The sequence below is a fragment of the Megachile rotundata genome, chromosome 8 (genome assembly GCF_050947335.1).
Source record: "Megachile rotundata isolate GNS110a chromosome 8, iyMegRotu1, whole genome shotgun sequence".
NCBI lineage: Eukaryota > Metazoa > Arthropoda > Insecta > Hymenoptera > Megachilidae > Megachile > Megachile rotundata.
The window spans coordinates 5,080,858-5,989,537 of NC_134990.1; the positions used below are offsets into that span (position 1 = coordinate 5,080,858).

Consider the following 908,680-nt stretch of genomic DNA (forward strand, 5'->3'; position numbering starts at 1 on the left):
AATGATACAAGTATCTAATACAATTTTAAAAAATATCAATTGATTTGAAGCTTCAAAAAATGACATTGGAAAAAAAGTATTTACTGTAACGTTTGCTACTCTGAACGAAAAATTATGAACGTCATTTTATTCAGTTTCTGAAAAGAAAGTAGTGTAAGGAATGAACATATTCAAAAATGGCGAATGCATATCACATAGTCAAAATAGAGCAACCTTTTGAAATGGACATTTTTCGTTTTTTTTTTTAAATGCTTAATATTCGTATTGATCCACTTACTGGTAATGGACGTGTAAAACTCGTACTTACGTTAATCGTCTGTCAATTAAATTTATGTGCAAGGCGAGAAATAGGTTGCAGTACATGTAGCAAGTGCCAATTTAAAAAATTAACCTGTCGATTTTGTAACATGGGTATGCATTTATTGCATATGTTACATTCAGATGTAGTGCAGATTTTATTTAACTAGCGGGTCTGTGGACCAGGTGCCTCACGCGAATTCGAATGTGTACTTCAAATTTAGAGTACCTACCGTATATAAGTAGAACAAGAATGAGATGTAGAGGTTTTAAAGACGATGCAGATGATTAAATGTGCCAGAAATTATCAAAAACGATACCAAATACGATTATTGTTAATTTAGCAACGACTGATGTCAATGATGACTAAATATTATCGTCAACGATGAGTTATAGAGCTTTTAACATGGTGTCAGTCAATTGTATGTGTGAAAAGTTATTGCAAACGATACCAAAACACGGTTTATTACCGAATCGACGATAATCGATGACGACAAGTTTCTCAGATCGCCATCAAAATCTATATTTAAAGCGTTTCAAGAAAGTACTTCCAAAATTTCAAGTCAAAAGATCCAAATTTACGACTTGTAGATTAATGACCAATAAACACTGACAAATGCTTTATAAATTTTTTAACATGTTAATTGCCAGTGTTACGTTCCGAACAGGAAAATTTTTCAAAATTTCCTTTGTAGTTCTCACCGACCGAATGTGTATCGATAATGCGTATTTTATTCTGGGAACACCCTGATCGAATGCAGTAACGGTCTTTTATGTTATTAGATAGACTAAACTAAGATTGTTAATATAACACATTTCTTCCTTGAAATCAACGTGGTCCCACGGCCAAAATCTTAGATCATTTTACTTCTCCTAACCGCCAAACATAAACAGAAGTCACACTCGTGTGGTCCGATAACGCCAAGCGTTCTTGAATGTTCCTCAAGGGCCCGCGACGCAATATACATAGAATTGTAATAGAAATTGTCTTTGTAACATTACAATATTATATAAATTGTCCATAGTATTTCATTATACCGTTATTATAAATACGCATACGTCAATCAGTCCTACAATAGTTACAGTACCAAGCGCAATTTAACTTTAATAATTGTAAAACGAAATACATAATGTTTCATTCTAAATTTTTATAATGTGTGCAGATTAACATTTTATACTGTATTGGTTTTGCATGTAAAAATTATTTAATAGTTAATCAGCAGTCCATAGCTCAAGAGTAAAGGAAAGGAACTATATAGGAAGAGAGAGAGAGATAAGAGCTGGACAAGGGAGGAACACACATGCACCCACCATCACTACCTAATTAACGAATCACGGTCTCTTACGCATTAGCCTCGCAGCCTAATTCGTTAGGCGCATATCAATGCAACATAAACAATTTCGGACTAGGCCCACTCTGGTCTTCTCCGAGAGGTGTAAGTTGCGACACTCTTCGGTGTATAATCGTGAGGTGCGTGTCGAGAGTCCGTGAAGTGGTTTAGAGTCGAGTTTGTTCTTGATTTTGTTAAAGTGCAAAATTCAGACAAAGACTCTATCTTTACGTAAAGCTTTCGCTTTAATAATCACGTTAAATTTTTAATTCAATATATTATTTTATTTTTCCATTCAAATATATTCAATTTTATTCTTTTTAATTTTTAAAGTATAATTTTATTTTATAGTTTATTTGAATTCAACAATTGGTCACTTTCAAAATTCTCATTGGTGGAGCGCTTACATGTGTGTGTGTTCTTCCCAGAAACCAGGCGTAGTTGGCATTTCACGTTTTACAAGAGTTTGATTTATTCTAAATTCATACAAGTACAGATATTTTGGGTGAGTTGTTTCCTTTATTCTTCCAGCTATTTTATGTATTTTTCAGCAAGCAAATCAGTAGTTAATTATTTAACTTTGGGATTTCCCTCACTGGATTATAATTTTATTTTGTATTCAAGTAATTGTTTCTCCTTCAAATCTTCGAATTGCGCGTCTCGGATATTTACAATATTTTTGTTCAGTTCATTGTAATTCACATTATATTATATACGCTACCATTCTAACCATTTCATATTTTATTATACAAAATATAATCTTTTGTATTTTCTAATTATTTTGAATTACATTTCTTTAATTGCCTCCGTCATATCCTCTAATCATTGCGATCTTGTGAAAGGGTCCGTATGGGACTAGCGTGTCTCCGGATCCACAAAAATATTAAGTCCCGTAATAATTAATTTTGTTAGGACAAACAAATCTTCGAGGCTTTATACGCGCGCTTCCCGCACGTAACACCACACTGAGACAGTTGGACATTTCATTATAGAGTATTTTTACACTTAACAAATTATGCTAAATGTTTTCCCAATATTTCATTACGTTTATTATTCATGGTCCCAAGTACTTAATGGGAGTGTTTCTAACTACAATTATTCACATTAATATTCGAACACTTAATTTTAGCTTATTATTAATATTAAGAAATAATTGAAATTTAAATGAATTGTAAATATTATTGAAAATATAAAAATAAAGAAGTTAAATAAGTGAATAATAGAGTATAATACAGTATAAGATTAGAATATTTAGTATTATGATAATGATTTTAATAAAATGTAATATCATAGTTATTTTCATTGACTGCGTTTTCCTATCAATTTCCAAATTTTGCACGAATTACATTATATTTAATAATATCCGAGATATCCAGAAAAAATGATCAATTTAACGTGGAATCACTCCATATGATATTGCGAAAAAATCATAACGCCTTCTTAAAGTTTATGGGCTGCGTAGACAGTTTCTGCCAAACTGCGATCACGATACCATTCATGGTTATCACAAATTATGTATAATTATGTTAGACCCCGGCACGTTTCACTGCGAGTTAAAATTAAGGCTGGGCCATAAAATAGTACAGGGTGTCCCTACTTCTTTGACGTCAAAATATGCTAATATTCGAACTTCAGCATTCCCAACTTTTCTAATTTTTAAATTAACAAATTCACAAATACTTTAATTTGTACGCTTCCATATTCCCAAATTATTAAAGAAACGCCCAAATTTCCAAATTACTAATTCTCCAAATTCCCAGGTAGCTAAGAATTCAATTTAAAAATTCTCCATTTTGCAGATCTCTAAATTTGCAAAATCCAGCCCTTTCAAACGCCCAAATTTCCAAATCCCCAAAGTCTTCTCATACAAATATTCCAGAACTTCGAGAAAAATTTGCCACGTTTCAGATTTACATGACAGTTTACTTTTTACTTTTACTTTTTACTCCTAGAATGCGCCGCAATATTTTGTGAAAAAAAGGTACGAACACCCTATATACCTGACTGGTGAAAGTGTAGATGCTAGAAGGCAGATACGGGAATGAACGATTTGCATGCTACTAACTTAATCAACACCCACGCCTTATGAACGATCCTCTATCACCATCTAAGGAACAGGGTTTCTTCGAACCGGCTTATCACGATATGAAAAATGGTCGAATGTCATGTTCGCCAATATTTCCCTCGGCTTGACTCCGTTTGCAACCATAATCACCAACTTGCATCGCCCTTTGAAACGGACCGTTCGGATATTTAGCAACGACCACCGACACCTGCTTCGACTTTTCAGAGATAATTCGCAAGGGCAACTTGGTTGGACAACCCTCTAAAGGATGAGCTATCAGAGAACTGTAATTTCGTGTAAAAGCTGCTGATTTCTATCAGAAATGTGAAACTATCAAATGGCGGCAAAGTGAGGACCATCATAATCCTTTTTAGCCGTGACCTAGTTTTAATCCTATCATTTTATGTTATTTTCTTAAAAATTTCAGAAAAGAAAATTGTTAATATTAATTAGTACTGTTATGAAATAATTTTGGAGAAAATTGGGGCTATGAACACATCACAAATTTTGATGTTCAATTATTGCGAAATTTTTATAAGAATAGAAGTAAAAAGTAACTATTCTGCAAGTATCATTTATTTTACCCGATAACTTTGTATGTGTTGAAATTATTTTAGTTTAGAAAAGATGTTCAATATATTTATGTTTCTATTTATTTTATTTTGTTAAAAATTGTATGTGTCCAAATTTATTATTCTAATTGCACGTTACATAATTTTACAAATCTTGACTTATGCTATTAATTAAATATTTAAAATTATATACATAAGATAATAGGTGCAATTTAAAAATCACTTTTCTTAAATATAATATAAATCACCTACATATTTACTTGGTCCAGTAAATGCATTTGCTTAGTATAATGTAAAACTGAAGACGTAGGCAAATAATGCCTACTGTAATGTATACAATATCTATGTAGAAGGTAATTTATTATAGGTAATTTGTAATAGGTAATTTATACTTTGTTAAGGTATGACTTATGCTTCGCATGGTGTGACACTGGTTAATAAAACATAATTGTAAATCAGATATACTGGGCGATGAAAACCCCTATTGCATGGCGAAGATTCGAGATACCTTTACCTTCGAAAGCTCGAAAAGAATAATAAAGTAGTCGAGTAAATTATGTTACTGTACGTGGTGAAAGCAATCTCGCAAGGGGAAAGACGGGATACAGTAAAGCCGCGATATAAGCGAATATCTCGAGTTTCAACGTTTGCTTATACTGTGTTATTCCTACATAGATCTACGAGGTGTGACATTTAATTAACGAGACTGCACACATTCTACCGCGCAACAGCTTTGGATGTTGTCATTTGTAGGTCATTGATTTTGATACTTCCGGAACAACGACACGTAGTTTTGTCCTTCTGTCAGCTTTTGATTCTAGCGTTAATTGTATAGGTCGCCGCTGCAGTGCTGCAATCGTTGTTGACATAAAAGCCGAGCAGCGAAACAAACCAGACCTGTTCACAAAAACATGTGATGAAGCTTGGATTTTCTAGTACAACCTGGAAATAAAGCGTCAATCGATGTACTGGAAGACCCCGGATCGTCGAAAACGAAAAAAGTGCGAATGAGTAAGTCGAAATCGAAGGCAATGCTGTTACTTAGAGTAATCAGCGTACCACATTATATGTGTTTTAATGTTATACTAATTTGAATAACGCGTGTAAGATGGTAACAAAACAAAAATACATATGTATATGATAATCATGCCATCTACACGTAACACATAATTGGAATAATTGCTATTATGTCTTTTGTTTCCTTCCATCTTCTTTTTTTCTCTTCTTACCATGCTCTCTCGTAGTGATGCATTGTGAAGCGAAGCACCTTGCGAGAAGTTGAAATACATACATGGTGTCTCACAAACAGTGTAGGTCCCTGAAATGGGGGATAGCTAACGTGATTCTGAATAAGATTTCCCTATGCAAAAATGGGGTTTGAAGCTGCGTTTTTGAATTATTAAGGAAAAAAACGGACCAATCAGAGCGCGAGGATTACGCACGCTCAGCCACTAGGCTCGAAACTATCGCTCTCGCGTCTGCGCACGTGTAATCCTCGCGCTCTGATTGGTCCGTGTTTTTCTTTAATAATTCAAAAACAAAGCTTCAAACCCCATTTTTGCAAAGGGAAATCTTATTCAGAATCACGTTAGCTACCCTTCATTTCAGGGACCTATACTAATTGTAGGACATCCTGTATATTTGTGGTTTTCAAGTATAATATTTGTTTATTCTAAAGGTGTTATCATGACTAAATGGGTGCCTGAAAGACAAACCGTTAATCAGAAATAGTACAAAGAAGTCCTAATCAAGCTGAGGGAAAGAGTAAGGAAGAAAAGACCGGATCTATTGAAGGCTCATGGATTCTGAACCAGACAAGGCACCAGCTCACAATGGACTACCTGTGAAGCAGTTTTTAGCAAACAAGCGCATTTCTGTGCTTGATCGTACTCGCCAGATCTCGCACCGTGTGACTTCTACTTGTTCCCAAAAGTCGGAAGTACATTGAAAAGAACATTTTCAATCTACTGAACATATAAAAACAAAACCGGTAGAATTGTTGAAGCAGTTGAAAACTGATGAACTACAGCACTGTTTTGAACAATGGAAAACATGTATGCAGCGGTTTACAGGTAAGGAGAGTATGTTAGAGGAGATAAAAGTTAAACGTAACTTTATTTACATTAAATCACATTTTTCATACCAGTCTCGTTATTTAATTGTCACACCTTGTACGTTTTACCGAACATAAAAAAGTGAGCGACGGAAACGATGGAACGACCAAACGTAAATAAACAGTAACATCTATGAAAGAATCCTAATGCGCAAATAAAAGATTTTCACTTTTCACTTTTTATTATGAAACACTTACCAACATATTTGTAATATTTTCCTGATTAAAATGACAGCAAACACGACGTAATTTGAAACATATTTATTCGTAACTTCAAACGTTTTGTTTATATCAAGGCTTTAATGTACTAACAAGATTGGCGGTAAAAGTATCAGTACTGACACCTCGGGTAATTCCGTTTGTCCTCGGTGGTATTCGGGTAATCACGTGATGCGTCTGACAGACCAAATTGTAGACTTCTATGGGTGTATGACATGGAGGATGTTACTTTTCTGCATTATTATAAATAAATATGCCTCGAAATTCGACATGTTTAGTCTCATTTTAATTAGAAAAACATCATGAACATGTAAACAATACAAACTTTTGATCTTTGTCGACTGTCAAAATCGCAGCGTCTCTTTTTCACTCGCTATCGTTCTCTGCATTCGAAATTTATCATTAATTAAACTAATAAATATAGTACAAATTATATGAAGTGAAGATTGTTATTAAAGTAAGATCTAAAAACAAATAATGCTTTCACAAAAATAAATAAATATAATACAAAGCGGTAATTGCTATACAGTTAGTTAATTAATTTCATTATTGGTGTTTAACTAACAGTGAGCGACATTTAATGTGCTGGTGGTCAACTTTAGAACGTTTGGGTATTTCATTATACGCACACATGTACGCTGGAATAACCAAATAAATTTCAATTTTAACTTTGTATTCCGAAAGACCACAATACAATATATTATTTTTCAATAATAAATACAAAAATATATGAATTATATCAAAATAAAAAATATTACTAACAGCATTCGCTTTAAGAAAAATCGAATCGAATTTTTTTAGCAAACAAAATTAGAGCACTGTTCTAATGATATAAATAAGAGTTCAAACAAACAACTTTTGTTATTAAAATACTGGAACTTTTCAAAGCAAAATACATGAATACATTTTACTCATAATTTTCAGTAAAAAAATAAAATTATTTGTTTATGGATAAAGTGAATAATAAATATAATAAATATTAATTATTCAGGTATTCAACTACTGGAACCAGGTATTAAGTCGGTTTACTTTGGCTAACTATAATTTTGCACACAGAAATTTGTGAATTACGACATTATAATAATTGTTATAAAAATTGTTATGAAAATTGTGATAGAAATTGTGAAAAAGCTTTATATATCATACATTTAATTTCACAATAACAAATCAAGCGAGACCTTAATTATAATCAGCAGATATTCTCAACTAAGAGTGTTAGTTAATCTAAAATCACATTTAAAGAATAAAAAATGACTTGATATTTGCACTGAACTTCTCTACAAACCTATACATTGTTAATAAAATCAAAGTGTTCACATTATCAATCATTCCTTGTAGATGGTAGCTACAATACACAATAATTACTGAGCTTGTTCTTTCATAACGAGACTAATTCAAAAATAACAAAATTTACTAACTACAGTGGTTAAAAAATGGTGAAAGTAGCCGTAAACGGTAAAAAATGGTAAAAATGGTGAAAGTAGCCGCAAATGGTGCAGCTACCCAAGTATTTCGATTCGAACCGCACAGAGCATTTGCAAAGTTTATCACACGTTAGAACAGCGTTATTCCGAAAACTGGGGTAACTACTTACGAAAGCGCATGTACGAAATAGAGTATAAAATATGTATTAGAGGAATTCGTGAAAAATAAGGATTGCGAGCTTCAGGAATCGAAACCAAGAGTACGTAGCCGGTTACTAGCATCCACTCAGCCTTCTAACATCCCTACTCCCAAGGATCTTTTTACTATTGATCTCGAGGTCCCGATTCCCGAGTATGTATTTATAGCGACCGGAAATTACACGAACCTTCTTAGGGGTATCTAATAAGGCAGAAGAAAACCGATGGAGGATCTAAATACGCGGTACTTACATGGAAACTTACCGGTCCACGGGGAATCTGGTAATTTTGTTAAGTGTCCTGGCGCTCTCGTGTCATTTATCGGGTACCGCATTTTGCATGCACAAACGAAACCGAAGTGTGGGGCAAACTTACTTAATATAAAACCAGAGCTTATCTCCGCAGAGATTTAAAACTCGTAGTGACGTTTTATTTCGTAAATGACCGTGTATGTAATAACCTTTCCGTATGTAGATTTTCGAAAATTTTATAATTAATCTCGTACTTTTAAATGGAACTATAATTAAGGAATAAAAACACATATTTAGGCGATTTTTCAGAACATTCTGATTGATAGGATATTAAGGTACGATGTTATACATTTATTTTAAAAATTTAGAGCTTTAAATACCGTTTTAAGAATTTTAAACGCTCTAAAAATTTTGTTGAAAGTTTAAAAAGCTTTAAATATTGCTTTAAGAGTTTGAAGGTTCTTTAAAATCGTTTTAAAAATTTAAAAAACTTTAAGAACAATTTTAAAGATGTTCATATCGTATATGTATATTCGGAATGATTATTTAACACATTAACTGATATATTCAACTGAAAATTTTATTAAGCTGCATTTTTATTTTAAACAAACTTCATCAAATATTTTTACAATACTTTATTATTCACAGTTTCAAGTAGCTCATACTTACATTTCCAATTAGCTAAGTGAACGAATTTTTAATAATATCGGTTACACGCTCAAGGGAATTTTAACGTCGCCCATATATAATCAAAGTGCTAATATAGATCACACCCTGCATATAATCAAAAATATGGGAACTGAACGTGACACCATATGTACTCCGTTGGCAGCCCAATAAAGCGACCAAGTAGAATGAGTGTATGTGTGTTAGTAATACGTGCACGAATAGCGTTCCCAACAGTTATTTATCAAACGTGTATCTACCGAATGAACTGTGTATTGCTTAGTAGGTGGCAAAAGAATGCATATCTTATTTTCGAATTTTAATAACAGTTTTAATCGAGAATTATGATTTTTTAAAGAAATGGTCTCGTATCAGGCAAGTTAACCCTACGTGCGGACACGCTGCAATTAACACGATTACTATACGCGAGCCAAAGAGTAGGCATAATAAGAGGCAACACTGTAACAAAGAAACTACATTTAGAAAGAGACAGAATTTGTCAGAGTGGAATTTCAACGTGTTATTCTGAAAAATGTACATAGCGTGCAATTATGGCGTTCGGCAAACGATGCTTTGTATCTACACGTTCGCTTGTAGTTTATTTGTAACTTATTTGTAAGAAATATCTTGTTATTTATTTGTAATACGTATTTCCGTGTGATAAATAATTCGTCATTTCTTCATAAATTATTTGTAGTAATCATTTCTGTAATATACAGGGTGATTCACGAATCGTGACCAGTGGAAATTACTTTATTATTAGCAGTCCAATCAAAAATGTTTTTATCAGCTTTTGCATGGTTTTAAGAAAGCTTTAACGTAACTATGAATAGTTATTTCTCAACTCCTTTTTTTTTGTTTTTTCAAGGACACCTTGAATTTTTTATTAATAAACATATAATTTTTTTACGCATTATCCATAGTTGCATTAAAGCACTCTTAAAACCATGCAAAAGCTGATAAAAACATCATTGATCGGACTGCTAATACAGAGTAACTTCCATTGGTCACAATTCGTGATTCATCCTATATAGGGTGGCTCACCATATTTTGCCATCTAGATTTTCGTCATTATTATTACTCATAGCAAACAATGTTTCAGATGAAGTTGAATGGTTTTGAGAGAGGCATATGTTGGTGGCATATTTTTTTTTGTAGCTGGACGTGTAAAGGACATATGAAGGTCATTAATGTTTTTTTAAATGGAATTATATATTTTTATTGCATAAGCTGATACTCCTTCATATTCTTTACAAAAAAGTATTAATCTATTTATGTGAAAAAATCATTAGTTTAGGAGATACTTTAATTTTAATGTCTATTTACAGAAAAGGTTCAATGTGGCGACCATTTGCATCAAAACACTTTCTGAATTGAGAAACTAATGACTTACTAACATTCCGTAGTGTATAATCTTTCTGCATGTGTAGCACTTTTTCCAGCTTCAAAATAAACTGATAACATGTCTATCTTTTCTTCTTTAGAATACTTTATTATGAAGTGATAATTCACCGTATTAGAGACGTAACAGAGACTAAATTTCACTGTTACTGTATAACAAAAAAAAAACAAAAACTCACAATTCGTTTGGTGAGACGTAACCTCTCAAAGCATGTAGTAAAACATTTGCTGTTTAATTAGGGCAATTCATAATATTGACCAGAAAGTCACGATTTCCTAACAAGTTAGAATTAAAATATCTCCTAAACTAATGATTTTTTCACATAAATAGATTAATACCTTTTTGTAAAGAATATGAAGGAGTATCAGCTGATGCAATAAAAAATACATGATTCCATTTAAAAAAACATTAATGAGCTTTATATGTCCTTTACACGTCTATCTATAAAAAAAAATATACCACCAATATATTCCCCTCCCAAAACCATTCAACTTGATCTGAAACATTGTTTGCTATGAGTAATAATAATGACACAAATCTAGATGACAAAATGTGGTGAGCCACCTTGTACATTCTTCAAATATATTTTATTGAATAATCATTTCATATTCCTTTCTTTTTCAATTGTTCAATGTTGTAAAATTGTAAATGTCGAAAGCCAATATAACATACAGAAAATAGATTTCTAAGTATTAGCTGACACAAAATAAAATTCGCTCGATTTGAATTTCCCGCTCGTCTATGGAACCAATTTAAAGGACAGGCTTTGAACATCAAAGTTACCCGGAGTTGTAGTTACACTTTAGTGGGAGCAGCAATGGCGACCATGGTATTTAGAATAATGTCAGCCGCAATGCTCATTCTGTGGCTGCTCATTGTTGCCATTGTGTACTTATCTTAATATGTCCGCACTCTGAGAATAGATTATCTGCAATTAGTGGTTGCGCCGAGAAGTTCTCGCAGAAACAGCAGCGTGATTGCTAATTCCTTAAGTCCTGGCTAGAACTTGAGATTACCATCGGAAACGAGGCCGGAATATTGAACGGAAGAAGAAAGTCATAGTAAAAAGACGCGATAGAACGAAGATTTTCTTGATTCGTGTTGCCCGATCGAATCCCCTTTACGGATATTGGCTTGAATTTAAATATCGCAAAGCTTGGCCAGCGAAGAATAAGCCAGAAATAGTTAGATCCTAGCTGGAAAGTTTCGGATGGCTAGAGAATCGTAAATACGGGAGATAAATTGGAAATAAATTCTTCGAAATTAAATTCTGGGAAGTGATAACGAACCTAACGAATTTTTGACAGATCTCTCAAGGAGCGCCGACAAGATGAGAGATGTATATAGGATGTTTATTTTTTATTCCACAGAGGAAGGAGATTATAAAGAACAAGTTCATGAATTTTTATGATGTTTTCGTATTTGCTTGAGAGTATGGTATGAAATTGATTGTTAATGTTTTTAATATAAATTTTATAATCGTAACATTAGATTTGAGATTCGTATAAAATTTACGATTGAAGTTGTTTGATAGTTTTAGTGCATTTATCAGAAGATTTGTTATATGAAGGTATATCGGTGATTCGTAAACAAAAAGTATTAATTTGAAACAGATAATTTAAAATGTTAAAATATTAATTTTAAAATGTTTAATTAGTAATTTTCGAATTCTCGAATTCTCAGATTCTTAAACTCTCAAATTCCATACCTCTAAAATTTCCACATTTTTATGTCTACTTTCTCTATTTCTCAATCTTTTAAGATCCAAGTTAAAAAATTATAGAAATTATAAAATTCTAACACTTTTACATTTCCAAATTCCCAAATTCACTTTTAAATCTTCAAATTTTCAAATTCCTGAACTCCTAAATGCCTCTATTTTTGAATGCTTAAATTTCCAAGTTCCCAAATTCCTACATTCTTAAATCCCTAAATCCCCAAATTCCTCAACCTTTTAATTTTTTAACTCCGAAATTAATGGATCCCCAAATTCCCAAATAATCAGCTTAAAATTCTAAAATTTTCACATTCGTGAAATCCCTAAATTTACAATTTCCTAATTAAAAAATGTCCAAATCCCCAAATTCCTAATTTTTCCCCAGATTTCCAAATTTTTAAATTCTTAAATTCCCGAATTTTCAAATTTAAAAATTTCGTGATTTCCAAATTCGTAGACCAACTTCACTCTAGAGAAAAATATGCACCGCCTGATTTAGGACATTATTTTGAATTTCTTCGCTTGAAAAACTTATGCAATCTCAAATCTCTTTTCAGAGAACACCCTGTACATTTCGAAAACGATGCTTAATAAAATTCATCTTACTCAAGAATATTTGCAGGCCAGAAAATCTTAACTACACCCAAGGCTAAAAAAATGAAATCTGAAAATTTCTGATTCCCTACAATTTGAAGTAACCCAAATCTTCGCATAAATATCGTCAAGAAAAGAAACTGAGAAGAAAAACATTTACATCTTAAAATGTAATTTCAATATAAAAACACAACGCGATAATTTGAACGAAATATTTTAATCTTGCAAATGATATCTGCTTCAATTTTTGCTACGCAGAACATAATAATTTTCGAATTTAGTTAGTAATTAAAATCTAGTAGTGACTCGAAAAAATAAGGAAGAAAAATTGGTCATTAAGTTAATTTTCACTTTTTCCTCCACATTCTCTGCGGAGAAAAAGTTCGAAGTTTAGGTTAATTAGGGCGGCTAGTCACATGCAGGTTTCGCAACTACTTTCTGAAGTTGCTTCATTTCGCATTCATTCCTTTCTGCATTCATTCAATTAAATAATTCTTCTGTAAAACCTGCAGTAATGAACTATGCCATTATTAAACCTATCACGCGTTTAATAAGTTCAATAGCGACAATGTCCACATTAATAATAACCTTCTATGTTTGACGTGATAAAAATTTCATTTGTCATTTGTATATTGATACAATTATTTTAATTTAATACAAGTGAAAAATAAAATATATTTTAGTTACGTATTTAATGTTTCTTAGTATGCTATATTACTGTACTATCAAAAGTTATATGAAAGTAAAAATTATTAGGGGGACCAAAAAGTAACCAAAATTTTGTTTGCTGGCGGAAAACATTTATTTATTAAAGAAATCTTAAATGTTAATCAACAAAATAATTCCGATCATTTTCTACTGCTTTTTGACAACGTAGAGACGATTGTTCGATACCCTTCTTAAAAAAAGTCCTTTGATTTTTCATACAAAAACTTTGAAGTTATTGAAGAAATTTTGAATACTTTTCGGTACGCCTAATATTATTGCATATTATTGCATTGAGAATTTATTATCAATTATTATTTTTCATGACATTATTAATGTATCATATGATGTCATAGATTTAGTTGCAGACAGAATAAGTATCTTCATATATAACAATATTATAAAACTCAATAAGTAACAATTCTATAAAGAACACTGATTAATAACACATTTAGCAATATTAATAACTATATTTATTAATCTATACCGTCCATTAATTATTCAATTTATACCGTTAACAAAAGTATTGTTGAAGTTATGTTTCTTGCCATACCTTTCAAAAATAAGTTTTATTTTTCAAGCACTTTATCATAATTATTAATTTAAAATATAAAATTATATTCAAGACATTTTTCTTACGAAAGAACATATTTTAGTGTCGTATTAATTTTATTTTCATTTATCCAGATTATTATAATATTAATACAGATTATTAAATTAATAATATTTTTTTATATAAATGACTTACATACATATTTTTTATATGTATGTATACATACATATTATTCATACATATTTAATAAAAAGAATGGACACGGGTTTTATTGATATTATTAAATGTAACTTACAATTATAAATTTTCAAAATAATTACCGTTCACACCAACCCAATAAAATTATTGATTTTTATTAACATCTCTAATTAATATTTAAATTGCATTAACATTTTATAACGACATCCTGTATTTGCTATTTTATTCTACCATCCGTAACAAAATAAACATGCATGTAGGTCAAAAAAGAGTCGCTTTCGGAAATATAAATATTTGTTGTTTATGATACAGTATTTTTGGAATGTTTAAAACTCGTTTAATCTTTTCATATCTCGCAGGACATAAACATTCAGTTTTATTTGCTGATATAATTAAACGGAACAATAAAATTCAAATTTTGTTCAAGCGCAGTTCAAGCACAGTACTCGGTCAACCATTTTCTAGTTCCGCTAATTTGTAATAATAATATTCCTTGTCTAAGCGGAAATATTTTCCTATAAAATCCATGATATGACAATATAGGCAACGTCATGTAGAAAAAGAGGTGTGAAAATGTGTCGACTATACACTCTTCTCAGATTTATAAGTCATAAAGTTTAATGGGGCACACACAGGGTGCCCCGTGATAAGCATCGGTTGATATAACCTCTGAACGATAGTTGATAGGATAAAAACTTAATGGGATTTTTTACGCCATCTTTCATATAAAATATCATGGCAAAATAATATTTATCTTCAATTGTATGCGATTGTACTAAGCTCACTTCACTTTTATTAAATGTATAATATAATACTATACGTTTGTTTCAGCACTGTGAACGTGAAGAAGAAAATACAAGTACGATGTATGTCTTTGAAATATTAGGTCGAGTCATAAGTAACTTCCGTTTTTTTATCAGACATTTATTTCGTTCTCATTAAACAACAAAATTATATTATTTTATTATATATTCACCACTATTTTCTATAACCTTCTCCCATTTTCCTGGTAGTTTATCAATTCCTTCCTTGTAAAATGTGGTTGGTTTGGACTGGAAGAAGCTTTCAACAGCCTTGCCTGACTTGCTCTTCAGAATTGAAGGTTTTTCCATTTAAAAAGTTTTGTAAGGAACAGAAAAGATGGTAGTCTGTCGGGGCAAGATCTGAGGAGTAAGGTGGATGTGGTAAAACAGACCATCCAAGCTCAAGAATTTTTTCTTGAGTCACCCTTGCTGTATGCGGTCGCGCGTCGTCGTGTAAAAGAATGACATTTCTGCAATTGACGAGTACAGGGCGCTTTTCTAGGAGTTTCTCTTGCACTCTTTGCAATTGCTGAATGTATTTATCCGCAGTAATCGTTAAATTTGACTTCAACAACTCGTGGTGACTTATACCTTCATAATCTTACCGTACACACAATAAAATCTATTTAGCTGCATCGGAAGTTACTTATGACTCGACCTAATAACTTTGAAGTAATCCAACAATCATTGCTGCGATTAACAGTTCGTCAAGCAACATACATGAAAATTAAATTATCATTGTAGTGATCTATCCGAAGAATATTAAATAATTATAGAGTAAGAATATTAAATAATATAATTATTACTGATAAGTATGGAGATAAATATGGAGCCTTTTACATAAATCAACAAACACACTCAAAACATAGCAGAGACACCATCAAAGTTGCGATTCGAAAAATAACGATGTTTTTACACCGTGCCAATACGAATTAAATACACCTGGACTATCGATATTAAATTTTTTCTCGTCAATAAATGTAACATACGAAAACCGAATTGTAATTACATATATTCGTTTTATATAAAATAAATATTTTTACTAACATTTTACCAATCTTTACTTTGTTTGATTCAACGTATAAAAATTTCGCTAACTTATCTTTGTTTTTTAATCGTGTCAATATCATTTTCGCTTTGCCAATAAGTAGTAATTGTTACTTTACAGTCCGACACGATCCGCCGTGCTCCGACAACCGCGCATAGCAAGTCGCACACCGTAAGTTTAGGATCCTCCACCCAAATCGATACAGACGTAGTAGCGGATCAATCAAGCGATCGATCAGTTGGCTTAGGGCTTCGGCCTCGGCAGAACCTCCTAAGAGGCAGGACGACTCTCCCACCCTGAGGATAGTCCCGGACTGGGCGAGCTGGCAGCCGACGTTGTTGCAACGGATAGACTTTACATCGGGGCTGGCTGCGCCAATCTTCGGTAGTCAGGCGGCCCGGCTGACCTGTGGATAGTCGCGGGGTAGGTATTGCGGCAATGAAGTCCTTGCCGCGGTGCTCACCAGACCGTCGAGTAGCGACGGATAGCGTTGGATAGCCAACTCCAAGGAAGGAACACTCTCGTTTTAATAAAAGTACTGACAGGCCAAAGGTGGCCAATACCTAGTGTATTTTCTTATCTCTCTCTCTTTCCCCCTCTCAACCGCGAGTTAAATTATAAGTGACGAATCGAATCACTAGTTATGACTTCCGGATGCGCCACATCAGGCACCTTCAGCAACAATAGCTGTAAGTACCGCGAACGCCACGTCGGATGTTCCCCCGAACGTTAGAAGCAAGTATTCACGGACGCCATACCGGACCCTTCTCCACCAAGAGCAGTATTAAAAATTGGATCATATAAAATTGTAATTATGCGTCATCGCTGTCACCCTATTTGCTAATATTGTATTGCCAACATAGTTAGAACAAACCTTAAATTGTCATTACCACCCGAGTCCTCCCTTTCCATCTTGACCCTAGCTGATTGCAGCGTCCAACACCAGGAGGCCCAGGTGTCGCACACGCCGCATGGTTGAACAGCAAACACTTCGTCAAGGAGAAGGCGGCCTGAAACGCCAATTCCCCGAGACTGAGTCGAAGTCAACTAGCGCGTTTCGACCGGAAAGACGAAATCACCAGTCGCCACAACATTCACCTATTACCGGTTTTAGGACTTAACACTATCGCTGAAGAGAACCTCCAACTAACAGAAATCTCTTGCCAGTCACCGAACCACTAAGTCGACCACCGACAGCGCCACCTATCAGCTACCAACCAGGCGCAATAAAAGTGGGATTAATAGCAGCCTGCAGGCATTCACCTCGCCACCGTCGAGCGATCCAAAGCAGTAAAAGGAGAGCGATACGATTAAGGAACCAAGCAGAACGAAACGATTCATCTGGCCCCTAACGACCGCGATTGAGTGTCCCGTGGAGCAAGCGCCAACCAGCAACGCCCTCTGGAAGGATATAAAGGCAACCAGTATCTGCCTACTGTGGACATTCTCACAAAAGCAACCGAAACGGTAAAATCACGAGCAAGTAGAACTGTAGACAACCAGAGAAGATACCTGGAATTAGTTGGGTGTACCGTCTACGAAAGCCAGAAATCATTCACAAGCTAGAGAGATTCCAGCTTACGGTTAATGAAACCTGGATCCAACTGCGGCAACGACTGGCCACCTATGTGCGCAGTCATCCGGAGAAGTTTCTCGACCACCCAGGCGATGAGCCCGGGTACAAGAAAGAGATGAACCGAACCCGGGACTACAAAGAATTCCACGCGAAGATCGCGAGAATATGGCAGCAGACCATTCAGGCTGCGTGAGCCGGAGTAGAGAACAATTTCACCCCGATTCGCGCGGAACACTACTCCTCCGTCAGTCAACACCATCCTACGACTAATTAACTCTGTCCAGCAAGCCGCCTTTAACACAGCCAGCGACCCGATTAGATTCATGGAGATGATACAACGATGGTACTGCTAGTTTGATGGGCAATATGTGCAGGATTTTCTGGAAGGGCTGAACGAACTGGAAGATACGTACCAGCTCACCGACAATCAAATGAAGAAGGGATTCCCCGAGTAACTGGGAGGAAACGCCCAACTATGGTACCGCAACGTAGCCCACAACATTAACTCATGGACCGAACTCCGACAACGGCTGCGAAGCTTCTACTTACTTACCGAGGAAAGGACACAACTAAACTTGCAAATCGCGAAACATCACCAAGCACCGAGCGAACCCATTCGCGCGTACGTCATCGCAATTACTACCTTAATGCAACGGCGAGCAGGATCTACGAAAGAAGAACAGCTCAACGTCATCTACTTCAATATGGCTGAAGATTTCCGCCTCTATATCCGGCTGAACAAAATTAAGAAACTGCCAATAAGCAAAAGCCACCCCTGAGACACTATTGGTGCTGCAGCCAACGCGGGCATGACCGGTACTAATGCTAAAACCGGGCAATTCGCTTCTACCTCATTGCGGGCAAAAGGAGGTACCGAGCCGCGATTGCCCGTGCGAGAAGCCGAGAAACACCAGGCGGGTTCGCCCAACACCAGAAGTAAGCAACCGAAAGACCCCCGCAACCACGGCCAATCACTCGTTGACAAGACAATCGGGAACGGCCGCGACGAAACATAAGCAACTGAGCCGATCAGAACCGACCAAAGCTGAACAGAGAAAACCGAATCGATTAGGGCCAGCCGAGACTGACCACCAACCGTTGGTTCAACCAAGACCAGCAAACCCGACCGAGCAGAGGGACCGACTAGTGCTGGACGTCCGGATAAGGGATAAGATCGTGCCCGCCCTACTGGACACCGGGGCAGTTTCATCATACATCGACCAACACACCGCCCAGATTTGCCTAGCTGCTAAGTGGAAGGAATGCTGACACAACGTAATGCCCCCTTAGCCAACGGAATAGGGACACTTATTAAGTGCAGCTACTGTGGCCAGATCGCGATCCACGGTGTTCGATAACGCTTCCGCTTCTTCGAAGTGCCCGACTTAGCCTACCGCATGCTGCTATGAATGGACATCCTCCGTCAGTTACAACTTCGAGTATAGTTGCATGACAAGCCCGTCATCGACTGCCGAGGAGAAGACGGGCCACAGCACCACCCAGGAACCCCACACTCTAAATACAACCAGCGGGATAACTGTGCCATTTAGAGATAGGTACCGCGAACGTCACACCGGGCATTCCCTGACCATTAGATATGTACGTGTAGGTTAAGTAGTATTGTAATCTTGCGTCATCGCCGTCACCAGATTAGCTAACATTATACTGTCAATCTAGACCAAGGCAACCCCCGCAGCTCGACCGAGCACCGACGGGCCCTTCTCGGCATCAACGCCGTTGGCCATTGCGAACGAAATAAAGGAGTAGTTATACGATTAAACATCGCGTTGTCATTACACCTCGACCCGACCCCTTCCTCTCGTGATGGACCCTGGCTGACTAAAGCGTCTAGCACCAGGAGGTCACAAGTCGCGCGCGCGTCGTCATACCGTCTGGTGACATGGTTGGCAAGTAGATATTCCGTTATAATTCTCTTCCGCGCCATCCATCTTTCAGAGACACCACAACCGAATTACTCTGGAAATGACGCCCTATGTACTTGCCTACCTGTATGATATCGTAATCGTTATGACTACCTTTGACGATCAACGCGGATCACAGGTTGCAGTTTTACGTACGCTGTGAACGGCGCAGCTAAATTGAGAAAAATGCAAATTTGAGCGACGAACATAACATATCTACGATACCTCGTCGACTGGGAAGGACTTCAAGTTGATCCCGAAAGGACAGCCACAGTCGCAGAACTAATACCACCGACCAATACGAAAGAACTCCCCTCATCTTCGTCCTCTAGATGCTAGCCAAGACGGCCTGGGAACAAGTCATCGTCTACATAAGCCCGATACTCAGCCAGATTGAACAAAACTATTCAACCACCGAACTGGAATACCTGGTCGTCCTATAGGACATCTGAAAAATGCGCTACTATCTAAAGGGGAACCACTTTGTCGTCATGACCGACCACCAGTCACTGAAGTGGCTTGAAAATCAGGAAACCCAGCGGCCACCTTTCCTAAGACAGTAGGATCTTGAAATACGTTACCGTTGAAAATTAGAGAACACCGTAACCGACGCGCACTCCCGTCAACCACACTACCTGCGAAATGCGAGGACCCCCACCCCCTCAGTGCCACTGATACAATAGCCGTCTCCAAGAAGTAATTCAATACGCGGAGCAACATTCCGACTATTATGTGGAATGCGGAAGACTCTAACCAGCACATTGCACATATTAGATTACAATGAACAGGATGCAAACAAGCAGTGGAAATTGTATACGGCCAAGGACAACCAACACCGCGTTTTACACGAAGTCGACGACAACCCTACGGCTGGCCATCTAAGAATCGCAGAAACCCTAACTCATTTGGTGTGGGCCTACTACTGGCCGGTGATGCTGCGAGAAGTTACCAAATACGTTCATGATTGTCGCAACTGCCATCAGAATAAAGGCAAGACGACAGGCGCTCCCGGGACGGATGCAATTGACACGCGTTCAATAGCCCTGGAAAATCGTTTTTGCTGATTTCGTGGGACTCCTTCATGGAACCACTAACGGGAACACCACACTGTTCATCTTCCAAGACCGTTGTACGACATAGTTTAAATTTCGGCCACTACGGCGTGCCACTGGATCCGCCATTTCAAGACCCTCGCCGAATTAGTTATTTCTGCTGCACGAAAGCCCGAGACACTTTTAACGTTCAGTTTCTTCTTACCATGATTATGTCTTTTACAAACATTGTAACGAAAGGTTTTGTCGTGAAGCGACGTGGCGACGCATGCGACTCGCGGGTCTCCTGGTCCTGGACGATTCAGCCAGCCAGGGTCTTCGCGATAAGGCCGGTCGCGGAAGGAAGGGGACTGAAATTGGGTTAATAAAAACGCAAGGCTTTTTCTTATAAACTAGTTCTTTATTCTGCTAAGATTCGGCCGGGGCAGCCGTCAGGTTGTTGATGCCGATGGCGGTTCCCTCAACGGTGGTCGTTGTCTTCTACATAAGAATTATACAAATATTAGTATGATGACGGCGGTGACGCAGTGTTACAATGTATCCTAAATCTAACTTACAGACTAGTGATTAGGCGCGTCGTTCGCCTAATCGTCGGTCGTACTTACAACTAATCGGGATTTGAGCCCATTTGTGCCTGAAAAAAAGAGAAGGAGAGGAGAATAACTTAGACGAGTAATGACCACTTTTGACCTAATGTTTCTCTTATTACACCAAGATATGTTCCAGGAGTTAGCTGCCGATACCCAACGGTCCAGCGAACCTCACAGCGAGGACTATCCGACATTGTGACATCTGCCCAAAGCTTACCTTCCCCAGGGCTATCCACAGGATGTTGGGGGTTTTTCTATCTCAATGGAATGATGGGAACCCAGATTAAAATTCCTTAGGCAGCAATGGAATGAAGTGGAGTCTTCCCTTCGCTGATTGGACCAGGTCTTTACTCTTCGATGGTGGCGTAGGTGGAAGTGGATGGGCAGTAGTTTGCATATACCCGTTCGGGTGAGGTGGCATATCGGTGCCCGCTTCGGCGGCACCTGATTTATAATAACTCTATCTACAGGATAGGAAAGCCGGTTGACCGTTCGTTCCTGACCCCGTCGGCCGCGGAGCGAAAACTATCTGACGCATCACGCTTGGGAGCCGCTGAGTCTAACCCCGATACAAAGTCTATCCGCCACACCAACGCCAGCCTTCAACTTACCTAGCTCGGGGATCCATAGACTAGAGGAGCCTTGGTGACTTGGAGGGGACCTCCAAACGGGTCCTGTCGGGGCCGAAGTCCCCGAGCTAACTCATCGATCTTTCCATCGATAGCGATCCACCTGGTATCGGTTTTCGTTGGGGGTCCTCACCTCATGGTGCACAGCTGACGGTGCGTCGACGGCTCGTGACGTATTCGTCACAACTTAATCAACAATAGCACTTTTTGAACATTCAATTCGTTTCGCAATACAACCATAACTTGCTGGGCGGGTATTAAATTCCATTTAATACTGCCGAAACGAGTATTCGGATTGCCTTCAATCCGAAAGGGTTCAATCATGGCCTTTTTTCTTTCTGAAAATTCTTTTCCACGAAATATTTCACTTTTAACGTTTTATAAACGAATTTTATGAATGTAAAATGAAACAAATAAAGGTAACACAATAACTTTGCTTATGAAGCTCGACTGACGTCAATATAAAGAGGATATACAAGATTGGTGTATTTATGGAAGGACTAGAAATCAGGCATTTATACGTCAATTCTTTTGCACATTTTATTTACGTTAATACGTTTATTTTCTTTTACACAATTTATTTACGTGAATATATGCATTTGCTTTTAAACAATTTATTCTTTACACATTACAAATTAGTATTTAAGGAATACTCACCACAATGTCCTACTAAAAGCTCAGGTCATTGAAAATATGGAAGGTTAGTATATTTATGTAACATACTGTATTTATATGTCTTGCTTTCGCATATCTCTGTTTTCCAATTTTATTAAAACAGCACAACGATGTTTAATATTTTATGTGATCTCCGTGGTTATTGATGGTGACCTCAATCCTTGAGGGCATACTTGAAATGCAACGATTTACGTGCTTCTATTTCTTCGGCGTAGCATGGAACGTTTCTTGAATGTTTCCTAACTTTTTTAGGTAAAACTTAAGATAACTAGTTCATTGATGAACTAAATCTTTCCACTAGAATTTAAATCAGAAAAATTAGTAGATTATTTGGTACATAGAAGAGTGAAATATTTATGACACTGTAATTTCAACATAAAGTATATCTCTAAAGACCTCATTTGAGAAGTCTCATATCTTGAGAATTAAAAATAAAAAACAAACATAGATAATGTTTTGAAAACGATGAAGGCTACAGAAAAAATTCAATAAAAAATGGGGGCTTCTATTTAAGAAAATGAAAATGACGTTTACTTGACCTTCAAACCAGCATCCAAGATCAAATTGCTACCACTAGTTTATGTCCCCCTTGATATCCTACATTTATATGAAACATTTTTCCATATTTAAAGTCGTATTGTATGATAATTTGATCTTGTCAAAGTCTATTCAAAACCATTTGTACTATTAGAATATTAATTTATTATTCTTTGATATAAGAACTGTCTAACACATGTGAAAATAAAAATAACAAAATGCTACTCATACTTTAAAAACCAATATGAAGTACATCATATATTACATTTCTAAATCATGGTAGTTAAGGGTTAATTACTTATCAGTCACTTTAAAATTTTAAACTATTTTACAGCTATATTATATAAATATTATTGATATAACAACTATTGTTTCAGTACAAGATACAAGCCCAAAAATCGAATTCTGAAAATGGTTATAAAAGGATATGACCTTATACCTATGCTGATCAATTACCTTTTTTAAAAAGAAGTATAGAATTACGAATTAATGAATCTAATCTTGAAAACAGTACAAATGAATTCGACTACGGTAAAACATGGAATATAAATGTAATCAAGAAAGAAGATATTGCTCCTGATATAAGTGATGAAATAGTTACTCCCCCAACAATTAACGTTATAACTGTTGAAGGCGAGGAGATCCGTGGACGAATAGTGTCATAATTAATTATATACAATGCACAAAAACTATTTATTTAAGAACGATATAAAATACAATCAGAATTACGTGAGAAGAATATTAGAGAACAAAATTGAATCGAAACATGCGAACACAAGAAGGAACGAACAATGATGATTAACATCGCTAGATGGAGACAAATGTTAATGCTAATTCGTGTATCGCTCTTATATTATTTTTATCTCCAATAATAACTACAGCAAAACGAAAAATATCTGATACTGATGGTGCATCAATGGATTTTATAGATGCTTACAAAACGATCAAAAATCCACTTCAAGAAGATGAAGATTTAGCATTCTTTTATTCGCTACTTTCATCAATTCGAAGTTTAAATATGGATCAAAAATTAACATTTCGTTTACAAACGTTACAACTTTTATATAATTTAAGAAACTCATCCATCTATACACCTATTCATCCCTCAACTAATATAAGCACTTCAAATTAATATCGTTTTTGATACTAAATTGCAATTTTCATATCGTTAATCTTTATCCCAAATTAAACTATATGATCTCATAAGAATTAATTTTTATTATTTTGCGATAGAAAATTCCTATGTCGAGTATGTGGTTGTATGTGCAACTCTTGAAATTGCTGCAATGGAGATTTCCTTGATGCTTTTAAAACCTGTCACAAAGCAAAAGTATTATGACTGAAATTCGTACTCTGACCTTGAAATAAAAAGTCTCAAGCTGGATGAAAGTTCAGTCATCAAATAAGATGAATTTCCTCAAGCTAAAAGAAAATTAAAAATGTATTTAATAACCTAAAGATCAACTTTATTAATTTTCTTTCCTAGATAAAACCTATACCGTGGACTATTTTCGTAATACTTTGATTGCATCAACCAATAAAAACGTAAAACACACATATAAACTGCAAGAAGAATTAAACGTGTAAACGCGATAGAAAAGTGCAGTGGTGATAAATTTGGCACAAAACGTTCATCTGCACCTGGCCTTCAAACATTTATTTAAAATTATTGTCTGTAATACTTCACATCAATAACAGGGAAGTGGATAATAAAACAATTTCTAGGAAAAAGCTTGTAATCATACACTGTCAGAAAAAGATTTAAACCGCAAATATATTAACAGCTGCATAACTGGTGATATATAAAAATGGCGATCATTAATTTTTGTCAAATATTCCTTCGGCTTTTACAATAAACCGTGCATTACACTTTGTTTTGCGAATTTACGTCATTAAAACGTACAAAAACGTCTCTGTACAAAAGTCAAATACGTTTTGTTCGTTATAACGTATGCAAAGTTTTTGTATACGTACTGTAACCTCTTCATTGTTACTTTATTGCTTAAATCCAATAAACTGACAAAATACATATTTGTAACAAAATATTTGCGAACAACAATATTGATTTAAGTTTAAATTTCCTGTAAATTCCGTGTGAAATGATCGACGTGATCTATCAGATTCGTTTTACACACAATTTTTGTATATAATAAAAATCAAATTTGTTGTTAATGCTTATTTAAAATAATCATAAAATAATAATAAGTATTATCGAGGTCGCCGTCCTGAATAACTTTTTTTCATAACGTAATTGTCAATCGTTATTTATTGCATAGTTATTAACAAAAGAATATTTGGAAAAATATTAATCTAAACTAACCTAACCTAAATGTTTTATAATTTATACTATTCATTCTCTGACATTCGTTTTTTATTATATTATAAAACATGTTAAGTCGGGTTAGAATACTATTCCGGTTAATTGACTTGAAATTCAAAATGATTGAAATCTGTTTAGCTTGATTTATAAATTCACCCGCTATACAAGTTGTCTCACAATTAGTGTAGGTCCCTGAAATAAAAGGTAGCTGACGCGATTCTGTATAAGATTTCCCTTTGCAAAAACGAGGTTTGAAACTTCGTTTTTGAATTATTAAGAAAAAACACGGACCAATCAGAGTGCGAGGATTACGCACGCTCAGCCACTAGGCTCGAAGCTGTCGCTTTCGCGTCTGCGCATGCGTAATCCTCGCGCTCTGATTGGTCCGTATTTTTTCTTAATAATTCAAAAACAAAGCTTTAATCCCCATTTTCGCAAAGGAAAATCTTATTCAGAATCACGTCAGCTACCACCCATTTCAAGGATCTACACTAATTGTGAAACATCCTGTATACTCCCCGATAGATCGCAAATACTAAACCATTGCCAAAATCAAGTTTTTCGTTGTCAGATTACGTACAAATTTTGATTTTTACAAATGATCAATAATTTTCTAATGAACAATGACAATTAAATTACAAGAAATATTACCCAGGAGCATGTTCTTAACCCTTTCATTCCGGGTGCCGCCTATAGGCGGCGGCCGCGCGACGGCCTGTGTGTACGGGTGTTATATGTAAATAACTGAATATTCATACAATATACTCATTTTCATGTTTTTCCAATAATACGATGAAACAGTTGTTATGTAGCTCTTAAAAAAGTGTATATACAAGACAATCACAAAGTGGCGTTGAAAAACGTTAGTCCGAATATCGAAGACTACTGACGAGCAAAGTGCACACTTCGCGGCACGGACTGCCGTAAGGAAAGGGTTAATGATACATATCAAGATCAAGGTCATTATGGCTGGATCCCTCTCTGTTAATATTTACAAAAATAATATAGATATCTAAAATATAAACGTAAACTTGAAAATATAAATGAAAATGTAAATGTAAATATTTGTAAAAGTATGCTTAGATTAAATTACCTTTTAACATCACCTTATTACATGATTTATGGATCAAATGATTTAAACAATTCTAAATAAAACATGACCTACATACTCTAATGAATGTGCAATATTACGGCACGACATTTTATGTATATGGATGTTACTCTTCCTGCATCATCACTTTTAATAAAAAGCTTATAACCTTGAATTATAAATCTTTTGTACTCATCAAAACTTTACTTCTCTTTAACGAGGACAACCTACCCTTAAAATACACAAGTTTCTTTTTAGCACCTTGTACATTATTAAGTGTTTGTATTATTAAATTTTGTATGAAACGAAATAATATTGTAATATCGTATTATTAAATCTTGTATAAAATCGTTCTTTACATAGTGCGATTTTATTCTTTTTGTACTATCTATTCTACTAATGACGAAGGCAGTTTTTTCAAGTAAACAGCTGACGTTTCTTTTTCTCAATGTGCTCGCTCCTTAACGAGAATGCGAAACAATACGCCTGACAATAAACGAAATATAAGAACGATACTGCTAGAGAGCGTCGGTATCACATATCATATGATCATACGACCAAAGCAGTTTCAGAAAATGCTGAAGATGATTCTGTGTCCACTATTTAAAGGGCTAGATATAGTAGGAATGAGTCGTAACGTTGAAACGTAAAAACTGCGAAGACATAATAAAGTTTCAAGAATGCAAAATTCGAAATTTAAGAATTCGTGATAAGGTGAAGTGGAGTAAGTGCAGACTAGTTTTTGTAAAGTTGGTATTTAAACATAAGTATTTTCAGTCTGCTTTGTAAATATTTAACGCTGTCGATATCGAACGCTTTGCACAATTACTACTATTCAATTAATATTAACTAGGACCTTAATTTTCCTTATACATTTTGATTTTGATAGGAAATTGTTTAAAATGTCAACTACTCTGCACTTTCCCCAAAAATGGGGTAATGGCGTAACTTGAAGTTAAATACTTTAAAACTTTATTTCATGTGCAATGGGGCAAGAGCAGAATTATTAACAAATTTGCTATAAAATGCTTTTTACTGCATTATGCAAGTACTATATACCGCAAACAAGTGCTCTTAGCTGAAATATAAAAGGGGATATAGTGAAACAAAACAAAGAAATAAACATAACAAATGGAGAAATTTCGTTCATATTGTAATAAAAATAGCTTGCATACGCACTTGCCCCGTCTACGAACTTACCCCACTTCACCTTATTAAAAATTTCTAAATTTTTAAATTCAAGATTCATGAAGTAGAAAATTTATAAATTCCATCATTTAGATAGATCGTGCTCATAACTTCAAAAAGAGCATGCATTCGTTCATTTTTATCGTAGCTACTCTTAAATTGAAAGTCTTCGATATAATGAATAAAATTATAATCCCGGGCACCATAGCGAGAACTTCGTTCGCAATTTCAATACGAAGTTCTGTTTACGATTAACAACTTTATATAGATAATATTTACACCTACGTAACGCACCGTATGTACATGTAAGTATATCATATATTTATGTGAATAACAGTATCATGAAAGACATACTTCTTGACAAATGGTAGCAAAGTTTCAATACATTGATTCAATACTGAAGTAAGCAGTTTCGAGACGAAAAATATCTTTACTGAAAATCTATTAAATTCTGATCAAAACTCCCTCCATTACAAGTCCATCTGGAAGTCTTATACCAAATCACAATAGAATAGAATATAGAACAATAGAAAGTTTGCGTTAAAATGCAATTCTCTGTACTGGACGTCGATAAGGATTTAAATCTGCCAATAATTCAATGGTCAGTATTAAATGAACCTATATCATATGTCTAAAATTATTAATGAAGGCAGCATATGAGAAGGAATTTTTCAGAACAGATGTTAATGCAGTATTCACTGTTACCTACAGGGTTTCTCAGCAGATGTTAATGCAGTTTTCACTGTTACCTACATTGCTTGGGCCAATGATCAAAGCAATCGAGGCCCTAACAAAATCAACAACAACAATCTACATTGTTTCTCAAGGAAAATTATTCTGTATGAACAACAAATATAGAACATAAGGTCGAAGTTAAAAATTCCACGATGACATTTCTTAAAACTTCAAATATGTATATTATAAAATGGAAAATTTATTTCCTTTATAAAATTCTTTATTAACATGCTCTCCTTAAAATTAACTTTATTATAACCCGAAATTCACACGATGGAACTATGGGTTAAAGCTAGTCATTAAATAAAAATAAATACACACAAAAGTATATACTTATATGTAAAACAATAATGCTATATAATTAAAAACCAAAAATTATGAATATTATACACATAGCCAACTCACTAAATATAAATATAACATTGAAATACAAAGAAACATATAAATATATACAACAGAAACAGAAACAGAATGAATACGCGAATAAGAACAGTTTATGATAATCTCTCATTGTTTTAACAACTGATATAGCGCTTAAATATTATTATCTGAAATAATACACGTGGCAAGTTCGATTTAACATAAACAAACATAAACGCGTTTAAAAATCAGTCATTTTTAACAGTCATTTGCACTTGTAGCATTTAATAAACGTTTTTTATAAATCTTTATGCACTGAATGTGGACAAAGAATTCGTTAGGCGCCTGCATTTTGTTTTTGAGATATATGATTTTAAAGAAAAATGCAAATTTTTATTTTTACAGTATTATATGCTCAAACATAATCATTTTTTACATTTTATATCAAATAATTCTTCAAATTCCCCTAACTAAAATAATAAAAGTGATTAATATATTATAAAAGTTTGTATACATATTACGTAAACAATAATGAAAATGGAAAGATCATACGAAATATATAAATCTTTGCAAATATTTTTCAGTTTATTTGGAAAACTAAAGAATATCTACAAAAATTAATGTCATTTACTTTTTGCCTTGAACATTCTTGAAATATATTCAAAGATTTATAACATATTATAACTATTACTGTTCCAATACAACATATCTTAAAAATTGAAGATTTTCATTTTCATTTTTTCAAAACAAAATTGCAGGCGTGGAAAGATTTTTAATTTTGTATTCAGCCCATAAAAATTAAAAAAAAACTCGTATCGGGTATCACAAATGCAAAGAATAAAAAATCTATAGGATAACATTATACTAAAAATATACAATGTTGTTGGATCATTCGACTAAAATATCGCGTCTCAAACTCAGCTTAACCTGTTTGAGAAAGAAAGAAGGAAAATCCCAGGAATTATACAAAAGTTATAACAATAAAAACAATAATAACAGTAATCGCGTTATAAATAATTTTTCTTATCGTAACAATCTATTATAGATTTTGCCTGAGTTCCAAGTTCTGGCTCTGTTACCATTATTTTACGTAAGGTATATAATAACCTATCAAGCTCCGTATCCTCTACTGGAGAAGGTGATCGTATAATGGAACAATCTTTGGTGTCTGCATCTTCCGTATTCATTTCATCTCTCTCGCATTCAATAATCCATTCATCGACCCTCTCAACAGAAATTAGCTCAAAGAATTGTTCAGTAATGGTTGCTATAAAATCACGTCTGGTTCCAACGATTAAGAATTTTCCCCCAAGATTGAAAAATATCGGTTGAGTTTATGCGACACCACGACTCGTGAATTAAATCTATACAATCCTTAATATCGTAATCAGCATAGAACTGTGCAATTCGTTCTTCATATTGCAATGCCTGTATGAAATAAATACGCACTTATAAGAGACATAATATCCAAAAAATATATTACAAGTACAGCTTTAGTTACATTATATTTACAACATACCCATCGGAGTAGTCTATGCCGAAATATTTTTTTGCACTTAGAAATCACGCCCTGTTCCATCGGTTGAATCAAAGAAGAAGTATTAGCCGGTAAAAGAATTAATTTAAACTGTCCATCGTCCATTTCTTCTTTGTTTAATTCGTGTGCCCCATAATTATCCACTAACAACAGCACTCTACCGGGCTGGTCGCTTTGTATCTGCTGCTGCCTCACTTCTGGTTTAAATACATTCTCATACCAGTCACGAAAAATCCTATCGTTAACGTAAGTTAGCATGATAATGTAGAGCCTGCGGATATTCGCGTTTATGGACGAAAAGTACTAGCAATTTATGACTTCCAGTCGCATTGGCACATAGTCCCACGGTCACCTTTTCTGATCTTACGCTTTTATCTTGCGCCTGTTTCTCCAACGTCATAGGTGGAAGCGCTCTCCAAAACAAACCTGTCTCGTCCATGTTATACAAATTGTTTTCTAGAACATCTTCCTTCATCAATATTTGCGGCAATTCACGTTTGAAAGCCTCCAAAGCGGCGTGATCCATTTCAACAGTCCTTTCATCAGTATTCACAGAGCGTATGTAATCCCTCTTAAAACGCCACAGCCAACCCTTGCTTGCTACGAAATTCGACGGTCCACCACATTCCGTTTGCAATTCTTTCGTCTTTGACATTAGGGTACTATTGGTGATATGATTTCCCAATAATTTTTGTTGCACGAACCACTGATATAATCGCGTATCCAAGTCATTGTACGTGGGAATGCGTTGCCTCTTCCTATTCAATCGTGTAGGATTCTCTGCATATTGTCGGATTGCTGTAGAATTTTGCCTATGCCGGCGTATCGTTCGTTCTGTTACTCCATATTCGCTGGCAATTTCTTTAACACTGATACCGGTATCCAACTTCTCTAATATTACTAACCAGTCTGCAAAATTTATTTGTTTCAAGTTGGAAGTCATCGTGAAAAACGAAACGTGCAGGATACAAAAATATTTCTATATTTGTTGTATAAATAGTAGAAAAAACTCCGTCCTCATAGTCCGAACAAAAAATTCAGTAATCGATTAGTTTATAACTTCATAGCTCCTCGTTTTATCTCATTACTGTCGAAGATTTACATTCGAAAATGTAAAAAATACGCTGACTCTTCGCAAACGATACTTCTTTCATCTTGAGTTTACTACCTTCAAACATTGCACGTGTTGAATGTGAATCAAAGCGACCCTTGTGTCGATGATGTACAAGAACCCTGTTTCTTGGATTCAATAAAGAAATCCTGTGTCACCGAGAATGCTGATAGGGTACGGAGATCTTTGCTACCTGTAAAGAAACAAAATTGCTGTGATAAAACGGATATCTAGATAAAAGATTTCTACAAAAACATGATAAACTTAATTTGTGTAATAGATTTTAAACATTAAAGGGATGTACTAATCTGGGTGGTTGGAAAACTATTTACAAATTTTTTTAGGAGAAACAGAGATATGTTGCTAAAGAAATTTGCTTTAGGAAAATTTTCGAGTACAGTTTCTATTTATTTTCACGAGGACTGCATTCATGTATGTTCATCTCACAAGGAACATCACCAAGGTGTTACACGCGGATTTTAATGAAAGTTACATATGTGGTAGCTTTTCAAAAATCATTTGACACGTATTTTTTTATATCTGCGGACATGCATGTTGAGGGGGTGAAAATAGCCCTCAAAGTTCGGGGTTGAAAACACATTTTCTTTAATATCTCGGAAACTAGAGGTTGTACGAAGGTGAATTTTTTTTAAATTGTGTAGTTTTTAGTCAAGAATTTAGTTAGTGACAAAAATTTCGGGAGAAATTATTTATTTAAATAATATATTCAAAAATTGGATTTTTTTTCAATTTTTCAAGCTAAATGCAGTTCGATTTTTTTGCAGCTTTATACACTAAAAATATGGATCAAAATAGGGGACACGTGTCTTTGGAATTTTTTGTTTATTGCAATTTAGCAATAATTATTACATATACAATTTTCTCTTACCTTTTACGGAGAAATGAATTGAGATTTGTTTTCGAAGAGGATGAGCCCTTTTTATACAATAATTTGTCACGTTTTTAACAATTGGACAATATCAGATGTTTATTGTTCCATCGGTAGCCACGGAAGGTCCAGCGGGCTGGTATCAATTCGTCGCGGTACCAATCGACGCTATACAGAACATAGGTTTCTATTGGCAATGAAACTTTTAGCCTCCGAAAACGTTGAAATGTATTTAATACACTACCTAACGAGTAAATAGGTTTCATTCATATCTGTTACGTAATTGTATGATTGAATGAAATAGAAATTACTTCAATAGGAAATAGAAATTATTTTATACTTTTTAGTGCATTTCGAAGTCGGCGTATTTTTTTTCTTAAAATTATTTTATTCGCTAATATCTCGAAAACTAAAGCTTTCCGTCAACTATGCATAAGGAAAAGGTAGTTCAGAACCATGCCCCTAACAACATATTAAAAGGACATTAAGATCGTTCGAAGTTGATTTCAAAAGTTAATAACAATTTTTCGCTAATATCTCGAAAACTAAAGCTTTCCGCGAAATTTGTATATGAACAAAATTGTTCAGAATCATGTCCGTGATAAGATATTAAAAGCGCACTAAAATCGAGAAAAGTTTATTTCAAAAGTTGCCAGTTGTCTTGCAATAACAATACTTTGCAATTAAAAAATGAAAAATTTTTTGATAATGGTACCAATGGGAAGTCAGAACCTACCAGATGCAAAAGGCTTCGTCCCGATCGGTCCACCCAGCTAGGCGTAGGTGAACATACTTAGAAAAAAAAAAAAAGATCTGATCGAATTGAGTAACCTCCTCCTTTTTCGAAGTCGGTTACAAATATATAAAAATTGCAAGATTCAACGAGCTGTATTTTTTAAACAATTTTGCCTCTAGTTCTAATAATAATAAATATTTGTTATTATTAATATTATAACAAATTATATGTACACATATACATTTATTCATTTGTTGTTATAAGTAGTTTATAACAATATACATAATTACATATCCAGTATATGTATAGCATGTCTATAAATTTTTACCAAATGGTAAATGATAAAACAACTTTTATTGTCTTTTATGGCGATTATGATACCGCGAATAGAAGAGTTTTCATTAAAAATCACCCAGATTATTTAAAAGTTGCTTTGCATTTTATAAATAAGGCGCCATATTTTTATTCTTACTTAGCGAGAAAACAAAAAAATCTTACCAAAGTGCTACTTGCATGCGACCTTAAATGAATACATGATCATAATATGGAAGATATTATTTAAATAGATAAAGATCTCCTGCTCGTTTTGTTTATATTCAAAGTTACTAAACACTGCAGTATAATATTATGAAACATATATTTGTCATTTATTTGGGTACACTTACTTTAACACGTGAAAAACCATTTACCTTAAGCGAATATACAAACTACTGCAATGCTTCTGATAACATAATATTCGTGACAGTTCAACTTATAGTAAACAGTTTTTTTACTTGCTGAAGTGTACCTAAACAAATGGCTACCTTTTGTTTTCAAACAGAATATTGCAGTGTTTTCTAACTGGTGTGTAAACTTTGAACATACACTGTAAACGAAACGAGCAGAAAGATGTATTGATTCAAGGTCACTTACAAATATCCTGTTTTTGCTCTTTGATCAAATGGAAACAAAACCATAATTCTATTTAGAAAGTGCAAAACAATTTTGAAATAACTTTGAAAATTAAAACGATAAATTTTTATATATATTATGAAAATTTACATTAAAAAAAGAAAAACAAAAAAAATGTTCTTACATTTATATGTATTAGTATTTAAAAAGTATTTCGAACCGCAGAAATTTGATTTTTTGTGTATATAAATAACGCGTTTCTTGTATGTACTTTGCAATATACACGAAACATTATGACGTCCATCACAACGGACGTCATTAAACGCTCATGCGTTTATAATCGATAAGAGAGTCAACGTCCGCCGTAACATGCATTAGAAACACAATGCAAATTTCATACATACTCTATCATATAAAACAGTAATGTTTCCTATTGAAATTGAAAATATTTTTATAATAAACGTTATGGCGTCCATCACAATGAACATTATGGCACCTATCGCAACGGACGTTACGACGTCCGCCACAACGGACGTCATTTAGACGCTGGTGTATTCCAACCTAAATGTTCGTATGCCCTATGCCTCGAAACGCGCGTTAAAATATTTCGACGCACAATCAGCATTATACACAATCGAGTATTGTAAATTGTACATACGTCCACTTCTCGATAAGTAAATGTATCGTTAAGAAATTAAAAAGGAATGTCCAAAAATATAGACCCTGAATTGTTAATTAGTATAATAGAAAGAAAACCCATAATATGGGATACCTCGATTGAAGAATATAAAGATAAGCATAAAAAAAATGCAGCTTGGATTGAAGTCTGTTGTTATCTGATACAAAATTTTGAAGCAAAAGATGAAGCACAGCAAAAATTAATTAGTAAGTGATATTTGAAATACATTCAATTAATATAATAAACAAGTTAGTAAATCCTTGTTGACATAAACATTAATGAAGGGAATTATAATTTAAAACGTAAGATGTATATTTGTTAATATATTAAAATTGATCATATGTGCTTGTCAATATAATTTTTCCTCTATCATTCATAATTAGTTAAAATTTTGTGAAACAAATTTAACTTCAGTCATTTCAAATGTGTCCTCAATAACATAAACAGTTAAAATTTCATTGAAACTATTACCAAATCCTTTGACTATCTCTACTTGTACATTTTTATAAGTACAGAGATACAAATCTCTTTTATCATGTTTCAGATAGTTTGGTGCACTATTTACACTATTTTATTAAAAGCAGTCTATCAATTCTATAATTGTAGTAATCATTCAAACTGTATGCAATACAACATATGTAAAACAATAATTACAATCTAGTACCGAACTTCCATTGTAACTCTTACATAGCATGAAAAGATCAGATTTGATCTTGTCAAAGTCAAATCTAGATTTTCTCTATTCAAAACCATTTGTGCTATTAAAATATCAACTTATTATTCTTTGATATAGGAACTGTCTTAACATATGTGAAGATAAAAATAACAAAATCCTACTTATACATTAAAAACCAATATGAAGTACATTATATATATCACATTTCTAAGTCATGGTAGTTAAGGGTTAATTACTTATCAATCACTTTAAAATTTAAAACCTTTTTACCACCATATTGTATAAATGTTATTGATATAATGAATACTGTTTCAGTACAAGATACAATGTCAAAATGGAGAGCAATCCGAGATAATTATGTACGAAGCTTAAAGAAACAAGCCCAAAAATCGAATTCTGAAAATGGTTATAAAAGGATACGACCTTATACCTATGCTGATCAATTATCTTTTTTAAAAAGAAGTATAGAATTACGAATTAATGAATCTAATCTTGAAAACAGTACAAATGAACTAGACTACGATAGAACATGGAATATAGATGAAATTAAGAAAGAAGATATTGCTCCTGATATAAGTGATGAAATAGTTACTCCTCCAACAATTAATGTTATAACTACAGCAAAACGGAAAAGATCTGATACTGATGGTGCATCAATGGATTTTATAGATGCTCACAAAACGATAAAAAATCCACTTCAAGAAGATGAAGATTTAGCATTCTTTTATTCGTTACTTCCATCAGTTCGAAGTTTAAATATGGATCAAAAATTAACATTTCGTTTACAAACGTTACAACTTTTATATAATTTAAGAAACTCATCCATCCATATACCTATTCATCCCTCAACTCATATAAACACTACAAATTAATATTGTTTTTGATACTAAATTGCAATTTTCATATCGTTAATCTTTATCCCAAATTAAACTACATGATCTCATAAGAATAAATATAAAAATTTATAATAAATTAAAAATATTAATATTATTTTTATTTTAGGTCTTATATTTTATGTATTATTCTTCTGTATATAATAAAAATCAAAATTTGATTATATCTAACAAATATTTACCTCCATATCATGACCAATATTTCCTCAGATGTTTTCACCTTCTTCATATTTGTATATTAGTGCTTTACACAATTTTTCATGGATGATAGTATTAGGTTGGAAACTATGAAACGGGCGTTGAATGAAGATAAAAAATGAAAAGCGCAATTTTTCACATTATTTATTATATTCAATTGAAATAATTTCTATTGGCATCTACGACTTTTTGCCAACGATTGGGCAAATCATATATGCCTTTTTGAAAAAAATCTTTATTTTTAGAGTTAATAAACAATTCAAAGAACACAGACTAAACAAAAAACGCCTGTTTCATAGTCTCCAACCTAATATTTTATCGAACAAACTTACACGTATATGAAAGTTATTAAAAAATTGTGAAGAATGTTGTAACTTTTTATGAAGCAAACAGTAGTATTTACATTGTAATCAGTACTGTTTATGATATAAACACATAATCTTTCTCCTCTGATTTTCAAATATAAATGAGATTAGTAATCTAATATTATAACTTCATTTACATTCACAGTTTCCACAATGCTTTTCGATGTCAACAGAAGCGGTCGACAACAAACGAAACTAAGGCACATGTCCTGTATCAAGTAAAATGAAAATTAACATCAACATCAATCAACGTGCTTATTATTGACATTAGGCTTTTGAAATTACTTCTATAGATGGCAATGGAATGAAAAAGATTGTATCGACACTTAATAAAATTCTCGCAAATACATGGTTACTTTTAAATACGAGCTTTCACTTAACACTTTATGTTGAAAAAAAATTATTCTATAAACTAAATAGAACACGATTAATGTTTTTATAAATGACATTAAATTTTACATTAAATTTTACATTCATAATAAAAGTACCGATGTTACCAATTTGTTTAATTTAATGTTTAAATTAACTTAAATTACTTTAAATGTTTAATGTTTAAAATTTCATAAATTTTATGGGCACAAAAATGCATAGCCATCTAGCGGTAAAGGTGGAATTAGAGAATTAAATTTTTAAAATTATATTTTTTATTTATTACTTTTCATTTACATATAAAATATTCTAAATTAATACTGCTGTTTGAAACATTTTACAATTCAATAAATCGGAAAGGTTGAGGTCAAATTCATAAGGTAAGATATGTAAAATTTACTTTCTTCAATTTCTACTGTCTATCGGTAGGTGGCTAAACATTTTGATGTCTATCTTAAAAATTTGCAAATATAAAATTTCAAGCTCACCGTGAGATTACTTTTTTGACTTTATTATGCTCGAAGAACAATATGCATGTAAATACCAAATATAAATATTTATTTAAAATCAAATTGCACAATTTCATTTATAAATAGTTTCCTGTCTTCATAATAGAGCGCGCTGCCGGCAATGGCATGGGAATAGGTATACAATAAGTGCTTCAATGGACGTGTGTGTTACTGATAATTCAGGAGGAATACGTAAATTTTGTTTACAAATATAAATACAAACGACGCTATTGTATTTTAATATTTACAGTTCTCAGTAGTACTTTTAAATATGACTTCTGCGATAGAATCTATGGTAGTAGATGAAAAGCAATTACCAGAAAAACCAATAGACAGAGAAAAAGTAAGTGGTGATAGTAGAATCGAGAAATATCGATGAATAATTTGTAGCGTTTTCAAAACGCTCCGGCATTTTTGTACGATCATTAATTTTATATTAAGATTATACTGATTTTACTAATATTCATTTTTCAGACATGTCCACTATTATTGCGAGTATTTTGCAATACAGGACGACATCATAATATAATGGAATATAGTAGAGGAAATGTACCTTCAAATGAGTTACAAATATATACTTGGTAAAAGTTTTCACTAATATTTATTTCACATTAAACTGATAAATTTTAGAATTATGTACATTTACAAATATTAGTCCTAGTGCTTACTTCTTTTTATTTGCAGGATGGATGCAACTTTAAGAGAAATTACAGGATTAGTTAAAGAAGTAAATCCAGATGCTAGAAGTAAAGGAACATACTTTGATTTCTCATTAGTAACACCAGAATTGCGTAATTCTGGATATCGCATGCGTGAAATTGGTGTTACCTGTTCAGGACAGAAGGGTGCTGATGATAATAAAACGCTTGCACAAGCAAGGTATGAATTTTGTAGTACATAAGCTTAAGTTTAATATAACTGGATAATTTCATATTTATATAATTATAGGTTTACAATTGGTGATTATCTAGATATATCTATTACGCCGCCAAATAGACAGCCAGCAATTAGACGTGGTGCATTACGCCAATATTAATTCTAACAACAAAGACTATCTTTTATAAATCACCTTAATATTTAATTTTGTATTAATAAACAATACTGTTAAAAATGATTACTATATTATTAGTTTGTAATTAATAAATAGAAAATATTCTTAATTAAAGAAAATTAATTTTTTTTCATTTTTACTTTAATCATACATTCTTGCATTAATTATTAAAGTTAATATATAATAATTATTTTTATGCAGTTTACTTTTAATTCAAAAGAACAAATGTTACTATTAAATAATCAATGATATTGTGTTCATAAACATAAAAGTTTTTACAAGAAAAAAATGCTTGCTTTTGCATAGTCTTCAATGTATAGCAGAGTGGAAGATATAAATAATATATTTATTATATTTTAAAATCTTCCATTTCTTTTGTTATTTTAGTTATATTTTATTGTTTGTAAAAAGATTTTATTTCAATATTTCTAAATGCTTAGTAAACACATTAATCTTATGATTATATTATGAAGCATAATCTATTTGCAGTTAATTTTAATATATTACAAATTTAAATAAACTTTACTTTTAATAAAGATAATGTTCAAATAATATTTCAAATACTCTGAACATAGTTTACATGTGTCTTATTTTATATAGTTTCAGACTGTTAATTATTTTTAATCTTCTTTTTGATAACATTTTTAATTTTTTTTACACAAATATTTTATGTGACAAAATATGGATAATAAAGAAAACGAACCAAAGGTGTTAAGCTGTATGCTAAAGGGTAAAGTTTCATTTGTAGAAATTAAATTATTGATTCATTTTGTTACAATAGGCTTAAACAATATCTTTTCAATTAATAATTCATGTAGTTCATAATGAATTTATGTTCATTAAAAAATATTATAATATTCATTTTAATTACATAATTCTATAAATTTAAAGTAGTAAACATAAAGTATGAAGAGTATTAAATTTCGTGTAGTAATGTCATTAATTTCAAATAGCAGTAACCAATATTCCTTAATACTAAAACGATTAGTACTAATCAATTATACAATTTTCAATATATTTAAGTTACGTAATGTGTTTTATACACCTACATAGGTCCTGGTCCTATATATAAATTACGGACCTTAGTCGGATATGAAGATCATTGTCCCTCTCGAACAAGAGGTCCAGCATATACTATACGACCTTTTACACAGTTTCACATAGAACATATTGGACCAGGCCCACAATACAATGTTTCAAGATGGACAAATTATGGACCAGATAATCCACCAGCATACTCAATGGCTTTTCGAGAACCTTATAGATGTGAGTATGTTTGGTCTGATATATTTCACAGACAAATAAAATATGCTTCATTAATTAAAATTATATTTTCAAATTAAATATATTTTGTTTTTCATTTAAAATTTTGTGTACTAACTCCAATTCTTTCAATGGAGACAATTAATTTACTTCAGTTTAAACCAGATCTGTTCATGTATGGAAAGGCAAATTTAAAAATATGTGTTTTACTCTTGTTTCCAATGCTGCTTTTTAACTTAATCTCTCTAAGCAAGGAAGAGAAGATAGTGGAATTATTATTATTTTACAAAAAGAAGTTGAAAAGAACAGTGCAACACATGTTTTAAGGTTTTATTTTTCTCCACTTGGGCAATCCTGATTTAAATAAAATATACAGAATAATTTATGTTTTCAAAAATATAGAAAAATAATTTGTATAATTTAATCAAAGGTATTTCGTAATTTGAATAAAGTATGTGTTTATTGTGTAAGGTAATATCTTTTTATAGTAAGAGATTTAGGACCTGGACCAGGAGCACATTATCCAGAACTGTGCCCACCAATGAACCATGATACTAGGGCTCCTGCTTATACAATTAAATCGAGAAGTGGACTAAAAATTAGTGACACTGGGCCTGGTCCAAATGCATACAGTTTACCTACATGTATTGGGCCTAACATTCCTGACAAAGAAGCTCAAGGGGCTTTTTCGATGTATGTATTTAAATATAAGATTCATATTAAATTACAAACCTATTTAATGAGTTAAATTAATGATAAATAATTAAAATATTAAACCTGCATATGAATTACTTATTTATTGATTGTTAGCACTCTTATACAACATTCTGTAACTTGTAGAAATAATTAGAAATGTAAAATTATAATATTTACTGGAATAGTAATTTCAAGTACATTAATTTATAATATGCGAGATTCTATTCTGCTTATTACTAATTATAAATTATGGTACGAGGTGCGATCATTAAGTTCCGGGACTGGCCCCGTATATGCAGATAAAGTTACTTGTTTCAAATTTGGCTACTATCCCCTTCAAAGTACTACCCTTGGGCAGCTATGCACCGATCCCAGATGCCATTTTTGGAAAGTTTCCTAGAAGTCTTCTTGTTGAAGCGTGTCAAGCACCTGTTGCGATTCGCGTTGAATCACGTCCACCGTATCAAATCGGCGACCCTTGAGCTTTAATATCATTTTGGGAAACAAAAAGAAATCATAGGGTTCCAAATGTGGTAAATACGGAGGGTGAGGAAGGACGACTATGTTCCATGTTTTTTTTTTTTCTTATGTCCCTTAGTTCTAATTTAGAGTCCATCGCGATTTCGCAAAGGAGAGCGTGCGTATGCTACCATAAACTTGTATAACACAGGATTCAATGAAGATATCGCTTTCAAACTTAATGTCATATGTCTCGAAGATTGTTATTCATATATTCTGCGAGCGCATGTCAATCGAGTGATCCGTTTGGTCACAGCAGACACAATCCCGGAACTTAATGATCGCACCTCGTACATCTTAATAATTTTGTAATTCATTTATTATTTTAATTATTCAGTATAAGTACAGTAGATACTGAATAGTTGTTTAATAAGTAGTAGTTCTATAAAAAGCTGAAGGAGATACTTTCTAATCATATACATTGCTTCTAAACACCTACTAAATGATTCTTTACTGAGAAAACGTGTTTTAAATAAAATTTATTTTGTTTTAATAGGGATATTATATTATAAATATAGATCTAAACAACTCAATTACATATTGGGTACAAATAGTTATAGTTATGTACATGAAGTAAACAATCAATACAAGAGCTAATAAAAGTATGTTTATTTATAAGTGTAAAGATGTTAAGTACATAGAAACTAATATTTATAGATAATTTTAATTATTTATAAATACTTTTAAATTAATATTTGTTACTAAATGAACAAAGAAAGTAAAAGTGATTACAAATTTAAAGTTAAAAATCAATTCTAATTTAATATTATAGAGGTGGTTATCATGAAATACGCCAAGAAAAGATTGGTCCAGGTCCTGCAGGTTATGGAGCTACAAGAACTGATCTTGTAAAACGTAGTTCTCCAGCATATAGCTTAAAATGGAGACATCGAACAAGAGATACAGATATAGATCCACGGCTACAATATCCTCAATATAATACTGGAAGACGAGCACCTATGTATTCCTTTGGAGTAAAACATAGCGAATGCGCTGGGCTACCTATCACAGATTTAGATGAAGACTGACATAGAATATCTTATAAATTGATGAAAAATCACAAAAACTGTCAATTTTATATATTTATAAAACAGTTTTGTACATATTATTTATAACTTTTGTGATGTCCTTTTTTTATAATTTCCTTTATATGATAAAATATAAATTGATATAACTTTATAAAAATGTCAATTCTTGTATTGGGATTGTCCCACCGTATTACTGTTTGTTAATATTTGGTGGTTTCTTTGATTCGTTGTCCTTTTCTGTGTTCGACAAACTTTAAATAATGGAGGAACTATCGGATGTAAACGACAGTTTAATTTAAAAAGAATTGCTTTTAAAAACTTGATTTTTATTAATATCACCCCTCACATATTAGAAATATTATTATCGCTATACTCACTAACAAATCTTACCGTTTCATAAGCGCTATTGGCATATTTTAATCTGAACCGATAATGTTGCATCCGATACGAAAATGATAAAACCACATAGCTCTTGAACTGCGAGATAGAAATCTACATTATCGTCTATGCGATGGATAAGGTTGTTATCGACAGAAGTCTTTTGATTAACAACATTTTTTTCAACTTTTCTACAATAGAGGGAAGCACGCTTCGTCTTTTTCCACATTTTAAAAATACCATGCGAGTTACTTGCTTAAAGAATTTTTCACTGTTATGTTATTAACTTTATTTTTTATTGGTACATTTATAATTATGCTATTGGTCTTTATAATGATGTAAATTATTGTAGTATTTATCTAATCATTTAACAATTTATCTAATCGTTTAATTTCAAGTTGTCAGTTATTTAAAAAATACAATAACTTGCCTAGGATTTACATTTTGTGTACTAATAACATATTAAAATACTGAACTACACTTACACATACACATAATTATCGTGTATATAAAGGATTTATTATTATGCTGACATAAGAAATGTAAAAGCATAAATAATTTTTGCAGCATATTGTTATTTTCATGATTATGATTATATGGCCAAATCCGAACTTATTTAAACAGCATTTTCTTTGATATTCACTTATAAGATGAAGATGATAAGTTCGGTAAAAGAAAGAAATGAAGTATAAAAGAAGTAACATACTCTTGTTGTTACTTAAATAAAAAAGCTTAAATGATTAACATTATATTAATGTATTTAATAAATTACGTGGATTAATCATTTAAAACTTTTTTATTCGTAAATTTGTCAGTAAAAGTACCACTATATAGAAATATCATTTATATAATAATAAAATTGTTAGTTTCAAAATTTCGAACATGAAAAATTGAAATAATTTTAAAGAATGTTTAATACACCATCAGTTTATTAACAAAATATTTGTCACTCTTCTTGTAAATTAATTGTATCACTTTTTCATTAAATATTTATTTATTAACGATGTATCTAGTATGTTAAAATAACTAGTACAAGTGTGTTTTGTCTGTATTAACATATACTTTGAAAATTTGTGAAATATAAGCTTGCTAAAAGTAACATGCTGCACTAATACCATTAATAAGTTAAGTCAAACATAAAATTCGTAAACTTTAACACAGATAAAGAACAATATAACAAATTAACAAATTGCACTAATCGTAGATTTATATTGTTGTGATAAGCTGCTACAAACGGTTTATTTTATTATGACCTCGTGTTTCACTAATGTTATTAAGTCTTATTCAATATTTAAAATATCTTGACTTTTTCTATTTTTTTATATTTAAGGCTGTTAATCTATTCACAACATGGTTATAAGTTACTCATATTCTCGTTTAATATTTAATATAATAATTACTCATGTGAAGGTTAATACTGTATCTCCCGTATGCAACCTAGCAGCAAAAAACACAAATATAAAATGTGCTTATTTTTAACGCCGTATCGTTTCTAAAGATCGATATCGTACTATTGTTTTAGACATATTAAACAACTATTGTCATTGACATTTCCTACCATTTTATACTTTCTATATGTTAGTTTGTTTTATTCTTGCTAAAAATCAATATAAGCAACTATTTTAACACAAACTTTACAATTCCACATACATTCCTCATCGATTTTAGCTAACAATTTTGAAAAATACGATTCCCAGCTACAAAGAGTAGTTTGTCGGATAATACGAATAAAATTCATAATCTTTACAAAATTAATTCACATAAAATAAACACATAGAAGATTTTAAAGCTAATCGAAAGAAAAAGTACATAATTGTACAAATGAAAATCGAATAAAAGTCATTAAACTGTCAACGAAGACAGTTTCGTACAAAGAAGTGAGCACAAAACTGAATATAGTACGGTTAAACGTAAACAAACTACACTGATACAAAGGTGATCGAAAGATACATTTTCGTGGACCGTAGGACGAGGGTAATTTCTATTAAGAGGTCGATTAACACTGAACAAGAGAGGACAAGAAATTTGAGATGCTACTTGTCGCGCTGTCGGCGCACGATTGAATCTGGATGCGTCGCGAGAACGGATGCGCATCGGGCGTGTGCGCATGCCGCGCATGCGCGGCCGCACGGTGACGCTACAGTGGCGCCAGTAATGGCGGCGGAAAACACGCGCGCACGCCAGCACCGCCGCCGGTTTGTTTCTCCACGCCTCTACCTCGCCTCCACCACCGCCGCCGCCACCGCCACCGCTCTCACAACTTGTGGGTAAGTACCCTCACACTCCAATCAGTCTGCACTCGCATGTCCACGAGGTTGCTCGCACGGTCTTGCCGCCTTCCTCACGTACTCACCCCTTTCTCTCTTCTACCTGGCTCACCACGTTTAGTGCATTACCAGAGACCCGTGCACGGGGTGAACTGAGCCACTGGTTGACGTGCTCGTTGGCTATTGTCAGTCGTCGAGAGGTTAGGTCAAAGTGATCCGTCGTGGCGGGATTACACGGCTCGTTTGAATTTGAATTCTGACGGCACCGTATCCTCCCGTTAATTATTAACCGAATGCCTCTCAACGCGTATTAACGCGATCAACGCACTTCCGACGAACCGTTTCAACGACTGTCAAACAAATTTATCGCCCGACGAGAACCGTACGCGCCAACGTCGAACCGCGTGACAACCGCCGCGTTGAGGTTAGGTTGTTCCTCGTCTACGAACGCGCCTTTTTCGAACGGATCCCTCGCGACGTTTACTCGCCGCCGATCAATTTATGCGGATATTTGTGCGAATATCGGTTGGTGATTACAACCCGTATCTCAAGTGACGAACAAAAGGACAATGAGAATCGTGGAAATTGAGTGAATGTTTTCGAACGGCCGTCTTTCGTGCAGTGACTTTTTTGGTGTGCAACAAAATGTACGCGTGGTGGTGATTAATATATTCATTCTAATATATTTTCTCGTGTACACATGCCCATTCGTATACGTGAATATACGGGTTTGTTTCGATTCGTTGTATTGAGAAGCGATCGAAACCGAGGTAGCCTGTTGCGTCGATGCGTTGCACGTTTTCGCACACGGCTCTTTCTTCCCGATGATTATTTAATAATGACAACGAAATGAACAACTTGACTTTGATAATACATCGATGCATTTTGCAATTGTTAACGTTCTAGTTTTTTTACTGATTCGCTTTGTTGAAAATTTATTTTGAAAATTACACGAAATACAATATTTTGGTGGAATATTAATGAAGTATTTTAAATCGCTCAAACATCTTAGGAAAATTATTGCGTTTCATTGAAAATTGACATTGGACCAATTGATGTATTGCATAATATATAAATAGTGAAACGTGAAAATAGGTAATTTACGTAATCTACAAATGGAAATTTTTAGTTAATAATATGTTAAAAATTTCCGTTGAAAGATTTGTTTTATAAACTTCGTTATATCGTTCTATTCCAAAAATGTTGATGTACGTTATTTTGGATGCTTAATTTTAAATAGGTTGTCTACCTTGTTGCTACATTTTTTAATGTTATAATCATTTTATTTGTGCAGATATGATGCAAATATAGTCGACATAGAAAATATTAATACAGTAATTAATTGCAAATGATGTTTCTTGAAATAATGGTTTATTTTAAACAATTATGTTTTCGGAAATCTTTGTGGTAAATATAATTCATAGCTTGTAAAATGAACGTAAAAATAAATTATTATTTTCCACTAAAATTCCTTAATTTATGTTTGTTATTGATATCTTGCACAGTTTCTATTAACCTTTATATAATATTTTTAATTTTTTAAATTTGTCTAATTGTCAGATGTAATGATACAAAAATAACAATGAATAATTATTTTCTGTAATATAAATTTATTTAAAGAAAAATTGTACTATAATGCAATATTATATCTGAAAAGAAAAATTCAAAGTGACAAGAAATTTTTTCGATATTTTCAATAATAATAAAATAAGCAATTCACTTATGTTTGACAAAATGAAATAACATCATTTTCATCGGCTTTTCAGTCTCTTTTTTATTAATTTCGCAAACCGTATAAAAACCTTGATATCCTTCATATATCTATTTACAGATCTTGGAAAATACGTGTAAATTTCTTGTTTTGCCAAAACTGGTTAATGAAAAGTAATCTGACGAAGTGCCACGTGAAATAAACTCGTATGAAAATTTTACTATTCGTAATTATTCGTATAAATATTTCCTATGTTCAGTATACATTGCGCACTATTAGGTAACTAAAAATTGCTCAAGTCACGTATCCATCAAGTTTGAAACATTTTTAACCTTTTCTCGTATAGTGACCTTATATCAGAACATTTATGTAAATGAATTACTTTCATTCGAATAAATTCTAATTTTTTATTCGCAATGTGGCTATTTTTCTCTCTGAGGAATAAACATGTTTAGAACTTTAAATTAGTAACTATTTCTGTAATTCTTAATAACCACAAAAATGAACTATAAAAACTCATGCGTGAGGGAGTTAATCTTCTGCACAACTTTATCTAATTTTAAAAAGAGTTATTTTCAAATACTAATTAGTAAATATTGAGACAGAAATATTTTGTATTAAAAATGTAGAAAGATATAATATTGCAAAACTATTTTATAATATTTTGAAAAGATGCAACAAAAGGGGTGTGTAATTAAGAGATAAGACATTTGTAATCATTTTAAGTGTTATAAGATTTTCTTTTCTTTTATGTTTGACAGTATGCAAGAATTTTCTTCAATATTTACAACAGAATACAGTGAAGTATTAAAACTAAAATATGTCATAAGTTGTTTGAGCGGTTTTGAAAAAAGTACAATAAATATTTTGATATAAAAATTGCAAAATGCGTAAATGATTGTGGAATGAAAAGTTTATTGGAATAGCGTAGAACATTACGAACGGTGAGCTCTGACGATAATTTTATTAAATAATTGTTTAATTAGGTTCCGAGTTATCGGTTCTGAATTTTCTGAAACAAAATTCACCGATGGATACGATTATTTTTATGAAATTTGATTCGTAAGAGTATCGAAACGCTACCGTTTGGTTCCTCGGTTTTCTTTTGATCCGACGCGACGCGATGCGATGCGACGCGACGCAACGCGACGCGCACTTTTCAAGTATTCGATTCGAGAAAAAGAAACAGAGAAATCGATAGAACCACGATCAATGCAGTCACTCGTAGATCAAATTCAGTAGCTGCCGTTGAAAGACAAGACTGAAATTAGTTACTCGATGACCGAGTCATTAATTGCGTCGCGTTTTGATTGTACTTGAACGTTTCTAATTCTTTCAGATTATTTGTTCAAAATAAGTTAATCTCTTCATAGATGAATTTTATAACTAATTTTCTGTTTTAACATTGAACCTATTGGTTTTTATTGTACACTTAATTTGAAATTAAAAATGAAGCTGAAAAATGAATAAAAAAATAATAAAACATTAATTCTTTGTTTTCATGAAAATTAACACAAATTTTAAGAAAATCGTCTTAATAAATTTTGTAGCTTGAACTTATAAAACGCTCATTTGACCACTTTGGTAGCTTTAGTGGTAATGGAAAATTTTGTAAATACGTTTTGCTTATTTTATGTAAATATATTTACTTCTTTCGTGCAATTATATTTTCTTTCTTTTAATACAGGATAATTTTGTAATTATATTTGAGTTCATTTGTGTAATTATATTTGTTTGTTTTGTGGAATTATTTTTAGTTATTTCATGCAATTATATTTATTTTCTTGAGTAATTATCTTCTCTTATTTTGTGCAATTATATTTAGTTATTTTGTGAAATTATGTAGACTTATTTTGAAGCAGTTGGAGTTACTTATTTTGAGCAATTAAATAAAGGTCGTTGCAAAAGCTACAATGTGTAAGAAAGTAAATAAGTTTGGCATATATCATTCATTGGATTAAATCTGGAGAAGTTGAATGTACACAAATATGGAGAAAGTATAATATATTTAGAATATAAACATACTAGTCTTCTACGAATAAAAAAGTACGACCAAGGGGTAAATATAATTGCATATCCTAGGAAAATTAGTAAATTTATATTTCAAACTTTCGAATTTTGAATTGGCAACTTAGCATCAAATTTAAAATTTCATGTCGCATTTTGTATTCTTTGTTCAGAAAATTGACATAGAACTAGTGAGTGATCTACATGATATACTTCTAACTTTATTTTAATTACAACTATAACGATTGAATAGTGATTGAACATTTTAAATTCATTTTTTGGAAAAACTAAATATTAAAATGTCAATTGACGTCCAATTTTAAAATCAATATTATTTGTTCTTAATATTGACAGCGTTATAAATTATAATGTTAGCAGATTTTTAAATTTTATTCGAAATTGTCAATAGCATTTATAAAATTTTGCATGCCCTCAGTCTAAGTAAAAACAATCTTGAAGAGATTAATGATACAAAAATCGCAACTATTAATAATACATAATATTGAATTTAAATCGATCTGCTATTCTTTCAATTAGACTAGATTAAAATTCTGTGCAGGATTATCGAAATGTTATTAGAATAATATCATTAAAAAATTACTCTCAAGTTTTAGAATATTGAAATATACTAATGACGAGTGTCAGGTAAAATCGTACAATTTTTCTCTTAATTGTAAATATATTATAAAATATAAACCGAAGTTGGGAATGAATACTGTAAAGTTCTTTTATGTACTTTCATACATACTGCAAATAAAATAACATTATTTCTAATAAATAAATGCTTTTGCGAAGTTTACACCGAAATCATCAATCAGTAAAAATCGTATGGTACTGCAATAAATTAAAAAGTACTAAATATTTTATGAAGTAGCTAATTATTCTTTATGTAAATGTTTTTGCAGTCGTATACTTTATTTTTGCTCCAGCAAAGTATAAACTATATAAAAATTAAAGAAACAATCGTTAAAAAATATTTCATTTGCACCTTGTCCACAACAATGATAAAGTTATAAGAGAACTGCTGAAGTTGTTAACAAAAACAAAAGCTGAAGTATTACACAGTATATCGTTAAACGATACAGAAAAGATTCAGTAATAAATGAAATAGGAATAAAATCTGATTAATTATACCAGATGAACGGTGAATTCAGTAAAATCAGTGTATCGAAGTTGACTAATAAAATAAAAAATTCTATAATAAAAAGTGTCAGCGAAATAATTATCTTAAAATTATTTGAAATAATTGCATTCATTGTACAAGGTTCTTTTTCGAAATGGTACAACCGAAAAGTCAACATATAAAAATAAGTAAAATATATGGAATAAAGTTTTTTCGTATATGGCTTTATTTTCGAGAAAATTAAAGAAAATCTAAGTATTTGTAAAAAATTCGTTTACAGTGTTGAAAATGATAAAATTAACAAATTGTTTCTTAATTCTACACTAAACAAATATTATAAATCAGAAAATTTAATTATTAATATCACTAAAGTAGGTTTTTTCACATTACTTTATTAGGCTTGTTACTTATGTGTTTTTATCATTGATTAACACTAGAACTATCAACTAGTCAAAATGGCTGGTTTCAGATTTCTCATTTTATATTACAAAATTTTGTTGTCGCGATTTTATGGAAATGTCTGTCATATTTTGTTGAGGTAAAAATTAGTTCTATATGTTACTTGATGTTTTAGTATTTATTTAATTCCCTTTTCATTTTATTTTTCATTCTTCGATAAACGTGCATTTAATGTCGGTAGTTCTAGTGTGAAATTCATGGTATTAAACATTCTATATCAATAATGTTATGAAGAAAGATTGATAACGAATTTTAGTAATATTTTTTATTAGATTTATTTGTTTAATAACATTCATTAATTCTCAAAGCAATGAAAAGTTATTTATCATTTTATGTGCCTTGAGCAAATTTTTTCTACAAATATTGCAACCTGTTCAAATTTAGTTTTTTTTTTTTTTTTCGAAAATGAAGTGACATCTGAAAAAATTGTATTCTGTGTTTTTACCTTATTTTTTCATGTACATTTCCCTTTCGGTTATACCATCATGCCGAAAGCACTCTGTATATGAAAAGATATTATCAAAGAGAAACATTTGAAGGAAACTGTGTGTTAGTAATTGAAACAGGAAAAATGAGACTTTGATAATCATTTCAAATAACATAACTTGATCTAACGTAACCTTCAGATCATTTTTTTAAGAATTTTATATTCAATACTAAATATTTTGGTTGTTTGTTTGATGAATTTATTCAAATTTTTCTAAAAGTTTTTATGGAATCACACAAATTCATAAAGTTATGTATTATGATCTTTAAATAGAAAGGGATGAAATGAAAAATTGGATTATGGTATTAATAGTTAGCAAAGTTTAATTAAATTTGCTGTATTTAAAGAAAGAATATCTTTTTCCCAAATTTGAAAATTGATTTAAACTTGGGAAAGTAGAACCAGAAGCAGAATTATAAGTTTTGATTATATTTTCAAGAATATTTGCAAATTACGCAAAATTTTGTTAACACATGGCGCAGTGAAGCCTATAGATGGATTAAAATTTTAAATAATGTAAAAAATATTAAAACACAAATTTTTGGTTGAAATACATAAAATCACCAAATAGGGCTTAAAATGAATTCAAAAACGAAGTTTAAAAAATGAGAAAAAGATACTGGAAAATATTGGTAAAAATAAAAAACACTAAAAGTGTTATCACTGTAAAAAATTTTATTTCCAAAAAAGGGACGAAGTTGAATATATTTCAAGGAAAAATTTGAAGAAAATTCAATAATATGAATATTCAAAATTCTAATCATAGCTGAAGTTCAACGAAGAATCGCAAACTATATTTTACCAGAGTAGAGAATATAACATACTTTGCAAAATTACAAAATTACACTGATGATAAAATACACAAATGGTAATATTTGAATGTACCAAAAAATAAGTGTAAGAGACGTACTGAGAAAGTGAATATTTTGAATAATTTTAAGATTTACATTGATGTCTACAAGGATACGTAAGGAAAAGCTGGTTATTACATAATTGCATGAAAGTACATAATAAAATATCTGTCATGAAATCTAGTCAAAAGATATTAATCTGATTGAATATGTTTGATACGAACTAAAAAAAAAAAAAAAAAAACGGAATTCCATAATATTTTTAGCAAGAAAGATTTTATTGAATACTAAATTTTATTTTACATGTATTATTTTCTTAAATATTGCATTAAAATTTATGTTCATGTTTAGTATGAGCTAAAAATATGGGACTACATAATATTTTCAGTAAAGATGATTTTATTACACATTAGATATAGTTTTTAACTTTATATGTTAGCTTATTAACTTTCTATTTTGCTAAATTTTGTTAGAATTTATGTTTGAGAATTATATAATATTTTCAGCTAGAAAGATTTTATTAAATACTAAATATAATTTTAAATCCCATTTTTATTATCACATATTATTTTATTAACTTTCAATTTTTGTTAATATTTTATTAACTTTCAATTTTTGTTAATATTTTATTAAGTATAATCTCACATTGTTAAAATCACTTATTCTTATCTTGCAGACTACATATTTTCGTATAAACTTCGCAAAGCTGCTTATTATAAATAACGCTGTAATTTATATATGTATAATATATGCATATATTAAAAGAGAATTCATTACAGTAGTTACTACTAATTACGTTTCATTTTAAATATGTATTTGCAACATGTTATGAACTTTGTTGTACGATTTTATATGACGATCACCGAGGAACCATGATTAATTTTCAAATTGTTTAAACAACGGCAAATACGCGTTAAAATTGTTTAAACGCGAACAACATCGAAAACATATTAAAATTGTTTAAACATGGACAACTTTGAACACATATTAAAATTGTTTAAACATGGACAACTTAGAATACATATTAAAATTGTTTAGACACCAACAACATTGAATACATATTAAAATTCGTATCAAATGAAAATTGAAACTGATCGATACCTGTCTGAAAGAGGAAACGTTGATACTGTTTCTCATCGAGTCAAATTTCTTACGACGAAGTACGAAATTAAAGATCATTAGAGACGTATTTTCATTAGCTTATATTCGTAATTTATTTGTAGTAATTTAGAAAATTTCAGCTTCCAATGTTTGCTCATCAGTCTTCCATTTACAGATCTGTGCGTTCAATTATTTCCTTTAAAATCGTCGAAATGAAATATTTCTATAACAGCAATTCGTACAAATTGTACTAGTTTTTAATTTGCCCAGAAAGATGGATACGTAAATTAAATAAAAACAAAATAGTTGCGTAAATTTGAAAATAAAACAGAGAGACTATTGTTTGACGTACCGATAATTAATAAGTGAGGGGTGGAAATAAAAAAGGCTGTGTCATTTTTTGCAAAATGCTTTCTGCTTATAAAAAGGGGGTATGGGAGATTAATGTCAGTGAATATTGTGCATAGATTAAAATTATTCGAGTGAAAAGGATTTTAGAAAATTATCAACCTTTAACGGTTACATTGCATCTGAATAATATACTTGGTACACTGGGATGTTTAAGACACTAAAAATATTTTTTACAAAGAAGTACATCTTATTTTAGCTTCACAAAATTATAAATTACTTTTGAAAGCTATTTTAGCATATTTCATAGCCGATTTCAGTAAATTTAAACGTTGAATGTGAAACAAGAACCAGGAACATGAAAACATGAAAAACGTGAAAGAATTAAAAATTTTTTAACAGTAATATTCAAGCCTTTTTTCGATTTAAAAATTTTAGTTAAACACTCTTAAAGAAAAAGTAATAAAAATACCGGAGTTTCAACAAAGGTGTTTATTCAGATTTGCAGGATATAAAGTGCCTAACATTGAAGCTAAATTGGTTGGGGTTGTTTTATACTCTAGTGCGACCGTTAAGGGTTAAGAAGCTTTTGTTAAAATATATGTTAATCTTCATCAAGATAAAGAAGCGTATAGTTTACGTATTATCCATTATTTACTTATTTTTGTAATTTAGTTTGAGTTTATATAGAAGTTTCATTAAATATCCATAAATCTAGGGTTAAAAGTTTATAATGTTCTTTGGTACAGATGCATTAACTGCCCCTAGGTGTATTTCAGTATTTGTCAGATCATCAGAAAATGTCAGATTAATTTGTAATATAATGATGCAGTAAACTAATTTTACGCCGAAAATGATATAATTGTAGACATACCTTAAAAATTCTGTATGATAAAATTTACCTAAAATTTACTATAGTTGTGATAAGACTTACCTAAATTTTACTGTAATTGAGGTATAATTTCCCTTATGAACGTCAACAGAAATATTTATCTGTAAGCAAAGAAAACGTAGAAACATTTGTATTTCACCAAAGGGGCAGCCATTTGCAATTATAGTTGATTAGATGTTGCTGCAATTTTACAAGTTTTAAAGCAAGCACAGAATTTTCCTTTGTAATTTATATTTCGAGAAGATAACATTGTACAATTTTTTCATTCTTATCTAGGTACAGTATTTTCTTCTGTATAAAAATATATGTTATCAAGGATTAGATTAGCATTAATGCAGGAACATTATAACAGGGCATTAAAATAATATGAATATAAGCTAATGAAACCACAGATCTCAGATTTTCAAACCTTAAATTTCGGATCTCAGTTATTATTTGTAATTTTCATTCAATTATTTTTACAAAACTATTGTAGTTTTTATAAAAATCAATATTATTGTTGTAATAAGAAAAATGATAGTATTTATAATATAGAGATTAATATCCTTAAGAAATAACTGTTATGAATGATTAACATTTTTATTACACACTACCAACCATTATTGACAAAAATTGGTTTTGATTATGGATAACTATTACCTATGACAAAAATTAATTTTCGTTACAGATAATTATTATTGTCGAAAAAATTAATTTTTTATATGGATAATAATTATTGTCAACAAACATTAGTTTCGTTTATGGCTAACTATTATTTATAGCAAAAATTAATTTTTGTTACAAATAATTATTATCGCCGGTAAAAATTAATTGTGGTAATGGACAATTATTATTTACGACAAAAATTAATTTCGGTTATGGATAACTATTGTTTATGACAAAAATTAATTTTCATTACAAATAAGTATTATCGTCGGCCTAAATCAATTTTGGTTATGAAAAACCATTATCCATGACAGGAAAATTTAATATTGGTTACCATCCAATGTAAATATTCGGAAGACATTTTAAATATAAGTAAACATTACAAATGACTAGAATTTCATTTTTATCGCTGATGCCTATTATCGACGGTGAGAAGTTCGCTTTTTATTACAGCTTAATGAATATGGACAGCAAATTTTTTTTGCTTATATTCCATTATTGTTAATTGTTGTTAACATCTATATTACTAATCGTCGATATTTTCTCTATTTCTATTTTTTCTTTGAGGTTTCTTGTTATGTATAATATTTATGGGAGTTAATGTATTTTTTGCTCTTGCCATTGTATTGACATAATATATTAGAGTATAATTATTAATATTAACAATGTCAATATTTTATAGATTCTGTAAAGCATAATTATTTCTCTAACTATATACAATCTAATTACACTCTGTATAATGGTACTTCAAATTCTAAATCAGCGTTTCTCCTTATTTATTTTTTTGCTTTAACAGTTTCATAAAAAGGGTTATAAGTACTTTACAATAAGTAAGTAAGTCTTTGTAAAACTGCTTTTCGTATCTGAAAAAGGTGTTTATATGATTACAATGTCAGTGGATATGAATAAAAATTTTATTAAAATTATACATAGTTTTTATACGAAACAAGTGGATACTACTGAGGATTTGTATTACAGATGTTAATAATACCAGAGTAATCGAATGTAACCAGAATGTTTACTGTCCACATACGATGGGCCGTAACAAAAAACAACTTTCCCTTGTCACTAATAACTGTCAGTACTGAAAATAAAATTGTAGTCACTCAGACAGTTAAGTAACTAATAGGAAATTTGATAACAGTTATACGTAACTAAACTTAAACACTATGTTGATGTAGTTATTTATAACCAAAACTTGCGTCATTGATAACAGTCATTTTTAACAGAAATTTTCGTAAATAACCGTTATTTTTAACCAAAATTTTCCTTATTGATAATAGTTCTTAGCAACCAAAATTAGTTTTTGTCGCCGATAATAATTTTTGATAGTCAAAGAGAATATTACTTATTTATAACAGTTAATAATTACGATTAAAAATAAATATTTCCTAATCATGATGTTTCTAAAGTATCTTTACATTTACAATGACAGTGTCTTTACAATGACAGTACTTTCATTTAACCAGTGAACTGCGTTCGACGTATATACACGTCAATCCAAAATTTCATTTCAGCGCAATTGACGTTACCGACTTGTTAATTTTTTATCGAATAAAAATGTAATGGTGCCTTGTTTTGTTTTACTTTTTTTGTAAAATAAAACCAGTGAACTGCGCCTACACTCGTCACTCCATTGCAACTACGCATCCTATGATGCGTAAATTCATTAAATTCTACAGTTAACTGGTTAAATAAGAACGACCTTTTACTCGACGAGATAAAAATTTGAAAAGTAACTGTTATTTTGATATGTGATAGAAGCACTGTTTGAATTTGTAATTGAGTGATATGCAATTTTGACTTTCGTCAGGCTCACTGTTCGTTTATTTCTAACAAGTTTTTCCGTCAGGTGAAACATCGTCTTGGGACCATTCCTTTTTATCCTTTCTTGCGTAGTCTAATAGTATACAATAAATACAGACGAAATATAATGATTCTGTACATCGGAATCCATTGGTTCAAAAGTTATTTTGTTAAAGTTTGGCAGTTGTGCCGCATATAAAGCAATTTATTTTTGACGTTTTTGTTATGCAATTATTACTAGATTTTTGACATTTTCCTGATTAAAATAAAGCCAAATGCAACATAATTTGAGACATATTTACTTATCACAACTTATAAGAATAAAATCCACAAAGTCATAAGGCCTATGATTTATATCGCCATAGAATACGATTTCGACTGTCGACTGTTATCCAAATCACGTGATTCGCGAACCGAATTAAACACCGAAGAAAAACAAAATTACCCGGCGTGTCATTATTCGTCCGTTTTCCGCGTATTTTACTACAACAAAGTTTTATATACACAAAACGCTTAAAATTACAAATAAATATATTTCGAATTACGTCCTTTTAATAAGGAAAATGTCACAAGTATGTAAGGTAAGAGTTTCATAACAAAAACTCAAGAATAAAAAAGTTTTACTCTTGCATTCGCGATATCTCATGAATATGTTACTGTTTGTTTACATTCGGTCGTTCGGACGTTTCCGTCGCTCTTTTCTACGTTCGGCAAACTACAAAATTAAAAAATATTTCAAATTGTATCAAGCCGAATCATCTTTCGAGTGTAAAAGATTAAATTATGTATCCGAACTGGGAAAGTAGACTGATAAGGGAACATATCCAACCCAGACACGCCGATTTTGATGAAACTTATGTGAAATATAGTTCTCAAAAAAATATTTGACAGGTATTTTTTTTATCGGCAATCGTGCATATTGAAGGGATGAAAATAGCCCTCGAAGTTGGGGGTTGGAATCATATTTTTGGGAATATCTCCGGAATTAAAGAAGATAATTGGATTCTTTTTTTTGTAAATTGTTCGTCTTTAAATAGGGAATTTCTGTGCCTAAAAAAATTTCAATAAACTTTATTTGTTTGAATAATATTTTGAAAATTTATCATTTTTGTTTAAATTTTTGCACTAAATGTTGATCTATTTTTTTGCAACTTCGTGTACGTAAACTATGGACAAAAATAGAGGATCCGTGTTTTTGGAATTTGTTGTTTGTTGCAATGTTTATTAGATATATAATTTAAAATCACCTCCTGTGGAGAGGGGCAATCAGCATTTTTATTAAAAATATCATTATTTTTACAATCTTTTACATTATTTTAGCGATTTTATACCTCTTCATATGCCGTTAATTGATTTCTGAATAATTATTGTAATTGTTGCAGATATGAGCGTGACGCGGTTATAATCAATGCCGTAAGGAGCATAGGCTTTTATGGCCAATATTGTCAAAAAATAATTTAATTTAATTCTATTTTCTTAGTTTCTTAAAAAATCTCAAAGTTTCCAAAAGTGCTAAATATTTTATTTATATTGAAGACTTTACGTCTGTAAAAGTATAAAAGCAGTATTAACCATAAAAGCCTATGTTGTCCATAGTATACGTACACGAAGTTGCAAAAAAATAGATCAACATTTAGTGCAAAAATTTAAACAAAAATGATAATTTTTCAAAATATTATTTAAACAAATAAAGTTTATTGAAATTTTTTTACGCACAAAAATTCCCTATTTAAAGACCGAACAACTTACAAAAAAAAGAATCCAATTATCTTCTTTAATTTCGGAGATATTCCCAAAAATATGATTCCAACTCCCAACTTCGAGGGCTATTTTCACCCCTTCAATATGCACGATTGCCGATAAAAAAAAATACGTGTCAAATATTTTTTTGAGAACTATCTTACATAAGTTTTATCAAAATCGGCGTGTCTGGGTTGGATATGTTCCCTTGTGAGACTCCTGACAGTCGTATGTCGTCTATATTTATCGAATACTATCACACAACAAATGTTAAAAAACATGGCGCCCAGAAGTTCAGCCGAAATTTGGTCGTCACGTGTACGAATGGGTCAGATTCGTTTCGAGTAGATTGGATTTCGCGAGTAAATTCACGTGGCAAGTGTCCAACGAAGAAGATTGAGCGGTAGAGAGAGCGAGAGAGAAATGGAACACGGCGATTATATCTGTTCTAGATGGATAATTCTGCGTATGTGCCGAATCATCTACCGCCGCCATCCCTGGTCGTATTTTCACAGGCCGGGGGGCTGCCGGAGGCTCTGAGAATGCAAAGACCCTTCAATCCACAAGTTAGTGTCCCATTATCCTTACCTGTACACTGTACACAAACCTAAACCCGTGTTTGCTTCTCTATTCCTCCTGTCTGTGTTTACCCCTACGTGGTAATCTGGTGAAAATGATATTTGGGGCAAGGACGATTAGCACCAAGGTCGCTTTTCTTGTCCTTTTTACGAGACGGCTGTTTTTTATATTTAAGTACTTTGTTGTCTGGAAAGTTAATGCCAAGCTTTGTAAACTTTTATTCTACACGTTTCTCAAAAACATTTTTGGTAGAAAGCTAGTAGAATTGTCGGAGATCAGAAAAGCATTTTTATAAAAACGAGTGTTTTTACAGAATAAGGGAGAGTTTACGTCTGAAAATTTTTATCTCTATTAACTTTGATAACAAATGTGATTTAAATTTTTATATTAGTGCTTTGAGCGATGTTTTAATATTAAATTTTTGAGCTTAAATTTTCAGAAGATTCTTTTACATTATGTACTGAATTTTTAAAGAGTGAAAAAGTTTGTTGACCTAGTATAGATATAGCCTGTATAATAATAAATCATCATCAAACTTTTCGATAAATTATGTATCTCTTTTGCTGTTTCTCTACAGAAGGAAAGCATTAGGTATTACCACTGGATTGTATTATCAGCTAACCACAATCTTCGTGCTAAATACAGGATAGAATATCGCCATTTAGATCGTATCGTAAATCTTTCAACGCAGCCTATTAGAAATCGGCACAAACTTTCAGGACAACTCGGGATTAACGTGTTAAACGAGTTAACCCTTTCGTTACGGTGAAGTTGAATAAAAATGCTTTACTGTTGTACACAGTGCACACGCGTTGCGAAACATAATTTATTTGTACGCGTCAGAATTTGCCAACGTTGCAAATTTTTAATGAGCTAATAAGGAAATATCCTTACTTACCGGTTCGAATTAATCTTTGTGGGTTTATACACAAGGATAACTACATACTTCATTCTTGATGAATGTCCTTCATGGATGTAAAAATTAACCACAAAGTTAAATACCTCTTTATATTTTTGTAACATTTGAAACTGGTGTGTATCATAACTGTAAAATTAGCAGTTCTTTAAATTAGTAATTTTTTAGTTTAAAATTTATTTTTGGTGATGAATTAGATAATTGATTTTTAATGGTGTATTCTCATTTGGAACACATTGATTTCACACAAAATAGAAGAATTACACGCAAAATAGAATTTGCAAAATAGAACGTTGTTGGGTTATTATTGCTTGAGGGTTTTGAAATTTTGCACATGTATTTCATCATGTTTGAAAATAACATAGTTTTTATAGAGAATTACCTTATTATTAAAATTATTGTAGTTTTTTCATGATATGACTTTAATGACGTTGGTTTGGCTAAAAGACAGTCAATGATGATTTTAATAGTAGAAGTACAGATAGTGAGGAGGAAATTTTTTCTAAAAGCAGTTAGTGATGGTCTTTAACCAGTTAACTGTGGCGATCTTTTTGCAAAGCGCGTACCAGTGTATGTCGCGATAATCAAGCAATGACAAGTTAGCTCTCAAGAATTTATGAAACCATCTCAAATCATTTACACTTTTTATTTGTTTATTTCATTTCGTGTTTACCTCTAAACATTTTAAACATATTACAATTTATGAATATAATTTAGTTTTCGCCAAAATTACAATTTAAATATCAAATTGTAACAAAATTTTACGCATGACGGATATAGTCGTCACAATATAGACACAAAATTCTGCCACATCTTCATGACGGATATAGTCGTCAAACACACTTAACTGGTTAAATAATACATAATACAATATTTTTATATTTGCTACTTTCTTTAAAAAGAAATTTCATGTTACGTACATTCTTTGCTATTATTAATGAGACCGTGATCCATAAATGAGAGTTGGAACATTTTATCACTTACACAACAACAGCAATAAATATCTAAAAAATACATGTTTTAATAACAAAAATATTAAATTTCTATTTAAAAATTAAATTATTCTTATAATATAAAGTTGGCATATTTATTATTTACATGTCAATAACAGTAAATATAATAAAGAATATCAGTTTTGATAACAAAGATATCAAAATGAATTTCCGTTTCAAAGTTAAGTTACTCTTCAAGTTATTTTTACCTTAAATAAATAATAAAAAATAAAATTTATTACATGAAATAGGAATTTTAAAATAAAATTGTAATACTAGTCATATTGTAGTAGTTTTCGTGCTAACCTGTGTAACGATTGCTATTTTATAAAAATTTAAGTAAATGGCCATGCGAAGTAAAAATTCATAGAATTTGTAAGTTCGTTAGAGCCCAAAACATTCAGAAAATTCGAGTTAACTAGATCAAAGTCTTTTTTATACTAGGTGTTCCAAAAGGTGTTCCAAAAATCACATTTTTCCAAATTCACCTTTGTTTCTAAGAAAATCCAATTTAAATGTCTTTATAGTAAAGTTCAGTTTGAAAGCTTTTATAAGGAACTTCAATTTGTGGGGTTTATAGCCAGTTTTTTACGAACAAGAAAATCGTTATTGCAACTTTTTCGTCAGTTTAATAAGCGATTGATGTTATAAATCAATAAATGTGAAATCTAACGCTGGTGAAGTGCGTTCGCAAAAATTGTTTTTTAAGGTGTTGCTGATATTCCATTACAGTGAGTTCGACTTCATTAAAATTACGAAATAAGTATATAATATATATAATAATAAATACACATTGTAACAATTTTATAAAGCATAGGGACTAATAATTTCAGCAATATCAATAATTCAATTTATAACTTGATAATATTTGTTAGGTATTGATTCAATTAGAGTTTTTGAAGTTGTCGAGACTGCGAATATTTTGAAGAATTTTTAAATTGGATTTTCGCAGAAATGAAGTCGAATATGAAAAAATGTTGTTTTTCGTCTTTCATTTATTCTTGTACGTAGAAACAGCTGTCTGCTGTTTGTACCAGAATTTTGAGGATACTGTGTGTGAAATTTGAAGATTGGCTAATTCATTATTTATGGTGGTAGATAAATTGAAAAAACCTGGTTTCCAGAAAAACGTATTTGTTTTTCGTTTTTTTTTTTTTCAGAATCGTTATAACTTTGTTATTTTAATGAATTCAGACATGAAATTTCGAAGATATATTTTCAAGTTGTCGTATAGACAAAATTAATTTTTTTGGAATTTTCTAAATGAGAATACGCCCTTAAGTAAACACTACAAATGGTGAAATAACTATAGAACATAATATAATTAATATAATCATTTATTATTAACACTTTTCTAAAGTTACTTATATTTAAATAAAATAATTATATTACTTATGTTATTTCCTTTGAATATCAATAATTTTATAAAATTCTTAATAATAAATAAGTAACATAATGATTGATTGTATGAGTTATATTATTTCATTTAAATATAAATAATTTTAGGAAATCTTAATAATTTAAAAATAATTTATCAATAACATATCAAAACAACAGAGTTTATAAAACTACACCAAAAATATATTATTCGTAGAAAAAGATATTTATCCAAGTGCATATATAACGAAAGGATTGACTGTTAAATATTGTTCAGAAAATTATAAATTATTATAGACGACACCATCAAGAAACAACGAAAGTATCTGAAGGTGATTTTTCGTTTAAAATTAAGTCCGTCCTTATCTTGAACGTCATTTTATCCAGTTTTTAAAAAGAAAGTAGAGTAAGGAATGAACATATTCAAAAATGGCGAATGCGTATCACATAGTCAATATGGGCTGACCTTTTGAAATTGACATTTTTCGTTTTTTTTTTTTAAATGTTCGAACTTAATGTTCGTATTGATCCACTTACTGGTAATGGACGTGTAAAACTCGTACTTATGTTAGTCGTCTGTCAATTAAATTTATATGTAAGACGAGAAATACTTTGCAGTACATGTGGCAAATGCCCATTTAAAAAAGTAACGTGTCGATTTCGTAACATGAATATGCATTTATTGCATACGTTACACTCAGGTGTAGTGCAAACTTTATTTAACTAGTGGGTCTGTGGACCAAGTGCCTCACGCGAATTCGAATGTGTACTTCAAATTTAGAGTACCTACGATATATAGGTAGAACTAGAACGAGATGTAGAGGTTTTAAAGACGATCTAAACGATTAAATGTGTCAGAAATGATAAAAAATGATATCAAATACGATAATTGTTAATTTGACAACGACTGATGTCAATGATGACTAAATGACTATTATCATCAATGATGAGTTATAGAGCTTTTAACATGGTATCCGTCAATTCTATGCGTGAAAAGTTATTGCAAACGATACCAAAACACGGGTTATTGTCGAATCGACGATGATCGACACTGATGACGACAAGTTTCTCAGGACGCAGTCAAAATCTATATTTGAAGCGTTTCACTAATCTACCCTTAAAATCTTAAATGAAAACACTCAAAATTACGGTCTGTAGTAGACATATACATATATTTTCAAATCAGTATAATTTAAATTAGTACAATTTAAAAAACCTTTGAAAACTTGTTACCAGCTTACAATTTTTTGAACCAGTTTTAATAGTAATTTATCACCCGCGAATAAAATAATTAAGCGAATCAAAATAATGAAATTGCTATAAAACGAAATACTCGAAACGAATTAGCTGACGAAACGCGTTGTTAAAATTACTAGACTGCAACGCAATAAAATGTGATATTTTGTTCTGAATTTACTATTAATTATTAATACGTATTTATTTTTTATGACATCTAAATAAATAAATAGTACTATACAGAAAAAAAATTTTAGAATTAAACGAATAAGAAAAAATTTTTATTATAAATATTTTGTTTACTATTTTAAAGACTGTTCTTTTATTAAATTTGTTAGTTATTATTAGTTAATATCGAGTCTACTTTGAGTATAGCAGCGATTAATTAGTTAATTTAAATAATATTATAAATAATCTATTCTGAACTTATGTGAAATAAGTTAATCATTATATTTGTTTGCTTAAAACAATTTTTATACTAAAGTACTCATTTGCGACGATATTTAGAGCGGCAACGTTAAACAGGACATCCTATAAACTTTGTGTAGAAGTTTGCTCGTTAACTGTTCACTAACAATTAAACTTACACCAATAATTTTAGTAATAATCTGATTAGAGGGTACAATACGGAAAGTAATAGAAATTCGATTTTAAATCACTTCTCAAATAATATGTAACTTCTTATTTTCTATTTCGGATAATGTGAAATTATTTCTATTAAACTAAGATTCTTGTAAAGTTTATAAACTATTCCGACAAGATTGCACTTACAAGTTCTTCAAAATATTTGTAAAAAAAAATGTTATAAAAGCACAATAATATTTTCGACAAGCTTGTCATAAATTTAACTACTAATGCATGTTATAAATAAATAATTATTAGTATCTCTAAGATGTGTCATCAGTTATTATTTTCCGTAACATTGTTAATATACCAATATTGTATAGTGTGATAGATTCAGTTGATACCGTAATAAGAATCTTTCTACACCTGTAATTGTATTTATGGAAAACACTGATCACTAATACATGGAAAAGAAATTTCGATGTGAATTATACAATGTATTCAGGACAGAAGAAAGTCTATCTAAAAGTTAGTAAAATGAAAAATGTAACATGCTTTTATATAAAAAAGAAAACATGATGTTCATTAATAAATTAACATTCATAAAGTAATTGCTTCATAAATCATAACAGGTACTCACCGAGTGGAAAATAAAACCAACCATAATCGACTATACTGTCTTTCACTACAATTTTTATTATTAAATACATTGCAATTTTGTTATAGTTTCTTTATAAATTTCATAAACTAATGCTATTTAGTGATTTTAATCCTTAGTTTATAAATATATGAATTCTTATTTGTCAGTACAGTTGATCTGATATACGTTTAATTAGGATTTGGTATTAATTAGAATCTCTGATATTAATTGGAATCTCTGATATTAATTGGAATTTTTGTTATCAATTAAGATTTTTGCTGTCAGAACTTTTACTATTAGTATTAACTTCAATATTTTCTGTTAATTAGAATTTTTGCTTTTACTTAGGTGTTTTGCTATTAATTAGGAATTTTACTGTTATTAATTACAATTTGCTATTAGTTAGGATTTCTAGTATTAATTAGGATTTTCGCTATCAATTAAAACTCTGACATATCATTATTAATTAGGATTTGTTATTGATTAGAATTCTTGCTTCAGTTAGTACTTTTCCTACTAATTAGAACTTACACTATTATTATGAATTAGGATTTCTGCTACAAATTAGGACATTTACTATTACAATTAATTAAAATTTTTGACAAATTCAATATGGGTGTTTAAAGCGTTAAATGTGTATGATTCATGAAAATTGGCAATAAAACTGTAAAATATTTAATCGTCACCGTACAAAAGTCAGTTTTCAGTATATGATGTTTTTCTTCTATACATTTTTTTTTAATTCATTACGATTTCGTATACGTGTACAAGTATAGCGAATAATAAAAGAAAGCCGTCCAATCTTTATGCTTCGAAAAATGTCAATTTCAATGGGCCAGCTGTAATCGCTTGCAATCGCTTCGACTGGTAGCCGCTTTATGCACACCAATGGTAATTAATGCACGCTCTAAATAGGGATTTTGTTGCGAATGTCTGCGAACATGCGAATGAATCCGTAAATCGTAGCGCACTAGCCATGCTAGATAATCATTTGCTTGACGGCCACAATTTTTCTTTAATTGTAAGTTTGATGACCGAAGCGATCGATTGTACACCGTAAGTATATACTTGATAATTAATACATATATCTATTCTTAATTTAATCGACTGTTCTTTTAACATTAGAACTACCACTCTTTTAAATTGAAAATAAATAAGTTAATACTAAAGTATTAACATTCAACCTTAATGAAATATGACAGACTTCTCAAACAACAAATTTTGTGACATAAAATGTGAAGCTTGATAGTTCTAGTGTCAATTCTTACTGTACGAAATATATAATTTATCAAATTTAGCATTTACTTAATGTACAGATTTTTAATTTTAGACAAATTTGAGAACCATTTGTAGTATTTCTAAGAAAAGGTAGAAAAGAAATTTTTAGTACAAAAATTGATTAAACAGAGAAAAAGATAAAAGTAGACTAAAGTTAGTGTGAATATATGTACAGTGTATGGTTTATGTGGTTACGCTATATCTAGATCTGCAAGGTAAACAGAATTATGTGATCTATAAATTGATGTTATAGATTACAGGATTTATGTATTCTTTACAGACTTCGATTTATCGTAAATGCATAAACATCAGTAGTTTAGTAATACAGTAGGTAAATCCAAGTGGAAATTATTGAGTACATAGATTCGATAATAGAGCATAACAAACGATATCTGTTCTGAGTATCTGAGCATGTATATTTGCGCGTAGTAGTGTAAGGATTAATTTAATGTATACCGAGTGGGTTGAATATTTGAGACAAGTTGCAACCATCATTTTGTTCAAATTTTATTTTTGTATGTATTAATCTTTTCCTCAATTTCTTCGAATCATTTGGCCCGAACTTTTATGCAAATTTTGACTCCATGATTCATCATTTGTTACCAATTCTCATAGCTTCTATTTCTGAGAACATAATAAGAATAATAAAATTCTTTGAAAACGAGGATTTTATTGGAATGACGTTATTCCCGAGAAAGTATTTTTATTTTCTTATTATTATCTACCAGCTTCATTTCCGGATGCACCACAGTTATAATTTTCGTTGAAATCATTCTTAGCCATATTTTTTCTAATGAAATAAACTATAATTTGTAATTAATATTTGGTAAGAAGAAACGTTAAAAAAGGACAACAGCCTTTGAGAGGATGCGTCCGAGCTAATCGGAACGGTTCGGAAATCTTCGATAATTTACAGCGCGCGGTTGCCGATCCGCGACGGTTGACTCGTGGCAGAATAAATTTCGAAGGCAAGTAGTAAAGACGTGTAGTGTAAATTGTTAATTGTTAAAATAAAGTAAAGAATTGTGGAGTCCAAATCCCAACAATTTTCAAATAACAATGGAATTGTTAAGGGAGTTCGTGCGCCGGCACTAAAAAAAGAACCGCGTTGAGTTTGCCGAGTATTTATAAGGAACTGAACTAGAATTTACTTGGAAGCTAAATTTTCTTTCAAACATTGATGAAAATGCATCATATGCTTATATGCAAAAATTTAAAAACGTATACTTATACAAATGATAATATGTAATATAATATTTTTATTAATTATACAATAATTTTAAATAAAAATGAATTTAAATAAATTTACAAATAATAATTATATATATTATTAAGTAATTTCATATGGGTGAATTAACTCATTTTTTCCAATATCATTGTAATGTACTTAAAATGATGAAAACATAATTTATAATACTATATAATGTTAAAAAGAAACATATACCCAACATGAAACATATTTTACAGCATATACATTCCTATTTTGCTTGAAAAATAATAATCATTTTATGCCTAAAATAAACGAAGTGATGAATTACTTTCGAACACGTAATAACAATCACGTTCAACGATAAATCACGCAAAAGAAATATTTTTATAATTTACCATCACTAAAATATTTCATATTTAATTTGTAGAAATCTCTAAGTACTATGAAACACGTCGATGCTCTGCATTCAATAGTACTCGTTCTTTTTTAAAATTGACCAGAACCCCCAAAAAAATTATTAAAAGGAGTAGATGGAGTGCCCTCTCAGTCAAAGCGAGCTCCACATTAAACACTGTTCCATGTTAGGTACAGTTATCCTAATTATTGCAGTACAAAACATTACAACCAATATTTCAAATAAAAATTTAACAATTGAATGGTACTCGTTTTAACAAAATTTTGAACAAAACCTTTTTTCATCAGTTAATTACTATACTCACAATCAGTATCGTTCATATTCACAAGTAAGAGTTCGCGGTATTTCCAATCGAGTGACAAGTTTGTCTAATAAGATGAACAAATGTCATAAAAATTATGGGTGCACTAGCTCTTCTTGGAAATGGAATTAGTAATCGCTTTTAATATAGCACTTCAAAATGTTCACGCGTAGTCTTATTAGATTGAATTATTCATAACCACACAACTTTACTTTATTTTTGAAGAGTAAAAGGAACATTAACATATAGTGTGTCTCGAAGAAAAGAGTAGTCCGAAAACATTTTGTACGTCTCATAACTTTTTAATAAAGTGTATAATATGTGAATTTAACATCTTTCTGTTATTCGTGCGTATGGAATATGTCGGTACAATTTGATGATAAAAAGAAGCGCCACCCTGTATATATGAAAAACTTGCATACTAAACTTGCACATGACTCGAATGTGAGAAATTTGATTTCGATTTTTCCTACATCAAATTTTAATTTTAAGTTTAATTTTAATTATGATTTGCGTTCATAAAAGTACCGATGTCAACCCATAGTTGACGCGTGAAGAAGTTGACCGAGGTGTTTAGAAGAGCTACGGCTCTAATTGCTCAGAATAGAAAAATGGACGCCCCACACGTATTTTCGGCGATAGAACAATTGGCTTGAGCGGTCGCACACCAATTAGGCCAAAAACAATGATAATCCGCAAATGTCACGAGAGTGAGATAGTGCGAATAACATTCAGTAGTTGTTATTATCATTGTTATTCTTATTTGCCGAAATATAATGCTGGTAAAGTTCACAGTGAGGATAAAGTTTCTTTTACTTTGGGTCGATCACGTGCCAACTCGTGGGTGGATATCCTTATATGTAACATATCGGGGTTCTTTATTAGTATGCTTCAAATGGATCAGTGAATAATTTAGGAATTTGGGGATCTTGAGTTTTAAATTTGTGAAGTTGGTAAAAACCTGGACACCCTGTACGTATTTAAGTAGGAAAATCTTATCTACCATTTATATGTAGATGAACGAACCGAGTACTATCGTTTTATGGTTTAACAATGATTACAAATTTGAAGGACGGTCTCACATTACGTATTGAGATCCGGTTAATTCTAGTACGTGTAGATTTTATAGAAGTTCGTTGCATCGTAGGTGAATCATTAACGATTCAAAGGTTCGTCAGTTGGTTTTTTAACCAATAACCGTTAACACCGAAATGCCCATTATAAAGTTGGTTTCCGGCCATTAGGTGTTAATCATAAATGCTTATTATGACCATATGTTGTTTCTATCATAAAATGATTGACTTTGACTGCCGCGATGGAAATTCTCAGCTGGTATCACGCATTATAATGAGAATTTTCAAAGACATAACCGTTTCGTTTTTTAATTCAGAACCTCTTCGTATGAATAATGTATCGGCAATTATACCCAGAATTTCTTTTATTTCGCCGTACCGGTAGATGATTGTAAAAATTTAAGTATTAATACTTTGACGTAATAAAAGAACTGTTTTTTATGTGGTAGGACATCACATATGGCAGAATTTATTTTTATTGAAACGTATGTTGTATAATATAACCAGGATTTCAAATAATAAACTCAAATTTTAATTTAATTGAGCATTAATTAAGAATTATTGTTTAATATGGTATTAAATTTTATATAATTAAGAGTTAAATTGTAATTATTAATCAATTCATTTTCCAATAGAAAATCGATGTTTAATCTGAAGGTTAAAAGGTTAAATGGTTAAAATTCAATCTTGTCAAATTGGAGATTAAAAGTTAATTTCAACTAAAGATGTTATCAGTTAAAAATTCATTTTCAATTGTTAATTGAAACTTCTCTTAATTAAGAACAGAAATTTGATTTTTAAGTTAATCGTTCTTAATCAAAGATTAAAATTTGTTTTTTTTTAAAAATGTTTTACACATAAATAATTATTCAAATCCTCATTTATAATTTTTTCTGAAAATTAGAATTTTCAAAACATTTGGTAATCTGATAATTAGGATATTCAGAAAATCTGGTGATTTTCTGCTAAATTTTATTTCTAATTAAAGATCCAAAATTATATTAAAATAATTAATCTAAAATTTTGTACAACAGTATTATTTTTTAATAGTACAGTAGTACTATTGTATTAAAAGTTTAATTTTTAATTTCAATTGGTAGTTTAAAATTAAAAATTGATTGTTGATTGATAACACCTTTAAATAAAATTAATTTTTAACATTTAAGTTGCAACTAAAAAAATTAACAAAAAAAAAACACAAAATATAAAAATAAAAAATACCTTAAAAAAATATTAAAGTTAAAATTGTAAGAAATAAAATATCATTCCTTATAAGATAATTTTCTTATAAATATTTCGAACAATTTTCGATACAATTTTATGAGGAATATGAGAAATTTGATTGTATATTTTTCACGTAAACTCGACTGTTTATTACACACCAGTCACGAAACATCCAATATATTGCATTACTTAAAAAAAATCTCATATTCTAAACAACAATTCTTCAATTTTCTCACATTAATAACTACGTGTTATAAATTTTCTCGAACGAATGCCACAAGTATTTCAACTTGCCAGAATAATGCCATGGTCTACTGCATGTGTTCATAAAACACCATGCATTAGTACGGGGAAATCGTCAACTAGTGGCGCTCCATTGGGTTGCCACTATGTTTGCTTACATCATGTCCTCTACTTTGTCCCATAGTTCAGGTTTTCTTCTACGCGCCGAAATGTTGCAACACGTGCTACGGTTCCGTACAAGTTTTTCTTTAATCTGCCAAATAGTTATTTGTAAACATAGTGCAAGTGTTAAATTTAAATAAATTTAAGTGTTTGTGCACGTCACTATGTAGAATCCTATAACCAAGAAAATAAATGCAAAATATTAAAACTCTTTGTAACCGAAATTTATCAGTGAATTATTTCTGTAAAAAAGGTGGGAAAAATACAAGGAATAAAATGTTTTAAATTTGAAAGCACGTGATAAAATCAGTTATACGTTGAACGTCGGTTGTTTTAGTTGTTAAACAAATACGAGGCGGGAGGGAAATGGAAACAATTGTTGGACGGGATGAGATAATGAAATAATATTCGTGGAAACGTTGAAAAATGTATGTTTTCAAAGTGCTTATTAATGAGCTCGTTTAAATACATGTCGCAGAGGTGTATCGTATTATTGAAACCGATTGCAACGTACGCTCGGAATAAAAACAAAGCCTCGGCTGCCTTTCGAGACACGTACGGGACGATTGATTGCAATCGAATAATAAAACATGGCAGCATATCAACGTTCGGTGTCGCTAAAGAAATGAGATAATTTCGTTGGAAATTAATCGTTGCACGTGTAACCGTGACGACACCGCGGATACCAGAAAGAAAAGAGAGAAAAAACGTTGTAAATATGCAAAAGCGCGTTCAGTCATTAGCGCGAAAAAAAAATGCCACCCTCGTGTAATTAAAAGAATAATGAATAGCTAATAAATCACTGATCGAACGGAGATAGGAGCGTGGCTTGCGAGAACCTCATTTCCTCTTATAAAAGTATAATAAACTAATCGTGCGGTGCCGATTCTCGTTTAACTTGTCGTTCAGCATTATTATTGGTCCGATGAAAAGTTTATTCCAGAATCGACTACCGATAAAACTCTACCGTTTTCACGATTTTCACCCAGATTTTATCGTTCCTTGCGGAGAACTGTTCGCAAGCGAATGCGTGGGTTTATTTAAAATTACATGTTTGTACAATTTATTAATTAAATCGTTGATTAACCATAGGCGGCTATTTTGTAGTGGAGGAACAATTTAGATGATTCGTTCACGTTGTATTTAACTTTGTGTTGAGGTATGGTTCTTGATATTGTTAGTGATGAATATCGATAATATTGGCGCCTTGTCGTTAAATCGGTATATGAATAACATTACAGTATTCATAGCAGAGAGAAATTATTGAAGTAGCAGCTCTTTGTTTTTAAATTTCACAAATTAAAAAATTTTCAAATCTCTAATTCTTACATCTGAAAATTTTTATATTCTTAAATTTTAATATTTCAAACTTTCTAAGTTTTTATATTTTTTAAGTTCTGAATTCCTAAATTTCTAAATTCTCAAAGTTATCAAATATTCAATCTACCAAATTTTCAAATTTCACAATTGGTTTGTTTTCAAATATCCAAATTTTGAAATTTATCAGTTTCTAAATTTCTTAATTTGAAAACCTATAATTTTATTAATTTATAAAATCCTTAATTTGAAAGTTTATGAACTTCTAGCATTTACAAATTTGAAATTTTTGTAATTTGATTTTGAAAATTTCTGAATTCTTAAATTTGAAATTCGTAAATTAAAAATTTATAAATTTGTGGCATTAATGTTTCCGTTTTTGTAAATTTATATATTGAAAAACGGTTAAATATTCAAATTTAAGAATTTATAACTTTGAGGATTTGTAAATTCGAAAGTTTCTAAATTTCTACATTTTTACGTATTTATATCTGACTTAATAATTTATTATTTACCAAATTTCTGAATTTTTAAATTACATCACTTAATAATTGACTTGAGAATTTGTAAATATGATTTTCAGTTCCAAAAACGATTTACATCACCATGTAATTCAACAAAGAGGGTTTTTGTTAATACGAGTAAAAAAATGTCAGACAGTAAATCTTTAAACAAACAAATGGTATTTCCCTATAAAAAAGTAATTGCGTCGTACACGTGCAATTTTGTTTTCTTCAAATCATTGATTTCGCTAACGACATTTAATTACATACTACAAAGTGATTGCAAGAAATTACGAAACTGTTGAAACTGTTCGAAGTAGTGATGGGTTTCTCGAAACGTCGAAATCTCGAGTTCCTTTGAAATACAAGAAAGTTTCGAGTTTCAAGAATTTAAAACTTTTATAGTTTTCTGCTGTCAAGTATATCACGTGGTTATCCGAGTAGCACCGAGGAGGAACGGAGTTACCCGATTAAGACCCGATGCGCACGAACGACGTTTTTTCTTAAGAAAAGTCCGTGTCCATTGTTTTTGATTAAAAATAAGTTTCTCGAAATGTTGAAGCCTCGAAATACAAGAAAGTTTCGTGCTTCGAGACTCGTGCTTTCGTGAATTCCAGACTTCACATCTTTCTCGCGATTAGAAACTCTCGAAAGTTAAATAAGAAAACGTATTTTATCAACGAATAAAGAATTGTTTTAAAGAATTGTTGATGTATTATATATCTCGAATAATCGGTGCGTAATACTTTGCGAGTGCTCGGTGATTAGTTTTCATTTTCGAGTATACAAATAGATGGACATTTGATCGTGATTGTAGAACTGTAGAGCGAGTGTGTGTGATATACGCGAGTTTGAAAAATTTAGTGGACGTTGGTTCTTAACCAGTCAACTGTAGCGATCTTTTTGCAAGCGCACAGTGTGTGTCGCGATAATCAAGCGATGACGAGTTAGCTCTCAAGAATTTATGACTCCATCTGAAATCATTAACACTTTTTATTTGTTTATTTCATTTTATGTTGACCTCTAAACATTCTAAACATATTACAATTTATAAATATAATTTAGTTTTTGCCAAAATTACAATTTAAATATCAAAATGTAACAAAATTTTACGCACGACGGATATAGTCGTCATGACACAAAATTCTGCCACATCTCCATGACGAATATAATTGTCAAACTCACTTAACTGGTTAAAATAAGATATTCCTCTCGCAAAACGAAATTACCGCTTCAAGTTTCGAGAGTTTCGAAATGTTATAATGCTTGGATTGAAAAATTCGGTTCGAACCCATCCCTAGTTGCAAGCTTACATCCGCAAACCTCACAGCATGTAATTACAATGTCGCGAACTGACAGAACAGATATACACTGGAAACAGATGCAACCACAATGGTATAACTCAAACTTGCGCCATTATCATTGACAATGCGACAGCTATTCTGTTTATATATTCTGCTAGTTTTATTGTCTGTAGATGTACAAGTAAATATACGATTCGTATCTCGCTTTTTTTTTAGCCAACGTATAAGGTGTTTCAACAATGGTGATGTAATTATGAGATTAATTTTAAGAACGTGAATCACATAATAAAAGTAAATCTGTGAAGGTAGTAAATGATGAAAGTCATTTACATAATTAGGGTTTTTATTAACGGGTGCTTTTGGATCTTTAGTAGTATTAATGTCGACGCTACATTAACTATGACCGAGTATGCATCATAAAGTAGGTTAGTATGATTAAGTAGGTTTTTGGAAATTTAGAAATTTTCAAATGTGGAAATTTGCGAATTTAGAAATTTAAAAATTGAGGATTCGGAAATTTTAGAATTTGGAAATTTGCAAATTTGAAATTTTAGAATTTGGGAATGTGGGACTCTGGGAATTTAAGAAATTGGAATCTTGAAAATTGACAATTCTGAAAATTAGTTAAATTAAGAATTTCCTTAATACATAACGATCAACAAGTATTCACAGATAAACTCATTGCAGATGGAAATATTTATTTCTTTATTTGTGACATCATAGGTAGAAGTTATACTTTTGCTTCTTAAGAAAAATTAGAAGAGCAATGTAATATATTTAACATGTAATAATAAACATAATTATTCATAAATAAACCTATGAAATTTGTAGTACAACAAAAGTTTTGTAAGTAAATATTATAAATTATGGAAATATATTGTATAATTAATTTACATGGACTATAAGAAAGTAATTTATAATAGGCAGGTAAAGAACAGTCCAAGAAAAAAATATAAATCACTAATAAATACGGTAACGTGTTAATAGCCGTGTAATTATGTCATTAGTTTGTGACTATTAATTAATAACTAACTAATACGTGTTGCATTTTTTTTCTTGATTAATTTAATTAATTATATAGTTATCTGGTTGTATAATAATCTTTCGTTTTAAAATGAATGTTTAGTTCATTCTTTTCTGCTTTTTTTTTATTATCTCGTCTCATTATTTATAGCAACTCTTTCAAATAATATTAATATTTTTTCAAAACATGAACAGTTAAATGTTAATTTCTCTTGAGTCTAAATTATTATAACATTGAAATCTATTTATTTATTGTTTGTTACATCAAATTTATATCTACTTTATTGTTTAGTGTATCAAAATCTATTTATATATTGTTTATTATTTTCAATTTAAATCTATGTACGTATTACTTATTATTTCAATTTGAAATCTATTTATTTATTATTTACTATTTTCAATGCAAATCTATTTATTTATTATTAATTATATGCAATCGAAGTCTGCTTATTTACGGTTTACTACATAAAACTGAAAGCTACTTCATGATTTTTTATTAATAAAATTAAATATTTCAAAATATTATTAGCGGTCTACAGATGTTCATGCATTTACATTACTACAAATATCAATACAAAGTAAACAAACGTTATATAATTTATAGATCGTGAATCTCACAGGATGCGTTATTTATTTGTACTTTGTAAACTTTGATATTATAACGCTCAAAAATCTGTAATCTAGGAATAAATGTATAATAAAACAAGTTGATAAAATAGCAAATTAAATAATTCAGTTTAACAAAAAAATGGAGGTTGAAGAAATGTAAAAGCAGTTTGTTACACCGATGTCGAAAAGATTGTTGAGAAGACACCAGAAACATTGACATTCTCTACGATTGATTTCGAAACGTATCTCGTAAAGGGTAAAGTTCTGAAGTTGTGCAAATATGATGAAACGGTATTGAAAAACGGTATGAAACGGATTCCGATCAGTGAGAGGGAGAGAGGATTTGAAAGAGAGAGAGACAAAGAGAGAAAGAGAGAACAGCTACGTGAGCAGGAATATTGATCTGATAATGCGTAAGCATTGTTCAAATATTAGTACTCGATTTTCGATCGCTAATAAGTAGGAACGTTTCCATTTCTCTTCAAAATATAACGCATTTTGTTTTATAAAAATATTACCGGCGTTCTCATGAATTTTTTCGATAGAATATTATCGTGGATCTATCGTCAAATACTAAATATGTATTTCGTGTTGATACAGTTATAAACGTGAAATGTTAAACAACGACGCGGTGTTTAGCGTCCGTTTACAAAATATGACGTACCTCGCGGCAATGGCGATGTACGAAGTGGAAAATGTGACATGTCGAGTCGCAATTAATTAAATATCAATATTGTAACATGACGTTACACCGTGTATTTCGTAAATATTAACCCATTGCACTCGACAGCATTTTTGTTCGGAAGCATTTATAAAATTATCTGAATTTTTTAGAAATTATTATATTTCTGTCAATAATTGCCAGTAGCTGTTTTACTTTGGATAGACTTCAAATGACACTATAGGCTTGGACAGAAAATATTTATTTCCAATTACACTAAATCAAAATTTTGTTCAATGGCGAGAGAGAGCCTTTTGAGTGCAAAGGGTTGAACCTTAACAAAATATATTGCAATTTTACTGAATTCAGTGCTGGAAAAATTTCTTTCTCACAAAAACTCATAATTTTTATAATATGTTTGTTCAAACTTTGTACAATTATGGAGAATGCCAATTTTGGGAAATTATAGCACATAACTTTTCAAAAATTTCAAACCACCAGCAGTTGTTTGAAAAATTGTAAAATCGTAAACTGGGGTTAAAATAAATATGAAAAGAATGAGCTTTTTATGCACTGATGCGTAACAGCGGGACAATCATCATCGGTGACAAATACGTTAATAATCATTCATTTTGAAATGTTATTAAAGGGACAAATAAGGGCTGTTATGGAAATTCGAATATTTCGGAATGTAAATACAATTTGTAATGTGACATGTATTAGATTATTGCATAACAGATGTCACAACAAATTTGGAACATTTAGTCTGACAATATAATTATATAAAAATACTATAAAATTGTGTTTATGACATCGATTTGAAGCTTACTGCTGAAAATAATTATATAAACACCATAATTTTTTAATTTATGAGTCTTTAATATGAATTGATATTCTGTAAATCGTCATTGATTACTCTGTACAATATGAAATAGTTATTTAACAATAATTTCATATTAAGTATATTAACGAAATATTTATATGGTCATTTTTAACACACATTAGTCTTTCATAAAATGTCTTAAATTGTTGAGTAATGCACATATCTAATTACAATTTCTGGCAAAGTCATTTATAATGTGCAAATAGTTTGTTATACTTATATAATACTTCGTTATGTTATACTTCATAAATAATAAAATAATACGTTCATATAATAATTTTGTAAATATTTTACATTATTACCGATACAATTTAACTAAACCTACTAGTCTATAATGCACACTGAATTTGAAATTAAAATTAAAATAGAAAAATAAGCAAACAATACAATATATATTACAATTCAAGTAAAGCATCCCAAATTTGTATAATTCAAAATAAAAATTTCTGAACAGGTCAAATAACCGGTTTGGTAGTTTTAGTATTAATATAATGTAATTGTCAAGGTATTAGACGTAGTTACGCTAATTATCAAAATAAGAATATGAAAATACTCGAAACGTAAACCGATATTCGATGATATTTTTTAACGTTGAAAACCGTATAACAATATCACGTGATTTCCCTTCTCTTCTTTTTGACATATGTGTCAGAATTCATGGATAAAAGTTATCGTATTATGCGAGTGGATATCTCATTGACAGTATGCGGGTATCCATATGAATTCGAGCACATTGAAATAGCGTATAATACCGGAGCAATATGGCATTATACTGTTAATAACGCGAAACCACTGTGTGTTATAATAATCCGTCAAAACGCAAAGCTTCTCCTCCCTCTCTGGCTCGTTGGTTGTACAATATCATTCGATTCGCCGTGATTGACGAGTCTATTAAGCTGGCATAGTAAATGGCCGGGTGGAAGCGAACGAGTTTCTGTTTTGTAACGTTTGTAATGACGAAACATCGGGCTACGGCAAATGTCATCTCTGCAAATGTAATAGATCGCGATAATAGAGCCTCGGAGTCGTTGGAACGTTTAATACGTTTTCTGCCATTTTGCGATACATAATGGATCAAATAGGCAATATTACATTGCAGATGCATGATTTATTAACCCTTTATTCGGCTACAGTTACGTACTTTAATGAACGCCCATTGTACCCATGAATTTGCTGCTCAGCAAACGGATTATTTAAATATCTTGTTCATCCGATCAAAATATTAACCGGGAAATATATAGGATCTTTTTAACTGAAGAGGTGCAGGAATATGTAAGTTTAATTCACTTGTCCGAATATTTACTATTAAATATTTGCCTTAGGGTAACTAGATAGGAAACGGGGTGAATCTCGTGCGTCAGAATACGGATTAATTTCCACATTCATTTGAGCGTGATGGACTATGATGCAGGATAATTTGTATGTATACGTGCCTGTTCGTATGTATTCCTACATGTAGTATTCGAAGATATAAATTTTGGAATATTTCAACTTCTCGATATTTGTATTTTCAAATTCTCAAATTTCTTAATAACCCAGACATCTGATTATGCTTTAAATATTATACAAATACATTTGTGCCATACTAATAATAATTCGACCCATATATTTCCACCCATGCACCAAAGAATTATTCGTACTCGTCTCTTAAAATCTCAGGTCCCATCCTAACGATACTTAGTATCACAATAAAAGCAATTGCACCATCAATCTAATCATCGACGTCATATTTTTGTTTAGGTGACAGATTCGAAGGACCTCCAGGTGCCATTCAGCACAGCGGCGTCCCTGGGTTACGGTTTACATCATATGCTCCACCTGCCGCCACAATTTCTGCACCCTTTGGATCATCGCTTACCGTTCGGAGGGTTCAGGCCATTGGGGCCATCGGCCTTCGCACCTCCCAGCAAGTGTTTGAAGGTGGAAACGGGAAACGGACCGGTATCTGGGTCCGGATTGCCAAGCATAAGCTCCCTTTCCAGCATGTCGAACATGTTTTCGCCCTCGTCGTTGTCCTCTGCAAGTGGAGGAGGCGTCGTGTCCGTTTCTGGAGCGTCTGCCAGTATCGGTGGCGTCGGAGGAGGTGGGGGAAACGCTGCCACGGGGCAAGAAGTTGCACCTCAGAGCCCGGCTGGCTCCACCAGCCGATCGCCCACGGGCACGGGAACCGGAACCGGGACCGGATCGCTTCCCAATCGTGGCGCCACTCCCGAAGACGAGGATCGTGACACGAACGCTACACCAGGATCCGAGAATACCGAGCGATCTACGCCTGAAGAGGGACGACCATATCGACGTAAGTTTTTCATCCTTTTTCTATCTACCTGCACAGTGTGTCGCGAAAGAAACCGAACGGAAATAACCGAATTTGATAAAAACGATAATGGTCGAACCGAATGCACATACTGAAACTCGAATATAACTTACAAAACTAGTATTACAAATATTACTTTTCAGTTACATGATTAAAAAATACAAAATAAAAATAAAAATATTGGTATAGTTATAACACTACAATTTTTATGATGATATTGATGGAAGGATAATGTTAGTTGAAAATACTGTATGAAATAGTTAACCCTTTGCAGTCGAAGTTTGGGATATTCCAAATAAGACTTATATTTTTAAATATTATGATTCCAAAGAGTTAGTATTTCATTTAACAGAAAATTTTGATTAGACATTCAATTATACAAGTAGGCTAGAGATTGTATATAAGTAGACTAGAGATGTTTGTGCATTTATGGTATATCAGAGTCTGCAAAGTAAATATAAATCATTCAATCCCTAGAGTGTGGGTTTTATTTATATTTTGTTGAACTCATTATATCATAAACACATAAACATCGACAGTTTATATACGAAATATAAATTAATGAGATTTAGAATTAGAGGAATTGATTTTGAACTTCGTACTGAGAATATTTGTCTACCACGTTGAGACTGCATCTGCGCAGATCAGTAAGCGCATACGCAGAACGATGATAACGCATGCGCAGAATGAACGTATAAACAATACAGTGAATGCATGTGCAAGATAGTAAGCGCATGTGCAGACCGATACGCGCACGCGTAGATCATATTGAATCTACGCTTGCGTAGATGATTGTGCAAATGAATTTGATAGACAAAGGTTCTTCTGATAAATTCAACATAAAAATAAACGCACATTTAATTATTTACGTCTGTACTCATTATTTGGGAAAAATATTTAATTATTTAATTTTTAGAAACAGTGGATTATTATATCGCGATAGATGTAGGAGCAAAGATAACATAATTGTAAACATATTACGAGTTAAAATCTCTTTGTGATTACTAAATCTTTTTTCTGCTTTCTACATGTCATAGACAATTGTTGTAAATTTAATTCATTATTTGAGAAGAACTTAATGTTTACGTGTTACTTGACTGTGATTTTGTGACAATAAATGGTACGGCTACTTCGGACTGTATATTTTTAACACTGTATACTTTGACCAATTTTTGATAGATAGCAATTGAAGTATCAGTTTTCAAATCTGAAATTGCACAAATTTTATTTCGACAGGAATTACAGTTTGGTTTCATTTGCGACACACTGTGTAGTATCTTATGAACGTATTTTCTTTTAAGTATGCATGGTACAATTTATTATATTTATACTGTTCACTAGTTCTGTAAAATAAAACATAACAATAGAACATAAATTTATTCATTTCAATGAAACGATGGAAACGAGTCAAAATGTTATATATGATGTCGAAGTGTGAGATCTTTTAATAAATTCGAATGTTCTACACTTTCCCGCCACACTTTATTAGAATTTCTTATCAATAGATTTCTGCAATAAAACTTTTTCTATTTGTACATATTACCGAGAATTTACATTTAAATGCTTTTAAGAAGAGAATGAACGATTTTAAGATAATTACTAAGATAATTTTTCTTGGTATAGAGCTAATAAGCAACATCTAATTATTAATGAAATCAATATTATTATCAATAGGATATAAGATCTTAATTTTAAACACGATACTGCAGAAATTAAGCGTATACGTTGAATATGTACATACACGATAAGTCGAGTATACAGGTATGTATGCAAGGTGCCCCGTTCAATTATAATCATAGTACATTTAAATTAATGTACAGGTTTTAATTATTTTCACTGACGTTTAAGATCGCGAAAAATAACTTAAGAAAACTTGTTTAATGATAAAATGAAAACTTTTATTACAAGATCATTACGAAAGTTATTACAAGATTATTATTTTATAGTTGTAATATAATATATATATTACAAAATTTGTGTTATTCATTATTATTCTATATGATAAAATTTATGAAAATATGAACGGGGATACGAATTTAACTTTTGAGTGTCGTCAGTTTACGATTTCTTCTAGATGTTAAAATCTTATTTTGAATGACTACTATACTTTTTGAGTAAACGTAGTTTATTTTTTTAAATAACGATATATTTTGAAGAATCGTGTAAACATGTATAAGTGCATGAATATAATTCTTCAGAATAATTCGAGTTACATGAACAAACTTTTTGCACATTATAAGAAAGCATTATTTATTTATCAATTGCTGTTATGTTACAGTTAATTAATAGTAAAATTTTCCTTTTGATAAATTGTTAAATCTTTTTATTAAATCTTGATTAATTTCCTGCCGCGCGAAAACACCTGCTATTTATAATTGTTGGATCGTTGAATCTTTTTTTTTATTATTTCAATAAATTCGTGCGACAAGCGTCCTCCATACATTTCCATGATATTGCATCAAACCATTTTTTTTTTTCTTTCCTGTATTAGTATTAATTGAAATCGATTGATATTTCTCAACTAAACTTTTCTTCACTAGAGTAGATTATTCTAACCTTTTTTCTTGCATTTACCACTTTTGAGAGAATGATTTTCCATAAAGAATACATAAATAATTTGAAAATAGCAATTAGATTATAAGTAATTTTTGCATTGTACTTCCTTGCATTCCTAAAATCGATATATTGATATATTTTTTAACTTGAGTATATATTTTCCTTTATATTTATTTTATATAAGGAGAAGTGGGGTAAATTCGTAAACGGGGCAAGTGCGTATACAGGCTATTTTTACTATAATATGAGCGAAATTTCTCCATTTAGTATGTTTGTTTCCTTGTTGTGTTTCACTATATCCCCTTTTATATTTCAGCTAAGAGTACTTGTTTGCAGTATAGAGTACTTGCATAATGCAGTAAAAAGCATTTTATAGAAGATTTGTTAATAATTCTGCTCTTGCCCCATTGCACATGAAATAAAGTTTCAAAGTATTTAACTTCAGTTAAGCTCTTATCCCATTTTCGGGAAAGTACAGGGTAGTTGACATTTTAAACAATTTCCTATCAAAATCAAAATGTACAAGGAAAATTAAGGTCCTAGTTAATATTAATTAAATTGTAGTAATTGTGCAAAGTGTTCGATATCGACAGTGTTAAGTATTTACATAGCAGACTGAAACTACTTATGTTTAAATACCAACTTTACAAAAACCAGCTAGCACTTACCCCACTTCACCTTAAGGGGGGCAATACCTTTAGACATGAAAATAAGTTGATTTTTGTGAACTTTTTTGTATAGGATATCTTTGTTTTGCGTTTTTGAAATTTCAGGTATAATTTATTATAACTATTGCCTATTATACAATATTTTTTGTTTTTAAATACATTTAAAAATGGCGGAATTATAATAGTCCTTCCTGGAAGTGTTTGGGCGCGTCTCGTGAATTGGTGTGGGTTTTAGCTTTAGATATATTGGTCTGAAGCAAGTTTGCAGACAATATTTCGAAAACTAACATTCACAGTTAGTAGATGAACCTCAGAAATGTGCAAAATCTGTAAAATTGAAGAAATGGCGCGCTTTTAAAGAAAAACTTTGAATTTTATTGAAAATTTTTGCAATGTTTTGCAATAAAAAAGACTTTAATGTTCAATTTATTTCATAAATTTAGGTTCATATGTTAGATAGTATATGGATATGTACAAAAAATTTGAGCGCGATTGATAAACTAGTTTTTGAGTTATCAGCCACACCAATTTTAAGAACGTAGTTTTGAGAAAAACATGATTAAAGTTTCAGTCCTCCGTTCCGCACTGAACGCGTGTATACCCGCGGCGCTAATCGGCCATAACTTCAAAAGGGCTTCGTATTTCACTTTAAAATTTTGAGACAATATTTTTAAGATGTTACACTAACATTTTATAGAAAAAAAAAATTTTGTAATTTTTTAAGATTCTAAAGGTATTGCCCCCCTTAACTTCTATTTTACTACGTGATGTAGCTTTATATCGATAAACAATTAATTATCAGTTTTATTAATAAATTGTTTGTAATCAATAGGATCTTGATTATGTCGATCAACTGCAGGTGCATATTTAGTTATCGATCGATCCTTTGATTATCATTGACCCGTTTTAAGTTTGATCGACAGCCAGGGTCAATAACAACCTTGGAACTCATGGTCTACAATCTAAAATGTGCACCCTAGGTTGTACGCGATGTAATCATAGTAAATTCAAATTGAAGTAAAAAAAGAAAAACATATCTGCTTATCATTACAGTAATATGCAGTAACATAGTTATCTAAAACTATCAGCGTAATTGGAAAGGTTCCGCTAGTTATTTTCATATCAACTAATTGTGAAATTAATTGTCGACTAATTGTCAAAAAGAGTGTACTTAAATTTTGTATCAATCTTTTGAGATACCATTTTTTTATGTATACAAAAGTATTATGGCATAACTGGATGGCAGAAGGAATTGTATGAACTTTTGTACTGATTTTTTTAGATATTATTTTTGACGTATAAAAATGGATTCCAATCAGAAATTTAAACTTTCAATCTAGATCACTAATGGACAAATTAAATGTCCGTTAAAAAGTTCACGATCATCGGTGCAAAATGAATTAACCAATGAGGTGTGGGTAATTTATGAAGACATGAAATGCTCAAAGTTACAGATTTAAAAAATACGATACTCTTGATGTTGTTCCTGCTTTACATATAAAATACCTGTTCTAACTCCATCGATAAAAGTTATAAAATATGAAACATATGAGTACATATAACTCAGCCACTGTACGTACATAACACAATAGCATCCTTTTTCTAATTTCAAATAATCCCGACAATTAGCCGCTCATTTTTCACAGCGATCGCACCGACGAAAGGGTACGTCTTATTGTTAGTACGTCCATGGCAGCGTTTAATAACGCAGCCGGTTGGTTTCACGATTTTTAAGTTGACAAAGGCTGTGTATACAAAGAGCAGCTGAAACATATATGTATATATAGGAATTTGCAGAAGAGGAACCGCGGAGATTTGTATGCTTAATCTACCTAAGTCGTTTATTTGAATTCTCGTGAGGAGGGTGTGGGGCAACAGCTGCGTCGCATCCGAAGAAGACTCAGGGTTTGTTTCCGTGTGTTTGCTTATTTTTCGCTACACTCTTAATTACCGAAAAATTGAGCCATTCATTTTTCTCGGCTACGATTTCGTCTCTTCCTCGGCCTCGGTTTATACAGCATTTTTCATACCTGTCTGCCCTCCCAAGGATCCTCTTTCCAACAGTCCGCTTTGTAAATTCTCTCTTGTTAAAACCGAAAAAAGCATGTAGATGTTTTCTTTTTTTGATGTAGCTTCGTCTCTCTTGTCCTCCTCTGCTGCGGCTAATTTTCGTTTGATTGCGAGAGGCGAGCAGAAAAAGAAAGGGTTGGAAAAGGTCGAAAGTGTGCAACCTTGGCGTCAAGCTGCTTTTTAGTTTGATTTTTTTTCCGATGGCCTGGGTAACGATGTCCTTTGACTGTGGCGAACTCTGTGACGTTAGCCATCTGCTAATTAGTACGTATTCGCTTTGTGGCGATGGCGGTGGCGATGCATCTGCGTTAAAATAGAAAGGACACCGATCGCGTGAAATTCTGTTCAAGCGGGTTCGTATCAAAAGTTTATTTCGAAACCTCCGGTTAGTTTGCTTGCGTCCGCCGTTTTTTTTTTTCGATCATTTTTTTCCCACCTTTTTAATACTGAAACTGACAAATTGAAATGACCGGTCCTCTAGTTTCTTACTTTAAATTTCATCGTATTTTCTTGAAACATGTGTTCTTTACGAAGATGAACAATTAACGTATATACAGTTTTACATTTTATCGTTTATTCGTAGATCTTTTTTTGTCTATTTATAAATAAAAATTCAGAACGGTTAGTTAAGCTACCCCCTCGCCGCATGTTCTGCTATAATATCACTAATTCAGTGCTGTAATATTGAAACAAATATAGAAAGTTAGTTCTGCGATTTTGTGTTTAATAAATTTTTTGAATGCGTATTTTGTGTTCAGTGATTTTTCATGATGCAAATTGTGATTGGAATTAAACGTTTAAAGGAAGTGTTTTAAAAATTCGAATAAAATTCATCGGTTCTGAACTTGTCTTATTAGTTAAATTCGTTAAAATATAGCAGGTTGATAATTTTACAGTAATAATCATTGAAAATCATGCACCTTCTTTGATTTTGGTTAAAAATTGAACTGCATGAACAAGACAACGGTTCAATATTTTTAGAAAAAGTGTTGGGTTTTTTAGTTAATATATATTTAACTTGTAATATAATTTCAATCTTTACGGATTACAAAATGCACGTGTGCATCGCACCACGCGCCACGCCACGATTCAGACTCTCCTCTCTTTTCTTTTGTCTCCCACTGCTGCCAACTCGAATATTATATCTATTTCATACAAAACAATAGAACATAAATGGCGCGAATAATACAAAGCGCGACGCAAGTCTCCACAATTCCCCACCTGCGTAGAGCTTTCTATTCTTCGCAGTACATATAATTAATATAAACCTATTTGATTACAACTCCACACGAGTTTTTCTTTAGTCACCGCTTTGGTAAGAAAATCCGCTTTCATTAATTCTGTATTAGTATAAAACACATGGACACGTCCTTTGACAACTTCATCTTTGATAAATTGAATCTTTAACAAGACATGTCGCAGTCTACGAGATGATTTCGCTTCTTTAAGTACATCGATTGCTGATTGACTGTCGCTTGCGATACGTACAGGTGGTTTACATAGTGTTTCAAAACCAAGTTCGGATAACAACCCAGTTAGCCATTTTACATTTTTAGTTACATCATGAATCGCAAATAGTTCTGCTTCACACGTAGAATCTGCTACGCATTTCTGTTTATGACAATGCCATGTTATAAGAGATTTTCCTAATTGTATTACCCCACCTGAGAAAGACTTCATTTTAACTCCATTTCCCCAACTGGCATCACTACTTCCATTAAGTTCGCCTTGTTCTCGATCATAACGCAACTTATAATTTAAGGTATTCGATAGGTAACGCAATATTCTTTTTCCCATCACGTAGTGACGCTTTTCTGGACGAGCATTAAATTGTGACAGGTAACTTGTCGCGAATGCAATGTCTGGTCTGGTTCTACTACTTAAATAAAGTAACTCCCCAATTAATTCTTGGTAGATCTTTATGTCAATGACCTCATCAGACGGATCAGGCTCTTTATCTTGTCCTGGAACTATGGGTGTGGTCACCGGTTTGCAATCCGACATCCCATATTTTTTCAATAACGTTTTAATGTATTCTTCCTGAGAAATCGTTATTTCCTTCTCAAATAATTTAATTTCCATACCTAGAAACGTATTTTTACATGTAGTCTCCTTAAGTTCAAATACATTGTGTAATTTTTCAATAAATACGTTGCTAGCTTTAGGATTATTATCAATAACAGAAAGGTCATCGACATATACAGTCACACAAATAAAAATTTCACTTTCATTGAATACGAAAATACAGTTATCGCTAGCCAATTGCTTAAGACCTAAGTTTAACAATTCCTCGCAAAGTCGTTTAAACCAATTGCGCCCGGATTGAGGCAATCCGTAAATACTTTTTTGCAACTTACATACTTTGTTAGAACCAATCATACTTTCGAACCCGGGAGGTGGTTCCATATATACAGTTTCACTGATGGATCCATAGAGATAAGCTGTTTTTACATCAAAGAACCGTATACGCATATTTTTCTTGGCAGCGATACTCAATAATGCTCTCCATGCCTCGATATTAACTACTGGGGAATATGATTCCTCGTAATCTTTATATTTAACTTGGTTAAATCCTGCGGCAACTAATCGCGCTTTGAATGTTTTCGTATTATTTTCGGAGTCATTTTTAATAGTATAAATCCATTTGCTTTTGACAATCTTTATATTCGGCGGCCTAGGAACAACTTTCCACACATTATGAGAGTGTAACGACTCGAGTTCATCCTTCATAGCCTTGTGCCAATTTACCCAATCTTTATTTTCTTTCGCTTCTTTAAAATTATTAGGGATTACCATATCATTAGCTTCGTTAGCTTCTATATCGTCAACATTACGTGCAGGAGCATTATCGGTATCTCTGTCAGCAATCCGTCTCGACCTACGAACGCCTTGCTCCAATAGTCTTGCTTCACGTTCTAGCCGATCCTGTTGTGAACGAACTTGTATCACAGCATTTGTAGTTCCTCTCGGTCTACCCCTACGATTTTCATTTGCGTTAATATTTTGAAACAGATTATCTCCATTATCAATTATATCTGATCCGCTATCGGATTCCGCATCTACATAAATCTCATTGTCAGATGTATTTTCTTCATTTTCTAATGGTGTATTAATTGACTCCCTATTCCTTCTTTCGAGTAACAACTCGAAGTCAAACGTTTTATACCCCTTTTTAAGTGGTTCCTCGGAAATGAAACTATAACCCATAGTATTTTCATGGAATTTGACTGTACGTTCCTCTATTACTCTACAGTTTTTAATATCATAGATGCGGTATCCGCTACGACTCCTAGCATAGCCTACCATTATACCAATTTCGCCTCTTGGTTCTAATTTATCGCGATGTGTTTTTGGTACATAGAAAAACGCGACGCAGCCGAACACCTTTAAGTGTTCCAATGACGGTTTACGACCGAAAAATAATTCGAAAGGAGTTTTCGCTTTTCCTTTTCTGGGAGTTAAATTTGAGACGTGACATGCAGCTGCTACCGCTTCTGCCCAAAATTCGGGAGGCAATTTACTATCATTAAGCATAGTACGGGCCCTATCCAATAATACGCGATTTGCCCTTTCTACTTTTCCATTACTTTGCGGATTGAACGGCACGGTTTTTTGATGACTAATACCTGACTCATTTAAATGTTTACGGAAACTCTCGTTAACAAATTCTCGACCATTATCAGTTCTAATACCTTTAATCTTTGTTTCTAATCTGTTTTCGAATTTTTTCTGAAATTCAATGAAATAGTTTAATGACTCACTTTTATGTTTAAGAAAATATACAAAATACATGCCTGTATAATCGTCCACTATCACCATCATGTACCTGGAACCTTTAATTGAGTCAGTTGGCATAGGTCCGCACAAATCAATATATACAAGTTCTAATGGCTTACTAGTAACCTCGCATTCTATCGCTTTATGGGGTTTTTGTGTTAACTTTGACATACTACAACACTCGCATTCAATCTCTCCTTTGCAAATTTTATCGGCGTTTTCGACAAGAGATTCTTTAATCAATCTATCAATATATTTAGGACTCAAATGAGCTAATCGTTTGTGCCACAACATTGCATTATTTACGTTTTTCATATTTTCTATAGACTCGAAACAATTATCAATCACAATCTCGCTCTCTACAGTATATTTAGGTCCATTTTTAAGCCCTTTACCTACAAGTGTTTTGTTGCTGTCATAGATTAAAGCTAGATCGTTACCGAAAATGACTTTATAGCCCATTTCATCCAATTTTCGAATAGAAAGTAAGTTATTTCTTAACTCAGGCACAAATAAAATATCTTTGAGGTGTACACTATTACCGTATTCGTTATCAATTTGAAATTTGCTGTTCATTGACCCGATTCCCTTCGATTTAGTTACATTGCCTTTGCCTGCCAAAAAAACGTCACCGTTTATATAATAAAAATCATTAAGTACATACTTTTCTTTAGTCATATGACTACTGCAGCCGCTATCGAGTACCCAATTTACTTTACGTCCATCGCTTACATAGTTCGCTTCGCTCGCTTCAAATGCATAGTCGTCAGTAGCTTCATTGGCTTTCTCAATTCGATCGTTGCGTCTATCCTGGCGATTTTGTTGCATACGGCCATGTTGTTGTACGTCACTGCGTTGATTTCCGCGCCCTCTGTCTTGATACCGATCCTTCCTCTCGTCATCGTTATTAGACCTACGGTACCAGCATGATTTTGATAAATGTCCAGATTTTTTACATACGTAACATTTTTTCTCGGCGTTGCGTTTTCCATCTCTCACTGCGTAGGCTGCATCGTTCCGTTTTTTCTGACTATTCAGCTCTCTTTCTTCTTCCCTTAAATCTTCTAGCACATCGTCGAGTTTCTTCTCTCGCTGCGTTTTTAATGTACTTCTTATGCGATTAAATTTACCGTTCAAACCTCTCACAACATAGTAAACGAGTTCTCGATCTGAAATATTAACACCTAGGCTTTTACATTTTGATGCCATACCTCGTGCACGTGCGACGTAATCTGCGATCGTCTCTTTTTCGTCCATTAATATACTGCGTAATTCGACTGTGGCGTCGATTTTGGAATCTTCAATGCGTCCCACGTATGTTTCTCTGATTTTTGTCCACAGATCCTTTGCACTGGTTTCGCTTGCGAATTGCATAGCCTGGTCATCGGACAATGTTAGTTTTATAATGGATACAACGTCTTCGTTATCGCTGTCCCATTTTCCCCGCGCAATTTCGTCGGTTACAGGTCGATTCGTTTCAAGAACGTATTTCACCTTCTTCAGGCATAATATAGCTTCTAATTTCATAGACCAAACGTAATAGTTTGTACCCGTAAGTTGAGGAACAGAACTCATTGGTATTTTGTCCATTTTTCTTTCGTGGCGTTACTTTTTACTTTCCGGCGTGTCAGCTTCCTACCTTGATTTCGGCTTATAGCTCCTTTATTTCTTCTGCAATTTCCTTCCTCGGTCGCTGTAACCACGCTCTGCTACCAGTATTGTTGGGTTTTTTAGTTAATATATATTTAACTTGTAATATAATTTCAATCTTTACGGATTACAAAATGCACGTGTGCATCGCACCACGCGCCACGCCACGATTCAGACTCTCCTCTCTTTTCTTTTGTCTCCCACTGCTGCCAACTCGAATATTATATCTATTTCATACAAAACAATAGAACATAAATGGCGCGAATAATACAAAGCGCGACGCAAGTCTCCACAAAAAGAAATAGAATTGTGCCCAACATTTATGGCAAATAATTGTTTCATAAGATACGAAACACGTTGATCACTGAAGATCTATACAAATTTGAAGACCTGAGTGTTTTTTACAGTTTTTGGAATCATGGTAACAATGGAATCGTTATCGATTGCGATTTCCAATGATCGCATTTCGTATCCTTTGTACCAAACAGTTTTTGTCTTTTTGTCCTTTTATACTTTTTGTGACAATTACTCGTTTTGCCTTAAATATTACTTAAAAATTCTGTATTTTTCAATGTAAAAGTATGTGGAATATGTTATTATGAATTGCAAAATTATTACATTTATGCAGTTCAATTTGTAGCTAAAATTAGGGGGACAAAGGTGTACAAACCTCAGTGACCGCCATTTTGTTCTATTCGGACCACGCGCTATAGTAATATTAATATTAGTATTTAGTTTTGATTTAATGGGGAAAGCGCGGTTGTTATTTGAACAATAATGCTTATTTTAAATATTTATTAAATATATACTATATTATTAATTATAGCGAAATCATGTAATGTTACATTCAAACAATTCGAAATGAAAACTGAATGCACAATGTTTGCAACATTAACTGCGTCTAAATTTGAAACAATTAAAAAAGATCGAAACAATAGTAATTCTGTAGAGTTATATTGTGCAATTCTTCAAAATAAGAGAAAAATTTCAATTTGGAGGTTTGTAACGTCGTTATCGTTCAGTGGTAAATTACATTTGATAAATTTATTGTTTGCGGCTTTACATTTTTATAAACTATAGATAGTAGTTTATCGTTAACGTAGAAAACTTAAATGTATGAAAATTTTATATTTTATATTAAAAAATTTTCAATATTAAAATTTTTCTATATTCTCTTGTTTGTTATAATATTTTAAAAAGTTTTTAAAGTGAAATTGCAAAATTTGTTTGTATTCTACTCTTAACTTCTTAGGCACAGTTGAACCTTACGCGGTGCTGCTTCTCAGTACAGCAGAGTTCAATGCGAATTACACGTATATAATACAACACTACAATGTGTGACGGACAATGCTCTTCTCTATGAGAGTACATTAAAATGAAGTTTTTGGTGATTAAATTATAATTTTTCCCAAAAATCTGATATACTTTAATTTTAATAATTTACTTTTTTATACAATTCACAAAATATGTAATTTCCAAATGTTTCCAGTATCGTGAATTAGTACAAACAGATTATTGGCCGAGTTCTCTTAATTAAAATAACACGTGTTTCATTTTTATATCAAATAATGTATTTTAACTAATACACTTTATAATACTATAAATGTAAATATTAAATTGTAAATAATATATATTAATTGAAATGTTTTTACCGCTACACCACAGCATCAGGACAAAAACACTACAAATTCAGACCTACTCGCACATTAAGTGTTGTTTGACTGGTGCCAATATTCAAATTTAGATTGGTACATTCCAACACAGGTAATCCCATAGTGCCTAAACTGCTTTGCGTTACCTTTTATTTATATGCAATGTACATTTGTGGGATTTCTTAATACTTTTATAAAATGTGGTGAAGGCAAAGAAGTAAGATTCAAAACATATGAAAACGATCATTCAATTGAAACGGTGAGCGAGTGAGACAGTAAAGTGAGTTACTATAGTGCCCCTATACATATAATCTACGATGACATTCATGAAAACTACTATAATGGACCGTGGTCTAGGAAAATGATATCCGCAGAAGCCACTATAGTGGTACATCGTATCTAAGAGATTAAGTATAGTCTAAAGAATATTTGAAAAAAGGAGAAATAAAAAAAATGACAAAATATTGTTTTCTGGTTTTAAAGTCTTGGAATTATTAAATCGTATTTTTGCACATTTTTGAAAACCAAATATCTACTGTTCTTCAATTCTCCGCCAGAGGCCCCAAAAATTCCCAAAAATAATACTTGGAATATCTAATCACTAACTAACTTGGAACTATCTGACCCTTGAGAATTAATCCTTTAAAATGTTTTCTATTTGCGAAATAATACTGTATCGAGCGAAATATGAATTCACGAATAATATTAAACATTATTCGACATATGTTCACTGCCACATCAGTGCGGAAACAGCCACAACCAGTAAAACGCATTTCATAATAATAATTATGAAGGATACAATAATTTAATTATATAATATTGTAAGAGATAATACAGCAGTGATCAGATCAATTGTGATTACTTGTTAGAATTGACGACATTTGAATTGAATGTAATAAATGATCGAATCTTTATTTATTTAAAAATTTTAATAACTCAATATTATATTGTGTAACTCATTAATATTATTATCATTGATAGACACTTTATTTAATAGAAATTCTTTTGAAAAATGATTGATTTTTTACAACATATTTTAATTTAATTTAAAAAAATGTTTTCTATATTTTCAAATTTTTAAATTCTTAAATTTTCAAATTCTTCATTTGCAAATTTTCAAATCCTTACGCTTCTAAATTTTCGAATTCCTAAACCCAAATTAAAAAAAATTTTTCAATCTTTTAAATCTTTAAATTTCGACATTTTTGAATTCTTAAATTTTTAAATCCTTAAATTCCTAAATTTGTGAATTCTTAAATTCAAAATTTTTTAAATTCTGAAATTCTGAAATTTTCAAATTTTTTAAACTTTTAATTTGCAATTTTCCAAATTTCTTAGCTTTCAAATTCTTCAATGTACTAAAGCAGAAATTTCTACATATTCGAACCTCCAAATATTAAAATTCCTCAATTCTAAAATTTTCGAATTCTTGAACTTCTAAGTTTTTAAATTCTAAAAAATTCTGTAATTTCCAATATCTTAATGAGTCAATTACCTAAGTTCCCGAATTTCTCGATCTTCAAGTGCATTTTCTGAACTCAACAATTCTCAAAGCCTCAAACTTCTAAATTCTCAGATTCGTATACTTCCAAATTCTTCCAAATTTATACATTTTAATATTTTTACGTTTTCAAATTTCCAGAGAATCAGATATCTAAATTCCCATATTTGTCAGTCTTCAAATATATTTTCTGAATTACCAAATATTCGAAATCTTTTTAAATATTTCCAGTTATAATCCTATCTCAATCAATTTTTTAAATTTGCACTCGAAAAACAATTCTCAGTCATCATACGACTTGATACAATAATCACAAATAAGCGTTTTTCAACTAATTCTATAATATTACACATTCGACGTCTGAACATGGTGAAGCAGACAATAGTGAAAATTATTAGTGGAGAAATAATAACTTCGACAGAATTCATTTAACTTTTTAACTAGTAAGTTTTAACCAGTTAAATGTGTTTGACGACTGTATCCGTCATAGAGATATGACAGAATTTTGTGTCATGACGACTATATCCATCGTGCGTAAAATTTGTTACAATTTGATATTTAAATTGTAATTTTGGCGAAAACTAAATTATATTTATAAATTGTAATATGTTTAAAATGTATAGAGGTCAACACGAAATAAAGTAAATAAATAAATGTTTTGAGATGGGTTCATAAATTCTTGAGAGCTAACTCAACACACTGGTGCGCGCTTTGCAAAGAGATCGCCACAGTTAACTGGTTAAAGTCGTTGTTTGCGAACAGCTAAGATACTTTCGAGTGCAAAGGGTTAAACATTTAGATTTCTAAACCCTTCAATTTCAGCGTTGCGATATCAATACGTTATTTCAAACGGTTTCCTTAAAAGTTCCTGGAGTAAATTTTTTACCGTAGACCAGTACAACGTTCACGCACACAAATCGCGAATATTTGATCAGAGATTTTTGTATGCCAGTCGGAATCAAATAGAGACAGTGTAAATTCGCGAATGGAGTAGTAAATGAGACTATTTACCAAGATTCTCTGTCAATCGTGATTATGAGCATATTTTATGCATAGGTATACATTGATATGTTGAAAGCTGGTGATCGATGCAGCTATCAAAAAGGGCGAACGGCCATGCGATCATTTACGATGCATCGTCCAGTTTAAAATACACACGAACAGTTCACAAACGGAGATTAAATTATTTGCTGATCATTTCACCATTTTCCCCGCAAACTCTCCGACTCCATACGTCGATTACGCAATTAATTTCCACGAATTTAAAAACTCGTACACACATTCACCGAAAGTACGATTTCAATGTTTTATTAAGGTATAATTATGAATTTTACGTTCATGTACGAGGTATTGCATAAAAATGACGAAATGATTATGTCGCAAGGAAATGATGAAAATAGGGGTTTGATCAAATCCCTAAGGTATATGATAATCTCTTCTATCCTTTCGGGAGTCCAAAATTTTTTCTTTTTCATGCCGATTGTTCAAAAATGTCCTGCTAGTTTCATTAAACTGTTATTTAGATATAAATTCGGTCAGAGTTTGATTTCTTTTATATCGGAACTCAGATGTAGAATGATCACTTCACAGAGTTCTTATTTTAACATCTTCCGTGAATTCAACGTATACCTTCAAGATTTGACCGAAACCCTTTTTTATCATCTCTCTGTACTAATTATAAATGGAACTTAATCATTTTAAAATTTAACATTAGATTTACGGAACGAGTCTTTCTCGTTCTTATATTCTTGATATTAACCCTTAATGGTCAGACTTCATCTGAACAACCTGGCACATTGGGTTTAAGATTTCAGTCATTAAAAATATATCTAACAAATAAGCTACTCATTTTAAATAGAAGAAATTATAAATAATCTCTGAAAGAAGGTGTTTTAACATTTTTTACAATTGTTTTTGGTAAATTTGAACGTTGAATGCAAAAAAGAATTCAGGATCGTGAAAAAATTGAAGAAACGTTCTTCACAGAAAAATTAAAAATTCTCTTCGATTTTAATATAAGAAGCTAAAATTTGAGCTGAACGCTCTGGAGATATAACAGTCTTCTAAATTACTAAATTTCCTAATTCTCAAAGTTGCATTTTTTTAAATTTCAAAATCCTGAATTTCCGTATTCTCAAATTATTAAATTTCCAAATTTTTAAGTTTCACATTTCCAAATTTCTAATTTTTCGAATTTTAAAATTGTTCAATTACCAAGTTATCAAGTTACTAAATTATCAAATTACCAAATAATTAAATTACCAAATTACCAAATTACCAAATTATCAAATTCTCAACTTATCAAATTACCAAATATGCAAATTACAAAGCCATCAAATCCCCAAATTATCCAAATAAAATTACTAATTTTCCAATCTTACCAATTTACTCAATTCACAATATCTTTTTTTCAAAGGTCACAGACCAATCACATTATCTAACTGGAAATCTCCCACCCCACCAGAGACTAAAAAACTACTTGAAAGAACTTCAATTTAAGCTACCGAATATGGAAAAGACCAGACTGCACAAAATACCCCCATGGACATTACAAACACCTGAAATTGATACAACACTGGAAATCTACAGAAAAGAAAACCTATCTAAGGAGAGATTCAAACAAATATTCAATGCCCTCTGCAGTAATTACCCTGATTTTACCCACATCTACACTGACGGATCAAAAAACAACCACGGAACCGGAGCCGCCGTTTTCACCCAGGAGGAAACATGCAGTTATGGTCTACATCCCTCCAATAGTATCTATACAGCCGAAACATACGCCATCCTATCAGCACTCAACCTTATCAACAGATCTTCCCGGTCCAAATTCATTATCTTCTCTGACTCCCTCTCCACCATCCGGAAAACCCAAGACTTAAGATACGCCACTGAAATGCATTTGGAAATTCAAGAAAAATACAATAAACTAATGGAATCTACATGGAATGGATCTACATGGAAAAAATATAAAGCCAGCGCAGTCCATCAACAGCTCAACAAATTCTATGACCTAAAAACTAACCCTAGACACAACAGAAGATACCAAGTGGCAATAACTCGAATTAGGACCGAACATACCAAATTAACCCATTCATATATACTAGAAAACGTTCCCCCCAGAAAGTGCGATACATGCGATACAAATATAACGATCAGGCACATAATCTTGGAATGCAGGAAATATAACGACGCCAGAAGAAGACTGAACATCACGACCAACCTCACTGAAGCAGCCACATCAACATCATACCAAGATTCATTATTAAAATTCTGCAAAACTATAGGAATCCTCAGCCAACTGTAATTAAAAAAAGTGAGGTCAGATCATCCACTTCCGACCATAACCCTATCCCCCTAAACTGGTCTACAGTCGCTAATAACCTAGGTAGTTGATGCGACTTTAAACCACTATATAAAAAAAAAAAATTCACAATATCTAAATTTCCAAATTACTTCATTCATAAATTACCGAATATTTAAATGACTAAATCTTTAAATTACAAAAATTCTAAAACTTTCCATTCGCAATTTCTGTATCTTAAATTTAAAAATTTTACAATGTAAAATTTCCATGGAATCAACACCACATGTAATGCACGTACTACATACTGTTCGCTCTCCAAAAGATGACTCCTGGCGACTTACAAATACTGAAAGCAACGCAGCTGCGATTGATTAAATCAAGAAGTATATTCAAAATTTGATACTTTTATCCGGAATTACTTAATTAGTTACGTAATTAAGAATAACTAGTTGATCTACAGACCAGGTGCCTCACGCATATTCAAATGTGTATTTATTTAGACCTGCTCCTAATATATACATAACGCCAAAATGAGACGTAGATATTTTATAATCGTTCCGAAAGATTAAACGTGTCTGAAACTATCAAACACGATTATTGCAAACGACAATGTCAAGAAACAACAAAAGAATTTGATTTTTCAATAAAAATTAAGTCTGTCCTTATCTTGAACGTCATCTTATCCAGTTTTTAAAAAGAAAGTAGAGTAAGGAATGAACATATTCAAAAATGGCGAATGCGTATCACATAGTCAAAAAGTTGACATTTTTCGTTTTTTTTTTAAATACTTAATGTTCGTATTGATCCACTTACTGGTAATAAACGTGTAAAACTTGTACTTACGTTGATTGTCTGCCAATTAAATTTATATGCAAGACGAGAAATAGGTTGCACTACACGTGGCAAGTGCCCATTTAAAAAATTAACCTGTCGATTTCGTAACGTGAGTATGCATTTATTACATATGTTACATTCAGGTGTAGTGCAGATTTTATTTAAATAGTAGGTCTATGAATCAAGTGCCTCACGCGAATTTGAATGTGTACCTCAAATTTAGAGTAGCTACCGTATATAGGTAGAATAAAAATGAGATGTAGAGGTTTTAAAGACGTCCCAGACGATTAAATGTTTTAGAAATGATCAAAAACTTTATTGTTAATTAATAATAAATAAATTAATAATTAATAATAAAATTTATTGTTAATTTCACAACGATTGACGTCAATGATGACTAAATATTATCGTCAATGATGAGTTATAGAGCTTTTAACATGGTGTCAGACAATTCTGTGTGTGAAAAGTTATTGCAAACGATACCAAAACACAATTTATTATAGAATCGACGATGATCGACGTTGATGACGACAAGTTTCTCAAGTGGCTGTCAAAATCTATATTCAAGGCGTTTCGCGAATTTACCTTCAAAATTTCAAATGGAAACACCCAAAATTGCGGTCTATAGTAGAAAAACAAACAGACAAACGAACCAATGTAGACGAGTTGTCCCAAGAGCCTCGCTACATTTGGCAAAAACTGTTTCAACCATTTTCGCATTCGGAATATAAGAATCTCGATAACGTTTGAAGCTATCAGTTTCCACGGATGATTATTTTTGCTAGTACGCGAATATATGAGAGGTGGGGCGCGTGCATTTTCGCGTTGGAACCGAATCGATTGTATCGTAATCGCAAAACAGGAACAAAAAGGAGGAAGGCGAAAGGGTTGGGGAGAACAGATAGAAGCACGGAAATGCAGATATTTGTCAGGAAATTGATAACTCGAATAAACTCGTCGCAAAACGTTCAAACAGTCTGGCTTACGGGACGATTTTACCTGTTTTCCTGCCACCAGTGTTGCTAACCTGAACTATACACTCCCTGTCAAAATTACGGCACGCGTCTGCTACCTTTAATCCGTTACCATACGATTTATTTGTCGGATATGTCAGTCACTAATTATTCAAACTAAAGTGGTTAAGTAGTTAAGGAAGCACTTAAAATATTTGCAATATTTATTATATTTGTACAATGCAAAATTATCCGAAAGATAATTTCTACTTTTAGACCTAATAATAATATCATTTGTGAACAAAAACGTTTTGAATTCATTAAAATGTGAAAATGGTCGCATAGCTCAGTAATTAAACAACATTTATGGTATATCCTGGTCGATAATTATTACTGTCCCAAATATTAAATATGCATTAATTTTATTACTTTTATCGTTTAGTAAAAAGTCAAATCAAACATAATTTAATTACATTTTGTGCAATGAAAATGTCATTTATAATAAATTCATTTATTCAAGAAACTTTATTTGGTTTTTTCTTTTAAATTAATTTTAACATGTGAAACGTTTCACTGACCACTTTTAACGAAATGTTTGTTTTAAAGACTTTTACTGCTGCACAAACATTTTTGCGTTTGTAATATTTCTCCTTTTCTTCTTTTTCGACATGTTGAACAATTTATGTGATTTTATGATGAAAGAAAAATGAATAAATGTATATTTTACGATTTTAGGTTATGTTGATAGTATGAGTTTAAGAATAAAGAATTATATTTTTGCAGAATAGTCAACATAAATGTATATAATACAGAACTTACTTTAATAGAATTAACAATATAATAAAACTAAGGCTTATTCGTTTATTAATTCGATTTCACGTGCATTCGTCTGTGTCAATGAATGAAATTCAATAACTGATCACTGCTAGTGGAAAAATACAGTACTTCATTTTGATATTCAAACAAAATTAATAAGAATTAAGATTAATTTGTATTTTTTATCAATTAATAAATCTAAAACAACTTTATGTACAAAGTTATATAACAATTTTAACAAAAGAAAATATTTTTGCTTCAATATTTCTGAATACGTATATATGATAATAACATATAAATTTTTAATTATATTTTTCTAAATTTTTAAATTAATAAATGCCTAATTCAAAACATTCTAAAATTCTACAATTAAAAAACTTGAAATTCTTGTGTACTTAAATATTCAGATTTAAAAATTGTCGAATGTTTATATTTAAAGTATATGAGTTTACAATTTTAAATACTTTAAAATATCTGAATTTCTAAATTTGTAAATATAAAAGTTCGATCGTTTGAAACTTCTAAATTCTTAAATGCAATTTTAAACACATTAAAATATCTAAGTATCCAGATTTAGTATAATTTGAAAATTTTATTTTTTAATTTGTATATTTGTAAATTAAAAATTTTTAATTAAATAAATCACTAAAGCAGATTTGTAAATATAAGGTTTCTGAACTTCAATATTTATACATATATGCTGTTTTCTGTCGAGCAACGTAAACGTGTCTGTGCGCCATCTCACTTCAGCGAATATACATATAAGAAAATTTAATATAGTAATATATTACGTTAAATATGTAATAATATATTATACTAAATAATATTTATTGGATAGGAGAAAGAACAATCATACTCCAAGATTTACAAATTTTACACCCTGAAACTTTTATTTATGGGAACACATGAAAGAAAACGTATGTTATAAAGATATTTGCAGTTTAGAGGGTGACAGTGTAGATATATTACTTCGGGGCAGTTCGGAAGCGTTCGATTACTGTCGGAAGGATCAAGACGGAAGGCGATCAATTCTAATAGCGCAGTAAAAACGCGTCCATGTTTAAACGGACGCGATTCCAATAAAAATTGGAATCAACGATCTATTTAGAATTTAAAATTGTTATTATTAATATACTTATTTGTATATATCTGTAACTAGTATCTATCTTACATCCACATCGATCCATTGCAGTATTGAAAATGAGAACGTATTAGTGTAAGTAAGCAATTCTGAAAAACAAATACATTACTGAGGTTATATCCCCCGGTAAATAGACGGGTATAACGCTTCCGACCACAAGGACAATTTCAACAATTTTGCAACTGAAAAGGTAAAGTTTTATCTGTAACAAATTTTATTCGCGATTTTCTTCCAAGCTACTAGTATTCACGTGTTGTGTAGACCTTGTTTACAAGTATGGTTTACGTTGCTCCACAGAAGACTCAACAAACGGCAGCGAATCTTGAAACTTGATATCTTTTTTTTTATTCGGTATTATGTAACAATTCCACGTGTTTTTGGATCGGACTGAAATTTTTCTTCGAGAAATTAAAAGTAGCATACGTATTGTTTCATTTTGTCCGGGAGTGTATATCGGAGAGCATGCACGAGTGTACATGAGAGAACCTCATGCATGCATATTACCACGTTTCGGTATAAAATTTACCGTGTTATCGCGATATACTATTCGGAGAACCGATTATCCTCGAATTCTCCAGTTATCCACGTATTTTTCGTTAATTCCATTGTGCAACTTTTGCAGAAATGTTTGCACCGTTACACCTGATTGCGTATAGATTACCTCGTTACTCTTTTATAACTATTATATTTTTCGCTCCTACCAACTCCAATAACCTGATAATTTTCCTCGTCATATCTGTTACATTTTATACAAAATGTTTCACAAAACATTCATACACGTATAAAAGTTTTTGCAGTTGCATTACAAAGAATGAATACAAAATCTTTTATAAGCAACTAAATTTCTTTACATACATTGATCCTTTTAATTAAAATATATAAAAATTAGCACACCGTATAGAACAGTTAACAATTCGTGGGGTGTTATAAATTTCCATATAAAATATTTCATTTTCAGATTTAAAATATCTCTTGAAATATTGATTATTGTATACTCTATTGTATAGTAATACCTTTTTATTTGAAATATTCCATAGAACTGGCATATGTGAAAACAAATATGCAGTTGTGTTATTAAACAATATACATATACGAATATATTTTTTTATGTGCAAGTACATTTTATAACTAGATCATTCTGAATAAATAGGTACAGTGTAAAAAATCTAATGATTCGTGAGATGTTATCAATTTTTATGTATCTCATTTTTCAAATTGAAATATTTCATGAATTAATTATTTTTTTGTATAGAATGTTCTATGAAATTAATCTACATGAGGCATATTACAATTAGTTAACATTTGTGTTCATAATACATTGTTTTTCATGTAATAAAGTTTTACTTCAACAAATATATTTTCAAGTTTTCAGATTTTTAAATTTTTAAATTTGCAAATTTAGGAATGGAGTAATTTTAGATTTTTAAATTCACAGATTTTGAAATTCAGTAATTTTAGATTCTTAAATTTACAAGTCCAAAAATTCATAAATTTTTTATTTTTAAATTCATAAATTTATAAATTTAATAATTTCGAATTTACAATTTTATAAATGCTTAAATTAAAATGTTCTATATTTAATAATTCTGAATGGTTGGTATCTTAGATTCTTACATTTACAAGTTCATAAGTCTAGAAATTTTTGATTTTTAAATTCATAAATTTAGAAATTTAGTACCTTCAAATCTACAAATTTATAAATTTTTTAATTAAAATTGTCCAAATTTACAAAACAGTAGATCCTTAAAATCCCTGTTACTATCGCATATCTAAATTTATAAATTCTAAAATTATCTATTTTCCAAATTCCTAGATCTCCAAAAATCTACATTTTTCAAATTGCAAATTCAAAAATTTCGTAACCCTCAAATTTTTTATATTTTCACATTTTTACATCTCTAATTTTCCAATATTAAAAAATTTCCAAATTAATATATTCTTACTTTTTCAAATTTCCTAATTTAATTAAAAATTTTCAAATTCTTAAATATCTGAACACCAAAATTTTCAAATTACCAAACTAAACATTTTTAAATTTTCAAATTTCAGTATTATGGAATTTCCAATTTAAAAAATTACTAAATTCCTAAATTCTTAAATTTCTGTATCCAAATTTTCAAATTAGCAAACTAAACATTTTCAAATTTCCAATTTAAGAAATTTCTAAATTCTCAAATTTCTGAGTATGCAAATTTTCAAATTACCTAGCTTACCGATTCCTAATTTCTAAATTCCAAAAATCGATATCATCAAAATCTCAAATTTCAAAAATTTCCATGCCAAATTCCCGAATTTCGAATTAAACAAATTTCTAATCTTGAAAAGTTGAAATCTGCGTGATCTTGAAAAACTTGCCCGTACCACGTGCACTGATGCTCGCGAGCACTTGATGCCCCCATCAATAATGCAAGTAAAGCGTGCAATGGTAGATTTTAAGTTAAAGCTCTTAAACATTCGAAAGGTACATATTCGATACATTGAATTATGTACTTGCAAGGTTTTATAAATATTAGAATTTCATTGGCCGTAAATCTAAAATTGTTGGATACTCGTATTAACACGGTTGTTTTTATCCGAGCATAAAATCTATGGGAATCGACAGTTTAGTGATAAACGATGGTACATATGTGTGAACACGCGGCGGTGCACTTTTCACTGTTTCGTGTGAAATTGCAGTTTGTAGTCGATCCGCATTTTATTTCACAGTTTCGTTATTGCATATTAATTTTTATTTGATCGTTTTGCACTGCTATTCGAACACGTGACGAGAATTAATTAGACCAGATTTAGCGATTTTTGGAGTTGGGGTATTCAACTTTGTAACATCTTTGCATATTAAAAATGAAATTTATTTTCATCTTTTTTTGTATGCTGTTTATTTCTTTTTTATTCGCTTTTCTTTTTTCTTCAGTTTATTAGTTAATATTAGTTTAATTAAGTTATTTTTTATAAACATTACTTTAAGCAGTCAGTGTTTTTGTAAAAGAAATTCAGTGTAACATTTGTTTTAGTAGCAGTTCGTTAATTACATTTTGAAACATACATTAATTATTTCATTATATTAGTGATGGACAAACATTAATGTTGAAAATTAGAAATTTCTGCATTTTTAGTTTTTTAATTTATGAATTATCAAATTTTGTTGAAAATTGAGGTTTGAAAATTTTGAAATTACTATACTTAAAAAATTTGGTATATTTCAAGATTTTTTTATTTCCATTTGTTTATAGTTTTTAATTTTTATAAGTCTATTTAAAACTTCAAAATCATTTATTTTATTTATCAGTATTAATAATTATCACTTGTATACTGAAGCGTCAATAACAGTAATTATTTTGACTAATGTAAATATAATATACTGATCAAATGGCCGTCACAATTTGAACACCTGAAATTTGGAGATTTAGAAACAAATTTCTGAAACCCCTTCCACCTTTGAAAAATAAATACGTCATAACGTACCCCTTTAGGTCATGAAACTTCTCCTATACAATATTTTTTTTTACAACACACACTTTGGAAGTTACATAAGTGTGCAAGTTATGGGAACCACCCTATATAAAATAAATTGAAAACAAGTTAGAAATGTTTGCATGGCTGAAAAATATTATCGTGCATTACTCGTTAAACTCTTTTTTCACTCCCGATCAATCCAGCAAACATTTTTCGCAGGAACTACTGAATTTGATATTATTCGTAATAACTGATGATACAGATCAAATTATAATTGATTCGATGTTTACCCGTAACTTCGTATTCATTTATATGCAAATAAAATACAATTGTCGTAAAAGCGTTTTTCCCATTTCGCAAGTTAACAACACAATAAATTAGTTCATTTAAAATTTTACGCGTTTCATTTTTTATGCATTTCAATTTACCACCTCGTATTATTTTTGCGATAAACCGTTCTCGATTTATCTGAATTGAATTACGTGTTTATTACAACTATTGAAAGCAATTATAACTGTTTGAGAATTCCTGGTTCGAATAAAATTCGAGAATTTTTTATTATGTATTTTGGTTTTTTAAATAGTAGTTTATAATCGCATTAACTACCCAGATTATTAGCTACTGTTGATCAGTTTACGATAAGGTTACGGTCGAAAGTGGAAGATTTGACATAACTTTTCTCATAGTTGGGTGAGGATTCCTATAGTTCTACAAAAATTTAATATGTCTTGATACGCTGTTGATGTGGTTGCTTCAGTGAGGTTGTTCTTGACGTTTAATCTTCTTCTGGCGTGGTTATATTTTCCGCATTCCAATATTATGTGTCTGATGGTTGTGGCTGTGTTGCATATATCGCACCTTCTGGGGGAACCGTTTTCGAGTATGTATGAGTGAGTCAATTTGGTGTGTTCAGTCCTAATTCGGGTTATTGCCACTTGATTTCTTCTATTGTGTTTAGGGTTAGTTTTCAAATCGTAGAACTTGTCGAGTTGTTGATGGATTGAGCTGGCTTTGTATTTTTTCCATGTAGAGTCCCATGACTGTTTTAGTAGTATTGCGATATGATTATTGATGTCCGCAGAGGTGTTTAATATCGGCTGGTTTTCAAAAATTGCAGTCGCTGCAATTTTTGCCTGGAGGTCGGCCATGGTGTTCCCGTAGTTATCCATATGGGAAGAAAACCACTCTATGATTACAGTTTTGTTATCTTTGGTTAGTTTGTCATATTTTTCCTGAATTTCTAAGTGCATTTCAGTGGTAAAATGCAGAGAAGATAACAAACTTGGACTGAGGAGATCTGTTAACAAGGTTAAGAGCTGATAGGATTGCGTACGTTTCAGCTGTATGGATACTATTGTTGGGGTGTAGACCATAACTGGACGTTTCTTTTTGGGTGAAAACAGCGGCACCTGTTCCGTAGTTGTTTTTTGATCTGTCCGTGTAGATGTTGGTAAAATCAGAGTAATTATCGTAGAGGGCATTGAATATTTGCTTGCTATCTCTCTTTAGATAGGTTTTCTTTTCTGTTAATTTCCAGTGATATATCAATTTCGGGTGTCTGTAATGTCCATGGGTTTGTGTATTTTGTACATTTGAAAACTTGTGATTTTGAAAATTCCTACATTTGAAAACGTAAGAAATTGTAAATTTGAAAATTTCTGTATTGCTAAATTTCTTAATTTTTCAGTTTCTCAATTTCTCTCTTTCATAATTTCTCATTTTCTCAATTTAAATATTTGAATTTGTACATTTTACCAATTTGAATATTTGTCTGTTTAAAAATTTCTCAATTCCACAATTTAAAGTCTATAAAATTTCTTCATTTAAAAATGAAGTTTCTGAACTTAAAAATTTCTAAATTTCAAAATACAAATACGATTCTAATCGTTCCACACCGAGAGCGACACTGTTCGCACCACTTTAATCACAGTACATTCTGTACAAGATTGTTTCCGCGAAAGTGAAAAAAAGTGTTCGAAGTAGCTTTCGTGGCACGTTTACGTTGGCATTGCTAATGGGCGTCTCACGCAGCCACCGTAAAATAGAGAAATCATTGTAAAAGGTCCTGCGCAACGTTCACCCTTTCGGTCGTTTCTCCGGAGCTAAGAGGAGAAGGGTGGAAAAATTTGATTACCAAATAATTCGTAGGACGTGATAGTAAATCGTGGCGTGGTTGGTTGTTCGCTGAAGGAATACAAATGAGGAGGATAGGCTGCTCATACGCGTAAAACGATGACGGCCAACCACCGACCAAAAGTCTGCGCAACCTTTCTTGTCCCGTCAAATGTTTGAATATGCATGTAGCCCCAGATTAGTACGACACTGAAAATATTATGCTAGTCTCGTGTTCCATGGAACGAGCTTTAACTCTTATTTCGTTAAACGTTCGAAAAAGTGGTTAAACGAAATGTGTTATGTATATTTTCCGTTTCATTTTTTCGTTTTCTCTGAGTGTGGTGCTTTTTAAATTTTGGGATTTCGAAATGAACTTCACGACTCTTTTTCAGTATAACAATTTACTTGTTTACGCTACACGTTTTTACTATTTGCCTTTTGAATTTAGTATAATAGCCACGTGTCAATCGTTGCGGACCGGCAACTCCTCGCGCATCGTAAACTATCGAAGGTTGCCGAATCCTTCCGATAGACTCGAACGCGTCCTATCGGATTTAATAAAACTTATTTCAAGAATTTCTTCGTTTAAAATAGTTTCTTATTTTTCATCTGCATACGTCTACAGGTTTAAACTAAAGTATTGAAGTTATTAGTTTACCATCACTATTATTGATTACGAACGATATTCAGTTTAAAGAATTTAAAATTGTGTGCGGGTTTTCATATCTCCGATTCGTTAAACCAATCAGTCTATCAATCAATAGCAAAGTAGAATTTCTTAGATAGCATGATCTCATTACTTCTCCTTATCATTACGAATTGTTTACGATATGTTTACGATACGAGGAAAAGTTTACTTGACGGCAATACATCTCGGGAGTGTGAGTGCATTCGAGAGCTGACGAATTTACCTCTACTATTCTTCCGCTCCCCTTATAATCTTAAGAGTTTCTAAAATAATGCTTTGTCTATATAATCTATAATGAAAAATTAAAAAAAAAGGTGCGAATTCGCTTTTCATATTCGCCTAACGGTTTCGTTTTATTGTTCCGCAAAAGTGATTGGTAATTGGCTGTGCCGTGTCTGGGATGTCGCGATTCGTCGCCACGCTATCACATCGAACGCAAACGAATATCAGAACAATGGTTGGACACGGGATATGCTCGTAATAGCGTATGATCGTAAGGGCGAGGGTGTACAGTCGAGTTACCCTCGGGTGGTCGGCTTCAGATTGGTATAGCCCATAACGCACCCCTCTGTTATCCCTCTCTCTTTCGTCCTCTCGCTCTGTGACGATTGAAAAAATGCAATTAAAAATTTCGACGGTAATATGGGTCAGAGACACGATCCTCCAGTCATCAACCACCATTTCCTCCCCCTTTTCCATCTTTTTCGATCATGCGCACGTATCTGCGGTGCTGCGTTTTATGTTCTGACGTTACGTGGGCAATTTTCTTTCTCTCTTTTTTTTTTTTCAAAATAACTGCACGACTAAAACGCACGCATGATGTGCCTTCCGATAACGACCCCCCGATATTAACCTACACCACTGTTTGCGATCGTCTATCGTGAATATTAATTGTTTTAAACTATATCAATGATGTTGGGCTGCGGATCTAAAAAGTATTACCATTTCGTGACTGTAATCGCTATAAGGAGTCAGTGAAGTGATTCAATGCGCTATAATTACACTTGCATAGTGTATTATATTTAAAATCCTTTAAAAAATTGAAGAGGATAACGATGGACATTTAGTGATGAGATGCTGCATATATGTATTTGAAAGATTTCATATTTCAATATTTTAAAATTTAGTAATTTGGTTATTTGGAAATGTGGTAATTTACGCATTAAACAATTTTAATTTTTAAGTTTTTAAACTTTTTAATGCACAAATTTCTATTTTTAAAATGAAGAAATTCGACAATTTGAAAATTCAGAAATGTAGGTATATCAAATTTTTTAATTTACAAATGAGAAATCTTTTACTTTAAAAAATTCGCTAAGTAGACAATAAGCAAATAATTTTGTTTGCAATAAATGACAACGAAAATACAAAAGGAGAAGAGAAGGTGTTTCACCTATGTGTTTTCAGTTACGTACATATTGGTTAGACAGCAGCCAATGGAATGCTATGGTATACCGGTCATTTGTAACTCAATAATTCTACTTCGTTTGTAATCCGGTAATCTATACTGCGGCTCGTTATTCACGCATCGTAATGAGTTTCGCGTTACGCGCCTTTTCTTGCTGCGGATGGATGGAAAGTTCCTCGTAATGAGTTGTCGATATTCTCGCTTATGGGCATTTGCGATAATTGTAACAGAGGAAATGTAATTTCTCGAATAGAACGAAACATAGATGTAGATTCCTACCTGGTGTTTGATTTCCTTCTCTCCGCACTTATTTCTTTTATTATGCGTATTATAAAAATCGTATCCTATGAAATATTACTGAACATCATATTAATTATATTATACACGGTATACCCATATTTAATCATATGTATACACGGTATTTCAGTTTTTATCAATATATTCGATACGTAGAAATAAGAAGATGTTATGGTAATATAGGGTTATGCTTTATTAAATAGTTATGAAAATACAAAATGACTTTGGATGAAATTGAAAAGTTGCCATAAATACACGTAGAAATTATGGATTCATTTGATTACTTTGATTGAAAAGTACTTCCTGAATTTGGTAAATATGTATATTAGGTTGGGGAATAAGTTCGTGGCGTTTTGACATTTCCTTTTTTTTGCAGCGACATTTTGCAATTTGCAAGGGGTTATAATATTCATTCGATAGAGCTCTTTCTGCTCTACAAAACTGTGTTAATCGTTTTTTTCAGTAGATTCATTCGTCATTACTATTGAGGCTCAGAAATGGAATATCAAGAAGGTAAAAAGCAGCATTTTCGACACCTGCTCTTCTTCGCTTTCCATCGCGGCCAAAAAGTTGTGAAAAGTTGTGAATAATTGCTGAAACAGGCCGGGATATTTGCAATGTATACGGAGAAGGTGTCATAGGTGAGTCGGTAGCACGGAAATGGTTTGCAAAATTCAACCTAAGATTGGGCAATAAGTTCGTAGCGTTCATTTCGTGAGGCACCCAGACTCCCAATTTTTCGACAAATCCCATTGAATGGAGATGATTGAGAATAGTTTTGTGGTCACAGTTCATTTTTTCGACCAATTCACGACTAATTTGAGGACCATCCTGCTTCACACGTGCCCGGAGACGCTCTTCGTCGAACTCAGAAGGTCTTCCGCTGCGGGGCGGGTTTCCGACGTTAAAATCGCCATTTTTGAATTTTGCAAACCATTTCCGTACTATCGACTCACCTATGACACCTTCTCCGTATACATTGCAAATATCCCGGGCTGCTTCAGCAGCTTTTTGGCCGCGATGGAAAGCGAAGAAGAGCAGTTGTCGAAAGTGCTAATTTTTACCTCCTGGATATTCCATTTCTGAGCCTGAATAGTAATGACGAATGAATCTACTGAAAAAAACAATTAACACAGTTTTGTAGAGCAGAAAGAGCTCTATCGAATGAATATTATAACTTCTTGCAAATTGCAAAATGTCGCTGTAAAAAAAAGAAAATATTAAAACGCCACGAACTTATTCCCCAACCTAATAATTTGAGTCTATAGAAAGTTAATAAATACAATTTCAATAAAAAAGTAAATAAATGCAATTTCAATAAGAAAGTAAATAAGTTCAACTTCAATTTACAGAAATTGAATTACATCAACTAAAAAATATATGATAGCGCAATCATATTTTTTAAACAATTAAAGAATAAAGTTAATTGTCATACTTTACGTAGTCATCTAAGAAAAATCCCATAACGTCAGAATATATTTCTCTCGAAATCATTCAACTTTCATCCAAAACTCTCTATGAATAATAAACATGACTATGATTTAAAAAATTACGATGTCAATTATGTAAAATGTCCTACATACCTAATCCTGACTATAATGGAATCAAACACTGACAAATAAATATAAATGATCGAATTACCTAGTTACCACAATTTCAAACACTAATGGATATGTTAGGGCTAGTAGACCTTCACCTTGATTTAAGCTTCATGCAAACACTTGTCAACTTACAGTTGTATAATATTGAGGTTATTTGTATTCAATTAGAAAGGTATATGCAGTAGACATAAAGCGTGTGGGTAATGAAATGTTTATTTTATAATATAGTTAACAAATAATAAAATAAGTGTTTCAAATAAAATATCAAACATATAATCAAATAGGTATCTACATCAAATTGTAAGGTTAATAAATTTAATGATGAACTTTTTTGAAATTTGAAAAAATTATATTATCAAATTCATCTTTGGCACAAAGATGGTAAATAATTTCACAAAAATTTATGTACAAAGTCTGTTGCAAATTGATGTACCACATTCCTAAAGTTAAGCTAGTAATAACATGTCAAAAGAGGCTGCATTTCGTAACACACTCTGGACTTCGCAATTTCAACTTCAGTTTCGCAATCATGTAATCCAGAAATTATAAACATACATATAACTTGGAATTACAGAAATTATTTAAAATGTTCATACGTGCAATATGTATTGAAAGTAATCATATACAACAATTTCTGTCAGCATATTTGCATCATTTTTGGATATACGTTTCCCTTCACCACTTAACTAATTAATGACCAGAACCGAAATATTTTGATATTAATCTTCAAGGTTCCATTAAAATTTGTGAATGAACTTTCATCATGTTGCCTCATGAATTTAATGTACACCAATATTATCCTTGTCTTGTATGACTATAAATCTTCAAGGTTCTATTAGTATAATTCACCATGTTTCATCGTCAATTTGAAGTATACCAATATCATTTTTATTTAGTAAGACCCTTCAAGTACCCTTTATAATGGAAGGTTCAAGGTTCCATACAAATTTGGACGAATTTTCTCCGCATTTTAGGATTGCTTTTGCAAGGGACCATCCACATTATGACAGTGACTCGTGCTAGTTGCTTTGCCAATAGATAGTCGAATTTTTGCGGTTCTTGCTTTGTCTGTATTGGCTTTATTGTTAGAAAATTCAGGTAAGAGAAGAAAGAAACAATTTTCTTTTCAAAATCCCTAGAGCTTTACACATTTACAAATTCCTACATCCCTAAATCCTTACACCCTCTTGTCTCTCCAAATTACAAAATTTCCAAGCTTAAAAATTTTGAAATTCCTATATCCCCAAATCTCTAGATCCCCAAATCCTAAAATTCCCAAATTACCAGGTTTCCAAATTCTTAAATTCTGAAATTCCTACGTCCTCAAATCTCTAGATCCCCAAATTCCTAAATTCTGAAATTCCTACGTCCTCGAATCTCTACATCCCCAAATCCCAAAATTCCCAAATTACCAGGTTTCCAAATTCCTAAATTCTGAAATGCCTACATCCCCAAATCTCTAGCTCCCCAAATCCCAAAATTCTCAAATTACCAGATTTCCAAATTCCTAAATTCTGTAATTTCTATGTCCTTAAATCTCAAAATGTCCAAATTCTCAAGTTTCTAAATTCTGTAATTCCTATATCCCCAAATTTCTAGATTCTGAAATCTCAAAATTTCCAAATTTTCAGCTTTCTAAATTCCCATATTTTGAAATTCCTACATCTCCAAGTCTCTAGATCTACAAATCGCAAAATTCTCAGGTTCCCAGCTTCCTCAATTTCTAAATCCGGAAATCACTACATTCTCAAATTCTCACCTTCCTAAATATAAACCAAATTCTGAAATATCTAAAAATTCCTGAAAGGAAACAGTTTCAAGAGCAAGAAATGCAAAAATTCGACTACTTACTGGCAAAACTAGCATTAGTTACTGTTATGACGTAGACATCCCTTAACTCCTTCCCGTGCCATTTATTTATGAGATGCGTCAGTCAAGACCAACTATTCAGGACTATGACATTAAAACGGACAAAGAAAATTAAAATATTCTGTGTATTTTATATTAAGGGATCTTTGATAACTCATAGTTGGACCTGAATTTCAAGTTGAAGAGTATTCAAAATTTGAGTAAGGTTTGTCACATTTCAGCAGTAAGTCACGAGTGAGACTCGTCAAAGCACGGGAAGAGGTTAAGTCGGACATTAAAGAGCACTAAAGTTTCTGTAACAGAAGAAACGTAACTGGCGAGGTGACCCGATGTAAGTTTCAAGTGTACTGACATACGACTCTCGTTTAGCATCGCGATCAATAGTGATCTAGATTGCGGGTAGTTCTTAATATTCACGACTGTATCGAATGTCTGGATGTATACTATTTCTCGCGTGCTCATTGAATTTCAACTGTCGACCATTATTCGAGATCCCGAGCGAAATTTCTTGGCAGACAAGCGCACGAGTATGGATCCAGCGAAAGGTGGTCCAGGCTAAGCCGAAACGGTATTTCTCGTTTCATTTTCGATATAAAGCGCAGCTCTCTTGTAAAATGGTGGCACGTCGTCGTGAAAAGGTGGAGGATAGCCGTGAGAAGAGGGGGAGAGGCTCGATTTATTACAGGGGAGTAGAGAGCAAGCAGGTGCAACGGTTCGGTAGCTGCAACTGCGACGACGTCGAGTACGCTCCTCCCGTTGATAGCGTGTATATACGGCTGGTATCAGAATGGGAGAAGAAGTAGGAGAGTGGAAGGTAGCTCAGCATTGGTGGCAGCGTTGTATGCAGTAAAATAACTGAGACTCTCGGTGTCCTCCTCCTTTCAACTGCAGCCAACTAGGCGGAGCTCTATATACGCGCTGCATGTGCATTGGATAAAGACTTCTCCGCCTGGGTCCTTGCGCAATCGAAAGGACTGCGTTTTCTCGTCTCTAGGTATATGCTTACCCTCCTCGTTACCTCCGTACACATTTGCACACGCGCACGCTATTTCCTTGCCTCTTTCGCCGTATACGGTATACATATGTATAGTCTCCGACACGCTCCTGCGCGAGACCTCTTTGGGTTACCCAACTACTTACACGAGTGTCGCTTAAACTAGTACCCTCTTATGGCACACTTGCCTAATACGGCATTTGTTTCTTTAAAAAATCATAATGTTCGATTTAACTCTTTTCTCAAGCATTTCTCTTTTCGTTGCAACTGTTGCTGTTCGTTATGTTTACCATTTGAGGACGACATATTCGGTACTCATTTATCGTTTCGAAATTTTTGGGGAAAATGATAAGAATATTTGAAAATTTAATATCGTCAATTTGATGAAGCTATTTTTCGTCAAAATTCTGTTTTTTAAATTAGATAACATTCAAAGGCGGATCTTTTTTTGAAAATTGGTTGAATTTGACCAAATAATAATTCAATGAGTTCGAGAAACATATTGTTGATTTTATTAATGATTTCTTATTCTCATTTGCAATTTTTAAATATTCCAAATTCCTAAAATTTCAAGTTTTCGTGTTTCGATGGCTTTTAACTTTATTTTTACTGTAACTTTGAAAAATTGAAGTGAAGTGTTGAAGAATTAAAAAATTATGAAGAGAAGAAATTGAAAAATTGAAAACTTGTGAACTTGTAAACTTGAAAAATAGGAACATTGAGAAACTAAAAAATTGGAACATTGAAAATTGTAGGAATTAAATAATTGAAAAGTTGGTAAAATTAAAAATTAAAAACTTGAGGAATTAAACAGTTGGGAAATTTAACAACTGCGGAATTGAAGAATGGAGGAATTAAATAATTGGGAAATTAAAACGTTCAAAAATTAATAAATTGAAAAATTGAGAAATTGATAAGTTTAAAAGTTCCAGAAGAGGGAAATTAAATAATTGAAAAATTGAAAACTGAGAAATTGAAAAAATAATTAATTGAAAAACTGAGAAACTAAGAATCGAAAATTTGAGAAACTGACAAATCGAAAACTTGAAAAACTAAAGAATTGAATATTTTTTAAATTAATAAATTGTAAAGTTAAAATACTAAGAAATTAAATGATAGAGAATTTGAAAAATTGAGAAATTAGAGAATTAGAAATTTGAAAAATTGTAAAATTGAAATACTTAAATATTTACAATTTTCATTTGTCTTCAGTAACTAATTCTCTAACTCTGTTTATTTCTACAACACTGCACATTTTCTTGAAGATTTATTTCTTGTTAGACAATACTGAAAACGATTAAAATTTTACGAGGGTGAGAAATTTAGTTACCGAATCATTCGTTCGAAATGATTCATCGTCGATATTTTCTGTAAAATCGCAGCAGATTAGCGTTACATAGTACGTTTCTCGATTAATACCGTTCGAGTGTTTAAACCCATCTATGATTTTGAAGTAGAGGTATTTTACTGCAAACACGAAACTACAATGTTCCAAATAAAAATATTTTCTGTATAAATCCATATCTATTCCTGGAAAAGTATTTTTCACATATTATGGTAAACTTTCAAAATATTATTTATTTTTGAAGTACTTTAAGAGCATCTGTTATAATTTATGTTATCGGAACAAGAGAAATACATTTCAGTATTATTGAATCATGGACGAAATAGTTCAATATTAATATTATACTAATAACTCGATTTTGACTATTCATATAATTTTAATTTAGTCAAGATTTTCTTTTATTTATTTATTTGTTTTTTTCTTTAATTTTTCAGTAACCATAAATTGAAATAATTTTATCTTAATTAACATAGCATAATTTTATTTTTTAAAATTAAGAACGAGTGCGTTCTATTTTCTAACGTGTTGTTATAATAAGTACTATGCTAAAGGAAGTTGTTCAATTTGGTTAAAATTTGATTTGTTTCTCTTTTCTTTTTCTTTTTCAAATCTTTTTATTTTAAGGTTTTCAAATACGAAAAATAATTAATTTCTCAAATATTAAAATTCACATATGAGTCGTTCTTAATAAAAGTAGAGAAACTCTATTTATTAAAGATTCGATTTACTATATTTTTTAGCTGTTTGAAACGTAATAACTTGAAAAACGTAGAAAATAAAATATTATAAAAAATGAAGTTATTTTATTTTTATTATAAGTTGCTCGGATGATGAAATTTTTTATGAAAATGCTCATATCTACACATGTTGGTTGAATGTATGAGTATTTAACGAATACTGAAATCCGATTTTCTCTGAAGCTGTGCTTGGAATGCACAAATTTTACTTTATGTTTTATACTTATTTCTTTATGTCGATCTCCTTACGTGGCTGTATTATGATTTGTGGAATACGCTCTACTTAGGGTGTTCCATTACTAATGTCATAACCAAGAGAGGAATTATTCTGTATCAAAAAATAAACTAAAAATATAGAACAAAATTTTGTCGCATATAATTTCATTTTAAAAAAAAACTGAATTTACAGGTTTTTTAAAATATTTGTCGAAAATTTTATTAATGGCATAAAACAACACTTTTTAATAATTTAACGATTAGTGCATGTTGTAAATTAGTAAACATAATTATTAATACCATTAAACTGTTATTCGCCATTATTCTTTATGATATTGTTATACACTGTAATACACTGTGCACCGAATTTATTTGAAAGTACAATAAATGCACATATAAGTAACAACATTACAAATGATACTGATTAGTAATGATTTAGCAATTATTATAATTAAATTTTTTAATGTACATCTATTAACTGTCGAACTATTCAAAAAATTGTTAAAATTATCATCTTTCTATGTACAAATGATCTTACAAATATCTTGAAAAATCTCCCACTCTAATTTTCTCAAAAATGAAGCTACATGTGCAAAATGTTATTTTATACTTTTTGTAGCTTTTGCATACCCAATTATTTGTTCCTCGTTTACAAAATGTATCTACATATGTGAATTGTCATTAAGTTTATTAGAATTTATAAAATATCTTCATCTGATTCAGTTTTGCAGTAAATTGGTCAAAAGGGAGTTGAAGTTCATTTTTTTTTTCAATTGTACAAATTCCTGTTTTACCATACCTATATGTATTTATAATCGTAATGAATAGAAACGTTTCAAACTCGACTCAAAGATTTTTTTAAGGTAAAGTGGAGTAAGTGCAGACTGGTTTTTGTAAAGTTGGTATTTAAACGTAAGTATTTTCAGTCTGCTATATAAATATTTAACGCTGTCGATATTGAACGCTTCGCACAATTACTACTATTTAATTAATATTAACTAGGACCTTAATTTTCCTTGTACATTTTGATTTTGATAGGAAATTGTTTAAAATGTCTACTACTCTGCACTTTCTCCGAAAATGGGGTAAGAGCGTAACTTGAAGTTAAATACTTTGCAACTTTATTTCATGTGTAATTCGGCAAGAGCAAAATTATTAACAAATTTGCTATAAAATGCTTTTTACTGCATCATACAAGTACTCTATACTGCAAACAAGTACTCTTAGCTGAAATAAAGAAGGGGATATAGTGAAACAAAAGAAGAAACAAACATACTAAATGGAGAAATTTCGCTCATATTGTAATAAAAATAGCCTGTATATGTACTTGTTACTTGCCCCGTTTACTTCACCTTATATCAAACACTAATATCATTCAAACTCGAAGATAGTTAGTTAAATTAGAATTATTGCAAAGAGGTTTGGAACAGCAATTGTAGTATCATTTTCTCACTCTTAAATCCTCTGTGTCATGCACCTAAATCGAATAGCTCCAAACTTAGCTCAAACGTGTCTTAACACGGACTCTATGTCTACAGTGTTAGTACTAAGTTTACGTTACAAAATGACGCACTTCAGATACCTTATTTTAAACTACCATTACCAAGATGCTTAATTTACCTTAATTTCGAGACGAAGAATTTTCTGTAAAAAGTTTCATTCCTTATTTATCATTGTTCTTAATTTTTAATTTAAAAGTAACTGCATATCAGACATCACTAACGTTTTTAGAGTATCAATATCAGTACATAAAAATTAGTCAGATAAGTTTCGTTTGTGTCCCACAGTCCGATTGGCGCATAACGAAAAAGAGTCATCTCGTCCGAGTATCATGTTTCCTGCGCTACTTGTCTTATCCGTCGTTTGCGGTGGCCGTTAAATTCGGTGGCAACGCTGGATGTGCTCCTTTTTCTTCTTTTTTTCGCTTAGGCGGCTCCCGCCTTGGAAACTGTATTTCCAGTTGGTTGCAACGTAGTTTACGAGAGGAGAGGGTTACGAGCATAGAGGAAGAAGCCGAGCAAAATCGTCATGGCGATGGTTCGCACACAGAGAGAAATATACACGAACGCTTTCTCTCGGAGTTTCTCTCGTAGCTCAGCCTCTCCCACCTACAGCGTATACTCCTACACCTCTCCTACTCTTTCCGAGGTCTGGCAGCGTCGCGACGCTGCTCCTCCGTCGTTTGACGATCCCTTTCCTTTGCCCATCCACCCACGTTCTCGCCGGCGATAGAAATAGATGCTCCGCCTCCTAGACGAGTTCCTCTCGTTGACGTTGCCCTGGAAGAAGGTAGCCACGATAAGGAGAGAGAGACGGAAAGAGAGAGGGAGAGAAGTTATCCGCCACGTGGGTGGATCTAAAGGTAGGAATCTCTTTGCGAGGACCTGGGCGTGGTGAGGGAGGAGTTCTCGTTATCGTACACGCGACTCCTTTATGCTCTCGATATCAGACCAGACAGACGTCCTACGCCGACTCCCGACGTCGCGACGCGCAGCGCCGATCTATGATTATCTTCTTTCCGTATATCGACGACACTCGCGCGCATCATCTTTGCGCACTCCAGATAGGTACAGTTAATCTGACTTTTCTAGGAAAAATATGCATATGCTCCCTAGATTTACGGACGTTTAATACTGGAACTACCAGTCAAAATGACTGGTTTCAGATTTCCCGATTTATATATTAAATTTTATTGTCGTGATTTTATGCAAATTTCTGTCATATTTTGTCGAGGTCAAAAATGGTTGTGTGTGTTACTTGACTCTTCGGTATTTATTTATTTATCTTTGCATTTTATTTTTCATTCAAAGGTGAACATGCATTTAATATCGGTAGTTCTAGTGTCTATCTGTTGATGTTAATCTACTTTCAAATTATAAAAATGTTAACTTTATTTTCCCTTGTAATTTTTCAATTATAAAAGTAAACTAGTGTTTTAATTCTTTAGTCTAAAGGTTAACATACACTTTCACAAAAGCTTCCTAATAATCTTTGTAATTGAAAATATCTAAAATCCGTTATTTTCACGGGTTCCGTAAATTTATTTTAAACTTTTGCTGTGTGATTTATCTGTCAAATGTGCCTGTCAGAAGTAATTGGCTGCTACTACATTAAAACGAATAAAGAAAGTTAATGTGTGTCAGTTTCGTATTTAGTGATACATTGTAAATTATAATTGGACTTAAACTTTAAATTGAAGTGCGTATAAAATTCGAGTAAGATTTATGACATTTGAACTGTGAGGGCGTCAAGGGTCAACCTTTGTCGTGTAATATCGTGTCATGCTCGTGACGTACAGTACACGAATGTGACAAACCCGACTCGAATTTTCACCGCAATTGAATTTTGGGTTCAATTCTAATCATAATCTGTACGGTGCAGAATCTCAAATACAAAATGTGCTTAGTATTTTAACCTTCTTTATTTGTCTTACAATTAGTATTGCAGCAATAATTAGTTACCTGTGAATAACGTAACTGCCTAGAAAATTATAGGTTGAGTTGATTGATTTCTAGGGATTTTTGGTATTTCAACATTTTGAGAAATGAATTTACTGACTTCAGGATTTGAATTATAAATATAATAATTTAGGGATTTGGAAATTTTTATATTTAACGACCCAGTAATTCGGAAACTTAGGAATTTGTGAATCTAGTGTTGAAATTTGTGGATTTAAGAATGTGGAGGTTTAGAAATTCGGGACATAAATATTTCAGAACGGAATTAGGAATCTCAGAATTTGGAAATCTGAGGATATGGGAATTTAGAAACTTCAAGATCTAAGAATTTAAGAATTTTTATTTAAATAATAGAAGTTTAATAATTAAAAAATTTGGAAATTTGAAAGTGAGTTTTCCTTCCTCCTTTTTTGTGTCAAAGATAAGTTGAAAATTGCATTTTTTGAAAAGCGAATAAACTAGTGTCACGAGCTGTAATAAGAACAAAAAGTATGAATAGTTAGGAAAAGAAAATATGAATAATATTATTGTATTTCATATACAAGTATAAATTATAAGCAATAATTTATGTATGCAAGTATAGATAACAATTTATGTACTAACCTTACAAATTCATTTGTGTCACATAAACTACACGATGTACAGATTTTTCAACAAGTTAACTGTGAAATTTAGTTTTAAAAGTTCCTGACGGTATGCGTAATTAAAGTGAAGTAATTATGGATATACATATATCCGAACATTGGTATATACATATATACCGAACGCAACGAAAACACTCCTGTTATAAATTTTACATGAACGGTTTTTACAGTAAATAATCATTTTTTATTTTACGTAATGAGTGTTGAATCGCGCTGAATTAAAGTTTTGGGTTCATGTCAATACACATCGAATGTTATCTGGTTAATTTATACTCTCTTCTTAAAAAAAAGTTCTCCTTTTTTTCGTATTCATTTTATTTGTAATTTAAAGTGTTCACCTTTAACCTATTTACATACATTTGTACTTTTCATAATAACCTCAATTACCCTTTTCTATTGCATTGTGGCTTTTTGATTATAGAAGTCTATGATTTTGACTGTCAAGTATATCACGTGACTGTCCGAATAATACCGAAGGGAGACGGAGTTTGTCGATTAAGACCTCATACACACGAGCGACTTTTTCCGTATGAAATGTTTACGTCTGTTGATTTTGATTAAGAATATTTCAAAATGTCGAAACTTCTGGAAGTACAAAAAAGTTTCGAGTTTCGACAACCATTTAAATCCTCGGAAACCAAATAAGAAAACGTATAAAATCAAGCAAAAAAAATCGTTCGCTGACTCCAGGATATTTGATCGATGCATCCCCGAATATTTGGTGCGTAATGCTTTACGACTACTCGGCGACTAGTTTTTGTTGATAAACAGTTCGACATTTAATCACGATGTGCAGAAAAAGTGTGCGTGATGCACATGTGTTTAAAAAGTTGATATTGTCATCGGTTTCTGAAATATATTTCTCTTACAAAACAAACTCTCTGTTTTAAGTTTCAAGAATTCCAAATTCTATAAAGCTTCGATACAATGTTCGATCGAACCCATGTCTACTTTCTTCTGAGAGAACAGACCATACTCCCGGGGGTTCACAGAGAAAAAAGTTCGTATTCTTACTCGTCCCCTTACCGCGGATCTTACTGCTTCGTTGCGCTCCGTCTATATCCGTCCATGGATCGATCGAAAAGTCACGTGTTCGCATCCGGTGCAATTTGCGAGCCACAGTCCCGATTCGACTGTTCGCGGCGCATTCGTAGTCGCCGCGAATTTTCTCGGAGATGCGTTCCACGGATTCGTGCGAAGCCTCGGCGCATACGTAAGCAGAGGGAACAAACGAGAGAAAGCGAGACGGTGAAAGGAGAAACGTTGTATGGAGGTGTGGGTGAAACGTTTTGCAGTAACGGGCCGCGTTGACGTTCCGCGCGGAGCACGGGACTCGTGACAGAAATTACTAAACGGTCAGAGGCTGGGGGAGAGCGGGGGGCGGTACACTCGTAGCCTCGCGCGATCGCGAACATACGTAGTTCTACGTGTTCACGCACGTATTGTACGTTTCGCAAATGGGAGCAGGAATGAAAGGACGAGGGCGCAGCACGCGGCTGAAACCGAAGGACAGAGGATCCAGGAGGGCCTGCGGCGCCGGGGAGGAGTAGGTAGGGGTTTGAAGCGTGCGAGCCTCGCGCATATTAATCTGTTCGACCGCACATCAGCCTCCGCTTTGCCTCTCTCCGAATCTCGTTCGTTCGCGCACTTCATCTCCCAACCCGTTAACCGGTCGCGCACCTACGCACAACGCCTGCGGGAAATTGGCAAACTGCGCTACTGCCAGTCCGCCTTCCTCTTCCTCTTCCCCTTCGTCCTTCCGGATCACGATTCTCGCGAAAGCGCGTCGATCAGCTGCCCATCGCCGATTAATTTATATAGTTTCTACAAACTTTCGTTGCCCTTACATCTAATTACGTGTGCATCGATCTGATAACTTTACTTATGTTACGGTGTTATGCAACGCCACTGCTGCGTCTTATATTGGAATAGGCGATGGTTATTTATTTAAATAAAATAGAAAGCACGTTTAAAAATAAAAGCATCTATTGAACTGATGTGGAAAGATGTTTGCACGGTTCAAGCATTTAACTGAAAAATGAACAGACTTTTCTAAAAATGCACAAATATGGCGCCCTCTTCTTGAGGAAAAATAGCAGCCTAGGTCTGCAACGTATTCGTCCAATTGACCTTTATAAATTGACCTTTATAATGTTACTAATTTTTGTAGGTTTTTATATTTTCTAATAAAGAAATTAAAAGCTTTTCAACTCAGTCGTGTGTAACAAAAAATTGTTTCTTATTTAAATTCCGTTACACTGACCTTTTAACCCGAAAACAACAGCATAGGGGATGAAAACCTCTCCATTACTGCAGTACTCGACTTAGCTTGTAGGGTAGCGTTCTGTATATTGTACTTACAGCTTTTACAGAGTTTAACGACTATCTCCTGTTGACATTGCATAACATTTAACAAGAACGGTGTTTACCAACGTGACCTACCTTCGTAAACACCGTTACTGTCAACGTTAGCCGAGCGTGAAAGTCCAAATATCAAATGAGTTATTAGCGCATACCTTACGGGGCTAGTTAGAGAATTTGAAAATCCACGAAATTATGAAACTTCGTATACGAATGGTAGTTCATTCACTACGCAAACCTATTCTTTGTCAGTACTTTAGTGTGGCTTTAGAACTGCAGCTTAGCACAATAAAGAGGTATCTTAAATCTTTCCAGAACTTTTTATTAAAAGAAAATTCTACTCTTTCCTTGTTGCAACAGAAAATATGTTTGTATCACAAATAATATACTCTGCCTGTAATTTTTTATTATTTTTTGAAAAGTTCAGATACTCTAACTTACAGCAACGATTAATTTTTATTTCTGTTTAAAGAATATAATGTGATATAATAATATTTCTATTTCGATTATAATAATTTAGTATTATTCATCCGGCACTACCCCATTAAATTTTGTATTAAAAGAAATGAAGATTATATTCATGCCTTAATAACAATATGAATTAAAGATAAGCTATATTAGAATAAGGTATACTGATTTGAGTATAAGATATATTAATTTTAGTATAGTACTAATCATTGTTATCCTCAATTTTAGTAACTTTCTTAAACTTACTCATTTTTTAATGTGGCGCAATCATAAGTCTAAACTTATGGTCAATTATACTTATGGTTAATTATTGTCAATTGAGAAAAGTGAGAAATATATAAAATATGGGTTTTTTATATTTGTTGAAGATTTCATACTCTTTCAATTTTGTCAAAATATTACAAAAGTATTATTTATCAACTATTATATTTGTAAATTCGAAAATAATTGTAATTTTTTACAATTTTCTCAATATTCACACATTTTTAATACAAAATATAAACTATAAAATCTAAAGTATAACACAAAATATAAACTGTAAAATAAGTAAGCTATAACATAAAGTATAAGCTGTAAAATTTAAAGTGTAACGTAAAATATAAACTGTAAAATATAAAGTATAATATAAAATATAAACAACAAAATGTAAAATATAATACAAAATAGGAATAGTATAATTTACTATTAATAACATATACTTACTTGTTATTTAAATACTTTAAAAAATTTGTTAAAGCATTCAACATTTTTATTAAGGCATTTTCTCATATAGATGATATACAAGTAATTTGAAATAGTCGAGTTTGCTTTGTTACCTTTTATAACCGTTATGGTAGTCCAAGTATTAGGTAACAAAATGTCTTTGAAAGGTAGTGTACTAAGATGGGGGCGTAAAACTGCCAATAAAAAGTCTGAAGGGTTTAATTTCAAATGGCCAGGGGCTCACGTGGGTTTACGATACGTCTATTGCTGTTGAGCGGTCAGAAAGGGATCCAAGATTTCCAGGTTCCGACTAACCTTTAGATTTACAGGCTTCCGGGTTATAAATCATGAAGAAATACAATTTATAATACCAGAATTACCCTAGTTATGGGCCTGTATGATTAATAATGAATAGTAATCATTAATAAAATGGTAGATTTTATTGTTAATAAAATGTACGTTGGTACATGGTACTTGTTTATAATTTTAGGTAATTGCAGAATTAACTGAACAAATCTTACATTATACAAAACCTATGTCACTAAAAATTTATTCACTTATCTGAAACTACTCATATTAACTGCGTGCAGCTACAAGTAATGGGTATAACAAAGTACCGCAAAAATATTTGATAAAATTTATTAAAAATGAGTATTTATTTCGTAACAAAATTTTCAGATACTTCAACGTTGTACACACTGTATTAATAGTAAATGCGCTGAAAAGATAGTTTAATAGTTAATCTATTTAACGTCTCAAATAATTTATAACATTTCAATGTTTAACAACAGCACTAATTCGAACGGCATTTTGCTTACGTTTGCTGTCCCTGTCGGTTTAGAAAGCGAGTGGCAGAAACGATCGGTAGGTGAAACGATGATTGTGTTCCGGTAACGAGTTAAGAGGAGGATGGGGGCAAAAGGATGTGAAAAATGCCGGCGGAGAAACGGCGTGGTGCGGCAGCGGTGATTCGGTAGGGGCAAAGAGAGGCAGAAATCACGCGTGCGGTTTGCGGCCAGCATTTCTGACCGCCGAACGCCAAAGTTCGGATTGAACTGTCACCATCAGCCCGTGTACAGCGGTGCGCGGCACGACCACGTGTCGTATATTCGTTCGTAATAACTGCGGTCGACTAGTCACGACACACTTGCCCGGCCCAACGTTTTATGGCCAACTAGCCACGCAAGCAATCCTGCATCGCTAATTTATTCTTTCTTCTCGATTACTCTTTAACCCTTTGGCTGCCAGCGAACCTATCGACCGTTGCTACAGTTGCATTAATATTCGGACACGGTACTTCTCTATTTGTTATCGTATTCAAGGGATAGTTTATGTACAGGCTGTTTTCGAAATGGTACAACAAAATAAGTGACCAACATAGAATAATAAGTATATAAGGTGAAGTGGAGTAAGTTCGTAAACGGGGCAAATGCGTATACAGGCTATTTTTATTGCAATATGAGCGAAATTTCTCCATTTAGTATGTTTATTTCCTTGTTGTGTTTCACTATATCCCCTTTTATATTTCAGCTAAGAGTACTTGTTTGCGGTATAGAGTACTTGCATGATGCAGTAAAAAGCATTTTATAGCAGATTTGTTAATAATTCTGCTCTTGCCCCATTGCACATGAAATAAAGTTTCAAAGTATTTAACTTCAAGTTACGCTTTTACCCCATTTTCGAGAAAGTACAGAGTAGTTGACATTTTAAACAATTTCCTATCAAAATCAAAATGCAAAAGGAAAATTAAGGTCCTAGTTAATATTAATTAAATAGTAGTAATTGTGCAACGCGTACGATATCAACAGCGCTAAGTATTTAAATAGCAGACTGAAAATACTTACGTTTAAATACCAACTTTACAAAAAGAAAATTGAATTTATTTGCAGTGTAGAAAATAATAGTGTTAACAAATTGTTTATTTTTATAGTAAACAATTGTTATAAATCAGCAAATATAATTATTAATATCGCTAAAATAGCTTTATTACTTCATATTACTTTATTAGGTTTGTCGGTTTCACAAGTAATTTATATAACCTGAAAATAAAAGTTTATATTCTTTATTACTAAACATTTTATTACCTAAACGTCGTATTCTGTATCTTATGAATTCGATAGAAAGAGCACTACAGTTTAGAGACTACTATAAAGTTGATAGGACTACTAAAATTTAACACTATATAAATTTGATAAGGCTACTAGAATTTAGTACTACCATAAATTTGATAACACCACTAGAATTTAACACTACTACAAGTGTGATAAGACTATTAGAATTTAAAGACTACTATAAATTTTATAAGACTGTTAGAATTTAAAGACTACTCTATAAATTCGATAAAAATACTAGAACTTTTCACCAATCAGCATTTTCTGCAATATAAAGAACAGAAGCATATCTAATCGCCGTTTGCAATCTTCACATATATCAGATAAATGGGCTTGGTACTGAAAGGGTTAAATGTTAAGTATATTAGCGAGTTAACTGAAAACTAACTTTAGAGGTATCATGCGGTAAAAGCATGGACGTATATAGACAGATTGTAAAATTAGCGAAGTTGTAAGATTCGTAGTAAGGGGAGTTGTCATAAGACCTGATACGAACGACTTTGTTTTTTGATGTCCTTCTTTGTTTTCACGTTTTCAAATTTGATTGCAACGAATTTGCACGAAAGTTGCTCGTGTCCACCGTACTCTTAATCGGGTGAGTCCGATTCTCTTCGGTGCAATTCGGATAATCAAGTGATTCCTTTGACAATTTAAATCGTAGACATAATCAACATTTACAATACACCATGTCAATACGTTGCTAACTTTTATTTTTAGTCTTTTTTCTATTATATACACCTTTTTCACTCATTCTCGTGATATTTCCCTGATTTAAATGAGATCAAACGTAATGTAACTTGAGACATGTTTACGCATATTAACTTATGGAAATAAAATCCTCGAACTTATAAAGTCATTGAAGTCTATGATTTTGACTGTCACGCGTATCACGTGATTGTCCGAATAGTGCCGGAGGAAAACAAAATTACCTGATATATTATTACTTGTCCATTTATCGTGAATCTTGCTTCAGTAAGACCTCGAATATAAACAAAGCACGCATAGTTACAAGTAAATATACTTCGAATTAAGTTGTGTTTTATCTCATTTTAATGAAAAATCAAAATTTTTATTTTGCACCCATATTGTCCCAACGAAATGTTTACAATCAGTCGTCCGGACGTTTCCGTCGCTAGCTATCTTTTCTACGTTCGGTAAACTTCGGTCAGTGTCGGAACTACTCCATGCAATTTCCGCTTACATCGAAGCTTTACCGTGTCGTTATTCGACACTGAAAGGGTTAAAGTCAAGGAATTTGCGAGGATGACGAATGCCGTAACGCGAGCAGCTCTCAGTAGCACTAACGATAATACCAATGTCAGTGAAAGAAGAAGATGGCTGGATCGAGGCGGGTAACGGAGGGTCAGACAGTGACAAACCGCCTTGGCCCGCTGTGATTTCAGTTAATTGTCGACGGGGCCATTTCTCAGTCCACGACTCGGCTTCTGCCCGCTCGACGACGTTGTAAATATCCCGAAAGGCGCCACGAGAGTAAAGGGCTAAAGGTGGAACGTCTTACTTCGGTAGGCTTAGCTCGGCCCGGCTTAACCTTCCGCCCCCTCTAATTCGTCTCTTACTCTCCTTTTCTCTGTATCTTTTGGAAAACGACCTCGTTGCGTCTATGGACAAAGAGACGCGTTAAGCTGCTCCTTCCTTTGCGCCCACGATATTCACTTCACCTCAATATTTTCTGCTCAACTTTATTTGAACGATGTTTAAAAATAAAAAGAAATATATGTATAGGTTTTTTAAATATTGCTGTTTGTTTATGGAACGAGTGTTTATGTAATAGCTGATGTGAATAAATATGCATGGAAGTGTTTATTTTAATTAACTTTGATATACTTTGTAAATAAATATTTTTTTAAGAAACAGGTTGTTTTCTTGTCTTTAACAGTTACGTACTTATTTATTTTAACTGTTTGTACTTTTTCTTTCTTTTCACGTTATTTGCAAGTCTTGCAAACTGGAAATTTAAAAATTTCAAATTCTTAAATTTTTTATGAAGAAACTTCATTAATGGAATTTGGCTAACTTGCTAATTTGTTAATTTATTAATTTGTTAATTTGTTAATTAGCAAATTTTAGAATTTGGGAATTTAGAAATCTGGTATGTCAATTTTCAAATTTTCGAATCTCCATATTTAAAAATCTGTTAATCTGGAAATATAAAAATATAGAAAAAGGTTCCACGTTTCCAAATTTTTAAATTATAACCACAATCAAAATACAGAAACCCACCAATCAAACGAATGAAACTATTTAACTATGACTTCAGAAGTAAAAGCTGTTTCTCGTTCTTTAAAACTGAAGTATTTTTCTGAATAACGTCGGCCTCAAAGAATCCGGAAGGGAATATCTTTGAACATGGATTAGGGGAAGTTGTGTGATCGGCTACCCGAAATCGTCACCCTACGAGATAAATGAGAAAAGGAGCGGGGTTGGAACAGAAGCAGGAAAAGTAACAGAAAGCTGCTAAACGACCAAACAATCTTGGTTTGAGCTTCTAATAATACCCAATGTATTGGCTCTTGCTGGTATTTTTATGGCCTACCATATATATAGACCTCTATCCATACGAGCTCGTAACGAAAAAAACGATGTAACGCTGGACAAATAGCTTCCAGTTAGAAAAGCCCCATTGTCGACAACCTACGCCTTTTTCCACCCTGGCTAAATTTCTTGACAGGAAGTAACATACACGTATTACATATGTGTACATATACATGATATGGTACAAACTAGAGTAGCAATATTTAAATGTTAAATCACTTAAAAATTAACTCCCATTTATTTATTGAATCAGTTGGCAAATAAGTTATTAATTCATTTAGATATGTCTATTATGAAAATGTATACAATCTGTAATAAATGTCTATTGACATGAACTGTTAATACTAGAACTACCGACATAAAACGCTCGTTTATCGAAGAATGAAAAATAAAATGAAAAGAGAAATAAATAAATACTATAGCATCAAGTAACATATAGAACTAGTTTTTACCTCAACAAAATATGATAGACATTTTCATAAAATCACGACAATAAAATTTTGTAATATAAAATAAGAAATATGAAACCAGTCATTTTGACTGGTAGTTAGTTCTAGTGTTAATTCTGTCTAAGTTTACAAGTAGTTTCATTGTCAGAGTGTGTTATTTGTACTCTTCAGCAGAAGCCTAAGAGGCTGGTATCAGTCCGTAGAAAATAATTTATCGATTCAAACGAGACGAAACGTGACGAGAGAGAAGCGAAAGAGAAGAGGTGCCAGGAGGAAAAAGAGCATCGAGGAGGGAACGGGGCTCTTCATCAGCGATTTAATTCGTGAACGGCGGCGCGGCTTCGAGTTTATTTATTTTTTCGCCGGCTCGTGACCGGCGCCAAAACGAGGGCGAAAGAGGGACAAGATTAAAAATCCCCTAATTACTTAATCGCGTTAGCCCGATAGGACCGTGTCAAAGAGACGACCGGGCTTCTGCCTGAAGCATGCCAGAGAGGTTACCCGCCTCTTTTTTTCCTTTTACCCTCTTCTTATTCTACTTCTTCTTTTTACCCTCTTCTTTCTCTTTCGTTTTCAACGTTCCACTGTATTATTTGTCGACAACGATCGTTAGAAATTTGTCAGCTACTGATTTACTGCTAATATTGAACTCTTTTGACCCATCTAGTTCGTTGGGTCAAGGGTTACTTCTTTCTTTTTTCTTATTACGAGAAATTTACATATAATTGTTTATATTGTTTGTTAATAGTATATATAATTATTTGTGTCATTCAGTAACGTATGACTTATTAATTAATTTATATACTAAAAATTTAATTCATTAAAATATTATACACAAGGCGCTACGTTATTTCTCCCACTTGCAGCCACCTTACAAAAAAAAGTTTAGAATAATATTTGCAGGTATGAAGTGCATAATTATATTAGTAAAGCAAATTTTGAAAAAAGTTCGTTTTCTTAGCAAAATCAATTTTTTTTTTTTAATAGGTTTTTTAAATTTAGTATTAAAATGAAGTGCGGAGCGTAAGATTGACTTCTCGTTGACTGTAAAATATGTTGCGATTCCGATGGGTGTAGAGCATGTTTCGACGAATGACCGCGAAAAGGACACTCACGAGAGTCCTGTCCGTCAAAGGGTTAAAACGTGAAGTCGGATATCATTGGTATGCTCGAACAACATTCTTACACGTTATAATAGAGACAGTGGAAGTGTTCGGCTGTGCAACTTCGGACCGGCTTTTTTCTGCGTGTGCTGGCCTCGAGGCTTTGTCGTTTTCAAACATTTGACAATTATTCGGTAATTTATCAAAACGTCCGCGCACAATGGTTCCCAGCGAGTTTCGTGCAAAAGAGATACCCAACGGCCTGTCTCCTTTTGCGAATCTTCCACATAAGCGGTGTCCGTAAAGTCCTCATCTGGAATTTTTATTCTTGAATCTCGATTTTAGACGAAATAATTATTTGTACTTTTATTTAATTTATTTTTGTAAGGGATGGCATGTCTCCTTTTAAAAGAAAGCGAATTACGTTACAAATTTTATGATGGAAGTTGATAGTTCTGTGATTTGATGTGCTTTTAGGTCTACATAAGTTGTATATAATTTTAATTTTAGTTCTATGTAATTATATATTTTTTAGTTCTATGTGGTATTAATGTTATATATCCTTAGTTCTGTGTAATCTGAATTATATGTAATTTTGTCCTACGTAATCTCGGTTCTACATAACCTTAGTTCCACATAATGTAGCTTCTAGATGGTCTTAGTGCTACATAACCTTAATTCTACATAAGCTTGGACCTGTATGTATAATTTTAATCTTAATTCTACATAGCCTTAGTTTCATATAATCTAACATCTACACCATCTTACTACTACGTAACCTTAGTTCTACAGAATCGTACAAAGGTACCTTACAATATACTTTCGATTCCTTTCATTTTCATGTATATTACAGCTGAAGCTTCGATGCAATCTAACCTTTAAAATATGTGCCAATACCTTGGTCATTCACGAGCAGTTTGTGACATAAAATTGCTACGGTTTATTTTTATCTTACAAATATATGTTTTTTGCTCAAATTCTTAAATGCAGTGATGTAACACGTATAACGTGGAAAAATTTGTAAACTCAGGATGGAATCATATTTTTATACATTTATTTTTCTGTTTTTATTTTATAAACAGTTCCTTTCTTTTCTGTATTAAATATGTTAAAACAGATTTTTAAACATTGTGTCAATTTTATCCAGTTTTGACAAATTTTCATGTAAATTAAATATTTTCCTTTGAAAATTAATGATAACAATGAGAGTATGTGAATATATTCTTTTCATTTTATTTTCGTAGACAATATTCTTGTTTTTCTTGCTTTTATAATTTTTTTCCTTATATTTTGTGAAAACTTGCCTTTCTACGATTTTCTAAGTCCTAGAATATTAAAATTTCACAAATACTTTTGATTCAATTTGTCGCAAGTAATAAAATGCTTATTGTGGAGAATTTAATTTAATTTACTATGCAATATTAAAAGTGCCACGTAATATTAAAAATTGTAAATGCAATAACAGATATGAATTTTTTAAAGAAACAAATATTATAGTTACTAAAATGTAAGCTTGAATTTAGTTTCAATAATTTTGCTATTACGTATTATAAAATCGTTCAAAACACGAATTTCAGAGATAAACAGTTTCTTTATTTTGTAAGCGTTTTTACGTACGAACGGACGAAATAAAGAAACGTTGGACAAAAAGTTTTCATAATATCGACGTCGATGAAATGTCCATTTATTGTGTAATAATACCATGTTTACAAATCTGTTTTACTACGTTCCAGAAAGAAATGGAATAAAATAGTACCTATTCGTGGCCAGTTGTTAATTTTATTTAATTAAACATGATAATTAAAACGGACTGTTGATCGAAACATTCAAACATCACAATGACGAGTATTTTATATACTGTTTCAAGGATTATTCTGCAGTCTTTTCGTGAAAATTGTTCTATAATTAAATATAATTACGTGTTGTTACAAAATAAGTTACTAAATATACATTTATCTCTAAAATCATCAGTTTCATTAAAAAGATGATTGAATCTGTATTAATTAGTTTAAATTAAAAAAAAAGGTGTAATCTTTCATAAAAATTGCTCTACAATTAAATTTAATTACACATTGTTATGAAATAAATTAGTAGATATGCAAGTATCTCTAAAATCGCCAGTTTCAAAATTTAATTTTTATTAATAATTCTTTGGTAAATATTTAGTATGTTGCAAAATATATAAATATTCAAATATTGATTTACTTAGAAACTTGTAGTGAAATTAATCTTATGAAAAATATACATAAAAATCTTAATATTTGTTGATAAAAAATAATTGTTTTTAAGTTATCATACTGGAGTGTTTTTAGTTTGAAGATTTTGGTATATAGGGATTGTTGCATATGGGAAACTAGAGATTTAACGATTTAATCATTTAGAGATTTGCGGATTAGTCTGCGTACAAAATTTGGAGTTTTTGGGATTCGATGATCTAGTGGTTTTTGGCGACCTAGAAGTATACAGACGTATGTACTTGAGGACACCGGAATTTTGGGAACTGCGGATTTAGGAAATTAGAGATTCAACAGGTTAAATTTATGGATATATAGCAATTTGGGGATCTAGAGATTGAGATTATTAATATTTGTAATCCTAGGAACTTGAGGATCTGAGAATTAGACGATCTAGGGACTCAGTGAACTAGGAGTATAGCTGGGAATACAGAGATACATACTTTTGGGAAATTAGGGATTTTGGAATCTATGAATTTGGGAATTTATAGATTTAATGCTGAAAGAATTTGTACACCCAGCAATTTCGTGGTTTGAGAATTTGAGAATCTAGGAATTTATGAGCCTAGGTATTTGGGTATCTCCAAAATTGCGAACATTGGAATTTGAGGATCTAGATTTCGAAATACAGAAGTTCAGTAATTTGGAATTTTGGGATTTGGAGGTCTGAAAATTTGGGTATTCGGATAAATTTAGAAATTCTGGTATTTGTGAATTTAATACAATTAAAATTTAAAAAATTGGGCAATTTCTGAAGGTAGAGGGGTGAAAACGTAGAAATTAAAAAATTAAGGATTACAAAATTTGTGATATTTGACATTTATAAATTTAAGGATTTCAAAATTTGAAAGTTTGGAAGGAAACTCACAAGTTTAGGAGTTTTAAAACTTCTGTATTTGAAAATTCAAAAATCTAAGGATTTCGAAATTTGGGAGTTTAAGAATTTAGACATTTGAAATTTTGCAAATTAGCAAATTCAAAAATTAGAAAACTACATTTAGAAATTTGTAAATCTGTAAATTTTGTTGTTCAACAATCTTTCAGAATAAGCCAATATTGCACCCAAGTGTATCACACATCTATACTACACCAAGTACTACATTTTGTACAAAATAAATATATAAAGTGAAACTGGAAATTTATAATTTCCAATTGCAAATCGGAAAAGAATTAGTGAGTAACCTATAATAAGCTTCCAGAGTTTAGATATCTTAATACTATTTTTATTAATAACTGCAGCAACAATACGCGAATCTGTCAGTTCTAAATAAAAAACATTAAAAATCTAATAAATAAAAAACACAGAAAATCTAATAGTACTAGATAAAAAACACTAAAAATCTTATAGTTCTATGTAAAAAAACATTAAAAATCCAATAGTTCTTGTAAGAGAGTCGCCATTTTGGCTACCTGTTACCGCACATGCGCAGGCGTTCTTGAAACTTTCTTGAGAGAATGATTAATTCTCTCAAGAATTAGTAATTTAAATTGAAGTGTGAAAATAAACGTAAATTAAACAATTCTAAATAAAAAAAGTATAAAATGAACATAGTATAATGACGAATAGAATCTTCGTAAAAGAAGTTAGCGCAGAAATACCATTTTCACTTTGTACTTTTACATTTTAGAACCTTGTATATCTTCTATAATATAAAATATTTGCAAACATAGTTTAAGTTGTTGCATAAAAATAAACGCAAGTGAATTTAACAATTAAAATGTAGTGAATAAATAATGTATATAATGTGAATAAAATGTAGTGAACACAGTGTAACATCAAGTGGAATGTTCGCGAAAGAATCTGGCGCAGGAATACGTGTAACAAATGTTTGGACACCAGGTAGACGAATGTCCGTGGTATGAAACGTGGTTGGAACAAGGCTTCGAAGGAACGGTGGAACAAAACTATCTCATTGTGTGTTAATACGTACGTTTCGCCGCTGCCATGCCGGCTCGATTTCTCTGCACTGCAACTGCCACTATGCATCTCGCTGCTGCTGCGCTACCAATTGCGACACCAAGGCATTCAGCTTGCAATTTCAAGCTCCTCTCAAGGGTGAATAAGCACATTCACAGTTCTTATTGTTGGATGTACACTCGGGAGCAATAGGCTCCTTTCGGATAACGAGAAATACTTGCGTAAGGAGCTGTCTACAACTTTGCCAGTAACTGGTGCTAGCCTTACCAGTAGGTATTTGAGTTTTTGCGTTTCTTGCTTTAGCTGTGTCAGGTGTATAAAGGAAACCATTTTCTTTTGGGGATTTTTAAGGTTTTCAGTATTTGGAGAGGTGGAACTCTAGACATTAGGGGATTTAGAAATTTGGAAATCCAGAAATTTGGGGCTTTAGGAATTTGAGGATTTTGAGGTTTGCGGATTTAGAATTTTAGGAATCTAGGTATTTGGGGTTGTGGGGATTTGAAGATGTAACATTGGGAAATTTAGAAATTTGGGAATTTAGAAATTTAGGAATTTAGGAATTTAGGAATTTAGGAATTTAGGAATTTAGGAATTTAGGAATTTAGGAATTTAGAAATTTGGGAATTTACCTATTTGAGATTCTGTAGATTTGGGGATTTCAATATTTAGAATTTTAGAAATTTAAGCACTTGGGGATGAAAGAATTTGAAGATATAGGCACTTTAGGATTTAGGAATTTGGGAACTTGGACATTTAGAAATTTAGCTATTCGGGTTTGCAGATTTGAAGATGTAAGGACTTAGAATTTCAGGAATCTGGGCATTTGGGGTTGTGAGGATTTGATGATATAGACATTTCGGGATTTAGAAATTTGAAAAATTCTAGGAAGAAAAATTATTTCCGTAGTTTCCTGTCATTTCTTTCCAACGACAGATATACATAAAATTCTGAAAAACATTACTTTTTAGTAAGAATACTATGAAAAACTTATAATCTTTACATTTAAAATTCTAAACCCTCTATACCTTTAACATCTTAAACCCTTTGTAAAACCTAAAATTCTATAGTCTAACACCTGTTGGGTTTGCTGGTTTAGTCTACATCTATCATTTACAAATTAACAAAATTTACATAAAGATAAAAAAGAAATACTAAACAAGGTAGACAAATTTTTAATAATAAATTCTATATTATAACACTTGTGTTCAAAGAAAATATCCTCTAATATGAGCAATTAAAACAGTAACAATTTCCATGAATATTAACGTAATACAAAATCGGGCCATAATCGAGGTATAACCATAAACAATGTGATTTCTCGTGCATATTTGACCTCGTGACCATTAGCAGAGTATTAATTAAAAATACAAACATAAACGCATCGATTACTATCGTAATCACCAGTGACAGATCACACAAATTTAATTTAGTTAAATGATTAGAAGATAAAGAAAACAAATTCTGGATAGTGATTCAAAATAACAAGTTGATGCATTGGATTAAACGATAATTAATCTTTCATATCCCAGATAATCTGCATTATCGTGTGCCGTACTAATTATGGCTGGTTCTAATGTGGCGGTCAATGCGTTAATAAAGCTCGTTCACGGGATTTAAGTGGTATTAAGTTGTTTAGTGATAAATGTGCTTTTCGGAGACGTTATATTTTCATCACTTATTTTTATCATGGTCGTTCAACGATGTTTGATCGACAGCTGTTATTTTCTTTAGTAAATAATTCGCATTTGTATTTTCTTTTTAAGTTTTAATTCAAATAAAAAATTTTTATTTTGGACCTGTGGACAATCACTGTTGTTTGATTTTGTTTGAGTTTTTTTTTTTTCTTAAATAGTGGTTTATAGTCGCATCAACTACCCAGGTTATTAGCGACTGTTGACCAGTTTACGGAGATAAGGTTATGGTCGGAAGTGGATGGTTTGACATAACTTTTTCATAGTTGGGTGAGGATTCCTATAGTTTTACAATATTTTAGTAATATGTCTTGATATGCTGTTGATATGGTTGCTTCAATGAGGTTGCTCTTGATGTTTAATCTTCTTCTGGCGTGGTTGTATTTTCTGCATTCCAATATTATGTGTCTGATGGTTATGGTTGTGTTGCATATATCGCACCTTCTGGGGAAACCGTTTTCGAGTATGTATGAGTGAGTCAGCTTGGTGCGTTCGGTCCTAATTCGGGTTACTGCCACTTGATTTCTTCTATTGTGTTTAGGGTTAGTTTTTAAATCGTAGAACTTGTCGAGTTATTGATGGGTTGAGCTGGCTTTGTATTTTGTCCATGTAGAATCCCATGACTGTTTTAGTAGTGTCGCGATATCATTATTGATGTCCACAGAGGTATTTAATATCGGCTGGTTTTCTGTGACTGTAGTCGTTGCAATTTTTGCCTGAACGTCGGCCATGGTGTTTCCGCAAATATCCATGTGAAAAGGAGCCCACGCTATGATTACAGTTTTGTTGTCTTTGGTTAGTTTATCATATTTTTCTTGAATTTCTAAGTGCATTTCAGTGGTGTATTTTATGTTTTGAGTTTTCCGGGTGGTGGATTGTTAAAGTTAAGGATCTTATTCAATGTAAAAACAGTAATATAAGGTCTTTTAGAAGTGATTATAGTAGTCAGAATAAAAAACACGCGATGTTATAGCATTAGGATGCGACGTCGTTCATTTCTTTTCTGTAGAAGTTCAAGCCCCCCCACCACTTATCCAGAAATCAGTGCATATATTAAGACGCGAATTGTATTATAAATACACTGTCAACAGATTTTCAAATATGCATAGCGTATTTTACAGTCAATGACTCAAATCAAAATTTTGTATAAATCAATTACCAAATTTCGCAATTCCAAACTTTTGAAAGTAAATTTCCTAGTTTCCAAGGTTCTTAATTTTTTTAATTCTGCAATTCGTTCATTTTTGCATTTTCTTATTTCCAAATTGTTAAATTTCCAAATTTCAAGAATATAATAGGTTCATATTTACAGATTTCCAAATTGTCAGATTTAAAAATTTTATCATAAAGTTTTCAGATTTTCAAGATTCTAAATTTTAGGATATCTGATTTCCATGGTTGAGTTTAATAATTTTGAAGTTTGTGAATTTAGAAAATCTAAGATTTAGTAACTTGAAAATTTGTAAAATTTAGAAAGATGGAGAGCTTAAAATTTGGACATTCAAAAAACTGAAAATTATGAGAATTTATTACCTTATTTTGTTATATGCAAATTTAGAAGTATAGGAGTAAATCATTCTCAAATTTGAAAATTTGAACACTTAAATACTCAAAAATGTATTTAAGAATTTTTAGATATACCTAAGAATTTTTTAATTTGAAAATTTGAAGATTTGGAAATTTGTGTGGAAATTTAGCAATTCAGAAATTAATAATTTAAATACTTGCAAAAAATGTACAGACCATGGTTTGATAATTTGAAAATTTGGACGCTTTTTGGCTTGAAAGTTTAGAAATTGAAAATTTGGGTATTTGGGAATCAGGAGATTGCAAATTTATCATGTAATATATATGTTGTTGAGTTTTATATATTTATTGAATGTACATTTAATTAACTTAAGATTAATTTACGTTACAGTATGATGCATGTTGTACATGTACATTGTAGATCTAACATTGACGTACATATACTGTATGTCCATATGAATGTTTTGGCGCGTAATATGAATGTGGGTCAAACCCATCACGTTATCCAATAACTCCACAAATTCATCATTATTACAAAAACACTATTATTAAAAATGATAATCGACGGAGTAATAAATTTGTGAGAAACACCCTGTAGACGAAAAGGTGTAAAGCTTTTAAAAAGCGTTCGAAGTAACTCTCTAATGTTTGTTTGCGCATGAAAACTGTCAGAACATTGAACCACCTGGATCTCTGCTTGTCCTCTTGCAGCGTTTATTTTTCGTTTGAAAGTTCCTCTTGTCGGTGATGAAGCTCTTTCTGTCGGTCGGTTCATGCCACCGGAAGCTCTTCAAGGTTCTTCGCGCAAACTCGAGTGTACCAACGCTCTTCGATCATGCTATGTAATCCTTGCACTCGCAAATTCCTCAACAACCCTGAAATGAAACTTTTTCTTAAATTGTGATGATCCTCAGGCCGACTCCGTTCAATTCTCTTAACCCCTTAACCTAAGATTTTTTTTACAGTTGCGTCAGTTAGAGTTAATCACTATTTTAATATTAAAATAAATAAAACAACTTGAATTGTTTGATATATCACATGTAACTGGTATTGAACTCACAACTGTATTGTAGGGTAAATATGATTTACTTTTGTTATATTTCCACTGTGATGTCATGAGTGTGACTCAACATCAGTGACTCGATGTCACGAGTCAAAAGATTATCAAATACAATATCGATTCTATTATTGTAAGAAGAGAACCTGTGTATTCTGCGAATCGGTCGCAAGAATGCGCATTTTACATTTATTCTTTTGTTCCGCATTCTCTTCCGCGTTGCTATCTAGTTCTTGCAATTCACACAATGTTCCAATGCGATTGACACGTGCTCACGTATTATTAATTTGTTTTAACCACCATTATACAGAATTTGTCCAGAAAGAAATGCAATTTGTCTATTTCCGCCACTTTTCCTGGTCTGTACGTCTTCGGACTTTTTAGTGTATATGAAAGGGAGTCTTATCTTTACATGTTCGCAATCTCAACCTGATCCCCGCTCCGAAATAGTCAGAATCGTTATAAACCTATAACCTATTATTAGTCAATACAATAAATTACAATATAATAACCTATTATTATAACCTATTATTATTAGCCCGTGTCACGACGCGTAATGGAGAAAACTATCGAACAACGTTATACAATTAAATTTTATGCTAAACTGAATGAAAGCCTCGCCGAAACTAACCAAATGATTAAGGAGGCATACGGGAACTCTGTTCTTTCCTATTCTCAAGTTTCCAAGTGATTGAATTTGTTCAAGAACGATCAGGAAAACGTGGAAGGTGACTTCCGCTCTGGATGGTGGACAAGCACCAGAATTGACAAAAATGATTCCCGTGTCCAGGAAACATTTACTAGGGCTATTAACTTCTTAATAGTGAGAAACTTGAGGCATTTCCCGGCGTCAGACAGGTATTGCTGTTGAGGCTGTCGGGTGTAAGCCGTGTTCTGAAGGAAGCGAGTTCCCAATGTTTCGCCAGCATTGCAGCTAGCTTCATCAGGGGATACACTGATACTTGTGTGACTCGGGTTATGTCGGTACTTATACTGTGGTGCCATGCTGGATAATTTCGATATTGAAATCATCCAAGACAGAATATCCAAAAACCTTGTACCCTTACAAGGGACATTACCCAATCGCCAATCGCCGATTTTGATGCGCTTTGAGTATGATATAGAACGCAAAAAAATATTTGACACGTATTTTTTTTTTACCGGCCATCGTCCATGCTGAAGGGGTGAAAATGGCCCCCAAAGTTGGGGTTACAAAACATATTTTCTCGAATATCTCAGGAACTATTAGGCCTAGACAAAAAATTAAAAGTGCCAATTTTTCTGTTTTAGAAAGCCAATAATATGGCTTAAATGGATTTTTGAAAAATTTATTTGTTTAAAAAATATGTTAAAAATTAACATTATTTTGCAAATTTTTTTAATAAAATTTTGTACTATTTTGTACCATTTCTAAACACACTCATAACTAGGAAAGCAGGCAGATCCCTTGAACATCAAGTTTACAGAAAACCAACACACACTAACAGATACCTGTTGGTATCTGAAGGTATCTAGTTTAATAAGCTATTAAAACACCCTGCCCAAAAGAATTCCGTGATTACTTCCCTCATCCACAGAGCCACCAGCATTAGCAAAGAAGATAACCTAGCCTAGGAATTTGGAACACGTCAAGACAACATTACACCGAAACGGATTCTCAAAACACAAAATCAATCGCATTATAGACCGTATAACCAAATTGACAACTAAACGTACCACAGACACACAACAAGGGACGCACAACTACCTTCTTACCATACATACAGGGTACTACCGACCGTATAAGCAGAATCTTGAAAAAACATAACATAAAGACAGTATTTACAACACAAACGAAAATAGGACAAATTATCATCTCCCTCAAGAAGAAAAATCCCCTGCAGCCGCAGATATCTACACTAGGGGTATACAAAATCCCATGCTCGTGCGGTATACATCGGTAGAGTATACATCGGCAAAACTGAGAGGAGCGTGAACACCCGGCTCAAGGAACATGAGGGTTGCACCAGGTTAGGCTACATCCAATCAGCTGTGGCGGAACATCAAATTACCACTGGGCACAAACTTCTTTTTAATAAAACAGACGTTTTAGCAAAAACATCTTATCTTCCTAGAAAATACAAGGAATCAATAAAGATCAGGAAACGCTCTAATAACATCAACCGGGAAACCGGATACCATCTTAGCCCAATCTGATACACGCTCTTCCCAGGTTTTTTAATTGTGCGCACAATCAAAAAGTCCCACTTTCTGATTGGGAGCGAGCAACCAACCGGAACACGAGCATGACATCACAGTATAAGTGGCGACATAACCCAAGTCACGCCAGTATCAGTGTATCCCCTGATGAAGCTAGCTGCAATGCTGGCGAAACGTTGGGAACTCGCTTCCTTTAATACACAGTTTACACCCGTAGGCTTCAACAGCAGTACCTGTTCTTAATAGTGATCAACGAATGAGTGTTCCAATGATCGCAGGTTGAAAAGAAATCGCATCTACGTGACAACTGCACGACCACGCTCCCAGACACATCGCTCTGCGCGTGCAAGAATTCTTAGTCAAGCACTGGTTCGTAACGTTACCATAGCCCCCTTACAACCCTGACATGACTCCAGGATTTCTTCCTGTTGCCGAGGGTGAAGTCTACCTTGAAAGAAAAGCATTTCGGAACCATAGAAGCGATTCAATCCGCCGTGCCGTGACGAAGGCATTAAACGAGGTTCCTATTAACGCTTTCCAGAATGCGTACCATGCATAGCAAAGTCGCTAGCAAAAGTTTGTTGAAGGCCAAAAGGAGTACTTTGAAGAAGAGTACTTCTAAGGTTTATATCAATAACATAAATAAATTTTTGTTTACGTACCTAATTGCATTACTTTCCGAACAAACTTTGTATGTATTTAATTAAGTATTAGTACTTCAAAAAGTACTTTAATTAGTACTTTTCAACATACTGCAATTTGAACTCTGTCAATAGATAAGATTGTGCATGAAATACTGCGACAACCTCTCATGTCGTTAATCGCGCGAACACTACCGAATGCGGTTGGTAACCGCCACTCGTGTGTTTCCGTGCGACGGCGAGTCGTCGCTAGCGAACCTAGTTTCCGCCCGCGAAAATTCAAATAACTATAAAATAAAGTTATCATTTCAGCGCTTGTTTCGACTTTTTAACAACTCTTACAGGAGATGAAACTTTCTTGAACCAATTAAATTTTTGTTTTGGTATTTCGATTCAGTTCTTCAACATCCCTAACAAAACTTTTTCTTTCTTGGTTAAGTGAAATTTTCGTTCCAGTGTTTGTTTCAGTTCAACTTTTTCGAACTTTAGAAGAAATATTTGTTTCTTAGTACAATTATATTTTTACCTCTTATTTTAATTTCTTCAAGAATCTCAAACAGGAATAAAACTTTTTCTTTCTAGGAGGAATTAAATTTTCATTTTGGTACTTATTTCAATTCAATACTGTTACAATGCTAATAAGAAACTCATTCTTTCTTCGTGAAATTAAATTTTTAAATTTTCAATTTCTATAATTTACAAATTGTCCAGTTTTCCAATTTGGTAATTTCTGTGCTTATAAAATCACAAATTTATGAGTTTTTAAAGCTTTAAACATGCAAGCTTTCAAGTTCTTAAATTCTAAAATTTATCAAATTTACATAGTGGGATAGTGAAAATGTGGTAATATTGGACTTTGAGATACTTGAAATTCGAAAATTTTTGTTTGAAAATTTGAGAATTTAAGAACTTGCAAATTTGGAGATTTTAGAAAACTGAAGACCTAGGAATTTATTCATTGATAGATCTTTAGAACTTGAAGATGTAAAAATTTAGAAATGTCAAGACTTGAAGTTTGTGAATATATTGATTTAAAAATGCGGAAATTTTTATACTTGGTAATTCAGATATATAAAATTTGAAATCTACCAATTTAGAAATTTGCCAATTTAATTTAAGAACTTGCTATTTACTAATATAAAAATTCCTATAATTATAAATTTCGAAACTTAGCATAAATCTGAAAATTTGAAAATTTACGTGGTAAACTCAGAAATTTCCTCCTTTAATATTTCTTAAAAATATGTTTTCAAATCTTCATGACTACATAATCTAAAAATAAAAAAATTTGACGAGCTAAAAATCATCGAAGCTGAAAATGAACCAAGCTGAAAATCAGCTAAAAATCAACTAGCCAATGAAATAGAAACGCGTCTAAAGTCATTAATCTCCGAAAAAAATGGCAACACAAGAGGGTTGATCCATCGTAACGCGAAAAAGCAATCGTTGTACTGCAAATTACTCGAAAATTCCCGTAGCAATTTTCAGCAGATTAGGAAGGGGGTGTTGGTGGAGCATCCTCTTAGGTTTAGCACGTTTAGCGAGTATGGGGTCTCGCCACATATTGGATCATATCGTATCTTCTCACACTCCATGAATAATGCATCCGAGAGGTCGGCCGTTTGCACCCATCGTCTCCCTTTCCTGACCATTCTCTATTCTCCTTCTTATACCATTCCCCTCTTTTCTCCCATCTTCCTCCTTCTTCTCCCTCGCGTGCATAATACTCCGGCCAGTCGCGTTCCAAAATCTCTTCGTAATTAAACCTGCCATATATTTCACTTTAATCGAGCAGATTGGCTGGCTACCATTCGCTGCGACGATTTATCATACTTTGACTCTGCTCCTCCTCGCCAACCTCCTCGGTTCGCCTCCTCTGCACTTGATCGCATCGCGAGAAGATTATACGCTCCAAGAGGTATTCACGAACACGTGTAATTGCTAGATTTCCGTTCGATGAGATGCATGAATTCATATTTCATCTTTTGCCGGCTTTCTCTTTTTGCCCTTTCCGCGAATACGCGCGGGACTCCGGCTTCCTTGCATCCTTCTCCGCGAACACAACCAGTTTTGCTAATTTGTCAGGCTATCATCTTGTTACATCGTGCTAAGTAAATACTGGTTCGTTACGCAACGTTTATTTATTTGCGATAACGTGGGTTAAGTGCTTTGAGTTAGAGACTCGGTTGTCTCGTGAGAATAATTAATATAATCGAATTGAAATACAGCGAGGTTCCGCTTATCGCCGTCTCAATATTTCGCGGTGAAATTTTAATTATATATATTAATACAGAGAGTAACAATGTCACAACTGGAGAAAGAAATGTCTCGTATGGAAAGTTAGAAAATATCGATTTGCGATTATTTTTATATGCGATACACTTTCATAAAGAAACTGAAAAATTGTATATTAATAATTTTAACAAGCTATTAAAATTATGAAAATATGAACAGAGTTTCGTGAAAAATTAGGATAACATAACCAGATGTTGGTTTTCAATTTTTGCAAGTGACTTACACCACTTCGAAAAATCTCAAAAAATTGCAGACTAATAATTATGACAAAGCATGTCTACTGTAAAAATATAAACGTTTGATAATTTCTATTAAAAATAATTATTTCTAAACTTTTGGAATTTTTAAAAAATTCATTTTACGTTTAAAAATTTTGAAAAAATTCGGGAACAAGTATGCCATAGAACAGAACATTCCTGATATTTTTCAATATTTTCCCTACGGTAAAAAATATAAAGCTTAAACTATAAATTGCATTTCGCTCTGTAACTACCCTTCACAAGGTAGCGGTTTAATACTTGGCAAAAGGGATTTCCTTTGAACGGTCTATTAATTGACATAGTCATTTATTAATTTGGTCTAAAGACACTTTTGCCCTCTTTATCCAGCTATGCCCTTTACAAAAGCAAGAAACTTGGAATTTAAGAATTTTTCTGATATGCAGTAACGTAAATTGTCATAACATTCTCTGTTGTGACAAACGCACAACGAATATTCAAAGTATTCTGCGATAGTTACAAGTTATTCAACGAGTCAGACTAAGAATTATTTTGCTAATTATGCATATTGTCTTCAAAAATAAAAAAGCCGAATTTCGTGAATATTTTATTCTCTTATTGAATCTTGCATGCGCTGTTTTTAACCCTGCGAAGCGTCTAGTTCTGATATATTTCAATATTTAATCGATTCCGTTACGATTATAGTCATTTACCCGAATATTTATTGCGCTTCTATTTGAAATTTAAGTCCAATTAAAATTTGCATAGGCAAGGATCTCTGAATACAAAATAGACACTCCCACATTCTACGTATTTACCATATCTCAGAATTATGATCTTAACAAAATATCTCAAGGTCACGGATAATGGGTCTTCCATATAATGCATACTTACTCAAATTTTTAATATGCTTCAATTAACCCTTTGTCGTAATTTGACGAGTCTCGTGACGCATTCATAATTCATAGCTCAAACATTACAAATCTTACTAAAATTGTTAATACTCCTCAACTTAAAATTTAGATCCATCTATAATTTATATTATCAAGGATCGTTGAATATAAAATATTCACAAAATTTTAATTTTTATTGTTTGTTTAAATATTATAGCTATGAATAGTTAGTTTTGACTGATGCACCTGATAAGTAAATTGTATGACAAGGGATTAAAAATTTAAGTGCAATTAAAATTTGCAGAATTAAGGCTCAGTAAATATAAAGCAGTCATAACAATCTAACTTTTTCTGCTAACGAATTGTGTTAACGAAGCTCTTTTCGTTTAGTGGACAAAGAATAAGAATTATACGAATACAAGAAATGCACGGAATGGTTGTAGACTACCTGGTGAAAACGTGCGATATGTAAAAACGCCATACATATATTGGATCATATCGTATCTTCTTACTCCATGAATAATGCAGTGAACGATGGACAGAGACCTCCTAATGCATACACGTACTACCAACATAATACCAAAGATTCAATACTATGGGTACATACTTTAAAATGATGACCTTGACAAAAATTCAAAGTCCTCGAAAGGACTCCCACATCCCGCATAATTATCAAGAGAAAGATGTGTGTACGATGATCGAGTAGCAATTGAGAGGTGCGAGCGAACGCGTTAATAAGCGATACATCCAAAACGAAGTGGTCAGGTGGGATTATTTCTTTTTCGAAAAGCTGTTCGTTTTTTGGTCGTGGAGAAACCCGGTAGCGGTGCGGCGGCAAAGGAATCCGGTAGCCCTTAAATCGCACTAGAACCAGCAGAGTCTTCTCGCTGTCAGAGTCTGCGAGGATAAATCTTGGATTACCACGCGTTCCCTTTCCTTTCGCGTTTCTCCTCTCCAGCTTCCTGAGTACCTGGCATCTCTCGATCCTTCTTCTCCCCCTTTCTTCTATCCCCATCTTTCTTCCCTGTCCTCCCTTCTCGGTAACGCGGACTTAACACCGCCTTATAACCGGCGACAATCCCGAACTACCCTGCGACCCCGTATTAAAAGCCGCTCCGCCACTTTATACTTTTACACTTTTATTCGGTCAATTAATTCGGTCATTGAATTAATCCGACTGTGTTTCTTCATGGGACTTTTCTATCGACAGATTGATTTTATTTCTTCGTGGGATTTTTGTTTTTCTTACTGCACTTGTGTGTGGACAAATTAATTTTTGTTTGATGTCTTTACGGGACTTTTGTATCAGTAGATTGGTTTTTGATTTTTTTTGCAGAACCTTTCGATGGATTTTTCATTTGAAACGGTATTGATGAAGTATGTATACTATTGCTTTTGTCCGTACCAGTGATCAATTGGTTACAGCGATGTCTGTAATGAAAATATCCAGTAAGTGACGTGGCTAAACGGGAACTGGAGTTGAAAAACAATTTTGACCTTAAAGAGTTCAGACGTTCAGTGAATTACGCTAAATCACCATTGTGTATTAATGCGAAGAAACTACGAATAACTTATGTTAATCTTGTGATACTTTAACTGTGATAATGTGTGTAACTGTGTTGTGATATTTTAAATATATTAACTGAATCTTTTCACTATTTAATAACTCCTATTTCTTTCATATAATGTTCTTTTATATCAAATGTTTTCGTGCAAATCCTACATTCCGTAGTCAGAGGAAGGAAGTATCAGCAAATAAGCGAAATAGGGGAAATAGGGAGACGAAAAGTGTTGTAAAAGTATCGAGGGTGAGCTGATAAGGAAGAAGGAAGAGTCGCGCGACCCTCTTCGTTTTCTCGGTGATCCGCGAGATGCCATGAAGCTCTCGGTAGATCTAGTCAGACATTGCTTGGCAAGAGCCAAGCCCTCTTAAATTAATTACAGGGAAAAGATATCCTCGCATCCAATTCCCCTGGGACCGCTAAAGCGTCGTCGAGCGACGCAGTCGAGCTTGTTCGAGAGTCGAGCGAAGAGAGCGAAAGAGGGTTCCGTGTACTACTCTCGTTCCACGTTCGACCGAGTGTTTAACCGACGGGAATACTCGTTAAACGAGAAAAAGACCGTCCCTTCCGTGCAAAAATTGCCGTTCGTACACTTTAAACGATAAGGAGATTCTAAACCGTCTAACTGCGGACTTGGACACTCTGAAATCCGTTTACCAACAGACCACTTTATCCTTACGGTCTTTATCTTCTGCGCGTAATTAAGGTTAGGTTTTATGCTTAACCTCGCGTTGCGCTGTTTTATACGCTGTTTATCTCACGGAAAGGAACGGATGTTTGTTAATTATTTTAAATTTATTAATTACTATATTCTTTAAATTACATTTAAAATTAAAATGTTACAATTTACAATTAAAAGTTACAAGCGTAACTTCCAAATCTTTGTAATTTTTCAACATTTTAAAACTTTAAATTTTGTGATAATTTTTTAAATAATAGTTCTTTAACGAGATTGAAACTACTTAGTTTTTATTTAACTTAAATGTATAACAAAATTTTCAAACTTACAAATTTATTAATTTTCCTTATTTATAGACTTTCTAATTTTGAAGTGGTAGACGCAACTTGCTAAACTTCCAAGTCTTCATAATTTCCCACAATTTTGAAATTAAATTTTAGGAAAATTTTCTAAACTTCAAAATTTGTTACTTTGGTATTTACAAATTTGTTAATTTTGAATTGGTAGACACACAAATTGCTAAACTTCCAAGCCTTCATAATTTTCCACAATTTTAAAACTAAATTTTATGAAAATTTTCAAAACTCCAAAATTTGTTAATTTTGGTATTTTTAAACTCTTTAATTTCTATATTACTGAAAGGACATTCATAAGCATTCCACTGTTCAAATTTTCAAAATCTGAAATATTTGAACTAATTTTTATATAATATTTATTTATGACACTTAAGTATGTATAACTTAATTTATACGTATAGTATAAATTAGTATGTATAACTTAGTATATGTATAACTTATATATATACTTAGTTTATATGTATAAGTTATACATGTACTACATACACATATAACACGTATATGTATTAGTACGTATAACTTAATTTTAAAAAGAAAATTTTCAAATTTCACTCGCTATACTGTTATTTTATTTTTTATAAAATTGATCGGTGTACAAGGAAATCATAATATGAGTACAAAATGTTATTTACAAAGAACAAATAATAAAAGCGATGAAATAAATATGAAAGTAGGAACAGTGATTGGGGTGAGAACAGGTTGGTAGAAATACTTTGCTTTATCGGGGATCTCGTACAGAATGGTAGAGAACAAGCTGTCTGCTAATGCTCGTGTAATCCTATAAGCGGCATAAGTCCCGATGACTGGTCGGAATAATACCGATAGGCCGTTCTACCCTCCTCGTTCTGCTCGAATACGCGTGTACCCGCTTCACTGCTGTCCCGTCACACGCAACCCTTTCTACCCGAGCTTACCAATTTTCCAGTTAACTTTGCCTAACAAAATTTCAGCGTTCAACAAACGTTGTCTTGGCACAGTTTGCACTGTTGCGGACCAACTTTATCAGAACCGTCGAAACATTTAACACGCCAGTCCCTCTTACACGAGTTTACCAGCTTTTCAGTCGATTCTTCGCGATATGACATTGGAAAATGTTGACAAAATAGGAAAATGTTGCTATGACCTTGACATGTATTATTAACACTAAAATTACCAAACCGATCAAATGCCCGCTCCATAAGTTTCTTATTATAAGATGCACATTTTGTTAAAGTACATTCCTTGAAATCAGCATTGATTTTCATCAAGATAAAGAATGAATGTGTGTACTAATTTATGTTTCGTCGTTTATTTATTTTTTAACTTCATTTTTAATTTCAAATTAAGTACACATATGTCGGTAGGTTTAGTGTTAAGGACATGTTCCTGAGTAACATTTAATCGTCCTTATTGTTCATTAAAAAATTATTAACCATAAATAATTTGTAAAAATGAAGATATGTACGCAATCACAATGAAAAACTAGAGGATTTTGGTAGCGGTTTAGTATTTGAGGCCACGTTTGCTAGGGGCTACATAACATGTGGATTCAAGCTGAACAGATTTCCGTCATTTTGGATTTCAGGTTCTGTAACCGTAATACTATTGTGTAACCGTAAGGCATTCTGTAACCAAATGTTAGAGAACGAATACTATGAATTGTAAAACATGATAGTTTAGGTTAGGTTAGTTTAGGTTAATCTTTCAAATATTTTTTTTTGTTAATAATATTATAATAACCGATGAGAGACGATTAAGTTACAAGGAAAAGTCACTCAGGACGACGACCTTGGCAACATATGACAAGATCAAGGTCATTATATCTTCTTTTGTCAATATTTACTGTTTCGTATTCTCGTGATGCTATGGTTAGAATGTGAGAATCTAGATTTAGTGTTTTCACCGCAATTGAATTTTTGGATCACTTCTTATTATAATTTATATAATTAAGGGTCATTGAATGTAGAATGTAGTCAACGTTTCTACTTTCTTTATTTGTTTTAACATTGCAATAATGAGGTAGTTGTGATTGAAAAATATGGGTTAAGTAGTTAACTTCACCGAATACAATTAAGGTGAAGTGGGGTAAGTTCGTAAACGGGGCAAGTGGGTATACAGGCTATTTTTATTACAATATGAGCGAAATTTCTCCATTTAGCATGTTTGTTTTCTTGTTTTGTTTCACTATATCCCCTTTTTTATATTTCAGCTAAGAGTACTTGTTTGCAGTATAGAGTACTTGCATAATGTAGTAAAAAGCATTTTATAGCAGATTTGTTAATAATTCTGCTCTTACCCCATTGCACCTCAAATAAAGTTTCAAAGTATTTAACTTCAAGCTACGCTCTTACCCCATTTTCGGGGAAAGTGCAGAGTAGTTGACATTTTAAACAATTTCCTATCAAAATCAAAATGTACCAGGAAAATTAAGGTCCTAGTTAATATTAATTAAATAGTAGTAATTGTGCAACGCGTTCGATATCGACAGCGTTAAGTATTTACATAGCAGACTGAAAATGCTTACGTTCAAGTACCAACTTTACAAAAACCAGTCTGCACTTACCTCACTTCACCTTATAGGTTAAGTAGTTAACTTTGCATAGCAAAACTCTTTGTACTTTTTCAGCACAAATTGCACAGTTGAGAAGTAATACATTGTTTTATTGTTAACATAGAATTGTTGAAAACTTGAACACAAGTTAGCATAATGTTAATGTTAGAGTTAACATAGAATCGTGTTAGATATTTGACTATATACTAAAATGAAGACAATACAGTCTTGAAAATTTGACTATTGAGAAGTGTTGAAATTGGGAAACTTAGGAATAGACCAATTTAGAGATTGGGAAATTTAGAAAAAAGCCAGTTGAGCCAGAAACTGAAAAATATTGAAGTTGGGTAATTTAGAAATAGGCTGAAGAGATTGAGAAATTAAAGAACAGACTTAACTAAAGAACAGGCACTGGTAAAACAAGCAATTTAGCAGTTATAAAATTTATAAAATGAGAAATCTTTGAATTGAAAAATTAAGAAATTTAGAAATGCACAAGTGGGATATGTTTAAAATAGTATTAGTTACAGGAAAGTTTAATATAATTTTCAGTTATTTTTACATTACATATAAGTAGCATTATGTATTGTATTTCATATCTGATGGTTGGTTAATCCTTTGAGTGGCTTGCAGTATGATTTTACTGCTATCGCTTTGTGTCAAAAAATGTCATGGTCATTAATGTAACTGGAGAGGGATCAGGGTGGTCCCCCAAAATGTGGACTAATTTACTTCACGTAGCACGAGGAATGTAGGTCGTAAGATACTTCATATTATATTCCATATATTAATAATTTAAAAATTTTCGGAATTACACATTTTTTCAAATTTTCTGCCGTTTCTAAATTTCTGGATTTATAAATTTTTAAGTTTCTAAATCCATAAATTCTGAAATTTTTACATTTCTATTTTATAAATTAATAAATTGTCAATTTTATCGCATCATCAATTTTAAATTGAAAAATTATTAATTTTATTAAATCATCAATTTTATAAATTAAAAAATTTTGGAATTCCCAGATTTGCAAAAATCTAAATTTCTAAATTATCAAATCACCAAGTTTTTAAATCTCTAAATTTTTGTAATTGCAAAATTTTTTAACCTGTTTTCAAAGTCTCACTTTTTAGACCTTTAGTATTTTCAGCCTTTCAAGCCCCTTAATTTTCAAATTTATAAATTATTAAAAATTAAAATTTCCAAGTTTACAAGGATTGAAATGTCAAAATACTTTCATTACATTTTTGAATTTCTAATTCAAAAAATTTTTTGAATTTCTAGTTTGAGAATTTAGAAGTTTTCAAATGTATACATTCTACAAATTTACACATTTTACAATTTTGCACTTTTTACAAATTTATACATTTTACAATTTTGCACATGTAAACATTTACAAATTTATAAATTTACAAATCTATACATTTACAAATTTTCACAAGACAATTTGTATTTTCAAAAACTTAAATTACAAACTTTTCAAATTCTTTAATCTCAATGTTTATTAATTATAAACTCTAATTTCAGAATACCCTTATTTAAAAAATGTCATGTTTTCAAATCTAACAGGAAAAAACTGGTATCTTGTGTAGAAGCAAATAATTTAAAAGTTTAAACTTGGCAATTACTCAATGACCTTAATTCTTCAATGGTAACCTAAATTGGTACACTTGTACTCCTGAAACAAACCAATTCTAATCTGCATTTTATTGTGCAATATACAAGAGAGCTGCTGATGTAAAATACATATACAAATATATATTTCTCTCAAATATTTTGCAAGATATTGCTTGTTAATTTGCTCTGACATTGTTGGACGGTTACTATAATTGTAACGTTAATTTTATTCATTTTCATTTCCATATGTCCATAAGTCGATAGATAAATTGCATTTTATATCTTAATTATAGATAAATGCTCGTATAACTGCTACGATGATACGTTTATGATCATGTTCGTTGCATCATTACATAAATGTCAATCGGGACTAGTTCTATAAATTAATAATACATTTCCGAATTTTTAAAAATCCTGGCATCCTCGTTAAATAAAGTATAGATATAACTGCTATATTATAGATACAGTAAACATTAATGTTTAATGAAGAAAACGTCAGATGAAATCAGGTTGAAGTCGCTTCAGCATTTAACGAGGAATCAGTCAATTGTCTCTGCTGATGTAAGAAAGCCCGTTTTAGCGACACGATAGTCACCACGGTATGCAATATGGTTTCTCTTCTCAAATTACCCGTTCCACAGTTTTTCAGTCTCACGATACGTCAGCTTTAAGAGTAGTTTGTTGTACGTAAATGCTGAAAGTAACACGAGTTGGAGGGAAGTAACGCGATACCGTGGCATATTTTTAATACGACGCACCTACTGTATCAATCTGCCGTCGATTCTCTTATTGTATGGTTAACTTGCCTAATATGAGTCTTCTTCTAATATCACATCATTAATACGAGTTCTCTTCTAATATAAGACTTCTAATAATGTTAGATCTATTGCTAATGTGAGGTTTGACTAATGTCATCTCTAACACAAAACCTCCTCTAGTATAGATCTAGTGTATCTAATCATCATGCTCTTCTAATAGGACTATTTTAGTTTGTTTAGTAACATCTCCTAACGTAAGAGCTCTTCTGGTAGATTTGTACCGAACTGCACCCCCTCCTTAGATGAGATCTGTTCTAATATGGGGCTAACTGCATTATCTACTAACATGATCTTCTTCTAACGTGAGATCTGTTCCAATACGAGATCCATCCTAATCCACATGTTCTCCTAACATGAGATCTATTTTAATATGAGGTCCATCCCAATCTACATTGTCTTCCAACATGAAATAAGTTCTAATATGAGGTCCATCTTAATCTACTTTCTTTTCTGACATGATACCTGTTTTAATGTGAGGTCCATCCTAAACGTCGTCTCTTAACATGAGATTTGATCCAATATAAGGTCCATCCTAATCGATGCTTGCTCCTCATATAAGAGTTATCCGAATGTGAGATCTCTAAAGTAAGACCACATCTAATATAAAAGTTCACTACGTATGAAGCCTATCTCAACCTGCATCCTTTCCTAATGTGTGACCTATGCTAATATATGAGACCTATGCTAATATATAAGAACTATGCTAATATATTCTGTAGAACTTCTAATATGACTTTTCTCCTTGCATAATACTTCTTCATTTGCCTTCAACTTACAAACAATTATTCATTATCCTAAAACCACACTAATCACAACTCGTATTTGAAAATCTAATAACTAAAAATGTATCCAAATCTTCGAACAAACTTAGCCTATATTCTCGATAATTTTCTTCAAATACCACGGTGTTCCCTAATGACAATCGTCACTCACAATATTTATAGACCATTCTTAAAGCAACTAACTCTCCCCAAGCATCCCAAATTAAAATGAGCGTAAGTTAAATTTTTATAAACGGTTCTCACGACAGGCTACAAAGACGTCAGTGTTCGAAGCGACCAGAATTATGAGCGTTTGCGTAAAAAGGTTAAGGTATCTGGCAGAGGATCGTTCCGCGATCGTCGAAGCGTCGAGAAGAGGGAAAAAGGGAGAGGATGAGGCCGAGGAGGAAGAAGGTGAAGCTCTTAGGCCGGTATAATTTATTTAATTATATCGAATTCACGTTGAGAAGCGCGTGCCTGGAGTTCTCACGGTAGGGACACACAATAAGGACATTCATTCGGGGGCAATGTTGCCCCGGACAAGCGGTGTTTCTCCTTAGGTCTTAATCGTTCGCCACGGAATGCGAGTTTAATGCAAAAGAGGACACAGGCGGCTTGTGTTTGACTTTGCTTATATTTTCTCTGGCTGTCCTCGCGACACCGAGCCACTTACTTTACGAGCTGTTCGATACCACCTCCTTCACCTTCTTCTTCCTTTTATTTTTCTTCTTCTGCCTCTTCTTCGGCGGCCTCCCTTCTCTACAGCTTCCTACGATCTTTCGAAATCTCTCCTGCAACGCTTTACGCTAATGATACCACCATCTCCGTTTGCTCGGTCTACCCTGTCTAATTAAATCAACTGGATCGTTAAGTTTACTACTATGTGTACTGATGTTACATAATAGTGTAATTATGATAGTGAATTTCTGTTTCTGAATTTCCAACTTCCCATGTTCCCAAATTTCTATGCGTTCAAATTCCTATAATTACAAAATTCTATATTCTCAAATTTCAAAATTCCAATATTCTGTAATCCAAATCTGTGAAGTCCCAAAATTCTCAAATTCTAAAATCATCATATTCTTCAAAGTCCCCAATTTACTAAAATTCTAAACCCAGAAGTTTCCTTCTCTGCAACGGTTTGCACATAAAAATATATAAACTTGAAAACTACCTGATGAAAAACACATTGTACTAGTGGTCTCTTCCGTATTGCGGTTAATATGTTACGAGTTGTACAAATTCGCCTTATAGACCTCGAATTTTTTTCCTATAACACAAATAGCACAAAATAACATGCTCGTTTAGGTCATTATCGTGTCAGCTATTATTTTCTATACTTTACCGAATAATCTAATTATTCCCTACATTTTATTACACAGTGCACAAAAAATTTCGTTGCACGAAGACACTAGACATAATATACATGTGTACACATATGCATATAATATATTCAATTCATTATATAGCAAATATTCATTATAGACCGCAACACATTTACGGTCTAGGATCGAATCCATATTTACGGTGTAGGATCTCACATCATACGAGAATACATCATTTTGTAAATAAATCGAAAACTGCATCGACACGAAACAGTTGGGGAATTCTAGAGATCGATACTCGGCGTAAAGAAGAAACGAGAAAGTATCACCGATCTAGGGAAGCTTTACGGTCGAACGCTTAGAGCCGGACGCGAAACCACACGTTGACTCAATGGGGTGTAGAACCATGGTGGTGGAGGATAGGCAGTAATAATACGCAAACAATATAGGTTGAAGTTGGGTAGTGAACAGGTCGACGTGACCGAGGAGAGTACCCCATTGCGCCTACTCTGTATGAAATATCAACCACCGTGAAACTTGAACGCCCTGAGAAACTTTGGCCCATCCTTGCTCGACTCTCGCTTTCGTTCGATCACCAATCTGCTGTCTGGTCGCCAGAAGTTCCGAGACTGAAAAATCTTGGGAATTTCTATCTGTAGTAGATCAGGTCAGGTTCGAGCATAAAGAAGATCAATCATTTGCTTAACATAAGGATATTTATTCCGTAATGCATTATTGTCTCGCGACCGCGCGTCTCTAAGGGCGAACAACGACTCTCTCCTATTCCTCAACTGTTCGACGTCAGCGAACGGCGAATTAAAAAATCTCCTAAACTAATGATTTTTTCGCATAAATAGATTAACACTTTTTTGTAAAGAATATGAAGGAGTATCAGCTGATGCAATGAAAAATATATGATTCCATTTAAAAAAACATTAATGATCTTCATACGTCCTTTACACGACCACCTACAAACAAAAATATACCACCAACATATGCCCCTTTCAAAACCATTCAACTTCATCTGAAACATTGTTTGCTATGAGTAATAATAATGACATAAATCTAGATGGCAAAATGTGGTGAGCCACCCTGTATGTGCCAGAGAGATGATAAAAATAGGAATTTGTTAAAATCCCTAATCAATTAACGTGATGAAAAAGTATTTAAGAATGAATGTTATAAAATAAAGCAAAAATAATCCGCGATAATATCGTGTTAAGACAAGCTCGTTCGTCAACGAGGAATTCAACGTCAATATTCACTGAACTATGCCCGAGTGTATCAGGCCTTTGTTGCGGCGTTGCTTTATGAAAAAGTTGTAAAATTAATAAAGAATCCAACGACCTATCTCGTCCTCCTCTTCTCGTTCTCGTTTTGGCCAGCTCCGACCATCTAGAGGGCTGCTGCCGACTTTGAATCATGAATATATGAAAATTCTAACGAAGCGTCTTATTTATTACGGACATTGTTACGGTACACGTAGACGATACTTGCTTATGTTATGAGATTATGTTACGTTATAAATATTGAGTTGCTTTAGAATGGGTATCATGAAAATTGATGTTGACATATCGCATCTGATTTGAAAGATTGAGATACCTTGGTATAACCTTGAAATATTAAAGATGAAAATGTGGGGTTATTGAAACAAAAAAATATTTTAAGTTATTTTAATATATAATTTTGAAAAATGCAAGGCACACAATATTCAATTTAAAAGATACTAGAGATATAACCTTGAAAAGATGAAGGAAAAAGTAAGTCTTTCAGTTTAAAAAGTATCACAAATCCTTCAGTATAAGATTGAAAAATTAAAGACGACAATTTGTTCAATTTAAGAATAATTGGAAATCACCTTGATAAATTGGAAGTGAAAATGTAATATTCAATTTAAAGCGTGCCGGAGTTGCCCTTAGAATGACTTTAAGTAACTCAAAATAAAAAAATATAGCATTTCATTTAAAAAACATACTAGCAATGGCCATACTATGATCTTGAAATATTGCAGATAAAAATGTAAAACTTAATTTAAAAAGTATAAGGGATACCACGGTTTGACCTTGAAAAATGCAACATTCTCTATCTTAATATAACTTTAAAGAGTTCAACCAAAATTATAGTACTCCACTTAAAAAATATCAGGGATACTTTGAGTATGACCTTGAATCATTGAAGTTCTAAAGGAATTTTAAATATAAATGGTAAAATAATAAATGATCATAATAATTTTCATTATACAATTTTCTAATAATTCTAAGAACACAATTTATATTTCACAATATTACAATTTACTATTTACAATGATTATAAGATTGTAATATTTCGCACTAGTAAGATTGTAAAATAGAAAAACTCTAAAATTACAAAATCGTAAAATTATAAATTTGAAAAATAATAAAATAGTAAAATTGTGTAATTTCAGAACTACAAGATTGTAAAATAGTAAAATTATAAAATTATAAAAATGTAAAATAAGAATATAGTAAAATTGTGTAATTTTAGAATTGCAGGATTGTAAAGTAATAAAGTAGTAAAATAGTAAAATTGTAGAATAGTACAGTTTTAGTGTTGCAGGATTGTAAAATAGTATAGTAGTGCAATTGTAGAATTGTAAAGTTGTAAAATAGTAAAATAGCAAAATGGTAAAATAGTGAATTAGTAAAATAGAAAAATGGTAAAATAGTAAAATAGTAAAATTTTAGAATTGCAAGATTGTAAAATAGCAAAGTTGTAAAATTTCAGAATTGCAAAATAGTAAAATTGTGAAATTACAAAATTGTATGTCTGAAAAATTGAAAATTTTAGGAATTGTTAGATTGTAAAATTATCTTACTCTAAAACTTAAAAATTGTATAATTCCAAAATTATGAAATTGCCAAACTGTAGAATTATAAATTTGTAAAATTAAGAAATTGTAAAATTACAATTTTAATTTTATAAATTTTCAAAAATTGTAAACAATTTTACTGTAATATTCCACATAAATACTAATGATAAGTCTCTTTATATTTATATGGCATCACCCACCGTTCACATCAAGCGGCACCTTTCCCAAAACACTCATTTACAAAAATGTAAAAAATGTACTTTCAATACTCTAAAATCGTACGTAAAATATACAAGTTGTCATTAATATAGGGATGACTTCTTGCCGTGATATGCGCAAACTTGGCATACATGTCGGATTCTGTAGCCGTAATTGTTAAACTAATATTGAAACAGACGATTCGGGAGCCACCGCTTTTATGTCCCCGTTTGTACTGGCGGACTTCCGCCGTGGGATAATACGGTTAACCACGCTGGCCATTAGTCTTTCCACAATCGATACACGCCGGCTGTTACAGTGAAAATCGACGTTGATTATCATCCAACAACCTCGATGGCTCTCGTCCACTTTTCTGCTCTTCATTTTCTACCGACTTTAAAACTAATCGAAGAAGCGATATCATTATTTTCGCGTATTACGCGTTTTTATCTTACGGAACGGACAAATGTCGCATATCAGTAGATAGGGTGGGTCAGTAATTTATTTCTATTATTTATAAATGTTGTATGTAAAACAAACGAGAGGGAAAATAGAATCATTATATAATAAATTAATGTACTTAATTAAGCTGTCAAATGGCCGTTGTACAAGTTTCTTTACATTAATCTAAAAGTTTCTTTAAATTTATTTAGTTGATTTTTTTGAAATCTATGATTTTCATCGAGATGGAGGATTAATTCATATTTTGTCGTTTATTTGTTTTTAATTTTTAAATGTGCATTTTACGCCGATATAATAATGGGTTTAGTGTTAATAAAATTGAATCATTGAGAAATATATCTAAAATAATTAATATCAATGACAATAAATTATTTCAAATTAATTATTTAAATCAATAACAATATTTATTATTTAATAAGTAATTATATCTTTGTATTAATGTAATTCTTGAAATAATTGAAATTAGTGAATTTAAAAGAGGAATGTGGGACGAGTCAAAATAATTTTTGGTCAATAATATTTTTTAGTCCAATTGATTCAATTTATTCTAATACTTGAAGTAGAAATTGAATTACGAAAACAAGTTCAAAAGAATGTTATATTCGACTACCTCCAGTAAGAACATAGAGGTTAAACTGTACATATACAGGGTGCGGCGCCAAAATCCGGACAAAATTTAATTTAATTTTCTCGCCGTCATATACTTATTGCAAAGTTCGCAATTGGCAACCAAATAACTTGAAATATGTATAAAACAGTCTAACCCTCATAATAGTCGCAATGTCCAAACCAAGCGTAGAATATAACCGAAGAACCGCGGTTATCGAAAGCATTCGCGCAGGCCGCACAGCGACAGAAATTATTCGTTACTTCGGGTACCCGAAATCGACTGTATACGATGTCATGAAAAAATATGTGTCGGAAAAATGAAACGTAGGTTTTACAACACCATCCAGGAAGACTGACTTAAGGGAGCGTACTGTCAGAACACCCGACATCGTTCAATGTGCTCAAGAATTCTGACCTCCTAATAGCCCGGTTTAAATCCTTTAGATTATTATGTATGGAGCGTTGTTGAAAGGGTTACCAACAAATCCATACATCCATACATAGAATCATTGAAAGCCGTTATCAAGGCAATATTCGCCGATATGGACCGTGAGGCATTAAAACGGGCCTACAAGCGCTTCAGACTAAGATTGGAAGCAGTCATTCAAGCAGAGGAAGGATATATTGAATAAAAGGGTTCTTTATAGCTTTATTAACAATGTAGTAAAAAAAAAAGTTGTAAATATTTCCGTTTTCACAAAAAAAAATATGTTTGAAAGTAATCTTTCATTTGTCCGGATTTTGGCGCCGCACCCTGTAGATACATACATGACCGTATAAAGGCTGTATGGAAGCGCAGGAAATTCAAATCATGTGAATTTAATTTCACGTCCACCTCTAATAATGAAAAATCTATTTGTCGTTAATTTTCTGTATATTACTAATATTACGTTTACGAACAATTGAAAAAAAGACGTATATTAAAATTACTCTTTAAAACACGTTTGAAGAATATACATTACAGAAATGACTATTACAAATAACTTATAAACACATTTATTACAAATAAATGAATGTATTGCAGAGAAGGACAAAATATTAACTCGTATTTATTACAAATTACAAATAAATAGCAAAGTATTTTTTATAAATAAGTTATAAATAAATGACAGACGAATGCGCAAGTATAAAGCATTGTCGAATTCCATAGTTGCATAAATAATTTTTCGGAATACCGAAATTACCGCGTTTCATTTGGCATGGCCATTTAAATTGCATTATTCCGTCTTTCTCTAAAAGTAGTTTCTTTGTCACAGTGTCGCCTCTTGTTATATCTACTCTTTGACAAGCTCTCACGCCAAGAACTGAACCAGCTAACTTGCCGCAACACAATCCACTCTGCTTCCAGTTTGAACGCCTCGCCTTCTACCACTTTTCCACTTCGTATCACGCTTCTCTTTCTTCGACGCGTTATTCGCGTCAATTTTGCGAATACCGGCTTGTTTTTCTATACGTGAGCCATTCCACGTTAAAACACGTTAATGTTACGGTGTCCAGTTATATGCGATAATAGTTAATAATTTTCATTATTTAAGGTTGTTAATTTTAGACAGATTATATACAAACTGTTTTTTGGCTGGTGGTACAATCGGAATCTAACGAAAAAATAAGGCAGAAATGTAGAATACAATTTGTTAACTTAAAGGTAGAAGGAAATATAATTTTTGAAATAATAAAGATTGAAATATTATAACTATATTTTATACTTATATAAATTTACATTTCACCAAAAGGTATTTAAACCATTTAAACGATCTAGAATAAAAACTTCATTTTAAATTATTCCTTGTAATGAAAAATAATAAAATAAATAATGAATACAATTTAAAGATCAGTTTTAATTACAAAAACCATGTTGAGCACTACATTTAGCGGAATATTATTCACACTTATGCTGAAATTAAAAATGAGATTGAAAACATAAATTAATTTTTTATTTTAGTGAAAAGTAACATAGATAAAAAAAAACCATCTTCATAAATATTTGAATTTAAAGTAAGAATCTAGTGAGATGGTGATTTAATTGACGAGAAATGTTCATTTCAATGTAATTGATACAAAATACCCATTTCAATTTGATTAAAAAAGAATATTCATGTAAGTACGGTTTATAAGGGATATTCATTTCAATTTGATAGAAAATATTTCTTTCAATTTGAGTAATAAAATATTTGACTATTAATTTAAATTTGATTAATAAGAAGTATTTTCATTTCAGCTTGATTGATAAAAATTAATTGTAACTTTGTTGGTAAAGAACATTCATTTTAATTTCATTTGAACATTCATTTTAAAGAAATATTCGTTTAATTTTGCTTGATAAGAAATATACATTACATTTTGATTGATATGAAGTATTTATATTTACTTGTTGTAATTATCATTTTCTTCGCCATGAAAAATCATGAAAATGAAGAGATTATAACTTCACATTAAAAAAAGTGTAATATAAGGGACAGATTATATATTTTATGAAAGTCCGTCTACTTCTAAACCGTACACACGAACAAAAAACAAAGTTCAATTGGAAATGGGTTATAAAGATAAAAGACTTGAAAAAGACAGGAAAGTGGAGGTTTCCTAACATGGCAGACGAAACGATTCGAGAAGCGCGCGATTGTTGGGCATCGCGATCACGGCAGCTGACAGTCGATCCTGCGATCTTAATCTGGTCAACGTACTCGCGAGAAGAACGAAGAGAAAGACAGCGATAAAACGTGGGGTGGACGAACAGAGAACGAGGGGAAAAAATCGGTAGCTGGTTGATTGGGAGGAGACGGGAATCCGTCTGTCGGTTTATACGCTCGAGAGACCGGATCAAGAAGCTTGAATAATTCATTGAGAAAGCGAGACTCCTCTACTTTAGCCTCAGTGCAAGCACTGACGTTGTTCCTTTCCTGTTTCAACTGTTCGTCCCCTTGTGTCCCCGTTGCCTCCACTATTCTTGATATCCTGTACAGTCAACAGCAAATCTGCCTTCCCTAGGGAAAATTTGACATCCGAGGGGGAAGATCTCGGTTCATTTGCCTCGTCAATAAGTACTTTGGAAAGGAAAACCTATAGTAAATTGTTAATAAATAAAACAAAAAGTGGGAGACTTAGGTGAGTACGTTGAGCAACCAGAAGTTGAGGACATAGAAAGAATTATTAAAAATTCAATGTAAGAATCAAACATTGAGCTATAATTGCGTCAGCAACCGTATCAATTTTCTGTACACAAAACCTCGTTTTTGAAACTTCATTGTTACAGTTTATAAGCATTTGTAATTAATAACGAGTTAGCAATTCCATTTACCGAAAGAAGATAAGTAACGTAAAGATTTTCAAACAAAGTCCTTTCGTATGAAAATCATACTTTCTTCCCTGAGGCTATGGCAAGAATTTTTCTCGAGTCCGAAGAGAACATTTTCTCTGTCAGTGCAGCCGTGAAACGTTCTTAGGTCCTTAAGAGCCAGAAGGTGGAGGCAAAGAAAGGAGCCGTCTTTTGAGGTTCTTTTCGCTGCCTAATTGCATCGAGTGTCTTAATCAGCATGTAAGCTACCTAAAGTCAAAGGTTCCGAAGAGGGGAAAACGAGGAGAAAGGAGCTTCTCGTCGTTCTGCATCTCAAAGGATGAATTTTAAAAGTGTGTTAAGCCGCTGGCATTATGCCCGCTGTATTTATCCTCCTCGAACATGAATTTAGATTGTGGCTTAGACGTATTGTGCCTCTACTCGTTTCTGCCTACGGGATCAAAAAGCACAACTTATACTTTTCCGCGTTCTTCCCTTCTTATTTCTTGTTAGCAACTTTACAGACCTTTAGTAAAGACTTTATTGTTAGAAACTTTATTATAACTATCATTATACGTATACGTAGCACATATTACGTATAGATATATTAGGCGACAGATTACTGAGGCGAAGTGTTCAAATACCTTCGCTATTTCAATATTTATTTTTATATTTTGTGTACAATTTTTACTTTTTATTATATGTATTATTGTTAAATAAATTATAATAAAATAATATAGAGTATATTGTAACATTACTTTCCTGTATGTAGGTATCGGTTGCGTCGATCACGTTGTGCAATGCGCGAGATCCGTTTTTATTTGTTCTTTCTCAAACGCGAACAGAATCGTTTTTTCGAATAGTAACTATGCCAAACGCGTGTTATTTTTACTGCTGACATTTTACTGATTAAAATGAGACCAAACACGACGTAATTCGATGTATATTTGTTTATAATAACTTGTAGAAGTAAAATCTTCAAAGTAAAGCAATAGAAGACTACGATTTCGATTATCAGACGTATCACGTGATTATCCGAATAGCACCGAAAAGAAACGAAATTACTCGAAGTGTCATTATTTGTCCATTTGCTGCGAATCTTACTTCAGTAAGGAAATATAAACAAAACGCTTGAAGTCACAAGTAAATATGTTTTGAATTACGTCGTGCTTGGTTTCATTTTAACCAGGAAAATGTTACAAATATGTTGGTAAGTGTTTCAAACTAAAAAATCATAATTAAAAATGTTTTACTCGTGCATTAGGATTATCCTACCGATATTGTTACTGTTTGTTCACGTTCGGTCTTTTCCGTTGTTCGCTGTCTTTTCTACATTTGACGAACTTCGGCGAGTGTCGAATGAAGAAATTCGAGATGAAGAAAAGTTTAGATCCAAGGGATTCGCTTTTATCGAGACTTTAGATTAATACTAAAAATCTTCAGATAACTGTGTCAATTTTGTACTATTTCAAACGTGTTAAATGAATATTTTTATTATTGTAGAGTGTTGGATCTATTGTAAATAGATTTTATTAACAAATTGATAGCGAGGTAAAGAAACGCTGTAAAATAGAACAGTAGTTCGTTGGCGAATTTCAGACACGAAAGATGCTTCGAGAAAGTTCGCGAAATTAGAAAAACGATTTAAAATGGCGGTTGTGCGCGTAAACGCTATTAAAGTATAATTAATTTAAAGTATTGTTGTTATTAGTGTTAAATTTTGTTACAAAAAATGAATAGTTTTGTATATTTATTTAATCCTTTGATTTTATTCCTATATTATTTAATAACTCTTATTGTTTTGTACAGTACATTCTTTTCTTTTGCGTTACATCCTTTTACGTTGTTTTTCGTGCAAATCCTGCAGTATTATAGTATAAAGATAATATATTGTAAGATTATAATAAAAATATCTGCATTACAATAAAAATATTTCCATAAAATTATTTTATCTGTAATTTTTTATTTTACTATAATAATTTGGTTTGCCACTGTGCATTATTTAAATAAGAATCGTGCTTCAGATTCATCTACCATTTGAATTGTCGAATATTTGAATACGTGGAATTCACATCGGTTTGTTTCAGTGCTTTATATCATTAAAAGAGATAATATTTGCACATATCGTTATCAGGTGATCGTACTTTTCATTTCATCGATATGAATTTATATTTCGGCGTTCTTTGACCCACAGAGGACGAAGGGAGTCTTTCATAATCAACCGTCCGGCACGTGCTGATTCCACACTAGAAAGCGATGTAATAATCTCATAAATTTAACGAGAGTGCACTCGTATCGGTATATTAAATTGTAATAAATGTCAAAGATACAAAGTATTTTGAGATTGTATTTGTTCTGGTAGTATTGTCGGTCCGTTTCATCTTAATTGTCTCAAAATAGAGGGTTGTATCAATACTTGTATAGTACGTAACGATACGTACGTAATTTTTGATCGATATTTTAATTTGTGAGTATATTAAAATCACACAATCTAAGATTTTTACGCTCGTATAATTAAGAAATGGATATGCTTTCATTAGGGTGGCAGTTACTAATTATAGATTATCTATAAATTCAATTATAAAAGGGATTCTTCTGGAATATCATTTTATTATTAATACAAGAGATATTAGAATACGGTGATATTAATAGTCTTCGCAATAAATAAATGTCAATTGTGTCTGATTGAATAAATACTAGTATGAAATATTGAAAAAATTATAGAAAATTTCTTATGAGACTATTTTTATTTTTCAACAATATTTGTTTAAATAAATAGATATACAAATACACATTTGAAATAAGAAATACAAGAAATTAAAAATTTTCTAAACAAAACTATCTGAGTGATGAGAAATCTTTTTGTGTAGAAGTGCCACAAAATAAAATAATATTTATTAAGTTGAAAATGTGAAAAGTTAAAAACTCAAATTTACAACATGGAAATACATGTTTGAAAGTTTAATGTGTAACTTTATAAAGTTATAATTTTGAACATTTTTAAATTTTGAAATTCTTGAATTACATAATTTGTAAATTTGAAAATTTAAAAAAATGCTACCAGAAGAAATACCTTGAAAAAGGTTAATACACTTTAGTACATAAATTTTCAAAATAAACGGTTGCATATGAGAAGAGTCTATTATAAACAAAACTACGCATTTTTCTACTCATTCTCTTGAGACCTGAACAAATCTCGTTGCCCCGGTAAAAATACAACAGCGAAAGGATTGAACGAAAGAGTTTGCATGAATGTGTATGTACAACATATTGCACCCTTGCGACAAAAGTGACGCAACGCAAATAACGCGATTCTCGAGTTATATCGAAAATGTTATAAAAGATATAAGTGATCGAATATAGCCCTCTAATTATTTCTTAATTTATCTCTTTCTAATATGTCTTATTTATTTATTATTAATTTAACTTATTATTACTTTCATTACTTATGTTATTATTTTTAGTATTTTTGTTAGTATTTATTTTTTTCTAAAACATCCCATTTATTTATTATTAATATTACTTATTATTGCTTTCATTATTTGCATTATATTTTTTAGTATTTTTATAATTTGTATTACTTACTACTTAATCGGTAGAGACCAATTATTACTCTTCTTAATTCACACAACACTATATCACATTATACAAATACATCAAACTATGAAAATAATAATAACGAATATATATAAACAAACTTATATACACATATGCACACGATATATACATATGTATAGTAAGACCCTGTTTAACGCTATTTTAATTTTACGATATAAAGTTCTAGTTGTAAGGTGAAATGGGGTAAGTGTAGACTGGTTTTTGTAAAGTTGCTATTTAAACGTAAGTATTTTCATTCTGCTATTTAAATACTTAGCGCTGTTGATATCGTACGCGTTGCACAATTACTACTATTTAATTAATATTAACTAGGACCTTAATTTTCCTTTTGCATTTTGATTTTGATAGGAAATTGTTTAAAATGTCAACTACTCTGTACTTTCCCGAAAATGGGGTAAAAGCGTAACTTGAAGTTAAATACTTTGAAACTTTATTTCATGTGCAATGGGGCAAGAGCAAAATTATTAACAAATCTGTTGTAAAATGCTTTTTACTTGCATTATGCAAGTACTCTATACTGCAAACAAGTACTATTAGCTGAAATATAAAAGGGGATTTAGTGAAACAAAATAAGGAAATAAACATACTAAATGGAGAAATTTCGCTCATATTGTAATAAAAATAGCCTGTGTACGCACTTGCCCCGTTTATGAACTTACCCCACTTCACCTTATTAATACAAAAGAAGAATAATGTAAATTACATCTGGAGAAAACCTTTCCAACAACATATATATTTACACAGTTTATACATATGTTTACACAATTTATGTTTATACAATTTACACATATATGTTCATACAAATAAAACACATGTCGATATATTAGGTTGGGGAATAAGTTCGTGGCGTTTTAACATTTTCTTTTTTTTACAGCGACATTTTGCAATTTACAAGGGGTTATAATATTCATTCGATAGAGTTCTTTCAGCTCTACAAAACTGTGTTAATCGTTTTTTTCAGTAGATTCATTCGTCATTACTATTGAGACTTAGAAATGGAATATCAAGAAGGTAAAAAACAGCACTTTCGACACCTGCTCTTCTTCGCTTTTCATCGCGGCCAGAAAGTTGTGAAAAGTTGTGAAAAGTTGCTGAAACAGGCCGGGATATTTGCAATGTATACGGAGAAGGTGTCATAGGTGAGTCGACAGCACGGAAATGGTTTGCAAAATTCAACCTAAGGTTGGGCAATAAGTTCGTAGCGTTCACTTCGTGAGGCACCCAGGCTTCCAATTTTTCGACAAATCCCATTGAATGGAGATGATTGAGAATAGTTTTGTGGTCACAGTTCATTTTTTCGACCAATTCACGACTAGTTTGAAGACCATCCTGCTTCACAAGTTCTCGGAGACGCTCTTCGTCGAACTCAGAAGGTCTTTCGCTGCGGGGCGGGTTTTCGACGTTAAAATCGCTATTTTTGAATTTTGCAAACCATTGCCGTGCTGTCGACTCACCTATGACACCTTCTCCGTATACATTGCAAATATCCTGGGCTGCTTCAGCAGCTTTTTGGCCGCGATGGAAAGCGAAGAAGAGCAGGTGTCGAAAGTGCTAATTTTTACCTCCTGGATATTCCATTTCTGAGCCTCAATAGTAATAACAAATGAAACTACTGAAAAAAACGATTAACACAGTTTTGTAGAGCAGAAAGAGCTCTATCGAATGAATATTATAGCCCCTTGCAAATTGCAAAATGTCACTGTAAAAAAAAGAAAATGTCAAAACGCCATGAACTTATTCCTCAATCTAATAGTTTATCATAAAGTTTAATAGTTACATGTATCTAATAGTGTTTATATCTAATATGAATTGAATATGTAATTATGTTCATAAACAGTTTGCTCCTCGAACTTTGTGTCACTTTGGTCGCGATAGGTGTAAGGTATAATTATATTGTAATGTGATATATTTTGTGATGACGATGACTGATGACCATTGTTATGTGGGTGATTTTAGTGGGGCCTGTGTTCGGGGGCCGATGCGGCGCGGAGGCGCTCGGGCTGGGGTTAGGGTTGTCGCTGGGCCCAGCCTACAGGTTCGCTCTGCCCCCGGGACTCGCTGCCAAGACCACCCGCTGCCTTGTATTCGACCAAGGTAGGCCTACCAGCCATCTTCGTTATCCTTGCTTTATTATCATTGCTCCCAGATACAACTATCATATGTATACGCTTTTAACACTGTAACTATCCCGTGTTTAATGTACGCTTACTCGGAAATTATAAACGAAGCTGAAGAATAAATAAACGAATGATTAAATTAATATACACGCTAATTCCTTTTCTTGGTATATCGGAAAATGTAAATGAAATTGAATGATAAATAAATAAGAGATAATATTAATATACACATTAAATCCTTATCTTCGTTTATCGGAATATGTAAATGAAGTTGAATAATAAATACGCAAGAAGTAAAATATACGCGTTAATTCCTTATCTTGATTCATCGGAAATTGTGAGTAAAATTGAAGAATAAATGAACGCGCGATGAAACGTGCGATAAATTAATATACGCGGTGATTAATATAATTTTCATTTCTAAATTTTCTAACGTTCACTAATTTCAAAATTCCTCGATTAACCATTGATGTGTTCATGATTTATTGTTAACCGATTCAAGCCTTGTAATGTACACTTTTATATATTTTTTTTTAATATAGAACTATATAACAAGGTTGTTTTGAGACAAAGTAGCTTTATTAAAGCTTTATTACAATCTGTAATACATTTGTTCACATAATGAATTGATATTACTTTATGTTTTACCATTCTCTATCTCAAATTTCAAGATAAGTGCATTATACATCCAAAAGTGTTAAAAGAATAGAATTTTATAAATTTTTATCATGTGGCAATCAATTGTCTTGTTATTCAATTATTGTAGTCTGAAGTGAAAAAGAAGAAACAAAGTTCTATCTGGGATTGAAAAAATGTATAAATGCTCTTCTAACAAATACATTGCTAACATATTAGACAGCTTTAATATCTGCCAAGAGATTTTATGTAACTTCTGTTTACGCTTTTAATATCAAATTTATTGCGTGACATTAATTATGCACCGATTTATTTCTATAATTTTGACGTTTTCATGATTTTACGACTTTAATGTTTTTACAGTTTCATGATTATATGATGTTACGATTTTATAATTTAATAATTTTATAAGTTTATAATTTCAGAATATTATAATTTTATAATTTTACAATTCTGCAATTTTATGATTTTACAATCATACAATTTTACAACTTTACAATTTTACAACTCTAAAATTTGATAAATTTATGATTTTACAATTATACAATTTTAACATTTTAAGGTTTTTACGGTGACACGATTAAACGTATACATAAAAAATGCGACAATAGAAATTTTTGTTTATACCAATGAGTAAAGATTAATGAGATGTGACCGCGGTTAACGAGTACACGAGCGACGTTGCGCGTCCTCTAATCGACAAATCACGTTAATCCTTTACGTCGTCAAATTCTAACGTTTCCCACCAGAGCACTGATATATAGTAGGCTTAACAAACTTTGATCACTAGGCTAACGTGACGTTGCAGGCTGACAAGATTAGCCAAAAATTTACTGTTATCTATTTGCTCGATCATTTTGCGAGAAATCAAACAATTGCAAGTATAATAACTCGAGTGCAGTGATATTTCGGCGTTGGAAAGTAACGATTGATAATTAAGAAATTCTTCTGGGGGTATCTGGGGAAAAATATCTATACAATTAGGATAGTAAAGGTTTAAGATTAAGGTTTAAATTCAAGGAAATACTCCGAGCATGTCTTTTGCGGGATTTTTGGAACCTCTGATGAGAAATTGATTCTTTCTGTTGGTCCTTGTTTATCTTACATTGTTTTGACAGTAGATTTTTGGTTTCCAAAAATTTTCAAAAATACGACTTCATAATTATAATAATTTAAAGCCAAAAAGCCAAAATTTTGTCACATATTTTTCAGGCATGTGCCTCACTATACTTATGCATATAGCTGGATTTTGCAATTATGCTTCAAAAACTTTTTAAAACTTCAAGCACTTATTTGTGCACAAAATTTCTATTACAATTCGTTGTGCAAAATCGAATACTTATTATAATTTCAATGACAGATATTGTTCTCGAGAACAATAGTTTTGAGAATATATCCGAAATACATTTACTATTATTTCCGATACAGTTGGAATATTTGAAAGAATTCGGCAATCACTAATTCGAGGAATGAATGCCTGCATTCTTGCAGAGGGAGAAATTTTCGAACATTTTTTATAACTGTCATGACAAATCATAAATATCTTCAAAAGCATATGTATATACATATTTTCAGTAAAGCATTTTCGGACATAATAGTTTAGATTATCTCAACTAATTGTTATGTATTCCATCACAGTAGTACGTAGTATAAATTTGGTTCTATCTCTCTAAAATAATTTGTAATATAAGTTTCATCCTATTTCACTACAATAATATGTATTATGAGTTTTATTTTATTTCACCACAATAATACATAGTATAATTTTTGTCCTATTTCACCGCGATAATACATACTATAAACGTTGTCCCAACCTTTCTGGACACTTTGTATATAAATAAGATACTGCAGCAACACAGAATCCGTATAACATTATAAAAATTGCGACGATCCAACACGATGCCCTTAAAACCTGATTTCCACACAGTGCAACTGAACATAACCTTGAACAACCAAGATTAGATAATATAATCACGTATTCATAGCAAACGTTTACCCCGTCTTGAACACGCAACGAAGAGACCGTGTTATAAGAGGGTAGGCAGTACAACTGTAACTTGCACCACATTCTCAGTTTCGCTAATACCGCATTTGCATTCGATCACATGTGCACTCTCGAATCAATACCACCACTATAAATTGCTACTGTAACTATGCTATGGATACTAAGGTTCGAAGAGTTCTAAGATTATCATAAAATAAATTGAGCGTGTATATTTCAAAAAGTCTATAACTGTTGATTTCCTCAATCGTATTTTGACATGTCGTGAGATTCGCGCCCTCTCGATATGTATCTTTGACACGTAGTAATGTACATATCTCGGGTAACGTCTCCCGGTACTACACTAAAGCAGAAAAAATGAAAGATATTCAGATTTGGAAGATTATCTGCATTCTCAAATCAATAGATAAAAGTTGCAGCAAATTAGTAGGTCAGAGTAAGTCGTCAGCTGATTGTGGTAGCGAAGTGCTCGAGATCTTAGGAGTACGAGAATAACGATAATGGGGAGAATCGTTAATGTGTTGGAAGACTATTGTTGATGAGTTGAAGTAATACAAACATAGAGTTGCAGTAGATTTATATTCTTGTTGTGGTAGGACTTTTAGGGCAGTTCGGTTGTATCGAAAGGCTTAGCAGGACCCATTGATCCCTGAAATCCAGCTACAAGATCGACTTGCACGTTTGCACAGACTAAGCCTACGAGCTACGCTCATCTTCGTGTCCACAAATCTAACAAGACCGATTGTAAACGAGCTTGTGCATTCGTCAGGTGACTCTAGGCTGGTTAATGCCGGTAATATACAGAGGGTGTACATCAGGGAGCTAAGCACCTGCGAACAATCTCAACGCTCCAACGCTATCGTTAACAAGGAAGGGGCATATTCTATAAATAAGAAATATCTGCTCAGTTTATTAATTTTTAAATAATTCAGTTATATTTTTGTAGTTTTATTATCAAGAGTTTATTAATACTTTACTACTAATAATTAATTAGTGATAATTATTTTACTATAATAGAATAATTTTGTGATTTTGTATTTGTAAAAAATGTCTGATATCGCACAAAATACTAACGAATAGTACAAAATATAATACATGCTACAAAAATGTACAATTTTTAAATTTAAAATTTCAGAAATTTAGAATTGTAAGTTTGATATCTTCCAAATTTAGAAATCTTGAAAGTTTATAATTTCAGGGTAGGCTAAGAGGTTAAAGAACCCAAAGTTCCACAATCTCCATAGATCACAAACTCAAAAAGTTAGACTCAAACTCAAAGTCTTTATCGAAACCGTAGAAAAAGATGTTACAAACGTGTTATCTGGTGTGCATGATTTCCTGTCTCAAAAGCTTGTAAATTATGCATCGGTGAAGCAGAAGCCGGGTGACTCGCTGCTCGAAGAACGCGAGTTCAAAGAAAAGAACAAACGAGTGACTCGTTTCGGCTTTGCCACTTTCTTCGATCGCGTCGCGACGCTAAAATGACATAGATCCTACGAGAACGGAGATATTATTTTTCATAAACGCGGCATAAATGGTCGTTTCGCATGATTGCATGGGAATCCTGCGGGATGAACGCCGTCCTTGCCTCCACTCTGTTCGAGACGAACAGGGTAATTCCGACGATCCTATTTAGTTCCCTCTCTGTTCCTCTTCTATCTAACACGATCTTAATATACACTTCGGTCGAAAATATTACCAGTATAAATTCCCATGACATTTTCCTGATATCTTTGTCAGCACATTGACCACTTCGGTCTTTTGCGACCGACAAATTCGGTTAAATTAATTAATTATGGCAGAGTAAACGAAAGAAAATTGAGGCACATTTTATGGAAAAAGAAAACAATTGTTCAGAGCTTTTTTTGATATAAAGAAATTGAAAAATACGTTACGCTTGAATTATTCAACACTTTAACTTTTTGTGAGTTAAAATTGCATATTATGTTACATTTCTTTTTTTATTATTTTTTTATTTAAGTTTTAATTTATACCAATTATAAAACTTCACACCAATCAAAATGACTGATTTTGTAATTTCGTTTAAAAATTCTTCATATCACATTTTTCTTTCGCAATTACATAACATTTGCAGCGACAACTAAAGTTATAATGTAATAATTTTTATTTCTGTCTTATTTATTCACAGTTAAAATGATTTTGTACAATGGTTACGTATACCAACAGTAGTCATTTTGGCTGGTATTTCTCAAAGTGAAAAAGTTTTCTATAATCTGTTTACTAAATCCGAAACTGTTAGAAATTCAGATTTATTGATGTTTTGTTACGAAATTTTCTCGAACGCAACATTTTATTTGGCGTCACCACAGAAACATAAACATGGCCGCAATGTAACGTAACATAGTCATCACTGTTTCACACGGTCATTTTGTGTAGTATAGCCCTTGGAATAGAACCTAATTCTTTTTTTTATAAATGGTAGTATGATTGAAAATCTTTTAATTATTGCCAACTCCAGAAATGGCAGTATGATTGAAAATCTTTTAATTATTGCAAAAAACGAACGATATATTAGACATGCATTAAGAATGTCACTTTTACCGGACAAACAACAAATAAGGTTTTAAACCACCCCAATTGAGAACGTTTTATTTCCAAAAAAGGGAATCGACCGTTATAAAAACAACATGTGCAAACAAAAGACCATTAGAAGTAAAACAGTCGTTGGCCTAAGTGCTAGGGCGTTCAAAAGACGAAGAAGACTACGATTAGCAGTAGAATGAGAAAATCGTTGAGTGCACGGAATGCTCAATTTTATATCTGCTATCATCCATTTTTGTTAATTGTTTATCGCCAATAAAGTCTTCAGTGTGTTAAAGAATACGCTCTTATCCTTACAATACCAGTGAAATGCTGAGATATTGAGGATGGTGAATTGCCTCTTAGGCAACTTAACACAGTTTCTCTAAACAGAGAAGTGCAACAGAGTTCAACGCTAATTACACGTAAACAATACTACAATGTGTTAATGCTGTTCTCTACGAGAGTACATTGGAATGAAGTTTTTGACGATTAAATTATAATTTTTCCTAAAAATGTGATAAGGTGAAGTGGGGTAAGTTCTTAAACGGGGCAAGTGCGTATATAGGCTATTTTTATTACAATATGAGCGAAATTTCTCCATTTAGCATGTTTGTTTCCTTGTTTTGTTTCACTATATCCCCTTTTTTATATTTCAGCTAAGAGTACTTGTTTGCAGTATAGAATACTTGCATAATGCAGTAAAAAGCATTTTATAGCAGATTTCTTAATAACTCTGCTCTTGCCCCATTGCACATAAAATAAAATTTCAAAGTATTTTTAACTTCAAATTACGTTCTTACCCCATTTTGGGGGAAAGTGCAGAGTAATTGTGCAAAGCGCACGATATCGACAGCGCTAAGTATTTACATAGCAGACTGAAAATACTTAGTCTAAATACCAACTTTACAAAAACCAATCTGCACTTACCCCACCTCACCTTATATATATACTTTAACTTTGATAATTTACTTTTTTAGAAAATAAAATATGTAATTTCCAAATGTTTCCAATATCGTATATTAATGCAAGGAGGTGCTCCTATGGTGCCTAAACTACTTGGCGTTACCTTTTATTTAACGACGTGAAGGTAAAAAAGTGCGAATTAACACATATGAAAGCGATCATTCGATTGAAACGGTGAGCTAGTCAGTAGAGTGAGCCACTATAGTATGCTATGTAATCTACAGTGACATTTACAAAAGTCACTATAGTGGGCATACAGAGGTTATCTGCGAAAATTAGTGCGTGCCTAAGCGGTTAAACGTGGAGCTAGAATTAATATTCGATAACTTGTGAGAGTATAAATAAATTATAGAAACAAGGATTCGAAAGGGTTGTACAGTAAAGGAACTCAAGGAAGAAACGGGACCTACTCGAATTCGTTTACTTTCTATTGCTACGTTTTTATCAAGGGATGAGATCATTATGCCGTTCTTTTCTCCACCCCCGTGTAACGTCTTGCATCTCGCCACCTTTTCGGCCAACAACCCCTCACTCTTCGCTCCCCCTCTCCGTCAGTTTGCTTCTCGCCTCTTCTCGCGACAGTAATTTTACTTAATTAAATTCCGTTCTTTCTGCCTTTGCTACTACGACCCCTCTGGCCATACATATCCCCATCCTTCTATCGCCCTGCAAGGATCGTCACTGATTTTTCTCCTCTCTCTTCTCACTTCTCGCCAGACCCTCAAACGATTTTTCCACGATCTCGAACTCGTCAAGGCAGACGGGACAGATACTCTTTTCACTTTAAATGCTCTTTTTAGTTCTAAACTGTTAATGTTTAATGTTTAACAAACTATAGTGAGTGGACAAATTATTATAATCAAACAAAAATTTTATACTTTATAAGTTTAACAAAACATATATTTAAAGAAAAAACATGACACTATTCATGTACTTATTGTATTCAACATAAACTAAAGACTCACAACACAAACACTGCTATTGAGTAGATCAAAATTATTATTCAGAATTATTCGGAATCACGTTTTTAAATATTTTTGTTCAGTTACCATTCCTTACATTTATACCATTACATAACAAAATTCAATTATCACAGAAGGAAGAATAACTTAATTAAATATCTTTAACTCAAAAATATATTTTATAATATATTATAAAATTGTATAATATATTTTATAATTACAGCCCAATTTGTAAGTTAGACAACATCGACAAAAAGTAATTTTGAAAACTAAGATATAAGCGTTCACCGAATACACATTTTATTTAATATAATTCTATTGTTAGTGATAAAAATATATATTCAAATCTCCATTTGAGGATCACAGGAGTTAACAAACAATCAAGAAAAATATATAATAAAAGAACGAAAATGAACAAATAATAAAAATAAACGAAAAATGAGAGGAAATGAAAAGATTGAAATAAATGATAGAAAAAAGCGAAATAAATTTAGCAGAGATAGCAAGAATAATTCGGATATAAGATGTAGCAGTTGCGAGTAACAAGATGTCAGCAAAGCCATAAACGAGGGAAAAATGTCCGTCGAGTAGGTTTCATTGGATAATGTTTGCGGGTACTCGTTAAACGACGTAAGAATGAAGGGTGCAAAAGAAGGGTAAGGGTGGTCTCGATGAGGACTCGGGGGGCTTCTTATTACCACTTCATCTGCAATTAACATTTATGGCCGGCATCTGCCGGCTGGAAAAACTAATTAAATATTCCGTACCATTTCGGTTAGGGGTGCTCCTTTAGTTACAGCTTTGGCTCCTAAGAATAAGGAGTGCAGAGACGTGAAATAAACAGATAAGTGAAAATATTTTATTTGAGGGAAACTTTGTCGATTAATGTCTAATGTTATCGAGTATCTTGCGAATTATGAAAATGAGGACATGAATGGGAAAGTTTTTTAAGTATATTTGTTTGGATATGCTATTAAATGATGTATTATAAATTTCATTCGGTTCAAGAACACGTTTAACTACTTTTGGTCATTTTTAAATTTGTAAGCTGTGAAATTCTTGAATTTATAAATTTACTTGAAAAATTACTTGATTTCCAAATTTCTCAATTCCTAAATAACAAAATTCTTAACTGTTACCTCGTAAAATTAAAAATTTATAAATTTCTGTTTTTTCGTATTTTTAAATTCTGAAATTACAAATTTCCAACTCTCCAAATTTTTAGTATAGCGAAATATGAGAATTTGCGAATTTGCAGACTTGGAAAATCGGAAATTGAGGTGAAGTGGGGTAAGCGCAGACTGGTTTTTGTAAAGTCGGTATTTAAACGTAAGTATTTTCAGTCTGCTATTTAAATACTTAACGCTGTCGATATCGAACGCGTTGCACAATTACTACTATTTAATTAATATTAACTAGGACCTTAATTTTCCTTGTACATTTTGATTTTGATAGGATATCGTTTAAAATGTCAACTACTCTACACTTTCCCGAAAATGGGGTAAGAGTGTAACTTGAAGTTAAATACTCTAAAATTTTATTTCATGTGCAATGGGGCAAGAGCAAAATTATTAAAAAATCTGCTGTAAAATGCTTTTTACTGCATTATGCAAGTACTCTAAACTGCAAACAAGTTATCTTAGCTGAAATATAAAAAAGGGGATATAGTGAAACAAAACAAGGAAACAAACATACTAAATGGAGAAATTTCGCTCATATTGTAATAAAAATAGCCTATATACGCACTTGCCCCGTTTACGAACTTACCCCACTTCACGTTATTCAAATTTATGAATCTGAAAATTTAAAAATTTGACCATTCAGAAACTTTATTTTAAGAAATTGAGATTTTTTATTTTTTGAATTAAAAAGTTAGATATTTAAGTTCCTGTAAACTGAAAAATTTGGTATTTTAATAACTTGAGAGCTTAGAGGAATATAAATTTGTAATTTTTAACATTTAGTATTTTTGCATACAGAAATTTAGTTGTTGGGCAACTTGAATATGTAAAAGATGGAAAATTTTGAAATTCAGAAATTTCAGTATATGAAGATTTGAAAAGTTGAAAAATCTTTAAATCTGGGAGAAGATTCTGAAATTTGTGGATGTAAAATTTGAGAATTGAAAAGCTATAAATTTATGAAAGTTGAACGTTTCTAAATTTCAGATATAAGATAAATTTATAAATTTCAAAAATAAGATAGTTTACGTCCTACATTTCTTATATTGCAGTCCATATTTTATTTGATTTCTAGCCCCTACCTAGATATCCCAATAAATATCGCGAATGACAAACATTGCTGCTGTTTGCAATAAATCTGCAAATTGATCAGTAATAAAATGTGTAAATACATAAAATTGATTCTGCAAGTACACGGGTGTAAGCAAATATTGGTAATATAATGAACATTTATTGTATGAATAAAAACGAGCAAATTAAATGTTATTAAAAATTTGCTGAATATTGTCAGATTGTAAATATTGGAAATAAACCTTGCTTTTATATTGGACGAGGAAATTAAAATATTTCGGTCATGATTTCATCCGATACACATGCGTCAATCGCAGTCAGGACGAATCTGAATTTTTTTTTAGAGGAGTAAGATGCAGAAATGAACTAAAAAATTTGAAAAGTTCAATTAATTCTTGGAAGATAGTTACATTAGTTGTTTGATCAAAATCAATTCATTATTAATACTGAACAACTTGATCTTTTTACAGTAAATTATTTAAAAAATTATGTAAAAAGAATTAAAATAAACATTTTTTTTTTAGTGTTAAGGTGGTTGTATAGCAAACATGTTTTATTATGAAATTTATTTAGAGTTCAAATGAATGTAAATAATAATCGTATTCATACACTGTTAACATAAAAACAAAAATTTGAAAGATCTTTGAGGATTTTTGAGAATCTTGGAATTTATAGATTTAAGGTTATGTGATTCTGGTAATTTGGGGATATCAATATTTGGGAACTGTAGAGCTTCTTAATCTAAGGATGCAAAGTTGTACGTCCTTTAGGAGGTCTAGGAAATTTAATCTAGAAATATAGAGTCTTAGGATTTCGAAGATCTAGAAATTTGGAAATTTGGAATTTGAAAGTTTAGAAGTTTAAAAATTCGAAGGATTAAGAATTCAGAAATTTATACATTTGAAAATTCGAAAATTGGAGAATGTGGAAATTTACGGATTTGAAGATTTAAATTTTGAGAAATTGGAAATTTAAGAATTTGAAAATTTGAAGATTCAGAAATTTATAAATTTGAAAGTTTATAGATTAAGAAATTTGTGAATTTGAAAATTTGAAGATACAAAATTTGGTAGATTTGAAAATTCGTAATGGTAGAAATTCATAAATGTTAGCAACTGTGAATTCTAAAATTCTGAAATTAAAAATTTGAAAATTAAATTAAAATTAAAAGTTTGAAAATTTGTATATTTGAAGTTTCAGTAAAAATTTCAAATTTGAAGATTCAAATATTTTTTCGTATTAAATTGCTTGAAATAGCTTGAGAATTTGATAATTTTGAAATGTAAAAATTTGGAAATGTGACAATTCAAAAATTTCTTAAAAATCTCGAAATTAAAATATTTGTGAAATAAAAACTTATCAATAATAAGTGTCCTTATTGAAAAGAGGTATATGTTGCACTACAGCGTGTTGCACAAGGGATATTTCCCTATATCGCTACACAAAGGTCCTGAAAGAAAAAAGATGATTCGCAAAGAAAAAAGAAGTTGAGAGAGAAGTTGTAACAAAGAGAGCGGTTGTAACGTAAAACGGACATTAGACGGTTTGATGGTGGTTATTACTGTACACTGTGGTGAAATGGAGCGACGTAAAGAAAAGTCGTTAGCGTGTGTCGAGTGCAGCGAAATGTTTCGGCTTGAGAAGAAGTCGTCGATTAAGCCGCCATCTTCCGTGTCGGTAAACCGCGGGAAACGTTTTGAAAGCTCTCTCGCGACTACTCGACCCGAGAATATATAAATTTTAACGACAACCATGATGTTGCTTCTTTAATTTCCCTCTTGGTCAGTTTTCGTCCTGTTATTATTGCATTTCCTGGTACAGCGTTCTTTTCTGTTCCGAAGACGCTGTTGGCCTCTCGTCAAATCGTGTTTCGTTCTCACGCAACCTTTTTCTGTGTTTTTTATGCAGAAACTACCGAAATGGTCAAATTTCTTTTTTTTTAAATAGTGGTTTATAGTCGCATCAACTACCCAGGTTATTAGCGACTGTTGACCAGTTTACGGAGATCAGGTTATGGTCGGAAGTGGATGGTTTGACATAACTTTTTCATAGTTGGGTGAGGATTCCTATAGTTTTACAATATTTTAGGTATATGTCTTGATACGCTGTTGATATGGTTGCTTCAATGAGGTTGTTCTTGATGTTTAATCTTCTGGCGTGGTTATATTTTCTGCATTCAAATATTATGAGTTGTGGTCATGTTGCATATATCGCGCCTTCTGGGGAAACCGTTTTTGAGTGAGTCAGTTTCGTGTGTTCGGTCCTAATTCGGGTTACTGCCACTTGATTTCTTCTATTGTGTTTAGGGTTAGTTTTTAAATCGTAGAACTTGTCGAGTTGTTGATGGATTGAGCTGGCTTTGTATTTTCTCCATGTAAAGTCCCATGACTGTTTTAGTAGTGTCGCGATATCATTATTGATGTCCACAGAGGTGTTTAATATCGGCTGGTTTTCTGTGACTGTAGTCGTTGCAATTTTTACCTGAAAGTCGGCCATGGTGTTTCCGTAAATATCCATGTGAAAAGGAGCCCACGCTATGATTACAGTTTTGTTGTCTTTGGTTAGTTTATCATATTTTTCTTGAATTTCTAAGTGCATTTCAGTGGTGTATTTTATGTTTTGAGTTTTCCGGGTGGTGGAGACGGAATCCGAGAAGATAATGAACTTGGACTGAGGAGATCTGTTGACAAGGTTAAGAGCTGATAGGATTGCGTACGTTTCGGCTGTATGGATACTATTGTAGGGGTGTAGACCATAACTGGACGTTTCTTCTTGAGTGAAAACAGGGCTTCTGTTCGATAGTTGTTTTTTGAACCGTCAGTGTAGATGTGGGTAAAATCAGGGTAATTACTGCAGAGGGCATTAAATATGTGAAGTTGCAATAGTGCAAGTTTATAAATTCCTAAATTGCTAAATTTCCATATTTTTAAATTCTGAAATTTCAATTATCTAATTCTTCAAATTTTTAAGCTCCAAAATTTCAACTATCTAATTCTTCAAATTGTTGAATTGTGAAATTTACAAGTTTACAAATTTCCAGATACTTAAATTTATAAATTTATAAATAACTTTTTTCCATGTTTACAATTTCACAAATTTCAAAATTACTAAGTTCTCATATTTTAAAATTCCGAACTTTGAAAATTTGTTAAAAATCTAAATTCCTAATTGCATAATTTCTAGTGCTTGAATCTTCAAATCCTAAAATTTCAGGTATGCAAATTTTTGAATTGTCACATTTCCAAATTCTTACATTTAAAAATTATCAAATTCTCAAGCTATTTCAAGCAATTCAACACAAAAAAATAAAAAAGTGATGTTTCCAATCATTGGATGAGAAAGGAATTTCCTCTTTTTTTTAAGTACAATTCGTAAAATGAAGAGGACGCGAGTTATACTTAAAAGTATAGTCTTTTATAACTTGTTATACTTAACTTGTTAACTTGTTATACTTAAAAGTATAACTTAAGAGTATAAGTAGTATTATATATAAAAATGTAGTAAAACGCAGTCTTCATTTTTTAGACACAATTTACGTCGTTTTATAATACTTCAACTTTCAAAGAAAATTAAAAGCAGTGTCCTCATGTTATAATAAAAATCCTTGCATCCCTCACACGTTAATCACGATGTTAAAGAGAATTATCTCCATTTTAGTACATTTAGTCTTCCTGAAGTTTCGGTAATGTACAAATACCATTATTTTATATATTCAGTTCAGTTTTACAGGAATTCCTTAATAAGGCATGTTCGTGATATAACTTTATCCATACAATATGGGCATGTTACGTATAGAAAAATAATTACATCGACAGACAGAGAAAGAGGGAGAGAGAGATTTATAAGCGCAGAGATATCAGAAATATGTTTCGGTAGATTTTTGCGAGCTCGAGGGAATAACAAACAAAAATGCCCTTTGTATTTTTCGAATGGATCACACTCGGCGATATTTGCGCGCGCGTGTATTCTGGCTGCTTCAAAATTTAATCTGAATTATTCCATGAAAATTACGCATTACAGAGGGGGTCGGAGGTGCTTTGTAATCGGCGATCGGATCGAAACAGTGCAACTCAGCATGCGCATAAATTCATATTTTATCAGAGAATGCATTATGCATCGTTGCGGCATATTTTAGCTGTAGTTTTTGCTCTGTTGCATTTCACCCGCATTAAAATGAACCGCGGAGTTTTGCTGTTGCAACGTGTTTTTAATCGTGCACGTTATAGACAGCTTTTGTAAACGGTCGCCGTATTTGAGGACTTTTCGTCCCGTTACGTTGTTCGCGTATATACATTTTTCGATCTTTCGCTCGCGTCGCTCGAATTCGCTGTATTTTATTTACCATGCTCCATGTTTTATCCTCAATTTCGATTGCTTAATATTTTTGATACATATCCTTTGTTAATTCGATTTATTTCGAACAGAGTTCGTCACAGTATAAAACCTTTACGAACGGGGAAACCGAAAGGACACGTTCGTTACTCTTTTATGATTTTTTAAATACATCAAGGCTAAAAGAAAATCACGTTTTTATTTGCGTTATCCGATTGTGAATGAAACAAATTAAGAAAAAACTATATTTAAAATAAATGAAGCGAATATACATTAACACATTGTGTAAAACGTAAAATCTTCATAAATTATGATTAATATCACAAAAATAATTTTGTATGGATCGATAAAATTTCTCAAGTTAAAACTGTATATAATAACCTTATATTAACATGAACTTAACCTTATAATGAACTGTATGTAAAAGTAATTTGAAAGAGATTGCTATATTTCTTCAATAATTTTTTATCCGTTGTATTGAAATAAGATTCTGAAAATAAACTGCACAAACACTTTATTTAAATAATATTTAACCCCTTGCACTATGATTTATTTGTCAAATGCGTCAGTCAGAACTGACTAATTACAGCTACAATATTAAAACAGACAAAAAAATTTGAAATGTTACGTCAATATGTTAGTATGCAATGGTTGACTATGCAAATTACAACTGCACTCCAAATTGAAGCATATTAAAAATTCAAGTAAAATTGATCACGACCGAAGTATGAGTGCGTCGCGAGTCAGACTCGTTAAAATAGTGCAAAGGGTTAATTAAAGATGAATAACTATTTTACATAATAAGGAAAAACTTGTTCAGAACCGTAGCCCGTTTTGGTATGTAGAAAACTGTAGAAGTAGTGGAACAATGTAGAGGGAATGTGCGAATATAGTGGCAAACCAATGAAATGTCTCTAGTTGATGATTTCGTTGTACTACTGCATGACGCTTTAACCTCTTAGGCACGACCGAACTTTACGCAGCGCCGCTTCTCTGTATAACAGAGTTCAACGCAAATTACGCGTAAACAACATTACAATGTGTCAATACTGTTCTTTTAACGAGTATTTTGAAATGAAGTTTTTGATGATTAAATTATAATTGTTCCCAAAGGTATAATTCGTATGATTAACTTTGATAGCTTACTTTTTTAGAAAATTCATGAAATATGTAATTTCCAAGTGTTTCCAATATCCATAATAGTGCATAGAAGTGCTCCTACGGTGCCTAAACTACTGAGCGTTACCTTTTCTTTGCTTGTAATGTACTTTTGTGGATTTGTTATGTACTTTCATAAAATGTGATGAAGGCAAAAACGTGTAAATCGGTACATATGAAAAGGATCATTGGATTCGAACAGTGAGCAAGCGAGCTAGTGAGCTAATAGAGTGAACGACTATAATGATGTGTCGTACCTAAGAAGTATCTGGTATTACCACCCTTTGCTTCGGTGACAGTTTGTATTGCATGCCTTGTATACACTGATTATATGTTTAATACCTTCATTATTTTCCCAAGTATCTGTAATTTTCAACTCACAATCAGATAATGTGGTTGAAGAGATGTAAAACAATCTTTTGAGTAGGCAGACATTTTCTGTGGCATTCGCTTTTAGCACTATCGATATTTAAGTCTAACATAAACGCACAGTTCTTAATCGCTCATTATCCACACAATTTATTATCGATAGTAAGAAATTATTATGTTTATATCGTTATCAACGTATTTAGTAACAATTTGCATGATTTAAGACAATTTTCCATATACGAGCCGTTTATTTCGAAAGTGGCCTAACTCCGTTTATACTTAAATCAAGATATTTACTATTGATAATGTCGGAAAGCAGTGATGAAGGTAATTTTAATTACTTAGTATTTACAAGTTAACCTCAGTTTTTTAGACAATTGCGTTAGTTGAATAACCAGTACGTTTAATTAATATGAAGTTTAAAATTTAATATTAAACTTTAGAAATTATTTCACCCCTGGGGAAGAACAGAACAAGACCATTTAGTTCAGATAGTGAAGAAGAAATAGTAACTAATGATTTTTAAAAAAATCGAAAAAGAAACAGAATTATAGAACAATATTCGTCTTCAGAGGATGAAGATACGAATAACAATGGAGAAAAGATTGATGAATCATATAGCCAAAAAGTGCGAAAGATTAAACGAAATTCAGGAAAAAGATATTGTACTCAAACCGGAAATATTATACCTGAAAAAATTTTCGAAAACAAAGATTGCCGTTGTCGGAATGCTTGCATAAAAAATTACGATGAAGAAGAAAGAAAGAATATTTTTGAGAAGTTTTGGGGTTTGGGAGATTTTAACAAACGAAATGTATTGCTTTACGAAGCTGTTGAGCGCAAAATTGTGGACCGAAGACGTCCAACAAACGGAAAAGGTTCGCCAAGAAATTGGAGTTTTAGGTATTTATTAAATTCTAAAAACGGAAAAGTTCCCGTCTGTAAAAAATTCTTTTTGGATACTTTTAAAGTAAGCGAAAGACGCTTAAAACGAGTATTAAACTCTGCAAATGTAGGCAATGATTTACGTGGAATGATGGTTGGATCATCAAGAAAATGATCTGAGGAAGAGAAAAAGCACATTCAAAACCATATTAAAAGTTTTCCTAAATTTGTATCCCATTATACTGGGTCTCATAATCCTAATAGAAAATATCTACATCCTGATCTAACTCTTAGGAAAATGTTTAATTTATACGAGCTTCATTGCGAGGAAAATAAAATAAAAGCCGTTAATGAGTGGACTTACAGAAAAATATTTAAGAAAGATTTTAATTTACATTTCCACCAACCGCGCAAAGATACGTGTCAAAAATGCGACTTATTAAACATCAAAATTAAAGCATCGAATGATGATGAAGAATAAAATAAACTTACAGAAGAACACGATGTCCATTTAAGACTAGCAGAATCAGCTAGGAATTCACTAAAACAAGATTAGGAGCAAGTATCACGTAATTCAGATTACTATTTTGCTTTCTCATTCGACTTGCAAAAAGCATTACCGCATCCCAAGTTGACTACCTCAGTAGCATATTACAAACGCAATATGCATATTCTAAATTTGGGTATTCACAATTTTCATAACGATAATGTTTACATGTACGTTTGGGATGAAACTATTGCATCCAGAGGTGCTCAAGAAATTGTTTCATGCATCCTAAAACATGTTCAAAATTTAAGAAATGAAAAACACATTATAGCTTACAGTGACATATGCGCCGGGCAAAATAGAAACATTAAAGTAGCTTTAATGTGGTTAAAAATTGTCCAAACTTTGGAAAATAATGTGGAAATCATACATCACAAATTTTTAATATCAGGACATTCGTTTTTACCAAATGATAGAGATTTTGGCATGGTAGAAATGTCATAAAAAAAAAATAATTTACTGTTCGTTCCCCAAGATTATTACAAGATTATTAAAAAGTGTCGGAAAGGTAATAATTTTATTGTAAATGAAATGAGACAAGAAGATTTTGTATAAACAAAATTATTAGAAGACGCAATTTTTAAAAGGGTAAAGAATTCTGATGGAGAATCAATAAATTGGTTAAAAATATGTTGGATGCGTTTTGTCAGAAATGAACCATATAAAATTTTGTATAAGACCTCAATAAATGAGAATGAAAATTTTAAAGTCCTGAATTTATTACCACGTCGGGGTAGACCAAGAAAGTTCGAAAATATTGTATTGACACCACTATATAAAAATATCAGACAAATTGCAACAGCAAAATTCAAGGACATAATTGACCTATTACGATATATGCTACCGGAACATCATTTCTTCAAATCCCTTTCACACGCACAAAATGTAGATGAGTAGTAAATTGTTTTGTAATAAATTTATGTTTGTAATTTTGTACATTATGTAGTTAAAAAATGTTTTCAATCGCATAAATTATGTTTCCGAAATGTTTTAAAGATATGTAAAATAAATTCAGTATTGTTATTTTTAATTTGAAGCATCTTAAAATATGTTGAATGGACTTGGGCACCTTCAAATTTTTTAATGAATCTGATTGTTAATTTTGAAAGTGATCTAACTCCATTCTTGATAAGAAAACGCATATTATTCACTTAATAATTGCCACTATTTTAATAGAAACTATAAATTTAACACCCTTAGATACAGTTAAGCTGTATGACTCATTAGTATCCTATACGTATATTTTTAAATTCATTGAAATGCAAACCCTTAAACATCTCGATTTGAAGATAAATGGACTTAGGCCACTTTCAAAATAAACGGCTCATATGTGGGATCGGTTTATCCGGGGTTCATCGAATACGATCGGGCGCGATCGGGCGAGCGGGAAATGTGGACGATTGGCGCCAAGATAATTCGGCGGTATTACGACTTGGCGCGAAAATTTAGCGAGGGAGCAAAGGATTAGATTGCATTTGTTTCCTTTTACGCGGGAACCAAGGAAGAACGAGGAAAACGGCGTGGCGTCGGGATCAGTCTTGTTGTAACGTTGGAAGTAGCAAGTTGTTCGAAAAGTTGTCGTATCAGTGTCTGTACTTGGTTTTTATATTTTTGTTGATTTTTATACTCTCGTTAAATTATTAAAATTATTCTGTTATTGTTATTCCCAAAAAACTTTTTAATTCCGTCAACCTCGATAATTTCCGATCCTACATATATGACATGTTATAGCCATGAAAGTGCAATTTTCGTACCTTGCCCTAATTTGATGACCAAGGACTGTATCTATTATTTATTCACACCATACTTTAACAAAAATAAAGTAGTATTAAGAGACATGATTGTCATGTTCCAAAGTCGGTCATTCGATACGATTTGCTGATCGAAATGCCCGTTATCGATAGTTCTTTTATGAAAAAGTTAAGTAGGTCAGCAGCTGTAGGTATGTAGGTAGAATACAGTGAAAAGCATCAGAAACGCGTTGTTATGCGATTTTAACTAGCGGAGATGCGGTCCGCACGAGCCGTGTTTTATTCGCGACGTATATCTATACACGTGCCGCCGATATGCCCCGATAACGAGTTGCAAAAAAAAATGTATGGAAAAAAAAAGGAAAAAATGCCGTTCCGAAAAATGCAGGTTATATAGGAAATGGATATTGAAACGTGTATTTGCTGAAAAAAGGAAAGTGGGGACCGGATATTGAAATATGTTTTCACCAGACTGTTTTCGATCGACGCGCTCGGTCTTGAACAAAGCAAACAAATCAGCAGGGAACGCAAAACATTTTCCATGCTCGAAAGAGAGTCTGTAACGTTGGGCCTCTTTCGTTGCGAGCCTAGATTATGCACGGAACACGCGTTCATTCAAAAATGGACACGCGTTTCATTCTAATTTTGATTCTAGTTGTGATACTATAGCATTTCTAATTTTCAAAATATGATTTCGAAGTTTAAAATCAATTTCAAATTTTCCTATTTTGAAAATTTTGCAATAAGAAAATTTAGTAAATATGAAATTTTGTGATTACGAAATTTATTCGAATCTAAATTCCAAAATTCGAAAATACCAGAAGTCACAAATTAATAAATTATCGAATTAAAAAGTTTGTGTATTTAGAATACAAATTAAAAAATTGAAAAATGCTAAACTGTGGGAAGTTACAACGTTGAGAAGTGAAGACTGATATTTCAAGATTTGTAAATTTGGGAATCTGGAAATTTAGTATTTTGGAAGTTTCAATTTCAAGATTTGGTAATTTCGTAATTGAGAATTTTAGAAATTCGAAAAGTCAGACATTTGATAAGTTAGAGATTTGAAAAGTTAGAGAGTCAAAGAGTTAGAAACTTGATCATTTAGAAATATGAAAATGTAAAAAATTGAGGCAGTTAGCAATTTGAGAATTTAGAGAGTTGAAGAGTTAGAAATTTGAAAATATAAAAATTAAAAAATTGAGAAATATGAAAATTTAGGGTTGAGAAGTTAGAAATTTGAAAATTTATAATTTGAGAATTTGGGAACAGAAGAAATTGCAAATTTAAAAATTCAAAAATATGACAATTTTAAACAAAATATCCATTTAATATTCTGAACTCAAAAATATAATAAATAACAACTACAGAAAGAAATTGATATAAGAACTGAATACAATCCGCCATATGTCACGAGATTGTAATATCATCGTTCAACGAAGTAGATTTCTTGGAGCAAGTATAATTAAATCGGTAATTAAAATCGAGAGGATACGATGGGGAGGAAAGTACAGCAGGTTCGCTGGTATTTTCTTCTTTTCGGAAGGGAATAAGACGACACCTGTTAATTTAACGTAATCGCTCAGTGACTAAGTAAGTGTGCGACGTCGTACAATATTCTTTATTAAAATATCGAGCAAGCGTTTCACGCCTCTCCTTCAGACACTTCCCTTCGAGTATTTCATCCTCGACCAAGCAGGATATTCTTTACCTGCCATCTTCAAAATCGCAAGATTGTTTCATCTAAAGTAGCAGTTAATATTGTCATTTACTTATTAAATAATTCTAGAAATAATCGGAACACAATTTGTCTTTCTGCTTCTAAGAGTACAGTATTTTAGAGATTTATTTAGGAATACAAATATTTTAATTTTTAAATGAACAAATTCTAAGCTCAAAAATGCCCAAATTTTGTTATTTTTGTGGTAACAAACTTAAGAACTCAGAAATGTTCAAATATTTGGATTTATGAATTTATAAACTTTTAAAGTCTGAAATTGAGAAAATTTCAAATTGAGAAATCTTCCTCTTTGCAAATTTCTAAATTTTTAAATTAACAATATTGTAAACTCACAAATAGCAAAATTTGTACTTCTAAAAATTTTTAATAACTTGTACTTATCGCAGTACTCGTCGATAAATAATATTCTTTGTCTTAACAGAGAATGTACAACCCGATGACGTCATAGTGACGCAATACGATACCATTCCTTTGCCGCCAAAATACAAGGCGGCCTTTTGTGGTATTTCTTCAATTTTGATCGCCGCAAAATCTGTCTTAAAATCGTCTACGGCATCAAAGCTACCTTTATGCAAAATTTCATGCAAGATATTCAATAATTTTTGCGTGAAAACACAATATATGTACATAAAATTGAACTCAGATGTGTTCTTTTAGGTACGACGCATCATTATAGTGGTTCACTCTACTAGCTCACTAGCTCGCTTGCTCACTGTTCGAATCCAATGATCCTCTTCATATGTACCGATTTACACGTTTTTGCCTTCATCACATTTTATGAAAGTACATAACAAATCCCACAAAAGTACATTACAAGCAAAGAAAAGGTAACGCTCAGTAGTTTAGGCACCGTAGCAGCACTTCTATGCACTATTATGGATATTGGAAATACTTGGAAATTACATATTTCATGAATTTTCTAAAAAAGTAAGCTATCAAAGTGAATCATACGAATTATACCTTTGGGAACAATTATAATTTAATCATCAAAAACTTCATTTCGAAGTACTCGTTAAAAGAACAGTATTGACACATTGTAATGTTGTTTACGCGTAATTTGCGTTGAACTCTATTATACAGAGAAGCGGCGCCGCGTAAAGTTCGGCCGTGCCTAAGAGGTTAAAGCGTCATGCAGTAGTACAACGAAATCATCAACTAGCGACATTTCATTGGTTTGCTACTATATTCGCACATTCCCTCTGCATTGTTCCACTACTTCTACAGTTTTCTACATACCAAAACGGGCTACGGTTCTGAACAAGTTTCTCCTTATTATGTAAAATAGTTATTCATCTTTAATTAACCCTTTGCACTATTTTAACGAGTCTGACTCGCGACGCACTCGTACTTCGGTCGTGATCAATTTTACTAGAATTTTTAATATGCTTCAATTTGGAGTGCAGTTGTAATTTGCATGGTCAACCATTGCATACTAACATATTGACATAATATTTCAAATTTTTTTGTCTGTTTTAATATTGTAGCTGTAATTAGTCAGTTCTGACTGACGCACCTGACAAGTAAATCATAATGCAAGGTATTAACATGTGTTTATAGTGTTATGTACAGTAGTAGCGTATCATGTGGCTAATAAATAATATCATTTGTACTTTTTAATTTTAAAAACGTGAAAAATGCTGAAAGTTTATAATGGTCTTAATTTGGTGGCCAAGAACTGTATTACTCCCCTTTAAGGATCCATTATATTTCAAGGTCTCTTCAGTAATCAGTTTATTTAGTTTACATATATATATATTACAGTAAAAAGATGGCGTGCAAAATTATTGACAGCGATTTACCATAGTGGTTACAAAATCATGATGACGATCGTGATTAAACTTCATTCATGATTGTGATCTGGAGGATGCCGTTTTAGGAACAGTTTACGTTAATTGTGATCGTAAGCGTTCTGCTAGCAACCCTTAGCGGAAATTCAAGGATGTCGATTTAATTTTTATCATTATTCTTGAAACTTGAATTTCGAAATTACACTTGAGAATTCAGGAACTAAACTTGAAATTTAAAAATTTGAAAATATAAGCATTTATAATTTTTAATCATTGGAAATGTTAGAATTTCAGATTTAAAAATTTGCATTCGAAGATTTGAAAATTTGAGAGTTTAGAAATATTGAATTCTTGTACTTGGAAATACATATAGGGGTTTATAAGTTCAAGAATATCAAAATTTAAGAATCTGAAGGTCTGGGAATTAAAAGAAATTGAAGTTTTAAAATGGCTGATTTGGAAATTTACAAATTTGGAAATTTTTTAATTAGGGTTTAAAAATATGAAGATTGACAATCTCTAAATTTAGATACCCAAAACTTTGCAAACTTGTACTTATTAAAAATTAAAAATTGTTGGACTTGAAAATTCAGCAAGTAAAAATTTAGAAATTTAGGAATTTCAAATTTTGTTCATTCAAAAATATAAAAATTTGTCATTTTATTTTACAAATAAATAAATAAGTATAAGAAATGATTTAACAACTAAATAATTTCATCAAAATACGGCATATCTATTTCTAAATGCGACATGTATAGTTGAAAGCGCACATTTTTGCCCACAGTTTGTCGGTGTCACAAGTTCGACTATTTTAATACCAAATATTGGACGAAGTTCAAAATAATCTCTCTACATTATATCACGATTCGGATACGTGTGATCCGTGTGACTTAAATTGACAAGGAAGAGGAAATTTCAATTAAATCACTGCTGTCACTATAAATATGCGATGACGTGTTGCTTCGATTAATCGAATCAAGATACAATCCTGTGATGTTATTACAGAACAACTCTCGGTTCTCGCGTTGGTAATCGATCGAAAGAACCGACATGCCTTTCCCGTAAATGAAACGTCGTGTCGCTAAGAATTATCGTCACCCTTATTTTTATTGTCCTTCTAAATCTAAATCTTTTTTCCAAAATTACAATCAAATAATTTCCTTTACTGCCACTTCACCAGTATATTATTAATTTATAATAATTCACATTTGAATTCGTGCTATGAAAATAATACAGTATTTGTAACGATTTTAATATAAGTCATCTGCCATAGTACCAAACCTGCCAACCCTGCCAACATACTGCCAACTCTGTTAAAAAACGTTCACATAGCTCGTAAGATCAAAAATGAAAAGACCTATTCATAAGTAGGACCTATTCACACCTGTTCATTTGGTAGCGTTCGAAACAATTTTGACGGAAGTACTCCACAGCCAAGTGCATCATGTCAAAAATTTGTTAACATAATTCGTATGATTCAAAATGAAAAATTATTGGTACTTTCATTTAGTAGTGTTTTATTAAGTGTCGGGAAGGGTGTTTTCGGAACTGCATAGATCAGCGACGTGGTGCGAACGGGTACAGTTTACGCAGACATCGTTACCGTGTCCGTTTACGTTAAAACACGTGACATCTTTCATCGTGGATGGATGCCGGTGCAAACATAGCGTATAATCACGATACGTTACTATTTGTCAGCAGGTCGTAACCAGCCAGGGGTAGACGGAGGGGGTGAGTGGTAGTGGCGCGATATCGGGGTCATAGTTGTCGGTGATTGGGTGAGAGAGAGAGTACATTTGGTAGTATCCTGACTTTGTGTGCGAGACATCGCGAGGGTAGTTGGTGGTGGTTGTCGAGCGCAATCCACGTAAGCCCCTCACACACGATAAGCATCCCGATAACAGTCAGCCATCCCTCTGCTCGATTCCCTAACCCTGGCCACTAACCGTGAAAGCCCCGCGGGCGAGCATAAGGGTGTGAAAGCTTTAAATTTTCACCAATTTTCTTTAAACTTGCCAGAGCCGTGGCGGAGAGTGCACGCGCGTGAAAAAGAAGAGGATGGAGCCGCGAAACAATCCTGGCTTTGGGAAACGCAAGGCGACAAGAGATAGCGCCGTGACGGATAGGGGCTGGCTTTCGAGGGACGACGAGAGAGCTGTTTAGAGATTTTCGAAATGATAACGCGTTGAAACACGTTGAATGTTCGGACGGCACGCATGCGCATGGTTAAATCTACACACATATGCGATCCGTAACCGCGGCTACGGGGATTCCCACTGATTTACTTTCCTACGCTTTTCGCTCTCTGACATCCTCTCTAACCGCCCTGCCTGAACCGTGTCGCGATTCGTTCTTCCCGCAAACTCGTTCTCTACTCTCCACCGACGATCGTATATGTTGCTTGCTTAATTCGCCTGTAACCGCTACGAAATATAAATTAAATTTACCGTGTATGCTGAAGAGAAGATATGGTTTCCTTTGGGAAAATATGGTAAACGAGGAGATTTCATTTGCTGATTATTTTGCGATTTTGTGAGATTTGAAAGTAACGAATAAGTTAAGGGCTTGGGAAACTTGATATTTAGGGACTTAGCAATTATTGGACGTTTATTTGTAGCGTTTAGGAATTTTGGGACATAGTTTGGGGAATTTGGTACATGGGAACTTAGAATTGGGAGACATAGAAATTTGAGATTTTAAGGATTTTTGGATTAAAAAATTTGTGGATTTAAGTATATAGATGCCTAGATTGGGTGTAAAAATTTGGGGGTCTAAGGATATGGAAATCGAAGGATATAACGGTTCAGAAATTTGAGTACAGAAAGATTGGTGAATTTAAAGCTGTGGAACTTAGAACGTTCTGAACATAGGAGGATGTAGAATTTTCTGAAAACAGAAGTTGGCGAATGTAGGAATTTTAGGGACACGTATATTTTAGAATTTGAGTTCCTAATATAAGAATTTAGGAATTTGGATTGTTAAAAATTTAGAAATTCTGAGATTCTAAGAATTTAGTATATGGAAATTTGGATATTTAACAAATTTTTTAACTTGAAAATTGGAATTCAAAAAATTTTAAACCTGGAGATGTAGAAATTTAAAAATGAAAAAATTTACAGTTGTAACTTTCTTACTGCAGAATATTTATAATACATATTTTCTTAAATTATTGAGCAGTGTCCTTATTTCACTAATAACCAATAAGTATTATGGAAATGCAGATTTTTATATATTTGTAAAGCTGCTAAGCGATATGTATAATGTATCAACTGTGAATCATCATTTTTCACAAATAAATAAGTAGACTTGCTATCAAAATTATAAGTTCACTTCATTTTTAAATATTCTGCTACGATTTCATATTTGTATGACAAATATTCAAACATCGCTCGTCATCAATTTCTTCGAAAATCATAGAAAGCATTTGGTACAAGTCATTGGTTAGATTAGTTCAATTTACCATATGTTCTTTCGATAATCTATTAACGTTCAGTGTGAACTCGTGAATAATCAAATTGATCGGTTTCTATTTTATTGATGGAACATTAACACGTTTGCCGCTACGTTGGTTACCTTTAACCGACACTACAAATTTAATTGGGCCAAATAATTCAGAAATGAAAATGGTAGGACAGTTCTGAATGCCTTTCAGGTCACATTAATCAGCGTAACGCATCAAATATTGCAATAAGATGTTATGAGTTAAAATCGAAAACATATAAAATCTTCGACGAACATGATTTTCATCTTGTTTAAATAACTTACATATATTGCTGGGTAAATTAATATTGGGAATTTTCGTTAATTTAAGCCATTTAACTCTAGCGAGACTTTCATGGTGGTTCACTGCACTTTTTAGAATCTATAATTTTAAGATTTTCTTTATATTGATTCATTCGCTTCTGTTAATATTATTTAACACTTTGTTGCATAATTCTTATAGTTTCAGAAAAAAGATATACAGTTTTCAACTCTTACTAGTAACAATTATAAGTACCTAAACATTTTCGCATTGAAAAACTTATTTTAGAAAAAGTATAGAATTGTTAATAGATTAAAGAAGTATATTTGTAATATATGCAAATGAAGAGAAAATTGTAATCATAGGCATTCTACATATTTGTTTACCTAAATAATATATATCTTTCATAATTAAATTTGTTATATTAGAAAATATAATAAGACATATTTGTAATTGTAATATATATGTTAATACTTGTACATTAATAGAAATTATATAAATTTAAATTTTCCTTTAAATTATCCCTAACTCTCAGCGTCCCCCAATTCCTACGTCGCCAAATCCTTAAATTCCTAAATTTGTAGCCCTTCAGATTCTTAAATTCGTATCTCCATACAACCCCAAATAGCAAACTCACACCCCTAGATTCCAATATCTCCAAATTTAACCACTTCAAAATTTTTAACTCATCCTCAAATTTCCCAATTTTCAAAAATTCCAAACATCATTATAACCTTACTTAATTATTTTTTTGTATAAAAACTGTGAAAACTGCATTAATTGCATTTATCAATTATTCTCATATTCTGAATATCCCAATATAGTCAGCAGTTCTGTGGCATTTTAATTAATATTAATAAATTAACAGATAATACAATTAATTAATAAATCATATATGTCATTAAATAATTCCATTCCTGATAAATATTTGATGGTATATTTCAGTTAAATATATCTTTTACTAAATTCAAATAAATGAAATGTGTTTATATAAACTTATTTCTGAAAATATTTTATTAAAGAGATATGAGCGTTTATTTGTGAACAAAAATCGTATTACAATTCGTTGTACAAAATACTTATTATAATTTCAATGACAAATATTGTTCTCGAGAACAATAATTTTGTGAATATATCCGAAATACATTTACTATTATTTCCGATACAGTTGGAATATTTGAAAGAATTCGGCAATCACTAATTCGAGGAATGAATGCCTGCATTCTTGCAGAGGGAGAAATTTTCGAACATTTTTTATAACTGTCATGACAAATCATAAATATCTTCAAAAGCATATGTATATATTTTCAATAAAGCATTTTCGAACATAATAGCTTAGATTATCTAAACTATTTGTTATGTATTCCATCACAGTAGTACGCAGTATAAATTTGGTTCTAAAATAATTTGTAATATAAGTTTCATCCTATTTCACTACAATAATATGTAGTATGAGTTTTATTTTATTTCACCACAATAATACATAGTATAATTTTTGTCCTATTTCACCGCGATAATACATACTATAAATGTTGTCCCAACCTTTCTGGATACTTTGTATATAAATAAGATACTGCAACAACACAGATTCCGTATAACACTATAAAAATTGCGACGATCCAACACGATGCCCTTAAAGCCTGATTTCCACACAGTGCAACTGAACATAACCTTAAACAACCAAGATTAGATAATATAATCACGTATTCATAGCAAACGTTTACCCCGTCTTGAACACGCAACGAAGAGACCGTGTTATAAGAGGGTAGGCAGTACAACTGTAACTTGCACCACATTCTCAGTTTCGCTAATACCGCATTTGCATTCGATCACATGTGCACTCTCGAATCAATACCACCACTATAAATTGCTACTGTAACTATGCTAAAGATACTAAGGTTCGAAGAGTTCTAAGATTATCATGAAATAAATTGAGCGTGTATATTTCAAAAAGTCTATAACTGCTGATTTCCTCAATCGTATTTTGACATGTCGTGAGATTCGCGCCCTCTCGATATGTATCTTTGACACGTAGTAATGTACATATCTCGGGTAACGTCTCCCGGTACTACACTAAAGCAGAAAAAATGAAAGATATTCAGATTTGGAAGATTATCTGCATTCTCAAATCAATAGATAAAAGTTGTAGCAAATTAGTAGGTCAGAGCAAGTCGTCAGCTGATTGTGGTAGCGAAGTGCTCGAGGTCTTAGGAGTACGACAATAACGATAATGGGGAGAATCGTTAGTGTGTGGCAGAGTAGATGGGCAGAGATTGAACAGGAAGAGAGAGAAAGAGAGACAGAGAGAGAGACATCGTGCTCGTATGAAGTACTATCGTAGCTGTCGCGTGGGCAGCCGCTTTATCGCTTTAGCGTCAGATTAATAAGCCACACGGTCGGCAGTAACGCACCCACACGTGCCCGCCGCGCCGCTCGCTCGCACCTACATCCAAGGTGTGTATAGGTGTTGCACGGGCTCGGGCATAAAGTCACGAGCTCGCGTGCAAACAAACGCGGCCGCGTGTACGGGCACGCACCGGGAGTCGTGACCGCGCCGCGGTACACGCTGAAAGCCCTTGGTATTTATTTTATTTGGCTTATTCGTTTCCGGCGACGTTACATCGCCGTTTGCTGGAATTCAATCTCCGCCCTGGTGCGAGTGTGCCCCGGCCACGCTCGCGTGCACACAGATTATGACCGCGTGTGTACCGAGAGGGCGAACCCTCCCCGCCTCCGTTGCCCCGCGCCCTCTTCGCTGCCCGCCAACGGTCCACCCTTTCTGTTTCTCCTTTGCGCTCTCGCTTTTGTGTGCAAACGAAGACAACGAGGGCGTGCGTGGACTCGCTACCACCCTCCCGTTTCTCCTCCACCGGGCTTCTGCATGACATATGATCTTCCATATTGCCACGGTACACAGGCTGCGCACGTACAGTCAACAGCAAATCTGGCGTCCCTAGGGAAAATATGGCAACCGACCGGGATAAGGCATTCCACTCGTTCATTTTTAGGGATGTTTCGGGATTTGAACATCTCGGGTTAACAATTTGGGGGGCTTAGGATTGGGGTGGGTTAGGAATCTGAAGGTACTGCCTAGGGATTTTTGTGTTCTAGAGACAATGTCTAGAGATTTTATGGCCGAGAAATGATATCTGGGGATTTTTGTGTTCTGGAGGTGCTAGGGACATATGTTTTCGGATAATACTGTTTAGGGGCTTTTCTGTTCGCGTGATGCTGTCTGGGGAGATTTGGTGTTCTGGAGATACTATCTAGAGATTTTTGTGTCGGTAAATCCTGTCTAGGGATTTTTCTGCTATTTAGGTATTTAGGTACTTCTGGAGTTTGGAGACAACTTGTTTGCTTTGTGGATCCTCCAATTTAGAAAACTAGGGATTGTTTTAGGAATTTTGAGATTCTAGGGATTTTAAAGCCTAGATGTATAGCGGCATGAGAATGTACAGATATAGCGATTTGAGGATTTATAAATTTCGGATTCTAAACACATAAATTTGGAAATTTAGAGGTATTGATCTTAAGATCTGAGAATTATTTCGGACACTGGGATAAGTGCTCAGGTTTTGAGGTATAGAAATTTGAGGATATAGGAATTTAAAAATGTAGAGGTTTAATGTAGACAATTCAAGATCTAGAAATTTTAGGATATTGATAGTTGGCGACTTAGGAATGTACGGACGTAAGGATGTAAGGGTTTATGGATTTGGCGAAGTAAAAATTTGAATATTTAGGGATTTGCGGATAGTTAAACATTTAGGTACTTACAAGTTTGTTGATTTCAAGATTTTAAGATCCACAAATTTGGGAACTTTCAAATTTGGAGATTTGGAGTATATGAAATCCAGAACCTAGAGTTCGTGGCTTTCCAAATCTGGGGTTTTAGAATTTGGAAATGTAAGAGTGTAGGTATCCAGAAAGTTCTACAAATTAAAAATTTTCAATAATTTGATATTTCTAAATTTTATAATTTGCAAATTCGAATTTTGAGAGTTTACAAACCTAAAAGTTTGAAAATTATAAAACCTGCAAATTTAAAAATTAAAAAGTTAGTATACTTGGTAACTTGAAAATTATAAACTTTAAGACTTAAAAATTCAGAAGTTTAGATATTTACAAATGCTTAAATTTATGAATTTGGAAATTTACATACAAAAAACGTTGAAACTTGTTAATTAGGAAATTAAAAAATTTAAGAATTGACAAATTTGAAAATTTAAAAATTCAACTGCGTAAAAATTTGAAAACATAATTCAAAATTTGTCAAGTGTACATTTGTCCTTATCTGAAACGAGCTTACGTTTCACCCGAGTGTACGTGCCGCTGTACCCGATCGTATGCGTCCGGGCGCAAAAAGCAAGCGCGTCGCGTCGCGGCGTGCCGTTTACACCGAGAAAAGGAGGAACGTTTGTCACCGGCTGCTCGGTTCCCGCGGCTACATTATATCTCGGCCCTCCGTGTTCCTCGTAGTCGACTGCAAATAGTACGCTGGTTTAATGAAAAAATCACCGACCAACCTGAAAAGAAGTTATGAAGCCAAGGAAAGATGGAAAACATCGTGATACCGCCCTCGGCAAAACGTGTCCGGCGGATAAATTTCCACGCGCCACTTTATTTCCCCTCTGCGGGCTCCGTGGATCAACGACTCCTGTCACTGAAAAATAACATCGCTAATTTAATACACGATTTCACCTTCGTATTTCTCTTCACTGATTTTCCCACCGATTTCAACAGTGATTTGAAACTAATGAAAATTACTAAATAACCCTTTTAGTACCGAATAACGATATATGAGTGAGGATAAATTTAGGAAATTATACACTTTGGTATGAACAAATTTGAAGATTCACAAAATTTGAAGATTTGTATTTTAACACTAAACCTACCGACATATAATATATACTTACTTTGAAATTGAAAGTGAAGTTAAAGAATAAATAAACAAACGACGAAATATAAATTAGTACACATATTTATTCTTTATCTCGATGAAAATCAATGCTGATTTCAAGGAATGTACCTTAACAAAAGAAACACCTTATAATAAGGAACTTGTGGAGCGGTCATTTCACCAGTTTTGTAGTTTTAGTATTAAAATTTTAGAATTCTAGACTTTAAAAAATTTTTTAAATTAGGGCACAGAAATAGAAAATTGGAGTGGTTGAGAATTTTTTAATATAATTACTTGAAAATTTGCAAAGATAAAAATTAAAAATTTTTTAATTTCAAAGAGAGTTGTATATTTAGGAATTTAGGAAATTGTAAACTTCAGTATCTAACCCGAAAATTTAGAAGTTTGAAAATTTCGAAAGTTAAAAATTTAAAAATTGAAGAAGGAACAACAAGAAATTTGAGGGGTTGAAATTTAGGGAATTTTAAAATTTGATTCAAAATTTTAGAATTAAAAACTCAGATGTTATATTCAAAATTTCGATATACAGAATGAAACTACATTATAAATCAAGGGGTTACATTATTACTTTTGTAAATTATCACCATGATGAACTACCATCCTTTATATTTTCTAAAATTCCCAAAGAAAAAGAAACTATATAACTTCGTTTACGTTAGTTACTTTCCAGAGACCCAAAACTAGAATGCGTATGTTGAACTTTGGATAACCCTGATTTTCGCGGCGATTCGAAAGAGGACAGGAACAGCGAATAAGGGGGTGGTTACCATAAAGCATATAGCACAAGTCATCCATGGCGCGACTCTTTGTTCGAGTAACAATATAGGGGTGAATCGTGGTTGGGGATTGTTTGTGCCTCGCGGCCGAAGGGTGGGGGATGATTCCACCATTTATTACAGCGACATTCCAACCTGATAATACTAGGAATACGACTGCGAACGGGGATACCGTTTCGTTCCTTGTCGTTGGACAAACTAAGACGCGTATAATCGTACGGAAGGGAAAATTGCCTTTCCTCTGGACATTCTATTCATCCCCTATTATTTCATATTGGATAATATGTGCCGTCAAATCTAATATCGGTTGCGATCATCATATTTATCGGTAATATATCACCTAACTATGTAACATGTTTTTATTTGTACCTTATAAGATTGGAACTTCTGTTATGTTTTACAAATGTAACACAGATGTATTGTGAACAATATTCTTTTTTTGCTTGAATATTTGAGGTCCACCCTGAAATATTCATTTATTTAGGATCTGTGGTTTTGTTATAATTGGAACTATTTTTTTTTCCTATATTATAAAGAATTTTATTTTTCATAAAATGTTCGTACATCATTATGACAACCTGTTCTTTATGATATATTATACAATAAAAAACGCAGAAGAATAAAATTTCGACTAATTTTTCGCAGGTCGATTCGTTGATTAGCGAACAAGATCAGATAATCGAAGCGTCGTCATAGTCTTTCTCGCGGTAAACCGTTCGCCTGCTCTCCCAATATTTTTGTTTCATTGACAAACGTTGTTTTGATAACACTCGATCGGCGGATACCTCTTTTTTTTTCGATCGGATCGCTTGGCGCGCAGGATGATTTGTCTCCAGTTCTCGTTGCTGTCGTCGGCCGCGTTTACATCGATTTATTACGCGAAGCTTTCGAGCCGTTTCCGCGCGCGTGGGAATACCAAACGGCCGAACGGTTAAGTGTGGGTGACGAGACACCGCAGAAACCGAGTTTTGCGGTGCTAAAATCAATTCCGTGTTTGCCTGTCAATTTATCGCTAATGGCCAGCCAGGTAACAGCTGATGATAACGCGATGCTCCCTGCCAGTTTACCTCGAACGTCGATTTTAGTGTCCAAGCATTCGGATGGCTGTTACTTCCACGTCAACCGTCGCGCACACATTTTTTACACCTTCTCTATCGATCTTTTATCTGCCTTTGGTTAAACCTCATCTTGCTACACTATGTTTTCTAACTTCTTTTGCGTAATTTGATAGTAGTCAATAATGATTTCGAATGTTGGAATCCATTAGTTCAAAAGTTATAGGTGGTTAAAGTGTGGTAGTTTGGGACTGTATTGCTTTAATGTGGTAACTAGGTGAATATCTTATTTAATAAAACACATATTAGGGTCCAATCGGCCATTAAAAATGCAGTTAAGCCAATATTATTTTAGGTAATTTTTTACATAATTGTTGACATAAATATTTGCAGTCAAAATGAAAATTCTTAAAATAATTTGGATAATTAGAATTTTGAAAATTTGTGGATTTGGAGAATTTTCAAAATTTGAGAATATGAAGAATTCATATTTTCAGAATTTCTGGTTTGGAAAATTTACCAATTTAAAAAAATTGAATGTTGCAAAGTTTGGGAGTGTAAATTTTTTTAAATCTGGAAATTAAAACGTTTATATTAATTACATTAAAATATTTACATTAATTTTACTTAAATTTTGATAATTTTTTAAATTTTTTAAATTTTGTATATTAAAATTTATGTAAATTTTAGGGTCCAAAAATTCTCAAGCTCACAAATTCTCGAATTTGAATATTACAAATTTTAATATACAAAATTTAAAAAATTAAAAAATTATCAAATTCACATGTCTTCATCTAAAAATAAATCTACGTTGCATCCTTATGTACGTACACATAATATATCAATGAAACACATCGATGTCTATACAAGTCATACCATTTATTTTGTGACAAAATTTAAAGAAAATACTCAAAATTTTGTATAGCTTGTGTAGCTCGATATGCGATCGCGATCTACCACAACTCGGAACATGTCACTTTCGTAGATAGCAATATGTTCTCGTTTGAAACGTTAAGAGGATCACAAGTATCATCCACCGAACGAATTTCGAAGTTTAGTTACTAAAATGTTCGTGACACAAAAATCACATTTTTTTTATTGTGTCACTTTCGAAATATACGCGCAATATTGCAGTACTGTATATGTAACTTGTTCAAGTAGAATGTACAGTAACGAATAAATCATTTTTTCAACTTACATAAACTGTGTTGTGTATCAACATCGAATTTATTAAATAGTTTGTATAGAGCAAGGTAGTAAATAAATTATATGAATGAATGTAACAAATTTAAACCTAGAATCTTAAAATAAAGAAGGAAAATATTAGTTAAGGTGAAGTGGGGTAAGTGCAGATTGGTTTTTGTAAAGTTGGTACTTAAACGTAAATATTTTCAGTCTGCTATGTAAATACTTAGCGCTGTCGATATCGTACACTTTGCACAATGACTGCTATTTAATTAATATTAACTAGGACCTTAATTTTCCTTTTGCATTTTGATTTTGATAGGAAATTGTTTAAAATGTCAGCTACTCTGTACTTTCCTGAAAATGGGGTAAGAGCGTAACTTGAAGTTAAATACTTTGAAACTTTATTTCATGTGCAATGAGGCAAGAGCAGAATTATTAACAAATCTACTATAAAATGCTTTTTACTGCATTAAGCAAGCACTCTATACTGCAAAGAAGTACTCTTAGCTGAAATATGTATAAAGGGGGTTATAGTGAAACAAGGAAGCAAACATACTAAATGGAGAAATTTCGCTCATATTGTAATAAAAATAGCTTGTGTACACACTTGCCCCGTTTACGAACTTACCCCACTTCACCTTACATAAATGTTTAATTGTGCTCACGAATGGGACAATGTAATATTATAATGTTACATTCGCCACCTTAGTGGAAGCGTTTAAACATACACACGTTTTAGGTAATTTGGAGTAATGAAAAGAAATTTAATTACAATGGACCAGATTCAGTTCATATTGGCGGGATTTAAGGAGGGAACCTAAGTATTTTTCCAAACGAAATTTTGGGGGCGGTATATGTGCTGGTTTCTGTGTGTTCGGCACCACAGAAATTCGTTCCACCTAAAATGAACGGCGTTGCACGTCAGACAATACTTAGGAATAATTTCCTACCGTCGCCGCTTTACAAGCGTTAAATTTATCTACTAACAAAATAATGTTTCCATGCATGCAAGTAAGAGTACAAAGAAGTGGATTGAGGATTAGAATTTAAAAGTTATTAGCCATCTTCTTCGCCAGATCTAAATCCGATAGAGAGTTTATGGGGAATCCTTGTTTCAGATATCTGCAGAGATTGTCGTCAATATAATACAATTGCAGAACTGAAAAATGGCATCATGGCAGCATGGGTCAGAATCAAACTTGAAACCATACAAAATTTAATTGCGAGTATTTCCGATAGGATTTTCTCAACCATGCCGATGGTTGTACAAAGTATTAGTTACGTATATTTGCTCCTTTTTTGTTGTAATAATAAATTTTTATTAAGTGCATCTAAATTTTTGATATGGCCGTTTAACGTCTTTAGACTAAAAATACATTCCTCTGCTGCTGCACATAAATGTTTTTTACAATAATCATAATTTTTCAAGGTATCCTAGTCAAGACAAAAAGTCAAAGGTTCATCAGTGGTATGTTTTTGTAAAAAATTGCGGTGCACCTAAATTTTTAATATGCAGTACATTGCTTCACATTGCACATTACGTGTATAACTTAATTAAAACTTAAATAAAAAAAGGCTTATTTTAAATTATTATATTAAATCAAGTGGTGAATATGAGTCACCCTTATGTGCAATAGCAAAGGACAATTTGCTAAATTAATCCAAACTCCACATCGCTTACATCTGCCAACTTACGCATAAATACTAAAAGAACTACTCTACGACAGCATACAAAAATAAAATCGTCAGAAATTCGATTCTCTATTTCCGTGTCTCGATAAATAATATCATCGTATCCAGCTATTTATCCATCAAAGGGAAACGCGTGCGCGTAGGCCGCTAGTATAAATTAAAAAAGAGGAAGAAACGAGCGTAGCAGGCTACCGAATCGTACGGTCGTAAGATTTACTAGGCAGGTCCCCTTCTTCCGAAAGCGGAAAGATGCCAGAAAAGGGGGGAGGACGGGGCACAATGGCCCGATGATTTACGCAGATATAAATACCGATCGTGGTGTTTTTTCTTTGGACCACGGAAACTTTGGCCACCGTTGAACGGATCACAAAGAAACCGAGAATCCGTGGGCCATACGAAGATGCAATATCATGCCGTTATGACGGCCCCGTGTATTCGAGTAAGGTGCGTAGGGTGAGATTCCCATTGGCTGTCCCCCATTGCCATGGTGTGTATCGTAACGCGACGGTACACCGCTCAGCACGGTACACACATCAATCACCGGCATTTTAATATCGGCTACCGTACAATACCACCGACACCGATATTCCGCGGTATTCTGCCAACCATCCCCCACCGCCTACCTCCCCCCTTGAAAACCGGTTTTTATGGCGAAATTCTTCTAATTCGTTCTCCGACTCACCCCTGCCATCGCGCTCTTCATCCTACGGCCACCGACCGACCCGTTATCATTCGCTTATTTGCCCTCCCCTATTTCGCCTCTAATCGTTAGTTGCCCGGATTTTTGTTTAATCGCCTACGCGTCGTTGCTGACATATGTATCAACGTTTTTGTTTCAATGCCGTTTCATGCGCGATATTCCTTCAGGACAATGCTTTTTGATCGATCATAAAATCACTTTCCGCCGGATCTATCTCCTGAGATTAATATAGAAATTGTTTGCGGAATGAAAGATTGCAGTTGAGCATTTTTGGAATTGCCGATTTAAGTATTAATGAGTAGTATACTTAATATCTGTCGTGAAGTTTATATTGCTTCAAGGTTATTCCCTTCTTCAACATTGGTGATTAGCGCAGGTTTTTCCAACAAAATTATTTTTTGTAGTTTTTTTAGGACAAGTAGTTCTTGAAGGTTTTTTTCAAGATTGATATTTCTTAGTACTTTTTAAAAGTTTCCAAGATTAGTAACTAGTAACTCTTTCAGCGTTAATACTTTTTTAAGGTTAATACTTCGTGTATAAGGTCGTGTATAAGATTATTGGTTCTTTAAGGTTAATACTTTTTCAAAGTTTTCTTGAAAATGGATACTTTTTCAAGCTTCTTCAAAGCCTTCCTGAAGATTGTTACTGCTTCAAGATTTTTTCAAAATTAATGCTTCTCAAAGGTATTCTTCAAGATTAATTCTTCTTCAAGGTCGTCTTCAAAATTTATACTTCTTCATCAATACTTCTTCAGAGTTAATATTTCTCCAAGGTCTTCTTCAAGGTTAATACTTCTTTGAAGTCCTTGAAGATTAATACTTCTTCAACATTTTCCTCAAGATCCTTCACTGAGATACTTTACTGTTGTGCTAAATGAAAAGTGCTCATATCTCATGAATTTTTAGTTTACCAGAATTTTGTATTTTTATAAAATGACGATATTTTTTGGCACTCTACCATTTATTCGTTCGCCATTTTATTCATTTCTGAGCAATGTAGGACGTTCGAACGCGCCGCCACAATTACGGAAATCACCAGCGAAATGTGCATTGATTAGGTTGCTGCCGAATAGAACGGTGCATTACTAACAGATGTTAGTAATGCGCAATTAGCAGGCTTAATCGGAAATTTAGGTTCGAGATCGGCAAAGTTCTCCGGTGATCATTCTGTCGCGTGCAGTAGGTCAACGTAAACTGATAAAAGCATCATGGGTTTGCTTACGTAAAATAGCGACGTATTGCAAAGATTTATCGTTATTACTTGATTTTTGACTTCTTTTTCAAGTTTACAAGTTCATAATGTTCATAGTTACAAATTTTACAATTTATAATTCACAAGTTTGAAAATTTAAGAATTCAGGAATTTGTGAATTTGGATCCTCATAGATTTGGTTATATGTACAGTTGTACATTTGGATCTTTCTAAATTTTGTAATTTTGGGCTTTGAAAGTTTGAATGTTTACAAATTTAATACGGTGGAAATTTGGAGATTTGATAATGTAAAAATTCTTGAATTTAAGTTTTAATTTAATTTTTAAATATGTGTATTACCATAATGAACAAGATTATAATTATCAAATTTTATTATACCACTCACTATAGATCTCATCATTTTTACCTTCATCAGCAAATGATACCCGTTTAAAATTTAGAATAAACCATAAACATTTAAATATATTAAGAATAATACGGTAATACTGTTTGAAATAAGGAACAGTATTAAACGAAGATACATAAATTGGCCAGTTAAAGTATAAAGAGTTCATGGTGCCGAGTGATTGAACGGTATCATCGGTATCAACAAAAAGGGACGAGAGAAACTTATGCATGGTTGAATTTCATTTTCACAAAATAACATAAATATTGACGACGCGAAATAGGGGAGATCGATCCTTTTATAATCCATACATTACACAGGCCATATTTTCCTTTTTATTTGAAAACAGTTCAGGCTGCAGTAGGGTGAGTACGGTCGCTTTTATGGTGACTGGCTTCACATGTACGAACATCGCTGTATATACGTGTACATACACGAATGTGAACGTGAGAGGACGGCCCGTGACCAGAGATGAAATTCACCTGGAACACGTGCTGCTCTTTTTCACCTCGTGATGTGACGTAGCCATTGAGAGGATTATTTCTACATGAAAAACTGATAGCCACTGTTTGGTCGTACAAATCTGCGCGGCCATTATGTAACGACACTACCGTGTCATGCTAAACTGTACCGGCTAAACCGTTCCAAAGAGGCTGACTACGTTAATGCCTCTCTAACGATAACAAATACAGGTTGCACGGGAAATCTCTTCAAAATTTATTGTTTCAAGAGTTTTAACGCTGGAGTTAAGACGAAATCATTTCTAACAAATATGGCTCTTAGAATGACTCATAGAATATTTGGCTGTACTTCCGAATGACTTCCATCGAGTTGAGTGCTGAAATTTTGTGTGCATATACAACTTTTCACAAAAATTCTATATCCGTTCTCAGAATCAACGGGTCTTTTGAAGTGTGTATACAGTTTTACTTGTAGCGGCATCATTGTCCTAGTTCGAAAGGAACATAAAGTAAAATAAAGTAGTCCTCCGTTTATTCCCTCCATCACAAATATCGCGCTCGTCGTTAAGTATTCGCCCACAGCCGGCTAAGCGGAAAGCATAGCAAAATCGGCGTCGCGCTTAGCGTGTTAATGACGTTAGGTTAGGGTAGGTTAAGTTAGATTAAGTTAAGTTAAGTTAGATCAGGGTTTGATATGTGTATTTCACTTTTGCATTAGTGTTTCCATGAACAATTATATAAGCAAATCAAACATTAAAATACGAATATCTCACCAACCGTAAGAGACCCGTTGATTTTGAAAACAGATATGGAATTCTCATGAAAAATTGTATATGCACACAAAACAGCACTCAACTCGATGGGGGTCATTCGGAAGTATATCCGAAAATTTTATATTTATTCATTTTTACTATCTTACAAAAGGAATTTTGAAGAATCGTTTTCTTCGAGTCGATCACAACCCAAACATTGTACATTCTGGAACTCAAGCACACATTGAAGCAAACATTGATCGACCTTGAAGAAATTCTAGGTTCTTTATATTGCCCTATCTGTAAAATGTATGGGTACTTTTTGAATTTTCATTCAAACGAATATTTTCAAACTTTTGAAAAAATATTAAACTTATTAACACGTTCCGTGCCATGTATACCATTTATGGTACACGTTAAACTTGACCATCAGGCCACGTGTACCATAAATGGTACACGCTGACATATTCATTTAAAGCTCTGAAAACATACATTTTATGACAAATTTGATTCTATAAAATATATTTCCATTAAAAGGATGAGGCATTGTAAAAAATGCAATATAGAACAAAGCACATAAATTTGTTTAATCATTATATATACAATAACTAATAATTACATATAATGTTTGACGTTTTTAAAGCAAGAACTGCATAGAAACGATTTGCCCGGGCAATCATTGCAGAATGTCACTACTCTTCTAGTTTTCTGTCGCGCAACTTCAGTGCCGAATTTTTTAACATTTTCTTTATAACAAGAAGTGCACCGTTTTCTTACAGTCTCCGCTTTGCCCGCTTTCTTCTGAATTTCATGTCTTTTTCTAGACCTTGTCACATGTTTAGGAGTCAAATCGTTGTTGTCTTCTTCAGAATAACATAAATAATTAACTAATTTTTTCCTAAATTCTAGTATTGATATAGATTCATAATGCCGAGTATTATATAAAATCCAAGCGTTTACAATTGATGTATTTAAGAAAAACTCAAATGCTACTTTTTTGTATCATTTTAAGGTTTTACGTAATGGACTACAGTACGCTGTCATTTGGTCGGAAATATCGACTCTTAGCATCATTATAATCAATTACAAGTTTCGGTTTAACCCTATCAGATCCGTTTTTCCTAACAATAACCGTCTCTACAGAGTGTTTAGTAGATAACATTAGAACATCTCGTTTGTCCTTCCATTTCATTAGTGTTATTCCATTTCTATTTTCTTTTACAAAAACTTCTCCTTGTTGTAATTTCTTTTGGACTACTTCTTTGGAGATTTTACGACGATTTGAATGTAATGAAATATTATGTGATAATATACCAAACTTTAGTCTAAACATCAAATGGCCTGTACGACAAGTTGGGCAAAAACGGCTTGGCAGGAACCGTGTTAAAAATATCAGACCTAAATAATTTTTGACTATAGTGTATTAAGTCTTCAAATACAACAGAAGATATGACGGCTTAAAATATGTCAAACATCAAGTATTTTCAAAATCACTTATTATGTTAAAGTGAAAGATAAATCATAGTCGCATCACGTTGGTTTATTTGTTAACAGGTGTTACGTGAATATTTTTCACGCTAAAAGCACTAAAATCTTATCTTATGACTACGTGAAACTGCGATCGCACACGTTTGTGCGTGTACACGAGTTATCCGATTGTTTTAATAAATATAATAAAAAACGTTGACCATTGGGGAAAAATATGTGGTGCTAAACGAAAATTATTGCGACAATATTTTTGGTCCCATTCGATTTCCCGCTACCGTAATTTGTATCAATGAATCAGTTAAATTAATTACTCATCTTTCTACTTCGGCAACGTTGTATTTCACTATTAATTACATATGATTTATCATTTTGGAATAATATTTTGATGCAGATAAATATTTATCTATTGTTCAACGAACCTTAACGTATATTGATAGTAATTCTTTTAGACTCATTATATACTGTTTATTTCAATAATAATTTTATTGGTGTGATACATCAATAAAATAGAAAAATAATAGAGAAGAAAGTAGAAAGATAGACAAATGATTAAATAAGGAATAAAATATAGGTATACTATTTTCTTTTAATAAAATATTCTTAATATTAAATATTTTAAGAAACATTTTTTAAAAATTAGGAATTTAAAAAATCTCAAGGTTATTGAATTTCTATGAAATAAATATTTATTTACAATACTATAAACTTTAGTATTGTACTTGTTAAAAATAAGTACATCAGTAGTGAAAAAATAACAAAAATAATTTATGAAAATAATATAATTTGAGAAATTTGAGGGTTATTAATTCTCGTAACCTAAAGATACATTATTTTCAAAATGGCGGCCACTACTAGAAACGAAAATAAATACATATAGATAATTAGAAGAATAAATATTTATTACAAGTTATGGCTAAAAAAATATAATAAAATATTGTGTAACATAACTGGGATATTAATGAGTTAAATTGGCGTTAAATATATTACTATAAAAAGTAATATTTAAAATATCATCAGAATTCAGTAATATTATAAAACCTGTGTTTTTGATACTTGAAAAAGATTTATAAACGCAATTCGATATTGTTTGCACGTCGCTTTTTGTATCCACTCCTGTTACCGAAATCATATTAATTTGATTGCACGTTTTATAGGAAGTACTTACAGCAAATAGGTTAATATTTAAACGATACGAGAGTCCGTGTATTTTATAAAGCGGCGTTGGTTTTCAAATGTTTGAAATTGATACCAGGTAAAATATCGCAGGTGACCTACAACAAAAAAGGATGAGCGACCAAAAAGTTAGTTTTGATGTGCTTTTCAGCAATTTTATCTCCGCCAAAGCACAAATGTATCAAAAAACAAATCTGTTTTGTTTTTATTTCACAAGGACCCAGTCAATTCAACGATATATGTTACCGTCACAATCGTAATTTTGTTGCTGCGTTATTTTTTTAACAAGATAAAATAATTTTAAGAAAAAAAATACGCCGACTTCGAAATGCACTAAAAAGTATAAAATAATTTCTATTTCCTAATGAAGTCATTTCTATTTCATTCAATCATACAATTACGTAACAGATATGAATGAAAATGAAACCTATTTACTCGTTAGGTAGTATACTAAATACATTTCAACCTTTTCGGAGACGGCGCAAAATTAAAAGATTTTCTTGAACATGTCAACCTTTGGACAACCGAACATAGGCAAAGCTTGTATAGCTATTTTTTTTCTATACATATAACTCGACAGCACGCCGCGAAGTAGGTGCTAGTGCGTATAGAATGTAACTATGGTCTATCTAGATTCATAGAGTATGCGACGGAAAGACTCGATCGTCGCATATTCTATAAAGATAGAGCCTATCTGCCGCAAATTTGGTAATTTCCACGTCGTGGGCTCCATTTATAGGTTCTTAGATCCATGGCTTCCACATGCGAACAAAGTCGATTCAATTTCATTTATATCAGAAACGTTGCGAAATGAAGATGTAGTCGTGACATTTATGTATATTACCAGATATATCTATAATGGTTCATATTCCTTCTCAGGATTTATTAATTTCCAATATGTCATACCACAATCAATTGGTTATTGGCAGCAACGTTTACTGAGGTATTTTTAATTATGCGCCGCCTCCGAAAAGGTTGAAATCTATTTAGTATACTACCTAACGAGTAAATAGGTTTCATTCATATCTGTTACGTAATTGTATGATTGAATGAAATAGAAATTACTTCATTAGGAAATAGAAATTATTTTATATTTTTTAATGCATTTCGAAGTCGGCGTATTTTTTTTCTTAAAATTATTTTATTTCATGCTTTTTCGTGGAATGGGGAGAATTGTATAGGATACTGTGAGACAGTTCTCCCGGGCTTTTTTTTTTGTCTGCGTAAATGCCATGAACATAATTAAGTAAGAGACAACATGGATATTCGTTTTTCAATTTTTTTTTGCAACAATAATCCTTTGCAACTAAAAAATGCAAAAATTTTTGGTAATGGTACCAATGGGGAGTCAGACTCTACAAGATGCGAAAGGCTTTGTTCCGATCGGACCACCCACCTAGAAAAAAACCGGCGAACATGCATAGAAAAAAAAAATAAGGGACACTCTTTCAGGGACAAGTACAAACTAATTGCATCATGATTGAGGGTGCTTCATCCATTTGTTCTTTGTTAACTTTCTTTGCAAAAATTTACTGCGCATGTGTATCTCTTACGGTTTAGGACTGCGCAAGGGTCAAAGTATCCGTAAAATAATAGCAGATCCTGCGCAACAAATTTTCTAACAAATCAAATTGATGCATTTTTAGAACGATACGGAGACTGTACCAAGCAATGGGAATAATACACTAACGTCAACGTGAACTCATCTTGCTGCATAAGTCGCGTATCAAAGCGGCAAAGCTTAGTTATTGTTTTGGTACAGTGCATTGTAATTGCCCTTTCTTGTCTTCCTCGTGCATAGCACGGGGCGTTCCACTAATATTAATAACAATAGTTTTTCGCTAATATCACGAAAACTAAAGTTTTCCGTCAATTATGCATAAGGAAAAACTCGTTCAGAATCATGCCACTAATAATGTATTAGAAGGACATAAAAATCGTTCGAAGTTGGTTTCAAAAGTTAACAACATTTTTCGCTAATATCTCGAAAACAAAAGCTTTCCGTCAATTATGCAAGAGGAAAAAATTGTCCAGAACCACGCACCTAACAACATATTCGAAGGACATTCAAATCGTTCGAAGTTGATTTCAAAAGTTAACAACAATTTTTCGCTAATATCTCGTAATCGGCGAACATACATAGAAAAAAAAAAGAAAAGAAAATATACTGATCGAATTGAGTAACCTCCTCCTTTTTCGAAGTCGGTTAAAAATTATTGAAAATTTTTTTATGATACATACATGATACATTTTCATTGTTTATAGAAATCGGTGACTGTTTTCAGTTATGGTCGATACAGGTTATTGCATGCATGAAGGTTTTTAATAACCCAAGGAAGGAACTTCACGTACATTTTCCTTTTCTAATTTTCTGCGTTTACTTAGTCACAAATAAATACTTTTATTCTATACAATGATATACTGTTAATGCACTTGTTTTACATTTACACACTGTAAATACACTTATTTTATGTAATTTTACACTTGTTCTGTATAATGATGCACTGTCTTATGTTCGCGTCGCTTTCTTATGACAATATGCACGCTTTACTTTTCTCGAACCAGTGCTACCAACTACTATAAAATTAAATCTTGGCAGATCATTGCTAACAGTTTTGTATTCCATAATGAAAATTATTGTACAATTTTCTTATGGCACCGTATGTTATTTATAAAAATCGGTAATTGTTTTTGTTAGAGTTTACGGAACATCTAATAACACACATACAAGGTTAAACGCGATAAAAATAGTTAAATATAACATAAAATGTGCCCACTTCGCACAATCGTTCTGTCGCATGGCCTCGCGTAACGAGAATCGGCGAAAAAAGAGAACAGCAGAGGCCGTAAAAATAAAAATGAAGATCGGTACGTTTTGGCGCGAAATTCAAATTCAAATACGATTTCTTTAATGTTATAAGCCTTTTTAAACGCTCATAAGTACCTTGCGAAAATAGTAATAAACACACATTTTTCTACCAAGAAAAATATTTTTGAAGGTAAATAATTTGATACTGCGAATTTGCAGTATTTTGAAAAGACGCAACAAAAAATAAGAAATACTTTCAATATTCATATCGATTACCGAATTTACTCATCATTAATGTAAACTGTATATAAATTTTCTTTTACTTTTATCACTGTAAATTATATACAAATTTTCTTATACTTTTATCACTGTAAATTATATATAAATTTTCTTTTGCTTTTATTAGTATAAATTGTATGTAATTTTCTTTTATTTTTATCGCTGTAAATTATATAAAAATTTTCTTTTACTTTTATTAGTGTAAACTGTACATAAATTTTCTTTTATTTTTATTACTGTAAATTGTATAAAAATTTGTTTTGCTGTTATTAGTGGAAGTCGTATAATATTCTTTCACTTCCATTACCACAAGGCATTATTTAAGAGGAAGGAAACAAAGTCTTTTGAAGCATCAGATGTGACCAAAGCATCAGATGTGACCAAAGCAACCCTGCCACAGATCCCTTGAATATTTCGGAATTTATGCAATAATTTATGTCCGGGAATTGACTCGATGTACTTGATTAATTTCTGTCTAGCGAATGATAGCGGTGTAACGTATCATCGAGCGTTCCTGGCTCGAATGTATCGCTTTGATTCGGTTGCACGACGAAAATGAAAAGTACTGTCTCTGTGTATCGTTGGATCTGTCAACAGTCTCACTATTATTCGCGATAACGGCTCGCTATATCAGATTTTCGACATTTGAAATTCGTGACGCGTGTTGGTGCCAAGTCAGAGCAGCAGAGCCGTTGATACTTTCGCAAAAGCTTTCCTACGACATACAATCCAGCGGCAGGTTCAATTTCAACCAGGCTGAAAGCAGATATTTCAATTGACAACGTTATTCCGGAACAGTTATGGCCCTCTCGTGTTATTCTCTTTGCATCAAAAAAGAATATTTCGTTTGTGAAACGTTTTACTGATTTAGCATTTTCGTTTCAACCCGATCTAGTTTAATTTTAACGATTTGTCACTACTTAAGATACTTTTCGCTTGTATATCGGGTGTTCCAATTTTTTATCAAATTTTACCAGTGTATTTTATGCGAAAGAATAAGAAAAATATACTATATTAATGTAAAGTTTTCAACACTTAAAAACGTTATACAAGTTTATGACTTTAGATTGTTTTGTTTCGATGCCATATACAGGGTGTTCACTTTTTACGTAAAAATTTACAAGCATATTTAGTACTTGATAAATTTAAAATTTACAGAAATTGATCAATGTAGGACTATTACATTTTTGAAATTATAAATTTGTTAATTTATTAATTTTTTAATTTTTTAATTATTTAATTTTTTTAAATTCTAATTCCAATTCTAATTTTTTAAATTTCCAAATTTCTTAATTGCGGTAAGAGTTCACAAAACATAAATCACATTGTATTGAAAAATTCCAAAGAAAAAAATGCTATTATTTTTCTGATAAAATTACATTGTTATTTCGCTTTTTGTACACCGCTACAGCAAAACATTTCGAGTACGTTTAAATTTAGTTTCGTTTTTACACTTCTCGAAAATCGTCTGTCTTCGCGTTTCGCGCACAGCCGGTCGTTAATTGAACGAGAAATGACTATCAATCCATGGTTCTTGTTTCCCGAACGCATCGGGTGGAACACGTCGGATTACTCGACAGGAATATCATTTTATTTGACGTTGAACTCATTCCAGAATACATTTGTTATTAATTAATAAATGCCAGTGGTCGCTTCTGCATAGAGCTATCGGATTTAAAGCAAGCTCTCACCCTCCCTCCCTCTTTCACCGGCTCCTCCTCATCCTCTTGCTCCTTTCAGCTTTTGCATATATGCGAACACGCTGATTGACCCACGAGCGATCGTTCGACCGTGAACGCAAACGAATGACTCGGCTACTCATTTTACACCCACAATGGAAAATTCGAATTTTCCTTTTTTCCCCCTTACTTCTTCTTTTTCTTTTTTTAGCGTTTGCGATAATCCTGGCCCATCCAGTTTTCCCTGCGGCCCTTCATTTTTGTATTTATGTGTATGCACTTTGTTTCAACTGTCCTCTGCTTCAATTTTCTTTCTTGTTGTAATAATTTTGTGACAAAAATAACTTAATACTTACGAAACGCATAAAAATGACTGATTTTAAATTACGAAAAGTATTGTAGGATTATTTTGTTAACATGGTTGTGTCGATTGCGCAAGACTGTTTTTTGCTTACTTATTCTTCTTCGAACGCAAACAGGGCCGTAGACTCTAAAGTGTGACTTGAGAGAGTGTGGAATGTTTAACACGTTGAGTGCGGCGCCGATTTCGCTAGACTTTCCGCTCAACCGGCAGCGCTCGGCTCGGTATCGCCTAAGCGCGTGAGCAATTGACGCCGAGCACTGCCGCCTTACTACGCCGCGTGACGCGGAGGATCAACACTTCACTGGACCGAAAAGTATAACCAGAAGATTACTTTGTTTCACTGCTTAGTTTGAGGTTTTGGCTGTGAGAATGGGGCGTTCAATGCCCATGTATACAATTTATAAACATAAGGTACTGGGGCGGATAATGCCAGAATGGCCAAAATAAACTTCATTAAATTTTAACTTAAATTTTTTATTGTCATTTATAATTTAACCCTTGACAATGGCGGTCTTATGCACCGATGTCGATCAAACGAGAATTCCGCAGTCAGTCCCTAGAATCCACGCCTCTTAAACGAAAAATCGATTGCCGGTCCCCAGGGACCGGCGCCGGCTGAACGGAAAGTCCACTGCCGGTCCCTAGGGACCGGCGTAGCACTCAACGTGTTAAGCCATGTTTATGGCTTAGACTATGCCGAACGCGTGTAATTGTATACAATAATGACCCGATACCAGTGAAAATGATTTACATGATATAAGCGAAAAAGTTTCCCACCACTCCGAGAAGATCTTTTCTGACGCCGAGAAGTGTAACACAATACGAGTGTGTGTATATTCGTGAGACCATACCACTACAAATTTAAAACCTTTTTATTTTTTATTTTTTTATTATGAAACTTCTACCAATAGATTTTGGAAATTTTTCTGACTAAAATGAGATCAACACTATATAATTTTGACTATATTTTCTTGTTCAATGGACGATAATGTTTCGAACGTAGAGGATAGCAAATGAAAAAGAGACGCTACTATTGTGGCGCTCAGCGGAAATCTAACCTATTGTATTGTTTGCAATCCTAATATGTTGCAAATTTTTTTATTTGTAGCTCATTCTTTATACATATATTTTTTACAAACTTACTTATGACATTTTTCTGAGTGAAATGAAATTAAACATGACGAAATTCGGGACATATTTGTATTAATCTATAGGAGTAAAGTCTCCAAAGTCATAAGCCACAGAAGTCACGATTTCAAATGTCAGACATACTACGTGATTATCCGATTAGCGCCAAAGAAAAACGAAAGTATCCGACGCATCATTAACCGTCCGTTTACTGCGAACCTTACTGCAATAAAACATCGATATAAGCTTTGCTAACATTACTTTCGGTCTTTTTTGTATGCAACTTTTTCCAATTATTGGAATTTGGTGATAATATTTGAATATCTGAATGAATATTTCCGAATTTGGAAATTTTATAATTTGACAACTTGACAATTTTTAATATTTGGGGATCGATTTAGGGTATAAATATTAGAGATTTGCAACCTTGCTAATTTCGGAATTTGTAAATTTTCTTGGAATTTGTAATTTTAAGAATTTTTGAAATGTAAACATTTGAAATTTACAAATAATCGTTCTAGAATCCTGGAATTTGAAAATTTTGTTCAATGACAGTTGAGAATTTGAGGTGTCCGAATTTTCGAAATTAATAAATAAATAAATTGTAAATCTGCAAATTTAAAGGTGTAGCTGATGTTTAGGGCAATTTAGAAGTTAGAAATTTTTAATTTTATAGATTTGGTGATTCCCAGATGTATGACATGTAAAAATATGGAAGTTTGGCTATTTATCAAATTTGGAAAGTAAATGTAATAATTTTAAAACATGGGAAGTTGAGAATTTGAGGATTTTAGTATTTGGGAATTGATGATTTCAAAACTTATTGTACAAGATTTTTCTAACAACATAAAATAAATAAAAAACAAAAACTACTCTTCACGCTAAATGAAGGGCTTTTCTACTTCCCGCTCTCGTAAGTGTGAATAATTAGTGTCTCCTAGTGTAGTTTCTTTTCCTCATTTTCTTTACTAGGTATCTTCACGTGTAACTTCTAACTGCAGTGGTCGTCCCGCACGCAATCTTGAACAAGTGGTTATATCTTTAGTAATCGTCCTTTTTCAAGTACATACATATGTTACCATAAGTAACATTGTTAACGAATTATAAGAATAGGATATACTTCTAAATGACCCCCATCGAGTTGAGTGCTAAAATTTTGTGTGCATATACAATTTTTCGTGAGAATTCCATATCTGTTTTCAAAATCAACGGGACTCCCACGGTTCGTGAGATATTCGTATTTTAATGTTTGATCTGCTTACATAATTGTTCATGGAGACACTAATGCGAAAGTAAAATACACGTATCACACCCTGACCTAACTTAACCTAATATTTGTGATGGGGAGAATAAACGGGGGAGTACTTTGTTTTCTTTGTGTTCCTTTCGAACTAGGACAATGATGCCGCTACAAGTAAAACTGTATACACACTTCAAAAGACAGGAGGAAAGGTGCATAAAAGGCGCTCAACATGTTAATATCGCAATTAACTTGAAATGTAAATATCTCGCGAACCGTAAGAGACCCGTTGATTTTAAGAACGGATATAGAATTCTTGTAAAAAATTGCATATGCACACAAAATTTCAGCACTCAACTTGATGGAGGTCATTCGGAAGTACAGCCTAAGATTACAAGAAATGCATGGAATAGTTGATAATAATATAAATCGCGTAACGCAGTGAATTACCTCGTTAACACGTACGTTGTGTAAGAAAACTTTATAAGACAACTGAGAAACGTCAGCGATGCTACGTATACGTCCTACCAACATAATACCAACAAATATTAAGTGCATAAATAAATATACGGTGTCTAACTATCATAGGGGCAACTCCCATTAAATTTCTACCCACACAGAACATCGACAAATCCAATAATTCGACGAAGGTGTGAATTACGTTCGAAACTTGTGACAGTGTTCTTACGTTAAGAAAGAAAATCAGGACATGAAGATTGTCCACGTGTAAAAGCAAGTGCAGTAACGAGTTAGCTGAAAGTTTGCAGGAAATTAGACATTTTCGAGGGTGAGAGGTACGATCTCTTAGGCAGAAAGTTTCCGATAATGAAATCATTTTGCGCGGGTTCACGCAGAAAGCTGTCGCGTTCGTTCCTTCCGTTAATTACTAATAATATTCAGACAATTCGCGATGGGGTGGGCGCGAAATATACACGAGGGTTGAAAAGTGTTGGCCGGAATAAGAGAGGAGAAACGGCCGAGTCGGTCGGCACGGTATTTCCATAGGCAAACAGAAGACCGTAGGATCGCTGGCAAGAAAAATGAATAAAATTATGAAAGAAGGGAAATTTTTGAGAGTAGACGGAGATAGGCAAACGGTTGGAAAAGGAGAGAGAAACGGGAGAAGAGGAGCACTGTCAGTCGTCTGACAGCAAGGGGATGAAACGTGCTGGAAGAACGAGCACACGAACCACCAAGGGTGTTTGCCATACGATTTTTGTAACGGCGGGTGTAAATCGTCGACCAGGAAATTTCCGTCTCTCTTTCACACCCTTCTCTTCCCTTTTTTCCCTGTTTTGACGCGTTCTTTGCGTCTACGTTATCCAGACGGTACACCGTTCCTTTGATTTTGCACTCGATGCGTTAGCTCGTGAAATCCGAAATTTGATAAGGGAGGTAAAGCGCCAAGAGTGAAAAGACACGATCTGTGCTATTATTTTCAATTGATCTGTTTTATCACCAAAAACAAATTTTCTTAAGTCTAATACTGTAATTCTCATTTTTTTTTAATACTACTTTTAATACTTTTTTTTTAAATATACTTTTCATTTTCTATTTTATTCTTTGATATCAGTCGAAATTTTTAAGACGTTCGTTATAATATGTACAGAGGTATTTTGAATGAAGATTTTTTTTAAGACGTATTTTTGAACAGTTTCGTTTTAACATGTCATGGTTTTATTAGTATTTTGTATCTGCTCAAAAGTATAAATCAAAATTAATTAATTTGCGATCCGTTATATGTGTAGATATTAAAGTTTTCGACGAATTTTTTTTTAACTGTATATGTAAAATATTATTTTTTAAACATCTCAAGGTTATATTTAATCTGCATAAAAATGTTTTAAATAAAGATTAATTTGTTTTCGAAATTCTACATCTGAAAACATTACAGTTTTCTGAACTGTTAATAAAAATTCACGATCATTTGAAGGTCAGAAGGTCAAAAAGGGTCATCAAGGTCAGAAAATTGTAGTTAATTTTATTTATTTAATTATCTGTTAGACTATAACCATAATTTGGTTATAGTAGAAATAATTTGGGTTCTAAATAATTAGGTTTAATTAATAGAAATACTAATATGAAAAATTATTTTATTTAAATCAAATTATGTCTTCAAATTAAAAAATGTAGATTCGGTCAACAGAATATATAAGCGTGAAAAAAATTACATATTGAAAATATAAGTCAACTAAACAAATCAACAAGTTAACAAACAAAAGTAAGCTAGTAGCTAAATTAAACAAATATAATTATTTATTCACATAGAAATGCAATGATAACAGTAATACTGTTTATCAATTTATATAAAAGATTGATGAATTAATTCAAGTTACTTCACTGAATTTTGCAATAGCTATTAGTAAATATTTTAATAATTAATGAAGTAGCATATGTATTAGGGATACCGAAAAGTAATCAGAATTTTGTTCACTGGCAGAAAACATTTATTTACTAAAGAAATCCTAAATGCTAATTAACAAAATAATTTCTATCATTTTCTAACGCTTTTTGCCAGCGTAAAGGCAATTGTTCGATTACCTTCTTAAAAGAAGTCCTTCGATTTTTCATTGAAAAACTTTGAAGTCATTGAAAAAATTTTGAATACTTTTCGGTACCCCTAATATAATGTTTTATTGACAATTGAAGAATTGAGAAAATATAAAAGTATTGTGTTTTTAATAAGAAGCTTTTCTTTTATGAACTGCGTTCGTTAAAATTTTATTTATAATTATTTAAGCAGCTGTATTTATAACAAATGTAATATTTACAAATAATTAATTATACTAATTACAAAAAACAAATAAGAATAGTAATTGAACAGTAAAAAATATTATGAAGCACTTTAATTTATAATCTAACTGAAACAATGAAAATATCTTGTTAGTGCATAGATTCCCATATATTTTTGCCTTTCTTTAGTATAATACCTATACTATTATGTATTTAAACTATTATGTACATGTCTCTACACATACAGTAGAATATGTCCAATGAAATTGACTAAATTTACAATATTTATTCTATATATAATTTGTATTTATTTACTATGTATTTAATATTTAAAAAGGTAACAAATTTTTTATTACTAAATTGTAATAATAATTTGCAAAAATTATTTACAAATAATTCAGCCACGACAATCACATGTACTATTTATTTCACAAACCATAGTCCTCACCACTACTAAAAATATACATCAAGTAAATGTTAACCACTTACCTTATCCAACAGTTCCACTATAAATTCCAGCCGTATCTATAACATTGACCAAAATTAATGAACGCTTATTAACACTGTACAGTAACAATGAACAGTTACCAAATAAATAACGACGTACTCATTCTGTTTCACAGATTAATTAAACTTGAAGAACCTAACCATAACAAATAATTATTAACAAACTTCAGACTGTGTGCATCAAGTCGTTTTTCATTTTTTGTTTTTCATTTTAAAGCCGTCCGTTACAGTCGCAAAGCAGTATTATATTTAGAGGGAACATCGGGCACACTGACGATGATCGACAGAGCGGGACACGTAATAGCTTTATAAATTCGTGTCTCTGTATATGATCGTACTTACGTTCGTATGTACACGTGCACGCACGTGTTCCTAGTAAATAAATACGCGGAAGCACGTATTATTCATCGGGCATCGAAGTGGAGAGTATTATGGAATTTATTTAATCCACCGGCCGCTCACTGACTTTGTCGCATATGAATGCGGGAAATTGCAATCGATCATTATATCCCCCCCCCCCCCCCCCCCTCCTTCGTCCCTCTCTCTTCCCTTTCGACCCTCGCCGGTTCCGGTGACTCTTGTAAACGAAAACGTTCGTTAGCGGGATCTTCAAACGGGGGATTCGACGAAATTTCATTTCAAACGTATACGTGTTTTTCACTCCTTTCTCCCGATTTTTTTCATCCCTGTTTCGATGCTGTTTGTTTAAACATTTCCCTGGAAATCCGAATAGCTATAATGCATGGGAAACTAAATTATAGGTTACCGTAATGGGCAAAAAACGTGGAGCGTTTCACCAATTAGTAAATTGCGACCATTTTACCACTTTGTCGCGTCGCTCGTAAATTTTCGTAGGAATAATTTTCAACTTTTTTTTATAATAGTTTTTGACTTGTTTTTATGGTAGTATTTATATTATTAGGAATTTGTTCACTTAATTAAGTGGAATTGGTTGCTTAGAACTGTGAATATTAAATGTAAAATAATATTGTGAAAACATTTGCTAAAATTTGTAAAAGTAATATTACTGAATAAAATTTTCAACTTCAATGTAACAGTTACTTGTATGAGACAAGTAACAGAAAAATTGATAGTAAATGCGCAGAACAAAGCGTTATGTGATGGTATAGTATTAAGCAACAAATAGTTATTACATTTTAACAACAAATTGAATATAATATAAATTAAATAATGTTCTTAAAAACAGATACTTTTAAGTAATATCTGTATAAGACGTTTTTAAAGAAAAAAGATACTCATTTTGCAGCTGGGCATATTATACTAGAGAGGTTATGTAGAGTTAAGCAGGTTAGCTTTGAGTATTATATTTTATCAAAAATTTTACAATTATTTGTCGCATTTTTTATTAAGATATTTTAACCTATAATAACTTATAATAAAGTAATCTATAAAATAGTAGAGTGTAATAAAATAACCTATAAGATAATAACCTATAATAACATAACCTATAAAAACATAACCTATAAAATAATAACCTATAATAAGTAACCTATAAAATAGTAATGTGTCTTAAAGTAACCTATGAAATAGTAACGTGCAATAAAGTAAACTATAAAATAGTAACCTATGAAATAGTAACTTATAATAAAAATTAAGATTAATCTTTAATTTTTTAGTCAGTATTTAATACACTGTAAAAATCAGTTTCATTATTTACCTTTGCAAATATAATTTTTAGTATAATTTCTGAAAGTAGCTACATACGTATAAAAGTCAAAGATATTTTGATCAAAAAGTGCTTTATTTTTTAGACTATTAAATGTTTAATATGTAATATTTTTTAGGTAATTGAATATTACAGAACAAATCAGAATGTAAAAATCAATCTGGAATTGTTCTCTAGTCAGCTCTCAGATATTAAATTCCTCTTTTTATCATGATATTTTTTTTAAATTCATATTTGTATGCACACGATTTTTTTTCCGTTTCGTTTGGTCATACCAGCAAAACGGATTCGCGAAGTTTGGTAAAAACAGACTAATTAATCTTAATTAAGTAGCTGTTAGTGGGTCGGTAATGTTGTAACGGCGAAGGACCGTCATGGAATTTATTTCAGCGTACTGGAAAATTTCGAAAATTCCAGTGCGTTATGACATAATATTACAATAGGTTCGTTTCATCGAGCGTTTCCGGGATTTATTAATTTCTACGCGAATTTAATCCTTTGAAGCACCGCTGAAACTATTCAGTGAATATTAAAATATCCTAGTATGCTCACGCTCGGTCTGCTACCGTACAGATAATTTCGTGCTCTCGCTGTGTTTTCAGCAAGAAAATTTTTCCAACAGACGCATAAATTCAGTATTTCATCGTTCTCTTCTGTTTGTTAATCCCGCGTGTTCGTACGCTCGCTTTTTTTTCGTAGCAATTTCATCCTTCCCAACCGTTGTTCTCGTATACGTGTTAATCAATTGTTTATCAAAGGCACAGACATATTTATGCTTGATATTTAAATTTTAATCATCCGTCAAAATTATGTAATTGCTCTGACTGGGTATTAACCGATGTTCCCTGCTACAGATTTAATCTTAAAATCGTTCACGAATCATTTTGTAACCCGATTACCGGTATATGTATTTGCCGGATTTTAATATTAACGAGCTTTTCAAGCTTTTCCTTATTTCTCTGTCTGTAATTTCTGGTTCAGAACGCGTGGTAATATTATTTTTGCTGTCGTTTTGGCCCCAGAACAACAGAAAATTACCGTGGAATATTCTTTTTTTATGATCGTTATGAATTACTTAAATATTATTGTACATTAATGGATTTTTCGTTTCGTGGCTTGTAAAATTCATCGAATAAGTAATTATTAGATGTACAATTTTTGTATTTAAACGCAAATTATTTTAATAATAACGCAATATTTAAATACGGCATGTAATAGGATTCTATTCAAAATTATATGATAAATTGTTATTCTTAAAATTATTACTAATATAATATAGGTGTTGTTTTAACATTTACTATTATTAACATATTAATATAGAAACAATAATATTTCTGTCAAATTTGAGTATCGTAGAAAATATTTGTTTATTAATTTCAGAACATATTTCATTGACTTTATTGCCTTATTTCAATAGCTTCTGTAATTTAGTGTATACGTATATGTATAACTTGTGTATTTAGAAAATTTCATTATTTAGAAAGTTAACTTCTAAGTACACAAGTTTTGAAACACCCTGTATATTTATATAATTTATTGTTGAGACATATCCGTATTAAATTAATTAGTATGCAACCGAAAAGTGAATTTCATGTTTCAAATGTAAAATGTAAAACAAAGAATAAACTAAACAATTAAAGTGTCACATTTAGCATCGTTTACAATCGTTAAAACGTTCAAAGAAACAAATTAGTAAACGTAATCAGCTGAGACGTAGAAGTAGAGCGACAGTTTCTTAACGAGAAAATCCAGGAGCGAGGACGTCGTTGGCTTCTGGAAGAGCAGAAGTTCTGTCGATTTGTCGCATCTGTGCACGTTAGGAAGTTACTATGTTAGCCTGCTACTTAAATCACTGCCGAGAAGGGCTGGAGGGTGTTATGATGCCTAGTTTCGTCTTCGACGTATAACCTCGTCACCGAAAGTTCATCCCCCTGCTAGCTTTCGGAACAACCAACTCTTTATTACACCGTAAAGTTTTCCGCGATGGACACGTGTTTCTGATCGCTATCAATCCCCTTTTGATCCTTCGAATCGTCCTGTCGTCCCTTAACACTAGATTCACGTTCTAAGTTACTGTATTCCTAAATTCCTAGACTTTCAAATTTTATCTCCAACTTATGTTCACAAATTCGTTGACAACCAAATCTCTAGATTTTTATATCAACAGTTTTCTAAATTGTTCGATCTCCAAATTTGTAGGCTAAGTCCCTTGATTTCCCAATAGTTCCCAAAATTTGTATGTTCCTAAATTCGAAGACTGTCAAAACCTCACATTCTTATATCACTAATTTTCTAGGTCTTCAACTTCCTATAGTCACAAATTCGTGGACTTCCAAATCTCTAAATTTCTATATCAGTAGTTACCTAAATTTCTAGGTCTTCAACTGTCTATAGTCACAAATTCGTGGACTTCCAAATCTCTAGATTTCAACATCAGCTTTTTACCAAATCTTTAAATTTCCAAATACCTGTATCAGTTCCCCAATTCTCAATGTCCCCATCTATCCTCCCAAATAACCCGCCCTAAATTTTCAGTTCTCAAAAATCCCTAGAAACCACCAACCATATCTCCTTCGCAATATTTTCCCTAGGATAGTCCAATTTACTTTCGACCCTACATATCTTAATGCAGAAGTGATTTAAATCGAATTTCGCTCGATTCGAAGAACGGAAGTTTTGAAATTAGTGAGTAGCAAAGTACAGTGTTACGATTCGAGTATAACGTCGGTAAAACGATAATACTTTTCAAGTATTCCCGTCGAATCCGATGAGAATGCGGAATAAAGGTGAGAGCGTGGTCGAAGTGTGATTCGGCGAGTTAAAATTAGATGTTCGAAGCTGAAAGATAGAACGTACGGGGGTTGTTACAGCCGCGGACGTGCGGAGCCGGAGGATGGGGTTAGAGAGACGGATAAGGGGATGGAGAAGCACCATACGGACGAGCCATTTAAACTTCTCACCCCCGAAACCACACGCTTGTCCGCATTCTGACTTATACCAGGCATCGTTCACCCCGTCGTCGACCCTCCTCCACCTCGCTCTTCATCCTCACTGCCCGGCTCTCAGTCACCCCTTACTCTCGCGCTATTATACGCGTTTGACATTCGCCACTTCAACCCTCTTCGACTGTACGACGAATCGCTGTTGAAAACGTAAACGGCTTGTTCTTACGCTTCCGTTCTTGTCTTCTTCAAACAAGAACGAACACTTCAAAAATGTAGTCCCCCAAAATCTTCAGAAATATTCTATGAGGACACAGTCGCTTGATGTGCGTTTCGACCTTCGATTTTTATGTCCTTAAATTGTAAAGATCGTGTTTTTTATATATCGTTAATATGCAGGTAAAGACGTCTTTGATTTTATTGACTCTAAATACATGTATGTTTTGAAGGTGTATAATTGAAATATGCAAAATAAGAATTGTAATACTGCAACAAATAAAAAGAGTTAAGCTGTTACGTCTATCTTGTATTCAGTGATGATTAACTATGTAAGGCGAAGTGGGGTAACTTCGTAAACGGGACAAGTGCGTATTACAATATCAGCGAAATTTCTCCATTTAGTATGTTTGTTTCCTTGTTTCGTTTCACTACATGCCCTTTTATATTTCAGCTAAGAGTACTTGTTTGCAGTATAGAGTATTTGCATAATGCAGTAAAAAGCATTTTATAGCAGATTTGTTAATAATTCTGCTCTTGCCCCATTGCACATGAAATAAAGTTTCAAAGTATTTAACTTCAAGTTACGCTTTTACCCCATTTTCGGGAAAGTACAGAGTAGTTGATATTTTAAACAATTTTCTATCAAAATCAAAATGCAAAAGGAAAATTAAGGTTCTAGTTAATATTAATTAAATAGTAGTAATTGTGCAAAGCGTTCGATATCGACAGCGTTAAGTATTTACATAGCAGACTGAAAATACTTCCGTTTAAATACCAACTTTACAGAAACAGTCTGCACTTACCCCACTTCACCTTAAACTAGTGGTATGTAAACTTTGAATTCAAGAGTACTATAAATTCGGGTAAATTTGCAGATTAAGGAAATCATCATGAAAGTCACTGTATTGAAACAGATAAAAGAAGTAGAACTGCTTATTTTAATATTTAGCGATCATTGACTATACAAATTGGACTTGAAATGAAAAATATTAAAAATTCAGATAAATATGCAGAATAAAAATTCCACCTTCAATTTCGTTGTAGATTATAATTTCTGTAGCTTTGAACTCATTTTTTCTTAGAAATAACTAAAAAACTAAATGAGTTTAATTATTGTATGTATGTTCAAGGTTATTATGATATGTAAGTCTTTTGTTCAAGATTATTATAATATGTAAGTCTTTTATTCCATATAAATGATCCTCGATTTTACAATATGTTTTATGTTATAAAAAAAAATAATAAAAGTGAATAATTCTTTGTAAATACACCCAAATATAGTTATAATTATTTTTCATAATTTATTCGTGTGAAACTTGGTACTGTTTTACGTATACGCAAATGATATATTTATTTCGAATATGATAGATGTTCAAGTTTAGTAGAACATTACTTCCAGATTCTGTGTCCAAGTATCCTTGAAGACTAATCCTTCCCGCATGATACTAGAAGCGTAGACGATTAACCATTATCGAACCCACATGCTTCCCTATCAAAGTAGTTTTTCGAGAAAGGGAACCTTGTTTAATCCGATGCGGATCTTGAATGATCACAGAATATGCTTTAACGTCAGTTACAAAAGAGGGTAGTGATATAACTAACCATTATATATTCATAAATTGCAAGGTTACGAATGTCCGTAAATTTCTAAGTCTCCAGAGACCTAGCTTCTAAAATTTCATGTCTTCAAATTCCTAGATCCGCAATACCTAAAATTTCTTAAACTTCTCTGTTACTAAATTTCTAGGCTCCATTGACACCTTCTTCAATTTCTAGATCGAGTTTTTAGCTCCAAACTTCTTGTCCCTAAATTTTTAATCTCCCACAAATCTACGTTTTTAACCTAGTCCAAATTTCTACTCATCGGGTACGTCACCAAATTCCTTAGCCCCAAATTCCTAAATTTTCGTATCCGTAGAGACTCCAATTACAAAGTTCCCAATTCTAAAAACGCAAACTCTTCGAACTGAGGAAAAGAATCTCTAGTTTCGAAAATTTCTCCCTAAATTCCTGTGTCTCAAATTTGTATGTCTCCAAATTCTTAGGTGCCCTAATCACTGCACTTCGAAACCTCTAGATTTCAAAATCTAACGTTCCCCAAGTCTCAAGTACCAAATGTTCGAATCCCAAAAGTCCGCAAAAATCAACGCTGATGAAGCCAGATTTGCTGTATGAAATTGACCATTAACAACGTATTAGCAAGTTAAGTGGTTGTCGGCGGGGACATCCCGTATTGACCGAAACCATGCCAGAAACAGCGTGGCGATCAAGAAGGATCAAGGAACGGAAAAATGTGATGTCCGATGGAGATTTGTTGGGGCGTCCGGTCTGGTTGTAGGCCAGAAAATCTGCGGCTTTTATGAATGACGTTGCAAAAAAACAGTGGTAAGTTCGAGCTGGGGTTCGACGGAAGCTTAGGCGAAAGTGTCAGAAGGGTGATTAGCGAGCATCGGTACGCGTTACGTTTCGACAAGGCTCGCTTACAAACACCCTCACAGCCGGCTCGTCGACGCGCTGACCCGGCAGCTGGCCGCTGTCTAATCTTTCCTCGATTATGGGGCTAGATGTAAATCAAACTCGAAACCCTATATATGTACCTACCTACCTAACCCACCTACCTACCATGTACACGCTTATACGTGTCTCGTCATTCGCCCTACGATTCCCGTTAAAACTCCGAGCCTTTGCAAATTTCCCTGTCCACGCTTCTTCGCCTTCCCGCATTTTCGTGATTTATGGAACCCCGATTAGAAGGATTTGCCAACGTAGTCGATACGATTCCATTTTCTACGTGTCGTGTGCGGATTTGCGGTAGCTCCCATTTGCAAACGAATATTCTTCTCGGAAATAACATACTTTTTTCTTGTTGCTGTTATTGTTGCTATTCTTTTCGTAATTATCTATATTTAAGGACGCTGTATGGGACGAGTAGAAATTGGTCACTTGAATAACTTGGTTGAAGGTAGTCAAGAATACGTTAGGTTAAACTTATAGTTACATTAATATTCGGACACAGTACTGTATTTTTGTTGTTTTGTAGAAGCGTTAATCTATCAAACTGTATTTTCAATTATTAATAGAAATTAGAAATATGTCTCACACTATATAAAAAAGTGTATTGTATTGAAATTATAGTTATATCGAAACACAAATTTAGCAGTATAACCGATATAATATTATTTCCTAATCTCATATATATAAACCAATATATTTCATTATATCAGTCCTACTATTGTGAGTGATAGAGTAAATTATGTTCGTAATAAATTATGTAAACCAAGTAAAAATTTAAAGTATTGTAAGTGAAATTTTAGGTAATTAATACGGTTTAAAATAAACCACATTTTTTGTTTAGCTATGTTAGTTGCCATTTATAAATAATATGTTTTAAAAATACATTAAGATAGAAGTATACAATGTAGGAATATGTTTAAATCGAGATACTCAATTCAAATACACTTTCAGATATAATAACAAGAAATATAATTTTTAAATTAATTTCGTTAAAAATATTTATAAAAGGAAAAGAAAATTATTTAAAAATAGAATAAGAAAAAATATAATTTCTACAACTGCTAAAAATATTTATAAAAAGAAAAGAACGATTCCATACATATTTATGGAAGTACTATTTTTGCATCTGAAAGGAATATTTATCAGATACACTCTTTTGTTACAAAAATCAGGAGAAATGTCTATTAGAGTTTCGTTGAAAGTATTTAGCCAGTAATGAAAAAGAAAGACTAGACTGTTTAAGAAACAGGATGGGACATTTGGTCATGGAGAACCAGAAGAGGGAGAAAGGAAAGAAGGGTAGAAACCGCAAAACAAGTTAAGCTAATCCGGTTATCCAATTGATCGTGCTTCGAGAAGCTATTCTACTAATTGTCTTCTTGGTTGCTTCGTTCAGTGAATAGCAAGGGTGGTCGAATAACTTATGTGCGTATACACGGCGTAGTAATACACCATGTGTATAATAGTATTATAAATCATTTCTGCTGCGCGTGTTTCTTACTATAAATTTATAACAAATATGTAGCAAATACATCATAAATACAGATACGTGTATTTGTAATGTATATCATTACTCATAAATTAATTCTATTAAAAAAGAATGTTAAAAAAGGATAACTACAAGTCTCCGACTGGTTGCGTTCGAGATAATCGGAACGATTCGGCAATCTTCGATAATTTACGGCGTGCGAGCCGATTGCCGGACCGCGACGGTTGGCACGTGGCGATTAGAATAAATTTGGAAGGCGGATAGTAGAGACATGTAGTGTAAATGGCTAATAAATTGTTAAATTAAAGGAGAGAGTCGTGAAATTGATTTTGAAGTCCCAATAAGTGCAAAAGAAGATAAATAATACAAGTGAGAAGTGTTAAATTTCTTTCCAATAACAATTAGTAAAATAAAATAAGAATTAGTAGAACAAGTGCGCGATGTTCGAAGGCGTGACGTAGTGTCATGGATGTGCCATCATGCTGTCAACTGCTTGCCGAACGAAACAGATAACATAAAATTCTATATTAGCAATAAATAAGTTTATAATTAATATGACAAAGTATCCAACAATAAATACTACAAAGTAAAGCAAAAAGTACTAATAAATTTTCTATTTCTCTGTTTTGTTATACTAGATACTTATTATCGTGTCAAAACTCGTTTGACGTTTCGTTCAGCGCTACAACTTACTGAAACGTATCCTTGCGTTAAATCGTGTCTGATTATTATATAATATGTGCTATATAATACATATGAATATTGTTGTATAATATAGCAGCTTAAAGAATCAATTAGCGAGAAAGTTAAAGACTACAGAGTAACGAACGAACAGGGTGCATAGAGTGATCGTTCAGTCGAATCCAGTTACGCGTAACGGTATTTCCATGTGCATGAATATTTTCGGTCGAGCGAATCGTATAATGTCACTGCGGCTGAACCGCATCCGGATTACGAATTAATTGCTGCGCGATGAAATCAAAACATCCACCTCCGCTTATAATTAATGTTATTCTGTCGTGTAAAGGATGGTTCACCGCAGGTAAATCGTGCGACTGAACGTGCAAGTAAATTCGTGTGATCCATGACCGTTTCGACGAATACGAGAACAACATTGTTGCTATCTTGTGTACATAGAACGTATCCTCGGCATTGACCACCATTTTTCAACCGTTTTCGGTGACGTTCCTGGAAAATATTTTGAGTTAAAGTTAATCAGGTTTTAATTCGTTATATATCGGTACTATAAATTTGTAAAAATTTCCTTTTAATGCTACTCAAGGGCACGTAGACATTTTTAAAATAGTGTCTAGGAGCACATAATGGAATCATTTTATAAGTAGAATTACTTTAAAAATTAATTATTTTTAAAGGTTATGAATTGTCGAAATTTTTAAGGTTATGAATATTGTTATTTTATTTCTTTCATATTTTATTATTTTCAGATTCTGAATTTAAAAAGTTTGGAAGTATGGTCATACTTTGTTTATTTGGAAACTTAGAAGTGTGGAAATGTAGAAATGTAGGAATTTAGAAATTGACAAATTTACAATTGTAAAAATCCAGAATTTAAAATTATAAAATTACCAAAATTTTCTGACCCCAAACTTTTCAATTAAAAATCTAAAAGTTTGCATTTGAATAGAAATTTTTAGATTGAGAAATTGAGTATCCATTCGATGTACATCTATTATTATGATGTCCTATCAATTTATGCAAAAGCTACATTAACATTGTACTTTTTTCTAGAATTCAATTTGCGAGAAAATTGAATTTTCTTCAGAAAGGTATTTTATTCTGAGTATCGACAATTTATTAAATTCCATGTATTATATATACAAGGTCATCTTCTATATGGTTGTATCGTCAATTCCATCATACTCCGTACATATGTTCTCTCCAATTAGTCGTTCCATCAATCTTGCTCACCTGCTTGACAAACCGTTTCTGAATAATTCGAAATTCAAGACTTGTAGTTAGGAGAAATACGTCGATATACTCTATCGAATTTTATTTCAGTATAGCTATTATTAGTTACCGAAGTAAAATATTTCAACATCAACTTTTTTGGATATCTTGAATATTCAACATTGTGGAACGATGGTTTTTAAAAAATTATAACAAAAAGAATATAGTACATATACATATATGCGCACCATTATTTACAAGCTTGGGAAACCATGCACCAATTTGTGCCTGATTTTATAATTTCTGCTATTAATATATTCATATTTCAAGTAATAAATTACAAATGGCAAATAGACTGTTTTATGATATGCAACATTTTGAACAATGTTGCTTCAACATTCATAATATTTTGAAAGAATTTTACTTTAATGGCGTGAAAGATGTAAAATTTCTATAAGAAATATTTAAAATTGTATATAAAAAATTAGGATTTTTATTATCGAAAAATTAGTTAATGAAATTTTAGTATTTTTTGGTTTATCTGAAAGGTATGCCAATATAAGTGAATTCTTTGTGTATTTTAAAATATAGACAATGAATACACGTGAATTTTTATGTAAATAAGTATATATGAATAATTGACTAAAATTTAAATAATATATTTGAATAATATTTTTGAATAATAATATTGTATATTATCTGATATTTAATATTTAAATAATATTTTTTATATGACTATGAATATATGTAAATAAGATAATTTATAAATGAATATTATATTATAATATAATTTACAATAATTATAGGAATTATATTATGAAAAGTACAGATTTATAAAATTTTCTGTTATTCTAGTTTTAACAATTTTATAATTATCAAAGAAAATACAGTAAATTTTGATCATTTTTTATTAGATATCTTATTTGACTAATTAATCCCTAATCTTAATTGATATTAGTCACGTTTCCTGGCATAATGAGAACAATATTTCAATCATTTAATCAGGTGTACCAGTGTTTTGCCACCACTTTTCTTATTCCCACAATTATTTGTGAAATACCAATCTTCAAATTAGAAAAATAATATATTCCATATTTGTAAAATAATTTTCACAATTATTTTCATGATTAAAAATTACAAAATAATTTATCTTATTTTATTTTAATAAAGCAATATATCTTCAAATAAAATAACTTTTATTATATTTTATTCTGCTACCTCTAGGAATGTTTATGCTTTTGAATCTAAAATACAATTAAGCGTTTTTAGGTTAAAAAGCCAATTATTAGACACATACGTTTCGTTTTTAATAAAATCGATTTTATCAATAATGTCAGATGCACGTGAAGCGTAATAGAAAAGAATGCAAAACGAATACATTACATTTCTCAAGAAATAGTAAATATTTGCATTTATTATTATTTGCACGCATAAACTGTGTGATACTTAAATGTCAAAGCATTACAAATACCTGATAGATGTTCATCAGTCGCTTTTTACTCATTTATTTTTATAAGTTTTATAAGTTTCTTCGTCGTCCGGTTGACCCAGTAAACACACCATAAAAAAAGATAATAATGACAGAAAATGGCCAATCTTAGAACCAGACGAAACAGATAAAGAAAATCGTTTGCAACAGTATTTTCTGTATCCTAAGGCCTCGAAATCAGGATGATCATAAAAGGAACTGGAAAATTGTGGTAATCGTGCTAGGATATTGTAACGTAATTGATGTTTCAGCTCGGTTTCCGTTCCACTTTTTTTTTATATTATATTATGTATTATTTCATCAATTTGAAACGTAGATAATTTGACGAAACATAAAAATATTGCAAGATAACTTTTATGAGATATCAATTTGAGTTCTTGTGGTATTATTTAAACCTTTCGTTAATGTTCGTTGTCATATATGAAATTTATTTAAGACTGTGCTCTATTGCTTTTATTAAAAAAAGTTGTGTAGGATTATTTTTCTTAAAAAATTGGACTGTACTTCCGAATGACCATCATCGAATTGAGTGCTGAAATTTTGTGTGCACATACAACTTTTCACGAGAATTTCTATATCCGTTCTCAAAATCAACGGGTCTCTTACAGTTCGCGAGATATTCACATTTCAAGTTCATTGCAATATTAACACATTGAGCACCTTTTATGCACCTTTCCTCCTGCTTTTTGAAGTGTGTATACAATTTTATTTGTAGCGGCATCATTATCCTAGTTCGAAAGGAACATAAATGTATGTGCATCGTCGTGCCGACAATATTTAACGACGGTCTCTGACGCGTTAGAATTTGTGACAATTCTCAAAGTTGGAGTGGACTGTATTAACTGGTTGACTTCGAGTTTAAAACAAAAAAAAATTTATTAAATCGTGAGTAACTTGTGTGTAAGTTAAATGTATAAATTTAGAGTTTGTATAAATGTTGAACTTTGTATTTTGTATATCGATAGTTTGTCTAATGTCTAATGAAGTTGTCTAATGTCTAACGAAAGTTGTCTAATGTCTGACTGTCCGAACGCGGACAAGAATCTTTTCCGCGATCCAGGAAAGCTCGGAGTGGGCGTTCACACTTCCTCAAACTTGGAAGGGATAGCAAAAATGATGTTCCTATTGGATGATAACTATTGAGTAGAAGTGAGAAAAAAATGACGTAGAAAAAGTTGGGTTTTTCCCAAAATGATCGTAGCGAGTAATTAACCTAAGGAGTACCTCGACATGAATGGAAAATGCAAACAAAAGACTACGACTACAGCTAAGAGTTCTGACCCCAGAAGTACTAGCAATAAATCAAGAAGAAACTCGCTAGAATGTAATGACTCTTTGGGTCCTATTTCTGCTACGAGTCAAGAGCTATTGAAATTAACAAATGTTTTCTAAAGGACCTAAAAATTGTGAACTATTGTGCCCCAAACTTGGCCTGGGGTCTAATCCTCTCTGATATGTATTCTAAAACCTAACAATAAAATAAAACAAAGTCCGTTTATTCTCCTCATCACAAATATCGCGCTCGCGCCAACTATTCGCCCACAGCCGGCTAAGCGGAAAGCATAGCAAAATCGGCGTCGCGCTCAGCGCGTTAATGACGTTAGGTTAGGGTAGGTTAAGTTAGATCAGGGTTTGATATGTGTATTTCACTTTTGCATTAGTGTTTCCACGAACAATTATATAAGCAATTCAAATATTAAAATACCAATATCTCACGAACCGCAAGAGTCCCGTTGAGTTTGAAAACAGATATGGAATTCTTATGAAAAATTGTATATGCACAAAAAATTTCAGAGCTCAACTCGATGAGGGTCATTCGGAAGTATACCCAAAAACTGTGTGCTACCAATTTTGCTAGAATTTATGTGCTGTACAACTTTTGTACTAAAATTACTACGCTTGTCATGTTTATCAGTGTTCTGCCTTCTGACAGTTAATTTAAAAAAATTTTATTGACTTATTATTGTGATCATTGCCTATTAATAATTACTCCGATTATTTTCCATTTTCTGGATCAGAATATTCATTAGTGAACAACATTCACAAATTCAATACATTTTCCCTTTGTTTTAGTCATATCATATTCAGTCAGTTTCAGTTGACTCATGTTCATGTTTTTATTGTTGACAAAAGACAAAAAACAGTAACAATACAAACTTATAAATTTTCTTTCGCATTACCTTACAAAATACGACACTGATTGTACCTATTGGATTAGGACACTTTAAAGAAATAGCCACGTTAATCGTCGATGTTCCCGTTTCGGGTTTATCAAGAAATAGTGTACCGGCACGGAAGATGGGTGAGGGTGAAATCGGAAAAGCGTAAGAAAAGATCAAGGAAAAACGTGTTCTGAGTGGAACGGTTAAGCGTGCGACGTCGTTCCGGCGAATCGTCGCGGCGTGAAACGAAACGGAAGGCGAAATCCGCTCGAGGGCGTCGAAGAAAGAGGTCCGGTGGATCGTTCCTCTTTCTGCTAAAAATACGCAATCTTGCGGCCTCGTCAGGCTGAAGAATTGAAATACACGTACCCTCCATTCCACACTCCTCGTCTCCCCTTTGATATCGTTTACCCATAATCATTTAATTTTCCCGAAGCGTCGTTTTCGACCGTGCACGCTTCTACAACGTCGTCTTCCTTTCGACGGAAGTCTTATAAAGCTTTCGAACTCCTCTTAGCTCTAGAAATGTGAACGAAACATCTTTGCAAACTTCTCAATCCACTCGATAGACTTTTTAGTATTCTAAGTAATGTATAGTAATTTTTCATTATATAAGCATATTTGTTTCATACACAATTGCACATTTAATTAAATATATTGCCACCTTGAACATTTTTTTGTATATATTTGTAACTACTTGTACTGAAGATGTGCTCGATAATACATTGCAGCAACTTACTTATCCTTTTTTACACGTCTGGAAAACGAAGATAAATCAATGAGAATTTTATTCGCTGAAGCAAACACATTGAAGCAATCTGCAAGTATAAATTGAAAAGATGTTAATAAAAATATTTATTTTATGAGTCGTATATTTTGTAGTTACAGTTTTTGTAGGTTACATTTAGCGGCGAGAAAAAATTCAATCTGGATGGACCGGATGGTTTTAATTCATATTGGTACGATATACGAAAAGATGGGAAATTATTTTCGAAACGCAATTTCGATGGCGATTCTATTATGGTTTAACCGTGTTTCCCAGTTCACGAAAAAAGCTCCATAGCATTTATTTCCCAGAAAATGATAATCATAATTAATAATGATAACAGTAATAATTATACCGACGTGGTAGAAAATTATTTGAAGCCCTAGTGAACAGAATACCACATCGAAAATTTAATTTTCATGCAGGATGATGTATCAAATCATGAATTTGCACATACATTAAGATGGTTTACTGAAAATAATATTCCGTTACGAGATTAACTTACGTTTACCCCTGACTTTAATATTGTAGAATATTTATGGAAATATTACTACAAATTATTTTTTTAAATAACCATATTCAAATGTGAATGAATTAAATGTTAGTTAACCTTGTATTAGTTAACAAAACATAGAAAATACAGTAGAATATTTTATTGGTGGTATGTAAAGTCGAATTTTCGATATAACAGGCTGTGAGAAAACGATAAATTACTCAAGTTGGTATTTTTGTACGTAAAACACAACAAAATAGTTTTTCTTCATATAGGGTATTTAAAAACTAGTTTTTATGCATGATAAATATTTATGTTTTACACGTTCACGCCGGGGCGAATATTTACGTTTTTCTTCGTGGGGCGGGGCGACATTGTTACTCCTTCGAAGCTTCAAAGGAGGTGCCAGAAAAACAAGAAAACGATGTAAAGAATGTTATAAACAATTATCGAAAATACAAGCTGGATTATACGCCGCGAAAAAAAGTAAAGAAGTAAGAACATATTGTAAAAGTTGTAAGGGCCAGCCCGCATTATGTTTAGAATGTTTTAAAAAGTTGCATGCTTATAAATAAATTATTCTTATCAATTTAAAATATTGAATGTTAATGCTTATAATACTCAATTTTTGTTTATAATGTTGACAAAAAATAAAATAAACTTAGTTTTTGAAAACCCACCTGTGATGCACATTGCCCCACGGGATGCACGCCGCCCCTCGGAACAGACAAGCGTGACCCACCAGGTGGGTCACCCCGGCGTGAACGTGTTAATACACACAATTTCTTTTATATAAACTTAGATTATTAAGGTAAAGGTACCAGTAGTTGACACTTTAAGAAATTTTTTGTCTATTTGTTCACAGAACTCAGGTTAAGTTCACTTTATGGAAAATTTATGATTAGCCGTCGTTGCACAAACTATTTTTTTATTATATTACAACAAGTATTCATTCCTGATGGCGGTCGTAAATTTTTTCTTTTTTTTTCTTCCAAATGTAAAATTTGATTCAATAGTTGACACCCAGCGAAAACAGAAAATTTATTAGTTGACATCCTTTTGTTTCAGTAGTTGACATAGGGAGAAAGTCCAATTAATGAAATAGCCTTGATAATGTGTGAATAGAGAATTTTTTTGAACATTGAAAAAAGATTATTCTTGAGTAAGTTTACAAAAAAATATTGAATAATTAAGGGTTAATATAAAGAGTTAATAATAAATATTTAATATGAAGAGTTCGAATACTCCTCATATCAGTTTTTTATTGCATTTTCTTCTGCATCAGTCAATACTCTAGCTGGTCCCATTTTTCTTTTAATTGGATGTTTGTCTTCAACCTTGTATTTTAAAGTTGCCCTCGGAATACTAAATTTCCTAGCTACCGTTTTATACAGAGTTTTATGGAACCAGACATCCTCCACAGCCGCTTGCATCTCTTCTGTATAATATCTGAAGTTACCCTTCGTAGGAGGCATCTCAAAATTGACAAAGGAACAAAATCAGTAGTTGACACGTAGTAATTTAATAGTTGGCGCCCCATGTCAATTACTGAATAATAGACCATTACAAGTTTCAGTAGTTGACACGGAGTGTATTTAGATAATTTAGCATTGTTTGTTGCCAATTTTAATAAATAAACCTCTTTCTAAGTTTCAAACAACATAAACGAATGCCTTTTTTACTCACAATTATTAAATAATACAAACTTGCAATACTTACATTTTAACCAAGTCCTTAGTAATTTATACATATAAGAAAACACTGAAAAATCGTAAGAGCCGTGCGCAGGTTTGATTAATCAGTTGCTATTACATTTTTGAATGGCGGATATGCACAATAGTTCGCAATTAAACCACTGAAGCGTGACAGTACTCAGATTAATAAGATTTGATGTATTTCAACTTGTGGTTTCCTTATTTATTTACTTTTTTTGAAACAGTGTCAAGTACTGGTACAGTGTCAACCACTGGTGCTCTTACCTTAAATACAAAGAGGGTTGGTATATTTGCGTAACGCGCTGTAATTATGAACATGAGTTTCAAATTCACAAATCAGGAAATCCAAATCCACAAATCAATAAATCCAGATCCATGAATCAATAAATTCAATCTCCAAATCAACGATAATAACCCGCCAAATTTTAATGTAACCATGAAACAACTATTAACAACTTAACTTAGTTACAAAATAAAAAGATTCGTACACAACCCTGTTTTAGATAAAGGTACCGAATCATTTACCTTATTTTGAGATGCTGAATGTACCCGCAGAAGTGTGATATGCAAAGAAACATGACCAATAATGAGAAATATGGGGTAGAATGGATGGGACGAAGGATAAGGCGAAAGATCCGCGACTCGTCCTAGGATCCCGTCGGTGACGTATGACAAAAGCGGGATCGAAACGCGAAGGAAAACACTTTCGATGCAAAATACGAAGTCATCGTATTTCTGCATCAGCACACTCGATTCCGATCGGTTATTGAATCGTTAAGCCTCGCCAGAATAAAGAGATATATCCGGGTAGGCGGCAACGATACCAGAAGCATGTATTTCTTCTGACACGACACTGGCCTCAATCCTCCCTCTTTTCTTCTCTCCCTCAGCCATTCGTTCGACGCTTTTCAACCCCCATCGAAAACAGAGCTTTCTGTCCTTTCTTGCTTGCCGGTGGACGTCGTCGTAGTGGAAGCAACGGCGACGAGAATACGACCGCGAATAATATTTCCGACCGCTAAAATGTGTCAGCTCGTTGATCCCTGTTGACATTTGAATATCCCGGGATCCCTAGGCCGACGAATATCACCAGCTCCAGGCGATGCTACGAAAGCTTTCGCGTATCCCTGCCGATTCCTTTTTCTTCGAATTCGAAACGAAGAATGTACAGCTGTCCACGAAAGTATTCGATCTTTTATTATTATCTTTATTAAAATTTTTGCTACTGTCCTTACTAACCCTTGCTACTATCTTGAATCCTTACTGAAACTTTAATCCTAGATAATTAAATACTTGTTAACAGTATTTTTACCAAGAGGTGTCAAAAGACGTCTTTTCCGTACACTTCGAGATTTTATAAAGTTTGAAGCTTTATAAGCTTTGAAACTTTGAAATTTTGGAATTTTTGAAATTTTAGAATTTCAAAATTGTCAAGCTTAAGAGTTTTTAAAATTTGTATGTTCCTGGACATCGAGATAGAGGAACTATTCAGATCTATTTGCAACTTCGAAAATATAAAAACTTGAAATTTTGAGATTTGGGAATTTTTAAATTTTATGCTTTTTAAACTTCGAAATTTCAATGCTTGGAAACTTAGATGTTTAGATATTTTTTGTTTTTAAATAGTGGATGGTTTGACATAACTTTTTCATAGTTGGATGAGGATTCCTATAGTTTTACAAAATTTTAGTAATGTGTCTTAATACGCTGTTGATGTGGTTGCTTCAGTGAAGTTGTTCTTGATGTTTAATCTTCTTCTGGCGTGGTTATATTTTCTGCATTCCAATATTATGTGTCTGATGGCCATGGTTGTGTTGCATATATCGCACCTTCTGGAGGAACCGTTTTCGAGTATGTATGAGTGAGTCAGTTTGGTGCGTTCGGTTCTAATTCGGATTACTGCTACTTGATTTCTTCTATTGTGTTTAGGGTTAGTTTTTAAATCGTAAAATTTGTCGAATTGTTGATGGGTTGAACTGGCTTTGTATTTTGTCCATGTAGAGTCCCATGACTGTTTTAGTAGTGTCGCGATATGATTATCGATGTCCGCAAAGGTGTTTAATATCGGTTGGTTTTCTGTGATTGTAGTCGCTGCAATTTTTGTCTGAAGGTCGGCATGGTGTTTCCGTAGATATCCATGTGGGAAGGAATCCACGCTATGATTACAGTTTTGTTGTCTTTGGTTAGTTTATCATATTTTTCCTGATTTTCTAAGTGCATTTCAGTGGTTTATTTTGTTTTGAGTTTTCCGGATGGTGGAGAGGGAATTAGAGAAGATAATGAACTTGGACTGAGGAAATCTGTTGACAAGGTTTCTGGATGTTGTACAAGTTTGGAATGTGGGGATTTATAAATTTTGGAAATTGAAAATTTGGAAGTGTGAAAATTAAAAAATTTGAAATTTCAGAGTTTTGGAATTTTAGAATTCCAGAAGTGATAAATATTTAAATTCTGAAACTTTCAGATCTGCGATTTCGACATTTTGGAATTTATTGTCCATTGGTTACTAAAATTTTGAAACTTTATTCATGTTACGCTGCAACTTAAAATTATAAATTATGAGCTTATTATATTTTTTAAAATATATTGCAAAGAATTAATATACATTTTCCTTATTAGAATCTTAAACGATTAATTACTAATTTCATTCGAACAGTAATTATCAAAATTTATACTTTTATTTAGGTAATAATTTAATAGTTTAAATTTGTTAACAATAACATATTTGTCTTCATATTTTAGATTTATTACAATTATCTTCAGTTCCCTTTTACATGAAATATTGTATTTAACTTTCAAAACGCTCATTTATTTAATTAATTTTAAGCTTGACAAAAGAACATAAACATAATAGCTTTAAAATTCAAACTGTAACAAAATACACATTTTGTGTGTGATTTTTTCCTTAAAAATTTTATAGTTTTATTGTTAAAAGATTCATTAATATTAAGTTTGTTTAACTCCTGAAATAAATTTTGAATTCGAAATATTTTTATATTAAATATTTGGAAAAGAGAAACTAAACATTTAATTCGTTTTCAGAAAAAAAGGGTATTTGTAGTCGGTAAAAATTAACCGAAATAATTATTTCACATTCAACTTTCTTTTCATTGCCTCTCAATTATTGTATTTTGATTATCGACTATAACTAACCATTTCATTAACTAATATTATTCCATTATTTTTTCGAACATGTTAACGTTTCGAATATATTTATTGTCTTACCACAATTTTCACCTTAATTATAAAGTGCAAATTTCATTTTAAAGTCACTGTATTCGTCATTCAGTTTCCATCTCTTCACGATAAACTACAAAAATATTGAGATTAAACTGACCGCCATTTTTCTTGATAAAAATGACAAAAATACGAAGGTTGTCAAGATAACCAAAACCGTCTGTATAAATATACAATTCCTTCAATCATTATTAACATTCATTATCGTAACGCTGAAAGGTCATAAATGATAGCATTCGTACTCGGTTTGAAAAGTGCTTTTTATTCAAAGTAAAACGTATATTTATTTCCTCCTCGAATGAGTAACATTGTAGATATTTCTTAGCTTCGCGTATAAAATTTATATTGGAATGATTACGTCCGTACCGCGCAGTTTTGCTCCTCAACATCTGCATATAAATTCGTTTCATATTCCCGACTCGAACAATTATTTACGCTTGATTAAATAAAAAAAGGGGGGTATTTTAAAAACAGTGTTTTACGAGGAGAAGAATTTATATATCCCTTGAAGTTTATGTGCAACCGTTGACTATAAATTCCCATGGTTATTTTGATGCGATGAAACTCGTTAGTTTGCAACACTGTGATCTGGAATAGGACGAGCGAAGTTCCTCGCCGGTTCAAATAACGGTAGATTCTTTTTAACAGTACGTTATACCCTGTCGTAATCCTTTAACGAACGACTGCGTTGCATCCGATGATTTTCTTGCTTCCATCTAACGACGGAAAAATAAACGAATAAAATGTATCGACTTCGAGCCAACTAGTTCGCTTTTATAGCGCGGTACAGTTGAGCAGCGATAAAGTTGCTCCCTTCCAATATTCATAATATTTCCAAGCGGATTTGCCATTATGCTGAAACGTTCTGAACGTTTTTTTTCGACCTTCTACCCGCAGAAAATTCCATCTCCGTCTCCGCGTATGAAAATATTCGCTCTCAACCATGTGAACATTAACGGATACAGGTATTTCAGACAGACGCTGGAAACACATCAGAAATTGTTGCTTTACGTTGTAGTCGTGAAGTAAAGACATGTTTTACGAGAAATTACTTTAGCTGGTAATATACTGGGTGTCTCTTCTTTGATCCCACTTGGAATAGCAGTATTCTGTACAAAAAATATACAGTAAAATAGGAGATTGCTTTGGGCAAAAATTAAGTCTAAAGTTTCTTTAGATTTGTAAGAAAATTTGTTCACAACACATATATATAGTACATTTATCTTTTAATTTGGTTTTGATTATAATTGGAACAAATTCAAAAAGACTGTCAGAAGTTTTACGTACACAAAGTACATGAAGTTCAACATGAAGTACATAAATTCAAGATTTTCGTTAATTTAACAATTAGCAGATGCAATAAATTAACGAACGCAGTCATTAGTATAATTGAAACGTGTTATTGATCATTATTATTCATGATATTGTTGATGTACTAATGTATAGTGTGATTTAGTCGAAAATATGATAAATTATATTATGTAAGTAGTAGTATAATATACTAGTGTTTTCCCGCCATTTTGTTATGTCACATATTTATTTGTACTAATAAAACTATTTGTAACAAAAAATTTATAAGAAACTTGATAAAGTACAGTCCCTCCTGTAAATATAATTTATTATATTAATTATGATTATAAACTTTACGTTACATTTAATAATAAACTAGTATAATAATAATTTCTGTATGTGAAAAGTAATAACGTTTGGTTTTCTTGAAACAAGTGTTTTTTGAAAATATTTTGACAAATGTTTTTCCAAAGTGATGCATATTTTCTAACTCTATTTAAACTTAAATTTTATTTTTGATATATTTCTTCATTTTTTAAAATTAACTTCATTTGTGCTATTAAACCTACATCAAAAGTTAAAAAAATTATGCGTTGTACTTTCTGTACACCCAGTATATGAAGTTCCAAAAATTATCCATCAAAATTGTTTATTCATCAGTGACACTTATAATATTAAGATTGTTGGTGTAGATTTGCTAACAAATTTTCTATATATGCAAATCAACAGGCCTTGTGTCTTTATACTATTATGCCAGGAAATTCTTAAAATGTCACAAATAGCCCCTACGTTATGTGTACCATTCATCCGGCATAAAATGAGCTTCAATATTGAAACAACTACGATTAGTCAAAACAAAAACTCCTCGCTTATACTATACTTTCCTATCGAATTACTGGTTGCAAGAATCAGTTACATCAAAAAGAAGGAAAATGCTTATCTTACTTCCTACATCATCTTATGACGTTACCCAATGTATGAACATTCACCAACAGATATTTCTTTCATTTCAAATTAGACACTCCTTTCAATCTGTAGAACAAGCTACAACTGTTTGTATTACAATCTTCAGTTTATATTTATAACCATACACAGCAAGCAATTTTTCCTGAAAATGACAGTAGAAAGAAATGGATTGCTACATATATCGAAATTTTATAAATTCATTTTGAACGGAAGCATCGTTCACTTTCGTGTCGTTTCGTCAGGACTCGGCAGTGTCGTGAGATGGGTCGGGTTTTCTGCGCATGCGCGGCCGTAATGGCCAATTGCAGCGGTGAAAGTAGCAAGGTAGTGTTACAGCGCGAAACTTTTAGGGGACAAAATCAAGACAAACCGGGTGAAGTTGCAAATTTCTGGTAAATAAGAATTAATATTTCGCCGCATATTGTATATTCTCTCTTAAATCAGAAATTTTTATTAGATTACGCATGAGCTACCAGGGTGTGTATTTGTTCATATATTTACTGCAGTGATGATGTTTTTATGGCGCATGCGCAAAAATCCCGGCCCATCTCACAACACTGGAACTCTGCAAAAGCCGACAAGTTAGCCCGAGAAAGTAGAAGAAGTCGGCAGTTTACAACACTGGTTTGACACGACAATTAAGCGGGAAGTTTAACGATCGATCGACCCAACCGAGGTTCCTTGGGCCGAAAGGCGACCAAATCGACGAATCTTTTTCTGCATTTTAAACTTGTCAGGATGTGTTCCTAAAAAATCTCAACTCGAAGAAACGACGATAAATATAAATCACTGTGTTGGAACATCAAAGCTCGATATTTATAATAATGACATAGATTGATGAATTTTTTACGCTTTTTGTAAATATTTTAAATATTTAATACGTGGACATACTGGTAAATTGTACATAGTCACTCATGAACGATTTTGAATATTTTGGAAAAATATTCAAATTAGATTTTGGCAACTTTAGAGATAGTTATTTATTAAGATAGGAAATTAACTATTATGCAATAAACTGTATTGTTCTATAGCAATATTTATGTAGTCTAGAAAAATTAATTTTGTATTTTAATGTAGTAAGTAGTTCATTGTTGGATTTTCGATTTTAGGTATCAAATATCCAAGGTTGAAAATGTTCAAATCCCCAAATTTTCGAGTTTTCATGTTCTAAAATTTGCAAGTTTCTATATTCTCACATTCCAAAATATCTGCATTGAAGATTAACGTTTTCATGATCAGAGTAATAGATTACAGTAAACAAAAAATGTTACTCAATACATTGATAGTATATAGACAATTAAGATCTATTTATTGTAGATATAAACTGAAATTTCATAAAAAACATTAAAAACTTCATTAACAAATTTTCATAAAAAACTTTAAATGTACATCACACTTCCAAAAAACGCACAATATTTATGCAACATTTCTAAAGGTTAATAATTTTCTTTGGATTTATTATTACTAGACTAAGGACTACAAAATAAACATAAATCATGATATATGTATATGGATTATGAATCTCACAGATTACACAGAATACACAGTTTATATATACTTTGCTTAATATGTCACAAATAGCATTGCAAGTTATTTGTATCACAAGAAGATAATATATCTCTTATGCAATATAATATATCTAAACATTGGCAGTCTAATTATTACATAAAAATTTCCCTACTGCTCGGTAAAGCTTTGCGTATTTTCGATTTTATTTTAATTTTGGTAAATTAACTCTTAAGTCTTATGTTAAGTTGCACCCCATACGCAAACGGTTAACTTGATCCAAAAAAAAAGTCACACTGAAAGTGAAAGTTTGCGCTAGAATATGTCGTTAACGTTGCCCGAGCATAAATTTCGCGCGTAAGCGCGTTCGAAACACCCGTTAGATGGTTGGAAAAGGAACGTGCGTGCACGCATGCAAATTTGCAAGTTTGTTACTAAGCGCACCGTAAGGCTGACTTGTCGTTGGTCGGCGTGAGATGTGGTCCGTCAAAAAGCCGTAAAATCCTGAGGGTAGCATCGTTTGGTCTTCTCGATCGTGTGGTGGAGAGGAGAGGAGAGGAGGAGAGGGCGCGTACATCTCGTGGACACGGCCACACGTAACCAAGCGAGCTTTCGCTCTTCGCGTTTATACCGGCTATCCTTAAAACTCTGTGTCGGTCGTTTCGAAGATCGCCTTGAGCGGCCCTCGCCGAACATAATAAAAGGTAGGCCCACCACTTCGACCACGATGACGATGACGGACCCGTTAAACACGGCGACAACGCTCCCTAGATGTATCGCCGTCGAGTAAACTCGTCCTCGTGTCGAGCTTCGAACTCCGCCATTCCAACAAACATTGTTAAAAATGCTGACTTTACTTTCTACCACGCAGTGGATCTGAAAATATATGTATGAACGGAGAGTCTATGCTCGTAAACATAAGAGGATAACAACATGCAGCAATGTTATTTAGGAATTCCAGTTTTGCTATTGACTGATAGACTAATTGGCCTAGCGAATCTGGAATACGGAAAACCGTGCGCAATTTGAAATTCTTTAAAGCGAATATCATTCGTAATGACAGCGATGACAGTAGAATTATAACTGCAATATTTTAATTTAAACCCATAGCTTATATATGTATACGGAATATAAGATGTACTTTAAACGAAGAAATTCTTAAGATCAGTTTTATTCAATGTTAAAAGGGAATGTTAAGAAGGAATAATTGTAAGTCTTCGATAGGATGCGATTCGTGCCGATCGGAAGGATTCGGTAATCTTCGATAATTTACGGTGCGCGAGACGGTTGCCGGCACGCGACGGTTGACACGTGGCGATTATAATAGATTTGAAAGACGAATAGTAACGACGTATAGTGCAAAACAGCTAGAAAATTGTTATACGGAAGAGAGAGAGTCGTGGAGTTCATTTCAAAGTTCTAATCTTTAAAAAGTATCATGCTTAGAACAGAAGGAATCGGAAGAAATTAAGATTAGGGGGGAACCAGCAGAAGTTCAGTAGTAGTAGATTGGTCAACTTTGGATGCATTCGATTCGTGTCAAACACAAAGTCTGATCAGTGAACATCGTAAATATTCTTTTTGTGTGAACTTGTTGTAAAAGCAAATTGAAGAAACTATTTGTTGACAAGTAAATGAAATTGAGTGAAACGATAAGTATAATATTTGCATCGTGGCTATACGAATCGTAAAAAGAACAGAAACCATGAAGAGTTAGGAAATGTAATAAAAACACCGTAGATACCGTAACTCACAATTTACTTATTCTATCAATTGTACAAATTAACAATTTATGTGTTATCAATTTATTTGCGTTTCAAAAATATTGTATAATTTGCATGATATAAAAGATTTTCAATGTATAGCTTTATCTTAAAAAGTACAAGCTTTTCAAACCTTTTTTTTCTGATAATTTATTATTTAAGATGTTGACCGTTAATCAATTTACATAGATATTTTTCTTAATAAATAGTTCTTTTCGATTATATTTTGACATGTCGATCATGTAAGTCTATGATTTAAGGTAGGTACGTCAGACATATCACGTGACTGTCCGAATTGTGCCGAAAAGAAACGAAGTTAACCGATTTATTATCTTCGTACTTTCGTACGAAAGAATTTAGATTTATGAGACTTTATTTATCAGATCTTTTTCCGTGTAAATATCTGAAATTGAAATCGCAATAATTTAAACAAATAATTACAAACGTTGTAATATTATATTTTACTAATTTTTAGCAGCATATACAGGGTAACCTAATATATGTATAAGCACTAAATATTAATAATAAATGGAAGTCACAACAAAAACATTGAATGACTTTTGATATTAATAGTGGTTATTTTAAACATTTGTAATGTCATAAAAGGTAAAATTATATTACTTTACAGTATATTTGTATAAATTAGAAATAATACACAATGATAGTGTATCAGTTTACTAATTTGTTTGAACATAGTAATCCAGATGTTAGTTTTATCTTCACAAATAACCGATAGAGCAATGGTGAATCTGCTAATATGGAATATAATTTAATCTAAAACAATTTATCTACGAATCTGATTTATCTTCAATTCAAATTTTTTTTATAAATATTTGCAAAGAATGTATCACTTGTTTGAAAATATATTGGGACATTAACGGTACGAGAATTTGCAGCGTTTATTAGCTCACTTCTGAAAATGCTATAAAAAGCATTCAAATAAACGAGTAGATAAAATCTACCAGTCGGTCGAGAAAGATAGTTACATTCTTCATTAGGTAAGAAAACATGTTGAACCATCCACATTCGCTATACGTAATTAGCTGAGGTACCCAAATCACCAGTATCTCTTTCTCTACAGATTAACATAAAATTTTTATTAAGGTATCAAAGAGTCTTGCAGAAAAAATAACTTTTACATAAAAGTCGTGCCTACATCTTTAGTATTATCCATTCTAACAACCGTAATGTTCCTGCGTTTAAACAATGCAGGAGAAAATGTACATATAAATAAATATATAAACCTGAAAATAAAATTCCATTTGTTTTCCGGATTTTTTGAGACTGATCGGCAAAAAAATTAGCAACTGCATTTACACTTTATTATCTTGTCATATTTGAAAATTTATTTTTAACTAATTTTAAAATTTATTAATTAACTTTATTGCAAATTTACAGCTATTGTAAATTTAATATTACAAATATTACTTGCACGTTACAGATATTGTTTCACCACATAAGGTGAGGTGGGGTAAGTTCGTAAACGGGGCAAGTGCGTATACAGGCTATTTTTATTACAATATGAGCGAAATTTCTCCATTTAGTATGTTTGTTTCCTTGTTTCGTTTCAGTATATCCTCTTTTATATTTCAGCTAAGAGTACTTGTTTGCAGTATAGAGTACTTGCATAATGCAGTAAAAAGCATTTTGTAGCAGATTTGTTAATAATTCTGCTCTTGCACCATTGCACATGAAATAAAGTTTCAAAGTATTTAACTTCAGTTAAGCTCTTACCCCATTTTCGGGGAAAGTGCAGAGTAGTTGACATTTTAAACAATTTCCTATCAAAATCAAAGTGTACAAGGAAAATTAAGGTCCTAGTTAATATTAATTAAATAGTAGTAATTGTGCAAAGCGTTCGATATCGACAGCGTTAAGTATTTACATAGCAGACTGGAAATACTTCCGTTTAAATACCAACTTTACAAAAACCAGTCTGCACTTATCCCACTTCACTTTAATTCAAATATTTTTCTTCGTACAACGATTAGAGGTTGTCTTCCAATCCATTCTTTCGAAATTGAATTAAATTTCTAAAATCGTAGCACCGTTATTGATACGTAGATAGTTTATTGGCGGTCAAACTCATTACGAGTTCCGTTAGTTCGCTCGTCGACCAATTTCCCGGCGATATTAATTAACAAGCCGAGTGCACAATGCAGCATCGCGATGAATCCTACCCACATTTATGATATCAATCGCGTTTCGATAGTTTCCTCGAGTTTATGCCCTTCTGGTACTCGTAAACATTTGCAAGGAAATATTACTTTTTAACGAGCTTTTGTACAATAGTACGGCTTTTAAAGTTGTAGCTAATGATGCCTGGTTTATAGTTTGTGAAATATTCAACATTGAGGTTATTGTTGATAGTCATCTGATAAATATGTGTTTTTTGCTTTTGATCCAATTTACGAACATCGTTTTTTAGTTTAATTGTTATGTCTAAATTTGTAAAAAGGTTGTAGCTTTAGGTAAAATATGGGATGAAAAAATTGTTAATTTCAAATTACAAATTCCGATATTCAAATACACAATTTTTAATATTACTGAATTTCTATATTTTAAAATTTGAAATTTTATGCATTTGTGAATTTCTAATTCTCTAATCTCATTGTAATTTAGAAATTTAGTAATTTGGACATTGAAAATTTGAAAAATTTGAATATTGGAAAATTTAGAAATTTGAAAATTTGAAAATTAAAAAGTTAAAACATTAAGGAATGAAAAGATCATAAAATGTGGGAGTGTGTGGATTTGAAAATATTAATTTGAAATATTAAGCGTTCGAAAATTAGAAAATTTGGAATCTTAATAATTGAAAACTTTCAAAATTGTATTTTACGCTTTTAATCGTAAATAGAATACAACAGTAATCGAAATATAATTATAATCAACTAAAATAAAGGAATATACTAAATGGATATTTAAACATATCTAATTTTAAAATGAATATTTCTTAATTACTCTGTGTAATACATTATACTATTTGTTTATTTTATAACTAATTATTGACATTTCTTGAAACGTAACTTTTTTAAAGATGACACTATTAAGTAGTATTCAAGTATAAGCTATTTTTAATTAATAGCTTATTAATTAGTAGCAGTAGTTATCATCTCTAACATTCTAAACGTTTTAAATATGCACAGATGCAAGAATGTGCCAATCAGCCATTATTATACATTCATTTATGCATCTTAGATTGCTTGTTTAATTATAAGTTAATTGATACTGTAATTATATAATTAAATAGATTAGATAACATATAATTACCTTCTTAGTAGATAAATGAATTGTCTTTTTTATGGTTGAATAGCAAACACTGCAAATGTAATCGATATTTTATTGTCGAAGCAGCTGAATACATATTTCAAAATTCAGTGGTTTCGTGATTCTAAATCTTATATTTAAAAAATTTCAAACACTCGAAGTCTTTCAATTATCGAATTCCCAAATTTTATATTTTCATATCTGTAAATTTTTGTATTTTGAAATTTTTAAGTTTCTCAAATACATGAATTCCCATATTTCGATATTTTTCGAGTCTCCAAATTTCGATGTTTTCCCAACGTCGTCTAATTCCTTGGATCCCCAAATCGATAGATTCCCAGATTATTACACTTTGAATTCCTAGATTTTCAAGTTTCTAGAATTGCAAATTTGTAATCCGTCACATCTCTAATTTCTGAATTAAGATATTCTTAATATCTATGCATTTCGAAATCTCTGTGTTCCTAAATTCCTATATCCTGAAATGTCTATATTCCACTATTCCTATATGCCGAAATCATCATATGCTTAAACATCATAATTCAAAAATAATTATGGGCCCAGATACCTAGATTTCCACAACCTTCTATGTATATCGCCTAATAGTTCACATCTCTAGGAATCTATATCGCAACACTTGTGTCCAAATCTCTGTCCGCAACTTCTTATATCCCCATATCCTTATATATCTTCAACTCCCAATATTCTCGGATATATAGATATCCGGATATGTAGATATCCGGGAATATAGAGATATAGATCTCTATATTCTTATTTTCCTCAATTTCTATATTTCCGCATACCTATCTGCCCAAGTCCCTATATCTCTAATTCCCTATATTCTCGAATACTTATATCCTCAACTCCCAATAATCCCGCGTGCCTACATCTCCATATCCTTATACCCCCAACTTTCTACATTTCCGAATACCTATATACCCAAATCCCTATATCTCCAATTCCCTATATTCCCGAATACTTATATCCCCTATTTTCAATATTCTCGAATACCTATATCCTCATATTCTAGTATCCTCAATTTTCTATATTTCCGCATACCTATATGCCCAAATTCTTATATCTCCAATTCCCAATATTCCCGAATACCTATATCCCCAAATCTCTACGTCCTCAACTCCTTACATCCCCAAATCCCCTTACATCCTAAAACTCCAGTGTTCCCAAATCCCCTTACATCCTAAAATTCCAGTGTCCCCAAATCTATATATTTGTCCTCAAATTATCAGATTAAGAAAAACGTATCTATTTAAAAATGATCCAAAGAGAGATCTCTCCCATCTGGTTTGCCATACTTTATACTTTCCCTATGGAAGACAAATTTGTTCCCAACTGTACGACAGAAAGGTGGCGAGGGTTAAGCAGAGTAGAAATGGTTCTGTCCACGCTTCCAGGCGAACCAATGGATCATCCGGTGTTGAACGTGCCTCCTGGATTCGGTGGTCTCGTCACCCCATCGGGTGGATTCTCGAGTATAATTTATCCCGTTATGCTAATCAGGACGATTTGTCTAAATTAAAAGGCGCTCCGCGTTGATCCGCGGTCACGCACGCCCTCATTTTCGTCCATCCAACCCTCTGTCATTTCCGCTGTTCTCGTAAACACCACCATTATTGTACCCGACCGATTTCGATTGTATTATCGAACAACACGAGACATTTGTTTCCGATTAACGACGGAAAATCTGTTTACGATTTATTATCCCCTTACTGTGTCATTTATTTGACTAATGCCTTAACCAAAATTGAGTATTCGGACATGATGTTGAAACGACTTAGAAAAACTTAAATTTTGTATTTAGGATTATTATAAATACAAAATGGAATTGTAAATTATAAACTGCAGTAAGAAACAGCTAGACGAGGTCATTTGACCACGATAATTCTGGGGATAAAAGAAATTGGAATAAAATAAATATATTGTTACAAACTTTTTTATCATATTAATTATACAACTTATTTACTGCTAACATGAAGTTTTATTCGTAAAATATTCATGAAAGTTAAAAAAGGTCGTGTAATAATATTATGTACGGTGAGGAAGGTCCTCGTTCGACATTGTTTATTTCTTCGTGAAAAAATCAGCCAATGTCGTTTGTGTTTTTCAGTTTTATTTAAGAAGCAGTTATCGACATCCAGACATTGCATCAATAAAATTTTGTCTCGCCTTTGAACCTAACCCCTCGTCTTCAGCGATGCTAATTTCGTTTTCGTGCAATTGTTCTACTAATTCTTTGAGATTGTTGTAGGAAAGAGTTTCGCAACTTGTATTGTCTCTTCTTTTCTATTTGTTGAGATTTCCAAATGAACTCCACGGTTCTCTTTTTTAATTTAACAATTTATTAGGTACTTAAACTACATGTGTTTCCTATTCGCTTTCCAAATTTATTATAATCGCCGCGCGCCAACCGTCGCGGACCTGCGATCGGCTCACGTGCCGTAAATTATCGTTCCGATTGATTCGGACGTATTCTACCAGAAACATACAGTTGTAATTTTTTAACATTTCTTTTTAACAACATAAATACACATGTATTAATGTACATTTTACAAATATTTATTTTCATATTTTCGATCATATTTAATTTAATTATGAAAAATCAAATGTGTAGACATACAAATATGTAGAGCGTCTATGATTACAGTTATTTGCTGTACTTTAAAATATTACAAATTTATTGCTTCAAAATATTTAAAATTATATACCTTTCTTATAATAACTTTTTTATGTATAAATAATTTATTTATAATTTTAGTAACAGTTTAAAACTGTATATCTTTTTTTTTAAATAACAAATATTATGCAGTAAAAGAAGTGGAAAGTAAAAATCATCATATTCTTCAAAATTATTAACATCGAAATATATCTTATCATTCCATTTTATAATTTTATATTGACAATTTCAGAAATAAATTTATGTCATAATTTTTAAAACAGTATAAATGTAAAAATGTGAAAACGTTACAAGTGTTTATTGAGTTTGACGACAAAGCAAATATTTATTCTCGTTTTAACGTTTCATTAAAATTAAAGTACACTTTATTATATTCCCTTTAAGAATTACATTGAAATTATTGAACGTCGATTTAACAATTGCCAACGTTTTTGTTCTAGAATAATGATCAACGTTACGATCATTTTTACAAGTATTCCGTTCGTTTATCGCTTTTATCCTGGATAGTAGGTTTAACGTTAAATATTGGACTTTTTGTATTTTTAATATTTATGATACTCATGTACATTTATACATTTGTAACATTTGTAAAGCTGTACATTGTGAAACACTGAAATTATAAATTTAAAAATTAGAAGTTGGATAATATAAATGTTTGGAATTTGAAAATTTATAAATTAAAAAATTCAGAAGTTTGGTAATATGGAAACGTAGATGTTTGGGGTTCAGAAATTTGGAAATGTTAATCAAACAGATATTTCATTTTACCTGTTGTTATTTCTTTCTAACTGAGATTATACTCTTAAATTAAAAAATGTGTAATGTTGAAATTTAGAAAATTGAAAAAATTGAAATGGATCCGTTAAAAAATTAAACAATTTTGCAGGCTGAAAATTTAAAAATATTGATGCGAATCAATTTGCGAATGCAGAGGATTGAAAATTTAGTAAATAAAGAATTTATAAATTTATTCATTTAGAGATTTATAAATTCGTAAACTGAAAATTTACAAATTTAAAAATTAAAAGTATCTAATATCCTACACCTTATGTCAACACATCCTAAGACACCCAACAGAAGACTCCTCCATCTTTCTCACAAGTTGCCACCCTCCCACATTCCTATCTAATTACACCAGTGTCCAAACCACTCTAAATTTTCTTCTCAATTTACAATTTGGTTCGCTCCCCGGTCAACAGTAAAAAATTCCCGCACCCTCCATAATACCATAAAACTTGTCCTAAATAATATTTCGTCGTATCCGTAAAAATATCTGAAATGCTTCAGAAAGGATAAAGCGGTCGCCTCAGGCTGTATGGATCAAAGATGACGAATGGCGGTGTTTAACGGTGTGTTCCATCGGTATTTCGGTGGATGTGTCCAACATTGTCGGAGACTCGTAAAACCGTGCAGGATCTTTGTCCCTGGAGGGACGATGCACGTGTTATCACGAGTAAATCCCGTGGATGATGAGGCTTTAGCTTATTGTAGGTACGGGAATGTTTCGTTGTGTGAGTGTATATCGGTACAAGGACGAGGTGGAAAGAGGTTAACTCGATGTCCACGGATTTGTTTCTTCTCGTGGAGACGCATCTTGGGAATCGAAACGGTCAGCACGGCCAGAAATCCTATTCTGTTCGAGACTTGCCTGCGAAATGAGATTTCTTTGAAGAAAAAGGATATATTCCATGTACCTGACAGCACAAACTTTTTCTCTCTATTGCTATCGCTCAGGCAACAGCTTCTGTCTTCGAACAACGTATACTGTAATTTCATGTACTGGGTGATCTATTTCAATCGATACCTGTGGTTACGGGAAGCTGTAGTAAGTATAGAACATATTTTGGTAATAGTAATATAATAACATTTAATATGATAATATGGTAACATTCAATATGAAATGAATTGATAACAGTATAAGATATTTTATTAAAGATAAAGAATGATTGTACAGTGTGTATAAGCAGAAATGTCCTTTCCGATATAAGCCAAAATGTTATCCCCACCACTGGGGGGAAGACGCCCGAGGTCGCTCGCCGGGAAATGTAACGTGACCCGGTTATTAGGGTATCCGTGAGACAATACCAATGCAAATATAAAACTTTTTTATTTTTGACTTTTTCGTTATCAAACTTTTACCAATTAATTCTTGATATTTTTCCGATTAAAATGAGACCAAACACGATATAATTTGGACTATATTTACTGGTTTAATTGACGATAAAAGTTTCTCACATCGAAGAGGATAGCGAGTCAAAAAGAAAGAGACGCTACGATCGTGGCAGTTGGCAAAGATCAAAAGTCTGTTCGATTGTTTGCAATACTTGAGCATTGCTAATTTTTTTATATAACTTTTTCCATCATATTCGTGACATTTTCCTGATTAAAATGAGATCAAACACGACGTAATTTGAATTATATATACTTGCAATATCTTATTAGAGTAAAATCATCGATGTATGCGTAACACTTGAAATTACAAGTAAATATGTCCCGAAGTATGTTGTGTTTGGTCTCATTTTAATGAGAAAAATGTTACAAATATGATGGAAAAAATTTCAACAAAACAAAATCAAAAATAAAAAAGTTTTATTCTTGCATTAGGAGTGTCCTTCTAGTAGATTACTGTTTGTTTACGTTCAGTCTCCTTCGCTCAAAATGTAGCACCTTTACGATATACGCAAACGGCGACCGTGATATTTTTCTCTTCTGTCCTTTTCTACGTTCGGCAAGACATCAATCAATGTAGGACCTATACAATATACGCAAAACCTCAGACCCGAAAGATTTGCTTATATAGAATATCCACTGTATTTATATTTAAGTATTGTCCAGAAGTCCATCATAGAATACTAGTATGATAATTACTTCAAAACGTAGAAGAATTTTTAATAGGAAAGTTTAAATTGAAAACTTTTACTAGAAGAATGAATTTAGAATATTACTTACGGTTGCTTTAATAGAAATATATTCTCGAAATGCGAAGGACAGCGAGTGAAGAGACGACAATGTGATTATAACATTCAGCAAAGATGAAAAACCTGTTGTGTTGTTTACAATACTAATATTGATCCTAATTTTTTTATTTTCAGTTCTTTTTTTTTTCATACAACTTCTTTTTTCACATTCGTGATATTTTTCTGATTAAAATGACACCAAACACGACGTAATTCGAGATATATATACGTATGATAAAATCCTCAAAGTCATAAAATGTCATAAATACGATTTCGACTGTCCGACGTATCACGTGATTAGCCGAATAGCACCGAAGGAAAGTGAAATTATCCGGCCTGTCATTGCTCGTCCGTCTACCGCCAATCTTAGTACACTAAACTTAATATCAACAAAACGCTTGAAATTACAAAAATGCAAGTAGAAAAGTTTTATTCTTGCATTAAAGTGTCACTAATATGTGACTGCTTGTTTATGTTCGGTCGCTCGGACGTTTCCGACGCTCGCTGTTCTTTTCTATGTTCGGCAAACTTCGGTCAGTGGCGGAACTACTTTGTGTCAACGTAAGTGTCTCTTGAAGAACTACAATTTTTAAATTTTCTAGTTTCCAAATTTTTAAATTATGGTTACACCCGAGACAATACACGCATACAGACATGACAATACAAATATTCATATGTAAACAATAGAAATGTTAATATTAAAGAACGATTCAGTTACGCGAGTGTAGTGTCGGAACTACACGACATAAGCAAAAGTTCAGATCCGAAAGATTTGTCTATATTGATTTAAGTGAAAGTTCATGCCCGATACATTAGCTTATACATATAAATGTTTGACTGTATAACTAAAAGCGTGAAGATGATACACGCCAAGTATTTGTCGAAGGAGCAGCAAATTCCGTCGATTGATCGTTTCTCATCCCTTCCACGAACGTTAATGACTATGATGACGATGATGATGCTACTGTTACCGTAGCCAGCAGTGGCGGTCTGTTGCTGTCGTTATTGCCGTTGCTAGGTCAAGCAAGAGAGGCAGCAAATATGGGAGTGCTAATACCCAATCACGTCGCTTCCTCCGGCACGATACGTTCGATCGGCTAATTTTCCATAATTAATCCACGATAAAGTCGTCACCAAACGACAGGCCTCTGCCGATGCAGCTCGCGGTTGGTTTACACAACCGTCCGAAAAGACTTTATCGATTGCCACACGTCAATCCCCTTCGAACATTCTCGTGCATAATGCACACACGCTCGTTAGCAATGTAACAAATTAACGCTGTCATTGTTATCTATGTTTCTCCATTGAGGAAACTGGAGCGCGTTTATATACAGAAGTTTTCTGAACACTCTGTGTATGTTGCGATTAGAGAGAGATGTTTCAAGTTTATTATAATAACTGTTATGTATTAGTATAGCTTTAGTATAGAACGTTTTAGTATAGCTGAGAGTAAATTTGGCTTCTCTGTGAAAAATACAATTGAGGGTAAAGCAGTGTATTCATGCACTTTTAGAGATGTTTTAGCATTCGATAATTGTGGGTATGGAAATTTAGGATTTTGGTCTAGGGATTTCAGAATATAAGAATTTGGGGGTTCAGAGATTTTAGAATATAGGAATTTGGAGGACTAAGGATTTTGGGGATGTAGGAATTTGGGGAAGTAGAAATTTGGAGATTTAGGGATTTGGGAATATAGAAAGTTAGTAGTCTAGGGATTTGGAAGTGTAGGAATTTGGAGATTTAGGGATTTTGGAATATAGGAATTTAGAAGTCTAAGGATTTGGAAATGTAGGAATTTGGGGATTTAGGGATTTGGAAATATTGGAATTTAGAAATCTGGGAAGTTGGGAATGTAGAAATTCGATCTATATTTTTTTAAAAATGGGGATTATAATAATGGAAATATTATTATAGTAATGGAAATATAGTAATTTTTGGACCTAGTTATTTGGTAATGTATAAGTTTGAAAATATAGAAATTTGGAACCCACAATTTGAATTTTAAAGTTTAAAAATTTGACAATTACAGAGTTTCACAATTTAACAGTTCGACAAATTTGTCAATTTGAAAATCAGGAACTTCCAAAGTTTGGAAGATACTTTCTCTATTTGAACTCTAAACGCTTATTATTTATATGAAATAAGTGCTTACATATAAAACCCGGCAGACAGATTACAAAATAACTTTGATATATAAAATAGATACGTGCTGATACGCTGTTGCGGATAAAATGACGAAATGCACAAAAAAAGACAACCATGAGTAATAGTTAACACGGTAAAAATATAAATAGCATTGCCGCATTTAATCTATTTCCAATATGTATTATTTTTCGTATATTTAATACACCATGCACAAGAAAGTGCATTTAAGAAGGAATAAATTTTGCATACACGAATATAAATGTCGTATATACGAATTGAATATAGTTATCGACTTAAAAGCTACTATTATGTGGCTTGATTCCATTGAAACACATAATGCATCTGCGGTGTAACCGTGCATTCACTTCAGCATCGTCCTTCCAGGTGGGTAATCGAAGCGCGTATTCAACATTTCAAAAGTGACATTACACGTACTAGATTGAATCTAGTGTGCAAACGTTTCCTGGTTCGCGTTACACAAATGCCTACAATTTCATTATTTTGTCGCAATAGTTGCGAAAATTGTACATTATATATGGAGAGAATTCCCTATTACTGAACTCTTACGATTTCCTTTAATTACCAAATTAAAGGAAGTTTGAGATAATGATGGACATAGCATTAATTAGTTTAGTAATGTTATTAATGCTTGATGCATCAATGAATAAGCTATCTCAGGAAAAATCTAGTTAGCAAAATTTGAGTTAGTGTGAAGTGGGGTAAGTGCAGACTGATTTTTGTAAAGTTGGTATTTAAACGTAAGTATTTTCAGTCTGCTATACTTAGCGCTGTCGACATCGAACGCTTTGCACAAAGATCACTATTTAATTAATATTAACTAGGACCTTAATTTTCCTTGTACATTTTGATTTTGATAGGAAATTGTTTAAAATGTCAACTACTCTGCACTTTCCCCGAAAATGGGGTAAAGGCTTAACTGAAGTTAAATACTTTGAAACTTTATTTCATGTGCAATGGTGCAAGAGCAGAATTATTAACAAATCTGCTATAAAATGCTTTTTACTGCATTGTGCAAGTACTCTATACTGCAAACAAGTACTCTTAGCTGAAATATAAAAGGGGATATAGTGAAACGAAACAAGGAAACAAACATACTAAATGGAGAAATTTCGCTCATATTGTAATAAAAATAGCCTGTATACGCACTTGCCCCGTTTACGAACTTACTTCACTTCACTTTGACAATTGTGCAGCGGATTTGAATAATTTTAGAAATTAGAACACTTAAATTTTCGAATTTTCATATTATAGTTTTTTAATTTCTTTGTGATAGTATTTCTAATTATACAAATATTTTAATTTAAAATATTACGACTTCATACATTTTTAGATTTAAGAGTTTCACAATTTTCAGACTAGAGTATTAGGAATCTTCCAATTTCCAAATTTTGAGTATCTCAAATTATAAATTAAAAAATTTTTAAATTACAAACTTTTTAGTTTATTTACAGACTAGTAAAAATAATTTGGAATTCAAAAATTAAAAAATTTCAAATTGAAAAGTTTTATTAAGTTACAAATTTTCACACCAGTATATTTATAAATTAAAACTTTTTAATCTTCCAAGTCTTCAAATTTGAAGTTTTTAAATTTGGAAATTTATAAAAATTCAGGAATATAAATTTTTAGATAATTTTAAATTTACAAATTTAAAAGTTTGTGGACTGAGAAATTTATAAATGCTAAATTTGCAAATTTTACACTTAATAATTTTGAAACATTGACAGTTTCTAAGTTATCTAATTTACAACTATTTAAATTCACAAATTTACCCATTTATAGGCTTAAAAATTTTTCAATTTTCAAATTTAGAGTTTGGGAACATCAAGTTCACAGATTTCCTAATCTACACATATGCAATTTTTTGAAATGTGCAAACACTTAAAATTTTTAATATTACATATTTAAAAATACGAACACTTCAAATTAATTTAACCTTAAAAATTAATTGAAATTTAATATATAAATGTGTCAGGCTTCAATATTATACGTTTCCAAATATATAAACGCAAGAATTTACACATTCCCAAATTTTCAGAATTTAAAAGTTTTCAAATTTAAAGCAACAATTAAGTTATAAGAAAAAATTACTCAGAAACATGCTCTTAATAACATATACATATATCAGGGTCAAAGTCTTTACGGTTATGTCTTTCTATTTCAATATTTGCGAAAATTTAAAGAAAAGATTATAAATGTTCAGCAAAAATTGAATGTAATATTTGTTGCGGAAAAGAGAGATTGGAATGGGGATGAGAGAAGGAGAGGAGAGTGGAGATTTAGGCGTGTAATTGGCTCAGCTGGTGTTGACGCGATCCTATCATCAATACCTCATCAGCCGCCCCCGGGAAACCTGTATCTTCTCTCTCGTCTTCCACTTCCACCCTCACACCCTCACACCCCTACGTCCCTACATTGGTTACGTCCCTCGGGATTCCCATCGAAGGTGCAACGAATATCAAGTAGTTGCTCTTCGAAAGTAGAAATCGTGAAAAGCTACATAAAGTGCTATTCCGGCATAACTGGTGCAAAGAAGAGAACTATTTCTGTCGTATTTTATAATTCTGTTATGGTTCGAATAGTTCTACTGCGTGTTGAATTTCTAATCGAACGTACGGTTTGTAACCATTTTTTTCTTTTATAGTCAGATGAATGTGTATTGCTTTAGAACACACAAATTGATATTACATTTTAATTGTTTAAAAAGTACGACCATAATTTGGTTACTACTTTGGTCTTTACATTTGATCCTTCATTAATCTCAAAACCAAAAGATTCAAGAATATAAATATTTATAAATTAAAAGTCTTAAGTTTAAAAATTTCCAAATTTACATAAATAATATCTCCATACATATATTGCCATAAACATTGCACCCTACAATATATTCATATCAAATCTTTGATTCTTCACAACTTTCAATGAATGAACGTCCACAATAAATACACAATACCTACTAAATTGTATACTTATATTTCCAAAATTTAATCTCTATATTCAAGTAAAAATTTCAAAATACAAAAGTAAATATAAATTTTATGTAAATTAATAATTTTATATTTACAAATTTAATATCCATATTCATGTAAAAGAGAACTTACATCCATGTTCTTCAGCCTCTGAATTTATAGTAAAATTTGTAATGCGTGCACATCGTTTAGTGACATTTTCTTGATGGTCCATTATCATTTAGAGAATTGTTTGAATAATTATTATGGAGTCGAGTGAAAAGACAGACGTTTCAGATTGGCGATGTCAGGTTCGCATCCGACTCTGAGTTTATCGAGGGACGTCATGCACGTAGCAGATTAACCCTCAGGCTAACCTCCACACTTATACATGCAAATCACAGACAATGCATGCGATTCAGGATTTATACACAAGTTTAGTGCAAACGACCGAATGACTGACAATTTGATCCGCGATATTTCATCTTCGAATTTCCATTATTTTATGAAGCGTAACTTTATTAGTTTTATTAGGCATTATAAATGAATTGCTTCTGATTGCCTTCATACTGCTTTTGCACCTCAGATTAATATTTTTGAACATCACTTGATGTTCATCTTTTTGAGCATTCACTTGCACTTTAAATTAATCTTTTTACGTTGCACTCTACTTGCATTCGAAATTAATTTTCTTGAGTATTATGTTTACATATTTCTGCAATTTTAATTGAATACCACTTATCCCTCAATGCATCGACATATTCAATAAACACCCGGTACATAAATTACACGACCGGATGTTTTGTAGACCCAGAGTAGTTGAAGTTATTGAATCGTTACACGGCCCTCGTACTAATAACACGTTTCTCTTCTCTGTTACAGGTAAGTGATCTCATGTATCCTGATGCTATTAGTCGTCAAAGTGGTAGAATGTCAGCTCGTTTTCATCGGCGACGATTTTATCTTTATACCGGGAACACGCACCGTAAGTAGGTGGGATATGCGATTGGGGCGAGAACAAGCAGGGAAAAGAAGGGAACTTGGTACCTTTCGACGCAATTGCTACACAGGAAATTGTATTCGTAAAGAAATCCGGTTTTATGGGATCGTATACGTTTCAAGTTATCGACGCGAAACGATTTTACGTTACGCATAAAAGTTTGATAAAATTTCGCGAAAACCCATAATGCCTTTTCCGCTGCTCGTCGAACTTAGCACGAGTCATGCTGTCGACTTTACTGGAAAATTATAACGCTCCGTAGTACGTATTTCGTTAATACGGAATGTCGTATGCTACATTGTATCGTACGGCTTTCGACAAACATACTTCTGGAATATTTGTACACAGGGTGTTCGTGTTTACGTACGATTCTCCACTGTTATTGTGCAAAATGAATTTCTAGTTAGAAATCTGTAGAATTTTCTGGGAAAATTTATTGCGATTGTTAAAAAGGCCAACTGCGGCTCCGATAGGACGCGTCCGAGCTAATCGGAACGATTCGGCAATCTTCGATAATTTACGGCGCGCCGGTTGCCGGACCGCGACGGTTGGCACGTGGCGATTAGAATAGATTTCGAAAGCGAATGGTAAAGACGTGTAGTGTAAATAGCTAATAAATTGTTAAATTAAAGGAGAGAGTCGTGGAATTCACTTCGAAATCTCAGCGATGACAGTGCGGATTAATGTAGAAAGATATACAGGGTGATTTAACTGTATTAAGTTATAACACCGTTTCCAGTGTTCATATAGGAAAATGTCAAAGAAGAAAAACAAGTGGCTTAACACATTGACTGCCACACTGAAACAATTGAAAATTGCATTAAGTAGTGTTTTAATTTTTAATAAATTTTACCAAATATTTTCACAATATCTTATTACATTTATTTTCCATAGATCCATGTAATTAATGCAACAATTTTTTATGAGGAAAGTGAACAAATTTTTAATAATACTCGTGTTAGATCAACTTAGCTTAAGTGTCACCCATATATGGATGACGCAGCAAACAATGTGTTAAACAACACTACATTGGGACCATTTTTTATTTGGAAGTGCAGCGGTGTATGTGAATTCAATGGCACTATTTTTTAAAATGCAAATGCAATTTTATTCGCACTTGGATTTCTCTTGCGATATTACGTAAAAAAGTAGCGGGCTACAATAGTAAAAATATTATTTCTTGAAGTATTTTAAGAAAATGCCGAAGCGCTTCATCGCAACCAAATTTGGATTTCTTCCAATAAGATAATAGCACCAGCACACACTTCACGAGTGATCATTCGATATTTAAGAAATAAGTACGGTAATAAACTCGTCGGCACGTACCTCAGTACCTTGGCTACTTTGCTCACACGATTTTTACTATGGGTTATTTAAAACATAAAATTTATTTTATCTTCACATAATCTTTAAATTTTATCTTCGAATTTTCAAATTTTTTAAATTCTGTAGAGGATCTAAAAGGAGGGGTAATAAAGTAATGAGCTATTGTAAACAGAGACCTCGTTAATTCAGTTATGAAAACAATTGCAGAGCGCTGTCTGAAATTTGTATAGTCTAATAAAGAAGCATTTGGGCATTTTCTACGAAAGAAATATTTTCTTAGAATACCTTGATAACTCATAATTTTTTTACTACTGTACCCCAACACTTTTTTTGCATAAAATAGTAAAAGGAATCCAACTGTATAAGAAAAGAGTCTAATGAAAATAAATTCAATGAAATAAATTTCAGTTGCAGGATATTTTACAAAGCAAGGGGTTGGATTATCAAGTAATAATCCAAACTTGTTATATTACAATAGTAACCCAAACCTTCTACATTACAGTAATACCTCAAGCTTGTTACAGTATAATAAGACTTATTAAATTATAATGAAATCAAACTTGTCAGATTATAATAATACCCTGACTTGTCACACTATAATAATAACTGAAACTGGTTACGTTATAATAAACCAAATGTGTTACATTAAAGATCTCAAATTTGATTAGATCAAATTAAAAACCTCGTTCAAAAATGTCTAAATTCTAACAGAAAAACGTCCACTAAAATACCCCATAAAACATGCTAGAAAGCATAAAACGCGGAAGAACCGGAAATCTAGGGGAATGAATTGCACGGTCACAAGAAAAGGAATGTAGAAGCATATGCTGTTCGCAGAAACGTTTCGGCATAAGGTGGAAGTGAAGTGCGACGAGGGTAAGAAAGGGGGATGAGCGGCGAAGAAGAAGAAGGATGGCTATTTGTCGCGAAGCTTCGTGTTGCTGGTTCTGAATAACAAACTGGTAGAAATAACAAACGCGTCGGTACATTGAAATAGCCCCGGTCGTATCTCACGGGCATGGACCCTCCGGGGGTTGCTCTGGGGGTAAGAGAAGGAAGGGTGGTACAGTCGGCTTATCGAGAAAGAAAGGTGGCGAGAAAAAGGACAGCGGGGTGGGTGGAAGATGGTGTCGCTGAGGCTCCTCTCGCGAAATCGCCTCCCAAATCTCGCGTGAAAATTACCCTATTGTGTCTGCCCCCGCTGCTAACACCCGTATTTCATCCCGCGGGTTACATAATCGGCTTTTTGTTTCACCTTTTTATCCCCCGTCGCCTCTTTCTCACATCTTCCGAAAACCGGGGACGAAGAAAAACTGGCCTCTCTGGATATCGTAAACTTCCTCCTCTCCTTTCTGGACCCGGTCGATTTGTTTCTGAGCACCTCTTCGTGGCTCACCACAGACCCCCAGGATCTGCCAAATCGACCGAGTTTCCTCTTCTTTCGCGTTGGACGGGACCTCTCTTAATCTTTCCATTACCAACCTCTTCTGTTCTTATACTTACCTTTGATGTATTTCTGCTACTACGTTGATTAAAATTATAGTTTGTATTTATATCGAGTGGTTACGTGTTTTATATTTGTATAAAGTGGTTAGATGTTTTTTATTTCTATCGAGTGGTTACATGTTTGTGTTTGAAACGAGTGGTTAGATGTTTTGTACTTGGATCCAGTGGTTACATGTTTCGTGTTCGAATCGGACGGGGAGGAGGGTTACGAATGTGGGATATACCGGGTGTTATAACGTGAAACGATGTGTTTCTTGGGTACAGTAGGGATTTCAAAGAAATAAGTTATTTTGGGGTCATGTCGAATTTTGGGAAAAGTAAAAAATTCTTTTGGTTAAATTTGTGACATATGTCACAAATTTAATTAAGGAATATTTGGACACAATTTAGAACGATTTAAGAAAAAATGTTTTAGTTCAATTCGTAACAATTAGTAGTCAGTTTTGACAGTTGCAAAATTGTTAAATCTGGAAATGCTAAGTTCCATTATCTTTAAATTCCCAAATTTCTAAATTCTAAAATTCCCAAATTCTCAAATTTCCAAAAATCTCAAATTTCCAAATTCTCAAATTTCCTAATTCTGAAATTCCTAAATACCCAAATTTCAAAGTTTTCAAATTCTCAAATTTCTTAATTTTGAAATTCACAAATACTCACATTTCTAAATTCTCAAATTTGCAAATTCCCAAATTTTCTAATCCTGGAATTCCCAAACACCCAAATTTCTAAATTCTCAAATTTCCAAATTTTTAAATTCTCGAATACAATCACAACTACTCAAATTTCTAAATTTTCAACTCTACATTCTAAACTTTCAAGTTTTCAAATTTGATATCCCCAAATTTTTCTAATATCGAAAATTCTGAGTGATTACGTTCTTAAAATTTAATTCATTCTCTGAAATTTAATATTTGCAAATATTCCAAATACCCAGTTCCTGAAATTTGGAAAATCCCCACTGATTTTTACAGATTAAATCACTTTCAGTCCACCGTTTGACGAATTTTTATGTAATTTTAATTGTGTTTAAAGAGGAGTGGCATTCACCCCCATGAAATTGTTTAATTGAATCGAACAAATTGTGTTTTTGGTAGCTCATTGCGATACAAATTTTCTGATTGGTTTCGTCCAAAAATATTGCATTGTTATATGTGTATATGAAATAATTAAATTGCCGTTTGTAACCGTTATTTCCGTATGAATATTTTACCCTTTAAAACAGTTTTCCGCAGATAAAAAAATATGTTGCTTATTTTCTGTTTATTACACGCTTGTTGTTTGTCAAAATAACGAGAGGTGCAAAATTCTTTATTACCAAATGTCTTGTATACGAGTATTCCTGTTTTCAAATTCCTAAATTTATAAATCTGGCTTTCTAATTTCGACACTTTGTTAAAATTCAAAATTTTCCTTTCATTCTCAAATTTAAGAATATTCAAATTTCTAAATTTTACTAAAATATCACAAAATTTCCAAAAATACAAATTTATAATGTTGCTAATTCTGAAGATACTCGAGATACTCAAATTTCAAAATTCCAAAATATACAAATTCTCAAGTAATAATTTTTCATAGTGTACAAATTTTTATTTTCTTAAATTTCAAAATGAACAAATTATCGAATTATCAAATTTCCAAATTTTAAAATCCTTCACTTCTCAAATTCCTAAACACAAATTTTGAAATGTATAAATCTTTAAATTCTCAAATTCCGAAACTCGCAAATTTAAAAATTTATAAATCCTTAAATTCTCTAATTCCTAACCTCAAAAATTTTGAAATGTATAAATCTTTAGTTTTTCAAATTCTCGAACTCACAAATTTGAAAATCTATAAATTCTTAAATTCTCAAATTTCCAAACACACAATTTCTCAAATCCCTAAATTTCCAAATTTCAAATTACACAAATTTTCGAACATTAAAATTTTCAGTTGTTCACTTTCTCAAACCCCATAATTGTCAGATTTTTAATTTAATAATTTATGAATTTGACTCTTTATTTATTTAACAATTTCATTTCTCATTTATTTAATAAATGAAATAAATCCTAGTTGCCCGTACCGTGCACACCGGTATCCATCATCCCCTCAATGGTCACTTCATCCACCCATCACAATTTTATAAAAACAGCAAAGAAATAGAAAATTGTCTAATAATTTCAGCTTTCGAATACTGTCCATTACCTCTGTTTCCGATAAATCTTTCCCGCATTAATCACCGAAAATATTCCCCTATAATAAGTATCATCTTTCACAGTAGCTTACAAAATTCCGTTCTCGTCACCTGGTACGGAAACCTGCTAGATATCACTGCTGCAAGTATCGGTTTCCAATTAATCCGTTTTAACAATCTCCCTCAGATCAACTTGTTTTATTTGCTCATCTCACAATACATCGCCACTTTAATAAGCGTCTGGTATAAAAATAGAAGACTGTGTACAATGCGCTAATAGTTCACATGTTTATATTTGAAGTTTTAACCAATAAATTAATTAAAATTATTCTGGCTCATTAGTTTTAATTTATTATTGAAATAACATGATGTTTCAATTTATTCTTAAAATAAATTAGAAGTAGTAAATTGAGTTGAACTATTAAATATTATGCACTATTTTACAGTAATATTGTATTTATAAATAAGATGAAGTGAGGGAGGGGGGAGTGCAGACTGGTTTTTGTAAAGTTGGTATTTAAACGTAAGTATTTTCAGTCTGCTATGTAAATTCTTAACGCTGTCGATATCGAACACTTTGCACAATTACTACTATTTAATTAATATTAACTAGGACCTTAATTTTCCTTGTACATTTTGATTTTGATAGGAAATTGTTTAAACTGTCAACTACTCTGCACTTTCCCCGAAAATGGGGTAAGAGCGTAGCTTGAAGTTAAATACTTTGAAACTTTATTTCATGTGCAATGGGGCAACAGCAGAATTATTAACAAATCTGCTATAAAATGGTTTTTACTGCATTATGCAAGTACTCTATACTGCAAGCAAGTACCCTTGGCTGAAATATAAAAGGGGATACAGTGAAACAAAACAAGGAAACAAACATACTAAATGGAGAAATTTTGCTCATATTGTAATAAAAATAACCTGTATATGCACTTGCCCCGTTTACGAACTTACCCCATTTCACCTTATAGTAACAAATATAATATAATTCTATTTGACACTAAATATAACACTTAATATATTTGTTATACGTCTGTATATTTATCACATATTTATCATTTTCATTAATATAATAAGTATGATATGTTAATACGGTAAACTTATCATACTTATGATAAGGTAAGCAATATCAATAACAAGAAAACAATAAGAAATTATATTACGGTGAAGAATAATATATTGCATAATAAGAGCAACAATACCTGTGTGTGCATATAAAATAGTTTGGTAATAAATAGGACACCCTATGCATTCAAAAGCGTAGCTACCTATTATCAGGTGTTATCGATGTACAAACGCACAGAGGGGTGAAGGTGGTGCGTTGCAAAGGGGTGAACAAGAGAAAGGAGAGAATGAGAAGATGATCTCTCCATCTACTGTTTGCTCATTCATTCCATGGGTGTATGTGAACGTTTACGATGTTCCTTTGTTGCCTTTTACTTTGTTCGATTTACCTTTTCGTGGAAAGAGAGCACTTATTAACGCGTTGAATGCCACAAAACAACCCTGTTGTACGGGCAATTATTCAGCATGCGTTGGTCAATTTTTTACAGCGATTGGGCTGATTTGGACTGAAATTTTACGTCGAGCAAATAGGCCACTTTCAAAATTTTTATTGTATTAATTCTTATACTATAGAAAAATTATGAAATTTTCAGATATTCAAGTTTTTGTACTTTTATGTTCTTATATAGATAAGAACATAAATTAAGACATTTTCATACTTTCTATATTTTCAATTTTCAGATTCTCAAATTTTTTATATTTTAAAATTTCATTAAAACTTAACGAAATTAAGAAGACAATAAAAATTTAGAATGGGACACGTAAGAAGCAATATTTTGACGGGTTCCGTAAATCTGACGTAAACTTCTCGGATCTTCCCGCATTGTCTTGTCAAACTTTCTCGATCATGTCGCGGCGAGGTTGTCCGTGAGTAGGAACGCGAACGAGTCGCAGAAAAACACTGAAAACTGGCAAAAAGTAGCGAGGGTAGGATGAACGCGTCTCTTATTGGCAAACTTGACCATGAGCTTGTCACAGCGAGAGAGAGAGACGGGGACAGGAACGAGGGACAAAAGTGGACTGATGTCCCGTTAATTTACAATTTGCCAACGTTGATGCTGGCCATCTGCTGCCGATTCACTGCGGTCACCCTATTTCTGAGCCCCCCGTCTACCTGCATCGCTGATCGTTTTGTCTCAATAACCATAACTTTGACGCATCAAAGCTGGCTATATCATTGAAAACCGAAACACGTTCCTCAATATACGCGTACAGTTACTCGCATTAGTATTTGAACACTGCGGTACTCTTGTATTTTCATATTAGAGTTTGCGAATCTAGTATGTTGTATTTGAGAATCTAGGGACTTCAGTCCATAGTTATTAAAGCATATGGGTATTTAGGATTTTTTTGGGTTCTGGAATCTAAGTGATAAGACATTTTGTGATTTGGGAATTTAGGGAGTTGGAAAGCAAGAAATTTAAAGAAACTTGGTATTTGGAGATCTAGGGATTTTGGAGCATACAAATTAAGGAATGCGGGTATTTGGGAATTTTTGGATTTCGGAATTTAAGTACTAAGAAATTTTGAAATTTGGGAATCTAGGGATTTTTATGTCTAGTAATTTATTAATCTTAGAATTTAAAAATCTAGGGACTTTGGGGCGTAGTAATTAAGGGAAGTGTGTATTTGGTAATCTTTGGATTTCGAAATCTAGGTATTAGGGTATTTTGGAATTTGAGAATCTAGGAATTTGGATGTCTAGGACTTTAAGAACCTTAGTATTTGGGGATCTAGGGAGTTTAGGACGTAGGGATTAAGGAATGTAGATATTTGGAAACCTGGGGATTTAGAAATTTAAACATTTAGAAATCTTGAGATTCAAAAATCTAGAGATAAGGGAACATAGGAATTCGAGAATCTAGGAATTAGGAAATTTAGGGATTTCATGTCCTAGAAATTTAGGGACATAAGTATTTGAATATTTTAGGACATCGGAATCTAGGGATTTCTAAGTCTAGGAATTCACAAATCTTGGAATTTGGGAATCTAGGGATTTTGCGGTGTAAGAATTAAAATACTTGGGTATTTGGAAATCTTGAGATTAAAAAACCTAGGAACTTCAGAACATAGAAATTTGGGGAACCTGGAATATACAAATTTGAACATTTATCAACTTAGAAATTTGTAATTTTTTAAATTTTCAAATTTAAGTAATTTAAAAATATATAAATTAGAATAGCTGAACATTAGTAAAAAGATATTTAAAAATTGATAAACATAAAAATATATGAACTTTCTAAATTTAAAAACATATTAATGTAGTGACGTAGAAAGTGAAAAATTGTTAAGTTTGTATACGAATGTAAATGAACTTCACCGAAGAGAAGGCAACGTTGTATCCGAGTGCACAGTAAGCCTAAGTCGACTGACCCGCAGGAATCTTTACAATGAAGGTTATAAAACGTGGCAGAATTGACAAAGCGAGAAGAAAAGAACGAAAACAGGAGCGGAAAGAGCAAATCTTCGTTCAGGTATTGTCCGATCAGAAAGCAGCTTGGAAGATGTCTTTCTTTTCCATGGACGGACTCGAAGGTTCGCCGAGTTTCTCCTTTTATCATTTTTATTAGACTCTGTTCGCTATCGTTATTGAGGCCCAGCCGGGGTTTATAGTTTATAGTACCGGTGTTATTCAGTAGGCAGAAAATACCACGATAAAATCCTACGGCCCGCAAGTGTGAGGACTCTCGACTCGTGTACATTCCATCGATATCATAAATTCTTTAAAACGATCAAACGTCCGGGAAATATGACGAGAATTTTGCTGAAGATTCAATATGAACATAGTTTGTTTAGAGCTCACGTTTGATGTTGGAAAATTTCGAATTTCTCTGTTTGAAGATTTTGGTACAAAATTGGTACAGTAAAAATTCGATATAAGTGAAAATGATGTACATGATTATAGATAAGAAGCTCGTTCATCGGGAGATATAACGTAATCCACATTTGGGTATATCCGTGAAATAATACCAATGAAAATATAAAACTTTCTTATTTTTGATTCTTCTGTTACGAAACTTTTATCGATAGATTTTTGACACTTTTTTGAATAAAAAGATATCAAACACCATATAATTTCGACTACATTTACTAACTTAATAAATAATAAGTTTAAAACGCGAAGAAGGCGAGTGAAAAAGAAACGCTTTAATTGTGACAGTCGACAAAGATCAAATCTGTTATATTGTTTACAATATTAATGCGTTGCCAATTTTTCTATTTCCAGTCCTTTTTGTCATACAACTCTTTCCATCACATTCTTGACATTTTTTTTTAATTAAAATGAGACCAAACATGACATAATCCGAAAAATATTTACATGTAATAACTTAAGGAAGTTAAATCATCAATGTCAGAAAACCATAGATACGATTTCGAATGTCGACGTGTCACGTGGTTATCCGAATAGCATCGGAAAGAAACGAAATTACCCGATGTGTCATTACTCGTCTGTTTACCGCCTACTTAATATTCTAAAGGCTCGACATAAATAAAACGCTTGAAATTACAAGTAAATATATTTCGAATTACATCATGTTTGGTCTCATTTTAATCAGGAAAGTGTCACAAATATGTTGGTAAAAGTTTTTGCAGCAAAAATGCAAGCAAAAAGGTTTTATTCGTGCATTAGAATATGTTACTACTTGTTTATGTTCAGTCACTCGGTCGCTTCAGCTGCTCGTTTTTTTCTACGTTCGGTAAACTTCGGTCAGTGTCGGAACTTCTTCCTTGTATCAACGTAAGTGTTGGTTAAAGAAGAAGAGTTTTTAAATTTGCTAGTTTCGAAATTCTCAAATGTGCAAGCTCTCAAATTCCGAAATGGCAAATTTTAAAGTGCAAACACTGTATGACTGTAAGATTCGAAGATTCTAAAATTCTCAAATTATGGTCACACCCAAGTACATACACGCATTCAGCCCTAATACAGATATTAGCATTAAAGGACGATTCGGTTATGCGAGTTCGACCATGGGGTAGACCACTAGCCATAAATTTGTGATCGCAGACATTTATATTCGTCAAAGTGAGCGATATGAAGCGTAAATAAGTTGGCTGCGAACTTGAAACGCTTTGTACCTTCGCGAAATGGTTTTACCTCCTGTACCTCGATTCTTCTTTCGTGGCGACACAAACGCGTGTAAACACCTAGCTGCTAGCTGTTTGCTATAAATCATCGTTATTGCTTCCAGCTGATTGCCTTTAGGATATTTCACTCGCTCCTTTAGAGGTAACCTGGCTATTTATCGCTGGGACACTTCTTTTATTTTTAATATTAACCCCTTAGGGGTTATGTCTAGTGACTAAATGCTCCGACTAGGATTTTTGGGACCTCTGGTGGAAAATTGAGAAATTCTGACGATTCTTGTTTATCTTGTGTTCTTTTGACTGATAAGTACAGTAGATATTTTTTTCAAAAACGTGGAAATATATGACTTAATAATTTCAAGATTTTGAACCCAAAAAGCAATATGTTGTCATACTTTCTTTTCAGAAATGTTCTTTGCACAATATTTAAGAAGCATAGAGCTAATTTTTGCAATTTTGCTCTTGACACTTTTTAAAGTTTTTAAAGCGAAATTTCAAATAATTTTTCTGTACATTTACAGTATTTTATAATAATCCAAAATATTAAATTACAATGCAATGTACTATAATATAAATATATTATATTTAAATTATTTATACCCTTATGAATATGCAGAAATACATTTCTTAAATATATTTAACTTCACATTACTTAAATTTATTTTCACATTTAAAATATAGAATGAAAAATTAAAATGATGAAAACTATTCTTCAAAATAAAAACGATGTCCGTTATTTTGTCAGGTTTGGTTATTCTAGCGTGAATTCCAAATCAGTTTTTAAGTTTATAATTAAATAACGAGTTTTGTACAACATTATTCGGTTATGTTAAATTACTCCAACATTTTCTAATTAAAACGTCCGACGCGTTTGATTAATAAAAGCAAAGAGACAATATGTAAATGTAAATTAGTGAATACGAATGTTATCGCAACTATGCGACGCGTAATTTTCGTTTCAAAATATACCTATTTAACTTCTGGTATAATTCATTTCATTTTATCAGAATATTCTTAGAGACTATATGAGAGGATCAAACTGAAAATATATGAAAGGCACATATTTCCATATCTGGAATTTTTTTTATTCAGTGCTTAAGAATCTTTTTTCTTAAATAGAGACATTAAAAAATAATTAATAATTAATAATTTAGGATTGACTAAAAATTCTCTTTCATACTGAAAATAAATTCTACGTTTTTTAAATAAAAATTTTAAACAAATTAACGCTGTTTCAAAAATAATCAGTAACAATTCAATTTAATTTTTTTAATTCAATAATTCCATATTATTTGTATTTCCAATAAAATTGTAAAGTATGTGATTATTTTTTGTTCAAATTGTTTTTTAATTTTATTACTACATTTTGTAATATATTGTTACATATTATGTTTTATACAATATATGTAATATTTGTAGTACAATTTCATTATAAATTATATAATATTATAAGTGTATACAATTAAAAAAAAATTATAAATATTTAAATTAATTTAACAATTAATTATAAATATATATAAATATAATTAAATTTTAAATTATAAATATTAAATATGTGATAAATATGTAATATAAGTATATATTTTTATACATGCAATATTTAAATATATTTTTATAAATGTTGCACATAATACAATATCGTATATTATAAAAGAATATATGTTTATACGAACAAAGAACAATTCATTATTCTCAAATATGTTTCCGTTATTTAAAATTTTAATTTGGATATTATTCCGCCCAACCCTGACATATTTGTTAAAACTTTTTCGTGTCACGTCGTTGAACCTTACTTATTGTACGAAATACTGAAACAGACAAAATTCCGTAGCATTATAAATTCTCATTAATGCTTTTGCACTGGTATCCCATCCTCGTGTCTTTGTTTAAACTAAATTAGAATATTTTTTACATTTTTCATTTTAACGTTACTGCTCGTGTAATGCGTTTTAGCTTAATAATAAATCAAAGCTGAACGTTATTAGCTTCTCTCCTTGTGGCGATGTATTTAAATTTTAACATTTCAATTCAATAGTGAACGAATCATTCACGATCAAAGCTCCATTGATTCATTCTCAGTAATTCTATTTGTGCAGCTACTTTTCGTTAAAAGTTAATGTATTATTATGTAGGATTATGAGCAAAAAAGTGTAATAACGTTGTAAGAAATCTGGGGTTAAAAAATAATCGCTTTCAAAAGTAAAAGTATCGTACTTTTTGAATAGTCGGTTATTATTTTATAAAAAAAGTATTCTTTCTCGTATCGAATGAATTGATCATTGTGTTGTGTTTAAGAAATATCTCTTGACAAAATTTCCAGGTATTTTGTATTGTAATTATTCTTTAATTATTCATTATTTTTTCTATTTTATTGTTAAGTGGAATTTAAGTTCAGAAATTTGTTGTCATGAAACACAAAGATTTTTTTGTCAAAGTACTACTTTTCTTTAGTAAGAATAAAAGAGTAAGATATGTTGATAGTATGATTGAAAATAATTATGAAATTATTGAGAGAAGAAATAGCAAAATAATTGAATAAATAGAAATAAACGAATATTGATATTATTAAATAAATAAATAAATATTATAAATAAATTAATAAAAATGGTAAATATCATTGATGAATAAAATACATAATAATAGATTAATATATAAATGTACAACAAAATTTTTATAAATACTTTTTATTAAATTGTGAATTTCAATAATTATCATATAATATTAGTTAAAAATTTGTATTGGAGTTTAGTTTTTTCATAGTAACATTTAATTCAAGTATAAGAAAAATAAGTTTAATTTTTAATAATTTTGCTTTAACATAATGTTTCTGAAATTTTTTAAAATTTGTTATCACATTGAAATTTTTTATCCTATTCAAATTTTTAATTATATTGAAATAGTTGATTACACAAAAACTTCTTATATTTAAATTTTGTATCATATTGAAAATTTTAATTATATTAAAACTTTATATTATTAAGAAATAATTAAAATTTATTAAATGTTATAAAAAATGTAGTGCATTTTTATTTTTATTTTGAAATTTTTTATAATATTTAAATTTTTAATTGCATGTATCGTATTAAAGCATTTAATTGCATAAAAATTTTCAATTACAGTGAAATGTATCATACTAAAATTTTTAATTACATTGAGGTGTCTAATTACCTTAACATTTATTGAAATTTTGTTATATATTATGAACACATACATGTAACGAAAGATTAGAACCAAAAATAAACAGAAGTTATAAAATTCTTGTTAATCTATTTATCATAATTTGTGTTTAAAAAATTTATTTAATTATACAAGAAACTGTACAAGGAGCTTTGGTTATTAGCAAAACTTTTATTAAATAATATAAAGTTCGCTGAAAAAACACCTATCAAATATTAATATAACCGCGAATATAAGTTTGAACGTAAATAGAGCGTTGCCATAATGAAAAAATGGGGGAGCGTTAATTTTCCCATTAACAGTCTCCACTCGAATAGCACTAAATCTCGTAAACCCCGACCGAAGCCGATAAGTGATTTTTCTAAGGTTTTGCTTATAATCCTTGCCCCTAAGGGCTCGTTGCAAATGGTTTTGTGTCGGATATTAAAGTAGAATGACTAGTGTCGACGATGATCGAGCTAAAACCATATTGAGCAGCTTTTTTCCAGGGGAATCTATGAGGAAGTTTATGGATTCTTTAGTTTCATTTTATTAATAATTATTTTGGACGTGTTTATTTGTGTAAATTAAATGGGTAAATGCAAACGTCAGTTTCTTTATTCAGTTGTTAATAATACAAAAGTACGTAAAAATTATTGGGCCAATAATCATAGCAGTCAAGGCCCATATAAAATCAATCAATGAAACAATAAAAATTATTATTGTTATTGTTGTTGTTGTTATTATGATTATTATTTTTATTATTATCATGATTATTATTATTATTATTATTATTATTATTACAGTTATTATGGGTTTACTTTATCTTGAAAATATGTATTTTATTTATTGAGTTTCATTTGTTTTATTTGTTGGAGCAAAGTAGATGTATTATTTGTTTTTGTTTTGTTGAATTTCAAATTCTCAAATGTACCAAATTCAAAATTACTAAATTACCTAATTCTCATATTACTAAATTACAAAATTCTAAACGATCAAATTTAAAAATCTCTGATTTTTAAAAATTTGAAATTTCTGTGTCTATAAATCTCTAAACTTAATACTGTTTTCCTTGCAACTATAGTGAAAATTACCTTAAAGTAAGGAAATTTATGTTTACATTAAATGCAACTCTGATATATGTTCTTTTAAAAAAAAAATTTATTAATACATTTAACTGCAACGATCTTTCGAGAATTATGCTATTATCTACTCGAAGTTGATTAGTTGAATGATGAGTTAGCTCGTTCCTACAACTAATCAGAAGGAGTTGAAAGTTAACTTAATCTAATCTATAAATACACAGTTAATTTAACCTAACCGATAAATATATAGCTACATATAACCTAACCGAGAAATATATAGCTAGATGTGACCTAATCGATAAGTATATAGTTAATCTAACCTAATCGATAAATATATAGCTAGATATAACCCAACCAGCAAATACATGGCCACAAATAACCCAACCGATAAAGTCGATCAGAAACGAGGGAGTCAAAGGTGTCCCAGTGAAGAACCGAGTACTGAGATCACGAAGATCCATCCAGCATTCGGTGTCTTGTTCTAACGAGGATTAAGTGGGTATCGTTGAAAGTCCCGTATTGAACGTCGGACATCCTTTGGATCCTTTGAACGCAGGAGATGCTGGTAGTCGGCGATGTCCCGGACGAAGGTGAAGGAAGGAAGGTGGAAGAGGAGAGGTGGCACACCAGAAGAGGAGGAGGTTTGGGGGGGCATCAGTCAAGGGATTAGCGGGATTAGCCCTCGAGGGGGACTTGTTAATTGCTCGGTAGGCTGCCAGTAGAGAGATGAGCTGGATACGTGTGGGGAGAGCAGAGAATACGCGTTCTCCACGTAACAGCGGAAAGGGAGGATACAAATCACGGCAGAGTTACAGACTTAAGGAGGCTTACTAGCTCTGCTTGCGATCGTCTTGTTGCATTTGCACCGTGTTTGCCTCCTCTTGCATCGCACTGATCTCCGACTTCCTTCGATAACCTGGGCATGTTCTTTTGGCTACTTGCAAATTGTTTTTTTTTTCGAAACTTATCTTAATATGGCTGTTTAGTTTTCATTTTAAATAATGAACGAAAATAAATCACTGGGTCTATAATAAAGAGCCTTAACAATATCTTTATCGCGACTTTGAGTATACCTGTTTCGACCAAAAGGTATCTTGTGACAACTTTCGCTTGAATGTAAATAATTTGCAAAACTGTTGGGATTTCAAATTATCAGTTAAATGTAGATAAGGTGAAGTGGGGTAGTGGGGTAAACGGGGCAAGTGCGTATACAGGCTTTTTTTATTACAATATGAGCGTTTCTCCATTTAGTATGTTTGTTTCCTTGTTTTATTTCACTATATGCCCTTTTACATTTCAGCTAAGAGTACTTGTTTGCAGTAAAAAGCATTTTATAGCAGATTTGTTAATAATTCTGCTCTTACCCCATTGCACATGAAATAAAGTTTCAAAGTATTTAACTTCAAGTTACGCTCTTACCCCATTTTCGGGGAAAGTGCAGAGTAGTTGACATTTTAAACAATTTCCTATCAAAATCAAAATGTACAAGGAAAATTAAGGTCCTACTTAATATTAATTAAATAGTAGTAATTGTGCGAAGCATTCGATATCGACAGCGTTAAGCATTTACATAGCAGACTGAAAATACTTACGTTTAAATACTAACTTTACAAAAATCAGTCTGCACTTTCCCCATTTCACTTTAATTTGAGGAATATATTTATACATTGATGTGTTTTTATTAGAGATTATTTAATTGGGTTGCAAATTCTAGTTTAATTCGTCAATTTACAAAATATAACAGCGGTGTACACTAAAATGCAAGATTCTCAAATAAAAATGCATTCTAAAATGCAACTCCTGTATTTTCCGTTACAACTAACATCGGGATTCTCTAATCTGATTATAATTGATATGATGCGATTGTATTGATATTTATACGTAAACTGCTTTAAAATCAGGCACTGTCATGAAATCATTAAAGTGTCAAAAAACACTTGAATGTTCGAAATAAGTATATGGTATGCACATTTTTAGATCTAGATAAGCTGGAAAAAAATGACATCGCTGAATTAATTTAACAACTATTGTATGCAAATTCAAAAAATTAATTCTGGAGAAATGATTCAACTTCGAGATTAATTTCATTAAAATTTGAAAAATGTCTTTTAACAACTCTTGGTAGAAATAGTGTAAAAGTAATCATTTTTGGGACTTTCTTGCTCTAACCAATTGTTGTTCTAATAATTCTTTAAGATTGTTGTTAAAATTCCAAATCTTCAAATTTTGATATATAAAAATTTGAACAAGTAAAAAGTCAGTAAGACATTTAAAAAGAAAGAAATATGAAATTTATGAATTGAAAATTGTTAAACTTAAGGTTCTGAAATTAAAGAATATAGAAACTTTAAATTTTTATACGTTTAAGTTTTAAACGTCTAAAATTAAAAATTTCAAACTACATTAGTTTGAAAAGTTGGAAATGAAAGTATAGAAGTTTCAGATTTGCAAAGTTTCATATTTAGGCAGTTTGAAATTTTTAAATTTGATAATTTGGAAATTTGGAAATACAGGAATGATGGAATACATTTAAATTTCTCAAATTTGAAAATTTCCAAATTTAGGAATTTAGGTGTGGGAGAGTGTAGAGTTTGATAGTTTTTCAGTTAAAAAATTTGGAATGTTTAGAGTTCAGGAATTTCAGAATTTGAGAATTTTGGAATTTGAGAATTTTGGAATTTGAGAATTTTGGAATTTGAGAATTTTGGAATTTGAGAATTTTGGAATTTGAGAATTTTGGAATTTGAGAATTTTGGAATTTGAGAATTTTGGAATTTGAGAATTTTGGAATTTGAGAATTTTGGAATTTGAGAATTTTGGAATTTGAGAATTTTGGAATTTGAGAATTTTGGAGTTTGAGAATTTTGGAGTTTGAGAATTTTGGAGTTTGAGAATTTTGGAATTTGAGAATTTTGGAATGTGAGAATTTTGGAATGTGAGAATTTTGGAATGTGAGAATTTTGGAATTTGAGAATTTTGGAATTTGAGAATTTTGGAATTTGAGAACTTGAGAATTTGAAAATTTAGGAATTCAGGAATTTTAGAATTTGGAAATTTTAGAATTTGGAAATTTTAGAATTTTGGAATTTGAGAATTTTGGAATTTGAGAATTTGAGAATTTGAAAATTTAGGAATTCAGGAATTTTAGAATTTGGAAATTTAAAAATTTTGGAATTTGAGAATTTTGGAATTTGAGAATTTGAGAATTTGAAAATTTAGGAATTCAGGAAGTTTAGAATTTGGAAATTTTAGAATTTTGGAATTTGAGAATTTGAGAATTTGAGAATTTGAAAATTTAGAAATTCAGGAATTTTAGAATTTGGAAATTTGACAATTTAGAAATTTTACAATTTGGAAATTTAAGAATTTTGGAACTTGAGAATTTGAGAATTTGGGAATTTAGGTACTTGAGAATTAGGAAATTTGACAATTAAAAAATTTGATGATTCCAAGTTTAACAATAAATTCTGAAATTTAAAATTTTTAAGTTAGGAAATTGACTTCCTATAAGTAGCCATAACTGTACCAATTACTGTTTTAAGCTATCTACAATATCTAAACCCCAAAAAGTTACAATTAACTTTGATACTACACAACAAATTACTTACTAAATTAAAATTCAGCTAACTTATATTTACAAAAATTAACTAACATAATTAAACCTTATAATTTAAAAAATTCTGGTCTGTTATAATTATCCAAACAACTCAGTTTTCATAAGTAAATCCTAACTTGTTTAATATTCAATTACAATAAAAATTCCATATAATTTTAATTGAAATCTCCGGTACAAAAATCAACTGCACAACTAAGGGTGAATAACAAAAAATGTTCATTTTTAATCAGAATTTTTCATTTCTGCTAAAAATGTTTCGCCCGACAAAAAGTATGACCATCTTGTAAGTTAGATGGCCGCTGTAAAATGTAATTTGTCCATACCAGTCTGTAACTGCAAGAACACGGTGAGCCGCGATTACGATGCGTTTTTCGGATAAGTGGTATCATACATGTACTATGTACGCGTAATAACGCTATACCTAATGGACGGCCGACCGTATATGACTAATATAACGCGCAAAGCCGCAGCCGTACATCACGGCTAAATCGCGATCCAAAAAATATACAATACCTGACAGGGATCCTGTTCCCGTCATCGCGGCTAACAATGTGTACCACATCGTCCGGTATAAATGACATTCACTCCACGATGTAACCTTCCCTCTCCCTCCCTTTCGAAGCCCCCTACTCGAACAGTTTGCAGCTCCCAATTTTCGCTCCACATCCCCTGACCCCATTCTTGTTTTCCCGGCAATATTCAGGATTTCGTTGAAAAAATATTTTTTCGATAGTGGTTCAGTATCCTACTCATAAATGCACAGTTTCATTAGTATTCGTACGCTGTAATACTTCTGTATTTGTTAGTGAATACAATTATTAAAAATATTAAGGATAAATTGTGTTGTATGCAATGTAGATAGTAGTCCACTATATTACTCATAAATGTATAGATACATTAATATTCGTACTCTGCGCTATTTGTTATTGTATACAATTTCTTTTCAACTACATTTTGATGTTTGATACATTTTAAATGGGCTTTCATATTTTCACATCACGTTTATGTCTCGACATTTTGAACAATATGAAGAATTTGTATAGAAAATGTAGAATTTATACAAGTATGTTGGAGAAACCACAATTTTATTTTGATGCAAATCTTTGTTTCATAACCTCATTCATGAACATTATTTGCGGTGTTACAAATTTTTAATAAATACAGTGTTTGATAAATTATCGCAGTTGATAGACGCACGTTATACCTTATTTTCACTGTATTCATTTGTGCACTCCACGTGCTCGCACTCGACGTAAAAGAATTAAAACGATACTTCGCCTTTTGCACGCGCATGTGCACACTCTCACTCGTACTCGCGCATTCGAGCGGGAAATGCAAACCTCATTTCCGTCACAAATTAGATAACGTTAGCACGTTATCAAGAACTTTATTTCAAATTACTAACCACGTTCCAACTATACCGTACTACCTAATCGTTGTAGGAGAAAAAAGGTACACGAAGAAAACACGAAATAGAGGGTTCTATCGCGAAAACGATGAAACGGTAAATGAAACGGTTGCCCTGGTAAAGAGGGGCCTATTCGAGGATGTAAGCGGTCTTGTCACGGTGTTACAAGGCTTATGGGATGCATCGGGGTTCCATGGCGAGCTATTATGTCGCATTTCGTTACGTCTCCCAATACAAATACCCCCGGGGCGATGCTAGTGATAAATCAGACTTTTCGTACGATCTGCCATTATGCTCGCCTCCCCACTGACACGAATGGATATCGAGAGACGCGTGTGCTTTTTTTCTCTAACCGGTTGTCCCATGTGTTCGATGAGGCACACAGTGAAACAGCGAGAGTCCTTATAACTGGCGGAACTTCCCAGAAATTATAGTCTCTATACGGTCGTACGCTTTGATCGATGCAAATGAGAAGAGTTCCACGAATAATCGAGTGGTTCATTTGCGACTAGCCAATCAAAACATTGTCCTCGAATAGTAATGTCCTTTCCACATATGCTCCTTTGCCTCTATCGGTACCAGATAACGGTTAGGTTAGGTAGCTTTAACTTGTAAACATATTGTTACACAAATTTGTTAAATTAAATTTAAATATAGGGAGTTTCATTTTTATGACGTATAATTCAAAATAACAAAAAATACAAATGTAGGTTCATAAATTATTTAGTACAAAACATTGTAGCTCTTATTACTGTAAGACAGATATTGTAAATGAAATGACTTACAAGTCTGTGGTGTCTTGTATGATTCTACATTCGTTTGCTACCTCATTCGCAGAAATGAAGAAAAATTGAAATAGGGTTAATTGATTGATTAATTTTATAAGGGCCTCAACTGCTATAATCATTGGCCCAAAGATAGGGTTTAGATGACAAATAAACTAGCAGTTCAACGATGTCAATGAAAATTTGTTAATAATTTTATAACAAATTATTTATAGTGTTTACATAAAACTGTCCGTAATTAACTGACTAAATACCGAAATAATCGGGTGGCTTATTCTATTCGCTGTTGCCGAAATGCTCCAGTTCGCACAGGGTCGGAATATAAAAGAGGCAGAAGGGGGATAGAAAGTGGAAAGTTTGAAAAATAAATAACAAGGTGCTAAGCATCCGAGGAGTATGGGTCCCCTGTTGGAGAGTCGAGCGAAAGAGAAAGAAGCAACATCGTTGGACTGAAATCGGTGGAGAGAAAGAAGGACAGAGGAGCAGGGGGAGATGTTGGGGGACGGGAGAACCCCTGGGCTGACTGTGGTCGAAAGGCCTGTTTAACAGATTTAAAAAATCACCAATAATTCCGCGTAGGGAGGCTGTTTGCTTGCCCGGAGGGGTAAGGTATGTAACTACCGAGCGGAGCAAGTGAGACCTCTGCGGGGATGCCAGCGAGAATGTCATTTTTCATTTTAATGGTGGCTTCTTTTCGCTCCGAGTCTCCTTCTCTCCTTCATCCCCCCGCCATTCTTAGCCTTTCACTCTTATTTTCATCCCGGGCAACGTTTCTCCCCACCCTCCGCGTTTATTTGTTTCTCTTCTTTTCCCAGTAATTCAACGATCCTTCCATGCTCCTTTCATCCGCAGCCTCATCTTCCGGTTACTTTGTGTCTCTTTTTCTTTCCTTCTCCTTCTCTCTATCTTCATTTCTTATCCCTTTTCTTTTTCGTCCTGTTCGTTGTGGTCGTTGTCTCTTGTGCTTCCTATTCTTCTTGTACTCTTGGTTCAACAGCTTTCTTTTATCTCGGCGCGAACGTCTTAATAGCCTGCGGCTTCTCTTCGCGCCCACTGACCCCCACCGTACGCACACCCTTACACCCACCTACCCTTTCTTCCTTTTTTTCTTCTCTTTCTACGTCCGCTATGGCTGATCCAGCTTCGCGGTGCTATTCCACTCGAAAACCAGTGTAACCGTATCGATCTAATTTCCGCTCGATGTAGTTTCAGATGTTTTACTACTTCTTCACTTGGAAAACCACTCTGACTCGTATGGAACTGAGTGTGTCGGGATTTCTTCTTAAGGGAAATAGTGATAAGGTAATTGTTCGGGTAATCAAATGATTAAGTAATTAAGATAGTTGTAGTTTTTTTTTATTTGGGCAATGTAAAATTATAACTAAATAGGAATTACTTTATCCGAAAGGGTATTTACTTCCAGATGAAATAGAATCTTTTAAGATAAAATATAATAAAAAACTATATATTTTTCGATAATATTCTTAATATGAAATGAGTGGACCAAGAAGTTAAGTGTTATGATATTTACCATATATGGCAAATAGATATCACTAGCCGTATGATACTTCAGAAGATTTTAATTAAGGCTGGTTTTTGTATTGTAATGTAAACAGCAATTTAAATATTAATTAAATTACAATAAATTACTGCTATTTCTGTCACACAGATACGGTTTAAATAAGATATCAAAAATGTAATCTGGTATTTAAATTAAATTACTTTCGTTTTCAATTATGAAAAATGGAATAGGCAATTAATTTTAATTTCTCAAATTTGACATTTGAATTTGAAATGTTTTTATTTAGAAATTTTAAATTTGAAATTACCATAACTACTAACTTCTAAATTTGCAAATTAGTAGATTAAAAGCTTTAACATTTTTAAGTTTATAAAATTCAAAACATTAAATTTCCAAATGTTTAGTTTTACATTTACATATTATCGATTTTCCAAATTTCTACCTGTGGTAATATAATTAGATTTTTAAATTACTACACTTCTATATTTCTAAACTAACTTTCTTACTTTCAGAATAAATTTGTACAAATTATTTATATATTGAAAATTTCAAAATACTAAATTCTCAATTTTATAAACTCTTCACTTTTTCCATTACTAAACTTTTATATTCCCAAATTTTTCAGTTTCCAAATTTCCAAATTCCGAAATTCTCATATTCCTTCACTTCAAAATGTACAAATTTCTAAACCTTTAAACTCCTAAATTCCTGATTTTTTATGTTTTTGAATTTCTAGATCCTGAGATCTCAAAATCCCTAACTCCCTAGATTCCCAAATCGCTAGATCCCTAGATTCCTAGATCCTTAGAACTCTAGATTTCTAAATCCCTAGATCCCTGGATTCCTAAATCCCCAAAATTCCTAGATCTTAAAATCCCTAGGTCATAAAATCCCCAGATCCCAAAATCCTTAAATCCCTAGATTCCTAGATCCCTAAATCCCTGGATCCCTAACTCCCTAGATCCCTAAATCCCTAGATCCCTAAATCCCTAGATCCCTAAATCCTTATATCCCTAGATTCCAAAATCCCTAGATCCCTAAATCCCCAGATCCCAAAATCCTTAAATCCCTAGATTCCAAAATCCCTAGATCCCTAAATCCCTAGATCCTTAAATCCCTAGATCCTTAAATCCCTAGATCCCTAAATCCCTAGATCCCTAGATCCCTAGATCTCTAGACCCCTAGACCCCTAGATCCCTAAATACCTAGATACCTAGATCACTAGGTCACTCAGTAATTCATAACATAAGATTAAAACGCCACAACCAACTTTCAAATTTGATCTTCTCAAAAACTAAATCATACATCAGCAAATTTTGTTGTAAAATATCGTCTTATTTCTTCGTAAGAAATTATGTGGTGTTCATTTTTACATGTCATTCGACCGGACCAATTCTATGTCGCATATTCGAGAGAGTGATATTCCATGGTCGTTCTATTATTAATTTAATACGGAAGTATTAGTCGTATTCCGTCTGGCATGTTCATCCTTCGTCCTTTTCGTTTCTTGAACAATCACCCTTTGCCACGCTGCTCCTTTCTCGGCGTTGAAGAGCCCTCAGGCTTCCGTTGCTGCTCATTCGCTGGAAGATTAGCCACCCCAGTTCGGAAGCATGGCCATTTAAGCGGGCAAACTTCGACCGAGCCCATGATTGCGCCTCTCAGTCGGCACTCTTAACAGAATAAATTGCTCGTTTTGCAAAGACCAGCAACTTTCCCCCTTCCATCTTCTCTAAATCCTGCGAAAAGATTCGAGGGTTCTTGTCCTTCTTTTACGCGCACACCTTGCCTTTAATTTATTTATTTGACAATTAAGACGTCTTGACGGCGAAGACAAGCGCAATGTTTCATAACTGATTTCTGGAGAGCAGACAATCTGATGAGATATTATGGTTATTGATGGAAATGAAATGTGTATGATGAGAAACAGATAATGATAAATTTACAGTCTTTCAAGTTTTTAAATTTACAAATTCGCAAAATTACAAATTTACTGATTTTTTAATAAAACTACAGATTTTCAGATTTTCTGGTTTTAACAAACACATTGAATACATTAAACCCATTTCCCACTGTTAGTGCCATTTTTATAATAACCGTCGCAAGATAAGTATTCTGCGTCATCATCACTAGCAGCAACATTAGCATCTGATGACTCTTGATGCATCGATTCAGAGTCTATGAGTTTACCTTTCGAAACTTTATTTTCCATTACCATCTCTATTACAATTTTTCTTTCTTTCGTTCATTCTGTCTAAGCTCTTATTAAGCGATGTTCTGTGAGATAACAAATTTAGAACACAAGCAAAATCTGATTCAACTTTCATCTGTTGTATATGGTACAACAATATTTATATAATACTATGTAGCATACTGTAATACAATAATATAATGTGTTTATAATAGCAAAAATATAGTACATAATACTGAAAAGTGTGCAGTGTGTAATCTATTGTTTGGATACTTTTTGACAATATAGCGGCGACTTCACAATCGATCGTGGTAGCGCGAGGAACTTTGTGTTGGAAACCGAGTCAATCGATTGTCGATCCGTTGACAGCGTGGCGTCGTTTCAAGTAAAAAATGTTTCAGCAATTAGAGATCGTACCATATTAGTTTTCCATCAATATTGCATTTTTAAAACCTTAGAACACATAGCAATAGTAGTATTAACACGAACGCACGTCCAGCATATGGATGTTGCGAATACGGAACATGTTCCATATTATGTACATCCGTGTTCCATGTTCAGTACGTATTTCCACAAATAAATAATTGCGGAGAAAATAAATGTAACGTAAGTCTTGAAATATTCAAGAACGAACATATTCAAAGATAAATCACGTAAAAATATTTCTTCAACACTTTGTTCTACAATAATGTGTCACACTCGTGACGCACACTACAGTTCGAATGTGATAAATTAGATTCGTATTTTCACTGCAATTGAACTTTTGGTTCAATTTTGATTGTGATCTGCGCAATCAAGAATCACTGAATGTAACTGAATGAAACATTTTAACTTTAATCAGTAGTCTTCATGTTCTAGAAATATTATAATTAGCTAGTTATGAGTGACGCAACTGTACAGAAAATTGTTGTTTAAGGAGTTAACTTACTTTCACTAAAAATGTTCCAATATAAACTCCCGCATAAAACATTTTATAGACTTTGAAATAGCAATCACCTTCACATTCGACAACGAACTTCAAACAAATCCTTAAGTGTGAACATCATAATTTTTTATTTTTAATAAAATATGTAAATGAGATAATTCGCACGAGAGCATGACGCTAGTTATAGGGTCCGTCGTTGCGTATCGCTCATGTCGCTTGCGTCACGCGTTGTGTGTAGGAAGATCACGTGTGTCTTTCGATTAAATAATATTACGTCAGTTTTCTTAATATGTATTTCATTATAATCTAATGTTTCAATATATATTATACTTTTTTATGCTTGTAACAGAAGCCTATTTCTTTCCGCACTGTGTCAACAAAATGTTTTACGTTGTTGCCAATTGATTTTTCGTCTCCGTTGTCAAAACCGTATTGTGTTTCATATTAGGTACAGTTACCCAGTACTATTTTTTGTCGGAAGTATCATGAAACTCGCAACTAATGCATTCTGTCCGTTCCAATTTTCCACCACTTTGCGTGATCTTTACACCGCGTAGCCGAAAGACGTTCCGATCTGTCCGTTGACAAGGAGATTCGAGGAAATCAGTTGAAGCGGAGATATCCTAGATGGATTGTCCGAGGCTAATGACGTTCGGACTAGTCTGAACTGGTCGAGTCGTTGCGGGGAATTGAGGGGAATTGAGGGGAAGAAGAGGACTAGGAGCTGTCAACGCTGCCATGCGTCACGTCACGTCACTCCCTTCGACTGCTCTGTTGTTCCGAAGCTTGCTCTGCTACTCCACTTAGCCGACAGTCGGACCTGTCGTGTCCCCTCTGTTCGCTGCTCTAACCAACACCTTGTTCTCGTCACCCCTCGACTGTCACCGAATGAATAAAAAACCGGAAGCCCAGCGAGAAATTGCCGAGAAACAACCAGAGCCTCTCGGTTAGGCTATAAGTGGACCGTGCAACTTACAACACGCGTTGCGATAGAATTTCACCGATGTTTACAGCTGTTCACTTACCTTCTTTGGAACATTTTGCGACCGTTCTTTTGTTGCATCTCTTTCTGATCGATGTTTCCGGAAACGGTGAAATAATGTAATGGGTAACTTAGCTTTGCAGAGGGCAGATAGCGAATGGAAGCATCGTATGCATGCGTATTTCTGTTTATATGTCTTTTTATACGTTTGGACACTTGATGTCACCTGCAAGGAAATTTGCACATAGGTGTTTGGAATTATACTATGTAATAGTGGTAATATAATTCTATCACTGCGTGCCGTTTGTTACAAACTGACTAAGGAAATTTACTGATGATGATCATTACCTCGAATCGAGATAGGGAGAATACTAGTAGCTGAAGTATTCTCCGGTGACATCAAGTGAGAGTGACATAGTACATTATTTGGTTAGGATCTTCTATTCCAGAAATGTGGTTTATCTGTCAACACATAATTCACAGGTCTTGTATACATTGTAGCTCACCAATAAACCCAATATTAATAATCTTGTTAAACGTCATCGCATATTTTTAAAAAGAAGTCGCTTACATATAATAATTTTACCACCCACTGTAAATAAATAGAAGAACCGAATAGTCGTTTATAGCTGCAATTACGAATAAAAGTTTCATCTAAGAAGCGCCATCTATCGTTCGGTAGTTATAATACATCCATATGTCAAAATATTATTGAATGTCGGGGTAGGTCATAGAGAAGGAAGAAGAGGAAGAAAAAGTTTATGAAAGCGGTGGTCGTGAAAACAGGAAGAACCTGTCAAGACGTCGATTCTCGAGTCGACAACGGATAAGATAAATTCCACTTCCAGGAAAAGAAACTTTTAAACTATCCAGTTAACTTGTCCATACATGCCATCTACGTACTATTTTTCTTGCGAACAATCTGGACGTTTATCGTTGCTGGCTTCACAGTGGGAGATATGTATTATATGAATAGGATTCCTTATAGGTTCCGCTTGAAAAACGCTGGTCATTAAAGTCAATAGTTCAATTTCATTTGATTGGATCAGATAATACTCGTTTTTTAATTAATTATAGGACTGATACGTTTGTAAATTCAGAAACTATTTTTGTAAGTTCGGAAATATAAATATTTTTTTTTTATTATTTTGTTGTATTCTGTGGAAGTATGTATGCTCTTATTATTACTAAGGTAATTATTACTATTTACCTTAATTTATAAAAATTTAATTAAATAGTTAAAGTGATGGTTATTTTAATTTTTAATAGAAATAAAAATTAGTTATTAGAAGCAATGTGTGAAATGTTTCAACAGAATGCATACACGCTGTGGTTATTAATTAGGAACAGAAATGGCAATTCAAATAAATTTTTGAAAAATAAATAAATTATTTAATAAATGAATAAATTTGAAAAAAATTTTACTACATATTTTGATGAATATTCGAACTCTGAAATTTACCTAAGAGATTTTTAAACTTTCCAATTATCAAGTTTTTAAATATGTTACATTTTTTAATTTTCCAATTTATAAACTTTTGAATTTTTTAATGTAGAAATTAAAAAGGTTGGAAATTTTGTGTCTAGACACTTAGAAATTTTCAAATCTTTCTAATTTTTAAACTTACTAATTATTAAATTTCTAAATTCAAAAAATTAAGAAATTTGAAATTTTGAAATTAGAGAATTTGAAGATTAAGTAACTTTGGGGATTGAACATTTAAGGATTTGAAGATGTAGTTATTTACAATTTTGGAAATTTAAAAAATTACAAATTTGGAAGTTTGGAAACGTAGAAACTTTTAAATTTGAAAATGTGGCAGTTTGAGAATACAGGAATTTTTTAATTAAAAAATCTAGGGGTTTGAAAATTAAAAATTTAGAAATGTAAAGTTTGGAAATTAAAAATGTTGTAATTTGGGAAAATGTGAAACTTTTGGAATCTATGAGGTTAGAAAAATTAAACGTTTAAACTTTAAGAATTTGAAAATTGTTAGAATTGAGAGTTCTAAAATTTGGAAACCATGAAATTCTCATTTGAAAATTTGAAATTTTATCATTTGACAATTTGAAAAATCATAAATTTAAATATTTGATGATTTTAAATTTGAACATCATGAACTTTTCAAATGTAAAAATTTGGGAATTTGAAAATTTAGAGATTTGTCAAATTAGAGATGCAGTTTTAAATTTGGAAATTTAAGAATGTACAGACTTGATAATTTAGAAATTTAAGAATGTACAGACTTGATAATTTAGAAATTTAAAGATTTTTAAATTGGACAACTTTAGAATTTTTGAATTTTGAATTGTAGAAGTTTAGAATTTTGAAATTGTAGAAATTCAGAATTTTTTGAATTTTGCAATTGTAAAATTTAAAAATTTTTAGAATTTAAAAATTTCAGAATTTTAGAACGTTGGAATTTTTGAATTTTATAATTATATGATGAGTGTTTTGGAATTTGGAAATTTGAAAGTTTTGAGAATTTAAGAATTTAGAAATTTGAGAGTTTGGAAGTTTGAGAGCTTGGAAATTTGAGAGTTTGGAAATTTGGAAATTTAAAAATTTATGAATTTAGAAATGTAGAAATTGAGAAATTCGAGAATCCTATTAAAAATCCGTTTTCGCAAAATCAAATTATTAATAATATTCCAATATTACACACATCACTAAAAACAATACTCGCGTTACCACTTGAATCATCATCATCCCAAAACATTTCGCCAATCCTCCCACCGAATAAAGATCGAAATCAAGTCAATTTGTTTATCGCTTTCCCTAAAAACATCGAACGATAGTTCGTTTGCCGCAAAAAGGCAGGTCGATGGCGACTCGAAAGGTTCGTTCGCATGTGCTGCGACGGATAGTTTTTTCCCCGGAAAGGCAGGGATACAGCGAGAGCCGACTGTGTTCGATTCCGTATTGACATGTAACTGTCATCGATAGGGTGTACAGCTGTCCTGTGCGGTAGCGAGAGATGTTTCTTGCCCTCAATGACAACCGGTTTCGAGACGATGCACACCGAAAGGTTCGAGTATCGAATCGACTCACGGCCGGCTTCCAATTGCGATCATTGCCGCAAAAAAAGGTGTGCGGCTCGTCTTTGGACCGCGCGCGACGCACGACAATTTTCTGCTCGACGATTCGATAACAGCGGTTTCCCTGCTTACACGCGTCTGCATTCCATCCTCTTGCTCGCCTTCTTTTTACTACTCTTTTTCCATTTCGGCTCTGCTAACCCGCTTTCTTCTTACCCTCTTTAGCTTCTGACATTCTGCGCACTCTTTTATTTATTTGTCCGTCCTTCTCGCGCACTCTCCGCGCTCCATCTTGGAGTTTAAAATGCTTCCGTATGGACTGCGTTTAGAATTTATGGCTACACTTTCCTTCCCTTATGAGATTTCGTATATTACGTGTTTTTATGCAAATGGTATGATATAATGTTTTACCTAAAATTTAATATTAATATTAAATGAATAACGAATAATAAATTTAAAAAACATATATTTAATAATTTCTTCCTTCGTAAATGTTTGTTGATATATTTTTATAAAGTAATTTAATTCAAGTAATTTACCTACTTACATCACATGTTTACAATTTGTAACTTATATGTATATAATTTTTTATAAAGTAATTTAATTTATATTATATTGTAAAAATAAAAATAAAAAAATATATACATATAAGCTAACAAATTATAAATATGTAATGTAAGTATTTATATATGAATATATACTTATGCTTTTAAATGTTTATACATATATAAATATAAATATATATGTATATGAAAGTTTATTGTATGGCCACATATTTGTGTGTAAATCCACATATTCATAAATTTCAACATTGGCAATTGCATAAAACGCTTACAGTTTTTTGATTACCATATTTTCAATTTTTCAAAGTTTGTCACTTTGTAAATTTTTTTATTTAAAAATTATGAAATTTTGAAATATTCAAATCTTCAAACATTCAACTTTGCAGTCTTTCAAATTTTGACATTTTTTAATGTTTGAATTCAGTAATATTAGAGTTTTAAAATGTAGACTTTTGTTGATTGATTAAATCACATCTTTGAAACTTTAAAACAACGTAAAAGAACTTTATTATTGACTTTACTTAGTAACTTGATTACGGCAGACTTTGATCATACCACACCGATCATACCACACAGAAAGAATTGAATTACGATGTGCGCCAAGAACGGCAAACTTTTGGGCAGGGGATGCCTTTTTGTGAAAACATATTTCAATAATGTAGGGCGTGTAACATAGTTTGTAAGGTACAATGTATTGTAAGTAGAGTAACGTATTTTGCGAGGTTCGGCGGAATTTTTCGTCGAAGCAATTGTCGTTTGTTTTTTCGACGTGTGCAAACCTGCACGCGTGCTCGAGACAGAGTTTTGTTAGACACCGCGACGCACAGTGGCCAATCTAGCGGAACAAAAATCAATTTTGCAACTTACACAGATATGTTCACTGACATTATGTATCGATAGTAGAATGTCCATTTTATAAGAAAATATTAATGTTAATGTAAAAAACAATATGTAATGATCTGCTAATAGTATCTGAAGATGTAGTTTGACGCAACTGCTTCTACGAGCACTTTTTCCGCGTTTGAGATTTTTGATTTTTGTTGCACCAGTATCTCATATTAATATTTGTGTATATGTAGTGGTATCTTCTATCATTCAGAATGATTTCTACACTTGTCATATTTTTAAATAGCATTTTATTAATCTTTTATACCTTTTCAAATGTTAGCATATAATTTAAATTCTGTTCACAATATAGGTAGATTTTTAACATAGTATACCACTTTATACAACGTTCCTATTTCTTGTGTCGAAAGCTAGACTTATAAGCAATAGAAACCTGAAAGGGCATTACAGACAAACGTTGACATCTATCATTTTTATTTAGACATATCGCGCTGACACATGCGCTTCTCGTTAAAACGGACAAGCTTCAAGAATGAATACTAATAGGGATTTATTAAACAGATTATTAATTTCTTCAGACCCGCATATTTCACATTTACAAACTTCTCCAAAAACTGTCCGGAAAAATATAATAATAGAAATACAACAATTCTTGGAAGAACCATTAATCGATCCCAGTTCCTCGGAAGACGTATCACACGAAAGCAACGCTGACTAAAAAATATATTCGTGTTTTAAAAAATATAATAAAGATTTTTTATACTAGTTTTATAGAATAAATAATGTATAATATAATAGAAAAATTTGTATAATGATTTTGTATGTTTATTTTATTGTTATGTTCATTTCACTGTTAAATAATTTATCAAATATATATAATCATTAATGTTTAATGAAATATCATGTGTTTGATTAATAGAAAACCAATAAAACGAAAAATAATCAGTATTTCTTTGAAGCAGGATTTTTGTCCCGCTAGATTGGTCAAACGACACACTGTGCGACGTAAAGACGTTCAAATATCATATCAAACTTGCCCTACACTTACATTAAATTTACATTAAAACCTATAATAACCAAAAATTGAATTTCACTTTAGGCGCTCACACTAGTTAAGGTGTTAACTTAAAAATTGAATTCTCATATTCAGAAATTCAGGAGATAAAAGTTTTAGAAATTTTCGGGTGTAAAAATTTGGAAAATAGAATTTTAAATATTTCTGAAGCAACGCATTTCTGTAAAGTAAAAAAAAAATGGTGGATAGTTTTGCATTTACATTTACTTTTATTGTTACTTCAAAATACGTTGTATCCACGTAAAGATTAACTCACAAAATCAACGAATGTACGTTCTTTCTTTATCCAATAATTTCAATACTCAATTACAACCAGCCGTCGCAGGAACTTTCAAAGCAATTAATACTATTCCGACACCGCACTGTTTCCGAGTTTGCTGTTTCAACCCTCGTCCAACACAGGACATCAACTATTTTTATTGTCGAAAGACTGTGTAATAGTTTTGTTTTGTGCATAAACTTAATTAGAATAACTTAACATTTACTGAAAAATCATATTTTTTGCACTGTACATCCGTATTATAATTGTATACTTCTAATAAAATTAATAGCAGGAGAGAAATTGTAAATATTATAAGTTACTACCGTAGTTCCAATATTGACCGAAGTTTGCCGAACGTAGAAAAGAATAGCGAGCAGCGAAAACATCCGAACAAACAGTAAACAAACAGTAACATATCGGTGAGACAATTTTAATGCAAGAATAAAACTTTTACCAACATATTTGTGGTACTTTCCTGATTAAAATGAGACCAAACACGTAATTCGAAATATATTTACTTGTAATTTCAAGCATTTTATTTATATCGAGGCTTTAGTATACTAAAATCGGCGTTAAACGAACGTGTAATGAAAGGTCGGGTAATTTCGTTTTCCTTCGTTGTTATTCGGATAATCACGTGATAGGTCTAACAGTCGAAGTCGTATCTATGGCTTTATGACTTCAAGGATTTGACTCCAATAAATTATTACAAGTAAATATACATACCCCGTATTATGCCGTGTTTGATCTCATTTTAATGAGGAAAATATCATGAATATGACAGAAGATGTTTTATGAAAGAAAAGACTGAAAAGAAAAAGTTAGCAACACATTAGCATTGTAGACAATACAACATCATTTTTATCTTTACCGAATGTTATTTTTGCAGCGTCTATTTCTTTTTGACTCGCTATCCTCTGCGTTCTGAGAATATATTTCTGTTAAAGTAATAACAGTAAGTAATATTCTAAACTTACCCTTCTACTTACAATTTTCAATATAATTTTTAAAAAATATGAAGAAAAAGAATTAATACATTTGTTAACTTCATTCGGCATTAAAATGTACGTATCATTAGAATATGATATGTCAACTATTTTATGTTTTTTTTTCTGTTATAGATAGACATTGCACAAGACAACATTGTATCGAATTATATCGGTTATTATTAATTATTTATATTTTTATTATACAGAGAAACATTCTTAATGAGAAAGCATAAATGTGTGTTATCCACCAATGCTTTTCTGATGGACTCGAGCACTTTTCTCATTTTATTACTGAATAAATTACATGTTCCCATAACGTGTAAGAAATGAACTATCGTAATTTATCGCTCATAGCTTCTGAATGTCGCGTGCACTTCACTTCCAATAATTTATAATGATTCTCTAATTAAATTGAAACGAATATATCTACCCTTTAGCGGCATTCTACAAAAGCAAAACTTACATAAAATATGCAAGTTTTAATACTCATTTTTTTTAACTAAAGAAGTCATTTGTCATTTTCCCACAAAAGATGCATTAAGTAATTTTAAGAGGATTCACGTTCACACAATTGATTTATGGATTACAACAATGAAATTAACTTAATTAATTAGTTTTATGGTACGTTCTCTATATACGCGCCAAAAAAATTATGCAGCGGTTTACCAGTCAGACGCCTTAACCGCTGCGCCACTGATGTTATTGGACGACCTTCAAACATTTAAGTATATAGAGAACGTACCATAAAACTAATTAATTAAGTTAATTTCACTATTGTAATCCATAAATCAATTGTGTGAACGTGAATCCTCTTAAAAATCAGTTTTTGATTTTTTTAACTACGGCGCACCTCACCGAAAAATCTGAAAAAATTAGAGAATAATAGTTGTACTAATATCTAACTACCACATTAATATAAAAGTAGTGCTCCAACATCTTCACTAAAAAATCGCATTTTTTCGGATTTTTTTTCGGCTTTTGATTTTTCACGACTACAATTTGCGATCAAAAAATCTGAAAAAATTCTATAATATGCGCTATCTGGACCTCAATGTTTTAGAATTTTTTCAGAATTTTTGTACGAAACTAAATAGGCAAAAAGGGCCAAAAACCGGAATTTCGTTTTTTCCCTTTTACTACCCCCATGGATAAGATAGGGGGTTGAAACTTGGTGTGAGATGTTTTTTTTGGATATGCTACCGACTGACGAATTGGGTTTCTGATTCGACTCAAGGGCACATTTGACTACCTTATCCGGCTATACCCTTTCGCTCATATTGTAATAAAAATAGCCTGTATACGCGCTTGCCCCGTTTACGAACTTATCCCACTTCACCTTAATAAGTATTATATAATAAATTAATAATTATTATTTCCATTCTACATTATAATCAATCATTGCTATATTTATCTAACTAAAACTCTTACTGCTAAAAATTCTCACCACATCGCTAAGCATTGTTAGAAATCGTATCGATTTCATTTGGCTATACACAGAATGGTAACTCGTAATTGCTAACAGACAGAATTCGTTCCTCTTCGTTGCCCCTTCATAAAAGCGGTTAGACCCCATGTCGCGATTATTTCGATTTCTCGGAAGGTTTCGAATTTCTCGCGAGGCAAACATTCAATGTAATCTGCCATTGGCATCGAATCGTCTGTCGTTTTGCATTTCAATCTTCGAAACCTCATTTGCTAACCTTTAAATGTCTGCAAAAAGATCGGTCGAAAGGAAATATTCAGAAAACGAGAATATGTTTTCATGGTGCAACTTCATTCACTGCCTCCGATAATGCTAATGACAGGTTTAATGTAACACTTTAGAGTCAGAGATAATATCAAGTATACGGATCAATTTTGCACGTTCTTCGATCAGAGATATCGGTAAATTAGAAACGATTGCGTTATGCAATTCCTAATGATCTTCTAAAGGTCTAAATATGGACTAGCACTTTTACTTCAGGATTTATTGCGAAACCTGTTGACGATTTTTAAGATGCTTTACTGTATATCTAACACGTATTTGCTTTATAGGAATGTGTGCTTAGTAAAAGCTTACCGTATATTTATTTCAAATTATACCCTGACTCAAATAATTTCATATTGTATTTTGTATGAAATAATTTATTTTGATTTATGTCTTGTCTCAAATAATTTATTTCAAATTATATCTAATCTTAAGTAGTTTATTTTATATTATGTTTGTCTCAAATAATTTATTTCAGTTTATATCTTGCCTCAAGTAAATTATTTCATATTGTGTCTTGTATCAAATATAATAATTTATTTTAAATTATGTCTGGTCACAAATAGTTTATTTTCTATTACACTGCGGTGCATAACTATAGCACCATCTACTTTTTTAATTGTTCTGTAATTCAGAGTTAAAATGCAAAAAATCGATTGCAGGAAATGAAATGGTATTGGCCGCAATAAATTTTATATTAAGTCTCATTGAAGTTGCTCTTCTATTAGAAACGATATAATCGAAAATGTGATTTTGGCTTGTTGCGTAACTATAGCACCAATATTATTAAATTAACTTCTCTTCATCCAGTTCAACTACAAACTCACTGAAGCTAAATAATTACATTCTTTATTAAAGTTCAAATTAAAATTTGACAATACTCTTTGTTAAACAATGCCACGTGGTAGATATTTGACCGAAGAGGAGAAGGGTCAAATTTTGACGTTTTAGGAGGATAAAATTAGTGTACGGGAATAGGCTAGGGCGCTTACATATGTAAAGTCATTTTGATTTTTTTAAATAATTCCGTTAATTATGACAATAATAAAAAGGATGATTCAAAGAAAAACCTGAGTCCCCGTACCGAACGAGCAATTGTAAAAGCAGCCAGTAACAGCCAAAACAGCTGTAACCAAATTAAGGAGGAACTCGACTTAAATATTTCACGGTGGACAGTACGTCGAGTTTTAAAAAGTAATCCTACCATGGTGAGGCAGAAATTAAAATCTGCCCCAAAACTTCTACCACGCGTAATGTTGCGAGGCTTAAATACGCTCGAGCGAACATGCATCGCGACTGGAAAAGCGTAAGTTTTTCAAAAAGCCTTTTACACCAATTTACTTAAACTTCTATTACTGATAATAAGGTTATATTTTCGGATGAAAAAAGTTTAATTTTGATGGTCTAGAAGGTTATAATTCATATTGGTGTAATGATCTGGGCTGGAATTTAAACGGAATGGATACAAAGGCACAACCAATATACAGTTTCTTAAAGGAAAAATGAACTCTCAAAAATATATAAATTTGATCTCAAAACAAAGTAATGAACACGCACTACGAATTACCACTGATAAATTTATTTTTTAACATGGCAATGCTGCAATTCTCCGAATTAAAGTCGAAGAACAATTTTTTCAAAGAGAAAACGTATCGGTTTTACCATTGCCCGCACGCTCCCTGGACCTGAATATTATTGAAAATTATTGGGGAGAACTAACGCGTGCTGTATATAAGAATGGAAAACAGTATAATAATATTAAACAATTAAAAGAAACTATTAAGATAGATTGGGATAATTTGCCACAAACTACAATTAAAAAGTTATACAAATCCTTTCCAAAGTGGGTACTTGAAGTAATAGAAAATAAAGGCGGATTATTATTATTATCATATCATTATTAACTTTGTATTAATTGCAATGTAACTTTCTTTTTTGTGAAAATATATGTATAAATTCTGTGAATGTGCTATCATTTTGCCGGCACTATTTGTATATTTCTTCTGCTTGCTCAAAAACCTAGAAAGGTCAACCATATTTACTAAAAAGTTCCTTCTCTCTGTCATGTAACAATTAGAATGGTATGTATTACATTAACAAATTCTAAATAGTTTCCAAGAAATTAAAGATAGCACACACGTGCTATCTTTTTATCTTCTTTTTATCTTCTTTTTGTCCAGGACTGTCGAAAAAAATTTAACCCCTACTATTAGCAGATAACTCTAAAACATTGAGGTTGAAAAGTTTCATGAGTATAATTGACGCTATTATTGGTCTATTATTAATTTCTACTATTGTCAGTTTCAGTATTTATGTACAACATGTGTAACAGATTTAGTTAAAAAATTTTTAGAAACAATTTGAAATAATTCGAAACAATTTTAAATAATTTCAAACAATTTAGAAAGAAATGTTTAAATGTTATTTAAAACAATTTGAAAAAAATTGAGTACAAATAATTGATGTGGAATTCTAAACATGATCCGTATTTGCGTACTAAAATCTTAAATGGCAGGATATTTACAATTTCTAAATAATTTCAAAATTATTGAAAATAACTATCTCTGTTTTTCATGCAAGATATCATTAACACGACAGTGCTTTCCCTTATAATTACAGATTAGTATTTTAAAAAATGGATTCAGTAATAAATGGATTGGAACATGCGAACCTATAAAATGATCTGCGGTTCCATTTGTCATCATGGATCTTTTTTTAAGAAGTCATATTGAGATATTTCTGCTACACCGTCAAAGAGAATTAAACCACTTATAAACTAAGGCGAAAGAAGCATATGCATCAATATCCAGCGCAACATTAGCACAAAGTACCAGGAGAAATTAATTGAGCTGAGAAATACTCTTGCTAATGGAAGTCACAGTGAACACGATACATGGACCTATCAATTTGTAGTGACAACACGCTAATAAATAAAATATGACCGTTTAATTTGTTTTTTTCATTTCTGTCCTTGCAGAAGGTTATATTGGTCTTACAGATTAGTCATGCTCTGTCTATACTGTTATAATTCATGCTTGAATTTATCTTAACACATGTTTTTACGTGACATTGAAAAACATCCTATATATTTTTGTGGTCGTAACAAATACTTATGTATGTTATACAAAATATTTTTAAAGCAAGACCCCACCCTTACATTTTATATTTTATATATTTTGGAAACGTAAAAGTGTTCAGGAAAAATATCATGGTGGACATAAGATGATTGTAATAATTTGACCTTGGATGGTCGTTTTAAGGTCACATCCTCAGTTTCTTATATGGACCTCCCCATTTTTTATTGCATGTTCTTTTAGACATCGTAGAAACGTTTTTAAAATATTACAAAACATAGGTAATGTTTTAAAAGCGTACCAAAAAGGTATACAAGAATATACAATAAAAAATGTAGGGTTCCATTAAAGAAGACGCGATCAAACGATCATTCAAGGTTAAATTATTACCACCATCTTATGTGGTAAAATATTACCCCCTTAATATCCCACAACTTTTGTCGGAAACACTCTTTCATATTTAAAACTGTCTGCAAAATACAATGATGGAATCAGACTTAAGAGATACTCCACATAATTATGTTTATACACTTTTGTATGTAATTATGTTAATACATCGAGCAAGGGTGCAAAACAGCTGATGACGTTGGTAGCTTTTCTCGTATGACCGAATATGGACCGTGTAAAAAGTCGTTGTTTCGTTGCAAGCAAGTTGTGGGTGGGTAACCATGATGCTCTTCATATAATTTCTACGAAAGTACGCAACACGTCTTCCGATAAGATGAACAACTATCCGTGTGCCGCGACAACGCTAGGTAAATGTAAACGTCGGCGGGCAAAATGCAAAGAATCCCCCCCGTGAGAGCGAAGGTGTCAGATCGTCCACGTATAACTCAAGCAGGTACAGTCCAGGACAAATCTGACTTTCCTAGAGAAAATGTGGTAATAGATGGGGAAGAAACACCCCACTTATCGGTCTTTAAGAAGTATGAGGATAGATTTGGAATTGGTTAAGAATTTGGAAACAGAGAGATTTTGGGGTCTAAAGGTATTTGAAGAATTTTGAAGATAGAGGAATATAAGGGGATTTCGGAGTCTAGAAATGTAGAGATAAAGTAATTTAGGAAATTCGATATTTAGACATATGTATAGGGATTTAGGGACTATGAAATTTTGAGGTATAAGAATTTGGAGATGGGTCCCATTTTATCCAATTTTGGGACTTAGCAATTTGGATACTTATGGAATTTGGAATCTACAGAAATTAAGAAATTAAAAAATTTACAGATTACTAAATATAAACATTTAGAGATTAAGTTTCGAAATTTTAGAATTTACGAAATTCATATCTAGAAATATAGGAATTTTGAAATTCATGAATGTGGAGGTAAACTTTCTTAAAAAACGGACTAACTCCACTTTCACCATAAAACAAATAAATTGTATATGTTAAACGCTAAGGTTAACAAATTAATTTAAGTATCAAATTGTACCCTTTGTAAAAAAATTGTCAAGTTTCCGTAGATTATCGAAAGAAAGCCTACATCCGAGTGTACAAGATACTCGGCTACCCGATTAATGAATTATCCGTAATGAGGATGTGATGGCCGAGTCTCGTAGACTCCTCTGTCCGTAAAAAGAGAGAAAGATGGAGGAGAGACGAGGGCGAAAAGGTTGGTCGGTAAGAAAGAGGCACCAGCAGCCAGGTATGATTTAACGATGGTACAGCAATCTTGCCGTGACCATTAAAATATTACCAGGCGCGAAGAAGAAGCCCCTTCGGAAATCCACGCACGATCCGACCAGCCAACGTTGTAATCCGCGTCGTGGTGTGTACATGCAAATAAGCCTCACCCTCTTTTTCGCGAGCAAATTATTTCTCGCCGGCGAGAAACGAGGATTAAGAAGTTCCTTGGGAACAACACGATCATCAACACGATCAAGTATGCGTTTCTCCGGCCGAGCTTTCCGTGAAACGGCTACATTCCCGGCCCCCATACGCTACATCCTTCTGGACATCTTCATTGGGAACCCCTACATCGATGACCAGGATGCCAGCTTTTCTTCCCGTTTTGTCCCGCGTCCTGGCCGACCCTGCAGCTACGTGTTTCCCGTATAATCCGTAATTTTTCGAAGGATCTACGATCGTTTACTCGTAATAATTTTCCACACTGCCAAGAGCACGTTGCGTGGACTTGTACTTTGCCGCCCACCAAGCTTTTACCATTTTTATTGTATATCGTTTTAATCTAAACACATCAGATATAATTATCGTGTTCGATATTAGCGGAAACGCGTTCGCTTCTTTGTTACTCTCGTAATCTTGAACTGTCGCATCTGCCGGCACTGCCACTACTCGTCTCGAAGAAGCGGCATTAGGGATACTAGAGCATTAATTAATAGCGACCGTTTGTTCGCAACGGTATTACGATACCAGCAGAGCTTATCCTCTCGTTTTATGACTACAGGACGTTTCGAGGATGTATCCGAACTACCTTCGAGCGGTGTTGTAAAACTTTTCAACCGATGCACGGTTACCTCCCCTCAAGCTTTTGGCACATATTGTATGTCGTTTTAATCGTCCTGACACGCGGATACAAATATCGCGTTCAATCTTGGCGGAAATGCGTTTTACGCGAATGTAGTTCACGTGCTTCGAGCCGACATTTATCGTAGCTTTCCGCGTGACGAACGCTGTATAATGCTGTACGTTTCTGATAGCGGCCATTGCACATTTTTGAACCAAGTACCATTTGTTATGGCAATTTCGTGGTATTTTCCTTTCGTTCTACGATGGGAAGTTCTACATCTATGACTATTTACGTGCAATGTCATTTTTTTATGATGCTTTACGCAATGTTTGGTTTTGAGAAGATTGGGATCTTGAGAATCAGTGGCATCTTCTCCATTTCTTATTTCAGATATTTATCGTCGACGGTTCTAAAAATGCCTAAACTTTTATAAAATCGTACACAAGAGTATATTTACAACATACGATATGTATATAATATACCTGCAGAATATACGAATACGCTTTACATAATACTACCGTCCCAAAAACGAATATGTATCAAATATTATACCCTTGATTATATGATACATATTATGTCTTCGATAATGTGATACAGATATCACGCCTTTGATGATATGGTATTTAGATATGCTCGTGATGATACAATGCTCAGATATCATACTCCTGATCATGCAATTTAACATGTCGAAACTCGTAAAACGACGTGCATCGCATGCTAAAAGTTTGGAGAGGGGTGAACGGTAACTATTACCGTACTTTGCCATTATTTTTCGTTATACGTACGTAAAATAATTCATGATATAATTACACGTTTGGAATGCAATCTGCCTTGTTCAAGATTTCAATACCGTCGTTATTGATCATGTAAATAACAAATGAGAACGCGACGGCATTATTTCTGGATGCATTGCGAAAGCTTAATCACTTGGATTGTAGCGCACGAAATACAGATTGTTTTTGAAAATATGCACATATGTGAAATGGTAAAAAGAATTGATAGGTCTTTCATTCTGAGTTTGGTTTACAGTAAGCAATTTGCGACGTATATTCGGATGTAAAGTTGTTTTGGATAAGAATAAATCTAGAGAGCCTAACCTTATCTACCTAATCAGACCTGAGCTAAACTGATCTGTTTAAGTAAATTTAAAGTACTTAATCAAGCTTAGCCTAACCTAATCTAATTAATCAAACCCATTCTAACTTAATCTATCTAATCAAACTTAACCTAACATATGTAGTCAAACCTATCCTAACTTAAACAACTTAAGCAAACCTACCTTAACATATCTATCTAATCAAATCTACCTTAACATAATTTATTTAATCAAACATATCTTAACATAATTTATCTAATCAAATCTAACTTGATGTGATGTACTTAATCTTAGCTAACCCAATCTATCTAATCAATCCCAACCTACTTTAACCAATACAATTTAATCTCCATATCAGTAACGAAAAATGCCAAGTTGCATAATCACTTATTTTCATTCAGAAGTACCCCAGAAAATACAGAATTGTACTTATGGTCAAGAGCACGTTGTTTAAGAATGAGAACGCACGTGCAATTAAGAAAGGCAAAAAACTGATTTGTTCGTGCTAAAAACGTTGGTCAATTAACTTTGACTGGACAGTGAAGCAACAAACGTGTGGTGTTCCGTGTGATTTGAGTTGTAACCGAATGGTTGTATAGCGTGCAAAAGAGAGACGAAATGGTATAAAAAAAGATGGTGAAGAAGAAAAAGGGAGATGGGCAGCAGCGCCAGGTATGACTGCTGCTGTCGTATATAATAATCGCATAAAACAGATACGCGCGAACCAACCAGCCCACGAATATATTATGTTGCCGCGGCTAATTTACGATTATAACGTACGTGTATAACTATCATTGTTGATATACTGCCGCGGTGGCGGCTGAACAGCCAGAAGCAAGCTCGCGTAGACAGTGGGCGAGACAAAGATGGCGCGGTGAGAAAAGAGAAAGATGGCAGAGGAGTGTCGGTAGGGACTGCCTCGAATTACTTCGTTGCCAAGTACAGGGTGTTTGAAAATTATATGTCACTACTACAACGTTATTCTACACCTCCAGATCGGTGAACATTTGCAAAACAAAGTTGCCGGCGTAAGGTAAATATCTTGGTCGTCAAACGATTAAAGAACCAGTTACTATGATTGCATTTTCTTTCGTATTTAGACATCGTAAATTTAAAATTAAATAGGTTTACTCCAAAGGTTGCGTTTAAGATCGTGTAATGTTTTTCAGATGGTATAATATAAGTATAAAAATTTGAAAATAATTTTAAACTTAAAATTAAGTACATAAATATTATACCTAACGAGTTTTCAAATCATCATACTAAACTATTTATTTATTCTTCATAATTCCCTTTATTTTTAACGTTCTTCGCTTACAACTCTACTTTCATCAGTATTGAACCTTCAAGTTCAAGTTCAATATCATTTGAAGAAAAAATGTTTACAGTTTATTTGCAACTTATGGTTCCTATGGTCAAAGCCATGGAAGGACACAGTCCATTTTCTCAACGAATATTACTTAATAATACCAAAAAAATAATTTAACCTTGAACTTCCAGATGAAGGTCAGTTTTACATACTGCATTTTCAGACCTTAGCCAATTCAGAGATGTAGAATAACACCGAATAACACTGCAATATAATATAATTATCAAACACCCTGTACAGTTAAATTTCGTTTCCGCGTAACGTAATCTCTCGGACAAACTTGGGGGCAAAAACTTTTTCGATAAGAATCACCGTTACTGTGCTTTTGCAAAGAACCTCGTCCCCATTAACTGATCCACTGTCGAGGAAAAAAAGGGGTGACAATTGAGATTGTCTTATTGTTATGGGACTCTAACTCTTACTGCTTAATCAAATTCCGAGTTAAAAGTGGTATTAAAATGTCGAGTACAGTTCTTTTGCTTTTTGTGTGGCCTCGAGTGGATCCATTGAAATAATTTATGAGCTCGAAGCGATAACGGAACTCACTTTTAACTCCTTCGTAACTTGGGCATGATTGTAGGTGTATTAGAAGTGGCTTTTTAATGTTACTAACAATAAGTAGAGTTGATGCACCAATTTGTATTAAAATCATCGGAACAAAAAGATCGACATAAAATAAGCAATGAACAGTATAAATTATCAAATGTTTAAAAATCACTTCATGGAAATTATTTCACAGAACTACACGTCTTTACTATTCGCCTTCGTTTATTCTAATCGCCACGTGTCAACTGTCGCGGACTGCGAATCGGCTCGCGCGCCGTAAATTATCGAAGATTCCCGAATCGTTCCGATTAACACGGACCTAGCGAAGACAGTTGCTCTTTCTTCACATTTTTTTTCAGCAAGAATTAATTACGGATCGTGGTTTACTTTATTAAACAAAAATATTAAACGATAAATAAATAAATTTATTACACGAAAATTATAAATGCGATGCATCTTAAAGTGAAGGTCGTAAATAATAACTAAATGAAGATTACTCATTTGCAAGAAATTTATTTGTTCTTGTTACGTCTATAGAAATAAAATCCATGCAAATTGGTAATGGAAGAAGAATCTTGAAGGTTGCAACAGAAAATAAATCTAAGCGAATAAGTGACAATGTAAATTACCGATAATATTGTAATTATAACAAATTACTGATACATATCTTTCAATCATAAAATGTTAAGCACATAAAAAGTGCCGAAATGTTATTGGAAAAAATCTCATTTGAGAATTGATGCCTCGGAACGAAATACCGATAGTAATAATAAAAACAAATATTTAATAATAACTAATGAAAAAAAGAGATTTGTTACTCCGATAAATTGTCGCGTGTTTGCAATACAGAGTCGTTCGGGAATTTCCACGATAGAAAATATTCTTTAGCCGTTAAACACTGTTTCAACGAGTGTTATTAGCACGTGAAAATCGCAGTGTAGCCAGCGATAAATTGCCGGCCAAATTTTAGCGCCTATAAATTATCTTTCAGCAGGGTGCTTCCATTTTTCGCGGTATTTATTTGCAAGGAAAAAACGATGATCAATTTGGATGCTAACAGTTCTCTCGTCCACTGATCCGGAAAGTGACGATACGAGCTGCCAGACGCGGAAACAGATCGCATCGCGCGGAAAAATTGCTCTTTCTATACCGACGTGCCACCCTCGAATATTATCTTTATTATCTTTCATACGTTTCAATCGCTTTCAATCACCCGATTTTATTAATGAATTACTAACTGGCCGCGAAATTTCGCGAATTTTTCTGCCGATAACAATATTTTAACGCGGTAATCGCGTTGCAGCATGAAAATTGCGTTAGATTCGCACGAAATTTATGAATTGAGGGAAGCTAAAAAGAAGGTAACAGTTGTCACTACTGTTAGTACAACACAAAATTTCGGTGATGTGTAATTTTTTTCAGAATTTTGTTTTTTATGTACTCTTTAATCTATAAATTCAGGCATTTGGGATTTTTAGAACTTCACAATTTACATACAATTGAATTTACAAATTTAAGAGTGCAAAAGTTTTTTAATTTTAAAATTTCTAACATGAGATTTTTAAGTATTCATATTTTGAAATTTTTTAATTTTCTAATTTATGTATTTTCAAGTGTACAAACTTTGGTGGTTAAAAATTTGTCATACTTGCTAATGTATGTAATTTTAAATTTATAAACACTGTTTCTTTTACAAGAAATATTAAAACTATACATATGTAAGATATGTTAAGCTTTAAATCCATATATTGCAGTCATAAAGACAAAAACAAGTAAAAATTTAATTACAAGATCATACAAATCATAAAATTCTATTTTATTTTCCAATATCAAAGAAAGATAGCTCCATTATTTCTTCTTAATGTAGTACCCAATGAAATCATAGCATATTTATTATCATCTTTATAATTTTAAAAAATATGCATCTGAATATTTTATACTTACGCCTAATTTTGGCCAAAAACCGTTCAATTTATATTCATAAATTCCCGTGCAAATTTGTCCAAATAGAAGAAAGTGTTGACGCATAAATCGATACTAATTTCATCGACTGCAAATACGCAAAAATTTGTCAGTATCCGAATATATTTACTATCACTTTAATTCGCCATAACTTTTTCTAAACAAAGCTTAGTCGGCGCACCGTTTGATCAAACATGGCGCGCAACAATGGAAGCGCGTTTCACGATAGAGTGGCGATTCTGTAAGAGGAGTATTCCGTAAAAAACTTGAGCAGGGACAGTGGAATTTGTCTCGTGCCAGACAAATTGGCGTGCACCGGGCGAATTATTAATTATCCTCTACTCCTTTTTTGTCTCCTCGCTGTTCTCGTCGAGAGATCGTTGAGTTTCTCGTTCGTTGACAAGCCACGACGACGAGTCCTGTCGATTTATTTATTAGCAGCTCATCCCAAGCATACCGATCCTCAGCTGCGAATTCCATCCTCGACAACTTCTCTACTCGCATTCAACCTCCACCTTACTTTATTACTAAATTGCCGTATTACTTTCTTCCACCTTTTTATTTATCTGATTTTTAAAATTGCGTCAACTTCTGAAGGGATATTAGCGACCATGTTACATTGTTGGTGTATTTTACTGCACGACGGTAATCGAGTCAAGGTTCACAAAATAAACGCAGTGATTTTTTGTAAGAATTTCAAATTTTTGTATGAACTTTTTTCGAGAATTTCACATAACCGCACCTCATACAATCGTAAGATCTCGACAAGTGAGGCGTAAAAGAAATTGACAATAACGTAAAGCAGGGGTCGGCAACCTGCAGCCCTTTGCAACTTTTTGTGCGGCCCGCCAAAGCACCAATATAATTTTAGGAAAAATCAAGAAACTTAGAATGTGAGCGCGCCGAACTGTGGCCGGTGACAAAAATACGCGCTAACAGAAGCATATTGGGAAACCTATTTTACTGCGCAAGTTTAGTCCCCACTCCCCAGCGAATACGACGGTCCGCTTAACAAGTGTAGCATTCTTTCATTTCGCCAGTTTGCTACTGTATGTTCATATATGCATTTTGCACATAAACACGTTCATATTGACAACCGTATGACGTTTCACTACAATAGGTAATGAGAAATACATGTTATTTTTAATTTATTTATACTCGTATATGATATAAAAATACTATTTAAGTTACATTTGAATGTGCGGCCCACATAAAAAATTTTATTTTGAAAATAGCCCGCCATCCGAAAAAGGTTGCCGACCCCTGACGTAAAGTATTCGGTTGGCACAGTGTGGAAAGAAATAGGCTTCTGTTACAAGCATAAAGAAGTATAATATATATTGAAACATTAGATTATAATGAAATACATATTAAGAGAAAACTGACGAAATATAATTAATCGAAAGACACACGTAATCTTCCTACGCACAACGCGCGACGCAAGCGATATGAGCGATACACAATGGCGGGCCCTATAACTAGCGTCATGCTCTCGTACGAATTATCTCATTTATATATTTTATTAAAAATAAAAAATTATGATGCTCACACTTAAGGATTAGTTTGAAGTTCTTTGTTGAATGCGAAGGTGATTGCTATTTCAAAGTCTATAAAATGTTTTATGCGGGAGTTTATATTGGAACATTTTTAGTGAAAGTAAGTTAACTCCTTAAACAACAATTTTCTGTACAGTTGCGTCACTCATAACTAGCTAATTATAATATTTCTACAACGTGAAGACTACTGATTAAAGTTAAAATGTTAGATACGTTACACATTCAGTGATTCTTGATTGCGCAGATCACAATCAAAATTGAACCAAAAGTTCAATTGCAGTGAAAATACGAATCTAGTTTATCACATTCGAACTGTAGTGTGCGTCACGAGTGTGACACATTATTGTAGAACAAGAGGTTGAAGAAATATTTTTACGTAATTTATCTTTGAATATGTTCGTTCTTGAATATTTCAAGACTTACGTTATATTTATTTTCTCCGCAATTATTTATTTGTGGAAATACGTACTGAACATGGAACACGGATGTACATAATATGGAACATGTTCCGTATTCGCAACATCCATATTCTGGACATGCGTTCGTGCTAACACTACTATCGCTATGTGTTCTAAGAGTTTAAAAATACAATATTGCTGAGAAACTAATATGGTACGATCTCTAATTACTGAAACATTTTTTCGCATTTTACTCGAAACGACGCCACGCTGTCAACGAATCGACAATCGACTGACTCGGTTTCCAACGCAATGTTCCTCGCGCTACCACGATCGACTGTGAAGTCGCCGCTATATTGTCAAAAAGTATCCAAACAATAGATTACACACTGCACACTTTTCAGTATTATGTACTATATTTTTGCTATCATAAACACATTATATTATTGTATTACAGTATGTTACATAGTATTATATAAATATTGTTGTACCATATACAACAGATGAAAATTGAATCAGATTTTGCTTGTGTTCCAAATTCGTTATCTCACAGAACATCGCTTAATAAGAGCTTAGACAGAATGAACGAAAGAAAGAAAAATTGTAATAGAGATGGTAATGGAAAATAAAGTTTCGAAAGGTAAACTCATAGACTCTGAAACGATGCATCAAGAGTCATCAGATGCTAATGTTGCTGCTAGTGATGATGACGCAGAATACTTATCCTACGATGATGATTATAAAAATGACACTAATGGTGGAAAATGAGTTTAATGTATTCAATGCTTTTGTTGAGATCATAAAGAATACAACGCACCAGGTGCGTTATTAATATTACTTCGTATTATTTCATATTCGTATCAACCTCTAGAAACATTTTATGTAAAAAAGTATTAAGGTAGAATGTTTAAAAGACCAACACATACGTATGCACTGTAAAATAGTTAATAACTATTAACTAATATCTTATCTAAGTAATATCTATTAAATAACTACCTCTTAATATTTTTAAATCAATTTTTATTATTATGAATATACATATTATACGTACAGCATTTATATAGACAGATATTAAACTGATCAAAATCTTGGCCTTTGATGGTATCATTAAAAATTTGACTATTTAAATGTTTATAATAAAACGAAAGTACATACATAGTTCTTAAAGTTTATTTAATTTTCATTAAAATTTTATGATGGTATTTTAATTAAATTCAACTAGAAATTTTCAATATATATTTATCCAGATTCTTTAAAATTTTTATCAGAAATCATAATTTATATGCCATGTGACTCTTTAAATACGTGTGAAATGACACGTGTGTTTATAAACGATTGAAACAATGACAAAGTTTGCAGGGGAAGAATTTCTATTAAACCAGAAGTGATGCGTGTGAAAAATTTAATATCGTTGAAGTATCACGATCTGTCATAAGCGGTTATAGATGAATTCGTCCCTGATAACGAATAGGGATACAGGAAATCAAGGTGAACGCGTGGACGGCCTTCGTAATTGTCAGATATGAAAACGTTTACCGACAGGATTTTACACGTAGCTTGATTGACGATATCTCTTAATATGACTTTCAATTTAACTAATTGCGTATAATTGGACAAATTTAATTGAGTGAAAGAATATGTTAAACGCTTAAAATTTTATAACTACCACATTTTTAAACATCTACCAACTTATCAAATTTGAAAATTTTGTACAATGTCCACAGATTCAATTTCACAATTTGCAAATGTATACATTTTTTTTGTTTTGAAATTTTAATATTTGTACCTCCCCAAATTTTTAAAACTAGAAATTCATAAAGCATTCTTTTTAATTTTCAAACGTAAAAATACTCAAATTACCACCCCTGAATTTTCAAATTTTTAAATCTTTAAATTTCAAAATTTCCCACTTCCGGAATTTTCAGTCAGAAGTTTCGAAATTGTATGAAGCTCCGAATTCGAGTTTTGAGTATTGAAAAATTTGGTTGGAACCCATCCGTAATACTATGTTATACAATGAGATATTCCTATCGCATACAAGTGCGTAAACTAGCTAACGGAGTGAAGGAAAAGCAGTAACGGAAGCAATGCTCGCGATGGAGGACACGCATAGGGATGAAAAGGGGTTACGACAAACCACAACAGCAACCACGCAATTTGGAGCGTTCGGTTGGTGGCGCGGGTCGCATTATTTCATGATTGTCGCCAGTCTGCCGGTGGAGTGAGAAGAATGTGTTAATTTTATGGCGATATGTCAATGTGCACTTGCATAATCACAATCTTCCCCCTAAATATCATTTTCTCTTTCGTTCTTTTCTTCTTCACTGGGTCTCTATTTCCAATTTCTGTGTATCAAACTTTTCATATGATTATTTTCCTTTTTAAACTTATCAGCATATGCGCACTTAATACAAAATTATAAATATAGTAAACAAATAAATGGATAATTATTAAAACATAAATTAATGTACACACTGCTGTTTTATCTTGAAAAAAGTCTAAATAGATTTCAATAAATTTTGCAACTTGAAATAAGAAACTTCTGAAACGGTCATTTGACCAGTTTAGTAGTTTCACAGTTTATTTATTTATTTCCAATTCAATTACAATTAATTATATTTATAATAAATATTATGTACTACTTTTTAGTCGATGTTGTATATTACTTTATTAAATATTTATTAATTTTTAAAGTAACATTTTCATTTATAAAATAGTATAATTAAAAAATCTAATATTTTCATAAATGTATTAAGGCGAAGTGGGATAAGTGCGACTGCTTTTTGTAAAGTTGGTATTTAAACGTAAGTATTTTTAGTCTATGTAAATACTTAACCTTGTCGATATCGAACGCTTTGCACAATTACTACTATTTAATTAATATGAACTAGGACCTTAATTTTCCTTGTACATTTTGATTTTGATAGGAAATTGTTTAAAATGTCAACTACTCTGCACTTTCCCCGAAAATGGGGTAAAAGCATAACTTGAAGTTAAATACTTTGAAACTATTTCAGGTGCAATGGGGCAAGAGCAGAATTATTAACAAATCTGTTATAAAATTCTTTTTACTGCATTACGCAAGTACTCTATACTGCAAACAAGTACTCTCAGCTGAAATATAAAAGGGGATATAGTGAAACAAAACGAGGAAACAAACATACTAAATGGAGAAATTTTGCTCATATTGTAATAAAAATAGCTTGTATACGCACTTGCCCCATTTACGAACTCATCCCACTTTACCTTATGTCTAATATTTTTAAAAGTAATAGATGTGATTGTACTGATAAGTAATATCGAAGAAAAAATATTGCACTAATATTTCTGACACGCTTCAAGTAACTTTTTCCAGATATTGCATAAATTACGTAGTAAAAGTATGATTTAATAGTTCGAAATCGTAGTAATTTATACATTGTTGAAAACGTGTAGGCAGTACGTTTCCTAGGAATGGTATATTACCTTCACTTTATGCTTTGTATATCACATATACCCGCATGTGAAAAGTATGATATAATAGTTCGAAATTATCGTAATTTATACATTGCCGGAAACCTAGCGGCACTGCATATATCATCTAGATTCCAGATTCTAAATAATGCACTATACATTGCCTCTACTTTATGCTTTCCACATAACATGTACACAGTGTACAGAAAATAATGTATCTCATTTCATTACATTTGAACTCAGAATCGAAACAGTTATTTTGTTATTAACAAATTCTGTATGAACTTAAAATTTATTTTGAGAAAATAATTGTTTCTAAGGAATATTTATAAAGAGAAATGTAATCGTTGGGAATTTATCTTAAAAGTTCTGAACAAGTATTTTAGGATGTGTGAAATGGAAGTTCTATGAGAATAAACTATTTTGACAATTTTAAGAATTGAACAATTGTTTAAGAATGTTTTATCAGATAAATAAAATTAGTAAACTATTATTTCTTCTGACACATTAATTATTATTATATTTTATAAACTTCCATGCACATTAACAGATTTACTGCTACACTGAAATAATTGAAAATTGTATTATGTAGTATTTTCATTTTTAAAAATTCTTACCATATATTTTCACAATTTTAGGAAAGTAAACAATTTTTTATAATACAAAATAATTAGATCTATAAATAATCTAAAATAACCTAAGATCTAAAATTAGATCTGTATACAAATTTAAGTGTCATCCATACATAGGTGACATGGCAGTTAGTATTAAAATTTGTATTTCTAATAACTTCTCTTCATTTACACTCGTCATGACTTCATAGCGTTTAAATTGATAAATAAATAATAAATTAAATTTAATAACGTTTGTTTCTTTTTTAAAAAAACCTTTACAATCCGTGTTTATATGTTACTCATTAAAAGTATCCATAACTCTTTCAATTTTTTATTTCCACACACGTCTTAAACATCTCGTGCGACTAAAAAAAGAAACTACATATGAGTTAAAAATGACACGAAATCGTCTGAGGGTTAATTGAAAACAGATCCAAACCCATCGACTCTCCCCTGAGCAGAAGATTAAATATTTCCATCAGCGGTGTTTTCTTATTTTTGTTACATTCTGCGGTCCGAGGATTATGAAAGGAAACGAAATATTCTCGTTGACGATCGTTGAGCGACGATTGCTTAAAAGCAGCAGATCCTCGCGAAGAATCAAGGAGCGCTTACTCCTCTCAACATTGTAACGCGAACGAGCGTTTTTAATAAGCGACAATTAGCGAAAGAGGGTGGGGAAGAAAGGGCGTCGTCGAAGAAGGCGATGAAGGCAAAAGCCATTCGCTTTCTTCGTTCATCCTACAGAATTTTACGTCGCTGAGCCTCGAGGTAGTCGATGACGGGCCAGGTACAGTCACTAGCAAATCTGCATGCCATAGCCAAAGATAACAAGATAGCAGCAAATAATAAAAATAACAAGTTACTTTGACAAAGAAACTACTTTTAAAAAGAAACAGAATAATACAATTTAAATGGACATGTAAAATGAAACGGGATGGGGATTTGACATGCTATAAGTGAAAAAATTACCACCACTAGTGGAAGATAGGCCAAGAGACGCCAAGAAATGTAATGTGATCTAGGTATATCTGTGGATATATCTACACATATCAATGCAAATATAAAACCTTTTTATTTTTGACATTTCTGCTACGAATTTTCTACCAATAAATTTTTGACATTTTTCTGATGAAAATGATATTAAGCACAATATAATTTCGACTATATGTACTGGTTTAAATAATGATAAGTTTGAAACGCGAAGGAGGCGAGTGAAAAAAAAACACTTCAATTGTGACAGTCCATAAATATCAAACCTGTTGTATTGTTTACAATGCTAATGCGTTGCTAGCTTTTTTATTTTTCGTCCTTCTTTTATGCAACTTTTCCCAACATATTTGTGACATTTTCCTGGTTAAAATGGCATCAAACACAACGTAATTCGATGTATATTTACGTATAATAACTTATGGAAATAAAATCCTCGAAGTCATAAAGTCATAGATACGATTTCGACTGTCAGACGTACCGAAGGAAAACGAAAATACCCGATGTGTCATTAGTCGTCCGTTTACCGCGTACTTAGTACATTAAAGCCTCAATATAAATTAAACGCTTGAAATTATAAATAAATGTGTTTCGAATTACGTCGTGTTTGATCTCATTTTAATCAGGAAAATGTCACAAATATGTTGATAAAAGTTTCCAGAACAAAAATACAGAAATAAAAATGTTTTATTCTAGCATTAAGATTAGGATGGTCTCACCGATATGTTATTGTGTCTTTGCATTCCATCGCTCGCTATCCTTTTTTACATTCGGCAAATTTCGGTCAGTGTAGGAACTACACAATGTAAGCGAAAATTTAGACTTGAAAGATTCACTTATGATAAGACTATACTGTATTCCAAAAAGCGAATGTACACAGTGTGCAAGTATGGCGTTTAGTAAACAATACACCTGTACATTCATCTGTAATTTATTTGTAACTTATTTCTAAGAAATACTTAATTGTCTATTTGTAATTTGTAATAAATATGTGCAAATATTTTATCCCTGCTCTATAACATAATCACCGGTAATTTATTTATAATTAATATTTTATCATTTCCCTGCAATATATTCGCCTGTATTTTCTTGTAATAAATAAGTTTGTCATCGCTTTATAAATTATTTGTAAGAATTATTTCCGTAATACATATTAAATTGATGTAAATACTTTGAAAGCCAATATTAATAATATGCAGAAAATTGACAACAAATATATTTCTAATTATTAGAAGTTGACATAAGATTAAATTTGCTTGATTTAAATTTCCCGCTAGTCTATACAACCAATTGAAAGAAACAGGCTTTGCCGAACATCAAAAGTGCTCGAAGTGTCGTCTCTTACTCTTTGTCCCAATACTATGAACCTGTAAAAATGGCGGACCTCAGATTTCTTATTTTTAATTTTATCTAAATGTTAAGACGAAGAATGATTGTACAAACTGGTTTACATATTATTCATTATTTAGTTATTTTTATAGTTTAGTTTCAATTTACATAAAAGTGGTTAATAAACGCCCGTAAATTAAATCTAGGCCTAGGATAAAATGGCTACTTAGATAGAAGAGGTCTTACACTGGGAGATTGATTTTTAAGAATTTTTGAATCTCTGAAAATTTGGGTTAAGGATTATAGGGCTAAGAATTTGAGGTCATAGGAATTTGGCAACTGTGAAATTTAGAGATGTGTAGATGTGGAAGCCTAGAAATTTTTGAGATATGGGTATTTGTGCATCTAGGGATATGGATATATCAATATTTCGGGACGACAAAAATTGGAGATACCGAGATTTGGAAAGACTAAAATTTCAGGGATTCGGTAAAAATAAAAATTCATGGATTTAGGGATATGAAAACTTAGGAATCTTGGGACACAATTTGGAAAAATTGTTTAAATTAATAATTTGAAGTGTAGAAATGGGCAATTTGAAAATATGTATGTGCATGGATTTAGAAAGTTGGAAATTTAGAAATTTAGGAAACTTCGCATATCTTGAATTTGGAAATTAAGGGATTTGAAAATTTTTAAATTCAAAAATTTGTGAATTTTAAAATTTGGAAATCCGTAAATTAAAAATTTGAAAAATTGAAAACTTAAAAACTAGAAAATTTGAAAATTTAAAAGTTGGAGAACTTCAGAATTTAAAACTTGAAGACTTGAAACTTTTAGAATTTGAAAATTTAAAAATTTTAAATTTGCAGACCTGAAATTAAAAAACTTGAACATTTAAAAATGGTAAAACTCGAAAACAACTCGAAAAGATCGAAAATTAAAAAATTCCAAAAATTAGCCATTTACAAATTTATAAATTAAAAATTTGTCAAATGTATGTACATATATCTCCTTATCCAAAGGAAGTCTACGTTGCACCCGAGTGTACACGTTTCCAGGGATCGCTTGATCCTTGTCTGCTTAGACTGGCTCGTAAACCTCGTGAAATATTGCATTTGACGGCGACGAGCTGCCTGCGATTCTTAACCTTACTACCTTAAATCGTAATCCGTGAGAAGGTGATTAGGCGTTCACGGGGAACCTTTGAATTCTGTAGCCCGATCATTAAAGATCTCGTTAATGGTATTACTTTTTGCGTTCGATACAAAGTATACCGACAGTTACAGTTTCCGTCGAACACGGCCGCCATCTTTCCATTAAAAATTTGCGATTATTTTCTCCATGTACAAATCATTTTGCCATTAAAATTAAATGTCCCAAACCGACCAAATAACTGGCTCACACATTTTTTCTTTGAATTACAAAATTTGTTGAGATTCTTTTCCCGAAATCTATATTTCGATGAAAGACATTCTCGAAATCAATAAAGAATCAATGTCTATGTGTAGTGACACAGGAATTTTTTTTTCAAGCTCAAAATACTGTTAAACTTTGAGCAGACAAATTTTTATACAAGAGGCGGGTTAAAGCAATTTTCTATAAGTATATTCATTTTTTCAAAAATTTATATGCATTTGCCTAAAAAAATCACGACTTTGAGGAACATGACATTGAAATCATTTGAATTTCTTAAAATTCTGTTTTTCCGTTGATTTTTCTTCTTTACGAATTTTGCTATTTTTTATCATTGTAAACTTGTAGTAACAATAACCTTTTTAACAATGAAGGGTTAATTTTGCATTGAGTAAAAATGTAATCCTTTCTCGTTTTGTTTTACTTTTTTTGGTGTTCGATGTTTATACTCATCATGTTTGATTTTATAGTGGTTGATCAAATTGTTGCATTCAAACAAAAAGTTCTACATTTTATAATTTTAACCGATAAAATAGAATAGATACTTTTATTGTACAGTATATCATTTTTACAATATATATTGTATATTTTATTATAATACACTATTTTTTAACGATAATACATGTAATCAAAACTAAAAATCGCACACTTAAACAAAGTGATATTATATTATATTAGAAAATATTATTACTTGATATTTCATCGTTCCGCCATTTTGTTTTCGACCAATCACTGACAGGTGCCCGAAACATAGAATACTTAACATAACCTTAAATCCACACTCGCCTTTAATTCTAGAAATGAGATTTATATATCAACATACATGTATAACTCACAGGTTTGTCACACATTGTAGTTTATTAATATATCAAACGTCAATAACGTTTTAAACTAATTAATTAATTAATTTAATTTCTTAATTAAAGCTATGTTCGTGGCATTTTAGAAAAGAAATCTTTCGGGTATAAATTTGGCCATCCACTGCATTAAAAAATAATAAATATAATGTAGTTGTAATACATTCATGTGTCAATATATTATATACTGCGTTAAATATACCAACCCCCCATATTTTCAATAATTTGAGTTTCCAATAGAAAGCTGTGGTCACTATTCCTTAAATGCTAATTTATTGTACGTAAAATATACATTGTGCACAGTTGACATATTAACGTAAATATTAAGCTTACATAAAATCTGATTTTCATAAATACACCATAATGTTTCATAAATGTACCAACCTTGTATATTTTCTTTATGCAGACGTCAATCGAGCTTCCTACAAACAAATTCCTTGTGTTACCTTCATTTGTTTCATTTTACATTCGTAACATTCGCTTATAAATGTTAGAAAGTGAAATACTTCGTGGAAAAGAATTTTTGAAGAGGGAAAACGTCATGATCTGTTTTCCGCATAAAAGGCAAAAGCTGCTGTCAGTAAAAGGCGTGATCATGGTAAGAATAAAATAATTTTTAGAAAAAAAATACGCCGACTTCGAAATGCACTAAAAAGTATAAAATAATTTCTATTTCCTAATGAAGTAATTTCTATTTCATTCAATCATACAATTACGTAACAGATATGAATGAAACCTATTTACTCGTTAGGTATTATATTAAATACATTTCAACCTTTTCGGAGGCGGCGCAAAATTAAATAGCATATTCAAAATAATCTTTTAATTTTGCGCCGCCTCCGAAAAGGTTGAAATGTATTTAATATAATACCTAACGAGTAAATAGGTTTAATTCATATCTGTTACGTAATTGTATGATTGAATGAAATAGAAATTACTTCATTAGGAAATAGAAATTATTTTATACTTTTTAGTGCATTTCGAAGTCGACGTATTTTTTTTCTAAAAATTATTTTATTTCACACCTTTTATCGGCCGCAAAGACGTGTTTGTAGAAACAGTAGAAAATCAGCGACTGCATGTTGACTCATACACCACCAGAGACACGGAGGCATACGTAGAATTCAATATACAGTATTCACTCCGTAAATGTTAAAAAGATCTCTACCGTAAATGTTAAAATTCTATCCCCATTACTGGGGGGATCCCCCTCGAAATCAGTCAAGAATGAAACACAATCAATCGCCGAAACAACGAGAATCGAATATCAGTGAGACACATACTAATGCAAGTAAAGGAAAAGATTGTAACTTTCTTATTTCTTACTATTTTTTCATGAAACTTTTACTGTTCTTTTTGTCTAGATTTCCTGATTAAAATGACACCAAACATGATATAATTACGTTAACAATTGCGTGTGTAACGAGTGATCAAAGTTTTTAACATAAAAGAGGACGGCGAATGGAAAAGAAAGAGAGGCAGAAGGTTGAAGCGTTCGGCAAACATGAAAGACTCGTGCGTGTTCTGTCTTTTAAATTCAAAAATCAAAATTCTTTATTTTTGGTTTTTCGCGAATGAAACTTTGATTATCGTATTCGTCTCGTTTTTCTGATTAAAATGGTACCAAACACGGTATAATTAAAATCATAACTACTTGTATAGCAAGCCTTTAGGAGGAATTCGCACCACTACCGTAAATGTTACATCCCAAACTTTTATGGCTTGTTACATAAGTAATTACGATCGTAATCATATCGTGTTTGGTGTCATTTTAATCAGAAAAACGAGACAAATACGGTGGTAAAAGTTCCATTGACGAAAAACCAAAAATAAAGAATTTTAATTTTTAAATTTAAAAGACAGAACACGCACGTGTCTTTCATGTTTGCCGAACGCTCAAAATTCTATCCCTCCTTGTCTTTTGTATCGCTGTCTCTTTCTACGTTCGGCACACTACAAAAAATGTAGGACCTCTACCGTAAATGTTACAATCAAGACCGGCAAAAGTAACATTTACGGAGTGAATACTGTATTAGTAACAATAGTTTTTCGCTAATAACTCGAAAACTAAAGCTTCCCCTTAATTGTGGATAAGGAAAAAGTTGTTCAGAATCGTGTCCCTGATAACATATTAAAAGGACATGAAAATCGTCCAAAGTTGATTTCAAAACTTTTCAACAATTTTTCGCTAATATCTTGAAAACTAAACCTTTCCGCGAAATTTGTATATGAACAAAATTGTTCAGAATCATGTCCGTGATAAGATATTAAAAGCGCACTAAAATCGAGAAAACTTTATTTCAAAAGTTGCCGGTTTTTTTACAATAACAATACTTTGCAATTAAAAAATGAAAAATTTTTTGATAATGGTACCAATGGGGAGTCAGAACCTACCAGATGCAAAAGGTTTCGGTCCGATTGGTCTATCCAGCTAGGCGTAATCGGCGGGCACACATAGAAAAAAAAAAAAAAAAAAAAAAAATATATATATATATATATATATACTGATCGAATTGAGTAACCTCCTCCTTTTTCGAAGTCGGTTAAAGTTAAAAAGCGTTTAGATCGCACTCAGCATCTCGACGAAAAAAACATAAAATTCTACGATTAGCTTTTCAACAGTGACATTGACTGCAAATTAAATGTTGCAAAACCATCCACAGAATTATTATTGCGATTTGGAAATTAACTCTATGACACTCTTCTTCAATTTAACAATTTATTAGCTATTTACACTACATGTTTTCACTGTTCACTTTCCAAATCTATCCTATTCCCACGTGTCAACTATCGCGAACCGGCAACCCGCTCGCGGGCCGTAAATTATCGAAGATTACCGAATCGTTCCGATTGGCTTAGCGACGTCCTAACGAAGATACGTACTTGTTCTTTTTTAACGTTTCTTTTTAACAATTATCATAACATTTTCGCACATTGTTAAGACGAAAATGATATTAACACGTATGAAAATCGAAAATCGAGATATCCATTCACTGAAGAAAACAAAAGTACAGATAGAGAAAATGTTGATAAAAATATTATTCTTATAAAAGACGTATGTTCTGTAGTTACAATTTGTTTTTGTAGGTTATGTTTAGTGACGAGAACAAATTCAATCTAGATGAGCTAAATGGTTTTAATTCGTATTATTACAATACACGAAAATATGTGAAATATTTCTCGAAATGCAACTTCGATTCATGGAAGAAGCTCCACAAAACGAACAGTAATAAAACCGATTAGAAGATTATTTAAAGCTCTATTTTGTTATTTACACACTACAAATTAGTATTTAAAAAATGTTGGCCATAATTTTCAGCTGGAAATTCGTATCAATAAAAATAAAGGAGGTAGTATATTTATGCAACGCACAACACTCTGTAATTACGCATCACGTGGAAGATTTTTAAAACTAAATCCCACAGTTAACTAGTTATTCGATGACGTTTAGCACACCCAGTATAGTGGATTGGGGTGCGCCAGCTTGATACTTTCTTGTAAATTGTATTAAAACGCCCGTCTTTTACGAGCGTGTAAAACTACCTACACGAGCATTCTCGAGCGTCGTGGATCTCGAAGAGGGTCGAAAGGAGAGGTGCAGCAACGTGCATAGAGACGAACACGTAACCACGGGTCTTACTCTTTCCGTCTCATTTTTATTACTTTAGTTTTATGCTTGTAAGTGCATAGACATGCGTTTCACGCCTCAATTGTTTGACAAACAGTCCGTTGTAAATACAGCGACAAGAACTACCTTTGTAACGTAACATGCAAATACTGCGCAACAAGATTTTGATATATTGACGACCGAAAACGTAACCAGCTGCGAACAGGAATCAAAGTGGAAATTTCTTCTTAATGACAACTTATTTCTCGATGTAATCCGACAGTTCACTTTCGAAAAGAAAATCCTTTCGCGCTACCTTTCACATTTGACAACTGAAGTTCTGCGACTGTGGTTGAAGTATGCGTCTCAGTTGAGTAATACCGCGAAGTTCGATCGTGACTGTTTTATCTGGTGAAAGTGATATCGCGTGTTTGGAACATAGAGGTACAATATAAATAGAGTGTGAGCGGTTCGAAAGTTTGGAATTTGGAAATTAGAAAATTTTTAGGTGTAGGAAGTTAATGATGTGGAAATTTGGAGATTTGGAGAAGTAGAAGTTTGGTAGTTGATTTTAGGCATTTGGGAGTTTGGAAAATTTGAAATTTTTGAAGTATTTGGAAATTTGGAAAATTTGGGAATTTGGAAATTTTTGAATTTAGAAGTTAAAAATTTGGAAATTTGGGATATTTGTAATATAGAAGTTGAAAATATGAAAATTTGGAATTTAAGAGTTGAAAATTGAAAATTTGGAAATTTGGAAATTTGAAAAACTTGTAATTTAGAAGTTGAAAATGTGGAAATTTGAAAAATTTGGGAATTTGGAATTTAAAAGTTCAAAATTGAAGGTTTGGAAGTTAGAAAAATTTGTAATTTAGAAGTAGAAAGTTTGGAAGTTTGGAAATTTGAAAAATTTGAGAATTCAGAAATTGAAAATTTTGGAATTCAGGAATTGAAAATTTAGACATTTCGTGCTACGGAATTACCACAATTTGAAAATTTAAGAATTTAAAATTTCAAAAATTTGATCATGGAAAAAATTTTATAAAAATTTTGAAAAAATTTATGAAATGTAAACCCTTACATATATTGCGATAAAAACAAGTGGACTTGCCCTGCTTTCAATATAAATGGCTCATTTGTTACATAAAGTTGGTTGTTCGTTTAAAAGCGATCGAATAGGGTAGATGTGTCGATTCCAGAGCCTGTTCCAATTACGGAGCCTTTATATTAAAATTATCGATAAAAACGAATACATATATAAATAAGAATACTGTTTCAATTAAACATATTTATTATCGAGTAAAAATAAAAATAAAAAACTATAATTTTAATATGTTTGTTGTAAATTAAAGCATACGAATTTCTTAAAGTATATAAATTTGTCGATGATTTTGATAAAAATTCACATTTAAAACTGAGAAATGTTTGTTGAATTATTTAATCAATTCAACTGAAATTATTTGAATTATTAAATTAATTAAAAACAGTATTTTCTCCGCATAAAATACATAAAATATTATTATTATATAATATAACTGTACATGAAATATGTAAAACGATCCGATGGGAGAAAAGAATAAATTCGATACCAACAAACGTTTTTGTTTTCATTTTTAAGTAAATTCCGTAATACCGCGAGATTTTCGAGCTTGTTCATAATACAAAGCCTCGAAACGTGAATATTCGTCATAACGTCATATTCATTCCAAGCTCTAAAAATAAAACTAATTATATATTTTATTTTTATTAAATTATTTACTGCAAAATGACAGTATTTACAACAAATTATCATATTTCAAAAGTTAAACTGCGACAATCACACTGTAATTATAATTAAAAAATTATGATTATCAGTAAAAACTGAAAGAACTCTGTCACATAAAAACATCAATTTTTATTTCATTAAATATGTCAGAAAGATTTAATTTTATTATCTAAAGGGATTTCTTTACAAAAAAATATGGTTTAATAACAAACATTGATTTGAATAGTATAACATGTATGTAGTGCTGTTTAATTAATACATGACAGAAATTGTAATTAATATCTGCAATAACTAAAGGGAGACATAACACAAACAAAAACATCTGTTTTATTTCATTAAATACATGGAAATTTAATTTCGTTATTTAAAAAGATTTGTTTACAAAAAGCGTTTAATAACAGATAATGATTTTAAGAGTATGGCATGAATGTAGTAGTAAATTTTAATTAATGATTGTTCAAACTGCCACAAAGCTTCCATAATTGGGACACATGTCCTAATTATTTGTTGTAAAGATATCAATAATTAATAATGTAATAATATTAATCTGCAAGGATAGACTTCAAACATACTATAATCGATTCAATCTATTTACCCCAATTTTGCTACCATCAACATTTTATATCAAATATGACCAAATAGTTTCAGAAAATTTGATAATTTTGAAATCTGAAAACTTGGTAATTGGAAAATTTTGATATATTGTAAACTTGAATATATTAGAAAGATATATTAGAATATATATTAGAAAGGTGTATTAGAAACTTGGAAATTCAGAAATTTGAATGTACAGAAATCTTTGTGATTTTCCGAATTTAGAAATAAACATACAGAAATCTTTGCTACTTGAGAATTTAGAAATAAACATATATGTAGAAATCCTTGCTACTAGAAAATTTAGGAATTTAAACATAGAAATTTTAGTGAATATGAGAATTTAGAAATTTGAAGATATCCAGTCAGATAAACGGTAAAAGTTTAAAGAAGAAACAATTTCCAGCGAAAAGAACAAAATTTTGTCGAGGATATTTTGAAGTACCCTGTAGACTTTAACATCAGTATGCATTTGTACTAACCGACACTCAATCCGTGCTTTTATCTGCGCATAAGTTGCCACGCTCTGTCGCCCTTCGTCCTTCTTTCACAGGGGTCTGTCTCGGCCACGCCATTCCCCTCGATTTGATTTCTTCCAAATTCGCGAATAAAAGTTTACACCGCGAGCGTTCTTTCGCGAGGGCATCATAAAATCGGGATTCAATATCGTAAGGATACGGGAAAGGAGGAGTAGGTTCAGCGAACACCAGAAAAGGGTGGCTCTCTTTTATGTATGGATGTATACTCGATTTTGAAGCGAGGGTACATCTACTTTATCCTTTTTCGTCGCGATGTAGACAGTCGTTACATTTAATCTTTTCGATAAGTGAAATTAATGTCCATAAACGAATTATAGTTTATTTTGATAACTTTATCTTAAAAATATAATAGAAACGATTATTTTCCTGTACGAACGTGTTCATTGCGTCGATCGTGTCATGACACGTGCGAGATCAGTTCTTGTTTACTTTGTTTTCTCTCGAACACGAGATCTTTTTTGTAGAGTATAAAAAGTGACTTAAGAGAGTGCGGACGTTTGATAGCCAATGTGTTGGTAAATGTTCCATAACAGAAAATCAAAAATAAAAACGTTTCATCCTTACATTCAGATTGTCCCATCGATATGTTATTGTTTGTTCACGTTCGGTCGTTCGGACGTTTCCGTCGCTCACTGTCCTTTTCTACGTTCGTCGAATTTCGGTCAATGTCGGAACTACTCGATGTCAGCGACAGTAGTTAGAGTTATACAATAGAAAAGTTTATCATTCCTCTATATTACTGTTTAAATTATTACTGTTCTTTTACTGTTCTATCATAAAATATATCCAACAATATATTCTATTGTTAATTTGTAAAGTATGGAATTACAATATTTCTGCAGTTGGTGTGCCTGTTTATATAAATTTAGTTTATTGAGCGAACTTCGGTGAAACCTCTTCAGCCATAATTTCTTGAAATACTAAGCTACTAAACTCAACACTCGTCAATTTTCTACAGCCCACACCTTCACAGGAAAAAAAGCGTTTCCCCTTTTCGCAGTAGGCTAGTTTTGTTCTGTCTGATTTACGATATTTCAACGGGCACTTCAGACCGAAGTCAGGCCGGAAGATCGGTACGCAAGAAGGTAAGGGCGGTGAAATGATCTCGTTGGTTTAGCTGCGTCGATTAGAGGGCTGTTAGAGGGCTCGTAGGGCGAATTCTGAGTGGCTACAAAGTAGTGAAACGTTGAAAAGGATACTTCTCCTCGCGGGATTTTCTTTTTCTTTTGCTTCTTTGTTACTCACGTGTAATCCTTTTGAACCGTCGCCGCCGCCAGCATTGCCACTACTCGTCTCGAAAGAGACCGGCAATAGGGATACTAAAGCATTAATTAATAGCGACCGCTTGCTCGAAACGGTATTACGATACCAGCAGAGCTATCCTCTCGTTTTATGATTACAGGACGTTTCGAGGTTGTATCCGAACTACCTTCGAGCGGTGTTGTAAAACTTTTCAACCGATGCACGGTTACCTCCCCTCAAGCTTTTGGCACATATTGTATGTCGTTTTAATCGTCCTGACACGCGGGATACAAATATCGCGTTCAATCTTAGCGGAAATGCGTTTTGCACGAATGTAGTTCACGTGCTACGAGCCGACATTTATTGTAGCTTTCCGCGTGACGAAAGCTGTATAACGCTGTACGTTTCTGATAGCGACCATTGCACATTTTTGAACCAAGTACCATTTGTTATGGCAATTTCGTGGTATTTTCCTTTCGTTCTACGATGGGAAGTTCTACATCTATGACTATTTACGTGCAATGTCATTTTTTTATGATGCTTTACGCAATGTTTGGTTTTGAGAAGATTGGGATCTTGAGAATCAGTGGCATCTTCTCCATTTTTTATTTCAGATATTAATCGTCGACAGTTCAATGTGTATAAATTTTTATAAAATTGTACGCACGAATATATTCATAATAAGCAATATGCATATTATGTAGGATGTACTAATACCATGTACATTAATAAAATACTAGACTGATGAAAATGAAATGCGAAAAATACAGGAAAATTTATGTGGAAAATACAAAAAATGCACTGTGATCATAAGAATCACTATTCGTTTCGAATTTCAGTACAAAAATGAATATTTTATCTTTAAGATTGTATCATGCTAGCTGAAACTAGTTACAATTGGTCATACTATTTATTATAAGTTCATTATTTACTTGTTTAGAATTTTTTGTTTACCTAAAATATAAGAAATTCGAAATTGTGAAATATGTATAACAAATTGCTAGTTTAATAATTTGTTGTATTTGAACATTTTTATTATTGAACAATTTTATTATTTACCTGTTTAGAATTTTTTATTTAACTTAAATATAAGAAATTGGAAATTGTGAAATATGTATAACAAATTGCTTATTTAATAACTTGTTGAATTTGAACATTTTTATATTTATTAATATGGTAATTTCAGGAGTTGTATGATTGGAATCTTCAAAATTGTGAAATTTTAAAATTCAAAAATTAAAAATTTGACAATTTGAATTTCTAAATGTGAAAGTGATTTTTTATTTTCAGTGAAATACCTTACATTACTGTCGACATACTTTATTACTTGGTTGCCAAAATATTACTATATTCCATATTATGTGTAGTTACCCTACAAGTAATCGCGAAAGATATCTAGTGGCGCGATTGTTGCGGCTGAACGTTGATGAAATTAAATTTTAACGTGCTCCGTAAAGCAATCGCCAGTTTAAAGGATCAGCCGGTGTTCTCGCGTAAAATTAGTCACTAAAATTAGGGTTAAGATACGCTTTAATATCTATAGGCAGCTGCTTACGGGACGCCTCGTTACCAAGCGTAGTCGCACTTGAGGCGCAGTTAAGGGGAGGATAATAATAAGGACAAGACTACAGGATATTAGTAGCTACAACCAGATTCTACCCGAACCCTGATATCTCATACCCCCTACGGGTTAACTACAGTGGCTGGATTTTAGCTAATTGTTTACTGCCAACACCCTGTCGACGAGTTACGAAAATGCCTTTCATCCTTAATGTTTAGTGTTATACAGGGAGTGAAAGAAAACTTGTAACATAGTAAATAAATATGTAATCTTATTTAGTTAAATAGAGAATACACTGATTATTGCAAGAATATAGAAATGGGATGAATGAGGAATTGATTGAAATAAGGGATTGATAAGTCATAGAATAACAGATAGAGCTGGAGAAATGATATTTATTATTGTTTTTAACATTTTACATAAATTTTCAAATTTATAACTTGTGAATACACTTTTTTAATGATTCAAATAAAAAGAAATTTCCCAAGTTCCAAATTTGCAAATTTTATACTTTCTAAAATTCTAAATTTATTCAGATCTAAATAGCAAATTTTATTTTTCAATTTTCTAAACAATCTAAGTACTGAATTTTCAAATTTTCTACTTCACACTATTCCAAATTCCCTAAATTCCAAACTTGCAAATTTTACTTCTCAAAACTCTAAATTCCCTAAGTTTCAAATTTGCAAATTTTGTACTTTCTAAAATTCTAAATTTATTGAAATCTGAATAGCAAATTTTATTTTTCAATTTTCTAAACAATCTAATTACTAAATTTACAAATTTTCTGCTTCATACTATTCCAAATTCCCTAAATTCCAAACTTGCAAATTTTACTTCCCAAAACTCTAGACTCCCTAAGTTCCAAATTCGCAAATATTTTACTTCGATATTCAAAAATATTCCACAGTATTGTTATTGGGATTTTTAATTATTGTACCTAAGAAACTTTGTTGTCGATTTTCATAATAAACTCTATTCGTAGAAACGCCTTTAATCTACGCCGTCCAAATCTCTATAAACAAACGCAAATCGCGAAAAGCAGTTCGCGCGCCGTAAATTACCGAACATTGCCGAATCGTCCCGACCGACCCGTCCGATGGTAGATATGTAGTGGTTCCTTTAACGTCCCTCTTTAACAATTAAAAATAATTTCTTATGAATAAACCACACATAAGCGAATTCAAGACTTTCATAAAAATGAAAGTAAACTGCATTTTAATTCTACAAGCAAATTTTCACAATCACTCAACAAATTTTATGAATTTATATTAACAATTTTTGTTCGTTAAACTTGACTTCAAGGTTAAGCCTCGAGTACGTTACATGTTATTAGCATTGAAAAAAAAAGATAATGAACACTGATTGACAAAATAAAACATGTAAAAGGAATACCGGGCAAACGAATATGAATGTATTAACAGTGTTTCGTCGGCAATGCAGCTATCTTTATTAGAAATCAGAAGACGGGCTAATTACAAGACTGTTCGAAAACAGCTCACGCACGAAAGCGCCAAATAGTATGAAGTATAGCAAACCGAGTCATAAGTGGTTAAAAACTCTCAATTATGAATCAACTCGCGTATACAAATCAGTTTTATGAGATATGTACCTGGCAAGATACCATCGGTGCTCTTAATAAAGAAGACTGGTTTTGCTTCTTCTGCGACGAAGTACGCATTACAATGCAAAAATGAATAAGAAAAATTTTAATTAATACGGGGTGTACTAAATAAAAGTAAATGTCTTAATTAGTTATTAAGGATACATGTTTCAGTTTTCTATATGTTACTTATAACGGTTTTTGGTTTCTTATTAAACAATATTACAATTTTCAGATTTTCGTGTTTGTAACTTTTAAAGTGATGTTTGAAAATTTTTTAATTTGGGAATTTGCAATTTTGGGGTATTAAGAATTTTTTATTTTTAAAGTTATGAGGTTTGGAAATTTTTTAATTTGGGAATTTGCAATTTTGGGATATTAGGAATTATTATTTTTTTAATAATATGAAATATTAATATGAAAACTTGCAAATTTGTTGGTTTGAATATTTAAAAATTTGCAGATTTAAACATTTCAAATTTTGGACATTTAAAGATCTATAAATTCATAAAAATGTGATTTTTAAAATTTCAAATATTTAAACGCATTTTGGTGTAAGATAAAAACAGAAACAAATTAAAAAATGTTCAAAAATAATCATAACATGTGCACTGTAAACATGTGAAGTGCCACTACGTATATTGTAACATGACTTCTCCAAAATTAAAAATGTTGCTTTAAATAAATCAGTCTTACAGCACATCTAGGGAAACCGCATTATCTATGTTTCGTGAACGGAACAGTTGCAAGTATGGAAACCAAATTAAAAACCGCATGAACACGTCCTTACAAAGGATTAAAAGTACCCACAAAAAAGAATACATGCCACATGTCTTGAAACTTAAGATACTTCAACCACATCTTCTTGAAACTTAACACGTATCGTTTTATTTTTATTCGTTGAAAAAAAAAACCAAGTTGTTCACCGAATGCTCGTTGTGAAATACGTTTCATAACAGAGAAACTATGACATTATTAGTTACTTGATACAAACAGAATTCTGCTGGTACTATTCAAATGAAATGTAGATTTACTTATACACAATGTGTCACTTTTTTACCGCCAAACTTTACCAACATATACCGTACACAAAAAGAAGAAAACTATTTTATATCAACACAGTCTTTTTAAGTTTATTCAGTTCAGTTTATTAGTCCTCTTCCTTGGAGAAGATGGCGTCGGGTTATATAACCTGACCATGAGACGATGCAATCAATTTAAACACTTTAAGAAAAAGTTAGACTGTACCTCCGAATGATCCCTATCGAGTTGAGTGCTGTTTTGCGTGCACATACAACTTTTCACAAGAATTCTATATCCATTCTCAAAATCAACGGGTCTCTTACGGTTCACGAGATATTCACATTTCAAGTTCATTGCAATGTTAACACGTTGAGCACCTTTTATGCACCTTTCCTTCTGTCTTTTGAAATGTGTATACAGTTTTACTTGTAATGGCATCATTGTCCTAGTTCGAAAGGAACATAAAGTAAAAAAAAGTAGTCCTCCGTTTATTCTCCCCATCACAAATATCGCGCTCGCCGCCAAGTATTCGCCCACAACCGGCTAAGCAGAAAGCATAGCAAAATCGGCGTCGCGCTCAGCGTGTTAATGACGTTAGGTTAAGGTAGGTTAAGTTAGATTAAGTTAGGTTAAGTTAGATCAGGATTTGATATGTGTATTTCACTTTTGCATTAGTGTTTCCACTAACTGTTATATAAGCAATTCAAATATTAAACTACCAATATCTCACGAACCGTAAGAGACCCGTTGATTTTTAAAACAGATATGGAATTCTCATGAAAAATTGTATATGCACACAAAATTTCAGCACTCAACTCGATGGGGGTCATTCGGAAGTATATCCAAAAGTTATGGCAAAAGTAAATCGGACTGCTTTTTGATACTATGTACAGCGTGTTTCAGTTTTTTACGCAAAACTTTCTGATTCGATAAATATATAAAATTTCGGTCTTCTTTTTTGATACTACGCACGAATAATTCTCGACTTTCTTTTTTTGAATAACTTTTAACAATGCACTCGAGAGCCTGTGATCGTATAAACATTTTTTCTTACTTTCATTTATAGAATTAGCTAGTAAAGTTATTACAAATAGGAATACCTTATACGTGATATCGAAACAAACAATCCACGGTCACTTCGTATTTTTGTTAAAACTTTTTCATATATTTTTGGTATTATGACCGCACAGACATACTTCACTTATATAATATATTGAATAAAGTATTACTTATTATGTAAACGCGTGTAACGAGCACTGATTTCTACACACGAAGCACAACAACGTGAAGAGAGCAACCAACAACGAAAAAGGCACACACAGACATTGATCATAATTAAACTTCATGCACGATCATAAAATAGCATTTTAGGAGCGGTTCACGTTATCTGTGATCACTGGTGTTCCGCTGACTTCCCTTAGCGAAAATTCAAGAATGTCAATTCAGTCTTTACCATTATTCATATCAAGTTTTTATACATTTATATTACATTCTGTATAGATTTTATATTACTTTAAAAGATAATAAAAAATAAGTTACAATTTAAAACCAGAGGCAGGGTAGTTTTACGTATATTTTACTTTGGTGAAGAATTTTCTTAACATTCCTGAAGCGAAGTTTAAAGAAACTAAAAATTAAACTTGTACTTAGAATTTATTTGTTATTTTTAGTTTTTTCTTTCCTTTCTCCTAATAAGAAAATTATATTAACGTTGATTTTAGACGTTTTATCAAATTAGTATAAATTTATTATATTTAGCAAAATCGAATAATGGTGTTTTAAATATTATGAAATGTTATGGGCTTTTTGGCAATTGATTTCTGCGTCGCAAACGTCTATTCGTTTCGGCGTCTCGAACGTTTCTCCTGAGGGAACGCGAGCAAAACGGTACGCGTATAAAAACGAAAACCTAACGATTCGTCGAAAATTTAATGTCTCGAATATTCAACGCCTCAAATCGTCCGACCATTGTATTATTTGTAAAAGTTTGTAAATGTATTAGTTTATAAAATACATCGCACATCATACGTCATTCATTATAAAATACACTCCTTGCAATACGTATATAGTCTAACAATACGAGCTTAATTCGTGAAAAGTGAAAAGAATGGTCTCTACCAATCATGAAACAATCACGAAGAATTATGAATCACTGTGAAAAATTATCATAATTGAGAGAGAATGTGATCGACTCATGAGTGATTCAACAGTTGCAGTTCACGCCATCTTTAATTCCAAAGTCTCTTAATAAAGTGTCTGAAACCGTTTGCTGATGTAACATTCTTTTTTATTTTTACGAATAGAATATGTCAATAAAGTTTAATGATAAAAGCTGAGACACTTTGTACATAATATATAATATAGTTTTGTTATACCATCTATATGTATATGTACACAATGCACATATAAAAATACATTATTTTTAAAAGTTAGACTGAAATTAAAATTAAATCTAAAACTAAAGTAACAGCGAGGAAGGATACAATGACTTCATAATAGCATGGAAAAACCAATAAACTTTTTATATTTCAATCTCTCAATAATAATGAGAAACAAAAAATATTTAAAAATCTATTTTGACCGCTAAATGACTGTGCGTTCTGTTATTCCACAAGTAATTTGGTATAGTTTTGCTCATACGCGGTGATTCAGCATATTTTTAAAAATTTTACAATCTTATAATTTAGCTATTTGGAAATTTTTATATTTTCACATTTGGGGACTTCGTATTTGAAAATTGAATAATTTGGGGATTTGTATATTTAAAAATTTGGAAATAGCTGAATATGCGAATTTAATACTTTGATAATTTAAAAGCTGAGAAATTTAGGATTTCAAAATTGAATAGTTTAGATACATAGAAATTTAATAATTTAAAAATTTGTGTTAAACTTGAAATTTTTACACAACAAATTTTTAATTCGAGAAATCCGTAAATTATACATATTAAATAATGTTCTCATAAATAAATTATTTTCAATTTTAGAGAATTTCAGTAAACATAAGTTGATCGCTCAATCGAATAATCGAATTATTTCGTTCACCAGAACAAACCATTTATATCATAGTTATAGCATTTCCGTCAATAAGTAGATTATACGAACTGCTAATGACCATAAGCTATAAACCACAGATAGAATTTACTTGATCCACAAAATGCTAATTTACTGTCATTATCATACTTTTTCTTGTTTTAGTTATTTTGTTATTATTTAATGTCAGTATTTATTTACAATCATATTTAATTCGTACACTTTTGATGAACTTAACATGTTAAACAAATAAACTCTTCGACCTACAACATTGAGTTAGATTCGTGACGCACGTTACAGATCAAATGTGACAAAACTACATCGTATTTGCATAAAGATCGAGTTTCGAGTATGATACTAATTGCAGGTTGTATAATTAAAGAGTACTAAATCAAAAATATATCTAACATTTCAACATTCTTTATTTACATTAACGCTGCAGGAATAATTAGGCAGCTCTGACTGACGCACCTGCCGAAAAACTTGTAGGCTAAGGGGTTATATAGGGTGTCTCACAATTAGTGTAGGTCCCTGAAATGGGAAGTAGCTGACGTGATTCTGAATAAGATTTCCCTTTGCAAAAATGGGGTTCAAAGCTTTGTTTTGGATTTATTAAGGAAAAACACGGACCAATCAGAGCGCGAGGTTTATTACGCCTTGGATTACTACGCGTTGGTTAACTACGCGTTAGATTACTACGCGTTAAATTTCCACGCTTAGAATTACCACGCGTTGCATTACTACGCGTTGGATTACTACGCGCTAAATATCCACGCGCTGGATTACTACGCGTTAGTCATCCACACGCTGGATTACTACGTGTTAGATTACCATGCATTAGATTCCTACGCTTTGAATTACCACGCGCTGCATTATTACGTGTCGAATTACTACGCGTTGAATATGCACGCGCTAGATTACCACGCGTTGGATATCCACACGCTGTATTACTACGCGTAGGATTACTACGCGTTGCATTACTACACATTGGATTACCACGCGTTGCATTACTACACATTGGATTACCACGTGTTGGATAACTACGCGTTATTTGAAGCTGCCGCTCTCGCGTCTGCGCATGCGTAATCCTAGCGCTTTTATTGGTCCGTGTTTTTTCTTAATAATTCAAAAACGAAGCTTCAAACCCAATTTTTGCAAAGGAAAATCTTATTCAGAATCACGTCAGCTACTCCCCATTTCAGTGACCTACACTAATTGTGAGACACACTGTATAACATACTATAAGTCAAGTTCCGATATTGTTACTGGTACCTGTTTTGTTAAAAATTGAATATGGAAGGAAAACGATGACAATGTTTGTACACTATTATAGAGCCATGATGATTAGGTCATGAAATTTGGAATTGAAACAAAAATATTTATAATCGTATATACTTATGAATTTTTAAAATTCACAACTTACACAATTTTCATAGAAATTTGAAATCGTAAAATTTGTTACTTATAGAATTTGCTATTTTTTAAATTTGAAATTTTCGGAATTTAGAAGTTTTGAAACTTGATAACATTAGAACTTAGAAATCTGTAAATTTGATAATTTCGGAAGTAAGAATTTTAAAAATTGACAATTTTGAAATTTATAAATTCAAAAATTTTTTAAATTTGATAAATCTAGAATTTAAGAATTTGGAAAGTTGGTAATTTCAGTATTTACCAATTTGGAAAGATGATCATTTCAGAGCTAAAAATTAAAAAATTGACAATTTTTAAATTTAGGAATTAAAAAATTTAGAATAGTGAATTTGATAAATCCAAAATCTATGAAGTTGGAAAGTTGATAATATTAGAATTTAGAAATTTGATAAGTTGGTAATTTTAGAATTTACCAATTTGGAAAATTGATAATTTCAGAGCTAAAAATTAAAAAATTTAACAGTTTTGAAATTTGTAAGTTCAAAAATTTTGAAAATTTGATAGTTCCAAAATTTATAAATCTAAGAATTTGGTGATTTGAGGACTTAAAATTTTGGAATTTGGAAAGTTGATAACTTCAAAAATACAGGGTGTTACCTGTAACGCTACTCACGATTTTTCTCCCACTTGCAGCCACCTTACGAAAAAAAGTTTAGAATAAAATTTGCAGGGTATGAAGTGCACAATAGATATTAGTACAGCAAATTTTGAAAACAGTTTGTCCTCTTGGCAAAGTCAAGGTCACCTTGGGTTTCTTAAATAGGAACATACATTTTTTTTTATTCATAGCTTTAGAGGACATCGAGACGAATTCAAAACATATATTACATTATATTTTTATTAACATATTACTCGATTTACAGAAGTGGAAAAATGTAAAGTACTTAGCTTTTGATTTTGGTAGGGTAACCATTATTTGATTCCAAAGAGATCACTGAATGTAAACACGCGACTAGAATATAAGAAAAATACACTTTATTTAATTACATGTTCAAAATGTAAGATATGCCGCCTTCCATCACATAATATTCCAGTCTTTTACTTCACATTTCCACTTCTGTAAATCGAGTAATATGTTAATAAAAATATAATGTAATATATGTTTTGAATTCGTCTCAATGTCCTCTAAAGCTATGAATAAAAAAAAATATATGTTCCTATTTAAAGAACCCAAGGTGACCTTAACTTTGCCAAGAGAACAAACTGTTTTCAAAATTTGCTTTACTAATATCTATTGTGCACTTCATACCCTGCAAATTTTATTCTAAACTTTTTTTCATAAGGTGGCTGCAAGTGGGAGAAAAATCGTGAGTAGCGTTACAGGTAACACCCTGTATAGGAATTTGGGCGTTCTAAATTTTAGAATTTTAAATCTTGAAAACTTGACAATTTTATAAATCAGGATTATCAGAAATCTAAAGATTTGCAAATTTGGCATAAAAAATTTGGAAACTTTGCAAAGTTTGATATTCGAAATTTTGAAACTCGAAAAATTAAGAAACTAAGAAATTTAAAAAATTACAAATTCTCAAATCTACAAGTCTATAAATTTCTCAACATATGAATTTAAAATTCTTTAAATTCAGTAACTTAAAAGAGTATTTCAGTATATTAAAACTGTGAGTACAAAAATTCTGTTGAAACTTCCAGATTAAAAAATTAACTACTCGCCAGTGGCCATGAGTGCATGCCATTTACCCGAGCGTGCAGTGTCCCAGCTGCCCATCACTATTACAGAGGTTTAGGGTTATCAAGATTCGCCGTGAAGGATGTAATTTGCGCATATTGTATTTATATTAGACGTAAAATAATTTCCATAAATAACAAAGACTTGTATATTTGGAATGGTATGTTGAACGATAATCGTTGCCTTTTAATTCAAAGGTTTCCCGACGACAACCAAACGAGGGAATTATTCGTATCTTTTGATACATAGTTGAGCCGGGCAATTCAAAATTATATTGATTTTCGTCGACATAAAAGGCACAGCGGTTCGTATCCATAAAACGTACGCGTAAAACCACAAACGTTGATCCTGAATAATATTCTGTGCGTTTAATCGAATCTGTATGTTAATTAATACCGGGGACTTTGATCGGAATTGTGTGCATACCTCTTCAATTTCATATCCCATCTTCTCCGTTTTATGTTTGATATGTGTCCAATTATACTGTATTACAATAATGCAAACTAAAAACTTATTTTGTTGCAAATTTACATTTATGATAGCAATTTTGGTTATACTTCACGTTTCGCATATTAATGCTTCGCCGTTAATGTATTGTTCCCATGCACTTGTTTCCGTTTTGCTGTTGGAATTTAAATAGCTTTCTCACCAGGTTGAAAATAAATTATTTAAGGAGATTTCTCATCATCTATCATGTTTCTTCGTTACTTCGTAATTTTGTAATTTTATAATTTACGTAACTTCTGTTTGTTTACATTTTTCTTTTATTATTCAACTATTTGATTATTTCTTGCAAGATAACACGTTGGTTATCAAAAATGAAAATTATGGCTTTGATTCTTGCAGCAATATTGCTACAGTATTTCGTACAAAATATTCTTTCGTTGCTTTCTTTTTTAATTATACGAGTATCTATATTCAGTTTGCAGTCACCAGTAACCCCCCGATATTCGACGTGTTGGACATAATAAGAGGAACAATGTTGAAACAAACAAAATTCGAGGCTTTTTAAAATATCGAGGTATTTTATGTTTGACAAAATATCGAACATATTTTACAAACAGTTTTTATATAAAATCAACTTCAAGTGACTTGCATAGGTATTGAAATGTTGGAATTAGGAAATGTTGAAATTAGGTTAGTTTAAGGAAATCTTACATGCAAAATATAATGATACTTTGTTATTGTTTGTGTACATATATGTACATGTTCATGTGATGTTTTTACAAAATAATTAATAGATTAATAATTTGACAAATAATTAATAATTTGAATAGATATTGGATGTTAGAATGAAATGTTTAACAAAATGTTATATACATGATGTAATAATATTTTATTATTATCTCTGCATGTATATACATACATACGCATACACATGATATTTTTATAAAAGAATTAAAGCATTTGCACTTCCATAGTATCAAATTCTTCGCAAAAATAATAGAATAAAAAAACTAATAAAAATAATATCAATATTTATAATATTTATTTATAATTATTGAAAGAGATACAAACTGTGCTTCTTACACAAAAACAAAAAGTCGTTTAAATATTAAGGAACCGTTTTCTATTTTAATCAATAATTTTTAATTAGTAATTGACAATCGATGCGTAAAATGCGCAAAATAATATTTCTATTCAGCAATAACAGTATTCACCTGGTTGTTCATGGTGCACCTCTATTTCTGCTCGCATAGCTATTACGTAAATTGAGTTTCAATATAATTAACATTATATATAGAATATAATGAAGTTATGTAATAATTATTTGTCCTAGTATTGAATTGTGTAATAAACATATAAATAATAATAATATTTCAAACTGAACACATATTAATGGAGAAATACATGAATAAAATATTTTACATACTAAAATAATTAAAATTGTATTTATATTGCTCAATGAAAATAATTTCGTAACCACTTCTATTTTAAATTATACTTCTTTGATTTTTTGTTTTCTATAACTATTTTGGCAATTGAATATTAATGACAAAAGAGAAATATATTTAGTGAACAAAAATCGACACATTAATTTTAGCTTTGATACTGTGTGAAATCATACCTGCTTTGGTTCATCTTAAACACAACAAATCATATTATAACGCAGAAACTGCGAAATATCTTATATAAATTTCATGTATTATATGATAATTAGAGAAAAATATCAAATGTGCCATTATAAATACAACTGCAACATGTTTAACAAAGATAAATACATTTAATTTATATTCTCTACGTTGTAAACAGTGTATAATACAAATGAAGAATGTTGAAATTGAATTACCTCTATGGAATAGAAAATTCTATTGTATATTTTTTATTTATTTTTCCATGAAGATTCACTCTCTATATTGTACCAACGTTTGTAACACCATTTCTGAAACGCCCTGTATTTTGCATACATACATATGAATGGTTCAATAAAAAGGGACATAACTGTACCGAACGTATTAATTTCATAGTATATTATTTTATGTAACATATTAACACTAAAATGTTATGAAGTATTCTGCGAAAAACACTCACAATAGTTTTTTTAAAGCGTGAAATTGTTCTACGCCACTGTGAGAGGCTCAGGGTGCACACAAAACAGGGCAGGTGTTCAGAAACCGGAAGCCTTTAGATACGCCGCTGCATTCTGCTCGATGTACCGATAAATTCGAAATCTGACTTTTGACTGTATAATCCTGCCTTGGCTCTTTTCATGTCACTGGGAAAGTCCTCGTGAACGGATTTACTGAATAACCTATCTTGAATGAAACGCGCCGTCCTCGTACTTTTCTACAAACTACCAAAGCTTGAATGGACATCCTTCTTCCATTCATTTTTTATCAATTTCTACCACAAAAACATTTTAGATTAACACTAAACTACCTAAACTATGCGTACTTTGAAATTAAAAAGAGAATAGAAAGAAAAATAAAAAAAAAATGATAAAATATAAATTAATATACAAATTAATTTATCTTGAAAATCAACACAGATTTCATGATTTAAAATTAAAGATGACTTTGAAAAATAAATAAATAATACAACACAGATTAGTTCTTTATCTTGAAAGTCAACACAGTTTTCAAGATTTGAAAATAAAAATGTAGTTGAAAAATTAAGAAACAAATAATAAAACAACTTAAAACAATTTAACAAATAATAATAAAACAACTTAATATATTTATTAATTCTTTAGCTTGATGAAAAATAAATACAAAATTCAAGAAAACCATTTGTTATAGCAATGTCATGTTCTATTGTACAACATAAACGTGTTTTGTACTTATAAACAATATCTATACAGCACGTAAATATTACTGATTTGTCAATACAGAATGTCACTAAAAAGAATTTTACTTTTTCAGTTGCAACATTGTTGAAGTCCTCACTGTCAGATGCATACCCATTTTTATCTAATTACCGAAGCATATATCCGCGGTAACGTGATTTTACATTTCAGTTGCTTAAATCTATCTTTCTTCACTCAATATTATTGTGGACCGATGATAGGCAACACTAGTTTTTAATATATACAAATAAATATATTGATAATAATAACTTTAAGTACTAAATAATATAACTCTAATGTCCTCTATTCGCAAACAATATGGACGCGTTTTTACTGCGCTATTAGAATCGATCGTCTTCTGTCTCGATCCTTCCGACCGTTCCCGAACGTTTCCGAACCTTCCCGAAGTACATATATACACTGTACCTCCATATTACAAATATCTTTGTTGTCAATATATCTTTATCATTACTTTCTAGAAATAAATATTTCTATTTTCTTTTCTTTAAACATGAGTTTAAAAGTTTGAAACTTGATATTCCCGACAACTGCGTTGGAAATTAAAAAACTTTGATATTTTTTTAAAGTACATAATGCCCACTTTTACGTGTTACTCAGTTGGAGCCAGTAAGTACTCAGCATCCCTATAAGTCACCAGCTGACTAACTGCTTGACTGTCTGACAGAGTGACTGACTGACTCCCTCGTGCTAACCGGCCTGACACAAAAGGCCGGCTTTATACGAGCCTACAGATTAGTGGACTTATATACAAAGTCATTCGTGTCGAGCAAAGAGCCAAATACCCCTGGTCAACTCTCCCTGCCCCTCTATCATCATTGTTCACACCTATTGCATGTTCGAAACCGGGTGTTCGTCACGTACCAGAACCCTCTGTCACGAAAACCACCCGGTAATCTTGCTAATACAGATGTCAGTGGCGTATACACGGATGCGAGAATACCTTTCTTCCCTTTCAACGCTTCTCTGCCTTCATTTTCTCCCCTACGTATATGTTCTTTGACACTTGTTTAGTCATTTGTAATTAACACTTTTATATTTATAGCTACATTCATGTAGCAGTTTTATATTTATGCTACCTATGTGACATTGTGTTTTGTTGGTTAATTTTTATATGCAATTTTTATTGTTGATATGGGGTGAAAAAATAATTTATTGTCTGGTATTTAAGGTACGGAAATATGAAAATATGAAGGTTACTGTATTGAGCATTTGAGAAATTGAGGATTTCAGAATTTGAGAATTTAGAATTTTATGGCTTTGGAAATTTACAAATTTTAAAATTTTATATATTTAAATTTGAACAGGTTTCGAATTTAGACTCTGGGATGTTGAAAACATAAAAATTTTGAAATTTAAATATTTAAAATTTTTATGCTAGTGTTTATTGACAACATAAATACTGATAATAATGTAAATATGACAATACTGTTTTGACAAATAAATTGAAGAAATTTTATAAATGTAATGAATTTACCAATTTTAATAAAGTGAACAAATTCAACAAATTCAACAAATTCAACAAATTCAACAAATTCAACAAATTCAACAAATTCAACAAACTCTACAAACTCAACAAACTCAACAATTTCAACAAATTCACTAAATTCAATAAATTCGACAAATTTAATAAGTGTAATAATTTATTACATCTAATAAATTTAAGAAATTTAACAGATTTATTAAATTTATCAAATGTAACCAAATTATTAATTGAGGGGCTTTTAAAATTTCTTGAAGCTTTCTTTTTTAATCTGATCATTTGTACCAAGCTCTAAAGTATTAATTCTGATATTACTTATTGTATAACCATTTGTCTATTTTTCTTTGTTACTATTAATATCAAATTAAGCAAGCATTATACACCGTTAGATTTAGCGTTAAGAAGAATTTATCTACCCACTATAAAGTGAATATCTCATACGAGAAAAGTAAACCGCTTTCGCCAAGTGAAAACGTAAACATTAAAAAGCTACCCCCAAGCAGGGGTAGAAAAAAAGATCGTTTGGATTGCCCGATACATTCGTAGAAGCGTCTACAAATCTTATTGGAGAGACTAGTGGCAATAAGGGTACCGAAACCGCTTTCACCCCAGGTTTTAGCTCCTCCCTTTTCCCCCTGAATTCTGAACAGTCAACCAAGTCACCCTGACAGACGAGCATGCCATTATTAGTTCGGTTTCGATGGTGAGCTAGTCAGTTTCTCGCAACAACGCTTTCGACCCTTTCGTCACCGTGAATGGTCACTTTAAGCTCGTGTACGGATGTTCGCGTGATTACCAAGTTTGAGATGTATCACAATTTCAATCTGGCCTTCCTTTGGAACTTGCACTGTGAGTATCCGAATGTTCCGTTTCAGATTAACCCCACTCTGCACTAGTAGCTACCCACTTTATCTCTTTTTAAAGTGTACAATAGTAGTATTGTATATGGGCTGTTTAGTTTGAAAGTGAAGAACATTTGTGAAAAAATTAAAATTGTGATAACAATAAAGCTTGATATATTTTTATCTGCAAGCAACGTATAGTGAAAATAATTACAATTCCATAATATTTGGAACATGGAAGTTTGGCTGATTAAGTTATTGGAAAGATGTTTATTTTAAAAGTGATGAAAGTCCATCTTAAGTTAAAATTATTTTTAGTTGAATATGTTGTGGTACAATTTATCTCCGGTACCTTTTAGTAATTCTGTAAAAAACTATAAATTGTATAGTATTGTTGATATAAGTAACGGTAATATCAGTGAGAATGTGCTGTAGATCTGTTTAGGTATCATTGCTGAGTTCTATTGTTAGTTTGTAAGTTCTACTTCAGTTTTCAATAAATATTAAACAAAGTCGAAACTGTTCTTGTTTCAAAACCCCTTGACAATTTCATTGTTAAGAACTGTTGGGATTTAGAAATGAACGTCTCTTTCCTTTAACTTAACAATTCATTACCAATTTACACTAGACGTCTTTACTATTTGCCTTCCAAATCTGTTCTAATTGCCACGTGTCAACCGTCGCACGCCGGCAATCGGCTCACGCGTCGTAAACTATCGAAGATTGCCGAATCATTTCGATTGACACGTCCTGTCGGAGACAGGCAGTTGTCCTTTTTTAACGATATGTTTAAATTAAATATCAACTGCGTTTTACTTTATTAAACAATTGTTACATTGCATGTCTTCTTTTCATCAAATTTTTTATTTAAACTTTAATTCGTGTCTGTAAAACACATTATTTAATGTATATTATTCTTATATTTTAATGTACATTATTACAGTAAGTACATTAAATTTTCTTTCTTACATTATATTTTATTACACTTATATTAAAATAAATAGACTAACCTACCGACGTATAATGTTTACGTAATTTGAAATCAAGATTAAAGGAGATAAATAAATGAATGATAAAACATAAAGTAGTGTACATGTTAATTCTTTACTTAGATAAAAATCATTACGGATTTCAAGAAAATCTTCTTAACAAAGTTCATAGTTCAAAAGAAAAAATTTTTAAAGTTACCCGCCATTATTCAAATTGACGCCATATTGGCGGTAACGCAGTTCTGTTCTAACTGCAATATTACAATTAATTAATATAATTATTTGTAAGTTCTGATTCATAAAAACTAATAGAATCATTTATAAGTAATTTCGTTACAGTGAATGTATACTATTATATGAATATAACAATAATGTGAGAAACAAAAATTCAATTAAATAATTTTAAATCTACATCCATTTGAATTAATTTTAGATTTTAAACAACGTACATATAATAGAATTCTTGCGGTTCATTTATTTTATTTATTATATATTATTTTCAGTTTATAATTGCAGTAAATAGTATTTATAAGTAAAACATAATTATATAGAAGCATTACATAATTTACTAGTTGCTAAAAATCATCTCAGAAAGGGTTGAAAATTGTTTGTATTCATACAAAAATAACAAAATAATAAAATTGCGCAACATCTACATCATTCCAGTACTTGCATATGGATTTACATTTGCAAAATAAAAATTTCAGATATCAAAGCCTCCCAAAATCAAAATTTCAACAGTAAAGTTAACTAAAATAATATTTTTAAATATTAAAGCTTTTTAAAATAAAAATCTCGCATATTAAAGCTTTGGACGATACAAATTTCATGTATCAAAGCTTTTTAAAATAAAAATTTTAAATATTCCTATTACAGAAACCTGATATTACATTTTTTACCTAACTCAAGTGCAGATTTTTGTTGCTTTAAAGCTCATATTTCATTACGCCATCTATACTGTTTTTATTATATTACTCTGTATTGTACTGTATTACATTATATTTTATTATATTATGTTACGTGTAACAAGTGGTTGTTACAATTAAAAATTACTGGTGACAGAAATTTTAATTAAATTTTTGGTGGACTGTCAGTCTGTTCTGTTAATTTCAATGTAATTTAGTTTTACATTCTACCTATACTTTATGCAATAAAAATATCTGGACATAAAAACAAGTTTTTATTACAGGGAATGATTTTTCTTGGTTTTGAAAAAAATTTTCTAACTTTCACAAGTAATAATTAGAAAAATAATAATAGATTAATTCTATTCTTTATTTTTACTTATTTAACAAATCTACTTGAACAGTAATTACATAACACTGCTAATTTATAATTGACAAGTAATAATAACAAAAAGAATAACTATAGACAAATTCTTTTTATTTAACAAATCTACTTAAACAATTATATAACACTGCTAATTTATAATATACCTTGATAAGTACCTAAAATAATATTTGCATCACCAATAAGAATATAATACAATTTTCATAATTTCATGCATCATGAAATATGTTAATGTATATTTACCATTATGTATGTATACATTATTATAATGTACATTTCATTATGTTTATTGTTACTTATGGACATTATTTTATATATTATATCCCCAAGCAAATGCAACGAAAAAACGCAAACCAAATAATTTTAGCTTTAACGATTTCTTAATTTTATGATAGCGCTATGAATTTATTAAAAAATTGCTCGCATTAAACAAAAACAAGTGAAGAGCATGAAAACCGATAAATCGTGTGGAAATAAATACACTTTTTGTAGCCACGAGAAAATAAGGATGATTTATAGAGAAAAAAATGTAGCATTTTTAAGGTTAATTTATATAACTGCGACATCGCGTGACAGATTAAAAAATTTATACGTTCGGACGATCCAGGATCATTTGATCGTGTAATTACAGTGAACAATTTTTTCGCAAATCTCGTTAGTATATTTTATCACGACACAATATTACGATGTTTTTGTTGCTGCCATAGGATTCGTGGACTTTCACATTTTCACGTATTTAGTATAATGTTTCTGATGTAAATAATAATTGTGAGCGCAGATTGTTATTTATTTTAATTTTACTGAAGATGGAATATGTATTCTTTATAAATTGGTAGAATATAGTAGAATTTGGGCTTTTAGATTTTGGGGACTTCAAAAATTTAGGAATTCTGAGATTTAGAAAGGATATTCTTAAGTTTGGACATTTTGAGAGTTAGAAGTTTAGGATTTTAGGATTTGGGCATTTTAATATTTTAGAATTTTAGAATTTTGGAATTTTGGGATTTTAAAAATTTCGACATCAAGAAATGTAAGAATTGAGATTTGCAAATTTGAGAATTTTTTCTTGAATTTTAAAGTACTGGGTGGCCTAGATAAAAGACGCGGAGTCATACCGTACGTGATATTTAAATTTAGCGTGCAAGAGGGGTCACGTGATCTCCTTTTATCTCAACCACCCAGTACTATACAATAATATTTTCACGTTATATAAATACTGAGAAATATAAACTTATAATTATATCTATGTACAGCTATTTTACTATTACATTCTGATTAGTTTAAACATTCAAAATAAATTGAAATATTAACAAAATTTCCACTCAATTATTAATTACAAGGACTCTTTTGAGCCCCACTTACCTTGTGTACGAAATTATCTTTAATCTTGCACTATGATATGTCAGGTGCGCCAAAATTAACTAATAACAGCTGCAATATTAAAACAAACGAAGAGAGTTAAAATGTTAAGTTAACTTGGTATTATGCAATCTTTGACTATGCAAATTATAATTGCATTTGAACACCAAATTGAAGCGTATTAATTCGAGTAAAATTGATCATGAAATACAAATGCGTCACGAGCCAAATTCTTCAAAATAGTGCAAGGGTTTAAATAAGTAGTCCAACCCGATGAAAAATCCTGTCAGCGTAATTACATGATTAAAGAATATTACCTATAATTACACATGAAAAACATTGTTTTCTAAGTAATGACTGTTCGATGGTTTATTAGTATTCGAAAACGGATAACAGCAAGTCATGGTTTCGTTAGCAAGGTAGACCCGTTCGTGACAAGAGCGTAAAGCATGCAACGTTAGGCCGAAAAGTCAGGCTTCCTCCTGTTTTATGACGGTGTAATTAAAGTGCGAGTCGCATACGTTCGAGGAGGACGGAGTTTAGGATGGCTGACAGAGTTTTGCATCGAGACGATGGAAGCTAATTTATATAGAAAGAAGGAAAAAAGTAAAATGAACAGGATGAGGTAGGAAAGATAGTTGGGTAGCGGCGAAGAAAGGGGGAGGGGGTTGTGGTATTTACGATGGAGGCTGTATGTATGTATCGAAGCATTATGGGGTCCATGGTATCAAAGAAGCCGCCTTTACAACGAGCCATATACTGTTTACAACGTCTGAAATCTTACATCTATATAAGAGTTTCACGGCGTTCGTCGCTGTAACTGTCTTGTTCATGAACAATCTTGTTCCTGTCGAAACTACGTTTCGATATCGCTTTCAATTTTTTTATCATTGCTTATTATTTCTTGTTAGACGTTCGTTTTATTACAGAATTCTTCGGTTGAACACAGAATTGTTAAATATGCAAAGTACTGTAAAATGAAGGGAATCAAAATTTTTGGTCGATGACAGTGATTTTCATGTGTTTGAAGTACTTTGAGGTTGGAAGATATAACTGGAGGTATAACTTGATAATAGACGGTGGCTTAATGGCCGCAACCGGGTAAAATTATTTAGGTAGCGGTTATTTATCGAACGGTCAGAAATTACACGCGTTTGCTCTAGCTCGATCATTAATTTGTTCAATATAGCTACCACATGTCTTCTTTTGTGCAACGTGAGCTTTTTCTGATTCTGAATAAATTTGGAATTACGCTTAAATATGTATAATAAATGTGAAAATTACTAAACTTATTAATTTGAAAATTTAAGAAATTGTAAAAAAGTTTGAGAACTTCAAAATTTTTTAAATTCTAAGTTTTCAAATATTCAGATTTTCAAATTTGGATTTCGGTAAATTATAAAATTTCTAAATTTCCATTTTCTTAAGTTTTTACATTTAAAAATTCCCTGGATTTACATTCACAGATTTTAACGTTTGAAAGTCCTTAAATTTCTAAACTTCAGTTTGTAAATTTTTTAATTCTCAAATTGGAAATTACTGATTTTTCAAGTGTCTCAATTTCTAAATAACAATTTTTTACATTTCTGTGATCACAAATTTTCAAATTTTCAAATAACACACTTCTTACAGTAAGAAGTTATGAAATATCCTAATTTCTAAATTTCTAAATTCTTAAATATTCAAATTTCACAATTATTAAAAATTATAATGTATATATTTAAAAATTCTGAAACTTCTAAACTTTCATTTTTTCAACTTACCAAATTTTCAAATTGACAGTCATTACATTTACAAATTTTTAAGTTTTGAGAACCAAAATTTTACAAATTCATAAATTCTTCAATTTAAAAGTTTCTAATTTTCGGTAGTACAAATATACAAATTTCCAAAGTACCAGATTCTAAAATTTAAAAATTTAGTAGTTAGAAAATTAAAAAATTCCTAAGTTTTACAATTTTATACTGCTATAGTTCTATATTACTATATATTTGAATTTCAGAATTTTTTAATTTGCCATTTATAAATTTATAAACTAAAAAAATATATTGGGAATTTTAACATTTCAAACTTTAATGTTCTTTCATTTCTAAAGTTCCAAATTAATCAAATTAATAAATTAATCATGTTTCCACATTTGCAAATGGTCACAATTAAAAACATGTAAATTCATAAATTACAAAATTCGACTGTGGACTGAAAATTTACAAATTTGAAAATTTTTAACTTTTTAAATATAAAAACTAAAAATTAAAGTACTAGAAAGTTTAGGAATTTGGTTATTTCAAACCCCTTTATTTCTGAATCTCTAAAATGCAAAATTACCAGTTTCCTAAATTTGCAAGTTATTACATTTATATAGTTTTAAGTTCATTAATTGCCAAAGGATTATACAGTTAAAGTTTCAGAATTTCCAAAACTAAATGTTCTTCAATTTTAAAATTGAAACATTCATAATTTTGAAAATTTTTAAATTTCAATCTCTCTTTCAGAATTCCAAATTACCAATTTTATGTATTTGTAATTTATCATATGTGTCAATTTTTACATTTATAAACTACCAAATACATTAATCGTAAAATTGAAAATCTTTAAAAGTAAAAAATTTACAAATTTTCAAATTTGATGCTCCTAGTAAATAAGTATAAATTTTCAAATAAGCCTAAGTTTCTAGCACAATGTCAAGTAACTTTTACTAACGTAAAATCATTAACATAAAATTGCTAACGCAAACTAAACTTTAGACGCAAATTAGAACTAGGAAATTTACCGGTAACGTTTGTAATTAGTAACGTAAAGGTATCAATTAAAGTAGGGCACAGCGAACTGCAGTAACAGGGTATTAATGACAATCTTTTGTAACATTCCGATCGTAAAGCGCAGCATCGGCATTCTCTCGAAAGCTTTGTGGACAGGTGCGATGTCCGTAGGTGTCGGTACATCACACGGCAACCGTAGTGGGGTAGGTACGGGGTGGGGGGTTGTTGAGGGTGTATCCTCCTGTCCGTACCTTTGCCCCGTTTCTTCTCTCGCTCTGTGCACACATGCTATTCAGGCGTAACGGAGAGTTTAATTAATATTCGCACAGTGGGTTGGCTTGTTTGATTAGCTCCACGTTGCGTAGCTTGATGGGTAGGCATGCACCCGCGTAGAACGCGCATAGGCAGAAACCCTGTGTTACGGGGTTGAAGGAGAACCAGATAGAGAGAGAAAGAGAGAGCGTGAGAGAGAACGAAGGAACAAAGAGAGGGCGAGAGGGCAGAGAAATAGATGCGGGGGTATAAACAGAGACAGAGAGATAGAGAGGCAGGCAACATTCCGAGAGACTATGTACCAACTGTAATATCACAATCATAACCAGACCCCTCGTCAGTTCGTCCGTCTGTCCGTCTGTCCATTCGTTCGTTCGTTCGTTCGTTCGTTCGTTCGTTCGTTCGTCTGCCGTAATGTCCTCACGCTTCAGCGATATCAAAGAACTAACCGCCGCGCCGCCCGTGACGTTTACGTTGCGCCCGTCATATGATGGCGTGTCCTGTTACTGGTCAGAATTTTTCCTTGCCAAATCCTTCATAAATTTAACCATTTGCACCGGAAGTTGATTCACAGACCAAACAATTCGAACTAGGTCGTTAAATCATTGACCCCAAAACTTTCAATGATCACTCAACCCCTTGACCCACGGCATTGCTGTAGTGTTCAGGCAAAGGAGGGTTGAAACGTTAGGTATATTTTGCATTCAAAATTATACAAATTATAATTTGTGTTAAATTTTAGATCATGCTGCAAATATTTTTATTTTTTTTATACCGACTGTTTCATAAATCTTTAAATCAACGTGTAATTAAAACGAGTCCTCAATTCTTCAACCCTGGATTCAACATAAAATTGTATAAAAAAAAGTGTTAGGTCTCTTAATTATTGTAGATGAAAGACCTCTTTATTGTACTTCATAGTAAACTCTTTATTTATAAAAAAATCTTTAATGTACGCCGTACACATCTAAATAACAAATGTAAACCGCGGACAGTAGTTCGCGAGCCGTAAATTACCGAACGTTGTCGAATCGTTCCGACCGCTTACATTCTATGGTATGCAGTTGTTACTTTAACGTTTCTTAACAAAAAGTATAAAAATAAATAATACGTGAACTTATGTTAGCTTATAAACTTATATACACTACCGCTCATAAGTATGTGGACACTTACATTTTCTTGAATTTCGGATACATATTATATGTCTTTATTGTTAACAAAAATTGTTCGTAAATTCTAGTATTAATATGAATGTAATGCATTATAATATTACGAAATTATCAATTTATTTATTCAACTTTCTGAAATAAATATATGTGTTATTTTGCGTTGCGCGCGTAGAGTTTGTGGGTCTTTTCTCTGGCAGTTTGCAATGATTGCATCGCTTAAGTGAGGTCTGTTGCCTTCTCAAGACTAACGTAAACATTTGTAAACATAATTATATAGCCAGGATCCCACGACACGAAAATGCGAAAATTACATCACGCGGTGGATATGTTAACGAAAGGAAAATTTAAACATATTTCATCACTATCGGTAAATATTTAACAAATTATTATTACAATATGTTGTCTAACACTGGAGGAAGTGGAATACATACACGATAAATAAATAATTGAAAGATACCACAACTTTTTTCGGGCATTTAAAAGAATTGAAGAAGTGTCCACATATTTTTGAGCGGTAGTGTACATAGCTTATGCAATGCTTTTGATGTAGAAAGTTATTTTAAATAATTTAAATTGCCTTTCAATATCGCGTCCATATGTGATTCACACTTGAACTGTGACAAATCGAATTTGCTATTTAATACTCAATTCGCAATTTAAGTCCAATTTGCATAGTCAAAGATTGCTAAATACAAAACTTCTTCTTGGTTAATATTGTAGCTGTAGTTTGTTCCACATCTGACTAATTTTCGTAATTTAAATTAAGGAAGATAACTGGTATAGCTGTGTAAACCTTATAATGTTTTCAAACCCGTAATAAAGTAAATTAAAAATAGACTAATAGACTAAAATAAATTGAAAATAGTTATAAATGCAAAATGTTCAATGATAAAATCCGTTAAACACTGTAAATTGTCTTCTTCCTAAATTCAAAGTTTTTGTTACGGGTGTGAATGAATGCTTATCACTCACGAAAATGTATTACCATACGCCAACGCTTGTTCCCTCGGTACAGTCCATAAAAAAGAATTGTTCGGGTAAGGTAGAAGGTTTAATGATTCCTTGTGATAATAATGTTACTATCTGGTGTTGTATTTCGTCCTGATGCACAAGCAGATATCGCTATTGTCTCGCGGGGATAACGATATCGTCCATAACGTGGATTGCGGAGAGAAAGTGTGGAACTTTAACAAGCATGTTTCCTGGTAAGTGATATGCTATTCTTTGCTATTGTAGGTGTGTGGTCTTTCAGATTTTTTCCACGCAGTTTATTTTAATCTGTGACCTGGAAATTTGGATATTTGGAATTTTAAATAATGTAATTAATGTTTGGGAATTGGAGATTTACAGAATTCAAAATTTCAGCTTTTAAAAAGTGGGAAATTTGAAAAGAGTAATATTTGCGAATTTAAGGATTTAAAGAGCTAGAAATTTGGAGATTTAAATATTTGGAAATTTGCGTTGGAAAAAGTAAGAGATTTGAAAAGTGATATTTGAGAATTTAATGGTTGGAGAGTTGGACATTTAGAAACTTATACATGTAATTATATCAGCTTCTTAAAAGTTAGGACTTCGAAAAATATAACGTGTGAGGATTTGAGTATTAGAAATTTGAAAATTCGGAGATAAAAAAATCTGCAACTTAGAACTTTCAAAAACTAAGATAACATCTTAATGTTATTTAAGAATAACATTTATGTCTTGTAAATATGGAAATTTACACATTCCGTAATTATTTCCGTAATCAAATGATGATCAATGATAATTCTCATGCACTGAAAAAATGATTAATACATATAGTATTTAATAAGATTCGTAATCGAATATCTTCTTAAAAAAACGACAAAACGGCCACTGCAGTACTTCATAAAAAATGTTTCGTTGGGCAACAACCTCGTTCGTCCTTTCTCTCGTCGGTCTTCTTCTGCTTCATTCTTATCTTCTTTATCTGGCAAAGTGACCACCTTGCGGCGAGAAACAGCGGGTCAACCGCGGCACCATAGAGAAAAAGATTCGGTGGAGCTTCTGTGGATTTACATTGGCAAATGGACGACGACTCGTTTTGGGCCAGTAAATCCTTGGATTCCTCCTGTCGTCCCCTTCTCCTGTTCTTTCTTCTTTTGTTCGCTGCCTCTCTTACGCTCCGTGTCCTTCGAATCCGGCCAAAAAGGAAACATTCGTGAGTTTCAGAACCTTCGGCGAAGAAAAAACATGTGTCTATTCTAATTTGTCCGGTAGAGAACGATTTTTGATCGGAAGGAATGATCACAAATTTATTAACACTATTTTTTTTTAAATAGTGGTTTATAGTCGCATCAGCTACCCAGGTTATTAGCGACTGTTGACCAGTTTACGGAGATAAGGTTATGGTCGGAAGTGGATGGTTTGACATAACTTTTTCATAGTTGGGCGAGGACTCCTATAGTTTTACAAAATTTTAGTAATGTATCTTGATACGCTGTAGATGTGGTTGCTTCAGTGAGGTTGTTCTTGATGTTTAACCTTCTTCTGGCATGGTTATATTTTCTGCATTCCAATATTGTGTGTCTGATGGTTATGGTTGTGTTGCATACATCGCACCTTCTGGGGGAACCGTTCTCGAGTATGTATGAGTGAGTCAATTTGTTGTGTTCGGTCCTAATTCGGGTTACTGCCACTTGATTTCTTCTATTGTGTTTAGGATTAGTTTTTAAATCGTAGAATTTATCGAATTGTTGATGGATTGAGCTGGCTTTGTATTTTCCCCATATAAAATTCCATGACTGTTTTAGCAGTGTGGCGATATAATTATTGATGTCCGCAGAGGTGTTTAATATCGGCTGGTTTTCTGTGACTGTAGTCGCTGCAATTTTTGGCTGAAGGTCGGCCATGGTGATTCCGTAGGTATCCATATGGAAAGGAACCTAATACTATGATTACAGTTTTGTTGCCTTTGGTTAGTTTATCATATTTTTTCTGAATTTCTAAGTGTATTTCAGTGGTGTATTTTATGTTTTGAGTTTTCCGGATGGTGGAGAGGGAATCAGAGAAAATAATGAACTTGGACTGAGGAGATCTGTTGATGAGGTTTAAGAGCTGATAGGATAGCGCACGTTTCGGCTGTATGGATACTATTGTAGAGGTGTAGACTATAACTGGACGTTTCTTCTTGGGTGAAAACAGCGGCTCCTATTCCATAGTTGTTTTTTGAACCGTCAGTGTGGATGTGAGTAAAATCAGGGTAATTAATGCACAGAGGGCATTAAATATTTGTTTGCATCTCTCTTTAGATAGGTTTTCTTTTCTGATTAACACTATTACTCCCTCTGTTTTCCAGCCAAATCACAATTTCTGTGCACTATTTTCCTACAAAAATCAATCATGTTGCTTTCGTTGATCTACTGAGCCATAGAGGATCGTAAAATTGGAAAGTGATGAAGAAGAACACGTGAGTGAGGTGTTGTAGTTGTAATATGGTTAAGTTACGCAAACTGTGTGATAGGTATTATACTATATTAATCTAGTACTTAAATTAGAACGTCAGACCAGAATAGTGAATAATTAAATAGGAATTTTGTTCATAATTCCACTTAATTTTAATATTTAAGCTAACCCAAAAGCTGGTACCTTTACATAGATCTTTATAATACTTGTTTTATATGATAAAGTTACAATGGTTTACTACTAAAAGTTGAGAATTGATTTATTATTTCTATGTGCCTTAAGGGACTGATTATTTATTATTTTTCGCTGACTGAATAAAAAACTGATTTCGTAATATTTTAATATGAATTTTTAGTATCCTTATGTGTTTGAATAAAAAATTAATTTTTTATTACTCTTATGCGCCTTAAATTCTGGTTTTATAATTTTTATAAAAAATATAAACATTCTAATTGTACAGTTGCTGTCTATTTTTACAAAAATTTGTCTCAGCAAACATCCGTCGAATTAATTTTTTCATTCGTAATTTTGTACATTTTATTTTTTACCATCTTTTCATTTAAAAAACTAAGACGACCAAGTACAATTATCTCAGTGTTGTCTCTATAGCAAGAAATGTTTGTATTTGAATTATTATAAAGAAAAATGATTTCAAAGCAGTTTTTAAATAATTGTAGATTAACAATACATTAAAAATGATTATGTAAGTAGTAAAATGTATACAACATAAGAAGTCATTATTATATGGTTGAGAGAGCAAAACTATGATCAAGTATCTTATCTTTCTTCTATTATATATGCATACACCGAAGACGGTATATGAACTTCCTGTTGAAAATGATTCTGTCAAGAATTCGCATAAATCTGTTCACCGGTGGGAAGACGTAATTGCTTTTGAAATTAACTCGTTAGCAGTGACGAGAGAAGTACTACATGTACGTAACTAGGTGTGTTCGGTATATCTGCAGCATTAGCTATTAGTAACCAATATTTTAGCTTGAAGTAACGGGTTTTCTTTAACAAGTGTGATTAGTAATTGACGAAATATTGAGAAGAATATCTCTTCTATTTTGCATCGTATTATGCGTGTTTAGCAGTTTTTCTGATTGATATAAAATATGTAGACACTCTGTGTACACAGTGAGACTATTGAACTTGATAATTTACAAATTACATTTTTAATTCGCAATTTTTTAATTTTAAGATTTAATATTTCTCTATTTCTGTATTTCTATATTTTTACATTTTTAAATTACAAAATTTTGTAATTACTAGATTTTTAAATTTTTAGAATTTCAATTTTTGAATTTCTAAATTCTCGAATTTTTGAATTTTTAGATGACTAATATCTACATTTTGAATTTTTGAATTTTTGCATTTCCTAAATTCTATTTTTTAAAATTTAGCGATTTAGAAATTTCCATATTAATAATTTCTAAATTAATAAATTACAAAATTTAATGGTCAACAAATGTAAAAATTTATAATTTAAAAATACTAGACTTGAAATAGGTGGAAACATGAAAAATTTGAAAGCTTGAATTTTTTGTACATTTACAAAAATTTTGTAAATTTAAAAGATTAGGAATTTCACAATTTCTAAATTTCTAAACACTTAAATTATTAAACTTGAATGTTTATTAATTGGATTTGTTCCAATTGTAAAATATGGAAATCTGATGGCTTTAGATTTTTATATCTTTAAATTTGAAAATTTAGAAATCTGTTATCTATAAATTTCCAAATCTCAAAATTTGCAAATTTCGACGTTGAAGAGTTTAAAATTCTTATGTTTCCAAGTTCGTAAGTTTCTAAATTAAAATTCCCAAATTAAATAATTTCTAAAATTCTAAATCTTCAAACTAGCAAACTTGCAAATGAATTTATACTTTTTAGATTACAAAATTTGAAAGACAAAAAGAATATAAATTTCTTTGTTTAAAAATTTTACTATTTTATATCTCTATATTAATATATTTCTGAATTTTCTTAGAAACTCCTTCGGGTTTGTATCTTCGCATACATCGAGTAGTTCTGACCTTGACCGAACTTTGCCGAACATAAAAAAGTAGCGGGCGATGAAAACGTTCGAACGACCGAACGCAAACAGTATTGGTGGGACACTAATGCAAGAATAAAACATTTATTTTTCTTTGTTAGGGCCTTAAACACTATTAGAAAATAAATATACATTATTGAAGACCAGAAAATAGAAAATATTCGTCTATTAGTGCTTAGCAATGTTTTTAAATTTATCGAAATGCAAACCCTTAGGTATCTTGCAATAACAAAAAATGGACTTGCCCCACTTTCAGAAATAAGGGCTTATATAATAACATATTCAGTAATATGTCATTATATAACATAATAAATAATATGTCATTATACATTATAATAATAATATAATATAGTAAGTACTATAAGAATGGCTTAAAATAACCCACAAAATTAATTCAGGAACTTTTAGAAAACGCAATTATCTATTTATGATTAATCAAAGCTGCGGTATTTTTTCACTTTAAACAAAATCTTAACATGTTTGGGCCTATCACAATTTTCACCGTTTGCAAATTACAAATGTTGCAAGTACCTTCACACAAGCCTTCAAACAGATCTTCAAAAGACTGACTATATTATACTATAATATAATATATTATTACATTATAATAACGAAAATATTTATTTCTCATATAAATGCCTCATCCTACATTAAAGTTGTTTATAATGTCCTTGACAAGAAACATGAAGGTGAACGAAATCGGTGAGCAACCTGCGAGTAGTTTGCGATCGACGTTCGATGTCGAAACATTAGAAAAGTTAAATTACGAGGCAATCGGCACCGCTGGAACATGCAACAGTACTTCGGTCTAGAGGAGCGGTTAAATCGTGAAGAGAGCCACTTATATAAAGCGTAGCGATGATATATAAGGGATTTGTCTCTGTGGCAGCGTCATACGTCACGTCGCAAATATTAACTCTGATACAGGCCATTCATTCACTTAATTACAAACAGCCGTGATTTAAGGGACGCCGTGCGGCAGGGGGTCCAAGTAGCGGCCACGTTTCAGTAGGTGTCCGAGGTGTAGCTGATATGGTGTAGCTTTCTTTACGATCCCTCATTTACACAACAGGACCTGGAGCCACTTGGCCAAACTTATTCTCTTGTTCTCTCCCCGACCCCTCTCTGCCCGCACCCTTCACCCTTCTCTCTATATCTTTCTCTGCTTCTGTACCTCTCGATTCCTTTATTTCCGTTTTATTTTCCAAATCGTGCTCCGTGCACGATGCAACTTCTTGGACGTGAAATTTCAGGAACTTCGTGATAATTAATGTATTCAGATTTTCAGGATAAGGAATATTCTTTCGGCGGTTTGAGTGTATTCGGACACGAACTACGCAAGATCGCATGGTTTTTATTTTCATATATTGGGCTTTGGAATTTGGGAATAGGTTTCGTACTTGGAGTTTGGTATTTGGGATTTGGGAGTTGGAATTTTTTGGTCTAGAAATTTGGGATTTATTTTGATCTTTGTACTTGGAAGTTTCAGATTGGGGATTTTGTTGATATTTTGGGATTTGAGGATTTTTAGGTATTTTTAGATTCTGGATTATTTGAAAATTTCAACTATTTTAAAAATTTTGTAAGTCTAAGAATGTTAAGAATACTTAACATTTTATGAATTTTGGGAATTTTAAACAATTTAAAAGTGTGAGGAATCTGAAGAATTTGAAGAATTTTAAGACTTTTAGGAATTTTTGGAAATTTTAGGAATTTTAGGAATTTTAGGAATTGTAAGTATTGTAAGAATTGTAAGAATTTTAAGAATTTTAAGAATTTTGAGAATTTTAAGAATTTTAAGAATTTTAAGAATTTTAAGAATTTTAAGAATTTTAAGAATTTTAAGAATTTTAAGAATTTTAAGAATTTTAAGTATTTTAGGAGTGTTAAACATTTAAGGAAATTGTAAGAACTCAAAAATATGAAGACTACGAAATGTGACGAATTTGCTGTTAGAGGATTTAATAGTTTCAAAATTTTGAAATTGGATCTATAAGAGAGTTTTACGATTTGGGGATGCGAGGATTTGAAAAATTGGAAATTTGATATTTAGGAATTTGGGAATACAAAATTATAAATAAATAATTGAGAATAGAGTACTGGTAATTGGAAATTGAAATGTGGTATTTGAAAATTCAGGGACTTGGATATTTTGGAATGTGGGGATTTGAAGAGTTTAAAAATTTCATAGCTTCAAAATTAAAAATTTTTATATTTAGAAATTTGAGAGTTCCTAAATCCCTAGATTTAGGGATTTAAAGATATGAAGATTCGAAAATTTTGAAACACAGTAATTTGCGAATTTGACATGGAAATTAGGAAATCTTGAAAATTCAAAACTGAAAAATGTAAAATTTGAAATACTAAAATTTGTGAATTTTGCAAATTTAGAAACCTAACAATTCTAGAATTACTAAATTTGTGTATTTGAACACATAAAATGGTTTGGAATTAATTAAAATCTGTGATGTTAAACACAGAAAATGAAAGAAAAAGTAGAAACCCAATAATTTAACAAAACTCATGACATGTACTAGTCATTAATTATTTCCGTCCCAAATACTAAACATTAATTTATTTTCATCATTTAATAAAAGAAATCAAGCTGGTAATATTTTGTGGAATGAAAATATTTTATTTGTAATAAATTCGTTTAATTAATTACACTGTGCTTTTTCTCCTGAATTCATTTTTACACATAAAACTTTTCACTGACAACTTCTAATAAAGTATCCGGTTTAAAGGCTTTTACTGCTGCACAAATATCTCTTTGCGTGTAATTTTTTTATTTTTCTTCTTTGGCATTTGTAAGAATTTATGCGACTTTATAATGTAAAAAAATGATTAAAAATATATTATAAAATTTTAGGTTATGTTCATATTTTGACAAGTTGAGAAATGAGCAGAATTATATTTTTTTATATTTATTAACATAAATGTATAAAATGCAAAACCCACTTTAATACAATAAATATTATCAATGTAATAAAATCACGGCTGACTCGTTTACTCATTCGCTCCCACGTATGAGAAATAAGGTGAAGTGGGATAAGTGCAGACTGGGTTTTGTAAAGTTGGTATTAAGCGTAAGTATTTTTAGTCTGCTATGTAAATTCTTAACGCTGTCGATATCGAACGCGTTGCACAATTATTACTATTTAATTAATATTGACTAGGACCTTAATTTTCCTTGTATATTTTGATTTTGATAGGAAATTGTTTAAAATGTCAACTACTCTGCACTTTCCCCGAAAATGGGGTAAGAGCGTAACTTGAAGTTAAATACTTTGAAACTTTATTTCATGTACAATGGGGCAAGAGCAGCATTATTAACAAATCTGCTATAAAATGCTTTTTACTGCGTTATGCAAATACTCTATATTGTAAACAAGTACTCTTAGCTGAAATATAAAGGGGGATATAGTGAAACAAAACAAGGAAACAAACATACTAAATGGAGAAATTTCGCTCATCTTGTAATCAAAGTAGCCTGTATACGCACTTGCCCCGTTTACGAACTTACCCTACTTCAGCTTATAATTAATAATAATATGTATCAATTTTTTGTTCTTTCTTTTGTTAAACTAAAAGGATGTTATTATATTCTTAAGATACTCTTTTGTTAAATTAAAAGAATCATTCGATATTCTCAAATTATTTCTTCTGTTACTTTTTAATCGATAAATAGATTTCATACAGCATTATTATAGTGAAACAAAACAAGGAAACAAACATACTAAATGAAGAAATTTCGCTCATATTGTAATAAAAATAGCCTGTATACGCTCTTGCCCCGTTTACGAACTTGCCCCACATCACCTTAATTTTTATTAGTTCAAACGTTCAGAATAGTTATCAATATTATTAACAAAATTCCCAGTTAATTAATTACCAAAGCTCGTTCACACACTAGTACATTTATCTTATTTACAGAAGTAGCGTAAAAGGTTCGACGTGAAAGCAGCAGGAAATAATAGGAACCGAGCTGATTCGATTTGAAGAACGCAGTAGAAGGTAGCGAGTAGTTGTTAGCGGTCGTGTAAGAAGTCAGAAGCGAAAGACAGGATGTAACAGGAAGAGGAAGGACCGACAGAAGAAAGGAATGTCTATATGAAGGGACGAGGGGATGCGAACGCGGTGGCGCGTGATCCTGCACATCGGCCAAAGGAAAGATTACCATCCGGCCGCTTTTTCCCAAAACTGCGTGCCTTCCTCTCTTTGTTGCCCCCTTCTTTCGCTTCTGTCGCTACGGACCAGCAAAATTCTTTGATATTAAGCGTGTGCGAACACCCGAGGGGTTGCAAATCGGACAATCCGCGTAGAGCCCTCGAACGAGCAACGAAAACAATGCTCCTCGAAAGACTCGGACCAGCTTGACCTTGGATGCTCTTCCGTTTCAACAATTTTATCGAGTCTTGTCGAGAAAAATAAATACAGGACAACTGTGCTCGGTTCTAAAATTAGATTAAAAAATTTGAAGGGGGTGGAAAGTACCTTTAAATCAAATTTGACTTCTAATATGTCGGATAACTTGTTGAAAAAACAATGTACGCTTCAACTTTGTGCCTCTATTGCGAGGAATTATAAAGCATCGAAATTTCGGAAGACGTGTTCGAATCGAATCTTGATGTTCTTGAAACTTGAATCCGAAACTGTATAAAGTTTTGAAACTCTCAAAACTTGGAATCTTGATCAATTATACAATTAATTTGTAATTAATTTTTGTTGAACATATACGTCAAAAAAGAACGACTTTATGTCCTCGATAGATCGTATACGTGTCAATCGGAACGATTCGGCAATCTTCGATAATTTACGGCGCACGAATCAGCTGCCGGTCCGCGACGGTTGACACGTGGCAATTATTATAGAATAGATTTGGAAGACGAAAAGTAAGGACATATAGTGTAAATAAGTAACACAGGGAAGACGCGTGGTTAATAATTTATTAAATTAAAGAAGAAAGTTGTAGGTTTCATTTGGAAATTACAATACTTCTAAAATATCAGTGAAATTGTTGAAGTTTTATGCGTCAATGCTAAAATAAGAATTGTATTGACTTTATTGAGTATTTCTTAGAAACTGAACTAGAACTTATAAGGTATTACTAAAATTTGCCGGAGCTAAATTGTATATTCGACTAAAAATAAATAATTTCAAGCTAAGGTGAACTTGCACCTCTTTCGAAATAAACAGTTTAAAAAAAATCAAAGGTAATCTTCTGATACGTCTGATTGTAAAAAAATACAATGTGTGTTTCGACTTTGTATTTTAACTGCGAGGAATAATAAACCATAAAAATTTGAGGATGTGCGAATTTGGAACCAGAAATTTGGAAGTTTAAAAACTTCAGTATCGTCTGTGTTTTAAGACACATGCTAATGTTTGAGTTTAAAATTGCATAAATATAGAAGTACATGAAATTAAGAAGTGGCGGCATAATGTGGTTCAAATATGTTAGGTTAGGACCGTATGAGGTGTATGTTGTAGATTCGAAAATATTTTTCACGGTATTGTTTTATTGCAGTGGAGCTGCACCTGCTACCCCGGATCGAATGCGTTAAGCACTATCATGTTGAATTCTGTGAAGATTATTAGTGACCAGCACCATAAATTTAATCTGTATATTTTTCGTACTATAAAGTAAATAAAAGTGAATGCCACTGGTATCACGGTATGGCAATACTCATAAACTTTCGTCGCCATAACTGTATACGTAAATGAATATTAACACCAGGACTGATTCTAATAGATTTGTAAAATTTATGTGTGTATTTACACAATTTATAAATATCTAAATTTTCAAATTTCAAATTTACAGATTTACAAACTTTTACATTTCTACATTTTTTAGTTCTCAAATTCCCATTTCAAAATGTTCTAAATTATGAAATTTTTTAATTTTTAAATTCTTAAATTTATGAATCCCTAAATAAAGAAATTTTTTAATTTCTAAATCCTTAAATTTTCAAATTCTTAAATTATGTTATTCTTAAATTTATGAATCCTTAAATTATACAATTCTTACATGTCTAAATCTTTAAATCATGAAATCTCTATATTATACAATTTTTAAATTTCCAAATTGTTGAAATACAAAATTTTCAAAATTGTAAATTTTCACTATTTTATTCTCAATTTATAAAAGCATAATTTTCTGTATTATTAAGCTCCCAAAATTTTCAATTAACAATCTTCTAAATATCTAAAATTGTATATTTTCAAATGTCCAAATTTTCAATTCTAACATGTCTGGATCCATAACATCCCAAACTTTAAAATCACAAAAAATTAAAAAGTCCAAATTTCTGAATTCCCTAATTATTTCAAATTACCAAATTTGTTTATTTCTAATTAAGTTTCTAAATTGATAAAAGTTCAAATTACCTAAATCTAAAATACTAATAATCATACTATTAATCTGAACATATTGTCAATCCAAAACTTTATTTCAATTCAGTTAACCTTAACGAATTTTTATTCTTGTACCTCATAAAAACATAATCCTTCCTTATTTTGTTTCACTTTTTTGACGTACATACTCGTCATTGTCCAATTTTAATTACACACCACATGAGAGATTTTTAAAACTAAATTCTATACTTTATTGTTTAATCGGTATTTGATACGATGCTTGCACCATAGCTACGAGCTTCACCATAGTTGAAGGGTGCGCCATAAGTTTGGCCGTTAAGGGTATAAGACATAAGGGTTGGAGGATGTTCCCTATTGCTTCAGCAATGCATGCACCGTCTTCGTAAGTACACTTCCTGAAAGGATCTTATCTAAGGACAAGCACCCTTTCATGCATACCGAATTTTCCCAATCTCCCACAGTGTATCCCACTCACAATATATCCCACCTCTTGCCTATTTTTTATAATAAAAAATATCAGAGAAATTCTATTCAAAGAGACAAATATTATGATGGTTAAGAAATTTTTCTGGAGGTCATTTTTTTAAAGATGTCGAAGACATCTTAGTTTTTTTAACTGAACATGTTACCATCATCACAAGATAATAACTGGTATCAAAATGAATTCTTATATTACTATGACCTTCACAAAGTACAAAAAATTCATAAAAAATAGGCCACTGATGGACAGAGTGAAATAACTGATAGAAAGTTTGACAGAGGAAATTTTATTGTGACAAACATCATGTGTACATCTGTTGCCTAGTTTGTTTAAATTTTTGTTCACGTGAGAGTCAGTACTGATTGATGGATTCGTTTGGACCTCAGCTATATAATAAAACAAATATACAACTGTATGTTGTATTAAGTTTAAATAGTGTTTTTGAGTATTTTCAAAAAATAATTCAGTGAACTAATGTTTAGTACAGTAATTGAAAACCTATTATATTATTCATTTGAGGAAATTATGTAAGCTTTGTATTTTGAGTTTTATATAAAAAATTTTACAATAGGTGATTATTGAAAATTACAAGGGGTTATAATCTCTGTAAACAGATTATTAATTAATCAACAGGTTATTTGTGGTAATATTATAATTATAAAAATTATAGTATATTTTGTTAATGAAATTGACACTTTATTAATAATTATTCTTTTTTTTTCTTTATTTATGATTTACGATTCATGATTTACTTATAATTCATTTATGTAAAAGTTTAAAGAGACGAACCAGTAATCAACATTGTAAACAAAAATCTTTATATGTTAATAAAAAAGAACGTTTTATGAATGACCATATTCATACAAAATGTCTGATAATAAGATTTACCTGATTCTTTGTTCACTATAATACAAAAGCTAAAATGTTCCATCTCTTTGTGCTGATTGTATTTGAAAAGGTTTAACGCTTCGGGTAGAGTTAATTAACTCAAACTTTGCTGAATATTTGAACGTATGACGTCGTTTAGTTTTACGGCTGTACACGCGATACCTTTGAAACGATAAATGTTCCATCCAATATCATTTCCGTTCCTTGTTCCATGCCGTAATTCCACCCCTGTCCTCTCAACGTATGTATTTTTTTACCCCAGTAGTTTCATCTCTCTTCAAGCTTTACAAATTTAGCTTCCGTTCATTTCTCTCGAGCTCCAATCCAGTAAAGTATTTCACGTTCGTGTGACACGCGTTGTTGAGCGAAGAAATTCGCACATAAATTCGAGGCGCGCAGAAAGAAGACATACGTCGCGAGAAAAGTTGAGGGTCTCCTAATTCGCTTTTACAACTTCTAGTGGGTCTCGTTGTACATCAAACCCACGCAATTCCTACGATTGAACACGCTATGAGACAGAACTTTACGATCCGAAGTATTCAAACAGCAATATATTCGCAGCTAAAATATGTATTAGGTTGCATATTAAATGAACGATTGAGTTAGATATATCGGAAGTAGACGAATTCGAATCGAACTTTACAATTTTCGAAACTCGAATCCGAAGCTTTATAGAGTTTTGAAACTTTTGAAACTTGAAATGACGAGTAAATATAAAATTAATTTTATATTAATGTTAATTGATTTTTGTTGAACGTCAAGAAAGAACGATTGCCTTCGATTGATCGCGTACGAATTCATCGGAACGATTCGGCAATCTTCGGTAATTTACGACGCACGAGTTGGAAAGTTAAATTATTAAGTACTGCGTAGTACAGCAGTACTTGTGGGGGTGTCTTCTCGAAGATTTCCCCTCGATAAAAAAAAAAAAAAGTACAGCAGTACTTATTGAGATTGCAGATGGTGTCCGTGTGTCTGTGTATTCGCACCATAACTTCCCAACGGTTTCGAATTTTTGAATTATGCTTTTTGCAATGAATTACTTATCATTAGGACTCAACACCTATTGATTTTCAGAGCAATCGGTTGACGTTTACCGTTAGAAACCGTTACCACTTTGAAATCTATATAATAACATGTACCGTGTAGCACATCATTCTCAACTCCACTAATGCTTGCCAAATCTTTGGATCATAAGAAAGCAAATAAATATATCTTTAATGTCAAAACGCAGTACTTATTTGTGATTCTTACTAGAACTCGTTTATTTATGGGCAAGGCCTTTTATACAAAAGAAATATGATATAAGAAAGAAGATTTAACGTATTGTACTGTTTTATAGACACGAATTAAAGTTTAAATAAACAATGTGATGAAAAGACGACATACAATGTAACATTTTTTTTTAATAAAATAAAACACAATTCATATTTAATTTAAACATGAACGTTAAAGAAGAATAACTGCGTGTCTTCGACAGGACGTGTTAATCGGAATGATTCGGCAATCTTCGATAGTTTACGGCGCGCGAGTCGGTTGCCGGTCCGTGACGGTTGACACGTGGCGATTAGAATAGATCCGGAAGACGAAAAGTAAAGACATAGTGTAAATAAATAAAATAAAGATGTGTAGTTAATAATTTATGAAATTAAAGAAGAGAATCGTAGATTTCATTTGGAAAGTGCAACAATTCTTAACTGTGACATAACATAACAGTGAAATTGTTAAGTGAAATTGTTATCGAAGTTTTGTGCGTTGAAACTAAAACAAGAACTGTATCGACATTATTGAGTGTTTATTAGAAACTGAACTAGAACTTCTGTTACTAAAATTCGTCGGAGCTAAATTTATTTTCCCAACAAATTTCTTAGAAATAAAAATATGTTTTTTGTCTATCGTTATCGTTACGTTCATTTTTTTCTAAATTGGCCCTGCCCGACTTTCAAAATAAACTCATGTTTTATGCTTCATCGGCTACGAACCGCAGAGCTCGCGTTTCATTCGATTTGTATGGAGATAATTAAGTGGTCGATTAAGATCGAAGATCGTTCAAACGGCAGGTGCGTTTTCGTCGATGCGAGATGAAATGCGCCAATAATAATCGGCTTAGTGCAATTGCCATTCTTACTACTTCGTGAACTGCTGGGCCATTACGTTCTACGAGAACGGCCAAAAAGCTATTTCAATATTTCATCGACGAGATGAACATCGCTCTACTCGTACTACTCTCTTCTTTTTGCTTGTTCATTCGTTCGCAGCCTGCTGTTATGTTGTCTTTCTTATTCGTTCGTGAGAATGTGCATCGATAACGATTATTATTACTCCATTCGTTTTCTCGTATTATGATATCAGGGTTTAGTGTGGCACCATATTCCTCACTCGCTTTGTGTTAACTGTTTCTAACGGATAACATTTTGTTTCTCATTTTTCTTGATAATTTTGTAGTATGTTCTTCATAAGTTTGTAGCAGATTTTTTATGAAATATTTTTTAGGAAGCTTTTGTTCTTTTAAATAGTAAAGTGTGAAAGTTCCTATGGATGTTGGGCTAATGACCATGGCAGTCGATGCCCATAACATTAATCATCATCATCATCCTATGGATGTGATTGCTATTAAAGTTTTGAAATTTTTAATTATTCAATTATGAACTAATTTATTAAATTGTAGTTGGTAATTAAATATTTCGATATTAGATTAACTTTCATTAATTAACTTTCGTTAATTAAGACTTGAGAATTCTTAAATTTACATACTTACAAGTTTTCCAATTTTCAAATTATCAAATTCAAATTCTCAAATTTTCAAAAATTCTGAGTCAATATTTTTAAATCTTCAAATTCCCAAATTCTTATATCCTTAAATATTCAAACTTCATAACTTTCCAATTTTTTAATCTTAAAATTTCTAAAATTAAACTCATCATGAAGCATTAAAGCCTATAATTCCGCATCACATTTTATGTCCTCAAAATGATTACAAAATTAACATAAACCTATAAAAATTAAATGACTACTCACATTATTGGTACATTTGATTTTATCTGTATATCATTTACAAATTAAATGATTTACTCTTCTCCTCAGTACCTTTTACAAGTTGCTTACTCTTCGTTAAATTAAATGAAAATGTGAAAATTGCAATTCGTTCACAAATATCAGTCTGTTATTTACGACGTGGTAAATTAAATAACATTGCCAATTTTATGTTGACACTTCGGTATTTCAAATTACAGTACAAATGCAATACACTTCTATGCCTTCAAATAAACAATAATAAAAATACGAAATAAATTTTCTCACGTATGTTCCATTTTTCAAGATTACCATATAAATTGTGCCAGCGTTGATCGACGTACAAAATATTATTGATCGACATTCCTTTGACCCAAAACGTTATTCGGTATCTTTGTGTCATTGAGATCGCCTCGGTCGAGGAAATGAAAATCAAGACGAGGCGAGAGGCAGAAACAGCTGATTGAAATTTACACAGTTTCTTTGTAAACGACAAAATATCAGGTGAAACCAGTTCTTAAACATGCCAAGGCAAATCGTTCGCTAGCAATCGTTTCGCATCTCCTTCGGGGACATGAGTTTTGAAATGACGCCGGTTATCGCGTATGGGGCAAAAATTCCAGAACGATCGAAACGCTCTGAGGTTTATGTTCGCAATGAAACACGAAAGCGAGCATTTCTCAATGTTCGTGTCTCTATTAAGAAAACTTTGTATGTAAGTCGAGGCTCGTTACACGGCAGGTGTGTTCGCCGTTTTTGCATTTTGCCAAGGACAAAAAGTTGCACAAGATGGCCGCCGATCATCTAGCGTTGGATTCACAGTGATACACGCTCCGTCAACTTGTTTCGATATCACGATTTTTCTTCCTTCTTCACGGTTAATCTGATAATGAACGGATGTACTGTTCAGTAGTCCGGAGCAAAAATGTAATTAATGTTTTAGTAGTTACGTATGTAGTAAGTGACGCTAATGAGATCGAAATTACTGCGATTCTCATTTTATTATGTTGGAGAAATTGACGTGGAAATGGAAACTGTAAAAGAAGTTTCTACGTCTTGATTAGGTATTTTAAACGACGAGTTCTTATCAGAGGCGTGAATGTTAAGTGGTGAACGAGTGGTACTATTTTATGGGAAAATGGCGGCGTGGTAGAAAGTACCTTCGTAAATAATTTTATTTAATACTTGCGTTATTATTAATATTTTCTAGTTATACATTTATCAATTTTAAGGAATAATTCACTTTTAGCACTTTTTGTCTAGTATGGTTAATTTCTCTTGGATCTTACAAATAATTCCGATAAATAGATTGGTTAGGCTAGGTTACAAATGGCGGCGTGGCAGAAGATACACTTGCTTGTGAATAATTTTATTTAATACTTGCATTATTATTAATATTTTCTAGTTATACATTTATCAATTTTAAGGAATAATTCACTTTTAGCACTTTTTGTCTAGTATGGTTAATTTCTCTTGGATCTTGTAAATAATTCAGATAAATAGATTGGTTAGATTAGGTTAGGTTAGAAATATATATATTTTTATTTATTTATTACTTATAGTACATTATAAGTAATTACAGTATAATATAATATATTCTTGACCTATTCTGTGAATTAAGGCGTCAGTAAAAGAAATTAAGGAGTTCTATGGATTATGTCTGTAAACAGTAACTTTTTCTACATAAGATTTTAAGAAATATATTCAAGAAATGCAATTATTGAAAAAATTACAATTTATTCACAAGTATCATTGCTCAAAGCTATAACAAATAAGAAGGTCCAACAAATTCAGTAGAAAAATTTGTCCCCTCGTTTTTTGAATCAGCCATTAGGGAAAGGCAAGATCCACGGTTGAACATGAAACAGTAGAGAGGAATGTAGGAAAGGAATTAGTAAAGGATCGATTCGCAAAGGTATAAGGTGGTTGATCGTGGCGGTGTGTTTAGGGGCAGTAACCCAGCCCATCCAGCCGACAACAGTTGCGGTTAAATGCCTGAGAGAATCGACGATGGTGATGCCACGCCGCGAAACCACCGACAACCCTTTCTGGCCAACGAGCCATATCGAACGATATGTTTCACCGCACTTATCGTCGACTTGGATTTCCAACTTTTTTTTCTTTTATCGTCCGAGTATCAAATGCTACTTGCGTGTCCTTTCAATCGAGAATATTACAACAGGTGTTCATTTTTTGGCCACGAACGGTTAAAGAGTAGGCATAAGAGACGACATAAAGTGATTACTTTTAGAGAAAGACTGAATTATACACCAATTTAAATGGCCATACAAAATGAATCGGGGTGCGTGATTTCGAAGTAGTATTCCGAAAAGCGAATGTACATAGTGCATAAGTATGGCGTTAGATAATTAGTAGTTTCTGCATATTCGTCTGTAACTTATTTGTACGAAATACCTTGCTGTTTATTTGTAATTTGTAATAAACACGAATAAATATTCTGTCATTTTCTGTAACCCATTCAAATATAATAAATATTTCAATAATAAATAATAAGTTTATTATTAAATATTATTTAAAAATTAAAAACTTTTATTTTAATAATAAATAACAAATATTTTATCATTTCTCTGTATTGCATTCATCTGTACTCTTTTTTAATAAATACTTTATTTCTTTGTAAGTTTTTTGTAGTAATAATTTCTGCAATATATATTCTACAAATATATTTTATAAATTAATCATTTTACATGCCACCCTTTTGCAAACCCTCCCTTCAATGTTGTAAAACTGTATGTACTGTGAAAAATAATAATATAGAGAAAATTCACGACAAATTTTCTAATTATTAGAGGTTCAATGAAATAAAATTCGCTTGATTTAAATTTCCCGCTCATCTATACCAATTTAAACGGTTCGCCAAACATCAAAGCTGCCCAGAGTGTCGCCGCTTGTACCCGCTGTTTTGATTCGTGTTGACCAAAATATCATGTGGACTTTTAAATTTTTATCGTATAACACATCACTCAATAAGTCTCCGGTCTAACTAAGAAAAACAAATTTTTTTTTAGAAATTCCACTTTAATCATCAATATACTTTCCTTCCAGTGTGATTCATTGATTCCAACGCGCCTCTAACTTTTCAATTCTGTTTATATAAAACGATTTGTCTTTGCCCCCAAAATAAGCCTCAGTTTCCGCAATCGCTTCTTCATTTGAGCCAAATTTCTTTGCCTGAAGCACTTTTTTCATATCTGCAAAAAGTCAGTAGTCGCTGTGGTCCAAATCTGGGGAGTACGATGTGTGGGGAAACAATTCAAAACGTAATTCATTCAATTGAACCATCGTGTTCATCGACTCGTGACACGGCGCATTGCCTTCGTGAAACAGCAAACGCGGCACCCACTTTGAAAGCAATTTGCATATGCCCAAATTTTCATGCAAAATTGTGAAGACACTACCTTCTGATATCTTCAAGGCATCAGCTATCTCACGCAACTTAAGTTTACGGTCTTTTAAAACTACTTTGTGGATATTTTTTATGTTTTCCGGAATAACTGCTGATTTTGGGCAACCAGAGCGTTCAGCATCATCGGTGCTTGTACGACCGTGTTTAAATTCAGCATACTAGTCAATGATAGTTGATTTTCCTGGTGCAGAGTCCCTATAATGTTTATCAAGTCACTTCTTGGCTTCAACAGTATTTTTTCCGATTAAAAAACAGTGTTTAATCAACACACGAAATTCCTTTCTATCCATTGTCTTCAAAATTACGAAACTGGGGGTACTAAAATGACTGTAACTTCTAAACTATCGGTCAGAATACCATGAAATTTTGACACGTACTGTTTGAAGGTTAGTATCATTCGAAAATAACGTGGGTTTGTCACCAGTATCGCCATATATGTGTCAGACCGGGGACTTATTGAGTGACGTGTTATGTGTGTATCTGTTCAGAGGAACGATAGAGGTTATTTGTTATCATATACTAGTTTTTGGTACTATGTGAAATGAGTGAGTAACGTGTGATAGGTGTGTTTAGGGATTATATTGTGCGATGTATGTAACACATGATATATACAGTTTGGGGCAAATAAAACAGTGAACACAGCTCGTACTAAATAAAACGCGTGATAAATAAAATGTAGAAATTACAACGCTTCGTAAACACAACATTTAGGGAGTACAACGCGTGATAAGTAAAATGTGCAGAGATTATAACGCGTGATGAATGTAGCGCGTGGTGAATACTATGTTGGAAAGACAGCTTGTAGTAAATACAGCGCGTGGTGAATGCAAGTCGCAGTAAATAAAATGCGAAAAGTTTACAACCCGTTATGGATATAACGCGTGATAGATACAATGCGTCACGAAAACAACGCGTGATAAATGCAACGCGTGCTCACTACAATGCGTGGTAATTGAAATGCGTAATAATTACAACGCGTGGCGAACGCAGTGCGTGGTGAATGCAACGCATGGCACTTACGACAATAACGTGTGGTAATTATAATTACGACGCGTCGTGAACGCAATGCGTGGTACTTACGGTGAAAACAACGCGTGGTTATTACAACGCGTGGTAATTACAATGCGCGGTAATTGCAACGCGTGATAATTGCAATGCGTGGTAATTGCAACGCGTGGTAAATGCAACGCATGATAATCACAACGCATCGTGAACACAACGCGTAGTAATTACAACGCATCGCAAACACAACGCGTAGTAATTACAGCGCGTGGTAATTACATGTGATGATTACAACGTGTGGCAATTACAACGCGTTACGAATGCAATCCGTAATAACGACATAAACAACGCATGGCGAAACCAACGCTTGACAAATTCAATACTTGACCATGCCCGACAAATGCAGTCCGTAATGAATACAATGTGTGATAAAAACAATATGCAGCGAATATAATGCGTGATAAATATAACGCGTCACGAATACAATTCGTAATAAATACAACGCACGGCGAATATATCGCGTGACGAATACAACGTGTAATGAAAACAACGCGTGGTAAATGCAGCGTATATGGAATACAACGTGTAATAAATTCATCTCTTGGTGTATACAACTCCTGAATACAGCGTGTAACTAAAACGGGCGGTAAATGTAGCTCATGATAAATAAAACTCCTGGTAAAGGTTGCGATGCAACGTATAGCGATATACCTCTTAACCTTGTCAGCCATATAACGCATGGCGATATAAACGCAGCATGTGGCACGATCCTGTTTGCTAATATGTTAGGTTGTTCAAAAAGTTGATTACTATAATAATACAGTAATCTACGTGAATCCTCATACGCAATAATAATGAGATACATTGTCGTAAAGTTTGTATATCATTTGCCAGAATTTGAAAAACTGGTACTTTTGTTAAAAAAATTGAAGATAACATATATATTATCATTTTGACTGATAGTACATAGTTCATATATTCTTGTGTGATATTATATAAAAAGAAAGAAATAGTATTGTTTGTAATAGTGAAATAAACAAAAATGGAGCGAACTTATAATTTTAATTGTAAGTTTAATTATAATTAAGTAATTCATTGTTGCAGTCCTCAGAATCAATGAAACGAAATTGATATAAAGTAGTGATTATTCTGTAAGGATGAAAACCAGAAGCTTGATAGGTTCAAACAAGTTTCCCTTCAGGTACACTCGGGTGCAACGTAGGTTCTTTGGACAAATCCATCTATGTAAATTTAAAAATTTTCATATTTCTAAATTTCTCAAATTTTTCAAATTGCTGGATTCTTAGATTTCTAAACATTTAAATTCCGAAATTTCCACATTTGAAAATTCATAGATCTCAATTTTCTGCGAGCGCAAATTTCTAGACTCTTGCATCGCTTGATTCAGATATTCCTAGGTCCTCAAATGTATCCAAAAATTCCTATATCTTCAAATTCCTAGGTTTCCAAATTTTAATATTTCCATGTCGGTAAATTTTCGAAAAATAAGCTACATAAATCTCTAGGCATTAAAACATAAGTCACTAAATTCATAAATCCCTAAATTGCTACGTCTTCAAATTCCTAAGTCTTCCAATCTCTAACTCTCCAAATTTTTATTCTCTGAAATTCTTAAATCCCTAAATTCCTACATTTCCAAATTCCTAAATCACAAAATCCCTAGAGTACATATCTAACAATGTAAAAAATCCCTAAATCCTGTCACAAGATCTCAGTATTCTTAGATCTTAAATTCTGAGTGTTCTATATTCCCAAATACGAGTATCCCTAAATTCTTAACCTACCCTCAAAAGTAAATGGGTAAGCTCCCACGTGGTCGTCATATTTTCCCTAGAAAATCCAGATTTGCCGCTGACTGTACAAGTAGGTGTTCGAGATTCTTTCGAGGTAGCATGTTGTAGAGGAAATCGAAGAGGGAAGTGATGGAGGGGTTCGGAGGGGGTCTGATGCGAAGAGGGGGGTAACGGCAGGGGGAAAGAGAGAGACTCAGTTATTTAATTAAAACCGGATTATACGTGGTAGGTAGGGGTCTATCCTACATCTGTAACCACCAACCTGGCACCATCGATATATACTAATTGCTCTATCCGGATTAAATGGCCGTAAATACTGCACAAACTCCCAGCTAATTACCTGCAGCTTGTACTTCAGTGATATAGGAAACAGGCATCCTTCTTTCTTGAATTTTTCATGAATACAACGTATGAGATACATTCGCAGGACCCGTGAGAATATACAGCGACGTGTTCGAAAATAGTATGTGGTTTTATAACGTTTTCGAACGCGTTCGAAGTGTCATGATATTTAATTAACACGTTTGCTACCATTTTCGTAAAATGCAGCATACTTGAGTTCATTTTTAAGGGTTTTGCATTTCAATAAATTTTAAAATATTGCTGAGTAATAAGTGGTATATTTTTTTATGGGATTAAATAATATATGTTTATTATACAATACGTTTAACGTGCTAACTAAAGAAAATTAATGTTTTATTATACGTAAATGGACTTATCTCGCTTTCAGAATTAACGAATAATCGAATAACGAATAATAATCGTTAAATAAATAGGCAAAACATTTCAGTTATTCTTTTTTTTAATTTCTTTCAAATATTCTGGTCCGTATTGTCTTCATATTCAGATCCTGACTTTGAGATTCTTCTTTTATTACAATTTCTTATTACCTAGAAAAGTAATTTTAATTTGTTATTATTACTTACTAGCTTCGTTTTCAGATGCATTACAATTATAATTTTTTTTTAAATAATTCCGAGCCATTTTATTTTAAATAAAATAAACTACAATTCCTAATTAATTTCTGTTAAAACGGAACGTTAAAAAAAATAACTGTCTTCGATAAGATGTATTTGAGCTAATCGGAACGGTTCGGCAATCTTCGATAATAATTTACGGCGCGCGATTCGGTTGCAGGTTCGCGATGATTGACATGTGACAATTAGAACTGATTCGGAAGGTGAATAGTAAAGACGCAAAGAGTAAATAATTAATAAATTATTAAGTTAAAGAAAAAAGTTATAGAGTTTATTTTGTGGTATCAACAATTTTTATATAAAAGTGACATTGTTAAAGGGTTTTATGCACCGATATTGAAAGAAGAACTGTGTCAACTTTCTTGAATGTTTATTGGAAACTAAACTGGAGTTATTTTCACCACATTTGGGAGAAGACAAGGATTTTCATGAATATCAAATAATTATTATTTAATTTTATCTAATTGATAATGGAATTTTTTTGTTACTTAAAAATTAATATTAAAAATTAATACCTAAAGTTATTAAAAATGTTACATAACTTTTGTAATACAATTTTTTGTTGTATCTTTCCAAATATTGCAAATCTTCACTATGTAATTTTTTTTCAAATAAATTTTTAAGATATAAAATGTTGTATTCTTATTATTAAGATATCCTTTACATTCAGAACGTAAATAGTTGTATATTAAAAAAAGAAGCTGTTCACTTCATAATTTATACTATTTTTCTACAATTTTCAATGTTTTTAATGAATTAAGGGTAGGAGATGTATAATTCATGTGCAAATGTGCTTTGAATCGTTTATTGTTGGAGATTGTAATGAAAGTACTTGGCGCCAGATAAACTCTTCATTTGTACCAAATGAAGAGTTGTAAAAAAATGCCCGAAGCAATTTTTGCGAATTTGCTTTGTTTAAAATGTAAGAGTTGTTTTTAGTATTTAGAAACATTCCTTCAGTAACAATTTTGTGTTATGACTTTCAAGTTTCAAAAAATGATTATAATGCATAATAACTGTGGTCATACATGCCTCTATGACTTCGGCAATTTTTATTTATTTTATCACTCTTGTGTTATTATAATATAATAATTTATTATTATTATAACATTAAAAATTTTATAACATTATGACTTTTGTTATAACTTGATAATAAAGTATTTAAAACCCTATCTCATCAACTCTTTCTTATTTTTGCATATGCTATATGTTGTTTGTTCAATTTTCATTTCAGTGAAATTAGCAAAAATAAATGTATTTGCGCCGCCTCCGAAAAGGTTGAAATGTATTAATATACTACCTAACGAGTAAATAGGTTTCATTCATATCTGTTACGTAATTGTATGATTGAATGAAATAGAAATTACTTCATTAGGAAATAGAAATTATTTTATACTTTTTAGTGCATTTCGAAGTTGGCGTATTTTTTTTCTTAAAATTATTTTATTGCCTGACTTGTCGTTCAGGCCATTTGATATTTTGACTAAAGATTAATATATTATCACACAATATTTCATTACATCCTCAATACATAAGTAATTCTTTTTTTCTTTTGTTCTATACTGCGTCTTGTATAATGCTTCATTTTTTAGGTAGAAATATAGTTTACAGAATTATATTTGTAATAAAATATGTTTTCAGCGCATTGAATAAATATGACTGCGCGTAACACCGGTGGTACACGTGGCCTGACGATCAAGTTTTCCGTGTACCACCGGTGATGCACGTGGCACAGAATGTGTTAAAGAAGTCCTTCCAAGTCGTTTTTCTTAAATAATAAATTCATTTAGTCTTTCAAAAGTTATTGTGCTTTGTGTTATTTTAAATATAATAATCTCCCATATTCCATTATTGTTAAAATTTCGTAGTAAAAAATTAAGACACCCTCTATGCCAAACTTATCTTCCACCTGTAATAATTAACGAAATATGTCGCATAGGTCACAGTAGTCCCACCTTCTATGCCTTCCTCAAAGTTGATCTTTCGATGTCCCCTTTGCACTTTCTTCTTCTCATTTTCTTAGGTACTTCCAGACGTTTCATCCCTTTTGCAACAACCATCGCCACCGTTTCCCTCGTTTTGATTAAACGACAATGCTTCTCCCCCTTTTTCGCGGGGCTATCTCCTCTGACCGTGACCATAACCGCGTTATCATTTACACTTTAGAACGGCTACGGAAGATAGAGTGGTCGCGTATCTTTAATTAAAACAGACACCTACAAGTGCGAAATAAAAAGATTTTCTCGCCTATGCCTGAAGGGTGTTACGTTATTAAAGCTTCCATCGAAAAGAATGTCGGTATGAAGCTTTCTCTTTTTTTCTGTATATCGATAAACAGGGTGTTTATACACGGTGTTTCATTTTTATTTCACGGAATTTATAATTGAATATTATGAAAATTGTATTGGTATTTTTTATTATTGTAAAATATATTTATAACTGAATTTTATGAAAAGAATATTGTTATCTTTTATTATTATAAAATGTATTTCTAATTGTGTTTAATATTATAAAATTATATGATTGATAATGTTAATTATGGAAAAATTATGTTATAAAAATATCAGGTACATTTTCTCAATTTTATTTTTTATTATTTAAATTGAACTATTGCGAAATATAAAATTGGTAGTAGAAACTAAAAGTAGATATTTTAAAATTTTAACAATTAATTTTAAATACTGAAAATAAAAAATATATTTATTAAAGTCACATAACAAATTATGATTGAAATAATGCAGGAATTTATATTTACTTAAATAAAATTAAGCAATTCTTATTTTAAGTGGTGAATTGTTCTTATTCTCATTGTTTATAACTTTATCATATAATAGAAACTATAATATTGTAATACAATTAAATTAATGAGTTTAATGCTTAACTGCGGTTACAACTATAACATTAGCTTGGTAATATTACCATTTTCTAAAGAGACACCCTATACAATGAAGCGTTGAAAACGGAGAAACGAATGCGCTTCACCGGTGTATTTTGCATCGCGATTATTTCCAATCGAAGCAATTCCGCAATGCCTATAAAGGAAGCAGAAGGTGTCTGTTTCAATAAAGAAAGGAAAACGGAATATCGAGTGTGGGAGAGGGCGGGACGCGGACATAAATTTGCGAGTGTACCTAATTGAAAGGGGCGAAAGAGGAACGGAGGCAAGCACTGACAAGGCGGAAGAAAATGAACGAAGAGAAAACGACGTTACTGAAAAAGGAAGGAGAAAAGAAGCAGAAACCGGAGACGGAAGGAGAACGATTCAGGATATGTTAAACGGCTGGAAAATAGCCGGTTGGCATTCTCCAAATAAACGATGCCGGAAACGAAAAGAGCATACTCTTGCCTTCCGAGACATTCTTCCCGTCCGACAAACTTACGGTTCTCGCGGACCCTCGAGAATCTACGGAAAATATACCCCAACATTTGTATTGACCTATATGGTATTGACCACTTATGCAACATTTCATTTTTTACTTTTAATTTTTGATTCTGAATTTTACCTCCTCATTCTTAATTTTATCTTTCAATGCTTAATTTTCAATTTTGAGTTTTCAATTTTAACTATTAGTTTTCAATTCTTAATTTTAAAATTACAATTTTCAAGTTTATTTTTAAATTCTTAATTTTAACTTGAAATTTTTAATTTTTAATTTTTAATTTATAGCTTTCAATTTTAGTTTTAAATTCTTAATTTTATCTTTCAATTTTTATTTTTAAATTTACAATTTTCAAGTTTATTTTCAAGTTCTTAATTTTAACTTTAAATTTTTAATGTTTAATTTACAGTTTTCAATTTTTAATTTTCAGTTTTCAATTTTAGTTTTAAATTTTTAATTTTATCTTTCAACTTTCAGTTTTAAATTTACAGTTTTCAATTTTCAATTTTAGCTTTATATCTGAATTTTAACTATCAATATTTAATTTTAAATTAACAGTTTTCAATTTTAACTTTCTGTTTTTAATTTTAATTTTGAAATTCTCTAAATTTGAGCCTAAAAATTACAAAATTTGAAAATCTGTAAATCTAAAAATTTGATCAATCAGTAATTTAACTATTTTAGCATTCTCGAATGACGTATGTGTATCGTAAAGAGGCTTACGTTGCACCCGAGTGTACGTAATATAGAACATGTTCCATATCCGCAACATCCATGTTTTGAGTGCCCGTTCGTGTTAATACCATGTAGTACTACTATGTGGTATATGCTGTATTTTCACTATCATAAATACATTACACTATTGTACTACAGTATGTTACCTAGTATTGTATAAACATTACTATTGTACATATGTATAGCACATGGAAGTTGAATCAGATTGGTTTGTGTTCTGAATTCATTATCCTGTAGAACATTACTCAAAGAAAGCTTTGATAGAATCAACGAGGGAAAGAAAAATGTAAAGAAAGTAATGGAAAATAAAGTTTCAATAGGTACGAAGACTTTGGAACATTAAGAATCATCTGAAAATGATCCTTGAAAAATGGGTTCAATATTCATTGCTTTCATTGGGATCATAAAGAATATGACGCACCAGGTGCGTCATTTGTCCAACGTTTAGAAGACTAATATAACATATCATTACATTTGTCAAAAAATACATGATCTGTGTTTATTAGTCTTCTTTATGGAAAAAGATGCTTTTCATCGTATAAATAAAATATTTTGTATTTTATTTACAATTTTCCCTAATATTTTATATTAGCTATCATTTTTTTCAATTCATCGTATTTGCCTTTTTTTACAGTAACTTTATGTGCTTAAGCTTTCACTTATCCATTAGAAGATTTAACTATTAAATTTGTCTTTCAAAACTTTGTATACACTGAAACATGTTTGAATCTATGTGTTTGCAAAGCATCATGCATTAGTACATCGAAATCGTTAACTAGTGGCGCTTCATTGGTTTCCCATTAGAAATGGCATACAAAATCACTAACAGTAATTTATTACAGTGATCACAAAATCACGATCGAAATTATACTTCATTCACGACCGTGATTCGAACGATGGCGTTTTAGGAGCGGTTCACGTGAACTGTGATCGCTAGTGCTCCTCTGACTACCCTTAGCGAAAATTGAAGAATGTCAATTCAATTTTTACCATTATTCATACTAAGTTTTTATACATTTATAAGATATTCTGTATATGTTTATATTATATATCACTTTAAAAGACAATAAGAAATAAATTGCAATTTAAAACCAGAAGCAGGGTATTTTTGCGCATACGCTACTTTGGTGAAGAATTTTCTGTACATTCCTGAAACGAAGTTTAAAGAAACTAAAAATTAAACTTGTACTTACAATTTATTATTTTTAGTTTTTCCTTTCTCCCAATAAGAAAATTATACTAACGTTGCTTTTAAACCAAATTATAATATAATAAGGTAAAGTGGGGTAAGTGCAGACTGGTTTTTGTAAAGTTGGTACTTAAACGTAAATATTTTCAGCCTGCTATGTAAATACTTAGCGCTATCGCTATCGTACGCTTTGCACAATTACTACTATTTAATTAATATTAACTAGGACCTCAATTTTCGTTGTACATTTTGATTTTTATAGGAAATTGTTTAAAATGCCAACTATTCCGCACTCTCCCTGAAAATGGGGTAAGAGCGTAACTTGAAGTTAAATACTTTGAAACTTTATTTCATGTGCAATGGGGCAAGAGCAGAATTATTAACAAATCTGCTATAAAATTCTTTTTACTGCATTATGCAAGTACTCTATACTGCAAACAAGTACTCTTAGCTGAAATATAAAAAAGGGGATATAGTGAAACAAAACAAGGAAACAAACATACTAAATGGAGAAATTTTGCTCATATTGTATTAAAAATAGTTTGTATACGCACTTGCCCCGTTTACGAACTTACCCCACTTCACTTTATAATTGTCTTTTGTTAGTAACAAAATATTTTACTTGATCACTAATGTTTATTTCCTCAAACATGTTTTATATTAGACATTATTTGATATAAAAGTTACCGTATAATTTTTTTACATTTCATTATTTTAGAAATTAAATCATTTTATACTTTGCAAATCAGAAGAATCGAACTGCGTAATACATGAATATGATTCATTTCCTAAACAAGTTTCGTTAAAATTCATATGGCGTAACAGATGCATCGAGTCAGCCGAGTTTATTTGACTTCAGCATCCGGAATTTTCTTAGTAAGCTAACATTCTCAAAGCTCATAATTCTTTTAAATCATTTGTATGACGAATGTTTCTTTTTATATATGAACACACGGTAACTGCGGAGTTGGCCTAGAAAATGAAGGTTTGGATTATACTTGGCAGAAAAGCAAATAGCGGAGGTTATTTAAGTTGTAACTAATAAAACGGAAGTATGGAATCAAATATTTATTGCGAGTTGCAATTTATAGACCTAAACTGTTGAACTATGATTCAAGCAAAATTTATTAAAATACTTTTGAGTATTATTGTTTGAACATTTTGCATTTAGAGTTTTGAACAGTTGTTCAGTAGGGTTGTTCAAAAATTTGTTGCTTCAAAATTCCAAATTTTTAAACATAGAAATTTGAAGACTTGGTGGTGTTCAAAATTTGAAAATTTGAAAATTGCAGAATTAAGTGCTGTAGTTTTTTCCTTCCAATTTCTAACCGTTTCAATTTAAAGATATTTAAGTTGAAAAATTAATGAATTCATAAATTAAAGAATGAAATATTTAAAATTTCTATATTTTTATATTTTTCTTTAAATTTCTAACTTTTTAAATTTGAAGATTTTTAAATTGAAAAATTTAAGAACTTAGAAATTGAAGGACCAAGTACCTAAAATGTTTATATTTCTATTTTCTTCAAATTCCTAACTTTCTTTTGTAAACTTGCGATTGTGATCTTCTCGATTTTTTTCTATGGGGTTACTTCAAAGACAAACTGCATTCTCGTTCATTAGTTTCTATGGAAGACACAGAAGAACGAATTAAACATTCTTCAAACATAAACGGCGACCACATTAATTTCGTTTCGAAAAACGTAAAGAAACGCTATATGAAATGTTTACAACATGCAGACAGAACGTTTAAACATCCTCACTAATGAAATAAGTAGCCTATCAAAAATGTGAGATATCACACGAAATATTGGTTTCTTAAATTTTGTACCTTAACACGTTTTACGCAAAATGTTTCGAGAAGTTAATACCAGTAAAAAAACATGCAATTGTATTTAAAAATAAATGCATTTGCACTTTATGAGTTTATCGTTGCGTTCAGGAGAAAATGAGGTCATAGAAAAATAGACATTTGTATACCATTCAACTTTTTTGTCAACAGTTTTTTCCTATCTCTTAAGAAGTTCCAAATGCATGACGCATTCAGTTTATATGTTCTATACACCGGTACTAACTGTACACAAAAGTTTGACTATGCAACATCAGGGAATTGAAGAACGGGAATAGCCTATCCAGTTCTGAGGACATCTATGACCTCGTTATATGATGGAAGAGCGTATCAAGTGTGAAACCGAATTTACACCTTTTCATTTTCGATGAGCGAGTGATTCATTCACGACAAATGCGAAAGATGAAAGTCGAAGTATTTATATCAGTTCGCTGTTGAAATTCGCGGTTCATTCTAAAAAATTCTTATTCGTTGAATATAACTGTGTTTATAATAACATTTATGCACTTAACTCGTAATAGGTTGAATTTGTATTAGGTTATTAACCTGTACTGAGTTATATTAGAATTAAGTTATTAATTCGTACCAAATGATATTACCATTAAACTATTAGCTTATACCAAGTTAAATTGGCATTCATCAGTGCAATAATCAAAGACATCCTTACTTTGTTACAGGTAAAAAAAAGTTTCCTTCGGACCCATCTTGCTGTCCAGCATGTGGAGTCACCGTAAGGCCACAGGAATTGGAGCAACATTTCGCTCAAGAACTCGATCGACTTTACAAAATATCCTCGGCATCTTCGCGAGCACGAGCATCCCGATCGAGTTTGCCTCCAGGACATCCCCAGGATCATCCCCATGGACCTATGCTGCACGCTCCATCGGCAGCTGATGGTACGCCTCATGGACGATGGGAGACTTACAAAAGGATTAAAGCTAATCGACAGGTAAACAAATTCATGAATTTTAGAATTTGAGAATTATGTAATTTTAGAATTTTGAAGTTTTAGATTTTTAGACTATTAGACTTTTAGACTTTTACACTTTTAGACTTGTAGACATTTAGAGTTTTGGGCTTTTAGAGTTTTAGAGTTTTTAAGTTTTAGTAATTTAGAGGTTTAGAGATTTATAATTTCAGAATTTTGAAAGTTTAGAATTTTATAAATTTTTAGAAAAACTGGAAAATTAATCATTTGGATATTTAAAACTTTGAAAATCAAAAAATTAAAAAACTGGAATTTTGAAAATTTGATAGTTTTGAAAATTCAGCAATTCCGAGATATAGAAACTTAGAGGTTTCTGAAATTTAACAATTTAACAATTTTGCCAATTTAATATTATTGAAACTTGCCAGTTTAGGAGTATGAAAGTTTTATCTCCTATAAACTAGAAAATTTGGAAAAATTGAAACACTCCAAAATTTGAGCTATTTGATCACTTTAATGCGTTTGCAAATATTAAAACCATACCTAAATCTCCATCAATTGTTGTATATACAGTAAGCCATACAAAGTGATTAAAGTTAACCTAAATTGAAGTACAAAAGAATACAACTTCATATCCGTCGTCTCTTTCTCCCTTTACACAGGCTAGAATTCGTGTAAAGAATCGAAAAAGAAAAGCGGACGAGCCTTCTTGTCCGGTTTGTAGCGAGAGATTATCTGGTACCCCAGAGGAGTTGAATCAGCACGTCGAAAGGTGTCTGAAGAAACATAATAATGGCAATCCTGCGAACCAAAACAATTTGGACGAAGAAGAAGTGGATGTGGAAGGCGACGCTGAAACTTTTGAGGAATATGAGTGGGCTGGACAAAGAAGAGTACGAGCAACCTCAATGCTTGTTGGCGGATTTTCTGGTGAGTTTCTCTTATTCTTCTTTCCACTATATCTATAGTTACAAGTAAATCTGGATTCCCTAGAAAAATTCAGAAGTTTCAAAATTTGGGAATATGAGAACACAGCAATTTTGAAAACTTAGAAATTTCAGAATTTGAAAAATTTGGAAATCTAGAAATGTTGAAATTGAGCTATTTGCAGTTTTCAAAAGTTGAGAACTTACTTGGAATTGTAGGACTTGGAATTTTTACAAATCTGTAAATTTCAGAATTTTGTAAATTGTGGAATCTAGGAGTTGAAAATTTGGTAATTGAAATTTTGAAAATTTACAACTTGTATTAACCCTTGACTAACACTACTCGTTTGCGAAAAGTAACCGAGTGATAACGCGTTTCGAACCGTTTAAAGCCGTAGGTTTGGCAACCTCGAGCAATCGTTCTTCCGCTGGCGGAAATGGCGGATCGAATCAACAGGAGGACGAGGACGTGGATCTGGTGGTTGATGGTGACGACGTTGCCGAATTTGGACCGGCACAATATTCCGAGGCCGACGTGATCACGCCCCGTATGGAGGGCACGCCGAGAGAGCAAAAAGAAAGAGACGCTCTTCGAGAAGCCGTCATTTCCCCGAATGCGCCAAATACACCACATACGCCACATACGCCACACGCGTCACATACACCCGATCAAATCGGGCAAAGTTTAGTCGAGGTGAAGCCTGAACCGGGAACCACCACTTCCCTGGGTCAGAACGAGCAGGAAGAAGTCTCATCTTCGCCCAAAAGGGACGGTGACACGCCGGTGATCGAAGCCCTCAAGGGGCGAATTCGGGAACTGGAGGCTGAAATGCGCAGCCAACCATTCAAGTGTCTTATCTGCATGGTGAGTTAACGTTAATTATACTACAGTTAATATGCTACGCTGCATTAACCCTTTGCATTCGAAGATATTTTTGCAAGATATCAACCTTAATTTTTAGTTAAAAAATTTGCTGACATCTTTTAAATTTCTTTATTAATAATTACCAGTCTTGTTCTGCTCCGCTATCTTATACATCATATGTATAATACTATAGGTTTATAATATTTACTATAAACTAGTTAAATAATATTTATTATAAAGTGAATGGTGAATATGAGTCACCTTTCGAGTGCAAAGAGTTGATGTATCCTCATGTTTTTAATAATTTTTTGGTAAGAAGGTTAATCCCTCAACCCAGTTTTGATCATTGCCTGACCCCTTGCCATATTTTGATGAGCTTCACTTGAATTCGCAGTTCAAATGCCATAAACCTGACTCGAATTTTCTAGTATTCTTCAATTTGAAGTTTGAACAAAGAGATTTATTTATGTTCTTAGGAGCAATATAAAAAGCCGGTGACTTCTGTCTGCTGCTGGCATGTACATTGTGAGCAGTGCTGGTTACACACACTGGTAAGTTATTAATTAAGTAATTTCTATAATACACTTCTTTTGCACATCATTTTCAGATAGGCATTCTAAACTATTCTTAAGTAGTACATGTCTATCATGGGATCATATATAATTTGTGTAGCATTTAATTTTTAATAATAGTATTACCATCGTTTAAAGAAAATTCTAACACTACAGATTTGATAAATTTATTCTCTGACAGATAAATTTAAAAATAAGCAATTTTGAATGAATTTTATTTTATCAATAGGGACTTTTAACACAGAAATATATAAACTTACTAAAAATTATTTAAAAATAAATATGGACCAAGTAATAGAAAAGAAAATCATTGGCTCACATTGGATCATAAAACAAACAATTAAAAAAAGAAACATTGCCAGTTAGAAATACAAAAGCAAATGGAGAATTTAGTAACACTATTAGAAAATTAAATGGCATGTTTCTAACAAACGATTTATTGTTACGCATTTAAAATTTCGTTTCTATTCACTCCAGTTGACGGTACAACAAGAAACATTTCGAAAAATTGTTGTTGTGCCATTTCAGGGTGCGAAAAAGCTGTGCCCACAGTGCAACATGATAACGTCACCTTCAGACTTGCGACGTATCTACATGTGAATGGAATCGTGTGCCAAACAAGAGGTCATCGATTGCTCGGAATAACCGGTGAAGAAATCGGTATTTGTAAAATCCTTCTAGGTGTTCGAGCCGTGTAAATATCTGTACATACTTGTGCGTCCCGCTAAACTGAACAAAAAACTAAACTCCTTTAGATTCACCATGTACCGTTACGCACTGTAGCGTTAGTAGATTAAACCGTGAAAGGTGCGCGTGAATTCGTATCCCGATCGAACGGATCACCTAAATAAATTAGACTATGTTAATGGAAATAATTTGAGCTGTGGATAAACTTATGAAAAATACTCATACCTGATAACCTTGACCTTAACATATGTTGTCAGTATGGTTCTGTGACCTTCGCAAAGATTTAAACCTCCGATCACTGGTTATTAAAAAATTATTAATCAAAGAAGATTGAGAAACGTACCGTAATTTTCCAGGAATCTAAGTCGTAGGAAGTGTGGTTATGTTTGTTATTTATTTTAATATTCAAATTTATGTATAGGTTGAGAAGTTTCAAAAATGTAACCTAACTTTTTCTATACGTCAGATATCAACTGCAGTAGTTCAAACTAGATTATATCATCCGGACATTGCAGGTTAATTTCGTTAACGTTAGTTTGTATTGGGTTTTCTAAAAAAAGGAAATCGATTAGTTCAATTTCTTATACTACTTTATGAACACAAATTCGGTTTGTTTGTATCATAACTTTATTAGACGAAACTTATTTGTTTTAAGCAAATAAAACTTTAAGATTGATAGAAGGGAAGTGGTAGAAATTCGATGGTACTAAATCGGTTAGTATCGGAAGCATTCGCCTCGAGTCGGCTGAATGGCGTGGTGGACGACAGAAGTATTAGTACGGATCGTAAACATTCTTTTTAACCGTATTAAAAGCAAATTGAAGAGAATATTCTTCTAAAAGTGAATCAATTGAGTGAAATCGTTAATTTTTGCATAGTGGTTATGCATATCGTAAGAAAAACGGAAATTAAGAACAGTTGAAGAAAGAAAATGTAAGATTATTTCATACGTACGCATAAATAGAATTAGTGTACAAAGTTTTTAATATATATTCTTTTCTTGAAAATAGAAGTTTTTCAAATCTTCTGTCTTCATTTTTATTTAATCTACTCAGGTATACATTGTATGTATCATTTTCATAATAACCTCTATTGTCCTTTTCGATTGTATTTTGACATTTCGATCATATGCGTCTATGATTTAGGCGGTAAAACGTATCACGTGACTATCCGAATAGGACCGACAAGAAACGAAGTTAGTCGATTCACTGTTTTCGTACTTCGTACGGAAAGATTTAGATTTATAAGAAAATTTCGGCACAGTTTTCATTCCTTTTCTGTTAATAATCTTTTTAAATATAATCGGTAGTTTAATTCTCTTGAACGGTACTCAGAAATGTGACTTCGACAACATATATTAAGATCATTATATGTAGACCTTTTCAAGTTTACGTTCATAATAAAATTGATGAAAGTACATTTCTTAAAAAAATTTGATTTGTTACATTTTTCAGTTGTATGAGACACCTGAAAAATATAGGAAATACATTTTTTTCTAAATGAACTTGCATCACTTTTATTATTAACAGCTCAATTGTTAATTTATTTCCTTCGTCTTTAGCAAACACTTGTGTTCTAGATTTATATTTAAACGAATTATATAAATTTATTTTATAAATTAAAACACGAAGTAGGTTTATCGTACCTTGTTACGGTTTTAATGCACTCATCCCTTTCGCGACCGTGGACGAAATATTTTGCTCTCTTTTCAACGAAATCGTCGAGATATGACGATTAAATTTTTGCAGTGTTATAAACGAGATATATCGCATGTATTTTATTGTCTCATCAGAAAACTTAGAATGCAAAATCCATTTGCGGGACATTTCGTCGGATAAAACTTTCGTAGATAAAAAGCATCATGAACGCAAGCTATCACATCTATTTCGTCGTATAAACTAGTGACGAACGGATTTATTCTATTCGGACGCAAATTGTTTAGTTTGAAATTTAAGATTGAAGGTAAGTGAGAATTTCAAAGTTTGAAATGTTTCAGAAGGATTTCGAGATTTGAAGATTTCGGAATTCACAGATTTGGAAATTCAAAACTTAAAAATAGGAATTTTTAAATTTATAAATTTTAAGAATTAGGAATTGTTACATACATTTGAAAAATTTAGGAATTTGAATATTTTAGGTTTTGGTAATTTAAAGATATGAAAATTTGAGGATTTGGAAATTTAAATAATCATCAACAATTTGTAATTAAAAAGTTTGGAAATGTTGAAATTTAAGAATTTGAAAATTTAAAAAAAAATTTACAAATTACGTAATTTGGGATTTTTGAAATTTGCAAATTTAAAATTTAAAGAATTTTAAGATTCAAAAATATGGATTTAGTAATTTAGGTATTTGATTTGCAAATTTATAAATTTACAAATGTGAGAGTTCACAAATTTCAATATTAAAAATTTGTACATTTAAAAAATTGTCAACTTACAAATTATTTAAAAATTTTCAGGCAAACAAATTTATGAACATTTGAAATTTTTAGTCAATTTTGAAAGTTTGAGAAAATTTTAATTTGAGTTTGGAAATCACTCTCAAATGAGGATTTGCATAACTACAAATTACAAAATTTGAAACTATAAAAATTTTCAAATTAACACATTCAAAACTTGAAACTATGAAAATTTTCAAATTAGGACTTTCAAAATTTGAAACTGTGAAAATTTTAAAATTAGGACTTCCAAAATTTGAAACTAATAATTTTCAAATATGGACCTTAAAAATTTGAAAATTGAGTGTCCAATATCTGCTCGTGCATGTTCCATGCCTTCCCAGCTCCGTCACTGACATAAACGACCTGATAGCCGCAAGATATTTCGTTCGAGGTCGCAAAAGGGGTTTCGCAGGATAAGTTAACGTTTTCGATTTTCAGCGAAAGGAAACATTAACTGAAATTCTACGGGATTGGATCGAATCTGATTGGAATCGAGAACTAACTCGCGCGTACCTGAATTTCTAGGTGTTACATACTTCGAAGGATTAGTGTCTACCTTAAATTCGCCGGATCTACTGTTTCCCCCTTAATCCTCTTCTCCGGAAGAGACTGTATCTGTGTCTACGATTCACTGCGTTCGATTCACCAGCAAAGGTATCAGACATTATACGCGTGTGCCGAATTTAACTGCACTGTGGCCAATAAAGAATGGTGGAACAATTTGGATATATGGGGACTTAGATACTTAGGGATTTGCAAATTTGGGAATGTGAAAAGCGGATTTGAAAATTTGAGAATATATAAATTTGGAAATCGGAAAACGGAACTTTCGAAATGTAAAATATTGGTTTTGGGATATTAAACATATGAAATATGAAAATTCGAAAGTATAGAACTTTTGAAATAAGAAATGCCAAAATTATAGTCATTTTTTCAAAACAGAATTTGAATGTACTAAAAAGAAGTCTTGAAATTAAGAAATTAGAAAATATAGAAATTTTGAAATTTGAAAATTTGGAGATTTAAGCATTTGAAGAATTGGACAAATTGTGGATTTAAACACTTGAACATTGCAGGAACTCGAAATTTGAAAATATAAAAATTTGAAGATCTGAAAATTTAACAACTTATAAATTTAGAAATATGAGTATTTGGATATTTCGGCAATTTTAATTTTCGAAATACAGATTTGGGAATTTCTTAATCTAAATTAAAAAATTTAAGAATTTTGACATTAAAAAATTTAAGAATGTGGTAATAGAGAAATTTTTTAATTCTAAGATTTTTGAAATTTGAGTTATTAGGGATTTGACAATATGACAAAATTGGACAATTTGATATTTTGATAATTTACAAATTTGACAACTTGAAATTTTGAAAATTTTGTAATCCTCGGACTATTCACTTGCAGATTTGAAAATTTAGAAATTTGAAAATGGGAAAATTCGTAATCTTAGAAATTTGAAAAGTGCTCATTTGCAAATTTGAAAATTTAAAATTCTGAAAATTTGAAAATTTCAAAATTCAGTCATTTGGAAATTATTTTTTTTCAAACCTAAATGTCTTGAAGCCTAATGATTTAGTAATTTGGAAACTGAAAAATTTTTAATCTTGGAAATTTAGTGATTTGCAAACTTGAGAACTTGTGGATTTGGATATTTCTTAATTTGGTGGTTTTCGGATTTGGATATTTGATAATTTGGAGATTTGAAAGTTTAGAAATTTAGAAACTTCAAAATTTGGAATTTTAGGAATATAAAAATGTTGAAATTTCAGAATTTTGAAATTTTTTATTTTTGAAATCTAACAAGACTTTAAACATATATGTATACACGTTATAATACGTTTGAAACATATAATTTAAAAATTGAAATTTTGAAAATGTAAGAATTTACTAATTTAGAAATTTCAAAATTTAGGAATTTTTTAATTAAAAGATCTCCAAATTTAGAAATTTAGAAATTTTTGACTAAGAATTTGGAAGTTTTAGAATTTTTAAAACTGTAAATTTGGAAATGTAGAAAATTTGGGAGATTTGTGAGTTTTGATATTTAAAGATTTGAAAATTTTGAACTGCATGAATGTAAGGATTAACAAATTTGGGGATTTAGAGTTTAAGAAATTTACGAATTTAAAGATTCAAAAATATGTGAATATAAAGTCTTGAAAAGTAAAAATTCGAGAATTTGCAAGATTAATTAACAAATTTGTAAATTTGTGTAATGTTTTCAAAATGTGCTTCTTTGATAATTTTTTAATTTAAGTGTTTTTAAAAATAAAAGACTGTACAAATCAAGACTTAGAAGCTTCAAAATACGGATTTACAAGTTTAAAAATTAAAAAAGTTAGGAAATATATATATTTAATAATTTTGCAATCTGGAATTCAGTCAAAAATTCTAACTCTTAAATCTTAAACTTCTGAAATTCTAACTTTAAAAGCTGTATAAATACCGCATTATTTCGAGAAATACTTAAAAAATGCAACGCATTTCTAACTTAACCTAACCTAACTTATCCGCCATTCTTTTGCGAACACGTTGTACGATCGAGCGCGTTAACATTTCCATTTAAAGTTCCCTGCAGTAAGAATCAAATGCAAATGAACTTCGAAAAAAGGTGAAACTGTAAATCTCTCATCAGAATTTGTTCAGTTCCGAATTGTCATCCAAAAAAACAAATATACGTTTGATTTTCAACGATAAGTATTATGCACATAGTATTTCTATACTTTTAGCAGTTCATTAGATTAGCGTGACAAGGCGACATTAATTCCCGAAAGAAAACCATTTTAATGTACAAACATGTAACTTTCATTTTATTCTAACGATTCATCTGAAAGATAGGCTTAATTCTGTTTTTGGATTTTGGAAAATGTGTAATGTAATTGATGAAAGGTACAGTAGAAAAGCAATGTGTCTGCGAACTGTGTACAATATTTCGAAACGAATTACGGAAATCCATGTCCAATGAATGTTATTTATTTCGATCGGTGATGATAGCTAAAAATGGAAAGAAATAGAAATCTCTTAAAAAGACTTGTTGCTTATTTGACGAATCAATTCGTTAACGCCTTCTACCTTCTTTAACGACAGCGTAACGGAGAACCTGATTTGCGGAGAAGATGGCTGAAAAACGGTTAGGTGAATCGAGTCGCAAGACAAGATTCAAATTTTCGAATTCTAGATCTTGTAGTCATCGTCCTGTATCGTGTGTGGAATACTCTATCGAATCTTCAAGGGAAAAGTACGCTCGATCTTTTCTGTCGTAGAAACTCTTCTTACAGTTCTGGAACAATCTTTATCTTCTGCATTCGTGAAATGTTTAGTTTATTTTTCTTTTTACGGCGCAGATGGTGCTTGAGTTTCATTGACTCATTTTGCCAAAACGCTTTAAAAGTGGTTCTATCGAGAAGTGATCAATTATGAGAAGTGTTCAATTGTGCAAGAAGCGATCAATTTATACTGAAAATACTGAATAAGCTTTAGTTATTTTCATCAAAGATTAAATTTTAAGTGGGGTAATTTATGCAAAACTCAACACAGAGGGCGCCACTAGTACATATGTATTAACCCTTTGCACTCGGAAAGTTTATTTTGTCGTTCAAAATGTCCCCTCAGAGGGGACAGCCGAGTGCAAAGGGTTAACCTAATATATCATTATAATAGAAATTATATTTATTTATATTTCTGTTTCACTATTTTTTAATAGTTAATAGTGAAATTAAAATAATACGAAATGAGAATTATTTTAGAATAGGGAATAAATATAGAGGTAATATGAGAAAATTGTTGCTATTGTGCATGTATGATAAAAGCATAGGTTTTACATAATCTTGTTGTTTTTTATTACTTAAAACATGATTATTATAAATAAGATAAAATTAAATGTTTAATTTACAGAATCAACAAGGAAGTATTAGAAGTGATCATTAACCAGTTAACTGTGGCGATCTTTTTGCAAAGCGCGCGCCATTGTGTGTCGCGATAATCAAGAGATAACGAGTTAGCTCTCAAGTATTTATGAATCCATCTCAAATCATTTACACTTTTTATTTGTTTATTTCATTTCATGTTGACCTCTAAACATTTTAAACATATCACAATTTATGAATATAATTTAGTTTTCGCCAAAATTACAATTTAAATATCAAATTGTAACAAAATTTTACAGCATGACGAATATAGTCGTCATGACACAAAATTCTGCAACATCTCCGTGATGGATATAGTCGTCAAACACACTTAACTGGTTAATAATAATCGAAATTAACAGTATATGCATATAAATTTATATGTATAATTGAATGTTAAATATTTTTGTATTTAGGTATTTGAACATTTTTCTGATGATTTAACATTTTATAACCATTAATAATTTATATTTAATCATATGAATGCAATGCAAATTAGTAAGAAAAATTAATGTTGAAAAGAACAAAATATTATTTGATAAATTTGTTTTATTTGCAGATTTTAAATATTTGAATGAACTTAAACTGTAGTTAAAAAATTTAATAAAATTTTGAACAATCTGTATCTTACAAGTTTTGAACTATTTTATGAACAAATTTATTTAAAACAGTAATATATTTTTAATCATAATTCAGATCATTTTGACTTTGCACAAAAAGATAATATCATGAACTATCAGTGTTACTTCTATATTTATTTTTTACTCTAACAGAGAATTATAGATATTTAACTAATATCCAACTTTAAGATTTATTGTCTCATCTAGTACTTTCATAGTTAAATTCAAGTGAAAATATCTCACTGACAGGTAAGCTCTTGATTAATATTTTTAGAAAATAAGTGAACTTAATTATAACAATCAAAAATGCAATTCTAAGCCGCTGTAATTATTTTCAATAAATAAAAATGTCTTTAGAACACAGATGATACGTCACATTATTAAATGAGTACTAGTGGCGCCATGAGGGACAAAAAGTTGCAAATGGCTTTCTTTATGAACGCAACATAAAATGCTATTAATATTCCAAAATTTATCATTAAATATGCAATAATTTATAATAATAGAAAGTAAAAGTATTTCTTTTTTTTACTGTGTCATTCTTGCACAATTAAATTAATAGTCAAATTTCACAGATTGCAAATTACAAGTTACAAGTCACCAGTACTGTATAATTAATTCTCTTAAATGCTCTCTTAAGTAACGAGATTTTTAATAAAAATGAGTCAATTTTACAAAGCACCTTGTCCTTTTTCAATTTTTGAGACTAAATAAAATGAGTAATCAATGCAAAATTATTGTATAACTTCTTTCAGGAATCTGACACATATGTGAACCTTTTTAGTTTAACTTCTTTTATTTAACATTTAACTTTTTAAATTTATATTCCATTATAGTAATATAGCGAATATTTCTATTTCGTGCGTATTTTTTTCTGACGTTTGTTTGATTACTACAAATTTAAGGTAAGTATAATTACATAAAAATTAAATTGTTTCTTTTTCTAACCTTAAAGATCGACCCTAAAGAAGTCAATTAAAATTGCTGTTTCTTTTATTAAATGTAGAGATACGTTTATAAAACCTAACTAGCAAAATTTTATACTATTCATTAGTCTTCCAAGTGTTTAAAAATCTTGCAACCAAATTTTTGTAACCAGTACAATCTTACTTATTGTACAATGAACAATTATAAAGTGTGCTTAAGATTGTGACTTGTAACGTTTTAAATACTACATGGTGTTCTAATAAAATGTATAGATAAATAAGTATAACTAATAAACATAAAATTATTAAATGAGTAGTAATGAGTACAATTAAAAATATTAAATGACATTGATATTACTGATGATGTTCTTAAACATTTATGATTTTACGATAGCCAACATAATATCAATTTCTACTTATTTTATTCATTGAATTATATAAAAAGAAAATGTATATTTTATTGGGGCACCCTGTACAACACAATTCTATAAATTATAACAAATAACATGTGATTTCAATGTTATTAGTTTACAAATTAGTATTTGTTTTTCACATCCTGTAAAAATGTCCAAAAAAGAAGAAAATTGTTTCAAATTCTGAAAAACCAGTAAGATGAAAAAATTGCAGAGGTCAAAAGTATCAAGTAACGGACTTCGAGATACTGTTACCTGATAAAAATAAAAATCTACGAGTGCAATAGGTTAAGATTGTTCACCTTTCTCGCCGAGTAAGCAGAGTTTGAAAACAGAGATCGAGCGTGTTGCAACAAACCGAAAGGACAAGTGCGTCTCTTTCTCTCTTTCGATCAAGAGTTTAGATTGGACGTGCATTTCCTCGCGTACTTCGAGGACGTGCTTGTAAATATACGAACAAACCGAGGCAACAGGAGAAGTTGACTTCCCAATGTTGCGACTATTGTTCTGTAATCAAAATAAAGCGATCATGGAATGTAGAACTTTTGTTTATGGTCACTTCTTCTTCTTCTTTTTCTGCGCACAGTTTCAAGGGAATGACAAGAATGAAGACGGACGAGGTACGTATCAGAATTTCTCTATTTTTAATCATTTTTATAATAAATTAAAGAATATTTTTACAGCAACAGCAACAACAACATTTAGTTTTTTATAAATAATAACAGTATTTAATTTCGAGATTATATAAGTATTTATTTTCGGCTGTACTTCCGAATGACCTCCATCAAGTTGAGCGCTGAAATTTTGTGTGCAAATACAACTTTTCACGAAAATTCTACATCCGTTCTCAAAATCAACGGGTCTCTTACGGTTCACGAGATATTCACATTTCAAGTTCATTGCAATATTAACACGTTGAGTATCTTTTATGCACCTTTCCTCCTGTAACATAAAGTAAAAAAAAGTAGTCCTCCGTTTATTCTCCCCGTCACAAATATCGCGCTCGCCGCCAAGTACTTTCGCCCAAGTATAGCAAAATCGGCGTCGCGCTCAGCGTGTTAATGACGTTAGGTTAAGGTAGGTTAAGTTAGATTAAGTTAGGTTAAGTTAGGTCAGGTTTTGATATATGTATTTGACTTTTACATTAGTGTTTCCACGAACAATTATATAAACAATTCAAACATTAGAATACGAATATCTCACGAACCGCAAGAATCCCGTTGATTTTGAAAAGAGATATGGAATTCTCATGAAAAATTGTATATGCACAGAAAATTTTAGCATTCAACTCGATGGGGATCATTCGGAGGATATCCCATTTATTATCTAGGTAATAATAATATTTAGTTTCTACGTAATAGCAATATTTAATTTCCATATAATAACGCTTTCTAAATATGTATAAAAATATATTGAATTATATGTATTTATGCTTATTTTAGCAGCACTCTTTTACATTTTCTATTTTTATTTATGATAGAAGCAATGGCGGCTCCTCCATGAAAGTCGCGGAGCTCCATCAGTATAAAAAAGTTCCTGCTTTATTGTTGGCGTTATTAAATTTGAAAGTTAATATATGTTAGTTCTTAAAATATATAAATAGTTTCACAGATTTTAGACTTTAAAATATATAAATAGCATTACATATTTTAGTTTTAAAATAGATAAATAGTGTTACATTTTTTAATTTTATTGTTACAGCGTCACAACTACAAATTTCGTAGTTGTGAAAATTGTGAAAATGTTTAAATATTATGTTTTTATATAAATTAAAACAAGATCGTAATATATAATTCAGAAGATCGAATATAAAAATACAAAGAAAAAAGTTTTTCTCTATTAAATAATTAATAAATATTTATTAACTTGTACAATTTTAATAAACTATAAAATATTACTTAAACAATAAACATTTAAATATGTGAAAAATAGTAGAAAGTATTTTACCCAAACGAAACTAACAACGCTTTACTTACAACAATATTTATCACCTTTTTTATTTTTAAATGTTTCATTTTTATACCAATATACGATATTTTGTAAAATATTATAACGCACCCTAACCTTACATTCCGCTTTTCATTTTACAGTCTTTTGGCTTTTTGCTCTCTTATAAGCTAGTTATTCTATTTGTTAGTATTATTATTATGGTTATCTTATTCATACTCTACACTAAATTGCTATTTCTTATTTTATTTGATTGCGTGGAAAATGAAAGTTCTTCTTTGGGGTTGAATAAAACGACGCTTCCACTACTTGCCTTTAAATGCCTTATCTGTTAAGGTAAAAAGTAACTTCTAGCTTATGTATACATTTGTATACTATATAGTTTATATATTTGCGCTTACATTTTATATACAGTTTACATTTAGATCTATACTCGTTTTGCTAATTAAAACACCAGTAGTCTTTGTTCATTTTAAAGTTTGTTTCTTTATATTTGCCATTTGCGTGCAGTACCTTAGCCCGATTTTTTTTGTATTTTACATTTTTTATTTATATATCTCAGAGTAAAATAACCTTACTATGCTTTCAAATATCTATTTCATTTTTTGCAATTGCATGTTTGAGTGTATGAAATATTTAAGTTGAGTATCAAAATGTAGTCCGAAATATTTCACTGCCTGGGGTTCCTGTTATTTAGATCTACTACTTGGAACCTTTTCCAGAGCTTCAAGGTTTCTTTGCGTATCTTCTTTTGGTTTCTGAACGTACATTTTTTAGAGTTGGTCTAAACAGAATTGCTTCGCATTTTGCTCTGTTTTTAATTTCTAGTTATTGAAGTATGTAATGATTTTGTTAAAGGTTTACAGTCTTTTTTGTATGATTGATGTTTTGAAGCAAATGACGTATGTAATTCAATCTTTTGCAAACGCCATTGTCTTGATTGTTAGGTCATATACTGGTACAAAGAGTTTAAGCAATTTGCTTCTTAAATATACAATTAAATGGGATTGGGAACTTCATAGTTCTATCATGTTGCACTTTGAAGAGTATTTATCACTAGAATTTGTCAACCATGGTATTATAATACATATATTATTCGGTAAAATCCATCTATTATACCAAATTCTTTTTTTAATCCTTTTTCAAATAAATTCATTAATAACAATCTTGCATTAAAGAAAGTAAGAATTTAAACAAAAATATCAATTTCTGATTCTCTCTTTACCCCTATCTTGCCATGAAATTATTATAAAAAATACCGTCATTAATGAAATAACTGTTCTCATGTGATTAATAATTTTAAAATGTAATCAGATTAATAATTCTGAAAGATAATTTTTTCATTTCATAATAAACAAGGAGTTTTGTTTAATTTTCATTTCAACGAGGAAATGTACGTGTTCCATCTGGTCAACCTCTCATTGTCTTGGTATTTTAATTTATATTTTATTATTATATTTTATTATTATATTTTTACTATGTTTTATTTGATACAAATAACCTTGAAATATAATCTTTTTTCTAATATAAGAACGAAATAATAATTCACTATTTACTGCGTTACTTATAAAAAAACTTACTTTTTGTTTATAAAAATTATATTCATGTAAATATCAGTGTCTCTAGATATAACCATAAATTTTATTACAATTCATCATTTTTAAATCATCTTTTCTTTACTGCATTTTATTAAAAAGAACATTATGATAAACAAGAAGCTTTAAGACATTTAATTTCGATGTTTGCCACCCTTCTACCCTCCATGCATCCTTAAATATCTAAAAATACATTATTCATTTTTCTATAAACGTTATTATCCTTATAGCCTATATCATACATATAAAATAATTGATATCAAATAATTAATATCAAGTTACATATTTTTGCAGTTTGCGATTGGCATATAATCAAATACAAACGTAATCGATATCGAGTAAAAACAAGTGTCTGTTTTTCAATTAGGACATTAAATCAATGTTTGCGTAATTATTTAACGATGAAAATTTCAAATTAAATATTTCCAATTTAAACTTCCACGCATGGGCTGGCATGGAAACATGATACTTTTCAAATTAACCCTTCGCTGCGTTCCCTTGCAAATATGATGCATAAAATGATAAACTATAACGTTCTTATACTGTGTACATTAAATACACTCGCATAGTAAATGCATGTTAAACTCATGAATAGTAAGTGTAAACTCATGGACAATAAGTTTCATAATTACCAAAATTATTCGAAACATTCCTCATGTTTTGCAATCACAATCTTTATATGATTTTTCAAAACGTAATAAATTTGCAAGTGTTACTATCTTTTATAAATAAATTGTAATAAAAAAATATTAGTTCATTATTTTCCTCTTAATATAGTAATATTCTTACTATAGTAAGAAAGTATAGTTGGAAGTATCCAAGAGTTTAAAACTACACATGTTCTCAAAACTAAAACGATTATGCGACGAAAGGTTAATATTCTACAAGCACAGTCCTCACATTAAGTTTTATCATACAGATACACAGAACACTTAGTATCTGGTTATTAAATTATCAAAAATGGCGCCGGTCTATCACAAAACATTCCAGGTATCATCAACCAAATTACGTTGACTTTAAAAGCGTGAGATCCTGCCGGAAATGGACGTTGCACCAGGGAGCTTCGAAACTCCTCTTTCCGTTTCCTCTCGTTATCCCTGAAAAGGAAGCGTGATTAAATTAGGCGGGGGGCGACGGTAACAAGGTTGGTTTTTCGCCGTGGCGATAAAGGCCGCCGCAAAATGGCTGGTGCTTAAAATCGCAGCGGCGGTCTACTATAGGTGGAACTGGAAACGGCTAGATACACCGGGTTGGCAGATATACTTTCGCAAAAGGATCGTATGGATCTTTTCGCCAAGAAGGGGGACAGAATGTTCCTTTCAGCTGTCCGAGGGACAGAATGAAAGAGCAAGCGGATGTAGAGGGAGGTTAGGTAGAGGGGGTGTGACCCTGGCAAGAAAAAAAGCTGAAGTGTATGTACAGAGGTGAGGGAGGGGGGAGGAGGTTGGAAAAGGTCCGGGAAAGCGAGAGAGGTGCGATAAGAGGTGGGGTCGTGGGTGGGGGCGGAACTGAAGGCTCCGCCTATGCTTTCCAACCTCCGCCACCTGCCTCCAACGGTTGACCTCTTTTACTTACGAGAGAATTCGCGCGTTCTTAACATCTTCCACGGTTCACCACTTCCAACTTCTTTCTTGATGCTTTGTTCGAAACTCACCGCCTGTCCCGGTATTATAAACACAGTAGACGTTTCACCTTATGGACTTTTGTGCTTCCGACCTGCGAAATTGCGGATGATTTAAGCGTTTAAGTACATTTCAGTTTTATGATATTAGCTACGTTATACACGTTAATCCCGGTGTTCTGATTGGTCCGTGTTTTTCCTTAATAATTCGAAAACGAAGCTTCAAACCCTATTTTTGCAAAGGGATATCTTGTTTAGAATCACGTCAGCTACCCCCATTTCAGGGACCTACACTAATTGCGAGGCACCCTGTATATGTACGATATATGTGTACATCTTTCCACATATATCTTGTGTATCTTCTTATACATCTTTTTGTATACCCTTGCATATGTAGTATGTATATCTGTATACTTACAATATATCTTTAATATAATATGTCTTTGCGTATTATTATTTTTATACACCTCTGTCTATGTCTGAATAACCACTAGTAATATATTTTATTTTATTTGTTTTTCAAAGGTAGTTTAAGTGATTCATTTGTTCAGTAAAAGCGATTGAAACTGTATTTGATATGGAAATTTGTGATGGCGAACTCTTTTGTGTTCAGAAAGTGGAAGTTGAGAAATTGGGAGGACTGATAGGTTATGTAAGAGTGTGTTGAGAGTTTATGTTCTACTCGGGTTCCGATTAGGGAGGGGCTTGAAGGAGTTACATTTCCGTGTCTCACTTGAGGAGTTTTACTTTTAACTAAATTTAAGATATAATTGAGTATTAATTTCAAGCCTTCAAGTTGACTGAATTGTAATTTGTCCTTTTTAATTGAATGTTAATTTGTAATTTTTAATTGAATGTTGATTTGAAATTGTGGAGCGAATGTTAATTTCAGATAGACTGAATATTAATTTGAAAGAATGATTTTTACTTGTGTCAAGCATATAACTTCAAAGTGAAAAATGTATATAAACAATTTTGAAATTTGTATTTGAAATAAGAGAGCAATGCTCATGGGTGGGAATACATGTGGCGCCTCCTATTTCTGTCTTCAGCTCCGTGTTACGTGATCCAATTATTTACAAAGAGATATCTCAGTTAGGTCATCGATTTCGATAAAACATTTTCCATTGAATTTTAATTAAAAATAAATTAAGTTACATTTGAACTGTTTTATGACTGTTTATTATTAGAGAAGAAATAATGTTGAATATAAAAAAGCAAAATAACTATAAACATAATATTAAGAAAGTAAAATTCTTTTATATACATATATATTAGCTTTTTGTTATAACTCTTATGACATAGAAGTATAACATTAAAATAAAGGATAAAGGTTAAAATTTTATATAAAGTAAAGCTGTTAAGACAAAGGGTAAAGACATAGTAAAGACATAGGGTCTAAAAGTAATAGTTACTGAGGCACTTTGAAATTAATAATCTTGTATTAGTTAACATATTCAGTGTGGCAGGATTTAAAACTAATAATTATTAAAATATTTTAAAATTAATAATTTTGTATTAGTTATATTTAATTAACGTGACTGTAAAGAAACTTTGACGACAGATCGTCTTTGTGAACACAGTTTTGGTTTCCAGACATTGTCAGCACAAAATATCTTAGCATCTCATTGTTAGTTGAGCTCCCGACACGTAGTAATAATAAAAGCAACATTTTGGAAATTATGCTACTTTTATTGCCATGTTCAGTAGTAAAATATACGATATATGCTCAAAATAAAATGTCGCATGAGTCAAATGATCAAAGTTAGCCAACATACCTTACTTTTTTGAGACTCAATAAAGTACTAAAAGAACATCCTTTTTTACAAGTTTGTTACGTTGTACTTTAACCAGTTAAGTGTGTTTGACGACTATACCCGTCATGGAGATGTGGGAGAATTTTGTGTCATGACGACTATATCCGTCATGCGTAAAATTTTGTTACAATTTGATATTTAAATTGTAATTTTGGCGAAAATTAAATCATATTCGTAAATTGTAATATGTTTAAAATGTTTAGAGGTCAACACGAAATGAAATAAACAAATAAAAAGTGTAAATGATTTAAGATGGATTCATAAATTCTTGAGAGCTAACTCGTCATCGCTTGATTATCGCGACACACACTGGCGTGCTTTGCAAAAAGGTCGCCACAGTTAACTGATTAATGTACAAAACTATAAATATAGAATAGTACACTTCTGTTTAAGTGTCCACTGCCTATAAATCACATATCAGTCCTCCATAAATGTCACACATGCGTACATCAATCATGGTATTATGCTTATTTTTCATTTTTTTAAATTTCATGCATATGCATTACATATCCTTATACACTTCATGCATACGCATTACATGCATAAACATTTCATGCATATACATTACATATTCATGTATATAAATTACTTGAACTTTAACCTGTATACATATATTACCGTATATAAATTAAAAGAATTGTACATTTTTTTCTTATCTTGGAGAGTTGCGCGTTATGGTGTTGCAATATTATTGCTTTTGACGTACATATTCTATAATTGTACAGAGTTTGAATAAAGTCGATGTTGCAAAGGTCGTGAGGTATGCCTACGAATTGCGCAGAAATAAGTAAAAATTTACTGTTTTTTTTTTAATGATTTCATACAGAATTTAACTTTGTATTTACGAGAATAAGGTAAGTGTACTTATTAGTGAACATTGTTTATTTTAAAATAAAGATTTAAAACATCGTAGTTGTATTTTATTTATTATTTTAAACATTTTTCTTATTTCGAGATGTTTTTTTGTCAAGTACAGTTACAGATTTTTGTCAAACAAATTATTAGATACTTAAGCAATATGTATATTTAAATTTCAGTTTCAATTTTGTAAAAAAGTATACGAATTTGTATAATTTGTTAAGATTACCAATAAACATTATAATAGTAAACATTATACTTAACATTGTAATAGTAGGAAAATATTAATTTATATTTATATAACTATAAAATATTGTGGTCAATAAAGGGGACAATGGACCAATTGTAACTTTTTGATAAATATTCAATGTGACACTTAAAAACTGATTTATGCTTAACCCTCAAACACAACGAGTCTGATCAATTTGGATTTTTTTTTATCAAAATTTTGATTTGATTTTTTTTTCATTTCTGCGAAGAAGTATTAAATAGTCGATGTAGAGAAACGTATTTAAACGTCTAATAATAAACTTCCACTAAATAAATAAATATTCTACGTATAAATAATTATTATTATAAAATAATAATGTATCTATAAATCTGTATATGTATATGCAAATAATATATCTGTCTATTAATATGAATGCACATACTTTCTTTTCTTTAACCTAACCTGACATATTATATTATAAAAATGCGATAATAATATCCAGTGCTTGTATACATAATTTTAGCGTTATTCGGAAGCTAACTATACTTAAAGGGGTCAATATTGCATGATCTCACATTACTACATTCATGAGGCAATGAAATTACGTTCTATTAATTTCATAATTTTTAATATCGTATTAAATATAGAGTGTTTCACTGTATCCCTGTTTTATAGACAAACTTATTCACTGTGTTATCACAGTCTTCAAACTCCGTCATTCTAACATTGTTGAAAATGAATTTATTTTTTATTATTATGAATCTAAAAATATATGAATGAATACCAATTGTGTTTATAAACATAAAAAGAAAACAGCACGAAGCGACTATGTTCTCTAGGAAGGAATTCAGCTTTGCTATTGGTTGATAAACTGATTGGTTATAGAAATCGGGGATACAGAAAACCGCGCGCAATTTAAAATTCGTTAAACTGTATAATGTATAGTGAATAAATGCATAAATTAAAATTCTATAAACTGTATAGTATTGCTTGCAATCAATGACAGCAAGAGTAAACTTATAACTGCAATATTTTAATTTAAATTCATAGACTTACACAGACGAAGTATAAGCTACTACTTTAAGCAAAGAAATCTTTAAGACGAAAGAAAACGGTGGAAATTTGGTAGTAGTAAATCGGTTAGTTTCGGATGCGATCGGTTTGTGTCGGCTGAATAGGTGGGCGACAGAAGTGTCAGTATGGATTGTAGACATTCTTTTTTTCTAAACCGTCTTAAAAGCAAATTGAAGAGAATATTTGTTTAAAAGTGAATGAATTGAGTGAAATCATTAGTTTGTGCATTGTGGTTATGCAAATCATAAGAAAAATAAAAAGTATGAACAGTTGAAGAAAGAAAATGTAAGTAAGGTTATTGCATTTCGTTGTCTAAACCGTTTTAAAACCAAATGGATCAGAGTATTTTTTTAAAACCGAATAAAATTGAGTGAAGTGAGTTTTGCATCCTGATTGTGCAAATTGTAAAAACAGAAACTACAAACTGTTGGAAAAAGAAAATGTAAGTAAGACTATTGTATTTCTTACGTCCGTACTATAAATATAGATACATAACCAACAATTTATATAAAAAATTCGTGTACAGAAATTTTAATACATATTCTTTTTTATAAAAAAGAAGCTTTTCAAGTCTCCCTTCTTTAATTTTATTCAATCATTTACAATTGAATTCATTTAAATACATATGTCCTCTTCATAATAACCTCTATCGTCCTTTTCGATTGCATTTTTGACGTTTCGACCATATAATTCTGATCTAGGTCCGACATATCACATGTATCCGAATAGTGCCGAAGGAAGACGGTGTTACCCGATTTACCACTCGTCCCCATACCGCGAATCTTACTACCCTTACATTCCTATATACGTCTGCGGTTTTATCTACTTCGCTCCGAATCGAAAGATGCGAAGGTGTTTGGTCGGCGTCGCGAAATTGTCTGGCGTTTCGAAGCGGCGCGACGCTTTGGCCGTTGTCGAATGCGTCGGAGGCGTTGGAGGCGTCGGAGGCGGTGGCATGGTGACGAGGAAGGGCGTGTTTCTGAGAGGAAAAGCGAAACGTGTGGCGGTACGACGGCGCAAGTCAAGCACCTGTTTTCGACGCCTGCGAACTCGAGCGTAAGGGAACTATGAAACCGGATGCGACCGCCTACCATCCTATCGAAACGACCAGGATTCGAAGCTCATAGGATCTCTTCCACCTATCCACCGATCTATCTAACCGCTTACCCACTTACGACCTCCGATAACTTCACTCCAAACCAAATTCGGAGGGGGGAAGAACGTTATCCCGGCTCTTTCCCTTCTTTTTATTCTTCACTCTGCGGATAGACAGCCGGGATGTTATCTTTTCTACGGCTACTTCAGCTTTGCATCTTTTTACTCTCATTCCTTCACGCTGATCCACCATTTTAGTTACGATCGTGTAATTGTTGGAACCGTTGTTGTGCGGCGTTAGGTTACGTTCGGTCATTTGGAAAGCGAGGGTAATTGACTTAAATGATTTATTGAAACTGTGACAACGTCTTCTGTTTGAGTTATGGCTAAACACGTGTTACGTATTTATTTAACTCCGTGATCTGAATTTATCTGAAAATGATGTACGTATTGTGTCACGTTGCGGTTGCAGGTATTTTTTTATGGATTAGGTATTTGATGGGTGATAAGAAATTATTCTTATAGAAGTCTATTTCTCTATCGTTAGAAAATATTATAGCCACAATTTTTTGTCATTTGATTTTGTGAGTGTAGTCAGGTTATTGGAAGAGGGAAATAAGAGGGTAATATTTTAGAGTTCATATTATTGTAAACCGGTATTAGATTTATTCCTATAGGTAAAATATTAGTCAATACAAAAAGTGTAAGACTAAAACGGTTTTTTGCTTTGGAGGAAGTGCCCCATTACATGAAATCATATCAGATTCCACTGTTTAACCCTTTGCAATCTTACAATAGGTGATCAATATTATTAAAAAATTAAAAAATTATAATTATATAACTATAATTATCAGTATTATTATAAAATTTTCATAATTACTACTCATTTGTTTGATCAAGAATAAAATTTAATGTACTTAACTAATATTAGGAATAGAATTAAATTAATAATGATACTTCATTATAAACATTGTTATGTTTTTTAATTATGTATGAGAGCAGTTTTATAATATTCTGTAATTAAAAAGATAATATGTATGAATGTCAATAATTCACATCTTTAATTTCTTGTATTATGTAAAATTAATACTTGTGTCCTTATTGCAAATATAATATATATTAGAACAAATGATAATAAAAAATACAAGCGCACAAGTCAACAGTATCAAATTACACTTAAAATGATTAATGATAGTACGAATTGATTGCTTGTCGCAAATATGTGTTTAACTATAAATATTCGTTAAACAAAATGTTATTGCAAATATATTAAAATAAAGTAAAATTGTGTACCTTTATGTTAAAAATAAAGGAAACTGCATAATAACATTGAAAAAATAAAATATGTTCTTTGAATTTAACTGATAAAATAAACAATTGATTTATTGGTCAAAACTGTTTAATTATTATTGACTAATGTGAAATAATTTTATGTAGTGGAGTATTTACATTTTAAGTAAATAATAGATTGTAAATGGCTGAAATAAGTTATGTACAAAGCAATTTTGTACTATGTACATGGAGATCAGTGCATTTAATAGAGTTTTACTAACTCAATTATAAGTTGGGTGCGTACGCGTTATTGACTAATTGTAAAACAGCGTTTACTGAAGGTTAGGGTTATAAACACGTGACTGGATCAGAGTGTGTAACTGTAGGATCTCGAAACTACTTTGCCATTAGGCATGCTTTAATACAATTATTTAAATATTCATATTGTAATATTTATATATAGTTACATAATAATATTTATATTATATATTATTTAAACGTATTTTATAGCTAATAAAGCTATTAAATTTGTAAATTTCTCAAAGATGGTTTGTGTGTGTACATACTTACAAATTGTAAATTTGGAAATCAGCCCCTGAATCTGCGTCAAGTGCCAACATTGTATAAAGATCATGGCACTAGTTAAAATTATTTATTATAAATAATATATTATTTATTGTTCAATAAATAATAATAAATGTTATGCAATAAATAATAAGTTATTTATTAATAACAAATATACATTTATTAGTACGTAGATAAATTGTCACTAGTTTAGAATGTAAAATGAAATTATTTTGAGCAATTTGAATAAACAGAAATAATTAAAGAATAGAATTGTTAAGAAAATTTTTCGAAATGTGTACGAAGAAATATCAAAGAATATCTTATGTATACTTTCATAATTGACTTATTTTATTTTAATCTATTTTTTATTTTATTTTTAATCTAATTATTTCTAATCTAGGTAGTTGTTAAAAAATCTCTTTGTTTCAATGCTAATACAAGAAATTAATAATGAATATTGAAATTCTAGTTTATAATAGTTATTATCTCAGTTATACAATGCAATTTATACAAATTCAAGGTAGCATGAAATGGTAGCATTATTGTAAAGATAAATATAGTTCATTTAATTGTCTTTCAATTAATATTATTATTACTGTACTTCTAATATTAGTGGTTTAAGAGTCACATAATAGAGGTATGTTTGACCCAGAGCAAGAATACCTTATATGTATAACTTATATTTGAAATTATAAATTTAGAAAGTAATATATTTTAAAATTTTTACTTTTTAAAATCCCAAATTTCTACATTTTCAAATTTCAAATTTGAGTTCCCAAATAACTAAGCTTGTATTTCCCTTACTTCAATTTTCAAATTTTCAAATTTGTAATTTTCCAAATATCTGAACTTCTAGATCTTTATTTTTAAATTCCAAATTTTCAAACTTTTTATTTTTTTAATTTTCAAATTCTTGACCTCCCAAATTTTTAACCCCAATTTAAAATTTTTAAACATTGAAATTTCCAAGCTTCTAATTTTTAATCCCTGAAATTTGTAAATTCTTAAATTTTTTTATTCCTACTGTTCACCCTTCCAAATTTTCGAACCGTCAAATTTCCAAGTGTTTAATTTTTCAAATTTCCTAATTTTCGGCTTCCTAAATTTGCCAATTATCAAATTGATAAATTCTTAATTTTCAATTTTTCAATTCTCTAAATTTCGAAATCTCTAACTCCAAATCTTCAAAAGCCATTCATTCATTTCTCACGTAAAATTTTAACACTAATAGTAAAATTAATGACACGTGATTCACCTAAAACAAAAATTCTAATTATCTCATTGTCACATTAATAATAGATATCAATTATGATAAGAAATCAATTGTTTCCTTTTCATTCTAATTTATATCATAGGTGTATTGTACATATTAATTAAGAAGAAAATTCGACTCTCAATTTTTTCGATAATTATATATTTTGATAAGTAAACTATCAAAAATTTTTAGTACAACTCATTTTTAAGGAACCATACTAAACGACCTGTAATTCTGATTATTCTGTAACTTTCATTATTTAATTATTACATACATAAATTATTTAAACCATTTGTTATATGCTGTGGCAAGTATATTGCATAAAATAATACACTCTAATATCACATTTCGCTAAATATAAATAATAATAATTGGAAACATTTCTTATCTTTAGTAACTACCGTTTTATGCTGTGTCAAATTTACAAGGTTATATTATTTTTCATATACAAAATAGTTGCTTATTATTTACTTATTAGTATTATTAATTTGTGAGAATTTAAAGATGCATCCTTTTTAAACTTGAAAAAATCATGCAATGAAGGTCATTAATGTCATAACATTAGCAATGATTAATGTCGTAACATGACATAAATAAATATGTAATTAATATACATACTAAAAAGTCATGTAGTTCCTTTTTCAAAAAAAAGAATGTTAACAAAATATTAAAAAATTCTATGTAGAATACATACCTCCTTAAGGGGTTTAATCCTGTAAGTCAGACATGATTTATGTATTACCACGGTAATTGTATTTATCAAGGGATCTCTTATCAGTGTAATAAATAAATAAATTAATTAATAATCAGATACTTTCCTACTGTCAGTTACATGATCCCCACTAGAAGATAATTTGTCTTCACCTCATCAGTTAACTTATTCTCTTAAAATTAATTTGAGAACAAAATTTTTGTAAGCATATATGTATCCAGTATAAAGAAAAAATATTGAATGTTGTTACAAAATAATGAAGGCCTTTCTGAGATAATAAATTGCATGAAAAAAAATATGACACTGTTTTTGGTTCAAGCAGAATCTGAGAGTTTAGAATTAAATGAAGTAAACTGGGATATACAGTAAAACTATTGGGAATGTTTTGTTAGTAACTGAAGATTAAAATATAAATATTTACAAGTTTCTGTCTTGGGTTAATTAACTAATAATTTCAGTAATAATAATATAAGGGTATACTAATTAAAATTTCAATTACTTTTGGAACTCTACCCTTTGCTATCATTAAAAGTCTTTTTTCTATTTATACTGTTTACACTAAAATAATATTTAAAATTGTTTGCTATTTTTTCTCAAGATTTATCTAATTTTAAAGTTTCCACAGAAAGACCTCCTTTTTGTAAAAATTAAATAAATCTTGTACTCTGGATGCTCAGATAAAAAGTATAACAATTGATTTTATTAACTAATTAGTCTATAATTTAATATTTGAATAATTGAAATATGTTATTAGTAAATTAGTAACTTGCTATTCCTATTACTTACTAAATTAGTAATGATTAGTATGAGTTAATAAATAATTTTCAAATAAAGTGTATAACAATACTACATTTTCTATTTTTCAAATTTATCTAAAATTAATTAGACAAAAATAAATATAAATAATTCACCTAATATTGTTCACCATTTCTGTGAATACTAGCACACTTTCAATATGTCAAAAATGACTACATCAATTTAAAATTAAATCTTGACCAAGTCCCTCATAATAATTTGCAATCTGACATCATCTCAAAATTAATTTCAAATTACATTAAATTTATATTTCCTATAAAAAGACAAACAAGTCTACAGTTTACTTTTACTACATTTTACTTTTTACAGCAAAGTCTTTTTACTATTCAGTGCATTTTTATCATTCATTCTGTATAACGTTACAGAAAGATACACCGATTCGCGTTTCATTGTTCTTGGTACATCATTTAGAGCATAATTATTTGAAATTATACACGCGATGCACAAACGGGTTGCCATAAATTTCTCACCCCTTGCGATAACAGGCACCTGCGTGATTATTCATGGTTACAGGTGCGATACACCTAACGATGACAAGTTACGGATCGTGTTCTTCCTGTTCGACGCTAATTTATTCAACAAGAATCAGCCTACCGTTCAAGCTTTCATTTGTTTGTACCTTCAGCTTTGACGACACCTTGTTTACATCAGTCTGGATTACAGATGGCAATGCACGATAGCAAACACTTTTCACGGGAAACTTTCGTCTCTTAATTACTACAGTGAGTGTATATTCATTTAGGTTTGAATAATATTTAAATATTTTGCAAATTATCAGATAATTCCTCTGCGTTGATGATATCAGAAAGATATTGTTACAATATTATTATTGCTACTGATGTTAATTTGACAGATATTTACTGTAATATGATTTTAAAATCTTTGGATTCATTTAAAAATAAAATGTTCTCAGATGATGCATGTGATATTTCAGAACTGAATATTAAGGAACAGAATTCAAATTAAACAATTTGAGAAATCAGTTAGATGATTTCTTTTAGAAATTATAAAAGTGAAATAATACAACTATTTATGTACAATAGTAAATATTATAATAATGAATTAATTGCTCATTTTTGTTGCATAATTTATAAACATATATGTAGATCCAATAAATAGCAGGTTATCAATATTATTTCCAAAAATTGATAAAAAATAATTATTTCCAAATTTTATGTTTTCTATGCACTGATAAATTTTATTATAATTCAATTTTAATTCTTATTCCTGAGTAACATGTAGTGTAAAGATTAATACATCCCTGGCCAAAAATATGGAACTTCTTTATGCAAAGTTAGAATTACCAACAGATAAAAATGGACATAATTTCCTGCCTTCAGTTTGAACGTTTTATAAATTATTTCCTTACAATTCCTTCCTAACTTCATTAATCTCTTTAACTTGTAAATTCATATATTACAAAACTTCCCAGACTTAAAACATGACAATTTCATAAATATTTTAAATACAAAATCTTATATTACTGCTTTTCAATATTTTTAATCATATAATTATATATCCTAACTTTATTTCAGATTTGAGTTCAAAATTTTGCTGTCAGAACCTAAAAATAAATTACTGTTATTTATTTATAAAATATTTGCTAAACATTTCTGAATTCTTGCCATTAATATACTAGGATTATATTAACATTATTAACTGAATTTATAAAATAAAATAAAAATTTCTCATAAGAAGAAAAAGCACACTCGATGAGTCATTAATAAACATATTGTTTATTTCATTTCTTGTATGTTTTATAATAATCGATGCTTTTAGTTTGCACTTTTTTTCAATATAATTACATTAAAGTGACATATCACGCAGTAGAGAGACTAACAGTACACTTAGAGCACATTTTAATAGAATAATAAATTTATCTGAAACTAGAATGGAAGGCACAGTTGGTATTGTTTTTTTTTTCATAGTTTTTCAAACACAAGTAATTGACTTATTTGTCCTCCTGACTTATGAACTTATTTATATCATTTTCATGTTGGTCTAATATTTAGTCACCCGATGAACACGGATACACTGGCTACATTATTAACAATGACAACGAGGTTACATATATATTCTACATTTTATGTTTTTGCTACATTTTTATTGAAATATGTGTTTGATTCAACCATTAACACTTTTTTGAAAATGAGTTATTTTGTTATGATTGCTCAAGTACTTTTAACGCGTTAACTAATTAAACACACGGTCTTGAACACTTGTTTAGGCTTAAAATTCCTTTTCAATACTAATCACATAAATACATATTTAGTTATATTGATATGAATTACTAGAACTCGTATAACAGTTAACATAGTTAATATATGTGTAACAAATCTCATATGTAGTGAGTATTTCAGATATGTGTGTTTTATTTAGGAACGTGTCTTTCAGAATAATTTTCTAAAACATTTAGGTTATTTTAATTAAAAGATACATATAACACCATATCACAGAATTATTCTTTTTAAAGAAAAATATTCCTAGTGCTTAGAACTAATACTCAAATGATAGCATTGATGGTATTTGCTTTCAAATAAAAATAAAAGATAAGTGGCCACTATTTTTCAATTATCATAACAAAACTTTCCTAAAAGTATTTACAGTTTAATGAAACACATATTTTAATCTATTAAATAACGTGGTTTCGTTGCTGTCGTTGTACGTCAGGCGATTAAATGTTAGATGAGGACAATATAAGCTATGGGGACAGATATAGACACAACTGACAAAGCTTGAAACTCGCGTCTAAAGTGCTATTCTACGGAAGAAGCTTATTTGTACTTCGACTAGTATCTTGAATGTTCAAATTCCTCTCAATGTAACACACAATAATAAAGTAAATAGTGGTAAAACAATTCATACTTTTACTTCCATCGTTTCAGCATTCATAGTTTCATATTTATATGGTTCTTATTTATTTTTTTTCTCTCATTTTTCACTAGAACCATAATTGACACAGTAAAAGATCTCAGAATAAAAGTGAAAAATTGTACGAGCAGTTAATTTTTGGAAGAGGACGTACCAACTTCCGATCGAACTTGATAAAATGATTTTTAATTACAGGAAGACGAATTTTTGTGATGAAACATCGTGTATGTAATGTTTGTGTCGCACGCGTTCCATCATATAAGAATACATTTTATTCAGCTAATGTTTAAAATAAATAGATGCTATAACGGATGATCATCAAGAGTTTGGCCACAGTATTTCGTTTTGTTGTTTCTCTTCGCAGAAACGTTTTCGTTTACACTTCGACCTTGTACGGCGACCCAGGAATATGGTCATCACCCCACTTTACGATAACTATGTATTCTCCTCGTTCTCGAACCATATAATTTACGGTGTAATTATTGCGTCCCGTGTGCTTCACAAACACCTCGTCGCACGGTCCTTTAGGTCCATACACACCAACGTACAAAATGTTCTGGCCTGTACAAAAAACAAATTATTAAGGACTCTCCTACGTTCACATATTTCAATAACAAGGATTCAAAAGTTTGTTATTCATTATTGATAACATAAGAGATAACACAATAGGACAAAATAGACATTTGTAAAGTTAAATTCAGAAATTATTAGGCCACCTAATTTAATACAAGATATTGGTTTGTGTGGTTGCTTCTGCAATTAAAACAATGGACTTAGTATAGGGTATTTAGTAAATTTACATTGCCAAATTTATAATTAAAAAATTACTTAATATTTTATAGTTTCTAACCTTAAAATTATGAAGTTTGTTCTATGTCTAGCTTAACAAAACACTGAATTGATTATGTCTTTTAATATTATTTTTAATATAATGTTGTTAATATAAAGTACCTAGCTTCAAGAATATGATTCTATGACTATATTTATTATTCTTTATTTCAAAAATTTCCACAATCAATATTATGTGTTAGATTAGGTTAGACCTTACAATTTTTATAGACCTTGAAATTTACTATAGAAACACTTGAGGTTTCTTATGAAATTCAGTGCAAAAAGTAATTTGCTACTAAGATAAAAATATAAATTTAGAAATTACTCATGAATAATAATAAAATTTTTGAATAAAAATGTAACAATAGATTTTAATCAAAATGGGAAGAAATATATTTAATAGTTTACTTATAGAAGTATATTATTAAAAATACTTTACCGGCATCGCTACAATTAACAGTGAACTGATTCTGTTTTCCTAAGTATGCTTTCTTTAGACCCATTCCTTTGCTTGTAACTTTGCTAGCATCAGATTTGAACAGGGGTAAAACTGGCCCGGTTTGTTTCGACTTTGAAACCTTTTGAACAGTTTCGACGAGGATTGAACTTGATTCTTGTGCGCCTCTTTCTGCTAGATCCTGACCTACAATTAAAATTGATGAGATTATTACATCATCTTTTTATAATAAATTCTGTGTGATTTCTTTGACAAATTTGAAAAACAGAAGCTTATTGAAATTACTTATACACATCTATGCATTATGTATTTAGATAAAAATATAATAAAATAGTATTATGTATGCTGTGTACACTTGAGAGCCATAATCAAGTCGAGATTTTCTATAATTGTACTTGGATGTAATTTAAAAAGCATTTTAAGGCACGAAACAATATTTTATCAATAAAAAAAATTATTATGTAAAACTTTGTAATTATAATTCATATAATTCATCATGAATCATTTTATAATTATAATTTACGTAGTTCATCATAAATTATATATTATATTATAATACATGTAATTTATCATGAATTATGTTGTAGTTATAATTTGTGTAGTTCACCATGAAATACTTTGTAATTACAATTCATATAATAATCCATTTGCATGTAATTTTCATAAATGTCCTCTTTCAATTAAACCATCCTGTACATCATTCTAAACATCCTGTACATAATTCAGTATGTTACCGGATATTATATATAAACCTCTTCATTTTGATAACAATACTAACCAGTACATGGAACCTTAAACGGTGAACCAACGATGTGGTATCCATTATACTTGATACTGATGTAATAATCACCAGGTACCAAAGGCGTGTACCTGACTTTATAACCCTCTTCAACTTCCGTACAGTCCATCGCAACTTTACTTGGGCCATCTATGGTCACATTAAGTGCTCCACTTCCGGCGTTACAAGTGTCGATGATGAAGTCCGTTTTCTGGCCAGTTTTGATTTCCTTCAAACCATTTCCAAAGGCGTTTATCGCAGCTGGATCGGCATCGACTTTTCCCACTTTGATACGGAAGGGACTGCCAGTTATGTGAACGCCATTGAACTTCACGTGAATATTGTGAATGCCATTTTCTCGCGCCATAAATCGCACAGAGTACGTGTCGGTGTCGATGGACTCAATGAAGCAATCATCCTCTACTCCGCTTGGTGATACGATCTGCAAAATGGAAATAGTGTAAGCATTTTCGTGATACTAAGGTTTGGATAGTATATGTTTGATCTTAGGTTGAGGTTGAGATTGATAGTATATGTATATGTTAATAGGTTATTTTCAGGGCATTTTAGGAAGAAATTAAGGTTAGGAGAAGGTTAGGGAGAGGTTAGGAAGAGATTAAGGAGGGTCTATGGAGAATCTAGGGAGAAATATAGGAAAGATTTAGGAGTTCTAGGAGATTTAGGAATTTAGATTTGAGGAAAGCTTAGAAAGAATTTGAACATAGGGAAGAAACTAAAATGGAAGATCTTTGTAATGAAAGATCTAAGAAGAGTCTAGAATAAAATTAGGAGTTTAAGTTAAATACAAAGAACGGAAACCTAACCTAGATACCAGATATCTAGAGTAAACCTAACCTAGACATAAGAAATCTAAAGAGAGTATAACCTATACATAAGAAAGCTAGATGGAACCTAACCTATGCTCATATATTTTTTCTAATAAAAAGAAGTCTATATTCAGTTAAGAATTGTAAATATACAGTACATTTTGCGTTATATTGCCACATAGTTATGCAAATGGAAAATTCTTGGAACTAATAATACTGAAAGAATTAATTATCAAAATCCACCAGCAGTGTGACAGTATATGATTGCTATCATCAAAGTAACTAGTAAATCTACCTATGGTGACCATGAAGAATGTACCATCCTGTATGAATTGCTATGAAGAATATTAAAAAATGTATTGCATAAAAAAAAAGAAAAAATTTATCTAGTGAAAAAATAAGCTTTCTAAGTGATACAAGGATTTATTTTTCAAAAATATTATATCATATCATATCATATGTCACTAAATAAAGTATATTAATTAAGGCTTTCATTCAATGTATTTTATGTATCATGTAAAAATTAAATTTTTTGTTAACACCTTATATTGGGATTTGGAAGCAAGGTGCTATTTAAATAAAACACAGTTGTTAAATTTAAAATTTGAAAATGAAACAGTGAACTCTTTATATATTCTTTTACGAGATGCGTTCTTAAGACGTGCGCTATTCAGACTAGTCCTCGGACCGTTTTTTCTCGTGCTCGAGAGGTCCCACGCTTCATCTACTAAGTTTCCATCGAGGGTTCAAATCGGATCAGAGTCGGGTTAGAGTCGGGTTTGAGTCGCGGGTTGGAGTTGCGGCAGGGTTGAACATTACCAACTGCACAAAGTCAACTACCATATTCTGACATGTAAAGCTGAGCAATATTAATTTTACAATATCAAAATAACATACAAAAATTATTTCTCAAGTTACAAGATCACCGACAAAAAGTAATAATAACCTCTTCTACACCGATTAATACAGCACGTGATACACAATGCAATTTGGATTTGTTATGTTGGCAACACGAACTCGACTCTTGTCGTTTCCACCGAACCTCAATTGAACGCTACCCTAAAATTTTGTAGGGTAGAGTTCAACTAAACCTTTGGTGTTTCCACCGTAAAAGCGCTCATCCCAACCCGACTCTAACCCGACTCTGACCCGATTTGAACCCTCGATATACTTTTGTATATCTTAGCATGCTTACATTAGAAGGACCGTCTTGAACAACGCAGTTCGTCGAGTTTCTAATTAAACAGGATGTTTATTCCTTGACTTTAAATAAACTATGAAAGAAATAACGTGGGATTGATTTTTGTATATTCCAACACCTTACGTAAATGTTGATTCATTATTACTTAAGAAAGAACAGTTATTTTAAGTTCCTTTTGCTGGAAGTATTACTTTGCTCATGTGCTTCATTTGATGCAACCGAAAAATTTTGGTTTAACAGTTGTTTTCCTACAAAAGTTATTTGAAATCGTCGAAATGAATCATTCGATTATGTGACTGGCAACATGTGGCGAAAACCCACGCAGTATGACACAGCATCGTTGTTTCACAAGAGGAAGTTATTTACAGCGTCCGCTTTTCGCAAGGACTCTGTTACTAAAACTGCGGAGGTTTCCAAGAAAGATGAAGGCTCTTGAAAAAATTTCATTAAAGAATTCCGGATGTCCGACGATAATTCAACATGTTTCTTATACTTTTGTTAGAATATATTTCGAGCGGTGTGCAATGACAGAAGAGTAAAAGTTATTCTAACCTAAACACGATTAAAAATAAGCGTAATGACGAAGAGGTTACTTCCGTCGTACGCTATTTTAGGTATTTACTCGAAATCACATCACTTGAGTTCAAACTATTTGAATTTCTTTGGGATAACTGTTTTAAAAGTATAAATAAAATAATGTGAGCTATTATAGTAAATAAAATGAATTCCAAATAGCAATTATAAGAAATAAAAAGAACATCATATAGCAATTATAATAAATGAAAAGTATATCATATAACAATTATAATAAATAAAAAGTACATCGTATAGCAATTTTAGTAAATAAAAAGAACATCAAAAAGTAATTACAGTAAATAAAAATTTCAAAAAGTATTAATATACTAAAAAAAAAGACTATTCATTTATTGATAAATTAAAAAACGTACACATATACAATTTCGGTATCCTTAAAGAGGTCAAGTTAAATATATAATTAAATTTGTACGAATGCAATAAATTATAATAACCCTACTAATCTTGAATAAGGTTAAATATGTTCAACATAAATGTTGTTAGAAGATGAATCTTATTATTATAAGATCAAACAGTAAACACACCGTACATTTTCATAAAATAATGAGGTATATACACCATACACTGTCATAAGTCAACAATGTAAACATACAGTATGTTATCATTAGATAACAAGGAAAATATATTCACGACATTCGTGTAAATTCGGCATAATAGTTATAGTTGAGTCAAGATAAAACGAAGTCGTAAATTAAGTCCCTAGAAAGCAACATCAATTAATGTCATGACACTAAGATATACAAGATGTTTCGCTTAAATGTGTAATTCAAGTATCAATATAACAGGCTAGAAATTTTATGGGGAATTAGGCAATGTATAGACAGATAATTATGTGGGGAATCATTTAGGAGTTGTAGAACTGTATATCATATACAATTTTCATGAAATATAAATATTTAAAAAATACGTAAGGGTAATGGAATATTGACTTCCTTTCATGAATTTTATTATTAGTAATGTTACTATCGTTTTTTAGTGTATTTTCTTTATGAACACTTTCAGACCCAACTGTGTAATATTACACATTTAAAAAATGTGGACATTTGCAGATGTTTTTCTGAGATGGAACATCGAGTGTTATTAAATTTAATTAGTTAATAAATTCTACTAAAATTTGAGATAAAGAGTTTTGCATATTTTTAATGCATAAGAAAATATACAAACAAGTAAATTTAATTTTCAGTATAATTTCTCTTCGTTTACTTCTCTACATCTTTTGTTCTTATGTTTATTATTCTGAGTTAAGAAATATTCATTATTAATGCTTATTTTAAGTTAAGTAATCGCTCCTTTTCAAGTTTCAAATTATTGAAATTTCAAGATCAATGCTGACAATCCTTTATATTTGCTACAATTCGCTCAAGTTGCATCTACATTGTTACATTCATAGTCGTATTTGCACTTGACACACTTTGCATCGTACTAAAAATATCAGTTTGAAATACAGTTTGGAAAGCAAGTTTCTAAAATATCAACTCAGAAACGAGGCGTCGATTGAGAAGATTTCAATTCACAAGAACACCATTGTAAAATGTACGTTACGGCTTTCCAAATATCCTGATCTTTCATTCAATATAACAAAACCTAACTTCATAACCAAACTAACCTAACCTAATAACTTAAAAAGCAACTATAACCTAACCCTAAAAGAGGACGTAATACACATCTGTGAGATCAGTGTATCATAACAAAAAATATACCAAAATGTAATCTGATAATTGAACTAACTTAATTCAGTAACCTAAATGGGGCGATAATATATTCCTAGGATGAATGTATCATAATAAAAAATGTACTAAAACAAAACCTAAAAACTAATGTATAACTTAATACTAAAGTAGAGTTACTAAACCCTACAGGATAATAGTACAAATTCTTGAGTTTAGTGTATCATAATAAAAACTATACAAAAATCGAACTCAATAATCAAACTAACCTAAACTAGCAATCTAAAATTCAATAAATAAAACAAGATGTAATACAAATACCTGAGGTCATTGTCTTGTAACAAAAACTATACTAAAGCTTACCCTAATAATCAAACTAACCTAACTTAATAACCTGAAAACCGATACCATGCTAAACCTAAAACAGGAAGTAATACACATCCCTAAGCTCAATGTACTATAACGAAAACTATATTAAAACCTAACCTGAAAATCGAACTAACCCAACCTAAAAACCAATACCTAACCTAACCATAAAGGCTACCTAACCCTACAAAACAACAATACAATACCATGTAGTAAATAAAAACTTGAATGAGTGTTTGAAAGTTCAAACTCGACAACGAAAATAAGTTTGAAAGAGAAAATGAATGTTACCTTCGCGTCTAATTCACCCTTGGCGCCATTTTTACGAACGAGGAAGGTTGCCGGTTTGTCGGGCTGCACATCGGTCTCCGGAAATTGCGCCACCTCGAGCTTATGGGCATCGCCCATCGCCGGCGATATATAAACCTTGTGCGGCGAATCGGGTATATGTTGATCGTTGAACTTCATTCCTACCCTGTACTCACCTGAAAATTTAAAAAATCGGTCAAAATCAAAGGTCTGTAACGATCAACACACCATGGACCAACCATTGTTTTCGGGCTCGTTTCCCGAAAGCATCAGCTGCTTGGTGGCAGTGAAGACGCTCATTGTTGAAAGTGCTCATTCATGCATTATAATAAAATGTTTCGTAACCGAAGATGTTTTTTCGACAGGGGAGGTAGAGGGGAGCATAGAAGGAAAATAACAAGAGATAAGTAAAGAGAAACGGAAGGAATGAAAGAGGAGCAAAGAGAAAGTAAAGAAAGAGGATAAAAGGATGTGATGAACCGAACGCAAGCCGAACGCGAATCGCTATTTTCCTCGGCCTGATTCTAACTTGTGATCTCGATTCGCCCACGTTTTCTCTCTTTCTCTCTTCGAAGGAGTACTCTCTTCTTCTCTCTTTCTGACGCTTCCCTCATTTGATGCACACCGTCCAAATATAACGACCACACTAATTCATGTCCAGCAGCGTGGCCCACCAAAATATGAATCCACCTTAGACGCAAATATAGACGATGGTATTTTTGGATTTGAAGAACAGCGACGGTCCTTGTCCGCTGTTGCCCGAATATGTGATGCGACATCGTCTAGTTCCAAATATTTTAACGTCGCGACACTTCAGGTTGCGTTCAGAGAATCTCTCGATCATTTATGGACATGGTTATGAGTACGAAGTTAACGTAACGATGTACAGTCTGGGTGGGTTACTTTGGGGTGAAATATGGGATATAAAGGGTAGTTATGTAAATCTAAGCAGTTTTTCAATTTTGAATTTGCAAGACTAGAAATTTGAATTTTTGAATTTTTAAGATTTTAGGTGTTTTTTGGTTTTTCAAGTATTGAATTTTTAGATTTGTAAAATTTTTAAATTTCTAAATTTCAAAATTACTAAATTTTCAAATTTATAGATGAGCAATTCTCCAAATTACTGAATTTCGAAATTTATAATTTCCAAAATTTGAAACTATCCAACTACTAAATTTCTAAATTTGGGAATTCTTAAATTTGTAAAATTTTAAATTGTCAAATTGTTAATTCTTCAAATTTTCAAATTAACAAATTACTAACTTTTTAAGTTTGCAAATGACTAATTCCCAGATTATGAAATTACAAAATTTATAAATTTGTAATTAATCAGTTCCAAGATTACTAAATTTCTGAATTTTCAAATTTGCAACTGGTTAATTCCAAGATTACTACATTTTTAAATTTCTAAATTTCCGAATTTCCAAATTCCCAAATTCCCAAATTTCAAAATTTCAAAATTTCAAAATTCCCAAATTCCCAAATTCCCAAACTTCCAAATTTCTAAATTTCCAAAACTTCAAATTGTCAAACTGTCAAATTTCCATATTACTATATTTGCAAATTCCCAAATTTGCAATTTTCTAAAATTCCAATTTTCCAAGATTTCAAATTTTTAAAATTTTAAAATTGTGATGTTAATAGATTTCCAAATTTTCAAATCTTCAATTGACCAATTCTCAGATTAATAAATTTTCAAATTTCCAAATTTTTAAAATTTAAATTCTGAAACTGCCAAATTTCCAAATTTTTAGTATCTTTAAATCTCAAAAATTTCTAAGTTCCATAATGTCAAATTATTAAATTATGAAATTATCAAACTGTTATATTGTCAATTTATTGAATTTTTAAATTTCCAAATTTCTAAATATTTAATTTCCTAAGCTTCTAAGTCTACAACTCTCTAAATTCCCAAACTTCAAAATTTGCAAACGACCAATATTCGTCTCTAAATTTTCAAAATTTCAAATTGCCAACTTTAAACATTTGAAAATTTTCTCAATTTAACGTTCTAACAAAGTACAACAAACTATCAGTATACTATAGTCACGAATTGAACTATAACAATAAACAATTCTTGTAACTGACAATATTCTAAGCCATCCAAAAAAGTTGTAAAAAATATTTAAAAAGTTAATTTTAAATATAAATTATTTTTATAACAGAAAAATAATCTGAATTTTGTCAGATAATAATTTTTGCCTATTTTGACCACATAATTATACAGGATGTTTCATTTTAAGTAAATTAATGTATATAATATACTTTATATTTAATAAAATTTAATATAAAGTGTATATTATTTAAAGAAATATTGAAATTAAATTAACCCTGTTTTGTCAAGAACATTTTATAATGTACATAAATTATTTTCTAAATATGTTTTACACAGAATTACACATTTCTTTTTACACTAGTCAATTCTATAAAATATTTTACATAAAAATTGTAGTAAAACGTAATATAAAAATATTAATTGTTTGCAAAATATTATAAATGTAAAATTCGTAAATTTAATGACAAAGTATTTCAGGGATTGTTGATTTCATTGGTACTGTAGTCCATTATACTTTCAGACAAATTATTTTGGAAAGTTTGTATTTCTTTTTTATCCTTTGCACTCGAAGGTAATTTGACTGATTGCAAACAGTAACTTCAAAACTTAGTTAAAAAGTTAAATGAATTTTTTTGAGGTTATTATTTCTCTACTAATAATTTCCAGTATTGTTTGTTTCACTATGTTTATACGTCACACGTGTCATATTATATAATCAGTTAAAAAATGCTTACTTCAAATTATTGTATTAAGGTGAAATGGGGTAAGTGCAGACTGGTTTTTGTAAAGTTGGTATTTAAACGTAAGTATTTTCAGTCAGCTATGTAAATACTTAACGCTGTCGATATCGAACGCGTTGCACAATTATTACTATTTAATTAATATTGACTAGGACCTTAATTTTCCTTGTACATTTTGATTTTGATAGGAAATTGTTTAAAATGTCAACTACTCTGCACTTTCCCCGAAAATGGGGTAAGAGCGTAACTTGAAGTTAAATACTTTGAAACTTTATTTCATGTACAATGGGGCAAGAGCAGCATTATTAACAAATCTGCTATAAAATGCTTTTTACTGCGTTATGCAAATACTCTATATTGTAAACAAGTACTCTTAGCTGAAATATAAAGGGGGATATAGTGAAACAAAACAAGGAAACAAACATACTAAATGGAGAAATTTCGCTCATCTTGTAATCAAAATAGCCTGTATACGTATTTGCCCCGTTTATGAATTTACCCCACTTCACCTTAAATAAAATGGTGACTGAGAGTTACCTCTCGAGCACGAAGGGTTAATTATGCATTATTATGCATTAGTTACACCTTGTATGTTTTACTTGTGCATGTACTGAGTTACGGATTTAGACGAGTATAGATAATTTAAATCATCCCTTTTCTGTGCTTAAAACAACAATGGACGACACCTGCACAGATGGCGCCACTAGTGGTAAAAATATATAATTAATGTTCTCTCCATCTCAATGTTTAACCAAACTAAAATTAAAGTTACAGTAACTGTCCTAATCACTTCGGTAAAATTCGTAAATCATATCAGACTATTAATTCATTAAGAAGCTAAATGACTGAGTTGCAGTGTTACCAGGAACTGCGTAGACAGCTTTCACGACTACATATTCGTAAAATATCGTTTCCATTTGGATACTATTTTCGTATGTATAAAACGCGACTAATGAGAATATGGAAGGACAAGAAACCACTATTTCAGGTACATGCACTCGTTATTATCGCTACATTTTACATGAATCACTTAAATGTGATTTACTATCGTGAGTTGACATAGGACAATGTTACATATCTGACTAAAATATACGTAGATCTTTGACGTTGGCATACATCCACGGTTTTATACATGACGGCGGATATTTAAGCACGTTACGGAACACTTCACGACCGGTTTTCATTACTGATTCTTTTGATTTATTAGTCATAGAATTAAATTACTTGGTTTTCTTCGCTCGTTTGATTTATGCGGCAAGTTCGTAATTAGACTGCGAATAGTTCACAATTATATATGCAATGTAACATTATACATATAGGGTATTTGTGCATTTTTACTAAAATATATATTAGAAATTTTTTAATTAAAAATTGTTTACTTTTATTCAAATTTGATCACTATTTTATTTTGCATATAGAAATTTTTGAAATTTATTTTATTGTAAAATAATATGTATAAGAAATTATAATAATAACAATAATGATAACAATGATAGTCATTATGATTTCATACTCATGATAGTATTCATTATAATTATTATTACCATTACGTATATATACATATATGCGTATAAAATAATAATATTTCATTAAATTTCACCTACCATCCTACATCTTAAATACATTAATATTGAAATTCTTATATCTCCAATTTGATTTATAAAAATAGTTAAATTAATAAAAATGATTAAAATGATTAGAATCCTCAATTAGTTAAACTAAAATTTAGTGCTACCTAATTTTAAAATAGAAATTGTAGTATTTCTTTTTAATAGGATTTTGGAGTTTAAAAATTTTAGAATTGCAAGTGTCAGACCCCTAAAGTTTGGAATATCAAAATTTTTGAACCTTGAAATTTTAGAATTTTGGAATTGCAGAACTATCTTGCTTTAGAATTTTGAAGTTTCAAAATATTTGAATTTTAGTGTATTTGAGACTTTAGTTCAAAATTTTAGAAATTTGAAATCTTTTGACTTTTTAAGTCAAAAGTAAAACTGAATTTGTGTTAGGTTAGGTAAAGTTAGGTTAAAATTTCATCAAGATAGAATCAGCTATCAAAGATGCAACTATATAAAAGTGCAAAGTGGTACAACAAAATGTAATTATACTATTTTACTTGTTGGGAGTGCCATTCACTGTTCAAATCCACTGTAAATTATTTGAACTTTACAGACTCTTTTTTATTATAGCACACACTATCATAAAGTCACCTTGTCAATACTTAAATACTTTCCTTAATATATCTAATAAGATTGACAATACTGAAATATAATAATATATTAAATTACTATAAAAAAATAGAAAATTTACTGCATTATTACTAATTAATCAAAATATTTTCTGTTCAAAGTTAGAAAAAGAAATAATTAAACGATATGTTATTAAATTTTACTTATTTTAAATTGATAGTAATTAAATGAAATAATTTTCAAAATCATTAATAATATATAAAGAAAAAGAATGTAAGAATGCAATAATTCAATTCGTTTAAAATATATTAATAAAAACTTGCACTTTAACTATGTACTAATACATGTATGTTAGCCCTATACATTAACTAAAGTTTCCTTGAAATTCATTCGATATTCAATTTATATTCTGTGTATACAATTTTACAAAAATAAAGAAACCTACTACATATCGCCCAGTTAGTTATTTAACATTTTGTTTCTATATAAAATTGACAGAGTCTACTTCGGTTATAATAATCCATCCATTATACATCTACCTATTTAACTGTTCTAATCCTATACGATATGACAACTATTTCTTTCATATCAATATTGTAAATGATCATCTAAAAATATCCTATAATTGACCTTCAACCTGCATTGTCAATATATTTCTACAAAAGTACAAAAACCCACTATGTGGTACCACTTTGCACATCTAACTATTTAATCGTTTTGGTTCTCTATAAAATTCTCTATTATGGAGCGGCTATTACGTTCATGGACATTCCTATAATTCCTACATATTTCAAATTAATTCTCTTTGAAATATAATAAACCCCGTAACCCCTTATATTGCACGCATAGTAACTCTATACAGAATATACTAATTCTGTTCAGGCCCATAGTAATTCTTTTAAGAACTCCGTACATGATTCATTCCACATCGCTCTATCTTCCACTCTCCAAACACTTCAGAAGCAAACGAGACTCACCAGGTTCAGACACGACGTAACTAACATAACAACTGCCATCTTTGCGATCCTTGAAGTCGATCTGCGCCTTGCTAGGACCCTCCACCGACACGGCCAGAGTTCCAGCTCCAGCTTCTCTGGTCCAGATATTGAATTCGCAAGGTTCTCCCTGTTCTCCCCTCTCCAAACCAGGACCTCCAGCATGCACTCTGTGAGCTCCGCCATCCCTTAGAGGCCCGACGGTGAACTGGAAGGGTGATCCAGGGATATGCATTTCCCTATAACGAACGGACACAGTGTGCACACCCAGTTCCTTGGGAACGAACGCCACGGCGTATAAACCGTCTTCAACTTCTTTAATCTCTGCGTCTCCTGTCACACCTCCAGGTGACGTGACAGTCGCAGCCAGGTCAAATGACGTGATTCCAGGCATCTTGAAGGTCAATTTGCACTGGCTGCCAACTTCCGTGATGGGCACAGCCTCTCTCTGCCGTTGAATCTTCTCTCTCTGACGATTGCTACCCTCACCGGACACCTTCACGGTAAATGGAGAGCCTTCTACGTGGTGGTCGGCGAATTTCAGGTTCATTATATAGTAACCAGGCTCCGTGGGCTTGTAGGAGATGTTCAAGGTGCCATCCTCGTTGTCCTTGCACTGGATCTCCGCTTTACTGGGTCCTTCCATGGACAACGAGAGACCTCCGAAGCCAGCGTTTCTTGTGTCGATCGAGAACGTGTTCTCCACATGCGTTTTACCCTCTTTCAAGCCTGGACCGGATACTTTGACCTTCTTCGCGTCTCCCACCTCGCGGTCCTTCACGTCGATCTTGAAAGGTGAGTTGGGGATGTGTTTACCCAGCTTTTTCACGGCTACCGTGTGCTCGCCAGCCTCGCGGGGAGTAAATGACACGCACATGTTGCCGCTCGGCAACATCTTCAGGAAACATGGCTCCTCCAGACCGCTGGGCGCTGTGATGGATGCGTTCAAGGATCTGATGTCGGTGTCGGTTACTTTTCCGGGAAGTTGGACCTCGCTGCATGAACCCACCGAGATTTGATTCCTCTTGCGACCCTCGCCTGCAAATATAACAGTGGACTGTTTTTAGTGGATAGAAAATATCAGATTCTTAGAAAAAAGGTGAGGTTCAAGGAGGAAGATTTCTTTCTCTTGTGTTTTGAAAATTTACATGGTATGTCCTGAAAGTAATGTCAGTAAGTCGATTAAAAATCATTTATTGAACTGCTCGCTACAAATGATTAAAAATCTTCAAAATAGGCTCCTTCTGCGTCAATACATCGGCTCCAGCGAATCTTCTAGCTCTCGAATGCATTGCTGTAGGCCTCCTCCGGAATTTCCTTCAATGTCCCGAAAATTTTGCCTTTCATGGGTGTTTTGACTCGTGGAAACAAAAAAAGGGAGGAGCTATGACCGGGCTGTACGGGGGCTGGGGAATCGCTGGCACCCCTGCTTTAACCAAGTAGTCGGAGACGATAAAGGCCATATGGGCCGGAGCGTGGTGTAACGTCCAGTTGTCTGCCGATATGGTTCGTGACGATGCCATACACTTGAGTTTTTGGAATATTTAGCATATCGGCCATTAAACGAACACTTAACCGTCGGTCTGAGTTCAACAATTCCCTCACTCGTGTCACATTGTCGGCTGTGGTGGTCGTGGATGGCCGTCCGGCACGGTCCTCGTCGTCGACCTCTTCCCGGCCTTTCAAAAAGGCCTTGTGCCACCGAAACACTTGCTGATCTGACAGGGCATCTTTTTTATAAGCTGACTTGATCATAGCAACCGTTTCCGTCGCGGTCTTTCCAATATTCACGCAAAACTTGATCGCAATTCTTTGTTCTAACAAGCGCTGCATTTTGACTTGTACAGTGACACAAAACAATTCTCACGGATACGCTCGTCCTCACTCTCCGGATGCTCGGAGCACCTTCAGCAGCGGAGATCTGTTTAGCTGACTTCCCGTACTACCAATTTTAACCGAAAAAATCGCGGTCCGACATAAAGTCGCGTCACAATAAAGTCACTGACATTACTTTCAGGACATGTATTACGACGACTGTTAGTGGCTCACTCTACGGATTCATTCGATTATCGTACTTTGCCGTACCACTGGCTAGCGACATAACAAGGTTAAGCCTTTAATCTTAGGGACACACGAATTTGGGGTCTGAAGATCTCAGGTACGCAGTAGAAAGCTGGAATATTTCTTTTTCTAATACAATGTGACTATCTATTTAATAGTATAAATAGCAGTTTAAAGTGTGCTAAAATACTGCCCTACGAAGTGTTTCATAATTTTATAGCAAAATAAAGCAGATGGCGCCCGTTTCCGAGCTAGAGATTCATATTCCCTCGAAAACAAAGGCAATTATCTTGTTATGTCTGCAATCACTGATCATAGAGAGAAACAGTTTGCACAAAATTTGACCACACCTAAGACGTTAAATTCTGCAAACGCAAATAAAGCAGGTCGAATTTCGTACCTGTAATTTTAGCAACATAAGGGCTGCCTTTTATGTACTTGTCACCGAATTTAACAGTGATTTTATATTCTCCTGGGGCAGTGGGTAAATAGGAAACTGAAACGGTTCCATCTTTATTGTCGTGGCAGGAGATTTCAGCTTTGCTAGGTCCTTCGACTGCTAATGAGAGACCACCAGCTCCAGCTCCTTTCGTGGAAATGGTGAAATTCGCGGGTTCACCGCAAACACCATAGATTAAACCTGGCCCATAAGCTGTCACGTAACCGCTCGCTAAGGAATCCACATGGAATCTGAATGGTGAACCTAATTAACAAACAGTACACAGTTTCGTAAGTTTAATAAAACTACTAAATATAACATTTTTAAATGATATTAAATTTCTAAATTTCGATAAAAATTAGTATTAAATTTGTTAATCTTAGAAAACTAATCCTAATTTCTCAATTTTAAGAAATCAATTTTTTCCTAATTTTTTAATTAACATTAAACTTCTAAATATCAACAAAAATTACAATTAAATTTTTTACATTTAAAAGATAAATAGTGAATTTGCAATTAATACCGAAAATTGTAAATCTCAATCAAAATTGATGTTAAATTTTTGGGATTCAGTAAAAATTAATATTAAAGTCTTTAAGCCTCAATTAATATCAAAATAAAAATTTTTAAATGTTAATACTAAAGTAATCGATGCTAAATATCTAAATCTTAATAAATACTGATTTCGAATTTTTGAACAAAAGAAAATTGAATATTAAATTTTTAAATCCCAAAAAATTAATATTAAAAATTTTAATTGATATTCAATTTGCAAGATTCAATAAAAACTGGTTTTATATTTTCAAATTAGACAAACTAAGATTAAAATTTCAAATTTTTAAAAATTAGTACTATAACTGCATTAATAATATATTAACAAAACTAGTATTATAATAAAATCAATACTGTACTAACAAAATCAGTACTGTAATAAAACTAGTACTGTAATGAAATTAGTATTGTATTAAGAAAATTGGTGCTACAATAAAATGTGTACTATATTAACAAAATTAAAAGAATTATAACAACGTCATATGTTATATCAACATCATATGTTAATCATTATGTTAATAAAATCAGTACTGGAATAAAATTATTATTTTACAAAGAAAATTGGCGTATAGCAAAAGACAATGTGTGTGCATAACAAAATCAATTCTATGCCGACAAAATAAGTACTATAATACAATCAGTACTAAGGTGAAGTGAGGTAAGTGCAGACTGGTTTTTGTAAAGTTGGTATTTAAACGTAAGTATTCTCAGTCTGCTATATAAATACTTAATGCTGTCGATATCGAACGTTTTGCACAATTACTACTATTTAATTAATATTAACTAGGACCTTAATTTTCCTTGTACACTTTGATTTTGATAGGAAATTGTTTAAAATGTCAACTACTCTGCACTTTCCCCGAAAATGGGGTAAGAGCGTAGCTTGAAGTTAAATACTTTGAAACTTTATTTCATGTGCAATGGGGCAAGAGCAGAGTTATTAACAAATCTGCTATAAAATGCTTTTTACTGCATTATGCAAGTACTCGATACAGCAAACAAGTACTCTTAGCTGAAATATAAAAGGGGTATAGTGAAACCAAACAAGAAAACAAACATAATAAATGGAGAAATTTCGCTCATATTGTAATAAACATAGCCTGTATACGCACTTTCCCCGTTTACGAATTTACCCCACTTCACCTTATGTGAAAATAGTACTATGATAAAATGAGTATCATAGCGAAATCAATCCTGCATTAATAAAATAAATACTATATTAACAATATTTATACTGAAATAGAATCAGTGCTATATTAACAAAATTAATATTATAACAAAATTAGTACTATATTAAAATTAGCACTATAACAAAATCAGTAGAAGTTGTCAATGTAATTAAATGCACGAAGTGACGAAAATCGAGTTTTCATCGTCGTCATTTCGTTTCATCACGCTATGCGCTGGTCAGGAACGTGTTAATACGTTATGTAATTACTCATACCTTGGACATGTTCGCCGTTAAATTTAACAGAAATTTCATGTTGTCCCTCCTCTCTTGGATCATATTTAAGAGACACGGTGCCATCACGATTATCCTCGATCACTGGTTTATCCACATTCCCGCTTGGCATCTTTACTTCCGCTGAAATAACAAGATGCATTCAGAACTTCACATGCTTACGAACCATCATATTAAATCCAACAATCTGATTTCTCATTAATAATACTTAACATCCTTTTATGTTTTAAACCTATTATTATAACTTAGCTTGTCTGATTCGCTCTTGGAATACTAGGATCGTTTAAAAAAGTTGCATGAATTCTTTCAGACTTTTTGATAGATTTTTGCCTATTGGAGGACGAGTCGGACGTGCACGAAACACGTTTACATTTTAAAGGTAATAAAAATGCGTTTATGCAGTGTGGATCATCCACTGCCAAACTCGCTATAGTCAGTTCAAAGAATTACTGTAATTCTAATATTTTGACAAAAATTAAATTCATGCGTTCTTGCTCTTAAAACGTACATTGTTTCGCAAAAAAGAAAAACGTAACGCGTAATGATAAGTAGGTGAGTTATCAGGTCCTGCGGAAAATTTTGTCGCTTTTTGTGTCGGTGAAAGAAAATGCAATGATCTGATTAGATAATGGCCTTTACTCGTAAAACAAGATTAATTAATCCTGCTACGGTCTTTCGGGTCTTCGTCGACTCATGACGCTTTTACACCTTTAAAAACTTTTACTGTTATCAAGAAACTATTATTTGTCTAGGGTAATCTAATACGTTATAATAGCTTGGTAAATAAGTAAAATCGATCAGTGACCGCGTCAAATATTTTATTATAAATAAATGACAATCACATTAATTAAGCTTTGGAAAGTGTGTCGGTGGACACAAAGCATTGTTTCATAGTTCTTAAAGTTTTTAAAGAACTAGATAAAAAATTAGAGTTTTAAGGAAGGTACAAAATATTATTTCTGCATTTATCATTGAATATGTTTGTTTTTGGTGTTCAAAAACAATTTATCATTAAATTTATTTTCTTTTTAAGAGAATTATTAGGTTTCTGTCGAAATGCGGGTATAAGATGGATTATGTAATATAAAACAGGTTGTGTAGTGCGTATACGTGCCTTCTTAATATTATATAGTATTATAAGGTTATTTTTAAAAATAATGTATAAAATAAATTCAACAAAAGTGGAAGACATTTATTTACTTATCTATTTCATTTAAATAAATACTCATTTTTCGTAACAAAAATAAATACATTTTTTACAAGTTTCCTGTGTTCCACATTAAGTGCTATTTTTCCCACAACTTCCGTTTTTTTTAAATATTTTGTATCATAATTTTAAGAAATGAAAATTTCTACATAATTAGCATATGAAAATCTATTAATTTCGTGATGTTAAAATCTTTTCATTGCAATGAAAACTTGTCTATTTCTGATAACCTCTAATAATCGTATACTTAAATTAATTTGGATAATTAAATTTTTGAAATTATATTTGAAATTATGTGAAAAATCCGGATGATTTACCGAAATAAAAAATTGTTACACACAAGACCTTTTTAAATGTAAATAAAGTGAATGTAACGCAATACTGATACAACTGAGTATGAATTAATCACTCAATAATAATATAATTTGGTACAAGTTAATAATTTAATACAAAAGCCTAGTACGAGATAAGTGCATGAATGATATTACAAGTACAGTTATATTGAATGCGTAAGAATATTTCAGAATGAACCGCGAATTCCAGCCGCGAACTGGTATAAATACTTTGGCTTTCATCTTTTGCATTCGCCGCGGATGATTCACTCGCGATGTTCATCGAAAATGAAAAGGTGTAAATTCGGCTTCACACTTGATACGCTCTTCCATCATATAACGAGGTCATAGATGTCCTCAGAAGTGGATAGGCTATTCCCGTTCTTCAGTCTTCCGATATTGCATAGTCAAACTTTTGTATACAGTTAGTACCGGTGTATAGAACATATAAACTGAGTGCGTCACGCAATTGGAACTTGTTAAGAGATAGGAAAAAACTGTTGACAAAAACGTTGAATGGTATAATAATGTCTATTTTTCTACGACCTCATTTTCACCTGAACGCAACGATAAATTCATAAAGTGCAAATGCATTTATTTTTAAATACAATTGCATGTTTTTTACTGGTATTAACTTCTCGAAACATTTTGCGTAAAACGTGTTAAGGTACAAAATTTAAGAAACCAATATTTCGTGTGATATCTCACATTTTTGATAGGCTACTTATTTCATTAGTGAGGATGTTTAAACGTTCTGTCTGCACGTTGTAAACATTTCATATAGCGTTTCTTTATGTTTTTCGAAACGAAATTAATGTGGTCGCCGTTTATGTTTGAAGAATGTTTAATTCGTTCTTCTGTGTCTTCCACAGAAACTAATGAACGAGAGTGCAATTGTCTTTAAGGTAACCTTGCTAGAAAGAAATTGAAAGAGTTGAGATCGAGAGAACATGGTAACCCCATAGCTATAACACTATTGTTATACTGCTGTAATATATACTATTATATACTATTATACTACTGTTATTCTGTGTATTCTAAATCATCAGTTAAAATAAGTTCGTCGTAGGTCATTGTTTGAAATGAATGCATCATGTGTAAACACAGTATCTTTCACGAATCGTTTAACTTATCAAAAATATGAGATATCGGAAATATTAGTTTTTTAAATATTGTACCTTCATACGTTTTTACATTGAATAATTCGGACAATTGATATGTATTAGAGAATATATGCAATTCCATTTTAAAAAAGCACATTTGCATTTTTTGTATACATTGTTGCACGAACAAAATGATATAATAGAAAAAGAGACATTATTATAACATTTAATTTCTTCTTGTACAGTTCTTTTTTATTTCTTACCAAATTCGAAATATAATTCATCATAAGTACGCAACACATCCTGTATAGCTCTACAGCCAAAAAATAGTTTCATCACGAGGTTTTCATTAAAGGTCGTCATATAGGACACTTGCCAGTAACTTTTATTATTTGGCACAAAACAGGCGAAATATGAGATACTGATACATATTGGAAAGATATTTTCGAATGATATTAAAATAAAATAGAAAAAAGGGATTCATCATTTGAAATATTAAACAGGTAGCATTCTCTGCTAGTAATACAGTAATAATATAAAATTATGGATTACAAAACGATATATTATAAAATATAATAAAACTTCAAAAGTTAAATATTAAACATCATCCTAACTTTTACGCTTATTGCATTTCATAACATCCATCTGCATCATCTTATAATACTACAAAGAGTTGCTAGTAGTCGAGATCTCTAATAAGTCAGACATCACGACTACTGTGATTATTTTTAAACTTGTGCTTGTTCCATCATTACAGTACATGTTGATAAATATTTTAAGTGATTCCTCAATTGAAATTAATCATTCATGTTCAAAACTAACTGTATTTATTTATTTATCATACGGGAGAGTCGACAAAAATTGTTATCTAAAATAAGCTGTTAACTATTGTATCAAGGGTTTGAGTCAATTATGTTTGAGGAACCAAATCAGATTTATACAATTTGATTCTCTTGCATCTAATATTTTCTAAGTTATTAAGACAACTGCATTTTTTATGAAATCAAACATTTAAACAAAAATTATTTTTAAATTTAAATCACATTGGGATAAAAAGTTTGAAATATAATCTTATTCCAAATAAAACTATTTTCAAACATTTTTTTTTCATATGAAATTTGTATTTCATACCCTACGAATAAATTGTTCTTTAAACTAAAGTCATTCTTAGTTATGAAGTATCACTATTTTTGTTTCAGTATTACAAAAATTATTCGCAACTCCGTTCAAAAATAAAAAGACATACTTTAATAAATAAATGTTACAATCTAATCAAACTGTTGCATTTTCTTTCACTAATACAAAAAACGACACAATTTTCTGACGTTAGCCAATGCGGCAAGAAAGATGGGCAATGTATAATGTCCTAGACAGTGGAACCTTTTTTCGTTTGCACGTAGAAAAGACTTTGAAAAATTAACGGAGAGAAATCGAGTCCTGGCGGTGGTTCCTGGTTTTCAGGGTCAATCCTGGTGTAACATACGGGTCCACGTTCAGCATAATCGTATTGACTGCACGTGATAATCTTCAATCCTTGCCTGTAGAAGGTCGACACCTCCTGCCACGTGGTTTCGACCTCCTCTTCCTCCCAAACCATATTCAAAGCTTCAACTCGGTCCACTCACTTTGATATGATTTAACGAATTATACGCGTGATCTGTCGCAAAAGTATCGATATTCATTTTCTCGAACCGAAAGTAATCGTAAATTATCGTGTGAACGGTTTTGTAGCTTATTGCGATTCATTTTGCACCGTTTCCCGCGTTTTTGATGATTGTTTGAACATTCTTTTACCGTGAAAGTTTTGTGCTTATGATAGAGTAAGAAATTAGGGATTTTCACTTATGATAGGGTAAGAAAATAGCGAATTTTACTTATAATAAAGTATTACAGTTAAACCTTGATATGAAAATATCAAGAATTTATTTATGTATGCACAAAAATTCATTAATGATTTTTGTGGTCTGAACTTTCGTTCATATGACGTAGTTCCGACATTGACCGAAGTTTACCGAACGTAGAGAACTGCAACGAGCGGCGTAAACGCCCGAACGACCAAACATAAACAAACAACAACATATCGGAAAATTTTAATGTAAGAATAAAACCTTTTTATTTTTGATTTTCTGTTGTGAGACTTTTACCAACATGTTTGTGACATTTTCCTGATTAAAATAAGACCAAACACTTCATAATTCGAACTTGTAATTTCAAGCATTTTACTTGTATCAATACTCTACTGTTGTAAGATTCGCGGTAAACGGACGAGTAATGACAGTTCGGATAATTTCGTTTTTCTTCGGTGCTATTCGGATCACGTGATACGTCTGACAGTCATCATCGTAGACTTCTATGGTTTTATGACTTCATGGATTTTACTCTAGTTATTACAAATAAATATGACCTAAATTATGGTTCTATTTGATTTCATTTCAAGCAGGAAAATATAACAAATATGTTAGGAAGAGATACATATAAAGAGAACGGAAAATAAAAAAGTTAACAACGAACTGGTGTTGTGAACAATGCAAATGACTTTTGATATTTGCCGACTTCCATAGTTGCAGCGTTTTTTCTTTTTTCACTCACTATCTTCTCCGTTTAAAATTTATTATCGTCAATTGAATCAGTAAACTTAAATAGTAAAAGTTTAATAACAAATTTGAACATCCAAGTTTGAAAGTATAAGAGGTAAGAAATGTGGAATCAAAGAAATTGTGGAACCAAAAATTCCCAGAGTAACTACCTAAATATTTAAGGTTTGAAAGTGACCACACAGTGCTCTGCAAGTGCACGGTATATTCCATGCACTAATATTATTATAAAACTTATACTGCATAAAAGAATTCATAACAAAAATATTTTCTGTGTATATGTAAGTGTGAAGAATATTTGAAGGTCAACTTTATTTTGAGAAATGGAATGCCACATTTTTTTTGTATCTTTAGTGCAATAGCTATTACTCGAACGACTTCCGCAACCTATCATTAAATGTGGTGGTAAAATAAACATTCTTATATTTAGAATATAGGACGTGAAGATGAGTTTCGCGGCAAGCTCATTCGCCAGACTTAATCCCATTAGATTTTTTTCTGGAGAGCACTCAAAATTGTCTATCACGAAATACTGAAAAATATGAGACAACGGATTACTGCAGCATGTGTTAGAAAAAGTTTAGGAACAAAACGCAGGACCTAACGATAAGAGCATAACTATGAATTTGAACAAAAAAAAAATACAATTTTCGTTTAGACAATTTTGAAAATTGAAGAACTTTCAAAAGATGAATTTTATAGATTTTCAAGGCAATTTTTTAGGACAACAAACTATATGTTGCGCTAATAATTTTGTTGCGAAATTTCAGAATTTCCTTAAAAATATTTATTATAATTTTTGTGAATATTTTATATCTGTAAGAACTAATTATTTTTAATCTTTTTGAGAAGATTGATATATTTGTGGACATTCAATTTCTTTTTTAATTTAATACCCATTCAATATATTTACTGTATCTAAATACTATTTTACTTGTTGAGTATTATTATCAGTGTTTTTGAATATATTTATTTAATTGTTATTCGTTTAAAACAAAATGTAGGTACACAGAAAGTTTCCTAACCTCAAAAAAATAATATTTCAAGAATGATCTTTCCTGTATATTCAATATATGAATACCTTATTATTTTGTTTATAAAATAATAACACGATAACAAGCATTTACAATAAATTATTCTATTTATTCAACAGTATTCATGAATTATAATATTTATTAAAGGTTATTTATAACTTACTCTATGTATTTAAAGTCATTTGTAAAACATTTAATTTATTCCAAATTATTTATAAATTATTCTATTGACAATTATTCGCAAATTATTCCATTTATTTGAGGTTATTCATAAATTATCCTATTAAATGGTCGACAAATGTGCTAAATTAAGGTGAATGCAATTCGGAATTTCAATCGAGAGTCAAATAAAGAGGAAAGTATTCTGGAAAATTTGCAGCAAATTATTGCCTTTAAATTAACGTGAGGTGAAAAGAACGTGACATCGAAACGTGTTCCTCTGGAATTTAGATGAGCAAGACTTGAAACGAGACAAACTTTAAAGATGGGAAAAAGAGTTTAAAAGAGAGCATATCGTAAAGTTTCCGTCATTCCAAGAATAACTTCTCTGACACCCCATGTTTCGACGCGACCCCTGCTTTCGCTATATTGCAAAGCGAACTGGTAAACACAACGTAAATGTAAATTTGTATAAATTTAAATTTAATATAAGCAAATTTAATTTGAATATTTTTAATATTATATAATTTTTTTGAAATAAATTTTTGAGAAGGACTTGTGTAATAGGGGTAGGTTTAATTTATATTTGCTAAATTTAAGGTAGGTAAATTTAAATTTGCTTCTTTTATAAAAATACTTGTTAAAAATTTATTTAAGAAAAATTGTATAAGATTAACAATTAAAAATTTAAATTTGTATAAATTGTTTAATATTATACAAATTTAAGGACTTAAATTTAAATCAACGATTAATTTATTATTAATTATTAAATAAATTAATAAATTAATTTATTATGAATTTAATATTATACATTTTTAAATTTAAATCTTTAAATGTGTGTAAATTAACTATCTATCCCTATTACACAAATCCTTAGAACTACATTTAAAAAAAATTGTGAAACATCAAAAATTAAAAATTCACAGATTTCAATATGACTGAAAAATTTGAGTTTATCCCTTTTTCAAAAAATTCTTCTTAAAAGTTCATTAAAAAAAATTGTATAATATCACAAATATTTAATTTAAAGATTTAAATTAAATTTACAGAAATTTAAATTTATCCCTTTTACACATATCCTTCATTTTAAAAACAAGTTGTGCAAACATTAAAATTTGGTAACATAAGAGCATCGAACAAAAAATTCCACTTGAAAAAGACAATAATTCTGCTAGTTTCAACAATAGTAAAATAAGAAATTTTTTTATAGATTGACAAGATACAAGAACATAACATATTTGCAACACGATGTAACGAAAGGTTAAGTATCGTAAAATGAAAAATACGCCACGTGTCTTATTTCGCACAAAAAGTATCGCACCACGTGACTTTGGTTATTCTGTCCGTCGGGTACAGATTTATCCACGGTTTTTAACATGTGGGAACAGGTTTCACTGTTCAAGAGCTGGAAAGAATGCACGCGAGTCCTATCAATTATATTGTAGAGCCCATCTTTTTTTAACGCAACCGCGGAGACGTGAGTCACGCATTTTTGTCATTTGTCGAATCGGTCACATCTACTAATAAACTCATATAACTGGGGAGTCGGGTGACGGAAACGAAGTATTTCTTTTCGCTCGTACATTCTTTCCAACTCTGATATATTAGATTTTCTCTAGGATCTTACTTTTTATGTCTGTGTCTAAGACTTGGTAAAAACTTCTTTAACACTTTGACTGCAAGTTTATCTATGGGTGACGTTTAAATTTTCATACGAATCTATCTATTATTAAAAACTTTTATTAAAAACTTTGTCACTTACAGAATTGGACATATTCGTACTATTGGAACTATGAATAGTAAATATAATAAAATATTGTGGACATATTTAACAAGATTTGTTAAAAATCGAAATATTATGTATGAAAATTGTCTACTGCTGTGTGACAGTTGACGACTAATGTTCCGCCATGTTGGCGGAACTAAATACGAAAGATGGCGGGCAAATTCAAATTGCTATATATGGAACTTTCGAATTTTTAGAATAAAATGGTGAAATAAATATTTATATCTTGTATACTATGTCTTGATCTATTATAATACTAATTCTCTTTTGTTAATAAAAAGGAAATATTATTTTCAAATGCAGATTTAAATTAGTAAATCACTTTTTTGGAATCAACGTTATAATAAATTATTGCAATAATAACTTTGTCTAAAACTTCTATATTCTTTGTTTCTTCATTGCTGAGTAAGTTTTCTTTGTTATTATTCAGATAACTTTCAAATAAGTGATGTTAATTGAAATAGACCCCGTCAAATTAAATCACGTTAATAAATGAAGCACGTCGAAGTGAATCATGTTGAACCGAAGTACGTCCAACTGAATTACGTTAAACTAAGATACGTCAAATTGAACCATGTTGAATTGAAATATGTCAAATTGAATCATGTCGAATTGAATCGTATCAAATTAAAACACATCGAATTGAATTATTTTAAATTTGATAATGTGAAACTGAATCACACTAAATTAGAATACGTCGAATTGGATCATACAGCAGTGAATTTCTTTGGAAGAATGAAAATTCACTTGGTTAGTATAAATGCGCCCTTACAGTAGTATACCTGCAAAATCCCCACAGCGGGGAATTATCGAACAGTACTCTATAAGCTCAATATACAAATTTTTTGCGAATAAAATATCTCATTTTATAATTATGTAATATCTCGCTATATCTTTAATTATGAACAAAATCAAGAAATAACAAGATAATTTAATATTATAAATTTGAAAATAAACGAGTGAGTCCTAAATAATAATTTATTGAAGCAATAATTCATTCAGGGTCTATAACTGATATCTGAAATTATCTGAAAGCAGAAAATAATTATTTTTACTTCAGGAGATAATAAACATATTCCTATCTGTTTTAATCCTTTGCATTCGAAGATAATTTTATTGTCGCTAACAGCAACTTTAAATATTAATTAAAATGTTAAATGAGTTCTTTTGAGGTTATTATTTCTCTACTAATAATTTTCACTGTTGTCTATTTCACTATGTTTAATACATCACATGAGCACTATTATAGAATTAATTAAATAATGCTTATTTCAAATTATTGTATTAAATCGAATGGCGCCTGACAGGCACCTCTTGAGCGCAAAGGGTTAATTGAAATAAAAATTAAAAGTTAGAAGCAGGACGTACAGAATATTAATAAAAAGTATGATATTTGAGAATTTATTACAAAGAAATTATTAAATAAATCATTATAAAGCTTTCAGTACTGTAAATTTAGTATCTAAATTTATGAAACAAAATTCTTTTATTGTTATTAAAAATACCAGTTTAAGATGCTGCTGTTGAGGAATTTGCTGTAAATTCGCAACTGAAGATATAAATTGTCGAAAATTTCAGCTCCTTCGAATTTGTCTCAAGCGAAAGAAGCAAATTTGTTATTTATGTACGATATTTATTCTGGCTGACAAAACAATTTCCGTTTTTAACGTTTCAAATTTTTCAACTCTCACATTCTAAATTGTTTATATTTTTAAAGTTTAAAATTTCTAGGTTTCCAAATTTTTAAATTCTCAAATTTCCAAATTTTCAAATCTCCAAATTTCTAAATTTCTAAATGTCCAATGTTCTAAATTTCCAAATTTCCAAATTTCTAAACTTCTAAACTTCTAAACTTCTAAATTTCCAAATTTCTAAACTTCTAAATTTCCAAATTTCTAAACTTCTAAATTTCCAAATTTCTAAACTTCTAAATTTCCAAATCTCCAAACTTCCAAATGTTTCAATTTTCCATGTTTCCAATGTTCCAAATTATCAAATTACAAAATGATCACATTTCCATGCTTATTTTATGGACACTTTCTAAACTCATTTAAAATTTAAAATAATAATTTTCTATATTATTTCAAAGTAATATGCATGATGCTTATTCCTATTTCAAAAATAGTTTTAAAATAATAAATTTCAAATACTTTCTATACAGTATGCTATGTTGAAGAAAGCAATACTTCTACACAAAAATAGTAGTAAGAACTATGATTAGGTTGGCAGATGTAGTGTTTAAGAGCATTTAGTGAAACTTCGTAGCTGAGGATATAAATTAGAAGATATTTTAGCACTTTGAAATTTGTCTGAAGTAAAAGATACAAGTATAATTTATCATTCATGAAATAGTATCGTCAATAAATTTAGCGTAGTAAGAAAATTTGAAAAATTGAAAACATCGTGGAATTTAGGTAAAGCTATCGATTTACTTTTTTTTTTATATGCAACATTATAACAAATTACAGTCAATGAAGATTGATTAATTATGATTAATGTAACAAACTTATTTAAACAACTTCAGTTAAACATTAAATATTTAAATAACTTTAAATAAATATAAATATATAGAAAAATAATTTCTAAGAATTGTCATAACATTATTATTTTCAACTTTTCTATTTTTTTTTTTTTTTTTATTTTTATACTATTTTTCAAAGCTCTACATCTTTCTACAATCTATACGTTCTTTTTTGCTGTTTATTTGCAATATTATTTCATAAATGTAATGGTCATACCGGAAGCAATAGTAGTATAACACATCATATATGTATTATATTACATATATCATGTATTCTTTGTGTCAATATTAAAAAATATGTATAAAATGTGACTGAAAAAAATGTCACACACAATATTTAAATATTCAAATATTAAATAAGTAAAATAATATTAATATTAAATAAAATAATTAAATATTCCAATATTTTAATGTTCCACTAAATATTTAGAAATAAAACTGATTATTTTATTTAAAAATAAAATTTGCATATAAAATTTATTCATAGTTGCAGAACTATTTATTTTCTGAATGATGAACAGTTTGAACTATTATAAGTTTATTTAAATATTCTTATGAATATTTCAAAAATATTCTTCCAGAACATGATAAAATTAGTGAATGTAATATATAATAAATGAAAAACACAATCTTTTTGGAATTTTTAGTTACACCGTTATTAACTTACAATCACTAGGAAAAATAATAAAAATTTTAATTTCCTTCAATTTTTAAAAATTTCACATAAATTTATACTTTCAGCTGCAATTTCTTATTTTTTATAGTTGCTACAGGAAACATCCCTCAAGCAGCTACCATTTTTGATCAAAGAAATTTTTTTAACTAGTTTAAACACTAAATATAGTACTGAAAGCTTCTCAAGTTTCAATAATTATTTTAATAATTTCTGCTCTTATTTTAATAAATTCATAAAAAGTATTTGTATTTTCAATATTTTTTTATATGAAACTTCTTCTTTGAAAGGAATAATAATTAATAACTTTAATCGATAAATTAAGGATTTTAATTGATAAATTAAAAAATTTAGTAGAAGAATTAATAAATGTAATCGAATATAATAATTTATCGATCAATAACTGATAAAATTATTAAAAGAGCCAATTACTTTACCGCTTAAAAGCTCTAGGATAAAAATTATGGTTACGTTACTCTTATGGTTGGAAGATCCTTTCTTCTTTTATTCGCAACTTTTCTTCCTTGTAGCACTTTTTCTAGTACTTTTCCGATTACAACCAGAAACGTTCAAACAAAATTTTCCGTGTTATAAACCTGCTGAGTCACCAAGTTTAACCACTGAAATATTTTGCCAAAGCTGACAACTAAATTTAAAAAGACTTTTTTTAACTTGTTATTGCAATTGTACGTTATAAAATAATATTATATAAAATCTTTATATTTTGTTAAACGAACTATGTTTTCATAATTTACTTTCATAATTAATGATATTATATTTCCATAATTAATGAAATATTTTCACAAATTATTTTCATAATCAATGAAACTATATTTTCATAAATTATTTTCATAATCAATGAAATTATATTTTTCACAATTTATTTTCATAATTTATGTCTACAATTAATTAAATTATATTTTCATTATTTTATGCTCAAAACAAATAAAATTGTTGATAATATTTTTCCTTTACAAGTTAGCAATGTTGTTAAACTTCTGAAAATTATTACAAATTTAGAAAACTATACCATTTTCTTGGAAATACTTTTAAATAATTTCTTAAGCAGAAAACATTTATTTATTTTTATTTTCTTATTATTATAATTTTTTTTATCATATATTTAATGCATTCTCATATTATACTTTTCTTATTATTATTACTAGATATAAGACATAAATTTTATTTAATTTTCACTGTGAGATACTATTATATGGTGTTCAAAAATATTTCGTTCATAACTCAAAACATTGTAGAACAAAATACTTAATTAACTACACACAATAGTTATCAGAGAAGCTAGTAAAAATTCTGCTACATTTATTGCAATTTTTCATTTTCCCTATATTATAATACCAATTATTTTAAGACCGTTTCACACAGACAGAATTTAGTTGTCAACTTTAAAAATTATCGTCACTTGAAATCCGTATATCACATAGAAGTATGTACTTCTTCCTCGCCACTGTGTATAACGAATATACGTTGCATAATCATTCAAATAAAAGAAGAAACGATTTCTTGACCAATTCACGATGATCGTCGCTCAATTTACCGCTTCGAAAAAGTCTTAGGACACTTGTCACCCGTTAACAAGATTCTGGAATTTTCCCATGGACGATAAGTGACGTGTATCAAACTAATAGTCGCCAAGAATTTTATTTTTACACGCGATAATGAACCTTTCGACATCAAAAAATCGTGCAAGAAATTCGCGAACACTTTCACCCTATAAAATTATAATGAAACCCTAATAAATTAGAAGATTATAAAATTTAACAATTTAAAAAGTGTACAAAATTTAAAACCGTGTAAAAGATTTAAAACTTTAAACATTGAAAATTTTAAATTATAAAAGAGTGACCATTTAAGAATTTAAAAGAGAGAAATATTAAAATAATAGAAATTTCTAAAAGATTTGTGAAATTTTAAAATAAACAGAGCGTAAAAGATTAAAAAAATTAAAAGAGTGAGAATTACAAATTACAAAACAGTGAATATTTAACAAATTAAAAGAATACAAATTTTTGAACTTAAAACAGTAAAAATTTAAATTTATGGAAGAATGTAAAAGATTTAAAAGATGTGCAAATTTAAAATGATAAAACAATGAAAATTTAAAGTGATAAAATAATTCAAAATGTTCAAAAATTTAAAAGAAAAAATTTTCAATTACCAAACAGTAAAAATTTAAAAATTTGGAAGAACGAATATTTTTTATCTTAAAAAAGTGAAAATTTAAAATTGTAAACGAGTTATCATTTGAAAATTTAAACCAGTGAAAATTTAGGATAAGAGTCTGAATTTTAAAATGTAAGAGAGTGCAAATTAAAAATTTTTAAATGTGTGAAAAATAAAAAGTTTGTAACAGTGGAAATTTACACTTAAAAAGAACGCAAAGAATTAAAAAACGTACAATAAGAAAGTAATACAAAAATGTGCAATGATACTAAAAATGTAAAATAAAAGGTTCTATTCTAAACTGTCCATCCAAGTAAAATATTGCAATGCAAACTCTCCAGTACTATTAACACACTTATAGCCGATATCCGATCTGCACAAATTCCTTATCGGTGTCTGTGTCGTAAGACTTTCGTGCGACGTAAACACAGTAAGCTGCGCAGTAAGTAAGAAAAAACGTCGGGACACGACGGAGATCGAAAAACGCAGGAAACGGTTATTCGGACGAGAGCGAAGGTCGAAAGTGCAGAATCGAATCGTGGCAGGAGAAAGACCGACCGAACGAATGTGTAGAGCGTAAGAAATCCTGTGGATTTCCTGTCTCCTGAACGAAAATACGATACAAAACGTGATCGAAGATCGTCTTCCAGCCGAATCACAACGTTAATCGACTTCTCGAGGGCACATCTCTCGCGCGACTGACGATCGAGCAGGCAAAAGAGGATTCTCGCTAGTGGGCTAACGATGCCAGAGGCCCGGGAGACCATCTTCCTCTTTTTTCCAGAACACCTACCGTCGGACTCTTAACATTATCTGCCGGTCCTGCTGTCTCTAATAAATCTTTCTATCTCCGTCACACACCGATACGCATCGAGACGTTTCCCGTCATCGAGTGGAACGGGATTCTCCCACTTCCTGGATAACTCTTGCGAGAGATTTGATTATTTCGAATGTTTCGGGAAATTGTGTTATGTGCCGTGTAGAAGTTTGGTGTTTGAGTGGTGGAAGATAATAGTGAGAAGTTCAATAAATTAGATATAAAAAGTGGTTTGATATTCAGTCACTTAGGAACAATGGATGATGATAATAGTGTGAATTTAAATAAATTAAATATTGTGTAACAGTGGCTAATGTAATGGTAGTAACGATAATAATATAAAATTGAATAAATTATTATAAGAAATTTGTAATAGAGCCTGATATAGTGATAATAATGATAATAACATAAAATTGAAGAAATTAAATATTGTGTGAAAGTGGCTTGATACAATGATAATAATGATAATGTAAAACTAAATTAATTAAATATTACATAAATATGTCTCGAGATAGATTAAATTATTATTATATATGAATAAATAATAAATGATAATAACGTAAAATTAAATAAATGAAATATTATATAAAAGTACTTTGATATGCATAAAATTATTATTATACTTGAGTAAACAATTAAAAATAATAATAGTGAAAAATTAAATAAATTATATAAAATTATAGTTATATTATATAAGAAATATAATTTTATCATTAATGTACGAATTTAAGAATAAATTAAAATAAATTGTTTGATATATTTGTTATAAATTTTTCATTTTATATTTATAATAGTATTAATAAATGAGTGTTATGATGAAATGATAAAAATTATTTTGAAAAATTATCAGATATAATATAACCTGCAGAAGTAACAGGAGTTATTACGTTACTGAAATTTTACATCCTAAATTTTGGATTTTTTGAATTTTCGTATTTGAGAATTATGGAATTTGGGAGTTTCTAAGTTTAGAGATTTAGATATTCGAAAATTGGGAAATTTGGAAGTTTTAAATTTAGGTATATAGAATTTTGAAATTAAAGAATTTTAGAAATTTATGAATTTTAACGATTGTGAATTTATAGATTTGGAAATTCGAGAATTGGGACATTAGGAATTTTTAAATTTTTGAATTAAGAACTTTTAAGACTTGCAAATTTTGGGATTTAATATTTTGAAAATTTGAAAATTAAAAAATTTGTAAGTTTGAGGATCTGGAGATTTAAAAATATAGAAATACTAAAACCCCAAATTTCCAAATTACTAAATTTCTAAACTTCTAAAATTTCAAATTCCCAAATTTCTAAAACTCCTAATGTCTTCAACTTTCAAGTTTCCAAATTTCCAAATTGCTAATGTTTCAAATTATCAAATTAGAAAATTATCATTAATTACATGCACAAGGTTTATCCCCATTTCTAAAACATATTCTTAAACTAATAAATTAAAAATTCCCTTGTATAATATAGAATACTTAAAACATATAACTTCTACAAAAAGAAGTAGTAAAAACTATGATTAGGTTGGCATATCTAAACTCGTGGTGATTCCATTTATTTCATTTCAAATCGCCCCAATTTTACTACAGAGAAATCGGCAAATAACTGGAAAATATGTCAAGAAATTATTAGTTTAAGATAAAAAAACAATTATTATAATTGCAATACTATTATATACCTAATTTTCATAAATAATTTTCTAACGTCACAAATTAAAAGTTTTAAATTTACTTGATTTATAAAGTCATTTAAATAGTGCAAAAAATTTACTAAAACGTTATATAATAATACTACATTATACTATATAATTAAATTATGTTTTAATGATAAATTAAAGGTCGCGAACTTTCTTGATTTGTGAATTCACTTAATAATATAATGCAAAAACTTTACTAAAATATAGTATAATAATACTATACATATAATAATATTACATCATATGTTTGCTAAGAATAAAATAATTTAGCAAGTAATAATTTTCAGGAAACTTAATATTGCGTACTACTTAATATATTTACGGAGACATGAAAGCGTAATTAATTTTTGAAAAATGATTATATTAAGCTTCATATTAGACACGATGTTCGGCCATAGAAGTAACAAGTTAAGTAGATTGTAATATGAAAGATGTGATCGGTCCTTGGCAAAATTCTCGCGTTAATACTTCAGACTAATAGTATTTTTATTTTTAGATCGAACGAATATTTAGACGTTTCCGATATCTTAGTCACATTGCTATTTAATCTATTCCACTCGACTGTTTTGTTTTCTGACTGTTGCTGTTTTAACGATATTAGTTTAGACTGAGAAGGTATTTCACTAAAGTGCCTACTTAAAATAGTTCAACCTCTTTAAGTGGTTGGAGTTGAGTATCTGATGATTAATAATCTTTCAGGACTCTCAAAATTTGTACTACTTATATTTTCTATTATTATGCTATTATATTATACTAGACTTTTTATTACTATCAATTTGAACGTTTGAAAATTTGTTATATAATTTATTTCACATAACTTAACCTCTTAAGCGTTTCCAGGTTGTGCAGCATTTAATACTTTAAAAAATTTTTAAGATATTTACTAGTTATACTTTATATTATTCTACAATTATATTATACAATATTTTATATTATAGTAGAATTATATTAAGCTATATTTTATATTACTATGAAGTTTGAAGTTTTGAAAAATTGTCATGTAATTTATTTCACATAACTTAACCTCTTAAATGTTTTGTAGTTATACAATTAATATTTAATAATCTTGTATGATTTGTAAGATTTTTACAAACTATAAAACTCATATTGTATGTTATTGTGCAAGTTAATGACGTTTAATGAAGTAGGTGATTAAAAATTATTTTAACATTAGATTAATAATTAATCATTGTCCTACATTCTTTTAAAAGACTGATAATTGAGACCATGTTTCATGATACTTGCAGGAAAAAAATTTATACACTTTTAACAAAGTTTATTATTTAAGATAATTGTATGTTTTTAATGAAAATTTTTCATTAAATTTGCTGTTTAACAAAATGAAAAGTACCTAACGCAAATTAATTAATTGTTTAATAATTAAATATTTAAACCATCTTAAAAAATTAACAATTTATTCTACATTTTATGTTATATGTATACTATTCAATTAATATTTTGATAATAATTGTTATTACCACTATTTAAGGAAGTAATTATAATAAATATCTCCAACTTATGGTCCTCAAACATCTTAAGACATGACCCAATTCTAGGAAATGTTCAAAAAAATATTTTTTATTAAAATTCCAACATAATAAGGCTAAAAACATAATAATATAATTTTTGCATTTTTATCTGTTTATAAGTAAGTAAATAAATGCTAGAAATGTTTATTACAACACATATTATTATTTCTATGAAAAAATCTCTGAAGTATAATTTTCTTAGCTAAAGTTTCTATTAAATTCAAGAAATTATAATTAACGTACCTAATATTGTAATCAATATACAAGTATTAACAATAAATTTTTAACTGAAGAGCAAAATAACAAAGTACAGAATAAAATTAAAATTGTCATTTTCTCAATGATCCATCATTAGAAGATCAAAAACCTCTTACCTTTTTCATGATTTACGCAATTTATAGGATTTCACATTGTGAATATTCCCATAACTCATAACCCATAATTTACTAAATTTACTATAAATTTACATTTTGAATACAACAAAGTTAACCTATTAATCAACATAGGATTACAAAGATAATATATCAACATTTTGAATATTACAATAATTACCTAACCTATTTGAACACATGATTAAAAAGATTATTTTCAGTCAGTGAATGTAACGATTAATGCACGTCAGAGATTATGTAATTCTTTATCAGGCGGAAAGAATCCCGGAATTCTTAAGATAGAAGAGAAATTTGGCGCGGAAAATCTTAGTCGCTGTTTCCAGTTTGCGCAGGAAATGGCCAAGTGAGCGCAAGCGGATCGGCTTGTAGATTCGCCTTAAACGTGTGCCAAGGGTAACACGAGTAACATGAGTAAAATGAGAAATCGAGCTCAGGCTCGCTTGACTAATTGCGAACAACCGTGTCACGATGAATTTACGTGAAGTTACGTTGTTCGTACCAGCTTCTCTTAATTAAACATTCAATCGTCGCGAACATATCGACGTACTGTAATCGAACGTCTCATGTAAGTCTAACCTAACCTCTTGGATTAAGACATCGAGTCGGATACGCGATGTTGCAGTTCGAATGTTACTAACTTAAATTGAATTTGTACATGGTTAAGTTTCGAGTTCAGTATGCATTGTAATTTGAACAATTAAATATTGCTAAATCAAGGATTATGGGCAATATTTATGCAATATTTATTTTAATATTGCAGTAATAATTAGTTCTGATACAATCGTTGAAAAAATGATAGATTAAGGGCTCAATGAGAGAAAACTTGATTGTTACATTTTAAATACATTCTATTAATTATTATAAGTTCATATGTGTACTTCTTTTTTTATAATATTGTGTGATTTAGCAGTGTTATTAAACAATTTTAAATATTCATTCTTTGAATACTTTTATGTTGATTCATTTGTGTTTTTATGTTGATGTAATAAAGATTTTATTTCAAAGTTTAACTTTAATACTTTATGGTATTTAAAATATGTATTAAAGTTTAACAAAATGTTGCTTGTATGCAAAATATAAACTTGCAGAAATAAAAGGTTTTAACGATACAACTTTTCAAATAGAAATTTAGATATTTACCCTTTCCAAAATAATTTTCAGTATTGAAATACAGTAATATAATTTTAAAAATGAATAATTATTTATTTATTTTTTGATTAATAATGGAAGTACAATTACTAATAGAGTTAATAACAGAATTCAATAATGGAACTTTCACAAATATTACTTTGCAATATTAACTTTTAAATTATAAAATTTTTATTTTTAAATTTTCTAATATAAAAATTCGAAAATTATTGAAACTTATTACAAAAAAATTTTAATATTGGTGCTTTAAAAAATTAGGATATTGGATATTAATAATTTTGAAAAGAATCTAAGTACTGAACCTTAACAAATACTTTTAATTTTTCATTTTTATCTTGCAACAAAATATTTTCTATTTAAAAAATTAGTTAAAAAAAATTATTTAGTATTGCAAAGTAACACTTTGAAAGGGTGCAACAAAAAATTGATAAAGTTACAAAAAGCACTTATCACACATTGTAATCTGTATAAACTCTTATACATATAAAACTACATATACATGTTAACAGTAGGTTTAAACTAGAAGAAAATGACGCATCCTATATTCGTCATTTCAAATTGCAAAAATGATTAAAATGCTTTCAATCGAAACAAATAATGATAATAATAATTTTGTCGATAATAATTACAAAAGTAATAAATTACTGTATGTTTTATCACTTATATATTTATTGTTGTACTTTAGTGTTAATCCGAAAGTAACATATCGGACGTAAACCTAGCGTCAAAAAATACCTATTTCAACTTGTATGAGTATGAGTCACCTCGAGTGCAAAGGGTTAACTCTAAAATTTCTGTCGTCCTGGTTCTGAAATTCGAGCTTCGATTTTTGGGCCAGTGACGAATGTGGTTCCGCACATCCGGAGTCACTTCATCATCCAGTATTAATATCATCACCTCCCTTCAACGCACAGCTGTCCACATCTCTCCATCTCTTTCTTCCTCTCTCACTCTTTCTGATCTGCTTTTGCTCTCTTTATTTTCCAGCCAAATCACAATTTCTGTGCACTATTTACTTACAAAAATCAATCATGCTAAGCTGCTTTCGTTGATCTACCGAGACGTAGAGGATCGTAAAGTTGGAAAGAGATAAAGGAGAACACGTGGGTGAGGTGTTCTAGTTATGATATGATTAAGCTACACGAACTATATGATAGGTAATATTCTATATTAATACTATTTCTACCAAGAGATGTCAGACACGTTTCAAATTTTAATTTAAAATTCTCTAAGTTGAATCATTTCTTTACAATTCATTTTTTGACTTTCCATGCATTGATTTTTAAATTAATTCAGCGATATCATTTTCTTCTAGCTTATCTTAGGCCTAAAAAGGTGCTTATGGTATATTTATTTGTATCATGAGGTGTTTTTTGACACCTTAAGGTAAAGTCAACATTTATTTTCAAATCTCAAATCACAAATTCAAAAATTTTCAAAATCTCGAAATCCTCTTTCAACATTTCCAAACCTACAAATGTTCAAATCTAAAAATCTTAAAATTTCCAAATCATAATATTCTCTAATCTCAAAATTTCCAAATCTCAATATTGTCCAATCTCAAAATCTCAAAACTCACAAATCTTAATATTTTCCAATCTTAAAATCTCAAGATTTTCCAAGGTCCAAATCCCTAAATCTCCAAATACCCAAAATCTTAAATCTCCAAATTTCTGAATTTTCAAGATTCCAAATTCTGAAATCTCCAAATTTCAAAATTGTCGAATATTCAAATCTTTTAATTTCCAAATTGTCAAATACCCACATTCCCAAATTCTTTAATCCCTAAATTCCCAAACTCACAGATAATACTATGACAAGCTTTCAGCAAAACGTTTAAACCCCTACACTAATATAACATCAAGTAATGAACTGCAAAATATATTCAGGCGTTCCAGTTTTTCCTATATTATTTCATATTTGACATAAGATATGAAATACTCACATGTTACAGTGCCGCCGGCTACTGGTAGACGGATGTTGTTCAAACGGATTACGTTGAAATTCTTCTTTGTTACGCTCGAGCTTTCTTGTACAGTTGAACTGTGTTCAACGCGTTGTTCCTGCCTTTGACGAGTCTTCCTCGCTCTGTGAGTTTTGTGTGTACTATGCTCGCGATATTCTTCCGAAGCCTGCAACATCATTTCAATATTGTTTTGAGTAAAAACAAGAAATTATAACAATAATTAAAGAATTGTTACAAGTAGGTGAAAATGTGTCTATCTTTTATAAGAGATATATGATATATAAATTTCATAGTACAGTAATGTCTCGCATATTGTCCCTCAGCTCGGAATAAAAATGGAACAACTGGAGAGTAGCAGTTGTAGGTATCATAGTGTAGTGAGAGTAGTAGTTGTTTAAGCAACAAGTAGCAGAATCGAAATTCGAGCCTCGCAACTCGCTTCATTTGTTTCTCGAAGAAAGAAAAGGACAGAGAGTAAAAGATACAAACGGAGAGCATATGAAGGCAACCGTGGGATTTAAATTCCCGCGTATCAAATGTCATATTAAAGACAATTTTCAAACTTTTTCCAAACGAAAATGTTTTTTTAACATATTAATGAGATTATTCCTATGAAAATGAGACCAAACATGACATAATTTCGACTATATTTACTTATTAATACTTGGAGAGTCTATAACTCATTTTATGTTTATTAATATTATAAATTGATTGATCAAACAAATTGTTGTAAATATATATGAAATACTTGTATACATTATGTGTTCAATGCATAAGTAGTGCAAGATGATAAATTATGCTAATACGAGACAACGTACAGAATGATACAATTGTAACAAGTTACATACTTGGTTACTGAAAGCTAGTATAAAATGTTCGAATAAAGAAATAATTGAATCGAAATTATGCAAGGTGGTTCAATTTTGACTATATTTACTTCTTAACCCCTTCTCGTACTTTGACGAGTCTCACTCGTGACGCACTTACAGCTCAAATGTGACAAACCTTACTCAAACTTTGAACATTCTTCAACTTGAAATTTAAGTCCAACTATAAGTTGCATTATCAAGGACCCCTGAATATAAAACACTCACAACATTTTAATTTTCTTTTTTCGTTTTAATGTTATAGCCCTGAATAGTTAGTTTTGATTGATACATCTGTTAAATAAATGACACGGGAAGGGGTTAATATTTGTTAGTGAGTCTTTTACTAATTATTTTCAATAAATTAGTAAAATAGATTATTGCAAAAATATTTGAAATACTTGTACACATATGTGTTCAATGCGTAAGTAGTGCCTGGACAATGTCGAAAAATGGCCTAGCTTTTACGGACAATGTCAAAGTACAAGGCTACATTGTAGGGACAATGTGGAAGTACACGCCTATATTTGACGGACAATGTCAGAATACGAGACCATATTTTATGGATAATGTGAGGGTACAAGACTACATTTTAAGGACCATGTGAGGGTACAGCTTATGTTTCATGGACAATGTCGGAATACAAGACAATGTTTTATGGACAATGTAAGGGCACAAGGTTTGGTTTTATGAACAATGTAAGGGTACAAGACTACATTTTACGGACAATGTGGAAATAGATGTATGGTTTATTCAATAGCTAAATATAACTAAAAATATAACTAAATGCTGTTTAAATTATGCCCTGTTTAGTATTATTTTAATTAAAAACCCCTCGGAATTTCGATAGAAAAATGTTTAGTTAAAAAAAAATATTAAATTAAAAAAGTTAAAATATTGTATTCTGAATTGCTAATCCGAAAAGAGTTAGAAAATATAGTCATAGCAGTTACATTTTAAGATTTTATATTCTAAAAGAAAATTCTCTTCTATTGTATATATTTTAAAATAATTTTAACAGAAAATTTGTTCTCATTGCTCATATATTAATAAAACAGTATTACTCTTTGGTAAATTCGTTTCGATGCAAAAATAGCAACTTTCCGTGCATGTAATATTTTATATGTGCAAATAAAACGATCAAAAAAAGTAGAATGTATACAAACTGCGGAAGTTTGGACAAATAGTTTGTGTAAATCTGCGGTTTAAGCTACGGAAGTTTGTATAAATATCCAGTCTAGACTGCGGAAGTTTATGTGAATGCATATTTTTATAAAAAATTAACCTTGCCAGAAATGTGTTTCATAATTATGTACCCATGTGTCTTGCACAATTAGATATTGAAAATACATCTTTTATTTTGTGTAAATTTATTTCTTGATTTAGAGAGAATATTTTCTCTTTCTTTTCTTTATTTACAGGTTTCTTTTTGCAGGGTAGATAACTGAGCAAACCAGATCCGTTTAAATATTAGAACTTATGTTACATTTGCGATGGTATCATATATGAAGGTCAGGGATTCTTATCCGAATTATGATTGTGAGCGCATTAAAATTCGTATAGAGAATATTATTCGATGATTATATGAATATCATGTAATATTATTTTAACATTTTTCGATAAAAATGTGTACTTGTAGTCATGGTCATTGGTCTTCAGGAATAGGACACGGAATTCAAGTAATATGGATTTGTGAAAGATAAGATTTATTCCAAGGAGTTTTACTATTTAACCAGGCGTCCAGGAGAGTAATTCTGTTCTCTCCCGTTTGATTGACGTCCAGCTATTATCTCCGAATTCTCCATATCGAACGGGCGACCAGGAATATTCTCCCGTACTCTTCTATATTTTAGGGGCGTCCCGGAGATGCTCTATCTGTGAGTGTCTAGGAACAAGCTCCCGTACTTTTTCCCTATTCTCCAGGCAGGCGTCCAAATCTGACTGTATACTCCTGCCGCAGTCTTTAACCTTTTACTATTTTGCACGCAGGCGTCCATGTATTTTCGCCGAACACACCCGCCAGAGTTTCGCTTTTAATCAATTATACTCCGAGCAGGCGTCCAGATATTTTCGCCGAACTCTCCTGCTGGAGTTTCTTTACTAGCTACTCTTCAGACAGGCGTCCAGGTATTTTTGCCGAGCTCTCCTACCGGAGTTCCTAATCAGCTAAGTCTTCCTCGAGGCAGGTGTCTAGGTATTATTGCCGAACTCTCCTGCTGGAGTTCCTTTTTATCCTCTCTTTCAGATAGTCAAATAGGCCAGCTCCTATTGCGAGCCTCTATTTTATATACGCCGGTTGCTATCCACGGTCGCCGTTATCAACATGCTCGTCGTTAAGTTCGCGACTTGCGGCTTCGCGTAAAGAGCTTCCCGCTTCGCGAAACTACTTATAATAATCTGGGTTCGAATATTTTCGTGACACAATGTCAAAGCAAGTATAAAACTTTTCTATTTTGGAATTATTATCAATCGCTTTTCTATACATTTTATGTTCTTGCTACATTTCGATCTTTCAATAACTTTCGCTCTTGTAGAATTTTTGCGACACTATATAATATTTTAATCTAACTCCTACGATTATTACATTGATTTGACAGATTTATAACTTATTTTCAACGAATATCAATTGCATTTTATTAAATGATGTGTAATTTAATAAAAATATATGTTATGACAAATTTATTTAATTTCTAACTAAACAAAAATAGATTTTAGACATTTGTTAACCTTCCATTTTTCCATACATATTATAAAAGAAAAGAAGTTGATCTTAACTATGTATTGACCTTCAAATGACTGGTATAAGAAAATCAGGATAATTCGTAGAAAATTGATTAATTGCAGATTTTCTTAATTTTTATTTCTGTTCTAAACGTTGCATCGTCGTTGCTTCATCATATTGTTTACCTTCAGTTTTACGAAGCTTCTTCAACCCAAGATGAAATTTATAAACAAATCTTCATCAAAACTGCCTTGAAGCTAATGGAAACCACGTTGGACATCTCTTGTAAAATAAACCGTGAAAATTTACAGGAAACATTTATAGCTAACGCTTAGACAATGAAACAAAATATACTTGCAAATATAATATGGAAGGTATATTATTTAATATACATATAACTAAAATTTTAGAACGGTATATTATTTTATATGTACTTAAAATTTTACCGAGGTTTTTAATATTGAATTTCCATTCAGTATAGTTAGTGGTACAGATGAAAGAAATGGTGATTTTGCACAAAAATAAGTTGAAAACACAAAATGAAATTTTATTATATTCGACTTTGTTTTTAAAGAAATTGAACTTGAAAATGTTTATAAGAAAATATGTTTGCAACAAAGCAGATGACAATTTTGACAGTTTTGTAATTAAATTCAAGAATGAATAGATATTCAAAATTAATAAATGTAATTCATATCATTTAACTATATTATCTATAATACATTTATTAATTTACTAATTTCTTATAACAATTCTTATAATTATCATCATTATATCATAAAAAAGTAATAACTTACAATTCTTCCAAAAAAAAATAATTTATAATTAAAACTATCATTTTAGCAATATTAAACGTACACATTATGTTTTACTTAACTAAAAACGATTAAACATGTAATTTTCTTACTGTAAACTAATTTGACATCTAATATTTTGCAAAACGTTTTTGAATGTAAAATACAAACTATAAATTCACAGAATATAATTTTAATTGTAAACCGATAGTAAAAATAAAGGCGTATAAAATATTTTACAAAGTAAAATTGTTGCAAAATTTTTGCAAATTAATATTGCATTATGCAAAAAATTTTGCAAAAGTTTTACTTGGTAAAATTATAATATATATCATTATCTATAAATTCATTTGTGAGATCGAGGGGATGATTTCAAGGAATTCACGCATGAACTTCCGCAGTCTGATACTATAATAAATCTCATAGCCATTCGTCGCTTTTCATTAGCGGAAATTTAATTCTTTCTGTTCTAAATGGTGGTATGTGGATTGTTCATGCACATCGATATAAATCGTACGGTTGGAATTTCTGAAATCAAGCAATAGTGCATGGTCACAGCTCATTACGATAGAATCTACGTATTTTGAGACTGGTAACATGCCAAAGAGTCCTGCGTGTAAAGAATGTATTATGTAACCCGAACAGACTTATTGCAAAACGTACACGACATGAAAAATTCATTAAAATCATCATAAACTTACACGTCTGCTCCATGTCACGCTATTCGACCATTTCGATATTAAGTATATCGTTGGCAAATACACTGTTGGTCAAAATTTTAACGTCACTTCATTTTTAGATCGACTATTCGTATGAATAATACTATTATACCTCCTCTTGTGCTAATAGTATTACCTTTTCTTACTATTAAAATTACTATGAGATTTCCAAATTTTTATATTATTCAATGAATTATTGTTTTTATATGGAAAATTCTATTTATAGATTAATTTAGTTAACAACAAAAGAAATTGTTTCTTACAATTGATCCCATCGTGAATAATTAACTGTAAAATGTAGGTTTTTCTTTTACTATAGTAAAGTCGTAATATAGACGAGACTGCTCTACACGATATATACAAAGAAAGTTATCATCACCGGAAAAAACATCAATATACCAGAAATTTCGCTCACCGAAAAATGTAACGTAATCTGGGTTCGAATATTTTCGTGACACAATGTCAAAGCAAGTATAAAACTTTTCTATTTTGGAATTATTATCAATCGCTTTTCTATACATTTTTTACGTTTTTCTGATTAGAAGAATAGCAAATAAAAAGAAAAGACACCGTGATGGTTGCAGTCACTAATGATTAAAAGTCTGTTGCACTGTTTACAATGATAATACGTTGTAAATTTGTTTTATTTTCAATCCTTTCTCTAATACAACTTTTCCAAACATATTTGTGACATTTTTCTTATTAAAATGAGACCAAATAGGAATAGTTTATAGGAATAAAATTATCAAAGTCATAAAACTGTACTATGTAGAAGTCTACGATGACGACTGTCTGACGTATCACGTGATTACCCGGATAGAACCGAAGAAAAACGAAATTACGCGAGGTGTCACTATTCCGTTTACCGCGTATCTTACTACAGTAAAGCATCAATACAAGAAAAATGTTGAAATTATAAGTAAATAGGTTTCAAATTACGTCGTGCATGGTGTCATTTTAATCAGGAACATGTCCCAAATAAAAGTATCAGAAAAAAATTGGTAAAGAATCAGAACAAAAAATTAAAAATAAAATAGTTTTGTTCTAGCATTATAATTGTCCTACTGTCTGTTTACGTTCGGTCGGACGTTTCCGTCGCCCGCTACTTTTCTACGTTCGGCTACCTTCGGTCAATGTCGGAACTACTGGAAAATCTTGAATTTTCGATTAAATTATAAGTTTCTAATATTAGGTCGATAACATTAATTCTTCAACTAAATATTTTTTATCATTTTTATAAATGTTGACTAGCATTTCCTATTTTCGACGATTTTTATATTCGAACTATCGGTTATTTTAAAATTTGAATGTTATAATCTTTATGCTACGTGTGCTTACACGATGAGTATTGTCTAAACGTGAGTGATAAATCAGTTCCTTGAAGGCAAGAGCAGGTAATAAAATGTATGACTAATGACAGTTTACACAATTGCAAGCTTTCATGAACTAAAAGCTCTCCGTACTATTGCATTGTTTGCTGCAAAATTATGCGTCGGACACATTTCTTATTTCTTTTCGAATATCGTGCCAATAAGACTTAACATCATTTGGCCCATCCGAACTGAATGTATTTGTATCACAGTTGATCTAGGAAATCGTTAATTCAAGTTTAGATTATATTTTTTGCGACGCGTAATTTTGGCGCACATAATATGATGAAATGGAGAGATTTCAATGCATTTGAGAAACTCTCAATTACAAGGTTGAATAAAGAAAACGTCAAACAATTTTAGAATATTTACCTGCTTATCTTTAACAAAAATGATAATATATCACTCACATTTGAACAAAATAATGTTATACACCGCAGTGCAAATACACAGTTTACAGTTTATAATATTTGAATTTGAGGTTAGTTGACACTTGAAAGTGTACAGCAAATACTGGTGAACGGAATTTATACCGAGAACAAAAAATATTCGTTTAATTATTAAAAGTCATTGTTACTATGTGGGAAAGAGTTTATAAAAATTTAATAGGAAAATCCATAAAGCGCATGAAAACACAATCGTTTGCAGTTATTCGTAAAGGAATAGCAACTGATTATTCGAAACAATTTCTGTTGCACTTAATTACTAAATAAGTGAACTTATAATTTTATTCAATTAACAAGTGGAATTTTCCATAAAAAGTGCAATAATTGTAAACATGAAAATTGCGAAATCACATCTCATAATATTGAACTTTTAGGACTGTCACGTAATGTCGCAAATGGAAAAAGTGACAACATTGCTCACATTATCAAACTAGCTGGAACTGACATGAACTTACAGTTTTGACCACCAGTGTCATCATATTGACCGTATTTAATTTTTATTAATATTTTTTTTTTTAAATTAAGTAATCCATATTGCAGTTGCAAATTCATTTATTTAAAATGCAAACTGATTTATTTATTTATTTGCAAACTGGTTGATTGACAATGTAAACTAATTTATTAATTTATTTGAAGAGATATTTGCCAATTTTATGCAAAATTTTTCTGTATGTTAATAAAAAAATAATTGATTTTAAATAAAATCTAAATAGGACTATTTCCAAAAATTGTTTTAACAAAACAATAATGTGAATAAATATCGCGATTAATACAAATAATGAAAAATTAAGTGTCCCATGGAACAATTTTTATTTTAATATACAATTTTAATGGACTGTTTAAAAAATTAGTTGAACAGGAAAAAATGATGACAGCACTTTCTATGTAATCTGTTAAAATTATATTTGGATTCTTCTGCAAAATAATTTATCAACTAATAGTATTAATTTTATTACTAAAATTATGTCTTACAATTTGTAAACTACTGTTACATTATTTGAAATATTATGAATGCAATATACCAATATACTAATACTAGTAATAAAATTATGACTAGGGTCAAGCTCCAGTATAAGAGAAATTAATTTATAAAAAAAATATAATTCTGTTATTGAAATATGAGTCTAATAATTTTATTTAATCTATTTGTAAATTTATACAAATGATTCATTAATTTCTAATAATAAATATTATTTCTAATATAGAAGTTGATGCGAATGCATTCAGTGAACGGTGTTCACGTGTTAGTCCTGTTGACACTAACATATTCTTGAGCAAATATTTGTAAATATTTGTAAATAACGATAAACACACAGAAACTTCTAAGTTATGGTATAAATTATAGTTTGAATCACTAACATTATTAGTAAATAAGTACCCAGTGTTCGCAAGGGTTCATTGCACCCCACTTATTTTTATTTGTTGAAAATAACATAGTATTTTTCATTTTCACGCAAATCGAGTACGTAAATATTGTACGCGGATCACCATGTTTTTCGAATTTAATTCTGATGGTAAATGCGTACCTTAATTTGTGTATTTAGTATTTGGCAGAGATATACGATGGCAGGAACCTGCTAGGACGGTAGTCGTCACACAACTCGTAGTAACTGGCAATAATTTCGAGCACAATGCTGAATTCGATGTTACCATAATAGCAGGCAGCCCCCACCCACTCAACCACTTTATAAAAGGGCAAAGGATATTAATTGCACTACTACTCGATACCAACCCTAGTGAGGCGATTTTTAAATTTACTGTTAAGGTAAATATCAAACAGAAATTAGTTGTAATTTCTTTTGGACAATTTAGTTATAGTCAAATTATAACTAAAATAATTTAATTAAGAATTTAAATGTAACTAAATATTAAGGAGGTGAAATTTCTGTTCTTAGATTAAATAATAAGAGTGTATGAAGATTAGAATACTACAAAAGACTACATAAACAGTATAAGATGATCTTAAGATAAAATAATTGATTTTCAGTTAAACAATCAATAGCAGTTAACTATAACATTTTCTACATTTAAACAGTGCAAAATTATAAATAAATTTAATTGAAAGAGTTAATAATGTTTATACTATCATTGTCAGATGAAATAATGATAATCTATACTATTTGTGACAGAAACTGTTTGCAATTAACTAAAATCAGAAAATATTCATATGGCTCAATAATTAAATATTCACATTCTAGTCATTAATTGTTATTGTCCTTATTAATATATTTACTATAAATATTAAATCTGTAATAATTTAACTAAATTTATCATTTAATAAAAAACATCGAGATACCAATATTTTGTGGAATAATAATATTTTATTTATAATAAATTCATTTAAATAGTTACGATAGCTTTTCTCTTTTGAATTTTTTGGCACGTGAAACTTTTCACCGGCAATTTCCAACAAAGTGCCCGTCTTAAAGACTTCTACTGCTGCACTTAATGTTTCTGCACTTAATCTTTTTTTCTTTTTGTTTTCCTTCAGCATTCTGAAAAATTTATGTGACTTTATAATGTATGATAAAATATTATAGGTTTACTCTAAAATTTTAGGTTATGTTGATATTGTGAGGAGCTTAAGAATAAGCAGAATTTTATTAATACTTAACATAAATGTGTGGAACACAAGATATACTTTAATAGAATAAATATTACGTAATAAAACTAAGGCTGTTAAATAATTTGTTTAATTAATCGGTCGTCTAATAATTTGGTTTCAAGTGAAATCTGTGCCGATGGCGATCAATGATCAGTATCATATCATACTACTGGAAAAATACAATACTTGATTTCAATATTTAAACAAAATTAATAAGGAATTCGTATTAGGAGCAGAATGTAAATGTGCAACACGTGAATTCTTGAAATAGAACGTATTTATCATGGTAATAGAACGCGAAGTGAACAGACACGTGTTGCACTAATTTAGAAGAACAGTTAGATAGGAAATGACATTACGGATGCGGCGCTGTACTGTACTACAGCCCCTGGCCATCGAATGTGGACCAATATTTTTCAGCATTTTTTACGATTTTAAAAATAAAAGGCTTGTACAAATGATATAATTTATTAGTTTCTATCATGACACACTACTACTGTACATAACATTATTAATATCGATAACATTATTAAAATCGAGTAATATGTTAATAAAAATATAATGTAATATATGTTTTGAATTCGTCTCAATGTCCTCTAAAGCTATGAATAAAAAAAAATGTATGTTCCTATTTAAAAAACCCAAGGTGACCTTGACTTTGCCAAGAGAACAAACTGTTTTCAAAATTTGCTTCACTAATATCTATTGTGCACTTCATACCCTGCAAATTTTATTCTAAACTTTTTTTCGTAAGGTGGCTGCAAGTGGGAGAAAAATCGTGAGTAGCGTTACAGGTAACACCCTGTATATTGTTATCAATGTATTTAATAATGACTTTGCATGACCTTTGCAAGACAATTTTTCATATATGACATAATTATAGCCATAAAAGTGAAATTTTCATGCGTAATCCTAGCTCGATGACCAGGGTACAACCCCTCGCACTATTTTGGCGAGTCTGACTCGTGACGCACTCGTATTTCGGCCGTGATCAATTTTACTCGAATTTTTAATACGCTACAATTTGGTGTTCAAATCCAATTGTAATTTGCATAGTCAATAATTGCACAATAACATATTAACATAACATTTCAAATTTTTTTGTCAGTTTTACAATTGAAGCTGTAATTAGTCAGTTCTGACGGACGCATCTGACAAATAAATCATAAAACAAAGGGGTTATTAAAACTACCCCGTCGTTTGTGTCATGTTAAAACCGGTTTAAAAACACTGACAAGCATTGAATGTTTCTAAATGACACATTCTTGTAAATACACTTACTGTCGGTTAAAATCATACACATTCTCTTTTTTAAATTATTTATTTATAGTAGCATCAATCACCCATGGGTTATTAGCGACTCAGGAAAAGTTTACAGCTTATTGTATAGTTTAGACTTTTTAAGGTACTTCAGCAAGTTTTGGGTAGATTGCCAGACTGTGATTCAATATAAAACCATCCCTAAAGAACACATTCTATATTTTCATATTGTTGAGAGTAGAAATGCATAAATTTAGTTTAATCGTTGGCATTATTTCATAGTTTGTGTTGTTTTAATTATTTGTTATAAGAAGAAAAGCCATTTCAGTTTATTATGCATTTGTGCACATTTTTGCATATTGTTAAGTTCAAAAGACATGTAAAGGAGCAAATGAAAAACCTGAGAGAAAGGTAGAATAATTGGTAAATTCGCGTTTAATTGGCAACCTGGACGGTGATCTCTTTGCGTGCACAGGGACGCTTTTGCGAACCTGGGGCCGTTCAGGCCGTGGCTAGGGGGGACGTTTTTCGACGGACCCCTGAGGCCTCCGTCGACCCCGATTTGGACGATGCTTTGCATCTGGCGAGGGTCCGCGGACGGAAAATTACATGGGTAATTTTTCCGAGACGTTCAGGCTGGTCCTAAGAGCAAAGCCGCCAGGTATTCGCAATTGTATAGGCCGGAGTGGAGGAAGAGCCACGTGATAGCGCGGGACTCGGGCCGCTACGGCTTATCAATTGCGAGCATTCTTTCGATGACCGTCCTTTCGTTCGGTTCGTTCGTTCGCTCCTCGATACAAGTCGTTACTTCGCTATAAATTATTGTTAATAAATAAAGATACGCGTTTGAGTTGCTTTAAATATTATATTCGAAACTGATTTGCAATTTGTTTTTGTATATGTATTGTAAATTATTCAATTTGTTTTGCCAATAAATATTAATTAATTAATTCCTTGCCTTTGTTATTTGTTTTGTTATTTATATCCCTAACACATATTTTAAATTTTATTTTGACTAAAAAATGCACTGTATGAATATGAAACTTCTGCGTAGAGAATAATAATATTCTATTTGCACTACTGATTATTCGTGCATGAAAAAGAAACCAGATTTTATTAAATATTTAAGATAAAATGATTGAATGTAATGGCACCTATGAAATGTATCAGTCAGTTAAAATCGTACATGTATAAAACTATAAAACTTCAACAAAGCGAAACTTCTAATTTTGTAACTTTTATAGATTTTTGTGTGCCGAATTCGAATGCGTACAACGTTTTATTGCAGCACCCACAGTTTTGAAGAAAATAAAATATGAGCAGCGATTGCTTATTATCAACTTTGATGTTTTGCGATTTTAAAATAGCAGATATTGTGTTTCTGTTAACATAACACGATTTTAGTCGATTCATCATGAATATTTAAGTAAGTAATAGTATTTGAGTAACAGCAAAAAAGTTATTCAAAATATGTGAACTTTTTGTTAACATTTTTATATTTGCTACAAAAACAATTTAGAAAATTATCTGACCATGATTTACGGTGAAGATAACATAATTGCAAATTATAGAATCATGTTTTAGTTTTAAAATTACGAAAATTTTGCAGTGCATGAAAATCAGTACATCAATATTTAGAACAATTTAACATCATCGGATTGTCACCTGTTTCGTTGATTGATAATTATCTAAATAATTTGATGTAGTAAATCCACTTCAGGATTTCAAGCATTTCATATTTGAAAAATTTCTTTCTATATTCAGTATAAATCCTAGTACATCCTTAAATTTTATTGTTTCGTGTTATAACAAAATATGTAATAAAATTAGTTCTTTAAAATATTGTAGTTTCTTATGCTGTCTCCTAAAGTTCAGATTGTAAAATTAGATTATCAGACGTTCAGGCTATCAGATTTAAGCATCCAGTTTCAGTACGTTTGATCGTCAAAATTGCTCGTAAAAGAGGTATCAAAATCAAATTACGCTATCAAAATCAAATCGATCAGTGAATATACACTAATGGCGTCATTCATCAGACAACTTTTTCCGTAAATCGTAGGTTGCATTATTTATAGTTTATAGCACGTATCTATAAAGGAAATGAAAGAAGAAAAAGTTCTATTTCTGTTTGTATACTCAAGATATTAGTTCATGAAATTCAATTCTTTTCTATTGTAAAAGAAAGAATTAAAAAACAAATTGTTTTAAATTTTAAATCGAGATCAAAATTACTGTTTTCTTTTTAAACTACATCCATTTAGTAGTATGTGCAACATTTTTAAATTTATAATATTTTTCGATAAACAAAACTTGATATTTTAGTTAAAACTGAAGGAGTAGCATAACATTGTAAAAAGGAAATATTTTCCTTTATTTTAAGAAAACAGTGAAAAAAGGATTGAAGAACTTTTAAAAATAGTTTCCTAACTGCAGTTTGTTGAATGAAATATTTCATTTTTACAACAATAATTAATTTTTTTAGCTCCAAAACTTAATACTTCTTCACACAATGTTTCAAAGAATCGATTTATATGAAATAAACTGTCAAATTTCCCCCTCAAATATTGTACATAGAATAGTCTCATTATATTGCTGCTATTTACAATGTGAGTTAAAGGAGTAACACTTCACATGGATTTTCACTCATACTAATAATACTTTTTTATCTTTTATCATAACTGCACTATTTATTATTAAGTAGAAACTACATTTTAATAGTTTAATTCATATATGGGTAATCAGATCTGTGAGCATTTATTTCTACAAATTTACTACCCAGAAATTTTTACGTATACGGTAAGAAATTCGAAGAAATGGAAGAGGAAAGACTTTTAATGTAGTGTACTCGAAGCATTCGGTCATACACACTGTTTTCGAAATTGTGACACAATAAAAAGGGGTAAATTGACGCGAGATAATAAATAGGAGATATAGAGTAAATTTTTTTGGTACAGGTATTTTTAAAAAACTTTGTACAAAGTGTAATATATAGTAAAAAAAGTGAATATATAGTGCATATCTGTAATACACATTACATTGTATAATATTACAGTGTAATGTAATATAATATCAATGAAATATTTTCTAATTCTACAGTAAACAAGTATTATAAATCAACAAATATAATTATTAATAAATTCATGCCATTGAACGTTAGTATCTATATTAATGTTGTGAAGAATGACTAATAACGAACTTTGGTATTATTAATGATTAGATTTATTTGTTTAATAACATTTATTCTCAAAGTAATGATAAGTTGTTGCATTTTTGCGCTTTTTTTTTTTAAATGAAGCGACATATGAAGAAATTGTATTCTATATTTTTGCCTTATTTCAAATTCACTCTCTTTCTGTACCCCCATTTCAAAAACACCTTGTAACAATTTCTTGTACTTACATTATTTCTCAAACTATGACTTTAGTTTTTTAAATGGAAATTTTTGATATAATATGAAAACATCAAGGTGGGGTCAACTCAAGATAAAAAACAAAATACTCCTAACATTTCGAATTATTAACATTAATATTAGTATTATGCATTGTACAAGATAGAATTAATTACAATATTTAATTTAATACTAAATACTGTACTAATTCTATCTTGTACAATGTACTAATAACTGTAATTAATTCCATCTTGTACAATGTATAACATTAATAATTACGAGTTTCAAAGGACAATAGCAGAGAATTTATTAGGAAGCGTCAACACATCGCCGCATTTTACAGCTTTTACCTTACTAACCGAATACAAAGATGCAATATACCGAATAAATTTGAGAGAAGTGTAATGCAATCTCTCCTATTAATTCAATACTCGCCGCCGTCTTCCACCTACTTCGAACGTTTCTGTTTATAAATTTGAGAAAGCCTGACTTGCACTCGAAATAGTCTAAGAGACGGTCGGTGTACCAGATACGTGTTGGATTTCAAATTAGATCAGGCAACATATCCGTGTAAAATTCTTAATGGCCCTCCCTGCATCCTCGACAATCGTCCCGTCCTTCTTCGTCATCATCTTCATCCCCTTTCTGTCATCTTCTAACGCAACTCGTTTACTAACTTAACGTACAATTTCGCATTCGTGAAATACCTCTGTTGAAGTTATTATTGCAAAAAATGTCTACTCGTATTTCTTGAACATCCTGCTGACACAACTTCTACCGAAGAAATTTTCTATTTTTGTTTTATGGAGTTTATATTTAGTTTATGTGCGTGCACGCGTCTGTACATACATAAGTCAAAATATATGATTCTCGGAAGGAACTGTTCAATTTTTTCGGTTAGATTAGAAGTATACTATTTGCGATTGCTTCGTAGAGAAGAAACTTTTATTGAAATATATCGAAATATATCGAAATATATTAAAATATATCGGTATGTTTCGAAACGTATCGAAATATATCGATATGTACCTAAATTTATCGAAATGTAACGAAATATATCGAAATGTGTCGACATGTATCGAAATATATCGAAATATATTAAAATATATCAAAATATATTGGTATGTATCGAAACGTATCGAAATATATCGATATGTACCTAAATATATCGAAATGTATCGAAATATATCGAAATGTATCGAAATATATCGAAATATATCGAAATATATCGAAATGTGTCGACATGTATCGAAATATATTGAAATATATCGAAGTATATCAAAGTATATCGAAGTATATCGAAATATATCGAAATATATCGAAATGTATCAAAATATGTCGAAATGTATCGACATATACCGATATCTATCGCAATATATCGAAATGTATTGAAATGTATCGAAATGTATTGATATGTATCAAAATGTATCGAAACATATCGCTATATATCGAACTGTGTCGATAAGCATCGAAGTGTATCGAAATATACTGAAATATATCAAAATAAATCGAAGTATATCGAATTATATCGAATTACATCGACACATATCTAGATATCTAAGTATCAGAATTTCGAAAATCTAATTCTGTAAAATATATTATCTTGATGGAAAAAATTAATTTTATAAATATATAATATTATCATCCTAAATATCAAATTCGAAAAAATTAGCTATCAATATACGCAAATATATACTATTATATCTTCAAATATATCCAACCGCCTACAAATAATAAAATATTTAAATCTGCAAATACACGATATAACATTTTCAAACATCTTATTTGAAAACGGACAAATACTTCACATTATTAGCTATTATTACCAACATCCAATATTCTCGAATGTGTAATTTGAGGGGTTATATATTTAAGTGAGTGAATTTTCAGAATTGCATTAGTATGATTGACTGAAACAACCAATTTACCGAAAAACATTCGATTGCATCGAAATTGCTTGTTTTCGTCGTTATTCCATTTGCTCGCCACTAAATTCAAAGAGTGACGAAACGCCAGGGTTCGGTAGAATTCGCATAAAATCTGTGAAGCATCATTTATAATAGCGAAACACGGTATCGTGAAACACAGATGTTTCTGTTCGCTTTACAAGCATTAAAAGACAATTAACGCATTTGCTTTTGCATCGAAGCATCGCGATCTGACAAACGTCCAAGTGTTTTGTACCGACTACCTATGGGATATTTTTATCACGGTCAATTTGATCGTGAATTTTTGAAAGAAAAATGAAAAACGAATAGACATATAAGCGCTGAATCCTTGAAGATCACATTCAATCCTTGAAAATTGGCAATTTTCAACCGTGACTATTCCGACGTTAATTTTGAAGAATTTTTTAATAATCATTGAGTAACTTTGAACTGCAGAAATGCAGACAAACTTAAATATTTATATAATTAAGTAGTTACAAATTGATATAAACCTGTTTCAGTTACTTAGATATTCATGTAAATTAATTTCAGTTCATACAAACTTGTATTGATCAATATAAATTAAAATTTATATTAATTAATTAAAAGTATAAGTAAATTTGATTAAACCTATGTTAATTAATAACAAGTTTATATAAAGTTGAGTTTGTTAGTCAGATATTTATACGAATGATACTAATTCATTAAAAATTCAAGTCAATTTGTATTAATTCATTGTAAAATATAAATTTATAATAATTAATTATAAACGTATATAAACCTATATTAATTAGTTACAAATTTATATAAACTGAGAATAAGTAATTATAAATTTCTATAAACCTACAATAAATAATTACAAATTTTTGTAAACCTATATTAATTTATTAAACATTTATATAAATATATATTGCAGAATTTTCAGTTTATATGAATCTACATAAACCACTATTTGTTCACTCCAAAATTAATTTGTATTAATTAATACAAATCTATATTAATTAATAATATAGTCCTGTAAGCTTGTATTCATTAAAAACAAATTTATGTACCTTTAATTAATTAATTATAAACATACATAAAAAGTAAACAGTGTAATGTTTAAACATTTTCACCGAAATTTTTCTTAAATCACGAAAGTTTTTTTAAATATCCCCTGTAATAAATTTACGCAATTTTCTATTTTTTCCCAAAACTTATCGTTACGCGAAAAAAGCAGCACAAAGCGAATGATTCACTTTCACATAATTCACTGATATTTCAGACACGAAAAGCTATTTTTCAATGCAGTTATAAATAATTTATTCTTCACGATTTTCAGTTACACAATTCTCGCTGGAAAAGATAAATGACAAAAATTTGAAAATAAGATTTTTACAGAAAAAAAAGGTGCCTAAAGATTTTTTGAAAATAAACTGAAATATTAGATAAAATATTATACCTTTAACGACGTAAAATCGCTTAGTAGTTTAGTCGAATCGCGGTAAATTTAATACAGGCTTAGGTTTCTAATTCAACAGCTTGAAACATTCAAGACTTAGCTGTTAATAAAGATTATAAACCTCCATTGCAAGCTTCTTGGAAATAGCACGTACACCCGGTTGCAATGTAAGCTGTCTTTCAACAGGAATAAATGTATGGGAAATTGCACCATTTGCTGCCAATTTTGAGAGATCAAGTAACTGAACTTCAATATTTCTAAATTTCCGAATTTCTGAATTTCTGAATTTCTAAATTTCTAAATTTCTGAATTTCTAAATTTCTGAATTTCTAAATTTCTAAATTTCTAAATTTCTAAATTTCTAAATTTCTAAATTTCTAAATTTCTGAATTTCTAAATTTCTAAATTTCTGAATTTCTAAATTTCTAAATTCCTAAATTCCTAAATTCCTAAATTCCTAAATTCCTAAATTCCTAAATTTCTAGATTTCTAGATTTCTAAATTAACAAAGTAGCTGTAAATTCTCAAGTCCCAAGTTTCTGAATTCTCAAAATCTCAAAATCCCAAATTTTTAAATCCTGGAACTCAAATTTCTAAATTTGCGTTTTCACAGATTCCCAAAATCTCAAATTTTTAATTTTCCAAAGTTTCATTTTCCCAAATCTCTAAAATTTCAAATTGATAAACCACCAAATTCTTAAAACCTTCAAAAGTTACCCAAATTCTGAAATTTCTAAATTGTTAAAGCGTCAAATGACTAAATCCTTGCACTCAGAAATAATCATCTTCCCAAATTCACAAGTTTTCTGACTTTAATATAATCAAATTTAGAAATTAATAAATTTGATTACTCCATTGAAGATTCGTATATTTAAAAATATAATCTATTTATTCAACAAATATTCATCATTCATAGTGTACTTGGAATTTCATAAGAATTTTCCAAATATTAGCTAAAAAAAAATACTTGTATAGAAATATATTAATAAACATAATATATATTATTAAAAATATTTTAAATCTTTAAATTTTTAATTGTTTCTTAATATCTCTGTTGTATGCTGTTTTATTAAGATCTTTTTTATATTGTCTATTTGTTGTGACAACAATTAAATAAATTAAGTTAAAATATTATGCACATATAGTATAACTTTAATTATTATTACACAAGAATAGAGATTTGTAAATAACAAATGTCTAGTCATTCTTTTATTGAAACATTTCTTTTTAATGACTAATACTATAGATAATAGGTGAAGAATAGTATATTAATCATGAATAACAAATAATTTCGTTTATTCACTTATTTATTTATTTATTTATTTATTTATTTATTTATGTATTTATTAATAATCTCATACCTGTTTACTTTATGTATAAGTTTATATTGTGAAGTATATTACTGATTAATTTCAAATGTCTGCTTCATTTGAAGATCATTAGAAAATTTGTTATCTGTCATATTATTATTAGTGAGATATTTGTTACTATCATTAGTTCAACAAATTTCTATTGGAAAATTATACGATTTACAAACGATTCATTATTGACAGAATTTCTATTAAAAGTATTATTATTTTCAATAATTTTTATATTTTATAAAAATTTTGTTATAAAATTTTGTTCAATCTCTATATTCAATAATTTTTATATTTTATTTTCAATAATCAATAATATTATTATTTCAACAATAACAAGAATCAATTTCTATAATGTTATTATTCCGATAGTATCAAACGTTGATTAGACTTTTAATAAAATACACATAGAATATATTAAGTACGAAAGTGGCATGTTAACTTCGCAAGATATGCAATGAGATTTATCACACTTTGAACCGCAATTTGCACCACTTTGTGAAACCTAATATCTTAAAGCACGTTCAGTTACGAGATTAATTGGTGTCTATTTTAGTAGCAATCCTCTTATTTGAATATTTTCGTGTATCTGTGTATATCTGTGAGTCAAATGAAAAAAGGACTGTTCTGGTGTTTTTTGGTGTAGGGAAACTATTTTGCAATATTTAGATGCACACTTCAAAAAGTTTAATAACCTGTCATTTAACATTTAACAATCATAAATTTAGTTTTGGCATTATTATTTTAGCATCGACGGTTTCATCATGGCACTGACAAGTTTCTGTTTGTATGCTACATGTCACGTAATACATGTCAAATTTTTATATTTTAGAGGTAATAAACTTTTAAATATTTGCAGCTCTTAATTTTTACATTTTTTTTAATTTTCTAATATCTTAGTTTTTTTATTATCAGATCCTTGTTTGGATTTTTAAATTTGCAAATTTTAAAACTTATAGATTTTGAGATTTCTAGATTTTTAGATTTTTAGATTTTTAGATTTTTAGATTTTTAGATTTTTAGATTTTTAAATTTAAAAATTTTTAGATTTTCAGATTCTTACATTATTAAATTTTCAGATTTTTATTTGTTGAAATTTTGAGATTTAAAAATTGTTTAATTTATAAATTTTCTAAATTTCTAAATTTCTAAATTCCTAAATTTTTAAATTTTTGAATTCTTAAATTCTTAAATTCTTAAATTCTTAAATTCTTAAATTCTTAAATTCTTAAATTCTTAAATTCTTAAATTCTTAAATTCTTAAATTCTTAAATTCTTAAATTCTTAAATTCTCAAATTTCTAAATTCTGAAACTAAATTCTAAAATTCCTAAATTCCTAAACTCATAAATTCTGAAATTCCAAAATTCTTAAACTCATAAATTCTGAAATTCCAAAATGAACTTATGAATTCCTAAATACTTAAATTCTAAAGTTCTTAAATTTGAAACCCTTCAAACTAATAAAACTCCAAATTCGGAATTCTCAAATTCCAAAATTAAATTTCACTATCTCTAAAAACCACGTAACATAACACAATACAAAACAATCCCAAACTATAGCTATAACAATTTATAATTCTTTACATGTCTCCTCTATTCATCCTTTCGTCTTGCGAAGGTTAAACGGTATAGAAATCACGTATAATTATCGCACCTATCAAAACACAACTGTTTTCTTATATAAATTTATAAAAATTGTTTATATCCACACTCAAATATTAAATCTTCAAAATACAACACAGGAAAATAAAGTATCTGACAAAATTGTGTCAAACATATTAAATCAAAAAACATTCTACATATTTCTAATCAATTTCAATCAAACCATATTTTGTCCTTTTATTTATTTCAAAATATGATATTTATCTTACAAACCTCAGATAAAAAAATTACAAAACGATATTTAAACAATTATCTACACTTTTAATTAAACTGAATACAATTTAAATCTGAGGTGATCAAATCATTTGATCACAGGCTGATCAAATTTCTAAAACATATTATTTAACAAATAATTGTATTGTTGAACCATATTTGATAAATTTATAAACTAAAATTTTATCAAACATTTCACTACCATTTTTACATAAAAATGTTCAAGTATCTTCCAAAAAAATATCTGAACAAAATTCGTGGGATTCAAAATATGAAAACTGCAATCGTATTTTGTCAACAAATCGTCAAAAAACAGATCATAGAAATTTTAACACTAAACAAAATTTAAACCGGGTTTAAACTTAAATTTACAAGATTTAAATTAAATAAAAACAGACGAAAAATTAATATAAAAGTTAATTCTTCAACTCGATGTGAATCAATGAAAGTGCAAGTTAATTTAAACTTGCAAAATTTGACAACTTAATTTGACTATGACACTTTCAACCTTGATATTTAATTTATTTTATTTTTGAACGCGTGTTTACGTACCTATGAGTTTCGATCGAAATTCATGTGGCTCCCCCGTGGTTTGACAAAATGGTCGACAGAGTGTCAAAAAGTGCACATGAAATGAAGGTTCGAGCAATGTCAAATATCGGACAGAAACTATTCGAATGGATCCTCGAAGCGAACTGTTCCGCTGGAGACTAAAGACGACAATACATCCTATAGTATACATTGCCTCTATAGTTAGACTCCTGACACCCCACCATCGTGTACGAAGGAAAAGCATAGTATCTCTTCCACTAAAATCTAACAAAAGACAGATTCCGTGGTTGTTACAATACCAGTTAGCAATATTTTGCTCTGCTCTTTTACCGAGCAGGTGCAAGGTGCTCGATATTTATCGTGTACGCGTTTGCCAGCTTCGTTTTGGTACGTACATGCATTTATTACGAGAGTCAAAAACCGAGCCACGAAATTTGAATCTTTAAGATTGTTTAATTGTTCGGCCTGGGGACGAGGTTTCTTGAATATAAATACACGATCGCGGTTTTCTTTCGTTCGAACTGGGTTGCTGCGTGGGACATCGATTGATTGAGGATTTGTGTAAAAAAAATTATATGATTTGTGTAAATTAGTATTTCATTATTGTGGTCTGAGGTATCTGATTATTACAAGTGCAAATCGTTTGATTTTTGAAGAGTGAAATTGTATAATTGAATTATCTGATTTTAGTAATTAAAATTGTTTGATTATTATAGATTAAAGTTTTATGGTAAGTAGAGGTAAAAATTATTCGATTATTACAGATAAAAATTATCTGATCATTACAAGACTATATTTTAGTACTATATTTTTAAACAGCTGATTTAAAGAAAATAAATCATTATTTAAGTGTCATCAGGGAGTCAGTTTTGAAAAATTAGATGGACAAGTATATAAAAACTTCTAGCATTATATTTTAAAATAATTAATTTAAAAAAAAATGTATTAGAAGTGCCTAATATTGCAAGTAGTACTAGTTAAATTTATTTTCACTAATACTACTATTTAAATTTATAAATATATAGCATTAATACTAATACTATACAGGATATCCACCGCTATACACATAACAACTAAATATATAAGTCACTGGTTATTAATGAAACTTCCTCAGTTAATCTTTCTGTCAGTTATTTCTCTCTGTCCATCAGTTGCCTATTTTTCATGAACTGTGTTTTCAAGATCACACGAAGGTTATAGTATTATAAGTTGAATTTGATTTGATCTCAGCATAATCAAGATTAACGATAAAAACATATTATACCATTTAATTCTAAATGGTTAATCCTTAAAATCTCGGAAAATTGGCTTTGAGAAGAATTTCTTTACCTTTATAATAATAAAGTCTCGATACAAGCAATGATCTACACGATATAAGCGAAAAAGCTATCCCCACCAATAAAGTCTTGAAAATGTCATGAATGTTGCTTACCGAGAAATATAACGTAAACAAAACTTTTTCATTTTTGTCTGTTTCGTTATCAAACTTTTACTAAAAAATTTTGGATATTTTTCTAATTAAAATGTTACCAAACATAATGTAAATCGGAGCATATTTATTTGTAATAACTTATAGAAATAAAATCGTGGAAGTCATAAAGCCATAGGAGTCTACGATGACGACTGATGTATCACGTGATTATACAACGTATAAAACACCGAAAGAAAAACAAAATTATACAACATTCATTACTCGTCCATTTGCTGCGTATTTTATTATAGTAAAACCTAGATGAAGGAGAAATACTTAAGATTACACGTAAATATGTTTCGAATTACGTTGTGTTTGGTCTCATTTTAATCAGGAAAATATCACAAATATGTTGGTAAAAGCTTCATAATAAAATATTAAAAATAAAATAGTTTTATTCTTGTATTATGATTGTTACTGCTTGTTTACGTTCAGTCGTTCGGACGTTTTCGTCGCCCGCTACTTTTCTACGTTCGGCAAACTTCGGTCAATGTCGGAACTACTAACCGAACGAAAGGTCCGCCCGAGAGATTTACTTATATCGCGTAAAATTGTTTGTTTATCACTAATTTCTCCGATTGTAATGATCATTGAAATTATACAATAATCGATTCTGTGCTAATTTTTTAAAAATGTTTTTAGGTTATTAATTATAATCAAAAGAAATAAGTACTTACCGTAAACGTGTAGAATCCCTCGGGTATAGGCTGACCACCAAACTTGATGCTGAGAGTATAATCACCAGCATCGGCGACGGTATAGTAAATGTTTACTGTGCCATCTCCGTTATCTTCGATATCAATGTCTACAACCTCACTAAAAACATAAAAAGATCGTTTTTTAAAACGCTACTAAAAATCTTTATAAGGTGAAGTGGGCTAAGTGCAAACTGGTTTTTGTAAAGTTGGTATTTAAACGTAAGTACTTTCAGTCTGCTATGTAAATACTTAACGCTGTCGATATCGAACGCTTTGCACAATTACTACTATTTTATTAATATTAACTAGAACCTTAATTTTCCTTGTACATTTTGATTTTTATAGGAAATTGTTTAAAATGTCAACTACTCTGCACTTTCCCCGAAAATGGGATAAGAGCGTAACTTGAAGTTAAATACTTTGAAACTTTATTTCATGTGCAATGGGGCAAGAGCAGAATTATTAACAAATCTGCTATAAAATGCTTTTTACTGCGTTATGCAAGTACTTTATATTGCAAACAAGTACTCTTAGCTGAAATATAAAAGGGGATATAGTGAAACAAAACAAGGAAACAGACATACTAAATGGAGAAATTTCGCTCATCGTATAATCAAAATAGCCTGTATACGCACTTGTCCCGTTCACCTTCTTACCCCACTTCAGCTTATAATTAATAATAATATGTATCAAATTTTTGTTCTTTCTTTTGTTAAACTAAAAGGATGTTATTATATTCTTAAGATACTCTTTTGTTAAATTAAAAGAATCATTCGATATTCTTAAATTATTTCTTCTGTTATTTTTTAATCAATAAATAGATTTCATACACTTTTTTATTCTTTGCGTTCTATGAATGCTTTCTGCATCCTCGTCTATTTTCCTCTGTTAAGCAGCGACTTGTTACACGTCGTTGATTTAAGTGAAATGACCTATGTTATTTTAAAAACTTCATCGCGACCCCGATATTTATTTTTAAATAGTAAATTTATTGATGTCGAGTCTCCTGATGCGGCTTCCTAACGATGACTTCTCAATACATGTACGTTACCATGTCATCCATATTTATAGAAACTACTTTTACATTTCTTTATAATATAATTTTTAATTTTAACATTTTTTTAACGATTTTTAATAATGTTGAAATAAATAAACAAAGTTGAAATGTTAGACACATTCTAAATTTACTGATCATTGATTCTGAAGATTATAATTTGAATTGGTCCCAAAATTTAATTACATTAAAAATGCGAATCAAGTGTGTCATATTTGAACTATAATGTGCGTCATGCGTCAACATAAATCGGAATTGTAATAATTTTGTACCTACGAAATACAATTACTTTTCGATAAAGTACTCACACAGTTCTTATACAAAAATCAGTTAAACAGAAAAAAAGACAAGTGGACTTTATCCCACGAGGTTCTCAGGTACACAATTAAAAAACTACCGGATTATAAGCATATTTTTCTGAATATACTGAATATATGCATACTTTATAAGCAAGAATTTGTAAACGATTAAAAGCCATTTTTAAAAATAATTAAAATTATAAGGTAACTATACTTATGGGATATATCAATTTAAATACTTGAAACGTTTAAAAAAGTTGCATGAATTCTTTCAGACTATTTGATAGATTCTACTGATCGGAGGACGAGTCGGACGTGCACGAACCACGTTTACATTTTAAAGGTAATAAAAATACATTTAAGTAGTATGGATCATACATTGCCAAACTCGCTATAGTCAGTTCAAAGAATTACTGCAATTCTGATACTTTGACAAAAATTACTTTGACAATTATCATGCGTTTTTGCTCTTGAAACGTACATTGTTTCGCGAAAAAGAAAAACGTAACGCGTAATGATAAGTAGGTGAGTTATCAGGTCCTGCGGAAAATTTTGTCGCTTTTTGTGTCGGTGAAAGAAAATGCAATGATCTGATTAGATAATGGCCTTTACTCGTAAAACAAGATTCATTAACCCTGCTACGGTCTTTCGGGTCTTCGTCGACTCATGACGCTTTTACACCTTTAAAAACTTTTACTGTTATCAAGAAATTATTATTTGTCTAGGGTAATCTAATACATTATAATAGCTTGGTAAATAAGTAACATCGATCGGTGACCGTGTCAAGTATTTTGTTATAAATAAATAATAATATGATTGTTCTTCAATATGTTGTGTAATTGTTAATATGATTAACACTTGAGTTTCGATTGAAAGTATGACATATTTTCGTACAAATATTACCTATATTATTAAAAATTAGTTTGTTAACCTAATTGCAAATATTCGTACTACGACCTATGAATAATAAATATTACAAAATATCGTGAAAATATTTGCAAGATTGAGAATAAAAATATTACTGAATAAAATTTTTAACTGCAGGCAACGTGTTAAAGTTAGAACATATGGAACTTTTCGTTCGAATATATTTATTCATCTACTGCGGTTTTCGTATAAGAGACTCTTATTCCGTTTGAAGCGAGTGAATTGTTTCCTTTCGGTAGCCTACTATTATACTGTATGGAAATAATGGACCATTTATCTTTCTATTTTACACGCACATTGTAACCCAATACTATTTTGTGAAGAGCGTTACTTGATTACTTAAAGCTAGTATAAATGTTCAAATAAAGAAATAATTGAATCGAGATTATGCAAGGTGGTTCAATTTTGACCATATTTACTTCTTAACCCCTTCCCGTACTTTGGCGAGTCTCACTCGTGACGCACTTACAGCTCAAATGTGACAAACCTTACTCAAACTTTGAACATTCTTCAACTTGAAATTTAAGTCCAACTGTAAGTTGCATTATCAAGGATCCCTGAATATAAAATACTCACAACGTCCTAATTTTCTTTGTTCGTTTTAATGTTATAGCCCTGAATAGTTAGTCTTGACTGACGCATCTGTTAAATAAATGGTACGGGGAAGGGTTAATACTTGTTAGTGAGTCTGTAACTCATTTTATGTTATCAATTATTTTCAATTAATTAGTAAAATAGATTATTGCAAAAATATTTCAGATATTTGTACGCATATGTGTTCAATGCATAAGTAGTGATAGAACAATGTTGAAAAGTGGCCTATGTTTAACGGACAGTGTCACAGTACAAGGCTACATTGTAGGGACAATGTGGAAGTACAAGCCTATATTTGACGGACATTATCAGAATACGAGAATATGTTTTATGGGCAACGTGAGGGTACAAAATTACGTTTTATGGACAACGTGAGGGTACAAGATTACGATTCACGAACAATGAGTGAGTATAGCTCACATTTCACGGACAACGTGAGAATACAAGACTGCATTTGACGGACAATGTCGGAGTACAAAACTATATTTTATGGGCAATGTGGGGGTGCAAGACGACGTTTTACGGATAATATGAGGGTACAAGGCTATGTTTTAAGGGCAACGTAAGGAGACAAGACTACATTTTATGAACAAAGTGAGGGTACAAAATTACATTTTACGGACAACGTGAGGGTACAAGAATACGTTTTAAGGACAATGTTAGGGTATAAGCTTACGTTCTGCGGACAATGTAGGGATACAAGACTTCATTTTGACAATGACAAGGTATAAGACTACATTTTATGAAGAATGTGGTAATCAGTGTATGTTTCATGGACAACGTGCGAAACTATTTAGGTTCCAATTTTCCATATTACAAAATTCCCAAATTTCTATATTTTCGAACGTCACAATTTTCCACATTCCAAAATTCAAAAATTGCTATACTCTCAAATTTCAAAATTTTTCATATCCCCGACGAAAAGTTTCCAAATCTCCAAATCGTAAAAAAAGCAGATTCCACCACTCACACAAAATACGCGTTATACATCTCTAACAGTAAGTAGTATTATATGATAGTGCTCTTTTTCCTTATATTGTCATGTTTCCTAAAAAAATTTATCGACCCTTATGCTTTACGCACATATCGCCAGTCACCGATTATCCTCATTAAACGCGTTAATGATGCGACTGACTGGTTTGTAGTTTTTCATGAACGGCCAATTGTCGAGAGACAAACGTTTGCCAAATACAAATTTACGTAATAGATTGTTGATACTTGATTTGCCAACGATGCAATCTCGCAATAGTTCGTGTACACGTTTTTTCGTTATTTGAATGCGAATAATTGCTTCGGATAACTGAATGTTTGTGTGACAGGCCATTTCGGTGATATAACGAAACAGTAACTATCGATTAACTGTGCGAAACGTTGCTACAAATACACCGAATAAAATATATGACGTGTGACGGAAATGGAAACCTTTGGCACGAAAGTAGTAAATACGAGTAGTATGTTGTTGAACATCTCTGAAATCGTTAATCTCGAAAAGCTAATACCAATTGTTATTGGTGAAATTGGATATTCATTTAAAATCTGTTCGCAAGAACAGTACCGTAATTGATGGGGTACTTTTCTTGGGCACATTTAAAGACTATCATTAAATTTTAGAATGTTAGAATTAAGTAACTTTTGTTATTTCTACAGTTTTGGAATTAGTGATTTATTGAATTTCAAAATTTATATTTTTTACTTTCAAACTTCTTGACTTCACTTTTTGTAAATTCTTCAATTTTCAAACTTCTTCATTTCAAACACAGTTCTATAGTTTCAAATTTCAAAAATCTCTGAGTTACACTAATTTCAAATTTCAAAATTATCACAGGAAGTCATTTCAAATTTCAAAATTTTCAGACACTAATTTCAAATTTCAAAATTTTCAGACACTAATTTCAAATTTCAAAATTTTCAGATACTAATTTCAAATTTCGAAATTATTATAGGAAGTAATTTCAAATTTCAAAATTTTCAGACACTAATTTCAAATTTTTAAATTATCACAGGCAGTAATTTCAAATTTCAAAATTCTCACAAACACTAATTTCACAGACGTTAATTAAATAAAAGTTATAACTTTGATAAAGCGTTTAAAACCCTATTTTAATATAACATCTTTATTTTATTTTTGTGTATGGCTACGTTGATGAAGTTTGACAGTAAAAAACTGGAACACTTTGTATAGAAAATATCTTGCAATACTACCAATTAATTTCATGACTTAGTTGCTGTGATATTACTATGTTCCAGATTAAATACACAGATTGCTCTTATATTTACATATGCTGCATGTAGCTTACAAGAAGTCTCAATATATCACTGGAGTAGAGAACCAACACACAATGTGATTATCTTCAGACTTCTTGTAAAGTACGAACAGTATATACATATATAACAAACATATTCAACAACAACTAACAATAAATCTTACCTTCCGGATGTGGAGCGTATGCGACAGGTCACTGCACCACGTCCAGCATTTTCAGTGTCCACAGTGATGCAGTATTCTTCACCTTGAGCAAGCGTGTGTTGAATACCCTCTTTGATTTTGCACTGGTCCGCTTTTCCTGTGGAAACACTTTGGACGTTCACGGGACAACCCGACACTTCTTTGCCTCCGTATTTTACGTTGATCTTGTAACGGCCACAATCGTCGGGTAAATACGTCGCCTTGTATTTTCCATCGCCTAAGTCTTGGATTTCAACCCGGCGAGGAATTTGATCAGGACCCTAAAACAGATGTCAGCTGTCTTAATTTTCAGTTATATGTAACCAGACAAAGAAATAAAACAAGTTCACACAGGAGAATTTATAGTAAAGATTAACTATCAGGAGGATTTATAGTAAATTTATAGTAAAAATATACTAGGAAACTAAAAGTACTAGGAAGATTTTCAGTAAATTGATAATAAAGATTAACTACTAGGAGGACTTACATTTTTATGATAAAGATAAATTACTAGAAAGATTTATAGCAAATATTAACTACTACTTCTTAAACTACCTAAAATGTACAAGTTTCCCAGTCCAAATCTTTTTATAAAAAATATTCATCTTCTTGCATTCAAAATTAAGACTGTTATATTCGCCTACTTGCAACTCAAATTTACTCTTTTTCAATAAGCTGAAAATGTGTTCAAATTAATTATGTAGTTAATTGAATATCAATTAGACTTATTACTTGTTAAGCTAAGTATCTGATAAATTGACTACCTAGTATTTATAGAATATCTGGTGTATTAGGTATCTAGTAAACTTGTCTAGTAAACTTATGTTAAGTATCTGGTAAATTAACTACCTGGGAACTTGAATATCTGACATATTAATTATCTACTTATTTAAGTGTCTGATTAATTAATTATCTATTAAGTTACCTATTAAATCAACTATCTGTCAAATTGACTATCTTGTAAATTAACTACTTCATAAATTAAGTATCTGTTAAATTGACTTACTGGTAAATTAAGTAAGTGTCACATTGACTATCTAATAAAATGAGTACCTATCAAATTAACTACCTGGTATGTTAAGCACCCAAAAATTGACTACTAAAACAGTAAATTATCCGTTAAATTGACTACCCAGTAAGTTGAACATCAAATAGCCTACCTAGTGATCCATGCTTAACACATTACCTACTACTGCAACATCAAAATTAAATCCAGGACTCTTCCTATAACAAAACTCGACCATCCATTTCCCACTCACCAAAACTTGAACTTCAAGATCTCCATATCCAGCCTTGGAAGTATCGACCACGAAATCAATCGGGAAAGAAGCTGTGCAGACAGGTGCCACTCCAGGACCAGACAAGACAACCTTGTTAGGTTCAACTGTGGGTAAAACCTTCGGTTTGAACGGACTTCCCGGAATGTCTTCTCCATCATATGTTACTCGGACTTGTAAGTTGCTTCCGGCTGGTGGTGGTTGATAAATTACTTCGTACAATCCATCCCCGCGATCCTTGATTATCGGAGTTTGCACCTGTCCTTTGTCAGTCTTCAACATAATGTCCAATTGTGCTGGATTGCATTGCCACGTGTTGACTACAAACTTTGCCGGTACGTTTTCCCGCACGGCTTCTATTCCGGCACCATAAGCGGTCACTTTGCTCGTATCGGTATCGCTTACAATCGGGATTCGGAAAGGAGATCCAGGTATATGTTGATCCGCGAATTTGATGGAAAATTCGTAATCACCCGGCTCGTTTGTGGTATATTCTACAGTGCAGGAGCCATCGTAATTGTCCTTGCAAGTTGCCTTCACTTCGTTGCTGCCCTCCACAGATAAATTCAGACCACCTTTTCCTGCATCTAAATATTTAAATAATTTATGTAAATAAGTAAGTATATAATTCATGTAAGTTATTTAGGTCAGTAAATAAATAGTTCATATGCAAAGTCATGTGCGTACAGTTACAATTTTCAACCATAATTAAGTGAATAATTTATGATATTTTATTTATAAGAAGGTAGTAGGGAAGAAAGACTAAACATGTCTTACTTTATAATCATTTAGTACAAATAAAAAAACAGCGAATATCTCTGAATATATTTTCAGGGTCGTTGTCTTAATGCTGAGGACAACTTTTTCGCTTATGTCGTGCTTTCCCGCTTATATAGGGTGGCTCACCATATTTTGTCATCTACATTTGCGTAATTATTATTACTCATAGCAAACAATGTTTTAGATGAAATTGAATGGTTTTGAGAGGGGCATATGATGGTGGTATATTTTTTTTGTTGGTGGACATGTAAAGGACATATGAAGGTCATTAATGTTTTTTTAAATGGAATCATATATTTTTTATTTCATCAGCTGATACTCCTTCCTATTCTTTACAAAAAAGTATTAATCCATTTATGTGAAAAAATCATTAGTATAGGGGATATTTTAATTTTAATGTCTGTTTACAGAAAAGGCTCAATGTGGCGACTATTTGCATCAGAACACTTTCTGAATCGAGAAATTAATGACTTACTAACATTCCATAGTGTATAATCTTTCTGTGTAGCACGTTTCCCAGCTTCAAAATAAACTGATAACATGTCTATCTTTTCTTCTTTAGAATACCTCATTATGAAGTGATTATTCACCGTGTCGTCGTATTCATCGTATTAGAGACATAAGAGAGACAAAATTTCACTGTTACTGCATAACAAAAAAAAAAACCAAAAACTCACAATTCGTTTAATGACACCTGACCTCTCATAGCACGTAGCACGTAGGTAAACATTTGCTGTTTAGTTAAGGCAATTCATAATATTGATCAGAAAGTCACGATTTCCTAACAAGTTAGAATTAAAATATCTCCTTAACTAATGATTTTTTCACATAAATAGATTAATACTTTTTTGTAAAGAATAGGAAAGAGTATCAGCTGATGCAATAAAAAATATATGATTCCATTTAAAAAAACATTAATGACCTTCATATGTTTTTTACATATGCCCCTCTCAAAACCATTCAACTTCATTTAAAACAGTGTTTGCTATGAGTAATAATAATTACGCAAATCTGTATGGCAAAATGTGGTGAGCCACCCTGTATTGTGTACGTCATTTTCACTTATATCGAGGCTTTGCTATAATACGTTTAACTCGCCTTTCGTTTCTATGGTGAACGTGTTGATTTTGTTCACGCGTCCTTTCTGTAAACCTGGTCCATATGCTCTGCATTTACTAGGATCACTGAGACGTTGAACGTTCACTGTGAATGGGGAGCCAGGTATAGGAATATTGTCGTAAAGTATGTCTACGGAATGCCGACCCTCCTCGAACGGCATGTACCTAACTAAATAGGTACCATTTCCTTGGGGAATAATGATCTTGTCGGTTGTAGCACCACTCGGATTATTAATTGTACAGGAAACCTTGTTAACATCGTTCTCTGTCTTTCCGATTCCTCGGGTGTCTATTGTGAACTCTGTTGATTGATCGACGCATTGACCTGTAATTTACAAAGAAATAAATAATTAACGTTTGTGTCGTATAGTTTAAGGTTCTGAAATCTGTGTATTCGGACGTTTTCAGAAAATTCTAAATTGTTCAAAATGCTTTACAATCATAAACTCATAGTACTTTACACAAGGGTGAATCCAAAAGAGGGATGAATCTTTCTTATATAAATTTTGAAATGTATACATGGTTTATTTACTATTACTTTTATCTCGTAGTATAATATTATTTGCATTAGTAAGTAATGAAGGTAAGGTAATTTTATTTTACGATATTAACTAATTTTTGTCAAATTTTATAACCTTTGATTATCATCCTTAATGTCCTTTGTAGATTCACCCTTGAATTTGTATATTTTGGCAAGTATATTGTTGTATTCATGCATTAAAATTGTTCTGTGTATTTAGGTACAAATAAAACATTTTTTAAATAAAACGTGCGCCTACGGAAATGAATGTGCACGACTCATATATATATGTAATTCCAGTTACTATGTACTATAAGTAAAAAGATATTTAAATTATTTTTACTATTAATTAAATGAAATATTGCGTCATAGTAACTAACACATTCAGACTCTACTGTGTAATATTATATGTATATTTTACAGAGGCGGTGATCTCTGTACATGTTCATTTGGAATTGAACGTGTAAAGCAAATACAATATCGTGAAAAACAACAGTGCACATCTAAATGCTATGTGCATTAAAAAATAAATAAATGCGTATATTTTAATGAAATAAATATCATACTTGGTTAAATTAGTAGCACACACCACACAACATACAATTTGTCACTTACAAACTTACAATATTTTATTCAAGTAAAAAGACATTCAAGGTTAAATAATTGTAAGAGCAAATATGAAACAATAATAAAATTTATAGTAAAAAAATAATTTCTTCGCATGCAGTTTTTTGTAATCGACAACATACGCTTCTGTGTAGGATCATTAATTATGTTTCCTTATAATTCGATATTAATTGCTATTAATGTATACATTTCAATAAATAATTTCGTAGAAAATTAATAATAAATTACTCGAATCACTGTACAATTTTTACAATAAATTAATAAACCAAAATAATAAATAATTAAAGTAAATTAAAATTATTACACATAAATTTATTAATAATGATTCATTTCTAAATAACCTAAATTATTTTGATAGTTTACTTATCCATTCCAAAAAACAGTTGAGATATCGTCGAAAAATACTAAAGGTTTTTTTTTGTATAAAATTTGTTTACTATTCAGTTATGTTGAATTTTCATGCAAAAAACATATCTTCTATTTCTAACTATTAAGCTTTCCTTAGTGGCTTGCTAAATCCCTGTTTCTATCACTTATATCTATGATTATTATCACTCTTGATGGATAAACAGTTCTTCAGACGATCAGTACACTATGAAAATAAGAAATTTTTAACTATTCAAACTTGAAAACTAATCCCTCACAAAATATTTCATTTGTACTCAAAAGCAGCAGTATACTGATCGCGTGAAGTCCCGATCAATAACTAAATTATAAAAAAACAACACTCAGAACGAAAGAAAACGAAGCAATCCTTTAGAACGACAGGATAAACGGTACCGTTCGGTTGTATGCCGTTGCCGGTGACCTTGATCTTGGACACATCAGTGTCCTTAACAACGATAGCCTGGAAAGGTGATCCGGGAATATGCTTTTCGTTGAACGTGATATTGATGCCATAATCACCAATTTCAGTGGGCAGATACGCAACCGAGCAAGTACCATCCCCATTATCCCGGCAATTAATGGCAGCTTCGCAAGGCCCTTCAACAGTGACACCGAGACCGCCTTGTCCAGCTCCGCGAGTATCGATCACGAACTCTGCCGGTTTGTTTACAATCCCATGTGATAATCCTGGCCCGGACGCACTCACCTTTCCAGGATCGGACCCGTGCACGCAGGTCAAACAGTACGGTTGATTCGAAATCGGCTCTCCGCCGAATGTGATGCCCAGAAGATACTCGCCCAGCTCCGTGGGCGTGAAATTGACCAGATAACCATCGTGGGTTGGCACCACGTGAGCCTTCACGCGGTTTCCCGAAGGAGATGTGATCACCACCTGAAAGTCCGCTGCCTTTCCCGCGTCCTGAGTTATCACGCGAAACTGCTGCAAACTGTTCACCGGAGCCGCTACGACACCATTCAAGTTTTTGCCGATTTATCTTTCGTTTATAGCGATAGATCAGCAGCGCGTGTAACGCGGTGAATGTGGATTGCTCGAAATAGATTTCTTGTATTTGTTGGTAGATATTTTTTGATATGGAAGTTAGATCCATAATTTGAATAGTAAGAAGTGATGTTCTTAGGAAGCATTTCTTTTAATTAACCCATTTGCATGAGCATATCTGTGCTACTGATTTTAGACATCTATGGTGACTGCTTCTCAGGACGACTGCCAGAAACGTCGAGGTCGAACTGAGAGAGCACATGTCACAACGATTTGCAAATGTTTTCGAATTGACTAAAGATATAACAAGACTAATGGCTTTGTTTTCAGACATTTGATGTCCTTAGACATCATGTAAGTAGAAAACAGTAATATTGACAACCCTATCCGTTTTATCTACTTATCTTTATCCAATACAGTTTACTGATTTATGTTTAAGTTTAAATAAATGTAAAACATGTTGTAGCGTGATGTGTTTCTTCCGTCCTCACGAGATGTTTAGATTCGATTCTCTATAGGAGCCAATCGTCACGCGTGAAATATTCCGCTTTGAAATGCAAATGGGTTAATTGCAATCTATTAATTATGACCTGAGAATAGGAATGTGAGAAAGGTGAATTAGAAAGCACTCATCGATTCCTGCTCGCTAAATTTTTAAAGTTATAATCCAATCTTCCGATATTATTCATATTTACCTACAGTGATATCAGTAGTTGTATCAATGAATACCTTGATCAATCGCAATCGTTCATCAATGTATTATAAAATTGTAGAACAAGGAAAACAATTTTGTACTTACTTCGTGCAAGACCGTCGACTTTGATCTTCGAAACATCAACATGTGGTTGAACGTTGACCTTGATTGGACTCTGGGGTACTTTTAATCCTCCATAATTCAAGTGCACTAAGTAAGTGCCTGGCTGATGTGCTATGTAATCAACGGTGTATATACCGTCTTTATTATCCGTGATCGAAAAGAGGATTTCCGCTCCTTCAGGGTCTATCATGGTAACGCGAAGATCACCTGGACCAGCTTCGCGACAATCGATGTTGAAATGCGTTGGAGTGTTAGACTTTACACCCTTCTCGAGACCAGGTCCGAAGGCTTTCACCATAGCTGGATTTAAAGGTGCTTCTACTTTCATTCTGTAAGGAGAATCCTTTGTGGCTACGCCACCGTAGTTTACCTAAAATCATAAGCAATCATTACATATATTAATGTTGTCTCAAAATTTTATTATTTTATTTAATTCTTTGTTGGGAATAACTTATATGAACTTGATCTGTTCGTATTAGTTTTTTTCTTATATAAAAATTTACCTTATTTTCATATAATAAAATTTTCACAATACTTTTTTTTCTAATATAAAGTAAGGAAAATCTTTCATTTGGATAATTTGTTCATGACTGTAAAGTATAATTTCAAATTCAATAAACGATCAAAACAACATGAAATCAAAACTATTCATTAAAAATAAATATGTTTTACTTCTACAATAAATGGCTCATATTTTGGCAAGGTCAAGGGATATGTATCATTCGTGTTCTTGTTTGACTATAAAATTGAAAATCATTCTTCATTACAATCAATCTTTGTTACAAGTAAAATGATAAAATCTATTGTTATAGTAACACTACCAACACAAGTGTAGTTGTGTTCATATTAGGGTGTATATAGTTAATTGAATCAATCAGTCTGCCTGAGTCTTTCTGTTTCAGTCTGTTTCAGTATACCTTTCTCCATCTGTCTCAACATGTCTCAATTTCACTGTTTTAGCTGGCCTCAGGCTGTCTCAGTATGTCTTAACCTGTCTCAGTATATCTCAGTATGTTTTTCGCAGTCTGTCTCTGCCTGTCTCATTCTATCTCACACAGTCTACAACTATCTATTCATATCTGTCAATTTCCTAGTATTCTACAATTAGTCTCAGTCTGTTGCAGTCTATGTTATAGACTGCTATCTGCCTCTGTCTCAACATGATCTTATGCTGTGACAAGCTGTCTCAATCTATACTTCTCAGTTTTCCTCATTTTATCTCCGTCTATCTAAGACTGTGTATATCTGACTATCTATCTTCATCAGTCTCTGTACGTCTCACAATCAATCTATTTGTCTCACACCTTCCAAACTTGAACCAGAACTATTTTGCTTATATACATTTACAAGTAAAATAAATTCTAGATTACATTCAAATATACATGATACATAACGATAAACCTACTATTATATCTAAATCAGAACTTATAATACATTTACCATGATGACGTGTTGTGGCCCAGACGTTGGAGTAAAACTACATTGTACTGTTCCATCGTGTTTATCGTCCAGATGAACCGGAACGTCCCTTCCCAAAGCGTCTTGAATGGCAACCTCCAAAGGTGCTTGACCAGCTTTTTTTACATCTATCGTGAAAACTGTCGGTTTTCCACAAGGAATGGATTTCGATTGAAATCCAGAGCGGTACACTTCAACCTAACAAATTCCTTTCCATGAGTTTTTCTTGCGAATAGGTACAGTATAATTTGTTGAGTCTACACCATATATTATCCGGGACCATATATGAACAATTAGCCAGATAGGTGAATGTTATAGGAAATAAAACGGATGTGGGTGATAGGCGAACACCTAACACGGAAGTATGTTTATTCATCATAGATATGCGAGGTATGAACTCCTTTAATTAACTCAATTTCAGGAACTGGCGAGGGCAATGATGGATATCCTGATAAGGACTTAGCCATATTCAACTATACTATTTCAAATTCATTGTTATCAATTGATGGAACAAAATTATAGTGGTGTAGTCAATTTCTGTTTCTACTTCATGACATCTTAGAAATTGTGAGGTTTATTAAACTGATAGAATGCTTGCTTTTTTTATATTCCTAGTGATTTTACTATATGTTAAAGCTATCTTGTATTAGATTCTGTATTAGTTTTTCTTTCAAATAGGGATTTTTAATGCTCACAAAATAATATTTGAAATAATTTAACTTAAACTACTATAGCTCCTTCTTACATTATACAAGTAGACTTACAACTTGCATTATTTCTTTAAACGAATAAACATAGATTTATGTACTGAACTCAATATTTGAAGAGCTCAGAGCGTCACATATAGCTCTCTTAGTCAATTATATTATCAAGCAACTTTTATAATCTAATGAAGACATCACTTTTCAATTTTATTTTGTGACACGTGTCTCATTTTTAAAATTTGACTAATATCACTTATAAATTTCATTCCATCATGATAACAGGGTCAAAAACGAACCTTGTGAGGATCGAAGTCGGCTTTCGGTAAGATATTCGCGACATACGGTGATTTCGGAATGTCCTCATTGTCGCAAAGGATGTGGATCGCGTATCTGCCCGGCGCAGTCGGCAAATAGGATACGTCCGCTGCTCCATCACCAGTATCGTGGCAAGTGATTTTCGCTTTCGATGGACCTTCGATGGAAAATCCAAGACCTCCAGTTTCTCCGTTCGTGTCAACTGTAAACTTCGCCGGATAATCGACAACTCCGGTGTAAAGACCAGGACCAAATACTCTTATAGCAGATTCCTTGTAAGGGCCTACATTCACTTCAAACGGTGATTTGTGAATTTCTTGACCACCGTACGTTATCATCACCACGTGGCGTCCTTCTTTTATTGGTGTATAATGACACTCGTATGTTTTGTCGTCAATTTTGGTCATGCTGAAAACATTGTTGTTACATTAGTTGTATTAAGTGTTATATTAGTTATATCAGTTATATTATTAGGTTTTGCATTAGTTATATTACTGTTACATTAGTTATACTAGTTATATCAAGTGTTACATTATTTATACCATTTATATCAGGAGATACATTAGTTATATTAGTGTTACATTAGTCATACCAGTTATAAAAAGTGTTACATTAGTTACATTATTTACTGTATCTTGATAAATAAATATTATTAAACAAAACTTTCTATAGATGTCAACAAGTAGTTAGAGTGTGTATACAATAAATTTGAAGTAGATTGGTGATATTATCGTTTAGACATATTAATAAATTTACTGAAGTAGCTGTATCATTTTTTAAGGTACTTTATGTTGCAAGATGATCACATATGAGCAACACAACATAGCAAGTATATGTATATACCTCAACAAACATGTACAATATATGAACAAATTGATGAATTTTTCTGGACATTTTTAATGAAACATTTTACTTTACTAAGGTAATATAACTTCTCCTTTTTGTATACTGCATGAGTCAGCTACTTGCACCTGGAGAATTTACACCTCATTTGTAAATTAAGTTAAATTGTTTATACCTTAGACGCATTCATGAATTAACATTCATATGTGAATGCAAACTGTATGTGTCTGTCTTCTGTTAATATCATACACTTGATACTATGTATATACAGAATGTTTCATTTTAATATAACAAAAATATAAAGTGTTTAACGTTGATGGGATATTGACCTTTTAATTTTTACACATTCGAAAGGAAATAAGAAATGTCTAAAACAAACATTCAAGTAACGTACTTGACAGGACGATTTACTCCTCCAGGTCCAATGACTTTAACACCGGGTACATCTTCGCCGGCACCTTTGGTGACGATCACAAAATCTGCATCGTCTTGAACACGGACTCCATTCGGTAAAATTCCTCGACCATAAGCTCTACATTTCTTCGCATCAGACACAAGGTCCACATTTACGCCGCAAGGACTTCCAGGAATTAATTTACCGGCAAAGAATATGTTTACCGAGTGTAAACCTGTTACGGGTGAAGTGTAGTCGCATCTCCACACGTTTGGTAAAGTTTGATGTAATTTTACAGGTATCGATGCCTTTACATCCTTTAAAACAGAAATAACAATATTTGAAATCGTACCGTTGAATATGTGAACAGATTTTATGTATTTTTTTTATAAAACACATATGTTCATTTTTTAATTTTCTATTTTTGATTAAGTGTACCAATATGCTCTACTGTTTCTTTAGAAATTCGACTATTATTTTTAATACCAATTCTATTATTATTTTTATTTCTAGCTTATATTTTTGTTGCATGATTTTTTGAATTTTAAAAAATGCTCCAATTTTCATAAATAATGTGAAAATGAGAATGAATATTGGATTGAAATTGAAAAACATTTAAAGTGGAAATGGAGCAGAACATAATATGAAATTATTATACAAAAGTTAAAATACAATTATTTTGATAATTTTTTAAATCTTACTCCTTTGTTATATAATTTCTACAATTTTGAAAAAAATATCTGTTTCTCACTTAATTAAGTTTAAGTGAAATAGTAATTAATTTTATGTTTAAGTGTAATTTTGTTATTACCAGAATTAATTGGATGAATAAAAACTAAAACTAATGCCTCTGTCAGAAAAAAAAATAAAATTATTTTTAGAACAACGTAATATATAAAACTCTTGAAACTTTGTATGATCTTGAGAAGTACATATTCCTGATAAAATTTAAAATCAGATATCCGAAATCAGTTATACAATTTAAAGTCAGACATCTATCGTTTAAAAGAGTTAAACGATATTTTACCTGTGGGGGTAGTATAATCACTTCCGGTACACCACGTCCAGCATCCTTCGTGTTTATTTCAAAGAAAGTCGGTTTATTAACTATAACTCCTTCAGGTTGTAATCCTGGGCCACTTGCAGTAACTTTGCCAGCATCACCAGCTTCTGCTTCAACGTTGACTACATAAGGACTCTTAGGAATTTCTCTACCAGCAAATAGTATTTTTATTTTATGTGGTCCTTCCAGTTTTGGGGTGTAGGATACGGAATATGTGAGATTCTTGTCATTGTTGAAATGAACGTCAGCCTTTGATAGAAAAAAAAGAGTTATTATTATAAAATTTATTTATTGTTGTATTTTATTAGCATAATAATATAGGATTTTTGTATGGGATGGAATAGACACACGATATAGTTTTTATAATAATTATTATAAATTTGAAGTGATATAGTAGATGTTACTTAGTAGTAATAAAGATTCAGAATTATGCGATTTGAATATTTGTGAATGTTATAATTTTAAAAATTTTAAATACAGTTTCAAAATTTGAGATTTTAGGAATTTAGAAAATTGGAAATGTGAATATTAAAAATTAGAAATTTAAAGGATTAGAATATGGAAATTAAGAATTTGAAACTTTAAAAATCTAAGAATTAAATGTCAATATTACTAGAGTTCCTGTATTAGAACTTTCCATCAATCAAATCACACTTTTCATATTTTCAGCATAAAAAGATATTTTACACTATCTGTTTCTATGCAAAATAACTTTAGATATATTTATGATACAAACAATCATACATTCCTGTGGCATTATCGTTATTATCATCAAGGAAAGAAAAATGGAACTAATCTTCATTTACTTGAAACTGTAGAAAACAAAGCATACTATATGTATATGATGGAATTTGATGAAATCACACAGTGATGTAAAAATAACTATTGCATTATACATATCCTGCTTTTTAATTAATGCGTTAACTTAATATCTATAAATAACAATTTCCTGTACAGTGGTCAACCACATTTGAGATAAGTGTGTTACGTGTACTTCATCTGTGTGACACAAGTTTTATTAGTACAATAGATCAGTTTCTCTATTAATTATTTTTTGTTACTTTATAGAAATATTTTTTTTATATTTTGAAATCAATTTTTACATATGATTACATTTATAAATGATTGCATATTTCTCAATGTGTAATAAACTTTAAAATCTTACAAGTTTATCTTATAATCAATTATCAATTAACCATCAATATGAACAATTTTTATCAGTACATTAAAATAATTTCAATGTTTAGAAGGAAAATTAATAGAAAAACTGAAAATGAAGGGACTATATATACATCATAGAAGAAATCAGAGCACATTTGTCCATGAAGTGCATTCGACAATTTAAATTTGCCGCCATAAATATGTTCCATACTGATGTCAGATAAGCCATAGGATATAATTACAAATAAATGACGATTAATTTGCAATGTAAGAAAAGATTAATTTGTATTTTTGCTGTGTGAGGTAAGTGTAATCAGAATTATTAAAAGTTGGAGTGTAAGCTAAACTATTGATGATATACATTTTCATAAGTTATGCTTGAAAAATATAATCATTTTAAGGACTTCCATCATTCTTAACCTCTCAATATCTCTATTATATATTTTATTTTAGGCATAGCTAACATCAGAAGCATTTCTTGAATAATTTATTAAGAATGAATTTAGGTTGTCCAATTATACTCTGTGATATCCACTTATTTCTTTATTTGGTAATTTGAAAGTTTTTATATTTGTATAGTGGCAAATTTATGACTATTTTCACAGGTACATTAATATTATTTAACAAAATTATTTATTTTTCAAAAACCGTCATGACTTTCACATGATCTTGTATTCAATACATATACTCACAGGTATTTTATTTCCTTCTGGGTCTTCCACCGTGACTTCAACATTTCCTTTGCCAGCAGAAAATGTTTCAACTGTGAAATTAGCTTGTACTCCAACGATTGGACCATTTGGTTCAATTCCAGGTCCATAAACACGTACTCTATGACAGAAATTACAGAAAATTACATCAGGTTCATATATCATTTTAATTGCTATCAAAAAGCATAAGGATAACACATCGTTATTCTAATTGGAAAATTTCGCAACTCCATTTTTGGCAGAAAACAAGGCTTTAATGCAATCTGATGTAAACGGTGTCCCATCTAATATGACCATCTTTAATTATCATGTTATTTGAAACAGGGTTACATTTGGATTTTATAAGAACCTGTATATTTAAAAGATTTTGGCATTATCATATGTATTTAATACAAGATATGAAACAAAATAAAATTTCATTCTTCAAATTAGACATTGAAACTTTGAAATCACAGAACTTTGTGATTTTTTTAGAGTATGAATTTTAGGATTTATAACTTACATAGTTCATCATTTTTTGAAATTTGAGTGGCATAAGATTTAATAATTTTGGCTGTTAAAAGTTTATAAAATTAGAAATTTTGGAGTTTGAAAATTAAGAATTTTACAATTTTAAAAACTTAGGAATTTCAATGTCTGGAAATGTAGAATCTGATTTGAAAATTTTGAGAGCTAAACATTTTATTCTTCTAAGATTTGAAAATTTAAGAATATGAAAATTTTGAATAAATAAAGGTTTTCCTGTAAAGTTTCTTAAAGCTTCTATAAAGTTTCTTAAAGTTTTTATAAAGTTTCTTATTACATTTACAGTCTCTTAATTAACAAATAATGTATTTATAAAAAGATTGTTTCTTATAATTAAAAATTTGTTAAAACTGTAATGACTAAAATCTTGAAACTTTAATAACTTAAAAATTCCTTAAAACTTATAAAATAAATAAATTAACCTATAAAATAAATTAAAACTGGAAAAATTAAAAACTTGTTACAGTTCCTTATTAAATGAAGAAACTAACATTATTTTTCAAGAAAGATTCATTTACAATCCATAGTCCCTTTGACATCTTTTATCCCTGCGAGAAATAGTAAAAAGATTGACTTTAAATTTCGAGGTCAAAAACAATTTTGCACAAAGATACCGATTTAAAAGTACACAATCTCATTATGGTGATTTCTGCACGTTTGATACACCCTGTAAGGATAGGGCAATAACTTTGTTAACTTGTAACAATAAAGGTAAATATTTTATAAAAAAAGCATGGATAGCACGAAGGGTGACATAACGTGATACAAATACCTGATGCGGGTGAAGACCTAATAGAAACTTGAAGGTCAACTGCATGTTTTTTAAATAGAATGTGCTGTATGTTATCTTCCAGCATAATAGCTGTTACCCACTTGACTTCCGCAAGCTATCGTTAAAGGTCATTTAAGGTCAAATGTGGTGATAAAATAAACATTCTTATATTTAGAATATTTCACCCGCGGCATTGTTGTCCTCTATCACATTGTCTCGTTTATTTTATCACCGCATTCTTTGAATACTCGCAAATAAATTACCCGGTAATTTTCATAACATTCAGAATTTAGAACATTATTATTTAAACAAACATTTTAACTAAATAAATATTAGTAATATTCTTATTTTATTAGTCATTAAGTGAAATAATTTATTTCAAAGTTTTAATACAAGTTTAATCATTTGTTGCATTTTTCTTTTACGTCAATCATTTTAAAAGTTATAAAGATATTTAAATTTAATATCAATATACTTACAAAATTAATTATAAACTTAATCGTTCTAATTACATTAAATGCATTTGATCAGTTTTCGAATAAATTTTTATATGTATAATACTATAAATATAGTTGATAAGTATAGTTCATTTTTAAATACATTTCAACAATAATGTTTGCTAAGAATTGTAAATAAATTTTTGTAAATATAAACATGAATAACTAAACTACAATTGCACTGGTAACAATAACTATATTTGCTATGCAGTTTATATTGCAATTATTGCGCACACCAATTACTTTATTTCAAAATTGACTTCGAATTATTTGCACAACTGGATGAAGTCACTGACGTATCTAGATAGCGACTAGGATATATTTGATTCGTCCCCAAAATGTAAACTGATTTTACACGTGTAAAAATTTGGAAAGTTTCAAAGATACAAATTTTTAGATTTGCAAATTTTGTAATTTCTAGATTTTATTTTTTTATTTTTTAGATTGTCAAACTTGCAGATATCGAAATACTTAATTTTTTAATGTTTGAGAGGTTGAAGTTTAAAAATTTTCAAAATGTCAGATATTCCAATTTTCCAGCCCTTAAAAATTCAAAAAATTTTCAACTCTCCATTTCTCCAATTTCCAGATTTTCAAATCTTCAAATCCCTAAATTACCGTATTCAAAAATTTTAAGTTTTCAAATCCAAATTAACAAACTTCCAAATTACAACTTTTATACATTTGAAAATTTGAAAATTTATATAGAGTCACACTTTCAAGAAGATAAAGTTTCAAATTATTAAATTCGCCAATTTACAAATCCAAAACATTTAGTTTTCCACAATTTCAATTTTTTGAATTTATGGATTCACAAATTCTTTGATTTCAAAATTTCCAAATTCCCTGACCCAAAGATTTCCAAATTTCCAAATTCCTTATTTTAAAAATTTCAAATTCCCAAATTCCCTAAATTACAAATTTTTACATTTAAAAATCCCCTAACTCAAAGATCTTCACATCAAAAAATTCTCAAATTTCCTAATTTAAACATTTTCATATTTGCATATTTTCAAATACTCAAATTCAAAAATTTCCATATTTCAATATTTCCTATTTCAAAATTCCCAAATTTCCTAGATCAAATATTTCCATATTAAATTTCCAAATTTAAAAATCCCTAAATTTCCTAATTTAAAAATTCCTATACTTAAAAATTTCCTTATTCGAAAATTAAAAAATTGTTTAATTTCTTAATTCCAAAATTTCCACATTTACAAAAGCCACTTAATCATGCCTGTTCTAAAATGCAAACACTGTTATGTTAGGACACCTAATCGACCTAGCATAAAAATTCAAGTTAGGTACGCCAGCGGTTAAAGCAAAACGTAAAACAAAGTATGTACGTTTGTCTGCTGCATTTTAATCGAACAGCTGCAAATTAAATAACGTCAAACTACGCACAACTATTATGATAAACAACAAAGTATCAAAGTGTGATCTCTGCGCAACTTACCGCGGTAGCGGGAGGCTGCAACCGAGAAAGAAAAATGCATTAATTATTAATTAATTACTCTAAATCGTCACAGGTAACATTTGATAGTAACGAAGTAAATATGAATATACAATAAATTATTTTAATAAACTTTTAAATAAAAAATAGTTTTGAATAAACAGAATTACTTTAATTAACTTTAAAGTAGTTTAACCATATTTGCTGGCACTGCATTAAACTTTAATTATTTTATTCAGTGACTTACAAATTTATTAAACAGCTCTTCATATTAAATATAAAGGAATTATTATTTAAATAATAATCCAGAAAAATGTATGTGTATTTAATTTTGTATCGAATATAAATTTATTTTGAAAAATAATTACTAATCAAAAATTAAGGTTTTGATTAATGAAGTACAAAAAGTTACAACAACCTGTAACACAAGATTTAATACTTTTAACATATTCTGTTTCATTTAAAGTAGTCCCATTCGATATTTTCGAAATTATTACTGGTATCGAAAAATGTTTCGAATGAAAGTTAAATAATTTTGAGGGACACATAATCCAATGTTAAATATTTTTTATGAATAATTGCCTGAAGGGCATTTGGTCAACTTCATTTTTCTTATCAGAAGCATATGAGCCGTTTATTTTGAAAGAGGAGCAGGTCCATTTTTTGTGAGACCCTTAAACGGATAATATTTCAGTTGTTCAATTATTCTTTTTCTGAATTTCTTTTAATCGTTTTAGTCCGAATTGTTTTTATATTCAGATCCCGACTCCAAGGTTCTTTTTTTATTACCAATATTCATGAGACTTATTTCTATAAACATAACTGAAAAATTAATTTTCCTTGAAAACAAGAATATTTTATTGGAGTGGCGTTATTTCCGGGAAAAGTATTTTCTTATTTTCTTATTTTCTTATTATTACCTACCAGTTTCATTTCTAGACGCATCACAATTATAATTTTCGTTGAAATCATTCTGAGCCGTATTTTTTCTAATAATATAAACAGTTCCTACTTAATTTTTGGTAAAAAGGAACGTTAAAAAGGAGCAACTATCTTCGATAGTACGCGTCCGAGCTAATCGGAACGATTCGGGAATCTTCGACAATTTACGCCGCGCGAGCCGGTTGCCGGTCCGTGACGGTTGGCACGTGGCGATTAGAATAGATTTCAAAGGCAAATAGAAAACACGTGTAGCGTAAATAAGTACAATAATAAAACATGTAATTAATAAATTATTAAACTAGAGGTAGGAGTCGTGGATTTCATTGCCATATCCCAACAATTTTCAAAGAACAGTGAATTTGTTCAAAGGTTTTGTGCATCGATGCTGAAATAGGAACCGTGCTGAGATCGTTGAGTGTTAAAAACTGAACTAAAAGTTATTCGCAAGCTGATAATAAATCAGCAATGATACCTAGACAAAATTACAGTATATCTTCGCTCATATGAGGATTATTTATATCACAAATATTATACAATTGGTAGCTTTTCATTGTTGTCAGTATTACTACAACTTACCAGAGGTAAATTGCGTGGTAATATTTCCGAATAACAACAGTTTTCACCTCAAGTGGACTTGCACCACTTTCAATATAAACGGCTCATTTCTTAATACACTCATTGTGTATCTTGTGGTGTATCTCATCATGCTATGCAACAAATTACTATATTTACATTGGAAAACGAACAAATATTAAAAATATTTTTTAAATGTGCTCTTGAAGCAAATGAAACTTGCAATACGTAATTTGATAGCATATTAAAAAAAGACATTTCTTATCAAATTTGAACACTTTATTTTAACTGAAAGGTATCGACATTTCAGTTTTTCCCTATTTAATGACGTACAAAAATTCTACTCCTCAAATTTTACAAACAAAATTTTGACTTGGACACTTTTTTCAATTATACAAGTAAAATTATGTTTTGAAGAGGAACAAAACGTAGCTTTGTTTAAAATAAACCTTGTACAATTTTTCGTTGAAAAAGGCGGTTTTTTAGGTAACTGCTTTAGGAAAAAATTGCTTACCTATTTCGATTAGTTCGAGGTCGAAGTGGTGCTCCTGATTTCAATTTTGCGTTAGGATATTGAGACAGGTATGTCATCATTGACATTTCATCAATGTTAGGATCCACGATTTCTTCTGGTTTGATGAGCTGTAAAATAACAGAAAACGGTAAACTTTAAATTATAATATAATCAATTGTATATATGATATACAATTACATATACTATTACAATATTTTGCTATTAAATTTAGATTATTTAAAATCTTGAAAATAAGCAGAAATGTTATTTTTAACAGTAAAAGTGTATAATGTACACATAATTCGAAATTAAAAATAAAGCAAAAGAATAAGTAAACAAACTAAATATAATTTAACATACACATTAATGCCTTATCTCGATATAAGTCAATACAAATTACAAGAAAAGTATCTTAACAAATTTTGTAATTTAAAATAAAAAACTTGTGAGTCGGTCGTTTGGTCGGTTTGTAGTTTCAGTATTAATCAAATTAACACTCAACTGTTAATTTCCGGGACTCGTTTGATCAGTAGGACAGTTACTTTACATAGTAATGGATAGTACTAAATGACTAGATTAATAGGTAACATAGAAAAATTATAGAAACCTGTGGTATATTAAGCCAATCGTCGGCTAGTCCCATCGCTTCAGAAGCATTTTGTATTGCATCTTTCGCGTTCCAGTCTTGCCAATCTGGGCAAAGACCCGGGGCAACTGCATCTACCAGCGCACCAACCGCACGACCGTCGTTCCAGTCGGTAGTGAAATTGTTGATTTGCAAATCTGGCAGTTTTGACTGGATCCATTTCATTAGTCTTTGTTTCGGCGATGCACGTTTGTCGGATCCGGTGCTTTCTTCGCCGTCCCACATCGGCATCGAGATGGAATAGTGGAGAATCAAAGTCCATATTAAGCCAAGGATCAATTTTAATTTACAGTCTACGATGTCCGATGAATCTGTAAAATAATAAATAGTTTCTAAAATAAATATCAATGACACTTTGTTAGTGAATGCATACATTCTGTATATATTCTATATCATATATGTAATTATTTTGAATATACTTTTATTTATTTATTTATCTGTGCTTATTCGTTCACTTTATAGTGATTTGATTACATATTTTCTTATTAATAATTAATGACTAGAAAAAAAGTAAAATTTCAATGTTTCTAAAGAAGCCCAGCAAAAATTGTTCATTATCAACAATTACTTAAAATTGCTTATTCGAATTCAACACAGGATAAAATTGGTTGTCTTACATTATTTCCCTTACTTATTTTTTAACTTATACTATTTAATAAGAATAATAAAATATGCAAAGTAATTCATTATTCCAAATGATTATTTGTGTTGATGATTTGAAATACCGAGATGTCTAAAAATCTACTAATATTATCTGATTTAAAGTAGATAATATAGCTGAATGACCCGTTAACCAATGACGTTTATAAGCGAATAGTAATTTAAACATTCCCCACTGAATCAGCAGAGGAGTAAAACGTCAATTTGTAAAAGATCTTCATCAAATATTCAATCGCAGCATTCACGGTCAAAATGCGGCCAAATTTTAGAGTAAATCGTTTTCAATCTACCCGTCTGCAATATTAATTGAATAGTCTCGTGGTGATTTTGCGATCATGTGAATACAAACTGCGGAACGAAATTTTAGGTTTCAGTGCTATGTTGCTAATTCGAAATGCCGAAGATTAATGTAATTTGGAATATTCCAAACCCTACTGATGCTTTTGTTTCGCGGGTAACAGCCAACGTCGAAAGAGAAGAGCGAATGCAATGTTTCGTTTGTGAAATATGGGTGCACTGTGAATGTGCTGATTATGACTCCGGAAATTACACTTGAGACTACTGCAACTCAATTTTAGGATTTAGAATTAACATTTACCTAAGATGATTGTTCCCGTACTGTGACTTTTGCACCTAATTAGGTGATAAGAGAAAATAATTTTTTTATTTAAGTTTTCTTAATTTTATAAAGCGAAGATAAATTGAAATACCATCGTAAATGAGCTGCACCGAAACTAAATCGTTACTTCATGCCATTTTTCAGTTGGTCTATGATTTGATACACTTTTTACTTCTAATCATTACCGAGAGTTTGAAACATAAAAAATTATTAGTTTCCTTATTATACAGTTTTATTTGTTTCGCCTTTTACTATAATTTTGTATTTATCTTAAACACACTTGTAATTTGAATATGCTTTACTTTTTGTATTGATTAATATAAAGCGAAATAATGCAGTAAGTACGAAATATTGCAGAAAATTTTAATCCAGACACTGTGCCATCAACACAATGGGCACCATAGTGTGATATTACGTCCCTGTGCACTCCAAGCAACAAGCCATCTAATTGGCCAACTTTAATTGTTGACAACTCTGTAAATAATGTTCCGAGCCAAAATTGGAGCAGGAACTTTTACCTCCAAATTGCACCCTTTTTCACTTTCTGAAGCTTTTATTAAGGGTTATGATACATCCTGTTTGTACAGATTGTTTCTAGTAACTGCAAAAAGTCGTATCTTTCAAGCAGTTTGAGGGAGAATAAAAAATATAAAAATTATTATTATCTGAAAAAATGTTTATATTCATATAAAAATAGTAGTGTCTCAAATAACATTTGTATTCGAATAAAAATTATTGCTGTTTCAAACAATATTTGTATTCACATTAAAATTATTACGGTTTCAAATAATGTTCATATTCATTTGAAAATTACTGTTATCTCAAACACTGTTAAAGCAGCATTTACATTCGCATAAAAATCGTCTGTACCATTCTTTGTTATAATTGTGTATTTGGCTTAAACAGTGTAATAGTATAAGTGTGCTATATTTTGTTTAAAAGTTGAATTAAATTCCTTTGATTTAAAAAAGGACGCATAGAATCGCATTAAATTGACATGCGTTAAATCGAAATTTATTAAATTTAAATGAGTTAAATTAATTCGCTTTGACTGAAATGCGTTAAATTGAACTGTATTGATTGAAATGCTTTAAACTCCACGACGTCGAATGTAAATGCGTAAAGTCGAATTGTATCTGTTTATGTGAATCGTGTCAATTTTAATCGAGTTGAATTGAATGGCTTTGAAATTAATTATGTTGAATTGAAATGCGCTAAAGTGAATTGAATCGAATTGAAATCTGTTAAATTGAACTATACTGAAGCGAAATGCGACAAGTTCAATCGCATCGAATTGAAATGCGTTAAATTGAACTGCATCGAACTGAGATGCATTAAATTGAATCGTGTCGAATTGAATCCTATGAAACTAAGTCGTGTCGAATTAAATTACGTTGAACTAAAACGCGTGAAATTGATTCGACGAGCGCGCGGTCTTATTATCATTGCATTCGTTCACGTTCAATAAATCTAAACTTTGAGAGTTTGATATTGATTTATTGGTATAACCAACATCTTTATCAATTACTCCAATAACCTCTTTAAAGCTGTCTTTTTCCGAATAATGGAAGTTATTATTAGTTTCAAGTTGAATACCGTCTGATCCAATATCTCTAAACTGTATAGAAACAAAATGTGCTAAACAACCACGTCTTAAAGTAGATGGTAGATTTTTCTCTTTAAAGTTTCACTTCGCTGCCGTACACTTTTCAAAGTGTACTTTTGGCAGCGAAAGTAGCATCCACCCGCCAATCATGAGATTTTTCAACAAATTCTCTTGCAAAAACCAGTCTTTTCTACGATTTATATCATTAATGCCTTTTTCTGACTATTTGACTCTATTATACTCATTGTTTTTTATTTTCTACGCACAGTTTCAGCACTGAGTCTCAGTAGATAATTTAATCGAAATTACTATACTTTTTCATCGAGTTTTTAATATAAAGCATTTCTATACTGGAAAATTTTTAAATAAATTGTAACAAAAGTGTGCGACTCTTAAACGATCTTAAAAATATGAGGGTAGTAGTATATTTTTCCTAACGTAAAATATTTATATATTGGAATCACCATATATCTCAAAATAATTGTTTCAAATTGAATACTAGAGAATTGATACAAATACTGCTCTAATTGTTTAAGTTTCGAATATTGCTCAAGCTAAAGTATTTATTGGGAATAGATAACAGAATGTTTTCTTGAATGAAGCGCATGTCTCAGTGCGCATGCGCATAGTACACACATTTTCCTTATAATAGTACTATGATACATCTAACATAACAAAGAACATTTACATATTAAAATCTCTATATTTCATAAAATAATTGTTTTAAATTACTTGAACGCTAGAGAATTGGTACAAGTACAGTTATTTAAGTCTGAAATATTATTCAAGTTAAAATATTTATTGGGAAAATGTAACAGAATGATTTTTTGAATAAAGGGATGTGTGTATATTCTCAACGCGCATACGCGTAGTACATATAGCGCATGCGCATGAACATGCATCTTATATCTTTTAATGACGTCTGCTAATGTACTCTTCTTCGTTACTAATACCTGTGGTATTTCTCGAAAAGTTTCACCTTTCTCTCCAAGATAAATTGTCTCTTATCAAAACTGGTATTCTTTCCTTTTCGTTGCATATTCAATTTTAGTTGTTAACGCTTCGAAATAAAACCTTTTACCGAAGTGGAATTATATTCCAGACGATTCTATACAAAACAAACCTACCCCGAAGTTCAAATAACTTCTAAATATTAGCTTGTAGAAAGTGCACTAGTGCCATATTAAAGACGCGGGAAAATAACATTTTATTTAAAATTATTTGTTCAAGTAAATATATAGTTAATTATAGTAAAAAGAAGTTGATGTATTTGTAATCTACAATAAATAATTTATCTTTCTGTAAAGTACGCAATATCTAAATTAATTCCTCTTATGTAAAACAACAACCGTAGGAATAGTACGATGTCAGAATATTAATGCAAGTAACTGTACGCGAAATTGAACGCATTGCATTTTTATGTTTTTGAAACTGTGAACGCTTAATTTACATAAATGTTCGCACGAATCGTAAAGGAAGAAAGGGAAAGCAGATAGAGGTATCAGGTGAAGGTCAAATTTGTTCAGGTATGAAGCGAGACGTCATCTTCGGTTTCGGTTTGCATACCATTCTCATTATTCCCCTGATAAGATAACTTTCTTTTAGGAAAACACATTTATGCTTACTGATTTGTTACGATGCCAGAGAGATTTCTTTCGTTCTGTTCATAGAATAAGCTGTTACGTATAACAATTATTTATTTTTAATAAAATGTGCATTTCACGAGTTTAAATTTACCGCCTTTTTGACTGCATTAGGGAACTGTATATAAACGTTAGAAGCTTTTTATATGTAATACGTTTTTTATTGAATTGTAACAATAAATCTTACTGTAGTTTGAGTGAATATATTTATTAATTTTATTACTATATAATGCAGTTATATGTTATAGATGTGATTATATATTATATATAAATTTTGAAGATTTAGGATTTTGAGAATTTGTGAATTTAGAAATGACTTTTCAGAAGTTTGGACTTTTGATATTTGGGAATTTGATAATTGTGAGATATTACAATTTTATAACTTCAAAATTTGAAATTTTATTTAGTAATTTCAGAATTTGAAAATCTCACAATTTGAAAACATTGAAATTTAAAAATTCGAGAATTTAGAACTTGGAAGATTAAGAATTTCGTTTATATTATTAAGAACGTGTCTACTTAACTAATTAACTACTTGGAATTATGAATAATAAATAAATAAAACATTGTAAACCTATTTGACAAGATTTGTTAAAGTAAAAGTACTACCTAATCAAAGTTCAGTATGACATTCAACATGTGACACTTTAATCAATAACAGAAACCTCAGCAAATGTTTCTTCCGACACTGTGTTTATTTTTCAAAAATATTTGACAAGAGTCGTTAAAAATGAGGTTAGTATCTAGTAAAATTTTGAACTGCTTCAGTATGGCAGTGAACGTGTGACACTTTAATCAATAAGAAAAACCTCAGCAAATGTTTCTTCTGAAACTTTTATTTTTGAAAAATAATTGACAGTAGTCGTTAAAAATGAGAATACTAGTAAAATTTTAAATTGCTTCAGTATGGCAGTGAACGTGTAAACTCGAATGTTCATGACGTGTTTCCCTCGACCGTATTCCAGCGCGTGTTTAGACGGTGACGTCAGTGATGGCTAACCGGTTGCGTCATGAGACTGAACGCGCCATATACACAACGAATGACCTCCAAGCATCTCCGATTCTACTCCTAACTTCTTTTTTTGGTCTCCTTTTTCGAATACACCTTTCGTGTATACCGCTTACGATTCCGAGAGAGTGGACGATGCACGGTCTACCTTGTACTAGAAAATCCGCTATCAATTTTGTTACAAATAGTAGAGCAGGTATAACAAGAGGCCACACTCACAAGGAAACTACTTTTACAGAGACGGAATAATATAACCAATTTAAATGCAAAATGAAATGGGGTGGGGATACGATTTCGATGCGGTGTTCCGAAAAGCGAATGTATAGAGCAAGTATGGGTCGACGCACAATATACTGCATATTCATCTGTCATTTATTTGTAGCTTATTTATGAGAAATACTTTGTTATATATTTGTAATAAATATTGTGTAAGTTCCTTGCAACACATTCGTCTGTATTTTTTTCGTAATGAATAGTTCGTTTCTTTATAAGTTATTTGTAATAATTGTTTCTGTGATATGTACTCTTCAAATATATTTTATAGAGTAATATTATATTTCTTTTTCAACTGTTTAATGTTGTGAAAGTGATGTAACTTTGAAAACTAATATTAGTGATATACAGACAATTTACGATAAGTAGATTTCTAATTATTAGAGGTTGACTTAAAATTAAATTCGCTTGATTTAAATTTCCCGCTCAATCTATTCATTTCGCGCCATTTTTGCAGGACTATTAGGGAATGTTAAAACTAGTAGAATAAATATTAGAGCCGAAATAATTTCTAATCTAGAATTTGAGCGTCTATACATCTAGTATAAAATTGCAGAACTTACTGAGACATTTTTTTTTAAGTTTGTTGGTTTTTGATTCAGATAAGGAATTAATGCGTATTTAATATAAAAATTCAAGGATTATAAAGTTTATAAATGAAAAATTCATAAGTTTTACAGTTCAGAAATTTTCTAATTCAAAAATTCAAATTAATAAAATTCAATAAATTTTAATTCTCGAAGTACTAAGATCCAAATTATGGAAATAAAAAAGTTCAGAAATTCAACAATTCAAAACATCAAATTTAAAATTCTTAAAATTCATCAATTAAAATGCTCATGATTCAGAGATTTAAATTCGCAAAAATTTGAAAACCCAAATTCACATAATTCAAAAATACAAATTCTTAAAATACAAGTTCTGAAAATTCAAGACCCTAAATTCTAATAACTCAGAAATTTTAATTCTTAAAATTTAAAAATTGAAATTGTTATAATTCAGAAATACAAATTTTTTAAATAAAAGTTCTCAAAATTCAAGACCCTAAATTCTAATAACTGAGAAATTCAAATTTCTAAAATTAAAAAATTAAAATGCCTATAATTCAGAAATACAAATTCCTAAAATAAAAGTTCTCAAAATTCAAAAACCTAAATTCTCATAATTCAAAAATTCAACTTCTTAAAATTAAAAAACTAAAAATTCGAAATTTTCAAACTGAAAAAATTCGAAAATTAAAAACATTAAAAGTTCAAAAATTAAATATTTAAGAACCTCTATAAGACTTCCAATACTTTAAAATTGACAAATTATAATAAATTCGCAAGTTTAACATACAACAACCTAATAACACCAAAAAATTAGATCAAACAGCTATTACTAATTTCTATTTGAAATTTTCCCTATATCTGAGCCCTATATACCAGTTTCTAACCGGAACCGTGTAAATAGTCTCCAGGTAACATAAGATCTTCATTGTTTTGTAGTGTGACGAATGTAATCTCGTTTGAAATAAGAACCTACTGTGTATGTAACGTCCTAGTTGCGCTATAATTCGTTTAGTTGTGCAATTTAATTGTTTTTATAAATAGCTGTATAGTTTACGTGAATCTCAATTCTTTTATTTCGAGCTACCGGGTATTGAAACAAATTGATGCAACTTCTGTTTGAACAATAAATTCAAATGGAATTTTTTTAGTAATTTAGAAATAAAATTACTTTCTTATAGTTATTTACAAATGAAATTATTTTCTTATGGTAATTTGGAAATAATATTACTTTCTTATGGTAGTTCGATAACAGTGGAGGTATCATTAAAATATTTTGTCTACTGTATTCTGCATATGTTAAAAATAAAAAAAGTTAGAAATAATGAGCAAATTCACATTTGTTGGTTTACAAATTTTTCAACTTCCACATTTCTACATTTCTAACAATTACTACATTGAAAAAATTTGTCATATTTTCGAGTTTACAAATTCTTACATTTCTAACTTTTTAAATCCCCAAAACTACACATACCCAAATTTTCAAACATAAAAATTGAAATTTCCACATTTTCGAATCGTCAAATATAAAAATTCACAAGTTTCCAAATTTTTGAATCTTTATATTTTAATCTCTATACTCCCAAATTCTCTAGTCCTTTGATTCCCAAATTGCAAAATCTCCAAATTCCAAAATTCCTAATTATGAAATTTTATTTTGAAAAATCCTAATCAAAATTTGAAATGCTTCAACACCCAATTTTCCAAATGCCGAAACGTCCAAATTTCCAAATTCCCAAACCGCTGTAACGCGTATCCAAATATAATTTCAAGTCTCTAAAGTCAAGTCACCTAAATGCATGTAGGGTGTTGAAAACCGTAAGTGCTTTTATACTGTGACCGTGCTCCGTAGAAAATAAACGGTGGCTACTTTGTCACACAAAATTATGTTTTAAGAGAGTTCAGGTTACCTGAAATGTCAAGCATAAATTCGCGCGAACTTTTTGCGGCAACGAACCGCCTCGGACGAGTTGTTACGTCAACGATTCTCCGGCTGTTATTTCGTTGCTCGCACGGAGACAATGTCGCGCTAAAAATATTCTATCTCGAGTCACGTTCGTCTAAATTCGTTCGGCAAAATGCATTTATTCGACGATTCGTTTTTACTAGTATGTAATGTGTCTTCGGCTTTTCACTTGGCACGGGAATCATTCGAATGATCGAGACGGCAGAATTCGTGGTGACTCATCGACCATGACGAAACGGATGCATGATTAATGAAATCCGTAAATATAATAATCACGAGGGTGTTCATTGCGTATAGCGGATGCCACAAATTAGTATAAATTATGTGATTGTAAGTAATACAGCTTTCTACAGAATTTCAGACAGCACTATAAAAATGCAGAATTCCTTCAGACGTTATTTTCTTCTTACTATCAGATTGGTTAATTTTAGATAATTAAAATTGTTACAAATATTGTTTGAAATAGTACTCATTTTTATAAGAATATAAATACTATTTGAGATAACAGTAATTTTCATATGAATATGAACATTATTTGAAACGGTAATAATTTTAATGCGAATACAAATACCGTTTGAAATAGTAATAACTCACTTGAATACAAATGTTATTTGAGACAGTAATATTTTTATATGAATATAAACATTGTTTCAGATAATAATAATTTCTATATTCTACATTTCTTATATTTTTTATTCTGTCTGAAACTGCTTGAAAGATACGACTTTTTGCAGTTACTAGAAACAATCTGTACATGCAGGATGTATCATAACCCTTGATAAAAGCTTCAGAAAGTGAAAGAGGGTGCAATTTGGAGGTAAAAGTTCCTGCTCCAATTTTGGCTCGGACCATTATTTACAGAGTTGTCAACAATTAAAGTTGGACAATTAGATGGCTTGTTGCTTGGAGTGCACAGGGACGTAATATCACACTATGGTGCCCATTGTGCTGATGGCACAGTGTCTAGATTAAAATTTTCTGCAGTATTTCGTACTTACTGCATTATTTCGCTTTATATTAATCAATACAGAAAGTAAAGCATATTCAAATTACAAGTGTGTTTAAGATAAATACAAAATTATAGTAAAAGACGAAACAAATAAAACTGTATAATAAGGAAACTAATCATTTTTTATGTTTCAAATTCTCGGTAATGATTCGAAGTAAAAAGTGTATCAAACCATAGACCAACTGAAAAATGGCATGAAGTAACGATTTAGTTTCGATGCAGCTCATTTACGATGGTATTTCAATTTATCTTCGCTTTATAAAATTAAGAAAACTTAAATAAAAAAATTACTTTCTCTTATGACCTAATTAGACACAAAAGTTACAGCACGGGGACAATCATCTTAAGTAAATGTTAGTTCTAAGTCCTAAAATTGAGTTGCTATAGTCTCGAGTGTAATTTCCGGAGTCATAATCAGCACATTCACAGTGCACCCATATTTCACAAACGAAACATTGCATTCGCTCTTCTCTTTCAACGTTGGCTGTTACCCGCGAAACAAAAGCATCGGTATAGTTTGGAATATTCCAAATTACATTAGTCTTCGGTATTTCGAATTAGCAACATAGCACTGAAACCTAAAATTTCGTTCCGCAGTTTGTATTCACATGATCGCAATATCGCCACGAGACTACAATACAATTAATATTGCAGACGGGTAAATTGAAGACGATTTACTCTAAAATTTTGACGTATTTTAACCGTGAATGCTACAATTAAATATTTGATGAAAATCTTTCGCACACTGACATTTTACTCCTCTGCGGATTTAATCGAAAATGTTAAAATTAATATTCCTTCATAAATGTCATTGATTGGTAGATTATTGCGCCGTATTATTTGCGATGTTATAAATCACATAATACTAGTAGATTTTTAGATATCTCGGTATTTAAAATTATAATAAAAAATACGGTAGTAATAAAATTACTCGATTGCATTATTATGATCACCTGGTTACTAAAAAAATTTTTCGGTTTGTTTTATTTTTAATATAATGCAAGCATGATCTCTCATTAAGAATTTTGAATCTTTTATCTGTTCTACTTTAAACTTTGCGTGTCTTAACATACACTTTGTAAGATTCACGTATTATAATCAAAAATCGGAAAACAACTATAGCTATTATTGTTTCATACTATCCTGGCATTCTTACAAAATATTTTTCAACTATTTTCCAATCAATGCTTATTGAAATACTAATCTTTATCTTTTGTTCGTTTTTGTTAATCCATTCTCTACTGAAATATTACGCATTCTATACTAAAATACGCAAATAGTTTTCGATATACTTAAAAATACGTTATCAATTTCTCCGAAAAAATATCAAATAACTGCGTACCCAAGATTTTATCTTAGAAACAAATTGAATACAAATTGTTTTTTGTAGAAGTTTAACAAAATTCCTAGTAACTGTTTATTAAATATTAGGTTGGTGAATAAGTTCGTGGCGTTTTGACATTTTCTTTTTTTTACAGCGACCTTTTGCAATTTGCAAGAAGTTATAATATTCATTCGATAGAGCTCTTTCTGCTCTACAAAACTGTGTTAATCGTTTTTTTCAGCAGATTTATTCGTTATTACTATTGAGGCTCTGAAATGGAATATCCAGGAGGTAAAAATTAGCACTTTCGACACTTGCTCTTCTTCGCTTTTCATCGCGGCCAAAAAAGCTGCTGAAGCAGCCCGGGATATTTGCAATGTATACGGAGAAGATGTCATAGGTGAGTCGACAGCACGGAAATGGTTTGCAAAGTTCAAAAATGGCGATTTTAACGTCGAAAACCCGTCCCGCAGCGGAAGACCTGAGTTCGACGAAAAGCGTCTCCGAACACGTGTGAAGCAGGATGGTCCTCAAATTAGTCGTGAATTAGTCGAAAAAATGAACTGTGACCACAAAACTATTCTTAATCATCTCCATTCAATGGGATTTATCGAAAAATTGGGAGCCTGGGTGCCTCACGAAGTGAACGTTACGAACTTATTGTCCAACCTTAGGTTGAATTTTGCAAACCATTTCCGTGCTGTCGTCTCACCTATGACACCTTCTCCGTATACATTGCAAATATCCCGGCTTGTTTCAGCAACTATTCACAACTTTTCACAACTTTTTGGCCGCGATGGAAAGCGAAGAAGAGCAGGTGTCGAAAATGCTGCTTTTTACCTTCTTGATATTCCATTTCTAAGTCTCAATAGCAATGACGAATGAATCTACTGAAAAAAACGATTAACACAGTTTTGTAGAGCAGAAAGAGCTCTATCGAATGAATATTATAACTTCTTGCAAATTGCAAAAGGTCGCTGTAAAAAAAAGAAAATGTCAAAACGCCACGAACTTATTCCCCAACATAATAATTCTTTAATTCGAGATTGAAGTTTAACTTTCAATTCTGTTTTAGCAGTCTAATATTTACTCAAAATTTAACTGTCAATTTGTCATGGGGCAACGGTGTTTTTCTGTCTTTCGGTTTTATGTACAGCGGTTATTTTATACTTAACCCCTTAACCTACAACTACGGGCATAGTCCGTATACGATGATCGGGCCAAACGTAAATATTACGGGCATAGCCCGTGTACAATGATCGAGCCAAACATAAACATTACGTTTCCGGTCCAAAATTCTCGAACGTAAATCGTAGGTTAAGGGGTTAAATTTTCGAGTTCACCGCATATTGGTTGTAAACGTAACGAGTATTCAATTCACCTTACATGATAACTAAAGATGGCATGAAGTGCTACTCTTTAATCACTCGTGATTCAGTCACATGTGTTCTCAATCACGATAATTTTTCACGGCGACTCGTGATTCTTCACGCCTCATCCACTTGATAGATGGAGAGCATTCTTTTCACTTTTCACGAATTATGTTCTTAGACTATACCATATGTATTGTATTGTACAATAATATAATCTAAAAGCAATGTTAATATAATTTTCTGATTATGAGAAATGAAAGAAAAAACTGAAAATAATTAATAAATTGTAAGAACAAATTTAATTTTTTAATTTCTTTAAACTTCGCTTCAGGAGTGTTAAGAAAATTCTTCGCCAAAGTAACCTACACGCAAAACTAACATGCTTCTGGTTTTAAATTGTAACTTATTTCTCATTATTTTTTAAAGTAATATATAATATAAAAATATACAGAATATCATATAAATGTATAAAAAATAAATATGAATAATGGTAAAAATTGAATTGACATTCTTGAATTTCCGCTAAGGGAAGTCAGCGAAACACTAACGATCACACTTAACCTAACCTCTCCTAAAACGCCATCTTTCGGATCACATGAATGAAATTTAATCACGATCGTGATCTTCGATAAATCACTGTTAGTGATTTTGCACGCCATAACTAATTATAACCACTGAAAGACAGTTGAGTCGCTTTACTCTGTATTGAGGCAGCTAAGAGTCCACATCTTTGAAAGTTTCGTTCGAATCGTTATTGAACCGCCTCGAGAGTTTAATGTATTGTTCGGAGTATCGTTCATTTCCATTAAATTCAGTTTACTCTTTAATTCAGTATTTTATTTCCCTCTTTTTAAGTGCGGTGGAGTGTAATCGAGCGAAAGGGATCGACAATTATTGCACGTTATAGTAAATCGCGGTAAAAATTTCAAACATATCGAATTAAACATAAAAAGTTAATTTTAATCCGAAAATTTTTAATTGACGTTTAATATTCAGTCGTTAATTACTTCTGCGGGTCAATAATAAATATATAATTATTAATTAAAACGCATGTAATTAAAATTTATTATCAATTGTTTAAATAAATTTCGTAGGAGTAATAATTAATTTTATTCTATAATTATAATTTCTTGAAATTGATAACTCGAATTTCGTTCTTCAGTAACGATAACTAACTTGCTAATTAGTAACATTTTGATTAACACCAGCAACATAATCTAATATTTTGATTAGCAGTAATATTTTTTTATAACCTTATTATACAAGGTACTAATTTAATTATATATACATTTCATAAAAATTTCACAAATATGTTGGTAAAATTTTCATAGTACAAAATTTAAAAATAAAAAAGTTTTATTCTTGAATTAGAATTGTCCCACGGATATGTTACTGTTTGTTTACGTTCAGTCGTTCGGACGTTTCCGCCATCTGTTACTTTTCTACGTTCGACAAACTTCGGTCAATGTCGGTACTCGATCGGAAGTTCAGACCCGAGAGATTCGCTTATATCGAGACTACTGTACATAACTGCAATAAATCTATAAATTTCTTCGGTGAATAGAATATACATATTTTAAAATGATATAAGAATCTTTATAAAAAAAATTTGACACAAGCAATAACAGCACATCATACGTCCGCAAACCTACTTAATTATTGATTACAATTTAACTAGTTAAGTATGTTTGACGACTATATCCGTCATGGAGATGTGGCAGAATTTCGTGTCATGACGACTATAATCCATCATGCGTAAAATTTTGTTACAATTTGATATTTAAATTGTAATTTTGGCGAAAACTAAATTATATTCGTAAATTGTAATATGTTTAAAATGGTTAGAGGTCAACACGAAATGAAATAAACAAATAAAAAGTGTAAATGATTTGAGATAGATTCATAAGTTCTTGAGAGCTAGCTCGTCATCGCTTGATTACCGCGACACACACTTGTGCGCGTTTTGCAAAAAGATTGTCACAGTTAACTGGTTAACTGTGCAAAATGATGTATTTTAGATAATCGCAAGATAACATATTAAGTTCAATTTATCAGCGAAATTTGATTATAAAATATTTGTTTTGGAAACCGCTAATTATTTTACTGATTTATCGCACATTATAGACTGTAAATAGAAACTGATCCTTGAGTTAATATGAACTTTGATTCCCCACTATTCTATTTCGATGCCGATGTGCGACGTCGAAGAAAGCAACGGAACCGACAAACGGGCATCACCGAAACAGAGATTAATGAAATGGATCCAGTCGAAACTTCCGGATTTGTGGATTAACAATTTCACTACCGATTGGAACGATGGTCGTGCTGTTGGTGCCCTGGTAGATGCTGTTGTCCCGGGTCTTGGCCAGACTGGCAAGACTGGAACCCGAATAATGCGACACAAAATGCTTCCGAAGCAATGGGACTTGCCGATGATTGGCTCAATATACCATAGGTTTCTATACTTTTTTTATGTTATCTATTAATCTAGTTATTTAGTACTATCCATTATTATGTAAAGTAACTGTCCTACTGACCAAACGAGTCCCGGCAATTAACAGTTGAGTGTTAACTTGAAATTAAAACTCAACTGTTAATTACTGGGACTCGTTTGATCAGTAGGACAGTTACTTTACATAATAATAGATAGTACTAAATGTGTAGATTAATAGATAACATAGAAAAAGTATAGAAACCTGTGGTATATTGAGCCAATCATCGGCAAGTCCCATTGCTTCGGAAGCATTTTGTGTCGCATCATTTGAGTTCCAGTCTTGACAGTCTGGGCAAAGACCCGGGACAACAGCATCTACCAGGGCACCAACAGCACGACCATCGTTCCAATCGATAATGAAATTGTTAATCTACAAATCCGGAAGTTTCGACTGGATCCATTTCATTAATCTCTGTTTCGGTGATGCCTGTTTGTCGGTTCCGTTGCTTTCTTCGACGTCGCACATCGGCATCGAAATAGAATAGTGGGGAATCAAAGTTCATATTAACTCAAGATTCAGTTTCTATTTACAGTCTATAATGTGCGATAAATCAATAAAATAATTAGCGGTTTCCAAAACAAATATTTTATAATCAAATTTCGCTGATAAATTGAACTTAATATGTTATCTTGCGATTATCTAAAATACATCGTTTTGCAATTCTAGTTCATTTGTTAAATTTATGAGAGTTGTATATCAAAATTAGTGTCGATTGTAGTTATATTTAGATGGCACTGAAAAAGATAGTATATTGATAATTCTTATCATGTTGATATAACTCAATTGTTTTCTATTGATCAGTACATACTTCATTAATTAATATATATTTTCTGTAGCTTATTACATATTATAGTAAACACCTTTTGTTATTCAAGCGAATGTAAATATATATTTAGCATAAAAATATGGAGTAAGAGAAAAATTAATATTTGCCCTAAAAATAAAAAAGCAATATTTTTCTTTCCAATTATTAAATACAATTTTTGTCTTTAAAAAATTGCAATTTGTCTTTATCTTAAATCTTTATTTCTGAAATTTGACCATAACCACAAAAATCACCTCCGTTTTGTTCAAAGCATGTATGATATTCTTCTATATTTCTTTCTTATTGTTTTACATTTTTGGTAAGAAAATTTAAAATAGCATTTTTATGTTACGTATCCCTGGCAAAAGCATTTTTAATACGGTATGTAATAACCATTAAATATTATTTCAGATGCAATTATTTCTGCTTCTTCTTTAAAATTTTACTGCCGTTTAGATACTATTGATTGTATCCCATTAAATTTTAAAGAAAATTCATAACAAAATGCATTTTTACTATAACTTCTCTATATGTATATTGCAGAAACTGCATAGTATGACTGCAAAAGGTCATAGTACATCATGACCCGGATGAAAGGTGAAATAACCTTTCACCTCTGAGAAGACCCATTTTCTTGCGTATGTTCTATTTCCATCCTTCAATTTTGCATCTCTCAAACGAGTTTCTACGAATCCTGCTGTTCTATTTAAGCGGACAATTTCCTGGCTGCCTACATATGTAGTACCTGACCTATTTTACTATTTTATTATTCTATGCAATAGCACCATATGTCATATAATCATGTGTTATACTTTCACGTATATGTATAGCGACGCGTTATATTCTTTTGAGTTATAACGCCCACGCATTATATCGCCATATCTTGTATTGTTACACGTTTGGACACTCTGTGTTATAACACTCACGTAGTATATCTTATATAATATAAGATTATATTGCATATCGCATATACAATTGATTGCATTATAATTTAAATATAATTTAATATAACAAAAACAAATTTTCAAATTCCGTTACTTGTGTTAAACGTAGGAGGTTTCGTTACTATACAGGGTGTTACCTGTAACGCTACTCACGATTTTTCTCCTACTTGCAGCCATATTACGAAAAAAAGTTTAGAACAATATTTGCAGGGTATGAAGTGCACAATAGATATTAGTAAAACAAATTTTGAAAACAATTTGTTCTCTTGGCAAAGTCAAGGTCACCTTGGGTTTTTTAAATAGGAACGTACATTTTTTTTTTATTCATAGGTTTAGAGGACATCGAGACGAATTCAAAACACATATTACATGATATTTTTATTAACATATTACTCGATTTACAAAAGTGGAAATGTGAAGTAAAAGACCGGAATATTACGTGATGGAAGGCGGCATACATTTTGAACATGTAATTAAATAAAGTGTATTTTTCTTATATTCTAGTCGCGTGTTTACATTCAGTAATCTCTTCAAAATCAAATAATGGTTACACTGCCAAAGTCAAAAGCTAAGTACTTCACATTTCCTCTGTGAACGTTTACGATGTTATTGTCCCCGACACTTTTTCTGTCTTTCAAGACTTGGCCGAGAACCAAAGACAGTTGATTCTAGGGTGTACAAAAAAAAACGTGTTTAGGAATTTGGAAGAATTCCTTTGTATCGGAAATCGGCGAAATGCGTGGCTAACGGTACTTCTTACGACAATGATCGGAAAAATACTTTAACAAAATTTTCGGTACTTTCTCGCGATCCTTTCTTAACGATTGTTAATTTTTCTAGCGTCCGGTAAATTTTCCTAGCGTCCTTTACTGCGAATTTTCCCTTTTGCGGCCCCACGTTGGGCGCCAATTTGTTGTCAAACGTCCACTGATCGTTACTCGCCTTTGTCATTTTGACAACATGCATGCGCTCGTGGAAGGTCGACGCGTTCTAAGGTACATAGGTAACGGTTTTGACCGATCGACTGTTACCCGCTTGCTGTTTCTTTTGTCGCTTTTTTCCTTATTATCACTATTCCTACCGCGACCGGTCAAATGACCGTTTTCAAAATTTCGATTAGAATTTCCTGTATAGAATGTAATTGAAACGGCTTTAAACTTCATGACTTTTCCTGAAACATGCATATAATACTGTAGGATCGAAATTATCGAGGATGACGGATTACTGTTTTTTGAGAATAACAATAATAAAATAGTTTTAATAACTTAACAAGAATACAAAATCAACTACAGACAATTATACAACGACTTTTCCGGACAACTTACTACTTCAACCGTTACCACACGACTGCCTCGCGACGTCACGCCGTTTTCCTTATTCCTTCCCGATTCCCGTGTAAAAAGAAACAAATGCCTTGCAATCTTTTATTCTTCCGCTAATTTTCCGCGCCAAATCCTGGTAACGCCGAATCCTCTTGGCGCCAATTGTCCGAATCGCCCGCTCGCCCGATCGTACCCGACGACCCTCGAACAAACCGATCCCTCAATACTTTTTTCAATATTTACTTCTTTTTTTATTGTTTATTTTCTGAGAAAAATTAGTAGTCTGTCTTAGCTACCACATCCAGTCATTTGACCGGTAGAACGATTTATACCTTTTTGTAATAGCATTCTCTCAGAGGCTTAATTCCGAACTTATAAATACGTTACAAACGAAAGGTAATGCAGTTTTAGCATGATGTTATCCTAAAAGTGCCTTGCAGGGATTGCTTTACGGCCCTTTCAAGTGTTTATAGTTTTCGCTCACCTATCGGTCTCGCGGTATTTATTTGCCTGATTGGTATTCGACGCAGTCAAGAACTTAGGATTTTCTAATACTGTCTCATTTACTATGATTATAAAATAAATAAAATCTTAGCCGAAGAGGACGCCCAAACGTTTTTTGATGAATTGAAATCAGTAAACTCTTGCGACCCGAACATAGAACATCAGTACGTTAAAGTTACAAGAAGTATATTCAGTAGTTTTTTATTATTTTGTATTTCTATTCTATTATTATTCTACCTGTATTTTATGTTGTTATAAGTGTTGTTTTATGTGTTATAAGTGTCATTTCCAAGAAACTAGACAAAATCATCAGTACTTCGCCGTAAGTTTCACATTTTATCTTTTATTCATTTTTTCATGTATTTGGATTTACATTTATACATTTTAGTTTTTATTTTATCAGTTGAATATTCATCCCCAAAATGTCAAATTCGAAGAATGTAAATTCATTATTAGAGAAAATAAATGATATTGATGAAGAGTGTTCCGAAAATGATCAGGAAATTTTTGATATTGAAAATGACAGTGCAGAAAAACGTAAAACATGTCAAATTAGATATTGCAAAAATAATAAAACCAACAAAATTTGTCTGAAATGTAAATAGTATGTATGTGGAAAATGTACGATCGAGAGGACTATTTACAAAAAATGTGGTGAAAACGAATAAAGTACATAGTATATACTTCTAAATAAAAGAAACTATATTTCTATATTATTAAATTGGTTATTATTTTCATCCTATATTAAAAAATATAAGTCGTGCTAAAGACCGGTCATTTGACCGGTCCCGGTAGGAATAGGTATACATGTAGATATATAAATTGACACGGTATCATCAAATGTAATATGTGCTGACTCGCGCACGTTTATTCAACAGAAATTAATCCGTTGAATAATAATTGAATATGAGTCCGAACGGTTGACTCGAAGACGTCCTAAACGGTGGACTCGTGAAATTGATAAGTCCGTCGCGAATGACTCGTGAAATTTCTAAGTCCGATTTAGGTGACTTATCTTGAGATTCTTTTTAGTCCGACTCGGATGACTAATGTTGGAATTCTGACGAGACGTTCCGTCGTTACTTCCTCGAAACGTCGGAAGTGCAAGGAGGCATGCTGATTGGTTCTCATTAGAAACGTTGATTTTCCAATCAACATGCCCCTTGACTTGGGCCCACCCTCTCTTGCGCCCTGAGCGCGCCTTTTTTGGAAGAGGGTGGGAAAAAATACCGATGAGTACGGGAGGATCTCGAAGGCCGGCAACGCCGGGGTTTTTCCCTCCAGGTGACACGCACGTTGTCCTAAAAAGTACCGCTAGGACGGAACCGAGGCCCATCCTCGGTGACCCTTCGGGAAAAACCCTGTTTATGACGGAGTAGTTATTGAAGACTAAATGAAACTTAGAAATTCTAAAGGCATTGTTCGAAAAAATGTAAAACTAAATTGCCGTCGATGGCTAAAAATCTGTCTTTCAAAAATAACTGTTACCCGGACCCATCATAAACTACCTACGAAATCCTCGCGTACTGTGTTCCGTAGCACGTTCGGAACATGCTCCCCCCCTTGAGAGCCTTGCCGATCAAAATACAGTAACTAATCGGAAAATACTAAATCTAAATCACGCTGAATAACTAATAAAAAAACACGAAATAAGATAAATCAATAATACAATGAAACGATATAAAACGAGAAATGCTACGATGCCGTGACGCATTCCTCAGAGTCAGCTATCGGAAGCTGAGCCAACTTCTGCACGTTCCTCCTGTAGCTGCCATGGGAAGTCCGAACGGTGACTGCCCTGATGATGTTGTCCTGACCGGGATGAATCTTCTCCACACGACCGAGATGCCACTGGAGCGGTGGTAGATGATCGTCCTTCATGACAACAAGGGATCCCTCCTTGATCTCGTGCGAGCCTCTGGTCCACTTTTGGCGCACGTTTAATTGGTGTATATACTCTTTATACCACCTGGACCAGAAATCCTGCTTCACCTTCTGAATGTGTTGCCATTTTGATAGACGATTCGATGGTGTTTCGCTAAAATCAACCTCGGGCAAACTCGTTAAAGAATTACCAATCAGAAAATGGGCAGGGGTTAAGGCTGAGGGATCGTTAGGGTCAGAGGATAGCGGAACGAGAGGACGAGAGTTAAGGATAGCCTCGATCTCAATGACAAACGTGTTGAATTGTTCAAACGTAAACAATTCCTCACCGACGACGCGTTTCAGGTGATGTTTAAAAGATTTAACGGCGGCCTCCCATAAACCTCCAAAGTTCGGTGACAAGGCTGGCATGAAATGCCATGAAATTCGCTTATCCACCAAAAAATGCCGAACCTTTTCGTCCTCTTGAAGTTTTCGTTGTATGTCCAGTAACTCTTTATTCGCCCCTACGAAATTTGTCCCGTTGTCCGAATAGACATTTCGACATATTCCTCTTCGCGCGATGAATCTTTTGAATGCGGCAATAAAAGCTTCCGTGGTCATGTCACTGACCACCTCAAGGTGCACGGCCTTGGTTGCGAAACAAATAAATACCGCGACATAGATTTTAATACGGGAGCGGTTTCGCACGCGTCGCTCCTTTATGAAAAACGGACCGCAGTAGTCGATGCCGCAATTAGTAAAGGGCCTGCTTTCCGAAATGCGCGTAGCAGGTAGATTGCCCATAATATATTTCGTTACCGGAGGGTTAATACGGAAGCACCTGACGCACTGACGGACAATCTTCCGTACGGTGTTTTTGCCGTCGATGAGCCAGTAACGCTGTCGAATATTGTATAACGTGGAATTGATGCCTAGATGGTGTCCTTCCAAATGCGCGTTGCGAATAATTAAAACTGTGATGGGATGATTTTTCGGAAGCAGTATCGGATGCTTTTCGTCGAATGGAATTGCTGCGTTCTGTAGTCGACCACCAACCCGTAATATTCCCTTTCCATCGATGAAAGGTTGTAGTGGCAATAATTTACTAATAGATTGCAGTTTTGACCCGTTTTGTAGATCCTTTATCTCTTGCGCGAACGATGAAGACTGGACCATTTTAATAATTCGCTCGTCGGCGTCGCGAATTTCCTCAACGGTAAGAGGACCTTTAAACTTGTTGGATGTACGAAATCTTAAACAATAGGCAACGATTCTACGGAGCTTCTTAATGCATGAATAGCGGGTTAAAAGTGAATCGTCACGATTAACAGTTGCAAAACAAGCTAGTGGTCTCGATTCTGGAATTTCTTGCGTGATGACGAACTTAGACTCAGGCCAGACCGATTCGACGCTGGCGAGCCAAGCTGGTCCATGACGCCAAATAGACTCAGAGAGGAACTGCGACGGCGATTGTCCTCTGCTGATCAAATCAGCTGGGTTATCTTCTGATTTAACATGTTTCCAGGCATCGGTTTTCGTTTTTAATTGAACTTCCGCGACGCGATTCGCAACGAACGTCTTTAATGTGGAAGGTTCTTTGTTGATCCAATTTAATACTATTGTCGAGTCGGTCCAAAAGTTGATACTATTGAAATTGTGAGTTATTGCCTTCGATACGGTGGCATATAATGATGCTAATAAAACTGCTCCGCATAATTCCAGACGAGCCAAACTAACTGTTTTTAATGGTGCGACGCGCGATTTCGCACATAATAGTTCTGTTTTAATGTCTCCGGAATTGTTAATGGAACGAAGGTAAATACAGGCTCCATAGGCCCGCTCGCTCGCATCGCAAAACCCATGGAGTTCTAACCTTTCGACGGAATCTTGAGATACTCTTCGACTGAACGAGCATATGTTTAACGTATTAAACTCGGTGGCAAAATTACACCATTCAGTGTGAAGACTGGCTGGTATCGTCTCGTCCCAGTCCAACTTCAATTGCCACAAACGTTGTAATAGTATCTTGGCTGTAATAATAACCGGTGCCAATAACCCTAACGGATCAAATATTTTCGCGATCGATGATAATATTGACCGTTTCGTAGTTTTATTGATAACTATAGGTTCGACGGTGTAAAGGATAATATCTTGCCGCGCGTCCCAGGCAATTCCTAAGGTTTTCACCGTAGCAGTCTCTCCTAAGATCTTGGGATGAATCTGGTCTTCATCGAGGCCTTGGAGAAGATTCGGGTCATTAGAAGCCCACTGTCGTATGTTGAGGCCACCCTTCGTGAGCATCCTGCAGATTTGACCTTGTATCGCTTGAGCTTCTTCGAATGTGTCCGCACCGGTGAGAAGATCATCGACATACAGATCTCGTTTTACAATTTTTGCCGCTTCCGGAAACCTGCTTCTTTCATCATCCGCGAGCTGATGAAGGCACCTAATAGCGAGGTAGGGGGCTGACGAGAGACCGAACGTTACCGTATTCAGCTCGAACGTTGCTAAATTTCCACGGTTGTCTCTCCATAATATTCTTTGGTATGCACGATCCTCCGGCCGAACGAGGAATTGCCGGTACATTTTCTCGATGTCACCGGTCATGACATACGCGTACATACGAAATCGCAGAAGCAGTGAAAAAAGGTCATCCTGGATCGTGGGGCCTGTCATTAGAGTATCGTTAAGAGACAGACCGCTACTCGATTTAGCTGATCCATCGAAGACGACACGAACCTTCGTGGTCGTGCTTGAGGGTTTTACCACTGCGTGATGCGGTAAATAAAAACCTTCTCGTCCGTATGGCTGAACTTCGCTCATATGTCCGAGCTCTTGATATTCCCGAATTACGGCGGAATATTCGCGTTTCAAACCCGGATCGCGGTTGAATTTCTTTTCCAACGATAGGAAACGATTTAAGGCGCGCGCACGAGATTCGCCTAATTGTAATTTCCGGTCATTAAACGGTAACGCTACGATGTATCGACCCGTGTTATCCCGCGTTGTTGTTTCCAGAAAATGCTTCTCGCATGCATTTTCCTCGTTAGACAGGTGTCGTACCTGAGGACCCTCCTCTATCTCCCAAAATTTCTGTAAATCGAAATTTGGAGTAGCGATATAAGTCCTATGCTTCCCCGTTGTCGTTGATATGTTCCCCCCGATTATCCATCCCAGCAACGTCTTCTGGAGAATTAAATCGTTTTTTTTCGACGGAGAAATATCTATTTGACCAACGCTCAAGCATGCTAAGGCCGGACCGATGCCTATAAGCATGTCAACGGGCTTTGGTTGGTCAAATTGCGGGTCAGCTAAATTTATATTTGCGGGAATCGGAATTTTTCGACGATCGATTTGTTGATCCGGTACAGCTCCTGAGATCTTCGGTATTGTGATAAATGTGAGGGTGCGTTTAAAGTTCGATACTCTAGATTTGATAACTGCGGAAACGATTTTACTGGTTACTGTGCTTAATTGATTTAGTGACTCGATTGTCGTTGTATGATTTTTAGTCGTTAGCCGTAATTTCGATGCCAGTTCGTCAGTAATAAAATTCGCATTTGAACATGTGTCTATTAACGTTCGACATTCTACCGGTTTCTGGTCTCGGTCCAGAACATAGACTTTCGCGGTAGCTAGCAACCCGTTCGTAGGCACGTCCGTTACGAACGCGGTGCCATGTCCAAAATGCGACCTTTGTTGGTGTAGTCAGGATCTCGATTCGCCGTTCGGTTGCGCGTCCTGATGCAACTGAGTGTTGTGTGCTCGTTTGCACACACGACACTTCCCGAAAGTGCAATCCTCGATTACGTGGTCCGATCTGAGGCAATTGAGGCAAAGTCGAGCGTTCTTCGCGGCTTCGATTCGTTGCGGAACTTCCATAGCACTAAATGTTGGACATTGATACTCCGCGTGATGTCCTGAACATATTCGGCATTTCGCATTTGAGACGGACCTCGATGGCTGGACGTTAAACGATTCGGTGCTCGCGTTGACCGGCGGTTGTCGTCTTCGTGAACGCGGTGACGTTGGCGGCGATCGCGAACCCGATTTCTGCGTTACGAATGTCTGTTGCCTCGGTTGCGACGGCATTGTTCTCGCGGGAAAATTGTACGAACGCGCTGGCGCTGGATGCGGTCTAAAACGATCCGGTTGCTGATGATATCCTCTCGATTTAACATCATCCGCGTAGTCCTTGCTCTGATGGGACGCGTTGTGTAGATATTTAAAAATATCGTCGATAACGGGGACTTCGGTGTTCGATAAGGTACGCTCCCAAGCCCTTCGCGTCTCTTTTCCCATCTTCGAAATTACGACGCTACACAAAAGATCGCTCGCCATTTCTTCCCACGACCTGCCCAGTGCTTGTAGCGATCGCACGTGCAGCTGCATGTGATTCACCAGATCTCGAATCGCTTCTGATGAATCGTTAGACATCGCGGGGGTATCACGCAACATGGCGGCATGACGCAAAACGAGCACCCGTTTGTTGTCGTAAATTTCGCAGAGATGCTTCCACGCGGCCTCGTAATTTTCTTCAGTAATGGTAAATGCAGCAATCGCGTCTTCGGCTCGTCCAGACAACGAAAGCTTTAGATAATGTAATTTTTGAACCCCACTAAGACCCGGTTGCGTGTGAATTAACGTATGGAACGCGTCTTTAAATGTAACCCAAGTTTCAATCCGTCCGTCGAACTTGGGTAAATCTATCTTGGGTAAATTGACTGGTAATGAAAACCGTGAGGCATCTGACGCGGGCGATCCTTGTGAAATTTGTTCCGCCGACGGCAGCGTCGGATTTACGATTCCCTCTGCATTTTCTAATATTACTGTCGCGGTCGCAATAATATCATCGAAGAAATCGGTCGTCGTTTCGCGCTCCTCTTCTGCCTTTTCGAAATTATCGAGCATCCCTAATTCATCCTGAATCGCGTTAAATGCAATAAATTGCCTACGCAGCCGCTCGATTCGATCACGTAGTTTAGCGCGTTCTTTACGGGAGTCTTGGTATTTCTCAATGTATTTAGCAAACATGGTACATTGGGACTTGAAAGTACGCCGTTTATGCTTTAGTTCCTCAATATGCGCGTCGGTTTTGTTGGAACTGTCTGACGTGGCCATTTTAAACGAGATTGGAAAAAATTAGGAACAACGGAAACGAAGTGCGAAAGGAGAAAATGTACGAGGGATCTGACTGGTAATTCGTAATAACGAGCCTACCTTTGGCTGGATTCTGCGTGCTGGAGTCGTCTTGAGCTCGAATCGTCGCTGTTGACCTGTAGTACCGGTTGTAAGGCGGCAGTACAGCTTCCAGACACAGGTGGTCCACTCCAAAATAATCGATCCCGAGCGATGATCTCCTGATGCTGATGGACCCACTTGGTAGGAGTTGGCGCTTGCAGATCGTAAGACACCGTGGCCTTCTTGAGCGGGTTAATTGTCTTTTTCGAAACGCAAGACAAAAAACACACGTGGCACTATATATAGTTCGTTTGCGCACTGCACTCCACAGATCGCGGATCCGGCTCGAAGGACCATAAAATGTGCTGACTCGCGCACGTTTATTCAACAGAAATTAATCCGTTGAATAATAATTGAATATGAGTCCGAACGGTTGACTCGAAGACGTCCTAAACGGTGGACTCGTGAAATTGATAAGTCCGTCGCGAATGACTCGTGAAATTTCTAAGTCCGATTTAGGTGACTTATCTTGAGATTCTTTTTAGTCCGACTCGGATGACTAATGTTGGAATTCTGACGAGACGTTCCGTCGTTACTTCCTCGAAACGTCGGAAGTGCAAGGAGGCATGCTGATTGGTTCTCATTAGAAACGTTGATTTTCCAATCAACATGCCCCTTGACTTGGGCCCACCCTCTCTTGCGCCCTGAGCGCGCCTTTTTTGGAAGAGGGTGGGAAAAAATACCGATGAGTACGGGAGGATCTCGAAGGCCGGCAACGCCGGGGTTTTTCCCTCCAGGTGACACGCACGTTGTCCTAAAAAGTACCGCTAGGACGGAACCGAGGCCCATCCTCGGTGACCCTTCGGGAAAAACCCTGTTTATGACGGAGTAGTTATTGAAGACTAAATGAAACTTAGAAATTCTAAAGGCATTGTTCGAAAAAATGTAAAACTAAATTGCCGTCGATGGCTAAAAATCTGTCTTTCAAAAATAACTGTTACCCGGACCCATCATAAACTACCTACGAAATCCTCGCGTACTGTGTTCCGTAGCACGTTCGGAACATAATATAAATTGACATAGTATCAAATAAATTACCATCCTATAATACATATATATTAATCGTATTTATATTTCCGTGTTTCTAGTTTTGAGTAAAAGTGAAATTAAAGTCTTGTGTTGAAAACTATTTTCGTATTTTTATTTTATTCTGCCGCCTATTTCCAATAGTTTATCTGGAGGATGCTTTACTCGGACACTTAACCCGAATCTAATTTTAATTTGATCCGGAATGAGTTTGGGTTCTGCTTTTTTCGAGACGAGGGTGCAACGAAAGGGGTGTTTCACCCTCATTCTATTCGACTTATTATACATATTCCCCATTAAAACCTGCCCAACATTACTCGCGACCTCGTTAACCTATCAAAAAATTAACAAACCATATTTCATTCACTTTCAGTATTATAAAAATTCTGTAATTCTAACTAGGTTCTAAATTGTCAGTTTCGCATATAAAATTTACGTGACGTTCCTTGGCAGTAACATACGCGTTTAATAACAACGCGAACACTATAAAATAAACAACCGCAACGTGACAGATGTTTCGTTTTGATGTTTCTTGACATAGTTTTGTCTGCGATTCATGTAACTTTTGACTAGTAAATAAATTTTGCGAGATTAATTTCTTGAATATTGTCATTTTTTTATGTTGTAAAGTGTATTTAACACTAGAACTAACGACATTAAATGCTCGTTTATTGAAAAATGAAAAATAAAATGAAAAGGGAAATAAATAAATACTAAAGCATCAAGTAACTTATAGAACTAGTTTTTACTTCAACAAGATATGACAGACATTTCCATAAAATCACAACAATAAAATTTTATAATATAAAATGAAAAATCTGAAACCAGTCATTTTGACTGGTTGATAGTTCTAGTGTTAATACCTTTACCAATTATCTTTAAACAATTATCTAATACCGTTTATCTTTTAAGTCCTTTCCATTTAATTTTTGAACTTGACTGTAGAGAACCACCTCGACGTAATACATTAAAGGAGAACTGACCATTTTCGGTCAAGAAAATCGAAAGGCTACGCTCTTGAATGATAACGTTCCACACGTTACATAAGCCATTAAAGGAATCGTGAACTTGGGCTCCGAAGTCCTATCTCGTACAGATTATTCATCGGACATGATCACTATTTATTTTGACCGTTTCACCGATGGTATCTACCCTGCTTCCGGTGGTTTTTTTATCCGCGTTTAAAAGAGAGAAATCAATTCTTTCAAAAAAACATGTCAATATGACTGGTATGGAACCCAGACTGGTACAGTTGCTTTCTTTCATTGCATACAGAATATCTCTTGATTAATCCTTTACACTATGATTTACTTGCACGTCAGTCAGAACTAATCGCAATCACAATATTAAAATAAAGAAAGTTGAAATGTTATGTCAATTTGGTACTATGCCTTGATTATGCAAATTATGATTGAACTTGAACTTCAAATTGAAAATTTCGTATTCAAAATTCGAGTAAAATTAGTAAAGTACAAGTGCGTCACAATAGTTAAAATAGTGCAAGAGGATTAACCATTCAGTACCGTGGATAACGAGGGATTATTTGACACCAAGAGTTTCAGAAGTATACAAAAATGTGCGGACGAAAATATAGTTTTGCAAGAATTATTCGCTAAGGAAGATGACTAAATGTTACATAAAACAATGGGAACTATTTTGAATAACATTATTCATACGCTAATAACATCTGGATTCCGGGAAAAAACATGGAAAACGAAGTCTTGACATGAGTCAAGTCAACCTTGCGAGCCATGTGAGTTTCTAGATATGCGTCATCCAAGGGTTAATACACGTATGAGGTAATAGAGAATATTTTATTCAGTGCGATTACGTTAATTTACTGACGGGCCGTGAAAGATGGTGGACGTGTAATTTCTGACGCATACTAACAAGGGAACCATTGCGAACGAATTTCAATGAAACTTTGAAGGTAGGTCAAGAGCCGACATATGAACAAAAATAAATAAGAATGTTAGTATCGACAGAACTAAAATTAAGAGATTGTTAATATCGAATGAATTAAAAATAAAAAAGATTCTTAAAATATCGACTGAATTATAAATAAATAAGAATATTAATATCGACTAAATTAAAAATAAATGAGAATATCAGTATCGACTAAACTACAATTAAATAAAATTGTCATTATTAATAAAACTAAACTTTTGTATGTAAAAAAATGATTAAACCTTTGAAATTCTTTCGTGAAGCACAAGTTAGTGAAATTATTAACAATGTTTTGTTGCAATTTATTTAAAAAAGTAGGGGTGTACAGCCACAAAGATACTTTACACTAAGAATGTTTTTTTTTAATTAAATAAAAAGTAAAACACAAAATTCATTTGTCCCAAATTAGATATAATACCAGTTTCAATACTTTTAAAGAAGCCCCCCCCAAAAGTTGCGGATTAGCAAAAATTATTTTAAAATAACTTATCTGAATTAAACACAGAATTTAGATTATTTACATTACTTACAATAGATTACATTATTTAATTTACTTACTTTGTAACTCATATTATTAACACTAGAAAGACTGAAACTTTGATTCATTTTGACTGCTTTGGGGCAATATAGGTATAACACATATATATATATACCGGAGATGAAGGAGGGGGGAGGTAACTCCAATTATTAATAAACGCATTTATATGTTGTACAAAAAGTCACAAAATTCTAAGAAGCTCAAAAAGTCATTCTATACACAATTGTTTTCTAATTGAAATTGAAAAGCAGTCAAAATGACTGCCTTAGGCAATCTAGTGTTAAACAGAAATAAGAAAGTCTTTTAAATAATTCACTGTTTCATTTGCTAATTTATTTCGAATAAATATACCCAATCATGATCTGCAATTGGGTAATCTGATTACTAATGCATTTCTGATAATTTGAAATACCGAGATATCTAAAAATCTACTAGTATTATGTGATTTATAACATTGCAAATAATGCGGCGGAATAATCCGTCAACCAATGACATTTATGAAGGAATATTAATTTTAACATTTTCGATTAAATCCGCAGAGGAGTAAAATGTCAGTGTGCGAAAGATTTTCATCAAATATTTAATCGTAGCATTCACGGTTAAAATACGTCCAAATTTTAGAGTAAATCGTCTTCAATTTACCCGTCTGCAATATTAATTGTATATTCTCGTGGCGATATTGCGATCATGTGAATACAAACTGCGGAACGAAATTTTAGGTTTCAGTGCTATGTTACTAATTCGAAATACCGAAGATTAATGTAATTTGGAATATTCCAAACTATACCAATGCTTTTGTTTCGCGGGTAACAGCCAACGTTGAAAGAGAAGAGCGAATGCAATGTTTCGTTTGTAAAATATGGGTGTACTGTGAATGTGCTGATTATGACTCCGGAAATTATACTCGAGACTACTGCAACTCAATTAGGACTTAGAACTAACATTTACCTAAGATGATTGTCCCCGTACTGTGACTTTTGCACCTAATTAGGTCATAAGAGAAAATAATTTTTTTATTTAAGTTTTCTTAATTTTATAAAGTGAAGATAAATTCAAATGCTATCGTAAATGAGCTGCACCGAAACTAAATCATTGCTTCATATCATTCAGTTGGTTCATGATCTGACACTTTTTATTTCTCATCATTACTAAGAGTTTGTGTTGAAAATAACAAAACTAAATGCAGAAAAATGTCGGTAATTTGCTGATAATCAAGTATGTATATTTATCTACTATTTATACGATACCGCACGTTTCAATTAGATCCTCAGATGTTAAAATAAAATAATATCTATATAATTTTTCTTTACTATTCTGTCTGCAATTACGATATTGTACACGCATATTAAAAGATCTTGTGTTTCATTTAGGGTTCCTTCTTAGTTGTTTATCGTTTTAAAATAAATTCATTTAGTGTTCAAATTGTGTTAATTGTGTTGTCTCCAAAATTTAATAGTTTTCAATATTATATTGAAAAATTATACTCCCATTTCCATCAGTTTGAAACGTAAAAGTTTATTAGTTTCCTTATTATACAGTTTTATTTGTTTCACCCTTTACTATAATTTTGGATTTATCTTAAACAACTTGTGTTTGGAGTATGTTATAGTTTCTCTATTGATTAACGTAAAACGAAATAATGCCATAAGTACGAAATGTTGCATGAAGTTTTAATCCTGACATTGTGCCATCAACACACGAGGCACCATAATGTGATAGTCTGCAATAGTGCACTCCAAGCAACAAGCCATTTAATTGGCCAACTTCAATTTTTGACAACTCTATAAATAGTTAATCTGTCTTTATTTAAACATAAGTATTTTATTTTAGTAGTATGTACTGTGCGTATAATTCACTATTGTATATTTTGATAGAATTGTATTATACTACATTGCATTATATTATATTATTGCTTATTTTGATAGAATTACATTATATTTATTATATCATATTAAATTTATGTAGGACGGTAGTAACCGGGGCCGATCATATGTTCGAGCGCGTCTTGAAAAAACACCACGTTACGGCCATTCGAACGATTTTAAGTAGTGCGAATGCGAAGTATGGATGCGAACAAACAAAGGAAACATCGGTGAACGAAAGAATATGAAAAGAAAGAGTGAATGTGGATTGCGAGTCAGTTTTTGAAAAAAAGCAATTGCGAGCGTAGCGAAACAGCGATATTGTGATTTTAGAAATTTTATACGTTAGTAGAATATACACTGCGGTGCATCACTATAGCACCATCTACTTTTTTAGTTGTTCCGTATTCAGAGTTAAAATGCAAACAATCAATTGCAGGAGATGAAATGGTATGGGTCGCAATAAAATTTATATTAAGTCTCATTGAAGTTGCTCTTCTATTAGAAACGATATAATTGAAAATGTGATTTTGGCTTGTTGCGTAACTATAGCACCAATATTATTACATTAACTTCTCTCCATTCAGTTTAGCTACAAACTCACTGAAGCTAGATAATTATATTCTTTATTAAAGTACAAATTAAAATTTGACAATACTCTTTGTTGAACAATGCACAGAGTAGATATTTGACCGAAGAGGAGAAGGGTAAAATTTTGACGTTTAAGGAGGATAAAATTAGTGTACGGGAAATTGCCCATAGGTTAGGGCGCTTACATAAAATCATTTTGATTTTCTTAAATAATTCTTTTAATTATGGCAATAATAAAAAGGATGGTTCAAAGAAAAAATTGAGTCCCCGTACCGAACGAGCAATTTTAAAAGCAGCCAGTAACAGCTAAAACAGCTATAACCAAATTAAGAAGGAACTCGACTTAAATATTTCACGGTGGACAGTACGGCGAGTTTTGAAAAGTAATCATAACATGGTGAGGCAGAAATTAAAACTGCATCAAAACTTCTACCACGGCATAATGTTGCGAGGCTTAAATACGCTCGAGCGAACATGCATCACGATTGGAAAAGCGTAAGTTAACATTAGATGTCAAAATCTTTTTACACCAATTTACTTAAACTTCTATCATTGATAATAAGGTTATATTTTCGGATGAAAAAAAGTTTAATCTTGATAGTCTGGAAGGCTACAATTCATATTGGCGAGATCTCCGAAAAGAACCACAATACTTTTCAAAGAGAAATTTTGGCGGACGAAGTGTTATGGTTTGCGGTGCCTTTTGCATTAATGGCATGTTGTAATTGGCTTTTTCATCGAAAAAGAGGGGTAGTGATGAGTACACCACAATTTTATCAGACAATTTGTTATCTTTTATAAGACTTTTATAGGACAACGCTGTTGTATATACCAGTCGGAAAACAGTATCATTGTTGGAAAGAAACAAAATTAATGTTATTAAATGGCCAGCATGTTCACCAGACCAAAACCCGATGGAAAATATTTGAGCCATTATTTTCCGAAAAGTTTATGTCGACAATCGAGAGTATGAAAATATTTTAGAATCAAAAAACGCAATACTAAAAACATGTAATAAAATTAGCCAACGAATTTTTCAAAAACACATCGAAGGCATGCCAGATAGAATTTTCCAACTTATAACAAAACAAGGAGGCCCTACAAGATATTAAAATCATATTTATGTGGATATATTTGACATTTATTCACATGGTGCTATAGTTATGCAACGATGAAAAATCAATTTTCATGTTATATTTTTTTATATAGTAAAATAATATCAACAAATTTTTACTGAAGTTCACTATACCCTTCAATTTCATATGGATGATTTTTATGTATTGTTATTCCAAAGTCAGAATCAACTAAAAATGTAAGTGGTGCTACAGCTCTGCCCCGCAGTGTAGTCACTAGTTTTACTCCAACTAACAATTTATTTTTCTACCGTCCCGCACCCCGTTCCTACATTTATTATGTTTACTATACAACGATTTGATTTATTATATTAAGTTTATTATACAAAAAGAGTAAAGTTTAAAAATGTACATAAATGTAAATAAATTTTTAAAATATGGAAGTTGCGCCGAATACGCTGCGCAGTAAACACGGCCCTGTCTTCAGGTAAAAAATTTGCAAAGTCTAGCTAAACCGTTGACATCTGGACTCAAATTGTGCAGATTAATCGTTTTTCGCCTTTACCATTAATCAGTCTATTTCGTTACGCAGTTAAGAAAGAAATATTACACGTTTTATCCTCTCTTACTTTGTTATCTTTAAAATGATGTAATTAATTATAGATAATATACGACTTACAAGCAAAGTCTTCCAGCACGATAACCGTGATTAATATATATGCATGTTTGTTATAATTAGAATATAAATCCTTGTACATTTTGGATGTGTCATATATTTTGAGATCGTTACAAGAAAGATTACAACAAAAGAAAAAAGTAAACAGTCATTTAACGTGTTCGAGCGTACCGATAGGTCACGTAGAATGTTTGCGTTTTTTAAACACCATGCTTGTATTCAAAACGGGAGTAACATGAGACAAATATAAAGTGTCATTAAAAATATTTAAACTTAGAGTGTAATATGAAGTTGGAACTATTTTCCTCAGTATCGAAATTAGAATGTAAAAAACAAGCAAGAAAACGAAAAACCTACTTGACTGAAAATAGTTGAAAAGATATGTTATATTTAGTGTACATGTTACATATTATACATACAACTAGTATTAGAATTATTATTATTATTATCGTCTTATTAATAAAATTATATTGACGTTGAACATAATTTCCACTGCCAGAAATTTCAGTTACAAAATTTAATTAATTATATGTATACAAAAACTTGCACACATGAAACAGTTTGAAAACTATTTATCGATAGCAGAGATTTATGTAAAATGAAATCCGAGCTGCTGAGGCATCGCGAACTGATTTTTGGTGCGTCACGGTAAATATTAAATATTTGAAACGTTGGAATTTTGAAATTGTTGAGCGTCGGGACATTGCAGTTATGGTATATTAAAATTTTAGTACTGCGAATGTAATTTTTGGAATTTTTTATTTTTCAAGTAATAGAACGATGAAAATTTAAGAATGTGGAATTTAGGAATTGCGATATTTTAAATTTTGTTACTTCTGGAACTTCAAAATTTTGGGATTTTACAATTTTAGAATTTAGGAATTGTAAAAGTTAGGAATTGCAGAATTTCAGAACTGTAGAATTTAGGAATTGTGAAATTTCGAAATGGCAGAATTTCGGATTTATAGAATTTAGGAATTGCGGAATTTTGGAATTGTAGAATTTAGGAATCGTGGAATTTCGGTATTGTAGAATATAGGAATTGTGGAATTTCGGCTCCGTAGAATTTCAGAATTGTGGAATTACAGAATGGTTGAATTGCTGATCTGTGGAATTGCGGAACTGCATAATTGTGAGATTGTAGAATTATGGAATTGCGGACCTGCAGAATTGTGGAATTGTAGAATTATGGAATTGCGGAATTGTGGAATTGCAGAATTGTGGAATTATAGAACTAAAAATGTCAGAATCATCAAATTTTAGCATTTGAAATTTGAGATTATCAAAACTTTTCACATCACAAAATTTTACGATTTTTAAATTTTGAATCCTCGAAACTTTAGTAAATAATTCATTATAAATTAGTATCACAGATATTACTATTTTCGAAGTGGATCCCCACAAATTATAAGAGTACTCTTCACAAAAGTGACGTGTCAAACAAAAAAAGTTTGATCTACTGTTTTGCTTATTAGTTCTAAAAGAACTATCATATACATGCCTGTACTTTAACAGCACCCTATATTGTATCCACTTCATTGGAAAAGATGGTTAATCTTTAATCTCCGATTAGTTGAGAGCATAGCCACTTTCGCGATAACGATTTTGATAGATTTATTTTGTAATCGAACTAGATATACAACCGGTACGATTTAAGTAGAATAAAAAATATTATTTTTCCTTTAAACAGGCTGTCATTCGTTATACATATACGTAATAAATGTTTCACGATGATATTTTTAATAATTTGTATATTACTTTTATTTTAAGTTATCTATTATTTAAATTATTACTTTTTGATTACGAAATATCTATAAAAGGAATTTAATAAAAATACGAATAAAACGAAGATATAACACTTTCTAATCGTTCACTCAATATAATTTTTCAAGTATTGGAGGAAAAATTAAAAAAAGAAGTAAAATATCCAGTCAAGATATTCAATCACGCGATCCTGATATTTAAAATTCCCGCCTATCGTCATTTATCTGTTATGACTTAATATCAGACATTATATTTTATAATGCGTGAATTTTGACATTACGAGATGCTTTTTAATTATTAGAATGAACACTAAGTAATTAGATGTAACCAATATTTATTCCTGTACTCGTTATTTTTTATAATGTTGGCCTAAATAAAATGCACTTTCTTTCTTTGTCAGACTTATGTTTTCAAGAAAAACTTCGTAGGAATAAATGTAAATACGATATAGTTATGTGCAGAAAAATGTAAAGAAAAATCATTACGAATTTTGTGAACGCTATAAATTATAATAAATATAAATATTACGTTAAAATTGATAAATAAACAAACTAATAAATAATTAATAACTTAAAAATAAAAATGTTATTAATATTTGCAATATATAATATTATTTAATGTTGACAGTTAATTATATTATATTATGAAATATAATATAATATTATATTAATTTGACAGTTATGAAATTATTAGAAATTACAAAACGAAATGTAGATTATAGAAAGTCAGTAAACATTAAAGAAATTACGTATAATCAAATAATGAATGATTAATAATTATAAAATTATACTTTCCTGCCCGTAGGCTATCGTATTTGCATTTATCAGATGTATTTACACGAAGATGCACTTAAAACTAGTATCACGAGAAATAAACTATCACTCACCGATATTAACGATCCTGATTCCCTCGTCGTCCAAAAATTTTAACGCCACCGACACATTTTCCAGCTTCTGCGATCTGAAAGTGGGCCGTTGACTGTGTTTCGGAAGTTTCTTCTGTGTGAGCACCTCGATCAAAGAAATCAATCGAAGCCCGTCCGACAAATCACTCTCGAGATCATCGATGTGTTTGTTCGCCGCCTTCAGCTTTTCGTTCGCCCATCTCGTGAACGTATTCTGCTGTATTCGTTTCCATTGTGCGTCCTCCTGCAAATCTTGCTCGAACATCTCGTAGCCTTCTTCCTCGGCGTTCTCGCACTTGACTGACTTATCGTTCTCGCCCATTTGATCGGCCGGTTCGTTCCTACGGGACCATAGAGTTGTGATGGTGAGCACAATGGTGGTGGAAATTCACCTTGTGTGCGTGCACACGTTCTGCGCAGTAACTTCACCTCCCCTCCCAAACGACGCCAGCGTACTCTCACCACACACAACCAACAACATTCGTACGCTTTTTTTCTCTGCTTTCTTTTGTATCTGTATCCTTGCCCATACTGGTCGTTTCAATTTTTTCCCGCCATATTCCGACACGATATATCGCGCCAATGAAATATGACAACAGAAATATTGTACCATTTACTGGGACACTCGACAGAGAATCTGTATACCCACCGAAAATATGGCAGCGAGGGGAAAATTAATTATTAGCAATTTTTTACGAATTTGTAACATTTGATTTTGAGGTTTACAAATGGGGAATATTGAGAGACTAGGAGTTTAGGTTTCAAAAGTTTGGGACTTATAATTTAAATTTTAGAAATTTGGAACTTACAAATTTACAATTCAGAAATTTGGGTTTTATAAATTTTGAAATTCAAAAATTTAGGTCTTTGGAATTTAAGGATTTGGATTCTGGAATTTTAGGATTTAGTAACAAGACATGTAGAAATCTAAGAATTATAGTATCTAGAAGTTTAGAAATTGGGAAATTTGGGAATTTGAATAATAGGAATGTAGAATTTGAAAAAATTAAACATATGGAAATTTGGGAGTTTAACAGTTTCGAGATTTAAAAAATTGAGTACTTTGAAAATTTGAGATTGTTAGATTAGAAATTCAAAAATTTGAGAAAGTGGAAAATTGAAAAATTTGAAATTTTGGAATTAGGCAATTCAAAAATTTAATAATTTCGACTTTTTGAAAGCTTTAGTATTGGGTAATTTGGGAACTTTAAAATATGCAAATTTGATAATTTGAAAATTTTGATCATTTAAATATTTAAATTTCAAAAACTTAAAAGGTCAGAAATTTTACTGTTTAAACATTAGAAATTCATATAAAAATGTAAAAATTGTGACGGATCGGTGGGGGAACTGGGAAGAGGTTCCCTAAGGTGGGGGGCAACCAGGAAAAGCAGCCCTCCACGTACCGACGCTCACACCCCCGGACGATTTCTTTCACAGGGCGCCAGTGCCAATGCACGCGTCCGAGGGGGTCAGAAAATAAGTAGAAGAACCGCGTTAAAAGAGTTACAAAGAAGAAGAAAACGCAATAATAAAGAAAAACAAAACGCTGGTAGAAAAGCAAATATATGTATATATAAAAAAACTCTCTCACACATTCCTGCCCAAGCGGCGAAGGGTCCGCTTGGGCGGAGGAGTGAGGCCGGCAATCTGAGGGCTCCTCGTAACGAGGCATAGAGATAAAATAATTTTAAGAAAAAAAATACGCCGACTTCGAAATGCACTAAAAAGTATAAAATAATTTCTATTTCCTAATGAAGTAATTTCTATTTCATTCAATCATACAATTACATAACAGATATGAATGAAACCTATTTACTCGTTAGGTAGTATATTAAATACATTTCAACCTTTTCGGAGGCGGCGCATAATTAAAAATACCTCAGTAAACGTTGCTGCCAATAACCAGTTGATTGTGGTATGGCGTATTGGAAATTAATAAATCCTGAGAAAGAATACGAACCATTATAGATATATCTGGTAATATACGTAGATGTAACGACTGCATCTTCATTTCGCAATGTTTCTGATATAAATGAAATTGAATCGACTTTGTTCGCATGTGGAAGCCATGGATCTAAGAACCTATAAACAGAGCCCACAACGCGGGAATTACCAAATTTGTGGCAGATAGGCTCTATCTTTATAGTATATGCGGCGATCGAGTCTTTTCCTCGCATACTCTATGAATCTAGATAGACCATAGTTGAATTCTATACGCACTACACCTACTTCGCGGCGTGCTGTCGAGTTATATGTATAGAAAAGAAAAAAAACCATACAAGCTTTGCCTATGTTCGGCTGTCCAAAGGTTGACATGTTCAAGAAAATCTTTTAATTTTGCGCCGCCTCCGAAAAGGTTGAAATGTATTTAATATACTACCTAACGAGTAAATAGGTTTCATTCATATCTGTTACGTAATTGTATGATTGAATCAAATAGAAATTACTTCATTAGGAAATAGAAATTATTTTATACTTTTTAGTGCATTTCGAAGTCAGCGTATTTTTTTTCTTAAAATTATTTTATTTCATGTTTTTTATGGGGAGAATTGTATAGAATACTGTGAGACAGATCTTCCTGGCTTTTTTTTTGTCTGCGTAAATGCCATGAACATAATTAGGTAAAAGACAACACGAATATTTGTTTTTCAATTTTTTTTTCGCTAATATCTCGAAAACTAAAGCTCTCCGTCAATTATGCATAAGGAAAAAATTATGCATCAAAAATTTCAAAATTTTTAAATTTGAGAACTCAAAAACTTGAAAAGTTTTGAAATTCAATTATTTATGAATTAAAGTTTGAAAATTTTGAAAATGTAAAAATTGAGTATTTTGGCACTATTTCAAATTTAAAAATGTAATATTATTCTACTTAAAATTATGTTGTAATTTTATAAAAGTATGTTATAATTTTAAATACTGTTTAATAAACGTAACAAGCGTTGTAGATATATTATATCTGGTTCGAGGAATATCTAATATGTCAGAATGTCAATTCGTTGGAAAACACATCCACATTTGTCAGCCACAAATTTCATCACAAGTTGGTCATCCATGCTAATTTTTTTTTGTATAATTATAATTATGTATCATTCGTCTAAAAGAAATTGTGACTCATCTGCAAAATTGCAAATTTATAATTATATGCGTCATGAATCTGAGAAATTACTAATTGTTCTAATATAACAGTGAAACAATTGTTCGATATTTTGCATTATAGTAGATCAAGAAAGAAGCGAATAATTGTACATCCCAAAAATAAGTCGAAAATATAGAATAAAATTCATTCATATAGGTCTTAATCTTTTGAGAAAATTCAGTTAAAAAATTCGTTAAAATTTTGTAAGAAAATTTGATTACGATAAGAAAGATAACAATTTCAATAATTCTTTGGTTAATTCGACAATTAATGCATGTCATGAATTAATCCATTTTAAATTTAAAAATATGGTGATTTGTGAGTATGGGAATTTTGAAATAAGTAATTTGGTGATTTAAATATTTGAAAATATTTAAAGTTAAAAATTTAGGAATGCACAAATGTAAGTATGTGGAAATGTTGAAATTTGGAAATGTAGAAATTATGAAATTGAGAATTTGAAAGTTAAAGACTTGAAAATTGGTATTTTTAGAAATTTGAAAATCTAAAAATTTTTTGATCTGGAAATTTAAAGATTTAAGAATTAAAAAATTAAAAAATTTGAAAATTTAATAATTTAGAAGTTGAAGAATTTGGAAATTTAAACATTTAATAATTTTAAAACTAAAAATGTGCAGTTAAAAATATTGACTAATTTAAAAATTTGAAAATCAGAAAATCGCCATGAGAACTTTTAAATTTCCAATATAAAAAAGTCACGTAAAGTGCAAGGTACACGCAGAGGACCAGTTACGTTTTAAAAGAGTCAAACCCATCTTAGTTCCTATCTACTTATGCCAATGTAACTAAAATATGCGACGAGAAGAAAATTCATTCGAGCACCAATTATACTTCATCTCTCAAAAACCTTCTGTAGTCACCTAAACATGTGCATCATAATAGTCTCTTATCCATCATGCAATAAAATCCAACACAGTCGCGGAAATAGTTCCTGAAATAGTTTCTACTATTATTGTTTGCTTGGAATAAATAACTATTTCACCAAAGACTGTTTCGATAATAGAAAAAGAATGTTCTATATCGGTATTATAAATAAGATCTGTTTATAGTTTATGCACGAGTCCAAATCGACTACAAGCATATCTAGAGGATAGGTCGAGAATCAAAGATGACGTAATCCTCCGAAGATCACTCGAAGATAAAAGTAAGAATGAATCAGAGCGAATGAGACAACGAATTTACACGCTGTCGATGTACGTATGTATATACCCGGCGTTCAATCACGAATATTTTACTTCGTGTATCACCGTCTATTATCTTAATGACACGATTACAACCTCGTTTAAATTACTTAAAATTAAACTATTATTTTTGGCGAGATAGATTTATTACAAATTTGAACCGAAGAATTTATTCGAGAAAAATTTTGATCGTTTGCTTAAATAATAAAAGAATTGTGATTATTTTTTAAAGTTGTCGCACTTGTATATTATTCTAGTAGCGAATATTAGTAAATGACGTCACGTTTCGTCGATGAGTCGATACGGTATCGACAAGTTATCAGTGACATAACCTTTTCGAGGATCGCTTTTGTAGAATTAAAGGTTTTTTGTAGATAATTGCATCTTATTTTAAATTGATAATAATTAACTAAACAAATTTTAAGAACAGTAATATACGAAAAGGATGATGACATACATACTTGTGGTTATTTGTTTTTTTAAATAAAGATACATAGTAATTCTTTTTTGAAGTCGAAGTTGATCGATAAATGACGTCAGCGTCTTACGATGAGTCGGTATCGTACAGTATGTATCAACAAGTAGTTAAATGACATAACCTCTTCGAGGATTATTTTTGTGAAGTTAAAGATTTTTTTTAGATAATTGTATTATATTTATTTTAGATTGACAATAGTTAACTAAGTAAATTTTGAGAACATTAATATACGAGAAAGGTGATAGTGTACATATTTGTGGTTATTTATTTATTTTTTAAATAAAAAGATACATAGCAATTATTTTTTAAAGTCGATCGATAAATGACGTCAACATACAATTGTTCCGCGAGTAAAATTTTTCAAATTTTTAAAAATTCTTTAGACGAAAGAGAAATTCCCATTAAAAATATTATTGGAATGGCGTGTAATAATGCGTCAGTTATGACTAGCGTAATAATTCATTCATGTCGCATTTAAAAGTAGAAGTTCCCGAATTAATTACAATAAATTGTATTTGCCATTCTTCCGCTCTTATAGCTAGTCACTCTTGTGACCAATTACCTTTGGCTTGTGAAAATTTAGATAGAGGAATTGCCACTTATATTTCGAGCAGTGCAAAAAGATGTGCAATTTTGGTTGAATTCCAAGATTTCTTTGAAGTTCAGAGATTAAAAATTTTATAATTATCAAATATTAGATGGCTTTGCCTCCATAAATGTATTATTAGATTATTAGAAAATTATTTTATTTTAGCAGCAATAGAAGAGAAATCTAGTTTCGCGGAAAGTATTTTAGATTATTTTAACGATCCCACGATTAAAGTCTACATACTTTTTTAATAATTTCAATGCTCTGTTTCAGTGTTACAGTATTTTAATGCATAAATTATTCGAAAATAGCAAAAAATTAGTTCACCAAATAAGGCAAAATTTTATCAAAATTGATACGCTAAAAAACATAGAATTTTTGAATGTAGATAATGTAAATAATATTCAGAATATCGAAAATGTTTATACATATAGGTCCGGAATGCGAAAATTATTTAGAATCTTTAGAAGTAGAATCTGCCCGACAAATTCGAATAAATTGTTTGAATTTTTATATTACTGTAGCTCGAGAGATGCTGGTACGTCTACCTTTACAAGATCCTTTTTTTCAACAATTAAATTTTTTAGATCCGAAAATAGCTTTATATGATGAAGGTAGACAAAAAGTTAAAGACTCAACTTTTATCGCCAAACGTGTAATTTTTTTTTTACTTCTATGTTTACTTAGAGCTTTTATTTATTTTATTTTATATTATTTGTGCAATATTCTTTTAGTTCCTTTTATTATTATTATTTTGTTATTTATTATTTTATAATGCTAAGAGAAACATTGTGTCAAATATAAATTATGATATTTTAAGTTATTTTATAAATTATTTATTTACATTGTTATGTTCTTTTATAAATTCTGTTATAAATTGTTTTTTAGTTTTATTAATGTTGAATATTATGAATGTAATTTTTGTTTTATGAATACTGATAAGGTTTTGGCAGTTTTCCTTATCCTAACAACAAATGTTAGTATTCTTTTATTGATTCTGTCCAATAAAATATTTTATTTTTATATTATATATTTTGCTTACAGTTATTTTAGTACCCTTCCTTTCCATCTGCTCCTCAAGCATGGAAATATGTATATAATCTAATCTTATCAAACCTATACATTCATATTTCACAACCAAATTATAAAAATTTTTAAAAAATAATGAGGGGTGATTAAGGTACCTCATTTTATTGAAATTTGTACTTTACTGAGACTAAAATCGCCGCGCATGCGCGAAAAAATCCGGCCAGTATCTCATCACTGTTCTAAAGTTAAAGAATGAATTTTTTGTATTAAATGTATTAACCGTATTTTATTTATTTTAGATTAATAGTAACTAAACAAATTTTAAAGACGTTAATGCACAAGGAAGAAAGTAATGATACTTGTGCCTATTTATAGTTTTTAAAAGAAATTGAATAAACATGTAATAATATTTTTAAAGAAATTAATAAAAACAAATAATAAACGAAAATAAATACTTTCGAGTGGTAAAATGGTGCTACGCTTTATTTTGGTTACTCGATAGATGGACGTGACGAACGCTATCGATACATCGAGTTATTCGTAATATTTCCATATTTATCGATGATCGGTAAATGTTTCGATAATAGTTATCGAAAGTAGCATCTCTGTTATCGTTCACAAAACAGGTTAGATAAATAACGAAAGGACATACAGTTGATATATTGACGGATGTTGCTTAAAAATTTCTAAATGCTCGAATTTACTAACAATTGGTTAAATTTGGTTTATGATTCATAATCATAATTGAAAATTAATCAGATCTACGTTGAATCACGACAAGCATCTAACAGCTCAGTGGCAAGGTATTTTTAGGATGTACTAACATATGTCTTTTATCCAAGGTCCATTATTTTGTGCAAAAAATAGATCATATCGTCGAAAATACTATTCGAATTTGGAAATAATACGGAATTGCGTCAAATTTTACAATCAAACAAAAGAAAAGCTATCAATATTAAATAAATTAAATTACTTATACTTAATAAATAAAATTACTCGTATTAAACAAAATTTTATGAAATTAAAACTTTCTCAATAAAAGAAATTTTGTAAAAAACTATTCTTATGACTTTTAAATAATTCTACGATAATTATTAATCAATTATAAATGAACAATAAATTTCGTATTCTCGAATGTTCTTCAAAAACAGGTAAATAAAATCATAAAACTATATTTAACAATATTTTTGGTCGATGACAATTTTATTTGTTGATACGAGATGGAGTAACCTCCTCGGAAATGAAAATATATGACATTCTGATTCTTATTTTAAATAGTTTTGAAATATAAACAGGAACATGTGGGGTTCCTAAAATGATGGTAGAAAAAGAAGATGAATTTGTATGAAAAAATAAACTAATAATACAAAGAACATGCGGCTTCATTTTCGAAATAAATTGAATTTCAGAATTTAAATATTTGTTAAAAACATTTGTTTTAAAAACAAATTATATATTAAATATTACATATTTAATAAATATATGACAATTAATAATATTGTAAATAATTAAAAATATTATAGATTTAGATAAAATAATACCATTAAAATGTATTTATTTTTATAATACATATTACTGCTTAATATATCTTTAATCATCAACTAAATTCATAAAATTATACATCATAACTTTATGAAGAATAATGACTAATATTAAATTAGTAGCATTAATGACTACTTTTTCATTCATTTTTAATTAACGAGAAGGATATTGACAAAACTGGATGTATTTGTTTGAGGATTCTATGATGGTTAAGCTAACTAACATAACTTCGAAAAAAGTAGGAACAACCTAGGAAAATCCTACGAGGAGAGATTGAGGAGAGTTTAAGAGGAACTTATGGAGATCTTAGAGAGATGGATCTAATAAAAATCTAGATCCTAAAGAGAAGTTAGGAAAAGACCAAACAGTGAAGATGAGAAGACGCTAGAAACGGAGGTAAGGAAACCTTGAAAATGAAATTAGGGATATTCTAGAAACTGAGCCAGAAAGAACCTAAGAACAGTGTAACAATGTAAGAACCTAGAAAGATTTTAAGAGTCTAAGAAGAATTTGAGATTCTAGAGAGAATCTTAGATGAGTCCAGGGGGAATGTAAGAAGATTCTAGGGGAAATCTAAGAAGAAGCTAAGGAAAGACTGAGAAGAGTCTAGGAACAATCTAGGATCTGAAAAAAACCTTTCAAGAAGCTTAAAAAGTTTGTAAAGCAAGCTGAACCTTTTTAGTAATATTTACACACATGTGCACGTTTAGTTCGTTTTCAAATTCATTAATCAAAAGTTACGTATGCGAATATTACGATTGCTTTTGTATATCATAAATTGCTTTAGGATTATTTATATAATTGTTACAAATTTATAATTGATAACATATAATTACACTTAAAAATTAAATCATTTTTTTTCTAAGCTTAAAGGGATCATTGCTGAAAGAAAGAGTTTGTTAGAAAGAGTCTAGAGAGAACTAAATAATGCCTAACCTCAAAAAGTTAAATCATTTCTATTTCTAAGCTTATAAAAATCGTCACTGAAGACATTAGAAAGAGTCTAGGAACAATTAAACAAAACCTAACCTCAAAAAGTTAAATCGTTTCTATTTCTGAGCTTATAAACATCGTTACTGAAGAGAAATGTAGACTTTTTCTCCATAGGGAGAACTAAATAAATGTCAACCCAAAGTTTCTTTTAATTTAAAAAAACCTAGATTGCACCCGAATGTACACACCGGGTATCAAGTTATTATTTATCGTAAATATATGTAAAAATGCAAATCATATGGTGGACAATAAAAGTGGCTACTAAGGTATGGCAGAGATTAAACTTGCAAAACGTGAATTAAACAAATTATGGATAGATTATACTTTCCAATGCCCTATTGTCCTGTTATTTTTAGATACGACGAATGTAAAGTGGACTGCGTGTTCGTTACGCGTTAATTGAAATTCAATTTCCACTTATCCGATCACTAATTGCTGCGATTTTGTTATACGGAATGTATAAATGAATAAAATTAACATGATGCTCTCTGTATGCATTCCTGTACGTATTTATTTTTTTGAGCAGTTTTGTGAAATAGTAATTTATTAAATAGGGGATGAAACTTTATTCTAGTACAGTTTTATATAGTACAATAATTTATTTCATTATTGTATATTTTTATATATAGAATAAGTAGTAGAATCAGAATTCTATAGTTTATTGGTAGATTTAGTTAAATATTTTTCTATTTTCTATTTTTTATTTTCTATTTTCTATTTCTACTTTCTATTTCTTTCTCTATTTTATAGTTACACAGAAATATGTTTATACTGAAAAATAAACATATGTTTATAAAGTAGATAAATTCTTATATCAGTATTTGAATTATTCAATTCAATTGAATTATTTAGTATTCAAGCATTATCTGTAATTGTTACAATGTAAATGTATTGTACCCTCTAATGTGCACTATAATTTATAATGTAAATGTATACTATGATATGTACTATACTAACGACTTTTAGAATTTATGACAGAAATGTATACAATTATATGTAATTGTTATAATGTAAATGTAATTATGTAATTCATATTAAACTATTATATGAATACTGTATGAATGTCTGAATATAAATTCTTGCATATTATTTGTTGTTACTTTTCATACGTTTTTTAAATGCAAAATCTGATGTTTAGTATCATCTATGCAATCGTCCAGGGTCGTAGCAACCTGGGGATGCAAAGGGTGCACAACAGCAGAGCGATAGATTTAGTAAATAACAAAATTATATGAATTATTAAACCTTTAAAAATTAAAAATTTTGAATTTCTGAACTTTGAGGTTTTGGGATATTGGATACAAATTTCGGAAATTTAAAAATTGAAAATTTGAATTGCAAATTGTGGATTTGGAAATTTGGGACTATGGCAATTAAAAAATTTGGGAATTTAGGAATTTAGAAATTTACGATTGTTAGCTTGAAAATTTGCCATTTAAAAAAATTTTTAAATCTAAAAATTTGAGAACTGAAAGTTTGAAAAATTGGAAATTTAAGAATTTGTAAATTTGAAAGTATGAAAATTTGTAAATTTGTAAATTTGTAAATTTAAAAATTTGAAAATATTGAAATTTCTAAACTTACATATTTGAAACTTAAAGACTTTAGAGTTAAAAAATTTAGAACTTCAGAAATTCAGAAAGTAAGTAATATAATAAATTACAAGTGAAATTAAAAAATTACCATTCTCTACCTTCTCTGTTCTAAAAAATTACAAAAGCCCAAAACGATCTAAAAACCAAAAAAATTATGGAAAATTCCTCCCTTTACTTTTATCCTTAAAAAACTCAAACTGCACCTGTACGTACATATTGCAGTCGATATTATGATACTCAGAATTATTAAAATAAATACCTCCACTGAACCTCTCTATATTCCAAGTGATATGATAAAATCAATAATTTAGATCTGTTTTTGGGCGAAAAGTAGTTTTCGATGACACATGCACAAAATCTGAAAAGTAGGTAAATACTATTTAGACTAATGGCTATTTAATGTTCATGGGAAGCGTTATCATTCTGCAGATAGAAATTTCTTCTAAGCTATTATTATATTACGATTTGTAGCTATGGGTTTTATAGTTTTGACAGAACGCACAGTGTCATCGTTAAGATAAGATCAGCGCAGTGTCTACAGGTTTCCGAGCTCCACGCATAAAAATAAAAATTGAAGATCATTTTATAGAAAGACATTTATTTTAAACGAAAATGTCTATTTAAAAAACCATAACTCTTAAAGTTATATTAATTTACGAGTCATCATTACAAAAAATATAAAAGGAGAATGAAAAATGAACGTTAAATTATTTTAAACAATTATAAAGTTTTCTACTTTTGATGTCTGTAAACTTATAACTAATGTCTTTACAACAAAAAGTTTTTAAAAGTTATCTTATAAGAATTATTAATTTTAAATTATCTAAAAAGAATTATCTAAACTTTAGAAAAATATATGGAATTATTTTTTATCCAAGAAGAGGACAAAAATTAATAAAATCAATAAACCTGTTGTACACATGTTGCATTTTAAATAAATCGGTATAAATCTTGTTTAAAGAAAATTTACGGTCGTACATACTGTTATGAAAGAAAACTATATTCAAAATAATAGTTAATTTAATATTTTATATTTATCAAAATAACTATCACTGTTTCAATTTCGAGTCTGAAAATAAAAAGAATGTCATACTCCCTAAATACATTTATTAAAAAAACCTTAACAAAAAAAAAAACTAATATTTCTCATCCTACTTTTTAAAAAAATATTTCGTATATTTCATTCTGTTTCTCACTTATACATTTTCTAATTTATTCTGGCATTCAAACTTGCTATCATAATATTTCCCATACATGCAAACTCGTGTGCAACCGCAAATAGACGTAGTACACTGTCGACATGGTAAATATTTCATAAATTAGTCCCCTAGGCTTACTCTGCAAAATTCATCGAGAAAAAAACAAAACGAAACACCAGAACATTTTCCAGAAAACGGAACTATCCCGGGAAAAACGAGACAAACGGGAACCCTATATTAGGAACCTATGCGATGGGGTCCCTTCCTCTAGTTACTAGAGTTCGAGTACCCGTATGTATATTTCATAGCTATAAATACAGAAAACAAGAATCGAACGGAAAAGATGAAGATCCGCTCCTAATTAATTTTACTGCCACCCTTCTAATTAAACATAATGTTACACAGAAATCATTACCTTCTTCACAAATCGATGTGCAATAATTTGTATTCACACTAACGTTAAAGATGCGACTCACACCGCACTATGAACGCACAAAATCGAAACACGAGAACCACTGAGAAGATTTTCGATTGATACTCGAACAATTGAGAAAAAGGTAAGAAGAAATCCTTTACACCATTCGTTACGATTTACAAAGCTTTACTGACGTTTACTGGCGCCGAATTTGGAAGAGAGGGAAAACGTAGCGACGAACTCCGAGAATAGCTGTCCCCTCTTCAACACCCTCCTACTCTACGAGCAAAGAACAACTATATATACACGCACATCACCGATCTCTAATTCTTCCCTTATCTTTTTTTCATCATATCTCTATTTCTATTGTCTACCGCATTTCTACTTCTTTCATTACGTCTTACAGCCATCGCTACCGCCACCAGTAACCTCTGCGTACCCTTACTTTTCGGTTTCATGGAATTTCCTGGCAGTGAAATTGACGTCACGTAATTTCGAAATGATTCAAATTTATACTCGACTCGACAAGTGTAAAGACGTCCTGACTAATTTGCAATTAAGACGCGAGGATCTGGCGAAGCCACTTCAAGGATCTCTGGTGACAAAATTGACGAATCTTACCGATCCCTTATTCTGCGAGGAGTGTCGAGGACAGTAACAATTTTATCGACGCAAAATTTCAAAACGGAAGCAATATTTTATTCACTTTATTTTGAAAATGAAATACATTTTATTTTGAATTATTCTTCGAATGCCTTTTTAAATTTGACAAAAAATATATTTTTATTTATTATAAAATTCCAGGAATCAAATTGTAATTGTAATCTGTACAATTACACAAAGAATATTATGAAAAAGTAAATATGAGAAAATACTGCTTCATTGCCAAAGGATACGATAAAAAAATGGTTGCTATTTTTTTCCCTCCCTTACAAAGTGAGAAGAGAAACAAAGATGGCGAAAGTTTCTCAGTTTCGCCACACGAGGCTCTCAAAGTCAATTAAAAGTTGGTCTATCTATTCAGGAAACCCTTAAAGTTGATTTATTCGGTAATCAGTGGCCAAAATACAGTTTCCTTGCGAAACGCTTCTCTAATACAGTGTAATTTTCGCGACATGTCGTGATTTGTTGCAGTCTCCAATTACTTATGCAACCTTATTAAGATAAATTGCGGAAAGTTGTTAACCAATGTCGAACAAACGACGAACATGCTGGCATCGAATCGATGTTCCTATTGTAAACTTCCTGTTCGGTTTCCTTGTTTTTCATCGGGATGCACAAGATATTTCGGAAAGGAGACAGTGAAAACTATAAATTGTTCTTGATATCAAAGATATCAAAGTCCTGTGTTATTTATTATAAATCCTTGAACTGTGTTACGAGAAGGGCCAAGAGTGAATGACCTCTTAAGCAGTGACGGACCCTGCTGTTATGTTGCCTCAGGCAATAAAAATATTTGCAATTCCACCTAAAAGTATGAAAGACAATATTCGCAATATTTTACATTAAAAAGTTTGTTATACAGGTGTCCAAAAATGTATTTACAATAAAATAACGATGACCTTGATATATTATTCAAGATGACCTTTAACAAGAAATCTACAAGTAAAGTATATTTGCTTTAAAATTAAAAACGGAATGAAAAGTAAAGGAATAAAGAATGAGACATAAATTCATTAATATTGTTAACGAATCAACAAAAATTTCTAGAAACTGTCAACAAATTTTGTAACTTGAAATAAGAAACTTATGAACTCCTAATTTGGTAGTTTTAGAATTTTTTACAATTCTTCCGTGTACGATCTAAGATTATATATTAAACAAATTATATACACTAGTCAAAAGAATTAAGGGAACAAAAAAATTTCTTAAATTTTTAGGTCATATTCAAATTGCTCTGCCTCCGTTGAAATTCATCACAGAGGACATTCAGAATAGTCATTTTGAAGCTTCAGGTCTCTAGTTTTCGACCTTTTTTCTCAAAAATTTTTTAGGCCTTTTTTCACTAATGAAACATACAAAAAATCGCGATGAAAAAATTTTAGAATTTTTTTTTTAATGTTTGCATAGACGTGGGAACATTTTTTTTTATTAATGCCACTTCTGTTCTGCTGTTCCCTGTTCCTTCCCCTATAATTTGCACGTCAACGAAGTTCGTTTCGATGATCGGTCGCAAAGTTATGAGCTACCAAAGCTGAAATGAAGCTTTTTCCTTTGATAGTCATTATCTCATGAAGAATATACCCTTTAAGATGGGTATATCAGTTTTTGATTAAATAGTTTTTTTTTATGCGTGATATTGATGTAAAGAAACCTCAAAGACAGTGTTTTTTCCTCAAATTACAAAAGTTACGGTATCTTTGTAAATAGGTATTACAATGATTATGCCTACAATTTTTGTTCGATGGTGGGTTCATAGGATAATGAATTGTGATGAATTTCAACGGATGCAGAGCAATTTGAATATGACCTAAAAATTTAAGGAATTTCTCTGTTCCCTTAATTCTTTTGACTAGTGTAGTTTTTTAATGTTATAATTTAATTTTAATTTAATTTTTTTTAATTTATAATTCTACAGTTCATACAGTTCTGTCTTTTAAATAAATGGCACATCCTGTATACATCTAATAAAAATTTAATAAAATATTTTTGGAAAATTTGAAGCTTTCTTCGGCTTTGAAAAGTCAGTCACTGATTTTAAAATTTGATAGTACTTTTGAGTGAGATTTTAACTTCGCTTAGAATGAAGAATAGGAAAGGATAAAATGTTTTATATAAGTTACGCTCTTCCTAGGTCAAGCATGACTAACAATAATGCGTCCGTGCCAACAACTACACGGTTCCTACTACCAGATTGTTTGTCTCCCTACCACTACTTAAGTTCACACCTACAAATCAACTAAGAGTTGGCTACTTCTTGTGTATGTACTTATAGGTTGAACTTTCAGTTGAACCTTCGGTTATGTACAAATATTTATACTGCAAAGTAACTATATTTCCGAATTTTTTAATTTAGGAATTTAATAGCTTGGAAATTTAGTTGTTTCAAGATTTGAAAATTTATGAATTCAGAAACAATATGGAGATTTGGAAATTTCGGGGATTTAGTGATTAAAAGATTTGAGAATTTGGCATTTGGAAATTTGAGAATAATGAGTATTTAAAAAATACTAAAAATTTTGAAGATTGGAAATTTTAAGTTTTGAGAATTTGTTCTTTTTTGGAATTTGGAATTTGGAAATTCAATAATTTGGTAATTTGACAGTTTCGAAATTTATTTGGAAATTTAGAAAATTGAAAATATGAATATTTGAGAATTTTGGAAATTAAAAATTCAATAATTTGGTAATTTAGAAATTTGGATAATTCGAGAATTTTTAAGTTTGAGAATTTTAGAATTTGGAAATTTGAAATTTACTTATTCAAAAATTTGAGAATTTGAATATTTAACTTTTATAAATTTTGAAATTTGATCATTTGACAAATTTTAATTCAGAAAAATTGAAAATTATCAAACGTAGACAATTAGAAATTATTAAATTTAAACATTCACAATTTTAAAAATTAAAAAATTTGTGAATTTCTAAAAAGTGAGTCTTCAAGGTAAGAAACAACAATCGTGTACGAAACAACGTACATATAATTTTTCAGTATTTTCTTCGTGTTACACAGTGCGTGAATCACGCTGTATAACTCGGAAGTGCGTTTCTTGTTGAAAGAAACAGCGGAGTCAAGTAGGTGTGGTGGGAGTTGTTCCCCTACAGTTCAATGGAGTGAGAAGGAAGGGTTGCTAACTGAATGTAGCTCACCGAGTTACCTCTTGGTTATATTTGTTGTAGGCTCTCCCTAAGCTCGCCCTTCTCCCTGCATTCTTCCTAGGCTCTCCCAGAATTCTTAAATTCTTTCAAAATCGAAGTGAAACTTCTCCCCTTACCGTTACTTTTATAAAAATATATCACATAAAGAAAAAGAAAAAAAGTACTTAACTTATATGAATATTAGGAATTAACGTTTTTTATAGTACTAATAATTTTATAAAATACATCATCTATATTTGAATGATAATGTATAGTAATAACAATTGCAAAATGATTTGAGTAAAAAGGTTTGAACGCAAACAAGACCCTCTAAACATTTGTCTTTGATCTTGGTACAATTCTGAGAGCCTTGATATATCTGTACAACAATACCTAAAGTTAAAACTTATGTTTAAAGCAGTTGCTGCATCATTTGATTTAAATTAACTTCAAAATTGTATCAAAGAGCGTTATTGAGCAGCTAAACTGATAGCACAACAATTTGATCTAGGTACAACAGGATTTACACATTGACACTGAATGTATACATTTGATCTAGATACTGAAATATCCTCGTTTAGGTGTATCTGGAAGAAGAAAACTAGAACATCTCCTTATATACTTGAATCTACAGTTTTTTCCTTTTGGAATTGAAAGCGACATTCTAGAAGTTTCGACTTCGACGTGCCATTTGACATAGGTTTAATTTACGACCTTGCTATATCTTAGCGGAGGACTGTGCTGACATATCTCCGTATAGTCTCCGCCAAGAAATAACGAGTTCGTAAATCTTTTGAAAAACTACACAAAATCAAAATGTTGAAACAATAATTTAGGAAAATATAGAGGTCTAAAAATTTGATTAGGATCGCATGAAGGAACGTTTCAGTGTCAATGTGCTGTATATGTTGTATTAAAACTGTATACAATGAAGCAAACGCTAAAACAATACTGAACATTTTGAATTTAGTAATCACTACTTGATTTACAAAGCAATTTATGAATGTATAAAAATTACTGAATTAAAATGTTTATACTGTATATAATCTCGTCATCAAATAATATTTATTTGATAAGACTTATCAGGTAAAAATGAAATAAAAAGACTACACAATAAAATAAGAAATATAAAATATTTTTAATGAAATCAGTTCTTCAATTATATTTTATATAAAACATAATGTGTAAAAATAGTGAACCACCATAACAACATGTAAACAATATAACTTTAAAAAGAAGTAAACATAATAAATTATTTTACATATTTTAACATTGTATAAAAATGATATGATCATTTAGATTTTATAGTATTCACTTCCATTAATGAACCATTACCCTCAAAAAACTTAATACAAAATAAAACTGCCATGTTTATGTTTTTACTGAAACAACTGCTTTCTTTGCAGCTTCATCTAAATCATTTGCTGTAAGAATTGACATATCACTTTCTGCAATAAGTTTTTTTGCCTCTGTTACATTAGTACCTAATTAAGGAAAGAAAATAAAATAAAAAATAATTATCATTAAATTATGTAACTATTTAATTGAGAATAAATAATCAAATAAATGAATATGGTATTTAAATTGAAATAAAAAATTATACTGTAAAAACATAATTACCTTCTAGTCTAACAACAAGTGGAACCTTAAGTTGTAAGTTTCGAGATGCTGCAATAATTCCTTTTGCTATCGTAGCACAATTTACAATGCCCCCAAACACATTTACAAGAATTACTTTTACTTTTGGATCTAAAGATATCAAATAAGACATTCAGAACTACTTTTAATAAAATTTCTAAATCTTCTCATGTACAGAAGATACATATAAATAGCATTGACACTATTAATGTTTGTAAAATTGGATTAGATATAACTACTTATTTTAATATTAATCAGTATACATACCTTCACTCAGAATTTTAAATGCTTGGAAAACTTGATCTTCTTTAACGCTTCCTCCAACATCTAAGAAATTAGCTGGAGATCCACCATGTAGTTTAATTATATCCATAGTAGCCATTGCTAATCCAGCACCATTAACTAGACATAATATATAGACTTAAATGTTAAGTAAATTCAAACTATCTGCAATGTATTATTTATTTTGACTACTAATTTGTTGTAATATTCATTTATGAACTTTGTTGTAGCAAAACAATGAAGTACAAGGGAACTTTCTCATTTATGGTGTATGAATATAATTCTGTTAATCAAGCATACCTAAACATCCTATATTACCATCCATAGCAATATAATTTAGATTAAACCGTGAAGCAGCTACTTCTCTAGGATCTTTTGTATCATCATTGTCTAAAGCAAACAAATGTTCTTGCCTAAATCGAGCATTATCGTCAAATGCAATTTTTGCATCTACTGCTATGACTTGTTTGTCTGTAGTTTCTACTAATGGATTTATTTCAAGTTGCAAAGCATCAATATCTACAAACAGTTTCCATAAATTTTTTAATTCTTGCATGGCTTTTTGTTGCATAGTAGGGTCTGTAAATCCAAGAAATATGCTAATATCTTTAGCAATATTGTCATCAATGCCCTCATATATATCTAATGGTATTGTTTTAATTAATTCTGGAGTTTGTTCTGCAACAGTTTCAATATCCATACCACCTTCTGGTGAAGCAATTAATACAGGACCATTATGTTGTCTGTCCAAAAGAATACAAACATATGTTTCACGTGCAATATTTACAGAGTCTGCTATCATAACTTTTTGCACTAATATGCCATCTTTTGTAGTTTGCTTTGTGATAAGGCGGTGACCTAACATATTTTTCACAATATCTATCACAGCTTTACGGCTATTTGGAAATACATAATAAATGATATACATGTCTTTACATTGCAGCATATATTATATATTTTTACTTACTCCTTTGTAACATGTACGCCTCCTTTAAAGCCATTATTAAACCAACCTTTTCCACGACCACCAGCTAAAACTTGAGCTTTTATAACATATTCGTCTGCATCTATAAAAAGAAATTGGATAGAATACCATACTTAAATGAGCATGTAGTATAAACATAATAAGCACAAAAAAGATAAAAACAGATGTTTTTGTAGTACAGTTCAAGAAAATTTTTTCTTTACTAACAAATATAACTATCACTAAAAGTCTGGAATTTACTTCAAAAGTAGTAAATAATAATTCTTTAACTATAAAAATATTTTATACTTGAAAAATTATAAATTGAAATAAAATTTCTCAAATAAGTTTTAACAATCTCCTATTTAAATTTTGTAAATAAAGAATTGAAAACATTTTGCTAATTATCATATTTTTATTTTCTTTATTTTGTAATGCAACACATTAAATACGGTACTAGAAACATGCACATGTTTTTAAAAATACAAAATTGCATATTATGATTAAAATAATGAATTTCCTATTAGATTACAAAAAAGGTAATAAAAATAACTTGTATAAAACACAATACCATAGGACATATGTAGGATAATTGTACAACAGCAAAATAAAAATTACAGAATATTATAACCAGACATTTATTAATATATTACAACTCTGTACAACAAAGTAGAACAATAAAATAATTAAACAAATTTTACAAATAAGTATTGGAGTAGTTACACAAATTAAATATGTTAAATATTAAATAAAATACTAACGTAATTTGTCTAAAGCAGAATTTGTTTTACTTAAATCATCCACGATAGCAAAATTTTGCACAGAAACTCCACAATTTCTAAGAAGATCCTTGCTCTGATATTCAAGTAAACTTAAATTTCTCGTTTGTTTGGCACCACATGTTGAACTTTTATTCAACAATAACTGACTCGAGTACAATTTTCGACTTACACTTCGTAACATTTTGAATTATTTATAACTCCGCAAAACAATACAAATTCTCTTACTAAATGCTTAAAGTAATTCACGATACACACTAATCGCCATCAATGCAACACATGGTTTATCTCTAAACGCACTGTTGTTTTATTATCAAGTTTCCGCTACAACTGTATTATTTATGGAATGATTTAATACTATTATACAGATAAGAAAATAATTCATAAATGACACAAACAAATTTCTCGTATGAACGCCTGATTGTTCGTAACACAAATAAAAAACTATTTCATTATACGTAAACCATTTATCAAAAAACTGATACACACTGTATTATATTAGCGTTCGGGTACAAAGTTCGTGAAAGTCCAATGATTAAGTTCCATAAGAGTGTAGCCTGATCCACATTCGAACATTCTAATGTTTTTCCCACCTCAAGTAAGAAGATGCACGATTCTAGTTCACGGTTAAGAAAATAAACTCCATTTTACAGTTAATTGGATCTTCTCCGCGCATCTTGAATTAGCTCACAAAGTTTACTACTTTATTGGTAAATATGTATATACGGTGGTTAATAGCGTACGTAGTAGCGAAAAAAAGAAGTAATACGAAGCGTACAAAATAAAGGATCACTAAGTATATAGAGTCGCCGTACAACTGACGCAAGTGCGCATGCGCGTTACTCATAGTTACGGATTTATTAGAACCAATCAGAACCAACCATGCGCAAAACGAAAAATTCGTAATTTGAAAGATTCGATCATTTACGAAATTAACTGTTTACATAAAAAGTGGTATATACATATGTATATTACTATGTTGTATGTATTATTTGCACTATTACTATATTACTATTCACAAATTTTATATATCAGCTAGGAAAAACGAGGCAAGTAATATGATAAATTATAGGCAATGATTGTACGTTGTGGTGACTTGAATATTATGCGCATGTGCTGGTATAAAAGGCGCCAAATTCAAAAGCTTCATATAATAACAAGTGCATTTGTTCGTTAAAAATATTAATAAGAAATACATGCAGAGTTGTTGAAAATTTATAAATTGGGGAAATAGGTAAAAGATTAATAGGAAATAAATATAAGAAGTAGAGAAGAAAAAATTCATATAGTGTAAACAACGTATATGCTTTTTATTTCAATATTGAACATTCACTAATGTGTATACAATATAATATATTTGTATGTATAATATATAATAATAGTAATAATATTGTTTATGTATACAAGTACATCGTTTACGTTGCTGCTGTTAATGTATACACGCATACGTATGCATTTAATTCATTAATTGGTATAATTACTCTAATGTTTAATTAATTAATTAATTAATATACTGTATACCTCTCTATCATTATCTAAATTGTGTGTCGATTAATACAGCCCTTAATCAATCGTAATAATCACTTGTTTTGTTTCGTGGATAAAATCTCGTCTCGTTTAATATATATATATATATATATTTATATAATTTTACACATACACGCGTACAATTATAATATTTTTTTTTCTTATACGCACGCGTATGTACAGAAATTCCCTGTATCTTATTTTCATGTTCATCTAAAAAATTATCTACTTCTATGATTTCGTTAATCAACTAATTAATTGGTAAACTTCGCCTTTCTTTCGCATTACGGTTCTTTTCGCTTTATCACAATTACATGGTATTATCGTGTTGAACGATTATTTCTTTTTTTGTTCGAGCTTCGCAAATTGTTATTCTTCTTTGCCTTTAACACAACGCGATGAAAATAAATGTTGCGACTTCGAAACATTGTACTTACATATCGAGAGGCAATAGAAGGACTACAATTTTGCAGAAACGAGTGAGAAAAAGAACATTCCTGAAATGACTTTCTGAATCATCAAAATCGATATTAACAAGTTTATTGAAGTTCAAACAAACGTGGAATCGATAGAATTCAACCGTAACTCGCTTCGTTAATTTCATTCATTTTAATGTTCACAGCTCGATCAATTATTTATTACTAATTATCATTAACAATATTGGATAGTTATCGCTTAACAATCATTTTTATTGCTATTATTTTCGTTCATTGACTCGGGGTATTGTGAGAAATGGCGCTGAATAACATGTACAATTTTGCATGTTAAATAGTATACCATCATCTCTATTATTACTACCTTAAATTAATTTCTAGCAACAATTATTAGGTACTAGTTCGTAACAAATCGTATAGTACGACTTTCAAGAGTATTAATGAAACATTAAACTAAAAATACTGTAGATCAGTGATGGGCAGATCGAGTGCTCACTGAATAATTCGTGGGCACCCGAGGGCACATCTGAAGAGAATAAGGAAAGAGGTTAGGAATAGCCTAAGAGAAACTTGGAGAGTTTAGGAAAAACCTAGGGATAATCTAAGAAGAATGTAGAAAGTGAGAGTCTAGGGAAATTTGGGGGTAACTTGAATATAAATTGTCAAATTTTCAAACTTAGCCATTTTCAAAAATGCGAGATTTAAGAATGTTTAAAATTACAAATTTTCAGATCACCAAATTTAGAAATTTTCAAAATTGTCTTTAGAAATTTTCAAAATTGCAAAATCTTAGATTAAAGAATTTTCCTATAAATTCACAAATACTGTAACTTAAAAATTTTGTAATTTGCAACTTTAAGAGATTTAAAAATTGTTTAATTTGCAACTTTAAGAGATTTAAAAATTTTTAAATTTTTGAGAAGTTAAAAGGCTTCAGTCTTTTTAATTTTCAAATGTGCAAACTTTTAGTAATTTAAAATCTTTCAAATTTGTAAATTTTTGGGAATTTAAAAATGTTGAAATTTGCAAACTTTTACGAATTTAGTAGTTTTCAGATTATTAAATTTGTAAACATTTGAAAATTTAGAAGTTGCTTAATTTTACAAACGTTCAATCTTTTATAAATTGAAAAATTTAGAGACTTTTAGGTATTCAAATTTGCGAACTTTGAAGTAATAATAAAAAAAATGATTTCCTTTATTGCCAAGTTCAGGAATTTACTACTGCCAGTTCCGTTCGTGGCAATATAACGAGAGTCTACGTAAACCATTAAAGTGCTTTCAAGGGCATTCTTCTAAGTGTAATTTGCCCATCACTGATATAAATGAACACATACATCATGTTTTGAATGCCGCAAAAATCTTATTTTACTGGTTGCCATGACAACATAAATTAGAGTTTGCATTGACTTCAATCTAGTAATTTACATTGGTCGAGTAACTAAAATATACATATGTACAGTGGTATGAAAAATTATTCAGTACATCTTTTCGTAGTACGACAAAAAAAAAAGTAAATAATACTAAAATTTGTGATAAGTTTATTTATGAACAATTAAGTATATCAGAATTAAAAAATTTAATTATTGCATTAAGAATTGACGATTAAACATTAAACGTTAATTGAAAAGTACCCGATTAAAATTAATTTTTAATCTTTAATTTGTTATTTTTGAATTAAAAGTGAACTTCAATTTTTCAATAAAAACTCATTTATTAAACAACTACAATTTAATTTTTGATTAAAGAAAATTTAGTTAAAAATAATCTTTAATTGTTGGTTAAGTATTAATTAGAATTTAAATAATTAGTTTATTACTTAATTGTTTATTAGAATTTTTTAAATTATTTAAAATCAGGTTAAAAATACTTTTAATATGATCGGTACTCTAGCCTTTCAAATTACAAGAAACAATATTCAACAAATTATAATTACTCATTAACGAAGCGTTAAAAAGTATTCGGAAATGATTTCCCGCCGTTATTTAAAATCACGCCATATTGGCGGGAAATTCAGGTCTCTAATGACGACTTTGCAATTAATTTATTCACCGAATTATTTATAGATACACACATCGCAAAAGGACACATCGTTTATTTCATTATTCAATATGAAATATAATAATGTTTCAAGAATTTTTTCATACTGCTGTATGTACCTAAGAGCGAGAAAGATAATAAGATTATCTTTCTCACGCTTAGGCTACTCGACCAACTACTTGGTCAATGTAAACGCACCAATCTATGCCTTTCCATCCAGAGAAATCCCACAATGCTAAGAAGGTAACCATGACTCTAAACACATGTACACATTTAGGACAACATTCAATAATTTAGAAACAAATTTCAACAAGAAGAGGATACTCTAAAAATTGTAACACATTTAAAAATTTTAGAATGTCGTGATAATATGTTGAAATTATTATTTAAAATGACGTGAGTTGAAATAATTGCTTTCTATGAATATTATCAGTAATCCTATTAAATACATAATTGTACAATTTCATGTAAATAGAATTTATACAAAGTGGTAATAGACACTATCAAATTTGTTCATAATTAAAAAAGAAGTATAACGCTAATATTATCTTATACTTCGTACTAAATTATTAACACCTAATTTAATTATAACAGTAGATTAGACGTTTATGTTAACATAATTCAAACACAATTGACATAAATATAACAAAAGTTTAAAATTGATTTCTTTTAAGATTAATGAACGTGATCAAAGAATAATACTATATTTAACACGTTAATTACTATAACATTCTTTTATGGATTTTTGTATTTAGGTGGAATAATTACGTTTCCAGGTGCGATTCACTTTTGCTTCTACGCGATTCCTGTTAAGAGTACAGTAGACCCTCGTTATATTGCCAGTTTTCACTCTCTAATGGCATCCCTACACCATAAAGCACAAGGATTCATCTGGACTAGTACATCAAAGAAAATAATTTTTTGGACAACTATAAAAATTTATCCCTGCTATAGTTCCTGCGGCAATATAACGAGGGTCTCCTATACTAATAATTTTAGATTGCAGTGCATTTATACTAAATATGCAATAATTCTTTTAAACAAATTTCAAACATTTTACATCCTTTCGCTGTTCGAATTTTACACATTTTAATTCGTTTTGTTTTAATGTAACGCGATTTAACACGAGAGGTGGTTTAATTCATTGCGATTTATGCAATATAGATAGCGATTTGTAAAATATAGTGATGGTATAATAATTAACGTCTTAATATAAATTACAATATTCGATTAGATAGTCAAACCTGAAAGTTGCTTTCATTTTGAAAATATATAAAATTATACAAATTACGATAAAACAACGAATTTGAGAACTATTATAATAACTTTCCGTGACTGTAACAGTAATTACTTGAACCGCGTAGCTGACATGAAGGCACTTGGCCATGTGTTGACGATATATTAAAAGCTACTGTATCGCCCATATAATATTTCCCACCAATTAAAGTACAATTCAGTCGATTATAATGTTTTAACAAAAGAGACGTGAAAAATTAAAATATTTTGGGAAATAATAACGTGGATTTACAAACATAAGCTTCTTATTTTAATAAAAAGAAATTATGTTAATAAAACAAAATTATGACTCATTTTCTTAATGAAAAAAAATCATTTATTTTCCTAAATGAAAAAACATATTTTAAAGTTTGACTATCTAATTCCAAGGACATCAAATAGGAGAAGTGTGGGTAAATAAATAAAAAGACAGACGTTTAAACAAAATAATCCGTGAATTTATTAAAAATAACACAGGAAAGAATAAAAGAAATGACAACAACAAATCAGGACAATGAAGCCGTACTAACCGGTTAGGACGATCATCTAATTAATCAATTAGTAAATCAAGTAATCGTAACTTAACTAGTAGCTTATCACAACCGCGGGTACTTCTCTTGCTTTTCGTTTCTTTGTGTCGTATTTTTTTTTCATTTTCAACTTTCAAGAGAAGACCATTGGTATTGCCATCACTTCAAGTTCATCTGCTTTCTCACGTGGGTCGAAATTGCACGAACGATATTTTTCGACCAAGTTTTACAATTTCAAGATTCTATCTCTTCGACTCAACGGTAGAAACGAAACTTATAAATTCATGCGACGTTATTAATGTTCGTTGCTGATACTACAAAGTATTTTTCACTGGTAATTGCAGATCGCCTGCTTCGTTGTACAAATAAGATGCGAAATACTTTGCAACCTTAAACATCTAATTTTGCAACGAAATATTTTTAACGCTAGAAAATGGATTTCTTTTTTGTTTGAATATGAAATCTTTCAGACACGGTTGTGTAATAACAAACACTCGAAATCGTGTTAATTTTTGGCAAAATTTTTTACCCAGCTTATTCCTTTTTAGAATAAAATTCAACTATTCTATTCGGCCATTCAAGTGCTCATCGGGCATCAGCGTGCACAGGGTGTAACGATAAAATGTGCAAAAGAGCTCTATTGAATTTGTCTTTTTATTATTATTAGTCAAATGAATAGAGTGACTATTGCCCATCGGTGCCCATGGATGCACAGGTGCCCGCGTTAGTGCCCATTAGTGTTCTAGTGTTAAGATAATTTCATTGAATCGAGTTCTACCGTTGATTCGTCACAAGATAACTTATTTTAATTACAATACTTGGATTTACAACGGCGAAACAAAGGCAATGCAAAGAAGATGGTAAATTGTCAGTGAATCAAATTTTTTGCAAGGAGAGTGTTATTATTGAAACACCGATATTAAACTTAGTGTATGAGAAACTAGAAAAAATTAATTTTGCAAAATCGAAGGACGTACTTTTGTGAAATAATTGAGAAATTCGTGTATGAAGGATTTTGGAAAGTGTTCATAAAAATTTCATAATTTGAACTGGAAAATTCCTAAATATGCAATTTGTTAAGTGTGCTAACTGTTAAATTTTTCATTATTAAATATTCAAATTTAAAATTCATATATTTAAAAATTTTGATACTTCGCTAAATTTTCGAAGTTTCAGATATGCATTTTTTTCAGGGCTTAATCTTTCAGAATTTCCAGTTTACAAATTCACAGAGATTTAAAACTTTTAATTTTCAAATTAAAAATTAAAAATTACTACATTCTCAAATTTTTTAATTTTCAAATTAAAAATTAAAAATTACTACATTCTCAAATTTTTTAATTTTCAAATTTTTAAACGTTTAACTTCAAAAATTGTTTAATTTATAACTTCTTAATTTTTTTGAATTTTCAAATGATCAAATCATGAAATTTTTAAACTTATAAATTCTGAAATTTGTAATCGTGAAATTTTCAAATTTTCAAATTTCCTAATTTTCATGTTTCCAAATTTCCAAATTTCAAAAATTTTAAAAGATTGAATTATCAAAATCAAATTTAAAAGTTTCAAATCTTCAAAAATGCAAACATTTTTTAAATTTCTAATTTATAGATACAAATAGCAAGTTGGTAAGTCATATATCATAAATTGTTTCTTTTTACTAGTTTCCTTATTTTGTATTGAACTAAAAAATGTAATACAAAAGTTAATATAGAAATACCTCCATATCAAATATACTGTAATACACATGAAACATGTACTGAAATTTTTGTACTTGGGCAAGCATAAACTACACATTTCGTCATCACTGAAATAATCAAAAATATATATTTTTTTCTTTTATAATTGCAGCTTTCCAATTATGATTTTTCCAATTATTGCATTTTGCAATTATGAAACCATATATGATTTTTCTGTAAATAAATTTCTAATATATGCAAGAAAAAATATTGGTCTAGTGCTATTTTCTTACTGTTATGAATATTAAAAAATATTTGGTCCTTCAAAACTGATAAAATCATTCTAAAGACTGCTTAAGGGTTAAAACTTATAATTTCTATTTCTTTAACTTCTAACTTGAATTTATTTTAAAAAAGTGCATGCTATGATTTTGCAAAATGATTTATTTTAGTATTCTCTGTAATTGCACTAAGTTTGAATAAAATCGGTGTTTTAAACAACGTGTACTCCCCTTTCTATATCACCGAGAAACTTTCTTCACAATTTTCCCACGTGACGCAAACGTTTCGACTCCTTTTATCTCTCGTGGAAGCTGTTTCATTTTTCTTATGGAAACTTTGTTCTAAACAAATTTTACGTTGTAAACGATCTTATAATTAACAATTGGCTCTTTCGAAACGTCTAATTTGAAACAATACAAGCGATACAAACAAGCGAAATTTTACTTTTTATTCATGTAATAAGTAACGAAACAGTACGAAGGAGTCAAATCAATGTTTCTCAACCAACAGATCAGAAAACAATGTTCATTTTTCACAATTCGATCGAACACTTTAATCGTCGATTGTATTTGTTACGTTTAGTTACAAAATTGTTTCTCGTTTTTCAATGTATGGTTGAGAAGCACCGTTACGTATTTGTATAATATGTATAGTTGATACAAGTGAACCTACATGCGAATGAACACCCATTTCCAGAATGTCTATTGTTTAATCAATTATATTTCATGTAAACAGTTCCTCAATTTATTTCTTCGGTAATAAGCATTAAATCCGTAAGAAAGAAACGCCAACAATTTTCTTCTTTTTACTCAATTTTGCAACCTTCCGAATAATTGTTTTTTATTATTTTTACGTTCACTTAAATTAATACAGTAAAGTCTCGATTTAAGGAATTCTCTCGGGTCTGAACTTTCGATCGAGTAATTCCGACATTGATCGAAATTCGCCGAGCGTAGAAAAGGGGCAACGGAAACGTCCGAACGACCAAACGTAAACGAGGAGTAATATATCGGTAGGTATATTATAATGCAAGAATAAAACTATTTTATTTTTAATTTTTCGTTCTTTTACTTTTACTAATATATTTATGATGCTTTCCTGATTAAAATGAGACCAAACGCGACGTTATTCGAAAGATATTTAATTGAAATTTCAAATATTTTGCTTGTATCGATGTTTTACTGTAATAAGATTTGCGATAAGCGGACTAGTGACACATCGGGTAATTTCGCTGTTCTTCGGTGCTATTCGGATAATCACGTGATACGTCTGACAGTCGAAATCGTAGATGGCTATGGCTTTACGTCTTCGAGAATTTTACTTTCAAAGTTTTTACAAGTAAATATGCCACGAATTATGTCGTGTTTAGTATCATTTTAATCACAAAAATGGCACAAATATGCTAGTAAAAGTCTGATAACAAAAAAATCAAAAGTATAAAAGTTGCAAACTTGCACAGATTTTATCTCACGGATATACCTGGATCACATTACACTTTTCAGTAAGCGGTTTACCCCTCGTCATAAATAGTTTTTTTCGCTTATATCGAGACTTTACTGCAGTTGCTTGGTCATAAATATGAAATTCTTCCGTCCAAATTATTGCGTTTATGTTTCAACCGAATATAGTTTATCAGTAAAGAAATAAATTAACTAATAGTGAATAGGTTTCCGTTTAAAATATTCGTTTCGTATAAATAAACACTGTTACAGTAAATAAATATTTATTATTTCTATCTGTCTTATCACACGGTAACTATGTAAAAGTCTTTCTTTGGGGAAATAAACCATGAATTAAGCAATTCAATTATTTATGCATCACCTTAGCTCCAGTTCCATTGTTTGTAACAAATATTTCTTTGAACGAGCCTGTCGATTTTTGTATGCCACGAAATTCTTTAGGAAATCGTCATATCTTCCTTCTACTTTTTTATCAACAATTTTTAATGTAACACAAAGATGAGAAATTAATCATAAAAGAAAAATCGATGCAATAAAAACTTTTCTGTAACTCTGAATGAAGTTTTAAATTTGTACAATTCTGAATTTGCAAAACTCTAGTGCTACTCTGTAATTAATCAGCGCCACTTTCCACTCTAATTGGGGATACAAATTGATCAAGAAAATGGTTTGGTCGACAACGAATTTGTTGTTTCATTCGTTGATTATTTTTCGTAAATAATTGGAATCTAAAAAATCAAACGGAATGTATCGTACAAAATCAGTACATAATCGTAAATTTCAATCTAATATTTATAGAGATAAGATAATTTTTAAATATTTTGCACACAATTTTGACACGAGAAAAAATCAAATGATTTGAAAACAATTAATTAAAACTGATTCGATATCACATAGATAGAAAAAGATACTTTGTGACAAATAATGATAAAATGTGAGAACAGGGTTTGTCGATTCCTTGGCACGTCGTTGACCGTCCCGTTTTCTTAGTCGATTTGAATTAATACCACTAATCAGATACATCTACTTAGGCTTAGATAATTCTATGTAAGGCATGGAGTATGTCATTTCGTTATCTGGTATCTAGATTATTCGTATATCTGTATAAATTTTTCTGTATCTTTTCTCACACACGCACACATGCCCCCTTTTTCCGCTATATATTTATTTCTTTTATTAACGAAAAGTTCGCGCGCTTTCTTGGTCGCAAAGTTTTCCTATTTTTTCATCGTCCTTCATGGTTAATTTTAAAATTCTTTAGCAAAAACTATTCGAACCCTTTTGTTTTTTTTTTACTTTCACTTAGATCGAAATGGTTTTGGTTGTTTCGTCAAGTTTAAAAGGTAACCTTTCCATAATATCTTGCGGTTTTGTAGCGCAGTATGAAAATGGCGGGAATATTCGAATAATGCGTTAGAGATTATGTTATTAACAATATCTTTACAGCTATTAAAATTGACTCCAGTTAAATATCTCTATTTATATTTAGAGAAATAAATTCTAAATTTTTATGTGGAACAGAATTCTAAATTTATCTTTAGAAATATTTCTACTTGCATTTCAAAGTTAATGCAAAAATAATTGCAGTATATAAAAATTAATTTTTTAATAAAATTGAATTAACAAAATTATTGTTTATTTTGCTACAAATAATCTGTGTTGAACATTAAATGATTTTCGAACAAAAGTCTGATTTAAGTTATTTTAATGTCATTAACAAAAAATATATGATGAATTAATCTATAAGTGTTCATTAATGTAAATAATAGAAATTCATGATGATATACTAACAATTCTATCGACAACTAATTATTTTATTTTACAATTTCTCATTTTGTCTACATGTTCAGAAAAATTTAATAAAAATAAATGAAAGTTTTCAAGTTTTAATAATTGAAGGAATTATTATATGATTATCTAATGAAATCAGATATACAATTTTCAGCTAAATTGAAATTAAAGTTAACAACTGAAATAAATTTGTTTTCCAATTCAAATACAAAGTATTTTAATTTTTCTTTTCATAACCTAAGATATACCAGGACAGTGAACGCAATCATTAGAATAAATTATCAAAATAAATTTCGTTTTTTAACGAAATAACTATTATTATTGCATTCTTTGTTTAAATTACTAAACGAATGAAAATGACTGAAACAGAATTTAACGCACAACTTTGTCGTTCAAATTTATTTGTATATTCTAGTTTGAATATCGAACCTAACCTAACATGTAATCTTATCACTCAAGTCTATTTTTATACTTGTTCAAAGTGCAAACAAGAACTTCGTTGAAATAAGACCTTGTTTGAATTTCAAATAAGATTAGATAGATTTGAATCATAAAATTACGGGTTGGGTTAAGTTTAAGATATGCGAATAAATCTAAAAAATAAATAGATATGAAAAATAAATGAGTTGCATTAGATATTTTTAGGGATTTAATGAAATACACGAAATAATGAAATATATTGTTTCTGATTGCCGCCATTTTTCAACAGAATCTATACCGCGAAATTTAATTTGTACATAATGGTAAATTATAATTAAGAGATACAAGTTATATGAATAATAAAATTTAATAGTATTAGCTTGATTTATTTCAATGAAGTGTTGTTCGATGTATTTTTATAAACAAGAAATATTAATATTCCAACAACATAAAATATTACTGTAAATAAAATATGTTTATCTGAATATTAAAATACAATTAGATAAACTTTTCATTCTTTGTATAGATATATTAAGTGCAATTTTATACCTATTTGTCATAACTTAAAAATGAAGATTTATAAAAATTTTGCTGTTTTTAATAATAAAACAATGACAATGTTTCAAATAAAATTTTTTTAAATATAAAATATTTGTACAATATTTAATATGTAAAAAAGATGAGTAAAATGTTATTATTTGTGCAACTTGTATCTTTTAATTAATGTGTTCAATTCTTTACGAACTGAATTAAAAACCAAATTCTTCAATTTCCAAATTTGCTAATTCTTCAAGTTCTTAAAATTCCAAATTTTTAAAAGTTCAAATTTCTAAATTCCTCAACTTTTGAACTACTAATTACTTGAAGTCCTAAATTTCTTAATTCCTACATTTTTAAATTCCTAAAACCACAGATTTCACAATTTCAAAATTTTTGAATCAGTTACCAAATTCCTAAATTTTTAATCCCTACATTTTTAAATCGCCAAATATTTAAATCACATAATTTTCCAAAAATCAAACTCATGAATTTATAAACTTTCAAATAATTGAATTCCCAAATTTCAAAATTTTCAAATTCCCAAAAACCTTAATTTAAAAATCCATCACTTCTTAAGTTTCAATACTGTACTTCGCAATTTTCCAAAAATTGTATACCAATAAAAATTAATTTTATTTTTCTCAATCACAAAAATCTCTATCTTTACTTTTCATTTTAACAACCACAAATATAATTATCATAATTCTCTAAATATTTAACCATCTCAAAAGTAAAATTTTTGTCACATTTGACAAAAATAAAAATCGGAAGTTGCTCGGACAAATAATAATATATTTTACTAGATCAAACTTTAATTAATTTATGTTAAACTCTGCCTTTTAATATTTAACAATAATATGAGGATTTTTGCATTATGGAAAGGTTACCTTCAATGAAATAGTTCTTTGTGGTGATTAATTTCCTATGAATGAAACCTAGATCGTTCGTATTATTTTCTGGCTAGTATCGAATGTGTACGCGTATGTGTTTACAAGACGATTAATATTAATCGCGCTACCATGATTTTCCATGAAAATCAAGAAAAAAAGTCGACGAACAGCTAACACCTTTCCGCGTTTTCCTATTTTCATCTAGAGTAAAATTCCCGCGAATTCTCTGTCCTAAGTAAATTAGCTCGTTGATCAGTGACTAATTTGTCGATTACCTCGTAATCAATAATTAACAACAATTAAAGCTCATACGGGCGCGCTGATTAATTTTTGTTAATTATTCATTATTAACGCAACCATCCATCACAAAGGTTTCTTTTTCGTTACCTCTAATAACGTAACAATAATTATTATTATACTACGGTATATTATAATAATAATTATTATCAGTAATATTATTAATTTATTTACAAACCATTTAGTTTTATGAAACGTAATAATTAGGATCCCAACAACAGAAGATATAATATAGTATTCGTTCGAAAAGAATTTTATACAAAAGAAAATGAAGAAAGGTTAGAACGATTAAATGATTTTAAACTTAATAAAATTGTGGCAATAGTGGTGTTAAAATCTTCGTTTGTCAAAAAATCTTTATAAAACTTATTGCTCGAAATCGTTTTTTAATTCCTGTTTTTTTCCGTTTTACTTTTTGTTTGGTTGACTAGACATTTACAAGCAATTACGTCTGTTCCGATGGTCAGTTTACGACAGTAAAAATCAACTATTTTTTGTTCTTTTTATAACATTCAGTTAAAACGTACGAATATTCGAAAACATTCTCGATCGAATTTAAAGTTTTCCCGCGGTAACTTCAATTACTACTTACTAGTTTAGAAAATTTATTGCTAAGTTCACCTTCTTACGTGTAAAATTTCTGTTCAAATTTTCAACGTCGATATTTCTTTCTTTTTTTTTCTTTTGTTATACGATCAATCGATTCTTTAATTGCATGACTTACACGAAACTCAACAAATCGAGCGACTTAATACTTCCATAAATAACAAACCATTAATTACGATAACAAAGTTTCAATAATCTTACGTACATAGATAAACTGCAGCGATCAAATAAATAATGAAAATTTCATCTATTAACTATTTACTGTTTAAACTTGATAAATCCGTTAAATCATTAAAAGTGTCCATAATGCACGTACCAGTTTTTTTTTCATACCTAACACCTTTTCTAAAAGAATTTCCTAAAGAAAATAAAAATTCAACAAAATGGTGATTAACGTAGATATATTGCACTAGTTTTAAATAAAGCATATTTAACGAATACTTTTTACCGAGATCGATCCATTTTAACTTTCAAATATGTTTTACCTTTATTCCTAAAGTTTTATTTAAACATTATTAAACTACAGTAATCCCTCGTTATCCGCGGAATTTAGATGCTTGCAATTTTACGTGCGTAACTGGGGATAATCGAAACTGTGGATAACTGAAATCATAGAGAACTGTTACCCCGGATAAATGAAACCGCGGATAATGGAAACTGCAGGTAATTCAAACAGTGGATAACTCTAATACAGTGTAACCAAAACTGTAAATAACTGTTACCCCGGATAAATGAAACCGCGGATAATGGAAACTGCAGGTAATTCAAACAGTGGATAACTCTAATACAGTGTAACCAAAACTGTAAATAACTGATACCGCGGATACCGGAAACCGCGGATACCGGGGACCGCGGATACCGGGGACCGCGGATAACGGAAATGGCAGACAGCGGAAACCGCGGATAATAGAAATTGCAGATAGCGGGAACCGCGGATATCGAAACCGTGGATACCGGTAATTCTGGTTATCAGGAACCGCGGATAATTGAAACCGTGGATAACGTGAACCGTTGATATTGTGGGCCGCAGACACCGGAACCGTGGATATCGAGCACCACGGATACTGCGAACCGTGGATAATTGGACCCGTAAATAATTCGAATTTAGGATAATTCCAATTGATACTGAGCAAAACTGTAGTTAATTGGAACCACGGATAATTTGAATGAAGAGTAATTATAACCAAATAACCAAATGTACGAATAATTGAAACCGCGGATAATTGAACCCACAAATAACTGGAACCGTGAATAGCTGAAACACCGGATTGGAATCGTGAATAATCTAAATCGCGAATGCAAAAATCGCGGAAAACGTGTGATTACTGTAAAATGTTTTAACTCTCGATTAATAATTTTTTAATGCGCATTCGTTAGGCCTCGTGTTGTTCGATTAACATTTTATTATAGGCTCTGGTTATTAATACCAATAATCGAACAATAATTAATTGCACTTTTCTTTTCGATATACTACTCACAATATATGTAAAACATGGCAGAAGGCATACACCGACAACGCATCTAATATATCAAATTGTAATAAGAATATTGTAACGTTTTAATTTTGTCAAAAGAAATGTAAAGAACGTTTCGATCTCAGTAAGAAAACGAAAAATAAATTCGATGTTTTAACCGTATGTGAAAGCAACCGTATCAAGCAAATGAAGTAAAATAAAGGATTTAAATCATGAAATTGACCAATCGATTTTTTCCCCGTCGAAATACCATGTTTCATTTGTTTAAACCTTTCGTAGGCCTTGTAAAAATTATTTAACTATTTATGTGTATATATATATTTTTTATCTATATTATATACATATACATATATACATATAAGCATATATATGTACATATATATGTATTATCACCAAATCAACAAATAAATATCCTAAATATATTAAATATCGTATAATATATGCTCTCCCAACAAATAATATATAAGTTCTCATCTATTCTCGTTAATAATAATTCAATATAATTATATATGCATGTGTACGTATCTGTATACAACGTCTGCAAGCGTATACATATACATACACAAATATGAATTTATTTATTTATTCATTTATTTATATTTATATTAAGAAATGAACGTATCATTTCTTTATATTATTCGGTTCATTTGTCTACTTATCTGTTTAAATCTTAGGCGTTTATCTATACGAAAGTGACTACCCTTGTATCCGGTAGTTTTTCTGTTCTTTCCTTTTCTTTCCTTTCTCCTTATACCGTTTTTTCAATTTGTAAACGCGTCTAATTCTTGCAGAAAACGTACGATAAAATTAGTAAGTGATCTTTTAATGCACTTATAACTGGTACATTTATCGATACATAATCAAAAAATCGATTCTATTCAAATTGTATATAAATATGCTATAACGAAACCTCTGCATTCGCCGAAATAGGTTCCAAGGTTCTCCGCGGATACCTGAAACCGCGTATACCCAACAACCATGAATACCCAAAACCGCGGATACGGAGGTCGCGATATCCGAAACCTCAGATACCTGAACTGGCGTATATTGAAAACCGCGGATGCGGAGGTCTGAAATTGTACGTAATTAAACCCGCGGATATCTGAAACCGCGGATACGGAGACCGCTATATCCAAAACCTCAGATACCTCAACTGGCGTATATCGAAAACCGCGAATACGGAGGTTGACTGTACGAAATTGTAGGTACCTAAACCCGCGGATACGGAGACCGCTATATCCGAAATCTTGGACACCCGTGATTGCGTGTACTGAAAGCCGCGGATACCGGAACCTGAGAATACGGAAATCGCGGATATCACAATCCGCGGATGCTGAGATATTGAGACCCGAAACCGCGGATACTGAGATCGTGGATACCCAAAACCGTGGATACCGGGGTTTCGTTGCATTCGCACAATTACTGTAAGTTTTCGTTTTCAATTATTTACAAACTCGCTTGTTATAAAGAATTCGATTAAATCGAAATCCTTTCATTTCCTTCGATAAAAGTACCAAGAAGTGAACGATTAAAATCCAATCATTATTTCACCGACATTTCTGTTTTAAAGTGTAAATTAAACATAAAATATGAATATTTTAATGAAACGTACGATACGTTTTTGAAATATATTGAACGTTTTTATCATTAATTAGCGTTAATAATTCTTCCTGTTTTTGCCACTAATCTTGGTATTAATCGATTAATACCACCCTTACCGAATCAACATTCAACCCTTTTTTTGTAAGCTTTCGTTATAAAGAAACATAAATTGTATTAGTTTTTCCCTAGTATAAAGTTAATTAAAAATTAATCAGGCATAAATTCAATCCGTTCCTTTATCATCCTAATTAACATGTTTAATGCCTTTCTAAGGGGTCGCTAGTGCTATATCATTTTACTCTTAATAATTAACAAAATTTTCATTTGTTAACGATAAGTGATTACAATTATCATTAACGAAATTTACTCTCTTTATACCCTTTCCCTCTTCAAAATTTTATATCGTTTCACGATTCCAAGATCAATTACTTTGATCTCCTTTCAGGGATGGTTTTTCAAATACGTTGCGTTCATTTTCTCCCGTTTTCTACGCAATACAACCGCTAATTAATTCATGTTTCATCCATTCTGCAGGTAGCAGTATTTTTTAACATTATTAAATTTGTAATTTCAATAATTATCGTGGAATTTTGATCGTTTTCTATCCCACGTTAAAATTTCTTTCTGTACACATTCAAGAGGGTTTTTTGCCAGATTGAGATAACACTAATTAATTCTCGGATGCGAGAAAAGAGTTCAATAGCTAAACAGAACAAAGATATTCGAAACTATGGATATTAAAGAAACGATTCTTTTAAAAAATTGACAATTTGAAACAGCATTTATCCTATTTCGTCGTTTACGAATATGTACAATCGGATGCATATAAGATGATGATTGTGAGATGAAAACCTTACAATCATTTTTATTTAATTTTAGGAAATTAACTATTTCATAAATTTTCAAATTACCTAATTTCAAACTTTATCAAATTTCAAATTTCAAAATTTCATGAATTTTAAATTTGTTATATTTCAAATTCTAAAATGTTTTAATTTTTTAATTTATTATTTATTAAATTTTTAAATTTAAACCGTTCTAATTTTCTAAATCCCTAAACAACTTAAGGATAATTTGAAAAATAAAGTTTTCTTCAAATTTCCAAATTTAATAGTTACAGAATATTTTAAATTTCCAAACCCCAAATTTCGAAATGCTGAAGTTTTAAAATCACTATATTACACACACACAAATTTATAAATTCCAATTTTCTAATATCCTAGTTCAAATTATCAATATCCTCAAATCCATAAATTTTTAAATTTGTATATTTTCAAATTTAAATATTAACAAATCTGAAATTAGTTACATTAATAATAAATTATATGTTTCCTCCTTTTACATCTCGCCATTTCCCCTAGGTAAAACTACTATATCTATACTGTACTCGAGAACTTACGACTATAATTAAAACCAGAAAGCGTTTCTCTAATTTCCATACGACGAAGGTATTAAACGCGCCTGTTAAGCTGGCAGCCGTACACAATGCGGATTCCGCTAATTCGTATGCCATCTTATCAGCCGCGCACTAAAATTGTTGAACTCTATTCTCTACACCGTATACGAGATTTGAAAAACTTAACAAATTAATTCTACGACTTCCTCGTTCCAATGTAGGTAGATTCTTCGAAACGACTCGGTTCGTCAACGAGCCGGTACATTATTTGGACCTTCCAGCTGAAACTTTCAAGCAATTCATTTGAGGCGTATCGAGTCTGTTCGCGGCTACTAGGCGTGGCCACCCTAGGTGCAAAAGGAGAGACATTTGAAGGTGTCGTCGAACAGCTGACAGCCAAGAAAGGACGAAGCGGAAAGGATAGTCGCTAGAAATCACCAAAGTCAAATGAACGCTGCGATGTTCTTCAAAAAGGGCTTAGTTGCACGCTCAACGCACCCCTATAACCTCTCACTTATCCTCCGGATTTGCTCTCGGTAATCTTTCTGTTTCCTGTCTCTCGCTGCGAACAGATATCATCAACTTTTCCAGATTTTGTCGTTACTTTTCTTTATAATTGATTGTTGATATGACGTATAGTCAATTAAACGAGAGAATACGTTGTCCTCCGTAAACGTAGGCAACAATGCCTATAATACTCGATAGTTATAGTACAATGAAGCCTCGATATAATCGAATCTTACGGGACTGAACTTTTCCTCATATCGCGTAGTTCCGATATTGACCGAAGTTTGTCAAACGTGGAAAGCGAGCGATGGAAACGTTCGAATGATCGAACGTAAACAAACACTAACACATCGATGAGACAATCTTAATGCAAGGATAAAACTTTTATTTTTGATTTTTGATTACGAAACTTGCACCAACGTATTTATGACATTTTCCTGATTAAAATCAGACTAAACACGACGTTATTTAAAACATATTTACTTGTAATTTCAAGCGTTTTGCTCGTATTAACGCTTTACTGTGCAATCATTCGCGGTAAACGAGTAATGACACATCGGGTAATTTCATTGTTCTTCGATGCTATTCGGATAATCACGTGATACGTCTAACAGTCGAAGTTGTAGAAATGATTTTATGACTTCGGGATTTTACTCCTGTAAGTTATTAGAAGTAATTATGCTACGAATTACATCGTGTTTAGTGTCATTTTAATAAGGAAAATATTACAAGTATGTTGGGAAATGATGTATGAAAAAAGAACTGGAAATAAGAAGTGTTTAGCTATAGATTAATATTGTAAACAATACAACAGATTATTCATCTTTATCGATTACCACAATCGCAGTCTTTCTTTTTTCACTTTCTATTTCTTTTCTGCGCTCGAAACTTATCAAACAAGTTTTATACTTGCAATGATATAGCTTTTTGATTTCTTGATGACACTCTTCAGTAATAGGGGTAATTATTTTCGTTTATATCGAAACTTCATTGTAGTTGTAGAAATACAGCGTGATAGTAAATATGATCTACGTATAAACTGATATTGTGATTTTTAACGTCGAAAAAACTATAGCAGTAATTGATAAGACGATATATAAATTCGTACACGAATTGCAGTTACAGGATTTCATATAATAATTCTGTTATTAAACGAAAATAATTTGGAAATATAGAAATTTTGTATAAATTTGTACCATTCAAAAAAAAGAATACAAATTTTTGTAGATTGTCAGCAATAAGAAATTATGTCCACATCATATTTCTCCAGCTACTATAATTATTGAGTACTACATTTTAAAATTATTAAGATGTATCCTAAATTAGGATAAATGCATTATTTGCAATATAGAAAAGATATATTTGCACCTGACAAGTAACTAAATTTAGTTTACTGACAAATAACTAGACAAACCTATCAGTCATGTTCCACATTGAAATATAACATTAAATATCTACTTGTCAGATCATTTTATTAATAAAACCTAGAAGGAAATAAATTCCTTTATTATCTTTTGTTATTATTAGAAATTGTATTGTAAATCATTTGAACCTATTTTAAGCAAATTCTTGCAACTAAAAAGAACAATTTGTAAAAATTAAGAAACGAATTCTATTAATCATTCGGAATTCACGCTATTACAAAATACTATTTTCTTAGATTGTTCTTTAAATAAATTCTTGTTTAGTACGTTGACCGCTTTAGATCGCTTTTCACGTTCCCTACAAGGAACTTTCTGTATGGCGCGAAATTCAAACGTCTTTAGTGACAATTATACTCTTTCTATGCTTTTTATCTATTTTATAGACAAAATTGATCAACAAACAACTACTGCTTAATAAATTATTGAAAAAGTTGTTGAAATTGTCATTTTCTATGCCTGAAATAATTATACTTACTAATATTAAAAAAAAAAATTGTAGATTTGATTTCATCCAAAATAAAATCATGTATGAGAAAATATTACTGTATATTTTCAATATATATTTTTAATTTAAAAAATCTCCTCTTTCAAGTAGTTATGTCCATCAGGAATAGAACATCTTAAATATTATTATACATACTCCTACTAGATTTGTTTCAGCGAAAAGGTTAAAGGTTACAGTTGAGAGAAACATAAACTAGGAAATGATAATTAAAAAAATTGAATTGGACTCACCAAATGTATCTAATAGACTTCATCTTGAGTGCCGTAGAGTTTTCTTTACACTTGTAAGCCAACACTTGCTTTACACTGCTCACGTCGACTGTGGGAAACCTCGATGTTACGTAGGCTGAAAAATTCCAATAAATCACACATTTATTTCAACAAAATACGAAAATTATAATAAATAGTGCTAAAAATAAAATATTTCTTATTTGCAAATCCTCGATTCTTCAAAAAATATTTTGTAATTTCAAACTTACAAATTTTCAATTTAAAAAATTTCGGAATTTAGATATGTGGAATTTGACGATTGTAATTTGAAAATTAAAAATGTACAAAGTTGAACATTTGAAATTTAGGACTCTACAAATTGTGAAATTTAGATACTTAGAAATATTCAAATCTTCAAATTAAAAAATTTAGAAACTTTAAATGTGCAAAGTTGCTTAACTCATAAATTTAGAAAACTGAACCCCACTAATGGTAATATATCAAAGTTTAGTCTACTTAATGAAACTTTCAACGGCTTTATCATGCTAATGAAAATATTAATGATCTTCATTTAAATGTAAAGCTGCAGCTATCTAATAACTGTCCCATGAATTATGAGTAACGTTGTGATAATAGTCTAGCAATTATTTATGAAGAACAAAATTAAAACATAAAAGTTTTATAATTTAAAGTTTAATAATTCAAAAACGAAGCTTCAAACCCCATTTTTATAAAGGGAAATCTTATTCAGAATCGCATCAGCTACCCTCCATTTCAGGGACTTACACTAATTGTGAGACACCCTGCATGTAAATAAAAGGTAACGTCAAGTAGTGTAGGCACCATGGGAGCATCTCTTTGCACTAATACACGATATTGGAAACATTTGAAAATTATATATTTAACAAATTTTCTAAGAAAGTAAATTATCAAGGTTAAAGTATATGTATCGTATCCTTGGAAAAGAATTATAAATTAGTCATTTAAAATTTCATTCCAATGTACTCGCGTATTGTCACATACAATATACGTATATACATACAATATGTATTGTAGTACTGTTTTCGGGTAATTCGTGTCGAGCTCTGGCGTACAAAGAAATAGCACTGTGTAAAGTTTAACTATGTTTAAATGTGACAATAGTAATAATACTTACATATGATAGCCTGTACTTTGGCTTTATCTAGCGCAGGTTTCACCGGTCTTTCAGTTGCAGTTCCAGCTCGACTCCATCGTTGCCCTGTGACCGAGCACGTTGCTAACTCAGTGGGGCTGAACAAAATCGCTGCCAGACCACGAGTCAATTTTCTGTAATCACTCCATTTCACAGCCCTTAGTTGTTCCTCGCAAACTGCTATTCCTTCTCCCAAGTGCACCTGGTGATGACAAACAGTGCTTTATAACAAGCTTGTAAATTAATGAGAATCCTAATTACTTTAAAATAAAGCGCAAAGGAATAATGTTAAAAATAAATTGCAACAAAAAATATGATATAGAAGATTACTTATCGATTTTGGTGACCTTGAAGTATTTTGTAAGAATTATATTTTGTGAACAATTTATTACAAGAAAAATTTATGTATTTTGTAATTTTTATTTTTTTTTAAGAGAATTATAGACTGCATACAATTCCGGTTTTTAATTTTCTGTTCTACATTTTTTAAATCAATTGTAATAAAAAGTATTCTAAAATTGTTTATCAACTATTTAATAAAAAATATTGTAAAATTTATAGTCAATCATCTAATAAAAAATATTTTAATATATATATTTTTTCTGTAAATGAAAATGTGAAGATACATAGAAAATAAATTAGAGAATGTTTATTCAATTGAGTATTAATTATGTTGAAGTGATAGTATCAAGATGATAATAATTGAAATGTTAGTAATTCAATGGAAAAGGTTTTGTGAATGACAGTAATTGTTTTGAAAGAGTATTTTTGAACAAATGTATAAACAAAAGTAGGTTTTCATAAACTTACAAGCAATTATATTTCCAATTAATTACTAATAAATTTCTAGTTAGTAGATACAATTAAAAATGTATGATTTTCAATTAATACAAGAATATAAAAAAAAAACAATAAAAAATTAAAAATAACCGAAATAGTAAAATTGCAAAAAATTATAGTTAAAAGTTAAAAATAATATTAATGGTAAAATTGTAAAAAATAATAATAAATAGTTGAAAATAATAGCAATAGTAAAACTATAAAAAATAATATAAATTCTTAAAGTATCAATAATTGACTGTCTTATCTTAAACGTTAATATTTAAGAAAAATTCTAAATGGTAATATCTATTAGACAAAATACAGTCACTTTCATAATTTCGTCGCTATTTCAAATTGATGTAGACTTCTACGATTCGAATTTGACTATTTGAAGAATTGAGTTATAAATTTTAGATATGCAAGAATTGAGTTATAAATTTTGCAGCCTAACTTTCTACGGATAGTAAATAGAAAAATATAAAATTACCACGCCATCAGAAGAAGATTCCTCGAAGCCGCGGAAAGCAGGCATTGCAGCAGGAGGCGTAGTCCTCATATCCAAGGGTAGCCATTCACTCCTCGATGGTGAATTGCTCTGCATCGATGGGGAACCATGTTTTCCACCCCTTGTTCCGAGCCGCGGCCTGCCGCGGCGAACCCTTCGACCTAAAGTATAGTTAAACGATATACAGTGACGGTTTCGTTAACTGATCGTCGAAATCCCTCGATAAATGAACGCTAGCTATATTCTCATCACCACTGAGTGGTGATCCCCACCACTTCGTGAACAAAGAGTAGGTATAACAAGAGGCGACATTTTGACAAAAAAAGTACTTTACAGATAGACGGAATTTTACAATCAATTTAAGTGCAAAATGAAACGTGGTAGAGATACGATTTCGATGTATTTTGAAAAATGTACGTAGTGTGCAAGTATGGCGTCGACAGTGCTTTATACCTGTTCATTCGTCTGTTAGTTATTTGTAACTTATTTATAAGAAATATTTTGTTATTTATTTGTAATAAATATTATGTCATTTCCCTGTAACACATTCGTCTATATTTCTTTTGTAATGAATAGTTAATTTCTTTATAAGTCATTTGTAATAATCGTTTCTGTAATATATACTCTTCAAATATATTTTCTAGAGTAATCATACTATATTACTTTCTTTTTCAACTGTTCAATGTTGTAAAAGTGATGTAACTTCGAAAACTAATATTAGTAATATACAAAAAATTTGCGACAAGTAGATTTTTAATTATTAGAGGTTGACATGAAATTAAATTCGCTTGATTTAAATTTCCCGCTCAATCTATTCATTTCGCGCCATTTTCGCAGGACTACTCGAGGTCGCCGGAACTAGTAGGATAAATATTAATTAATTGAAATCATTTCGAACAATTCGAACATCTGCATATCTAGTGTTAAATTACAGAACTTATTGAAATACTTTTTTGAAGTTTGTTGGTTTTTGATTGAGATACAAAATTAATGCGTATTTAATTTAGAAATTTAATAATTATAAAGTTTATAAATGAAAAGTTCATAAGTTCCACAGTTCAGAAATTTTCTAATTCAAAAAGACAAATTTGCAAAATTCAATAAATTTGAATTTTCAAAATATTAAGATTCGAATTATGAAAATTAAAAAGTTCAGAAGTTTAACAATTCAAGACATCAAATTTTTTTCAAATAAAATTTTTAAAATTCATAAATTAAAATGCTTATAATTCAGAGATTTAAATTCACAAAAATTTGAAAACACAAACTCTCCTAATTCAGAAATACAAATTCTTAAAATACAAGTCCTCAAAATTCAATAACCTAAATTCTCAAAACTTATGTAAATACTTCGAAAATATTACTAATATACAGAAAATTGATATATAAATTTCCAATTATTAAAGGTTCACATGAAATCAAATTTTCTGTTCGTTTGCACAACCAGTTTAAAGGCCTTGTCAAACATCAAAGGTGCTCGGAGTGTCGCCTTTTGTTGTGTCTACTCTTTGGCCGAGATCGCGTTAATTAATCGTTAAAATCTCTCGGTAAATGAACACTAGCTATTCGCACCAGTTCCTGAAACTAATTTCGAGAAACAAGACGCACAATGTAATATTTCAGCAATTTAACAAGACGGCTTCTTGAACGAAATTTTTTAAGAATATTACATATTTTATTTCTGAAATATTCGTATTTTATGAAAGTATACGTGTTTATCGATATAAATTGTTGGAATCGTTTAAAATTCGTACTGAAATACGAAAATGTTATGTACTGAAGACATAGCGGAAAATAAGTCGTAAAAATGTGAATTATTTGTATTACCAATACCAAGAGTTTTCTCCTATTGGAGTTCCATCAGTAGAGGTACAATGGAATTATTTGTATTACTACTATTACTACTGCTAGACTGCGTGCAGTGATGAATTGTCAGATAGTAAAGTATTTAGAATCTATTTGAATTCTGTGTCAAATAACAGATTTAGAAATTAAAAAATGTACTAATTTGGTAATTTGATATATAATGTAGAAATTTGAATGCTTAGATAAATATTTGGATAAAATTATATATAAATATAATTTGAATAAATTTACAAATTTAGAAATATCGAATCTCTTATATTAGACATTTAGAATTTTAAGAATTTAGTGATTTGAAAATTTTGAAATTTGATAGTTTGGTAAGACTGAAAACTAGAAAATTTGAAATTTGAAATTTTAGAAATATACAGATTTGAAAGTTTGGAAATTATGAAATTTTAGAAATATACAGATTTGAAAGTTTGGAAATTATGAAATTTGAAAATATAGGATATTAGAAGAGAAGAAATTTAAAAATGGAGAAACTTTTCAATCTAGATGTACAAAATTCTGGTGATTTAGTAATTTAGTAGCTAAGGAACTTACCAACTTAAAAAGTTGACAGTTTGAAATTTTAGTAATCACATAAGAAATTTAGAAATTTAGAAATCTAGAAATTGAAAGATTCAGAAATTCAGAAATTCAGAAATTCAGAAATTCAGAAAGTCAGAAATTCAGAAATTCAAAAATCTAGAAATTCAAAAATCTAGAAATTCAGAAATTCAGAAATTCAGAAATTCAGAAATTCAGAAATTCAGAAATTCAGAAATTCAGAAATTCAGAAATTCAGAAATTCAGAAATTTAGAAATTCAGAAATTTAAACATAAAAAAATTTGGGAATGTAAAAATTTAAGAACTCTAACGTTAAGCAATTTGGGAATTTAGAAATTTCTAAATTCACAAGATTAGAAATATCAAATTTTCAAATTTTCAATTTTAGGACTTAACAAATTTAGAAGCAGAAAATTTGTAAAACATAAAATCTTGAAATAATAAATTCTCAAATTTCGAACTAACCAAATATATAAATGTCCACATTTTTAAATTAAAAACTTTGAAGATTTGCAAAAACCAGTAATTCGAAAATGTACAAATCAAAAACTTAAAAATTTAGAAGTTTAAAAATACATAAATTTTAAGTATTTAAATGCAACAAATCGACTATTCATCAATGCACGCAAGTTTACACCTCTTACACATCCGTGTCCAGCACTACTACAAACGTGCATCATTAAAAATTATACTACATTACCAAAAACCAAAATTATCGATGATTAACAAACTTCTATCTGACAGTAAGTACCAGTAAAAAAAGTGTCAAAAAATGGTGATAAACTTATAATTAAAATGATAACAAATTTACAATAAAAATGATGACAAGTTCATAATAAAAATGATAATAAATTTACAATTAAAACGATGACAAATTTCTAATTAATATGATGACAAAATCACAATAAAAGTAATTGACATAATAAATAGTTGACTTGACAAATTGTAAATAATATGATAATAATTTAATTAAAATGATGATAAATTTATATTATAATAAAAAGCATGACAAATTAATAACTAAAATGATGGCAAACTTACAATTAAAATGGAGACAAATTTATAATTAAAACGTTGACAAATTTATAGTAAAAAGCATGAAATAACTATATCGAGGCTGACGTACAAATTTGAATATCTTTATTCACTGATACCTTCGCGCTGACAATTAAAAGATCGCATACAATTCACGCAAACCAGAACAACGACACGGATACACGTGCCAAAAAACATGAAGAACTATCGCAAACAAATTCACGTGCTCGCACGTGTATGCGCATCATTGTACTAATCGCGATAGTTACCTATTATATTAAATACCTTCTCGAAACAAATTTCTCTTCATTGAGAAAAATGTTTCTTCAAGGATTATTTATGTATTTTATGTATTTTCAAACGGGTGATCTCTTAAAAAATTGCGAAGAAAAAAGATTTGTTTAACTTTTTAATGTTAGTTTATACGTAATATTTGTGCAATGTGTCGGAACGGAACTTTTTCTAAAAACGAATCAAAACTAATTTTTGTTTTAACTTTGTATTTTCTTTTTATTCGATTTGTGAACATGTAATGCAAATTTCATTTAATTCAGAAATTTTCTTTTTCTATTAAAAAGAAAAGGTTTTTTTAAATAAATAATATTTAACTTGTTGATTACTATTATAAATGTAGATATCGAAATATGTATTGAATTCTTATATGTCGATTGTTTCAAACATTTTCTATCCAAGAAAGTAAATAGAACTTGAATCTTGAATGTGAGCCGTTTATTTTGAAAGTGGCCTATGTCCATTCGTTAATTGTTAGTTGTTAACTGTAGTAACATGTACTTGATGTTGATCGTCACAAAAATTATTTTGCAATCGTGTACAGTCCCTGGCCATCGAATTAGGACCACGTACAAAAAATTCACTTTTATGGCTACGACATTACATCATATATGGAAAATTGTCTTAGATCATACAAATTATTACTGAATACGTTGATAACAATATACAGGGTGTCTCACAACTAGTGAGACTCACAACTAAAATAAGGGATAGCTAACATAAATCTGAATAAGATTTCCCTTCGCAAAAATGGGGTTAGAAGCTTCGTTTTTGAATTATTAAGGAAAAACACGGACAAATCAGAGCACGAGGATTATTACGCGTTGGATTATTACGCCTTGGATTACTACGCGTTGGTTAACTACGGGTTGGATTACTACGCGTTAGATTTCTACGCTTAGAATTACCACGCGTTGCATTATTACGCGTTGAACTACTACGCGTTGAACTACTACGCGTTGAACTACTACGCGTTGAACTATTACTTGAATATCCACGCGCTGGATTACTACGCGTTAGATATCCACACGCTGGATTACTACGTGTTAGATTACCACGCATTAGATGCCTACGCTTAGAATTGCCACGCGCTGCATTATTACGCGTTGAATATGCACGCGCTAGATTACTACACGTTGGATATCCACACGCTGGATTACTACGCGTTGTATTTCTGCGCGTAGGATTACCGCACGTTGCATTAACGCCTGTTGCATTACTACGCATTACTACGCCGGCGATAGAGAAAGAAGGGAACGAGATATAACAAAGAAAGGAACTGTGGCTTCGATCGAAGACGGTCACTGGATGAATTTTCTTTCCACCGATCGTTTTCTGTGCCACACGTTTACAAAGGGAAATCTTAATCAGAATCGCGTCAGCTACTCCCCATTTCAAGGACCTACACTAGTCGTGTGACATCCTGCATACATAGCAATTTGTTACTACCTATAATAAATTGTATAGGTGATAAGCAATAATGCGAGCGTTTACCTTATGCTCGACTATCGATAGCGCGTCAGGTGAAATTTGAATGCATGGAAAACGTCTGCCTACTCAAGAGACTAGTTTACAACTCTCCAAATTATCTGAGTGGAAAAGAATTACAGATATTTGAGAAAATAATGAAGATATAAAGCATATGATCAATGTATACGGAAGATGCCAGAAGCTGTGACCAAATCAAAGGAAATATAAGATATTAACATGTGTTAATAATGTAATGTACAGTAGTACAGCATCATGATAGTAGCTAATAAATTATATCATTTGTACAGGTCAAATAATTTTAAAAACGTGAAAAATATTGAAAATTTATGGTGGTCCTAATTCGTTGGCCAGGGACTGTACATAACCACCAATTCGAAGTATTTTAAATTATATCGATTGGACTTTGGCTCTTTCGAGTTTGATGATAAATCTGGTTGTTAATTTTGAAAGTGGCTTAAGTTCATTCTTGGTAAAACATATTGTTTACTTAATAATTGCTACTGTTTTAATACGAATTGTAAATTTAACTTTCTTAGATAGACTTCATTATATCACACTGCAGTGTGATACTTTGGTATGCTATACGTATATTTTTAATTTCATTGAAATGCAAACTCTTAAATATTGCAATTTAAACATAAATGGACTCAAGCCACTTTCTAAATAAAGGACTCATATAGTAGAATAAGTTTATATTCATGAAAAATAGAAGTTATTAAAATTAAAAATTAAAAATAGTTTAAATTTGTTATAAAACAAAGCTTTAAATTAATGAATTTTTCATTTTCGAATAGATCGACGTGTAGAGATTGTTTTTACTATAGTTGTTTTGTAAAATTGCGTTAACTATCATAAATCTTAATTATTTAATTTTAATCGAGAATGTATTGTAATTAATTGTGGAACCGTAAATCAAAATGAAAATAAGTCTTTGGGAATATTTAACACATTTGCAGCTGATAACTAAATGTGTGCCATTTTCTGAATAATAGAATTCGTTTTACCGGAAAAGTCGATAAACTAGCTGACAAACTATAGTAATAGAAATTATAAAATTTTGCTTCAATAAACACGTCTTATAGTGTAACAAGTCAAATTTTAAGATAGAGAAATTTAAAATTTAAATATGCATAAATGCAAAATTTAGAAACTGTGAATAGAAAAATATAAAAATACAAAATGTAGAAATTTTCAAATATAGAAACTTAAAATTTAAATAATGAAATTAGGAAATTTTCACACATTGAAAATTGTAGAATTTTATGGTTAATAATTAAAAAATTTGAATTCACAAATCCACAAATTTCTAAACCTTTGGTAGAAATCCAAATATTTGGAATTCTAAAGATCTTCAAATTCAAATATTTCACATTTTCGATAATAACTTGACTGTATTTTAAAAAATATCAACCGTTAATAAAAGAAATTCTTCCACTACAAATCTCTGAGCAGAAAATAGGAAATCTATATATGCTAGAAAAAATAAAATAAGATATAAAAGATAAAAAATGATAAGAGATAAAAGATACAAGATAATGATAGAAGATAAAAGATAGAAGAAGATAAAAGAAGATAAAAATTATTTATAAAAGTAAATACAAGTCAACACTTGTATTTATGTCAGCAGCTGCAAATATGTTAATGTCTCATCACCATTCAAACATCTGACCAGGTTCTACCAATAAACGTATATACAAGCGTCACAAATCGAATAAAAAATCATAATCATTTATTGTTACAATTGTTTGCCGAAACAGTAAATAAAAATAGGAACTCGGAGAAGAAAAAATTTAAACACGTCTCGTTACCATTCCGCCGACAACAAAGATTCACAAGGAAAGTTTAAGAACGTTCACAAAAATTTGATTCCGAATAAATATTACTCGATAAAACGATTGGTTGATTAATGAAATAATTTATTGTGTATCACGGTAACTTGTTTCCTTAATTAAAAACTTCACTAACAGAAATGATTAATCGGTTAAACAATTCGATCGGAAAAGGAACTTCATCGATAAACTTAACCATCTGCAGCCCGGGAAATTCGAATATTCATTTGCAACAGTAAATAATTAACTATCGGTGAAATACAATTTTCTTGCAATTTACAATTCCAAATACAATTTGTAATTATTTATTGTTTACAATTCTGTGATACTGTTTCTTTTATTTGATTAAGTATTAACTTTGTTTAATAAAAAATTAATAATTAATTAGAAATTAAACAAAGTTAGAAATTGTTTAATTAGAAATTAAACAAAGTTAGAAATTGTTTAATTAGAAATTAAATTGTTTAATTAGAAATTAAACAATTAACTCTGTTAATTTGTTAATTGTGTGCTAATTCATACATTGTTAATTGTGTAAAATTAAACAAAGTAATTTGTTTAAATAAACAAAGTCATTTACTTTACTTAACCAACGTTATTTGTTCAATTTCTTAACTAAAAATAATTTCGCATAAGTTGTATATTTGCGCTTTACAAAATAAAACCTAAAATTTATTAAACGTGGGTACATTTTACATTTGACTGCAGACGGTTTACAATATCTTCCCTGTTCTATTTTCAAAGTTTTAATCTGATACAGATAATTGTCCACTGTGAATAATTACTCGCTTGTTTATTTCAAATGAATGGCATAAAAGAAATTCTCATATTTTCAATTTCGCTGGTGTTACAATCAAAGAAATGACTATCCTACGTTATATCTAGTAAATATAATATTTTTCTGTACACTGGTCCCCCGTTTTACGCGGTATTCACTGTAAGCACATTTGCACTTACGGTATGTAATAGGTCCTCCGTTCACACGGTTATTATGATAGGAAACGAAACGTTTTTTTATCATTGATATATTTGTATTCCAGTGAGGGGCTGTTGTGGGGCGCTAGTGGGTACTCAAATTTTAAATTTGAGATTTTTATATTTGTACACCTGAAATTTTGAAATTTTTATATTTGTAAATTTGAGATTTTGTATATCTGAAATTTTGAAATTTCGTTATTTGTAAATCCCAGATTTCGAAATTTTTATATTTGCAAATTTCGAAATTTTGTGAATTTTCAAATTTACTACAACTTTACTTTAATTTATAACTTTTACACGTGTAGACTTCTACATTTTGCAATTTAAGACTTATTAATCTGAATGTTTGAAAACTTGAACATTTAAAATCCTCTAACTAGACATGAAATTTTTACATCCGTAAATTTTCAAATTTCAACCTTCTAAAATTTCCAGATTAAAAAAATTCCCACATATTCAAATTTAGATTCTCAAAAATCAAATGAAGGATTTTATATCGTTCTCACTGACCATTTAAAGAAATTTTAAATTCTCAAATATAGAAATTTAAAAAATAAAATTAAAAAATTTCAGAATTTAAAAATTTGAAAAATTTTAAATTGAAAATTCAAAACTTCAGTAATTCAGAAGTCTAGACATTTAGAAATTCGGAAACTCTTCAATTTAATAATTTCGAAACAGAAAATTGAGAACTATGGAAACTCTAAATCCCAAATCCCAAATCTCAAATCCCAAAATCCCAAAATTCCCCAAATTATAAATCTTAAATTTCCAAACTTGCATCTTCTAAAATTTGCAAATTCCAAAATGCCCAACTCTTTAAATCCGCAAATTTCCACCTTCAAAAATGTTCAAATTTCAAAATTCCTATATATTCAAATTCCAAATTTCAAATAACAAATAAAGGATTTTATGTCGCTCTCAGTATCTCGCATTTCATTGCAACCCACATGATGCATAGCAATGTCCGCTTGCTCTTCGGCGGACATTTAATCTGCCCATCACTGAAATATTCAACATATTCGTATTTCTTGCGCAAACCGAAGTAATACCTCCATTTATCACCGGGCAAACTGGGCACATGCCCCGGGCTACTTATATTATTTATTTCTTAATAAATTAATCTGTATCACTTCTTATTTTCTGTTTGCAACAAATTATATATCATGAAAATTATAATGACGGATTGTTTTCATCGATTGTTTTCTTGAATCAACGCTGAATTAGTTTTGGGTGACATTTTCGTTACATTTAAATAAATTCCCAAATCTGACACAGCGTTCAATTTGTTGCATACGAATAATAATATTGTAAGTTTTCTGAATGCACAAGTATGTCGAATTATAATTAAATTACTCTGTAAATTATTATTCGATTTAATATTCATAATCTAAATTAAATTATTATAGTTATGTTAAATTTTGTGATTATAGATATTATTTTCAATTACATTGCAATTTATACTTAAATTGCATTGAGTTACGTTGTAAAATATATTGTAATTATAATTTACAATGTAAATTTTGCTGTTTTGCATTTACATTTTATTATATTAGAATTATATTGTATATAATTATGTTGTCATTTGTAATTATATTGTATTCAATTCCACTGTGACTTGTAATTATACTGTATTCAATTACATTGCAAGTCGCAGTTATACTGCTTTGAATTACACTGTAAGTTGCAATTAAACTATAATATATTCAAGTACATCGTAAGTTGCAATTATATTCAATTACACTGTTAGTTGTAATTGTATTGTACTCAATACCATTTTACTTCAGAATTATATTATATTCAATTATCTTGTAATTTGTAATTGTATTGTATTCAATTATGTTGTAAGTTGTAATTGTATTCTATTCAATTCCAATGTGAGTTTTAGTTATACTGTATTCAATTACATTGTAAGTCGTAGTTATACAGTATTCAATTACACTGTTAGTTGTAATGATATGGTATTCCATTACATTGTGAACTGTAATTATATTGTACTCAATACCATTGTAATTCAGAATTATATTGTATTTAATTGCTCTGTAAATTGTAACTATATTTTATTCAGTTACATTATAAGTATTGTGTACATTACTCATAACACAATACAGTGTATTTAAATACATTCTAATTCGCAATTTACATCTCATATTTAATTCAATTATAACGCAATTCATAATTGCAATTGTACTACAATTTAAAATAAAAAAGATTATAAATAACATTTGTAATTTTTTTAATTACAAGGTACAACGTAATTGAATCAAAAAGGTGTGGAAAATTAATATGATACGAAAAAAATTACATAATTATATCAAATAAAAAATTAGTATCAGTGATGAATATATCGTTCAATACATTTCTAATATCTTGGAAAAACTATGAATAATTCAATTACAATTATAAGTGCAATACTTAAAATTTGAATAAATATAAAGTTTTAAATCTGTAATTTTAATTGCAACGTAACTGAAATACAATGTAATTAAATGACATAATTGCAATGTTATTAAGTGACGTAATTGTAATTTAATTAAATTACGTCAGTGTGATGGAATTGATCTAAATAATCGTAATTTAATTAAATTACGTTATTACAACGTAATACACATAAATAATTTCAGTGCAATTAAATTACGTTATTACAACGTAATTCATATACATAATTTCAGCATAATTAAATTACGTTATTGTAACATAAATGGCGCCATTGGAACATAATTAAGTCATCGTAACGCAACTAAGTACGTCATCACAATGTAATTAAATGACGCCATTGCAATGTAACTAAATTACGGAATTTCAATACAATTCAATGACTGTAAAGTAAATTACTCAATTTCGGTGTAACTAAATCCAATGATTACAACGATCAACGTAATTTGATCAGCGCAGCTATGCACGAGGCATAAAAGTAAGGTTATGTTCCTCCACAAAAAAGTAAGGTTATGTTTCGAAGACGGTTTGCCCGGGGCCCGCAAACTCGGTGTACAGGGACCAGTGTATGAAATGTCAAGTAAGTGAATAATTATTTACGATAAATGAAACGTGACTTAAACAGAAATACAATCAACTGAACGTAATACTTATTTACTACTTATCACATGTATTTCAAGCACATTCGTCAGAAAATAATTCATTCGTTTGCCACAATGAAAAGAAACATACAATTATTTGCAACCCATATACAAAACCTTCTTAAACAATTATCCACTTACAAACGTACCATGTTCACTCGGTGTTTAATATAAATAAAAATATACACTTAGAAATTAACGTTACAATTATCTGTTCAGAATTACTCCTAAGTACAAAAACTTATTTTTACTTGTTGTTCTTCGTATAGCGAGAAAGGAAACGAAAAAGCGATTATTCAGTCGTGAATAGCTATGAATAATCCGTAAATAGCTATGCTATATCACTCGGGACAGTTTAGTTTATAATAATAATAATAGCTCCTAAGAAATAAATTCGCTTGGATCCAAGCGTGAAAGATTTCTACACCAGGAACGAGAAAATTCGAAGCAAATTCACTCAAAAGTGTTTCCCTTCTATATACATGCAAGTTACTTTTTTTTGTTCTGAATGAGAAAATACGTCAAAAATTTCAATTCCAATTTCTTTCTTTTTTTTCCTTCGTTCGTTATTATTCCTCGTAGAAATTTTAGAATTTTAAAATTTGAACGACTAATTTGTTGGAATTCTTTTTTATTCGTATTCCAGCGAATCGGCTCCATAGATCTTTTGCAAAAGATGGTTCCTTTTGAAAAATACTTCACGTCACACAGTTTCTGTCGAATAATTTTGTGACCTTCTACGCTATATTTTACATTCTCCAATTTTTGTCGTCGAAATTTTCGCAGAAGCAACTTTTTTTTCTTGTCTATTTTGCAAAAAATCCACAAATCCGTTCCATCTTCGAATTCTCGGTAAAAATTCTACCATCTAATTTTTTATGACTTTTCTGGTAAAAACTTTGGAATCTAATATTCGTAATTTGTTACAAAATTTGTTGAAGTACGATATCTGCGTTAACTTCCGAAAAAACTATCAAAGGCTTAAAATCGAATATTCAGAATTTCTTTTTGAATATATATTGGCAAAGAAATTACAACCCTAACTTTCTTCAGCTTCTTTGCAAATATCATGCAATGCAATGCTCACTAGTTTTCTTGGTTTTGAGGAAACCTTGAGGTACGTTTGAATTGATATTTTTTTTTTTTTGTTTTGCAAAAACCTTTCTTTTAATATCCGATTTATTTAGGGGTATCAAAAGAGATTAAAATTACGTGTCATTCCGATGTTTGTAATATGCTATAATGCAAGCATGATCAAATGGTTTTGCAATGGGGGGATTTGGGAATTCAGATATTTGGGAATTTGATAATTTGGAATTAGGAAGTTTTGAAATTTTGTAGGATTTCGGAAATTATTCTGAGAATTTGAGAATTTGCAAATTTGCAAATTTCAAAATTTAAACATTTTTAATTCTCGTTAAAATTTTTTTAAATTTTAAAATTAAAAATTGGGAACTTTAAAAATTTTGAATAATTTGGGAAATTATTACATTTGAAAATTTCAAGATTTTCAAAAATCTCAAAAATTTCAAGAATTTCAAACATTTCAAAAATTTCAAAAATTAAAAATTTGAAAATTTCAGGAATTAAAAATTTCAATATTTGATAATTAGGAAATTACAAAATGTGGGAATTTGGAAGTTTAGAAGTTTGAAAAGTTTGGAAAATTAAAAAATTTTAGAATTAAAGAACTTGAACATATTTTAAAATTTTAAAACTTGAAAATTATTGCAATTTTGAGAATTTCAGAATTTAGCAAATTACCAAAATTTGGAAATACGGGAATTTAAGAATATACATATTTTAGATCTTTAGAAAGTTGAGAATTTCGAAATTTTTGAATTTAGAAATATTTAAAAACTGTGGAATTTAAAATTTGTAACGCATTTAGAAATTTAGAGATTTTTAAATTTGTAAACTTGAAAATCTAGAAATGTAAAATTTTGAAATTAAAAAACTTGTAAATTAAAAAGTTTGAATGTTCGAAAATTGCCAAATTCATTCATTTTAACATTTTAAACAATTTAAAATTTGAGAACTTGGGAATTTTTAAATTCAGAAATTAAAATATTTAAGGATTTATAAATATGTGAAATATTATTTATTCGCGACTTTCATAATTTGAAAAAAACGAAATTTTTAATTTTCAAATTGTGTAATGAGGAAATTTTCAGATTTTAGAATTCAAGAATAAGGAAATTTTGAAATTTAAGAAAAAAAATGGAAATTTGGTGATTTGAATAACTAAAAAATTGAATTATATTGAAAATTTGAAACGATATAAAGCTTTGAAATAAACAAAAATATGGAAGATGAAAATTTGAAACATGGCTCCCACCATTAGATCATGCCTGTCCAATTATTTTCCCAAAAGCCGTGGACTCTAAAATGCCAATCCTTTTTGCAAAAACCTCTGAAGAGCAATAGCCTCTACTTATTGCAAAAATGCTTAGCTTCAATGCTTACAGCTAGTCTAGAAAAATTCTGTGGAGATCTAAGCATTTTTTGTTAAGATATTAGCATAAAATTGTTGCAAAAAAGTGTCTCTTTTGTGGGCAATAATAATATTCCGTTTAAATTCGTTCAATTCAACTGAAAGTCTGAAGCTAAGGTCTTATCGTTAATTTCGATTTAGAATGTATCTCGATTAATAAAAAATGGATCTCCTACAGTAAATTTGCAAAAAATGTTGCAGTTCTATCGTGTTGGATTCTCGTTCGGTAAAACAGCGTTCACTGAAATTCGCAACCAGATTTCTTATTTAACGTAGAAAGCAATAATTTACAGCTATTTTAGACGACTATTGCCCGGATAATTTACGTTATTTTTCGATAAATATCGTTAGATAAATATCTTATCTAGTAGTGCCTAGTTCGTAATAAAATGGTATATATTACTTTCCTAAATGATACTCAAGCGAAACTTAAATAATTCGAACGATTTAAAATTTCTTCAACATAAATAATCGTCTCACAGAAAAATACTTATATTTAAACAAATTTTCATTTGAGATCAAAACCATTTCGAATACATTTTTAGCCTCGAAAAATAAAATAATGAAATTATTTTGAATCAGCTAAGGTCAATGAACTTAAAAATTAACAATTTTTAAAACCGAAGCATTTTTAAAAAATTAAGCAATTCCCAAAATCTATGTCGTCTAATTAATTGCTTTAGCCATCGATACAGCAAGTTACTGTTTCTTAATGTGTCATTACTCGTCGATTAACACTTTCAGACCCGACCGTGTATTACACGTTTTAAACGCACGATGATGTATGCATTTGCTTGGAGCTCGAATGTGTTAAACGACTCGTATTTTGTGAACATCTCGCGAAATTGTAAAATCGAACAAACCGAAACGAATTAGAAATGTTTCATAAATATGCAAACAAGCTCGCTGATATTTGTTTCAAGCAAAATAATCGCCGATTTTTATTGATATTTTAAGAAAAAAGATCCTTGCAAATTTGATCGCTAACGCAAAATTGCAGAAAAATTTCATATATCCTTATGCGTTTTCTTTTAATACTGATGCGCTAACTACACTGACGCTCCAGAGATTGCACTATCAACTATTCCGCCTTTACAGTTATAAAAATCACTATTAAAAAATATAGTGAAATACTGGTCGTTTGAGTACGCTATCAAGTAGAAAATTCCTTACACTTTAATTAGACACGATAATGATAGATATATAGCTTTCATAGAATAAAGAGCTAGATATATGCATACTTATTTATCATTTATGTATTTATCGGGTACATAAATATAAATAAATATGTATAGATTTTTGAAAGAGAAATACAGGGAGAGAACTAAGTATGAGATTAATTCGTTATACAGTTAGCAAATTCTATGGTCGCAATTTCAGTGAAGTATATTTTGACAATATACTTTTGTTATTCTTTAGTAGTATACTTTTTCTTCGGACGGTGCCAAAATTATACAACTTAAATTAAATTCGTTTCGGAAATTAATTTGTTAAATTAACCTTCTTAGTGTTTTACGATTAATAAATTATAATTAGTCTGGACGTGTTTTCGTTTCTTTCTAGAATTAAAATTATCACTAGGACAAATTTACAAACTACGGCAGACTCGCGTTATATTGCCAATGTTCTGTTTTACAGTGTACAGAGATCCATGCTATGCGTTATATCGCCGTATGGTCACAGATTATATCGCCACGCATTATATTCACACGGTGATTTTATCGTGCGTTGCGTTCGACACAAGCAAAAATGATCTTGAATAAAATTTACTGTGCGTTATATATGCACGCGTTATATAGCCATGCACTGTATGACCACATGTTGAATTTATTACGCATGAAATTCGCCACGTGTTAGACTCGTTACGTGTTAAATTCACCACGTGTGGAATTGACCGCGCGTTATATGGTCACGCGTTATATAACCCCGCATTATATGGCCGCGCGTTATATAGCCACGTGTTATATGGCCCCACGTTATATAGCCACATATTAAAATCACCACACGCTGAATTCGTTATGCATTAAGCTTGCCACGCAATAAATTCACCGTGCGTTAGAAAACGTCGCGGTATATGGCCATTTACTATATAGCCATGCGTTAAATTCATCACACGTTGAATTTGCCATATTTAAGCTTATCACGTGTCAAATTCACCATGCGTTAGAAGACCTCATGTTATATGGCTATGCCTTATATGGCCACGCGTTGTATTGCCACATGTTGAATTCAACACGTATAAAATTTGTTATGCGTGGAATTCATTACGTGTTAAGCTTGTCACGCATTGAATTCACCACGGGTTAGATGGCCTCACGTTATATGGCCACGCGTTATATGACCGCATGTTGAATTCAACACGTATAAGGATTATCATGAGTGGAATTCATCGCGTGTTAAGCTTGTCACGTATTGAATTCACCACGGGTTAGATGGCCTCGTCTTATATGGCCACCCGTTATATGACCATGCGTTATATGGCCATGGAATAGATTCGATGCGCATTAAATTCGCTACCCATCAAATTTACTAGGCGTTAAATTCATCACACGTTAAATTTGTCACAAGTTAGATTTACCGCGCGTTATATAGCAGAAGGGTAAATATACCGCGCGTTATATGGTGACATATTAAATCGAGTACGTGTGAAGGCGTTTCATGTTTTATTCCTTCGCATTATATTTATAGTAACACGTTGTATAGTCACATGTATCTCACTGTGGCAATATAACAAAAGTCTGCTGTAAACACATCTTTTACTTTGGCACCCCGTACAAATTGATTGAATTTCTTTCTTTCATTAATCTGACTAGATTTCATTCTTACGAATAATTATTTAAAAAAGTCTAGTTTCCATTCTTTTCCAAAATGGAAGAACCATAATGTTCCGAACGAGAAACCAATTTTTCCTTTCGGTTAACCCTAACTTAATTCTACGATTAATTGCTAGCTCTCGAGTAGATAAGTCACTATAATTTACAATATATACAGCAACTAAATGAAATACACTTTCCCCGAAAAAAAGGGGAGAAAAGTAAAGAAACGAAGAGAAACGTAGAATCGAATCGAAATATTCGTCTGAATGTATCTTAGATATATTTTAATTATCCGTTTAATTACGTTTGCGAATAAATGGTAATCGAAATAAATAACGGGTGAAATGAAACGATCGATGAAAATAAAAACGGGAATGTTAATATCCGTAACTACTCGTCGAATGTTATTTTTTTGTCGTATTCTTTTGTCTCTTTGACCGATAAAAGAAGATATAGTTGAATCGAAAATTAGAAAGTTTACAGCTTTCGAATCGAAATCTTCAATTTCGTTCAATTCTCGTTAGTTCGAGAATGGTTCGGATGATACAACAAAGTGTTTTCTTTTTTCCCTTTTTTTTTGATCTGATCAATCGTCGAACGATTGAAATCCCAAGTTTCTCGGTGCTTCGGTTTCAAAACTATTCTTTTTTTTCTACCGTTTCAGACATGATCGCGTACATTTCAACTTTCCAATTTTCAAATCGCCCACCGGTTAAAAGGAAAAATGTGAAGAGAACGTAAAAAAGGAAATTCTTGCGGAAAGGTGCTTCCTCCTGACTTAGATTCCCTAGATAATGAATTTTTCAAGTATTTTTTTACCGTTGTTAATTAGTTGATTATTCGGCGGTTTCTGATGGAAAAGTGGAAAAACTGCATTTTCTATTGGAATGTTCGATTAACGAATTACTGAATGAATGAATCAATTAATCAATCAACTAATTGGCTGATCATTATATGACTTTTAATGCCCAGCGAAAGATTGCGACGTTAGAAAAATGATGTCCCTGTAAATTGTCTGCTTTGCGTTTCCTTCTATTTCGATTCACCGATTTTGTACGTCGCACGTGGATTTCAAAAGTGACATCACACAAAAAATTTTTTCATTCTGACAATGAAGAAGTTTGATAACTAAGATTTTTGCAATGTTTCGAAATGAAAAAAAAATCATTCATAAAAATAACACAGTTCCAATTGTATCACTTATAGAAACAAAATGTAATACAATTAAGATAGTTTTACTGTTCAAATTGTTAAAAAAAATACTTTGTTTCAAATTAAAAAATGTTAAAATTATTATAACTCAAAAAAGTTTTTCAAAAATCAGCAAATGAAGATTCATTGCTTAAAATAACATTTTACTATTTCCCTGATTTAATTCTTCCTAATATGTTGAATTATTTGTTTAGAAATTAAACAAATATAATTACAAATTGATTTGTTTAATTATTTGTTTACAAATTAAACAAATATAATTACAAATTGATTTGTTTAATTATTTGTTTACAAATTAAACAAATAAAATTGCAAATTGAACTGTTTAATTATTTGTTTACAAATTAAACAAATAAAATTGCAAATTGAACTGTTTAATTATTTGTTTACAAATTAAACAAATAAAATTGCAAATTGAACTGTTTAATTATTTGTTTACAAATTAAACAAATAAAATTGCAAATTGAACTGTTTAATTATTTGTTTACAAATTAAACAAATAAAATTACAAATTGAACTGTTTAATTATTTGTTTACAAATTAAACAAATAAAATTACAGATTGATTTGTCTAATTATTTGTTTACAAATTAAATAAATAAAATTACAAATTAAACTGTTTAATTATTTGTTTACAAATTAAACAAATAAAATTACAAATTGATTTGTTTAATTACCTATTGAAAAATTAAACAAAGAGTTGAAACAAACCTAACTATTCGGTTTGAAGTTAAACGAACTTGATTGTTGTAACCTAGTAAGCAATTTTTGCAGAAAAACATGCTTCTGTGTTGTGTCACTTTTGAAATACCCGGACGATATTATTTATTTGCTTTATCCGTTCTATTTCTCTACCTTTGCGGCTCGCTGTTTTCTGTTTGAATCTGGCTATGTGTAAGTATGAGCGATATATGTATAATGAATATGAATCTCGGACTGTGGATCCAATCGGTGGAGATCTTGTAACCTAACCTAACTAACTGATGATTAACACGTTGACCAACGTCACGAATTTGATATAATCGAATGATCACTATGTGCTTGACTTTTATAATAGTCCGTTGGTTTTTTAAATAATAACATTTTTCATTTTCAATTTATGTGTTACTCGATCATTTGAACATTTGGGGCAGACGTAGACATGTAATTCTCAAAAAGCGACTCTACGTTTACTTTTATAAATGAAGTTCTGCATAAAATAAAAAGAATGTTACTTCTTATTTTAATAATACTAAAAAAAAAGAAATTACTTTTTATTTTATACAAAAATTATGTATTTAATTGTAGTTCTCAGAGAAATATTAAAATAATTGTTTCTATCCTTTAATCTTTTATGCAAGAAGCTTCTCAAGACCTTGATCAAAAATAAAATTTAATTCTACAGTTTATTTAATTAATTTAACTGCACTTTAATAAAAATGTACGAGATTGTTCATATAATGGATTTCATATGAAGCAAATGTACCAATCTTTCAAAACTTGATACATATTTATTATTATTTTTAAAAATCTAATCAAAATTATTTCGAAATCTGATTACTGATCATTAATTATTTTTTTCACGTGATCACTCACGATTAATAATCAATAATCAAATTTAAAAATAATCACGATTATATTTTAAAAGATAAGTAATCAGTGCTCAGGTTTTGAAAGACGTTCATTACAAGATTTCCTGATATGATTATTATAATTATTATGGCAACGCCTTTTCTTAGGAAGCAATTTTATAGTTGAATGATTTTATTTGGCAACTTGGAAATTTTCAGATTTAGATATTCAACAATTTTTTAATTTTTTAATTTAGGAATCCCAAAATTTAGAAATTTTCTAATTTAGAAATTCCACAGTTTAGAAATTTTTATGTTAAAAAATTCTGAAGTATAGAAGTTATTAAATTAAAAGATTTCACAATTTATAAATTTTTAATTTAAAAAATTCCGAAATGTTTAAATTTAGAAAATTCCAAACCCCAAAATATCAGAGTTTCTAAGTTTTCAAATTTAGAAATTGCAAAATTAAAAAATTTCTCATTTTTAATTCTTAATTAAAAAATCCACAAGTGTCGATATTGTGAACTTTTCAAATTGTAAAGTTTACATACTTATTACAAATGTTGCAATGTTGTCAAAATTAATGATACCTTTAATTCATATAAATTGCCCCAAACGTTCAAACAATTGCAGAATGGTCCACAGAAAATTAAGAATCATATTACAATAACCAAATAACTCAAATACGAAAAGTTCAAGAAAATTAAAAATAGCACCAATGTGTTAAATATTTGTGAATTGACTTGAAGGAAATTAGAAAAAATAACATTGATATCACTAAAATCAGTGATAAGCAGATCATGTGCTTTTGGCTATCAATACCCAAGATCAAAACACGTTAATTAATTATAAAATTAATAAGTAAAAAGTTTAAATATAAAATCTAGAATCTTTTAGAAAATATAAAATCGTATTCTGAATAAATACAATTAAGTAATTTAAGTAAAGCAATTTAAGAAATTAATAGATTCAATTGAAAAATTGAATACTGAAAAATAAATACATACATTGAATTCTAATTAAAATTGTATTACAAATATAATCAGACACATTTATCTCACGTTGAAGAAAATTAAAAAAAATTGAAGTGTTTTTAATAAAAAAAATTGTTCAGTTCTGAAAAACGTTTAAACTTGAAATGAAATAATTTTGCTTTTGTTAATGATAAAAGAAAATGTTAAATTAGAATCGGGAAAGGAGCCACAGACCGAGGTTTGCAACAGGCTGTCAGTACAACAATCTTAATAACATGATATGCAACATTTATATCCTAATCTTAGATTGAGTAAAAACTATGCGCTGGGCACGAAGCTCTCTCTGTTTCACGCGTTCAATAAAAGGAATAGAAAAACCCTCGGAAAAATTGTAGTAACAATAAGAAAAAGAAAAATTATCCACGTACGAGACGAAAAAATTGGAATTAGTGTGTTTTCCCATCTCTGTCGTGGTTAATGCGTCTGGTTTTCATTATTTCTTTCTTTCTTTCTTTCTTTTCTTTTTTTCTATTTTTTTTCTTTTGTTAATTTGATTCATCGCAGTCGTTGCGACTCCGGCACTATTGTAAAACGGTATGTAAATATACTTATTATAATAATATATAGCTGCATCTATGATTTGATTGTAAATCGTGAGGTAAGGAGCCTGTGTGAACGGTGCGATAAATTCGAGAAATATTTCGATCTATTTTCGACTCAGAAGCTACCAAAAAATTTCCAATAATTTTATAATTGTTCGACAACTTTATACAGTTCGACAAAATAATACCCTTCTCCGATAATGCAAAAAATATAACCTTCCTCAAGCGAAGGTTGAAAATATGACCTTCCTCAACGGAAACTAACTTACTAAATTCTTTAATTACTTAAATTTTAACAATCAGAAAAAGTCATCTACATATAATAAAAAAAATAAAAATTCTGCAATTAAATTTAATTTAAATAATTTATCGAGTGATCCTCGATAATACGACTAAAATTATAATTGTCTGAACGATTATCAAATTATTGGAAATTCGAAGCTCTGATGCAAAGTACATGGCGAAAAATTTGTCGAAAACATCGCGCTCACGGAACTATTGTCATCTGTAAAATATAATATAAAAGATCCTGAGTTGTACTGTGTGGTACTATGGCTATGGAGTTCGGCGATGTCTAAGATGGCTTTATCTCTTAGTTATTTCTTAAACAAATATATACGTACGTGTGCGTGCGCGAATGCATAACCTTTCACAAACTTTGTAACGAATAAATGTCAAGCAATCGTTAAGCGAATCTTTAAAGAACATTTGATACCCTTCAATCATAAAATAATAACAATTTTAAAATACTGGTTAATAAAATTTAATGTGCGTGACTAAAAGTATATCGTCACTTACATTAATCACCTAATCATTGTTAACCAGTATCTCAAAAAGTCAATACATACAAAATAAAAGAAAATTATATTGACAGCAATCATTGAATTATAGATAATTCGATAAATTCATTATAAATAGTTACAAACATTAGGAAATTAATAAAAAAAAGAGAATAATTTAACATATTTTCAAAACGTATAATTAGAAATTGCAATGTACTAACATAATTAACACTGTTAACCAATTAGTTAGTACCTCTTGAAACATTCTATGATTACTTAAATGATTCAGTTTTTGAAAGAACATTACTGATTTCAATATCAATAAAGTAAAACAATTTATAAGCGTATTTTTATTATTGAAAATAATAAAAAAAATTATAATAATAACGAAGTAATAATAACAATAATAATAGTAAAAGAAAACTAAGAAGAAGAAGTCTAATCAATATCAAAACACTTTGCAGCATATGTACATACAATGACACTTGTACAACCCTTTCGCACAAAAATCAACAGCTTCATATTCACTGAACAATTACACAGAGTGGATAAGATTATACACTTCTCAACCTTTTTTCAGAACTCATTTACAGATGATCTACAAGAATCCTACAAAAGAAACATAAATATATTACAAAACAAAGGTATAGAATATACACATTGTTTACTATTAGCTAAACAATGTTTCATTTACCTTAAAGCAGAAAAATGTACAAAAGCTATTTAAGGTTAGCTAATAAACATAAAAAATTACAAGAAAAACACATGAACAATGCAATAACCAAGGAAATGCAACATTTAGACAAAAAAAAAAAAAAAATAGAAGGCAATGCACATTATGTTTGTAACAAATACAAACTTCCAACCACAACCAATCATTTTACAAATATACACTACAGCCAATCATATTAAACAAACACTAATTGGAAAAAAAATTCAAGTGTGTAACCTCCTCCATTTAAAAATCAATTAAGAGATAAATGAAATTATATGCAGTCCACAGATGTAAGAAACGCAAATTAAATTGCAATAAAATCATTCATACTGTCAGACGTTAGCCATAAACATTTGCACAAATTTACAATTACTCAACATACGTTCACTCACATGTACAAAAGGCAGTCACACTAAACGCAACAAGTCACACAAATATGAACTTAGTGTAGTTCATTCATGTTAATTTAAACAAAAACGAAATACTCATGCAAAATTCCATAATAATAATAATACTGTTTGCAATAATTTCTGAAAAAAGAAGTCTACTAATACTCTAAAGAACATTTAACTAATATCAAATTTAAAGAATAATAGTGATAACAAAGAAAGTAATGTAATACTTTATAGTAATATAAAAATGCAAAATGATTTGTAGGAATATGAAAATTCACTGAATAAAAGATAAAATTTACCTTACTAAAGACACAAAAGAAAAAAGTGATGAATTTAGCTCTATAATATCACATTAGAGCATGTAAGAAAATTCAGAAGAAAAGCCACCTCAGACACAAGCCTCTTATAATATATTAAATTCAATCTGCTGCATCACGACGGTTTCCCATCGATAACTGTCAATAATAAATTCTCTGTAAATCTGCTTGAGCTGTAAAATCGGTTGGCTGTCTATTGCACCGTTAAACTGCTACGCGGTGAAAAATATATTATAATATGTTTGTACGTCATTCTGGGAGTTTCTGTGCGTGTCACCCAGACGTGTGACGTAATCAATAAAGTAAATATAATCCTCTGTAAGAATATAATATCGTTGTAAATATCTGTAGTCTGTATAACACTGTATAGCATCAAATAAAACAACAAGTTATCCTGGCTCGCGGAATAATCAGTACGAGGTGGGATGGCTGCTCCACTTGCGGCGATTCTGTGGTTTCTTTCTTTTTTTCTATTTCTTTCTTTCTGTTTAAGGATACTCTCCCTTTCCCTTACGACGAATAGGCACGGTACCTTTTGCGAAATGTCCTTTAAAGACTATTGTTTCATTAGTTACTGTAAGATGCTGTGAAGAGATTACTATATTACAGTTGTATGCTGTGAGGAGTTTCAAAGTAATGTTTCAAATATTATTTTATCAAAAGTATGTATGTTGTATGGCATTCATATTATTCTAATGTTATGTTATACTTAGTCTCCAATTTTCATATTTTCAAATTGTTAATAAGCCAAGAGTTTGATTTTTGATAAAAAATTAAATATCATATATGAATATTTGTTAAATAAAAATACTTTTTTCAGTGGTTCATTCTTAAAATAAACCTGACTATGCAAAACAACATTCTACAATTATTTTATAAAATAATATTTGTTACTCATAAGCTATATGTTTTCCCATTTTTAAATTAAAATAAACTTTCTTATCGCATTTTTTTTATAAATAAAAAAATAAGACTATAACCTTATATTTGCATAAAATAAAATTTTAAATTTTGAAAAAATTTGAAGTAATTGTTCGTATAAAATATTAAAAATTTTGAACATTCTCCATCACAGTCAAAATTTCTAATCTCTTCACTGCACGTAAGTTTTTCTTCGAAAGACCACATTCAACTTCATTTGCAGTTTACAACTGCCAGAAACTGGCATTAAGTCTACTCAACCAAAAACTTTCACATATGGGCCGAAGAAACTAAGGCGCGTTAGTGGTATGCAGCATCGAATTGCATCATGCTGCTTTGAAAGTGCTTTGATTCAACATTGGTCTGATTGACCTCGTAAGCACCATCTTGGAATACTCTTGACTTGTTCTCCAGAGTCACTGCTCCCGTGCTCTCTTCTACTGGGACTCTCGGCGCAGAAAAGGATTTGCTATCAGTCTGTTGTGCCTGAATTTGTAGATGCGTTTGAGCTCCACTCTGTTGTTGTGCTTTCGGTTGCTGTTGATAGATTTCTTCCTGACGATGCCTGTCTGCCACGCTGAGTTCGTGGAAGCTGACCAGGTGACGCTTCAGGTAGAGCTTGGTCTTGAATGGCTTGTTACAGAGGGGGCATGTGACACTCTGAGGGTTGTGGATCAGGCGCATGTGCTGACGCAGGTTCGACAAGTTACTGTACATGCGGTTGCAGACAGGACAAGGGCGTGGGTCCAACGAGTGCAGTTTGCGTAGGTCAGCTGCAACACACACACAACTTGCTCTAACCCGGTAGAGGCAGCACGGAGAAGGAAGTTAATCTTTTGTTGTTTTTTTGAATGGATTTATGGGTGGGGTCTCCGATTTGCCAGCCACCACCGGACAGCAACAACCAGCTGAGAAACCCTAGCCGCACGACCATTATACACTCTAACTAATTTAGCAATGGGATCACTTTCAACATTTTCAATAAACTGTTACTTAATTTTAAAACATTTCATCCAATGTTTCACAACTTTTCATTCTAAAATATTAATTTTTCATATAGTCTTTTTAACTGCTCCTTCAATATTGATATTAAATGCATTTATTTGTAAATATATCCTAAAATTTATACTTCTAAATATTATTCAGTTATTTTACATAAATTTATTTATATTGAAAATAAAACTGCTGCATTAAACATGTTTAACAAAAATGTAAAAGTAAAAGTTATACTTTAATTATTTTTTTACATATTCTAAAACTTTCCTATAAAAAAAAATATATTATCTTATTTCAAGATTCAATTACATATAATTTAAATTAATACAAATTTTTTACTGTCATTTACTGATAATTGAAGTTTAGTAATTATATCATAACTTTGCAATAATTAATGCAAATATTTCAAAGATAAAGCAATTTAAGATTTTTGATAACTGTATGACATAATAACACGGAAAAGATAATTACAATTTTTCGATTCAAAATGTTTTTAAATTCATTTTTTATATATTGAATAAATTTCACAAATAATATAGTCTGATCCCACTACTATCTGTCGTGCGCACCATGATATTGCGCGTTACCAACGCACACACATCGGAGACAAATGGTAAGCGTGTGTTATTGGGAACATGAGGCGTGAGAGTTCGCGCTGCATCCTCCGAAATTATTCTACAATTTTCTTGACAACAACACCCTTTCTGATTAATAAAAACTTTCCTTGACATGTACAATTTCATTTACATTGAATATTTTACAACCTACGTATATTATTATCACTGTTAAAGTCATAATAATGAATAACCACAAAGAGACCATTTCTTTAAACTTTAAATTGATAATAAATAATTAATAAACGAAACTTAATTCTTTAAATTTATGATTCATATCGAACTTAAATTATAAAACTACGATTAAAATTAAAAAGTAATCAAAATATAATACTATAATTATGTTATAAAAATAGTAATTTTTAAAATCAAGGACTCAAATTAGAGTTTTGAAAAACAATTTAAATCTCTAGATTTAGAATTTGACAGTATGGCACATTTGATGATTTAATGCAGTAGAATATGATTAGTGAAGCGAAGGATATTAACTTTTTTTTAATTACAACACCATAATTAAACACTAACCTTAACCAAAAAGCTTACAACAAAATTTAGCATCAAGCAATTGCTCTGCTATATATGTCAAGTTAGGGTGTTTTGCCATAGGATAAACATGAATACACAGAAAAAAACAACGCCAATTAGATAAAATATAAATTTTTTAATTATTATGACTAAAAAAAAATATTCATATTAAAATAAATAATAATATGAACGAAATTTAGGTTAGCTTTAAGCAAAAATGTTTGTTTCAATATATTTCAAAAAATAAAGAAATAAACTAAAATTGTTCAGTAGCCTCCAATTGGCGTGGCTTCTACGGGACAAAAACGGAGAACGTGGAAGCAACAGGCAGGCAATTTTGCCAGACGGAGGGATTTATTATTTTTTCACATTTAAACTATTTATTTCTTACCTTCTAAATCTATTTATTCTTAAAATTTGTTATATATTATGTTCAAGTATCTAATGAACTTGTCAAAATTTTTAATCAATGAACATTTGACAAGAAAAATAGGTCAATTTATGAAGTTAACGTAACGTAAGAAGTATGTAATATTTTTTCTTTATAACTATTACTCGACACAAATATTTTTACATACATGTAATTATCGATAAAAAAATCAATTTTAACCTTGCAGTATCACCTCCAACTCTGGCAAACAAAATGGACAGGTAGAGAGCCCGAGTATGCACACGCAGCTGACTTTCTCACACAACAGCCGCAAACTGCACTCCGCCTGGATGAAATTATCAGATCGCCTCCGAGTGTCAAATGTCTCTTCTTTTTCTTTCTTTCTCTTCCTCTCTCTCCTGCCTTTTTTCATATTTGCACACACATACGCGCATTCTCTCTATTTCTTTCTTTCCCTTTCTCTCCTACCGCCTAGCAAGAGCTACCGAGCTACACGAGCTTACCATTTCAAACCGAAGTTCCCCTTCTCCTTCCGTCTTTATATTCGCATCCAAAAAATTCTCTCCGACATGATCGGCTAGGTTGTTGCTGTTTGTAATGGTGCTCGCAACTACCAAAGAATTAGGATTGGGACGGATAATCACTTACCTTGTTGCTCTTGATTTAATTCCGTACTGCCGGCATGAGATGGTCCTGGCATTCCACCCTCTAATGGTCCACTACCCCCGCCACCGCCGCCTCCTCCACCGCCGCCTGCTCCTCCTCCTAGAAAAATATTTACATTGTGAAATTTTATGTAAACCAATTTGTTAACATTATTTTAAATATACTGAAAAATACATAAAACATTATTTTTAATTACCCTGGTAAGAAGGAGGATACGATGGTAAAACTTCCATGCCACCATCAAGGCTAAGAAAACCACTTGGCAGTGCATTAACCTCCTGCTTTGGAGAACAATCATCATCGCTTCCATATTCTGGTAATTCTATTTTTGGCTAAAATATAAAAATTGTGTGATAATTTCACTTATGAAACATATACAGATTTTAAAGCCACAGTGTATTAAGTCTTCTGTTTTAAAAAATAATCAATCTTTTGATATCTAGTTCTAATGCAGTTTACATAAAAGGTTCTTAATACTTTTTGGTTTTAATACATTTATTATATTTTAAGTTCTATAATGCTTTTTGACACTGCAATTATAAAGCATATATATATATATGCTTTATATGTATGTAATATGTAATATATATCTAAAATAAATGGAATTTTATAAAAGGCTAAGAAGAGCTGATTGTTTAAGTTTAGTTTCATACTTTGTAAGGTCATTTGATATATTATGTAACATTATTATGTACACACATAATATGGATATTATACAAGATAATATGAAATATAAGACTAGGCTAAAGTAATCACTTTTATTTGTATTAGAATGAAATTATTGATATGACACTACAATTAGTGAATAGATTAACACGTTGACTGTCACGTCACCCATATATGGGTGACACTTGAGTATCTATACCGATTTATCATGTATATTGTTAACAATTTATTCACTTTGATAACCGCAAATTCTCGCATTAATTACATGGATCTATGGAAAATAAATGTAACAAGATATTGTACAAATATTTAAAAAAATTGGTTAAGAATTAAAACACTACTGGATGCAATTGAATATTACTTTAGTGTGGCAGTCAACATGTTAAGATGATTTTTGATTTAATAACTGCTTCAAAAAATATATCAAGATCATATAACATATATCCAGCTTTATGATATTAAGCTATACAAGAAAAGATATAAAACTGAAACTAGATAGTATAAAGTTAAAACATATTGACAGTTAGATAATAGTTTCAAAATTATGAAACTTTTGCACCTTTTATTTGTTTCTCTTTACAATTTGAAGAACGTGACTTAATATACTCTGATTTTAAGGACCTGATATATTTATTTATTGCAATTGAGAAAAATTATGACAAACTTCTACAACCAAAATCCTGTCCTCTATGAAATAACATGCACATACTAAAAAATATTTTTTAAAATTATGTGCAGTGCAAGCACAATTTAGTGAACTAACCTCAACAATATCGAGATCTTTATAACAGTCAAGTTGAACCTGTGGCTCAATTAATGGCCGTGTGCGTGGCGTTCCAGTTGCACAGGCCGCCGCAGCTGGTACTGGACTAGATATCTGAGGCGAATCACTTCGTTTGCACAGCCTTTTTAATGGTGGAGGACTGGAGGCTGGTGGAGTTTTACTACGGTCCTCCTCCAAATTTGGTGAGATCAGCCCACGGCCGTTTGATGCGTGTATGTTGTTTGTTTTCAAATGCTAAAATCAACAAACAATATTAACAAATTATTAACATATATTTTGTCCTAATAGTAGTACATTTATCTATCATGTATATTACACCATGTTATGCAAACACTGGAAAAAGTAACACTAAAAAGATATATTACTTACACATTTCAAATACAAACCTTTTCGCTGTTGTGCTGATTACTTTGAGAGTCGGTGAGGCCACGGATTTGCAGAGACTCAGCAGTTCGTAGAAATGTAGGTAATTCTGCTTGAGATATGTTAACCTCCCCAGCATACATAAATTCCAAGAGTGACTGTAGATGTTCGAATTCCACATCACGCATAAATATTATCGGATGCTTGCATGGATTTGTCTGTAAATATAAATTTATATTATGTCTTATATCTCTTTCTTATAATTTATATAAATAATATATCAAACAACAATTTTAAAAAATAGTTAATAATATATTAGCGCATTATTACTGTTAAATTCATTACAAATTATAAAATAAATGTATAATCATAATATAGCCAAAAATAAATATTAATATATAACAAATTATGTGATTAATTTATCTTTTAATTTATTTCTAAAAATATAAAATGAAGATCTGTTATATAATTTGCAGCAATAAACACTGCAAAAAATTATATTTATTAATTTATACAAGCACATAGAATATGAAATACATTCTACATATAATCAACATCATATTTAAAATGTAAAATAAATACATTCAATGTTAGCAGTTTGTTACTTATAATATTCTAAGACTCTAATGCATAATTCTTTAAATAAAGGAATATCATTACAACACCATCTAGTGCAGACACTTATATCTAAAATAATGAATGCGCTGTTCACAGATATTATACATGCAGCAACTTGCTTTAGCTAAATCAATTTAACATATAATGCACATACCAAATGACCCACACTAAGTGTACAAACTTGATCTAAACGCAAAAGTGTCTCTCTAAATATACTTCGAAACTTGCTTTGCACCAAATATTAAATCCATATTTTATATTTCTTTAATATGAAAGTTCTTTTACTTCACAGAGGAGAAACAAGTAGACAATACATGTCACATTAATAATTTTGAGATTATATATTGATACTATTGATTCAAATTTTCTAATTTTATGACATATTTAATAGACCAATGATATTGATTTGATCATATGAATTATAATATGAGATATATACAGTACTACTCTGATTAATGCTGAAAATATGTCCTTAGAAGATGAAGTATTAAATGAAACATTATTAAATGTTGTTATCTCAACTATAAATAAAGAACTTTAAGTTACTCAGTTAAGTTAAATTAGAAATATATAAAACATATACATACAAAGAAAAAATTTTCTTGGAAGAGGACCTTGTTTGATTAAATTAGTGTTAATTAATGTAGTTTTAAACAGGATCATATTATACACATATAATCTTAGAGTGTTATATTATTCGTTTCTTGCAAAATTGGTGAACCTCAAAAATCATGATGCCAGGAAAACTGAATTTAAATGTTTGAAAGCATTATTACTTTGTATAGACATTATGCAAAAATAAATGCTCCCACAAATTCATTTTTTAACGCTAAATTTCATTCAAACTGATATGAAATGTCATTTCTCTAATTATGGTTTTTCTTTCAGAGTTTATAAAAATAAGAGTACAATAATTAAAGCAACTTTTATATAAGTCTTTACACTTTTCTTAATGCCAATTTGTTTAATGAAATATCTCCTCTATTACATTTCGTAACTCAACAGTTAACAATTCTCATGTTTATACAAGTTTTTAGAATGATAAATTAATTTTCTAGTAATATTTATTATATTATTATCAAGTTTATATTTCTCAAAAAGCACAACTTAAAAACCTCAGTTATTTGTACCTTTGAAAATTAATTTTAGATACTTAGTAACGATTATTAATTAAGTACTACTATACATGTATCTTAAGAAACTCTTTTACTAATATGATTTATAACAATTAATTATCAAATAGCATTTACTGTTTAAAGCTATTCTATAAAACTCAAAGTTCAGAAAATAACATTTCGTATGCATCAACCTAATATAAATATGTATTCAAACGTAAGTTACATAAAACTGAAAAAATGCTTAAAAAACTATATAAAATTAAAAATCAAAGTGGAAGATCAAAGTCATATAGTTATTAATAAGGTTTAATACATGTAAAGTTATAAGATGATATATCAAAAAAGCAAAACGTAACTTGTCGTTTCTTGTACTTCCATAAGATTTCTATGCTTTTCACTATATTCTATAGATTTCTTTGATCTCATAATTGATTCAAAGGAAAGAGGAATTGCATAAACATTGCTAATACATCTATATAATCAGAGAGTGCTCATCGCTGAAAAATTTTTATGTTACATGGATTCTTACTATATTTGCCACACTAACAGAATTTATATTCAAATAACTAAACATGATTTTATATATAATCAAACTTATACAAAATTACGGGAATTCCAAGTCAGTCGAAATAAGCACTAGTTTCTAATAAACAAACAACATATAATAGGAAAGGATTCTTATGTAAAGCATGTACAAGAACATTACAATACATTGTCACGACATATACATGAGGCTTTCAAATAAGAATTCTAAATCAACTGCATCTAAATCAAAGCATGATTCTCAAAGAAGGTAAAAATGATCGGTTAAGGGGAAGGAAGGGGAGAGGGGGTAGAGATCGAGCAACTAGCACCGAGGAGAGAAGACGGGGAAGGTTTTCTAACCTTGAACAACTCCTTGAAGTAAGGGCTGCACGCGGAGAGGACAACCTTGTGCGCCTGGAGACGCCTACCATCGCAGGCAAAGGTGACATCGACGAAATCCTCGTCATCTCTGAGAGCCTCGAATTGGCTGGTGATATTAGCTTGAAAGTTGTTCCAACGCAAGCAAAACTGCTGCTGGCTATCCGTCATTCTCCTCGCTCGACTCCCTTCAACCTCCTCTCTCTCCCTCTCACTTAACCCGAGAGCCCCCCACCACCACCCACCCTCTGTCCGTCTCTTTCTTACTGTCACCTTCTTCTGCTTCTATCTTTTTTCCTCTTTTTCTTTCTTACTGATGGCAGCGTTGTTCTTTCCTCGTCGCGCACTTTGACTTCGAACGTATCGTTCTCTATCTTTCTTTCTTTCTTGCAGGAGACACTTTAAAAATTTTCGAAAGATATCGAATATGGAAGATTCATCGAGACGAAGAGGGTGAGGGTGGTTTCGCAGGTGAGGGTGGCCTGTTTTAGTGCACTCTCGTGCTACTGATTCCAGATGAGGCTCTCATTACTCTGGAAAAAAAATGGTAGGTGCAAAAAGTGCAATCGATGACTGAAGAGGAGGTGTGTACGTGGGGAGAATCGATAGACGGCTTACCAACGTTTAAAAGATAAATAAAGTAAGCCGTGCTTTTTGCTAGTTTTTCAAAAGCTTTATACTGGATTTATATTATATCGATAAAACGAATATAAGCAAAATTATTAATAAGTATATTTTAATGTAAAATATTTAAATGAGATAACAATGTTTTCCATAAAAATGTTTAAATTCATTAAGTTACCAGGATACCTACCTAGAGGTTTTTTTTTCATTTCTTTTTATGTTTTCCTGTTTTTTATAAAATGACATTAGTAAAGTGTTTTTTGGTAATGATAATATAATTTTATTTAAATTTTTCATATTTGTATAAAACAATACGTTAAAGTATTAATATAAAAAGATAATTAAAATAAAGAGATAGATATATTTACGATTATAAGTGAAATTCAAAATTATGAATGAAATATTAAATTTTTATCTAGTACCTTTTATGTTAAATCGAACATTTCAAAATAAAAATTTCTTAGAATCAACGATGATTGTTTGTCAATGTTATTAATTAAATTTTATTTTTTAAATTTGTATTATAATTACCCTACAAATTATATTATATAGATTTTATTGAAATTGACAAATTTGTAGAACCTAATGTTATTACCAAATATGTATAGTTAAATAATTAAAAAAAAAACTATAAAAACAAAATATTAATATTTATTTCCTCCTCCACTTTTACAAATGAAATCATTACTTTTTTATAAATATTCCATAGCTATTCTAGTACATTTTATATTTTAAAATATTTTGAAGATGAATTAAAAAAATATTCAATTTTTTGTTATAATTATTTACATATTTTTTTTAAATATACCATTAAAAGTTTTGATTTAATTAAAATCCAAATTTTAATTTTAATTTAAATTACACTATAATTATTATATTTTAAATCATTCTTATATTGAAAAAAAAATACATTTATAAATAATTACACCAGCATAATAACAGGATTCTCTAAATATAATTTTTAAATAAAATAAAAATTATTTTTATCCCGTCATTAATAAAATTAATAATGTTAAGGTTGCGAAAATAAGTGGAAGAAGAAGTAATATAGATAAACATTAAGATATATTAATATCAAATTATGTTATCGATGTTGATACGAAAAATTAAAACCAATTAAAACTGATAAACAGAGCCACCGCTAGGATCCGTAGAACCCGGGACAAAAGTTATTATTGAGAAGATATAAGTCCTCATGTATGATAGACTTTTAACATTATTGGTCACAAGTCTTAATAAAATTTAATTCAAAATCAATTCAACAATGTCCTACTTTTGACTAATACAACTTAACATTTAAATTCCACGTATTAATTTTTCCACTGCTAAAAATATCACAATATTGAATTTTAAATTCAACTTCTATTGACATTTGACTATTTGAATACAAATTTTTTATTTAAATAATTCCCATGCTGAAAATTCAAATACTCAGATATTCGAATTTCAAATCTGAATTTCACTCGTATTCATATATTCGAATACCAATATTTGAATATTGGTTGTTTAAAAATTATAATTCTTTTAATACTAATTTTGAAAATAAAGTTAATTTAGACACAATTAGTGTAATTTTTAGTTATTAAATATTAATTAATTTAATATTCCACTAAACTATATTAATGATAAGATAAATATTCAATAAAATTATCTCGAGTAAGAGTTTTTACACAAATGCAGTTTTCCTTCCCTATAACCTTATTTCCCCTAGGGAAACCCATCAGGCCCTACAGATAATAAAACGTAAATAAACAATATATTTTCATGTACTTGCTAAATAACTTTGCTGCGTAATTTATATCATTATCATTCGTATTATCGTTCAAAAGATATCGATTGCAAAGGAAACATGCATTCTCGTGAATGAAAATTCGCGGAAAATTTGTCCGTGATCGCAGACAGTGTTTCGATAACTTGTGCTATTCTAAATTCAAGCAAGTTTTACTACCCGGTATATGCTCGTCCTCGTAGCTTCGGACAGCTTCAGGCCGTCATGAACGGCCGAAAATTTTCTTTGCAAAATAGTTCTTTATAGAAATTTTCCGCTTGCCTTATCGGGACAGATGTGAAGAGGATTTTATTTAAAAAAACGCATGATAAATCCAGGAAACTAACAATTATGTGACGCAAGCAGAAAATGTCAGAAAGACAGGTGAGGCTTCTGTTTTTCTTTATATTTCTTAAATTTTTCAATGAGTTTCTCTGTTTTTTCTTTGGTATTTCTTCAATGAAAGTTTGTCAGAAATCAACAAAAATAATGAAAAATAAAATTCAATGAAACAACTATGATCATTGTTTTTAACCTCGTTGTGAAAGGTTACTGCGGACAACTCAATCGATACATTGTACTCGAATTTCAATTTCCTAAGGAACAATGAATATAACAAATTGTTTCGTGATTGAGAGATTTGATAGTGGTTCTTTAAAATTTGTTAAAATATTGTGATGTTCCAATTATTTTATTTAAAATTGTATGTTAAAGATCGAACGATAATTGTAACCTTCATTAGGTTATCCTTCCTTCCAAATACGTTTTTTAGATTGATTAAAAATTATGCAAGTATAATTTATATCGTTTACTTATATTACTTGCTTCCAGATTTTTATTTAAAAAAGTAAGTAAATTCTTGTAAAATAACATTTTGTATTGTTTGAATGCAAACTGTTTAAATTTAACTTGTTGGTTGCTTAGTTTTCAAGTTATATTTTTAAATGTATTAATCACCACCAAAAAAAGTAATTGGAATAATAGTCCTTTGTTTTTTTTCATAGTAGTATGACTAAAATGTAAAATTGAGTGGAGTAATGATTTTGAATTATTTTATTTATTTTAAGAATAAAGCATAAAACTCATTTAAAAAATTTATGTAAATTGTTTAGACAATATTTATTTATTATTTTATTACACACCATGCATGTTATTTAATTACCTTAGTTCCTCGACTTAAATTTTAATGATTAAAACTAAAAATACTTGAAATTTTATACATAAAAATGTTATGAATGTGTAATCACATAGATTTAAAGATAATATTTCAAATATTCAGATATAGACCTATCAAGTTTTTTAAATATAAATTATATCTGAATGTCTATTTTTTAACAGTATCTTATTTTGTGTATTGTAGTATATATGCAATTATTAATGGTTTATAAAGCAATTTTTTGCATAATGTTTAATAGTTCAAAATTTGCAACAAAAATACTGACTGTTGAAATAAAAATATTTGTAAAATAATCATATAATTTCATTGATGTTACAGAATTTGTATATTATCTTCTTTTGGTGATCATCGTGGTTTCCCTAGTGGAAACCAAAAATCATATACTACGCCACGGTAAGTGTTTGGAACAACATTTAGTTATAAATTGATAAGTAAATTTGTACAATAAATTGACTGATAAACTAAACTAATAACATGTATTTTTGATACAAAGAGGTTTAAACGATTCATTTCGTTTCATCACCGCAGCATTGCAAAATGTCAGATAACTAAAAAGGTTGATGTCATTTTAATCGGTAGGGATACATAGTTTTAATGTATAAAGTGGACTAAATAATAGCATATAATTTATTTAGCACTTGTTTAATATCTGTTTATATTTTTTTACCATTATTTTGTTTTTGAATGTGTACATGTATAATTTAATGCTACATGGTTTATAAACTATTTTTGGTTATCTGATATATTAAAGTATACATCACTCATGTTACAATTATTTATAAAAATTTAAGACAGTAATGTAGCAAAGTTAATAAAAATAAACTTTTGATCAAAATGACAAATTATTAGATAGAAATTATAACTAACCCTTATTAATAGTTGTCATTTTTCCTTACCGTTTATCATATAAGGAAGAAGTTGTATTAAACATATAGTAAGCGAACAATTAGAAAGAACACTAAACACTGAAAGATTGGTAGAATTGTTGCATCATATCATACAACTGTTACTTTTACTGAATATAGATGATTAATGGTATAGTCCCTTAAAGAAAAGCAAAAGAATGTAATAGATTAGCCAATGATAATGATGATTAGCTCATAAATTTATCTTATTTCTCATTGTTCTTTCATGCTATACATCAATACGCATTTTAAATATTTTTTAATTAAAAAATTGTGTTGCAAACAGTTGGCAACCATTTCATTGTCATTTTAAATTTATTTTCAATCTTTTTATTCATATTCAAAAATTATAATCCTTATTCTTTATACGTGTGGTAATTCTTACCCATAATTTCGTTTAATTGTTATCATCCTATATAATATAAATGTTATTCTATAATAACATATTTTAAGTTTCAATTATTGTTTTACATAAATTTACTGAAATTTCACATTTGTATATGGATATAATCATTCTTGTACCGTTATTTTATTATTTGTAATGGTGCTAATTTAAGTAAATTTACATTAACAAGTGATAATTTTCGCCGCGAGAGGTGTTAAAAAATTTACCTATTTCTGAACATGACTGTACAGTTTATCAGTTTATATGAAATGATAAGAGGAACGGGAAGAAGTAGTCTGATTCAAACAGATCGCGGTGTTCAGAAGTTCGAACTTGACGGGTCTACTCAAAACTTTTACGACATCTGTGTTCCCTTTATTTTATGACGTTTCTTTCAAGCACCATAAGAAGTGAAAGTTAAGCAGTTCTTGATAATCCATAAGCTTCACAGTTTCTTTCCGACCACCGTGCCGAAAAGAAAGGATCATCGAGATCGTTTAACGATTTTAAGAACATACAAATTTTATTTAAAAATAATATTTTGTCAATTTGTTAAAAGAGTCTCAGACGTCAGAGTCTGTCACGTGAGAATAATTTTCACCATCAGTGACTAAAGTTTTTGTTACAACTTTTTATCAAACAGAATAAGTCATACGCGTGAATAAAAGGAACACATCGATATCAGTGACGAAAAGTCGTTTTTATGTTGAGGGACAGACGTATGTATTGTGGAAAATATTGTCTGAGGTGATAATTTTCTATCGTTTTTGAGTAAAATGTTACTCAGAGGAATCGCGTTTGCCGAGGTGAGGCGGAATTCCGCCAGACGTATTTGGAAATCTCAGAATTCGAGTTGCGAAAAGGATAACACTGAGTTGACTTATGATGGAGTTTTTCAACGTAATTATACTTCGAAGAACGCATGTCCACTATCGGTCAACGATCGTAACTCGACTTCCCTCCCTTTTGTAAGTTTTTTTTTGTATTTAGTTTTTTCTTTTTCCACAAAAAAAAAAAAAAGAAAATATTTTAGGAACACTTGACATAACAATACTCGAACGTCTTTATTTACCATATTTTTTGCTAATAGCATCCATCTTTGAGTGAATTGTGAATTGACCTTGATATTACGGGTACCGGTAGGGCCTACGTGACTGACGCTGCTGAATTTTTTTGTTGCAAAACGAAACGAGGTTCGTGTGCCGCTCAGTGTGCCACAGTTGGGAAAAGACAATGAAGCACACATTTTTAGTTCTTTGTTTTCCATCTATTGCAAAAGTCTGTAACTGATCTGTAACTAATAACAGCAATGTTTACTTTTTAAAAAAATAAAATTTTGCTTCCAGAATTCTTTGTTTCATTTGTTCAATTTACTTCTATATAATCTTTTGAGGATTTCTATGGGGTTCTACTGCTTCCATGACAAAATAACCATGTTATTTATGGATTAAACTAAATCGTATGCAATTATAATTCAGGAAAAAATAACATAATTTAACTGATGAAATTAAATGAACGGTAGCAGCAGACGGAAAAGAATGAACATATATCACAATTTAATATACAATTAATATAGGGGTTGAAAATTTATTTCAAAAATTTTTTGTATACTTTTTCAAATGCTACATGAAACTTATCACGAAAAATTTGTTTTTCGCTCGGGGAATTGAAAGTTTGACAAATATGGAAAATTAACACATTTACAAGGATTAGCAATTTTGCAAAAATCAGTATTTGTTCATCCTGTTCTTATCATAACATTGATAATGCATGATAAGATCATTAAGAAAATTTTGGAAAGCATATTTAATCGTGTCAAGTTCTTAACGTTTTAAAATATCTTAATTCGAGGTAGATTTCCATTATATTGTATCTACACAAATAACAATTACATATTACAAAGCACAAGTGAACGTGACCGCAGTCACGTATGATCCTGGGATTTACCTGACCGGAAATTCAACAAAATTTTCCTATCATTGACTTAATTGTTATCAGATTATACATTTGCAATTAATTAAATGGTAATAATATGTCAAAACCATTTATCTGCGAACAATGTTGCACTCTGGTATAATTCTTACAATTGAAAATCATAATTTTGTATAATAATCGTTCGGAGTAGTACAACCAATTAATTAATATATAATATTTAACAGCAATTCATATTTGTTAAAATAATTATTAGTAATTTTACACTGAATTTCTTTATTATAATTGTGTCTAATATTTCGCACAAACGTGTGAACTTATTTAAACCTTTATTGTATTTTTTCAGTTTTACAAAAAAAATTTTTTAATTTTCAAGTGACAACACGAAAGTAACAGTTGACAAATTTCTTCTGTGTTACAACCTTCTTTAAAGAAGAATTGTGTCATATTATACATTTGCAGTATTATGTGAATGTGAAACAGAAAATTGTGATTTAATGTTTTCGATAATGGTAAAATATGTATTTTATTTGTTTGACACGATACAAGAATTGTAATAGTAATTATAAATATTATTATTTATCAACATATTTTTGTGGGAATTTACCAGATTTACGTATTTACGAATGTATATTTTGTCCAGTTTTTTTATTTATGACTCCATGAATCTCTAAACATACAGATTACTCAGTAATGGGTAGTGTACTTATACGGTGATATAGTGTGATCGTAAATTGACTCGTGAAGATGTAACAGTACACATGACGAACGGATGTACAAATGTGCACATATGCAGCTTTAGAACTTTAAGCTCCGTATTATTTTGTTAAATCTGTTAGAAGTAGTATTCACAAAATTAGTGTTTAAGTATTTTCATTTTATGTTTTTGTACGTTAGATCAATTTTACAACCGCAATTTTCGCGTGAAAAAATAAGCGGAATAGTTTTTTTGCAGCTTCATTTTCAAACAAATCAGATTTAACTGATTAAAATATTTATAAAAAAATTTATTTACAGAAAATTATAGTACATCTTTCTTTTTCACAATTAATATAATTATTTTTGTTTATAAATTAAATTATTTGTTGATTTATAATATACATTAATTACAGAATTATGAAATTGATGAAATTTTTAGTTCACTGTAAATAAATTTTCTTACAAATATTTTGAAGAATTCTTAAAACTTGAAGGCAGAATTAGATATACAAAATTTTTACTAATTCTGCGTAGCTTTGTTCGCTTTTCAATAACGAAACATTAGTATACTCTGAGTGTTTAATCATTTATGATATATTAAAGTCTTCAAAGTAAACATAAATCATTTAAATTATAGATTGTCGATTTCATAGCCATTAGTTATACTTCCCGCGATGATATAGCGAGGTTGTAAATTAAATTCCATGTTTCATTTCACGGTTTCATTTCAGTGCATTATATGGAGTAGGATTTATCATCTTCTTGTAGACTGAGATTCAGTTTCGCGAAATGATAATTTTGTATTATTTTTTTTTTTTAATTTTTTGTTTTTCTAAAATTATAAGATTTCAAGATTTGAAAATTTAAAAATCTAAAAATTTCAAGATATAAAATTTAAAAAATAAAAAATTTCAAAGTTCTAAAATTCCAGAATTCAGAAATTCAGCAATTTCAAAGTTCTAAAACTTCAAAATTTTCTAGTTCTAAAATTTTGAACTTAAAAAATTCCAAAATTCCACATTCCTGAAATTCTAAAATTTCAAATAACTTAAGTTTAAAAATTCTGAAGTTCTTTAGTTGCATAGTCTCAAGATTTCAACTTCGCACAGTTCCAAAATTAAAAATTTTTAAATTTAAAAATTAAAAAATTAAAAAATTTTTAATTTCAAAATTAAAAAATTCCAAATTTCAAAATTAAAAAATTCCGAAGTGCCAAAGTACCAAGATTCTAAAATGCAAAAGCTACCAGGTCTCAAAAGTCCCAGAAATCCCAAATATTCTCAGGATCCTCAAATTCTTCGTATTTTTATTTAACATCTCACTCATAATCACTTTCCTGTCTCATCCACCCTGTGTCAATAAACTTCAGAAATCCCAGATAAAAAGTACACAATATATTGACACAAAACTTCCTCAAACTCCCCAAAGATTCAATATCTTATCTCAGTTGCAGCTAAACATTTAGGAAAACGCCCAATAAAAATAACGTATATTGGAAACTTAAACCTTATCTATGAAAATATACAACGGTTTCATTTTTGTGTATTTTGACTCCTGAAGAAATTTACGATCCCACTATATGGTAACGAAGATTGCAGCAGCATTTGAGAACCGCTGATGTTTCTTCATCAGACTTCAAATTAGCGTCGTTTTGCTTGGCGACACACTTGGCGTTGTTCGTTTGAAGCAAATTATATAACGCATTATTTATTCTGTTTATTGGCATGTTGGCGGTGAAGGAAGGCGAGGCGATATCGTTCGTCGCCACAGCGTCCAAGCTGGCCGCCGTGGAAGATGCGGCTCCGAAGGGGCCCGAGGCTTCGATTCGATCGAAAGCCACAGCTCTCAAAGTCTCTCCTACGGCAAGGGCTGCCCTTCAGGTCCTACGATCGCCCAGAAATCGAATACAATGCCCTGTCACTCCTCCTCCAGTGACTACCAAGGACGCCGAAACTATTACTGGTGAGTCTAAGTCTACTACCATATCGGATAAGGTAAATCCGATCAGTTATTGTTTATTGCGAAAATGATACATTAACTGAGAAGTTTGGGCATTATTAGATTTTGTTTCATTTATCCTTGATTAAAGTATATAGGGTACAGTAAGATATGGCTTAAAGTGCCTTTGAACCGATTTTAACTTGCACGGTAATTTACTAAAAACCAGTATTGTATATCATATTTCAATCCTACATCTCAACTAGAAGGGTAGTTACGAGCCAAATCCGGATTATCAAGCTTTACCCTACTTCTTCTATTTGGCATTCAGAAGTTATTTAGGGAATACAAAAGTAATTCAGTGACATGCAAAAGTTCTGAAAAAATTTAGGGAAGACATGAGAAAGTATGTTAGAGAATTTTTTGAGATTTTTCAAACTCTTCGAGCAACAAATAAAAAACTAGAAAAATATACAACTATAAATAATAGATTTCGTATCTAAATTTTAGAGCGAATACTTTCTTTCGCAGTAGAGAAATATTGTTATGAATATTCTCTATTTTTTTTTAGACTTGTTTGATAAAATACGCCATAGTCATTTTATTTCAAGCAAAAGTGTGATTTAAAATTTTGCTTCTTTCTTGTTGAATATCTTTACTTTTCTTCGTTTTTATTTAAATACAAAAAGAAACTTTGAAATTGATAATTTATTATGTCTAAACAACATAAATTGTAAATTTCGTATAATGTACCAATAAGTAATACTAATAAGTTACGCGTAAATAATTGTGTAGTTACCGAAGAAAGAATACAATGTTGTTCCGCGATGATTTGAATTCGCGCGCCAAAATCTAGCGTGTAGCCAACTTACCGTTCGATATCGTGTTTTTCGAAGTTATTGATAATTTTTATCTGCAGAAGATAAATCTACTAAAATTTCACCAGTAATTTTAAACTAGAAAGGCTACTTAAAAACATAGCACTTGAACGGCAACAGATAAACATCAACGTATCATTAATACACGTAAGTATCGATGTCATACTGTTATTTGTATAATAGATATAATTAAGTGAATGTATTCAAGGTGGTTCAATGCCGTTCAGGTGTTATGCTGTTAAGTGGGCGACAATCTTTAACAGTCTACGCTTAAGACCATATATAGAGATACTCGTAATCGCATGATCTGCGAATATGGAGCAGTTTAGTAAAATCGGAGGCGGGCACTTCATATAATTTCTTTTAAGGTGGACGAGTAATTTTGTAAAATATTAAATAACGACTTTCGTTGCGAAGGTCAAAATATAATTTTTGCAATTAATATAAACATAAATGAAGAAATTTTTATTTGATTTAACACTTAATTAGTAACATTATTTTCTATTTTCAAATAGTTATTATTTACTCCTATTTTTACATATTTATTCAGATAGCATTTGTATTATATTCAAGAATAATAAATTGTTTTTAAAATAACGTATACCATTTAACAGTTTAAATTAAATTTGGCAGGGTTACATTTAACCTTATTGTGGTACTTAAAAATTAAGCGTAATTTTTTATAGTTAACAAGTGATCCAACTTTTGTATGTAATTTTACTTATTCTAAATTGATAATTAATAAAATAAGTTGCAAAAGCATTATCAATATGCAAAATAAAAGTTAATATGTTTACATATCGTTATATTTGTTGAATTTAAAAAGAATAAAACGTGCATATGTGTGTGGTAACCTTGAAGAGGTTAACGTTTTGATTCTACTTATATTTTCATCAGAAAACAAGACTTATACTCCATTATTTACAGAATAAGATTAGTAAAATCATAAATTAAATTAAATCATCAGACTAAATTAGAACACTTGAAGATGTGTAGATTCGTAAATTTTCAAAAGAAGGTGAAAAAATATACTGATTCATATTTAATGTAACCATCCCTATAGAGCTTCAAAATTTTTATTTTCATCGTTAATTTTCGCGTTTATTTTATAATATCTTAAATATAATTTATTGTATAAATTAACTTTGCCATTTTATTTCATAAATGATAGAATATTACATTATTTCCCAAAAATCTAAACAAATTTAAAATATTAAATCAAATAAAGATATTTCTTCAATCACGATATCAGAAAACTATCTATTTATATTTATATCAATTAAATTCATATAATAAAATCACAACACTGATTTGTTTATAAATTTCATAAATTTACCTCTTAAAACAGTGAAGAATGTAAACGTCCAATAAAAACTGCGACTGTTTTATGAATAGCACTTTGAACACCGGATAGTAGAATTCGTTTCACAATGATTAGAGTTTGAGACCGAAACACTATAAAATGGCGTATAGGTTAAAGGAGTGCTCTAATCTTGGTGAACTCGAAGAAGGGACTATTCCCTCTGTCTCGAGGACGAGTATTTTATGGTGGTCCGTGAACCTCCATGACAAACCACATTCACCGCTGGCAAATGATGATTACTTCTCTTGGTCATTATCATCATCATTATCTTTAGGATCATCATCGTTGTCGTGGTCATCGTTGCCGTCATCATTATCATTGCCACGGATGTTCAAGTCGTCAAACTAACACGTATGAATAATCTTTTGCACGTTCGAAGAAAAAAGCGGACGAGGAAGGTCGATGAAACGTTAATATCTTTGCGTGGAATATAAAATTGAACCAGAAGTAATGTTACTTGGTTATATTCGATTTTGATAACCCTTGCATTTATTAACTCTGAGTCACAATTATTTTGCATGCTTCTATCGCAGGTAAAAATCAAATTTTGTTTATAAGCTTAAGAGTGTTATAATGTACTATTGATCAAGATCATAAGTTCACTTTATTTTTAGCTAGTTTACTGTAGTGAATAATACTTTCGTCTTTTTTTGCAGCATCACGTAAAGTGCAAGAAAAACGGTGTTACGAGGAGGCATTTCATAGTTTTTATGTACATAATGAATTATTGCTGTTCTTGTGGAAAATGGTATAGGTTGGAAAATAAGTATAAAAGAAAACATTTTTTGGGTAACAAAAAGTAAAAATTACTATAAATAAGACTGTAAATACAAAAATTTATTATAATAATTAATTGCCATTTTAGTACGATTAATTAACGGCAAAATTCGGGTTTTAATGTTCTTAAAAAGGTTTTCGAGTAAATTTTATTAATTTTTTATCACACTTTTATAATAGCGGTTTTTAGTTCTTGAATTACCATATTAAAATTTGAATATTGTGATCCTTAGGTTATGTGTAAAGAAATCTTGTTAAAACATGAATAATATTTTATTGTTTTCTTGATTATAAAATTGTTTCATGTTTGCATTATTCATTCTTGTAGAAATATAGTGATTTTGAAACAGAAATTTCAGAATATATACAATTGGAATATGCAAATTGGAAAATATAGAGATTTAGATCTTTAGACATTTGGAAATATAGTAATTTGTGAATAAAGAAATTTATAAATGTACTAATCTGTGAATATAGAAATTTAAAAGTATTCAGGTCTGAAAATTTAGTAAGTTAGAAAATATTTATAGTTGGAGATATAAATATTTGGAAACATGGAAATGGGAGTATAGAGATTTAAGAAGATATAGATAGTTGAAAATATAGAAGTTTGTACATATTTTTGACTATAGGAATTTTGAGAACAATAATTTGGAAATGCATTAATTAGAGAATATAGAAATTTGGAAATATAGAGATTTGATACAAATAGTTGAAAATATAGAAATTAGAAAATATATTAATTAGGGAATACAGACATTTGGGGATACAGAAATTTGCAAATGTTAATCTATGAAAACATAGATATTTAGAAAACACAGATAGTTACAAATATATAAATTTGTTTATATAGGCATTTGAAAATATAGAAATTTTAAATTACAGACACTTAAGAAATATAAAAATTGGGGAAGATATAAAATTTGATAATATTCAGTTTTATATATCAAAAAGTTTAATCTAAATTTAAATTAACAATTTCAAAATTATTTATAACAAATAGCAGTTCAAATTAAATAAACCAGACATAATATTTAAAAGAAGAATCCTTTTTGAAGCATAATTTTGTTGCAGATAGTGTTCTGAGGAGCTCTTAATGTATCTTTGAAACATTGACTTATAAGGATGAATAGTGAAAAACATCCAGGAATTTTATAATCACATTAGCTCCCTCAGTTTCAAGAAAATGATGAAACATCACTCACATTTTAGTAGAATAATGTTCCTATTCACCACAGTATGGGCATGTAACATGGCTTAAGTACTGCAATATTCAAATATAAAAACGGCCGACACATTTGTTGCATATAAATATTATTGAAATTGTATAGAGAATGCTGTTGAACTGAATTTATAAAATATTTGAAGATTCTGCAATGAAAAGCTATCATTATTAGAGTATGAAAATAAACTGATAAAAATATCATTGAAGACTGTAGTAAGAATTTTTGAATAAAAACTCAAATTTTCCAGTTAATTAATTGTAAGAAGGTAATAATTGATTAGGAAGTTTTTCAATTCAACCCACCAATAGCATTTTGCATAAAAACTGCAATAATTCATTATTTACATAAAAATTTTGAAGTCGTTTCTGAAGTCACTGTTTCTTTTTTTAATTTTTACGTGGTACTATAAAAGAAAAAGCAATTGTATTATGCACAGCGGTACGATAAATAAAAATAAAATGAACTATAATTCACTTATAATTTTGACCAACAGTATAGATTAATTTGCAATGACCTAAAATTATGTTACTTTCTAGCAAAGAAAATGATTTATGGTGGAGAAATTTTGAATTGAGTCCTAATAGCGAATCTATTAATATGCTTTTGAAATAGTGAAGAAATTGAATAGTAATGTTACTTTTTACAATCTACTTTTCTGCAGATTTATTTTTAGTGACCGATTAGGAAAAATTAGCGAGAATCTAGTTCTCTAGAGTGGTACAGAAAATATAGAACATATTCCGCGAAACCACACATCTTATTTGACGCACACCCAGGACCGTATTCGCCATAAAGTATATTAGGTGCAAACTGGAACCTTAATTTCCTTGCCCCTTTATTTTAGAACCTTGTAACAACATTACAGTTGAGAAATAAAATACTTATTTTTATATTCAAATACATTAGTAAAATACATTACATATTATATTTTCCTAAATTTTTATATGGATTTGTTATTAATTCATATATGTATTATTTTAGTGTTTACTTTATTTTATATATGCATAAATAAAATAATTTTGCTGCTTTCAGTGAAGTACTGAATTTATTAACAGTCAAAACTAAATTTGAACATGAAAAGTAAAGAGTGAAAACATGGACAAAAACCTGTGATAAAGTTTCACAATTTAACAATAAGATTATGGTATATGTGAAAGAAAATTTTATTGTTAATAATTTTAATATCTTTTGCTATAAGCTGATGTTGAATATGAAGATCAGATTGGGGCATATTATTGAAACATGTTAGATATGTTTAACATTATTTGAACAAAAATACATGATACATGTATATGTAGATCAAGACAAATGTAAGAGTACTATTAACAAAATTTTGCACAATTATGGGAGTGAACTTAATAACATTTCTTTTAAAAGTTAAATAAATCTTTTAGTAACGATATAGGATGAAAATTTTTTAATTATAAAAATATTTATAAATGTACTGTTATGATAAATGTAACTGAACAAAATTCAATATTGAAAACTGCTCATTTTTTATATTGAAACAAATAAAAGATGATTTTAAAAATGATTTCTACCAAAATGAAACCAGTGACCTGTCGTTTATCATGCACTGAGTCAGATGTAATGGTCTCAATTAATTATGACGACATCATAGCTCAATTTGCTGAAACCAAAGCTAGAAAAGAATTTTCAACTATTAATTTGCCTTTTAATTTGCCTATATCAATCTTGTGTATTTTATTTAAATAAGTTATTATGGAAATGTCGATTTTTAATTTTAATATATTTAATCACAGATATGTATATGAATTTAATTAACTGCAATGGGTTGATTTTTCTGAAGCTACATAATGAAGTTGTACATAAGACCTCCAAAATTATAAATATGATCTTATATTCGTTGATGGAGGGATTTATTATTAGTATTAATTATAAGGTCAACAATTTTTAATTCCTTGGTCTTTTTTGCATTTAAAAGATTATCAAATATTAATGGTTGAATGGGGTAAATATAATTGAAAAAATTATATGAATAAATATAACTAAAAAATTTGTACAAATAAATATAATCAACAAAGCTATAAATAAACATAATTGGGAAAATTTTATAAATATAATTAAGGAACATCATTTCCTTGTTTTTCAGTTAATCTTTTAGGGTGTATTATGATACAACATAAAATAAATATTAATACTTTAGTTCAAAATATAATACAAAGTGATGCAAAGTTCATGATCATTTGTGAAAATCGATGAAGTTCTTGCCGTTTAATTCATGCAAACAATGAATTGATTTGATAATGAACAAATGGACACTAAGTCAGGAGTGCATTAAATGACCGACCCTTTGTAGGTCGGCTATTTTTGGTGCCACGCAACAAAGTGCGTCAGTTATTTCGGCATCATCGTCAGAATCATAAAATTGTATTAGTATCTAATTTAAAACACCGTATTCATTTCATAAATTTCCAACATATCGAATTTTTCAAATACGATTGGAATAAATGTTGAGTATATTTGAAGGGTTATAATAAGTAACGCGTGAATAACATTTAATCCATATGAATGATAATATTAGTTTTATTTATTTACTGAAAAGAAATGGATTTTTGACTGCATACAATTTTTAAAAAATAAAAATAAAATCAGTGTATTTTGGACGTTCCAATTTTAAAACTTGGGGAGTTTAGAGATTTAGGTTGAAAATATGGGGATTGAAAATACAGAGATTTGGACGTTTTTTAAAATAATTATTTTACAATTAGGAAACTTTAAAATTTGAAAAATTTTAAAATAGGGAAATTTGGAATTTTGAAAATTTGAGAATTTGAGAATTTGAGAATTTGGAAATTTGAAAATGTAGAAATTCAGAAACGAATTTATAATATTTTGAAAAGGTACAAGAAAGAAGTGATTATTATATTAAATTGTTATCAGAACATTTTTGATAATTGCATTAAATTATAAAATTTACAGTTTATGAATTTTATTACAGAATTTTTTATACAGTTTATGAATTGACAAACTATTATAACTTCATGTCATATTTTTTTAAGTTGCATATTTGCAACTTATACAATGAAAAGTTAATACTTTGTAAACCATTTTATTTAAACGCTTTTGACTTAAAATAAGTAAAATATTACATAAAAATTACATAATTTCTGTTTCTGAATCCTTAACTGACATCATGCGTCTTTTAGACGTATTCTTATTTTGATAGAATTATTTTTAAACTTTTGAAAAATCTTCGCACTCTTCGACTAATACTTCACTTAATTCTTAAGTCACACTGTAATGGATTAAAACAATAAATATAACAAATTATATAATAATATAACAAAATAATGACTTAAAACAATGAAGTACTATATATTTTATTATTCAATTAAATACATCATGTAGACTTGTTAGTTACGTCATAAAAATATAATATTAAGGATTAAACAATTATCCTTGAAGAGGTTAGGATGATATCGACAGATGCATTTGTTTACGCGTCTAAATTTGTTCCAGCGTCATACAGAGCTCGTACTCGGATAAAATATGACTATTACAAAGCTAAAAAAACACGGAAAATTGAGTCCTCAGGAATGGCATTCGCTTGTGAAGACGAATGTAGAAATCAGCAAAAGGAAAATTTGTGGAAATCGATCTTTTTACGATCGATCTATTCACGGTTCGTAAAGAGTTTGGCAGAGGGCCAATAGATTCGTGCTATTTTGTTCTGCCTGTCTCTGTACACCAAGTTCTAATTCGACTGGTGAAACCGCGCGATCGTTTCTTTCACTCTGCAAAATTCTATTTTCGCCCATTTTTTTATCTCCATTAATTCCACAGTTTGTTTGTACAGTGTTCAAATTTTTTCAACGAACTTTGCGCACAAATACGATAAGTGTTTCGTGAAGTTTTCAATAATTACAGTTGTAACGTGATATGACAAACTTTCTTTTATCCTCAAGGGTGTCGTTATTTTTTTTAGACTCTTACAATATTAGTTCAGAACGTTGTATGGCCCTAAAACGTTATGCAAGTTTCTGTTCAAATGATTATACAATAATTTTGTTCACTTGGCTCACATAATGTCGAAAAGTTGAATAACACCCCGGTGGTAAATTTGTGTTTATTTAAATAGTAAGTTTGTATTTACGTTACAAAATGAGTGTATAAATTCAGTACTGTATTTGTGTTCAGAGATTTGAAGAACTATTAAGTATTGCAGTGATTGTGCTCAAATAAACGTTAGCGGGAAAAAATGAGCAGACTATTAGAGTGGAATTAAAGATTATGTACCTCGGAGGTGGTGATTCGAAACGGCCCGCTGGCCCCGCAAGGCTTAAAAAAATTCTTGAGAGAAAAGAGAGCATTCTTAACAAATGGAGAAATGGTACGATCTTTTCTATTTGGAACTTTTAATCTGAATTAATATTTAATATTGTTTAAATATTATTAATATTGTTTATTTACGCTTTCATAGTTTGTCAAATTTAATGTTTCTGTCATTCGTATGAAGTTACCGACTGTGGTTACTTCGAATTCAACTTTTGTTTCGTGTAATAACTGTTAGGTGGCGGCAGCAGGTTGAGTCTTCTCCCACTTCGTAGTTATAGTCTTTGACGTAAAACAAACATGTGGATTAGGATGGACGTGATGTATTTATTATATTTATACGAACTCGATAATTTTCTAATCTATAAAATTTAAATTTTGATATTCAAAAATTTCTGAACTTTTAAATTTTTTAAATCGGAAGACTTCAGGATTTATAATTTATATTGCTTAAGGTATATTCTTAAAACAATTTTTGTTTCATGCAAGCACACTGACAATATAAGCACCCTTATTATTAAAATATTTTCTTTTTACTTTATGAGTATTTACTTCATATTTTTTAAATATTTTTTTATTAAATATTGAGAATCGCTTCCAGCTGTAGAATTATACATTTTTTGAGTGAAAGAATACAATTTTTTTTTCGACATATTATGATTTTAAAACGTGCTTATTTAACATTGAAATGTTATTACAAAAAAAAATTCATGTACCAATAATTATTAAAATTTCCCTTTTCTTTTTCATTTCTGGTATAAATATCTCAGTAATTTGACTGTTATATTTATTAAGCTCCCTGGTGTATGGATCGTTATTCGTCATAACATCGTTCGTATTTGGCGCGCTTTTCTTGCATCGTGGGAGAGGCGCGAAGTTGATATTAGTGGTCTTTTATTTCTTCATTCGTTCGTGTACTTTTTGCGCAAAGCGTGAAAACGTTTTAATATTTTTTTTATCATTTGCCCAAAAAAATGTTAATGAACATGTAACACTCTTTAATATATTATGAAACAATAAAATTTTTACAAGAACCATTCCCAAGTTTCCAGAATAAAATGTTACGATTTGTAAGTCAAATTTTAAATGCCACACTGATGTCGCTGTATACAACTATAATTTCTATGGTTTCAATACAGATGTCTTATTCCAATTTAAACCGATAATGTGACACAAAAACGGTAAGGGGGTTACATAGATCCCAAATCACGTGTAGCTGAAACTTGCATGATAGATTTATTCTTTATCTTGTTTGTGTTAATAGATTTTTCGATACAATCGTCCACTTATAGATTGCAATGCAGATGTGTTAAAATAAAACTTTGGACTGTATTAAAAATTTTAGTAAATTCAGATACGTCAATCGACACAAACAAACGATAGGCTTTAAAAAAGCCAAACAAAAATGGCTTTACTGTTTAACACTAAACCTACCGGCATATAATGTGTACTTAATTGGAAATTAAAAATGAAGTTAAAAAATAAATAAACAAACGGTGAAACATAAATTAGTGCACACATTTATTCTTTATCGTGATGAAAATCAATTCTGATTTCAAGAAATGTACTTTAACAAAATGGAGCGATCATTTGATCGGTTTAGTAGTTTCAGTGTTAATACATATGCAGGGACGTTATCATATTTTTAATTTACGTGAAAATAATCCAAATAATTTAATTGCTCCGAAATAATTGTACTGTTGGAACGTTACGAAACATTCAAAAAACACGTGATTTATTATTATGTCAATAATATAAGTGATCATACGACGATAATAATTGTAATTATTAATTTATCGACAATTGATATCACATATTGGAGGATTAACTGAAAAATAATCTTGATAAATATTATTCCAATTTCTGTTTATTTTTAAAAATGTATTCTTACAATCCTAAATATATGTGCGCAGTTGCAATTTTAATTCCTACAAGGAAAATTAAAGATAATACAGAAATGAGGTCGCAGCTAATGTATCAATAACACTAACAATGTTATCCGACGTGTGAAATATTGATAAGAACTGATAAACGCGTTCAATTATTTGATTGCGATTTTTAATATATAGGAATTAAATTAAAGATCATCTGGATAGATAAGGGGAAGTATACAATGATAGTATCTTATTAAAAAGAAATGACAGATGTTGATCACAATATTCCTTATGAAATTTAATATTAAATAAATGTCGAAGAAGTTAGTTGTAGTTGAAATTTATTATTAGATAAAAAATGATGAAATAAAATTATAAAAATTTGAAATATTTCACTTGGAATATTAAGTGTAATATATTTACCAATTTGTATATGTATCTACTCATTTTAAATTTGCTACAATTTTGTTATAGTACCGTAGACTCGTTATATTGCTGCGCAGGAAGTATATATTGATATATTGGCAATCGGCAATATATCGAATGTTTAGGGAGAATTTAGGTATTTGCAAATTTATAAATTCCACTCTTCTATAATTTTAAATTTCTAAATTTCTAAATTTGGAAATTTGAAATTCCAATTTTTTGAATTTCCAAAATTTCAGATTTTTAAATTTTCAAATTTCCAAATATCTAAATTTTAAAATCTAACAATTAGTGAATTTAAAATTTCTTATTTATTAATACGAACATGTTTAGTTTCTATACTTGAAAATTTGTAAGTTTGCAAAATAAAAAATTTATAAACTTCCAAATCTAAAAAATTTAAAGTTTGTGAATTTGAAAATTAAAACCTTTTATTTCTGACTCGACAAATATCTAAATTTTTAATTTTGTAAATCGTTAAATATACATACATAAAATTATAAATATTCTCCATAAATATTAGATAAAGATGATTCATCAACAGTTTAATAAAATTATAATACTTTAATAAGAAATTAATGAAGTTTTACTTAATTAAAAAATAATTCTTAAGCTCGAACATTAAAAAAAATTATTTATTAAAATAAATCTGCTGTTACAAAACTATAAATATATTTCTCCATAAAAACAGAAATATTATTTTCACTGCATTATGTTTAGGAAATTCACCATCGGAGCGCAACACGACCGGAAAAATCGTGCATTTTATTAATTACGTGTACTATTATCTGGATAGTTGTCTATCAGATTGAATGACGATCTGCATAAGCGGCTTTGTATTTCTAGTTACCTTACCTCAACAACGTACAATAGAATCGATTACACCAGTGTTTCTCATAGTTAATAAAAGATCGTACAGACTTTATTACTGCATTAATATTTCATTTGACCTTCCAAATTAATAAATGGTTCCCAATTTTCGATCGCGTCATTACGTAATTCACATATTGCTAGGTTCATCATCAACAAGGTCTGCATTTTATATTTACAAAATTTTAAAGGAAAACAGTTTGAGAAACACGTCGCGTAACACCGTATCGGTACATCATAGAGATATTGTCTTCGTAAGCAGTCACGTTATGGTTCGATGACCGTGATATGAGAAATCGAGTTAGACTTAGAAAATAGTCATTTTCCAGCCTCATTTCTGTCGTCAGTTTTAACGAGAAACCATTATAGTTATTTCATTAATGCCTATAAAATGCAAGATCAGTATATGAAGTATGCAATATGGAAAATTGAGTTGCCTTTTACTTTTACTTCAAATAGCAAATTGGACTATTTGAAATTCAGGCAAAGTTTTCCAGATAACATCGAAAGTTAATTGCATTTTAGATACGGTTAAATTAGTTGACCTTAGTGATTATTTGATATGTAATACTGGTGTTTTACATTGTAGATTATTTACCTAAACTTGTAAATTGCTACAAAGAAAGAATTAGATTGCTATCTTTTATCGAGATATGAAAGTTATCTTTATACATATTTTGTTACTGAAATGTGGAGCTTAAAACAAAGTATTTAGCTGTAAAGAAAAGTTTTTATACTAAACTTAAAATAATCGGATATGTTCTTTTCATTGAGTCTGTTATAAACTATTTATAATACTTAATGACTTTACAAATTAAATATAAATGTAATTTAAAATTGTTGTAGAGGTTTGCAGCGGCGATGAGTTACCAGAAGTTGAGATCATCAGTTTGTTAGAAGAACAAATACCTAGGTATCGTCTACGTGCCGATACTCTTACCCAGTTTCAAGGTACGTATTTGTTCGAATATCACTCGTATTTATACTTCAAATAAACTCTTCGTTTTAAATTCATATACATTAATAACGGACAGAGGTAATTGAAATTTTGTTTGATTTATTGAAAATAAAATTACTGTACAGTAAAAGTTGGATATAAACAAATTTTTCCGATGTGGTCTGAAATTTGCTGAACATAAAAAAGCGGGTGACGGAAGGGTCCGAACAACCGAACGTAAACAGTAACATATCAATGGGACAATCCTAATGCAAAAATAACACTTTTATTCTTGATTTTTGGTTATGAAACTTTTATCAATATATTTGTGACATTTTTCTTATTAAAATGAGAGCAAACACGACGCTATTCAGAACATATTTACTTGTAATTTCTGTAGTAAAATTTGAGGTAAAGGGACGAATAATGAGACGTCGGGAAATTTCGATTTGCTTCGGTTCTGTTTGGATCATCACGTGATAATTGGTCAATTGATACTACAAACTTCTGCAGTTTTATTGACTTCAAGAATAAATCATTATTACTTCTATAAATCATTATAAGTAAATATGTTCAGAATTCTATTTGTCTCATTTTGATCAGGAAAATGTCACAAATATATTGAGAAAATTTGTATAAACAATGGACTGTAATTAAAAAAGTTAGCAACGCATTGGCACTGTAAACAATACAACAGATTTTTTATTATTATCGTCTGCGATAATTGTAGCGTCTCCCTTTTTCGCTCGTCATCCTCCGCATTCGAAACTTATTGTCAATTAAACCAGTAAATATAATCCAAATTGTATCACGTTTAGACTCGTTTTAATAAAAAAATGTCAAAAATCTATTGGTAAAAGTTTAATAACGGAAAAATAAAAAACATGAAAGTTTTATAGTTGCATTATAAATGGAGATAACTCTTTGGCTTATATCGAGGCTTTACTGAAATTACCGTCATGTTAGAATTGGACTCAAAGTCTTGACATGAGAGTACTACAGTCAGCTACGTTGCAAGATGATCAATTAATGGAAAAAATATGTATGTTTAGTTTGTAACGTATCAGTCTATTGATTTTGAAATATACAATTCGATGACATAATAACACTTATGGTATACCATTTTGCGGTTTGAGGTTTAATGAAAATAACTACATAAGTGTTTCATGAGTATACCTAATACGAAATGGCTGACTCTTCATTGAAATAAACAATGGATATCTATTAAAGAATATCTCCTTGTCAATTTATTATCAATAAATATAGCGAGCATACATTTCGAAAAAAGGTTCTATAACCTGAAAACAGCATAGAAAGTATAAAAGTCCTTCATCATTTTGTGATATAAAGAGTCGGAAGTATTCGTTAGTGAATATTAATTAGTGGATAATACTAAGCTGTGAATTGATTCATTGTTTTATTGTTTGTTCTAATAAAGAAACTACTTTATATAAGGAATATTAATGATACCTTCGTGTAGCTATTTACTTCTAGCCTGAAGTTTGAAATTGCTATGTTATAAGTGCTACTTTGCGGTGCCTTTATGTCATTAAATCAGGTTAGACTTTCCATCTTACCATATCACAAATTTTATATGATAAAAAATCATTTATCATGTAGTATGATATAGTTCGAATTTTTAATTGATTAATTATCTTACATGTCTGAGAAGTTATTATACGTTTACAAGAAAAGGTTGCAGTTCTCTATTTTTTTAAAAATAAATTTAGATGTAAATGATGGAAAAAGTATAAAGAAACTGTAGAATATTAGTTACAGTTAATTAATCATTGTCAAATTTACTTAAAAATTCTTCCTTGGCTATAATTTATTAATAAATATAAAATTAAGTTAAAGTGAAAATAGCAAAGCATTTTAAGGCTAGGATTTCAGAAAAAAGGATCGTAAGATTGAATCCCCATAGTTTTTTTTTAACTTATATATATTTTATTATATTGCATTTACTTGTCTAATTACACTATACTAAATTTAATTTAATTTATGTTTTGTACAGGATACGAGAACGCAGATTGGTTTATTCCATCGCCGGCCCTAAAATCGCTCGACACCGACTTAAAATTATCGCCGGATCAAATCCGAGAAACTCTCAACTATTTCAGTAAGTAATTATAGATTATAGCTTCTGTTATTCTTCACTGTTTTTTTCTATGCATTACATTTCGTTTATAGAATGCGGTTTATGCGAGAACAATTAAATATCTTTATAGAAGAGGAGGATATGGAAAAACTTTCTATAGGAAAATTAAGATATTGAAGAGGACAGTGACATTTACTTAATATGTGACCTTTAATGGGCCAGCAAAAATCTTGTTTACATTTTGGAAGATGGTATATATTTTAATATAAGTTCACTATTCAAAGCATATTAAATTCTTTTTAAGAAATTAATAGTAAAATTGTGACACATTTTATGTTTAAAAAATGAAATATTTTATAAAACATTTTTAAGTATACCTATTAAGAATTATTATTTTGCTTCATATTGTACCTTAATAATTTATATACAAATTTTTCTGAAATTTTCTAAAGAATAATCTGTGTAAAAAGTAATCAACACCTCTCTTTAAAAATGCAGAATTATAATTCACTTTTTTAAAATGGTGTTTACATGGATTAAATTTTTTGAATAGTTTATAGAAAGGATTAAGGAGCAATGTAAAGATCAACAAGATCAATTTTGACTATTAAATTTACAATATCTCGTGAACTACTTTTTTAATGTTATACCTTAATTCTTATTGTTGCACATAATACTTTGAAGAATCTATGTACAAATAGAGATATGCTATCTCATTTAAAAGTTGGTCATGGTCCACAAGGTTTCTCAAGGTCAATGCAGTATCAGTAAATGCCTTATCTGTCCCTTTCAATATCACATAATTTTCATCTGACACATTTTTTTATATCTCCTACACTTTTAAAGATATTGAACTTCTCGCTTAAACCGGACGTGATGCAGGTAAGTGTCGCCTATACATATATATTGCTATATTTACCTCCTACAAAGGTTTCAAGCTTGTGATACTGAATACCACAAGTAAACCACGGATATTGCTGCATTTAGAGCAAATAAGATATGTGTAAATTATATAACACATGAAAAAAACTAAAAAATGTACTCATAACTAAAATAATAATTTAAATTACATATACAAAGATGTACATATTTGCATAAACTATAAAAATTGATTTTGAAACAAGTAGAATTTAAAATTATTCTAATCTTTTGAACATGATATAATTGGAAAAGAAATTACCATAACTTTTAATTTAAGTTCTTTTTCGAATTATCTATACTGAGTCCAAAAAGATTAAGTAAGAATAAAAATTTGAAATAAACTAGTGAAGGTTAAAATTATGAATTAAATTACTAAAAATTACTGCAAATAACGTTTCAAACATCGCACAGTATTAAATATGATAAACTTCCCTAGAGAAAATGATGAAATGGGGAAAAACCTCACCATGAGTGTATAAATGTTTCTTCAACAAAATTTGATTTAATTTTATATTAACTTGTAAAACCTTTCATAAGATGTATAATATTTCATCATTAAAAATTGTATTAGCTTTTTCTAAATTAATCTCGAAGTATTAAAATGTCTTGGGTAAATTGGATGTAATACATAATAATTGTCGAGTATTGTAACGAGTAGTGGGAGGAGCTCGTTTCCTTACCTCGCTATTTTCCCCAGCGAAGCGTGCTATACCTAATAGTGCTTATGCAAATTTTTATAAACTTAAACAACATTGGTCATTTTCTCGGAGTAATAAATTACAAGATGCAATTGCATCTCAAATACATAAAAATGATTGAATTTATTTTCACGTCATTTTTTGAAGTTATTGCGCTGTTGCAAAAAATTTATGTTTTCAAAATTATGGTTTGACTTTGTTTTCAAATACGTCGTTCAATAGTCTCACTTAAGGAATTGTAAATTATTTATCATTCTCGTAAATCACGTTTACAACTTGGTCTATTTTTTCTTACGATATGGTGATATTTTCGACGATAAAAATCTGCCTTTATCGTTTACTTGTTATCGTTAATTTACCATTTCTTTGTACTTCGAAAATACTGATTCATTTATTTCTTGAAATGCTTTAGGTTTCTGTTAACAAATGAAATTGATGTTATTGAGTTATGCGTACCACGTATGTTTGAGAAACTTTCTTTGAAATCGATAAGGACGCTTAAATTTTTCATCGATGAGGTAAGGGTTTATTTAAAACACATAAAACATTATCTCAAAAAAAGAGAATTGTCATGTACGTTTTAATATATGTGTTATACGTTTATCCGTTCTGCAATAATTTTTATCTTAATGTATCTTTGAAGTCGCTTGAAAAGATATGAATATTTTTATTAAAAATTTTATACAAAACTTAAAATCTATATGTGATAAATTTACATTCTCCTCAAATTTAGAAATCCAGAAATTTTCAAGTTTAGAAACGACTTTAGAAGTTTTCAACATTTTTAATTTAGGGTTTTTAAATTTTTCAAATCTGAAAGTTCCAAGTTTATGAATTTTCAGATCTCTAATTTAAAAATTTTTTAATTTAGGAACTTTCAAGTAGAAACTTAAAAGTTACAAATGTAGGAATTTTTTAATGTATAAAGTTTAAATTTACAAATCTTTGAATTTAGAAATGTCGGATTTTTAAACTGCAAATTTTTAATACAAGTGCACAAATTGTTAAGCTTTCCAATTGAATAACTTAGGAATTTTTAAATTTCAAAGTTACAAATTTTCAAATTTCAATTTTAGGAATCTTGCAATTTTATATTCACAAATTTTGAAATATTCACTTCTTCAAATGTACAAATTTACACATTTACACGTTTGCACATATATACATTTACACATTTACACATTTACACATTTAAGAATTTCAAAATCTCAAGTATACATATTTTTAAATAGTCCCGTTTAAAAATTTGAAATTTAAAAATTTTAAATGTCTAATAATCGTGTGCTACATAGAAATCAGTTTGTTTGCCCTTTAATTACTGTTTCACACTTCAGCTGTGTTCAGTATTTTCTATAATAAGATTCTACTGCATTCTGTCTTTTTAAATTCCCGGAAAGATACTTAAAACGGAGATAAAACGATGGTTATCACAATAGTGTTTTTAAAAACGGTGTTTCTTTATTTAAAATAACATTTCACGTTTCATTAATAACGAGTCACATGTAATTAGGCGCTCTTTCGTTGACCGACCAATCGTAACAACCGCCCAAATGTGTTCTCGACCAATTAGAGCGCTGAACCCGGCACTGCGGCTGGAAATTTCATAGGTGTACTTTAGTCGCCGCTCGTCCTCCACGTTGGAAGGACGTTCTGCGTCTTTGTCGTCACGATGCGAAGGAACTTGCCTAATCTTATATTACGAAGCAAGTAACGTGACTTTTTCTGATATTACTCCTTGAAGAAGTGTAGTTTTTTCGTGAAATGACGTTAAACACGAGACAGTTAAAAGTGAATCGTCGCAGTAGTGCATATTTCTGTTAAGTTTTTGTTCACAACATGTATTGGTACATTTAAACGTACAAATTTTAACCGTTATTTGTAACGTTTAATATTTTATCAATATGCAGGTTTGATTTTTAATGTCATTGATATTTTTCGTGAATTAATGGTGCAACGAAAATTCGAAATTTTAGTTATTCATTGTCCGGTTAATCATTGTTAGAGATAATGCTGAAAAGTGAGATGTTATTAATATTACATGTCATAAAGTAAATGTTGATACATATAATATAGATTCTGTTAAAAAATATTATACTGACAGTACCGAAACTGTGTGCTTCAATTACATTACACATGTCTTGTTAATTTTGTGTTTAATTCGTTATAAAGCAAAGGTATCTTTTTAAACTTAATACATTTTGAAAAAAAATGTTCTTTTCTTATGAATTAAAAAATGTAAAGTGAATTTGTCATTTTTTAGTATGTCGCAATGTTTTAAAAATTTTGTTAAGGTTAGGTTGGACAGCTGAACTAGCCGAAAGCAACGTTTTAGTTATTAAATTTAATTAACTTGTACATTTTTGTAGAATAAAATGTTAAATATTTATACTGGAATATATCTTTTTGTAAATTAAATGAAACAGTGAGTTTAGTATCATAGAGATATACTAAGTTAAGTTAGGTTAGGGTTATGCAGGGAGAACATATTTTCTTAATCTTTTAAATAAAAACTTATGAGTTTAGTGAATTTCTTTGTCCTCATATTAGTAGTTTTAACAGTGATCAGTTGGACTGAAATTAAATCTGTTTTTGTATATTGAAAGTCATGTATTGATTCTTTAAATTCTGCTCAATTCAAAGAACTTCTTATATTCAATGATCAGATTAGTTTTATAAAATTTTCATTTCATTTCTGTATATAATTCTACATAAAGTGCTGTAAATTGTTTATAATTTTTATAAGTCACGATTACATAACTTTATGGCATCTTTTTAGCTTTGCAAATAAGTCGTTGATAACAGGAAGTGATAAATATCAACATTTCTCTCAAGTGTTGTCAAAAGATATAGGGTATTTTATTGTTCTTCTTTCAGTATTAAATAAAATTTTTTAAAATAGGAAATAAATAACCCAATATAAAATTGTTCATAAAAATTTAATTTTATTCTTTTAGATCTACGTATCATGTTTCGGTAAACGCAGTAGATTCACATGATCATGTTTCAAATATCAATTGTCGTGTAAACACTGGAACTATTATAGATTATCAGTTACAAATAAAAATTCCTAATGTTCAATAATATTGTAAAATAAGTTGTGCACACTTTTATATGAAATCTAGAGAATAAATCAAAATAATTTGCTTTATGTATTTCAATTTAGATCATAAAATTTATTGAAATATTTTTGTAAAATGCAGATTAGCTTTTCCGAAGATAAAGAATAATTATACATGCTTTGTTATACTTTATCTTTTATTTATTTGTCCTTCTGCTTTACTTTTAATTTAAAAATAAATGCATATCAAATTGTGATAGTTCTAATGTTATTATAAGTCAGTTCAATTTTCCTTAATTGTTCTATTAGTTTTAGTATTTGTGAAATTTATATTTTTGTATGATTGGGAAATTTATGAACATAAGCAAAAATGTATAATGCACTGTAATACATTTTTAGTTTATGAAAGTTTAACTAAGTTGCATATTTCAAATTACATATCGTGTAAAAACTTGTAATGTTCTTCTAAAATATTTAAAATGATTAGATTTAAAAGAATTAGAAAGTTTCATTATTTAGATTGGAAACAATTTAGTACAAATTTAAACCATTTCTCAGACATTTAGAAACTGTAATGAAATTACCTTCAAAGCTATGTTTTGTCCCATTTTTCTGTAAAGTAAGCAACTGCTAATTTGGTATATGATACACAAGCAAGAATGAAGAAAAATTTTCCCAAGTCCTGAACTCCATTCCATTAAAAGATTACGTAATAATCGTTAGGTGATCAGGTTCCTCTTGTCAAAGAAAAACCATGTAATTCTTTAGACACATTCTCTCTTGTTTAGTTTAAATTACTTTCTCACAGATCCGTGAATTAAATGATACCTACAAGAACATGCAAGGTACACAATGGTTGATTGTTTTCGAAACTCCGTTCGAGCCGTTTCGCGTCAGGTTATCGCCTTTCATTTAATTAATACATAATTAATTGGTAACCACGGAAATACTGCAGTGTTATACGGTAGATTTTCACTCGCTATTACGTTCACAGGAACGTACGAAAATGGATTTAACGTTCATTTCAAGAGCTTTATAAAGATACAGCTACAAAATTAGCATCTTATTCGTTATAGAGCTATTCATAGTTTCGGAAAACGCATAGAATCTGTATTTTCTCATTATTCTTCGATTAATTGGTTACGAGATTGATTGTTAATTAGCTACCGTTAAGATCATATGCAATTTGGTTCGTTTGTTGCATAACTGCGTACCGTCTTCTGTAATTTAGGTTTTTCTTCATTAACAGAATATTAGAGGAAGGAATATTCTATTTTGTTACTCTTCTATAGCTTTTGTTTGCAAAATAGATGGTTACGCTAATATTACGTTATTTCTAGTTCTCTCTAGGTTTTTCAAATTCATCAAAAAATCTTCTATGATTTCGAATACTCTCGATTTCAGGTATTGCAATTTTATTATCCGCGGTTTCGGATGTTCATGAATATCCGATTTCAGATATGTGTGGTTTCAAACATGTCTAATTTCATGCCTGCGATCTCAATATCCGCTGTTTTTAACACCCGCAATAACCGCGGTTTCAGTTTATGTGGCTTCCACATCTGCAACCTCATCTGCTATTTTGAATTACTTCAGTTTTGTCTATTCGTGGTCTCGGTATCCGCAGTCTCATATATTCTTAATCAGTTATAATTTTCAATATTTCTAACATTGGGTATCCACCGCCCAACCGTCTGCGGATTCCGTATCCATGGATTCAGTATCCGCGGGTCCAACTATCTATAATTCCGATATCTACGATTTTGAACACCTTCAACTTCGTTTATTCGCGGTCTCTGTATCTGCGGGGTGGTTTCTGTTATCCGCGGTTTCGGTATCCGCGGTTTACAACTATCTATAATTCTAGTATCTACGATTTCAAACTCCTTTAATTTCGTTTATCCTCGGTCTCAGTATCCGCGGAGTGGTTTCTGGTATCCGCGATTTTAACTATCTATAATTCCGGTATCTACGATTTTAAACACCTTCAACTTCGTTTGAAAAGTGAAAAGTAAACAGAACATTTTAAATTCTCGGTAAACAATTCATAATTGTCTATAATATTACACTTCTACTGCTTTATTTTATTTATTTGTTGTTTTCTTTTATTATTGATTATTGTTAATTCATTGTTTATATTTTGTTATCGATTGTTATCGTCAATCTTCCTCTTGATTAATAAAGAAATTAATTTTGTACTAATATACATGTACCATTCGGTATTTACATTATAACATTTAGGAAATGTTAAATAATTTATTATTATAAATAAACACTTTAATTACAACAGATTATAATAATTTAGTATTGTATCGTAAAAGAACTGTACAAAATTATAATCAAACGAAAACAAAAAATTTTCATTTTACTTTTGATAATTTCATAGATAAGAAATTATGCAATTTATTTATATTTGTGAAAGTACAAAAATTTCACAGAATATATGCAGCAGGTTACATAGAAGGTTTAATAACTTGAATACATCAAACTATATTTTGTTTTGTTTTTGTTGTTACGTTGATCAGGTCACGTATGTATCAGTTCGTTGATCCACAAATATCATCACTGCAAATAAATAGAAAAGAATTGTTCGATCAACAGTATGATTGACACTTTGTGGTCGCTTGCAAAATCGTTATCGATCGTACGATCGCACGTATTGGAGTTACCGATCAATTGTCCCCTTATCAGTTTGCTATAGCGCATTCATAGGAATTCAAACAAGTCCTTTTTTTCAATCAATAGCCTGATACGCTTTCAATTGTTTTTTAATCAGTTCGTATTCCTGATAAAAACGATACCGGCTCTCTTGTTCCGATAAAACGATTTCAAGCGTTGTTTCGACTGAAAATGACCTTGTGCATTTACAACAAGGTAAATAGTACGCTTTCGAAACTATCGTTGCCATTAATTTACGAAAAAAAAATCATCGAGCTATTTGATTACCGTTTAAAAAGTGTATCATTTAACAGCGAACACTGGATTAATTATGTGAATGAAAGGGGAACGAAGAGAAACAGAAACATTTTACGCAAAAATTTCACGACGAAATCACCTTCGATAATTTAACGAACAGAGAAGATTGAAAAGATCTCGATCACTATCGAGATCGAGATGCGATTATCGTGACATGAGTAACGATCACCCGGAGCAATCGTACCTGAAATCTGGCGCGAAATTCGAAAGAGCAGGGACAGGAAATTGTCACGATGCCACACGGGAAACGAGTAAAAGTAGAATCTCGGAAGAGCGCGCGAGAGGAAGTGGCGTTGGATCAGAAAAAAGTTCCCAGAGAACGTTGGAGGATTCCCAGGAAGATTCATCTTGGAAAACAATCGAACGTTCCCAGGAGGTTAATTTTGCTTCGAGAACGGGCGAAAGTCTTTTAGAGCGTGTCGCTGCTGAACAAGAAAGTGCTGCATGGAAAAGCAATGAAGATAATTCGCGAACTTCCTGGACACTGAAGTCGACAACTTGCGATAATCTATTGAGAAATTTCAAGAGAAAGTACTTTTGGAAATCGGAAAAGAGTTCGAAGGTTTTGCGTAAGATGAACGATAGGTCGTCGGAGTCAAAGGAACATGTTCAAGGAAGTCCAGTAGAAACGAACGAACCGAACACTTCCTGGAGGTTGACAAGTACCCCCGTATCGGAACCGGATTCTCCACGGGTGCCAACGTTCAATAGTTTGGCCCTAGACGTGTCGTATGCCGGCTTGGACACTTCCGGTTTTCTCGATCTCGAATCCTCGAGAAAGTCGCACGATGAAGATCCGCCGGAACTCTGGGAAGATTTCAGTGTCGTGGAATGCTTGGATAAGAAGCTCCTGAACGACGAAAGTACACCGGAAGAAAGGGTCGAAGCGTTAAGAGAAATTTTGGTGGACACCGATATCCACGAAGGAGATGGAATCGTTTCGGACTTTTTGTTTCACGTTGCCAAAACGAAACACGGGAAGATTTATATCAGGGTTATTAGAACGATGCTTATCAATCGAGGTAGGATATGAATTATTTATTTTATCGATTGTTTCATCTGTGCTCTTAGGAAACTGCATCGAAATAGCTTAGCTCCGGTTGAATAATGGAGGAAGTGGAAAGGTGATATCGACTAGAAAATGTGTCGAATTTATTCTGCACGGTTCTTCTGTAGATGTAGCATTTATGAAGTAAAATTATCCTCGAGGAAATTATAGTAGTTGTATGAATAAGTTCTGAAGAATTTTTAGTCGTGCAGTAAAGTCTCTTATAAATGTCTTACAAATAATACATTTACTTGTAAATTCAAGCGTTTCGCTTATATGAAGCACCTCAATCTTGTAAATTATTATAAGTAAATATGTCTCGAATTTCATTAGTTTCAAAACTGTCAATTCAACAGTTATTCGTGCATCAAAATTGTTCCGATATGTTATTGTTTGTTTATGTTCGGTCGTTTCCGTCGCTTGCTGTCTACGTTCGGTAAACTTCAGCCATTGTCGAAATTACACGATGTAAACGAAAATTCAAACACGAAAGATTCGCTCATATCCAAATTTTACATGTAAACAAAATGTTTAACATTACAAGTTAATATTTTCCGAATTATGTTATCTCATTTTGATTAAGGAAATATCAAATACGTTGATCAAAATTTTATAATAAATGAATCAAAAAATTCTTGCATTAGGATTCCACAGATATGTATTGTTTGTTTACGTTCGGTCGTTTCCGTCGCTTGCTATCCTTTTTCGCATTCGCCAAACTTCGATCATTGTCGAAAACACACGATTGTAACCGAAAATTCAAATCCGAGATATTCACTTATATTGAGACTTCACTGTACATTTGCATCTCATGAATGTGCTAGTTTCATTATTTAGATGATATTAAAATGCTATGACGATAAAAATTCTTCGTTTTTTGCTTCATCTTCATTTCAAAAATGTTTATAAACAAAATTATGATGTATTCACCGAAACCGATGGCAATTAGGTCTGATGTTAGGAGTGTAAATGGAATAGGACATTCTATTCGAGATTGAATAGTTTTCTTGATTTCAAAAGAAATATGGGACTACAGGTATTCTTTGAAATGTCTTTATATACTTCTGATGTATAGAGTAGAAATTTCTTTTGAAATGTTTTGTTCAACCATTCTATTATTTTTCATGGCGTTCTACTGTAATCTGACCTAGTAGATGGTCATAACATAATACTAGTTTTTGGTGTCACCAGATAAACAGTAGTTTATGTCCACGAGTTTTGTGCTTCGTAGATGATTACTTGGAATTTATTTGGGTTAAAATCATTACTGAACAAAATAAAGACATATTTTTAAATTTCTAACATTTTAAAGTAGCAAATTTAAAAAATTTCTAATTATCTAAAACTAGTTATTTAATTATCTAAGTTCTAATTATCTAAAACCTGAAAGACCCGAAATTTTTAAATCCTATATTCCAAATTCTGTCGTTTCAAAATTTTAAAGATCTAAATTACCAATTTTTCGAAATCCCAAAGTTAAAAAATTACAAGATGTGATAAATTTCTTATTTTGAAGTTTTATACCTAAAAATTTCCAAAGTTTAAACATTAAAAATTCTATAATTCTGAAGTCTTAAATTCCATATTCTAAATTCAGTCTTCTAAAGTTGCAAAAAGTCTCATCAAATATTAGATACGCCTACGTATTGAACCAACAATAGTTTTTAAGCGTTCGATCATTGAAGGTATTAATCCAGCTCTATTTATTCTATTTAGGATTATTGCAATAGATCCGTTCTTCGTTCTCTGTTTCGATTTCCCATAATCTGTATCATCAATATGGGAGTTCTGTATCCCGAGCGCCATCTTTCCTCCGGGAGAAAAATACTAAACTAATCTGTGCCATCTATAGACAACTTTTATAGAATGCGGGCAAAATACTTGAAACGCCGTTCACCATGATCCTGGGTCAGTTGCGGCACCCATTTTCCTTTCTTCTACATCTTTTTCATGGTATGCATCCGATTACGGTCCGTGATTCGAATCACTTCAAGTTGTATGACATGCTGGCACTGCGTCTGTGCCAGATTTTTATCTGCACATGCATTCTTGTTAACACGGTGTGAACGTCACCGTGAATTTACACACCTAATGCAATTATGTACTTTAATTATATCGGTGCCTAAATACTGCGCCATCTTTGATATCTACATAAACAATTTTGTTTTAATACCTTCTTACTTTTTTATTCATTGTAGTTTTAAATATTCAATTGTAATTTTGTCTTTTTATTTTTGAAATTATATTTTTATTATAGTAAATCAAAAATTGTTTCGAGTTTACCTCATTTTGTAAAAATAATTTTACAATTTAAAAACAAATAATAAAAATGTCTTCATAGTTTTTTTTTAATTTAAATTACCGTAACTAATCAGAGTGTTAATTAGTTCGGTGTTAAATAACATTTTCTGTTTCTTTCTCAATAAAAACGTTTTGCTGTACGCTTAATGGAAACAAATTTACATTATCAGCATTTTTACATTTGCATAGATTGCCAAGTAGGTAATTGCTTGTAATTAAGAAAAAAAATAAAAACTTATTTTTTTGAAGTCATTTTTCAGTGATGCTTTCGTATATTCTTATCGTTCTACCGTAAAAAACTCAGAAATTGTGATGTAATAAAGTTAGACGACACCTTTCGTGACGTAATCACTCGCTTCTTGCATCTCAATATTTCTGTAACAAATATACTGTCGATTTCAAATTCGCTATCAAAAATGTTTTTTTCTGTAATTATTAATGTTAAATGTTAATTATTAATGTTAATGTTTATTATTTTGTATAAAACAGAAAGATCATAAATCTTTGATATAAATTATAAAATATTATTTGTCACATGTTGTGAAAGTACTAATCCATATCTTTAATCTTTCTAGATTAATTTTTATTGTTTTATCTTCGAGCTATAGTTTATCTTCGTACGTATTTTTAAATAAAGGTCATTTTTCCAGGAAATACGAGGAAAGAGATGATTTCGTCACGTGTATGAGCCATTCATTTGCAAGAGCAATCAGTCTAGAAAATAAAGCTGCTATAATTTTTCCTCTTTACATGTTTTATTTGCATTCAAATATTTCAACACTAAAAGTACTGACGAAAAAATTTTATTTTCAAAAACACAAAAGTTTTGAAGTGTTAACATTTTTTAATTTCAAAATTTCGGTGTTGTGAAGCTATTGATTTTAAAATTTCAAAGTTCGAAGTTTTAGAAATTCAATATTTTAAAATTCTTTGATTTCAAAGTTCCAATGTTTAAAAATTCTTAAGTCTAAATTTTTATAGTTCCAAAACTATAGCCTTCCATAATTATAAAATCCTAAAATTAAGAAACCTTAAGCATTAAATTTTGTATAATTTCAAAATTTGTAAATATTAGTTTCAAAATATCAGTTGAAAAATTAAAAAATTAAAAATCGTTGACTTTCAAAATTTCAGTGTTCATAATTCCAAAGTGGTAAAATTAACAAATTTTTGAGTTCAAAAATTTTAGAATTTCGCAATTATAAAATTACAAAGTTTTAGTTTCTCAAATTTGAGAAAATTCAAATATTAAATTTCCTATAACTTCAGAAATTCGAAAATCAAAGTCATAGAATTTTAAGGTCTCAAAGGCCTACAATTTCAAAGTCCCAAAGTTAAAAAATGTGATAATTCCCAAATTTCAAGTTTCAAAGTTGGAAAATTGCAAGTTTCAACATTGAAAAATTTCAAGTTTCAGAGTTGAAAATTTTCATAATTGTAAAGTTCTAAATTTTCATAATTGTAAAGTTCTAAAATTTCAGAATTTTTAAGCCCAAAATTTCAGAAAAATTCTCAAAATTTTAAAGTTCCAAAATTCTGGTCTGAAAATTCCAAGCTATTAAAGTCTTCAAATCCAAAAGCCCAACTTTCAAAACGCTTAGTTTTTATCAACCCACTTACTCTTGATAAATAATTCAGAAAGAACGGGAATGATTAAAAAATACCGTCTCACGACCGTTAAATCTTTTATATTTTAATATTTAACGCGATCTACTCAGAATCAGTTCCCGTCCCAGCAGGGGTCATGACCCACTCTTCAGCTATCTCCGCTCTAACGGTCAATAGACTGACTGCAATTATAGAATGTGTTACTGAAAATATCATCTCTACATTTATATTTAAATTCGAATTATATATGCTTCCAACGTATTATTAGTGGCGTTATAATATCTTGGTAGTAAATTCATAATTGGTTGCCAGACATCCTGAAGATTTGCTACCTCATTCGCTCTCCTTGTTTTTTACTTGCGAGTTTGAGCAGTCTTCGATGATTACGCAATCTAAGGCTCTAATCGTTTCTGACTTATTATACTAACAGATCTTGCTGTAAATACGTGGTTTATCAGTTATTAAAAGGATTACTCTCGTACTTTTATTCCTTGTTCGATTATTGCTCCACAGTTCTATTCACTTATAAATTAAATGCAGTGGTTATCAATTATTGACATTTTAAATCACTATCTAATGAAAACTATCATTCTGAATAATGTTACAAATATAAAATAGTAAATTAAAATTTGAAAATTACGAATTAACTGTTGTTATTCTTACAATATATTTTGTAACAAATTTTTACTGGAACAGTAAATGTATCAAATTTAAAAAAAAATGAATTGTTAATTCTACGTATGAAGATCTAAAATATAAAATTACTTATGTTTAAGCTGTTTTATAAATTATAAAAGCATTTATAATTTCAGAATTAAATAGGATTGTAGAATTCGCTGGAAATTCGGGAAGTTTATTTCGAGGGCAACGTGCCAGACATTTTTTGTGGGTTATTAATAGTTTTACCTTCCGAACAAGTCGTAGGTTATTGTAAAGCTATTGGAAAAATCGAAAGGAGGCACGCTTTGTTAGTTGGAATTGTTGAATTCGGAAATGGCGCTATTCAAGTTATCGGTAAACCGACGGTTGTATAAGTTGCTGTTGCTGACATATCTTTTGACAGTTAGTAAATCAATACGGTGTATGTAGAGTTGGCTTCCCGAAATTGTATTATAAATTAAATAATATATCGATTAGTAATGTTACTTGAACACAATACAATTATTTACAAGTTCCATTACAATTATATAATTATTTCTTATTGAAAGATTGAAGTTCACTTGAACCTAAATATACATGTATCTGTAACTTACTGTTTGCTTCTCTAATGTAATTCATTTCATTGTTAGAATTTTCTGTTTTCTTGTGTAATATAGCTTGCATCCGTTCCATTGTTTAAATTTCCCTCTCATGAAGTTATACTTTGCATTTGTGATATAACTTGTTTGTTCTATATTTAAATAGAATTTTTTAATTAATTATTTATCATTCAGATTTTCCTCTCGTATGATTGTACTTGCAATCTTTTTGTTCTAATGTAATTTTTATTCGTTTAGCATTTTAGTGTCGGTTCGTAATTTAGTTTTCTATTGTTTGAATTTCCCTCTCGTCTAGTTATACGCATGTTGCGCGCGCAACTTTTCCTGACAGCTATGCGTCATGGCGCCGTAGTAATTTCGTCGGTTCTTTCATTTCCCTCTAGTTTCATGTTTTTTAACGGAAAGGGGCAGTTTTTTTATTGCTCAACTTTCGTGAACAATTGATCAATGTGTCAATTGGTGTTTGTATAAGTAATTAGTTGTTAAGCATTACGATCTTCAAGAATATTAGTGAAATGTGCCCGGTGAATCCTCTGACGTCAGAGGCTAAGAATTAATGTGTTGAATGGTAAGTATTTATTTTAAAATTAAGTTACGCCCCATAAACTTTAAAGCGTATATCGTTTACCAACGCCGTAATTTTCACTAGTTATAATTATCATCTTTTTTTAAAAGTTAGTTTCTCCTCGATGCGAAATATACTTGGACAATGTATGTATCTCTGTTGAATAATTAAAAACAGTAATTATGTAAAAATGAAGAATAAAAAGCTAATTTAGTTCATTTTACTTCTTATGTAAATAACAATTGCATGTCTTCACGGTTACTTTATCGAGTAATCTTCCTACGTAGACGCCATTTTTAAAAGCTTCATTCAGCCTTTAACCCGTTTGTTTATTTTTATTTTTCTCCCCTATCTAAGAAGCGTACGTGATATATCGAACACACATTCAATATTTTATTACTTTACACATATCTGTACAAGGATTTACGTACACTTTAAAATTATAAATACATAATAATCCTTCATTAAATTCCGATATCATTTAAACATTTGTTTCACACTTTTGAATAATTCTTTCAATAATATAACATTTTTAATTTCTCTTCGAATCTTTTATATTAGTAAACGTTATTAATAGCATGTTTATTTTTATAACTAGTTTATTATTTTAAAGGTTATGTTCCTAACTTCGGAAACCGATATTACGATGAATGAGCAACAACAAACAATTTCAAAACAAAACAACGTGGAGTGATAGCGCTTATTTTTTTATTGACATATCAAATGAAGATTACTCATTAGGAATTAGGATTAAGAAAAAATTTAAATAAAAAGTTTAATACAACCATATTTTGTGATTTGTGACGAATATTAGGGGATTAGTTAGAGGTTAACTCTATCTATGCATTATGCAATTCTTCAGATAACAACCGAACTACTCACACAAAATTACTATTATTTTCTGTCATTATCTGTAATAATATTACTGTTACTTTTTTCAAATAAGTTGCTTTTATTACTTATACCTAAAATATCGTATCAATAAGTGTCCCAAAAACTACAAATTTTACGTCACTCTTTTTAGACTTATCAAGGTCACCTTCACTTTCTTGGGCGGAGTCGTATTTTTTTTACATAAACTTCGGAATATTTTACACACAAAACATTGGCCTACAACGAGAAAAATATCATCAATGTTTATTTAATTTTATACACATGGACACTAGGACTAATTATATAACAATCATTATTGAGACACATAATTGGATAATATGGAAATACAATTAGAAAATTAAATTGACTATTGATTTTTCTGTTTCAAGTTCGCTATTTAAGCTGAAGAAGTGTAAATGTTTTGTAACCCAGAAAGGATTCTTTTAAACGCACAGCGAGACTCATTAACTTCAATTTTTTTCCACGATGTCAACGGCTTTGAAGTGGGACGAGTGTAGTAACACTAGTTTGAAATCGACGTAAAGAAACGTCCGCGTATAAGTAAAGCGTTAGTTAGTCACACAAGTGGTTAAGTATCGTCGTAGTTACATCTTTGTTCCTATAAATAAAAGATGAGAGTGACATGGTCTCTGTTTATCACTCCGGTGCATGTTCTTATGCAAGCTTGAACTAGTGGAAAAATCAATAATCACCTGCGACGTTTCTACCTAAGACATTACGTCAGAAGTGTCTGCGGTTTTACTTTCGTCTGTTACGCTGAAAATTAACGAGACGTAGCATGAACAGGACCATCCTGTTTTGTGCAAGTTAGAAATCTCGATGGTACGTTAAAAAATTCTTGTAAAGGTTCTTCATTCATTCTTTATTCATTTGCATAATATTGTTTTTTCTTTTTTTTTAGATAAAAATAGCTTAAACATAATAGACGTATGATGACCTTGGACTGACCTTGAACCATACTGTATTTTTCGACTAATAGAGTTAATACATAATAGCTAATTTTGCCTCACGCAGACGCTATTATTATTAATTAATATTAATGTTAGGTGAAGGAAAAAGTTACTCATTTCTTTGTTTACAAATAATACACGTGGTATGGCATGTTATTCAATTGTACTAGTATATTTTATTCTCTTTGTCCAAGTATATTTTACAGTATAATTCCAGGGCCTTCGCACGATACAAACGTAGCATATTAAGAAGCAACATTTCTAAATTATTATTGGAACAAAAAGATTCAAGATCTGTTATATAAAATTGTGAAATATTATGAGAAGCAAATTATCATTATAGAAGGAAAAAAGAAGGAAGAATTAGCATAGCGTGAAATCTGTATAAAGAAGGTCCTGAAAAGAACTAGCATTCGTAAAATAAATACAGCTAACGAATCAGCTGCTTCTCCCGATCCCTCCCTGGGTTCCCGGCCGATCCTGGCGGAGGCAGAAAAAACCATTTCGAACAATGAGCTCCTGGAACCGGAAGAACCTTCCGACCAGGAGCAACAGGATCCACAAGAAGATGATCCTTATGAGTACGACGAAGACATCAGACCCTCGAATGAGGATTCACCGGAGAACGAAGGATTTCTTGGAGGAAACTTTCCAAGTTCCTCGAGAATTCCGGCGCGCTGTTGGGGGTGTACCGGTTGCACCGGGTTACACACGCCGATTTTCCTGTTGGCATCTTCACCGACGGAGCCAGTTTGCACCTGCGTTTCCTGTCAGTAATTTTCAAATTGTCAGGACCAACTGAGATGGCTTAAGCTTCTTCTTTTTAGTTCGATTTATCCTTCTTTTTTGTCTGTATTCAGTTCTATTGAAATTTTGTACAAATTTACATGCGTATACTCAAATGATTAGTGCGTATTGAGAATATTTCAACGGCGAAGACAAATACGGCTGTGAGTGCTAAAATTATTTGTTATTTGTTTATAAAAATATGTTTCATTATTGAAAATTTATGAAAACTTGATAAAAATTGTAAACGTGACAACATTTTCATGATATTATTTTTATATTACATTAGCTTTCATATAAATCTACTTTTTATAAACAGAAAACAGTTTTTTAAAAAGTAGCACTTACAGCCTTTTTTTGTATTTACTTTTCATTTTAGGGGCCTTATTTATTGACAAAACTGTAATATTGAGAACATTGTATTGATAATATATATATTGATTCTACGAATCCTGAAATATTGACAATACATATTGATCATTTGAAGTATCTACAATATAACTACTTAATATGCTACTCGAAAGAATTAGAAAAATTCAACCCTTTGAATTCTAAGGGTGCAAGATTGCAAGAGTGCAAAGATTTTAAATTTCTTAAGAAATTCATATTTAGACATTTTTTCTGTCATGCATCTATTGTCGATTTCACTATATCTATCTCATAACAGTATAGATTTGATACTTAATATGCAACCAAATAAAAAACTATTGGTCCATCATATAATAGTCACATTATGTAAAAACAGATATATTTATTACATTTGTTGTATGAGGTCACTTATCAAAAATACCAAAAATGTAACATAATTTGATGACATGAAAGTGTTATAAAATAGTACTTACATCATTGACGTAGTATATGGTTATTGTATGTCCGCTTTTTATAAAACTAGAGTTCTTATATCCAATGAATAGTTCTTTAACTATCTCTTTATACAGTACAAAAGTTACATTCAATCTATTTTATAAATTTGTTAAAAGTTATATTTTTGTTCGTTCTAAATCTTTAATCAAAACAAATTTTTATAATATTTTAGGCTCTAGCTAATTAAATACTTAACTTAATATGCAACAAGTATTTAATATAGTGTAAAGTACCTTGGAATCTTTAAACCTATTATTTTCAAAAATAATAAAAGGGAGCATACAATATTTTTACACTGAACCATCAATAAGTACATAAACTTGAAATTAAAAGTTTGCTAAAAATGACTATATAAACTTCTCATAAATGTTTCAAATATAAACTGGTTATTAGAAACTTTTATCGATTACTCGTTACAATATTAACAGAGAGCAGTTTTGTATTAAGAACGTTAACAAAAAGTTTGTACGAACATTTTCAACAAACGTTATGCTACGAGTTGATGAAATATAAATGTTACTTTGCGATAGTTTGAGTCATTATAGTGTGTAAAGCTTTAGCGTGTATGAAATCGATCATCGCTTGTTATAACTGAAAATTAACTGTTTGGTATTCAGAGTGCTAAAATATTTATAGTCATTTCTATTGATCATTCCGCTTTTAATTAATGTAAGTGGTATTTCATAACAATTTTATGTCATCAATTAATGTCATTATATGCTTAAAAATCGGCGATAGCCAGCCACTTTATGTTGAAAATCTTAACGAAGAATTTATGTAGTCATTTCAAGCTTCAAACTGATATACCATGAACGGTACTACTATCCCATCAAATCCTTAACTTTCTATTTTCGAAATCGGTCATTTGATATGCAGTAACTTAATGGAAATCTCAGATACCGTTAGTATTTCAAAATTCTCATACTGAGAAAGATATCAATGATAAAACATTGGAAACTCTGAAATATTGGCAGCACATATCGATCGTCTGAGTTTTGCATAAAACGTACATTCTATTATATTATATGCTTTTCAAGATACCACGGAATACACGTTATAATATAATTTCAGTTTAATTTTTAATACAATTATCACAACGTGCAGTACTCTTTTGTTCAATTATATATTTCAACCTTTTCATTGTTACTAAATCTGGAAATAAAACTTAAATTTGAATTCGTCCGCAGCACTGTACTGCAAAGAATACATCATTAGTAGACTAAAACATCTAAAATGTAAAATTTATGTCAAGGTGTATTAAACCAACGAGGGTGAGTCACTTTTCGAGTGCAGGGGGTTAATTCGAAGTTTCAATCTAGGTGAGTGGCTTCTGGATGAGATTAACAAGGATTTCATTACATATCAAATGATCGGATCTTATGCCCCATTTATTTAGAATAAAAGTAAATTCTTTCCAAGTGATTTAGCCGTATAACGCATAGGAAGACAATGCGTGGCAACTCACTGTACATTGTTACATTAATACCATTAATTAATGAAACTAATTTATTAGTAGCAATTATATGTGTGGTATTACAACGCGGAACAATTCCATGCGTGGCGATATAGTGCGTAAAAATTGTATGCGTAACAATTTTCTCGTGCTGATTCAAAATTTAGACTTTAAACAAAGTTTAGAAGTTTCATAGTTTGTAAATTTCTAAACTTTTAAATTTAGAAATGTGCATAACTGTAAATTTGACAATTTCTCTCCAAAATGTTTAATTTAGTTTAAACATCAAATGATTTGATAATACTTATATGTATAAAAAGAATCTAAAGTTTCATTAATCCTTTAGGAAACTTCAATTTTCACAAAAAAAAAATTGTATTGATCGATGTATTTTGATTACCTATATTTGCTTATACGATTGGTTTAAATTTCGTTTTTGAAAAAAAAAAAAAATATTTTCTTTCTTGGAATAACCATATTTCTTGAAATAGTTCAATTAAATAGTTAGATTTCGAATTTAGCACTGTGCCCAAAAAATTACTGACACGAGTTCTAATTACTCCAAATATTATTAAAATTAAAGTATTTACTAAAGAAATAGAATTAAAGATGTTTTCACGAATAAAGAACAGGGTATACATTCTTAATGCGCATGCGCTACATTTATTACGCGCATGCACGCTACCCGTCTTTATTCAAGAAAACTTTAGTTTTAAGATTTAACTAATTAACACAACATTGGAATATTTTTAAAATAATAATCCTTTCAAATTTCTCAGATCGCTAGAAAATTGTAAATACAGTTCTAATTTATTATATTTTCGAAGTAAAGAACATGTTTTCTCAAATGCGCATGCGCATAACAAATAAGCGCATACACACTATAAATATGCTATACTTTCTTCAAGAAAACATTGTTTTCTTTTCTTTCAATAAATACGATGTTTGAAACTGTAGAACTCGCAGTTTTCTCGCACTGGGAATTTTAAATAGCCGTTAAAGAAATATGGTAATTTTAATGTGTAAAAAGCTTTTTTCTCAAAGCAATTTAAACCGAATGTGTAGGCAAATATAAGTAATATGTTGGTTAATATCTTTTAGCGTGAATATCGCATTTTTATACGTTGGATAAAGATTATATTTGAGACGATTAATTTCAACACAGAAATCGATAATAATATTCAAGAATGTTGAATCAATGTTCAATAACTTTCAGTAGCATATTATAAGTTACTTAGGCCGAAACTGAATATGTGTACTCGTTCGTTGCAGTGATCGCGATAATGCACGTGACGGTCTTTTCTCAGGAATTTTAGTGACTCATTTGCGCGCTGTATCCGTACTTCACTTTTCCTATTTGTTTCTCTTCTTCTCGCTCTTGACCTTGTCCGTTTATATCTCACGGTGAAAGGGGTGAAAAAGCGACGTCGTTTGGTCAAAGTTTACTATGCCGAAAATTTCAAAGACCCTTTTTAATTTTAAATCTCGTCTCAAGACTTTCATCCTCTTAGATTACTATCTTTGTTTAAATAATTCGAGAGTATGTCACTCAAAAAATCGATCGTTCATTTACGTGATGCGCGAAAAGTTGATATATGTTTGCAAGTAATACAATGTACAAGATGTTCACGATAACATACTTCGTTTTATCTTATCTTTAAGTTATTTATTTACAATCGCTCTGCTCCAATGACGAATAATTGTATTTCAGTTCTTTATTTAAATTCCCAAATACTAATGAATAGTAGCCGCAGATTGTACTCTCATGCGCAAGGACTGTACAAATATGTAGCAAATTGATATGTCACACAGTTTTTAAATCAATTGAAAATTAATTATTGCGAAATTATATTGAGACAATTTCAGAATTTAATGTAGAATTTTATAAATATGAACTGGTAATTTAACTAGCATACTAATATATGTATAGAAATCAATGTTAAATATTTTTTGAAAAATCGTGCGTAGTGTTATCGTGAATATCATGTATGTGATATATATATATTTATATACAGGGTGGCTCACCACATTTTGCCATTTAGATTTACGTCATTTTATTCCGTAATGTAAAATCTTTCTGCATGTGTAGCACTTTTCCCAGCTTCAAAATAAACTGTTAACATGTCTATCTTTTCTTTAGAATAGTTCATTATGAAGTGACAATTCACCGTATCATCGTATTTATCGTATTAGAGACGTAACAGAAACTAAATTTTACTGTTACTGCGTAACAAAAAGAAAAAAAACAATTTATTTGGTGACATGACATCTCAAAGCATGTAGAAAAACATTTGCATTTTTCACATAAATAGATTAATACTTTTTTGTAAAGGATATGAAGGAGTATCAGCGGATGCAACAAAAAATATATGATTACATTTAAAGAAACATTAATGACCTTCATATGTCCTTTACACGTCCACCTACAAAAAAAATATACCACCGGCATGTGCCTCTCTCAATTGTTTGCCATGAATGATAATAATGATGCAAATCTAGATGGTAAAATGTGGTGAGCCGCCCTGTATATTCTCTATCATTGAATTGTATAAAATGTATATATTTTCTATAAAAATTATTTAATCTTGTGATATGTATTTTCTGATACGGTTTTTTGTGATTCAATAATTTATTGATGAAACATCTATAATATTAAAAAACGAGAATTTCTTTTGACTTATGCGTTCAGAATATTATTTCTGTTTACATTCATGTACCTTGAATATTATTTATTACTATTGTAACTTCTGTGTAAAATACTAAATGAATACAGTAATATTATGTTAAAAATTTCATATTTCCCTTATTTTTTATGCATTAAGATCTACTTATTATATATACAATTTTTTAATTGTAATTAATCAAATATTATCTTATTTTTCTTGTTTAATATTCACTTTTACTTATTTCTATCATTTTGTATGTTTTTGAACTGCAAGCACCGCCAATTATGACACAATCAAATGTATGCACGCTGTTTTTTATTTAGAACACCATAACGTAGAACAAAAATTATTGCTTTCATTTTTGTTGTAATTAGCGTAAACTACAAGGAACAATTAGGAATTAAATTTGAAGGTGCTTTATTATTCACAATAATACATTTTCATTATTATTTTGCAAAATATTAATCGAGTATTTTTTATTATATATACTTAAAGGATATCGAAGTTTTTTTGTTTAGGTTATGTGAAAATTGATACAATAGAGTGCCGTACTAAAATACATGCTTTGTTATTATCAGAAGTTTTGATATAATTTCAGGAACTACTAGATTTTTAAATTTTTATATATTCAAGTTTTAAAATTCTTACATTTACAAGCCCTCAAATTCTCAAATATTTTAAGCTGCAAATTCTCAAATCCCTACGTGTCGAAATTCGTAAATTTCTGAAGCTTTTAAATTCTTATGTTACTAAATTTCTAAATTACCGATATTTTAAATTCCTAAATTTTCGAATATCTTAATTTACATTTCCAAATTTTCAAACATTCTAATTTACATTCTTAAATATCCAAATTTATAAATTTACGAATTTTCGAATATCTGAATGTACATTCCTGAATTCCTACATTTCCAAATGTTCAAATATCCTAATTTACATTCCTAAATTCCTACGTTTCCTAATTTTCAAATATCTTAATTTACATTCTTAAATTTCTAAATTTACCAATTTTCGAATATCCTAATTTACATTCCAAAATTCTTACGTTTCCAAATTTTCAAATATCCTAATTTACATTTTTAAATTTCTAAATTTACCAATTTTCGAATATCCTGATTTACATTTTTAAATTTCTAAATTTACCAATTTTCGAATATCCTAATTTACATTCCTAAATTTCCAAATTTATATTTCCAAATTCCCAATCCTCCATTATTAAACATTTTATCGAAACACCCTATATAATTTTTACATAAAATTTTATTACATATTACATTACACTTATTGCGGCTTCCATATTTTCCCTATAAAGTTATTTATTAAACTTCTAAAAATTACAATTTGTAATACAATTACATAAGTTTTGTTCACATATATAACCTCTTGCATTTTCATGTTAAATTTTTTGCACCCTCGTGACAGAACTTCTGAAATTTTTAAGGAAGACATTAATGGAAGCGTATTTAATTAGCAACGTAATGTATTTATATCACTCGAATGATATGGTCTTCTGAAAGCCGTGAAACTACAATACTTAATATACCACAAAACTTACCAGATGAAAGTTATTGCTTTCCTGAACACTCGGGTTAATAAATGATTCATAAATGCATTCCTGTGTTACAGCAATGAGATTGATATAAAAAGTTTACTGAACTTAAGTAAGCTTAGAAATGGAAACGTTTGTTCAATTATTTGAACAAATATTACCGATAATTATAAATCCTTAGCGCAATAAACAATTTATACGTGATTTATGTTTTCAGTTTGCAAATATAATCGATGTTACAAATATTATTGAACGTTTTGTTAAAAACGTAAATATATGTAAAATAAATAATCGTTGTTACGTTTAATTATATCTACCATAACAATTACTTATTATCTTTAATATTATTCTTAATGCTAATAATATTATTAATCATGCAATTAAATGCTTAACATCAATGTTGCATTATTACATTTAAATATTTTTATTTAAAGGGCAATTTTAAAAGTTACACGATATCATAAATATGCTTAAATTTATTATCAGCGTATATTGTATTTATCGGGTAAAAATGTAACCATTGTATAAAAGCTTTTATTTTCTAATTACCAAATAAAGTAACATATTAATCTGTAAAAGAATTTCCTTATTTTTGCAAGAGATAAAAAAAAAATTAAATTTCCTATTTCTTGTGAAAAACATTATTTAAGTTTATTGTTTGTATCTTTATATCATTTAAGAAAGTATTTATAAAAAATAATATTTATCTATGTATAATTGTTAGGACATGTTCATTTTTAAAATTACAAACTTGAAGTAATATATTTTACATACAGTAAAACGTTATTTGCAGTATATTTATATATAGGTACATTTAGAAAACATATATCAATAATTGAAATGAAATTTTTCTACAAATATTTTAGCCATAAAATAATTATTGAAGTCTATTTCGGTAATTTAAAATTTTATAACTCTTATCTTTTATTAACAGATAAAAATTGTATAATTTAATTCGGGATATAACTTATAATTAAAAAAAACAAGAAGTATAAATATAATAACAAATTCTTTCCTTAATCCTAAACAAATTTTATAATTACTATATTTGCCTTGGAAGAAAATTTCACGTTGTAAAAGAAAAACAAGGTGCTTGAGTCTGAAAGATAAATATTATTCATATTGTCAAATGTACCGAAAACTTACTATCATGTATTATTCAAAAATAATGAATGTGATTCATGTTACTTGGAATCTTAAAAACGATTACCTCGAAAAATGTCCGATACTGACATTGAAATTCATCTTCGATAACAAAGATATATAAAACGTGCAAACTAAAGTGGTGAAGTAAACGTCAACCATTTTTCATTCATTTGCATCTTCAAATATACGTGTTCAATTAGGTACCTACTAATGGACTGAAAATAAAAATCTAAATCGATTGCTGATGTGTTTCATATGACGTATAGAAAATTATGTTATATATTATTATTATTATTTGTGTTATGTACTATTATAGTTAATTAAGATTGCTATTGCTATTGTTTATTAATAAATAATTACAATAAACCAGTAATAACATGCATGTGATTGTTTAAGTATAAACCTACCACACAGGGTGTTTCATAAAGAGTTTTACATTGAACTTACTGACAAAATCTTTGAAAATTTAAGATTCGCTAAACTTGAAGATTTGAAAATTCTAGAATTTGAGAAATTCTAGGATTTAGACTTGGAAGTTTAAGAATTTGTAAATTCAGAAATTAAGAATGTGGAAATTTGTATATTTAAAAATTGGACATTGATTTTTGGAAGGTTAGATTTGTGAATTTGGAAATTGAAAATTAAAAAATTTTTAAATATTTTCTTTCAACATTGTTCAATACATCATATTGTCCAAATGGTTTTATGAAACACTCTGTAAAAAACAAACAACTCTTACAAATAATACATTAGCCAATGTAATCAATCACATCGTAGTAAACAAATATTAATTTAATACACTTTATATTTAGCAAACATGTACAATAAATACAGAGAAAGTCATATAATATAAATACAGTTTAAACCTTTGTAGGTTCACGCGTTACTTTTATAATATTGTCTTTTGATTTGCTATTCGTACTGCTTGTAAATTATTTATTGCTTCATTAATATGAAATACAAGCACATCACTTATGTAATATTTGTTGTGTTTCTTTATTATAAAATTATTTTTCCAGATATAATTATATATATGTATGTAATACATGGTTGTTTTTTTATTGCAGTTCTATGTAGCAGTCGGGTGAGCCAAATGACCAAGACCTATAATGACATAGAAGCAGTCACAAGGCTTCTGGAGGAGGTAAATCTCGTCATTAATATGTAATGAAACTTTATATTTCTTTTTTAATCCATTTAAAGCTATATTATGTATACTACAAGTGGTCCTTTTGTTTTCTATGAGACGTTCTCTTTTATTATACATATTATTAACAAAAAAGTGAAAGACTCTAGTTTAAAATAAGTGTTTAACATAAATCATAATAGATAGTTTCAATGAATAAAGTTTTTTATCAGAAATTGTGTATTACTATAGACCACTTTTATAATGCTGGTTTTGAACTAAAAAATGTGACCTCAGATATAACAAGCAGTGTTCTGTTACTATTTTTACTATTTCTGTTATGTAAATTGCAAATGCAAACTAGTATTCTGACTTGAGATCAAAGTCTATATACATATAAAGACGTTGTAAATCATAATCATTTATTCATACAAACAGTTCATGGAAAAAAATGATTTCTAGTATGATATTAAGTGAAACACATTAGGAAGTAAGAAAGGTGAAACTATTTTCAGACTTCTACTTTTCAGTATCATAATGTAATCTCATATTTTTTCATTATTATTATATCTTTAATAGGAGTAAAGCTTTTAGATTTTATATTGGTAAAGAATACTATTTAATTTTGGAGGACCTTATTAAAAATATAAGATTGATAATATATTCAATCTAACATAAAACATTAAAAGATAATAAAAATCTTTTAAATACAAATTTCTTTGATTACAGTTTCAAATCTGCAAAATACTTTATACTAAGGATGTTGTTTTAAGAAGTAGAAATCAGTTTAATGTTTTGGATTTGGTTAGGTATATTACCAACCTAATTTTTATTGGAGTTTCCAGAAGTTATTCTGTGTCAAAAAAGTAATATCAATTTTTGTTTTTTAAAAATACTGAAAGCAATTATTAGATAAAACTGCAATTATATAATATTTCCAAACGGTTGAAACCTATACAAATTGTATGTGTATTTTGTTTCAAAATTTCTGTAAGCACACGTTTTTGATTACATAATCTACCAGTTAATGATAAGTCATGTTTCAGTTAATGCATTAAGCAACACAATGTATTATCATTGCTTCAGTAAAGTCTCTTTGTTTCGTAGTCTTACTACTTTTATTTCTTGGTACAATATTGTCACATCGTTGCCATTACCTGAGTAGAAATTTTAGAATAAGACACTTGAACTTATAGGTGATAGAAATGATGAAATATAATGACATTAACATATACAGTTTATTGAAAGTAAACATAATGCGATAAAAAATGCATAAGAAATGCAATGAAACAGTTAATAACTTAACATTCTGAGTGTTATGTTATATGTTTCTAAGCAATATATGAATTTTTACATAAATCTATTTTATTTTAACGGAACTCATACATCATATTATAAATTATAAATAATTTTGTTAAAATTTAATACAGAGGATAGCATGTAAAGTGTAAAAGTTGTTTTTTTAAAGCGTTACTTGTTTCTTTATACACTTATTCTTAACAATGAGATACTTCTGAGTCATATTACAATAATTATTACTGTTTTTTAATGCCTGTGATCAAACATTCAATTAAAAACTGATGATTTTATTATGATTTTCAGAAAGAGAAGGACTTGGAACTGACCGCACGTATCGGTAAAGAACTTTTATCGCACAACCAAAAACTTGAAACTACGGTCACCAGTTTGGAGTCCGACTTGAAGGAAGCCAATGAAAGGATCACTCAACTTACACATGAACTTACGAAGAAAACAGAATTAATTCAGATACTTACAAATGATGCCGAAGAAACGAGCTCCGAAGCCAGCACGCCCACCGGATTACGGGGCATTAATCTAGACATGATGCAAAAGAAAATCAGTTGTCTTGAAGATGAAAATAAACAATTGAGAAGCGAATTTGCCAAACTAATGCACGATGCTGATCATTCAGAGGAACAGGAGGCAAAACTTGTTAAAGATATTGCTGCTCAACTCGGTTAGTCGAAGCATTGCATTCTTACAGTCTGTTTAAATTAAACATAGGCACTATAAAGATTATAAAAAATACTCATAACTTAATTTATAACTTAACAGTATTAATTTAGACGCTATCAGTGTTGTTTATACAATTGTTTGATATCTTCAATACATATTTTTTGCTAGAGAATGAATACCAATACATTTTGAAGTTTTATTAGTCTACTAGCCATGGGTTAGGTTTGCTTAAGTTAGATATCATGATAGCATTTATTTTTATGTTAATACGATGGATATCTGCTGACTGGTGGTTAATGCAAGACATTAAATTATTATCAGATCAAGTTCAATATCTACATACAAATCTTAGTTAATTGCAATATCCAGAAAATGAAGTAAAAGTCCGCTTGCTCTTTTTTTTTTTTAGAAAAGTTGCAGGTAATTTTAACTTTCAAACTTTTAGTATCTGCGTTTATTTTAAACAGACTGTATTTAGCTCTCATATATGAAATTTATTGAAAGTTAAGTCTTAAACACGGTTATTAATGTATGAATAACATATTCAATTGAAAGAACTTAATACATAATTTCTTATGCCAATAAAATTCAAATATCTGAAATTTGACTGAGATATAAATTTCATTTGTAGCAAATGCAAATATGGAAGTAGATGGAATAGCAGATGAGCTCGATAGACAGAAAGAGGAGAATCGATTACAGCATGAACAAATTGTTAGTTTGACCGCAAAATTAGCTGAAGCGGAATTGAGACTGGCACAGTTAATAGCCGAACATGACGAAATGGGAACTACTTTGCTAATCACTAGGGACAATCAGAATACCCTGGCAACTGAGTTGGCCGAATTCAAAGATCGATATGCAGAGGTGTGTTTTCAAATTAATACATATTATTACATCGTTTTTATTTAAATTATTGCTGTTCTTTTAGTATAGAGTCTTTCTATAAAGAACCAAGTGATATTGACCAAATGGTACACTTGAAATGAGCAAATTATTAGTATGAATTTGGCTGTTTCAGTAATTTAACTCGATTAACAATAAAGTATTAATTCACTTAAAATTGTTTTGTAAGGTGGTGAATTTATTGGCTGAAACTCAAGAACAACTTCGTAAACAACGAAAAAGAGGAATGCCAACCGTTAGGGGAGGATCGTTGTTCCCCTCAATGGGTGCAGCTCCGCAACCAGATTCTATTGCATCAGAATTGGAATCGTCTCTTTATTCTGAGCTGAGCTTAGATTCTGGAATCAGCGCTGATAGGATGTAAGTTCTCTCTATATCTTTCATTTTACCATACGAAAAGCAAGAAATTTTGATCATGCTTCTGTCTCTTATCTTTATTATCCGTTGCTATTGTTTGTAGTTATTAATAGTTAACACAACTCTAGGGAATCTATAATTTTATAATTATTTGTAATTATTATTTAAAAATGTATAATTGTCACTATTATATATTATATGTTTTTGATACATGTTAATTAAAATCCTCCCTTTTAAATTTTAAAATGATATTACTACTGGTTAAATTCTTAATTTTAATTAATTTTTGTATTCCATAGACCAACTTACAAAAAAGTCTTTGAAACGGTCAGGAGTGCTTCAAGGAATTCTTACACGGTTGAAAGTAATCAATTCCCAAGGATAGGTTCGATGACTACATCAACTCTGTCTAGTGGTTCTACTGGGCCACGGATGAGTTGTGGACAAATTCGACCCATTACATCTATGTATCCTAGTTTAGATTCCACCGGTCACAGCGATTCGGAAGGCTCCCTCATTACAGACTCTGAGGAGTATCCGTGAGTTTTATGTTTATAACAATTAAATAATATTAAAAAACAATGAGGTATTTTAAGTGTTGAACTGTCAACTAATATTTGATATTACTGTAAACATTTAGTGGTCCACAAAAAACGGGTGTACCAGGAGCTCCTGGAGCAGCAGACCTCGAGGCAGCTCTTCGTAGATTGACACCCGCAGAAGTTCTAACAAGACGTGCATGCCTTAGCACTGGTACAGGATACAGTTATGATTATGATGCTGGAACTCATTCACCCTCGACCTTCGTACCACTCGGTTGTAGAACTCCGGATAGTATCATGTCCACTGGAAGTAGCGGAAATTTGAGTGGTTACAGTGGAAATTCTTGGAGAATTCCTGAAAAATTGCAAATAGTAAAACCCATCGAAGGTTCACAAACATTGCATCATTGGACACAATTGGCAACCCCTACTTTAGGTAATATTTATTTCATTTTTTTTACTACAATACTTTCGAAGAAAGTAACTGTTTTTTGACACTGTTTTTTTTGTTGAAGCAAAATAGAACGTTTTATAAAATTCTTTTAAATATTCAAGAAATAGTTAGATCTAAAAGATATAAAAGTTATATCTTTTAATCGTATACGTTTTGTTTAAATCTTCTATAAACTTTTTATCATTCTATTTAAAATATTATGTTTTAAGGTGGTCTTTTGGAGGAACGGCCAGGAGTGAAAACACGAGGAGGACGTGGCTTAGAAGACTTAGGCCTTGTCACTTTCACTTTAAGTGACCTTGAAGAAGATGAAGAATATACGAACCCTGGAAAATTATTTCAAGATACGGGTTCTGTATATACGTTTACTAACAGTACTGTACTTCACCCCGATGATCATACCAGTGTAACTCCCAGTGTTGTGGGTAGTAGAGTCGCAACTGCACCCAGTAGCGCTTTAAATTCTGGAATGAGTACTCCACGTACTTTAAGTAGGAGGAATTCAACTTCGACGTTTTCAACGACTCTCGGACTCGCAAAAATGCTAAACGAAAGAGGTACATATAAAATAAAATTAAGAATATTTAACATGCTTTAAAGAATCATTTTATTCCAAATAATTTCTTTGGTTCTTAACTGTATAAATAATTAAATTGTTATATAAAAATAGGCATAAAAGCTGTAACACCTTCTTCGGTGAGGACGCCCAGTGACGAGAGAAATTTTACACCCACCGCGACACCTTGCAATAGTCCTGATGCTAGTCCTCCAGAAAGTCGATCAAGTTCACCAATCAGGGATAGTGGACTTTCCCTGGGATTATTATCCAGTGGTGCAGAATTATTAAAGAGAACGTTTGGTGGAGAACCAGAGGTATGCAAAGATATTTTTGTAAATTCTTATTTTCAAATATTACTTAAAATTAATTTAATTGATGCTAAAGATAAAAATTGGGAGAAAAATGAGACCGTTTAAATATAAAATATAATTTTATTTAACGATTCTATTTACGCACATGACTGCTTAAACACTATACAAAAAATAAAATTGTTTCAAAATTAAATACAATTTGAAAGTCCCAACTGTACATACTTTATATAGTTATGCATTGATTATTTTCATTGATGTTTGCGAGTTTATAAACTCATTTTATTTTTATGTAAATTATGTCTTTCAGCCAGTACAAAGAAAGCGGACCGTAATCTCCAGGTCCGACAAAAAAGCACTTACCAGTATCCGTTTAGTAGAAAAACTCGAAAGAATTGGTATTGATACTATAATGGCTACAACGGTTGGTTCCTCCATCTCTCCATTAGCACTTCAAGGTTCTCTATATACCAGGCGTACTACAGAAAGTCCAATGGCTCAATTAACCTTCCTGAAAAACTCGATGTCCTCGAGTGGAAGTCAAGAAAAACTTTCGCCTTCTTCCACTGCAAGTGATTCTGCGGCAACGAAACGGAAAATTATTGGAAAGAAACAAGACGAGTCTATATCAAATAGAGAATCAAACAGACAAAGGAGAACTGGTGCTAGGGCCACGAGACCTGATCTTGGACAGGTTACGTCTGCAGTTCCTGTCACAGTTACAAAAGAATCTCCTGCGCAATCCGCTTTGGGAACTATTAGCTCGCTTCTGTTTGGGCGAAAGGGTGGATTACTTTGAAAGCATTGTTTACTGTGCGTTGAGTAATTTATGAAAAACTTGAATAAGGTTTTAGTAGAAGGTAATGAAAGATTGTCGGAGCGATGGTAAAATGGACAATTTACTGCCTTTCCGTTAAATTTGCTTCGTAATATTATTTAACGATATTACAAACTAATTTCTTTTTTGTAATTTTTCAATTTTATACATAAATTTTAACGTACAGATATAGGACGAGCAGAAACATTTTCAAGTATAATCAAAATGTCGTATACAAGATGCATTATAATACAAAGACTAGAACATTTATTATCTTCGTGTGATTTGAATCATGATTTATTTGCATTGTAAGTAAATGAAATACATAACTTTTTACACTAACTTCATTTAGACATGTTATGTATTTCGATTACAGAAGCATGATATTTTATGTAAAAGTTAACATTTTATTTTTTTTATAAGTTATATCATCTTCGGCCTAATTGATAACAATTTTCCCGTTTATTTTTACAAAACATCAGTATAAATAATCAGTAGTACTTAATAATAGTTAAACATTCCTTTAATCATCATAATTGTTCTCTTTTCTTTTTTTGGAGTTCAGTATAAATTTTCCTGTGTAATTAGTGGAAAATGTTTCAATATTACTTTTATTAAAAAGTATAAGTCTATAATTGAATATTTTTTAAAGCTCGACTACTGGAATATTTTCTGTAGTGTGATAAACAATATAGTTTATTCCAAAGCTCACAGTATTATACTTAATTATAATTTTTCTAGAGTTTATTTTTTCAACGCTCCGACGATCTGTAGTTACGGAAAATGTGAACTTCATTAATTTTAATTTTAATTTTACAAGACAGCTATTTCGTGGTGGATATTGTTTTTCGTAATCGTTTGTCGTAAGCAAATGATTTGTATTTGAAAAGCAGAAAAGATATCACCTAGAATGATTTAGTTAAAAAACAATGAATTTGTAAATGGTTATTTTAGTGTTCATGGTTAAACAAAGGTCAATTTAGGTGCGTGAATATAAATAATTTAAAGTTATTAGTTTATACATACGTAAAAACCAAATGAGATAGGAGAATGTATTATATAAATTAATTTGCATCGTGTAGAAAATAACATAACGTCGTAGTAAATACTTAAAAATAGTTAGAACGTTTCAACCATGTAATTATGAACTGCTACATTTTATTTAATGCGATTTTTATAAATAGTATTGGCATTTTAAACTTAAGTTTTTTTCATAAAAAACGTTTGATTCACTTATTCGATGCGCGTTACACTTTGTTACTGGAAAGGTTCAGTTTTAAAAAAAAACAAAACGGAACAAAATTAGTTAACTTGCAATTTGTCGTATCACTTAAATACTTCTAGTTATTTTTTAATTTTGTGCGCGCCAAAATGCCCAAAAACGATGATAGAATGCTACTGAAAACAGCAACGTTAATAATGCACGTAAAATGTAAAACTGACTACACTTATAGTCAACCGTGATAAAAATAAATTACTTCATAAGGAAGTGATAAGGATTGTACAAGAATGTATGATCAATTCGAGTAGTGAAGTTTAATAAAAATCGCAGCGAATTTTGTAAGTCGAAGCACAATTTTTAAGAACAACGTTTTAGGGTGCTTTACATTGTATTCTTTTCTTTTAATGAGTTTAAGAAATTCGTCATTAATTGATCAATTATGTTTTCGATTAATTAGTTAATCATGGTACTATTGTTGGTCTTTTTCAAAAGACCTTACAGTTAGTATTAGACATTAATTAATTGGTCATTAATTGATTAAGAAGTGATTATTGATTGATCATTATTCGGAAAGGATATTTTTAATTGCTTGATCAGTTTTTATCTGATGAATGACTATTTGTAAATAATTAATAATGCCATAATAAACATTTATTTTAATGTTTATATTTATTATTATGTCAAGCAGGAATATTTCGGTTAGAAAATAATTGATCGTTGGAAACTCGAATGTGAGTAATAAATTTTATCGAACTGACGATTATAAATTATTTGTAAACTGGTTGATCAATAATCAATCGATCTATAATTGATCAATTATTTTTGTATATAGTAGTCCGGGATTTCCTTTTATTTTGTCTCTTTTTTTTAATCGATTGCGATTAAAAAAATTGATTGCAATGTATCGAGTGAGTTTGGTGATGAAATGCAATTTTATTAATAAATGGACCTCTGTCTTATATCATAGAAAGGATTGTTTAGCAGGCGCAGTCTTGTACATAGACGAGTACAGGTTAATAAATAAATTAAATTAAAAAACAATGACTTTTACTTTCCTTCAAATTGGCACGCCCTGTGCATAATTTAAACAAGGCATTTTCGAAATCGCTAGATAACAAAATTGTACTATGTACATATTTACTTTTCACAATAAGCTGTTTATTGTTCACTTTACGTTCCAGAAAGGTTCTTTTAGGAAATATAACTTCATGTTTTTTATCAGTGAATTTTACATAGAGATTTACATTCATAATGAAAGTACTGTAATCATGTAAGTGATGTAAAACAATAGTTTATTGTAAATTAAATAACTTAAAAAGTAGAAAGCATTGTAAAGCACCAATCATACACAAATTTTTAATTTTTTAATTTTGTCACTGTTCGAAAATATAGCTACTGTAGTTTCTCCAATATTTAAAATGCTGCAGTAGGAAGTGTTTCATAATTTTATATTAAAATAAAGCAGATGGCGCTTGTTCCCGAATCACGGATTCATATTCCCTCCAAAATAAAAGCATGTAGTCTTGTTATATCTGTAGTTTCTATTACTAGTATTATCATTGACTAAGTTATGTTTTCAATCAATGATATTATTTAGTAATAATTAATTAAATTTTTAATCAATTTCTTTTTGTAAGAAATGGAAACAGTTCGTCCATGTGGTTGTAAAGGCATAAGGTCTTGTCTTATTTGCGAAGCCGAATATAATATTGTGAAACCTGATTTTAAATCTTGTTTAGAGGTTAAGTTTGTTTTAATTTAAATTTTTTAATGCTTCCTTAATAAAACTTATAGTTGATTTAAATTTTCTATGAAATTTTGGTAATAAAAATTGGTTACATCTTTGTTTAAGTTGTATGTATTATTTATCACTTATGTGGTGTGACCTAAACATTTGATTAACAAAAATAATAGTAGTAAAATATTACTTAAAATATTGTTTGATAACGTTTATTAAACACAGTTTACTTTTTACTATATAACTGATGCATATTTAGTGCAAATTAAATTATTATTAAGAGTATTCTATATTTTATCAACGTATTTGACTTGAAATGAGTGCGTTGATTTAACTAGAATACCTTATATATTTGAATTTGCATAAACGCTTTAAAGAAATATCTGATTCTAAAGTCAACATTGAAAGAAAGCTTTGAGATGTTATTGTAATTATGTTATTTATCAAATTACCTCATTATTTATTAATTACAGTTATAGATAAATGACTTTAATAATCACTATGAATTCTATTAAAATTGTGTCATTGATCCTTTGCATTTAAGGATACATTATAGATGCAAATACTTTTTGTATGCAAAGAATTAATATAACACCAAATATTTTCAACTATAAGTAACAAAATTGATAAAGGCAATTGGTAAATGTTAACTTGTAAATATGAACTGTTTTGTGATATAAATAATACAAAAATTTTATGTATCGAATGTAAAAATCTTTAATTTGCTCTTTTGTCATTATATGGTATAGTTGGTATATAATATTTGTACTTTCTATTTATATTATTGCAGTTATAAATTATAGTTGTTCAATATTCTAGAAATGCTCCAGTTATGTGTACTGCCCTCTTTGTGATAAATCGTGGCCTGGGTGGGATGCTGATTTATATAAAACTCATCCAAATCATCAGGGGAAAGCCATAGAATATCCTGGTGTATATATACAGGTCTTTATACATAATATTAAGTCATTTTAAAGGATTTTTTTTTTAATGTTTCATAGTTGAAGACATGAGTGGAAAAATATTGCATTATAAATTAATTGCTTGGAACATAATTGATTTACAAATTTCTGACTGAAACTGTTATATGCATTTTATTTTTGTAGTTAAAAAGGAATAAATTAACAACTTATGTTTTCAATTAGTAATGTAATTAAAGAATAAATGAATGTTCTAAAGGGTTCAGAAGAGTTTTACCAGAGATATTTAATTTTTCTCTTCTTATGCAGTAACTTGTCCTTTTAAAGTTTATTGCATTCTGTGAATATGTATTTGTAAATTGTTATTGTCACAGTAGCTATTGCTTCCTTTATTTTAATATCTGAGTAATCCCTAATTTTAAGGCATAGTTTCGTTTGAAATTATTTATTTTATTGTTAGTTATTTTAGAAAGAATATTTAATAGAGAAATGATTTATGTTATTCTTTGTAACCAGTTAGATTTCCTGAATTCTTGTGAGATTACTTCATTGGTAAAAGAACTTGACAATATTCCTTGGGAAACTTCTCAAAGTGGAAGAAGGAAACAGGTATATTAAGTATAATAATTAAAATTTGAACTTCAGAACAGGACTATATTAAGTCTACTTTTCTTAGAAAGTGACAGTTTACATGCTTTTTACATAAAAATTAGTAGTATAATACAGTTGCAATTGTAATTGTTAATCATAAGTCCATATACCAACTGTATATTAAGTCCATCATATATATTAATATTATTATCGGGTTCATGGTATTAAGTTAGATAAGGCCATATCAAAAATTGGAAGTGGAAGTTAATATTAAGTTGTTGAAATTTTATATGCATTATCAGTGCTGAATGGAAGTCCAATTTATTTTTTATTCCACTGTAGAATAAAATGATATCTTTTTTCTATGTGATCAAAATATTCCATATCTCTAATGGATCCAAAATTATTAGGACTTTACACCTTTGCTATGCTTTAAAATTTGAAAAGTATGACTTAATATACTCTGAATCTGGGCTTTATACATATATATATATGTTTGTTCTATAACAGTTAGTAAAATTATAAATTGTTGAAAATTTAGAACTTTGGTCCAAAATGTAATTTCAAAAAAAGAAAGCTTCGTTTGGGTTCCTTTAATGGATTTCCAAAGCCTACAAAGTTTGTACAAGAAAAATTGTCTAAGGTGCCCATACTTGCTGATTTTCAAACAATAGAACAATGTACTCTAGAATATGACCCTTTACGAGGAGCTTCAATAGATCCACATATTGATGATTGCTGGATTTGGGGTGAAAGAATAGTTACAGTTAATGTTATGGGAAACTCAGTTTTAACAATGACTCCCTATCATGGTTTGGATACAAAGTACAATTTAAAAAGCATTACAGAATATTCTACAACATGCAAGGATTTGAAATTTGATGTAGAAAGTGAAGACGATAATAATGATGATATAGTGGTGAGACTCCCAATGCCAGAGGGATCTCTTATGGTTCTTTATGGTTTGGCAAGGTAAAAGAAATTTCTTATCTGTTATTCATTTCACGTGTTTTTTTTTATAAAATCAGCTGAACTTTTTTAGTACATTAAATTCAAATATTTATAAGTTAATTCTATTCAAAATTATGTTTTTATGAATTAAAATGACTCTACTTTGTAAGTATTACACAATTTAGTTAATGATTTAATTAATATTGAGTACCATTTGAAAAAGATACTTCACAAAACAAATGATGAACGATGTAATATGAGTAAATATAGCACGAGTAAATTTCTACTAGGTATTATTTATTACTTCCGTGAAAGAAATATTAGTATTATCTTTTTAGGTACTCATGGGAACATTGTGTTTTGAGAGAAGATATAACATCTAGACGAATTTGTTTGGCTTACCGTGAATTTACACCGCCCTATTTAAATGATACATTAAAAAATGAAGAAGTTAGGGAGATTTTAAAACGAGCTTTAATCTTTCAGTGATGTACAAATCAAAATTTAAGAACCATATATTTCAACAAAACATGTAATATTAAAACTGTAAGATATATTTAATTATACATTTCATTGTATTTACAGAAATATATTAAATCTTTTATACACATTACCTACAACTGTAGTTCTATATAAATATAACATAACATAAGTTAAAATTATTATTATAAAGAATTTAAAGTCAAAGTAAATGAGTAATATTAAATGCAGAGAAGATTTACAGAAGTGAATTTTTGGTAACAAACGTTAAACTAAAAAATGCAGTAAACAACATTTACTATAATATAGAATTACTCATTTCCAAATTTGTAAACAATTAAAATATATAAATATTTTAGAAAAATGGAAAATACTATTATGAAACAGTGAATATTTTCAAGAAAGTATTAATTGAAAATTTAATGTAGAAAAGAATACTAAGGGTTCTTTGAAGGTTCAGAGGAGGACATATAAACAACCGGAAATGTTGTGAACGGATCTGCTTTTCCTAATGGTTGATAACCATTGACTAAACTTTCTCTCAATTCCCATTTACGTCTTTCCCTTTCTGTCTTTTGTCTTCTAATTGCTCGGCCTAACATGCAAGCAAACATTATTCCAGTCAACTGAAAACAAAAACAAACAAATTATTAAGATTCACATCTTAAAATTTCTATTTAAAGAATATTAGTTTGGACATCCTAGAATGTACTAGAATTTATAAATAAAGCTGTGACTAAAATTAAATATGATTATTAATAAATGAAGTACTGATTCTTCATTGCTAATTATGTGATAGTTAACAACTTTTTAAATAAAAAGAATACTAATAGAACAAATATAAACCTGAATAAGAGCAATGGCCACAGCTCCTGTACTGATATACAATGCACTCCTGTGAATAATAACTGATAGGTTGTGGATACATCCAGTTCCATAAGGAGTCCAAGAAATGTCATCACTATCAGGAGTATGTGTACTGTTCTCATTAATATCTGCCCATGGTCGACAAGATCTTGGAAGATCTATTTTATTTGCATTCATAATATCTGCCCAGTCTTCATATCCATTATATCCGCAACAATAAAGCTATAATATAATAATTTAATAATTTAAATATATAATATAATGATATATAAAAATTGGAAAAGGTTTCAATTTTACTAAGAAGTAAGAAACCTTATCTAAATGTTTATCCGATAAAAAATAATCTTATCTACTTTGTCACTATAGATAATTTTTTTGTATGTTTTAACAAACCAATTACCCTTGATTGCAGAAAATCAATAGCATCTGTAGCTTCTTCATTTTTCCCATATTGATGCATAGTACCATTTATTTTTTGAGCGAGAAGATTCCTTATTCCATCTTGAAGAGCATAAGCTGCAATTGCAGCAGATAATTCCAATATAAGAACAAGTGATAGTGATACTGCAAACTGTAATTATAACGTTTTTTATCTGATTACTTAATGAAATGATAAGATCTCGTTTTAAAGAAATATGCATAATTATAAATAATATATGTTAAATGCATAGATAAAATAGAAGATAAATTACAAGTATATAGAAGTTTACTAAAATTTAACTTACTTTATGTATTAAATAATAATTATATAATGAGTGAATGTAGAAATACTTACCACAAGAACCATACAAGTACTTTCTCTAATAGCTCCACAACAACCTAGAAAGGCTATCACAAAAACAATACTTCCAACAATGATTAATAGCGTTGCTGGAGAAATGTAACTGGGGTCCAGAAAATGTGAGAAATCTTCATAAACTGCATAAATTGTTGTACCAACGGATATTATCATTATCCCTGTCAACTGTAAACAGATAACAACTTAATAAAATTTTAATATTAATGAATAAATGAAAACAAAAAATCAGTTAGATTAAATGTGTTTCATATTTTTTTAACAGAAAATGAGTAATATTGAAGTACACCATGAAAGCTTTCATTATTTTATTACTTTGAATAATAATTAATATTTCAAATGTGACATACAATTTGAAATACAGTTTTTAGTTACTACTAGCTTCATGAATATATACAACTTTCTTATGCTATATACGAAATCTAATATACATAATAGACATTTTGCAGATGTTAAATTTACATTGGCTTTATAAAATCTAAATATTCATTGTCACATACACATGTATATATGCATTATACTAAATATAATAATAAAATATAAAATTAAAATATAAAAATTAAAAAATCTACAAAGCGAATACTCTGCTTTTGGATAACTTAGAAGAAAACAATTTAATTTGAATAAAATTAAGATCTTAAAAAATCTTAAAAAACTTTCTGCCTTCATTCTGTTTGAAATAATAAACTTACATGAACAATAAATGTTTGGTGTTGTATTTTAGTTTCTTCAAATTTATATAAATATATAAATTATATAAATATAAGTATATAAATATTAAAAATTCCAATGTAAATATTAACAAATTTATTTTGTATGAACATATGAATATTTTTAGAAGATTAATATTACTAGATTAGAGTACCATATAATAAATTTTTAATTAATGCCAACCATTATTAAATAAATTATCACTAAAGATTACTCAAAAATCGAAAATTAAAGTGTAAGGTAAGTCCAGTCTAATGAAATATTGTATTTCATTAAATTTTTTTTTAATGAAAAAAGTATATTTTTAAAAACTCATATTCTAGAAAATATTTTATATATTTATGATTTTATCCTTTAATTATAATTTTACATTTAACATTAAACAATACTGTTAAATATATTTATTATTTATTGTTGCATAGTGATTTGGTCATTTAATTTTATGAAACGTCATGGAATAATATTTTTCGTTTAAAACGTAATATCTGCATGAACGACTCATTTAGTTGATAATATTTTATCAGAAGCATTGTTAAGAATGACAGACTTAAGTTTAATTGTACAGGATAACTGATATCAAAATAAATGCCATTGATATATCATTTTGATAAATTACGAAAGATACCAACATTATTATTATAAAATTTGGACTGTTTCCGTTCATTGTTCTTAATACAATATTTGAAATAATCCGAACGATATTGCAGATCCCTCAAATAAGGGTTGTCGAACCCGTCCCGCTTAAAAAATAATTTCCTCTAATACCAACAGATATCTGCACAGACCGAGACAAGAGAATTCTGTTATCAGTATCAAAGAGATTATACAGGTTTATCTAGACTGATAAGACAAACCATTTTCACAGGCAATGGTTTCTGACTGTGATACCGATTACAGAATACGAAAATTTTCGTGCATCGAAGAAAACAATAAATTCAGGTCGATAAATTTATTACTAACAAATAAACAAAATTACGTCGGTTATTAATAAACGGTATCATTCTAAAATTTGTCATTTTGAGAATTTAAGATATTAGAATTTGGATATTTTGAAATTCTTTAGATTTGGGAAATTTTAGAAACTTTTTAATTTCGAAATATTTATGACTAGTAATTTTCGTCCTTTGAAATTTTTATTTTTTGGTTATGAACACATTCAAATTTTTAAAGAATAATTTCTGGATTTTAGAATTCTAGAATCTTTTGTATTTATAATTTTTTCTTGTTACAACTTTGGGACTTTAGAATTTTTTAATTTTGTGATTTATATCGCTTTATGTTAGTATTAGTAGATTGCGAAAATCGGTCGCAAAATCGAGAGTTCGCTGAATCGATTCTCACAATCTAAAACGGTAGATAGGCCCAATTTCATTTTTAAGATAAAATTTGCGAATAAGCAAACAGACGGAAATTGCTACTTGAGTAATATTTGATAGTACAGGTAATAAAAGCGATACATAGTAAGAAAAGAGGAGCAAGGTGGAAGAAATGTTTGGCGTCGTAAACCTGTACAATGTAATAATTCATCGGGGTCGACCTCACCCAGTCGATATCGATTCTGTTACTCGTTCGATGGCAACGCGCAACTGTGATCACGCTTGTTCATGTATGCATAAAGGGTTGACCTAACTTTCCGAATCTCAGGGCCGATATAGTTATTCTCGCGAAGGAAAATTGACGTGGTTGCAATTACAGTCGTGGTCAGCCTCGACTTCGTTCGTCATTTCTATTTTATCTTTGCATTGTTATTAACGTATATCTTTTATTTACTTGACTTTTCCTTGTCTTAATTATTTGAATGACACCGCATACCGCAAGTGGCTTGTGTATGTACAGCTATAGTTCGTCAGATTGATGTACTTGCGCGTAAATATTTTTGTTTGTAAAATTCTTTCTTACAATGCTTTAGTCATTCATTGTGTGATTAAAATGATTATGTTGACCATATCAGTTTTAATTAAACGACGTTTTCTTCAATGTTATAGGTTATCACGCAACAATATTAACCTATATGCAATGAAAACATACACATAAATATTTACGATTTTATAGATTTATTCTAATACATATCTGTATGTATTTTTTCAACTTGTATCTTTTCCCAAAATATTAATTTATAATAAATTGAAAATATTAATTGAATTAACTTAATAAATCAATGCTATAGAAGTATATATTCGTTTATATGTTCGTCATTACATTCATTCGAATAACTTATTTTAGAAATGAATAAATTCAATTTTGTTCAATTACATTCTTCTCCAGTGATTGTTAATGCTAATATCCATTTCTAATCGATATCTCTCGCATTAAGCGTATAAACGCACAGAGTAAAAATAACACATGCGTTTGAAACGAAGCAAGAAATCGTTACGTAAAAGAATATACTAATTTTTTTTTATGTTCGACCAAAATCGATCATTGTGTAACTTCAGAAATCTGATTTCGGTCGTATCATAAGATATCGATATCCATAACTTACAATCGATCGGATGACTAATTCTCAATAATTGTTTTAAAACGTGAATGCAAACAATCTTCGATCGAGTGAAAAGTAACGGAAGTAATAAGTTGTTAAATAAAGAAATAAAACGATTGATCGTACCATTTGAACGTAACAGATGAACAATCGATATAATCGGGCGGACATTTGTTTGATTAATCGATCGTACACGTCGTAGAAACGACGTAAGGCTGTTACGTTCAAGGGACATGTAAAAAGATAAAATAACGTGGTTACAGACCACAAAAAGCGAGTTAACCGCGCAAAGCAGGTATTTGATGCATCGTAGACCAACATCCAGATGCGTGGCAGCCATTTTGGTGCACGTTGTCGATAAATCCTTTTACACGCAGGTGCACTGCGGAACAGCACTGCTCCTTCTCACTCTCGAACAACGAGGAAGAACCAACTGAACGTGGAAAACACCTAAACTCTATGCGATGTATCGCATTATCTACTGATAAAGACGTGTACGTACCGACAACACACGTAGCGCTACTCGGTTACGTGTTTTTACAAATGTGCTTACCTTCCTCCTCCTCTTTTATTTCTTTCTTTCCTCATGGTATTTTTGTACGCCTTTTTTCATTACGCGCGCGTCAAGTATGACACATCGTTGCGTTCGTGGTGGACAAATGAAACGGAAAATCAACCGAAATTACATTCGATTGAATTTCTAGTCGTATATGGAATTGGATAAAAATATTAGTTTTAATCAGCGCGATAATCAGTTCTATTTTCGGGATACGTTTATTTTTCCCGAAATTAATATTGTTATGATTTCTTATTTTTTTGGGAAGCATGATATACTTTTATATGGATTAAATATTATAAAATGTAGTATGTGTTAGTTTGAAAATATTTACTCCAAAGTGGTGTATGTTAATTATTGTTAATTTATAAAAGCATTAGCGTTTATATATATAGAGTTAAATATTTCACATTAAATCTGTATTCAATTCATTTTTACCTTTATTATTTTTTAAAAGCATTATAAAATTAGAATGTCTGTTATTTTGTAATGTCTGATAATTAGCAGAATGTCTGTTAATGACTATTTGGTACGTACTTATAAAAATCAGTTTTTTTCAACTTTGTTTGTTTGTCTAGGTCTAAATAAAAAATTTCTCGACCAATTTTTATGAAATTCGCACAGTTTATAAATGGTACTTGGTCATAGTTTATTTTTTATTTCCTCTTGATATCTCCAGCGGTTTTGAAGTTGTAAGATTATATGCTATTATTCTTAAATAGAACATGTATTCTTGAATTTGTAGCTATAATTATAATTTCATTAAATATAATTTTTTTCTATTGATTCTGTTTTTAGGAATGTCTCAGGGACGACATCGAGGTTAATCAGTTAGTTAAATAAACGCTAATTAAATAATCATTAATGAGCTGTTAAAATTTATGTTGTACTATATCTGTATTTATATTCCTGGTAAACGGCAATTCATATTCATAGTATTTATATAAAATTAATATTTATATTATTCATAAAATATTACCTAATCAAAAGTTATTCATTTACAGTTATTCAAATTTTTCAAAATGTAAAATTTAATGTATAAATAATAAATTATAAATTATAAATGTATAAATAATAAATATAAAATTAACATTTATAATATTTACGCATTTCTGTATATAAGTTTTATTTGTATACAAATAATAAGGCTTTATTAAATTATCAAAACCGCAAAACATTTAAAGAAGTACGTTTATCACAATAACTACCGGGATCGACGCATACTTATTTTTAGATTGACAACGAAGTAAAAGAATTCGTATATAAATTAAGGATAAAATATGAACTAGTATGTACAATTTTTTATCTTTACAAAAGTCAATGTATATTTGTATGAGAGAACGGTACAAGAATCTTTTAATTGATCTCGTTAATGTCGATAATATTTTTCTTAATTGCATTTTTTAATTCTGATATGTGTATTCTGACATGTGTATTATTTACACATTTTATGTGTGTTATACGTATACCTTTTTATTTATCCTTTGATTACACTATTTTGCTGGTGCGTTTTTGTACCAATTGCTGTTCATGTACTACCACAAAAAGCAATATTATTTAAGGTGATACATTTTCAGATCTATTATTGTTAGTAAAAATAAAAATCTAACAGAAGTCATCTTAACTTCTTTAACAGTTCACTCCATCAAAATGAAAATGATTTATATTTATTAATTTATTTCATTTTCAGTTATATCTATATTCAACTATATTCGACCACGAACAAAATGGAATAAACAAATTTTCAAATATTGCTGTAAATAACGGTTATTTTTAAATTCTCGGTATGTAAAAAATTACTGTAAATCCAAATTTAGTTATTCAAGTTTATAATTTTTCTGAATTTTAATTTAGAAATTAATTTTTTAAATTTATAGTATTTAAAGAGTAAGTTATGTAATGTGCATGTGCTTGATGCATACAGCGCATGTGCAATGCTTTTTTGTACCGTTTTGGAGTATTTGAACATTGAAAATTTTAGGCTCTTGGAATTTTGAGAATTTAGTAAGTTAAATATTTTCGAAATTGTAAATTTTATAGATTCAAAAATTATGGAATTTTGGAAATTCAAAATTTGTAAATCTTGAAAATTTGAGTATTTGAAAATTTTAGAATTTGAAAATTTGTAAATCTCGGAAATTTGGGTATTTAGAAATGTAACAATTTTTGCATTTAAAAAATTGGTAAATTTGATTTCAATTATGAAATCTAAAAAATTTTTAAATTTATTAATTCGTGTATTTAGAGAAGTGGAGATCTTGAGAATTTTTAAATTAAAAATTTTGAAATCTGAAAAATCAAATTTTCGGAAATTTGAAAATTTGAATGTCCATTTTAACAATTTATCGAATTTAAAAAATTGGGAAGCGTCAAAATTTGAAAATTTTAGGCTGTAAATTTCTGGATTTTATCAAAAATTTCCAAAATTTTAGAATTTAAAAATTTGATAATGTAAGAATTGCGAAAATAAAATTTAAAAAGATGTTATAAATAGAAACAGTGCTGAAGAATGACGGAATCCTTAACCCCTTTTAAAACAGAACGTTGATTTCACCTTGGTGTGCTAAAGCTTAAATCCACCATTAAACTACATTTTAAATTAATCCATAAACAAGCAACGTTAAGAGTAAAGAGAGCATTATATGAAACAAGCTAATAAATAATGAGTAATCAGGTAGAAATATTAATTATAATTGATCGCTCTAAACTTAATTCCTTAAGCAGCTCTGTTTGTACAACTAGTATCAGCTGCTCGAAGAATGATCTATTTACAGTGAAGGGCTTCAAAGTGGTCAGCAGTGGACATCGACCGGTTTCTAAGCTCATGCGTGAAAACAGCATATGACTCATGCGTATCATAGTGTGGGTAATTCAGCACACGTTCATTATTCATACGTGAAAAAGTATTACAGACTATATATACGCTAAACTTCATGTCAAACTGCAATCGTATACTTCGCTAAGTATTGTCCGGTATCAGTTACACGTTCAACGTCGATCCGTTCCATTTAATAAAAATCTTATTATTGTGTTGCAGTATTAAAAAGAACATACATATGAATTAGTTAAGTTATGTCGTTTTTATTAGTAGATATTTATTTAACTTATGTATCAACACATTTTTTTTTTAAACAAGTACATTGTTACCTTGAAGCTTACATTTTAGAATGTGAAGGTCACATTTTACAATTTTTTTATGTAAATTCTTAATAAAAAGATCTACAAGTAGTCTACAAAGATTAACTTACGCACAAAAATTTCGTAAAAATCGATTGACACAAGGAAATGGCAGATATTGAAATTTTAAAAAATCTTTAAGTCTGAAACAGTTATAGAAAATTGCTATTCATAACTACGTCAATCGATGTTCATGACGTACTTAGTTTATTTTAACGTATATTAGCGTAGGTGCTGTAAGTCTCCCGAAAGAAAAAAGTTCCATTACTTCCTTGTTTTTGAATGGTAAATTTTTTAACTTACAGATTTTTTAATTTAGAGTTAAGAAATTCTGAATATGAGAATTTAGAGATTTCGGAATTCGCATAACTGTATACAAGCAGATCATAAAATTCAGAATGTACTGCAAATTAGCGCAACTACGGTCGATTGGCAATTTAAATTCCACCGTTTTAAAGCTATAGCTTGCCCCACTTATGTAGGTTGCTCTATATAAACATTGTTTCAGAAAACTGATTTCACTAAAACCACGCGACAGATACAATGACGAAGGAACTGAAAATAGATATAGATTACGATGCAACAAGAGAATATTGATAGGGTGGCTATAATTTACACAAGTTGGGGGAAAACTCGCCATTAACCAATCGTAATTTTTTAAGTGCATTGGACATATCAGTATTGAATGCTTATAAGAAACAGCAGTAAGCTATGTATAAATTGTATTTATAAATCCATATCTATTATGAAAGTATGTAGCTACAAAATTTATAATATAAAATAGTTCAAATTATATGTTGTCAAATAGTTTGTTGTAAACTTGTTTATACATTGTTGTAAAACAGTTCAAATTTTTTGTATGTGTAATTATGTAAGCATAATTGCATATACAAGAAAAGAAATTGTAAACTATTTATAAGTTACCAAGTTATAAGAAGTTTTTGTCAGCAATACTACAATAAATTTAAATATTTTTTATTTCACAGAAAGGTTGTTGGGTACAGTATGTCTTCTTTGTTTTTTTATTATATTCTTATAAGTCCTTTACATTATGTTTTAAAAGAAGCATACGTTGGCACAGTATATTTATATAATATACTTTATGAATTCACGATTCCTTAATATTTTTTGGATATATAAAATATTTTGTATATGAAATTTATCTTTTAAGGAATTAACAATATAACGATGTTTCTTCTTATAATTATGGTTCAATTAAAGGTATTTTGTGTATGAGTAATCGCCTTTGAAGATCTTGAAACACTTCATACACTCTCATAACTGTTTTTGATCGACCGTGCCAGATAGACTGAAAACCAAATACCTATTGCCTGCAAAATAAATAAAACAACGTTTAAGAGGAAATTCTTATGACGTATCTGGCATAAAATAATATTAAGTTACATAAATATACAAGGTGGCGTATTTAAATCAACCCATACAAATATCTTAAAAAATATTGACAATATAAAAAAATGTTTCGAAGTTACATAATTTCAGGGGGAAATTGTCGGGTGAAAGTAGCTTTCTTTTTAAATATTCACATAAGCACATGATATTAAGTGAAATGCAAATTAATTACTTTCCTGTACAGAACAATGAGCTGCATTGAACAGTGTTCAAGAAATATATAATTCCATTTAAAAAAATGGCCTACATATCTTTTATACACGTTCATAAGGATATTAATAGGTATTTAGAAGGAAGCTACCTTCATTAAATAATTTGATCCCTAAAATTACGTCATTTTTGTGTAAAATATTTTTTGTATCATCAATAGTCGAATGGGCCAATTTAAATAGGCACATACACCATTTCTTTAGCTCCTAAATATATAATTACCTGAACTACTGCAATACCAATACCAACACCACCTAGCTGCACGGCGTGGGATTTGATAAAAGACAGGAACCCACCATAACAACCGTTCGGATGTAAAGTAGGAGATGTAAGGGTACAATTTGCTTCTTTCACGAGATTATCGCAGCACGAAGCAGGGATAGATTGCAAAACGGCCATCCATTCGCTCGCATTATTTGTTCCACAACAATGAAACTGCAATAATTAACATTTTATCTTATATAACTCATATACAGTGTTAAATGAAAGCAAATTAAAAATACATATCTAAACCCTACAATCCAAGTTCATTAAATACATTCCTTTAAAAAATGATATTATACATATTTCTCATGTCAAATTTCTCGTTCTTTACAGTGATACAAGTAATTTCATTCTAAATTGAGTTTAGTACAAAAATTATATTAAGTCTATATTTTGTTCTACGCTAAACTATGTAAATGACTTTTATTATTAATATAACATTTTATGGTAATAGGACATTTCAATTTCATAGGTACTGTTTGCAGTATTAAACCCACAATATTCTTTAGCTCTACAATTGTAAACTTTCCCTGAAATTAAGTCTATAACATAAATAACAATACTTTTGGAACACTTTTTAAATGATATGTCAAAGCTATAAAATACTATATCCCATTCTACATCATTTATACAAGATACAAAACTGTAGCAACAAAATGAGTCACTAATGTTGCTTAACATTAAAATATTGATAATATGTACAAACAATAAGATACTGTCATCATTTCAGAATTCCAAATATTTATTAACAATGTTGAAATATAGGTAAAATGCTGATAGTACTGAGTGTACATATTGTTCTCAAGAACTCTGAAACATTGACAATATGTATTGATCACTTGAAGTTTTCAAAAAGTTTCTAAAGTTACAAGCTTTTTGCATCATTAACTTTTTTTTCTCCGAAGTTTGAAAAGTGTGTCGTGCTCGTTTAGCCACTCTTATGTACTAATATACAAATTGAATTTGGAATTGTTATGACAAATGCTTGTTTACCGCTTCAAAAGTGTTACAGATAAATACTAAAATTAACAAAATCTTTTATCGCTAAAAATTTTGGATCATATAATTTAACCGTCACTGTCAAATTTTCTTTGTCTTTAACAATTTATATAAAAATAACGATGTTTGAAAATTATTTAAATAGATAAAGCTATTGACGTTTTCGCTACTAACAAAGGACAACTATAGTCGTTTGCCACGAAACGAACACAGTAGGCGTACCATAGAGATTATAGCTGTCCTATTACATATGAAGTTAAACAATTTAATGTACGAGAGCGTTTCCGATATGGTGTAGCGATAACGTTACGAACTTATAATAAAAATATAAAATTAAAGAAAATTACATCGCTCTGAAGATTATTCCACACCATCTGTATTTCTGTGTTGTTTCTATACAGTTGCATTGTATCTATCATCTTCTCTTCAACAATCGTTGATGCTCTGTTTCGCAATACATATCCAGATATGCCAGCTGAGAGTTCCAAAATAAAAACAAGAACTAAGAACGATGTAAACTAGAAGCAGAAAAAAGAAAAATTATTTGTATGTTTTATAAACAGTCGCCTGAACATCACTTGAGGTGAACTTCTGAAATTTTAAATAAAATACGTAAAAATTATTCGGCATTGGCATTTGTCCGATTATGCTATAATAAACTCCCGTTACGATCCCACTTACTAGTTGCAGCAATGAAAAATTTTTGTAATTGAGGATATAATGGTCCTTTTATACGGTTCTATACAGTGCTATAATATCGGCGGAACATCGATTCGCGTTTGTGCGAATGGCAATATAACGAGAGCCTATTATATAAACTTATTTTATTTTATTTATTTTTAGCTTGTTATATAAATTAAAAGTTCTCAAGTAATAGTAAGTTTCTTCAATGAAAATTACAGAACAAATGGAGTCTCGCTGTATGGCTATTGGAGATAAAAGCGATACATGAATTAACTTTAACATTTGTCTCGATCTAACGGTATTAATCACCATTAATTATTTCTTCTTGTATTCGCATGTTTCGATTCAATTTTGTTCTTTAATTTTCCTCACGTAATTTGACTAATTTTGTAATCGTTCTTGAATAAATAGTTTTTCTGTTTTGTACATAATTAATTACGACACTTTATTCGTCCACGGATCTCCTCGCCTTCAACAGGTTATGGGCCCAGAAGATTGCGGAATTAAAAGTGTACGGAAAATAATTAATTAAAAAGCCGGATCGATAGTTTCTCGAAACGGTTAATTTTTTGTGTTAACGGGTATCATGACTTCTGGAATTGTACGAATCGATTCTCTTAACAAAGAGAATTATGATACTTGGAAGATGCAAATGCAGGCTTTGCTAATAAAGAACGATGCGTGGACATGTGAGTGGTGAATTCAACAAACCGAACGTCGTTGCCGGAGACATTGTGTCAGAAAATGCTGTGAAGGAATAGACAAAAAAACGACAGCAAAGCAAAATCGGACATTATTTTGTCGATAAGCCAGTCGGAATTAAAGCAATTAAAAATTGCGAAACATCTCGCGAAGTGTGGATGAAACTGGAAGAGATTTATCAATCTAAAGGACCAACGCGAAATGCCACATTATTAAAGAAACTGATGTTACAACGAATGGATGAAAACGAAGATGTTCGTGAACATTTTCGGAAATTCTTTGACATCATCGATAAACTGAGCGAGATGGAAGTCCATATAAATGAAGATTTATTAACAATCATGCTCTTATATAGTTTGCCAACTACTTTCGAAAATTTTCGTTGTGCTATTGAGTCTCATGACGAATTGCCATCACCGAAAACTCTGTGCATCAAAATTACTGAAGAAAGTGACGCTCGTAAAAACGACGCACGAAGCAACGTTCAAGGCGTCATGGTTGTAAATAAAAGTTTTCGAGAACGGAATCAGAAGGCAACGGAAAAGAAAGACGTAAGTGTTAAGGAAAATTTCAAATATCAGTGTCATCGGTGTCGTAAATACGGTCATAAAGCTGCAGATTGTAAGAAATTTAAAGACGATCGCGGATCAAACGCAAATAAAGCTGAAGATGTCGGATTATGTACGTTTCTCGAATGTACTGATAAACATGAAGTGTTGCGAGTAGACAGTTCGAGTAATGCCGGTAATTGTTGTATAGATAGTGGCGCAACTTCACATCTATGTAACAACTTGAACGAATTCACGAACATCGAATATTCGAGTCTCGGAAAATTAAATCTCGCGAACAGTACATCGACCAAAATAACGGGAAGAGGCACGGTTTGTTTCTTGACGAAAGCGTATAATAATGAGAAGAACATTCGGTTGGATGATGCGTTATACGTGCCGGATCTTCGAACAAACTTGTTATCAGTCGCGAAAATTACGGATAAAGGTTTTAAGGTTACATTTACTAAAGCCATGGTGACAGACAGTAACGGAAGTACGAAATTAGTAGCAAATCTGCGGATTATATTATGTGCGCGGAAATTCACACGGCGAGTGTAATGCTATTTCGCAAAATACATCGTCAAACGCGCCGGGTACGTTAATGTCGTGGCATCGTCGTCTGGGACATGTAAATTGTAAAGATCTTATCCAAGCGGTACGCAGAAAAATGATACAAGGAATTGATTTACCGGAACGTGAATCGGAATAGGAGTGCGATATTTGTATTCGTGGAAAAATTGTACGAACACCTTTTCCGAAAAAATCAACGCGGGAAATTGATTTACTGGAGATCATTCATTCCGATGTTTGTGGTCCGATGAAGACTATTTCGAATGGGAAAGCTAAATATTTTGTAACTTTCATCGACGATCATTCGAGATGGACTGAGGTACGTTTTCTCAAATCAAAAGACGAAGTCTTTGAAGCTTTTAAGGAATTTAAGCAGCTCGTCGAGAATTTGAAAGGTAAAAAAATTAAATATTTACAATCCGATAATGGCGGAGAATATATGAGCCGCGAATTTAATAATTATTTGAGAGAACACGGAATTTCAAGAAGATTATCTGTTGCAAGAAATCCGGAACAAAATGGCGTTGCTGAGAGGAAGAACCGGACTTTATTGGAAACTGCAAGGTGTCTTCTGTTGCAGGCAAGTTTTCCTTCATCTTTTTGGGCCGAAGCAGTTAATACAGCGAATTATATTAGGAATCGTTGTCCAACTAAAAGTTTGGTAAACAAAACGCCATACGAAGCCTGGACGCATCGGAAACCGGACGTGGGACACATAAAGGATTTTGGCTGTAAAGTATTTCTTTTAAATTGAGAATCTAACAGAGATAAATTTCAGTCGCGTTGCAAGGAAGGTATCTTTGTCGGCTATTCTGATAATTCCAAAGAATACAGGATTTGGTTGCCGAAAGATCGAAAAGTAGAAATTGCGCGTGACGTTAAATTTCTAGAAAATAAAGGAACTCGATTTGTAGATCATGAAAAAGTAACGTTCGACAAAGAAGACGAAGCGGAAGAAGAAGAAATGCCTCACGGAATTGATATTGAGTTGAAGCCATCAATCAGCGTTGAAAACAATGATTTTTCGTGTAATGAACTTGACGATTTTCAGGAAGATTTGTCAGATGAGCAAAACGTCGAAGAGGAACGACCAGACGAAACGCCTAGAGTAGGTCGTGGAAGATCACGTGGAAGACCGAGAATACTTCGTACTGGTTTGAGGGGAAGACCACGGAAATTATTTCAAGTGCCAAGCGAACTTGCAGGTAATGTTGAGGAGAACTATGTATTTTTATCGGAAATTACCATAAAGCAAGCGATGTCCAGTCCAAAAGTGAACGAATGGATAAGAGCTATGGCAACCGAGGTAAAGTCAGTTATTAAAAATGATACGTGAGAAGTGGTTTCTCGACCGAAAAATTGTGACGTTATCGGGAGTAAAATGGTTTTACGAAATAAATGTCGACTGGATGGAACTATTGAGAAAAGGAAGGCGCGTCTTATTGCTCAGGGATTCTCACAACGTCCGAGAATTCATTTTAATCAGACATTTGCTCCTGTAGCTAGATTAAGTTCTATTCGTCTTTTAATTGCTATAGCAGCGCGTTATGGAATGGCTATTGAACAGCTTGATGTCACAACAGCATATTTGAATGGTGTATTGGATGAAGAAATATTTATGTCACCGCCTAAAATGTTAAATGAAGCGTTGGAATCACTTATCGAGTCAGAAGGTAAAAATAGTCAAATTAAAATTAAAACACAACGCATGTTAAAGGAACTATCGTCTGGGGACAAAGTTTGTCGTCTCAAGAAATCTCTATACGGTCTACGACAGGCTGGAAAGTGGTGGTCTAACCGATTGGACAAGGCTCTGAAGAAATATGGAATGTCAAATTCGATTTCGAGCGATTTCCTGCTAAAACGTGCGAATTAATGCGTGTCTTGAGGGGAAGTATTGGAGGTAAAAGCGATCCACGAATTAACTTTAACATTTGTCTCCATCTAACGGTATTAATCACCATTAATTATTTCTTTTTGTATTCGCATGTTTCGATTCAATTTTGTTCTCTAATTTTCCTCACGTAATTTGACTATAATTTTGTAATCGTTCTTGAATAAATAGTTTTTCTGTTATTACGAGACTTTATTCATCCACGAATCTCCTCGCCTTCAACAATGGCCTGAAACAGAGCTATAACAATAATAAAAATTGTGAAATGGCCATATATGTATAATTTGGAATGGAATTTCTCTATGCAATATATATTTTTCAATTTAAAAATTTGAATATTTAAGGAGATAAAAATTTTTAATTTTGTAACTTTCAACATTTGAAGTTTCATAAATTTACCAATTTAATTTCATAATTGATAAATTTGTATATATTTGCATAAATAATATAAATTAAATAATTAAAAAATTGCAGTTTGTATATTCTAAAATGTAAAAAGTCCTAAATTTTTCAGTTTGAAAATTTGTACATTAAAAATTTTTGGACTTTTCCCAACTTTTTTATTGGAAAATTTAAAAATTCAAAATTTAGTCATTTATAAATTTGCAAGTTTAAAAATTTCTGAATTCCTAAAACTTTCAAATTTAAGAGTTTGAATCTTAAATGGTGACAAATTCTAAATTTTTCAATTTGAAAACTGCGACTTTCAAAATTTTCAGATTTGTAAATTTCAAACTTTAAGAAGTTTTAAATTTCTCAATTTGCCAAGTTTAAAATTTCATAAATTCTAAAATGGAAAATCTTAAACTTGGTATATTTACAAATTCCAAAATTCGAAAAATCAAAAATTAAAAATTAAAAGATTTGTGATTCTGAAAATATATAAATTTGGCAGTTTTTAAATTTATTCAAGTTTGTCTGAAGTTCCCAGTTTTAGAATTTGTAAATTAATAATTTACAATTCTAAAGATTTGTAATTAAAATTTGTAATTAATAAAAAATTATTAAATCAATAAATTTGCAATTCGGAAATTTTTCAAATTTAAAAAATTTGAAAATTGATGTCTTGTCTTGCTCCTTTTTGATCTGACCTGAAATCATAATCTTGAAAACGTGAATATCACTTATATCTAATAACTAATATCTAATAATAGTGTGAAAATAATTACCGTAACAATCATGCAGTAATTTTCACGAACGGCGCCGCAACATCCGAAAAAGGCAATGAGAAAGATAATTGCACCGATTGCGATGAGCAGCGAAGGAACTGACAAGAATTTATTATCCAAGAAATGCTGATAATTGTGATAAACTCCATGAAACACGACACCAATAGATAATAAAATTATTCCCGTTATCTGAAAATGAAAATACGTTTTTTACCATTTTTTTTTAACGATGTAATCAATTTGTAGTATAAATATGATTTATGTTTGACATAATTAAATTTATTGAATTTCAAAATAGTTCTTAGATAAACGTAAATGATATCCGCTAATATCTGCATTAATAAATATCTATTTAAACGTTCTATTTTAGCATGCTAATAGGGTCAAATCAATTACCTCTGTTTACATGAGAAATAGGATCAGCAGAAAATAAGATTAAGTGTTTTTTAGGTGCCGAGAGAATCTTTAGAAATTACCGAGATGGGTGAAATGAGGCTAAGCCATAGTTTAAAGAAATACTACTTTAAATAATTATGTCTAGTGTAAATTTATACGTATCGTTCACACTCGTTAACATGCGAGAAATTGTATCGAATATTATAATGACTAATTTTATTTCGATAGATAATAAACAAATGTAAAAGTATTTTATAAATCATACATGTTTAATCAATCAAGATCTTATTTAAAATATTGTTTTAGTTATTATTAAAAATAATTAATTAAATAAAGTAACTAAAATAATAATGAAAGGTAACGTATGAATATTTTTTCATGTTCCGATTGTACACGTCTTATATACGCTTTAAAAGAAATTCGTTTTCAATTGCTGCGGTGTCCGAGCGGTTAAGGAGATGGACTTGAAATCCATTGGGTTCTACCCGCGCAGGTTCGAATCCTGTCCGCAGCGAACTTTTTTTTTTCTTAAAAAAGAACATCACAAAACTAATTTTCATTCTTATATTCATATATCTATCTTTCTTTATAAAAATACTTATATTTAACTTAATTAACAACATATTTCTCTTTATATTCATATCTGCGAAACGCAAGATGAATTAAATATTTGTTTTGTTAAAATATTAATGGCAAATGTATTTTGTTTTATTTAAAATGCATTTTTATGAAAAAGTAAATATTTCTGTAAGAACGAAAATTTTTTAGTTTCTTTTTTCGTTAACTATACTGAGGAACACAATATCACTGAATGTTACGCCCTCTTCAACTGAAATAAGCATAAAAAATTAAAGGAAGTTATCACTTATATGTATACGTATTTGAACGTTTATAAATTTTTCTGAACCTTTTAATAAATTTAAAGGTAAATTTATAATAGGTATAAAAATAATTGTAATGTGTTTACTTCGATAAAACTAATGATAAATATAAGAGTATATGTGTAAACAAGACGTAAAAATATACGTGTATATATAATGTGCATCGATATATCGAATATTGTATGACGCATAAAATGATCAACAGGAAAACAGACTACTTCGTTGTGACGAACGGTTATTCCCATTCTTAATTACATTTCATTCCAAATTTTAATTCATATTAGACCTACATTATTCTTACAGCATCCGTAAGGATCTAGAATCTATATCGATTTTGTACCAATATTTAGGTTATACGGAGGTTAGTAAAATTTGTAGAAAGATTAATAATCTTTCTATATAACTCATTATTCACATATGTGCAATTTTGTCATTTATCAATGACAGTGTAACACAAACAAAATTCATAATAAATTTACAATTTTAAAAAATGTATGTAAACATCCGAAATATGGAGAACATTCCACGTTTCTCTTATGATCCTTCAGGTAGAAATCATTTAAAATCACAAGTTTGTTATTTCTTGTACATTAATATGCATGTAACGTTAAACTTTATTAAATATGTTAAGAATTTAAAGTATAACTCTCTACAAAAAATACGTTAACAGGATTTAAATAGCAAGATAACAAAGTCAAGATAAGGAAGAAAATGTTACTTACAACAAAGAGCAGATTGAAGACAAACATGAGATATTTGACACATCGTGAACCGATAGATAATTTCATATTATTAACCATTACTAATCACTGACAGTGTAAATTAAATAGTATTTGTCGATTGCAACAGATAAAAAAATACCAATTCGCTACGTTTTTATCTAGTTTTTTAACATTAAAAAAAGGCGCACAAACCGGCCAAGAACACAACGACAATTCACTACTTTTAGACTATCGCGTGGCTGCGTGTGCCCGCGCATGCGCGAATATAATGCTCTTAACCAAGGTTGTGAAATTTCAAAGGTTACCAACCGCAATTTTTTTTCCATTTTTCGTCATCCCAATTCTGACTTCCCTCGTTCAAATTAAAAACTTTCTATCGAATGAAATCACAATTGCATAAGAGAATTTAAAAACTATAAAAATAAAACCAAAATTAATTATTTACAGATTTATAAAATTGTATGCTATACTTCCTTTTTACTATCGTATCTTCATGATTTTTATTCAAATTTGTGTATGTCATAATACGTTTCTTGACTGCAATGATACTTTAGTTTCTTATGTTAATTAAAAATTGTGTTGCAATATTATAGTTAAAATACTAATATTAATAATAAATGAGATTGTTTTATTGTAAAATACTCACAGATTTTAATTACTAAGAATGACAGATTAATAATCTTATATCTTATTTGCATACAAACAATACAGAAGTGAATATTTTTTATAATTATTGTGATAATTGCTATATTGGTTTTTGAATTACATCAATAATTGCAAACCTTGTTAAAATTAATAAATGCACTAATAAATGTATAGTGTATTACTTAAACCACTTTTATTTTCTTTATACAGGTTATATAAGAATAATTCGTTAAAAATATTGCGCAACATAGGTTATGTTCAAACATACAGGTGTACATGTCCATACACACAATGTATGTAATATACAATTGTTACTGTTATTTAAAATAGATACATATAGATTAAATCATTAAAAATTTTAATAATTAATTGTCAATTCTTTTAACATAGCTTTCAACTTATTCAGATAATAATTTAGTTTGATATTATTTTAAAAATTAAATGACAACAAACGCAAATCAATTTATATTTTTTAACGTGCATACTAATTTAAAAGTAATTGTAATATGATTCATTGGTTTACGAGGGATTCTGAAGAATAAATATGGTTAGTACAAAGAAAAAGTAAAATTTAAATCGATAATAATCATAAGGTAAGCGTCGTATCGAACTAGAGCAGGTGACATGCAATGCATCGTTCCTATTATAATGCAAGGAATCAATGTTAAGAGATTATAAGGATAGACTGAACTACACACGCATCGCATTGCAACTGCTAGAATCTTTTACGTTTTACTACGCTCCATTTTAAAACTAAAATATAATAACTTTATTTCTTCCGCAGTTTATAATAACCATAATTTATTGTAATAAGTACAGTAAAAGAAAATTAAAAATATATTACAAACACGTGTCGTTCAAGAAAAAATTTGTAATTAAAAAATATGAATCTTCATAATTAAACGCTGTTACGTTTACAATTTTATATTTTACATTAATTTTAAATTTTATAATTTTACATTTTATTACACGTAAGAAAAATATTTTTTTGGTATCTTAACAATTTCAAAGTCGCAATGTTTGAAATAATGGAAGGTATAAGTTCAAAAATTATCATCTACAGTCGGAAAGTTAAAAGTGTATTAAATATGAAAAATTAATCACAATATCATTTGCATTATAAATTATAGTGGAGTTTTGCAAATGTCGATGTAAATATGGCAATCAATAGCAAGATTAAACCGTTATTCTATGATGTAAAAGGTGCAGAGTCGACGATGTTGCATTGTACGTGCTCAGGGCCGTATCATTATAAGTAGTGCCCTGTTTCAAATGTATATTCTGTACTTTATTTTCAACTTTAATAAAATATTGCCAAATGCAAGATATATTGCATTTCTTCGATTTTAGACAACTAACAGTTTATTTTAATTGCTTAACTTATACTGTATATGTATTTAATATTTCAAGACAATATAAATTTTTTATTTAAATATTAATCAAAATTTTAATAACCTGTAATGTATGCAAACTTATATATTTAACGTTTCTTTATTTGGGCTGAATAAAAATTTGTATTGAAGAAAATTAGTGAATTTTAAGATTGAGAAGTTTGTCTTTGGTAACTTGGAAATTTTTAAATGTATAAAACGAACAGTATTTATTGAAAACATTTAAATACTGATGATGAACATGTTTTGTAAAATATAATGCAAACTGATACACTATATTGTTTCAAAGCATGAAATAAATAAAACTAACAAAACCACAAATTAACATTATTTCAACATGAACGTAGGCATGAATTACAAGAAATAAAGTACTAAACAAACATAAATAATGAACTTACGTGACCCATTCAATATAATAACTTATTTCAAACAGCGGTTATAATAATAATAAAATATTTCTAACTGCATGCAATGACTGTTACAATAAATAAATAACAATCGATTTTATTAATTCATAGATTCAAATATTAAAAAGTTAAAATTGGAAAGGTATAGTTCTGTGTGATAAACGTAGTCGATTCTCAGTAAATTATTGGGAAGGTGCGCGCGCATCCAAATCAGCCAGGGTGGACTGATGAAAATACGGCTATTCCTCAGTGAGCTATCGAAGTGCGTCTGACCTGTTATACATTGCTTCAACGAAATACCTATAAACGACGCATACAGCACTCGTTCTGTTTTTCTGTGCTACTATTAACAAGTTTTGTGGTCAATCGTATTTTTCTCGACAACAGTTAACAGTGAATTCAGCAAAATGGTGTCCGGAGGAATGGCTTGCGTTAAATATTTAACGTTTCTCTTCAACTTGATATTCGCGGTGAGTTCTCCATGTTGTATTTACGATTTATACACCTTTTGTATACGTTTTTCTTGTGTTTAATATTGTTTTTTTCTTATACTCATATTTAAGATTTACTAATTGTTGTTTGAATCAAAATGAGAAAATATTTAATTTATAGTTTTTAGATGTTATTTTCAGTTATAATTTCGGTGGTACAAATATTTTGTTATGCACGTCTTATTTATTTGAAAGTTTTTGATAAATGACATTTCCTTTCATTCTTACTTCTATGTTCAAAAATTTTTGTTTACAAACTGTAGAAGTTTTGCAAAATATGTATAAAAATTAATTCGTTATTTTATTTGAAATACATCGAAATGAGTTATTGCTTCATGGGTTACGTGTACCTGAGACCAGGTGAATGGAATGTGTTGTTTATGTTGTATATAAATCTTATACATATATAGCTGTAAATATATTATATCATATGTTTATAAAATTTGTGTAAATTGAAAAATCAATATATTTTTATTTTATTGTGAAGTTAATTAGATACCCCAGAAAGTTCGTTTGTTCGGTTACTTTACCGTGACGTTTTTATTATTTGACACACCTTTAAAACGATAGAGTTGATCTGTTTTTAAGAAAAAGTTGTTTTTTTTTCAAGCCATTTTTAATATATTTATTAAAAATTATAATTCGTTCATATTTACTCAACAAATTTAAATTTAATACCTTCAAATAATTCTAAATCTATCAAAAGACTTTATAGAGTCATTTAATTATGGTGTAATTTACACAACCACTTGTCATGTAAATTAACAAATGGCGCAAGAGTGATTAAAAATGATTTAAAATTAGATACGAATTCCTAGAAGATGAATCACCAGGAAAGCAAACAAGCGTTTTCGATAGCAATAAATTAAAAAACTCGGAGGAAAAGATTCGACCTGTCTAAAGAGACGGTACGGAAACGTACGTATATAGACATGGTCTTAGAAAGGTATACGGAGTGGGAGGACAGTTATATAGCGTATAGTCTCAGCCTCGATATAGCAAGATCGTAAATCTGTTTAAAAGTTTGAATACCTGTATTCCGAATCCCAAAACATCTATTTAGGGAAAACACGGACAGGGTCAGATTAAGAAGTTTAGATGTCCTAAATATATATTTCAAACTTTTTGGTGTTTCTGTATATATATGTGTGTATAATTCAAAATAATAGGCAGTTGAATGAAATTGTAAATGAAACTTCGCAATTTTGTGGATTTTGAGAATTTGTAATTTTGCAATTTTTTGAATTTTAGGAATTTTAAATGTAAATTTGGGATTTTGTAACATTTCTATTTTTGGATTTCAAGATTTTGGAATTTTCCAACAATAAATTTTGAAATTTCGAAATTTTGTAATTTGAAATTTTAGAATTTTGAAATCTTGAAATTAGGATTTTATAGTTATAAAACTTTGGGACTGTGGATTTTTGCAATTTTGAGACTAATCTAATAATTTTTTATTTTGAGCTTTGAAATTTTTTGATGTTACGATACTGTGGCTTTGAAATTTTTTGGAACGTTACAGCATTGAGACATTGAAATGTTTGAATGTTAGAATACTGGGTCTTTGAAATTTTTCAAAATTTAAAAGTTTGGAATTTTTTAACATTAGAACATTGGGATTTTGAAATTATGTAATGATGGGATTTTAAGATGTTAGAATTGTGAAAATTTGGAATATTGAAATTTTTGTGCTATGGAACTTCGACTTTGGACTTTTACAAAATTTGTAAAAGTATGATTCATGGTAAATCTAGCAACAAAAAATTCTAATACTTTCTGTGTTGATGCATTAAAAATATGCTTACTTATTACCTAATTTAGTTCTTGATAAGCTAAAAATTCCAGAAGCTGAACTTAAACTATAATTGCATGAGGATAGGTTTTTTAAAATGTAAATTAGTGATAAGACCTATACTAGTCAGTGGATGTTCAAATGTGCCAAAAAATTATTGTATGTGTTTCACTTCTCCTTTGGTATAAAAATAAATCAGTGTTATATCATATATTAATTTGATCTCACATATCTCAATGACACGTCAGATATTAATGGCTTAATGTCCATCTGTGAGATTTGACACTTTATATAAAATGCATAGTTTTTAATTATTTTTTAAATTTGTTAAATATAATGTTTTTATTTATTGTATATTCTGAGATCTGGTATTTTAATTAGAGAACTGTTTATAATTTTATAAATTCTAACTTATATTGCTAATTAAATACTTTTACTTATACGTTAATATGTTAATTATAAGTGAAATTTAGCTGTAAATTATTGTAATTGTATTACATATATAACATAATAAATATAATGCATAAAGTATTTATTTAATACAATATAAAGTACTATTGAATTTCTAAACCTGGTTCACTTAAAAATGCTAAAATTGGATATAATTGTTGTATAATAAGCTACTGATATGTTATTAAAGTTATTATCTTTAATGCCTGTTTGTTGTACTTGTATAGGTACCTGCTGTACGATACTACTAAGAGTAAAAACATAAAATAGAATTAATTGATATATTTTTTGAGTGTCATTAAATGGGAAAAACAAAGTAAAAATTGCAATTTCAATTTTTTTCTGATGCTACTCCACAAGTTGAGATGAAGGATTAAAACTTGGTGTGTTTTTTAGACATGCTATCGAATGACATTGCAAGTTTCATTTGGCTCAAAGACACATTTGACCATCTTGTTCTGCTAGACCCTTTATTATTAATCCTTGATAATATATTATAGACACTGAAGTTAGCATAACTATTATTGTGAGTCTGACAATTCACTAATCATTGCACCATTATATAAATACAAGTGACAAATAAAGGTCACCTGCATTTTTTGCTGTTTCATATCTTAACTATAAATAATTCCATATGCAATTGGACAATAGACGACGTTTTTTTAAAATCAAAATTAATTTTACAGTGAAATGTAATGTAAGCTTTTTCTGTTTAATGAATACTTTCCTCCTAAAGACATAGAACTGAATGAATTGAACATTGTTAATAATTTTTTATAATCTTGTTTCTTTTATTATTTATTATTCATTATAATACTGTGAGATCCATAAAATATTTCTTAGTCTTTTAAATTTAATATATTTTTGTTTTTCACTTGTTTCTTTTCTTAAAAAATTGTATATAAGAACTTAAATATCATATGATGGAACTTACATATCAAACTTAACTTAATATCCTGTAAATTTCAATAGTTTGAAAACCATGAATGGTCAAAACTAATTTTTGAACTTACTTGAAACTTCATAGTGGTGAGAAAGACATGGGATAGCAGGAATTCAGTTAAAAAATAAACTTTTCTAGTGAATTACAAATTAGCACATTTCGATTAAGTTTAGATTTAGAGTGTCATGATAAAATTCTTAGATGTTAAATTAATAATTGTTTTAGTCTATGAGCTATATGCTTTTAGGATTAAGCTTGGAATTCAGTTATTTAATATTTAAACATTTGTATTAAATTGCATCTTAATATATCCATGTACAATATTAGCCTAATGAATCCAGAACCTTATATTGTCATTCCTTCTTAAATGTTTACCAATCTTCCTGCCTTCTATAATGGACTAGATATATTTTGTCATTTAACGAAATGGTATAATAAAGAGTTGAAATTGTTTAAAAGTAAATTATGTCAAAATAAAATTATGATAGTAATATTCATGTAACATTCACTGTGTATTATTTTTATAAAACAATCTTTAGAAATATCAATCGTGTAATATTGGTTTAAGTTATACTATGTCAAACATGCAAGTAGTGTCCTACATTATAACTAAATGAAACAATGTCATACATATTCTCATAAACCATATTTTCTATCTCTACTACAGTTAATATAATTATTGTAAGTATAAATTTATATAAATTCTTTTGTTACAGATAACTGGAATTGTATTTATCGCAGTTGGTACTGTGATTCTTGTGGTTTACAGTGGTTACAACAATTTTATGGATAGTTGGTTCTTTGCAGCACCAGTATTAATGATAGTAGTAGGAGTTGTTGTATTTATTGTATCATTCTTTGGTTGCTGTGGTGCTGTTAAAGAAAATCATTGTATGATAATAACGGTAATGTTCAGTTAATATTTAAAAATTCATTTAAAACAAACCTTTTTAATTGTACTAAATATGGTTTAAAGAATAATTGAAATTAATATCTCCTTTTACTTTGTGTGCAGTTCTCTGTATTACTTCTTGTAATCTTTGCAATGGAACTTGGTGCTGGTATTGCTGGATATATGATGCAAGGAGAAGTTAGTACAATGGTAGCAAATCGATTGAATACCACTATGGGAGAATATTTAACTGATGAAGATATCCATAAATCCTGGGATATCATGCAACATGATGTAAGTGTTCATAATAACATCATTCTATTAAATGCATTAACAAAATTTCTAATTAAAAAATATTTAAATAACCATTTAAGTATGTTATCTACCACTGTTTGTTGTAATAACATTAACCATAATAATTAAGCTTGAACCTCCATTAATTATATAATGCACATAAATTGTCAAATTTTAGTTAAAATGTTGTGGAATGATTGATGCAAATGACTGGGCTCGTGCTGGATTCCCAGACAATACTGTACCAAATTCTTGTTGTAAAGAGGTACCACAAGGAAATACATGTGATTCAAATTCAATTCATGTATATGGAGATGGTTGTATGATAAGTCTTCAGAATGCTATTGAAAGTAATGCTCTAACTTTGGGTGGCGTTGGAATTGGTATTGCTATTATTCAGGTAATATTTTGATTTTTGTTATAAAAATATAAATATGATATCAACAATATTAATTTATGGCGAAATAATTATAAACATTTTAATCAAAATGTATAAGAGTTCAGGTAATATAAAATTTGTTTTTTTCAGTTAATTGGAGTAATCTTTGCTTGCTGTTTAGCACGTTCAATACGCCGCGAGTACCAGACTGTGTAAGCAGACAGATATCTACAATCTAAATGTCTAAAAATTGCACTCAGACTTGAAAATACGCTCTTTTTCTTTCTGTTTCACATATTCATGCATCAACTCTTCCTATGTTTTCCTTTAAGTAATCAAATATTGCACAAATTGCACATTATGTATCTTTTTATCATGCTGCACAAAAAACATACAAAAATTCTTGTTATCGGTAATATTATCAACTCAATTAAACACTGTTTTATACTTCATTATGTATGTGTAAATAATCACGTTCAATTCTGTTATTACTATTGTTAATGTTGCTATTACTGTTATTACTGCTACTGTTACTACTTCCATTACTGTCATTACTATAATATTAGTAATGATAATAATGTTAGTGGTATTACATTTTCATCTTGAATTTTACGTTAATTCTATTTCAATGATCATAATTTTCATGTCAACTGAAAGAAACACTTTTGTGCAGTAAGGTGTCCTTATGACTGTTTTTTAAAGACTGATCGCTTTTATTCTATGTCAATGGAAAGAAATTGTTATACTTTGTTTATAAACTGTGCATGAAAGAAATTAATAACTATAAACCAAAAACAAATATATATTAAGATGTCAAAGTTGGATACATGAATATTCATATGCTTTCCGTTACTAGTTATATATAATTTTATCATGGAACATAATCTTGAATATCCATGTGTAGTATTTAATGTTTTATTAACATTACGTTAAAAATTACCATAATCGTTAAAAGTATTAAGCAAACATTATTAGTTCTCTATATTGAATTTAAGCTTTTTTATAATTCTGTTAAAAATAATGTAACTTTAATGGTATTTGTATGGTATTTTTTTAATTTGTTAACGTTTAAATTATAGATAAAATTTAAAAGAATACCAAACAAAGATAAGATTAATGCAAATAATATAATTTCTAATTAAAAAGAAATAATATATTGAAAAGGTACTATGGTTTAATCGTTAAGCAAAATAAGCATAGTATTTATTATACGTTTCTAATTACGCTCTTTAATTTCTGTTAATTTATTTATCAGTGCTTTCTTTAAGTTGTAATGTTTTTGTCGTAAATTTGACAAAATCAGCAAAAAAGTATTGTATTAGTCATGGTCAGTACCGTTATGTCTTTTACTTGATTAAATCATTGTATCTAAAACAGGAAGATAAATGATTGTCACAGAAAAATGATTTAAGAATATCTCTATTTATCTAAGAAATAAAAAGGTGTTCCATTGTTCATATAAAATTTACATAATGTTGACACAATAAATTATTTATTATTATAAGCAGTAAACATAACAGTATGATATGATTGCACAGTTGTATATTAACAAATTTCGAGAACACTGGAATGTACTTCGAACAGTATGTTTTATGCACCAATACAAATTCAATGCTATTAATAAACAACTGTGTTCAATTAACACTGATGCTGTATGATTCTTTATAAACTTAATTTTAATATTTATGCTTTCCATAATGTGGACTCTAAATGTTAGAAGTATTTCCATTTAATTGAAGGCTAAATGAATATTTGTATTAAAATATTGTTTCATCTTCCTTTTTTTGTGTTGATAAAACATATATTTGATAAAACGTAACCAGAAGTTGCATTTGTATAATTTTTTATTGTGATAATTAGTTCTTTTTAGAGTTGACTCTTAGTTGAGTAAATTATTCTGAATATTTTATATATTTTATAAATAATTCTTCAAGTACAAATTCCACAAGGTTTAATAGACAAAAAGAATATTAGACTTAAATTGAAAGATGTGATTATTGGCTGTCTCAATGTTTTTAATGACTGGAATTTGGTGGTACATGACTAATAAATTAAGAGTTATAAATATTTTAGTTTCTTAATTAGCATACACTTAAGATATAAGACACTTATTCGACAGAATAATTTCATTTAATTTCCTATAATGTCTATCTAATATTTTTCTAAAAAAGGATTATCAAATTCCTTATTAACTATTTTGTCCTTTTTTAGCAGTAATTTTTGTACCCGTCTCGTAACCCAAACACTATAATTGTTTAGTAATAATATGATACTTCATTTAATACGTTGTTTTTTATCATTTTGTTCTGTTTCCAAATAAATTGAAAATGGTTTTGCATTAAGTGTTTTGCACAAACTTTTATTTGAAATGTTATTACGAGCAGAGCTCAACAATTAATAATTTATATCGTATATACATACAATTTAATTATCTTCTATGTACAATTTAAAAAAACAGTACTTATGTTAATGTAAACTTGAAAGAAGTTATAAACAGATAATTTGAAGGCAATCTATTTGTCTTTGTTATATCGCTGCAAAAAAAATGGGAATACTTCCATTGTCCATTGTTTCTAATAAAATTGTAATTTTTGTAAGAAACTTTAACAGTTAATGTTACAAAAAAAAATAATAACCATAATACAATGGAGTCTTGCTATATCGTCCTGGACAAAAGTTATTAGAAATATTATATAAAGTGCTTGGTTGTGAAATGTTTGAAATTTTCAAATTTCTATATTTGAAAATATATGATGACTGAAACTCACTTAACAGACCGTATAGTAAGACTGTATTGTATTTAGTGTTAGTACATGATTATAAATTTTATTTAGAATTTGAGTTTATACTACTAAAACATAATTGAACATTCATAAAGATGATTAAATAATTACATGATTGATAATTGAATAATTTAAAAATCTTGACGTTCTATCAAAATTTCTTACTTTGGAAAGCATAAATTGTGCACCTCTCGCTTCGCCACGAAAAAGGCATTCAATGTAATCTATCAGAAAGTACACATTGTCACAGGTGACTTAATTAATTTCTACTTCCAGCGAAACTGCAGCGCACTGATTCAACACCCATTAGGAGGCATTATAAAATATTATTCGTCGTGCATTCATTAAGCGAATAATTCTAGAGTCGTCGCAAGACCATTTACTTAGAACTTGGCCATAGCCTAACGAATATTCATCTGCAGCCTAGTTTAAGAACAAATCAGAGTATTGGAGAATATAATTCAATGTACTGCCATTATCTGCCAAATGGTTGAAACCAAACTTCTGTTTCTTAGACTATGTTATATATGAAATTTAAGCTCATGGTATAAGAATGAGAAAAGGATTGGAAGAATATATTTAATTTCTACATTCGTCCCAGTCTAAAAGGCTTATACTGTGCCTTAATTTTAAATTTTGATTGTTGTATTAAAAAATTTATTTAATTTGTTCACATTGTCGTCAGTGCATGTAGTACACTGAATAATTATTGTTTAATATAAGATGTTTTTTCCCAGCTTCAAATTATAAATTCTGTGTTTAAAAAAGAACGTCTTTATACAACAAACTAATGATCTTGACAAAAAGAATTTTTATCAGCACATTTACCATAAACATGAAAGTATTTTTAAGTAATTTTACAAATTGTATTTAAAATAACTATGCTCTTTTATATAGGTGCAATTTGCATAATTTTAGTATTAACAAAAAAAAAAGAATTATATTTGCATTCTGCAAAATTATTTGAAACCTAGAAATAAAAATAACAAAAAACAAAAAAAAAACAAACAAAAAGTATTTAAAAGAATATACGAAACTTGACAGTATTAATTACTTTTTGATAGCGTAACTTTAAAGAATATAAATTAAGTTGGGACCAAAATTCTAATTTCCTGGATGGAACAAAATAATTCAACGATCTGGCACGAAAGATAAAAAAATTTTGCGACGACAAATTTTTTTTATTCTTCACGCAGAATAGCTTCCAAAAGTATTACAAGCTTTGCGAAATAAAATTACAAACTTATGGCATTGCGTCGATTGTTCAGATTGTATTGTAATTATTGTAATTATAATTGCAATTCTGTTTCTTCTTCATTTTGAAATCTCGCATATTTTAATATAGAAAGAAAACAGATAGAATTAAACATAAGAAAAAGAAATTAATTATTTGATAAATTTTTAAATAATTCAATTATAATAACAATCATTTCTCTCATCATAAATGATCACAATTTCAATAATATATATATTTATATTTTAACTTCATAGTATAGTTGTAAATAATTCATTTTTTAGCTGGTATATTTTTAAGCTTCTGTAGTTCATTACTTTAGCGTAATTTACTTTTCAACGTATTTAAACATTTAATTGATTAATCAAACTGATTGTGAACCAGACTATAGGAAGTTTAGATTATAAATGTAATGCAGCTTCTTAGAATTTTCTGTATGATTGTTATTCTATTTTTTATCGAAGAAAACATGTAAAAGCCTAATTTAAATAAGCGAGGTTTCAATAGTATTTAATGCTTTGACTGTCAAGTCACTCAAATGTGAGTGGTGCTTCACTTTTTACAAAAATTTTAAGTCATGGTGGGTAAATTATATAGAAATTGACACCATAATCTAAAACTCTGTTTTAAAGGTTTTAGACATATTTTGCAAGTTTATATGTTGCATTAAAAAATGTGAAAATTAACTTATAGCAACTGTAAAATAAGAGAACCGTTATTTTAATAAAAAATCTTTCATTATGAAATATATTGTATAAGCATCATTGGCACGTTCAGCATGATCAATGAAGCTACATGTACCAATACTTGGCACCATATTAATTTTATATTAATTTGATAAATAGAGATGAAGTATAACGTTGCCAATTAGAAGTATACTATGTTAAAAAATAAATGCATATTTGACATGTATCTAACATAAATCTTTTCAAAATTTGAATGTGACAATGATAAGTACAGTGTCAATATTAATATAGTTTTCCCTATAATAAAATATTCAATAATTACTGCGTGACAGTCAATGCATTAAATAATGAAACATCAGACAGGAAGAGAATTAGTATATACGTCTTAATAAATAATACTGAAACATTAAGGTGTGCCTAATGTTTTGCAATGTATTTAAATCATTAATTAACCTCTTAACATGAACCAAAATAATCAATTAAAATAATTATTTTAATTAAAATGAAGCACTTACAAATGTTCGCTCCTTTAAGCTAACAGTTCAATATGTAATATTTGTTCTTTTAGTTAATTGTTCATTTTTAAGTTATGAGATCTTTTATTAATATTTTGTTTGATTGTGCTTTGCATTTTTTATTCTATTGTAGAAATTATATAATGTTTTAATTCGTCGTCAGTTGCATAAATACATACACGAATAGAATATTCATGTTAAAGTAATTTTGATGTTAGGTATGTAATTTTAAATTATATTAGAAGTTACGCATAGGGGACATATTACGTGTTAAATCATAAAGTTTTAACATTCGATGAAAAGAAAACATTCTCATTTAATGATAATATACTAATGTAATTGTTTCAACAAAAATTGTAAATCATAATGACCATGATTTGTATTTAAATGTTTTACATTTTAATGATTGGCTAACAAAGGAAAAAAGACTGATGTTAACGTAGTAAAATCAAAAAGAAAAGTATCAGTATTAAGTGAGAAGTAAACGATTGATTTTTTGTGACATTTAGTCGCTTGCAATATTTTTCTACTAGTAATTTAATGAATTGATTAATTAATATATTACTAACATTCTTTAGGAGCCAATCACTTTAGCACATCTTGTTCGTACAGTTTTTATCTATATTAATAAAGTATGTTAAGTAAACATAAAGTATATTTCATTATGAAACCTTGAAATTATTTTCAAACCTCCATACTGTTTTTCTTTCTCGAAAATCACATAAGTTTTAATTCAACAAGAAGAGCTTACCAAACTTTGGCAAAACCTCACTTTTAAACATGGCCATATTTGTGCAACTCAGTGGCTTGTAATGAATTATTTTTCAAAATTCCAAATTCTCAAAATCCTAAATATAAAAAATTCTAAAATCTTATTCCACTTTCAAAAAACAGCAATCTTAAGATTTACTTGTTTAAACGAAAGCAGCTGTTTAAGAGAAAATTTAATTTTACTGTTTTAAATTTTTTCGCATTTTAATGTTCAATATACTCCATATAAAATCTGTTTGTGATCTTCCAATGGGTCAGAGCTCACTCTGGGAATCTGTAATAACTTGCAAACTTAAAGAAAGTTAGAATAAAAGTATTCAACTCGATATCGTTAAAAGAAGTAATTAATAACAATTATACATAATCAGTACTTTTCTTTTATTTTATTTTGTATTCACTTATAAGATTAGCAGACTAACATTCATTACTTATATATGATGCTCTTTTGTAGCGTCTTATAACTATTTGTCGAGAAAAAAAATGAAAAGAAAAAGTAGGATTGGAATTCGTTTAAAATTCTCCTTTAAATATTGTTAAAATCTCCAAACATTCAAACATTCATGAATACAGTCTTTAAATTTTTATAGAATCTCTAGTTTATAAAGATTTTATAAGTAGTTAAATTTAGAATACTTAAAAAATTATTAAAATATTAACTTTTTGTTTCTCTGAATTACTCAAAGAATCGTGTTCCTATCATTTACCCAATATTTTCGGTGGAATACTCTTTGATAAAAATGGTTTTAATTTTTTAACATTTAATTACAAAAGAGCAAGTTCTACGTGTAAGCTATATACAGTTTTAGGGGTCCAAAAGATTTGTAGATCATATTTTCAAGAACCTCACAGAATATATTTACAAGAACCTCAACAGTAATTCCAATCAAATAAAAGTGAAATTTTTTTGCGCCATATGACCTGTACAGTAATTAATTAACTGAATTAGTGAATTTTCTACTTTTTAGACATGTTTAATTTTTTTAAAATTCTATCATTCGTATCTATTTGCGATATATAACACTGTGACATTCATCGATAAACATTTTTTTTCTACAAATTTGTTCTGTAAAAGGAACAATTATTATTATGTATCTTGTAATCTATTAAAATTATTTGAATAATTAGTCGACATAAAACGTTTATTTTACAATTTGAATAACTAATTTGTTTACTCAATTCATATTGAAAAAGAACACAATTTTATATAGTCTTTAGTTAATACCACTGTTTAATAGTAATTTCATTAATATAATAGACAGAAATTTGGCGAAAACTCTAATCTGCAATTTATCATTAATATACAGAAAATTATGTCTATTTACAGTTACAACGATTTAAATTTTATGGGGCCGATTACATCATTTATCAAAAAAAGATTTTAAATTATTAAAAGTTCAATTTAATGAACCTAGTTAAGCGTTATATTCAAGTAATTGCAATCGCCACTCATGTAATATTTAATGCTAGATCAGTTTCGTTAGATCCGTAAAAATGTAATATCTCGTGATGATTATCATTATCGAATAAATATAAGTACGATAATGTTTGTTATTTAAGAAGAGTAAGTTTCTGTTTTATTTTGATAGAACAAAATAATGCGATCGATCAAGCATTTTTAAACAATACGATTTTAGGATTCGTATTTTATGCTAAAATTATGTAAAATAGTGCATTGAAAAATTTGTAGGGCCCCTTTTGATAACTACCAGCTTAATTACAAGTCGGGTTATTCGTATTGTTCATAATATTGCCTAACCTATCAATATTATTTGGTACTACCAATGGATGTACCATTTTAAATACTATCTCATCGCAAATTCTTAAAACGAGCAGATGAACAAAACAAGCAGAGGACAAAAGAAAAGAACGGAGAACTCTCACTTTCACTCTTTCACTCTTGAGGCATATTTTCAAACAAATTTTGGGAATGAATTTGTTATTTCAAGAGAACATTTTTTTAGTTTTGGAAGACATTTTGTAACAATTTTTATTTAGGAAACCTCAGGCAGTAATTTTTCTTTCAATATTCTGACAAGTTTTATCATACATTTTATCATATTATAAAAATTATTACTTTCTTTTCAGTTGAACATGCCAGTGATGGACAGATTATATGCCCACTAAGCGTGTTCTTGAGGACAAGATAAATATAAATTTACAAACTTTCAAATTTGAAAATTTTCAAAATTAAACATTCTGAAATCTACAAATTTAGTTTCTAAATTTTCATATTAAGAAATTCAGGAATTTATAAATCCATAAGTTCTCAAATTTGTAAACTTTTAAATAATGGGAGCTCTTTTCATATTACCAATTCCAAGAATCGTTTCCTACAACCTCGTCTAGAGCAATATAACGAAAATCTACAGCACTTATTCATACAAATGGACCGTCTATAGGCGCATTTGCCCACCTCTAAATAAGACTATATGGTAATGTACAAAATATTAAGAGGAATAGTTTCAATATTCACATTTCTTTAATTATTTCAGGTGAGCCTAGTTTTTTACCTGGTTAAATGAGATTCATAATTACGTGATGTTTTTTTAAATTATGAAACAGACGAATAATTTCTGTCAAACAATATCGCGGTTATGATTTCAAACATAACTATAAAAATAAAATATTTTTCTGTTACAGCTATGCAATTAATTAATATTAATTTTACTATTTTCAACAATACATTTTATAGCTAAAAAGCAGAAGCGTACAGATGGCTTTGAATCTCAAACTTCGGATTGGTTCAACAAAAATCGAATGTACACGGTTTCCAAGCTCAACAGTTAACCATTAACCAGTTGTGACCGTATATATACCCTCTGTGAGACGAACCGTAAATCCTGGCAATATTATCTACCGCCTAAATCGCATGCTTTTAAATACAGCGTAAAACCACCATTTACACCCACGTTACATTACGGAATGGTCCCGATCTCAATGGATGGTCAAGTATATCCGATTTTTGACGAGTTAATCCGAAGTCAAACTAAATGCATATACCGAAGGATGTACACTTCTAAGGAAACGAAAAAATAAAATTCTTTCATTTTATTAGTTCATTTAGTTATTCAGAAGAGTGTATCTGCACTTAGCAAAAATGATTTATCATTAGAAATTTGTGCTAAAATGTACTATAACGTATTATTTGTTTACCATGCAGAAAAATACAATCTGGAAGATATGACTTTTACCTCAAGAGTCATAAGGTGAAAAAGGGAGTATTAGTTGCACGTACACGCACATTCATTCATCTTAGGCACATTTACATACTCGATATAAAAGCACATCACAATGATCGAATCGACGATCTCGAAGAGTCTTTCATTTAAAGCAATCCTTCGATCGACATACATATACAGACGATAAATTGTCGAAGGTGCGAAGAGCCAAAAGTATGATTATTCAAATGGATCAAATCATTGATCGTGTTTATTAAGCAACATAAATTAAACAGACGGGAATTAAATCCATAGGTGATAATAAAATATAATAAATAATTTTAAGTAAAACATAACTCATAGACATTTCAACCTACCGGAATTAACGTTCGAATAATAAAAAAAATACGATTATTTTTAATTCATTAAAAATAATTGATCGATTTGAATAATCAAAACTTTAATATAGATAAACGGGCTCCCTTAAGTGGCCGTTCTTCGATTTTAGAGAACGGGAAAAATTCTGACAAATCGTTCATGTGGCATAGCGCTTAGTCCAAAGCCGTGCTATGCGATCATGTTCCTCTCTGTTCTGTAGATACTGAGTTGCTATACTTCCTACTAAAGGATCCGCTGAAATATAATAATTAATTTATTATATCTTATATCCTATATGTTTGTATAATTAAAATTATATCCTATATGGTTGTATAATTAAAAATTTGTACTGTACAGCTTTATGTGAAACATTAGATTTATAAGTCTAGTTACTATTTTTTTAATTTATGTAATTTTATGATCAATAATAAGTGTCCACAAATATTTTAAGTTCAATTTATAAAACAATTGATTCTAGCTACTTTTCGAATTTTTAGAGACAAGATAATGAAAAATAAAATGTATTTATATAATCTGATCTTTCTTCTTAATAAAAACATAAAGAACGCTAATATGATTAATAATTTCAATTAGCGCTTATTTATACAGCATTATAAACCTATTTTCAGAATACAGTGCGCAATCTAAGTTACTCGTATTAAATACTAAATTATGGATTGATACAAGAGCATACTTTTTATTATATTATTAACAAATACCGATTTGCATGTTATAAAATAAGCAGAAATACGATTCAATTAATTTTTATCAATTTTAATATTCAAATAGATAATCTTCAATGTATATAACAATGTTTTGATTTTGTTATTACTATTATTACTTTAAGATATAAATGACTGAAAATTCAGTAATCACTAGCAACCAATATTAAATTGAAAATTGATTGACTCATTCTTTCCTCTGACGAAGTTAGTTTGTATTAAAAATATTAATGATATGTTTATGTATTCATTTGCTTCATTAAGCTTGATATTGCTATATCATAAGTTCAACTTGATAATACTTTTCAAAATTTTTTTTCAAAATCAGTTATTTGATATGATATAATTTAATTAATAATTATATTTGAGAAAGAAACTGAATGTTATAACGTTCAAGGTTCCTAAATTAATATAACTATGATCTAAACTTTACCTGGATTACAGTCTGTTAGGAGAGAACAGATGGACAATAAAACCTTGGAAATGGTAAGCGCAGGAGACCAATTGTCCTTTAATATATCTAGACAGATTACACCTTGACTATTTATATTGCAATGATAGATACGCGTTCGGAATGTGACCTAAAAGTATTAAAAAGATTATATTAACAATCAATTTTTTATAAATCATTTTACACTTTGTAGTTTTCTAAACAAGTCCATAAAGATCCTTTTTTTGTTTGTATGGTGTATCCACATAAGTAGATCAAAATAATAATACAAAAATATAATGATTGGCTATAAATCATTAACTGTGTAATTATTGTTTTTCTGTTTCTGCATAATTATTTGTATTGCATCGGCTATACAATTATTGTATTTTTTAAATATCCTAAAAATAAATTCTTTTTAAAGGAGCAAAATTATACAAATAGTATATTTTTGTCATCTTATGTTTTATATTACTGTTTAATCAACCAAAATTAGAAGATAATATTAATATTCCATGCAATACAAATAGTAAAAAAATTATTGCATACACAAAGTATACTGTGGCCACAATGATTGGAAATTTTATACTATATCTTTTTTTCACTTCAAACTGTAAAGTATGACTAAATAATTGGAATGACCAATGCATAATTAACATACCTTTGGAGGTTTAAAAGGATATTCTGGAGAAAAGTGTATATCCAAGAAGAATACTCCTCCCTCATAAACTGAACCAGGAGGCCCAAGTATTGTTGATACCCATTCGTATAAATTATCACCTTTAGGTCCAGCACTATAATAAAATGATATAAATTATTTCCAAGTTATTACAATGAAAAACAATGACAACTTACAGAGCTTATACAAAAATAAGTGTTATTAATCTTAACATTAAAATAAGGAGAAAAAACCAAACCTGCAGTTTGGCGGTGGGTCTAATGTGATTTCCGCCAATTCTTTTTGTATCCTGCGACAAGAAGATTAGTTTTAGACTGATCACGTGTCTCCATGGCTGAATTTAATTTTGGAGGATGGATGTGCTACCTTTTGGCAGATGTTCCTAAAGCTTTTGACATCTTTGGATTTGGCTTTGCTTCTTTGCTCTCTGGCTTATTGTCTGCCAGTGATGAACCACGCCCCCGGCCAGTTCCACTGGAACCTGCGCCTGATGACATGGCTCTGAAATAAATTAATTTTATTATTAAGTGAAAACATTATGATCTACTACAAATGATATATAAATAATTATATAAAATTGTAAATTATAATCTAAACATTAAAACAAACCTCGTGTCCTTAGTTATGGACCCTGAGAACCTCTTGGAACAAGGTACACGAGTAAAAAAACACTCTTACTAGTAGCGATAGTGTACCCACACTAAGAATCAAGGAACGAGTAATTCTATAACCTAAAATTTGATTAAAAATACAGTTTTAATAAACATTAAATGATAGTCTCTGATGCAGCAACACAAATCTAATATCTTCTTTGCTAATGCAAATTAATAAACTGTTTTTAATAATGTTAATTTTAGAAATAATTAAATGCATTTTTAAAATTACAAAAAAAATATAAATCTTCAAACCACTGCATTTGAAAACTTCAGTATCATTACCAAAATAAGGTTACATACTTTATTATCTTTATTGAAAAGAATAATGGAAATTAAATTATCAATGTTAATTTACAAATATAACATCACTTTATTTAAAATTAAACTGAAAGATTATATAAATACACATCTGAACACTGTCTAAACAAAAAATAACAAGAATAACCAAGCAAATGTAGTAAACACTATATCAACTTACTAAACATTTTGTTGATTCAAACTGTAGTCAATAAAACTTTAAATAGAACAAATTAATTAAACCCTATAATCCCGGAAGTACTAATAGAACATTAAAGTACGTACTTCAAATAAAAATCTAAGAAATAGTTGTCAAAAAGTTGAATCTATAAAAATATATCGACCTATACGAAAGAATAAGTTGAAATATATTAATCCATACTCGTTACTAATCAACCCATCTATAAGATTCATGAAACGAATTACTGTTATCGAATAGAAGGATTTGGTAATTGACCAACGAATGATCGAACCGTAATTATCTGAGAATTTTGTTTTAAAAAGAGGATCACAGAACCATTCATGATTCAGAGGAAGAGGTGTGTTACCTCGTTGGTAGAAGGGTAGTCTCTTGATCGTTCGAAGATCAAATTTAGGACCAAAAACCGAGCTTATGTAAATCCCGAATAACGCGGGCGAATCCGTTGTTGCACGTACTGCTGGAAGCGAGTGTGCTCCTCAGGTGCTGATGTGCAGGCTAGCGGGCTTCATCGTCGCTCTCATGTCCCGAAGTCACGATCGCGGCGTCCCTTTTCCCTCGGCGAGCGCCGAAACGTGCGCATCTCTGCGTCGCCGGATGTTGACTCTATCGCCGCTGCGGCGAACGTCGGTAGTCAACGCTCCTAGATGGATGCACTATCGGTACGATTGTTTAGGAAAATGCAATACCAATCGTTCTTAAAAAAACTTCCCAGACTACTTTTTCTTTTTCTATACTGTCCGTCACAAGAGAATACACTTACCGGAAGACCAGTTTTCGTTCGTTCTGAGCAGGTCCGCTTTGATTGGATCTAACATTGTTCGTAACTAAGAGCAACGCGCATGCGCATTAGAGATTTTCGTGATGTTTGCAAATATACTCAGTGATCTATTTTAAAAATTTTGTATCATACAGACTTTTTAATTTTTTACCGTTATTTGAAGCTTAATTATTACATAACATAAACACGTGCTTAAAAAAATTAGGAAAAGAGAACTAAAAAAAAATACTGAGATTTTTTAGTCTTAAATTTACAAAATTTAAAAATTAACAAATGTCAAAATTTAAAAATTCCGAAGTTCCTAAGTGGCAGTTGGGAAAATAAAATTCTTTGCGGTTTGTACTTTAATTTAAATGGCATATAAGGAAACCGAGGTCCTGTAAGTGTTTGGACCTTTGCTACTTCATTACAGGGTATACTATAGATATCCTTAGCTAATACATAAGTAGAGCTTACAGTTTGGTTGTTGTACTTTATAATATAATAGACTATCAATTTTAGCCATAATACAAATTATATAAAATGTAACTTTCTTCTGTTCTTTATGTATTTTCGTTCACTGTATATATAACCATGAAATGAAAATCAGACGATAGATTGGCCCCACATTGATAATAAAAAGACCACTGAACTCAACTGAGATGCGCAGGAGAATCACGTTCTCTCGTTGCAGGAAGCGTACTTACATGGTGTTAGGTTATGTCGAACTTAACCTTTATTGTTTTAACTAATAATATATTTCACATTCATTATTGCAAATCATGCACAAATTCACTTATATAAATCATACATAAATATAATTTCTTTACTTCTCATTAAAGTGAAATATTTAAAAGTGTTTATGCATGAAATAATTTTTCCAAAAGTAAAATTATAATTTCAAAAAATACAATCAATATTATTATTTTATTATCAGTTTCATAATTTCCAAAGAATATTGTGTTACGATTCATATATGTCATTCAAATTTTACTTATAATTATGATTCTTTGTATAAATTGAAATAGAGAACAGTCGAAAAATTCGAATTTCGAACAAAAAAAGATCGATATATCGAAACACAAGTGAATTTTGAAATTGACATTTACTTTTTAAATTATTTTTCTTTATATTTTAATATCAAATTTTGTAAGATAGCTAATGTACACAATTCGACAGCAGATGTAATTTTCTATCTATAATGTTTTGCTTAGCTTTTAATTTTTAAAAGAAAAAGTAAATAAGGCACTGAACGCAAAACCGAGGACAGTCTAAGTTGCATGAACGTCAAACGTTCCACAATTAACTTTTGATTACAATCGTGCAGTTGTAGTTATTGAATACATTTCTTTATCTAATAAATACTTCCTATAACTTTTATAAGTGCGTATAATATAATCTTTATTTTAATTTTTAAAAGGATGTTTAAAAACATATTTACAATAATTCTTCTAGTGTACGTTTGTATCACTCGTAAGTACTTATCTGTGTAATTTTTAAAAATAACTTTTATTTGAATCAAATTAACAGTTAACAGTAATTTTAATTCTTTCATCATTTTCTTAAACAACATTATTGAAGTAACTGTTAAAAAATTTATTTTCAAATAATAGTCTCAATTTTTCCGTTTTTTTTTCTTTTTTTTTTTAACAGATTTCTTAAAATTGCAATTTTTATATTTTTAAGTCATTATGAAATTTATGTTATACTTGTCGTCAATTTTTGATCTTGTAATTTTGGAATTGAATTTTATGTCAATTGTTATTTGTGACGAAACATGAATCGACAAGTTATTCTAGAGATATGAGAGGTTAAAGAAATCAAAGTTCATCGCCGCGTTAGCGTATACCTTCTTTTTATTTCGATTCAATAACTTGAATTTTCGTAGCCTGTTTTGCTTGTCGCTGCAACAAATTTGAAGTCGAACTTCCAAAATTTAAAATGGCGATTTCGAAATTCGTACTATTAAAACAAACTCCTCTTAACAATAATATAACATTTTGCAAATTGTTTTAAACGGAATTTTGCAAATATTGTTTCAATCGTGCAATCAAAAATATAAAGTTGATTTATTTAATTAAAAATACCGGAGATAGTATTTTATACAATCGATTTATTTTAAAATTAACTTAGTACTTTTTTATGCTTCAGATGGAGATTGCAATTGTCCTAAAATTATTAAGCGGAATCAATGGAGTACTACAGACTCAAAGAGTGTGAATTATTTAGTTATTCCCCTTCCTTATGTCATAATTCACCATACAGTTACCCCGGAATGTAGTACAAAAGCTCAGTGCACTTCTAGAGTCGAAAGTATTCGTTCTTATCACATGGATGTCCTTGGATGGCATGACATCGGATACTCTTAAGTATTTTTTTTATAAATATAGTATATTACATATTTTGGGAAAAAACAATTACACAAAATATTCTACAGGTATTCGTACAAATTTTAACGACGTTATCTAGATCTGAGGATAAACTTAAAACATCAAAATGTCTATTGTATACATATAGGGATGTTTACAGTGTCGTAATCAGAAGATGCTGGGCCCCGTGTTTAAATGTTTCGAATTTTATGAAAATTAAATACAGCAGACTCTCGTTATAGTATCACTAACAAGATTAAAGCATGACATCGTCAGGCATTATATAATCACGTATTATATTGCAATACATCGCAACTCGTTAAATCATCATGCGTTGAGCAATCACATGTTGCATCATCACGCGCTATATCGCCATTATATCTCCATTCAATACTTTAATGCAATATAAAGAAAGTCTGCGTAAAAGTACATATGAACTTAACAGTATATAATCAAAATCTATTAAAATGAATTTGTTGTTTTATTTTAAAATTATAACTGAAATAATGTATAAAACTAGCACTGAAATTTTTATTCTGGTTGTGTGAAAAATTTTATATGTCAGATTCGAGTTTGTGTTGAATTAATTACATAAATTAGTCTTACTTAGTTATATAAAGTTATATAAATTTTTTTGTCACACTTGAATTGCGCATTCAAATTATTTTCACTGCTATTAGGAATACAAGGAAATAATTGGTGGAAACTTCTACGTTTATGATCAAATATTGAAAGTAAATTTATGATCATCATTTCATAGCACTGAAAATAATTCGAATATCTGACCTTGTATGTAAAAACTTTTATTTTCACAATAATATCGACTTTTCCTTCAAACTTGCAAACATTAACTAATTACGATTACTAAAACATAATTACTGAATTATAAATACTAACGCAAATGATTAATCTGTTATTCTTGTACGATTAATAGATTTGTAATCGGTGGTGACGGAAATATTTATGAAGGTACGGGCTGGAATCGCGAAGGAGCTCATACGTACGGATATAATAAAAAATCCGTCGGAATCGCTTTCATAGGAAATTATCAAGGTATTTGGTGTTATATCGAAAACTACTTTCAATTTTAATGAATTTATTTTTTTGTAACCAGTCTTTAATTACTATAAAAATTTTTCTTTTAGATAAACAGGCAAGTCAGAAAATGTTGAACGCGGCACATCAATTAATCGCTTGCGGAAAATCACAAGGAGTGCTTCGAGATGATGTTCGCGTACTCGGAGGCAGACAAGTTGTAAGTCTGGAAAGTCCAGGCCGCGAACTTTATGAACAGATTCAAAATTGGCCGGAGTGGGTTGCTGGCCCTTAACTAATGTGTAATTTTTAATTATATGCATATCTTGTAATGATAATTATAAATACTTAAATAGTTATATTCTTACTATATTAAATATAAAAAATGGATTTCTGTATTCATTGAAAAGGAAAAATCTTACACACTTAGGTTTTATACGATTTAATATTATTATAACATTGATAGAAAATTTCGCTGTTTGATAATTTAGTATCTTGAAATTTTGATATTTTTCAATTTATCCATTTTTAAAGTATTATACCAAATTTCTACATTCTTTAATTCCCATATTAGTATCTTTTTTAATTTCCAAGTTTTTATGTTTCTATATTTACAAATTTTCTACTTTTCAAATTTCTAAACTTCTTAATCTGTAACTTCCAAATTGGATGTTGAATCAACTATTCTATTATTAAAGTTAGATATTTAATGTTGAAAGATAATAATGGGAAACGTGTGTTAATAACAATTTCTGCAGTCAGCTTTAACTTGTAATTAATTGAAATTTTATTCTGGTAAAGAAAACTTTATATAGTTTGTTGATAATAATAATTAGTTTGTTTATATTATACCTCGTGCTCCTCAAATATGCTAGTATAATTAGAATAAAATTTTATGAAGTGAATACGTAGTTGCGGATAGTGCGTAAACTGAAATAAAATAATGAGATGGAAATACGTAATAAACGATACATTTTATATATGTATACTACACGTAGGTGTACGTCACAATAAACTTCGATAAGGAAAAAAATCCAACCTTGAATCTGTTTTCGTTGATTTTCACTTGAGACTTCTTTTGCGTGCATCTTAAATCTGCAAGGTGATTTATTTCCATTTCGAACAAATTTAAGTAATATGAGCAATGTGATTCATTCGATTTAAATTGAGTATGCATTATAAAATTGAATTGAACGAAAAGAGAATACTTTATTTGATACTTGCCAATTTATTCAAGTAAGTCTTCATATTTTAAATTCGAATTCTACCTTCATTTGAATAATTCAAATATAAAAGTAGAATAATTCAAATATAGATTCTACTAATACAAGAAGATTTTAACGATATTGAAATATAGTTAAAATTACTTTTTGATTATTAAATTTCATATTTACTGTTTACAGTTAAAATATATAAATAATAAAACAAATATTCAATAAAATTGTTGTTTAGTAATTATTTATAAGCAAATGGCGGTTTTACTTTCCCATGTCATCATTTTTCCTAGAAAAATCAGTCATTATTATCCCACAATATTCAAATTAAAGTATCTCCTAAAGTAACAGTTTGTAAACATAATAGTTGAATAAAGAATGACAAACTAAATTGACTAACTTAATTAAAAATATGTAATTCCATTTAAAAAAATACATTGAACCTTCACATACGTAATACACGCGCATTAAAAAATTAAACACATTAAATTATTTCTCTTGTAACTTGTTCATTTTTTTTCTAAAATGCTACGAAAATATTTTAAGCTTAAGTCTTCAACGACTGATTAATGATTTTTGAGTAAAAATAACTAGAATCCGATTTCTCCGTAAAAGAACCTCATATAAGAGAAACATATTTTAAAAGAAGTTTTCTTAAAGATAGGAAAATGTTTCTACGTAAAAATAATAATAAAGAAAATAAAATAAAAGACAAAAATAATAAAAAATTGTGACGTAACGTAACTCCATGTAACATATTTAAATATTTTCTTTTTTCTGAAATCTCTACACAGTCTAGGGTGAGTCGGACCCAACACCTTCTCGGCTCTAATAAAACATTCTTTTTTTTAGATAAGAAGTTATTTTCTGCAAATTGATTAAAAAAAATCAATTCCGGCACCAAAATTATACTATCATAAATATTTATTATTTAGAACTTGTCGTTTTAAATGTTTTGTTTACTCGTTCAGTTTTATATAATTCAACATTCGTCATGACTAGCATTTGGAATACAGGATATATTTTATGCAAAATCGGATTGATCATCCTTTTTTCTGAATGTGCTCATCTAGACAAAAAAAGAACACAGATATATTTATCCCTTTCTTCAAAAAAGGAAAAACGAACTGTGCCTGAAGAGTACTGGAATGTAACCTGCCTACCTTGAAAAGTGATGCGTATGCGCTTAATATATTGACCCTAACTTTCTTTGTGACGAATTTGAAAAAAAAAACTATTTTGACTCATTCGTGCGCTTGAGTGCATCCTTTGTCAACATTGTCTCAATTGAACGTTTTTGTTATCTAACGCTTGAAATACCTATAGCTTAAAATGTAATATGCATGCTATTGTATAAGTTCTTAATATATAAGTAAAATTTATATACATTAAAGGAGTTTTTTTAAATAATATGTACTTATTGTAATTTCATTTTAAGTAGAATAACTACCTGTACTTTTTATTTTGACAAAGTCAAATTTGAGTACACAATATTTTTATCAAGAGAAAGTCACTTTTCTGTTCCTCTAATAAAAAATAAATCCACATCAGTAAATGGCATCAGTCCAAATATATTTTATTTTTAATAAAAATATACATATACTTTGAAGGTAATTTTTTGCAAAATACATTAAGAACTAGTTCAGTCAAATGATGAGTTAATTCATTACAATCAATTAAAAGATTAATTAATCAAATTCTAATAAGATTATGTGTACATACTTACGCTATTTACTTCACATTCAAAAATGAACTCGAAAATTCGTTTATTCTGAGATGCGGATATTTCAATGATTAAAAGGATTATATTAGAGACAACTATATCCGGAGCTTTCAATTTTGTTTTAAAATTCTTTCGTCGTATATTTAATAATTCTTCGATTTCCCTGCCGCAGAATTTAAATGACTTTCAAGTGCGGTGAACAGAGTGTACTTACAATGCTACGAGCAGAATTGCAGCGGTAGTGAATTCTTGAAATTGGCAATATATAAAGAGAAATAGTGGCTGACAGCCTGTGTGAAGGTAAACTCGCATAACACCAAGGTGAATAGTCGCGATGTAACGAAAATCGGTGAATGAGTTTTGGCAATATGCAAATTCATGAATTTTGAAAGTTGGAGATCTGTAAATTGTAAATGTCTAAATTTATAAGCTTGTAAACTCGAAAATTTCGAAATTTAAATATTTTGAGATTTTTTAAGATGTAAGTTTCAAAACTTTTGGATTTGCAAATTTGTGAAATTGAAAAATTATAAAATTAAAAGTTAGGAAATTGAAAAATTTAAAAAGTTGATTAGTAAAAATTTTTGAACATTTGTAGATTGGTGGATTACTAGATTCGTAGATTCGAAGATTCGTAGATTCGTAGATTCGTAGATTCGTAGATTCGTAGAACGTAGATTCGTAGATTCGTAGATTCGTAGATTCGTAGATTCGTAGATTCGTAGATTCGTAGATTCGTAGATTCGTAGATTGATGGATTGCTAGATTTGTAGATTTGTAGATTGGTAGATTGGTGGATTGCTAGATTTGTAGTTTGGTAAATAGCTGGATTTGTAGATTTGTAGATTGGTGGATTGCTAGATTTGTAGATTGGTAGATCTTTACATTTTTGTAAACTCATGAAAATTGAAAACCCCAAAAATTCAAACAAATATGAATTCAATAATGCGGATATTATTAAATACATTTAACTTAATAATTTCACTGCGAAATAAGATTATTTGTACTTATATAAATTCATATTTCACAATCTATTTCAAATTACCATTAAATTTTAAAACTCACTTAAATACAAAATGAGAAACATTTTTAATATTTGCAATAAATAATTTAAATTCAATGCTCGAAATTTAATTGTAAAATAGTTTGTTATTGCGTATAATGTAATCGTAATAAATCAGTTATTGAATCACGAATAGTTTTACGTGTATCAAAACGCCTACAGAATATGTTCCAAATGAAAATAAATTTGCAAATATTGCGAATGGTTTATGTGAAAATTATGTGATAAAGTATTTCAAATTTTTTCATTATTTTTTTTCGTATTTATTCCACCGGATCTTCCCGGACTGCTTTATGCTTGAAGATACATATATAAAGCCGGTCCTGATCGACGCATCTCAGTTGCCAATATGCTGCGAACAGTGCACTTGGTGAGTAAATTTGTGATATGCAGTGATCGAAATTGCTATTCAAATCCTCCAATATGTCTTTTGCACGAATAACATGGGTGATTTTTTAAAATAATCAATCATTTGATTGTTAACGAAACGTAAGGGAGATCTTTCAATTCTACGTTGCTGCATACAAATAAATTGAGACATTGGTAACTTCAGCAATGTGAACTTTTATCCTAAATCGAATTGTTTAAGCAAATTCGTTATAAAATTATTTTAAATAGAATTGGGATGTGAAAAACTTATTTAATATTAAACTTGATTATTATTAGATAATTTCTGAAGTAAGTTACATTTTTATAAAAATATTTTATCCTTATTATATTTGAAACGATAATCGGTAAAGAAAGATTGCACCAAATTAATATTATCGTTATTATAAACGTTTAAGATAAAACTCTTTTCTTAAACGAAACTGGAATTATTTTGAAAATTGTTTTAGTTGTCGAAACATTGTGCAGAAAGACACTTTCTTATAAATAAATTAAATTTGCTCAAATTTGAAATTTTTCAAGTTTTGTAAATTTGGGGCATTTGTAATTTTATAATTTGAAAAATTTCAAAATTAGGAGTTTGAAAATCGAATGTGAGAATTTGGAGATTTAATATTTAAAATTTTGGAATTTTTGAATTTGGGAATTTGAAAATTTATCAATTTGAAGATTTAAACATTTGCAGATTTGAAAGTTTAAAAATTTTAGAATTTGGGGATTTTTAAATTTGGCAATTCGAAGATTTAAAAATTTAAAGACTTGAAAATTTAAAAATACGGTAATTAAAAGATTGAAAAATTTCGAAATTTTAGAAATTGAGGATTTTCAAATTTGGTAATTCAAAGATTTCGAAATTTGGTTATTCAAAAATTTAGAGAATTAAAAATTAAAAAATTTCTAAATATGAAAAATTGACGATGTAACGAAAATGTGCTATAGAAATTTGTATATACTGTATTCGTCTAATTAATTGGAAATGTGACCTAGTACTCACAAATTCATCAATAAATGTTTAATTTGACCATCATTACATTTGGCACTATTTTGTGACAGATAGCCCTTATACCAATGGCCACATCTGATTTTAATTTTAAGAAAAGAAGAACATAAAGTTTGACATCTTCTGTTAAACACTTTTACAACATATTTTTTTCCTATATAAATAGAAAACGACTTTTTCTTATGTATAGCTCCTTCTTCTACTGGTGGTAGTCTTGGTGGCTGCCTCAGAAGGTCCTTCAGAACCTGTTAATGCTGAGATTGATCCAGCTTTGAATGGTGCTAATGACTTAGAAGCTGATGCATCCTACTGGGGGTAAGTTGAAGTAATCAAAATAAACTATTATATAGCTGTACTAAGAATACTAAAAATAAATTTATATTATTATAGAATTATAGAATCACATTTTATATTATAGAAATATCACATTTTAAAAGATTCGTACTTCTGTTTATGGAAAAAGGTATTTTCTACATAGTACGACCGAATAATTAAGTATTTTAATTGTAAAACTCATAAAGTATTAAAAAATAATTAAGTCCAGTTAGGACAGATTAAATCAGATTATGTCATAAATTTAAAACATATATTTGTTGGATTAGAATATTTATTGTAACTAGACACTCAATTAAAATACTCCAAATAGAAATCCTAGTTATGTCAATGCCCCTAACACAACTAACTAATTCATTATTTGATATTTTAAGGTATTCCAGACCATGGCGTTATGGCTGGGGTGGATACAGAGGAGGAGGCTGGGGAGGATGGGGTGGATATAGAAGTGGTTGGGGAGGTGGTTGGGGCTGGAGAGGAAGAGGATGGTGGTAAAAGATAAAATCAGCTGCACATTCAGTAATAAATGATCTAAACATTGAACTAAGAAAATTGTATTACAACTTTTGTAATTTCATTGTCTTCGATAATGATGTATTTTATCATTTAATTACTCATTATTTTTAAATAAAACCTATTTACAAACTATACAATATTTTGTGTAATATTGCAAGTAGGATTAAAATTAATTCAATAAATATCTTCATATACCATTTGTACTTGTGTTTAATGTTACATTTAAACATATATTCTGATTACAAACCGTTATGAAATGGAATAATATATAATCAAAATATATTAAATGAGAAAAGTTAAAATTAAATATTGCATTGCAGAAACTGATATACAATTGGAATATCTAATTTTCCTAATTAGAATTTCCAAATGATAATGTATAAATAAAAGTGGCGTTACATCATTCTTTCATATAATTAACATTATTATTACTACTGCTGCTTTTATCATAACATAAATGTATAATCCCAAATTTTTACATAATCATGTAAATCATTACATTAAAAACTGTATATATTTATTGCACCTTGCATTATTATATTATTTCACATAACATTATTGAATTCATATTCCTGTTTCTAGTTTTTGTAGAATATATTTCAAAGTTCGTTAATCGTATTATTTAAAATAATGTATTTATGTGTGTATATCTCCATAACAAAAAATAACATTAAATACATAATCTTCACCTTCTTTTCATATTTATTTTTATACAGTAAGTCTTACAATGCTTAGGAGATTAAATGACATATTTACTACTAACAGTCATTTAGTAATAACTATTTTAAATATAAATATTAATTATGTGTAGATATTCGTTGTGCTTTTCTAGTGAATTAAAAAAAAAAAAGCATTAGTATAAAAATAAAATATCTAGCAAACTTTCATCTTTATTTACAATAATACTTTTATTAAGGCATTATTACTTATAATAAATAATTGCATTTATCTTATTATAAATATAATAGTATTAATTACCAGTTTATTAAAGTAAGATCACTGATTACTCATTTATTTTAAATACACCTATATGTATATACCTACATTCTTATATACAATTTACTCTTTACAGTTAACAGGAAACTATTTTAAAATAAATGTTATAACATATTATATATAATGTATTTTTTATTATTTTATTTCTTTTAAATAAATCTAGAAATGTTATTGTTGTAACTAACTTCTTTATTACATGTTGTGTAACATGTGTTTTATTATTCATTGTTATAACCATGGCAAAGTATAGCATAGCATTATGCAGCACATATATTTCTACACCTTTATACTTTATACATTTCTATAATTTCAATTTTTTTTAATTACTATCAATTATTTAACCATGAACTATTTAAAATTTGTATTATGTAATGAAAGACACAACCTAATTCGTTATAAATTTTGTTTGAAAATACACAATATTTGCATTATTTCACTTATTGTGTCAAGAAGATATAATATAAATCCCAAAGATAATTATAAGAAACTAAAGTAATTTACATCAATAAAGAAAAATAATACCTTTATGCGTACATACCATAAAAGTAAAATGAAAATATTAACATATTGTCTGCCATTTAGGCTTTTAGTCTGTTAGATTAAATTACACATAACATAAGCATTGATCAAAATTTTTGTGTCTTTTTATTTTATTTAATTGTATTTTTGCTACACTCAATTTAGCCGACTCCTATAACAGCTAACATGTTAAATAAGCTATTTGTATTTAAAAACCTACGTCAACAATTAAATTAAAAAGCACATTCCGTTTTAAAGAAAAGTAAAGTGATATTTTGTAGCTTTATAAATACAAGTTATAACATACCCAACATCACTTAAACATATTTAAATTGCTTTTTTTACATATTTCAAAATATTTAAATAACATGTTTTCTTCTTCCAAATTATGTAGAGTACTCTGTTTCTTGTATTGTATTATAGAAGAAGAAATAATTGTATTAATAAAACATATTACTTACTGAGTGATTCTGAATTTAATATTGCCATAAATTTAAATGGTTAAATACAGCTTATTACAACTATAGATTAACAATAATAATGCAACAAAACTGCAGTAAAAAATTGAGCAAAATTTATTATTTCTTGAATTGAACAATTACGTACTTTATACAAAGTTTTGTATAATGTAATAAATATGTACGAAACTATTTTTTGCATATAAAAAAACCAAGTACTAATTAAGGAATGGAACAAAATATTTATGGCTTCAAATTTAATTTAACTACTTCCTGACGTATGACAGAAATGAGTTCCTGATTTATTAAAAATATAAATCTCAAACCTGCAATCTGAAAAAAGTTAAAACATTAATTTTTTATTTCATTTATACACAATAAATTCAAACACTTCATAAAAAAAAAACTAAATACCTCAATCACACTATTATTGTTAAGCTTCATTTTATTTCCTGCAAGAATAGGTCTACTGTCTACAAAAATTGGTCTCTTTCCTTCCGAAGATAAAAAGAAATCTCCATTATTTCTTAATCGTATAGTTCCTTGTCTTCGTGAAACTTTACATGCTGGTCCTTCCAATGTCAAATCTACATCTACACTATGATCTTTTGTTGAACGGCCTACAGTAATCTAAACAAAAGCAATCAGAACTCATGAAAAAACTTTATTTTGTTTTTTTTATATATCATTAAAAGTTATTAAAAGTAAAAATATTTATTACTCAAAATTAAAATTAAGTAATTGTGTAGAAATTACCTCTCGCGATCGCATTAAATATCTTACAAGCCTTCCTCTAAGTATTGCTAAAGTTTGATTATCAAAATCTGGTGGATTTACTCCTGTTACACTATCAACCAGAACTTGCCACCTACTTAATTCATTTTCTAATACTTTTATTTCTCTTTTATTTCTCCTGTCAGCTGCAATAAGTTCTGCATCTACCAATTCATCTTTTTGTTCAATTAATTCTGTATCATTAATCATCTCTTCTGCATCAGAAAAATTAAGAACATGTTCACCTCTTGGTAAACTTTGTACAGTTTGATCAGGAAGTAGATGATACTGTTTCATTAACTGCCAATGTGCTAATAAAGCTTTTGCAGTTCTTGCAGAATAAAATGTATGGGCATTTGCCTCAAGTAGTTCTTGAAATACTTCTAAAGTTGGTTGAGAAGTCTAAGGAAAAGAATGTAAAATTTCCGTATATTTAAATGCATCAACAAAATGCAATGAACAAAAGTTAAAGATTATTAGATATTTGTTAGTTAGTAAATTAATAGTCATTAAATCTAAATTGTCTAAATAAATAATTAATTACCGATTTTATTGTACCAAGGAGATCTTCTTCTGCTTTACTATATAAAGTTCTGGCTTGTACACTAGCAATTAATTCTGGATGTAAGTTACGCATAGCCTGTACTGCTACTCTTGAAACTGCACTATCATATAGCAAGGCATACCACCTTTGTTGTATTTCTTGTAATGTAAAGCGACACGAGAATTTTGTACCTCTGTGAACCTATTTAAAACCAGTTACTTTCAGTGTATTATAATAATACAATATTTGTAATTTAAAAAGTTCTTAAACTAAAGAAATGTTCGTTATATGATTTTTATGTTAATACTGTAAAAGTTATCTGAATCATTATATTAAATATTTTTCATAAAATTCAGACCAATACCATTCTTAAATCATTTGTCTGCTGTACACCAGTGATTAACGCTAAATCATCTGTTGGTTTCCATCTTCCTAAATCCTTTGTAGCATTGACTGAATGTGAATGGTTTTTACTCTTTTTATTTTTCCGTCCAGGAGCATTTGAACCCCCTGGTCTACTTGTACGTCGATTACATCTATCCGATTGAGAGATATTTGCAGAAACTTGAATAGGGCTTGGGACATTTTGCTGAGGAACAGCAGATTCCATTGGAGTAGTAGAAATTGAAACAGTTCTAGATCTAGAGTTGGATTTTGTACTCGCAGCAGGAGGTTGTAAGTTAAATGTTGTTTCAACAAGTTCATCATCAAATTTTCTGCGTTTTATTGTACGTGAAGAGCTATAATTTTAATAACAGTAGTTAAATACTTTTATTAAATTACATTTTATTAGTTCAACCACTTTTCATTGTGTTAATTTTAATTATTAGCTACCTTTATGTATACATTTTTTTAAATAACATACAATTATTAGAAAAAATATATACAGTAAACTTTTTAAACGATCCTTAAAATTAAAAAAGAAACAAAAAAAATTCTGTATAAAAAGGAACATACAAAACAATCAATTTACAGATGAAGGTACTAATATTATTTTAAAGTCAAATTTGTTGTTTTGAATACAACTTTATATTGTTTGCATGTTAATATTCTGTGTAAAATGATGATTATAATATTGTTATTTTTATTATAAATAAGCATTAAGCTTTAATGCAATGCATATAATTATTTACAAAATATTTTTAAGTTATAATTGTACAAAAAATGATAAAATGATTAATAAAATAATAATATTTATATACTCAGAAGTTTGAGATAAAATATTTCTTTTATAGCATATTCTTTGACACATTTACTTCATTTCTTTAAGGAAAAGAAATTGGACTTTTTTTTTAATCAAACCATAAAATTTTCATAATTTTATCTAATATTATATATGTATTTGTAAATATACTACAAAAATGTACTATCCAATGTCACAAATACATGATGTTTGATAACATTTTAAATTTTTAAAACAAAATTGGAATACGTAAAATGAAATATTTTGCAAATTCTTTTTAATTCTAACTTCATATAAAGTATACAAATTTCAATCAGATTAATATGAATAAACATTGCAACATTAATATATTAAATACATCAAAAAGTTCTGTCCATACATGTTAAAAATATATCAAATACCTACTAAGATAATACCCAATATGAACATTTATATACTTTACGATACATTAATTAACTTTCAACTATTTGCTTGAACAAAGCTCGTTTATCTGAAATGAATTTGTACTTCTCCCACTTGCAAATCATTGGCAACTCGCAACTCTCAATTTTTACAGCTTCTGCACTAAATGATATCAAGTTTATCCTATAATCAGTTTTCCTTTTGTTAAAACTTACAATCATACAAATGGATCTTGCTAACCAATATATTTACGCTATTGTCATTTGTAATAGATTAATTAATTGATAATAAAATTACTAATTAATATAGCACAAACCCATAATAAACACATTGCACTAGTTATTGTTTATGATTAGCTTATGTGATATCTACGAGTGAAAAACCTCAATGATTATTAAATGGACAGAACTTTCCAGCAAAACTAATAAAATTTTTGCAACAATTTCTTCTCCTATATATATTATGAAAATATCATAGGGTCTTTTAGTGAATATGAATATATCTCATGTTTTTGTATACAATTGAAAAGTTAAATTTTTTTCTACATACAACGATGCACGCCATAAATGTATAATAATCAAATGTGTATATTTATACAAGCTGACACAAAATTAATAAGCACCTTCTACGTTTTGTAGACAATGGATCCAAATTTGTAGATTCAATAGGTATGTTTAAAAATCCATCAGTACCCTGAGAAAATCCATGATTTACATTCGAAGGAGTTGGAATATCCATAATTTTATAGGTTAGCTTAATATAAACAAGCAATTAGTATCATATGAATGATTTATGTCATTGCACAATTGATAACACGGTATTGACCAGAATTCAATAAATGTGAACTCTTCATTAATTTCATCGATACTTATTTAAATAATTAAAACGTTTAACACTTGACACATAATAAACATTTCACCATCGCATCAAAGCAACTTTACTATTTAAACGCAATATGGTTGCCAACATTCTTAAAAAAAAAACTAACTTTAACGTATAGTGCATTTTTCGCAATTCGTAGTTTTTCAATTTGAAAATACTAAAATTGAATTGGATAAAAGTACAAATTATAAAACTATTTATTACAAATTTCTAAAAATATAAATTCTGTTCAAATTATTATCATTTTATATTTTAGAAAATTACTTATACATAAATGAAAATTGTTACTTTTATATAAATATGAATTAAATTCTTTATTCAAAGTAAATATTTTTACCTTTAAACTAGTAAAAATAGGCTATAAATAATTTCCTATGTATCACTACAATATAAAAACACTACCAAATATTTTGATGTGTCTATCATTCTTTACTTTAACAAGAATTTTTAATCAAATGTTAAATTCAAACACAACTATAAACATAGTTAAAAATAATAATACGATACTATATATATTATTATATTTAACACTTTGATATATTTAATATAGATTGATACCGTAAAATTCAAGTATTTTTATATTGCTTGTTGATGTTATATATAAAAAATTCTTGACAATTATCTTACTTATAATATAATTTGATCTTAATGTACATACAATATGTAAGATTAATCTTTTAACGTGTAAAAGTCGTGCCTCACTATAAATATATTGCAATAATCTTAAGACTATTTTTATTGATACTTCAGTTGAGAACTACTTAAATTATACTTCTTTCTCACACATAAATTAACATAAATTTAACATTTACAATAGTGTTAGATTTAAATATATTATTATATTAAATATATCAAATTAATAGGATATTTTAACTCAGCAGGAATTAAAAAAACATTTGATACAATAATCTATTACGCACATTAATTTTTATATGCTTGGTCATAAATATCAAAGTCAAATTAAGTATTTGCATTATATATTGTTCCATTGAAAATTGTTCTATAATTATAAATTTTCGTGTATTAAAACAATTATGAATGGTAAATAAACCTTAGAAATAAAATTATTTAATACGCACAAAATATTCAAGTACTAATTAATCTCATTACTAACAAAAACATAATATTAAAAAACACATGTATTTATAATATTTATTATATCAAATTGGTATTTGCAATACCGTCAGCAGTCTGTTGATAATATTCAACTACAAATTGATCAAATTTGTCCTGTGTTTATCATAGTCTCATAATCGAGCTCCTTTTTTTTTATTCAACATGCTTATGTCTGTGTAAATACATATTATGTAATTGGTTACTTCTTCTTTAAAAAAACATTTGGAGATGTTTTGGTTTATACAGTCATATTTAATGAAAATTTTATAAAAAGTAATCAGCTTGAGGCTTTTTACTAGGTATTCCTCGACTTTCCTGAGGTGCTGCTTCAAATATTATGAAATCTCGATTAAGATGCTCATTTAATTCTAATATGGCAGCTACATTTCCACATCTATTAAAAAACATTTTACTAAAGACATGTAATATTTTTATACTCATATTTTTAAAATGATATATATACCTGTAACAATAATTAGGTGCTGACCAAACTGTCAAAACAGTCTCATTAAAATGCCATTTAAATCCTTCCATAACTAATTGATGTGCTCTACATATCATATCGATATCATTTGCAGTATTAAACTGTGCTACAACATCACTTCCAAAAAGATAACCAGCTCCTCGTGGTGAGACTCCCCAACCTTGAGTATCTTCTGGATCTGACCAAAGTAAATCACACATTGGACCATCGTGTGGAACCTGTAAAAATTATTTATATATTACATTATAAATACTTTTAGAATAAATTTATATATAATTTCCATTTACTTCTTGTTTTCTGTCTATAGTTCTTATTTGATCAAGCGTTTGGATACTTGGGGATAATCCACCATGAACACAAAATATTTTTCCATCAATTATTGCAGAAAGAGACAAGTAATCAAATATTTCAGTACAATATCGCCAAACAGTAATGCTGCCATATTTACGTAAGCATTCATCATAAAAACCATATACTTGTGTAATTTGTCGAGACTCATGATTGCCCCTTATTAATGTAATCCTATCAGGATAACGAACCTGTAATTAGAAATATTCTTTATATCTTATATATAAATTTTATATTTTCTAATTTCGAACAAAAATCACTTAATCTATTTCTTATAAAAGTTTGCTGTATCTTAAAGGTTATTATATCAATACAAAACTTTTATAATTACTTTTAATGCCAAAAGAAGAAGGAATGTTTCAACGCTATAAAATCCTCTGTCAACAAAATCTCCCATGAACAGGTAATTTGTTTCTGGAACAGCCCCCCCAACTTTAAATAATTCTTTCAAATCATAGAATTGTCCATGAATATCTCCACATACCTAAAACCAAAGTATAGCTTTTATAAATTGTAATTATAATTATTGTTTTCATTTTAGTTTATATATAAGAACATACAGTGACTGGAGAATCAACTCTTTGCACATTACTTTCTTCTATGAGAATTTCCCGTGCTTTTGCACAAAGAGCTTTAACTTCAGCTTCTTTAATAATTTCACATTTTTTTAGTTGTTCTATTTGCCGATCCAAATCGCTAGAATCAGCCATCTTAAGAAATAATAGTCTTTGCTGAAAATTAAATTCGTTAACTTTATATTTATATTTTTTAATTATCTGATGATATTTGTATAATTAATTTATATGATATTATGTTATTTATGTAATGCTAAATATGTTTACTACTTATATAAAACAATATGTTTTGTTGTAATTCATAGTTTACAAGTTGATTAACAAGGACTAACAAGGAAATAAAAGTAATGCAATACATATTGAACACATTATTCCAAATGGAATGAAAGTTTTGTTATCAGTAACTTAAAACATTAATTATAGTTTTATATTTATAAAGTGAAGAAATTACTAACTAAAAAATTTCTTGTTACATTGTTTTTAACAGAGATTTATATAAACAAGTTGAATATCATTATATATTCATTTATTTATTACCTTTTAAACAAAATAAAACACTATCTATTTGAAATTATATATATTAAATTTTTTCAAAGAAAAATTGCTACAATATTCTTATCTTAAACTCATCTTATCATGAAGGTCTTTACATATTTTTTTAACAGTTATAGTTTTCATGTTAATTTTTAAAAAGCATTGTTTTTAGTGAAAACGTTAGTTAATCATATGAAAATTTAGAATACAATTTAAGTAAGTGACCGTTATTACCATGAGATAATAAGTAACAATCTAATTACAAAATATATGACAATAATTTGTGCTACAAGAATAAGTAATGTGCATAAAAGAAAATATAAACGTACCTGATCAAGTACAAAAAGCGAGGACTACTTCGCTCAATAAATAAAACGCATTTAAAGAATGCACATGCAACTAAAATTTTTTACGTTTATTTCATATGTATTAAAATCTTGACGATTGGTTATAAACAACTCAAAAACTGCTTTAATAAACGTCCAACATCACGATGTAACTGACATTAGAAACAGAGAAGCCGAGAATAAAAATTCGAGTAAACTGGCATAGATTAAAACAAACTAAGAAAAGAAATTTGAACGAACTTATTGTTTCTATTTTAGATTTTATGCTATACTATTCATTCCAAGAAAGATCATATTCACCAGACGACGTGTTTTCGGTCGTTCTGCGCAGGTTGACTCCAATTGGATCTGATATCTTTCGTAAATAAAAGGATCACGTATGTGCGTTCGCTGTGCCGAGTATATATACTCAGTTGTCTTTTATTTTGTGTACTTACAATATCAGGTATGATTAATTGTAAGTATACAAAATTTTAAATTATCAAATTTCAACACTGTCAAATTCCTAAATTTTCAATTATTTAAAAATTCAAATTTCTAAATTCCTAAATTTGAAAATTTGAAAATTGGTTTAACCGCCAACATAAACGGCAGTAATATAATCAGAACCTACTATATCCAAATTGAATTTATATACTGTATATTACATGTATGCTATATGATACACAACGCTTGTAAGCACATTTATATACTTGTCCTAGATCACTTCTTTTTGTTATTCCTTTATTTTGTCCACTGTATATATAACCGACGAAATGGAAAATGTACAGTAGTGGGGCAGCACTATATAAATGGTGAGTAGTCTACTGAAGTTAGTCAAGTTGCGCAAATTGAGTATGATCTGTTGTGAAACGAAAAATAGTGACATAATTTATTCAAGCGAATCTACTCTATTGAGAATTCTCCTTTATTTTTTATCTTGTAAAAAATATTATGGTTACAATTTTACTAGATTTCAAATTACTGTGTTATTTTATCAAATTCTACACATGTTAAAAAATAAGGGATAATTTACAAAATTTATTTATAGTTTTGATATGAACGTTCTATTACGACATATTTATTACTTATATAAAATATAAATTTAACAAAAATCTTCTTTACCAATTTTATAAAATTATTCTTCTGTTCTACAATTATTATTAAATTAAATGTAGCAATTCAAATTTATTGTGTATTATAACATTTAAGTTATAGTTTAAAAGATTTAAAATTTAATTGAGAAAAATTGTTTGAATTCTTATAATTTAATATATTGCTTAGAAAATGTCGACTTCAAAAATAAATTTTTCATAATAAACAATATTGAATAAAATTTACAAAAATTTTACCTGACCTAAAATAAAATATGTTTAATATAGAAAATATATTGTGACAAATTTTATATGATGATTTTGTTATATAATTACACTGGTGATTCTAATATTAATATTAATGTATAATACATTATGTATGATATTATGTATGATACATGTATAATAATTATAACATTAATTATAGGAAAATGTATTGACACACAATTATTATTTTTTAAAATTATATGCCTAACTATTTATTTGGCAACATAATATAATACAATAAGGTTGATTGACTATTATCATATTTAATTCTTGTATGTACTTAAATATATATAACAGTATTATTTCCTTATTAAATATACAATTTGAATATTTAAATATTTCATTAAAGCAATATGCCTAAAATTAGGTATGTTATATAAATAAAATTTACCAACAACAATCATTAAATTACAAATACAAATATCGTACATTTTACATTAATAATTAAAACGAAAAACTTTTGTTATATGACTATACAAAATACACGACTTTTGTTATTTAAGGACTACATAAATACTAAAGAATACGTTTAAGATTAATATCAAAATATGAACAGAAATATTTCGACAAAAAAGTTTTAAAATAAAATTGGATGCTTAAAAGCATAAAAAGTTTTTAAGATTTACACGTTGAATCACCATAATGATCAGCGATTTAAAAAGTATAGCTCTATTATGTTACTTTAATTTACAAACTAATCACACGTGGCGCTAACTTGTATCTCCTACTAGTGGGAGATAGTTCTTACGGATCTTTCGTTCTACTCGTTTTTCTTTTTCTCTCTCCCCTCTCAATAACTACAGTTGTACTCTTCCTCTCGACTTCTCGAAGATTTCCGCGTATCGAGTCGAGTTCAACATCAGTGCGTACCATCCTAAACGTTCTCTATTTGCATAAATGATTGCAGTGTTTAGAGAATTAACGACTACGTTTAACTAAAGTTTGCGTGTTGCTTACAAAAAATATTCTAACTAAAATTTCTACTGTTTATTCTGCCGTTGGTTCTAATTTTTCTTTCCCTTTCGGTGCACAAGTGCGAAAATATCAGATAGCGCGACGAAGTTCCAACATCGATGTATCGATACTAAAGACTCCCGCGGGCGAGGTTTTGAGACAATAGTTTCCGAGTGAGGTTACATGGACTCATTGAAATGTCGTGGTTCCTCAAACGACGGACTTACGATTAGCTCAGGTAAGTTACATTTGTGTGGAATTAAATTACGGTGGGATCATTTAGAATGGAAAAACACGCGATTTTCATTGGTTCGAAAGAGTAGGTTTTCTTGATTGTTGCTGGCCCGATTATTTTAGACGATGACGTGCTGCTTATGTATACTCGACACCTTGTATCTTTACTCTACCCGTGCCGCATTCCTTCGGTGCAACTGTGCGATGTTCGAGTTAAACAGGATACCAACGTTTCCACTTGTTAGTGTTTTCTATCTAGGCATTGATGTATAGAAAATAAGCGAAGGGAATGGAAATTAATAATAATTTTGTGAGTGGAATAATGTTAGGGATAAAAGCAACAACATAAACACTAAAATATGTGAAACGTTGTTAATTATTTTGAGCAATATCCAAAATTATTATTCCGAAGTAAAACGATGTTATTATCGAAAACTTAGAAATAAATATGATCTTGTAAATTGTACATATTGCAATTAACTATCGATTTTCATCGCAATGACAATTATTTGTTTACATCTAATACTTTATATGGAACGAAATTTTTAATAAAAAAACATTAATATTAAATTTAATTAACATAAATCGTGTATCTCTTATTAAGTATTTGCTAAATTAAAAGTAACGAATAAACGATAATTAGTAATTGTTTAATGGCATACGGTATTAGTTACTGTTTTATCTATTGCATTCAACGTTAATAAATATTCGATAAATTTTCAATTGAATTAAATATTATTATATTTTTATTTATTTTACTTATAACTTCAATTTTACATTAAAATATTTAAATATAATACGATTAATTTTACAATAAGCAGTTGGAATCTGTTATATGACCTATCAATTTTTTTTGTAAGATTGCACAATTGTCGAATTTCTTTCGGTCGTACTTTAACTGGTTTTATTTTAATGTACATGAAATTTTGCGGTTACTTTTAATGTAAAGGACCACCTACGTTCAATTTATTCTTGTGAATAAGATCATCCGATATAATTGTCTGCGTTCACGTTACCGTTGTAGGTTTATTTTTTCCATTTCCTGGAATTTTATAACTTTTCTTTCTTATCCATTTCTTGAAATCATTTTTAATATGTACGAATTGTCTTATAAAAATTATGGATTAAATCGATTAAAAAATAATTATTAGAATATTATTTTTTTATTCATTCATAATTTATTAAAGTATTACGCATATCCGTATTATGTACATCGAAATCATAATATAAATTGCAATGCATTGTACATCAATTTCTATTAATGTTTATTAGAAATTAAATGATCAATTATTTAGAAAGATATGCAATATTTTTATCAAAGCGTACATTATCGCTCCTTTATTTCTTATCTGTTTGAAATATTCATACTGTCCAATATTTACTATTTTGCATGAATATATTAACCATGAAAAATTTGATCGTTTAACGATGGTAAATTGTACTCTTAATTACTAAATTAATATTCAAATAATAAATTTTCTTCAAATGTTTAAAAAAAAACAGTTTCTCGTAATAAAATTAAAAATACTTTTAAAATACATTTATATTTGTACATCTGTCGTTATATACATTCCAAACCTTTTGTTCTAAATTAGGAACTCAGTAGGATAGGGACAGTTGAATAATTTTCCTTGCAGAGAGCAGGTATACGACTTATTTCCTAGAAGTAGAATGGGTTTCCTAAAACAGAGCCGTTGGAATTTGTGAGGACCAGAACAAAAATCGATATTGGAAATATCTGCAATAGACTTTCATTATATCGCCGCAATCAAACGCGCCCTATATCGCCACGATCCGTATCATTATACTGTATACCATCGTGCATTAAATTACCGTGTTCTATACTCCATCACGCTGTATTACCGTGCGTTATTTTATCACGTGCTATATTGCCACAAAATTTGCTCGGCATTAGTAACGGTACTGTTCTTAAATATATAAATATTTAAGTACATGGCTTAATACCATCGAGTTAGTTTAAGGTCAGCTATAGCTGAAAATTCTTAGTGCCTGTGCATTCCAGTGCTATCTTAAAAATTATTGGCCTTCTTGCCCTTCGTTTCTTTTCATATTTTTTTTTTATAACAGAACAAATTAACATTTGATAATTTCAGTAATTTACGAAATTTTAACTCGGGATATAAATCATAAAGATTGTTTTGTCTATAATAATGGCAGTAAAGTATTCCACTGTGGATTTTGAAAAATCATTTTAAATGAAAAGTGCTAATTTTATCGTTTTCAATTTTTAAATTAAATTAGATAAAGAATAAACTATTGTTGTGTTGCATTTTTAATATAAGCATTATAATAATTTTAAATAAAATTTATTCCACTTTCAAAAATATGAATAATTCTTTGTTAGAGTACATGATCCAATTTTTTCGTGTGAAATGACCTTAAATCAGTAAGCACCAAACTTAGTATGCAATACGCATGCGTTGAAAATCCGCGGTTAGATTAATCCTGCGATCATTCGACAACAGACAGCTTGGCACTAGTTTCTAAACCTCCGTCTTTTATAGGCAACAGGTCTATTAAAGTGGTTCTCATTTATTTCACATATACTTAATAAAACAAAATAAATAAAATCGAAAATTATATCAGGATAAAGTATACCTTATATTTAAACAATTTGTAATTAAACAAATTTTTATATCATTTTTTCTAATACTGTTTCTTAATTTTAAATTAACGTATGCGAAAATTGAACATCTAAATTATTCTGTTTTTAAATAATTATACAGAAAGTGGCTCCTTTAATTCAACAAAAATTTTTTATTAAGTTTGTCTTATTTTAGAAATGTAGGAATTAAATTTTTGATTATATTCTTCATTAATTATTGCTTTAAAAGAAAAATATAATTAAATTATAAAAGTAACTATGATATATTTTTGTTTTTCATGTTTAAGGTGAAAAACATATAATTGATATGAAATAAAAATCTTTTAATTTCCCATTATTAGGGAGGCAACATCCGTGAGCAACGACATCACAATGCGTATGTTGCTGCCACTGAGATTGGTTTTCGTCGCAGCAGGTCTGCTGCTGGCAACTACCAAAGCAAACATGCACTTACATTTGCATTCTGATGCTGCTCAACACTTTGCCATTGGTGAACGTGAACAAGCAATTGCTGGTATTGAAGCTAGCCTTCTTTCGCTTCTTGGTTTTGCCAAACGACCAAAACCCCAAGGTCCAGCTCATGTTCCAGAGTCATTGAAAAAACTTTATATTAAACAGAATACTATTGGTATGGCTGATATTGCCAAACCAGGAATCCATGCCAGATCTGCTAACACTGTTCGTTCTTTTCAACACATTGGTAAGTATATACTTAAAAACTATTAAAATTCTATATGTCCTGACCCAAATGGTAATTAATCTTATCAGTTTATAGTCAGTAATATGTAATATTAAATATAACATTCTAATTTTGTTTTATTCTTTTAAATATAGAAAGCGAGTTGGATCATAAATTTCAGTCGCCAAATCGTTTTCGTCTCTCTTTTGACTTAAGTAGCATACCATCAGGAGAAAAATTACAAGCTGCTGAATTAAGTCTTTCTCGTATACCTATTTTAAATGGAGATTCTGAACAAAAACTAAGTCGAATATTGGTGTACGACATTTTACGCCCTGGTATGAAAGGACAGAGTGCTGCACTATTACGTTTAATTGATAGTAAACCAATAAATATTAGAAAGAATGATACAGTCAGTTTAGATGTTCATCCTGCTGTGGAAAGATGGATGAATGATCCTAAAAATAATCATGGACTCTTGGTACATGTACGTGGACTGAAACAGGAACATGTACGTTTAAAAAGAAGTGTAGATGAACGAAACGATACGTGGGTTGTTAGTCGTCCAATGTTATTTACCTATACAGATGATGGCAGGTACGAAAAATAGTTATTTCTATATTCCTTTAAAATGCGAGCAATCTAAATTTTATTTTCATTATTTTTATATTGAAAATAGTACTTTTATTGTTACATTAATAATATTAAATATTTAGATACAAGATGTCTTCTGCAAGTCAAATAATGGATCGTCGTGCTAGAAGAGCGGCTCTTCGAAAAAATCGCAGAAAAGATGGTCGTGAAAATTGTAGGCGACATCCACTTTACGTCGATTTTGCGGATGTTGGTTGGAATGACTGGATCGTTGCTCCTCCTGGTTACGATGCTTTTTACTGCCATGGTGATTGTCCATTTCCATTGGCAGATCATTTGAATTCTACTAATCATGCAATTGTTCAAAACTTGGTTTACTCAACTAAACCAAGCATGGTGCCAAAAGCTTGTTGCGTACCTACAGCACTGAGTTCAATATCTATGTTATATCTTGATGAAGAAAACAAAGTGGTTTTAAAAAATTATCAGGACATGGCTGTTCTTGGATGTGGGTGCCGTTGACTATTTGCTAACCAATTTAGTAAACTATTTTAACAGTGAAGAATACACGTGCAATAAAAACGGAAATAGTTAAAAAAGAAGCATGACAATTTGAAAGAATGATGTAAAATTTTGTTAGATTAAATGGAAGGTAAATAACTTTTGGAGAGTATGTTCGAATGTTTATTAAATGATTGTATAATTAATGCACACTTAGGATTTTATATTTGTTACAATGAATAGTCCAAACTGTCTAATGTGTCCGTTATTCATAAAATAAAGCGAGATCTGAAGAATTTATATTTTTATATACAAAGATTTTAATCCATAGATTATATAGAAATTAGTTAGGGAAAATAAACAAAAATTGCAAGTTTTCTGTGTATAAAATTATTTTAAGTAATTACTACTGAATGCAATTATTGATCATTTAATTGATTATAAGGAAAAAAAAATTTGAAAACCATAGTGTTAGGTACATGAGATTTTAATCCTTGTTTGTACTTGCACCTTATTTTGTAACATTATACATATAGTTAAGAACGGAAGAGATATTATCAAACGAGGATTTAAATCGAGGTAAATACGCGCGTCAAAATTTTAAGTATCCCTCCAACCCTCTTATTGAAGTAATTTCTGGAACAATTTAATAGTTATTGTATTAATTAAACGATCAGTTGATTGTTATTGATGGTAGGAAAGATTATCAATAGACTTGTAAATTGTAAATTTTTTAATCATATTTATTTACCAATCTTTTCACAATGTTCAATACAAAGTCTGTAATGATTTTTTTTCTATTTAGTCTATGTAATAATTATTTTTATTATTATTTAAACACATTTTTAAATCTGAACATTTATAACTATCAATTTCAATGAAATATTATCAGATATTAAAAATGGTTTCAATAATAAATTATATTTTTCTTAATAGATAATATCCTTTATTTAAAATTATTTAGTATTGATGCACATAGAATTCGTATAATTTCTATATTTGAATTAGTATTCAAGACAAAATTCACTGCTCTAAATCATCAATAAAATTTTTATTAACTTAAGAATAGACATAAAAGTATAGTACTTTTTCTTTATTTCAAGAAAGGAATAAGGGTATATTGAAAATTTGTAATGTCAATTTAAAAATACTCGTACGTTATTTTAAGAATTTTTGAGAACATAAAATATTTGAAGTTGCATTTTTTATAATTAGTCAAATTTATATTAGATAAGATTAAAATTTAGTAGTCACATTAATAATGATTGATTTCTTAACATTTTTAAAATATAATTTGTTAACTGATTAAATTGAAACATATAATTACCGTTGGGAATGAGCCGTACCTGTATAAGGAATTATATAATATATACATACATAAACCATATGTACGCAAAAGAAAAAGAAAAGATGTTTATATTTGTGGCGCGCGTCGACCTGTAAAATCTGTAAAATAGATAGAAATAAACAGGGACCAATGTAAATAGTATGTATAGTGAATTAGTATGCATAGTATTCTATTTGATGTTTTTATTAATATTTCTATGTTCTTCGAATGTACACAGATATTGCGGATGTAAATAGTGAACAACTTTTAATAAATATATGTTTAATTACATTTATGCTTTTGTACTTAAAAAAAGAAAAAATAAACAACGATTATAAGGAATCAAAACATTACTTGAAAACAGAACTAACAGTTATTAATTTATTTCTCAATTATAGTAAGGAATTCTTTTAATATATGAAAAATGTTTAACGGTAGAATAATAAGTATCATATAAAATATGTAACAAAAGTTTTATTCCTTTATACAATTATACATGTGACAGTACATTTTTTTGATGTAAATGTAAAAAAAATATAGAAGAATTATTTCAGTCTTTAATGCCAAACAAGGACAATAATTGAATAATTTCCTCGAGTCTCGTATAATGGCAGTGCGAGGTAAAAAACCATTTTCATAATCGCAATACATTATATATCGTACGTTCTGCAGTGCAGTCTCACCATATAGCTCCTTTTTTATGTATGAATTCCAAATATTTTCCATTTCTAATTGTAGAAATAAAATTTTGAAATTTAAATGTAAAACATTTATCAAATTCAGAAATTTAAGCATTTTAAAACTTTTAATTTTTCAAATTTAATGTTAATTTGTAATTTAGAAATTAAAAATTGTTTAAATATTCGACAACTGAGTTTTGACATTCAAGCACTATTTAGAAGTTCCGTTTATATTCCACAATTCTTTCAACTCCTACAGCTCTGACCAGAGCCATATAGCGAGATTCCTCTATACATGACAATGTACAATATAAATCAACTTGTACATATACAAGGTGCACCAGGCTTCTCTCGATATAATACGAAAGTATATTTTATAAGTTAAATATAGAGTAAAAAAAATTGGTTACAATCGTCTATTGTATGTGATTTTATCCTTATTTTGTACGCATAAAATAAACATCCATACTATATTGGAAAAACTCTGAAATACCTTGTATACGTATGTACATATATATTTGAATTTTGAATTTAATTTACTAAATATCCCTACATATTTTATGGCACAGTCCGTTACGAATTGCAGGAACTGTATTACTTTGCATTTTATGTAATTATTTTAAAATCGTAATGCAATTTTTCCCATTTTCGTTGATGTGTATATATAAATGCAAATAAATACAGTAGTTTAAGTATTTTTCATTTTCAATGTGAAACTAAATGAAAATGCTAGTTTCTACTGATGCATATTTTAAATACTGTTCATTTTCATTAGGTGGTTCGTTACTATTATTTTGATTTTATTCTCGTTAGAAATAATTTTCAATTCTTTTAGCTATCTTAAAAAACAGTAAACTATCATTACGCTTACTATTTTAGTTTGTAAATACAAATTTGATATGTTTTGGTTGTAAATTTGAAATTTACACAATTAAATTTCTCATACAATTATGCATACTTATATTACTAGAGTAAATTGTATATAGTCAAAAACCTAAAAAATAGCATCGATACAAAAAACTTTTTCTTAAACAACTTATATCTTAACGGCTAAAAATCATATACAATTTTTATACATTGTTACAATATTTACAGCATTTCATGAATAAATCACTTACAAATACGTTTTAATATTATGAGGCACAATGGTATAAACTTCTTAGTGGGAATTAAAAATCTTATTTAAATACAATTAATATTTAAAACAAAATTAATTATGTTAAAAAATGCCTTCAGATAAAATTTTCTTAATAAAATTATACAAATTTTACCTTTTTTTTTAAATCTCAAAAAATATATCACCTAATATTTAATTAACGAAATTCTACCGTGAAACATTAAAGTTACGGTTTTATGTAATTTCGTTTACGAGTATGAATATAAACTATTCAATATTATATACAGTTGTTCAATTTTGAATAATTACGATTTTCAATAAAAGCGATCTTTTACTTCGTGTACAAATAAAATATAAATATTTTAATAAAATAATTGCTTCCAGGAATTAATAAAAACATATTGATTCTTTGGAAAATAAAATACTAAAAGGTTTTAATGAGTTCAAGGAACAGGAGAAGGGGGTGGTGGAAGAGGACTAAAATAAGTAGAAGATCTGGAACTAGGAGATGGAGGGCAACTGATCCCTGCATCGCTTTGATAAACAGATCTTGGAGTGGGAGGTGGGGGATAAGGTTCGCTTTCATACCGATACCTTGCTGGGTAATTAGTGTCGGACTCGTCGCAAACATCTGTACTACAAGGCGTTGGAGGTGGAGGCTGATTTATGCTTCTATAATGTCTATAAGGTTTATACCTAGATGCATTACTACTTGAGCACCTAGTAGAATTAGCTGTCGTTGCTGGACTTGGAGGGGGATTTAATGTTTCTTGGGGGTAACCCCCTGCAGAACTCCCTCGAGTTGAACTTGATGCTCCTTAAAGTGCAATTTATATTATTGTTTGACTACAGTAATAATTTTTGTATCATAATGTTACAGATATGAAAATAACCATGAAATATAACTGAACAAAAAAAAACTTACCAGTAATATGACTCCGATCATAACTGGATCCAATACTACTTCCATTTAACATCGACAATCTTACAGTCTCCATTCCCATTTTGAAATCTTTTCTACAGTTCTTTTGGGTAAACATTGGTTTTACTAATCTAGTCGGTTTTGGTGATAAAGGATCTCCCGCTGAATCGTGCAAAATATCAGGTAATTCCTCGTTATTTATAAATTTCCTTCTACAGTAATAAAATCCGAAAACAATTGCAGCAATTGTTGCAATTAATCCAACAGGTACAATAATAACGTAAGTAATCTTTCCAGGCTCTAATGAATTATTTTCTTGTCGTGGATTATTTGCAGGTGCACACACAGATGCAAGTTCGTCACTACCATCGGCACAGTCTTCCCAGTTATTACAAAGAGCAGAACCAGAGATACAAACACCGTTTCCAATGCACTGAAATTGACCGGGACGACAACAGTGAGCTTCATCCAGACCATCATGGCACTGATCTATTCCATCACATACCCAAGACATATCTAAAACATTTAACAATATTTCGTAAATTAACTGTTTTATATTTTCGCTTTCATTTGATTTGTATCTTAATATCTTTACCAATGCAATGACCGCTTTGACATTTGAATTGATCACGACTACAAGTTGGACAACCTAATTCATCACTTCCATCAGGACAATCTGCTTGACCATCACATTTCCATATTGCAGGAATACAATCTTTTGCTACGGTAGAACTAGGTGCAGCACAGGTGAAATGATCTATTCCGCAGGCAGGTGCAGCTCTACAAGTTTTTTCATCTTCAGATAAAACCAACGACTTTGGACAAGAACACCTAAAAATATCGTTTATTATGTTTCATTAGAAAATGTAAACCGTGTATTAAAAAAATATACAAATAATTTAAATTTTAATCTTACCTAGAAGAGGTGGTTCCGATACAAAAATGAGAACATCCCCCATGATCACGAAAAGGGCTACAAATATGTGTTTTCATTATATCTTCCTCCGGAGTATTTACTGTAATTAAGTCTGTAAATACTTTATTCATAATTATTTTTCTTCCACTTCCAAATTTATTAACACGTTCCAAATTCGATGTTTCTCTATCAAACCAATAAACAAAATCAAAAAATACAGCTAAATAAATTGTGGATCCTTTTCCAATAGGGGAAACCAAAATTCTTCTGTTATTTCCATCAAAATCAGCACACTCAATTTGATTTCCATGTGCCCAGTATACAATATTTGAAGTTGCATCAACTGCAATGCTCGTGGGTGGTTCAAGATCAGTTGCTACTACGATTCGTTCTTTCCCATCCATTTTACTACGCATTATTCTCATTTTTCTTCCAACATCGGTCCAAAAAAGTAGCCTCTTTTCTGAATGTATTGCAATATTTCTTGGTTTTTCTCCATCACCTTTAACTACGACACCCAAAGCAGAACCGTTATCAAGTTTCGTTACATTAATTGCATCATTGACAGCACAAGACCAGAATAATAGTCTTCCTAAAGAATCTAAAGCGAGATCCACGGGATGTCCAGAATTTCCAGAAACCACTATTGTAGAATGTGTTTTATTTTCCAATGTCTTTCTGATAGATAAAGTTCGACCATCTATCCAATAAATGTGCTGAGTTATAGGATCAAATTCTATAGACCGTGCATTTTTTAAACCTTGAATTCGAAGAACTACGTCTGGACAGTCATTAGTGTCAGGAAGGAAACGAAAAATTGCATTACGCAAACTATACATCATGAAATTCTTTGGTCCTATTAAAAAAAAAAAATAAATCATTACATCAGTTAATTATGGAAGGTATTAAATAATTAAAATTATAAGAAATTTAAATATACAAACCAATGCAAGTTTCATTGTCTTCTCCCAAATTATAATGAGTAGGACAATCGCATTTGAAAGAATTAGATATACTTTCATTTTCTCCGGGTAAAGCGATACAAAGATGACTGCAATTTCCATTTTTTGCTGCACAAGGATTCCAACCTGCTTGTCTAGAAGAGTGATACACTAACAAATCTGTCACAGATTCTAATTTATTATGTATTTTTACTCTATTCATTCCAGTAGTTTTATTAGCCTTCTCTATGTCACCTGTTGATTAAAAAATAACAGTAAAAAACAAAATCAAAATTTGTGATGAACAGTAATTATTTGTTATATATATTTTTAACCTGTATTCCAATCTGTCCAATAAATATAATCTTGATATTGAGTAATAGTGAATGGATACATAATATTCTGTGTTATAACTGCATTTCGTTTTCTTGTGTGTAAATCAAAACTATCAATAGCTGGAGTAGATAAATCTACCCAATACAATTTTCGTGTTGAATGGTCAATCGTTAGGCCATTTGCTTTTCCAATATTAGAAAGTATTATTTCTCGATTTGTACCATCTAAGAACGATCTTTCTATACTTCCAGAATTTCCCCATTCGGTCCAATACATATAACTTGCAAAGTATAATGAAAATAAAGATTTATATACGAAATATACTTTGTACTATAAATCATCATTTAGCAATTAGTACATTAAATTATTTAATTTAAAGATGAAATTGTTTTAACATACAAATATGATAAAAAAATTAATATAGCATAATTACCCTCTGCTTGGATCAAGAGCTAGGCATCTAGGTTCAATAATATCACTCCAAATAAGAACTTTTCTGCTACAACCTTCCAATCGAACCATTTCTATTCTTCTAGTACCAGTATCACTCCAATATAAATTATGAGCAATCCAATCTATTGCTAAACCTTCAGGCGTATCTAATCCAAGATCAACAACTCGTTCCATATCAGAACCATTTATAAAAGCCCTTGTAATTGTTTTTAATTTAACATCTGTCCAATAAATACGGTTGTCTGCTATGTTAAAATCCAAGGCGCTAATATAAGTAGCAAAAATGTATGATAATAAATATTTAACTCCTCATTAATTAAATAACAAAAATTTGCATTTATAAATATAAAATTTACCTTGCATCTTTGACACCAGTCAATGGAATAATGTTGTCATTATTTGCATTTTCAATACTAATTCTTCCAATATTACCTTTTCTTGCAAATAACATAAATGCATCAGGAACAACACAAGTTTTTTTATCTTTTGTTAACTCGTATCCAATTTGACAAGCACATACATACTTATGTTCTGGTCGATTTAAACATAAATGACTACAACCACCGTTATTTTTTACACAAGGATTTGTACCATTAACTTTTCCTAAATGAACTGCTTTTAAACCCATAACATTTGGAACTTGATCAACGATTATTTCTCTTTCACCACCTGTAAGTTTGTGTGCCCTATCCACGCTTCGTCTTTGCCAATCTGTCCAGTATAAATAATCTCCCAACAAAGTTAATCCGAAAAGATGCGGAAGATTGTCCGTAATTACTTCTCTCCTGTCTGTGCCATCCATATTACACACTTCAATTTTGTCTGTCTTTGCATCGCACCAATAAATTTTCCATCGTGCAAGATCTAAAGCAATTCCATTTGGCCAAACAATATCTTTAGTTACTAAAAGAGTACGTTCTGTTCCATCAAGATTACTCCGTTCTATTTTTGGACGTTTTTCATTCCAATCTGTCCAAAACATCCACCCATGTTCTGGAGCTAAAGCAATTGCTCTAGGTTCGATTAATTCTTCATTTATCAGCACTTTTCTACTTGTACCATTTAATCGAGCTACTTCAATTCGATCTGTCCCTGTATCAGTCCAATAAAGATTTCTAGCTAACCAATCCACAGCTATTCCATCTGGATTTCCCACTTCAGTAATTATAATATTTTCTTGGTTAGTACCATCCAGTGAAGCTCTACGTATTGCATGAGCTTCTTCATCAGTCCAGTAAAGCATTTCTTGCACAGGATCAAAATCTATTGCTATTGCATGCTTAATTCCTAATTTTATTAAAAAATTATAGTTATTTTGATAGCAATTTCATTTTATTATTAAATAAATTAAGATATATATGTAGCTACATGCATAATACTGTCAATTATAACTCGCATTTAGGATACAATTATTTAAATTTTCAATTTAAACTTTATTTTACTATTTTATGTTATTGATATAATAATATCAAGATTACTAAAATTTTTGTTTCCCTCCAATTTTTATTAATTAGCATTTAACCTGCATAATAGTTGGCATATTAAGATAAAAGAATACTAAAAAATATATACCTGTTAATGGTAATACAAAATTGGTATAGTCAGGAGAATCCAAAGATATTCGACAAATTTCATTCCGTTGAACTATTAATAGTAATTCTTCTGGTCCATCAGCACACGTCAAATTGTCCACCAATTTAACACCTGTAGGACATGCACAAGTATATCCAGGTTCTGTCATACTTAGAAGACACAAGTGTGAACAATTTCCATTGTTCTTTTCACAAGGATGACTTCCACGCGGTTGTCTCCTACTGTCCCAAACTTCTATATCACCAGGAATATATTCTCCATGTAACAATTCTCTAGGATGTGTTTGATTTTGTCGCACATCATATGAATGTATACACCATGTTTTCCAATCAGTCCAATATAATTTGTGATCAAAAAATGTCACTGCAAAAGGATAATCCAATCCTTGTTCTACTACTTTTCGTCTGTTTTTTCCATAGTAATCCATTACTGAGATAAATTTCAATCTTCCATCTACCCAGTAAACTAACTCATTTCCATAATCTATGGTTAAACCATTTGGCCAAAATATATCATCGGAAACAATCACTTCTCTTGTTGATGGATCTCCATTCATTGCAGCTCTTTCTATTTTAGGTACATCGCCCCAATCAGTCCAAAAAAGTATGCTTTTCATTGGTACAAGAGCAATTGCTCTTGGTTGATAAATGTCTGTCCAGAAAAGAACTTTTCTATAATGTCCATCAATACTAGTTACTTCTATTCTATTTTTTTCTCCATCTGTCCAATACAATTTTCCTGTATACCAATCGCAAGCTAAACCATCTGGTGAAATTAAACTAGAATTTACTACAATTGTTCTTTCACCCATGTGTGTACCATTTGTTTGAACACATTGAATTATTTCTAAACCACTGTCTGACCAACATACTAACTCATGCTCAAAATAAAAATCTATGGCTGCACCTTCAGAAAGGTCTTTTACAATAGTTGTTACTTTGTTAGTACGAGAAGCGTTAGCCATTCTAATGTCCTTTTGTGTAACAAACAAAAGTGTTGGTGATCCTAAAAACAATAATTTATACTATTAATATGTCATAATAATACATTATCACAAAGTTTTAACATTTTCACTACTGGTAACTGGAAATATATTATATTCTGTCAATTGTTTCTGTAGTACTATTGACAAAGCATGTCTTACATTTGTTTCTATCGAATATTTATTATTCTAGCATCTTGTTTCAATGAAGTATACTATACTATAATAAGAGCTTTTTAGTACTGTTACTGATTGAATTTTGATAATTGACTTGCCCAAATAATGGCTAATAAGAAAACTGAGTGTTTTAAAGCAAAAAAACTAGAAAAGCATATTTCTAATAAACAACTATACTGTTCCTGATAAAAAAATTGAAATTTCAGCCAGCAGTAAAAGTGTTAAACTATTTTGTAAAGAAAAATGAACTAATAACTTTATTAAATAATATTATTAAGTTTTTATTTCAGTATAATACATGTGTGTATATATATTTTTTTATTGTAAAAATATTGTATATACACATCATAATAACAAGTAGGAAATTGCAATATAACCTCTAAATTAAAATAAAATAATATTACTTACCATCAGAAAAAAGAACGAGTCTAAAAAAACACGCAGTCAGGATAATTATTAAACTGATAATAGCCATTCTAAAACTTCCAACAAGATTGTGGCGGTACTCCCTGTACTCGCCATCAGAGGGATACGGTGCAAAACCTAACTAACATCCTCTCGTATGTCCTCACGTAGCTGCGTATTCCTATATACACAAGCTTCGACAATCAACTAACTATCCTGTGACTAAGGCACTAGCCTACTATATAGGATTACTGGCAAACTCCTCTACTAGTAGTTAGGACCCAAACGAAGAAAAACGTTTTTCTCGCTCTCTCCTATCCTTCTCGTTTTCCATCTTCTTTTCTTAGCGCACTGCCACAATTGGTAACCCCAGATGTGATAACGTCAAGCAGTACTACTGGGTGGTACAGGAGAGGGATCGGCCGTTTTTTTTTTACATAAATTGTAGTGCAGATTAGCAAAAAAGGATTCTCCTATTTTGAAGCGTTCGTCGTTAGCTCTCTTTCTTTATTCCATTTTTTGAATTGAATTTATATTTTTCATTAAATAAGAAAACTTTATACATACTCTAAATAAGTAAACAAGAGCTACTTCAGAAACCAAAACAAAAGTTTCCTCCGTAATCTTATATTTTTATCTAATAATAAAACTGCAGTCACGAAAAATAAACAAATTATATTTGATTTCTTATGAATTATATGTTAATTAGTAATAGTGTACATAGTTAGACATCCATGTGTATAAATCTTTTTTGCTAAAGGGAAGTGTAGAAAGAGGATTCTTCCACCAATCGCTTTCAGTGTTGGGCAGTCGTGACTATAGAAGACACCCCTTCTATTTTCGCAAGAACAAAAGCGAGGTGAGTGTATTAGTCTCTCCCACATTTTCCTTTAAACTAAGGGGAACTTAAATTGCACGTGACCGGTTTAAATGTGATTGAACATTCATTTATCGTTGTTTTGATATAATATATTTATATTTGCCTCTGAACTATAGGGTTCAATGATACTTGCATTACATTCATATTTATAGCATATTATTTAAGACATTTTTTAATAATGATATTGTAAAATTAGTTTAAAAAATTATCTTCTAAACTTATATATTCAGAGTAGCCTTAAATTCATGATACAATTAAAGTCAGAAAGATATGGTTCAAAATAAAATGAAAATATACAACAACAAAATTACATTGGAGGTATTGCTTTTAAAAAATATCTATTTGAAAGTAAATCTAGTATCCATGTGCCCATGCATATTTCTTGAAAACAATGCAATTTTGTTATTTTGGATTTTTATCTTATTTTAAGCATACTGTATCTCTGATTTCATTTATACCATGAATTTTGGTCCATCCTGTATATGAGGAGATAAAAATCATATCAGTATAAGTCATTTAATTCTTATTGTACAAAATCAGAGAATTTGTATGCTTGTTTAATTCATGTTTTTCTAGTTCTGTTATTTGATGGAATAAAAGATCTATGATTAATGGATCTATTTTTTTGTTCGCTGAATAATCATATGTATAAATTATATTTGTATATACAAGTTAATATTTTAACCAATTTTATTTCACAACAGTATTTTAAATAATGTTCCACTATACTTTCCTATTATTTCTTAGCACAGAATGGCGATGTTTCCTCCAGATCCAAAATATCTTCTTCGTGGTGATATGGGTTGCATTCACTGTACCCTTTTTCAAGTAACTTCCAACATAGAATGTCTATATTCAGGTACAGCTACAGGCAATGTTCATATTTGGGATTTAAATGTAAATAAAGAATTATGATACTTCTTATATTTTATATATCATATAGTATTATTATTATCTATTAAATCAAATTTTCAAACAAACAAATATAAAGCAATTACTCCTTTTGTTAAAGACAAATCGAGAGATATGTCGGATTAAATCAGAACAGGATCCCTGTTTATGTTTGCAAAGTTTAAGTAATGATAATTTATTTATACAACACAAAAATGGTTTAATAAAAGAATATAGAAAGACAGAAAGTCAATGGACCCAAAGCAAATCAGTGGACATAGACTTTTGTCATTATTGCAGGTATATATAAATATTATAGAGCAAAAACAAGGTAACAACAATTTAATGTAATTTTCAAGTTATACATGTCTAAAGGAAAAGTTCTGTAAAGCAATTACTAATAGTTTTTTAAGGAAATTTCAGTTAAAACATTTTTCACTTTTTCCTTCTTTTATCAATTTATTTATAATTGTTTTTAATGACAGGTTTCAAACATTTTCTGAAAATGAAATACTTGTACCTCTCAAAGAATCCAGTTTTGGAATATTATCTTTAGATACTTTTAATGTAGAATTGAAATTTAGTTCATCAAACTTTGAAAAGCTAGGAGATGTAATGGCAATTAAATTTTTAAAAAACAAACAATTGGTACTTGTTGGCTATGAAGGAGGAAAGTTAATACTGTGGGATGTTCGGAACAAGAATATTTTAAGTTCTCTTACAGTAGAAACATGTCCAATGTCCTTAGATTTTGATACTGTTTTAATGAAGGGTGTTATTGGTGGACCTTCTGATCAAATTCAGGTAATAGCTAAAAACCTTGAAATGGTTAAAAAGAAGAATAAACAATAATAGGTTTTTAATTTATAGATATTTAATTTATCAGTTGATCACTCACTACGTGATAAAGACAAAATAACTTTAAAAAATCCTGGCACTTCTGTGATTACAATAAGACACGATGCTAAAATTGTAGCAGTTGGAGGATGGGATAGTCGAGTTAGAATATTTTCTTGGAAAAGTTTAAAACCACTTGCTGTTTTAAACCAACATAAGGATACTATACATGATATTACTTTTTCTTTACAAAAAATGAAAACATATGATGATAAATATATAATGGCTACAGCAGCAAAAGATGGATATATAGCATTGTGGGATATCTATAATTAAATTCTACTAATAAACAATGTAATTTTATGTGAAATTAACATCTATATCATAAATTTTGTTCTAAATAAAATATAATACAGTGTAAACAAAATTTGAGGCAGTTTAAGATCTTGCTGCTTTTCAATTTATTTAAAAAATATGAACTTTTGAATTCTAAAATGTTTGACTATTTTTATAAGAATATGCTGTATTTATAAAGTGTTATCTTATACTATTATTTTGGAGAATTTTTGTTATTCAGATTGCTTTCACACTTAAAATATTATTAATATACTTTCTGAAATACTTATAAATTTAAGTTCATAAATTACAATTTTCTTTATTATTAAAATTAAAAAACAGAAATTTTCAAATCTGTTCAGCGCTACAATCACTCTTAGTTACGAAACGTGCTACACCAATCAGAGCCAGCATGCGCAGAATGAAAACTCGTTACGACGGTAATATTTTCACATGAATTTAACCTGATTCAACTAAAGAGTATACATAGTTTTAATAAAAATGATTATAATGTATTTAAAGATTTAAAAGTAATTCATACTTTTTAGAATAGTACTTTATTCATTTAATCGTGTATAAAATATTGTATGTTACTATTGTAATTTTTATTACAGATGATAGGTTAACATTGATTGTTGAATGTGTTTACGTTTTATCTGTTAAAATAAAATGTTAATAGTATAAATCTTCAAAAAACATGTTTGTTATGAATGGAAGATTATTATGCTTCAAACGAAATCTAGTTCTACGAATTTCAAAGTATTCAAGTAAAACTACAAGACAAACGCCGGCTGAATATTGTTTGGAATTAGTTCGGTATAGCACGATTAATAATAATGAACAAGTTGTAATTGTTTTAAACATTGTTAATGTCATAGAATTAAATTTTATTTGTCTTACTTTTAATATATTGTATTATTGAGTAAAATAACAAAACAATGCACTGAAATAAGATTTGACTTGGATTATATAATATTTGTGAAAACATTAACTGTTTAAATTATAAAACGTGTTTTAATAGAAAAATTGTTTCTTATTTTTTAAATGGTTATTCTTATATCATCCATATTTTCAGAAAACATGATTATGAAAATTTTTTATGTACATTATTGCTACCACTTGAACCTAGAGCCAGTGCATTTGTCATTCATGCATTTAATGTTGAAGTGGCTCAAGTTAGAGATCAAGTACGTGATTATAAAATAGGGGAAATGAGATTCAAATTTTGGGCAGATGCACTGAATAATACATATGATGGGAATCCTCCAAAAAGTCCTGTTATGTTGGAATTGCATAGGGTAGAGTTTTATTGTTCTATTTTTTAGCGTATACTGTTACTACAATATATTATTTAACATTTTATTCTAAGTTTCATTGCAATTAAAAGTTGTAATATTTGTAATAAGGTTATTTACAGGTTTTGCAGAAGTGTTCTCTCCCTAAACATTATTTCAAACGTTTGATCACTGCACGGTTAGACAAACTTCATGATTATTCATTTAATGACATCAGTGCAGTAGAAAACTATGCGGAATACACTACTTCTTCTATTTATTATCTTTTACTGCAAGCACATGGTATAATTAATATTAATGCTGATCATGCTGCAAGTCATATGGGTAAAGCACATGGGATTGTTAATATACTTAGATCAGTCCCTTATAATGCCAAACAAAGGGTTAATATGTTACCACAAGATATTTTAATGAAGCATAGTGTTTCTACAGAATCTATATTGCAAGGTGATTTAAGTAAAAATCTCAAAAATGTAATATATGATGTTGCTTCTCAAGGAAAACTGCATTTAGATGCAGTAAGTATTTCCCTAAAACAGAAATATAGTAATACTATAAGTAAAAAAAACATATTTTATTTTTACGCTTTGATACAAAATAATTTTTTTTAGGCAATATCTCTTAAAAAGAATATAGAAAAGAAAGCAAATTTGATCTTTTTACCAGCAGTTTGTTTAAATAATTATTTAACACAATTAAGGAAAGTAGATTTTAATGTTTTTGATCCAAAGTTACAACGAAGAGATAATTTACTTCCTTTGCGTTTGCTTTGGAAAAAGTGGGTGTAAAAACTTGTAAATCTTTGTATTTCTGAGTTGATGTACGGTGAAATAAATATCATCTTAAAATTATGTAAATAAATTACGAAACAGTTATTTTTATCAATTGCTGAATTTATTATGACTTACATCGTTTCCATTTAAGTAACTATTTACGTTTTGCATAGATTGGTAACATAAATGATAAAAAATCTTATGAATGAAAATTAGCTTCCTTGAAATAAGCTTATAAACCAGAATAATTTAAGTAATTTATATTATGTTTTACGTATGTTACTATGAATATCATATATATATAATATTTATCACAATAAATTAAACAACATTTTGTAAGATTTATGTTTAATTCAACGAAACTATTCTGTTTTATACATTATGGAGATAATCTTTATAATTTTCGCAATCCGATTCTACAGAAGTAAAAGATAAATCTCCAGTGCTGCAAGGAATTGTAGGTATATTTGAACCTTGAATAGTGAATCCATGATAATCTTCTTTTTGCGATTCTGCAGTTGAACACGCATTCAGATGTGTAGATACTAATTCACTTGTGGATTTTTCTTGCTGTATATTAAAATCGCTTTGGGTATCTAAGCTTATAAGACTAGTTTCATCTTCCGCTTTGCTTACATCGAAACTATCGTCACCGATGAAAGATGGAAAGTCAAAAGTAGGAGATGGCGTAACACAATCTTCTATCAGAGAATTTTTTACATCATTTTGTTGTGCAGAGTTATTAATGGTAGTAGAACAAACCTAAAACCAATTATTACTTATTACAATTGACTCTTTATGATAAAAGTATTAAATGAAAACAGTAATATACTTGTGGAATAATTGGAGGTGGTAACTGGTAACTTTCAATATCCTCGCAATCTAAATTTGTAGGCAATCTCTGACTATGAATAATCAATAACGGAGTTCTGTCTAAAACTGCATTTACTTCTGATTCTATTTCTTCTTGAAATTTTAACATTTGTTCTTTCAAATTTAGTGCTTCATTCATTATCTCTGTATTCTTAGCTTTCATCTCGTCGAGGAGTGTTATATCTTCGCACATTAAATGTAAGCTCTATGTAAACAGTTCCAGTAAATTATATGAAAGATATATAATGTAAAATTATGAAAGTAAGAAAGTCAGTACATACTTCACACATCATTAAAGCAGATTCCCACGTATTGGCAGGTACACGTTCTCCAGACATATAGGCATTGAAATCTTTTTCATCCATATTCAATGATTCAGCTGTTAAATTTTCAATGAAGGATACAGCACAGCACTAAAATATTTTCTTTAGATACTACACTGTTATCAATTTACATCTTATAAATTATAAAAAACATTATTTTTAAGCATTATTTACCAGATTTGTAAAGTAATATCCACCTTCTCCAGTCATCAATCTGCTTGCATTACAAAATCTAGTAATAAAATTAATATTACTTTTAAGACGAGCAGGATTAGCTTTTAGAACAATAAAAATTAGGGCTGGAAGAAATTCATCTGCAGATGCAGGCCCACCAACAGATTGTTGAAGCATTAAGAATATGTTTCTACAGCAATAAATAATACAGGAAAGTTTCTCTTGTGGAGCTTTTACGGAATCCATATTTAATAAATCTGTAGTAACGAATATAATAATTAAGACTCGGAATTAAAACACTAATTCAATGTTTTATGAACAAACCTGTAATTGAAGTATAAACAAGTTCTCTAACTTCAGAACTCGTTTCATGTATTCTACATTCTAAATTCTTCCCACTGACCCAGTTTAATTGCCGAATTCTGCAAAAATATCTTACTGTAATGTTATATTAATACATAATGTTAATCTGCAATTTTGCTAACTTTATTTGTATCTAAAACAAACCTCTTCTGTATTGCTAAATCCTTTTCTTCATCGTTTGTAAAAGGAGGACAAAAAAGAATTCTATAAAGCAAGGTCATTGCATATCTTTCTACATAATCCAACAATTTTTCTTTAATCTCTGGTGCAATATCTGAAACAATAATAACAATAAAATTTCTTAAGTACCTTTAACATAGTAATGTTTAATTTTAAATTATTTCAATTAAAATTTTGTATACCTGCATATTTTGCACTATTTTCCAAACGTTTGGCAAATACTTGATAAAAATTTTGTGTAATCTCTGAAAGTTCTTCAATTCTTTTAACATCCTTATTTTGAAGTATATCAATGATAAAAGAATGTATACACTTTCTAACATCTTTTTCCACTGGTGTTTTTGCAATTACAGCTATCAGATCACGATTCTCAATTTTTACTTTCATCAAATCTGGGTTTTCTTTCATCAATTCATAAAATAATTCTTGGTATCCCTGTGCTTTTACCAAAAATTATAGCTTTTTGGATAATTGATTTAAATAAATAATAAAATTAATTTTAATCTTGCCTTTAGTTCAATTTATAAAAAAAAAGTTTAACAACTCAAATGCAAAATTAAATATTACATACCTTTTGCTACTGGTTTTCGAAAAGATATATTTAACAACTTGTATTTTTTTTCCTGTTGTACTTTTTTCTCTTCATACTTTTGATGGCCACTAATACTACTTTTATTAGAAGCGGCACTAAAACATTATTTAAACAAATTGCTCCTGTAATTAACTACAACATCAGCAATAGTAGTATTAATAAAATTTCAATACTATAACTGTTACTAAAAAAAATTTTTTCCTTTAAAAGACAATGGTGATTGTTTATGTATTTGCAATACAGTCTGATTCTTTTACTAGTAGACTGTAAAATATCATAACATTGCTATAGCAATGTTTAAATTAGACATATATTAACAAAGTGGCTAGGTAAACAATATAGATGCAAGAAAGATAGCTTGCAATTATATGGCTAGTTAGAATATCTTAAGAAGTTTATATTGTTCGTTGAGGTGGAACAATATGGATTTCTTTTGATACAATATAATACTACCTTTTACGCTACTTTTTTTTTATCAGTAACCAGTAAAAGAATTATCTTATGCATTTAACTTTACAAAGTTAATATAAATAATGTAATCTGTAAAAAATCTCTATCTTTACCAATAGCCTATATTTATCAGATCTTTATATATTATAAATGTATACATACTCATAATCTATTATTAATAGAATGCATTGTAACAGTTATGAAAAAATTAATGCAAATTTTGTGATTTTAATTTCAATAATTATTTGTGTACTTTTATGCTGAAGTATATTTTTATAGTTTATTAATTATCTAAGTTTCTTCTGCTGTTTATAATGATAAATATTTTACCATAGAGTACAATTTTTGTAAAATAATATTTTTTCTTCTTTATTTTCTTTAATTTCAATTTGTTGTTTAAAATGAAAACATTACATCAAAAATTATATTGAAAACATTTTCTAAATATTCGTTATAGTAATATAACATAATGACTATATTAATTAATTAATATTAATAATTAATATAACGTACAAATCGTATCCTTGTCCATAAGCATTAGATTCTGTTTGTGATCTCTGTTTTTGTAAATATTCTCGATGACATTTACTACAATAACCTGCCCATTCGACATTTCCATAAAATCCACAGCCATTTTTACATTTAAGATCAGCTTCATCAATTCTTAAACAAGGTGTTTTTGTTGAATACATTTTGACGAGCGTCTTTATATTTTTACAATTATCTATTTGTATAATTCACATTTCTTCCGTACAATTCATCCACTGCACCTTTCAACATTAGTCATTTACTCACATTTGTTCATCAAGAAATCATAGAAATCATTGGATCATTATTTGACAAATTTTTGTTCATTCTGCGCATATCAGCTCTGATTGGTTTAAATACGCTTGGTAACCAATAGTAACGCGCATATGCTTTATGACGTTCCTGACGCCGAATATGTATACTTGCTGATCTAAGTTTAAAAATGAAAGAATTCTCGAAATAACGTTTCGAATATAACGTTTGCATTTATTAACTCTAGCGATTTGTCAAATCCTTCAAAACATGGTAAAGCTGTTATTATTTAATAAACTGTAAAGGCTAATATTTCGTAATGTTAAATATTTCAAATTTATTTCCATTGGGTTCCACCTTCTACCGCTAGGTGGTTAAACATTTTGAAGTTCATAGAATGTAATTTTAAAAATTTGTGAATATAATGTTTCAAGTCCGCTGTAAGTACATTTTTCTGGTTTTGTCATGTCTTCAAAACAATTTGTAAGAATTTCATTTATTTTCATGGCACGAAAGTAAACATCTAGCAGCGCTTAGATGGTACTCTTTGCGAAAGGAACGTGCGCACGATCGGGGGCGCCATATTAGTTTTATGGCTCGACCAGAGATCTGCTTTACCGACTGGGTTCTCTACTGTCCGCGAAGGAAGCATCTATGTATTAATATCACGCGCTGAATTCATCAAGAGATATTCTGTTTATACTTCTTCGAGTTCTTTTCTCGCGTGCGGCAATTCTGTAGTAAAAAAACATAAGAATAAATTGTTCAGTTTGTTATTTTAAAGTGAAAACTTAATTATTGGTGAAACTTCAAAAACCATAGTTCTTTTAGATAAAGCGCGCGAAAATATAAATTTTAAAATACATGCAATAATGAACCTTCTAAAATGATTTCAAATTTTAGTATGTTGATATAGTTCCTAAAACGACGTTTCTGAAATGTAAAATGTGTAATAGAACAGTTTGTTTTTAAAAGTAAAAGCTTGCGAAAATTTCAATAATTATTAATTTCAAAAATGCATGTAGCCTTTTCATTTTTAGCAAATTTAATAAATCACTATTTATATAATTCTCTATACATGTAGTATTATGCGGTATGAACATTCAAAAATGCATAAAATTTAAACTATAAAGTATGTTAAATGTTTGTACACAAATTCAATTATAGTTTTCGCTTAAAATATAACATTTCGCGAATATAAATTACGAAATTATTATATATATTATATATATTATTAAAAGGAGAATCGAATTATTTCAATTCGCGCTCCAAAATATTTATATAATATCAAGAAAATGGAAATTTCTTCAACGGTGTAGGAGGTAGGAAATGTCTGTTCACTGTTTTAAATTTGCCGCGTTACATCCAGTGCTCGTTAGTCGGTAGAAATGTTTTACGTTTGAAAAGGAAGTATAGTAATTATCATTTTTCTTTTTCGAAAAGTACAAATTAATTTTCTATATTTAATAAAAAAAATATAATATAAGGATGCATTGCGTAAGAACGTTATATTTTAGAAAGGTATGTCATCATCTAGAATAATAATAATGTAACATAACCTAATAATTCTTTATCATATAAATTATATGAACATGATTACATGTGAAACATAAATTGAGTAATAGACTTATTTAAACGTATTTCACTTATGATATGTATAGAATGGCCCAAAGATGAACAATCGAAACTTTACAAGTATATTCTTTAAGTAGAAAGAATAAAACATGTTACATAAATAAAAATCTATGAATGCTTTATTATCGTTTATACTAAGTTCAGTTATGGTTTCATTTCAAAATATCACCTTCTATTTTTAATGTAACTTGATACCATAGAAGAATTGAATTTAATATTCTTCAAATTTAGTACATATGTATCTTGTTTTAGCTCAAGAAATGTATCGTTAATGTATTATATCTGATCAAGTCACAAATTGATCATTGTTTTTTTTTCTATAAAAAATAAGCTTCTACCAATGGATCATCATTTTAAATAATAAAAGTAGCTATAAGAAGCAGGGTCAGTAAATATTTTTGGTCAAAGTTTATATCATAATATACCAATAATAAATACATTATTGCTTTTAGCTTTTATATTTTTGTTATAATTCTTTACAAGTTATTGGTGGACTTATATTATAAGCTTTCAATATTTGTTTCTTATTTTTACTTAAAGAATATAATGATAACGCTTGATCTTTTAACTTTGGAGTATTCTAAATACAAAATAATTGTGTATTTATTACTTTTGCATTTAACGAAATTCTAATTAATATATGAATATGAGAATTTCTGAATTAATCAAATATTTCAATTTGATTACATGGTATTTATTAATTTTTGTAAACATAAATATTTTTGTTATTTTATAATGGACAATGTTTATAAAATATTTATCATGAAAGGTACCATTGTCCACAACATTGAAATACATCACAGAATGTCAGTCTATAATTATGCATGGTACATGTTGCTCAACAAAAATTGAATTTCGTCAATACTGTCAGAATGTTCATGCAAAACAACCACCTGTAGATGTAAAGACTCCAAAAAATGGAATCTTACAAAGTATTATGTTAAGATTTAATTTATATAGAAAAAAGTATGTAAGTATAATTATTTGCTATTATGTTTTAAATGTTTTTGATAATACTTGAATATTTTTAAATTAATTGCATATATTTATAATATTTCAGAGACTGATGTTAACAGGTTATTTATTATATACTAACACTGTTGACAATCTCAATTATGAAGTGTTTTTTAAAGGTATTGTTTTTTTAATATATTGTTAATGTAACATTAAGCAGTTGACTAAAAATACCTTTTAATCTAATACATATTTTATTTGCTAGATTTCAATATGCCAGATACTTTATTTTCTTGGTTTTTAATCACTGAATTACATGTTTGGATGTTAATGGCTCGTTTTATGGCTGAAGGAGACAGAGGTAAAGTAGTTAGAAATAATATTGTTGAAGCCATGTGGCGTGATGTTACTGTGAGGATAGATAAGCTTGGTGTAAGTAACTTAAGGAATACTGAATAATTTTAAGTAAATTTAAGTAATTGAATTTAGATAAAGTCATTTATTGATTTTTCAGTAATTCTAATTTGAATGGTTTTAACTTTTGTTTTATTTCAATATTTCTTATTCTATTTAAATTTTTATTCATAAAAATAATTATGGTATTTTGTTTTTAGTTTATAGCTGGAAAAGTAAAAAGGAGACAAATAATGGATTTATCATACCAATTTAATGCTGCTATACTTGGTTATGATGAAGGAATTCTATCTGATGACAAAGTATTAGCAGGTAGTCTATGGAGAAGATATTTCGTCTCCCAATGTAATAATCCAGAGCATATTGAGAAACTTTTAATATATGTAAGAAAACAGGTAATGTCATGTTTTTTTCATAATATATTTTGCATTACTAAAAAAGTCCATATAACAATTTAATTAATTTATTTTTAGATGAGTATACTAGACGAAATTCCGACAGAGGAACTTTTTGCTAAAACGCAGATAGATTGGATAGATTTGAGAAACGTTAGCTGAAACTTGTTATAAATTTGTAAATAGTAACCAGATAATATAATAAATAATTAAACTTATATAGGACACTTTTATTTTTTACTTAAATTGCACTTAATTTATGGTATTAATATTTTTAAATATTGTTGCAAGCATTTTCAGTGGTTAGCGCCATTTGGCAAAAACGTTGTTTCTTACAGTTCAAATTACAATCTGCTTCTAGTGAAGGCGGTGCTTGTTTGTAAAAGTGCCTGTAATTAAAAATTGGATATATTAACAAACTAAACTTAATTTTGACTAATATGATATACATTTTAATTTTCTTACTTGTAATATTTGTTTACTAGTGTTTCATTTTTTACTGCTGTATTGAACCAATTGGATAAAGATTTAGCAGATAAATCAGAAACACCATACTCTTCTTTAAAAGAATATGATTTATACCAATTTGGTCGCTCATGAGAATTCTTATTAGCCAAATTGAGATTATACATCCAATTGTCATAATCCGTTACTTCCTACAGAAATACGATTAATGTATTAATTATACTGGTTAAAAAAAAATTCGTTAAAAACTTATAGGATAGAAATTACATATTTATTAAATTGAGCGAAACATATTCAGTGACTATAATCTAAAAATTTAAAATGTTTTAATTTTATCTTTAATAATGTCAGCGGCAGTCTTGAACATATTAAAATTCAGAGGATGATTTTACCTTTAAAACATGCAAAGTTCTAACAAAGTTATAAAAAAATAGGTAATACTCTTTGTTAATTGAGAAAGTACATTTATGTATATTATCTATCCTATATGTTTTGGATCATTTTATTAAAAACATTTGTTCAATGTTTATTGCAAAAATAGGTTTAAATGAATAGATGTTTTAATGTCATTATCAGTTATACTTGAATTTGTATAGTAAGGTGATAATAATACTTACATAATTGCTACTGGCTACCGTATAAACTTTGTAATTTGGATTCAGCTTTGTGTAAGTAGTTATACTGCCGCCATTCCACGCAATATATCCGTTTGTAGTATCAGAACTGGGAAGCAGTACTAATTCATCATTATGAGTATGTCCATTAAATTCAGCTTTTATTAAGTGCGAAAATCTGTTAATTATTCTTAAATATTCGTCTCTCCATGTTTTTATACAACTTTTGCTACTAACAGGCATATGAGATAAAATATGTACAAATTCCCCATTTTTTTCTGCATTAAGAAGCGTATCTGCAAGCCATTGCAATTGATTAGCAGGATATTGTGGATCATACCAAAGCCACCTAAAAAGCAAAGAAGATGAAAAAAGATTATTTTGAAATATTAGTAACGATATTTTATAAACATTATATAATATAATCTTTCTGCATACCAATTATAAGAGTAACAAATATTATTGTTTAAAACTATAATTCTGAATCCTTTTTTAGGGCTAAAAGTATAATATCCTCCTTGAAGTATAGTAGATCGTGTAGATTCTGGTAACCAGTTATAAGTATTTATCCATAAATCTGCCAGTAATTTATACAACCAATTTGTAGTTAAATGATCCTCCGTTACATATGTTGGTGCAAATCTTTACAGAAATTAAATAATTATAATTAAGATTAATTTTAATTTATGTATCTTTTAATTATTTACAACGTTTGAATGTAATAAGAACAAAGACAATATTAAATTACGGTATTAAAATGCTTTATCAGTATATATGTATACCTATTATACATATATTATAGATTTGCTAATCTAAAACCTCAACTTATCATATCAGCTGAAGTACCTTATCAATTAATTAACTTACTGATTTACAGGCTGTGGCTCGTGATTTCCAAAAATTGGATACACAGGAATATTCTTAAAAGTATCTTTAATTTTATCATAAATTTGCATAAGACTTTCTATGTTTCCTTCCTTTGAAGTCTCCCATATTCCATGGTCTATTATATCTCCAGTAAAGTATATAGCATCTATATCCTAAAAATTGAAAGAGATTTTATATGAAATTTAATGTAAGATCTTTTAGCAAATAGCTATTATTTTATAAATTTTGTGTATCAATAAACACCTTATGAGTGTCATTTATTTGAGTTAAAGCATCAATGACTGCATGGAAAGGAGTATCGCAGGATTGATAATCTCCCCAATATCCAGCCAAGGAAGTTGTACCAGTTGTATTTTGACCTTTTCTACAACAAACTGGTTCTTTGCAATTTGCATTGCCATTAGGTTCGTAAAGAGGATCATAATGAATATCTGTTATTTGCACAATTTTCATTTTTTCCTCTGTTTCATTATCAGGAATTATAGTAGCGGCATCATTAGATAAAGTAATATTCCATTTAAATTCAGGATCTTTTAAAGGACAAGATTTTGATTCCAAAATAGTGCCACAGATCGTATTAGCCGTTAAATTTTCTCTAGAATCCACTATGTGCAAAATAATGGGCTAGAAAAATAAGATAAAAATTATAGATTGATGCCATTGTAATATATAAATATTTGTATGAATGTAATTGACGTTACCATATTTAAACGAACTGCCCCTTCACAAACTCTTTTTGTTTGAATATTTAACAATGTGCATAAATTAATCACACTGTTTTCGATAAATTCGTCCGACTTGCCCTGTCGTCGAAAGTTTATAAATGTTTTAAAAATTCCTTCGCATATTGTACAAATTGATTTAGCTTTCTCTCCTTTATAAAATTTCCAATCACAGTTCTGAAGTTCCGGAGGAATTCTTAGCCGATTTATCATTTGCCTGAATGTATGTGTTTCGCGTTGCTCCTTTACCCATGTTTTAATTTCGTTTGCAAATGCTGTTGCATTTATATCTGCGAATTAATCAAATTGTTAATGATTAATTTCAAACATATGCAAATACATAGGAAACGATACTGTTGTCAATTAATTTCGAATTTCTCCGCGCTTTGCGGGCTTTCGGGGACGCATACGCACTGCACGATATAAAACGAAGGAATAATTGGCGCGTGAGTTCGTACGTCGCGTGAGTCCGTACGTCGCGTGATTCGAATACTATTAGAAGGCAATTTTTAACAACTAATTAAATCTTGTGAATAAACAAAAATATTCTGTGTTCTATATTTAGTTTCAGTTTACTGTATCTGGCAATGACTCGAATATTTTTTAAGAAGGAGCAATACAATGACAGTTTAAAAATATCGAACTTTTTAAACGTTTTAATGAAGTGGCGGATTTCAAACATAACCACAAGAGATATGTTCTGGTTTACATGAATCATGTCATTAATTGTATGGAATAATAAAATTAGTTACCGAAATGTTTGAATTATAAAAAGCTTAAAAATTTATTTAGAAAGGTAATCATTTAAGAAATGTTAAAAGGTAATTATTTAAAACTATTATTATTTAGCATGTTCGTTATTTAAAATAACTACTGTTTTTTCATACCATCCAGCTGCAGACTAACACCATGGACGGCGAATATCAACGCACAAAAAATGAAATATTTAAACCACATCATTGCTGTATTATCACCTACTCGCATTCGGATTGATACTAATCAAATCCAGTGTATCATCCGCGCTTTTATCTTCTCAGCTTCTTGTCCTGATAAGTTTCGTAATTGTTACCTTGGAAATATTCACTTATAAAGAACGGAGTCAACAATTAATTATAATCTAAAATCACTTTATCTGAAACAAATACAATTTCGTAATTGTTACCTTGGAAAAATTCAGAAAAGACCGGAGTCAGCGATTAATTATAATTTAAAGTCACTTTATTTAAAACGAATTGGATTATTTAAATTAATTTATTAAATGTTCTATTCGATCACGGTCGGATCACTATACTGATTCGGCTAAAAATCGGCGCGAAGACTGATGTGCCCTATGGGTACCATACAGTTATATACCCGCAGTACCCACCCTCCACAATATGATCGTAGAAAAGTGACTCACGCATTTTCCTAATTTGCTCAAACGGTATTTTCCCGCAGATGTTTGAAAATTTGTTTATAAAATTAACGAGTAAAAAAACAATAGAAATTGTCCAGGATATAATTATAACCAATTTCTATGCAAATATTTATTTTACGAGCGACTGAGCTCCTGTAATTAAAAATTAATTGTGAAATGTAATTATGTAGGAAAACTTAAATATAATTAAAGACGTTTAATTATTTTTTTTTGTGTTTAAATTGTTCAACTAATTGTGTTTAAAATCCAACATATTCTTATAGTGTTATTTTGGTATTTTATTATTTTTTATATTTCAGTCTTCCGTTATGTTAGGTTGTTTTTTTTTTTTTTTTTTTTGTTAATTTACATTTAAGCATATTATTATATTGTTATCTTAGTATTTTACTGTTTTTTAATATTCCACTCTTTTATTTATTACTTGTGTTTTACTATTCCACTGTTCCACTAATTTTACTGTATAATTATATTACTGTATTAGTATTTTATTTTTCTAGATTACTACTTTCTATTTCACTGTTTTATTTTTTTACTATACCATTCTACTATTTTATTTTTTACATTATTTTATTATATCACTATACTACTATTTTATTATTTTACTATTTCACTGTATTACTCGTATTTAGATTGAAACTAAATTATAATTAAATTATGATTAAATAAATAATGGATAATATGTACACTAGTTTATACAATAATTCTTTATCTCGATAAAGGTTAATAATTTTAACAAACGCTTAATGATTTTCGGAATTTAAAATAAGAAATTCGAAACACATCATTTTATCGAGTTCCCTGAATGTTGTGTTAAGTGTAAATTTTAAATTGATACATCGAAGGAATATCGAATCGTTGACAATAAATTAAAAACATGTTTTACGCGATGTAAGCACATATCAATTTATAAATGCATGAAATTAAGAAAATTTCATAAATTTGATAAATATGTTTAGTATAATGAATGCAATATAATTAAAATGTATTACAAATTGAAAAGTTAGTTCGAGCATAGTTTTCCAATAATTAGATAATTGTCTGTAATATATAAACTTATGTATAATACTTTAATATTTAAACTTATAAATAATAATGTAATATTTATACAAATACTGCATTATATAATGTATTATATATTATAAATATACAAAAGTAATATACATAACAACACTTCAATAATGTAAATTAATAAATTTCAATTCGGTTCAATGTAATTCAATTTCATTAAAATTTGTAAGTTTCACGAAAATTGTATAAAACGTATAAATTTTACAAATTTTTTAAACCAATAGCTCCGATATAATTATATATTTAAAAAGAAAACAGAACCAGAATTTAAACCGGGAACAAAAAAATAAATAAAAAGGACAATAATTTGGGATAAAGAAATTCTCTAACAAACTATATTGACATAACGGTAACAGAGCAAAAAATGAGACATTTATCATAAATAATATTTAAAAATAAATAAATTTTGGCGCGCATTTTCCGATGATGGATTGGTCTGATCGATTGGAACGTAACCTGCAAGCAAGAAGGGTTCGTTGTGCGGTCGCATTGGAAATGTCGCACTTCTTAATTTCATATTCCAATTTATATTGTGTTTTTAAACTTTAAATATTGTTGTAATTCATTAATAGTAGTAGTGATGTTATTACCGGTCACATAAATAACGGATAATACATAAATTAGCTTATGAAATGATTCTTTATTTAGATTAAGATGAACAATTTTAATAGAAGTTTAATAATTTTTGTTATTGCAAAGAAGAAATCGAAAGTCCGTCATTTTGACGTGACCGTGAAATATTTCATATTTGCTTGAAATATTTTGAAACATTAAAAATAGCTAGTTCTGGAATATTAAATATACGACCATAAAATATTCGTAAAATTTAGTGTTAAATTTACTATATAATGTACCTGATGTGTTTAATAATTTCACGTGATTCATTTATTTGCATCATTTATTTTTCGTATGTTTCTTTCTACATTCTTACAAAAAATCTCAATCGAATCAGGGTTTATCCCGATTATTTCTATTAAAAAGATTAAAATTGTCTGATTCATCATTGACAGAAAAGAATGTAAAATAAAGTGTTTATCTATTATCTGAGATATCAAAAGATAAATTTCATTATCACATACCGTCACGTGACGGATTGTCACCATTATCTATTATTACTATTATTTGAAGTTAATCCAGATTAATACAAACGTTAACTCATCAATATTTGTTCTTTTCTATAATATACAGGGTGTTACCTGTAACGCTACTCACGATTTTTCTCCCACTTGCAGCCACCTTACGAAAAAAAGTTTAGAATAAAATTTGCAAGGTATGAAGTGCACAATAGATATTAGTAAAGCAAATTTTGAAAACAGTTTGTTCTCTTGGCAAAGTCAAGGTCACCTTGGGTTTTTTAAATAGGAACATACATTTTTTTTATTCATAGCTTTAGAGGACATTGAGACGAATTCAAAACATATATTACATGATATTTTTATTAACATATTACTCGATTTATATATATATATATATATATATTTATATATTTATTTATATTTATTTATATATATATTTATATTTATATATATATATACATATATATATATATATATATTTATATATATATATATACATATAAATCGAGTAATATGTGTCGAGTAATATATGTATATATATATAATATACAAATATATATTTTTAGTAAATATAATTTAATTTAAAAAACAGACGAATTTGAGAATATGGAAATATAGAGATATAGAAAATTTGACATAGAAAGAAGAAGTTTGATATAGAAAGTTATGAAAGTTAAGGAATTCAAGAAATTCGAAAATTTAAGAGTTTGGAAATTTACAAATTTAGAATTTTAAAAATTTAAAGATTGACTCACTTAAAAATTTAAAAATTTAAGAAAATGAGAAGTTTCGGAATTTGACTATTTAAGAATTTATGAAACAGACATTTGGAAAAATGGTTAGTTTTGGAATTTCAGAATTTAGATAATGTAAAATTTGAAAATTTAAACAAAAAATTTAAGAATTTGAACGAGTAATTATAAATTCGAAATTTTTTAAAATTTTATTAATAAAAAATATATCTACACCTGATTCATGAAATCAATCACTTATAGTTACATTACTCAAAATAATATAACAATTGGAATAGTTATAAATGAATGTTTCGATAAAATAACACTGTCATTACGATTTAAAGAAAGAAACTGCAATATAATTCATTAGACAGAGTACTTCAGTGTTTTATCAAATGATTGTAAACACAAGTATAGAATTTTCATTTGTTTCCCTCAAGTGCGACAACGATAAAGTTTAAGTGGAACGGATATGCCCCACCGGTAACGAAAGGGTTAACGCATTCCCTGCTAAGCGTGTGAAATCGCAGTAGCACTAGATTAATCAGTAAACAAAATAAGTACGTGTTTAGAGTATTAAAGAAATGGAGATATTACTTAAATTTTTCATTGATGCATTTCACGCGTATCACATTTCTCAAAATTTTAAAGTTCTAAATTTCTAACTTTAAAAATTTTGAAATCTCAAAGTATCAAATAATAAAATTTTTGAATTTCCTAATTACTAAATTTTTGAATTTCTTAATTTTTTAATTTGTAAATTTTCTAATTTCCCAATTTTCCAATTTTCGAATGTCCTAATTTTTTAATTTCGCAATCTTCTAATTTCTGCATGTCCGAATTTCCCTATTTCTTAATTTCCTAATTTCCTGACTTCCTGACTTCCTGACTTCCTGACTTCCTAATTTCCTAATTTCTTAATTTTCTAATTTCCTGATTTCCTACTTTTGTAATTCCCTAATTCCCTAATTTCCTAAATCCCAATTTCTTATTTGCCTATTTTCCTAATTTCCTAATTTCCTAATTTCCTAATTTCCTAATTTCCTAATTTCCTAATTTCCTAATTTCCTAATTTCTTAATTTCCTAATTTCCCAATTTCTTAATTTTCTAATTCCCTGATTCCCTAATTTCTTATTTGTCTATTTTCCTAATTTCCTAATTTCTCAATTTCTTAATTTTCTAATTTCCTAATTTCTTAAATTCTAAATCACCAAATTCTTAAATGTCTAAACTTTTTAAGTTTCTAAATTTTTTAATTTTCAATCTTGCAAGTTACCATTTTTCTAAATTCAAATAATGCTATTCTTATAATTTTGAGTACCTTCTAAAAATTTCTGAATATGAGAATAAACTATTTCTACTAAATTTATTTTGTAAATTCTTAAATTCATAGATTGTAAAACGACATTTCTTTGAAATTCTTTAATTTCTTTTAAAATTAAAAGAATTAGATACGATTAATTGTCATTGCTACATATCAAATGTTCTATATAATATCTCAATTTCTACATTCAACAGATTTCATCAGATAACGATGGAATAAAGACGAAGTACATGTATTTATCACAATTCATATTGCTTTGTGCATAAAACCGTACTATTCCGAAATTATAATATTTATAACATTTCTTTTAAATGACAGTTAGAATGGTGTACTTGACAACCAATTTCAAGGTCATTATAACTAGCGTGTTATGTTCTTTTATTACCTAATTTCTTTATGAAACTTAAAACATTTTAAACCTTTGAAATATTATCTCGATCGATTTCACACAAAAAATTGTGATTGACATTGAAGTAAATTGTCAGCGTCATCATTCTAAGCTTTTCCTGATACGTAATGATAAATGCTCTATTTTAGTGTCTGAGTGATACTTGTGAAGTTATATTGTGTAAATATTCTCACGATGACGTGTGATCAATGAAAAAGTAATAGAAAGTCTAGTCATAAAATTCCCAGTGAAATAAGTTCAAGGAAACAATAGATAAACTTTCTGTAGATATTACAAAAAATGTTATGAAACAATACCCTTGAACTTTCTCAAAGCTAACAGTAAATATTTGTAAAATGCAGTTTTTACGAGTTTCTTTATTTAAGATCGTAATTGGATTCATTTCAAAATGACGGTCTTCGTACGAAAGACAAAACGTCAATAATTTGTGGGTTACTAAAAAAAGAACTATTCCACTGTTTTCAATGTATTTTGTAAACTAGTTTGCCGAATGCAGAAAATATCCGAACAACCGAATACAAACAGTAACATATTCGTAGGATAATCTTACTGCAAAAATAAAATTTTATTTTTGAGCTTCTTGTTATGAAACATCTATCAATATATTTGTGACATTTTCCTGATTAAAATGAGTCTAAACACGACGTAATTCTGAGTATATTTACTTGTAATTTCAAGCATTTCACTTATGCAGTAAAGTTTAGATATAAGCGAATCTTCGAGTCTGAACTTCCGCCTATCGTATAGTTCCGACATTGACCGATGTTTACCGAACGCAAAAGGATAGCGCGCGACGAAAACACCCGAACGGTCGAAGGTAAACAATACAATATTAGTGTGACAATTCTAATGCAAAAATAAAACCTTTCTTTTTTATAGCCAGCACTTTATACACTATCATGTAATAAACATACATTATCTAACAATACAAATGTTTAGTAATATTTTAAAATTTAGTGAAATGAAAACTGTTTTGTTTCACTTTAAAAATACTTTTGATACGTATACTTTTGCGTATAATTATAAAACTAAAACAAAGTATTCATTTATAATAAAAAATTGTTCTGATCGACGATATATTTGTTTAACTTAACAATATATAATTACATACAAATATTGACAATATATTTCGTCGAAGTTGGTAATAAGATAACTTCAACATTTTTACAAACGAGTGAATTATTGAGTAATATTTTCAAAAATTTTTGACATTACAATTTTTGTACTAATAGGTTGAAAGTTTAACACGAATGAGTAATCGTTGACTTTAGATATTGGCTTAACAATGTATAATTGCCATTTATGAGGAAAGATACCCTATACTAACGATTTATTAAAGATAAGTCAATGAATTCTGAAGAAAATTAATTTACATTCCTTAATTACTTGGGAAATACCATAGGAGCTGGGTCAGGGTTAAAGGAAATGCTGTGTATATGTTCAAAGATTTCGCTAAAATTTATAAAATGGCTAAAAATGCTAATATTGTGTTGAAAATTAAATTCGAAATTAACTAAAGCAATTTTGTCGACATAAACTGATTTTTAAATTCTACAAAATTAACAATAAATTAATTATTAAAAGATAATTTTTTTATATTTATATGTATAGATAAAATAATTTTTAGAAAAAAAATACGCCGACTTCGAAATGCACTAAAAAGTATGAAATAATTTCTATTTCCTAATGAAGTAATTTCTATTTCATTCAATCATACAATTACGTAACAGATATGAATGAAACCTATTTACTCGTTAGGTATTATATTAAATACATTTCATCCTTTTCGGAGGCGGCGCAAAATTAAATAACATATTCAAAATAATCTTTTAATTTTGCGCAGCCTCCGAAAAGGATGAAATGTATTTAATATAATACCTAACGAGTAAATAGGTTTCATTCATATCTGTTACGTAATTGTATGATTGAATGAAATAGAAATTACTTCATTAGGAAATAGAAATTATTTCATACTTTTTAGTGCATTTCGAAGTCGGCGTATTTTTTTTCTAAAAATTATTTTCTTTCACGCTTTTTATCAGCCGGCAAGACGTGTTTGTAGAAACAGTAGAAAATCGGCGACTGCATGTTGACTCATACACCAACAGAAACACGGAGGCATACGTAGAATTCAATATATTAGTAACAATAGTTTTTCGCTAATAACTCGAAAACTAAAGCTTCTCCTTAATTGTGGATAAGGAAAAAGTTGTTCAGAATCGTGTCCCTGATAACATATTAAAAGGACATGAAAATCGTCCAAAGTTGATTTCAAAACTTTTCAACAATTTTTCGCTAATATCTCGAAAACTAAACCTTTCCGCGAAATTTGTATATGAACAAAATTGTTCAGAATCATGTCCGTGATAAGATATTAAAAGCGCACTAAAATCGAGAAAACTTTATTTCAAAAGTTGCCGGTTTTTTTTGCAATAACAATACTTTGCAATTAAAAAATGAAAAACTTTTTGATAATGGTACCAATGGGGAGTCAGAACCTACCAGATGCAAAAAGTTTCGTTCCGATCGGTCCATCCAGCTAGGCGTAATCGGCGGGTACACATAGGGGGAAAAAAAAAAAAAAATACTGATCGAATTGAGTTTCTTCTCCTTTTTCGAAGTCGGTTAAAAAGGATATACTTCATTTCAATAACCTTGAAATATATTGTCAAGGGCAATATTTTGAATCACTTTTCTTTGTACATATAACCGTCATTGGGCCTTAACTTTTGAGGTATTTACAAAAAACTAATAACAATATATTAATAAATTCAATATTATAAAATGTTCAATTTTTTTTCTTTTTCTCTATAATGACCCATGTCAATGTTGTTTAGACACACGATATTTTGCCAATAAAATATAGTACAATTTTTGTTAGTAAAAATAAAATAAATCTTTTGTTTCAAAATATTAAAAATAATTTGGCGAATATCTTTGAAAGTAAATCCGAGCGACGATTATATAGTATAAAAAGAAGGTACTCAGAATGATGTCCTTCGTAATAAATTTCAAAATACTTTTTTATTATCTAATCTTTTTATGTAATTTCCAAATCTTCAAAAATATAGGTGATGATAATATGTATAAAGAATAAGATTGTATGTTTTTTCTGAATAGCTAATTAGTAATATTTTCCACTGTACGATATAGTTTAAATATTTATTTAACACCCAAGGTGAATTAGGTATTTAAAAAAAGATTATTTAGAACCCTAACGTAGTTGAAAATTATAATCGAATAATTATATATAATTAAGATTATATTATATAATTATATACAATTTTGTCATCGTATAACAAACTGTTGGAGGTCCCAACCATATGCTTCGTAAAATACTTTCTTTACCATGCTGTTCCTATTTCCTTGTCCTTAACCTTGGGTCCCTTCCTGTCATCAGTCCTAGTCCACTCAAGTACCCATAAATTACCACCTCTCGAAATCCACTTTCTTTCAATATTTTGTCCAATCCCTGTTCTTTTCCTCCACCCTCGTTAAATAGTTTCAACCAATAAGCATTTTCCTAAAAGGTTTCTTTTTCACGATTTTTACTCCGCCTCGTCAGAATTCATTCGCAACTCAACCGTGTTAGTTCATAAACTTATTAGATAACTGATGTAAGATATTTGTGTGGAAATAAAATTAACTATTTAAAGTTAATCCCGAATTATCTGAATCCGGTTTTCCAACAAAACTTATATACATAATATTATTTACAAAATAGATATAAGATCTTTAAAACACATGTTCTTACACAAAGTACAGATTAATGTTTAACAAGGCATTCTCTCAATTTACAGAATCATGAAATTAGTTGTTGATTGTCAAAATTTGTTTTCTTTCATTGTATGTATTGTTCTGGTATTGAATACATTAATACTAGAAGCCATATGGCAACATGCAATGTGCCCATTAATAAGTGAATTTCAAAGGCTGATTATGAAATAGGTATTTAAATACCGCAATCTCTGAATATCTTCTTATCTTCTTATCTATATTCACTTTTGTGATACCAACCTAAATATACATGTATACTTATCTACACGTCTTTTTATTCCAGACAAGTGCACTTTTTATGTCGTTATCAAATGATTTATTGTTTGCCGAAATTGCATATTATCTTGTATATCGAACTTGTTTAATGAAGAAACTGTTCTTTTATTTATTGCAGAAAGAGTAAACAAGTCATCACATGCTTTCTTTGAAAATAGTAAGAACAAAGGAAATATTGTTGAAATTAATTTCAAATGTTGTTTCGTATTAATTTGAAAAATTTGTCCTATATTGCCAAGTATTATAATTCCATATGTAGTAATATAATGAAAGTGAACTGTACTTTGAGTTCTATCATTGTACATCTAGCCGTGTATTATATTGTCACGCAACAAGTCATTTGTTCTTGGAAGAATTGTCAGTAAAAAATTCTTCAATTTTCCTTGCTGAATATGCACTTTCAGTAGGAAAATGTCGATAGTGTTGTGGGAAATCAACAATTAGTTTGCTCATTTGTTTGAACTTCATATGCGGTGAAATCCTCGCAACCACGGAGATAGATTTCGAGACCTTCCGCAGATACTTGGAACCGGAAATTGCAGCGAAGGTTATGAGCTCTAGGCCGAGTTCTAGGAACTCAGAAAAATACGTTTATTTTCCTTATTTGACTGTGGCAATTAATTGCCCGTATTAAAAACATAAGTATGTGAAGCGAATAAATCTTTACAACTATACAAATAGACTTGAAGGATTAAATTATACAATAATTAAATTATAAATTTATGTATGTGAATAATAAGATTAAATGCAATTTTCATATTTTTATTCAAAATAGTAATTACAAAACATGTGGTATTTCAACATCATCAATCGCTAGATCATCAAGCATCTCTTCAAGAGTAATTTGTGGACAGCTAAGATCAGGCAACTCATTAGTATCCACCGGAATTACTTTCTTCTTATCTCTAAAAATGTTTATGTTTTGCCTCATTTCTGGATCTTCCTCAATATCTTCCAAAAATTCGTAGTAGTCACTGAAACGAAAGAAAGATATAGATAAACAATCACGTAATTAACAATAATTTAAAATCAATAGAAACATCATTTACTGATATTTTTACATAATTATTAAGAAGATTAATGAAAGAAAATAATTTACTATTTGTTAATAGTTTTATGTTTAATAAATTTAAAAAATTTTGTAATAAAATGATATTAATAAAGCTGAAATCAAATTAAAATATTCAAACGGCTCTACGAATGATCTAAGTATTTATATTTTAATATATCCGTTAAATTATTTATTCTGATGTTTAAAACATTTAGTAAATTATGTGTACATATGGTAGGATGCAGTATATAGAACATATTAGAATAAAAATTTTACTTACTTATTATCCGTCATCATGCTATTATCATCTTGTTGTACCATATGTTTCAATTTCCAAATTCTCATTCTGCGACGTGCGGCTTTGTCTTGCAAGTAACTCTTCTTTGTTAAAATTATATCTGGTACTAAATCTTTATTTAATAACTCGAAATTTTCATCGTTAATGTTACTTTCACCGAGAGCATATCTAAAACGAAAAATCGCTTCTTAATTTGTGAATTATGTTGTTTTATTTTTTTTAATATCATTAATTTATTTACCCTAAAACAGTGTCTCCAGGCTTTAATATGTGACCAAGATGAGTACGCGTATGGATTGAATTATCACTTATTCCTAAATCACAACTTCTAACCAACCATACATCCGCAATAATGTGCTGCAATAATAAAGAAAAAGTATAAATTATATATTTCACTCCTATTACAAACAATATTTTGCGAATTATACCTATTAAATTTCTACTCCCGTTTTCTTTAAATATTAATTTACTTTCTATTACTTGGTGATATTATTATTAATAGGCTTAATTAAGAAATATCCTGAATTACGGTAAAAATACTCTCTATTGAATATTATTTACAAAATTATAATAAATTTTTTGAATTACTTATTACTTTAAAAAAAAAGAATTTTTTAATAGTACTATTAAAATTTTCTTATTCTGAACAATTAATACACTTCATAAACATATATTAGAATAACTTAATGTTATTTACCTTACTGGAAATGCTCCCCTGTCCTGGGAAGAATTTTCTGTCCTTAAATTTTATTGGTTCGATATCCATGACTATGTATTCTATTAACTGTTTTGGATTACAAATACTATTAAAAGGGTGTCTCCAATAAAGAGTAGCATTTATTTCTGCAACTGAATTAATAATACTTTTTTATAAACAAAATCTTTATTTGAGAACTGAATTTAAATAAAATAAAAATATTTTAAATTACACATACTTTGTCCTGTAGACACATCAATTAAGTGTATAGAGTTTGAAACTTTGTATACTAAGCAAATAGAATTTATTCCTCCAAGTTGATGACTTAATTTCTTTGAAAGACATACTACACTGTCTCTTGATATTGGAACAATCTCTACACTACGAAAATATTACAAATGTATAATAAAAAAGGAAGCAACTTTTAATTGTACACAAAATAAAATTATATCATGTAAATTGTTACCTGTATGTAAATTTGTAATTGTATATATTGCTATGAATATCATGTGATATTAGCTTTTTTGAATGATCATAACGACAAGGTATTACACTTGAAAGGAAATCAACCATTTTTCGTGCAGCTGCTTCATTTGCGAAGAAGAAATCTAACCCCTCTATAACAATTAATAACTCCTTTAAAAATCTATTGATTTTAATTTAAATTCTATTTTTTAATATTTTTAATCAACTTAAAAAATTAATTACCATGAATAGGTTTTATTCCTAAAGTTTGTTCATGTGCTTTATATTTTAAAATCAACTGTTCTAGATAATAAAATGTTTTTTTATTTGTTGCTCGTTGTCGAACTTGAACCTATCATAAATAAATTGTACTATAAAAATATAACTCATTAATGAAGAATCTTATAATTTTATGAAACTCACCAAAGCACGCCAATAATCTTTTGCTTCAGTTCTGTGACAATCGTCACACATCTGATGATTTACTGTATATTCAACAATAAATACTTGTTGTAAAACTGCACCATTCATTACTTCAGCTTGCACTGTTAGTTTTACCTAAAAATAAAACATGGAAATTAAATTATTTCTTCACAATGCAATCAGGTAAGATTATACCTTCAATCTCATAGAATGAGGTTCTGTCCATACAAATCCAGCATCAATTAATTTTAAACGATTCAAACTCTTTAATTTTTTTAAGCATAATGTTAACAACTCCCTAGATTCTAAAGCTGCATGAATCCATTCTGAGGGTGGTTGCAAGTATCTAAATCAAAATTTTAACAGTTAAGATAAATCAAGAAAAACTTTGCTAAAAAAATTAACTGTAATGCATGTTACCTTTCGCATCCCTTACAAAAATGAATAGTTGCTTGTTTTGGAACATTTTCTGTAATATCGATTTGTGTTCGTAAACATGCTACACATGTGTTTGCTGGATTAGGTTCTATACTAATACCACACATACAGCATAATCTATAAACATAATTACATTACATATAATTTTAATTATGTAAGATATTATTAATATTATATAATTAGTAGAAACAGCAATAAAGGAATAGTGCAATCAAAATTTAAAAAAAAATTTGTAAATAGTAAAGAAGAATGAAATAATGATACATAATAGACGATCTTGTACACCTTTCGATAAATTGAGGAACATAATTAATATTTCATATATAAATCAATAATTAATAATATTTCATTGTTTTGAATCATTTATTTTTTGTTAATGTATTGTTTCCTACATATTTTAATGGGTATCTTTTGATACTTAAATAAATAATTTTTTCTGCAAATTACTTTTATATTATTCATAACTTAAAGAAGTAGTGGTAACATGCATCATCTTTAACAAATGGTATTTGTCTCAAAATAACCACAGAATCGTACAAAATATGTATGTTGCATATGTGGTAAAACTAAAAAGGTTAAAAGATATAATATTAGAATGAATATTCGTCCAAATTATACAATGACTTTTGTTTAAATTAAAATGTTCATTTCACAAGTTGTAATGTCAAAGATTAAACTATCAAACCATATTTCTTCAATTAATATTTCCAACTTATTCATTAGTTCATTTTAATTTGGAAAATCCTGTATAAATAAATGTTTGAATGTTTTTACAAAATGTGTGAATGCATTTTTGTATTTTTGAAATGTTATTTGACATGTTTAAAGTAAAATGATTAATCCATCTTCAGTTACAATTTTAAACTTATATGTTTCACATCAAAATAATTTTTGTCCAAGTGTGCACTATTTCTCTACTCTCTTCTACACTTTAATGTCTTTTACACTTATGACAATTAGAAGTTGTAAAATTAACCAGAAATTAAAAAATGTTACTTTAAATTGTGAAATATTTAAGGTTATGTTCACGTACATCATTGCTTGTTGGTCAATAGGTTCTTTTAACGTTTCCATTATTTGTAATTAGTCTTATATACAGTTTTATAAATATTTTAGTTAACTGCACTGGAACAGAATATATAAAATTATACGATAAATGATTATTTAAACTACTTTATTTTAACCACGTGTAATCTATGTACCACCTGTACTGCATATTACCAACTTCAGACTGAAAACGTACGCCAGCAAACTATAAAATGCGATATTGTATTTTGTCGGTAAACAGTATATTATTCGATATAAATTATTTGTAAATAATAATAGTAGCCAAGTTTAAAAATGTTTTTAAATTGGTTTAAAATCAATTTAATCTATGGACTATTTACAAAGAAAACATATTCGTCGGTAAACAATTTTCGAAAGACGTTTGGCGATGTACATACGCGTTAGCGATATTTATGAAATTGAACGTATATACCCAGTGATTTTTTTGATTTCTATGTTTCATGTATCATAAATTTTTCCTGTAATCATTTATTTGTATCCTCTTGTGTATATGACTGCCGAGTAAAAAATTGATAGTAGCATAACTATAGCATAAGTGTAGACGAGTTTATTGAAATCAGTTGAGTTGTGCAAAACGAGTATGTTTTTTCAACTAACCATAGTAGTGGACTGTACAATATCATTTTTTTCGCCAATTATTGACTTATGATGAAACAAAAGATTAAAATTTATACGAGATTAGTTATGTAATATAATAACTTGAAGTAACTCGTAAATCATTAACTGCAGACAACAACTTTTCAATCAAAAGTTGCATGTTTCCACAAACGCATACAGAACTATAACTGTGTTTCTTTTTGTTCTTTTATCGAAGTTCACTTTCAGTGTTATGTCCAACACTTTTTGGGGATTTGAATAAATAACGAAGTTTTGCCTTAATAAGTACTAGGAGTGATTCTTCAAGGTGTAATTGGAAATTCTGAGGATGTTTTTGAATAATCGTCGTCAAATTAAACAAAACCACAAGAAAGACAGTGAGTGATTATTTGATTAGAAAAGGAAGGTAATCTAGTTGTTAGTAGATTTGAATTTACCGCCACTCGAGTTCATATCCGGTTTCGGTCAGTATGTCAAAACATTTTTCAATCACGTAGTCATTTTAACATTTAAATGCGATATAAATTTGAGGTAAAAAAATAATATTTCCTAATATTTTCTTTTTTTTTTTAAATATTCTTTGTATAAGCATGTAGATGAATACGAAGCCGATCTTATAATTTTCTGAAAAATATACTTCAATTTTAAGGAACGAATTGTTTATTAAATTGTTAAATTTAATTTAACAATTAAATTATTTCTTTATTTCGACATTGAAAAATTAAAAACTTTCAGCAATTTCATAATATATTGTTGAATGATTACATCTTTTACATTTATTTCTTCAAACTTCAAACACTCATTTTTCCCATGCATATGTAAATTGAATGATTAAATATTGTTACATGTTTTATATTTTATCTTTGTTGTATTCTAAATAAAACATAAAAGAATGTCGTCTTTTACATAAGGAATTTTTACAACAAAAAACTGCGACTATTATTATACTTTAAAAATCAAATTAAATTAATTTTAATTAAAAAATATTTTGTGAAATCTTACGTATACATTCACATAAAAAATCTTATGAAAATGAAAAATTCATCCAATTTGTCAAGTGTTTCTTCGGATGTATCTCACATTATGCGTTATTCTTGATAACTTTTTATCTTTTAGTTACTTAACCCAATAGTTTGCGATATAGAAATCAAATAAAAAGATTACGGCGGCTAGGATTACTACCTGTTTGTGATTACATGTTCAGTTACATTAAAATTGGTCCTGTAACTTTTTACTTAAACTCGAATTACATAAACTAGCTTTTTATTTTCATCGTTTAAATATCCATTGTTTAAAAAGTAGTACTTATTCTGAAGTAGTAAACGTTTAAATGTGACTTACATAAACTAATTTAATGGCTATTAATATTAATATAATATATTAATTTAATGACAAAGTGATATTATTTTTCTTTGTGATGCTGTTTTGTGCGTGCTAGACAAAAAGTTTTATATAAGGAGTGCGTGTTTAATTAATGAAAACAGCCACATTTACTTACATGCTTCATATAAAAGTATAGAATATTACTCTGTGCAATCTAACGCTTTTATTTGTGTGCTGTCCGGCGAGATTTCTTGTGATATACAAAGTACATTTATGATATACAAAGGAATGTTATACAGTGTCATAAGTAGTTTTATACAGTATTATCGCGGCTTGAATTTATGAAATGTACACTCTTCTATGCCTCAAAATGATTTGAATACCACACATACAATTACTCTCGCAAACTTAAAATTCAAAAATATCAATGTTCACGAGCTATTCAATTCTCGCTGGATTTCTATCGAAGATTTGCCTTTAGTCTCGGGAACTACGAAGTATACAAACAAAGTTCCAACAGCACTTATTGCAGAAAGTATCCAATATGTAGGTCCCGTATGAATGGCTTCTTTTACATCGTCGTAACATTTAGTTATAATAAAAGCAAATAACCAGCTTAAAACAGCGGCACTACTTGCAGCTACACCTTTTACCTCTGGTACGAAAAGTTCACCCAGCATCACCCACGCGATAGGGCCAAAACCGACGTTATACGCGATAATAAAGACGCATACTGATGCCAAAGGTAACCAATTAATTGCATCAACATCCTTCCCGTTTTCTACAAGATAGAAATATACTCCAAGAGCAGCAGTTGATAGGCACATGAATACTGCAGACAAGAGCAACAATATTCTTTTACCTACACGATCTACCACCAACGCACTTGCAACGACAGTTACTACTTGCATTACACCTACAATAATACTTGAATTACTGGCGTTTAAAGTACTCCCAGTTTCTTTGAGAATAATGCCAACGTAAAAGATAATCGCATTTATACCGCAGAATTGTAGAAAAAACATGAGGCCATAAGAAATTATGAAACCTTTTATAGTAGCCTTCGATTTTATCGAAACGAAAAACGATTTTTTGATCTTAGCATTTTCTTCTAGTATTTTCCGTTGCTTTCGCAATTCGCCCTCTACATTGTATTTATCGCCGCGTAATTTAATTAAACTTTTTCTCGCGGAATCTTCGTCGCCTTTTTGCAAATAATGTATAGGCGATTCTGGCATGAATATGAAAGTTCCAAAAAATATAAACGGCGTAATAGCAGATATAATAGATAATGTATACATGTTGACAAAACTTCCAATTATATAAGATAATAAAATGCCTACAGCAAAGAGTAACTGAAAATAAGATCCTAAACTTCCACGAATCTTATCCTCGGCTATTTCTGTGGTGTATATAGGTAAGGCTACACAAAAAGCTCCAACACTAATACCACCCATGAATCTACCGACATAAAACATAAGTACTGAGTTGGCAAAAATGATAAACAGCCAGCATATAGTAAGGGGTACTATCATTGCAAGTATTGTATTTTTTCTCCCCACATTATCACAGAGGATTCCGGTAGGAATGCACATCACTGCTGCTCCAAGTGTAGCTATTGAACTAATCCATGAAAAGTCAGTTGGAGATATTTCTATATTGTATACAGATTCTAGTGACTTTCCATCAATACCAGCAGAGGAGGTCCATCCTAGTATCAGACCAGCTACTAATGCTCCAAGACATGATGAAAAACTGGCAATATGTTGTGGCAATTTTTTGGCAGGTATATCTTCATTTCTTACATTAGGTACTAACATATGTTGTGATTTTGTAACACCTTTCTCGTGCATCTTTGATGTTAAAAGTTATTTGTATAAGTACCTAAAAATAATTTAGTGAACAATAATTTTATTTTAGAAAAAGACACATTCGTTAATAATTAAATTGGAACAAAATCGTTTAAATTTATAATGAAATTAACGTTAAATCTGATAATCACATTTTTTAAGATAAACAAATTTTAAGTACTCTCTCTTTGATATTTTTCTGTTGTGTGATATCCATTTGTCCGTCGATTATATTGCATAAAAGTAGGCAAATATTTTATTAACGTAATTTCATCACAGTACTTTGTCGTTACGTTTTGTTACGCACTTTGCTGCTAATATAAAAACGTGAATAACTTCTTGAAACGTTGAATAAAACTGTTTTCTTACTGAGGACCGATTGGATTTTGAAACATCTATCTCTGATGAGCACTTGACAAATTCAGTTCCTTGAAATCATTTGGTCCTAATCTGCTGTATCTGTATACTATCTCTTGATTTGGTTTGTTTATTTGGTATAGATACATCATAATTTTAAGTTGACATAACAATTGTTGCATAAAGAATTTATGAATGAACCACCTATGTGAATATTGGTGATATTTTTTAACATTGGTGAATATTTGTTGAATATTTTCTAATAAAGTAATTTCTAGGTCATGGTTAAATTACATCAGAGTGCGATACGTTTATAAATCTGGAAGAAGTATCTTATTGTATTAATAAGGCTCTATCTTATCTTCTGTATGGAATTCGAACATTGGAGAGTATTTAAAATTGAACTAAATACCTCATTTCTTTTTTAGCCGCTAGGTGGTACATAATGCATTCCCGCCATTTTATTGAAACAACATTTGGTCAAAGTGGTGGAACAAGGAGGGATTCGCTTCTTTTAATACCTTGATAAAGAATACGGATAAAAATTTATATATTCTATATTACCGACGAGATATAATAAAGTGTGCGAACTGTTTCGAACACAAAATCCGCATCTTCGGACCTACGGAATATATTGCAAATAGCAATTTCATGTTAACAGTAAATACATTAACAACATTCAGTATTGCTGCTTCTAGCAAAAACTACATCAAACCTACTCAGAGAGTATTTCCTTTATATTAAGAAAACGAGTAGTTATACCACGCTTAATACAAGTCGGTAAAATTGAGTCCTCCTCTGAACGCCACATTTGTCTTACGCACCGCCATCTAGCGGAGGACGGTGGGAACTAATTAAACTACAGTTTCAAAAGTGTGTAGTTCACCCTGTTCGCCGGAGAGATGGCGCCACCTGTTCCATTTTCGTAAAAAATTCAATTAATATTGATTTTATTGATTAATATATTATATATTTATTAATATTCATTTTATGGTGTTTGCAATATATTCCGTGGGCCCGAAGATGCGTTATGTGTTCAGAACAATTCGCAACTATACTGTAACTCGTCGATGACACAGGGAATGACATAAGTATGGCAAAAAATTTTCTTTCAAATCGTAAAAACCATTCTCATAGATATTTCCTGTTACAAATAGGAGTTTATTTACAAAATTTGGTTAAGAATGGAGCATGACGTTTTCCGAAGTTTCGGCCGGAATTTAAAAATAAGTACAGTAATCTTTTGTGTGTCGGTATCGTTACGCGCTGTTTTATTGCCTCGTCAGTAAAACTAAAAATTAGTTTAACAGACTGCCATAATACAGGGGTACTGATATTTATTTTCTACTAACATAACTCACCCCAGTTAACAAAAATTACCATCGTTATTAGTAAATTTAAAAATCTTGTGAATATTATAATAAAAATAATAATTTTGAAATAATAGAAATAATTTCGTCTGAATTTTTCGGTTTCAGAAATATTTTTTAGTCGTCCGCTTACTCCTTGACATCCTTTTACACCAGATGCTCCTTCTTTATTAACATTTATCCTTCTCTGTGTATACAATGGCATAAACAAACCCCCAGATAAATTTAATATCTTAAATTTTATAATTCGTGTTCAGCTATCTTCATAAAAATCAATCGTCTCAAATACTTACACTGCTAATTTTCTTCTTTACATTCACTGAAAGTGCATGAAGTGTATTACATGGTTATCGTTGTAATATCTGCACACAGAAAGTAATTTAAAACAATCCAATAATGCTATAATACAGTACTAATTAGCCATTACATATGATATAATCCGATAAGTTTCGATAAGATTGTAAGTAACGAACTTTAAACACGACAGATTTGACATATTTTATGTATTAGATAAATATTATTTAATTCGATAAGAATAATCCAAATAATAACAAACAAGATTGATATTAACATTTACCGTGTGTCAGGTGAATGCAGATTTGCCTCTTTATTTGATACACTGCGTGTACACTATAAATTTATTAAGGTGAAGTGGGGTAAGTGCAGATTGGTTTTTGTAAAGTTGGTGTTTAAACATAAGTAATTTCAGTCTGCTATGTAAATACTAAACGCTGTCGATATCGAACACTTTGCACAATTACTACTATTTAATTATTATTAACTAGGACCTTCATTTTCCTTGTACATTTTCATTTTGATAGGATATCGTTTAAAATGTCAACTAGTCTGCACTTTCCCCAAAAATGGGGTAAGAACGTAACTTGAAGTTAAAATACTTTGTAACTTCATTTCATGTGCAATGGGGCAAGAGCAGAATTGTTAACAAATCTGCTATAAAATGCTTTTTATTGCATTATGCAAGTACTCTATACTGCAAACAAGTACTCTTAGCTGAAATATAAAAGGGGATATAGTAAAACAAAAAAGGAAATAAACATACTAAATGGAGAAATTTCGCTCATATTGTAATAAAAGTAGCCTGTATACGCATTTGCCCGCTTACGAGCTTACCCTACTTCACCTTATTTTTATAAATAGACGTCAGTCATATTTAATTCTTAATAGTTTAGCAGATGATGTTTGATAATGGTGAGAATATTTTTCTACATTATTATTCTTATTTTATATGAAATTTATTGTAATAATAGCTATTACATATTAATAGTTTTACTGTCTTAATGGAGCACTTAAATTTGATAGAGAGAAATACTGAAAAAAAGTTAAACACTTGACAAAAAGTGTTAGGTATCCTTCGAAGATTATTATGTACTCTACAAACATGTAGTACTCATGAAATAATGTGCTTACTTGTACAACAGACGTCACTCTAAAAGTTTTACGTAATAATGAACCTATCGTCATTTACGTACGAATCTGATAAAATACTTGTTAATATTATCTAGTCTATTATTTAGTTTTTTATCTAGTATATTATATATATAATATATATTATCTATTAGGTATCTATGGTTTTGATACAGTATCGGAGTAATTTAACATTTTTGAACATGACTCTTTTCATGGTGAATAGTTTTTTATGATTCTGAGAGAAACAAACTATTTATATATAGAATAGACAAGTCTTTTAATTTTCCACTATTTTTTAGGATGAAGATGGACTCATTGATGTATCGCTCGAAGCAACCATTCTGCTGAAAAGAAGGAACCAAGTGTGCTTTCCGAATTATTTGTGACACAAGCCTCATATTTTCCTTCCTTAGATCTCGCACAATCTAATGAATTTTACAATTACAATGAATTTTCGCAATTATATGTTGCAGAATTTAATTGCAGCCACATGTTACAAAATTTTGATACGGTTACATGACACTAAATTTAATTTTAGATACTTGTTGACAAACTTAATGACTGTTATATAACACAAAATTTAATTTTAGATACATGTTGACAAATTTAATAACAGTTACGTGTTGCAAAATTTAATTATAGTTATATGTTGCAGAATTTAATTACAGTCACACGTTAAAAAATTTAGATACAGTTACACGATGCAAAATTTAATTATAAATACATGTTGTAAAATTTAATTATAGTTATATGTTGCAGAATTCAATTACAGTCACACGTTAAAAAATTTAGATACAGTTACACGATGCAAAATTTAATTATAAATACATGTTGTAAAATTTAATTATAGTTATATGTTGCAGAATTCAATTACAGTCACACGTTAAAAAATTTAGATACAGTTACATAGTACAAAATTGAATTATATAATAGTTACATATTATAAAATTGAAATACCGTTATGTATTAAAAAATTTAAATATAGTCACACGTTATGAAATTTAGATACAGTTACATGATACAAAATTTAATTATAGTTACATGTTGCAAAATTTAATAATGACAGTCACACGTTACAAAATTTAAATACTGTTACGTATTAAAAAATTTAAATATAGTCACATGTTGCAAAATTTAAACGCCGTTACAAGGTAGAAAATTTAATTACAATCAAATGTTACAAAATTTAATTATAGTTACATAATACAAAATTTAATTATAGTTACATAATACAAAATTTAATTATAGTTACATGTTGCAAAATTGAATTACAATCACACGTTAAAAAATGTAAATACAGTTACATGCTACAAAATTAAATTACAATAGAGTTTATCATGATCACTTTGGGACTTGCAATTCTCGACAACAATAAACAAATACTAACAAATTATTGAAAAAAATTGTTACTACTGAATCGAACTCATTGTAAATAATTATGAACTTCGCACAATATCTATTTATCACAAACTCGATACAACACTACATATTATGTACATAACAATTTATATAAACGATTATTTTTGAAAACAAAATTTATTCGTGGAACTTATCAAGCTTCCGCTATTGATATGTTTGCGCCAAAGTACGGTTTGCGGAAAATGATTCCTTTCGTACGAATTTGTTAAGAGTTCTTAATCTCTCTCGTTATCAAAACTGATAATATTAATCTCAATATGATTGTAATAGATGGAATATTCTGAGCAGTTTTATGGAAAGTATTTTGGGACCGATTATGATAACAATAACCGGCTGACAACGTTGTTCATGACTAGAACACTTCCTGTAGTACCGAAAGTTTTTTGCAAATATTCCAGAAATTATGACCGAATAGTGCTAATATGTATAAAGTAAAATTGTTTAAAATATTTATTCCTACAAGATGTTTAAAAATTATGGAAATCGGTGATACTATTCTCTTTTTAATGAATATTCAAAATTCTTCCACGTGCATTTGCTGGTCTATCGTCGATGAGGATGAAGATGGAATACAAAAAGTAGTTTGCATATAAACACCGTGGTATGTTAGTCTTCACATGTGAGGAGAACAACATTCTGGAATTTCCCAAGTTGATTAATGAGCGTAACGGTTTAATGAACTAGGAAAAACCTAATTCGTGTTGACTGTGATCCGCTACTTCTAATACATTTATTTATGAAGTTATTATTTCATAAAAATCTCAGGAATCTTGTGTCAATACCAAGAATTCATGAATTGCGGAAAATTTCTCGACATTCGACATCAAGAAGTTAACAGCTTAGAATTACAAAAAATGACCGACAATATTGAAATAATTTGAACGTTTCACTCTTAACATTTTGGAACTTGGGAATCTAGAAATTTGAACGTTACGACGTTTTTGGTACTTTCCGAATAATTTTAATAAGAAAAAAATTACAAACACCACGACGTACATTTTTACTCAATGTTACAATTACATAATTGATTTTATATATACATATATCACAAAATATTACAATGTTTTATCAAGTGTGCATGATATCACTGCATTTCTTTTGTTCTACAATTATTCAGTTAGATTCTATACAATTATTAAGTTACCTCAGAATCCATATAATTATTAGCTACAGCATTTTACGTTCACACATGCATCATAAATTAATTATTGTATAAAACATTTTCATTCACCCCATTTACATATGTACATTTACTTAACTTAAAACGTTATTAAACCCGTATCATACGCAAAGTTTAAAGTAACAAAATCATGAATTTGCCAGATCCCTTTGAATATTTACTAAGGACATTCCTTTTGTTTCAGGAACTAGGATAATTACGAAGAAAATTCCTATACCACTCATTAAAGAAAACAACCAAAATGTAGGACCAATACCAATAGCTATTACTAAATCATTATAAAATTTAGTTACAAAGAAAGCTAACAACCAGTTCAGAAGGGCGGCACTGCTTACAGCCACACCTTTTACTACTGGTGCAAAAATTTCACCAAGCATCATCCATGGAACAGGTCCGAAACCGAGGCTGAATGCAACAATAAAGACACATACAGATAATAAAGGTAACCATTCAATTGCGCTAACATCATGGCCATCATGTGAGAGAAAGAAATATAAACCGAGAGCAAAAGTTGATAGGCACATGAATATTGCAGATCCTATTAACAACATCTTCCTACCTAAGTGATCTACAGTTAGTGAGCTTATAAGTACAGATACTATTTGTGTTACACCTACAATAATGGTAGATGTACTAGGACTTAGAGCACTACCAGTTTGTTCAAAAATAATGGTGACATAAAAGACAATAGCGTTCATACCACTTAGCTGTTGAAAAAACATGAGGCCCCAAGAAATTATAAAAGCTCTTACGGTAGCTCTAGATTTGAGAACGACGAAAAAAGTCGCTGCCATTTTAGCATGTTGTTCAAGTGCCTCTCGTTGCTCTTGTAATTCATTCTCAACATTATACTGGCTGCCACGTAATTTGATTAAACTTTTCCTTGCAGAGTCTTCGTCGCCTTTTTGTACATAATAAATAGGTGATTCTGGCATAAACACGAATACTCCAAAAAATATGAACGGTGCAATAGCGGATAGAATAGATAATACGCGTATGTCCACAACACTTCCCAGAACATAGGACAATAAAATGCCAATATTTAGAAGTAATACAAAATAAGATCCTAGACTTCCACGAATCTTAGCTTCTGCTATTTCTGCCGTGTACATAGGCGCAACTACGCAAAATGCTCCAACACTAATGCCAGCAATGAATCTACCAAAATAAAACATAAGAACGGAGTTGGCGAAAATGATGAGTAACCAACCGGCAGTAAAGGGTATTATTGTCAAAAGCAACGAAAGTTTCCTTCCTATGAAGTTAGTAAGAATTCCAATAGGAATACATGCAAATGCACCTCCAAGTGTAGACAGTGAACTAATCCATGAAAATTCAATTTCAGAAATTTCTATTCCATATACATTTTGTAGAGCTCTTCCACCGATACCAGTAGAAGCCGTCCAGCTTAATACCATTCCAACTGCTAAACCTCCAAGTGTTGATGACAAACCGGCTACATATTGAGGCAATTTTTTGGCAGGTATATTTTCATTGCCAACGAATGTCTTTTGTGAAATTCCAACGATTTTCTCCTTCATCGTTAGCAAAAATTATTTCAATATCTGAAAATAATTCGGTAGATAATTACTTTTGTCGGGAAAATTATATTACTTATTAATTGAATCTTATTTAAAATTACTTGAGTTTATATTGCACTGATGGTACTTGTATTCTTCAATACGAAGAATTAAGAAATAAATTTTTCGCAAACTGGTTTTAATATCCTTTGTCCATGTGACGTCTGTTTGTTTATTGATTGTTACACAGAATTACATTATTACTGTGGGTATATTTATGAGTATACAAGAATTAATGAATATGTTAATAATGTATTGGCAAGTCAATTTATTGTTTAATAATATTTTGTCACCAAGTTCTTCCACGTGCCGGTTAAATAAAAAACTGAAAGGTACACTGGAAAAATTGAAAGGAACTGTTTCTTTGTCGAAGTCTAATTTATACTTATGGGCATTTGAGGAGGACGTCAACATTGGAAGCATCTGTTTCTTATCAGTGATACCACCGAAATACGATTAATTGAGATTTAAGCGTCGTGGTTGTTTATTTCATACTTATTAATAACAAAAGTGAACGTCTGACTGTTGTCTGTAAGACACTTCTTATCTCATGATTACCTTTGTTTACATATATATATTCTAATATCTACCCTAATTTTAATCCAGTTTCACGGTTGCTGCGTAAATAAATACCCAATAAATTCGAACGAATTATGTAATATTCATAAATAAGCATTTTGATAAAATAATTTCTTATAATGAATAACTGGGATCAGTTTGCAATCGATTGGTGCAGATTAAAGCACATGACATGATAATAGAATTATAAAGATACTATTTTGCATACATTAATACACATTAGAATTATACATATACGGATATGAATGGACGCATCAAATGTAAACAGTGATTTCTTTGCATCAATATTATTTACTTTACAATTTATTATTAACTTATTATTAGGTAAGTTTTGCTAACTGCGAGCAAGTGAATTTACATAACATGTGTTATTAATCACGTATTATACGATTATTGATTATTGGTATTAATCGACGGCAACGATGGCCAGTTAATGTGAGGTATTACCGTCAATATAATAATCGGACCATATTTCAAAAAAGGAATACTTATTACTGAAAAATGTGGAAACTTTCTAAATTTGATAAAGAGAAATACTGAAGAACCATATTTCAAAAAAGGAACACTTATTGCTGAAATATATGGAAACTTTTTAAAATTTGAGCTCGATATTTTATTAGAAGTACGACTAAACTGACATTAAACAATGTGGTATCAAGAAGAGGTGTTTCGCTCATTATGGAGATGAAGTGCCAGCGGTTTGTGGCAATTCAAATGACGCGCCAAGGAAGGATCGCGACTGGTCTAATAGATTCGCGATTTATTGAATTATTGATTCGTAATAAGCAATTCGCTTGGGTCTGGTCAGTTGCTTGTTACGAATCAGGTATACTATTCGGCTTGCCTTTGTTCTCAAACGGCGACGACGGCGACCGCGTAGAAAAATCAGGGGTTAGGTCTAGCGGTAAACTATAAACTATAAAGTGATCGGTCAAGCTGCGATGTTATTCTTTAGGCAAGGATAGAACATAACATGCTTTTTGAGAAAAAATATACTGTTCCATTTGAAAAACGAAACTTCACCATCATATCTTTTACATTAATAACATTAAACAATTTTATTTGCGCCAAGACATAGAGCTCCTTTTATTCTGCAATTTCCATATAAACACTTTTTCGTGTTATCAATAGTTCATGAAATATCGTGCTGTTACACTTAAACGTGGACGCCCTGTATATCCAAATTTATCCTGCCTGTACCGACTCTCGTGTCGAGCTAACTAAAAACTTGCAGCTTGGATGGTTAGAGCCTAACACGGTCAACTTTTAACAGATTTAACTGTAGTAAAGCTAGCTACATATTCGACCTTTGGTTTTTCCAAATTATTTTATGATCTCATTAATCGGCGACGACCTACCATTTTTGGACATGAATTTTCTTTAATAGTTTATTTCAACAAATACAAATAATTTAGTTTTGATCCGAAATAAGCAACTGTAAGACTCGAGGGTAGAAATTCATTATACTCTCTTTTTTAACACGTATTTTCTTGCAAATATAATAAATCAGTAAAAGCAAGAAACTGTAAACTGTAAACGAAGCTCAGGCAAATATTATACCCGTATTGTGTTCCGTCGAACCAAACAGGTACCCTTAGGGTTTATTAGAAATCTTACGAACACGCTGACTTTCTCTACCATTCGTTCCTTTCTTTGTCTCCTTTACTCCATTGTCTACTAGTTTGAACTTCTTCGACTGTTTTATGTCACCTAAACAGGCCTCTTTAGAATATCCGTTGGGCTCAAGATTTTTTCAAGGACCCGTTTAAATCACTTTCCCCTACATTCTAGTTTACTACTCCCTTTCTAAACATCTACTCTAAAAATTAGCCAATGACCTTTGCAGCTCTCTCACCCTTATCCTAAAGATCAGCCAATAGTTTCCTTTCCAAAGTTTACGTTCTTCCTGTGAGCGACGTTTTTCATCAAATTCTATACAGAACTCATTGAGGAAACGTGTATTTACAAGCAAAGGAGTTAAAGTTTTAACTTTATATTTTGTTGAGGATGAACTTGAAGAACAGAATGACAAAACAAGCGGACAGGAATCAAAAAGAAATAGATCAAACGACAGAAAGCGAATATTACAATTTAATAGAACAAAAAAAGAAAGATTTAGACTTACTACAAAGTATTATTAGAAAATACGCAAATGGTAATCGGGCAACCTTAATGCTGGGAGACGCGTTAAGGATATTTTTAGAAAATGAACCGCCACAAATAAAGGACGAAAATAATTGACAAGGTGGATCAGGGATTCTAACAATTCGAAAAAGGTAAGTATCAAACTATTTAAAACAAATATCTTTAAACATTAAACTTAATTATGTGTTTTTTTACATGTTCATCTGACTGGTTCGTGCTTTCCTTTTGAAGAATAGCCATGGACTGAAGATTTCATATTATTTACACATCTAATATATATTGTACCTGTTTTATAGAAATTATATACTCCACGCGTTGCATATTGTATTGATTATTATTCATTTTATATAGTTCATATAATATTATATATTGCATATAGTGTATTAAATAATTTTAAACTTAAATAATTTTTCCTTTAACTTCTTTTATATTTGTGTTAAATAGATTAATTAAAATTATAGATAAAATGTACCTCAAATTATTCATCACTATCAGCCATTAGATTTAAAAAAAAAAAGCATATTGATGTAATATAATTTCGGAGAATATACTTTTGTCCCGACGATTTCTTGAAGTCTCGTGCATTTCGATTCATTTCAAGTTACTACATGATGTTATTGCCTTCAGTTTTGAGTCATTTGTTGCTGCAAGTGCTATGTATAATATACATACAGCTATACATGATTAAATATACTTAATAATATAGAAAATATTGCAGCTTCTATTTCTATATTTCAAGTGTACAAATATTTTTGTCTTCCACTTATACCCTCACGTAAAGTAAGAGATACTATTAATATTATGTTCCCGAATCGATGTATGGGTCGTGGCAGACAAATTTCATGGACAGCTTGTTAGCCCGACATAACACATTACATTTCCTTTTGTAGGAAATATTAAAAAACATCAGTATTAATATTTACTTATTTTATTAACTGTATTACAGTAATTATTTTATAAATATAATATTTTGGATATAAGTTTATTTTGTATGTTATATTAGGGGAACCGAAATGTATTCAAAATTTTTTCGATGACTTCAAAGTTTCTCTATGTAAAATCGAAGGCCTTTTTTTAAGAAGGGAATCGAACAATTGCCTTTACGCTGGAAAAAAGTGTTAGAAAATGATGGAAATTATTTTGTTGATTAACATTTAAGATTTCTTTAATAAATAAATGTTTTTTGCCAGCAAACAAAATTTTGATTACTTTTCGGTCCCCCTAATACAATTTATTTGGTACAACGTTTTTGTTATGCACAGTCAAAATGTTCTTCAATCAAATATTAAATGTTCACAATCAAATACCTATAGTAAGATAGGCACAGTACATTCATAATATGCAAAGTATAAGTCACAGTTCGAATTAATTGCATATACATTTTTCTACACCTCAGAATGATTCGGAAACCACACTTACAATTACTCTTACAAACTTAAAATTTAAAAATATCAATATTCACGACCTATTCAATACTCGCTGGATTTCTGTGAAAGATTTCCCCTTAGTCTCGGGAACTACGAAATATACAAACAAAGTTCCAATAGCACTTATTGCAGAAAGTAACCAATATGTAGGGCCCGTATGAATAGCTTTTTTTACATCGTCGTAACATTTAGTTACAAAAAAGGCAAATAGCCAGCATAACACAACAGCACTACTTGCAGCTACGCTTTTTACCTCTGGGACGAACAGTTCACCCAGCATCACCCACGGGATGGTTCCGATACCGACGTTATGCGCAATGATAAAGGTACATACTGATGCTAAAGGTAACCAATTAATTGCACCAACATCCTTCTCATTTTCTAGAAGATAGAAATATGCTCCAAGAGCAGCAGTTGATAGGCACATGAATATTGCAGACAATATCAACAATATTCTTTTACCTACACAATCTATAATCAACGAGGTTGCAAAGACAGTTACTACTTGCATTAAGGCCACAATAATACTTGAATTACTGGCGTTTAAAGTACTGGCAGTTTGATCGAAAATACTGGCAGCGTAAAAGATAATCGCATTTATACCGCAGAATTGTAGAAAAAACATGAGGCCATTAGAAATTATGAAACCTTTTATAGTTGCCCTTGATTTTATCGAAACGGAAAACGATTTTTTGATCTTAGCATTTTCTTCAAGCATTTTCCGTTGCTTTCGCAATTCGTCCTCTACATTGTATTTATCGCCACGTAATTTAATTAAACTTTTTCTCGCGGAATCTTCGTCACCTTTTTGCAAATAATATATAGACGATTCTGGCATGAACATGAAAGTTCCAAAAAATATAAACGGCACGATAGCAGATATAATAGATAATGTATACATGTTGACAAAACTTCCAATTATATAAGATAATAAAATGCCTACAGTGAAGAATAAGTGAAAATAAGATCCCAAACTTCCACGTATTTTATCCTCAGCTATTTCTGATATGTATATAGGTGTAGTTACACCAAAGGCTGCAACACTAATACCACCAATGAATCTGCCAATAAAAAGCATAAGTACTGAGTTGGCAAAAATGATAAGCAGCCAGCACATAGTAAGGGGTATTATCATTGAAAGCATTGCTTTCTTTCTCCCCAGGATATCACAGAGCATCCCAGTAGGAATGCACATCAGTGCTGCTCCAAGTGTAGTTATTGAACTAATCCATGAAAAGTCAGTTGAAGATATTTCTATATTGTATACAGATGCTAGTGACTTTCCATCAGTACCGGCAGAGGAGGTCCATCCTATTATCATGCCAGACGTTAATGTTCCAAGACATGATAAGAAACTGGCAATATGTTGTGGCAATTTTTTGGCAGGTACATCTTCATTTTTGACATTAGGTACTACTGTATGTTGTGACTTTGCTACACCATTTTCGTGCATCTTTGTTAAAAGTTATTTGTATAAATACCTAAAAATAATTTAGTGAATCATTTTTTTTTAGAAAAGGGAACATTTGTTAATAATTAAATTGGAGCAAAATCGTTTAAATTTATAATAAAATTATCGTTAAAACTGATAATCACATTTTTTAAGATAAATAAATTTTAAGTACTCTTACATTGATATTTTTCTGTTATGTAATATCCGTTTGTACGTCGATTATATTGCGCAAAAGTAGGCAAGTATTTTATTCGCACAATTTTATCACAGCATGCTAAATTTTGCTACTCACCTCGTTAGACGAGTAAACACTTCAGTAAGTACTTGAATGAGACTGTTTCGTTATTGTGGGCCGATTGAATATTGAAATATTTCTCGCTGATGGACACTTGACAAAATCATTACCGTGTGACCATTTGATCCTAATCTGCTACATATACACACTGTCTTTTGATATATATTTTAATTTATTAAGGTATATATAATTTAAATTAACTTAATAAATGTTACGTAATGAAATTACAAATTAGTAAAACAATTGTTACGGATAGTTAAATATATTTTAATGAAGTAATTTCTTGTTGAGGTGGTTGTTATATTAAATCACTGTCATGATCTATGTATGTGTGATATATCAATCTTATGGAAGCAATGAATTATCTTATCTTACATTTTTCGAATTGTTTCCGAACCATACACAAGAACTTATTTAAAATTGAACTGTCAACCTGATTTCTTTTTCTGTCGGTATAACGCGACATTATACTGAAACTACAGTTGGTAAAGTAGCGGTGAAAGAAGCGGTGGAAAGCTTTTTCCAACACCTTGTTCTGAATTCAGGAAGAGAATATTAACTTATAATTTTAGTAACGTTCATGTAAAATTTAAATATAAATATGTACAGATTTGTGGGTCGATACTGTCGTGCTCTGCTTTATTGTCTCGCAAATAAAGCCGGAAATTAAGGTACAATGGTCTTTCATAATGCACAGGTACCATTTTTGTATTTATTCGATTTTTCGTATTCAATTACATTTATTGCAGTTAAAAATTAGTTTTGTTATTAGTAATTTCGGAAATCATATCTTGAATACTAAAATAAATATAATTGTGAACATTAAATATAAAAATAATGTTTTTAAAGAAGAGATAATTTCTTCTGGGTATTTTTAGAAATATTTTTATATTGTGCCCTTATACTTCGACAACATTTTATATCTGATGCTCCTTTTCAGCATTTATTTTTCTTTCTGTATGCAATGTTATAAACAGACTGCAAATATTTTAAATTAAATCTATAGTTTGTATTTAGTTATCTTCTTCAAAATCAAGAACACTTCACAAATACTACCATTTTTCTTTATACTGTCCCTGGCTGTCGAATTGGGACCATTATAAATTTTTCACGTCTTTCGTAAAATTAAAAGGCCTGTTCAAATTGTAATATTTATTAGCTAGTAACATTACTACTGTACATAACATTATTAACACAAGTTAATATCTTGTATTTTCTTTGCTTTGGTCACAGCGCATGTTACGTATACATTGATCATATGTTTTATATTTTCACTATTTTCCCAAATATCTGTAATTCTTTTGTAAGCTAGTCTTTCGAACAAGCTCCATTTTCTATGGCGTTCACCAAATTTCGCCTGACGCGCCATCGATACTCGAGACAAAGGTAAACGCTCGCACGACCCTCAATCGCTCATTACCCACAGAATTTATTATCACGATAGTAACAAATTGCTATGTATATATCGTTAACATCGTATTTAGTAATAATTTGCGTGACCTAAGACAATTTTCCATATATTATAAAGTTATAGCTATAAAAGTGAAATTTTCGTACTTGGTCCTAATTCCAAGGCCACGGACCGTATTTATTGAAAATACATGAAGTATATTACTGCACATGGTTATCCCTATAATATTTGCCCACAGAAAATCGATTTAACGGATCTAATAATACTATAACACAGTAATAATTAGCTATTGTATATTATGCAATCTATTAAGTTTCCATAAAATTGTATGTAACAAAATTTAGCACGATGCATTTACTCATTTCACGTGTTAGATAAATGCTATTTAATTTGGTAAGAAATATCCAAATAGCAGAAAAAAGAAGTGAAGTTGACATTTACTGTGTTTTAGAAGGAATGTAGCAATGCTTCTTCATTTGATAATCTGCATATACAAGATAAAATAATTATTACAAATCAACGGCAGCCATTTTTAACTCTTCAGATTTGCGCCGAGGATATCTGATAAAGGTGAGAATACATCCCTACATTATTACTCTTATTTTGCAATAATTCAGTTGCCTCAGATTTTATAAAATTATCAGTTGCTGCATATTAAATTGGCTAATATAATTACGAGTAATCTAATCATAATTATAATTAACCTAATCTTTTGTATTCAGCGATTTTATTTTAGTATCTGGAATGTCCCCACACGGCAAATATTGGAATATCAAATCTTAAAATATTTAGATGTTATGTAAAAGAATTGGTATAAAATGCCTCTACAAAAGAAATAAGAGACATGAAAAGGGCATAATAAATCATACAATATGATAAACGTGTACATTTATTATAACAACAATATGTTGTATCACTATCATATAACAGCCATAAATTTCATTGAGAAAAAAAACATTTTAGCGCGAAAGAAACTAAACGACGATCGCAATTTACAAAACTTAAAACTATACCAGCATACATGATTGAATAATTTTAACATTATTGACATGATAAAAATATTTTCAGACTTTCCGTTATTAAAACGCCATTAATAGCTAACTTTATCTGTACAACCTATATAAGTACTCTGGAAATTAATTTTAAATAATCGTAGCAATAAAAGATTTCAACGTACACGAAAAACAAGTAAATAAGAAGATACATTTTTACATTTGTCTATTAGATGAAACGATATGCGGTTTCATTAACTTTTTACTGGCAATTAACGCAATGACGTATTATTTTATAGTCTAACCCTTTTACGGATATAACAAACTAATCATTACATAAAGTTTTATCTACGTCTGCACGTTTTACATACATACATAACTTAAACGTAACTTAACTTACTTACATAACATAAAATGATATTAATAGGTAAAGTGCAAATTACCAATAATCACGAGTTTTCCAGATCCTTTTGAATATCTACCAAAGATTTGCCTTTTGTTTCAGGAACTAGGAAATATACGAAGAAACCTCCCATACCGCTTATTATAGAAAACAACAAAAATGTAGGACAATTACCAATAGCTATTACTAAATCATTATAAAATTTAGTTACAAAGAAAACTAACAACCAGTTTAGAAGAGCAGCACTACTTGCAGCCACACCTTTTACTTTTAGTGCAAAAATTTCACCAAGCATCATCCATGGAAGAGGTCCGAAACCGATGTTGAATAAAGCAATAAAAGTACATACAGACAATAAAGGTAACCATTTAATTGAGCTAACATCATAGCCACCTTGCAAGAGGTAGAAATATAACCCAAGAGCAAAACTTGAAAGATACATGAATATTGCAGATCCTATTAACAATATCCTTCTACCTAAATGATCTACAGTCAATGAGCTTATAAGGATAGCTACTATTTGTATTGCACCTACAATAATGGTAGATGTACTAGGACTTAGAGCACTACCAGTTTGTTCAAAAATAATGGTGATATAAAAGACAATAGCGTTCATACCACTTAGCTGTTGAAAAAACATGAGGCCCCAAGAAATTATAAAAGCTCTTACGGTAGCTCTAGATTTGAGAACGACGAAAAAAGTCGCTGCCATTTTAGCATGTTGTTCAAGTGCCTCTCGTTGCTCTTGTAATTCATTCTCAACATTATACTGGCTGCCACGTAATTTGATTAAACTTTTCCTTGCAGAGTCTTCGTCGCCTTTTTGTATATAATAAACAGGTGATTCTGGCATAAACACGAATACTCCAAAAAATATGAACGGTGCAATAGCGGATACAATAGATAATACGCGTATGTGCACAACACTTCCCAGAACATAGGACAATAAAATGCCAACATTTAGAAGTAATACAAAATAAGATCCTAGACTTCCACGAATCTTAGCTTCTGCTATCTCTGCCGTGTACATAGGAGCAACTACGCAAAATGCTCCAACACTAATGCCAGCAATGAATCTACCAAAATAAAGCATAAGAACGGAGTTAGCGAAAATAATAAGCAACCAACCGGCAGTAAAGGGTATTATTGTCGAAAGCATCAAAAGTTTTCTTCCTATGAAATTAGTAAGAATTCCAGTAGGAATACATGCCGCTCCTGCTCCGAGTGCAGATAGTGAACCGATCAATGAAAATTCAGTGTCAGAAATTTGTATTTCATAGACATCTTGTAATAATTTTCCACCAGTGCCAGCAGATGACGTCCAGCTTAGTACCGTACCGACTGCTAAAGCTCCGAGTGTTGCTGACAAACTGGCAATGTGTTGAGGCAATTTTTTGGCATCTTCGTTTTCATGAATTAATACGCGTTGTGATATTGTATAAATTTTCCCGGACATCGTTAGTAATCGAAATTACTTTAGAAGTTCCTGAAAATAATTCGATAACTTAGTATAGAAAATAATTTAATAACTTAGTTGGGAAATTCTATATTATTGTATTAATATAGAATTATTATTTATTTATTATTTATTAACTAAATTTTATTTAAAATTACTTTAGTTTATTCTGCACTGCAAAGACAGATGGCACTTGCCATCTTTAACACGAAAAATGAAGAAATTTATGAATTTTTAGTAAACACCTTTTATTATCTTTTGTTTGTGTGAAATTTATTTTTTGATCTACTTTGTTACATAAAATTGTATTATTATTGTAGATATATGTTTAAATGTAAACAAATATCTTATTTATAAGGTACTGTTAAGTCAACTTATTATTTAACAATATTTTATCATCTAATTTTATTACGTACCTCATAGAGTAATTGAAGAACTGAAGGTTTCACTTGAAATATTGTAAGAAACTGTTTCTTTACCGGAGTCTGATTTGTACTTATGGGTATTTGATGAGGACCTCTATCTTGGAAGCCCTAGTTTCTTATCGGCAATATCACGGAAACACGATTAATGTCGACTTATTGGAAGTAATTGTCTATTTCTGATATAGTAATCACATAGTAGAATGAACATTGTGCAATCCGTATCATTTTGCAATCTGAATGGAAGTTCATGATATGATAGTGAACTAAGAACATATTATATTGCATACATGTGTACATAAAATTATATTTACATAGTATTCCTATATATCTTTTTATTGTATCCTTTCTTTATAGTGTTTTTATAGTAATTTTGATGCGCATTACGACACATGAATTTTCGATAATTATTCTATGGTGTCTCTTGATATTTAGGTGAACATTTTACAAAATCATCACCCTGAGGCCATTTGGCCCCAATCTGCTACATCTGTATACTATCATAAGAAATTCAGTTCTTACTTTTTAAAGTATACATAAAAATTTAAATTAACTTAATTGTTGCGTAATGAAATTGCAAATGAACGATTAATAAACAATTGCTACGTATAATTAAATATATTCTAATAAAGTAATTTAATGTTAAGGTCATGATTATCTTGAGTCAATGTGATATGGCTGCAAGGTTTGAAGTACTATCTTATTGAAGTAATAAAGCACTATCTTATCTCATATTTTATATATTATAATCGAAAAATATAAAATATCTTATTTAAAATTAAACTATCAACATTACTCTAGTTGTAACTAGTAACTATCAACCTGTCTTCCTTTTCTGCCGGTAGATGGTAAATAACGCGTTTCCGCCATTTTGTTAAAACTACAGTTGGTAAAAATAAAGACAAAGGAAAATGGAATCCACTTCTCCCACCTTGATTTGAATTCATAAAAAAAATTTTAAACTTATTTGATTTTAGGGTTTTTCTTTGGAAAACCGTCATGCTCTAAATCGTGTTAAATTTTGCAAATAAGCTTTTTGTTTAGAAAGAAAACATCTGTGAGAATATTTTTGGCGATTCGAAAAAAAATTGTTTACCAATTTCATATCATTCCTTACTTTACCGACGGTATTTTGAAAATAGTGGCTGTAACCATGAACGGGTTAATGACTACGGTAGTCGACGCCCTCAATGATAAACAACAATAACAACAACCATCGAAAACTGCCACTTCTTTCGTTAATTCGATACTGAGGTTGGTACAGGCAGAACAAAAGCCTGGATGTATTTTTCCTATATTTAATACTACATTTTTTTTATTGAACTGTGCCTTTTTAATTGGGAAATCTCACTTTCAACCATAACCTCGATATAGTTGATAAAATAGCGTCGAGGTTATGATTGAAAATGGGATTATTTGATTTAAGAAAACACAGTTTAATAACAAAAAATTTACTATTAAATATAAAGAAATATATATAAGTTGTCCACGCCTAAGTGTGAGAGCGCGATATTTCATGAACTATTGATAACACGAAAAAGTGTTTATGTAGAAATTGCAGGATAAAAAGGGCTATGTTTTAGCGTAAACAAAATTTTTTTGATGTTATTAACATAAAAGATATGATGGTCAAGTTTCGTTTTTTAAATGGAACTATATATTTTTTTTATATGTATTTACCCGATTTTTATTAGTTTTCGAGATATAACGCTTAGAAATTTACTGATTTTCAGCAGAGACGTCTTGATTTGAATAGTAAGTCATAAAAATGGTCTTATTATTGCGGTATATAAAATTCGTGTAGTTTTATTGAATACTAATTTTAATGTCAATGCATATTATATTTACACAGAAATGCTATTTGAGTAGGTTTGATGCTTTTTTGGTGGTACAATACTAAATACTATTAACGTATATACTATCAACATGAAAATGCTGTTTGTAATATTATTAATTACAATTACACAAAAATTAATTACATTAAAATATATTGTGATAATTAACAATCATTTTGCAACATATCTGCAAGAAAAAGTTGAAAAAAGAAATAAATTTTAATAATTATAAACAATAAGTTAGTTAATAAACAATTATAAAGTTAAAAATTATTTAAAAATTATTCAATTATTGCGCCAATCAAGCTCGAATCGAGGTAGCACGCTATTGGTCCATTAGATGATAGCTGATTGGTTCCTGAAGCACCAATTATTGTTACCGGTTTGTACTTGCAAGAGGTCACGTGTAATCAGTCTTACCAAAGCTGTCAAGGAGGTCGGATCAACCCTATCATCACTTACCGGTAGGAGTCAAGTTTTCAATTAACGGATTACGTGTTCATCTCCATGTTGCCTAATATTTTAGTATAAGCGTGTAGTGTGTTTTATCAGTGTTTCTAATAAATACGGGGGTGTATTAACACGATTTATGAAGTGGTTCTTTACGCGTCAAAGTGCTTACCGGAGTGTTTTAATTTATAATTGTGCAAGTGTATACGAATACATTAGCGTGCTCTATAGTGTTACAAGTGTGTTTTAATTATTTTTTAAATATTTTACTGGGTTTTATGGTATTATTATCTACATGTTTCTACAAATTTTTATAAACATTTAATGAATTTTATGATGTGGTTATCTACGTGTTTTGACATGCTTGTATTTTAGTGTAATTTACTGCGTAGTTGTAGAAGTGTTTTACCGTTATTTTTCAAATATTTCACTGGGTTTTGTGGTATTATTACCTATGTGTTTTTACAAATTTTTTGAAAGTTTTAATTTATAATGGTGCATGTGTATAGGAATATATTAGTGCGTTTTATATTGTTATTGTGCAAGTGTTTTATCGTTATGTTTCAAATATTTTATTGGGTCTTGTGGTGTTATTACCTACGTGCTTTTACAAATTTTTTGAACGTTTTAATTTATAATTGTGCATGTGTATACGAATATATTAGTGCGTTTTATATTGTTATTGTATAACTGTTTTACCGTTATTTTTCAAATATTTCACTGGATTTTGTGGCGTTATTACCTACATATTTTTACAAATTTTTATGAACGTTTAGTATGTTTTACGGTGTAGTTACTTACGTGTTCCGGTATGTTTTTGCAAACGTTCTAACATGTTTTATAAGTAATTATCTAAGTGTTTTGACATGCATTTTCAAATATTTTACAATATTTCACATTCTAACACAAACGTTTGCAAATTTATAACCGCCTTCCGTAATGTATCTAGTTTTGCATGCTATTTGTTTGTACACCCTAAAATTAAAATCTTATAACATGTTTGCACAAGCAGTAGTCAAAAAGCTTGTATGTTATCAAAATGCAAATCGATAAATACAGTTAATTAATTGCTGTGATTCTTTTATGATTACAGAAAATCTGTCAAACCGCCACATCCAAATCTGACGAAAGCAATCAATCAACAAAGCAGCCAAGCAGCCAATCAATCAAACAGTCAAACAACCAAGCAGTCAATCAACCAATCAGTCAACCAATCTAAGATGCAATTCCTACCAAACGTGCAGTCTCAGTTGCCCTACCGGAAAAAACGATCGCAGTGGCGCAAGTCAACGATCGGTGAGTCGCATGCTTTACGGTTCCTCCGGTTCCCATCATGTCGTAGGACGAATGGTCCGAAATGACACGGGAACTGGTTGTATTTTATATTTTTGAGCGAGCATAGTAACCACGACTGTACGATCGTGAAAAATTCGTACAAACTGTTTATTTCATTTATTAGCTCAGGTCAGGGTTTTCTTGTACATCACGTTTTAATTTCTTTACAATTTAAAAGTAAAATTAGTACATAGAAGTCGGATGATCTTCCGATTTCACAGTAATTGTCGAGTCATTTTCATATAATTATTGAGTCACTTTCAATTTTTACGTATGCGTGAAAATTTTTTAAATAAATGTACAAGAAAGTATCGCGAGAAACAGATTTCGATATCAAAGTTATTTACGAATGTTTGAGTCATTTAGAAATTTACTTTGATATCACAAATCTGTTAAAAATGAAACTACCGATATACTTAGATTTTTGCAAAGTGATCTTCCATTTTCCATTTTGAAAATTTTTTAAAGTTAGAGTCAATTTTTGCTGGAAGACACTTTATTAGCATGTTTCTAATCAAGTTTTTTAGCTCAGGATTTTCAGCACACATGAAGAAAACTGGTAGGTCAAACTACATGTGGCCGTGTTCATTTTTATGCTCTATACTCATGCGCGTGCTTAGATGCTCTCGCATGGGTTAGGGCAGGTGGACACGGTTTAGTTTTAAGATGTTTTGGCGATCGATAAACTGACAGTGAATTATCGACACAAGTTACACAAGTGTGTGTGTGGTTAGGTTGTGGATCTTGTGTCGATTAAACTATAGATTTATTTTTTAAATTTTGTAAAATTCTATTTGAAAATGCATACGAAATGCAAGTTGAGTCATTTGAAGATGCATACAAAATGCAAGTCGAGTCGTTTAAAAATGCATACAAAATGCAAGTCGAGTCATTTGAAGATGCACACAAAATGCAAGTCGAGTCATTTGAAAATTTTATAAAATGAATAAGTTAGAAAATTGTATTAGTAGTTAAAATCATTACATGTACATATTACATTGAATATTCGAAAGAGTACGAAAATGAAATATGTTCGTTCACTGTCAATTGTCGATCGTTTTCAGCAAAAAGGTATGAACTTAGAGTGTGAATGTTGTATTGAACTCGGTTGTCGGAGACGTCCCGGGACGTATTCCCTAGAAATAGGCATTTTGCACCCGGGTGGTATGTGTGAGAATCGTGAAGTGTGTTTTTGTGAGAATGGACTTTGCAATTTTTTAAATATAGCGATAGGCAGGCAGGTAGCTTACTTCTGGTGTGAATGAGTTATTTTTAAGTAGGTAAAGCCAGAGCAAGCTTTCATGTTTCTCTGTCCTCCTCTCTCATACGTGAAATGCTTGCATTTGGGGGGTTCACGAAAAATCGAGAAGAGAAAAATATTAAATATGAATATATTTAATATCTCTTGAACTCGATTGTTCGTTCACGCCAGGCTTTTTAGTTTGTAATTCGGGTTCTAGACCCGACTGCAAAAATGAAGTATACTGTACAGTGAAGTGACATAATATATTCGGACATTCTTTTATGGACAACGTATTCTAAAAATCGTTGGTCGTATTTTCATTTTGAGTAATTATTTTTTTTACCAAACTAACTTATTATATATTACATAAAATTTCGTTTTTGTTATTGATCGAAATAAATGGATAGTGGTGCAATTTTATTCTTATAAAACTGTCTGCTATCTGTTTATGGAGATTGATAGCGAAATTGAGAATTTATGTAATTGAAAACTAAGAATTACTGTAAAAATTCGCGAATGACTGCTGTGAAGCTGTGTCGGAGAAAGAAGAAGCTATATGCCGAAGAGCCCCGGCAAAATTGCCAAAGAAGAGGGGAACTATCAATGGCTGTCCATCTCAGGATGGAGAGTCATTCTGTCACTATGCTCGCTATTATTTTCTTGTGTTTTACAGGTATTTTTTGGACGATACGGAAAGTATCGTCGCGATTTGCTCGAATTTTCACGAGCATAGCCACTCGCGATTTTGTGTCCCTTCGCGATTCGAAATTTTTATACCCTCCCCTATTAAAGTTCAAGATTAGAGATTTTTGTATAACTTCGCGATTAAATTTTGAGATTAGAGATTTGCATGCCCCTTCGCGATTCAAGATTTTTATACTTTCGCGATTAAATTTTGAGATTAGACATTTTTGTATTCCTTCGCGATTACATTACGAAATTAGAGATTTTCGTATCCTTCGCGATTTTATTACGACATTGGAGATTTTAGTATCCCTTCGCGATTATATTTCGAGATTCGATATTTGTATATCCCTTCGCGATTTTAATATTCCTCAATTTTATATGTTAATTACTCTTTTCTGTTTCAGGAATTGATTTTTTATTGAAGATTATTGTGTTTTCTCTTTCTTGATAGTGTCGTTTCACTTCTTCTCCTACAATTGTGTAGGTTAATAAATTTTTGTATGTTTCAGAATTTAATTCTTGGTAAGTTCTCTGTTCTCAAATTTCTGTGTTAATAAAATTTTGTCTGTTTCAGGATTTAATTTTTTATTGAAGATGAGAAGTTCTGTTCAGTGCATTAATTTTACATTAATTCCGAGCTTGTGGGAAGAAGGGTGGGCTCGGACGCAGGTTTTTCGTCACAATTTGTGGCGAAAAACTTGCACAAATTATAAGTACCTCTTATTCTAGATTGCACTCATCTTTGTCACAATTTTTAACTTACATATTAGATTTGCATAGTAATAGTTTGCCCCCTTTTTCTTAATTTCTTCAAACTTCTAAGAAAGTTCTTAGAACTTTCTTCCTTTCTCCTTTTTTTACAAAGTTTCTTTACAAAGTCTTATATGAGAGTGCAATTTTAGAATAAGAGGTACACGTAGGGCATTTAGAATATGTATTAAAGTATGAGTGAGAGTTTGTCTTAATTATTTTTATATGTTTCAGGTTTTTTTTATGTAAGTAAATTTTAATGATTTATATTTTGTCTTAATTATTTTTCTATGTTTCAGGTTTTAATTTTATGTAAGTAATTTTTAATGTGTAACGAGGCATATTTTCATTGGGTTGATTGCCTCGTTTTTTTTGGGTTATGCCTCGTTACGATGATCCTCCCGAATTGCCAGCCCCACTCCTCCGCCCAAGCGGACCACCTTGCCGCTGGGGCAAGTATGAGTGAGCGTGTGTGTGTGTTTTTCTTTTCTTTTTCGTGTGTTTTTTTTATTTTCTATTTATTTCGGAAGCCACGCTTTTCTTTCTCCCCTTCCCCCTTCTCCAACACCAGGAAGGAGCCGCTGCTGTCCCTGGTCGCGGAGGAACCTCTCCCTGAGTGACGGAGGCGCGGGATGGGCCCACCAAAGAAGACCCCGGCTGTCCGGTCGCGGTGCCACCCCGTCACCCTCCGCGGGGGCGACCGGCAGCCCACCACCGGGAAACGCCAGGCCTGGGGACGAGCCACCCCCGACTGCCACCTCGAGAGGGCCCCAGGACCTGGCCACCAGACGTCGCAGTGGAATGGCCCATCCTCGACGCCGAAATCCTCGGGGTGGGGGAATACCGCGAACCAGGGAAGAAGAGGATGGAAGAGAGAAGCCAGCGAGCCGCCGTGAGAGATAGCCGCATCCTTTCGCGAAAGCCGTTTCTCTTTTTTTTTTCCCCTATTTCGTGTATTTTACGTCTCCGCTTCTTCTTGTTTTTTTTTCAAAATCTGAGTAGTGCGTTCCGTGTTATACTTTGTGTCATTTTGGTATTGTGTGTGCCTGCGTGGAGTGTGTGTCGCCGCCGCCCCTGTGTGGAATTTTTGGGAGTACACCAGCGCAAAAAGGTAGGAGTCATCTCCGTACCCTGTTTATTGTTAGTCATTTGCGCGTGGGCGAGGGCGATAGGACCCCTGGCCCCAGTGACGAGGACCCTAGAGGCCGCGGACAGTCTACACGACACTGTCCCCTCTAATTTAGTTCTTCCTCGTTTCGCTGTATTTTGGTATTTAGGACCAACGTCCCCTTATTGTCCACGACCCCTAAGAGGGCGTGTTCCTTCGCGGGCGAATACCTCAGCGTTCTTTTTGCATTTCTATATTTTCTGTACTCGCGCGTACCGTGAGCCCCCGCGCCGCGAAAGCCTCCCTCGCAACTGGCGAGTCGACCCCTTTTCCTCGACCGTTGCTTGTAACGCGTGGGGCCCACGCGAATTCATTTTTTCTGTTTTGCTTACGTGGCCTACTTGGAGGCCCGAATAAAAGCACTTTCTATTGGATACGAACTCGCGGGTCTTTTACTAGTTTTTTCTGACCCCCTCTGATTCCCGCTCCCGACAGAGCAGCCGGAAGGGCGATTACTCCGGACGAGTGCATTAGCACTGGCGCCTCATTAAAGAAATCGTCCGTGGGTGTGAGCATCGGTGCGTGGAGGGCCGTTTTCCCTAACGGCCCCCACTCCAGGGAACCCCCTTCGGGCTTTCCCCCCACCGATCCGTCACAAATTTGGCGCCCAACGTGGGGCCCGAGTAAAGTTGACCACAGGGACGCGAGTATCCACCCTTAAAGATTTTCTTTGTTCGAGTTGGTTTGAAATTTCCGTTACTCGTACCGTTGATTTCAACGACGAGTCTTTGTTTTCGTATCTAGCAATAGGCGATCGTTTTTGCTTCGTTGACATCTACCTGTACCCCGTGTGTACAGGTGGGTATCCGATATCATCGCCGCGATTGTCTCTAGAGCGAAACTCTGTAACGGATTCTTATTGTTTGTTACTTTCCTTGATTTCTAACGGCATACAAGGCCGATTATACCGAGCCTTTGTTTGTGTTAAGAGTCGGCACCCGTGACGGTTTGAGCTGTCGGTTGTTGTTCTTTTTTTTCTTGAGCGTATATTATCGCTTCTTCATCGTCAGCTTAACTCCGGGTTAAAGTTAGAAAAAATTCTTTATTATGTCCGGCTCCGAGACCACTGAGACTGACCGCGCTCGCCGTTTCGCCCTTCGCGAACAGAGAGCTGAGCTGCGGGAGATGTGCTCCTCATTAGTGGACCGACACAATGCCGTAGATGTAATTATGCTGATGGAGATGTTGGGATTCAGTACCGTCGGTACGTGGACCGCGTTGGCTGACCGATTCAGGCGTTACCATTTCCGCCTCGAATTCGGACCCAACGCGGCCGGGTGGGACCCTGCAGTAGACGAGGTGGCCGGCGCGCAGACCAACGCCTCACTTGAGACCCTGGTGGCCGGCAGCCGAGGAAGGGACTTGTTCGCCCGATACGAGTCCATCCTCCGTCTCTCCCCCCTTCGCGGGTCCGGGTACCCACTCGGAGCGCGCGCCAGTTTTGATTTGATTCCCGCCGCCGCCCCGACCTTGACCGTGACCGAACCTTCGCGTCCGGTTACGGAGCGGCCAGCGGAAGAAGACGCGTCCGCGCTGGATCACCCGGAAGATCCCAACACCCCCGAATTACCGCGCGGGTGCGTGGAGGGCCGTTTTCCCTAACTGCCCCCACTCCAGGGAACCCCCTTCGGGCTTTCCCCCCACCGATCCGTCACAAATTTGGCGCCCAACGTGGGGCTGGCAATTCGGGAGGATCATCGTAACGAGGCATAACCCAAAAAAAACGAGGCAATCAACCCAATGAAAATATGCCTCGTTACACACCCCCCCCCAAAAATTGTCCTACCCCCCTCCTCGCTTTCGCGCCCGCTCCCAGAGGCCGCGCAACGAGGCGAGCGAGCGGCCGGCTTGAAAAAAAAAACTGCGGTCCTGTAACAGACTTGGACGTCGTTAGGAAGGGGAATCAAAAGTAATTTTCCCCTATCACAGACAAGGAGGCAGAAAAAAAACAAAGAAGATGGAAAGATAAACTGGAGGACCACAAACAACAAAACAAAAAGAAAACGCGAAGGGACAAAACGATGGGTCCCATCCAGGGAGGGGGACCCTTGCTTCCTCAGACCCAGCGCGCCTGATTCCGTTGTCGGCCGCGGGGAGGAAGCAGAACAAAAACCTCGCATACCGACGAGCGACGGGCCACGGAATAAGAACTGGCGCAAGAAGTCGTCGCGCCGTCTTAATCCGGGCGCGATAAGCCTTCCTCAATCAACCTAATTGGCTTAGCCAAATTAGATGAGAGGCCGGGCTTTTTTTCATCGTCGTCGGCCTACATTCAGTATTCTCCAGACAATATTTACTCACACTCGCTGATCAGCTGTTTCGGAATGCGAGTCAATCAACGCCCCGTAAATCGGCGGAGACTCAGCATTAAAATCCGAAACCCCAAATTTCGCTCGATATCAGGGGTGGCGATGTCGCGCGATAGGGCGATCCGCGTAGCTGCCTTCTATCTCTACCGTTCTCTGAACAGAAAAAAAATCTGTCCCCCACAACGGAACGGAGAGAGAGGCGGTGAGTCGAACAAAACAAAACCAAAAAAAAAACTTCAATGGAAGTAAAGAATCAGAAGGTGAGAATACTGTTGCGAGGTAACACACTCAACACAACACACCCCAAAAAAAAGACATATAAACGAAAATAAAAATGTAACAAAATATCAAAAATTAAATTGCCGCCTAAGTGGCCGGCACACAGAGGAGAACAGAAAATGAAAAGAAAAAAAAAACAAAATCTTGGGGGGATAAAGAAAACAAAAAGGAAACTCAAAAATAGAATTATCAAATAAAAAAAAGAAAAAGGGGGGGAAGGAACTGAAAATAAAATAAGGCGGAAAAAGAAAAATAATAAAAGACGGCACAAACCCCTAAAATTCCACCACCACACATAAACATATATATTTTTTTTTTCATTTTTTTAATTTTATAATTTTTTTTTTTTTTTTTTTTTTTAAATTTTTTTTTTTTCCTACGTACTAAACTAAATTACCCACCACCAAGACAAAGGACAAACAAACAAACCAAAGCGGTCACCCGCAGGCTTCCTACCGCCTTCGGTGTGGAGCCGCCCCTCTCTTTGCGGGACCAGCCCGCGCACAATGCGGGCAGGACCGCAGGGTCACCCCTGGCCGCCCACACCTAAAGCAGTAGGGGCCGGCGGGGGAATATGGGCACTGTAGCTGCTCGTGCCCCCTCCGCCGGCACCGAAAACATACTCCTGCGGGTGCCGGGCCCGCCACCGCCGGCAGTGCCGGTCCATGCGACGGCGCATTTCCCATTATTCCTGTCATCAGAGACAGGAACTGCGCCGTCGCGTCCAATATTCGGCCCGCGGGACCACTAGTCCCGGGGCCGACGACCGCGAGGCCGGCCGCGCTTGGCGCCTCTACCGCGAGGCGGGGGCGCTTCACCGGCCGGCGATCCACTACCCGGTGCACCGTGGGTCGCGGTCGAGGAGTGGGGGGGAGCGCCGCTCCCTTTTCGGGGGTGCTCAACCCCCGGGACCTTTTTCGCCTCCTGGGCGTGGAGGCGGGCGCTGCGGCGGGTTGCGGGGCCTTCCTGGATCGGCGCCTCCTCTTCCGCCCCTTCCGTCCCTCAAATTTGTGACGGATCGGTGGGGGGAAAGCCCGAAGGGGGTTCCCTGGAGTGGGGGCCGTTAGGGAAAACGGCCCTCCACGCACCGATGCTCACACCCACGGACGATTTCTTTAATGAGGCGCCAGTGCTAATGCACTCGTCCGGAGTAATCGCCCTTCCGGCTGCTCTGTCGGGAGCGGGAATCAGAGGGGGTCAGAAAAAACTAGTAAAAGACCCGCGAGTTCGTATCCAATAGAAAGTGCTTTTATTCGGGCCTCCAAGTAGGCCACGTAAGCAAAACAGAAAAAATGAATTCGCGTGGGCCCCACGCGTTACAAGCAACGGTCGAGGAAAAGGGGTCGACTCGCCAGTTGCGAGGGAGGCTTTCGCGGCGCGGGGGCTCACGGTACGCGCGAGTACAGAAAATATAGAAATGCAAAAAGAACGCTGAGGTATTCGCCCGCGAAGGAACACGCCCTCTTAGGGGTCGTGGACAATAAGGGGACGTTGGTCCTAAATACCAAAATACAGCGAAACGAGGAAGAACTAAATTAGAGGGGACAGTGTCGTGTAGACTGTCCGCGGCCTCTAGGGTCCTCGTCACTGGGGCCAGGGGTCCTATCGCCCTCGCCCACGCGCAAATGACTAACAATAAACAGGGTACGGAGATGACTCCTACCTTTTTGCGCTGGTGTACTCCCAAAAATTCCACACAGGGGCGGCGGCGACACACACTCCACGCAGGCACACACAATACCAAAATGACACAAAGTATAACACGGAACGCACTACTCAGATTTTGAAAAAAAAACAAGAAGAAGCGGAGACGTAAAATACACGAAATAGGGGAAAAAAAAAAGAGAAACGGCTTTCGCGAAAGGATGCGGCTATCTCTCACGGCGGCTCGCTGGCTTCTCTCTTCCATCCTCTTCTTCCCTGGTTCGCGGTATTCCCCCACCCCGAGGATTTCGGCGTCGAGGATGGGCCATTCCACTGCGACGTCTGGTGGCCAGGTCCTGGGGCCCTCTCGAGGTGGCAGTCGGGGGTGGCTCGTCCCCAGGCCTGGCGTTTCCCGGTGGTGGGCTGCCGGTCGCCCCCGCGGAGGGTGACGGGGTGGCACCGCGACCGGACAGCCGGGGTCTTCTTTGGTGGGCCCATCCCGCGCCTCCGTCACTCAGGGAGAGGTTCCTCCGCGACCAGGGACAGCAGCGGCTCCTTCCTGGTGTTGGAGAAGGGGGAAGGGGAGAAAGAAAAGCGTGGCTTCCGAAATAAATAGAAAATAAAAAAAACACACGAAAAAGAAAAGAAAAACACACACACACGCTCACTCATACTTGCCCCAGCGGCAAGGTGGTCCGCTTGGGCGGAGGAGTGGGGCTGGCAATTCGGGAGGATCATCGTAACGAGGCATAACCCAAAAAAAACGAGGCAATCAACCCAATGAAAATATGCCTCGTTACACACCCCCCCCCCAAAAATTGTCCTACCCCCCTCCTCGCTTTCGCGCCCGCTCCCAGAGGCCGCGCAACGAGGCGAGCGAGCGGCCGGCTTGAAAAAAAAAAACTGCGGTCCTGTAACAGACTTGGACGTCGTTAGGAAGGGGAATCAAAAGTAATTTTCCCCTATCACAGACAAGGAGGCAGAAAAAAAACAAAGAAGATGGAAAGATAAACTGGAGGACCACAAACAACAAAACAAAAAGAAAACGCGAAGGGACAAAACGATGGGTCCCATCCAGGGAGGGGGACCCTTGCTTCCTCAGACCCAGCGCGCCTGATTCCGTTGTCGGCCGCGGGGAGGAAGCAGAACAAAAACCTCGCATACCGACGAGCGACGGGCCACGGAATAAGAACTGGCGCAAGAAGTCGTCGCGCCGTCTTAATCCGGGCGCGATAAGCCTTCCTCAATCAACCTAATTGGCTTAGCCAAATTAGATGAGAGGCCGGGCTTTTTTTCATCGTCGTCGGCCTACATTCAGTATTCTCCAGACAATATTTACTCACACTCGCTGATCAGCTGTTTCGGAATGCGAGTCAATCAACGCCCCGTAAATCGGCGGAGACTCAGCATTAAAATCCGAAACCCCAAATTTCGCTCGATATCAGGGGTGGCGATGTCGCGCGATAGGGCGATCCGCGTAGCTGCCTTCTATCTCTACCGTTCTCTGAACAGAAAAAAAATCTGTCCCCCACAACGGAACGGAGAGAGAGGCGGTGAGTCGAACAAAACAAAACCAAAAAAAAAACTTCAATGGAAGTAAAGAATCAGAAGGTGAGAATACTGTTGCGAGGTAACACACTCAACACAACACACCCCAAAAAAAAGACATATAAACGAAAATAAAAATGTAACAAAATATCAAAAATTAAATTGCCGCCTAAGTGGCCGGCACACAGAGGAGAACAGAAAATGAAAAGAAAAAAAAAACAAAATCTTGGGGGGATAAAGAAAACAAAAAGGAAACTCAAAAATAGAATTATCAAATAAAAAAAAGAAAAAGGGGGGGAAGGAACTGAAAATAGAATAAGGCGGAAAAAGAAAAATAATAAAAGACGGCACAAACCCCTAAAATTCCACCACCACACATAAACATATATATTTTTTTTTTCATTTTTTTAATTTTATAATTTTTTTTTTTTTTTTTTTTTTAAATTTTTTTTTTTTCCTACGAACTAAACTAAATTACCCACCACCAAGACAAAGGACAAACAAACAAACCAAAGCGGTCACCCGCAGGCTTCCTACCGCCTTCGGTGTGGAGCCGCCCCTCTCTTTGCGGGACCTGCCCGCGCACAATGCGGGCAGGACCGCAGGGTCACCCCTGGCCGCCCACACCTAAAGCAGTAGGGGCCGGCGGGGGAATATGGGCACTGTAGCTGCTCGTGCCCCCTCCGCCGGCACCGAAAACATACTCCTGCGGGTGCCGGGCCCGCCACCGCCGGCAGTGCCGGTCCATGCGACGGCGCATTTCCCATTATTCCTGTCATCAGAGACAGGAACTGCGCCGTCGCGTCCAATATTCGGCCCGCGGGACCACTAGTCCCGGGGCCGACGACCGCGAGGCCGGCCGCGCTTGGCGCCTCTACCGCGAGGCGGGGGCGCTTCACCGGCCGGCGATCCACTACCCGGTGCACCGTGGGTCGCGGTCGAGGAGTGGGGGGGAGCGCCGCTCCCTTTTCGGGGGTGCTCAACCCCCGGGACCTTTTTCGCCTCCTGGGCGTGGAGGCGGGCGCTGCGGCGGGTTGCGGGGCCTTCCTGGATCGGCGCCTCCTCTTCCGCCCCTTCCGTCCCTCACCGAGAGGAGATTGTCGTCGATGCACCGTGGCGTCTCTCTCGTATTCCGCGATCAAATTTGTGACGGATCGGTGGGGGGAAAGCCCGAAGGGGGTTCCCTGGAGTGGGGGCAGTTAGGGAAAACGGCCCTCCACGCACCGATGCTCACACCCACGGACGATTTCTTTAATGGGGCGCCAGTGCTAATGCACTCGTCCGGAGTAATCGCCCTTCCGGCTGCTCTGTCGGGAGCGGGAATCAGAGGGGGTCAGAAAAAAAAATTAGTAAAGGACCCGCGAGTTCGTATCCAATAGAAAATGCTTTTATTCGGGCCTCCAAGTAGGCCACTCAAGCAAAACAGAAAAAATGAATTCGCGTGGGCCCCACGCGTTACAAGCAACGGTCGAGGAAAAGGGGTCGACTCGCCAGTTGCGAGGGAGGCTTTCGCGGCGCGGGGGCTCACGGTACGCGCGAGTACAAAGATCGGAAATACAAAAAGAACGCTGTGGTATTCGCCCGCGAAGGAACACGCCCTCTTAGGGGTCGTGGACAATAAGGGGACGTTGGTCCTAAATACCAAAATACAGCGAAACGAAGAAGAACTAAATTAGAGGGGACAGTGTCGTGTAGACTGTCCGCGGCCTCTAGGGTCCTCGTCACTGGGGCCAGGGGTCCTATCGCCCTCGCCCACGCGCAAATGACTAACAATAAACAGGGTACGGAGATGACTCCTACCTTTTTGCGCTGGTGTACTCCCAAAAATTCCACACAGGGGCGGCGGCGACACACACTCCACGCAGGCACACACAATACCAAAATGACACAAAGTATAACACGGAACGCACTACTCAGATTTTGAAAAAAAAACAAGAAGAAGCGGAGACGTAAAATACACGAAATAGGGGAAAAAAAAAAGAGAAACGGCTTTCGCGAAAGGATGCGGCTATCTCTCACGGCGGCTCGCTGGCTTCTCTCTTCCATCCTCTTCTTCCCTGGTTCGCGGTATTCCCCCACCCCGAGGATTTCGGCGTCGAGGATGGGCCATTCCACTGCGACGTCTGGTGGCCAGGTCCTGGGGCCCTCTCGAGGTGGCAGTCGGGGGTGGCTCGTCCCCAGGCCTGGCGTTTCCCGGTGGTGGGCTGCCGGTCGCCCCCGCGGAGGGTGACGGGGTGGCACCGCGACCGGACAGCCGGGGTCTTCTTTGGTGGGCCCATCCCGCGCCTCCGTCACTCAGGGAGAGGTTCCTCCGCGACCAGGGACAGCAGCGGCTCCTTCCTGGTGTTGGAGAAGGGGGAAGGGGAGAAAGAAAAGCGTGGCTTCCGAAATAAATAGAAAATAAAAAAAACACACGAAAAAGAAAAGAAAAACACACACACACGCTCACTCATACTTGCCCCAGCGGCAAGGTGGTCCGCTTGGGCGGAGGAGTGGGGCTGGCAATTCGGGAGGATCATCGTAACGAGGCATAACCCAAAAAAAACGAGGCAATCAACCCAATGAAAATATGCCTCGTTACAAATGTTACATATTTGTCTTAATTACTTTTTGTCTGTTTCAGGTTTTAATTTCAAGTAAGTAATTTTTAATGGTTTTATTTGTCTTAATTATTTTTGTCTGTTTCAGGTTTTAATTTTATGTAAGTAATTTATTTATTCATATGTGTCTTAATTGTATTTGTATGTTTCAGGCTTTATTTTTAGTAAGTTATGTTCAGTGCATTAGTTTTATTCTAATTTTGAGCTTGTGGGAGGAAGGGTGGGCTCGGGCGCAGGTTTTTCGTCACAACATGTGGCGAAAAGCTTGCGCAAATTGTGCCTTTTGTTCTAACTTGCACTCATCTTTACAATTTTTTAGCTTATTACATATTAGATTAGTAGATTAGTAGTAATAACCTATCATTTTTATTGTCAATTGCAAACTTAAAACAAAATTCTTCCAACTTTCTTCTGTAACCCTTTTCTTTACAAAGTTTTAAATTATACGAGTGCAATTTTAGAACGAAAGGCACATTTAGGACTTTTGTTATAAATATTGTAGTATGCGTGAGTGTGTGAAAATGTGAGTACAGGATACAGGACCTATTTACTTTGAGTTTTACAGGTTCTAAATGATTTTATCTTTTATTTCAATGATTTCAGGACTTTTTTCTATTTTATTCCTTGCTTAGGAGTTTTCAAGTCTTCTCTATTTTATTTCTTGGTGCAAAGGTTTCAAGTCGCTTCTCTATTTTATTCCTCGTACCGAAATTTTCAAGTCTTTTCTCTATTTTATTTCTTGCTTCGAAGATTTCAAGTCTATTGTCTATTTTATTTCTTGCTCCGAATTTTCCAAGTCTTCTCTATTTTATTCCTCGTACCGAAATTTTCAAGTCTTTTCTCTATTTTGTTTCTTGCTTCGAAGATTTCAAGTCTTTTGTCTACTTTATTTCTTGCTCCGAATTTTTCAACATTCTGCTAATTGATTTCTGAGTCCGAAGAGTTCAAGTCTTTTCTCTATTTTATTTCTTGCTCCGAAGTTTTCAAGTCTTTGCTCTGTTTTAATTCTTGTTCCAAAGTTTTCAAGACTCTTTGCTATTTTATATCTTGCTCTAAAATTTTCAAGACTATTCTTTATTTTATTTCTTCCATTATATTATTTTGTTATGTGATTGGTTTTTAATAAAGGTTAAAGGGTACTTTCATATCATGTGTGAATATTTTACACGAAGATTGAAGACATCGATCATCGTGGGATCATCCAGGGATCATCCAGGGATCATCGAGGGATCATCGAGGGATGCATGCGTTAGTTTTAAAGGGGGAAATATCTTTAGACCGATGAAAATAGGCTGATTTTTGTGAATTTTTTTATATAAGATATCTTTGTTTTGCGTTTTTGAAATTTCAGGTATAATTTATTATAACTATTGCCTATTACACAATATTTTTTGTTTTTAAATACATTTAAAAATGGCGGAATTATAACAGTCCTTCCTGGAAGTGTTTGGCGCATCTCGTGAATCGGTGTGGGTTCTAGCCTTAGATCCATTGATCTGAAACAAGTTTGCAGACAATGTTTCGAAAATTAACATTCACAGTTAGTAGATGAACCTCAGAAATGTGCAAAATGTGTAAAATTAAAGAAATGGCGCGCTTTTAAAGAAAAACTTTGAATTTTATTGAAAATTTTTGCACTATTTTGCAATAAAAAGGATTTTAATGTTCAATTTATTTCATACATTTAGGTTCATATGTTAGATAGTATTGTCATGGATACGTGGAAAAAATTTGAGCGCGATTGATAAACCAGTTTTTGAGTTATCAGCCACACCAATTTTAAGAACGTAATTTTGAGAAAAACGTGTTTAAAGTTTCAGTCCTCCGCCCTGTGCGCGTGTATACCCGCGGCGCTAATCGGTCATAACTTCAAAAGGGTTCCGTATTTCGGTTTCAAATTTTGAGACTATATTTTTAAGATGTTGCACTAACATTTTATGGAAAAAAAAATTTTCAATTTTTTAACCAGTTAACTGTGGAATTTAGTTTCAAAAAATCAGCACAGGGTGCGGAATTAAAAACAAGCAACGACGTGTATACACGTCGAACGCAGGGAAAATGGTATTATTATACACTTTACGAAAAACAAGAAAGGATTACATTTATATTCATTTAAAAAACTAACAATTAGTTTCTGAATACGTTATTCAAACGCGCCGCAGTAGAAATTTGGTTCGACGTGTATACACGTCGAACGCACTTAACTGGTTAAGATTCTAAAGGTATTTCCCCCCTTAAGTCGATTAAGCGTTGTATGCTCGTGGGCGGGCGGGTGAGTCCCTGTAAGTGCCCCTCATTCTAACTTGCACTCATCTTCACAATCCTCAAACTTTGTACGCGTTAGCTTGTAGTATACCCAGTTATTTTTTGTCAATCGTTCCGAACCCAAGTGGATCATTGGGGGTTCATAGCGCTGTGAACACGCGGCAGAGGTGAGCTGCAAGTGCCGGTGTAGCGCCAGGGACACATCTCTGCGGGGCCGATCGATTGATGTACCATTTCGATCTGCCGCCTCAAGGCAGGGGTTTCCTCTCTGCGGTCAGCCTTGCTTCAAACGCAAGCGGGGAGAAATGGGAAACCCTCCGCGGATGTGTCACTCGTTCCTGCCAGTATTTTCGGTTCATCTCTGTCTCGTGGTTCACGTAAGCCACTATGCGACTACCCTTTGACCCATGAAGGCAAGATTCACTTGGCGAAAAATACTGATCCACCTTTTAGTAGAAAGTTCTTCTAACTTTCATTTTTTTTAAATAGAAAGTTCTTCTAACTTTCTTTTCTTCTCCTTGCTTTTTTGTACGTCGCTGTAGATCATATGAGTTCAATCTTAGAATGAGAGGTACGCATGCCGCGTTTAGAATAAGTATGAGTGTGAGTGTGGGATCCCATGAGCAGATTGAATTTTAAGATGTAGCGTGCGTGCGTGCGATACAAGTTCTTTGCTATACTATGGTAAAAAACTTGTATATTTTTGCGAGCGAACGGGCTAAGTAGAGTCAGAACTCATTTATCCTTCCGATAAATGAGGTTGCAATTGGAGGGTGGTAGGGATTTGGAGTTAGGGTGAGTCACAAACGTAGCCGCCTCCACGTGGTGTGACCTGATAATCGGTATTGTTTTCTAAAAATGTCTTAAAAAATAATCTTTAGAAAATGATATCGAGCTAAGAGCTACGATTAGCATTTAAGTCATAACTTTATTTATTATTGTTTAACATTTTATGATATCTTTTTTCAGGAACGAAGACTGCATCATTCGAGTTTTCTGCAATCGCGCATTAAAGGCGCATGGATTAAACACGCGTATACTTTAAATACGTATAACTTTAACATCTATACATACAATATTCATCTAAATCTACAAAGTGTAACAAAATCATTGTTTACAAAATAAACAAGCTTGCTTTTAAAAGATGTATTTATTTGAGAAAAATTTGTTAGTGATCCTATATTGGGACAAAATATTAATCGAAATAATCAATTAATTAATAGCTTCACAAAAATAACTAATTTTATTGGAATTGATTCTGAAATTTATTTTAATACATTTTCTTGCATTATGTTTTGATTACAGAATGAGTAGTAAACGATTTTATTTTTTAAATAAGATTGAATACGGTCAAACGACGATAGTTTTAAACATTAATCATTTTTTCATAAATAAAAACAGAACTCTTCTTGATCAACGACGCTGATGATCATCACATTTCTGTCCTATGTACCGCCATCTAGCGGTAGAAGATGGGAATTAATTAAACCACAGTTTCAAAAGTGTGTAGTTCACCATGTTCGCCGCAGAGATGGCGCCACCTATTCCATTTTGGTAAAATTCAATTAATATTGATTTTATTGATTAATGTGTTATATATTTATTATATATTTATTCGTATTCATTTTATACGGTTTGCAATATATTCCGTGGGCCCGAAGATGCGTTATGTGTTCAGAACAGTTCTCAGCTATACTGTATCTCGTCGATGCGACAGGGAATGACATAAATATGGCAAAAAATTTTCTTTCGAGTCGTCAAAAACCATTCTCACAGATATTTCTTTTTGCAAAAAAGGAGTTTATTTGTAAAATTTGGTTAATAACGGAGAATGACGTTTTCTGAAGTTTCGATCAGAATTTAAAAACAAGTACAGTAATCTTTCATGTATCGGTATCGTTACCCGCTGTTTTATTGCCTCGTCAGTAAAACTAAAATATTAGTATAACAGACTGCCATAATACAGGGGTACTGATATTTATTCTCTACTAATATAACTCACCGCGGTTAACAAAAATTAGCATCGTTACTAGTAAATTTAAAAATCTTGTGAATATTATAATAAAAATAGTAATTTTGCAATAATAGAAATAACTTCATCTGAATTTTTCAGTTTTAGAAATATTTTTTAGTCGCTCCCTTACTGCTTGACAACCTTTTATACTAGATGCTCCTTCTTTATAACATTTATCCTTCTTCGTGTATACAATGGTATAAACAAACCCCCAGATAAATTTAATATCTTAAATTCTGTAACTTATGTTCAGCTATCTTCATAAAAATCAATCGTCTCAAATACTTACACTGCCAAATTTTGATCTTTACATTAATTGGAAATGCATGAAGTGTATTACGTCACATAGTTATCACTACAATATTTGTCTACAAAAAATAGATTAAAAGGATTCAATAGTGCTATAATCTATCATTAATTAGTTACTACACATTGCGCAATGTGATAAGTTTTGATAAGATTAGAAGCAACGAGCTTTTCACCGATATATTTCACTGTGACTTACGAATTATATAAACGCTAATTAATTCGATAAAAGTCATCCATAGAGAAAGGAGAGAAGTAACATAGATATTTAGTGCGATTTAGAAGAAAACAGTTTGCGCTCCATATTTGATATGCCGCGTGTACTCGATTTATTATTATTACAAATGGACGACGGCTATGTTAGATGCATCGGAGTTGGGCAGAAAATATCCTACTGTGGTGAGAATACTTCCTCACATTATTATTCTTATTTTACGTTTAGTTAGTTATCTCAGATTTTATACAATTATCATCTGTAGAATTTTAAAAAATAATTATAATTAATTTAACTTTCTATTTTCAGCGTTTCTATTTTAGTATTTGGAGTGTTCAGAGGAAATAGTTGAGTCTAAAGTGTTAAAAAGTGGATTTCACACAAGAAAATTTTGGTGAGACTATAAGGTGAATAAGAAACATGAGAAGAACATAATTAATTGTACAAAATGTTCCTGTACATTTATTACAACAGTGAAATGTTTCATTATAATATAACGCACATTACATAAACAAAGTAAGTATCGCAAAAAAGAACAAAAGAGGATCACAAATTACAAAACTTATAACTATTCCCGCGCACATTATTGAAAATTTTATAGAAATATTTTTACACTTTCGCTTATTAATATTTAAACTAACATTGTCTATGTAAACTGTACAAATGCTTTACGAATCTAATTTTAGATTACACTCATCGAGTAACAGATTTTAACGTCTAAATCAGATACATAAATGGAAAAACACGTTTTTACATTAATCTACTAAAACAAACAAAATGTATCATTAATTCTATAAACATTGTATAAAGTTTTGTCTTCATTTGAACGTTTTACACATATACATTCACATAATTTAAAATTTTTAACTCACATTTCATCCGCAAAGTTTAACGATACTCATGAATTTTTCAGATCTTTCTGAATGTCTATCAAAGACTTGCCTTTTGTTTCAGGAACTACGAAACATACAAAGACAACTGCAATAGCACTCATTGCACCAAAGAACCAAAATGTAGGACCAGTGCCCATAGCGCTGTTTAAATTACTGAAGAATTTAGTTACAAAAAAAGTGAAGAACCAGGTCAACAGCACAGCACTACTTGCAGCTACGCCTCTTACTTCCGGTGCAAAAACTTCACCAAGAACAATCCATGGAGCAGGTCCGAAGCCAATATTAAATGCAATAATGAAGATACATATAGATAATAGAGGTAACCATCCAATCGAACTAACATCATTCTTATGTTCATAAAGGTAGAAGTATAAACCAAGAGCAAACATTCCTACAACCATGAATACGGCAGACCCTATCAGCAATATCTTCCTACCTAAATAGTCTACAGTGAATGTGTTCATAAGCCCAGCTAGTATTTGTATCACACCTATAATAATAGTGGCAACATTAGGATCTAAATCAACACCAGTCCTTTCAAAAATACCGCCGGCATAAAATGAAATAACGTTTATACCACATAGCTGTTGAAAAAATACGAGGCCGTAAGAAATTATAAAAGCTTTCACGGTAGCTTTAGATTTGAGTACGGTGAAAAAAGATGCTGCCATTTTAGCATTTTCTTCTAGTGCCTCTCGTTGCTCTTGTAGTTCATTCTCTACGTTATACTGCCTGCCTCGTAATTTGATCAAACTTTTTCTTGCAGCGTCGTCATCACCCTTTTGCAAATAATAAGTAGGCGATTCTGGCATAAACATGAATATTCCCAAAAATATTAACGGTACGGTGGCGGATATAATAGATATTACGCGTATGTTCACAAAAGTTGCCAAAGTATAAGATACTAGAATGCCTATACTGAAAGACAGTGGAACATAAGATCCCAGAGCACCACGAATCTGGTTCTCTGCGATTTCTGCCGAGTACATAAGTGCGGCTACAGAAAATGCTCCAACGCTGATGCCAATAATGAATCTACCAATACAAAACATGAGTACGGAGTTAGCAAAAATAATAAGCAGCCAAGCTATGGTAAAGGGTATTACTGTCAACATCATTGCCATTTTTCTTCCTATGATTTTAGTAAGAATCCCAGTAGGAAGGCATGCCACTCCACCTCCAAGAGTAGTTAAGGAACTGATCCATGAAAATTGATCTTCAGAAATTTCTATTTGATATACGTCTTGTAATTTTCTTCCACCATCACCGGCAGACGAACTCCAGCCTACTGTCGTGCCGACTCCTATACCGCCAACAGTGACTGACAACATGGCTATATACTGAAGCAACCTTTTGGCCGGTGCATTTCCGGCTTCAATATTGGAAACTAATGTCTGCTGCGATATTCCAACGTCGTTCTTGTTCATCTTCAGTGAAATTACTTCAAGTACCTACAAATAAAATTACTTTAGTTTATACTGCACTGTAATGATACTCGTATGTTTCAATATGAAAGATTCAAAATTAAGAAATCTTTTAGCAGACAGAATTTAATACCTTTCTTTTATGTGAATTTTATTTATTCGTCAATTATTTTACATTAGATTACATTATTATTGCACGTATACTTTAATTATTATTTATTATTATTATTGTACATATATGTAACTATTCTAAGGTAATAATATTTTAAAACGATTTTTGATTACTTCTGAGTAATGTACTAACAAATCAACCATATTTAATATTTTATCACAAGTTTTGCTACGTACCTTGCTGGTCAAATGAGAGACCGAAAGTTCCGCTTGAAATATTGGAAGGAACTGTGTCTTTACTGGAGTCTGATTTATACTTATGGTTATTTGATGAGGATCTTGACCTTGGAAGCTTTTGTTCCTTATCTGTGATACCAAGGAAACACGATTAATTCTGATTTAATCGAAGTGATCGCCCATTTCAGACTTATTAGTGGCAGAATGAAATGTCTGAATATTGTGCAATCCGTATCATTGTGCAATCCAGTTTGAAGTACATGATAATAGAATGATGAACATTACATATTTGTGTACATAAAACTATGTATACGTATATACATATACGTATATATATCCATATATTTAATATTATAATATAAAAATTACAGTTTATATTATATTATTTATATAAAATTTTATATTATATTATAAAAAAACGTATTATATTATAAAATATAATTTTATATTGCAATTTTATATTATATTATTTATTTTTCTCTGGAAATTTTGTTTCTGTAAAAATTTTGTTTTGTTTTTGTAAAAATATCAATTTTTGATAATTATGCTATACAATATAAACAATTTTTATTATTATTCAGTTGTTTTTATAAGTCACATTTTATGTACCATTTTTAATATTATTTAACTGTTTTAAACTTGTCATGTCCCAGAAGATAACTCGCGGTACGAACACAGTATAAGAAAGCATACTGTGATATGAATATTGGGTGAAACTACGGAAAGCCATCACTCTCCGATATTGACCAAATTTTATAAATAAACTCCGTTTTGCAAAAGAAGATATTTGTGAGAAGGGTTTTTGAAAGAAAATTTTTTGCAATTCTTATTTCATTTCCTATATTACCGGCGAGATGCAGCATATATAGTGGGCGAAATGGTCTGAAGACGTAATCCGCATCGCCGGATCCATGGAACATATTGCAAATACATATCTTAACAGTATTTAGTGCAATACTAAATAACAGTATTTAGTGCAATACTAAATAACAGTATTTAGTATTGCAGCTTCCACCAAAAACTACACCAAATCTACTCAGACAGTATTTACATGTAGATTATAATTATTATATTCACAGTATTCAATAAAACTACTTGAATTTTATATATATGCACATTTAAATACATACGTACACATGCGTTTATTACATGCGACATCATTGTCAGAATATTGTCGATAAGGTAGAGAATAATATAAAAAAGGTAAAAAAATTAGTTTTGACGCGCCAAAAACTTCTCACAAATCATTCCTGTCTTATAATGGAGTTTATTTGCAAAATTTTACGTGATTTAGAGTTTGACGACTTTCCGAAGAAAAGCCAAACTGCTAATAACTTGGTAAAATCAAAATATTCTGAAGTTAATTAGTCTTGCACTCCGATGTAATTTAATTCATATTATAATCAACTACGCTAATAAAATCAACTTTATTGAATGGAATTGAGTCGATAACAATACGCGTAGTGCCACTTAGCAGTAGAAGATGGAAACTAATTAAACTACAGTTTCAAAAGTGTGTAGTTCACTGTGTTCGCCGAAGAGATGGCGCCACGCATTCAATTTTCGAAAAACTTCAATTATTGCATTAATTAACTATAATATTTATCAAATTACATCGCGGAGCCAGAGTAATTAATTTCAGAATGCTTTTGATTACATCGATCTGTTATCAATTTTAAATTAAGGATAGAAAACATTAGTTAATTTTAGAAACAGAATATATTGTTGCAATCCGTTTGTGGTTTCTTCAAGATGAAGACATCGTGCCTGTGAATTTGTTACATTTAAATAAATATTTACTCTCACCTGTGGAACATTTATTACTGTTTGAAGAATGTTTTACAAAAGCAATTTTTAAAATCTCAAAACAACATAATTCAAATACCTGGCATCAATTCCTTAGTTAATCGAAGCACAACTAGATTTGTTATTTCCTGTATGTAGCCACTTCCAACTATGAACTCAGTTCCAATTGTGGCAAAAATGAAAGCTACCTCACATTTTGACACTGTATTCAAGAGGTAACAGTATTATTAGCAATTGTATCTATATATTCTTTTCATTAATTAATATGTAATAATGAAATTAAATTTAAATATAGTTTTTAAGGGTGAGATCGTGTGGCCTTGAAAAGGGAAGAACACGTGCTTGCAAATTTGTTTTGAAATTTGAATATTTGTGCACTGTCAAAAATGTTATAATAACGCATGCGCGTTGCTCTTGGTTACGTAGTTTGGACCAATCACACATGTGGCGCATGGTAAATAAATAAAACAGTATGTATGACAAGCATAATGTGTAGGTTAGGTAAATTATATCCGTTATTTGTTTTAAGAAATGATAGTAAGTCGTGTTCAACAGTTTTGCATGAAAGCTATTTTAGTTTCTTCTTTAATCTTGCAAACGGCAGTAATTTGTGAACCGATAAATGCTTCTGTTTCGCTAGCAGTAGAAGGCAATGGATTTCATAGGTTAAGTACAGTAAAATTTTATGGCAGAATTTTTATGGCAAAATTTTATGCTCCATTACCTAAATTAATTATGATTTACTAGATTCTTTAGTGTCTTATCATGAAATAAATACATTGAATTATTAGCTAATGTCCTAAGTTTATAAATTTTACTGTTAATTAAATACTTTAAATACTTATTTGTAAGGGATTAGTTAATGTGTATATGTATACCTGTCCTTTGATTGCCATTTGAAATAATATACTCTAAATAAAACTTTGAAATATAGTAATTACTATATTTTAAAAACAGAAGTTATATAGATTATATAGATTGTAATGAAGTTATATATTTTATTCTATCGTTATTGGATTCTTAGTAAATCACATATATATAAATGTTATGGTTAATGGAGATTTAAATAGCAACAATAAATTATATTCCATAGAATGTTCTAATGTATTGTTGGAACAATAATTTATTTACAGATCCTTACAGTACCAAATAAATGTTGATAATTTGATAGAAGAGTGTTATGTCTCCATTTATTTGAAACTTCCATCTGATTTATATGTTAATGTTCACGAATTAGATAATTTAAGAAGACTTGGAGTCGTAAGTTAATAATACAAAAGTATATTTTGTTTTATCATACAGTTTGTTCTTTATTATTCTTGCTTGTATGTAGTGTAACAAGCAATGATTCATTTAAATTAAAATATATTTTATAATGTAATTTTTAAAGAGTTATTAACTTAGTTAATAATAGTTTACTTAAGCAACATCTAATCTCTCATTATATTGGTTCCTTTTTAGAGTACAGCATGTTCAGATGGAGAAACTGATATTGAAGTGTTTAAAGAGAGAGCAGAAACTCAAAACATTACTATTTGTGCATTGTTAACTAATAAGCAATGTACTATGAAATTACCAATTCATCAGCGTTATCAGTATGCCAGTAACATTAACAAATATGTGAATATTACATTACCAAAGCCAAAATTGCTTATAGGTTGTAGAAAGAGAATTACTGAGTATAGAGTTTCTAAAATAGACTTATGTTCTCCATGTGTAGAATTTGTACCCAAATGGAGAGAAATTTCATATGTTATGGTATATATATTAAATTACTTTAACAATGGAAGTATGTTTTAAATAATAGTGAACAGAAATGTATTGTTATTTTTATATTCTTTTTATAGTATACAAAACATGAATGGACAATACCAGTTGGTGATACAGCTAGTCTATCCGCAGTAACTTATATCACATTATTATTAACAATCTTATGTACAATTTATCTTATGCGAACAATTTGGAGGTCCATGTCAAGACAACATCAAAAAGAAGAATAATACAGTTGAAATATAATTCTTATAGATATTTTTATACTATGATTTAATGATATAAAAATTTTCTATAATAGAAAATCTTGATAAAATAACATCTATTGTAATATAATTATATTACATTTTTATAATAAATATTAAATATACATACACACATACATGAACGCTTATATACAATGATCACACTTCTGTAACCTTTTTACATGCACTTGCAAGGATGATAATAAAATTCATACATTCGTCAGTCATAGTACTTATGATACTTATAATAGTTTTCACAATTTTATATCCATCTATGTGTCCGTCCTTTGTTATACTACGCATTTTTTTCTATATTTGTATTTTCAGTATCTTTTTTTATTTCTTCTTTCTCTTTCACATACCTATTTTCTACTGCTGGTGCTTCTACATTATTCAAAGATGTCTCTTGAATTTTTTTCTGAGGATCATTCCATGGTTGAATTTGAGATGTACCAAACAAGACAAATATCAAATTTCCAACTATATATATTATGGCTGATAAGAAGAAGATATTTCTCCATTGTGAAACATCAGACTGAAATATAAAAAATATAAAAATTAATTGCAATATAAAAAATTATTTTTTTAAATTCACTATACTTGCATAATTAGTTATTACTGTCAGAGTTACTACAAAGCATTTGAAAATAATGTGCAAAAAATTAATAAATAAGCAACAAGACATTAGTGTAAACAATAGTGTATGTAGTTATTTTTTTATCTTAAAACATGTCAAAGTATTTTTTGATGAAAGGATTTCAGAAAAATACTTTATTTTAAGATAAGAAACTCGAAGCAAATCAGCTCTTCAGTAATTTTAGTGTTAAATAGTTTAATGATCAAGATTATGTAAAATCATTATTGAACCTTTTTATAATTATATAGCAAACAATTCTTTGAAAAATAAGTTGTATATACTAAGAATCGTATCATTGAAAAGATAAGCAGATGTATTGTAAAAAGATTTGTTTAATGTAAATCTAAGGAATTTATACTTACCGAATCTACAACGACGATGCTAGCGACCAACGGAGCTAGAATACTGCAAATATTAGCAACTGTATTTGTGATACCCATTAAAGCACCAGCAAAGTTAGGGCTGAGATCCATATGATTTACATTGTGACCACAATAAATAGCAATATTACAGGCAACAGCGATTACTAATACTGCTATAGCTATATCTGGATGTTCTTTATCAACATATCCAAGACCGATTAATGCCGCGGCTGGAATCCATTGACCTATGCTGTTGCAAATTTTCCTCGACGCTTGAACGGACAAAATACTCCGTTTGATAAGAAGATCAGAAACATAACTGATCGGAAAACTTAGAAGCCAGGCAGTTAGATAGGGCAGTGAACTCAAAGCACCATTCTGAAACAAAAAAAGTAAACATAATGAGTATGATAACAATGTAAAGAATAGACAATGGCAAATATTCCACATTGATTATTGAAGATTAAGATGCATTTTAAACGTGTGTTTTTCTAAAATGTAATAGAATGTTTATTATTTTACTTAGATATTATCTCTTGTGTATTGTGCATTATTGTATACATATGTAATCTAATACTTACTTGTTGAATATTTTTGTTTAAGACAGATGACATGTAGGATGGAATTTTAGTTAAAAGCATCCAGAAGCCCCAATTTTGGGCAGCTTGGGTAACTAACAGAGCCCACATTGGAGCACTAGTTAATATCGCCATCCATGGGACTGGCAGTTTCTGAAGAAAAAATGAAAAATGATTAAAATAAACTAAAAGAAGAGATTGATATTACTCTAACATGTAGCAAAGTTATAATTAAATGCATTGAATAAAAAAATTTAATAATATTAAATATATAAATATTATATGATTAACACATACAATATTCTGAAGTATAAAGATGATTTAACATTAAATGATTGAAAGACATACAGTTATACATATTTGTTATAACCTTTTAGCATAAGATATTTTATAAATACGTTTATTTTGTAGTATCAAGTTAAATGCAACATTTTCTTTGTAGTCTATATTTGTTCCATAAAGTCTTAATAAAAAATACTTAAGTATCATACTTATACACTTAATACGTATATACTTAATAGTTATACATACGTATATGCTTCAGTATCATACTTAAGTATATTTATACAATCATTGTTTTTTATTTTGAGATATAAATTCTGTTACCAAAATTTGAATTTAAACTTTTTAGACAATACACAATTATAACATTCAGTTACACCAATACATAATGCATTAAACAAATTAAGGTTCTATATACTTTCTAAATATAGGTTGCCTTAATATCGCGTGGTTTTCATTTTATCAATGCATAAAAGAGTCCATAAAAATATGTATGTCTTATTTAACTTATTTCTGTTTCTCATTATTCATCAATGATAAAGGAAGCTACTATAATTAATTTCATTAATCCATTTATACAGGGCAAGAACTCTGGTCACATAAATTATCTCTGTTATTTTTAGAGATATGTACGAGACGTAAATAGTTACAATTGTCTGCCCTAGATTAGTGATTTTCATTCTTCTCTGAATCACTTTTTATATTATAAATATTTAAATAACTTGTGACCCTCATTTCTCTCCCAGTAAGGTAAGATAAATAAGATAACACATTAAACATGTCTACATAATTAAAAATATATATCATAAAATAAAATTGTGTTTTTTAAAATAGTACTTTGTGATTTTAGAACTACAATTTTGAGATTTTGGAAGTAAATGTAAATTTGGGGTTGCAGAGCCTTCACAAAATATGGCCATAACAGTAATAACAGTAGTCAGTACAAATTGCACCATTATTTCATTTTCCTCCAGTAATTGTATTTTATTTGGTAAATATACCATTTTCGCACGTGTCGCCTTTTGTGAAGCAAATAAAACACGCTAGTTCCCGTAATACACGTTGATATAATCTTTGAAATGTGTCTTTTATTTAGTATGTACAATTACACTGCAGCTAATTACTGATTACATAACATTCCATACTTCAAATATCTTTGTGTCTAATGTGTTTCTGGCTTGAATATTTATTCATGATCAATTCTAATTCAATGGAAATTAATGCATTACTAAGAGATTTATCAAGAGAACAAATTGAATACATTTATACAAGATATGGACTAGTTGGTGCAAGTGAAAAAAAATGTAAAGGTTGAAAATGTACAACACAATTTTTTATGTATACATATATCATGGTTTACTAAATTTAAAAATTTTATGAAATATTTGGAATATTGGATTATAGTTAAACGGTATTATTAGGTATTCATATTTCATGGAATAATTGATATATTAATATATATGTATAATTTGGGGAACTAAATGAATTTATAATAAGTATTAATGTATATGTAAATAATGATATAAAAAATATTAATAAAGCATTTAAATTATTAATTTTCAGTTATTAATTTTAACCTGTTATTAATTGTTTAATTAGTAATTTTCCAAAACAATTTTTTATAAATATTTTATAAGATTGTTAAGTCCAATTTTTTTAAAATACAAACCTCAGTACAAACATATCTCATTTTCCATTTTTGACTAATTTTTGCTTATTTCTACAATTATCTTCTTTCCGGTTGTATCATTAATACTGACACATCCTGTACATACGAATTTAATTTGCCTTCCTAATAAATCACTTGATGATGTGTTAATTTCCATTCAGAGTTGATCACGAATAAATATTCAAATTAGAAAACAGCAAAGAAATATTTGATGATTACCTAGGGAACGTTATGTAATCAGTAACATCTATAATGTAAGTACATTGTTTCTGTATACATTTACTGAATGGAAGAAATATTTCAAAAATCATATTGAAAGTTGATATAAGGATGGAATTAAATGTATTATTTGAACAAAAATTGGTTTGTTATTCTGAGATATTAAATTTTTAATATAAATATGGCACATTTAAAAATTTAAGATTCAGAATTTTTTAAATTTGAAAATTCGAATTTTGGAATTTTGCATTTTTGAAAATTCGAGTTTTCAAATTTTTAAAATTTTAAAATTCGGGACTCAGAATTTTTCAAATTTCAAAATTCAAGTTTTAGAATTTTTCAAACTTGAAAATTCTTGTTTTCGAATTTCGCAAATTAAAAAATTCGTGTTTTGGAATTTTTCAAATGTGAAAACTCGAGATTTAGATTTTCGCAAATTTGAAAATCCTTGTTTTAAAATTTTGTAGATTTGAAAATCCTTGTTTTAAAATTTTGCAAATTTGAAAGTTAGAAGTTCGTAACTTTGAAAATGATAAATGTTCAAATGTTACAAATTTTGTCATATTTATACGTCTTCTGTAATGAAATCATAAAACACTCTTTGGTAGTATCATTAAAAAAACACATGTAGATATTTTATTTGTGATAAAATAAAAAGTAATAATGTACCATACCTCATCAGTTTCAGTGATTCCAAGACTAGTTTCAATGTACTCTTTCTCATCCTTTGGTATACTTGAATGTTCAGTTGGTGATTCCTTTCCAATAAAGAGGAAAAGAGCACCAGAGACAATAGAGAGACCGCCCCAAATGTAAAAGCAACTAGGCCATCCTAATGCGGATCCCGATAGTAGGCCGGAACTCAGCAAACAAATCACGTTTCCGATCCATCCACCGGCGTAAACGAAGGTCGCTGTATCACATGCAACAAACATACAAAATAGCTTCACTAATTGATAGTACAAAATTGTTCCTGTTATTGGTAATTCCCATGGAACAAACACGATGAGTCACCTAACATGTGTACTATGGCAATGCTTACTTAATCAAACAAATTTTTGTTTTGTATTTTCTCATGTCGGTCTGTTCACCCTTGTAAGTAATATAGTATATTTACTTATATTGTGTAATTAAATATTAGAGATCAGTGCTGATTATTAACCTTGCATTTTTCATGAAGGAGAATGTTTTTGATTGCAATTTCAAAATATTATTTATTACAAAGTAAATTTGTAAATAATTTTAAGAATAGTTAATGCATGTTTACAAAAATCTGTTTTGCAAATAATATTATTAGGTTGATAAAGTTGATTTGATTAATGGCAATAGATACAGGTTGTCTTCTTCGCTTTGGTATGTATACTGTTGGTGATCCTACTTTTTAGTGAGAACCTAGTGTATAAATTTGTCATTCGAGACAGTACTAAAAATATTATCAAATGTAATTAAATTCCAGTAAGGCGTACCTCTCAACATAGAAGACAAAATGTTAAATGCTCAAGTAATAGATTAAAAATTGAATTTTAAGATTAATAAACTTTGTAGTAATACCAATGTTATGTTTTAAAATTCCAATCAAAAACATTCTTTTTACTGAAAAATACAAAGTTCAATAATTAGTACTAATTTCTAATATTTAACTACAAAATATAAGTAAATATACTATATTACTATTCACAAGGGTAAACAGAATCAGTCTGGCATATATCTTAAATATCTTTATCTTTAAAAATATTTTATGTTTTAGAGTCACTTCATATTAAAGTACCACTTTTTAATTATAAAAAGAAATAAAAATAACAAAATGATGCTATTTATATGCACAATAAAAAGTAATATAAAATACACGTTGAGTATTAATATAAATAGTAAGCTATTATTAATATTAATTAGGGGTTAATGATAAAGTTGTATAGTTCAACAAAACAAATACAGTGTCACAATTGTTTTCGTTTCTTTTATAGATATCAAGGGCACCTTCACTTTTTTATATGGAAGCATTCATTGTCAGACATTTGCAATGATAGTTCATTTGATTTAGAATTCAGTGAGTATAGTTACTAAAGGTCATCCAAGGTCATGGACAAAGGAAACGTGTGAGATTTAAGATATAGGATATATTTATTCTGCAAGTGTCCGAAATGATGGCCATTTACGATCGCACATTTTCTTAAACGAGGTTTTATAAGACGAATTTTGATAAAAACATTTTGAATGTTTTTCATGAATCCATTTTAGATTGAACATTTTGTAGTTGAGTTCACATTGAATATTTTTGTACATTCATAGAAAATGTTTGTCATATATTTAAAAAAATAAATCAATTATCAAGTTTATACATTTTGAATATTTAAGTTGACTGGTATCTAAATTTTAAATATTCAGTCAATTTTTAAATGAAATTAAGCTTTTATGAATTTCGGAATTTATACTGAATAAGCAAAATTAAATATGCAATGAAGATTTGAAAATTTAGAATATAAAACGGTATATAAATTTTGGTAAATCATTACCTGAAACAATACAAAATTAAACTTAATGTTTGTATAGCATTCAATGATAAAATTCATAATTTCAAAGTATGTTCAATATAACTTACACATTCGTCCTCTTTCTTCCGGCGGCACCCATTTTGACAGCAACGTATGAAGACACGGGAGAACAGTGCCTTGACTTAAGCCAGCAATTACTCTGGAAGCACACACTGCTTCCCAACCGCAATAATGTGACAAAAAAGGAACTGAAAGTGTCACTGCACCGCAAATAAGTTGCGCCCCCGCATAAAGCTTTTGAGCTCCCCAGCGTTGAGCTATAATACTGCCAATAAGTTGTGTGCATACGTATCCCCAGAAAAAGGAACTCAAAATATTATTTTTAATCGTATTATCCCAGTTAAATTCCTGTAACAAATAAAATGAAAGAATAATTAAAAAGAGTTCAAGATCATATTACATTCTTTTCATATCAATTTATATATAATTCATATCTTTGCGGAATTTATGATGGATAATTTTATGGAATAACATCTGAACCGCTTGAGATAAGAACAATATTATGTCTGTGATTACATACTGCTTAAGTTTCATAAAAATATGTTCCATAGCTTGTGACTTAAACTCGAACAAACAAACAGATAAAAATTTTAAAAATTGTTTTTTATCCGCGGTTATTGCTTAAATAACGCACACTGTTTAGAATACGAAATTTATTTCGAAATAACAAAGCTCAATTTTATTTATTTGTACTAATTTAATGGCAATTAAAGAAACGTGACATTATTGTATTGTGCGGTACAGTTATTGCATGGGCTAAATAAGAAGTCTTCCAAAATAAATTAGCTGGTTAATCAAAGTGGAAGGAACACGTCTGGATTCACAGATATTTTCGAGCTGTAGTTATTAGTTAAACCGACCACATTTATTTATATGGTTTCATACGTATACAACTAGTGTTAACTCAAGAGACCTATTATGAGGCATGCACAGTACATCTGTAATGTGCAAACTAACCGTTTTACACTCACAATCAGTTTTCATAAGCTAATTTAATTCTTGTCGAAATTCTATTAAAGATTTGGCCTTAGTCGCAAGAACTATAAAATATAAAAAGTTCCAATAGCACTAACTGCACAAAGTAACCAGTATTAACGCTGCTTTTCAAATCATCTACACCGCATAACTGTAGAAAAAATATGAGACTATACGAAATTATAGTATATAGGAAATTATATACTTTTTATAATAGTCGTAGATTTTAGTAAAGCAAAGAAACTTTTCTTTTCTGTATTTTCTTCTAGTGCTTTGTGTTGAGTTGAAACTTATTTTCTAATTACAATAGTTTCAATATAAACGAGTTTATAGTTCCGACATTGACCAAAGTTTGCCGGACGTAAAAAGTACAGCGAGCGACGAAAACGTCCGAACAACCGAACGTAAAAAAATACACATATCGGTGAGACAATTCAAGTGCATAAATAAAACCTTTTTAGTTTTATCCCTTAAAATTGAAACAATAAACAATATTATAGTAAAGTCTGGATATAAGTGAATCTCCTGAATTTGAATTTACGTTTCTATCGTGTAGTTTTGTTATTTATCGAAGTTTGCCGAACGTAGAAAAGTACAGCGAGGCACGGAAACGTTCGAACGACCGAACTAATATTCTAATGCACGAATAAAATCTCCTTATCTTTTATGTTTTTCTTATGAAATTTATATCAATTTATTTGTGACATTTTTCTGATTAAAATGAGACCAAACACCACGTAATTCGAAACATATTTACTTGTAATATCAAGTGTTTTCGTTATAACAAGGTCTTACCGTAGTAATTTTCGCGGTAAACTCGTGGTAAACGAGAAATGACACGCCGGGTAATTTCGTTGTTCTTCGGTGCTATTCGGATTATCACGTGACACGTGTGGCAGTCGAAATTATAGACTTTTATGGTTTTACGACTACGAGGATTTTACTCCTGTCAGTTATTAGATGTAAATATACTCGAAATGACATCACGTTTAGTCTCATTTTAATCAAGAAAACGCCACGAATATGAAAAAAAAGTTGTATAAAAAAAAATGGATTGAAAATAGAAGAGTTGACAACGCATTAGCATTGTAAATAATACAACAGTGTTGATTTGTGCCGATTGCTACAATGACAGTGTCTTTTTCACGTGCTATCGTTCCCTGCGTTCGAAACTTATCGATTAATTAAATCAGTAAATATAGTCTAAATTACATCGTGTTTGGTGTCATATAAATCAGAAAAATGTCAATAATCGATTGGTAAAAGTTTGATAACGAAAAAATTAAAATATACAAGTTTTACAGTTGGCATATCCACATTCGATTATGTTACACTTCTTGGTAAAAGATTTCTGATGTTTATAGAGGTTATTGTATACCGAATACATACCACGTATTTTATACCTTCAAATAGTCAGCAGCCTTTTTCTATTAAGAACATTAATAAATATTTATCCTGCCATTTTCGTTAAACTTTAAGCAACAAATTAATTTAACTTAAGCTTTACGGTATTTTTATTTCATCAAATTGTGAAATTATACTTTAAGACCCAGCCAATTTTTGTAAAAAATATTAGTGAACGAGTTACGTAGTTATTTTTATTAAATGTATTTCTCATAAAGCTTCCGGTTAATAGTATTGCTATTTTGAGATACTTTTGCGTCATCGATTTATGGCAAATTGTACATTTTATAACTGGCCATTGTTTTCTGTAATTGGTAACCATTAATTCCCGTGAAATAGCTCTCACGCACTCATCAAATGGAATTCGAAATGAAAACTTGTTTGTTTCACCATCAATCATTCAAAACTTCATAATGTAAAATATGTAAATTAAATTGAGAATACCTTTGTATATTACGTTGTGGTTATTAATGATTAATGTTGCAAATAGTAAAAACTTATCAATCTCATTTGTACTTGTGAACATTAAAATTACATGTAGTAGATAACGAAAGTAACGAATCTGCGCAGTCACTTTACTATGCATAATTATTAAGTACAGGTAACAGCTGTGCACATACATTATATTCCAGGTCATTTAAGTAATATTTGAAATTATGAGCATCGTAAACATTACGACACTTGTGTACACGAAATTTATTAGTTAAATTATACATAACGAAATTAATTTTAGTTATTGGTGATTGTAGTACATTTCCGTAAGAAATTGTTTAAATAATAATTGTGAATAATTGTTCAAATAATAATAATTGTTCTAAAATTGAAAGTCAGAATTTTTTTTCTAATTATTCGTAATTTACTTATATGACAATAAAAGCATAAAGAGAATTATATATCGACAAATAAATATTTTTTCTTAATAAAATCTTAAAATTTTAATGCGGAATTTTTGGTTATCATCCTTTTAGAGACACATAGAGCAAAAACGAAGTTTGATTTATGACTTTGCAATTGTAATTAATTTATTGTCCATTCTTGATCGGAATAAACAGATTTTCAGAGATCCTTGACGATAAACCTTAACAGGTACGTATATTAACTGAAGAGACTTTAAATTAACAAATTTCTATGCGATAAGGACATTGTAAGACGACCGTCCTGAATATTAATTGCGTTATCGTTTATTTTCTGTTTGGACGTCCCTTTTAAATTTGCTTTCGATCGTTCTCTGGATCTACGTGATACGAAAACTCAATGATCGTATAAAGACGAATGTAACATATTACACTCTAATATTAAATAATTTTGGGTATAAATAAAAAATGTATGTACATAGTTTTAGAAACTGAGTACAAAATACGAAAACTAAATTTGGGGTGCAACGTAGGTAATTCTAAGGTAAAATGGCAGTGCAGGAGAAAACTGATTTATTCCTCCTTAATTTCAATTGGAAAATTGAGGATTTGGGAAATTTGAAATTTGAAAATTGAGAAATGTAGAAATTTGGTAATTTTGTAATATGAAACTTTATAATTTTGAGAAAATTCGCGGAATTTGAATATTACAGAATTTTTAGATTTTTGAAAATTTGAAAATTCGAGAATTTAAAAATTAGATAATTTGGAAATTTTTAAATTAGAAAATGTTGCGAATCGAAACCTAGCTTATTTTGGAATTTGATGCTTCCCGAATTTAAAAATTTAGAAACTAGAAAATCTCCAAATTAAAAAATTTAGAAATTTAGAAATTCAGAATTTGGAAATTTGGAAATGAGGAAATTTACAAATTTTGAAATTGGAGACTCTGGAAATTTGGAAATGAGGAAATTTACAAATTTTGAAATTGGAGACTCCGGAAATTTGGAAATGAGGAAATTTACAAATTTTGAAATTTAAGAATCCGGAAAATTAGAAATGAGGAAATTTACAAATTTTGAAATTTGAGACTCCGGAAATTTGGAAATGAGGAAATTTACAAATTTTGAAATTTGAGAATCCGGAAAATTAGAAATGACGAAATTTGTTTGCAATAGTTATCAGTAATTGTCAATAATTATAATTGCAAATATATTTACTCGTTTCTCTACTAAATCTATGCAAATAACGATATGGTAATGGTGAACGACGATGCAGACTATATTTACGTCCCGTGGGGCAACTTTGCAAAGACATAGGGCCCTGAATAGATCCCTAGGGTATTTATGACTAGTTACAGCCGACCGCATATATACATATATGTATATCTAAAATCCTTGTCCTATATCGCATTGAAGAAACTGTGTATATGTATGTATAGGGTGTCTCAGAGAGTTACATACAACTTTTCCTAATTTTTATTTACTGCTAGAAATATAACTAAAATGTTACATAAAAAAGATCTGCGAAAACTTTATTAAAATTTTAATTTTGTCGTTCTTTTGTTATATAATTAATTGTTTAGTTACTTATTTATTTTTGCCTATAGAACACTGACAAAACTTGTGAAAACTTCAAACTGTATATATATACAGGGTGTCTCAGAGGATTACATACAACTTTTGCTACTTTTGTTTTACACTTGAAAATATTACTGAAATGTTACATGAAAATGATCTGTAAAAACTTATTTAACCAATTTAAATTTTGTTTTTTGTTTCCTTTTTTATTCAACTAGTTACTTATTTATTTTTGCCTATAGAATACTGACAAAACTTGTGTGGAAACTTCAGGATTTGTATAATTACTGTATAACTTTTGTAACTATTGTAATTATTGTATATAGCTTGATATACTAATAATATTTTAAAATGTAAATTAATTTTACTGTGTTCTAAATTCAAAGAATTTAACTTTCTAAATCCAAAGAATTTATTTAACTCTACCGATGTAAAATCAGCACTTATTGTTAGTTGAAATTAAAAATGAAATTGAAAAATAAACAACCAATAAAACATACTTAGTATGAATATTAAGTCTTTATCATAATGGAAATGAAAAAAAATATTTAGATATGAAATTAAAAATTAAGTTGAAAAATATATAAACAAGCGATAAAGCAGGAGTTACTGTACTTGTTAGTTCTTTATCTCAATGAAAATCAACAAAGCTTTCAAGAAGCAAACTTTGTGATACAAAATATGAAAGATCGTTTTTACAATTTTAATTTTCAGAATAAAATTAAGTGAAGCTATAAGTATCAGAAACTGTAGAAACAACCTTTTACTCGAAATATTGTTCACTCAAATATATCAAAGCTAATTTCTATAAAAAAATCAAAACTTGTTTCTATGTAAATATTGTTTTTTTTTTTTATAAAACCTGTAAATAATTATAACAACATTCTTATTTATACTAATTGACATTAACTTTCATTCACAGAAAGCAAATAAAATGCAAACAGAAAGCAAATTTTAGAAAAATGTCACTTGTAACCTCTTTTATTTCCACTCTTCAATCAACTTAACATTATCAGGCAATATTGTTGTATGATTGATCCCACGTCAGGAAATATTCCAAGTGAGAGCGTAGATTGATAATACCAATAAATAATTAACACATTGAGTGCCACTGATAATCGAATCATTGATGACCGGTGTTTATCGAAAACATGACGTTAATTAAGTGCGGGAAGATACTGCCGCGTTTGACGTGGAAGCGAAATGAACAAATGACGAAATAAAAGCATACTGGGTGTAATATAAATAAAATTATTGGTAATTATTTGGATTAGTAGCTCACCGATTTTATTGATCTTGAAATATATATTGTCAAGGATAATATTCTAAATAATTATTTCTTGAATAATTACAGCTTTCTAAATGCCTAATTGTTAGATTCTTTAATTTCTAAATTTGTAATTTCTTAATTTATCAATTTCTACAATCTCTAAACTCCTAGATTACTGAATTCTTAAATTTTTTAGATATCTTAATTCAAAAATTTTTAAATTACTAAATTTCTGAATTTGCAACTCTTAATTTTACATTAGAAAATTTGAAAGTTCACTAATTTGATAACTTGATAATTACTGTAGCATAGGTTGATTTCTTTAAGGGGTAACACCACTCTAGGATTTTCAGAAAGTCGATTTTTTTTTCTTTGCTAAAACAATACTTTAGGGTCTTAAGAACAGAATGCCGTTTGATTTATAGTGGAAAACGAATTTTAAATGGTTCAATTATCAATTTTGCCGCAGCGCCTCAGAGCGCGCACTGAGTACTCGCGCGGTATGTTGCAATTCATCGCTTTCGTATTATTGTTATCATTTAAAATAATAAGTTTACTTGTTACCTACAAAACAAACAGAAGCATCCAGAAAGCTGGAGAAGATGGCAAACACTGACCTGGATAGCCAAATGTATGGTACAGGCATTGCAGATTAGCGGTGAACAGAGAATTTAAGGATCAAAATGTTCATAAAACTTCAAACGCGTTTTTCTCGAAACCAGTTTCTTCATACTGGGAGGACGGATTTCTCGGTGACTATCGCATGGATTGAATTGAAATTTTTACAGTAGCTGCACAACAATATTGTCCTTGGAAGTATGTAGCCGTTTTTTGATTGAATGTAAACTTTTTTTTTTATAAACAATTTAATGCTCATTTTTCATGGAAAAAGTCGATTCATTCCTTAAAAAACGCATAACTTCCACAAAAATTGATTAATCAAAAAACCCCTACGTACTTCCAAAGCCAATTGTACATAGATTATAAATTCTTTTGATTTTTCATCCCACGACTCATACATAACGAGAAATCCGTCCTCCCGTGGGAGTGTTTTTACAAAAGCTGTTTCCGCTGATCGGCTCTGTCGCCTCTATTTTGTACGAAAATGACAATCAAAAATTATTTTGTTGTAGTTCAACATGTGTTAAATAAACCCTCTGAAAAGAGATTATTTTCCTTTTATCGTTCTTCCAAAAAAAATTGTCAAAATTAGGCCTCTTTTTCGGGCTCTAGAGTGGTGTTACCCCTTAAATAACATTTCAACAGATAACAAATTATAGCTATATCCTATGTAGGTCACACAGGAAGATGACCTTGACACACAATCAAAGCCAAGATCAAGGTCATTATTGTATGTACCTTCCCTAAACAACATTTTTCCTAAAACAAGTATTATAATTCACATATTAAAATTTACATATTTCTTTAACTATAATACATCTACAAAAGTAATACAGACTAAACTGTGTCCATAAATTAATTCATCAAACTTTCCATTGTCAGATTACGCACTTTGATTTTTACGAATCATCTCTGTTATTAATACCTGAATGAACAATGAGTAACAGCTAAAATCTTTTGCAATTTATTCCGGGAAATAACCTTGAAAACACATCAACAACTGATATGTTTATATTTAAAAATTACAATTTTGTTTATATTGGGCTGGCCAAACAGTTATATCATTTTTATCAGTAGTTGACATTCATTCAATTTGTGTGTCGACACTTCATTTTTTTCAACAAATGCATACATGGCCTTGAAGCTTACATTTCAGGGTATCTTATTTAAAAAAGAGTGCCGAGTACAATGGAGTGTTTCATCTGTTACAAATAGTTAGAAGCGGAAGACACAAAGTCTGGTTTTGGAAATATTATATCATTTTCATAAAGGTAGAACATTGTTTAAATTGGAAAAAGATATGAATAGTGTACGTGAGATTGTACTAAATGATTGCAAGAGTTTTGGTTTTGTGAAATTTTTTTGTTGAAAACGTTACTAGGAATAATGATCCATGTTCTAGAAGAGCAAGCACAGTTATGATCAATAATGATTAAATGAAAGTCTTTATCAATAGTATTTCTGCTCATACATTGAAAAAACAATAAATATTTTGTGTAATAAGATTTTACTACATACGCAAAATCGGTAATTAAATATCTCCTTAAAAAACGACAAAACTTTTTGACCAACTCAATATCTACGTATTATGATATCGATTTATTAGTTTTTAAGATCATTTTTGACATAGTATATCTGGTAATTTAACGTGATTACTATTATAGTTATGGTTGAGTTACGTTAGTTTATGATAAGTTATTGTATTATTCTAATATAGGGTTAGGTTAGATTAGTATTAATCAAGATTAGGTTAAAAAAAATTTACATACAGTTACTCTTAAGTCAGACAAATATAGTTTACATTAAATTTAGATTAAGTCTAGTTTCAGTTAGATTAGATTATAAATCAAAAATTAAATTTTGTGAAATTCATTTAGGTTCTATTCCAATAATTATATTCTCACTTGATATACTACGACGATTAAATATTGGAAAATAGTAATGTATTACACTAAGCTCATTCCTGAAAAAAGAGTAGATTAATTGTATAGTAAATATATAGTAATAAAATATACTATATTGGACTTTTATTATTTATATCAGCACATACGCTCATAACGTAGAAAAACTAAATATTTTACATATATCTCAAAAGCTAACACCAAGAAGGTGTTACATACAAAATAAATTACTAAAAACTTTTACCTTGACAATATATTTCGAGATCATCAAAATAATGTGCCTTTCTGTAAATTAGTGTATCATAAAAATAAATAATTTCCCATTTTTGGCCATTAAAATCGGTGAACTACGCGTTTTTGTGAACAATTATCACATTTGTGTATATATATCTCTGAAACTAAAGGCACGCGATAATATCTACAGAAAAAAGGTGTTAAAAGTAATGACCCTGACAACATACATCAAGGTCATCAAACAGCTGAAAAATTATTTCGTTTAATTATCGAGTTATATTGTAATTAAGCGTTACGAATTATACGACTTATGATTAATATGTGTGAATTTACAATTTATGATTAATATTTGTTACGTTTGACATAATTGTTAAGTATAATACCACGTTATTGGCAACGTGGTAAGGAAGAAAAGGAAGATAAGAATGCAATCATACTTCAAAGGCAGGATTCGCACTGGAAGCGTCGGTCATTGCCTCCAATGTCACTGATGTGGTAACCCTAATCGCATAGCAGCACAAGAAGCCCAAAGCCATCAAAATCACCTGTACGTGCCTACATCCGAAACTAGCTGCAAAATTACAAACGATATTTTCATCAGTTGTTGCGTTTTAGTGTACCTTTGCTTAAATTAATTAACAGAGGAAAAATACGAGATAAGTATAAAACATTAAGCATTTTGATTTATATAAAATATACATATTTTTGACAATAACTAAAATAAAATGTTTAAAAATACTAAAAACTAAATATTGTGAATAACGTTGTTCATTTTTTTTTATTAGTACAGATTTTTCTATTGTCTGTTGTGTGTTAAGATGATACACAGTATTGGGTCGACACAAGCGAAAATGGCGTACATAATATAAACAAAAAATTTTCCGCACTGGGGGAATGATGTTTTTAGCTCGCTTGCCGAGAAATGTAAAATGATCCGAGTTTGATATATCCGTGAGACAATACCAATGCAACTATAAAACTCTTTTAATTATGATTTTTTCGTTATCAAACTTTTACCAATATTGTTGCCAAGATTGTTGACATTTTTCTGATTAAAATGAGACCAAATTCGATACAATTTGGACTATATTTACTGATTTAATTGATGATAAGTTTCTCGAACGTGGAGAAGGATAACGAGCTAAAAAGAAACGTTGTGACTCTGACGCTCGGCGAAGATCAAACCTGCTGCATTGTTTACAATGCTAATAGGTTGCTAACTCTTTTATTTTCATTCCTCTTTTCCTACAGCTTTTTCCGTTATATTCGAGACATTTTCCTAATTAAAATGAGACTAAACATAACGTAATTCAGGGCATATTTACCTGTAATAACTCATAATAATAAAATCCTCGAAGTCATAAAGCTATAGACATCTACGATTTCGACTGTCACACGTGTCACGTGATTATCCGAATAGCACCGAAGAACAACGAAATTATCCGGCGTGTCATTTCTCGTTTACCACGAGTTTACCGCGAAAATTACTACGGTAGAACCTTGCTATAACGAAAACACTTGAAATTGCAAGTAAATATGTTTCGAATCATGTCGTGTTTGGTCTCATTTTAATCAGAAAAATGTCACAAATATATTGGTATATGCTTCATAAGAAAAATAAAAAATAAAAAAATTGTGTTCGTGCATTAGGATATTGGGATATTAGTGCAGTCGTTCGTTTCCATAGCTCGCTGCACTTTTCTACGTTCGGCAAACTTTGGTAAATAGGGAGACTACACAATAGAAGCGAAAATTCAGACTCCAGAGATTCGCTTATATCGAGGTTTTACTGTAATATCGTTTATTACATTTGATTTCAAGAGGTAGTTTTTGCGTCCATATATTGAATTTATTTTTATTTAGTGTATGTTAGATGGTATACATATACTATAGTGCAATATAGTAATACATATAATTTAAGAATATCTGCGAAGATTTCGTGTATACCATTTTATCGTGAAATATCAATAGAAAAACAAAAAACCGAGACACTTGAATTAGTACGAATTATTTTTAACAAAATATGGCGGCATTAACCAGAATGAAAGACTTCAGACGTGCAGATTTCGTGATTTCAAAGGTGAACTGTGGGTCCAACGTTTGCCATAACAGTTATGAGTTCATTATGGTTGTTCAAATTCAGAGAACGACGTTTACATATCTGATTATTGTGAAACTAAATCAATTAAGATGATGTTCGCGTTTCACTGCAGTTTCAGAACTTATTCTTCGAAAAGATAACACTATCTCATACTGCCACGCAAATTTCTACTTATCTAATTTTGTTTTAAATTAGAAAAAAATGAGAGGATTATAGTTTTTCGTTGGTTCATAATACAGGACATTTATAATGAAATTTTCTAACGTTATTTATTTGTTTCTTTTTCTTTTTTTTTAATTTGATAATTTTATATAGGAACAAATTTTATATAGTTCAAAAAATTAAATGGTTATCTCATGTTCATATCTTCTCCTTTAATACTACTCTCGAAAAACATAATTATTATGAGAAACATTTTAAAAGTTAGATCAAATTTTAAAAGGTATAATAATTACTATCGTTAATAAAATAATTTTCGTTACTAATCATTTAAATTATTTTTAAAATTAAATTTAAAAGCCAACTGAAATTGAATTTAATCACCAACAATCGGTACCAATTATAAATTCTCTTGATTACCATTAACCAATATGAATAATCGAAGTCGTATTTTAGTCACCAATAATTATTATTGGTGACCAGAGTTTTATTTTGGTTATTGATAGACATTATAGATAGTGAAAAGTCTTTTTTGCGGTCGGCTAATCAATATTGATAGTTAAAATTTTGTTTGATTACATTGGACGACTGTTAAATGTTAACCTAACTTAACCCCCAATGGTTTGTCCGATTGTTTATTCGTCCATTTATGTTTCCTGTTACGTATTCACGTGAGTTATGATAAATGTATCATATCTCGTTCCGCTATGTCAACACAGTTTATTAGGAAGCTTCTGAATTCTAAAATATTTTCTTTTTTTTCGATATACATATTGAAGTATTGAAATATGAAAAATTATTTAATTATTAAAGAATTATGTTCAAAATTACAAATTTAAGAATTCAAAAATTTAAGAATTTATGAATTGGAAAATAGGTGATTGCTAATTAAGGAAATAAAATTTTGAAAACCAAAAATCTTGAAAGTTCATAGTTTTCGATTTTTTGTTTTAAATTATAAAATTGTATTTGTAATTTATATACAATTGTGATTTTACAGGTATTATATTTTAGATATAATAAAAAACTTGATTTTAAATATCTTTTTTTGTACCAAATATTTCTTCTACACTTTTGCAGAAAGTAGATATCAAAAGAATGTTCATACAAAGGATGTATTGAATTCTTCTAAAAACAAGTGGTATATAACCATATTTTATTAAGAAACAAGACTGTCAAAATACAAGTTACCATTTGTCTTCCAATTTTAAGATATTTTATCAAAAATATCAATCTTCAATTAATCACAAGGCACTATACATAATTCTTAAAATAAATTTTGAAAATGAACTATAAATTCTCATAACTTTTTCAGCGCCTATTCTATAATTCTTTTATCGAAAATTTCGCAAGAAGGTGAAGTTTATCAAAACTTGAACATCAAGTATCTCACAATCAATTGATCATTCCATCTATTCGTGGAATCATTTATAGAAAGATTGTTAATAACACGATTCATCAATTTGACGAGAGCTTATTAATAAAATATTCAGCAAAGTGGGATAACGATACTTTCCTTGTCAGTTCTGTATTGATGATAAGACCACACTGTGCTTCTTCGCATACCGCGATATCAGCAATGCAGAAAATCTGTACGGGTAATTCGTTTGTTTCACATTTCTAGGACATCACGAGAAATCTGACATTGACGAGCGGCTGGCGTCACATCTTGGAATTCAAAGTGATTCGTCACGTATACTTATACATACTACACGCGTTACACGAAACATTATCGCATGGTATGCCGGTTACATCGCGTAAAACATGTTCTTAATTTATCGTCAGTAATTCGATGTGCCTTCGACGTATCAACTTAAAACTTTCAATTAACACACAATTCGCGAACCTCGTCAAAATGACGGATTTCAGATTTCTTATCTTCAACTGTGAAAACTATGCTTCTGTCAAAATTGTTCATCTTTATCGAGACGAAGAATCGTTGCATAAGCTGGTTTAAGTGTTATCCATTATTTATGTAGCTGGTAATATTCACTACTATTAAGAATTTGCAATATATTTAATGACTAAAAAGATAATGTCAATTAAAATACGAAATTATAAGGCGCGACATTTTCACTGCGACCGCGTGGCGAGCACTTTCTCCTTGCAGGTTAGGTTCCGATCGTTGATCGAAAAAAGCGCGCCAAAATTTATTTATTTTTATAATTTAGTTTCGATTTAAATATAATTTATGATAAATGTCTCATTTTTCGATCCGTTACCGTTATGTTAATATAGTTTGTTAGAGAATCTCTATATTCTAAATTATTGTCTTTTTTATTTATCTTTTTGTTCGCTGTCTAAATTCTAGTACTATTTTCTTTTTAAATGTATAATTATATCGGAGCTATTGGTTTATAAAATTTGTAAAATTTATACGTTTTATACAATTTTTTTTGTGAAATTTACCAATTTTGATGAAATTAAATTAGATTGAACCAATTGAAATTTATTAATTCATATTATTGAATTATTGTTAGGTATATTACTTTTGCATATTTATAGTGTATAATACATCATATAATGCAATATTTATAATGTATAATACATTCTTATTAATAAGTTTAAATATTAAAGTATTATACATAAGTTTATATATTACAGACAAATGATCTAATTATTATTAGAAAATTATGCTCGAACTAACTTTTGTATTTGTAATACATTTTAATTATATTGCATTCATTATACTAAACATATTTATCAAATTTATGAAATTTTCTTAATTTCATGCATTTATAAATTGATATGTGCTTACATCGCGTAAAACATGTTTTTAATTTATTGTCAAGGATTCGATATTCCTTCGATGTATCAATTTAAAATTTACACTTAACACAACATTCAGGGAACTCGATAAAATGATGTGTTTCGAATTTCTTATTTTAAATTCCGAAAATCATTAAGATTTTGTCAAAATTGTTAACTATTATTGAGATAAAGAATTGTATAATCTGTGTATTATCCAGTACTTATTTTTGTTGTATAATTTCAATTTAAATATAAGTGGTCAGTAAATATCCGTATATCTAGAGGTAAATATATCCGATTTTTAGTTCGAAAACAGAGATACAGACAGCGTCTGCGAATTACGACACTATGTTATAATATATTCCTGCAGTTACCGTTTCAAAGCGGAAAATTAAGATAATTCTGTTTTGACAAGTACGAATGAGGAAACGTTATATTTAATTTATGTGATACTGTTTATAGAATATCTATTTCGTCTTTTTTATAATTAAAAATATGGCTTTCTGATAGGCAACTGACAGAGATAACAGTAGGAAATGAAATATTGCTATGATACTTTGCTCGATATTATAATTTAGATTAGAATTACAGTTCACTTTATTAGATATGTAACACATTATAATATATATTGCTGTAATTATTATTAATAACATAATTAATAATAATAAATAAATATTAATAAAATAATTTATAATAATTACAAATTATAACACTAAATTATTATTAATAAAATATTTAGTAATTTTCTGTTTTTGTTTTTTTTTTTTTGATCAAAACAAAAAATTACAAATTCCTTTTTTTTTCAATTTACATTATAAATTTTTATCATTCTTTTGTGAATTCAGTTTTTTAGTGATATAGCGATTTGAGAGAAATTTGAAATTTAATCATTTAAAAATATGAAAATATAGAGTTGTAAGGTTTCAGATTTACTAATTTGAAATTTGAAAAGTTGGAAATATAAAAATATAGAAATATACAAATTTAAAGATATAGAAAAATAAAAATATAAATATACATACAAAGATGTAGAAGCACAAAAATATAGTAATATAGAACTTTTACATTCTTAAATTTAGAGGATCATAAATTACTAGATTCATAAATTTGTAAGTTTGTGAATTTGTGAATTTGTGATTTTGGGAATTAGTAAAGTAGTAAATCGCTAAATTAGTAAATTAGTAAATTAGTAAATTAGTAAATTAGTAAATCGGTAAATCAGTAAATCAATAAATTCGTTTTACTTTGACCATACAAAATTGTAGAATCATTTTAATATAAAAATTTGAAAGTATAAAAATTATGAAACACGAAATTGATAAATTGGTAAAATTTAGTTCCTCACAATTTCTCAAATATAGGAAAAAAATTCTGCATCATCGTACATTTAATTGGTACAATAATGTAATTACTTGCAGGAAGAAACAAAATACATATTTATCAATAGTAGAATAGAACATCTGTCTAGAGCGTTTGAATTAATCACAGCAAATTATTTGCTGTTTATCGACGAGTATTTACTCATAGAAAATGTAATTACAAGAATATAAGAGAATGAAACAGTGTTATGTCATAATATACAAGCATTGCTGTTGTTTCGTGAGAAAAAAAATGGTACTGACATTTTCAAGTGGACTGATTTATTATACCTTCCAGCCTCAACGTAAATCTCTTTTTATTTATCCTCAGTCAGGTACAATAAGTAATTAGGAAATTTTATAAACATTATACAGTTTTATAAGCTTTACACGATTCACAATTTTTTAAAGATAATATTTAACACATCATAAAAAGAAGTCTTTACAATTCTTAAAATTCACAGATCTTTGTAACATTTGTACGGTTTACGAATTTTTTTCATAATAATATTTAAAAATATTAATTACAGATTTAAGCAAGTAACAGATTTTGTGAAATATACAAAATTGTTCAAATTTATAAAATTCTTAAGATTTATAGATTTTTCGTAAAAGTATTCAAAAAATAAGAATTTTTAATATTTATGCAATTGATAGAATAAAACTAATCGAATTTGTGATAGTTATGAGATTTATACAATTTTGCGATTTTTTGAAAGTCGTAAGATTTATAAAATCAATAAAACTGATCAAGTGTCCCTTTATCAGATTTATCACTTTTATCAAACTGTCGGTATTCATCTACGTAATTTTATGCTCGTCACTTATTATACTACTACAACTATTTATCAAATTTATCAGATTTGTCTAATCCCACAAAATTTATCAAATTCATCAAATTTATCAAATTCATTAAATTTATCAAATTCATTAAATTCATCAAATTCATTAAATTCATCAAATTCATCAGTTTCATCAAATTTATCATATTTATCAGATTTATTAAAATTATCAAATCTGTTGAACTTTATAATACTTATCAAATATGTAAAATTTCATAAAACTGATAAAATACATGCTTTATAAAATGGATCAAACTTATGAAGTTTGATAAAACATATTGTACATATTGAATTTTATAAAATTCATAAAAATTATAGAATTTTATGAAATATATTGAACTTATTAAATTTTATGGAATTCATCAAAATTATGGAATTTTGTAAAATATATTGAACTTATTGAATTTTATGGAATTCATAGAAATTATAGAATTTTATGAAATATATTGAACTTATTGAATTTTATGGAATTCATAGAAATTATAGAATTTTATGAAATATATTGAACTTATAGAATTTTATAAAATTTATCAAATTTAGAATTGTGTATAATTTATTAAACTTATCTTTAATATAATTTATTAATGCAGCATTTCATAAAATTTATCAATCTTATAGAATTGGATAAAATTTATCAATTTTACAGACTTATATTAGCTTTATAAAATATTCTATGAAATATACAAAATTTTTACTTCTATGAAATTTACGAAATTAATACGTAAACAATCACTTAATTTTTAAACGATTTAAAAAATGCAGTGCAACAGATTGAAAAAATTGTACGAAACACAAAAGAGAAACGGAGTAATTATCACGATCTATACAGATACGACAAGTGGTTGCACGGGTGGGAATGACATTGCACGTGAGAGACACGATTTTTTGACAAACGTCACTAATCTCTACTAAAATCACGATAAATAACACTCATTTCCAATAGCTACCAATAATCACATTGATCTCCCCGATCTCCCCGATCGATCAAATCAGAGCAGTTAAACCTTCACTTCGAAAATAACACTAAATAAAATGCAAATGAATAAACACTAAATAAAATATGAAACCACACGAATTTCCTACGAGAACACCATTGAAAAACACACAAAAATAAAATAACTGGGGAGATATCTGTAAAACTGCTTTGTTTGCCTTTTAAACGATAATGTATCTACACTCTATCGTTATTTTTCAACAACCGGCCGGGAAATACGTCGATCGAGATATGACGTCCAAATCGAGAAAATGGGCACGAGATTAAATGTAGTTACCTTTCGGTTTCACCGTTGGTATTTGCATACGCTCCGAGATGGAGATGATGGAAACTCTCTTTCTCGTGTTCGAGTACGTCATGTTGATAATATTCCTGCGTTTAGGGTCGGGCCTCTTGGTAAATCGCAAAAACGACACTACGATCCATCAATCGTCGATCGTGGCTTTATAGTCCATCGTCGAAAAGGGTATTCTCCCACTCCCGCCATTTTTCAACTTACGCTCTCGTCGAGGAAAAATCTCGCACGATAGCCGATGTTTGTACTCTGACAACGAATATTCAGCTCAGTACCGTTGTTTAAACATTATTCTAGGAGATACTTTATTTTAGACCGATATTTAGAGCAAATAGTTTTAACAATATTTGTCAGCATTTTTCAGTTATCGTTCAGAATCGGTTTCTGTTTGGAATGTTTGATAATAATTTAGAATGTTACTTGTATGCATAAGCTTATTAAGTTTTTAAGCTTCTAGTTCAACAGCATTGACTTTCCAAATTATCAGGTCAATGTCTCACCGCTCATAGAAGGTTGTTTATCATTACACTGTCATGAAGCGTGAGTGAAATCATTCCTGAATGATAAAACTAAATATACAAATGCGCTGATTGGTAATTGACGATAGAATAAAGGAAGGTCTAATGACTTCGAAATGTTAAGTAAATGATTGAACACTTTATTTCATATGTATATGTTATGTTTATACTGTAGTAAGTTTTTCTAGGGAAGGTAAAGGTGCAGGGAAAACTTTCTTTCCCTTCATTCGTAGGTTTTTTATTGGTTTTTAATATTTTTGAACATTTATGGTTAGGTTAGGTTATTATTAAGTTGTTACTATGTTAGGCTTTTAAGGTTAGGTTAGTATTTAAGGTCAGGTTAGAAGATTTAAAAATTGGGAATTTGGAAATTTCATGGTTTAGGAATTTGAGTATTTGAAAGTGTAGGATTTTGAAGTTTAGGAAGATTAACAAATTTTAGCTTATGTTCGGTTTTGATTTGATAATTTATGAATTAGGGGTTCTCGTACATTTTTAAAATAGTTTGTAAATTTGTAAGTTTGGTAAGGAAATTTGGAGAAAGTTTGAAGTATAAGAAGTTTAAAAATTTGAAAATTTATATTTGGTAATTCGAAAATTTAGAAGCTGGAAGATTTGAAAATTAGAGAGCTAAGGTATTTGAAAGTGCGGAATATTTGAATTTTGGGAAATTTGAAAATTTCAGAATTTAAAAAGTTAGAACTCTAAAAAAACATTTAGAAATTGAAAGACCTGAAAATTTGAAAATGTTGATCTTTAAAAATTTTTAAATTTATATATTCGAAAACCTTGATAATTATAAAATTTTGAAATATGGGAATTTGAGAATTTAAAAATTCAGTATGTGGGAATTAAAGAATTTCCTTTGAAGATTCAGATGTTTGAAAAATTAGAGGTTTTGGAATTTGGAAACTTAAAAATTTAGAAAAGTAGGAAGAGTTGAACATTTACAAAATTATTTATATTTATAAACATTTGTATTTTCGAAAATTCAAATTAAAGAATTTTCAGTTTAATAATAGCATGCTACAAAATAATTGTGAATATTTAATACCAAACATCGTTTATACATAAAAAACAATTATGAAATGAAACTTCATTTTAGAACAATAGAATAAACGATAATAACATACAAAAATGTAAATTGTATTTAAATCGTTATAAGATAATATATTCGTAAAATGATCAAATAACAATGTTATACTTGTAAGTGTACACGATTGCATTTATAAAACTGTTGCATTTTGTACAGCAGTTTTCTTTCAAGTAATCTTAAATGCATTAACACGTATGTAAATACGTGAGAGATAGATTATTTACGCAACCGACGACAGGTTTTGGTACACTCACTGCATTTATATTTTATATTTCACATATCGTTGCATTGTTTTTGTAGTTTCATAAAGAAATACATTCTTGATATGTCAGAAAATATGACAATGTGAAAATAATAAACTTTGTCTAAATTACACATTTATTTAAAAGAGATAATTTAACATTGCAAATTTGTAATATAATATGAATAAAATATGAGTAATATGAGTAAAACAAAAAATTGTGATTAGTAAAAATAAGTTTTAATGCTGGTAAAATATACAATTTAGTTTTGTTTGATAAGATACGAGAATTGAAGAGTGTATTATTTTATTACTTGTGAATTTATTATATCAGTTTTTACTATTATTATTATTTTAATTAACATTCCAAGTTGTATTTTCAAATTATAAAAAATCCTTGTAATTAATAACAATAATTATATCATTTATTATATCATTTATATTTCATTTATATTATTTTTATTACTATTATTACTTTGTTTGACATTCTAAGCTGTATGTTAAAATTATAAAAAAATTCTTCTAGTCAATAACTTACAGTAAACTTATTATATCATTTATATTTTATTTAACCCTTTAAATTGCATGTTAAAATTATAAAAATTCTTTGTAATTAATAATTTGTAATAAATTTATTATATCATTTTATTTATGTAATTTCTGTTATTATTATAATTTTACTTATATTACTTTTATTATTATTAATGTTGTGATATCTATCCATTATTATTGTTTTATTCATTTTATTCTTATTATCATCATTCATAATATTTAATTTTTGCAGTTGAATAATTTTTTAAATATTTAACAAAATTACTTACAATAGATTAAAGTCATTTTTACTAAATTACACATTTTTTTATAAAAATTCGGACGTTACAGACGTACACGCTTTTATACAAATCTACTGTTATTAAAATATACAGAATTAATTTATATAAAACGCCATGTTAACGTCAATTTATAAATCGTATCGTTAAAAAATTCAAAGGTGTCCTCTATAATGCTTTACAGGGTTATCGCAATATCAAATAATTGTAAGCACTATCTTCCTCGACTTCATTTATTTCTCCAGAAATTCTTTTCCATATCTCTCATACCTTCAGAGAAAGTTAATTGTACTTAAAGTGACCAAAGTACACACCATACTTCATCAAACTTAAATTTGAAAAGAGTACTAAATAATAAGTACTATTTTATAGTTAAGTTAAGTTACTATAGTTAACTTAAGTTACTATTTTTTCTCCTAACCCCATCACTTTCAATTATTTTGTAAAAATTTAAGGAAAAAATTAAATTATACGTTGAAGGTATTTTCACGTAAGTTTCATGTTCTCCATTATACCTATTTGGATTTAATATTTTTTCTAAATACAGTGACCTATTTTTTTGTTTATGATCCGAATAATTACGTTGAGCTTCATGCAGACATATTTCATAACCTATTTAGGCTTTGAAACGATCTCGACTGGCAAATTTCGTGTGTAAACGATCAAAGTGTAAATTCGCGGAGGATGAGTTATAGTAACAAAATAAATAACCCCTCACGATTTATCATTTTAATGTGTACACAAAATGTGCTCCAGTAAACTTGGTACAGTCAATTTAGGCGTAAAAATGTGCGTAGAATGTGTTTTATATTATTTATCGAACAATGTATGCGCAGACATTGATATCCATTCTTTCACGTTTCCGATTTTACGATAAGAAATTGTTAGTAATCGTTCTGATCTGGCAACTCTCGGTAGGGGAAAAATCACAGATATTGTTTACACAGATTATGTTTCGGCAACAGCTGGAAACATGGAAAGTTATATTTCTAATGCCAGTATAAACATTTCTTTGGGTATGATTTAAAAAATTTAACGTGCGTTTTTACGTTTGATTGTGAATGTGTCGAGCTTGGTAGGGGATGTCTTTAAAATAATAAATCATGGGATTAAGGATTTTATTTTGTCATTGTTATTTATTTTCCATGAAGTTTCATTTAAACCAGTTACATGCGAAGTTTCCACCCCAAAATAATTTCAAGGTCGCGTTATTATACTTATTTGAATGTGGACATTATCTTTTTTATAGGAAACAAAATGTAGATAGTTTCAGTCAGAAAAATGATAATAATAGTAAAATTTGTAAACATGCGACCTTGAGATGATATGTAACTTTGTAGTACAATTTTTTCTTTAAAAATACAGTAATTTTCTTTTGGAACATTGTTTTGTATCATTATAAGTAGTAATTAAATGTAGAAAGTAATTAAAAATTAAAAATGGTGAAGTTGGGTACACCCTGTATATATTACATGTACATACTATTGAGAATAGCAATTTTTCATTTTATACTGCTAAAATACAATAATATTTGTTAAAAATAGATTTTAAAAAAAGGAATTCTATTCCAAAAATTATGTAGTTTATGAGAATTAACATGATACATGTAGTATTAGGATGAAATATTAAATGTATCATATTGCTTAGGAAGGAAGAAATGAATGGATTAATTAATTTTGTAAATTTTGTTCTTTATTATTATTTTAGATATTATATTTACAATATATATATTTATATACAATTCAATGTCAAATTTTATAATTATGTTTTTGCTATGTTAATAAATAAACATAAAAATTGTGAAATTCTTATATTTTCCTATGTATGTTTTCAAATTTTCGCGCGTTATTCGAGTCATTGATCGAGTGCGCATGCGTGACTATACAAAATGCTTTTATACAACGTTTTCATTCAAATCCTCTTCGCATTCATATAATATATCATAAAGTATCGTATGGTTCATCCACTTTGTTCTTATATTTTTATGAAAATAATATTATAAATCAGCAATTATCAATTCTTTCATAAATATGTGCCACCAAAATCAAAATTCCACCACAACTTAAAGAAGTGCTTCTAACAAAATAAATGTACACTGGAATACTTTAATTTAACAAATCGTATAATTATTAGTATATAAAACAATTTCATTTGTACTTGTTTGATACAAATCAATTTCTGTGTGTTTAGTACCATTTTATAGTATTCTATTTTAAATTGATACCGATCCAATAAACTAAATTTAGTGCATTCAAGTAAATTAATTTGATTCCAATTAAATCTTCCGCCCTATTTGTTTTTCGGTCATTGAAATTAAATGTAATGATAAAATAAAGTGGCGAGTATCATTGATTGAGAACCTCTATTATAGAACGCTCGATTTGAATTTGGCGCCAACAGTTGTTAAGTTACCACTTCCACGATTACAATTTCAGTTGCATATTTCACGTCAAAGCAAGAACGCATGTCACAAAAGTTCGCAGTTTCTACGGTAAAATTTGAAAGACTTTTATTTATTTATTGCTTCAAGAATTTTTATACTACTTTATTGGATGTTTAACAAATATATGATGTTTATTTTTTCATACTTATAGAACAGTAACAAAACAAATCACTTAAACAAGTGATCGTCATATTCCTACATTGAATTTACACTACCGTTGAACTTCTCAGGTTTCAATTCAAATTTTGAGGTATTTAATAAATATATAAATATCTTCCCCTTTAATTTCATATGTTCACATAAATTTTTTACATAAATATTTGTAACGATGTTTCGCCTGCTATGTCTAAAAATTGATCGTTTAAATTGTTATTACTTCTGTATAAATAATTTTATAAATACAATAAAATCTACATTTTTCGTGAATAGTGGATACTAGAAGTGATAGGAACAATCATAAGTGAAACTACTAATAAAAATTCTTACATAAAGTTCGTTTCTATGACAACAAGCATAAGTTGCAAAGTCTAAAAATTTGTACAGAGTATTTATAAATAATTAAACATTGTAACTAGTTTATACAATTATTTCACTTTGTACAATTTTACAGAAGTCTGTAACTACTTCTCAGTAGGTAATGGAAGAACCTAATCAGTCTTACCGACGTAGGTGTAGAAATAAACCTCATCAGTATTACCGACACAGGTATGCTATGTACAGTGTCTACCTTAGCACACGTGTAATATAATAAATGCATATAGTACAAGTAACATTTAAATTATAATGAAAGACAATGTGTGCTTGCTGTTTTTATTATTCACGCTGTTTCAGATTCTTTCCTTTTCGTAAGTTCGAAAGCTTCGGGTTCATTCCATGGTTGAACTTCAGCTTGACCGAAAATAATGAAAACTAAGTTTCCCAGTACGTAAATTGCAGCGGATAAATAAAACACTATGTTCCACAGTGATGCGTTCGTCTGAAAGAAAAAATAAATATTATTAATAGGTAGAATAATTATCATTAATTGAAGGGAGTGCTGTCCCTCTTAAGTACATGTTGTAATACTTTGTAAACATTATCGTTAGCCTCTTGAGAGATGAGTCACTTATTAATTATGCGACCATTATGAATACTGTTTATACATGTAAAGTATATTTGGACAGATAATCAATTAAAATGTAAGATTAATGGATTATAAGAGTTATAAGATAGGTCAACATAAGTTCAATAAGTAATAATTTAAGAACCAAAGTGGGTTAGGTTAGGTCTTAAAAATACGAACTGATACTCCTCCATATTGTGAAGTAAGCGGAAATAGAGCGGATGATACTTCACATAACGCATATTAGGAATTTAGAATTTTTTGAAGTTTGATATATTTAGAGCGTTTAAATTTTTAAACTCTGAAAGTTTCCAAATAAAATTATAAAAACTTATAAAATCTAAATTATTAAAAACTTTCAATTTCTGAATTAAGAAATATTAAAATTTTCTAATTTCCAAGAGCAACTCGGCCATATCTAATCTCGGTGACGCTATCACTACGGTTATTTCGCTCACCCCAAACACGTATTTTAGTTACACAAATGATTAAACTAACCAGTTACATCTCTCTTGCAATTTCTATTTTCTATTTCTAATTTCAATGTAGTTTTTAAGAACATCCCCTTTTATTATATCCATCATTTCTTATTGTAAAGAACATGGCAACCTTCTAGAACCTGACCTAAAGAAAATAACTATAATATCAAAGAAATGTTCTTGCCGTATTTTTCAAAATTCAATTATTCAAGATTTACCTAAGCTTGGTGTTCTAATCATTTAAAAATGTTTATATTTGATATGATAATATAGACTAAGCGGTAACATTAAAAAACAGCAAATATCGTTAAATAATTTAAGTAATGACTGAAATACCTCTTCATACGCGATTTCACTGCAGACTAAAGGTGCGATTATCGCGATTACAGAAGCGATGCAGTTTGTGATGGACATCATTGTACCGGCATGATTCGGGCTCAGATCAATGTGATTGATTTGGAATCCACATAAAGATCCAGCATTTAATCCAACGGCTACTACCAAGATGGCGACAGCCACGAGGGGGTCGTGGATCGACATTGAGGCCAAACAACTTAAAGCAATGGCGGGCCCCCAGTGGGCTATGGTGTTGCTAACTTTTCTCACCACCCCTCTTGAAACACCCTTCTTTAATGAGTAGTCGGCCAACCAACACATGGGGAAGCTCAGAATCCACATCACCAGATATGGCAGGGCTGACAACAGACCGTTCTGTTAAAAAAAATTGGAACAATAGATATTATAAATACGGGTAAAATATACAGGATGTTCTCTTTAAATCGACCCATTCAAATATTTTAGAAGATATTAATAACTCAAATAAATGTTTTTAACAAAAGTTATTTGATTTCAGGTGGCAAATTGTGTGGCGAAAGAATCTTTCTTCTGTATGGACGCGTAGAAGAGATATGAAGGTTACGATCGATTTCTAGACGGAATCATATATTTTTTAATATATTTTCTCAGTAATTTTCTCTGCACAAAAATATATCACGTATAGCAAAAGATTAAAACTACTATTAGAGATACAAATTTTATTTTTTTAATAAAACTCATTTCTTAATTTGACATTAAAGGTAAAATTTAATATTCTCTTTTCAATTTGAATTTCTATATGTTTGCAACGTTCAATAATATTGTAACTAGATTTCTAATAAATATTATTAAACGTGACTGGAATATTGAAACGTGCTGGAAAGCACAATTTTTCGAGCGATTAAACTTTTTGTATATGAAGAAATCAAGGACATTTCAAGGTCTTTGAGATCATAATGAATTGTGCAGAAAATGATTATTTTTGTATACAATAATAGCAGATAGATTCAGTTTAATTTTTCAGTGTAATATATCTTTATCAGATGAATAACATGTAAATAAATTTCAGGTACCTCTTCGTAATTATATTTCAACACATTGTCCATATAATTTGGTAATTCCGTGACCAGAGTCCAGTATCCCCAGTTTTGTCCACAGTGTACAATTATGAGAGCCCACATTGGAACAGATGTGAAGATAGACTTCCATGGTGTTACTTTTTTCTTTGGTAGGTACAAAAATATTTGCAATTAATATTAATTAAAAAGTTGTTTAAATTTGTCAAACATCAACATTTTTCAAATTAACATCCTGTTATATTATCAATACACAAAGTTGTTCTTTTCAAAAATACACAGAAACTATGACATTGAAATTTAATTACAAATTTTGCTCTTTACTTATAAAGAGAATGGAGTAATAATAACTATTACTCTTGTAATATCTACAAATTTCATTATTACTACTGTCCATTGTCCATAAAACAAAATATTTAATATGAGGACTGCATGGCATTTGAAACACTAATTTTGTTTAAATTTATTTAGTTATAAAAGACCACAAATGTAATAATTTTGTGAAACCACAGTATGCAATTCTCAAAATAAGCGAATTTACAAAATCGAGAACATATCGTAGCCTGATAGAACGATGTTAGTTTATTAAAACAAGAATTTGCAAGTTCAAAACTTATAGAAGTTATATAAATTTTTGTTCATATATTTTATCCCTTTTAATTTTTCTTGTGAGACTAGTTAAAAGATAAATATATTTATCTAAACAATTTATCAATTAATCGTATTAATTAACTTTCGAATAACTCATTCAAATTATTTAGTTACAGTTAGACATATATTTTATAAGCAGGACTGATAAATAACACTTAGAAAGATTATAAAAATTATTTTGAATTGTCATTATAAAAGAAGACATAAATTCTTACTCCTGTATCATGTATCGCCTTCTTCCCCTCGTCACTTCGTATACTGCTTTCTATATATTCTTTCTCCTCTTGCGATATTCGTGAATCCTGAGCAGGGCTATCAGAGCCGAAAAAGAAAAATGTGATGCTCCAAATGAAGGCTAGAGCACCAAATACATAAAAAATGGAGGGCCAGCCAATCGAAGAACCTGCTAGTAGTCCAGAAATTGGAAACGAAATCACGGTACCAAATTGTGCTCCAGCATAAGCAAATGCTCCTAAAAAATATAAATAAATATACAAATAAGTACATAAGTAACTGCATTTCCATATCATTCCGGCTTAATATTATTTATCTTATTTTTATAAACCTACTCGGTAGATACATTTAAGTATATGGAAAAGTGTCTGAAAAATCTAATATACGCACAAAAATAATTATAAACAATTAAAATTATTTCATATGAAAATGAATGTGAATTACAAAATGATAAAAGAACATTTATGATTTGGTCTAAATTGTTTTTAGCTTGTCGCTGTTGTTGGGACTTCTACAGCGAATATTATTAGTATAAAAGTTTTATTATGTTATGTACATTGTAATGTACACAAGATCTGATGTATGGAGATTTAAATTGCAATGTCCAAAATTATACGCTTCAAGGTACAAATTTCATATCTGCGCGATAGATTCAGAGCTAATACGTACCCAGAGATTTTCGGAACAATGATTACAAATCCAGAAAATGGCGGATCCAATATGGCCGACTGTGCAGACACGTGAGCTCCTCCGCAATTTCATCTGCCCATCATTTAAAGCTCTTATTATACACTAGAAACCGTAAGCCAAAAAAACGTTTTAAAGCCTATCGAATATAATTTATATATAATTTTTGAATTTCTAGTAAAACTAAACAACCATTGTATATGAAATCCGACCCGTCACGACGATATGAAAATTTGCACTTCGAAGCGTATGGACTGAAGAGTAGACTATAATTATTTTGACCTTCCATAAAAAGTGAAGGTTACTGAATTGTTTTTAATGCTTGTATTTCTGACTCAACACTATAGAGCCAAAAACACATACAGACATTCGAAATATGTATAATACATTCTCAACGATTATTGTACTTCAAATGACCTTAAAGAGTTAGGTCGTTAATCGCAAACTCTTATTCAAAGAACTGTTTTATAAAAAATTTATAATATAAATTATTAAGTATGAAAATATTGATATGGAGGATTTCTTACCAAGTCTCGATCGTTCGTTTGGAGGTGCCCATTTTGAGAGGAGCGTATGAGTGCAAGGTAAAAGGCAACCTTGACAAAGACCCATACCGACCCTACAAATGCAGACTGCGATGTAACCTCCATACCGAGCAACAGTGGGTATTAACGCGTTCAAAATTGCACAAACAAACACCCCGATGCAAAGCAATTTTTGACCACTCCAAACAGACGCTATATATCCACTTGGTACTTGAATTACCGTGTAACCCCAAAAGAAGGAACTTAGGATCATAGACTTTTCTGATGGACCCCAATTATACACCTAAGCAACAATAATACAAATTCTATAATATTGCTGTTAAGAAAAACAATAAGCGGTGTTTAAAATTGATATTAAGAACAATAATAATTATTTAAAATTGATGTTGTGAAGTTAATATTGTTTGCATTAATTTAAAGATGTAACTGTGTGAAGTTTGAACTCAATGAGAGCTTTACACAAGAGAATTGTACACTCTACAGTGACGGATGTAGAGAGGGTGCTATAGCAAACAATTTCTATTTTAATTTATTGATAATATCGCCTCTGCTCTGGAAAGAACTTGGAATTGTTCGATTTTAGTAACGAATTGATCTTCTTATAAAAATAATTTTATTTAAACATTACTTTTGAAGGTTAATGATATTCATGAAAATTTTTAATCTGTGCACCCTCTCGCGCTAAGGAAAGTTGTGAAGAATGATCCATTATTTTAAAATATTAATCTTATAGTAATTTACCTCCCCTTGAGAACTATCATTTTTCGCCATTGGGACGATGGCTTCCGATATGCTCACTCGAAGACAGTATCCAAAAGCCATCCCCAAAAACAGCAGGAATGTCTGCAAATGTCTGATTCCAAATTTACCTGAAATATAAACATTTATTCATTGCAAATAATATATTTTTTATAATTCAAGAGGACGATATTAAACCTATTTTTGCTCTTTAAAACTGTAATGAATAAATGAGTAAACAGTTGAATAATTTTCTTTGTTTATGTATTGAAAAATTTTATGACCTCACTATATTGTAACGACTATAGTTTTATAACAATTTCATAACTGTAATGTGTAGTCTACATTTGCTTTTTCAAGGTCGATAAGCGCTAACTCAGAAGTTATCTACCCTTTTTAGATTACTGAAAACATCGCAGCTCTCCATTTTTGTACTAGAAGTTTTTGTTATCATTCACTATTGAAAAACAGTGCACGTAACTTTATGAAGTCGTGTTCCCTTTGCATCATTCTCCTTATCACATACTTTGTAAAAATAAAAGCAGAACGATTTGTATATGCGTATTAAGGCTGATATTCCTAATTGCATAAGAGTGTTTATTAATGTCCGCTTTATGCATGGAGTATTCGCGTGAGAGGACACACTTCCTGAGTATACATGTGTTATATGTAAGCACATACATATTGAGTTGTATTGTGCTTCAGTACTTATATACAGGGCTGTCGTTGAAGTTACCAGAGCCTGGGGTGAAAGTTATTACAGTAAATATTGGTAAAAAGGAAGCACTAATAACGTGGACTTTAATATATCTGGTTGAATAAAAAATTTTGTTGCTTTTTGAAAAGATATTCTACTACAAATCTAACATGTGCAACTGAAATCTTATTATACAACGAATTGTTTTTACAATGTGTAAGCAGAATTATTGCTGATCAAGACTTCCATTTAATCATTATTGATCATCTAACAGTGCTTGCTCTCCTAGAACATGGATCATTATTCGTAGAAATATTTTCAACAAAAAATTTCGCAAAACCAAAACTCTTGCAATCATTTAGTACCATCTCACGTACACTATTCATGTCTTTTTCCAATTTAAATAATGTTCTACCTTTATGAAAATGATATAATATTTCCAAAACCAGACTTCGTGTCTTCCGTTTTTAACTATTTGTAACAGATGAAACACTCCATTGTACTCGGCACCCTTTTTTAAATAAGATATCCTAAAATGTAAGCTTCAAGGCCATGTATGCATTTGTTGAAAAAATGAAGTGTCGACACACAAATTGAATGAATGTCAACTACTGATAAAAATGATATAACTTTTTGGCCAGCCCAATATAAACAAAATTGTAATTTTTAAATATAAACATATCAGTTGTTGATGTGTTTTCAAGGTTATTTCCCGGAATAAATTGCAAAAGATTTTAGCTGTTACTCATTGTTCATTCAGGTATTAATAACAAAGAAGATTTGTCAAAATCAAAGTTTGTGTGTAATCTGATAATAGAAAGTTTGATGAATTAATTTGTAGAAATAGGTCAGTCTATATCGCTGTATAGATGTAGTTAAAGAATTATGCAAATTTTAATATGTAAATTATAATACTAGTTTTAGGAAAAATGTTGTTTAGGGGAGCTACCTACAATGACCTTAGTCTTTAGAGGAGTTACTTACAAGAATCTTGATCTAGACCTTGACGATGTTCATACAAGGCCATCCTGTATGACATGCAGAGGATTCAGCTATCATTTATTGCTTGCAGAAATGTTATTTAAAGAAATAAACTTTAAGTACAGTGATTATGAAGTTATCGAATTTGTGAACTTTCAAATTTTATGACTTAAAATAAGAAAATTGTCGAATTTAGAAATTTCAAAAATTCCAAATTAAGATTTAGACTTAGGAATTCTGATATTCAATTATCTAGAAATTCGGGAATTTAGAAATTCAAGAGTTGAAAAAATGAAGATAATTAGGAATTAGAGAATGTAGGAATTTAGGTATTCAGGAAGTTAGGAAATTAGGAAATTAGGGAATTGGGAAATTAGGGAATTGGGAAATTAGGGAATTGGGAAATTAGGGAATTGGGAAATTAGGGAATTGGGAAATTAGGGAATTGGGAAATTAGGGAATTGGGAAATTAGGGAATTGGGAAATTAGGGAATTGGGAAATTGGGGAATTGGGAAATTGGGGAATTGGGGAATTGGGGAATTGGGGAATTGGGGAATTGGGGAATTGGGGAATTGGGGAATTGGGGAGTTGGGAAATTAGGAAATTAGGGAATTGGGAAATTGGGAAATTAGGAAATTGGGAAATTGGGAAATTGGGAAATTGGGAAATTGGGGAATTGGGAAATTAGGGAATTGGGAAATTAGGGAATTGGGAAATTAGGGAATTGGGAAATTAGGGAATTGGAAAATTAGGGAATTGGGAAATTAGGGAATTGGGAAATTAGGGAATTGGGAAATTAGGGAATTGGGAAATTAGGGAATTGGGAAATTGGGGAATTGGGAAATTGGGGAATTGGGGAATTGGGGAATTGGGGAATTGGGGAGTTGGGAAATTAGGAAATTAGGGAATTGGGAAATTGGGAAATTGGGAAATTAGGAAATTGGGAAATTGGGAAATTGGGAAATTGGGGAATTGGGAAATTAGGGAATTGGGAAATTAGGGAATTGGGAAATTAGGGAATTGGAAAATTAGGGAATTGGGAAATTAGGGAATTGGGAAATTAGGGAATTGGGAAATTAGGGAATTGGGAAATTAGGGAATTGGGAAATTAGGGAATTGGGAAATTAGGGAATTGGGAAATTAGGGAATTGGGAAATTAGGGAATTGGGAAATTAGGGAATTGGGGAATTGGGGAATTAGGAAATTGGGAAATTAGGAAATTGGGAAATTGGGAAATTGGGAAATTGGGAAATTGGGGAATTGGGGAATTAGGGAATTGGGAAATTAGGGAATTGGGAAATTAGGGAATTGGGAAATTAGGGAATTGGGAAATTAGGGAATTGGGAAATTAGGGAATTGGGAAATTAGGGAATTGGGAAATTAGGGAATTGGGAAATTGGGAAATTAGGGAATTAGGAAATGAGGAAATTTTGGGACTTGGTAATTTGAGAATTTAGAAATTTGGTAATTTGGGAATTTGAAATTTAGCAAATTAGAAATTTAGGAATTTCTGAATTTATGTACTCAGAAATTTAGGAATTCAGGAGTTTAGGAAATTAGAAATTCAGAAAATTATAAAATTAGATATTCAGGAATTAAGGCATATAAGAATTTAGATAGACACTACGAAACCTAGAAACTAATAAACGTACTAATTAAGATATCCATGAGTGTAGAAATTTAGATATTTAGATAATATGAAGTGTTTGGGCTTATACAAACTTAAATTGTATATTTAACCTTCTAATATGAAAACGACAAATTGAAATAAAGAAGTAAAAAAAGAACTACTTTGTTCCTGAGTTTGCTACTTTGCATATGTACTTACGTACATGTTTTAGCACTGATGTAACAAGAATTTTTGTCTGAGGGGGATTAGGACTACTTTTACTTACTTTTACCAATCCTGTCAAATATTTAATATTTTTTATCGTTACATAACATTTATTCATACTATCGAACAATACAAATATTATTGCTTTTCTTTGTTTGTATTTAGTTAACTACATATCACACTTGGACCAATAATTCCTTTCTCTCTTATCAGATGAAATTTTAACAATTTTATTTATAACAAACTGTTATAATCATAACAAGTTTATTAAAATTTTAATAATTTCATTAATTTAGTAGTTTAATAATTTAACAATTTCAACACTCTAGTGAAGCATACTTAGGTCCCTAGCTAGCTACGTCAGTGGTTATTAGCAACGTTGTGTAACAGCTATTATAGAAGTATGCTAGAAAATGAAGCAACTATCATTTCCGACATTGTTTGTTAATGAAATGAATTCCTAAGAATTTTTATACCTAAATTAAACATTCTTTTCTTAACACACAACTTTTTTCCAAAGTTATGCAAGTAACACAATTTAGATAATTGCTTTTATTACCCATTTCACGACGATTTTGATGACCTTGAAATATTTTCTCAAGGTTACTGTGGCGAAAGCATGTAAAGGAGAAGAGTTGTTCAAAATACCAATATTGACAAAATATTTTCAGATCATTAAAATCGGTGAATATTTACTGATATAAATAATTAGCTTAATTTTATCTTAATCACTACAATCAATGAATTGAGTGATTATGATTAATTCTCTTTCATGGAACTGGGGATCAAAGTAAAGAGATCAAATTTATGTGGACTTTGTGTGAATCCATTTCTTTGAGATCAAAATATTTGTGTTTATATATTATTTATATGTTGTGTTTGTGCACAAACATAGTACGAATTACATTTATAAATATTACTATCATATTTATTATATTAATATTACATTTATAGTATTATACTTATTTATTAGTAAATATTTGTATTTAATTCAAAGTTTAGCTGTATTTTAGAAGTTTTGTCTCATAAATAAATTAATAATAAATTAAAAATATTTTTAATAGTTAATTTTTTCCGAAGTAGTTTATTATTTATAATATACAATTTATTAATTAATATTTTAGTTCCGTCTAATAATTACTTATTGTTATATTTATTATTATAAATATTTATTTATAAACAAGTCAATAATTTATAAATTGAGATTTGTATTGAATTATAGGAAAATAGAGGAAAAAAAAATTATTACAATTATATACATGTATTTTTATTACATGTTTTACTAATTTCGTAAATATTTTTCCAAAATATCTTTATCAGAACTCTAAAAAATAGTCAAGTACTATTATTATTAATTCAATTTATATATAGAATACATTATGTACTATTTTTTAAACAAATATGTACACAGTCATATTTAATTAAAATAAACGCATAAACTATAATTATATATTTTAGCATATATAATTAAATAATAATAATATTTAATATTTTTATTAATTTCTATTAATATTTTTGTTAATTATTGTATTTAATATTTAGTACATTTAATGATTGATGGTATTTTATTTAAACAGTAAAATATCACATAAAGCCCATAACAACTGATATTTAATTAAAAACTTCATTTTTTCATCCATAATTTCTCACCTTGCCTCGTCCACCAAAGTTGAACAAAAGAATTGTGGAAAATTTTCAAACTAAATATCTAATCAAATAGCAAAAAATGCTGTGTTTTACATTGTAAATTTCAGAAGATAAAGCCGTATGCTTTTAGATAATGATAAAAGTAATTATTTCTGTAAATTCTATGACTTTTATGTCTCATTCCTCTAACATAGATTTCGCTAAAATAAATTGTTGTAAACATTCAAAGATTAAGATTGCAAAAATCAGTTTTAATCAATCGTAAAACAAATCGTTTGCATTGAAGTAAGACAGGAAAATTCCACGGTTTTATTACATTAATCTTGCTGATTAGAACAGAGTTTCTCAACCTTTATTTCGCGAAACGGTAGCTGCAGCAGCGTATCAACACGCAATTATTAAAGGGGTTACTTAGAGCCCTATAATACAAGTAGTAGGTTCACTAGGTTCCTCACGCGAAATCGAATGTATATTTAAAATTTTGAGTACCTGCTGTTAACATAAAGATATAACAATAAAATTTAAAGATTTTATTCCTAATTAAACGTGTCTGAAGCAACCAAAAAGGGTACCAAACTTGTTGATTTCACGACGAGAGACGTCAATGACGAAGTATTGACGTCAACGATGAGTTATAGAACTTTAACATAGTTTTAATCGATGCTACAGTCCATAGCTATCGAAAGACCACTATAAATTTTCAGCATTCTTCACGTTATCCGTAAAATAAAAAGGCCTCTTCAAATTGTAATATTTATTAGCTAGTAACATTGTCACTGTACATAACGTTATTAACACAAGTTAATATCTTGTATTTTCTTTGCTTTGATCACAGCGCATGTTACGTATACATTGATCATATGTTTTATATTTTCACTATTTTCCCAAATATCTATAATTCTTTTGTAAGCTAGTCTTTCGAACAAGCTCCATTTTCTATGGCGTTCACCAAATTTCACCTGACGCGCCATCGATACTCGAGACTAAGGTAAACGCTCGCACGACCCTTAATCGCTCATCACCTACAGAATTTATTATCACGATAGTAACAAATTGCTATGTATATATCGTTAACATCGTATTTAGTAATAATTTGCGTGACCTAAGACAATTTTCCATATATTATAAAGTTATAGCTATAAAAGTGAAATTTTCGTACGTGGTCCTAATTCCAAGGCCACGGACCGTATTTATTGAAAATACATGAAGTATATTACTGCACATGGTTATCCCTATAATATTTGCCCAAAGAAAATAAATTTAACGGATCTAATAATACTACAACACAGTAGTAATTAGCTATTGTATATTATGTAACCTATTAAGTTTCCATAAAATTGTATGTCACAAACTTCTAGCACGATGCATTTACGCATTTCACGTGTTAAATAAATACTATTTAATTTGGCAAGAAATATTCAAACGGCAGAAAAAACAAGTGGAGTTGACATTTACTGTGTTTTAGAAGGAATGTAGCAATTTGATAATCTGCATGTACAAGAAAAAATAATTATTATAAATCAACGGCAGCCATCTTTAACTCTTCAGAGTTGCGCCGAGAGTATGTGATAGTTATGAGAATATTTCCCTACATTATTACTCCTATTTTGCAATAACTCAGTTGCCTCAAGTTTTATAAAATTATCAGGTGCTGCATATTAAGTGTCTAATATGATTATGATTAATCTAATTATAATTATAATTAACCTAACCTTTTATATTCAGCGATTTTGTTAGTATCTGGAATGTTGTCGATGATGGCAAGTTTTTGTCGTAAAATCGCCGTAAAAATTTATACAGCAAATTTGCAAGATTTCAGGTGCCTACCCTCAAAATTTCGAGCTAAAAGACCCAAAATGGCGGCCTACATACGAAAATTTATAACAATCTCTAAAAATGTGTAAAACTCTATGAAAATTTATAACAACGTATAAATATATATAACAATCTATAAATGATATAAATACTTTTTAAATTCCATAGAAATTTGTAAATAAATCTATACAGATAAAAGAATAAATGCAGATACTATAATATGTCCGACAATAAAACAAAAAATTTCGTGACGTAACTGTGACAAATTATATCAGAAATTAAAAGATAGGAAAAATCCGTTGAAGAGGAAGATAAATGATACTGTAATCCAGAGTTATTACTCTTATTACTTATTTTTGAATTTTTTTAATTAATTCAAACAATTTTTTGTATAATTGCAACGATGGGTAAAAAAAAATACAAAGGCATCCTCTTTCATGTTGCATTATGTATTATTTTCGTTTATATCGATTAATTCGTGCATTTTGTATGAAATAACGTATTAAGGTAAATAGTTTGAAAAAATGTTTCTATTTATATTTTGTTTGTTGCATTTGAATTATATCACTTGTGTAGCAAACTAAATTTAATGTTAATTTTAAGTTTTATATTTGCAGTTATAAATAAACTTGAGCAGTGTATTTCTCAGTTCAATGACTTCATAATTGATCTTTCATTTTCATTTTATTTCTCGATCCGTAAAGCGTAAGGCTCCTTGAAGACTAAATACGTCAGTGGATCGCCTTTACCGAAGCAATATAAATTCAATAATAAGAATAACTTTAATTTTATTGAATTAAACATGAATAAATTGGTTGAAGAAAATAACAAAATGGTTTTAGTATTATATTTTGTTATTTTATTTATACACAATTTATTTATTAATTGCGAGTAAATCTTATTCAAACCATTTTAGTAATTTTTATAATAATTTTTAGAATGAAATAATGTTTCGTTGTAAATCATTAATCTCGCTTTTTTATTAATAAATTTAAATAATTGGAAATGAAATTGAAAATCTCTTTTTACATATTTTTATATTATAATGGAAATTATAAATTTACAAATTTTTGTTGATTTTCGTTGATTTATTGATTCATGGATTTCTATAAATTTTCATAAAATCTTATATATTTTTAGAAATTTTCAACAATTTTTTTACAAACTTCCATAAAGTAAAAAGTTTTTATAACTTTCATAGATTGTTATATATTTTCATACGTTCTCATAAATTTTCATAGTTCTATACATTTTTATAGACTGTTATAAATTGTCATTGATGAATTTGCATAGATTTTCATACATTTTTTTAAAAATTATTTTTTTAAATTATTGAAAATTGTTCTCATATACATTTTATTTATTTTTATAATACACATTAACTCTAGTCCATTAAGTTTTAAGTTTTTATTATTTTAAACATGCTTTTGCAAACAAATATGTTTCAAGTAACAGAAGAGGTTGAGAAATACTGGCTTAAAGTATTGCGACTTACAGCATGAAGTGTTAGATTGCATGAAACTGAAAGATCAGTATTAACTGAATAGAACGAAGAAAAGTTATCGAAAGTGACGGGAATTTGAACATCTTTTTTATCTGCGGTTTATCAAAGTTTACACGATATTGACTTTTACGCATTCAAACATATACACATTGGCGTAATGAAGATTTTTAGATTAATTGACACACACACACTTCAGAGCTGTGCATCAGAATATAACTATGCAGTGTTTGAAATTATGAAACTAAAATTTAGAAATTGATATTTTACAATCAAAAATTTGCCAACCTGGAAATTTGTTAGTTTAAAAATTTGATAATCATTTTAATTATTCTGAACATTTTGGTAACTTTAATAATATTGATCACTTAATTGGGTCATTTTTATGATTTTGATAATTTTAATCAATTTGATCACTTAATAACCTGACAATTTGATCAGCTTTATAAAGAGAACATTCAGAACATTAATTTGATAATATTGATAATGATGGCCATTTAATAATTTGATAGTATTGATAATGATGGCCATTTAATAATTTGATAGTATTGATAATGATGGCCATTTAATAATTTGATAATGTAGATTATATGTATATACTTTTTAACAATTTGATAATATTGATAATATTTGCCATTCAGTAATTGATAATATTGATAATATTTACCATTCACTAATTTGATAATATTGATAATATTGACCATTTAATAATTTAATAGTTTTGGTAACTCAAAAGTTAAAATAAAATAAAATTATTAAAATTTTTAGTGCTAAATATTAATCGATCATTATATTATCCTAATTCAAAAATTGAGAACTTCAGAACTGAGAATTTAAGAATATAAAAATTTTGAAATCTAGAAATTTATTACATAATTCAATTCATTAGCAAATAAGTAATTTGAAAAGTTGGAAATTTGAAAATTTGATGAATTGAGAGCTTAGAAATTTAAGGGTTTGGAAATTTTTTAATTTAAAATGTTAAACATTTGAATATTTTTTAATTCAGTAATTTAGTAATTTATAATTCTAGTAATTTAGTATTCTAGTAATTTAGTGATCTTGTAATCTAGTAATCTGGTGATCTTGTAATCTAGAAATCTAGTAATCTAGTAATCTAGTAATCTAGTAACCTAGTAATCTAGTAATTTAGTCATTTAGTAATCTAGTAATCTAGTAGTCTAGTAATCTAGTAATTTAGTCATTTAATAATTCAATAATTTAGTAATCTAGTAATCTAGTAATCTAGTAATCTATTAATCTAGTAATCTTGTAATTTAATAATTTAGGAATTTTGTAATTTTGTAAGTTATTAATTTAGTAATCTAGTGATTTAGTGATCTAATAATCTAGTAATTTAGTACTTTATGGATTTGTGAATCTAGTTGAAAAGTGTGGACATCCTGTTCTTTAGAAATTTACAAATGTAGATATTTAGATGTTAAAAAGTTTGCTAATTTAATTTCAACATAAGAGTTTAATATTCCACGTACGTAAAAGTTGAATAATTTAATAAACTCATAAAATACAAAACTATTCTAAACTTCTAACACGATCTATACGAGATATCCTTCGTCCTATATCCTTCACACTAGGTGGGGAATCTCGATCCATATTCTGGGGGGTGCAAGGTCTCTTTCTCCCTACCTAGTTACGTCAATGGTGCATTCACGTTTTTATTATATCACTGTATCGTTCGATCAACCTTGTCCAGCTAAGCTCCTATTCTCCTCCTCCTCGTTTCCCTTCCCCTAACCAGATTCAAACAAAAAAGGTTTATGATTGACGAGGTACGCTATGGAATTTATCCTCTTTTGTTACAATCTATTTTAAAGGAAGAGTCAGCTAGAGAAGGAAGTGTTGAGCTCCGTTGCACACGGCTGACTAAATTAACTTGTTTGGTAAAATCATAAAAAAAAAATATCTCAAACAATTCACGAAAGGTAAATAGAAACTGATTTCATTTTATTTCAACATTTTTAACAAAACTGTACTTGTTCATTTCAAAATTTATTTATTAGTAATATAAATAACTTTTTAATATTTATTTTTTAATTTCTCTTTTTAATTTTGAGGTTATTCAAATATTTAATCCTTACAATATGACAGATTTTATTCTAGAATTACAAGGATAAGTTAGATAGAATTTTATTATTTTATATTATATACTAAAGATATTTTAATCATAACAATACAATGAAGATATAATTTATAATCACGATACAATCAAGATATTTTATAATCTTGAAACATTAATCATGCACTGTTTTTATTTAGACTAATTCGCAATGATATTTTTTTCAGTGATTTAATAATTACAATAACAATAAATTCTTCTAAATATTAATAAGACAGATTTATATATATCTTATATTGAAACTAAAAATATTTCTTTTAATAAAAAAGATATCAGCGTTCATAGTACATTATGTCGATAACAAAACATAAGCATGGTAAATCAAGTCAAAATCGACTTTAAGGACCTCATGCGACGAAATTGAGAAATTAGAACAAGGATTATCAATGTTCGTTTGCTACATAGTTGCACACTGAAAGAGCAAGGACAGTAGCCACGTTTGTATACAAATACGGTGTTGCAAGGTTTTGAACTAAAGAAGCATCATTTTCTCATACTTTCCTCTTCAAAATATTCCTTCGGCTATAAAGTACATTCTGCAGTGTAAAATATTTTGTATTTAGAGTGACGTCGCAAAACTTATCTGAATTTACAAAAAATATCTTGAAAAAAGTGTGACAATATGTAATTTTAAAATTTAACAACATTGTATTTATTTTTTTCTATGAAGTAATATAAGAACAGTGTTTGTTTTCAAAGTTTCGCATTTTCGCCATCAGGGGTCTATAATCTACTGGACCATCAAGATCCCGGTATCTCAAAAAATCTTACTGATAAATTATATTTACTCAAGTGTTAAGTTTGACAAGATACAAGGAAAAGAGATTGCAGTTTTTACGTAATACAGAAGAAATCACCTGTTACGTTTGTTGATAAGTTCAAAAAATATTTTCGATACTTTTGTATTAAAGATTCACTATTTTTGTAACGAAAAAATATCTCTCGGTTGAGACAAAATTAAAATCAATCGTCATCGATCTTGTGAAATATTGCGAACAGTTAATCACTGCGTATTTTGCTTTTTGTACATTATATTACATCGATAAGGGTCTGAGACAGTTCCGTTATCAGTTATGTATTAAAAAAATAAACATGAAAGAGACGTATTAAGATATATGTACAAAAATGTACGAAGATAGTCACTAATGCAAAATTCATGGAACATTAGATAGCTCAGACAATACGTAACACGAGTGTAACACAATATTTTTGTAATCCTATTGCAACATAACCCGCAGTTATAACTAATAATAATCAACGTCAAGATCAATAGTGATAAATATAAGTAAATACTACAACAGTGTAATCATAGTGTCAGTGTAATATTAGTGTGATTATAATATCAGTGTGATATTAGTGTAATTATGACAGTGCAATATTAGTGAAATTATACAATCAGTGTAATAACTGTAATTAAAATAAAGAGTAATAATAATCAATACGAATAATAATAATTAATATCAGTATTAATTATAATAAATTTAAGTAAATATTACAACAATATAATTATAATTTCAGTGCAATATTAGTGTAACTATAATAACAGTGTAATATTAGTGAAATTAAATAATCAGTGCAATAACTATAATAAAAATAAACCGTAGATATAATCAATACGAATAATAATAATCAACTATATTAATTGTCATGAATATAAGTGAATATTACAACAGTATAATTATAATAACAGTGCAATATTAATGTAATTATAATAACAGTGTAATATTAGTGAAATTATAAAGTCAGTGCAATAACTATAATAAAAATAAACCGTAGATATAATCAATACGAATAATAATAATCAACTATATTAATTGTCATGAATATAAGTGAATATTACAACAGTATAATTATAATAACAGTGCAATATTAATGTAATTATAATAACAGTGTAATATTAGTGAAATTATAAAGTCAGTGCAATAACTATAATAAAAATAAACCGTAAATATAATCAATACGAATAATAATAATCAACAATATTAATTGTCATGAATATAAGTGAATATTACAACAGTATAATTATAATAACAGTGCAATATTAATGTAATTATAATAACAGTGTAATATTAGTGAAATTATAAAGTCAGTGCAATAACTATAATAAAAATAAACCATAATTATAAGTGATATGAATAATAATAACCATTAATATTAATTATAATGAATATAAGTAAATATTATAACAGTATAATTATATTATCAGTGCAACATTAGTATTATTATAATAACAGTATATTAGTGAAATTATAAAATCAGTGTAATATTAATTATAATCAAAATAAACCGTAATTATACGAATAATAATCAACATCAATATTGGTAATAAATATAAGAAAATATTACAATGGTAATTATGTGTAATATTATGTGTAAAATTATGTGTAACATTATAGTATAATATTAATGTATAATAACAGTAAATACTTATATTATCACAGTGTAATTAACAATACTAAATAAAAGCAGTAACACTGACTATAATAATTAATATAAACAAAAGTGACTCTGAAATTGTGAGAATTATTTCGTTCGTTTGTATACACGAATTGCATAATTTTGTTAAGTAACATCAATTAAACAGAAAGTTTAATTCAACAAAAAACGAAATAAAAGCCGGAAAAATGACGGATATACCTGGCATTTTTATAGACTCATTTTCCACATTCTCTGAAGCCTCCTTGCTCTTCATGGCTGTAATTTCTGATACTGTCAATTGTGAACTGCTCAAATTCTAATCTGTTACTCGATGATACTTATATCGCACATGTTATGCCCCACCGATCTACGATCGCCACCTCTCCCAGGTCTCCTTTTTGCTTTGCAACAAATGTTATTTCGTCGTTGGAAAACGGACAATTTGCTTTGTGACAATCTTTGAGTGTATGACATGAAGATTTCGATGTTCAGAATATTTGAAGGTTTTCGATATTTCATGATAATAATCAATTATTCTTAATTGTATCGCTTCTTGTTGCAGCAGTAATCAAGTCCTTGTATTCTTTTCTAAATGTAGTACTTTCTTGAAATTTTTGACATTTTATAATTGAAAGACTTATTGAAAACGTTTTATCTTGCAAATATTGCAAATGTGAATTTCCTTTAAATAAATTTTTTTAATGAGATGTTCATTTATTATTTTATTAGCACCACTAATTTAACTGTTAATCTTTTATTAACAAATTGTAAGTACTAAACAAATGTTGTTAATAGAAGATGTTTATTTATTATTTTACTTACTATTATTTTGCTTCATTTTATTTTATTACTTTCCTGTTTTATTAGTATTATTTTTATTCTATTAGTTACTAATATTACTTTATACTATTTTGTAACTTATTTTATTTTGTTATTTCATTAGTATTAATATTACAAATAAAATACTGTATTTATTAGTATCATTTCTTAGAGATCAAAAACACATTTTTATAAATTTTGAAAAACATGCAATGAAAAATACAATATTTTTACTATAACATTTTCAGTAATAAAATAGACTAATCTCTGAAATATTAACAATATGAATGTGTATATTAATCGTATAAGGTTTCAATTACATTGAAAGTTTGAAATACAAAATTATTTTATAACTATTTTTTCTTAAAATTTAGAAATGGAACCTAAAACCATGAAACCATTAATTAGTGGTGTAATTTATTTTTGTTTACACGTGAGTTAAATAAATGATGTTTATTGTGTCACTATAACAATGTTAGAATTCCACACAATATGTATTGAGATTTTAGATTTGCAATATTCAGAGTTTGAAGATTTAAAATTTAGGATTGTTTATTTTATTTCTAAATTTAGTTTAGATACATTAAAATTTTTAATATTTAATAATTTAGGATTTTTGATACTTGGATGTAGAAATCTAAAAATTAAAATATTTAGAAATTTAAGAATTGGAAATTTGTATTTTTAAAAGTTTCATTTGGATAGTTGGTAAATTTTGATATTTTGTAAATTTGAAAATTTACAATTGAAACAATTTAGGAATTCAGACGATTAGTAATAAGAAATTTGTAAATTTGTACTTTTCAGAAATATAGAAATTTAAAAATTCATTAATAATTAAATTTAATTAAAATTAAAATCTAGAAATTGAAAAATTTAAAGCATTCTAAATTTTGAGTATTTGAAAATGTAAGGATTTAAAAATTTTCAGATTACAATATTTGAAATGCTAAAAATTTACGTAGTTAGGAGTTTGAGAATATGAAAATTTAAAAGTTCTGAAATTTTAGAATTTAGATGTTTGAAGCTTTGAGGTTTTTGGATTGAGAATTTGAAGATTTGAAAAATTTTACAATTTAATAATTTGAAAAGTCGGATAGTTCAAAAATTTGAAAATTTGCAAGATTCTGATTTTGATATAAAAATTTCAAAACTAGAATTTTCAAATTTCCAAGTCTTTAAATTTCTGAACTTTTAACTTTCGCAGTCCCCAAATTTTAAAATCTCTAAATTTCTTACTGTCCATGTCTTCAACTTCCCAAATTTTTGAATTTCTATAATTTAAAAAATTTCTAATATTAAAAATTAATTTCACGATGAATCAATGGAACTCCCTAAAAGAAAAAAATGAAAGAGCGTCAAGCAGGAAAGCATTACGTCTTAAAGCAGGATTTCCCCTACTTGCAAAGACCTTCACCAAGATGTCGCGAATATGTAACATAAACAATCTTCCTCAAAGACGATGCAATGTCGAGTTCTTACATCCCTGCTTACGTGAAAGCGATCGAATAGTGTATTTGTCGGCCACTGAACTCTACATTACCTAGAATCTGCAGTGATTGCGTACATAAAAAACCGGCTCATCCTGAGAAAAGATTCTAAATAAGGGGAATCCCTGTTTCTTTCCAAGAGCGACTCTGACTTACTGTTCCATTTGCACCAACATAAGTTACAATACAAGAAGCACTGAAACTACTCGACTTAACACACTAAGTTACACTACGTGTGTATGATTTACATCTCCAACGTTTTGGCGTAAACGAAATTTAAGAGTAGAAACGGTTATTAATGTCACGTTTTGAAAAATTGCTTTTAGTTTATAAAAGGAGCATTTATATGAAAGCCAATGTCAGTGAATGTGAAGGAGAGGTACGGTGCAATTATTCATAGCTTTTATAAGAAACAAGTTTTGAGATAATTGATCTATATATACCGGGTGTCTTAGTTGAATCGATTTGTTTAAATACCTTTGAAAATATTGATGCAAGGAAATGTTTTAGACAAAAGTTACGTATCTTCAGGAAACGAGTTATCCGGTGAAAGTAGCTTTCTTCAGCATAAAAGAGAATTGCTACAAATCCAGTTTTAATTACTTAAGTTTCAAACATTGCCATAGTTCAGGTATTTATTGAAAACAGAAGAAAATATGAAAAAAGAGGTTTTCTTAAAAAACTTTTTTTCTAAATTAAAATACGTTATAGATATTCTTAATGCGCATGTGCATTACGAACTATGCGCATGTCTCATCTTTACTGAAGAAACTATTTTCTTACTTTCTGCTAAATATTTTAAGTTTATCTATATAAGTATATTTAAACTTTCAGCTATTATATAGCTAATAATTATAATAATAATAATTAGTTAATAACTATTAACACTGGGCTTACAGCAATTGTTGACATTTGTTATTGTGAAAAATATGATCAATGTGTAAAAGTTTTCTATTCTATTATTAATATTTTCAAAAATGAAATTTAAACAATTTAAATTAAATTCAATTGCTTATCGAAAAAATTGTCGAACTAAAATTTTATAAAATTTGATGACAATAGAGAAACTTTTTAAACTCTATAAATGCATCACAAATATTTGAGTATCATAAAAACTTCAACAAAGTTTAAGTTTGTTAATAGTAGTTTTCAATATCCGTTTTACCGAAGTCCCAAGAAAAAGTGTCTCGGTGAACAAACAGGCCGATAAATTGTTTATCGAATTACTCTTGATAAATCGATAACGATCGACAGACTCAATGAAGATTGAATATAAAAACATATTTTCTTGGGAAGCGTTAATTGTATTACTAAATTCCCCACAGATAAAGTTCCGTTTCTGATAGCAGATCGATAGTGCCAAAGACAAGTCAATAACGTGTTTAAATAACTCTATTCTTTATTTCTTTTCTCTCTATAATAATAGATAGTACGTGTATAAAAAATATTGTATTGCATACGTTGTTTCCATTTTTTTCGTGACTTATAAAAATACGTTTTAATTATTTTTTAACGTTAAATTACAACTATTTCAATTTGTGAAAAACGTCGATGAACATGTAAAAGAACATTTTTGGACATAACAATATACATACATTAACTTACATATATATATAAAATTTATATTATTAGAATTTACAATAAGAGTGATAGGCACAATTTAATATTTTTTGTAAGACAACGTATATGCATTGGTATAACCAAGAATTTTAGAAGCTTTATATTAGAAATTTAGAAACTTTCAAAGTTACAGATTTTGAAATTCTCAAATTCCCAAATTTCTACATTTCTGAATTTTTTAATCTCTAAATTGTAAAATTTCCAAAACTCGCTTATTTCCGCCTAGTGTAAGGCACTGCCGTTACTAAATCTAGAGAATTTATTAAAATTCTGTGTACGCCAATGCCAACGAATCTTATGCCTATAAGCTACAAATCTGTATTATCCGTCGAATGCAGGGTCAATCGTGACCTAATCCTACAACATATACAAGGATGAGCATAATATATATGTACAAAGTTACTTCGAGTAAAATTATGTGATTAAATTTTCTCACTGGGAGAATTTCATACTCTGGACAAGTAATATTTAAAGTAATTTACAGCTTACGAAAGAAAAATTAATAGAATCTAAAATTAAGGTTGTCACTATTGCGCTGATCCACTGTCCAAAAATTAAGTTGAATTTTGTGGCCTCTTTACATCATTCTTTTTTTTGGATAAGCTCAACTCTGTACATGAAAATTTAAGTTACGAAAAAATCATTTTGTACTTTTCAAACATGAAACGCATTTTGAGCTTGTTCTATCATCTATTTTCAAGACATATACTTATTAATGAAAAAATGAAGAATTCATCAAATAAAGAATGTTTACTTTACATTACCTAACTAGCAAAATACCACCGGGCTACCGAAGATAGCTTTTGTTTGTGTGAGCATACATTTTAACACTTTAACGACCACACATTTTATGCAATTTAGTCTATTAGTCTTATTTTATATTGACAGAATTAAGTTTGTGATGTATTAGTTGCTATATGAACTTAATTTTGAGACATCAAAGTCTGATACAATTTGATAACATAAAAATACTATGAAATAGTATTGCGAATTTTCAGGGATCCAGACCCAGAGTTTATACTCTTTCGCATACCGAGCATGAACGCAGCAGGGAGTGAACGGCCGTACAATGCACGTGCGGGCTTTGAGGAACTTACGTTCCGAAAGACACCACCCATAATCCAACTGGTCGAGTAAATCGTGTGGGCAGCCGTGTCGTAATGATGATTTTAAGCGACGATAAGAACAAGATATGCAAACGAAGATTCGGGATGCGGTTAGAAAACAATTAGCCGCTGGCCTGCCAACGATGGACGCCGTATTGGACCGTATCGAAGATGGGCAAATGCCTGTTGCAGTTACTTTACCTATCGCAACAAGGGGCATTGATTTTGGAATAGTTTTAACATATTTTTCAGTACTTAGTATAAAACATGTGGATATGCCCAATATTTATAGTGTCTATCGTGTTTCTCTGGCTCCGTTGGAGGTCAAGCTTTTGCTGGCCCGAAGAACATATACTTTAGTCCTCCAAAACTCGGAAGAAACATATCATTACAATGAAGACATGCATCTTACCAATTTAGTACGTACGGTTACACTCATGTCTGAGCCGATTAAGCGTATAATAAACGCTATGAGTGTAACTAGTGATGGATATACATTCCAAATGTCCACACGAACATAAGTATCGCGTGATAGACGTTGTATCCTGAGACCAGAGACACTTCTGTCGAACTTCCGAAGAACTGTCGTCGCACTGGCTAACCAGCGCCAATAAACAACAGGCGTAGTTTTAGTGAAGCAAATTCTACTGGGGCCATATTCGACGTAAATCACATCCTTCAAAATTCCTATGAAATTATGCCGGAAAACTTCGAGCATACGGAACCTCTGCGAAGAGACATCTATGAGGTAAATGTATTTCTCCATAGAATTCAGAAATATCTTCCTAACTCGTCGATGGCGTGGTTGAATTTGCGTGCGCCGGCAGAACCGCTATTAGTTAGCAACGAACCGGAAAACATTCGGATTCCATCAAGAGGGGTGAATGAAGATCTGAATGCCTATTATCGGCATATCATTCCCCAAGGTAATATTACCGGTTACTGGTCGCTGAAAAAGATGGCGAAAGCACAGGCCTTAGGCCAGATGAATTTGTTAGGTGAGCTGCGTATACCAATTTGAAGCTTAAAGTTTTCTAAAAATAACAACAAACTTTTCAGAAATATTTTATAACGAAATGGTTAGTTGTTAGAGTTCTCATTGACTACTATGTACAATGTACAGTAAAATAATCCTTTCGTATTAAAAATATTCATGAAAAATTTATATAGAATTTTTACTAATTAAGCTTCAATACAAAATTACAAATTTCCAAATTATAAACAGTATATAATACAGCAAACGGAAATAAAATAAAATATAGAAACTTAGAAACTATCATTATTTATTCACGTAGATACTATTATTGTTTATTTCAATTATATCTTGCTTAGTTTATCTGTAAACTTTTCCTATGTCACAATTTAAAGCAACTAATTTACATTTACTTTTTGTTAAAGAAGGTATTGTCATTACGCTGTATTAAACATTTATGTAAAGCATTTAAAAAAAGTCTTTCCTAACATTGCAAACCTTGAAACGGTTGATAAGAAGATTTCCATGAGAATATTAATGTACATACATATACATTTATATTATACCTTATGTTCTACGTTTTTTTCTCAAAGGTTGTTTAGAAATATCGTTATCGCTTTTTGAACTTGTACTATCTCTCTTAGGATCATTATGCACCACTTTTTTGGGCGTTGGACATAATCCTAACTCAGGTAATCTGTAACAACAGAAAATACATTAAATTATGTCATGTTTAATGATTCTTATCACTACAGCGCAGATATTTATGCACTTTATATCAAAGACAAATTATATGTAAATAATGTAATGGACTGATCTTTGTGCTTCGCAATTGCATATATACTTTGCAGACGTTCACATACCATAAATGTATAAACACTTGCAATCTACCTATAACTTTACTGAAGTTAATAAACAAAAAGTTTTGTTTTTCATTCAATTTGAATTTTGATAATTCCATAAATGTTTCAGATTTAACATATCTTAATAAAAGAAAATGTTAATACTAAAAAGAAGTAAATTTTGTTATTTGTAAAATCTCTCTTTTGATCATTTATAGACAATATTACAATGTACAGTAATTATAATAATAAAAAATACTAATATGAATTTAAATTAATTATTTAAACAAATATAATTTTACAAATTAAAACTGAGAAATTCATCCAACTTACTGAAGCGGGTCATTTCCATTCATTTCTCGATTTTCGTCTGCGACTTGTACATTATTCGCGTTCCGTGTTGCATTATCCTTATGATGCTGACTAAATTTCTGTACCTGTGACGAATACATACTCTTGGAAGTGATTTGTGTTGGAGGAGCGATTCCATTTTTATCATAATATTTCTTCAGATCGACTGTACAACTCTTTGTACAATTGTATGTTTTATATATACCAACAAGATAGTCGGCAAGTTCAAACATATTTGATCTTAAAGATATAACTATAAATTGTGCATTTTTCGTTCTTTCTTTAATATAGTTTCCAACGATCGAAACATTCTTGAAGTCCAATGCAGCATCTATTTCGTCCATAAAATACAGAGGTGTTGGTTTGTAATGATGTAATGCGAACACAAGAGCTAAAGAACTCAAGGTTTTTTCTCCACCGCTAAGATTGCAAATATTTTTCCAAGATTTTTTAGGCGGTCTTACACTGAATGCGATTCCTTCACTAAATGGATCTAAAGAATCAACCAATTCCAACTCTGCATCACCTCCCAATGTAATCATTTGATACATTTCCTTTAGTTTATCTGTGATTACAGTAAAACCTGCAAGAAACTCTTCGATTCTCCTGCGTCTGACTGTTTCATAAATATCTCTTATTCTGTTACGCTTAGTTGTTATTTGTTCTAAATCTGCTGCACGCTTCAAATACAATGCATCCTTTTCTCTGTACTCGTTAATAAGTTGCATGTTTGGAATTTCTGTGGGTAACCTTTTCTTAGCTTTCTGCAAATTATTTGAAAGAACCTTTTCATCTATTTTACTGAGTTCCTCTTCCGTTAATTCTTTCAATTCTTCCGGATTTTCGCCGGGTATTGCTTGAAGCTGTAGCTGAGCGATCCTTTTTGTTAATTCTGGAATTCTGTGTTTTAACTCTTTTATCACGCTTTTGCATTCTTTCATTTTTTGATCGAGGTCTATTTTAACTGCTTTTAATTTATTTTCCGTGGTTTGCAAAGCATTCAATTCTTCTTTTAGCGATTTTGTAGCTTCGTCTCTTTCAGATAACGCTTCTGTAAGTTCATCGAGTTCTTTCAAATACTCTTTCCCTTTTTCCTCCAATTCGTGTTTCTCTTTCTCAATTTCACGAAGTCTTTCTACGCAGGTAACCACATCGTTTTCTAAACTCTCTATGCGTTGCTCAATCTTTTTCACGTTCCTTTCAGCTGTTTTAATTGCAACTTGTAATCTACAAATTTCAGCTTTAGTTGAATCGATCGATTTAGTTATACTAGTTATTTGCTTCTGCTGAGTCTTTACTTTAGCCCCTGATAAACTTTCTATTTTATCATTGATAGACTTCACTTGTTTCTCAACACCAGTCGAGTTTTCCTTGACTTTTTCAAAAGTTTTCTTAGCAGCGTCCAATGCTTTTTTCAACTGTTCAACCTTCTTTGGATCCGATACCGAATCTTTAGCTTTCTTTTCTTGAATTTTAAGTTGCGTTAATAACGACGGCTTTTGTTCTTCAAGCGTATTCACTTCGATCTGCAATTTTTCTTGATTAACCTTCATATTCTTTAAATTTACAGTCAGCGTATGAATTTGATTTTCTAAGAACTGAGATCTAGCTCTAAGTTGATTGCACTCTTCGTTTGTTTTATTTAAATGTGATTGCAACTTTTCAAAATCAGCCGCGGACAGATCGTTTTTAACTAATTTCTGTCCCATTCTGCCTCTTAACGCTGTTCTTCCGCCTCCACTCATTGTACCAGATAATTCAATTAACTCGCCCTTTAACGTAACTACCCTAAAACGTCTTTGACCATAAGCGATACGCGTTGCTTGATCTAAATCATTTACTACCAACGTATCTTGCAGACCATAATAAAATGCTGGTAATATTCTCTCGTCGTCAACGCGAATAAGATCAAAGAGTCTCGAAGCATTTTCGGGAGTTTGTATCTTTTGCTTACACCTCGATAATAAATGTTGTTGTTTTTCCAACGGTATAAACGTTGCTCGTCCTATATCATTCTGCCGAAGAAATGTTATACATTTTTGCGCGGTCGCCACAGTATCAACTACAATATTATCCAAAGGACCACAAGCTGTTGAAATTGCAACATCATATTTTGCGTCAATAGCTCCAAGATCACCCTGCACGAAAGAACATGATTTAAGTTCTGTATAATTATAATCAGTATATAACAATTAATGCAATAATGCACTTTAGTCTAGCTATTTATTCTAAAGAACCAAATTGGACACAATGTTTTAACTTACCAATCTTCCAAATACACCAGGCAATCTGCCTTCCCTTTTTTCCCGCATTAAGCTACTTATGATCCTATTTCTTGATGTATTTGCTTGCATAGCAGACTTCTGTTCCTCAAATGAAAGCCTCATTGATTTTAGTTTAGAAGTTATTTCAATTTCACGAGCTTTCACTGTTTCTAGTTCTTTTTGTGCTTGTCCCAATTCACGTTGAGTAGACGGAATGTCATTCTCTAAACACTGCAACTGCTGTTTTCGTTCCTCTAAATTCTCTGTTGTCGCATTTAAAGAATTCTTTAATTTTTCTAATTTTTCTTTTTCAGTGGATTCCACAGAAGTATACAACTCTAATTCAGATTGAGCAATGTTAACAGCTGCTTGTGCTTGATCGACATCTTTTCTTAGGTCAATCAACTGCTTTTCAAATTGGGAACGTTCGTTTAGTAATGGTTCAGTTTTCTTACGTATTTCAGTCATCAACGTTTCTAATATAGCTTCTTCCTTCTTTTTACTTTTTTCTTGCTTCTCTATAAGTTCATTACATTCCTCAATATCTTTAGCGCTTTTTTCTGGTACTTTACGCAATTCTTCCAGTTTAGATTTCTCCTGTAAACAATATCAAATTATTACCTTACTATATTAAAAAATTTGCATTCTAATTACAATATTGTTTTTTACTATATCGTGTCACCAAACCTGTCACTTTCTACAAAGTTACTAAGTTAAACAAGCTTGTTATTGTAACAGATCTTGTTTATTTTGATGTTTACTTGCTTTTTCAAAATGAATTTGAGTAAGAATATCGACACAGTAAAAAACGATACTGCACTTTGTAAAAATAAAAATAGTAAACTTACAGTCTTTAAACTTGCTATATTAGCTTTACGCCTTTTATTTGTTTCTATCAATTCTGCATGAAGTGATTCGTCGTGCTTTCTTATTTTGTCAAATTTTGCCACAACCTCGTCCTTCTGCTTTTGTAAATGGTCCCACTTTTTATTTTTTTCGTTAATTACTTTCATCTTTGCTTCTTTTTCGTTAGCAATTTCGTTCATTTTAGTCATAAGATTAGATAATCCTTCATTCAAGTTATTCATTGTATTTTCTTGTTGCGTAACTTCGTTTATAGTTTCAAATCTGTTAAAATAAATGTTGCATTAAATTTATAAATTATTATTTCAATTTTATTAAAAAGCAAACCAGATTTATATTTAAATAAACTACCTTTTGTAACAATACTCTTGGTGTTGTAATTTTGTAACTGTGTTCTCCAGTTGTAAATATTCCACAGCTTCTTGCATAGGTTCTTCCAATGCAGCTTTTTCTTTTTCAACAATTCTAAGGCGATTTAATTTCTCCATTCTATATTCTGTTAAGAGTTCTACATTTTGTGATAGCTTTTCTAATGGTTCTTTGTAACGAAATGTCCCAATAATATCCTCTAAGTATTCAAGCATACCAGTGTCATTCTCATTTTGTGCCTTAGGTTTCATCATTGCTATTTGTTCAACTTCTCCCTATTAGCATATGTTAATATAAAGCAACAAAATTACAAAAGGTAACATTGATATATAACATTGTATTACACACCTGTAGTATTAAAAAACGATTGTGATCTAGATCTACGCCATATGATCTTAGAAGCTTTCCAATTTCTTTGAATTGTACTTTTTTCTTATTAAGTTCATAATACGAAGAATTATCTTTAAATGCTGTTCTAGATATAACAAACTCACTGTTTGGAACAACATCATAATCTGACTGGGGCTAAATAAAATCATTATTTGATAAAAGTTAATAATCATTTCATACAAACAAATTCAATTACATATGTTATGTTACATACATTATCAATTATTTGCTGAAAATGTACAGATACTGTACAGCTATTAACATTTTGTAGTTGACTTGAATTGTGTATTAAAACTGATATTTTCTTTGACCGAATCTTAGTAGCTCTATATCCAAATACAAACAACATTGCATCTATAACATTACTTTTCCCACTACCATTTGGTCCAACAATAGCTGAAAAACTCTAAAGAAAAAAGAAAAATAAATTCATAATTCATAAAAGAATCAGATTCAATGTTTTCAGAAGATCTAACGACTTACCTTATGAAATGGACCAATAACCTGTACACCACCATAACTTTTGAAATTTTCATTAACAATTTTAGTGATCATCAGTCTAGGGCCACTAGTATCAACTTCGCTAATAGTTTTAAGAGGTGGTGGTATATATATTTCATCGTCTACTCTAATTCCACCTTCTTCATCTGTGACCATTGTTTGGGATCGCTGCATAAAATCTTCAATTTCTGCATCGCCTGAAGCTTCACCTTCTTTAGAAGAATCTTTACCACTCCCATTTTCTTTAGCCATTCTAATAATCAATGTGTTATATATTTTTCGTAGAATTCACAAATATATGGAAAATAATAGTAGTTTAAGGTTACAAAGATATCAGTATTTCGTACAAAAATGTGTTCTGTTTTATAATGTTCATTATATATTTTGTGCAAATTATGATCATGAACTAAATATTAGTCAATAACTCCTTAAAAAATAGAATATCACGAAAAATAATAAGTAATCACATTCTCCCGCCTGAACATTTTAAATATAATTTCAGTTTAACTTTATCGTAATTAGCATAAATTTGATGGTTAAATAATTTCCATCTACGTACACATATGTATCACAAATATTTCACTAGTGAAAATATTGTAAAATATTACACTTTTCAATCATTTAATTTGTTGTATTCAAAACACGATGGCAAAAGAACGCCGCGTACTTAAATTTAAAATAGGCTAACGTATGTGTACGCAATACTACCAACAGCTATCTAGTGATTTTTTGTCAAAGAAGTGGTATTTTATTCCCCCATGAAATGAGCATCCACATTGACTACGTTTCTATGTAATGTAATCAACAATTTATAATGGATGCAATGCAACGATTTAATATGCAAAAAAAATATAGATGACAATAGTTTATTATAAAGTAATTAATTTAGGTGCCTCATTGTTACATATATTTCAAATTTTATATTTTCCCGTCCATTATCCAAAAAAAATACTACTTTCGCCGTCTAGTGATCAAATACAAAACTATCAAAATAAGAAATGATTTCTGTAAAATAAGGCACTTTTACGTTTTGTTGTTGATCATCAAATTAGATGCAGTACAAGCACGATAAAACTAGATGGATGACTTTCCAATGAGTTAAAAACTGTATTTACGAAAATTGAATTTTTGAAATGATTTTATTAAATATATTATATACCAATGAGAGGATGTTATTGCAAATGATAGGAACCTATCTCCTTTGGCTGCCATTTTCCCCAAAGAAACCAGATTTGTACTTGTGTGTTCATATAGAAACACTCTTCTAATGTCATATACCAAAAATTTGGCTAAAAATAATCCTTCTATTTTACATTTGAAGTTTTAGTTGTCATATTTGAATATAAAATGAAGGGTTATGTTATGCTTTTTTGATAAAAAACTTATGTAAATAATAGATTTTATTCTATTGCTTCATTGTAAACATATTCCAATATATTCAAAATATGACGGAAATAAACTGGTACGCATTTATAATACTTTTATTAATGTTTACACCGGTAATGTCATAAACGTTTTACTTATTTTATAGGATTGCCAAACCTGTAAACTATAAAGCAATACGGTTTGCATGTTTAGAAGAAACAACAGACCATCCTCTAAAACCTGTTACTGTGATGGTAATAATTATTGTCAGTACAGTGTGAATTATATAGTATTAAAACTTCATTTTATTTTGGCACTAATTTAATATTTTAATAACAGTTATAGAGCTCATTAATATTGGTATTTTATGTAGTATATCATTCTAATATTGCTTTTGAATCATGTATTAATAGCTAATTGATGGACGCAGTGGGGTTAAGCGTAATGTATTACGAAGTACAAGTACCAGTTCTTCAACTGCTACACCGACACCAACACATACCCCAATTCCTGGGAATCCTTTAACAGATCCATTATTAAGTCATTCTTCTTTCGATGGATCTGATCCTCTTTCACAATTTGCTAGAGAAGAATTAGATCCTTTATCTAAAATGGCTGCAGATGAGGTAATTACATTACTTTTTCATAGTATTTGTATTTTTTATTATATTTTGTATAATTTACATTTTATAACATAATATTTATATTGCAGTGGGACTATTCTTGCAATGCTGCAGTTACTGGAAAAAAATCTAAAGATACTGCTGAAGAATTAGTGGAACCATGGTTAGCAAGACGAGCTACAATATTAAGCAAATATACAACTTCTGAAAAGTTGTCGATTGTTACTAGTTTTCTGTCAGGTGGTGAAAAAGGTATTACAGTTACATTTTTAGGCAGCATTAATATTGAAATGATGGACAATGAAATCTAAAATACTGTCTGCATATATATTTATTAGTTGTTGTAAAAGTTCAACCAAGTGGCGGAGTGGTTGATAAAGTAAGGACAAGATTGGAACAGTTAGATGATTTTGAAGAAGGATCTATTAGACAAATGTTAGACCTATCACAGCAACAGTACACTGCAAGAATTGAACAATTAAATAATGAACTTGTACAAGCATGGCATTCAGATCAAAGAGTTAAAGCACTTAAAATAGCAATTCAGGTTTTTCTTTTGATATGCTCTTCACAATTAATTTATAAATTTTTGTATAAACATAGGTTAAATTAATTCTAAATTATTTCAGTGTGCCAAATTATTAGTAGATACATCTGTTATGGCTTTTTATCCCAGCAAGTTCGTTCTTATTACAGATATTTTAGATATTTTTGGAAAACTCGTTTATGAAAGACTAAAAGTTAAAGCAGAATATTACAAGTTAGTATTTTCTATTTTTGATGTTATTTTTATATTCTGATTCTAATAGCTTAGTAAAAAAGGTTTCAAACTGAAGATCATTAATATTAAATTGAAATTTTATTGGCGCACAAAAAATCTTCGAAACCTTTTTTATTTTTCGTAGAAAGTTGAAATTAAACTTATGTTATTGAAATTAAACCTAATTAAAACATTGTAATATCAAATTTGTTCAGCATTCTGTACATTACGTTTTCCAGTGTTATGTTGAACATGTTTGTATGATATTTTGCAGACCAGGAAGTAAAACCCCTACAAGTTTACCTGATAACTTTACACCTGACATGGTACCTGAAAATGCAAAAGAAACTTGTAGAAACTGGTTTTATAAAATAGCATCAATAAGAGAGCTAGTACCACGTTTGTACGTAGAAATGGCAATAATAAAATCCTACAGCTTTTTAACAACAAGGTAATACTATATTTCATAATATTATTATTTATATAAATAAATGTTACTCTCATAAAATTTGATCATTCGGTCATGTATTAAGTTCTAGCGTCGCAATACTATTGATATATCATTGTATTTCTTGCTTAAAGTAATTTGTTTATATCATTTATTTACATATAAGATTTATTACGTAACTTCAACACTAACAAAGAATTTTTAATTCAGTGAATTTAATACAGCCTTGTTAAGGATAACTGGAATGATAAGAGGAATTGGAAATCCTCTTATAGCTGTATATGCTAGATGTTATTTATGCCGAGTGGGCCTAGCTTTGAACAAAACATCAGATTTTGAATTTGTGAGAGAAAACTTTTACGATTTTCTTATCACTTACCAGCAACTGTTTGGACAATTTGTAAAGAATGAACTAATTAAACAAAATATGACTTTATATTCTTATTTAAATCTCTACTCACCAGCTTTAGATTGGATTTTACAAGTTTTAGTAGCTACAACACCTGAGAGTCATTTGGAAGATGTGCTTGCTAGGTGTAAGAAGCAAGAAAATAGGTGATTATACATTATTTAATAACGCTGTTAGCATATTGTTGAAATATGTTTTCCTTTCAGTTCGCTGTTATTAAATAGTATTTTAACAGCATTTAAACCATCATACATTGCTGGAAGAGCAATGGATTTTGTAAACTTGATAGCCGTAACTGAAGACGATGGTGATTATAAGAAATAACAAACTGATTAATAATTGGTAAGCACTTCGTAATATAAATGTTTATATTATTTTAATTTTTATTTCTTAGGTTTTCCACAATATCTTTTATACCGAAGTTTAGGTGAAAGCCTCGTACAAGAATCACCACCAAAAGAAGATTGTCAGCAAATTTTGAATGTAATATGGAAATACATAACTGATTTAACCAATCCCAATAAATTTATGCATTGCATTGAAATTTGGATTCAATTTACTGCTATTCATTTTTCTGTAAGTTCAAAGTATTATTTAAGAAATAAAAGTATATTTTCTTTCATAATTTTCATATTACAGGTAAATGAACTAAATGTGTTTTTTGGGAAAATAATCGACCGGCTTAATCCAAATAAAAGCTTTGAAAATCACTATTTAAAGCTACAGAGTATTATAGAAAAAGTAGTATCTCATACACAAGATTTTGAATCGCTACTTGCAATGGTAGTTATGTCTGATTCATTATCTTTTATTTCATTTTCTTGAATTGTATACATATTTTCTAGCAAAAAATTTTCAGGATAATTTCTTGCCTCTAATAGATTTATTTCACAAGGAAAGTGTCAAAGTTGACGTATGTAAAACTGTTATAGAAGGTTTAAGCATTCAAACTGGTCCTATCACTGATCCTATTATTATAAATGCTCTTATGTTTATTGCCAGAATAATGCACGACTCCGTTAGGTAAATGCAATACAACTCAGTTTTAAAAACATTTATGTTTATTGTATAATGATAAAACAATAATTACAGTGCTCTAACTGTTGAAGATGAGAAACGACAAATTGGTCAACTTATATGTGGTTTAGTACAACGTGTTGATTATGGTCGTGATTTTGAGAAACAACTTAATTTTTATGCTGAAGCTAGAGCAGCTTTCCCCAATCTCGATAGCGTTCATATACAACTCGTACAGGTAATTCAATTTTATAGTGTTTTTAACAATCTTACATGTTATTTAACTAGTATATTTATTTGTATTTATCCCTCGAGATTGTTTTATTATTTGACTGTAAAATGAAATATCTTATTTTATTTTGGTTATACAGTGTGTAAATAGATTATCTGTTGATACACGGAAGATTGTTCGTGGACATCATACAAGAAGAACATCAGCATTTGTACGTGCTTGTGCTGCATTTTGTTTCATTACCATTCCATTTCTAACTTTAGTTCATACACGACTCCAGTTGTATCTCCTATCAGGCCAAGTTGCACTTTTGAATCAATGTTTAGGGCAAGGTAATTTAGATGAATCATTTCATTTTGATGGTACCTGTTGTATATTTTTTATTAAATAAAAATTATTTTACCAGCTGATGCATGTTTCAAAGCTGCATTGAGCTTGGTTCCAGAAATGCCCAAAACAATAGATATAGATGGAAAACAGAAAAGCTCGCAACCATATTTACTTTCATATTTATCAAATTTTTTATCAACATTATTGGTTGTTCCGGTATGTACTCACTAATGTTCTTTTAAAATATTTGTTATACAAAATATTATTAAACAGTATAAATATTTCATAGGATAGTCCAGAACACGGTGTACTGTATCTAATGAGAGGTTTACTTAACGCCGTTCAACGATGCTTCGAGGAAAATACATCAACAAAGACTTATCTTTATTTACGTGTACTTGATTTATTGTCTACAGTAACTCAAGAAAATTATCCTTATCATGTTGACAAGGTACTTTATATAATAATGAGAAGACATTTACAGATAATATACTTCTAAAATGATTGTTATCTCACTTTCAGGTTGATTCGAACGATAAGTTGTATGGATCTGATCAAAAATTTATAAGCGAAGTTAACAAAATGTGTTCCAAAATTGTAGAAGAGATTTTATCACATTTGAAATATCTTGGTTCCACTAATCAAATCGAGAAGCAAGTTGCTCTTGCAATTGAATTATTTAATTGTTTTGTCATCAGAGCAGATCTCCGTGATCCATCATTAGCACAAATGGCTGTGAATTTATGGAATTTATCTCAACGACATGATTACATAGATTCAAAAGTAAAGGTAAGGAAAGAAATGGTTTCTGAAAGTAGTACTCTTAACTATAAAAGTTTTCCTCTCTTTTTCTTTAGATGAAAATGACAGCTTATATGATGCAAAAAAGTCACGATGTAGAGTATGAACATTTTGCGGATATTTTGAAAAAAATGTTAAAATAAATATAGAATTAAAGCATAAGAAATACTTGACCGAGGTTTGAAATTATATACGCAGTCTGATGAAAGGGAAATATAAAAACTGGCAAATGCATTAAATGTCTCTTTTTAATCATTCTTTTGGAAGACAAATTGATTTTACATTTTTCGTGTAACCATGATAATATGTATTGTACATTAAAGAACAAACAAAATAGGATTTATATGCAAATCCAACCAGTTTGATAAAACATTAGAATACAATATCCTAAAAGTGATACTAAGTAATACTATAAGATATTGTAAAGTTTTTTACATAAATATAAATAATACTTATATAACAATTATTGTTTATTCTATTTGTATGACAAAATCGCTATAAAAAATAATATACCGGTTAATAATATAAATTGTATATATTATTAACCGTATATATAAGTATATTAAAATAATACGTATAATCTCTTTTATTGGAAGACTTGATTTTGGAAGCCACGTGAAATGTAGTTTTAAATGCAGTTATTAAAAAATTATGTTTTTAAAACAGAACGAAGAGCATCCAAAAATATATCTGCATGAGATTGTGTAAATGTTAGGGCAGGCCTTAATCTTATAGCTGTGTTCCCACAACCACCTGTTTGGATACCTGGAATTACATTATTATTACGTTATATTTTATTTCTCAAATAGTATCTAATATTTTCTATAAGTATAGATAATTAATACATATACCGCGGATATTACCTTTGTTTAATAATTTCTTGATTACTGCGTCTCGCAGTTCAGGTGAAGTCAAGTTAAATGCAATGAACGTTCCACGTCCTCGGACAGAGTTCATCACGCTCGAAAACTCGTTTTGTATATTCATTAAATGTTTCATTGTGTAATTACCAACATCATTAACTCTATCTAATAAATTATCTTTTCTTATTGTATCCAAAACCGCTTCAAGTAATACCATTTTACTAGGATCTCCCATCCAGGTATTGAAAACACGGAATGGCTGCTTAGGTCTATAAATATAATAAGTAAACATATTAGCAAATAAAATCTTATAACTTTAAATATTTACAATAATTTTTAAGTAATTTTACTTTAAAGATTCAACGTGATAATAGCCACCCAATTGCATTTTTTTGCTAAATGTTACTACATCCGGAGGAGATTCTAAATTAAAATGTTCATGGCACCACATTTTTCCTGTTGGACCTCCACCTGTTTGTACTTCATCTATAAACAATGCTGCACCATGCTGAAAAGGTAACAATATGAAAAATAATATTTGATTATATATAAAATAGTAGTACTTTTAAAGTATTACCTTTTTTGTTATGCGTTGTAATTTTTGGAAAAATTCTGGGGATGCATGATTATCACCTCCTTCTGATTGAATTGGTTCAATTATTACACCAGCCACAGGAATTTTCTTTTCATTATTATACTTTTCAAACAATTCCTCGACCTAATAAAATAATAGTAATCGTGTAACAAATTGAGAATATGAAACAGGTTATTGTTCACTTTCATTAAAAAACGGAATAGTTATGAACCTCAGCTAAACATCGTTCATCTTCTTGCTGATTCTCTCGAACATTCTCATTTAATGGATATTTATAGTCAGGAAATGAAGCAATGGGCCAATCAAAAGCTGGAATGTCTATTTTATGAATATATTTACTATGCGTTACTGAAAGAGATCCTAATGTTCTTCCATGAAATGCGCCTATAACAGTATTATTATTTCATTAATATTTAATATTAACATTTTTCTAATAAAATTGATGATCACCTTTGAATGAAAGTATCGAAAATTTTGGAGCACCAGGAACTTGATTCATCATACAGGTTGCTACTTCTTGTTCTGTAAATGGAGCGCCTTTTCTCTGTTTGTCAGCGTACCAAATGAAAATGTTTTTAAACGCATTTTCATTGGAACAAGAGCCACACATCATAGTTGTGATGTGAGACATTCCTGGAGGTGCAACCTATATGTATTAATTCCGCAATATCAACACAAAAGTTATTTTACCTCGTTATAAAAAATTGATAAATATAATATAATATTATAATATAGTGGAATAATATGAGATAAGTAAACATGTTACATACCTCTTTATGTAGCATAATCTTTTTTAGCCTATTTGGCCAGTCCTTTCCAGGAAAAACACCCAATGCTGGCCTATTTGCTATAATTCTCTAATACAAAGTTTGATAATGCTTTATTTTATTCAGTACAATAAAATCAGTAGTTACTTATTTCAGATTTTTATATGATAGTTCTATTAACTCTTGGCACGAAAAGATATTTTTGTTGTAGAAACATAGCAACTTAAAGCTTTGTTTAAAAGTTAATGGTAAATATTATTATTAATTGCTATTACTGTTTTTTTTTTGCTATATTTAATCATCTTATTTAAAACATTATAGGTTTAATTAATTTATAAGACTTAATATTAGTACGTTATGCTTCCCTTGTAATCACTTGTATTTACTTCAAGTTAGTGCATTAAACCAAATAAACTAATGTGATTTACCTTTTGAATGCAAAGAGTTAATATTTATTTAAAAAAAAAGTTAATTTCTGATGGTTCTAAAATATTTTTAGTATACCTGATTAACTGGATCTGTGAGAGCTTTTAACATAGCTGGATGATTGTAACCCAAAGGCATTGATGAAATTTGCATGTAAACATCGAGTAGAGCATTTCCATCAACATCCACTATATAGTTACCTGCTGATTTCTCATAGTCTGCGAAGAATTGTACGGAAGAGGCTTGCTGCAGTCACAGATTTTAACATAACCCATTTCATCTCTATCATACATATTTAGAAAAAATTAAATGTTATAAATACTATAGAATTATTTTTATATACTTTTTTACTTTTATATAATAAAATTATATCATGTATAAAATATTGTACTAATTATTTATGTTTCAAAAATATCAGGTAATTTCAAAAGTCCTTGTACTGGTTATATCTTATATGTATTTTAATTAAAACCCTTCTATTGCGCTATCACATCCCTATGTAGAAATTGTACAATTATTGTACAAATCTTTAAATCATATTTAGAACTAGTAGTTTAAATTTTTAATCCAAAATAATGAAGAAAGACGCAAACAAAACATTATTTATTCAATGGATATAACAAAGCCATAAATACAACTTAGGTCACTAAAAATAATAATAAATTGTACGGATGTAATGAAGTTAAAGTAAGAAATTATTAGTTAAGAGAATTGTAGTGCTTGATACTGGATCTGTGTCTTTTCTGCATTATACAAAGGATATTTTGATGAAACATTGGTAATGCTTTGACATTATAAATAATTAAAAATTCAAAACATGACTGAAAGGATATTTCATAAGTAATTGTTTAAACATAATGCATCCCAGTATACATAACTATGAAACATTAGAACCAAAAATAGTTCTGTATCATAATTTATTATAAAATACATGGACTTCTGAAATGATCTGATAATTTTCAAACTAATAACATTTTCAACATACTTGCAATGCATTTAGTTCTTGGAACAAATTACGTGATTGCGGTCCCGGTACTTCTGTTACAACTTTTGGCTTTTTTGGTTCTTCCAAAGATGAAGAACTGGTTAAACATCTTCTCCAGGAAGTTGTATGTGCTGCACCAAATTGAATAACAACTGTATTGAATCACGCTACCAAGCCCCTAAGTTTAATAGGTCGTTTCATGGATGCGTTTAGTTTTATTAATGCCAGTTAAAGAGAATTGATTGCGGTACATACATCCTTTACAACTACGCTTATGTACTACGATTTATATCTATTATTTTGACTTTTATTACGTTTCCATTGCGATTTATTAACTAGTATCAATTGTCTCCCAGTAAATTAAATTTTCCAAGCAATTCTAATTCAGAAATGTGTGTGTACTCTCGTGCCTCTCGTAAGTTGACAACCGGATACGGCGTGAATTCTACTGGGTCGCATGCCAACTTATCAAACGCGTATGTCAATATTTGTTTACCTAACAATCACTATACATGTTATTTATAGCGGATAAGTTATTAATAGCAAAAAGATTATAGAATTAATTATGATATTATTAATAATAAAAATGACAAAAAATAACAATTAAAGGCAGATTATTTATGCTTGATAAAATTCAACTCTTTTTGATAATAATAATTAATGATAATAACTGTAAATATATTTAAAATATATGATAGTGTATATTTTTTAATATTGAGTGTGTACAGAGATGAATGATGACATATTTTGAAATTATATAATATTGATATTGTCCAAGTAATATAAAACAAAAAGGAAGTAAAGTGTGATACTTGAAAGATAATTTATGGAGCTCTTGATTGATTAGTATCATGTGTTATCAATATTTTAATCACTAAAATTCAAGATAGTGTACTGATAATACAGATCATCGATTTAAGAACTTGGGAATATAGAAATTCGAAAATGTAAGGGTTAGAAAGTGAAGCATTTCAAGATTTTAAAAAATTGGGAAATTTGGAAATTGGTTTTTATAAATTTTAGAAATTTGGAAACTAGAGATTTAGGGATTTTCAAATAATAAGATTTGCAATTCCAAGATTGCAGATTTAGAAAATTTAAGAATTTGGAAATTTGAAAACTAGGTAGTTTTTTTTTTTTTTAAATATTTTAATATATTTTGATATTATATTATACTATATAATATTATTTAGCTTCATTTTTTAGAATATACAAAGATATTTTATAATGATATATTTCAAATGTTTAATATATTTACTAACAATCTATAAACCGATTGATACGAATGTATTAAATAATTTAAAGGATGTACAAGGGTTAAGATCCGGTCAGGGTCGTACCTATGACGTATTTGCACGAGTTATCAAGCTTCTAATGGCGGTAAGATTGGTCTGAATTGCACCAAATTTAAATGGAATAAATCACTGACAATTGTAAAATAAATTGTAAATTAAAATAAATTGAAAAAATAATTTACACCTATTTCATAATTTTAAATTCAAATAATTTAAGAGGTTAAGGAACTTGAAAATTGGAAAGTTTGAAAATTTAGGAACTGGGGATTTGAAATTTGAAAATCTGAAATTTTTTAATTTTAGAATTTATAAATCTGTAAATGTGAAATTTGGAATTATTAAATTAGTAAATTTGAAATTTTGAGAATTGTAAATTTGGAATTTTGGAATTTGAAAATTTGTAAATTTGTAAATTTGTAAATTTGAAATTTTAAAAATTGTAACTTTGGAATTTTGGAATTTGAACATTTGAAAATTTAAAAATATTAAAATTTATAAATTTGTAAATTTGTAAATTTGTAAATTTGTAAATTTGTAAATTTGTAAATTTGTAAATTTGTAAATCTGTAAATCTATAAATTTGTAAATTTAGGATTTTGTAAATCTGTAAATCTATAAATTTGGAATTTGTAAATTTGTAAATTTAGGATTTTGAAAATTAAAATTAAAAAGCGTGAAAATTCGGGAATTTAACTTAGGTCAGGTAGTACAGGGTGACACAGTTCCTAGGTCCGCCCCTGAATATACTTTGTAAACCAGAAGGTCGATAAACAAGTATGTTGCCGCCTAAGCAAATACTCGTAAACGACCATCTTTCGTCTAATCATATGGTTTTTAGATAAGATAAGCACTAAGAATCGGTAGGACTAGTAAATCAATTATATAAATTATATCTGATCTTGTTACTGAATATAAGATAAATGTTGCACTCTGTAAATTATTTTTCTTCACCACCTTTAAATTTTAAGAAGAAAAAATTAAACTTTGAATTTTAAGAATAGTTTGTATTTCAACTATAATGGTTATACAAATTCTGTGTACAGAAAATGATTTTGTAGATATTCATAATTAAACTTATATATATATATATACATATATGTTTTTTAAAATAAATATATGTATATTTAAATATATTTAAATATATTCAAATAAAGTTGAAAACGTGAGAGATATAGTTTATTTTGAAAAATTAATCAAGTTTTATAAAATTCATTCCTCTATTAATTTTATATTTATTTTCAAAATTAATAGCTTGACGTTCACTTGCAGTATTTCTTCCGGTACTATTTTATTTGCTTCATCAAAATCAAAACTTATTCTTTATTTCTATCTGATGGTGTTGCCCTAAATATGTGTCCTATTATACAATATAATTAAACTTTGCTTCACATTAAAAATTTTTTAAATAAATTAAAATATCCTTAATTGCAATTAAATATTTTAATATAATTTAAATAATTTCAAATATATTTTTAAATATTCATAATGTCGTAAAAGCGTACATTATTTTATTCACGACAGTCTGCAGAATAATTTTCAATAAAGAAATTTATAATTAAAAAACAAAATTCAGTGTTCAAAATCTGATATTTTTTCAAAATAGAATTTTTCAAAAACTGAGAATAATGGAGATAAGTGGTTTCCATACTTCCGATCGTTACATAAAAACTTACGAGAATCATTGAACGATATTACAAAACAAAGTAAGTGTTTTGCACTATTATCTTTCAAGAACAAATTTAATTTGTTACTTTAAGTTACTAAATAGGTTGCTGTTCTGTTATGACACGAATGTGTGTTTTGATAAAAAAAACCGTTAACATATTTAAAATTTTATTAAACCACTATGTATAGTTAACATTCATTTTATTTACGTTAAATCTGGTGTATTTAAGTACCATCTTTACTACAACGGATAGAAAAGAAACATTAACTATTTAATTTATTCAAATAATAGCTGTATATTTTTCTACATTATTCATCGACACAATTTGTAACAGAAAATAAATGTGTAAATCAGTAAGAAGAGAAAGTCAGTTATCGATTTTCTGGGTGTAGCGTGCGCGGATTGATTGTCTTTTATACAAATTGACATATTTTGACCTATCTTGAATTTTCGTGTAACTACCGACATGAAAGATGAAGAGTGTATAAAAGATATTATAAATACCATTGGAAAATTTTCGTGGCAATGATCGACTGCACAGAATGATTTGACACTTGTTAGTGAGCATATTTGTAATGCTGTTGAATTTGATTTTTTACAGGAACCGGATTTTTTAGCGTACTCCGCTCGTGAAACGTCTTCACGAAGGGATGGATAGATTCGTACTGGTTAATGATAAGAAGCTCGAGTGATCCTTGCGCAGGAAACGCTTAATCGGGCGCCGAAAACGTACGAACGTTCACGAAGTGGGTCCACTGTAGCCGCGAAGTTTTAATCGATCAAATACCGCGTAATCTTTACTTGTTTGATTTAAAAGTATTTTATAATGTAAATATATATTTGCAATGTACGAACTCTAACGTTGTCAAATATGGAATACTACTTTATTTTTCGAATGTTTTTTTCCCAAAATCAGCCGTAGCAAATAAACGACTTCTATCAATAATCACATATTTACACTCAATTTAACACAAAATCTACTGGCGTACATTTAATGTACACGTATTTTAAAATCAAAAATAAACGATGAAACAGTCGTTTTTTATTTTGGTAAAAATTATCTTGGATGTTAAGAAAAATATCTTGATTTCTAAAAATAAGAAATTTAATGAGAAATAAAATAAAATAAGAAATTTATAAACTGGTGATTTGACCGGTTAGGTAAATTAATGATAAGCTTTGGTAATTATATGTTCTTAATATTAAATTAGTACTAAAACAGCATAAAATGTATCTAATATAAAAGCAGATAATCAAATGTGGAATATTAATATCAAACATAGTATTTTTATAAAAAATGTAATTTTATTTTTCTTATAGATTAACGCATTTCTTTCTTTTATCATAATAATAACATTTTTTTAAAAATAAATAAAATTACTATCTGTAGTAATCACATAGTGAGATATCATATTAATGGCTCCTTGTTATATCAGCAATTAAACAACAAATGTACGACAGATGTTTATTTCAAGAATTACTTTGTACGTAAGCTTTATCAAAATTGAAAATTATCACTTGGGAATATTCCCCTGGTGTAGATTAAGAACATGCAATACATTGATCTGTAACAGCTTTTTATATCGAGTATGTTTAGTACAATTTCGTAAAAATGCTTCATTTAAAATGTGATTTTTAAATTTGAATATTTAGAAATGTTTAAACTAAGATATTACGACATTCTCAAGGTTACTGATCTACTGATTTACTGATGAACCGATATATTATCGATTTATTGATTTATGACCGATCTACTGGCGTGTTTACCGATCTACTGCTGTATTTACCGATCTACTACCGATTTAGCAACGTACTACCGATCTACTACCGATCTACCATCGATTTATCGATGTACCACTAATGTACTACCGATCTAATACCGATTTAGCAATATACTACCGATCCACTACCGATCTACCATCGATTTATCAATGTACCACTGATGTACTACCGATTTTATACCGATTTACCGAACTACTACCGATTTACTATCGATCTACTACTGATTTACCGATCTAGTACCGATTTTTCGAGGTACTACCGATCTATTACCGACTTACTACCGATCTAATACCGATTTACCGATTTACTATCGATCTACTACGGATCTACTGCCAATTTGACGATCTAGTACCGATTTATCGATGTACTATCGATCTATTACCAACCTACTACCGATCGACTACCGATTTATCGATGTATCACCGATGTACTACCGATCTACTGCCGATTTACTGATCTACTACCGATTTAGCAACGTACTACCGATCTACTACCGATCTACCATCGATTTATCGATGTACCACTAATGTACTACCGATCTAATATCGATTTAGCAACATACTACCGATCCACTACCGATCTACCATCGATTTATCAATGTACCACTGATGTACTACCGATTTTGTACCGATTTACCGAACTACTACCGATTTACTATCGATCTACTACCGATTTACCGATCTAGTACCGATTTATCGAGGTACTACCGATCTATTACCGACTTACTACCGATCTAATACCGATTTACCGATTTACTATCGATCTACTACGGATCTACTGCCAATCTGACGATCTAGTACCGATTTATCGATGTACTATCGATCTATTACCAACCTACTACCGATCGACTACCGATTTATCGATGTATCACCGATGTACTACCGATCTACTGCCGATTTACTGATCTACTACCGATTTAGCAACGTACTACCGATCTACTACCGATCTACCATCGATTTATCGATGTACCACTAATGTACTACCGATCTAATACCGATTTAGCAACATACTACCGATCCACTACCGATCTACCATCGATTTATCAATGTACCATTGATGTACTACCGATTTTGTACCGATTTACCGAACTACTACCGATTTACTATCGATCTACTACTGATTTACCGATCTAGTACCGATTTATCGAGGTACTACCGATCTATTACCGACTTACTACCGATCTAATACCGATTTACCGATTTACTATCGATCTACTACGGATCTACTGCCAATCTGACGATCTAGTACCGATTTATCGATGTACTATCGATCTATTACCAACCTATTACCGATCGACTACCGATTTATCGATGTATCATCGATGTATTACCGATCTACTACCGATCTACTGCCATTTTACTGATCTACTACCGATTTATCGATGTACTACCGATCTATTACCGACCTACTACCGATCTACTATCAAACTACTATCGATATACTACCGATCTGCTATCGATCTACCACCGATACACTACTGATCTACTCGCTTTACTATCGATCTACTAATTTACAAATTTCAAAAATCACAAATATAGAAACTTAAAAACTAGATATGTATTTCTAAATTGCTACATTTAAAAATTTGTCTTGTAAGGTTTATGCGAAAATAAAAGAACTTCTCACAGTTTTTTATTTAACTATTACAATAGGTAAATATACAAACAAAAATCCGTACTCCGTTTATCGACACGCTCACCGACTTTATTACTTTCTTTCGTTCGCACGCTCGCTTCTTCTATTTGCTAACTTCGACTGTCCTCGCTCACATTCCTTACTCTGTTTATATATTATTGTCCTACCAGAGGTTCTCCTACCACCTATCCTATTTAGTACAATTTCAGTACCGTATAAATCTTACAGTGTACATTTCTGATTTTAAATTCCAATGATTTTAAATTAATAAATCGCTTTTCCAAATTTCCTAATTTGAAGACATAAAATTTCTATATATCGAAACTTCTAAAATTTCCAAGTTTCGATCTTTGCCAGTTCGTACATTCCTAAATTTGGAAAATTGAATAATTTGAAATTATTTAAATCAGTCTTATTTACGATTATTAATTTGATATAATTTCATAATATTTTATTCTCTCATAAAAAGAATAAAGAGTATCATTTATTGATGAATAATTTACAATAAAAAATTTGTTTAACAGTACAAGTTAACTGTAATATATTATTTGTATGTAAATCATACAAAATGTAGGTTAATCTTATAAATTATTCGGCATGTCGATTCAATTAAATTTCCATTCAGCTTATTTTATCATATACAATGTCACACTCTGTAACCTGTTGAGAACGCAGGATATCGATTACTGTTGATTTTGTTTTTTCTTCCATATCAGCCGCTATTGTGAACTGTAGTTCTTAAATAAATATCGCAGACGATACAATTCGTTTGTCTTTCACGTCACTCAGATTACTCGAACAGTCGATTTGCTAAAGTGATTAAATGCACAAAAAAAGAAGGAAAATCGATAAGAATATGCATGTACAGTCGTATCTTTTTATTATCAAAACACTTCATGTTTTTAAGTTTTAAAATTCTTGTATTTTTCCTAAAGTTTATATTATAAATTTATTCATTTTTTAATAATCAAATTCTCAAATATTACAATTTGTTAACAACTCAATTTTCAAATTTTGCAATTCGAAATTTATTAATGTATAAATTTCTAATTTCCTAAATTTTTAAATTCGTGTAGATTACAATTTTTAAATTCCGAATTACTAAATTTTCAAATTCTAAAATTTAAAAATTCCAAATTTTCAAAATTATAAATTCATACATGTATGAATATGTATAAATGAAAATATAGCTAGCTGAATACCTCTGTTTTTACAGGAACAAAATACAAAAGTATAATAATGTAATACAGAATACATGCGATATCAATAAGACTTAATTGATAAAACTAAATACTACTGTGGGAGCGTTTTGGATAGTAAAATACTGAATTTCTATAACAAATAACAACAGTTTATTCTCCGAACGAAATACAAGGATCAATTTCTGCGCAAAGAATAAAACAAATAACGAGCAACGAATAATTTTGTTGCCTCCCGCGCTAACATGTTTTTCCTGCACTACACCAGGTAACGTCGCCGATGCGCTACCTATGGTGATCATCAGAGTCGTCGATCAAGAAGAGTTCTATTTGTATTTGTTAACAAATGATTAGTGTATAAAGTAATCGTGTATAAATTGATCGGATTCAATTTTATTTTAAAAACAAAATCGTTTACTATTCATTTTGTAATTGCTAGAATGTACCAATCTAAATTTGAAATTGGCGCCAGTCAAACAACACTAATGTACGAGTGGGTCTGAATTTGTTGTGTTCTCATCCCACCACAAGATGTCCTTTAAAAAAGGGGTTTTTTCATATACATATTTCGCCTCTGGTTTTCCTGGATTTTTGTATATGAGAGAGATTTTTGAAGAGAAACAGTATGAATAAAAGTGGAATTTGTGGACGGTTGTTGGAACCCAAACGCCCCATACCCTTCGAGCACGGTATAAGAAAGCACAGTAGGTTCACTCTGCCCAAAAATGGCCTAATATTTGTCACTCGCGCATGACCGAATCGCACAACCAGCAACATGGCGGTTGTGAACAGCTGGTAAAAGCACATGTGCTCGTTTTTTTTTTGTCGCGTACCTTCTTAAAGAAATAAATAAATATATAGAGATATAAAGTGTGAAATAAAATGAACGAAAGAGGTGGATACTGATGTTGCATAGAAGGCTGTAAAAGTGCAAGTAGCGAAAAACGTGGAGTAAAAGAAACTTTATTTCGATTCCCGAAAGATGTAGAAAGGTTAGTTCATTATGTTACTTATCTTGTATTTATTATAGCTTTTAAGGGAGAGTACATGAATTTATTATTTATTCATTATATTAATTAATTAATATTCCTAAATATTTTTAGGTATACATCAATAAACTGAAATTAAGAAAGAAAAAGAATTCAGCATCTAAATCACATTATGACTGATGGATCAAAGTTGGATACACATTTGTCAATATTATGATTATCAGATTATATTTTTCTAACGTCGTTTATAACGACGTAGGAAGCACGTATTTATTAATTATTGTATATAATAATTGTATTCTTATACAATGATTTTGATGAAATTGTATTTTAATTAAAAATAAATTAATACATGTGTACAACAAAATAAACACAAAGGTGTTAATTATTTGTAAATATACACAATAATTTATGTACCATATAATTACAATAGCTCAAACTTTCTTCCCATCAAGTGAGTTATTACTCTAAAGTCTTATTTTCTTTTAAAATATTTAGTAAAATTCTTTCTTTCTGTTTGTGTCTTTCAAATTAGAGCTCGCGCACAACCAGCAACATGGCGATCTTTTAGTCATGAGATCAAAGGTGCCGACACGGAGTGAACCTACTGTGCTTTCTTATACTGCGCTTCGAAGTTGGGGGTTATGGACGCAGCCATGATGGAGGGTGAGGGATGCCAGGCCCAGAACCCGCACGTGGCGAATAAGATTTTAAAAAGGAAAAGTTCAAATTTGATGGATGAAAGGATAAATTTCAAGAAGGCTTCTACTGTGGAAGACAAGAAATCAGGAGAAGAATTTTTATTTCCAGCTTAGCACATTGGTTATGCTTCAGTGGAGATTACGATGGAGGTTGCTTTAACCCTTTCGGCCCGAGCGGCGACTATAGTCACCCAACATTTGACGCCCGCTCTGTACGAGCGGTGACTTAGGTCACTCGCGACTCTTCATGAGCAGAATATACGGCAAATTTTACGAAAATATCATAAAAACGATGCTAGACAAAGCGGTCCTAAATCTCCGGATAAATATCCTTTGAGACTTACTGGTAGACATTTCCCAGCGATTTACACTAACGAGAAAACAAAACGAAAATGTGCACTGAGAAAGTGTATTGTTTGTACTAAGAATGGTGTTCAACGACAATCACATTATCAATGTAAAACATGTGACGTAGGCCTTTGTGTATACCCGTGCTTTCAAACTTATCATACAAAATTACATTATTAAATTATAAAATCTGGATGTTTATGTGTTTCATTTACATTATTAAATTATATTTTGTAATTGCATTATGTTATAATTTCTTAAGCATTTTTTTTTTACGAGCGACTGCACTCGCTCTGCGTAAGATAGCGTGGTATTGTGCGTCTGACGGGCGCTTGTAGTTGTTCCGCAAGTACGGACGTTTGCCGCGGCTGCTCGGTCAGCAGGGACGGCGCGACGCAGAATGCGTCCGTACCGAAAGGGTTGAGAAAATCAAAAATTCATAATATGGTATCGCTGGCAAGGGTTTTGAATAGATTAAAGGTTGGTGCTAATGAGATAGTACCTAAAGGCTGGGGAAAATTTGAGGTGAGGTTCCCTAATGGGGAACTAGCAACTAAATTTGTAAAAGAAGAGGGTGTTCGGAAGGCAGGGTTTATGCCCTTCATTGCTAAAAACAAAATACAAGTCACTGGTGTAATTAAGGGGGTACCTCTTGATTTAACTATGGATGATATGCTTAAGGAGGCTATTTCTCCTTGTAAAATTAAAACGGCCATTAGGCAAAACAAGAAGATAAGGGATAATTCTGTTAACCCTTGGGAGTGGGTACCTAGTGAGACGGTGCTCATTACATTTGAAGGGACTACGTTGCCCGACTTTGTTAGAGTTTTTGGACTTTTTAATATTCCTGTAGATCTGTTGAGCCAGTTTATACTTATTTTAATTGCTACAAGTATGGGCACTCAACAAAATTTTGCCATAGTAATAGAATCTATGGAAAATGTGGTGGTAGGGAGGAGGAAAATCATGAATGTGAAAAATCGAAGGCTGAAGGCTGTTTGCACTGTGATGGGGAGCACAGGACCTTCTCTAAAGAGTGTTTAAATATTCCAAAAGAATCGTAGAATAAGGGAAGTAATGGCTTATGAGGGCAAATGTTTTTTGAAGGCCTCTCAGCAAAATCTATCGTTGATGACTTGAGCAATAAAGCAGCAATAACTCCTACACTAAAGAATTTTTCATACCTTCCAAAACTGACAATGGCTCAAGCTTTTAAAGTTAAGCAGATAGATGGACAGGCCAAACCAATGCTTGTTAAATCCACATCAATGATACAAAATGTAGATGTGTCAAAGGTTGAAAAAAGCATTACTCAGGTATTTAATGTTATATTTGACAAAAACCATTTGTGCCTTAAAGGCTAAGGCTGATGAGGTTATCCCTTCAGGTAGGGGCAAAGCAGAAATTAAATTTAAAACTGGAGATGCAGCAAACAGTTTTGTCTTGAATCCTGTTTGTAAGCAGAAAGGCATTAGGGCCTTCATTCCTTATTTTAGAACGCAGAGGTGAGGCATTTTAAAAAATTTTGATTTAGATTTAAACGTGGAAGATATTATTTCAAATTCTATATCTCCCTGCAAAATATTGAAGGCCATGAGGCTTAATAGAAGAAAATATAATAGTAAAAGTGGCAAAGCAGAATGGGTTCCTAGTGAAACTGTCCTTATTACCTTTGAAGGTGGAATTTTGCCTGACTTCATCAAAGTCCATGGCCTTTACAATATGAAAATTGAGGTCTATATTGAACCGATTAAGGTTTGTTATAAATGCTTTTGGTTTGGGTATATGGCTAAATATTGTAAAAGCCTACCTAGGTGCAGGTTTTGTGGTTCATCGGAAGAACACATTGGAAAAGAAAGGCCTGATCAGGGGTATAAGCCTTGACATTAATATGCAAGAGATTATAGATTTGACCTCCTTCCCTTGTAAAATATTCTTTGCCAAAAAGCTAAACAGGAAAAGTATTAACACTGATGCAGAAGAAACTGTATGGGTACCATCAAAGATGGTCCTTTTAACTTTTGAAGGATCGGTGGTCCCTGAAAAGGTGCAGCTTTTTGGACTACTTAATAGAACGGTTCAACCGTACATTGAAAGAGTTAGAACATGTTTAAACTGTGGAGGATATGGACATACTGCTATTAAATGTAGATGTCGAGCAGTCTGTTTTGGATGTGGGCAAAGTAAAAATGAAGATCATGTCAACTGTTCCCCAACCGGACAGTGTCTTCATTGCAAGGGGGAACATCACACATTTCATCCTGAATGTCAGGAGATGAAGTTTAATGTAGAGGTGAATTATATTCTAGCCCATAGGGACGTCAGTATCAAATCCTCTTTCAAATCCTCAAATATGAGGCTCTTTCCCAGGCCAAGATAAATCTTGGTATAAATAAACAAGTGAAACAGAAAAACTCATCCCCTACTGCTATTAGCCCAGTTAAATTTCCATCCTTGCCTGCGAATACCTCCCAAAAAAAAATACGTTCTAAGGACCATTGGAGGTATTCAGCAAGACAATATTAATCAATGGAATAATAATACTCTTAAAACCTACTCCAAATCAAATAACGTTGCGGGAAATTTTCATATGTTAGTCCTGTGGAGCCATCTGATAGACCCCCGAAGTATCCGGCCAGCCACATGGGACCAGCATCAGTAATTGTTACACTATCAGAGGATAAATGATGAAAACGTAGAACTGATGCTGAGTATTGCCAAGTCTATTAGCAAACTCAGTTTGGGTATCCAAAATATGCAGCCAAGAGGGTTTAATATGGCTGAAATTGCTTTCAATAATGACAAGGAGGCTAACCTTCTTGTCTCAAATAGTTTGCAGAAGGCAGGTACTGCTGCCTTTGTTCCAAGGCATAAAGTGCAGTTCATAATAATAGTTCTAACGATAATAAAAATAGTAATAAGGGTAATGATAGCAGTTATAATGATGATAATAATAGTAATAAGGATAATAATAGTTCTAGCGATAATAATAATAGCAATGCGTAAAGTGGCTCCACTTCAGGTGAAAGGCTCCTCCACGTTGTGGAGGAAAATGACTGCATTATACACAACACCGACACCTCCATGTACGTTGATCGATTTAACCAATACGAGAGTAACCTGGACCTAATCATTTGTCCTTGCAACTTTTCCGACAAAATTTTATCGCATCAACTTGCCGACCCTTGGGATTTGGATCACTTTCTTCTGGACATCACAGTCAAGTCCATTCGACACATTTATAGACAGCACAGAGCTCGAATTACTTCCAAGAATGCTGACTAGTAAAAATACTCCGATATCCTGACATCCAAATCCCTCAATACTGTTATCAACCGATTTCCTGACTAAGCCAACCTTTGAACAATAATCAACAGCGTTCTCTTCGTCCAGAAATTGAAATTTGATCACCATGTAAATGAAGTATGCGCAACCACCGCAAAATTCACAATGTGATCAAGTTCCTCCGCGAAATCTGGTGGACTGTCGATCCAGGCATACTTTTGGCAATTTACAGGGGCCTTATTAGGTACAGAATTGAGTATTTCCTTCATGTCACAACTACTGCTCAAAACAACTACTGCCCTATTTACAAACTCGAGGCAGTACAGTTACTTGCCCATGCCTAACTTTAGGTCTAAGAAAATCATTTCCAAAAAACGTGATCCTCGCGGAGGCTACACTTCTACCAATTTCTGCACGAGCAGAATATCTAGGATAAACGCATGTTGTTAAAGTCTAGACTAACTCTAACCATCTGCTAAATACGAACATTGAAAACTACCTCAATAGCATTTACAGCCTTAAACCTTGGAATTGGGATCTGCCTGCTGACTACTGTGATTAAGCAAATTTGGCCTCTTAAGCCAGTGTTGGTGGGTAATGTTGATTGCTGGCTTAAGTTGCACTATAGGCTTTCTCTGCAGCCAGTTCTCGACACTACAACAAAACAGGTCTTATCTCAAGCAACGGAAATCAATTTTGGATTCGAAAATGTACTTTCTTGCAAGTAAAAAGAGAACATACCAATTTATACAGATAGCTCCAACTTGCAAGACTGAGTTTCCACAAGAGCAGCATGGTTCTGCCCAATAGTCAATGACGCACATTTTGCTCAATGCTCATGCATCTGCCTTTATAGCTGAATGCCCAGCAATGAGCGGGATCCTAGACTTGGCTGAAGAATACCAAAGTATGCCCCTTGTTATTTATACCGACTCCCTTGCATGCCTTTTGGAATCCTGTAAAAAGATTCCTTCATAAATACGCAGAGGAAATTCCTGAAAAGGTTAATAAATATAATGAAGCCAGTAACTCACCACATAAGCCCAGGTTCATGTGGGTACTGTACCATCATCTCTAGTGGAAGGTGCCGTTCCAAGACATACAGATCTCTCTTGCAAAGAAGATGTAGGAGACCACTGCATTGTCTTGAAGAAAGCAAGTAGAGGTTAAGCAGCCGAAGTTGACGGCTCTTTTTATTTTGCTTCCTACTTTCACATTAGGAAAAAATTACGGCTGGAATATGTACAAATCCCAAGAAGTATTGTGTAGATTTGCCGCGCTCGCTCAAATCATTGAAGGGATTCATCTCTCCACAAAATTAACTTAGCAAGCAGCCCGAAATATCAATGCGGCATTACGGAACACAACCTAAATCCCTGTGGCTACAGAGGCATCCACGCCCCCTGGAAAAGTTCCTATTTTAGTTATTTTTAGTTCTTAGGTTGTAATGTTGCGATTTGTAGGGGACACATAGTTCCTAGGGTGGTGCTGGTATCGCAAGCCTAAACCTTAGGGCTTGTACTCATGCTTCTCGCAGTTGGTATGACGCCAACGGCGGGAGACGCCATGGGATTTCAGTCATAATAAAGATCTCGTACACAACGGCAAGCGTAGTTACTATACTTCCCCACAAGTGGTGACCCCGACGTCCGAATATAAAAATGTACGTTGCGCGACATCCAAGCGTCGACCAAGGGGCAGGAACTGCAGAAAATAATGCAGTGGCGGTGCACGTTGCGAAATTCTGGCCAGAGCGACCTGCGTTATAGTTTGCGCAGTTGGACGCGCAATTCGCGTTGAGGAACATATCCCAAGATGAGACCAAATACTGGCACGTTGTAGCGCAATTAGACGCCAAAACTGCCGAAGAAATAGAAGACATTCTATTAAACCCCTCACCGGAGTGGAAATATGAGAAATTGAGGACAGAGCTAATTTCAAGGCTTTCCACATCGAAGAAGAGGAGAATACAAAGGCTCCTCGAACACGAGGAAATGGGGGACAGGACGCCTTCTCAGTTTCTCCGCCATCTTCGAACTTTGGCGGGCTCGGATGTACCAGAGGAGTTGCTGAAGATGTTGTGGGCAAGTAGGCTGCCTACTACTATTCAGTCGGTTCTAGCGGCTCAGGATGGTATGGAAATGGAGAAGTTAGCAGCCCTGGCCGATAAAATAGGCGAAATCACGCCTCACTCTAGGGCGCCATCATTAGCCGTAGCGTCCATTTCCGACGTTGATCAACTAGTAAAGCAGATTGCGGCCATGGTTACAGCCGAGCTACAGAAGCAGGATAGCAGAGGGCATTCGCGTTCCCGGAGCGGCGACCGTTCTTACCGACCGAGGTCAAAGGCACGCCTGGACCGCCGTAACGGGTTATGTTACTTCCACTAGAAATTCCGCGAGAGAGCGCACCGTTGCGTACCACTGTAGAGTTCTGCTTCAGAAAATTGAAAAACTCTACTTTACCGACGTGAGAAAGGGGTAAATAAGTTCACTGTATTTAAACTGGGTAACTATATTTAACAGATATATTTAATAACAATTAATTATAACAAAAACTGTGCGGGCTAAATAGTTTGTATATACGTTCCGCGCACTACTACAAAAATCGCAAGGTTTTAAATAAACTCAATAACTGTAAAACACGTCAACTCGCCTAAGCGTTCCACGAGAGAATGTGACTCTACGCGCGGAAATGCACTCTCCGTTGCGCTTTTACGCCGGAAGCAGGTGTCGCCACACTACCCCCCTCCAAGTCGCTTGACCTGTCAGGGAAAGCAGACGATTCTAACCTACTATATGTCTTTGGTTGTGTTTCATTTTGACGTTCTAACTCAACAAATGCCGGCTTTAGGCGTTCCGTGGAGAAAACTATCGGATTTCCTTTATAATCTATCAAATAAGTAATGTCTGTAACACGCTGTAATACTTTAAATGGTCCTTCGTATGGTTGTTCCAGTGGTCTCTTTACCGCATCTACTCTAACAAAAACATGTGTGCAATTATGTAACGTTTTGGGTACAAAATGTACCGTCTGCTGTGATGTGCCGTCTGTCTTGGTCGAATCTGTCGCATCTGATCTCGAAATTTATCTAAATAAAAATTGTCTGTGTCCTGCGTATCGATGAAAAATTCTCCCGGCAACCTGAGAGGAACCCCGTATAACAATTCTGCTGCAGTAGCTCCAATATCCTCTTTAAAACTGCTCCTTAATCCGAGCAATACAGTAGGGAGGATCTCGACCCAGTTACTCTTCGCGTGGCACATAATTGCAGTTTTCAGGGAACGGTGCCATCTTTCCACCATGCCATTTGAGGCCGGATGGTATGCCGTTGTGTGAATATGCTTGCACCCTATTAACTTCGTAAGCTCCCTGAAAACCGCTCCTTCGAATTGGGATCCTTTATCTGTGGTTACACTGTACAACAAATTTTGACTTTTTTTGGATTTCGTAACGGCTACTATGAAATTCTTATAGATTTTTGCGAGGTGAATACGAATCTGAAATCCATTTTTCTCTAGGACGTACAGTTTTTGAGAAAATTAATTTAAAAAAAAATTGCAAATTTTCAACTTTGGAAACTTTTTTTGCTTTGATCGTAGCAGCTATTCCGTGGCTTTTTAAACGAGAAAAATCTGTGAATTTTCCTGAATAAAACTATATAAATTGTTATTACATTGTAAATATTTAAATATGTTTAAATGATGATCAAAGTAAGAAAGACACCAAAAACGCACCAATTTTTTCTGATATTTTTCAATTTATTTAAAAAACTATGGGTCTAGGCGAAAATCTAACCATCGCACATGACAGAGTAGACATTTCTGCAGAAGAAAGCATCAAGTGAAGTTACAAAGCCTGCCTATTGTCTTGGAGTAACGAAATAATTATTTCGCGACTGCCGCGCCGCGCCAACATTGAGTACCACTGACAGCGGCGCATGTTTTGCTGAACTATTTTGTTCATAAAAAGAAAGCAAAGGTGATTTTGTAACTTCGTTTGATGCTTTCTTCTGCAGAAATGTCTACTCTGTCATGTGCGATGGGGACAACGATGCTCCTTCTTGGTGGCTGGAGGGTAGAAGGGGGGAGGGCAAAAGCATGGCGCGCAAATGCGAGAAAAAAAGAACGCTCGAAGAGAGAAAAAGAAAAAAAACACACTCACACTCATACTTGCTCAAGCGGCGAGGGGGTCTGCTTGGGCGGAGGAATGGGGCCGGCAATTCGGGAGGATCCTCGTAACGAGGCATAACAACCAAAGAAAAAGAAGGCTAATCAACATAATGAAAATATGCCTCGTTACAGTTTATATTATATATTATTAATTATTCACTCATTATAAATTGCGTTATATTTTTAGCTATTATTTTATGTATTGTTTGCGATTAATTATTTCTTCTATTGAAACACTTATAATTTGCGTATCTTTTTTTTTTTTTTTTTTTTTTATTTAGGAAGACAGAAATCCTAGTAACGGACATCTGGGAAGATAGCCCAGATAGTGCGAGACTCCCGCTTCCGGCGCCCCTAGAAGAGGGGCGGTTTCCACGTCCTACTGACTAAAACTGTCTCCCGCCCCCGCTAAGCGAGGGTTGGCGGCAACCCGCCAGGCTTCCTTACCGGATGGGGCATACTGTACCTGGTCTAGGCCATCGCTCGCAGTTGTGGAAGAAAGACTGCCCCCCCCCCCCCCCCCCCCCCCTCGCGTATGTGTTCCATGCGTGGGGAATGGATGCTCTCAACCAAAGGGTCTTGGCCCGGGAGGCTGCGTCAAGATCTAGGGGAGGCTCCCGGGCAAAATGCCCTGACCTCCAACTGACCTTGTAACGCCCCCCCGACACCGCCTCCCGGTGGGCTCGAACATAAGGCAAAAAACCGCGACCTTTCCCCACCATTTCCCACCTAAGTGTAATTTCTAGTTTTTATTTCCCCCGCGTTTGTCTATTTCGCCCCAGTCTTCTTCCACAACGCTACATGAGCCCATTGCTCTCGGTAAAAATTTCTCCTTCCTCTCTCCTGTCGATTCCACTCGGTCCCCGTTGTCGCCCCCTAATGGTGCCATGACCAGGCTGACGACTGGGTTCCTTGCTGGATCAACAGTTGATCGGAAGGGTGCTTGGTTCGATTTGGTCTCTCTCCCTTCTCTCCCCCGCTCCGTCGGTCCCTGTTTTATGCCCCCTAATGGTGCTATGACCAGGCTGACACCGGTTTCCTCCCTTGCAGGTTTGAGTCGTTCGATCGGTCGTGTCTATGTTTTGTTTCTCCGCCTCTTCGACTCCTGCTCTTCTTCTTCTCCTCCTCACCATCTTGCTTGTTGCCGCGTGTCTCCGCTTCACCCTTAGGCTACGTCGTTAGGGCAGCTCTCCATGCGTTTGCGGCGATCCTTCCTCGGCCATCTTGCTTGTTGCTGCGTGCCTCCGCTTCATCCTTAGGCTTCGTCCCTAAGGGCTGCTCTCCATGTGCTTGCAGCGTTCCTTCCTCCGTCATGTTGGATGTTTGCGAACCGGCCTTTACTCTCTACGCTTTCCCTCGCGCTGAGATGCCCACGTGTTCGTTCGATATATCGAAGTTTGCTCGACCGACGCTATTATTTATTTACTATCAAATCATGAAAATACGAAAATAGCCAAAACTAATCATCGCGTGCATTCAATATGCCTCATTCGCCCTTTCCCGCACTCTAAATCACTACTGACATTTACATTATTTAATTTATTTAATTTCTGCGACTTTCTCTCGCAACTTTGACATGTCGCACGACCACGTGTTCGCGCAAGTCCTTTTTCGAGGGCAACTTTCACCCTTAAATTGCACTATTTTCACTCGCGATATATGAAAATAATCATGTTTAAGTCGCGCACTTATTTATTTTATTCCGTGGTTGGCCCGAACACTCGTTTCCCCGCTCTCGACTTCTCATGGGTTTGCACCTCATGCTTTCCCTCGCGTCGCGTGGAGGTCGCCATTACCGAAATTTCGTTTTTTATTTATAACTTCACTATTCCACTTCCGATTTTCACAAAATTTCACCGCTCACTTCCCCCGCGGTTTCCTCTCACTTCACAACATTATTTACCACATTTTTACAACTTTTTCCCACCAAAACTGGATTTTAAGGCGGAGCGACCCCCAAACACGCGCGCTTGCCACGACAGCCAGCCGTGCATCTGTATCCTCATATACTTGCCTAATCTGAGCGCCCCCTTATGCAGTTTTGACACAGCGCCATCTAGCTGTGATACGCGGAATTTTAATTATATGTCGTTCACATTAGGCTATTTTGACTGGTACTTGCCTAATCTGAACTCCATCTTATGCAGGTTCGACGCAGCGCCATCTAGCAGTGATACACGGAACTACAATAGAAACTTGGCTGATGTTATATTACAGTTGAATTGTAATTAATTAATTAGCTACAGAATCCGGTCGGTACTTCACACGTGTTCATCGTAGTTCGGCAGTTTGCTGTTGGATGGCGCTGTTAACAGCATTTGTGGCGGTTTTTTTAGAAGATTGTTTCCTTTTTTCTTGATGTATTGTAGTTATATGCATATCATTTTCAATAATTCCTATACTCTATGGTGATCATGTGTAATCGGTCAAGATGAGTTCTGTTATCAAAGGCGTCGATCAACAAGAATTCTATTTGTACTTATGAATAAATGATTAATGTTTAAAGCTATCATCGTTTGATCGTATTCAATTATATTTTAAAAACAAAATCGTTCGCTATTCATTTTATAATCAAACCTTAATTCAAAAACACGTGTTAAAATGAAATTCAGAATCAAGTCCAATAAAATCAGTTATTTTGCAAAGTTATTAATTTATTGATTATTAAAATATATCAAGACAGTTCCTATGTAAATGAGCGACCAGAGTCGCCCAGAAATGTATAGTCGTGCCATCTAGTTTTAGTTAGGTTAAGTTTTCCTTATAGTCACTAGTTTGTAAATTTTGTATATAGTAGTTGGTAAGCTTGGTAAAAGACGGTGCGCCCCCAACCTTCTCGAAAGTCGGGAAAAAGCAAGAGAATAAAACGAGCACGCGTCGTGTACAGAGGTGTCGAATAAAAAGTCTCCGGATAATCGTAAAACAGTCTAATTTATTCTCTCCCACTGAGCAAGTACGCCACATAAACGGTACATGTAGCGTCATCTAGCGCTGGAATACGCGAACTAACGAAAGCCGTGTTCCCGCCGAGTGTAGTTCACCCCGTTCGCCGGACAGATGGCGCCACTTGTTTTCGAAAAATAAAAATTGCTCCAATTTAAAAACTAATTACGTCATCATTACGAGTGATCAATTTGACTTTTCTGGGTTAAGCCTCTTTGTAAAAAATTTACTGCGCATATCTGTTTTTTTCGGGTGAGGACTGCGCAGGGGGTCAAGGTTTTCATGAGATGATCGCGGATTCTGTGCAACGAATTTTCGAAAAATCAAAATTGCTCCAATTTAGAAACTAATTACGACATCATTAAGAGTAGTCCACTTGACTTCTCTGGGTTAGCTGTTTTGTATAAGAGAATTCAATTTAGATACTATATTAAATATTACACAGAAAGATAAATTCACTATAGATTAAAAATACAAAAACTTCAATAACTTGAATATAATTACTAGTTAATCAAATCATTTTAAACAAAATGTATTTTCGCGCCTCATTAATATGATACTAGTACACTTTCTATAAACTAGCAATATTCTGAAGCCATTTAAACTGCGAGATAAGATTCTTTTGTATGTAAACGTATGGAATATAA

The 908,680-nt window shown here is 30.7% G+C and overlaps 32 protein-coding genes, 11 long non-coding RNA genes, 1 other non-coding gene and 5 pseudogenes across 101 annotated transcripts; 23 read left to right on the forward strand and 26 right to left on the reverse strand.

Moving 5' to 3' along the window:
- The first annotated feature begins 1,622 nt into the window (after positions 1-1,622).
- Positions 1,623-4,222, forward strand: LOC143264983 (uncharacterized). The gene is made up of 4 exons (XR_013039014.1): positions 1,623-1,768; positions 1,980-2,133; positions 3,581-4,041; positions 4,121-4,222. It is a non-coding gene; the product is annotated as an uncharacterized LOC143264983 (long non-coding RNA).
- Positions 4,223-34,504: 30,282 nt separating this feature from the next.
- On the forward strand, positions 34,505-36,408 carry LOC105662668 (uncharacterized). 2 transcript variants are annotated; one of them, XM_076534800.1, is made up of 3 exons: positions 34,767-34,879; positions 35,218-35,566; positions 35,665-36,408. In XM_076534800.1, the coding sequence occupies exons 2-3, from the start codon at positions 35,530-35,532 to the stop codon at positions 36,219-36,221; spliced, it is 594 nt and encodes a 197-aa protein (XP_076390915.1). In that variant the 5' UTR covers positions 34,767-34,879; positions 35,218-35,529; the 3' UTR covers positions 36,222-36,408. The 2 variants fall into 2 exon arrangements, with proteins under 2 accessions (XP_012142410.2, XP_076390915.1); XM_012287020.2 differs by lacking the exon at positions 35,218-35,566 and having other exon boundaries at positions 34,505-34,879.
- Positions 36,409-37,801: 1,393 nt separating this feature from the next.
- Positions 37,802-38,853, forward strand: Bin1 (histone deacetylase complex subunit SAP18). The gene is made up of 4 exons (XM_003704039.3): positions 37,802-38,026; positions 38,158-38,264; positions 38,368-38,562; positions 38,632-38,853. The coding sequence occupies exons 1-4, from the start codon at positions 37,955-37,957 to the stop codon at positions 38,717-38,719; spliced, it is 462 nt and encodes a 153-aa protein (XP_003704087.3). The 5' UTR covers positions 37,802-37,954; the 3' UTR covers positions 38,720-38,853.
- A 455-nt stretch (positions 38,854-39,308) lies between these two features.
- Positions 39,309-42,397, forward strand: LOC143265054 (ciliary microtubule associated protein 1A-like). Its single transcript, XM_076534801.1, has 4 exons — positions 39,309-39,464; positions 39,788-40,000; positions 40,486-40,690; positions 41,985-42,397. Exons 1-4 carry the CDS (start codon positions 39,416-39,418, stop codon positions 42,238-42,240), a joined length of 723 nt encoding a protein of 240 aa, XP_076390916.1. The 5' UTR covers positions 39,309-39,415; the 3' UTR covers positions 42,241-42,397.
- Positions 42,398-44,761: 2,364 nt separating this feature from the next.
- On the forward strand, positions 44,762-386,297 carry LOC100876912 (E3 ubiquitin-protein ligase Rnf220). 4 transcript variants are annotated; one of them, XM_076534797.1, is made up of 9 exons: positions 44,762-44,885; positions 58,508-58,621; positions 78,306-78,861; positions 165,637-165,774; positions 377,517-377,788; positions 378,430-378,697; positions 379,086-379,558; positions 380,035-380,109; positions 380,659-386,297. In XM_076534797.1, the coding sequence occupies exons 2-9, from the start codon at positions 58,508-58,510 to the stop codon at positions 380,728-380,730; spliced, it is 1,968 nt and encodes a 655-aa protein (XP_076390912.1). In that variant the 5' UTR covers positions 44,762-44,885; the 3' UTR covers positions 380,731-386,297. The 4 variants fall into 4 exon arrangements, with proteins under 4 accessions (XP_076390912.1, XP_076390911.1, XP_076390913.1 ...); XM_076534796.1 differs by lacking the exon at positions 44,762-44,885 and adding an exon at positions 45,338-45,532; XM_076534798.1 differs by lacking the exons at positions 44,762-44,885; positions 165,637-165,774 and adding an exon at positions 45,338-45,532.
- LOC143265057 (uncharacterized) lies at positions 283,109-302,385 on the reverse strand. 3 transcript variants are annotated; one of them, XR_013039169.1, is made up of 5 exons: positions 302,099-302,385; positions 288,193-288,471; positions 285,370-285,483; positions 285,065-285,247; positions 283,109-284,991 (listed from the first exon to the last, which is right to left on the reverse strand). It is a non-coding gene; the product is annotated as an uncharacterized LOC143265057 (long non-coding RNA). The 3 variants fall into 3 exon arrangements; XR_013039168.1 differs by lacking the exon at positions 288,193-288,471 and having other exon boundaries at positions 283,109-283,968; positions 284,043-284,991; positions 302,099-302,376; XR_013039167.1 differs by lacking the exon at positions 288,193-288,471 and having other exon boundaries at positions 302,099-302,371.
- LOC143265059 (uncharacterized) lies at positions 356,685-357,403 on the forward strand. Its single transcript, XR_013039173.1, has 2 exons — positions 356,685-356,923; positions 357,238-357,403. It is a non-coding gene; the product is annotated as an uncharacterized LOC143265059 (long non-coding RNA).
- Positions 386,057-390,539, reverse strand: LOC143265058 (uncharacterized). 2 transcript variants are annotated; one of them, XR_013039171.1, is made up of 3 exons: positions 388,741-390,539; positions 386,340-386,547; positions 386,057-386,261 (listed from the first exon to the last, which is right to left on the reverse strand). It is a non-coding gene; the product is annotated as an uncharacterized LOC143265058 (long non-coding RNA). The 2 variants fall into 2 exon arrangements; XR_013039170.1 differs by having other exon boundaries at positions 386,057-386,547.
- A 15,149-nt stretch (positions 390,540-405,688) lies between these two features.
- Positions 405,689-541,391, reverse strand: cher (filamin A protein cher). 5 transcript variants are annotated; one of them, XM_076534355.1, is made up of 24 exons: positions 541,187-541,391; positions 528,985-529,343; positions 493,376-493,725; positions 492,769-492,896; positions 490,743-490,757; positions 487,475-487,613; positions 485,586-485,870; positions 484,559-484,875; positions 483,303-483,729; positions 482,285-482,500; positions 480,827-481,214; positions 479,421-479,990; positions 477,474-477,818; positions 475,578-476,182; positions 474,301-474,599; positions 468,978-469,116; positions 445,484-445,670; positions 424,349-424,489; positions 422,314-422,616; positions 419,835-420,890; positions 413,855-414,048; positions 408,909-409,350; positions 408,113-408,316; positions 405,689-407,403 (listed from the first exon to the last, which is right to left on the reverse strand). In XM_076534355.1, the coding sequence occupies exons 2-24, from the start codon at positions 529,322-529,324 to the stop codon at positions 407,219-407,221; spliced, it is 7,275 nt and encodes a 2,424-aa protein (XP_076390470.1). In that variant the 5' UTR covers positions 529,325-529,343; positions 541,187-541,391; the 3' UTR covers positions 405,689-407,218. The 5 variants fall into 5 exon arrangements, with proteins under 5 accessions (XP_076390470.1, XP_076390471.1, XP_076390472.1 ...); XM_076534356.1 differs by lacking the exon at positions 490,743-490,757 and having other exon boundaries at positions 541,187-541,390; XM_076534357.1 differs by lacking the exon at positions 479,421-479,990 and having other exon boundaries at positions 541,187-541,387.
- A 4,711-nt stretch (positions 541,392-546,102) lies between these two features.
- On the reverse strand, positions 546,103-549,121 carry LOC100883849 (succinate--CoA ligase [GDP-forming] subunit beta, mitochondrial-like). The gene is made up of 6 exons (XM_003704507.3): positions 548,629-549,121; positions 547,871-547,970; positions 547,204-547,799; positions 546,889-547,023; positions 546,604-546,732; positions 546,103-546,467 (listed from the first exon to the last, which is right to left on the reverse strand). The coding sequence occupies exons 1-6, from the start codon at positions 548,828-548,830 to the stop codon at positions 546,355-546,357; spliced, it is 1,275 nt and encodes a 424-aa protein (XP_003704555.1). The 5' UTR covers positions 548,831-549,121; the 3' UTR covers positions 546,103-546,354.
- Positions 549,122-554,357: 5,236 nt separating this feature from the next.
- LOC100876401 (uncharacterized) lies at positions 554,358-603,970 on the reverse strand. 5 transcript variants are annotated; one of them, XR_013039005.1, is made up of 10 exons: positions 603,559-603,970; positions 600,961-601,155; positions 600,554-600,808; positions 599,321-599,456; positions 599,107-599,223; positions 572,018-572,196; positions 570,691-570,910; positions 569,556-569,670; positions 565,117-567,236; positions 554,358-564,993 (listed from the first exon to the last, which is right to left on the reverse strand). XR_013039005.1 is itself a non-coding variant. In XM_076534371.1 (9 exons), the coding sequence occupies exons 1-9, from the start codon at positions 603,745-603,747 to the stop codon at positions 567,086-567,088; spliced, it is 1,497 nt and encodes a 498-aa protein (XP_076390486.1). In that variant the 5' UTR covers positions 603,748-603,970; the 3' UTR covers positions 554,358-567,085. The 5 variants fall into 5 exon arrangements, 3 of the variants coding, with proteins under 3 accessions (XP_076390486.1, XP_076390485.1, XP_076390487.1); XM_076534371.1 differs by having other exon boundaries at positions 554,358-567,176; XM_076534370.1 differs by having other exon boundaries at positions 554,358-567,236.
- LOC143264980 (uncharacterized) lies at positions 603,517-604,138 on the forward strand. The gene is made up of 2 exons (XR_013039008.1): positions 603,517-603,640; positions 603,970-604,138. It is a non-coding gene; the product is annotated as an uncharacterized LOC143264980 (long non-coding RNA).
- A 4,713-nt stretch (positions 604,139-608,851) lies between these two features.
- On the forward strand, positions 608,852-661,800 carry milt (trafficking kinesin-binding protein milt). 6 transcript variants are annotated; one of them, XM_003704506.3, is made up of 13 exons: positions 608,852-609,403; positions 612,806-613,028; positions 625,561-625,665; positions 627,666-627,770; positions 653,559-653,635; positions 655,220-655,595; positions 656,226-656,461; positions 656,670-656,860; positions 657,157-657,396; positions 657,498-657,835; positions 658,063-658,410; positions 658,524-658,726; positions 659,031-661,800. In XM_003704506.3, exons 1-13 carry the CDS (start codon positions 609,212-609,214, stop codon positions 659,517-659,519), a joined length of 3,123 nt encoding a protein of 1,040 aa, XP_003704554.2. In that variant the 5' UTR covers positions 608,852-609,211; the 3' UTR covers positions 659,520-661,800. The 6 variants fall into 6 exon arrangements, with proteins under 6 accessions (XP_003704554.2, XP_076390474.1, XP_012143514.2 ...); XM_076534359.1 differs by lacking the exons at positions 608,852-609,403; positions 612,806-613,028 and adding an exon at positions 621,584-621,602; XM_012288124.2 differs by lacking the exons at positions 608,852-609,403; positions 612,806-613,028; positions 625,561-625,665; positions 627,666-627,770 and adding exons at positions 630,971-631,275; positions 635,384-636,424.
- Positions 643,116-644,052, reverse strand: LOC143264981 (uncharacterized). The gene is made up of 2 exons (XR_013039009.1): positions 643,510-644,052; positions 643,116-643,293 (listed from the first exon to the last, which is right to left on the reverse strand). It is a non-coding gene; the product is annotated as an uncharacterized LOC143264981 (long non-coding RNA).
- Positions 661,801-661,946: 146 nt separating the features above from the next.
- Positions 661,947-667,271, forward strand: LOC100883626 (alpha-ketoglutarate-dependent dioxygenase alkB homolog 4). The gene is made up of 5 exons (XM_003704505.3): positions 661,947-662,500; positions 663,317-663,442; positions 663,934-664,026; positions 664,550-664,980; positions 665,298-667,271. The coding sequence occupies exons 1-5, from the start codon at positions 662,399-662,401 to the stop codon at positions 665,446-665,448; spliced, it is 903 nt and encodes a 300-aa protein (XP_003704553.1). The 5' UTR covers positions 661,947-662,398; the 3' UTR covers positions 665,449-667,271.
- On the reverse strand, positions 665,493-670,792 carry LOC100883512 (CD63 antigen-like). The gene is made up of 5 exons (XM_003704504.3): positions 670,558-670,792; positions 667,082-667,270; positions 666,707-666,877; positions 666,286-666,528; positions 665,493-666,065 (listed from the first exon to the last, which is right to left on the reverse strand). The coding sequence occupies exons 1-5, from the start codon at positions 670,630-670,632 to the stop codon at positions 665,877-665,879; spliced, it is 867 nt and encodes a 288-aa protein (XP_003704552.1). The 5' UTR covers positions 670,633-670,792; the 3' UTR covers positions 665,493-665,876.
- Positions 670,793-674,984: 4,192 nt separating this feature from the next.
- On the reverse strand, positions 674,985-684,726 carry LOC100876170 (CD63 antigen). Its single transcript, XM_003704442.3, has 5 exons — positions 684,478-684,726; positions 682,479-682,667; positions 677,256-677,426; positions 675,868-676,080; positions 674,985-675,356 (listed from the first exon to the last, which is right to left on the reverse strand). The coding sequence occupies exons 1-5, from the start codon at positions 684,553-684,555 to the stop codon at positions 675,291-675,293; spliced, it is 717 nt and encodes a 238-aa protein (XP_003704490.1). The 5' UTR covers positions 684,556-684,726; the 3' UTR covers positions 674,985-675,290.
- Positions 683,307-683,388, forward strand: TRNAS-UGA (transfer RNA serine (anticodon UGA)). The gene has a single exon. It is a non-coding gene; the product is annotated as a tRNA-Ser (tRNA).
- Positions 684,727-687,087: 2,361 nt separating the features above from the next.
- Positions 687,088-698,031, forward strand: LOC100876055 (CD63 antigen). The gene is made up of 6 exons (XM_012288121.2): positions 687,088-687,390; positions 691,313-691,501; positions 691,612-691,782; positions 691,961-692,182; positions 692,312-692,373; positions 695,221-698,031. Exons 1-6 carry the CDS (start codon positions 687,328-687,330, stop codon positions 695,237-695,239), a joined length of 726 nt encoding a protein of 241 aa, XP_012143511.2. The 5' UTR covers positions 687,088-687,327; the 3' UTR covers positions 695,240-698,031.
- A 480-nt stretch (positions 698,032-698,511) lies between these two features.
- On the reverse strand, positions 698,512-705,317 carry Ubc2 (ubiquitin conjugating enzyme 2). Of its 3 annotated transcripts, none has more exons than XM_012288120.2 (7): positions 705,128-705,317; positions 704,127-704,248; positions 703,884-704,018; positions 703,756-703,806; positions 703,500-703,632; positions 702,842-702,989; positions 698,512-701,941 (listed from the first exon to the last, which is right to left on the reverse strand). In XM_012288120.2, exons 3-7 carry the CDS (start codon positions 704,012-704,014, stop codon positions 701,844-701,846), a joined length of 561 nt encoding a protein of 186 aa, XP_012143510.1. In that variant the 5' UTR covers positions 704,015-704,018; positions 704,127-704,248; positions 705,128-705,317; the 3' UTR covers positions 698,512-701,843. The 3 variants fall into 3 exon arrangements, with proteins under 3 accessions (XP_012143510.1, XP_076390496.1, XP_012143509.1); XM_076534381.1 differs by having other exon boundaries at positions 705,019-705,317; XM_012288119.2 differs by lacking the exon at positions 705,128-705,317 and adding an exon at positions 704,652-704,674.
- A 1,165-nt stretch (positions 705,318-706,482) lies between these two features.
- PGRP-S3 (peptidoglycan recognition protein S3) lies at positions 706,483-709,878 on the forward strand. Of its 2 annotated transcripts, none has more exons than XM_012288112.2 (4): positions 706,483-706,902; positions 707,581-707,794; positions 708,733-708,851; positions 708,944-709,878. In XM_012288112.2, exons 1-4 carry the CDS (start codon positions 706,851-706,853, stop codon positions 709,126-709,128), a joined length of 570 nt encoding a protein of 189 aa, XP_012143502.2. In that variant the 5' UTR covers positions 706,483-706,850; the 3' UTR covers positions 709,129-709,878. The 2 variants fall into 2 exon arrangements, with proteins under 2 accessions (XP_012143502.2, XP_012143504.2); XM_012288114.2 differs by lacking the exon at positions 706,483-706,902 and adding an exon at positions 707,218-707,239.
- A 3,258-nt stretch (positions 709,879-713,136) lies between these two features.
- On the forward strand, positions 713,137-715,266 carry LOC143263915 (uncharacterized). Its single transcript, XR_013039007.1, has 3 exons — positions 713,137-713,203; positions 714,411-714,535; positions 714,928-715,266. It is a non-coding gene; the product is annotated as an uncharacterized LOC143263915 (long non-coding RNA).
- Positions 715,267-717,136: 1,870 nt separating this feature from the next.
- On the reverse strand, positions 717,137-720,943 carry Rcd5 (microspherule protein Rcd5). 2 transcript variants are annotated; one of them, XM_003704439.3, is made up of 6 exons: positions 720,568-720,943; positions 718,725-719,100; positions 718,361-718,561; positions 717,799-718,218; positions 717,457-717,672; positions 717,137-717,375 (listed from the first exon to the last, which is right to left on the reverse strand). In XM_003704439.3, exons 1-6 carry the CDS (start codon positions 720,681-720,683, stop codon positions 717,286-717,288), a joined length of 1,419 nt encoding a protein of 472 aa, XP_003704487.1. In that variant the 5' UTR covers positions 720,684-720,943; the 3' UTR covers positions 717,137-717,285. The 2 variants fall into 2 exon arrangements, with proteins under 2 accessions (XP_003704487.1, XP_076390488.1); XM_076534373.1 differs by having other exon boundaries at positions 720,638-720,937.
- Positions 720,944-721,965: 1,022 nt separating this feature from the next.
- On the reverse strand, positions 721,966-724,505 carry Pp4-19C (protein phosphatase 19C). The gene is made up of 6 exons (XM_012288111.2): positions 724,214-724,505; positions 723,336-723,506; positions 723,107-723,259; positions 722,715-722,966; positions 722,407-722,645; positions 721,966-722,337 (listed from the first exon to the last, which is right to left on the reverse strand). The coding sequence occupies exons 2-6, from the start codon at positions 723,483-723,485 to the stop codon at positions 722,208-722,210; spliced, it is 924 nt and encodes a 307-aa protein (XP_012143501.1). The 5' UTR covers positions 723,486-723,506; positions 724,214-724,505; the 3' UTR covers positions 721,966-722,207.
- Positions 724,506-726,244: 1,739 nt separating this feature from the next.
- Positions 726,245-732,777, forward strand: LOC100875717 (protein decapentaplegic). 3 transcript variants are annotated; one of them, XM_012288108.2, is made up of 5 exons: positions 726,245-726,433; positions 726,606-726,763; positions 729,727-730,085; positions 730,220-730,661; positions 730,781-732,777. In XM_012288108.2, exons 3-5 carry the CDS (start codon positions 729,758-729,760, stop codon positions 731,178-731,180), a joined length of 1,170 nt encoding a protein of 389 aa, XP_012143498.1. In that variant the 5' UTR covers positions 726,245-726,433; positions 726,606-726,763; positions 729,727-729,757; the 3' UTR covers positions 731,181-732,777. The 3 variants fall into 3 exon arrangements, with proteins under 3 accessions (XP_012143498.1, XP_012143496.1, XP_076390489.1); XM_012288106.2 differs by having other exon boundaries at positions 726,245-726,763; XM_076534374.1 differs by lacking the exons at positions 726,245-726,433; positions 726,606-726,763 and adding an exon at positions 728,438-728,679.
- Positions 732,778-732,940: 163 nt separating this feature from the next.
- On the reverse strand, positions 732,941-741,145 carry arr (low-density lipoprotein receptor-related protein 6). The gene is made up of 10 exons (XM_003704437.3): positions 741,012-741,145; positions 739,424-740,449; positions 738,208-739,138; positions 737,832-738,116; positions 737,398-737,678; positions 737,066-737,317; positions 736,122-736,977; positions 735,801-736,036; positions 735,209-735,721; positions 732,941-735,100 (listed from the first exon to the last, which is right to left on the reverse strand). The coding sequence occupies exons 1-10, from the start codon at positions 741,076-741,078 to the stop codon at positions 734,727-734,729; spliced, it is 4,821 nt and encodes a 1,606-aa protein (XP_003704485.2). The 5' UTR covers positions 741,079-741,145; the 3' UTR covers positions 732,941-734,726.
- A 623-nt stretch (positions 741,146-741,768) lies between these two features.
- LOC100883178 (guanine nucleotide-binding protein subunit beta-like protein 1) lies at positions 741,769-744,374 on the forward strand. 9 transcript variants are annotated; one of them, XM_076534375.1, is made up of 6 exons: positions 742,242-742,559; positions 742,636-742,785; positions 742,901-743,079; positions 743,265-743,583; positions 743,650-743,970; positions 744,315-744,374. In XM_076534375.1, exons 1-5 carry the CDS (start codon positions 742,500-742,502, stop codon positions 743,950-743,952), a joined length of 1,011 nt encoding a protein of 336 aa, XP_076390490.1. In that variant the 5' UTR covers positions 742,242-742,499; the 3' UTR covers positions 743,953-743,970; positions 744,315-744,374. The 9 variants fall into 9 exon arrangements, with proteins under 9 accessions (XP_012143494.2, XP_012143493.2, XP_012143495.2 ...); XM_012288104.2 differs by lacking the exons at positions 742,242-742,559; positions 744,315-744,374 and adding an exon at positions 741,769-741,867 and having other exon boundaries at positions 742,641-742,785; positions 743,650-744,043; XM_012288103.2 differs by lacking the exons at positions 742,242-742,559; positions 744,315-744,374 and adding an exon at positions 741,775-741,867 and having other exon boundaries at positions 743,650-744,043.
- Positions 744,254-746,132, forward strand: sicily (NADH dehydrogenase (ubiquinone) complex I, assembly factor 6 homolog sicily). Of its 2 annotated transcripts, none has more exons than XM_076534380.1 (5): positions 744,254-744,392; positions 744,567-744,768; positions 745,028-745,250; positions 745,370-745,765; positions 745,859-746,132. In XM_076534380.1, the coding sequence occupies exons 2-5, from the start codon at positions 744,650-744,652 to the stop codon at positions 746,033-746,035; spliced, it is 915 nt and encodes a 304-aa protein (XP_076390495.1). In that variant the 5' UTR covers positions 744,254-744,392; positions 744,567-744,649; the 3' UTR covers positions 746,036-746,132. The 2 variants fall into 2 exon arrangements, with proteins under 2 accessions (XP_076390495.1, XP_003704548.1); XM_003704500.3 differs by having other exon boundaries at positions 744,366-744,482.
- Positions 746,120-749,843, reverse strand: Rabex-5 (Rabaptin-5-associated exchange factor for Rab5). 3 transcript variants are annotated; one of them, XM_003704499.3, is made up of 9 exons: positions 749,489-749,843; positions 748,505-748,620; positions 748,116-748,373; positions 747,898-748,027; positions 747,715-747,812; positions 747,391-747,647; positions 747,175-747,306; positions 746,853-747,098; positions 746,120-746,782 (listed from the first exon to the last, which is right to left on the reverse strand). In XM_003704499.3, the coding sequence occupies exons 1-9, from the start codon at positions 749,665-749,667 to the stop codon at positions 746,393-746,395; spliced, it is 1,806 nt and encodes a 601-aa protein (XP_003704547.1). In that variant the 5' UTR covers positions 749,668-749,843; the 3' UTR covers positions 746,120-746,392. The 3 variants fall into 3 exon arrangements, with proteins under 3 accessions (XP_003704547.1, XP_012143491.1, XP_012143490.1); XM_012288101.2 differs by lacking the exon at positions 749,489-749,843 and having other exon boundaries at positions 748,116-748,368; XM_012288100.2 differs by lacking the exon at positions 749,489-749,843 and having other exon boundaries at positions 748,116-748,392.
- Positions 749,844-751,045: 1,202 nt separating this feature from the next.
- Uqcc1 (Ubiquinol-cytochrome c reductase complex assembly factor 1) lies at positions 751,046-753,371 on the forward strand. The gene is made up of 6 exons (XM_012288097.2): positions 751,046-751,276; positions 752,160-752,360; positions 752,451-752,523; positions 752,610-752,776; positions 752,959-753,153; positions 753,232-753,371. The coding sequence occupies exons 1-6, from the start codon at positions 751,244-751,246 to the stop codon at positions 753,313-753,315; spliced, it is 753 nt and encodes a 250-aa protein (XP_012143487.1). The 5' UTR covers positions 751,046-751,243; the 3' UTR covers positions 753,316-753,371.
- LOC100882846 (sphingomyelin phosphodiesterase) lies at positions 753,363-757,181 on the reverse strand. 9 transcript variants are annotated; one of them, XM_076534363.1, is made up of 9 exons: positions 757,005-757,181; positions 756,730-756,888; positions 755,822-756,132; positions 755,364-755,744; positions 755,100-755,272; positions 754,671-754,874; positions 754,236-754,581; positions 753,619-753,809; positions 753,363-753,542 (listed from the first exon to the last, which is right to left on the reverse strand). In XM_076534363.1, the coding sequence occupies exons 2-9, from the start codon at positions 756,824-756,826 to the stop codon at positions 753,428-753,430; spliced, it is 1,818 nt and encodes a 605-aa protein (XP_076390478.1). In that variant the 5' UTR covers positions 756,827-756,888; positions 757,005-757,181; the 3' UTR covers positions 753,363-753,427. The 9 variants fall into 9 exon arrangements, with proteins under 9 accessions (XP_076390478.1, XP_076390477.1, XP_076390476.1 ...); XM_076534362.1 differs by having other exon boundaries at positions 756,730-756,911; XM_076534361.1 differs by having other exon boundaries at positions 756,730-756,925.
- A 9,491-nt stretch (positions 757,182-766,672) lies between these two features.
- On the reverse strand, positions 766,673-770,515 carry Nmd3 (60S ribosomal export protein NMD3). Of its 3 annotated transcripts, XM_012288095.2 has the most exons (12): positions 770,330-770,515; positions 769,744-769,862; positions 769,279-769,413; positions 769,054-769,204; positions 768,859-768,993; positions 768,679-768,787; positions 768,437-768,587; positions 768,209-768,351; positions 767,971-768,122; positions 767,515-767,630; positions 767,256-767,441; positions 766,673-766,898 (listed from the first exon to the last, which is right to left on the reverse strand). In XM_012288095.2, the coding sequence occupies exons 3-12, from the start codon at positions 769,401-769,403 to the stop codon at positions 766,703-766,705; spliced, it is 1,464 nt and encodes a 487-aa protein (XP_012143485.1). In that variant the 5' UTR covers positions 769,404-769,413; positions 769,744-769,862; positions 770,330-770,515; the 3' UTR covers positions 766,673-766,702. The 3 variants fall into 3 exon arrangements, with proteins under 3 accessions (XP_012143485.1, XP_003704484.1, XP_012143486.1); XM_003704436.3 differs by lacking the exon at positions 769,744-769,862; XM_012288096.2 differs by lacking the exons at positions 769,744-769,862; positions 770,330-770,515 and adding an exon at positions 770,152-770,170.
- Positions 770,516-772,027: 1,512 nt separating this feature from the next.
- On the reverse strand, positions 772,028-774,137 carry LOC100882739 (facilitated trehalose transporter Tret1 pseudogene; annotated as a pseudogene).
- A 4,412-nt stretch (positions 774,138-778,549) lies between these two features.
- On the forward strand, positions 778,550-784,902 carry LOC143264973 (uncharacterized). The gene is made up of 4 exons (XR_013038997.1): positions 778,550-780,330; positions 780,778-781,150; positions 781,234-784,323; positions 784,424-784,902. It is a non-coding gene; the product is annotated as an uncharacterized LOC143264973 (long non-coding RNA).
- On the reverse strand, positions 780,017-781,637 carry LOC100882518 (facilitated trehalose transporter Tret1 pseudogene; annotated as a pseudogene). Its single transcript, XR_013038996.1, has 2 exons — positions 781,531-781,637; positions 780,017-781,453 (listed from the first exon to the last, which is right to left on the reverse strand). The product of XR_013038996.1 is annotated as a facilitated trehalose transporter Tret1 pseudogene (transcript).
- A 650-nt stretch (positions 784,903-785,552) lies between the features above and the next one.
- Positions 785,553-787,072, reverse strand: LOC100882407 (facilitated trehalose transporter Tret1 pseudogene; annotated as a pseudogene).
- Positions 787,073-790,081: 3,009 nt separating this feature from the next.
- LOC100882297 (facilitated trehalose transporter Tret1 pseudogene) lies at positions 790,082-791,642 on the reverse strand (annotated as a pseudogene).
- A 21,552-nt stretch (positions 791,643-813,194) lies between these two features.
- Positions 813,195-815,018, reverse strand: LOC100881973 (facilitated trehalose transporter Tret1 pseudogene; annotated as a pseudogene).
- A 2,627-nt stretch (positions 815,019-817,645) lies between these two features.
- LOC100875276 (GPI alpha-1,4-mannosyltransferase I, stabilizing subunit) lies at positions 817,646-819,407 on the forward strand. The gene is made up of 4 exons (XM_012288094.2): positions 817,646-817,834; positions 818,303-818,429; positions 818,631-818,927; positions 819,017-819,407. Exons 1-4 carry the CDS (start codon positions 817,701-817,703, stop codon positions 819,167-819,169), a joined length of 711 nt encoding a protein of 236 aa, XP_012143484.2. The 5' UTR covers positions 817,646-817,700; the 3' UTR covers positions 819,170-819,407.
- Positions 818,987-842,962, reverse strand: LOC100875163 (putative inorganic phosphate cotransporter). 2 transcript variants are annotated; one of them, XM_012288089.2, is made up of 7 exons: positions 842,805-842,962; positions 834,760-834,893; positions 825,531-825,831; positions 823,606-823,844; positions 820,765-820,914; positions 820,184-820,561; positions 818,987-819,719 (listed from the first exon to the last, which is right to left on the reverse strand). In XM_012288089.2, exons 1-7 carry the CDS (start codon positions 842,884-842,886, stop codon positions 819,480-819,482), a joined length of 1,524 nt encoding a protein of 507 aa, XP_012143479.2. In that variant the 5' UTR covers positions 842,887-842,962; the 3' UTR covers positions 818,987-819,479. The 2 variants fall into 2 exon arrangements, with proteins under 2 accessions (XP_012143479.2, XP_003704481.2); XM_003704433.3 differs by lacking the exon at positions 842,805-842,962 and adding an exon at positions 835,648-835,826.
- Positions 831,262-834,746, reverse strand: LOC143265095 (uncharacterized). The gene is made up of 2 exons (XR_013039265.1): positions 834,333-834,746; positions 831,262-834,150 (listed from the first exon to the last, which is right to left on the reverse strand). It is a non-coding gene; the product is annotated as an uncharacterized LOC143265095 (long non-coding RNA).
- A 4,215-nt stretch (positions 842,963-847,177) lies between the features above and the next one.
- On the reverse strand, positions 847,178-869,982 carry LOC100881865 (putative inorganic phosphate cotransporter). Its single transcript, XM_012288079.2, has 8 exons — positions 869,171-869,982; positions 867,028-867,209; positions 853,781-853,908; positions 853,022-853,322; positions 851,789-852,045; positions 850,920-851,069; positions 849,868-850,242; positions 847,178-848,926 (listed from the first exon to the last, which is right to left on the reverse strand). Exons 2-8 carry the CDS (start codon positions 867,080-867,082, stop codon positions 848,768-848,770), a joined length of 1,425 nt encoding a protein of 474 aa, XP_012143469.1. The 5' UTR covers positions 867,083-867,209; positions 869,171-869,982; the 3' UTR covers positions 847,178-848,767.
- Positions 847,902-873,756, forward strand: LOC105662802 (uncharacterized). Of its 4 annotated transcripts, none has more exons than XR_013039133.1 (8): positions 847,902-847,998; positions 848,102-848,200; positions 848,561-848,955; positions 849,921-850,282; positions 850,385-850,445; positions 850,916-852,608; positions 852,673-854,539; positions 871,736-873,756. It is a non-coding gene; the product is annotated as an uncharacterized LOC105662802 (long non-coding RNA). The 4 variants fall into 4 exon arrangements; XR_013039132.1 differs by lacking the exon at positions 847,902-847,998 and having other exon boundaries at positions 848,104-848,200; positions 848,561-848,655; positions 848,782-848,955; XR_001096345.2 differs by lacking the exon at positions 847,902-847,998 and having other exon boundaries at positions 848,104-848,200; positions 848,561-848,655; positions 848,782-848,871.
- Positions 870,492-879,114, reverse strand: glu (structural maintenance of chromosomes 4-like protein gluon). 4 transcript variants are annotated; one of them, XM_076534717.1, is made up of 10 exons: positions 878,957-879,114; positions 878,380-878,650; positions 878,111-878,302; positions 877,855-878,031; positions 877,489-877,781; positions 877,122-877,401; positions 876,274-876,870; positions 873,992-876,147; positions 873,383-873,513; positions 870,492-872,792 (listed from the first exon to the last, which is right to left on the reverse strand). In XM_076534717.1, exons 2-9 carry the CDS (start codon positions 878,647-878,649, stop codon positions 873,384-873,386), a joined length of 4,095 nt encoding a protein of 1,364 aa, XP_076390832.1. In that variant the 5' UTR covers position 878,650; positions 878,957-879,114; the 3' UTR covers positions 870,492-872,792; position 873,383. The 4 variants fall into 4 exon arrangements, with proteins under 4 accessions (XP_076390832.1, XP_076390831.1, XP_012143476.1 ...); XM_076534716.1 differs by having other exon boundaries at positions 870,492-872,818; XM_012288086.2 differs by lacking the exon at positions 870,492-872,792 and having other exon boundaries at positions 873,110-873,513.
- A 511-nt stretch (positions 879,115-879,625) lies between these two features.
- On the forward strand, positions 879,626-884,845 carry LOC100875049 (VPS35 endosomal protein-sorting factor-like). 3 transcript variants are annotated; one of them, XM_076534718.1, is made up of 18 exons: positions 879,630-879,859; positions 879,929-880,028; positions 880,176-880,388; positions 880,475-880,637; positions 880,724-880,932; positions 881,015-881,145; positions 881,420-881,596; positions 881,804-882,148; positions 882,209-882,309; positions 882,397-882,578; positions 882,642-882,785; positions 882,862-883,025; positions 883,095-883,257; positions 883,391-883,583; positions 883,658-883,797; positions 883,871-884,032; positions 884,104-884,370; positions 884,439-884,845. In XM_076534718.1, the coding sequence occupies exons 1-18, from the start codon at positions 879,843-879,845 to the stop codon at positions 884,523-884,525; spliced, it is 2,958 nt and encodes a 985-aa protein (XP_076390833.1). In that variant the 5' UTR covers positions 879,630-879,842; the 3' UTR covers positions 884,526-884,845. The 3 variants fall into 3 exon arrangements, with proteins under 3 accessions (XP_012143459.1, XP_076390833.1, XP_003704480.1); XM_003704432.3 differs by having other exon boundaries at positions 879,631-879,859; positions 879,929-880,016; XM_012288069.2 differs by lacking the exons at positions 884,104-884,370; positions 884,439-884,845 and having other exon boundaries at positions 879,626-879,859; positions 883,876-884,013.
- Gabat (4-aminobutyrate aminotransferase) lies at positions 882,642-891,624 on the reverse strand. The gene is made up of 10 exons (XM_003704488.3): positions 891,484-891,624; positions 888,019-888,149; positions 887,112-887,279; positions 886,611-886,697; positions 886,291-886,486; positions 886,052-886,224; positions 885,823-885,963; positions 885,596-885,753; positions 885,246-885,514; positions 882,642-885,147 (listed from the first exon to the last, which is right to left on the reverse strand). Exons 1-10 carry the CDS (start codon positions 891,545-891,547, stop codon positions 885,032-885,034), a joined length of 1,503 nt encoding a protein of 500 aa, XP_003704536.2. The 5' UTR covers positions 891,548-891,624; the 3' UTR covers positions 882,642-885,031.
- On the forward strand, positions 888,146-894,401 carry LOC143265042 (uncharacterized). The gene is made up of 2 exons (XR_013039134.1): positions 888,146-888,494; positions 891,581-894,401. It is a non-coding gene; the product is annotated as an uncharacterized LOC143265042 (long non-coding RNA).
- A 7,330-nt stretch (positions 894,402-901,731) lies between these two features.
- Positions 901,732-903,308, forward strand: LOC143265000 (uncharacterized). Its single transcript, XM_076534470.1, has 2 exons — positions 901,732-901,876; positions 902,761-903,308. The coding sequence occupies exons 1-2, from the start codon at positions 901,732-901,734 to the stop codon at positions 903,306-903,308; spliced, it is 693 nt and encodes a 230-aa protein (XP_076390585.1).
- Positions 903,309-903,600: 292 nt separating this feature from the next.
- On the reverse strand, positions 903,601-904,223 carry LOC143265001 (uncharacterized). Its single transcript, XM_076534471.1, has 2 exons — positions 903,949-904,223; positions 903,601-903,898 (listed from the first exon to the last, which is right to left on the reverse strand). The coding sequence occupies exons 1-2, from the start codon at positions 904,221-904,223 to the stop codon at positions 903,601-903,603; spliced, it is 573 nt and encodes a 190-aa protein (XP_076390586.1).
- Positions 904,224-908,680: the final 4,457 nt, after the last annotated feature.

What these genes read in the sequence shown, in the direction of transcription:
- Ubc2 (XM_012288120.2), bottom strand. Translation starts at nt 704,014, where the DNA reads ATGTCATCAGGCGCAGGTTCCAGTGGAACTGGCCGGGGGCGTGGTTCA. An exon ending in TTAGGAACATCTGCCAAAAG is followed by an intron (nt 703,807 to 703,883) that starts GTAGCACATCCA and finishes TTCTTGTCGCAG; the next exon opens with GATACAAAAAGAATTGGCGG. An exon ending in GACCCACCGCCAAACTGCAG is followed by an intron (nt 703,633 to 703,755) that starts GTTTGGTTTTTT and finishes ATTTTATTATAG; the next exon opens with TGCTGGACCTAAAGGTGATA.
- LOC100883849 (XM_003704507.3), bottom strand. Translation starts at nt 548,830, where the DNA reads ATGTTACGAAGTGTAAGTCGAAAATTGTACTCGAGTCAGTTATTGTTG. An exon ending in GGCGTACATGTTACAAAGGA is followed by an intron (nt 547,800 to 547,870) that starts GTAAGTAAAAAT and finishes ATTTCCAAATAG; the next exon opens with CCGTAAAGCTGTGATAGATA. An exon ending in ATTTAAAATTCTGAGTGAAG is followed by an intron (nt 546,733 to 546,888) that starts GTATGTATACTG and finishes TGATATCTTTAG; the next exon opens with ATCCAAAAGTAAAAGTAATT.
- milt (XM_012288124.2), top strand. Translation starts at nt 635,557, where the DNA reads ATGAGTAACGATCACCCGGAGCAATCGTACCTGAAATCTGGCGCGAAA. An exon ending in TCAAAGATCGATATGCAGAG is followed by an intron (nt 656,462 to 656,669) that starts GTGTGTTTTCAA and finishes TTGTTTTGTAAG; the next exon opens with GTGGTGAATTTATTGGCTGA. An exon ending in AAAAATGCTAAACGAAAGAG is followed by an intron (nt 658,411 to 658,523) that starts GTACATATAAAA and finishes ATATAAAAATAG; the next exon opens with GCATAAAAGCTGTAACACCT.
- Rabex-5 (XM_003704499.3), bottom strand. Translation starts at nt 749,667, where the DNA reads ATGTATTCAACAAAAACACCTTGTTTAAGAATTGATGAAGCTGATCTT. An exon ending in AAATAGTGCAAAATATGCAG is followed by an intron (nt 748,028 to 748,115) that starts GTATACAAAATT and finishes TTATTGTTTCAG; the next exon opens with ATATTGCACCAGAGATTAAA. An exon ending in GATTTAGCAATACAGAAGAG is followed by an intron (nt 747,813 to 747,897) that starts GTTTGTTTTAGA and finishes ATATTTTTGCAG; the next exon opens with AATTCGGCAATTAAACTGGG.
- LOC100875049 (XM_076534718.1), top strand. An exon ending in GTTAAAGCAGAATATTACAA is followed by an intron (nt 881,146 to 881,419) that starts GTTAGTATTTTC and finishes GATATTTTGCAG; the next exon opens with ACCAGGAAGTAAAACCCCTA. An exon ending in ACATAGATTCAAAAGTAAAG is followed by an intron (nt 884,371 to 884,438) that starts GTAAGGAAAGAA and finishes CTTTTTCTTTAG; the next exon opens with ATGAAAATGACAGCTTATAT.
- Rcd5 (XM_003704439.3), bottom strand. Translation starts at nt 720,683, where the DNA reads ATGGATATTCCAACTCCTTCGAATGTAAATCATGGATTTTCTCAGGGT. An exon ending in AGACAAATGATTTAAGAATG is followed by an intron (nt 718,562 to 718,724) that starts GTATTGGTCTGA and finishes GGTTTTAAATAG; the next exon opens with GTTCACAGAGGTACAAAATT. An exon ending in TCCTTGGTACAATAAAATCG is followed by an intron (nt 718,219 to 718,360) that starts GTAATTAATTAT and finishes TCTTTTCCTTAG; the next exon opens with ACTTCTCAACCAACTTTAGA.
- Pp4-19C (XM_012288111.2), bottom strand. Translation starts at nt 723,485, where the DNA reads ATGGCTGATTCTAGCGATTTGGATCGGCAAATAGAACAACTAAAAAAA. An exon ending in GAGTTGATTCTCCAGTCACT is followed by an intron (nt 723,260 to 723,335) that starts GTATGTTCTTAT and finishes CTTTGGTTTTAG; the next exon opens with GTATGTGGAGATATTCATGG. An exon ending in TTCTTCTTTTGGCATTAAAA is followed by an intron (nt 722,967 to 723,106) that starts GTAATTATAAAA and finishes TTCTAATTACAG; the next exon opens with GTTCGTTATCCTGATAGGAT.
- LOC100875717 (XM_012288106.2), top strand. Translation starts at nt 729,758, where the DNA reads ATGCGTATGTTGCTGCCACTGAGATTGGTTTTCGTCGCAGCAGGTCTG. An exon ending in TCGTTCTTTTCAACACATTG is followed by an intron (nt 730,086 to 730,219) that starts GTAAGTATATAC and finishes TTTTAAATATAG; the next exon opens with AAAGCGAGTTGGATCATAAA. An exon ending in ACCTATACAGATGATGGCAG is followed by an intron (nt 730,662 to 730,780) that starts GTACGAAAAATA and finishes TTAAATATTTAG; the next exon opens with ATACAAGATGTCTTCTGCAA.
- LOC100883512 (XM_003704504.3), bottom strand. Translation starts at nt 670,632, where the DNA reads ATGGCTGCCACGCATCTGGATGTTGGTCTACGATGCATCAAATACCTG. An exon ending in GTACTTGTATGGTTCTTGTG is followed by an intron (nt 666,878 to 667,081) that starts GTAAGTATTTCT and finishes TTATAATTACAG; the next exon opens with TTTGCAGTATCACTATCACT. An exon ending in TGGCCATTGCTCTTATTCAG is followed by an intron (nt 666,066 to 666,285) that starts GTTTATATTTGT and finishes TTTTGTTTTCAG; the next exon opens with TTGACTGGAATAATGTTTGC.
- sicily (XM_076534380.1), top strand. Translation starts at nt 744,650, where the DNA reads ATGTTTGTTATGAATGGAAGATTATTATGCTTCAAACGAAATCTAGTT. An exon ending in TTATGTTGGAATTGCATAGG is followed by an intron (nt 745,251 to 745,369) that starts GTAGAGTTTTAT and finishes GGTTATTTACAG; the next exon opens with GTTTTGCAGAAGTGTTCTCT. An exon ending in GAAAACTGCATTTAGATGCA is followed by an intron (nt 745,766 to 745,858) that starts GTAAGTATTTCC and finishes AATTTTTTTTAG; the next exon opens with GCAATATCTCTTAAAAAGAA.
- Uqcc1 (XM_012288097.2), top strand. Translation starts at nt 751,244, where the DNA reads ATGCATTGCGTAAGAACGTTATATTTTAGAAAG. An exon ending in ATTTATATAGAAAAAAGTAT is followed by an intron (nt 752,361 to 752,450) that starts GTAAGTATAATT and finishes ATAATATTTCAG; the next exon opens with AGACTGATGTTAACAGGTTA. An exon ending in TTATGAAGTGTTTTTTAAAG is followed by an intron (nt 752,524 to 752,609) that starts GTATTGTTTTTT and finishes TTTATTTGCTAG; the next exon opens with ATTTCAATATGCCAGATACT.
- LOC100882846 (XM_076534363.1), bottom strand. Translation starts at nt 756,826, where the DNA reads ATGCGAGTAGGTGATAATACAGCAATGATGTGGTTTAAATATTTCATT. An exon ending in GGGCAGTTCGTTTAAATATG is followed by an intron (nt 755,745 to 755,821) that starts GTAACGTCAATT and finishes TTATTTTTCTAG; the next exon opens with CCCATTATTTTGCACATAGT. An exon ending in GAGCCACAGCCTGTAAATCA is followed by an intron (nt 754,875 to 755,099) that starts GTAAGTTAATTA and finishes ATTTCTGTAAAG; the next exon opens with ATTTGCACCAACATATGTAA.
- LOC100876912 (XM_076534796.1), top strand. Translation starts at nt 45,479, where the DNA reads ATGTTTTCGAACGGCCGTCTTTCGTGCAGTGACTTTTTTGGTGTGCAA. An exon ending in CTGCCTTGTATTCGACCAAG is followed by an intron (nt 165,775 to 377,516) that starts GTAGGCCTACCA and finishes ACTTTGTTACAG; the next exon opens with GTAAAAAAAAGTTTCCTTCG. An exon ending in AGTGCTGGTTACACACACTG is followed by an intron (nt 380,110 to 380,658) that starts GTAAGTTATTAA and finishes GTGCCATTTCAG; the next exon opens with GGTGCGAAAAAGCTGTGCCC.
- LOC143265000 (XM_076534470.1), top strand. Translation starts at nt 901,732, where the DNA reads ATGACGCACATTTTGCTCAATGCTCATGCATCTGCCTTTATAGCTGAA. An exon ending in TGCATGCCTTTTGGAATCCT is followed by an intron (nt 901,877 to 902,760) that starts GTAAAAAGATTC and finishes GGCACGTTGTAG; the next exon opens with CGCAATTAGACGCCAAAACT.
- PGRP-S3 (XM_012288112.2), top strand. Translation starts at nt 706,851, where the DNA reads ATGTTTAAAAACATATTTACAATAATTCTTCTAGTGTACGTTTGTATC. An exon ending in AGTGTACGTTTGTATCACTC is followed by an intron (nt 706,903 to 707,580) that starts GTAAGTACTTAT and finishes TTTATGCTTCAG; the next exon opens with ATGGAGATTGCAATTGTCCT. An exon ending in TTTCATAGGAAATTATCAAG is followed by an intron (nt 708,852 to 708,943) that starts GTATTTGGTGTT and finishes TTTTTCTTTTAG; the next exon opens with ATAAACAGGCAAGTCAGAAA.
- LOC100876401 (XM_076534370.1), bottom strand. Translation starts at nt 603,747, where the DNA reads ATGACGGATAGCCAGCAGCAGTTTTGCTTGCGTTGGAACAACTTTCAA. An exon ending in ACTTCAAGGAGTTGTTCAAG is followed by an intron (nt 601,156 to 603,558) that starts GTTAGAAAACCT and finishes TTATATTTACAG; the next exon opens with ACAAATCCATGCAAGCATCC. An exon ending in GTATCCTCCTTCTTACCAGG is followed by an intron (nt 599,224 to 599,320) that starts GTAATTAAAAAT and finishes ATATTTTTCTAG; the next exon opens with GAGGAGGAGCAGGCGGCGGT.
- LOC105662668 (XM_012287020.2), top strand. Translation starts at nt 34,699, where the DNA reads ATGTCCAAAAATATAGACCCTGAATTGTTAATTAGTATAATAGAAAGA. An exon ending in AGCACAGCAAAAATTAATTA is followed by an intron (nt 34,880 to 35,664) that starts GTAAGTGATATT and finishes ATACTGTTTCAG; the next exon opens with TACAAGATACAATGTCAAAA.
- LOC100876055 (XM_012288121.2), top strand. Translation starts at nt 687,328, where the DNA reads ATGGTGTCCGGAGGAATGGCTTGCGTTAAATATTTAACGTTTCTCTTC. An exon ending in TCTTCAACTTGATATTCGCG is followed by an intron (nt 687,391 to 691,312) that starts GTGAGTTCTCCA and finishes CTTTTGTTACAG; the next exon opens with ATAACTGGAATTGTATTTAT. An exon ending in GGGATATCATGCAACATGAT is followed by an intron (nt 691,783 to 691,960) that starts GTAAGTGTTCAT and finishes GTCAAATTTTAG; the next exon opens with TTAAAATGTTGTGGAATGAT.
- arr (XM_003704437.3), bottom strand. Translation starts at nt 741,078, where the DNA reads ATGGCTATTATCAGTTTAATAATTATCCTGACTGCGTGTTTTTTTAGA. An exon ending in GCTCTTGATCCAAGCAGAGG is followed by an intron (nt 737,679 to 737,831) that starts GTAATTATGCTA and finishes ATACTTTGCAAG; the next exon opens with TTATATGTATTGGACCGAAT. An exon ending in AGACAATGAAACTTGCATTG is followed by an intron (nt 736,978 to 737,065) that starts GTTTGTATATTT and finishes TTTTTTTAATAG; the next exon opens with GACCAAAGAATTTCATGATG.
- LOC100876170 (XM_003704442.3), bottom strand. Translation starts at nt 684,555, where the DNA reads ATGGTTAATAATATGAAATTATCTATCGGTTCACGATGTGTCAAATAT. An exon ending in ATTACTGCATGATTGTTACG is followed by an intron (nt 677,427 to 682,478) that starts GTAATTATTTTC and finishes TTCTGCTTCTAG; the next exon opens with TTTACATCGTTCTTAGTTCT. An exon ending in TTGGTATTGCAGTAGTTCAG is followed by an intron (nt 675,357 to 675,867) that starts GTAATTATATAT and finishes TTTATTTTGCAG; the next exon opens with GCAATAGGTATTTGGTTTTC.
- Gabat (XM_003704488.3), bottom strand. Translation starts at nt 891,547, where the DNA reads ATGCTCACTAACAAGTGTCAAATCATTCTGTGCAGTCGATCATTGCCA. An exon ending in AAGAACTAAATGCATTGCAA is followed by an intron (nt 887,280 to 888,018) that starts GTATGTTGAAAA and finishes CTGTGACTGCAG; the next exon opens with CAAGCCTCTTCCGTACAATT. An exon ending in ATGAACGATGTTTAGCTGAG is followed by an intron (nt 885,964 to 886,051) that starts GTTCATAACTAT and finishes TTATTTTATTAG; the next exon opens with GTCGAGGAATTGTTTGAAAA.
- glu (XM_076534717.1), bottom strand. Translation starts at nt 878,649, where the DNA reads ATGGCTAAAGAAAATGGGAGTGGTAAAGATTCTTCTAAAGAAGGTGAA. An exon ending in TTATTGGTCCATTTCATAAG is followed by an intron (nt 878,303 to 878,379) that starts GTAAGTCGTTAG and finishes TTTTTTCTTTAG; the next exon opens with AGTTTTTCAGCTATTGTTGG. An exon ending in CAAGAGTATTGTTACAAAAG is followed by an intron (nt 877,402 to 877,488) that starts GTAGTTTATTTA and finishes TTATTTTAACAG; the next exon opens with ATTTGAAACTATAAACGAAG.
- LOC143265054 (XM_076534801.1), top strand. Translation starts at nt 39,416, where the DNA reads ATGGATAATAAAGAAAACGAACCAAAGGTGTTAAGCTGTATGCTAAAG. An exon ending in TTTTCGAGAACCTTATAGAT is followed by an intron (nt 40,001 to 40,485) that starts GTGAGTATGTTT and finishes ATCTTTTTATAG; the next exon opens with TAAGAGATTTAGGACCTGGA. An exon ending in GCTCAAGGGGCTTTTTCGAT is followed by an intron (nt 40,691 to 41,984) that starts GTATGTATTTAA and finishes TTAATATTATAG; the next exon opens with AGGTGGTTATCATGAAATAC.
- LOC143265001 (XM_076534471.1), bottom strand. Translation starts at nt 904,223, where the DNA reads ATGGTGGAAAGATGGCACCGTTCCCTGAAAACTGCAATTATGTGCCAC. An exon ending in ACGGCACATCACAGCAGACG is followed by an intron (nt 903,899 to 903,948) that starts GTACATTTTGTA and finishes TGTTTTTGTTAG; the next exon opens with AGTAGATGCGGTAAAGAGAC.
- Nmd3 (XM_003704436.3), bottom strand. Translation starts at nt 770,370, where the DNA reads ATGGAAACGTTAAAAGAACCTATTGACCAACAAGCAATGAT. An exon ending in ATTGACCAACAAGCAATGAT is followed by an intron (nt 769,414 to 770,329) that starts GTACGTGAACAT and finishes TTATGTTTATAG; the next exon opens with ATTATGCTGTATGTGTGGTA. An exon ending in AATTACAAATTTACATACAG is followed by an intron (nt 768,352 to 768,436) that starts GTAACAATTTAC and finishes ATATTTTCGTAG; the next exon opens with TGTAGAGATTGTTCCAATAT.
- LOC100883178 (XM_076534375.1), top strand. Translation starts at nt 742,500, where the DNA reads ATGGATCTATTTTTTTGTTCGCTGAATAATCATATGTATAAATTATAT. An exon ending in AATTATATTTGTATATACAA is followed by an intron (nt 742,560 to 742,635) that starts GTTAATATTTTA and finishes ATTATTTCTTAG; the next exon opens with CACAGAATGGCGATGTTTCC. An exon ending in GACTTTTGTCATTATTGCAG is followed by an intron (nt 743,080 to 743,264) that starts GTATATATAAAT and finishes TTTTAATGACAG; the next exon opens with GTTTCAAACATTTTCTGAAA.
- LOC100875276 (XM_012288094.2), top strand. Translation starts at nt 817,701, where the DNA reads ATGATAGTAAGTCGTGTTCAACAGTTTTGCATGAAAGCTATTTTAGTT. An exon ending in ATTTAAGAAGACTTGGAGTC is followed by an intron (nt 818,430 to 818,630) that starts GTAAGTTAATAA and finishes GTTCCTTTTTAG; the next exon opens with AGTACAGCATGTTCAGATGG. An exon ending in GAGAAATTTCATATGTTATG is followed by an intron (nt 818,928 to 819,016) that starts GTATATATATTA and finishes TTCTTTTTATAG; the next exon opens with TATACAAAACATGAATGGAC.
- LOC100881865 (XM_012288079.2), bottom strand. Translation starts at nt 867,082, where the DNA reads ATGAAGAGCAAGGAGGCTTCAGAGAATGTGGAAAATGAGTCTATAAAA. An exon ending in TGAAATATAATTACGAAGAG is followed by an intron (nt 850,243 to 850,919) that starts GTACCTGAAATT and finishes TTTTTTTAACAG; the next exon opens with AACGGTCTGTTGTCAGCCCT. An exon ending in GTGAAATCGCGTATGAAGAG is followed by an intron (nt 848,927 to 849,867) that starts GTATTTCAGTCA and finishes TTTTTCTTTCAG; the next exon opens with ACGAACGCATCACTGTGGAA.
- Bin1 (XM_003704039.3), top strand. Translation starts at nt 37,955, where the DNA reads ATGACTTCTGCGATAGAATCTATGGTAGTAGATGAAAAGCAATTACCA. An exon ending in GAGTTACAAATATATACTTG is followed by an intron (nt 38,265 to 38,367) that starts GTAAAAGTTTTC and finishes TTTTATTTGCAG; the next exon opens with GATGGATGCAACTTTAAGAG. An exon ending in AAAACGCTTGCACAAGCAAG is followed by an intron (nt 38,563 to 38,631) that starts GTATGAATTTTG and finishes ATATAATTATAG; the next exon opens with GTTTACAATTGGTGATTATC.
- cher (XM_076534355.1), bottom strand. Translation starts at nt 529,324, where the DNA reads ATGGGCGAGAACGATAAGTCAGTCAAGTGCGAGAACGCCGAGGAAGAA. An exon ending in ATCTTGAAGTTCAAGTTTTG is followed by an intron (nt 474,600 to 475,577) that starts GTGAGTGGGAAA and finishes CATCTGTTTTAG; the next exon opens with GGTCCTGATCAAATTCCTCG. An exon ending in TTACGTCGTGTCTGAACCTG is followed by an intron (nt 414,049 to 419,834) that starts GTGAGTCTCGTT and finishes TTAAATTTTCAG; the next exon opens with GTGAGTACAGGGTAGGAATG.
- LOC100875163 (XM_012288089.2), bottom strand. Translation starts at nt 842,886, where the DNA reads ATGACGTACTCGAACACGAGAAAGAGAGTTTCCATCATCTCCATCTCG. An exon ending in TAAACAAAAATATTCAACAA is followed by an intron (nt 820,562 to 820,764) that starts GTAAGTATTAGA and finishes TTTTTGTTTCAG; the next exon opens with AATGGTGCTTTGAGTTCACT. An exon ending in GCATCGTCGTTGTAGATTCG is followed by an intron (nt 819,720 to 820,183) that starts GTAAGTATAAAT and finishes TTTATATTTCAG; the next exon opens with TCTGATGTTTCACAATGGAG.
- LOC100883626 (XM_003704505.3), top strand. Translation starts at nt 662,399, where the DNA reads ATGGAAACAGTTCGTCCATGTGGTTGTAAAGGCATAAGGTCTTGTCTT. An exon ending in ATTTTAAATCTTGTTTAGAG is followed by an intron (nt 662,501 to 663,316) that starts GTTAAGTTTGTT and finishes TCAATATTCTAG; the next exon opens with AAATGCTCCAGTTATGTGTA. An exon ending in AAAGTGGAAGAAGGAAACAG is followed by an intron (nt 664,027 to 664,549) that starts GTATATTAAGTA and finishes TTGAAAATTTAG; the next exon opens with AACTTTGGTCCAAAATGTAA.